Genomic DNA, 1126440 nt, shown 5'->3' with positions numbered 1-1126440 from the left:
TGTAACTCTTGGGTTATACATGTTATGTTCATGTATATAGTTAAATGACAATAAACTTGATTTGACTTGACTTGAAGAGGGCAGTATACACTTAATGAAAGGATTCTTAAGAGAACTGATGCACAGAGGATCCTGGAATGAAAGCCCACAGCTCCTTAAATGTGGAATGGGTAGTAAAGGTAGATACAGCTGTAGGGGTGCTGAGGATAAAAGTTGCAGCTGTACAAAATCTTGGTAAGGCTATAAGACCATAAGACCATGGCATAGGAGCAGAATTAGGCCATTCAGCCCATCGAGTCTGTTCCGCCATTCCATCATGGCTGATCCTGGATCCTACTCAAGCCCATACACCTGTCTTTTCGCCACATCCTTTGATACCCAACGATCAACTGCACAATGATCAACTTCCGTCTTAAATATACCCACAGGCTTGGCCTCCACCGCAGTCTGTGACAGAGCATTCCACAGATTTAGCACTCTTTGGCTAAAAAAATTCCTCCTTACTTCGTTCTAAAAGGACACCCCTCAATTTTGAGGCTGTGCCCTCTTTTTCAAGATACCCCCACCATAGGAAACATCTTCTCCACATCCTTTCAACATTCAGTAGGTTTCAGTGAGATCCCTATGTATTCTTCTGAATTCCGGTGAGTACAGGCCCAAAGCTGCCAAACACTCCTCATAGGTTAATTCCTTCATTACTGGAATTATCCTCGTGAAACTGCTCTGAACTCTCTCCAGTGACAACACATCCTTTCTGAGATGTGGGGCCCAAAATGTTGATAATACTCCAAGTGCTCCTGACTAGTGTCTTATAAAGGCTCGGCATTACCTCCTTGCTTTTATATTCTATTCCCCTTGAAATAAATACCAACATTGCATTTGCCCTCTTTACCAGACTCAACCTGTAAATTAACCTGCTGGGAGTCTTGCACGAGGACACCTAAATCCCTCTGCACCACTGATGTTTGAACCTTCAGGTAATATTTGCACTATTGTTTCTTTTACTAAAATGCATCATCATACATTTCCTGACACTATATTCCAGCTGCCACTCTTTTGCCTATTCTTCCAACTTGTCTAGGTCCTGCTGCAATCTCATTGCTTCCTCAGCACTAACTACCCCTCCACCTATTTTTGTATCATCCACAAATTTTGCTACAAAGCCATCAATTCCATTATCCAAATCATCGACAAACAATGTGAAAAGTAACGGTCCCAATACTAACCCCTGATGAACATTGTCAACCAGAAAAGGCCCCCTTCATTCCCACTTGCTGCCTCCAGCCTGTCAGCCATTCCTCTATCCATGCTAGTATCTTTCCTGTAACACAATAGGATTTTATCTTGTTTAGCAGCCTCATATGTGGCACCTTATCATATATCGTATGAAAATCCAGGTAAAGGATATCTACTGACTCTCCTTTGTCCACTCTGCTTGTTACTTCCTCGAAGAACTCTAACAGATTTGTCAGGCAAGATTTCCCTTTACAGAAACCATGCTGACTTTGACTTATTTTATCATTAGTCTCCAGGTATCTCGAAACCTTATCCTTAATAATAGAGTCCAACACTTTCCCAACCACTGAAGGTTAGGCTAACTGGCCTATAATTTCCTTTTTTTTTGTCTTTCTCACTTCTTAAAGAGTGAAGTGACATTTGCAATCTTCCAGTCCTCCAGGACTTCGCCAGAATCAAGTGAATCTTGAAAGATTATGACCAAGGCATCCATTATCTCTTCAGCAATGTCTCTCAGGAATCTGCGATGTTATCTATCTGGCTCAAATGATTTATCCACCTTAAGGATAGCAATGGCACTCTCTCTTGCTCCCTGACACTCACAGACCTCTGGCACATTGCTAGTGTCCTCCACAGTGAAAAATGATACCACGTACCCATTAAGTTCATCTGCCGCTCATTTATCCCCCATTATTACCTCACCCACATCATGTTCCAGTGGTCCAATATCAACTCACACTTCCCCTTTACTCTTTATATAACTGAAAAATCTTTTAGTATCTTGCTTTATATTATTGGACAGTTTGCCTGCATATTTCATCTTTTCCCTTCTTATAGCTTTTTTTGTTGCCTTTGTTGGATTTTAAAAGCTTCCCAATCATCCAACCTCCCACTCACTTTTGCTACCTGAAATACTCTTTCTTTGGCTTTTATGCAATCCTTAATTTCCCTTGTCTGCAACAGATATCTAGCCCTGCCATTTGAAAACTTCTTCTTCTGTGGTTCATGTCTAGCCTGTGCCTTGTGAACTATTCCCAGAAACTTCAACCATCTCCACTCTGCGAACATCCCCACCAATATCCTCCTCCAATCCACCTGGGCAAGCTCCTCTCTGTAATTCCCTTTATTCCGTTGCGATACTGATACATGTGAGTTATGTTTCTCCCTCTCAAATTTCAGTATGAATTCAATCATATTATAGAAACATAGAAACATAGAAAATAGGTGCAGGAGTAGGCCATTCGGCCCTTTGAGCCTGCACCGCCATTTATTATGATCATGGCTGATCATCCAACTCAGAACCCCGCCCCAGCCTTCCCTCCATACCCCCTGATCCCCGTAGCCACAAAGGCGATATCTAACTCCCTTATGATCACTGCTGGAGGTTTTCAAAGACTGACTTTCACAAGCCTATCTGCAAATGGAGGTTGAGGAGTCAAGCAGAAATTCCTCACTATCAACACTCACAAGGGACTGTTCCAGTTTCATCGTCTCGTCTTTGGCATCGCATCAGCCCCAGCAATTTGGCAAAGAGCAATGGAACAAGTGCTCCAAGTTATCCCAGGAACACAATGTTACCTTGAGGACATCATTGTGTCTGGCAAAAATGATGAAGAACACCTCCAGAACCTTGGTAAAGTGCTTACGAGGCTGAGTGAGTATGGTTTGCGCGCAAAGAGAGAGAAATGGGAGGTTTTCAAGAATGAAATCTCATATTGTGGACATGTCATTGACAAGCATGGTTTACACAAGTCACAGGAGAAGACTGAAGCAGTGTTACAGGCACCCAAGCTGGAAAATGTGTCACAACTCAGGTCATACTTGGGCCTTGTAAACTACTACCACTGGTTTCACCCAAACATTGCTACAGTGCTGCATCCATTGAACACACTGTTACAGACAGAAGCAAAGTGGTAATGGTCAGAAAGAGGTGAAAAGGCATTCAAGGAAACAAAGAGACTAATAATATCCAATGAACTGCTCACCCATTATGACCCATTGCTGCCCATCAGACTGGCATGCGATGTGTCCCCTAATGACATTGGAGCATTTTTGTCACACATTATGGAAGATGGATCTGAATGCCCAATTGCATTTGCTTCAAGATCACTGAACACAACTATACACAGATTGACCGAGAGGCCCTTGGCCTAGCATGGGGAATAAAGAACTTCCAAAAACTACCTCAATGTACAATCGTTTGGTCTAGTGACCGATCACCAGCCCCTTGTTTCCATTTTCAATCCCAGGAAGGAATTCCAGTGATGACTGCTACCCAGTTACAACGTTGGGTGCTGTTCCTAGGAGCCCACTTTGGTGGCATAGAGTTAAAGGGTACCAAACAACACAGCAATGCTGGTGGCTTGTCACATCCTCCACTGTTTGCAAATGGAGAAGGAAAGTCTTCATACTGTGACCCAGCAGAAGTGTTTCACACCACATCGGTGGACCAGTTACCGGTAACAAATTCCGAAATACAAAGGGAAACAAGGGATGACCCAACATTGTCGGAAGTCTGTGACATCACAATGCAAGCATGGCCAGCTCAAGGTAACCCTCTGTTTCCAGAGTTCTCAGCGAGGCAAGACCAACTGTCAATATGTCAAAGAACACTGATGTGTGGATCCCGTGTTGTGGTTGCCTCTAAGCTGTGCACCGGAGTGTTAGAAAATCTGCATGAAGGACACCTGGGTACAGTCAACATGAAGAGTCTTGCCTGGCGCTACGTGTGGTGGCCAGGAATAGATAAACAGATTGAAGACTTGGCCAAAAGCTGTTCAGGATCCCAAAAAGTTCAAATGCACCCCCACAGGCACCGTTACACCCGTGGGAGTGGCTGTCATCACCATGGCAAAGAGTATATATTGACTTTGCTGGGCCATTCATGGACTCCATATTCCTGATTGTTGTGGATGCTCATCTGAAGTGGCCGGAGGTTATACCAATGAGGTCAACCACCTCAGCAAAGACTGTCTCCACTCTGAGAACTACCTTCGCAAGGAATGCCTGACCAGAACAAATAGTGAGTGACAACGGACATGTCAGGAGAATTCCAACTGTTCATGAAGAAAAATGGACTCAGACTTTTCTAACAAGAGAAAATCTGAAGATGCTGGAAATCCACAGAAAATGCTGGAATGCAGGCCAGGCAGCTTCTATAGAAAAGAGTAAACAGTTGTTGTTTCAGGCCAAGACCCTTCATCAGGACTGGAGAAAGAAAGATGAAGAGTAGATTTAAAAGGTGGGGGAGGGGAGAGAGAAACACAAGGTGATAAGTGAAACCGGGAGGGGGAGGGGTGAAGCAAAAAGCTGGGAAGTTGATTGGTGAAAGAGACACCGGGCTGGAGAAGGGGGAATCTAATAGGAGAGGACAAAATGCCATGGAAGAAAGAAAAGGGGGAGGAGCACCAAAGGGAGGCGATGGGCAGGCAAGGAGATAAAGTGAGAGAGGTTCTTGGATGAGTGTACTTGACCCTTTCTCCTCGGACCAACGGTGGATGAGAGGTGACCTGACAGAGGTGTATAAGATGATGAGGGGCATTGTTCATGTGGATAGCCAGAGGCTTTTTCCCAGGGCTGAAAAGACTAACATGAGGGGGCATAGTTTTAAGGTGCTAGTTACCGAAAGGATGTCGGGTAAGTTTTTCACACAGAGAGTGGTGGTGGAAGCAGATACAATAGGGTCTTTTAAGAGCCTCTTAGATAGGTACATGGAGCTTAGAAAAATAGGTACATGCGCTAGGGAAATTCTAGGCAGTTTCCAGAGTAGGTTACATGGTCAGCACAATATTATGGGCCGAAGGGCCTGTAATGTGCTGTACATTTCTGTATTCGATGTTCTGTGTAAAAGGGGATGGGGAATGGTGAAGATGGAAGGGCCATTACTGGAAGTTTGAGAACTCAATGTTCATGCCATCAGGTTGAATGCTACCCAGATGGTTACCCAGGTGTTGTTCCTCCAACCTGAGTGTGGCCTCATCACAACAGTAGAAGAGCCATGGACTGACATGTAGGAATGGGAATGGGAAGTAGAATTAAAATAGGTGGCCACTGGGAGATTCCCCTCTTTCTGGTGGACACAGCATAGGTGCTCGGTGAAGCAACCTCCCAATCTATGTTGGGTCTCACCAAATACAGAAGACCACGCTGGGAGCACCAGACACAGTATGTGACTGTAACAGACTCACAGGTGAAGTGATGCCTCACCTTGAAAGACTGTTTGGTGCCCTGAATGGTGGTAAGGGAGGAGGTTAGGGGCAGGTGTAGCACTTGTTCTGCTTGCAAGGGTAAGTGCCAGGAGGGAGATCAGTTGAGAGGGATGTATGGACAAGGAAGTCACGTAGGGAGCAATCCCTGTGGACAGCAGAAAGTGAGGAAGTGAGGGGGGAAAGATGTGCTTGTGGTAGGATCCCATTGGAGATGGCGGAGGTTCCGGAGAATTACGTACTGGAGGCAGAGGCTGGTGGGGTGGTAGGTGAAGACAAGGTGAACCCAGTCCCTGGTAGCGTGACTGGTGAATGGAGATAGAGCAGAAATAGAAGAGATGGGGTTGAGGGCAGGGTTGATGGTGAAAGAAGGGAAGCCTCTTTCTTTGAAGAAGGAGGATATCTCCTTCGTTCTGGAATGAAAAACCTCATCCTGAGAGCAGATGTGGTAGAGATAGAGGAATTGAGAGAAGGGGATGGCGTTTTTACAAGTAACGGGATGGGAAGAGCTATGGTCCAGGTAGCTATGAGAGTCTGTAGGTTTATAATAGACATCAGTAGATAAGCTGTCTCCAAAGATAGAGACAGAGAGATTGAGAAAGGGGAGGGAGGCATTGGAAATGGACCAGGTAAATTTGAGGGCAGGATGGAAGTTGGAGGCAAAGTTGATGAAGTCAACGAGCTCTGCCTGGCTGCAGAAAGCAGCACCAATACAGTCGTCAGTGTAGTGTAGGAAAAGTGGGGAGTTACACCAGTGTAGGCTTGGAGCATAGACTGTTCCACATAGCCGACAAAAAGGCAGGCATAGTTAGGACTCATGCGAGGGCCCATGGCCACATCTTTTGTTTGAAGCAAGCTGGAGAGGCCAATGGAGAAATTATTAAGAGCGAGGACAAGTTCCACTAGACAGAGGAGAGTGGTGGTGAAGGGAAACCAGTTGGGTCAGGTGTCCTATAGAAACTGAGGGCTTTGAGGCCTTCCTGCTGGGGTTGTAGGTGTAAAAGGGACTGGACATCCACAGTAAAAATAAGATGACAAGGGCCAGGGAACCTGAGATCCTTGAAAAGATCCAGAGTATGTGTCTCCCACACCGTCACCGACCTTATTAACTCAAGAGATCTTCCACCCACTGCCACCGAGCTCAAAGTTCCCTCATCCCGCACCTCCCATTTCTACCTCCGACCAAAGATCCATAAGCCCACTTGACCAGGGAAACCCATTGTTTCAGATTGTTCCTGCCCCGCTGAACTCATTTCTGCAAATCTTGACTCTGTTTTGTCCCCCTAGTTCACTCCATTCCGACCTATATCCTTGACGCTTCCCACATTCTGGATCTTCACATGCGCAGAGAGAACATTATCATTGACAAGACACCTGCCAAACCTGATGCCACTCCACAGGTCCAGGGGTACCTTCCCTGAGAGAAACAGAGCACCACCCAAAAGACTGAATTGTTAGAAATGTGAAGTTAGCTATGGACTGTTATTGTGAAAGCATGTTTATTTGGAATATGGGTTTATGAAATGGGAGTTGAGTGTTTTGTACATATACGGTTTTATTTTGCATTAATCTAAAGAGGGAGGAAGTGTAGTGTATGGATCTATTTACTCTAGAGCAATGACCCCCCCCCCCCAGCAATACGTATTGTTCTGTTGTCTGCGTATGCGTGTTGTTTTCTCGCTCTCTCTTCCCCATCCCCCGTCTCTCTCTCTCATTCCAAGGTGAATACACCAGTTAAAGCCATCTCCTGTGTGTGTGCTTTTGTTTAATCGATATGTAGTTGTGTGCAGACATAACAATAAGTTTTTTTTTGCACACGGAGTGTTAGGTGCCTGGAACAGATCACCAGGGAAGATGGTGGAAGAAGGTATGACAGCACTGAACTGATTAAAGGACGTTTAGACAAAGAGACAGGGAATGGGGGTACATAAAACCATGTGCAGGCAGATAGGATTCGTTTAAATTGTCAGAATGATCAGCACAGATATGTTGGACCGAAGGCCCCATTTTTGTACTCTGTTTTTCTATAATTCAGGGATGACTGCCTTAGAAAGCTTGAGGCTGAGAATGCATTGTTCATTAGAAAAACTGGATAACCCAATGACCCTGGAGGCATCAGCCACTCATTAAGTACCTCAGTGACTAAATGCCAGAAAAGTATGCACTATTTGTGAGGAAAACAGCCTTTGCCTCACAACAGTCTGAATTTGCAAGGCGGTCTTTGTTTCTTTTCAGGACTCCTTAGTGATCATTTTCAGGGAGAAGGTGCTGGAGAAACTGAAGGTGGATAAATCCCCTGAACAAGTCGGACTACACCCCAGGGTCATCAAGGTTGTAGCTAAAGATATCCTAGAGGCATTAGCAGTGATCTTGCAAAAATCACTGGAGCCAAGGAGGGTCTCAGATGACAGGAAAATCACAAATATACTGTATCACCCCTGTTTAAAAAGGGAGAGAGGCAAAGTACTAGCCCTTATAGGCTCATTAGCATGACCTCAGTGTTTGATAAGATTTTGGAGTTCATTGTTATGCATGAAGTTTCCAAGTGCTTGGAAGAACCTGCAAAGCAGGGTGAAGTTGACAGTTTTGTTGAGGGCAGATCATGCCTGATAAATCTTTTAGAATTCTTTAATGGGGAGACAAGCCGGTTAGGCAAAGGAGATAATATGTATTAAGAACTTTGGAAAGCATTTGACAAGTTGCCAGCACAAGGCTGCTGAACAAGATAAGGTAGTAGAGTGGATTGAAGATTGACTGAGTAGCAGAAGTCAGGGAGCGGGGTTAGAGGGTCCATTTCATGACTCGTGCAGTTCCACAGGGGTCAGCGTTAGGACAGTAACTTCTCATTTTCTATATCAATGATTTGGATGAATGAACCAATAGCAATGTGGTAAGTTTTCAGGCAATGCCAAGATACATGGAAGGACAGGTAGAGTTGCAGAGACAGGGAGCATGCAGAAGGGCTTGGACAGGTTAAGAGAGTGGGCAAGCAAGTGGAAGGGGGAAACACAGCTTAGAGTGCTGTAGGGTTATGCTTTTGGTAGAAAGAATAAAGGTGTAGACTATTTTCTAAGTGGGGAGAGAATTCCGAATTCAAAGGTGTAAAGGGAGTCCTAGTTCAGGATTGCCTTAAGGTCAACAAGTAGGTTCATTTGGTATCTGGAAGCCAAATGCAATGTTACTATTCAATGTTAGAGGACTAGACCATAAAAGCAAGGGTGTCCTGCTGAGGCTAATTGGTTTCAAATGTTTCAAAGGTACATTTAATGTCAGAGAAATATATACGATATTCATCCTGAAATGCTTTTTCTTTGCAACCATCCACGAAAACAGAGGAGTGCTCGAAAGAATGAATGACAGTTAAATGTTAGAACCCCAAAGTACCCCCCCCAGCTCCCCTCCCTCCCGCGTGTAAGTGGCAACAAGCAACAATCCCTCCTCCCCCTGCCAGCAAAAAAAAGTATTGGTACCTGCCACCAAGCACTCAAGCGTGAGCAAGGCAACAGCAAAGACACAGACTTGCAGTACTCCAAAGACTACTCGTTCACCTGATATTCGACATGCCCTCTCTCACCCTAATAAGGGGGAAAGAGATGTCTCTGTTTCACAGCGAGAGGGAAGACATAACAAACAACTCGTTGGTTTACGATGTTAAAAGTCTGTTGCGTCGCTTTTTCCGAGCCCTGTGCCTAAAGATCTCAGGTCTCTGGGCACACAGCCTTAGATCGTCCATCTCACCCGACAAACCAATCTTCTGCTCGGACACCGACCTCCGATCCCCCCATCTCAAAAGCCACGAAAACTCAGTCCTCCAAAGGCAGGCAGAGTTCTTAGGCCGAGCCTTTGGCATGCCAAACAACAACTATTCATGAAATCCTGAGAGTGAATCCCATTCCCACAAAGAACCGTAGTCAGCATGTAACTCCAGTTCGCTGTCTTCAAAAGAGCCCTGAAAAGGAAAAATAAAGATATTAAAAATGGAAACAGAGCTGTTTCCAAAGATACAAGCAAAGGAGTCACCGTTAGGCACCATTAACCCTCCTAAGCTTCGCCTAAACGCATTTGGAATATTGTGAGCTATATTGGGCTAAGAAAAGATGTGCTGGCCATGGAGAGGGTCCAGAGGAGTTTCACATGGTCAAGGGGATGAAAGACTTAACATATGAGGAGCATTTGATTGCTCTCAGCCTGTACTCAATAGGTTCATAAGGATGGGGGGGGGGGGGAATGGGATCTCATTGAAACCTGTATTGAAATGCCTGTATAAAGTAGGTGTGACTAAAATGTTTCCAGTAGTGGGAGAGCCTAGGACCAGAGGGCACAGTCTCAGAATAGAGATTCTGTTCTTCAGAACAGAGATAAGGAGGGATTTCTTTAGACAGGGGGTGGTGAATCTGTGGAACTCAATGCCACACGGGATGGTGGAGACCAAGTCTGTGGATGTATTTAAGGCAGACCTTGATAGTTTCTTGATTGGTAACTGGCTAAAGGTTACAGGGAGAGATGTCTGTAGAATGCGGTTGAGAATAAAAATGGTGATGATTGAATGGTGGAGATGACCCGATGGGCCAAATAACTTAATTCTGCTCCCTATACCTTGTGATGTTATGATCTTAATTCCATGACTGTATGACAATAAAATTAAGGCAAATTTCCCAAATTGCTCAGGCACCCAGATACATGTTCATAACTGTTTTGCTTTAGCTCAAGGGAGTTTTCAACACCAAAGCATTTTTCTTGGAATCGTGTGAACAAATTCTCTCCAAACATTTCCCATTAAAAGCCAGACAAATTTATTGAATTTACAAGGAAATGAAGGAACAATGGTCTGTGCAGTGCTGGAAGGAAGTTATTTTAATGACAAATGAATTCTGACAATATCACTAGACACAAGCTTAATGCAACATATATGACATTCCTCTGACTGCTTATTTAACAAAAGCAGGAACCGCCTACTTGAAGTGGCTTACAGGCCCTCAACAGTGGTGACAGAGAAGTATCATGAAAGTGTCCTGTAAACAGCAAACTTCCAACATGTGGAGAGAATAAAATGGGATCAGTGGATATGAAATGGGTATCACGTCTGCTAGGCTATTGACCAATTCTCTCTCTCTCTCAAAGGAAAGCGGTGCTGCTGTACCAGCTTATTTAATATTGTATTTAATATTATTTAATATCATATACTGTATCAGTATATACTGTAGCTTATTTAATATTGGACATGTGCCCCTTAAAGAACTGCAGCATGTAAGTAAGAGATTTCTACATAAAAATTGTCAAAATGATTCAGAAAATTTGTCTCTGTGAAGGAAGTTGGCTGCCTGTCTATTAGTAGTGGAAGCACAGTGAAGTAATTTTCTGTAAACAGAAGTGATTCTGCAGATGCTGGAGTTCCAAAGCAACACACACAAAATGCTGGAGGAATTCAGCAGGGCAGGCACAATCTTTGGAGGAGAATTTAACAGTTGGCAGTTCGGCAGAGACCCTCCATTAGGACTGGAAAGGAGGGGGGAAGACTTGAACTTGAATCAACAAAGGATGCTTGACAATTGTAGCGGGGCTTGAATACTTCATCTCTTATAAGGTTCAATCCAGTGACATAGGTGACAACAGGGCTTTGCTTCCAGATGAGCTCAATGCCTTCTATGCTCGCATTGACCATCACAGTGGAGGAGCCTTCACAATTTCCCACATCCCCTGATGATCCTGTGATTTCAGTCTCTGAAGCCGACATGCGAGCAGCCTTCAGGAGAATGAACCCACGAAAAGCAATCACTCCAGATGGAGTTCCTGACCAGGCACAAACGTCCTGTGCTGATCAACTGGCTGGAGTGTTCACTGAGATCATTAGCCTCTCACTTCAGCAGTGAAAGATAACCACCTGCTTCCAGCAGGCTTCAATTATACCGGTGCCGAAGAAGAGCACGGTGACCTGTCCTCAGTGGCTATCGCCCATTTGCACTTCCATCCACAGTGATTAAGTGTTTTGAGAGGTCTGGTAATGAAAAATGATAACTCCTGCCTGAGAAGCGACTTAGATCTGATCCATTTTGCCTACCGGAGCAACAGGTCTACAGCAGATGCCATCTCATTGACTCTTCACTCAACCCTGGGACACCTGGACAGCATAAATGCGTACATCAGGATGCTCTTTATCGACTACAGCTCTGCATTCAGTATCTTCATTCCCTCAAAAGTAATCTATATGCTCCACGACCTTAGCCTCAACACCTCCTTGTGCAATTGCATCCTGGATTTCCTCACTTGCAGACCCCAGTCAGTTCAGATTGGCAACAACATCTCCTCCACGATTTCCATCAATACAGGTGCACTACAAGGCTGAGTGTTTGGTTCCCTGTTCTACTCGTTTTACAGTTATGACTGTATTGCTAAGCACAGCTCTAATTCCATATTCAAGTTTGCTGATGACATCACTATCGTAGGCTGAATCAAAGGTGGTGATGAATCAGCATATAGGAGGGAGATTGAAAATCTGGCTGAATGGTGTCATAACAATAACCTCTTACTTAATGTCAACAAGACCAACGAAATAATTATTGATTTCAGGAGAAGGAATCTACAGGACCATAAACATGAGTGAATCTGCAGATACTGGAAATCCAAAGCAACACACACAAAATGGAGGAACTCAGCAGGCCAGGCAGCATCTATGGAAAAGGGTAAACAGTCGACATTTCGTGCCGAGACCCTTCATCAGGATGAAGGGTCTGCTGAAGAGTCTCGGCCCAAAATGGTGACTGTTTACTCGTACCAATAGATGCTGCCTGGCCTGCTGAGTTCCTCCATTTTGTGTGTGTTGCTCAGAGGTCCATGAGCCAGTCCTCGAGGATCAGAGGTGGAGTGGGTAAGCAACTTTAAATCACAAGGTGTAATTATTTTGGAGGACCTGTCCTGGGCCTACCACAAAAGTGCAATTACAAAGAAAGCCCTACAGTGCCTCGACTTCCTTGGGAGTTTGCAAAGATCTGGCATGACATCTAAAACTTTGGCAAACTTCTATAGATGTGCAATGGAGAATATATTGACTGGCTGCATCACAGCCTGGTATGGAAACACCAGCACCCTTGAATGGAAAATCCTATAACAAGCGCTGGATACAGCCCAATCCATCACAGGCAAAGCCCTCCCAACCACTGAGCACATATACACGAAACACTACTGCAGGAAAGCAACATCCATCATAAAGGACCCCCACCACCCAGGTCATGCTCTCTTCTCGCTGCCACCATCAGGAAGAAGGTACAGGAGCCTCAGGACTCACACCACCAGGTTCAGCAACAGTTATTATCCCTGAATCATCAGGCCTTTGAACCGAAGGAGATAACTTTGCTCCACTTTACATACCCCAGCACTGAAATGTCCTGACAACCAATGGACCCACTTTCAAAGACTCTTCATCACACAGTCTTGTTATTTATTGCTTATTTATTTATCATGATTATTTCTAGTTTTTGTGTTTGCATAATTTGTTGTCTTCTGCACTCTGGCTGAATGCCCCAGTCTTTTGTTAATTCTGGTCTGGTTATTATTCTATAGATTTATTGAGTATGCCCACAAGAAACTGTAATCTTAGGGTTGTCTATAGTGACATATATGTACTTTGATTATAAGACTTACTTTGAACTTTGAAGAAACCAGAATGTTCTGTAACTTCTTTCAGTTAACACAGCATTTCGTTAATTTGAAGTAGGGTCATGCAACACAATCCACCTCCATCAAAACTCTAACCCTATTTTTGTAATTATTCTTCTCTCATTCCCAACGCTGAAGTGAGGCAGTCTTCACCTCTTACCGCAAGTCAATTTGACAACCTCATTAACATTGCGAAACTGATATGGAAGTACAATATTAAGCCATGCTTATGGTAGTGAGGCCTTCTACACATAAAAGCTTCTGATGCTCTTTTTCCAATCTCTGTTTCTCTTGATGCTGTCTGAGGTACTGAATGTTTTCAGAACTTCTGTTTATGTTTTCACTTTTCCAGCATCTGCATTTGTTTTTGATTTTTCAGGTGCTCTATTCATTTTGCAATGTGGATGTCTGAAATCCCCTATATGAAGTAGAAGACTTCCTGGCCCAGAGTGTGTTATGTTATCGACATTTTTATCAAGTGTGCACATCCCTTTTTCAAAGACCTTATAGGTGATATTATGCTTTTTCTGCACAACTCTGATGCCCACTCCCTTATTCAATCAACCATACTGTTACTTGTTTAGTAATTTATCAGAAGCTGGTGAATTAAAGTCAGATTACTACAGTATCCCTACAATTAAAGAATAGATATAGATATTCTACAGGAGGTCCATGAAACTATTCAAGGTAACATAAAATCTGTTAGAGGAACTCAGTGGGTTGAGCACCATCTGTAGTGGGGTGGAGGGGGGGAAGAATCTTCAATGTTTTAGATCAAAACCCTAGCTGAGAGAGTAGAAAGTGTGGAATTTCCACCAAAGGAAATTTTAAAGCATCCAGAAAAAAAAATGTAATAATGAATGGATTTCTCAAGGTAAAGGCTTGTTTGACCAACCATTACTTATGTCTCTGAAGAGCTAAAGAGAGGGTGGACAAGGGTGGGATGGTAGATGTAATACAACTGGCTTTTAAAAAAAATTGCACCACATGATAAAGTGAAGAATAAAGTCAGCTCATTCTGAGCCAGGGTCAATAATCTGAGTACATGTTAACAGATAATTTTAAAGAGTATCTGCCTGGACAGGGTTCCCAATGTTGTCCTGAGATCTTACCAAGGAAACCCCCTTTGGATAATGTTCAGCAGTGACTGATCATTCCAGGAGTGCCCAACAATGGATACTCCTTGGAATGTGATCTAATTTTCCACAGTGCCCAGAGAATGATGTCAAACAGGGTTTTGAGAAGGAAAAAGTTGGAGAGAATATGGAAGCCACTTCCTCAAGAAGTCACTGAATCATGTATAACTAACCCAAAACACAAGAGTGGTCAGCATCAAAATTCTCCGCAGAAATGGCCGCAGTTGTGAAACACTGAGATAGACAAAATTGAAAGTAAACATGCATAGTGTCCAGATTTCTAGCTCCAGTAGTTTTATTTAATCTTTCTATTGCTGAGGTCCTAACAGCTTGATCTAATGAGGGAGCATTGAATTGTGGCAGTCTGAACAAATCTGATTACCCGGTTGATTGGACTCACACATAAGCCTGGTTATTTCTACCTGAAGTAAAAGAAACATTAGGGATATCACATCCAGCACATTTTGAGTTGACATCGTGCATGTAGATAATGGTGTGAGTTTTCAACTCACACCAATTAAGCAACTTCCCATTTTAAACACATGCATTTTAAACAGTGGGGACTGCCTTCCTGGACAAACACTAATAAAATTTGCTGATTCTTAACAAAGACCTAAGTCATATATAACAGGTTTTCCAGTCAGCAGTGCAAACAAGATACCTTGAACTTGACTGAACTGCCAAGACACACATTGAATATGTAAATACAGATTTCTAACATGTTAAAGTTATGCTTACACAAGAACACAAAGCAAATATTTGAAAACAACAGATTGAACTTTCCAGAAGGATAAGATCCATTGATAAGAAACGTTATATTAGAAATTCAGAATATGAGAACACTCCGGGACATGTAAGCACTCTGATGTCTGACCAGTTTTGAAAGGCATACTTTTAGCCACAAGTACTTCCTAGCATACTTTTGAAGCATCCTATAACCTCTAGTTAGGGCCACTTTGTCACATCAAAACACAAGAGAATTGTAGAGGTATGGTTTCGCCAGACAGATCAGACAGGACTTCTCCAATCGTCATAATTAGTACAGCAGTTAGTGCAATCACCTTACAGCACAGTGATTACCGATCAGGCTTCGATTCTCGTCACTGTCTGTATGCTTGCATGTTCTCCCATGATCGTGTGGATTTCCTCTCACACTACAAAGATATATGGTTATGGTTATTAAGTGTGGGCATACTCTGTTAGAGCTGTATGTGTAGCAACACTTGCTGGCTGCCCCCAGCATAATCCTCACTGATTTGATCTGACGCAAACAACGCATTTCCCTGTATGATTTGATGTTTCAACGTACATGTGACAAATAAAGCTAATCTTCTCTGAACTGTTCTTGTCTCCTTAAATTTAAAGGGCTTGACTGTTAGCAATAAAAAATATAGGGTAAGTTGATAAGTAGATAAGGTAAATTGCGAGAGGTCAGAATGACCAAAAGGGTACAGACAGAATAAGTGAAAGGGCTAAATACTGCAAGATAAAGAATAATGAAGGGAAACCTACGAGAGGTGATTGATAAGTTTGTGGCCTAAGGTAGAAGGAGTCAATTTTAGAAAACCTAGCACATTTATTTTTCCTACATTTATACAAGGGAGTTAGTGGTGGACTTCGTGAAGGTAAAAACACCCTGCATTCCCATCTCCATCAAGGGAACGGATGCAGAAGTTGTCCAGAACTACAAATACCTGGGAACTCACCTGGACAATAAACTGGACTGGACTGAAAATACAATAAGAGACAGAGCCGACTGTACTTCCTGAGGAGACTCCGGTCATTCAACGTCTGCAGTGCTATGCTGCAGATGTTCTACGACTCAGTGGTGGCCAGCGTTCTAATCTGTGCTGTGCTCTGCTGGGGCAGCAGAGTGAGAGCAGCTGAAGCTAAGAAGATCAATAAGTTCATCAGGAAGGCTGGTTCTGTTCTGGGGCGGAACTGGATTCCCTGGTGATTGTGTCTGAGAGGAGGTCCCTGCAGAAGCTACAGAGCGTAAAGGACAATCACTCTCACCCCCTTGATGACATACCGGACAAACAGAGGAGCACCTTTAGTAACAGACTGATTCCTCCGAGGTGCACCACTGACCCCCACAGGAGATCCTTTCTCCCCGTGGCTATACGACTCTACAGCTCCTCCTCCTTAAGTATACAAGTATATGGCTTCATTGCACATTCTGTATTTTTTTTGTACTTCAATGCTTACATTTTGTATTTTAAAGCAATATTTCTCACTGAGGAACCTTGCAACAATAATTTCCTTTGGGAGAAATAAAGTTTTATCTTATCTCATTTTATCACTCAGTCAACATCCAGCTCTAGCCTGGACTTCGACTGCCTGCGCCTTTGGGCCAAGACTTTCCTCGCTGCCGTTGGGCTCCCAGACTCCCCCCACCACCATAACTCTCCAACCCTGGGTCTCTCAGGCTCCACCATCGCCTCTTTGGTACTTGGAGCCGCCATCTTCCTTCCACCCCCACCTTCCCTGATCACATCAACTCTTCCCTCTCCTCTGGTGCCACCAACTCTCTTCTTCCCTCTGATCCCAGCTTTAATCCTTGCCATGTCTTCACCATTCCCTCCGACCTTCCCCTCTCTGAGGTGGAACGGTCTGTCCTCAGCAAAGGGCCTTACCTTTGTCCCCCTCTGCCCGCACCACAGTGAGTTCTGCACCCGCCATGATGCCAAGCTCTTCTTCCATTACCTCTGTCTCCGAGTCCACTTCTTTTACAAGAACTCCACAGCCTGTACTGATGACCCCCTCTCTCATCTCCAACCCACCTCTTCTTCTCAGACACCCTGCTCTGGACCTTTTCAGCTCAAATTGCCAACGAGACATCAACCAGCTTGTCTTCAGCACTCGTCTTTTGTTGAACATTACACCTTCAGAACACACTGCCCTCCGTAATCCCAATCTTACCATTAAACCCACGGACAAAGAGGGTGCTTTTGTAGGGTAGCGGACTGAACTCTTCCTTGCTGAGGCCAGGTGGCAACTCTGAGATACCTCCTCACACCCACCCCTTGAAGAGAACCCCACTCCAGACCATCAGAAAACTGCCTTCAACACCATCACTGATCTCATCAGCTCTGAAGAACTCCCATCCACTGCCACCAAACTCATAGTTCTCTGACCCCACTCTGCTCACTTCTGTCTCCTAACCAAATTCCACAAACCTAACTGTCTGGGTAGGCCCATTGTCTCTGCCTCACCCGCATCTCCTCCATTTCCCAAACACTGCTCCTCACCCCATTGTCCCACCGCCTTTACAATGATGGATTTCCTCTTCTCTTCACCTACCACCACATGAGCCTTCGCATCCGGCACATCATTCCCAGCAACATCCACCACCTTCAAAGAGAACCTACCACCAAACTTATCTTTACCTCCCCCCCCACCTCGGTTTCCACAGGGATCTCTTCCGCTGCATTTCTGTTGTCCATTCGTCCTTCCCCACTAATCTCCTTCCCGGCACTTATCCCTGCAAGCTGCTCAAACACTACACCTGCCCATTGGGTTCCTTCCTCACCCCCATTCAGGGCCCCAAACAGTCCTTCCATGTGAGGCCACCCTTCACCCGTGAATCAACTGGGGTAATCTATGGTGATCAGTGCTCCAGATGTGGCCTCCTCTATGTTGGTGAGACCATCGTAAATTGGGAGACCACTTCGTCGAACACGTCCACTCACCTGCCAAAAGTGGAACTTCCCAGTTGCCAAACATTTTAATTCTGATTCCCATTCCCGTTCTGACATGTCAGTCCATGACTTCCTCTGGTGCCACAATGAGGCCACCCTCTGGGTGGAGGAGCAACACCTTATGTTCCATCTGGGTAGCCTCCTAACTGAAGGCATGAATATCAACTTCTCCTTTCGGTAAAAAAAAAATTCCCTCTCCCTTCCCTCTTCTTCAATTCCCCATTCTGGACTCTTACCCCTCCCAACCTGCTTATCTCCTCCCCCTGGGTCCTCTCCTCCTTCCCTTTCTTCTATGGCCCACTCTCCTCTCCTCTGATTCCTTCCTCTCCAGCCCTTTGCCTTCCTAGCCACCTGGCTTCACCTATCACCTTCAAGATATGCTCCTTCCCCTCTCCCCCTATTGATTCTGGCATCTTCCCCCTTTGCTTCCAGTCCTGATGAAAGGTCTTGGCCCGAAACGTCAGCTGTTTACTCTTTTCCATAGATGTCACCTGACCTGCTGAGTTCCTCCAGCATATTGCGTGTGTTGATCCGTAAAATATGTCTTGTCAGCTTCTCTTTCTTGTCTGTGGACACAGGTCTTGTCCACCTCCTATATTAGACTAGTGGTTATAATTCAGAAAATATTTGATTAGTTACTTGTGGACATCCTGAAGTCATCCTGAGGGTATGCTATGTTGGCACTGGAAGCACGGCACCACTTGTGGGATGACCCCATTTCACTATATGTTTCAATGCTTCCAGATATGACCAATAAAACTATATGTCAATAACACTGTATGTCCCCTAAAACCCTCACTAATTTTTATAAATGCACCGTAGAAAGCATTCTTTTATGGCGCATCACAACCTGGTATGGAAGTTGTCCTGTCCAAGAGCGGAAGAAGCTGCAGAAGATCGTGAACACAGCCCAGCACATCACACAAACCAATCTTCCGTCCTTGGACTCAATTTACACCGCACGCTGTCGGAGCAGTGCTGCCAGGATAATCAAGGACACGACCCACCCAGCCAACAGACTTTTCGTCCCTCTTCCCCCCGGGAGAAGGTTCAGGAGCTTGAAGACTCGTACGACCAGATTTGGGAACAGTTTCTTTCCAAGTGTGATAAGACTGCTGAATGGATCCTGACCCAGATCTGGGCCGTACCCTCCAAATATCCAAACCTGCCTCTCAGGTTTTTTGCACTACCTTACTTCCCATTTTTCTATTTTGTATTTATGATTTATAATTTAAATTTTTAATATTTACTAATTTTAACTTTTTAATATCTTTAATATTTAATATTTGTAATCCAGGGAGTGTGAAGCGCAGAATCAAATATCCCTGTGATGATTATACGTTCCAGTACCAATTGTTTGGCGACAATAAAGTATAAATTAAAGTAAGTAAAACTAACCTCTTTTAAAAAGCAGAACAAACAGGCAAGCTACATGTTTCACACCGCAGATAAACGAGGCAATATCCACTGAGCTTCATGTTTTGTATGGTCTTACCTATTACACAACAACTCAGCAATCACTGTACTCTGGCTCTATCTACCTGCACCATTTAGTCCCATCTTTAATTAGTCCCTGTCAAGTTTGCATTCTGAGCTATTCAAAGCCAAGTCAGCATATTCAACATCAGCAGAACCTTGACGGGACTGGAAGAATGGATATCTAACGAGGACAGGAATGGATTTTTCTCTATGTGAGAGACTCGTCTACCTCCATTGTCAAGGTTCAGCTGTCTTACACTCATCCTTGAGGTGCGGGCATCATTGGCAAGGCTGGTATTTAATGTCTATCCCTATCTGCCCTTGAACTGTGGGGCACACTGGTTGAATTGAAGGCTGAGAGGACTCAAACATTTCCCTGTCACTCTGAATGCTGCATAGGTTAGACAGGGTCATGATAGTGGTTCTTTCAAGGTCATATGTTGAGAATATCTTTTTACCACAAGTTCAGCAGTTTCAAGGTCACCTGTATGAATACTTAACTCCAGATTAATTCATTATCTGAGTTTAAATTTCCTAGCTCTTGAGGGGTGTTTTGAATAACTTGCTGAGGTACACAGGCAGGCTCCAGCTCTGGAGAGAATGTCTTCTAGCAGTGATTCATCACCTTTGACACAATAAAAAATGTTGGGAGAATAAATTCCTGTGTCTGGGATCATATTCCATCTGAAAAAGACCTAGGGGAGATGTGGGGAACACCCTTGCTGCACCACCTGCATGTAACAAGAATAAAGGCTTCAATTAAACCTCCTCTTAGTTTTTTTTTGCTTCTGTGACAAAAAAGACCGGCTCTTGACCTCGGGCAATTTAAGACATCATGGTGTATCACTCTTGCCTGCAGAAGGTAACTTTTACCAAGAAACCCAGAGGTATTCTGCTGGTGATTTTTTTTCTGGTTTTGATATTCTACTTGCTGTCTGGCTTCACTGGATTTCTTGCTCCTCGCTACGTCCCTGACTGCCTAAGATCGACCAATTAAAGAGAGCTTGCACCTGAGGGTGGTTGAGGAGGATGGATACAAGTGAGAGTGGAATGTGATTTCCCCTTATTCAATGTGCCAAAAGCCTTGAGGCTAAAAGTGCTCCAAATAGCAATATGATATTCTGATATTTCTCACAATGTAGAAGGCAATCTGTCCCATCGAGTTTATGCCAGATCTCCAGAGCAACACCGTCCACAGGCCGTAGGATCAAAAGACATAGGAGCAGAACTAAGCCATTAGGCTCCACCATTCCATCATTATCCCTCTCAATCCCATTCCCCTGCCTTCTCCTGATAACCTTTAATGTCCTTACTAACAAAGTGCCTATCAACCTCCACTTTATATGCACCCAATGACTTGGCCTCCACAGCCCTCTATAGCAATGAATTCCACGGATTCTCCACCCTCTGGCTAAAGAAATTCCTTCTCAACTCTGTTCTAAAGGGATATCCTTCTATTCTGAGGCTGTGTGCTCTGGAGATAGACGCCACCTCTATAGGAAACGTCCTCTCCATGCCCATTCTTTCATTTATTTCCCTGAAAACTGTTCTCTCCACATTCCTCACCAACCTCATCCTGATTTTCTCACCACTCACCTACATGGTAGATGTAATTTACAGTAATTAGCCTATCCATCCTTGAGATATATGAGAAAACCAGAGCATTTAGGAGGGAGGGGAAGAGGAAACCCAGCTAATTACAGGGCGAACTTGCAGACTCCACACAGACAGCACCCAAGGTCAGGTTGCCAGGGCTGTGAGGCCGGGACTCTACCTGCTCTACCACTGTGCCATCCTGAAGGGGAAATAGGGATGAAGCTGGGAAATTAAAAGATGACTAGTTTTGATTCAGTTTTTGCTTAAGTACAAGGGTTTGATTCCAATTTCAGTTGTGGAAATGTAGCAGTTCCATTCCAACCAGTTCATGCACAGCTAGTTCCCTGCTACTTGACACATTATATCTATAACCATTAGAGTGGCAACAGTGAAATCGAGGTGGGGCAGAACTTTATGCACACTGTCCATTTTGCATTCTTACTTCATTTGGCAAACAGGGTCTACTCATGTAAATTTTCTGCTGAATGTACTGATCGCTAAAACCAACGAACTTTATGATAAAATAAAACATTAAAGCAGAAAGTAAACTTATTATCAAAGTACATTTACTGTATGTCACCATATAATACCTTGAGATTCATTTTCTTGCAGGCATTCACAGCAAAACAAAGAAACACTCTAGTATCAATGAAAAGCTACACACAAAGGCTGACAAAGGCAGTTGCAAAAGAAAAACTATGCAAACACAAAAATAAACACATAAATACAGTAAGTAAATAAATAGATACTGTAGATAGATAGAGCTGAGAACATGACTTGTACAGTCCTTGAAAGTGAGTCCATAGGACATGAAATCAGTTTGGTGTTGAGGGAGGTGAAGCTATCCACACTGGATCAGGGACCAGACAGTTGTAGGGTGATAATTGTTTATGAACATGGTTGTGTGAGACCGAAGGTTCCTGTACCACTTTCCTGATGTCAGCAGTGAGAAGACAGCATGGCCTGAATTGTAGATGTCCTTGAAGATTGATGCCTTTTTCTTGTGGCGGTGAGCTTTGTAGATGTGCCCAATGGTGGGGAGCACTTTTCCTGTGATAGACTGGGCTGTATCCACTTATTATAGGCTTTCCTATTGCTGTGCATTGGTGTTTCCATACCAGGGCCCAATGCAATCAGTCAGGATGCTCTCCATTATACAAGGGGCTGTTATCAACAGCAGAGGGGAAGGGGAAAGTCACGACACCTAAACTGTATAGGGAAGCTCGGTCCCAGCTGCAAACAGTAGTGGGCTACCAGGTGGGAATCATCTCCCTTCTCACCAAACTGCTCCACTGAATTCTGGCCATAGTTACAAAAGGATGCAGCAAAGGCTGTGCCCTATTCAACTCAGTAAAATCAGAACCCAGCTGGACCATTCCAGAGAAATATGAAATCATTGAGAATCAATCTACCAATGACTAAATTTTATCAGTGGCTTATAGTAAAATGTGATATTCTCTAATAGTGAGCCTTTTCTGTAAGGATGGATGTGTTTACTATCATCAACTGATCTAGGTTAGGCAGTTCACGATGCAATTCTTACTTAAACCAAGCCTCCACCTTGTTGCCTCTGCAGAAATATCAACGTAACTATGTTGACCCCAGGCCAACAACTTTAAACCTAAATTCTACTGTTCCCTCTGTACCAATACTCACTCAGACCACATCTCCAATATATAACACTGAAATAGGGGATCTCCCATTGGCTGAATGATTGATCCTTCTTCTCCCATTCCCTGGCATGGAGGTCTTCCTTGTGATGGTTTGTCTCCAGAGTTTTCGCTGCTTTGCGTTCAAAGCCCCTCATTCTTCTACTCTACCCTTATCAGTTCAAACACTGTGTTTCCATCTTGTTGGCTCAGGCCCATTTGGCTAGCACGTATCAGCTTCCCATTGATTCTGGTCCAAGCCAACATCCTTTTAAAGCCCTTCTTGCAAGTAACAACTTGTAATTAATGATTCTTTGTTCTGAATCAGAGCAGACCAGTCAGTTACTAGCCTTGGGTTACTCAGGTCAGACACAGACTCCCTATTCATTAACCTGCCTGTTCCTATTTACCAAATAACACCTCACTAATAACTTCTTATTTGGAAAGGATATCTAGTTCAACAGATTATTAACAGCGATATTGTGTCTACTTTAAAACACTTTAATACAGCTATTCCTGAACAAAACCAGCTCATAAGACAGTTCACAAAATGGAGGCGTCAGAGCAGTTTCAGAAAATGGCAGCCTCCATTCCTTCAACCACATGACAAGAACAAAGGCATTTTGTTTGTCTACCTCCTCTGTCTTTGACTCATTTGAGTTCCATGTTTTCTTCCTTATTTTAATTCCTTCATGGTCAGCATCTCTCCTCTTTAGATCCACAGAACATTCTGGGGATCACACTACTGGTGAAATGTCTGAGTGAATATAGTACAAAAACAACACCAGCATTCATGACAATACTAAATAATACTGATAAAGAAAGAACAAAATAGCACCAACTGTAAAACATAGATATCAAAACAGCCGCATATTTAAAAATAATATCAGTACAAAGGCGTATGAAAGAAACATGATAAAATATACAGCAACACACACACACACACACACACACACACACACACAAACCTAAAGGAATTCATCAGGTCAGGCAGCATCTATGGAAATGAACAGTCAATATTTTGCGTCCTTCCTTCCTGGACTGGGAAGGAAGTGTGGGGGAGGATAGCAGAATAAAATGGTGGGGGGGAGATAACTAGAAAGTGATAGGTGGTGGTTGGGAAATATAAAGGGCTGGAGAGGAAGAATCTGATGGAAGAAAGGGAATGAAGAAGAGAGCTTGGGGAGGTGATAGGCAGGTGAGAAGAGGTAAGACGCCAGAGTGGGGAATAGAATAAGAGGGGAGGAGGTGGGGAAAACAATTTTACTGCAAAGAGAAATGAATGTACTTTCCGTCAGGTTATCCATTGAGTAATTCAATCATGGACTGATCCAATTCTTCCAGATATCCCCACTCCCCTGCCTTCTCCCCATACCCTTTGATGCCTTAGCTAATCAAGAACCTGTCTGTCTCTGCCTCAAGTGCACCCAATGACTTGGCCTCCACAGCCACTCATGGCAACAAATTCCACAGATTTACCACCCTCCGACTAAAGTAATTTCTCCGCATCTCTGTTCTAAATGGATGTTCTTCAATCCTGAAGTCGTGCCCTCTTGCTCTAGACTCCCCTTCCATTGGAAATAACTTTGCCATATCTAATCTGTTCAGGCCTTTTAACATTTGGAATGTTTCTATGAGATCCCCCCTCATTCTCCTGAACTCCAGGGAATACAGCCCAAGAGTTGCCAGACGTTCCTCATACGGTAACTCTTTCATTCCTGCAATCATATTCGTGAATCTTCTCTGAACCCTTTCCAATGTCAGTATATCTTTTCCAAAATAAGGGGCCCAAAACTGCACACAATATTCCAAGTGTGGTCTCATGAGTGTCTTATAGTGCCTCAACATCATATCCCTGCTCTTATATTCTATACCACTAGAAATGAATGCCAACATTGCATTTGCCTTCCTCACCACCGACTCAGACTGGAGGTTAACCTTTGGGATATCCTGCAGAAGGGCTCCCAAGTCCCTTTACATCTCTGCATTTTGAATTCTCTCCCAATCTAAATAATAGTCTGCCCATTTATTTCTTCCACCAAAGTGCATGACCATACACTTTCCAACATTGTATTTCATTTGCTATTTCTTTGCCCATTCCCCTAAACTATGTCAGTCTCTCGACAGGCTCTCTGATTCCTCAACACTACCCGCTCCTCCACAAATCTTTGTATCATTGGCAAAGTTAGCCACAAATCCATTAATCCCATCGTTCAAATCATTGACATACATCGTAAAAAGCAGTGGTCCCACCACCGACCCCTGTGGAACTCCACTGGTAACCGGCAGCTAGCCAGAATAGGATCCCTTTATTCCCACTCTCTGTTTTCTGCCGATCAGCCAATGATCCACCCATGCTAGTAACTTCCCCGTAATTCCATGGGCTCTTGTCTTGCTAAGCAGTCTCATGTGCGGCACCTTGTCAAAGGCCTTCTGAAAGTCCAAGTACACCACGTCTACTACATCTCCTTTGTCTACCCTGCTTGTAATTTCCTCAAAAAATTGCAGTAGGTTAGTCGGGCAGGATTTTCCTTTCAGGAAACCATGCTGGTGTTGGCCTATCTTACCATGCGCTTCCAGGTACTCCATAATCTCATCCCTAACAATCGATTCCGACAACATCCCAACCAATGATGTCAGGCTAACAGGTGTTGCTCCTCCACGCTGAGAGTGGCCTCATCGTGGCACACGAGGAAAGAGGATAAAATATACGTAATTTCATACTATATATAACAACAAATACAATTTAATGAGGAATAAACATAGTACTCAATCTAAGGTAACATTATAGATCTAATCACCAAAAAAAGACTGGGGATGTCATTTAGCATTCAAACACTTAGCTGTTTAAGTTGCCATGGAGAAACACTTGGGAAAATACATTGGATAATCATTGGAGCAAAGAGCGGAACAGGAATAACTGTGAATTAACATGAATCCAAGGATGCACGTTAACAATCAGTCTCCAATTCCAAACTTTAATTGTAAAGGGTGGATTCTGCAAAACATCATTAGCTGAATGCTAAGGATCTTTAATAGAGTTAGATGATTCATTATAGTTAATAACTATCCCATTGTGCAGTAAAATGAGGGATGGGAGGAAGAGCAATAGGTGCTTATCTAAGCAAATCCTCAGCAGTATCATTCTTAACGAAATTCTCTGAACAAACACAACATTCTCCTTTTTGATGATAGGAAGCCATATTTACTCCATCTGTAGATCTTTGCCATGTAGTAGCATAAGTAGGTGGATTAGTAAGTAAAATCCAAACTCCTTCTTGCTATTTCCCAAAATTATGAACCTTGTATAGCAAATATGTTCGGTTGTCACTATGGTAAGGATTATGAAGTATTGCTCCAACATAGTGCTCCAGGCCCATTCCTACAGTATCCAAGGAGATGATTTGGCAAGGTGAATTCCAGAATGTGACACCCTGGGTCGTAGTGTCAACCAATTCTTTCAACTGTTCTTCTGAAACTCTATTCAGGAACCCCCACTATTCAGGAATGCCACTGGAAACCCTGTCTCCCCTTCCCCCACCACCACTCTGCAATCCTGTGACTTTTATGTCCCTCCGCCAGCTCTTGGGTCCTCTCAGACTCCATTTTCCCCTCATCCCACCTTCCCTAAACACCCCAACCCTCCCCCACCTCAGACACTACCAATCCCTTTCTCCCTTCTGATCCCAGCTCTCAACCATGCTGGGTTTTCACCATCCCCTCTGACCTTCCCCTCTCTGAAGCAGAATGTCTGTCCTCAGTCAGGGTCTCACCTTTGGCCCCCTGCACCCACACCTCAGTGAGTTCACCACCGTGATGCTGGCTCTTCTGCTGCCTCTGTCTCCAGGCCTGCTTCTTCAGCAAGGACTCTCCACCCCGCACTAGTGACCTCTTCTCCAGACTTCAACCCTCCTCCTCTTCCTGGATACACCGCTCTGTTCTTCTGCCTGCTCTGGACCATTTCATTGCTAACTTCCAACAGGACATCGGCCATCTTAACTTCACCATTCCTCTCTCCAATTCCAACCTCGCTCTTTCTGAACACTCGGCTCTCCACTCTCTTCGCACTACTCCTAACCTCACCATCAAAACCGCAGATAGGGGGGGTACTGTAGTAGTCTGGCAGACTGACCTCTACCTTGCTGAGGTATCAGATACCTCCTCTTATTTACCCCTCAAAAAGGACCCCACTAAGTTCAAACTGCCCTCAAACTGCACCTCCCATTTCTACCTCCTAGCCAAGACCCACAAACCTGTCTGTCCAGGTAGGCTGATTGTTTCTGCTTGTTCCTGCCCCACTGAACGTATATCTGCATACCTCGACTCGTGACACTTCACACGCTTTTGATCTTTTCAATGATTTCAAGTTCCCTGGCCCGGATCATTTTATTTTCACTATGGATGTTCAGTCCCTATACACTTCATCCCCCACCATTTTTGATTCCTCCCTCGCCTTTCTCAACATCTCTGTCTCTACCCCTGGAGGCAGCTTATCTACTGATGCCTATAATAAACCATCTGATTCTCACAACTACCTGGACTATACCTCTTCCCACCCTATTACTTGTAAGAATGCCATCCCCTCCTCTCAATTCCTCCATCTCCACCACATCTGCTCTCAGGATGAGGTATTTCATTCAAGAACTAAGAAGATGTTCTCCTTCTTCAAAGAAAGGGGCTTCCCTTCCTCCACCATCAATGCTGCCCTCAACTGCACCTCTTTCATTTCGCACATGTCTGCTCTCACCCCATCCTCCCACCACCCCACCAGGGATAAGGTTCTTCTTGTCCTCACCTACCACCCCATCATACAATTCTCCGTAACTTCCTCTATCTCTAGCACAAAGCACATCTTACTGCACTTCCTGCTTTCCACAGGGATCACTCCCTGCGCAACTGCCTTATCTATTCATCCTTCCCCACTGATCTCACTCCTGGCACTTACCCTTGCAAGCAGAACAAATGCTACACCTGCGCCTACACCTCCTCCCTCACTACCATTCAGGGCCCCAAACAGTCCTTCCAGGTATGGTGACACTTCACCTGTGAGTCTGTTGGGGTCACCTACTGTATCCAGTGCTCCTGGTTTGGCTTCCTATATATCGGTGAGACCCAACACAGATTGAGAGACCACTTTGCCAAGTACCTACACTCCATCCAATGGAAAAAGTGAGATCGCCCAGTGGCCACCCATTTTATTTCCACTTTCCATTCCCATTCCGTCATCTCATTCCATGGCCACCTCTGCTGTCACAATGAGGCCACACTCAGGTTGAAGGAGCAACACCTTATATTCCGTCTGGGTAACCTTCAGCCTGATGGCATGAACATCAATTTCTCGAACTTCCGGTAATGCGCCCCATCTTCACCACTCCCCATTCCTATTTCCCTCTCTCACCTTATCACCTCCCTCTGGTGCTCCTCCACCTTTTCTTTCTTCCATGGCCTTCTGTCATCTCCTATCAGATTCTCTCTTCTCCAGCCCTGTATCTCTTTCACCAATTAACTTCCCAGCTCTTTACTTCACCCCCCGACCCCTCCTCCCAGTTTCACCTATCACCTTGTGTTTCTTCCTCCTCTCCCCCCCCCCACTTTCTTACTCTGACTTCATCTTTTGTTTCCAGTCCTGATGAAGGGTCTCAGTCTGAAATATTGACTGTTTACTCTTTTCCATAGATGCCGCCTGGTCTGTTGAGTTCCTCCAGTGTTTTGTGTGTGTTGCTTGGATTTCCAGCATCTTCCAGCAATTTTCTCTTGTTTCTATTCAGGAACCTCATGGTTCTGTAATTCTACCACGTCAACCCCAATCATGGAAAGAAACCAAGAGGTATGGGTTGTACAAACAGCATCCTTAGCATTTTCAGTAGTTTCATTATCATCGCTGTCAATTATTCAGTTTGTCATTTCTCCTAAGGGTTGTAAAAATTGTTATTTCTGAAACTACAACCGCTTGTTGCCTACCAAAAGAGCTAACTCCTCCCATATCCTCATAATCTTCATTTACAAGTTTACTTTTTACCTCAGAGGATTTTAACTGAGAGTTTACCTCTGAAATATCTAGTGTATTTTACCATGGAAGCTCCAGCAGCGTACCATAATCCCATAAATTCAACAAGACCTCTTATGCCTCTCTTGTGTTTTAAATTCAGAATGGGCAAACTGTTCAATCACTAAATGTTGGAAAAGCTCCTGGAGGCTTATCCCACACCAACTAGGCATTTGGTGTTATATCAAGCTGAACGTGTCTGTATCCCAGCACTAGAATAATCCATTCTTCTGTTCCTCTAAAACAAGTCCTACTCTCTTTGTATTTGTCTGAACCTCATTGCAAAATAAAGGAATACGAGTGGTTGGAACTACAGTGTTAGTGGTATCAGTTTCATCAACTCTACCATGGAGTAAGGCATATATGGAAGATCTCAGAGCACCAGAGCAACTGGGATTGAGTTGCCTGGGGCACGTGCTAACCAATGATCTTGTTTCTAATTTGTGTCCACATCAACAGCATCATTGTATTCACATTGAATATGTACTTGAAGTAGAACCCAAAAAAAAAGCTTCCCACACTTATCATAGTATCCCATCTTTTCCCCGTATCACCATGATCAACAGGCAGTGGTCTCATTTCTTTTACAAAATCTCAGTTAATCATAAATTTGCACTACTATTTCATCTTCCTCATCCACACAGTCTAATGTTACCATGTCCATCTGATGGAATCCAAATAGACTGCTCCATCCATCACCCACCTCTTCTTCATACCTTGCATCTGTCCAGGTGAATATATAATTGGCCAACAATACACATTACTGCAGAACATGTATCCTTCAACAAGGCCTTCAACCACTATGAGGCCACTCATTAGTAGTATTCCAACACCAATCATTTCCAAATCCCTAGAAAAAAGCATCAAGAGCAGTTTTTGCACCTATCAAATGATCTAATACTTCCTCTAAATTCAATTCTTCCATCCCCTGCTTTATTTCTAGAAGATCTGGTGATGAACATTATCTCTCATCTATTTCTTCTCTACCATTGCTCTGCCTTAGCTTGGGCGATTGTAATGATTGCCATGCCTTAACCTTCTCTTGAGAGTATGAAGTGAACTTTCCTTAACCTCCGAACGCAAACTAGAAGTGGTTGCCTATCTCACTGTTCCTTCGATTGCCTGAAAAATAAATTTCATCACCTTCCAGAGCATTCCATTGTCAATGTGACTTACGGACCTCAGTTACTAGAAAACATTGACTTTCTCCAAGGGGTTTAAGTTGGTTAATATGATACCAATCTAACTTATTAGGAGCAGTTTGGATTCAATAGACTAATGGACTAGCTCTGTCAACGACGTCATATGCCCTACAAATCGCGGGGATGTAAAATAACCTGGTTGATGTACTGAGATCATAATCTTCCATCCTATTTCCAACTTCATAGGCTTCATTCACATGTCAAAATACGCTTTACTCTGCTGTTTCATCTGTCCCATGTTATGGGCTGCGACATAATGGGCTTCCTTAATGGTGTCATTTCAGTACCCACTTGTCCTTTATGATGTTATCATACTCAGGCTGTGATAAATCTAGCCCAACCAGGAATTCTAATCCTCTCATTTCTCTCCCAGTCATCACTCACAAGGTGTAAATCCATTGGAAGACGCTTCAGCGGCAAGGAGTGTCATAAGGACTTCGGGTAAGACAGTGACCCATGGGGTCCTGTGCTATTAAGCCATTTTCGCTAATATTGTTTTTAAAGTCCTGTTCAACAATTCCATTCAATTGGAACCTTTGTTTTACCACAAACAGCACCAACAAATTTTGCATCACCTGTGCGGCAAAATGAGGATCTTGATCTGATACTAGACTCCTTGGCAATCCTCAGCAGGTAAAAACACTCTTGAACAAAATCCTGGCTATGATCTCAGCAGTGTTATGTCTAGTTAGAAAAACCTCTAACACTTCGGACAGTATTCACTATCACTAGGAGTTATTTTAGTCTTCCAGGGATTAGAGGTAAAGACCCCACAAAATGGATCTACAATGCTAACCCATCGTTCTTCTATGGGGCATGTGTGTCTAAACACTGCTTTTCTAGCCAATTTATCTGAGTTATACCGGGCACAAATCAAACAATTTTTACAATAACATTTTACAACTCTTTGCATCTTTGGCCACCAACACAGATTCTTCAACTGTCCCATAGTTCTATCTGCTCCTTGATGCCCAATACGTCATCTGGTTTCTTTCACCTTCTAGCACAACAAATTTACCATTACTATGAACAATCTCATTCCGTCCCTGTATTCAAAGGTTCAAATTGAATTGAATTCAGTTTATTACTTACATCCTTCATATACATGAGGAGTAAAAATATTTATGTTATGTCTCCATCTAAATGTGCAATGTGCCATTTATAATAATTCATAATTAGTAGTATGTACAACAGGATAGTCAGTATAGCATAGAAATACAGTTGAATGAATCAGCATGAATTAATCAGTCCTGGCTTTTATGCTGCAGTACCATTTCCCTGATGGCTGGGGTGACTCGGGTCCCCAATAATCCTTTGGGCCCTTTTTACACACCTGTGTTTGTAAATGTCCTGAATAGCGGGAAGTTCGCATCTGCAGATGTGCTGGGCTATCTGCACCACTCTCTACAGAGTCCTGTGATTGAGGGAAGTACAGTTCCCATACCAGTCAGGATGCTCTCAATTGTGCTCTTATAGAAAGTGCATAGGATTTGGGGTCCATAACAAACTTCTTTAACCATTTGAGGTGAAAGAGGCACTGTTTTGCCTTTCTCACCACATAGTCAGTCTATAGTCTAAGTCCATATCCAAAACGCAGAAAACCTGAGTAACATTCTCTGGGCATGATGACAGGCTCTCCCTTCTCCGGCGACAATATGATCCCCAGCGATCAAAAGGCAGACAGTCGGCACTCACCTTCCACATTCGCCTTGAAGTTTCAATCTCCCTCGTCACTTTAATTGGGTGAACAATGGAAGTTTTAATCAGTGAAATGGAGTCGCACCCCATCCTGCAGTCTTCTTGCCATGAGGTTCACACAAACTATCTCTGCCTCCTGGAATCCTCTTGGAGACTGCAGAATGCTGGAACACCCAAACAATCTCCAAACAGCAAATCACAGGCTCCAACAGTCCCAGGATCACATTCGATGAAAATAAACAAATGTAAAAGGCATAAAAGTAGTTAAATATATGGTTTCATGATCTATCCAGAAGATGTCGACCGAAGAAGCGTATTCCTGGATATTTCCCATACTTTTCAGAATTCTCTCCTCTCTGTACCTTTGCTAGTTCCTGATCCTGTTGCTGCATCTCGACTTAAGTCTACAGGTATACTCTTTGCTTGTTTCTGTTGATGGTTTCTGATTTAAGATGACACTACTGAAGATGTATGACAGCTTACTAGTAAATCATAAGGCAAGAAATTTGACTGAAAACATTAGTTACAACATCTTTTCTGAAACAACTTGTGGTGAACGATCACCACAGACAGTGAGGAGGCAGGCAGAGGTGAGGCTGGTTTGCCGGATGAGCTGAGCTGGGCATTGTGAGGAGCAATGTGTTCGAGCTGGGGTCCCAAACAGAGTTCGTATCGCTGTCGGAGATGGACTGAGTGATTTGGAGAGGAGTCAATATGGAAGAGATTCGATGCCCATCCACATAACCTGGGTGTGAGGTTAGGTTACCCTAAGCACCAAGCCAATTTAGTGAGATTGAGAACGGCTGGGAAGCACAGAGGCAAGGGTCGAACTAATTTTGTTCACTCTCCAGCGAATGTTTATACCTTTCTCCGTGGTGCCGAGGCTGCGAAAAGATCTGGCTGCTGTGTGTTTCTGCCCCGCTGGCGTGGTGAACTGGGGACTGAGGCTTGGGCCTACTCTGGCTGCTCCGGGATCAGTCTGGTTCGGGATGCTGTTGGCTTGCTTCCATTGTTTGCAGTTTTTTTTCTCCCTCCCTGTCTCTGTGCAGCAGTTTTTGATCTTTTTTAAATTGGCTTATTCGTGTTTCTTGCATTGTGGCTGCCTGTAAGGAGACAAATTTCAAGGGGAATAATTGATACATTCTTTGATAATAACTGTGCTTTGAATCTTTAAATCACCCTACATCTGGATCCCATTTCATCCCACACCTTGTTCCTACTTTGGCTAACTCATCCACATTCCTCTTCCCTTCTGGGGATGTTTTTAAATGAGCCTTCACCTTTTTAACTCCATACGTATTTCCTCTTGCCTTCTCAAATATATACTTCAACAAGGCTGCTGATGGTAAAGCCTTATCATCTGCTGAAACATAACTTTAAGTTTCCAATAAAGGTAAATATTCAGTCAAACTATTAGCAACATACATACTATCTGAGTGCATTACTGCACCTGAAGAATATTGGTCTGGATGGCTGACAACAAAAGCTACAGCAGCAAACTCTGCTGCTTGTGCAAGCATTGTTTTAGATAACTTGATTCCAACACTTTCAATCTCTATTACTTCCTCATCCTCTGCATATATGCCACATCCTGTAAGTCTCTCTCCATCTCGAACCTGATGATGATCTATCAACAATCATCCTCAAAGAGGAACTTTCCAGTCACATAACTTGATTTTCTGCTCCTGATTTTAAGATAGGAATAAATTATCCTTTCCATTTTTGTACTACAGCTACCTGATAGTCGTGAGGGTCACCCTGATAAGTTAAATTGCCAGTGAGCACTGTTGTGCAGCTAACATTTATAACCGTGACATTATGACCCTGTAATAGCAACATCCATCAGACTAGCTGAGTTTGACTGACTTGATATGGTCATCCAGCAAAAGCTGAATTAAAGTGTGCTCTATTAAAATAGCTAGTGGTTTAAAACCTACAATATAAGTGAAATGTTTAACTGTCCAAAACACTCTAATAAATGACGTTCACATGTTGTTTTTCCTTGTTCTACAAAAGTAAGCATTCCAATGTACAAGCGCCATTGGCTCCAGTCGGCTATGGAGTAACACAGCTGATATTTAGATTAGATTATGAAGATGCGTAGTCCTCTTTTATTGTCATTTAGTAATACATGCATTAAGAAATGATATATTATTTCCTCTGGTGTGATATCACAAAACACAGGACAGGCCAGGACTGAAAAAAATGACAAAACCACATAATTATAACATATAGTTACAAACAGTGCAACAATACCATAACTTGATGAAGAAGTCCATGAGCACAGTAAAGTTCAAAGTTTCTCAAATGTCCCACATCTCACGTAGATGAGAGAAGGAAGAAAAACTCTCCCTGCCATGCCGACCACAATCTGACTCTGAGTCATCCGAAAACTTTGAGATCTGATCAGCTGTCCGACACCGAGTACTGAGCACCATCTCTGTCCGAGCGATTCGACCTCCTTCTCAGTCGCCAAAAGCAGGCAAGGCCGGGGATTTTGAGGCCTACCCTCCAAAAGATTCCCGACCACACAGTAACAACACCAGCGAACGGGTGTTTCAGAAATTTCTCCAGATGTTCCTCTGTGCTTTCACATCCATTCTCCATCAAATCAGAATTGTCCACAGCCCCTATTTAACAGATACGACATCATTTTCACCGGAGGGCTGCGCACACGCAGGCGCTTCGCTATCTTCTCCTCCCACCTCTGTGTTACTGGTAGCAGCGACCTCAAAAAGAAAATGACTTGGAAGAGTTTGGGGTCTTAAGACCAGATGCTTCTGCAAAGCTGCTTTTCAGATCTGATACTGCCTTGGTGTGCTCTGGTTTCATTTCCCATGAAACATTTGTCTTCAAAAGTTCCATAAGTGGGTAAACTTTAGTGGCAAAGCCATCTATGAGGTCTCTACAATACCCCACCAAACCGAGAAGCACGCTCAATACCCTCACATCAGTGGGAAGAGGTAGTTTTGCCACAACATCTACATTTGTTTATCAATCTCTCATCTCCCAGGGTTATGACCACTCTCGAGTAACCAACTTGTTGCCTCATGATTTGAGCTTTTTTAGGGTTTGATCTTCAACCCCATCTTCTATAACAGTTGAAGTAGTTCTTTAAGTAACTCACAATGCGAACTCTTGGGCCTCTGTCTGTAAGAGTAGATCATTTACATAATGAATTAAACACTGGGGAGCTAAAAAGGCTTTCAGCCCATTTGCCAACCATTGATGGAAAATGGAGGGAGAATTATGAAACCCTTGCCACAAAACTTTCCATGTATACTGTCGTCCCTTCCAAGTGAAAGCAAATTTATATTGACACTCGCTTCAATGGAACAGACCAAATTCCATTACTTATATTCAGTACTGCGAACCAGTTTGCTGCAGTAATCTGCTTAGTCATAGTCTTGGAACTCATGGCTATAGCAGAGGTAGTTAAAAGGGTAACTTCATTCAGTTTCCTGTAACCTAGGGTGAGTTTCCAACTTCCACAGATTTTTGAACTGGCCATAAAGGTAAATTATTTGTAGACGCTAGTTCTCACAAAACTCCCTGTGTTTGACAACTCTGAACAATTTTCTCCATATCTGCCTCTACTTGTTTCAGAAATCCATATTGTTTCTGGGGTTTCGGACCAGGGCCTTGTATATACACCTCTCCTTACCTCCCACCATAGTTGTGTTTATGTTTAAGGAATAATGCCTGGAAATCTAAAATAATTTGTCTCACCCATGAGTCCTCTGTCATATCTTCTGCCTTCACCCATTTCTCTCCAACTGTAAATATCCTGTCCTCATATCTTCCTACTGGAATTTCTATTGGGACCTTCTCTCTATCAATATTTAACTGTCAAATCATACAACTAATTGGATTAAAACTCAAAACTGCTTTCCTAATAAAGTCACTTCCCAGAATATGTTCTTGAGCTGTCAGCAAAACTCCCAACTTTATGTTCAGTGGTGCAGTCAGCTAGCCTACTTGTGAATGGCCAGTAAATCCAGTTAAAATAATGATATCTTGTATTTCCCAACTTGGTGCATTGAATGTTGTTTTGTTTGGAGTGGTTCAAGAACCTCCTGTATCCCAACTGAAAATTTATGGGACAGCCTCCTACCATAGCTTCTACAAGGGGTCTACCGACAACTATCTACCTCCTGCCAGTCAGCCAATCTTCGACCCATGCTAGTATCTTTCCTGTAATACCATGGGCTTTTACCTTATTAAGCAGCCTCATGTGTGACACCTCATCAAAGACCTTCTGAGAATCCAGGTAAATAACATCCATTGATTCTCCTTTGTTGATCCTGCCTGTTATTTCCTCAAAGAATTCCAACAGATTTGTCAGGCAAGAATTGTCTTTAAGCAAAACATGCTGACTTTGGCTATTTTATCATGTGCCTCCAATTACCCCAAAACCTCCTCCTTAATAATTCAATCCAACACCTTCCCAAACACAGAAGTCAGACTAACTGGCCTATAATTTCCTTTTTATTTTGCCTTCCTCCCTTCTTAAAGAGAGGAGTGACAATTACCATTTTCCAGTCCTCTGGAATCATGCTAGGATCTAGTGATTCTTAAAAGATCATTACTAATGCCTCCACAATCTCTTCAGCTACTTCATTCAGAAGCCTGGAGTGTAGTCCATCTGGACCAGGTGACTTATCTACCAAAAGAACTTTCAGCTTCCCAAGCATCTTTTCCTTAATAATAAAACTTGTGTTTCCTCCTTAAACAAAGCACCCTTGAAGAGTTTGAGACACCTACCTCTTAGTTGGCCACTGACAGGAGCCCCTAGACTGTGATCCTTCCCTATATAGCCTTTGCAGTGGCTGTATGAGTTTCGGCATACATCCCACACCCTGGAACGCACAAGAGGCGGTATTCCCTTACCGATATCTCTTCTCACTGGAAGACCAACAAATTTTGGATTTGTTCATGACATTTCACTCCTCATAAGATATATCTTGTAGCTCCACTAGCTCTTACTGATTGGTGCTGTCATTAATTGAAAGGCTAATAATATTCTGATATCTGGTTCCCCTGATTATTCAGATTAAAACAGCGGCGATTTAAAAATCAGCATGAAAAATGATAAAGGAGCGATCAGCTAGACAGCTAAGAGAATCTTCAAGGGGAAAACACACTTGCATCTCCTCATACTGCATCTCTTCAGACATTAGATACTTTACATTCAAAGCAGGGGAAAGACATACCTTACATGCACCCTCACCTAGACTTGTTAGTGAGGTGAGCTTTGGCAACTCAAGGAGATTATCAATTTACAACTTACATTTAGAGACATTGCATGCCAAGAAAGGATTATTTTTAAATGTTCTGGCCTAGAAAATGAACTTCTATAAAGAAGCATGCATGTCATCATAGTTCCCCGCTGCTGATCGACTGTGAAATCATCACTGGTTAACCTAATCACAGCACCATTGCTATCTTGCTGTGGTGTCATAAAAATATAAGATATATTACCTGGGTGTGTTAATATTATACCATTCCACATGTTCCCCATGTTAGTGGTGAAAGTCACTCCGATCAGCTCCCTTCCCCCAGCTCAGACAGAGGTTCTCCAGCTGTTCAGTCTGGATCATGTCAGTGGGATCTTAATACCATTGGCACCTATCTGGCAACAGACTCATCAGCCATAAGGACGGGGTTTACTGTATACAGTGAAACTTCAATACTCCGCTCTTCAAAAGTCCCTGTGGTTTTGCATTAAACTCCTATGCTCCCAAACACTCACCAAGCCTGCATTCCCTCCCACTCACTGGACCCCAGACTCCCAAGCACTCACAGGACCCCACAGTCCCTCCCTTGGGCTCCACTGTTCCTGTGCTTCCTGCCAATTTACCAGGTATGCTGCAAAATTTATCACTTTGTGTAACATCATGAAAAAACTGGATTGAAAGAGAACTGAGGTAGCAACCTCTAATTATTCAGAATAACAACCAGTCCAGAGCATTAGGGTCCTGGACATGCCAGATTTTCGAAGTTTTACAGTATCTAGAAATTACAGAAAGAATACAAAAAAAGAGCATAAGGCCCCTTCTTGGGCATATATGCCAAGGAAAACAAACTTGTGTACATTCATTTTAGTTTGAGAGCTTATTTAAATTCCACAGCATGGGGCAGAGCAGACTTGATCTGCTAGTTATTCACACTCTCCTGTCACAGGCCATCAGCTGCTGATGCCCTGCTGTTCACTGGTTTGTCCTTAAGCAAGAGACAAGGGTATGACCTCTAACCTCTGAATACACTTCCTGCTCGCTGAAACTCATTTCACATTCAAACAGAAGCTCTTGGGAGGTGTGTAAGAAAGCATTTGAAGCAGGAAGAAAGCTTTTGTCTGGTGAACATGATCTGGCCACATTAGGTTCACTTTTCTGTGAGCATGTGGGCCTGTAATTTCTCTGAACGATACAATATCTGACCCTTGGCAGTTGCCATCTTGCATTAAATGCTGCTTATTTAAACTGGTTCCCATGTTAATGGTTTTGTTTACCTGATTTCTGGCTCAGGCCATAGGGCTGCACTAATCTGATAATCGGTATTGATCTAGTCCTAGGGTTATATAGCATGGAAACAGTCCCCTTAGCCCAAGTTGTCTTTGCTGGCCATGGAGTGTTTCCAAATTGTACCTGCCTCTACCACTTCTTCTGGCAGCTTGTTCTATGTACCTTTTGTGTGACAATCCTCTCCCTCAAGTCACCAGAGCCAAGGCTGGGACCTGAAAGTTTTTCTTTGGCTTTTGGAGACTCTAAGGTTTCCTCTGGTACTGCTTGCCCATTTCTGAAGTTTAACTTTCGGCAATCTCTTCTGCATCACAGGCTGTCAATGCCTGGCAACATCTGAAAATCTCATTGTAGAACAAATCTGAACCCTGGTTGTCTTGATCAAGTTAGAGTGGCTGGCAATCCAGATCCATTGCCAGAACTGATTCCTACCAAGCATACTGAACATGCTCCCCTCTTGCCCAAGAGTCTAATTAGATCCAATTATGAAAAATTATGAAAATCCATGCCAAATTCCATGGAAATCTGCAAATTTGCAAAACTTATTTCCACAACCTAATTCCTTAGAGGTGCTTTTATAGATTGCACTCTCACTCCTGTAACTTTATGGTTACCTTTTTGACCTCTCCGGTATATCCTACATGCAGCCCTGGCAAGTGTTGGTGGAGAAGTTCGTTAATGATGTTCTTGCTGCTGGCAATTTACTAGGAGTGCCCTTGGGATAAATGGAAGTCTTTTGCACCAGAATTCCTTCTCCTATAACTGAGCTCAGGAGGGGCAAGAACCAACACTAACTTTGATTAGGAAGAGGTACAGTCGACGTTTTGGGCCGGGACCCTTCATCAGGACTAACTGAACGAAGAAACCCTCTCTCAGTTAGTCCTGACGAAGGGTCTTGGCCCGAAACGTCGACTGTACCTCTTCGCATGGATGCCGCCTGGCCTGCTGCGTTCACCAGCATTTTTTGTGTGTGTTGCTTGAATTTCCAGCATCTGCAGATTTCCTCATGACTGACTTTGATTGTCCTGTTTCTCATGTGATCACTAACTGCTTGTTACAAGGCATAATTGGAAATGTGAGTATTATTTGATGGTTTAATTAGCACTGGATGTGAAATAAAGTGTAAGAAAATACAGAAGAGAAAGAGCACTTCCTCTCCCATTCTCCCACTAGGCCGCAGAGACACAGAAACTGCTGCCAATTGCACTGATCTTGCATAGCCATTGATCATTACATACCACGAGTTACAGACTTCCACCTAAATCCAGAAGAAACTGTTCAAAGTTGAGAGAGCAAACACACAATATGTTGTTAATTGCAGAAAGGAAGGAAAGAATGCTTCGTGGAATGGGAAAACTGCATCTCTCTCCACATAGTAATAAATGAGGGCATACCACAAACTCTTTGCTGTAGAGGTTGCTCATAGCCACCAAAATGAAAAGTGTATTACTTTCTTTCATACTTTCTTTTAGGATAGAAGGAGGACAGTCGACTCATTCGGTCAATGCTGGCTTTCCAAAGTAATTCCATTTCCCCCACTTGGAACATAGGACAATACAACACGTCCAGGCCCTTCAGCCCACAATGTTCTGCCAACCTTTTAACCTACCCTAAGATCAGTCCAGCTCTTCTCTGCTACATAGTCCTCCGTTTTTTACTTATCAGTGTCTCTTAAAGAGTCTCTTAAATGGCCCTAATGTGATAGCCTCTACTGCCACCTCTGGTGGTGCATTCCAGGTACCAAAGTTCAAGTTCAAAGTTCAGAGTAAATTTATTACCAAAGCACATACATGTCACCATATACAGCCCTGAGATTCATTTTTTGTGGGCATACTCAATAAATCCATAATAAAATAATTACCTTAGTAGAATAAACAAAAGGCTGCAACAACTTGGGTGTTCAACCAGTAAGCAAAAGACGACAAACTGTTCAAATACAAAAAGAAAGAAATAATGATAATAAGTAAATGTATCGAGAACATGAGATGAAGAGTCCTTAAAGGTGAGTCCATAGGTGTGGGACCATTTCAGTGATGGGGCAAGTGAAGTTGAGTGAAGTTCAAGATGCTGATGTTTGAAGGGTAATAACTGTTCCTGAACCTGGTGGTGTGAGCCCTGGGGCTCCTGTACCTTCTTCCTGATGGCGACAGTGAGAAGAGAGCATGTCCTGGGCGGTGAAGTTCAGTGATGATGGATGCTGCTTTCCTGCGACAACGTTTCATGTGTAGACGTGCTCAATGGTTGGGAGGGCTTTACTCTTGATGGACTGGGCCATATCCACGATATTTTGAAGGATCTTCCACTCAAGGGCATTGGTGTTTCCATACCAGACCGTGATGCAAACAGTCAATATTCTCTAGAGAAATTTGTCAAATTTCTATGCCAAATCTTCACAAGGCAGTAGAGGTTCTGCTGTGCTTTCTTCATAATTGCACTTACATGCTGGGCCCAGGACCGGTGCTTCAAAATAATAACACTGAGGAATTTAAAGTTGCTGACCATATCCACCTCTGATCCTTCAATGAGGACTGGCTCACAGACTTTGGTTTCCTCCTCCTGAAGTCAATAATCAGCTCCTTAGTCTTATATAACCATATAACTTGCTGACGTTGAGTAAGAGGTTGTTGTTATGGCACCCCTCAGCCAGATTTTCAATCTCCTCCCTAAATGCTGATTTATCACCACCTTTGGTTCGGCCTATGGCAGTGGTGTCATCAGCAAATAAATATGGTCATATACCTACTGCCTATGGTCCACCCACGGTCTATGTAGTAAACTTATCTCTGACATCTCCCCTCGCACCTTAAAAGGACATCCTCTCGTATTAGTCATTGCCACTGTAACAAAATGGTGCTGGCTGTCTACGCTATCATCTTATACACCTCTGTCAAGTCTTCTCACATCCTCCTCTCCACCAAAGAGAAATGTCCTAACTTTCATCTAAAAGCAAGTTTTCTAATCCAGGTGGCATCCTGGTAAATCTCCTCTGCACCCTTTCTAATGCTTCCACATCCTTCCTATAATGAAATGACCAGAAATGAACACAATACACCAAGTGTGGTCTAAACATAGTTTTATAGAGCTGCAACATTACCTCATAGCTCTTAGAGTCAATTCATTGACTAGTAAAAGCCAACACACCATATGACTTCTTAACCACTTTATCAACTTATGTGGTCACTTTGAGGGATCTAAGTGCTTGGACACCAAGATCCCTCTGTTCCTCCACATTGCTAAGAACTCTTCAATTAACTATGTATTCTGCCTTCATGTTAAGACTTCCAAAGTGCATCACTTCATACCATAGAACCATAGAACCACAGAAACTACAGCACAGAAACAGGCCTTTTGGCCGTTCTTGGCTGTGCCGAACCATTTTCTGCCTAGTCCCACTGACCTGCACACGGACCATATCCCTCCATACACCTCCCATCCATGTATCTGTCCAATTTATTCTTAAATGTTACAAAAGAACCCGCATTTACCACCTCGTCTGGCAGCTCATTCCATACTCCCACCACTCTCTGTGTGAAGAAGCCCCCCATAATGTTCCCTTTAAACTTTTCCCCACCTCACCCTTAACCCATGTCCTCTGGTTTTTTTCTCCCCTTGCCTCAGTGGGAAAAGCCTGCTTGCATTCACTCTATCTATACCCATCATAATTTTATATACCTCTATCAAATCTCCCCTCATTCTTCTACGCTCCAGGGAATAAAGTCCTAACCTATTCAACCTTTCTCTGTAACTGAGTTTCTCAAGTCCCGGCAACATCCTTGTAAACCTTCTCTTCACTCTTTCAACCTTATTTATATCCTTCCTGTAATTTGGTGACCAATACTGAACACAATACTCCAGATTCGGCCTCACCAATGCCTTATACAACCTCATCATAACATTCCAGCTCTTATACTCAATACTTCGATTAATAAAGGTCAATGTACCAAAAGCTGTCTTTACGACCCTATCTACCTGTGACGCTACTTTTAGGGAATTTTGTATCTGTATTCCCAGATCCCTCTGTTCCACTGCACTCCTCAGTGCCTTACCATTAATCCTGTATGTTCTACGTTGGTTTGTCCTTCCAACGTGCAATACCTCACACTTATCAGTATTAAACTCCATCTGCCATTTTTCAGTCCATTTTTCCAGCTGGTCCAAGTCCCTCTGCAGGCTCTGAAAACCTTCCTCACTGTCTATTACACCTCCAATCTTTGTATCATCAGCAAACTTGCTGATCCAATTTACCACATTATCATCCAGATCATTGATATAGATGACAAATAACAATGGACCCAGCATTGATCCCTGTGGCACACCACTAGTCACAGGCCTCCACTCAGAGAAGCAATTCTCTACCACCACTCTCTGACTTCTTCCATCGAGCCAATGTCTAATCCAATTTACCATCTCTCTATGTATACCTAGCGACTGAATTTTCCTAACTAACCTCCCATGCGGGACCTTGTCAAAGGCCTTACTGAAGTCCATGTAGACAATATCCACTGCATTCCCTTCATCCACTTTCCTGGTAACCTCCTCGAAAAACTCCAACAGATTGGTCAAACATGACCTACCACGCACAAAGCCATGTTGACTCTCCCTAATAAGCCCCTGTCTATCCAAATGCTTGTAGATTCTGTCTCTTAGTACTCCCTCCAATAACTTACCTACTACTGACATTAAACTCACCAGCCTATAATTTCCCAGATTACGTTTCGATCCTTTTTTAAACAACGGAACAACATGAGCCACTCTCCAATCCTCCAGCACTTCACCCGTAGACAGCGACATTTTAAATATTTCAGCCAGGGCCCCCGCAATTTCAACACTAGTCTCCTTCAAGGTCCGAGGGAACACTCTGTCAGGTCCCGGGGATTTATTCACTTTAATTTTCCTCAAGACAGCAAGCACCTCCTCCTTTTCAATCCGTACAGTTTCCATGGTCTCACTACTTGATTTCCTCAATTCCATAGATTTCATGCCAGCTTCCTTAGTAAATACAGATGCAAAAAACCTATTTAAGATCTCCCCCATTTCCTTTGGGTCCGCACAAAGCCGACCACTCTGATCTTCAAGAGGACCAATTTTATCCCTTACAATCCTTTTGCTCTTAATATACTTGTAAAAGCTCTATGGATTATCCTTCACTTTGACTGCCAAGGCAACCTCATGTCTTCTTTTAGCCCTCCTGATTTCTTTCTTAAGTATTTTCTTGCACTTCTTATACTCCTCAAGCACCTGATTTACCCCCTGTTTCCTATACATTTCATACAACTCCCTCTTCTTCTTTATCAGAGTTGCAATATCCCTTGAGAACCAAGGTTCCTTATTCCTATTCAACTTGCCTTTAATCCTGACAGGAACATACAAACTCTGCACTCTCAAAATTTCCCCTTTGAAGGCTTCCCACCTACCAATCACATCTTTGCCAGAGAACAACCTGTCCCAATCCACGCTTTTTAGATCCTTTCTCATTTCTTCAAATTTGGCCTCCTTCCAGTTCAGAACCTCAACCCTAGGACCAGATCTATCCTTGTCCATGATCAAATTGAAACTAATGGTGTTATGATCACCGGAACCAAAGTGCTCCCCTACACAGACTTCCGTCACTTGCCCTAATTCGTTACCTAACAGGAGATCCAGTATTGCATCCCCTCTAGTTGGTCCCTCTATATATACTTTTCTGGATTCAATCCATTTGCCACTTGTCAGTCCAGCTCTGCATCCTGTCTATATTCAATTGCAACCTATGAGAACCTTCTACACTATCCACAGCACCACTAGCCTTCATGTTATTTGCAAACTTTAGTTCAACTTCCTCATCCAAATCATTTATGGAAATCACAAAGAGCAGGTGTTCCTGAACAGATTCCTGCAGAGCACCTCTAGTCTCAGGCCTCCAGGCAGAATACACCTCATCTACTACCATCCTCTGCCTTCTGTTGCCAGGTTAATTCTGACTCCACACTGACATGTTTCCCTGGATCCCATGTGTCATGTCCTTCTGGATGAGCCTACCATGGGTTACTTTATCAAAAGCCTTACTGAAATCCATATACACCACATCCACTCTTCACCATACCATCCTTTCCCTGTTTCAAAGGGACAACCAGAGATTGCTACTCTGTGGCAATGCCGTTCAGAGATTATTACTTTGAGGTCCTGCTTTTCAGCTTCCGTATATTTGATCTTCAGGACCCAATCCCTTTTCCTAACTAGTGTATGTTGTTGGTACCAGTAAGTAACCATGACTTCTGGTTGCACATCCTCCCCCTTTAGGATGCTGCCTACCTGATCACAGACATCTCTGACCCTGGCACCTGGGAAGCAACATGCCATCCGGGAGTCTCTTTCACGTCCACAGAATCTCCTAACTATTGAATCCCCCATCACCACTCTACTGTCCTTTTCTCCCTGTTCCCTTCTGAACCACAGAGCCAGTCCCAGTGCCAGAGACCCGGCTGCTTCAGTTTTTGCTGATAGATTGTGGTACACCTACTTCTCTGTAAATGATTCTGAATCCACAGTGCCAAGTTTCCATGGATTCCATGCGTCATGACTTTCTGGACGAGCCTACCAAGGGGATCTTTATCGAAAGCCATATACACCTCATCCAGTCTTCACCATACCATCCTTTCCCTGTCTCAATGGGACAAACCTATCCCGAACCCCATTGCAAATGCACCATGAACATCCTCCTTTTTCTGCTGTGCATTTTCCAGAGAACATTTATTCCCAATTTATGCTCCCGAGTTCCTGCCTAATACTATTGTAAATTGCCCTGCCCCCCCCCCCAATTAAATACTTTCCCATTCTGTCTGCTCCTATCATTGTCCATGGCTTAAGATCAGGGACTTGAGGTCACTATCGCTGAAATACTCACCCACCATGTTTTCCCTTTATCCGTGGCCAGTCCTACCCTCACTCTAATCATCCTCCTGTTCTTTATGTATGTGTAAAACACCTTGGAGTGTTCCTTAATCCTACTCGCCAAGGCTTTCTCATGTCCCCTTCAAGTTAAGGTCCTTCCTGGCTACCTTATAACTCTCAAGAGCCTATTTAATTTTGGCTTCCTAAACCTTAAATATGTTTCCTTCTTCCTCTTGACTAAATGTTCCTTCTCTCTTATCACCATGATTCCTTCCCCAAACCATCCTTTTCCTACCTCAATGGGACAAACCCATCACCAAGAGTTCTGTCACCTGAGCAGGTTCATTGCCTAGTTCTGGAGCCAGTATGGGTCTCTCCTCTAGTTGACCTGCCCATGTACCATGTCAGGAATCCTTCCTGGACACATCCACCAAATTCAGCCCCTTCTAATCCTTTTTCACTAAGAAGGTGCCAATCAATATTAGGGAAGTTGAAGTAATCAACTATGTTATTTTTGCACCCTTCCAAAGTCTGCCGACTCATCTGCTCTTCAGTGTCCCTGTTGCTCTTTGGGGCCACCGATAGAACACTCCCTACCGAGTGATTTCTCCCTTCCTGTTTCTGACATCCACCTACACTGTTTCAGTATACAGTTCCTGCACAACATCCTCCCTTTCCGCATCTGTGATACTATCCCTGATTAACAAAGCCACTCACCTCCATCCCCCACCTTTACCTCTCTCCCTATACCTCCTCAAATGTATAAACCTAGGAACATCATACAGCTGCTCCTACCCTTGCAGCAGCTAAGCCTCCTTTACGGACACAACATCATAATTCCGTATACTAATCCATGGTCTAACTATTATCCTTGTGCTTAATACTTCTCACATTAAAGTAAACACATTCCAATCCATCTAACTGACTGTATTTATGCCCTGTCCACTGCCTATCCTTCCTCACCATCTCTCTCTACGTTACACCTTTACACCAACTGCACCATCATCTGATCTACTACCTTGGTTCCTATCCCCTTGCCAACCTAGCTTAAACCCTTGCCAAAAGCTCTATCAAACCTGCCTGCAAGGATATTGGTCCCTCTCGAGTTCAAGTGTAGTCTATCCCCTTTGTACAGTCACATCTTCCCCAGAAGAGATCCCAATGATCCACAAATCTGAAACCCTGCGGCTTCACCAGCTCCTCAGACACGTATTCGTCTCCCATGACACAGGCAGCCATTCAGAGATTACGACCCTTGAGGTCCTGTTTTTCAGCTTCCTTTCTAACTCACTATATTTGATCTTCTGGACCTAATTCCTTTTCCTAACTATGTTGTTGGCACCAGAAAGTAACCACAACTTCTGGCTGCTCACTTTATGATGCTGTTTACCCGAGAAGAGACATCTCTGATTCTGGCACCTGGGAAGCAAAATACCACTCAGGAGTCCCTTTCAAGTCCATGGAATCTCCTGTCTGTTTCCTTAACTAATGAATCCCCCATCACTATTCCTCTCTCCTCTTCTACCCCTTCCCTTCTGACCCCCAGAGCTAGTCTCAGTGCCTGAAACCCGACTGCTTCAGCTTTCCCTGATAGACTGTGGTACACCTAGTTCTCTGTAAATGATTCTCTCTTACGTCCACTCACCTCTGCACATTGGGGACAATTTACTGTGAACATCTACCCTATCGACCAGCATGCCTTTGGGATGTTGGAGGAAACCAGAACACCTGGAAGAAACCCAGAGGTCACAAGGAGAATGTGCAAACTCCACACAGACATTGCCCTAGATGAGGATCAAACTCAGGTCACTGTGGTTCTGAGACAGTGGCTCTCTCCGCCATGTTGCTGTTCCTTAACACATCAGGTGAACCGCTGGGTCAAGCAAACCAGGAGAAAAAGTTGAACAGGAACAAAGTTATGAGGTTCATCTGTTTGAAATAGGCGTGAATTGGCTATGGCAATATGTAACAGGACAATGTTCTAAATTTCATGAAAGCCTCTGAAAGGATGTCTGCACATCTCTGACTTAACACTAATTAAGTGGCCACTTAAATTAAAATGAATTATTTCAAAATTTTGCTTAAAACAGAGACATAATAGCTAGTTCACAGGAATCTGGAAGTTAAAGCGTGTTTAGCACATTGCAGGCAGTTACGGATGGACTTGCTGGAATTTGGAGCTAAGAAAACACTCTGGAGCAACTCAGTGGGTCGATCAGCATCTGTGGAGGAGACAGGAATTGTCGACGATTTAGGGAAATATTTTGCATCAGGAATTTTTTTGTGTTGATATAAACAGTGCTTCCAAAACAGATCAGTCTTCTCAAAACTGTTTGTGGCATCTTGTTATGTGGAACCTTCGAGTATTGTGACAGTAACCATAAATCTTAAGTACTCATTTTTCTGTGAATTGCTTTATGCACATCAAGGTTTTGGCTGTAAAGTACAAGGAGATAGTAAATATACTGAGGAGGCATTCTATAAAAATTCAGTGAATGTGTGATGATTTGACTGCCATTTTGAAGATACTAATGAATACTGAAAAGGTGGAGAGGAAAGAACTGTTATTATTGGTAAGGAAGTCAAGGAACTTGGGAGCATTATCTGTTAAATTAGAATTGAAGTTAGGAAAAATATGCACATGAGAGAGGGAGACAGGACTTCGGTAGTTTTCCACAAGTTGCAATTGGTGCCAGGTCAGTCATTCATTTTTAATCTGAGAGTGAAGTGCAATTGTTCGGAAAAGTAAGGGAAAGTTAGTTCTATGGAGCCAGGTCACAGATGAGCCATTGAATGATAACATGCTCTCAAGGGGCTAAATAGACGACTTGTGTTCCCATATTCTGTGTTATGAAATGGGACATATAAACGCAAGCTCTTTATTTGAAGATTTGAAGTCGCAGGTTCATATCGGCTGGCCTCCATGAAGTCACATCTCAGCCTTCTCTTTCCAACAGTGGAGACCAAGGCCAGAGTTGAGAGGCAGAGGCACTGACATCTTCTTCTGATATCTGCCAATCAATTGTCAATTTCAGATCATGGATGCCCTGCCAATCTTCACATGTTCCGGGTTTGCCATCGCACGCAGAGAAAGAAAGGACTGTTCCTCTATATATGCAGGGTCTTGATACGAATTGTCAACCATCTCTCTACCTCCCAGTATCTAACATGCTGAGAATCTCCGACAGTATTTGTTGTTCCAGATTACCATTTAAATCTTCTCCTGAAACAGAATCAGAATCAGTTTTACCATCACTGACATGCTGCTAAGTTTGTTGTTTTATGGCAGCAACACAGTGCAACAAATAGTGCAAAAAGAGAACAAAGGTAGTGAAATAGTGTTCATGAGTTCATTGTTCATAAGACAATAAGACATAGGAGCGTAATCAGGTGATGTAAGCCCATTGAGTCCGCTCCACCATTCCGTCAAGACCGATTTATTAGCCCTCTTGATCTCACTCTCCTGCCATCTCCCCGTAATCCTTGATGCCCTGATTAACCAAGAAGCTATCAACCTCTACTTTAAACATATTCAATGCTTGGTCTCCATAATCATCGTGGCAATAAATTCAACAGATTCACCATCCTCTGGGTAAAGAAATTCCTTCTCATCTCTGTTCTAATTGGATGTCCCTTAATTCTGAGGCTGTGTCTTCTGGGCCTAGACTCTCCCACTGCAGGAAACACCCTTTTCACATCCATTCTTTCTCGGCCTTTCAATAATTGATGAGTTTCAGTGAGATCCCCCCCCCCCCACCATTCCTCTAAACTCCAGCGAATACAGGCCCAGAGCTATTCAATGCTCCGTATACCTTAACCCTTTAATTGCAGGAATCATTCTTGTGAACCTCATCTGGACCCTCTCCAATGTCACCACATCTTTTCTTAGATAAGGGGCCTAAAATTGCTCACAATACTCCAAGTGCGGTCTGACCAATTCTTAATAAACTTACTAACCCACTCATCTACAATTCATCAATGCCATTTATGTAAATCACAAACAGCAGAGGCCCCAGTGCAGTTCGCAGCAGAGCACTGCTAATCACAGACCTCCAGTGAGAATAAGTTCCTTCGACCACTACCGTCTGCCTTTTATGCGCAAGCCAATTCTGAATCCAAATGGCTAATCCGCTATGGATCCCATGCATCTTAAACTTCTGGATGAGCCGTCCATGAGGGACCTTGTCAAATATCTTACTAAAATCCATGTATACAACATCCACAGCTCTGCCTTCGTCAATCACCCTTGTCATTTCGTGAAAAAACTCAGTCAGTTTAATAGGATACAACTTGCCCCACACAAAGCCATGCTGACTCTCCCAAATTAGACCATGGTTATCCAAATGCTCATAAATCTTGGAAAAGGAACAACAATAGCTACCCACTGGGACCTCGTCTGTGGCTAGAGAGGACACAAATATATTGGTTAAAGCCACATCAATCTCTTCTCTTGCCTCTCTCAATAACCTGAGATATATCCCCTCACGCCCTGGGGACTTACTCACCTTAATGCTCTTAAGAGACCCAAGACTATCTCTTCCTTTACCTCAATGCCCTAGCATATCAACACTGATCTCTTTATCCTCCACATCCTTCTCCTTGGTAAATACTGATGTAAATTTCTCATTAAGGACCTCATCCACATCCTCCACACCCAAGCAAATGATTCCCCCCCCCTTTATCCTTTAGTGGTTCTAACTGCTCCCAAGTTATCCTCTTGTTCTTGATGAATATATAGAAAACCTTGGGATTCTCTTTAATCCTACTTACCAATTCTTAATTCCATTCTTGAGTTCTTTTCTGGCTTATTTACAATCCTCAAGGGTAGTATGTGTTTAGAATCTGGAATGCGCTGTCTGCAGATGTGGTGGAAAGGATTCTGCTGTGGCCTTCAAGAGGAAGTTGAATGATAATTTTGCAAGGCTCTGTGGACTGGTGAGACGGTGGAACTTGTGACAGCCAGTGCGGACATGTTAGGACAAATGGCCTGTGCTGTAACCATTCCGTGATTATATAACCTGGATATTTCACAAAATGATGGCAGAAGGCTTTGGGCGATAATTTGTTGCTGGACAATACATCTTACTATTGATACTTCAGTGAATGCAGGAATAATATTATTAATAATTTATGTATTATCATTATGATTTTATGTCATGAAATTTCTAAAGGTTTTGCAGTTGTCAAACACTGCCTGTGCTTTGGTTTTCATATTTCAGCTTCATTGGTGCTGTGGATTTAGTGATTGATGCAATGTTACTGTTGGTCCTACAAGCTCAATAGTACAGTGGACTCAGAAGTGCAAGTGCAGTCAGTGTTGTGGATTAATTACAGTTGTGGGACTTGGCATTGAGCACTGCAAGCAGAACCAGTGCTGGACATTGAGCACACACCAGATTTGTATGGTTTGGTTTAAAAACATCGCCAGTCAGAGTTCTTGTCATATAGTGTCATAGAGAAGTAAAGCACAGAAACAAGCCCTTCGGCCCATCTAGTCCATGCCAAAGCCATTTAAGCTGCCTTCTCCCATCGACCTGCACTGAGACTATAGCCCTCCTTAACTCTACCATCCATGTACCTATCCAAACTTCCTCTTAAATATTGAAACCGAGCTTGCATGCACCACTTGTGTTGGCAGCTCGTTCCACATGCTCATGACCCTCTGAGTGAAGATGTTTGCCCTCATGTTCCCCTTAAAATTTTCACCTTTAACCCTTAACCCATGACCTCTGGTTGTAGTCCCACAAAACCTCAGTGGAAAAAGCCTGCTTGTATTTATCCTATCAACACCCCTCATAATTTTGTATACCTCTATCAAATCTCTTCTCAATCCCCTATGTTCTAAAGAATACAGTCCTAACCTATTCAATCTTTCCTTATAACTCAGGTCCTCAAGAGTTGGCAACATCCTTGTAAATTTTCTCTGCACTCTTTCAATCTTGTTTACATCTTTCTGTAAGGTAGGTGACCAAAAACTACACACAATACTCCGAATTAGGTCTCACCAATGTCTTATACAACTTCAACATAACATCCCTTCTCCTGTACTCAATGCATTGGTTTATGAAGACCAATGCACCAAAAGCTTTCTTTATGACCCTATCTACCTGTGATGCCACTTTCAACTGATTGTGCACCTGTATTCCCAGATCCTTTTGTTCTACCACACTCCTCAGTGTCCTACTATTTACTGTGTTGGTCCTACCGAAGTGCAAAAACTCGCACTTGTCTGTATTAAATTTCATCTGCCATTTTTCAGCCCATTTTTCCAGCTGATACAAAACCCTCTGCAAGCTAGGATTGCCTGTCCATTGCACCCCAATGTTGGTGTCATCCTTCTTTTAGGCATCTGTAGTCTCATGAGACCACGGATTTGCACCTTGGGCAAGGTTGTATGGAAGACCAGCAGTTGCCCATGCTGCAAGTCTCCCCTCTCCATGCCACTGATGTTGTCCAAGGGAAGGGCATTAAGACCCATACAGCTTGGCACTGGTGTTGTCACAGAGCAATATGTCGTTAAGTGCCTTGCTCAAGGACACACACGCTGCCTCAGCCAAGGCTCGAACTAGCGACCTTCAGATCACTAGACGAACGCCTTAACCACTTGGCCACGCGCCAGCACGGGTGGTGTCATCCACAAATCCAGTTAACCACATTATCACCCAGATCATTGAGATAGATGGCATACAACAATGGACCCAGCACCGATCCCTGCGGCACACCACTAGTCACAGGCCTCCAATCAGAGAGATAACCCTCTACTACCACTCTCTGGTCTCTGGCTTCTCCCTCAAAGCCAATGTCTAATCCAATTTACTACCTCATCAATACAGCACAGAAACAAGTCCTTCAACCATCTAGTCCATGCCGAACCATTTAAACTGCCTACTTCCATTGGCCTGCTTTCTCAGAGCCAGAGACCCAGATGGTGCGGCTTCCAAAGTACCCAAACCAGTGTACCTATTATTGAGGGGAATGGCCACAAGGCTATTCTGTGCTGACTGCCTAATTCACTTTCCCTCTCCTGACAGTCACACAAGTACCTGCATCCTGCAACGTAGGGGTGACTACCTCCCTGTAGCTCCTATCTAATATCTACCCATTCTCCCAAATGAGGCGACGAGAACTGGTGCGTGTTCCCTCAACTTCACCTTCCTGAAGTCCACACACAATTCCTTGGTGTAGCCTCGCCTGCACTCAGTGCAAGGTTGTTGTGATACCTCTCCATTAGCTGATCTATCGATTCCTATATCCCTCCTCGTCACCAGTTGTGACTCTGTCAACAGCTGTGGCCATGACTGAGACTTGGTTGAGTGAGGGAAAGACCCATATTTTGTAACTAAAACATTTGACATAGAAGGAAGGGAGAAGATACCAGAAGGGATGGCCTCCTTTAAAGTACGTGGTTTCCTTCCCTCCACTATTGATGCTGCACTCACCCGCAGCCTGTCCATTTCCTATACAACTGCACTCACCCCATCTTCTTGCCACCTTATTAGTGATAGTTCCTCCTTACCTACCACCCTATCATCCTCCGCATCCAGCACATTATCCTCCACAAATTCCGCCATCTCTGAAGGGATCCTACCACTAAACATATCTTTACCCCCCACCCCCTGCTTCCACAGGGATCAATCCCTCTATGTGGTTCCCTTGTCCACTTGTTCCTCCTCACCAATCTCCCTCCCAGCATTTATCCCTGCTAGCAGCGTAAATGCTACACCTGCCCATACGCCTCCTCCCTCATCTCCATTCAGGGCCCTAGGCAGTCCTGTCAGGTGAGGCCTCACTTCACCTGCAAATCTGCTGGCGTTGTCTATAGTGTCCGGTACTCCCAATGCAGCCTCCTTTACATTGGTGAGATCCTCCGCACTGTCCACCACAAGCGGGAATTCCCAGTGGCCAAATATGTTAATACTCTTTCCCATTCCCATTCCAGCATATCGGTCCAAGGCCTCCTCTGGTGCCACATGATGAGGCCACATTCAGCTTGGAGGAGCAACATCTCATATTCCAGCCTGATGGCATGAACATCGATTTCTCCTTCTGGTAAAGAATTGCATCCCCCTACCCTTCCTCTAGTCCCCACTCTGACCTTCTACCTCTTCTCACTTGCCTATCACTTCTCCCTGGGTTCCTTCCTCCTTCCCTTTCCCTATGGTCCACCCACCTCTCCTATCAGATTCCTTCTTCCCCAGTGCTTGACCTTTCCCACCCACCTGGCTTCACCTATCCCCTTCCAGCTAGCCTCCTTCCCCTTCCCCTACGATTTTATTCTGGTATCTTCCCCCTTCCTTCTCAGTCTTGAAGAAGGGGCTCAGCCCGAGATGTTGACTACCTATTCATTTCCATAGATGCTGCCTGATCCGCTGAATTCCTCAGGCATTTTGTGTGTGTTGCTTTGAATTTCTAGCATCTGCAGATTTTCGCATGTTACTGAAATTTCATTTCGATGTTAGCAAATATGGGACTTCAAAGTTTCAAACAGAGTTTGGAGACCCTTGTGGTGATTCAAGGGCCAGAGTAATCTGAAGTTTATTTGCACTTCTGTATTTATTACGCAAATCTGATGAGAGGATGGCGTGGCGTAGGTAGGAGATGCAGACTGAGGGACAGATTGCAATATTAATGGAGTAGCCGGGGAGTGCATCTCTTGCACAGAGATGGAGGCTATAACCAGAACGATGCCTAGCCAAATGCATATCGAGGCTGATCAACAATAAAAGGATTTCATGGCAGAGAATACAGTTGTGGGTCATTGAGTCCCTTGCCGGGCAAGGAAGGAGATATATCTCCATGCAAAGAAAGTCCTTACGTCTTTGTGAGATGCAGAGAAAGCGGCAACGTAAATTTAAATCTTGCTCTCTGGTTTTTCCCTTGACCATATATCACCTCTCAAAGGTTTGACACACATTTGGATGGGTCTAACGCAGCATTCAATCTGGACAGTCAGGATTTAATTCCGAATCAGCCGAGGTTCTGTTCGGTCTAGAATTCAGCCTAGGACAGGTTTGTCTGAGGATCCATTATTGGACAGGTTTGTCTGAGGATCCATTATTGGACAGGTTTGTCTGAGGATCCATTATTGGACAGGTTTGTCTGAGGGATCCATTATTGGACAGGTTTGTCTGAGGGATCCATTATTGGACAGGTTTGTCTGAGGATCCATTATTGGACAGGGTGTCTGAGGATCCACTATTGGACAGGTTTGTCTGAGGGATCCATTATTGGACAGGTTTGTCTGAGGATCCATTATTGGACAGGGTGTCTGAGGATCCACTATTGGACAGGTTCGTCTGAGGATCCACTATTGGACAGGTTTGTCTGAGGATCCATTATTGGACAGGTTTGTCTGAGGATCCATTATTGGACAGGTTTGTCTGAGGATCCATTATTGGACAGGTTTGTCTGAGGATCCATTATTGGACAGGTTTGTCTGAGGATCCATTATTGGACAGGTTTGTCTGAGGGATCCATTATTGGACAGGTTTGTCTGAGGATCCATTATTCGACAGGTTTGTCTGAGGATCCATTATTGGACAGGTTTGTCTGAGGATCCATTATTGGACAGGTTCGTCTGAGGGTCCATTATTGCACAGGTTTGTCTGAGGATCCATTATTGGACAGGTTTGTCTGAGGATCCATTATTGGACAGGTTTGTCTGAGGATCCATTATTGGACAGGTTTGTCTGAGGGATCCATTATTGGACAGGTTTGTCTGAGGATCCATTATTGGACAGGTTTGTCTGAGGATCCATTATTGGACAGGTTTGTCTGAGGGTCCATTATTGGACAAGTTTGTCTGAGGGTCCATTATTGGACAGGTTTGTCTGAGGGTCCATTATTGGACAGGTTTGTCTGAGGATCCATTATTGGACAGGTTTGTCTGAGGGTCCATTATTGGACAGGTTTGTCTGAGGATCCATTATTGGACAGGGTGTCTGAGGGTCCATTATTGGACAGGTTTGTCTGAGGGTCCATTATTGGACAGGTTTGTCTGAGGGTCCATTATTGGACAGGTTTGTCTGAGGGATCCATTATTGGACAGGTTTGTCTGAGGATCCATTATTGGACAGGTTTGTCTGAGGGTCCATTATTGGACAGGTTTGTCTGAGGGTCCATTATTGGACAGGGTGTCTGAGGGTCCATTATTGGACAGGTTTGTCTGAGGGTCCATTATTGGACAGGTTTGTCTGAGGATCGATTATTGGACAGGTTTGTCTGAGGATCCATTATTGGACAGGTTTGTCTGAGGGTCCATTATTGGACAGGTTTGTCTGAGGGTCCATTATTGGACAGGTTTGTCTGAGGGTCCATTATTGGACAGGGTGTTTGAGGGTCCATTATTGGACAGGTTTGTCTGAGGGTCCATTATTGGACAGGTTTGTCTGAGGCTCCATTATTGGACAGGTTTGTCTGAGGGATCCATTATTGTCTATGGATCCATTATTGGACAGGTTTGTCTGAGGATCCATTATTGTCTGTGGATCCATTATTGGACAGGTTTGTCTGAGGATCCATTATTGGACAGGTTTGTCTGAGGATCCATTATTGGACAGGTTTGTCTGAGGATCCATTATTGGACAGGTTTGTTTGAGGGTCCATTATTGGACAGGTTTGTCTGAGGGTCCATTATTGGACAGGTTTGTCTGAGGATCCATTATTGGACAGGTTTGTCTGAGGGTCCATTATTGGACAGGTTTGTCTGAGGGTCCATTATTGGACAGGTTTGTCTGAGGCTCCACTATTGGGCAGGTTTCTCTGTGGATCCATTACTGCACAGGTTCGTCTGAGGGTCCATTATTGGACAGGTTTGTCTGAGGGTCCATTATTGGACAGGTTTGTCTGAGGGATCCATTATTGGACAGGGTGTCTGAGGATCCATTATTGGACAGGTTTGTCTGAGGGATCCATTATTGGACAGGTTTGTCTGAGGGATCCATTATTGGACAGGGTGTCTGAGGGTCCATTATTGGACAGGTTTGTCTGAGGGTCCATTATTGGACAGGTTTGTCTGAGGGTCCATTATTGGACAGGTTTGTCTGAGGGTCCATTATTGGACAGGTTTGTCTGAGGATCCATTATTGGACAGGTTTGTCTGAGGGTCCATTATTGGACAGGTTTGTCTGAGGATCCATTATTGGACAGGTTTGTCTGAGGGTCCATTATTGGACAGATTTGTCTGTGGATCCATTATTGGACAGGGTGTCTGAGGATCCATTATTGGACAGGTTTGTCTGAGGGATCCATTATTGGACAGGTTTGTCTGAGGATCCATTATTGGACAGGTTTGTCTGAGGGTCCATTATTGGACAGGTTTGTCTGAGGGTCCATTATTGGACAGGTTTGTCTCAGGATCCATTATTGTCTGAGGATCCATTATTGGACAGGTTTGTCTGAGGATCCATTATTGGACAGGTTTGTCTGAGGGTCCATTATTGGACAGGTTTGTCTGAGGGTCGATTATTGGACAGGTTTGTCTGAGGATCCATTATTGGACAGGTTTGTCTGAGGATCCATTATTGGACAGGTTTGTCTGAGGATCCATTATTGGACAGGTTTGTCTGAGGGTCCATTATTGGACAGGTTTGTCTGAGGATCCATTATTGGACAGGTTTGTCTGAGGGTCCATTATTGGACAGGTTTGTCTGAGGGTCCATTATTGGACAGGTTTGTCTGAGGATCCATTATTGGACAGGTTTGTCTGAGGATCCATTATTGGACAGGTTTGTCTGAGGATCCATTATTGGACAGGTTTGTCTGAGGATCCATTATTGGACAGGTTTGTCTGAGGGTCCATTATTGGACAGGTTTGTCTGAGGGATCCATTATTGGACAGGTTTGTCTGAGGGTCCATTATTGGACAGGTTTGTCTGAGGATCCATTATTGGACAGGTTTGTCTGAGGGATCCATTATTGGACAGGTTTGTCTGAGGGTCCATTATTGGACAGGTTTGTCTGAGGGTCCATTATTGGACAGGTTTGTCTGAGGATCCATTATTGGACAGGTTTGTCTGAGGGATCCATTATTGGACAGGTTTGTCTGAGGGTCCATTATTGGACAGGTTTCTCTGAGGGTCCATTATTGGACAGGTTTGTCTGAGGGTCCATTATTGGACAGGTTTGTCTGAGGGTCCATTATTGGACAGGTTTGTCTGAGGGATCCATTACTGCACAGGTTTGTCTGAGGGTTCATTATTGGACAGGTTTGTCTGAGGATCCACTATTGGACAGGTTTGTCTGAGGGATCCATTACTGCACAGGTTTGTCTGAGGGTTCATTATTGGACAGGTTTGTCTGAGGATCCATTATTGGACAGGTTTGTCTGAGGGTCCATTATTGGACAGGTTTGTCTGAGGATCCATTATTGGACAGGTTTGTCTGAGGGTCCATTATTGGACAGGTTTGTCTGAGGGATCCATTATTGGACAGGTTTGTCTGAGGGTCCATTATTGGACAGGTTTGTCTGAGGGTCCATTATTGGACAGGTTTGTCTGAGAATCCATTATTAGACAGGGTGTCTGAGGATCCATTATTGGACAGGTTTGTCTGAGGATCCATTATTGGACAGGTTTGTCTGAGGGTCCATTATTGGACAGGTTTGTCTGAGGATCCATTATTGGACAGGTTTGTCTGAGGGTCCATTATTGGACAGGTTTGTCTGAGGGTCCATTACTGGACAGGTTTGTCTGAGGATCCATTATTGGACAGGTTTGTCTGAGGATCCATTATTGGACAGGTTTGTCTGAGGGTCCATTATTGGACAGGTTTGTCTGAGGGTCCATTATTGGACAGGTTTGTCTGAGGATCCATTATTGGACAGGTTTGTCTGAGGATCCATTATTGGACAGGTTTGTCTGAGGATCCATTATTGGACAGGTTTGTCTGAGGGTCCATTATTGGACAGGTTTGTCTGAGGGTCCATTATTGGACAGGTTTGTCTGAGGATCCATTATTGGACAGGGTGTCTGAGGGTCCATTATTGGACAGGTTTGTCTGAGGATCCATTATTGGACAGGTTTGTCTGAGGATCCATGATTGGACAGGTTTGTCTGAGGATCCATTATTGGACAGGTTTGTCTGAGGGATCCATTATTGGACAGGTTTGTCTGAGGATCCATTATTGGACAGGTTTGTCTGAGGGATCCATTATTGCACAGGTTTGTCTGAAGATCCATGATTGGACAGGTTTGTCTGAGGGTCCATTATTGGACAGGTTTGTCTGAGGGATCCATTATTGGACAGGTTTGTCTGAGGGTCCATTATTGGACAGGTTTGTCTGAGGATCCATTATTGGACAGGTTTGTCTGAGGATCCATTATTGGACAGGTTTGTCTGAGGATCCATTATTGGATAGGTTTGTCTGAGGGATCCATTATTGGACAGGTTTGTCTGAGGGATCCATTATTTGACAGGTTTGTCTGTGGGATCCATTATTGGACAGGTTTGTCTGAGGATCCATTATTGGACAGGTTTGTCTGAGGATCCATGATTGGACAGGTTTGTCTGAGGGTCCATTATTGGACAGGTTTGTCTGAGGGTCCATTATTGGACAGGTTTGTCTGAGGGATCCATTATTGGACAGGTTTGTCTGAGGGTCCATTATTGGACAGGTTTGTCTGAGGATCCATTATTAGACAGGGTGTCTGAGGATCCATTATTGGACAGGATTGTCTGAGGATCCATTATTGGACAGGTTTGTCTGAGGATCCATTATTGGACAGGTTTGTCTGAGGATCCATTATTGGACAGGGTGTCTGAGGGTCCATTATTGGACAGGTTTGTCTGTGGATCCATTATTGGACAGGTTTGTCTGAGGGTCCATTATTGGACAGGGTGTCTGAGGGTCAATTATTGGACAGGTTTGTCTGAGGATCCATTATTGGACAGGTTTGTCTGAGGGATCCATTATTGGACAGGTTTGTCTGAGGGATCCATTATTGGACAGGTTTGTCTGAGGGTCCATTATTGGACAGGTTTGTCTGAGGGTCCATTATTGGACAGGTTTGTCTGAGGGTCCATTATTGGACAGGTTTGTCTGAGGGATCCATTATTGGACAGGTTTGTCTGAGGATCCATTATTGGACAGGTTTGTCTGAGGGATCCATTATTGGACAGGTTTGTCTGAGGGATCCATTATTGGACAGGTTTGTCTGAGGATCCATTATTGGACAGGTTTGTCTGAGGGTCCATTATTGGACAGGTTTGTCTGAGGGTCGATTATTGGACAGGTTTGTCTGAGGATCCATTATTGGACAGGTTTGTCTGAGGGTCCATTATTGGACAGGTTTGTCTGAGGGTCCATTATTGGACAGGGTGTCTGAGGGTCCATTATTGGACAGGTTTGTCTGAGGATCCATTATTGGACAGGTTTGTCTGAGGATCCATTATTGGACAGGTTTGTCTGAGGGATCCATTATTGGACAGGTTTGTCTGAGGATCCATTATTGGACAGGTTTGTCTGAGGGTCCATTATTGGACAGGTTCGTCTGAGGATCCATTATTGGACAGGTTTGTCTGAGGCTCCACTATTGGACAGGTTTCTCTGAGGATCCATTATTGGACAGGTTTGTCTGAGGATCCACTATTGGGCAGGTTTCTCTGAGGATCCATTATTGGACAGGTTTGTCTCAGGATCCATTATTGTCTGTGGATCCATTATTGGACAGGTTTGTCTGAGGATCCATTATTGGACAGGTTTGTCTGAGGATCCATTATTGGACAGGTTTGTCTGAGGATCCATTATTGGACAGGTTTGTCTGAGGATCCATTATTGGACAGGTTTGTCTGAGGATCCATTATTGGACAGGGTTGTCTGAGGGTCCATTATTGGACAGGTTTGTCTGAGGGTCCATTATTGGACAGGTTTGTCTGAGGGATCCATTATTGGACAGGTTTGTCTGAGGATCCATTATTGGACAGGTTTGTCTGAGGATCCATTATTGGACAGGGTGTCTGAGGGTCCATTATTGGACAGGGTGTCTGAGGGTCCATTATTGGACAGGGTGTCTGAGAGTCCATTATTGGACAGGTTTGTCTGAGGGTCCATTATTGGACAGGTTTGTCTGAGGATCCATTATTGGACAGGGTGTCTGAGGGTCCATTATTGGACAGGTTTGTCTGAGGATCCATTATTGGACAGGTTTGTCTGAGGATCCATTATTGGACAGGTTTGTCTGAGGATCCATTATTGGACAGGGTTGTCTGAGGATCCATTATTGGACAGGTTTGTCTGAGGATCCATTATTGGACAGGTTTGTCTGAGGATCCATTATTGGACAGGTTTGTCTGAGGATCCATTATTGGACAGGTTTGTCTGAGGGATCCATTATTGGACAGGTTTGGCTGAGGGTCCATTATTGGACAGGTTTGTCTGAGGGTCCATTATTGGACAGGTTTGTCTGAGGGTCCATTATTGGACAGGTTTGTCTGAGGGTCCATTATTGGACAGGTTTGTCTGAGGGATCCATTATTGGACAAGGTGTCTGAGGATCCATTATTGGACAGGTTTGATTGAGGATCCATTATTGGACAGGTTTGACTGAGGATCCATTATTGGACAGGTTTGTCTCAGGATCCATTATTGTCTATGGATCCATTATTGGACAGGTTTGTCTGAGGATCCATTATTGGACAGGTTTGTCTGAGGATCCATTATTGGACAGGTTTTTCTGAGGATCCATTATTGGACAGGTTTGATTGAGGATCCATTATTGGACAGGTTTGTCTGTGGATCCATTATTCGACAGGTTTGTCTGAGGATCCATTATTGGACAGGTTTGTCTGTGGATCCATTACTGGACAGGTTTGTCTGAGGATCCATTATTGGACAGGTTTGTCTGAGGATCTATTATTGGACAGGTTTGTCTGAGGATCTATTATTGGACAGGTTTGTCTGAGGATCCATCATTGGACAGGTTTGTCTGAGGGTCCATCATTAGACAGGTTTGTCTGAGGGTCCATCATTGGACAGGTTTGTCTGAGGATCCATTATTGGACAGGTTTGTCTGAGGATCCATTATTGGACAGGTTTGTCTGAGGATCCATTATTGGACAGGTTTGTCTGAGGATCCATTATTGGACAGGTTTGTCTGAGGATCCATTATTGGACAGGTTTGTCTGAGGGATCCATTATTGGACAGGTTTGTCTGAGGCATCCATTATTGGACAGGTTTGTCTGAGGATCCATTATTGGACAGGTTTGTCTGAGGATCCATTATTGGACAGGTTTGTCTGAGGGTTCATTATTGGACAGGTTTGTCTGAGGATCCATTATTGGACAGGTTTGTCTGAGGATCCATTATTGGACAGGTTTGTCTGAGGATCTATTATTGGACAGGTTTGTCTGAGGATCCATTATTGGACAGGTTTGTCTGAGGGTCCATTATTGGACAGGTTTGTCTGAGGATCCATTATTGGACAGGTTTGTCTGAGGATCCATTATTGGACAGGTTTGTCTGAGGGTCCATTATTGGACAGGTTTGTCTGAGGATCCATTATTGGACAGGTTTGTCTGAGGATCTATTATTGGACAGGTTTGTCTGAGGATCCATTATTGGACAGGGTGTCTGAGGATCCATTATTAGACAGGTTTGTCTGAGGATCCATTATTGGACAGGTTTGTCTGAGGGTCCATTATTGGACAGGGTGTCTGAGGGTCCATTATTAGACAGGTTTGTCTGAGGATCCATTATTGGACAGGGTGTCTGAGGATCCATTATTGGACAGGGTGTCTGAGGGTCCATTATTGGACAGGTTTGTCTGAGGATCCATTATTGGACAGGGTGTCTGAGGGTCCATTATTGGACAGGTTTGTCTGAGGATCCATTATTGGACAGGTTTGTCTGAGGGTCCATTATTGGACAGGTTTGTCTGAGGTATCCATTATTGGACAGGGTGTCTGAGGGTCCATTATTAGACAGGTTTGTCTGAGGATCCATTATTGGACAGGTTTGTCTGAGGATATATTATTGGACAGGTTTGTCTGAGGATCCATTATTGGACAGGTTTGTCTGAGGATCCATTATTGGACAGGATTGTCTGAGGGATCCATTATTGGACAGGTTTGTCTGAGGGATCCATTATTGGACAGGGTGTCTGAGGGTCCATTATTAGACAGGTTTGTCTGAGGGTCCATTATTGGACAGGTTTGTCTGAGGATCCATTATTGGACAGGTTTGTCTGAGGGATCCATTATTGGACAGGTTTGTCTGAGGGATCCATTATTGGACAGGGTGTCTGAGGGTCCATTATTGGACAGGTTTGTCTGAGGATCCATTATTGGACAGGTTTGTCTGAGGGTCCATTATTGGACAGGTTTCTCTGAGGGTTCATTATTGGACAGGTTTGTCTGAGGATCCATTATTGGACAGGTTTGTCTGAGGATCCATTATTGGACAGGTTTGTCTGAGGATCCATTATTGGACAGGTTTGTCTGAGGGTCCATTATTGGACAGGTTTGTCTGAGGATCCATTATTGGACAGGGTGTCTGAGGATCCATTATTGGACAGGTTTGTCTGAGGGTCCATTATTGGACAGGTTTGTCTGAGGATCCATTATTGGACAGGTTTGTCTGAGGATCCATTATTGGACAGGTTTGTCTGAGGGTCCATTATTGGACAGGTTTGTCTGAGGATCCATTATTGGACAGGGTGTCTGAGGGTCCATTATTGGACAGGTTTGTCTGAGGATCCATTATTGGACAGGTTTGTCTGAGGATCCATTATTGGACAGGTTTGTCTGAGGGATCCATTATTGGACAGGTTTGTCTGAGGGTCCATTATTGGACAGGTTTGTCTGAGGTATCCATTATTGGACAGGTTTTTTCTGAGGATCCATTATTGGACAGGTTTGTCTGAGGGATCCATTATTGGACAGGTTTGTCTGAGGGATCCATTATTGGACAGGGTGTCTGAGGGTCCATTATTGGACAGGTTTGTCTGAGGATCCATTATTGGACAGGTTTGTCTGAGGATCCATTATTGGACAGGGTGTCTGAGGATCCATTATTGGACAGGTTTGTCTGAGGATCCATTATTGGACAGGTTTGTCTGAGGATCCATTATTGGACAGGGTGTCTGAGGATCCATTATTGGACAGGTTTGTCTGAGGATCCATTATTGGACAGGTTTGTCTGAGGATCCATTATTGGACAGGTTTGTCTGAGGATCCATTATTGGACAGGTTTGTCTGAGGGATCCATTATTGGACAGGTTTGGCTGAGGGTCCATTATTGGACAGGTTTGTCTGAGGGTCCATTATTGGACAGGTTTGTCTGAGGGTCCATTATTGGACAGGTTTGTCTGAGGGTCCATTATTGGACAGGTTTGTCTGAGGGATCCATTATTGGACAGGTGTCTGAGGATCCATTATTGGACAGGTTTGTTGAGGATCCATTATTGGACAGGTTTGCTGAGGATCCATTATTGGACAGGTTTGTCTCAGATCCATTATTGGGATCCATTATTGGACAGGTTTGTCTGAGGATCCATTATTGGACAGGTTTGTCTGAGGATCCATTATTGGACAGGTTTGTCTGAGGATCCATTATTGGACAGGTTTGTCTGAGGATCCATTATTGGACAGGTTTGTCTGAGGATCCATTATTGGACAGGTTTGTCTGAGGATCCATTATTGGACAGGTTTGTCTGACCATTATGGACAGGTTTGTCTGAGGATCCATTATTGGACAGGTCCATTATTGGACAGGTTTGTCTGAGGATCCATTATTGGACAGGTTGTCTGAGGATCCATGGACAGGTTTGTCTGAGGTCCATTATTGGACAGGTTTGTCTGAGGGTCCATTATTGGACAGGTTTGTCTGAGGATCCATTATTGGACAGGTTTGTCTGAGGATCCATTATTGGACAGGTTTGTCTGAGGATCCATTATTGGACAGGTTTGTCTGAGGGTCCATTATTGGACAGGTTTGTCTGAGGGTCCATTATTGGACAGGTTTGTCTGAGGTATCCATTATTGGACAGGTTTTTTCTGAGGATCCATTATTGGACAGGTTTGTCTGAGGGATCCATTATTGGACAGGTTTGTCTGAGGGATCCATTATTGGACAGGGTGTCTGAGGGTCCATTATTGGACAGGTTTGTCTGAGGATCCATTATTGGACAGGTTTGTCTGAGGGTCCATTATTGGACAGGTTTGTCTGAGGGTTCATTATTGGACAGGTTTGTCTGAGGATCCATTATTGGACAGGTTTGTCTGAGGATCCATTATTGGACAGGTTTGTCTGAGGATCCATTATTGGACAGGTTTGTCTGAGGGTCCATTATTGGACAGGTTTGTCTGAGGATCCATTATTGGACAGGGTGTCTGAGGATCCATTATTGGACAGGTTTGTCTGAGGTCATTATTAACCATTATGACAGGTGTCTGAGGCAGGTTTGTCTGAGGTTATTGGAGGGTGTCTGAGGATCCATTATTGGACAGGTTTGTCTGAGGATCCATTATTGGACAGGTTTGTCTGAGGGATCCATTATTGGACGTCCATTATTGGACAGGTTTGTCTGAGGATCCATTATTGGACAGGGTGTCTGAGGGTCCATTATTGGACAGGTTTGTCTGAGGATCCATTATTGGACAGGTTTGTCTGAGGATCCATTATTGGACAGGGTGTCTGAGGGTCCATTATTGGACAGGGTGTCTGAGGATCCATTATTGGACAGGTGTCTGAGGATCCATTATTGGACAGGTTTGTCTGAGGGATCCATTATTGGACAGGTTTGTCTGAGGATCCATTATTGGACAGGTTTGTCTGAGGGATCCATTATTGGACAGGGTGTCTGAGGGTCCATTATTGGACAGGTTTGTCTGAGGGTCCATTATTGGACAGGTTTGTCTGAGGTATCCATTATTGGACAGGTTTGTCTGAGGATCCATTATTGGACAGGTTTGTCTGAGGGATCCATTATTGGACAGGTTTGTCTGAGGGATCCATTATTGGACAGGTTTGTCTGAGGATCCATTATTGGACAGGTTTGTCTGAGGGTCCATTATTGGACAGGTTTGTCTGAGGGTCGATTATTGGACAGGTTTGTCTGAGGATCCATTATTGGACAGGGTCCATTATTGGACAGGTTTGTCTGAGGATCCATTATTGGACAGGTTTGTCTGAGGGTCCATTATTGGACAGGTTTGTCTGAGGGTTCATTATTGGACAGGTTTGTCTGAGGATCCATTATTGGACAGGTTTGTCTGAGGATCCATTATTGGACAGGTTTGTCTGAGGATCCATTATTGGACAGGGTGTCTGAGGGTCCATTATTGGACAGGGTTGTCTGAGGATCCATTATTGGACAGGTTTGTCTGAGGATCCATTATTGGACAGGTTTGTCTGAGGGTCCATTATTGGACAGGTTTGTCTGAGGATCCATTATTGGACAGGGTGTCTGAGGGTCCATTATTGGACAGGTTTGTCTGAGGATCCATTATTGGACAGGTTTGTCTGAGGATCCATTATTGGACAGGGTGTCTGAGGGTCCATTATTGGACAGGGTGTCTGAGGATCCATTATTGGACAGGTTTGTCTGAGGGATCCATTATTGGACAGGTTTGTCTGAGGGTCCATTATTGGACAGGTTTGTCTGAGGGTCCATTATTGGACAGGTTTGTCTGAGGATCCATTATTGGACAGGTTTGTCTGAGGGATCCATTATTGGACAGGTTTGTCTGAGGGATCCATTATTGGACAGGGTGTCTGAGGGTCCATTATTGGACAGGTTTGTCTGAGGATCCATTATTGGACAGGTTTGTCTGAGGGTCCATTATTGGACAGGTTTGTCTGAGGGTTCATTATTGGACAGGTTTGTCTGAGGATCCATTATTGGACAGGTTTGTCTGAGGATCCATTATTGGACAGGTTTGTCTCAGGATCCATTATTGTCTGTGGATCCATTATTGGACAGGTTTGTCTGAGGATCCATTATTGGACAGGTTTGTCTGAGGATCCATTATTGGACAGGTTTGTCTGAGGATCCATTATTGGACAGGTTTGTCTGAGGATCCATTATTGGACAGGTTTGTCTGAGGGTCCATTATTGGACAGGTTTGTCTGAGGATCCATTATTGGACAGGGTGTCTGAGGATCCATTATTGGACAGGTTTGTCTGAGGATCCATTATTGGACAGGTTTGTCTGAGGGATCCATTATTGGACAGGGTGTCTGAGGGTCCAATATTGGACAGGTTTGTCTGCGGGATCCATTATTGGACAGGGTGTCTGAGGATCCATTATTGGACAGGTTTGTCTGAGGATCCATTATTGGACAGGTTTGTCTGAGGGATCCATTATTGGACAGGTTTGTCTGAGGGTCCATTATTGGACAGGTTTGTCAGGTTTGTCTCAGGATCCATTATTGTCCATTATTGGACAGGTTTGTCTGAGGATCCATTATTGGACAGGTTTGTCTGAGGATCCATTATTGGACAGGTTTGTCTGAGGATCTGTGGATCCATTATTGGACAGGTTTGTCTGAGGATCCATTATTGGACAGGTTTGTCTGAGGGATCCATTATTGGACGGATGGCCATTATTGGACAGGTTTGTCTGAGGGATCCATTATTGGACAGGGTGTCTGAGGGTCCATTATTGGACAGGTTTGTCTGAGGGATCCATTATTGGACAGGGTGTCTGAGGATCCATTATTGGACAGGTTTGTCTGAGGATCCATTATTGGACAGGTTTGTCTGAGGGATCCATTATTGGACAGGTTTGTCTGAGGATCCATTATTGGACAGGTTTGTCTGAGGATCCATTATTGGACAGGTTTGTCTGAGGATCCATTATTGGACAGGTTTGTCTGAGGGTCCATTATTGGACAGGGTGTCTGAGGGTCCATTATTGGACAGGTTTGTCTGAGGATCCATTATTGGACAGGTTTGTCTGAGGGATCCATTATTGGACAGGTTTGTCTGAGGGATCCATTATTGGACAGGTTTGTCTGAGGGTCCATTATTGGACAGGTTTGTCTGAGGATCCATTATTGGACAGGTTTGTCTGAGGGATCCATTATTGGACAGGGTGTCTGAGGGTCCATTATTGGACAGGTTTGTCTGAGGGATCCATTATTGGACAGGGTGTCTGAGGATCCATTATTGGACAGGTTTGTCTGAGGATCCATTATTGGACAGGTTTGTCTGAGGATCCATTATTGGACAGGTTTGTCTTAGGATCCATTATTGGACAGGTTTGTCTGAGGGTCCATTATTGGACAGGGTGTCTGAGGGTCCATTATTGGACAGGGTGTCTGAGGATCCATTATTGGACAGGTTTGTCTGAGGGATCCATTATTGGACAGGTTTGTCTGAGGGTCCATTATTGGACAGGTTTGTCTGAGGGTCCATTATTGGACAGGTTTGTCTGAGGATCCATTATTGGACAGGTTTGTCTGAGGCTCCACTATTGGGCAGGTTTCTCTGTGGATCCATTATTGGACAGGGTGTCTGAGGGTCCATTATTGGACAGGTTTGTCTGAGGGTCCATGATTGGACAGGTTTGTCTGTGGATCCATTATTGGACAGGTTTGTCTGTGGATCCATTATTGGACAGGTTTGTCTCAGGATCCATTATTGTCTGTGGATCCATTATTGGACAGGTTTGTCTGAGGATCCATTATTGGACAGGTTTGTCTGAGGATCCATTATTGGACAGGTTTGTCTGAGGAACATTATTGGACAGGTTTGACTGAGGATCCATTATTGGACAGGTTTGTCTCAGGATCCATTATTGTCTGTGGATCCATTATTGGACAGGTTTGTCTGAGGATCCATTATTGGACAGGTTTGTCTGAGGGATCCATTATTGGACAGGGTGTCTGAGGGTCCAATATTGGACTGGTTTGTCTGAGGGATCCATTATTGGACAGGGTGTCTGAGGATCCATTATTGGACAGGTTTGTCTGAGGATCCATTATTGGACAGGTTTGTCTGAGGGATCCATTATTGGACAGGTTTGTCTGAGGGTCCATTATTGGACAGGTTTGTCTCAGGATCCATTATTGTCTGTGGATCCATTATTGGACAGGTTTGTCTGAGGATCCATTATTGGACAGGTTTGTCTGAGGGATCCATTATTGGACAGGGTGTCTGAGGGTCCATTGTTGGACAGGTTTGTCTGAGGGATCCATTATTGGACAGGGTGTCTGAGGATCCATTATTGGACAGGTTTGTCTGAGGATCCATTATTGGACAGGTTTGTCTGAGGGATCCATTATTGGACAGGTTTGTCTGAGGGTCCATTATTGGACAGGTTTGTCTCAGGATCCATTATTGGACAGGGTGTCTGAGGGTCCATTATTGGACAGGTTTGACTGAGGATCCATTATTGGACAGGTTTGTCTGAGGGATCCATTATTGGACAGGTTTGTCTGAGGGATCCATTATTGGACAGGTTTGTCTGTGGATCCATTATTGGACAGGTTTGTCTGAGGATCCATTATTGGACAGGTTTGTCTGAGGGATCCATTATTGGACAGGGTGTCTGAGGGTCCATTATTGGACAGGTTTGTCTGAGGGATCCATTATTGGACAGGGTGTCTGAGGATCCATTATTGGACAGGTTTGTCTGAGGATCCATTATTGGACAGGTTTGTCTGAGGATCCATTATTGGACAGGTTTGTCTTAGGTTCCATTATTGGACAGGTTTGTCTGAGGGATCCATTATTGGACAGGTTTGTCTGAGGATCCACTATTGGGCAGGGTGTCTGAGGATCCATTATTGGACAGGGTTGTCTGAGGATCCATTATTGGACAGGTTTGTCTGAGGATCCATTATTGGACAGGTTTGTCTGAGGATCCATTATTGGACAGGTTTGTCTGAGGATCCATTATTGGACAGGTTTGTCTGAGGATCCATTATTGGACAGGTTTGTCTGAGGATCTATTATTGGACAGGTTTGTCTGAGGGTCCATTATTGGACAGGTTTGTCTGAGGGTCCATTATTGGACAGGTTTGTCTGAGGATCCATTATTGGACAGGTTTGTCTGAGGATCCATTATTGGACAGGTTTGTCTGAGGATCCATTATTGGACAGGTTTGTCTGAGGATCCATTATTGGACAGGTTTGTCTGAGGATCCATTATTGGACAGGTTTGTCTGAGGATCCATTATTGGACAGGTTTGTCTGAGGATCCATTATTGGACAGGTTTGTCTGAGGGATCCATTATTGGACAGGTTTGTCTGAGGGTCCATTATTGGACAGGTTTGTCTGAGGGTCCATTATTGGACAGGGTGTCTGAGGATCCATTATTGGACAGGTTTTGTCTGAGGGTCCATTATTGGACAGGTTTGTCTGAGGATCCATTATTGGACAGGTTTGTCTGAGGATCCATTATTGGACAGGTTTGTCTGAGGGATCCATTATTGGACAGGGTGTCTGAGGATCCATTATTGGACAGGTTTGTCTGAGGATCCATTATTGGACAGGTTTGTCTGAGGATCCATTATTGGACAGGTTTGTCTGAGGATCCATTATTGGACAGGTTTGTCTGAGGGATCCATTATTGGACAGGGTGTCTGAGGATCCATTATTGGACAGGTTTGTCTGAGGATCCATTATTGGACAGGTTTGTCTGAGGGTCCATTATTGGACAGGGTGTCTGAGGGTCCATTATTGGACAGGTTTGTCTGAGGATCCATTATTGGACAGGTTTGTCTGAGGATCCATTATTGGACAGGTTTGTCTGAGGGTCCATTATTGGACAGGTTTGTCTGAGGGTCCATTATTGGACAGGTTTGTCTGAGGGATCCATTATTGGACAGGGTGTCTGAGGGTCCATTATTGGACAGGGTGTCTGAGGGTCCATTATTGGACAGGTTTGTCTGAGGGTCCATTATTGGACAGGTTTGTCTGAGGATCCATTATTGGACAGGTTTGTCTGAGGGTCCATTATTGGACAGGTTTGTCTGAGGATCCATTATTGGACAGGTTTGTCTGAGGGTCCATTATTGGACAGGTTTGTCTGAGGGTCCATTATTGGACAGGTTTGTCTGAGGATCCATTATTGGACAGGTTTGTCTGAGGATCCATTATTGGACAGGTTTGTCTGAGGGTCCATTATTGGACAGGTTTGTCTGAGGGTCCATTATTGGACAGGTTTGTCTGAGGGTCCATTATTGGACAGGGTGTCTGAGGATCCATTATTGGACAGGGTGTCTGAGGATCCATTATTGGACAGGTTTGTCTGAGGATCCATTATTGGACAGGTTTGTCTGAGGATCCATTATTGGACAGGTTTGTCTGAGGATCCATTATTGGACAGGTTTGTCTGAGGGATCCATTATTGGACAGGTTTGTCTGAGGATCCATTATTGGACAGGGTGTCTGAGGGTTCATTATTGGACAGGTTTGTCTGAGGGATCCATTATTGGACAGGGTGTCTGAGGGTCCACTATTGGACAGGTTTGACTGAGGATCCATTATTGGACAGGGTGTCTGAGGGTTCATTATTGGACAGGTTTGTCTGAGGGATCCATTATTGGACAGGGTGTCTGAGGGTCCATTATTGGACAGGTTTGTCTGAGGGATCCATTATTGGACAGGTTTGTCTGAGGGATCCATTATTGGACAGGTTTGTCTGAGGATCCATTATTGGACAGGTTTGTCTGAGGATCCATTATTGGACAGGTTTGTCTGAGGGATCCATTATTGGACAGGTTTGTCTGAGGATCCATTATTGGACAGGGTGTCTGAGGGTCCATTATTGGACAGGTTTGTCTGAGGATCCATTATTGGACAGGTTTGTCTGAGGGATCCATTATTAGACAGGTTTGTCTGAGGATCCATTATTAGACAGGTTTGGCCCAGGGTCTGGTTCTGTCCAGGTTTTGTCAGCTGGATAAAGCCTGCTTATACAACTCCAGTGCAAGTACAGAGGGTCCAGTATTGGCTGTCCCGTGGTACAGGGCTCCACACAGATTAAAGCTACCACAGCATCTATCAGCTCGCTGGTCCGAAGAGCGATTGTTTTGATGCCAGAGGATGTCAGAATAAGCTAAATTATGTCCTTAATTATTTCAATTAGCAGTAATGTTTTAATTATTTAAGTGTTTTAAATGCTTCAGGTGCTTTTTTTAATTTTAATTTTTGATATTTAAATTATTTGAATCAATTTTAATAATTTTCATGTTTCTTCATGTTAGAAAGGCATAGACAGGGCAGAGAGTATCTTTTCGTCAGGGTAGAAATTTCAAATATGAGAAGGCTTAACTTTTAAGGTGAGAGGGGAAAATTTAAAGGGGATTTTATAAGTCAAGGTTATTTTACAGAGACTAGCAGGTGTCTGGAACACACTGCCAGGGAGATGGTACGAGATCAACATTTAAGAGGGATTTAGACAGACTAGGAATAGAGGACTATAGACCTTGTGCAGGTAGATGAGATCAGTTTGTATTGACATTGAGGTTAGCAGAGACATGATGGGCAGAAGGGCCTATTTCTTTGCCATACTGCTCTACATTCTATGTGAGGACATTCAGAGAGATTACAAAAACCTGATAGCTTTGACGGATGATAAGTCTTTACGTGGAGTTCATAAGAACAGCAAATGCTACACAAGATGTAAGGTGGTACTGGAGGGAGGTGAGTCATTACAAGGTGCTCCATGAAGATCTGTTATAAATTAACAAATATAAAATAAAAATAGAAAGTGTCGGAAATACTCAGCAGGAAATGCTGCATTTGTGGGAAGAGAAGCAGTTAAGGATTCGGTCCAAAAGCCATTCATCAAACTTGACGTGTTAATTCTGGTTCTCCCTGCTTGACCTGTGGTGTGATTCCAACGATTTCTGTTTTTTTTTTGTTGCTGTGACAAAGCCGTCCGGAGGTGTTTCTTAGACAAGGTTTGCTCCTATCTGCTCTCATGACACAGCCATACCTCTTATTCAGTTCTGGATCAGTTTGGACTAACAAGATTCAAACTAGCAAAATGGGGTGGTGTGGTGGCATAGTGGCTAGCATAACGCTGTAACAGCACCAGCGACCTGCGTTCAGCTCCACCACTGTCTGTAAGGAGTTTGTACGTTCTCTCCGTGACCACTTGGGTTTCTTCCAGGTGCTCCAATTTCTTCCCACATTCCAAAGGCGCATGGGTTCGCAGGTTACTTGGTCACCTGGGTGTAATTGGGCGTGGGCTCGTTGGGCTAGATGGCAAACTACCCATGTTGTAAATCTAAATCTAAGATTGGTCATTAGTGTATGGTCTGGAAAATCTGAGTCTGACACATCCTGTCAGACCCTTGGCATTGTTGCAGAGTACTGCTCCAAAATAGTTAGACCTGACCACGTTAATTCCATTACTGTGGTCGTCAAGGTAACTGCAAAAGAATTGTCATTCCTCACGGAATGGGTTCCTGCCTCGCATTCTTCGCTCCTTTGAGTTCTCAGCTGGTGTGAAAACAAAGTAAACAGGAGCAAAAATTACTGGGAATTTCAGCATAGATGAACGGAAGAAGAGAGTCAGTATTTCAGGTCAGTCAGTGCGAATGAAAGGTCATTTGCCTGAAACAAAAACTCTATTCATCACTCTCCACAGATACTGTCCAACCTGCTGAATATTTCCATCATTTCACAACTTGGCTTCAGATTTAGGCATCTACTGTGTCTCAGTATTCTCTGGACTGGTTTAAAGGTTGTCTCATAGCAAGCAACATTTCAGATTGCAAATACGTTGTAATTAAGTCAGCTAGATGCAAATTTGCATTGAACAGAATATTTCTCTCACAGTGGCAGTGCATTTCAACCTTCTCACAACCTCTGGTATCTCCATGGTATTTCTTTACAGTTCTCAGCAAGGCAGATCTGACAGCACTGAACAAATATAACTGTAATTAAACATAAATGGAACATCCACTGCCTCCAGCTAGTAATTACATTCTGCTTCTTGATACCAGATTTCATGTTTTGGGAAGTAACTGGAGGGGTTTGTGAAACACTATCTTCAGATATAATACATTGTGTCCTCAAGCGATTCAGATTGTCAGCCTCGTCATGATCAGTCCGTTTAATGAGTATTCAGCTCAAAGATGATAAATTGCTTAATTCCCTGTCAGTGCTTTTGTTTTCCTTTTGCTTCAGGTTCACTGAAATCATTCCTTGAATAAGTCAGCACTGTACACTTTATTCACTGACAATGCCATTCTTCATTCTGTACTAACCTCAGGTGAGGTTAGGTGAAATAGGCAAGCTAGAGGTTTTCTCTTTGGAGCAAAGGACAAAAGGTGACTTGATAGAGGTGTACAAGGTGATAAGAAGCATAGATCAAATAGATAGCCAGAGACTTTTTCCCAGGGCAGGAATAGCTAATACAAGAGGGTATAATTTTAAAGGTGACTGCAGGAGGGATGTCAGGGGTGGTAGTAGAAGCAGATATATTAGAGACTTTTAAGAAATGCTTAGGTAGCCACATGAATGATAGAAGAATGGAAGGCTATGTGGGAGGAAATGGTTAGACTGATTAAAAGGTCAGCAGAACATTGTGGGCTGAAGGGCCCGTGCTGCACTGTATTGTTCTGTTCTCAACTGTTCTTTCTGATTGACTGCTCTGTGCAAGCATGAGCAATGAGCACAGGGGTAATTATTAAGATCAGGAAATTCTTGAGGCACAACTGTGGTCGCCAGTCCCCACTTACCTCCCTTCAAGCCTTCACATCCCACATTATCACTCTTCGTAATCTCAGCCTCCTCAGTGGGATCCAACCACAGGCATGCCTTCTCCTCCCCATCTGGTTTCCTTGTGGATCACTTCCTTTGTGACTTCATTCTCTGCTAGCCCTTTACCACCAATCCCCTTCCACGCACTTATTTCTGTGACCATGCTGTGTGTTACACCAGCCTTTACACCTCCACGCCAATCACCGTTGAGGACCCTAGACAGCCATTCCAAGTGAGGCAGCACTTCACACGTGAATCCATTGGCATTATTTGTTCTCAGTGTGGCCTCCTCTACGTTGGTAAAGGCCCAACACTGTCGCAAGGAGCGGGACGAACCCAAACACAGGACACTGGCATGGAGATAGGGTTAGGATGCAGACAAGGGCGTAAGCATAGCTGGCACCTGACATGGAGCGTTGCTGGAGCTGAACGGCAAACAGAAAGACAGGCGGCAGGCAACTCTTATCTTGACATGGAGCGTGAAAAGGCAAGCAGTAGACAATACTTTTCTTGACACGGAGAGACAGAGTTACACAGGTAATCCTCGGTACTGAAGTAAAACTTAGAATACACAATCCTAAGCAGCTGGGAACATTAATTACCACACTGGCCAAACAACAATCTGGCAACAAGTGGATGCAAAGCCGGGGTTTTTATGCTACAGGTCTTGATGAGAACCAGGTGTGCCGCCATCAAAGGGAATTAGGAGAAGATGGGGAATTAACGGTTGGGACCGTGACAAACACAGATTTGGAACCATTTCATCAAGCACCTTTGTTCTGTCTGCCATAACTGCCAGGATCTCCTGGTGGCCACTTTCCAATTCCACTTCCCATTCCCACACACTGACGTGTCTGCCCAAGGCCTCTTCTGTTGCCAAGCTGAAGTGAGGTGCTGATTAGACAAACAGCACTTCATATTCCATTTCGACCTGACAGCATGAAGATTGATCTCTCTAACTCCTGGTAACCACTCCTCTCTGTCCCTCGCCTTTGTTTTTCTTCATCTCACCAGCCCCATCACCCCTCCTCTTTCCCCTCTTCCTACTCTCTTGATCATGCACAAATTTCACCACCTCTGGTTCCCCTACTCACCTCCTTCCCTTTATCCCATGTTCCCCTGTCATCTTCTTTGGCCCTCTATCACTTCCACCTATCACCTCGCAGTGTGTTACATCATTCCCATTCTCCCCCTCTCCCACCCACCTACCTTTCCCCTCTCACCTGGACTCCCCCTATCCACCACTCTTTCTGGCTTCTCACCTCCTTCTTTCCAGTTCTGATGAATGTTCTCAACCTGAAGCATCAATTGTCCGTCCCCTCCATAGATGCCCACTGACCTAGTGAGTTCCTCCAATATTTTGTGCGGTGCTCCTGGTTTCCAGCATCTGCAGTCTCTTGTCTCCATACTCCCATGGTATCTTGGCTGGATTTCTGACTCTCTCACTAGAAGCAGGCAACAATGTCAGTCTATACAAATCGTGCAAAGGTTAAAGTGAAATGAAGGAAAGCTTCTGGAAGAATTCCCTAATATATGTTGTTGCACATGCTCATTATTTCCTTTGTCCTAAGTGTCCCTTCCTGCTACCTGGGACATTGCCAACTCCTTTGTGGAAGAGGAGGAGGTGATGGCCTGGCAGACTGCCTGAGAGATGCCCTCTGCCTTCCTGCATAATCTGATTCAACACACTGCAGCTTCAGATGCTCTCTCCCTTACTGTTGCCAGACAAGATTATTCTCACTTTCCCCTAGCGATCTGTCCACCTAATACTAAGTCAAGTATTGTCACTTCAACCCTGTTCCATTCCACTCCCCCTTTGCTCTCGAGTTGCCTCCCTTTTAAAACTAATCTTTTTCTCACATGGCTCTGCAATAAATCACAAAAAAAATTAGCAGGTGGTGAAGAGGTGAAATTAGAGTTTTGAAATGGAGAAGCTATGTTACACTTGTACTGGATGTGGATGAAGCCACATTTTGAGGACATGCACATCTTCGGTCCCTTTATCTCAGAAGGGGTGTGGTGGCTAATTCCTGGGATAAGAGGGTTGTCCTATCTAGAGAACTTAAATAGGTTGCGCTCATATTCTTTGGAGTTTAAAAGAAATTTAAACACCAAGGTTAGTCTAAAGTTTTTTTTATACAGAGAGTCATGGCTGCATGGAGTTGTGGATACCAGGGGTGGTGGTATTGACAGATACATTTGTGACATTTAAGAAAATTTTAGACAGGCACTTGGATGATAAAAAAATGGAGGGCTACGTTGGAGGGAAGAGGTAGATTGATCAGAGTAGGTTATAAGGTTGCCACAACGTCATGGGCCGAAAGCCTGTAGTTTGTTGTAGTGCTCTATTTTATTTCATTTCTATTTTTATTTAAAGATACAGCTCTGAACAGGCCCTTCCAACCCAAGAACAGCAGAGCCCTGCAACCCACCTATTTAACCTTAGCCTAATCACAGGATAATTTACAATGACCAGTTAATCTACTAACCGATGCGTCATGGGGATGTGGGAGGAAACAAGAGCACCCAGAGCAACTCACATGTTCACAGGGAATTGAACTCTGAACCCCGGGACCCCAAGCTGTAATAGAATCATGCTAACCACTATGCTACCATATAGTCTACGTTCTAATTGTGGGGTATGGGGTGGGGAGGATGGTGACCTCATTAAAACAGAGTAGATGGCAAGAAGATTTCCATAGTGTAAGTGTCTCAAATAAGGGGACATTTTGATGTGGGGCTGCTCTGAAACTCAAGTTACTTTTACTGAAGTTGTTCAGCACTGTTTAGGGACCTTCAGTGAGTCACACATGACACACATCTTCCCTCTCGACGGTGTTATTCAGAGCTCAATTTTGCCAGGCATACTTTACTGCTGTTATCTATATTGGAAATGTTCTCCACCAGATGCGAGCTGGTTATCCCCCGTGCATTAGTTCATGCAGTTACCCATCCTTTAATCCCCTTGAGTGGTCCCAGTGTAACTCTGTGCTGTGTCATTTAACAACCAGGCCATTGGTAAAGTAATGAAGTTCTAACATCAGTCAATGATTAGATAACTAGTATGCACACAACGCCACTCAAAAACACAAGAGATTCTGCAGATGCTGGAAATCCAAAGCAACACACACAAAATGCTAGGGGAACTTTGATTAAACAATCAAAGTTTCAGGCCGAGACTTTTCATCTGACCTGTTGAGTTACTCCATGAAGGGTCTCTGCCCAAAACGTCAGCTCCTTATTCTTTTCTATTGATGCTGCCTGACCTACTGAGTTACTCTAGCATTATGTGTGTGTTACACAGAGCCAATCCACTGCAGTCTGCAAATACTTGACATTCATCTTAGTCAAAACAAGTAGAAATGTCTTCATGCTTATCACGGTTAATTTTAATTGAATTGAACTTCAAGTACAAGGCCCAATATATCAGATCTAAAATGGTCACAACGTGTGTCCATGACTTTAGTGATAGGTTCAAAATATTAGATACATGTAAGAAATTGAAGCCGAAAAAATGGATCATTTTACATTTATTTCTCATGTGCCAATGGTACATTGAGATAATTTCATCAATTGGTGCTGGTGATCAATTCCAGGTGAAATCCCATTCATCAGGGAATTTCCACGGGCCCTTCTGTGCCCGATTGACCTCGCATTCTTCTGATGTCAGTGACACACCTGGTGACATCACAGGTCATGCACCACATGTGTCCTCCATTGCCAGCAGAATTTGGATCTTCGACCGTGGTCAATCTCTCACATAACTCCCAGGTCTGCTTTGCACAGGGATCAGAAGTGAAGGCCTGTGCAGCATCATCCCTGGGCCTCTGATTTCATCAGTCAGGGTAACTGTATCAGCCGTTCACCCTCCCTGTGAGCACTCTTCCCTTTCAGATCACCACTGACCCCCTGACCAGCTCGCACCTTGCAGGACTGCTCACAGCACAGAGCTCCATTAGCGTCGCGGTGTCACCTCGGGAGTTTCCTGAAGCACAGACAAACTCATGTAGCCCCCTCCCCTTCCCACATGACCGCCTTCCCCACAACTGTTGAGTGGCTGCCCTGAGGGAGAACCCTTTACCCTCCCTGCAATCAGCAAACAAATGCCATGGGAGACATGAATACTTTATGTAGTTCCCACCACCCTTCCTGCTTGAGACCATGAAACTGTGCACAAGTCAGCAACAGCATTGCTTGTAGCATATTTACACCGATTTGGAGGCTTCAGGGGGTGGGGGTGGGGGGAATTTGGGTGTTTGTGCCTTACCCAAAATATGTTCAGCACAACAACAGAGAACATAGAACAGCACAATATGAGAGCTTCAGCCCACAATGCTGTGCCAGCTTACTCTATGATCATTAATCTCTTCCCTCCTACACAGCCCATATACCCTCCATTTTTCCTACATCTGATCTAAAAGTCTCATAAAATGTTCCTATTGTGTCAGCTTCCACCACCGCCAGCAGAGGGTTTCAGGCACCCACCAGTCTGTGTGAATAAACAACCTCTGAGACTTCCCCCAAACTTTCCCCACTCACCAGAAAGTGGTGCTTTCTGGTATTGGCTATTGCCAGCCCGGGTAAAAAGGTGCTGTTTGTCCATTCTGCTTCTCCTTCTCATAATCTTCTACATCTCTACCAAGTCAACCCTCAACCTCTTTTGCAGCAAAGAGAAAAGCCCTAGCTCAATGTCTCTTCATAAAGCATATTCTCTAATCCAGGCAGCATCCCTTAAAGTTGGTGATGGTGTTGGAGACAATGGCCTGGTGCTCCTTAGTGGGGTCATGATCGAGGGGTAAATAGAGGAGGTATCCACGAGCTGTCACTGTGCCTCGGCAAGGTAGCAGTCAGTACACCAGACTACAACAGCAGATATGTCTGTCCACGGCCTCTTCTACTGTCAAGATGAAGCCACACTCAGGTTGGAGGAACAACACCTTATATTCCGTCTGGGTAGCCTCCAACCTGAAGGCATGAACATTGACTTCTCAAACTTCCGCTAATGCCCCACCTCCCCTTCATACCCCATCCCTTATTTATTTATTTATTTATCTATCTATCTATCTAGTTCCCTCTCTTTTTTCTCCCTCTGTCCCTCTCACTATAACTCCTTGCCCATCCTCTGGGCTCCCCTCCCCCTTTCTTTCTCCCTAGGCCTCCCGTCCCATGATCCTCTCCCTTCTCCAGCCTCATATTCCTTTCGCCAATCAACTTTCCCTCTCTTAGCTCTATCTCTCCCCCTCCTGTCTTCTATCATTTTGGATCTCCCCCTCCCACTTTCAAATCTCTTACTATCTCTTCTTTCAGTTAGTTCTGACGAAGGGTCTCGGCCCAAAACTTCGACTGCACCTCTTCCTGTAGATGCTGCCTGGCCTGCTGCGTTCACCAGCATGTTTTGTGTGTGTTGCTTGAGCATCCCTTAAATCCCCTTTGCACCCCCCCTGAAGTTTCCAAATCCTTCCTATCATGAGGCAACCAAAAACTGAACACCATTCTCTAAGTGTGATCTAAGGAGAGTTTTATACAGCTGCAACATAACCTCATATAATCCCCCAAAAGGAGGGTGAAATCCAATTTTGAGGCAGGAAGACTTTTTACTTGGGAGTGGATAGATTCTATCGGTCCTTAAGTCTAGTATTTGGACCTCATGAAATAATCTTTTACTGGCTAGATTTAGGAGAATGAAGAAATCTTAAATCCTCAATCTGTTTTGGCCAACATGAAATAACTTTGAACAAAGAAGTGGCAGCAGCTCACCGTATTACAGCACGTGACAGTCTGTAGCAACACTTTCTAATGGATGGAAACATCTGACCACTGACTGATCTCCTGCAACCTGAGGTCTGGGGTGGGGCTGGGACTGTCTTGAGCTGTCATCGGGAGAGACTGAATAGCTCGGGACTGTATTCCTTGAAGTTTAGAAGAAATGAGAGGTGACTTCATAAAATATATAAAATCCTAAGCAGAGTTGACCAGGTAGATTTTGTGATATGTACACAGGTAAGAGAAACACAATCAAGGTGACATGGTTACAATGAAAGATTTGGGCATTTAAAATCAGCGTGGAAGGAAATTTCTTCTCTTGCAAGGTAGTGAATCTCTGGAATATTCTGCTGTAAGGGTGGTGGAGGCCAGATCATTAGATATTTTTTAAGGTGGAGATAGCTAAGTATTTGAAAGTTCAAGGAGTTTGGGGCAAAGGGAACTGGCGTAGCCTGGATCTGCCATGATCATATTGAATGTCAAGACAGGCCTGAGGGGGTGGGTGGCCTACTCCTGCTCCTATTGTCTTGTGTTCTTGTCAGCTGGCGCACAGGACAGCAGGTTTTCAGAGCATGCTGGTTCCAAGCAAGTTGCCTGACAAGAGTCCTGCTCTTTAAAGGTAGGAAGGACTACAGAGGCTCAGGATAGTCATAGTGGCAATAAAGCTCTATTACTAGTATTATCCATTTTGTATAGGTAATTGAACATTTAAAGAGGCATTATTGTCCTTGTCAAGTATTTCTAAATCAATCTGGTTCATTAGTTTCAATAGTCAAAGAGCACAATCCTCAAGTTTTGGCGAAAACTAATCCTTCAATGGACAACTAAAACAGTTCTTCACTTATCTATTTGCAGTTTCTTGCTGTGTCACACTTTTCATGCATCTTTTTCTTCTTTAGAACTATGTCTACAGGACTCCTTGACTGGATGTAAAACACCTTGGAACCTCCCCAGATTGTGAAGAAAGTAAGATTCGTTGACATGATGTTGTTGCATCATTATTGCCGTTTCTCCATTGTGTTGAATGCCACCAGGTATCATTGCTATCAAACTGAGAAATTATATTGGGAATCACATGAACTAATCCCCATTGTGGAGCAGCAGCAGCACAGAAGTTGGCCATTCAGCCCACTATTGATAGTAACCTCATTGACCAGCACCTGGCCATTCAAGATACATAATACATAATGAGAGTCTCTGCAAACTCTCATTGCCAACTTAAATTTATGGTTTCTGGTCTTTATTGCTTTACCCACATCGTGGGGCAAAGTGCCAGAGTACTTATCTATGTCTCTCATAATATTGTGCCCTCTATCAGATCTCCCTAAAGCATGGGCAAGTATAATTCGATCTCAGAGATTTACCTCAGAGGTAATCAGAAGATGGACTCCCGATCTCACACTGATAGATTGCCTTGCACTGCACTTTCTCTCCAACTATTCTGCATTTGATTATGGTTTTTCCTTTCTACTCCCTCATTGCACTGACATGATGAAGTGATCTGAATGGATGGCGTGCAAAACCAGGTTTTCCATAAAGGAGATGTCCTCTGTTGTTCCGGGTCGACCATGGATGCTGGGTCCCAGCTGTCTACGTGATATGCAAGCCAGGGAAGTATGATATCGAGAGCAAGCTGTTGCCCTAGTGGCAGGCTCCCCTTCTCCACTCTGCTGATGAATCCAAAGGAACGGTAGAGACCAATATACTTTGACACTAGCGATGTCGCAGGAGTTGCAAGTCAGTGTTGAACTCAACATAGGACTGCCTTAAGGACCCCAGCCCCAGATTTTTTCTCAGGGTTTACTCCCGAAGCCCTCTCCATGAGTGGGTATAGTCGCAAGCAGGGTTGAGGTCTGATTTTTCCTTCTCCTAGATGAGCTGCCAACCACAGCTGACAAGCCTTATCTGCCCTAAGCAATTGATTTTAAAGTGCCAGTATCCTGCCTTTTCCTCTTCTCCTGTCAGAAGAAATGGTTCTGTCAGGCTTAGTAGCTAAGCCACACATGAAGGCCAGGAGCTGGACTTGGTTGACAGAGGCTATTTGAAACACGCCATTGGGAGCATTTAATAGGTAGTGGGAGCTTACACCAATTACCACTCCCGGCTACAACAACCTTAACGAACCATTGTATCTTAGTACGTATAACACTAATAAACCAATTTACCTGTTTATCAATTTAACCCTATCAGTGAACCACTCACCTCTCTGTGTTGGATCTTTATTCAGGGGATCTGTGTTTCACAGGCTGAGCCACCATTTAGTTGCCCGTTGCTAGTTGACAAGAAGATGGTGGCGAACTGCTTTCTCGATGCCCACAATGCCGTTTGGCAGGAAATTCCAGGATTTTTACCCAGTGACGGTGAAGGAACAGAAATGAACTTCCAAGTTAGAAAGGTGAATGGCCTGAAGGGCAACTTCATTGAGGGTGCTGTTCCCAAGGTTTTGCTGCTCCAGAGGTTATAGGTTAGGAAGCCTAGGAAATGAACCGGGTCAGGTCACAGATCTCTCAGTGGATGAGCATCTGGGGGACAGTGACCACCGCCCCCTAGCCTTTAGCATTATCATGGAAAAGGATAGAATCAGAGAGGACAGAAAAATTTTTAATTGGGGAAGGGCAAATTATGAGGCTATAAGGCTAGAACTTGCGGGTGTGAATTGGGATGATGTTTTTGCAGGGAAATGTACTGAGGACATGTGGTCAATGTTTAGGGATTTCTTGCTGGATGTTAGGGATAAATTTGTCCTGGTGAGGAAGATAAAGAATGATAGGGTGAAGAAACTATGGGTAACAAGTGAGGTGGAGAATCTAGTCAGGTGGAAGAAGGCAGCATACATGAGGTTTAGGAAGCAAGGATCAGATGGGTCTATAGAGGAATATAAGGTAGCAAGAAAGAAGCTTAAGAAGGGGTTGAGGAGAGTAAGAAGGGGGCATGAGAAGGCCTTGGGGAGTAGGGTAAAGGAAAATCCTTCAATTATGTGAAGAACAAAAGGATGACAGGAGTGCAGATAGGACTGATTACAGATAAAGACGGGAAGATGTGCCTGGAGGCTGTGGAAGTGAGCAAGGTCCTCAATAAATACTTCTCATCGGTATTCACCAATGAGAGGGAACTTGATGATGGTGAGGACAATATGAGTGAGGTTGATGTTCTGGTGCATGTTGATATTAAGGGAGAGGAGGTGTTGGAGTTGTTAAAATACATGAGGATGGATAAGTCCCTGGGGCCTGATGGAATATTCCCCAGGCTGCTCCATGAGGCAAGGGAAGAAATTGCTGAGCCTCTGGCTAGGATCTTTATGTCCTCGTTGTCCACCGGAATGGTACTGGAGGATTGGAGGGAGGCTTTGTTCAAGAAAGGTAGTAGGGATAGTCCGGGTAATTATAGACCAGTGAGCCTTACATCTATGTTGGGAAAGCTGTTGGAAAAGATTCTTAGAGATAGGATCTATAGGCATTTAGAGAATCATGGTCTGATCAGGGATAGTCAGCATGGCTTTGTGAAGGGCAGATTGTGTCTAACAAGCCTGATAGAGTTCTTTGAGGAGGTGACCAGGCATATAGATGAAGGTAGTGCAGTGGATGTGATCTATATGGATTTTAGTAAGGCACTTGACAAGGTTCCACACGGTAGGCTTATTCAGAAAGTTAGAAGGCATGGGATCCAGGGAAGTTTGGCCAGGTGGATTCAGAATTGGCTCGCCTGCAGAAGGCAGAGGGTCGTGGTGGAGGGAGTACATTCAGATTGGAGTATTGTGACTAGTGGTGTCCCACAAGGATCTGTTCTGAGACCTCTACTTTTCGTGATTTTTATTAACGACTAGTTAATGTGGGGGTAGAAGGGTGGGTTGGCAAGTTTACAGATGACACAAAGGTTGGTGGTGTTGTAGATAGTGTAGAGGATTGTCAAAGGTTGCAGAGAGACATTGATAGGATGCAGAAGTGGGCTGAGAAATGGCAGATGGAGTTCAACCCAGAGAAGTGTGAGGTGGTACACTTTGGAAGGACAAACTCCAAAGCAGAGTACAAAGTAAATGGCAGGATGCTTGGTAGTGTGGAGGAGCAGAGGGATCTGGAGGTACATGTCCACAGATCCCTCAAAGTTGCCTCACAGGTAGATAGGGTAGTTAAGAAAGCTTATGGGGTGTTAGCTTTCATAAGTCGAGGGATAGAGTTTAAGAGTCACGATGTAATGATGCAGCTCTATAAAACTCTGGTTAGGCCACACTTGGAGTACTGTGTCCAGTTCTGGTCACCTCACTATAGGAAGGATGTGGAAGCATTGGAAAGGGTACAGAGGAGATTTACCAGGATGTTGCCTGGTTTAGAGAGTATGCATTATGATCAGAGATTAAGGGAGCTAGGGCTTTACTCTTTGGAGAGAAGGAAGATGAGAGGAGACATGTTAGAGGTGTACAAGATAATAAGAGGAATAGATAGAGTGGATAGCCAGCGCCTCTTCCCCAGGGCACCACTGCTCAATACAAGAGGACATAGCTTTAAGGTAAGGGGTGGGAAGTTCAAGGGGGATATTAAAGGAAGGTTTTTCACTCAGAGAGTGGTTGGTGCATGGAACGCACTGCCTGAGTCAGTGGTGGAGGCAGATACACTCATGAAGTTTAAGAGACTACTAGACAGGTATATGGAGGAATTTAAGGTGGGGGGTTATATGGGAGTTAGGGGTTGAGGGTCGGCACAACATTGTGGGCCGAAGGGCCTGTAATGTACTGTACTATTCTATGTTCTGTGTTCTATGTCCAAATCTTATCAGTAAACTCCTGGACCTCAATACCCCCTTGTGCAATTGGATCCAGGATTTCCACTGTCATACTCCAGTCAGTTCACAACTCCTCCACAATTTCCATCAGCACAGGTGCACCACAGGGATGTGTGCTGAGCCCCCTGCCCTACTGGCTTTACACCTATGACTGTGTGGCTTAGTACAGCTCCAACATCATATACAAGTTTGCTGATGACACCACTGTTGTGGCCTGTATCAAAGGTGGTGATGAATCAGCAAACAGGAGGGAGATGGAAAATTTGGCCGAGTGGTGTAATAACACCCTCTCATTCAATGTCAGCAAGACCAAGAAACTGATTATAGGCTTTAGGAAAGATAAAGCAAAGGTCCATGAGCCAGAAGTCATCGGAGGATCAGAGGTAGAGAGGGTCAGTAACTTCAAATTCCTAGGAGTCACTATCTCAGAAGACCTGTCCTGGACCCAGTCTATAAATGTAATTGTAAAGGAAGCACGACAGTTGCCTCTGCTTCCTTAGGACCCTGTGGCGATTTGGAATGTCATCAAAATCCTTCAGAAACTTCTATAGATGTGTGGTGAAAGTGTATGAACAGGCTGCATTGTGGCCTGGTATGGGAACGCCAATGCCTTTGAGCGGAAAATCCAACAGAAGGTAGTGGATTCAGCCCAGAACATCACAAGTAAAGCCCTCACAACCATTGAGCACATCTACATGAAATACTGTTGTAGAAAAGCAACATCCATCATCAAGGATCCCCACCACCCAGGCCATGCTCTTTTCTCACTGCTGCCATCAGGTAGAAGGTACGGGAGCCTCAGGACTCGCACCAGCAGGTTCAAGAGCAGTTACTACCCTGCAACCATCATCATCTTGAACAAAAGAGGATAACAACACGCATTCAATATCTGCTGTTCCACAATCAGTGATCTCACTTTAAGTTCTATTTATCTTGATATTTAATGCCCTCGATATTTATTGCTAATTATTTATATTTGCATTTGCACAGTTTGCTGTTCATTGATCCTGTTTACAGTTACTGTTCTGTGGATTTGCTAACAATGCCTGCAGGAAAAAGAATCTCAGGGTTGTATGTGGAGACATGTATGCACTCTGACAATAAATTTTACTTTGAACTTCGAACTGTGCTGTCTACAGAGATCTGGTGAGATGCTGCAGTGCATGCGATAGATGGTACAATCCTGTGCCACCGTGCCCCTGTGCCACCGTGGTGGAGTGAGGGAATGGCTGTGGAAGGGGTGCCAGTCGAGCAGATTGCCATGTACTGTAGGTGATGTGCTCTTTGAGAGTAGTTGAGGCTGCACTCATCTAGCCAGCTGTGAGGGTGCTTCATCACACTCCCGACTCGAGCCTTGTAGATGATGGAGAGACTTGGGGAGTTAAGAGGTGAGTTACTCGCTGCGGGATTCCGAGCCTCACAGCCACATTATGTATTTGCTACTCCAGTTCAGATCTGATAGAGAGGGATTCAGTGATGGGAACGCCATTAAATGTCAGAAGGTGCTGAGGCAGGTGACAAAGCCCTGAAGCAAAATCTAACTCCAGATCTCCTACACTGCAGCCCTATAAAACACAGTTTAAAAGGCACCAGGGGTGACAACTTGTCTCTAATTCATTGACACATCCTGCATTCTTTACAAATGCTGGCTGCTGAAAAAAATAATGAGATATTTTCTGCCTCATATTCATTCACACGGCATGGGTTTTAGCTCAGATCACACAGTGCTGTGTGCATCTGTTAACTTCACAAGGAAGCTTGAGGGTTCTAAACTGAAAATTCTCCCTCAAAAAACACCCAAACAACTGCAGATGCTGTGACCCTGAAAATAAAATAGAAAATGCCAGGGACACTCAGCGGGTCAGGTGACATCTGTGTTGAGTGATCCCACAACTTTTCGTTTCTAATCCTAAGAAAATCAGTGCATTTGGTTAGGCTGGGCGGGTAAAAAATGTGTGAAATCTTTTTACCTCGCACATTCAACTGGTTGAGGGGAGCAATCACAAACAAAAGAAAATCTGCAGATGCTGGAAATCCAAGCAACACACACAAAATGCTGGAGGAACTCAGGAGGCCAGGCAGCATCTATGGAAAAGAGTACAGTCGACGTTTCAGGCTGAGACCCTTCTTCAGGACTGGGAAAAAAGAGATGAGAAGTCAGAGTAAGAAGGTGGGAGGAGGGGAGGAAGAAACACAAGGAGCTAGGTGATAGGGAGGGGTGAAGTAAAGAGCTGGGAAGTCAATTGGTGAAAGAGATAAAGGGCTGGAGAAGGGCGGATCTGAAAGAAGGCCATGGAAGAAAGGGAAGGGGGAGGAGCACCAGAGGGAGGTGATAGGCAGGTAAGGAGATAAGGTGAGAGAGGGAAATGTATGGAAATGGTGAAGGAGAGAGCTGACGGGCCATTACCAGAAGTTAGAGAAATCGATGTTCATGCCATCAGGTTGGATGCTACCCAGGCGGAATATAAGGTGTTGCCCCTCCAGCCTGAGCGTGGCCTCAACACAGCAGTAGAGGCCTATCTAATCAACAGCCTGTCCGCCTCAAACTCTCGGCTGCATCTTGGCAATGAGAATCTGCTCCAGAGGTACATTTGACAGAATTGGCAGGAAGCTCTTCCTTCTTTCCAAGTCGACAGGACTAACAGAATAACAGTTTGGCATGGACTAGATGGGCTGAAAGGCCTGTTTGTATATTGCAGTTCTCTCTGACTCTATAACTCCATATCAGCTGGATAATGGATTTACTGAGACACAGATAACAGCTCAAATTAATCAGTCCAAGGAAAAGCAAAACCCTTGACTGTTTCAGTGGCTTCACTCGGTGTAGAGTGAAAGAAGATAACCTGAATTCAGCAGTCTCTGCTCCTTCACGCACAGTCCGTACTCCATTACAGTCTTTCTCTGCTCCTTCACGCACAGTGCGTACTCCACTACAGTCTGTCTCTGCTCCTTCACGCACAGTCCGTACTCCATTACAGTCTGTCTCTGCTCCTTCACGCACAGTCCGTACTCCACTACAGTCTGTCTCTGCTCCTTCACGCACAGTGCGTACTCCACTACAGTCTGTCTCTGCTCCTTCACGCACAGTGCGTACTCCACTACAGTCTGTCCCTGCTCCTTCACGCACAGTCCGTACTCCACTACAGTCTGTCCCTGCTCCTTCACGCACAGTCCGTACTCCACTACAGTCTGTCTCTGCTCCTTCACGCACAGTCCGTACTCCACTACAGTCTGTCCCTGCTCCTTCACGCACAGTCCGTACTCCACTACAGTCTGTCATTGCTCCTTCACGCACAGTCCGTACTCCACTACAGTCTGTCTCTGCTCCTTCACGCACAGTCCGTACTCCACTACAGTCTGTCTCTGCTCCTTCACGCACAGTCCGTACTCCATTACAGTCTGTCTCTGCTCCTTCACGCACAGTCCGTACTCCACTACAGTCTGTCTCTGCTCCTTCACGCACAGTGCGTACTCCACTACAGTCTGTCTCTGCTCCTTCACGCACAGTGCGTACTCCACTACAGTCTGTCCCTGCTCCTTCACGCACAGTCTGTACTCCACTACAGTCTGTCCCTGCTCCTTCACGCACAGTGCGTACTCCACTACAGTCTGTCTCTGCTCCTTCATGCACAGTCCGTACTCCACTACAGTCTGTCCCTGCTCCTTCACGCACAGTGCGTACTCCACTACAGTCTTTCCCTGCTCCTTCACGCACAGTGCGTACTCCACTACAGTCTGTCCCTGCTCCTTCACGCACAGTGCGTACTCCACTACAGTCTGTCCCTGCTCCTTCACGCACAGTCCGTACTCCACTACAGTCTGTCCCTGCTCCTTCACGCACAGTGCGTACTCCACTACAGTCTGTCCCTGCTCCTTCACGCACAGTCCGTACTCCATTACAGTCTGTCTCTGCTCCTTCACGCACAGTCCGTACTCCACTACAGTCTGTCTCTGCTCCTTCATGCACAGTCCGTACTCCACTACAGTCTCTCCCTGCTCCTTCACGCACAGTCCGTACTCCATTACAGTCTGTCCCTGCTCCTTCACGCACAGTCGTACTCCACTACAGTCTGTCCCTGCTCCTTCACGCACAGTCCATACTCCATTACAGTTTGTTGTTTCATTACACTGAAAAACAAGTACTGGTCTTGGTAGCAACATGGTATACACAGTGTCAGATCGAAAATAAATTAAAGACCTTAATTCATCATGTTCCCTCATGCTTTGTAATGTTTTTACAGGAAGAGAGCAAAAGAAAGAGAGAGTGTGTGTGTGTGTGTGTGTGTTAGTGTCTGTGTCTGTGTCTATGTATATATGTGTATGTATGTCTGTGTATGTGTGTGTGTCTGTCTGTGTATATATCTGTAAGTGTGTGTGTGCATGCGCATATGTCTGTGTATATGTGTACATGTGTATGTATGTGCGTGTGTGTGTGTGTATGAATGTCAGAGGGAGAGAGGGAGGGGACAGAGGGAGGCAAAGAAATGAGATAGAGGGGCATGCAGAAAAAAATACGTGTGTTTGTGTACATGTGTGTGAGAGACAGAGAGAAAAGGAAAAACAAAAAGGGGAAGACAAAGAGAAAGAAAGGGGAGGAAGAGAGAACAAGAAGTCAAGAGACAACAAATGGGCCAACTCAGAAGAAAGCTTCTAAAAATTCTCCCCATCTGGCCATCATTTCCACAGAGCTGCCTGAATTCACAGATCCCTGGGTTAGGAGGATTTTCCAAAGTCTTCACTGCTTCAGTAGGTTGCTGAGTGAGCAACTGTGGAACCACTTTTCTTATTGGCGCTGTACCACCAGTGAAAATCACAGGACTGGGACTGGACTCGTAGCCGAAAATCACAGGACTGGGACTGGATTTGTAGCTGAAAATTACCAGGACTGGGACTGGACTCGTAGCAGGTCGGAGGCTGCTCTGCGAGTCTCTTACCAGCTGAAGGTGGTACCAAGGTGTGGCTGTCAGAAATTGGAATGTACTCTGCTTCCCAATGCCTGCACCTTATGAAAACATTTGCAAACATTATGCAAAAAAAAGGAAAACAGCAAAGCAATTTCTATTGATAGCCAACTGATGGTTTGACATAAATCACATCAGAATCCATGATAGCATTAGGTTCAGGTGCTATCACCATGGCAACAATAATGCACCGTACTTTCTTCTTACAGCTCTCGTCTAAAAATAAAATGCCAAGTGGTTTATTATAAAGATTTTGCTTTCCTTTAAGAACTGTTCATAATCTGCAACTAATTTATTCCGATACTCTACTCATCATTCATTCTTGCTCCATCTGAGCTGATCTGTAACTCAGTTCTTAAGAAACCATGTCAGTCTTGAAATTATTTATTGAGTCCCAGCCTCATAGAATGTTATATACAGAACTGGTTTAAACAGAGTTATTATGGCTTTAGAGATAAATTATATTAGACACACTTATTCAGCTGGTGTGAGGATGAAATTAGCAGGGTGGGTATAATGTCTATCATTTTTCCAAGAGACAATCTTTTATACAAAAGGTTGTTCAATAAGATTAGTGCCCTGGAGATCAAAGGAAATACATTCATAACAGAGAGTAGGAATAAACATCCTCTTTATAGATGGTAGATTATAACTCTGATCAGTATTTACTGTAGGTTATGGTTATTTGTAATCTACTTCAATGAATTAATCTGAAGCAACTGAGTGTTTTACACACAAAACGCTGGAGGAACTCAGCAGGCCAGACAGCATCTATGGCAAAGAGCAAACAGTCAATGTTTCGGGCCAAAACCTTTCATCAAGCCTGCTGAGTTCCTCCAGAATTTTATGCGTGTTGCTTTGGATTTCCAGCATCTGCAGATTTTCTCTTAACTGTGAGGGTTTTACACCCAGTTTTACCAACAATGAAAAGCTGAGTCAGAAGGTAAGCACGGAAAAGAAAAGAGAAAGACAATAGGAAACATCAGAGTGATAAAGCAGGTAAACTGCTGCTAGAATGTGACAGATTAAGAAAAGATCAGATAATGTCATTCAGGCCTCGCTCCCTTGGCAAACGTGTGGCAAGATGAGGGGGCAGGGAGAGGAAAAGGCAGAAGGAAGGACCAGAGGAAACAGCCAAGACAGTCTCTTTCCAAAGTTCAAAGTTCAAGGTGAATATATTATCAAAGTAAGTATGTTCTTGATTTGTAAGGACATCAAAGAATACGGATAGAAGGCAGGAGAATGGGTTTGAAAGGGATAATAAATCAGCATGATGAAATAGCAGAGCAGACTCACTAGGCCGAATGGCCTAATTCTGCTCCTATATCTTATACTACCTTGAAGTTCATTTTCTTGCAGGAATTTACTGGGAGTAAAAAAATCCAATATAATTTTATGAAAACCTATGCATAAACAGTCCAAGTTTGACAAACACCAATGCACAAACGAAGACAAACTCTGCAATTAAAAATAATACTAAGGGCATGAACAAGAGGAACTCTGCAGATGCTGGAAATGCGAGCAACACACACAAAATGCTGGAGGAACTCAGCAGGCCAGGCAGCATCTAGGAAAAGAGTGAACAGTCGATGTTTTGGGCCGAAACCCTTTGGCAGGACTGGAGAAAAAAAGCTGAGGCGTAGCTAAGAGCATGAGTTGTAAAGTGTCCTTGAAAGTGAAATTGTAGGCCATAGGATCGGTTCAGATTAGTGGTGGATGAGGTTATCCATGCTCGCTCAGGAGCTGAGTTTGAAGGGTATGATACCTTACAACCTCCAGCTGAATTAGTTGTGACCCGCTCACTTGAGTGCATTGCCTATAAACAGAAGCCCCTCCCGTTATTCAGCGATAATGCCACACCCCTAAGTATTGAGCACCAGAATCCGAATCAGGTTTAATATCACTGGCATAGGTCATGATATTTGTTGTTTTGAGGCAGCAGGATATTGCAATACAGAATTTTAAATATATATTTTAGCTGGTTGGCCCACACTGCTAAAATATAACATTGGCACACTGGCACAGATGATTAAATGGCAGCCTCAGAGAAAGGGATTGGTTCAATCCTGACCTTGGATGCTGTCTGTGTGGAGTTTGCAAGTTCTCCCTGTGACTGCATTGGCTTCCCTGAGAGCTCCGGTTTCATTCCCTTCATCCTGAAGACAGTTTGGTAGGTTAATTGGCTGCTGTAAACTTTTCCTGGTGTGTGGTCAGTGGTAGACTCTGAGGGAAGTTGATAGGCTTGAGGGGAGAGTGAATAAATAGGATTAATGCAGGATCAGTGTAATGGTCGGCTTGTCCTCAGTGGGCCAAAAGGGCCTGTTTTCATGTTGTGTCCCTCTCACTTCATGTCTCTTCTTGACCCTAAAACCAAAATAAACATTTCCAATCAAATTTATAATTCCCAGCATGCCAAGTTACATCAAATGAATCCCGTGCTGCCTGCTTTTGTGTTGTTTTACCAACAGCACTGTGGCAGGTCTGTCCTGGGGGAAGAGCGCAGACTTTCTCTGGAGATGGAGCTGGAATGGCTGCTGCTGGACTGCAGCTCCTCCATGTGGGGCAGTTGATCAGTCTGACAGCCAGTAGTAAGGACCATCTGGAAACCTGGACCACAGATGGAGATCAGAACCACAGTGTGAAGATCAGGACAATGGTGTAGAGATCGGGGACACAGTGTGAAAATCAGGACCATGATGTAGAGATCAGTGCCACAAATGAAGATCAGAACCACAGTGTGAAGATCAGGACAATGGTGTAGAGATCGGGGACACAGTGAGAAGATCAGGATCATGGTGCAGAGATCGGGGCCACAGTGTGAAGATTAGGACCAGGATGTAGAGATCAGGGCCACAGTGTGAAGATCAGGACCACGATGTAGAGATCAGGGCCACAAATGGAGATCAGGGCCACAGTGTGAATATCAGGACCATAGTGCAGAGATCAGGACCACAGTGTGAAGATCAGGACCACGATGTAGAGATCAGGGCCACAGTGTGAAGATCAGGACCACGATGTAGAGATCAGGGCCACAGTGTGAAGATCAGGACTATGATTTAGAGATCAGGGCCACAGTGTGAAGATCAGGACCATGATGTAGAGATCAGGGCCACAGTGTGAAGATCAGGACCATGATGTAGAGATCAGGGCCACAAATGGAGATCAGGGCCACAGTGTGAAGATCAGGACCACAGATGGAGATCAGGACCATGGTGCAGAGATCAGGTCCTTAAGCACTGCCATCCCAACAAAGCCAAGTAGACTTGCCATACACAGAGCCACCACTATTCCCTAGGGTAGCACTTCAGTAAATCCAGTGGGGGACAATTCCTGACACCTTGTGTCTCATATTTGTAAACCATAGTAAGCTACACGTGAGTGAAGTGTAACAGGGTTTGCTGTACCCCCGTGACCTGCAGCTTGTTCTCTCCCTGTGGTTCCTGTGTACTTATGTTGCTACATTCTTCTTTGAAAGTTATCTGGGCCAAGATATCCTGCTCAATATTGCTGAGAGTTTTATTGGAACATTATGAATTACACTCACAATTAAAGCTAAGATTGTGAAACTGTTTACACTAGTTATATTGACATGATTCTCTGTGGTTTATCCCAGTGATGCTGACAATGAAAGTCCCAGTAAAAAAAGAATGAAAAATTCGTGGATTACATGGAACATGGTCGTGTTTAGGGATTTTAATTTTTTCTTCATTTATACCATATTGCACTTTGTAAATACAATCTCTTAACTGTGATGGAATCAACTCTCGTGCTTTACTTGTTGGGCATAATTGTTACCAGGGAGATGAAACTACCTGATTGTACATCTGCTCATAAATCTATTAGTTACACCTCCGTGTCCCAGTTCCGAACCCTGAAACACAGGGCTGGAATGGAGATAAATATCATTGTAAAGTTTTATAGATTAAACACAATGTCCCTGGCTCAGAGGAAGGCTATTTTTCTTATAAATAGTTGTCAGTTGGCTGGGTCCGTAGGTGAATTGATATGGTCTGTTTCCACCAGGGAAATGGGGAAGTTAGAGATTCCAGCTGGGAACAGTCAAGGGGAAGGAAGAACTCATTTGCCTGAGTATATCAGAGGCAGTAATCTCAACAGCTGAAAGATGGAATATTAAAATGATGCACACCTCTCCAAATTTCAGCCCTGACAAACTCAAATAGCAGAACGTCATTTTCCTTTTCCAGTATTTCTTTGTTCCTAAGAAACCTCTTCAGACACTAATTTCTCCATTCTCTTTTTAAAGAAAAAGATTCTTTCAGTGATTGGCATGCTAATCTCTATGTTTTACCCTGATGATGTCGAGACTATTTCCAATCTTTTACTCACAACAAATTTGCTGTGTTTCACGGCACTAATGTTAAGCATAATCTCTATGTTTTATCTAATTTATGGTGAGATATGTCTCTCTGTTTACCCTAGTTACATTAACATGATTCTCTGTGCTATACCCCGCTGATGCTGACAATGAAGTAACTTTGAAGAATGGTCACTGTTGTAATGAAGGATATGCAGCAGAAATATCCACCGTGCAAACTCCCACAAGGGCAATATGATCTTGAATGGATCAAGTTATTGTATTGACCATGCCAGGTCATGCATTCCCGATAGCAGCTGATGGGAATGTGGAGAGAATTAAGTAGTTTAAATATATTATGGCTCAAACACAGAGGCAGATTCAACATCACCAGGGTAAAACTCAAGAGAATCATGTCAATATAATTAGGGTAAAGCAGAGAGGCTTGTCTCAACATAAACGGGGTAAGACATGGTGAATAGGTTTGGCATCAATGTGTAAATAACCACAGAGAATTGTGTCAATATAATGGGGCTAAAACAGCGTGAATAGTCTCATCATCATTGGGAAAAATGGAGAGATTAGTCTCAACAATAAATGGTTAAAAAATGCCATTATCACCTGGGTAAGATAAACAGGATAGTCTAAAAATCAGTGGGGTAAAATGGAGAGATTAGTCTCGACGTAAATGGTTAAAACATGTCATTATCACCTGAGTAAGATAAACAGGATAGTCTAAACATCAGTGGGGTAAAACACAGAGAAGAGATTCAACTTTGCTGGGTTGAAGTATGAAGAGTAGTGGAAAGAGAACTGATGCAAAACATGAGTAGTAGTCTCAGAGTCACCGGGGTAAAACACAGAGAATAGTCTTGACCTCAACTGGGAAAACAAAAGTGAACAAACTTCAACAGCACTGGGGTGAAATACAGAGAACAGATTCAACATCACAGAAAGTTTTAATCTTGGCAGTCAGTCGTATCCAACAATTTTTAAAGTGGAAAATTGGGGCAGTTCCACTCTCTCGACTTCGGACATCCGAGTTCAGTGGTTCAAGTAGTCGTCCCTACTGGGGTATTCCTTGGTTGCAGTGGATGACCATGATGTCCTCTGTGCCTTGTCATGCACTCCGCTCTCCATGAGGCGTTGCAGAATCACCTTCCTGCCCATTGGTTCTCTCTGTTGATCTCATCCACCCAGTCCGCTGATTTCACAAGCTTGGGCAGGTATGTTCCTATCTCACCAGGTATAAGGCCTACTGGCTACCCTCACCTGCTTTAGCCCACCTGTTGAAGCAGTATACCGGGGTGTGATCACTGTCGTGTAAAAGCAGCTACTTGGAGCCGCAGGTGAGGTCTGAATGTCCAGTGGGGACCAAAGGAGAATGGGCCACCCCAGAATGGACATGACAAGTCCCTCCCTGGACACCCATACACACCACAGTCTCAATATCACTGGGGTAAAACACAAAGAACATATTCAACATAAATGGAGTAAAACACAGGGATCAGACTGAATAAGAATGGATTAAGCCCAAGAACACACTCAAAACATAAGTGGGGTAAAACATGCAAAGAACAGACAAAACTGGTTTTAAACATGGACCAATTCTGAACTGATGTGGTTAAGGGTTCTGAAAATCAAGCTCTGTATTAGAGGAAATAATATTTGCCAATTTTAGTTAATAACAGCCACTGCAGTTATTTGAGAGACATTTTAAAAAACAGGTGTCTATTCAAACTCAATCTTCCCAGCATCATATTTTATGAATAATTCAGTCATAATTTGGGGGCAAATTTATATCTCCAGTATCAATGTAAAAGGAAGTTATTTATGGGAGATGACTGTGATTATTGGAGTTCATGGTGTGTGGAGAATTGAAGGTTATCCTTCAGTAGTGTTTTGGATCGTGTGTGCAAAGAATAACAATGTGCTGGTTACTGCAATTGGAAAAGAATGTTATTATCCATTCTCATAAAATCTGGGAGTTTATTTTTGGTTACAGGCTGTTCCAGTTAATTACAGCTCTGAGCACTGCCGGTTCAGGTGACCAATTTAAAGCAGAATGTTAAGTTTATTAGCAAGTGTTGATGGAATTCTTAAACCTAAAGCTGATGCATTGAAAAGACAGTTTGGTGAGTGTTCGAAGTGTGTTAGGGCCTCATGTCTGGCTTCTCCTAGATATGTTTGTATTTTGCATTGTATGCTGTTGTTCATCACATCTCTATTCACTGTGCTGCACACCTCCTGTCCTGACCTTTATTGTTTCCTAATAGCCCATGCCTCAGACTCATCCTTGGCTTTGAGTCATTCCATCAGCACACTTCTGCATTTCTGTAACCTTTCCCAGCTCTGTGCAATCCTGGCTTCCCGTACATCATTCAGATCTCCCTGGCAACCTACTGCCCTAAGATCTTCAGTCATTTACGTACAACCATGGATTCCTTTCCCCTAAATCCTCCCATATCCTTCTCTCACCAACATTCCACATATTTGGCAAGATTTCAGTCACTTCTCCTCCCATCCCTGAGCTCAAGGTGAACATTTTGATAAAGGTACCTTGTACCCTTTGTGACTTATTCAAATGCAAGATGATATTATCATTCTCTAAGCATTCTGGCCCCGTGGATTTTTCATTGAGCTGGAGCTGTTTAGACAAAATGGAATGAATTTTTGGATCACTTCACTTCCAGACATTTCCACTTGTTGTATTGCTTCGTATGTGCCTTGGTTCTAGGATGCCGGTCCATATTCAAATGGAACACCTTCAGGATCGATTATATGTTGCACAGTTCCTTTCAGCACAGTAGGCTGCACTGGGTGATGGTGTCAGAGGCAAGAGAAATTATAAACTAGAAACTAAGACTGAAGAAGTAGTCTCAAAGCAGAATAGTGGTGAAATGCTCAAAGTTCGACTCTAATTCTAGGTGCCTTACTTCTTAATTTATCAGACCTGCAGGCTTCCAGTGGAATTTTATTTATTGACTACTTATTTATTGAGTTCACATTTCTTAATTACTTTCTGTGCTGTAAGCTGTGCAATAGTTGGCATTGATATTAGTATTGGTTTATTATTGCCGTAAGTACTGCGATGTACCGGGCAAGCTTTTGTGTGCTTTCCATTCCAGATCTTGTCATTGTTAAGTACTGTACATTCAAAAGAAAACCAGAAGGCAGAATATGGTGTTGCAGCTACAGAGAAAGTGCGAGAGCCACAACAAAGTAGATCGAGAAAGACAAAAAAAATCATGTTCCGTGCATGTGAAGTCCAATGAAGAGTCTGATAAAAGAAATAGGATAGAAGCTGTCCTTGAGTGTGGTGGTACGTATTTTCAAGTTTTCCTATCTTGAGAATGGAGAACAGACAGAGAGACCAGGGTGGGGGGTGAGGGGGAATACTGGATGATGCTAAACGTTGACTCAAGGCAGAAGAAGCTGTGTTAATGTAGGGCAGGCTGGTTTCCATGATAGACTGGGCTCCCTGCAATTTCTTGTGGCCTTGAAAGGGCAGTTGTCATAGGATGCTTTCTAAGGTGCATCTGTAAAATGTGAGAAGAATTGTTAAAGAAATGCCAGATTTCCTTAATCTTCTAAAGAACCAGATGTGCAAGTGTGCTTTATTGGCCAGATGTGCAAGTGTGCTTTATTGGCCATAGCTTCAAAGTGCCTGCATGAAGACAAATTGTTGGCAATGTTTATACCAAACAGCTTAAACTCCCAACCATCTCCACCTCAGTGCCATTGATACAGAGAGGGGCTGGACTCTCCTCCAGTCCTGAAAGCAATGACTAGCTCCTTTGTTTTCCTGACATCAAGAGTCAAGATTCAAGTACACTTATTATCAAAGAATGTATAAATTATACAACCTTGACCTTTGCTTGCTCACAGGTAGCCACAAAGCAAGAAACCCGAAAGAATCCAGTCAAAGAAAGAAAAAGGATGAAAGAAAAGATAAAAGTCCTACACTTAATGTGCAAGGGAAAGAAATAAAATAAAAATCATGCCAACAATTGAAGCGAATAGCAGCATTCTGAACCAAGATTGGGTCTGAAACCTGGAGCAGCCTGGAGTAGGCACAAAGCCTCGCTAAACCGTTCATCGTATTAGCGGGAACGGAACACAGCAGCCAGGGTAGTCTTACAGTCTCAGTGTCATGGAGATGATCATCGTGGAGAACAAGTGAAATCAGCTCCTGTCCTGACTGACACCCTATCTTCCAGTCTATCTGGGCCAGTGTGTAGATTGACCCAACAATGGAAGAGCAAAAGGCTATCACCCTGGAGAGAGGAGTGAACATCATTGAGAGCAAGTGAAATCAGCTCTGGACTAATGTTTAAATTGTCTAAACAGTGTATTGTACCTCACACTAGGCCCCAGCTGCAGCAAAAGGCTCCAGGCCTGGAGCAGGCCTTCCAGCGACTCGCTCCGGGCCCAGATTCTGACGCCCAGCCCAAAGCTGCTCTCAAGCTCTTCAGATCAGCTCAGTGCCCAGTATGATACAACCTCGCCCCAGGCCAGTTGGAAGAGCATCGGAACTTCTCTGCCCGAGCCCCGACTTCTTTCGGCCCTCAGCATTGTCCAACCTTGCACCCAGGCCAGCTATATAGGCATTGGAGAGGGAGAGGTTGTAGCCACTGGGCTCTCCGTGTTCTCCCTGTACTCCTCATTGTTTGAGGTTCAGCTCATTTTGCCGGTATCATCAGCAAACATGTGGGTGCAGTGAGCACAGAATTTGGTATAAGGAGTAACCCAGCAGGCTGCGAAAACAGTTTTACACCTGAACCTCCAGGCTGTTATTTTACTGCCTCAATAGCCAATAGTCTTTACCTTCTTCTGCAGGTGGAATGTGTTGTCATCAGGGCCATTCTGATTGGATGAGATGATCAAGTTAGGGAGCGAAATATCAGCCAGGTCTCCCATTCCTAACCACTGTACAGACAGCAACTTGAAGTGCATGTTTATCTGGACATTGGGTAGAACAAAATCAGGTGTGATCCTCAGATCTCCCCAGGCTTCTCACCTCAGCCCACTGCCTATAACACAGAACAAGAGCAAGCCAATGTTGCTGTCAAGCAACAGCTGAGCGAAATCATGCCTGTGGAAAGGGACATCGTTATGGGGGGAATTAGAGAAAGAGAAAGAGAGAGAGAGGGAGTTGTGGGGAGAGACTGAGATTGTATGAGAAAGAGAGAGAGAGAGATGAAAAACAGAGTGAGAGAAAGAGAGTGAGAGAGAGAAAAGTCTCTTTGGGACCTTCATTTGCTGTCATACCTACAGGAGTGGAATTAGGGAACCATTGCAGTTTAGATCTTGGGATGTGATTCATCACTGTTTTTTCAAACATCTTCTTGTTATTTGCCTCACTCCAGTTATCCAATTGGAACCAGACACCTTCCCTTTACAGGCATGACTATTTTCTCCATTGTGCTGAAAGCTCTCTGCTCAGCAAATCCTCCTGCCAACAATAGGGATTTTATTTGATTCACTTCTCAACTACCACTTTTTATAGCATCTTAGACCTCATAAACATCTGGTCACGCATTTTGTTCTGCAGCTGTTGCTTCAATGAGACTACCTTCATTACTCTAAATACAACGAAAGCCTAGAAAGAGTGGACATGCATAGGATGGTTCCAGTAGGGGGAGAGTCTAGGACCATGGGTCACAGCCTCAGAATAGAAGGACAAGAGATTAGGAGGTATTTCTTTAGCCAGAGAGTGGTGAATCTGTGGAACTGGAGACATGTTTGGAGGCTAAGCCATTGGTTGGAGTATTGTGTGCAGTTCCAGTCACCACACTATAATGAAAATGATGTGGTTGCAGTGGAGATGGTGCAGAGAAGACACGGCAGGCTATTGCTTGAGGTGGAATACTTCAGCAATGAGGAGACACTGAATGGGTCGGATTTGTTTTCCTTGGAGGAGAAGAGGCTGACGGGGGAACCTGATAGAGGTGCTAACACTTTTAAGCAGTATTGATAATATAGGATTATAACAATATAGGATTAGGATCGAGGTAAGCAGTTTACAAAGAATCTGAAAGAGAACATTTTTCACTCAGAAGGATGTAAACACGAGGAATTCTGCCGATGCTGTAAATTCAAGCAACACACATCAAAGTTGCTGGTGAACGCAGCAGGCCAGGCAACATCTCTAGGAAGAGGTACAGTCGACATTTCAGACCGAGACCCTTCGTCAGGACTAACTGCTCTTCCTCCAGTTAGTCCTGACGAAGGCTCTCGGCCTGAAACATCGACTGTACCTCTTCCTAGAGATGTTGCCTGACCTGCTGCGTTCACCAGCAGCTTTGATGTGTGTCACTCAGAAGGAGATTGGACTCTGGAATGCACTGCCCCTGGGCAGGGGAAGGGGGACTTCTGCAGCGTTTAGAAATGATAAGATGAGCACTTTAATCACCAAGGCAAAGAAGACTATGAACCAAGTGCTGACAAATGTGATTGGTCTAGGTAGACACGGTGGGCCTTTTTCTGAGCTACCTGACTCAGTAACTCGTAACCGAACTGATAAATCTAAATTAACGGCATGATAGAAGAAGCAATTATATATTGTATCTGGTGCATTGTTAGATGCAACACTGCAGTCCTTGCTTTGATTGCCTCTCTCTTCTCTTCTTTGATTGCTGCTACTTTTACACCGTCGTGTATCTGACTCCAAATGTCCATCTGTGAACATGACCTTTAATACTGATTTCTGAAGCCACTAAGTCAGCAGCTCTGACTTACCCTTCCTGGATTTTCTCCCAGACTTTGCTCTCTGTCATGGGTGCTTTAAGTCTCACTTGCCACATGGCTGCACTGTATTGGACTGACGTACCCACTATGAACACCACCCCCCCCACTCCCACCTCCTGTCTCTGAGATACCTCCAAATTAACATGCAGTTTATTTTAAGGCATCCATCCAGCTATGAACATCAAATTATCTAACCTCCAGTAATTTCTCCCCTCCCACTTCTCTCTTCTTCCATTCCCCATTCTGGCTCCCCTCTTATCTCTTCTCCTCACCTACCCATCATCTCCCTCTAGCTCCCCTCCTCCTTTCCCTTCTTCCATGGTCCGGTCTCCTTTATTATCACATTCTTTCTTCTTCAGCCCTTCACCTTTTCCACCTATCACCTCACAGCTTTTCACTTCATCTACCTTCCCCCTTATCTGGTTTTACCTATCACCTTCTGACTTGTACTCCTTTCCCTCTCCCTCCTTCTTATTCTGTCTTCTTCTCCCTTCCTTTCCAGTCCTCATCAAGGATCTCAGTCTGAAATGTCAACTCTTTATTCCTTTCCACAAATCATGCCTGACCTGCCAAGTTCCTCTAGCGTTTTATGTGTGTTGCTCTGGATTTCCAACATCTGCAGCATCTCATGTGTTTATAAATCAGCCTCAGCTTGATTCAAGCCACTCAGAAGCTCTACAACCAGCAGGTGTCTGTGAACACAGAGCTCATCTCCAGAACGAGCGCAGCCTCATCTTCTGCAACAGAATTGTCAGAGCCAGACTCATCGACACCACCTCACTGCAGCAGCTCATGCTGAGCCTTCCGCCTTTCAACTTGCCACACACTCCGGTAAAGCTGCTGCCTTAAAACTTTGTTGTTTTCTCACTGTTTCTTTGATTCTTTGTTGATATTTTCCAAATTCCTTGTAAACCGACTCTGGAGATACTGCATTCACATTAAAAGCTATGGTTCCTGAACACAACCCCTGTCTGGTTTTCCAGAGAGTCTTCACCCAGCCAGATTTCTGCATCTCTGTGTTAAAATTTGCCTCCAGCATTTTCACTATGTTCTTCTAAAAATTTTTCTGTTCCTCGACTTAAAGTCTTATATTTCTCCAGTTTCTCCCTTTCTCCAACGTCTCTCTACCTTCCTATTCCTATACCTGCATCTTTCCCCCAGGTCCTTTTTCTTCAAGAGTGCTTCCAGTCTTACAGTGTGTGGGGAAAGTGGGGGAGTTTGTCTGGACGCTCAGCCTCACCAGTGCATCCATCTGCAATTGCCCCTCTATCATTCAGTTTTCACCCAGGGAACGGTGGGGGATTGGAATGCCCTGTCTGAGGTGGTGGTAGAGGCAGATACATTAGGGGCATTTAAGAAACTCTTAGATAGGCACATGGATGATAGAAAGATGGAGGGTAATATAGGGAGGAAGGTTAGATTGATCTTAGAGTGGGTTAAAAGGTTGGCACAACATTGTAGGTCACAGGCCTGTACTGTGCTGCATTGTTCTATATTCTATGGTCTTTCATTTAAAGGTAAATGATTACATTGCATCATTTTGGGCGAGAAAAGAAGAATGATCCCTGTTGTCCTGCCTAATAATTATGCTCCAATCAACATTACCGCAACAGATGACCTCTGTGCTGTTTGTGGGATCTTCCTGCATGCAGATTTTGGCTGCGGTGCTTTTAGCTGTGACCACCTGAACTAGTCATAAAGAACTTTGGAATGTCTTGAGAGGTGCTATATCAATGCATCATCCTTTCTAATATTGCAAGGGACTGTTTCTCAGTTTTGATGAACGTAACTGCCATTTAGTGATCTTCTTCATCTTTATCTGAAGGCAAGTATCCTTACAGTCAAAAGTCAGGAAGAAGGGATTCTGCCCGCTTGCCTGCTTGTCCCAGGCGGTACAGGAACAACTATCCAGGACAAATGAAGTTTTATCTCCCAAGCAGGGTTGTCTTGCTCCAATTTTAATGAATATTACATACTGTACAAATCTCGCTCCCATTTTCCTGTGGTTTTGTTTCTGCTGATTCGGCTTAGGCTAAATGAAGGGTTAGAAGGGTAAGTAAACAGGGTCATTTTCAGATATGAAGAGCTACAGTGAGCAAGAGTGGGAACTGAGTGTCGATTCCTGAAAAGCAGAAGATGTGAGTTACTGCAGTTCTGCAATTAGACTCCTTGGTGCTGTGGCTGTTAAACATCCCAAGTGCAGGCATCATATTATTTTTCTCAGCTTGGACCACTGACAATATCTAAGGGGCACCTTTGCAATCTGAGACACAATGAGCCATCTCATCTGCTCTCAGCTCTATCTCTTCCCTAGGGCTTACTCTCATGCACTTTGCTTTAACTTGTGAACCGCATTAACCCTGACCCAGTTCTTACATCTGTAAACAGGCCATATACAACGTCCAGAAGTGGCTTGGAGCTGCCACAAACACTTTGTATTGATTAAATCACAATTCACCCAGGCTCTACTCTATTGGATATACACACTCTGATATTCAGGCCTAATGCAAACAGAAGCAAACACTTAACAGGTCTGTATGATGACTCTACAACTCATGATTTCAGTATTATGTATGTATGTCTGTACTTATTTATTCTGACGTTTGTCTTCTTTTGTACATTGGTTGCTGGTCAGACTTTGTGTGTAGTTTTTCATTGATTCTATTGCATTTCACTGTTCTACAATGAATGCCTGCAAGAAAATGAATCTTAGGGTAGTATATGGTTACATATACAGACTTTAATAATAAATTTACTTTGGACTTTGAACTCTAAATGGTGATTATAGAGGGATCTCTCTAAAATAAATGATGCACCAAATATTAGGGTGAGATTCGTTGCTGTCTTCCCACAGCACAGTGGGCAAAGGCTGCCTGCTCTTCTGACACAAGTTAAACTGTTAAAAGGTGCCAATTATTTCCTGGGCTGTGATAAAGGCACCAATGTCTTGGACTAGGGAAAGGGTGAAGTACCATTCGTCAGGTTTCCTGCTGGTATTTCTTATCCATTATAGGCTGCTGGGTAAACGCAGATGTACAATGCCCTCTCAGAGTGCTTGGACAGGGGTCACATGCTCTCCTGGGGCTATACTTTTATGCCTTTACTCAAGGGAGAGAAAAGATGTTTAATCTACCTGTCTTTGGCACTGATATGGGAATCCACTGAGTATGCTTTAGCATTGCGAGGAAGGAGAGCTTATCGGAGAAATTCATCTCAAAGCAAGCAGATGGGAATAAGGTGCAAGGAAATAACACATTGGAGGGGTTTCTAAAGCTATCATTAATCAAAAGAGTGACACCAAGCACTTAAAGTGCTGCTCAGCATCTACAGATCGTGTTACAGCTTGGAACCCACTCCAACCCATCTGTTCTTTCCATGAGATTTTCAACATATGGGGCTTCTTTCTTCCTGTATGCCTGGTTCCTCACAAGAAGCAGAGTCTCAGTCACGTTCCCAGCCTGAAGCCACCAACAATGACACCCTCTCGTACACTCTGCCAGTTTTGACTTTAAACATGCACTGGAAGGATGGTGTGCCACTGATCACTGGGCTGTCGAGACATTGGCAAAAATTTTCATTTCTCTGTTTATTTGTATACTCTCTTTCAATGGAGCTCGAGCAAATTTACATATGCTTCTTGCTAGATGCAGTTACGGGGAGAATACTTGATCTATCTCACAACAGAGAGAGGCAGTGTCTATTTTAATAATTTGATTTATCCTACATTACAACTGTGACTGCACATATAAAAAGTACTTTGTTGGCTATAAACAACCTTAGGATGTCTAGCGATTATGAAAGACATGAAGTAATTGCAAGTTCAAACATACTCCGAGATCATTTTATAAAGGCATTGTCATTGCCCAATGAGGTATGTTACAAAGTTTTCCTCGAAATATCTATTCTGCTTGGAACTGCCATGCGTGATGTCTGAGTCACAGGAATGATTAGAGCATATGTAACGCTGCTGTGAAGCTGAGTGGTAAAGAGGATACCGTTCGATTATCAAGTTATTCTTGCATGAAGCTTTCTGTCATTCTTTTTCTTTGTGTGTGTGTGCTTCTCTGTGAACACCCTCAGACTCTCATAAGCTTAATGCATCACATTTGTGTCACAGGTCAGATTTCACAACTGTGGAAGAGTAGACAAGCTCGAACACATCTGAACGTTTGAAGGCTATGATTTGTGGCTTCCTTTTAGCAGCTAGATCTTTCATCCCAGTGATCCAAGGAACATGCAATCAGTAAACAGTGCATGACTCGTCCCTCAGCCCACCTATGCCCTGGAATAAACATGCTGAACTTGTAGCATAGAAAACAAAAGACCATCGGCCCACTTGTCCAAAATAGAAATTAGACTGTGCTTAAGCCTCCCTCTGGTTCCGCTGTCAGTGAAATCTATTTGTGATGTGGCCCTGTTTATTGCACAGGTTGTAACTTTCACCAGGATCAGAATATCTATTCCATTTCCTCAACTTAGCCTCACATTGGCTATAGTGCAAGTTCCATACAACTGTCATGAATGCAGGACCAGTTGAGAGTGGGTGGGGAGAGAGGCTGATGTTAAACTGTATGATGGGGGGCTAGTAGAACTGCTATCCCACATCTGCATTTAATCCTAACTCTGTTACTGTCTGTATAGACTTAGCGTGTTCTGCTTTTCCCCCACAGCAGGGAGGAGAAGATGGCGGTGCGACACAGCTCGCAGCTGCCACTTCGGTGGTGATGTCTGTTATTGGTCAAGTAGGGTGCCGTGCACAATCCTGATTTGATGGAGACGGACGTGAGAGCACGGGGGAACATCTGGTGAAACTTCTGAAATGCCTGCTTCGCTGCTGCTGCTACTGTGTGATCTGAAATCTCCGGAGGGGAAGGCCCCGAGTCCTCAGCTTTGCTTGTTGCTCGGTGGCCGGGGCAGGGTCGAAGCGCTCGGCAGTGGATGGTGCTCGGAGAGGCTGTGTCGGAGGGGCTGGTCAGAGGCTCGAAGTTTTCGGACGGACTCAGAGTCCGCTGTGGTCGGGTGCTTCCAATGGTGCTGCATCGGCAAGTTGGCGACGCTTGGAGGTTCATGGCAGGGAGAGTTTCTCCCTTCTGCCGCCTGCGTGAGATGATGAATCTATCAGGACTTTGAGACTTTTTTCTACCATGCCCATGGTCTGCTCTTTATCAAATTACGGTATTGCTTTGCACTGTTGTAACTATATGTTATAATTATGTGGTTTTATAAGTTTTAGTCTTGGTTTGTCCTGTGTTTTTTCTGTGATATCATTCTGGAGGAACGTTGTATCATTTTTTAATGCATGCATTTCTAAATGACAAAAAATGAGGACTGAGTGGCCTCATAATCTAAATAATCTAAATATCCCAAAGAGTTGCAGATTGGCTAGTTAATTGGCCGTAGTGAATTGTCCCTTTTGTGTAGGTGAGTGGTTGAATCTTGAGGTTGATGGTAATGTAGGGAGAATACAATGAGACACAGGTGATTCTACAGGTACCAGCAATCTTGAGCAACACACTTAAAGTGCTGGAGGAACCCAGCAAGTCAGGCGGCATCTATGGAGCAAAATGAACAGCTGACGTCTCAAGCTGAGACCCCTCAACAGGTCTGGAAAAGAAGAGGTCAGAAGCCAGAGTAAAAAGTTGGGGGAGGGGGAGGAGAGCAGGTGATAGGTGAGTCAAGGTGAAAGGAAGGTAGGATGGTGAAAGGGAATGAGATGAGAAGCAAGGAGGCAATAAGTGGAAGGGGCAAAGGGCTGAAGAAGGAATCTGATTGGAGAGGACAGTAGACAATGGAATAAAGGGGAACTGGAAATGGGTAATGGGCAGGTCATGAAGGTGATGGAGGAGAAAAGAAGGGATGAGACCCCCTTCTTCCCCCCCCCAAATTTTATCCCCATCCCTTTTGTTTTCCCTCATTCTGGTCCCCTACTCCACCCCTTCTCCTCCCCTCCCTTGTCCTTATGACCTTCTCATCACTGGCCTCTGACACCCTATCTCCTTCCCTTTATTCCATGGAATATTATGGATTAAGGGCCTGTTTCTGAGTTGTATTTCACTCTGACTCCATAGGCATTCAATGTGGAGTAAGCTTTAAGCAGTCTGATCCAAAACTGAACAGAGGGAGGATTTTCAGTGACAGGCATGCAGTTCAAACTAATTGTGAATGATTCTAATTCCTTCATCACAGCTGACTGAAATGTAAACGTTTCATTTATGAACAAATGTTAATAATGGAGGCAAATGTATACATCTGCAGTGTGTGTATCATGGGTGCACAGTATGACTAAGAACGTTACTCTTACAAAGAATACCAGCAGCTCTTTTCTATGCTTGAAACATAAAACTTTACTGAACAGAGGGGGAAAATAACTGCGTGTCTTGCGCTGGGAGAGCGAAAGGGTTGAGGCAATCCCCAAAGTTTCCCCTGTGAAGTCGCAGAGAGTGGAACGCTACACTTGGCCATTACTAGTTCAGTAACTTACCGCCTGGACTTCAATAGCTGAACACCAGGTGTTGCCTGCCCACTCCACGTTCAATGCTGTTAAGTGCAGAGGCTCCCTGCCATGGATCTGACACTGGTCCAACTGGACTTTGACTGATGGGAATCACTTCACATGGCATGAAACGAGGAAGGATTGCCGCACGTGCTTCAAAGGAACAAGTTCACTGCAACAGCCTCCCTCCTTTGACCAGTATTTTGCAGTGTTCCTGCATGCAGACAAGATCCGCTGGTTACCCCCTGTTAAATCAGGAGTCACAAGATTAGGTTTCCTGCTGTTAACAATGCAGGTTCACAGGGATCACCAGCCATTGGAGGGGCTCCAGGGGCACTGTTTTGTTCTGTGGGTGAGATGGCTCTGGGATTACCTCACCTGCACCAGGTGCACTGAGCAGCAGCTCCTCAGGGAACGTGTTAAGGAACTGGAGGCAGGTAAATGGAGCCTGTCAGGAGAAGGAGGAGAACTGGGTAGTCAGTGCTAAGTATCCCTGTGGCCATACCCCATAAGTATGCCACTTTGGATACTGCTGAGGGGGACTACCGGGGAGGAACCACGGTGATCGGGTATCTGCTGCTGTGGCTCCGAAGAGAAAAGAGGTGAAGAGGACTGCAGTGATGATAGGAGGCCCCATAGTCAGAGGAATACAGACGACATTCTGTGGGCACCATAGAGACACCCAGATAGTATGAAGCCTCCCTGGTGCCAGGGTCAGGAATGTCTCTGAAAGGGTCCACTGAAGTACAAAGGGGGACGGACGGTGAGCAGCCAGAGTCGTGGTACATATCGGTACCAATGGCATAGGTAGGAAATCTGAGGAGGTCCTGAAGAGTGATTTAAGGGAGCTAGGTAGAAAGCAGAAAACCAGAACCTCCAGCATAGTAATCTCCGGATTGCTGCTTGTGCCACGTGCCAGTGATAGGATGAATTGGCAGATGAATGCATGGCTGAGGAACTGGTTCAAGGGCGAGGGTTCAGATTTATGGATCATTGGGATCTCTTCTTGAGAACATACAACCTGTACAAAAGGGACCGGTTACACCTGAATCTGAAGGGGACCAATATCCTCACGGGCAGGTTTGCTAGAGCTGTTCGGGAGGGTTTCAGCTAATTTGGCAGTGGGGTGCAAACCTGAGTGATAGTGCTGAGGGTGAGGTAGTTGGTTTACAAACAGAGGCAATGAGTAGTGAGACCCCTAGCAAGGAGAGACTGATGACAGGGCAAAATTGCAGTCAACAGGATGAGTTGCAATGTGAAAGTGGACAAAACCGAAAATGGTGAATACAGGACTGAAGGTGTTATATTTGAATGCGCGCAGTATATGGAATGAGGTGAATGAACATATGGCACAGTTACAGATTGGCATGTATGATGTTGTGGGCATCATGGCTGAAAGAAGGTTATAGCAGGGAGCTTAATGTTCAAGGATACCCATTGTATCAAAAGGACAGGCAGGTAGGCAGAGGGGATGGGGTGGCGCTGTTAGTAAGAAATAAAATCAAATCATTAGAAAGTGGTGACTTAGGATCAGAAGCTATCGAATCCTTGTGGGTAGAGCTAAGCAACTGTAAAGATAAAAAGACCCTGATGGGAATTATAAAAAGACCCCCAAACAGTAGTAAAGATGTGGTCTACAAATTACAACTGGAGATAGAAAATGCATGACAAAAGGGCAATGTTACGGCAGTCATGAGGGATTTTAATATGCAGGTAATTGAGAAAATCAGGTTGGTGCTGGATCCCAAGACGGGGATTTTTTAGAATGCATATAAGATGGTTTTTTAAAACAGCTCACGGTTGAGCCTACTAGAGGATCAGGTATCCTGGATTGCGTGTTGTGCCATGAACTAGAATTGATTAGAGAGCTTAAGGTAAAGGAACTCTTGGGGGACAGTGGTCATAAGATGATAGATTACATCCCAAAGAGGAAGAAGTGTTCTAAAGGCAGGATGACACAATCATGGCTGACAAGATAAATCAAAGCCAACATAAAAACCAAAGAGACGACATATAACAGAGCAAAAATTAGTGAAAAGTTACAGGATTGGGAAGCTTTTGAAAACCATTGCATGGAAGGCAACTAAAAAAGTCATAAAAAAGGAAAAGATGAAATACAAATGTAAACTAGCCAGTAATCTTAAAGAAGATGCCAAGAGTTTCTTCAGATATATAAAGTGTAAAAGAGAGGTGAGAGTAGATATCAGATTACTGGAAAATGATGCTGGAGAGGTAGAAGTGGGCAATATGAAAATGGCAGACAAACTGACTAAGTATTTTGCATCAGTTTTCACTGTGAAAGACACTAGCAGGATGCTGAAGTCTGAGAGTGTCAGGGGGTAGAAGCGTGTGAAGTTGTCATTACTAAGGAGAAGGTTCTTGGGAAACTGAAAAGTCTGAAGGTAGATAAGTCACATGGACCAGATAGTGTACAACCCAGGGTTCTGAATGAGGTGGTTGAAGAGATTGTGGAGGCACTGGTAATGATCTTTCAAGAATCAATTGATTCTGGCATGTTTCCAGAGGACTGGAAAATTGTTCAGGAAGGGAGAGAGGAAGAAGATAAGAAATTATAGGCCAGTTAGTTTGACCTCAGTGGTTGGGAAGATGTTGGAGTCAATCGTTAAGGATGTGGTTTTGTGGTACTTTGAGGCACATGATAAAGTAGACCATAGTCAGAATGATTTCCTCAAGGGTAAATCTTTCCTGACAAATCTGTTGGAATTCCTTGAAGAAATAACAAGCAGGATTGACAAAGGGGAATCAGTGAATGTTGTGTACTTGTTTCTCAGAAGGCCTTTGACAAGGTGTCACACATGAGGCTGCTTAACAAGTTAATGGCCCTTGGTATTACAGGAAATATACTAGCATGGATAGAGCATTGGCTGATTGGCAAGAAGCGAAGAGTGAGAATAAAGGGAGGCTTTTTTTGGTTGTCTGCCTATGACTAGTGATGTTCCAAAGGCGTTTGTGTCGGAACCGATTCTTTTTTTACATTGTATGTCAATGATTTGGATGATGGAATTCATGGCTTTGCGGCCAAGTTAGCGGACGCAAAGATAGATGGAGGGGCAGGTAGTTTTGAGGAAGCAGAGAGGGTACAGATGGACTTAGATAGATTAGGAGAATGGGTAAAAGAATGGCAGATGGAATACAGTGTCGGGAAGTGTATGGTCATGCACTTTGGTAGAAGAAATAAAAGAGTAAACTATTTGCTAAATTGAGGGAAAATTAAAAATCTGAGGTGAAAAGGGACTTGAGAGTCCTCATGAATGATTCCCTAAAGGTAATTTGCAGGTTGAGTCAGTGGTGAGGAAAGCAAATGCAACATTAGCATTCATTTCAAGAGGACTAGAATATAAAAGCAAGGATGTAATACTGATGCTTTATAAAACATTGGTGAGGCCTCACTTGGAGAATTGTGAGCAGTTTTGGGCCCATTATCTAAGAAAGGATGTGCTGATATTGGAGAGTTCAAACGAGGTTCACAAAAATGATTCTGGGACCGGAAGGCTTGTCATATGAGGATCATTCGATGGCTCCAGGCCTGTACTCACAAGAATTCAGAAGAATGAGAGGCGACCTCACTGAAAACTATCAGATGTTAAAAGGCTTTGACAGTGTAGATGTGATGAGGATTTTTCCTATGTGGGAAAATGGGAATCTGTGCAATTTGCTGCTGCAGACCAAGATATTGGGTACAGTTAAGGCAGAGGTTGACAGATTCTTGATTAATCATGGCATGAAGGAATATGGGGAGAAGGCAGGAGGGTGGGGCTGAGAGGGAAAATGATCAGCCAAGATGAAATAGCAGAGCAGAATCAATGGCCAAATGGCCTAATTCTGCCCCTATACCTTATAGTCTTATGGTCATTCAAGACAGGCTTTATAGAGTCATGGAATCATACAGTACAGAAGTAGGCCCTTTGGCCCAACTAGTCCAATGCTAACCACAGCACCTCCCTGCTAGCTCCAGCTGCCTGCATTCATCCAATAACCCTCCAATCCTTACTTCAGTCAGAGGGTGGTAAGTCTGTGGAATTTTTTGCCACAAGTGGCTGTGGAGGCCAAGTCATTGGTAGTATTTAAGGCAGAGATAGATAGGTTCTTGATTAGCCAGGGCACCAAAAGGTATGTGGAGAAGGCAGGGGAGTGGGGATGACTGGAAGAATTGCATTAACCCATGATTGAATGGCAGAGCAGATGGGCCGAATGGCCTACTTCTGCTCCTATATCTTATGTTCTTATGGTCTTAAGCCCTTCTCCTGCATGTACCTATCCAACTACCTCCTAAAAGTTGCAATTGTACCCACCTCGATTACTTCCTCCAGCAGTTCATTCCAGGCACTAATTGCCCTCTGTGTAAAGGAAAACCTCAAGGCAAGAAAATCAAAGCTAACAAGAACAATCACGGAGCATGGTTGTTGGTGCATTATTGCCAGCACATCAGGATGACCACTGCTGCCCTCCAGGAAGTATCGTCTACTGTCACAAGTACTACCTTGAGATTCATTTTCTTGCAGGCTCTTAAAGAGAAAAGTGAAAGACAATGCAGTTTATAACCGTACAACAAGACTGACAAACAATCAACGTGCAAAAGAAGATAAATTGTACAAATATAAATAAACAAACAAACAAATAGATAAATAAATGTTAGATAGATAGATAAATATCAGGATATTTAAATTCAAGGTGCTAAAGGATCAACTTTATTTGCCATATACATTTCTAGAAGTTAGGAATTTACTGTGCTGTGTTGGTCAGAGCGCAACATGCAACCAAAAACATACAGCAATTACGAAGAATAAAGAATTATAGAAAAATAAACTATTATATAGATATACGAGGGGTGATTGATAAGCTCGTAGCCTAAGATATGCAGAAAGTTTGAAGTTAATAACTCATCTCCTTCTACCTTGGGCCACAAACTTATCAATCACCCCTGATGAGTTATTAACTTCAAGCTTTCTGCATAATGACTCAAAGAGTTGAACTGCATGTGCATGTAACGAGAGCTGTATAACTCATCTCCTTCTACCTTAGGTCACAAACTTATCAATCACCTCTGCTGTGGACACTTTCTGGAGGTCCAAGATCCATATGCTCCATGACTGCTGGACTAAGTGTGTAAATGTAGGAGGGGACTATGTTGAAAAATAAATGTGCTAGGTTTTCTAAAATTGACTCCTTCTACCTTAGGCCACAAACTTATCAATCACCCCTTGTGTAAAGCTAATGAGGTTAGAGGTTAAAGGACATATATGGAATAAAATGTGTGTAAATAAATAAATATCAGCATGCATTTTCAATGTAGACAGAATTTTATAAAGTGGTTTAAAGTGTCTGCAGAGCTGTGCAGTGACCGGGGTAGATAGAGTGTGGTGGGTTAATCAGATTAAACAGATCTGTAACAAAAAGCCAGAGCTGCTAATGTGACAGTGAAGTTGTTGGATTGTTGTAAAAATCCATCAGCAACTAAACAAATCTGCCATTGTTACCTGCTCTGTCCCGGCAGCTCCGAGATCTGGGACGATCAGTTAGGCCAATAAGTAATGAGCTCGGCAGCCACCCCAGTGAATAACTAAATAAAGGCAATCTCAGAATGGGAGTGGAGAATTCAGAAAAGTGGTATTGAGTGATCTGGAGAGAAAGGAAGTTCTTGAAATGGATGCCAATATTAACCGATGTCTCTTGTCCTGCATCTGACACAATCATTTCTAATTGCAGAAACTTTTTTTGAAACATCTTAAGCACATTTAACCAAGGTCATTACAGGTGGATTTTTTTCCAATATGGAAAGATTATAGCCTACTGAAAACCTAATATTAACTTTCCAAATTACCCTTAGCTTTGGAAGTTATTCCTTGGATTAGAAAATTGTAGATATCACTCAGCAGTTTAAGAAAGATAAGAAGTGGAATCCAGACAATTATTGACCAGTTTGTGTAGCATCTTCAGTTAGGGAATTACTAGAGTCTATAATTAAAGATCACATGACAGAATATTTTGAACATTATCAGCTGATCTCATATTAACGTGTAAAGGTTAGCCTAATACCTGAGAAAGCCAACCAAATTCTTGGTAGAAGTGACTCCATATTAGAACTCCAGGAAGTGCTTGATAAATCCTGCATTAAATGACAGTGAAGCTCGTGGAACTGATGGTGTAGGGTAATGTAATTGGTGGAATTCACAGAATTCACAGCCACCAACATTGAGTTGAAGTTCAATTTAAGAGGCTGGCCTGACGTGATTACATAATTATGTAAAGTACTTTTACTGTGCTTTGTGTTCAGTTATTTGGAGTGCAATAAATGAGGTATTTTGGCTTTTTCTTAAATATAGAATACCTCACGTTGTTTTATTTATGAAAACCCACATTGGTGACCCCGATGCTCGAGGACAATTCCAGAGTAATTGAGCACGTCAGCCAACACTGTTGCTTTGAAACTGCTCGAGTTTTGGGAGAAAAATGCCATTGATTGATTTGGACAAGCCAAGGCCCAATTCGCGTTGTGATAAAGCACCCCAGACCACACGAATTCTACTGTGTGGTAGCTTCTCTCGGAAACCCCATGGCTGCGAGAGTGGTGAGTCTACTAGAACAGTGGTCTCCAACCACCAGGCCACAGAGCATGTGCTACCAGGCCGCAAGGAAACGATATGAGTCAGCTGCACCTTTCCTCATTCACTGTCACACACTGTTGAACTTGAACATAGGGTTGCCAATTGTCCCGTGTTTGCCAGGACATCCCGTATATTGGGCTAAATTGGTTTGTCCCATATGGGACCACTCTTGTCCCATATTTCCTCCGCTAAGGTAGAGCGTTCCTATGAAACCTTTCGTGCCGAAATGGCGTAAAGCAAAGAAGCAATCACCATTAATTTATATGGGAAAACTTTTTGAGCGTTCCCAGACCCAAAAAATAACCTACCAAATCATACCAAATAACACATAAAACCTAAAATAACACCAACATATAGTAAAAACAGGAATGATATGATAAATACACAGCCTATATAAAGTAGAAGTAATGTATGTACAGTGTAGTCGGGAAGATTAAGCCGAAACCAATTTGTGAGGAAAAAAATTGGCACGTACGTGCATGCGCACATCACATATGCATACGTCACTCATGCATGCGCACACAGGTGCCCGCACAAGGCTTCATGGTCATGGTAGTCTTTCCTGGGGTAAATACAAGTGTCCCGGGATTTGACTGCTACTTTTGTCCCTTATTTGGGAGTGAGAAAGCCGGCAACCCTAACTGTAAAAGTCAAGTTGAGGTGAAATTAACCCTACTTTAACACCACCCCGCCCCCCCCACTCGTCGGCCGGTCCGCAAGAATATTGGCAATATTAAACCGGTCCACGGTGCAAAAAAGGCTGGGGACCTCTGAACTAGAACACCCGTCTGAACATGATAAAACTGATCATTGAAAACTCACCTTTTACAGAGGTTTGGTCTAGCAGATTCCGAGTGTGTCAAACAGTTCCTCTCCTTGCCTGGCCTTGGCAATGCTAGGCCCTTGGAACCAGTGGACCATATGCTGTCTCTCCTGGGAAGCCACCACCCTTGTTTTATTTTTAAAGAACACTACATGCAGCAAATGCCTGATCACATTCACATAGCCCTCGCTAATGCACCCGTGAAGGACAATAGGGAGCTTGCTAAAATGGCCGATAGTCTGCATTCAGCCAGGCAACAGTGCGTAATTCCTCCTCTCTTCCTCGTCTCAATAAGCCTGGTCAGCGAAGCTTCCAATATAAAGCGTATGAAACAGACTACTAACTAATGCTGTGAAACATTAAAGTTTCCGGTCAAGATGGCACGTTCCTGTATACAACGCTCCTTCGATCGACATCTTCTGGATAGATCATGAAACCATACATCTCATTTCTTTTATGTTGTTTACATTTGTTTTCTGTCTGGAATGTGAATCTGGAACTGCTGGAGCCTGTGATTTGCCGTTTGGAAATCATTTGGGCGGTTCAGTGCTCTGCAGCCTCTGAGAGGTTTCCGGGAGGCAGGGGCAGCGTGCAGGAACTTCGTGACAAGAAGGCTGCGATCTGATGTTCAACTCCATTTTGCCGTGTAAAGCTTCCATTGTTTGTCGATTAAAGCAACAAGGGAGACTGAAACTTTGAGGTGAATGCAGAGAATGCCTGCCTTTTTATCACTGGGGGATTGCTCTGCTATGGAGAGGGGAGACTCTCTAATTACCCCCCTGCTATGGAGCGGGGAGACTCTCTAATTACCCCCCTGCTACGGAGTGGGGAAGGCCAGCTGCTGCACCCAGAGAATGTTACCCAGGTTTTCTGCCTTTTGGGTATGGACCTGGACTATAGACTTCTTTCAGTCTTATAGTTTCATTATATTCTGTGTTTTTCACCCAATCTTTCTCATTTTTTTGTGTGTGGGGAGAGAGATTTGGGGACCGATGTGCCTGTTCCGTTTCTGTTTGTTTTTTTTGTGCCAGGTGGAGAGATTTTAGGGTTGATGATTGTACTGCTGTTCTTTTCTTTCTTGGTTTCATGGCTACCTGGAGAAGAAGAATTTTAGAGTTGTATACTTTGATAATCAATGAACCTTTGCACCTTTGAACCATTGAAACAGCTGACGCCGGGCCTGTGTTTTTAACACGCTCGCTTTGGTACGAACAGTAGGACCGCCTTGAGCTTCGACAGTGCCAGCGCATCAGAACATCAGAGGTCTGTGAACCGCCATGGGTTCCAGCTGCCAGGGACATCTACCGTTCACTACAGACACCTTTCCTGCGTGACACAGGTGCTCAAGTGAATATGCTGCCAGCATCACTGGTTGATTACAAGGCAAAGAATGATGAAACCTCACTGGAGGCCGCCAACAGCAGCAAGATCCAAACTTACAGGACATGACGGGTGATGCTCTGCTTCAGTAGGCGACTTCACACATGGGGCTTCGGCCTGGCTAAAGTGGCTAGACCTCTGCTCGGTGCAGATTTCCTGTGTGCCCAAGGACTATTAGTTGATATTAAAAACTGTTGGTTTGGGGATCTCAAGGCCTTTGGGCTGTTACCCTGCTCCCTCCAGTAAGTACCCCATAATGACCCTGTCAAGCCCATGCACCGCTGCATGTGAGTTCACTCGACTGCTGTGTCAGTTTCCAAACCCCATCAAGCCTACATTCTCCACTACAGTCACAAAACATGGTCGAGCACCACAATTCCACAACTGGCCCGCCAGTCCATGCCTGTGCATGTAGACTGGATCCAGAAAAACTGGCAACCGCGAGGGCTGAGTTTGCCAACATGGAAAGACTTGGAAATGTACACCATTGAATAGCCCCTGGGCTTTGCCCCTCCATATTGTGCCTAAGTCCTGATGGCTGCCACCCATATGGCGATTACTGACACCACAGCGAGGTCACCACCCCCAGTTGTTACCCAGTTCCACACGTTTAGCCACAAAGTTAATTTTTTCCAAAGTTGATGGAGTTAGGGGCTCGGAGGACATTCCCCAGACAGCTGTGATAACCACATTAGGCCTCTTTGAGTTTCTGTGGATGCAGCTTGGGCTGAAAAATGCAGCACAAACTTTCCAATGGCTGTTGGACCCTGTATTAAAAGACTTAGATTTTCTTTTTGTCTACCTGGATGACATACTTGTCATCAGTGCATCCAAATCTGAACCCGTATCTCATCTCTGCACACTTTTCGAGCACTTCAGCCAACACAAGTTGATTACTAACCCTGGTAAATGCCAGTTTGGGTCGTCAAGCATTAACTTCCTCAGCCACGAATCTCCGCAGAAGATGCAAAACCCCTCCCATCAAAAGTAGCCACTGTTATGGATTTCCCACCGCCCACACTACTAAAAACTAGGAGTTTTTAGGTATGATGATTTTCTATCAGCACTTCATTCCACAAGCTGCTGAAGTTATACTTCCTCTGTATAGTGCGCTTAAAGGCAATACCCCTAATCAAGTGTTTGACTGGTCAGCGGACACGATCGGGGTATTTGATGGTACCAGAGGAGCTCTTTCCAACGTGATCCTACCGGCACACCTGCACCCCAACACACCCATCGCCATTACTGCTGATGCTTCAGGCTATGCTGCGGGAGGCGTGTGGCAGCCACTTGCCTTCTTCAGCCGGCAGTTCTGTCCCCCCGAAGGGAAGTACAGCACATTTGACTGTGAGCTTCTCTGTCTCTACATGGCTGTCCACCATTTTCACTTTCTTCTAGAGGGTCGCCATTTCACAGCAGTCGTTGACCACAAAACCCTCATTCACATGATGGCCAAAATATCAGACCCTTGGTCTGCACAGCGGCAATGCCACCTGGCCTACATATCAGAGTTCACAACTGATATATATCATATCAAGGGGAAAAATAATGCCTTGGCTGATTGTCTCTCAGGGTCAGCCATTGTGGCCATACGCATAGGGGTTGACTATGCCGGCATGGCAGCTGACCGAGCTACCTACCCAGAGAACAGGCTTACCGAACAGCAGTCATGTCCTGCCGTTGGCTGACACTATCTTTGGGGAAGTTGGAGTTTCTCTCCTGTGCGATGTCTCAACCAGTCGCCCTCACCCCAAACAGGAGACGGACTGTCTTTAGCTCCATTCATGGCCTCTTGCATCCAGGCCAGAAGGCCTCACAGAAAATGGTTGCACTAAAGTTTGTGTGGTACGGTCTTAGAAAGGATGTGCAGCCAGTGGGCAAAAATGAACCTTCATACCCAAGCGCCATTGGCACCTTCTGAGGTCCCTGTGCGATGGTTTGATCATGTCAATGTGGACCTTGATGGTCCTCTTGCCCCCTCTTGCGATTTCATGCACCTCCTTAACATGGTGACCGCACCACCAGGTGGCCAGATGTCGTCCCTGTAGCATCAATGACGGCTGTAGTAGTGGCTCAGATGTTCATCAGCACCTGCGTTGCTCAGTCTGGCACCCCATCTGATGTTTCCTCTGACCTACATTCTGCCTCGTTCGTTCCTGTCTGCCATGATGCACACCAACATCCCCTTAGGTCCCCTAATCATTTCAGAACGGAGAGCAAAGACTTTTATCATAGGTAGGAGGGGTAAACCTGAGTGTGTTTCGGTAGATCGCCTTAAACCGGCCCACCAAGTTTTGGAAGGATTCCGCTACCATGCCCCTGCCATCACGACATGACCATGGACCTGTCAACACACCTCTGGACAAGCCAGAGGCACCTGTTGTTCCTCCAGCCATGGAATACAGGATCTGAGCTGGGTGGCTCGTGAAGTACTTTTACCGTGCTTTGTGTTCAATACTTTTTGGCAATTCAGTAAATGAGTTGTTATGGTTTTTTCTTAAACATAAAATGCCTCACGTTGTTTTATTTGCAAAAAGTTGCAATGGCAAGTTGTTGACCTAGTTAGAAAACGGGATTAGTGTCAGGAACCAGCGAGGAGTGATAATGGCAGGTGCTCAGCTTGGCGGGATGTGAACAATAGTGTCCCATGAGGACTAGTGAGGTGTCTCCGGATCTATTAACTACTCATCAGATGGAATGCAGACCTACAGATCCAAGCAAAGAGAAGCTGCAATGTAAGGAGGAGAACTTACAAATAAATGATAGAAATATTAATGGATTGGCTGGGATCTACAGATAATGGCAGATGAAGCAAATGGATATGTAGGGAAAAGTGACTTTGGATTTAAAAGGGATGGAGCAGAGTTTGTTACAAATGTTGGAAAAACTGAGGATTCAGAGACTCAGTGGTACTCTTACTTAGATCAATAAAATCCTATGAACACAGACGGAAGATAATCAAAAAGCTTTTGGCTTCAATGTCTTCTTCAAATTCGCTGATGACGCTGTTGTTGTTGTTGTTGGACAAATCATAGGTGGCGATGCAGGTTACCAGAGTGAGAGAGGTCAATGGTGCCACAACACAACCTCAGCAAAATTAAAGAGCTGATTTTTTGTTGGGTTTGTGGAACAATCTATGTTCCGTGCCTATTCTGGTATCTGTCCCCCACTTTTCCTTCGCTACATCGACGACTGCATTGGCGCTGCTTCCTGCACGCATGCAGAACTCGTTGACTTTATTAACTTTGCCTCCAACTTTCACCCTGCCCTCAAGTTTACATGGTCCATTTCCGACACCTCCCTCCCCTTTCTAGATCTTTCTGTCTCTGTCTCTGGAGACAGCTTATCCACTGATGTCTACTATAAGCCTACTGACTCTCACAGCTATCTGGACTATTCCTCTTCTCACCCTGTCTCTTGCAAAAACGCCATCCCCTTCTCGCAATTCCTCCGTCTCCGCCGCATCTGCTCTCAGGATGAGGCTTTTCATTCTAGGACGAGGGAGATGTCTTCCTTTTTTAAAGAAAGGGGCTTCCCTTCCTCCACTATCAACTCTGCTCTTAAACGCATCTCCCCCATTTCATGTACATCTGCTCTCACTCCATCCTCCCACCACCCCACTAGGAATAGGGTTCCCCTGGTCCTCACCTATCACCCCACCAGCCTCCGGGTCCAACATATTATTCTCCGTAACTTCCGCCACCTCCAACGGGATCCCACCACTAAGCACATCTTTCCCTCCCCCCCCTCTGCATTCCGCAGGGATCGCTCCCTACACAACTCCCTTGTCCATTCGTTCCCCCCATCCCTCCCCACTGATCTCCCTCCTGGCACTTATCCGTGTAAGCGGAACAAGTGCTACACATGCCCTTACACTTCCTCCCTCACCACCATTCAGGGCCCCAAACAGTCCTTCCAGGTGAGGCATCACTTCACCTGTGAGTCGACTGGGGTGATATACTGCGTCCGGTGCTCCCGATGTGGCCTTTTATATATTGGTGAGACCCGACACAGACTGGGAGACCGCTTTGCTGAACATCTACGCTCTGTCCGCCAGAGAAAGCAGGATCTCCCAGTGGCCACACATTTTAATTCCACATCCCATTCCCATTCTGACATGTCTATCCACGGCCTCCTCTACTGTAAAGATGAAGCCACACTCAGGTTGGAGGAACAACACCTTATATTCCGTCTGGGTAGCCTCCAACCTGATGGCATGAACATTGACTTCTCTAACTTCCGCTAGGCCCCACCTCCCCCTCGTACCCCATCTGTTACTCATTTTTATGCACACATTCTTTCTCTCACTCTCCTTTTTCTCCCTCTGTCCCTCTGAATATACCTCTTGCCCATCTTCTGGGTCACCCCCCCCTCCCTGTCTTTCTTCCCGGACCTCCTGTCCCATGATCCTCTCGTATCCCCTTTTGCCTATCACCTGTCCAGCTCTCGGCTCTATCCCTCCCCCTCCTGTCTTCTCCTATCATTTTGGATCTCCCCCTCCCCCTCCAGCTTTCAAATCTCTTACTCACTCTTCCTTCAGTTAGTCCTGACGAAGGGTCTCGGCCTGAAACGTCGACTGTACCTCTTCCTAGAGATGCTGCTTGGCCTGCTGCGTTCACCAGCAACTTTGATGTATGTTGCTTAAAGAGCTGATTGTTGACTTCAGGAAAGGGAAGGAGGATGAACATTGGGAGAGAGTCAGCAGCTTTAAATTCCTAGTGTTAACATATTGGATGACCTGCCTGGCCCCACAACATAGACACAATCACAAGGAAAATGTGCCAGTGTCTTCACTTTCTTTGGAGATTAAGGAGGTTTAGCCTGTCCTTGACCACTAAAGAACTACTACAGATGACCTGTTTAAACTACCCTGAATGTTTAAGCTATCTATTTAAACTATCCTAAACTAACAGATTGCCCACAAAAATAAACAACATGAACATCAGACCCCAAATCCCGAAACCCAGCCTCTCACAAAATCTAACATATTACTCACCTGGAACCAACTTGTGAATCAGCAACAAGAAAGAAAACAGAGAAAACTGAAGGCGAACAATATAAACTACATTCCAGTAAACACATAAGTCTTAGAATTTTGAAAACATCCTCCCAAAAACATCATCACTATAGTTTATCAACACTATGACTTTGAGCTTTGACCAGTAGCCAATCTGGACATTGGAAGTTTTGCGGTGGGGGTGGTGGAATTCAAACAAGTCCACTGCCCGAGGATAAGAGGCAGAAGCAGTTCACGGCAGCGTAATAGAGCTGTGACCAGTGGCCAATCTGGACATCAGAAGCTCGGGGACTTCAAACAGGTCCACTGCCCGATGATAAAAAGCAGGAACAGTTTGCAGCAGTGTGACAAAAATTCAACCAGCGGCCAATCGGTGTTGGGTTTCATTACTAACAGCAAATTAAAGGAACGCAGGGGCAAGAGCAGCGGCCATCGTCTGAGTAGACATAGTCAGAGTGGTGATCTTAAGGCTTTAGTTCTTCGAGGCTTCACAGAGAATGCAAAGGAAAGAAAAGCTCAAGTTTTTTCCTTCACTTCTTTTTACCAGTTCAGCTAGGACAGTAGAGATATCAGACAGGACAGTGCAATGCTTCTCTTGCGGGATGTGGGAAGGCACGGAGACCTCCAGTCTCTCTGACAACTTTAAGTTGATATAGGAGGGAGGGCATAAGATTTTTGGATCTTTGAGCTCTCTTCCAAGGAAGGTGGGACATACAGAAGGGGTAGAAACGTAGAAACAGAGAAAACCTACAGCACAATACAGGCCATTTGGCCCACAAAGCTGTGCCGAACATGCTCTTACCTGAGAAATTACCTCGGGTCACCCATAGCCCTCTATTTTTCTGAGCTCTATGTACCCTGAAATGGAGGGGGATGAATATCCTGGCAGGAAGATTTGTTAATGCTGCATGGTGGAGTTTAAACCAGGATTGCAAGGGGATGGGAACCAGAGTAGCAGAACAGTTAGTGGAGAGGTTGAGGAGGCAGGTGTTGGCAAGAGCTCAGACAACGTTAGGAATCAAAAGGTTGAGCAAGGTGCAGCAAAATCAAAAATGGTGAATACAGGACGGAAGGTGCTGTATCGGAATGCGCACAGTATACAGAATAAGGTGATGAACTTGCAGCACAGTTGCAGATTGGCAGGTATGATGTTGTAAGCAACACTGAATAATGGCTGAAAGATTATAGCTTGTATCAGAAGGATAGGCAGGAATACAGAGCGAGTATTGTTGCACTGTTGGTAAAAAATGAAATCAAATTATTAGAAAGAGGTAACATAGGGTCGGATGCTGTTGAAACACCCTGAATAGAGCTAAGGACCTGCAAGGATAAAAAGACCCTGATGGGAGTTGTATACAGACCCCAAGTAGTAGTAAGGATGTGGCCTACAAATTACAACGGGGGATAGTAAATGAATGCCAAAAGGGCAATGCTACAATAGTCATGGGAGATTTCAATATGCAGGTAGATTGGAAAGATAAGGTTGGTGCTGGATTTCAGGACGGGGAATTTCTGGAGTGCATACGGGATGGATTTTTACAGCAGCTCATGGCTGAGCCCACTACAGGATCAGCTATTCTGGATTGGGTGTCACACAATGAACTAGAATTGATTAGAGAGTTCAAGAGAAAAGAACCCTTAGGGGCCAGAGATCATAGAATGATCGAATTCACCCTGAAATTTGAGAAGGAGAAGTTAAAGTCAGATGTATCAGTATTACGCAAACACGAGAAAATCTGCAGATGCTGGAATTTCAAGCAACACACATAAAAATTGCTGGGGAACGCAGCAGGCCAAGCAGCATCTATAGGAAGAGGTACAGTCAATGTTTCGGGCCAAAACCCTTTCTGGGCCGGAAACGTCAACTGTACCTCTGTACGTCGATGCTGCCTGGCCTGCTGCGTTCACCAGCAATTTTTATGTGTGTTGCTTGTATCAGTATTACAGTGGAGTAAAGTGAATTACAGAGACTTGAGAGAGGAGCTGACCAGAATTGATTGGAAAAGATAGCAGAGCAGCAATAGCTGGAATTTCTGGAAACAATACGGAAGGCACAGGGTATATACATCCCAAAGAGGGAGAAGTACTCTAAAGGGAAGATGACACAACTGTGGTTAACAAGAGAAATCAAAGCCAAAGAGAGGGCATATAATAGAGCAAAAATTAGTTGGAAGTTAGAGGATTGGGAAGCTTTTAAAAACCTACAGAAGACAACCAAAATGTCATTAAGAAAGTAGAGATGGAATACAAAAGTAAGCTAGAAAATAATAATAATAAAGACAATACCAAAAGTTTCTTCAGACACATGAAGAGTAAAAGAAAGACGAGAGGGGATATCAGACTGCTGGAAAACGATGCTGATGAGGTAGTAATGGGGGACAAGGAAATGGCGGACAAACTGAATATGTATTTTGCATCAGTAGAAGACACTAGCAGTATGGTGGAAGTTCCAGGTGTCGGGGGCATGAAGTGTGTCAAATTACCATAATTAGACAGAAGGTTCTTGGGAAATTGAAAAGTCTGAAGGTAAATAAATCATCTGGACCAGATGGTGCATAGCCCAGAGTTCTAAAAGAGGTGGCTGAAGAGATTGTGGAGTCACTGGTAATGATCTTTCAAGAATCACTAGGTTCTGGAATGGTTCCAGCAGCTGGGAAAATTCCAAATGTCACTCCACTCTTCAAGATGGGGGAGGGGCAGAAGAAAGGAAACAATAGGCCAGATAATCTGACCTCAGTAGCTGGGATGATGTTGGAGTTGATTATTAAGGATGAGGTCACAGGGTACATAGAGGCACATGATAAAATAGGCTCTAGTCAGCATGGTTTCCTCAAGAGAAAATCTTGCCTGACAGATCTGTTGGAATTCTTTGAGGAAATAACAAGCAGGATAGACGGAGGAGAATCACTTGATGTTGTGTACTTGGATTTTCAGGACGCCTTTGACAAGGTGCCACACATGAGGCTGCTTAACAAGCTCATGATATTATAGGAAAGATTCCAGCATGGATAAAGCTATGACTGATTGACAGCAGGCACAGAGTGGGAATGAAGGGAGTCTTTTCTGGCTGGCTAATAGTGCCTAGTAGTGTTCCACAGAGGTCTGTGTTGGGTCCAATTCTTTTTCTGTTATATGTCAATGATTCTGATGATGGAGCTGATGGCTTTGTTGCTAAGTTTGTAGATGATATGGAAATAGGTTTAGGGGCAGGTAGTTTTGAGGAAGTAGAGAGGATACAGAAGGATAGACAGATTTGGAGAATTTGCAAAGAAATGACAGATGGAATACAATGTTCAGATGTGTATGGTCATGCACTTTAGTAGAAGAAATAAAAGAGTAGACTATTTTCCAATTGGAGAGAAAATACAAAAAAATTGATGTGCAAAGGAGCTTGGGAGTCCTTATGCAGGATTCCCTAAAGGTTAATTTGCAGGTTGAGTCTGTGGTGAGGAAGGCAAATGCAATGTTAGCATTTATTTCAAGAGGGCTAGAATATAGAAGCAAGGGTGTAATATTGAGACATTATAAAGCACTGGTGAGGCCCCACTTGGAGTATTGCGAGCAGATTTGGCCCCTTATCATAGAAGCATAGAAAACCTACAGCACAATGCAGGCCCTTCGACCCACAAAGTTGTGCCAAACATGTCCCTACCTTAGAAGTTGCTTGGGTTACCCATAGCCTTCTATTTTTCTAAGCTCCATGTACCTATCCAAAAGTCTCTTAAAAGTCCCTATCAGTCCACCACCATCGCTGGCAGCCCATTCCATGCACTCACCACTTTCTGTGTAAAAAACTTACCCCTTATTTCTCCTCTGTGCTTACTCGCAAGCACCTTAAACCTGTGCCCTCTTGTGGCAGCCACTTCAGCCCTGGGAAAAAGCCTCTGACTATCCACACGATTAATGCCTCTCATCATCTTATACACCTCTATCAGGTCACCTCTCATCCTTCGTCGCTCCAAGGAGAAAAGGCCAAGTTCACTCAACTTGTTTTCATAAGGCATGCTCCCCAATCCAGGCAACATCCTTGTAAATCTCCTCTGCACCCTTTCTATGGTTTCCACATCCTTTCTGTAGTGAGGTGACCAGAACTGAGCATAGTACTCCAAGTGGGGTCTGACCAGGGTCCTACATAGCTGCAACATTATCCCTCGGCTCTGAAATTCAATTCCATGATTGATGAAGGCCAATGCATCGTATGCTTTCTTAACCACAGAGTTAACTTGCACAGCAGCTTTGAGCGTCCTATGGACTCGGACCCCAAGATCCCTCTGATCCTCCACCCTGCCAAGAGTCTTACCATTAATATTATATTCTGCCATCATATTTGACCTACCAAAATGAAACACCTCACACTTATCTGCGTTGAACTCCATCTGCCACTTCTTAGTGCAGTTTTGCATCCTATCGATGTCCCGCTGTAACCTTTGACAGCACCTCCACACTATCCACAACACCCCCAACCTTCGTGTCATCAGCAAACTTACTAACCCATTCCTCCATTTCCTCATCCAGGTCATTTATAAAAATCACGAAGAGTAAGGGTCCCAGAACTGATCCCTAAGGCACACCACTGGTCACCGACCTCCACGCAGAATATGACCTGTCTACAACCACTCTTTGCCTTCTGTGGGAGAGCCAGTTCTGGATCCACAAAGCAATGTCCCCTTGGATCCCATGCCTCCTTCCTTTCTCAATAAGCCTTGCATGGGGTACCTTATCAAATGCCTTACTGAAATCCATTACCTTTGAAAGGATGTGCTGAAACTGGAGAGGGTTCAAAGGAGGATCATGAAAATGATTCCAAGATTGAATGAACACACATCAAAGTTGCTGGTGAACACAGCAGGCCAGGCAGCATCTCTAGGAAGAGGAAGAGATGCTGCCTGGCCTGCTGCGTTCACCAGCAACTTTGATGTGTGTTGCTTGAATTTCCAGCATCTGCAGAATTCCTCGTGTGTCCAAGATTGAATGGCTTGTCATATGAAGAATGTTTGATGGCTCTGGGTCTCTATTCACTAGAATTCAGAAGAATGAAGGGTGACCTCATTGAAACCTATCAAATGGTGAAAGGCCATGATAGAATGGATGTGGAGAGAATGTTTCCTGCAGTGGGAGGGTGTAAAACCAGAGGACACAGTCACAGAATAGAGGGTCATTCTTTTAGAATGGGGATAAGAAAGAATTTCTTCGGCCAGAGAGTAATAAATCTGTGGAATTTGTTACCACAGACAGCTGTGGAGGCCAAGTCTTTATGTATATTTAAAGCAAAGGTTGATGAATTCTTGATTGGTTAGGGCATGAAAGGATACACAAAAAAGGCAGGAGATTGGCTTGGAGAGGAAAATTGGATCAGCCCCAATGAAATGGTGGAGTAGACACGATGGGCTGAATGGCCTAATTCTGCTCCTATATCTTATGGACTTATAGTCTATGACTACTTTGATTATTTTGCATAACATTGACTTTTTTCGCTCTAATTGTGTTATTTATGTAAACTTGTATATAATCTATATTTATGTTTTTTCATGAATGCTCCTTATATGATGGCATATGCTGTGAAGCTGGTGCAGGTACATTTTACATCGTACCTGTACATATGTGTACTTGTGTGTATGATAGTAAATTCAACTTGGACTTTATCTAGAGGAACATCAGGTACACTATGACCTTAAAGATTTCTGGCTTAATCATGTCTGGGCTATGGTGAACAGTTCCAGTTAAGACTCCCTGTTTCTTGTTGTAAGGATTGCACAATACAGTTACCAAAATGGTGTCAGAGGCTTGAATTGTGAGAGGTTTATGCACAAAAGGAGAGCATTCCCAAGAATGCAGGAAGCTAAACTGTGATCTGATGAAAGTTTTCAAGACATTAAAGAGAGCTGACGGAGCAGAAAGAGAGGAACTATCTGCTGATGAGCTGGAACACAGCGTAACTGTTGGATCTGACCTTCAGGGGAGACCAACAGATTTCTGTATTAAGGGATCGTGAGGACAGATGAACTGACGGACTTACATCAATTACAATTCATTCAATGGTGGAACAGCCTCCAGGAAATGAATAACCTTCTTTTAATATTCCTGTGCTGCAGAGAGATCAGGGCTGTCATTATGTTCCAGAGGGATTAATTCACGGCATCAGGTACCCCACTCCCGGTATACAACATATACAACTCAACAATAGAAAAACTGATAAGTGGTTTGCAATAAACTCCTTTATACTTTTCATATTTCATTTTAAACTTTTTTCTTTCTTCTCCTTCTCACTTTTTCTTACGTAATTCATACTTTGCTTTTTCCATTCTTTCTCCTTACTTCATATTTCTCTGGATATTAGAGGTCTTTTAGCCCTTCAAATGTCTGTGACCCTCAGGCCAATCTCATGAATCCCATTCCCCCAATTATATCTCAGTAACAAACCCATTCTCTCACATACCCACACCTTCCATCCTCTCACCCCCACTCTGATTCTCCTGCCATCCACCCACCCTAGGATCAGTTTACAGTGGCCATGAAAAGTTTCAGATGTGAGAAGTAACCAGAGGGTCCAGAGGAAATACACATGGTCACAAGGAGAACACACAGACAACACCCAAAGTCAGGACAGAACCTGGGTCTCTGAAGATATGGGGCAGCAGCACTAGTCAGGACACCATTACGTCATTCATGAAGATACCTTCCCTTCCTTCCTCTTTGAAATTAGTGTATTGTAATACCCAACTCATTCAATCAAAATAAATAAGTACTGATAAACCTTATTGCTTCCTCACCCTGTTCCCACCCTGAAATTCCTGTAGTTCTTAAGCATGTAACTACTGGCTGCGCCTAATTACATTAAAAGCATTTGAAAGAAAAAGTTATAAAATCATCACATCCATTGCTAATTTAACTAAATGGGAAATTAACACTTCTTGTCAAGAATAGAATTCCCACCAAAATACCAAAGCATTGTCTGATATGGTGATGCATTACACCTTTAGTTTTAATGTTTACTTTCTTTTAACTAAATTAAACGATTGTTTAATAGTATGAAAGTTGCACTGTTTTATTTTATCTGTACTGCATGTTTTGCAATAATTTCAAAAGTAGATGACAAGTTCTTGTGTCCTGTGCTAACATGAAAAGAACAGGCAGTAGATGCATGACACCCAGCTCTATACTGGTGAAGCTTTTTGTTTCTAGTTTGCTTTTCCAACTTGCCCAAACATCTATAGTAAATAGCTTAATATCTGTGTTCACACATAATAGAGACAAGTAAATCAAATATCTTTCCTGTGTAAATCATCTCGGTTAAGGTAAATACCCTTAGCCTTACGTGCCAAATCGGCCGTTAGATGAGATCCTGGACTCGACCAAGTTGTGGTACGCCAGCCTGTGCTTAGTGTCAAATCTGATTTCAGAGGCAAACAAACACATCTGTTGTATGGCAGTGAAGCAAGCAGGTTTACAGTATGTTTACATTCAGCCACTTCTGTCTATTTATCTGGTTGATAAAGAAGGTATTGGCCACAGATGATTGTGTACAAACCTGTACCATTTCATACCTAGCACTGATTTGAGAACATTCTGCCCTGGCTTATATCACTTACTTCTGCAGAGTCTAGATAAAAGATTCAAGATTGTTTATTGTCATTATTCAGTCCACAAGTGTAAATGAGAATGAACTTATTGTTACTCCAGATCTGATGCAGCCTGAAAAACACAGTAAGTATCAATGGAGAAGCAATGTTTGAATGTGGCCTCCAATTGTCCCCATTTGCTCTTGGGCCACTCCATTCACGTTGAGTCTGACTTCTAGTGGGGTGGAGCTGAAAGCAGAATGCAGATGAAGGGAGCAACTCTGGGTTCCTATTTAAGCAGCGGTCGTAAACTGTAGGAAATCAATAAAAGAGATGTCAGGAAAGGATATAAGGAAGTCCTCGGTTTTAATGTCAAGCAATGTCAATCATGAAGGACCCCCATTCTTCTCCCTTCTCACTGCTGCCATCGGGAAGGAGGTACAGGAGCATTAGGTCCCACACCACCAGGCTCAGGAACAGACTCCTGAGCTAGTGTGGATAACTTCCCTCACCTCAACTCCGAACTGACTCCGCAACCCACTTTCAAGGACTTGACTATTCATGCACTCAGTACTATTTATTTATGTTTTTATTTGCCGTGTTTGGCTTCATTTGCACATTGGTTGTCAGTGTTTCCTTGTGTGTAGTTTTTAATTCTATTGCATTTCTTTGTTTCAGTCTGAACATCTACAAGGAAAAGAATCTCAGGGTAGTATATGGTGACACATCAGTACTTTGATAATAAATTTATTTTGAACTTTGAGGTCATTGACTCACATAACAGTCTCACTGATAGTGTGTTCTGTGCTCAGATAAGTGCTTTGCCCCTCCTGAAGCCACAGATCTTAGATATCGCAAGCCTTCAGTGGAACTGAATGTACATCTATACATGGTAATAGTCTTACCGTAATTGAAGATTTCTCCAAGAGACAGCAGACTTTCTTTGATAGAAAATGAAAATCAAAAGTGCAGATGCTGGAAATCTGAAATAAAAACAGAAAATGCTGGAAACACTGAGCAGCTAAGGCATCTGCAGGAATAGAAACAGAGTGTTAATGTTTCGGGTTGGAAATCCATCGTGAGATCCAAGGAGGGTTGAATAACGTGAAGGGAATATCTCCGGGAAATGAACCAAAGCATGTGCCCCGATAGCTAAACTACAACTGGTGTAGCTTCTGTGAGAAATAGAGCTTGCTTCTCAATATTATGCACATATCTGAGTCAGTGACAACTGAAAGGGAGGACTGTGACATGTAACAGCCAGGGTCAGCTCCTTATGTGCAGGATACACATTCCAGTGGTATAAGAACAGGAAACATGTGAGATCCTCCTCAGTTATGGATGAGCAAGAGATTTAGTGGCACCTTCAGCTAGCTATTACATTGGCACAATGCCACATCCTATTGTGCCTAAATAGATTCTTAGTCTGCCTTGAGCTTTTAAATTTGTAATGTCGAACCAGATTGTGACGAGTTAATTTCTAAGGTCACATGGAGAGTTCCTTGTAGCAATTATTACTCTTCAACTACCTGGCTCCTGAATCAACGTGGATAACTTCACTCACCTCCACACTGAGATTCCACAACCTATGGGCTCACTTTCTTGGACTCTGCAGTTCATGTTGTCAGTATTATTTATACACTTTTTGGTTTTTATTTGCAGTTGCACAGCTTTCCTACTTTTGCATATTGATTGTCGGTCTTTGTTTGTGTGCGGATTTTCATTGATTCCATTGTATTTCTTTGCCCGCAAGAAAATGAATGTCAGAGCAGTATATAGTGGCATATACATATCAACAGGAACATTCTCAAAGGCTAGGTTTATTTCAGGTGTGAAGCAATAATTAATTAATCAGTCCCAGTGGACAATTATTTACAATCCTGAAGATCTCAGGGTGCTACTAACGATGGGTGCATTGTCCCAAATGATATTTAATAGCTTCAAATAGCAGTTCAGTTTTCATCATGAGAAAGGAGCAGCCCATTTGACAGTCACCTCGCACAAAATGATCAATCCTCAATTCAGCTGTAGTGGCTTTAATTGACAGCTTTTTTTTTTCTGAGACTTCTCATTGGCTGCAGCTCCCTGTGATTGACAGGACTAAGTGATAATTCTTGGGCAGAATACTTTACACATAACAGCATGTTTGCACTCAAAGCTATTAAACAAAGTGGTTTAATGTTCTGTCTCAACCTGTCAAATTAAAAAGCCTGCCTCATCTGAAAGTATGGTAAATAAACATTGGTTAGAGAGTAGGCTTCAGAAATTGAGTCAAATTGGTTGTTAATATTAGACTAAAAATGCTATCTAAACATTAAGCTGGCTTGTTTATTGAAATTTTGTAAAATAAACATTTATTAGTTCACACTGGGTGATGGTTAGTTTGTAGAAAGGCTCTGCAGCTAAAATCACAATGAAATATTCAGCAAAATACTTGCTGCATACACCAGTGAGTACTTGGAGACTAAACCGGCTAGAACTCCAATAACGACAAGGTAATTAATGACTGTATGGACCTGTTTAGTAGTCATGAAGCCTTTGTTTCAAGTCTACACAATTTAAGCCTGCTGACTTGTAAGAGAAGGCGGAATGTTGTAGTTGGGCTGCCATTTGAGAGCATGCTAACATGCTGCATCACTGGGGGGTGAGGAAGCTGCACTGCGCCAGATAGGAGGATTCTACAGTGGGGAGTGAAAACTGCCTAACGCATCTCCAGCACCAGCCGACCCATCATCAAGGATGCATACACTCAATGGCCACTTTATTAGGTACCTCTTGTACCTAATAAAGTGGCCACTGAGTACATATTCATGGCCTTCTACTACCGTAGCCCATCCACATCAAGGTTTTGTGCGTTAAGAGATGCTCTTTTGCACAGCACTGTTGTAACATGTGGTTACTGCTGCCTTCCTGTCAGCTTAAACCAGTTTGGCCATTCTCCTCTGACCTTTCTCATTAACAAGGCACCTTTCACCCACAGAATCAAAAAGCTGTTGTTCAAACCATTCTCTGTAAACTCTGGAGAATAGTGTGCATGAAAATCCCAGGAGGTCAGCAGTTCCTAAGATAATCAAACCACCCTGTCTGGCACCGACAATCAAGTCACTTGGGTTACATTTCATCCCCATTCTGGTGTTTGGTCTGAACAACAACTGAACCTCCTGACCATGTCTGCATGCTTTTATGCATTGAGCTGCTGCCACGTGATTGGCTGATTAGATATTTGCATCTACAAGCAGGCATACCTAATAAGGTGGCCACTGAGTGTATATTGAAAGGTGGAGATAAAAGGCCATCAATATCCTGAAGGATTCCACCCACCCCGCTGATGGACTTTTTGTCCCACTCCCATCGGGGAAGAGGCTACGCAGCATCTATGCCAAGACCACCAGACTCAAGAACAGCTACTTCCCCCAAGCCTTCAGCTAATCAACACTTCCACCTAGTAACTTGCCCCACCACCACTACCTTATCATTTCCTGTCAGAATCACATGATGTACAGATATTCCTGTACCTAGCATTAACTTTATGTACATACAATCTGTCGATGGATATAAGCAAATCTTATGTATTTATATTGATAGCGCTTTTTAAACTATGATCTTTATGCGTGTTGTGTTTTTTATGCTGCTTTGGATCCAGAATAACAATCATTTCATTCTCCATTACATTCGTGTACTGAAAGAATGTCAGTAAACAATCTTAAATCTTGAATCTCTCCCTCTGGTGCATGACTGAGGGCATGAGTATCCCAAACCCAACATTGTATCAATAAACTTTTTTTCTGAAATGAAGGACTCAAGTTCTAAAATTGACAGCGAGATTCCTCCTTCAGTGAAGTTATTCCCAAAAAGGAGAAATGTTACATGGGATACCGCAGTGGCTTAAGGTCCATATCATCACCAGGCACTGCACCACATGCCTTTCTTAGCATCGAAACACCCTGTGCTTACTTAATAAGCTAAATCTGTATTCACTTATTCAGTCATTTCTGGGACACTGTGGCATTAACCTACTCTAAATGACTGAAAAGAGTGTTTGGGAAAGTCCCCAAAGCAGCTGTGGGTAATTTCCAGCAAGTTTATGGCTGTGTTTTTATAAACAGTTATACACCAGTTTCAGCTTAACATTTTTGTTGAATTCCTATTCACTATCAATTGCAATTTCAGTAATACATCCCAGAAGATTTTTATTTACCTAATGTTCATATTGATCATGGAAACTCTGAGCTCATTCTTTATTGTAAAAAGGTTACTTTGGAATATTCAGGAATGATGCTGTCACTGAAGAACCAGTGTTAGATTCTTGTTCTGGATTTTAAACCCCTCCACCATCTCACTTCTCCCTCCATCTCTGTGGCTCTCATTGATATCTGTGCTGTTCAAGTGAGGCTTGCCTGAGCATCTAATCTCTCAACTACTGAAGACAACATCTTCAGCTTCCTAAGCCTTATCTAGAAGACCGTCCCAAAATCACTCTGCCTCTCAGTCTCCCTTAAGACGTTCTTTAAAGCCCCCTCTTTGATCGAGCTTTTACCCATCAACAGCAAATCCTTCTTGCCATCAAGATTTGCTTGGAAGTCCTCCTTGGGTCTTTTCTATGTTAAATGCACTATGATGTTGCTTTTGCAACAGGGTAACTGCAGCCCAGTATAAAACAAGCAATTGGATGCTCATCAAACAAACCTTCATGCAGAAAGATTAAAAAGGCCCAAGGGTGTGGAACTGTAAGTACAATAAAGTTCTCACTCTTCCCAACAGTGAGTTCAGTGGATCTGTATCAAGTTTGGAAGTTCAGAATGAAGCGTCTCATTGCTGTGGGCTGTGGCATTTATTCACAATTGGACCCTATCAAACACAGAGCAAATTTTTTTCAGTGTAACTGTAAAAATAATCTTTTCCTGGTTGGTTTGCATTTTTGTTTTGGAATTGTCTGATCTTTAGGGGAAACAATTGTGTATTGCGGGGATTTTCAGATGAAATGGAAACAGATGTGAGGTTGAAGTGTTTCATAGAAGTGATGAAAATGGTTCTGGAAACTTACTCATGGTGGGAAGGCTCCAACAGGAAAGCAAATTTCATGAAAGCCATAGAAAAACTGCTCAATGTCTCACGAGATGCACCCGATTACTAGAGGTCAACATTCTGAAGGTTGTCAGTTCACATCTGACTCCAGAGATGGAAATCAAATCTGTAGCTACTGAAGATCTGACATAATGTGACATACGTTCATGTCAGGTGGCATCTGTGGAGAAAGAAGCAGAATTAAAAAGGAATCCTTCTCTCATTGTTTTGGCAGAAGTCTTTCAACCTGAAACACTGCCTCTGATGTCACCTGACACGAGTGTTTCCAACATTCTCTCTAGACAGCTGATCACAAGATTCAGAGAGAGATCTGCCATGGCCTGTTGAGGGAGTGCTGCTGTCAGGGCTGGGAAAGGCACACAAGACGTGCTGCCTAAGGATGAGGCATTAAAAAGGATTTCACAACCCTCTGTGCCAAAGATCACCAACTTCGGATGAAAGCAGTAGTGGTCTTACAGTTGTTTTTGCCGTTACTTACCCCAACCGAATTTGGTCAGGTGGATTATCTTTTGAAGTATGTGGGAGCTCGCTGTGCACAAACTAACGGCCATTTTCCCCTCATTGCCACAGTGATCATACCTCATGTGCATTGTCTGTATAAGGTGTGGCTAGAGTCTGGGGGATGTTGTGCAGTCTGGTCTACTGGGGCATGGGTAGCAGGGAACAATATAGCAATGAAAGAAAAGGTACAAAGGGTTGCCAAGTGGAATTAGAAATAAAGATTAGTTTTATTTGCCACATGTACATAGAAGCAATGGGGCATAACAAAGAAATGCACCGTTTACATCAATGACCAATGCAATCCGAGGATGTGCTGGGAGCAGCCTGTGATGCTACCATGCTTCCACCGCTAACAGACCATATCCACAACTTACATGCATTTGTTTGAAACATAGGAGGAAACCAGAGCACCTGAAGATGGTCATGAGAAGAACTCCTTACGGACAGAGGTGGGAGTTGAACTCCCATCTTACAGCTGGTGCTGTAAAACACTACGCCAACCACCACACTACCATGCCACCCTGCTGGAGGAACTCAGACGACTGAGCAGCACCTGTAAAGGCAAAGAGAAGTAAATGAAGGCCATGGCTCGCAACTCAATGTAAGATTCAAATCTCGTCTTGACCCTAAATCATGACTTTTGCTGAATGTTGACAATTTAGATGCAGCTCAGAAAGGTGCTATTACATTGATACAATTATACTATAGGCCCCACAATAACCACTGACAGCCAACTGAACCTCAGGTCAGTGGTAGGGAAGCTATTGGAAAGGATATTTCAGGGCTAGTATTCATGCACATTTATAGCTGCTATGGACAGTCAGCATGGTTTTGTGAGTGTGAGTTTTTGAGGAGGTGACCAAGGTGCTTGATGATAGGAAGGCAGTGGAGGTTATCTACATGAATTTCAGTCAAGCATTTTATCAAGCCCCTCTTGTTGATTCAGTAGATAAAAGTGCATGGGACCCAGTGGGAATTGCAAGTTTGGATTTGGAGCTAGCTTGCCAAGAGAAAACAGAGAGTAGGGTTGGCAGATTATTATTTTAGCTGGATGTCCTTGACCAAAGGTATTCTACAAGGATTGGTGCTGGGACCTCTGTTGTTTATGATGTATTATTAAATATTTAGATGGAAATATAATGGTGGATTAGCAAGTTTATAGATCTCAGCAACATCGGTGGAGCTGTGCATAGTATAATGGGTTATACAGCAGGATATATAGTTAAAGATATGGACAGAAAAGTGGCAGATTGTCAGTACCTCCAACTGAACTGTCTTTTTGTGTGTTTCCCCCTAGCCGTCAGTCTGTGGTTTTGCATTGCCATTTGCTCTTGCTTGTTTTCATGCCCCATGTGCCCCTGTCCCCGCCCCTGCTCTACTCCGGCCCCTGTATTACTGAGTACTCCGTCTCTTGCCTGTTTCTCATTATTACCTGTTTTGCTGCCACTTCTGTCTCATTGTGCTCCAGCTATCATCTGCCTCTCTGTTTGTTGCTCAGTGTATTTTAGCCCTGTGTTTCACCTGTTAATGTTGCCAGATTGTGCCAGTGAATTTTCCTGACCCTTTCCAGCATTCTTACCTGTACTCTGTCCTGATTCTAGTTTTTGGATTTCTCTGGAAGTTTTGATCTCAGCCTGAACTTTGCCATTGACTTTGTTTGCACCTCGGGATTTGTTACTCAATTAATATCACTGTGTTCACAGTACTGGGTCTGCGATTGAATCCCTGCTCTACGTGCAGTATCCTGGTAAATCTATATAGCTTTTCTAAAGCTTTTAGATACATTCTATAATGAGCTGACCAGGACTGAACACAATACTCAGTGAGCTAACCAGAGTTTTATTGTGTTGCAACATTACCTTGCGGCTTTTGAACGTAATCCCCCAACTAATGAAGGGCAGCACACATTCCACCTTCCTAACCACTCTCTCAACTTGCATGAAAGCTTTGAGGGACCTATGGCTTTGGACCACGAGATCCTTCTGTTCCCCCACATTAGTAACAAGGAGCAGAAAGGAACAACAACAATGAAAAATGACACACAAGAAAAGGCTGACAAGAAACCAAAAAGCAAACAAACACACAATACTGAGTTGTTGAGTCCCTAGGCTGTGTTCAGTGATCAGTTCAGTGTTGAGGAGAGAACAGTTATCCATGCTAGTTGACGGGTAATAACTGTTTCTGAACTTGCTGGTGTGGGACTTAAGGCTCCTGTATTCTCCATCCTGATGGTAGAGCATGGCCAGCGACACTCCTTGTAGATGTGCTCAATGGCTTCTCCTGTGAGGGACTGGGCTGTATTCACCATTTTATTAATTGAATTTTTCATTCTTGGGCATTGGTGTTTCCATACCAAGCTGTGAAGCAACCTGTCCGGATACTCTCAACTGTGCATTGTCTCTCCACTCTGAGCCTGAACATGTTGTGTTCTTGCACAGTTTATAATATTGGATGAATCAGGGTTTCATTAAGCCATTACCACCTCCCTGTGTGTATCCCGTTGACACAGAGGCCATTATCCAGTTTATTAGCTCTTACCCCCTGTTGCGTATGCCTCTGTCGGTTTATCTCTAAAAATCTTTATTGCAAAAGCAAGATGTTCTTTATCTGCACTAGCAATTGAAATTCTTCTAAGACAGTCTCCCCCATCCCCTGCTGTGATAAAAGCCTGCCTTTATTCATAATGCAAGCATCTTTCTCTCAAGCATATCTTTAACCAGCTTTCACTTCTATAAGATGTGATAAAATGCCAATTAACGTATTCTATCTAATTATCTGGACATGCCTCCCTTTGCAAGTTGGTACTGAGGAAGGCACTACCCAGGCCATTGTGCAGCACCAGCAGAGAAGGTCGGGGTGACACAGCGACTAACATCTGCCGCAACCTGGGTTCAGTCATGACTGTCCGGGTGGAGCTGACGCCACCTCCCCACGACTATACAATGACATCTTCTGACTACCCAGCTTCCTTCCCCCACACACAGGTCTTTTGGTTAATTGCCCACTGTATGTTGGCCCTGATATGTAGGTGTGTGGTAGAAACTGGGGGTGGCTGCTGGGAGTATGAGGAGAATAAAGTGGGTTAGGGTGACATTCGTGTAAAATCTGGGGCTTGAATGTTGGTGTACAGAGGATAATAGCGTCTGCTTCTATGCTGCTCCATGGTTCTGGAACAGAAGCAACTCTTCTGCAGCTTAGTAGTTACAGCTTCTTCCTTTTTCTTTACCAATCAATTTTTCTCAGATTCACACCGGATGACATCAGTTGATAATGCCATACATAAAGCCACATCACTAGGATGGTCACACGAGGAATTCGGCAGATGCTGGAAATTCAAGCAGCACACATCAAAGTTGCTGGTGAACACAGCAGGCCAGTCAGATGGTCAGCAATGGCCTTGGCAAACAAGATCAAGCAAGGGCATTCTTCTCTCTCCAGTTGAGTCAGAATCACAGTCATTGGTTTATCACATATACAGTGAAATGCACTGTTTGCATTAACAACCAACCCAACCCAAGGATGTGCTGTGGGGTGGGGGGGCAGGTGGACCAGCCAGGAAGTCACCACACATTCCAGTGTATGCAAGCCCCTTTCCTCACTCCCACACACCCACCCACACACATACACACCCGCACCCACCCACTAACACACATACACCAACCCACACATATACACACCCACACACAGACACACACACTAACACACACACATACACTCACACACCCACCCACTCACAACACCCACCCACTAACACACACACACACCCACCCACACACACCCACCCACCCACTCACACACACCCACCCACTAACACACACACACACATCCACCCACTCACACACCCACTCACACACACACCCACTCACACACACACACTCACACTCACACACACACCCCCACCCACACACACACACACCCACTCACACACACACACACACACACACACCTACCCACACACACACTCACACACCCACCCACACACACCCACCCACTCACACCCACACACTCACACACTAACCCACCCACACACACACACACACACACACACTCACCCACACACACACACTCACCCACTCTCTCTCTCACACACACACACACACCCCCACTCACCCACTTGCACACACACTCACACTCACACACACACCCCCACCCACACACACACGCACACACACGCACACCTACCCACACACCCACTCACACACCCACTCACACACCCACCCACACACACACCCACCCACTCACACATCCACACACACACACACTCACTCACACACACACTCACACACTCACACACACACACACTCACCCACTCACACACACACACTCACCCACCCGCTCTCACCACACACACACACACACACACACACAAACACACACACACATACATACACCCCCACCCACCCACCTACTCACCCACTTGCACACACACACACACCCACTCTCTCACACACACACACACACTCACACTCGTACACACCCCCACCCACACACACACCCACCCACTCACACACACACACCCACTCACACACACACGCACACACACACACACACACACACCTACCCACACACACACTCACACACCCACTCACACACCCACCCACTCACACACACACTCACACACTTACACACACACACACCCACTGACCCACTCACACACACACACACACACCCACTCACCCACTCACACACACACTCAGACACACACACTCACCCACCCACACACACACACGCGCACACACATACATACATCCCCACCCACCCACTCACCCACTCGCACACACACACTCACACACACACACACCCACTCTCACACACACACACCCACTCACCCACACACACTCACACGCACACACACACAGGCAGTCCTCCAGCCCCAGGACAGGCTGCTTCTGGGCCTCCGGCCGTCAGTAGACTTGCAGACTCAGAGCGTCAGCAGCTCGACAAGCTGCTTGGAGATCCAAGAAACCTACTCCATCTGGAGGAGTACCTCGATTGTATAAATGGTATCTTGTTTCATCAAGGGGTTTCCAGGTCAGCTGCAGTCCAGTCACCGAGAAAGCACCATGAATTTCTTCTTTGTTCAATAACCTGTGTTAATGCCAGTCTTGGAGAACTCCCTGCACCACCAAAGCAAATTTTCTACTGTAGCAGAGGATACCTCATTACAAATTTTATTTGTGCTACGTGTAATGCTGTGGCACATAAACACAAGAGATTCTGCAGATGCTGGAAATCCAGAGCAACACACGCAAAACTCAGCAGGTCAGGCAGTATCTTCCAAGAGGTCTGATGAAGGGGCTTGGCTTGAAATGTCACTGGTTTATGCCTCTCCATTGATGCCGCCTGACCTGCTGAGTCCCTCCTGCATTTTGAGTGTGTTGATGCTGTGGCATTCCGGTCAATTGAGCATGAATTCAAAGTATCAGCTTGTCATTGGAGCTGACATATCACCCTAAAGCGGGGGTCCCCAACACTTCTTATGCCATGGACCAATACCGTTAGGCAAGGGATCCACGGACCGCAGATTGGTAACCCCTGACCTAAAGAATGAACCTTCCAATCTGTGTGATTCAAACTCAAAAGGTGAGCAATCATCAATTCAGCAAACAATCCTAACAAGATACTCCTTATACACAACAGACACAAGACGCACACTCAAATGTGCAAGTGACACGCACCAGGCACACGCATCACACACATACCACACAGACTCCCCACACACACACATGTACCTGTAGCAAAGCACTGTGTACTGTGCACAATATTAGACACACGCACTGGAGCACAAGTGTGCATGCACAAACATATGCACACATGCACGCATCTTAATTCTAGAGACGTTGCTTCAGTTCGTTAGCGATGTAAAGGAGCGCAGGTGAGAAGGAGCCAGTGTTGCACTGCACAGGAGATCAGAGCTACTCTGCTATGTTTCTAAGCACCTCCTGTGCCAGCACTGAGTCTGAATTAGGTCAGGTTCTGGTGCAGATGGAGCTGCAGATTTCAGGCAGCATATGACGATTCTATACACCTCAGCAGGAGTCAAAGCCCAGAATATCCTCCCACACAGTCTAATGGTTGCTTCAAGCATGAGAGGATGAGTTATATAACACTTCTTTCAGCATTATATGTGGTTAAGAAAATCAATGGGAAATGTGAAGCGTGCAGCAAATGAGTATTCTGAATTCCAAATGCCCTGAAGGGTGAACTGGGTTGCGTAAAATGAGCTCCCTGTCTCTGCATTGTATGATATCGTGGACACGTCCACAGTCGTTGAGGTGGCAACGCATGTCAGCTGCAGGCAATACTGGTTCAAACTAGCCCGAGTGGATGGGCAGTCACTCCACCGGCAACGGCTGTCCCGTGAGTGAGTGCAGAGTCTGTCCGCAGGCCCTGTGCTGGCAAAGTGATACCACCGCGTTCTTCCCCCTTGCCCCTTTCCTTTCTCAGTGGCAGGGAGAGGCCACTGGGTGTCTAAATATATCTCAGATAGAAGCAAGTCGAGTGTGATGTTCTGCTAAGGACTTGTCAATTGGTGAGCCCTCAGGTGGCTGTAGAGGCTGATCGGGGATCCACATATTCTGGTACGGTGTGGGCAAACAAATGGTGGCTGTGGTTAGTGGTTGGGTCTTTTGGTTGTTCAATCTCTCCTTTCACAGCTGCCGCTTGTTCTCAGTGGCACAGCAGAGGTCATTCTCACATAGCGCAACTCCTTCCTGAACAGACTTCCTCCAGGTGTATTTAATGAGTTTAACGTCTTCCCAGTTTTTACATGTGATGTTGAATTTCTTCAGGATAGTCCCGCTCCCCGGGTTTGCTCTATTAAATGCAGGAAATGGAGGGTGGGGGTTGGAATCAGCCAATCTCAGCTCTATGGAAAATGATTCAGTAGAGCTCCCATCACTGATTGTAACTTCTGTGATCAGACCACTATGCACCCCTGCGTAGCCCAGACATCGCTGTCTATTGGGCAAGTACCACATGACTGGTGCCAACAGGTAGGATTCATGAACCCACATCACTTTATTTTCTCTCACCAGCACGGCCACCTTTTCCGTTCGTGCACTATAGCTGCCGTGGGAAGAGCCCACGGAAAGCACTAACTTGCTTCCTACTGACAGCGCGGAGAAAACCCTGTAAACAGGAGCTCAGCATTTCTACCTCGCTTTCAACAAATTGCACAGGGCACAATTTCACAGGATACCTGGAAGCATGGTGCACTGTGAGACTTCACAGGGACAAAAGAAGACCAGGCAAATGGACGGATGGTGACAGATGAAATAAAGAAAAATGAAAAATGGTGATGTTACACTTTGGAAGGACAAATGAAAAGAGACCTAAAGTAAGTCTTATGTGCATAGTTTGTTGAAACTGGCAGGGCAGAGAGACAGAAACAATGAAGACATAAACAAATGGGATACAGGACTTCAGAAGTAATAAATGGAGGGATGGAACAAAAGAGCACATGGATGATAGAAAATGGTGCGTTATGATGGAAGAAAGGGTTAGATTGAACTTCAAGTGCTTTAAAAAGTTGGCATAACATCTTGGGCTGAATAGTCTGGACTGTGCTGTAATGTTCTATGTTCTAGGTTTTAAGTCATTGGGAACCTTCAGAAGATACCATTGCAGCCACAGTTGGAGTGTTGCATCCAGCTCTGGCCAACGCATCTTCCAGGAACTTGTGAAGGCATTGAGGAAGTGATCTACCAAAATGATTCCAGAAATGAGGAACTTTGGCTGCACAGATGGACAAGAAGAGCTGGGGTTGCACTCCTTGGAATGAGATTGCAAGGAGATCAGATGAAAAAGTCCAAAGTTCAAAGTAAATTTATTATCAAAGTATATACAGTACATGTCACCATACACAACTCTGAGATTTATTTTCTTGTGGGCATACTCAGTAAATTGAAGAAACATAATTGGATCAATGGAAGACTGAAAGACGACATTCAACAAAGCGATCAAACAGCCAAGGTGCAAAAGACAACAAACTGTGCGAATACAAGAGAAAAAATAAATAAAAAGGAAATAGTGATAGTAAATAAATAAGCAATAAATATCAAGAACACGAGATGAAGAGTTGTTGAAAGTAAGTCCCATATATTGTGGGAACAGTCCGTGATGGGGCAAGTGAAGTTATCCCACTGGTACAAGAGCCTGATGGCTGAGGGGTAATAACTGCTTCTGAACTTGGTGGTCAGTCTTGAGGCTCCTGTACCTGCTGGCAGCAGAGGGAAGGAGGCATGACCTGGATGGAGGGGATCCTTGATGATGGATGCTGCCTTCTTGCGACAGCACTCCACGTAGATCTGCTCAATGACAGATGAAGGATATCATTATTCAAGAATAATGAAAGAAGCTAGTGATGGAAGATCCAATTGTAGTGTTCAAAAAGGAGCTGAGTGAACTTGTGAAAGGAAATAGGGAGAGATAAGATGAGATAGGACAGTTAGAAGAGTGGGTTGAAAGATGGCAGATGGAGTTTAATGCTGATAAATGTGAGGTGCTACATTTTGATAGGACTAATCAAAATAGGACATACATGGTAAATGGTGGGGCATTGAAGAATGTAGTAGAACAGAGGGATCTAGGAATAATGGCGCATAGTTCCCTGAAGGTGGAATCTCATGTGGATAGGGTGGTGAAGAAAGCTTTTGGTATGCTGGCCTTTATTAATCAGAGTATTGCATATAGGAGTTGGGATGTAATGTTGAAATTGTACAAGGAATTGGTGAGGCCAAATTTGGAGTATTGTGTACGGTTTTGGTCACCGAATTATAGGAAAGATGTCAACAAAATAGAGAGAGTACAGAGAAGATTTACTAGAATGTTACCTGGCTTTCATCACCTAAGTTACAGAGAAAGGTTGAACAAGTTGGGTCTTTATTCTTTGGAACGAAGAAGGTTGGGGGGGACTTGATAGAGGTATTTAAAATTATGAGGGGGATAGATAGAGTTGAATTGGATAGGCTTTTTCCATTGAGAGTGGGGGAGAATCAAACAAGAGGGCATGAGTTGAGGTTAAAGGGCAAAAGTTTAGGGGTAACATGAGGGGGAACTTCTTTACTCAGAGAGTGGTAGCTGTGTGGAACGAGCTTCCAGCAGAAGTGGTTGAGGCAGGTTCGATGTTGTCGTTTAAAGTTAAATTGGATAGCTATATGGACAGGAAAGGAATGGAGGGTTATGGGCTGAGTGCAGGTCCGTGGGACAAGGTGAGAGTAAGAGTTTGGCATGGACTAGAAGGGCCAAGATGGCCTATTTCCGTGCTGTAATTGTTATATGGTTATATGGAGATAGTTTGTTCTTGTGTAGAACTGGTACAGGCTGAATGGCTTCCCACCATGTTATAACTGTTCTGTATTCCACAAAATGATTTAGCCATCAATATTTACTTCTCCTGTTGCCTTCAGGGATCAGAGGACTTACTCTCCAAAGGTCCCTGTTTTCCCCAGCACTCTACTGTGCCTTACAGTTTATTGTGGATTGCCTTCTCTTTCAAGTGCTTACTCTTCCCTGGACTGAATTTCATTTTCTGCTTTCCTGATCATCTAAGTCCATTGGTATCTTCCTCACTATCAACCATCATCTATTCGGAGGAATGAACAGTCGATGTTTCGAGGCATGACCCTTCATCATCTCAGCCCGAAACATCAACTCTTTATTCCTCTGCTTGGATGCTACCTGAGCTACTGGGTTCCTCCAGTAGTTTAGGTGCGTTGCTCTGGATTTCCAGCATCTGCAGAATCTCAGTATCAACTATTCTGCCTTTTTAACTGCTTGAAACTGTGAGAAACAAACCACCTTTCTCTCCATCTAGGGTAAAGTTAAAGGCAGAAGTCCCACTGTGCAAAAATTAGTGAAGAAATGGTTAATGTGTCTGTTGAGAATCTATTTCCCTGCTCCTGTAATGGAAGCATTAACATTTAAAATAATCAGGCCAGGAGAAGATAAAGGAATTGTTCACAGGCACGTTAAGCATTTATGCACTAATTGTCACAGAACGTACTTCCAAGGCTACAAAATATTTGTTCCTTAGACTAGTAAATTAAGCATTTTTTTCCTGTAAAACAATAGCTGATTGAGTTTGGCCTGACGACATTGCACTGGCCAAAAGCCACATCTTTAAGGCTTGTAACACAGTTGGATAGGCAGTTACATGGCCTGAAGAGTGTCATGCTTAATGTTAGACTAGGGCACGATAATTATTTCTATTTTTTTTTCTTAATTGCCTACACCTGGAGTCTATGAATGTGTGAAAGCTCAAGTGTTAAGCCTGGATATTAATCGTGCATGAGAACGTAAAGGCACCTTTCCTCAGTTTGAGCAGTTAAACAGTTAGCACCGGGGCCTGCAGGGGAGGAGGGAATTTTCAGGTAGGTTCCCTGCATCATGTGTATAGAACTGAGAGCTTAAGTAAATCAACAAGGTGCTGCATTTAGGGTGGACTGGGCAATTTCACACAACCAGTAGCTGAAAGATTACCTGGAAATATGATCTCTAGACAGGTTCTACCCATCATTATCAATCAGTTATGCTCAACGCTGTATGTCTATGTGACAGTCTTTAAATAGGTTCCTCAGCAAGTATCTTTATTGAGTTTCTAACAAAATCCAGCTCTCAATCCTCTGTTTCATGTCATCTTTAGGGAACGAACCACAGAGTGCAGCTAAGTTATAGCCTCCAGAGGATGAATGGCCTACCTCTCTTTATTTTCTTTACCCTTAAATCGAGGCTGCCTAAGGAAGTGCAGCACTAACCACGGTTCCACCTACTCTCTCAGAAGGACGTAGAAACAACACATATCCCGTAATTAAAAAAAGAAACATTACATAAATGCAAATATTTCCCTTTTTTCAGTGTAGTTTGACTTCATCAGGGAACAATCAGGCGATTATATCCATTGACAATAATGTTATTTTTGAAATCATATTTATCTCCAGGGATTGGTCTCAAGGACCACTTTGAAGCAAATGAAGAACATGTGGAAAATGAATTCTTATTTAACACTTGAGAAGCTAAATAGCCTGGATTATTGAGGGAAATGGTGGCACTTACACACTCGACCACAGGCACTTCCCACAAGAGTGCCAGCAGGTTCAGGATTCCTGCATGCACGTGTGTGTACATCGGAGCCCCAAATGTCCTGCTAGCTATTTCTCTGGGAGTAACTACTGTGCTCTGGGGGCAGTGTATGCAGTTGCAACAATTTCCCAGCTCCTGTGTTTGGGACTCTACCTGAAAGATATGCAAATGGATAGACCATGGCAAAAACATCTCTGTTGAACCTTGAGGGAAGCATTGGCTATAGCAGCTATGTGGGACGCTTGTCAGCATTTTACATTTATATCATTGTCTTAATTCATTTGAATGCTTTGAAGAGTTTTAAATATTTTCACATGTGTTTGAATTTTGTTTTTTAACTTTTAAAAATGTTTAGTTTATTTTCAATCTCTTGGATAATCAGAGCATTTTAATAGCATTGGAATGCATTCGAAGATTCCCAATGGCAGAAGAATTCTAGGTTGTTTTGACAGCTGGTTGAGCAGGAACATGCTTTGTTGTATTTTTTGTTGCAGCATTTTTGGAGGCAAGGCCTAATTTACATCCCCTCCTTGCCACCACTCATGAGTCTAATATACAAGGCTATCCTGAAGAACGACAATACGCAGTTAGGAGTTGGTCAGTAATTGGACCTAATATCATAACTGGGCAGAGGAGAGATGAAGGAAGAGGATAGAGGAAGTCCCATAGATACATTGGTGAATTGGTTTATTATTGTCACATATACCGCGGTACAGAGAAATGCTTTGTTTTGCATGCTATCCATTAGGACCATTTCATTACATCAGTGCGCTGAGGTAATACAAAGGAAAAACAATAACCGAGTGCAGAACAAAGTGTTAACCATACAGTGAAAATGCAGTATTAGGTAGGACGATATAGTGCAAGGTCATAACGAGGTAGATTGTGAGGTCAAGAGTCCATCTTTTCATACCAAAGACCATTCAATAGCTTTATAACAGTAAGAAAGAAGTTGCCTTTGTGTATACTTGTATTGCTTATCTTAATTTCAGAAAAAATTCTGTGGCAAATAAAACTTTGGTTTATAAAGAAGTACAGGAATAGTGGCAGTTTCTAAATAAATGAAATGACACTTGAGGAACCCCAGTGATAAGGACTGGCACTGATGTCATCCCTGTTGCCTATCCACAGATTTGGAAGCCGGGAAAGTAATATCACTGTTAAGGTTTTATCACCTCGGTAAGCAATTAGCAACACAGACCTAGAAAAACAGAGAAGTGAGACAGAGAAGTAGGAAATGAAATTCTTTATTCATATGTGGGACACGGGGGAGAAAGAGTGGCAGCAGCCTGACAATGTGGAATTTTTTCCTGTTCGCAAAAAGTAAGATAAATTCAATCCAGCTACTCTAAATCATGATAGGTCTCATTAATTACTATCTACTTAGGATTCAATATCCTTCAGGACTGAGGATGATTTGCTCCCACTATAGTTTTGTGAGTTCAGAGTGTCTCACGTGGGACATCAGGCTCTTTCTTCCGTTCATGGAATGGGTTGCTTACGAGGCAGTACGCACCAGCCATCCCTTAAGCAGAGCTCCTCTGTGCTCCTGATGCATGGACTTGAGGTTCCCAGTATTACTCTTAATGCCTCTTCTCAACTTTGAGTGGTCATGGGCCAAAGGTTCGCAGGAGTTACTGGGAATGGTGCACTCTTTCAAGGAAAGCTTGAGCACATCCTTGAATCTTTTACTCTGACCACTTGGTAATATTCTCCTGCGACGGAGCTCAGTCTGGGTGCCTGTTTCAGGAGACTGGTGCTGGCTGGGTATGACAACAATATGCCCAATGCCAGACTCCTGAAACAAAGTTCAAAGCAAACTTAAAATAAATTTATTATCAAATTACACATTTGTCAACATATACTACTCTGAGATTCATTTTCTTGCAGTATAACGGAGAAATACAATAGAATCAGTTGAAAAACGACACACAAAGGCCTACAAACAACCAATGTGCAAAAGTTGGCAAATGTGCAAATGAAAAAAATAAATAAACAGGTATCTAAATAAATAGATTAATAGATAGGTAGATAGATACTTGCTAGTATGAACAGGAGGTGCTGCCTGGAGAAGGCAACATCCATCAACAGATAACCTCACCATCCGGGCCATGCCATTTTCTCACAGCTACCATCTGGCAGGAGGTGCAGAAACCTGAAGTCCCAAACCACCATGTTCATAAATACCACCTTCCTCCATTTGTTTCTTGAACAAAGCCCTAATCATTTTAGAAACATTATGATCATTTTAATCATTTTGCACCACAATGGACTGTTTTGTCTTCTTTCTTGTAAAAATGGTGTATAATTTATGTTTTTCTTGTTTTATATTAATGCCATGTGCCTGTGATACTGCTGGTGTGTTTTTCATTTCACCCACATATGCGTGCAGTTGTGTATATGACAATAAACTGACATTAACTTTGAAGTCTATTATTCAGGTACAGAGAGTAATTAGATGGAAAGAATGACAGAGCTACTCAGCATGAAACTAGGTCCTTTAGCCCAACTTTTTGTAACGACTAAGTTGCCATACTGACATAGTCCCTTTTGCCTGCATGTGAACCATTTCCCTCTAAAACTTTCCCAACCTGTCCACATTCTCTTTAAATGCAGTAGCTGCTTCTACCACTTCCTCTGGCAGTTGCAAGTTTTCACTACCCTGTGTGTGGGAAAAAAATTGTTTCTCAGGTCCTTTTTAAAAGTTGGACTGCGCCCAATCAGTGAATGGGATTCATTTGAAAGAGTGAATAAAAATAAGGCGGGGCAAGTGGAGTGGCCATTGCGTGAGTGGGACACTGACGGAGTAGCTTTGGCTCATTAGGCTTGGGTGAGGTAAGCATCCGGTAAGTTTCTTCTTCATCTTCTTTATTCTTCATTCTTCATCGGTTAGGGCAGAGTTAGTGCAGTGAGAATGGCTCCAGGAGCAGTGTATTTTTCTGTGTGTGAGATACAGGAATTCTGGGAGACCTCCAGCCTCCCGGATAACCACATCTGTACCAGGTGCACCGAGCTGCAGCTCCTCAGAGAACATGTTAAGGAACTGGAGCTGCAACTCAATGGCCTTCAGTTCATGCAGGAGACTGAGGAAGTGATAGCTAGGAGCTGCAGGGACGTAGTCAACACTAGGCTGCAGGAGGCAGGTATCTGGGTGACAGTCAGGTGAAGGAAGGGAAATGGGCCGTTCCCCTCAATAATAAGTACACTGTTTTGGATACCGTTGAGGGAGACAACCTACCAAGGGGAAGCTGCAGTGACCAGGTCTCTGGTGCTGTGGCTGGAAGAAAAGAGGTGAAGAGGACTGCAGTAGTGACAGGAGATTGCATAGTTAGGGGAATAGAGACGAGATTCTGTGGACGTGATAGAGACACCTAGGTGGTATGCTGCCTCCTAGGCGCCAGGGTCAGGCATGTCTCAGATTGGGTCCACAGCATTTTACAGGGGGAGGGAGCAGCCAGAAATCTTGGTACATATTGGCAGAAGTGGCATAAGTAGGAAAGGTGAGGAGGTTTTAGGGAGAGATTTTAGGGAGCTAGGTAGAAAGCTGGACCGGGGTAGTAAGCTCTGGATTTCTGCCTGTGCCATGCACCAGAGAATGATCAGGCAGATGAACGTGTGGCCGAGGTACAGGCGCAGGGGGCAGTGCTTCAAATTCCTGGATCATTGGGATCTCTTCTGGAGAAGGTATGACAAAAGAGATGGGTTACACCTGAAACCAGAGGACCAGTAGAGGCACTATGTAGTAAGATTGCTAACAAGGACAAGCAGATGACAGGGCGACATTGCAGTCAATGGGATGAGTTGCAGTGTAAAATAGAGACAAAATCGATAAGGGTGATGAATACAGGACTGAAGGACCATTATATCTGAATGCACACAGTATACAGCAATAAGATAAATTTGTAGCACAGTTACAGATTGGCTTGTATGATGTTTTGGGCATCACTGAATCTAGCTGAAAGAAGATATTGCTGCCAACTTAACATCCAAGGATACACATTGTCTCGGAAGGACAGGCAGGAAGTCAGAGGGGGCAGAGTGGCTCTGTTGATAAAAATGAAATCAGACCATTGGAAAGGAGGTGCAGAATCATTGTGGGTAGAGCTAAGAAACTACAAGGGTAAAAAGACCTTGAGTTACAGTATATATAGACCTCTGAAGATTAGCAAAGGTGTTCTCTACAAATTACAATGGGAGATAGAAATTGAATGTCAAAAGGGCAATATTACAATAATCAGGAGATTTCAATAGACAAGTAGATTGGGAAAATCAGGTTGGTGCTGAACCCCAAAAGGGGGATTCTGTAGGATGCCTACAAGATGGCTTTTTAAGGCAGCTCGTGGTTGAGCCCACTAGGGGATCAGCTATTCTGGGTTGGATGTTGCACAATGAACCAGAATTGATTAAAGAGCTTAGGATAAAGGAACACATTGGGGCCAGTGATCATAAAATGATAGAATTCACCCTGCAATTTGAGAAGGAGAAGCTAAAGTCAGATATATCAGGATTATAGTGGAGTAAAGGGTATTACAGAGTCTCCGTGGATTGTCACCTTGTCGTGGTGGAGAAGCGTGTGTGGTCCTGTGATCCCGAGAGCAATGCCGCCTGGAGCTATGCTCCCAGTAGGGTCACTCATGGCGGTAAGGTCGAGGGTGAGGTCCCTGACAAAGAACAATCCAACCAAGACCTCAACGGTGGAACAGGCGGATGAAGTTACTTCGAACTCAACGGCTGTGAAGGCGAATGAAGGCTGCAACGAATCCATCAGCTCCAATCGTCGTGGTTTCCATGCCATTGGAATCAGTTGGTTGATTTGTGAAGTATCATGTGCTTCTTGCAGTGCAACATCAAGTACACATTAAACAAATACACGCACAGGCGTCTTCACTCTGTGGGCCACTTCTTCAGAGTAAAAAACATCATCATTGACCTCAAGGGATAGCCACGACGACAACAGAGTCATGAAAGAGAAGCTGGCCCCAAAATTGATTAGAAGAGAACACTAGCAGGGATGATAACAGAGCAGCAATGGCTGGAGTTTCTTGGAACAATGTGGAAGGTACAGGCTAGATATATCTCAAACAAGAAGTATTCAAAAGACAGGATGATGGAACAGTGGCTGACAAGAGGAGTCAAAGCCAACATAATTGCCAAAGAGAGGGTGTATAATACAGCAAATATTAGTGGGAAGTTAGAGGATTGGGAAGCTTTTAAAAACCAACAGAAAACAACTAAAAAAGTCATAAAGAAGAAAACAATGGAATACAAAGGTAAATTAGTCAATAATATTAAAGTGGATACCAAAAGTTTCTTCAGATATATAAAATGTAAAAGAAGTGAGAGTAGATATCAGGCCATTGGAAAATAATGCTGGAGAGGTAGTAATGGGGACAATGAATTGTCAGATGAACTGAATAAGTATTTTGTATCAGTCTTCATGGTGGAGGACATCAGCAGATCGAGAGTGTCAGGGAGCGGAAGTGAATGAAGTTACCATTACTAGGGAGAAGGTCCTTGGGAAACTGAAAGGTCTGAAGGTAGGTAAGTCACCTGGACCAGATGGTCTATACCCTAGGGTTCTGAATGAGGTAGCGAATGAGATTGTGGAGGCATTAGGAATGATCTTTCAAGAATCAACTGATTCTGCCATGATTCCAGGGGACAGGAAAATTGCAAATGTTACTCCACTTTTCAAGAAGGGAGAAAGGCAGAAGAAATGAAATTATAGGCCAGTTAGTCTGACTTCAGTGGTTGGAAAGATGTTGGAGTCATTTGTTAAGGATGTGGTTTTAGGATACTTGGAGTCACATGATAAAATCAGTCTAAGTCAGCATGGTTTCTTTAAGGGAAAATCTTGCTTGACAAATTTGTTAAAATTCTTTGAAGAAATAACAGGCATGTAGACAAAGTAGAAATGGTGGATGTTGTGTACTTGGATTTTCTTTGGCATTTGACAAGGTGCAACACATGAAGCTGCTTAACAAGGTAAGAGCTCCTGGTATTACAGGAGAGACACTAGCATAGAGAGACCATTGGCTGATGGGCAGGAGGCAAAGAGTAAGAATAAAGGGATCCAGTTGGCTGCCGGTGACTAGTAATGTTCCACAGGGGTCTGTGTTGAGACCGCTTCTTTTTATATTATATGTCAATGATTTGGATGATGGACTTGATGGCTTTGTGGACAAGTTCGCAGATGATACGAAATAGGTGGAGGGCAGCTAGTTTTGAGGAACCTGGGAAGTTAAGTTAGACAACCTCTCCTCCTCCACTCTCACCCTGAACACCAGTGTGCCTCAAGGCTGTGTACTGAGCCCTCTTCTGTACTCCCTTTTCACCTATGACTGCGTTCCTGTACATGGTTCTAACACCATAATCAAGTTCGCAGACGACACCACGGTGGTTGGCCTGATCAGAGGGGATGACGAGACAGCCTACAGGGACAAGGTCCAGCACCTGGCCATGTGGTGTGCCAACAACCTGGCCCTTAACACCCAGAAGACCAAGGAGATCATTGTGGACTTCAGGCATGCTAGGAGCCACACTCACGTCCCCATCTACATCAATGGAGCTGTAGTGGAGCGTGTATCAATCTTCAGATTCCTTGGTGTCCACATTTCCAAGGATCTCACCTGGTCCCTGAACTCCTCCATCCTGATCAAAAATGTGCAACAGCCTCTGTCCCAGGATACTGATGGACTTTTACCGCAGTACCATTGAGAGCATACTCACCAACTGCATCTCAATGTGGTATAGCAATTGTCCCATTTCGGACCACAAAGCACTCCAGCATGTGGTGAAAACTGCCCAGCGAATTATCAGCACCCAGCTGCCCACCATTGACAACATCTACCATAAACGCTGCCTGGGCAGGGTGAAAAGCATTATCAGAGATGCATCTCACCCTAACCATGGACTTTTTACTCTCCTCCCATCCGGTAGGTGCTACAGGAGCCTCCGCTCCCACACCAGCAGGAACAGGAAGAGCTTCTTCCCTGAGGCTGTGACCCTGCTGAACCTCACATCACAGCGCTAAGCAGTATTGCACCCATATTGTACTTTTATATTTGTGTGCTGTAGCACTTACTTTTCATTCACAGTTAGTTTGTAAATAACACTATTCTTTGCATTTCTGGTCAGATGCTAACTGCATTTCATTGACTTTGTATCTGTACTTGGCACAATGACAATAAAGTTGAATCTAATCTTTATTTTGTGATGAATCTATGGAATTTGTTGCCACGGGCGGCAGTGGAGGCCAAGTCATTGGGTGTATTTAAGGCAGAGATTGATAGGTATCTGAGTAGCCAGGGCATCAAAGGTTATGGTGAGAAGACGGGGGAGTGGGACTAAATGGGAGAATGGATCAGCTCATGATAAAATGGCGGAGCAGACTCGATGGGCCGAATGGCCGACTTCTGCTCCTTTGTCTTATGGTCTTATGGTCTAATCTAATCTAAAGAAAGACTTAGACAACTTAGGAAAATGGGCAGAAAAGTGGCAGATGGAGTACAGTGTTGAGAAATAAAAACATAGACTATTTCCTAAATGGAGAGAAAATTCAAAAATCTGAGGTGCAAAGAGTCTTGGAAGTCCTCTTGCAGGATTCCCTAAAGGTTAATTTACAGGTTGAATCAGTGGTGAGGATGGCAAATGCAATGTTAGCATTCATTTCAAGCGTATTAGAATATAAAAGCAAGGATGTATTCTTGAGGCTTTATAAGGCACTGGTGAGGCCTCACTGGGAGTATTGTGAGCAGTTTTGGGCTCCTTATCGAAGAAAGGATGTGCTGACATGGAGAGGGTTCAAAGGAGGTTCAGGAAAATGATTCTGGGATTCAAGGGCTTATCATACGAGGAGCATTTGATGGCTCTGGGCCTGTACTCGCTGGAATTGAGCAGAATGGGAGGGGGGAATCTCACTGAAACCAATTGTATATTGAAAGGCCTCAATAGCGTGGATGTGGAGAAGACATTTCCAGTGGCGGGGCAGTAAGACCAGAGGACACAGCCTCAGAATAAAGGACCATCCATTGAGAATGGACATGAAGAGGAATTTCTTTAGCCAGAGAGTAGTGAACCTGTGGAAATCATTGCCACAGGCAGCTGTGGAGGCCAAGTCATAGGCATATTTAAGGCGCAGGATGATAGATTCTTGATTAGTCAGGGTATGAAGGGACAGGGAGAAGACAGGCAATTGGGGCTGAGAGGGAAATGAATCAGCCATGTTGAAATGGTGCAGCTGGCTTGATGGGCCAAATGGCCTAATTCTGCTCCTATCTTTATGGTTTTATGGTCTAAATCATTCCCCTCTCGCTTTAAAACTTTGCTCTCTAGTTTTGGACTCCCCTACCCTGTTGAAAAAACATTGGCTTTTCACCTTATCCACGTCCCTCATGATTTTATAAGCCTCTGTAAGTTTTTCCCTCAGCCTCCTACATTCCAAGGAAAAAATGCCACTGTCTATCCAGCTTCTCCTTTTTACCCAAACCCTCCAGTCCTGGTGACATACCGGTAAACCTCATTTGCACCCCTCTAGTTTAATGATCCCAAGGAAAGTTAGCAGAACATCACAGTTTATTGAGAGAGGAATTGAATGCAACAGTATGGAGATTATGCAAGTTTATATGGTGTCGCTGAAACCCATCTGGAGGACTTAGAATAGCATTGGTCTCCTTATTTAAGGATCTTAGTGTGTTGGAGGCAGTTCAGAGACGGTTTACTTGGCTGAGAGCTGGAACAGGAATGCTGCCTTATCAGAAAAGAACATGGAGTACGGAACACTACAGGCCCTTCGGCACATGATGTTGTGCCAACCTTTTCACCTACTTTAAGAACAATGTAACCCTTCCTTCCCACATTGCCGGCTACTTCTCACCCATCTGTCTGTCTAAGAGTCTCTTAAATGTCCCTAATGTAACTGCCTCTACCATCAGCCTTGGCAGGGCCTTCCACCACACTGTGTATAAAAAAATACCTCTGACACCCTTCCTCCCTACTTTTCTCCAATCACCTGAAAATATACCCCCTTGTAATAGCCATTTCAGGCCTAGAAAATAAAATCTCTGGCTGTCCACTCAATCTATGCCTCTTATCATCTCGTACACTTTGATCGGGTCACCTCTCATCCTCTTTTGCTCCAAAGAAAACAGCCCCAGTTCTCCCAACTTACCCTCGCTGGACATGCTCTCTATTCTTGGAAGCATCCTGGTAACCCTCCAAAGGCTGGAGTGTCTGGGCTTGTTTCCAGCTTGGACGAGTGAGGGGGACATTACTGAAACCTAAAGGATCCTCAGAAGTTTTGATAGCTTGGATGTAGAGAAGATACTATCTATTGTGAAAGAATCAAGAATTAAGATGGAGGTGATTATTTTTCTACTTGACGGAAGTGAGTCTCTCTCAAAGGGCAAAGGAAGCAAAGTTTGTGAACAATGTTAAGGCAGAGGTAAATTGAGTCGTAGAATCATAGAACACTACAGAAACAGACCTTTGGCCCATCCAATCCATGCTGAACTGCTGTTCTGCCTAATCCCATGGACTTGCACCTGGACAGTAGCCCTTCATATCTTTCCTATCCATGTACTTATCCAACTTCCTCAAATCAAACCTGCATCCACCACTTTCAGTGGCAGCTCGTTACCCTTCACACCATCTTCTGAGTGAAGAGGCTCCCTCTCAGATTAATTTTTGATGCATATATAGAGAGTGAAAGGTTATCGGAGGTGGTGGGAACAAGGAGGTGTGGATGCAATGAGATCAGCAACTAACACTAAATGATGGCACAGGCTCGAGGGGCCAAATGGCCACCACCTGCTCCCAGTTTGTAGGTAGATATGCTCAATGAATGTCTTCCAAAGGAAAAGGGAGGGGAGCAAAGGCTAGAAATGGTGCACTGAATGGAAGGGTTAACTTAGTACAGGCAAGAATATTGGATGCAGTGAGGAGAAAAATAGAAACTGCTTGAACTGAGAATGGCAGGCGGTGACTAGTGGGGTACCGCAAGGCTCAGTGCTGGGACCCCAATTGTTTACAATATATATTAATGACTTGGATGAGGGAATTAAATGCAGCATCTCCAAGTTTGCGGATGACACGAAGCTGGGTGGCAGTGTTAGCAGTGAGGAGGATGCTAAGAGGATGCAGGGTGACTTGGATAGGTTGGGTGAGTGGGCAAACTCATGGCAGATGCAATTTAATGTGGATAAATGTGAAGTTATCCACTTTGGTGGCAAAAGTAGGAAAACAGATTATTATCTGAATGGTGGCCGATTAGGAAAAGGGGAGGTGCAACGAGACCTGGGTGTCATTATACACCAGTCATTGAAAGTGGGCATGCAGGTACAGCAGGCGGTGAAAAAGGCGAATGGTATGCTGGCATTTATAGCGAGAGGATTCGAGTACAGGAGCAGGGAGGTACTACTGCAGCTGTACAAGGCCTTGGTGAGACCACACCTGGAGTATTGTGTGCAGTTTTGGTCCCCTAATCTGAGGAAAGACATCTTTGCCATAGAGGGAGTACAAAGAAGGTTCACCAGATTGATTCCTGGGATGGCAGGACTTTCATATGAAGAAAGACTGGATGAACTGGGCTTGTACTCGTTGGAATTTAGAAGATTGAGGGGGGATCTGATTGTGACGTATAAGATCCTAAAGGGATTGGACAGGCTAGATGCAGGAAGATTGTTCCCAATGTTGGGGAAGTCCAGAACGAGGGGTCACAGTTTGAGGATAGAGGGGAAGCCTTTTAGGACCGAGATTAGGAAAAACTTCTTCACACAGAGAGTGGTGAATCTGTGGAATTCTCTGCCACAGCAAACTGTTGAGGCCAGTTCATTGGCTATGTTTAAGAGGGAGTTAGATATGGCCCTTGTGGCTACAGGGGTCAGTGGGTATGGAGGGAAGGCTGGGGCGGGGTTCTGAGTTGGATGATCAGCCATGGTCATAATAAATGGCGGTGCAGGCTCGAAGGGCCGAATGGCCTACTCCTGCACCTATTTTCTATGTTTCTATGTTTCTATAAGGAATATTGTCACTTTGGAGGGGAGACAAACAATTGAATAAGTAGGGCTGTCCAGCTAAATGATCCTCAACTCAACACCCCCTCTCGCCAAGGTGAAGAGACCATGGATGAAACCAGCAGCTGAGCAGCCGTTTGCAACTTTATCGACAAAGTACCGTATGTCCAAGTGCTGATGCCTTAGAGATCCACTGTCTAACATGCTACAGTGTATTTTTTTCCCTCACTCAGAAGCCAGATCTGAAGAACTGGGTACTGTCACAACATTAGCACTGAGATACGAAGCACTTGTGATTATTCTGCTTGCTGCCCACACCTATTGTACCTGGAGATTCGGACTTCTCGTCATGCCTCTTTCACTCATCTCTGCCTCCCCCATCCCACCCAGCTTACATCTTCTGCTTTCATTGCTTCTAACAGCCAATTACTTCTCAGTGCGCAGTTATCATGTCTGTCAAGTTGCAATTAAACTTCAGAACCAGAGTTTGTAAAGAGGGAGCTGACAAATACAAGTAAGAGCACACAAAACCAATCTTACTTGCTTCTATTTTGTCCAAGAGCCTGGCAGCCGCATACAATGAATGACTTGTTTCTGTTCACTCCCACTCAGTGTAAATGTGGCCTTCATGCGCATTAAATGGGCAACATCTGATGAACCAATATCTCTACAAGAACCATTTCCTTTTAATTTAATTTTCTGCAATTCAGTTCAGCTGTCAGGCTCAAGTCAATTATTTTCATGGCTCTGTTGTGCGGCTGGAACTTCACTCCATTTTAATTAAACCTGCAAGATTTGACAAGCCTGTTGATACCAGAGGCAAAACTATTTATTTCAGTTCCAGTCAGGGCAATCAATATAATCAGGAAAAAAAAAGTTGCCAAGAGTAGGAGGAGTCTGAAAAATATCAGGTATTTTCTGAACCTCCTGACCCAGTGAACTTCTGGAATAAGTGAATCATATGAGGAAAAGGGGGAGGGTGATGTGGGGGGAGGGACTATGAGCTGTACAGGGAAGAAATTTGGGAGAGTAGCTGGTAGGAGTTAATAACGTGGGAAAATCATCAAATGATAATTGGGTGTTGAGGAAAAGTGTAGATCAGCTATTACAGGAGTAGAGTTAAGGAGGTTCCAAACTCAGTGAATGAAATATCATGAGCTTGATCTGAAACTTCAGGTAAGCCCCATTAATGACAGAGAGCTGTGGTGGGAAACCGGTTTGAATAAATCCAACACTGCATTACGCATGCAAAAATTAAACTATTGAAAGAATTCAGCAGGTCAAGCACATCTCTGAAGGCAAAGGAATGGTCGATGTTTTGGGGTCAACACCCTGCACCATGAATTGGGGAGGAAGAGGATAGATGGGCAGTATATAGAATTGCAGGTGAGGTCTGGGACAGGTGTAGGTGGGTGATGGGTGGAAGCAGATGGGGGGGGGTGATGAGTGAATAGAAACAGGTAGGGAGGGAAAGGGCATGATGGAAAAGGTGAGCAACTGGGAAAAAATGGGTGTTTTGAAAACGGGGAAAAGCCCAGAGGGAATAATAAACACATGAGATTCTGCAGATGTTGGAAATCCAGAGCAACGCACACAAAATATTGGGGGATCTCAAACAGGTGGGTGAGTGAGGGAGGGGGATGAATGGAGAAGTTGGGAGCTGATAGATGGAAAAGATAAAGAGTTGAAGGAGAAGGAGGCATATAATGAGAAGCTTCTGTCTGCAGACAGATCACTTCACACATAAATGGACTGAGGTAGGAAAAAGGAAATAAAATCAGAATACAATGTTATAGTTATAGAGAAGTACAGTGCAGGTACACAAATTAAGTGCAAGGACATCAACAAGATAGATTAGAAGCTCAAGAGTTCATCTTTCAGTTTATTGAAGACCTGTTCAAAAGTCTGAATATGGCAAGATGGAAGCTGTCCATGGGTCTAGTGTTACATGTCCTAAGGCTTTTGTATCTTCTGCCCAGCAGGAGAGGGAAGATGAGAAAATGAGCAGGGTGCAATAGGCCCTTGAATATGATGGCTGCTTTCCCCAGACAGCAGGAAATGTAGATGGAATCAGCAGAGTTTGTGCAAAGGACTGTTCACAACTCTCTGTAATTTCTTGTGTTCTTGGGCACGGCAGTTGTTATATCAAGCTGTGATGCATCTTGATAGGATACTTTCTTTGGTGCATCTGTAGAACTCGGTGAGAGTCATCAGGGACATGCCAAATCTGCTTAGTCTTCTCAGGAAGTAAAAGAGTTGGTGTGCTTTCTTGGCCATACTGTCCATGTGGTTTGAGCAGGGCAGATTGCTGGTGATACTTACCCTGTACATCTATGAGCTTGTACATAGCTCTCAACCATCTCCAGCTCAGCAACACTGACACAGGCAAGAACGTACACTTCCACTCTTCCTCCTGAAGTAACTGACCAGCTCCTTTGTTTTGCTGGCATCGAGGGAAAGGATTATCCTGCCACCATTTAGCTGGGCTCCCAGTCTCCTTCCTGTACTCTGTCCTGGCATTGCTTGAGATCCGGCCCACCAAGATGGTGTCATCTGCGGATCGGCAGACTGAGCTGGTGCAGAGGTTCACCACACAGGCATGAGTGCATAGGAAATAGAGTAAGAGTCTGAGGACACAGCTTTGTGGGGCAACAGCACTGAGGATAGTCACAGAGGAGCTGTTGTTTCTTATCCTTACGAAATGTGGTGTGTTGACCAGGAGGTCAAGGATCTGCTGAGACCCTCGGTCTAGAAGTTGGTGACTGTTTTGCATGCTTCCATTCAGCCCACAGGGGTGATCAAGCTGCCTGTCCCACACCTATACGATCTCTCTTTTGCCTCTTAAACTGTTCCAACAGAGTCCAAAGCCAGCTCAAGGCGAAGAAAATCTTCTTCCATCTGGTCACACTGTAGCCTGCAGGAATAAACACAAAATTCAACAATTTCATAAAATCACTCACTCAAGTCTGGGTTTCTCATGTTTCCAGCAGTTTCCTTCCTTCTGTTCCCGTGTGTTCATTGCAGATTGCTTTCATCACCTCTCCTATACGCGCTTTCACTGCTCCCTTACAGTCAGGTGCTGTGAACAGACTGATGTGCAAGGAGGCAATTTGCAATGCCGCAGACAGCAGAAGGCATGAGTGCCAAACCCGAAAGTTAGGGATACCCATTGCTGTGAGCTGGAAGAATACAGATACCGAGGATGGTTGTGGACCCAGATAAGATTACAGAGGCAGCAAAAGTAAACCCAGAGAAGGACTAAAACCAAGACTGAGAATTGCAACACGGCCCAGGAGATAGGCAGTTTCCTTGAATCCACTGACGGTTTTAGTCTGTCTGCTTTCTGTGGTAAAAGGTACCTGGCAATTCAGATAAGTAACGTTCTGTTAAGAGCCTCTATTTTGCTGCCAAACAACAATACTTTGAACAATTAGTGGCCTGTATTAGACATACACATCTCTAAAAGGCTACAAAATATCAGTGTCAGCAATGGCCATTATAGTCCATGAGCTTACTAGGCAAACCCCATGACAGAAAAAAATGTCTACACATTGATAACTAATATATCCTTCCTCCCAGGTGTCCAAATATCCCAAGGATGATGTATGGCTCTCCTTAAGACTTGCAGTCTTAAGTCACATCAGCAATACTCCAGAATGTCAATTATCCCTGACTCAGTGCTGAATGCCATGATTCAATTATGAATGAGATGAGAGACTGAGTCTCATGACCTGTCCTGCATTGCGTCATCATCTAGCTGGCTTTAAAATCCATTGTATTTATGAGAAAAAAATGTTAGGAACAGACATGATTTCAGATCTAAATTGAAGAGGGAAGATTTGTTGCTGGGCAATATAAAATCATACACCCGGTTATCAGGAATTTTTTCAATGCAAACTGATTACCTGAGCATTACAGTTATATAGGGTTTTATTCTTTATACCTCTTAGAGATAATCTTTCCTTCAACACACCCCAAGAGGTCTTCTTAACCATTACATTGATTTTTTGAAAGCCTTAATAGAATATAAAACTTTAAGATAGCTTTAATAAAATAAGGTCGTTGAGCATGACAGATTAGTAATAGAACTCTATTAATTAATCAGCAAGTATGTGCATTTATATAATACGTGAAGCAATAAAAACCGTTGCAACATTATTCACAGTGAATTCGGGATAATTAATTTTTATTCAAACGATAGCAAGGCCAGAATTTCATTGCCAATAAATGGAGTAACTTGCTGAGGTGTTTCAAAGGACAGGTGAGAGTCAGCCACATTACTTTGGGTCTGCAGGCATAAGTGGACAGACTGAATAAATACTGCGGATTTCCAATCCTGAACCACATTACCAAAGCAGATGGATTTTTGCACCAATCCAGTCAGTTCATGGTCACCATTTTTAATTCCAGCTTTTTCAAATTACTGGAATTTGAAGTCATTGCTGCTTTGTGAATCTGATCTCATGTCTCCAAATCTGTAATACAGGCGCCAGTATTTTGAACAGAGTGCTACAGTGGAAAGAAGACAGCAGTGGAGCCACTGGAGTCCTGATGAGTGAAGGTACTCCTACCATGAGTAGCAGTTTTCATGTGACTGAGTTGTTTTGCTCAATGAGGTGGCTACATATCAACCTCGCTGCTGTGGGTATGGGTGACGCACAAGGCAGACTTTCTTCTCCAAAGGAGATTAGTGCAGTGACACAAGAAAATCTGCAGATGCTGGAAATCCAAAGCAACACACACAAAATGCTGGAGGAACTCAGCAGGCCAGGCAGCATCTATGATAAGGAGTAAACAGTTGACGTTTCAGGTCGAGAGAAGACTCCTTCCTTTCCAGTTGTGAAGAAGGGTCTCAGCCTGAATCTTCAACTGTTTACTCTTTTCCATAGATGCTGCTTTACCTGCTGAGTTCCTCTAGCATTTAGTTAGTGCACTGAGTATGCTTCTATGATTATACATAGTCATCATTACTTCAACTAGATTTTCACTTGAGGTTTTATATAAATTAATTCAATTTAAAGCCTACTGTAGCTGTGGTGGGATTTGGATTTATGTATGTGAATCATTAATCGAGGCCATAGGGTTACTACCTGAAAGAAGGGATGGATCATCATAAACTAGCTCTTGGAAAATACCCACCTAAACATCATGTGGCTATAAATACACATGATGTTAGGCTACTATAAAATGAGCGTAGGAAATAAGCAGCTAGATTCAAATCATTTAATTGAATAGCTTCTGGTTATACATTCAATTCTACAGTGACACCTGTAAAGTACGTGGCCTGTCTATGTTGCAGGCTGTTGCTGTTCTCAGTTTCTATAGTGAAACAGATTTGAAGGCACCAGGCCTTGTGGAGAGTGCCTAAACCAATGAAATGCGTAACGCACGTAAAACACTGGAGGAATTCAGGCATCTATGGAAACTAATAAACAGTTGATGTTTCGGGCCGAGGCCCTTCATCAGGACAGGAAAGGAAGGAAGAAGATGCCCGAATAAGAAGGTAGGGGAGGGGGAGGGGGAGGAGCACAAGCTACATGATAATAGATGAAATCAGGTGGGTGGGGGAGGAAGTAGAAATAAGAAGCTGGGAGGTGAAATGTGGAAAAGGCAAAGGGCCAGAGAAGAAGGATTCTGATAGGAGAAGAGAGTAGATCATGGGAGAAAGGGAAGGAGGAGGGGTACCAGGAGGAGGTGATAGGCAGGTGAGGAGAAAAGGTAAGAGGCCAGAGTGGGGAAATGAAGAAGAGGGAAGGGTGACGGAAAGCAATTACACGAAGTTGAAGAAATCGACGTTCATGCCATCAGGTTGGAAGCTACCTGGATGGAATGTGAGATGTTACTCCTCCAACCTGAGAGTGGCCTCATTATTACATGGACCGACATTTCAGAACAGGATTGGGGAATGTTTTGGATTTCCAGCATGTGCAGGACTTCTTGTGTTAATGAAATGAGCGTCCAATTTGGCCATTCTCAGTGGAAAAAGAGCAGCTGAGAACGGTCTGAGCATGAGGATTCCCTCTGACTGGAACATGGACGACCCACCACACAACCCACCACTTTAGTGTCCTGAAGATTGGTACAATTTTTGGTTCACATTAAGCAGTTGAACAAAAGCCATTATGCTAAATGCATCAATTTGCTCTTAAAACTGAAAAGAATGAAACAACCAGTATAGTCTGGGATCAGTCAAGTCTTCAATGGTCACAGCACATTCAGTTCTTTGAAAAACAGGCAATCATTTAAAATAGGATTAGGTTGTAAGTTTGAAAAAAAAATGTAAGTTTATGCATCATTATATTTCGAGTGAAGCAACGGTCTTGTCTGCTTGAAATGAATACATTATGGTGTGAGCCAGTGTTTTATTTTATGGTCTGATCCTTTCCAGCTTTGCCTTTGCCTGGACGTGGGATGTTACACTATCCTTTGAAAGCCGAACTTGATGACGAGTGGATAGGCCATTACTTGTTAGAGTGTCTATGGACCCAATCGCACCCAGCTGAGTTAAGAACATTAGGCTTGATGTAACAAGAGGATCACATTATGCCCTCTCCTATATCTAATTTATGGATAATTGACATTGCCAACAACTGTCCTCAGGTCATTTAATGGCCAGAGGGAGAATAGAATTTCCAGGAAGATGAAGCCCCACAACCTTTGCACACTGGGAGCAATCAGGCAAAGTCCTACACACATCAATCTGACATTACAATCTACATTGTACAATGATAATTACAACTATTCAACACACAATATTCTTGTGGTCTCAGCAGCAGATGGCTCAGTATTCCTTAGAGTATTTGATTATCTGAGTTTCTACTTACCTTTATTTCCATTTCTACTATCATTACTAGAGATTTATAGAGCTCTATTTCTTAAAGCACAGAAGTGTGTTCCAAGACAACAACATTTGGCATTACATGACTTGCTGAATTTCTGTAATTTCATAATTAATGCTCAGATTAAATAAAGAGGTATAAACCAGAACATTGTTACAGAACAAGTCTCACACCCCCTCTCTCTGAGAAGCAGTCAATTTTCAATAGGTTTCAATGGTTTCAATAGGTGCATTTAATGTTAGAGAAATGTATACAATATACATCCTGAAATTCTTTTTCTTTGCAGACATCTACAAAACCAGAGGAGTGCCCCAAAGAATGAATGACAGTTAAAACGTTGGAATCCAAAGTCCACCCCAATTCCCCCTGCCACACACAAGCCGCAGCAAGGTGATGACCCCACTAGCAAAAAAAGCATCAGCACTCTCTACCAAGCACTCAAGTGTACAGCAAAGCATTATTAAAGGCACAGACTTGCAGTACTCAAAAACCACACACTCACCTGATAATTTGACATACTACAGGCACTCTCTCTCCCTAATAAGGGAAAAAGAGGTGTCCCCGTTTCACAGTGAGAGGGGAGACATAACAAACAACGCACTGATTTACGATGTTAAAAGCCCGTTGCGTCGCTTTTTACAAGCTCTGCACCCGGAGAGTTGACACCAAACAAGCGCAGCTGTCTGGGCACGCAACCCCCAGCAGCTAACTCGCTGCTCCCGACGTTCCGTGTTCTCCTGCAGTGCTTCAGTCAGGGGCACCGGCCTAGAATCAGCACGTCCCCAGAGCCGCAAAATCCCAGAACCCCGAAGGCGCGCTCATCTTCCAGGCCGCATCCTTGGGATAGCAAAAAGCGGACGGTCGTGAGGCGCTGAGAGCGGGTCCCATTCCTGCAAAGAACCGAAGTCGGAATGTAACTCCAGGTCAGGATCTTCGAAAGAACCCCCCACACCTTGAAAAGGAAAAAGTTATCAAAGACAGATATAAAGCTGTTTCTGAAGACACAAGCAAAGGAGTCGCCATATTGAGCCATCTTAACTCCGCCCCCACCTCTCACTGTCTACCCTTACACCACAGTGTGGGCAAGAGGAATGAGAATATCTCAAGAGGATAATACCATAGTTCTAATGCTTTCATAGATTCATGGCGCACTCCAGCACAGAAACAGGCCTTTCAGCCCATTTAGTCCATGTCAAACTCTTAGTCTGCCTGGTCCCATTGACCTGCACCTGGACAGTAGCCCTCCATATCCTCCCATCCACGTACTGTACCTATCCCAATTATGAAATCGAATCCCCATCTACCACTTCTGAAGTAGCGCAGATAGACAGATTTAAAGTCATTTTGGGTTCTTAGATGGCTAGACTCTGACCAGGGCTTGATTTGTCTGCTGCTGTTCAGGGCCCACAATGTGCCTTTCACAGAGTGTGCACACTACAAATGGAATACACAAAATGACGGCTACTATATCTCAGTCATCATCAGATGCTAGAGTCTATAAGCTGGTGCCAGAATGAGCCTGCCCCCAGGCACAGCCAATGGTCAAGAGTGTCATGCCACAAAAAGGGAGTAATAGATCTCATGCCCAGGGCGCTGGTTCAGATCTTCCCTACGGGACAGGATGTGGAACGAGGCCCTCTACGTCACCTCATCATGATCTTGCACTTTACTGGTATCGGCTTATTGTTGTCACTTGTACCAAGACACAATGGAAAACTTGTCTTCCATATTGTTTATACGGATCAAATCATTACAGCTGGATTGAGCTAGAATAAGGTAAAACAATAACAATGCAGAAAAAGTGTAAAAGCTACAGAGAAAGTGCAGTGCAGGTAAACGATAAAGTGTAAGATCACAACAAGGTAAATTCCATCTTATTGTACAAGAGGTCTGTTCAAGAATCTATTAACAGTGGGATAGATGCTGTCCTTCAGCCTGGTGGTATGTTGCTTTATTGTTTACCTTTCTCTGTAGCTTTTACAATTTATTCTGCATGTTATTAGCTTACCTTCTTCTCCCTCAATTTACTGCGTAATGAATTGATCTGTGTGAATTGTATGCAAGACAAGTATTTTACTGTATTTCGGCACATGTGACCGAACACAGTGAAATACACCAATACCAATACCTATCAGCCTGTCAAAGTTACCTACCAGAGGCCTGAAATAAGGGCCAACATACTTATGCAAAGAACATATTTGAGAGAAGTTGCTAATGGCTCAACTTCAAATGTGTTTGTGATGAGAAAGGTGAGCAATCCATAATTACGTTTCCATAAGTGAGGTGAGCCAGCTTCTGAACCATAGGTGTATCCAAACTGCAGTTAAGTAGGGCTCAGTATTTAGGCCCACCAGTGAGATAAACAGTACCTATGAGTGATATATTTCCAATTTCAGAGGGTTTATGTGTGGAATTCCTGTGTACATCCTGTGTAACTTTTCTCCTCCCAGCATAAAAACTTCTTTATTCATTTTTTATTTGCACACAAAATTCAGATCTGCGGCCCAGTAGCCTAGGAAACCAAGGACCAAAGGCCTCTCCAAAGATTAAGGACTGCATTCTTCAATGGTAAATTCTCTGTGTACAGTGAAATTGAGAACCCCAAGCTTAAAAAGCCCATTCGGTCAAAATAAAAATAGCTTGATCTTGCTGTGGAATTGCCTGCCACAGAGTAACAGTTTTAACTGGTGGGGCTGCTTTAGTTCTGAAATGGTGGCCAGACAACAGGAACTTATCCCAGAGACAAGGGGACATCTCATTAGAAATGCCCATTGAGAGTAAAGAATAGAACTTATCTGACAACTACACAATTTTGGACCTTTTGAGAGAAATCAGGCCACCACTTCTGCTCAGGTGCTTTAGCTTACACATATACAACCCTTCACCCTCACCACCACTGCAGCTGAGGCTCCTACCAACCACAAGCTACATTATGTTTACAGGTTTTGCCATCACAGCACTGAGTTCAGATTTCAAACCTTTGATAGAAAGGTATCATACCCAGAAGTTTCCATAGCAAACCTGCCATATACACAGACGAAGGAGTGATGGGAAACTCCCCCCAGAACTACAACATTGAAGGGAGTTTCCCACCGCTCTGTTTTCAGGTAAAGTTTGGCTATGTAAGACCATGGCGATATTTTGCAATGTGAGCGAATTTGAACACACTTCCATTTTAACTCCACGTGATAACATTAGCAACTCATCACTCAGACAAAGGACCCAAAATGTCCTTTAATAGCTACATTACTTCATTAGGGTGATAGCTAGAGATACGTCTCCACCAAAGGAGGTGTAAAGTGCGCCTTCCCTCCGCTAGCCTGCAGGTCACCCTTGGGAAAGCTATAGCACCTGCTTAGCCCCCTGATCAGGGTTACATGAAACCATGGGAGCAGGTGGTGGATGGTCGTATGAGCAGCTGATGCATATCACAAATTCTTGTGATGCAACCACTGACGCCAGACAGACAATCCCTGAAGAGAATTGATGATGATTGTCATCACCAGTCTTGTAAAGACACTGTCTAGAAGAAGGCAATGGCAAACATTTCTGTAGAAAAATTTGCCAAGAACAATCATGGTCAAAGACCATGGTTGCCCACATCATATGGCACAGCACATAATGAAGATGATGATGATGATGACTGCATCCCAGACGTTCCATTTGTTCCACTCATCACCCTATCCCCATCTCCTCTGCCACATTGACAGGCTTCCTTTTCTCTTTCTTAGGTCTAATGAAAGGTCCTTGACATGAAACATGATCAATTTCTCCTTCCACAGATGTCTAAGCTGCTGAAATTTTTTTTAGCATTTTCTGTTTTTTTTAGTTTTAGGCTCCCGTGGTTTTTGGCTTGGAAGACTGAAATGAATCCAGTTTAAATGGATCAGAAATGGTTTGAATTTATGCCAATGACAGCATTTCTGGAGATATGTTCATTAAATTAAGGAAAAGAGGAGCCACAAAAAGAGTCTTAAATCTACCTCCTACCATTCAAATCATGAAATGTTCCGCAGCTGAATAGATTTATTTAAAGTTTGCAAGTGTGTAGGTCAGTCAACCTTTAAGCAGGTTTAGTAATGATGGCATGAAGAAGAAACTGTTTTAATTTGATATATTGTATTCCAAGTTACCTTAAGGCCACCATTGGCAATAATAATACATTTATGGTTTCATTATCACTCACACAGTTATACTGAAAGCTTTCCCTCATTACTGTGATTGCAACTGCTGTGATTGTAACATTTGTACAAAACCTGTCCACAGAGACTCATTTATTTATGATTTCTTTTAATCTAAAATGGACAGAAGCTGATACTATGTGGCCTGGTAATAATGTTCATTATTTTCTAGGATAATTTTATCCCCAGTAAAAGCACTGTGACCTCAAGAGTCACTCAATGCATCTTCCAAGCTGTTCTTTTCTTTTAAAAAATGGTCTGTGAAGTTACATAAAAATCCAATCCTAGTAGCAAAGGACTCAAGATATGAAAGAAATCCCAGTTAGTGGACTGGAAAACTAAATACTTACTTAACTTTATCAACACAAGCAGGATGTCACTGTGCCTACGGTGCCCATTTATTGTCTTGCTGCTGGGACAGCTTACAGATGTCTGGAAAGCAGAAGGTCGCAGTGAAAAGGTAGATAAGTCATTAGATAATTGGATTATTGCCACATGTACCAAAATAAGGTGAAAAACTTTGTTGCACGCCATACAGACAGCTCAATCCATGCATAAGTACATCGAGATTATACAAAAGGAAAAAAAACAACAGAATGTAGAATATAATGCAAAGAAAATGCAGTGCAGATCATCAAATTAGGTGCAAGGGCGATAAAACTGGGGAATTTGATTGACGATACAAACAAAGGCAATGAGTACAGGCTGCTGATAGGGCAAAATTGCAGTCAACAGGATGAGCTGAAATGTAAAATGAGGACAAAATCGGAAAGGGTGAATACAGGACTGAATGCGTGCAGTATACAGGATAAGGTAGATGAGCTTGTAGCACAGGTGCAGATTAGCAGGTATAATGTTGCTGGCATTACTAAATAATGGCTGAAAGAAGATTACAGCTGGGAGCTTAATGTCCAAGGATACACATTGTATTGAAAGGACAGGCAGTAAGGCAGAAAGGTGGCGTTGCTCAGCTGGTAAAAAGGTGAAATCAAATCATGAGAAAGATGTAGTATAGAGTTGTGGATAGAGCCAAGACTACAAGGGTAAAAAGACCCTGATGGGAGCTGTACACAGACCCACAAACAGTAGTATAGATGTGGTCTAAAAATTATAACGGGAGATATAAAATGCATGCCAAAAGAGCAATGTTACAATGGTCATGAGGGATTTCAATATGCAGCGACTATAGATTGGGAAAATCAGGTTGGTGCTAGATTTCAGGAGGGGGAATTTCTAGAGTGCCGACAAGATGGCTTTTCAGAACAGCTTGTGGGTGAACCCACTAGGGGATCAGTTATTCTGGATTGGGTGTTGTGCAATGAACCAGAATTGATTAGAGAGCTTAAGTTAAAGGAACCCTTAGGGGCCACTGATCATAATATGATTGAATTCACCCTGAAATTTTTTTAGATTATGAGGACACTCAGTCCTCATTTATTGTCATTTAGAAATGCATGCATGCATTAAGAAATGATACAATGTTCCTCCGGAGTGATATCACAAAAAAAACAGGACAAACCAAAGACTAATACTGACAAGACCACATAATTATAACATATAGTTACAGCAGTGCAAAACAATACCATAATTTGATAAAGAACAGACCATGAGCACGGTAAAAAGAGTCTCAAACTTCCAATCGACTCCTGATAGTCCCGATAGCAGGCGGCAGAAGGGAGAAACTCTCCCTGCCATAAACCTCCAGGCACCGACAACTGTCGATGCATTGGAAGCACCCGACCACAGTCGACTCTGAGTCCATCCGTCTGAAAACTTCAAGCCTCCGACCAGCCCTTCGACACCAAGCACCGAGCACCATCTCTGCCGAGCGCTTCGACTCTGTCCCAGCTGCCAAGCAACAAGCAAAGCCAAGGATTCGGGGCCTTCCCCTCCGGAGATTCAGGATCACACAGTAGCAGCGACAGCGAAGAAGGCATTTCAGTAGTTTCTCCAGATATTTCTCTGTTCTCTCACATCTGTATCCATCAAATCAGGATTGTGCACGGCACCCTACTTGACAGATTACAGATATCATTCACCAGAGTGGCCACGCAAGCTGTGTCGTGCCGCCATCTTCTCCTCCTCCTTGAGAAGGAGAAGTTAAAGTCAGATGTATCAGTGTAACCCTCAGGCTTGCCGAGCTCGTGTTCATCTAGGGGAAAACAGCCTTTGGCTCCGCCAGACTGGGAAATAACATTTGTGTAGATGCTGTGTAATGTACTGCCCAGTTACAAACCCACAATGCAAAATATCAGACAGTACACCATATGCAATTAAATGATTGAACTTTATGAATCTTAATCTGAATATAGGGTTAGTAATGAAAATTAAAAAAGGACTCAATTCAAGGAAAAGTCAAAAGTGTACATTGGAGCTCACTCAGTCGTCATCCACCATTGTCTCCTCCGAGCGTCGTTGACCTTCGGACCCTTAGATCCCAGCTCATTCCGTCCGGTGGTCGACCAGCTCTCTCCACACGCATCTTCCCTCTTCATCTCTCCTCGACAAAAGACCGCGAAAAACCTCCTTCCAGATTCACAAAACAGAGCAACAATCTCTGATTAGCTAACATGGATAACCACAGTCCTGTTACCTCCAGCCATAACCCAAACATTGCTGCTACAGAGAAACTATTACCTCAGCAGTGAACATTACAGAGATGCCATTACATTAGCAGTGAATCCTTACAGCGCATTACATCAGTATTACAGTGGAGTAAAGGGAACTACAGAGGCATGAGAGAGGAGTTGGCCAGAATTGATTGGAAAAGAACACTTGCAGGGATGATGGCAGAGCAGCAATAGCTGGAATTTCTGGAAGCAATTCAGAATGCATAGAATATATACATCCCAAAGAGGAAGAAGTATTCTAAAGGAAAGATGACACAACCGTGGCTAACGTGAGAAGTCAAAGCCAACATAAAAGCCAAAGAGAGGGCATATAATAGAGCAAAAATTAATGGGAAGTTAGAGTTTTGAAAAGCTTTTAAAAACATACAGAAGACAACTAAAAAGTCATTAGGAAAATAAAGGTGGGGGCTGGCTGGTAGCACGATGACATCAGCGCCGGACCCGGGAGCAGAGGTTCCCGGGTTTGAAACTAGTCGGGTCCGCTCCCAGATAAGCTTTCCATCTGTGCCAGGTTGAGTGTCGAGGTCGCAACTCGACCTGATAAAATAAAGGGAAAATACTGCGAAAATGTCGGTGTGAGGAGTGGCGCACCACACAGTCTCTCTCTCTCGCTCCGCACCTTGTAAAAGCCATGAAAAAGGCATCATCACGGATGCACGCACGGACATGCAGATGCACACGCACAGGCGCACACGCATGCACATGCAGATACACGCATGGACACACGCACAGGCGCGCACACATGCACATGCAGACACACGCATGGACACACGCACAGGCGCACACGCACGCACATGCAGACACACGCACAGGCGCGCACGCATGGACACACGCACAGGCGCACACGCACGCACATGCAGACACACGCATGGACACACGCACAGGCGCGCACGCATGCACATGCAGACACACGCATGGACGCATGCACAGGCGCGCACGCATGCACATGCAGACACACGCTTGGACACACACACAGGCGCGCACGTACGCACATGCAGACACACGCGTGGACACACGCACAGGCGCGCACGCACGCACATGCAGACACACGCTTGGACACACACAGGCACGCACGTACGCACATGCAGACACACGCGTGGACACACGCACAGGCGCGCACGCACGCACATGCAGACACACGCATGGACACACGCACAGGCGCGCACGCACGCACATGCAGACACACGCATGGACACACGCACAGGCGCGCACGCACGCACATGCAGACACACGCATGGACACACGCACGGAGGCACACACCAAAGAAAGAAAGTAAAGATGGAATATGAAAGTAAGCTAGACAAAAATATTAATGAGAGTACCAAAAGTTTCTTCAGGTACATAAAGGGTATAAGAGTGGCCGGAGAGGATATCAGACTATTGGAAAACAATGCTGGAGAAGTAGTAACGGGTAACAAGGAAATGGCAGATGAAATGGTATTTTGCATCAGCCTTCACTGTGGGAGACACTAGCACTATGCTGGAAGTTCCAGGTGTCGGGGGGCAGAAATATGTGAAGTTGCCATTACTTGGGAGAAGGTTCTTGGGAAACTGAAAGGTCTGAATGTAGATAAGTCACCTGGACCAGATGGTCTACACCCCAGGGTTCTGAACGAGGTAGCTGAAGAGATTATGCAGGCATTAGTAATGATATTTCAAGAATTACGAAGTTCTGGAATGGTTCCAGAAGACTGGAAAATTGCAAATGTCACTGTACTCTTCAAGAAGGGAGAGTGGCAGCAGAAAGGAAACAATAGGCCAGATGATCTGACCTCAGTGGCTGGAGAGATGTTGGAGTTGATTATTAAGGATGAGGTCTCAGGGTACATAGAGGCACATGATAAAATAGTCCATAGTCAGCATGGTTTCCTCAAGGGAAAATCTTGCCTCACAAATTTGTTGGAATTCTTTGAAGAAATAACAGGCATGATAGACAAAGGAGAATTAGCTGATGTTGTATATTTGGATTTTCAGAAGGCCTTTGACATGGTACCACACATGAGGCTGCTTAATAAGCTATGAGCCCATGATATTATAGGAAAGATTCTAGCATGGATAAAGCTATGGCTGATTGGCAGGAGGCACAGAGTGGGAATAAAGGGAGCCTTTTCTGGTTGGCTGCTGGTGATTAGTGGTGTCCCACTGAGGTCTGTGTTGGGACCGATTCTTTTTACGTTATATGTCCATGATTTGGATGATGGAATTGTTGGCTTTGTTGCAAAGTTTGCAGATGATATGAAGATAGGAGGAGGGGCAGATAGTTTTGAGGAAGTAGAGAGGGTACAGAAGGCCTGAGATGGATTAGGAAAATGGGCAAAGAAGTAGCAGATGGAATGCAGTGTTGGGTAGAGTATATTCGTGCACTTTGGAAGTAGAAATGAAAGGGTTGACTATTTTCTAAATGAAGAGAAATACAAAAAAGGCTGAGGCTCGAAGGGTTTGGGAGTCATTGTGCAGCATTCCCTAAGGGTTAATTTGCAGGTTGAGTCTGTGGTGAGGAAGGCAAATGCAATGTTAGCATTCATTTCTAGAGGATTAGGATATAAAAGCAAGGATGTAATGTTGAGCCTTTAAAAAGCGCTAATGACACCTCACAGAGTATTGTGAACACTTTTGGGACTCTTACCTTAGAAAGGATGTGCTCAAACTGGAGAGGGTTCATTGGAGGTTCACAAAAATGATTCCTGGATAGAATGGCTTGTCATATGAAGAGCGTTTGATGGCTCTGGGCCTGTATTCACTAGAAGTAGGAAGAAAGAGGGGTGACCTTTTTGAAAGCTATCAAATGGTGAAAAGCCTTGATAGAGTAGATGTAGAGTGGATGTTTTCTATGGTGAGAGAGTTTAAGACCAGGGAACACAGCCTCAGAATAGAGGGGTGTCCTTTTTAGAATGGAGATGAGGAGGAATTTCTTTAGCCAGGGAGTAATGAATCTGTGGAATTCTTTGCCAGAGACAGCTGTGGAGACCAAATCTTTATGTATATTTAAGGCAGAAGTTGTTAGATTCTTGATTGGTCAGGGGATGAAGGGATACGGGGGGGGGGGGGGAAGGCAGGAGATTGGGACTGAGAGGAAAATTGGATCAGACAAATGGTCTAATTCTGCTCCTATATTTTATGCTCTTATGTTCTTGGTGGATTAGGTTTCAATGCAGAATTTCCTCTCAAATTAGTAAACTACTATATAGAATCTTTGACGCAAACAACAGGAATTCTGCAGATGCTGGAAATTCAAGCAACATACATCAAAGTTGCTGGTGAACGCAGCAGGCCAGGCAGCATCTATAGGAAGAAGCGCAGTCGACGTTTCAGGCCGAGACCCGAGACCCTTCGTCAGGACTAACTGAAGGAAGAATCTCTTCCTTCAGTTAGTCCTGACGAAGGGTCTCGGCCTGAAACGTCGACTGCGCTTCTTCCTATAGATGCTGCCTGGCCTGCTGCGTTCACCAGCAACTTTGATGTATGTTGTTGGTATATAGAATCTTTGGATAGATTGCAATGGAGTTTGATGGATTCTTGTTCCCTTTTACCTTGCTTTTAGCATTCTGATATGACGGTGTCTGAAAAGCCACTTCTCCTTTCCTTTGTTTTCCAGAAACATCATGGTACATCGAAGCCAGTGCATTAGAGGACTGTATGCCTGCCTGAACCCAGCTCTTCCAAATTGGAAGCATTCTCATGTCATGTTCCTTCATGTTAAGACAGGAAATTACTTGCTCTATTGTGTTTAGAACTGTCACTGGAGAGCAGCACTTTGTGCACGGTGGCTTTGAAGAAGCAAGTCTCACCCACTGGCTGTTGATAAGTCACTGTCATCTCTAATCTCAGGGTGACGTGCAAACATGGCCTTGCATTTCCACCAATAATCTTTGTCTCAAGACGGGAAGAATTGAATGTTATTCAAAATAACAGCATCCTTAACCTTGATGAAGATAATATTTTCCCCTTGCTCCATCATCACATGAAATGAAACACTGTTTCATTGCATTTAGAAGATTTTTTTCCAATGGAAAGATTATTGCTGTTCTCTCTGTGTCGAGAATTTCCAAATTCCTGCTAAACAGTAATAGTTTTGAGCTACCTATTCACAATTCACTAGGAACCAGATTATTATTGTTCCAACTGATTCCACGTTTTCCAGCAAACCTTCAGCAGAGTCCTGAATGGTTTCAAATCCTGGTTTCAGGGACCAGATCCCCTATCCAATTCATTATTAAATCTGGACTCTGTCCACTGGAATTATTATTATTAACAGGTTCCCTTTCACTTTCATACACAGCATTTTCTATTTCTAATGCAGTTGGACTTGAAGTGGAAAATTATCTGGCTTAGATGGGATGCATTGGGGTTGCTGAGTGGACTCAGGAAGGAAGCTCTGGCTGTAATCTTCTACGGATTCAAGAGTGGTGCTTGAAGACTCAGGCACTGCAAATGTTGCACTCTTGATCAAGAAAAGGGCATTGGGGTATATCTGGTGCTTACGGACCAGTCAGTCAGTTTAATCTCATGGTGGGAAACAATGCAAAAACAACAATTGGTGGAGAATTAGGGGTCACTTCACACAGTTGTTGACTGATGAGGAAAACCAGCATGGAAATTCCAAAAGCAAATTATGCCTGGCTAACTTTGTAGAGTTTTTTGATGAGGCAGCAAAGAGAGTCAATAAGAAAACAGGATTGATATAATACAGATGGACTTCTAAATATGTTTGAAAATGTGTTATTCAATAGATTAGTCACTAGGACCGAAGGCCATGGAATAATAGGGACTTGAGCACTGTGGATAGAAAAATTGGCTAAGTTTCAAGAGTAGCAACAAAAGTTTGTCTCTTGAATTAGAGTGAAGCACATAGTGGAATTCCCCTGGAATTTCAATCTATTTGAAACTTGGTATGCAGATCAAAACAATGCAAAGTACACAAAACTTGGAGACTGACTGAACTTCAAGGAGAAAGTGAGAGAGACAGGCAGGTGGGTGTCTGAAAGTTAGTGCTGAGAAAGGTGAAATGTTAGGGTTAGTGGAGGCAGATTAGAGTCATAGAGCAATAGTGTCATACAAAACAGAAACAGGCCCTTTGGCCTACCATATCCATGCTGACCTCTGTGCTTATCTAAACAAGCCTGACCTACCTACATTCAGCTGCACATTCAAAAGCAAGCAGTATAAGCATTTAAGAGGAAAGAAAATTGCACAGCCAAAGAATGGGGGAGGGGTGGTAGTGAGACTGACTCGATTGTTCTTGCTTCTTTCGGTGCTGTTATGTGACTATGCCTCTTTATTTGTTATTTACTCCATTATATTTCATTAACACTATTTTACAATCCAATTTGCAGTTAATTGATGACAGGAGTATGATATTCAGCCCTTCGGGCCTGCTCTGTCTTCAGATCATAGTCAATCATATACCTCAACTTCACGTTCCCAAAGTTACTCCATTTCCTTAGTGTCTAGAATTCTATCATGCCAACCTTAACTCTGCGCAATGATGATTTTTTTTACTTTGGTAGAGAATTCCAAAGATTCATAATTCTCCATCCATGTCCATTCTCTCTAGGCCTTTCAATATTCCATAACTTTCAATGAGATCCCCCCTCATTCTTCTAAACTCGAGTGAGTACAGGCCCAGAAACTCTCCTCCTACATTACCATTTCATTCCCAGGATCAATCTCTTGAACCTCCTCTGGTCTCTCTCCAGTGCCAATACACCTTTTCTTAGATAAGGGATCCAAAACCTAGATACCTTCTTCGTCTAAGGTCTAAGATAAAGTATAAAGTATAAAACTGCTCACAATACTACAAGTGCAGTCTGACCAATGCCTTAAAAAATCTCTGTATCACATCCTTGCTTTTATATTCTAGTCCTCATGAAATGAATGCTAACATTGCATTTGCCTTCCCTGCCACCAACTCAGCCTGCAAGTTATCTTTTAGGGAATCCTGCACAAGGACTACCAAGTCTCTTTGCACCACTGATTTCTGAATTTGCTCCCTGTTTAGAAAATAGTCTACGTCTATATTCTTGCTACCAAAGTGCCTGACCACACACTGCCCTACACTATATTCCATCTGTCACTTCTTTGTCCATTCTCCTAATCTGTCCAAGTCCTTCTGCAGACACCCTGCTTCCTCAACATCACCTACCGTTCCACCTGTCTTCATATCATCTGCAAACTTGGCCACCAAGCCATCAATCCATCATTCAAATCATTGACATATACCATAAAAGCAGCAGATCCAACACAGATACTTGAGGAACACTGACAGGCAATCTGAAAAGGTCCCCTTTATTCCCATGCTTTGCCTCCTGCCAGTCAGCTGATCATCTCACAAAAGGCTCAAGGAACTCAGCAGGCCAGGCAACATCTACGGGAAAAAGTACAGTCGACATTCAGGCTGAAACCCTTTAGCAGGACCCTGGGCCCAAAACGTTGACTGTACTTTTTTCCATAGATACTGCTTGGCCTGCTGAGTTCCTCCAGCATTTTATGTGTGTTGCTCGGATTTCCAGCTTCTGCTGTTTTTCTCTTGTTTGTCTGCCAATCATCAATCCATGCTAGTGTCTTTCCAGCAATACCATTGGCTCTTATCTTGCTTAGTAGCCTCATGTGTAGAATCTTGTCAAAGTCTTTCTGAAAATCCAAGTAAACAATATCTACTGACTCTCCTTTATCTATCCCGTATGTTAATTTCTCAAAGAATTCTAGAAGATTTGCTGGGCAAGGTTTCCTCTTAAGGAAACCATGCTGACTTTAGCCTTTTTTAATATGTGCCTCCAAGTATCCCAATATCATATCCTTAATAATGACCTCCACCATCTTCCCAACCACTGAAATCAGGCTAACTAGCTAATAAGTTTCTGTTTTTTGTCTCCCACCCTTCTTAAAGAGTGAAGTAACACTTACAATTTTCCAGTCGCCTGGAACCATTCCAGAATCTAGGGATTCTTGAAAGATCATTACTAATACCTTGACAATCTCTTCAGCCACCTCTTTCAGAACCCTGGGTATAGTCCTTCCGATTCAAGTGATTTATCTACCTTCAGACCTTTCAGCTTCCCAAGTACCTTATTCTTAGAAATAGCAACCACACACCTGACATTCTTGAATTTTGGGCATACTTCTGGTGTCTTCCACAGTAAAGACTGATGCGAAATACTTACTGAGTTCGTCCCCCAGCATTATTTTCCAGTGGTCCAATATCTACTCTCGCCTTTCTTTTACTCTTTACATATCTGAAAAACTTTTGGTATCCTCTTTCATATTTCATCTTTTCTCTCCTTGTTGCTTTTGCAGTTGCCTTCCATTGGCTTTTAAAAACTTCCTAATCTTCTTGATTTTGACATATTTGTGCCTTCCTTTAGAATACTTCCTTTTCTTTGGGATGTATCTATCCTTCCACCTTCTGAATTGCTCCCAGAATCTCCAGCCATTGCTGCCCTGCCGTTATCCCTGCTGGTGTCCCCTTTATTTTTCAGAGGGTAGATTAAAGTGGCTTGATGCCTTACAGATTGAAAATCACACAGATTTTTGTATTGTTAACTGACTGTTTATTTACTGACTGTAAAAGCTTTTATAGATATGTAAAAAGGAAAAGACTGGTAAAGACAAATGTAGGTCCCCTACAGACAGAAACAGGTGAATTGATTATGGGGAGCAAGGACATGGCAGACCAATTGAATAATTACTTTGGTTCTGTCTTCACTAAGGAGGACATAAATAATCTTCCAGAAATAGTAGGGGACAGAGGGTCCAGTGAGATGGAGGAACTGAGCAAAATACATGTTAGTAGGGAAGTGGTGTTAGGTAAATTGAAGGGATTAAAGGCAGATAAATCCCCAGGGCCAGATGGTCTGCATCCCAGAGTGCTTAAGGAAGTAGCCCAAGAAATAGTGGATGCATTAGTGATAATTTTTCAAAACTCGTTAGATTCTGGACTAGTTCCTGAGGATTGGAGGGTGGTTAATGTAACCCCACTTTTTAAAAAAGGAGGGAGAGAGAAACCGGGGAATTATAGACCAGTTAGCCTAATGTCGGTGGTGGGGAAACTGCTGGAGTCAGTTATCAAAGATGTGATAACAGCACATTTGGAAAGCGGTGAAGTCATCGGACAAAGTCAGCATGGATTTGTGAAAGGAAAATCATGTCTGACGAATCTCATAGAATTTTTTGAGGATGTAACGAGTAGAGTGGATAGAGGAGAATCAGTGGATCTGGTATATTTGGATTTTCAAAAGGCTTTTGACAAGGTCCCACACAGGAGATTAGTGTGCAAACTTAAAGCACACGGTATTGGGGGTAAGGTATTGATGTGGATAGAGAATTGGTTAGCAGACAGGAAGCAAAGAGTGGGAATAAACGGGACCTTTTCAGAATGGCAGGCAGTGACTAGTGGGGTACCGCAAGGCTCAGTGCTGGGACCCCAGTTGTTTACAATATATATTAATGACTTGGATGAGGGAATTAAATGCAGCATCTCCAAGTTTGCGGATGATACGAAGCTGGGCGGCAGTGTTAGCTGTGAGGAGGATGCTAAGAGGATGCAGGGTGACTTGGATAGGTTGGGTGAGTGGGCAAATTCATGGCAGATGCAATTTAATGTGGATAAATGTGAAGTTATCCACTTTGGTGGCAAAAATAGGAAAACAGATTATTATCTGAATGGTGGCCGATTAGGAAAAGGGGAGGTGCAACGAGACCTGGGTGTCATTATACACCAGTCATTGAAAGTGGGCATGCAGGTACAGCAGGCGGTGAAAAAGGTGAATGGTATGCTGGCATTTATAGCGAGAGGATTCGAGTACAGGAGCAGGGAGGTACTACTGCAGTTGTACAAGGCCTTAGTGAGACCACACCTGGAGTATTGTGTGCAGTTTTGGTCCCCTAATCTGAGGAAAGACATCCTTGCCTTAGAGGGAGTACAGAGAAGGTTCACCAGATTGATTCCTGGGATGGCAGGACTTTCATATGAAGAAAGACTGGATGAACTAGGCTTGTACTCGTTGGAATTTAGAAGATTGAGGGGGGATCTGATTGAAACGTATAAAATCCAAAAGGGATTGGACAGGCTAGATGCAGGAAGATTGTTCCCGATGTTGGGGAAGTCCAGAACGAAGGGTCACGGTTTGAGGATAAAGGCAAAGCCTTTTAGGACTGAGATTAGGAAAAACTTCTTCACACAGAGAGTGGTGAATCTGTGGAATTCTCTGCCACAGGAAACAGTTGAGGCCAGTTCATTGGCTATATTTAAGAGGGAGTTAGATATGGCCCTTGTGGCTATGGGGATCAGGGGGTATGGAGGGAAGGCTGGTGCAGGGTTCTGAGTTGGATGATCAGCCATGATCATAATAAATGGTGGTGCAGGCTCGAAGGGCCGAATGGCCTACTCCTGCACCTATTTTCTATGTTTTCTATGTTAACATAAAACCTTAGACGAAGAAGATATCTAGAAAGGAAATTATACTGGGAAAGTGGAGGTAACATTACAAATAATAACTTTAGTACTTGCTTATACCGTATGTATCCTGAATAACATGCAACATTATTAAAATAATCTCTGACAGCACATTTTGTACTGCTGAACTTTTAATCACACATCTTACAGATAGTTAAGCTCTATGAAATCACTGAGTTGCATATTGTACAAGGAGAACTGTATCTGTATCTAATTGAAACTTTAAGGTTTATTGCTGTAAGTCAATCATTTAAATTCAGTCAATTAATAAGGAGAACTCCCCTTGGCCAGGTACAATAACATTGTCATAATAAGATGGGAATTGCAATACAATGAACCTGTGTTGATGCAGGCAGCTGTTGTTTCTGTTCTGTTTAATTTTAACTTACATCACAGTGCCGATAGATTCTATCTCCCATTTTCAGAATTAACGTTCCATGTATAGAAGCCAATGCTGTCAATATCGAGCAGATCTGAGGCAAGTGATGTTCAGATGAGCTAAACCAAGATTCCAGCTTCAGACATCTCTTACTCTGCTGTCAAAGTTTTCTGCAAAAACTGCTCCAAAAACATTAAAGAACGAAGTCTGAAAGATGTGCAAACAACTTATGAAACATAACAATTGGGGGGATGCAATGAGCTAACATAAACAGTGTCCTGCCTCCTTCTCCACTCCTCAAACCCTGCCAATGGCACTTGCCATGTCAGGGCCAGCTACGATTTTTGAAGGGACCTTGACGATATCCAGGCAGCAGAAACAAAGTGGAAATAAATACCTCATTTATTATTCAGAAATGTGCTAATTTTGTTAAGCTTGAGTCACATTTAAACTGGCGACATTGAGCCAGGACACCAGCTGCTTCAAAATCAGAATCAAGCTTATTACCAGGAGATTGGGGTTGAGAGGCATAATGAATCAGCCGTGATGGAATGGTGGAGAAGATTCAATGGGCCAGATGGCCTAGTTCTGCTCCTATGTCTTATGGTCTTCTTATTACTGATATATGTCATGAAATTTGTTGTTTTGTGGCAGCAGGACAGTGAAATCTATAAAAAAAAACACACAATAAATAAATAAATAAATAAATATTGCCAAAAGAGAGAAAATTATTGAGGTAGTGGGTCAAGAAAGGGAAAGGTATTTCCCTTTCCTGAGCCACAACCAAGCTGGAACAGTCCCCACAAATCAAAACCGGCCAACTCATGGCTTTGCTTGCTCCATCCATATGCAGCCTGGTTTGTCCCGATACGCATGTGATTCCTGTGCTGTGTGTCTGCATGGTGCTATGATTCAGACACTTCCAAACAGAAGTTTAGTCTGAGGTGACACTGCAACCTTAAACTGAGGTCATATGTTAAATTCTCAAGCAAACGTAAAAGATCCCAGGGCACTATTCTGAAGATAACTGGAAGGATTATCTGGCCTGTATTTGCCTCAACTACCATTACTAAAATGGAACATTATTAACGCAGTTATGTAGAGAGCTGGCTGTCTGTGAATTGGCTCCTCATTTGTAACAGTAACTGAACTTCAAAAGTGCTTTGGACTCAGTAGGGATCTGAAAGATGCAAGTCTTTCCTTATGAAAAAATAGAAAACAGTAGAATGATGCTCCCGTGGAAGGATAGAACAGACAAGGGAGAGCCACTTTCGATAATGAACTATACGCTCAGTGGCTACTCTATGACATACCTCCTGTGCCTAACAAAATGGCCACTGAGTGTATGGTCGTAGTCCTCTGCTTCTGTTGGCTCATTGTGTTGTGCATTCAGAGATGCTCTTCTGCACACCACTGTTGTAATGTACGGGTGTTTGAATTACTGTTGCCTTCCTGTCAGCTTGAACCAGTCTGACTTCTCTCATTAACAAGGTATTTTCACCCACACAACTGCCATTCACTGGATTTTTTTTGTTTCTCACATCACTCTCTGTAAACTCCAGAGACTGTTGTGCATGAAAATCCCAGGAGATCAGTAGTTTCTGAGATACTCAAACCACTCCATCTGACTTCAACAATCATTCCACAGTCAAAGCCACTTCAATCACATTTCTACCTCACTATGATGTTTGGTCTGAACAACAACTGAACCTTTTGACCACGTTTGCATCCTTCTATGCTTTGAGCTGCTGCCATGTGACTGGATGATTAGATATTTCCATTAACAAGCAGGTGTACAGGTGGCTACTGAGTGTTTATACCAAGCAAGCATTTACACCTAGAGACCTGTGTCCAAGCTCTTCTCAGCATGGGCTTTAATACCCCCTTCTAGTGTGCATTCGATATAAGAGCTCTCTATACTCCCCACCGGCACCTTACACATTGTTTAACAAAGCTCAAGACAAATTTCAAGAACAATAATTGTTCTTTCACATGGACTCTCTCCAGCTCTTTGCTTTGTAAGTTAACTTCAACACTTAAATCCATTTATTTCATTACTCACATATTTTTCACCTGTTTTTTTTTAAATTGGGGCATAGAGAGCTAGTTGTTCCACCCACCTGCACTCATTTGGTCCAGGTACCACAGAGGGTAGGATTGGAGATCAAGATGGTTTGCCTCACATTCAAGTCAACTGATAAGCACCTCCCTGGTGGCAGAGCAGATGCCCCTCTCTTAAACGTCAATAAGAGGCTTTAAAAAAAAAGGCAAGCTAACAGTGGAGCATTGGCTTCTATGAAAGCTATAGGCACTTTAGGGTTTTCAAATGCTAAAACCATGTAAATAATATTTACAAATTTCAAACTTCAAAAGAAAGTCATTAAATTCTCTAGAAGAAGTTAAAATGATAAGAAATTATTTACAAGATTGAGTAGCAGAAAAACAATGTGCATGAAATTACTCTTTGCTTCATAACTTGCAAGCTGAATTTTCAAAATCTAAAAGCCGAAAGTCTGAAGTAAAAACCATAAAATGCTGAGAACTCATAGCAGGTCAGCCAGCATCTGTGAGAAGAGAAGCAGTCAACCTTTCGGGTTGAAGAGGCTTTATCAAAAGTTCCTAATCTGAAACTCTTTTTGCCTGCCATGACCTTAAGCCACCATCTTGGTAAAGGAATTGAAACCAGGGATTTAAACAAACAGCTTAGAGATGGTTAAACTGCCAATTGCTGTTTTAAGCACTTCAATTTCATCTCATGGAGTTCACCATGAGAAGGATGCAGTGTGGTTGTAGGTGTCCTGTCTGAATAGCCCTGGGTGTGGATCTTGGATGGAAGGATGAAGCAAGACTAATGGCTACCCTGGCTTCACGAGAGCAGTCCAGGAGTCAGGGGAAGGTGGATTTGAATTCCTACACCCACACTGACTCTTGTGTTTGCAGGGTATACGCCCTGCTCTGCATCATCTTCACTAGTGACATTCCCAGCACATTTGAAGGTAGTTCTGGTCCTGTGTGATATAGAATGCCAGGCAAGAACTTCCACAATATCTGTGCAAGGAGGTCACGCATGAAAATTTCTGGCAATCAGTGCTACATCTGCAAGCATCTGTTTATATCTCCAGGCGAATTCAAATCATGGTAATCAGCTCACAGAAAAGAAATTGGCTTGGAAATTGGAGCATGCAGCTCTGCTTCATTTGGGGATACGGGTGCTGATTTAATCAGAATTTTGATTGTGAAATGCAATGGCAAAGCTGTAGCCTGTTTTGTGCATGCTGGGAGTTTGTGGAGTCGGCAGTTGTCGATGGCAATTCCTGTACAAAGCTGATTGCGCTTAATCAATTGAGATAGGATGCATCCATGTGGCTAATGTACCGTGTGAGGGATCGCAGAACAAAGTGGAAGTTTTCTACTCAGTGAGCCAGGAATCCAACTCCCGGTACTGTACAGGAATCCATGTCAGGGTACAGTTTAGGAAGAGGCCCTTCAGCCTACAATGTTTGTGCTGAACACAATGCCAAATTCAATCTCTCCCTCTGGCATGTGATCTCTATCCCTCCATATTCACATGTCTTAAAACACTATCATATCTGCTTTTACCACTACCCTGGCAGCCCACTCCAGGCACCTACCTCTTCCTGTGTAAAAAAAAACTTGTCCTGCACATCATCTTTCAATTTTCCTTCCTCACCTTAAATGTATGCCCTTTGGACTTCAACTTCTCTACATGGATTTACCTTATCTATGCCTCTCAAAGTTTTATAAACTTCGATCAGGTCTTCCCTCAGCCATCACCACGCCAGAAAAACGAAACCCAAGTTTGTCAACCTCTAAATGTAAAAGTAGTTCATACTCTCTAAACCAGGCAACATCTTGGAAGGCATTTTGCATATCCTTTCCAAAGCTTGCATATCCTTCATGTAATGGGGAGACCTGAATGGCACAAAATACTCCATGACTTCCTTACTCTTATACTTAGTGCCCCGTCCAATGAAGGCAAGTGTGCCAAGTGCCTTCTTTACCACTTTATCTACCTGCATAACCATTATCAGGGAGCTATAGACTTGTATATAGCCTATAGCTATATATAGATTCAAGATCCCTCTGTACAGCAATCCCTTTGAGGGTCCTGACATTAACTGTACACTTTTTCTATATGTTTGACCTCCCAAAGCGCAACACCTCACACTTGCCTGGATTAAACTGCATCTGCCATTTCTCCTCCCAGCTCTGTATATTTTGCTGTACCTTTGACAAACCTTTTTCACAATCCTCAACTCCCCCATCCTTGTGTCTTCAGCAAACCTACAAACCCACCCAGCTGCATAGTCAGTCAGAGCACAAGCAGAACATTGGTTGGATGTGAAGAGATAGCCTCAGCAGAACAGGACATATCTTGAGTATGCCTGACAGGATTGATACAGAAAGGCCATTTCAGGCCATTTCCCCGGGTAGTGTCAGGTGGGGGAGGGGGATCAGACATGTTAGCTGGAGATGAGGAGGAATCTCTTCTCTTGGATGGTTGGGAACCTTTGGAAAGCTCCAACATTTGGAAAAGTGTTGGTAGTGGGTTATTGGGGCCATGGTGTTCTCAGCACTGAAACAGACACATATTTTTGAACTAAAGGAGATCCTAAGGTAACTGGGCTGGGAAAGAGAGTTGATAAAAGTTCATGATTCTGGCACCTGCAGTCTCTTGTGAGAAAATAATGGCAGAACAGGTGTGAAGGGCTGAAAGGCACTCAGCTGGTCCAACGTCTTCATTTTTTATTAGTGGTTTCTAATAGCAACTGGAGCACTCATTCAGAAGGTGCAAGCTTTGTCATAGGTAGCATCAGTTAGTTTTGTCTGGTATCAGGCATGCCTGCAATTTGCCAGGGCATAAACACTAATGCAAATAGCTGCATAAGAGGTGCTGAATGGATGTGACAGTTGTGAAGCAGGAGCACGAATTTCGTGTGTTCCCTGCACCTGGTACACCTGCCACAGATAAATCGTCCATTGCAGCTCCAGTACATAATCTAGCATCAAGTGCGTCTTCAAAAGACAATGCCTTAAAAAGGTGGCATCCATCACTAAGGAGCCCCATCACCCAGGACATGCTCTCTTCTCGTTACTAGCATCACAGAGGAGGTACAGGAGCCTGAAGGCACACACTCAATGTTTTGAGGAACAGCTTCTTCCCCTCTGCAATCGGATTTCTGAACGGACAATGAACCAACCGATGAAAACTAGCTCACTATTTTTGCTCTCTCTCTCTCTCGTTTTTTGATTTGTAATTTACAGTATTTTTATGTATTGCACTGTGCTGCTGCCACAAGATGACAAATCTCAAGCCACACAGTATGTCATTGATAATAAACCTCATTCTCATTCTGACCTCCACCTCACTTCCTCAAGATGGTGTTGACCCCAGCAAACAGTCCACTTCTCAGCAAGCGTCCACTAATTTGACCAGCATGAGAAGCCAAAGTGGCAAAATATCAACTGGTTTCAAATGCTTATCTGCTACAGTCTGATGCTCTTGGTAGTCAGAGCTGGAGGAGTGTAGAGCAGAGGGAAATGAGGAAAGAAAGGAAAAATTACTGTAGAATTTTAGACTTATCTAATTATCTGCCCAATAAATGCATTTAAATATGGCATATTTAAATGCATGAAATTCACTTTAATGTTATACCATCTAAAAGGTATACCTTCTGTGGTCGGAGCAATGATGGCACTTGCCAGCCACTTCTTTGAGCTCATTTGTGGAAATAGCTTAATTTCTACGTCTAACGTCTCTTATTTTCCTTTTCAAGGTGGATGGGGTTCTGTCAAAGATCCTGACCTCAAGCTGCACTCAAACTTTGGTTCTTTACAATGTTGGTTCCCACCCTTGGGGCTAACCAACCGGCTGTTTTTCGGCATCCCAAGAACGCTGTCTAAAAGAGGAGCACAGCTTCGGGGTTCTAAGTCTCTGTACGTCTGGGGACAAGTTGATTCGATGTGGGTTCTGCCGACTGAAGCATCACAGGAGAAAATGGTATATCGGTTAAAGTGGGTCATCTACCGGGCTCTGTACTCGGATTACGCTCTCGTTTTCTCTTGTTGGTAGGGGAGAACTAGTTGCCGATTTTCGAGTCAGAGAACTCAGGAAAAAGGCGACACAGCAGACTTTATCATGGCAAATCAGCAAGTTGTTTTGTTATGTCTTCCCTCTCGCTGGGTGATGCCTTTCTGCCCCTTTGTTAGGGAGAGGAAGAGCCTGTGGTACGTCGAAATGTCAGGGTGAATGATTAGTTTTTGTTGTACAGCAGATCACGATCACGGAGGCTTTGCTATTGCTTGCTTCGTGGGTGGAAGGTGCTGATGCTTTTTGGTGAAGTATGGTGGAGGAGGGTCGGGTAGATGCCTTGCTGCTGTTTGTGCATGGAGGGGAGTAGGGATGACTTTGGGGTTCGACCATACAGTGGCACGCAAATGTTTAGGCACCCCAGTCAAAATTTGTTCATTGCGGCCAAAAAGTTCTATTTTAACTTCATCAGTCCACAGGACTTGTTTCCAAAATGCATCAGGCTTGTTTAGATGTTCCTTTGAACCTTTTGAATAGAACCTTTTGGCCGCAATGAGCAAAGGTATGTTTGGAGAAAAAAGGGTGCAGAATTTCATGAAAAGAACCCCTCTCCAACTGTTAAATACAGGGGTGGATCGATCATGCTTTGGGCTTGTGTTGCAGCCAGTAGCAGGGGGAACATTTACTGGTAGAGGGAAGAATGAATTCAATTAAATACCAGCAAATTCTGGAAGCAAACATCACACCGTCTGTAAAAAAGCCGAAGATGAAAAGAGGATGGCTTCTACAACAGGATAAGGAACTGTCACTCATTCTTTGAGGCATTCTTCTACTTTTGTGGACGTCTGCAAAGAACAAGAATTTCAGGTTGTATATTGCATACTTCTCTGGTATTAAATAGAACTATTGAACTATTAAACTATTAAAAGTCTTCCTGCAGGAAGTCAAGTAAATGCTTCAAAAAGCAAGATCCAGAGCTGTATACTTGGGCAAATGAGTCAGTTTTGGATCAGTTTAATGGCTTTTTGATCACAAAATAATGGTGTTGACCTTGGTCTGTGTTTGACGGGCTGAGGCATAGCCTAAGTTTGGATAAAAACTTACTTTTGGTTTCCACAGATAACAGGTGGAAACTGTTTGTGTTGACATTTAGGTAAAGAATTATTAGCTGGATAAATGATTGTGGCACAAAAAATGCACACAGACTTTGAACAATATAAGGGGTCCTATTTGTCAATTTTCAGGACAGGAATCGGAATTTTGCAAGAACTAACTGTACTTAATAATGCTGGTTCAGGCTCAATTCAAGGAACATACAGCTATCGGCAGAAATTTATCTTGTTATTGCACAGTATCAGTACTTTCAGTTTGCACTGATTGTTTATTTTTATTTCATGAGTGGCACTGAATGATTCTTCTTTCCAGTTTCCTCTTCCTCCACCCACCTCCTCTTCAACCCACTGATGTCACCTCTATCGCTATAGGATATAAACATGTGCCTCCAGCTCCTGGTACCTTTGCCAACAAACCAAACCTGATAATAGGACAAAGTGATCCAATCTCAGCCCACTTTTTTACTTTTAATATTTTTCAGTTCAATGTTAATCTAATTCATTCTTACGAATGATTTGGCTTCAATGGTAATGCAACCCAAATGTTTAAAACGTTTTGACTGAGAAGTTGCACCTCCCCCTCTTTCTGATTTCAGTATTAAATTTAACTGCATATCCATGTGCTGTCAGTTCACCAGCAAGGAGAAACAACCTCTCATTATTCTTTTCAATGCTTTTACTAGATTTTCTTTAACCTCCTCTGCTTTCAAAAACATAATGGCTGTTTCCTTCATCACAAACCGCAAACTTTCATTGCAGTAAAAATAATTTTTTTGCCTCTAATGTGGCCACAATATTCTATCCGCAATACAGCTTGCAAACCTGTGCCCACTGCTACAATGTAGAATCCCAACTCATATTTTCTGCCCTACCTTAAAAGGCAAGCACACTCTGTGTCTTTTTCATGACTCCATCTACCTGTGTTGCCATTTGCAGGGAACTATGGACATACTCCAAGGTCTCTGATCATCACCATTTCTTTGGGCCTATATATATATTTATTTATATCCTACTGTTATTTTACTTCCCAAACTGCATCATATCTTATTTGTTGAGATTAAATTCCATCTGCCAATGCTCTGACCATCTCTTTATCCAATAAACATCTTGCTGCAGAATTAGACAGTCTTCTTAGCTAACCATAGCAACACCAGCTTTCGTGTTACCCACAAACTTATTGACCACACCTCCTACAATCACATCCAAGTGGTTGATATTTTTCATAAACAACAACATTCCCGGTACTGATCCCTGCAGTACATTGGTCACAGACTTCCAATTAAAACCATTCCTCTAATGGAAGGCCTCAAGTCCTTGGCCTTGGCAGTCAGAGCTAAGGCACTTGCCAATATTCAAATTAATAAATGCTTAAGCTAATAAAAATAAAACACCCTCACGTACTGTATTTTCATAAAAATGAAACATTTGAAAACACTTGAAAACTCTTTAAAATAATTAAATAAAGGAAAGGTGTCAATGAAGATTTAAATTACCATTCTCCCTCAAAGCCTTTCTTCCCCATTAAGTGAACATGGTTGCTGGGCAGGTCTAAGCCAGTACAGGTTCAGTATGGATTGCAGCTGGGGATCACCAACAACCAGTGCAGTGCCCCAGAATCTCAACTGACTTCACACATCTGGAGGCAGCATAAAAATGGGTGTTGTGAATAAATGGATTACACTTGACATTAAAATCAAATACAAAAAGTCTTTCACTAACATGATCAATAGATAATACCACGAGGTTTTTTCGACAGACTGCATCTTTTACAATATTGTATTGAGAGCACTCCCTTCACCAGCAAATCAAATCGTGTGCTCAGTTTCAGTTATTTCCTGCTAGAAAATGGGCTTACAACGCCCCGTGGAATGTTGCTGACCCAGATGCCTGGCACATTTTACCTTTGTCTTTTCTGTACACTTTCCTTCGAAGCAGTGCCAGCTGTGGCTCAGAGGGTAACAGCCTCAGCTCTAAGGTGAAAAATTGTGAAGTTTAAATCTCACTTCAGGGTTCACAGACATCCCCTTCTAAAGGAGTGCAGGATGAATAGAAGAGCCATCTTTCAGATAAGACTCTGAGCTGAGGCCGTACCCACTCATTCAGGTGGCTATGAATGACCCTTTGGACCATCTTTAAGGCAGAGCAAGGGAGTGACTCTTGGTGGGTCCAAACTTTGCCCTGCGGTCACCATTGATAAAATTCATGTTTGTGCAGTATCACACTCCCACTTGTGGAACCTTGCTGTGCACAAAGCTGCTGTGTTTCCAACATTAAGATAGAGACCAAAATCATGAAATACATTGCATTCTCTCTACTGTGGGTAGAAAAAAACCCTGCTTGAAATATAGCAAGTGCAACTGATGGTGGTTGCTCTTAAGCACAATTAACATAATTTGATATTTACTGTTCAGTAACAGCCTTGCAATGGCAACAATGGGATTAACAGACTGCTGCATAATTGAACTCTATATTAAAATGGTTCTCCTTGTGATCTGTTCATGTAAACAGACATCAAATCATTTCAGGTAAAGCAAAATATAATTAACACATAGATTTCATTGGTTAAGGAGTATTCTCTTTGGGAAATTCAATTAGTTCAAAGATAGCTATTAATCTTTTCCCCAGCTGCATGTACAAACAGAGCATTTAGGAAACCCTGCTCAGTGAAGGATGCTATATAAAGTCTTTCCTTTTGAAAAACTTCAAGGTTAAGAACTGAGAATTGGGTATTAAAGCTGAGGCAGGTCTGCCAGGAAGGCATTGACATCTGGACTGTCACCAGAAACTGCCTGAATAACCCTGTCAATATCACTATTGATATTCAGTTCAAGGCTCCAGAATTTTCAAAGATGTTCCTTTCATTTCAGCTGCATACAAATCAGCTTGCTCTGGTTTCAGACTATCTGATCATTGCTACTTCTGACAAGAGAGGCCTGAGCTTTCTCAACATTGGCCCATTTGTTTTGATTATAGTGGGCTACTGCCTTCTTATTTTTATGCTCTTTTTCCTGCCAAGATCTTTGACAACGGGACCTACCTTGCATTAAAAATAAGAGTCTATAACTTAATGCACGTGGTTAAAATGCTGCCCTAAAGTTGGATCCAAAATTGGCTCAGTAGTAGGAAAGAAAGGGTAATGCTGTTGGTTCATTTTACATCTGGGTGGTTGTCTGTCATGAGGAACCATAGGGATAACTGGCAGGTCCCTTGCTTCTCGTGATGCACCTCAATAATTTAGGGTTGACTACCGAAACCCTGATTAAGAAGCTTCCAGAGCATACAAAATTAGAAAGAAACATATGGATTGCGTAGTAGTGAGGAGGTTGGATTACAGGAAAAAAATGACACTAAAAGCTTAAACTGACACAGAAAGAGGCTGTTCAGTCCATTGAATCTATGCTGACCCCAGTCAATTCCATGTGGTCCTGCCATGTATTCTTCCGAACACAGGCCCATTGATTATTTTTTGGCATTAACTGACACTAAGGGGTGATTTACTTTAATCAATTAAACTGCCAACATGTCTTTGGGATGTGAGAGGTGGGGGGGAGGGGAAGAAACCTGAGCACCTGAAGAAAACCCAGGTGGTCATTGAGAGAAAATGCAAACTCGTCACAGACAGCACTCAAGGTCAAGAACAAACTCGATGTCACTAGAGCCGAGGGGTAACTCCACTAACTGCCATGCCATTGTGCAGACTTCCTAACAAGTGTGAGTCAAAACAGGCAGGCAAGATAAGAAAATACATGTAAGTGATAGGAAAGTGTCTAACGTCAAGGACAAGAGGCTCCTTGGAGTGCATTTACACAGAACCATGGAGATAGTAGGACTGGAAAGTTGCTGTGAAATACGACAAGAAGGATTGTCAATTTGGACTATATCAGGAAGGAGGTTTTCATTAAATTATATAACATTGGCAGTTATGTGCAGCCAGAGCATGGTGAACATTTCTGCTCATTACAGTACAGGAAGGATGTGATAACACTAGACAGCATACAGATGTTTGAGGATGTTGCCAGAGCTGGAAACTTGTAAATGAGAGAAAACATTGGCTATGAGGAATAGAGGATAGATGAGGATTTTAACAATGCCCATATCCTGAATTAATATTCCACTGAAGGGTCAAAGCTTGGACAATACTTGCCTGATCAAACTATTAATTCCACATGGAAACAAATGTAAAATTACATTTCATGAATCTTAGGTCCAGGCATGAACTCAACACACCCCTATACCAATAAAGGCACTTGATAAATGGACATTTTCATTGTTGAAGCAGTTGAAGCCCGTCAGCTGAAGGGTCTCAGGGCCAGCTAAATAACAAAGAGACAAAACAAGCCTCTGGGCCAAATTAAAGGTTGAAACTATTCCTGCCATGACCAACCTGGTCTCACCTATCAGCATGTACTACTCCCCCTCACCCCAACTTCTTATTCTGACTTCTGCCTCCTTCCTTTCCGATCCTGATGAAGGGCCTTAGCCCGAAACATCAACTGTTTATTCCTGTCCATGAATGCTGTCTGAGCTGCTGAGTTCCTCCAGCATTTTGTATGCGCTACTCCTGCCAAATGTGCAGGACCTGAACTTCAATATTTTTTCTCAGAGTATTTAACTGAATTCTTGCCACACCGTGTCAATATGGCACTGGACAAATTTCTCAAAGGAAATGTACAGTTCTTTCCTCCCACCACATTGAGAGATAATTAAGCTGCTTTGTTTCCAGATGAAATGGTAAACTCATATGTTCAGAATGATAGGGCCACTGAGCACCTTTGTAATGTCAAAGGGTCACCAAAGCTCTCTATATGTTTACACATTCCAGGTACATTTACTCATTACATGTACAGTACAGTGAAATGCATCATTTGCGTTAGCAACCTAAGGATGTGCTGGGAGCAAACCACAAGTGTCGTCATACATCCCAGCATCAATATAGCATGCCTACAATGTTCAGCACAACAACACAAAACACAAACAACAAAAGCACAATAATGGCAAAACACAGAACCTTACCTCCCTCCCAACCACACACACACACACACACACAGAGACAAGTCCTCTAACCACAGGACAGGCCATCTCTGGGCCTCTAGCCTCCAATGGACTTGGATTCACAGACAATGGACCTTTGACTTCCCCAGCGGATTCGCAGGGGTTTGCACACTCAGCTGTTTATTATGCACAGATAATGGTGAAATATCGCACGTACTGCCTCAGGATCGGGTGGTAGTGGGGGCAGGTAAGTCTGCTCCTCCTCACTGATTTTTAATGCTGCTCCCGAGAATGGGAAGACCTCCATCTTTACTTTCGAATTGGCTGTGTTGGGGATGTGTGCCTGACAGCACCTCTTTCCTTTTCGAGTAGGTACTTTTCATCCGATTTCAGAAATGATTTCAGTGTGAACTGAGCTGAAGTGCCGAGGTTTAAAGTTCCCTCACATGTTGCACACTCTCGCGCTGCTGCTCATTATGTTGAACTTAATCAGGCAGGGCACCGATCCTCACACAGCTTTCTCAGCCTTGTCTGAATGCAGCTTTACAACACATGTTACTGAGAACAGATTCTGTCTCGTTTTTGAAGAGGGTGTCCTTTCTTGGGGTTAGGGGACTGCGTATGGGTGTGGGTGAGAGGGACGAATAGGGTTTGTTTTGCTGCTTGTTGTTTTATGTGTTGTTCTGAGCATTGTGGACATGCTATGTGGCCACTGGAATGTGTGACGACACTTGTGGGCTACCCACAGCACACTCTTGGGTGTGTTGGTTGTTAACTGCAAATGGCACTGTATGTTTCGTTGTACATGTGACAAATAAACTTGAATCTTGAATCTTATACTGAGCTGGAGCTAAGCTTTCTATCCAACACGAGGAATTCTGCAGATGCTGGAAATTTAAGCAATACACATCAAAGTTGCTGGTGAACGCAGCAGACCAGGCAGCATCTCTAGAAAGAGGTACCGTCGATGTTTTGGGCCGAGACCCTTCGTCAGTCCTGATGAAGGATCTCGGCCCAAAAAGTCAACTGTACCTCTTCCTAGAGATCTTTGCTATCTAAGCCTGCTTCATTGTGAGTGTCTCATAGTATTTGTGGGCTTCAGTGGTTCTAGTTGTACCCTATCTCTCTCCCTCTTCTTTCTCTCCCCCTTCCCTTCTCAAGCTCAACAGCTGCGTCCCCGTAAATCTAGTGACAGGAGCTGGGCTCTCATGGTGCTGTGCTGATGCAGAGAGTGGTTCTTCACAAATGGTGGCTCTGCTGACTATTGTAGGGCTCTTCTAAAGCAGATTAGGCAGCAGGACCACGTCCTGTCAATCATATTTTATGTGGTAGCAAGGCTCGTGTTGTGTCATGCTGCCTAGTACATTGGTTCTGCCTTGGACCCATGAACTGTCTGCAGTTGGCCTCTATCCAGCAGACGCCATCTTTTGTATTGCCAGTGTGAACCAAGTTCAGATGGAAAACCCGGATCACACTGGCAAAGTGAAGGAATCCCGACTGTCGGCATCCACCTTCACTATTGCTCACAGGCCAGCTAAACAATGGGGATGAACGTGCTGTCAGTTGCGGTACATCTAAGAGTTCATATTTGATGTCATCGTCTGAGAGCCTGTAACTCTTACAAAGGTTCAAGCTTTCTTATTTGCCGCTCTGTCAAAGGAGAATGGAGTGCATTCATGTCCCATTTGAAAAGAGGCTGTCAGTCACTCATGCAATGACGGAGAGAGTGGAGGGTGTGTGGAACATACTGCCAGGGGTGCTGGTAGAAGCAGATGCATTAGGGACATTTAAGAAACTCTTAGATAGAAAAACAAGGGCTATGCAGAGGGGAAGGGTGAAGTTAAAAGGTTGGCACAACATTGAAGGCCAAAAGGCCTGTACTGTGCTGTTATGTGCTATATTCTCAGGCACCTTGTTGCAAGCAGCTGGTTAAAAAGCATTCAACTGTTAACCTGGCAGCAGTAGGATTATCTCTTTAATTATTTTTCATGGGGTGTGGGATGGCCATTTCACTGCTGAGATTAGGTGGTTAGTTATACGATGGGAAGATAGTGTTCTTGTTTAATGGATGGATGTGAAGGTGGCATGATTGTCTCAGTAATGGATATTGATTGATGCCAACAGTTTGCTTTCTCCTTGCTAGGCAATGCCCCAACACGTGCTGACTCCCTCAGTAATATGACTAGACATGTACCAAAAATGTATACATGAGGATCAGGTATCATCTTAGCTTAAATTCAGCACCTATATCATGCATATGTCACATTTGCACCGGCCTGGATAACTTCACTCACTTCAACACTGAATTAATTTTTCAACCTATGAACTCACTTTCAAGGACTCTACAACTCATGTACTCAATATCATTTATTATTCTTGTTATTATTATTTGTTTTTTGTATGCACAGTTTGCGTTCTTTTGCACGGTGGTTGTTTGTCAGTCTCTGTGCATAGTTTTCCATTGATTCTATTGTACACAGGAACATAGAAACATAGAAAACCTACAGCACAATACAGGCCCTTCGGCCTACAAAGCTGTGCTGAACATGTCCTTACCTTAGAACTACCTAGGTTTACCCATAGCCCTCTATTTTTCTAAGCTCCATGTATCCATCCAGGAGTCTCTTGAAAGACCCTATCGTTTCCGCCTAAACCACTGCTGCCGCCGGCCCATTCCACGCACTCACCACTCTCTGCATAAAAAACTTACCCCTGACATCTCCTCTGTACCTTCTTCCAAGCACCTTAAAACTATGCACTCTCGTGTTAGCCATTTCAGCCCTGTGAAAAAGCCTCTGACTATCCATACGATCAATGCCTCTCATTATCTTGTACACCTCTATCAAGTTACCTCTCATCCTCCTTTGCTCCAAGGAGAAAAGGCTGAGTTCGCTCAACCTATTCTCATAAGGCATGCTCCCCAATCCAGGCAACATCCTTGTAAATCTCCTCTGCACCCTTTCTATAATTTCCACATCCTTCCTGTAGTGAAGCGACCAGAATTGAGCACAGTACTCCAAGTGGGGTCTGACCAGGGCCCTATATAGCTGTAACATTACCTCTCGGCTCTTAAACTCAATCCCACGATTGATGAAGGCCAATGCACCGTATGCCTTCTTAACCACAGAGTCAACCTGTGTAGCAGCTTTGAGTGTCCTATGGACTTGGACCCCAAGATCCCTCTGATCCTCCACCCTGCCAAGAGTCTTGCCATTATTGCTATATTCTGCCATCATATTTGACTTACCAAAATGAACCACTCCACATTTATCTGGGTTGAACTCCATCTGCCACTTCTCAGCCCAGTTTTGCATCCTATCAATGTCCTGCTGTAACCTCTGATAGCCCTCCACACTATCCACAACACCCCCAACTTTTGCGTCATCAGCAAATTTACTAACCCATCCGTCTACTTCCTCATCCAGATCATTTATAAAAATCACAAGAGTAGGGGTCCCAGAACAGATCCCTAAGGCAAAACCACTGGTCACTGGGCTCCATGCAGAATATGACCCGTCTACAACCACTCTTTGCCTTCTGTGGGAAAGCCAGTTCTGGATCCACAAAGCAATGTCCCCTTGGATCCCATGCCTCCTTTCTTTCTCAATAAGCCTTGCATGGGGTACCTTATCAAATACATAAACACTAAAATCCATAAACACTACATCTACAGCTCTACCTTCATCAATGTGTCACATATTCATTATAGCTACTGGGAATGTCTGCAAAAAATGGATTTCAGGGTAGTATATAGTTACATGTACAGTACTGTGCAAAAGTCTTAAGTACATATATATAGCTAGGGTGCCTAATACTTTTGCACAGTACTGTAGTAATTTTATGTATTGCACTCTACTACTGCTGCAGAAAAAACAAATCTCATGACATATGTGAGTGATGATAAATCTGATTCTGATACGGATCTCTATTGTGGACTGTGAGTTAGAAGGGGGCAGGGAGAGGGGAATCATGGTTGGGTAAAGGGGAAGGGAGAAGGAAGGGAGAAGGGAGGGAGCAGGAAGCACCGGGGGGAGATTCTATAATGATCAATAATCCAAATATTTGGAACCAAATGACCTTGCCTGGCGATTCAGGGTTGGGTATGTTGCATCTGTGCCACCCTCCGCCCCTGGCACTCCTTCTGTTCCACCTGTCCCACACCCCTCCCACAGCACTCTACCCTTGCCATTCCCAACATCCTTTGCTCTCGCCAGATTTACAAACTTGTTCTCTGCTCCACATTGACAAATACAGTACAGTGCAAAAGTCTTAGCTATACATGTGTGGGTGTGTGTGTGTGTGTGTGTATCTAAGCTTTTTACACAGTACTGTACAGTAATGTACTTTGATAGTAAATTTACTTAGAACTTTGAACTCCAAACATTTTGCAAGCTGATTTTTAAAATTAATTTTGTGTTTTGAGTTATTTAAGGCTTTAGAGACACTAAACCATCAGCAAGCCAAGATTCATGATCCCGTGTGTATTCTAATAACCTAGCTCTATTCTATCCTTTCTTTTGATTTGAATGTGGGGAACACTAATGGTAATGTTTATTTTACAATAGTAGTCTTCTTCTGAGGAGCCTCGGGCCCTTCCACCGCACAGCTTGATCCAAGTAGCAATCCAGAAGTTATAGGAAAAACAGTTGCTTAGTAAGGTGTTTCATTTTCAAGTACATATCTTATTAGGAGTTCTTGGCAATGGTGTGACAGCATGCCATGTGGGATAATAATTCCTTTTACCATAACTACTTAATAATCACTCTTTATTTTCATATTACAAGCTCCTGAAAGGTAATGAATGGCTGTCAATGAAACACATAGCTGATGAGAAGAGCTGTCAAAGCAGCTGATAATGAGGGCTAGCTAATGTAGAAGCAATTCCACTTAGAACCTGACTAACCAAACCAACAAAATGTTCCAACCAAAAGCAATACTACTCGAGCCTAGCATTTCAAGAACCCAAAACTGTTCATGAAAATTTATGCAGAGTATGTGTTTCAAGCACTTTTTACCAATCTTCTAGGTGTGAATTATTTCATTACTGAGTCATTTGAAATGACTAAATTATATAATAATCACAATGTTGTAACAAACACTTAATTTTGTGTTTCCTGTGCATAATGAAAGTGTGAATTGTGTCGAATTTCCTTTTTTTCCAAATGTGTTTTATTTCCTTTGAAGTATGTTCCCACATCATCAGGGTCTCATCAGAGCACTCTGCAAGGGCAATGCAAAGCCTGAAGCCATATTATTTGTCTTTCAATTCTGGCTCTCAATCCATGGGAACTGTGGCTTCATGCATTCCTGATACCGCTATCTACTCTTCTCCCTCGGTACACACGTCATCCAGTCCCACAAAATTTCTGATGACTTCAGTCCATATTTTTGGAACATATTCATTGGACCACGTGATATTGATTCAAGAAGGTCATACGGGCCTGTGACACACAATGAGTGGTCCTATGCTTGTCTTTAGCTGGTCTAATTCCAAAGGTGTTACCTTGATGGTCCAGAGAGTCCTAGGCTCCAGCAGAAACCTGAGCTGTTGCAGTGTTTCAAACAGTGCACCGCAAAAAACTCAGCCTCCACTAACCACATCACCATTGAAAATTTTGAGAGGAGGTAAAGCGTCACCCTCAGGATTGCTGGCTGTGTAAACCATGAGGAATCAATGCTCTTAAAGGTCTTTTAAAGATTAAGTTAATAATGTAAACATTTTTAACATTCATTATTAAACAAAAACTTTACTCCAAACCTAAATAGTTGAATAAACAAACAAGGAACTTACAGCTGTTCGTGTGGAGTTCGCATGCTCTCCCTGTGACTGCACGGGTTTCCTCTGGGGGTCCAAGTTCTGGCCACATCCTAAAGAGGTGGGTTATTGAGCATGTAAATTGGAAGTGGTGTGTCGACGAGTGGCAGTATCTAGAGAGAGCAGAAGAGAACAAGAGGAGAATAAAAAATGGTGTTAATAGTTGGTTAATGGTCAGTGCAGACAGTGGGCTGAAGGGCTTGTTTCAGTATTGTATCTGCCTACAGCTCCTTGCTTACCATCCACAGCCCTACATAGAGATGAAATTAATGGAACTCCATTTGGATTCCAATGACTGAGCCAGAGAGGTTCAACAAACTATTTATGATCAGAGTGTTATCCAAAGTGAGGGGAATATTTCTTCCGATACATTGACGTGCAATGCTTCTACCAATGGAAACAAATCCTGTGTGTTGTGTATTTAATATTTCAATAGAAGTTGAGTCATCTTGTATATATACTGTTAGATCAAATGTTCTTTTTTATTTAAAGAATTAATTACAGGTTACATGTAAAGATATATTAATTGCCTAACATCATCACGTTACCACATGATACGCGCACACCTTGCTTAAGGTAAAGATGAAGTTACACCCACACTGCAAACCCTGTGTCTTCTTTTGAATTAGTTTAATGTTTTGAGGTTACAAAACAAAACATTGGCGACAAGGAATTTTATAATGAACCCGAGACAGCTACCGACATGTTAAACACAGCGAGACATTTGAAATAAAATAAAACGCAGCAGGAGCATCGGTGAGCAAAAAAGGCACCTGAGCACGAGAGAGATGGTTGAGTTTAACATAGAAGCAGCCAATACATGTTCTTTGGAAGATCGAGTTTTTTTTTAAGTCAGTAAATGGAAGAGTTCAGGGTTCATAAACTGTGAGTACCGGGTGATACCAATCATTTTTAAAAAGTCAGAAACAGCTGGATACATTGGAAAGATTGACGTCAAAGATTGACAAGTTTGATTACACAGTGGGTAATTGACTCATGTATACTGAGCTATTGGAACAGTATTTTGAAGCAAATGAAATAGCCAGTGAGAAGTAAGTGCATTTTTTATGAGAACATTAGGTTTAAAGTCATACAGCTTGCTTCAAAGTTTGACTGCCCCAACCAAGCCATCAGAAATAAGCTTTGCTACAATTGTAAGAGTGATGCAGGAACACAGAACCAAAGCCATATTTGATGCAGAACACTTTAGGTTTCATAAGTGGAATCAAAAGGAAAGGGAGTCCATTTCAGCGTATGTGTCTGATTTGAAGAGATTATCTATGCATTGTCAGTTTGGTAATGGACTTAATGATACACTAAGAGATTGTTTAGTTTGTGGAATCCTAAAAAAATAAGCATCCAAAAACGGCTCCTAACTGAACCACAGCTTACATTGAAATGAGCAGTTGAAATCGCTGTTTCAATGGAAACCGCAGACAAAGATGCAATTGAGTTCCAGTCGGGAATAAAAATCAGCGTGAACAAAATTACATCATCTAAGCAGAATCCCACCTGGCTGAAAGAATTGTGTTACCATTGTGGCAGGGGCTCACATACACCAAACAACCACAAATTTAAAGGTGAAACTTGCAACAAACTAAGACACGTACAAATAGCTTGTCGGGAAGACAAGTAAATGGGCTCCACGGAGAAGAGAAAATGCTAAAAACTCAGGTTGCAGTTTGAAAAAGAGCACTAATCTGAATGCTGTTGATGAAAAATCTGATAATGATGAAAGTGACACAGAACTGAATAGCCTTGAGATTTACAGTGTGAAAGTTAACAATAGACAAACAATATGGCTTACACCAGAAGTGAACGGCAAATTAATTAAGGTGGAATTAGACACTGGTTCAGCTGTTTCAGTCATTCCACAAAATGAGTTTGAATGGCATTTCAAAGATATGAAAATGAAGCCTGCAGATAATCCAACTAAGAACTTTTACTGGAGAAAAGTTAATTCCTGTGAAAAGGACATTCATGACAGTGAAACACAACAACCAACAAGCCACATTGGGCTTGTATATGGTAAAAACGGAAGGACTAGCATTGTGGAGGCATGATTGGCTGAGACAACTACCACTGGATTGGAGATCCATCGACCATTTGCATGCTACATCCCCTGCAATGAAACCAATTGAAGGCGAATTAAGAAAGATACTTGGATGATGCCACAACTGTACCTCTGGTTGGAAAGTAGATGAGACCATGGAATGCTCTGAGCATTCTGTATGCTCAGAGGAAGCATCAAAGTGATGAAAGCACTGGTCCAACAACAACAGGTTTTGTAGGCAATATGAATGAGAAAGCTTTTGATATGTTAATCAGGCAGTTACTTGCAAAATGTGGCTATGTTTTAAGCTTCAGGAAAGTTGCAAACATTCAGCTTTTGTGAGTATAAGGAATCAGAATCTACTCCACATGCAATAAGGTTATTACATGAACTTCAGGTGAGAGACAAAAAACTGCTTGTTAAAGTAAATGCAAAGACAAAAGCCCAGCTAGAGGAGTGGAAGGCCAAAAAGAAAGGAGTCAATGGAAATACGAAAACAGAGGATTTGTCAGATGATGTTGTAGGTGAGGAAACCAAGAGAAGAGATCAGATCAGATCATAAAGGGAGCAATGAAAGGATTAATAAGAGAACACTCCAGTGAAATGAATGGACCCTCCCAAGATCAAGATGTACAAGTGAGAAGAAAAAAAAGGGAAAAGATGGAAAGAAAAAAACATGAACAAGAAAGAGAATAGTGTGTAGGAAAGAAGGAACATGAGAATGGAAAACAAAGGGATTGAAGTAGATCCAGAGAGAGAAAAGAAGAAAGGGTCCAGAGCCTTCAGACCCACTTCCTGCAGTCTCAGAGTCAACTCCTACAACCACCATGGAGGAGGCCCCAGAACCTGAGATTGTTTTCACAGCCACATCTCACCTGCCAAGCAGAGTGACCTCCCTTGTCAGGAAAGACATTATTGTCAGGAAAAAGTAAGAAAGCCTCAATAGTGATTAAATCTTTAAGCCTGGCAGGGACAACTTAAAATTTACTATGCTGGGGATGTCAGTATTTAGTAGTTGTGTTTTAATATAGTGTTTATATTTGAGATGTATTCTATATAGAGTTGAGGTTTTTAGCTAAACAGGGAGGAGTGTTGTGCATTTAACATTTCAATAATATTTGAGTAATCTTGTATATACTGTATATATTGTCTGATTAAGCATTCATGTTCATTTAAATAATTAACTATTGGTTATATGTAAAAGTACATTAATTGCCTGCATCACCATACTAGCAAGTGATAAGTGTGTGCTTAACTTAAAGATAATGTTACACCCATATGTTAACCCTGTCTTCCTTTGTATTAGTTTAATGTTTTAAAGTTGCAAAACATAATGCTGTATCAATAGTTTTGATCCATTAGTATAAATAACTGAAACTGTTAAACTGCATCTTAATATGAAAAGAGAGGAAGGTAAGTTTGGGGAGGAAATTCCAGAGTTTACCACTTTGGTTGCTGTGACAAAATTGCAAAAGGTGAAGCCACTGGTGAGGCAATTACCACTGAAGATGCATAAAAACACTGAAGTTGGAGGTACCATGGGGCGCCACAGTAGCACTGTGGTTAGCGCAATGCTGTTACAACTCGGCACGTTGGGGATCAGAGTTCAATCCCGGCATCCCCTGTAAGAGTTTGTACATCCTCCAAGTGGAATGCTCTGGTCTTCTCCGGGTGCTCTGGTTTCCTTCCACAGTCCAAAAACGTACCGGTTAGTCGAATGCTCCATTTGTGAGATGTGGGATTTCAGGACACCTAACGGTTTCCCCGGTGACTACATCTGCAGGAAATGAATCCAGATTGAGCTCCTGACTGACAAGGTCAAGGAACTAGAGCTGGAACTGTTTCTAAGGATTTGATTCCATTTTTTACCAACAAAGCCACGCCACCTCTTTTGTCTGCCTGCCTGTTCTTTTGATACAATGTGTATCCTTGAATGTTAAGCTCCCAACTATGATATTCTTTCAGCCACAACTCTGCCCACAAAATCATCCTTGTCAATCTCTAACTGTGTTACAAGATCATCTACATTATTCCAAGTATCGCGTGCATTCAAATATAACACCTTTGGTCCTGTATTCATCACCTTTTCAATTTTGTCTCCCTGTAGCACTGCAACTCATTCCACTGACTGCAATTTTGCCCTGTTATTTGCCTGTCCATCCTGACAGTCTCACTAGACCCTGCCTGTGCTTGTAGACCAACTGCCCCATCCTTAGCCCTATCACTCAGTTTCCCAACCCCCTGACGAATTAGTTTAGATCCTCTCCAACAATTCCAGCAAAACTGCCCGCAAAGGTATTGGTCCCCCTCTGGTTCAGGTGTAACCTACCCCTTTTTGCAGAAGTCATACCTTCGCCAGAGAGCTTCAATGATCCATAACTCTGAAGCCCTGCTCCCTGCACCAATTCCTCAGCCATGCATTCATCTGCCAAATCATCCTATTCTTACCCTCACTGTCATGTGGGACAAGCAACAATCCGGAGATTACTACCCTGGGGTTCCTGCTTTTCAGCTTTCTACCTAGCTCCCTAAATTCTCTCTTCAGGACCTCCTTCCTTTTCCTACCTATGCCATTGGTGACAATATGTAACAAGACTTCTGGCTGCCCAACCACCCCCATAGACTGTTGCGGATCTGATCTGAGAGATAACTCACCTGGCACTTGGGAAGCAACATACCATCTGGGTGTCTCTATCACATTTGTGTCTACTCCTCTAACTATGGAATCCTCTATCGCTACTGCAGTCCCCTATCCCCTTTCCTTCCGAGACACGGCGGCAGAGAACCAATTGCTGTGGCTGTCCCTGGTAGTGCCCCCCAACAGTACGCAAAGTGGTATACTTATTATTGAGGAGAATGGCCACGGGGGTACTCTGCACTAACTGCCCCTTTTCTTTCCTTCTCCTGACACTCATCTAGGTGTCTGCCTCCTTCACCCTAGGGGTGACCACCTCCCTGTACCTCCTAGGTTTTCCACATGAGCTGCAGCTCCAGTTCCTTGACATGTTCTCTGAGGAGCTGCAGCTCGGTGCACCTGGTGTAGATGTGGTTATCCAGGAGGCTGGAGGTCTCCCAGAATTCCCACATCTCACATAAAGATCAAGTTGAGAGGTGACAACACAGGCGTGGATGAAGGTTAACTAGCACATAAAATGAGGAGGTGAAAAATTCATGACGTCATGGAATTAAAGTATTTCATCTATTTTCTTCTTCCAAGACATTGCACAGAAAGACAGCAAAAATATCTAAATGGTGATGGTTCAGCTTTTTATTAGGTTCTATTCATTGTACAAATCTTTGTTGTTCTTCTTACTCGTCCTCATCATCATTATGAGCCATGTCAGATGATGTAGGCGATCATGGTGTTTGACCATGATTGTTTGGCAATTTTTTCTACACAAGTGGTTTGCCATTGCCTTCTTCTGGGCAGTGTCTTTACAAGACAGGAGATCCCAGCCATTATCAATACTCTTCAGAGATTGTCTACCTGGCGTCAGTGGTCATGTAAACAGGACATGTGATATGCACCAGCTGCTCATGTCCACCACCTTTTCCCATGGCTTCATGTGACCCAGTCTGTGGGAGGAGGCTAAGCAGGTCTACACCTTGCCCAAGGGCGACCTGCAAGCTAACGGAGGGAAGGAGCGCCTTACTCCTCCTTTGGTACATAGAACACAGAAAAGTTCAGCACAGTACAGGCCCTTCGGCCCACATTGTTGTGCCGACCCTCAAACCCTGCCTCCCATATAAGTCCCCACCTTAAATTCCTGCATATACCTGTCTAGTAGTCTCTTAAACTTCACTAGTGTATCTGCCTCCACCACTGACTCAGGCAGTGCATTCCACGCACCAACAACTCTCTGAGTAAAAAACCTTCCTCTAATATCCCCCTTGAACTTCCCACCCCTTACCTTAAAGCCATGTCCTCTTGTATTGAGCAGTGGTGCCCTGGGGAAGAGGCACTGGCTATCCACTCTATCTATTCCTCTTATTATCTTGTACACCTCTATCATGTCTCCTCTCATCCTCCTTCTCTCCAAAGAGTAAAGCCCTAGCTCCCTTAATCTCTGATATCTCCATATCTCCACCCCACCACCCTCCTTATTACCTTTTCCAATTCATGAATATTTTTTGGAAGAGATCTGACCATTTTTCAGATGTCTTCAAGGTTTATTCCAGTATTTGAAAAGTTTCTTTGCTTAATCGCTATCGATCGCAGTTCATTCATTTGTCCATAATCAATAATCACTTTCATGTTCTTTCCCTTTGACGTTGAATATTCCTTCATGTATAATCTCATGCCTTTCTATTTTAACTAATCCCGGAATTTAATCTGCCCGTGAGTTCTGAGTCTGAGGGGGACAATACCTATTAACCACTGCTCAATATAAACCAAACTAATTCATACACTGCAATAGGCACCTTTAGCCTGCTTGTTATTTTCTGATAGTCTACAAAATAGGATGGAGTGAATTTGATTATAGCTGTATATTCAGTAGTAATCCATGAAACATCTGTTTTCCTTTAACCATCTATTAATGAGTATATATCCTTTTTTATCAGACTGTCTATGTAATTTGATTTTCCCTCTGGTTCGCAGAAAATAATTTTTCATGTAGACGAGGACCCCACTGGTTCCTGAGCCCTCTTGGTGATTCAGATAGTCATTAGGAAGTGTCTCATTTCTAGATTATTTTCCCCCTTCCACAAAGGAAGGTGCACAGCTCTTTTTGACCTTTTCCCTCTGATGGTCAACCAAGATTGAGAACTGGGCCTTTGGGGAAATCACAAATATGAATCCATGTCCAAATAATCCCTCATGCAAAGCATCACTTCAGGCTTGAGAATGAGCTCTCCTGTAGAGTTCAAGGGAATAGCTGCTACCTTTGAAAAGCTAAGCTGGCTTGATTTCTTTGTGTCAAGCCTTAACTGCCCTTTTTAAAATTCTTTCATTTCCCTTCTTCTCCATTCATCAATTAACCCGCCTGTTTCAAAATGTACAAAATGTCTGATCCTTCCCTGTTTAATCATAAAAATCTTTACCGAGCCCATTAGAAAACTTGCAAAACACAGAATAACCCGAGTAATGCTAAGTGTATTGTGCTTTTAAAATCCACCTGAAATATCCATCAACAATGGAATTTCTATTGTTGTTTCATACAGAACACTAAGAAGATCGATAAACTCATGGTAAAATCATATCTATGTTTCATTCATCCAGTTAGAGCTCACTTACTTTCATTACTATATATGCAAGCAGCACATTTATCTCTTATTCCTTTTGAATTGAAACAGATTCTAGCTGAGAGTGGTTTTGCTGCTGCCTTTTACTGAGATTCTGATAGCATGAGACACCTTGCTATATTTGAATGAGTCTGCATTTGTTGATAATATCACACTACTGATGGCATGCTCACTTTATTGTGATCCAAGGAAAAATGTTCAGAATCACAAAGTTCTGGCAGATACTGAATGGAGTTTCAACCATAGAGATTTGGCTGTCGCTAGAATGCTATGAAGATGGTACAAAAATGTGTGGTTATCGAGTCATAGAGCACCACAGCATAGAAACTGGTCCTTCCACCCGTCCAGTCTATGCTGAACTATTATTGTGTCCAGTTCCATTAACCTGCACCTGGACTGTAGCTCTCCAAGCCCCTCCTATCTAGGTACTTATCCAAGTTTCACTTAAATTTGAAATCAACCCCGCATCAGCATTTATGATGGCAGCTCGCTCCACAATCTCACCATCCTCTGAGCGAAAAGCTTCCCCCTTAAATATTTCATCTTACACCTTTAATCTATGACTGGTTATGTTATAATTTCACCCAACTTTGTTGGGAAAACACTGCAAGCATTTACTCTATCTATACTCCCCTCATTCTCCTATGCTCCAAGGAGTAAGGTCTTAACCTATTCAATCTTTCCCTGTTACTCAGATCTTCAAGTCCCAACAACATCCTTGAAAATTTTCTCTGTAAAATGTACAAATTAGATCAGAAAATGGAGTCTGACTGTATTATTTCAGTCAGTATTGACAACATGTGATATTTAGTTATTCATACTGGTAATCAATTAATATCACGACCTATTCTTCTCATAGATCTAATTGGATCAGAATTGGTGACTTATGACGAAACTGGCTCACCACATACTTCAGTAGCAATGGCTCACACACTTGAACTGTATCTTTCTTTGGTTAGAGCTCGTTCTATCCTTCTTAGCATCAGTCTTGTCCAAACTGGAAGCACTAGATTTGCCTTGATTGGAGAATTTGCATTTGGGCATCTTGGGATCTCAGCAGTAGAAGTGACGTTGGAAAAGTACACCAGTTAAAGCAAGTTGCTGTAGAGTTTAGTTTTTTTTTTGTTTCTGGATGATTTTCACTTATAGAAATTCCTTTGTCATTCCTACTGTCAGTGCTAAGTGGCTGGTGTGTTGCATCTTGTATTTGACCTTTCTTCCAAAGGAAGGCAGCTCTAGAATGAAAAATACATGCCTTGGTCAGCCAATCCCTGATCTCCTCACTCCACTCAAAGACCACTTATTATTCAGACAGCCACTAAGGAGAAGTGGTAGCAATTTTACTATAAGTCAGCTGGAGGTTCTTCCCTCCCATCTGAGAGGAGAGAAGTGAGAGAAATATTGATTTCTCTAACTTCTGGTAATTTCTCCCTCCTCCCCTTTCTCTATTTTTCCATTCCAATCCTGGATCCCCTTTTACCCCTTCTGTTCTCCTCAGCTGTCCATCATTTCCCTTTGGTGTCCCTCCTCTTTCCCTTTTTCCCACGGTCCACTGTCATCTCCTGATACATTCCCTCTTCTTCAGCCCTTGAGTTCTTCCAACTATCACCTCCCAGCTTTTTACCTCATTCCCGTCACCCACCCACCTACTTTCCCCTTCAGCTGGTCTCATATATCATCTACCAGCTTATACTCCTTCCTCTCCACCCACCTTCTTAATCTAGTTTATCAAAAATACAGGATTAATAGTGCCAGAGAAAGTAGGGAAATACAGAGGATTATGCCTGATCGCCCCACATTCTTGCTCCTTCTGTACCCATCTGGAGAATATGACTTGAGGCTGCCAAGAGCAAAGTTATTCTGATTCTGGAAATTTGAAGAAAAAGCACAAAATCCTGGAATCACTTAGCATTGTCAGTAAGCATGCAGAGAGAAAAACAGATTTAATAGTTTAGGGTCATGATCTTACATCAAAACTGGAAAACATTAGAAGTAAAATGAGGCTTAAGTTGCAGAGAAAGGAGGTGGTGAGGTAACAAGAATAAAAGGGAAGGTATGTGACAGGGTGGTGAGCTGAAATGACACAAGTGATGGTGGTGTCTGCCGAGAAGTAGCAAAAGAACTTGAGAAAGCATGGATTTTGGGCCAAATACAGAACAGACTGAGATAACATGAGAAGGGCAGCAGTTCCAGCTAAAAAATATATATATTTTGCACAGACTGAGACTCTTTCCTTTCCCCTTTGTTAGCTTGCATGCTGTTACCAGTATGACAAAGATTAAATTGTATCCATATTATTTGCCAAAATGGCCATCTGCCCAGTCTGTTCTAATAAAATCCAGCCCTGCAAGGAAACCACATCACACACATATATCTGCAGGATTAAAAGATCAATTTACTCTTTGTATTGCGGCTTCCTCCTCATTATTAAAAACGTATGGTGTAGTTATTGCTATTATGAAGACTGTTAAGTACAGAATAACGAGTGAAGGATTTAACTAAACTTTACGATCTAGTCCTAATGAGGGTGGCCTTGTTGGTTATATTACTCTTTATAAGCAACCTAAAGGCACTTGGAGATGACGAACTCAAGCAATGGAAAACAGCTTGACATAGAACTGGGTGTGGCATAAAACTTAACCCTGATTCAATGTGAACTTATTTTATGCCATTGGTGTTAGTCAATTCAACTAGGATTCAGTGGTCTAAATAATTAAATAAAACTCTCAAGTATTTAGCAAAACAGGAAGTCAAACTTGCTTAAAATGCTGGCCCTAAGATTGTATTTTGTTGCTAATCAGGTAGGAATGCCATAAATAGAACTCATAGCTGGTTTCCTAGCCTCTATTCTCACATTCCCTGGTGGTGTGACAAAGGGTCTGACCAAAATACACACTCAGTGGCCACCTTATTGGGTATACCTGTACACCTGATCACTCATGCAAATATCTAAGCAGCCAATTATGTGGCAGCAACTCAATGCAGAAAAGCATACAGGCGTGGTCAAGAGGTTCAGTTGTTGTTCAGACCAAACATTAGAATGGGTATAATCTAAGGGACTTTGATTGTGGAATGACTACTGGTGCCAGATGGGGTGGTTTGAGTATCTCAGAAACTGCTGATCCCCAGAGGTTCTCACACACAGCAGTCTCTACAGTTTTCAGAGAATGGCGTGAAAATCAAAAAACATCTCATGAGTAGCAGTCCTGTCGTTGAAAATTCTTCGTTACTGACAGAGGTAAGAGGAGATTGGCTGGACTGGTTTAAGCTGGCAGGAAGGAGACAGTAATTCAAATAACCATGTGCTACAACAGTGGTGTGCAGAAGAGCATCTCTGAAACTTGAAGGGCATGGGCTACAGATGCAAAAGATCACACTGGGTTCCACTCCTGCACTTAAAAAAGAGACCACTGAGTGTATGTCCCAAATTGGCAAAACTGTCTGAATGTTAGATATTTTTATTGAAACTAAATTCCTAAAATTTTACTATTTTTGTGCTATAAGTTTGTGGAGCTGTAGAAACAAAATCAGTTTTGGAAGAGCAGCAGACATTTCTGTAGGGGTTGGCCAGGATCCACTGACAGCTGTGTGGTTCAGTAAGACAGCAGATGTTTGTATCTGCTAGCATGGTATCTAGCACGGAGAGCTTCACCCCTTCCACCAAGAGAGGACAGCCTGAGTGTCATAAATATGTGCCTTGGTCACCCAATTCATGATCTCCTCATTCCACTCAAAGGCCACCTATTACTCAAAACATGTCAATGCCACCAAACAGGAAATGGTAGCAATTTTAGTATAAAACAGATTCCTCCCTCCCATCTAATAGGAGAGGGCAGTGGACTGCCTGTTGATTTATTTAACATCTGATAATTCCCCCCTCCCTTTTGTTTTCCATTGTCCCTTCTGGCTTGCCGATTATCCCTTCTCTTCACCTTATCTGCCCATCATCTCCCCCTCTTCCTTCCTTTCTCCAATGATCCACTCTCTTCTTTTACCAGGTTCTTTCTTCTTCAGCTCTTTACCTCTTCTACCTGTCACCTCCCAGCATTTCACTTCATTCACCCTTCCCAACCCAGTCACCATCCCCCTCACTTGGTTTCACCTAACACGTGCCAGCTTGAATTACTTCCCTGATCCTACCTTCTTATTCTGGCCTCTTCCTCCTTCCTTTCCAGTCCTGATAAAGGGTTGGGACCGGAAACATCAACTGTTTATTCCTCTCCATAGACGCTCTCTGACCTGCTGAGCTCCTCCGGAGCTGGCTATTCATTTTTTTAAATTTTTCAGTTTCTGTTTCATTTTCGCTTGTTCCTTTGCCATTCCTAGTGTTAAGTGATAGGTAGCTGGTGTGTTGCATCTTGGACACATTCCACCTTTCTTATGCACATCTGCCCCTTTTCCAAAACTTTCAATATCCTCATCTGGATTCTTCTCATATTCTCAGATTATTCTCCAGATTCTTTAAGAAAACAAGCATATAATGTCTATTGACGAGGGAAAAATATTATTTCTCTTTGCTTTATATTAAGTTTTGTTACAACATTTCCAATGTCACATTCTGAGGTCATTCTAACTGATCTACAGTATTACACTGGTAAATCTGAGCACTGGCATTTTGCGTTCGCTGCCTGTGACTTTATGATGTCCGTCTTAATTCACGGTTGCATAGTGGTTTGCACAATCACTTGGTGTCGCGGCAGCAACCCTGCACTTAACATCAGTACGTCGAAAGAGCTGGTTGTGGACTTCAGGAAGGGTAAGACGAGGGAAAACACACCAATCCTTGGGGAGCATTCTGACAGGCTCTATCACTGTCTGCAGAAGGGGGGGGGGGTGTGGGTTGCTACAGCACAGGACCGAAAGGAGCTACAGAAAGTTGTAAAATTAGTCAGCTCCATCCTGGGTACTAGCCTCCATAGTATACAAGACATCCTCGAGGAGCGGTGTCTCAGAAAGGCAGCGTTCATTATTAGGGACCCCCATCACCCAGGACATGCCCTCTTCTCATTGTTACCATCAGGAAAGAGATACAGAAGCCTCAAGGGATACATTCAGTGATTCAGGAGCAGCGTCTTCCCCTCTGTCATCCGATTTCTAAATGGACATTAAACCCATGAACACCAGCTCACTTTTTTTTAACGTTATCTCTGTTTTGCACTATTTTTAATTTGACTATTTAATATGCATATATACACTTACTGTAACTGATTTATTTATTTATTTTTCTTCCTGTATTATCATGTATCGCATTGAACTGCTGTTGCAAAGTTAAATTTAATGACATATGCTGGTGATAATAAACCTGAGTCTGATTCTGAATCACTTTACATTGCCAGTGATCACTGATTAGCGTTCGATTCCCACCACTATCTGTAAGGAGTTTGTAAGTTCTCCCCGTGTTCAGAAGCTGAAGATCTCGGGGCTCTAGAGACGGGCGGATCGAGGGTCGGTATCACAGCAGGAGACTCGTGTGTCATCGGGGAGGCTGGAAAATCTTTTGCTGTGGGCCTGAAGACCCGAGATCTTTGCGATCTTCGGACACAGAGCTCGATAAAAGTGACGAAACAGACTTTTAACATTGTAAACCAGCAGATTGTTGTTACGTCTCCCGCTCGCTGTGAAAATGGGGGACACCTCCCTCTTCCTTGCCAGGGAGAGAGAGAACTTGTGGTTTGTCGAATATCGGATAAAATGCGGAGCCTTTGGGCTAACTTTGGTCTGTGTCTTTGCTACTGCTTAGCACACGCTTGAGCTCGGTGATGATACCAATGTGCTTATTTTTGCTGGTTGGAGGGGATCTTTGCTTGCTGTCATTTATGTGCGGGGGGGAAATGGGGGGACTTTGGGGTTCTCACGTTCAACTGTCATTCATTCTTTGGGGCACTTCTCTGATTTTGTGGATGTTTGTGAAGAAAAAGCATTTCAGGATGTACATTGTATACATTTCTCTGACATTAAATTCCCCCTTTGAACCTTTGACTACATGAGGTTCCTCTGAGTGCTCTGATTTCCTCCTACATTCCAAAGATGGACAGTAAGGGTTAGTGAGTTGTGGGCATGCCATGTTGGCACTGGAAGCACGGTGACTCTTGTGGTCTGTCCAGTACAATCTTTGCTGAATTGTTTGACACTAACGATACAGTTCACTATATGCTTCAATGGACATGTGACAAATAAAGCTAATCTTTATCTTTAAGTTTATTTTCTTTTCTAATCTCAGCTCCATTTTTTAAAAAAATTATACCCTTAAAGATATTTTACTATTTTGCTCCTTGAGAACTTAATTTCATTGCTTTTTTTCAATTTCCCAGGTTTTTTTCGTCCATTTTTTAAATCTCTTAAACTGCTCCTGTCATACTCTCTCCTGATGTGCATTTCGTGGACAGTCCAAATCTCTCACTGAGCAACTCAATACCCAAGGTTAGAGCCTGCCTGCCTATGCCAGGTCTGAGCGCCTGAGCTCCCTCCAGGAAGCCCCCCTCCTCACTCCTTCCACCTAACTGATGAAGACATGCACCATGGAGTCCCTTCCAGTTGTAAATCCCCATGAAATGCTTTCTAAAAACAGTTAAGCCAGGCCCAAGGCTAAACTAGTTGAAAAGTTTGTTAATATTTCAAACAATCACAACCACTCAAAAACATTCAAAATCTAACAAAAGTAAAATATTCCATATTTAAAATGTAAAAAAACTGTTCAACTAATTATAATACAACTTAACTTTCACTTAATTCTGGTTATTTCCCCCAGAGTGATTCTCCATTTAAAAAAAAATGTTTTTGCTTTTTTCGCACGAAGTGCGGCGTGGCACAGAAACGCTGGACGGATGTCCCAGCACCGGTGCTGGCATGTGGCAGAAGTTCAGATTCCGCGACAGACACCAACGTCAGAACACAAGCTGGAATTCCCTGGGTGTCAGCTGAGTTGATTTTCAAGACCTCAGTATTTCTGAAAAATAAATATTAGCAGTGCTTAAAGTTCCATGTGGAATTGCTGGTGTTTTTGCAGAGGCTATACGCTGACACCTCAATTTTTCTTTCACGTTCTTATTCATCCATGAGATTTATGCTTCATTGGTGTAGACAATGTTCTTTTTTTCTTCAGAATCAGAATCAGAAACAGGATTATTATCACTAACAAATGTGAATTTTATTGTTTCACGGCAGTACAATGCAATACATAAAATATACTGTACAATAAGTTACAATCAGAAACATACAGTATAAGAAAGAGTACGTAAGTAGTGCATTAACAGAGCAAAATACTGAGGTAGTGTTCATGGGCTCATGGATCATTCAGAAACCTGACAGCAGAGAGGAAAAAGCTGTTCCTCAAACACTGAGTGTGTCTTCAAGCTCCTGTATCTCCTCCCTGATGGCAGCAATGAGGAGAGGTCACATCCAGGGCAGAGGGGATCTTTAACGATGCGTGCCGCCTTTTTGTGATAATCACCTTTTGAACATTTCCTCAATATTGGAGAGGCTAGTGACCATGATGTAGCTGGTTGAGTTTACAACCCTCGGCAGCTTTTCCCAATCCTGTGCATTGGCACTTCCACACCAAACGTCAACGCAACCAGTGAGAATATCAGAATATTCTCGATGGTACTTCTGTAGAAATTTGCTTGAGTCTCTGGTGACATACCAAATCTCCTCAAACTTCTCATGAAATATAGCCGCTGGAATGCCTCCTTTGTAATTACATCAATATGTTGCACCCAGGATTGATCTTGGTAGGAATGGTTTTTTTCAAACTGTATCGAATGCTGTAAATGTTTCTCGTTTCTGTTCCATGCTATTCTTTTTCAGTACTGTCATTCACCTTACTTATTCAAATTCAACACCACAAACCCAGATCTTCGTCTCTGTATTACCATAGCCTTCATCTTACTTATATCCTTCTGAGTTACTTTCTTAAAGCTTATTGGTCCAGTTTTAAGGTTTTTGGACAAGATATACAGAGAGGATTTGAGGAAGCGTTTTCCCATGCAGTCAATGGTAATGATCTGGAGATGATCAATGATCCTCAAAGGAAATTGGACAGATCTTTGAGGGACATTAACTTGCAGGGTTATGGAGTAATGGCAGGGCAATGGAGCTCTCTGGAGCTCTCTACAGGAAGCTGGCATGGACTCAGCGATCTGATATAACCTTTCTGTTGCTGCAGTGATCCTCGAACACAGATGCATACAGAGACCCCAGCATGGGCTCTGCCATGAGTCCTTGCTTGACCTCCTCTCTTGTGTAGACAAGGGAGTTTCATGAGAGGCATTCCAAACTCGCTCCATCCAACAGTATGGAGGTAACATCCGATCATTGGGAAAATCATGTCCAGAGACTTAGCTGAAACTTCTATACTCTTAAATCTTTAGTATTCTATCTTTTACCTACCTTCCTAAGTTGACTGCATACTTCTTCCTATATCAGCCTTCCATTGTAGATAGCACCTATTGGTGCAATTAATCCTTTACTTTTATATTTTATTTCATTTGTTTCTGTCACTGTTGCATCACATTTGGTTGCTGGACCATTATGTTCATTCTTTTTGCATATAAACAGACCAATGAGGAGATGTAAAAAGACGTGGGAAAGATGAGTTCTTTCCAGGTGTACAGGCTCTGGCATTGGGACAGCAGGTTCAACCTAAACCGGTGTGCTAGTGTAAAGGCTAAGTAAGGAAATGACAATGGTTTAAAACTTGAGTAACACACACAAAGTGCTGGAGAAACTCAGTAGGTGAGGCAGCATTTATGGAGAGGAATAAACAGTCAATGTTTCGCGCTGGGACCCTTCATCAGGTTAAAATTCGTAAGATAATAGAAAGGATCTACATGAATGAGCCTAAATGTGGATAAAATAGATAAGATCCTAGAACAAAACTATGAACGGGATTAAATGGTCAGAAAAGTAAAATAGTCATGGAAAAATGACTAATAATAAAATGAAAAGACAAGCCATTAAAATTAGAGAAACGGTCGATACAATGATGAAAATAGCATTCATTAGAAAACAAGATTCTGGGGCTATAATAGATTCTGAGGAAACAGTTGTTATCAGGATTACTGAGACAGAACTACAGAAAACACAAGATTGAGATCTTTCAGGATACAGTATGTCTATTTATAAAAGAATGAAAAGGAAGAGGGAAGTGGTGCGAAGTGGAAGGTTGTGGTGTCACTGATAGGGTGACATTTTCAAATGTTCATCCCCAGTTGTCCTTGAGCTGATTGGGGCAAGCCTTCTTATTGAGCTGCTGCCATTCTGTGATTTAAGGATTCGCACGATGCTTTTGAGTGAGGATCTCCAGGGTTTTCAACCAGCAGTAATAAAATGAAGCCAGTTTGGTAACTTGGAATGGAACTTGAAGGCTTAGTGATCCCAAACTCTTGTATGCGTTGAAGTAACAAGTGATGCACATGCAGAGTATGTTTCTAATTGCACAAATCACAGAGCACTAGACACATGTCCTTTTGCAGCATAGCTCTCTGATCTCAGAAGAGCTTCTGGCACTAAAGCTGCTGACATCTAAATTACGTCTGGTCCAAGCAACAGAGAAACAAAGTGAAATTATTTATTACAATCACACGAGCAAGTCTGAGAACAGAACATTCTACACGGATTTACTTAACTTTGCAATATACTGTATCAGTAAGAAACTATTAGCAATCCTTAACATTCTCTTATGGGGAAATTTCACAATATACTTTATACTAACTGTGCCAGTTCAGCCCACTGTATCTGAATTGAATTGACTTTATCTCTTACATCCTTCACATATATGAAGAGTAAAAATCTTTACGTTACGTCTCCATCTAAATGTGCAATGTGCAATTTATAGTAATTTGTAATAAATAGTATGCATAGCAGGACAGTCAATAAAGCACAGAAATGCAATTGTATCAGTGTGAATTAATCAGTCTGATGGCCTGGTGGAAGAAGCTGTCCCAGAGCCTGTTGGTCCTGACTTTTATGCTGCAGTACCATTTCTCGGATGGTAGCAGCTGGAACAGTTTGTGGTTGGGGTGACTCAGGTCTCCAATGATCCTTCAGGCCCTTTTTACACACCTGCCTTTGTAAATGTCCTGAATAGTGGGAAGTTCACATCTACAGATGCGCTGGGCTGTCCGCACCACCCTCTGCAAAGTCCTGCGATTAAGGAAAGTACAGTTCCCATACCAGGCAGTGATGCAGCCAGTCATTTGTGCCCTTGTAGAAAGTCAATAGGATTTGGGGACTCGTGCCAAACTTCTTCAACCATCTGAGGTGAAAGAGGTGCTGTTGTGCTTTTTTCACCACATAGCCGGTATGTACAGACCACGTGAGATCCTCGGTGATGTTTATGCCGAGGAACTTAAGGCTGTTCACCCTCTCAACCCCAGATCTATTGATGTCAATAGGGGTTAGCCCATCTCCATTCCTCCTGTAGCCCACAATCAGATCCTCTTTTTGCGATATTGAGCACCTGTGCGTAGGTAAGTACTTAAGTCTGCTCAGTCCAGTATCTACATATCTACTTGGTACTTTTTGAATTCTCTTTTCAAGTACATGTGTACTTTCTCCTTAAAAGCTGCATTTGTGGATTTTGGTTCCAAGATCTTATTGCCTGTCTGCGAAAAGAATATACTCCTCGACCTTCACTCAGAAGCTTAAGATTTGCTCACGATGAAAACCCTCCACACTTTTTTGATCCACCAGTCAAATCTGTTGCAAACATAGCTCTCAGGATAAATTGGTTAATTGGAAGATTTTTTAAAAAGTAACTACGGGTTTCATGAATCTACTTATCATGCTGCAATGCACTATACTGGTGTCTTAGTTTCTGTTTTGGGGTTCATCAGTGATCTGGTTTCCAAAGCTCTATCACTTTGAAAACTTGGGTTGCTTTACCACCAATTAAAGACTACTGCTTCAGGTGTCTGTAGCCATAAGTATTAATACTTGTATTAAATAAAGGATATTGACTTGATGCTTTGATTCATTACATGTTCTTTGAGGTGACTAATGTCAGTAATAGAAGCAACACACACAAAATGCTGGAAGAACTCAGCAGGTCATGCAAAGTTCATGGTACAGAACAAGCAGTCGATTTTTCGGGCCAAAACTCTTCTTCAGGACTGAAAGGGAAGGGAGAAGATGCCAGAATAAAAAGGTGGGGAGAGGGGATGGAGGGTAGCTAGAAGGTGGTAGGTAAAGCCAGGTGAGTAGGAAAGGCAGAGGGCTGGAGAGGAGAGAATCTGATTGGAGAGGAGAGTGGACTACAAGAGAAAGGGAAGCAGGAGGGAACCTAGCAGGAGGTAATAGGTAGGTGAGATGAACGGGTGAAAGGTCAGATTGGGAAATAGGAGGGGAGAGGGGGGAGGGAAAAAATTTTCAGTAATAGGAGTTGAAATGCTTTCCCTGTTTTAGCCACTTATGCCAGTGATTTCCTTTCGAATCACCTGTTGTTTACACCCAGTTCCATGATTTCTACTGAATCAGGAATCCTGTATAAAAATGCCGTACTGCTGTATTATAGCTCAGGCATTCCGTAGTTACAAATGAATTACTTAAGATCCATAGTGAATCAGACTCTCTCTGTGGGTGGAGATCGTACAATTTCAAAGGACCACATCCTACTGCACATAAAGCTGATATTGTCCATTTCTGACATGAGTCAATCTATGGCCTTTGTTGATAACTCGCAGAGGATAATTTTGTATGTGAACTGTTATGATCTGAGTATAAAGCAAACATAAACACATTTCATTTACAACGTCATCTGAAAACAAGTGGTCAACACCTTCATTCCATAACCCACTTGGGGCTAGAAGGTACAAGGTTAACCTTCTGGTTTTACCTTCAGATTTTTCCATCACAAGCATCATATGTCTGTGAGGTAGATTGGATGGCCCTTTTAGAGGGACTCTTGTTAGAATAGTGAGTTTGAGTCTTTTTTTTTTCAGGATTTGTCCCTTACCCAATATATCTAATTTACGTTGGTACCTCTTTCCATCCTCACAACTCACATTCCCCACTTTGGATGCGTGGACTTCCTCAAGGTACTCTGGTCTCTTTGCACAAAGGAACACATCAGAGAAGACATCCAATATTTGGGTCAAAGAACTTAATAAGAACATAGAAGGAGTTAAGTCAGGTACAGATGTAAAGTTCTGAAAGGAAATCCCAGAGCTTAGGATCTTGAGAGCTAAAAGTAGAAGCTATGATGCTCTGGGCAAAAGGTGGCAATAAGCAATATTAGGGCAGGGATTAGATTAATTTGTTTTGGATGTATCCTGTGTAAATTACTACTGTGTATTAGTTTCATAAGATTACTTATGAGAGCAATAACCACTCGTCAGACCAACTTTATCATCAGTGGACAGTAACTGACTGCTCAATATTTGACGCAGTGCACCAGCTTTTTAGTTTTACTCAGAAGGGGGTTTCAGTTGTGTGATTGCAGCATATGGTAAAAAGCCCCACTTACATACTCAAGAGATGTGGACTGAATTCACACTGCTAACAAACTAACAAAGAGAAGTCTGTATCTCCTTGAAAAGGGAATATATGAGAAATCTTTCACTTTTGACTAAAGTGAATAGCTAACAATAATCATGGTACCATAAAAAAACATCATAAGTTATAAATAACGGTCAAAAAATCAAATGGGGGAAAGGTTTCAAAGCAATCAAGTTTCAGTAAATATAGAATTTCCAGAGTTTATACCTGAGGTCTGCTTTTGATAAAAGAATCGAATGCTTTTACGATAATTAATTGTCATAAGTTATTGCTTCTGTTCACCCAAAGACTCAAAATAATCCATACGATGTGCAGAAAAGTTATATTTTATTGGGAACATAGGATGCTGCTCGACTTGCTGAGTTCTTCCAGCAAATTGTTTGTTGCTTGGGGAAGACATCAGTAAACAACACTAAATTGAGGAGGGACACTCAAAAATAAGAGGAATGTAATTAAATTACTCAACATAAATTAACAAGTAATTAGAAAGTAAATCTCAACAGTTTGGTAAGAGAAAAATCATAAGTATTAGACATGTTTAATCTAAATATATTACAAGGCAAAAGGATCTGGGATTGCACATGCACAAATCACTAAAGGCAACATTACAAGTTAAAAAGGCCATAAACTGTACATTCAAAGGCCATTTTGTTAGGTACCGGAGAAGAACCCAGAGTGCTTTTCTGCTGCAATAGACTATGCACTTTGAGGTTCGATGTGTTGAGCATTTAGAAATGCTCTTCTGCACACCACTGCTGTAATTATTTCAGAAACTGTCGCCTTCCTGTTGGCTTGAACCAGTGTGGCTATTCTCCTCTGAGCTGTCTCATTAACAAAGCACTTTCATCCACAGAACTGACACTCACTGGATGTTTATTCTTTGTCTTTTTCACACCATTTTCTGTTAATTCTAGAGACTGTTGTGTGTGAAAATCCCAGGAGATCAGCAGTTTCTGAGATACTCAAACCACCCATCTGGTACCAACAATCATTCCACAGTCAAAGTCACATAGATCACATTTCTTCCCTAATCTGATGTTTGGTCTGAACAACAACTGAACCTCTTGACCATGACTGCGTGCTTTTATGCATTGAGTTGCTTTTACATGTTTGGCTGATTTGGGCACCTCATAATCAAGCGCAGCAGCTCTCCTGTTCAGCAACTGGAAAAGACAGAAGTGTCTCTCACATTCAACGGTATTCTAATGAAATACTTAGGAAGTTTTGAAGGCCATCCCACTCCGCAGATGTGTAAACATATGGAACACCTAACAAATCAGTTAAAATCTATCTCAGAAACAAGTTAGCAGCCTAAAACAAATAACAGTTCAAACTCCCACTGGATCAGAATCAAAAGCAGAATCAGGTTTAATATCACTGACATATGCCATGGGCCAGTATCGTCATGAAGGACCCCACCCACCCTGCTCATGGACTGTTTGTTCCGCTCCTATCAGGAAGGAGGTTACGTAGCATCCATGCCAGGACCACCAGGCTCAAAAACAGTTACTTTCACCAAAGAGTAAGGCTGACCAACATCTCCATTCCACTAACCTACCCATCCACACCCCCATTCACCATTACTTTAGCATTTCCTGTCAGCCACTTTATGCATAGACACTCCTGTGCCTACCATCACTTTATGGGCATGCAATCAATCTATGTTTATAAGCTATCTAGTTTATATTTATTGTGTTTTTAATACTGTGTTCTCTATCTGATTGTGTTGCTTTTTTGATGTATCAGTTCAGATCTGGAGTAACAATTATTCTGTTCTTCTTTACACCTAAGTACTGGAAATAACATTCCAGTACTTAATCTTGAAATCTTGAAATTTGTTGTTTTGTGGCAGCATTTCAATGCAATACATAAAATATACTATAAATTACAAAAGGAATATATACATGTAAGTATTCTTTAAAAATAAATTCTACTACTGTAGTGTAAAAAGAGAGCAAAAATAGTAAAGTAGTGTTCATGGGTTCATTGTCCGTTCAGAAATCTGATGGTGGAAGGGAAGAAGCTGTTCCTAAAACATTTGAGTGTGCGTCTTTAGGCTCTTGTACCTCCTCCCTGATGGTAGCACTGAAAACAGAGCATGTCCTGGGTGATGGGGTCTTTAATAGCGGATGCCATGTATTTGAGGCCCCACCTTTTGAAAACGTCCTCAATGATGGGGAGGCTTGTCCCCAAGGAGCTGGCTGAGCGTGCAACCCTCTGCACCTTTTCCCGATCCCGTACATCAGCCCACCATACCAGATGGGGATGCAACCAGTCCATTTAACATTTCAATATAGTCTATTGTTTCTTTGTTTGCCTTGTAGTATTATTCTACACTCTGTCACCAATTTTCCTCTTAGCCACCTGTTTAAAAGTGGTTCATCTATCACACTTTCCATTTCCACTGTCATATTAACAGATTAACAGTCACAGATCTTTCAAATTCTTTCATTTCAGATTTTGCACACCTGCAAATTTGTTTTGGCAAAAGATCATGATGATATTATTTAACTATCAGTATGCATGATAATAGCCAGCAAACGTAGGAGAAAAGGTTTCCAGTATGAACTGGCCTACGAATAGAGGAACATATTGAATCGAACAGAAAGGTAAATTACATGACACCATGTCCCAAAATAGCATATACGGTATACAAAACCTTGCACAGTCTCTGAATATTCAACACACTTTACAGCCAACTGAATACTTTTGAAATGTTGTCACGATTGTAAAGTAGGTAACGCAGCAGCCACTTTGCAACTTCCCACAAGTGAAAACTTGATTATGAATATATAACCTCAATTTATCGGCTGAGAGGTAAATTTAGCTTGGATACTGGAACTAACCTTGCTGCTCTTTCTCAAAATTGTGCTGTGGGATCTTCTTATGCCCAATTGGCTCTAAAGCCTCATGAAAAGGAAGGCAGTTCTGACAGTGCAGTACTGTCTTAGCACTGAGCTGGAGTGACAACTTAGATTTTAGGTGCTTGAGATTTTGAAATAGTACTTGAACTCCACACCCTCTGACTCAGAGGCTAGAGTCGAGTCATTGAGCTAGTGCTGATCCAGTGATGTACAACACCTCATTCATAAAGGGTTGAATCAAAATGTAATGACTCCAGAATAGACACGTTTAAAGAGATATGATGTAAATATGATTATGTAAGGTAATGATTCTGTCTCCAAAATTAACACAGTCTTCACTAAATAATTTCACTCATAATGGCCCTGAGCATTTGTACTATGGGCTAAAGGTCAACAAAATGTGCCAAGTGAGAGGGCTGTATGTTAACTGCCTGACAGCTCATACTCAGAACTGCACCAAGACCAGAAATCTGGTGAAAACCTCAGGTCAAATGATCAGAAACACAAGAGATTGTTCAGGTACTGAAAATCCAGAGCACAGGCACAAAATGCTGGAGGAACTCAACAGGTCATGCAGGACTATGGAGAGAAATAAACAGTCGTTGTTTCAGGCTGTTTCCTCAAGGGTCTCAGCCTGAAGCAATGACGTTTTATCCTTCTCCTTTTTATTCCAAGCCTGACTTGCTCAGTTCCTCCAGCATTTTGAGTGTGTTGGTCAATTGATCAGAATGTGCAGGAGTTTTATGAAAATGAAATAATAGGGTTCTGATGGGGAAGACCAACAGGCAGCACCTCTCCCATTCACATATATGAGGAGAGATCCTTCAACAGGCAGTACTATGCACTTAATGTCAACTTAATTAGTGTGACAATTTAGACAAGCTGGTAATTTAGGAACTTTCTAAGGTCCTTTGGATGTAATGAAAAGGAAGACGTCAGCATAAAAATGAAGGGGAGAAAAGTAGCTTTTTTGCACATAACTCAGGGTTGTACTAGCTGTACTCACGGAGCCTATAACTCCAAATCTTCATCACTAGTACAATTTTTACGGCCTGATGTAGTATATTTTACAAATATTCTGAACTTCCGATCAAGGTGACGCCAAGCTGCGGTCTCCATCAAAGTCACATCTCAGACTTGAACAGTTGTTTTCGGCTTGTATGGATGGTTTGGGGGACAGAGAGGAGAGTTATGGGTCAGGTAAGGGTTTAGGGACAGGGATGTGGTGGTGTTAGACCAGCAAGGTGGATACGTGACAAAGGATATCCATGGATGGATGTTGGGCTGATAGACCAGCAGAGGTGAGCGCTGGTACCCCCCCACCAGTGAGTCAGTGAGTCAATGGAAAGTTTTGAGATTTGGAGTTCCGCGTGGGCAGGACGCAAGAGGGCCAATGTGATGCACTATCAATCACTCCAAAAGACTGGAAGTAGAGTAAATACTGAAAGGCTTTTATTAGCAGTAAAATGTGACCTCGACCATGCTGAGTATCTGCCCTGGACTGAGAGGAGGAGCAGTGGCACAATCGCCTTTATTCAGGGCTCTGTGGGAGGAGCCACAGGAGCCACTGCTCTGTGGGAGCAGTCAGCAGAGGGGTGTGTCCAGACATGTAACCCAGTTACAACACACGGTTTACCACACAATGACTCCTAGATACTTAGTTCAGCGAGACCAGAATCAAAGCATACAGCCTGAAACTTCATGAACCAAAAAACAGGGTGTGAACTCTAATACTTTGTCAATAATATGAAATGGTGTGGCCTGGTGCTGACAGTAGTTAACTTCCTGAATAGATGTCCTGGAACCTGGACTTGCAATCCAAAGACTCAAGTTCAGGCTGCCTTTGCAGTAACTGTGGAATTTAATGTTCAACTAACAACTTGGAACAACTAGTGATAGTAATGATGACAGTCAAATATCTGCATTGCCCTAAAAACCCAGTTCTCTATTCTCCTTCAGGAAAAGCCCTAATGTTGTGGTGACTCTGAAATGGCGGAGCAGATAGTGCCCTTGCTGTTGCAGAGAAACCAGCTGATCAGCACCTTCTCAAGGGTAATTAGAGATGGGTAATGAGTGCTAGCCTTGTAGTGAGACCAATTATTGAAAAAGAATAAATAAAATATAATTAAGTCTGTTATGACAAGTCTAACTTGCTAGCTGATTTTCCCCAATCCAATCCTAGATATACAGTGAGTAATTAGTTATGTCATGATATTAAATGCAGAATCCACCATGGCCTCAGTTATGCTGAATCTCTTTTGATTTATAAGTGGTGAGCAAGGAGCAGAAGAATTAATACATATCGTTACCGGAATGGTTATACCTAGTAGACAAGGCGAAGTAAGTAAGATAACTTCCCAACTAAAATTGGAGAGCGGAGAGAGAGTTTCAGTGCAGATACATGAGAGGAAAGAGAGAATAATTCCCATATTACGAATATTCAAAAAGGTAGTGCTTATATTGTGGAAAGATACAAAGGAACATAATAATCACAGAGCACACATAAAGCCCTTTGACCTAACTGGCCATTGCTGACCAAGTGTAGGGGAACACTTTGCATAAAGTGATCATAATGCCATTAGTTTCAAGATATTTATGGAGAAGGATAGGTCTGGTTTTTGGGTTGACATTCTTAATTGAAGAAAGGCCAATTTTGGTGGTATCAAAAAGGATCTGGCAAGTGTGGATTGGCACAAGTTGCTTTCTGGCAAAGGTGTGCTTGGTAAGTGGGAGAACTTTGTAAGTGAAATGAAGAGTTTGTTCCTTTCAGAATAAAAGGCAAGGATAGCAGGTTTAGAGAACCTTGGTTTTCAAGAGCTATTGAGGCCCCAGATAAGTAAACAAGGGAGATGCATAGCATGTATAGACAGGGAGGAGCAAATAAGGTACTTGAGGAGTATAAGAATGCAAGACAACACTTAAGAAGGAAATCAGGAAGGCTAAAAGAAGGTATGAGGTTGCTCCAGCAGACAGGGTGATGGAGAATCCCAAGGGCTTCTATAGAAATATTAGCAAAAGGATAGCAAGGGTCAAAGTTGGTCCTCTGCAAGATCAGAGTGCTGATCTATGCATGGAGCTGAAAGATGTCAGGTTTTGAATGAATTTACTGCGTCTGTATTTACTCAGGAGATGGATAGCAGTGAGACAAAGCAGCAGAAAGATTACTGAGGGGGAGCTGTCTGCTGTCTTGAGGCAAGTTAGGATGGATAAATTCCCAGGGCTTGACAGGGTGTTCCCTCAGACCCTGTAGAAGGCTAGTGCAGAAATTGTAATGGCTCTAGCAGAGATATTTAAAATATCCTTAGCCACAGATGAGGTGCTGGAGGATAGGAGGACAGCTAATGTTGTTAAAGCATTTATGAAAGTCTCTAAGAATAAGCCAGGAACAAGACAGGAAATTATAGACTAGTGAGCCTGACATCAATAGTGGGTAAGTTATGGGAAACTATTCTAAAGGGCCAGATATATAAGTATTTGGATTAACAGTGACTGATTAGGGATCGATAACATGGCTTTGTATGTGGTAGGACATGTTTAACCACTTAGAGATCCCTGAGGAAATTACCAGGAAAGTTAATGAAGGCAAGGCGGAGGATGTTAGCTACATGGACTTTAGCAAGGCTTTTGACAAGATCCTGCATGGGAGTTTGGTCAAGAAGGTTGGCGTTCAAGATGAGGTAGTAAATTGGATTAGACATTAGCTTCTCGGGAGAAGCCAGGCGAGTGGCCGCAGATGGTTGACTCTCTGACTGGAGGCCTGTGGTTAGCGGTGTGCTGCAGCAGTTGGTGCTGGGTCCATTGTTAGTCATCATTTATATCAAAGATCTGGATGATAATGTGGTGAACTGGATATGCAAATTTGTGGATGACACCAAGACTGGGGTGTAGTGGATAGTGGAGAAGACTATCAAAGCTTGCAGCAGGATCTGGATCAACTGGGAAAATGGACTGAAAAGTGGCAGATGGAGTTTAATGCAGACGAGTGTGAGGCATTGCGCTTTGGGAGGACAAACCAGGGTAGGCCTTTCATGATGAGTGATAGATCAGAGAGATCTAGGAATACAGATCCAGACATCCTTGAAAGTGGTGTTATAGGCAGATAGGATCATAAACAAAGCTTTTGGTACACTGGCTTTCATAAATCAATGCTTTGAGTACAGGAGTTGGGATATTATGCTGAAGTTGTATAATACACTGGTGAGCCTTAATTTTGAGTATTGTATGCATTCTTGGTCACCTAGCTATGGGAATGATATCAATAAGATTGAAAGCATGCATAGAAAGTTTAGAAGGATTTTACCAGAACTTAAGGACCTGAGTTATAGTGGAAGGTTGACTAAATTAGGACTTTAATCCCTACAGCATAGGAGAATGAGGAGAGGTTCGATAGAAGTATGCAAAATTTTATAGATAGGGTAAATGTAAACAGACTTATTCCACTAAGGTTGGGTGAGACTAGAACTAGAAGTCATGGGTTAAGGGTGAAAGGTGAAATATTTAAGCGGAACATAAAAGGGAACTTCTTCAATCAGAGAGTGATGAGAGTGTGGGAAGAGCTGCCAGAGGAAGTAGAGGATGCGGGTTCCATTTGAATACTTAAGAGAAATTTCAATAGGTACATGGATGGGAGGACTATGGTCTGGGAAACTTGTCAATGGGACTAGGCAGATTAATAAACTAGATGGGCCAAAAGGCCTATTTCTGTACTGTAATGTTCTATGACTCTGTGACTGTCCAATTTGCTAGCATTTGGCCTATCACCCTCTAAACCTTTCCGATCCATGTATCTGTCCAACTGCCTTGTAGAAGTTGTTTTGGTACATCCTTCAACCACTTTCTCAGGCAGTTGACTCCATATACACATCATAACCTGCTTTAAAAAGTTGCCCCTCAAATTCCTCTTATGTCTTTCCCCACTGACCTTAAACCTATGCTCTTTAGTTCAAGATTCACCAACTCTGGGAAAAGGACTGAGTAATTTCACTCTATTTATGTCCCTTACGATCTTCTATAAGATCACTTCTCAGTCTCTTACGCCAAGGAGTAAACCTTTAGCCTGTCCAACCTCTCCTTAAAACTCCATCCCTCAAGTCCTGGCAGCATCTTTGTAAATCTTCTCTGCATTTTTTCCAGTTTAGTAACATCTTTCCTATAGTAGGGTGACTAAACATGAACACAGTACTCCAAGTATGGCCTCATCAGCATCCTGTACAACTATACTTCCAAACCTCTATACTAAATAGCCTGACCTATAAAGGCCAGAATGCTGAAAATCTTCATTACCATCCAGCCAACCTGTAACTCCATGGTGAAATATACACTCCCAGGTCCCACTGTTCTAAAAAAACTCCCCAGGGCTCTGCCATTCACAGTGTAAGCCCTCCCTAGATTTGGCTTTCCAAAATGCATCTTTCTGTACATATCCAAATTAAACTCTATTTGCTATTCCTCGGTCCACTTACTCAGCTGATCAAGATCTCCCAATAATTTGATCACCTTCTTCGTTTTCTATACACCATCTATTTTAGTGTTATCTGCAAACTTACTGTCCGCGCCCTGTATATTCTTAACTGAATCATTGATATAGATGTTAAACAACAATGGGTCCAGCACTGATCCCTGATGCACACCACTAGATATGGGCCTCCAGTCAAGGAAACAACTTTCCATCATCACCCTCTGCTTTCTACAACCGAGGCACTTACCAAAAACTCTTCCTAGATTCAGTGTGATCCAAACTTCCGGAGCAGCTCATCTTGTGGAACCTTATCAAAGGTCTTACTGAAATCCATATAAACCATATCTACCTCCCTGCTCTCATCAGCTTTGTTGGTCACCTCAATAAAGATCTCTATCAAGCTCATAAGGCATGATTTCCCATACACAAATTCGTGCTGACTACCTCTAATCAAACTCTGTCTTTCCAGACATACATGTATCTTATCCCTTGGAACCCTCTCCAGTAACTTACTCACCATTATTGTTAGATTTATTGGTCTATTGTTCCCAGGTTTTACTTTGATGCCCTTCTTAAATAAATGCACAGTATTCGTTACCATTCAGGCTACCAACACATGATGCAAATATCTCAGCCAGGGCTCCCGCAGTTTTTTCAAGCCTCCCATAGTATTCTTGTTATCTACTTGGCCAGATTTGTCTACCTTCATATCTTTTAAGAGATCCAGCATCTCCTTACTGTAATGAAGACTATCCCCAAGATTTCCCCATTTACTTTTTCTGGATCCAAACTCTTCGTCTTTCTCCACAGAAGAAATATTAATTGAGAACTTTATCTATCTCCTGCAGCACGAACAAATATGCCTTCTATGGTCTTGAGGAGCCCTCCTCGCTCTTTGGTTACTCCTTTCCTCTGAATATACTTATAACATCTCACAACTAGTCTAGTTTCATATCAAAGATGCTGCTAATTGGGACTTTTATCGAGATTTCTTGACTGCCATCATTCTTTAATTATGCCACCAGCAAATGAAGGGTTAACAGATTTGAATGCAAGCCCTTAAAATGGGATTAAACTTTGGAAAAGGTTTCACTGAAATAAATTAAAGCAGTATAAATATTTGATTACACATAATGTAATCAAATATTTGGAGTTTCCGTCTATGGTTTAAGGCAAGCTTTCTGCTCATTTAATCAATAACTGATTTCAGATTTCATTATACTTAATTAATTTAAAGATGAACTATCAATTGGATGTTGCATATTCTTTCCTGACTGGGTTTATATATATTGAGCAATGAGTTCTTCTGTATCACTGAGGATTTTTTAAAAGATTTATTACAGTACATGACTAGACTCAGCAAATGATTTAGAACGTTCACTTACAATCAATTAATACCTGAGATGTGATTGACTACATTATATAGTCCTCCATTTCATCGCATACAATGCCAAAAGATATGCATTTGTTGGATTTGTCAATGCAGTATAATAATTAATATCTTTTCAATATATTCTTTCGGGCATGAGTACAGCAGTAATCCAGTTTCATGTATCACATTCAGAGCTCATGATGTGGCATCTACAGTGGAGCAAATGAACACTGAGTAACCGCTTTGCAGAACAACTCTGTTCCATCTGCAAAGGCTTCCAGTCTGCTGTTACTTTCATTCTGACCAACTTATCTTTCCACAGACACAGCTGAACCTTCTCAGTTTAGATATGTATTTTTCCCCTTTTCGGTACTTAACTGACCATGTCCTTGACTTTGACCTATCCCATATCACAGACATTCCTGCTGTTCTCTCCATGTCCCCCTTCCTCCTCTGGAACTTAAAACACATTTGCTTTCTCATTTTTCCAACTCTGATGAAGAGTCATTGACCTAAAATATTGACTCCTTTTCCCTGGATGCTGCTTGAACTTCCAGTATTTTGATTTTGTTTCTGATTTCTAGCATCTACAGGTTTATGTTCCAAGTAACAAACAGGACTTAATATCGCAGGTTCTGCATTACTCCGAATTATTTATTTTCTTTTCAGGGTTGCTGGGTCCTATTGGGATCTTTCATCAACAGCAGCCCCCCAAGACTGCGATTCTGCACAATACATTTTGCTGTTTTTGGAGCTCGCCCATTGGTCGTGTTTCAACATGTTCAGGTTCGGCCTGAAGTCAGGCGCCTTCAGGGCCTGCACGGCCGTGTGGACACAGATTCTCATCGGAGTCACGAAATGAAGCGTAGGGGGAGCTGGAACATTGAAGACCACGAGGTTGGCTCTACACTCGATAATTGATTTGTCAATTCTCGAGTCAGAGAAGTTGAAATTAAAATATAACGCTTCAGACTGACTGTAACATCGAAATAGCAACCGTTGTCTTCCCTGTCGCTGTAGAAGGAGCTATATGTGTCTCTCCCTTGTCAGTGAGGGAGAGAGAGTATGTGGGATGTTGAAATATTGGAGGGAACAGTTTTTGATGGAATGTAGACCATGGTCTCTCTTTGGGGGATTTACCTTTGCTTGCATGGTGGGTGGTGGGGGGATGATGCTTTATGCTAGAATAAGTGGGGCAGGGGTTGATTCTACTTGCTGCTGCTTGAGCGTGGGAAGGGGCAGGGGTCTTTGGCGCGTCCTTATGTATTTTTCTGTCATTCATTCTTTGGGGGATTTTCTTCTGTTTCGAGCATGTCTGCAGAGAGTAAGAATTTTGGGTTGTATATTGTACACCTTCTCTGATATTAAATGGAACTATAGAACTAATAAGCTCTGGATGAGCTATTCTGAGCTAGAATTCAAGTTTCAATGATCAACATTATCATTTTAATGAAGGAAAGTTATTGGCTTAGAAATCTTCAAGCATGTAAAAATTTGCTCCTTGGAAAATGGCTTTTACTGTAATCTGATAGCATCCCCTGTCTAATATGTATCAATTATAAGACCATAAGACATAGGAGCAGAATTAGACCATTTGGCCCATTGAGTTTACTCCACCATTCAATCATGCCTGATCCTTTTTTACCCTCCTCAGCCCCACTCCTCAGCCATCTCCCTGTAACCAAACAAGAATCTGTCAACCTCTGCCTTAAATCCACCCAACGACCTCTCCTCCACAACTGTCCGTTTTCTCGACACTATCTGCCCCTCCGCCAATCTTCTTAGCATCTGCAAACTTGGCAACAAAGTCATCTATTCTATCATCTAAATCATTGATATACAGCAACAAAAGAAGCAGTCCCAACACCGACCCCTGCGGAAACCACTAGCCACTGGCAGCCAACCAGAAAAGGATCCTTTTATTCCCACTCACTGACTCCTATCAATCAGCCGATGCTCTAACCACACCAGTAACTTTCCTGTAATACCATGGGCTCTTAACTTGGTAAGCAGCCTCACGTGTGGCACCTTGTCAAAGGCCTTCTGAAAGTCCAAATATACAACATCCACTACATGCCCTTTATCTATCCTTCTCATAATCTCCTCAAAGAATTCCAACAAGTTCATCAGGTAAGATTTTTCCTCAAGGAAACCATGCTGACTTTGTACTATCTTGTCCTGTGTCACCAAATACTCCAGAACCTCATTCTTAACAATTGACTCCAACATCTTCCCAACCACTGAGGTCAGGCTAACTGGTCTATAATTTCCTTTCTGCTTCCTTCCTCCTTTCTTAAAGAGTGGAGTGACATTTGCAATTTTCCAGTCCTCTGGCACTATGCCATAGTCAAATGATTTTTTCGAAAGATTCATTACTAATGCCTCCACAATCTCCACCTGTACGTCTTTCAGAACCCTAGGGTGCAGTTCACCTGGTCCGGGTGACTTATGTACTTTAAGGTCTTGCAGCTTTGTGAGCACCTTCTCTCTTGTAATAGTAACTGCATCCACTTCTCTTACCTCACAACCTTCCACACCTGGCACACTGCTAGTGTCTTCCACAGTGAAGGCTGATGCAAAATATTCACCTAGTTCATCTTCCATCTCCTTGTCTCCCATTATTATTTCTCTGGTCTCATTTTCTAGCGGCCCTATATCCACTCTCATCTCTCTTTTAATTTTTACATACCTGAAAAAGCTTTTACTATCCACTTTGATATTGTTTGCTAGCTTGATTTCATAGTTCATCTTTTCCCTCCTAATGATTCTTTTAGTTGTTCTCTGTAAGGTTTTAAAAGCTTCCCAATCCTCTGTCTTCCCACTAATTTTTATTTTGTTGCATGCCCTCTCTTTTGCTTTTACTTTAGCTTTGAGTTTCACAGCATCATACCTGGCAATCTGTAAAAGTGCAATAAGATCATCCACCTTATTTTTTATACTCCGTGCATTGAGAAATAACATTTTGAGTACTGTATTTGTGACCCTTTTTGCTCTTGCATCACTAATGCACTGATACTCACCTTGTTGGATGCAATTATGTTCTATCATCTGCCTGCCCTTCATGACAGTCTAACTACATGCTATCTAGGCTTTTTTACCATCCATCCTATCCTGAGTCCCTTCACTCCAGTTCCCACCCCCCACCCCCGCCAAATTAGTTTAAACCCTCCCCAACAGCTCTAACAAACCCACGAGAATATTGGTCCCCTTCGAGCAGGTGCAACTTGTCACTTTTGAACAGTTCATACCTAAAAGAGATCCCAGTGATCCAAGAACCTGAAGCCCTGCCCCCTCTACCAGCTTCGCAGCTGTGTATTAATCTGCCAAATCATCCTGTTTCTACCCTCACTGGTGCGTGGTACAGGCAGCAATCCAAGAATCGCTAAATTATGTCAGCATCTACAGTGTTTCAATGTTTCCTTTACGATACAGGGGTCAGTTCCAAATTGAATGCTGCACTAAATCGCTAACATTTCACCTTCCACCATTTCAAAATGAAAAGAACATGGAAAACAGCGCAATCCAAGGTAGGAGCAGATGAAACCCATACAGCTCCTCTAGTTTGCTCTGACATTCAATATATGTAACCTCAGCTCCACTTCTCTTCCCATATCCCCTCATTTGTTAAGGAATCAGAACTTGACTATCTTCAACAATAGCCCTCTGGAGTTGAGAAGCTATTAATTTGATAACATTCCTCATCATTGTCTTAATTCCACCCCCCCCACACAATCCCCACATCTAATTCTATGCTTTCAAACAGCAAAAGAGGGGCTCCCAGTGACGCTGGGAATCTCCTGGCCTGGGTTTTAGATTAGATTAGATTATGAGGACACGCAGTCCTCTTTTATTGTCATTTAGTAATACAAGCATTAAGAAATGATACAATGTGTTCCTCCAGAATGATATCACAGAAACACAAGTCAAACCAAGACTAAAGAAAAACTGACAAAAACCACATAATTATAACATATAATTACAACAGTGCAAAACAATACCGTAATTTGATAGAAGAACAGACCATGGGCACAGTAAAAAAAATCTCAAAGTTTCTCTAAAGTCCCGTCATCTCACGCAGATGGTAGAAGGAAGAAAAACTCTCTTCCTGCCACGAGCTTCCAGCGCCGCAAACTTGCCGATGCAGCACCCTGGAAGCACCCGACCACAGTCCGACTCTGAGTCCGTCCGAAAACTTCGAGCCTCTGACCAGCCCTCCGACACCGAGCACCAAGCACCATCTCTGCCGAGTGCTTCGACCCCGCCCCGGCAACAGGCAATAGGCAAAGACGAGGATTTGGGGCCTTCCCCTCCGGAGATCCTCGATCGCACCGTAGCAGTGGCAGCAAAGCGGGCATTTCAGAAGTTTCACCAGATGTTCCTCCATGCTTCTCACGTCTGTCTCCATCAAATCAGGATTGTGCACGGCATCCTTCTTCACAAATACGATATCATTCCGAGCGGCCGCGCGCACTGCGTCGCGCCACCATCTTCTCCTCCCTCCTCCATGATTTCCAGTATTAATGAGAGCACTATTTCCATCACTCCATGAAACTGTCAGCAACTTTGAGGTTTTCATGCACGTGAAACTTAATGCGAACATCCCAAGTCACTGACCAGAAGGGTCAACAACCCTCTTCAGGCATTGTTATTTCCATGACAGCCAAGGAAAATAACTTGATTTCAGGTGTTGGTGGATTTCTTCTTAGACAATCCCCTGGACTGAGCATGAGTTACTTCCATTCTGGTTTTGTTGGTTCTGAAGCGTTCTAATGTGGGATTTGCCATCTCTTCCATGGGTGGTGGGAGGTAGTGACCTTTGGGGTGGTGAGGTGGGTAGTTTAAGAGGTGGTTAGACAGGGTTTCTTTGTGGTCCTAATATGATACCATCCCAAATGACCTTCCCCAGTTTGACTGGTCATGGGCCAAAGATATCCCAGGGAGATAGGGATGGTGAATCTTTTCCTTTACCCACATGGTAATCTCCTTCCATGATAGAGCTCAGAAAGGTGTGTCTTGTTTTGAGATTCTGGTGTCAGGCTTTGAATAATGTGGACTGTCCAGTGTAGCTGACTGAGCATAAATAGAACCTCAATAGCAGTGATGTGGCCAGGAAGAAGGCAATTTCCTGCAGGCAGTGTGTGAGGTGTCCCTCTCTTTCGATGAATGTTGGTGATATCGTAGGATGGTTTCGTGGTTCTGCGTTTATGGACTGTGGACATTTTCAGACTTACAGTTTCTATATTCTGTGTTTTTATCACCCATTCCTTTTCTGTTTTGTTGTCCAAGGCGAGGGGGTTTGGGGTCTGGTGTTCTGTTAGATTATTTTGTGTGGGGGAGGGGTTGTTTTTAGGGGATCATTTTTATTGGTCTGCTTTGTGCAAAGGGAGGGGTGGGGTTGGGATATGATGGTCATGTTACCATTCTTTCTTTTGTGGGGGGGGGTGGTGTTGATGTTTCTCTCTGAACAACTTTCATGTTCTTTGTTTCATGACTATCTGGAGAAGACCAGTTTCAGAGTTGTATATGGATACATGCTTTGATAGTAAATGAACCTTTATATTGTTCCAGTGCCTTGAGATATCACCTGTATAAAGTCCAGGTTTCAGAAGCAAATGAGGCAGCAGGGGTTAATGTTGCCAAGTACAGTATCTGAGGTTTTGCTCAACAAATGCTCATTTCTTCAATTAACTAAAGGCTGCATGGAAAGTGGTGGTGAATTTTATCATCAATATCTATCTTTAGTGAGAGGTGGCTCCAGAGAGGTGGGAAATGGTTCACATTTTCCAGTCTCTAGCCTAGAATTTTAATGTCAAGAGGACAGTGTGAACACGGATGTGTTTGGTAGAGAATCTTTGTCTTAGAAATTTTGAGTGTCAGGTCCAGCCTCCGTGAAAACATTGACAAAGGCTTAGAACTTGGAGCTTGGCCTCTGAGCATACACAAAAGCAAGTGTTATGTACATAATACAGCTTCATGACTTATAGATTTGGGTACGTTAACCTCAATATAAAATCTACTGAATATCCATATTGCAAGCTAGATCTATAAATTTATGCATGCACATTGTAATTCTCTCACATGAATATTTTAAAATGGAATGGATTTTTACATTTTTAAAAAATATTAATTAATGATAATTTATGCCCTATTTTCATCACACTGCTGACCTATATTGAGCATGCTGCAGTATGTTCATGACATTAATTAGAAATTGTGCTTTTTGTTACTGGATGGCACATACACGAGAACTCTTTCATGTTATTCGTGCTGTGTGTGAACATCACAATTGTCAGATATTGGGGGCCAAACTATGGAAGTGGTGTGAGATAACACTGTAGCCTAACCAACCAGAAACACGATGGGAAAATAGATCTAAAGCTAATACAGACGTGGATGAGGATCATATCTGCAGATGAGCTGAAGCAGGAACAGAAACAGATGTTACTGAGATGGGAGAGACAGTACTGGTAACACAGATAATAAGTTTGAAAGTTCAGTTCAATATCATAAAGGATACCAGCTTTGCAAGTAATCAGGTTTGGCAAGGAAAGGACACAAGATGGAAGCCAGGGACAGAGTTTGTGATAGGATTAAGATGAAGCCACTCAGTCATCCAGGCCATGCTCTCTTCTCACTGCTGTCATCAGGAAGAAGGTTATAGGAGCCATATGCACCCCACCACCAGATTCCAGAACAGTTATTACCCTTCAACCATCAGGCTCCGGAACCAGCATGGTCACTTCATTCACTTTAACACTGAACTATTCCACAAGCCTTGCAGTTCCTTTCAAGGATTCAACTCATGCTCTCATTATGTATTTGTTTGTTGTTGTTGTTATTATTATTATTATTGTTTGCTCTTTGTAATTGCATAGTTTGTCTTCTGATGCACATTGGTTGATTGTCCACTTCTGATTAATTATGCTTCCTCATTGATTCTATAGTGTCTCTTTGTATCTACTGTGAAAATTAAATCTCAAGGTAGTATATGGTGACATATACATAGTTTGATAATAAATTCACTTTGAACTTTGAGCCACATGCTGGAGATTATAATATCACAATGGAATTGCCATTCTCCAAATGTTATTTTGTTATAAATCTGATTATAATAACTCCATCCACAGACAGGGCTTTTTAAGGAGTAGGTGAAGTTGGTAGATAATAATTTCTTTCAGTCCAGCTTATGCAGTAAGAATAGAAGTGCAAACATTTGAGCTAACTTCCAATTATGCTCATAGAGTCAGAGTTGTAGAACACCACAGCTCAGAAACAGCTCTTTGGCCCATCTAGTCCATGCTGAACTATTAATCTGCCTAATCCCATTGGCCTGCACCCAGCCCATAGCCCTCCAATCCCCTCCCGTCCATGTGTCTATCCAAATTTTTCTTAAATGTTGAAATGAAACCCACGTCCACCACTTCCAGTGAAAACACATTTCACACTCCCATCACCCTCTGAGTGAATGTTCCACTTCACATACCCCTTAAACATTTCACCTTTCACCCTTCACTATGACTTCTAGTTCTTGTCTCATCCAACCTCAGTGAAAAAGGCCTTCTTGCATTTACCCTATCTATACCCTTCATAATTTTGTATACCTCTATCAAAATCTCCCCTCAGTCTTCTATGTTCTAGGGAATAAAGTCCTAATCTGTTCAATCTTTCCCTATAACTCAGGTCCTCAAGACCTGGCAACATCCTGGTAAATTTTCTCTGCACTCTTTCAATCTTATTGACATCTTTCCTGTAGGTAGGAGACCAAAACTGCATACAATACTCCAAATTAGGCCCCAATGTCTTATAAAACTTCAACATAACATCCCAACTTCTGTAAGCAATACTTTGATTTATGAAGGTCATTCTGCCAAAATTTTTCTTCACACCTCTGTCTACCTGTGATGCCACTTTCAAGGAATGATGGATTTGTATTCCTAGATACCCCTGATCTACAGCACTCCTCAGTGCCTTACCACTCACTGTGTAATTCCTACCCTGGTCTCTCCACTTCAAACTTGTCTGCATTAAATTTCATCTGCCAATTTTCTGCCCATTTTTCTAGCTGGACCAAGTCCCACTACAAGCTTTGGTAGTCTTCACTATCCACTACTTCCCCAGTCTTGGTGTTATCAAACCCAACACCAGTCCCCTCAGCACATCTCCAAACAGAGAAGCAGCCATCTTCTTCCCTCCATCTAAGTAGTTTACCTCTGCTATACCACCACACCATCTAACCACCCACCATCTCTCTCCATGTCCATCCTCTCCCCTTTGCAGCCATTTCCTAGGGACTCTCTCCTCTGCAACCCCCCTTTGCAGTCTCTCCCCGCAATCTCATTCTGCTGCACATTCTCTTCCCAGATTATCTCCCTTCACTGTTACCTCTGCCTCCAATCTCTGAACCCTACAGTCTTAGCTCCACAAAATCTTCCAGGAAACTGAGTGCTCATACTTCTTTGATCTGCCCCCCTTAAACTGCCCCCATACTCATGTTTTCCTGACACACTATCCCTCAAACCACTTTCCCAATAATGTTTGCAACCTTTCCCCGGAATTACGTCAAATAGGGGCCATGGACAATCCTGATTTGATGGAGACAGACATGAAAGCACAGAGGAACATCTGCAGAAATTTCTGAAACGCCGGTTTGCTGCCGCTGTTACTGGGTGATCGAGAATCTTCTGGAGGGAAGGCCCCAAAATCCCCAGCTTTACCTCCTGCTGGCAACCGAAGCTGAGGTCAAATCGTTCGGACAGAGATGGTGCTCAGTACTCGGTGCTGGGGGGCTGATCGGAAGCTTGAAGATTTTGGACGACTCAGAGTCGGACTGTGGTCAGGCATGGCAGGGGGAGTTTTCTTCCTTCTCCCGTCTGCGTGAGATGTGGGACATTCAAGAGACTTTGAACTTTTTTACTGTGCCATGGCCTGTTCTTCATCAAGTTATGGTATTGTTGCACTGCTGTAACTATACGTTATAATTATATGGTTTTTGTTAGTTTTTCAGTCTTGGTCTGTCCTGTGTTTTTGTGATATCACACCGGAGGAATATTGTATCATTTCTTAATGCATGCATTACTAAATGACAATAAAAGAGGACTGCGTGTCCTCATAATCTAATGTAATCTGGTAGCCACTTTTCCATGATTATTCACTCCTCTAAGCGTCTTTCTCAAAAACCCTTACAGTTCCTATCTGCCTCTTGCTAGCCCTGGTATTCTCAGTTGCTAGAAAGTATTGGCACCTGCTCTTTTGAACCACAGCTTTTCCCTCTAGCCGGCTCCTGCACAGCAAGTGGACTTAAAGCAAATCTAATGTCATTAATTTGGTATAATAACCAAGGTATGTTGTTCAAAATTTCAGATTTCACAGAAGTTGTTGAACAAAATGAAAACAGAGAATGCTAGGAATCCTCAGCAAGCCAGGAAGCATGTGTGGAGAGAGAAAAAGAGCTGACATTTAAGGTCAATAACCTTCAATCATAATCTATGTATTAGATTTATATTCATAGATTCTGAGCAAAGATCTTTGACCTGAAATACCAATGCTGTATCTCTTCCCACACTGCTGCACACTTCCAGCGTTTTCTGTTTTTACTTCAAATTTCTACCATCTGATGTCCCTTGCTCTGAATCCATTTAATACTGCCTTATTTTCTCAGCCTTCTTACCAGAAATATTGTAACTGGTGTAACTGCCTTTCTTCCACCTCCTCGTTTAACCTATCACTGAATTCATACAACCTCAGATTAACAAGATGGGTTCTTTTGGAGCATTGTCAATGTTTTGTAAAAGAGTTTTGGGTCTTTAACAGTTTAAACTATCAACAAGTCCATGAATCAGAAGTCACAAAGAAATCAGTTTGCTTTCCAACTTCCTGTGGAAAAAAATATCAATGTCCTGTCTAAAACACATTACATTTACCATTTATCTAAGAACAGGGATCTTCAAGTGGTTGACAGCAAGAACTAGGGAAATAACATGTGAAAATAAATGAATTATAACATCCTGGAATTAAAAGTAAAACTATCAGCTAAATACATTTTTTTGTTATTTAGTACAAACTTACCAAATGATAAATACCAGGAAAAGCCACACAACATGCTTTGAATAAATGCCTTAATTCAAAGCTGCATTGGTTCAAGATTTTAATCACAAGTTCTCACTTAAAACCACAAGGCTAGTAAAAAACCATGAATCCAGAGGTCAGATTCCAAGATGAAATTTTACTGGCAAATCACATTGACTATAGGAATTGATGCAAAAATAATGTCATCATTTATACTTTAACTTTACTGAGAAGCAGAAATGGATGCATCAAGAGAGAGCAAAGAGCCTTCTCGTAGCACTTGAACTTTTAAGTCCCTGCTGAATCTCCAATTATTTTGATACCACCAGGGTGTATTATTCTGCAGCTGTGTTGGATTACAGTCAAAATCTAAAAACTTTTTTTGTCCTAGATACTTCAGGAATGTGATCTAGTCTTGTGGTATTTATATGAGTTTTTTCATGTTCCCCCATTTTTAGCAATACTAGCTTTAAAATGTATTTTAAATTAATATCCCTCAATCTAAAATCAATTCCAGCTCACAATTATGTAGCACAATGGTCCAGAAATAACCTGGAGGAAAGTAATTAAAGTTCTTGTTAAAGAAATAATGTCTTTGAGGGTTTGCTACAAGATTTTATTTCAGTGAATTATTTAACAGACAGGCTCTTACTAAGTTCACAATGAGGTTCAGAGCAGAAAACAGCTGTAATTCTCTTGTGAGGCTACAAGCAACTGGTAATGTCCTTTCACCTCCTCAGGTGTCACTACAGGCAAATGCTTCCCAAACTGATTGATTCAACTTTGTTTAGGCACTTGGAAGCAGGAAATGGAACCAATCTGCATCCTGTCATTGGAATCTGTCTAATAACATTGCTGTTCAATTAAATTAGGTAACTTCATCCAGAATCTTTTGTTGGCAAGGATCAGTTTCATTCATCCTTTCAGTCTCTTGTGTTTGGGTATATCTGTTTACCCTGTGCACTGACCATGACCTGGCCACTAATCTGATTCTCTGTGTTCTCACTATTCATGCACGCAAGAGATCCTGCCTAGAGATAATGCTGCATTTGTTAATGAAATTATTTTTTCTACATACTTTGTTTTTAGCCTACATTGTATATTCTTCTCCAAAGTTTCTTGCACTTTTGTCTGTCATCTCTTAGAAATTATTAAACTGGGGGCACTTCCCTAGTGAAGATGGATAGGTTTCATGAAAAAGATGATAGATTCCTTGCATTCCAATACGTTTCTAACATTCTCAGAAGGGACTACATTGCTTTCTTACTTACAAAGAGAAACAGTCTTGCACTGACATCAACTCTGTAAAAATACTGAAATTCGACTACATGTTTTGTGAGTTGATATATTCTGCTATGTACCTTGCTGAGGCAAGAACAGAAGAATTGTAAATACCCCCCTGTCCTTAAATTCACTTGGTCCATTTCTGACAGCCCCCTCCCCTTTCTCGATTTCTCTGTATCCATTGCTGGAGAGAGAGCTGTCTTTCGACATTTTTTATAAACCTACTGATTTCCACGCCTATTTTGTCTATATCTCTTCCCACCACATCACCTATAAAGGTACTGTTCACTTTTCTCAGTTCCTTTGTCTCCACTGTATCTGCTCCCAGGATAAAGCTTTCCTTTCCAGGACATCAGAGATGTCCTCTTTCTTCAAAGAACAGAGTTTCCATTCCTCCACCACTGCTGATGCCCTCAACTGCATCTCCTCCATTTCCCGAACATCCTTGCTCACCCCATCTTCCTACTGCCTTAACAGGGATAGAGTTCCTCTTGTCCTTACCTACCAACATGATGAGCCTTCATATGCAACACATCATTCTCCACAATCTCTGCCATCTTCAGTGGGATCCTACCACCAACCACACCTTTACCTTCCTCCACTCCAACTCTCTGCTTTCTGCAGGGATCATTCTCTCCATAGTCCTTTCATCCCTCCCGACTAATCTCCCTCCTGTGCAAGTGACCGAATGCGACTCCTGCCCATTTACCTTCTCCTTTACATCCAGGGCCCAAACAGTCCTTCCAGGTGAGGCAACACTTCACCTACAAATCTCCTGGGGTCGTCTACTGTATCTGGTACTCCTCATGTGTCCTCCTCTTCATTGGTGAAACCCAACGTAAACTGGGGGACTGTTTTAGTGAACACATCCACTTCATACGCCAAAAGCAAAATTTCCCAGTGGCCAACCATTTTAACTCCTATCCCCATTCCCATTCCATCATGTCTGTCCATCGCATCCTTTTTTGCCACAATTGTAGTTTGTCTCCATAGGTTCCCAGAACAGGAGAGGAGAAGATGGCGGCGCGACGCAGCACGCACGGCCGCTCCGAAATGATATCGGTATTTATTAAGTAGGTACTGTGCACAATCCTGATTTGATGGAGACAGACGTGAGAAGCACAGAGGAACATCTGGAGAAACTTCTGAAATGCCCGCTTCGCTGCCGCTGCTACTGTGTGATCGAGAATCTCCGGAGGGGAAGGCCCCGAATCCTCGGCTTTGCATATTGCCTATTGCCGGGGCCGGAGTTGAAGCGCTCAGCGAAGATGGTGCTCGGTGCTCGGTGTCGGAGGGATGGTCGGAGGCTCGAAGTTTTCGGACAGACTCAAGAGTCGGCTGTGGTCGGGTGATTCCAGGATGCTGCACCAGCAAGTTTGCAGCGCTGGAGGTTCATGGCAGGGAGAGTTTTTCTTCCTTCTACCGTCTGCATGAGATGATGGGATTTTCGAGAGACTTTGAGACTTTTTTTTTTACCATGCCCATGGTCTGTTCTTTATCAGATTACGGTATTGCTTTGCACTGTTGTAACTATATGTTATAATTATGTGGTTTTGTCAGTTTTTCAGTCTTGGTTTGTCTTGTGTTTCTGTGATATCATACTGGAGAAACATTGTATCATTTCTTAATGCATGCATTACTAAATGACAATAAAAGAGGACTGCGTGTCCTAATAATCTAATCTAATCTAACAGGTCTTCTTGTGTCCAGTTGACTCGGCACTGATTGCTACCAGATCTGGGTGGTAGTCCAATCTTGCAAATATACACAAGAGCATACAGCTTTTGGAATCAGCACACAAGTTTATTCCTCACCTTCATAACTCTCATTGAACATGTGCCCACCTCATTCCAAGTCAAAACAAAGGGCACATTATGCACAAGTTCCTCCAAACAGAGTGAGACAGGCTTAATGTATGAGATATTATTTCACTCAGTTCCATGTATGTCTATCATCTTTTAAGCAACACTAATAAATAAAGTTAACAAATCATTTTTTATTGCTGAGATAGACATTACATAAGCTGGAATTTTTCTGTTTCTATTTCTGTGCCTGCACTGAGGTGCATTCTTTGAAGTGCATTGAAAGCCAGGTAGGCATAATCTAAATGTAAATTCTTTTTGAATTTATCAATCTCAATGAGTATACGAGCAAAGAGGTCCTTCTGCAGTTGTACAGGGCCCTGGTGAGACCATACCTGGAGTACTGTGTGCAGTTTTGGTCTCCAAATTTGAGGAAGGACATTCTTGCTATTGAGGGAGTGCAGCGTAGGTTCACAAGGTTAATTCCCGGGATGGCAGGACTGTCATATGTCGAAAGATTGGAGCGACTGGGCTTGTATACTCTGGAATTTAGAAGGCTGAGAGGGGATCTTATTGAAACATATAAGATTATTAAGGGATTGGTCACACTGGAGGCAGGAAGCATGTTACCGCTGATGGGTGAGTCCAGAACCAGAGGCCACAGTTTAAGAATAAGGGGTAGGCCATTTAGAACGGAGTTGAGGAAACCTTTTTCACCCAGAGAGTGGTGGATATATGGAATGCTCTGCCCCAGAAGGCTGTGGAGGCCTAATCTCTGGATGCGTTCAAGAAAGAGATGGATAGAGCTCTTAAAGATAGTGGAATCAAAGGTTATGGGGATAAAGCAGGAACTGGATACTGATTGTGGATGATCAGCCATGTTCACAGTGAATGGCGGTGCTGGCTTGAAGGGCCGAATGACCTACTCCTGCACCTATTGTCTATTGTCTATAGCCAAAAAAAGCCAAGGGGAAAATAAACAATTGAAAGCTGGCCTTATAAGCTTTGATTTAGATGGCACTCTGAGAATGGCTTGAGAGTTGAATGCTACCCAACTAGCCTCTCACTTGGGTAATAGAAGTCACTTGTGTGATATACAAAAGGCAAAATCAACAGAAGAAAGAGAATGAAAAAGCAAAAGAAAACATTTTAGACGATGGGTTTTGTTCCAAATATAATGGACAACATACAGGATTATGTATTAAGATGTCTTCTAGCACATGTTGTTAAATTGTGCTTGAGGTCAGCACACTCTGTTTCTAATCAGGAGAAGTTAACAGAAGATGATCTGAATTATTTCCCAGATAATGGGCTGCAATTCAAATCACACTGCACTGATTTCCACCTCTTGAGAACTTCACACTTGGACTCAAATCAGCGTTGGAATATTGCACTTTAACTCTCTGCATCCACCTCCATAATTTTCAAAATTTACTATATAATAGAATGTTTGAATAATCCATGCAAAATTTTACAATCTAATCCTAAGAAATACTCAGCAGCATTATCCAACAAGATATTCTGAACATACAGATGTGTTCATCACAGCCTTGCATAAATTTGGAACAAATGGACTCAAGTGGGTTTGGGTTTGGGTACTTGATCTTCCACAACATTCCGCGTGGGAATTTAAACGGGAGGTGGCAGTGTTTTTTTTTAACGAGGTTGAGTTGCGAGCTCGACAGCAACCCGAAACGGATGGAGAGCACGCTCGGGAGCAGTCTGTCACTGGATCGAACTCAGGACCCCTGTTCTCCAGCCCGGCACTGATCTCACTGCGCCACCAGTGAAAGCAAGAGGGATGAAAAGGTAAAAATTTGGAATAAAAGTGGTGAATAAAAACGGTAAATTAATGTGGATAAGTCACAAGGGCCTGATGGAAAATACCCCAGGTTATTGAGAGAGGCAAGTGAAGAGATTGCTGGGCCTTGGCCAATATCTTTGTGTTCTCTCTAGCTACAGGTGAGGTCACAGAGGATGGGCAAGCAGCTAATGCTCCATTGCTTAAGAAAGTAACCAGGGATAACCCTGAAAACTATAAACTGGTGAGTCTCACGTCAACGGTAGGGAAGTCACTGGAGAGAATTCTTAGGAATAGGATTTATGAGCATTTAGAAAACCATGACCTAATTAGGGAGAGGCAATATGTGGGGCAAGTCATGTCTTACTAACTTGATGGAGTTTATTGACAAGGTGACGAGGGTGATTGATGAAAGTAGAGCTGTGGACGTTATCTGCATAGATTTTAGTAAGGTGTTTGACTAGGTCCCATATGGGAGGTTCATCTGGAAGAATAAGCTGCAATAGTGATTTGGCGGTTTGGATTTAGAATTGGCTTGCTCATAAAGGCAGAGGGTGATGGTGGAAGGGCCTTATTCTAGCTGGAGGAGGTTTGTGATTAGTGATGTTCCATAGGGATCTGTATTGGGACCTCTGCTGTTTATAAATAACCTGGATGAAAATGTAGATGGGTGGGTTAGTGAGTTTGCAGACGATACGAAAATTGGTGGTGTGGCAGAAAGCTTGGTTAACTGGAAAAGAATGCAACAGGATTTAGATGAGTTGCAGATATGGGCAAAGAAATGGCAGATAGAGTTTAACCTGGCCAAATGTGAAGTGTTGCACCTTAGTAGGTCAAATGTAAAGAGACAGCACACCGTTAAGGGCAAGACACTTAACGGCGTTGCTGAGCAGAGGGATCTTGGGGTCCAAGTTTATAGCTCCTTGAAAGTGGCTACATAGGTGGATAGGGTGGTTAAGAAGGTATGTAACATGCTTGGCTTTATTCATTGAGGCAGTGAGTTTAAGAGTTAGGAAGCTATATTACAGCTTTATAAAACTCTAGTTAGGCCACATCTAGAGTATTGCATACAGTCTGGTAACCCTATCATAGGAAGTACGTCGAGGCTTTGCAGAGGATGCAGAGGGGGTTTACTAGGATGCTGCCTGGATTAGAGGGCATGTGCCGAGAGGTTGGACAAACTTAAGTTGTTTTCTCTGGAGCGGTAGAGGCTGAGGGGAGACCTGATAGAGATTTATAAGATTATGAGAGACATAGATATAGTAGACAGACAGAAATATCTAAAACCAGAAGGTTGCATTTAGACCATAAGACCATAAGACAAAGGAGCAGAAGTCGGCCATTCGGTCCATTGTGTCTGCTCCGCCATTTTATCATGAGCTGATCCATTCTCCCATTTAGTTCCACTCCCCTGCCTTCTCACCATTACCTTTGATGCCCTGGCTACTCAGATACCTATCAATCTCTGCCTTAAATACACCCACTGACTTGGCCTCCACTGCTGCCCGTAGCAACAAATTCCATAGATTCACCGCCCTCTGACTAAAAAAATTTCTTTGCATTTCTGTTCTGAATAGGTGCCCTTCAATCCTTAAGTCATGCCCTCTCGTACTAGACTCCCCCATCATGGAAAACAACCTTGCCACATCCACTCTGTCCATGCATTTCAACATTCGAAATGTTTCTATGAGGTCACCCCTCATTCTTCTAAACTCCAAGGAATACAGTCCAAGAGCGGACAAACGTTCCTCATATGTTAACCCTCTCATTCCCAGAATCATTCTAGTGAATCTTCTCTGTACCCTCTCCAACGTCAGCACATCCTTTCTTAAATAAGGAGACCAAAACTGCCCACAGTACTCCAAGTGAGGTCTCACCAGTGCCTTATAGAGCCTCAACATCACATCCCTGCTCCTATACTTTATTCTTCCAGAAATGAATGCCAACATTGCATTCGCCTTCTTCACTACTGACTCAACCTGGAGGTTAACCTTAAGGGTATCCTGTATGAGGACTCCCAAGTCCCGTTGCATCTCAGAATTTTGAATTCTTTCCCCACTTAAATAGTAGTCTGCCTGTTTATTTCTTCTGCCAAAGTGCATAACCATACACTTTCCAACACTATTTCATTTGCCACTTCTTTGCCCATTCTTCCAATCTATCCAAGTCTCTCTGCAGACTCTCCGTTTCCTCAGCACTACTGGACCCTCTACCTATCTTCGTATCGTCAGCAAACTTAGCCACAAAGCCATCCATTCCATAATCCAAATCCTTGATGTACAATGTAAAAAGAAGTGGTCCCAACACTGATCCCTGCGGAACACCACTGGTAACCGGCAGCCAACCAGAATAGGATCCCTTTATTCCCACTCTCTGTTTCCTGCCAATCAGCCAACGCTCTATCCACGTATGTAACTTTCCTGTAATTCCATGGGCTCTTATCTTGTTAAGTAGCCTCATGTGTGGCACATTGTCAAAGGCCTTCTGAAAATCCAAATATACAACATCCACTGCATCTCCCTTGTCCAGCCTATTGTAATTTCCTCATAAAATGGTAATAGGTTTGTCAGGCAGGATTTTCGTTTAAGGAATCCATGCTGAGTTCTGCCTATCTTGTCATATGCCTCCAGGTACTCTGTAACCTTATCCTTGACAATCAACTCCAACAACTTCCCAACCACCGACGTCAAGCTAACAGGTCTATAATTTCTTTTTTGCTTCCTTGCCCCCTTCTTAAATAGTGGAGTGACATTTGCAATCTTCCAGTCCTCCGGAACCATGCCAGAATCAATTGACTTTTGGAAGATCATTGCTAATGCCTCCGCAATCTGCACAGCTACTTCCTTCAGAACACGAGGGTGCATTCCATCTGGTCCGGGAGATTTATCTACCTTCAGATTATTCAGCTTCCTGAGTACTTTCTCTGTTGTAATTGTGACTGCGCACACTTCTCTTCCCTGCCACCCTTGAGTGTCCGGTATACTGCTAATGTCTTCCTCAGTGAAGACTGATGCAAAATACTCGTTCAGTTCCTCCACCATCTCCTTATCTCCCATTACAATTTCTCCAGCATCGTTTTCTATCGGTCCTATGTCTACTCTCACCTGTCTTTTACTCTTTATATACTTGGAAAAACTTTTAGTATCCTCTTTGTATTATTTGCTAGCTTCCTTTCATAGTTAATCTTTTCCCTCTTAATGACCTTCTTAGTTTCCTTTTGTAAGCTTTTAAAAACTTCCCAATCCTCTGTCTTCCCAGTAATGTTTGCTTCCTTGTATGCCCTCTCCTTTGCTTTAACTTTGGCTTTGACTTCTCTTGTCAACCACGGTTGCATCCTTTTTCCATTTGAAAATTTCTTCTTTTTTGGAATATACCTGTCTTGCACCTTCCTCACTTCTCGCATAAACTCCAGCCACTGCTGCTCTGCTGTCTTTCCCGCCAGTGTCCCTTTCCAGTCAACTTTGGCCAGTTCCTCTCTCATGCCACTGTAATTTTCTTTACTCCACTGAAATACCGACACATCAGATTTCGGCTTCTCTTTTTCAAATTTCACAGTGAACTCAATCATGTTATGATCACTGCCTCCTAAGGGTTCCTTCACCTCAATCTCTCTAATCACCTCCGGTTCATTACACAATACCCAATCCAGTACAGCCTATCCCCTAGTGAGATCAACTACAAGCTGTTCTAAAAAGCCATCTCGCAGACATTCTACAAATTTTCTCTCTTGAGATCCAGTGCCAACCTGATTTTCCCAATCCACTCGCATGTTAAAATCCTCCACAATTATCATAACACTGCCCTTCTGACAAGCCTTTTCTATTTCCTGTTGTAATTTGTAGTCCTCATCACTGCAGCTGTTTGGAGGCCTATAAACAACTGCCATCAGGGTCCTTTTACCCCTGCGATTTCTTAGCTCAACCCATAAAGATTCTGCATCTTCCGATCCTACATCACCTCTTTCTAATGATTTAATATCATTTCTTACCAATAAAGCCACTCCTCCCCCTCTGTCTACCTTCCTATCCTTCTGATACACCGTGTATCCTTGGACGTTCAGCTCCCAGAGACATGCATCCTTTAGCCAGGTCTCAGTGATGGCCACAATATCATACCTGCCAATCTGTAGCTGTACGACAAGATCATCCACCTTATTCCTTATGCTGCGTGCATTTAAGTATAACACCTTAAGACCAGCATTTGGTACTTTTTGCTTTGATTTCACTGCAACTTTATTGCACTACAACTCATTCCAATGGCTACAAATTTGCCCCATCACCTGCCTGTCTTTCCTGACATCTTTACTGCTCACTATCTTAGATTTATTCTTGTTTTCCCCTTCCTCCACTCTATCATTCCGGTTCCCATCCCCCTGCCAAATTAGTTTAAACCCTCCTTAACAGCTCTATTAAACTTTCCCACCAGGATATTGGTCCCCTTCGGGTTCAGGTGTAACCTGTCCATTTTGAACTGGTCATACTTCCCCCAGAAGAGATCCCAATTATCCAAGAACCTGAAGCCCTGCCCCCTGCACCAGTCTCTCAGCCACGCATTCATCTGCCTGATCCTACTATTCTTGCCCTCGCCAGCACGTGGCACAGGTAGCAATCCCGAGATTACTACCCTGGAGGTCCTGCTTCTCAGCTTCCTTCCTAACTCCCAGAAATCTCTCTTCAGGACCTCCTCCTTTGTCCTATCTATGTCATTGGTACCAACATGTACCAAGACAACTGGCTACTCACCCTCCCCCTTCAGAATATTCTGGACCCGATCCGAGACATCCTCTACCCTGGTACCTGGGAGGCAACACGCCATGCGGGTATCTCTATCAGGCTCACAGAATCTCCTATCTGTTCCCCTGACTATGGAATCCCCTATGACTACCGCATTCCTCTTCTCCCTCCTTCCCTCCTGCACAACAGCGCCAGGCTCAGTGCCAGAGACCCGGTCACCGTGGGCGTCCCCTGTCAGGTCATCCCCCTCAGCAGCATCCAGAACAAGATATTTATTGCTGAGGGGGACAGCCACAGGTGTGCTCTCTACTATCCGGGCATTTCCCTTCCCTCTCTGGACAGTGACCCAGTTTTCTGACCCCTGTAGCCTAGGGATGACTACCTCCCTGTAGCTCCTGTCTATCACCTCTTCACTTTCCCTGATAAGCAGTAGGTCATCAAGCTGCAGCTCCAGATCCCTAACACGGTCTCTGAGGAGCTGCATCTCGGTGCACCTGGCGCAGACGTGGCCATCAGGGAGGCTGGAGGTTTCCCAGGATTCCCACATCTGACACCCTGAACAAAGCACTAACCCTGCAGGCATACTATCTAATTCTACAGGAATGAAACAGGAAAAATAAGTCTACTCACCCACTTACCTCGCCAAACAGATGAACTTTTTAAACAGTTAGCTCGTACCGTTAGCTATGAGAGCCCTGCTGTTCCTGTCTGTCCGGGCTGATTTGCGAAAGGGGGGGGGAGAAAAAAAAGCAAAGAAAAGAAAAAAGGGGGGGAGAATTTAAGGTGAGAGGGGATAATTTTAAAGGAAATGTGAGGGATAAGTTTTGTACATAGAGAATGGTGGGTGACTGGAATGTGCTGCCTGGGGTGGTGATAGAGGCAGATACATAAGGGACTTCTAAGAGAGTTTTAGATAGGCACATGAATGTGAGGAAAATGGAAGGATGTGTACCTTGTATAGACATAGGGATTAGTTTAGTTGGCTATTTGGTTACTAATTTATTTGATTCAGCACTACATTGTGGGACAAAGGGTCTGCCTGTGCTCTACTGTTCTATGTTCTAATGGATGAAGCAAGGAAGAGTTGTAAAGGACAAACGAGAGTTAGTGTGCAAAAAAAGCACAGGTCATAGAATCATAGAATTAAGGAAAATTTGCAACAAAGAAAAAGGCTACTTGATCCAACATGTCTGCATGAGTTAAGAAATGAGGATTACAACCCAAACCAGTCTTCAAGCATTTGGGCCACAGCTGTTTGAGTATGCATCCAAGAACTTTTTATATGAGTGCTTCTCCTTCTGCCACCTTTTGATACAATGAGTTCCAGGCCGTCATCAGGCCTCTGGGTATAAAAGAAATCTCTGCTTTAATCCTTCCCATAATCAATGGGAAATAAGTCCTTTCTACTTCCAGAATCCTGTCACGGTCCTGATCGTTTATTCCCTAGTTTCCTCTAATTTCCTTTGATTGTGCCACGGTTCCGACCGTTAATTTCCCAATTGCTTCTAATTTTCTTTGCTGATGGCACACCTGGTTTCCATCAGGATCTGCAGTATAAGAACCCCAGCGTTAGAAACCCTAGTTGCCAGATCATTGGTCCTTTTCCTGTGTGATGACTAATATTTCCCGACCACTTAGAACCATTTGTTCTAAGTTTAACTCCAGTTTCAAGGTTTATCTATAAGACTCCATCTCTCCGTGTCAAGGCTCTGTGTCAAGGCCCTGCGTCAAGGCTCCATATCAGGGCTCCGTGTCAAGATCCCTCCTGTTTGCTGTTTGGCGTTTACACCCGTGTAAGCATCCTAACTCAATCTCCGTGCCTGTGTCCTGCACTTGGGTTCGCCTCATTCACCGCGTTCCATTGCAACAAATCCAGGTCCTTCACAATTTTACATACCATAATTCAGTCTCTCTTCATTGTTCCTTTGTTAACTTCTCAAAAAATTGAACTGTTGGTCCTCCAGCACCTTCTTTCTTCAGAAGAAAGAACTCAGGGCATTTTTATTTTCCTATTATTTGTCTGAATGTTATGCCATTTAGGCGCATTTATCATACAACTGAATTGAACCTATATAATTGGGTCACCTATTGAACTTATCACATTCCATAAAACATATCTGGAAACTTTCATCCAATGTTCAAGACTTTTCTCAACCTGGCTTGAGAGGACTGATTCATTACAAAGACCATTAAGTGGAAAAACAACAGTTTAAGCTAAATACTTTCACTTCACATGTTCCCCATATTGCTTAGAGACACTGATTGACAGGGGATCCAGATGTATGTATGTGCCAGTGGGTAATAGACTCAGCCAGTTCCATCAAAGGCACAACCCTCCCCACCATCAAGGACACCTTCAAGGGGCAGTTTTACAAGAAGACAGCGTCCATCAGTAAGGACTCTCACCATCTGAGTCTCATCTTCTTCTTAGTACTACCATCAGGAAGAAGACCCATATGCCTGGCATCAAATTTCAGAATGGTCCATGACCCCATGAACACTAGCCTATTATTCCTTTCTGTTTACACTTTATTTCTTTTTGTAAGTTTTAGTTTCATGCCTGCACTATATTGCTACTGCAAAACAACACCTTTCTCATCAGATGTCATTGATAATACACCGGATTTTGATTCTGAGTAAATGAACGAGTACCTGGTCCTATTACCAAAACTGCCCACAGACCCAGATACTGTCGGGGGCGATGACCCATCAGGGCACAGCAGCAGCGGCCAGGCTAATGTCACTGTAGCCGACTCTGAGTCTCGGCGGGGAAGGGTACAGCCAGACAGTACGGTAGTGATAGGGGACTCAATATTTAAGTGGATGGCAGGAGGTTCCGTGGCCACAAAAGAGACACTAGGATGGGTGTTGCCTCCCGGGTGCAATGGTCCAGGATGTATCAAAGTGGCTGAAGAATATTGTCAGGGAGGGGGTGAAAAGCCAGGGGTCATGATGCATATTTGCACCAATGACATAGCTAAAAAAAAGGGGAAGAGGTCATATGCAGTGAGCATATCATTAGGAAAGAGGCCGAAGAGAAGGCTCTCCATAGTAGTAATCTCCTGATTAGTCCCTGTGCCATGAGCTAGTGCAGGTAGGAATGGGATGATTGCACGACTGAGGGGACAGTGCAGGAGGCAGGGTTTCAATTCTTGGGTCATTAGAACCTTTTCTGGGAAAGAAGTGACCTGTACAAAAGGGACAGGTTGCACCTGAACTGGAGGGGAACCAATATCCTGTCCGAAAGGTTTGCTAGTACTACTCAGGAGGGTTTAAACTAGTTTTGCAGAGGGCTGGGAACTGGAGCACAACGTCAGTTAGTGAAAGATTGTACAGGAAGGTAAAGTATTGAAAGGCAAAATCAAAATAACAGATATGATGGGTTGAAGAGTGTATACTTGTGTATATTTTAATGCTAGGAGCATTCTGGGTAAAGGCAATGAACTTAGAGTATGGATCATACATGATGCTGTGGCCATTACAGAAACTTAGGTGAGAGAGGGGCAGGAATAGGGGATTAATGTACCAGGTTTTTGAAGTTTTAGACAAGATAGAGAGGGAGGTAAAAGAGGTGGAGGAGTTGCACTACTAATCAGGGACAATATTGCAGCTGCACTCAGGGGAGACATAATGGAGGGTTCAGACACTGAGTCCTTTAGGGTAGAACTCAAGATTAGGAAGGGTGCAAACACACTGATGGGATTGTAATTCAGACACCCCAGTAGCCATCGGGACATTGAGGTGCAGATATGTAAACAGATTAAAGAAATATGTGAAAATAATAGGGTTGTTGTCCTGGGGGATTTCAACTTCCCTAATATAAATTGGAACATTATCAGTGCAAGTGGTTTAGATGGGGCGGAATTTATTAAGTGTATGCAGGAGTGTTTCCTAAATCAATACGTAGCCAGTCCAATGAGAGGAGAAGCTGTACTGGAGGCCTGGTATTGAGCCTGGTCAGCTGACTGACTTTTCAGTGGGTGAGGAGTTAGGAAACAGTGACCACAACTTTCAGGACAGCAATAGATAAGGATAGGTATGGTCCTTGGGGAAGAGTCTTAGATCAGAGTTGGGCAAATCACAAGGGCATTACACAAGGAACTAAGAATCGTTAATTGGGACCATTATTTTTCTGCCAGTCCACATCAGATGTGGAGATTGTTTAAAGATCAATTGCACAGAGTACAGGAAATGTATGATCCGGTTAGAAGGAAGGACAAGGATGGAAAGATAAGAAAACCTTGGACGTTCAAAGAGGTGATGAATTTAGTCAAGAAGAAAAAGGAAAAGTATGTAGAGCTTCGGAAGGTAGGATCAAACAGATCCAATGAGGGCTATAAAGAAGCTAGAAAAGAACTAAAGAAGAGAATTAGGAAAGTCAGGAGGGGCTATGAAAGTCCTTGGCAAATAGGATTTGGTTGAATCCCAAGACATTCTATACATACATCAAGAGCAAGAGGATAGCTAGGGAGAGGGTAAGACCACTTAAGGAAAAAGAGGGGACCACTTGCTTGGATGCAGAGAATGTGAGCGAGGAACTTAATGAGTACTTTGTGTCAGTATTTTCCAAGGAAAAGGACGTGGACCAGGGGATCAATGTTGAGCGGATAAATATGTTAGGGCACTTAGAGGTCAATGAGAAGGAATTGTTGGGTCTCCTAATGAGTATTAAGATGGAAGAATCCCCATGGCCTGATACAATTTACCTTAGGTTATCGAGGGAGGCAAGAGATGACATTGCTGGGGCCTTGACCAGAATTTTCATGTCCTCTCTAGGCACAGGCAAGGTCCCAGAGGACTGGCAAGTGACTAATGTTGTACCTCTATTGAAGAAGGGAACAATGGAAACTATAGACCGGTGAGTCTCACGTCAGTTGTAGGGAAATATCTGGAGAACATTCTTAGGGATAGGATACATAAACATTTGGAAACCCATTAGGGACAGCCAGCATGGCTTTGTGCAGGACAGGTCAAGTCTTATCAACTTGATTAGTTTTTTGACAAGGTGATGAGAGAGATTAATGAAGGTAGAGTGGCGGATTTGTCTACATGAATTTTAGTAAGGTGTTTGACAAAGTCCCTCATGGGAAGCTAATCCAGAAGATTAGGATGCATGCCATCCACTGTGAATTGGATTCTGGATTTAGAACTGGCTTGCACATGAAGTCAGAGGGTAGCAGTTGATGGGACTTACTTAAGCTGATCTGTTTTTAGTGGTGTTCTGCAGGGATTTGTGCTGAGATCTCTTGTTTGTGATGTATATAAATGACCTGGATGAAAATGTAGATGGGTGAGTTATTAACTTTGCAGATGACATCAAGAATGGTGGAGTTGTGGATAGTGTAGAAGACCGACAAAGAAAAAATGCAATATAGGTTAGTTGCAGATATGGGCAGAGAAATGGCAGATGATAGATAGATACTTTATTGATCCCAAAGGAAATTACCATGTCACAATAGGATTACAAGTGCAGAGATATACAACTATTAGAAGAGAAGTAAGAAAGAACAAAAATAACTTACCTTAAAAATAAGATGTACAAGATTTATAAGATCACTTCCCCGGCTATAGGTTGACTTTTTATAGAGTCTGATGGCCAAGGATAAGAATAAACCCATATCATGCTCTTTGGAGCAGTGCAGTTGTTTTAGTCTATTACTGAAAGTGCAGCACTGTTCAGCCAAGGTGACTTACACGGGGTGAGAAACATTGTCTAGAATTTCCAGGATTTTCCAGAGGGACCTTTGTTTTACCACAGCCTCCAGTGTATCCAGTTTGCCTCTTATAACATAACTAGCCTTTCTAGTCAGTTTATTGAGTCGGTTGGCATCTCTCGTGTTGATGGCATTACCCCAGCACACCACCGCGTAGAAGATTGTACTGGCAAAAACAGACTGGTAGAACATGTGAAAGAGAGGCCTGCATACCCCAAAGTACCTCAGTCTCCTCAGGAAGAAAAGGTGACTCCGGCCCTTCTTGTACACAGCCACTGTCTTTGTGCTCCACTCAAATCTGTCGTCCAGGTGTACCCCCAGGTACTTGTATGCCCTCACCACATCCATGTCCTCACCATCAATAGTAACAGGGAGCAGTGCAGGCTTAGTCTCCCTAAAGTCCATCATCATCTCCTTTGTCATACTGATGTTGAACTAAAAATGATTCAGCTTGCACCATTCGACAAAGTGCTCCACCAGGGCTCTGTATTCACGTCCTCCCCTTATACACCCAACTATTGCTGAGTCATCAGAGAATTTTGCAGATGACATGGCTCAGTGTTGTATCTAAAGACCGAGGTATACAGGCTAAACAGGAAGGGAGCCAATACAGTCCCGTGTGGGACCCCAGTGTTGCTTATAGCCATGTCTGACACACAGCTCTGAAGCTACACAAACTGTGGTCCTAACCCAGATGGTTTAACCCAGATAAATGTGAGCTGTTGCACCTTGGTAGGGCAAATGCAAGGAGACAGTACACTGTTAAAGGCAAGACCCTTAACAATGTTGCTGAGCAGAGGGATCTTGGGGTCTAAGTTCATAGCTCATGAAAATGGCTACACAGGTGGATAGGGTGGTTATAAAGTCTTATGGAATGCTTGTTTTTATTAGTCGAGGCTGTTATGCTTTGTAACTTCAAAACATTAAAGTAACTTAAATAAAGATGGGAGTCCCAAAATACAAGTGTAACTTCATCTTTACTTTAAGTGAGGTGCGCGTGTATCACATGGTATGGGTAACATATGCAATTTATGTATTTATGCATGTAACTTGTAATGAATTATTTAAATGAACAAGAACACTTAATCAATAAATATATATATAAGATTACTCAAATATAATTGAAATATTAAATACACAACACTCCTTCCCGTTTAGCTATTAACTCCAACTCAACACAGAATGCATTTCAACTATATACACAGTATATTATATAATACAAATACTGTATACAGACATCCACAGCATAGTAAATTAAAATTTTTTCCCTTCAGGCCTAAAGATTTAACCGCTGTGGAATAATGTCTTTCCTGACAAGGAGAATCCCTCTGCTTGGCCGGTGAGACTGTTGCTGTGAAACAGTCTCAGGTTCTGGAGCCTCCCCCTTGGTGGTAGTAGGAATTGACTCTGAAACTGCAGGAAGTGATTCTGACAGCAGTAGCCATCTTTCTTCTTCTAGTTTGTGCATTTAGTTGACTGGATTATTCTCATATTAATCATTCTCTTGCTCCCTTTTCAATCCAATCTCTCCTCTTGGTTTCATTATCCACAACATTATCCAATGTATCCTCTGTTTTTATACCTCCACTGATTTCTTTCTTTTTGACCTTCCATTCATTTGGCTGGGCTTTGGTCTTTGCATCTACTTTTACTTCTACAAGCAGCTTTATTGTCTCCCACTTGAAGTTCATACTATGACCTTAATGCATGCAGAGTAAATTCTGGTTCATAGTATTCACAAAACCGAATGCTTGCAACTTTTCTGAAGCTCCTTGAACTCTCTTCCAGCTTAACGTCAAGCCACATTTCATAAGTAACTGCCTGATTAACCTACCAGAAGCTTTTTGTTGCTGACAAAACTATTGTAGTCCGACCACAGCTTCCATCTTTTTTACTATTCCTCTAAGCAGCATGATTCTTCCTTGGTCCAATATGCTTTACAACCAGATGCCCAGAGGTTGGCACCAACATCTGTTTGTCCTCTTTTGGGCAAAAGTTCAAGGTGTTTGGTATGGAGACAATTGTGGCATCATCGAGTTAATCCTTCTCTAATTCACTTTTAGTTGACTTTATTGTCAGGGATATGGCATGGAAATTGTAGATGGATCTCAAACCAAGTTGCAGTTGTCTCAGTCAATCACACCCAACAATGCTGATCCTTCTGTTTTTACCACATACAAGCTCAATGTGGCTTGTTGGTTGTCTTATCTCACTGTTACAGATGTCATTCCAACAGGAATTATCTTTTCTCCAGTATAAGTTTTTAGTTGGATATCTGCAGGTTTCATTTTAGTATCTTTGAAATGCCATTCAAACTCATTTTGTGGAATAACTGAAACAGCTAAACCAATGTCCAATTCCATTTTGATTAATTTGCCGTTCACTTCTGGTGTAAGCCATATTGCTTATCTGTTATTAGTTTTCACTGTAATTCCTAGTGCTACACAATCTGATGTTGCTCTCATCATTATCAGATTTTTCATCAATAGCATGTAAATTAGTGCTCTCTTTGAAACTACAACTTGACTTTTTATCTTTTTTCTTCTCTGTCCAGACCACTTATTTTTGTCTGCCCAAAATACTTGGTTGCATTTTCTGCAATTTTCACTTTTAAATCTGCATTAATTTGGTGCATATGCATCCCTGCCACAACGGTAACAAAAATTCTTTGGCAAGGCTGGTTTCTGTTTAGATGCTGCAATTTTGTTCATGCTCACTTTCATTCCCGACTGCAACTCTGTCTGCTGTTTCCATTGAGATGGTGGTTTCCACTGCTCTTTTGAATGCAAGTTGTGCTTCAGTTCAGAGTCATTTTTGAATGCTTTCTTTTAAGATTTCACAAACTAAACAATCACTTAGTGTATCATTAAGACCATTACCAAACTGACAACTTATAGGCAATCTCATCAATTCAGCCAAATACACTGAAGTGGACTCCCTTTCTTTTTGATTCTGCTTATGATACCTAAAGCATTCTGCAATCAATAATAGCAACACACATCAAAGTTGCTGGTGAATGCAGCAGGCCAGGCAGCATCTCTAGGAAGAGGTACAGTCGACGTTTCAGGCCGAGACCCGCTGACGAAGGGTCTCGGCCTGAAACATCGACTGTAGCTCTTCCTAGAGATGCTGCCTGGCCTGCTGCATTCACCAGCAACTTTGATGTGTGTTGCTTGAATTTCCAGCATCTGCAGAATTCCTGTTGTTTGCAATCAATAATAGTTTGGTTCTAAATGTTCCTGCATTACCTTGACAATATCACCAATGTCCATTTCTGCTGGCTTGGTTGGAGCAGTCAAACTTCAAAGCAAACTGTATGCCTTTAAACCTAAATTGGTAGCAAAATTGGCGTTCGCTTCTCATTGGCTATTATATATTTGCTTCAAAATACTGTTCAATAGGTCAGAATACATGAGCCAATTACCTGTTGTGGAATCAAACTCATCAATCTTTCCAAAGTAGCCAGCCACTTCTGATTTTTTTAATGATTATTATCACCTGGTATTCACTGTTTATAAACCAGTGAATTCATCCATTTTAAAAATTTTTTACACTCATCAGTTTTTTTCCCTTCTGAAGAATATATGCTGCTTTGAACTCAGTCGTCTTACTGCATGTGCTGGGCTGCATCTTTTACTTGACAGTCCTTGGCATTTTTTTAGTTTGAACGTCTCACTACGTTTATCAGGTTGGTCGCTGTCTTTGGTTTGTTTTAAAAATACCTTGTTGCCAATATTATGCTTTGTAACTTCAAAACATTAAACTAATTCAACTGAAGACAGGAGCCCAAAAATATTGGAGTAACTTATCTTTACCTTAAGTGAGGCATGCACGTATTATGTGGTAGCGTGATGATGTATACAATTTACATATTTATGTATATAACCTGCAATGAATTATTTAAACAAACAGGAAAGCTTAATCAACAAATACATGTACAGATTACTCAAATATTACTGAAATATTAAATACACAACATAGGCATTGAGTTCAAAAGTCAAGAAGTTATGTTGCAACCTTACAGAACTCTGGTTAGGCCACATCTGGAGTTTTGCACACAGTTCTGGTCACCCCACTGTAGGGAGGATGTTGAGGCATTGAAGAGGGTGCAGAAGAAGTTTACCAGGAGGCTGCCTGGTTTAGAGGGCAGGTGTTAGCATGAAAGGCTGGACAAATTTGAGTTGTTTTCTTTGGAGCGCCAGAGGCTGAGAGGAGATTTGATAGAAGTTTATAAGATAATGAGAGACATAGAAGGAGCAGACAGATAGAATCTATTTCCCTGGATAGAAATGGCTAATACCAGAGCGTATGCTTTGATGGAGAGATGGGTTAGGTTCAAAGGGGACATGGGGGTAAGATTTTACTCAGAGGTGGATGCCTGGAATGGTGATTGAGGCAAATGCATAACAGGCGTTTAAGAGACGTTTAGACAGGCACGTGAATATGAGGAAGATGGAAAGATATCGAGACTGTGCAGGTAGGAAGGATTAGTTTTAGTTTTTATTTAATTTACTTTTTAGGTGTTTCAACACACTGTGGGCTGAAGGGTCTGTACCTGTTTTACGTATATTCTCTGAAATGACAAGCACAGTGAGTTTCCACAATTATGACTATTTGTGGCTCTTTATGGAGAGTCTGTCAATTAAGTTCTTTTTCTTTGGCACACAGACACTCGTAAGCAAATTTTACAAGTTTTACACGTTAAAATATTAAATTTAATTGGAAATTGAAGTCATGTATTGGGTCAGTATGATTCCTTCATTTGTTTTCAATGAAAAAAAGCCACAAGTTAATCACAGGTGGAGGATTAACCTTTGATGATAACCATACTTAGAGCTGTATTAATAAAATGCATAGGTTATCACTCTAAAATGCACTAATAAATAAGGACAATAATAAATTTAGCTGGCCTTTGAAAAATATGTTTTTAATTCTGCAGATGTATTTTAGTGGGATCTTGAACTATAATTGTACTAAAAACAGTTTTCAAGCACAATTTTCTTTCAATGTTCTGGCTGCACTCAAAGCTGAAATTCTATTCCATGGTATTCTGATCAAAAACCTTTGAAAATAAAAAAAAAGGGAAGGATTTCTGAAGAGTTCTGAAATGTTGCACATTAATAGTGAGGAAAAAGAGAATCCATCCAATTTTTCACATGGGAGAACCACATTTCCTATGAAGGGTTATAGGTCATTGCTAATTTAAACAGACTAACAATAGAAGATTTTGGTTGCTGTTTCTCTTTTTATGCATAGTAACCATTTGTTTTGATTAGATTCATTTAAAGAGAATTTCCACCTTGATTTCTCAGGTTATTCTCTTTCGTCAGGCCCATGCTGAGTTTAACTGTCTTCCTGGCATTTATAACACTAGTAATGTCTCATGCTGAATTGGCTATTAAAGCAGTATATATTAGCTAAGAAGTTGAATGTTAAATCACGGTGGTGAAAAGAGGATGGGAAATGCCACTCGGCCTCTCACTCCTGCTCGACATCTTTTATCTCATTGCTTCATGCCTGCATTGACCCCAAATCTCCTGCTTCTCACTCACTCACTCTTCCTTGAATTAAGTCAGGTACTGAGCCGCAACACATCAAGATTTCCCATAATTCACTGCCATCTGTGTGAAGAAATTTCTTCTCATCTCTAGTCTGAATGGTTGATCTCTTATTTTGATACTGTGATCGTTGGTTCAAGATATTCCAGCCAGAAGAAACATCAATCCTTCAGCTACTGTGTCAGGTCCCTTAAGAATTTGGTCTTATTCAATAATGTCACCTCTTGTTCATGTAGAGAGTATAAGCCTAATAAGATGGAGGCATTTTTTTAAAATGTGATTTAAGAATCAGGTAAATGATCATAGATTTTCTGTTTTGATGCCATTCTAAAATAGGTCAAAATCTGAAACAAAACCTCAGAAAAGTAGAATCATAGAGTCACACAGCACAGAAACAGGCCCTTCAGCCCATCTAGTCTATACCAACCAGTTTTTATTTTTGCATTATCAGAGATACAGCAAGAGGCTTTTACAGTCAGAGAAGTACAGCACAGAAACAGGCCCATTGGCTCATCTAGTTCATGCCAAAACCATTTAAACTGCCTCCACCCATCGACCTGCACGAGGACCATAACCCTCCATACTTGTACCATCCATGTCCATAGCCAAACTTCTCTTAAACGTTGACATCAAACTCACATACACCATTTGTGCTGGCAGCTCATTCCACACTCTCACAACCCTGAGTGAAGAAATTTCTCATGTTCCCCTTAATTGTTATAGTTCCACCCAACCTCAGTGGAAAAGCGTGCTTGCATTTACCCTATCCATATCCCTCACAATTTTGTATACCTCCATCAAATCTCCTCTCAGTCTTCAATGTTCTAAGGAATACAGTCCTAACCTATTCAATCTTTCCTTATATTCAGGTCCTCCAGACCCAGCAACATTCTTGTAAATTTTTTTCTGTACTCTTACAACCTTGCTTAGATCCTTCCTGTTAGTAGGTGACCAAAACTGCACACGATACTCCAAATTAAGCCTCACCAACATCTTATAGAACTTCAATACAACATTCCATCTCCTGTACTCCTGATTTATAAAGGCTAATGTGTCAAAAGCTTTCTTTACGACCCTATCTACATGTGACAATACTTTCAATGAGTTATGGACCTGTATTCCCAGATCCCTTTGTTCTACCACACTCCTCAGTGCCCTACCGTTCACTGTGCAAGACCTACCCTGAGTGGTCCCACCGAAATGCAAAACCTCACACTTACCAGATACACCTTTGCCAGAAAAACAGCCAGATTATTTCTGACAACATCAACGTTTCTCCAGTTTAGAATCTCAACCCATGGACCAGACCTATCTTTTTGCATATTTACTTACAAACTAATGGCATTGTGGTCACTAGATGCAAAGGGTTCCCCTATGCAAACTTCTGTCACCTGTCATGTCTTATTCCCTAATAGCAGATCCAGTATTGCATGCTCTCTCATTGGGACTTCTACATACTGATGAAGCAATCTTTCCTGAACACATTTGACAAACTCTATCCCATCTTGTCCTTTAACAGTATGGGACTCCCAGTCAATATGTGGAAAGTTAAAAATCACCTACTATAACATCCTTATGTTTCTTGCAACAATCTGAGATCACTTTACAAATGTGCTCCTCTAAATCTCTAGGACTGCCGGGTGGTCTATAATATAGCCCCAGTACTGTGGCCATACTTTTTTTATTTCTCAGTTCCATTATAGCACCTCACTAGATGAGTTCTCCAGTCTGTCCTGATAGGGAACTGCTGTAACATTTTCCCTGACTAGTAACACCACCCTTTCTCCTTTAATTCCTCGACTTTATCACATCTAAAACAACAGAACCCCGGAATACTGAGCAGCCAGTCCTGCTCCTCCAAGTCTCACTAAAGGCTACAACATCATAATTCCAGATGTTGATCCATGTCCTGAGTTCATCTGCCTTTCCCACGATACTTCTTGCATTGAAATATACACAGCTCAGGACATTAGTCGCACCATGCTTTAAACCCCACCATTCAGCATTAGCTTCCCTCGAGGATATTGATACCCCTCCAGTTCAGGTGAAACAGCCCTTTCTGTATAGATCCCACCCCTCCCTGGAAGAGAACATATTGATTCAAAAACCTAAGCCCGCCTGTCAGGACACTGGAGCAGGGATCCAATCGCAGACCCAGCACTGAGCACACAGTGATATTAATTGAGTAACAAACCCCAAGGTGCAAACAAAGTCGATGTCAAAGTTCAGGCAGAGATCAAAACATTCAGAGAAATCCAAAAACCAGAATCGGGAAACAGGCAGAGTCAATATTCAGACGGACAGAGTTCAGATGGAGAGGCTCAGGAAAACTCATTGGCACAATCTGGTGAAAACGCAGGACTAAAATACACTGAGCAACAAACAGAGAGGCAGATGATAGGTGGAGCACAGTGAGACAGAAGTGGCAGCAAAACAGGTAATAATGAGAAACAGGTGAGAGACAGAGTACTCAGTAATACAGGGGCTGGAGTAGAGCAGGACTGGGGACAGGAGCACATGGGGTATGAAAACAAACAAGAGCACAGGGCAATACAAAACCACGGACTGACAGCTAGGGGGAAAACACACAAAAAGACAAAGTTCAACTGGAGGCACTGACACCTTCCTCTTACACCAACTCCTTAGCCATGTATTAAACTGTATAATCTTCCCAGTTCTGGCCTAACTAGCACGTGGCATGTGTAGCAGTCCTGAGGTCACAATCCTGGAAGCCTTGCCCTTTAACTTAGTACCTGCCTCCCTGAACTCCCTATGCAAAATCTCGTCACTCGTCCTGCTCACATCATTAGTACCTACATGGACCACGATCTCTGGCTGTTCCCCCTCCCACTTGAGAATTATGAGGACTCGATCCAAAATATCCCTGATCCTGGTGTCCAGGAGACAACGTACCATCTGGGAATCTTGTTCTCACCCACAGAACCTCCTTTCTGTTCCCCTACCTAAGGAATCCCCTTTCACCACGGCACGCCTCTTCTTTTCCCTTCTCTTCTGAGTCACAGAGCCCGACTCAGTGCTAGAGACCTGACCACTGTTGGGCCACCCCCACCCCCACCCCCACCCCCACCCCCACCCCCAAAACAGCATCCAAAGTGACATACCTGTTGCTGAGCGGGGTGGCCATAGGGGTACTCTGCACTGGCTCCTTAACCCCTTTCCCCTTCCTGACTGTCACCCAGTTTCCTGTGTCCTGCACCTTGGGTGTAACTCTCTCTCTATATGTCCTGTATATCACCCCTTCAGAAATATCTGGAGTTCATCCAGTTCCAGCTCCAAGCCCTTAATGCAGATCGTTAGAAGTTGCAGCTGGATGCACTTCTCACACTCCTGGTCATCAGGGACACTGGGGGTCTCCCTGCCTTCCCACATCCTGCAAGAGAAACATTCAACTATCCTGCCTGGCATTTCTACTGTCTTAAACTGAGCACATGTAAAGAAGGGAAGGAAAAGCTTTTCTATTTTGCTTTCTCTGACTCTGACTGAAGCCTTGAAGAGCTAAATCCTTGAAATCACCACTCTTAACTCTGTCCACATCTACTATGGCCACTACGCTTGCCCCTGGCTTCCTTTAATTTGTTCTTGCTAATCATTTCCCAATGCCAATTGGTCACTGGTTAGAGCTCTAAATGAACTGCCACGACTTCGTGCTCTTTTGTACTCAGTCAGCTGACCTGAGTGAAGTTCCCTCCCCTCAAGCCTCTTTTTTTTGCGGTTTATTACAACTAACTGTAAAGGTGAAGGTCTTGCAAATTCAGTTGGTCTGCAATGAATCCCACAGCCTGATATATATACAAAAGCACAAAAGCTTTAGCAGACTCTGGAAATCCAGAGTAGTAACACACATATAATGCTGGGGGAACTCAGCAGTTTAGGCAGCATCTATGGAAAGGAATAAACAGTCAACATTTTGGGCTGAAACCCTTCATCAGGACTGGCAAGGAAGGAGGAAGAAACCAGATTAAGAATGTGAGGAAGAGGAAGGAGTACAAGCTCTCAAGTGATAGGTGAGACCAGGTGAGGGTAAGGATGGGTGGGTGTGAAAGGGAGAATGAAGTGAGAAGCTGGGTTGCAGTAGGCTGAAAATGGAAAGGTCTGAAGTAAAATGAATCAGATAGGAGAGGAGAGTGGACTTGGTAGAAAGGGAAGGAAGAAGGGCAACAGAGAGAGGTGATAAGCAGGTGAGAAGAGATATGGTGAGAGGGGACTGAAAAAGAAGAGAAGGGGGAGAGGTGAGAAATTACTGGCAGATAGAGAAATCAATTTTCATACCATCAGTTTGGAGACTACCCAGACAGAAAAGAAGGTGTTGCTACCCCAACCGGAGAGTGGCCTCATTATGGCAGTAGAAGTGGCCATGGACTGACATGTTGGAATGGGTGGTCAATAGAAAATCCCACCTGTTGTGACAAATGGAGTGGAAGTGCTTGATAATCTACGTCGGATCTCTTCAATGTATAGAAGGCCACACCAGGAAAACTGGATATAGTCGATGACTCCAATAGACTTGCAGGTGAAGTGTTGGCTCATCTGGAAGGATTGTTGGAGCCCTGGATGATGGTGAAGGAGGAGGTGAAGGAGCAGATGCATACTTGTCCCACTTGCAGAAAGGACATCAATGGGAAATCAGCTTTTCAAAGCAACCTGTACATATGGTCAAGCAACTGTCATCTTTAAAGGATTATGGAGCATTCAACTTTAATTTGTTCCAGCACTATCCTGATGTTGAAAATATTAATAAACACATCACTGGATATTTGCAAAAGAAAAAGAAAATGCTGTTCAGGGAGTATCTGTATAAAGATACTCTTTTTTGTGAACTAGGAAAGAGACTAAAATAAGCTAGTCATAAATTGCATCGAAGGCAAGGGTGGATAGGACAAAGGGAATATATCTGATAGGATGTGGCCAGATTATGGGTTAATGGGGTAGTCTGGTGGTGATTGTTTCTTTGTCTATGTAATACATTTGCTAGAAGCAGTACTGTGTGACTTCCAAGCAGATCTGATTTTCAACGGGGAGAGAAAAATAAAGGCAATATGTCACAGATAGATGACTTTGTTCTGATACAGTTAGAAAAAGCAATAGACATAGTTGGAGAATTAATCTTGAATTTGGAAGGCGGCAACATACCTAGATGAGAGTTTGTGTTGAGCCTTGCTGTATGTAAAATTGCTATGAACTGTGGAGAGGTTGGAGTGAACAGAAGAGCAGACCACAGTGTTGTAAAAGTAATGAAGGTAGTCCTCTAGGGAGAGATTTTGCATTTAGAAGAGGTGACAGGGAAGATTTTGTTGTTAGTATTCTCTATATCTAAGTTGGGCTGCTAGAATAAAAGTTGACTGCATTTATGCCCCTGCTATATACTATAGATGAGGTCTGGCTCAAATAATCCAGTACTTCCAGCCCAGTCATGATGCTGGCAGCACAAACACCGTTCTCCAACATTACGAACTCTGGAGTAGATCACTCACAGCGAGTTTATTGATCTTTGTGGATTTAAAAGAACTGAGTCCAAGAAGGGAAGTAGAGTCAGTCTGGAATCCTCCAAATTAGTTTCAATATTCCAGAAGCAGGTAAGTAAGAGTACCGCAGAGTTCTCGACAATGCCAAAAATGCCATCCCTAACCCTAACCTCTTGTGAAGGATCAATCAATTGATTTTTTTTTCCTTTTAATTTCATGCTTGTAAGTGATCATTTCAGGTTAGTCTGAGATTCTAAATTCTTCCATTCTCCTATAGCTGAAAATTCCTTTAAGTGTTTGGCGTTCTTATCACACTCTACTGAAATGAATTCTATTCTGTTTTATTCATTTCCAACTATAATATCATAAATTTACTTTCAATTTGAGATTGGTTTCTTACAGATTCCTCAAGTATACATGGAGAACAAATTACACATAACATAACAGGTACAGCATTTAATCAACACATGGTGACTTACACAGTTGTTTGTTCTTCTAGCTTTGCTGAGGAGGGACTGAGATGCACTGATTGAAATGCAGATATCTATTTAGGATTAACTACATAAATTGAAAGAAAAATAAGGAGTGGCAACAATGAAAATGATTGCATGTATTTGATCTTCCAGAGATGGACATCTCAGTTTGAACAGCAGGTGAAGAGCCATGATTAATTGCCTTTTATGCCTGGGTATTGAAATTTATATGGGTAAAAAACATTTAGAATAATTATGAGGAGTGTACACCATGCTCATACTGCATTCTATCATATTCCTTTTCTCAGTAAATAGAAAGATTAGGTAGCTTGTATCAGAAGTAAGCTCCTGGCACTTATCCATCCCTATAACTAGTATTGCAGTTACAGTTCAATCCTGAAATCTATTTACTGTCGTGGTAAAGTTGCCCAAGATACTTAATAGCTTAAGTGGTGCCATTGTGGATTTCCAACCATGAACTTTTCAGGAATAAATCATAAACTTGGCTAAAACTCAAACACACCAGCACTTGAGTGCCCATTAGACAACTGATCATTGTTTCAGTTTTCCTACTCTTGCCAGCTCTGTATGCCTCCTGGCCACAACTGATAGCCCAATTTTCTACATGCTGTTGACTGACCTATGATGCAGTGTTGTTCTCTATTCCTTTGCCTGTTCTCCTGCAAAGGTAAGAAAGGGAAAATATGTTGGAGCACCATTTCAGTAAGACAAGCAAAAGAGTTCCACTATGGATAAAACTTTAGAACTGCAAGTTAAGTCCATTCATTTCTTTTCTCCTGGCTATTCCATGGAAAACTCCTTACTTGTCATCAGCAAAAATGAAATCATGGAATTGTATCAGTGGGTATTTCTTTGCCCAGAAGCAGTCCTAAGGGGCACTTCCAATCAGGAAATCAATTGGAATTCCTGAATGAGTCCATTTCAAAAAGTTAAGTGGTATCAATGATAAACTGAACCAAACTTATTTTCTAACCGCTGGTTAGAACCCTGCTTGACAATAATATGGGTGAAAATCATGTTTTCCTATCATAAAGTAGAAATATAATGTGTTGTATTGAGTGGTGGAGCTCATTGCAGATGTATGAAAGATGAAACTGTAGCAAGGTTTTTACTCAACGGAAAGTGGATGAGAAGACTATTTGCTTAATGCCCATTATGCCTTTGGGGTTTAGAGCAGCAGTGAAGGTCCTCCATTTCTGGTGATGTTTAGGGCTTCCTTCAACATACTGTATCAGTAGTTCCCTCTCGGTTTTCACTACTGTTAGCCATGCAAGTCCTGGGTGGAGACTCAGGAATACTATTGCACTCAGATGTAGAAGGATTCTTCATTGCTGTTTCTGTAACAGTTTTGATTTACCGGTCAAGGTTGAGCTGAACCCCCAAACCTGAAGGACCAGTGGACCACTTTTAGTCTGGTCACTACCCTTTGACTTGTTTGGCATGGGTGACCCTACCAAAAGCCAAAGCATGAAGCCCTGACTCTAGCCAACATAGCTCTCTGGGTCACTGAGGCATGCAAGCCCTCAAACCATGACAGGGCTGTGGTCCTCTTGGAGGAAGACTAGTTTGAAAATTGTAAAATTTCAAAGAATTAGATTGTTATGAAATAAATGCAAAAGACAAAATTAACATGAAATTAAACAAAATGTTTGTCAATTGTCGTGGCCAATTTGGGAAATGAAACATGGTTGGATTATAAAGGCAGTGGGTAAGATACAACTGTACTAATTGTGGACAAATTATTATCACTGGGTGAAAAAGGCCTTGAAGGTAACATCTACTTCTTTTGCTAGCACAAATATAATTCTAAAAGCAGGCGCACCAAAAAAATAATTAATCTGTTGGAGGTGTTGAAGAGCAATTGTTGTTTGAATTTGGTGGGATGGACCCAACCTTGTAAAACAAACATAAGTAAGTCAACACAATATTGTCAGGTCTTCCAGCAGGCTTATATTCATAATCAATCATGTTAAAGTTGCACACAAAGTCAAGATTTAATACAATGAAAGTGGCATCAAGGGCTTTGTGAACCTAGCCAGTCAATCAACCAGAGGGTGCAGCCTCAGAACACAAGGACGTCACTTTAGAATAGAGGAGTAATTTCTTTAGCCAGAGAGTATTGAATCTACAGAATTCACTGTCAGAGTGGCTGTGGAGGCCAAGTCAATGAAAATGTTTAAAGATGAGGTTGTTAGGTTCTTGATTAGTAAGGGCATCAAAGGTTATGGGGGGAAGGCAGGACAATAGGGTTAAGAGAGATAATAAATCAGTCATGATATAATGACAGAACAGACTCAATGGGCCAAATGGCCTTTTCTGCTCCTATGTCTTATAGTCTTATGATTTCTGCTGATCTTATACTGCATGACTTTCCAGTCAGTACTGAGTTGTACCAGACTATTCAATAAGATTTGGAAATGTCATGGTAAATTCCATGACAAACAGACAAAAACTGCAAATTTTACGAAGTGGAATTGTAAATAAGCAGATTTGCATGTACAGATACCTTGTAAATCATATCCAATAGTTCAGCTGATTATTCCATTTCTGTTTTAATCACTTCTGTGGAAGACTGAACTTTATCAATCATTCATATTTTCCTTGTGGATATATTGGTGAGTTGGTTTTAAAAATCATACGGTTCTTGCAGTGCAAGTGCTTTCAAATTCCTGTTGGGTAGGGACTTCCAGGCTTAAGACCAGTGATTATAAGCAACTAGACATATATTTTCAACTGAGGATAATGTGGTTATGAACAGAGACATTGACATTCCATGTATCCACAGCCCACAGTTCCACAGTTTAAGTGGTAGAGGCTACAAATCTGTGCCATGTCATTAAAAAATCCTTGTAGCACCTATCTAGATGATACATGCAATAATCACTGTGTGCCCATTATGCAGGGAATGTATGTTCAAGGTATTGGATTATTGAGCAATACAAATCATGAACTCTCAGGAGACATAAGAGATTGTAGATGCTGGAAAAACTCAGCAAGTCAAGCAGCATCTGTGTGGAAAGGAATGTTTGTCACCAATGAACTTAGAGGTTTGTTCTCCATTCTGTGCTGGCTTGCTAATTTTGATGACTACAGCCAAGCAACTGAAAGTAGTGTGAGTATAATATGAAGCAGCAAATTGATTGGGATTGAATTTAGCCTGCCAATAGGAATAAGTATGATGGTTGACCAATGGATAATATTCCAAAAAGAAACAAATCCACCAAAGAGTGGGAATGAAAAGAATTAAAGTGATGAAAAATAAGGAAAAACATAATCATTTCCAAAATGCACTATAAATTTTTCATTCTCTTGTGACTGATTTACTGTAATGATTACTTGGATACAAAAATTACTCCACATAAAACAGAAAGACCTTAATCACATCAGAGTGCAGCAATACCAGTAGTTTATTGTCAGGCAGCACTACGAAATTTATATTCTGTACATTTCAAATCCTAGAGGTTGCAAAGTAAAATGAGTGGGTGGGACACACAACACATCTAATGTCATTAAATATTAAGGTATAAATTTCTCCAAACATTTGCAATTTAGATTTAGTCCTGAATGATATTGCTGTCATGAAAAATTGATAATGTTTTATGAATGCAGTGTTTAAAAATATAGGGATGGGGAATACTTACTGGCTCAATAATGCCTGAAGAAGGGTGGTGAGACAAAATTTGAGCTCCCCATTCTTGTGGCCACTGATCAAGATTATGTTGTTCTGTGGAAATAGCGATTGGAGGCCAAGTGCTTTTCCACAAGAAATATGGGATAGGTTTGGGGATTGTTCCCTGCTGCCCTGCCTTCTTCCCTGCACAGGCTGAGCTTCACATCTTGATGCCAAATGGTGTGTGATAATTGGAACACACAGGAGTTTTCTAAGAAGAATAATTTCCCCTACAAAATAACATTTAATTACTAGAATTCAATAGAGTTGTTTGATATATGGATGTGTGGCCAGCGTGTGAGTAGATTAAAACTCCCAAAGGTGGGTAGGTCTATGAGGAAGGAATGTTAAAATGTTATAAATATAAATCTTGCCTGTTAACATCCTCTTTCTAAAGAGTCAGAAAATACAGGAAGATAACTGGCAACTCGAACCTGATCTCTCTTTCACACTTCAAATAACCCTCCTTCCCATTGATTCTTCCTGTCTCCCTCCCCAGCTCCTACAACCTTCTGCTGAAAGGTCCAATCATTCTCATCTCTCCATTCCCTGGCCTGAAACCAGTCTAGCAGCTAACTCATAGCTTGGAAATAGAGTCAAAAGATGTTAATCAGGTCCAACCACTGAATTTAGTAGGATCTGAGAAAAACTGGTTTTTCTTTGTTTTCACTATCAAAGCTATCTCACTAATTCCACTGACAGGATTCCAACTCCACCACCCCACCCCATTTCTGCGACTCCCTTACATCACCAAATTAATTTCCAGTCCACAATATTATAGCAATGAGACGATTCCTTTTAAGGTACTCATCAAAGTTCTTTTCACAGTCAAATCCTATTCTCACTTCACTTTCCTTTATTACCGGGTGAAAGATTTGTTTTGAATTAATTAATGCAATCACAGTCAAATAATAACAAAGTGCTGAGTAGGTGACACACTGTCAGAGGTAGGAGATGTCAAACCAAAGCCCTCTCCGCCCTCCAAGTGAGGTAGAAAGGATTCCAAACCATTACACTTGTCCCAATAGTAATCCCTCAATCAATATCATAAAGATTAGTTATATGCTTATTATCACACCGCTGACTGCAACATTTGCTGTGAACAAACTGGCTACAATTTTTCCTACAGTATATTACAGCAATGACTCATTTTCAAAGGCTCTCCATTGGCTGACAAGCATTTTGATATGCTCTAAAAGAAATATGTGAAGAGAGATGTATCTGTTGGTATGCAGTCTCTTTGGTGCCCTACCATCAGGCAGGAAGTATCATAGCATTTGGACAAGACTGTTAGGATATGAAACAGCTTCTTCCCCCAGACTGCGAAACTACTGAACTCCCTGCCACCACCGAAGTCCCATCACATATGAAGCACTGGTAGTGTTATATTGTTTACATTTTAACTAGTGTTGTGGAGGCACATTATTTGTTAATTTATTTGCAGTAATGTTACTTCATGTGTTGTGTCCGAGTTATATGTGCTGTGTGGTGCACCTTGGTCTGGAGGAACATTTCGTTTGGTGATATATATGTGTATGGTGAATGACAATAAACTTGAACTTGAGCTTGAAAATCAACCTTGTTTTGTTCTCTCTAAGTGCTCTACATTACTTGGTTGAGTTATTTCTTGAGGCACCCGCAACCACTAAATCTACAGGAGGCTAACTATATGAAAATAAATGATTTGTTGCAGTCAAAGCAGAAGTTACCAAACTAATAATGCAGAATCTCCTCCTGTCTTTGTTACTTCATCATTAGTGAGTAGCTTCAATAACCTACATCAACAGATCACCTTTCTGCAGCTCCAAGATCAATTATTTCCATAACAGTAATTGGCACTCGAAGGATATTGTCTTTTATAAATTATCAACCTGAAATGTTGATTCTGTTTTTTAAAAATTTATTTATTCTCCATGATTGGGTGTCACCATGAGCTATTCTTTATTGCCTTTGAGAAGATGGTGGTTAGCATCGGACCGGAAGTCCCTACAAAGGAATGTGAGAAAGGCTGAGAAGATTGTAGGGGTCTCCCCACCATCCATTGGGAATATTTATCAGGAGTGCTGTGTACATAGGGCCCTTAGCATTTTAAAGGATTCCACCCATCCATCCAGCATCCTCTTTGACTTTCTACCATCAGACAGGAGAGTTTGATGCAAAAGAAAAAACGACAATGGTCAGGATTGGAAACAGTTTCTTCTCTCAGGCTGGTAGGGTTCTGAACTCCCTGCTGCATTGCTTTTCAAGTGTCATTGGTTAACTTGTTCCATACCTTACAATATTTAATTTATACGCTTTAGTTTGTTATTTATTGGTGATTCATCTGTAGACATTGGATGCACAGCAACTCTGGCAGAGTTTGCAAGACATTACTTCCTACAAAACAAAACCCAATAGCATGAATGGCAGCGATGCTTCAGTACCAGATGAACTCAACACCTTCAATGCCCACTTTGAAAGGGAGAATACAACTACGGCTGTGAAGATTCCTGCTGCACCTGATGACCCTGTGATCTCTGTCTCAGAGGCCAGTGTTAAGCTGTCTTTAAAGAGAGTGAACCCTCACAAGGCGGAAGGTCCAGATGGGGTATCTCGTAAGGCTCTGTAAACCTGTGCCGACCAACTAGCAGAAGTACTCAAGGACATTTTCAACCTCTCACTGCCAAGGGAGATAGTTCCCATGTGCTTCAAAAAGGCAACAATTATACCAATGCCTAGAAGAGTAATGCGAGCTGCCTTAATGATTATTGCCCGGTAGCACTCACATCAACAGTGATGAAATGCTTTGAGAGTTGGTCATGGCTGGACTGAACTCCTGCCTCATTAAGGACCTGGACCCATTGCAATTTGCCTATCGCCACAATAAGTCAACAGCAGACGCAATCACAATGGTTCTCCACATGGCTCCACCTGAACAACACAAACACCTATGTCAGGATGCTGTTCATCGACTATAGCTCAGCATTTAATACCATCATTCCCACAATCAATATTGAGAAGTTGCAGAACCTGGGCCTCTGTACCCCCCTCTGCAATTGGATCCTTGACTTCCTAAATGGAAGACCATAATCTGTGTGGATTGGTGATAACATATCCTCCTCGCTGACGATCAACACTGCTGCACCTCAGGGGTGTGTGCTTAGCCCACTGCTCTACGCTCTATATACACATGACAATGTGGTTATGCATAGCCCAAATACCATCGATAAATTTGCTGACGATACAGCCATTGTTGGTAGAATCTCAGGTGGTGATGAGAGGGCATACAGGAGATATGCCAACTAGTGGAGTGGTGCCACAGCAATAACCTGGCAATCAACGTCAGTAAGATCAAAGAGCTGATTGTGGACTTCAGGAAGGATAAGATGAAGGAACACATATCAATCCTCATAGAAGGATCAGAAGTGGAGAGAGTGACCAGTTTCAAGTTCCTGGGTGTCAAGACCTCTAAGGATCTATCCTGGTCCCAACATATCGATGTAGTTATCAAGAAGGCAAGACAGCAGTTCTACTTCATTAGGAGTTTGAAGCAATTTGGCAACAAATACAGTCAAAAACTTCTATAGTTGTACCATGGAGAGCATTCTGACAGGTTGCATCACTGTCTGGTATGGAGCGGCTACTGCACAGGACCGAAAGAAGCTGCAGAAGGTTGTAAATCTATTCAGCTCCATCTTGGGTACTAGCCTACAAAGTACCCAGGACATCTTCAGGGAGTGGTGTCTCAGAAAGGCAGCATCCATTATTAAAGGCCTCCAGCACCCAGGACATGCCCTTTTCTCACTGTTACCATCAGGTAGGAGGTACAGAAGCCTGAAGCCACACACTCAGTGATTCAGGAACAGCTTCTTCCCCTCTGCCATCTGATTCCTAAATGGACATTGAACCCTTGGACACTACCTCACTTTTTTTTAATATACAGTATTTCTGTTTTTTGCATTTTTTAAAATCTATTCAATATACGTATACTGTAATCGATTTATTTATTTATTTATTATTACTTTTAGATTAATTTTTTTCTCTTCTATATTATGTATTGCATTGTACTGCTACTGCTAAGTTAACAAATTTGATGTCACATGCCAGTGATAATAAACCTGATTCTGATTCTAATTCTGATTTTACTTCATAAGTTACTGTGTGCTATGTGTGTTATGTGTACTACTGTGCTTTACGAGAAACTTTGTCTTGTTTCTATATACATTATATGGTTATAAACGTTATATCCATGTATATAGGTAAATGACAATAAACTTGACTTGACACTGACATAGCTGCATTCTTGAACTGCTGCCCAGTTTTCTGGTGAAGATATTCCCTCAGTGCTGCAGGGTGGGAGCTCCAAGATTTAGATGTAGAGATGATGAAGTATCAGCAATATATTTTTAGATCAGTTTGTTTGTGACTAAGAAGGCCTGCAGCTGATGGTATTCCAAAATGCCTGTTGATTTATCTTTCTATGTGATGCAGGCTGCAAACATGGGAGGCTTTGGAGTTGCCTGGGAAAGTAATAGAGTGCACTTTATAAATGGACAACAGTGAAAATATTGCAAACCAAGCAAGTTACTTTGTTTTAGATGGTGCAGAGCTTATTTAGAGTTTCTGGAGCTGCACACATCAGCCGAGCACAGAACATCCCATTGCACTCCTGACTTTTGCCTTTCAGGTGGAGTATCGGGGGTGGTACCTCCCCCTGCCTCTCATCTGTTCTTACGACAATAGCATTCAGAGGAGTATCTGGTCAATGAGAATCCCATGATGTTGACATTGGGAGACTTTGCAATGGTAAAGCATTGAATGCCAAAGGTAAATAGCTAGATCCTTCTTATGGAAATGTTCATTGAAAAACACATTCATTACATCAACGTTATCTGCCACTTCGCAGTCTATAATGTGGTCTAGGTCTTGCCTCATACCTCACAGATTGCTCGATTGATTGACCTCCAACAACAACAAACATCCTTCTCTGTGCAATGTATAACTTCAACCACTGGGCTGTTTTGCTTTTGATACCCATTGACATCAGTGATACTAGGGCGCGTTGATGCCCATTCACAAAGGGCCATCACTCTCATCTTGCCTCTGGAATTCAGTTCCTTGATCCATGTTTAGACGAAGACTGGAAGGGAATCTGGAGCAGAGTAATAAGAATCTTAGTGAAACAGAAACTGATGAGGAAGTGGCACTTGATAGTTTAGTTGATAGCTTCCATCACTTTGTTGATGATTAAGAAAATACTGACTGAGCAGCAATTAGCCAAATTGGATTTGAGCTGCTTTTTGTGAACAGGGCACACTTGGCTAATTTTCCACATTGTCAGGTGTGTTGAAAAGACAAGATGTTCCCAATAACTGTGATGAAAAAAATCTGGCACATTGTTTGTGAGGTATGATTTTGCGAGTATGAGTAGGTCACACTCTTTCTTGATTTGTCTGTGGGACTGCTCTCCTAATTTACATTATAATTGCCAAATAAGGTGGAAGTGTGTGATGATTTATCCCCTTTTCTGCTCTGCCTCCATGTTTCAATGGTTCCATGGTGGCTGTTGGAGCATGGATGTTACCATAGTTCTGCGATTTATGGATTGGGCTGAACTCTTTTTGGTTTTATGTCTATTATATTCTGTGTTTTCACCAGTTCTTTCTGAGTGAATTAATTTGGCATGATCTGCAAGTTTTTTTTGTCGGGGGTGGGGTGGTTGATATCTTAGCTAGGGGTTCGAAAGACATGAATATGTTGGATACCCACCCAGAAACATTCGGAGTATTCATGATTACAAAAACTATCAGATAAAAACCCGCCTAGTTAACTGATGACCTTCAGATGAGCAAACCTTACCTCACCTTCTTACCTCATCTTACCTCAGCTAGCCTATTTTAACTCCAGATACGTCCATGTGGTTGATTCTTAAATGCTCTCTGAAATGGCTGAACAAGTCACTTAGCTGAATTTTTGTAACCTGGTGGAGAGAGGGATCTACACTAATTGAAGCAATCCATGAACCTATTCCAATCCACTTCTCCTGGCCTAACACTTCTTGTAGATTGAGAAAGATATAATGTTTGCTCGGCTTATCCCAGTTGTACTCCAAAGTGTTCAGCTCTCATCAGTGGTGCACAGTTTCTGCTTGCTGCAACACTGTTTCAGATCCAAAATACTTCCTAGTTAACGCTGTTTTGTGGACCCAGTTGCACTGCAAGGGATATGAACAAGAATGTACACATGCATGCCACTGTAAATGTGCAGATAGGCAGATCATTTGTTACTCTGTGTGCAATATTGATTTGATGCCGGCTTGGCCACTTTCAGACAATGTTTAAGCCTATTGGAGGGAGGAGAAGATGGCGGCGCAACGCAGCACGCGCGGCCGTTTCGAATGACTATCGTATGTGTTAACTAAGTGTCATGGTCCAGATCAGGGTCCCTTTAAATTTAGCTTGTTCATGTTACGATCCGGACCGCTGATTCCCTGTTTTCCCGTGTCCCTCAACTTTGGTGATTAGAGGCAATTAACACTTGGCTGAACTGGTAGTTTATAGTCTCCAGCTTTCAGCCATTCGGTGCGGGAGTGTCTGCAAAGTCACGGCATGCTACTGTCATCTGGCCGGAGCAAGCCTAGTCTCTGCCGAAGCGAGTGCCGGTAATTCGCCCTTCCTCACCGGAGCAACCTTGTCAAGTTACCTTGCCAAAGCGAGCCTGCAAAGTTTCCCTAACAAGGTGGGTCCATCATTTAACTCGCCAGAGGGAATCAAGAACCACTGTCTACTGTTCCCGGGCCGAGTCAAGAGCTCGCCACTACCCAGAGGCTCCAAGTCAAGTCCTGGCTCCAGGCGGCATTCAAGTACCATGTCAAGTCCTTTCCCCGGCGGCGTTCAAGTACCATGTCAAATCCTGGCCCTGGTGGCGTTCAAGTACCATGTCAAGTCCTTGCCCTGGCGGTGTTCAAGTACCACGTCAAGTCCTGTCCCTGGCGGCATTCAAGTACCATGTCAAGTCCTGGTCCTGGTGGCTTCCCAGTTCTGAGTCAAGTCCTGGCCCTGGTGGTCTGTGATTCCTGTCGTACACCCTTGTCTGAATCCCTTCTCTGCCCCTCTCGTCTGCAACCCAGCCTGCACTTCGGTCTAGTTCCATCACCGGAGCTAGATAGGTACTGTCTGGTGTTCATTCATGTTGGTCTTGTCTTGTCCTGTCCTCGTCTCTGTGGAATAAGTCAGGCCATCTTGCCATTGCCCCGTGGGGGGATCATGTCTTGTCTTGTCTGGTCCTCGCCTCTGTGGGGGTAAGTCTGGCCATCTTGCCGTTGCCCCACGGGGAGTCATGTCTTGTCTTGTCTTGTCCTCGCCTCAGTGGGGTAAGTCAGGCCATCTTGCCATTGCCCCGCGGGGGGTCATGTCTTGTTGTGTCTTTTCCTCGCCTCTGTGGGGTAGGTCAGGCCGTCTTGCCATTGCCCCACGGGGGGTCATGTTCTGTCTTGTCTTGTCCTCGCCTCCGTGGGGTAAGTCAGGCCGTCTTGCTGTTGCCCCGCGGAGGGTCATGAGTCCCGGCCCTATGTCCTGTTCCCAAGGAGGGGTCCCAGCTCTCTGTTCTGTGTGTGAGTCACAGCCCTATGTCCTGTACCCAAGGAGGGGTCCCGACTCTGTGTTCTGTGTATGTGTCCATGGTTCCATGTACCTGCTCTCCCGAGACCAAGGCTCAGTGTTCCAATGTTCCTCCTCTCCCTAGACCATGTCATGTCCATGCCTGGTTCTGGGGTCCGAGCCCGAGGCAAGACCTAGGTACTGGGTCCTTGCCCATTCTCGGACTCGGAGTCCATACCCTAGCCTCTTCATGTCTCCTCTAGTTCTGGGATCTGATTCCGAGTCCGAGCCCAGACCCCTGGTCCCAGCCTAGTCGTAGTCCTGAGTCCTTGTGCAGTTTGCTACTCCTGCTCCTGCCTTGCTCTCCTGGTAGCAAACAATAAACTAAATCTAAGTAACCTCACAAGATGTGTCTTGCATTTGGGTCCACCCTTGCTCCCTATGCCCCCATCATTGTGACACCAGGGGGCCGTGCACAATCCGGATTTGATGGAGACAGCCATGAGAAGCACGGAGGAGCACCTGGAGTAACTTCTGAAATGCCTGTTTCGCTGCCGCTGCTACTGTGCAATCGAGAATCTCCGGAGGGGAAGGCCCCAAATCCTTGGCTTTACCTATTGCCTGTTGCCGGGGCCGGGGTCGAAGCGCTCGGCAGAGATGACACTCGGTGCTCGGTGTTGGAGAGCTGGTCAAAGGCTTGGAGTTTTCAGACGGACTTGGAGTCGGACTGTGGTGGGATGCTTCCAGTATGCTGCATCGGCAAGTTGGCGGCGCTGGAGGTTTACCGTCTGCGTGAAATGATGGGACTTTCGAGAGACTTTGAGACTTTTACCGTGCCATGGTCTATTCTTACCAAATTACGGTATTGCTTTGCACTGTTGTAACTATATGTTATAATTATGTGGTTTTTATTAGTTTTTAAGTCGGTTTGTCATGTGTTTCTGTGATATCATTCTGGAAAAACATTGTATCATTTCTTAATGCATGCATTACTAAATGACAATAAAAGAGGACTACGTGTCCTCATAATCTAATCTAATCTAATCTAATCTATATCCTAAATTAATCTTAACTGAATATATGATCCTTTCACTCCACCCCAACCCCCATGACCTCAGCTCTGGCAATTGCTCAGCTGTACTACTTAAGAGCTTTGTTAAAGGTTAAGTTTACAATGATCAAGTTTTCCATGTTGTTGCTACAATTCTACAATGTTTGATGTTTTTTTAAAAGATTTAGAGTTACCAAAGTCTATAGCAAGAGCTATGAAGGACTGAAAGGTTCTCTCCTACTCCAAACCTTCTCCACAATAAAAAAAACTCAAGAGATTCTGCAGATGTTAGAAATCCAGAGTAATGCACAAAATGCTGCAGGAACTCAGCAAATCAGGCTGACTTCTGATGAAGGGTCTTGACTCGAAATGTTGGCTGTTTATTCCTCTCTAGTATTATGTATGTGTTACTCAACAATACAATTTTCCCAAGATATGGAAAGCAGTGTAGCTGGGAGAACGCACAGACGCACACAGAGAATGATCAGCTTTCAGAAAAGGAGTCTGACTTGACTGTCCTGGATACTGAGGAGGTAGTTCTCCATTCTAATCCCCAGCAAAAAAAAAGTTAGCAAGATGCCAGCGTACAGTGAAGGCATCCATATTGAAATCTTTCCTTGAAGACCTTTCCTTAAAGAAAGAAAGCACTTTCCTTAAATAGTGTTAGGCAGTTAGCCCCTCATAAATTTGGGCCTCTTTGCTGAGGTATATAGACATTCAATAACACAGCTCATGCTAGTTATATGCGGCAATCCTGTTCAAGGGAAATTTGGCAGGAGAAATTGGTGCAGAATAATCCCATATAATGACCTTTGTGCCTGTTCATGGGTTCTATCAAATTTAGACCCAGCCCAATCCCCGCAGTATCTACAGGTAACTGGTGCTGTCATTATAATTGTTCAGTGCAGCATCAGTGACAGACCATCAGTTCAGACCTCATATAGACAGTCTCATCACTCATCACATCCGAGGCAATGAGGTGTTGTTATAAACTACAGTGAGCTAATATTGTGGGAATTCCAATATCCAGGGAGAATTCTCACTGAACTGTGCATGGGGACCTTTGGCCTTTGTGCGTGATCGTGTTGGAACTCATTTCCTTTATTTTGCTGTTTATAATTAAGAGAAAGACTACATGCAGCTTCAAATTATCGTGAGAAGATTTCAGTTTAATAAAATACAGCATGTGGCTTTGTAGAAGACAAAACTACCCTTTGTTGACAAAATAGTTTAATTCTCAGAAGGCACATATGTGAATATGCTTCCAACAAAAAAAAATAGCCTTTAAAGCTTATATAAAGCAGTAAGTCTTTGCAAGCGCTCTTTTTCATATCTAGGCCATCAACTGAAACAGGGGGTGTCTAACGTTTATTAAATTATACAACTTTTTAATATTCATTTAATTGCTTTGCTTAATCTGTCTTCTTGCAAGCACCATTGTTCAATGCAACTAAGAATATCTGTGTGATGCACTGCAGATTATGTTTCAAAACTGGGGCAAAATGTTACCTAAACTTGATGCAGTAGCTGAGGCAGTTCAGATGTTTGCTTCTATTTTTATATTGGCATCAAATGTCATGGGAGACCCAGCAATGGTATCCCAGCTGTATCACTTTAGCCCATTTTACTAAGAACCAACAAAGCACTGATTACCAGGCATTTAATTTTTTTCATACACTAGGAGCTGGATGTTCAGTACTTAATAATCCCTGTCTACTGTTACTTTCTTGGATGACTGAGGCACCCCAATGATTCAGATGCTATAAATAAAATCAAAATAGGGTCCTCAATGCTTTCTAACTGATAGTAGTATCTACCACTGAAACTCCAATTATTAAACCTGGTAAATAATCCCTACAACCCAAACTGGGTGTAGACTTTTAGAAGTTATGTTATCGGATGTCATTTACCAAAAGTTCCCACTGTTGCTATTGCTCTCCCATAGGACACAGCACAGAAATGGGCTCTTTGGCCCATCTAGTCATGCTGGACCATCAACCTAGTCCAACCTAGTCTAATCTGCCTAGTCCCATCAACCTGCACCCAGACCACAGCCCTCCGTACCCCACCCATCCACGTACCTATCCAGATTTCTCTTCAATTTTCAAACCGAACCCACATCCACCACTTCCTCTGGCACTCATTCCACACTTTCATTACCCTCTGATTAAAGAAGATCCCCCTCATGATCTGCTTAAACATTTCACCTTTCATCCTTAACCCAAGACTTCTAGCTCTAGCCTCACCCAACCTCAGTGGAAAAAAGCCTGCTTACATTTATGCTATCCATACAATTTTGTATACCTCTATCAAATCTCTCCTCATTCTCCTATGCTCTAGGGAATAAAGTACTAATCTATTCAACCTTTTGCTGTAACCCACATCCTCAAGTCTTGGCAACATCCTTGTAAAGTTTCTCTTAAAAGTTGAGGTTGAACCCACAACCACCTCTTTCACAGGCAGCACATTCCACACTCTCACCACTCTAAGTGAAGAAGTACCCTTCTAAACAGTTCACCTTTCACAATTAAACTATGACCTCTGGTTCTAGTCTCACCCAACCGCAATCGAAAAAGCCTACTTGCATTTACCCTATCTAGGAGCTAGGGCTTTACTCTTTGGAGAGAAGGAAGATGAGAGGAGACATGATAGAGGTGTACAAGATAATAAGAGGAATAGATAGAGTGGATAGCCAGCGCCTCTTCCCCAGGGCACCACTGCTCAATACAAGAGGACATGGCTTTAAGGTAAGGGGTGGGAAGTTCAAGGGGGATATTAGAGGAAGGTTTTTTACTCAGAGAGTGGTTGGTGTGTGGAATGCACTGTCTGAGTCAGTAGTGGAGGCAGATACACTAGTGAAGTTTAAGAGACGACTAGACAGGTATATGGAGGAATTTAAGGTGGGGGCTTATATGGGAGGCAGGGTTTGAGGGTCGGCACACAACATTGTGGGCCGAAGGGCCTGTACTGTGCTGTACTATTCTATGTTCTATACCCCTCATAATTTTATGTACCTCTATCAAATCACCTCACTCAAGGAAATAAAGTACTAAATTATTCAATCTTTCCACATAACTCAGGTCCTCAAGTCCTGGCAACACGCCTGTATATTTTCCTGCACTCTTTTAATCTTATTGACATCTTTCCTATATGTAGGTCATGGGTCCCCAACCTTTTTTGCACCGTGGACCAGTTTAATATTGACAAAATTCTTGCGGACCGGCCAACCGGTGGGGTGGGGGGGGGGTGCAGGTGTTCAAGTAGGGTTAAACTCACCTCAACATGTCTTTTACAATTAGGGTTCCCAACTTCCTCACTCCCAAATAAGGGACTAAAGTAGCAGTCAAATCCCGGGACATTTTACCCCAGGAAAGACCACCATGACCATGAAGCCTTGCGCGGGCACCCGTGTGCGCATGCGTGACATGCACATAAGATGTGCACATGTGCGTACGTGCTGATTTTTTCCCCACAAATCGGTTTTGCCTTCATCTTCCCGACTATACTGTATGTACATTATTTCTACTTTATATAGGCTGTGTATTTATCATATCATTCCTGCTTTTACTCTATGTTAGTGTTATTTATTTTCGCTTTTATGTGTTATTTGTTATGATTTGTTAGGTTTTTTTTGGGTCTGGGAACGCTCAAAAATTTTTCCCATATAAATTAATGGTAATTGCTTCTTCGCTTTACGCCATTTTGGCACGAAAGGTTTCATAGGAAAGCTCTACCTTAGCGGGGTAAATACAGGACAAACCAATTTAGCCCAATATACGGGATGTCCCGGCAAATACGGGACAGTTGGCAACCCGATGTTCAAGTTCAACAGAGCGTGACAGGGAAAGAGGAAAGGTGTAGCTGACTCATATCGTTTCCTCATGGCCCGGTAGCACATGCTTTGCAGCCTGGTACCAGTCCGCGGCCCGGTGGTTGGGGACCGCTGATATAGGTGACTAGAACTAAACTGAATACCCCCACTTAAGTATCCCAATGTCTTATACATCTTCAATATAACATCCTAACTCTTGTATTCAATACCTTGATTTATGAGAGCCAATATTCCGAAAGCTCTCTTTACAACCATATCTACCTGTGAAGCTACTTTCAAGGAATTCCTAGATCCCTCTGTTCTACCACACTCCTCAGTGACGTACTGCTCAACGTGTCCTACCGTGGTTTGTCCTCCCAAAGTGCAAGACCTCACACTTGTCTGCATTAAATTCCATCTGCCCTTTTTCAGCCCATTTTTTCAGCTGGTCCAGATCCCTCTACAAGCTTTGATTGCCTTCCTCGCTGTCCACTATGCCTCCAAACTTGGTGTCATCTGCAAATTTGCTGATCCAGTTTTAAATATTCTCATTCAGATTATTAGTATAGATGACAAAACAACAATGGACCCAGCTCACATCCTTGAGGCACACCACTAATCACAGAGAAACAATAATCTAATACCACTCTTTGGCTTCTCCTGCAAAGCCAATGCTTAATCCAATTTACTACCTCATCCTGAATGTCAAGTAACTGAATGTTCTTGATTAGCCTCCTATACAAGACCTTGTCAAAGACCTTGCTAGAGTCCATGTAGACAACATCCACTGCCTTGTCTTCATCAACTTTCCTGGTAACCTCCCTGAAAAACAATGTAAGGTTGGTTAGACCCAATTTATCACGCACAGAGCCATGTTGACTGTCCCTAATCAGTTCCTGTCTATCCAAATACTTAGATATTTTGTCCTTTAGAATACCTTCCAATAACTTACCGACTAACTTTTGAATTTGAAAGGTTTTTTAATGCTGCTTCCATCATTAAGGACCCCCATCACCCAGGACATGCCCTCTTCTCATTTCTACCATCGAGGAAGAGGTACAGGAGCCTTAAAACATACATTCAACATTTCAGGAACAGCTTCTTCCCCTCTGCCATCAGATTTCTGAATGAACAATGAACCCATGAACACTATCCCACTATACTTTTTTCTATCATTTTGGTTCCTTTTTGCACTACTTAATTTAATTTATAGATATATATATATATATTTCTTATTGTAATTTATAGTTTTTATTATTAAGTATTGCAATGTACAGCTGCTACAAAGCAACATATGCCAGTGATATTAAAACTGAGTCAACGCCCTCTAATATCAAAAACCCCTCCATGCTTACCTGCATCTCCATCACATCTGTAGCATCTGTATCATGGAATATTCAGTTGCCAGGTCTGTACTTCTCTCAACCATATTTCGGTCATGGGTATAACATTCCAGTCTTCAGAATCAATCCACACTCAGTGTTTGTCCATCTGACCTGTTAAACATTATGCATTTAAGGTAGTGCATTTTAACAGAATATTTCTCTTCCTGCCTTTACTGTGTCCCTGGCTATCCTGATTACTAAACTTGCTCTGACTTGCCACTGCTTTATACCATGATTTGCTCCTGCTCAGAGTCCTATCACCCTGCCAATCTAATTTAAACCTTCCCATGTGGCATCAGCAAATTTCTCAGCAAAGATCTTGGTCCCTTTCTCATTCAAGTGCAACTCATCACTCATGCACGGGTTGCCTCTATCCCAGAAGAGATCCCAATGATACAAGAACCTGAATCCCCGGCTCCTGAACCAGCACTTTATCCTCATATTCACCTGACTTACCTTTCCGTTTCTGAACTCACTATCGTGTGGTGCTGGGAGTATTCAGATCACTGCCCTCGAGGTCCTGCTTTTTAATTTCTTACCTAACACCCTACACTCATTCTGCAGCATCTTTTCCTTGTCCTACATATGTCATTCGTACTAACGTGTACATTACTGACGATCTCACCTGCTCCTTCAACACCACCTCTTTAGCCAAGAGAACACTGCAGAACCTCCACCTCCTGAGGAGACTGAGCCTAGCAAAGCTCCACACCCCCAACTGATTCTCACCACATTCCACCAGAACACCATTGAGAGTGTTCTGACCAGCTGTGTCACCGTCTGGGATGGGAATTGCAATGCATCAGGTTGCAAGACCCTGCAACGGATAGCGAGGACTGCTCAAGTTCAAAGTTCAAAGTAAATTTAATAGCAATGTAAATATATGTCACTACGTACAATCCTGAGGTTCGTTTTCTTGAGGATATAGTCAATAAATTCAGTAAATATTATAGAATCATTGAAAGACTGTACCAACTGGGCGGACAACCAGTGTACAAAAGACAACGAACTGTGCAAATACAAAAAGAAACTGAAAAAAATCATAATAATAATAATAGTAATAAATAAACAAACAATAAATATCGAGATCATGAGATGAAGAGCCCTTAAAAGTGAGTCCATAGGTTGTGGGAACATTTCAGTGTTGGGGCAAGCAAAGTTGAGTGAAGTTATCCCCACTGATGGTTGAAGGGTAATTACTGATCCTGAACCTGGTGGTGTGAGACCTGAGGCTCCTGTACCTTCTTCCTGAAGGAAGCAATGAGAAGAGAGCATGACCTGGGTGGTGGGGATCTCTGATGATGGATGCTGCTTTTCTGTGTCAATACTCCATGTGGATGTGCTCAGTGGTGGGAAGGGCTTTACCTGTGATGAACTCAGCCAGATCCACTACTTTTTGTCGGATTTCTGTTCAAGGGCATTAGTGTTTCCATACCAGCCTGTGATGCAGCCAGTCAACACACTTTCCACCAAACATCTATAGACATTTGTCAAAGCTTTAGATGTCATGCCATCGTATCTTCGCAAATTTCTAAGGAAGCAGAGGCACTGCTGTGCTTTCTTTGGAATTGCACTTATGTTGTTGGGCCCAGGATATGTCCTCTGAAATAACAACACGTCAGGCATTTAAGGTGCTGACCCTCTCCACCGCCGATCCCCTGTGAGGACTGGCTCATGGACCCCTGGAGCCAATAATCAGCTCCTTGGTCTTGCTGACAATGAGTGCAAGGTTGAGGTTGTTGTTTTTCAATCTCCCTTCTATATGCTGATTCGCCACCACCTTTAATTTGGCCACTGAGAGTGGTATTGTCAGCAAATGGCATTGGAGTTGTGCTTAGCCACAAGTGTAAAGCCAGTAGAGCAGGAGGTTAAGCACACACCCTTGATGATGGAGTTTGTGGAGATGCTATCGCCAATCCAAACTGACTGGAGTCTACAAGTGAGGAAATCGAAAATCCAATTGCATAAGGAGCTATTGAGGCCAAAGTCTTGAAGTTTATTTATTAGTTCTGAGGGAGTGGTAGTAGTCAATAAGGAGCATCCTGATAAATGCATCTTTGCTGTCCAAATGTTCCAGGGTTGAGTGAAGAGCTAATTAAGAGTCAATGGTACCTACTGTGGACCTGGTGGTTCAGTAGGCAAACTGGAGCAGATCCAAGTCATTTCTCAGGCAGGAGTTGATATTTTATCACCAACCTCTCAAAGCATCACTGTGGATGTAAGTGCTCACTGGCAATAGTTATTGAGGCAGTTTACCATGTTCTTCTTCGGCACCAATATAATTGAAGCCTGCTTGAAGCAGGTGGGTAACTCTGACTGGCAAAGTGACAGGTTAAAGATCTCAATGAACACTCCAGCCATCTAATCAGCATAGTCCTTAGTACTCGGACAGGTAACCCATCTGGGCTGAATGCTTTCCATGGGTTCACCCCAGATGTTTTTATTCGGGGTCAGGGAGAGAAACCCCAGATGGAAACATCACGGGGTCTCTCTCCCCTTGCCCCCACTCAGGATACATATCAAAAGTCTGCATATGCAGCACCTCCAGCATTGTCAAAAAAGCTCCCATCCTTCCCACAACTATCTGACCTCCTGCCCGATGGCAGGAGATACTATAGCATTAGAACCAGAACTGTCAGGCTGTGTAAAAGCTTCTTCCCCCAGCCTGTTAAGAGTTCTTAACACCCAGCACACATGTACATTCTGACCTGGCCATTAATCAACAGGTCACTGTTTCATCTTTTATTGCTGCTGCTTCACATATTTATACAAACTTTTGCTTGTTTTATTATATTATTATAATAGTGCCAGTAATGTTATACTGTCTTACATAAACAGGCACATTGCACTTTATGTCACCCTGTCAGACTTCAGGCCATGTCATGCAGGGACTTGTGCCAGTATTATTAAGTGGCTATATGTGCTATGTTATAACTCTACATGCTGTGTGTGACTATATGTAATGTGTTTCCCACCTTGACCCCAGAGGAATAATGTTTCATTAAGTTGTATACATGTGTATGGTTGAATAATAATAAATTTGAACTTGAATGACCTCTGGCTGTTTGTTTGTTCATTTATTTATTTTTATTTTTTGCATCCAAGTGAGTAAAAAACTTTATGTTGCTTCTCCGTCACAATGTACAAGCAATAAAGAGGGGAAATGTAGGAGGAAATTGCCCAAACACTGAAATTGTATACATAATTGTTTTGTATGCATATATTTACAGTCAGATACACAATCAGATCAATGTACAATCCAATATGCAATCAGATGAATATGTATTGATAAATCTGGTGGCCTGGTGAAAGAAGCTGTCCTGGAGCCTGATGGTCCTGGCCTTAATGCTGGGGTACCATTTGCCATACGGTAGCAGCTGAAACAGTTTGTGGTTGGGGTGGCTGGAGTCCCTGATGCTCCTTCAGGCCCTTTTTATGCTCTTGCTGCTGTAAATGTCCTGAACAGTGGGAAGTTCACATCTACAGATGTGTTGAGCTGTCTGCACCACTCTCTGCAATGCCCTGCGATTGAGGGAGGTACAGTTCCCGTACCAGCAATGACACAGCCAGTCAGGATGCTCTTGATGGTTCCTCTGTAGAAAGTCCTGAGCATTTGGGGACTCACGCCAAACCTCTTCAGCCACCTGAGATGAAAGAGGCACTGCTGTTTTTTTTCACCACACAGCCAGTATGTACAGTCCAGGTGGGATCCTCAGTGATGTGTATACCGAGGAACTTGAAACTACTCACCCTCTCAACTACAGTCCCACTGATATCAATAGGGGCTAGCCTGTCTCCATTCTTTCTGTAATTCATGATCAACTCCTTCGTTTTTTGACATTGAGGGAAGGGTTGTTTTCTTGGCACCACTGTGTCAGGGTGTTGACTTCTCTTCTGTAAGGTGTCTCATCATTGTTGGAAATAAGGCCTATCAACGTCGCGTCATCTGTAAATTTGATCAGCAGATTGGATGGCAAGACAGTTGTGGGTGTATAGGGAGTACAGGAGGGGCTCGGGACACAACACTGGGGAGCTATTGTGTTGAGGATCAGAGAGGCAGAGGTGAGGGAGCCCACCCTTACCACCAGCTGGCAATCCGACAGGAAGTCCAAGATCTAGCTGCACAAGATGGGGTGCAGGCCGAGGTCTCTGAGCTTCTTGTCAAGCCTGAGGGCAATATGGTGTTCAATGCTGAACTGTAGTCAAAGAAAAGTGTTCTCACATAAGCATCCCTCTTCTACAGGTGAGTGAGGATGGTATGTTGCGCTGTGTAGTTTTTCCTCTCCGAAAGAATTTTTCTTGACTCTGGTACACTGGAGGCAACACACCATTCTGGCATCTCTTCTGTGGCCCCAGAATCTACCATCTATCTTCCTCACTAACAAGTCTCCCGCCACAATCACCCTGGCTGAGGCAATCCCTATGTGCCTCAGAGCTGGTCCCAGTGCCAGAGACCTGACTATCTGGTGTAAGAACATTCCCCTCTGTCATGATCCAGTCCGTGAAGTCCGCATTCCAGTTCATGGTCCGGTCCATTGTACCTTATTCCAGGTTTTCCGGTTTTCTCTTGTTCTGTTGGGTGCTCTAATTGAGGCATCTGATTCACATTTTGGGCTGGCTACATAAATAGTTCCTTGGTTCAGCTTCACTTGCTGGACTGTTCCCTTCCCTTCACCTTCCTCCTGAAGCCTTGCCTGTATTGCTGTCAGGCTCTACTGCTGGAGCAAGACTGGAGCCTTGCTGTCTCTAGATAAGGAACTGTCTTTTGTTGTTTGGAACTGTCTCTGTGTCCATGCCTTTGTTAGGTAGGTCTGGCCGTTTGCTGCTACCTAGTGTTGGGAAATGTCTCTCTGTGTGCTGTGTATGAGTCCTGGCCCTATGTCCTACTCCCTAGGAGGGGTCCTAACTCTGTGTAGAGCCCCGGCTCCAAGTCCTGTTCCCAAGGAGGGGTCCTGGCTCTGAGTTCCAATATCCTGTTCTCCTTCGACCTAGGCTCTGCGTTCCTGTCCCTCCCTCGACCTAGACTCGGCTTTGTCCTGTCCAAGTCAAGGCTTTGTGTTCTCATCCAGTCCATGTGCCTCGTCCTGTGCAGGAGTTCCATGTCTTGTTCTATAGCCACATCCTGTCCTTGCCAAGATCCTAGTCCTGAGTCCTAGCCTAGACCCAGGTTCCGGTTCTGAGTCCCAACCAAGACCCAGGTTCTGGGTCCTTGTCCAGGCTCTAGTTCCAGAGTTTAGTGTCACTAGTCCAGGCTCTCTGTTCCTAGTTCCTTGTCTGGGTTCTGTGTTTCTTGTCCATGTCCTAGCCAGGCCCTGCATCCTAGTCTTGTCCAGGGCCTGTGTCAATGTCCAGTGTCCTTTCTTCCTCACTTCCCTTGCTTGCTTAACACTCCAAGTCCTGTTCCTAGTACTTCAGTGTCTGCGTCTTGCATTTGGGTCTGCTCTCAATGCCCACCTTATGACACCCTCAGCAGTATTAGTGATGGGAATAGGCACAGAATAGGAATGGACCCTGGATGAATGTCCACTCCCCTCACTTTTCCTGGTGAGGCTTGTTGATAAGATATTTGGAACTCTATTACTAATTTCATTACTTCTGAATGCGGACAGCAATCCACCTTAATGGAGAAACTTCTCTATCTGTTTTGGATTACCCCATTCAGAAATTTCTCTACCAGTTCTGAAAGGATTCCATAGGATCCCTGATCAAAACAATCAATTTTGCTTGCCTCCCCACAGTTGCTGCCAGGCCTACGGAATGCTTGCATCACTTCTGAAGGGGGAAAACACCCCTCTCCCCTTTCTCCTACTGTCTACTGATATCTATTATAATCCTACTGACTCTCACAGATATCTTGACTGTACCTCTTCCCATCCTGGCACTTCTAAAAATGGCATTCTCTTTTCTCACTTCCTCGATCTTTGCCACATCCGTCCCCAGGATGAGGTTTTCCATTCCAGAACATCTGAGATTCCTCCTTCGAAGAACAGGGTTTCCCTTACTCTACCACTGCTGTTGCCCTTACCCGCATCTCCTCTATTTCCCAGACATCTCCCCTACTGGATCTTCCCACTGCCATACCTAGGATAGAATTCCTCTTGCTCTTACCTATTACTCCATGAGCTTCCATAACCAGCACATCATTCTCGGCAACTACTGCCATCTTCAATGAGGCAACTATCACTGAGCACATCTTTACCTCCCCCCACTCTCTACTGTCCACATGAATTACTCTTTCCGTGACTGACTTGTTTGTTTGACCCTCCCCACTAACCTCCCTCCTGCCACTTATCCTTGCAAGTGGCATAACTGCTACATCACCACATTCACCTCCTGCCTCACCACCATTCAGGACTCCAAAAAGTCCGTCCAGGTGAGGCACCACTTCACCTGAGAGTCTTTTGGGGTCAGCTACTGTGTCCGGTGCTCCTGGTGTGGCCACCTCTGCACTGGTGAGACCCAGCGTAGATTGGGGGAATTGCTTTGTCGAGCACCTTTGCTCTATCCGCAACTGACAGAATTTCTCAGTGTTCACTCATTTTAATTACACTTCCCATTTCCATTCCAACATGTCAGTCTGTGGCCTCTTCTACTGCCATGATGAGGCCACTCTCAGGTTGGAGGAGCAACACCTAATATTCTGCCTAAGTAGCCTCCAATCTAATGGCAAGAACATCAATTTTTCTAACTACCACTAATTTCTTCCCACCTCCTAATACTCCCTTTTTCCATTCTCCATTCTGGCTCCCCCTAACCCTTTCTCTTCTCCTCTCCTACCTATCACCTCCCTCTGGTGTCCCTCTTCCTTCCCTTTCTCCCATGGTTCACTCTTCTCTCCTAACAGATTCTTCCTTTTTTAGTCCTTTACCTTTCCCACCTATCACCCCCCCAGCTTCTCACACTCCCCCTCCCCCACTCACCTACATTCCCCTCATTTGCTTTCACCAACACCTTTCAGTTTCTACTCCTTCCTCTTATTGTCTTCCTTTCCACATCTGATGAACGGTTTTGGTCAGAAACGTCAATTGTTAATTCCTCTTCTGAGATGCTACCTGGCCTGCTGAATTCCTCCATTATTTTGTGTGTTACTTTTGATTTTGCTTTGGATTTCCAGCAATTATTTTTTTTTTCCTTCTTCTGTTCCTTAGTGGAAGCAAGATTCACAAAATTACTGAATAGGAGAAATTCAGAAGCGATATGGAAAAATTTCTCCAATAAGGAGAAATAACCATATAACATATAACAATTACAGCACAGAAACAGGCCACCTTGGCCCTTCTAGTCCGTGCCGAACTCTTACTCTCACCTAGTCCCACTGACCTGCACTCAGCGCATAACCCTCCATTCCTTTCCTGTCCATATATCTATCCAATTTAACTTTAAATGACAACATCGAACCTGCCTCAACCACTTCTGCTGGAAGCTCATTCCACACAGCTACCACTCACTGAGTAAAGAAGTCCCCCTCATGTTACCCCTAAACGTTTGCGCTTTAACTCTCAACTCATGTCCTCTTGTTTGAATCTCCCCCACTCTCAATGGAAAAAGCCTATCCATGTCAGTTCTGTCTATCCCCCTCATAATTTTAAATACCTCTATTAAGTGTCCCCCCCCCCAACCTTCTACGCTCCAAGGAATAAAGACCCAACTTGTTCAACCTTTCTCTGTAACTTAGGTGATTAAACCCAGGTAACATTCTAGTAAATCTTCCCTGTACTCCCTCTATTTTGTTGACACCTTTCCTATAATTTGACCAGAACTGTACACAATACTCCAAATTTGACCTTACCAATGCCTTGTAAAATTTCAACATTACATCCCAACTCCTATACTCAATGCTCTGATTTATAAAGGCCAGCATACCAAAGGCTTTCTTCACCACCCTATCCACATGAGATTCCACCTTCAGGGAACTATGTGCCATTATTCCTAGATCCCCCTGTTCTACTGCATTCTTCAATGCCCCACCATTTACCATGTATGTCCTATTTTGATTAGTCCTACCAAAATGTAGCACCTCACATCTATCAGCATTAAACTCCACCTGCCATCTTTCAGCCCACTCTTCTAACTGGCCGAAATCTCTCTGCAAGCTTTGAAAACCTATTTCATTATCCACAACTCCACCTATCTTGGAATCATCTGCATACTTACTAATCCAATTTACCACCCCATCATCCAAATCATTAATGTATATGACAAGCATTGGACCCAGCAGAGATTCCTGAGGCACACCACTAGTCACCGGCCTCCAATCTGACAGTTATCCACCACTACTTTCTGGCATCTCCCATCCAGCCACTGCTGAATCCATTTTACTACTTCAATATTACTACCTAACAGCAGAACCTTCCTAACTAACCTTCCGTATGAAACCTTGTCAAAGGCCTTACTGAAGTCCATATAGACAGCATCCACCACTTTAGCCTCGTCAACTTTCCTAGTAACCTCTTCAAAAAATTCAATAAGATTTGTCAAACATGACTTTCCATGCATAAATCCATGTTGACTGTTCCTAATCAGACCCTGTCTATCCAGATAATTATATATACCATCTCTAAGAATACTTTCCATCAATTTACCCACCACTGACGTCAAACTCACAGGCCGATAATTGCTAGGTTTACTCTTAGAACCCTTTTTAAACAATGGAACAACATGAGCAATATGCTAATCCTCCAGCACCATCCCTGTTTCTAATGACATTTGAAATATTTCTGTCACAGCCCCTGCTATTTCCACACTAACTTCCCTCAAGGTCCTAGGGAATATCCTGTCAGGACCTGGAGATTTATCCACTTTTGTATTCCTTAAAAGTGCCAGTACTTCCCCTTTAATCATCATAGTTTCCATAACTTCCCTACCTGTTTCCCTTATCTTACACAATTCAATATCCTTCTCCTTAAGTGAATATTGAAGAAAATAAATTGTTCAGAATTTCTCGCATCTCTTTTGGCTCCATATATAGCTGTCCACTCTGATTCTCTAAGGGACCAATTTTATCCCTCACTATCCTTTTGCTATTAATATAACTGTAGAAACCCTTTGGATTTATTTTCACCTTACTTGCCAAAGCAACCTCATATCTTCTTTTAGCTTTTCTAATTTCTTTCTTAAGATTCTTTTTACATTCTTTATATTCCTCGAGCACCTCATTTACTCCATGCTGCCTATATGTATTGTAGATATCTCTCTTTTTCTGAACGAAGTTTCCAATATCCCTTGAAAACCATGGCTCTCTCAAACTTTTAACCTTTCCTTTTAACCTAACAGGAACATAAAGATTCTGTACCCTCAAAATTTCACCTTTAAATGACCTCCATTTCCCTATTACATCCTTCCCATAAAACAAATTGTCCCAATCCACTCCTTCTAAATCCTTCTGCATCTCCTCAAAGTTAGCCTTTCTCCAATCAAAAATCTCAACCCTGGGTCCAGTCCTATCCTTCTCCATAATTATATTGAAACTAATGGTATTGTGATCACTGGACCCAAAGTGCTCCCCAACACATACTTCTGTCACCTGACCGCTCTCATTCCCTAATAGGAGATCCAATACTGCCCCTTCTCTAGTTGGTACCTCAATGTATTGCTGCAAAAAAAACTATCCTGCACACATTTTACAAACTCCAAACCATCCAGCCCTTTTACAGTATGGGCTTCCCAGTCTATATGTGGAAAATTAACATCTCCCACAATCACAACGTTGTGCTTACTACAAGTATCTGCTATCTCTTTACAAATGCCAATGCAAATACTCTAAACAGACTTGCAGTCTATCTTCAAAAGAAAATTTAAGAAATTGAGGGAGCCAGCCCTAGTATCTTGATCAATTTTATTCCTTTGTGGTGGCTCGCCCACGCGGCAAGCGGACTGGTTCCAGCAGTCCTGGGCGAGTCCACAGCCAGCGGCAACCAAGAGGGCTCTGAGTGTGGGGCAGACCTCGGCCTGGAAGCCGACGTCATTTCCACCCCACAAAGAGCGGGGGATGCTGGGAGCGGGCACTTAAGTGCGCACGAATTGAAACAGTAAACAGTTCAACCAGACCCTGCTCGACTCAGTGTGTTGCTTTCACTCATTGCGTATCAGCGCGACCACATTGGTGACCCCGACGGTCCAACGGCATTTGGACCCAGCATGAACGACTCGGCTCTGCAGAATGCAGTTTCCCTTAAACTGCCAACCTTCTGGACTACCCAACCCCTGGTCTGGTTTGAGCAAGCAGAGGCTCAGTTCCAGGTCAGGCAAATTGTCTCAGACGCCACCAGGTATTACTACGTGGTGGGCACCCTCAACCAGGAGACAGCGGGCTGCGTTATTTACTTTCTGTATCAGCCCCCGGCAACAGACAGGTACGAGGCACTCAAGGCCCTGTTAATCCGCACATTTGGCCTCTCCCGTCGTGAACGGGCTGGGTGGTTACTACATATGGACGGTCTGGGCGACCGCGCACCATCAGCCCTGATGAGCGACATGCTAGCACTGGCAGACGGCCATAAGCCTTGCCTGCTTTTTGAACAGAATTTTGAGGCCAGGTTACCGGCCCTGCACCTGGACTCAGTCACTTATTCCAACAACGAGTTTGCCAGAGTGTTATCGGAGTTCCCATCTATCATCACGCTGCAGTTTTCCTCAACAGATCCCGAGCACGGCATGATGCACCACATCCCCACACAGGGACCTCCCGTTCATGTCCCGGCCCGCAGGCTACCGCCCGACAAGCTCCACCTCGCGAAGGAGGAATTCAAGAAGATGGAGGAGATGGAGATTGTGCGGCATTCTGACAGCCCGTGGGCCTCCCCACTCCATATGGTGCCCAAGTCCGCGGGAGGGTGGAGACCGTGCGGCGACTATTGGAGGCTGAATGACGCCACCATGTCCAATCGCTATCCGGTACCACACGTCCAGGACTTTATGGCCAACCTGCACTGGGCGCGCATCTTTTCAAAGATTGACCTGGTCCGAGGGTATCATCAGATCCCAGTCCACCCGGACGATGTACCCAAGACGGCCCTCATTACTGCCTTTGGCCTGTTCAAGTTCCTCAGGATGCCATTTGGGTTCAAAAACGTGGCACAGACGTTCCAGCGCCTGATGGAGCAGTAGGGCGAGATCTGGACTTTCTGTTCATCTATCTGGATGACATACTTATCGCCAGCCGCTCCCGCCAGGAACATCTAGCACATTTATGCCTGCTCTACTGCCACCTAAGCGACTACGGCCTGGCTATCAACCCCACCAAGTGCCAGTTCGGCCTACCTGCCATCAACTTCTTGGGACACCGGATTGACCGCCATGGAGCTGTGCCCCTGCCAGCAAAAGTTGAAGCCATCCGCCAATTCGCCAGACCCAGCACTGTTAAAGGCCTACAGGATTTTGTTGGGATGGTTAACTTTTATCACCATTTCCTGCCCTCAGCGGCCCAGCTTATGCGGCCCGTTTTCGGCTTGATGTCCAGCTAAGGTCAAAGAGGTCACCTGGACAGAGGAGCCGACAGTGGCTTTTGAACAAGCCAAAAACATGCTAACAAACATGCTCCTGGTCCACCGCCAGGTCGACGTCCCCACTGCCCTCACTGTGGATGCCTCCGACATGGCAGTTGGCGGCGTGCTCAAGCAGTTTATCGAAGGCCAGTGGAAGCCGCTCACTTTTTTCAGCCGGCACCCACGAGCCCGGGAACTTAAGTACAGTGCTTTCAACAGGGAGCTGCTGGCCCTGTACCTTGCCATCCGGCACTTCAGGTGTTTCCTGGAAGGGAGGGAGGTCACGGTCTTCACAGACCACAAGCACCACACTTTCGCGTTTGCCAAAGTGTTGGACCCATGGTTAGGCCGCCAGTAACGCCACCCGTCATACATCTTGGAGTTTACCACCACGATCAAGCACATCTCCAGGAAGAACAACGTGGTAGCTGACGCGCTGTCACACACCTCCATCCAATCAGTGCACTCTCTGTCTCCGGGGGCAGATTATGCAGCGGTAGCTAAGGCGCAACGACTGGACAGTGAGATGCCGGCGTACCGAACTGCAGTCTCAGGACTCCGCCTCGAAGACATATCCATTGGGTCCAAAGGTAATGAACTCCTTTGCGATGAGTCCACCAGGCAACCTTGGCCCATTGTCCCGACCGCTTGGAGGCGCCGTGTTTTCGACGCCTTGCACGGTTTAGCCCACCCTTCCATCCGGGCGACCATCCGGCTGATCGCAGACAGGTTTGTGTGGCATGGCCTATGCAAGCAGGTCGGGCACTGGGCCAGGACATGCACGCACCGTCAAACCTCCAAGATCCAGAGGCACGTGAGGGCCCCACTGCAACCCTTCCAGCCGACACATAGGAGGTTTGAACATGTCCACGTGGACATCGTCGGCCCACTGCCAGTTTTGAGAGGAGCGAGACACCTGTTTACCATGGTGGACAGGTTCACAAGGTGGCCGGAAGCTATCCCACTCGCTGACACAGCCACGGAGACATGCGCCATAGCCCTGATTACCACCTGGGTGGCACGGTTCCGACTCCCAGCCCACGTCACTTCAGACAGGGTTGTGCAGTTCACATCGGCTTCATGGTCTGCGCTGGCACAACACCTCAGAACCCAGCTCCACCGAGCGACTGCTTCCCACCCGCAGTCCAACGGCCTGGTGGAACGTTTCCACAGGCACTGGAAGTCAGCCCTGATGGCACGCCTCCGAGGGCCAGACTGGGTTGACAAACTCCCCTGGGTGCTGCTTGGCATCTGCACGGCACCCAAAGAGGACCTGGCCGCATCATCGGCCGAACTTGTTTACGGTGCTCTGCTCACAGTTCCTGGTGAGTTTGTGCCAGCACCCCGTGGCCAGGAGGACACACCTACGGCGGTCCTAACTAAATTCCGGGAGCAGCTTGGAACACTTGCCCCAGTCCCGACGTCCCATCACGGAACAACACCCTCTTTTGTACCCAAGGACCTACAACAGAGCAAGTATGTTTTCATTCGCCGAGGTGCGCACAGACCACCCCTGCAGCGACCATACGAAGGACACTACAAGGTGGTGTGCCATAACGGGACAACCTGCGTTCTCGACATCGGTGGATGTGAAGAGACTTACCATAGACAGTCTCAAACCGGCGCATCTAGACCTTGAACGCCCGGTAGCGGTGCCACCCCCACGACAACGAGGCCGGCCACCTAAAAGAACTGACAATGTGCAGGCTGTGGACTCTGCACCTTGTAGCGCCAGTTCTGGGTGGGGGTGGGGGTCATGTGGCGGCTTGCCCACACGGCAAGCGAACCGGCTCCAGCAGTCGTGGGCGAGTCCGCAGCCAGTGGCAACCGAGAGGGCTCTGAGTGTGGGGCAGACCTTGGCCCGGAAGCCGCCGTCACTTCCACCCCGCAAAGAGCAGGGGATGCTGGGAGCGGGCACTTAAGTGCGCGTGGATTGAAACAGTAAACAGTTCAACCAGACCCTGCTCGACTCAGTGTGTTGTTTTCACTCGTTGCGTATCAGCGTGACCACACCTCATTCAATCTTACTAAATATCAGACTAAACATTGAGCATAGGAGAGTACAGCCCAAGAGCAGGCCTTTCAGCCCACATGTTGTGCCCAAATAATTCAGTTAATGATGCCTAATTTATCTAATTCCTTCTGCCTGCACATGGTCCGTATCCCACCACGTATTTGTGTCTGTCTAAGAACCTCTTAAATGCCTTATCATATCTGCAACCACCACCACTCCTGGCTGTGCATTAATGGCATCCACTGTGATCTGTATAAAAACAAACTTACCCCACGTACCTCTTTCAAAATTTCTATTTCTCACCTTAAATCCATGTCCTCTACTATTAGACGGTTCAACAGCAGGAAAAAGATAGTGACTGTACAGTCTACTCTTAACAATTTCTCTCATAAGTTTATAAACTTTAATCTTCCATCTTGTCTCCCTTCAGTCTCTGTCTTTCCAGAGAAAATAACCTGAGTTTGTCTAACCCCTCTTTATAGCATGTCATTGGATCCAGGCAATGTCGTGATGAACAACTTCTGCACCCTCTTCAAAGCCTCCTCATCCTTCCTTTAATAGGGTGATCAGAACTAAATGCAATAACTCAGATACAGCCTAACCAGAGTGCTATAAAGATGCAATATAACTTCTTGATTCTTGAATACAATGCCTTGGCCAATAAAGGTAAGCATGCCCTTGCCTTTATTACCACTTATGAACTTGTGCAGCCACTTTCAGGGAGTTATGGCCTTGGATCTCAAGATTCTGCTGTATACTGATGCCGTTGAACGGTACTGCTATTAACTTCATACTTTAGGTTTAATCTTCCAAAATGCAACACCTCACACTTGACTGGTTTAAACTCATTTGCCATTTTTCCAACCACATCTGCAACTGATCAATATCCTGCAGCATCCTTTGCAATCTTCTATACTATCTACAAACTGATCATTTTTTTTCCTTTGCTTTATTTTGTGGGAGCTTGCAGTTCTGATATTAACTGCCTTGTTTCCTAGTAATTGGCTGCAATGTGCTTCTAGATGGATGTTGATAATTAAATAAATTCATAAGTTTTAGATATCAAAGTTATAAAGAAAGTTCCCACACGTGTAGGTCTCAGATCATTCAGTGACATTAAGTGGAGTACCTGCACCTTCAATCAATGTTTCAAATTTCAGGTGATGTAGATACAAAATCATTATATTTTTCTGCATAGATTTTTTTCTTTGTTTCAACTGTGGCACAACATTGACTTGCTTTATATGGCCCCACATAGTACAAGAGTGGGAATTTAAATCCCACATGGATATGGGTTAGATTTGAAACAATGTTGTACTGCTGTGTCATTCAACCTGCCAGCATAATTACTAGAATGTCAATGGTGACTTTGCTAATTGGTCATTGTAATTTTTTGAGGAATGGAAACTTCATTTGCATGCTTAGCCAGGATTTCCATTGGTTACAATGGCTGCTCTGAGGGATGTCTGAATACAAGGGTTTATAAAGTCATCTGATGTCTTTGTAACCATTCTACTTTTCTTGTCAAAAAGTACTATTTTGACTCTTAACACAGTTTATGATTAGTGACTTTTAGTAAATGCGAACCATATAATCCAGCAATTTCCGTTGTGATTATCTGTTTCCCTATAATGAAAACACAGATGGTAGTCCTCATTGTCTTGTGTAAATGATGCATAATTGGTAGTCTGTCATGAGGTTTATTTCTAGAGACAGGAGACACTGGGACAATTAATACAATGTTGACTATAAATTGTATTACAATGAAGCAACCATATTTCTTTACCAATTTACACACTTAATAGGTCATCTTGATTTGACTGGGATGTACATTTTCAGAGTCATTATTAATCCATTATACATTATGTAGTGCTTTATTTTATCAGTTTATTCAGAGAAAAGTTGTTGCTGATGCTCCCACTCACTTTGTTTCCTTTTTTCTCCTTCTGTACCACTTATGCAATATCTGTGGTCTAATATTTCGCAACTTCCTGCTCTCTTACATCATGTACAAGTCACTCTCCCTTCAAGCACAGATGAATCCAGTATTTCAACAACAGCAGGACAGTTTTCCTACAGATCCTGGCTAAAGTTAATCCCTCAACTAATTTCACAGATAATTATCTGGTTATCACATTGCTATTTGTGGAAGCTTGATGTCTGGAAACCAGCTGCCATGTTTACTACTTTCCAATAGAGAATGCATTCATTGCTGTGAAATGTGGGACATCCAAAGATTACTATATAAATGCATGTCCTACTTTCTTAATCCTTTTCCCTTCTTCTGTTGTCCCTTTTTCATTTTTCCATTTCTAATTAGTGTGCTTTTAAATTCTAAGCCCAAGTCTGAGCAATGACACCTTGCAAGATGAGAGAATGAGGAAATTAAGGTGAATCTCACAGGGGCCATTTGACCAACAAGGATAGCTGGATTGCTACCAAAATAAGTCCTTTGAAATTTCTGACCTGTTCTCAACCTGTCTTCAGTGAAACAAGTTCTAATTTTAACAGAGGCAGGTCAGAACAGGGGTGGGACAGTGAAATAAAAAGCTCCAGCATGGGTAAAATGTCCACATTAACTGAATTTTTATTTATACCCCCACGAGATGAAAGGGAGGAGGAGAGTTAGATCTGTAAGGTAAGTGCGTTTTCAGCACTGCAGCAGAGCAGTCCCTGATTTTTGACTCCTTCATCCCGGCCTATTTCTGATCCCTCCTTCCACCTCCTGTTTGAATCCTCCCTCCCCTGCCAGTAGCTGGCTTCCCCCTGCTGACAGAAAACCCCATGCCTGCAGCCTTCGCGCTCCTCATGATTTCTGGCTCTCCCCTGTGACTTTCCTCTCCTTCCTTCCGAGATCTATGCTTGTCTAGCATCTGCTCCCTGGCTTCTTTCCTGCTACAACTGACAGGCAGCCAGTCTATAAACCATTCTGGCTGTCGGGTAGGAAACCTGCTGAGAAAATATTAAATATGCCCTGCAGTTAATGTCTGCAGAATGACAATGAAATTGTACTTCTGGATTTCCCATCCGGAAATCCTTCATTCCACAACCACCCCCACCCTCACTCTCCACACCCCTGAGTAAATACTTGCAATTTAAAATGTAAAGTGTCAAATTGTAAATGTCAATTAAGATTCACTTATTTAGGATTTTGGTGATTTGTAATTGCAACTTTTATCATTATTGAATGAACCACTTCCTTCAAATTACAGCTGTTGAAGGCTAATTGATTTAATTGTTACCAACTGCTAGATGCAACTGTAATTGAACACCTGCTTGAGAGTCAGACATTTGAAACTATGCTCAATGATCACATGTATTTAATGTTATTGTACCACATTGTTGTATCTTAACACTATACAATGCAAAACATTTTTAAATGAAGGTAGACTGCTGGAAATAATTGTCATAATTACCATCACTGTACAAACTGACTCTACTAAACGAGCATTCTGCTGCAGAAATATAGAGCACGTTACAGCGCAGTACAGGCCTTTTGGCCCTGATGTTGTGCCAATCTTTTAACCTACTCCAACCTTTCCCTCCTACACTACATAACCTTCCATTTTTCTATCATTCGTGTGTCTGTCTAACAGTTTCTTAAATGCCCCAAATGTATCTTCTTCAAGTATGTACCATGCACCCATCACTCTATATATAAAAAAAAACAACTCTGACATCTGCTCTGTACTTTCTTCCTATCACCTTAAATTGATACCCCTTTATATTTGTTATTTTCATCTTGGAAAAAGTCTCTGGCTATCCCTTCTATCTATGCCTCTTATCACCTTGTACACCTCTACCTCACTTCCTCCTTCACTCCAAAGAGAAAGGTCCTAGCTTGACATTTGACACATGAAGTTGCACAGAACTATCATAGGCATGAGATGGTGTCTGGTTACTCTGCCCTGCTTCTGAGACTCAGGCAGTAACAGAAATATTGGCACTGGACACCACCTCGCAATGCAAATAATGACATGACGCAGTTTTACCATGGCAGCTTTAAATGCAACAGCAGGACAAACACCATCTGTGTTCTTTATGCCACATATTACTTTATACCATAACACCCTACATAATTTTTGCTTTCCAGCATCTTATAAATATTATTAGTTTTAACCCTCCCAATGAAGCATCGTTTAATTTTTCTGCAGTCATAGAAAACTACAGGATAGAAACAGGCCCTTTGGCCCATATGGATTAAATGAACAACTCAGACTGCCTAGCCCCATTAACCTGCTCCCAGACCATCGCCCTCCAGACCCCTCCCATCCATGTACCTGTCCAAACCGCTGATGTTCAACTTGCACTGGCAACTCATCCACATTCTCACCACCCTGTTAGTGAAGAGGTTGTATCATTTGCATCATGTTCCCCTTAAACATTGCACCTTCCACCCTTAACCCATGACCTCTAGCTGCAGTCTTACCCAACCTCAGTGGAAAAAGCCTGCTTGCAATTACCACACCTATACTCATAATTTTGTATATCAAATCTCCCCTCAGTCTTCTACATTCCAAGGAATAAAGTCCTAACCTATTCAATCTTTCCTTGTAACTCAGGTCCTTCAGTCCTGGCAACATCCTTGTAAATTTTCTCTGTACTCTTTCAATCTTGTTTACATCTTTCCTATAGGTAAGTGACCAAAACTGCACGCAATTCTCCAATTGAGATCTCACCAACATCTTCTACAATTTCAACGTTAAACCAACTCCTGTATCCTGTATACGACCCTATCTACCTGTGACACCACTTTCAATGAATTATGGACCTGTGTCCAGGTTCTGCATGCCTTCCACAATGTTATTCCACTCTACAAGAAGGCAGAGAGGCAGAAGAAAGGAAATTATAGGCTAATTAGTCTGAACTCAGTGGTTGGGACGATGTTGGAATCGACTGTTAAGGATGTCATTTTGGGTACTTGGAGACACATGATAAAGTAGGCTGAAATCAGCATGGTTCGCTCAAGAGAAAATCTTGTCTGACAAATCTGTTGGAATGTTTTGAAGAAACAACAAGCAGGATAGACAAAGGTGCAGCTGTTGTGCTCTTGGATTTTCAGAAGGCCTTTGACAAGGTGCTACATGTGAGGATGCTTAATAAGGTACGAGTCCAAGGTATTACAGGAAAGATACTAGCATGGATAAAGCAGTGGCTGATTTGCAGGAGGCAAAGAGTGAGAATAAAGGGAGTTTTTCTGATTGACTGTTGGTGACTAGTGGTGTTCTACAGGGGTCTGTGCCAGTACCACTTTTTTGTTGTATGACAATGATTTGGATGATGGAATTGATGGCTTTGTTGCAAAATTTGCAGACAATCAAAGATAGATGGAGGGGCAGGTAGTTTTTGAGGAAGTAGAGAGGCTACAAAAGGACTTAGACAGATTAAGAGAATGGGCAAAGAAGTGGCAGATGGAATAGTGTCAGAAGTGTATGGTCATGCAACTTGGTAGAAGAAATAAAAGGGTACACTATTTTAAATGGAGAGAAAACTCAAAACTCCGAGGTACAAGGGGACTTGGAAATCCTCATGCAGGATTCATTGAAGGTTAATTTGCAGGTTGAGTCTTAGGTGAGGAAGGCAAATGTGATGTTAGTATTCATTTCAAGAGGACTAGAATATAAAAACAAGGATGTAATGTTCAGGCTTTATAAAGCACAGGTGATGCTTCACTTGGAGTATGTGAGCAGTTTTGAGCCCCTTATCTAAGAAAAAATGTGCTGACACTGGAGAAGGTTCATGAAGATGATTCCAGGATTGAAAGGCTTGTCATATGAAGAGCATTTGATGGCTCTGGGCCTGTACTCACTGGAATTCACAAGAATGGGTGGTGACCTGATTGAAACTTATCGAATGTTGAATGGCCTCGATAGAGTGGAGGTGGAGAGGATGTTTCTTGTGGTGGAAGAGTCTAAGGCCAGCGGACAGCCTCAGAATAGAGGGGTATCCTGTTAGAACAGAGATGAGGAGGAATTTCTTTTGCCAGAGAGTGATGAATCTGTAGAATGTGTTATCAACAGTGGTTGTGGAGGCAAGTAACTGGGTATATTCAAGGCAGAGTTTAATAGATTCTTGATTGATCAGGGCATGAAGGGATATGGGGAGAAGGCACGAGACTGGGATTGAGAGTAAAATGGATCAGCCATGATGAAGTGGCAGAGCAGACTTGATGGGCCAAATGCCCTAATTCTGTTCCTATATCTTTGGATGTTATGGCCCACAGGGTCTGAGGGAACACCTTATCAGTGCCTGGGAATTTGGCCACCCTGATTCGCCTAAAGACAGCAAACACTTCCTCCTCTGTAATCTGTACGGGGCCCATGACTTTGCTGCTGCTTTGCCTCACTTCTATAGACTCTGTGTAGTTTGCCGAGTAAATACAAATGCAAAAGATCCCCCATCTCATTGGCTCCATGCATAGATTATCATTCTAGTTTTCTGGAGGAACAATTTTGACCCTTGCAATCCTTTTGCTCTTAAAATATCTTCTTTACCTTGTCTGCTAGCCCTCCTAATTCCTTGTGTTCTCTTGCATTTTTTATCCTCAAGTACATCATTTGTTCCTACCGGTCTATACCTGCTATGCACCTCCGTTTTTTTCCTTAACCAAGGTTTCAATATCTCTTGAAAACCAAGGTTCCCTAAATCTGTTACTTATTGTTTTTATTCCTTGCCATTTATTCTGACAGGTACATACAAGCTTTGTACTCTCAAAATTTGACTTTTGAATGCCTCCCACTTACCAAATACACCTTTGCCAGAAAACAGTCTGTCCCAATCCACACTTGCCAGATCCTTTCTGATACCATCAAAATTGGCTTTTCTCCTATTTAGTATCTCAACCCACGGACCAGACCTATTCTTTTCCATAATTACCTTGAAATTAATGCCATATGATCACTAAATACAAGTGGTCCCTACACAACTTCTGTCACCTGACCAGTCTCATTCACTTTTTTTAATGTTTGGCTATTACTCTTTTTTCCCCAATTTTTAAGCCCCAATTATTAAGGAATAACAATATAACATTATGATAAATTTAATTTTTTAATGAAATTTAAATAAAGATGATGTTCTGGATATTAAAGATGCACACAGCATCCTTTGCCCCCAGTACTTGAGGAAGGCTTCATGTAAAGATGAGGTAGGCAGCTAGACTGAACAATTCCCTTACGTTTGTCATGGACTTGCTGATGGTTACCGTGGCCAGGCTAAAGAGTAGTCCAAACCAGAGGGCTCTGATCTTACTGCTGCCCTCTTGCAAATATTTTTACATAAAGATTACATTACAGTTTTAGAGATAAAAGAATGTACAGATTAGAGATAAAAATATTTTTCTGTCTGTCTTGATTGCCAGTGGCATCTTTCCACAGTATAATGGATTTCAGGTTTTGTAAAAGATTATAATAATGTTATAAATTGAGCCCAAAAGTGTACCATCCCATAGATACTGGAAAAGGAAGAAATTTGTACTATAGCTTGATCTGACTATATGCAACTAAAGGTAATGAACTTGCCTCTAAAATGATTGATTGCATGAAATTTGATCCATTTAGAATGGTTTTGATGGATTCTCAATGAAAAATATCAAGTTCGAAAAGATATTCTGGAAGTATTCTCTGTTCTGCAACTAAATGCTGAGTGGTACTCTTTTAAAATTGTGGTTCATTCACTTTTTGCAGCTAGGTGTGGCCAAATATTTCTTAGGATGAATGAAACACTTCAAACTCGGCAATAACTTTGCTACTTTAAATGATAATTTTACAGGCATAAGCAGTCCTACAATATCCCCCGCAATACATGTAATCCTCACTCTCAACTGTGCTCTGCTTATGCTTTTTTTAAATCATTGTTTAATGAAAGAGAGAGATTAAACCTCACAAAGAAAAGTAAACAATGCAGTTTTAAGAGTAACATGTTAAAAATCCTCATAACTGCTCTCATTAACTGAAGCAACTTAATGGTGAATAAAATGCTTCCTCTATTTTCTTCTCTGGTAACAATAAGCCAGTCATTTTTTTCCCCTACCAAAACAGCAGGAATAATATTCACCAGGGCTTTGAACAGCTCCTACATGTTGAAACATAGGTGAGGACAGGATCTGAAGCAGCTGTCATATTCTTCTAACATTCAACCCGCAACCCCCCACCAATCAATTGAGAACATGGAAGTAATTATGGGATCATGGTACATTATAGCACATTGGCCCACTGTGTCTGCAACAAGTCTTTTGAACAGTGATCCAGTTTAATCCCCCACTCCAGCTCCTTCCTTATATCTCCGCTGCCCTTTTCTCCTTCAAAGATTTGCGTAGTAGCTTTTGAGTGGTATGATTAAATTGCCTCCTGCCACCATGCAGGCAATGTACTTTAACTCTAACCACAGGATGGCTGTTAGGGTAGTGAAATGCTCCTCTTGCAAGATGTGGGCAGTTAGGGAAACTCAGGGTTTCCCTGATGACTACATCCGTGGGAAGTGCACTGAGCAGCAGCTCCTGACAGATTAGGTCAAGGAACTGGAGCTGGATCTGGACCATCGAGGAAGTTGAGGACTTCAAAGACGAGACTTTTACCCAGGGCATAGGCTTCAGATCGATGGGTGACCACCAGGACATTGTGTATAGTCAGTAAGGGTTCCTCTGTGGCCATTCTCCTCACTAGCAGGCATGCCTGATTGGCAGCTACTGAGGGGGATGTTCTTTCAGAGCCTAGTAAGGTCTCACTGTGACCAGCTCTGTTTGGAAGGGAAGGGTGCAGTCAGACAGGGCAACAGAGATGGTATGCTTGATAGTGATGGGAATAGATGGGAGATGACTGCAGGGGAGAAGCCAGGATGGTATGTTCCCTCCCAGGTGCCAGAGTTAAGGATGTCTCTGAGAAGCCAAAGAGAATGCTCAGGAATGGGACAAACATCCATAGGCGTTTGTATAGATTGGCACATATCACAAAGGTAGGACAAGGTATGAGGTCCTGTAGAATGACTATAGGGAGTTAAGTAAGAAGTTTAAATGTAGATCTCCTGGTTACTCCTGGTGACACATGATAGTGAGTCCAGGAACAGAAAAATAGGCTAAATGAATGTGTGGCTAAAGAGCTGGTGCAGGGTGCAGGGATTCTGGTTCTGTTCAAAAGGGATGGGTAGCTCTTGAACTGAAAGGGGATAATAAACAGATTTTCTTTTGCCTCTGAGGGGGGCTTAAACTAGAAAGGTAGTAGGGTGGGATTCAAAGAAGTGCAGTCAGTGAGAAGACATGGGTATGTGAAACAACCAAAGAGTATAAGGCTAGCAATCACAATATCTATGTATACATTAAATTAGTAGATCAGACCATTGCTTTAAATTGCATTTATTTCAATGCACATAGCTTAAAGATAAAACCGACAAACTGAGGGTATAGATTGCATCTAAATTCTGAAATATTGTGCCACAAGAGAAATGTGGCTGAGAAAAGGGCAGGACCATCAGCTCAATGTTTCAGTGGATAACAATGCTTTAGGATAGAGGAACAGGAAAGAGTGGAAGAGGTGTTGCTTTTTGATATGGGAGAACATAACAGCAGTGCTTAGAGAAGATATTTGTGGGGGACCTAGCCATTTGGATAGAACTTAGAAATAAAAAAGGCAATAGTCACCTTGGTAAGGCCATATTATATATAGTCAGCAGGAACTCGAGGAGCAGATGAGTCAAGAGATAGAATGGAATTTTGAGAATAGGGTAATGGTAGTAGGAGATTTCCATTTTCCTGGTATTGGTTGGGCCACCCAGAGTGCAAGGGGCCTGGATGGAGAGGAATTTTGTGGTGTGTCCAAGACAGTTTCCTCACACTACATAGAGGAAATTACTTGAGAAGGAGCAATATTAGACCTCCTCTTAGGGAATGGGGTGGGACAAGTAAATGAAGTGGCAGTCGGGGAGTACCTTGAGTCCAATGACCATAATTCTATTAATTTTAAACATGTTATAGAAAAGATAGAACAGGCCCAGAGGTAAAATTCCTGAACTGAAGCAGGGCCAAATTTGAGGGCATCAGGCAGTATCCAGTTGGAATTGACTGGGTGACTCTCTTTAAAGGCAAAGCAACAGTTGGCAAGTGGAAGGCTTTTAAAGGGTCATAACAATAGTGCAGGATTAGCACTGTTAGAGTGAAGGGTAGATGTATAAAGTTCAGTGAATCCTGGCTGATGCGAGAAGCTCTGATGAGGATAAAAAGAGGAAGCAGACATCATGTTTTGGCAACTGGGTACAAATAATATATTTACGAATAAAAGAAGTTTGAGACCAGGCTTAATAGGAAAATGAGAAAGGAAAAGAAGAGGGTGTGAGATGGATTTGACAAGCAGGGTTAAAAATAATCCCAAGAGGTTCTTCATTTAACAGTAAAAGGCTGAATAGTGACCGATTAGATTTTCTGGAAAATGATCAGGGCCATCTATGTTGGGAGCTGCTGGAGAGGGCTGAGATTTTTAATGTCTATTTCTCCTCAGTGTTTACTAGGGAGATGCAAAAGAAATGAGGGTAATACAGTGCACTGTAAAAATATTCAGCCCCAACCCTTTGTTTGCATAAATGAGTATTACAACCAAGGATTTTCATCAATTTAAATGAGAATTTTTTATTTGTGAATCACATGCTTATTAAAGCACGAGAAACTAAAAATTCAAAAACTGAAATGTTAGCAGTTCAAAAGTGTTCATCGCTCTTTGCTCGGTAATTAGTTGAAGGATGCCTTACAGCTATTACAGCCAGTAGTCCTTTTGGATAGGTCTCTGTTAGCTTTGCACAATGTGATGGAGCAACATTCACCCATTTCTCCTTGCAAGCTGTGCTAGCTTAGTTGGGGAGTGGTAGTGGACAGCAATCTTGAGGTCTTGCTAGAGATGTTCAATTGGATTAAGGTCAGGACCCTGAATGAGCCACTCAAGGACATCAATTTTCTTCATTTGAAGCCACTCCATAGTTGCTCTGGCAGTGTGCTTTGGGTCATTGTCCTGCTGAAAGACCAACTTCCTCTCCAGTTTAAGCTTTCTGGCAGACGGCAGCAGGTTTTTATCTGGGATCTTTCTGTATCTAGCATTATTCATCTTCCCTTCAATCCTCACTAGATTTCAAGTCCCTGCTGCTGAAAAACACCCCCATAACATGATAGTACCTCCACCATATTTTACAGTAGGGATAGCGTTACCTGGCTGATGCGCAATATTAGATTTACACCACACATACCTTACAGAGACGGGATGTATTTATTCAGGTGGTCTTCCAATTTTCTACATCAACAACTTGGGTGAGTTGGTAAGGTAATATACAGTATTGCACCTGAGGAACGGTAATGTAGTAATTACAAAGGGGATGAATACTTTTCCAGCCTTACAACTTTGTTTTTACAATTATTAGTAAACTGTTGACAGGTTTTGGAATTTTTCTTTTGATTTGACATGATGCACAATGTTCTGTAAATTAACTCAAAAGAATCCAACTTCAATGTATTTTAAATTTAGAAAATAAGACAATGTGAAAATAGTTGTGGGGCTGAATATTTTTTCAAGGCACAGTAAGCAGTGAGGTCTTGGAACATAGTAGGAAGGAGAAGGGGTTTTCAGCCTAAAATCACATTAAGATAGGCAAATCCCCATGCCCCAACCAAGTGGAAGGTAATATTCCTGGGTACAGAGTACTTGGATAATATTGGAAGACAAATAAGGGAGGATGGGGATGGTAATATCGGTTGAAGAAACAATTACTTGTTTGGGAAGGGATGATATGTTAGAAAGATCATCAAATGAAGATGCATGAATCGAATGAAAGAATAACAAAAAGACAATCATAATCTTGAGAATGCACTGTAGATCTCCACAATCTGAGAGAGTTAAAAGAGCAAATTTGATCAGTGCGAAAACACTACGGCAGTAATAGCTGAGGTGTCAAATACCCTAATAGTGGTTTAAATGCAATCAGTTTAAAAGATACAGCGGTCACAGGACTAATATGTAGCAAGCCCAACAAGATATACTATGGGTGGCGGGCCAAGAGGGAGGGGGTTATGGTTTGCATTTCTGGAATTCTGGATCTAGATTTGGGGAATGAAGCTGGCAAGTGAAAGGAGTATCAGTGGGAGAGCACTGTTGTGATGGTTAGCATAATTTAGTTAGATTAAGCAATGTCATGAAAAAGAACAACAATAAAATAGGAGTACAGATTCTAAATTTGGGTAAGGATAATTTTTCTAGACTGAAAAGTGATACAGCAAATGTGGACTGGAAATCAGTACAAAAATAAATTAGTATCAAATTAAATAAGAGGCGCTTAAGAAGCAGATTCAATGTTCAGGGTGAATGTTCCAAATCTAGAGTTCCCTGGATGACAAGTGCATAGAGGGAAGGATCAGGCAAGAAAGGGGAGCTAGGGTCAGACCCTAAGAACTTAACACAGCAGGAAGACTGGAAATGTGTGCCATATTTAGGAGAGGAAATTGAAAGGGAAAGTTATAAAACACAGAAAAAATATTGCAAAGAAAAGTCAAAGAAAATCCAAAGATGTTTCATAAAAAATTAAAAAAACAAAAGGATAACTGGGTGGGGGGGGGGGGAGCAGAAGGCTTCTCAAAGACTGAAAGGTAACCTATGTTGAGAGTGTGCTGAGAGACCTGTACTTGCCGAGGCAATGAAATGGGAAAAAAGATCACGTTCTAATTTTATAAGTAGGAGCATTATATTGGATTTCCCTGCTCCTTCCCAGCCAACCATACTTGTCTGAGGATTCATCAGGGGGTAGTAGAAAATTTAGTGCACAAGGGACATCATTCAGCTCACTGTCTTTTCTAGTCCAAAAAAAAAAGTACCAAGTTAAATGTTATCTTCCTACACTGGATGATTTATCCATTTTCTGAGGCGCTATACCTCTTCATACATTCTGTCAGTATATTTAACCATCCAGTATTTTCCATTTGTCTGTTCTAATTACCTTATTGGCATCATCTCTTATTCATTTGGAACTCTCCAAATAGGTTACCTTTTTGGTCCTTGAGAGGTCCTTGGTTGTTATTCCTGGTTAGCATTTTGCTTTTTATGTCTTTCTGAAACATCTTTACATTTTCTTTGACTTAGCATTGAAAAAACATCCTGAAGCTTCAAAGACTTCTCATAATTTAGTTTCTGTCACTTCCCTGGGATATTGTTAGCTTCTTGTTATTTTAGAAGGGCAATGGAACATGCACACTAAATTTATAGATCACCTATTTAAAACTTTAAAGGCCTTCCAACGCTCATGGAATTATTTCAACTTATTACAGTTTGGAGAAGTTTGTGGCAGTAATCTAATTCAGCTATCCATATCAAGATCTGGCACTGGCATTTTAAATATTTTTCAACAAGTAAAAGTCTGACAGAGATGGGTGTCCTGCAGCGAGGGTCTTGCCTCCTAACTTTCTATCAGAGGTGTCAGAAGCATAATAAGAGTACTTCCCAGCTTTATGAATGAGTAGAACTTCAATAGTTAAGCAGTTCAGAACTGTCCAGAGTAAAACAGATGACATCTTTCTGGCATCTTTTTTCTGCAGATAGTACACATGGTAGCAAGCAGCCTAGGTTTCATTGATAGCACCTTCCAAACTATCATCTTTCAACATCTGGAAATACCATCAGCTATGAGATTTCTTCCGTTATCCTCCTGACTCAGACATATATTTCTTATTTTTGCTGAGACTAAGTGCCAGAATTTCCTGTCAAACAGCACTGTCAGACAACTTGGCCAGAAGTAGGAAGATCACTGTAATATTCTTGACTATGGATGGACAGGAAGTGTTGGAATCGCCACATGACCACATGTCACAATCAATTAATAATGTGCCCACAAACACGAGAAAATCTGCAGATACTGGAAATCCGAAGTAACACACACAAAATGCTGGAGGAAAAGAGTAAACCATCGATGCTTCAGCCGAGAACCTTATCCAGGTCTCGCCGAAAGGTCGACTATACTCTTTTCCATAGATGCTGCCTGGTCTGCTGAGTTCCTCCAGCAGTTTGTTTGTAGTGCTTGGATTTTCAGCATCTGCAGATTTTCTCTTGTTTGCCTTCTTCCACCTTCTGCTCCCTCCCTTAGCTGAAATCCACCACTTATTCCTTTTCACTCTTTCTAACAACGCCTCGTCACTCAGTTATCCTGCCAGTAAATAGATTTGACAGCATCATGTCTCAATCTGCTCGGATAAAATCCTTTTGCTTTCAAAAATCGCCATTATCACTTCCTCCTCAAGCTATCTGTGTATTCGGCTACCAGAATACATCTTCTTACTTCCTGTCCCATTTCAGTTTAAACCATCCTGTTCACACCACAGCCTCAGATAAAGTTATAACTGGCATCTGTAGTGACTGCAACCACAGTAAATCTCACGTTCCACTTGATCACGTTGAGATATTTAATATGGTGATCATGCAGTCTTTTCCTTGCAACTTCAGTCTCCCATTCTCTAGCACCACCCTTGTTAGGTACTAGTCCTATCTGACCAAATACAGTCAGCATCTGCAACCTGCAGGTTAGTCTATGGCCATCACCTTTTCAAAAATGTGACCTGTAACCTGTATCACTTTCTTTCACAGCCATTACTATCCACTGAGATGAACAAACAACCTTGCAAGAAATTTAACACCCAGATTTTTCTATGTAACTGCTGGATTTTGACACTCTTGTCACTGCTTGATGAATTCTACAAGACTAATTCTGCTCCTATATCTTATGGTCTTATAGCATAACTACAACAATAGAGAGGACCATTCAGGAAGTTTGAGACTTTCCTGTTCAGGTGAGTGGCCCTTAAAAATAGTTTGGATTGTTATTTTCACCCTCCTCACAAAAAATGGTTCTGCACCACAGATTCTGACTGGATTGCAATGAAGGGTGGTGAGTACTTTGGAGAGAAACTCATGAGTGCTGGCATTCCCATTCACCAACTCTTCTTGTACATCTCACTGTGGCAGAATTAGGTAACCTAGAATGGGTGGCCCAATATATGTCACTGACAAAATGCAGTGCAGTTACTTGTGCTCTACTGTCACTGTCCATTTTGTAAATGATGCATACAGAAGTAAAGGCTTGAGGTGGTGGAGTAAATGGTTGATGCATGAGGCTGCAATGCCAGTTACGCACCTTGGATGCTATCAATCTTATTATGTGTTATATCACAGAACAGTACAGCACAGAAACAGGCCCTTTGGCCCACTATCTGTACTGATCATAATATCAAATTAAACTAATCCCTTTTGCCTGCATATCATCCATATTCTTCCATTACCTACAAAATATGTGGTTATCTACAAGCCTCTTGAATGCTGCTATTGTATCGATTTCCAACCGTCAGTGCATCCCAGGCACCTGCCACTCTCTGTCTAAAAACATGCCCCATATATTCCCTTCAAATTTTTCTCCTCTCACCTTAAAACTATGCCCTCCAGTATTATACATTTCTGGCCTAGGATAAAAAGATCCTAACTGTCTATCTTACTTATGCCTCTCATAATTTTATAAAATTCTATCATGTCTCCCCTCATCCTCTGAAAGTCAACAGTAAACAACCCAAGTTTGGACAACCTCCCCTTATAGGTAAAACCCTTGAAACCAAACAGCATCTTGATAAACCTCTCCAGTTCCTCCACATCCTGTTATGGGGCAAACAGAACTGCACACCAAACTCCAAGTGCAGCCAGCTAACCAAAGCTATACACCTGCAACATGACTTCCTGACTCTTATACTCTATGCCTTCAGTGCTGTCTTCTTTACCACTCTTTCTACTTGTGTTGCCTCTTTCAGGGAGCTATGAACTTGGACCCAAGATACCTCTACACATGAATACTGTTACGGAATCTTACGTTAACTGTACATCCCCTTATAGTTGAGCTCCCATAGTGCAATAACTCACACTTGCCTGGATTAAGCTCCATCTGCCATTAACTACAGTACAGTTGATCAAGTCAAGTCACTTTTTATTGTCATTTTGACCATTAACTGTTGGTACAGTACACAGTAAAAACAAGACAACGTTTTTCAGGACCATGGTGCTACATGAAACAATACAAAAACTACACTGAACTATGTGAAACAACACAAAAACCACACTAGACTACAGACCTACCCAGGACTGCATATTAAGTGCACAAAACAGTGCAGGTATTACAATAAATAATACAAAAGACAATAGGCACAGTAGAGGGCAGTAGGTTGGTGTCAGTCCAGGCTCTGGGTATTAAGGAGTCTTCTCCGTGGATTGTCACCTTGTCGTGATGGAGACACTTGTGTGGTCCCGTGATCCCGAGAGCAATGCTGTCTGGTAGGGTCACCCATGCTCCTGGTAGGGTCACCCATGGTGGTAAGGTTGAGGGTGAGGTCCCTGACAAAGAACAATCCAACCAAGACGCTTGGGGGAAGAAACTGTTACATAGTCTGGTCGTGAGAGCCTGAATACTTCAGTGCCTCTTGCCAGATGGCAGGAGGGAGAAGAGTTTGTATGAGGGTGCTTGGGGTCCTTCATAATGCTGGTTGCTTTGCGGATGCAGCACGTGGTGTAAATGTCTGTAATGGTGGGAAGAGAGACCCCAATGATCGTCTCAGCTGACCTCACTATCCACTGCAGGGTCTTGTGATCTGAGATGGTGCAATTTCCGAACCAGGCAGTGATGCAGCTGCTCAGGATCCTCTCAATACAACCTCTGTAGAATGTAGATCTATTTCCTGCTGGAGGAACTCAGCAAGTTAGGCAGCATCTAGGGAAGGGAATAAACAGTCAATATTTTGGGCCATAATCCTCCTCCTTCAGCCCTTTACATCTTTCACCTAGCAGCTTCATCACCCTTCCCCACCCACCCAACCTACCCCTCACCTGGTCTTATCTATCACCTGCCAGCTTGTATACCTTCCCTTCTCCCCACCTTCTTATTATGGCTTCTGCCCCTTTCCTTTCCAGTCAATGCATTTTAATCAACCCACCATGAGACCTTGCCAAATGCTTTAATAAACTCCATGCTAACATCATCTACTATCCTCCCCTCATCAATCAACTTGATGCTATTGGAGCTGCACTAATCCCGGCAGGTGGATAGATATTAACTATTATTCCCTCCATATTGTCAAAATGTCTGACTGACATTTTTGTAAATGAGTTAAATATTTCTCTAAGTGAGCATCTTGAGAATTAAAACTAGTATTTTTGGCCTTGCTTTGAATTCCAATCCATCGATACTGATTGCAAATTTCACCATGGCCACTCTCTCAGATTCAATATGTTAATGGAAAACTTTGATACCCTATTTGATCTACATCAGAAATAAATTTCTATTTTCTATACATTGCTTGGGTATTTAAGCTCCACATTATCACTCACTATATATGCCCCTTACCACCTCTTCCACTATTGCTAAAATCTTAGGTACCAATTTCCCCAAGTCCTCTTTTTAACTTAATTCCAAATATTAGGGATTTGCATATGAACATTCTGAGCTAAACTGAGCAATTGAGTTTTGCATAGCATATCATTATTTCTTCTTCTTCTTCTTCTCTCTCTCTCTCTCCCTCCCTCCCTCTCGTATATTAGTTGTTTGCCAAATCTATAAAATCCTCACTCTTCTGCTTGGATCTTTTTGCAGTGTCACCCTGCACTAGCATTTGCAACTTTATTTCACTTTATGTCCCCTACAACACCCAACACTCCAATCACAACTGGCCCTTCACCTGGACTTTTCCATACTTATTCCCTTAGGCTTACTTTAGTAGTGTAGCATTTGACCACCTCAGCTCTGTCTCCAGAATTCTCATTTTAAAACTCTTCAACATTCTCTGCCTTTAAAGGTCCTCTCAGAACCCACCCCAAAGCCCATCTATATTACATCTTTGTCTGTTTTACTAACGTTTCTTTCTGAAAGCCTTTTGGTTGTTGAATGAAGTAAAAGGTGAAAATAGTGTTGCTTACACACTCAATGGCCATTTTATTAGGCAGACCTTTACGCCTGCTCATTAATACAAGTATCTATTCAGCCAACTATGTGGCAGCAACTCAATGCACAAAAGCAAGCAGACATGGTTAAGACACTCAGTTCTCATTCAGATCAAACATGAATGGGAAAGAAATGTGATCTAAGTGACTTTGACTGTGAAACGATTGTTGGTGGCAGCTTGGGTGGTTTGAGTATCTCAGAATCTGCTGATCTCCTGGGATTTTCACATACAAGTCTCTAGCGTTTTCAGAGAATGGTGCGAGAAAACAAATACACATCCTGTGAGCAGCAGTTCTGTGGGTGAAAATGCCTTCTTAATAAGAGGGGTCAGAGGAGAATGGCCAGACTGGTTCAAGCTGACAGAAAAGCCACAGTAACTCAAATAATTATGTGTTATAACAATAGTGTGCAGAAGAACATCTTTGAATGTGCAACATGTAGAACCTTCAAGTGAATGGGCTTCACCAGCAGAAGATCACAAACATACACTCAGTGGCCACTTCATTGGATATCTAATAAAGTGGTCACTGAGTGTATGTATGATGTGTTGATATAGAAATTCAGAACAGAAAGTGTCTTCTATACGCGAGAATGAAATAGAATATTATTTCTTTGCTGTGCACCATTATGCTTTTGTTGTAATGTTTAGTCAGGTTCTTATCTTGTGGCCACTAGCTTTGGCTGGTTTCACTTATTGCTGCTTGTAAACTGCCTGTTGGTTGCAGTAACAGCTGCTCTCCTTTAATGTGGGAAGTAATGATCCCAAAGCAGTTTTTTTTACACTGAGATACAAACTTGCAGGTGAGTCAAGAAGTACGCATTTTGCAGGAAGCTGTAAGGCAGCAGCTATTGTGAAGTGGTGCACATAGCCCACAGCACAGGCAGCTGTATCTTCAAGTAGTTTTATTCTCTGAAATCTTCTTCTGGTAAACAGAATTTAGAGAAGGTATGTCAATGTAGTGTTTGTCTAACATCAAATCGGTGATAAAGCATATTTTTCCACAGATCGGTATTGATAATACCATCAAAATTCTCTTTAGCTGCTGCCAGAAATTCAGTTGTTCAGCCTTCGATTTCTTCCTGTTGAGATCCTCCAGAGATTCAGAGATTTTTGTGTTCCTCTAGATTTGAGCATCTACAACCTCTCGTGTCTTCAGTTTCATATGTTTATTATCAGTCAGCCAGCCTAATCTAACCAACAAAAATATAAGACCATAAGAAATAGGAACAAAGTTATGCCATTGGGCCCATTGAGTTGGCTCTGTTATTTGATTATGACTGATTTATTTTCCCTCTCAACCCCATTTTCCTGTCTTCTCCCTATAACCTTTGATGCCCCTGCTAATCAAGAACCTTTAAGTATACCCTGGAGTGACATTTGCAAATTTCCAGTCTCCTGAAAACATTCCAGAATCTAGTGATTCTTAAAAGATCACTATTACTGCCTTTACAATCTATTCAGCTACATCTTTCAGAACTCTTAGGTGTGATACATCTGGTCCAGAAGACTTGTCTACCTTCAGATCTTTTAGCTTCCCAAGCACCTTCTCCTTAGTAATAGCGACTACACTCACTTCTGCCACCTGACTCCCGAATTTCTGGTGAGTTGCTGGTAGCTTTCACAGTAAAGACTGAAGTAAAATAGTTATTTAGTTCATTCACCTCTTCTTTGTTTCCTATTACCACCTCTCCAGTATCTTTTACCATTCTTGCTTCTCTTTTATTCTTTATCTACCTGAAAAAAACTTCTGGTATTCTGAATCAGAATCGGAATAAGAATCATATTTAATATCACTGTCATATCAAGTAATTTGCTGTTTTGTGGCAGGAACATATAAAAATATGATAGATTACAATAAGAAATATATATTTAAAAATTAAATTAAATAGCACAAAAAGAGAGCAAAAATAGTGAGGTAGTATTCATGGGTTGATCATTATCAATTCAGATATCTAATGGCAGAGAGGGAGAAGCTGTTCCTAAAATGTTGAGTGTGTGTTTTCAGGCTTCTGTACCTCCTCTTTGATGATAGGAATAAAAACACAGCTTGTCTTAGGTGATGGGGGTCCTTAATGATGAATGCTGCCTTTTGAAGATACTGGAGCAGCTAGTGCCCAATAATAAAGTCAGCTGAATTTGCAACCCTCCGCAGCTTTTTCTGATCCTGTGTAGTGGCTTCCATACCAGACAGTGAAGCAACCAGTTAGAATGCTCTCTAAGGTACATCTGTAGAAATGTGCGAGTCTTCAGTGATATACTGTACCTCTTTTTTTTATTATTAGCTAGCTTACCTAAATATTTCATGTTTTCTCTCCTTTCTTTTGTTGCCTTCTGTTGGTTTTTAAAAAGCTTCCTAATCCTCTAGCTTCCTACCTTTTTTTCTATATTGTATGCCTTTATTTTGCTCTTATGTTTTCTTTGACTTACCTTTTCATCCATGATTATCTCATCCTCCCTTAAAAATTCTGCTTCTTCTTTGGGACAAGCTGACCCTACAGCTTCAAATCTACTCCCAAAAACTCTAGCCATTACTTCCCTACCATCACCCTTGCTAGTGCCCCCTTCCAATCAACATTTGGTATAGAAATAAAATGTCATACAAATGGAGAAAAGGAAAGCTATATTTTCTCCAGACAGATTGTCTCAGTCCCACCAGTAGATCTACTCACTTAATCAAAACAAAAATCTATAGTATTTTCTTTAAGTAAAGAGTGCATCTTATCTTTGCGTCACAAAAGTCGTTCACTATACAAATTCTGCATTCCATAGACAAATCACTCCATGGGCACTACACACTGTCCTTTAGCAGAACCCACATTTCAGTATTTTCATGTTTTGCAGAAACTTCTGTTAAACAGTTTCAATTTCTTACAGAAAATTACAAAAAGGTCCCCACAGAGAAAAAGAGGAGAGTTGATCAGCCAAAAGTGTTGGTATTGACAAACAGTCCAGTCTGTGCGCAAGAAGTAAATTATCACTAATCTATGTATGGTCTGGATTGCAAAACCACTGGACTGAGAAAGTGCTAAAAGCGGAGAAACCAGTTGTTTGAAAAGAAGTGCCAGAAGGATAGAAATAATTTGGTCTGCATGAATACCAGGAGCATTGCCATTATTGATCTGAGTAAGTGTCAGAAACCTGGACTCAGGATAGGGAGATGGCTGTGAAGGACAAATACACTGATTGGCCTGACTGAATACCAGGTGCTTGGACACTGTTTGGTTTGAGCGAGTACTGGAGATCAGAGACATGGACACCAACTGGTATGTGTTTTATCAGAATTCAGGACTATTCAGAAACAAACTTCTTGCATTCAATATGCTGTGAGATGCAGAACGTTACAAGCATTTCTAAATTCTTATCAATGTTTTACAGGCTACATTCTGCCACTTTATCTATTTTCCAATGATCCAAAAGTCAAGAGGATAATGACAATCCTATCCCACTTAACTTACACCGCCTTCAACCTCTGTTATCTATGGCCTCTGAGGCATTCCTATGCATGGCAGTCTAGATGGGCACAGCCGTCTGCTTATGAATAAACACATTGCTTTCAGTAATAATATTCCCTAATTATATACGAGTATTGCAATGTCAGAATATAAATAAATCCACTATAAATCCAGTATAAGCGGAGAGTGCTGCATGTATCTGATGTACAATCAATAGTGAATAAATCTTTCAGTCAAGGCTTTGTTTTTAAAAGAAAACCTCTGAAGTATGTGTCCCTATGATGTTTTCAATATCTGAGAGTAAACTGTTGGGCAATAACATGTTGAAGATATATGACTCTTGCATATTCCCCAAATGTTCTCTTGACTGAGGTTAGACTGAGAATCAAACCAGTAACTTGAACCTAATAATTTAACAGCATTTCACCCACTTTATAGATATAAAGCAGATGCCTACTGATCTAATACTGTGCAGAGACATACGGTACAGTATATGTCATTATCTACAAGAAGTGTAATGCCCATGATAATGGGAAGGCAATATTGCTGCAACCCACACCTGAAACATTCACACAATCCAATAACAGCTACAACATCAGTTTACAATCAAATCAAGGTACACAACTACTCTGAGTCTCAGCTACCCACACAGTAAAATCAATGGAGCAGGAGAAGTATCTTTGTCAAAATACAACTTGTTCACAGTCAAGTTCATGAACTAAATTGACACACGTCATACAGTCTCCCAAAGGGGTTTTACCAAGACTTACCAAATATTGATATAAGGGTATTGATAATAGTAACTTGTCAAGAAGATGCACAAATGCATCTGAAAAAGTTCAACAAATGATGCAAGTTAAACATTTCCAGTCGAAGTCCAAGCATTGAGGAGAGGTCGAGGCTTTGAGCTTAAATAAACTTATTACTTTGAATAAAAGAAGTTTACAAATATGAAAAAAAATTTTTTTATCTCAAGATAGTTTTTTATTTAAAATCTTACTTGGGAGAGCTAGTTACTTAGGGAGTGAGGTTAATCAGAAAACTCAACTTGACTCAGAACAAAAGCTGTCTGGATGGCGTTTGTTTCTGAATAGTCCTGAATTCTGATAAAATTCATACCAGTTGGTGCCCATGTCTCTGATCTCCGATACTCGCTCAAACCAAAGAGTGTCCAAGCACCTGGTATTCACTCAGAATGCTTTGTCATTCTACCGGTCCATTAAGATGGTGATTTTTTTTCTGTAAAAATGTTCCTTGGATTTATCAATAAACAGGCAGTGACACTAGAAACTCCTCCTTTTAAAAAGCAGTTTACATTGGAAGAGTTCCAGTTAAAATATTTATGTAGATACCATCTATGATAAATATTGATATAATAGTATGACCAAAAGTCAAAACCAATGAAGCAAGAGTTGTAGATAAGGTGATACTTCAGAAGAAACTGGTCGATCTTCCACTGTATTCCAAATGAAGAGTTAAGCTTTTAGTTTTGAGGTCAAATAGGGCTGCACAACAAGGATATTTGAAACAACGTGTGCAGACTCACTTCAATTACCATTTTATAATCAACCATTTTGCCATTATTATTGTACTGACTTTCAAAATTCCAATGCACAAATTTATAACAACTCTCTATATAATCACGGTCAGTGGCATGCTAAAGTGATTGAACCAAATGTGGGGACAGTGTTGTGTTCGAATCCTTGCAAAATAACATTGGCAGTCTTAATTGTATACAATGCTGTGTAAAAGTATTCAGCTCCTAACCCATTGTTTACATAAATGAACATTAAAACCAGGGATTTTGATCAATTTAACTGAGGATATTTATTTGTGGATCACATGCTAATTTTTTTCCCCACAATAGAGCCCCCAAAAAACAGGGGAAAGGCATGATAAGCTAAAAATAAAAAATCTGAAATGTTAGCATTTCAAAAGTATTCATTCCACTTTGCTCAGTACTTAGTTGAACCACCTCTCGGAGCTATTTGCAGCCAGTAGTCTTTTTGGATAAATCTCTATTAGCTTTGCATAAGGTGATGGAGCAAAATTTGCTCATTCCTCCTTGCAAAAATGCTCAAGCTGTGCCACGTCAGTTGGGGAACAGCAAAGGCCAACAATCTTGAGGTCTTGCCAGAGATGTTTGATAGGGTTAAGGTCAAGACTCTGACTGAGTCACTCAAGGACATAAACTTACTGCATCTGAAGCAATAGTGATCATAATTCTATCTCCTATACAATAGCTTTGGAGAGAGATAGGAACAGACAAGTTAGAAAAGCGTTTAATTGGAATAAGGGGAATTATGAGGCTATCAGGCAGGAAATTGGAAGCTTAAATTGGAAACAGATGTTCTCAGGGAAAAGTATGGAAAAAAAGTAGCAAATGTTCAGGGGATATTTGTGTGGAGTTCTCCATAGGTACGTTCCAATGAGACAGGGAAATTATGGTATGGTACAGGAACCGTGGTGTACAAAAGCTGTAATAAATCTAGTCAAGAAGAAAAGCTTACAAAAGGTTCCGAGAGCTAGGTAATGTTAGAGATCTAGAAGATTATAAGGTTAACAGGAAGGAGCTTAAGAAGGAAATTAGGAGAGCTAGAAGGGGCCACAAGAAGGCTTTGGTGGGCAGGATTAAGGAAAACCCCAAGGCATCCTACAAGTATGTGAAGAGCAAGAGGATGAGATGTGAAATAATAGGATCTATCAAGTGTGACAGTGGGAAAGTATGTATGGAACCGGAGGAAATAGCAGAGGTACTTAATGAATACTTTACTTCAGTATTCACTATGGAAAAGGATCTTGGTGATTGTAGTGATGACTTGCAACAGACTGAAAAGCTTGAGCATGTAGATATTAAGAAAGAGGATGTGCTGGAGCTTTTGGAAAGCATCAAGTTGGATAAGTCGCTGGGACCAGATGAGATGTACCCCAGGCTACTGTGGGAGGCGAGAGAGGAGAGTGCTGAGCTTCTGTGATGAACTTTGCATCATCAATGGGGACGGGAGAGGTTCTGGAGGATTGGAGGGTTGTGGATGTTGTTCCTTTATTCAAGTAAGGGAGTAGAGATAGCCCAGGAAATTATAGACCAGTAAGTCTTACCTCAGTAGGTCTACCTCAGTAGTTGGTAAGTTGATGGAGAAGATCCTGAGAGGCTGGGTTTATGAACATTTGGAGAGGTATACTATAATTAGGAATAGTCACCATGGCTTTGTCAAGGGCAGGTCAGGCCTTACGAGCCTGATTGAATTTTCTGAGAATGTGACTAAACACATTGATGAAGGAAGAGCAGTAGATGTAGTGTATATGGATTTCAGCAAGGCATTTGATAAGGTACCCCATGCAAGGCTTATTGATAAAGTAAGGAGGCATGGGATCCAAGGGGACATTGCTTTGTGGATCCAGAACTGGCTTTCCCACAGAAAGAAAAGAGTGGTTGTAGACGGGTCATATTCCGCATGGAGGTAGGTCACCAGTGGAGTGCCTCAGGGATCTGTTCTGGGACCCTTACTTTTCGTGATTTTTATAAATGACCTGGATGAGGAAGTGGAGGGATGGGTTAGTAAGTTTCCTGATGACACAAAGGTTGGAGGTGTTGTGGATAGTGTGGAAGGCTGTCAGAAGTTAAAACGGGACATTGATAGGATGCAAAACTGGGCTGAGAAGTGGCAGATGGAGTTCAACCCAGGTAAGTGTGGGGTGGTTCATTTTGGTAGGTCAAATATGATGTCAGAATACAGTATTAATGGTAAGACTCTCGGCAGTGTGGAGGATCAGAGGGATCTTGGGATCCAAGTCCATAGGATGCTCAAAGCAGCTGCGCAGGTTGACTCTATGGTTAAGAAGGCGTACGGTGTATTGGCCTTCATCAATCGAGGAACTGAATTTAGGAGCCAAGAGGTAATGTTGCAGCTATATAGGACCCTGGTTAGACCCCACTTGGAGTACTGTGCTCAGTTCTGGCCGCCTCACTACAGGAAAGATGTGGAAGCCATAGAAAGAGTGCAAAGGAGATTTACAAGGATGTTGCCTGGATTGGGGAGCATGCCTTATGAGAATAGGTTGAATGAACTTGGTCTTTTCTCCTTGGATCAATGGAGGATGAGAGGTGACGTGATAGAGGTGTACAAGATGATGAGAGGCATTCATCATGTGGATAGTCAGAGGCTTCTTCCCAGGGCTGAAATGGTTGCTACAAGAAGACACTGGTTTAAGGTGCTGGGGAGTAGGTACAGAGGAAATGTCAGGGGTAAGTTTTTTGTGCAGAGAGTGGTGAGTGCGTGGAATGGGCTGCCAGCAACGTTGGTGGAAGTGGATACGATAGGGTCTTTTAAGAGACTTTTGGATAGGTACATGGAGCTTAAAAAAATTAGAGGCTATAGGTAAGCCTAGTAATTTCTAAAGTAGGGACATGTTCGGCACAACTTTGTGGGCCGAAGGGCCTGTATTGTGCTGTAGGTTTTCTGTGATTCTATGAAGCAACTCCAAGGTTAATCTGGCTGTGTGCTTTGGGTCGCTGTCTTGCTGAAAGATGAACTTCCTCCCGAATTTAAGCTTTCTGGCAGAGGGTAGCAGGTTTTTATCCAGAGTCTCTCTGTATTTAACAGCATTCACTTTCCCACCAACCTTGACCAAATTTCCACTGCTTGCTGCTCAAAACCATCCTATAACATGATGCTTCCTGCATCATTCTTTACAGTAGGGATGGTGTTACCTGGCTGATGCGCAGTATTAGATTTATACCACATGTACTGCTTAGTGTTGAGGCCAAAAAGTTCCACTTTATTGTCATCTGACCATAAGGCCTTCTTCCACATCTTTACAGTATCTTCTAAGTGAAGCTTTGCAAAGTCTTTATGAGGAAGGATAATTTTGTTGACTTCTCTTGAATGCTCTTTTGTCTTCATTTTGGTTTGGTCTGTTGAAAATTAACCATACTATTGAACCTTACAGATGGGGGTATTTATTCTTATGATTTTGTTGAAAATAATTAATCATCCAATTTTCTACATCAACAAATTGGGTGAGTTGATAAGGTAATAAATTGTACTCCAGGAAAGTTAGCATAGTAATTACAAAGGGATGAATTTTTCAGCCTCACAATTTTGATTTTTAATTCTTAATATATTATTGACAGGTTTTGGAATTTCTCTTTTTATTTGTCATGATGCACAATGTTTTGTAGATTACCTCAAAATCCTACTTCAGTATATTGTAAATATAGAAAATGAGACAGCAAAATGTGAAAATAGCTGTGGGGGCTGAAGACTTTTTCAAGGCACTGTACGTAGCAATATGAAATGGCAATAAAATGGCTGGCGGGAACTGGATGCACACATACATTTATATATACAGTATATGTAAATAAAGAGTTATGCAACAGAATTATATGTCACAATCTCATCAGGAATTATGTGTAATTCTTGTGAATTTTACTTTGAATAATTTAAAGAAGGTTGCATTGGAATTTATATTCCTCAAAAGGATTTTTCAGAATGATTATAGTAGCATACAGAAAATAATGTAGTACATTTTGACAGCTTTTTTCCATGTTTATTTTGCTCAGGTATGTTGCAAAACTATTCTATTGAAATGCCTTGATTTATTTTGGAAAATATCTTAATAGATCTGGTACTTTTATATAACCACTGAAACAGAAATGTCCTGCGAAACCATTAAAACAAGAACAATATGAAGAAAAATTTTGGAAGTAAGTTTTTAAAGTTCAAAGTGAATTTATTGTCAAAGTAGATATATGTCACCATATACATACAAACCTGAGATTCATTTTCTTGTGGGCATTCACAGTAAACACAAAGTAACACAATAGAATCAATGAAAAACCACACACAAGGTGGAGAAATAACCAATGTTCAAAAGACAACAACCTGCACAAATACAAAAAAACCCCCGAAATAATAATAAATAAATAAGCAATAAATATCAAAAACATGCAATGAGGAGTCCTTGGAAAGTGAGTCCATAGGTTGTGGAAGTAGTTCAGTTTTGGGTTGAGTGAAGTTATCCTCTCTTGTTCAAGAGCCAGATGGTTGAGGGGTAATAGCTGTTCTTGAACCTGGTGTTATGAGTCCTTAGGCTCCTGTATCTCCTTCCTGATGGCAACAGTGAGAAGAGAGCATGCCCTGGACGGTGAGCATCCTGATGATGGAAACTGCTTTCCAGTGATACCACTCCTTGAAGATGTGCTCAATGGTGGGGAGGGCTTTACCTGTGATGGGCTGGCTGTATCCGTTACCTTTTGTAAGCTTTTCTGTTCAAGGACTTTGTTGATGCTATATCGGGCTGTGATGTGATATATGAATACATATCAATACTGAACTGGCTTCCTAAAATTATTAAATCTGGTGTAAATTTCAAATAGTTTAATCGATTTGAGAACATCACTAGAATAGAAAAAGGAAATGCAACTAAAGTTCACAATCAGATTGCCTTACAATGAAGAAGGAATGGGTAGGCAAAATCTTCACTTGTTTGGCTGGTGTTCAAACAAACTACAGCGTGTATTAACTGTTGATAGTGACATCACTCACTGATTAATACTCACTTAACTGCATTAACAAAGAGCATTAATTGTAAAAGGCAATAGTGCTTCAATCAATCTCTTCTTACAATCTACTCTATTAAAGAATATAATGTTTCCTTTACTAAAGGAATTATTAATATTAGAGGCAGTGAAATCATTTACATCCATTCAGTCCTTCAACACATGTACAATGTACCCATATGACATGAAGAACATAATCTTGGGTGAATGGTCACACAAATATTGTTACACCATTGATGTTTGTGGTTAATTTGATGACTTGTGTTTTAAGCCATTGTTGAGAAAAGACTGAAAACACATCTGCTTGTTATTGATTATAACTGCGAAAGATGACATTTTTTGCAATGTTTGTCCTGCTCCTTCTCCCACGCTTCTAGCCTGTAATATCTTTGTAGTTTTAATTATTCCTGTGGATCACTGGCTTTGTGCCTGTCTTCGCTATTGAATGCTGAATTGCTGGCAGTTGCATAGTGCCTACTCTTTACTTTATCTTGACAGAAGCATGTGCCTACATTTACACAGACGTACATTTACAGGAGAAAGGAAATGACATAGCAGGGGAGCAATGGGCCGGGGTCCAAGAACAGGAATGGGGATTGCACCCGTTCATTGAGTGTTACATATAGAATTTGCAAAGCATGCTGTTCATCAGCAGGATTGGCAGTATTACAAATGTTGCTAAACGTTGCATTTGTTAATGGCAGTCGGCACCTCTTAAAGAGGTGGTGCCCTATGTGTTCACAATGCAATGGGAGTCATTTAATAAAATCAATCTCTATTCTTATGTTTTAGGCAAAGCCTCAAGATATAACAGAGTGATTGCTGAAACTTTCAGGTACTACATTAGAGACCTAGGTGGAAGAAGAGGAAAAGAAGAGAGATGTGCTATATCCAGAGCTTGCAGAAAATCCTTCAGGATCAGGAAGTAGAGAAAAACTAAAATCATCTATGCCAAGAGTGTTGGTCCAAGAATTTGGATGCAGTGCAGGAAGAATCTTAACAATCCCATATCAGTGGTCAAAGCCAACAAGGATAGATTAACAAAGCAGATAATAAAAGGGATTTTGGGCATTACACTTAGAACCATGGGATGCAAAATCCAGGAAATGAAGTTAAACATATAAAACTATTTATGGTCTGCCTCAGCGAGAACACTGTGTTCAGAAAGATTCGCTATGATGGTTCTGGTTCATGGGTTATTACTACATGAATAAATTGGAAAAATTGGGGTTGTCCTCATAGAAGAGAAAATTTGATAAAGATCACTAAAACTGTTCCCAGTGGCTGAAGGGTGAATAATCAGAAAATACAATTTTAATATGAATAGAAAAAGAACTAGAGGTGACATGAGAAAAAATATTCTCTGTAACAAATGGTTAGGATTTGGGAATCATATCCAGTTAACTTGATAGGTAAAGAATCAATGATTCATTTATTTGGAAGAAGATAGGAAAATACTTGAATGAAAACATGCAACATACATCAAAGTTGCTGGTGAACGCAGCAGGCCAAGCAGCATCTATAGGAAGAGGCGCAGTCGACGTTTCAGGCCGAGACCCTTCGTCAGGACTAACTGAAGGAAGAGTGAGTAAGGGATTTGAAAGCTGGAGGGGGAGGGGGAGATGCAAAATGATAGGAGAAGACAGGAGGGGGAGGGATAGAGCCGAGAGCTGGACAGGTGATAGGCAAAAGGGGATACGAGAGGATCATGGGACAGGAGGGGGGGGGGTGACCCAGAGGATGGGCAAGAGGTATATTCAGAGGGACAGAGGGAGAAAAAGGAGAGTGAGAGAAAGAATGTGTGCATAAAAATGAGTAACAGCTGGGGTATGAGGGGGAGGTGGGGCCTAGCGGAAGTTAGAGAAGTCAATGTTCATGCCATCAGGTTGGAGGCTACCCAGACGGAATATAAGGTGTTGTTCCTCCAACCTGAGTGTGGCTTCATCTTTACAGTAGAGGAGGCCGTGGATAGACATGTCAGAATGGGAATGGGATGTGGAATTAAAATGTGTGGCCACTGGGAGATCCTGCTTTCTCTGGCGGACAGAGCGTAGATGTTCAGCAAAGCGGTCTCCCAGTCTGCGTCGGGTCTCACCAATATATAAAAGGCCACATCGGGAGCACCGGACGCAGTATATCACCCCAGTCGACTCACAGGTGAAGTGATGCCTCACCTGGAAGGACTGTTTGGGGCCCTGAATGGTGGTAAGGGAGGAAGTGTAAGGGCATGTGTAGCACTTGTTCCGCTTACACGGATAAGTGCCAGGAGGGAGATCAGTGGGGAGGGATGGGGGGGACGAATGGACAAGGGAGTTGTGTAGGGAGCGATCCCTGCGGAATGCAGAGAGAGGGGGGGAGGGAAAGATGTGCTTAGTGGTGGGATCCCGTTGGAGGTGGCGGAAGTTACGGAGAATAATATGTTGGACCCGGAGGCTGGTGGGGTGGTAGGTGAGGACCAGGGGAACCCTATTCCTAGTGGGGTGGTGGGAGGATGGAGTGAGAGCAGATTGAAAACATAATTACTTCAAAAAAAAAACTTGCAGAGCAAATGGAATTAGCTGGGCAGTAAAGCAATTAGATTATCTTTTAGAAAGTGTCATTAGACAAAGTACCTTCTGTGCTGTATTCATCCATGATTCTGTATCATTTTTGACCAACTACATCATTACTTGAGTCCTAGCATTAATTCACTACACCTCCAACACCCATCTACTTCAAAATCAATCAGCCTCTGAATTCATATGCTTTACATCAGCCTCCATTTTTGATACTGTTCTAAGCCTTGTATTTACAGTGCACACAGTCTAGCAGCTTTTTGGTAATAGTGTCACAATACGTAATTATAATCAAACTCCATGCCCTTATTTTATGCCTTTATTATGAATTCTAAAGTGGAAATTAATAAAGGTGAGTGCTCTCATTATGATTGTCCCCTTTTACAAGTGGTGGCCTGTGGGGATTGAACTGGAAAATGGGACAAAGTTGTAATTACACCTGTATGCCTGCATTGGCAACCCTAAAGCTCATCCTTTCTCACTTGCTGAGGAAAGTGATGTATAAAAGAGCCCTGCAAGAAAGAATGGGCAAGTGCTTGAGCACCTTTGCTTATTGTAGAAAACAATGCTGGTCATCAAGCCTTTGTAAGGCCATGGTCACTGAAAGAGTTAAAGTAAATGATGATGAGGGTATCAGCATACCAAGTTCTTCTCCTCTCATTCCTTTTTCACATCTGTCAGTCAATTCAGAATTAGAACCGGAGGAAGGCATAACCATATACTTCTTACTTTCTTCCCTCCCTTACCACATGACAATCCTTGTCCAGTTACATTTCAGATATCCAAGAACTAGAACCTTTCTGATCAGTGGAGGGGAAGAAAGAGAGGGCAAAGGAACATTATCTCATGGCCTTAAAACTACAGCTGCCACCTCAACTCCTGATATTGAATATATTTTAGAATGAAGAGAGTTTTTACAAATGAATTGACATTTGGCCGGGCACTGGGCGAAAATGTATTGGAGCCAAGTGGCAGGAAAGGATAGTGAAGGCACTGGAGACATTGGATACTAGTTTTCCTCAAAACACACACAAACAGCATACACAATACACACAAACTACACATAAAACACACACACACACACACACACTTTCCTGGAAAATGCTGTGTATTTTCCATAAAATAACTTCATTCTATGTATTCTATGATCCTGATGACGGAAGATTTCAATGGGCCAGACAAGCAAAGAAGACTCATAAACATACTGAAGTGGCTGGTGCACTGGAGATCTACCAAAAAGCTTAAGTCAAAGCCAAGAGCTGTGAAGTAGTCGAGTATCAGGATTGCAAAGGAGGATGAGCAGACCTCAGAGATCACCCTTTCCATCAGCATAACTGTGGAACACCAGCAAGGATGCAGCTTCTAGGGACAAAAGCAATATCTTCCATGACTGGATAGATACTTTCACCGCAATCTGAACGCTACAGGGAAGCCTCAGGTAGCTACTGCCATAGCTTTGACACAGATTGCTGCCATTACTATTCAAAGGAACTTCAACAAAGTACATTAACCTGAACACCAGCAGAATACTGGGATTGCTGAAGTGCCCCCTGCAGACTTGCTCCAGGAAATACAAAATGGCTCCTTATCCTCAGGATGATAGTGTTCCTGTTCTCATCTTGTCATTCTGACAGGGCCATTGCCATTGCCTTACCTGCCAGCTAACATGGACAGCTACAGTCCAGCCTAAAATGCTGAGGTCTGATGCAAGATCTTCTAAATGCAGTAGTGCTCAAGGCTGCCTTCCAAGATCATACACATCCTTCTCAAATGGACGTTTTCCACCACTTCTGCTACACCCACTGGGAATGCAGATACAGGATAAATTGCACAGTAAGAGCACAAAAGGAATAGACAATTTGTTTCTGTTTTTCCACTGAATTTATACATTTAGATTGGCATGTGCATTTTCTGTTGGTTTTATTTCTGTGTTGCTAAAACAATGATGGTATGATGGTTAGTGAAAAGGAAAAGAAATGCTTGAGACAGGTATCAATGAATGAGTTTACAATTAATGAAAGACTTCACCACAGAGCACTTGGAATTTGCTTCTTCGTATTCTTCTCCTTTATAACTTTCGTTGTTATAACTTGCTGTCATTGTGGTTGTGTGTACGTTCTAGACTGTTTTCATAACCCGTGGATAAGCCTTATCACCCAGTGGCCACCCTATCATTAGGCACAGTGGATCAAAATTGCCTGGCCTAACTGACTTCTGCAGACTGAAGGAAGTGTAACCACTGCAAGGTTAATTATACTTACATGTATGATATACTACCTATAGTTCCATATCAACTGCAGTGTGGAAGAGAAATCCCTAAAAACTGAGGTGAGTGCAATCAATGGCATCCTGCACCATGGAAAAGCCTGTAACCCATACAACCACTTAGACTAGCCCATGAGCTTGTTTCAGGCAAGAAAGAATGCAATTACTTATAAGCATATTACAGATATAAAAACAATAAAGTTATAACAGTGATGGATTTTAACCTTCACAGTATTGGTTGGAATTACTTTAATGCAAGGGACTTAAGATAGGGTGGGATTTGTTAAGTGCATCCAAGATAATTTTTTGAGATGTTATGAAGATAGTTGTCCTAATGAAGGGGCTGTACTTGACCTGACCTTAGGAAATGAAATGAAGCAAGTGGCGGCAATGTTGGTTGGGGAATATTTTGGAAATAGTTCTATAATTCGTAAGCTTCAAGGTAGTTATGGAAAGGGATAAGGCTGGTGGTCAAGGTAAAGACCGAAATTGGGGCAAGACTGATTTCAACAGAGCAACAGAGGAGCTGGTGAAATTAGACTGAAAGCACCTGTGGGTAAAACATCTTCTGACAAATGAGTATCTTTTAAGAGAGGTAGAAATAATTCAGGGCCAGAATATCCATTAAAAGTAGAAAAAAAATCTATAAGCTTAAGGTACCTTGGTTGACAAAGGTTATTGAAGGTTTGATCTCATGCTATCCATTCAAAGTAGGCTGCTGTGGGTTTATTGCATTCACTCTCCAGAAGTGGCTGCGTGACCTTGGCTTCACTAGAAGGGAGATCGAGTCAACCAGCAGGGCTGTAGCTGAGGCAGCAGAGAAAGGATCAGCATGGGTGTGGACCAAGTATGTCCAGAGGGGCAGATAGTCAGACAGTGTATACATATCTTGCAAACCCTTCAGTAGTTGCATAGACACCTGAAGAGCAGACTATCTGTTGGGTGGAAGTGACTGATAGAGGCAAATGCCAAGTTTTTAAGCTCACCAGTGGGAGGTGGTGCTTCAGCACTGCTGGCCCACCACCTCGAGGGAGTCTTGATCATAAGCGGGCCGAAACTCCTGAAGATCAACTGGTGATAGCACAGGACAGCTAACATCTTAGTCCAAGTGTATTTTTAACTCAGAAAGTCATGGAAGCATATATCAGGTATAGGCAACTACAATGAAAAGAGTGCTGTGAGCTATAGAGGGTGTAGGGATGTACAAGAAATTTGGAGGGCAAAAAGAGGTAATGAAATATCCTTGGCAGGTAAGATTATTTATTTTTATTTTATTTAGCAATACAGTGTGCAGTAGGCCCTTCTGTCGCTTCAAGCCACACTGTCCCAGCAACTCCACAACCCTGATTAACCTTAACCTTAATCATGGGATAATTTACAATGACCAATTAACATCTTTGGACTGTGGGAGGAAATTGGAGCATCTGGGTCAAACCCATGCATTCCACGGGGAGGACATACAGAGACTCCCTACAGAATGGCACTGAAATTGAACTCTGAAACACCGTGAGCTGTTGTAGCGCCATGCTAACTGCTATATTACCGTGTGCCCAAATTAAAAGATTAACAAGAGTCCTAACTCATTCTATATTACAACCAAGGAACAGCTAGGAATAGAGTGGACCATGTAAAGAATCAAAATATATGGAGCCAAGTGGTGTGGATGAGGTCATGAATATATTCTTTATACCTCTCATCTGTATTTACTGGAGAGAAGGATATGGAAGACAATGAGTAAAGGGAGAGATATGTTAATAATCCAGAGAATTTCAGTATTGAGAAGGTGTAACTATTAGATGCCTTGGAATGCAGAAGAGTGGATAACTTCCCAAGTCCAGGTGGTAATAAAGGATATTAATGAAGACAGGATAGTAGAGTTTGTCAATATAGACCTGAGTAAGTCAGTTGACGAGGTCCTTTATGATTGATTAGTTCAGATGGTTAAGACACAGGGAATCCAAAGCAAGCAGGCTAATTAGATCCAACATTAGTTTGGTGAAGGGAAAGTGGAGGAATGATCCTTTACCAGTTGGAGGGCTATGACTCATGGTGTACCTCAGTGTTCAAAGCTGGGAACCTTGTTGTTTGTGATAAATAATCAATGTGAATGTCGGAGGTATGATAAATAAATTTGCAGCTGATACAAAGATGGAAAGAGAATGAATATGCTGGGCTTGTTTTCCCTGATGCAAAGGAGGCTGAGAAGTAACCAAATATATCATATAGCAAGGAATTTCCAATCCTCTTCAAAAAAGGCCAATTTACTGATTCCCATGGCTATCTTGACTATACTTCTTCCCACCCTGTCTCCTGTAAAAAACCTATTCCCTTTACTCCTTTCCTTTGTCTTTGCCATATCTGTTTCCAGGATGAGGCTTTCCTGTCCAAGATATCAGAGATGGCCTCCTTCTTCAAAGAACATGGTTCCCCTTCTTCCACTATTGATGTTGTCCTCACCCACATCTCCTCCATTTCCTGGACATCTGCACTCACTGCACACATCATTCTCCGCAACTTCTGCCATCTTCAAAGCGATCCTATCACCAAATACATCTTTACCTCCACAACGCCCGCCCCCCACAACTCTCCACTTTCCGCCAGGATCACTCCCTCTGTGATTCTCTTGTTCTTTCGTCCCTCCCCAATAATCGCCCTCCTGGCATGTATCCCTACAAGCAACAGAAATGCTATACCTACCCATTCACCTCTATTCAGAGCCCCAAACAGTCTTTCTCGGTGAGGCAATACTTCACCTCCGAATCTGTTGGGATCATCTATTGTATCTGGTTCTTCTGATGCAGTCTCCTCTACACTAGTGAGAACCGATGTAAATTAGGGGAGCACTTGTTGAACACCTCTGCTCCATCTGCCAAAAGCAGAACTTCCCAGTGGTCAACCAATTTAATTCCTATCCCCATTTCCATTCTGACATGCGGGACCATGGCCTCTGCTTCTGTCATGATGAGGACACTCTCAGGGTGGAGGAGCAACACCTCAAGTTCCATCTACCTGATGGCAGGAACAGTGATTTCTTCTGGTAATTGTTTTTTCTTTCTGTCTTTCCTTTTCTCTCCCCCCTTCCTTCTTCTTCTATTCCTTACTCTGGCCTCTTACTAATTATTTCCATCTGCCTATCACCTCACCCCACCCCCACCCCTCCTTCTTCCCTTTCTCCCATGGTCCACTTCCCTCTCCTAACAGATTCCTTCTCTTCCAGCCCTTTACCTTTCTCTCCCACCTGGTTTCACCTGTCACATTCTAGTTTGTTCTCTGTCCCCTCCACCACCTCTTTATTCTGGCATCTTTCCCCCTCCTTTGTAATCCAGATGAAGGGTCTTGGGCCAAAACATTGACTGTTCATTGATTTCCATAGATGCTGTCTGACCTGCTGAGTTCCTCCAGCATTTGTGTGTGTTTCTCTGAATTTCCAGCATCTGCAGAATCTCTTATGTTTACAGCTTACCAAATCTTGATTGCTGTGCCTACTCTATTTAATGATTCATACACAAGGATACACAGATCCCTCTCAATAGCTTCTTCCCTACTGCAATCAGGTTCTTGAAATGACCTGAAAGACCTTAATTCTACCTTGGACTATATTTCACTGAACTTGTACTAATTCCTTTACCTTTGCTTATTATGTTGAAAAAGTCATTATAATTTATGTTCATTTAAGTTTATGGAATTTATGCTTGTCTTGTAATGTACTGTGCTGCTGCTGCAAAAAGCTAATTTTTATGGCACTTATACACGGGGTATAAGTGCCATGGAAATATATTGCCCATGACAATAAACTTGAACTTAAACAGCAAAACCTTTCAAACTCTCAAGATTTAAAAAGTACTCCACTTTTCTATTTTTTTCTGTCAAAGTGGGTGACATTGATTTGCCTTTTACATCAGTTTAATGCATGACTACATTTTTTTCTCACGCTGCCATGGCAGTCAATTTTCAAGAACAGAGCTTAAATGCATATCGACAATGCCCAATTTTATCACTATTTTTTAAGTGTCCTGTGACCACTTCTTGAATAATTTATTCATACACTTTCCTAACTAATCTATGATTTCATAGTTTTTTGTCTCTCTTCTTTCTTAAATACTGGAATTACATTTCAACCTTCTAAGCTGTGGGAACATTCCTAGAATCTATGAATCCTTGCCCGATGACAACTATTATCCCCAGCGCCACTGCTTTCAAAACCTTGCGATATAAGCCAACAGCTTTCAGGGATTTATTGGCTTTCTATCCAATTAATTTCTTCAATATTTTCTTTTATTGTTAATTTCTTTCAGCTATTTCTCTTGGAACCAGTTGTTCTTCCCTATCTGTAAAACTTTTTTTTGTCTTCTTCCATGAAGGCAGACACAAGTTTTGCTATATTTCTCTGGCACTTCTGTATTCCTGTTTATAATTTCAGCTACCCTAATCTGCAGAGCAAGAACCCACATTAGATTTTGTTAATCTGTTTCATACTTCTACAGAGGTTTTTTTTATCATACTACAAAGTTTCTTGCTAACTGCTCTCAAACTCTCCTTCCCTTAGTCCTTTGTTGCTAGATTCTGAAATGTTCTCAGTCCTCAGGTTTGTTGCTCTTTTGGCAACATTATAAGTCTTTCCTTTTAATCTACTACTACCTTTAACTTCTCTTCTTATGAATAGGTTTAAAATATGTATACTCTTGTTGGGAACTTGGAATTGTATACATGTAGTTACTTCTTACATGACAGCTGAAAAGTCTCACACCTGAAAACATTAACTGTTTCTCTTTCTACAGATGCTGCCTGACCTTCTAATCTTTTTTCCCTGACACTTTCTGTCTTTATTGTGGATTTTGAGTACCAGCAGGTTTTTTTTGATTCTCAGCCGCACTGCTATTTCAAGGAGATCCTATAGCAGCTCTTCCTACCAGTAGCCAAGAGAAGAGCTGCTATAGGATCTCCTTGACAACCTTCTCTGCCACTCCTAGGGTTAGCTGTACACAACAACCCCAAATCTCACTCACCCTTTTCTGAAGAACATATTGAGAATCAAACTTGTCACTTCCCCAAAGTGGAACAAAGAACTCCAGTGCAATAAGAAATGTGTTTTGAAAAAGAATAAAGTTAATAAAACAAAATCCAGAAAAATATTTTATTAGCAGAACTTAAATGTTTTAATAAGTATGAAAAGTGTCTGTGGATGTTAAATTGTTCTTCTCCAGAATGAAATACTGATTGAGTCTTGAAAATTACACATAAATAAGGAAGGAAAGTATTTATATTTGAAATTTTGTCCATCTTGTCCATAACTTGTGTACTATATTTCAAAGTTCATCTTTCAATGTAGATAAACTTAACTAATTATGATTTAACTATAACTAGAAATAATAATTGAATGAAGAGTAATTTCATAAATAAGGCCAATTGAAGATGTGGCAGGTCTGACTAACATGTAACAGAAGTATGTAGGAGTTTGAAGATGAATACATATGTCCTAAGTACGATTTTGTTTAGAATCATTGAGATGGAATGTGACTTAAAGTTACTCTAACATATAAGGAAATGTAGAAGTTTATGGACAATTTTATCTGAAACACAGTTATATCCAGAACAAAGCATATGTTTAGGACAAGGATAAAATAATTATTTGGAAGATGGGTAGAGGGAACAACAAGAGGCTGAGAAGGAGGTCCACAGGAAATTATCCCCTCCAACACATAATATGTACTTAGTCTATGAAGTCAAGGAGAAAAACAGCAGTTGGACAACCACAACCCAGACCAAGGTATTGTGGGTCAGATGGCCATCCAAGAGGAGAAAAGTGGAACAGAAATGTAGTAGTGAAAGGGGACTCCAAAATTAGTGCAACAGGTAGTGTCCTTTCCAGCCCGCAATATGTCCAAAGGATGTGTTGTTTACCCTCTGCCAAGTTAAGAGATATCACATGATGGAAAGAGAGAAACTTGGAATGAGGGAATAGATTCAGTTATCATGATCCATAGTGAAACAAATAAGGGACAATGACAAGATAGTCTTACTGAATGTATTGAGAGTCTAAAGTATAAAACAGGATCTAAATGGCAATAATTTGTGGATTATGGCCAATACACATGTACATTAGCATAAATGCAGACAATTAACACATAGCTTAAGGATCAGTGTGAGAAAGAGGGACTATTTTCTATGAGATGCTGGCATCAATGCTGGGACAGGAAGGAGCTGTATTAGTACAACACATTTTACATTAATATGTCATAGCAAAAAGTGTAAATAGGGAAGAGGCAAAGGTTTACACTAGAGAGAAGGTGAGAGGGATCAGCAAGAAATGTAAGCAGTTTAAATATGTAAAAAAGAGTGAAAATAGCAAAGAATAAAGTTAAGGACAACATTGATAGCAAGTAAATTAATTAGTTATAGAACAGAAACTTAAAAAAGATGGTTACCATAAAGTGAGAGGAAATCCAATTAAAACTGAGTTAATCTGTTTGTACGGCAGTGTGCACAGTGTCCGTAATAAAACAGAAGAGCTATAGGCAATAATATGTTGGCAAGAGCTCGGCTTAATAGGGATTACTGAGTATTAACTACAGAAATATCAATAGTTAGAATTAAACAATGCAGTAAATGATATGCTTAGAAAGAAACATAACTGTATATGTTAAAATAAATGCAATAAAAAATGGAAGCAACTACAAAGCAAACAAATGTAGAATTCATATTAATAAAAACAAAAGATAACAAAGGATCAATCATGCTAATAAGCATAGTCTACCTACTATCCTAAATTTGAAAGAAGGTGCAGGGAGAAATATACAGTCAAATTAGGGAAGTGATTTAAAAAAAAAGAATACTTCGGTGGATATCTACTATCCGATATTAATTGGACAAAGAATAAGGCAAAGGAGAAATAGGAATGGAATTCGAACAATAGACAACCCACTATGTAAAGAGCTCACTAAGGCCCAGTTGGCAGTTTGATCTGGTAATGGAGAAAGAACCAAGCAGATAAGTCAAAATAGGGAAATGCTTAGTCAATATTGACCAAAACAAAATACATTTTATATTATGCAGGGAAGGTCATAATTATCATGAAAATAAGATAAATAGATTGGAGAAATGCTGATTCAGAGGGACCTAAAGTTGAACCTGGGAAGATAAAGATGGCATAGTATTTCCAGGTAGCAATGTAACAATGGGAAACATTTAAAATATTGTGCAGAAAGCAGGAAAAACCAACTATACATTCACATTACATGGTACTTAAAGACAGAAGGGTAAATTAATCATTAGGGATAAAACTATAACTATAACTATAAAACAGAAGAATGCATGATAACTAAAAAAAACAAGGAATAAGGAGAAAAGTAAAATTCATTCAGGAATACAAAGGCCACCTTTTAAATTATCAGGGAACACAAACCAAATTAATGAAATATTTATGGATTCAAGCATGGAAACATAGAAAACCTACAGCATAATACTGCCCTTCCACCCACAATGCTGTGCCGAACACATACTTACGTTAGAAATTACCTCGAGTTACCCAAAGCCTCTATTTTTCTAAGCTCCGTGTACCTATCCAGGAGTTTCTTAAAAGACCCTATTATATCTGCCTCCACTACCGGCACTGGCAGCCCATTCCACGCACTCACCACCCTCTGCGTAAAAAACTTACCCCGACATCTCTTCTGTACCTACTTCAAGTACTTAAAACTGTACCCTCTCATGTTAGCCATTTCAGCCCTGGGAAAAAGCCTCTGACTATCCACGCAATCAATGCCTCTCATCATCTTATACACCTCTATCAGGTCACCTCTCATCTTCCATCGCAGGCCAAGGTCACTTAATCTATTATCACAAGGCATGCACCCCAATCCAGGCAACATCCTTTTAAATCTCCTCTGCATCCTTTCTATAGTTTCCACATCCTTCCTGCAGTGAGGTGACCAGAACTGAGCAGAGTACTCCAAGTGGAGTTTGACCAGGGTCCTATATAGCTGCAACATTACCTCTCGGCTCTTGAACTCAGTCCCACGGTTGATGAAGGCCAATACACCGTATGCCTTCTTAACCACACAGTCAACCTATGCAGCAGTTTTGAGTGTCCTATGGACTCGGACCCAAAGATCCCTCTGATCCTCCACACTGCCAAGAATCTAACCATTAATACTACATTCTGTCATCATATTTGACCTACCAAAATGAACCACCCCACACTTATCTGGGTTGAACTCCACCTGCCAATTCTCAGCCCAGTTTTGCATCCTATCGATCTCCCGCTGTAACCTCTGACAGTCCTCCACATTATCCACAACACTCCCAACCTTTGTGTCAACAGCAAATTTACTAACTCATTCCTCCACTTCCTCATCCAGGTCATTTATGAAAATCACGAAGAGGAGGAGTCCCTGAACAGATCCCTAAGGCACACCACTGGTCACCAATTTCCATGCAGAATATGACCTGTCTACAACCACTCTTTGCCTTCTGTGTGCAAACCAGTTCTGGATCCACAAAGCAAAGTCCCCTTGGATCCAATGCCTCCTTACTTTCTCAATGAGCCTGGCACAGGGTACCTTATCAAATGCCTTGCTGAAATCCATATACACTACATCCACTTCTCTACCTTCATCAATGTGCTTAGTCACATCCTCAAAAGATTCAATCAGGGTCATAAGGCACTTCCCTTTGATAAAGCCATGCTGATTATTGCTAATCATATTATGCCTAAGTGTTCATAAATCCTGCCTCTCAGGATCTTCTTCATCAACTTACCAACCACTGAAGTAAGACTCAATGGTCTATAATTTCCTGGGCTATCTCTACTCCTTTTCTTGAAGAATCGAACAACATCTGCAACCTTCCAATCCTCCGGAACCTCTCACATCCCCATTGATGATGCAAAGATCATTTCTAGAGGCTCAGTAATCTCCTCCCTCACTTCCCACAGTAGCCTGGAGTACATCTCGTCTGGTCCCGGTGACTTATCCAACTTGATGCTTTCCAAAAGCTCCAGCACATCTTCTTTCTTAATATCTACATACTCAAGCTTTTCATTCTGCTGTAAGTCATCCCTACAATCGCTAAGATGTTTTTCCTTAGTGAATACTGAAGCAAAGTATTCATTAAGTACCTCTGTTACCTCCTCTGGTTCCATACACACTTTTCCACTGTCACACTTGATTGGTCCTATTCTCTCACATCTTATTCTCTTGCTCTTCACATACTTGTAGAATGCCTTGGGGTTTTCCTTAATCCTGCTCTCCAAGGTCTTCTCATGGCTCCTTCTGGCTCTCCTAATTTCATTGTTAAGCTCCTTCCTGCTTGCCTTATAATCTTCTAGATCTCTATCATTACCTAGTTTTTTGAAACTTTCATAAGCTTTTTTTTCTTCTTGACTAGATTTTCAACAGCCTTTATACACCATGGTTCTTGTACCCTACCATCCTTTCCGTCTCATTGGAAAGTACCTATGCAGAATGTCACGCAAATAACCCCTGAAAATTTGCCACATTTCTGCCATACATTTCCCTGAGAACATCTGTTCCCAATTTATGTTCCCAAGTTCCTGCCTGTTAGCTTCATATTTCCCCTTACTCCAACTAAAACTTTCCTAACTTGTCTGTTCCTCTCCCTCTTCAATGCTATGGTAAAGGAGAAAGAATTGTGATCACTATCTCCAAAATGCTCTCCCACTGACAGACCTGACACCTAACCAGGTGCATTTCCCAATACCAGATCAAGTGCAGGCTCGCCTCTTGTAGGCTTACCTACGTATTGTGTCAGGAAACCTTCCTGAACACACCTAACAAACTCCACCCCATCTAAACCCCTTGCTCTAGGGCGATGCCAATCAATATTGGGGAAATTAAAATCTCCCATCACAACAACCCTATTATTACTGCACTGTTCCAGAACCTGTCTCCCTATCAGTTCCTCGATGTCCCTGTTACTTATTGGGTGGTCTATAAAAAAACACCCCACAGAGTTACTGACCCCTTTCTGTTTCTAACTTTCAGCCACAGTGACTCAGTAGACAATCCCTCCATGACTTTCTCCTTTTCTGCAGCCGTGACACTATCTTTGATCAACCTGCCATGTCCCCACCTCTTTTGCCCCCCTCCCTGTCCTTTCTGAAACATCTAAAGCCTGGCACTATAAGTCGCCATTCCTGCCCTGAGCCATCCAAGTCTCTGTAATGGCTACAACATCATAACTTCAAGTACGGATCCATGCCCTAAGCTCATCTGCTTTGTTCCCGATACTCCTTGCATTAAAATAGGCACATCTTAAACCACCATGATCTATCACCTGCCTATCCTCCCTCTTGCACTGCCTACAAGCTTTCTCTATTTGTGAGCCAACCACTTCTTCCTCCGTCCCTTTAGTTCGGTTCCCAACACCCCCCAGCAATTTTACTTTAAACTCTCCCCAATAGCCTTAGCAAACCTCCCTGCCAGGATATTGGTCCCTCTCATATTCAAGTACAACCTGTCCTTTTTGTACAGGTCACACCTGCCCCAAGAGAGGTCCCAATGATCCAGAAATCTGAATCTCTACCCCCTGCTCCAATCCCTCAGCCATGCATTTATCCTCCACCTCACTCTTCCTATACCCACCCTCGTGTGGCACAGGCAGTAATCCCAAGATTACTACCTTTGAGGTCCTGCTTCTGAGCTTCTTTCCTAACTCCCTGTAGTCTGTTTTCAGGACCTCCTCCCTTTTCCTACCTATATCGTTGGTACCAATATGTACCACGACCTCTGGCTGTTCACCTTCCCACTTCAGGATATCATGGACGCGATCAGAAACATCTCAGACCCTGGCACCTGGGAGACAAACTACCATCTGTGTTTCTTTCCTGCCTCCACAGAATCGCCTGTCTGCCCCCTTAACTATAGAGTCCCCTATCACTGCTGCCATCCTCTTCCTTTCCCTTCCCTTCTGAGCCACAGGGCCAGACTCTGTGCAAAAGGCACAGCCACTGTTGCTTCCCCCAGGTAGGTTGTCCCCCCTCACCAACTGTACTCAATCAGGAGTACTTATTGTTAAGGGGGAGAGCCACTGGGGTACTCTGTAGTAGCTGATTCTTGCCCTTCCCTCTCCTGACTGTTACCCACATCTGTCTCCCGAGGCTCCGGTGTGACTGCTTGCCTATAGCTCCTGTTTATCACCTCCTCACTTTCCCTGACCAAACGAAGGTCATCGAGCTGCATCTCCAGTTCCCTAACCCAGTCCCTAAGGAGCTGCAGCTCAACGCAGCTGGCGCAGATGTGACCGTCTGGGAGGCTGGGAGGCCCAGACATCGCACAACTGACACCAAGTTTAGAACATCAGCCTCAGAGACATATTTCCTATTCCTATTCTTCACAAGTAACTTACCTTGCCTCAACCTGTTATCGCCGAAGCCCCGATGAGCCAAAGCCCTCCTACTCTGACATCCGCTCTATAAAGCTGTCTTTTTTAAAAATTCTTCCCACCGGTCTAACTCAGGGATGTCCACGCGCCTGTGCAATTGTACCTCAATCAAACCGCTGAAGAGAAAACGCTATCCTTTTAAATTCTTCCCGCCGGCCTAACTCGCTGACGTCCACGCGAGGTAAAAAGGGAAAGTTAAGACTGGAATGGAGCCTATACAGCATAGATAGGAAAACACCAGTAGAAATATGCAGAAGTGGTAGAAATTTTATATCATTATTTTGCTTCAGTATTTACCAAGGAAAGAAACATGACATTAGAAGACAGGATGCGACTCTAAAATATAAAAGGAGATTATATTAACTGAACAAATCAAACTCTAAGTTGATAAAACAATATGTCCTGATGGATTCCTTTCATGTATTTTAAAAGAATCTGGGGAAGAGACAGATGTGTTAAAGTACTAAAAATGTAGTGTCAAAGGATTGCCAGACAACTAATATAATATCTATAGTTGAGAAGGGGGATTGAACATAGCCAGGGTATAACAGACTATAAGCTAGCATCAGTGGTAAGAAAGAGATGTTCCATGAAGATTACTGGTGGGTCCGCTGTGGTTTACAATTTTTATTAATAATGTCTTCAGTATCAAAGAGACATCTTCTAAATTTGTGCATGACTCCAAACTGGGGAAAGCAACTAAATGGAAAATGAAATTCAAAACAGATAAAATGAGGAGTACAGTTTGTTAGGAAGAAGAAGGTGGCCCCTTTTTCTTTAGAAAATAGTCGTCTGGGGGATGGAAAGAGGTACAAAGGGAATTCAGAGCACATATACACCAATCACAAGCGATGTGCCATAAGTTAGCAAAACTGCAAAAGAAGGAAAACAAAGCGTTAGGGTTTACTTCTAATTGCAAAATAGGGAAGATATGCTAAATCCATTTACCTTTACATGATACAGAATTCAGCATACTGCTTTGGTCACCATGTTATAAACAGGATATAGGGAAATGGAGGGGCGACAAAGAAGATTTACAGGGATAGTACAAGACATGTGAATACATACATAGCAGGAAAGGACGGGCAGGTAAAACTCTTTATTTCAAGTAAAGCTGAAGAAAGATCTAACACAGGTTTTTAAACTGATGATATTGGTAGAATGAATACAGCAAAGCATTTTCCATATAGGGAAGATCTTAACCACAGGCTGGCAATACAAGATGGTCACCAAGAAATTCAATAGATAAATTAGAAAAGCATTTGCTTACCTGAAGAATGGTGAGGATATGGAACTTGCTACCACAGGTAATGATTGAAGCAAAGATTAAGCAAAATCAAGAAAGGTAATGAGGGAGAAGGGATTCAAGGGTCATGCTGGATGATTTAAACAAGGAAAGATGGTAGATGGTTGGAGCACAGCATTAACAATGGATAGAATATTGTGCTGAATTGTCTATTTTTGTGCAATATATCCAGGCAAAAAGGAACTAGTCTAAGAAGAGAAATAATTATGGAAAAATGTGAGAATTACTTGCACAAAGTACAATGTATTTCATTGGTTGTGAGATTCACTGATAATTCTTACATTTGTTACCTATTAACTCTCCCTATTCACTCCTAAATGTAGTTCTTGAATCTCAAATCTGGATAAATAGACCATCAGCAAAACACAGTCTTATCCTCTCTTAACATATTTCAATAACGTAAACTTCCAGAGTCTTGAATTTAAGACCATAAGACATACCAATAGAATTAAGCCATTCCACTGATTGAGTCTACATCATCATTCGAACATCACTGATTATCCATCTTAATCCCATTCTCCTGCTTTCTCCCCATAACCTTTGATGCATTTACTAATCAAGAAACTATCATCCTCAGCTTTAAATATACCCATTGACTTGGCTTCTACAGATGTCCATGGCAATGAATTCATCAGAATCACCACCATTTAGCTAAAGAAATTTCTTCTCATGTATGATATTGTTCAATGAAACTTGAGGCTGGAGATGTTTGCCAGGGATAAGGCATTGGTTTGCTAATCATACTTGCAGATGTATTTTGCAGAGGCAGTACTGGTGATAGCTCTCCAGTGCTTCAAACCAACCTACTTTAGATTCATAGCACAGAAAGAAGCCCTTCACCCTCCATGTTCATGCTACCCTTGCCTAGCTACACTAGTCCCATTAGCCAGCATTATGTTCATATCTTTCTATGGCTTGCCTATGTAAATGCCTGCCTAACTGGCTCTTAAACATAGTGACTGGATCTAATTCCATCCCCTGCTCAGGCATTATGTTCTGGATATCAATCATGTTGTGCAAAAAACAAATGTACCCCCCACAGGTCCCCTTTAAGCTCCTCCCTCTCACCTTAAAACTTTGCCCTTTTGTTTTAGGTACCCATATCAGGGGAAAAAAAGATTCGGACTATCTACCTTATTTTTGCCTTTTATAATTTCAAATATCTCAATGCAGGAAGTCTGTAATGCAGGCAATGTGTATGATCGCTAATGTCAAAGAATCTGCCTTTGATATTACTTCACCCCAAGGAAAATAAACCCAACCTAACCAATTTCTTCCCAGAACTAAACTCCTCCAATCCAAACAAAATTCTGGTGAATCTCCTCTGCACTTTCTCCAGCACAACACACCTTTCCTATAGTATGATGACCAAAACTACATACAATAGTTCAAGAGCAGCCTAAACATTTTTAGTAAAGTTGTACCATTAGATCTCAACCCTTATATTCCTTGTCCCATCAATGAAGGGAAGTATGTCATATGCCTTCTGCACCTCCCTATCTAATTCTAATGGCAATTTGAGGGAACTATGATCTTGAATATTAAGGTCCCTCATGTTCATCAGCATTCTGTAGTGCACTACTATTTTACTGTATATGTACTACCCCTATTTGACCTCCCAAAATGCATCACTTGTCACTTGTCAAGATTATATTCCCTCTGCGAGCTTCTTATCTGACTTACTGTTTATCTGCTGTGGATTTAGGCAGCCTTCCTCCTACCCACACCACCAGTAACTTCCCTGTCATCTGCAAACATATTGTTCAAACCTCCTACATTTGTATCCAAGTTGTAGACGTACATAACATACATAAAGAGTCCCAGCATCTATTTCTGGAATCACAAACTTCCAAACAGAAAAGCATCCTTTCACCACTACCCACTGCCTCCTTTATCATTCCCCATAGAACAATCCACATCACAAGAATTGATACTGTGAATCTAATAATGTTACAATCGTGTCTGACCAATTTTCTGAATTTTTAAGCTAAATATTTCCCATAAACTGTGGTATGTTTACAACAACAAAATGCTTTTGACAATTTGCTATTAGAATGCAATATGGTACAAGATTTTAAAAACCTGGATATGGATAAAGAAAATGATTTGCATAGTTATTTATTTTTTGGGATAGGGTGGGTAGAGGGCTGAATGATACATTCCATATTTTTCTATTCATTTTTAAATGCATTCATGATTTAGGTTCAAAAACACATCATAACCTGAAGGAAGATGAAGGAAACACAACAGGAATTCTGAATAGTTATTTTAAATCTATAAGGTATTACATGTTGGGAGATAAGCAAGGCAAATGTTATGAGTATGATGCAGAATTAGCTTAAGGTGAAGTGGAATAGGATTTGGGAAAGACAGCCAATTGCTAATTTTGTAAAATATTGAGTAACACAGGCACCAGAAAGCTTAATTATATCGCTCTTTTAATTGAGTTAATTGGGTAGATATTACTCTAAAACTGCTTCACAAACTGTATAGGGCTCATTGCAACACAAGGGAGCTGGTTGTGGACGACAGGAGGAATGAAGACAGGCTAACCCCGATTGACATCAATAGATCTGGGGTTGAGAGCGTGAACAGCTTTATGTTCCTTGGCATACACATCACCAAGGATCTCACGTAGTCTGTACATACTGGCTGTGTGGCAAAAAAGGCACAACAGCGCCTCTTTCACCTCAGACAGTTGAAGCAGTTTGGTATAGGCCCCCAAAGCCTAAGAACTTTGTACAGGGGCACAATTGAGAGCATCCTGACTTGCTGCATCACTGCTTGGTATAGGAACTGTACCTCCCTTAATCGCAGGGTTCTGCAGAGAGTGGTGCGGACAGCCCAGCGCATCTGTAGATGTGAACTTAGAACCATAGAAACTACAGCACAGAAACAGGCCTTTTGGCCCTTCTTGGCTGTGCCGAACCATTTTCTGCCTAGTCCCACCGACCTGCACACGGACCATATCCCTCCATACACCTTCCATCCATGTATCTGTCCAATTTATTCTTAAATGTTAAAAAAGAACCCGCATTTACCACCTCGTCTGGCAGCTCATTCCATACTCCCACCACTCTCTGTGTGAAGAAGCCCCCCCTAATGTTCCCTTTAAACTTTTCCCCCCTCACCCTTAACCCATGTCCTCTGGTTTTTTTCTCCCCTTGCCTCAGTGGGAAAAGCCTGCTTGCATTCACTCTATCTATACCCATCATAATTTTATATACCTCTATCAAATCTCCCCTCATTCTTCTACGCTCCAGGGAATAAAGTCCTAAGCTATTCAACCTTTCTCTGTAACTGAGTTTCTCAAGTTCCGGTAACATCCTTGTAAACCTTCTCTGCACTCTTTCAACCTTATTTATACCCTTCCTGTAATTTGGTGACCAAAACTGAACACAATTCTCCAGATTTGGCCTCACCAATGCCTTATACAACCTCATCATAACATTCCAGTTCTTATACTCAATACTTTGATTAATAAAGGCCAATGTACCAAAAGCTCTCTTTACCACCCTATCTACCTGTGACGCTACTTTTAGGGAATTCTGTATCTGTATTCCCAGATCCCTCTGTTCCACTGCATTCCTCAGTGCCTTACCATTAACCCTGTATGTTCTACCTTGGTTTGTTCTTCCAACATGCAATACCTCACACTTGTCTGTATTAAACTCCATCTGCCATTTTTCAGCCCATTTTTCCAGCTGGTCCAAGTCCCTCTGCAGGCTCTGAAAACCTTCCTCACTGTCTACTACACCTCCAATCTTTGTATCATCAGCAAATTTGCTGATCCAATTTACCACATTATCATCCAGATCATTGATATAGATGACAAATAACAATGGACCCAGCACTGATCCCTGTGGCACACCACTAGTCACAGGCCTCCACTCGGAGAAGCAATTCTCTACTACCACTCTTTGGCTTCTTCCATTGAGCCAATGTCTAATCCAATTTACCACCTCTCCATGTATACCTAGCAACTGAATTTTCCTAACTAACCTCCCATGCGGGACCTTGTCAAAGGCCTTACTGAAGTCCATGCAGACAATATCCACTGCCTTCCCTTCATCCACTTTTCTGGTAACCTCGTCGAAAAACTCCAATAGATTGGTCAAACATGACCTACCACGCACAAAGCCATGTTAACTCTCCCTAATAAGTCCCTGTCTATCCAAATGCTTGTAGATTCTGTCTCTTAGTACTCCCTCCAATAAATTACCTACTACCGACGTTAAACTTACTGGTCTATAATTTCCCGGATTACTTCTCGATCCTTTTTTAAACAACGGAACAACATGAGCCACTCTCCAATCCTCCGGCACCTCACCTGTAGACAGCGACATTTTAAATATTTCAGCCAGGGCCCCTGCAATTTCAACACTAGTCTCCTTCAAGGTCCGAGGGAACACTCTGTCAGGTCCCGGGGATTTATCCACTTTAATTTTCCTCAAGACAGCAAGGACCTCCTCCTTTTCGATCTGTATAGTTTCCATGATCTCACTACTTGTTTCCCTTAATTCCATAGACTTCATACCAGTTTCCTTAGTAAATACAGATGCAAAAAATCTATTTAAGATTTCCCCCATTTCGTTTGGTTCCGCACATAGCCGACCACTCTGATCTTCAAGAGGACCAATTTTATCCCTTACAATCCTTTTGCTCTTAATATACCTGTAAAAACTCTTTGGATTATCCTTCACTTTGACTGCCAAGGCAACCTCATGTCTTCTTTTAGCCCTCCTGATTTCTTTCTTAAGTATTTTCTTGCACTTCTTATACTCCTCAAGCACCTTATTTACTCCCTGCTTCCTATACATGTTATACAACTCCCTCTTCTTCTTTATCAGAGTTGCAATATCCCTTGAGAACCAAAGTTCCTTATTCCTATTCACTTTGCCTTTAATCCTGACAGGAACATACAAATTCTGCACTCTCAAAATTTCTCCTTTGAAGGCTTCCCACCTACTGATCACATCCTTGCTGGAGAACAACCTGTCCCAATCCACGCTTTTTAGATCCTTTCTCATTTCTTCAAATTTGGCCTTCTTCCAGTTCAGAACCTCAACCCTAGGACCAGATCTATCCTTGTCCATGATCAAGTTGAAACTAATGGTGTTATGATCACTGGAACCAAAGTGCTCCCCTACACAGACTTCTGTCACTTGTCCTAACTCGTTTCCTAACAGGAGATCCAGTATTGCATCCCCTCTAGTTGGTCCCTCTATATATTGATTTAGAAAACTTTCCTGAACACATTTTACAAACTCTAAACCATCTAGACCCCCAACAGTATGGGAGTCCCAATCAATATATGGAAAATTAAAATCCCCTACCACCACAACTTTATGTTTCCTGCAGTTGCCTGCTATCTCTCTGCAGATTTGCTCTTCCAATTCTCATTGACTATTGGGTGGTCTGTAATACAATCCCACTAATGTGGCCATACCTTTCCTGTTTCTCAGCTCCACCCATAAGGACTCAGTAGACAAGCCCTCTAATCTGTCCTGCCTGTGCACTGCTGTAATATTTTCCCTAACAAGCAACGCTACTCCCCCATCTTTCATTCCTCTGCCTCGATCACATCTGAAACATCGGAACCCTGGAATATTAAGCTGCCAGTCCTGCCCCTGCTGTAGCCAAGTTTCACTAATTGCTATAACGTCATAATTCCACAAGTCAATCCACGCCCTCAACTCATCCGCCTTCCCCGCAATACTCCTAGCATTGAAATATATACACCTCAGAAGATTTTTACCACCACTCACAACCTTTCTATTAGCGGATTTGCTTGAACTTTTAACATCATTAATTTTCACCACTTCCCACTATTCTGGATGTTTACAAAGACAGATGTGTAAAAAGGATCATTGCTAATAGTAAGAGTGTTTGAATTTCCTTCGGGATTATTGGGGACCCGAGTCTCTCCAACCACAAACTGTTTTAGCTACTACCATCTGGGAAACAGTACCTCAGCATTACAGCCAGGAACAACAGGCTCCGGGACAGCTTCTTCCACCAGGCTATCAGACTGATTAATTCATGCTGATACAATTGTACTTCTATGTTATATTGACTGTCCTGTTGTGCATACTATTTATTATAAATTACTATAAATTGCATATTGCACATTTAGACAGAGAAACTAACATAAAGATTTTTACTCCTCATGTATATGAAAGATGTAAGAAATAAAGTCAATTCAATTCAAAGCAATGCAGGAAGGATTGGCCTCCAAGAGATAGCTTGACAAATTTAGGATCTTGAAATGATGTTGCTGATTAGGACACATACAAAGTCTTGATCTCTGCAGACAAATAGAATCTAGAATACAAGCCAATGTGACTTAAAGAAATGGCTTACAACAAACTAGTGAATGAATAATTTGGTACTGATACTGGACCACTTTTCATATCACAGGAGTCACCTCTCAAGAAAGGCAGATATTGATAATGAAATTCACCACTGCATTCAAAGGTGAAGGTTTCAATCTTAGTAAAGAGCACATGGTTTACTGGGCAGCCATGGTTCCTTTCCCCTGTACATACAGAGAAGCAGACTATCTATTACAGGCAATTCAAAGCACTGAAGACATACTACCAATGTACTCTCAGCGATATTTTTCAAACCCACTGAAAGGATAAGCAAACAAAACATTGGTGGCCTATCCAAGGTTAATATGCCTCCTAATGAGGCTATAATTACACTAAACCACTCTCTAAACTCAGGACAGAGGAAAGCACTTCAAGTATATTTATAAGGCTCCATTAGAAAATGTAATATTTTCATTGACTTACAGGAGCTCCCATTCTGTAACTGACTAAACTGGGGAAACAAAATCCAGAATGGCACGAAGAACATCAAATCCCTTCATTAGATGCATTTGAAAATGAGTGCACATTTCCCTTGCTACCTTCCCTCTTGATTGGTGAAGCACCTTCAGCTCCACAAATGCTTCACCAATCAAGAGGGAAGGTAGTAAGGGAAATGTCAGTAGATCCCACATTGGCCTCATCTGCAACTTGGCAACTCAGAAAACTGGATTAGAACCAAGTCATCCTCGTGTCCAAGAGAATGTCCAAGAACAAGAACTGCTATTGAACCTACTTATCTCAAAACAGCCAACAGTTGGAAAAATCTTTTGAGTAGGAATTGAAAGAAAATGGAGATGGGGAAGGCCATAAGATGAATGCCTAGAAATTCAAACAGTTACTGTTAGCAAATATTTGTTTTGCTCCATTATACAAATTCAATCACATTGACATCATTCAAAATGATTAGACTGGCGTTTTATTTATAAGGACGAGTCAAGGACTTTTGGTTGAAGTTGGACAAACTTTTGAAGTTTCCAGAGAAATCAACAAGACAGTATTATTTTCATTCCCACAGCAGGGATGTTATTATCACTGTTGGTTATCTTATAATGCAGCAGAGACATGAGAAAAAGGAAACAGAAGCACAAAAAAGCTGCACTATTCAAAAGAAATTACACCAGGTGGCAAAGCTGCCATAACAGATGGAGTATCTTAAACTGGGGATGAGTGTGCATAGCACCGACTGTGGTAAAGCAAGAATCAGTAGTGTAACAGTTTATGGCTGAATTGTGATTTGAAAACATACTTCACCAAGTAACGATCTACATAAACTTTAAGAACACCAACAATGGCAAAGGAAGATGATACAGGAAATAGGGTCACAAGAAGGCTATACAGACCTTTGAATCTGATCTGCGCTTTTACCACAATGTTAACTTTCCCAGATGCATTAAGTTATGTAAGTAGTATTTGTATTGGTCTGAAACAATGAGATATAGTTATTCACCAACATACAAACTAAATGTTATCTTTGACAAAATAAATTGATAATCAAATAATCCTATAAATTGGTTTGAGTGGTACTACGTTTTTTGTGCATAATTTAATTCAATTTCATTGAAAGATCATTTATAAATACTTACAATAAATTCCACAAGGTCTGTAATTTTATGTTTGGGTCCTCTGTGTGTTATCTACTAATCCACTAAGAAGGCTGGATGTGCATAGTAGCGTCTAATGACATACCATTTTCAAGATCTTCTATAATCCATAACTGCCAATGGGGTACTGCTTGCAAGACCTGTTGTAGCATTAGTTAAGCAGGATAATATACCAAAATTCTCTGGACTCTGGGCAGGCCCCGGTGGATTAGAAGACAATGAATGTCATGCCATGATCTTAAAAAGGATGTAGGCAAAAGACAGGAAAATATAGATCAGTTAACAATATCTGTAGATGGGAAAATACTTGAAGCTTCATTAAGCAGGAAATAATGAAACATCTGGATAGAAGTGTTTCCATCAGATAGGCATAGCATGGATTCATGAATGGTAGATCCTGCTTGGTAACCTTACTGGACTTCTTTGAGGATGTAACATTGGATGGAAGGATAGAAGGAAGCAGGTGGATGTTCATAGTCGGATGTCCAGAAGGCCTTCAATAAGGTGCACAATAAAGACTTATCCATAATGTAAGGATGCATGGAGTTGGGGATAATGTATTAAAATGGATATTGGTTAACCAACATAAGTCCAAGAGTTGGGACAAATGGGTATTTCTCTCATTGGTAATCAGTGGAGCGGAGTGCCACTGGGGTTGGTGCTGGTCCTACAACTGTTCATGATATACAGTACATTAATGATTTTGATGAGAGGACCAAGTGTAGCTTATCTAATTTTGCTGAAAATACTAAATTGTGCAGTAGATGGGGAGAGTATACAGAGAGATATAGATAAGTTTAGTGAGATGCCAGAGTCTGGCACATGGAATATAATGTTGGTAAATGTGAGGTTATCCACATTGGAAAGCAAAACAGAAGATCAAATCATTAGTTAAATGGTGAAAAATGGTAATGTACTGTTGTACAAAGGGTTTTGGGGGTACTTCTATATGAATCACAGGAGTCTGGTTTGCAGGTGCAACAAATTATCAAGAAGGCAAATGAAATACCTTCCCATTCTGATATGTCTATCCACGGCCTCCTCTACTGTAAAGATGAAACCACTCCCAGGTTGGAGGAACAATATCTTATATTCCGTCTGGGTAGCTTCCAACCTGATGGCATGAACATTGACTTTTCAAACTTCCGCTAATGCCCCACCTCCCCCTCATACCCCAACCGTTATTTATTTATATACACACACTCTTTTTCTCCCTCTGTCCCTCTCACTATACTCCTTGCCCATCCTCTGGGCTTCACCCCCCCTCCCTTTTCTCTCTCCCTCGGCCTCCTGTCCCATGATCCTCTCATATCCCTTTTGCCAATCAACTGTCCAGCTCTTGGCTCCATCCCTCCCCCTCCTGTCTTCTCCTATTATTTTGGATCTCCCCCTCCCCCTCCCACCTTCAAATCTCTTACTAGCTCTTATTTCAGTTAGTCCTGATGAAGGTTCTCGGCCCAAAATGTCGACTGTACCTCTTCCTAGAGATGCTGCCTGGCCTGCTGCGTTCACCAGCAACTTTTATGTGTGTTGCTTGAAATTCCAGCATCTGCAGATTTCCTTGTGTTTGTGTTTTTAAATGAAATGCTGGCCTTCACTGCTAAAAAGATTGAATTTAAGAGTTGTGTGGTTATCCTGCAACTGTACAAAGTATAGATGAGGATGCACCTGGAGTACTGTGTACTGTTCCTGAGAAAAGATATATCGGCTTTGGGGGCAGTGCAAGTTGATTTAAGAGATGATAGAGTTAGCCTATGAGGAAAGATTGATACATCTGGGACTATACTCACTGGAATTCAGAATGAGAGGTGATCTTATATAAGAATATAAAGTTGTGAAGTGAGTAGATAAGATAAAGGCAGGAAAGATGTTTTCAGAGGTAGTTGAGACTAGAACTAGGAGTCATAGCCTCAAGTCTGAGGAGAGTAGATTTAGAACAAAGATGAGGAAGAACTACTTTTCCCATAGTGAATCTGTGAAATTCTCTTCCCATGGAATCAGTAGAGGCTACCCCATTAAACATATTTAAGACACATTTAAATAGGCTTTTGCACAGTAGGGGAATTAATGGTTATGTGGAAAAAGCAATTCAGTGGAACTGAGTCTAAGGCCAGATCAACCATGATCTTACTGAATAGCAGAGCAGGCTTTACAGGCTAGATGGCCTACAGCTGTTTCTGCTTCTTATGTGAGGTGTGCTTGTATGTCCAAGCCCATGAGGTTTAGTGCTTAGAACTTGTCTGTTATGTTGTTTTTAAGCAGCCCTCTGCCCCAACTGCCAGGTCAGGGCCCCCACCATTCTATGACCCTTGTCTGAGCATAAATTTGCCATCTAACCCCATACCTTGCTCTCCCATAACCTACTCATTGGATCACTGCATCAATCCTTTAATAATCATCATTACATATCACCTATTTACTTCCAGATCCAAATTGCCCACCCAGACCTGACACTTGACCTTCAACCTGATGTCCCTATATATCTCCAATTGATTATTCCTTCTGGCCTCTTTGTCCAACCCTGTCACCTATCCCTGGCAAACTATTATTGTCCCTGCCAACCTCTCAACTTAATGCTGCACCAGCAATGTCCTTTAGATAATTATAGTCTTACCCCACCCTCTTAGACCTGATGCTACCCAACCTTCACCTTCTAACTTGACCTCAATCTCACCTCTCTTCTCTCCGACCTTCTCTCTGTCCTTGACTGGACTTGAAGTTTATTGCTTCATTCCATAGTGTACAAAGGAAACACTTCTCAAAAAATCCAATTTACCACATCTGCTGGTTCTCTCTTTTCTATTCTACTGGTCACAGCCTCAAAGGACTCCAGCAGATTAATTAAAAAGGCACATGTTTATTTGTTCATAAATCTATGCTTACTCTGCATAATGCCATTATTCTTTTCAAGGCGTCTATTATTGCATGCTACTTTATAGATTCCAGCATTTGTCCTCCTAACAGCGGTAGGTTAACAGGTCGTAGTTTTCCCTTTTCTTTTTTTCTCTTTTCTTAAATAGAATGAGAGGCAGGTCACATGCACTATACTTCAATCCACAGGAAAAATTCCAAAATCTATGGAATTTTGCAAGAAGAGTATCCATTATATCCATAGTCATTTCTTCCAAAATTCTGGGCTCCAGCTCTTCTGGTTTCCAGCATTTAGTTCACTGACTATTCCAGTACTGTTAACTAGTTAATACATATTTCTTTTATTTCTTCATTCTGCTTTTCTGTGAATACAGACACAAAGTAGATGTTTAATTCCTTGGCCATTTTCTTATTTCCTGTTATAAATTCTCCCATCTCTATCCATAAGGAATTTGCATTTACCTGTGTTAGTCTTTTCCTTTTCATGTGCCCATAGAAGCTTTTAAAGTTGTGTTTACGTTTTTCACCAGTCTACTCTCATACTCAAATTTTCTTTATTTTAAATCAATATCAAAGTCCTCCTTTGCTAAGTTCTAAAATTCTCCCAATACTCTGGCCTACTGCTATTCCTGGCAATAGCAATAGTTTCTTCATTTGATTTAAATGCTATTTTTAGGTTCCTTTGTAGTCACAAAAGAGTTGCTTCTCCTTTTAGTACCTTAAAAGATTTTTTTGTCTATTGCAATTAAGGCATTATTTTTTTAAATGCTACACCTGCCTGTCAACTGTCAAACTTTTCTCTGCATTTCCCCAATAAAACAGCCAATACAGAGTTACCTTCAGTTTATCTGTTTAGAATTAGATTTAGGATTGAACTGCATCACTTTCAAACTTAATGCAAGTTATTTCATATTATGGTCACCCTTCCAAAAATGATCTATTTTTTGCAATTAACCTACCTTATGGAAAGAAAAAGATATAAAAATAGCCTTCTCTTAAGTTGGTTCCTCAACATACTGGCCTTAAAATAACCATGTATAAATTCCATGAATTCCTACTTCATCTTTTATTGTTAATTAGACTTGTATAGACTACAAGTCTATAAGTTCCCTATTATTACTGTACTCTGTTAATCATACACACACACACACACACACACACACACACACACACACACACACACACACAGACAGAAAAAAATGTCTAACTTCATGATTTATGCCATGCCCAATATTCCAATGACTTTATCTTTATTTTTTATTTACTCCATGGTAGAACAATAATAATATTCATGTGGGTGGGGGGGGGGGTGCAAAGACTTTCCATAAGACCACTGAAGCAGAATTAGGACATTTGGCCCATCAAGTCTGCTCCACCATTCCATCATAGCTGATATATTTTCCCTCTCAACCCCATTCTCCTGCCTTCTCCCTGTAGCCTTTAACACCCTGTTTAATCAAGAACCTATCAACTACTGCCTTAAAAATACCCAATGACTTGGTCTGCACAGCCGTCCACAATGAATTCCCCAGATTCACCATCATCTGGCAAAAGAAATTTTTCCTCATCACTGTTGCAAATAGATGTCCCTCAGTTCTGAGGCGGTACCCTTTGGTCTTAAGACTCCTTCACTATAGGAAACATCCTCTCCACATCCACTCTATCTAAGCCTTTGAATATTTGATGTTTCAATGAGATCCCCCTCATTCTTCTAAACTCCAGCAAGTACAGGCCCAGAGTTGTCAAATGTTCCTAATATGCTAACCCTTTCATTCCCAGAATCATTCTCGTGAACCTCCTCTTGATGTTCTTCAATGCCAGCATTTTTTTCTTAGATAAGGGACCCAGAACTGCTCACAATATTCCAAATACAGTGACCAATGACTTATAAAGCCCCAGTAGTACAGCCTTGCTTTTGTATTCTAGTTATCTCAAAATGAATGCTAACATTGCATTTTTCTTCCTTACCACTGACTTAACCTGCAAATTAACCTTTAGGGAATCCTGGATGAGGACTCCCAAGACCCTTTGCACCTTTGATTTTTGAATTTTATCCCCATTTAGAAAATAGCCCACACCTTTATTCCTGCTGGCAAAGCGCATGAATATGCATTTCCCTATATTCAATTTGCCACTTCTTTGCCCATTCCCCCAATCTGACACCTTCTGCAAACACCTTGCTTGTTCAACACTACCTGCCCCTCCACCTATTGTTGTATCATCTGCAAACTAGACCACAAAGCCATCAATTGCTTCATCCAAATCATTGACACTAACCACTGTGGCACACCACTAGTCACTGGCAGCCAACCAGAATAAGCTCCCTTTATTCCCACTCTTTGCCTCCTGCTAGTCAGCCATTCTTCTATCCATGCTGGCACATTTTTTATAATACCATGGGCTCTTATCTTGCTAAGCACCCTCATGTCAAAGGCCTATTGAAAATCGAAGTACACAACATTCACCAATTCTCCTTTGTCTATCCCGTTTGTTATTTCCTCAAAGAATTCCAACAGATTTGTCAGGAAAGATTCCCACTTTAGAAAACCATGCTGACGTAGGCCAATTTTGTCATGTACCCATGTATCCCGAATCATCATTATTAACAGTAGACTCCAACATCTTTCCAACCACTGAGGTCAAGCTAACTGGCCCATAATTTTCTTTCTTCTGCCTCTCTCCCTTCTTGATGTAACATTTGCGATTTTCCAGTCATTGCTAATATCTCCGCAATCTCTTCAGCTACCACTTTCAGAACCCTGGGGTGCAGTCCATCTAATCCAGGTGATTTATCTTCCTCATACTTTTCATCTTCCCATGCACCTTCTCCTTAATAATAGCAATGACACTTATATCTGTCCCCTGACACACTCGCATTTCTGGTATTTTGTTAAGTGTCTTCTACAGTGAAGACTGATGCAAAATACTTACTAGGTTACTACCTTTCCAGTGTCCTTTCCCAGTGGTCCAATATCCACACTTGTCTGTCTTTTACTCTCTATATAGCTGAAAAAAAACTTTTTGTTATCTTCTTATATATTATTGACTAGCTTACCTTTATATTTCATCTTTTCTCTCTTTATGGTTTTAAAAGCTTCCCAATCCTCCAACTTTACACTAATTTTTGCTATATTCCATATCCTCTTTTGTTTTTATACTCTCTTTGACTACTCGTCAATCAGTTACCTCATCCTCTCTTCAGAATACTCCTTCATGTTGAGATGTACCTTTTCTGCCCCTTCTGAATTTCGCCCAGAAACACCCGCCATTGCTGTTCTTCTGTCAGCCCTGCTGATGTTCCCTTCCAATCAACTTTGACCAGCTCCTCTCTCATGCCACTGTAATTCCCTTGACTCCACTGTAGTACCGTTACATCTGAATTTAGCTTCTCCTTCTCAAATTACAGGGCGGATTCTATCATATTATAATCACTGCCTCCTAGTGGGTCCTTTACCTTAAACTCACTAATCAAATTTGGGTTATTACATAACACCCAATCAAGAGTTGCCTAGTGGGCTTAATCACAAGCGGCTCAAAAAAGCCATCTCATTGGCATTCTACAAATTCCCTCTCTTAGGATCCAGCACCAACCTGATTTTCACTATTTACCTGCATATAGAAATTCCTCAAGATTATTGCAACATTCCCCTTTTTACATGCCTTTTCTATCACCCCATTGTAATTTGTAGCCCACATCTTGGCTATTGTTGAAAGGCCTCTATATAAACCCACCAGGGTCTTGTTACCATTGCATTTTCTTAGTTTCCCAGAGGGATTCTACATCTTCTAATCCTATGTTACCTCTTTTTGAGGATTTGACTTCATTTTTTTTATCAACACAGCCACCCTACCCTCTCTGCTTACCTGCCTGTCCTTTTGATACAATGTGCTTCCTTGGATGTTAAGCTCCCAACTATGATCTTCGTTCAACCATGACCCAGAGATGCCCACATCATAATACCTTCCAATCTCTAGGTGCACTACTAGATCACCTACCTTATCCATACAGTGCATGCATTCAAATATAACACTTCAATCCTGTATTCATCACCCTTTTTGATTTTGGCCCCATTACACTTCAACTCATCCCACTGACGGCAATTCTGTCCAATCATCTCCCTGTCCTTCCTCACAGTATCACTACACACTGCATCTACTTGTATACCAACTGCCCATCCTCAGCCTTATCACTGGTTCCCAGACCCTGCCAAATTAGTTTAAACCCTCTCCAGCAGCTCTAGTCAACCAACCTGCAAAGATGTTGGTCCCTGTCGGAATCAGGTGTAACTTGTCTCTTTTGTATAGGCCATACCTTCTCCAGAAGAGATCCAAATGATCTAGAAATCTGAAACTCTGCCCCTCACACCAATTATTCAGCCAAATCATCCTATTCTTACCGTAAGGCATGTGGCACAGGCAGCAATCCAGAGATTACTACTGCGGAGGTCCTGTTTTTCAACTTTCTGCCTAACTCCCTATATTCTCTCCTCCATTTTCCTGCCTATGTTGTTGGTACTAATATGTACCGTGACTTCCAGATATTCACCCTCCCCCTTTAGAATGCCGTGGACCCAATCCAAGACATCCCTGACCTGACACCTGGGAGGCAACATACCATCTGAGTGTCTCTTTCATATCCACAGAATCTGCTTTCTGCTCCCTGAAAAGAGCCAAAAGCACCCAAGCTCTTTTTTAAAAATTGCACTGCATCACCAATGAACCAACTCTTGCACTGATTGCAGCCCGATGAAAACTATTGTTGCACTAAAGTATAGACACTCAGTGGGCCCCCTAATTAGGTACCCCCTTTACCTCATAAAGTGACTACTCAGTGTATGTTCGTCGTCTTCTACTGCTGTAGTTCAACCACTTCAAGGTTTGATGTTTTGTGCATTCAGAGAAGCTCTTCTGCACATCACTGTTTTTACACATGGTCAGCTGATTACTGTAGCCTTCCTGTCATCTTAAACTAGTCTGGCCATTCTCCTCTGATCTCTCACATTACAAGGTATTTTTGCCCACAGACTGCCACTCACCGGATGTTTTTCTTGTTTTATGCACCAGTCTCTGTAAACTCTAGAGACTGTTGTATGTGAAAATCCCAGATCAGCAGCTTATGAAATTCTCAAGCCATCCTGAATGGCACCAACAGTCATTCCATGGTCAAAGTCGCTTAGATCACATATCTTCCCCATTCTGATTATTGGTCTGAACGACAACTGAACCTCTTGATCATGTCTGCATGCTTTTAGGCATTGAGTTGCTGTTGCATGATTGGCTGATTAGATATTTAAATTAAAATCAGATGCACAGGTGCACCTAATAAATTGGCTACTGAGTAATATGATATAAACTAGGTAGCAATACAGATATTAAAATAAGCCTGAATATACCTAGATTAAGGTAGTTATAAAGTAATTAATGGGTATGTATGGCCAATGCTAGTGAGTGTGTACATTTGGATGTTGAGTGAGGATAGGGTAAGATAATCTCTCACATGCTAATTTCATGGCTGCACATTTAAACATAATAGTGGAGGAATCTGATCTGTTCTGTCTGTCATCAACTCAAAAGACAGATAAAGAAAACCAACTAAAGGGAGAAATATTAATTTATAGAAAGTTATTGTGGTTTTACTGAAGTCAAATGCCTTACAGTGCGGCTCTGAGGCAGAAGCCAATGCGCATTGCTACAGAACAGTAGGTAGAGCTTAAATTTGCAACTGTGTTTGAGGTGGGTATATTTGATATGAATGTTTGACATTTAGTAGTGATCATCTGGACCATATGCGGAATGAATTGAGCAAAGATATTGTTAGACAGTCAGGTTACCACACTTAGCTTACTAAGTACAGCATCTCCCCACATGTTGCTATGTCACCATCACAGTCAAGACTTCTGTTGTTTACATATTAATCTGCTGAGCACCACAATTCACTCAAATTCTCTAAATGTTAATATACTTCGATATGCACAAGGAATGCAATTGCATTTAATCAGCCAAGTATTTCTACTGAGTTAAATCAAATGATGGTATTAACCAAATGTAATATTTCCTAACTGAGATACTTCTGTTTGACTATTTTTATTAGATTAGATTTTAAAATAATTCATAATAACTAAACCAAATTTAAAAATACCTAATTTTCACTTCAAGACCAAAATACTGTGTAGGTGTTCTTAGAAATGTTTTTGAGTGAACATCAGTGATTATTTGGGTTACCAATCTGAAGAGATGTCTTTATATATGTAATAAAAACAGAAAATACTGGACACACTAGCAACTCAAGCAGCATATGTGGAAAGAGAAAAGGAGTTATTGGTTTATGACGAAGATCTTTCATTAGATGAGGGATCTTCTGGCAAATGGTTTTTAACCTGAAATGCTAACTATTTCCATGGAAGCTGTGTGAGCTTTTCAACGCTTCTTGCATTTTCCACATTTATTTTAGACTTTCAGCATCTGTAGTGCTAAAATATTTTTATAGGCATTAGAATTATTTTGTAGATATTAAAATTGTCTTGAATGTTTCCGGAATAAGGTGGTTAAAGAACTATTAATGGGCCCCTGAGGTTACCGCAAGTGAATATGTAATATGTAAATGTTGTTAATCATTTACCTGTATTTAGTCTCCTCAATGAAAAAGGTTGTTTAATTGAGTCTTTAATTCAGTCCAGTGTGACACCTGTGTATTTTGTTCTCCTTTTATGTTAGTCTCCCAGACGCATTTTCCATTCATGTATTTAGCTATCATGAAGGACTGGGAGACAGATGAGGTGTCATTTGTCATCACAAAGGAACACAGCCAATAAATTCAAGATCTAAATATTTTAATTCAGGAATCTAGAGCTCAACAAGAAATTAGCTTTGGCTCTGAGGTAACGCACTTAGCATGAGCCAGAAAATCTACCAGGCGTTAAGCATGCACAAAGAACCCAACACTTAACAGAAGGAAGAACCATTAACCCTCACCTGCCACTATGTTCAATATTTAGAGGCATCATTACATATTTGAGGCTTGTTGGTGATTAAAGTGAAATAAATAGCTGTGTACTAAACATATTTTAGACACAGTAATATATAGCTTGTTACTTGGGCAGAGTTGGGCTTGAAAGAGTACTGTGCGCAGAGTAACACAGAAGTTTTAGCTTAAACCTGTTATATACAGCTGGACATAGTGGCTTAAGCAAGCATTCTTTGGAAAAGCAGCAGTATTCACAGAACAGGGACAACCGTCAGAAGGAGTAGAAGAACTATGAGTAGGAGACTATTTAGCACTATTCCGACTTGAGTGCAAGATGTAAAGAAGCAAATGGTCACTAAGATCTGCTGGTATCAGTCACAGCCAGAGCTATACTGGCAGTAACAGTGGCTTAATGATGGAGATGAGATGTGATGGAGACGAGAGGGTGTACAAGATTGATACATATCAGTTGGTTGAGTGGTGTCGCAGCAACACCCTGCACTCAACATCAATAAGACCAAAGAGCAGATTGTGGACTTCAGAAAGAGCAAGACAAAGGAACAATTCCCAAAAAGGGATCAGAACTGGAGTGAATGAGCAATTTCAGGTTCCTGGGTGTCAATATCTGTGAGGATCGAACCTGGTCCCAACATATCGATGCAGCTAGAAAGAAGGCAAGACAGTGGCTATATTTCATTAGGAGTTTGAGGAGATTCGGTTTGTCACGGAAGACACTTGAAAACTTCTACCGATGTACCATGGAGAGCATTCTGACAGGTTGCATCACTGTCTGGTATGGGGGGCAGAGGGCTACTGCACTCAGGATTGAAATAAGCTGTAAGAAAGTTGTAAAATTAGTCATCTCCATCTCTGTAGTATTCAAGACTTCCTCAAAGAACAGTGCCTCAGAAGGCGACATTCGTTATTGAGGACCCCATCATCCACAACATGCCCTCTTCTCATTGTTATTGTCAGGAAAGAGGTACTCAAGGCACACACTCAGCAAATCAGGCACAGTTTCTTCTCTGCCATATGATTTCTAAATGGACATTGAATGCATGAACACTATTTCACTTTTTTATTATTTCTGTTATTGCACTATTTTTAAAGTTAACTATTTAATATATATTTACTATAATTGATTGATTTTTTTCTATATTTATTATGTATTGCATTCTACTGCTAAGTTAACAAACTTCATGACATATGCAGGTGGTATTAAACCTGATTCTGATTAATATTTCTTTGGTTCCAATTTTTATTTTCCAGCTGATGTTGTGAACATCAGCAATCTATCACAAAAAGCATTACACCACTATACTTGATAGGTAATGGAAGCTCAATGATCAAAGAGAGTCAAAGCACTTTAAACTGTTGGGGCAGAGAGTAACAAGCATCAAAAGCCAATGGAATCTTAAGGCTTATGTATTCCTATTATGTAGAGGGCTCTTGACATTGCCTTGGGGTACTACATAAATAATTGGGGATGGAAAGGAATTTAAGGAATTTCACTCTACAAACTTTCAGCTGAAGAGTATGGTGGTTATGACTAAGATCTGGGAAACAGCCACAAATCATTTATTCTGTAACTAAGTTCTGCATCCTCTGTTTCTGAGCCATTGCACTGAATAAAAGGATATCTCGCTTAGGTCAAGAACTACCCTTCAAACACCTGGCACTTGATAGCAGCCACAGGGTCATTATACAAACCATCAAAACAAGGCTTCCAATGCCTGGAACATTTTGAAGATGTGTCTCAGTATAATAACAGAACTAATTTATTGTTGCCTGCTGTGTCTTTCACAACCTGGCAATAAAGCAGACTCAGTCCTTGCCAGCAGCTGGGAAGCAGAAACGATGAGGAGGAGGCAATGTTGGTAACACCTTTCTTGCCAAATTATTAGGGAATGACTAATAACATTACAATTTCAGTAAACACAATCCCAATTCCCCATTCCAATAGCTTCAGTTTTAGATTCCATCTGTCATTTAGTTTCCTTGACTATAATTATTAAATTCATAATCATACCCGATCAATACTCTAAATCGGATTCATGCATCCAATCATGACAAAATAAAACTAATTATAATTGTATCTCCCCTTTGTTGCCTCCTTTCTGCATGCATTACATTCTTTCCTATTGTTCTTACTCTGTGCTCCTCCAGAGGTTGCAGTTGGTGATAGATTATTGAATACAGTGCCTTGCAAAAGTATTCAGCACCTCCCCAACCCTTTGTTCGCATAAATGAGTATTACAACCAGGGATTTTAATCAATTTAAATGAGAATTTTTATTTGTGAATCACATGCTTCTTTTCACAGTAGAGTAAAAAAATTCTCAGTTTAGTCTCATCCAACCACAAGACCTTCTTCCATATCTTTACAATATCTTCTAAGTGACGCTTTGCAAAGTCTTTACGGGGAAGGATCTGGATGATGGAACTGTTGGCTATCTTTGTGAAGAGTGGTACCCAGATAGGATTGTGATGAGTGAGTTGTGTGGGTGCAGGTAGAAGGGGAGTGCTCACATTTTCTGTAGATTATGAATCAGAAGAATGTGGAATGAGGGAAATGTGATACGAGAAGATTAGATACAAGTAAACCACCATCTTCCATTGTCTCTACTCTGCCATTGGTTACAGATTTTGTGATGGCTGCTCTAATAGTGGCCAGAACTTAGTCCTCTATGGGAGGTGCTAGAGCTGACTTGGTCTCTCAATTTGCTGCTGCTGACATCAATTATGCAATATCATCTTATGCAAAAGAGACATTAAGCCTTGTGAGTGTATGATGTCTACAACAGTTAAAAAGCTGTTACTGAGTGCAGTGGGGTATTTGAATGCCAAGGCCTCATCCTGATTGCTGAAGATAGCTGGTAGGCATGTGATGGAGGAGTATGGAGTATGAGTGAGCCTGGAGGTATACTGATATAAAAATAAGTATAAAAGATATTAATGAAGATCTTGACCTCTCTTGAACAACCACTAAGTTTGAAGCATTTTATTCATTTTTGTGGGACTTCTCCTATTAACTACATATTGCTTTCATAGTACCACTTCTCCAGTGTGATTCAATTCTGCTTCATAATTTTTTATGGGGCATATGGACTAGATGCCAGATATTTTGGATGCCTAGGAAAGTGAGAGGAAATGTAAATGTAAATGGACCTCAACTAAATATCTTTTGGAAGCTCTCTAAATACATGGTTGTTCACAAACTCTTGAGGACAGCAAATATTTGAATGAGACATGACTCAGGTATTCCAACATCGGTAGTGGACCAAGTATTCAAGCATTTTATAGAATAAAAGCAATTTTAATCAAGGAGATAGGACTCCGTTACACTGTGAACTAAATTGCTTGGTGAAAATAATCAAAGGACATGACATGAGAGTTTTAGAAACCACTTAATATTATATATAGATGACTTATAAATAAATTTGCTCTTATGAAAAGAGAAGCATTGCTTGATGCAACAGTGAAGTCTGGAATACTGTTGGTTATTTATAGATTCATAGCTTATATGGAGCACAGAGTTTCTTAATCAAAAAGGGGAAAGACTAATGAACTCATTTTAATTCAGCTATCTATTGCACCACCCAGATATTTCTTAAATATTTCCAAGGTTTTTCCTCTCCACTACCCAATAAGGAAGTTTTTTTCCAAATATTTGTCCATGTGAAGAATTTCCTGACAGGAAATCCAAAATTACCTTTAACTAGTATAAAACCTTTGCATGTCTGACCATACCCTTTTCGTACTTCCACAATTTTGAGTAGTATTTTGAATATCTTTCAAATTCCCTTAAATATTTTATATAATCTTCAAGAGCATTTCTCAAAACATTTCTTTCTGGGTATCAAAAGTCCAAGGGAGTGAATTTGAAGGGTAAGGCAGTAAAATCCCCCCAAAATGGGCTACCATGTTCTAACAACACATCAAAGTTGCTGGTGAACGCAGCAGGCCAGGCAGCATCTCTAGGAAGAGGTACAGTCGACTTTTCGGGCCGAGACCCTTCGTCAGGACTAACTGAAAGAAGAGCTCGTAAGAGATTTGAAAGTGGGAGGGGGAGGGGGAGATCCAAAATGATAGGAGAAGACAGGAGGGGGAGGGATGGAGCCAAGAGCTGGACAGGTGATTGGCACAAGGGATATGAGAGGATCATGGGACAGGAGGCCCAGGGAGAAAGAAAAGGGAAAGGGGGGGGAAACCCAGAGGATGGGCAAGGGGTATAGTGTGAAAAAGGAGAGAGAGAGAGAAAGAATGTGTTTATAAATAAATAACGGATGGGGTACGAGGGGGAGGTGGGACATTAGCGGAAGTTTGAGAAGTCAATGTTCATGCCATCAGGTTGGAGGCTACCCAGATGGAATACAAGGTGTTGTTCCTCCAACCTGAGTGTGGGTTCATCTTCACAGTAGAGGAGGCCGTGGATAGACATATCAGAATGGGAATGGGACGTGGAATTAAAATATGAGGCCGCTGGGAGATCCTGCTTTCTCTGGCAGACAGAGCGTAGGTGTTCAGCAAAATGATCTCCCAGTCTGTGTCGGGTCTCGCCAATATACAGAAAGCCACATCCGGAGCACCGGACACAGTATATCACCCCAGCCGACTAACAGGTGAAGTGTCGCCTCCCCTGGAAGGACTGTCTGGGGCCCTGAATGGTGGTAAGGGAGGAAGTGTAAGGGCATGTGTAGCACTTGTTCTGCTTACAAGGATAAGTGCCAGGAGGGAGATCAGTGGGGAGGGATGGAGGGGACAAATGGACAAGGGAGTCGCATAGGGAGCGATCCCTGTGGAAAGCAATGGGGGGGAGGGAAAGATGTGCTTAGTGGTGGGATCCCGCTGGAGGTGGCGAAGTTACGGAAAATAATATGTTGGACCCGGAGGCTGTTGGGGTGGTAGGTGAGGACAAGGGGAACCCTATTCCTAGTGGGGTGGCGGGAGGATGGAGTGAGAGCAGATGTGCGTGAAATGGGGGAGATGCGTTTGACAGCAGAGTTGATGGTGGAGGAAGGGAAGCCCCTTTCTTTAAAAAAGGACATCTCCCTCGTCCTGGAATGAAAAGCCTCATCCTGAGAGCAGATGCGGCGGAGATGGAGGAATTGTGAGAAGTGGATGGCATTTTTGCAAGAGACAGGGTGAGAAGAGGAATAGTCCAGATAGCTGTGAGAGTCAGTAGGCTTAAAGTAGATATTTTCACACAGAGGGTTGTGGTTCTGTGGAATGCTCTGCCTCAAAAGGCAGTGGAGGCCAATTCTCTGGATTCTTTCGAGAAAGAGTTAGACAGAGCTCTTAAAGATAGCGGAGTGAAGGGATATGGGGAGAAGGCAGGAAAAGGGTACTGATTGTGGATGATGAGTCATGATCACAGTGAATGGTGAAGGGCTGAATGGCCTACTCCTGAACCTATTGTCTATTGTCTAATATACATCATTTATCCCCTGCAAAATTAACCCCTCAGAGTATGTGACCATGTAATAACTATCTGTATATAAAAAAATTCTATTCAAATGCTATTTGCCCTGGAAGCATAGCGGCAGTTGCAGGCTGCCCTCATTAATTCCTTGGACTCTTAGCCGTCGACACAAACGGTGTATTTCAGTGTATGTTTTGGTATTTTAATGTACATGTGGCAAATAAGTTTAATCTTTTTACATCTTATAAATGAATCAGGATTAAGTAACTGTTACTGATAATAAATGGTGTCAAGTGTACTATTATGGAGATTGAAATAGAAAACATAATATTGATACAATGCCTATAACCAAAGGCAGAAAATTAATCGCATTCCTTCAAATATGCAGTGATTAATGATAAAAGGAAATATATACTGATACACTCCAAGGATATCTGACTTTAAATGTTCTTCTAAATGCGTTCAATTCATTGATGAAATCTTATATGGCATATTGTACGCATGTTAATGTTTGCACATTCAAAATGTTGTAAAAAATACAAAGATGATCATGCTTGTTTTTAATCCGCTATGAGTTTAACAGTAAATGGTCCATATATTTAATTCCAGCTTTTTTTTTAAAACCAACAAAAGCTTCCTCCTAAATGTCTAACACTAACAAAATGACCAGCAATTCCTTCCTGTTTAAATTAATCTATTCTACCTATTCCTTGTGGCAGTGCAGTTTTCCAGGTAAACAAGTTTCCCCTATATTTCCTTAAATGACAACTTTCACAGATCTACTGTCAACATTTTTGTTCTCTTTCACAAGTGGAAACCCTTTTGAAATCTTTAAGAGCTTTAAGAAAGGCAGCACAGTTGCACAACTCTTAGCACTGTTGCCTGATTGTTTCAACGACAGGTTTAGTCCTGATCTCCAATGCAGTCTGTTCTCCCGGTGATCCTCGATGTGCTGATGTGCTAGTTTCCTGCCATATTCCAAAGATATGCTAGTTGTTGGACTAATTACCAACTAAAAATTACCCCTAGTTTGTAGCTAAGTGGCAGAGTCAGTGGGGAATTGGAGAATGAGTGCAGAATAGTGTGAGATCAGTGTAAATGGGGTAGCTGTTTCTGTGCCATACAATTCTGTCACTCTACAACTTGGAGCAATCTTTGTCCTTATTGTCAATTTGCCCACTATCAGTCTTCCTTTTCAGAATCAGAATCAGGTTTATTAGCACTGAGTTATATGATGTGAAATTTGTTGTTTTACACAAGCATAAAATTACTATTAATTACAAAATAAATAAATAGTGCAAAAGTAAAGAATAATGAGATAATGTTCATGAGTCCATGGACTGCTCAGAATACTGATGACAGAAAGGAAGAGCTATTCCCGAGTCACTGTTCCTGGCTCTTCAAGCTCCTGTACCTTGAAATAAGAAGAGGGCTCTTTCCACTTGTTCACTTTGCTAGCTGGGTATAAGACACTGATTCTGTATCATCTAACAAATTATATTTTGCATATCACTTTCAGAACTATGCACAAACTTTGGTTTACTAAGGTCTGTGCAGATTAGCACAGCTTCTCTGCTTTTCTGTTTTATATATAAATAAATGAAGCAGGTTGCTTTATTTTTCTTATGGCTGTTTACTTTGCATGAGAACCTTATGTGATTTGTGTATCTGTCCTCTAGATTTCCAACTCCCTCTACCCTATTAAACTTTTATTTTTCTAGTAAAACACGGCTTCTTTATGTTTCTCACCAAAATGTTCCAGCTTATATTTACCTACAATGAATGCTTAACAACAGATCCATTTGTTATTTCAGACTGAAAATTTCCAATTTTTATCATCCAAATATTTTGAAACAGCACCTCTGAATCCCTAGACTAAATAATTTCATGAGAGTATCACTTAACCCAGTCTTTGTCACTGATTAATTTTTAAATTCTCCTCTTGACCCAAGTAACTACTTTGCTATGTACCCTGCCACTTGTCCTCAATTCCACATGCTCTAACTTTGACCATATCTCTACATTATCAAAGGCCTTCTGAAAATTCAGATAAGTTACATCTATGCTGTGCTGTGCTGTATGATGTGGCTGATCATGGCTTTTCCATGACCATGATTGTTTGCCATTGCCTTCTTCTGGGCACTGCCTTTACAAGACTGGTGACCCCAGCCATTATCAATACTCTTCAGAGATTGTCTGCCTGACATCAGTGGTCGCATAGCCAGGACTTGTGATACTCACCAGCTGCTCATACGACCATCCACCATCTGCTCCCCTGGCTTCACACGACGCTGATCAGGGGGGCTAAGCGGGTGCTATACCTTGCCCAAGGGTAACCTACAGGATAGTGCAAGGAGGGAATGCCTTACGCTTCCTTTGGTTGAGACACATCTCCACCCCGCCACCCAAATCTATATTATTTGTGCTTAATTTTTCTTGTTATATTTTCAAAGAAATTAGTCAGGTTAGTCGTCATGACCTTTTCACTTAAAATTTGTACAGAGTTTTCAGAGAATTGAATACAATGGTGAGTACAGATTGCAACATTTTTCCTGTACTTGAAATTGAAATACTTCATCTCTGTATTTTATCCTTTCCTAACAGCTGGTATGAATGTCTCTGCTAATTCTTCCCTGATGTCCTTAAGAAGTCTGAATGCAATCCGTCTAAACCAAAATGTTTTATCTGCTAAATTTTAAAAAATCTGATATCATTCCCACCATATTTACCTCCCTACTAAATACTGATATAATCTTTCAACATTTCTGTCATTTCCTGCTGTTACCAGTAACTGTATCTTGTGCTTCTTCAATAACTCCATCTTAATCCTGTTTTATTCGCCTTATTTATGTGCTTGAAAAACATTTGTTTACCTTCTTTGCTGCTCTTTGCAGTCTGAACTGTTTTCATCATTTTCCCTAACTTTCATATTCATTTTATCACCTCTTTTACTATTTATGAAATTGGTACCTACATTGTCTTTCATTTTAATTTACTCATACATTTCACTGTTTACTTAGACTTGGTATTTATTGGTTTCCTTGTTTTTTTTTCCAGCAGGATGCTTCTCCTAGATGAGAATGTAGGTAGCATTATTCGTAAGTTTGCAGATGACATTAAGATGGGCGGTATAGTAGACAATGACGAAGGTTACCTAAGATTACAAGATCTTGATTAATTGGGCCAAAGACCAAGAAATGGCATATGGAATTTAATAAGATGGAGATAAACGCAAAGTGTTGCATTTTGGTAAGACAAAATAGAGCAGAATTTACATGGCGAATGGTAGGGCCCTGGGACTATTTGGAACAGAAATACCGAAGGATGCCGGTACATTGCACCTTAAAAGTGGCAACACTGGTAAAAGAAGGAGTCATGATTCCTTTCACTGGTCAGAATATCAAGTATTAGATTTAGGATGCCAAGTTATAGCTGTACAGGTACATGATGTTGGTAAGGCCACAGCTGGAGGTCTGGTCATCTTATTGTAGGACGAATATCATTAAACCAGAGAGGGTGTATAAAAGATTTATGAAGATGTTATCAGAAAGTTATCTGGGTTATAAGAAGAGACTGGATAAGCTAGGATTGACCAAGAGACGGAGGGGCATAGATAAGCAAAAGTTTTTTTTCCACGGGGTAAAGCAGTCCAAATCTGAGGGCATAGGTTTACAGTGAGAGGGGTTAAGATTTAAAAAGGACCTGAAGGACATCATTTTCACATTGAGGGTGGTGAGTATATGGAATGAACTTCCAGAGGAAGTGAAAGAGGCAGTCACAATTATTACCCTTAAAAGGCATTTTGACTGTTATATGGATAAGAAAGGTTTAGAGGTACAGGCCGAACACTGGCAAATGGGACTAGCCTAGTTAGGCATGAATGAATTGGGTCTAAGGGCTTAGCTGTATAGCTTTATGAGTGTAGTTTAACTTTGCCCCACTTCTTTCTATTTCTAGTTTGCCTTCTCCACATTTATTCTCATTTGTTCACATAATTTTCTTCTTCAATTTATTACATTGGACTTCACCCAAGTAATGTTTACAAATTCCTCCGTGCTTAATTCTTCATATCTCCTCTGGATCATTCCACCATACTAGTTATGTGGTCATTAGTGATTCCGTTGGGAAAGGACGAATTCCTGAATACAGTAATATTGTCATTTTATTTGACTCTTTCTCTACCGTTTGCCAGTGTAATTGCAACTGGATGAAAAGTTTCTTGATTAGGATTCTAGGTCTTTTAACTATTTCATATATTGACTTCCAAATTTATTCCTGCACTTCTCCTTCTGTGTGGTCATAACTTATCTTTATTATGATTAATCCTTTTATGCTTTATTTCTATCTTAATATTTACTTTGTTACCCCTACCCCAACAACTATTGTGTCTTTTTTCTAATTGCTTTAAAACCCACATTGCCTCTATTCCTATTGTTTCAAAATACAGTATATCATATTGTTTTCTCAAACCTCAGACTTTATTTCAAGGAATTTCAAAGATGTAATGTATCTGAAGAATCTGACTTGGCTGTAGCTGACAACTAGTAGATTGTATAGTCCGTCCATTTCTAGCTGAGAGAATGTCCAAAAAACCTGCAAACAAACTTAAATTATGGGTTTGCCTGTTAAATTGTATCCACTTCCTGCTAACTTTTCAATTATTCACTACCATTTATGAGTAGATGGGCCAGAGCTAAACAGCTTTCTTCAAATCTGTTGACAGTGTGATTATACAACTTTTTTTCTAGCATATGTGTTATACATCCATTGCTTCAATTTTGCCAGAACAGGGCCTCATTTTGGGCAATGGTTGGTATAATCATCTTGAAAGTGCTGTATAAATGTAAGTTGTTGTAGCTGTCATAAGACCATATGACATAGAAGAATTAGGCTATTCGACCCATAGAGTCTGTTCTGCCAATCCATCATGGTTGATTTATTATCTCTTCAACCCCATTCTACTACCATCTCCCTGCAATCTTTGATACTCTGGCTCATCAAGAATCTTTCCCTGCTTTAAATATACTCATTGACTTGGCCTCCGCAGATATAGATAGCAATAAATTCCAGATTTATCACCTTCTGGCTAAAGAAATTCCCCCTCATCTCTGTTCTAAATCAGCGTCCCTCTATTCTGAGGTTGTGCTCTGTAAGCCTAGACTCACCCATTATAGAAAACACTCTGTCCACATCCACTCTATTTAGGCCTCTCAATGTTCAATGGGTTTCAATGTGATCCCCCTAATTCTTCTAAACTCCAGCAAATACAGACCCAGAGCCAGCAAATACTTCTCATGCATTAACCCTTTCATTCCCAGAATCATTCCTCCTTCCTCAATGGTAGCACATTTTATTTTGATAAGGGATCCAACATTTTTCACAATACTCCAATTGCAGGTCTGACCAATACCTTATAAAGCCTCAGCATCCTTGCTCTTGATATTCTAGTCCTCTCAATATGAATGCTAGCATTGCATTTGCCTTCCTTACCACCGACTCAACCTGTAAGTTAACCTTTAGGGAGCCTTGCACAAAGGATACCCAAGTCACTTTGCACCTCTGATTTTTGAATTTCCTCCCCATTTAGAAAATAGTCCTTTATTCCTTCTACTAAAGTGCTTGACCATGCACTTCCCTACACTTTATTCCATCTACCACTTTGCTCATTCTCTTAATCTAAGTCCTTCTGCAGACTCCCTGCTTCCTCAACACTACCTGCTCCTCCATCTATCTTCATATCATCCACAAATTTGGCTACAAGGCCATCAATTCCATCATCCAAATCATTGACAAATAATGTGAAAAGAAGTGATCCCAATAACAACCCCTGCAGAACACCATTAGCTTCTGGCAGCCCACCAGAAAAAAGCACCCTTTATTCCAACTCTTTGCCTCCTGCCAATCAGCCAATGCTCTGCTGGTATTTTTCCTGCAATACATGGGTTCTTATCTTATTAAGAAGTCTCATGTGCAGCACCTTGTTAAAGACCTTCTGAAAATCCAAGTAAACAACATCCAGTGACTCTCCTTTGTCGATCTTACCTGTTATTTCCTCAAAGACTTCCATCAGAGCTGTCAAGCAAGATTTCTCCTACTTTATCAATTGGCTCCAAGTACCCCAAAATGTCATCATTAATAATGGACTCCAACATCTTGCCAACCACTGAAATCAGGCTAACTGGCCTATAATTTCCTTTCACAAACAAGAGAAAATCTGCAAATGCTGGAAATCCAAGCAACGCACACAAAATGCTGGAGGAACTGAGCAATCCAGGCAGCATCTATGAAAGAATAGTTAACATTTTGGGACGAGACCCTTCGGCAGGACTGGAAGTAAAAAAAAGGAGTAGATTTAGTAGGTAGGGAATGGGAGACACACACACAAGGTGATAGGGGAAACTGGGAAGGGGAGGGATGAAATAAAGGGCTGGGAAGAGATACAGGGCTGGAGAAGGGGGAGTCTGATAGGAGAGGGCAGAGGCCATTGAAAAAAGAAAAGGGGGGGGAAGGAGCACCAGAGGGAGGCGATGGGCAGGCAAGAAGATAAAGTGAGAGAGGGAAAAGGGGATGGGAAATGGTGAAACATAGAAACATAGAAACATAGAAAATAGGTGCAGGAGTAGGCCATTCGGCCCTTCGAGCCTGCACCGCCATTTATTATGATCATGGCTGATCATCCAACTCAGAACCCAGCCTTCCCTCCATACCCCCTGACCCCTGTAGCCACAAGGGCCATATCTAACTTCCTTTTAAACATAGCTAATGAACTGGCCTCAACAGTTTGCTGTGGCAGAGAATTCCACAGATTCACCACTCTCTGTGTGAAGAAGTTTTTCCTAACCTCGGTCCTAAAAGGCTTCCCCTCTATCCTCAAACTGTGACCCCTCGTTCTAGACCTCCCCAACATCGGGAACAATCTTCCAGCATCTAGCCTGTCCAATCCCTTTAGGATCTTATACGTTTCAATCAGATCCCCCCTCAATCTTCTAAATTCCAACGAGTACAAGCCCAGTTCATCCAGTCTTTCTTCATATGAAAGACCTGCCATCCCAGGAATCAATCTGGTGAACCTTCTTTGTACTCCCTCTATGGCAAAGATGTCTTTCCTCAGATTAGGGGACCAAAACTGCACACAATACTCCAGGTGTGGTCTCACCAAGGCCTTGTACAACTGCAGTAGTACCTCCCTGCTCCTGTACTCGAATCCTCTCGCTATAAATGCCAGCATACCGTTCGCCTTTTTCACCGCCTGCTGTACCTGCATGCCCACTTTCAATGACTGGTGTATAATGACACCCAGGTCAGGTTGCACCTCCCCTTTTCCTAATCGGCCACCATTCAGATAATAATCTGTTTTCCTATTTTTGCCACCAAAGTGGATAACTTCACATTTATCCACATTAAATTGCATCTGCCATGAGTTTGCCCACTCACCCAACCTATCCAAGTCACCCTGCATCCTCTTAGCATCCTCCTCACTGCTAACACTGCCACCCAGCTTCGTGTCATCCGCAAACTTGGAGATGCTGCATTTAATTCCCTCATCCAAGTCATTAATATATATTGTAAACAACTGGGGTCCCAGCACTGAGCCTTGCGGTACCCCACTAGTCACCGCCTGCCATTCTGAAAAGGTCCCGTTTATTCCCACTCTTTGCTTCCTGTCTGCTAACCAATTCTCCACCCACACCAATACCTTACCCCCAATACCGTGTGCTTTAAGTTTGCACACTAATCTCCTATGTGGGACCTTGTCAAAAGCCTTTTGAAAATCCAAATATACCACATCCACTGGTTCTCCCCTATCCACTCTACTAGTTACATCCTCAAAAAATTCTATGAGATTCGTCAGACATGATTTTCCTTTCACAAATCCATGCTGACTTTGTCCGATCATTTCACCGCTTTCCAAATGTGCTGTTATCACATCCTTGATAACTGACTCCAGCAGTTTCCCCACCACCGACGTTAGGCTAACCGGCCTATAATTCCCCGGTTTCTCTCTCCCTCCTTTTTTAAAAAGTGGGGTTACATTAGGGGCATTACTGGAAGCTTAAGAAACTGATGTTCATGCCATCAGGTTGGAGGCTACCCAGACGGAATATAAGGTGTTGTTCCTCCAACCTGAGTGTGGCCTCATCGCAACAGCAGAGGAGGCCATGGATTAACTTAGCAGAATGGGAATGGGAAGTGGAATTAAAATATGTGGCCCCTGGGAGATCCCGCTTCTTCTGGCAGAAGTAGGTGCTCAGCGAAGCGGTCTCCCAATCTACGTCGGCTCTCATCAATAAATAGGAGGCCACACTGGGAGTACTAGACATAGTGTATGACGCGAACAGACTCACAGGTGAAGTGTTCCCTCGTCTGGAATACTGTTTGATCCCTGAGTGGTAGTGAGGGAGGAGGTGTAGGGGCAGGTGTAGCGCTTGTTCTGCTTGCAAGGATAAGTGCCAGGATGGAGATCAGTGGCGAGGGACGAATGGACAAGGGAGTCACGTCGGGAGTGATCCCTGTAGAAAGCAGAAAGTGGGGGTAAAGGAAAGATGTGTTTGGTGGTAGGATCCCATTGGAAGATGGTGAAAGTTCCAGAGAATTATGTACTGGATGCGGAGGCTGCTGGGGTGGTAGGTGAGGACAAGAGGAACCCTATCCTTGGTAGGGTGGCCGGAGGATGGGGTAAGTGCAGATGTGCGTGAAATGGAAGAGATGCATTTGAGGGCAGTGTTGATGGTGGAGAAAGAGAAGCCCCTTTCTTTGAAAAAGGAGGACATCTCCTTCATTCTGGAATGTAAAGCTTCATCCTGAGAGCAGATGCGGTGGAGACAGAGGAATTGAGAGAAGGGGATGGTGATTTTACAAGTAACAGGATGGGAAGAGGTATAGTCCAAGTAGTTGAGACAGCCCGTGGGTTTATAATAGACATCAGTAGATAAGCAGTCTACAGAGATAGAGACAGTGAGATCAAGAAAGAGGAGGGAGGTGTTGAAAATGAACCACGTAAATTTGAGTGCAGGGTGAAAATTGGAGGCAAAGTTGATGAGCTTCCCATGGGCGCAGGAAGCATCTCCTTATCTGCTTGCCTGCCCATCGTCTCAGTCTGGTGCTCCTCACCCCTTTTCTTTCTTCCATGGCCTTCTGTCCTCTCCTATCAACTTCCCCTTCTCCAGCCCTGTATCCCTCTCACCAATCAACTTCCTAGCTCTTTACTTCATCCCTCCCCCTCCTGGTTTCACCTATCACCTTGTGTTTCTCTGTCTCCTCCCCCACCTTTTAAATCTACTCATATTTTTTTCTCCAGTCCTGCTGAATGGTCTGAAACATCGACCGTACTTTTTTCCATGGGTGCCGCCTGGCCGGCTCAGTTCCTCCAGCATTTTGTGTGTGTTGCTATAATTTCCTTTCTTCTGTCTCTCTCCTTTCTTAAAGAATGCAGTGACCTTTGCAATTTTCCCATCCTCTGGAACCATTCCAGAACTAATGATTCTTGAAAGATCATTACTAACGCTTCTCCAATCTCTTCAGCTACCTCTTTCAGGACCCTGGGGTATGGCCTTTGTGACTTGTGGTTTGTTAGAGCAATCCTTTACAGCTTCAGGTAGTTTCACATTCAAGACCATAATGAACATCCTTTTAGATTTGAGATGAGGAACAATTTATTTTGCCAGTGTAGTGAATCTGTGAAAAACAACTGTGGAAAATGCAGGAGAATGGTATTGAGAGGGACAATAAATCAACCATGATGGAATGGTGGAGTAAACTTGATGGCTGAATGGTGTTATAATGGAGAGGGTCGATGACGAAGATGCAGCTGATGTGGACTGGATAGAGAAACAAAGTTTGAGAAGGTACCACATAACAACGCTGTTGTCAAGACTGAGGCCATGGAATGAAAGGGACTGGGATGCAGTAGCAAAGACAAAAGGGGCCGAATAACAGGAAGCAAAGTAGTAATGAAAGATTTATTATCAGACTAGAGGAACTCAAACACTAGTTTTCTTAATATATATTAGTGAAATGGATGCGGGTGTATAATTTCCAAATCTGCAAATGGTACAGAACCTGATGAACTGTGTGGAGGATAGAAATCCACTTCAAGGATAAATAGTGTGCATGAGATAGAAAACTTGAAGGTACAATCGATGCACATGTAACTACCTTGTTCGAAGTGGCAGAGCAGACTCAGGAAGTGGTTGAGAAGCAAAAGGGCCCCTGACCTTATAAACAGAAATACAGAATACAAGAGCAAGAAGGTTAAGATGAAGTTTTATGAAGTACTGGTTTGGCTGGAACTGCAGCATTGGCGAATATTCTGGCTACTTTAGGAAAGATAAGAAATTGCAAGCAAATGGATCAAAAGAGATTACCAAAATGACCGCAGGGAGACTGGGGAATTTGGGGACATTGTTCTTCAATAGTGGATGTTGTGACAGGATTTGATAGATACGGTACATATAAAATCGCATAAACAAGAGTAGAAAGAGTGAACTGTTGCTATTGGCAAAAGTCTCAGGAATCAGAAGGACTGAAATGGAAAAAAACACAAACAAAAGGTATAGATGCTGGAACTCTGCAATAGACACGAAGTATGGTAGAAATACTGAACAGGTCAGTGAGCACCAGCAGATAGAGAAACACAGACCATAGAACAATACAGGACTTTTGGCTCAAAATGTTGTGCTGACCTTTTATTCTACTCCAAGATCAGTCTCTCATGCATAACCTTCCATTTCTTTCATCAATGTGCCTATCTAAACATCTCTTAAATGTCCAAAATGTATTTGCCTCTATTACTACCCCTGCCAGCTTATTTCATGCATCCAATACTCTCTGTGTAAAAAAACCTACCTCTGATATTTCCTCTATACTTTCCTCCAATCACCTTAAAATTATGCCCTCTTGTATTGCCATTTCTGTCCTGGGAAAAAGGCATTAGCTGTCCACTTTACTATATCTCTTATTACACCTTTATCAAGTCACCTCTTATACTCCGTTGCCCTATCGAGAAAAAACAGAGCTTGGTCAACTGTTGCTCATAAATATGTTCTCTAATACAAGCAGCATCCTGGTAAATCTCTAAAGCTTCCACATCCTTCCTCTTGTTAGGGACCAGAAATGAAACACAATACTCCAAGTGTGGTCTAACAGGAGTTTTATAGATCTGTAACATTACCTCGCTGCTCTTGAACTCAATTCCTCTACTAATTCTTAGCAGTGTTCCTCAACACTGCTAAGAATCCAGACATTAAGCTTGTACTCTGCCTTCAAGTTCAACCTTTCAAAGTGTCTCACTGCACACTTTTCCAGACTGAACTCCATCTGCCATTTTTTTCAGCCCAGCTCTGCATTCTATCAATGTTCCACAACAACCTTCTTACACTATCCACAACACCAACCTTCCCGACATCTGCAAACTTACTAACCCACCCTCCTACTTCCTCAGCTCAGCCATTTATAAAAAGCACAAAGAGTAGGTATCCCAGATCAGATCCCTACGAAACACCACTGATCACAGACCTCCAGGCAGAATACCTACCTGCCATCTACTACCACCCTCTGCTTTCTGTGGGCAAGCCAATTCTGAATCTTTCAGGTTATTAAGCTTATCACAACCAGAAAAATTAGAAGTCAAACATATTTTATGGTGCAGAGGAAGAGGCCCAGTAGGGAAAACAAAGTGAAGTCTACCATAGAGTGAAGACCAAGAAATGACACATGCTTATTCGCTATGGCTGATTTGTCTGAAGGAGATGAATGATTAGAAGAGCAAGAAAAAATGCTGGAACTGTGATACAAAACACTGCAGTTACTGGAAATCTGAAATAAAAGAGGATTTCAGAAATCACTAGCAGGTCAAAGTTGGATATAGGATTGTTCTACGCACTGTCTGGTTGGGATTTGAAATACATTACAATGTTTACTAGTAGAGGGCACAATCAAATGGAGCATTCAGATTTTATCTGGATAGTGTCTGATAGTTAAGTATTTGATGATGATGATTATGAAGACATGCTGTCCTCTTTTACTGTTATTTAGTAATGCATGTGTTAAGAAATGATACATTATTTCCTCCGGTGTGATATCACAAAACACAGGACAAACCAAGGCTGTAGAGACAATACAGAGAAATAGTCTCCCTCCATGCTGTAATGATTCTGTGATTCTATGATTAGTCAACAGTAAGTGGAACAATGTATTTCCGTAGGCTTTTTATTCATCCAGTGCTGGTAATTAGTGCCTATACATCCTTATTCCTGAACAGAGAAGACTGTCAGGAATTAAACACATGCACATATCTGGACTGATATGCTCTCTCTTTTCCTCATTTCTGATGAAGGACCTTCAATATAAAAAGTCAACAGCATCTCTTTGCACAGATGCTTTCAGACCTGCTGAGTTTTTCCAGCAATTTCCGTTTTTATTTCAGATTCCCAGCGTCTGTATTTGATTTGATTTTCATTCACATATATTCTAGACCGGTTAAGCACAATATATATCTATCCCGAAGTACATTTGGACACCAGATGAATTTTACAATCTGGTACTTCGTGGTTATTGTTACAAATGTAATTACTTATATTTAAATTCCCTAGTTGCCTTGGCGAGAGTCCAACACCATTTTCCGAAACCATGGTGCAGAATCAGGACTGCCAGCCCAGCAACTACGTTCCCGTCCCTCGTCTCATAAACCAATGTATTCAGATATTCGACAAAATAGCTTGACACGTTTCATGTACTATTCTGATAAGTCTTAAGTTCTTAAATCGATGGTCGGATATGTACTACTTTCCCACAAGTTATTATGAATCGCAAAGCAACGACTTCCGCAGCCACATGAGGCAGTCGCCGAATAATCATAGGATGGGAGTGATGTATTAACTACACGTAAACATAATTTATTTCATTATAGTTTAGTTAAGGGAATGCAAACGGAATTGGTAAAGGCCGAAAATTGTACAACACATACTTCGCAACTTCCCTGTAGCCCGTTTTATATAATAGGCCAACCAAAATCAACTCTGCATTATTTTAGTAATAATAGATACTGTCCAGCAAGCCCCGATCTTACAGTATTGCTTTGATTGTACAGTAACTATATGAAAAATAAATTTTAAAATGCAAAAGGCCTTATTTAAGGCAAAGTAAGCTGCAGATAAAAGTCCGCGAGTGCGGGGGCAAACTGCAGGCGGAAAGTGAGTTAATAAATTGTATGCGAATTTAATACTGGATTAACCCAGTTCTCCAGGGATAGTTTGCAACACCTCGTGATGAATGCACTTTTTCTAGTATTTTCACATTGTTTTTCATAATTAAAAATACCAAATGATTACGATTTTTTCTTCTCGTGGGAGCGTGCAAGCCTTTATAAAGTAGCTTCGAGGTTACAGAAACGTAACAATCATTCGAGGTTGAAGAAGCGTAATATTAAAACTGAATGTACGGCTTGGTGGCAAAATAACAGAAAGTCACAAACTGCAAAGCAAGTGGTACGGTAAACATCAGAAAAGATGACTGGATTTGATGCAACGTATGTGGATATCGGTACGATCTCTTGCCCCCGCCCTCCCTGCAACCAGGGCGTCGCGCGCCCCGGGTGTGAGTCCGAGCACGCGCGACACCAGCAGTGATCGAGCTCGCGCTCCTTTCAAATCGATTCCATCCCCAGAGAGAGGAAAAAAAAGCCAGGAGCTAAAAATAGACAAGCCGTTTTGCCGACTAGCACCCGGATTGGCGGGCGGCGGTCACGTGCCCAACGGCCACCTCTCCCTCCCTCGGCTCCGTCTGTTTTAGCTTGTTTGTTCAGCGAGTGTCAGTGAAGCGAGCAAACATGGCGGAATCCCTCGGCAACCGACACTGATCGCCTCCGTGTTGCTGCGTGGCCAGACGCCTGCCGAGACCCGTGCCGATTTCAAGCCCGTTCTCTCACCTTCGCCGCCAACTGCAGTTTTTGGTAAGGCGCGCTTGTAATCTTTACCATTTAATGCTATTTCCCTGTACAATTGTCTCATTTCCTTCCCACCCTTCCTCCAAATGTACAGTGGCTGACTTCCATATGGCATTACAAGTTTAGCTTTTCAAAGCTTTCCCTCATCGGTGGTTGGGTTTAAGTAGTTTTTCCTTTAACACCCCACCCTATCTCACTTACCGATTGAGGCATTTAGTGTTGACGCCAACTAAACTTTATAAACGGACATCCCCTGACGTCGGGAATTGATTGACGGCCTGCTGTCCAATTAGTGTTTCTGTCAACCGTTTGTTAGTATATTGTTAATGGAAGTTACCCAATTGGCGCATGGCGGGGGCGGGACTTCCTGTATATTAAGTTAGGTTGAGGCGGAGCAGCTAGGCGAGCCCCTGGATCTTGTGTATACACATATTTTTTCCCTCTCTGTTCTGTCATGTATGTGATTAAACTCTGTTGATAAATGCAATATGAATCAGCCCCTGAATCGTATTAAATAACACTTGGATCGCTATATGCATCCGAAAAAATTCTGTAATGAACCCGTCTCCCTGAGTCTTGGATGAAATTGACACGGGTTATGTTTATCCGTTGAGGAACAGCTTGCTCGAAGTGGTGAATCGGCTTTTTCAATTTGAAGTGGAACCAATAGACACAAGTAAACAGTGGGAAGGAATTCCGTGTGTGAATGTTTCTGATTCCTTCGGATTTTTTCCCCTCAGAAATTAAACGTGTTTTGGGGGATGGCAGGTCGATTGCAACCTTTTGTGAGTATGGAATGTAGTTAAAGGGCTTCCGAGGTGTATTGAAGTAAAGGGAATGATGTGGGGTGGGATGAACTAGGGTAAAAGAAACACGTAAACATCGCTCAACAGAATACGGAATCATAATTCAAATTTTGAAATGTAAATTGTTCAATTAAATGAATTTAGTTTATCACTTGCTCGTTGATCTGAAATTACCACAATTGACGTTGGTTGCCCTGTGGTGCCTTGTTCACTTGCACGTAAATGAACCTGGTTACCAAGTATGTTTTGATTTCTGAGCTGATCCTCTCTTCATTTGTATACATTCTCAAGTACATCTCTAACAGGATTAGCTGCAAGTTTTCTTTGGGTAAACTGGCAATGGTAACACAAGATTTAGTGGTTTACTTACCAGTTCTCTGATACTTGTCTGGCTGGAGGAGATCAAATTCCCATTTGGTGCTGCACTTTGTTGTGTCGAGGTATCTCTTGGTTTGCTGAAGCAAATAAAAATGAAATGGAAAATTAAAAAAAAGGAAATGAGGAATATGAAGAGTGTCAATTTAAGATAATTGAACCTTTAGTATAAAGATGATGGGACAGATTTGTTATTTATATAGTATCTATCCTAACAGGCCTTGTAACAAACCCCAGCAAATTACTCTTTTGTATGTAATCGGTAGAACATCACAAAAACGGATCAGTAGAGCAGTTCTTATTCCTTTTGTTACTTATAGAATCTTTAAATTGAGGGAAGGTTGAAATTATTAATGTAGATCAGTGGCTTGGTGGAGATTTTATTTTTAAACCTTGTGAAATGCAACTACTAGTGAGTTTTAATTGCTTCTGGCACTGTTGTTCATCTTAAGTGGAGTCTTGCAATCTGTCTCGCAATCTTGAGTGGGAGAGAGACAAGAAAAGAACTCTACCATTTTGCATTAATATTTTTTTAAAGAAGTTTTGTATGAAGCTGAATGATAGTTCAAAATCATTAAGATGTAAACTTTGCTGTTAAAATTCCTTCTTCTTGGTATTAAATGCATTGCTATCGACCTGCTTTGAGAGCTGACGTAAACTCGATGTAGCTGCTAACCATTCTTAGCACCTTAGCATATAATTTTAATCATGGTATATGGAGAGTGAGTTTATATTTGGATTATTTTAATGAGTTTTTGCTGCAGCAATACATATTCAAGAATAAAACAGAATAAGAGTTAATTCACTTTATTGTAATGCTTTCAATCTCAATTGAAACAAATGTTGGTATGAAATGTATGCAAAACTCAATAAAACCATAAGTGCACATTTGGGTGGGGTTTGTTTGAAAGCGTGAAAGGGCATTTTTCAGAAAAAGCCACTGCTGTTGGGCTGCAATATCTTTAGATTTCATGTTCTTCATGTTCCAACTCTTCATCCTTACCTTCTCCTCTTGTGCAAGGCTGAATTTAAAAAGGTTTATTGCTGTTGCAGTTTATAGGTATCAGAGGTATTATCCATCTTTGCATTTGCTCCTTCATTTAATGAGCATTGCTAATCTTTTACCTATACTAACGTATTTATTGATGTCCTTGATATCTAATCATCTATTGATCTGTCTTGAATCTACTTAGCAACTGAACTTCCATAAACCACTTGGATAGAGAAGTGCAAAGGTTCATAGTCTTATGGTAGAAGAACGTCTTTACATCTCAGTGCTGATTGGCCAGCCCCTTATTTTGAAAATATGACCCATGAATCTAGACACCTCACCTAGGGGAAACATCATCCCCACATCAGTCCTGATAAGCTCCATGAGAATCATCCCTCATTCTTGATAGGTTTAGCCCCCATCTCCATAACCTTTACTCCATACCAGGAATTTAGTTAGTGAACTTTGTTGCACTTACTCTACTGTATTTGTAAGAGATGGACATCACAATTTTACTCCATATTCCAAGTGTAATGTCACAGTGGCTCAGATAATTTCAGTAAGATGTCTTTACTCTTACTCAAATTCTCTTGCAATAATGTCCAAAGCATCACTTGCTTAATTGCTTGCTGTTAGGCAATGTTAACTTCAAGTGATTCAATTACAGAAATATTTCTCAACGTCTCACTCTCTAGGTGTAAAATAAAGTTGCTTTATGTTTTTCGAACAAAGTTGATGACTTCACACTTTTTCACAATATTATGTTTGTCACATTATCAGTCATTCTCTTAGTCTATTTCCCTTTGAATGCTGTCTACATCCATGTAATCCTCTCTGCCTTGCGGGTTTGTACTTTTGGTAGACCTGGATCCAGATCATCTAAAAGTTATCCAGTTATGTTCTTTGTTTTCTTCTTCCTGTTAACCATACAAGCCAAACTATTGAAGTGCATCCCACAGCCCCTCATTTTGTTTAATCATTTCTTGTAAGGCATTTCTTGTAAATCTGACGGTTCTGTCCAAGCCTATTATTATTTTCAAAGGATCATGTTTCCATTTTCTTAATAACATATTCAAGATTTTCCTTACAGTCGGCCAACTTGTTTCTTAAACTGTGCTATCATTTTTGCCATCTTGCGTTCTGTAAAAAGTACTCACTGTACCCAAAGCCATCTATTCAAAACATTGCTGCGCAGCACATCAGTTCAGGCGATTTCTTGGCTTTTAGTCCATTTGAGTTCCTCATATTTAAAAAGAAATGCTAATTTCTTTTAGAAGCTCATTTACTGGACTTTTCCTCTTCATTGCTTTTTGGATGGTTTATTGTATCATCTTCCATGATGGCCTCTAAATACCTGTTTAATATATTTTCTATTTCTCTAATATAATTTCAATTGCCTGAGTCTGTAAAGCACTTCATTAATATTTGCCAACCTTTTAGCATATCTGTAAAAGTTCTTTCAGTTTGCTTTCCTGTTTCTTGTAGATGGTTCATCAGTTTTGAGATGTTAGCTTTGTTTTAATCTCCACAGATGCTACCTGATTTTTCACTTGTTGCATTCTCTATTTCAGATTATGTTGATCTACAATTTCAAAACAGGAAAGCTTTACATATTAGATTTAAAGAAATGTGAGCAGTTGTTGATGTTATATTACACTGCTTGGTCTCATGCACAAGGGTATATTTACTTCTAAAGGAGAAAGGAAAATATAACAAATCACACAGGAACTTCACCAATTTTGCGTTCATCTTTGCACACATACATAAAGAAAGACAGTTTGTCCCCACCTACCTGAACAGTAAATGGTTCTTGTTCTTTATCTAGTATAATCTGGAAATGTGAGCATTGTCTTTGGCCAGCAGAGCCTAAAAGAAAAATGCACCAATCCAAGCTGGATCTGAAAGAGGCATTACAGGCCAGTTTGAAAATGGGTCAGTTAGTATGATTAACATACCTAATAGTTTTTGTTATGCATGATTTGTTAGTTGTGGTGTTGTTTCAAATTGTAAATTAAAGCTGCTCTGTGCTTGGGGTAAACTGAACTGTTGAGTTTTTTAAAGTGAGAGGATAAGTTAAGGGATCTAGTATCTTGAAGAATGGACAAGTCACCAAGTCCAGGCTTTTAAAAGACACAAGGGAGGAAATAACACAGGCTCCAAATATAGATTTTCATTGCTGTGTTTGATAATTGGTGTAGTGGGGCTCTGGAATATTAATAATATTGTACCGTTGTTTTAAAAAGAAGATGGGTATAGACAGAGTAACCAGAGAGACTGGTCAGTTTGATATTGATAATGAGGGCAAATTTATCGAAAGAACTAAGAGATGATGTGCGATATTTTGGTGAAGTGTTGGTTAATCAAGAATGATCAGTATGGACTTGCTTAGAGAAAGCTTTGAGGGTGGTATATTTGATGTAAGATGCAGGAGAGCCCTTGAGATTCAAGGGAAAGTGGTGCTTTTTAAAGCCCTGATGCAGGGCCTCAATGTGAGACTTTTACCTCCACAGAAGCTGCCTGGCTTGCTGATTTTTTCCCCAGCAGTTTTTTTACTTGAAAAAATTTAGTGGCAAAGAGTAACAGATAACGGTCAACAGAAAGTTTTACTGCATTGGGAGTTGGGCCCCTTCCTTTTCATATTGTATGTATAAAGGATTTAAATTTGAATGTAGAGACCACAATTAAGATGTGTGGTCAGTTGGAAGATAGAAAGATATAATTGGAGGAGTGAGGTGGACACACAATTGGTATACAGATATTAATCAGGAAATATGAGAAAATGTTTTTAGGAAATGAAACAAAAGCAACTTGTGATAAATGGTAAGGTGCCATGAAGTATTAAGGATCTGAAGGATCTTGGAGTACGTTTTCATAAATTGCCAAAACTAAAGGATAGGTAGATAGAGTAGTTAAGAAGATGTAGGAACAATGCAAATGTTAGTTAAGTCCCAGCTAGAGTACTATTTAGTTCTGGTCACCTCATTACAGAAAAGATGCGTTAGCATTAGAACGTATGTATATATGTACACTATATATGATCAACACACATCAAAGTTGCTGGTGAACGCAGCAGGCCAGGCAGCATCTCTAGGAAGAGGTACAGTCGACTTTTCGGGCCGAGACCCTTCGTCAGGACTAACTAGAGCTAGTAAGAGATTTGAAAGTGGGAGGGGAAGGGGCAGATCCAAAATGATAGGAGAAGACAGGAGGGGGAGGGATGGAGCCAAGAGCTGGACAGGTGATTGGCAAAAGGGATATGAGAGGATCATGGGACAGAAGGCCCAGGGAGAAGGAAAGGGCGGGGGGGAACCCAGAGGATAGGCAAGGGGTATAGTCAGAGGGACAGAGGGAGAAAAAGGAGAGAGAAAGAGAGAAAGAATGTGTGTATATAGATAAATAACGGATGGGGTACGAGGGGGAGGTGGGGCATTAGTGGAAGTTAGAGAAGTCAATGTTCATGCCATCAGGTTGGAGGGTACCCAGACGGAATATAAGGTGTTGTTCCTCCAACCTGAGTGTGGCTTCATCTTTACAGTAGAGGAGGCCGTGGATAGACATGTCAGAATGGGAATGGGATGTGGAATTAAAATGTGTGGCCACTGGGAGATCCTGCTTTCTCTGGCGGACAGAGCGTAGGTGTTCAGCAAAACGATCTCCCAGTCTGCGTCGGGTCTCGCCAATATATAGAAGGCCACATCAGGAGCACCGGACGCAGTATATCACCCCATTCGACTCACAGGTGAAGTGTCGCCTCACCTGGAAGGACTCTCTGGGGCCCTGAATGGTGATAAGGGAGGAAGTGTAAGGGCATGTGTAGCACTTGTTCCGCTTGAACATTGACTTCTCTAACTTCCACTAATGCCCTACCTCCCCCTCGTACCCCATTCGTTATTTATTTATATACACACATTCTTTCTCTCTCTCTCTCTCTCCTTTTTCTCCCTCTGTCCCTCTGACTATATTCCTTGCCCATCCTCTGGGTTCCCCCCCTCCCCCTTTTCCTTCTCCCTGGGCCTCCTGTCCCATGATCCTCTCATATCCCTTTTGCCAATCACCAGTCCAGCTCTTGGCTCCATCCCTCCCCCTCCTGTCTTCTCCTATCATTTTGGATCTCCCCCTACCCCTCTCAAATCTCTTACTAGCTGTTTCTTCAGTTAGTCCTGACGAAGGGTCTCGGCCCAAAACGTCGACTGTACCTCTTCCTAGAGATGCTGCCTGGTCCTGCTGCGTTCACCAGCAACTTTGATGTGTGTTGTTTGAATTTTCAGCATCTGCAGAATTCCTGGTGTTTGTACTATATATGATGATGTAATACTGTAGTAAAATGAGAGAATAGATAGGGTAAAGTATAAGCATCTACATGCAAGAGGCCACTTTGTTAGGTACACCTGCTTGTTAATGCAAAAATCTAATCAGCCAATCATGTGGCAGCAATGCAATGCATAAAAGCATGCAGACATGGTTAAGAGATTCAGTTGTTGTTCAGACCAGACATCAGAATGGGAAAGAAATGCAATTTAAGTGACTTTGACCGCAGAGTGATTGTCGATGCGAGTTGGGGTGGTTTGAATATCTCAGAAACTGCTGGTGTCCAGGGATTTTCATGCACAACAGTCCCTAGAGTTTGCAGAGAATAGTGTGAAAAAAAAATCATATGGGGAGCAGCAGATCTGTGGGTTCATGAGGGAACTCAGAGGAGAATGGCCAGACTGGTTCAAGGTAGCAGGAAGGCAACAATAACTTGCATAGCTATGCGTTAAAGCAGTAGTGTGCAGATGAGGATCTCTGAATGCATAACATGTTGACCCTTGATGTTAATGGACTACAGCAGCAGAAGACTGTAATCATACACTCAGTGGCCACTGAGTGTATTTAATCTATTTGATTGAGCAGCTATGTATTTATTAAGGTTAGGAGGGAGTTGAGAAAAATCATTCAATGACTGGTGAGTGTCTAGAACTGATTTCTGGAAAGGCTGGTTGAGGCAAATACTGCTTGACAACTAAAAACAATTTGTGATGAGTTTTGGAAGAGCCATAATCTGCCATGACCAAGAGCTGGGAAGTGGGATTCACCTAAAATTCATTTTTTTTTTAGCATGATGCGAAGGCCTGAATGGTTTTTTTTTTGGTAAATTTCTCCAAGTCTGTGATTGTTTTTTTTACGAAAGAGCAAAACCTATTTCTTTGTGCATGATTAATACATTTGAAAGAGATATTGCTTGATTTCTGATATTAAGGAATCAGATGCTAGAAGGATAGAATGGGGAAAATGATAGAGGTAGGAGTTGAGGTGTTGTCTTTATAGATCTGCCTAGAAGTCTGCTAAGGCAACCTTTTTAGTGAGATACACCATTAAAGTTTGTTAGACAAACAATTTAAAATTCAGGGCTTTGTGTTTATATAGTATTTAGTACTTTATTCTTTTTTTTGCATCTTCCCATGCCATGTGACATATCTGGGTTGTATGACCTTTGTATTGTTCCCCCTCGTGCACTGCCCTCAACTTCTGCCAACTTTCCCTTTAATTTCTTTAGGCTTGGAGATTGTGTAATGTTTCTCCAGTAATGTGGCTGATCAGAATCTAAACACTGAATGCACTAAATTGTATAATTCATAATTCATTATGCATTGGAATATAACCCATTTGCTTCCCTTGTAGACTATTTAGTTAGAATAATTTTCCTTTTGGAATGAGTGGGTTACATGGGATTGTTGTGAGTGTCGCGAACATTAATAATAACAAGTAGTAATTAGATGTGAATAAATGACTGCTGCAATCAGGTTAACTGGTTCAGGTGACAGAATTAAAGCTTTCCTGTAATCTTGCAGCATTGCCATATATTTCCTAAACTAAGTAACTGCCTATTTATTCATAGTAATGGTAAAATGTTTTGAATTGTTGCTCAATTATATGATAGTATAGAGCTTTTCAAGTGGAAAAAGATCTGTTTGTTAGTTTTATCGACTACACAAGAGCATTTGATAAAGTGAAGCACAATAAGTTATTTGAAATATTACAGAAAACTCTAGATCTAGATTTGAAAGACCTCTGCCTAATCAGAAAACTGTACTGGGAACAAACTGCCGCTGTAAGAATAGATGGAGAAGTGAGGCAATTTACGAAAATCAAGAGAGGCGTTTGACAAGGATGTGTTTTCTCCCCTGATTTATTTAATGTGTACAGTGAAACAATATTACAAAAAATAAGAGACATCTTGGGAATCAAAGTTGGCGGTGAAAACATCAATAATTTCAGATATGCAGATGACACTGTGTTAATTGCAAGTACGGAGGAAGAACTACAAAACTTAATTGATATAATTGTTGAAGAAAGTGCAAAAATGGGTCTATTTATCAATTGCAAAAAGACAATGTATGGTCATATCCAAAAAGAAGGAGAATCCTATCTGCAGGCTGGGAATAAATGGGGAAGACATAAAACAAGTACAGAACTTTTGCTACTTAGGAAGCTGGGTGACATCAGATGGCAGGTGCGACTTGGACATCAAAAGAAGAATAGGGATGGCAAAAGACACCTTTACAAGAATGAAGAGTATACTGACCAATACTAAACTAGGCATGACAACCTGCCTACTGAAATGTTATGTTTATCCAGTTATGTTATATGGCTCAGAATGTTGGACAATATCTAGTAACATGAGGAAACGAATTGTAGCAGCAGAGATGTGATTTTCGAGGAGGATGCAAAGAATATCATGGACGAAACGAATACCTAATGAGGATGTCATGAACAGAGCAAACACAGAAAGAGAAATAATGTATGAGATCATGAAAAGGCAACGTAACTTCATTGGATATGTGATTAAGAAAGAGGAGTTAGAATGCACGGTAATTATGCGAAAGATTGAAGGGAAGAAAGCAAGAGGAAGACAAAGACAAATGATGATGGAGACAGCAGCCAGAGAACTGGAAATGAATACCAATGAATTGATCCACTTGACCCGAAACAGGAGTGTTTGGGCCATGGCAGTCAAAGCTCAAACTGGGCATGGCACCTGATGATGACGAGAGCAGTGGTTCCCAACCTTTTTTATGCTATGGACTCCTACCATTAAACGAGAGGTCTGGACCCCAGGTTGAGAACCCCTGGTATGGAGTAAGTTGAAAGGGAAAACTAATACAGTGTGGGGTTGGATTAATTTTGAGTGGTATAAAGTTGCTTATTCTGTTTTGTAGGATGTCCAGATGACCTTGTTTGCATTTGAGCATTTGTGTGTGTGTTATTTTGCTTTGCACTGTAATTTCATCCCATGGTACAATTGTGACCATCACAGATCTTGACCTGGATTTGTTAGGAAAGATTATGAGTGACTGAATTGATTTTTGTTTTGCAAAAATAACATGGATGGTATTTGATGTAATCTGCAAGGATCTTGACAAGGTCTTACCTGTCAGGCTGGTCTAATAGGAAATAGCTGATGGGATCAAAAGGTAAATAGTAATTTTTCATTTTTAATTTACTTAGTAGCAGGCAGCAAGGAAAAATAGTTGAATAGTGTTTTTTTTGTGTGTCACTGCAAGGCTGTTACCAAAGGGACTCCAGAGAGGTTTGATATTGTAGTGACATTTAAAGATTTTTGCAGATAATACAAGCATTGGCCAAAATGTTAATGGTGAGGAGAATAGCATTAGATAGCAAGAAGATGTAGATGCAATTGGGAAGAAAAACAGCAAATAGAATTTAATTCAGTAAAGTGTGCGTTGTGAGGTGCAGTGATGTAAATCAAAACGATAAATTGAGAATACTGAGTGCCTTGGAGGGAGAAGGGATCTTGTAATGAATATAATGGAATCTTTAGTTGCCAAGAGAGGTTAAGGCAGTTCTTAAACAAAAAAGCTGAGTTTTGGAATGGAGGAGCAGTGGGGTTATATATAAATTTGATGTAAGACTATTTAGGTGACAGTTTGAGCCCCAGCACCATATTACAAGAAAGAGCTGATTTCACTAGATGTAAAGGAGATTTATAAAGATTTTGCCAAGACTGGAAAATTGTAACTATGAACAAAGATCCGTTCAGATAGAATTGTTTCCTTTAGATCAAAGGCGACAGGGAAGACTAGATCAAGATTTATAAAATTATGAGAGGCTGGGATAGATCCTTCCTGATTATTTTCTTTTGTTGGCAGGGTCAAATATTGTGGGGGAACTCAATTTAAAGCAATTAAGGATTAGATGGGACATGAGATATGTGGTGGTAGTTACCTGGAACTTAATGATGAAAATATGATTGAGGCAGAAATTATCATCACACTAAAAAAAGGGGCTCAAGTAATTGTGCTCACAGGACCACGGGTACTTTTGGTGGATTACTATGGTTCCTGTGTTACAATTTTTTGTATGACCTATGCAGAGCTGTAATTCATTGTAATGCCAATTGGTGCAATGACAGAATGCGAATGCCACATTTTTGATGCACCTTATCTAAGAAATTGGTCTTGTTTTGTTACCTACTTTCCTTTACAAAACATTCCTACCTAGCTTTTGACCAACTAGCTGGTCACTTTTGATGTCTTGCCTAGGTGCCCATTTTTGTCTAAGCTTCAAAAATAGATGTTGGTTATCCATTTTATATCTGATGAGGGAAGAGGATAAGGAAAAGTGATCACAATGTTAAATTCTCAGTATCAGTACATGGATTCTTCAGTAAAAAGTGCCCAAAAATGAGGGTTTTCCATTAGGCTTTCACTCTCCCTGCTTGAGGTAGTAAAACCAATGACAGTACTTCTTTCTATGCCATATCTGAGGCTTGTTAAATAAACATTGATTCTGGATTTTCTTGGGTAATTCATTTTCTCCAAAACCAGAAGAGTATTTATAATATTAAAATCCTAAACTTGTCAAGTCTGGTCCCAAGCAGAGTTTGGATAAGTTAACTTTTTGTGTCACAAAGGAAGGTATAGAAATGAAACTTTGGTTAGTTTGGCTAAATGAGAGCTGTAGTATTGACTGCATTGTATTCTGTTCCATTGATGAACAAAAGATGAATACCCTGGAGATTGTGAAATTAAGCAGTGAATGTATATTATGCATGAGAAGAGATTTGGGTCACGTTCCCTTTCTATTTTTGCCATCTTCCCCAAAGGGAAGTGCTGGTTTCTGATGACCATTTCTTTCCTTGCAACATGAGTAGGTCACAAGGTTTGGCTGAAAAAGCATCACGCTTTGAGACAGTTTCACCCTTAATGATGAGGTGGGAAGTAAATTGTTCAAAACCAAAGTATTTTTAATGTATGTTTTTGATACTTATCTTCTACTTTTTAAGCACTTTTTACTTTTAGATTTCATGCTACTATTCTTTTGTATCATTACCATATTTTTATCTTAATAAGTTCATCACCTGTAAAAAATTTCATAATTGCTACTCTGTTACAACAGTACTTTGATTTATTGTATAGGTTTTGCATGTTGATTGACATTAAATAAACATTATCTCCAATCTTACAGACTCATTGTTTAACAATAAGGTGAAGTAATATGTAGCTTCTCTTAATCGTACAATTGCACATCACTATCTTCAATGAGAAAAGCACTGTTGCAAGCTACTTCCAAGACAATTTGTAAAGCAAATATGGAGAAATTAACCAAGTACTTATTTGTACAGTACATTGGATGTGCTTTAAAATGTACTTTCATATATTTGGGTCTCTAGGAAACATGCTGTCTTCTTGTCCTCTCATAACTTGGGGTGAGAAAGCAATGTAAAATCACCATAAACTGGGAAATAGCAGAATCAATACCGGAGCCATTCTGGAAGGATCCTATGAAGTCATGACGGTGTGCTTGAGACTGCAGTCCTCTTCTATCTTACAGAGAAAGTTGATTTTAAAGGAGACTAATAATGTATAATTTTTTCACATGTTCTTGCATCATTTATTTCCTTGATCAGATGCACTGGTGGGAAGCCAGCGGTGAGGTCTCATTGACGTTCATAAAGTGTGTTTCAGGAAAATCATTGGTGTTAACATTTCATTTAATTTGTATGTTCTTGTGACTTACTGAATGGCCTTTAATAATGTTAGTTCTCGGAGTGATCCCATATTTCTCTGCAGCTTATTTTCTCGCACATGACCATCAATAACGCCCACCCTCCTCCCGCCACCCACAGAAGCAGTTATTTAAGGTAGCTGATTAACCTAACAGACCAGCATATCGTCGGGATGTAGAGTAAACTGGAGTAACTGGAGGAAACCTGCACAGTCCCAGAAAAATGTGCAAACTCCACACAGAAGGCACCCCAGAGTAGGACTGAATTGGTTGCTGGAACTGTGAGGCAGCTGTATTACCTGAACTACCACTGTTTTTTGGAATAGCTGAAAATGTTCCATGCAGGGCTAAGGTTTGTGTGTGACAGTGCAGTGGGGGAATTATTAAATACCCTCCCATATTGTTTGTGTCAGTGAAGTAGAGTTGAAATTGCCTGTTGAATACTTTCAATTACTCTTTTAAAACTGCAAACATTTAGTGGCTTAGTTCAGGTATATAAAAAAACTTGTTTATTATCAGTTATTTGGGGTTAACATTTTGCCCGTAGTAAATTGCTAGTATTGTTTGTTTAATTGTATAGTCATTATTAATAATAGCTACTAAAAGCATTGTTCAATATTTATTGCTAGGTTACCATTAAAGATGGTAGTATCTGACATGAAGTTTTTTTTCAAATAAAATCTGGATATAATTCTAAAGAATTATACAGTAGTCTGCTTAGCATTTTAAACAAGATCAGTTTGGGTATAACCTTTTTCAGATTTAATTTTCAGCTTACTGACTTGACTGAATTATGTTTTGGCAACAGCGATCTAGATGAAGTATGTACATGTTAATATGTAGATATACCCATAATTTAAAATTTATTGTCCAAGTAATTAAAGCATTTACAAAATTGAAGCATTGATGGCAAAATATGTTGTGAAAAGTATTGTGGGTCTGAGCTTAAGGTCTGCTTTTTTAAATACTGTAGATGAAAACATCTGGCAAATGGATTTGCATCAAAGCAATATGACTTTTTTCCTTTTGAAAAAGATTCCTTTGAAGAGAAACTCTGAAGCTGTGTTCGCCAAAGAAAGCAGGATCTCCCAGTGGCCACCCATTTTAATTCCACGTTCCATTCCCATTCTGATATGTCTATCCACGGCCTCCTCTACTGTCAAGATGAAGCCACACTCAGGTTGGAGGAACAACACTTTATACTCCATCTGGGTAGCCTCCAACCTGATAGCATGAACATTGACTTCTCTAACTTCCGTTAATGCCCCACCTCCCCTTCGTACCCCATCCGTTATTTATTTACTGTTATTATATATATATATATTTTTTTCTCTCTCTCTTTTTCTCCCTCTGTCCCTCTCACTATACTCCTTACCCATCTACTGGGATTCCTCCCTCCCCCTTTCTTTCTCCCTAGGCCTCCCGTCCCATGATCCTCTCATATCCCTTTTGCCAATCAACCTTCCAGCTCTGCTGGGATTCATCCCTCCCCCTCCTGTCTTCTCCTATCATTTTGGATTCCCCCCCCCCCACTTTCAAATCTCTTACTATCTCTTCTTTCGGTTAGTCCTGATGAAGGGTCTTGGCCCGATACGTCGACTCTTCCTATAGATGCTGCCTGGCCTGCTGCGTTCACCAGCAATTTTTATGTGTTGCTTGAAATTCCAGCATCTGCAGACTTCCTCGTGTTTGCGTCCTCTGAAGAAGTCTTTTTTTAAAAAAATGCTTCCTGATATATTGGCAACATGGCATCGTACCTTAACAAGGTATCTGCTGTTCACCTTCATGTCATTTAAATGTAGGTTTGTCTACTGTACTGGAACTAACATGGTTAGAGGATCCATGCTATGTGGGAAATATTAGTGATTTAATATCAAATGTAACTCAATAGAACACTTGTCAGAGTTAACTTGTTTTAAATTTTACTGCAGAGATTTGAGCTCAGAATTTTAGATGAATTTTTTTTGATGCTGAAGATGTTCTACTTGGAGGTGCCATTTTCTATGAGCTGTTAAGTTAAGTTTACAGGTGTTTCTTCTATCCTTCACATACTTTGAACTCAGGATGATCCCTGAGTTATAGAGAATTTCCAGTTTTTTTTTCCATGTTTCTGGTATTCACTGTACATGTACACCTGTTGAAAGGACAATGAATTTTTGAGAGATTGTCTGCAGCATATTAGGCAAATAGAAATTCTCCAAGCTTTTTCAATAATTTGTTTGGAAGCTCAAGCTAATATTGTGATTCCTTTGTGGTCAGACTTTCAACTGGTCAATAAGAAAATAATATAAATTAATGAGATGGTTCGGGGCGGAAGGGGTTGGTAGTGTGGGTGGCAAAGCATCCTCTTTTAGAACCTTAATGCAAATTCATTTTCTGTGATATTTTCACTAATTTGAAATGTAAATTGGTATTGATTACAATCCTTGTATTGCTGTGTAAGTTAAACATTTGTGTTAGTAAGCATTTTTTATTGATCTTAAAAATACTGTATGTTCTAATAATAAGCAATAAAAGTGATAAGTTTGTTTTTGCAAAAAAACTTCGGAAGTTTTATAGTTCCACCAGAACTTGGGATTGTCAGAATTATTTCTGCCAATTTATTATTGCAAATGTGTGGAACAGATTTCCTTGAAAGGAAGGTAATCCAATCTTGGATGTTAAACTGAATGATTATTTAATAAAAAATAAACAAGGTAGTGGCTAAATGCACTGTAGAAAGAAAGTGAAGAGAAAAATAAACGGAATGTTTTTATAAATGAAACATGCCAGCTTAATAGATGTACTTCAGAAGGAAGTGTTGAATTAATAAAACTAAATGTTTAAAAATCCAAGGTAAGAAATTACCTGGGTTATAGGAAAAGGTAGAATTGGTTAGGACTTTGTTCCCTGTAGTGTAAGTGAATGAAGGGAGATTTGATAAGAGGAATACAAAATTATGAAGGTTATAGATTGGGTAAATGTGAGTAGGCTTTTTCTGCTAAGGTTGGATGAGACTAGAATAATAGATGGTAGGTGAGGGGTGCAATACTTGAACTGAACATGAATTTCTTCACTCATAGGGTGGTGCGTGCATGGAGTGAGCTGCTAGCAGAAGTGGTGGATTTGGGTTTGATAGCAACATTTAAGTGAAGCTTGGATAAATACCGGTGTCCCCCGCTTTTTGAACGCTCGCTTTACGAAACCTCACTGTTACGAAAAACCTACATTACTACCCTGTTTTCGCTTTCAGAAGGTGTTTTCACTGTTACGAAGAAAGGCAGCGCGCGATAAAAAAATCAGCGCGCGATAAAAGGCAGTGCGCGCCCCGAGCAGCTGCTCTCCCCCGGATTCAGAACGGTTTTGCTTTAACACGTGCTTGTGAGTAGCCATTTACAAGATGAGTTCTAAGGTGTCGGAAAAGCCTGAAAGAGCTCGTAAGGGTGTTACACTTAGCGTAAAATTAGACATAATTAAGCGTTTCCATCGTAGTGAACGAAGCAAGGACAAAGTCAGTTTGGCTTGTGGAAGTTGACGAAGATGATGTTGAAGAGGTTTTGGTATCCCATGACCAAGAACTGATAGATGAAGAGCTGATGCAATTGGAAGAGGAAAGGATAACAATCGAAACCGAATGCAGTAGCGAAAGTGAAACAACTGCATGAGATTTTCGCTGCAATGATAAAGTACCACTTTAATTTTGAAAGGGTACGTAGGTTTAGGGGATATTTGCAGGATGGTTTGAGTGCTTACAAACAACTGTATGATAGAAAAATGCGCGAGGCTCAGCAGTCAAGCAAGTCTTCCGCATCAGCCACAGCAGACGACGAACCTCGACCTTCGACATCGAGGCAGGCCGTCATAGGAGAAGATGAGCTGCCTGCCCTGATTGACGATGAGATGACACCCCTGTGTCCCACCACCCCAACCCCCGGGCCCCGGACAGATACTGTACCGATTCGCAGAGAATGCAGTGGTAGCCGGGAGGCACACAGCACATCTTTAAGAAAAAAGCTGAAATAAACAAGCTAATTAATTAGGTGCTGCCCGACACGTAATTGTCGGCCCAGATCAGTGCCGATTTCCGATTGTGTCGTCTCTGATCTGGGCCGACAATTACGTGCTAGGCGGCACCTAATTAATTAGCATGTTTATTTTGGCTTTTTTCTTAAAGATGTGCTGTGTGCCTCCCGGCTACCGTTGTATTCTCTGCGAATCGGTATCTGTCTGTGGCCTGGGGATTGGGGTGGTGGGACACTGGGGTGTCATCTCGTCGTCTGTTTCCACTAGAGCAGGCAGCTCATCTTCTTCTATCTCTGCCTGCCTCGATGTCGAAGGTCGAGGTTCGTCGTCTGCTGTGGCTGATGTGGAAGACTTGCTTGACTGCTGAGCCTCGTGCATTTTTCTATCACACAGTTCTTTAATAAGGACTCAAACCATCCTGCAAATATCTCCTAAACTGATGTACCCTTTCAAAATTAAAGTCGTACTTTATCATTACTCATTCGGTTTCGATAGTTATCCTTTTTTCTTCCAATTGCATCAGCTCTTCATCTGTCAGTTCTTGGTGATGGGATGCCAAAACCTCTTCAACATCATGTTCGTCAGCTTCCGCAAGCCAAACTCACGTTGTCCTTACTTCGTTCACCACGATCAAAACGCTTAATTATGTCTAGTTTTTCTCTTTCAGGCTTTTCAATTACCTTAGAACTCATCTTGCAAACGGCTGCTCACAGGCATGTGTTAAAGCAAAGCAGTTCTGAATCTGGGGGAGAGCAGCTGCTTGGGGCGTGCGCTGATTTTTTATCGTGCGCTGCCTTTCTTCGTAACAGTGAAAACACCTTCTGAAAGCGAAAACAGGGTACTAATGTAGGTCTCTCGTAACAGTGAGGTTTCGTAAAGCAAACGTTCGAAAAGCGGGGGACACCTGTACTTAAGATTTATTCAAAAGCTGTGAAGTGCTTTGTAATAGCATAGATCTGTCAAAGTTGCAAAATAAAGATTAATTTTAAAAAAGTTACAATTCTGACCAAGTATTCATTTTGTAATTGTTTGATTTCCTCTTTTGTCATTATATATATTTTAAAAAAATTTGGTGTTTTTTTTTGGGTCCAGCAGAGAACTTAATATACTGAACTTGTCGGATATCAGTAAGGAAAATTGATATATGCTGGAAAAATTTACAGGCACCAGATCTGAATAAAAATGAAAATTTTAGATCTCACCCTTGATAGGAAATATTAAATTGTGCCACAAACTAGTCTTTGCAACTTTTTAAGTGCTCTACCACCCAAAGTCAAATAATATCAATACTCAAAATGCCTAAAATTGCAGAATTTTTACTTGTCTGTTTTCTCTTAATTCTGATGGTAGACCTGAGTGTTTCTAGTAATTGGCTTTCATCAGTGTCATGGTGATATGTACAAACAGGACTGGGAAATTCTGGACCTCAGACATATTCCACCATGATTTAACGCAGCTTAACTTTGAAATTTTCTCCCTAAGTTGAATTTGGAACTAATAGCCTTGCCTCAACTCTTATTAGTGGTATGAGTTGGGAATAGAATTCCATTTTTCCTAATAATTTTCACTTGAAGTGTATCATAATTTTGCCTTTTATTTCTTGGCTTCCTGGTCTTATCAACTGATGTACTTGCCTCCAATGCTCCACAATCTATCAATCTTGCTGCTCTGTGTGTTTTCTCTTTTAATCTGTCAACCAAATAGCTTTTCCAACAGCTTATCAATAGAACATTCCTGAATACACACTAATACACACTGATTTCCCCCTGGAAGGGGGGAGAAGATGGCGCGACGGCTGCGCGCGTGGCCACTTCGGTGATGATATCTGTTATCTGTCAAGTAGGGTACTGTGCACAATTCTGATTTGATGGAGATAGACGTGAGAGCACGGAGGAACATCTGGAAAATTTCTGAAATGCCCGCTTCTCTGCTGCTGCTACTGTGTGGTAACCGGAATCTCCGGAGCTGAAGGCCTCAAAATCCTCGGCTTTGCGTGTTTCAGTGGCCAGGGAGAGGTGGAAGGCGCTCGGCGGAGGATGGCGCTCGGAAGGCTATATCGGAGAAGCTGGTCGGAAGCTTGGAGTTTTTCGGACAGATGGACTCAGTGTTGGCTGTGGTCGGCTGCTTCCATGGTATTGGCAAGTTGACGGTGCCTGGAGGTTTATGGCAGGGAGTTTCTCCCTTTTGCCGCCTACTATCGGGGACTCAGGAGTCGATTGACTCGGGACTTTGAGACTTTTTTTTACTGTGCCCATGGTCTGCTCTTCATTAAATTATGGTATTGTTTTGCACTGCTGTAACTATGTGTTATAATTATGTGGTTCTGTCAGTGTTAGTCTTTGGTTTGTCCTGTTTTCTGTGATATCACTCCGGAGAAACATTGTATCATTTCTTAATGCATGTATGCATTTCTAAATTACAATAAAGGAGGACCGAGTGTTCTCATAATCTAAAAAAAATCTAATGAAAATATAACATTATTTTATCCTTCCATCCTGATCTGTCTCTACCACTTGTTTTTCTTATTTCCCAGTTCTTATGAAGGAGCACTGATAGGAAACATTAATTCTTCCCTTAAATGCTGTATAATCTGACGAATGTTTCCAGCATTTTCTCCTTTTTGTTTTTGGATTTTATAATAGAACATAGAATAGTACAACACAGTACAGGCCCTCCGGCCCACAATGTTGTGCCGACCCTTAAACCCTACCTCCCATATAACCCCGCACCTTAAATTCCTCCATATACCTATCTAGCAGTCTCTTAAATTTCACTAGTGTATCTGCCTCCCCCACTGACTCAGGCAGTGCATTCCACACACCAACCACTCTCTGAGTAAAAAACTTTCCTCTAATATCCCCCTTGAACTTCCCACCCCTTACCTTAAAGCCGTGTCCTCTTGTACTGAGCGGTGGTGCCGTGGGGAAGAGGTGCTGGCTATCCACTCTATCTATTCCTCTTAATATCTTGTATACCTCTATCATGTCTCCTCTCATCCTCCTCCTCTCCAGAGAGTAAAGCCCTAGCTCCCTTAATCTCTGATCATAATGCATACACTTTAAACCAGGCAGCATCCTGATAAATCTGCTCTGTACCCTTTCCAGTGCTTCCACATCCTTCATACAGTGAGGCAACCAGAAATGGACACAGTACTCAAAGTCTGGCCTACCAGAGTTTTATAGAGCTGCATCATTACCCCGCGACTCTTAAACTCTATCCCTCGACTTATGAAAGCTAATACCCCATGAGCTTTCTTAACTACCCTGTCTACCTGTGAGGCAACTTTCAGGGATCTATGGACATGTACCCCCAGATCCCTCTGCTCCTCCACACTACCAAGTATCCTGCCATTTACTTTGTACTCTGCCTTGGAGTTTGTCCTTCCAAAGTGTATCACCTCACACTTCTCTGGGTTGAACTCCATCTGCCACTTCTCAGCCCACTTCTGTATCCTATCAATGTCTCTCTGCAATCTTCGACAATCCTCTACACTATCCACAACACCACCAACCTTTGTGTCGTCTGCAAACTTGCCAACCCACCCTTCTAACCCCATATCCAGGTCGTTAATAAAAATCAGGAAAAACAGAGGTCCCAGAACTGATCTTTGTGGGACACCACTAGTCACATCCTTCCAATCCGACTGTACTCCCTCCACCACGACCCTCTGCTTTCTGCAGACGAGTCAATTCTGAATCCACCTGGCCAATCGTCCCTGGATCCCATGCCTTCTGACTTTCTGAATAAGCCGACCGTGTGGAATCTCGTCAAATGCCTTACTAAAATCCATGTGGATCACATCCACTGCACTACCCTCATCTATATGCTTGGTCACCTCCTCAAAGAACTCTATCAGGCTTGTTAGACACGATCTACCCTTCACAAAGCCATACTGACTGTCCCTGATTGGACCATGATTCTCTAAATGCCCATAGATCGTATCTCTGAGAACCTTTTCCAACAGCTTTCCCACCACAAACGTAATGCTTCAACACCTCCTCTCCCTTAATATCAACATGCTCCAGAACATCAACCTCACTCATATTGTCCTCACCTTCATCAAGTTCCCTCTCATTGGTGAATACTGAAAAGAAGTATTCATTGAGGACCTCACTTACTTCCACAGCCTCCAGGCACGTCTTCCCACCTTTATTTCTAATAGGTCCTACCTTCACTTCTGTCATCATTTTGTCCTTCACATAATTGAAGAATGCCTTGGGGTTTTCCTTTACCCTACTCGCCAGGGCCTTCTCATGCCCCCTTCTTGCTCTTCTCAGCCCCTTCTTAAGCTTCTTTCTTGCTACCCTATATTCCTTAATAGACCCATCTGATCCTTGCTTCCTAAACCTCATGTATGCTGCCTTCTTCCACCTGACTAGATTTTCCACCTGACTAGTCACCCATGGTTCCTTCAGCCTACCATTCTTTATCTTCCTCACCAGGACAAATTTATTCCTAACATCCAGCAAGAGCTCCCTGAACATCGACCACATGTCCATAATACTTTCCCTGCAAAAACATCATCCCAATTCACACCCGCAAGTTCTAGCCTTATAGCCTCATAATTTGCCCTTCCCCAATTAAAAATTTTCCTGTCTTCTCTGATCCTATCCTTTTCCATGATAATGTTAAAGGCCAGGGAACAGTGGTCACTGTCCCCCAGATGCTCACCCACTGAGAGATCTGTGACCTGACCCGGTTTGTTACCTAATACTAGATCTAATATGGCATTCCCCCAGGCGGCCTGTCAGCATTTTGTGACAGGAATCCATCCTGGACACACTTAACAAACGCTGCCCTGTCTAAACCATTGGAACTAATCAGGTGCCAATCAGTATTAGGGAAGTTAAAGTCACCCATGATAACAACCCTGTTATTTTTGCACCTTTCCAAAAACTGCCTCCCAATCTGCTCCTTGGTATCTCTGCTACTACCAGGGGGCCTATAGAATACTCCCAATAGTGTAACTGCTCCCTTCCTGTTCCTGAGTTCTACCCATACTGACTCAAAAGAGGATTCTGCTACATTACCCACCCTTTCTGTAGCTGTGATAGTATTCCTGACCAGTAATGCCACCCCTCCCCCCCTTCCTATCCCTTTTAAAGCACTGAAATCCAGGAATATTGAGAATCCATTCCTGCCCTGGTGCCAGCCAAGTCTCTGTAATGGCCACTACATCATAATTCCATGTATGTATGTATCTCAGTTCATCGCCTTTGTTCCTGATGCTTCTTGCTTTGAAGTACAAGCACCTTAGCCCTTTTACCTTACTACCTTTACACCCATTATTCTGCTTCTCTTTCCTCAAAGCCTCTTTATATGTTAGATCTGGCTTTACTCCATGCACTATACTTGCAGTTCTCGCATGACCTTTATCCTCTTCCACCTTACTATCTGCTCTAACACACTGGTTCCCCTCCCCCTACAAATCTAGTTTAAACCCCCCTGGAGCAGCACTAGTAAACCTACCCGCAAGGATGTTAGTCCCCCTCCAGTTCAGGTGCAACCTGTCCCGTCGGAAGAGGTCCCTCCTTCCCTGGAACAAGGCCTAATTGTCCAGAAACATGTAGCCCTCCCTCCTGCACCAACTCCTTAGCCATGTATTTAGCTGCATTATCTTCCTATTTCTAGCTTCACTAGCACATGACAAGGGGTAGCAATCCTGAGATTGCAACCCTGGAGGTCATGTCCTTCAACTTTGCACCTAACTCCCTAAACTCTCTTTGTAGGACCTCCTCCTTCCTGTACACGTCATTGGTCCCTACATGGACCACGACATCTGGCTGCTCACCCTCCTTTCTGAGAATACTGAGAGCTCGATCCGAGATATCGCGAACCCTGGCACCAGAGAGGCAACAGACCGTCCGGGATTCTCGATCTCTCCCACATAACCTCCTATCTGTCCCCCTAACTATTAAATCCCCTATCACTACTGCTGTCCTCTTTTCCCTTCTTCCCTTCTGAGTTGAGGGTCCAGTCTCGGTGCCAGAGACGCAACCACTGCAACTTGTCCCTGGTAGGTCGTCCCCACCAACAGTATCCAAAATGGTATACTTATTGTTGATGGGAACGGCCACAGGAGTGCTCTGCTCTTTCTGTCTATTCTCCTTCCCTCTCCAGACAGTCACCCAGCTGCCAGTCTTCTGACTTTTAAGAGTGGCTATCTCCCTATAACTCCTCTTTATTATTGCCTCTGCCTCATGAATGAACCGAAGTTCATCCAGCTCCAGTTCCAGTTCCCTAACTGGGATTGTCAGGAGCTGCAGTTGGATGCACCTTTTACAGGTTTAGTCATCAGGGACAATTGTGCTTGCCCTGACTTCCCACATACTGCAAACGGAGCACTCGACTGCCCTAACTGCTGCCTCCATTACCTACTCCTAAGTTCATTAGAGTTATTAAAGGAACTTACCCGGCCTTACCTCACTGGGAGTGAAGCTCGTCCTCAGCCTCTGCTCGCCGAAGCCTCTCGAGCCCAAGCCTTCCTACTCTGTCTCCCACTACTGCGTTGTCTGCTCCGTTAATCTGCTCGCTTTTTAAACTCCCCCGCTGTCTCACGGGCCGACTTCAGCGCGCTTGCGCAGTTGTGCCCCGTTCAAACTGCCGAAGAAATCACCCAATTTTCATTTTGTTTTATTTTTCCCTACTCTCTCAGGTCCTGGTATAGATGTATTTAAGCAGAGATTAAACAAGTGTGTAAGGATAAATTGGATGAAGAATATACCTGATAGATGTGGATTTATATTACACTTTTCACTATCTGTGGACATTTGAAAGTCTTTAATAGCTAATTGAATGCTGTCAGGGTTGAAATGTAGACAACACACATTTCAATGCACATGCTGTTAGATTCAAGTTGTAGTTTCAATAGAAGTGCTAGCAGTTTTGATGGGAGCCATTTATAATATCAGTCAGCAAACCTCTCTAGTAACACACAAAATACTAGGGGAACTCAGCAGGTCAGGCAGCATCTATGGGAAGGAATATACAGCCATTGTTTTGGGTTGACACCTTCATTAGGACCAAAAGTGAAGAGGGATGACACCACAATTAGAAGTTGAGGGGAAGAGAAGAAGTACACTTGTAGGAATAACTGCTAGGTGTGAGATTAGTAGGGAGGGGCGAATGGACAAGGGAATCACGGAGAGAGCAATTCCTGTGGAAAATGGTGAGTGGGGCAGGGAATAAAGATGTATACAGTGGTAAGATGGTGAAAATTTGGGAGAATGTGCTGGATGTGCAGGCTCATGGGGTGGTAGGTAAGGATAAGAGGTACTCTATCCCTTCTAAGGCAATGGGAAAATGAAGTGAGGGTGGTTAACCAGGAAATGGATGAGACATGAGTGAGGGTAGCATCAAATGTGGACAAAAGAAAACCAAGTTCTCTGAAGGAGGAGGACTGCACTCAGCTGGGCTACATACAAAAGTTCCATCTATTTGCCTTTTGTATTCGAATGTATTGTGAGAGCATGGTGTGATGAGGAGGCCAGTCTTCTGGCTTGCCATTATAGCCTTTCATCAGTCGTCAGAGAAAGGGCCTAAGGTTTTGAAAGCTATAATGCATTTTGAGGACATTTAAAATTTATTGTAATTTGGAATACAAGTAACTTTTTAAAAGAAAATTAATTAAAAGCAAACATAAATAATTTAAAGCAAAACAGTTTCAAAAAATATATAATTACCCTTGTTACCTAAACTGAAGCTGCATAATCCTTTTCCTCAGCAGTATCTTGGAGAACCCCAACAAATTTGGATTCCATCACTTAGAATCTAAGGGCAAAGTGAACTGACTAATTTGAAGCTTTGTGTTTAATAATGCCTGCAGAGAAATCTATGATGTGCTTCCATTCCAGCGGTAGCCGACTACAGTTGTCAGCAGAATTTGGCCCAGTATGAATAAACTCTTTTCCGGCTTCTAGCCGAGTAAAAGTATTGAATCTTAACTGACAGACACTGCCATCTTCATCAGGGATGATGCCTGGGCATGCCTAGTTCAGTGGTATTTATACCCCCCATTGTCTGTCTGTCTGTCCTGGTTGGGTAGTCCTAATCCAATCAGGTTTCCGCTGTCCCACCTTGTTTGCAGTCGAATTCCAGTTCTTACTTAAAGCTTTCGTCTTTGTTAAAATTCTTTTCCTCTAGTTTTATTTCAATGGCTTCCTTCACCAGGTGGATCCGGAACCCATTGGCGCGGTTTACTAGTTTTATGCCTTCGAAGTCAATCCTACAGTCGTTGAAAATGTAGTGTTCTGCTACCTCCGATTACTCTGCGTAACCCAAACAGATACATCTCCTGTGCTCCTTAATGCGGGCTTTTACTGTGAGTACTATCCGGCTGATATATGCTGCTCCTGTAAACATCGGCTGTCCTGAGACACAGGTCATCTCTGAAAAGGCTGATGGAAAATCCAGGAAACCTAACAATGAGGAGGAACCCGTTACTGCTGCCTGTCTTCCCTATAGTTCCACGATTTCTGGAAGGATCACCATGAATCTAAATAAGCTAAGAGCCCATGGTATTACAGGAAAGACAGTAGAATGGATAGAAGATTGGCTGATGGGCAGGAGGCAAAGAGTTGGAGTAAAGGTTACTTTTCTGGTTGGCTGTTGGTGACTAGTGGTGTTTCAACAGGGGTTGGTGTTCGGACCGCTTCTTTTCACATTATTTGGATGACGAAATTAATGGCTTTATGGTCAACGATGATACAAAGATAGATGGAGGGGAAGATATTATTGAGGAAGCAGGGAGCCTGCAGAAGGATTTGGATAGATCAGCAGAATGGGCAAAGAAGTAGCAGATGGAATATAGTGTAGGGAGATGCATGGTCATGCATTTTGGTAGAAGGAATAAAGGCATAGACTATTTTCTAAGCGGGAGAAAATTCAGAAATCTGAGGTACAAGGGCAATTGGGAGTCATGCAGGACTCCCTAAGGTTAACTTGAAAGTTGAGTCGGTGGTAAGAAAGGCAAGTGCAACGTCAGTATTCATTTCGAGAGGACTAGAATATAAGACCCATGATGTGATACTGAGGCTTTATAAGGCATTAATCACACCACAGTTTTGGGCCCCTTAACTAAGAAAGGATGTGCTGGGATTGGAGAGGGTCCAGAAGAGGTTCACAAGATGATCCTAGGAATGAAAGAGTTAGAATATGAGGAGTGTTTGGCTGTGGACTTGTACTTGCTGGAGTTTAGAAGAATGGCCGGGGGGGGGGAGTTCACATTGAAATCTATTGAACTTTGAAAGCCCTGGATTGAGTGGGCGAGGAGACAATGTTTCCTATCGTGGGGAAGTCTTGGCTTGGAGGTCATAATCTTAGGACAGAAGAATATCCCTGTAGAATAGAGATGAGAAGGAATTTCTTTAGTCAAAAGATGGTGACTCCGTGGAATATATTGCCACAGACAGCTGTGGAGGCCAAGTCATTGGCTATATTTAAAACCAAGCTTGATAGGTTTTGATTACTAAGGGTGTCAAAGGTTATGGAGAGAAGATGGAAGAGTAGAGTTGAGAGAGATAATAAATCAGTTACGATGGAACAGTGGAGCAGACTCAATGGATGGAATGGCCTGATTCTGTTCCTTTGTCTTATGGTTTTTGCTCCTCATGATTTATAAACTGTTGTAAGGTCACCTATGCTGCTCGTGATTTATAACCACTATAAATCACCGCTCAGTTTTGTATACTCCAGGGAAAAATGTCCTAGTCTACCCAGACTCTCCCTACGTCTCAAACCTTCTAGTCCAGTAACATCCTTTTTTTTGCAGACACTCCAGCTTAATGATCATCTTCCTCTAGCAGTGTATAGCTGCAATCTGATGTCCCAGCTCCTGATCTCAATGCTGAACACAGCCTTCACTACCTCTAAAACGTGCTGTCACTTTCAAGGAACTATGTACCTGTACCATTAGGTATCTCTGTTCTACAATACTCCCCAAAGCCGTCTATTTATTGTGTAAGCCCTGCTGTAGTTTGGCTTGCCAAAATATAACTCTTTGCATTTATCTGAATTAAACTGTCATTCCTTAGCCAATTCGTTTAGCTGATGAAGATCCTTTTATAATCTTAGATAATACCTTCACTGTCCACTATACCATCAATTTTAGTGTCTGCAAACTTACGAAGTTCTCATCCATATCATCGCTATTAATTTCCCTGAGATCACTGGTATTGAATGTCTTTATACATAGTAAATACAGGCATGACTTACTTGTTCAGGATCTTATCCATCTTTTGTGGTTCTACACATAACTGATCTGAAATAGCCCTTTAGTCCATGGTATATGCCAAACTCAATGCCAAATTAAACTCTCTTCTGCCTGCACATGATCTCTATCCCACCATTCCCTGTGCATATTCTCGTGTCTATCTGAAAGCTTGTTAAAAATGCCATTATATATCTACTTTCACCATTTCCCTGGCATTCAGTGCCAGCCATCTACCACTTGCTGTGTTTAAAAATAATACTTGTCCCATATATTTTCTTCAAACTCTCTCTTCTCACGTTAAACACATCTTCTATCGAATTTGATATTTTTACCCTGTGATAAAGATTCTGTCTGTCCCACCTATCCATACCTCTCATAATTAAAGAAAAAAATTCTATTCAAATCAAATCAAAAAACTCTATTGTCATTCTAGCTGTACATCAGCTCTGCAGGGCAGAATGAGACAGCGTTTCTCCGGAGCAGTGCAATCATAACATAACAAATGCAACACTAAATAATAAACGTAACAATAAATAGTAAAACACAACAGCCACATGTCAGTTAAAATCAAGTTGTAAGTGTCCAGTGCAAGTTAAAAGTGTCCAAAGCAGAGTCGGATAGAGCAGCTATTTAGCAGTCTGACTGCCTGTGGGAAAAAGCTGTTTAGTAGCCTTATGGTTTTAGTTTTGATGCTCCTATAACGTTTGCCTGATGGCAGAAGAACAAACAGTTCATGGAGAGGGTGTGAGGGGTCTTTAATGATGTACCTTGTCTTCTGGATGCATCGATTTTGAAAGAGGTCTTGGACAGAAGGTAGGGAGACCCCAATAACCTTCTCTGCTCCCCTAACCACCCTCTGCAAGGCTTTTTTGTCGACAGCACTGCAGCTGGAGTACCAGGTTGTGATGCAAAAGGTCAGCACACTCTCAACCACGCCTCTGTAGAATGTAGTTAAGATGTTAGTGGGGAATGATGCTTGTTTAAGCTTCCTCAGATAGTGCAATCTCTGCTGGGCCCATCTCACAATCCCAGTGGTGTTCCTGGACCAGGTGAGATTGTCCGAGATCTGCACCCCAAGGATCTTGATGTTTTCCACTCTCTCCGCTGTGGAGCCGCTGATGCTGAGGGGTGTGTGCTCAGGCTGAGACCATCTGAAATTGACGATCACCTCCTTGGTTTTGGTGACATTAAGCATCAAGTTGTTATCCCTGCACCAGCTCTCTAGGTGTTTGACCTCCTCCCTGTACATTGTTTCATCATTTTTGCTGATGAGCCCCACCACTGTGGTATCATCTGCAAATTCAATGATCAGGTTCTCCTTGAATCTGGCTGCACAGTCATGTGTTAGCAATGTAAACAGCAGTGGGCTAAGCACACAGCCTTGTGGGGATCCAGTGCTCAGTGTGATGGAGTCAAAGATGTTCCTGCCAACACGGACTGACTGTGGTCTCTCTGTCAGGAAATCCAGAATCCAGCGCAACATGGCAGTGCTAAGGCCAAGCAGCGACAGTTTCTCCACTAGTCTCTGCGGGATGATGGTATTGAACGCTGAACTAAAATCAATGTGCAGGATTCTGGCATAAGTGTCTTTGTTGTCCAAGTGAGAGAGTACTGTGTGCAGTGTGGTGGATATTGCGTCCTCCGTAGGGCGATTTGGACGATAAGCAAACTGCAAACTGTAGAGGATCCAGTGATGAGGGGAGGCTGGCTGTGATATGAGGCTTGACAAGCCGTTCAAAACGTTTCATCACTATGGGGGTCAGGGCAATGGGACGGTAATCATTCCAACAGGCTACAACTGATTTCTTTGCTACAGGGATGATTGTGGAGATTTTAAAGCATCTGGGGACAATAGCTTGACTAAAGGAGATGTTGAAAGTGTCTGTCAGGACATCTGCTAATACATCAGCACATTCCTTGAGCACACGTCCAGGGATGTTGTCGGGACCTCCCGCTTTTCGTGGGTTGACCCTGGCAAGGGTCCTCCGTGTTTGCTCTGGATCAATGATTGGAGCCGGCTGGTCAGATGGTAAAAAGGGACTGGCTCTCCCCTTTGCTGTAGTGTTTGATGCTTCAAAGCGGGCAAAGAAGTGGGCACTTTTGGCCTTTGACGCAATGGAGAAAATAATTCAGGTTTGTTAAACCTCAGCTTGTACTTCTTTCAAGAAAAAGTGGCAAAACATCATCCATTTTCTCCCAACTGAAAGTACCCTGCCTTTCATGTTTTGTAGCTTTTCCAGGTCAGGGTGCTGTACTTTATTTCTAAGCTCTATTATGGGAAGAGTTTTCTAGGAGCTCAGAAGAAGAGAATATACAACATCAATAACCTCAACAATAGAACAGAAACAGGCCCTTCGGCCCATGATGTGCTGGGGCTAATGATTCTTAATTAATCCACTCTGCCTCCATGTGGTCCATAACCCTCTATTCTCTTCATATTCATATGCCTATCCATGATCTATTGTGTCTACTTACACCACTACCCTGAAAGCATATTCTAGGCACCCAGCACTCTCGATGTGAACTGTAAGGAGCCCTATTCTCTCCCTGGTTAGTCTTTTTTTTTAACCCTTAATATATTTTTACAATCTCTGGATTCTCCTTTACTTTATCTACTGAAACTGTTTGTTGTTCCCCTTTTGCCCTGCACTTTTGTTCTTGACTGCTATCCGACATCCTCTAAACTCCTCAAGGGATTCATTTGATCCGAGCTACCGATACCTGACACATGGCTCTTTTCTCCAGACCACAGCATCAATATCTCTTCTCATCCAGGATTCCCTACTTCTACAAGTCTTGTTCTTTGCTCTACCAGGAACTCTTGTTGTTTCACTTTTAAAAGCCACTCATCAGATGTCTCTTTACTACAAATAGCCTCCTCCAATCAACCTTTAAAAGCTTTTGAACAATACCATTAAAATTGGCCTTGCCAAAATTTGGGATTTTAACTACTGGGCCAGTTGGATCCTTTTCTATAACTACTTTAAAACTGAGAATTATCATCAATGCTCCCAAAATGTTTCTCCATTAACAGTACCTTATTTCCCGAGAGACATCAGAGAGATTTCCTCCTCCTGTAGTGGAGCTGTCTGTGATTTTCCCTCGGACCCTGTGGGAGGCTAGTACAGAAATTGTGGGGGCCCTAGCAGTGATATTTAGTCTTGAGTGAGGTGCTGGAGGATTGGAGGACAGCTAATGTTCAGGGGATATTTACGTGGAGTTCTGCATAGTTCTCCAATGAGAAGGGGAAAGGATGGGAAGGTACAGGAATGGGAGGGTAAAGGCTGTTGTAAATCTAGTCAAGAAGGAAAAAGCTTATGAAAGGTTCAAAAAACTAGATAATGATAGAGATCTAGAAGGTTATAAGGCTAGCAGGAAGAAGCTTTAGAATGAAATTAGGAGAGCCAGAAGGGGCCATGAGACAGCCTTGGCGGACAGGATTAAGGAAAACCCCAAGGCATTCTACACGTACGTGAAGAGCAAGAGGACAAGATGTGAGAGAATAGGACCATTCAGTTGTGACAGTGGAAAAGTGTGTATGGAACTGGAGGAGATAGCAGAGGTACTTAATGAGTACTTTGTTTCAGTATTCACTACAGAAAAAGATCTTGGCGATTGTAGGGATGACTTACAGTGGACTGAAAAGCTTGAGCATATAAATATTAAGAAAGAGGATCTGCTGCAGCTTTTGGAAAGCATCAAGTTGGATAAGTCACTGGGACCGGACGAGCTGTACCCCAGGCTACTGTGGAAGGCGAGGGAGGAAATTGCTGAGCCTCTGGTGATGGTCTTTGCATCATCAATGGGGGCAGGAGAGGTTCCAGAGGAATAGAGGGTTGCGGATGTTGTTCCCTTATTCAAGAAAGGGAGTAGAGATAGCCCAGGAAATTATAGACTAATGAGTCTTACTTCAGTGGTTGGTAAGTTAATGGAGGAGATCCTGAGAGGCAGGATTTATGAACATTTGGAGAGGCATAATATGATTAGCAATAGTTAGCATGGATTTGTCAAGGCAGGTTGTGCCTTACGATCCTGATTGAATTTTTTGAGGATGTGATTAAACGCATTGATGGAGGTAGAGCAGTAGATGTAGCGTATATGGATTTCAGCAAGGCATTTGATAAGATACCCCATGCAAGGCTTATTGAGAAAGTAAGGAGGCATGGGATCCAAGGGGACATTGCTTTATCCACAGAATTGACTTGCCCACAGAAGGCAAAGAGTGGTTGTAGACGGGTCGTATTCTGCATGGAGGTTGGTGACCAGTGGTGTGCCTCAGGGATCAGTTTTGGGACCCTTACTCTTCGTGATTTTTATAAATGACCTGGATGAGGAAGTGGAGGGATGGGTTAGTAAATTTGCTGATGACACAAAGGTTGGGGGTGTTGTGGATAGTGTGGAGGGCTGTCAGGTGTTATAGCAGGACATTGATAGCAGGCAAAACTGAGCTGAGAAGTGGCAGATAGAGTTCAACCCAGATAAGTTTGAGGTGGTTCATTTTGGTAGGTCAAGTATGATGGTAGAATATAGTATTAATATTGAGACTCTTGGCAATGTGGAGGATCAGAGGGATCTTGGGGTCTGAGCCCATCGGACACCCAAAGCTGCTACGCAGGTTGACTCTGGTTAAGAAGGCATAGGGTGCATTGGCCTTCATCAATCGTGGAATTGAGTTTAGGAGCCGAGAGGTAATGTTGCAGCCTGGTCAGACCCCACTTGGAGGACTGTGTTCAGTTCTGATCTCCTCTCTACAGGAAGGATGTGGAAACCACAGAAAGGGTGTGGTGGAGATTTACAAGGATGTTACCTGGATTGGGGGGCATGCTTTATGAGAATAGGTTGAGTGAACTCGGCCTTTTCTCCTTGGATCGATGGAGGATGAGAGGTGACCTGATAGAGATGCATAAGATGATGAGAGGCATTGATTGTGTGGATAGTCAGAGGCTTTTTCCCAGGGCTGAAATGGCTAGCACGGGAGGGCACAGTTTTAAGGTGCTTGGAAGTAGGTACAGAAGAGATGTTAGGGGTAAGTTTTTTTTACTCAGAGAGTGGTGAGTACATGGAATGGGCTGCTGGCGACAGTGGAGGATGTGGATATGATAGGGTCTTTTAAGAAACTTCTGGATAGGTACGTGGAGCTTAGAAAAATAGAGGGCTATGGTAACCCTAGGTAATTTCTAAGGTAAGGGCATGTTCAGCACAGCTTTGTAGGCCGACGGGCCTGTATTGCTCTGTAGGTTTTCTATGTTTCTAATGTTGTTCTGCTGTTTAGGAAGGGCTCTAAGAATAAGCCAGGAAATTATTGCCCGATAAGCCTGATATCAGTAGAGGGTAAATTATTGGAAGGTACTCTAAGGGACCAGATATATAAGTATTTGGATAGACAGGGACAGATTTGGAATAATTATAGAGTTTTTCAGGGATGTGAAGGGAAGGCATTTGACAGGATCTTCCAAAGGAGGTTGATCAAGAAGGTTCAGTCGCTTGACATTCAAAATGGGGTAGTAAATTGGGTTAGGCATTGGCTTCACAGTAGAAGCCAGAGAATTATAAATAAATGCTCCTCTGACAATTTAATGCTGACAAGTGTGAAGTTTTGCACTTTGGTGGGACAAACCAGAGTAGGACTTGCACAGTGAGTGGTAGGGCACTGAAGAGTGCAGAAGAAAGGGATCTGGGGATTCGTAATTCCTTGAAAGTGGCATCACTGCTGCATATAGTCGTAAAGAAAGCTTTTGGAAGATTGGAGTTTGGAGATTATGTTGAAGTTGTACAAGACATTGGTGAGGCCTAATTTGGAGTATTGTCTGCAGCTTTGGTCACCTACATACTGGAAAGGTATCAATAGGACTAAACGAGTGCGTAGAAAATTTTCAAGTATGTTGCCAGCACTTGAGAACTTCAGTTATAGGGAAAGGTTGAATAGGTTAGGACTTTATTCACTGGAGTGTAGGAGAATGAGGGGAGATGTGATAGAAATGTACAAAATTATGAGGGGTACATATAAAGTAAATGGGAGCAGGGTTTTTCCATTGAGTTTAAGTGAGATTAGAACTAGAGTTCATGGGTTAAGGGTGAAAGGTGAATTGTTGAAGGGGAAAATGCGGGGGGTATTTCCTTACTCAAAGGGTGATGAGAGTATGGAATGAGCTGCTATCGGGAGTGGTGGATGTAGTTTTGATTTCATCATATGAGAGTAAATACATGGATAAGAGGGGTATTGATCTCTATGGTCTGGGCGCAGATCAGTGGGACTGGGCAGATTAATAGCTTGGCATGACTAGATGGGCCAAAGGAACTGTTTCTGTGCTCTAGGGTTTTATGATTCTATGACTCTTTTAGTTCTGGGAGCACTGATTTTCTTAATGTCAGTATCTGAGACACACTTCCAAATCTTCACATTTTAAATCATAGCAAACAATTAGGAGGGTAATGATACCGGTGCAGGTAACTGGTTAATTTTAGTATAGAATTGTGTGAATTGTTGTCTTTCCTCATAATTTTGATCAAATAAAGTGCAATATAAGGAATACAATTCTATAGGAGATGCAGGAAGAGAGAGACATGATGTGCATGGAGATATATGCGGACAGATTAAGAATATACTTTTAATAAGGGGAAAATATTTGGCTTCCTTGGCTTGGAAGTACTGGGTATAAAAGAAGGAGGTTCTGTTAAAACTATCTGAAATGCAACTTCAACTCTTACCTGTGTATTGAGTCTAGGTTTGCTCTCTACATTGTGGGAATGATGTGAAAGCAGCAGAAAGAGTGAAGAAAATATTCAGTAGAATTGTGCTAGGAGAGAGAGGATTCAATTTTCTGGATATATTGAATAAATTGGGATTATTTCCCTTTGAATATTGATTTTGTTAAAAACCTGGAAACTGTAAATAAAGAGGAACTGCTTCCTTTGGTGGAAAGATTGCAATCCAGGGGATACTGTTTAAAGGTGTGTAAAAAAAGAGTGACATGAGGAAAGAAAGCCTTAATGCAGTGAGTAATCATGACCTGCAATAAAGGGTTGATTGACATTCTGTCTTAGATTTCAAAAATATCAGACACTTAATGGGTTAGGGATTCCCAACCTGTGGTCCATAGACCCTTTAATTGATGGCATTGGTCCATGGCATAAAAAAGGTTGGGAGCTGCCAGATTGAAGGAGATGTTTCAAAATTACAGGCATTTTTATTATTTGAATTACTTTTGTTAAAGCTGATCATTTTGTCTATTCTCTGAAGTGTAGCTAGTCTCTGATCTAACAGGACAATCACTGTTAATTCAAATACATTTAAGGCATTAGAAATCGTGTTTATATTCAGGATATCTCCCTGCTTCTGTTCCCTTAAAATGAAAAGTAGGATTTGAGGCCATTTTGAGAAACATTCATGAAGAAACTCCTTTGTTTCTGATTATATTGAATGCACATTTGAGTTTGAGTATACCAGCCTTGAGCTTTAACATAGTAGGTATTGATTTGAATACAGTGAATCACACAGCCAACAGACATGAATAATGTATCTCTCTCTCTCTCTCTTTCTCTCTCTCTCTTTCTCTCTCTCTTTCTCTCTCTCTTTCTCTCTCTTTCTCTCTCTTTCTCTCTCTCTTTCTCTCTCTCTCTTTCTCTCTCTCTTTCTCTCTCTCTTTCTCTCTCTCTCTCTCTTTCTCTCTCTCTCTCTCTCTCTCTGAACAGCCTGAAAATCCAAATACTATTTCGGCTTTCCATAGGAGCTGATGACAGTTGGCTACAATTGTCTTGTTATCTTTAGAAATAATTTTTACTAAATCGTAAATACGCTAACAGTTTGCTTTGCATGATTTGCTGGCGGAGAACAATATGAAGTTCTTTTGTCATTGCAATTTGTGTCCTTCCCTTTTGTTTAAAGATGGGATGGAATTGTATCATAATTACTTGTTAGTGTGCTTTGTATATGACAGGATTATTCCTTGTTTCATTTTAGATATCTCTTAAACTGCAATGTGCGCATTTGTTCAGTGACTTGTGGTTTTCTTGAGTTAATTTACCCAAGAACAGCAGTGAGACCTGGTGTACATGAGAATAAATCTCTGAATATGGCAGTATGGATTAAGAAAGTTCTCTGGCAGCGTATTGTCAATGAGAGGGAAGGTGAAATGCAGTTAGTTGCAAGTTTCTGAGGAAAATACAAGCTTCTGCAGAGAATTGTATAAATCTGTGTTGTTACAACCTCAGTATATCATGCAGCTCTTAACCAGTGTTGTTTCGAAAAGCAATCGCAGTTTTATATAGAAAATGCAGTAGTTAATTTACACAGAGCAAGATCCTCTGTTCTTTGAAGTAACAGAAATTCCTCAATTTACAAAAGTTATGTTGCTGCGAAATTCTTAAATCAAAAAAAGGTTCTACTGTCAGTTCAAATGTAAGAAAGCAGGTTGTGTTCTATAGTTCAAATTTTGGCCAAAATGACCAAAACACCAAAAAATCTCTTAAATAATAATTTCTTAGTAAAATATTTATATAAATGCAAGAACCATCAATGTCCGGTGGTGTAGTGGCATCATGTGGACTTCGAGGTAAGTGGCTGCAGGTTCAAATCTGGCTGGTTCCTTGCGCGCTTTCTATCTGTGTTGGGTTGAGCGTCAAGTTAGTACTTGGCCTTGTGAAAAAAAAGACAAGTTCTAAAGAAATGGCAGGGTTGCTGCCAGATGCGCCACAATGTGTGGAAAGGAACAACAACAAAAGCATAAGTAATGAAGCCTCTTCAAATGAAACAGAAGGTCCTGAAGACTTCTTGACAAGGTAGATGTGTAGAGGATGTTTGTCCCCCGTGAGACAATCTAAAATTGGGAATCATGGTTTGAAACTAAACGGTTTCCCCATTTAAAACAGATAAGCATTTTCTTTTCTCCTGAGGGTTGTGTCTGGAACTCTGGTTCCAGTGTGTTTTGACAGAGCCCTTAAATATTTTTTACTGTGCATTAGATACATTCTTGAAATGCAAGGGGTGAAAAGTTGGCCTAAGTAGATGGGAATGCAGAAGTAAGATTGCAGTTAAATCAGCCATGATATTATGAAAGGCAGAGCAGGCAGGCCTACTCCTGACCGTGTAATATTTGTATATGAGTGATAGTTGTGGCTTTGTATGTTAAGTTGATGCTAAGGAAAGTGAAAGATGAGTTGTTACTGACATTCAGTGGATGGTAATGGTGAAACTGAGCTTGATGATGTGATGAAGGGCATATTTAATGCTATGGCCCATATTGAAATTGTTGGCTTTGAAGGTGACTATTGTTTTTGTTTTGGCATAAGGGAATGCTTCATGTTCTTTCTATGTGAACTGTTTTGTGCAATGGTGGTATTATATTGGTGGCTTTCTGCTCCTATGTACTCAGTCTCCAACATTTATTTGTAGGCTCTTCAGCATGAGTTTTTTCCACATCATCCTAATTTTCTTCAACATTAGCTTAATTCACTATCTTGAGGACAGTGCACACGAACACCGAAACCTCATCCCAACTGTGAAGCATGGTGGAAGGAGCATCAGGGTTTGGGGCTCCTTTGCTGCCTCAGGGCCTGGACAGCTTGCAGTTATAGAGGGAATAATGTCATTTAAAATATATCAAGACATTTTACAGGAGAATGTAAGGGTAGCAGTCTGTCACCTGAAGCTTAATAGAACCTGGATGATGCAACAAGGCAATGATCTGAAACACAAGAGTAAATCAACAATAGAATGGTTTAAGAAAAGAAGGAAATTTATATTTTGGAATGGCCAAGTCAGAGTCCAGACCTTAACCCAATTGAGATGTTGTGGCATGACCTGAAGATGGCTGTTGAAACAGTTTTGTATGGAGGAATGGTCTAAAATTCCTCCTTGCTGTTGTGCAAGTCTGATAAGCTACAGGAAATGTTTGGTGGAAGTTATTTCTGCTAAAGCAGATTCTACCAGTTACTAAATACAAGGGTTCACATACTTTTTCCAGCCTGGACTGTGAATTGTTGAACAACATGTTTCTGCAATTGTACAATTGTTTGTGCGTTATTAGTTTAGGCAGATTGTGTTTGTTTATTATTGTGACAGATGAAGATCAGACAGTATTTTACGAGTAATTAATGCAGAAAACCAGGTAATTCCAAAGGGTTCACAAACTTTTTATTGCAACTGTATGTGTGGGGACTTCAAGATTCAGGGGAGTAGATTTAGGACGGAGATGAGGAGGAACTGCTTTTCCCAGAGAGTGGTGAAACTGTGAAATTCTCTGTCCAATGAAGCAGTAAATATATTTAAGACAATGTTTGTATAGTAGGAGAATTGAGGGTTATGGGGAAAAGGCAGGTAGGTGGAAATGAGTCCATAGCCAGATCAGCCATGATCTTATTGAATGGCGGAGCAGGCTCGACAGGCCAGATGGTTTACTCCTGCTCCTATTTTTTATGTTTTTATGACTTTTTCAAATGAAGCTTCACCTCATCAATATTAAACCGTTGTTCAGCAAAATAATTGCCACCTCTTTTGGTGATTTGTTTAAGCTTGAGAATTCTTTTTACATATCCACACGGCACTTAAAGCTCAAACTGGTTAGAACTAGATTCATTATCCTCTTGACATTCTTTCAACTCTTGCTATAACAATCTTGCTTGCTTCTACTTCAAATCTTTTAACTAAATGCTCACCTTTTTTTACATACTTTCCTTTTATAACCACCTGCCACAGAGTGCACTTACAAGGGTAGCACTTCGGACACAAAGTTTTATTTTGTCCATGATGTTCAAGGTTGTTTGAACATTGACACTTCCAAGATTTAATGAACAACTATTGTTTGCCAAGCATAGATTTTTAAAAACTTCTATTATTCAACTTAGTTTAAATGCCGTAGTTTCTTAGATAATGTGCAATCTTCAGAGTTGCCAGGAATATTTTGAAGAATGTGCAAAACAGTTGGGGATAAACCATAATGACAAGTAGAGCATTCTGATTTTCACAAAGTCAAAATGGTGTCGGAGGAAGTGCGAAATGTACATGGTGTCATTTCCGTCACAACAAAATATAGCCTCACAGACTGAAAATACATGCTCCAAAGAGACCGGGATTTTTAATATAAATCCATAAATCTCTGAACTAGTACATGTTTTATGTTCATCTTTTTCAGCAAATGGACATTGATTTAATATCTTATCTGAGAGGAAGCAGCATTCCAAAAGTGATGTAGCAAAAATTCTGCCAAGGCATTTGCACTTAAAAATCTAATCAGGACTAGGCAATTGAGCCTGTGGTTGGAAAACAAATTGGAATGCATTGGTGACAAGTGGCCAGGGATAGTGGGGAACTTAAGAGGTTTACACTAGATTATTGTTCTTTGCAGTACTTGTGGGACAGTGGTGTTTACCATCGACTCAAAATGCTCCTTTGATGGTGGCCAGTGTCTGAATGGAGACTGGCCCAGAAGCAGTGGTGGGGATGTTGAAGAAAGTGACCATTTCTCTTATAGAGCGCTGCTAGGGGGCAGCGGGGGGGTGGGGGGTGGGGGAACATAGCACCCCCGTATGTAGTATGTTCATTTTAATTGGGAGTGCGGCTGCCACGTTGACAGTTTGTTTACCAAGATGGACAAAATTTAAAAAATAGTTACGATACGTGCCCAGAAAACTATGGAACACATTGCAATAATCATATGAGGTAAATGTGGATGTGAGACTGCTATTGGAAGGATGGAGAGATTTGTAAAGTAGATATGAAAAGAGTGAGATTAGCTACTGATTTTGATAAAATGAGTTATTCAACCTGTACTTTTGAAGTTGTTTATTTTGTTATGTTTATTTTCCAAAGGGAATATTTTCACTTCTTACCATGAAACTTTGGAAATCTGGAGTATGTCCATAAGTCTGTGACATATAAGAGCAGAATTAGGCTGTTCTGCCCATTGAGCCTACTCCGCTATTTGATTGTGGTTGGTTTATTTTCTGTCTCCACCCCATTTTCCTGCTTTCTGTCCATAACCTTTGATGCCTTTACTAATCAGGAACCTATCAACCTCTGTTTTAAATATACCTAATGACTTGACCTCCACAGTGTTGAATAAAGGTTATTTGCTTTTGGGACTTGGAAGTTTTTGCTGTTCATAGTAATTGGTCTAAAATAGCCAAAATGTTTTGAACTTTCTTTTGTGGTAAGAATGCCTTGTCAAATTTAAATTAACCAAATATCTTTCTCAGCAGGTTCACAGTTGGAAGTGGAGTGAAGAAGATACCTAGTTTGGAAAGTAGTTCTTTGGCTGAAGAACAGGATGCATTACTGATCAAGAATTTAGTAATTTACCAAATTTGTATGTATTCCTGGAGCCCTTGGGGGCTGTCATTTTATTTGCTCGGAAAATTTGATCCATTGTTATTTGCTGCATCTGTGGACTGTCTAAATGATGACCTCTCAAAGCCATTCAGGTAGGCCATGTTCAGTACTTTTTGTGTTGTATGCGTTGACAATATTGATGTTTTTTTTCCAAATCATGTTGTTTGCTATAGTGATGAGGTGCTGCCAGAAAGTCCCAAGTTCATTTGAACCTTAAGCCATCTGAGCTTGTACAGAATTATTATCAATCACCACCTACTTGCTGTAGGATAACTTTATTGCTGTACTTAATGCTTACTGATAGTTGATGGATGGATGTGTAATGGAAAAAAATTGGGCTTGATACTTTCCACAGGTTCATAACCTGTTTATTAGCATTAATGTAAAGAATTGCCAATTGGGTAAGTTTTTGCATCCCTAACCACCTATGGTGCCACAACTCAGCACAAATATGTTTCTATAGAGGAGAGTGGTGGTAGAATTTGCCAAATTAAATTCTGCATGATACAATGCCTTTTCTAAATAAAACCTTTGTCTGTGGCAGAATGCAATCTCAGACAGTTTCAGTAACATTTTTTTTGGTTAAAATAGATAGATATACTTTATTAATCCCGAGGGAAATTTGGTTTCGTTAATAAAGTATATCTATCTGTCTATCTATTTTAACCAAAAAAAAATGTTACTGAAACTGTCTGAAATTGCATTTTGCCACAGACATTCTTTGCCAAAGAATTGCCAGTTGGGTAAGTTTTTGCATCTCTAACCACCTATGGTGCCACAACTCAGCACAAATATGTTTCTATAGAGGAGAGTGGTGGTAGAAGTTGCCAAATTAAATTCTGCATGGTACAATGCCTTTTCTAAATAAAGCCTTTGTCTGTGGCAGAATGCAATCTCAGACAGTTTCAGTAACATTTTTTTTGGTTAAAATAGCTTTCTTCTTTTCCTAGCATGTTAGTATTCTACTTCCTAACTCTGAAACGAACACCTGGAATCCCACATGTATATTTGTTGTGGTTTATTGGATTATACCCTGCATAGAAATCTATACAAGAAATTTTACTGTGGTTGTGGCAGTGTTTTTTTTTCTGTATTGCCCGATGTTGAGGTTACCTACCTCTTAGATAACTATTTATATTTCATGTTCTGAAAATACTCTTACACTAAGGACAACACTATAAACTGAAAAATGAAAGAATTTGAGCTACTTTTGAAGGGGAAAAAAGAACTTGCATTTTTGACAATATGGCTATCTATGTTTCCTTTGTCTAGCTTTATTTTAAATATATGCCTATAATTTGATGAGTTTTAATTTCTACCATTTTCTGTTAACAAGAAAACTGTGTTAAATAAATAGCATGAAGCCAAAATATTGTTTGGGGGAAAGCAGAAAAGCAAGTTTGTTACGTTTCCACACTTTGGAAGGAAAGTTTGTATTAAATATGAACCTTATTATTTGCAATGACATTTTATTTATGCCACGATTGTTCACAGGAAGCCTGGAATACTTGCATTTTGTAAATCTATACAATAAATTTTACTGTGATTCTGCCTTTTCTTTAATTTTGCCTTTTGTTATTCCTACAACACCTCACTTTAGATTATTTATTTTTCCCCTCTGATGACAGTGGTCATAATAATTAAACTGGAACTTGCTGTCAGAATAACTGTATTAATACCGTATAATGTTATTAAAGAACAAATTATTCAACAAGTACGGGGGATCAAGATATGCTCAAACTGCAAATCTCCAGGACTTGAGTTACATTGCTTTGACACTTGTTTAATACAAGTGATATCTTGTTTTTATCCTTCCTGCTATTTTTGAAATATTGCTAAATTTGCACAATTGGCTTGTAAACAGATTCTTAAGTGGGGAAAATACTGTACCTTTGAACAGAGTACATATTAATCTAATGCTAATTATCCTCTGTTTATAAAGGAATCATTTTAAGTTGTTCAGTTTCATTCTTGCATGCAGACAAGTGTTGCTAGATATTTTGTGAAAAGGATGTAGACTTAAATTTTTTTGCTTTTGCTTTTAATGCAGTGTTCTCTTTTTTTCACTATGGTGTCATATTTGACTCTAAATTAGTGCTGACAGCTCAGAGTTGGAAGCATTCCAGAAAATATCATTGCATGACATGTTATGTCTGATGTAATATGTCATATGATGAGATCATATTAATAACTGCAATCAATTCTGTAACGGAGCAGCCTGGACCAGGTGGTAAAGGCTCTCAATGTGGCCTTCAGATTAAATTAGGCATTGACTTCAAGTCATGATTTGGGAGTTCACTGGCAATAATGTGTAGTTCTTGTCCCCCATACCCATGATGATCATCCTGGCCTAAATTGCTATTACAGTAGCTGCTATACTTCAACCTCAGGCCCAGTGCAGGGATAAGTTGCAGCTGCATTTCATTGGCATACTCATTGAATAATAATGTGTGCCCCTCAAGTTTGTCAAGCAAATTTTTTCAGTTTTTGCGTATGAATACTGCAGGCTGCAATCTGAATATGCAGGTTCTCCTGCACAGTTACAGGTTTCTCTCCTGTGTTGCCTGGGTTGCCCTCAGTTGTTTCAAGGAAATTTCTAGACATTTTAGCATGGTTGTAACCCTTCATTAAATAAGAATATTCCCTTCTCTGTCCTTTGTTCCATTCTCATTTCTGAAATAGTATTTAATAAAGATTAAAAATCTTGTCTGACAATTCATAATTGTAATCCATTTATCAGTTAAAGCTTCCAGAAAGATTGGCTGCAAAACTATTTGAGATTAAGGATGCAGAAACAGTTCTAAATGATAGCATGCGCTGTGAGTTGTACTGCTTCAGGAAGTCTTGGTTGTTTGATATGACTGGGGAGCCATGGAAACTTAGTTAAGGAGAAGATAATAGATATGCAGATAACAAGAATGAAATTGAACCTGGATTTCTGGTCTGAAGACAGCCAACAAGTCTGAGCATTATATTTTGAATGAGTTGAACTAAATCTATAAACTGGTGAGCCTTAATTTTTTAAAAAAATGAGCTGTTTCAAAAAACTTATAGAACAATATTGATTATAGTTTAAAATTCTTGAGCTTGTGCTCATATCCTGATTTTCTTTCTGTTTGGCATAATTATAAGTAATTATGGGCAAACACAATGGCTTCTTGTGGCTCTGTTATGTGTTCATGCATTCAGGTGGAGATGGAATAAATAGGTGGCTGAATGGCATGTATTCACCTTCAGACAGCAGTAAGGCTATTAATAATGATGGGAGGTTACATTATTGGTGGGCATTTGTAACTAGAGTTTGTTTGTATTGTCAGTGGTTTTAATTTGTAATCCAGGAGAGAAGATGACTTGATTGCCTATTGGTTTTTGTTGATCGAAAGGGTTGGACATACATTTGATTACTAGATTTTGTGGTGTATTTGTATGAAGGAATTGTTTATTATATCCCGATTACCTTGTACCATGTGCAAATACTCACCTTGGAAACAAAATTATTTTTTTCAGTTCATTCGGTGGTAAGGCTAGCATCTATTGCCCATATTGAATTGCTTGCTGAGCCTTCTATTAAGGAGACATCTATTCCATATAAGGAGTTTCCATATACCCAGACCTAATGGGAATGCAGATTTCCTTTCAGTTTGGGAAATTTGTGATGGTGACATGACTACAGCTATTCTTATTTTCCCAGATGTATTTGTGGAATCCAAAGTCTTGTATCTAGCTTTAAAATGTATCTCTGGATTAATAGTCATAAACATTTTGCTAGCATATCTACATGATTTGATTGCACTAGCTATTTCAATAGAGAAATGTGTATCATGAGATCACATAATCAGCCCACAAATGCAGTTAAGGTATATTACTTTAACATAAGTTCAAACTGCGGAACAAAAGAAATTCGTGGTCCTCTCTTGTGAGCCAAGAGGGTCTGAGTTTGAATTCCATTTCCAGCATGACACATCTCCTTCCCTTTTCAGCACATTTCTTGAAGTGGTATTGGTGGCATTTGTGGTTCTGTCCCAGATTTCCTGTTGGTTTCAATGTTTGACTGAAGGGGGCTAATAGTGCCATCTATAACATAAGGAGACAATGAAAGACAGAAATTCAAAAAAATGAACGTTGAAAATGGAATGTTCTTGTGATGGCAACTTAAATTTTTTACAAACATTACCGTATCAATATGAAACTCATTTATAGCTCAAGATGAATTAATAAGTCTCAGTGAGTGGAAAACAGAATGAATGACGCGATAACATGAGGAATTCTGCAGATGCTGGAAATTCAAGCAACACACATCAAAGTTGCTGGTGAATGCAGCATCTCTAGGAAGAGGTACAGTTGACGTTTCGGGCCGAGACCCTTCGTCAGGACACATCAACTGTATCTCTTCCTAGAGATGCTGCCTGGCCTGCTGCGTTCACCAGCAACTTTGATGTGTGTTGCTTGAATGAGGCGATGATTACTTGGTACTCAGCCTCTGAATTTGCTTAAACATGAATATCATTGTGTACTGAAACTCAACCACTGAAGCAGGGCGATCCTGGTTACAAAGTGGCATCAGAAGTTTGAACATATTGCTGTACGTCCTGTGAATTACTTCCATACACGTGGGGAGGTATCTTGGAGGTGAGGTGTAACATAGCTGCCGATAGGATTGACAAGAATGTTCAAAGTAAATTTCATTGTCAATGTACCATATACAACCCTGAAATTTCTTTTCCTGTGGGCATTCTCAGCAAATCTATAGAATAGTAACTATAACCAGATCAATGAAAGATCAATCAGAAGACAACAAACTACGCAAATGGAAATATAAATAAATAGCAATAAGTAATGAGGTAACAATCTCAATGTTATCTTGATCTCCAATGAGATGACATGAAATAACAAGATAAAGAGTCCTTAAAGTGAGATCATTGGTTGTGAGAACATCTCAATGGATGGGAAATTGAGTGTATTTATCCCCTTTGTTCAAGAGCCTGATGGTTGTGGGATAGTAACTGTTTTTGAACCTGGTGTGCAAGTCCTGAGGTTCTTGTACCTTCTACTCAATGGCAGCTGCAAGAAAATAGCATGGCCTAGGTGGGAGTATCTCTGATGATGGATGCTGCTTTCCTACGACAGTGTTTCATGTAGATATGCTGAGTGGTTGGGATGGCTTTACCTGTGATGTACTGGGCTGAATCCACCACCTTTTGTAGGATTTTCCATTCAAAGGCTTTGGTATTTGCATACCAGGCCACGATGTAGCCAGTTGATATACACTCCGGCATACGTCTATAGAAGTTTGTCAAAGCTTTAGATGTCATGCTGAATCTTTGTAGATTCCTAAGGAAGTAGAGGCGCTACCATGCTTTCTTTGCAATTGCACTTGTGTGCTGGGTCCAGGACAGGGCCTCTGAAATACAGGTATCTCCCACTTTACGAAAGTTCGCTTTACACCACTTCGCTTTTACGAAAGACCTACATCAGTACCTGTTTTCGCTAATCGAAAGAAATCCAAAGAGGATTTTCACTTTTACGAAAAAAGGCGCCCACTTTAAACTTGTATTTACCCCGAGAAAGACTACCATGACAGTGAAGCCTTGCGCGGGCAGGTATGTGCGCATGCGTGTACGTGCTGATTGTTTTTCTCTACAAATCGGTCTTTGGCTAAATCTTCCTGATTCTGGTAAGTGAAACTACACTGTACATACATTATTTCTACTTTATATAGAAAAAAGATGTCCGCCTTAAACTTGTGCTTACCCCGAGAAAGACTGCCATGATCATGAAGCCTTGCGTGGGCAGGTGTGTGCGCATGCGTGTACATGCTGATTTTTTTTTAAGGTTTTATGTGCTATTTGGTATGATTTGGTAGGTTATTTTTTGGGTCTGGGAACGCTCAAAAATTTTTCCCATATAAGTTAATGGTAATTTCTTCCTCGCTTTACGCCATTTTGGCTTGCGAAAGGTTTCATAGGAACGCTGTACTTTCAGATAGAGGGGGAAATCTGTAGTAACACCCAGGAATTTAAAGTTGCTAATCCTCTCCACCTCAAATCTTCTGATGAGGACTTGCTCTGGTTTCCCTCGCACGAAGTCTATAATTAGTTCCTTGGTCTTGCTGACATTGAGTGAATATTGTTATGACACTGTTCAGTCAAATTTTCAATCTCCCTCCTGTATACTGATTCATCACCACTTTTGATTCGGCCCACAATAATGGTGTCATTAGTGCACTTGAATGCTGGGGGAAGAAGCACTCTTACTTGATACTGCTATGTATGATAAGGATCATGGTGTTCATGAAGTGAATAACATGGAGGTAATCTTTTGCAGGCAGCTGAGTTTGTGGACGATGCTCCGAAGTCTCTCCCAGTTTGTAAATTAATGGTTCGGTGGGTTTTTTTTTAAAGCCATGAATGGTTATTGTTGTTCACTTCATTTTCTTTGACACAGTTGCATGGTGAAGATCATGTCCACTATGATTTTCTCAGTGGATGGAATCATACTGTAGCATTTGTGGAGCAGATACTCAGTCAGGGGAAGATGTACTTGAGGAGAACTCTTGTAATAACTTCCCTGTGGTAGATAGCAGGAAGACTCTTGTATGATTGTTACAGAGGAATTTGATTTCCTGCTTGAAGATGGTCATGGTAACAGATTTTCTGAAGTCTCCTGGCATATCCTTCGCTTCCCAGATGTGGACAATGAAGTTGTGGGAAATCTTGGGGTCAAACAGGTAGCTCCTGAAGAGAGAAACATTTAAAATTTCTGGTGGATAATCTTCAATAAGAACACCATTTCAGGATTTGAGTGATAGAATTAAGTATGACTAGGGTTTTTTAAAATGAAAAGATGTTAAAGGATAAATAACAATGAGTAAGAGATAAGGCAGTGAGATAAAGCCACCATTTGCCACTATTTACAGACAACTCATTCATAGTATCTATCCATTACAGCTCTGAATTAGTGTGCCCAATCTTTTGGGTTCAAGTACTCATTCTCAGATTGGCATAGAAGACTGTGAGCCAAATTGTTGCTGATGTTTCTGTGTGCATGAAGTGCTAATTCACATAAAAAAAACGCTGAACTGGTGGAGTAATGCCAAACAGTGTATAATTGTTGAAGTAAAAAAAAACTCAATGTTGGAAATCTAAAACAAAAGTAAAAATGCTGGTAGATAGCAATTATTTTAAGAGAAACCATCATGTTCCAGGTAAGCAATCCTTCTTTGGAAGTGGATGAGTGAGAAAGGAAACCTTATTTTTCTAGTTGCAGGAAGGAGGGTAAAGAGAACAGACGGTATGTCCATGATGGGGCAGAGACCTGAATTGTCAAGGTATCCATTTCGTAATACTCCTGTAGTTAGAGACAGAAAAGAAACAAGAATATTTTCAAACTGAAATGCTCACCAGTATCTCTGAATATGTCTTGGAAGGGTGGGGTTTACTTTTAACTGATTTTTAAAATTCAGTATTGAGTCATGGATCTGCAGCATGCGTAGATGAAAGATGAGATGCTGATTCATGAATTTATGTTATTATTAGAACTATATAGAAGATCAAAGGCAGGGGTTGGTATGAGAATAGAATAGACAATTAAAGTGATGTGCAAATAAAAGCTCAGGGTTGTCCTTGGAGGCAGAATGGATGTGTTCAGCCAAATGATCAACTGATCTGCTTTGGGTTTCTTTAATTTAGAGGGGACCACACGAGTACCAAATACAGTACACTGTTTTGCAGTTGTGCAATGGAACAGCTGCTTGCTAATTGCTTTTTTTATTGCCACATGTACTGGGGTACAGTGAAAAAGTTTTGCATGCCATCCATACAGATGTAGTGGAGAAGAGAATGTCCGGAGTGGGAGGGGTATTTGATTATGTGGACTGTTTGTCTGAGGCAATGAAAATGTAGACATTCTGTGGAAAGGACGATGGTTTTCATGATGTGCTGAGCTGCGTCTATAACTATTTTCATTTTCTTGTGGTCTAGAGCAGTGCAGTTGCCATAAAAAGCCATGATACATCTGGATTGGATGCTTTCTAAGGTGCATGGATGAAAATTCGTGAGGGTCAATGAGCTCTTGCTAAGTTTTCTTAGACTACTTAAGAGGTAGAGGTACTGGTGTGCTTTCTTTGCCATGGCATCTATGTGGTTGGACTAGGACAAGTGAATAAATGGTGGTATTTGCATTGAACAACTTGAAACTCTCAGCTATCTCCACCTCAGTACTGTTGACGTAAACAGAAGCATATGCGTTGCCATTTTCCTGAAGTTTATGACTAGCTATTTTGTTTTGCTGACATAGAGGGAAAGGTTGTCGTCTTGACACCATGAAATTAGGTTCTCTGTTTTCTTCCTGTACTCTGATTTGTCCTTACTTGAGATTTGGTTCACTGTAGGGGTGTCATCTGCAACTTTGTTATTGGAGTTGGGGCAGGATCTAGCCACAGGTTTGTGAGTGTATTACAAGTAAAGAGGGGGACTGAGGGCACAGCTTTTTGGGGAACTAGTATTGAAATTAATTGTCAGAGTTATTGCTATTTATCCATACTGATAGCGATCTGTTTGTCAGGGAGTCATGTTCCCATTGCAAAGGGAAATGTTGAGTCTTGGGTCTAGGAGCTTGGAAATGAGTTTGTTTCACTTGAAAAGACTGAGTCCCAAGAGAGGAAGGGATAAAAGTGCCAGTGTTGCATCTGTCAGTTACATTTGATAATGTGTGAATGGGAGTGGTTGGCATAGATGAAAGAGTGAAACAGAAAGTCAGGGGAAGTATCAGTCCTTTGGAAATGTTAAAAAAGGAAGGGAAGATGTCTGGTGGTGGCATCCCATTGAAGATGATAGAAATAATGGCAGATAATTGGTTGAATGGGGGGTTCGTAGGTTGAAGGATGGATTTATACGAGACCTTATCCTTGTTCTTGTTACACCACTCCATGGTACTATTCCAACAATGCATATTGTATGTTGAGAACAGTATTTCATCTTCCATCTGTAGCACTTTGGAGTAGATATTGAATTCAATAATTTCAGATAATTTGTAGTTTTCTTCCCTTCCTTGGACGTGACTGCATACCTTCACTATAAATCCATTCTTTTTTTTATTGACTCTTCTGTTTGTAATTGTAGGAATTTAAAGTAATAGTTGCCTTGACAACTTTGCTGTGCAGTCTGTCACAGACTTATTCTCTATTGTCTTCATTCCGCCCATTCTCTGCAACCTAAAAATAGCTTTCCTTGCTTTACCTGTTCTGAAGAAGAGCCATTAACCTGACACATTGGCTTTTGTTTTCTTTCTTAGATGATGCCTGATCTGCCAATTTCTTAACAGTTTTTACAGTGTACAGTGCTTGTTTTCTCATGTATAAAATTCTACTGCATGGGAGCTGAAGTATTTAACCAGAACTTCGACATAAGTTTAAAAATTATAGTATCCCATCCCAGGACAATGCGCCTCTCCTAAATGTGTTTACATTACTCCATGTTTAGCCTAGCTATGGTGTAGTATTCCTTGCATTCTTGTCCTATAAATTTCAAAGTCAGCATACTGTTGCATTATTGATTTTCTTTGTCTAGGATTTTCAAATGTGCAATGATACCATGAACCATATTGTACATCTAAACAAACAAACAAATAAATGAATAAATAAATATAAAACTAGCCATGCAACTGTGGCAATGTGGTTGCCTGAACTTCTCTTTTAATCACGCAAAATACTGGGTGAAAATTTGATAGCTTCCTTTTAACAAAGAAATTTAGTTATAGGCAAATGATCTTGGTCATGGGCATACATGATTTCTTCATGTTACTAGATATGTAATTCAGTGTGGCTAGATCCAGAATTGTTCTCTTTATTGTGGGTGTGGGGAAGGGAAATGATCACTCTTGCTGGCAGGATGTATTGGTGAGTGCGCATTGTTGTTATTTCATTCTTTTTGTGTCTTCAACCCTAGCAAGTAGAATGGGGAAGACTGCATGGAATCTGCAGCTCTCCAGTGTGAATTATATAAACAAAAACAGATGTCCTCTCCACCATTCAACAACATCGTCTACCTCAACTCCATTTTCTTGCTCCATCCCTATATCCTTTGATTCCTCTAACATCTGTAAAATTTTATTTGTTTTGAATGCATTCAAAGACCAGATCTCCCCAGCCTCTGGGGTAAGGAATTCTGATTCTTTGCCCCTACATGAAGGAAGTTCTCATTTCAGTCCTGAAAGGCTATCCCTTATTTTGACACTGATCATTAGTTATACTCTTGATAATCAGTTAAAACAGCCTCCTCAGTTTTACCTCGAGTCCTCTACAAATTTTGTGTATTTCAATGAGGTCTTTCTTAATTCTTCTAAACTCCAGTGAATAAAGTCACTACCTATTTATTTTCTCTTTGTATGGCTGACTTGTCATTTCAAGAACCATACTATTAAATTTGCTGCACTCCTACATCTTCTTTGAGCTAAAGGAACCACAACTGTACATAGTACTACAGATGTGGTACAGATGTTGTAGGCAATCTTGTACTCAAATAGAGTCATAGAGCAGGACAGTACAGATACATGCCCTTTGGCCCAATCTGTCCATGCCGTCCTCAGTGCTCACCCAAATAATCCCACTTTTTGTATTTTTACCACATACACTTACCTGCTTATCCAAGTGCTTCTAAGATGGTACTATCGTATCTACCTTAATCATTTCCTCTGGCAGCTCATTTCAATGCATTTACCACCCCATCCGAAAAGTTGCTGCTCAGATCTCTTAAACTTTTCCCCTCTCACCCTACACCTACAACTTGTTTACACTACCCTATCCTGGGAAACATTGTTACTGTGCTCTTTATTTATACAGTAAAAAGAACTGTATGCATCAACTTAGATCATTTCATTACAATAGTACGTCAAAGTAATACAAGGGAAAACACCAGAATAAAATCTTGCAGTTACAGAGAGGGTGCAGTGCAAGCATACAATAAAATGCAACTCTTTTTATTTTCACTTTTTTTTTGTAGCTGAAGTATTTTGATCATACCCCAGTTACTAAATTGTACTCACTTATGACCTTCTGCATTGCTCTGAACATGTGCTGTAGATTGGCCCAGAGGTCAAGCAAGTGATTAGGTCTTTGCATATTCATTAGTGCTACCATAGCCAGCTGGTGGAAGGTAGCAAGAACATTATAGTATAACTGGCAGTGAATGATGTGCAGCTTAGTCATCAGTGAATCATCGCTTCTTGCTACTGACATACTGAGGCTTCGTCCACACAATGCCGGATAATTTTGAAAACGTTGGTTTTGATTAAAAACGACAGGCATCCACACTAGATGTTTTTCAAAATATCTCTGTCCGCACTAAAACGGATATTTGGGCGAATCTCCTCCTACTGGCCAAGCGCAGCACACATCTACAGAAAACAACTGAAGAGGAGGCGATATTCTATTTCCGTTTCCGCTGCGGCGTTGTGCTTTTTCCGTTGGTTAAAAACTGGAGTATCTACAACAACACCAAAAGAAAGTTTTCAATAATGTCTGCAAGGGATACAAAGAAAACCTCCGCTGGAAAAAGCAGGCCAAACTTCTTCGTTTGGATAGACGATGAAGTTGAGCTACTTCTCCGAGTTACAAACGACTACAAAGTCAGCAAAGCAGTGGAAAACGTGGACTGGGAGTTGTGCCAAACCAAATACAACAATATCCTCAACTGCTATAAAGAACATTACCTCGCGGCAGAGCAGTCGGAATCTCTGGGTAAGGACTACCCGCACAAATTGGACGATATAAACAAGACAATTATTGTAACCAAACTTAAGGCGATTCGCCACAAATACCGGCAGGCAGTGGACGCAGGATGAGAAAGTGGACACAGTAGAGTAGTTCTACTGTACTCTGAGTTACGTGAGCAGATCTGGGGGGGGCTCACCAGCCACAATGGCAATTCAAAGCGGCATTGAAACCTGCGATTTGGAGGATAGGGTCGATGCACATCACAGCGACCGATGTACAGCCTCTTCACCCACTTTGAGTACGCCCGACTCCAACAGTTTGAACCAAGCAACAGGTGATGGCTGTGACATGTTTGGTGTCGAATCTCGCTGTGAAAGACTTGCTGTGCGCTTGTCTGGTTACAGATTGGAAAAAACTTAAAAAGAAATTGCCAAAAGACAGACAGCTGTTGGCTCTCGCGCAGGAGGACTTAAAACTAAAGAAGCAAATACTGGAGCAACCGACAGGGAGTTCACCGAATGACGAGGAACATTGAAAAACTGACTAACTGTGTTGTAGAGGCATTTGCAACGACGAGGAATATGATGGTTCCCCCCCCCCCCAGTACTTTTCACCACCACAATACCAGCCTCACAGCCACTACAATAGCTACACATGCGGGCACACAGACCCCCGGGTAGCCCCATCAACATCTTCCCCACTCCCGCAGAGGGGTCACCCTGGAAACAGTTCCTACAGCCACAGTCTCTTCATGGATGAAAGGGACGAAAGCTACAATGAAATGCAGTAAGGCTTGTTATTGTTCAAAAGTGTAATTTGCTGTTACCTCATTTGTTTGCCTTTACTTTTGTCATGTCTTTCTGTATTATTTTGCTCTACTTAACATGTGAAATGAAACTAGTTACTGGGCAAAAGTAATTTTATTTTTACCTGAGTAAAAGTGAAACTTACCATTTTCCTTTTGTGCCCTTAACATTTTCACGCCTATGCCAAACATAAGCTACTACTTAAATTGACATTTTGGAAGTAGCGACAATTGCAACTACTGAATGTTTGCACAAGCAACACAATAATAAAGCACCTTGTTAAATGTATAAAACATACCTGCATCAGTGTTATCTTGTATTTCCATACTATGTTACATAAGGCTGTTACACAACTATTGTCAGAGAACTACTTGCATAAATAGGTAAACCACCTTAATATAAGCAAGGACAGAAGAAGAAGTGAGTATACTTATTTATTCAGTAAGTTATGGGTCAAAGTATTTGGTGAGTACATTTCTAACTCTTCTGGCTTCAGTCTCGTTGCCATCTGTTCTGAAATTGTTAGGTTGTGTGGGGGGCGGGTTTTGAAATTCTCTGTCATCCTGCAAAGCTGCAGTAACATTCTGCTCAGGAACAGTCTCTTTGTTTGTCTCACAGAAATTGTGCAGTACAAAGCATGCATAAATAACAAAGGGAAGGTCCTCCATATTTATGTCCATTGCTCTGCGCAGAGCACCAAATCTTGCCTTCAAACATCCAAAAGAGCATTCAATTACCATTCTTGACTTGCACAAGGACATGCCAAAGTACTGTTCCTGTGGGGTCACACCACCGTTAGTGTACTCATGCATAATATAAGGCATCAGGTGGTATGCAGGGTCTCCCAGCAAAAAAACAGGAAGGCATCCTCACCCTCCACCACAACTCGTTTGTAAGAGTCCTCTCGTTTTTCAAGTAGTCATTAATTTTTGAATTTGCAGATATACGAGCATCATGGACACTGCCTGGCCATTTCACAACAACATCCATAAAGCAGAATTTGTAATCACATGTAGTCTGTACGTTCAAAGAAAATCTGCCCTTTCTGTTCAGGTAATCTGTGGAGTTTGTTGTAGGCTGTTTAACTTCGATCTGTGTGCAATCAACTGCCCCCAAACACCGTAGCATGCCGTGAGCATGGTGGAAGTTGGTTACAAGGTGCTTCACTTCAGACTCTGTGTGTGGGATCTTGATATATGCAGGGTCCAGATGTGCAGTTATAGCCTTGCATACTTCTCTAATTATCTTGGACACCACCTGCCTTGATAATCCAAACGCGTTAGCCGTCTTCCTGAGCCTTCCTTCATCGCTTAGGTAGTACAAAGTGCAAGCGACCTTTTAAACCACATCCACCGGTGATCTCATTCATGTTGTCTAGGGTTCGATGTGATGGCGTAATAGTTCGCTTAGATGAAGCACAAAGCTCCTGGACATTCTAAAGTTATCACACCATTCTTCAGGAACCACTACTTCATTTGCAAAATTGTCCCACCACACACTAGTTCGGCCGGGTCGTCTCCAAAACCGCCGGTCTTTGTACGGTTGATTACGGTGTTGACGTTGTGTAGATCCATTGCACAGTAACTGTGAGCACAAACGACGCCCTATTGTACATAGATATGCTGTCTGTGCGTGGTAAATAGGTATGTTTAACTCCAAACAAGCTATTAACGTAGACAATAAAGTAAACAACATACGCATGAAGCCGTCCGCCATTGTTGTTGTGGTGTTGGAAGTTGCGTTCAAGAAAACAATGAAATGCGGCGCTGCTGTCACCATTTGTTCCGGCACGTCATGACAGCGGTTTTAAAAATAGCTGACTACCCTGTACACACTACAATAGATATTAGGTGTTTTCACATTTATTCACTCTGGAGAGCGTTTCTGAAAATCTCTGTTTTTGGGGGAGGAAAACGCTATTTTAGTGTGGACGGAGGGTCAAAATGAAGCGAGAAAGCTTGGTTTTCAAAATGATCCGGCGTAATGTGGATGTAGCCTGACTTGACATTTATTGCTCTGATTTTGTAAGCATGTTTGCAGAAGCTATCCATCACTCAGTAGTGAGCCCCTGTCCAATGACAAGGCCTTGCACAGGGCGCCATGGTAGCGTAGCGGTTAGTACGACACTATTACAGCTAGGGCAGCGGTCCCCAACTTCCGGGCCGCGGACCGATACTGGGCTGCGAAGCATGCAGGGGTGCAGTGGTAGCCGGAGTGCACCCAGCACATCTTTAAGAAAAAAGCCGAAATAAACAAGCTAATTAATTTGGTGCCGCCCAGAAGCCGGTCTTCATTAGAGGAACTGAGGTGGAGAGGGTCAATAACTTTAAATTCTTCAGCATTAAGGATCGACGTTTCTCTCTCTGAAAAGCGCCAGAGGATCTGTCCTGGGACCAGTACGTAACTGTCATTACAAAGAAAGCACGGCAGAGCCTATACTTTATTAGAAGTTTGTGTAGATTCAACATGTCACTTCGATCCTGACAGCCATGTCTTTTCAGCCTGTCTGGGCTGGCGTTTAAATTGACCAAATAATGGAACAGCTAAAGGCTCCAGCGCCCTGGAAAGAGGAGTGAACATCACGTAGAGCAAGTGAAATCGGCAATCGCCCCTGATCTGGGCGGACATTTATGTGCCGGGCAGCACCTAATTAATTAACTTGTTTATTTCGGCTTTTTTCTTAAAGATGTGCTGGGTGCATTCCGGCTACCGCTGCACCCCTGCATGCTTTGCGGCCCGGTATTGGTCTGTGGCCCGGAGGTTGGGGATCACTGAGCTAGGGGATTCAGAGTTTGGAGTTCAATTCCGGTGTGTTCTGTAAGCAAGTTTGTATGTTTCTTCCCATGTGTACATGGGTTTCCTCTGGGAACTCCGGTCTACAGTCCAAAGACCTCCAATTGGTAGTTGTAAATTGTCTTGAGATTCTTGGGATTAAACTATGGTTAAATCAGTGGGAGAAAAAATCCTGTTGAAATGCTAAAAGTAGCTGGTTGAGGCACACTCCTAGCTTAGTTAACCATCAAAAATATTAAGGATACTTGACTGCTTTTGAAGAATCCTAATATCAATAAAATGAAACAATTAAATCTTGTTTTTCTCTTATTCCTTGGCTTCCCACCATGTTTTAGGATGCTTTTTATCAGGCCCAAGGGATTTATCACCTTTGTGTGCTTCAGGACTGCCAGCCTTCCTGCTTTTTGCAATATGGACATGTTTTAAGGCATCGCCATTTTATTTCTTGAATTTCTTAGCTTAAATGACATTCTCAAATGATAAATACAAACAAGAAATATTTAATAAATATTCTTCTACATCTTCCTGGTCTGCTCTTCAGATCCATCTCATTGACTTATTCAACAATGACTTCTCCCAGATCTTTTAGCAAAATCCTTCACACCCTTTGCTATGATTTCTTCCAGCTTTCAAAGTGTATCCTAAGAGGCACTGAAGTAGTAATCTGATTCTATCTTGATATTGTACTTACTTCAAATTTCCTGAATGTTGAGCTTGTTCATTGCCACTTGATTCTTAAAGAATACTTTCATTCCATGTTGGAGGAACAATAACATTCTGGCGCATGGTTGCAACAATGAAGTGCTGGTGGCTTGTGGGGGTGGGGTAATTGTCTTCTGCCAATTATATCATCTTTAGAGTTTTGTTTTTAGAATTTACTTTTTTTTACCAAATACAGGCATCTGCAGTAAAGGTTGAAACTTTTTAGTCTGTCAACTGTGGAACCTGACTACTGCCAAATCATAGAAATTGCCTCCAGTTGTCTTCTGAACAGGATAAATGTTCTTTTTAAAGCACAGGATACTCCCTGGTTCACGTGAAGAATTCTGTTCTTGAGAACCCAAGGCTTCTGAATTGAATTTAATTGACTCTATTTCTTATATCCTTCACATACATGAGTAAAAATCTTTACGTTACATTTCTGTCTTAATGTACAATGTGCAATCTTAGTAATTTATAATAATTTATAATAAATAGAACAGTCAATGTAACATAGAAATGCACTCAAATCAGCATAAGTAGTCTGATGGCCTGGTGGAAGAAGCTGTCCTGGAGCCTGTTGGTTCTGGCTTTTATGCTGCTGTACCGTTTCCCAGGTGGTAGCAGCTGGAATAGTTTGTGGTTGGGATGACTCGGGGTCCCCAATGATCCTTCGGGCCCTTTTTACACACCTGTCTTTGTAAATATCCTGAATCATGGGAAGCTCACAACTACAGATGCGCTGGGCTGTCCGCTCTCTGCAGAGTCCTGTGATTAAGGGAGGTACAGTTCCCATACCAGGCAGTGATGCAGCCAGTCAGGATGCTCTCAATTGTGCCCCTGTAGAAAGTTCTTAGGATCTGGGGGCCCATACCAAACTTCTTCAATCGTCTAAGGTGAAAGAGGTGCTGTTGTGCCTTTTTCACCACATAGCTGGTGTGTACAGACCACGTGAGGCCCTCGGTGATGTCGATGCTGAGGAACTTGAAGCTGTTTATGCTCTCAACCCCAGATCCATTGATGTTAATAGGGGTTAGCCCGTCTCCATTCCTCCTGTAATCCACAACTAGCTCCTTTGGTTTTGCAACATTGAGGGAGAGGTTGTTTTCTTGAACTACTGTGTCAGAGAGATGACTTCACCCTGTAGGCCACCTTGTTATTGTTTGAGATTAGGCCAGTCAATGTAGTGGCAAATTTAATTAGCAGATTAGAACTGTGGGTGGCGACACAGTCATGGGTATACAGGGAGAAAAGGAGGGGACTTAGTACACAGCCCTGAGGGGCTCCTGTGTTGAGAGTGAGAGGGGTGGAGATGAGGGAGCCCACTCTTAACTGCTTGCTGGCAATCTGCCAGGAAGTCCAGGATCTAGCTGCACAAGGCAGGGTCAAGACTGAAGTCTTTGAGCTTCCTGTCAAGCCTGGAGGAAATTATGGTGTTGAATGCTGAACTGTAGTTCAAGAACAGCATTCTCACATAAGCATCCTTCTTCTCCAGATGTGTAAGGATGGTATGTAGAGCAGTGGCTATTGCATCGTCTGTCAATCGGTTGTGTCGGTAGGTGAATTGTAGGGGGTCCAGTAGGTGGTAGCATGCTGCAGATGTAGCCCTTGATTGGCCTCTCAAAGCATTTGCTTATTATTGAGGTGAGTAAGACAGGACACCAGTTGTTCAGACATGTTACTTTGGTCTTTTTTGGTACAGGGACAATGGTGGATGATTTGAAGCAGGAGGGAACTCTACACTGGGAGAGGGAGTGATTAAAAATGTCTGTAATCATACCTGCATTTTGTGCTGCGCACATCCGGAGTACTCGCCTTTAGTTTAGTTTAGTCATACTTTATTGATCCTGGGGGGAAATTGGTTTTCGTTACAGTTGCACCATAAATAATTAAATAGTAATAAAACCATCAATTGTTAAATAGTAATACGTAAATTATGCCAGGAAGTAAGTCCAGGACCAGCCTATTAGCTCAGGGTGCCTGACCCTCCAAGTGAGGAGTTGTAAGGTTTGATGGCCACAGGCAGGAATGACTTCCTGTGACGCTCTGTGTTGCATCTCGGTGGAATGAGTCTCTGGCTGAATGTACTCCTGTGCCCAACCAGTACATTATGTAGTGGATGGGAGACATTGTTCAAGATGGCATGCAACTTAGACAGCATCCTCTTTTCAGACACCACCGTGAGAGAGTCCAGTTCCATCCTCATAACATCACTGGCCTTACGAATGAGTTTGTTGATTCTGTTGGTGTCTGCTACCCTCAGCCTGCTGCCCCAGCACACAACAGCAAACATGATTGCACTGGCCACCACATCCCACCTTGGGATGCCGTCTGGTCCTGCAGCCTTGTGACTGTCCACGCATTGGAAACATCTGTGTACCTCAGCCTCAGAGATGACCAGGTTGCAGCTTGTAGTGGTGGCTTTCCTCAGAGGCTCAGAGTTAGCGACGTCAAACCAAGTCGTAAAAGCGATGGAGCTTATCTGGGAGGGAGGCCCCGATGCTGGCACCACTGTGTTTGGCTTTGAAGTCTGCGATGGTATGCAACCCTTGCCACAAGTCATATGTGCTATTCATAGTGAATCTTGACTCGATCTTGTACTTGTATTGTTCTTTTGCAGCCTTGATAGCTTTGCACAGATCGTAGCTGCATTTCTTGAGCTGATTGCCAGCAACGCAGTAAGTGCTGTTCACACGGAACTATTGATCCAGGGTTTCTGGTTCGGGAAGGCCCTGACCAACTTCTGGTGGTCATCATTGTCGATGCACTTCTGGATGAAGCACATGACTCCATCCGTGAACTCGGAAACATCCTCATCATGGAAGACGTTCCAGTCGATGTCATCAAAGCAGCCCTGCAACATGGAGACCATTGGTCAGACCAGTAGTGGACGGTTTTAACTATGGCCGCCTCTTGTTTCAGCTTCTGTCTCTACGTCGGCAAAAGCAGGATCGAAGAGTGATCTGATTTTCCAAAAGCTGGGCGAAGGAGTGCTTTGTAAGCGTTGCAGAAGGGAGTGTAGCAGTGGTTAAGTGTGCTGTCTCCACAAGTGCACGCCTGGATGTGCTGACAAAACTTCGGAGAGACTTTCATCAGCAACGCTCAATTAAAGTCATTGGCGATGATGAAGGCAGCCTCTGGGTGTGCAGTCTCCAGCATGTTGATGATCTTGTACAGCTCCTTGAGAACCAGGTCAGTATTAGCCTGTGGTGGAATGTACACCGCTGTGATGATAACAGCTGTGAACTGCCTAGGCAGCCAGTAGGGTCTGCACAGCAGCACCGGGTATTCCCAGTCTGGGGAACCAAAGGATTTGAGGGCATGCACATTCCAGGGGTCGCACCAAGCGTTGTTGACTATGAAGCATGCCCCTCCTCCTTTACTCTTCCCAGAGATGTTTTTTGACCTGTCCACCTGGAACCGGAGGGTTCGATAGCGTGGTCTGGTGTCTCCTCCGCCAGCCAGGTCTTCACGAAGCACAAAATGTTACATTCCTTTCTTTCCTGCTGGTAGGAGATTCTGGCTGTAAGTTCGCTTAGCTTGTTGTCTGAGGACTGAATGTTAGCCAGAAGTGTGATGGGGAGTGGCGGCTGATTAGCACTAAATAGTAACTAGAAAACTTTGTTGAGATTGCTGTCAGCGTGTTGTAGAAGTTGCACTGGTACTTTAGCTACAGATCTTAAATAATTAAGATAGCAGTCAGATCTTACTTGATTAATAGAGATCTGTACTACAGATCAAAAACATACCTGATTCTAGGTGTTCCTGGACTATGAAATGCTAGATCAAAGAATTCCAATCTATACCATCTTTTCATGATCCTCAGAACTATAAGGCTGCTTTTTATTAAAGCTGTATGACTGTGCTGCTTTTGCACCTCGTTTGGTCATATTCTCCCAGCAGGAATTTGTTTTACTTTCCATTCTTTGCTCCTCACTTTGTTGAAGATGGCAGGCTGATATATTTTCTAGTATCTCATATACTGTCCAGTAAGCACCTTATCTGAAAGTTCCTTGGGTATTAATTGTGAGAATATGCACAGCTAAATATACCATGGACGAAGAGGTGCTCTGATTACCACCAGATTGTTATGATCAGCAAGGAATTATAATAAAAACAGTTCTGAATATGTCCAGAAGGAAAGAACTACTTGCATGCCACTGGAAAAAACAAAATATTATTTTGAAACTGCATATTTTTGTGAAGCTGTTTGGCTTTATAGATTTGGAAATTCATCCTGTAAATTCTTTGAAGATATTAATACACAAAAGTGTAACATTCCTTCTTCTGACTATCACCACTGCCATTAATCTGGGGAAGTATCTCTAGTGCAACTTTAATTTTTAAAATGTTTCCTTTAATACATTTCCTTGTCTTTTGTAAGAATTTCAAATCTGAATTGCATTCACTTGCGTTACCCGAGCAAATCCATTCTGTAATTAAACTGTTTATGTAATTTGAACCATGTGTAAGGTGTGCAAAAATGCTTCATTCATTCCTGTTTTGTTTGCAGGCCTTGGCTATTTTGAAGCAAATATACTTTTCCAGAATCAGAATCAGATTTAATATGACCCACATAGCAAGTGAAATTTGTTAACTTAATGGGAGCAGGACGATGAAATACATGATAGAGAAATATAGAGATAAAAAAGAGTTACATTAAGTATATATATGTCTATTAAATAGTTAAATTCATAAATAGTGCGAAATGACAGATATTAAAAAAAGTAGTGAGGCAGGGTTCAGGGGTTCAATGTCCATTTCGAAATCAGATGGCAGAGCAGAAAGCTGTTCCTGAATTCCTGAGTGTGTGCGTTCAGGTTTTTGTACCACCCTCCCAATGGTAATTGTGAAGAGGGCATGTCCTAGGTGGTGAGGATCCATAATGATGGACGCCATCATCCTAAGGCACCACTCCTTGAAGATGTCTTGGATACTACGGAGGCTAGTACCCATGATGGAGATGACTAATTTTACAAGTTTCTGCAACTTATTTTGTTCTTGTGCAGTAGTCCCCCTCCCCCCATACCAGATGGTGATGCAGCCAGTCAGAATGCTGTCCATGGCAAATTTGTAAAGTTTTCGAGTGTTTCAGTTGACAAACCAAATCTACTCAAACTTTTAATGGAATATAGCTGCTGTCTTGCCTTCTTTATAACTGCATCAATATGTTGCATCCAGGTTAGCTCCTCAGTGATATTGACACCCAGGAACTTGAAATTGCTTATTCTCTCCACTCCTAGTTCCTCAATGAGGATTGGTTTGTGTTCCCTCGTCTTGCCCTTCCTGAAGTATGTTGAAGTATGTACCCTTCCATATTCAGTATATTTATTGACTTTGCTAATGTGATCTTTCCTGCATTCTCATATTTGAAACAAAGGTGCAAGTATCCTATGAAATTTTGTTGACTATCATTGGAGAAACAATTAAAAAAAAGAACACTTTTTAGGCCATTCTCATATTTTTTTAGCTGGAAATCTTTTGGTGAGGGACGGTACAGGTGGAGGCATGATCAGGTCCTGAAGACCATCGCTGAAGCTGTCAGCGCAGGAGTTGAGTGGGCGAAGCGGTCCCAACCCTCCAAGCAGACCATTGCCTTTGTCAGAGCTGGGGAGCAGCCAATACCTGCCAAAAGGACATCTGCAGGCATTCCGACCTCTGCAAGGGACTGGCAGCTGTTGGTGGACCTCGAAGGGTAGCTGAAGTTTCCCAACCATATCGCAGCCACCACCCTGTGACCAGACATTGTCCTAGTGTCTGAGTCTACTAAGCAAGTGGTGCTGCTGGAGCTGACAGTCCCATGGGAAGATAGCTTGGAGGAGGCCTTTGAAAGGAAGCTCTCCAAGTACGCAGTACTGGTCAGCAACTGTCAGCAGGCTGGCTGGAGAACAAAGTGTCTCCCAGTGGAGGTTGCTTGTAGGGGATTCATAGCCCATTCTTTAGTTAGAGCCTTCAGCATTTTGGGCATCGAGGGAGAGAGGAAGAGGAGAGCCATCCGCAGTACCACTGATGCGGCAGAGAGGGCCTCAAGATGGCTGTGGCTCAAAAGAGGGGAGCCATGGAGTCATAAGTAGCTAGCCATCTGGACACAAGCTGGGGTCTGATCAGCCCCGGCTGGGTCACCTGGAGGAGGTTGTATGATGTTGAAAGACCTGAAACACCCGATGATTCCAGGAACATCACTGAAGATGTGTCCAGAAGCCTCAATAGATGTATGTACACAGACATTGTTGAAAGTGATTTGTGCAAGCAGTCTATTGAGAAGTTGCTCTGTTAGAGTAATTAGGGACTTTTTTTGTATCTGATTTTAAGTCTGGTTTGGTCATGGTTTGAAACCGTGTGGTCAGTTTTTAAAGAACTCTAAAGGAAACCTTGCAAGTTGATCTTTACTTTGTGGTTCTTGACAAACCTGGCAGTATCATAAAATGCTGGAAATGCTCAACAGTTCAGCTAGAATCAGTGGAGCGAGTAACAGAATTGACACTTTAGGCCAATGAACTTTCATCAGAACATCAGTTTTTTTTAATACAGTATACATGTAAAACTGGAAGATGAGCCTGTGACTTTCATCTTTAATGTTTTATTGAAGTATATTGTCCTTCAGTATAAGTTCAAAACTGTACATTGTACACCAGATATAGTCAGAATTTCCCTCAGTAATTGTAAATAATTTTCCTAGCATTTAATGATAGCATTCTGCTTTCCTAATCATTTGAGTAGTTGCTCCCTAGCTCTTTGTGAATCATGCCTTTGGTGTTTCAGAACTCTGCAGCCCTTCACCATGTAGAACATGTTTTTTAATTCTTACAACTAAAATGGATAATTCCATATTTCCCACGTTGTTTCATGTGCCAAAACTTTGCTTAGTCCTCTTGTAGAATCCTTATGCCCCTTTCATTTCTTACTCTGCTACCTAATTTGTATCATCAGGTTTTGCATCTATCCTATTTGGTGCCTTCATCAATCATTGTATAAATTGTAGAGTTAAGGCTGATCCCTTTGCATACCACTTGTGTCATGCCACTGGCCTGTTTATTACCTGTTCTAAAAGGTAGCCACAGCATTTTCATTCATGACTTCCCAACCCAAAAAATAATCCTTATTCTCTCTTAAAGGTTCAAAGGTCCAACTTAATGTCAGAGAAATGTATACAATGTACATCCTGAAATGCTTTTTCTTCACAACCACCCACGAAAGCAGAGGAGTGCCCCAAAGAATGAACGACAGTTAAATGTTAGAACCCCAAAGTCCCCTAGCCCCCCCCCCTCAGGTGCTTAAGCGGCAGCGAGCAACAATGCCCTCTTCCCCCACCGGCAAAAAAAAGCATCGGCATTGCCACAAGCACTTAAGCGTGAACAAAGCAATAGCAAAGACACAGACTTACAGTTACCCCAAAAACTTCGCATTTCACCCAGTATTCGACATACCACAGGTTCTCTCTCTCCCTAATAAGGGAGAAAGAGGTGTCTCCATTTCCCAGCGAGTGGGGAGACATAACAAGCAACTCGCTGGTTTACAATGTTAAAAGTCCGCCACATCACTTTTTTCGAGCTCTGTACCCAAAAAAACTGGGCACGCAACTGCAGATATTCTGACTCCCCCAATGACACCGGGTCTTCTGTAGTGACACCGACCCTCGATCTGCCCGTCTCCAGAGCCCCGAGATCCTAGGCTTCCGAATACAAGCCGGACTCTTAAGTCGAGCCTTTGGCATGCCGAACAACAGCAGTTGGTTGTGAAACCCTGAGAGTGGGTCCCATTCCCGCAAAGAACCGTAGTCAACATGTAACTCCAGGTCAGGGTCTTCAAAAGAACCCTGTAAGGGAAAAATAAAGATATTAAAGATGGAAATAGAGCTGTTTCTGAAGATACAAGCAAAAGAGTCGCCGTTAGGTGCCATTAACCCTCCTAAGCTCCGCTTTTCTTCTGCATTTGCAGTTTTCTCTGTGATATCAAAGGGTGTAGGGTCACAGCTTTTCTGTGTACCATTGATTATAATACTGCTGTATCTCTCCACAATTATTCAACAGAGCAACTGCATGTACACTGATAGACTGCTTGAGGGTCATCCATTTTGCACAATAATCCATTAATTTAAAGAAAAAGCCTCACCTTTGACCTAGTATAAAATTTCACTCCCTCTTCGCCATTTTTGAAAAAAAACTTCAAAAGCTTTCTATTGATGGAAACATGTTGTCTTCTGGCACCTTGTTTATCTTACGTGCATATTCAGATTCATTTATTTATCATGCATTCATTGAAACTTGTGATGAAATGTGTTGTTTATGTAGACCAACACAGTCCAAGGATATGCTGAGGGCACAAGTGTTGACAAACATTCTGGCAGCAACATAGTATGTACATAGTGTTCAGCAAAACAACTCAATCAGCAGCAGCAACAGCAACAACACCACCAGCAAGACAAGTCCGCTTTCCCATCCTCACACTCACTCTGCCTCTCTCTCTACTCCTCCCTCTCACTCCTTCCCCTCTCTCTCCTCCCCCTCCCACACCCCTCCTTCCTCCCACACCCCTCCTTCCTCCCACGCCCCCCTTCTTCCTCTCACACCCCCACCCCACCTCCCTCCTCTCTCCAACGCCTGGATGGACCACCTCCAGGCCAATCCCAGTCCTTGGCCCTGGACTCTCAGACTCATCAGGCCTCTAACCTCCAGTCCCTAGCCCAGATTTGTATTCATCAGGCCTATGGCATCTGGACACGTTAACCCATGGGCTTCAATTTCTGGGCTTAAACCTCCGTACTTGCTGACTTTGGTCTTCACCCATTGGGATCCACCTCAAGACTCACCAATTATGGTATTTTGAACTCCAGGCCTCCACCTCCAGACTCACCTGGATCTCTGACCTTGTGTGTGTGGAGGAGGGTGGTGGTCACTATCCCTCATTTTCAGGGCCCATTGACCATAGGAATTGCTGGCCTTCAAACTCATAGCTCTCTAACTTGGACCTTGATGTCTAGCTCCTGTCCCTGACTCTTCATTCATTATCGCTGACCTTTAACTCATCTGTCTCCCTAAACTCGAACCTGATCCCCTAACTCCCTGCGCTGTCCCCAAGAGTCCTATAAAACTGAAAACAACTAGGTCTGAGCCACAATCTGGAGGACATCTCAGCTACGTGCCATCTTGACTGGAAGCTACTTTTGGTCCCATTTTGTATAGAAAATATTATTTAAAAGGAATTGTTACTATGAGATTTGAACAAGTACTTTGCCCTGATGAAACATCAATTTTAAAACTTGCTATGACTTTAGCAATAAATTGCAGATCTATTTGCAATACATGCAGCCCAATTCATGAGTTTGAAAAAAAAGGTAGTTCTATATATCCATCACATAACATGCAATGAAATATAAGATAATGAACCAAAGTTGGAGGAGACATGTCAACCAATTTCTCACTTATCTTCCAAAGTTTTTAAAATCAGCAATGGAAACCCTTTAATATCAGAAAATAAGAATGGAAGTTACAATGAAACAATTACAGTGGAATGAATTTCATAGGAAGTATATCTAATCCAAAGCAGATAGGCATAAAATTATTTTCTAAAATAGTTTATTCTCATACATTTCACCTCTTTGTTACTCTTCAGTTTTTGTCTGTGATCTCATTGGGTTTTATTTGCATAGAATAGATAGTGTTCAAATTTGTGTTTAAAATATTATGGGGAATAAGAGTATAATGTATGCCAATAATACTCAGCTGTTGCAGGATTTTACAGAGACACAGAGTTTCTGTAGATGCTGTAAGTCTTGAGCAACGCACAATGCATTTTGTGTGTACTGCAAGTTTTTGCTGTATTATTAAGTTATGAGTGTTTAATAAATCTTAGTTAAATGCAATCTGAGATTATTTCAGCATATCGCTAAATATTGTTGTCTGGTTTTCGTCCTGGTAATAAATCAAGGATAATCAGACCAAAGAGCTGTGAAAAAAATTGAAATTTTAAAAATTATATTTCTGTAGTTCTCTGCTGTTAACAGATTTTGAGGTGGTGAACATCATAGAAGGAACCAAGAGAAGTCAAAAGACTACAGGTCCTATCTAGGTTATGAATGTCTGCCCTATTACTGTACAACCTGTACATATGAGCACATGATTGGTGGGATAGATTTGCTGCTTGCTGAGGGGATTCACTGCTATTTGGGAATTTGGTTTGCAGCAATATCTGAATGGCTGAGTTCACCAGCAAATGTGATGTGTGTTGGCTGAGTTGTTGCTTTGTTTTAACTACACATTGCCCTTGGTTGTTCAGTGATTTTATTGAAATATATTACTAGGCAGCCACATTTCTGACTTGTGAACTGTTTGGGTTATGAATGGTTGTCAGTAATTGAGGAGGAATTGTGCATTGGTGCACTTCTCATCTGTTTTATTTTAGTCTTCATGCCTGCAGTAATGCTGTTTCTGACTACTATAAAGACAGTTAAAAATATTTTAGGTTTTCATGAAGAACGTGCAGTGAATTCCAGTTAATTGGGACTCATTGGGACCAGTACATTTTGACCAATTAAGCTGCCCCAATTTGCTGAAGTTTCATGTAAATAGTTAAAAAGGTATAAAAAAAAAGACAAATTACTGTTTAACTGAGTAACAAATTATGTATTTAAATTAAATGCTGAACAAATTAGAACACTGCTAATACTGCTATAGTACTATAAAATGTGGTGCCTACATTTCTGTTGAGACAACCAACCATCTGTTGTTTTAAAATTTTTGTGAACCAGCTTCTTAGCTTGTTCCTCTGACTTGTTTTTTAACATTGGTCCACTGACTTGCATACCTCATCTATTTACAATGGAAAACTATTGATTGAGGGCCTCTTCAACATCTGGATCCTTACCTTCATGTTTCATTTTTGGGATGTTCCCTGTTAACCCTTGCATAATGTCCATCTCGCAGTTTATTTTGCTGATGTATCAAGCGTGCACTTGATTTCAGTACTCCATTTACCTCTGCCAGCTGATATGATGAGTGTTGTTAGCTTTTTATTTGGTCCAGTAGGATAATTTTTTCAGCTAGTGTCAAATCCACTGATGCTATTTAAAGTGTTCATTCTAAGCATGGTATAGTGTCTTAAGGACACACAAGTGTGTGCAACTGATGCTAGTTAGAAACTGTTTGGCAACAGTCTCCTGTTCTAATTAAGCAGCATAGTGTTCTAAATAAAGAGAGAGAATCCCAGCTATTTTCTTGATTAGTTTTTGTTCTCTAAGAGTTGTCCCAAGTAAGTGGCTACCTCAATTAACCGATTGCCCAATGAATTGGAATCCACTTCATAGAAAACCTCTGTAGAAATAGTGGAGAACTAAAGGTTCAGCTCAAATTAGCATTAGTATAAATGAAATATTGGAGCAACTATTCAGGTCGGAAAGGCAGTAAATCTCCAGGACCTGATGAGCTGCATCATGTGGGTTGAAAGAGATGGTTGGGATTGCCATGTCCCAAAGTCCATGGATTCTGAAACTGTTCCAGTTCAACATTCAGCCAACATGAAGCTAGCAAATAATATCGAAGAGGATACTAAAAGCTTTTTCAAGTATATAAAGAGTAAAAGACAGGTGAGGGTAGATATAGGACCGATAGAAAATGATGCTGGAGAAATTGTAATGGGAGATAAGGAGATGGCAGAGGAACTGAACGAGTATTTTGCATCAGTCTTCACTGAGGAAGACATCAGCAGTATACCGGACACTCAAGGGTGGCAGGGAAGAGAAGTGTGCGCAGTCACAATTACGACTGAGAAAGTACTCTGGAAGCTAAGTAGTCTAAAGGTAGACAAATCTCCCGGACCAGATGGAATGCACCCGCGTGTTCTGAAGGAAGTAGCTATGGAGATTGCGGAGGCATTAGCGATGATCTTTCAAAAGTCGATAGATTCTGGCATGGTTCCGGAGGACTGGAAGATTGCAAATGTCACTCCGCTATTTAAGAAGGGGGCAAGGAAGCACAAAGGAAATTATAGACCTGTTAGCTTGACATCGGTGGTTGGGAAGTTGTTGGAGTCGATTGTCAAGGATAAGGTTACAGAGTACCTGGAGGCATATGACAAGATAGGCAGAACTCAACATGGATTCCTTAAAGGAAAATCCTGCCTGACAAACCTATTACAATTTTTTGAGGAAATTACCAGTAGGCTAGACAAGGGAGATGCAGTGGATGTTGTATATTTGGATTTTCAGAAGGCCTTTGACAAGGTGCCACACATGAGGCTACTTAACAAGATAAGAGCCCATGGAATTATGGGAAAGTTACATATGTGGATAGAGCATTGGCTGATTGGCAGGAAACAGAGAGCGGGAATAAAGGGATCCTATTCTGGTTGGCTGCCGGTGACCAGTGGTGTTCCGCAGGGATCAGTGTTGGGGCCGCTTCTTTTTACATTGTGCATCAAGGATTTGGATTATGGAATGGATGGCTTTGTGGCTAAGTTTGCTGATGATACGAAGATAGGTGGAGGGGCCGGTAGTGCTGAGGAAACGGAGAGTCTGCAGAGAGACTTGTATAGATTGGAAGAATGGGCAGAGAAGTGGCAAATGAAGTACAATGTTGGCAAGTGTGTGGTTATGCACTTTGGCAGAAATAATAAACGGGCAGACTATTATTTAAATGGGGAAAGAATTCAAAGTTCGGAGATGCAACGGGACTTGGGAGTCCTTGTACAGGATACCCTTAAGGTTAACGTCCAGGTTGAGTCAGTAGTGAAGAAGGCGAATGCAATGTTGGCATTCATTTCTAGAGGAATAGAGTATAGGAGCAGGGATGTGATGTTGAGGCTCTATAAGGCACTGGTGAGACCTCACTTGGAGTACTGTGGGCAGTTTTGGTCTCTTTATTTAAGAAAGGATGTGCTGACGTTGGAGAGGGTACAGAGAAGATTCACTAGAATGATTCTGGGAATGAGAGGGTTAACATATGAGGAACGTTTGTCCGCTCTTGGACTGTATTCCTTGGAGTTTAGAAGAATGAGGGGAGACCTCATAGAAACATTTCGAATGTTAAAAGGCATGGACAAAGTGGATGTGGCCAAGTTGTTTCCCATGATGGGGGAGTCTAGTACGAGAGGGCATGACTTAAGGATTGAAGAGCGCTCATTCAGAACAGAAATGCAAAGAAATTTTTTTAGTCAGAGGGTGGTGAATCTATGGAATTTGTTGCCACGGGCAGCAGTGGAGGCCAAGTCATTGGGTGTATTTAAGGCAGAGATTGATAGGTATCTGAGTAGCCAGGGCATCAAAGGTTATGGTGAGAAGGCGGGGGAGTGGGATTAAATGGGAGAATGGATCAGCTCATGATGGAATGGCGGAGCAGACTCGATGGGCCGAATGGCCGACTTCTGCTCCTTTGTCTTATGGTCTTATGGTCTAACATCGTGGATGATCTACCCTGGACCCAGCACATCGATGCTATTACTAAGAAGGCACACCAGTGACTCTACTTCATTAGGAGTTCTTGGAGGTTCAGTAAGTCACTGGAAACTCTTTACAAATGACGATGTAAATGACATCTACACTCGGAAAAAGTCTACAGTGGATGCAATCCCACTGGCTCAGAACTTTGCTTTGAAGCACCTAGACAACCACAGGACATCACAGTTTGTCAAGCAACACACATAAAAGTTGCTGGTGAACACAGCAAGCCAGGCAGCATCTCTAGGAAGAGGTGCAGTCGACATTTCAGGCCGAGACCCTTCGTCAGGACTAACTGAAGGAAGAGTGATTTCTAATCCCTTACTCACTCTTCCTTCAGTTAGTCCTGACGAAGGGTCTCGGCCTGAAACGTCGACTGCACCTCTTCCTAGAGATGCTGCCTGGCCTGCTGCGTTCACCAGCAACTTTTATGTGTGTTGCTTGAATTTCCAGCATCTGCAGAATTCCTGTTGTTTACAGTTTGTCAAGCTACTGTTTAGCATTTACAGCTCAGTGTTCAACACCATGAAAGGGCTTGGATCCTGGCAAACGGCATAACCAGGGATATGGATAGGGCTTTAAACTAAATAGCAGGCGGGTGGGTTCAACGGATTGGAGAAGTATGGATAAAGTAAAAGAGAAAAGTATGGATAAAGATAAAGGCAAAAGTTAAAAAAGAGAAATATAAGGGTGGAATGCAGAAAAGTCAAGTGCCTAAGAGGTAAAGCCTACTAGATTTTAAAGGCACAATGAGTGTAAGGGCAGTTTATCTGAAGGCTCGTAGTATTCGTAACAAGGTCAGCGAACTTGTGGCACAAATCGCTATAAAAGGAATGATTTAGTGACCATTACAGAAACATGGTTGCAGGGGGGAGAAGACTGGGAATTAAATATCCAAGGATATCGGGTAACACGGAAGGATAGGCAGGAAGGTAAAGGTGGTTGGATAGTGCTCTTAATTAAGGATGAGATCAGGGTGATAGTGAGAGACGATATAAGATCTAAGGAGCAAAATGTTGAATCCACAGATTAGGAATAGTAAAGGGGGAAAAAAATCACTCGAGGGTATTGTCTATAGACCACCGAATAATAACATTACAATTAGCTTGTTCCTGGAGGCATTCTTGAGGAGGACTTAAGAGAATACATGTGTGATAGCTTTCTTGAACAGCATGTTACTGAATCTATAAGGGAACATGCTATGTTGGATCTGGTCCTGTGCAATGAGATAGGAAAAATAGCAATCTTGTAGTTAGGGATCCTCTTGGTAAGAGTGATCACAGTATGATTGAGTTTCTCATGCAAATGGAGAATGCAATAGTTCGATCTAAAACCAGTGTATTATGCCCATACAAGGGAGACTACGACGGGATGAGCGAGGAGTTGAATAAGGTATACTGGGAACACAGGCTATGGTGGGATGGTTGAAGAACAGTGGAAGACGTGCAAGGAGATTTTTTATGGTGTCAACAAAAGTATATTCCAGTTAAAAGCAAGTACAGCAAGGGTACGGAGAGCTGGCCATGGATAACTAAGGAAATAAAGGAAGGCATCAAACTGAAAGCTTGTGCGTACAAAGTCGCCAAGAGTAGTGGGAAACTGGAAGATTGGGAAAACTTTAAAAAGCACCAAAGAACCACTAAATGAACAATAAAGAAAGGGAAGATAAATTATGAAAATAAATAGCACAAAATATAAAAACAGATGGTGAAAGTTTTTATAAAGTGGAAAAAGGTGGCCAAAGTGAACTTGGGTCCCTTGGAGGACGAGAAGGGAGAATTGATATTGGGTAATGAGGAAATGGCCGAGGCTTTGAATTACTATTTATTGTCAGTTTTAACATTGGAGGACACTTCTAACATGCCGAAGAGAGATGATATGGATGCGATGGGAGGTGAGGACCTCAATATACTAGCTATCACTAAAGAGGCAGTGCTGAGCAAACCTGTGGGCCTAAAGAATGCATCCCAGGGTACTGAAAGAAATGGCAGAGGTTATAGTTAAGGTTGGTGATAATATACCAAAATTCTCTGGACTCTCGGCAGGTCCTGGCAGATTTGAAGAGGGTGGATGTCACGCCACTGTTTAAAAAAGGATGTAAACAAAAGGCAGGTATCTATAGGCCAGTTAGTTTAACATCTGTAGTTAGGAAAATGTTTGAAGCTATTATTAAAGGAGAAATAGCAAGGCATCTGGAAAGAAATGGATCCATCAGGCAGACGCAGCATGGGTTCAGCAAAGGCAGGTCCTGTTTGACAAACTTACTGGAGTTCTTTGAGGATATAACAAGCGCAGGGGATAGAGAGAAATATATGGACGTTGTTTACGTGGACTTCCAGAAGGTGTTTAATAAAGTGCCACATAAAAGACTTAATCATAAGATAAGGATGCATGGAGGTGGGGGTGAGATGTTTTCATGGATAGGGAATTGGTTAACCAAATAGAAAGCAGAGAGTTGGGATTCGTGGGTGTTTCTCTGGTGGGCTATCAGTGATGAGCAGTGTGCCGCAGGGGTTGGTGCTGGGCCTGCAACTGTTCACAATATACATTAGTGATCTGGAAGAGGGGGTTGAGTGTAGTGTATCTAAGTTAGCTGATGACGCTAAATTGAGTGGAAAAATTGTGTAGAGGACACGGAGAATCTGCAGAAAGATATAGATAGGTTAAGTGAGTGGGCAAGGGTCTGCCATATGGAGTACAATGTTGGTAGATGCAAGGTCCTCCACTTTGGAAGGGAAAATGGAAGATCAGATTATTATTTAAATGGTAAAAGATAGCAGCATGTTGCTGTGCAGAAGGACTTGGGAGTGCTTGTGCATGAATAGCAAACGGTTGGTTTGCAGGTACAGCAGGCTGTCAAGAAAGCAAATGGAATGTTGGCCTTCATTGTTAGAGGGATTGAATTTAAGAGCAGGGTGTTTATGTTGCAGCTGTATAGGGTACTGGTGAAGCTGCATCTGGAGTACTACGTGCAGTTCTGGTCTCCTTACTTGAGGAAGGATATACTGGCTTGGAAGTGGCGCAGAGGAGGTTCACCAGGTTGATTCCAGAGGTGAGGGGGTTAGACTATGAGGAGAGATTGAGTCGCCTGAGACTGTACTCGATGGAATTTAGAAGGATGACAGGAGATCTTGTAAAAACATATAAGATTACGAAAGGGATAGATAGCTTAGAGGCAGGCAAGTTGTTTCCACTGGTTGGTGAGACTAAAACTAGGGGACATAGTCTCAAGATTCGGGGAGTAAATTTAGGACTGAGATGAGGAGGAACTGCTTTTCCCGAAGAGTGATGAATCTGTGGAATTCTCTGTCCAATGAAACAGTGGAGGCTACATCAGTAAATATATTTAAGACAATGTTGGATAGATTTTTGTATAGTAAGGGAATTAAGGGTTATGGGGAAAAGGCAGGTAGGTGGAAATGAGTTCTTGGTTAGATCAGCCATGATCTTATTGACTGATGGAGCAGGCTCGGCAGGCCAGATGGCCTACTCCTGCTGTTATTTCGTATATTCTTTATCTTCTTATAATTCCCTCAGTACTAATAATCAAGCTTCAAAATGTTGGTCTCTGTATTTCGCTCTGCTCCTCGATTTCCTTATTGGGAGATTCCAATGAGTGTGGATTGGTAATATCTCCTCATTGGCTATTAACATAGGCACACCTCACGTTCTACTCTCTCTACACTTATGACTGTGTGGTTAAGTACAACTCAGAATTCACCTATAAGTTCAATGCTGTTGTTTGCAGAATAAAAAAAAGTCAGCTTTATTTGTCATATATACATCGAAACACAATGAAATATGCATTTTGCATCATTCAACAGCAGAGTCTGAGGGCTATGTTGGGGCAGCCCACAAGTCTTGCCTCATTTCAGGCACCAACATGGCATGCCCACAACTCACTAAACTTAACTGTAGGTCTTTGGAATATGGAAGGAATCTGGAATACCTGGATGAAACCCACATGGTCGTGGGGAGAGTGTATACACTCTTTACAGACAGTGGTAGGAATTGAACCTTAGTGATCGTTGGCGCTGTAAAGTGATCATGCTAACCGCTATGCTACTGTGTCATACGTATCCTATCATATGGCAAAGAGGAGGCATACAGGAGTGAGATCAGTTGGTTGATTGGTGTCTTTAACAGCTTGCACTCAATGTCAGCCAGACCAAGGAACTGAATGTGGACTTCTGGAAGGGAAAGTTGGGAGAACTCACACTAGTTCACATTCATGAGAGGCCAGCAGTGGAAAGGTGAGTATGTCTGCCTATCAGAGGATCTATCTTGGGCTTACATTGATGTAGTCATGAATAAGGCATACCAGTTGTTTTACTTCATTAGGAGTTTGAGAAGATATGGTATGTCACCAAAGACTCTTGCAAATTTCTATAGATGTATGATGGAGATGATTCTGACTGGTTGCATCATATCCTGCTATGGAGCTTCCAATGCACAGGATTGCAAGAGACTGCAAAGGGTTATCGACGCAGCTAGCTCCATGGGCACTAACCTCATCACCATCAAGGACATGGTCAGCAGAAGCTGTATGAAGAAGGTGGCATCCGTTATTAAGGACCCTCACCATTTAGGTCATGCCCTCTTCTTGTTATTACCATGAGGGAGGAGGTACAGGAGTCTGAAGGCCCACACTTACTGATTTAGAAACAGCTTCTTCCCCTCTGCCATCAGATTTCTGAACTGGTCATGTCTTTCTTTTTCTGGTGCTATTTATTTGTTTTACAAGTTAGAGGTATGCATTTGCACTATACTGTGGCGAAACAACAACTTTCATGTCATATATCAGTGATAATAAATGTGATTTTTTTCGTCTTATATTGTGATTGGTCCAAACCCTCAAAGTTGCTGTGAATAGGAATTTGATGTTCATGGAAATGTAGGCATAATTTGTATTATGTTACTTGCTGAATTTTGTACAATGCTATAACCACGTCTTTGAAGTTCTATTTGAACTACTTTGGATTCTTTTTGTTTCAGAAAATGATATAAAATGTTGCAGAAACTTGTCAGAATTTTGTTAATGAGGTGCAAAACTCTTTATTACCCCTTTAGTATGAATTAGACAGTATGTGCATCAAATACTATTTCAGGTTTAAACTCTGCAGTGTTGCCTTGCTTTTGTTTAAATTCTTGGCAGCTTCTGTGTCCTTTCTTTAAACATTTCCATTACAGTATAAGCCTTTTCTTCTGTTACGTTGGCTCTTTTCGGGTTTACATAACCTTTCCTAACATATTATTGGTAGTTTTGTGGTTTGCAAGCTGAAATTCTCAGTCATGGATTAGCTCCTAGACAAGTTTCAAAAAAAAACTTCTGTGATTGATTGTTGGCATGCCACGTGCAGTAGTGCTTGCGTCAATAAATCGTCATTTACAGTCAGCAATGCGTGTTTCAAGCTTAGTTGTCTGGTTTAAGTGTAAACAGTAGATTGAAGCTCATATTGAACCTGTGATAGATTTGTCCAGACATACTTTTAATTCTGCTTTCATCTCCATTTTCATTGATAGTTGGGCATTCTGCTACCAGCTTCCTATTTGTTTTGCTGCACTCTAACAGAAGTATTGTCTTTGTGGAACATGGAATACACAATATATGCCTTTATCAAGTTTCATAATAAAAAGCATAACTTGCTTAGCTGTTAATGTCTTGCTACTTTTAGATGCTTTCAAAAATGATTCTAAGAAACACTATCTTGCAGGGATCTTTGCATTAAGTGAGGGTTTAGTATGTATTTTCCATGTTTCTCTTTTGGATTTATTTCATGCCAAAGTCTTTTGGTACCACTTACATTTGCTCTTAAAGGTTCTGAGGTTGCTGGTGCTGGTAATTGCCTTAATGGCTAGTTTATTTCTGTCACATGTACTGCAATACAGTGAAAAGCTTGTTCATACAGATCAGATCAATCCACATTGCATTGAGGCAGAACAAGGTAAAACAAAACAATGGAGAATAAAGCATAGCAGCTACAAAAAAAGTGAAGTGCTGGTAAACATTAAGGTACAAGATCATAATGAGATAGATAGTGAGGTCAAGAGTTCAAGGTATTGTGTTAGAATACTATTTGATAGTCTTATGACAGTGGGGTAGAATCTATCCTTGAGCCTGGTGGTACATGCTTTCATGCTTTTGTAGCTCCACTTGGTGGAAGAGAAGAGAAGAGGGTGGTTGAATCTTTGTCAGTGCTTCTTACTGCATTAGTAAAGTAGCCAGCTTGATCAGGGTCCACAAAGGGGGTGGCTGGTTTCTGTGATGTGCTGAGCTATGTCTACAACTCTCTGCAGTTTCTTGTGATCATGTGCAGAGCGTATGCAATTATTAAATCTTGGAAATTCGGTTTATTGGAAGTCTTTTAAAGCATATTAAATACATTTGAAACTACATTTCTCCAAAGATCAAAAACTTCCTTGAATTGAAAGGAAACTATAGTGTTTTCTAAGTAGGATGCTGTAATAAAAAAAATCTGAGCTGGATTTGTTTGTGGCACATATGGAATGTTGTTTCTGAGAAGAGAGCTGAGAGAAAAATCTTGCAGGTGAATGGCATGGTACCATGCTTTGAATCAAGAATTACAAAATTTGTTTCAGCTATATATTTTACCCACACAAGTAGGGCAACTAATTTAGATTAACCTAGAAAGTCAGGATAAAAATTTCCAAAACAAATGATGCACACCAAGACCTGAATGTGAAACAAAGGTGTGAAGACAATAAGGGTAATACTTTTTACTGGTGTGTAAATTATAATTGGCATTGACTGTACATATATTAATTGATGGAAATCGCTACCATAAATAGCATAAAACATTCCACACTTCTGAATTAGCAGCACCTACTGCAATATCTGCTCTTTATAAGCTGGATCTTGTAGAGATTGCAGTGGCTAGGCATAATATAAGTACTTGAGACAATGATTCTCCATAAATCTTGCCAGGCCCTCATGGTAGGCTGGACTGGAAGGTTAGGGAAAACTAGCTAACTGGATTCATAATTAGATAAATGGTAAGAATCAGAGGGTGTTGGTGGAACATTAATTCTTGTACTGGAAGCTCAAGACTAATGGTGTGCTACAGGGATTAGCACCTGGACATGTTGTTCGTTATTTGGATGAGAATGTTCCAGGCATCATTACTTAGTTTGAAGATGATACTAAAGTCGGTGGCATTATAGACAGTGAAGAAGTAATCAAAAATTACAAGGGTCCTTGTTCAGTGAGATAATTGGATTGAGGATTAGTAAATTGCTTTCAATTCAGGCAAGTACAAGGTGTTGTTGCATTATTGGAAGAAAAAGTAAGAAAGGACATAGTAAAAATGTTAGGGCTTTGAGGAGTGTTGTGGAATGGAGGCACAAGTAATAGTTTTCTGAAAGTGGTTTGGCAAGCAGACAGAATGGTGAAGAAAGCATTTGGAATTTTTCTCTTCATCAGTCAGGATATATAGTGGGAGTTGGGACAAATGTTGCTGTTGTAAAAGAATCAGGCCACACATGCTGTTTGGTCACCCTGTTACAGGAAGAATGTCATTAGCTGGAAAATTGATTTACGAAAATGTTGCCAGAATTCGAGGGCTTGAGTTGTATTGGGCAAGATATTCCTTTGAGTTGAAAAGATTGAGGGGTAATCTTATAGTGGTGTATAAAATCATGAGGTGCATAGACTGGATGAATATACAGTCCTTTTCCTGAGAAAAGGGAGCCAAAAACTATTGGGTATTGGTTTAATAGGAGAAGGGAAAGATTTAATAGGGATTTCAGGGACAACATCTCACAGAGGGATGCCTATATGGAATAAGGCGCCCAAGAAAGTAGTTGAGGGAAGTTCAATACCAACATTTAAATAAGTACATAATTAGGAAAGGTTTAGAGGGATATGGGCCAAATGCAGCAAATTAAGTTTTAGGTGGCACCTTGGTTTGCCTGGACAAATTGGGCTGAAGGGTCTGTCTTGTCTTGCTGTCTATGAATTATATTCCCTCATAAATCCAGTTCACGCTCTGTGTGGGGAAATAAACTACTGTCGAGATTTTTGGCATAGATTTAAAAAAATTTTTTATGGTATTAAACCAATGTGAGGTGTCACCCTATTTTGTAGAGAACCAAATAAAGATTCAGATTTTCATTCGAGAGTTTCACTAAACAGCATTGCCAAGTTTTCTTATGTAATACAGGTGGCCCTCGTTTTCCGAACGTTCGCTTTATGAAACCTCGCTGTTACGAAAAACCTACATTAGTTACCTGTTTTCGATAACAGAAGGTGTTTTCACTGTTATGAAAAAAGACAGCGTGCACCCGAACAGCCAAGCTCCTCCCCCGGAACTGCATTCTAGCTGGCATTGCTTAAACACGTGCTTTATCTCGATTTATTTTGTGCATCTGTTAGCAAGATGAGTTCTAAGGTATTTGAAAAGCCTAAAAGAGCTCGTAAGGGTGTTACACTTAGCATAAAACCAGACATAATTAAGCGTTTCCATCGTGGTGAATGAAGTAAGGACATTGTCCGCGCATTGAACTTGCCTGCGTCCACCATTCACACTATTTATACACAGAGAGAAAGAATTTTGAAAACTGCCGATGTTACTGTTGGTTCTGCTCGTAGCAAAGTGGTTTCTCTTAGTCGGCATCCAATAATGGATAAAATGCAAAATCTGTTGCTTGAGTGGATTGATGGGTATACAGAGCGCGGTGTTCCGTTAAGTTTTCTTATACTTAAGGAGAAATCAGTCAGTCTTTTTAATAAGCTGAAACAGAGAGCACTGATGTTGATGAAAGTGGAATTTAAAGGTAGTCATGGGTGGTTTGATTAGTTTCTGAGGCGAGGGCAGCTTCATAGTTTAAACAGTTGTCCCCAACCTCCGGACCGCCGACCGATACATTACCGCAATGAATGCAGTGGTGCAGTGATAGTCGGCACGCACCCAGCACATCTTTAAGAAAAAAGCCGAAATAAACAAAGCTAATTAATTAGGTGCCGCCCAGCACGTAAATGTCGGCCCAAATCAGAGGCGATTGCCGATTGCGTCAGGTGGTTATTCGTATAAGCAAGTGTTTAACTGTGACGAAACTGCAATTTATTGGAGCCTTCCTGATTCCGGTAAGTGAAATGACACTGTACATACATTATTTCTACTTTATATAGGCTGTGTATTTTTATATATTATTTGGTATAATTTGGCAGCTTCATAGCTTAAAGTTTACTGGAGAGAGTGTTTCTGCTGAGAGCATTTCCGCGAGATTTTCGCTGCACTAGATAGTGCTGCAGAAAAGTATTTCTACTTTATATAGGCTGTGTGTTTATCATATCATTCCTGCTTTTACTATATGTTACTGTAATTTTAGGTTTTATGTGTTATTTGGCATGATTTTGTAGGTTATTTTTTGGGTCTGGGAACGCTCAAATTTTTTTCCCATATTAATAAATGGTAATTGGTTAATTCACTTTACGACATTCTGGCTTACGAACCGTTTCATAGGAATGCTCTACCTTCAGATGGCGGGGGAAACCTGTACTACCATTTATTGAGGACATGGTAGTGAATTTACTTAATCTATTTGAAGTGCTAAAATAGGCAGTGCTATTTTAGCATCAGAGGTTGATAATGGATGGAGGCTGCAATGAAGGTGGAAGAGTATTTTCAGAAAGGTGTCCTTTAGTGTAAGAAAGTCATGGAAGCCCTCAGGTGATGCAGGCAGGAGTTTGCCAAGGAAGTCCTTTATAAGCAGTAGTTCTACATTAATATGTCTTACTGCCTTTTCTTTAGGAAAGTTTGCAGTGTAGTCAAGTTCCAATTCCTGCTTGCTTCCTTTTGGGCTCAAGAAAAAAGTTGATGAGGTTTTAGGCTTTTGTGTGACTTCTTTAATGCATTAGTGAGCAGCAAACTAGACATGGCAGCAGTGAGTCACTGCCTGTAATGATCATGAGGAGGGAAAAAGATTGAGAATGATCATGATATTGTTACAGACAAGGTATGACGCCTCAACTTTTTCTGGCACTTCATGCAAGAGGTCACGTATTAGGAAGGACGGAGGACACAGTTTGAATTTCAGCTCTTTTAAATTTCAGGCCATGTATTTATTTTGAACTTCTTCGCCCACTGTCCCATGTAAACCCAGATGAACTTCAGTGGTTGTCTAAGCTTTTTTCCAGCCTTGGGCACAGTTAAAGCACAGATGTTTTGCCTAACAGCATAACTTGAAGCAGCAAGCAGGAGATGGCCTTCTGTATTTGCTAGCTGATATTTCACCTCCTCACTGGAAGTGAGTTAAGATGAGGAACAGTATTTTCTGAACAAAAGAAGAATCAGGCAGGTAGAAAGACAACAAATTCTTCAGTGCAGGGAAACAATATTGCACACTGAAAGAAGAAGAAAAAATTAAGACATTTTTAAGATTTGCATTTAAGCACTGTAAGTCCAAAACATATGTATGGAAATTTTGTATGTGACATTTTGTTGAACTGCATTCAGATATGTTTTATTACTAATGTAAAAAACCAGTTCAGACATTCATAAATTTCATGGATGAGGTATATTGATGTAAGATAGAGGTTGTATGAAAGATTGTGGTGCAGCTGGCCTTGCTTGCTATGCTTCATTCCATCCCTTCTGATCTCCACTCTCCAATTCCAATTCACCAGCTTTAATAATAAAGATGAGAACAAGAGGGATTCATGTTTTCAGGCCTCTGGAAATAATTTAGCAATATTGGCTGTGCAAGCTCAACCCTGATGTGATATCTGCTTTTCTGTCTAAGTTTAACCCAGTACCCAAGTAATTTTCATCAATATACAAATATCAGGGTCAAACTGAGGGTTCCCAGAAGTGGTTGGAAGAGGACATTGCAGTTGTTATGTGGTGAACTAAACAAAGCAATGCAAAATTTTGATTCTTGCGTTTCACACTGGAGTTCTCCAAATTTTTGAAACACATGTTTGAAATTGGACTTGGCATATGTTGTCACACGTACAGAGATTTAGTTAAAAAAGCTACTTTTGCAAGCCGTCCATACAAATCATTTCAAAACATAAGTTCATCAAGGTAATTCAAGGGAAAAGCAATTGCAGAGTGCAGAATATAGTGCTACGGTTACAAAGAAACTGCAAGGCAGATAGACAGTAAGTCACGATGAGTTAGATTGTGAGATGAAGAGTTCATCTTTAACATACAAAAGGTCTGTTCAAGAGGCTTATTGTGATGGGATGAAAGTTGCCCTTAAACCTGATGGTGCTTGCTTTCAAGCTTTTATATCCTCTGTCTGATGGAAGTGGAGAGAAAAGAAAACGTCCAGAATGAAGAGACCTTTGATTTTGTTATCTGTTTTTTGACATAGGAAGGTGAAGGCAGAGTCCATGGAGAGGAGGCTAGTTTTTGTGATGGACTGAGCTGTGTCCACAACTGTCTTCAATTTCTTGCATTCTTGGGCAAAGCAGTTGCCATACTAAGCTGCGATGCATCCAGGAAAGATACTTTCAAAGGTGCATCTGTAAAAATTAGATGAGAGTTGATAGGGACATGCCGAATGCCCTTGGCTTTCTGATGAATAGCACTACTGAGTTTTTTTGGCTATACTGTCTACATGGTTAAACCAGGAAAACGTGATGTTTTCACCTAGGTGTTGTAGCATGGATGAAATCACCAGAGAGACTGAGTCACTGGTAGGCACAAAGCAGCTTCTTTATTCGACACAACAAGGTACAGCAGGCATCATACGGATGGAGATGCTTTCGGTAGAAAGGTCTGCTAGCCCAATGTGGGCTCGATATTTACATGCTAAACACAAAGGGCAATCGCTGTTTAAAAAGTTATAGACAATGCTTCCTTTTGAAGCTACATACAAAACATCACACCTTCTGACTTCATCCTTTCCTTCCGATGCCAAAATGTCTGGGTTGGTATCCACAGCCTTTAGGAATGCAAGTTAAATCCACAATACATTTATTTGGCATTTTACCTGCTAACATAGAAGACAATTAATATTTATAAAGTATAGATAATAAAGTCTTCAAAACTACAGCATCTGGTCAAACTACGGCGTCAGCAGCGTCTGGTATTCACAGCTTTTAGGAAAGCATTGTTGTGAACTCAAGCCACAGTACTTTGTCAGATAGAAGACTGGTGGCCAGAGTCATTTACGTGTAAGTGAATCATCTACCCAAAAACTCACTCTAACATCGGAATGTAGAGTTCTCAAACATCTCCACTTTAGCTTCCCTGATAAATACAGAGGCATATGCACTGCCCTGAAACCAATCATCAGCTCGTTTATTTTGCTGATATTAGGGGAAATAGTGTTGTCCTGATATCATGACACTAGGCGCTTTATCACCTTCCTAGAAATATGCATCTCGTCTTGATTAAGATCTAGTCCATTATGGTGGTGCCATCTGTGAACTTGTAGATGGAGCTATAGAACGTTCAAGGACTCTTCATCTCATGTTCTTGATATTCACTCCCTATTTATTTATTTATTGATTGATTTATTATTACCTTTTTTCCTCTTTTGTATTTGTGCAGTTTGTTGTCTTTTGCAAATTGATCATTTGTCTATTTTATTGAGAGCAATCTTTCATTGATTCTATTGTGTTTCTTGTATTTACATTGAATGCCCACAAGAAAATGAATCTCAAGGTTATATATAATGCCACATATGTATTTTGATAATACATTTACTGTGAACTTTTGAATCTGACCACACAGTTGTGAGTATATTGGAGGTCTGAGGATAAGCTTTGACACAACTGTCCTTAATGTTGCTGCCTTGCGGATATATCCTTACAGATTGCATTCTGTTATTTAGGAAATCTAGGATCCAGTTGCAAATGGAGCTGCTGAGTCCCTGGTCTAGGAGTTTGGAGATAGGTCAGACGATTCAATGGAAGATTGTGTTTTGCAATTGAAACAAAAATAGATGCGACTTTGAGTAGTTCATTCCATGAAACCTTAAGATATAGGAGCAGAATTAGGCCATTTGCACCATTGAGTGTGCTCCGCCATTTCGTCATAGCTGATCCATTTTTTCTCTTGGCCTCAGTCTCCTGCCTTCATGCCCTGACCAATGAAGAATATCAACCTCCTCATGAAATATACATAAACACTTGGCCTTACAGCTGACTGTGGCAACAGATTCCTCAGATTCACGACTCTGTCTAAAGGAATTCCTCCTAGTCTCAGTTCTATAAGGATGCCTCTCTATTCTGAGGCTGTGTCTTCTGGTAGGAAACAAATCCACTTTGTCAAGGCCTTTCACCATTTGATAGGTTTCACTGAGATCACACCTCATTCTTCTGAATTCTAGTGAATACAGGCCCAGAACCATCAAACGCTTTCATATGACAAGCCGTTCAATCCTGGATCATTTTCAATGACCTCCTTTGAACCCTCTCCAGTTTCAGCGCATGCTTTCTAAGATAAAGGGCTCAAAACTGCTCACAGTACACCAAGTGAGGCTTCACCAGTGCTTGATAAGGTCTCAACATTACATCCTCACTTTTATGTTTTAGTCCTCTTGAAATGAATGCTAACTTTGCATTTGCCTTCCACACCACAGACAACCTACAAATTAACCTTTAGGGAATCCTGCACAAGGACTCTCAAGTCCCTTTGTGGCTCAGATTTTTGTATTTTCTCTCCATTTAGAAAATAGTCAACCCTCTCATTTCTTCTACCAAAGTCCATGGCCGTAAACTTCCCAACACTGCATTCTATCTGTCATTTCTTTGTCCATTCTCCTAATCTGTCCAAGCCCTTCTATAGCTTCTCTGCTTCCTCAAAACTACGTGGCCCTCCATTTATCTTTGTATCGTTTGCAGACTTTGCAGCAAAGCCATCAATTCCATCATCCAAATAATTGACAAATAACGTAAGCATCATTGGTTCCAACACACAGCCCGGTGGAACATCACTAGTTGGCAGTCAACCAGAAGAGTCTCCCCTTATTCCCACTCTTTGCCTCGTATCAATCAGCTACTGCTTTATCCATGCTGGATTCTTTCCTGTAATACCATAATTAAGCAGTCTCATGTGTGGCACCTTGTCAAAAGCCTTCTGAAAATCCAAGTACAGATCATCAATTGATTTTCCTTTCTCGATCCTGCTTGTTATTTCTTAAAAAAAAATTCCAGTAGATTAGTCAGGCAATTCCCTTGAGGAAACCCTGTGACTACGGCCTATTTTATCATATGTCTCCAAGTCCCCTGAAACCACTTCCTTAAGAATTGAATCCAACACCTTCCTAACCACTGAGGTCAGACTAATTGGCCTATAATTTCCTTTCTTCTGATTTTCTCCCTTCTTGAAAGATCATTACTAATGCCTCCAGAATCTCTTCAGCCGCCTGTTTCAGAATCCTTGAGTGTACACCATCTGGTCCAGGTGACTTATCTACCTTCAGACCTCTCAGTTTCCCAAGAACCTCCTCCTTAGTAATGGTAACTTCACATGCTTCATGACCCTCGAAACCTGGAACTTCCACCGTACTGCTTGTGTCTTCCACAGTGAAGACTGATGCAAAATACTTATTCAGTTCATCTGTCATTTCCTTGTCCCCTGTTACTACCTCTCCAGCATAATGTTCCAGTGGTCTGATAGCCACCCTTGTCTCTCTTTTACACTTTATGTACCTGAAGAAACTTTTGGTATCCTCCTTAATATTATTGGCTAACTTACTTTTGTATTCCATGTTTACCTTTTAATGACTTTCTTAGTTGCCTTCTGTTGGTTTTTAAAAGCTTCCCAATCCTCTAACTTCCCACTAATTTTTGCTCTATTATAAGCCCTCTCATTGGCTTTGACTTGTCAGCCATGGTTGTGTCATCTTGTCTTTAGAGTACTTCCTCCTTTTTGGGATGTATATATCCTGTGCCTTCCGAATTCCTTCCAAAAATTCCAGCCATTGCTGCTCTGCTAGTGTTCTTTTCCAATCAATTCTAGCCAACTCCTCTCTCATACCTCTGTAATTTCCTTTGCTCCACTGTAGTTCTGATACATCTGACTTTAGGTTCTCTTTCTCAAATTTCAGGGTGAATTAGGATGTGGAAACTATAGAAAGGGTGCAGGATGTGGAAACTATAGAAAGGGTGCAGGATGTGGAAACTATAGAAAGGGTGCACGAGAGGGCACAGTTTTAAGATGCTTGGAAGAAGGTACAGAGGAGATGTCAGGGAGTGACATTTTATGCAGAGAGTGGTGAGTGCCTGGAATGGGCTGCCTGCAACGGTGGTGGAGGCGGATACGATTGGGTCTTTTAAGCGACTCCAGGATAGGTACATGGAGCTTAGAAAAAGAGAGGGCTATGGGTAACTTTAGGTAATTTCTAAAGTAAGTACATGTTCGGCACAGCATTGTGGGCCGAAGGACCTGTATGGTGCTGTAGATTTTCTTTGTTTCTAATTTGATCATATTATGATCACTGGCCCTTAAGGATTCTTTTATCTTAAGCTTCTGGTTCATTGCACAACACCACCTTCAGAATAGCTGATTCCCTAGTGGGCTCAACCATGGAGCTGCTCTAAAAAGCCATCTCATAGGTCTTCTAGAAACTACCCCTCTTGGAATCCAGCACCAACCTGATTTTCCCAATCTACCTTCATATTGAAATCCCCGATGACCATTGTAACATTGTTCTTTTGGCATTCATTTTCTATCTCCTTTTAACTACTATTCAACTACTGTTTAGTATTTCATTCAGCTCCTTCAGTGTGAACTAATTTTGAGTATTTCCAGTTCCTTTATAAAATGCCATTACAGTGCATGTTACTATGTTCACAGTTTAAAGGGGTAAGAATTGAGTTGATCTAATTATCGGCTGATGTTTCAATGCACCCTATATCAAGCTTTCAAAATTGTTTCTTATACAGTACAGTACTTTAATAATGAAACTAAAGATCAAGTCAATTATTTAGCATGCATGAAGGCTTAAGGGACATTACAACACAATGGTTAAGAGCGTTGCAGAAATATGGTGGCAATTAAGTTAGCTTGGTAAGCTAGATGACACATTAGGGTTTCCACAGTATTTCTTTTCAAAACTATAATGCATGCCCCTTTGGTCCTTTGGTGGGAGAGAGAATTCACCTTTTTGTATTTTAAATACCCTGTAAAGGTAATGTTGACATAATGATTGTAATACATCATGAGTATTTTCTCAGGTCTAGAAACATTGAAATGGAACAATTTTTTCGACTGTTACAAACGGGGAAAAAAGGCGCAGTGGAAGACTAATTGCAATTATGTTTTTCTCATATATTGTTATTCCAAGGGAAGCAGATATCCTTTGTATATTTTAAGTTGTATGACCTTGTGTGTTCTGAAGACCATGCCAGTTAATATTTTGGCAGTTACAATATGTTATTTTCTCCAGTAATTGGTTGAACCTAGCACAGTTGTACAGGAATATACAGACTAGAGGGATCTCTGAGAAGAGTTCTCCTGTACAAATTTAGTTTGTGCTTCCCACTAATTTGCCATAGACTTGTTTTCCAGTTGGTTAACAGAAAGAGTTAATTAAGAATGTTGGGGAAAAATGTATACTATTGTCAGTTTTTAATGTGTTTTCACTAGAACAAGGAATTTTTTGAATATCTGCAAAAAATGTGAAGTGTGTGAGAAATTACTTTTACATACAGCATTGATAGAAACTGAAAATTGGCTTTAGAGCATAATTAAGAGAAGTAATTTGCAATTAAATTAATTTGTTTATAAGATTGCTATCTATGTAAACTCTTGATTCTTTTGATTTTGTCAGATATATTACAAATCTGAGAGTTTCTTGTCTATTGAAGTAAATAATAAGCTGTTTTTATTGCAGAAATGCTTCTATTAATAGTGGCTTAGTAATATTTGGTTCCCTTTTATGTCAAATCAAGCTCTTTAAAGTGCAGGGGAACCAGCAACAGTGCAGCAAAACTAGCATGTGTAATTGTTCTGGAGTCCCAAATATATCTACAAAACAACAGAGTATTTATGATATCTGAGACCACTGTGTTAACCCATTGACTCAAACTTGAGGCTTTGTCAGACTACCAATGCTGTTTCTGTTTTTTTGTTTGGAGTGTCATTTACTTTTTATCTGTTTACCGCATATCAACTTTCCCTTTATTGCACATTTATTGGAAAGAATGAAAAAAGTTACAATTTGATTATTTTTCTTTATTTGATGTGCCCAGTGGCATTTTGAAACCTTGTCTATTATTGTGATGCACATGACAATTTCTGAGCTTGGTATTACTGGATGAATCATAAATGAGAATTTGGACTGAAATGGCAGTTGCTTTAAAGATGAATAATTATAGTATCTAACAACTTTATCAACTTTTTATCATTTTGATTTTCAAGTTTCCCATAGTTTTCAGACTTGAGTAAAATGCTTAATTAAGTATTTTTTTGGGTGAGGTTCAGGACTGAACCAACCATAGAATATGGAGGTCATAGTTTTGTGAATTTACTAAGGAATTCATTGTGCAAGTTGCTAGTGTATTGAACTCTGTGTCAGATGGCAAATTCCTGGAAAAGAACATACTGTCATTCTCTCAACTCTGACAATTGTCCAGGCAACAATGAGCAATGCAGGCCAAGCTTGTTTATGGTGCCAGGATCTTTTCCCCGCCAAAGAGATTTCTGTACTTTTGTGGAGTGTGATAGCTATCCATATATAGAAATGAGAACATGCAACCAAATACATTGTTTAGGATACTGGATCTGTTTATCTTTTAAACTTGGTCAATAGATTGTCTCATCCCATTTATGCTCTTCAGTTTGTGGGGAATATATTTTTCTGTTAATGGATTTAGGGAGAGAGGAAAAAGTTCACTTAAGCATGTTGAAATCAAGGCAAAATATCATAATATTTGTAGAAACTTATTCCTTGGCAGGTTAAATCCAGAGCTTGAATTAAATATAATGCAATTGATGCATTCATTCAGCATTTTGTGAATGTTGTATAAATTGGGCAGTTTTTTAAAATCTTTACAAGATTTTTTTTGAGAACATCCTGTTGAGGATTTTCCTGACCACTCAAAGATATTCCTGGTAGATTTGTGCATTTATTTTGATGGTAGTTTAATATCTTAATGAAATCTGTTACATAACTGTAAAACAATAAAAATGAAAACTTGTATTTATATTTCTTTCTGTGTAGCAAAGCTAGCAAGGGCAATTTGTTGTGTACTTAATATATCAGTAATATTTGTGTAATATTGTAAATTTATTGTTTAATTAAGCATTCTTGTTTAAATAATCCATTATGGTTATATGTACAAAATATGTGAATGGCATATGTCATCATGCGACCGCATCATATGTGCTCGTCTCACCAAAGTAAAAATGAAGTACACACAGCTATCTCCTGGCTCCTTGTTTTGCTTTTAATTAGTTTTAATGTTTTGAAGTTATAAAACATAATTGTGTTGCCAAGGAAGTTTTAAATGAACTTGAGACAGCTACATACCTGCTGAAGTGCAGCGAGGTGTTCAAGTTTTTAAAAAAAACAGCATAACACTTAAGGAACAGACAGAGACTGGCAAGTTTTTTTTAAAAAAGGTAGTAAACAGAAGAATTCACAGGTTCATAAATAGTGAGTACTGGGTGTTAATAATCATTAAAAAAAGAACAGAAATATCTGACTACAGCAGTAGAATTGACACTTGACTACACAAAAGATAACTGGCTGCCATATATGGAACAAATTGAGCAGTATCTTAAAGCAAATGAAATAGCCATTGAAAAACGAGTGCCAGTTTTGCTGCGTGCATTGGGTTTAAAGGCATACGGTTTGCTTAGAAGTTTAACTGCTATAACCAAACTACCTAAAATGATGTTTGCTGATATCCTGAAAGTAATGTAGAAACAATTGGAACAAAAAACATTGTTGATTTCAGAAGTGGAATTAAAAGGAAGGGAAGTCCATTTCAGTGTATGTGGTTGAATTAAAGAGATTGTCTCAGCATTTTCAATTCAGTGATGGGCTTAATGATGCACTGAGAGACTTAAGTTTGCAGAATCTTTTAAGAAAGCATTCAGAAACTGCTTCTAACTGAAACACAACTTACAATTTAAAGAGCAGTTGAAATAGCTGTATCAATGGAAACAGCAGACAGAGATGCAATTGAGTTGCAGTCAGGAATGAAAGTGAGTGTGAACAAAATTGCAACATCTGGCCAAATCAGCTGGCCACACAAATTGTGTTACTGTTGTGCCAGGGATTCACATACCAGTGTAGATTTAAAGGTAAATCTTGAAGAAAATGCCTCAAAATAGGACAACTGGAGCATGTTGGACAGACAAAAATAAATGGCCTACACAAGGAAGAGAAAAAAATAAAAAGTCAAGTTGCAGTTTCAAAAAAAGCACTAATCTGCATGAAAAATCTGATAATGAAGAGAGCGATGCAGGACTGAGTAGCCCTGAAATTTATTATGTGAAAACTAATATGAGACAAGCAACACGGCTTACATCAGAAGTCAATGGCAAATGAATTTAAATGGAATTGGATACTGGCGTGGCAGTTTCATTGATTCCACAAATTGAATTGGAATGCCATTTCACCTGAAGCCTGCAGATATCCAACTAAGAATTTGTATTGAAGAAAAGATAACTCCTGAGGGAATGACATTTTTAGTGGTGAAATACAACAATCAACAAGCCACATTGGGCTTGTATGTGGTAAAAATAGGAGGACCAGCATTGTGGGGGCATGATTGGCTGAGATATCTACAATTGATTGGCGATCCATCCACATCCCTTTTAATAGGGTCAACTGAAAGCCAATTTAGAAAGGTACTGGATAATACCATAACTGTCTCCATGCTGTACGCCATGAACCATTGCCCAACAAAGGGCAAACAACTGTTGGTATCATCTTCTGTGCCTTTGGTTGGAAAGCATATTAGACTAAAGATGGACCATGCTGTTCAGAGGAATCGTGAAAGTGATGAAAGTAGTAGTCTGACTACAACAATTTTCGTAGGCAACGTTTCAGAATCAAATTTAATATCACTAGGATATGTCATGAAATGTCCTGAGTGATGGGTATCCTTATTGATGGATACCACCTTTCTGAGGCATTGCTCCTTGAAGATTTCCTTGATGGTGTGGAGGCTAGTGCCCAAGATGGAACTGACTGTGTTTGCAACTTTCTGCAGCTTATTCTGATCATGTGCAGTGGCCCTCACCATACCTGACGGTGATGCAGCCAGTGAGAATGCTGTCCATGGTACATTTGTAGAAATGGAGCAAATGATCGTGTCTTTGGTGACATACTGAATCTCCTCAAACTCCTAATGAAATATAGCCACTGTTGTGCCTTCTTTGTAACTACATTGATATGTTGGGTCCAGAATAGATCTTCAGAGATAATGACACCCAGGAACTTGAAATTACTCATTCTTTCCACTTCTGATCCCTCTATGAGGACTGGTGTATGTTCCCTCACCTTATTCTTTCGGAATTCTACAATCAATTATTTGGTATTATTGACATTGAGTGCAAGGTTGTTGCTATAGCACCACTCAACTTACTGATCTATTCACTTACGTACACCTTCTGGTCAACATTTGAAGTTCTGGTAACAATATTTGTGATGTCAGCAAATTTATAGATGGCATCTGATCTGTGCCTAGCCACGCAGTCATGGGTGTAGAGAGAGTAGAGCAATAGCTAAGCACTCATTCTTGAGATGTTTCAGTGTTGATTATCAGCGAGGTGGAGATGTTATTTCCAATCTGCACAGACTATGGTCTTCTGATGAGGAAGTCAAGGATCTAGTTGCAGAGGGAGGTACAGAGGCCCAGGTTTTGGAGCTTTTTGATCATATCTGTAGGAATATTGTATCATCTGGGAATGCATAACGTATGCATACATATCTCAGAAAGTTTCTGATATGTTAATCAGGCAGATACTTGCAAAATGCAGCTTGGGCTTAAGCTAGAAAGCAATTGAAGGAGCTTCAGGGAAGTTCCAAGCATCCAACTTTTGTGAATATGAAGAACCAGTATCTACTCTGTGTGCATTAAGGTTATTGTATGAACTTCAAAGGGGGGATTAAAAGCTGCTTCTAAAAGTAGATGCAAAGACCAAAGCCCAGCTGGATGAATGGAAGGCCAAATAGAAAGGTGTCAGTGGAGATAGGAAAACAGAGGATTCATCAGATAATGTTGTGGATGAGGAAGCCAAGAGGAGAGATCAGACTGTAAAGGGAGCAATAGAAGGATTAGTAAGAGAATACTCCAGTGAGCAAAATGCACCTTCCCAAGATTAAGTTGCACGTCCTAGAAAGAAGGAAAAGGAAGGTGAGACGACGAGGAAGAATGTGAGAAAAAAGATCAGGACTGGGAGCATGACTGCAAAAGGAATGGAGATCAGGATAAAGAGAGAAAGAAGCAGGGACTGGAAGAGAAGCAAGAATCAAAGTAGATCCAGAAAGAAAAAGAGAAGAAGGTCCAGAGCTTTCAGGACCACTTCCTGCAGTCTCAGAGTCAACTGCTACATCCATCACAGAGGAGTCCCCAGAACCTGATATTGTTTTCAGAGCCACAAGTCTAAACTGCCAAGCAGAGTGACTTCTGTTGTCAGGAAAGATGTTACCTATAAGAGTAAGAAATCTTTAGGCCTGAGTGGGACAATTTAAAATTTACTATGCTGTGGATGTCTATATCAGCGGTCCCCAACTACCGGGCCGCAAAGCATGCACTACCAGGCCACGAGGAAGTGATATGATTTGGCGATATGAGTCAGCTGCACCTTTCCTCATTCCCTGTCACGGCCACTGTTGAGCCATTACGCATGCGAGGTCATTACCCGCGCGTCATCCATGTCAGCGCGGGAAGGAGATCAACTCCTCGAGCTTGCAGATGACGGCGGGCTGGAAAGTATGTTTGACATAATATCTCTGCCGGCATTCTGGATCAAAGTCAAGGCTAAAAATCCTGAGATAGCCACGAAAGCACTGAAAACGTTGCTTCCGTTTCCAATATATCTCTGCAATGAATGCAATGAAAACTAAATTGCGGAATAGACTAGACATAAGGAACCCCATTCGACTATCGCTGTCTCCCACCACCCTTCGATAGGACCGTGTTGTTGCAGGAAAGCAAGCCCAGGGCTCCCACTGATTCAGCGATATTGGTGCATTGCAATGATTTTATATGTTAATACAGGGAAAATATGTGTTGCGTGTTTAATATCCAAACGTTACTTAAAATGTTATGTTATTGAATTATAAGTGACTTATATAACCATGTAACAATTACAGCATGGAATAAGGCGATCTGCGCCCTTCTAGTCCGTGCCGAACGCTACTCTCACCTAGTCCCACCAACCTGCACTCAGCCCAGAGCCCTACATTCCTTTCCTGTCCATATACCTATCCAATTTTTCTTTAAATGATAATATCGAACCTGCCTCTACCACTTGTACTGGAAGTTCATTCAACACTTATTTCAAGCTCCCCTGTCCTCCCCGATAATTGACATCACTATATTCATGCGATGAAAATATGCGCTGTATGTTTAATATTAAATTCGTTAGATAAACCCTTTTAGAAAGGAAATTGAGTGTATTAGCCACTTAACACCGATATTCCGGTCGTGATTAACACCCCCTCCACCCCCCCAAATAGAATCGCCAAAAACGATTTGTAGAAAAAAATCATACACGCATGCGCACTGGTGCCCGCACAAGGCTTCATGGTCATTGTAGTCTTTCTCGGGGTAAATTCAGCGTATTTGACTGCTACTCTTGTCAGTTGGCAACCCCCCTCCCCCCCCCCCCCCCCCGCCGGTCGGCCGGTCTGCAAGAATATTGTCAATATGAAACCGGTCCGCAGTGTGAAAAAGGTTGGGGACCCCTGGTCTATATAGTAGCTGTAGTATATGGTATACTGTATATATAGTGTATGTATGTAAGTTGAGATGCATTCTATATTGAAGTTTATAGCTAAGCAGGAAGGAGTGTTGTGTACCTAATGATTCTGTAATATTTGAGTAGTATTGTAAATACAGGTGTCTCCCGCTTTTCGAACGTTCGCTTTACGAAACCTCACTGTTACGAAAGACCTACATTAATACCCTGTTTTCGCTTTCAGAAGGTGTTTTAACTGTTACGAAGAAAGGCAGCGCGCGATAAAAAATCAGCGCGTGAAAGAGGCAGCGCGCACCCCAAGCAGCCGCACTCCCCTGGATTCGGAACGGCATTGCTTAAACACGTGCCTGTGAGCAGCTGTTAGCAAGATGAGTTCTGAGGTATTGGAAAAGCCTAAAAGAGCTCGTAAGGGTGTTACACTTAGTGTAAAACTAGACATAATTAAGCGTTTCGATCATGGTGAACGAAACAAGGACAAAGTGAGGTTGGCTTGTAGAAGCTGACGAAGATGATGTTGAAGAGGTTTTGGCATCCCATGTCCAAGAACTGATAGATGAAGAGCTGATGCAATTGGAAGAGGAAAGGATAACAATCAAAACCGAATGCAGCAGCGAACGGACTGAAAGTGACTGCGTGAGATTTTCACTGCAATGATAAAGTACGACTTTAATTTTGAAAGGGTACGTAGGTTTAGGAGATATTTGCGGGATGGTTTGAGTCTTTACAAACAACTGTATGATAGGAAAATGCACGAGGCTCAGCAGTCAAGCAAGCCTTCCACATCAGCCACAGCAGAGGACGAACCTCAATCTTCGACATCGAGGCGGGCAGTCATAGGAGAAGATGAGCTGCTTGCCCTGATTGATGATGAGATGACACCCCTGTGTCCCACCACCCCAACACCCGGGCCCTGGACAGATACTGTACCGATTCGCGGAGAATGCAGCAGTAGCCGGGAGGCACACAGCACATCTTTAAGAGAAAAGCCGAAATAAACAAGCTAATTAATTAGGTGCCACCGACACGTAATTGTCGGCCCAGATCAGTACCGATTTCCAATTGCATCGCCTCTGATCTGGGCCGACAATTACGTGTCGGTGGCACCTAATTAATTAGCATGTTTATTTCGGCTTTTTTCTTAAAGATGTGCTATGTGCCTCCCAGCTACTGCTGCGTTCTTCGCGGCAATGTATCAGGTCGGCGGCCCGGAGGGTGGGGGCCACTGCACCACTCAGCCTGCGACGACTCAGTCTAACACACCATCATCAGTTTGCTCGACAAGCTGTCTTCCTGATTCCCGTAAGTAATACTACACTGTACATACATTATTTCTACTTTATATAGGCTGTGTATTTTTACGTGTTATTTGGTAGATTTGGCAGCCTCATAGCTTAAGGGTTACTGGAGAGCGCGTTTATGCCAACAGCGCTTGCGTGAGATTTTCGCTACGGAGATCTGTGCGGGCAATCATTGTAGAGAAGTATTTCTACTTTATATAGGCTGTGTATTTATCATATCATTCCTGCTTTTACTATATGTTACTGTTATTTTAGGTTTTATGTGTTATTTGGCATGATTTGGTAGGTTATTTTTGGGTCTGCGAATGCTTACAAAGTTTTCCCATATAAGTAAATGGTAATTGCTTCTTCGCTTTACGACATTTCGGCTTACGAACCGTTTCATAGGAACGCTGTACCTTCGGATGGCGGGGGAAACCTGTATATTGCTTGATTAAACATTCTTTGTTGTTTAAATAATTCATTATGATGAGATGTATTAAGTATGTAAATAGCATACATCGTACATATAAATCTTGCTAAAGTAAAAATGAAGTATTCACATTTATCTCCCAGCTCCTTGTTTTGCTTTCAATTAGCTTTAATGTTTTGAAGTTACAAAATGTAATTGGCATGAATGTTAGCAAATAGACTTAGGATCATTGTTCGAGAAAATAATCAAATTCTTTGACAGAGATTGGTCTTAAGGACTTCACTAAATTAGAAAGAGCGATGGCCTGAAAGATGTAGAAAGAAAGTTATAGAGCTTTAGTCACCAACCACCGCCTTACCCCACCAACAATCAATACATCGAGGAAAGGGGTAAAACCTTGGAGGGAAATTAAAACAAGATAAGGATTCAAGGTATTAACTGGATGCTAAGGTAGGTCAAGATGTAGTATGAACAGAACTTGGAGTTCTGGTACTGACTGTTTATGATGATCCATAAACTATTTTCAACTATAGCCAATTTTGCATTAATATTTGTTCTTCTAAACTCAAATGGTAGCGGTTTTCCTTTCCAAAAAATGAGGGCTCATCCATGAAAAGACATCTTAAAACTCTGAAATGTAACAAATAATTTACAAGGCCACAAATGCAGTAAAGATTGCTGCCTGACAGCATTTTTGTGATTTCCAGCATGTGGAGTTTTCATTTCATTTTTAAAGAATATTTCACCCTATTAGATTCCTAATGGAATATTCATCATGCCCTTTGGCTCTGGGAACCTCAGTTTGGAAGCCTACCAGATTGCAATTCAGTTGAGAATTCCAGTCCCAAATTAAACTGAAGATAAACTAGTTTTATTTTCCAAAGATGTCAGCTGTTTTGTTTAAGTTGCTCAGTATTTAATTTTGGAACAGTTTACACATGAACATTGTTTGCTCAAGGAATTCCCCAGCTTAACTTTTAAGGAAACTCCGGAGGTTTAATATATATGTTTGGCTCTGGATGGATAGCTAGCTACAAGCTACTCTTTGCAAGATTTTTTTCCCCTCTTGGATGCCACTTCTTTTCCCAGGCTACTGACTGTTTGCTAGGGTGTGGTTCTATGAGAGCTGGCTTTTCTCTCTGGTCTTGCATCCATATCAGAGGTTTCCAAACTTAGCTGCCTTCCACACCCTTTCTCCATACTAATTAGAAACCTAGAAGAGCACCTGCTTGATTGTATGATAGTTTTAAAGGGGAAAGGGACAGGTTGTCACAGAGGAATGCATTCTGATTTAACTGCTGTCATAGTTTGAAAATCCATGTGAACGTTACTCACTGGTGATCCCTTGATATGAATAATCTTATAACATTCATCATTTGTCTTAATGGGTTACGTTAGAAAGCTATTCTTTAAAGAATATTTACTGCTAAACCCAATCTTGTGCTCATACAGAGATTGTGACTAAGAATGGGAATCCTGGCTGACACATCCATTCTTAATTTAGAAATGCTGTTGTCATTTTTATCGTGGAGATCAAACGGCCTAGAGTGGCTATCTCAGCAGTTGACTGGATCCCAGGGAAGCTAAAAGCGAAATGTATAAACAATTTCTCTTAACTTAAAAGAAGTCAGGATTGATGTGTATTGCTGGGAGCATATGCTGGTGGGTGAGAGATTTGAGTTGCTGAGTTTTTGTAATTGCTGTGAATAATTTTGAAACTTGGCTGAGTGTGTTGAGAATAGAAGGCAAAATGGATTAAGGTAAGAAAAAAACTTTCTTGGTTAATGGGAGGGTATATTCTGAGTGTTAGAACCTTTTAATGAGACATTTTCTCCCAACATTCTCAATTTAGTTACTTTTACTACATTGCACTGTTCACTGTTGGAAGATACGTGAAGACAAGTTCTGAATACTTTTTGAGATTCAGCAACCATAAATTTACTAGTGAACTACTTTGGCATTTATTCCATTCATCATCTCTGAACAAACCAAATTTTCAAAAGATTCTGGACTCTCTTGAGACCAATTATCAGTGCAATGTACCATTTACAGTCATTGTCATATCACATGGAAACAAATGCATCAACATTAAATACTGCCAATAAACAAGCACCCATTTGCTCAAATCCCATATTATTCTCCCTTGAATCCATTCAACTCTTCTCAGTTATGAACTCACCCACACCAAGAGCAATTTACTGTGCCTAATAACCTAGCAAGCTGCATGTTTTTGGAAAGAAACCGAACATCCAGAGGAAACCCGTATAGTCACTAAACGAAAGTGCAAACCCCACTTAGGCAACCCGAGGTCAGGATTGAACCTGATTCTCTGGAGCTGAGACCACAGGCTCTGCCAGCTGTACCATTCATTAAGATTTTCAGCATTTAAAAGGCCAGTTTACTCCCCATTTAGGTATTCATGTTATTTGAAAAGTTGCTGTCTTTTGTAGTAGATTGTTTTTGTCTTGGATGGTTTTTAAAGTAGGTATTCATAATGACCTGATTATTCATCTTGCACCATTCTATCCATTTCTCACCTCCTTCATTTCTTTCCCCTAGTCCAAATTTTCCAACGAAAAACTTTCAAATTTTGGCTCAGAATGTTGGTCAATATCTAGTAACATGAGGAAATGAATTGAAGCAGCAGAGATGTGTTTTTTGAGGAGGATGCAAAGAATATCATGGACGAAAAGAATATCTAACGAGGATGTCATGAGCAGAGCAAACACAAAAAGAGAAATAATGTATGAGATCATGAAAAGGCAACGTAACTTCATTGGGCATGATTAGGAAAGAGGAGTTAGAATGCATGGTAATTATGGGAAAGATTGAAGAGAAGAAAGCAAGAAGAAGACAAAGTCAAATGATGATGGAGACAGCAGCCAGAGAACTGGAAATGAATACCAATGAATTGATCCACTTGACCCGAAACAGGAGTGTGTGGGCCATGGCAGTCAAAGCTCAAACTGGGCACGGCACCTGATGATGATGATGATGATGTTTTTGTCTCAGGTTTTTGAATCGACAAAGCAAACCTTCACAGAAGTTCATTAGGAAAATGAATTTTCATTTAAAACTGGTGGATGGTCTTGTTCATAAAGATAAATGCCTATAGCCCATTAACTATAACTTTTTAGCATAAACTCTCCTTACTTTTGATTTCAATGCTGATTTTTTTTTGTGTGTGTCTAAATTTACCACTGAAGAGAAAAGGATTTTATATCCGCAATAAGAGTGAGTCAGAAAAGCTACCAATTAAATATTAAGTTATCAGGCATGTACTGGTTGAAATTAGCAAAGTTTATGGAGTGCAGAAAGAGGCAGGTGAATTTTTTTTATGTTGAGTGCTATCATGACAGCATTTCCTTTTGGCTCTTAAGTCACAAGTTGCATATTTGACCCCAGAAACTTGAGTGTAAAAATTGGACCACTATATAAACAAAGTTCTGAGGAAATGTTATACTGTGGGATACATTCCTTTTTGTGTGCTCTTATATGGATGTTGAAGATTCTTTGGCAATATTTGGAAAAAATAACAGATGAATTCATAACTGATATCTTTAATACTTTGCTAAGAATACCCTAAATTAAATGATCTGGTCACGGATGAGCTTGGAAGTAACAAGTAGGGTGCCATTAGTGGATGGAATAAAATGTGGAATACTGAGAGAGTATCGATTTTGGTACAAAAAAACAATGTAGATATCTTTTCAGTAGAGTGAGATTAAAATGCATTGCTGTTCCTAGGAAACAGGATGTCCCTTTGAACATGTTACTGAAAGTTAACATGAAAGTACAGTAAATGCTAGGAAGACAATGAACACTTTCCTCATTATTCCTCTTTGCACTATTTATTTAGCTTTGTACTTTATATTAATTCTATATCTTTACACTGTATTGCTGCCACAAATTTCACAATGCATGTCAGTGATAATAAATCCAATTTTGATATAAATCTTCATAAAAAGTACAAAAGACGTCTTGCCTCAGTTATAGAGAGTTTCTGTGAGAGCACATGTGGAATATTGTGTAGAATGCTCACACCCTCCCTGAGAAAAGCATTTATTGCAACTTGAGTGCAGAAAGGTTCACCAGATTGATTTCTAGGATCGCAAACACGAGGAAATCTGCAGGTGCCGGAATTTCAAGCAACACACATAAAAGTTGCTGGTGAATGCAGCAGGCCAGGCAGCATCTATTGGAAGAGGTACAGTCGACATTTCGGGCCGAGACCCTTCGTCAGGACTAACTGAAAGAAGAGCTAGTAAGAGATTTGAAAGTGGGAGGGGGAGGGGGAGATCCGAAATGATAGGAGAAGACAGGAGGGGGAGGATGGTGCCAATCAACTGTCCAGCTCTTGGCTCCATTCCTCCCCCTCCTGTCTTCTCCAATCATTTCAGATCTCCCCCTCCTCCTCCCACTTTAAAATCTCTTACTAGCTCTTCTTTCAGTTAGTCTTGACGAAGGGTCTGGGCCCAAAACATCGACTGTACCTCTTCTAATAGATGCTGCCTGACCTGCTGCATTCACCAGCAACTTTTATGTGTGTTGCTTGATTTCTAGGATGGCAGGTTTGTTGTCTGAAGAGAGATGAAGAAGATTGGGCCTAATCACTGTGGCGTAGAAGAAAGATAGGTGATCTCATTAAGATGTTTTACATTTTTTCAGGGCTTGACAAGGTCCATGCAGAGTTGATGATTCCCTTGACTGGGGTGTCCAGAACCTTGGAATCTTAAAACATGGTGAGAAGCCTATCGGGACAGTTGAGAAGTTTCTTTACCCACATGATAATGAATTTTTGGAATTCTCTATCCAAGAAGGCTGTGGAGGATCAGTTGCTGAACCTATCAAGGACAAATATTGTTTTTTTTATATATTAATGGAACTGAGGGATGTGGAATTAGTGCAAGAAAATGGCACTAAGATGAAAGATCAGCTGTAATGTTATCGCATGGTGGAGCGGACCTGAAGGGCTGTATGCCTAATTTTGCTTGAATTTTTTAGGCTCCTAAAATTAAATGGCAATGAAGATGATCAACTATTTTGTGTAATTTTAATGGTTATATGGCAGTATCCCATGCAATATTGGGGAACGTCAGGCAGATATTTAAACCCGAGGAAGTGTACGACTACTAACAAACTATAATTAGATGCATTAGATGCATTCTCCTAAAATAAGGAAATGAGATGTTATATGATGTTATGAACAATTATGTATGCTTCACTATCTTGGAGCCTTTTTGCATGCAAAAATGAAAAATTAGAATTTTTTTCTCCCCATTTGTACCTTGAGGTACTGCAAATTTTGATATTTTGTAACTTACTTGAAAATAAATTAAGACACAAACAATGGATATAATTTTGGTGAGAATGCGTAGTTGGTTTGGGTAGTTGAAGATTTGTTTTGGGGGAGGAGTAGTTTCTGACCAAGTGGAATCTGCTGAACAGTGCAGCAATTCTGTCTCCTTTTATCAGCACTGCATGTCAGACAGCTGCTGCCCATTAGCTGAGATATTTAAATATCTCTGCTTCTAAAAATTGTTTCTGTCTCCATCCCAAGAGTTTATTTTTAATGAACTTTTTGTAGTTGAAACCTTTTTGCCTGTGGAAGCATCTCATGCATAGGAAAAGTGCTGTGAACGATGGATATTTGAAATAAAATGAGGAAAGTTTAGAAGTCCCTTGTCAATCAAACAAATTGTAGGAATTAATGTCTAAAGTTCATGACCATCAGAATTCATAACCCTATGAAAGGCAATTGACTTCAAATGTTAACTTAATCTCCACGGGTGTTTCTGATTTATTTCCAGAATTCCAGTTTTTATTAATTTTTGGGGGGAAAAATTAACTAAGATCTCTCTCCTATTTCAGAGAATAAGTTAGCCACCAGCATTCACTATGGATCCATAGACTCCCACAGCTATCTTGATCACGCTTCCTCCCATCTGGCCTCCAGTGAAGACTCAATTCCATTCTCATAGTCCTTCCAACTCTGTTATATTGACTTCAATGATGAGACATTCTGTACGGGTGCCTCTGAAATGTCTTCTTTCTTGAATGATTGCTTCTACTATATGATATTGGACAGAGCCCTTGACCATGTGTCATCTGTGTCCCGCATCTTTGTTTTCACGCCTTCTTCTGGACAGAGCTAGAACAGAGATCCACTAGTCATAAACTCTTCCACCAGTCTGCGCCCCAAAGCCAGATTTTGCATTCAACAAATCACCCATCAAAATTTCTATCAGCCCCAACAAGGTTCCACACCAAACTTACTCCCCTCCTCTCATCGGTGTTTTGAAGGCATCGCTACCTTTCTGACTCCCGCTCTGCTCTTCTGTTCCCACCTGCCACTCCGTGTCTTACAATTTCCCATGCAACCACAGGAGGTATATTATCAGTCCTTCTGCCAGTGTTCATAATGTTGCCTCCTGTAGTGGAGAAATCAAATACATGTTGGTGATAGTTATTCAGAGTACTTACAATTCAGTCTGCAGGACTGACTCTGAGTTGACGATTTTCCACCACTTTTATTTGCATCTCTCCCATTCCGATATCTGTCTGGGCGCATTGCAACTTGCAAGAGTCATTATGGAATTCTTTAGCTTTATGTAACCTACTGTTTCTGTTTGTATTAGACTGTCTGATCTGCCTGTCGTCAACATTTTGACTCTTTTCCATTTTTAAAATTTTCAGAGAAGCTTAATTTGACCTTTACACACTAACTTGCACATTAGGCTAACTATGTCAGATTCCCCTTCCCTCATCATCACCAAAACCCAAAATTAACTTTTTTGCTTTCCCAAATCTAAGGGAGGATCAGGGGGTTGAAACATTAATTGTTCCTCTTTCTACTGCTTGAGTTGCTGAGTATTTCCTGCATGTTCTTTTTGCTATTATATAAATGAGGTTAATGAGTCACTTCGATGCATTTTAGTCTGATTCCATAGGGTGTAAATGCTTGTTGGTTGCTGAATATTCTTTAAGTTCCTCTGTCTTGATTACTATACTATTAAAGTTAAAATCACAGACTTGTAGTTGATCGCTTCCTTATCTATCTACCTTTTTAAAGTACGGGAATAATGCTTGCAAATCATCTGGTACCACCTCAAATGGATTTTTGCATACAGCAAATAGGAATTAGGGACAAGATTCTTTATTTTAAAATAGTTGATTCCCCATTGGCTGTATCTCCAATAGCATTCTTCCTGCCCTCTTATGATTTTGAAATCACATCATGTGGACCAATTTGTTATTCTGTAGAGCATAGAACATGGGTTGCTTCATTGATATAAGAAATAACGTTCCTATGTTGTTGGCTAGAAACCCTTGGTGTAGTATAGTTCATAGCTAAATTTCACAAGATTAACCTCCTGTGGACTTTTTGTCTAGAGTCCTTTTGCTTGAGCGCAATGATAGAAATTCATTAGTACCTGATATTCTAATTGGAAGTATTTCTGAATGTGATATTCTGTCAGTGTCACTTTGACAGAGTCCCTTCCTGACTTCTAGTAAGCTAGGACCAGGTCTTACTCTCCCTCCCCGCCCCCAACCGATTAATTAATTAATTAACTCCCTCCTTTTATTCTAAATGTTGTTCCTTTTTAATTTCTTCTTATTAGGTCCATTATTTTCCTAGTTCCCTAGTTTTGCTGTCTTGCTGTCATTATCTGCGAACTACCTTGTGCATCCTAAAATAGCCTTACCTTTTACTTCTTTATTATTAATCTCCATCGTATACATTATACTTGAAAAATTAAATTTCTTTAATTTTGTGCTTGCTTTCTTGTTTATTTGCTTCTTTTTCACTTCCCAGTTACCAATCTGTTTTGTATAAGCTTGCTGAAAGAGATCTCGCCAGACTGGCGAATTTGTGGATGAGTGGACAAGGGAGTCATGTAGAGAGTGAATCCTATGGAGAGGGGAGGGAAAGATGTGGTTCGTGGTAAGATCATGTTGTATGAAAGTCACAGTAGTGTAGTGGTTAGCGCGATGTCTTTGCAGCTTGGAGCTGCAAAATTTGGATTTCGATTCTGACGTCATCTGTAAGATGTCTATATGTCCTTCCTGTGGAATGTGTGGGTTTTCTCCGTGTCCTTTAGTTTCCTCCCATTCCTCCCACAGCCCAAAGAAGTATGGTTGTATATTGTTCTGTGATTAGGCTAGAGTTATTGGGTAAATCTTGAATCTAATTCATTATAAGGGTTTTCCTTGGGTTCGGTTTTAGGAACTTCACTTCCTTTTACTTCTTTTAAGTTAAATAAACAAATGAATAACCCAATAGTTAAGCATACTTTACGTATATGGTTTCAATTCTGAAGATTTTTTGGGTTTAATCAATTTATTCTAGCGAGTCCCATTATATCAAATTTTCTTTTTCAACCTTCCACGATGGATCAAGCTTACTTTGATTGGAAAACCAAAGGTATAATATCTTTTCGCAATTTATTTTTGGATAATTGTTTTATGTCTTTTGATCAACTCTCTAATAAATATAATTTACCCAGATCTCACTTTTTTAGATATTAACAGATTAGAAACTTTTTAATTACTGTTTCCCCTAATTTTCCACACCCATATCCAATGGACATTTTGGAAAAAATCTTAGATTTAAATCTCTCTCAGAAAAGTGTAGTAGCAATTATATATAATATAATTATGAATTTATGTCCTGATGCTTCTAATAAAATTAAAGCTGACTGGGAAAGAGAACTTGAGATTAATATACTGACTGAAAAATGGGAAAAAATTCTTCAGTTGGTGAATTCATCCTCTGTATGTGCTAAGCATAGATTGATACAGTTTAAAGTAGTGCACAGGGCTCGTATGTCCAAAGATAAACTATCTCATTATTACTCTTATATTAATCCAATATGTAACAGATGTCATTCCGAGATAGTTTCTTTAACCCACATGTTTTGGTCATGTCCCTTCTTGGAGAAATATTGGAAAGATATTTTTGATATTATTTCAACGGTCCTAAACATAGACTTACAACCTCATCCAATTACTGCTATCTTTGGACTACCAATGATAGACTTAAATAATTTAACCTCTTCATCACGAAGGATGATTGCATTTCTTACTTTAATGGCTAGAAGGTCCATTTTGTTGAATTGGAAAGAGATTAACCCTCCTAAGGTATTTCAATGGTTTTCACAAACTATGTTGTGTTTGAATTTGGAGAAAATTAGAAGTGCAGTTTATGACCCTTCCATTAAGTTTGAAAAAACTTGGAGGCCATTCATTCAGCATTTTCACTTGATGTAATTTGATCGTTTCCAAACTTGTTTTATCTCTCTGTACTGTTGTTGGAGGGGAATGGAGTCGTCGACACTGAGGTTTTCTTCTTTTCCATTTTTAAGTTGTTAGTTTTGCCCAAGTCTTTTAGTTTAGTTGATTAATTCTGTTTTTCTTGGGGGATGGGGTTTTTTTTTGGTTTTGTTTTTTTTCTTTTTCATGATTTTTTTTCAGTTTTTTTTTGATTTGTATTATCCGTTGTCAGTTCTACATGATTGGGAGCTTTGTTAACTTACACTATTTGATTTTACAATTACTTTTCCTAAGTGTAACAATATTTCTCCTACTATTTGTATTATTGCTATGTTTTGTTTCTATACTTCGAAATTAATAAAAAGATTGAAAAAGAAAGAAAGATTAGGCTAGAGTTAAATCCGGGGTCCGGTTTGCTGGTCAGTGTGGCTTGAAGGGCTTAATCCATGCTATATATTTAAATAAATTAATAAGAGACAAGTATATGGTGGAGGTTACAGAGAATGAAGTGCTGGATACAGGGGCTGGTGAGATGGTAGGTAATAGGTAAGGACCAGGGGAACTCTAAACCTGTAATGGCAGCAGGAGGATGGTGTGATGGATAGATGTATGGGAAACAGAGCAGATAAGAATGAGGGCAGCATTGATGGAATTGGAAGGGAAACCTTGTTCTTTGAAGAAGAACATCTTAGATTTTCTAGAAGGGAAAGTTTCTTTTCTGAGAACAGATGTGGCAAAGACAGAGGATTTGAGCAAAGTGAATAGCATTTTTTCAAGTGACGGTGAGGAGAGATATAGTCAAGATAGCTATGAGTCAATATGTTTATAAAAAATATCAATAGAAAGACTATCTCCAAATATGGAGACAGAGATTGAGAAAGGGGAGAGATGTGTCAGAGATGGACCAAGTAAATTTGAGGGCAGGTGGAAGTTGGAGACAAAGTTGATGAAATTGATGAGCTCAGCATAAGTGCAGGAAGTAGCACCAATGTGGTTACTAATGTAGCAGAGAAAGAGTTGGGGAGTTTTATCGGTGTAGCCTTGGAACATGTACTGTTCCATGTAGCCAACAAAAAGGCAGGCATTGCTGGGACCCATGTGGGTGCCCATGACTACACCTTGGGTTTGGAGAAAGTGGGGGGAGCAAATGAGAAATTGCTGAGAGTGAGAACCAGTTCTGCCAAGGGAGGGAGAGTGGATGATGAGAGAAAGGAGAGAAGAGGAACAGGGGGAGATGCTAGGCCATTGAGGAGGAGAGAAGAAGTAAGAGTGGAACCAGATTGGGGAAAGGAAGAAGAGGGAAAGGGGAAAATTAGAGGAATCAATGTCCATCCCATCAGGTTGGAGGCTACTCAGACATAATATGAAATGTTGCTCCTCAAACCTGAGAATGACCCCATCATGACAGTTGAGGAGACCATGGCCAGACATGTGGAATGGGAATGGGGATTAGAATTAAAATGGTCGACCCCTTCTATCTCCCACTCCGGCTTCCCTTTACCTCTTCGTTTCTTCTCACCTTCCTATCACCTCCCTCTGATGTGCCCCGCCTCCTTCTCTATTTCCCATGGTCCACTCTCCTTTATCGGATTCCTCTACCTTCAGCCCTTTACCTTTTCCACTATCATCTCCCAGGTTCTCACTTCACCTCCGCCCACCCCTCCCTCACCCACCTGGCTTCACCTATCACCATAGTATTAAGGTTAGTTCAAGCAATTAAAAATTGATACATCATCCTCAAGTCTAAAGAACTGCCTTAAATGAAGATTGTGGGTGAGCTGATGGGTTTAGAGAGGAAAAGGACCATGAGTAGAAGGAAGTTTGATTTGAGAAAATCTACTTTATTAGTTAACACTGGACAACAAATTTTTTCAAAAGTGTTGCTTCCTCAGAATTTTTTTGTTTATCATAGACTGCTTGAAGATGAGCACAAATATAATTTCAGACTACTTGCATCACGTAGGAATTTGGAGAAACAACAAATTAACTTTTATTGAATATAATGTGTTTAATTGCATAATGGTGCTGATGCTTTGCAATAGTTCAACTAAGTTAAAAATATTTTGTGAATGATTTTCATTTGTACTCAGTGTCTGAGGCTTCTCGCTTAAGTGTCCAACAATAACTCGCCAGCATTGATGGATTCCAGTTGCCCTGGTATCTTTTCTCCATGACCGCAATGTCCTGGTGAAACCTTTCACCATGCTCGTCACTAACAGCACCAAGATTTGCAGAGAGGAAGTCTAAATGAGAATGCAGAAAATGAATCTTTAGTGACATGTTGCATTTCATGGTTTTATATGCTTGAAGCATGCTTTCAACGAGCTGCATGTAGTTTGGTACTCTGTAGATGTTGAGAAAAATTTCAACAACTTCCTTGAATGCCTTCCATGTGATTTTCTCCGGTCCCACTAGAAATTCTTCAAATTGCCTGTCATTGATGACCTGTTTGATTTGTGGACCAACAAAAATGCTTTCCTTAATCTTGGCATCAGTTATTTTGGGAAGCATCTGTATCAAATATCAAAATGCTTCATAGCAATTTTTGTGCCTGGTGATAGCAAATTCCATCCTTACAGTCCTGAACCCAATAATTATTACTAAAACCTGTCCTGCCATGCAGCAGCCACGCCGCCTAAGCATGCCTGGACAAGATAGGAAACTTGCCAGCTTACATTGTAGGCAACATTTTAATTGACTTAAATTATGAATTGAAATAATAAACTTAAGTTTATTTAAAAAATGGCGTGTGATAGGGAAATTTCATGGTGATTTTCATGATCAGTAGCCCAAAATTTATAAGATACACCTAAAGATATTCAGGAAGCTAAATCTTTGTTGTCCAGTGTAATTGGTACACAGTTTTCTTCAAGAATAACTCTGGGCTTTTCTCACTGATACTGAGCAACATACATTTTAAAAACCTCCTTTTGTAACTTAAAGATAGGTTTGAAGTTGTCTATTCACTGAGTCTCTGAATGAATGCAAATGTATTCCAACATGTATTCATGCTGGAATCTGCCATCAGCTGATGCTGCTTTAAAAAAATTTGCTGTAGCAACTCTTGATAAAATGAAAGAGAGATGTTGAAATGACTGACATTTTTCATTTTCCCTTCTGCTAATAAACTAGAAAGGTGATCTGAAAATATTATTGCAAAAGGAAACCTTGTGTCATGTAAACATTAAACACTCATTAATAGGCAGTAATAGAACTTGGGGCAGGATTAAGTCCATTATGTAGTTTTGGCATTTTCAAAACATTTATTGATAATTGGCTTGGAAAATTATTATTGTAAGGAATATTGCAAGTGTTGAAATTAATTTGAAGTTTCACTTTTATTCGATTTGTTGGACATTTCTATAGTCTTTTAATATAGTTTCCAGGTTTCTGGGTCAGTTCTGATTTCCATAGTTGTTGCAACATTTCTGCCTGAGAAAGAATGCAAGGCAGGAATTATGCACGATGCGCTTGATTTTATTATAAAATGCCCATTATAGTTGAATGATCCAATGTGTGTCAACAAGGCCTACACTGAAGCAAAAGATGTTGAGGGCCTTTTTACTTATGACTCCTCTTTGGTAAAGTTGAAGTCTGAAAAGTGCTAAAAGCCCTCCCATCTAAGGAATTTTACTCATTACTGAAGGAAGAGTGCACAGTAATTTTCTGTGAAACCTTATTTTGAATTCATATCTGGTCCTAAATGTATAAATCTACATCTGGGCGATAATGTGGTAGACTGGATCAGCAAATTTGTGGATGTCACCAAGATTGGTGTTGTAGTTGACAGCAAGGAAGACTACCAAAGATTGCAGCAGCATCTGGGTCAGCTGGGAAAATGGGCTGAAAAATGGCAGGTGAAATTTAATGCAAATAAAGGTGAGGCTTTGGGAGGACAAACTAGGTTAGGACTTGCAGGGCACTGAGGAGTGTGGTAGAACCGAACAATCTGGGAATATAGATACATAATTCCTTGGAACTGGCATAACAGATAGATAGGGTTGTAAGGAGTGCTTTTGTCACATTGCCTTTCATAAATCAAAGTTTTGAGTACTGAAGTTGGGATGCTGAAGATGTTGATGAGGCCTAATTTGGAGTATTGTGTGCCGTTTTGGTCACCTACTTACAGGAAAGATGTCAATAGACAATAGACAATAGAAAATAGGTGCAGAAGTAGACCATTCGGCCCTTCGAGTCTGCACCGCAATTCTGAGATCATGGCTGATCATCTACTATCAATACCCAGTTCCTGCCTTGTCCCCATAACCCTTGATTCCCCTATCCATAAGATACCTATCTAGCTCCTTCTTGAAAGCATCCAGAGAATTGGCCTCCACTGCCTTCTGAGGCAGCGTGTTCCACACCTCCACAACTCTCTGGGAGAAGAAGTTCCTCCTCAACTCTGTCCTAAATGACCTACCCCTTTAAACCATGCCCTCTGGTACTGGACTCTCCCAGCATCTGGAACATATTTCCTGCTTCTATCTTGTCCAATCCCTTAATAATCTTATATGTCTCAATCAGATCCCCCCTGAATCTCCCTAATTCCAGCGTGTACAAGCCCAGTCTCTCTAACCTCTCTGCGTAAGACAGTCCGGACATCCCAGGAATTACCCTAGTGAACCTACGCTGCGCCTCCTCCACAGCCAGGATGTCCTCCCTTAACCCTGGAGACCAAAACTGCACACAATACTCCAGGTGTGGTCTCACCAGGGTCCTGTACAAATGCAAAAGGATTTCCTTGCTCTTGTACTCAATTCCCTTTATAATAAAGGTCAACATTCCATTAGCCTTCTTCACTGCCTGCTGCACTTGCTCATTCACCTTCAGAGACTGATGAACACGTACTCCTAGATCTCTTTGTATTTCACCCTTACCTAACTCCACACCGTTCAGATAATAATCTGCCTTCCTGTTCTCGCTCCCAAAGTGAATAACCTCACACTTATTCACATTAAACACCATCTGCCAAGTTTCTGCCCACTCACCCAGCCTATCCAAGTCACCTTGAATTCTCCTAACATCCTCATCACATGTCACACTGCCACCCAGCTTAGTATCATCAGCAAACTTGCTGATGTTATTCACAATGCCTTCCTCTAAATCATTGACGTAACTCGTAAACAGCTGTGGTCCCAATACCGAGCCCTGTGGCACCCCACTAGTCACCACCTGCCATTCCGAGAAACACCCATTCACTGCTACCCTTTGCTTTCTATCTGCCAACCAGTTTTCTATCCATGTCAATATCCTCCCCCCAATGCCATGAGCTGTGATTTTACCCACCAATCTCCTATGTGGTACCTTATCAAATGCCTTCTGAAAGTCAAGGTATACCACATCCACTGGATCTCCCACGTCTATCTTCCTGGTTACATCCTCGAAAAACTCCAATAGATTAGTCAAGCATCATTTGCCCTTGGTAAATCCATGCTGGCTCGGCCCAATCCTATCACTGCTATCAAGATATACCGCTATTTCATCTTTAATAATGGACTCCAGCATCTTCCCTACTACTGATGTTAGGCTAACAGGGCGATAGTTCTCTGTTTTCTCCCTCCCTCCTTTCTTAAAATGTCAATAAGATTGAAACAGTGCAAAGAACATTTACAAGGATATTGCAGGTACTTGAGTACCTGAGTTATTGGGAAAAGTTGAATAGGGTAGGACTTTATTCCCTGGAGCATAGAAAAATGAGGAGAGATTTAACAGAGGTATACAAAATTATGAGGGGTATAGATAAGGTAAATGTAAGCAGGCTTTTTCTACTGGGGTTGGGTGGGACTAGAACTAGAGGTCATGGATTACATGTGAAAGGTGAAATGTTTAAGGGGAACATGGGGGGAACCTATTCACTCACAGGGTGGTGAGAGTGTGGAACAAACTGCCAGATGGTGGTGGATGCGGGTTTGAATTCAACACTTAAGAGAAATTTTGATAGGGATATGGAGGTCTTTGGTTTGGGTGCAGTTCAATGGGAGCAGGCAGATTAATTCAGCAAGGACTAGATGGGTCGAAGGGATTGTTGCTGTGCTGTGGTGTTCTATGACCCTAGGTGTTAGCTTTTCAGGGTTTTTTTGTTTCATCTTGAAATATAATTGAAGAATACTGAAATATTTATGAATAATAACATTTTTGTAACATTATTTGGCAAAATAGAATTTGTATGTTATCCCTCGTTTGGTTCCATGTCATTTTCAACTTATACCTTGGAAATGGAAGACAAGAGTGCTCAATAGCTGCCTGTGAATTCAAAGATAACTTTGCTGAGTGTGATGAGTCCTGGAACTGGTTGTTGAAACACTTGATGTTAGAACCATACAATGTAACTGACACATGGGCAAACCTGAACACATTATAGAAGTGAAAATTCTCTGGCAAAACTGTGTCTAGCTTTGCCTGCTTTCACAATTCTCAAGTTTTTTTTTCATTCTGCTGAATATTGTGGATATTCGTAAACATTTAAAATTAAATCAACAAAAATATTTTATAATTATATAAAATTTACATTAAACACTTTAATTCCTTAAAAATACTTTATAGAAATATTAACTGCAAACATAAATTAAAAAGTAACACATTCTTCCTTTGCAATCAATGAATAGAATATGAGAATGAATTTGGCTGTCAAGTTTGAACTGCTGGCAAAACCCAGCGGAATCTGGGCCATTGTGTACATTCCAGATGGCAGGTACTGATTTTCAGCAAGTAGATTGCAGCTGAGGAAGTAAGTTACATGGTTGTCCTTCTCCATCGTCATGCTCTATTTTAATTCCTGAAATTTTTAATTGAAATATTCAGTAATTGCAACAGCAAAACTGGATGTTTTAGGTTGGTGATCTTTCATCAGAATTCAGTTGCTCTTGAGTTATTTGCACATTGGGCCTACCCTTCAACAAAGGATACAAGCTATTACTTTCTGAGAGGAAAAAAGTACAAAAATACTTTGTACTGTTGTGGATACAGTCGGACGTCCGTATCCGCGAGTTCCGCATGCGCGAATTCAACCAACCACGAATTGAGAAAACCCGGAAGTGCTGTTTCAGCACTTGTTGCTCGAGCATGTACCGACTTTTTTTACTTGTCATTATTCCCTAAACAATGCAGTATAATAACTATTTTACTTAGCATTTACATTGTATTAGGTATTATAAGTAATCTAGAGAGGACTTAAAGTATATGGGAGGATGTGCGCAGGTTATCGTGGATCGGGATCGAAAAAAACCCGAAGTTCTCTTACTAAGTAAGTTGGAACAGGTACATCCGGTATTATTTAGCATCAGTTAGTCAAACGTTTGTCTTAGTATATAGTATATATTTTACCTTTATATGCATATAAAACACTTAAGAAACATTTGTTTCAGCACTGGGCTCGGGAACGGATGTTCCCAAGTTCGATCCGTGACAGACGCTCCCGAGTGCGCTCTCCATCCGTGCCAGGTTGATGTGAGGATCAAAAACTCAAAACCCCAAAACCCAATAATTAAACCCACTGCGTTGCTTAGTAATAATTGTAGCTTTCATCGGGGCAAGGCCCTTTTCACTTTATTCTTTAAAATTGTTCCGATCATTGACCGACTGTAGCCTAACACTTTTCCGATGACCCATGGCGTTTCACCCCTTTCTGATCGCTTTATTATTTCCATTTTATTTTCAATCGTGACCGTGATTATTTTCGTGAACAGAAACACTGTGGATTCAGAGCTCCGCCACTGGGTCCTAATGTCCACTGCACTGAGACAAGTTAAATAAGGTCCGGGGTTCCGCTGGGTCTTAAGGTCCACTGCATAGGACAGGTTGAATAAGGGACTTCAGCATCTGCAAGGAGTCCTGGAACCAATCCCTCACGGATAAGGAGGGCCGACTATATTTTCCAAGGAACCAAATGATAATTCCTTATCACATACTGATGTCAGAAACAATTCTGTGAACGTCAAACAAAACTTAACAAAATAAAACTTTTGCTATCAATGATCATTATGAACCACCAAAAAAGTCTGAATTTTCCTCTTTTCATCTTTACTTGTAGATCCTGGTGGCTGCAGGAGCAGGCATCTTTTGAAACTTGGATAAATGTCTACTCATATTTTTTGGACCCAGGCTATTCATAAGAACGCCCATTCCTGTTGTTAGCTGGTATTTCTGTCTGCACTCCTAACAGAGATCACCCAACTGCACCTGACCATTTAGAGGTTTAAAATACTGCTTTTTCTGAGATGAAGTATTTCAGAAAATTAATAACTGGGTATGGGGCCTCTGATTTCTGAGTGTTGAGATTATATTGAAGGGCCTTTTTCCATGTATACTAAAGTACTGATTTTTTTTGATACTCCTATTTTACTTGTGAGTGTAATTTGGAGGGTGCATTTTAAAGGTAAATTTTCTCTTGTTAGAATAAAAGGCAAAGCTAACGGGTTTAAGGAATTTTGGTTTTTAGGGGATATTGAGGCCCTGGTTAAGAAAAAAGGAGGTGCACAACAGGTATAGGCAGCAAGGAACAAATGAGCTCCTTTAGAACCATAAGAAATGTAAGAGAATGCTTAAGAGAGAAATCAGGAGGGCTAAAAGAAGGGATGAGGTTGCTCTAGCAGACAAGGTGAAGGAGTATCTCAAGGGTTTTCAGAGATATATTAAGACCAAAAAGATAGCAAACAACAAAATCGGTCCTTTTGAAGATCAGCATGGTTATATATGCATGCAGCCAGAAGAGATAGGAGAGATCTTAAATAGATTTTTTGAATCTGTTATTACTCGGGACCTGGACACAGAGTTTATAAAACAGAGGCAAAACAACAGTGAGGCCATGGACTGTATAAGGAACACAGAGGAGGAGTTGCTTGCTGTCTTGAGACAAATTAAAGTGGAAAAATCCACAGGGCGTGACAAAGTGTCCCTTCGGACCTTGTGGGAGACTACTGCAGAAATTGCAGGATCCCTAGAAGAAGTATGTAAAGTGTCCTTAGCCACTGGTGAGGTGTCAGAGGATTGGAGGGTACCTAATGTTGTTCCATTGTTTAAGAAAGGCTTGAAGATTTAAGGCGGGAAATTATAGTCTACTGAGCTTGATGCCTGTATGGAGGCTGGTGACCAGTGGTGTGCCTCAGGGATGTGTTCTGAGACTCCTTCTCTTTGTGACTTTTATAAATGACTTGAATGAGGAAGTGGAGGGATGGGTTAGTAAATTTGCTGATGACACAAAGGTTGGGGGTGTTGTGGATAGTGTGGAGAGCTGTCAGAGGTTACAGCAGGACATCGATAGGATGTAAAGCTGGTCTGAGAAGAGGCAGATGGAGTTTAACCAAGATAAGTGTGAGGTGGTTCATTTTGGTAGGTCAAATATGATGGCAGAATATAGTATTAAAATCAAGACTCTTGGCAGTGTGGAGAATCAGAGGGATCTTGGGGTCCAAGTCCATAGGACACTCAAAGCTGCAATGCAGGTTGACTCTGTGGTTAAGAAGGCATACGGTGCATTGGCCTTCACCAACCGTGGGATTGAGTTCAAGAGCCGAGAGGTAATGTTGCAGGTATATAGGACTCTGGTCAGGCCCCAGTTGGAGTACTGTGCTCAGTTCTGGTCACCCCACTGCAGGAAGGATGTGGAAACTGTAGAGAGGGTGCAGAGGAGATTTACAAGGATGTTGCCAAGATTGCGGAGGATGCCTTATGAGAATAGGTTGAGTGAACTCGGCCTTTTCTCCTTGGAGCGGTGGAGGATGAGAGGTGACCTGATAGAGGTGTATAAGATGATGAGAGGCATTGATCATGTGGATAGTCAGAGGCTTCTTCCCAGAGCTGAAATCCCTAACACGAGAGGGCACAGTTTTAAGGTGCCTGGAAGTAGGTACAGAGGAGATGTTAGGGGTAAGTTTTTTACGCAGAGAGTGGTGAGTGTGTGGAATGGGCTGCTGGCAACAGTAGTGGAGGCGGACACAATAGGCTCTTTTAAGAGACTCCTGGATAGGTACATGGAGCTTAGAAAAATAGAGGGCTATGGGTGACCCTAGGTAATTTCTAAAGTAAATTCATGTTCGGCACAGCATTGTGGGCTGAAGGCCCTGTATTGTGCTGTAGGGTTTCTGTGTTTCTAATATTGGGTAAGTTATTGGAAGGCATCCAGAGGGACTGGATATATACGTATTTGGCTAGACGGACAGATTAGGGATTGTCAACGCGGCTTTGTGTGTGGTAGGTCATGTCAAACCAATCTTAAACACTTTTTCGAGGAGCTTACCGAGGAAGTTAATGAAAGAAAGACTGGATGTTATCTACATAGACTTTAGCGAAATCTTTGGCAAAGTCCTGTGAGGTTGGTCAAGAAAGTTCAGTTGCTTGGCGTTCAGGATGATGTAGTAAATTGGATTAGATATTGGCTTCGCAGGAGAAGCCACGGTGATGGTAGATTGTTGCTTTTCTGACCGGAGGCCTGTGACTATTGATGTGTCACAGGGATCAATCAATACTGGGTCCTTTGTTGTTTGTCATCTATTGTAACAATCTGGGTGATAATGTGGTAAGCTGGATCAGGAAATTTGCAAATAACACCAAGTCTGGGGGTGTAGTGGACAGCAAGGAAGGCTTTCAAAGCTTGCAGCAGGATCTGGACCAGCTGGAAAAAATGGCAGATAGAATTTTATGCAGATGTGTGAGGTGTTGCACTTTGGGAGAACAAACTTGTATATTGAATTGTAGGGTAATGAGGAGTAGAACAGAGGGGTTTGGGAATATAGATCGACAGTTCTTTGAAAGTGGCATCACAAGTGGCCTTCATAAATCAAAGTATTGAGTACCGGAATTCAGAAGTTATGTTGAAATTGCATAAGATGTTGGTAAGACCTAATTTAGAGTATGAGTAGCATTTTGGTCACCTACCAACTGGAAACATGGCAGCAAGATTGGAATGATACAGAGAATATTTAAAAGGATTTTATTGGTACTTCAGGACCTGAGTTATAGGGAAAGGTTGAATAGTTTAGGACTTTATTTCCTGGAGTGTGGAGAATGCGGAGAGATTTGATTGAAGTATACAAAATTAAGAGGGGTATAGATAGGCTAAATGCAAGCAGTTTTTCCAGTGAGGTTGGGTGAGACTAGAATTAGAGGTATAGTGTGAAAGGTGAAATGTTTAAAGGGGAATATGAGGGGGCCTTCTTTATTCAGAGGTGGTGAGAGTGTGGAATGAGATGCCAGTGAAAGTGGTGAATGTTTGATTTCAACATTTAAGATAAATTTGGATGTACATGAATGAGCGGGGGTATGGAGGGGTATGGTCCAGGTGCAGGTTGATGGAACTAGGCAGAATAATGATTTGGCACAGATTGGAATGGGCTGAAAAACCTGTTTTTATGCTGTAGTTCTCTTTAACTTATTTTTTCTGTATTTCCGTTATCAAAAACTTAATATCAGTGAGCTAATTTCTTTGAACTTCTGAGTTTTTCCAGACTTTTAATTCCATGTAGAGTGCTAAATCTACAGTTCTAATGTTTTAAAATAATTCTGAGTATATATATAACTGATTTAATAAAGATTTAGTGGCCAGGAGAAACCCAACTAATTGCTTGCTTTGTCAAAAGTTGCTGCTTACATCCGTTACTAAACTCTGAGGTGATGATGTAAATTGTGATTAGGTTGTCTGATTAATGTGGCTTTCCTTTCACATTTTTGAGTATGTAGACCAGTATAAACTTGAATAAAATGGGGTTGGTTATCAGTTGGCTGGTTTAACAACTTGTTGATGTAATTGTGGGTTGGAGGTATGAATTTAGTGTTGTTCACAATGAACTACTATGCAGAAATATAAACCACAACGATTTATCAATTCCATTGTGATGTAAGTGCCCTCAATAACAAGTCTGTCAACTTCATATCTTTCCAAACTTCCATATTTAAAAAAAATGTACCTTTAACTCTTTTCAAAATAAATACACAATCTACATGAAAATAAAACGTTAATTTCATAAAATGTGATGCTTTGCTACAATTACCTCTTCATAAGATTGACAATACTGTTTATGAGGTTTATTTTGGCAAAGGATGAACTTGAACATATTGACATTTAGAATATTTCATGGAAAAGCTGAACTTCTCATTCTGCAAATATAAAAAAAACTGAAAAACCTATTTCCAGAGGTGAGGTGAGAATGATCACTGTTATCAACTAGGCAGCATTTGACTCTCCGTGACTTCAAGGAACTCTTGTAAAACTGACGTCAATGAACAGAAGTAGAAAACAATCTTTTTTTTAGTGATTATTGTTGATGCTACTCAGCGTCATAGGCAGTCACTTGAGGTCAAAGATGACTTGCTACCACTCCATTTCTAAGTATTGAAAGATGCCTGTGTATCTTCTTTTTCAGTGTGGGATGGCTATCGCATTCCAGCCAGCACACAGATTTGATGGGCCATGAATTGATTCAAAGATGAGGGCTAAGGAGAGTGGGGTGTCCATGTGTTTGATAATAGCATGGGAGACTAGGCCGATTGACTTTTGGTGAAGGAATGAGAGATATGAAGTGATTGAACCTTATTATCATCAACAGAATTTTATTGTCAAATCCCCCAGAAATGAGAGTCTATTCCGCATGTAGTGAGACTAAGGCAACTCTTGGGCATGGGTTGACACCTGTCAAACAAGAATAATGGCACTCATGTCATTTAATGACCATCTCCAACAGGAGAGAATCTTCTCAACTACACTTGATACTCAGTGGCAGAAGTCCATTGTTGTTAACAATCTGAGGGTCCATCAGCCAAAAACTCAACTGGAACATAATTATGCTGGCTGAACAAAGCTTTTCAAAAGCTGGATATAGTGTAGGGAGTAAATCACTCTCCTGCTATCTCACCATCTGAAAGGCAAAAGTCAGGAAATGTGATAGAATAATGTCCAGTTGTCTTGATGAATGCAACACCAAAAGCACTTCCTGGGCAAAGGAGTTTACCAGATAGGTGATTGCCATTCCATTGTAAATGAAGTGAACACAATACTTTTCATTGACCCTGCGCCGCAGTCACTCTTCTTGACAGCAACTCGAAATCCGAAATATCCACTGCATGAGAACACCATCACCTGCAGTATTTCCTTCAAATGACAAACTGTCCTTACTTAGAAATCAGTGGCTAGCCTTTCATTATTACGTGTCTGAGTCCTAGAACACCCTACCTAACAGCACTCTGGGAGTCTCATCAACAGTAGAACTGCAAACAGTTCAAGAGGGTAACTCTTCAATACTTTTTCATGGACATTTAGCGAAGGGGAATATAACAGTATGCTTTTCCATAAAATGTCAGCTTTGCTATTTCATCTTTGCCAACCACTCCCTTTCTTACTGCACTTTACTATGCAATTGCAAGAGTTGCAACACTTAACACAATTCAAGCAAAGTAGCAATTTAGTTGTATTTCTTCTAATTTAGTGTATGCAATCATTATTCATGATGTATTGGCTTTTATGTTGGAAATGGTATCCAGACTATCTTTGTTCAGTGTGCAAGAATGACCGAAGCTCACAGTTGGCTGAGACTTTAATTCCCTACCATTCTGACCTCTGCATTTTTGGACTAACATTAATTAAAGAAGGAAATGATTTAAGAACAGAAACAAATGTTGGTCAGCAATTTAGAGCTATATTTACATTTGTCTTGTACATAATTTTTAAAAATAGGAAAGCACCATAAAGTAATTTAAACTCAAAACGGTACCTTGTGTTTCGTCTGCCGCTTTGCAGTCCACAGGACTGAACACCTGAAACTAACAATTTCAGATAACCAGACATTTCTGTTTGTGTAGACTTAGTCAGTTCTGATGTAATGTCAGCCACTGAAAACATTAATTAACTGTTCCTCTTTCTAAGCCAATTTATGGGATACTCTTTTATTATAGATTCCTAGCAATTGCCGTGTTCTTCATCTCAGCTCCAGCGTTTTTCGTTGTCCTACCACTCTCATTTGTTTCCCTCTATTTACACAAATAAACAAGCAATCAATACCACTTCCAAGTCAACACTAGTTATACTGTGTAAGTTTGGGTAAGTTTGTTCTTAAACTCTGAGAAACCTTATTTCAGTAGTACAGAAAGGTGTTTAAGCTTTGATCGTATGTTTCTTGACATGCAATTTAATTATTTAATATATTTCTTCTGTGAATACACCCAAAGTGAGGTGCAAGGAGTTCTTCTGACATCAGATTACAGAAACAGTGCAATGCTTTGTTTGGTTTAATTATAGGGTGATTGTTTTTTAACACCATTATAATTGAAGTTTTGTAGACTAAGTTGTTATTGATTGCCATCCGGGGGATGATGACAATTATTTTTATGTACATAGCTTACACCTTCTCATGACTAAATATTTCTCTACGAATTTTCAACTCTTTTGAATGAATAAAGAGCATTGGCTCCCAGCTGCTCTGGCACTTGGGCATCTGTCCCCAAGTACTAGTTTGAATCCTTTTTCCCTTTTATAGGGCTGCCAACAAGTAAGAAATGCACTGTTGTTCCAAGAGCACAACTGATGGCATATATAGCTGAAGAAAAGCTTCACTTCACATTCACAAATATCACAGTGCTGACTAGTCACTTCTACCTCCTAAGTGGTAGAAGAACAAGTATGTTGGGTGAGAACTACACTTTAAGTGCTAGAGTGAGCTGTGTTAATTGTTTTTGCACTAAAACCTTTTATTCTCTCCCCTGCCCAACCTCCTCTCACCCCTCCAAATAAAGAATTACTTCAACTCCAATTCCAGCATTTGGCTGAGGCTTAATCCCATTAGTTAAAGAAGAAAATACTTTAAGAACAGAAACAAATGTTGGTCAGCATTTTAGGGCTCTACAGTGCTATGTAAAAGTATTCAGCCCCGACCTTTTGTACATATAAGTGAGTATTACAATCAGGAATTTTGATCAATTTAACTAAGATTTGTTAATCATATGCTCCTTCTTTCACAAAAGAAGATTTGCCTATTCCTTCTTGCAAAATTGCTCAAGCTGTGCCAGGTTAGTTGGGGAGCAGTAGCGGACAACAATCTATAGGGCTTGCTAGAATGTTCGATTCAGCTAAGGTCAGGGCTCTGACTGGACTACTCAAGGACATCAGTTTTCTTCATTTGAAGCCAGTTCATGGTTGTTTTAATAGTGTGCTTTGGATCACTGTCCTGCTGGAAGATGAACTTCCTCCCCAGTTGAAGCTTTCTGGCAGAGGGTAGCAGGTTTTTATCCAGGATCTCTCTGTATTTAGCAACATTCATCTTCCCATCAGTCTTGACCAGATTTGTGGTCCTTGCTGCTCAAAAACATCCCCATAGCAAGATGCTACCTCCACCATGCTTTATAGTAAGGATAGTGTTATCTGGCTGATGCGCAGTATTAAATTTATGCCACATGTGCTACTTAGTGTAGAGGTCAGAGAGTTCCACTTTAGTCTCATCCAGATGTTCTTCCACATCTTTAGAGTATCTTCTAAGTGAAGCTTTGCAAAGTCTTGACAGGCAAGCATAAAAGCTATTTTTTAAGCCAGGGCTTCTTCCTTGCCACTCTTCCATAAATGGCCTTCTTGTGCAAGGCCTTAGAGATTGTGGAGCCATGAACTTTATCTCCCTTTGCAGCCACTGACTTCTTTATTATCATTTCCCTGACTTGTCTTGAATGTCTTGTCTTCATTTTGGTTTGCCCTGTTGAAAATCTGCTTTTCTGTTGGACCATACGGAGAGAGTGGGTATTTATTGTTATGAATTCATCGAAAAATAGTGATCCTCTAATTTTCTACATCAACAAATTGGGTGAGTTGGTAAGGTAATACCTTTATATTGCACCTGAGGAAAATTAGGATAGTAAATATAAAGGAGCTGACTACCTTTTCAGCCTCACAATTTTGGTTTATAATTTTTAGTAAGTTATTGACAGGTTTTGGAATATCTGCTTTGCTTTATTTTGTAGATAAGCTCAAAAAATCCTACTTCAGTATATTTTAAATTTAGAAAATGAGGCAGTAAAATATGAACTAGTTGTGGGGGTGATTACTTTTACAAACCACTGTATGTTTGTTGCATACATTATTTTTTAAAAAGAAAAGCAGAATAAAGAACTACTTTAGTGCCGCTGTGTTCAGATACTTTGCTGCACCAAATTGACTTTGATTTGTTTCCAGTAAATTGTCATCATGATCATTACGTATGTTTGCATAATTTTCAATGGTCTACCTGTCAGTTTTGTCACACTGAATGTAAATTGTGTTCTGGTATAGCATTTACCGTAATTTTTTCAAATTTATTTTGGGGCATACTTGGAATACATTTTAATCTGTTTTTGTTATGTTTGCTAACTGTTCTAATTTTATATGCTTTTCCACATAAATAATTTTATGTAGTCCTATTTCATTTACCATAATAACATTATACATTATTAAACCACCAATAGCACAAATGGAAACCTATTCTCCAATTACAGTATGGACATAAAGCATCAACTGTGAATGATTGCCTGTTTCCAGGCATCTGTATAAAACAACAATTGTTTTGTTGAATTGAATTGACTCTGTTACTTACTCCTCATGTATATGAAGAATGTAAAAATCTTTATGTTATGTCTCCATCTAAATGTGCAATATGCAATTCATAGTAATTTATAATAAATCGTACGTACAATGGGATAGTTAATATAATTTAGAAATACAGTTGTGTCAGCATGAGTTAAGCAGTCTGATGGCCTGGTGGAAGCTGATGTCCTGGAGCCCATTGGTCCTGGCTTTTATGCTGCGGTACCGTTTCCTGGATGGTAGCAGCTGGAACAGTTTGTGGTTGGAGTGACTTGAGCCCTTTTTTCACACCTCTCTTTGTAAATGTCCTGAATTATGAGAAGTTCACAACTACGGATGTGCTGGGCAGTCTGCGCCACTCTTTGCAGAATCCTGCGATTAAGAGAGGTACAGTTCCTATACCAGGCAGTGATGCAGCCAGTCAGGTGCATCTCAATTGTGCCCTGATAGAAAATTCTTAGGAAAGAGGCGCTGTGTATACATAGTCGGTATGTACAGACCACATGAGATCCTCGGTGATGTTTATGCTGAGGAACTTGAAGCTGTTCACCCTCTCAACCCCAGATCCATTGATCTCAATAGGGGCTAGCCTATTTTCATTCCTCCTGTAGTCCGGAACCAGCTCCTTTGCTTTTACGACGTTGAGGGAGAGGTTGTTTTCTTGACACCACTACATCAGAGTGATGACTTCTTCTCTGTAGGCTGCCTTGTTATGATTTGAGATAAGGCCAATCAATGTAGTATTGTTAGCAAATTTAATTAGCAGATTGGAGCTCTGGGTGGCGATGCAGTCATGGGTATACAGAGAATAAATAAAGGAGGGGCCTTAGTACACAGACCTGTGGGTCACCTGTGTTGAGGGGCAGAGGGGCAGAGGTGAGGGAGCCCACTCTTACCACCTGCCGGTGACCTGACAGGCGGTCTAGATTCTAGCTACATAAGGCAGGGTGAAGGCTGAGGTCTCCAAGCTTCTTGTCGACCCTGGAGGGATTTATGATGTTGAATGCTGAACTGTAGTCCAAGAACGACATTCTCACATAAGCATCCTTCTTCTTCAGATGTGTAAGGACGGTGTGTAGAGCTGTGGCTATTGCATCATCTGTCAATCGGTTGTGTTTTGGTAGGTGAATTGTAGGGGGTCCAGCGTGGGTGGTGGCATGCTGCAGATGTAGTCCTTGACTGGCCTCTCAAAGCATTTGGTTATTATTGAGGTGAGTGCAACAGGATGCCAGTCGCTCAGACATGTTACCTTGATCTTTTTAGATTCCAGAACAATGCTGGATGTTTTGAAGCAGGAGGGCACTCGACAGTGGGAGAGGGAGAGATTGCAAATGTCTGCAAACACACCTGCCAGTTATGCTGCGCACATCCTGATTATCTGCCCTGGGATGCTGTCTGGTCCTGCAGCCTTACAACTGTTCACTCATAGGAAACGCCTGCATACTTCGGCCTCAGAGATGACCAAGCTGCCGGTCACGTCATCTGCAGGTGTCCTCAGGGGCTTAGTATTGGCAACAACGAATTGAGCGTAAAAAAAAAAGTTAACTCGTCTGGGAGAGAGGCAGTGAAGTTGGAAACTCCACTGCATTTAGCTTTGAAGTCTGCGATGGTTTGCAGACCTTGCCATAAGCTGCCTGTGTTGTTGGTGGAAAGTTGTGTCTGAATCTTGCCTCTGTATTGTCGTTTCGCTGCCTTGATGACTTTGTGCAGATCATAGCTGCATTTCTTGAGCTCCTGCTGATTACCGGCAACGTGCTGCTCACACAGAATTGTTGATCCAGGGTTTCTGGTTTGGGTAGACCCTGACCAATGTCTGGGGGACAACATCCTTGATGCACTTCCGGATGAAGTTTGTGACCCCATTTGTGAACTCGGAGACATCTTCACCATGGAAGATATTCCAGTTGACATCATCAAAGCAGTTCTGTAGCATGGAGGCCAATTAGTCGGACCAACAGTGGACAGTTTTAACAATGGCAGCCTCTTGTTTCAGCTTCTGCCTGTTCTTTGGCAGCAACAAGTCGGAGGAGTGATCTGATTTTCCAAATGGGGGGGCTGAAGGAACGATTTGTAAGCATTGAGGAAGGGCAAGTAGCAATACCAAAAATACTATTAGCTTGTATTCTGTTAAGTTGAAAATAAAAACATGCTGTGAATACAGTCCTTTCCAGTTCCATTAGTATATTTGCTTTTGTATTGTATTGCAGTGAGATTTACAAGAATGTATTTATTGCATTTCTAATCCTGGATTTGGTAAAGATAAATTGGAATTGAGCAACCTCATTTGAGTTTCTTGATGAGGTAGCAAAGGGTGATGAATGTAATGCTGTTGATGTATGTGTGGATTTTCAAAAATTTTTTAACATAAGCATGTAAGAACTAAATTAAACTACTTGGTTGCTTTTGTCTACTGTTCCATGTAGTAAGATCTGAGCCAATTTATTTTACTTGCTCCATATCCCTTGATTCCCAATATCAAAATCCCAACAATCTGTGTCTTGCATACATGCAGTTATTGAGCCTCCACAGCTTCCTTAGGTAACAAAATGATTCACTACCTTCTATGTTAAGATGTATTTTCTCATCTGAGTCCTGAATTGCAGATCTCTTTTGTTTTGAGGAAGTTCCCATTCAAGGGAAACACTAACCCTGCTTCTATCCTTATAAATATTGTCATAATTGTTTGTTTCAATGAAAACACCTTTCAAATTCAAGTATAGGTTCTATCTGCTTAATCACCTTATCACCTTTCCTTTTCTGACAATTACTCCTCCTTCTCCCAAATCACAGAAATCAATTCAATGACCCTGAAATATGTTCCCTCTATGTGTACACTGAGTTCTAGTGCTCTGCTGAATTGCTATCCATGGATCTGGGTGTTTACAGGGTAGACTGTGTATTACTGGGAGTGTTGGTAAACATCATTCATTCCTCCTGCTTGCCATCATTTGGATTGTATTTGGTGTGTTGAGTTCACGAGTAGTGAAACTTCAGTAGGTACTGTGTATCTGGAGCTGGGATAAGTACTGATTTTCTTTCGGTCATTAGCATGTTATTTTATATACACTCAGTGGCCACTTTATTAGGTACACCTGCTCGTTAATGCAAATATCTAATCAGCCAGTTATTTTGTACAAACTCATGCATAAAAGCATGCAGGCATGGTCAAGAGGTTCAGTTGTTCTTCAGACTTAATATCAGAATGGGGAGCAGGTATGATCCAAGTGACTTTGACTATAGAATGATCGTTGGTTCCAGGCGGGGCGGTTTGAGTATCACAGAAACTGCTGATCTCCTGAGATTTTCATGCACAACAGTCTAGATTTTACAGAGAATGGTGCAAAAGGTAAAAAAAATCTAGTGAGTGGCAGTTCTGTGAGCAAAAACAACTTGTTAATGAGAGATCAGAGGAAAATGGCCAGACTGGTTCAAGCTGCCAGGAAGGCAACACAAACTCAAATAACAAACAGCATCCCTGAACTCAGAACACATTGAACCTTGAAGTGGATGGGCTACAAGTGCAGACCACGAACATACACTCAGTCACCACTTTATTAGATACAGGATGTACATAATGAAGTGACCACTGAGTGTTTTTGTTAATGAACATTTACATTGCTTGTTACTTCGATGCATGTGATTCTCTAGACCTGTAAGTTAAGCTGACAGTTATATTGATACATGACTAGTATGAACAAGGTATGCAGCTTGAGCAAGCCTTCGACTCATGAATACCAAAGTCAGGGATATGGGTGAGTAGATGTCTAGAATCAGAGTCAGGATCATGGGTAGTAGTGCTGATAGCTCTGCTGCTTCAGTGGTAGTCATAAGCTGCTAGCTACTGTGAATGGTAAACATTTGAAGTTTTCAGTCTTCTGTAAAACTGCAGTAAATTGAAATCAAATTGCACTTGCTTTCTCAAGCTAGAACTTGCAAACTGAAACTTGCCAAGAAATTTTGTATCAGTGAAGGGGTTGGCTACCATAAGCAATTGCAGTTTTAGTGCCAGTGCCGCAGGCCTTGGGAGACATCCATGATTTTTTGTTATTCTCTGGAAGTCTGTTCTTTTCCCTAATGGATAAAGAAGACTTAATGTTTATCCAACATGGGTTACAAATATAAAACTTGTATACTATTCCAGGTGCATTTTCACTAGGGTTTTGTAAAATTGCATCAAATGCATTTACTGCTGTATTCAAATCCTCTTGGAAGTAAATGTTCTTAATTGATCGCCACAGTTCTTGCTTTCAGTTTCCTTCAAGCATTCATGTACAAGGACGTGCTCAGGTCTTCTGAACACCAAGTCTTCTTACTCTTTCTCCATTTATAAAATACTCCATATTTCTGCGTTTTCTACCAAATGGTATTCTTAAGTAAGCCATTTTACAGCATCTCATATAAAAGGCGAGTTATGACAATTAATGCTAATAGAATAAAAGAATCTGGAAGATAAAGTGACTTGGAGACAAAGCATGGATTGTTGTAAATGGTGCTAGAGGAAGACAGATAGTGATGTGTCCCAAGGGTTGGGGTCAAATTCATGGCTATTTTTGATATATTATTCATTTGGACAATAGAATGCAGAAGAAAATTTGCAGTTGTCACAGAGCTTGGAATTGTGTAAGTACTGAGGAGGATAGTACTAGATTTCAGGAGCATTAGAGATATACTTGACAGACAAGAAATTTGGAGTTTTTATGGAGAAAGAACTGCTAAGTAGTGCACTTTTGTCTGGAAGAATCCGAGGCAATGGTATTGATCAGTTCATATTTAGAAAAGGGTTGCAAGAATGACATTTTATGGAATATTGAGAATATATTAATAGATGGGTTCATAAGAAGCTCCAAAAAGTATAAAGTGAGTTTTCTTTTGAATCTTTTAATGTACATTGTTAGGTCACAGCACGATTCTTGTGTCCAAATCAAAAGGGCCCTAAAAGGATGCAGTAAAGAATTACTAGAAATTTGCTGGGATTGGAAAAGCTTATTAGATTATCGCAAGTGTGAGGCATTTCACCTATGCAATTAGACTGGAGAATTTGGCTTATTCTTGGAACAGTTTAGAGGAATTTTGCTAGAGGAATAGACAATCATGAGAGGTTTAGCTGTGATAAATACATAGAGAACAGTACTAGATGCTTCAAGGATAAGGATAATTTTGGAGTGATGATGCTTCAAGGATATGGATGGTTTTGGAGTGATTGGCAAAACATTTGAGGACAAGCAAGAAAACACTTTTCCACAGTGAGTAATTATGATAATGAATGCACTGTCTGAAAATGTGGCAGCTACAAAATCAGTTATGGCTCTCAAAAGGGAATTGCATAAATAGTTGAAGATGGGGAAAATCATCAGTTTAATAATAATCAAGTTTATTATCGCTGACATATGTCATGAAATTTGTTGTTTTACGCTGCAGTACAGTGCAAACAAAAACAACAATGCTAAATATTAAAAAATAATAAGTGAGCAAGGGTTCATGGTCCGTTCAGAAATCTGATGGCGGAGGAGAAGAAGCTGTTTTTAAAATGTTGAGTATGCGTCTGCAGGCTCCTGATAGTAGTAATGAGAAGAGGGCATGTCCTGGATGGTTAGGTTCCTTAATGATGGATGCTGCTTTCTTGAGGTGTTGCGTATTGAAGATGTCCTCAATGGTAGAGAAGGTAGTGCCCATAATGCAGCTGGCAAAGTTTGCAACCCTGTGCGACCTCTTATAATCCTGTACATTGGAGGCTTTGTATCAGGCTGTGATGCAAGCCGTCAGAATCCTGTTCACCGCACATTTATAGAAATTTGCAAGAGTCTTTAGTGTCATATCAAATCTCTTCAAACCCTTAATGAAATATAGCTGCTGGCGTGTCTTCTTCATAGTTAATCAATGCATTGGGCCCAGGATGGATCTTCACAAAGGGTGCTGACACAAAGAAATTTGAAGCTGCACACCTATTCTACTGTTGAGTTTGAGATCACCAATCTTAGACGTTACAGCTCTCGCCCTCAGCAGGCTGTGAATCCTCGGGTTCATCCACGGCTTCTGGTTTAGACTCATCCACGCAGGTCTTGATGAAATTCGTGGCAACTGTGTTCTTGATGGATCCCTAAAGATGGTGCAGTACACTGATTCAAAGCACTCCAGTAAGTGCTCTTCTGGTCTTCAGTCTCTGCCTGTATGCTGGAAGTATGAGTACAGCCAGGTGATCAGATTTGCTAAAATGCAGGCTTATGATGGACTGAATTGCTGTACAAAATGCAGAAGTAATTTCAAGAGCTGAATAGCAGCTTCCAATTCAGAAGTAAAAGGAATTCCCATTACTTTTAATATATATGTACAATTCCACAGTCTTTCTTTTATTTTGTCTTATTATTTTGGCAGCGTCTTCTGCTAAAGAAACAACTGATGCAACTTGACCTTTAAAGCTCAGGCATTCCTACACTTTCCAAAATCATTCAGCAATTTTAAATTCCTCTGTGTTATTTCAGAGGACCCAGTACATAAGAGCAGTTACGATAAAAGCACAGCAGTGCCTCTACTTTCTTAAGAGTTTGTGAAGATTCAGCACAGCATCTAAAACTTTGACAAACTTCTATGGGTATGTGCTGGAGAATATGTTGACTGGCTGCATCAGAAGCCTGGTATGGAACGCCAATGTCCTTGAACGGAAAATCCAACAGAAAGTAGTTGCTACGGCCCAGTCCATCACGGGTAAAGCCCTCTACCCCATTGAGTTTATCAATACAGAGTGTGTTGCAGGAAAGCAGCATCCATCATCAGGGACCCTCACCATTTATGTCATGCTTTCTTCTCACTGCTGCCATCACGAAGAAGGTACAGGAGCTTCAGGACTCATACCACCAGGTTTAGGTACAATTATTACCCCTCAACCATCCGGCTCTTGAACCAGAGGGGATAACTTCACTTATCTTTACTTGCCCTATCAGTGAACTGTTCCCACAACCTATGGACTCACTTTCAAGGACTCTTCATCTCATGTTCTCAACATTTATTTGCCATTATCATTTTTATTTAATTTTTCTCAGCTCAAGTTGGTAAAACCTGAGGTATGGGCATAGCGAAGCACACTCATTTGTCAATTGCTAGGAACTTTTGTACTATTGTATTGGTGTTTAATATTGTGGCTTACTGAAGATTTATATAGTTATTACTGTGTAGCCCTAATTGTTTAATGCTATTATGCAGTGTCTTTAGGATGATACCAGTTATAGGTATTACTATCAGGACAATGTATACTGATCATAATGCCTGGCCTGCTGAGTTCCTCCAGCATTTTGTGTGTGTTTCAATGTATACCATGTTGATGTTCCAAACTCTTTTAATTTCCTCTTTCAATTCACCATATTTCTGGTGTTTTTCACTTAGCGATTTCTGTAAGTTGTGTGTGTTTGGAATGGTTATATCTATTCTTGCTTGCTTATCCTGTATTATTATATTCAGATCGTTATTATGGATTGTCCTATCTGTAATAACAGATCAGTCATAATATAATCTGTGGTATTCTGACTCTAAAACTGAATTAGGCTTATAAAGTGTGATTTCATTTATGAATTTCTATTTTAAGTGTGACTTTTGATGAATGATGTTTGCCACTTGATTGTGCCTGTGCAAGTAATCAGATTGTGTTAACTTATTATTATTATTTGTTCTTTGCTTTCGTATTTGCACAATTTGTAGTTGTCTGCCCCATAGGTGCAGTCTTTCATTGATTCTATGATGATTATTAGATTTATTGAGTATGCCTACAAAAAATTGAATCTCAGGGTTGTATATGGTGACGTGTATGTGCTTTGATAATAAATTAACTTTGAACTTTGTAAATATGCTCCTCAGGTCTTTAGCTTCAATAACTTAATGGAAACAGCTGCTGATTCCATTAAGTACATCAGCGACTTGCGGGAAAAGTTTATAAGTAAACCTCAGTAACTTCAATGAGTTTTCGAAATATATTGGCCAGCATTCTTCCCACAATTAGTACCAGTAAAAGAAAATAGTTTTATTCTTTGTTGTTTATGGACACTTGCATCAAGCTGCTACCACATTAATGAGCAGAAGTGATTGCAGTAAAATGTAAGCCCTAATAAACGCACAATGATTTTAGAATATAGATTTGAACATTTTAAAATTGCTGTTCTTAAAGTATTTTCACCAGTGGAAGTAGGGTTATATCTAATTAGTAAATAAATGTAACCTCTAGCCTTCTCTGTAATATTAAATTCAAGTCATCCCCGAATTAGGTTTAGAGATTGCCATCTCCTGTGATCCTCATTGATAAGATTCTTACACCTGTGCCAATGAAAGGCTCATTTTGTCATCCTTTGAACGTGACAGAATTTATACTCCAGCGGCTTTTAACATTTGCAACATAGCTGTACTTTTGAATGAGTAACAGCAATGCCAACTTTTTCTATGTGGCCTGAATAAAATTATAGTTCCAATGTACTTCCATTGTTTTTAACTTGTCAATGGAAAAAGTAGTTTTTGCATGACCACTGTTGCAATGTGAATTAGTAGATTAGATTATTCAATGTGGATTAGGAGTAGTTAGATCAGATTGTTTGACTTCATTGTAGATTTTTAGCAATTGCAGACTTGAGCTGACTGGAAGTAATATCTTTAGGAAGTACGTTACGCTGCGAATTGCTAGCCACACAGTAGATGAAAGACTGCTGTGTACATACATCTATTGATGCTTCTGGACACATCTTCAGTGATGTTCCTGGAATCATCGGGTGTTTCGGGTCTTTCAACATCATACAACCTCCTTCAGGTGACCCAGCCGGGGCTGATCAGACCCCAGCTTGTGTCCAGATGGCTAGCTACTTATGACTCCATGGCTCCCCTCTTTTGAGCCACAGCCATCTTGAGGCCCTCTCTGCCGCATCGGTGGTACTGCGGATGGCTCTCCTCTGCCTCTCTCCCTCGATGCCCAAAATGCTGAAGGCTCTAAGGAACGGGCTACGAATCCCCTACAACCAACCTCCACTGGGAGACACCTTGCTCTCCATCCAGCCTGCTGACAGTTGCTGACCAGTCCCGTACTTGGAGAGCTTCCTTTCAAAGGCCTCTTCCAAGCTATCTTCCCATGGGACTGTCAGCTCCAGCAGCACCACTTGCTTAGTAGACTCAGACTCTAGGACAAGTCTGGTCGCAGGGTGGTGGCTGCGATATGGTTGGGGAACTTCAGCTGCCCTTCGAGGTCCACCAACAGCTGCCAGTCCCTTGCAGAAGTCAGAATGCCTGCAGATGTCCTTTTGGCAGGTATTGGCTGCTCCCCAGCTCTGACAAAGGCAATGGTCTGCTTGGAGGGTCGGGACCGCTTCGCCCACTCAACTCCTGCGCTGACGGCTTCAGTGATGGTCTTCAGGACCTGATCATGCCTCCACCTGTACCGTCCCTCACCAAGTGCCCTTGTGCAGCCGCTGAGGATGTGCTCCAGGATTCCTCACTTGGAGCACAGTGGGCAGGCAGATGACTCTGCCTTGCCCCATGTGTGCAGGTTTGATGGGCTTGGAAGCACATCGTACACTGCCTGGATGAGAAATTGGATGCGGTGTGGTTCGGCTTTCCAAAGATCAGCCCAGGTCACTTTCCTCTCAACCGCATTCTCCCATCTTGTCCAAGCTCCCTGTTGCAAAAAGAAAGTAATGTTGACCATTTAGTGCTCTGGACTTTGAGGTCACTGTAAAGATCGATTGATGCCTTGTTTACTTTTATTGAACCAATAAGTTCCAGAACAATTAGCTGTGTTTTGACAGCATACTCCAAATGGAGAGAATACTTAATATACAGATTAATCAGAAAATGGCTTTGATTAAGTAGTTCTAAGGATTTGTCCCATACAAATTCAGTGATTCATTGATTCATCATATTTTTGGGTTGTATTTATTTGTAACCTTGGATTTAAAAATGAGGTAGGTTGATGTATTCTAATCATCACTCTTTGTCCTAGGCTTAATTCTATGACACACACATTTTGAGTCAAAGTAGGTTTTACTCTTCCTTCTGCGCTTCTTTCCTGTTTGGTCGGCTGCCACATAATTGGCCTTTTTCACTGTCTCTACCAATTGTTGTACCCACTTTTCTGACACAATCCCATTGATATTGGGTTCTGACAAATCTAATCCTAACAACTCCTCGAATCCTCTCATGTCTCTTCTGGTCATGAGTTTATGAGCGGTGTAACCTGTAGAAGATGCCACTGTATTCCGTCAAGGCGTAAAGCAAAACTACCTGCAATGTTGTTCCATGTTGCTGCACCATATTTGCAGTTATTTTTTAGTATTCGATTTATCCTTTCTACAATTCCACTAGACTATAGGGTAAATGAAATCTCTGCTTAATCCCTAAAAGTGCCATGACATCTTGCATTATCTGAGCCATGGAATGTGTGCCTTGATCTGATTCGATACTCCAGGGTAGACCCCAGCAAGTGAATATCCTTTACAATAAAATTTTTGCAGTGGCCTTTACTGTATTTGTCTTAGCCAGGAAAGCTTCCACCCACTTCGTAATGGTATCTATTACTACAAGAATATATTTGTACTCTCCTGGGGTGGGGAAACAAAGACAACTAGTTTGTCTGCTTCCCCTGTCCTTGATTCGTCAGATCCACTAATTGCATACTGTAGTTTCTTCTGGCCAACACATGTTTAGCTCACTGTTTACTCCTACACAACAGCTCAAGCATCATCTATAAATTTGCCAATGACAGGTTGCTGGTAGGAATTTCAATGGTGATGAAGCATTCAGGAGTGAAATAGGTTGGCTGGGTCAAGTGATGTTGCAGCAACAACCTTGAGCTCAATGTCAGCAAAAAAAAGGAAATTGGGACGTCGGGAGAACACACTTGACTCCTCATTGAGGGGTCAGCAATGGAAAGGGTGCTCAGCTTCAAGTTTCTAAACATCTCAGAGAATATAATTTACAAAGAAAGCATGCCACTGGCCTTATGCAATCTCAATTCCATAGATACATAGCCTTGTAATATCACCAGCCTCAAGAACATTTTGTAGCCTTAAAAAAGATTAGTCATTATTACCTGTTCATACTTCTTCCACTAATAATTTAGTGATGAGTCACCATAACTTTTCCCTAGATGTTATGATTTTTGATATAAATACTTAAATCATAAAAGTATATTAGATCCCAGAGAACTTGACATTTAGGCTTTAAGTATGAATGAATGAGTTTATTTATCCTGTTTTAGAAAAAATGTTTTGTCTGTCATCATGTGCATCACTCTCTATGTTAGTCCATGTTTATGTTTTCATTTGTTTTCCCTCCAAGTACAGTGGATTCTGGTTAATTGGGACACATCGAGACCAGTACATTTTGGCCGATTTAGCCGAAGTTTCTTGAAACTGGTTAAAAAGATACAAAAAAGACAAACTGCTGCTTAACTGAATAACAAATTATGTATGTAAATGAAATACAGTTTGTAATAGTTATCAATGGAGGAATCCGTCCAATTTGATTGACTGCAAATGAACAAAATCAGTGCAGACGCCTAGTGCAAGAAATACATTCTTACAATGCTTTTGATTAGTGGTCGCCAACCTTTTTAAGCCCAAAATCCCCTACCTCAGCCTTGGTGAAAGGCAAGACCGGCCTACTAAATCATTTAGACACACGCATGCGCACCGGGCAGAAGGGATGGGAAGTGGAGCCCCGCAGTCCCGGAAGCAGTCTCTCTTTGCAGGCAGCTTTCTGTAGTGGGAGGGTTGCTATGTTACCATTATCTTAATTGGTATTACTTATTTTTATAATGCTCACATTATAACACCTTTAATTCTATGTTTCATTATTTAATTTTATTTCAACATGAAAAATAAGTGAATAAAAATTGACTGTTGCACTCAGTGTGATGACTGGGGCTGAATACTTTCTGCTAGTTCCCTGAAATTTGGCTCATAACTACAGAGAGCCAGTGAGGTGTCTGTCAGTAAGACAGCTCCTGTGCTTAGATTTAATCATTTTCATCTGTTGCAACACAGCGCCCTCGCAAACCCCCTGATAGACTGAATATTTGAATGGCCAGTTTCCTTTGTTAGGCTGAATGTTGAATGTGCCACGTTTTTCAGTGTTTTGTGTTGGTAAACTGTTACTGAGACACTAGTATAAGTTTCAGAGGTACGCAAGCTAATGATGACACTGTTTTTTGTTTCCCAGTTCTTTTACATTTGGGGAATGTTGAAATTTAAAAGGGGAGAAGTTGTAATATGAGCATTATAAAGATAGGTTGATGCCGATTAGGATAATGGTGATGTACCGGTGCTCCCGCTGCAGAGGGCTGTTTGTTGGGAGAGGTTGTTTCTGGGGTTGCGGGGTTTTGCTTCCGGTCTTTTCTGCCTGGTGCGCATTTTTCATTTTTTTTTGGGATCTACTGGGAAAGTTTCAAAGATTGACCGGTTGGCGACTACTACTTTTGATGATTGCATCCTCTAAATCTTCATTTTCATTGTAATATTCAAGATGATTGCCAATACCTTCAAATTCCTTGTAGTTCCTAACTTGTTGAATTGGTGAAATAATTTCATTTTCACTCCTAGCTGTTTTAGGCATCTCCAAGCCTGAATGCTTGAAACCACAGTAAGCAAATCAGTTCTGAATTGACTTTCAGCTTATTTCTCAGTGACGCGTCACTGCTATTTGAACATAAGCACATGCAGTGACGTTATTTAAAAACTGTTTGCTCTAAACACGGTGTAGTGTGTAATAGCCACACACAAGTGCACACAACAGACACTACTTAGAAAATGTTTGGCAACAGTTTCCTGTCCCAATGAAGTGCCATTGTGCCTCAAATAAGCTGTCCCAATTAACCAGAATCAACCTTTCCTAGAATCTACAATGGTATGTATGAGCCACCAGTGCATAAATTTTTTTTCATGTTTTGCAGTATTTGCAGAAAACATGAATAATAAGATTCTATTACTTTTAGGCATTATGTTTTTTTAAGTTTATTTTTAGTATATGGGCATCATTGGCAAACTAGTATTTATTTGCCATTCTTTTGTACCCTTGAGTAGTTAGTAAATGATTAGCCATTTGCTTCCACTATAGCAGTCTTTCTGATAAGCATGTTCCTACAATGCTGTTGGGTCAGAGATTAAATGAAGTAACAATGAAGGAATGTCAATATATTTTAAAATTAGGATGTTGTACAAATTGGAAGGGGACATTTTCAGTTAGTTACATTTCTATGCATTTACCATCATTGTCCTTGATAGTGGTGACAGGTATTGGAAATATTGTCAGAACATCTTTGACAGGTAATTGCAATATATTTTGTAAATGATATGCATCGGCAGCCAAGTTGTTCTAATAGCGAAGGAAATGAATGTTAACATAGTTCGGGGAGTAGGCTACTTTCTTCTGAATGATATCATGCATCTTAAATGTTGTAGACTGTATAGTATTACAATCTTGATTTTTCCCTTGTAGATGGTGGAAAGACCTTGGAGTGTCAGAAGGTGAATCATTTGCTGCAGTCTGTGATATCTTTGTTTAGTTTCATAGTTTTATGTCCCTGATCAAGTTGAATTGCTAGACAGTGATATCCCCTAAAGGTTATCAATGTCAAAGATAGGTGGTTGCACTCTCTTATTTCAACAGGTGCTAGATACTTACATGGCACATCTGTTACCTGCTACTTCTCAGCCTAGGTGTTGTTTAAATCATCTTGTGTGAAGGTACAGACTGTGATTTTTATTTTTGGCAATCAGGATCAGCATTGAATGTCATTTTCTGACCTTGTGATAGAAGGAAGATCATGGACAAGTCTTCTGAAGATGGTTGCTGAGGATCTCTGGAAATGATATTCTGGGGCTGGAGTAATTGATTTCCAGTGAATACAACCATCTTCTTTTGTCTGGAATACAATTTTGAATCTGTGACGTGCTTTCCTTTCTTTATTCAATAGGCTTCAGTTTTACTTTGGCTATATGAAGCTCCTTCTGATGAATGCTGCCTTGATTTCTGCATCATCTTTGAATTTCAGCTCTTGGATCCCTGTGATATGGACCTGAGTAGTCCAGAAAGAATGCATTGATGAACAGGTGGTGCTGGAATCCAGTAGAGGTTATTTCTAGAATGCCAATGGGATGCCCTTTTAAAACAGCTCGTGGTTGAGCCCTCTATGGGATTGGCTATTCTGTATCAGGAGCTGTGCAATGAACTAGAATTGATTAGGGGAAGGTGATCATAACATGATTGAATTCACTCTGAAATTTGATGAGAAATTAAAGTCAATGTTTCAGTATTTCAGTGGAGTAAAGGGAATTACAGAGGTATGAGAGAGGAGTTGGCCAGAATGGATTGGAAAAGAACACTGGCAAGGATAGCAGCAATGATTGGAATTCCTGGAAGAAGTTCAGAAGGTACAGAATATATGCATCCCAAAGCGGAGGAAGTATTCTGAAGGCAAAGTGACACAACCGTGGCTAGCAAGAAAAATCAAAGCCAAGATAAAAGCGAAAGAGGGATATAATAGAGCAAAAATTAGTGGAAAGATAGAGAATTGAGAAGCTTTTAAAAACCAACGGAAGGCAACTAAAAAGCTATTAAGAAGGTAAAGATGGAATACAAAAGTAAGCTAGCCAATAATATTGAAGAGGATACCAACATTTTTTTCAGATAAATAAAGTGTAAAAGAGAGGCAAGAGTGGATATTGGTCCCTTGGAAAATGATGCTGGAGAGTTAGTAATGGGGAACAAGGAAATGGTGGAAGAACTGATTATGTATTTAGCATCAGTTTTCACTGTGGGAGACACTAGCAGTATGGTAGAAGTTTCAGGTGTTACCATAACTAGAGGGGAAACCTTAGGAAAGAGGAACCTTAGGAAACTGAAAGGTCTGAAGGTAGATAAGTCACCTGGACTAGACGGTGTTTACCCCAAGGTTCTGAAAGAGGTGCTAAAGGGATTGTGGAGGCATTAGTAATGATCTTTCATCAGGAATCACTAGATTCTGGAATGGTTCTGGGACACTGGAAAATTGCAAATCTTCAAGAAAGGAGAAAGGCAGAAGAAAGGAAATTATAGGCCAGTTAGTCTGATCTCAGTGGTTGGAAAGATGTTGCAGTTGATTTTTAAGGACCTGTTTTGGGGGTACTTAGAGGCACATGATAAAATAGTCCATAGTCAGCATGGTTTCCTCAAGAGAAAATCTTGCCCAACAAATCTGTTGGAATTCTTTGGAGAAATAACAAACAGGGTAGACAAAATAAAATTGGTTGATGTGGTGTAATTGGATTTTCAGAAGGCCTTTGACAAGGTGCTGCAAATGAATTTGCTTAACAAGCTATGCGCACAAGGTATTACAGGAAAGATTCGAGCATGGATAAAGCAGTGGCTGATTGGCAGGAGGCAAAGAGTGTGAATAAAGGGAGCCTTTTCTGGCTGGCTGCCGGTGACTAGTGATGTTCTACAAGGGTCTATGCGGGACCGATTCTTTTTATGCTATATGGCAATAATTTGGATGATGGAATTGATGGCTTTATTGCAAAGTTTGCAGACGATACGAAGATTGGTGGAGGGGCAGGTAGTTTTGAAGAAGTAGAGAGGCTACAGAAGGCCTTAGATAGATTAGGAAAGTGGGCAAAGAAGTGGCCGATGGAATATGGGCAAAAGAAAATCTACAGATGCTGGAAAGCCAAGCAACACAAGAAGGAATACAGTGCTGGGGAGTGTATGGTCATGCACTTTGGTAGAAGAAATGAAAGGGTTGGCTATTTTCTAAATGGAGCGAAAATACAAAAATCTGAGCCGCAAAGGGACTGGGAGTCCTTTTTGTGGATTCCCTGAAGGTTAATTTGCAGGTTGAACCTGTGATGCGGAAGGTAAATGTGAAGTTAGCATTCATCTCAAGATTACTAGAATATAAAAGCAAGAATGTAATGTTGAGACTTTATAAAGCACTGGTGAGGGTTCACTTGGAGTATTTTGAGCAGTTTTGAGCCCGTTATCTTAGAAAAAATGTGATGAAACTGGAAGGGGTTCAAATGAGGTAATTGAAAATGATTCCAGGATTGAATAGCTTGTTATATGAAGAGCGTTTGATGGCTGTGGGCCTGTATTCACTAGAATTCAGAAGAATGTGGGGTGACCTTATTGAAACCTATTGAATGCTGAAAGTCCTTGATAGAGTGGATGTGGAGAGGATGTTTCCTATGGTGTGAGAGTCTAAGTCTAGAGAACACAGCCTCAGAATAGAGGATAGTCCTTTTAGAATGGTGAGGAATTTCTATAGACAGAAAGTAGTGAATTTGTAGAATTTGTTGCCATAGGCAGCTATGGAGGCCAGGTCTTTATGTATATTTAAGGCAGATGTTGATAGATTCTTGAAGGGGGGAATGCAGGAAATTGGGCTAAGAGAGAAAATGGACAGCCATGATGAAATGGCAGAGCAGACTCAATGGGCCACATGGCCTTATTCTGCTCCTATATCTTATGGTTTTATAGTTATTTGTAAAAAAAAAGCCACGTTATAGCATTGTTGATAACAATTTACAGATGATTGCAAAAGTTTGATTATGTTGTAATTAGTTGGACTTGATTGATCCTTTCAGTCAACTGGGCATATCACAGTGATCCTCCATGTTTATTTGGTATTTCTAGTGTTATAACTGCGCTAGAACAACGTGGTTAGAAATATCCTGATGAAGGGTCTTGGCCCATGTGTTTACTGTTTATTCCCCTTCATAGAGTCTGCCTGACCTGCTTAGTTTCTCTGGCATTTTATGTGTGTTGGTTAGAAGTGTGGCCATTCTATAGCACATATCTTCAGTATTATAGTTGGGAAGTTGTTTGTTCCACAGCATTTACAGTATCCAATGATCTCAGTCTATTCTTATCATGAGGATGCAAATATTTCAGTTCTGTTGAACCCATCAAAAATGGGGAAAGCAATGTTCTTAGAGCCTCCTTTTTCAGTGTTTATCTGTCTGCCACTCACAGCTCGAAGTACATAGAACATAGAACACAGAAATTTACAGCACATTACAGGCCCTTCGGCTCACAATATTGTGCCAACCGTGTAACTTACTCAAAGTAGTCAAATTGTGTGGAGCTTTGTTTTCATTTAATTATTGTAGGATTGTTTGGTCCTGTCATTTGGCATGTAGTAGAAGAATAAATGCCTGGAAATGCAACTGCTCAGTGGGTCAGCAGCCTTTATTGTGTACTGTCCTGGCACATGGAAGTTCACTTGTTACCATTTGATGGTTATAGGGCATTGCAGGTGTCTGAAAATATTCTGCCTGGTATTCTTCCCTTAAGGCTGGCGTGGGAGGTTGGCCTTGGACCTGATTAGGCTTGGTAGGGTGTGGAGGTAGTGACATTGATGGGCAGGCTTAGGATAAAGCACATTAGTAGGTTGGGATTTTGAGGGAGATACACTGACCAAGCAGCTTTGAAGGAAGTGGGATTGTCAAAATTGTCATCACAATGGTAGGCAGTGGCATTGTGGTTGGAACTGGGGAGTGGTGAGGAGAGAATGTGGTAAACATTGGCTTAGTGTGCCATTTAGATCTAGGAGAGACAACCAGTGATTTAAGAGTGCTTCTCATCTACTCTGGGGCTCAGTCTCACAGGGTTAACATAATGTCCAAGTGGAAGGCACCCAGGCGACATGGTTCAGGTTCCCTACAACACCCCAAAAGCAGCTTTGCATGAGAAATGATGTCATTGTGTATGTTATAGATTCTAACAAATCAGTAAGTGCCTGTTTGAATTCCATGATTGCCTTAATTTAAACCTGAAATGGCCACAAATATAATTTATTGTGAAGCAAATTAATTTTAATTGCAGATTACTGTAAAATTCAGTACTGATGACATTCCTTGGAAATATTTTTTGAGTTCACTGATTAGATTTTGAGTAAGACTTCTCTAAATCACCACTGCGTGCTCAAACCCAAACCACTTTATTTCAGCTGCTCAGGTTCAGTCATGCAATTGGGCAGTTTCATTATCCATGTAATGAGATGCTAATGACTTGCCCAAGACAGAAAAGTGTACCATTCTTAAGTAGGGATCTATCTTGTCCTGAACACAAAATCAATTCTTGTTTTCTTTTTAAACACAGTATTCTAAACCTGCTGTGAGTCAAGATCCAGTCCAGACTGGTGAGATGAAAACCTCGGGTGAATTGTTTACTTCAGCCTTAACTAATTTTAGATGGAGCGGTGCATAGCTTGCTTGAATTAGTATTCCACTGGCATTTCTATTTTTGAGTTGTTGAGCTGCAAGAATAAAAAATTGAAAGGCCAGAAATAGCAGAGAAATTTGTGCAATGTGACTTTGGGTGCTTGAAGTGAGAAAGTAGAATTTTTTTTAGTGCTACCATCCAGATGTAATTAAGTAGAGAAGTATTGCATGCTGTTCTACCTTATTTAATACAGAGACTGTCAAACCTTGTATGCTGATATGAGGATTTTGGTTCTTGGGACAAATTGCATCAATATTTATCTTTAACTTAGTTTTGGATCCTAGTAATGCATGTGTTCATCTTTTGATTATTTGCTGTCAAACTTGGGAAAACTCAACATGGGCGGAAGACTGATTCCCAACTGATCAATCTAGACTTACCTACACTTCCCATTGCCTTGTAGTCAGAGATGATAAAGTCAACATCTTCTGTTCCCTTGATTTAGAAATAATTTCTCAGTTTTTTTTATTCAGCACACTTGAATCTCAGGGTTGTATATGGTGACCTATAGGAACTTTGATAATAAGTTTACTTTGGACTTTGAGTGCTTAAGAGCAAAAAAGCATTTCTCTGGACAGACGAAAGAAAATCTTTTACTGACTCCCATATAATTGACTAGAAAATGAATTCTTGGCATCTGCAGAAGTGAAGGTCAAAAGTTTAAATGTTGCTTGTCAGTTAGCAACAAAGACTTTTGATTTTATGCACCCAAATATAACATTTTATTTGTCAGGAACTTTGAATACTAATTTGGGGGAAAAATTCAGCCATTGGAGTTTTTGCGGCCAATTTAAACTTCTCCCTGCTTCAGTCTGAGGTTCCCACCTGATAAATAACTATCATCATGACTTGATGACTACTGCTTAGTAGCTGTAATATCCACCATGATGAAGTGCTTCAAGAGGTTGGCTATGGCACACATTAACTCTAGCCTCCCAGATAACCTCAACCCATTGCTCTTCTCACTACCTCAATAAAGCAACTAGCATGTTCAAAGACTCCAACCATCCTGGACATTCTCTCATCTTCCCCCACCCCTTCCTCCAATTGGCAGAAGATACAAAGCCTGAAAGCACATACCACCAGGCTCAAGGACAGCCTCTATCTTACTGTTATAGGACTATTCTGTAATATAATAAGATGAGCTCTTGACATCACAGTCTACTTTGCACCTTTTTTATCCACCTGCATTGCACATTCTCTGTAACTGTTCACACTTTATACTGCAGTCTGTTTACACTAAGTGCATTGTTGTAATAAATTGATTAATATGAACAGCATGCGAAACCAGTTTTTCAATACATGTGACAATAGTAAGCCAATTTAATTTTAACAAGATTTTCTTGGCATAATGATGCGATAAATAATATGGGAATAGAAAAATTATAACACGAGGAAATCTGCAGTTACTGGAATTTCAAGCAACACACATAAAAATTGCTGGTAAATGCTCTTACTGTCTCTTTTTTCTGTTAGTCCTAATGAAGGGTCTCGGCCTGAAACGTCGACTATACCTCTTCCTGTAGATACTGTCTGGCCTGCTGCATTCACCAGCAATAGAAAAATGATGTCATTTTTAGATCACTGTCCCAAATCATGTGGCTGATTAACTAATTACTTTCCTTATTAAATGAACAAATTCAGTTAATTTTAGCACATTGTGTTACCTGACTTGAAATTGCAGTTCTGTTCTATGATATCACAAATGACCAATGTTAAGGTCATTATCCTATTCTGGTTGGCTGCCGGTTACCAGTGGTGTTCCACAGGGGTCCGTGTTGGGGCCGCTTCTTTTTACATTGTACATCAACAATTTGGATTATGGAATAGATGGCTTTGTGGCTAAGTTTGCTGACGATACGAAGATAGGTGGAGGGGCCGGTAGTGCTGAGGAAACGGAGAGTCTGCAGAGAGACTTGTATAGATTGGAAGAATGGGCAGAGAAGTGGCAAATGAAGTACAATGTTGGAAAGTGTGTGGTTATGCACTTTGGCAGAAATAATAAACGGGCAGACTATTATTTAAGTGGGGAAAGAATTCAAAGATGCAACGGGACTTGGGAGTCCTTGTACAGGATACCCTTAAGGTTAACGTCCAGGTTGAGTCAGTAGTGAAGAAGGCGAATGCAATGTTGGCATTCATTTCTAGCGGAATAGAGTATAGGAGCAGGGATGTGATGTTGAGGCTCTATAAGGCGCTGGTGAGACCTCACTTGGAGTACTGTGGGCAGTTTTGGTCTCCTTATTTAAGAAAGGATGTGCTGACATTGGAGAGAGTTCAGAGAAGATTCACTAGAATGATTCTGGGAATGAGAGGGTTAACATAGAGGAACGTTTGTCCGCTCTTGGACTGTATTCCTTGGAGTCTAGAAGAATGAGGGACGACCTCATAGAAACATTTCGAATGTTGAAAGGCATGGACAGAGTGGATGTGGCAAAGTTGTTTCCCATGATGGGGGAGTCTAGTACGAGAGGGCATGACTTAAGGATTGAAGGGCGCCCATTCAGAACAGAAATGCAAAGAAATTTTTTTAGTCAGAGGGTGGTGAATCTATGGAATTTGTTGCCATGGGCAGCAGTGGAGGCCAAGTCATTGGGTGTATTTAAGGCAGAGATTGATAGGTATCTGAGTAGCCAGGGCATAAAAGATTATGGTGAGAAGGTGGAGGAGTGGGACTAAATGGGAGAATGGATCAGCTCATGATAAAATGGCGGAGCAGACTCGATGGACCGAATGGCCGACTTCTGCTCCTTTGGTATTTGTAGATTATACTGATCATATAGCGATGTACCACAGGTTTGTCTGTAAAATAGCAATTCACAATGTAAATTTCTAAAATTCATTAAATATTATTATGGCTTTTTTGGAAGAACTTAAAACACATTTTCTTTAGTCAGCATTCTTTGATGGCAGAACAGTTGAAATATCAGCCATATAAACTGAAAAGTGAAATATGTGTTCATTACACGTACACATTCCTATCCATCTGTATTCGCTTGCTTTTCACAAGCAGCTTAGTAACAATAACACATTCAACAACTTGCCTTTCCTACAGTTAATCAGATGAAGAGCTAGAAGAGATAAAGATAGTTTGAGGAGGGATATCTTCTGAACAAAAAATCATGACTGTTGGGATGGGAGCAAAATGTGTTTAAAGCAATGAAAGCTTTGTGAGTACAACAAGGGTTCCCAAAGTAATAGAGAGAATGGAAGCACAAACAAGAGAAAATCTGCAGATGCTAGAAATCCGAGCTACACACACAAAGTGCTGGAAGGACTCAGCAGGCCAGGCAGCATCTATGGAAAAAAAAGTACAGTCGATGTTCAGTCCTGCTGAAGGGTTTTGGCCTGAAATGTCGACTGTACTTTTTTCCCATAGATGCTGTCTGGCCTGCTGAGTTCCTCTAGCATTTTGTGTTTTGAGAGAATGGAAGACCCTTATCAAATTTGTTTAGTTTATCTTTATTCAAACCCCTTCTTTTTTTGTTTTATTGTTCACCACCGTTCCGGAGTTACTGAATGTTTAATAAAGCAACAACTCTCAAATCCCCTCTTCACACCAAGTCACTGGGAGTACTCATGTTTCTTAAATCAAAAGATTGACTTCAAGTTGCAGTTGTGTGAGTTCCTCTAGCATTTAGTGTGCGTTGCTCAAGATTTCCAGCATCTGCAGAATCCCTTGTGTCTCCATTAACTCTTAGTGTTTGTGAATCATTTTGCTGCTCCACTGTTCCTGGAGCTTGATGCTTTAAACAAGAGGGCAGATCTCACTTTCCAGAGTAAATTACATCACACTTTGATCCTCCATCTCTCACTGTTTTCCAAGCTTGCTTACTTACTATAAGCGAGATGGAGAATTTCCTGATTATACTGTATTAGAACAACTTGCTGTGTCTGTTCATTCGAAGTATCCTCTGTAGGTGTGGATATACCATGATATTACTAAGTTTATGAACATTTGGAGAAAATCTGTGGCCTTAGTACAGATTTGTGGAGGTCTTCTCCTATTCCGGCATTCGCAATATTAATTTCATTTCAAATCGGGATGTAAAAGCTAATAGTTTACAAATTCTTAAAAACTTGTGCTACAAGTAGCAAACTGATCAACCCAATAACCTAACAGAAGTGCAAGAAAAATTTGAGTGAGCAAGTTGGTCACCCATCTGCACTATAGTATATGTTCAAGAGGTATAGGAAGTTAGTAAAATAGGGCAGGTGACAGAAGCGTATGTAAGGGAATACTTTGTGATCATAGTTCCATTAGTTTCAAGGTAATTATGAAGAAGGATTGCATTGGCCTTTGGGTGAGATTCTAAATTGGAGAAAGATAAATTTTGATGACATCGGAAGGAATCCGCCAGGTGTTGATTGGTATATGTTTTTCAGCAAGGGGATGCTTGGTAAGTGAGGGGCTTTCAAAGGTGAAGTATTGAGAGTAAAGAATGTGTATGTTCCTGTTATAATAAAAGGCATGGTGAGCAGGTTTAAGGAATCTTGGTTTTTGAGGGATATTTAGGCCCTGGTTAATAAGGAGGAGGTGCATATCGGGTATGTATAAGCATTTAGGATTAAATGAGGCACTTGATTATAAGTAATGCAAGAGAACACGTAAGAGAGAAATCAAGGGGGCTAAAAGAGGACAGGAGATTATTCTGACAGACTAGGTGAAAGAGAATCCCAAGGGCTTCTATATAAAGCGCAAAATGATAGCAAGAGACAAAATTGATCCTCTGTATATCAAAAAGAGATGGCAGAGATCTTCAATTAATTTTTTTGTATTTGCCTGAAAGACGGTCACAGAATCTATTGATTTGAAGCAAAAAAGTAGTGAAGTTATTGTATCCAGTTTACAGAAGAGGAGATATTTCTTATCTTGGGGAAAATCAGAGTGGATAAATCCCCTGGGACTGACAAGGTGTAACCCTCAGACTGTGTGGAAGGCTACTATTGCATGGGATCCTGGCAGGGATATTTTAGAAGTCCTTAGCCATGAGTGAGGTGCTGGAGGACTGGAAGACAGCAAACATTATTCTGTTGTGACCAGATGAGAGAGAAATTTGGGTAGGTACGTAGATGCGAAGATATATGGAGGGCTTTTGTGTGGGTAGGTGGGATTAGGCAGGAAAGCAGGTCGGCATGGATTAGATTGAGCTGAAGGTCCTTATGCTGGGCTGTATGTAGTACTCTGATGCCCGCACCACACAACAAATCTCATCGAGATAGTTAAGTGTAGCAAACTTGACTAAAAGTTATTCTGTGTGTATTTTACTTGCCGCTACTAACTCCCAATAACTTTAATAATTCAACTGCTGTCTTCCACCAGATGAATTTAATTGCAGCCTTCCTTGTACGCCATAGCCTGAAGATTCTGTGACATCTCACATTGCATTTCTTACTGAATCACTAGGAAAAGCTGAGGATAATGTGAAGTACTTTTTTATATTTCATCAGGATTTTGAGGAGATTTGGTTTGTCACCTAAAACATTCAAACTTCTACAGATGTACTATGGAGAGCATTCTGACTGGCTGCATCACCATCTGGTATGGGCGGGCGGGGGGGGCAGTGGTTACTGTACAGGATCGAAGTAAGCTGCAGAGATTTTTAAAATTACTCAGCTCCATCATGGGTAGCAGCCAAGACATTTTCCAGGAGTGGTGCTTCAGAAAAGTGGCTTCCATCATCAAGGACCCTCACCACCCAGGACATGTCTTCTTGTTGTTATCATCAGGAAGGAGGTACAGAACTTTGAAGACACACACAGTGATTCAGGAACAGCTTCTCCCCTTTGCCATCCAATTTCTGAATGGTGATGGTGGTGGAGGTGGATACGATAGGGTTTTTTAAAGAGACTCCTGGACAGGTACATGGAGCTCAGACAATTAGAGGGCTATGGATAACCCTAGGTAATTTCTAAGGTAAGGACATGTTTGGCACAGCTTTGTGGGCTGAAGGGCCTGTATTGTGCTGTAGGTTTTCTATGTTTCTATACGTATGTATTTACTGTAATTCAGGTGTTTTTCTATATTTATCATATATCGCATTGTACTGCTTCCACAAAGTCAACAAGTTTCGTGACATATGCCAGTGATACTAAACCTGATTCTGATTCTGATATGAGCGCTCTTTCACACTTGTCATTCAAATCTTCTCACTTGACTAGTTCTGGAGATATTTTTGTGTTTGCTTATGGTAAATAGTGGAAGTGATCTGTAAATGGTAAATTACCTGGAGCATAATATACTTGCCATGGTTCTCACAAATAACTGATATGTTAGTTCAAAAATAAAACTGATATGAATGCAGTGTTTCAAGGAGCAATGGCGTATTTGTTATCAAATTTATTTGTGATATTTGTATAACAGAGAATAAAGTAGTGTTTTCCAAAATGTGGTAAATAGTAATAATATAAATCTGGATGCTCAGACATTCAATTATTCAATGTGTGTGGTTTTGGAAAGAGTATGGTAATCACTTCTGAGTCGATAGGTACTACCAAAGTATTGTACTTTTAGATTAGAACTGCAGTATTGTGGAGGTCTCAAGATTTAATGTAGACAGACAAACGGTAGACACCTGTAGACAAACTAATTATTTTATTTAATTGTAATTAATGTTTTAATTGAATAAAGATCAGATTGTACAGAGTTCAGATTGTGAAATATTCAATATATAGTTAAATATAAAATCAATGATGTTGCTAATTTCAGGAATGTCTTGATGTTAGGAAGGTAATGGAATATTAAATATGACATCATTGCTTCCAGTTGGTTGATTTTAATAAGCATGATGCATAGTATATCAATGATTGATATTTTGGACCAGTGGAATTGTTGATTTTGATTGGTGTTTTTAATTTGACTAGCTGTGTTGAGATTAATGAACTAAAGGATAAGAAACATAAACAAAATGCTAAAGGACCTCAGCAAGTCGAATAGCATTTATCGAGAGGAATAAACAGTCGACGTTTCGGGCTGAGACCCTTCATCAGTCCTAATCAAGAATCTTATCCTGAAACATTGACTATTCCCCTCCGTGGATGCTGCCTAACTTGCTGAGTTCCTCCAACATTTTGTCTGTGTTCTTCAAGATATCTACCATTTGCAGAATCTTTTGTATTAATGGATAACCTTGTTTTGGAGGGAAAATATAAAAAGATAGCACCAATAGTCAGTGGCCAGGTTTATCTTGCCCTAAAAACTTCAGAGTGTCTTATTTATTTGGCAGTAATAATTAATCAGCTTGTACTGACAGGGTATTGGGCAATTTAAAAAGCAATAAACCTCTTGTCTTGGAGTCAATGGTGCCTTTTTTTAAGCTCCCTTAACTAAACTGAATATTTTTTCCTCACAATGTGGCTGCATCTGTTCTTTGGTTCATTCTTTGTCCTAGAGAAATATTACTTGCTCTGGCAATTTTACTCATACTTATTGGGGGCTTTGATCATTCTACTGGTGTTACCTTTGGAAAGCTTGTTTCATCTCAGCACCTTGATTCTCTTTGCTCTACTCCAGTAGATATAGTCACCATCAGCTACCCGTTTACACTAAGCTTATGGTATCTTTTTGTATTTTCCTCCACGTTATCTCAACTCTTTCCCCTCCCCCCTCCACCCTACCCCCTGTGAGATTCTGCTGCTCACTTACGCACTAATGCTCATTTAGTTCACCAACCTGGATCTGCTTAAATGTTTATATACACCAGAGGAAACTCACATGGTCATAGAAATACTGATTGAACCACGCAAGTGGCAAGCGAGGTTAGGGTTGAACCTGGGTCTCTGGTGTGAGGAAGTCCCATCATAAAAACAGGGTCCCCATCAACTTCCCTCTTTAGGCTCCTCATTCTGAGCACCTTCTTTGCAGTACTAGTTCAAATCGTGTTGTTATGTGAATGGGCCACATTATTCTGGAGCAGTCCTGCCAGCTGGAATCAGCAAAGGAAGTTCAGGCATACCAGCACAAAACTGGGTGGATACAGAGGACTTATCTTTCTGGCCCCCAGCACACTCAAATGGTGATGAGATCCTAATGGGTGACCCTAAGATTGTGTAGTGCAGTAATCCCCTCACCTCTAAAGCACTTTGACCAAAGGTGAAGCTAGTCAGCTGTGAAAGTTGCTATTGGAAGTTTGTAAATGTCTGACTTTTGGTGACAAAAATACTTATCATTTTCTTTAAAATCTTAGGAAGCAAGTTTTTAAAATTCAGTATTAAGGGGCCCTATATTACTTGAAAATAATTATAAAACATTTAAAGAAAAGTAATTAATGTATGTATTTGACCCATTGATCCTTGGTCTTCAAACCTGAAATCCCTGTTGAAACCTAGGGATTTAAATTCTGTGCCGGGTCGTACCTCGTGACAGATCAAATATCAGTAGTGATGAAACCCTGAAATCCTGGATCCTAATATTGGATTCTTTATGAAGCCTGATGATGGAAAGTAGTGACAGGTACAGTCTTTGAATCTCATTGTGTGTATGTGTATGTGTATGTCCATAGTAAGAGCCAGCAGTTCCAAACAATTTGTAGGTACAAAAATAAAAGGCTGTTTTATTATATTTTGCTTTAGATAATCACCTGAGGGGAAAATATGAATTCAATATTTATAGTTGTTATGACTTGGATATGAAGTTAATAGATTCCTTAATTCATAAGCAGATTTTTACATGATTATTGTCACTGTATAAGCCAGCTTTTAGAAAAAAAATCATTCCAACGTGACAGCAGTGTAAACTCCATCATATGTAATATCTGGTGCACATTATTGTTTTCCACATGAAGTAGATTATAGCTGCATCGTTAAGTCATCTCAAGTTTGCATTTGGTAGTGGATTGTTAAGATGTAACCTAAGAAGTTTATTTTTATATTGGAATTCAATCAATATAGCTGGACTTAAATTAATATACATTGACATAATGTATCATTGCGTATAAGTATTGTACAAACACATTCTTTAATCTGGAAACAAAAGCTCTTGGTTGTATAAATACAATTTTGATTGTGCTTAGCAAATAATATAAATAAATCGATAGACACCAATGATATTCCCATTTTGTTTGCAAACTGCTTAAGTTGTCATCGTAAAATCATTGGAACTCAATTAATATACCAGGAATATTTGGGACAGTTACATAATTTAATGTGTCAGTAAGAAGTTGCAGTAATAATTTGTAATTTTTTCCAGCCTTGGTGCTTAAACATAAGAGGAACTCTGTTCCAGCTAAAAGGTCATCAACATGAAACCTTGGTTCCAAGTATTTCAAACATTTTCTATTGCTATCTCCAATATGTGGCATATAGTTTTTGGCTTTTGTGATAGGAAAAGTCTGCATTAATTTGTAGAATTTCTCCACGTAGTCATTGATTATTATTCAGATACTTTGCATTGATGCCTGATGGCATGAAGTGCTATTGGTAATTGCAACATTGCACCAATATTCTGCCTTGGCAACTATATTTACTGTTAACAGTGTTTGTTCCATACTCGGTAGATATTCCTGAATTAATTAAACTGCATTTAATTCATTTGCAGTTGGTATTGAAATCCCATTTCTTCATTATGAACTGGAGCACTACCAGACTGTAAAGGTTGAACTACTTTCATTCTCATGATTTCATTCTGGACCTAATTTTGAATGACTATATATAAGTTGCAAAGAAGTTTGTTACGTTATGCATTTATGTATATAGAATAAATGTATGTACTATTTTGTATGTCAGCTGCATAATTTGGAGAACACATCAAATTTGCTGGTGAACGCAGCAGGCCAGGCAGCATCTCTAGGAAGAGGTACAGTCGACGTTTCAGGCCGAAACCCTTCGTCAGGACTAACGGAAGGAAGAGATAGTAAGAGATTTGAAAGTGGGGGGGAGGGGGGAGATCCGAAATAATAGGAGAAGACAGGAGGGGGAGGGATGGAGCCAAGAGCTGGACAGGTGATTGGCAAAAGGGATATGAGAGGATCATGGGACAGGGGGCCCGGGGAGAAGGAAAAGGGGAGGGGGGAACCCAGAGGATGGGCAAGGGGTATAGTCAGAGGGACAGAGGGAGAAAAAGGAGAGAGAAGGAGAGAAAGAATCCACTTTCAAATCTCTTACTATCTCTTCCTTCCGTTAGTCCTGACGAAGGGTCTCGGCCCGAAACGTCGACTGTACTTCTTCCTAGAGATGCTGCCTGGCCTGCTGTGTTCACCAGCAAATTTGATGTGTGTTGCTTGAATTTCCAGCATCTGCAGAATTCCCCGCATAATTTGGAGAGTTAGTTTTGGGGTTTCGTAGATTTGCCATATCTAAAGGCATTCTGTAGGAAAAATGTGGATATAATATTCAAATTTCATGCCATCCCATGTTGTGTCTGTGGATTCTCATGTCAATTTCAAGACAAGTCCTTCCCAGACACAAAGTTCTCTGAGGAAAATTCTCATTTCAGTACTTTTAGACAAAGCATTTCATGTTGAGTGAATGCTACAAGTGGAGTTGTCAACTCTTGGAACAAATGTAAAATTGAATTTAAATTATTCTAACAAATTTTAAAACTGAGTTATTTCAACTTAAAAAAAATAAATTGAAAGCAAAAACACATCAAAGCACTATTGTTTTACATTATTATGTTGTATCCATATAAACTACTTAAATCAAGTTTTGTACCTTTAATGACTCACTTTCTTGGTTTCGATCAGAACCAGCCACTTCTATTGGATGTCATCCATCTGGGATATTGGCTCACTTTCTCCTGACCTACATTTTTTTTAAGTTCCTTAATTTGTGTTCTTTTAACTGGCCTCATTTCATAGCCTTTGCTCAGTTTGTCGCTCTTATACCTGCATCAACCTGACAAGCAGGTGTACAACTGCCTATAGCAGCCTCATCCCTGCCCCATCAAACACATGGAACTGTCCTATCCATCTTTCCCCCATACATTTCACAAATTAAGCTAACTTTTCTCTATTTCTCATGACTAAATAGACATGTAAGGATTATTAATGAGTGATGTGGAAATATGCTTCTGGGGACTTAAGATTGCAATATTGAAGCAGTGTGTCAGAATCATGGTGAAATTTAGGGGAAAATGCTGGACTGAGGAGTGGGGTGTTATGCTATGTTACATATCACAATGTATTACAAGGAGGGGAAGATCATGCAATTGTAAGTAAATGTTTGGAAAATAGTTGTGGGCTGGATGGTAAAGACAACAAAATGAAGTTATGAAATATTACCTAAAGGAAACAGTCACTTCAGTTAGTCTTTTTGATTCAAGTTAGATCTTGGAATGTTAATTGGAGAATAAATTTCATACATGGGTCCTTCACTGTTGTCATGAGCAATGCTGCAACAACAAGATAGGCTATTAACAGGATCATAGTAACTTGTACTTAGACCATTCTACCGTAAGATAAGATAGGCTATTAACAAGCTATTAACAAGATGGACATAAACAACATTGTAACTGAAAATCCAAAAAACAAGGATGAGATTTTTAAATTTGGTCATGAAAGGTGTTAGAGGAGGAATCCCTCATCACATTTCATCTGTGCTTTGGATGTAAAGTTGATCTGATGGCTATAGGCTAGTGAGGGAAGATAGGATTAAGTTGGGTAGATAGTTTTCAAGCACTAGAGGCTAAACCTGTCCTCTGTGTTGTAAATTTTTTGTGGTTAACTGAATTGACTCTTACTCAGGCAGCATAAGAGTTATAAACAGGAGATTCAGCAGGTGCTGGAAATCCACACACAAAATGCTGGAGGAACTCAGTAGGTCAGACAATAACTGTGGATATAGGAATAACAGTCAATGTTTTGGGCTGAGACCTTTCATCAGGACTCATGAAGAATCCCTGATGAAGGGTTTCTGCCCGAAATGCCAATTGTTTATTCTTCTTCATAGATACTGCCTTACCTGCTGAGTTCCTCCTTCCTAGTGAATAAGCTGCACATTGTCCAAGTTAATTCCATTTCCAGGATTAGTCGTAGTCTTGATTTTGATCTTGTCCTCCAAGAAATTGAGCCCATCTCTGCATTTGTGCTGCTGCTGTTAGTGGAACACTCTTCTAGTGGATTGAAAATGGGCACAGGTGGTGGATGATCACCTGTAAGCTCTCTCCCATGCAAGTACTGGTTGAAACGTTTTACACCCCAAACTAGACTCAAGGCCTCTCTGTCAATCTGTGTATATTTTTTTTCTGCAGCAGTAAAGGAACATGATGCAAAGGCTATGGAGTGTTCACTTCCTTCACTCATAGCATGTGACAATACTGTATCTATACTATAACACGAGGTGTCACAGGCAAGCATCACTGCATGATCTAGGTCATAATGTGTGAGTAAAGTGTCTTGCACCACTATTTCCTTTACCTTTTGGAAAGTTACCCCACACTGCTTTGTCCATTACCATTTCTTCCCAATCTGTAGTAATGAGTTCAAGGGTTGGAGTACAGTAGCCAAGTTTGGCAGGACTGCAACTGTGACACGTCCTTTGGTCTTGGGGCATTCGCCACTACTTGAATTTTCTCAGTACACTTGTGCAGGTCTTGTGCATCAATGGTGTGACTGCAGTAAGTGATACTTGGTTTAAAGAATTCACACATGTGTCATCCTCTGAGCCCATAATCTTTTAATAGTTTTAATATTGTCTTGAGTTTTTGGAGGTGATCCTTGTCATCCTTACCAATAATACTGTGTGCCTGGACAGTCTTGCAGCACTTCATCTGTGGCTTTCTCCCAGAATGCAGGTTCAGATTCTACTCTAAAAAATAAGCTTATTATAGCGATAAAGCCTTTTGTGAGCGTTTATGTTGAGAAACACTTTGTATTCTTCTTCCATCTCCATCTGTAGGTAGGCCTCAGCTAAGTCCACTTTGCTGAGGTGTTTTCATCCAGAAAGGTCTGCAAAGATATCCTTTATCTTGGGAAAATTTTGAGCATTAACTTACTTTCAGTAGTGGGATGATGGTGACTGTAAAATCACTACAAATCCTGATAAAGCCATTCTTTTTGATAACTGGGACAGTTGATGTTGCCCATGGGTTCCAATCAATCTTGGAAAGAATTCCTTCAGCCTCCATGCGATCCAACTTTCTGGTTATTTATCACGAATGGTGCAAGGAACTGGATGGGCTTTGTATAGCTTGGGTGTGGCATTTTCATTTAACACTATTTTACCCTTGATATGTGTGAGTTTTCCGATGCAACCCTTAAGCACTAGTACCTCATCTATTACCTTTCTTAATTTGCTTTCAGTTGACTATTGCAAGAGATGTGGCATGCAAATGGTGGATAAATCTCCAATCAAGTTGTAGTTGTCTCAGCCACTCACAGCGTCACATTGCTGGCCTTCCTGTTTTTATCTTGTTGGTTGTTGGATATCACTGTTCTGAATGTCATTCCCGCAAGAGTTTTTTTTTCTCCAGTATGTTTTTGGTTGGCGCTACAGGCTTTATTTCAGAATCTTTGAACTGCCGTTCAAACTCATTTTGTGGATTGACTGAAACAGCTGAGCCCATGCCAATTCCATTTAAATTAATTTGCCATTCACTTCTAATGTAAGCCATATTGCTTGTCTCATTAGTTTTCATATTGTAAATCTTAAGGCTACCCAATCCTATGTCACACTCATTATTAGAATTTTCATCAACAGCATGCAGATTTTTTAAAACTGAAGCTTGACTTCTTATCCTTTTCCTTGTGTAGTCCATTTATTTTTGTCTGCCCGGCATGCTCTTTGTATGTGTCTTACTTTGTGACATTTTCTGCAAATTTCGCCTTTAAATCTGTATTGGTGTTGTAAATGTGACCCCCTGCCACAACGGTCAGGCCAGTTTCTGTTCAGATGTTGTAATTTTGTAAGGCTCACTTTCATTCCTGACTTCAACTCAATTGTGTCTCTGTCTGCTGTTTCTATTGATACAGCTATTTCAACTGCTCTTTTATTTGTAAGTTGTATTTCAGTTACAAGCTGTTTCTGAATGCTTTCTTAAAAGATTCCACAAGTTAAATGATCTCTCAGAGCATCATTAAACCCATTACTGAACTGACAATGCTAAGACAATGTCTTCAATTTAGCCACATACTCTAAAATGGACTTCCCTTCCTTTTGATTCCACTTATGAAAACCAAAGTTTTCTGCAATCAACAAAGTTTGTGGTTCTAAATGTTCCTGCGTTACTTTCAAGACATCATTTGGTTGTAGCAGTTAAACATCTGAGCAAACTGTATGCCTTTAAACCCAATGCACTCAGCAAAACTGGCACTCGTTTTTCATTGCTACTTCATTGCTTCAAAATACTACTTAATATGCTCATTTTATGATATCCAGTTATCTCTTGTGTAATCAAACATATTTGTCTTTCTGACACCAGCAATTTCTGTTATGTTTTTTGTTTATGATTATTATCACCCCACTCTAACTGTTTTATGAACCAAAGAGTTTGTCCATTTGTCTGCCTTTTTTTTAAACTTATCTGTCTCTGTCCCTTCCTGAAGAAGCAGATGCTGTGCTGTTTTTTTTTAACTCATCCATTTCTTGCTGTTTTTTTTAAAAAACTCAAACGACTTGCTGCACTTCAAGTAATTAGTTGTCTTGGGTTTGTTTGAAATTTCCGTTGCCACTGTTACACTTTATTAATCCAAAACATAAAACAAATTGAAAGAATAACATTGAGACATTCTCGTGGATGTCCTTGGTTTTGTTTTTACTTTCAGCGAAATGCACACTTATAACATAGTGACGTGATAACATATACCATTCTCGTACTTTTATGTATAACACAATGAATGATGTAAACAACAAAGAATGCTTAATCAAACAACGTATTTACAATATTACTCAGAATCAGAATCAGGTTTATTATCACTGGCATGTGCCATGAAATTTGTCAACTTAGCAGCAGCAGTTCAATGCAATACATAATACAGAAGAAAAAAATATATAATAATAAAGTAAGATCAATTACAGTATACATATATTGAATAGATTAAAAATTGTGCAAAAACAGAAATTAATTATATACATATTAAAAAATGGGTTAGTGTCCAAGGGTTCAATGTCCATTTAGGAATCAGATGGCAGAGGGGAAGAAGCAGTTCCTGAATCGCTGAATGTGTGCCTTCAGGCTTCTGTACCTCCTACTTGATGGTAACACTGAGAAAAGGGCATGCCTCGGGTGCTAGAGGTCCTTAATAATGGACACTGCCCTTCTGAGACACTGCTCCTTGAAGATGTCCTGGATACTTTGCAGGCTAGTACCCAAGATGGAGCCAACTAAATTTACAACCCTCTGCAACTTCTTTCAGTCCAATGCAGTAGCCTCCCCCCCCCCACCCCATACCAGACAGTGATGTTGTCTGTCAGAATGCTCTCCACAGTACATCTGTAGAAGTTTTTGAGTGTATTTGTTGACACACCAAATCTCTTCAGATTCCTAAAGAAGTATAACTGCTGTCTTGCCTTCTTTTATTACTGCATCGATATGTTGGGACCAGGTTAGATCTTGACACCCAGGAACTTGAAACTGATCACTCCACTTCTGATCGCTCTATGAGGATTGGTATGTGTTCCTTCATCTTACCCTTTCTGAAGTCCGCAATCAGCTCTTTTGTCTTCCTGACATTGAGTGCAAGGTTGTTGCTGCGACGCCACTCCACTAATTGGCATATCTTGCTCCTGTACGCCCTCTTGTCACTATCTGAGATTCTACTAACAGTGGTTGTATCATCAGCAAATTTATAGATAGTATTTGAGCTATGCCTAGCCATACAGTCATGCGTATAGAGAGAGTAGATCAGTGGGCTAAGCACACACCCCTGAGGTGCACCAGTGTTGATTGTCAGCGAGGAGGAGATGATATCACTAATTCGCACAAATTATGATCTTCCGGTTAGGAAGTCGAGGATCCAATTGCAGAGGGAGGTACAGAGGCCCAGGTTCTGCAACTTCTCAATCAGGATTGTGGGAATGATGGTATTGAACGCTGAGCTGTAGTCGATGAACTGCAACCTGACATAGGTGTTTGTGTTGTCCAGGTGGTCTAAAGCCATGTGAAGAGCCACTGAAATTTTATCTGCCGTTGATATATTGTGACGATAGGCAAACTGCAATCGGCCCAGGTCCTTGCTGAGGCAGGGGTTCAATCTAGTCATGACCAACCTCTCAAAGCATTTTATCACTGTAGATGTGAGTGCTACCAGGCGATGGTCATTAAGGCAGCTCACATTATTGTTCTTAGGTACTGGTGTAATTGTTACCTTTTTGAAGCAAATGGGAACTTCCGCTTGTAGCAGTGAGAGGTTGAAAATGTCCTTGAATACTCCCGCCGGTTGGTTGGCACTGGTTTCCATCGGGACTTTCTGCCTTGCGAGGGTTCACTCTCTTTAAAGACAGTCTATCATCGGCTTCTGAGTCAGAGATCACAGAGTCATCAGGTGCAGCAAAGATCTTCACACCTGTAATTATATTCTGGCTTTCAAAGTGGACATAGAAGGCGTTGAGTTCACCTGGTGGTGAAGCATCGCTGTCATTCATGCTATTGGGTTTCACTTTGTAGGCAGTAATGTCTTGCAAACCCTGCCAGAGTTGTTGTACATCCGATGTCACCTCCAACCTCGTTCGAAATTGTCTCTTTGCCATTGAAATAGCCCTCCGCAAATCATACCTGGTTTTCTGGCACAGGCCTGGGTCGCCAACCTTGAATACCACAGGTCTAGCCTTCAGCCGACAACGTATGTCCTGGTATATCCACAGCTTTTGGTTTGGGAATGTACAGTAAGTCTTTGTAGGCACACACTCATCCATGCAGGTTTTAATGAAGTCGGTCACAACTGCTGCATACTCATCCAGGTTCAAAGATGAATCTCTGAATACAGTCCAGTTCATCAATTCAAAGCAGTCCTGTAGGCGCTGCTGTGCTTCCCTTGTCCATACCTTCTTGGTCCTCACTACTAGTGCTGCAGACTTCAGTCTGTGCCTATACTCATGGAGTACAGTAGAAGTACAGCCAGGTAATCAGACTTCTCAAAGTGAGGGCGTGGAATAGCACGCTAGGCATTCTTAATGACGGTGTAACAAAGGTCCAGTGTGTTTTTTCCTCTGTTATTGCAAGTGATCTGTTGATAGTAATTGTTTAGTGATTTTTTTTAGACTGGCCTGGTTAAAATCTTCCAAAACGATGGTGAAGGCATTAGGGTGCACTGTTTCGTGCATGTTGATCCCATTACTCAGATCACCTAAATCCTGAATGACATGTCAAGCAAGCCTTCCACATCGGCCACAGCAGACGACGAACCTTGACCTTCGACATCGAGGCGGGTAGTCATAGGAGAAGATGAGCTGCCTGCCCTAATGAAAACAGACGATGATGAGATGACACCCCATTGTCCCACCACCCCAACCCCCAGGCCGTGGACAGATACCGATTCGCGGAGAATGCAGCGGTAGCCGGGAGGCACACAACACATCTTTAAGAAAAAAGGCGAAATAGACATGCTAATTAATTAGGTGCTGCCTGGCACGTAAAAGTGCGGCCCAGATCAGAGGCGATTGCCGATTGCGTTGCCTTTGATCTGGGCCGACATTTACGTGCCAGGCGGCACCTAATTAATTAGCATGTTTAATTTGGCTTTTTTCTTAAAGATGTGCTGTGTGCCTCCCGGCTACCGCTGTACCCCTGCATGCTTCGCGGATCGGTATCAGTTTGCTGCCCGGAGGGTGGGGGCCGCTGCACCAACCAAACTCCGACGACTCAACCTAACACACCATCATCAGTGTGCTCGGCAAGCTGTCTTCCCGATTCCCGTAAGTGATACTACACTGTACATACATTATTTCTACTTTATATAGGCTGTATATTTTTGTGTTATTTGGTATGATTTGGCAGTTTCATAGCTTAAAGGTTACTGGAGAGAGTGTTTTTGCCAAGAACGCTTGTGTGAGATTTTCGCTATGGAGAACAGTGCCGGCAATGATTATGGAAAAGTATTTCTACTTTATATAGGCTGTGTATTTATCATATCATTCCTGCTTTTACTATATGTTACTGTTATTTTAGGTTTTATGTGTTATTTGGCATGATTTGGTAGGTTATTTTTGGGTCTGCGAACTCTCACAAATTTTTCCCATATAAGTAAATGGTAATTGCTTCTTTGCTTTACGACATTCCGGCTTACGAATGGTTTCATAGGAACGCTCTACCTCCGGATGGCGGGGGAAACCTGTATTATTGAAATATTAAATACACAACACCTTTCAGATCCTTGATGAGGACTGGCGTGTGTTCCCTTGACTTGCCCTTCCTGAAGTCCACCGTCAATTTCTTGGTCTTACTGAAATTGAGTGCAAGGTTGTTGGTGTGACACCACTCAACCCACTGATTTATTTCACTCCAGTATGTCTCCTCGTCACCATCTGAAATTCTGCCAACAATAGTTGTGTCGTCGGCAAAATTATAGATGGTGTTTGAGCTGTGCCTAGCCACGTGGTCATGGGTGTAGCAAGAGTAAAGTATTTAGCTAAGCACGCATCCTTGTGATGAGCCAGTGTTAATTGTCAGTGAGGAGGAGATGTTACTTCCGATCCACCAAGACTGTGATGTCTCGGTGAGAAAGTCAAGGATTCAGTTGCAGAGAGACCCAAAATTTGGAGCTTTTTTAATTAGAACTGAAGGTATGTTGTGTTGAACACTGAGCTGTAGTCAATATGCAGCCTGACATTAGTATCACTATTGTCCAGGCCTGCCTTTATATCTAGTCAATTCAAGTTCATGTTCATTTGTTGTCATTCAAACATTTACAACCTTCCATTTTTTTCTGGATTTTTAAAATCAGTAGTTTAACATGTGTGAAATTATTACACCCCTCTGCACTGTTTGTGCACCAACACAAACCTTTTCAGTTTGATAAATTACCATTACCTTTTGTTTTTTTTGTGCACAAAAGTCAGTTGATGTTGTGAAATTCCTTATAAACATCAGCTATAATGAGCTTTCATCAAGACAAGGATTCAAGGCTTTAAAAAGGCAAGATGTTTGTCTTGCTGTCTGTCCAGGCCTGAATTAATTTAAGAAACAATTCACCGGAAGTAATTTTAAATCATTACATTTGTTCTCGTTAACTGCACGGTTATTCTGCATATGCCCTTGTACTTTAATGGTTAAAACTGCTACATTTTCAGATTATGATTTAAAAGGATTTTTTAAACTACAGTTAAATTATTGTTAATCTATTTCTATAAAATTGTAAATCATGCTTACTGAAGGCAGTAATATTTTAGCATATCGTTCATTTAGGAGAAACATTTGGCATGCTAGATCATGTTTTAAAAGCAGTGGACAAGTTTACTGTACAAAATCTAGGTTTAAAAGGAAATGTGCACACTTTGCTGATATTAGCCATTTCCTTCTCATGTTTTCTAACTTCAAAGTATACATGCAAAGCATTCTAAAACACAGAACGGAACTGGTTTGCTTATCTCTTATTTTGTTATATCTGAGCTGCTTAGGGGCAAAAACAAACTTGTCATTCTCTAATTTAATAAAATTGAATTAAATTGGCATTGAAAATACTTACGTTGCATGATCATGTTGTATAGCTGTTGATCAAGTTGTTTGTAAATTGGTCTTTTAGTGTCACATGTACTGAGGTACAGTGAAAAACATCTTGCATATCATACATACAGATCAATTTGTTACAGGAATGTACTGAGGCAGTGCAAGGTAAAGCAATAAGAGGGCAGAATAAATTGTTTCAGTTACAAAGCAAGCGCAGTCCAAGTAGCTAATCAACTGCAATGCTAGTAGAAGGTAGATTGTGAGGTTAAGAGTCCATTTTACTGTCTGAGGGGATTGTTCAGTAGTCATAAATCAGCTGGATAGAAGCTGTCCTTGAGGCTGGTAGTATGTGCTTTCAGGCTTTTGTATCTTCTGCCTGATGGGAGGGAAAGAAGTGAGAATGTCTGGGGTGGGTGGGGGCTTTGATAGTGCTGGCTGAATTACCAAGGCAGCAAGAAGTGTAGAGAGAATGGATGGAGGAGAGTCTGGTTTTTGTGATGTGCGGAGCTTGTCCACAACTCTTATGCAGTTTTTTGCCATCACGCACAGAACAGTTGCTATACCTGACCACGATGACTCCGGATAGGATGGTTTCTAAAGTGCATTGATAAAAACTGATGAGGGTCAAAATGGACATGCCATACTTCTTTAGTCTCCTGAGAAAGTAGAGGTAATGGTGAGCTTCCTTAGCCATGATGTCTTTGTGGTTGGACCGAGACAGGATATTCACTGCTAGGAACGTGAAGTTCTCAACCCTCTCAATCTTAACACCCCGTTGAAGTAAACAGGAGAGTGTACACTGCCCCCCTTCCTGAAGTAAATTAACAGCTCTTTTGCTGACATTGAGGGAAAGGTTGTTGTCATGGGGTTCTCAATCTCCTTCCGCTAGCTACTCTGACTTATTGTTATTTGAGAATGCAGCCTACTACAGTGGTTTCATCTGAAAACTGTGGATGGAATTACAGCAGAATGTGGCCACAAAGTTGAGTGTATAGGGTGTAAAGTAGGGGACTGGGGATTCAACCTTGCCAAGCACCAGTGTTGAGAATAATCATGGCAAAGGTGTTGCTGGTTTTTCTTTTATTTTTGGTTGTAGCCTGTTCATCAGAAAGTCAAGGATTCCTTTGCAAAGGGAGGTGTTGCGTGCCTGGTCTTGGTGTTTAGAGATGAATTTGCTTGGAATTATAGTATTGCAGGCAGAGCTGTAGTCAATAAATAATAGTCTAACATTGGAGTCTGTACAGTCTATCTGCTCCAGAGGTGACATCCTCTGTGGATCTGTTTCACAGTCAACATTCTCTGGAAGGCTAGAGTCTCTTAAAACACTTGATGGTGGATGTCAGAGTCTCAGGCTACATCCACACTACGAAGGATAATTTTGAAAACGGCGGTTCGAGTAAAAACGATAGGTATCCACATTAAGCGTTTTTCGAAATATCTCTGTCCACATTAGACGGATGTTTAGGTGAATCTCCTCCTACTGGGCACATGCAGGACACACAGAAAACAAGCGAAGAGGAAACGATATACTTGGTGCACGTTTGTCCAGTTACAGAGTAGAAAAACTTAAAAGGAATTGCTCTTAGCTCTTGCGCAGGAGGACTTAAAACTAAAGAAAAACAAATACTGGAGCGTATGGAGGCAACTGACAGGGAGTTCGCGGACAGTATGACCCGGCTGACGACGAACATTGAAAAACTGACTAACTCTGTTGCATTAATAAAGCACCTTGTTAAATGTATAAAGCATGTCTGCATCAGTGTTGTCTTGTATTTCCATACAATGTTACATTAGGCTGTTACACATCTATTGTCAGAGAAGTACTTGCATAAATAATGTAAACCACCTTCATACAAGCATGGACAGAAAACAGGGCAAAGTGAGTATACTTATTTATTCAGTAAGCTATGGGTCAAAGTATTTGGTGAGTACATTTCTAACTCTTCTGGCTTCAGTCTCGTTGCCGTCTGTTCTGAAATTGTTAGGTTCTGCGAAGCGCAGAATCAAATATCGCTGTGGTGATTGTACGCTCTAGTATCAATTCTTTGGCGACAATAAAGTAGTAGTAATAATAATAATAGGAAGAATAAGAATAATAAAAAGAAAACAATGAAATGCCACGCTGTCGCCATCTGTTCCAGCACATCATGACAGCGGTTTTAAAAAGCTTCGGTTACCCCGTACACACTGCAACAGATATTAGGCGTTTTCAGATTTATTCACTCTGGAGACCATTTCTGAAAATCTCTGTTTTCGGGGGCTGAAAACACCGTTTCAGTGTGGACAGAAGGTCAAAACGAAGAGAAAAAGCTTCGTTTTTAAAATTATCCGACGTAGTGTAGACGTAGCCTCAGGCTATAGTCATTAAGGCATATTACCTTGCTTTTGTTGGGTACCGGTACCAGAACCCATGATAATCGTTATCTTGAACCTCCACTTCAAGCAGGGAGAAATTAAACATATCTGTCCAGAATCCAAGGACACAGTCAGGGACTCAATTTTGACTGGCATTGTCTCTTGGCATTCCTGACAGCTCTACAAGGGTCTTATTTGATATATTTCCTTTAATGTTCTGATGTGATGGTTGTAGTAATGGGACAAGTTGCTTAACTAGTTAATTCTTCTAACATCGTCAATGCCTTTTCTAAAGAGTACTTGTAAACTGCACGTACAAAGTTTTATTTTGATTTGTACTTTGGCTGGGTCTCTGTTCTCGAGGATAACATTCTCCATGTAAAATAATCTTGTAGTTAGTGAAGTTATCTGATGATTATCATTGAACTTTTTACTAAACAAAAACTTCCAATAGACAACTCTTCAGTCAGCAGTAATCATCCATTGCCAAGTTGTTTTTAACTTTGTTTTGGCACATGCACTTTCCTGGGCAGCAAAAATAGAATGAAGTTGCACTGTACAGGGGTCACATCATCCATCAAGAGATTTTCCTAAGAAATAAGGTCATACAAACACATGATTCAAGGTGCAGCATTTAATTGCAATATCCATTTGCATTCTGTGTTCCTTACTCTTCCACTGGGATGAATTCTTCGTGGAATTACCAGAGACAATAACCACTTAAGACTCATACTATTGATCTGATTTCCTTGTATGCCTATCCTGCAGTAATAAATTTCAATTTAAAGCTGGATTAGAGTTGTGAGGGAAAGGTTCTATTCAGAATCAGACCTCAGAAGGAGAAGAAACTATACATAGAAATATGTTGAATAATACGAGAGATGTTAATGCATTTATAAATTTCAGAGGGGCTTTTAGAACATTAGTATGTCTAGCTAGATATACCATTTCTGCTGTTCTTAGCCATTATGTTTATAAGAGATCCACAAAATTCGGGAGACTACAGTAATAAATCTAACTAATCACAACTCTCCAAATTAAGTAGTTCATTGTCTCCCATCCACAAGAAGTTTCCAAATTATTCTTGAGGTTCTGTAGTCAGTAAGTGCAGAACTTCCTGGCAACGCATTCCAGAGGTGGTTGATTCAGCTTGGTAGAGATGAAGTAGGGGTAAACACAGTTTGGCATCTAACATGATGTTCTTAAAGAAAGTTTGTCATTGAAAGATTTTCCCAGAGCAGATTAATTCCCTTCATTGTATCAAAGACTGTAGTGTGTACTTTATGGGAGTCGTTATTCCTCCATTGATAGTTATATTTAGAGTTATAGAAAAGTACAGCACAAAAACAGGCCCTTGGGCCCATCTAGTCCATCCAAACCATTCAAACTGCCTACTCCCAACAACCTGCACCAGGACCATAGCCCTCCATACCCCTACCATTTATGTACCTAACCAAACTTCTCTTAAACATTGAAATCAAGCTTGCATACACCATTTGCGTTAGCAACTCGTTCCACAGTGTAACAACCCTCTGAGTGAAGACGTTTCCCCTCGTTACCCTTAAACTTTTCACCTATCATCCTTAACCCATGGTTGATGAGCTCACTTTGTTGCTTTTTTTGTTTATATGGGTCCAATCCTCTGAAGAGAGGGCTGGGCTTTTGACTCCATTCTTTCTGATGTTTATATCTTCTGCCCGATAGTATAGGGGAGAAAAGAGGGTCTTTGATTATGCTGGGTGCTTCACCAATGTAGTGAGAAGTGTGCACTAAGTCCCTTAAGGGGAGTTTGGTTTCTGTGATGTGCTGAGAAACTTCTCAATATAAATCCAGGTGGCAACATAAGTGAATGAATCTCATATGTTATTTGGGAGTTGCAACAGGATTGATTTAAGTTATGGCAACGGATGAAGCAAACGTATCTGTATTGTATGCATTTAATTAAAACCGGTCATGATTTGATGATGAACTCCATCAATTCAGGAATAGATTTCAGTTCTAAAAGATCAGAGACAGTTTAGGGTCACTGCTTTTGCTGTGGAGCAATTGCAAATATTGAAAAGATTCTTGAACATGATTTCCTGTTCTTACATTAGTCCTTTGTCTAACCACTGTAGCTTGCCTATTCAAGTTAAAGTTTTAACAACAATTCTGATCAACCAGTCTTGGAGAAATTTGCATAAAGGTAATTTATAAGTGTTTTCTAAATTGGATGCAAATTACCTAGTTAAAAGTTAACCTGCTTTTGCTCATGCCAATTCAATGATTTATCTCTGCAGCTTTTTAACCACATTTACAACTCTTTATAGTTGGCAACCTCTCCTGTGAAAGTATTGATGAATTTATATATTGTGAGTGCATACTTTTTTTTACCTCCATGGATGGCATAAAATCAGTGTATTTGGGTGAATATAAAAAGGAAAGCTCTGTCGTATCTGGACTTACTCTGGTTAGCGGATGGTTTCCCTCCGCGCCTCTGATGTAGTGGAGAATCGCGTACGAGGCAAGTTACAGCAGTGGTTTGCCATTGCCTTCTGCCGGGTGAGTTTCCAAAGAGATCACCAGCTCGTAACCCAGCACGGATGGAAAGCGTGCCAGGGGAGCCGGCTGGATTTGAAATTGGGTCCTTTCATCCCAAAGTGCGGCACTGATGCCACTACACCACCAGCCGGGTCTAAATCCACAAAATAAAAAGTCTTGGAAATACTCAGCTGGACGGTGTGCTAGAAATACTGAAAGTGTCAGGAAATGTTCTGTGCAAAAGCCTTTGTCACAATTGGACACAATTATGTTTTAAGTTACAAGCCAAAATATACACTAGAAAATTGAACCAGGAGTAGGCTGCCTGGCCCCTCAACCCATCCTTCTAGATGTTCATGGCCAATCTGCCCCAGTCCTCATCTTCTCTTCAGTGCCAGTTCCACAAAACTCTCAAATCTTTTTCAAAAGTTTACTTAGCTGGTCTTTAAATACCTCCAATGTTCCAGCCTCCACAACTCAATGGGATAAAGAATTTCAGAGATTCACCATCCTCTGAGAAGAAATTGCTATGCAGCTTAGTTTTAAATGATTGCCCCCTTGAACTTGTCCCCTTATTCAAGACTCTTCCAACTGGAAACATGTCAACATCTGTCTTGTCATGCCCCTTAGAATCTTAAATGTTCCATCAAGATCACCCACATTTCAGATTCTATAAAATACCGGAATAATTTCATTAGGGTTTCCTGAGAGGACAACCTTGTCATCCCTAGAAATGGCTGAGTAAATCTCCACTGGACTACCTTCAATGCTAGCAAATCTTTTCTTAAATAAAGTAGCCAGAACTACATACATCACTGCTTTGTACATCCTGTGCAAAGCTAATACTCCTCTGTTTTTAAACTTTATCCCCATGTAATAACAGCAAATATATTATTCTGCCATCTTAATTACTTATTGCATCTACACTCAGTGGCCATTTTATTAAGTACCTCCTGTGCCTAATAAAATGACCACTGAGTTATGATTGTTGTCTCTCCTATCCACTTCAAGGTTCGATGTTTTGTAACATGTGGTTATTTGAGTTACAATTGCCTTCCTGTCAGTTTGAACCAGCTTGTCTATTCTCCTCTGACCACTCTCATTAACAATACGTTTTCACCCAAAGGTCTGCTGCTCACTGGGTTTTTTTTTGTTTTTCACACCATGCTCTGAAAACCCTAGAGACTGGTTATCTGTAAAAATCCTAGAGAACAGTTTCTGAGATACTCAGACCACCCCATCTGGTACCAACAATTATTCCACAGTCAGAGTCACTTAGATCACAATTCTTCCCCTTTCTGATATTTGATCTGAATAATAACTGAACTTCTTGACCATGTCTGCATGCTTTTATGCATTGAGTTGCTGGCATATGATTGGCTGATTAGATATTTACATTAAAAGCAAGTGTACCTATTAAAGTGGCTACTGAATGTATTTGGTAATAACTCTTAATATGTCATGTGCAACAACACCTGTATCTCTCAATTCTCTACTTACTTGGGCTCTCTACTGATATTGTCTGCTTTTTGATCTCTTCTACTGAAGTGCATGACCTCACACTTTCCTTCATTAAACTGTATTTGCCAAGTATTTTGCTAGCTCCCTTAATATATCTATAATCCTATTCCAAAGCCCAAATAATCTACTGTCATATCATCTATGGTCTCATTGAATAGTGGCTTGGGTCCAGGAGGTTGAATGATATGCACCCGCTCTAATGTTTCCCTGTCCTTGTTTTATGTGTCACTGGTAAATCGATTAGAGTTTGCCAATCATTAATCAACTTTAACAGTTCTCAGAGTAATAAGCAGTGCCCATTTTGACTAACTGATTAACGATGTATTACAAAGGAAAATGGAAGGAGGCAGAACCTAAACAGTTCATTGTAAAACTGTCATTTTAAGCCTTATTTTGTGCATAACAACATAAATAAATGGGAAATGGTCATTTATAAAATACTTGCATTATCTAAACCTATGACTACGTGCTTAGTAGGAGTAACCAAAGTCACTGCTGGAATCTGTTGCAACTGAAATAAGCTGAATGTGTGTGATACATTTAATTTCTTTTGCTGTACTTGTCCATGTGCTTGAAGCAAGTAGTTTCTGTAGTTAAAATTTTTGGGGTTGTTGGCAGTGGAGAAATAGATTTGTTATTAGGTTGGGGATCTGCAAAAGCGTATAAAAGTTCATTTTGAGGAGGTCAGTTGCCATATAATGTAGCCCATAAGACATTGGTGCAGAGTTGGACAATTTAGCAAAACAATTTTAGTTTTGTAATATGAGGCTGTTCAGTCAGTTCAATCATGTTGGTTAATCTAACTTTCTTTACTGTATCAGGCCCCAACCATAGACTGAAACACATTTGATTAATTTAAGTTCATAAATATGAACTTATCTTTGATTCTCAGCATTGAACCTCATTTTTAGTAATCTCTCCTGCTAGAAAACAAAAGCTCTGTCAAAATCCTTCCTGACCTCTAATGTGCCAACATTTACCAATGGCAGCAAGACCTTCAGTGATGTGGCCAATTAACTTGCTGATTCCACTGTGACACTGATCTCCATGAGTGCTCAGTGCCATGTGATGGGATCATTTGGGCAAACATTCAGGGAAGCCAGAAGGCAGGTAGTTAGCATTCAGCATACGTCTCCACTGAGATGCCAACTTCCCAATATGAAACACAGTGGTAACTGCCAGTTAAAGGAGGAATGGATATTTTAGCTAAGCTTGAGTGTGGAGCAAGATGACAATGTGTGCAGGAAATGTGTCCAGCTGCAGCTTCTGGCAGACCACATTGTGCGGCTGGAGCTGCGATTGGATTCATACTGGAGCATCCGCGATGCTGAGAAAGTCGTGAGTAGCACGTTCAGTGAGTTGGCCACACCGCAGGTAAAGGCTACACAGACAGGAAGGGAACAGGTGGCCACTGAACAGTGTAGTAGTAGGCAGGTAGTGCAGGAGTCCCCTGAGGTCACCTCCCTCCTAAACAGGTATACTGTTTTGGATACTGTTGGGGGAGATGTCTCATCAGGGGGAGGCAGCAGCAGCCGAGTTCATGGCACCATGGGTGGCTCTGTGGCACAGGAGGGAAGGAAAAGGAGTGGGAGAGCTATAGTGATAAGGGGATTCGATTGTAAGGGGAATAGATAGGCATTTCTGCGGCCGCAAACGAGACTCCAGGAGGGAATGTTGCCTCCCTGGTGCAAGGGTCAAGGATGTCTCTGAGCGGCTGCAGGACATTCTGGAGTGGGAGGATGAACAACCAGTGGTTGTGGTGCACATAGGTACCAACGATATAGGTAAAAAATGGGATGAGATCCTACAAGGTGAATTTAGGGAGTTAGGAGATAAATTAAAAAGCAGGACCACAAAGGTAATAATCTCTGGATTACTATCAGTGCCACGTGCTAGTCAGTGTAGAAATAGGAGGATATTTCAGATGAATACGTGGCTTGAAAAATGGTGCAAGTGGGAGGGATTCAAATTTCTGGGGCATTGAAACCAGTTCTGGAGGAGGTGGGACCAGTACAAACAGGACGGTCTTTACCTGAGCTGGACTGGAACCAATGTCCTAAGGGGAGCGTTTGCTACTGTTGTTCAGGAGGATTTAAACTAATGTGGCAGGGGGATGGGAACAAGTGCAGAGAGACAGAGGGGTGTAAAATGAGGGTAGAAGCAAAAAGTAGTCAGGTGAAAAGTAGAAGTGGCAGGCTGGCAAATCCAGGGCAAAAATCGAAAAGGGCCACTTTTCAACATAATTGTATAAGGGCTAAGAGTGTTGTAAAAGCAAGCCTGAAGGCTTTGTGTTTCAATGCAAGGAGCATTCGTAACAAGGTGGATGAATTGAATGTGCAGATAGTTATTAATGAATATGATATAGTTGGGATCACAGAGACATGGCTCCAGGGTGACCAAGGATGGGAGCTCAACGTTCAGGGATATTCAATATTCAGGAGGGATAGACATGAAAGAAAAGGAGGTGGGGTGGCATTGCTGGTTAGAGGGGAGATTAACGCAATAGAAAGGAAGGACATTAGCCAGGAGGATGTGGAATCGATATGGGTAGAGCTGCATAACACTAAGGGGCAGAAAACGCTGGTGGGAGTTATGTACAGGCCACCTAACAATAGTAGTGAGGTTGGGGATGGCATTAAACAGGAAATTAGAAATGTGTGCAATAAAGGAACAGCAGTTATACATATAGATTGGGTGAACCAAATTGGTAAGGGTGCTGAGGAAGAGGATTTCTTGGAATGTATGCGGGATAGTTTTCTGAACCAACATGTTGAGAAACCAATTAGAGAGCAGGCCATTCTGGACTGGGTATTGAGCAATGAGGAAGGGTCAGTTAGCAATCTTGTTGTGCGAGGCCTCTTGGGCAAGAGTGACCATAATACAGTGGAATTCTTCATTAAGATGGAGAGTGATATAGTTAATTCAGAAACAAAGGTTCTGAACTTAAAGAGGGGTAACCTTGAAGGTATGAGACGTGAATTAGCTAAGATAGACTGGCAAATGATACTTAAAGGGTTGACGGTGGATATGCAATGGCAAGCATTTAAAGATCGCATGGATGAACTGCAACAATTGTTCATCCCAGTTTGGCAAAGGAATAAACCAGGGAAGGTAGTGCACCCGTGGCTGACAAGGGAAATTAGGGATAGTATCAATTCCAAAGAAGAAACATACAAATTAGCCAGAAGAAGCGGTATACCTGAGGACTGGGAGAAATTCAGAGTCCAGCAGAGGAGGACAAAGGGCTTAATTAGGAAAGGGAAAAAAGATTATGAGAGAAAGCTGGCAGGGAACATAAAAACTGACTGTAAAAGCTTTTATAGATATGTGAAAAGAAAAAGATTGGTTAAGACAAATGTAGGTCCCTTACAGTCAGAAACAGGTGAATTGATCATGGGGAACAAGGACATGGCAGACCAATTGAATAACTACTTTGGTTCTGTTTTCACTAAGGAGGACATAAATAATCTTCCGGAAATAGTAGGGGACCGAGGGTCTAGTGAGATGGAGGAACTGAGGGAAAGACATGTTAGTAGGGAAGTGGTGTTAGGTAAATTGAAGTGATTGAAGGCAGATAAATCCCCAGGGCCAGATGGTCTGCATCCCAGAGTGCTTAAGGAAGTAGCCCAAGTAATAGTGGACGCATTAGTGATAATTTTTCAAAACTCTTTAGATTCTGGATTAGTTCTTGAGGATTGGAGGGTTGCTAATGTAACGCCGCTTTTTGAAAAAGGAGGGAGAGAGAAACCAGGAAATTATAGACCGGTAAGCCTGACATCGGTGGTGGGGAAAATGCTAGAGTCATTTATCAAAGATGTGATAACAGCACATTTGGAAAGCAGTGAAATCATTGGACAAAGTCAGCATGGCTTTGTGAAAGGAAAATCATGTCTGAAGAATCTCATAGAATTTTTTGAGGATGTAACTAGTAGAGTGTATAGGGGAGAACCAGTGGACGTGATATATTTGGATTTTCAAAAGGCTTTTGACAAGGTCCCACACAGGAGATTAGTACGCAAACTTAAAGCACACGGTATTGGGGGTAAGGTATTGATGTGGATAGAGAATTGGTTAGCAGACAGGAAGCAAAGAGTGGGAATAAACGGGACCTTTTCAGAATGGCAGGCAGTGACTAGTGGGGTACAGCAAGGCTCAGTGCTGGGACCCCAGTTGTATACAATATATATTAATGACTTAGACGGGGGAATTAAATGCAGCATCTCCAAGTTTGTGGATGACACGAAGCTAGGTGGCCGTGTTAGCTGTGAGGAGGATGCTAAGAGGATGTAGGGTGACTTGGATAGGTTAGGTGAGTGGGCAAATTTATGGCAGATGCAATTTAATGTGGATAAATGTGAGGTTATCCTCTTTCGTGGCAAGAACAGGAAAACAGATTATTATCTGAATGGTGGCCGATTAGGAAAAGGGGAGATGCAACGAGACCTGGGTGTCATTGTACACCAGTCATTGAAAGTGGGCATGCAGGTACAGCAGGCGGTGAAAAAGGCGAATGGTATGCTGGCATTTATAGCAAGAGGATTCGAGTGCAGGAGCAGGGAGGTACTACTGCAGTTGTACAAGGCCTTGGTGAGACCAGACCTGGAGTATTGTGTGCAGTTTTGGTCCCCTAATCTGAGGAAAGACATTCTTGCCATAGAGGGAGTACAAAGAAGGTTCACCAGATTGATTCCTGGGATGGCAGGACATTCATATGATGAAAGACTGGATCGACTAGGCTTATACTCTCTGGAATTTAGAAGATTGAGGGGGGATCTTATTGAAACGTATAAAATTCTAAAGGGATTGGACAGGCTAGATGCAGGAAGATTGTTCCCGATGTTGGGGAAGGCCAGAACGAGGGGTCACAGTTTGAGGATAAAGGGGAGGCCTTTTAGGACCGAGATGAGGAAAAACTACTTCACACAGAGAGTGGTGAATCTGTGGAATTCTTTGCCACAGGAAACAATTGAGGCCAGTTCATTGGCTATATTTAAGAGGGAGTTAGATAAGACCCTTGTGGCTAAAGGGATAAGGGGGTATGGAGAGAAGGCAGGTATAGGGTTCTGAGTTGGATGATCAGCCATGATCATACTGAATGGCGGTGCAGGCTTGAAGGGCCGAATGGTCTACTCCTGCACCTATTTTCTATGTTTCTAAGATGTTGCTTTCTCAACTGAGACCAGCTCTGTATTTTGCAGGAATATAGTTTTGAGGAAAGCATTCAATATTGTAATGCTATGTTTCAGTGTGCTTAATAACAAGGGTTTTGTCTCGGCCTGAAACGTCGACTGCGCCTCTTCCTATAGATGCTGCCTGGCCTGCTGCGTTCACCAGCAACTTTGATGTATGTTGCTTGAATTTCCAGCATCTGCAGAATTCCTGTTGTTTAGGGTTTTGTTTCTTTCTTTTTTACTTGACAATGCTTGTTACTTACAGACCTATTGTTATATAGGCACACAAAGGACAATGGTTATTCTCAGTGTTGGAGATTAGACATTTCAGTTCCAGAATACGTCGCAATAATTCATTTGGGTAGTGTCCTAGGTGCTTCATCAATAACCTTTCTATCCTAGGGTCAGAGGTGCTGATGTTTGCTGACAGTTATTCTGTTGACAGCTCCTCAGGAATGAAGCGGTTGGTGACAGCAAACAACAATTTGTGTGCAATTTTACTGAAAAGTAACATTTACGAGTTCTAGGCAATGATACATCTCCCAACAAGAAAGTCCAACTTGATGAAGGATTTTGATTTTGATTTTAATTCTGTTTGTACAGATGCTACCTGAGTTACTGAGTGTTTCCAGTATTTTCAAATTTTAAAAAAATTTCCAGTATCTGCATTTTTCTTTTGCATTTTCAAAAGAGTTATTCACTTATACTAGCCATTGTCTGGCATTGCCGGAAACTGCCATCACCATCCTAGATGAGGAGGTACCATTGTTGATTAATAGAAGCCACATTAATCTTATGGCTGCATTAGGGTGTGTATATCAACAATGAGGGATTTGCCTTCTAATTGCCCTTCTTTCCCCCATTAAGTCCTGATGAAGAGCCTAGGCCCAAGACGTAGGCTCTTTATTCCTCTCCATATATGCTGCCTGATGTGCTGATTTCTCCAGCATTTTGTGTGTGCTGTTTCTTTTCCACTTCTGTATTGTCTGTATATGTTGTTGTTGAGTGCCATCGAGTTATCGTCAACTCGTGCCATGGCATCCCTACAGATAGTGTGGTCCATTTGTGGCAAGATGCGGAAGATTCTTCCACACAGATTCTGCTGTTGTCCAAGTTGGACCCAGCCTGATTCAAGCTCAGGACCATCCACCTCGAAGTCTGGTACTGATGCCACCACACCACTGGCCAGTGTTTACCATACTAAAAATGCATGAAAAGCCAAGGGAACATTCACAGCCATGCGGAACTGTTGAGTTTGTGGATTGGCTGAGATTATATCATATTATAAAAACAATGCTGAAAATGCTCAGCGCCTCAGATAGCATCTGTGGATGGAGAAATAGAATTACTACTTCATATTGCCTCCAGAACTGAGAAACCAACAGAGCAGATGTTCTTTAAGTTATAGTGAGTGGGAGGAGAGAACAAATGAAAAACAGTAGAACCTACAGATGCTGGAAATCTGAAACACAAATGGAAATGCTGGAAACGCTCAGCAGGAGTGACAGCAGCTGTGGAACACAGGTATTCTCATGATGCTGTTAGAAAGTGGATTTCAGTATTTCCGCCCACTGATAATGATTTTATAGTTCCATGGTGGGATACCTGTATGGGAACCATGCATCTGCTGGCTTTGTTAGTAGAAGACTGTAATTTGGGAGGTGCTGCTGAATAGTCCTGGTGAGTAACTGCAGTGCATTTTGTTGCATATTGCACCAGTGACGGAGAAAATTGTACTGTCAAAGTTAATTTTTAAATTTAAAGCAAATGGTAAGACAATCAAAACATTTAACTCAATTAATTCAATAGGGAAAAAATAACTAAACATGCCCAGAAATAATTTCTCTGCACTGATAGAAATGGAGTCGTGGAACCTGCCACAGGCGTAACCTAGGGCAATATTTTTGTGTTGATTTTCATCATCCATCTGGAGAAGCTCCATGAGTACTCAGTCAGTCAGGATAATAGAAGCAAGGTCAGGTAGGGAAGTTTGTGACTTGTGCATTTGTGTCAGTTCTGCAGTCTGCGTAAAGTCTACTTTTGTCTACATTCTGTGCTGTACTGGTGTACCAAGCAAATGAGGGTCTGAAGCAGTGAAAGTATAGAGGTATTCTGGATAATTTTTGAGAGGTGTGGGTATGATACAGAAGCCTACACAGGAAAGTGATGAGTTTACCAACTTTGAGATTAAACCTCAGAACAGCCACCTGACTGAGTTACCTCATTTATTTTTTAAATTGGAACCTACTTGGCTTCAGTTTGTTTTATTTTACAACATTAAGCATGACTGTGTATACTTTAGTATGGCTTTTAGGATTTTGAAAGAAATATTAGGGTTGGAAAGTTTTGGAGGGAGGGTGTGCAGTGTGTTGCATGAGATTGGAAAGTAATGATCAGTAATTGTTCTTTACTGTCTCAGTAACAGACTTGGTTACTATTTTTCCAATGGTGGTAGCAAATAGTTTGTACCATTTCCTAACATAGGCAGCTGTTTGGTATTTGTGAGGGGTGATGTCAAAAATGGAGACGTGGCTATGCCACACAGCAGAAAAATGTATGCTCAACCTATTATGAGCAGCACTAACAATGGGCGAGGGTAAATAGCAGATGGAGAGTTGGGGTAAGTTTGTCATTTTAAATCATCAGCAGTAATTGCAGCTGAACACTAGCTGTTTTTATTTATTTACTCTGTTATATTTAGAAATACAGTGTGGAACAGGCCCTTCCAGCCCAATAAACAACCCATCTATTTAACCCTAGCCTAATCACAGGGCAATTTACAATGACCAATTAACCAATACATACCTCTTTGGACTGTGGGAGGAAGCCCACATGGTGGCCATGCCAGAGTATCTTCAGGAAGCTCATGTGTTCACGGGGAGAACGTACAAACTCCTTACAGATGGCACCAGAATCGAACTCTGAACTCCAACACCTTGATCTGTAATAGTGTCATGCTCACTACTATGCTTGCCAAGAGTGGAGCAGCTGTCCCACTGTCAAATCCAACATTAGTGAAATAAACTAATTTTTGACTGAATAGTAGCAGTTATACAATGAACAAATATACATATATTGCTCTTCTTGTATTGCATTCAGGGCATTTTCAAGTAAAATTTGTCATTGTATTCATGCCTACGTTGTCTGCAATTTTTGACGGAGAACACGGCATAAGGTGTTGTACAACAAAAGAATTCATAGTTTGCACAGTGTGGTTGAGCAGGTGTACATTTGGCTCCTACAAACAAGGACGCAAATGATCAGTTAATCAGAGTTGCCTGGAAAAAACCATTGCTACCTCTTTTGCTAGTATGAAAGATTTTTAAATAAATCTTCTGTTTAATAACTAGTGCTGTAATGAGACACAGTTTCAAGACTGTGCTTTAATTCTAGATTAGTATTTGACAAATAGAGTTTCCTAACTTGTTTTTAGATCTGATCTAACCCAACGCAAAATATTTTTTTAAAAGTCTAAAGCATAGCATTTCTGTGAATGTAACCCCATAATCAATGGTATGCAGTCATTTATATTGTCTTAATTATGGTTCATCTAAATCTACCATTGTTCCTTAGTGTTTACTTAGTGACTATTGCCTTAAACAAGAATGAGGTCACTCCCTATAATATTCCCAAGGTTATTGGATCTAAAAAATTATTCCATTGCTGTTTCTGATCATGCGCTATTAAAATTATCTATGAAGTCAGGGGATACATCTTCTAGTTCTAGACAATGGTGATTTAATACCACTTTGCTTCAAGATTCGGATTTTGTTAAGTTTATTGAGGAACAGATTAATTTTTTCTTCACAACGAATTCTACAGAGAGTATTTCCAGTGGGACACTATGGGATACTTTTAAAGCATACATTCGTGGACAAATTATTTCATATACTGCTGGATTAAAAAAGCGAACTAATAATGAAATACTTAAACTGATTGACAAGATCAAAGAAATTGACAAGAAATATTGTATAGCCCCTAATCAGGAGCTTTACTAAGAGAGAGTTGAACTTCAGATGGAACATAATCTATTGCTATCATCTTCGATTGAAAGTCAATTAACCAAAACTAAGAGTCAATTGTATATACATGGTGATAAAACTAGAAAACTATTGGCTAATCAATTGAAATCGGCTTCGGTTAAGTGACAGATTGTTAAGATTCGTAAACATGATGGTACTTTGACAGTTGACCATGATGAGATAAATAAATCTTTTCAAGAATTTTATACCTCCCTATATCAATCAGAATCTCCTGATGACTCCACTATAATGCATGAATTCTTAAAGAAAGTGAATATTCCAAAATTATCATTGAATGAATGTTTAAAACTGGATGTACCGATTACGGTAGAAGAAATAAAAAATGCTATTCTTTCGATGAACTCAGGTAAAGCACCTGGCCCAGACGGATATACAGTAGAATTTTAAAAAATTTTTCTCTACTGCACTGACTCCTTGGCTATGTAGAATTTTTAGGGATGCAGTATCTATAGGTAAATTACCACAATCTTTTTATCGAGCTTCTATTTCCCTAATCCTTAAAAAAGATGAGGATCCTACTGAATGTGCATCTTATAGGCCTATATCTTTGTTGAATGTGGATTCTAAGATTTTTTTCTAAAATATTGGCAATGAGATTAGAGAATGTATTGCCTCAACTTATTTCTGCTGATCAGACTGGATATATTAAAAATCGTTACTCCTTTTTTAATATTAGGAGATTAATGAATATTGTTTATACTCCTTCACCCAGAACTCCAGAATGTGTCGTTTCATTGGATGCTGAGAAAGCCTTTGACAGAGTCGAATGGACATATTTGTTTAATACTCTTGAGAAATTTAATTTTAGTCCGATATTTATATCTTGGATTAAATTGATATATCTTACTCCTTTGGCTTCGGTATTTACTAATAATCAAAGATCTCCCCTCTTTCATTTATTCCGTGGTATTAGGCAGGGTTGCCCTCTTGGTGGTGGTGGCATCTGTTAGTCTCGCGAGACCATGGATCTGCGCCTGGAAATTCTTGCTTCAGTCTGCGTTAGTGCAGCATCTGTTGAGTCCCACATGGGAGTGGCAGTCTCGTCTGCAGCGACTGCACTTGAAGGCACTGTCCTCCAGTGTTGTCTTGGTGCTGTTTTTCCAATAAGCGCGCTTTTCTTCAGCAGTAAGCCTCAGCTTCTCTTCTCTTTTTAGACCTCTGTGTAGTTCCAGCCTCCACTGAGAGCGATCGCTTGTGATGTCCTGCCACCTCTCGACGTTCATTTTCAGTGACTTCATGTCTGTCTTGCAAACGTCTTTGAAACGAAGATGGGGCGCCCTTGTGCTCTCTTGCCGGAGGCCAGTTCCCCATACAGCAGGTCTTTCGGGCTCCTCCCGGCTGACATGCGGTGTACATGGCCCAGCCAGCAGAGATGGCATTGTTGGAGCAGGGTGAAGAGGCTGGGTATCTGGGCATGGGCCAGAACCTCATTGTTGGTGACTCGGTCAGTCCATGTGATGTCCAGGATGCGTCTCAGGCTGCGAAGGTGGAAGGCGTTGAGACGCCACTCTTGTCTGTAGTAGAGGCTCCAGGTCTCACTGCCATAAAGCAGTGTGCTGAGGATGCAGGCCCTGTAGACTGCAACTTTGGTGTGCGTCGTCAGCTTTCTGTTCTCCCAGACTCTCTTTGTCAGCCTGGCGAATGTTGAGGCTGCTCGTCCGATCTGTCTATTGATCTCGGGGTCTAGGGAGAGGCTGTCCGTGATGGTGGAGCCAAGGTGTGTAAACTCGTGAACTACCTCCAGCTCGTAGTTGTTGATGGTAATGGCAGGGGGGTGCTCAGCGCCTTGGCCCAACACGTTAGTTTTCTTCAGTCTGATGGTCAAGCTGAAGTCCCGGCAGGCTGTTGAGAAGCTGTCCATGAGGCGTTGCAGTTGCTCTTCAGAGTGTGTTGCCAGTGCTGTATCGTCTGCAAACAACATGTCCCTTGGTTGCCCTCTTAGTCCACTACTATTTGACATTGCCTTGGAACCGCTAACTATTGCTATTCGTGACTCCCCTAATATATACCCGTGGAAATCAGACACATAAATTATCACTATATGCAGATGATTTACTATTATATATTTCTGACCCGGGGAAATCCATCCGGCAGTATTAACTCTGCTTGCTCAGTTTAGTAGTTTTTCTGGTTATAAATTGAATCTAGGTAAGAGTGAAATTTTTCCATTAAATATGTATAGATGTTCTCCATTCAGAGTGATTACTGACTATTTTACCTACTTGGGAGTTAAAATTACTAAGAGACATAAGGATTTATTCAAGTTCAACCTTTTACCGTTAATTAGTCAGGTTGAACAACTGATTACTAAGTGGTCTCCACTGTCTCTATCACTGATAGATAGCTAGATAGATAGATAGATAGACATACTTTATTGATCTCGAGGGAAATTGAGTTTCATTACAGTTGCACCAACCAAGAATAGAGTATAAATATAGCAATATAAAACCATAAATAATTAAATAATACTATGTAAATTATGTCAGATGGAAATAAGTCCAGGACTGGCCTATTGGCTCAGGGTGTCTGACCCTCCAAGGGAGGAGTTGTAAAGTTTGATAGCCACAGGCAGGAATGACTTCCTGTGACACTCAGTGTTGCATCTCGGTGGAATGAGTCTCTGGCTGAATGTACTCCTGTGCTCAACCGGTACATTATGTAGTGGATGGGAGACATTGACCAAGATGGCATGCAACTTGGACAGCATCCTCTTTTCAGACACCACCGTGAGTGAGTCCAGTTCCATCCCCACAACATCACTGGCCTTACGAATGAGTTTGTTGATTCTGTTGGTGTCTGCTACCTTCAGCCTGCTGCCCCAGCACACAGCAGCAAACATGATAGCACTGACCACCACAGACTCGTAGAGCATCCTCAGCATCGTCCGGCAGATGTTAAAGGACCTCAGTCTCCTCAGGAAATAGAGACGGCTCTGACCTTTCTTGTAGACAGCCTCAGTGTTCTTTGACCAGTCCAATTTATTGTCAATTCGTATCCCTAGGTATTTGTAATCCTCCACCATGTCCACACTGACCCCCTGGATGGAAACATTGGCAGAATTACTGCTATTAAGATGATTATTTTACCTAAATTTTTATATCTATTTCAAGCGATACCAATTTTTATTCCTAAATCCTTTCTCGATACTGTCAATTCTAAAATTTCCTCTTGTATATGGCAGAACAAAAATCCCAGGTTAAGTAAAAAATATTTACAGAAGTCCAAGAAAGATGGTGGTCTAGCACTGCCTAATCTAAGGTTTTATTATTGGGCAATTAATATTCGATATTTAATATTTTGGGCACAAGATTGTAATATAATTCCGAATCCACATTGGGTAAACCTTGAAGGCTACTCTGTACAAGGGTTCTCTTTGGCTTCCATTTTACGAACTTCACTTCCTTTTGTATTATCTAAATTGAAAAAACAAATGGTTAATCCAATAATTAAACATACATTACGAATATGGTTTTAATTTCGTAAATTTTTTGGTTTGAACAAATTTATATTATCAAGCCCTATTATATCTAATTTCTTTTTCAACCCTCGGTTATGGACCAAGCCTTTTTGATATGGAAAATGAAAGGTATAACATGTTTTCCTGACTTATTTCTGGACAACTGTTTCATGTTTTTTGAACAGTTATCTAATAATGTATTTGATTTGCCCAGATCCCATTTTTTATAGATATTTACAAATAAGAAACTTTTTAAATACCATGCTGCCTACCTTCCCGACTTCATACCCTACTGACATTATCGATAAAATTTTAGGTCTAAATCCCTTTCAGAAGGGATTAATAGCATCTATATATGATATAATTATGAAATTACAGCCAGGTATATCCAATAAAATCAAAAATGAATGGGAAAGGGAACTTCAACTTTGCCTACCTATAGAGAAATAGGATAACATTTTTCAATTAGTACTCCCTCTATATGTGCTAAACATGCATTAATATAATTTAAAGTAGTGTATGGGGCTCATATGTCTAAAGATAAATTAGCCCATTTTTATTCCCATATAAACCCTATTTGTGACAGATGTCACTCTGAGGTGGCTTCTTTAGCTCGTATGTTTTGGTCCTGTCCTCTTTTGGAAAAATTTTGGAAAGATATTTTTGATATTATCTCAACAGTTTTGCATCTTGATTTACAATCCCATCCTATTACGGCAATTTTTGGTTTGCCAATGGTAGAACATAGATTTTTATCCTCTTCAGCCTGTCGAATGATTGTATTTGTTACTTTAATGGCCAGAAGATCCATTTTATTGAACTGGAAGGAGACCAATCCTCCTACTACATTTCAGTGGCTTTTCCAAACTATATTATGTTTAAATTTAGAAAAAATCAGAAGTGATATTTTTGATCCTTTGGTTAAATTTGAAGAGACTTGGAAACCATTTATTCAACATTTTCATATGATGTAATTTGACCTTTCTGAATCCTTCTTATTAACTTAAAATATATGAATAGGGGAGCAGAGTTGACGACATTATTGAACGTGTTCGATTTAAGATAATAGTCTAGCCTTGTTTTATTTCGTTTGCTTTTTTGGGTTTAGTATTTAGTTGTTTTTTGTTTCTTTTTGGGGGTTTTCTTTGTATTTTTTTCTTTTTATTTTTTCTCTATGATTAATTATATTCAGAGTTTGGAAGTCTATTATACTTGTATTATTTGAAATTTTGTTGTCATAGTCATACTTTATTGATCGCGGGGAAATTAGTTTTCATTACAGTTGCACCATAAATAATAAATAGTAATAGAACCATAAATAGTTAAATAGTAATATGTAAATTATGCCAGTAAATTACCAGGACCAGCCTATTGGCTCAGGGTGTCTGACCCTCCAAGGGAGGAGTTGTAAAGTTTGATGGCTACAGGCAGGAATGACTTCCAATGACGCTCCATGCTGCATCTCGGTGGAATGAGTCTCTGGCTGAATGTACTCCTGTGCCCACCCAGTACATTATGTAGTGGATGAGAGACATTGACCAAGATGGCATGCCATTGAGATAGCATCTGCTGTCCTGCTGTACACCTTTTGCTTTGGTAGGCAAATTGGAGCCAATCCACGTTGCCACTCTGACAGGAACTGATGTGCTTCAACACCAGCCTCTCAAAGCAGTTCATCACTGTGGATGTATAGCCACTGGCTGGTATATTTGTATCCAATGAAATTATCTAAAGCAATGGGACCTTTGCAGTGTGTTTTGTGTGACCTTGCAGCAGATGTAACATCTTTAATTTGCCTGAATAGCAATGTGCACTCAATTATTGAAGAAAGCATCAGAATGACAGTGATAACTTGTACTATGCACCCAGTAGTAATATTAACCACAAAATATACGCTGTGAAGGAGGGAACACAGAAGATGGTTTGTGAAATGAAACTGACACACCACTTAAGTGGAAATAAAGCATTTTCACGGAGTTATTTTGATGAAACTTGGGGATGGTAGGAGAAAGTGCGAGAGATGATGCACTACAAGGAGATGAAAAATTTGGTGAAAAATGAAAGGTGTAAGAATGTGGCCACTGAAGCTGAAGCAATTACATCTTATAAAGGCAGACTTCTTTCCAAAATCACAAATTGGTAAAAATGCAGAAGGCCATTTGGCCCATGGACCTCTAGTCACCTCTGCATAAAATGAATCCATTTCCTATTGCTTTCTCTCCATGGTCTTGCAAATATACTTCATTCGGATATTAAGCTGGTTCCCTTTTTGCCATATTTGAATCTGCTTCCATTACTTACCCAGTAATACATTCCAGATTACAACCACTTTGTGTCTCTTTTGATTCTTTGCAGTGTCCTTTATTCTACATCATCTGGTTCTGATCCATTTGCCAATGAAATCTGTTTTATTTCATCAAATCTGTCTAGATCTTCCATTGCTTCAAATAAAAAAATAAAATAAAACAACTGCAGGCAGAAAGCTAAAACAAAAAATGCTGAAAATACTCGCAACACACATCAAAGTTGCTGGTGAACGCAGCAGGCCAGGCAGCATCTCTAGGAAGAGGTACAGTCAACGTTTCAGGCCGAGACCCTTCGAAGGGTCAGTCCTGACGAAGGGTCTCGGCCTGAAACGTCGACTGTACCTCTTCCTAGAGATGCTGCCTGGCCTGCTGCGTTCACCAGCAACTTTGATGTGTGTTGCTTGAATTTCCAGCATCTGCAGAATTCCTGTTGTTTGCGTGAAAATACTCAGCAGGTCAGGCTGCATCTGCTGGAAGAGAAACAGTTAAAGATTTATGGTGAAAAGACTTTGTCTGAACTGGCAAGGATACAAAAGCCCATTAAGCTGCAGGGAGGGTGGGGGATTTGTCCCTTATAGGGTGAAACTGGGGTGACCAGGGGGATAAGCTAGTCAAAGACTTAATGAGAACAGTTAGAGAGTGTGATCTTTGACAAAGAATGCAGGGATCTTAGATTTTAGCAATAAAGGGATTAAGAGAGCAGGAATAAATTTGTAGGGTATGTAAAAGCAGACCGTAAATGCTGCTATACATGTGTAAAGAAAACAGAATTGTGAAGCCGCACACATTCAGAAATGTAGACTTCATAATGGGAAGTAGGGAAATGGCAGAGAAACTACGTTTGTAAAGTACTTTGGTTCTGTCTGCATAGAAGAGCATACAAGTAATTCTGCAGATAACTTGAACCAAGAGTCTTGTAAAGGCAATGATTATGGAAATTAATATTTGATACAAAATATTACTAGGGAAACTATTAGACTGAAAACTGATGACTAGCATCCCTGAGCACTAAAGGAGGTTGAAACAATGAACACATTAGTTATTACTTTGCAGAATTTGGCAGATTAAGGAATAATTCTCTCAGTTTGAAAATGAGAGGGTTACTTTATCTGGAGGGGCTATACAGTTTGGGCCTATATTCCTTTGAAGTTTAGAAGAAATGAGGGGTGACCTTGTTCAAATATATGAAATCCTAAGGAGACTTGCCAGGGTAGATGCTGATATATTCCATTTGTGGGAGAGTCATGGACAAGGGGATGATCATTTAAAACTGAGATGCAAATGGTGACTCTCAAGCATTCTCTGCCCCTGAGAGTGGTGGAGCCAGAGCACTAGTTATATTCAAGATATATATTTGAAACATTGAAGAATTGAAGGGTATGGGGCTCATGCACAGCCGAGTTAAAGAAAGCATAGACCTGTAATGATCATATTGAATGATGCGTCAGTCTCGAGGGGCCAAATGGTCTATTGCTCCTGCTTCCTTGTATTCTTGAGAGACGTTCTCAACCTAACTTTTGTATGTTTTGCTTAAACAATCTGATTTTTTTTCTGTGGTTAAACATCTTTTTATGATCTGAGTTCGAGTTCTACGGCTAGATGAACACCACCTATCATGACGATTATGGTATAAAAGTGGCAAAATGATTGATTTGAGCATTAAGAAATGTTTTAAACATTTTCAGAGTTTCACTTCAGGATATATTACAAACCCCATTTCCAGAAAAGTTGGGATATTTTCCAAAATGCGGTAAAAAAAATCTGTGATATGTTAATTCACATGAACCTTTATTTAACTGACAAAAGTACAAAGAAAAGATTTTCAATAGTTTTACTGACCAACTTAATTGTATTTTGTAAATATACAGAAATTTAGAATTTGATGGCTGCAACACACTCAACAAAAGTTGGGACAGAGTCATTGTGTTACATCACCTTTCCTTTTAATAACACTTTTTAATCATTTTGGAACTGAGGATACTAATTGTAGTAGATTTGCAATTGGAAATTTTGTCCATTCTTGCTTGATATAAGACTTCAGCTGCTCAACAGTCCGTGGTGTCCGTTGTCTGATTCTCCTCTTCATGACGGAGTTTCACATTTTCAATAGCAGATAGATCTGGACTGGCAGCAGACCAGTCAAGCACACGCGCTCTGTGTCTACAAAGCCACGCTGTTGTAGCCTGTGCAGAATGTGATCTGGCATTGTCCTGCTGAAATAAGCATGGACGTCCCGGGAAGAGACGTCGCCTTGATGGCAACCTGTGTCTCTCTACAATCCTAATATACGCCTCAGAGTCAATGGTACCTTCACATACATGCAACTCACCCATGCCGTGGGCACTGATGCACCCCCATACCATCACAGATGCTGGCTTTTGCACCTTTCGCTGATAACAATCTGGATGGTCGTTTTCATCTTTGGCACAGAGAACTCATCGCCCGTTTTTTCCGAAAACTAGCTGAAATGTAGACTCATCTGACCACAGCACATGGTTCCACAGTCTTTCGGTCCATCTGAGATGAGTTTGGGCCCAGAGAACTCGCCAGCGTTTCTGCATAGAGTTGATGTATGGCTTCCTCCTTGCGTAATACAGTCTCAAGTTGCTTTTCTGGATGCAGCGACAGACTGTGTTGAATGACAATGGTTTTCTGAAGTACTCCCGAGCCCAGGTGGCTATAATTGTCATGGTGGCATGACGGTTTCTTAGGCAGTGCCGCCTGAGGGCTCGAAGATCATGCGCATTCAACAGTGGTTTCTGACCTTGCCCTTTACGCACTGAGATGTCTCTGAATTCTCTGAATCTTTTCACAATATTATGTACTGTAGATGTTGAAAGACCTAAATTCTCTGCAATCTTGCATTGAGAAATGTTCCTTTTGAACTGACTAACAATTCTCTCAGGAATTTTGGCACAAAGGGGTGAGCCACAACCCATCTTCGTTTGCAAAGACTGAGCCTTTGATGGATGCTACTTTTGTACCCAGTCATGATACCTCACCTGAGACCAACTAGCCTGCATAATGTGGAGTCTTCCAAACCGGTGTTACTTTAATATTCTGTGCACTTTTCAATCTTATTTTAACTCTGTCCCTACTTTTGTTGAGTGTGTTGCAGCCATCACATTCTAAATTTGTGTATATTTACAAAATACAATTAAGTTGGTCAGTATAACTATTGAAAATCTTTACTTTGTACTGTTGTCAGTTAAATAAAGGTTCACGTGAATTAACATACCACAGATTTTTGTTTCATTGCATTTTGGAAAATATCCCAACTTTTCTGGAAATGGGGTTTGTATTTTAAAAATGAGGTATTAAATTTTCCATCAAGACTTGTGAATATTATATAATTCATTAATAAATGTAATGTAGATTCTAATCAGCTTAATTCTGTTACAAATTTTTGGTCAGTTTGTTTAAAAATCCTGTAGAAATAACAATTAATTGATTTATGGCAATAAGACTTGTATTAATTATAGATTATTGCATTATATTAGCTGGTCTGAATGTTCTTAGTGATGCAAACATTTTAAAATTTGTATTTTCAATTGTTAAATGAACCACAGGGGGACCAATATCCCTTCAGGGAGGTTTGTTAGTGCTATTGGGGAGGCTTTAAACTAGATTTGCAGGGGGATGGGAACCAGAGTGCCAGAGCTGACAGTGTGGCTGGGGTGAAAATAAATGATGTTGAAGGTTTAAGTAAATTCGCTGACAGAAAGGTTTGTGAGTGGTGGTAAAAATCTTCTGAGGTGTATATATTTCAATGCTAGGAGTATTGCGGGGAAGGCGGATGAGTTGAGGGCGTGGATTGACACGTGGAATTATGATGTTGTAGCAATTAGTGAAACTTGGCTACAGGAGGGGCAGGACTGGCAGCTTAATATTCCAGGGTTCCGATGTTTCAGATGTGATCGAGGCAGAGGAATGAAAGGTGGGGGAGTAGCATTGCTTGTTAGGGAAAATATTACAGCAGTGCTCAGGCAGGACAGATTAGAGGGCTTGTCTACTGAGTCCTTGTGGGTGGAGCTGAGAAACAGGAAAGGTATGGCCACATTAGTGAGATTGTATTACAGACCACCCAATAGTCAACGAGACTTGGAAGAGCAAATCTGCAGAGAGATAGCAGGCAACTGCAGGAAACATAAAGTTGTGGTGGTAGGGGATTTTAATTTTCCATACATTGATTGGGACTCCCATACTGTTGGGGGTCTAGATGGTTTAGAGTTTGTAAAATGTGTTCAGGAAAGTTTTCTAAATCAATATGTAGAGGGACCAACTAGAGGGGATGCAATATTGGATCTCCTGTTAGGTAACGAATTAGGGCAAGTGACGGAAGTCTGTGTAGGGGAGCACTTTGGTTCCAGTGATCATAACACCATTAGTTTCAATTTGATCATGGACAAGGATAGATCTGGTCCTAGGGTTGAGGTTCTGAACTGGAAGAAGGCCAAATTTGAAGAAATGAGAAAGGATCTAAAAAGCGTGGATTGGGACAGGTTGTTCTCTGGCAAAGATGTGATTGGTAGGTGGGAAGCCTTCAAAGGGGAAATTTTGAGAGTGCAGAGTTTGTATGTTCCTGTCAGGATTAAAGGCAAATTGAATAGGAATAAGGAACCTTAGTTCTCAAGGGATATTGCAACTCTGATAAAGAAGAAGAGGGAGTTGTATGAAATGTATAGGAAACAGGGGGTAAATCAGGTGCTTGAGGAGTATAAGAAGTGCAAGAAAATACTTAAGAAAGAAATCCGGAGGGCTAAAAGAAGACATGAGGTTGCCTTGGCAGTCAAAGTGAAGGATAATCCAAAGAGCTTTTACAAGTATATTAAGAGCAAAAGGATTGTAAGGGATAAAATTGGTCCTCTTGAAGATCAGAGTGGTCGGCTTTGTGTGGAACCAAAGGAAATGGGGGAGATCTTAAATAGGTTTTTTGCGTCTGTATTTACTAAGGAAGCTGGCATGAAATCTATGGAATTGAGGGAATCAAGTAGTGAGACCATGGAAACTGTACAGATTAAAAAGGAGGAGGTGCTTGCTGTCTTGAGGAAAATTAAAGTGGATAAATTCCCGGGACCTGACAGAGTGTTCCCTCGGACCTTGAAGGAGACTAGTGTTGAAATTGCGGGGGCCCTGGCAGAAATATTTAAAATGTCGCTGTCTACGGGTGAAGTGCCGGTGGATTGGAGAGTGGCTCATGTTGTTCCGTTGTTTAAAAAAGGATCGAAAAGTAATCCGGGAAATTATAGGCCGGTGAGTTTAACGGCAGTAGTAGCTAAGTTATTGGAGGGAGTACTAAGAGACAGAATCTACAAGCATTTGGATAGACAGGGGCTTATTAGGGAGAGTCAACATGGCTTTGTGCGTGGTAGGTCATGTTTGACCAATCTGTTGGAGTTTTTCGAGGAGGTTACCAGGAAAGTGGATGAAGGGAAGGCAGTGGATATTGTCTACTTGGACTTCAGTAAGGCCTTTGACAAGGTCCCGCATGGGAGGTTAGTTAGGAAAATTCAGTTGCTATGTTTACATGGAGAGGTGGTAAATTGGATTAGACATTGGCTCGATGGAAGAAGCCAGAGAGTGGTGGTAGAGAATTGCTTCTCTGAGTGGAGGCCTGTGACTAGTGGTGTGCCACAGGGATCAGTGCTGGGTCCATTGTTATTTGTCATCTATATCAATGATCTGGATGATAATGTGGTAAATTGGATCAGCAAGTTTGCTGATGATACAAAGATTGGAGGTGTAGTAGACAGTGAGGAAGGTTTTCAGAGCCTGCAGAGGGACTTGGACCAGCTGGAAAAATGGGCTAAAAAATGGCAGATGGAGTTTAATACTGACAAGTGTGAGGTATTGCACGTTGGAAGGACAAACCAACGTAGAACATACAGGGTTAATGGTAAGGCACTGAGGAGTGCAGTGGAACAGAGGGATCTGGGAATACAGATACAAAATTCCCTAAAAGTGTCGTCACAGGTAGATAGGGTCGTAAAGAGAGCTTTTGGTACATTGGCCTTTATTAATCGAAGTATTGAGTATAAGAGCTGGAATGTTATAATGAGGTTGTATAAGGCATTGGTGAGGCCAAATCCGGAGTATTGTGTTCAGTTTTGGTCACCAAGTTACAGGAAGGATATAAATAAGGTTGAAAGAGTGAAGAGAAGGTTTACAAGGATGTTGCCGGGACTTGAGAAACTCAGTTACAGAGAAAGGTTGAATAGGTTAGGACTTTATTCCCTGGAGCGTAGAAGAATGAGGGGAGATTTGATAGAGGTATATAAAATTATGATGGGTATAGATAGAGTGAATGCAAGCAGGCTTTTTCCACTGAGGCAAGGGGAGAAAAAAACCAGAGGACATGGGTTAAGGGTGAGGGGGGAAAAGTTTAAAGGGAACATTAGCGGGGGCTTCTTCGCACAGAGAGTGGTGGGAGTATGGAATGAGCTGCCAGACGAGGTGGTAAATGCGGGTTCTTTTGTAATATTTAAGAATAAATTGGACAGATACATGGATGGGAGGTGTATGGAGGGATATGGTCCGTGTGCAGGTCAGTGGGACTAGGCAGAAAATGGTTCGGCACAGCCAAGAAGGGCCAAAAAGCCTGTTTCTGTGCTGTAGTTTCTATGGTTTCTATGGTGAAACATTTAATGTTAACTATCAGATACAGAGCAATATGTTAGAAATTAAACAATGCAGAATTTGTTGAAACGGTTTCATTCAGTATGGTTCTTTATACTTCCAGCACTCTTGATCTATTGCATAATGTATTGTATCTTTTCTATTTTCTTTAATGGAGATTAATAACTAGAACATTGCAGTGGCATAAGTGTAAAAGCCATTTAACTTTCAATTAGTATTAAGATTTATTTGGAAAATTAATTGTACTTGTTATTTTTATAAACATGCCTTCCTGTGTCATTCTGTATCGTCCCGGTGGAAAAAACAGGCTTTAATGGATAACATCAGCAGAGCGTATATTTAAACTATTAAATTCTTTCTCTGTAGTGCCAGCTAGATTCAATGGCAGTATATGCAAATTGTTGCATTAATGTGGAAGTTTGATTATATTTGTGAACCGTCTATGACGAAACAAAACTTGGATTTGTTGAACTTAACAGAGCTTTAGTTGGCAAAATTTAGGAAAGCAATTAATTTTATAATAGTGCTCTTCTGTGAAAGTTTTTAAGGCACCGTTGAACAATAAATGTCTTAAGGTAATCGAATTTCTAGATAAATTTATGTATAAATTAACATCCTTGCTTACATTTAGCTCTTAAGTTTATATAGAAACATAGAAACATAGAAAATAGGTGCAGGAGTAGGCCATTCGGTCCTTCGAGCCTGCACCGCCATTTATTATGATCATGGCTGATCATCCAACTCAGAACCCAGCCTTCCCTCCATACCCCCTGACCCCTGTAGCCACAAGGGCCATATCTAACTTCCTTTTAAACATAGCTAATGAACTGGCCTCAACAGTTTGCTGTGGCAGAGAATTCCACAGATTCACCACTCTCTGTGTGAAGAAGTTTTTCCTAACCTCGGTCCTAAAAGGCTTCCCCTCTATCCTCAAACTGTGACCCCTCGTTCTAGACCTCCCCAACATCGGGAACAATCTTCCTGCATCTAGCCTGTCCAATCCCTTTAGGATCTTATACGTTTCAATCAGATCCCCCCTCAATCTTCTAAATTCCAACGAGTACAAGCCCAGTTCATCCAGTCTTTCTTCATATGAAAGACCTGCCATCCCAGGAATCAATCTGGTGAACCTTCTTTGTACTCCCTCTATGGCAAAGATGTCTTTCCTCAGATTAGGGGACCAAAACTGCACACAATACTCCAGGTGTGGTCTCACCAAGGCCTTGTACAACTGCAGTAGTACCTCCCTGCTCCTGTACTCGAATCCTCTCGCTATAAATGCCAGCATACCGTTCGCCTTTTTCACCGCCTGCTGTACCTGCATGCCCACTTTCAATGACTGGTGTATAATGACACCCAGGTCAGGTTGCACCTCCCCTTTTCCTAATCGGCCACCATTCAGATAATAATCTGTTTTCCTATTTTTGCCACCAAAGTGGATAACTTCACATTTATCCACATTAAATTGCATCCGCCATGAGTTTGCCCACTCACCCAACCTATCCAAGTCACCCTGCATCCTCTTAGCATCCTCCTCACTGCTAACACTGCCACCCAGCTTCGTGTCATCCGCAAACTTGGAGATGCTGCATTTAATTCCCTCATCCAAGTCATTAATATATATTGTAAACAACTGGGGTCCCAGCACTGAGCCTTGCGGTACCCCACTAGTCACCGCCTGCCATTCTGAAAAGGTCCCGTTTATTCCCACTCTTTGCTTCCTGTCTGCTAACCAATTCTCCACCCACACCAATACCTTACCCCCAATACCGTGTGCTTTAAGTTTGCACACTAATCTCCTATGTGGGACCTTGTCAAAAGCCTTTTGAAAATCCAAATATACCACATCCACTGGTTCTCCCCTATCCACTCTACTAGTTACATCCTCAAAAAATTCTATGAGATTCGTCAGACATGATTTTCCTTTCACAAATCCATGCTGACTTTGTCCGATCATTTCACCGCTTTCCAAATGTGCTGTTATCACATCCTTGATAACTGACTCCAGCAGTTTCCCCACCACCGACGTTAGGCTAACCGGCCTATAATTCCCGGTTTCTCTCTCCCTCCTTTTTTAAAAAGTGGGGTTACATTAGCCACCCTCCAATCCTCAGGAACTAGTCCAGAATCTAACGAGTTTTGAAAAATTATCACTAATGCATCCACTATTTCTTGGGCCACTTCCTTAAGCACTCTGGGATGCAGACCATCTGGCCCTGGGGATTTATCTGCCTTCAATCCCTTCAATTTACCTAACACCACTTCCCTACTAACATGTATTTCGCTCAGTTCCTCCATCTCACTGGACCCTCTGTCCCTTACTATTTCTGGAAGATTATTTATGTCCTCCTTAGTGAAGACAGAACCAAAGTAATTATTCAATTGGTCTGCCATGTCCTTGCTCCCCATAATCAATTCACCTGTTTCTGTTTGCAGGGGACCTACATTTGTCTTTATCAGTCTTTTCCTTTATATCAAGTAAATATTTCAATCCAAAGTATTACTTGAATTACATTTCACTTCCAAGTTTTTTGTTGGATTTTAATATAATGAGTTTTACTCAGCTTCATCCAGACAATCTTCAAAACATTTTCTTTCATCAACATAATTCTGTTTATTCAGAGAGGGCTACTAAATTTCATAGAACTAACCGTCCTGACAAAGGGTCTCGGCCCGAAACGTCAACTGTACCTCTTCCTATAGATGCTGCCTGGTCTGCTGTGCTCACCAGCAATTTTTATGTGTGTTACCTTTTATAAACTCATGCAGGCCATTCTGAATTAAAACGAATCTTTCCGAATCATATTAAGTTTGTCTCTCTTAAATTGGGTAAAATTGAAACATTTTGCATTCAAGTCACTGGCTACTTTGAAATAGGATATTAGATAAAAACATACTTGGCATAAACTTTCAATCATCCTTGGATACAGAAATTAGACTGCAAAAATGCAAGCACAGTACCTCAGTAGGGAAACCCCAGTAGCTGAATTCCAATATTCTTGGATGGTGGGTAAATTTAAGAGAGACAAACTTAATATGATTCCGAAAGATTTTAATTCAGAATGGCCTGCTGCATGAGTTTATAAAAGGTAACACACATAAAAATTTTCAAGATATCTGGATGAAGCTGAGTAAAACTCATTATATTAATAGAGTGTGAACATTAGCAAAAAAATTGGTTAAAAGCATAGAAATAGTGTTTGTTCATGTTTTGGAATAGATTTGTTAACGGCGTTGTTATGAGGAATATTGTTGTTGTTCCTTTTCATGCTTTGTGGCACATCAGGCGGCAATAGCACTTTTGTTGTTTTACGAGGCTGAGTTGTTAACTCAGTGCTCAACCCAGCATGGATGGTAAGCATGCAAGGGGTCGGCTGGATTAGAACCAGGGACCACTCGCCTTGAAGTCCAGTGTGGATGCCACTGCACCGCCGGCCGACATTAAAATTTATCAAAATGATCAAAATACATCTAAAATAACTGTAAAAAATCTCCAAATAAAGTATAAATAACTGAGGACCACTCAGTGAAAATGAGCTGATAAAGTAAGCAGGAAAATGTTGGCTGAAATTGAATGTACAGAAGTATAAGATGATATGCTTTGAGGGGAGGAATTGGACTTGAAGAATTCAGCTTAATCTTTTAAGACTTGGGATGAGTTATTCATTCTTTGTTCACCTATCATTAAATTGAATCAGAATCAGGTTTATTGCCACGGAGATATGTTGTGAAACTTGTTGTTTTGCCTCAGCAGTACAAAACAATACATTTAAAAAACTATATATTACTATAAAATTATATAAAACATAAATAAATAGGGCAAAATGAGAGTAATATAGTGAGGTAGTGTCCACGGATTCAAGCACCATTCAGAAATATGGCGGAGTGGAAGAAGCTGTTCCTAAAATGATGAATGTCTGTCTTTAGACTTTTGTACTTCCGGATGATAGTGATGAGAGCAGGGCATGTCCTGGAAGGCAGGGGTCCTTAATGATGGATGCGGCCTTTTTAAGGCATCACCTTTTTTTAAAATTTCAAATATTTTAATTTTTTTAAATAAAGAGAACATAGTATAAGAGAAGTTTGTGCAGTTCATAACAAATGTATCAAATGTGCAATTCACATCTATGAAAGAGATGCACCCATAGTACAGTCATGCTTTGGTTGCCTCCCTGCCCTGACCCACCCCTCCCAATCCCCATCACCAAGCCATTATTGGATTAGCAAAAAGGGTTAAACAGAACCTTTGTCCCCACAGAGCTGCATTTGTATAGAGAAGGTGTATTTTCCTAATACATAGGCTGTTGTATGTTTACAAGTCTGGATCTGTAGAATTTTACTGGGAAATGCTGGAAGTCAGGGATTTATGTGCAGAGGAAAGGAAGAAAGGATGGACTTTTAATTTGGCTGGGAATTCTGAAAATATTCAAGAAAGGGTCCCCACACCTTTTGGAACTTTATGTCCAAGTTGAGGATTGAATAATGGATCTTCTCAAGGTTTAGACTGGACATGATGTCCCTGAGCCACTGAGCGTGGGTGGACGGGGCAGCATCCCTCCACCTGAGCAAGATTGCGTGCCTGGCCAAAAGAGAGGCAATAGACAGTGTGCGACATTTGGTCGGACTTAGGTCCGTGTCCCCTCTCTGAAGGTACTGAAAAGAGCAATCAAAGGGTTAGGTTCCAAATTATAATTAAGTATTTGGGATAGGGTTTGAACAACACCTGTCCAGTATTTTTCCAAGCTAGTGCATGTCCAGTAGATGTGAATAAGGGAAGCTTCGCCCCTTTTGCATTTGTCGCAGCAGGGATTAACATCTGGGTAAATGCGAAATAACTTAGTTTTAGACCTATGGGCCCTGTGTATGACCTTGATCTGTAACAAACAGTGGCGGGCACATAAAGAGGTTGAGTTAACTAACTTAAGAACTGAATCCCACATATCGTCTGACAGTGAGAAATTTAAATCTTGCTCCCAGGCAGTTTTAATTTTGTCAAGGGGGTTTCACCTCAGGACAGCTAACTTGTCGTAAATAGTAGATATTTAGACCTTTGTGCAATGGATTCATGCAGAGAGACAAATTAATGATGTTTGTGTCAGGTGCCTTAGGGAAGTTTGATATCAAAGCGCTGATAAAATGTATAATTTCAAAATATCTGAAGAAATTAGTGTTGGGTAGGTTAAACTTTGCCGACAGTTGTTCAAATGATGCAAAGCAGTTGTGTATAAAAAGATCTTTAAAGCCCCTGATGCTCTTTCTGTACCAGTCTTGAAATGTTGGATCATGTATATAGAAATCTGGAAGAGATGATTATATAGAATAGGACTTGAAAGAGAGAAGCCATGGAGACCACTCTGCTTTCTGAACTGAGCCCATATTCTCAGGGTGTGCCTGATAACAGGATTAACAATTGGTTTAGGAGTAAGAAAAGGGAGTGCGGATCCAAGAAGTGCGGAGATGGAGAAATTCTTAATAGAGTTCGGCTCCATTGCCACCCATATTGGGCAGTCAGATTGGTTGTAAAAATGAGACCAGAAGATGAGTCAGCATATGTTAGCTGCCCATTAATATAAGTGAAAATTGGGCAAAGCCATGCCCCCAACACCTTTAGATTTTTGAAGATGGAATTTATTCAGTCGGGGACGCTTGCCCTTCCATAAGTAGGACGATGTGACTGAGTCTAGTGAGTCAAAGAAGGCTTTAGGAGTGAAAGTTGGTATGGATTGAAAAAGGTATAAGAATTTAGGAAGGATGTTCATTTTGACAACATTAATACGGCCCATCAGGGACATGGACAGTCATGACCACTGTGCTAGGCTCTGTTTTGTATGATTTAACAAATTAATGAAATCTTCTCCAAAAAGACACTTATGTTTCCTTGTTACTGTGACTCCAAGGTAAGTAAATTGATTATTCATTACCTGAAGAGGGAGGTTATAGAATTCTGACACTTGTGCTTCTCCATTTATTGGAAAAAGTTCGCTCTTGCGTAAATTAAGTTTGTATATATCCTGAAAACTGGCTAAACTTGTGGGGGGTAAGGAGGTGATCGGGTTTGATATAAAAAGTAAAAGATCGTCAGCATAAAGGGAAACTTTGTGCTCAACTCCCTCCCTCCAAATCCCCGTCAGATCCGCACAACTGTGGAACGCAATCGCCAGTGGCTCTATGGCCAGATCGAAAAGTAAGGGGCTTAAAGGGCACCCTTAACGGGTTCCACGTTTGAGATTGAAAGGTTGGGATTGCTGAGAGTTGGTGAAAACAGAGGCGGTGGGACGCGAATATAACAGTTTAATCCACGTGATAAAACTTGGTCCAAAATTAAATTTTTCTAAAACAACAAAGAGGTAATTCCATTCTACACGGTCGAACGCTTTCTCTGCATCTAAGGAGATGACGCATTCAGGGATCCCAGCTGAAGGTGAATATAAAATATTTAATAGACAGCGTATGTTAAAAAAAGGGGAGGTGGTTTTTGACAAAACTGGTTTGGTCTTCAGAAATAATCGAGGGTAGGATGTTCTCCAGTCTGTGGGCTAAAACTTTAGCTAAGATTTTGACATCGACATTTAACAGAGAGATTGGCCTGTATGAGGAGCACTGTGTTGGATCTTTGCCTCTCTTCGCTAGAAGAATGATGCGTGCCTCATTAAATGATGCTGGCAGTTTACCTTGTTTAAATGAATCAGATAGAACCAAGGTTAGTTGAGGTAAGAGCAGTGATGAAAATGATTTAAAGAATTCTACAGGGAACCCATCAGGTCCTGGAGATTTACCAGTCTGCTGTATCGAGATGGCTGAGGATAGTTCCTCTAATGATATTGGTTCATTCAGTCTCATTTTGAGATCAGAAGAAAGTGTGGGGATATTTAAGCTGTTTAAAAAATTCTCGACTGAAAAATTATCATTTGGGGATTCAGAAGTGTAAAGTCAGGGGTAAAAATTCCTGAATGTGTCGTTGATTTCAGAATGATTCGAGGTGATGCTTCCATCTTCCATTCGAATTTTTGTGATGTGTTGTTTGGCTAAAAATTTACCAGATTTGTCACCATGGGTATAGAACCGGCTCTTGCTCTTCAAAAATAGGCGTTCAATTGGGTGAGTGGAAATAAGATCAAATTTAGTTCCACTAAATTCCACTCGTTTTTTGTACAGCTCTGGATCGAGCATATTCAGCATTTAGAGCGGGAGGAGCAAGAGCAGCGCACTGCGTGTGCGTAGCCCTCCGGTGAAAAATGATATCATATCCGTTAAATAAGGGCCGTGGACAATTCTGATTTGATGGAGATAGACGTGAAAGCACAGAGAAACATCTGGAGAAATTTCTGATGTTGTTACTGCGTGGTCAGGTATCTTCCGGAGGGAAGGCCTCAAAATCCCCATCTTTGCCTGTTGTTGGCGACCAAGATTGAGGTCGAATCGCTTGGACAGAAATGGCGCTCAGTACTCGGTGTCGGAGAGCTGATCAGAGGCTCGAAGTTTTCGGATGACTCAGATTAGAACTGTGGTCGGGCATGGCAGAGAGAGTTTTTCTTCCTTCTCCCGTCTGCGTGAGATGTGGGACATTTGAGAGACTTTGAACTTTTTACTGTGCTCATGGATTTCTTCATCAAGTTATGGTATTGTTGCACTGTTGTAACTATATGTTATAATTATGTGGTTTTGTTAGTTTTTTCAGTCTTGGTCTGTCCTGTGTTTTGTGATATCACACTGGAGGAAATATTGTATCATTTCTTAATTCATGCATTACTAAATGACAATAAAAGAGGACTGCGTGTCTTCATAATCTAATCTAATCTAATCTAATCTATTTCTTTAATTTGATTGGCCAGATCTAGTCGTTCTTTATGGGTTTTTCTTTTCTTGTTTGCAGTGTAGGAAATTATTTGACCCCTGAGGTATGCTTTCAAAGCGTCCCAAACAACCAGGCTTGAGATTTCAGGTGACGTATTGGTATTAAGGAAAAAGATTATCTGGTCCTCCATAAATTTTACAAAATCATTATCTGACAGTAAGGTCGAATTAAAACACCAATGCTTATTTATTTGAGGAAGGCCAGGAAGAATTATAGACAAGACAACTGGAGCGTGGTCTGATATCACTATGCTCTGATAAACACAGAAACGGACCGATGGAATCAGCTGGTTATCAATTAGAAAGTAGTCAATTTTAGAAAAGGTGTGATGGATGTATGAGAAGAAAGAATATTCTCTCTTATTTAAGTGGAGAAAGCACCATACATCAGAGATGCCATAGTTGGAGAGGAAGGACTGAATTAATGAGGCAGATTTGCTTAGTACTCTGGGAATTGGAGATGATCGACCAATACTGGAACTAACCAACAGTTGAAGTCTCCACCTAGTATGACAGAGTATGAACTCAGACCAGGCAGCACAGGAAAAAATCATTCAAAGAAGTCCACATCTTCCGAGTTAGGAGCATATATGTTAGTCAACACTACCAATGTATTATATAATTTCCCCGAGACAGTAACAAAATGGCCGTTTGTATCTGATATTGTATTGTGGAGCTCAAAGGGAATGTTTTGATTTATGAGAATTGAGACCCCCCCTGGCTTTAGCCTGAAAAGTGGAGTGAAAGTGCTGCTCCGCCCATCGTGACATAAGACAGGAATTGTCAGAACTGCAAATGTGTGTTTCTTATAGAAATGCAATTGCGGTATTAAACTGTTTTGAGATGTGAGAACAGCTTCCTTCGTTTAACAGGGTGATTCAGCCCCTTGACATTCCAGTTTACAAAATTTAACGGACTAACCATTCTTTTTTAAAAGAGATACAGGTTGGTAGGCATAAGCGATGTCAAGATTTCGGGTATCAGCTCTGAGGCAAAAATGTAAAACAAAAAGAAACAGGGCAGAAATAAATCCTGTATAACAAGGATTTCTAAGGGTTCTTAAAACAGTACCAGCATTGGAGTACCCTCCCCCCATCCCCCCCAACCCACAACAAGACAGCTGCCAGAGAGCATAGCGGCAAGCTCTTAAGAACCATAATCATCCAACAGTACAACTTCCTGTCACTTGCAGCGTCATCTTCAACTCCATTATTGATATTTAAAGGAAACAGTAAGCATTGTGCTTAGTGAGAGACAAAACAATTCCCCCATAGTTTATTAAACATGGCTCTGAAAAATGAACCATAAAAAAGAAATATAAACTGATATTTGAAGAAAATATGATTTTCTTGGTGGTGGCTGATGGAGTAACAGCAATCTGCCATTGCTCCAACTCTAATTATTTTACTATTTCTAACCTGTCTTGAAACTTCTTTATTAAGTGTGATATTCTTTCAATATGACTGGAAGGAGTGCTAGAGGTACTAAAAAGGATGAGCTCCCTGCTTTTTCGGATTCTATTATGTATTTGCTGCAAAGTCATACACGAGAAACCTCTGAGAAGCTTCAACAATTCAGCTCTGAATTTAAACAAATGGATGGTAAATTGGATTCTATTCAATAAATTCTTAATGAACACGATAAATGTATAAAAAATAATGAAGCAATTTTGTCGTCTCTGGAAACAGAAGTAGATGAATTGCAAAAGCTTTGTGAAAAGCAATCGAAGTCTAAGGAAAAGTTAAGACAGAAGATGATCAACCTAGAAAATAGAAGCAGAAAAAACAACCTACGGGTTCTGGGTCTCGAAGAATTAATGGAAGGTAATCATCCTATGGAATTTTTTGCAAACTTTTTGCAAGAATTATTTCTGGAAATTTTGACGTCTTTGCCTGTGATTGATCGAGTTCACAGATCTCCTGTGTTTAGACCTCTTAAGGGAGGTAGACCAAGATCAATAATAATCTGTTTTCATGAATTTAAAACAAAGGAACTGTTAATTCGTGAATCTCATCGAAGGTGCTTGATTGACTATAATGATCGTCAGATTAGAATTGTCGAAGATTACTCGCCTGAGGTCATGCAGGAACATGCTAAGTTCAAAAAATTATGTCCGTGTTTTTTTAACAAGGGTTTCAAGCCTTCCCTTTGCTACGCAGCTCGACTCAGAATCACACTTAAAGATGGATCTTTCAAATGGCTTCGTTCGACTGTTGAAGCACAAAGGTTTTTAAAATCCGAAGGCCAGCTGTTTAATTTGTCTTTACATGAAGAAACAAGATTAAATGAGAAACTTTTAATTCGCGGATCCTGTCGAAGGGGCATGATTATTTATAAGTTGGAATATTAAGATTCTCGAAGGTTATTTGTTAGAAGTTATGCAGGAACGTGCTAAGTTTAAACAAGCTTTGTTGGATTTTTTTTTAACAAGGGTTTCAAGCCATCCCCTGTCTACCCAGTTTGACTGAGAATCTCATTAAGATGGATCCTTCGAATGGTTTCATTTGAATGCTGAAGCACAAAGATTTTTTAAATTTGAAGGCTAACTGCTTAGTCTGCTTTTTCATGACGATACAAGATTAATGTTTAATGTCTTCCTGTATGAATAATTGCATCCTTTACTTTTGGTAAACCTTTGTAACTAATTTCCTTTTGTATTTTTTAATACTGTATTTTTGATAAACGAGAATTGAATTTCTTGTTTGGGTATTGTTTTGTCTAGGTTGGAATATAAATAACCTTGAAACTAATTGGAGCAATCACCAGGTTTTTTGGGGGGGTTGTCCGTAGTTGTAGATGCTGGCTTTCAATTGGTTGGCTTTCTTTCTTTGGGAGGTGGGCGGGGGTCTGGTTTTTTTCCTCAGAAGCTGTTTCCAAATTTTTAGCCAACTTGTTGCTTGGTTACCATTACTCAAGGTTTATGGGTTGGTTTTAACTTACATTTTAACCCTTCCTTTAAATAATATTAAAAATGGACCAAACTATTAATTTACTCAGTTTTAATGTGAAAGGGTTAAATCACCCTGTTAAACGTAATAAGATTTTTGCTTATATTAGGAAATTTAAGGTCCCTATTATTTTCTTACAAGAAACTCACATACGCAAATGTGATAATTTACTTTTTTTTAGCCATTGGAATGGACTTTGTCACCAAATCTAGAGGAGTTTCGATTCTTATAGATTCTTTCCTTTGTCCAATGTAAAGTAGTGTCTGATACCAATGGATGTTTTGTTATAGTCTCAGGAAAACTAGATAATAAATTAATAGTATTTGCCAATGTGTATGCCCCAAATGTAGATTATTCAGGATTCTTTGAGCATTTTTTTTCATTCTTACCAGAATTTATTTAACAGTCTTTATTCTGTGGTGATGGGAGGAGATTTTAACTGTTGGCTAGACCCAATTTTAGACCGATCATCTTCTAACCAGCGTCTCTTAATAAATCAGCTTTGTTTATTCAATCTTTTTTTATTGAAGTGTGGTATTGTTGATGTTTGGCACTTTTTATATCCTTTAGATAGGGAGTACTCATTTTTTTTCCATGTCCATCATACATATTCCAGGATTGATTTTTTTTATCGATAGTCAAATGATTTCATCAGTTCGTTCCTGTGAATATAAAGAGATTGGTGTCTCGGATCATGCTTCTGTATTTCTATCTTTAAAATCTCCCTGGTCTTCCTCAAACAAACAGATTTTGGCATTTTAATACAACTTTGTTATCTGATAAGGAGTTTTTAAAATTTCTAGAGAGGCATATTATTTTCTTTTTTGAAGAGAATAAAAAGGAAGAGGCTTCCAATCTTATTGTATGGGATACTTTCAAGGCCTATATTAGAGGACAAATTTTTTCTTATACTGCGAGTGTTAAGAATAAAGCTAATAAAGAAAGAACTGAATTAGCCAATCAATTGAAACTATTAGATCAAAAATATGCTATAGCTCCAGATCCTGTTTTATATAAAAGACATGTTGAAGTTAAAACTAAATATGATCTTCTGTTAACATATCCAATTGAAACTCAACTTCTTAAAGATAAAACTGAATTTTACATTCATGGAGATATAGCAGGCAAAGTATTGGCCAACCAATTAAAAACTTCTATAGTTAAACAACAAATTAAAGAAATTTGTAAAACCTATGGTGATAGGACAAATGATCACTCTGAAATATATGATAAACTTTATAGTTCTGATTCCCCTAAAAATAGTACTGTAATGAATAATTTTCTAGATCAATTAAATATCCCTGCACTTTCTGCAGATAATTGCAAACAGATGGATCAACCCATTTCTTATGAGGAAATTGCCAAGGTTATACGTTCATTACACTCGGGGAAGGCTCCGGGTCTAGATGGATTTTCTGGAGAATTTTATAAGACTTTTTCCTCATTAATTATACCGCAGTTACACTTAGTGTTTTTGGATTCTTTCAAATTGGGTAGCTTGCCTCAATCTTTCAATAAAGCTTCTATTTCGCTTATCCTAAAAAAGAACAAGAACCCAACTGAAAGCTCTTCGTATAGACCAATTTCATTACTCAATGTTGATACTAAAATCCTTTCTAAAGTTCTGGCTCATAGGATTGAAAATATTTTACCTTCTATTATTTCTGATGATCAGACTGGATTTATTAAAAACCGACATTCCTATTTTAATATACGCTGTGTATTAAGTGTTATTTACTCTCCTTCTCAGGAAATATCGGAAGGTGTGATATCCTCAGATGCTCAGAAGGCCTTCGATCGGGTTGAATGGAATTATTTATTTAAAACCTTACAAAAATTTAATTTTGGACCAGATTTTATTCAATGGATTAAATTACTTTATCTATCTCTTTCTGCTCAGGTTCTTACTAATTTTCAAAATTCCAAACCATTTAAACTTCACCGCAGAACTAGACAAGGTTGTCCGTTGAGTCCTTTGCTCTTTGATTTAGCTTTAGAACCCCTAGCTATTGCTTTTTGTGAATCTAATGATATCTGTGGTATTTTAAGGATAGGTATTACTCACAAAATCTGGCTTTACGCTGATCATATATTGCTTTTTATCTCTAATGTTGAGATCTTGTTACCTTGCGTACTTTCTTTACTCTCCCGTTTTAGCCAGTTTTCAGGATATAAATTGAACCTACATAAGAGTGCGTTATTTTCTTTAAATAATTTGGTATCAATTAATACTAATCTCCCTTTTAAAATCGTAAGGAATCAATTTACTTATTTGGGTGTAAAAGTCACTAAGAATTATACTTCATACTTTATTGTCGCCAAACAATTGGTACTAGAACGTACAATCATCACAGTGATATTTGATTCTGCACTTCACACTCCCTGGATTACAAATATTAAATATTAAAGATATTAAAAATAGTTAAAATTAGTAAATATTAAAAATTTAAATTATAAATCATAAATAGAAAATAGAAAAATGGGATGTAAAGTAGTGCAAAAAAACTGAGAGACAAGTCCGGATATTTGGAGGGTACGGCCCAGATCTGGGTCAGGATCTGTTCAGCAGTCTTATCACAGTTGGAAAGAAACTGTTCCCAAATCAGGCCGTACGAGTCTTCAAGCTCCTGAACCTACTCTCGGAGGGAAGAGGGACGAAAAGTGTGTTAGCTGGGTGGGTCGTGTCCTTGATTATCCTGGCAGCACTGCTCCGACAGCGTGCGCTGTAAAGTGAGTCCACGGACGGAAGATTGGTTTGTGTGATGTGCTGCACCGTGTTCACGATTTTCTGCAGCTTCTTTCGGTCTTGGACAGGACAACTTCCATACCAGGTTGTGATGCACCCTCAAAGAATGCTTTCTACGGTGCATCTGTAAAAATCAGTGAGGGTTTTAGGGGATAGGCCAAATTTCTGTAGTTTTCTCAGGAAATAAAGGTGCTGGTGGGTCTTCTTGGTAGTGAACTCCAGTTGGTTGGACCAAATCAGGTCATTTGTGATATTGACCCTGAGGAACTTAAAGCTTTTGACCTGTTCCACTTGCGCACCCCCGATGTAAATTGGGTTGTGCGGTACACTACTCCTTCTGAAGTCAACAACCAATTCCTTTGTCTTGCTGACGTTGAGGGATAGGTCATTGTCTTCGCACCATGCCACTAGGTTCTTAATTTCCTCTCTGTACTCAAACTCATCATTACATGTGATACGGCCTACAATTGTTGTGTCATCAGCAAACTTGTATATTGAGTTCGATGGAAACTTGGTTACACAATCATGGGTGTACAGTGAGTACAGCAGGGGGCTGAGTACACAGCCTTGTGGGGCACCAGTGCTCAGAGTGATTGTAGAGGAGAGCTTGTCCCCTATTTTTACAGCCTGGGTCCTGCCTGTGAGGAAGGTGAAGATCCAGCTGCAGATCTGAGTGCTAAGGCCCAGGTTCTGGAGCTTAGGAATCAGTTTATTTGGAACGATGGTATTAAAGGCAGAGCTGTAGTCAATGAAAAGGAGCCTTGCGTACACGTCTTTATTCTCCAGGTTTTCTAAGGAGGAATGTAGGGCCAGAGAGATGGCATCTGTCATTGACCTGTTGCTCTGGTAGGCGAATTGCAAAGCGTCGAGGTTGACCGGTAGGCTGTGGTTGATGTGTGCCAAAACCAATCACTCGAAGCACTTCATAGCAATTGATGTCAGAGCCACAGGTCGATAGTCATTCAGGCATGCCACCCTGCTCTTCTTCGGCACTGGGATTATCGTTACCTTCTTAAAACATGAGGGGATCTTAGACTGAAGCAAGGAGCAGTTGAAGATGTCAGCAAACACTCCAGCTAGCTCGCTTGCACAGGCCCAGAGAACCCATCCTGGGATGCTATCTGGGCCCGTCACCTTCCTTGGATTTATCTTCAGGAAGGCCTTTCTAACGTCCTCCTCGGTGACAATGAATCTCGATGCCACCAGATCCGGTTCATCTGGAGGGAGTGGGATGCTCCTCTTCTGTTCGAATCTTGCGTAGAATACGTTAAGTTTGTCAGGAAGAGAAGCGCCACAGTTATTGATATTCCCAGCCTTTTCTTTGCGCCCAGTGATCTCATTTAGACCCTGCCATAGTCTATTGGCATCCCTTTGGTTAGCCTGGGCTTCCAACTTGGCTCGATATTGCCTCTTGGCGCCCTTAATGGTTTTCCGGAGTTCACGCCTGGATTCCGTGTAGCGACTGGTATCCCCGGACCTAAAAGCTGCAGCTCTAGCCTTTAAAAGGGACTTGACCTCATAATTCATCCAAGGTTTCCGGTTAGGGAAGACCCGGATCGTCTTGCAAGACACACAGTCCTCCGTGCATTTCCAAATAAAGTCTGTGATAGCTGAGGCATACTCATCAAGGTTAGCTGCTGAGTCCTTGAATACTAACCAGTCCACCGATTCAAAGCAGTCATGGAAGACCTCATCCGTTTCCTCCGTCCAACGCGACACTACTTTTGACACCGTGACCTCCCGCTTCAGTTTCTGTTTGTAAGCCGGGAGGAGGAGTATGGCCTGATGGTCCGATTTTCCGAAGTGAGGTCGTGGGACAGAACGGTAGGCATCCTTGACAAGTATATTCGGGCCTCTAGTGGGGCAGCAGACATGTTGGTATAACTTTGGCAGCACCTTTCTGAGGTTGGCCTGGTTAAAGTCCCTGGCTGTAATGAGCAAAGCCTCCGGATACCTGGTCTCAAGTTCACTGATGTTGGCATACAGTATGTTCAGAGCACACTCCACGTCTGCCTAGTGGGGAATGTAGACTGCTGTCAGTATGACCGAGGTGAATTCCTGTGGCAGATAGTAGAGACGACACTTCACCGACTGGTGTTCCAGGTCCGGGCTGCAGGAGCTTGTCAGAGCAACTGTGTCTGAGCACCATCCAGTGTTGATCAGTAGGCAGACACCACCTCCCCTCGTCTTGCCCGAAGAACAAACAGGTGTTTAAAGAAAACTTTCTTACTTTATTGAACCATGTAAAAAGGATTACATTAAATTGGTCATCTCTTTCAATATTGTTGATTGGATGAATTAATTCTATTAAAATGAACATTCTACCTAAATATGCATATCTTTTTCAGGCTTTACCCGTTTTTATTCCTAAATCCTTTTTTGACTCTCTTGATTCTATTTTGTCCTCTTATTAATGGAAAAATAAACGTCCTCGATTAAATAAAGTTCATCTTCAAATATTTAAAAATTCCGGAGGTTTAGCCTTACCTAATTTTAGGTTTTATTACTGAGCAGTTAATATATGATATCTTACGTTTTGGCTATGTTAGATTAATCATGTAGACTGTCTGGTATGGGTTTCTTTAGAAGCTAACTCTGTTAATAAATCTTCTATTATTTCTCTTCTTGGGTCCTCACTTCCTTTATTTGTAAGTAAACTAACTAATAATTTAAAAGTTAAACATACTCTGAGGATCTGGATACAATTTAGAAAACACTTTGGTTTATTGAGATTTTCCCTTTCAAGTCCCACTTATTCTAACTTTTTTTTAAACCCTCCATGACTGATTTAGATTTTAAAGAATGGGACAGGTTGGGTATTAAATGTTTTTGGGATCTGTTTGTTGGGGGAAATCTTTTTTCATCTGAGCAATTGTCAGCTAAATATAGCTTACCCAAAACTCACTTTTGTAGATATTTATAAATCAGAGACTTTCTAAGATCTCAATTATGCACATTTCCTATAAGCTCAGATAAGAACTTACTAGATGTAATTTTCAATTTGACACCTTTTCATAATGTTCAATATCTAATATTTATGGCATGTTACTGGAGATGAGGAATGTTCGTTTGGACAAAATTAAGAATCTCTGGGAACAAGATTTACAGACATCAATATCTAAGGAAACTGGGAATAAAATTTTTAAACTGGTTAATACTTCATTGTTTTGTGCTTGCCATTCCCTCATACAACTTAAAGTGGTACATAGAGCTCATATGACCTAATGATAAGCTATCTCGTTTTTATTTGGATATAACGCCCTACTGTGACAGATGTAATAATGGAGATGCTTCATCAATTCATATGTTTTGGACTTGTCCGAGTCTTGAAAAATATTGGAAGGACATTTTTCAAACTTTTTCTTTACTTTTTAAAGTCAATTTTAAGCCTAATCCTCTGACGGCCCTAATTGGTATCGTTGCAGGACAAGATATGAAGCTGAAGACATCTGATTTACATATTTTGGCCTTTAGCTCTCTTATAGCTAGGAGGGCACTTTTGTTTAAATGGAAGGATGTTTTTCCTCCTACCATCCTACCATTGGTTATGCGATGTTATGCTTAGATTTAGAAAAGATTCGTTGTTCAATTTCTGAATTTTGTCAAGACTTTCAAACATTGTGGGGACCTTTTCTGAATTATTTTCAAAACCTTTAATTTGTTGTTTAAATTCAGATGTTGGCTTTTATTATTTTTTATTATATGAGAAGATACTTACCTTTTTCTCCTTAATAAACAGCTTCGGTCTTGGTAGAGGTTAGATTCTTTTTTTTGTAATAAATTAGTGTATTTCAATATAACTATTGATTAACTTACATGAATACGGGGTAATGAGATTGTTGTTATGAATAGATGTAATGTAATTGGTAGTTTTAAAATCTTTTTTCACCTTTTATATATACTTTCTTGTACTCTGTATTCTTCTAAGTAGAAACTAATAAAAATATTGGAAAGAAGAAAATAAAAATAAACAGATTTTACCCAGTGCTCTTCCCATGAAAGGTTGTAGAGTTCACTGAATTGAAGGTAAAAGGAAATGCTCTCTCAAAAGAGCAGTCAGAGTGAATATTGTTCCACCTATCATGGTCGTCAGTACCTAACCCGGACAAGTCAGACCAGACCTCACTATCCAAGCACTGCTAGCGTTACCTGGCAGAGGGTGTGGGAGAAATGTATTTTTTTGAAGAATTCGATGTAGTGGGAAGGCTGTCGATGCATTTCCGTGTTTCGTCTTCCGAGCGTAGCCACTTCTTGTCACCGCTGGGAAGTGTGATATGGAGCCGTGCAGGCGAAAAATGACCGGGCACGGTCTCTGTCCTGGGGCTGGTTTAGCTGCTAGTGAACGGTGGGCTCTATCAATCTCCGGCGGGGATGGGAGCGTCTCCTTCCCGAAGATCTCACAAAGCAGACTAGCAAAAAATTCAGTAGAATGCCCGCCTTCAATAGATTCCGGCAGGCCCAGGATGCGTAGGTTCTGCCATCTGCTCTGGCCCTCTAGGACAGTAACTTTAGCCATTAGCTTGATATTGTTTCCACGTAAAAGGAGCAGATGTTTTCCAGCTCACTGACGTGCTGGCTCAGGTCATCCGTAGCAAGCTTGAGAGAGGATTGGTGTTGGCTGTGGTCCTCCACTTTGCATTGGATTTGGTTGAGTTTCATTTCCAGCAGGCTGAAAGAAGATTTAAATTCGGCCACTAACGTCTCATGGTGTTGGTTTAGTAGCGTGGAGTTAGCTCTACTATCAAGCCAGCCGCTGAATCGCCTTTTTCCCCGAATTTAGTACTCTTTGAGGTTACTGTGAAGTCCACATAGACATAGGCAGGGTGAAGAGCAAAATGTCCAACAGTTTGGTATGAGAAAAGGGGAAAGAAGGAGTGTGGAGATAAAAAGTAGGACGGAGCACCCGCTGTCTGCGACTACTCCATGTGGCTGCCAACCAGAAGTCTGGCATCACCTTTTAAAGATTTCCTCAATGGTGGGGAAGCTACTGGCTATAAAGGCTCTGGAAAGTGGCAACTCTTTGCATGTAGCTGTGAAGGAAATCATCAAATATTACTGCTTAGGACTACTAAACGGATGAAAAGAATATGTTGCAGTCAGCCATGGTGTGACGGATAACTCACATTTGAACTTAAGTCTATAATTTTTGAGCTGTGAGCACTTCTGAAAATCATTTGACTAAGCTTTCAGTCATCCATCCTAACATCTATCCTCTTGCCTTTGTCTATTTGTGACCTTATATGGAAAAGAACTGTCATTTGTTAATGTACCTTTATAGTTCTGGCTGCTGATTCATGAATGGCAATATTAATCACTTCTCAGTTTTACTAATGTAATAGTATAATTAAAATACAGATGGTATGTTTTAAATGTTAATTTCTGTGTCATTTGAGCCATGGTCCCATTTTTGGAAAAAATTGGATTTTAAACAGGGCAAAATACAAAACCATTTGCCACCAAGTTGCATTTACACTCATCTCTTTGTACTTTATCCATCATATATGTACTTTATTACTATCTTTGGCATGCAAATTAAAACTCTATGTATGAGGAGTAAGTTAGTTTGTGAAATATTTCTTTAAACTTCAATTGTAAGGATGTCATAATGGCAATTTGGCAATGGAATTTTTGCCACCACTCCAAAATTGATTTTAGTTAATTTCAACAAGCCAAGTATATTAAACGCCTCCATATATAGGATCAGTCCTATTTTAATACTTTACCATAAAGGTGGTAATGACTGCTGACAATTTGGGTGTGATGTGAAAGTGTAAATTATTATCTGTTTGTTAATGGCACTATGGATGGCCATGCACAGCTATTTTTTGACACGAGGGAATTTATCTTAAACAGGGAGTTTGTAAGCCATTCTTTTCAGACCCTGTCAGTTCAAGCATATAAGTAGCATAACATTAATTTACTAAATGGTACATGCACACGTAAAAGGCTCTGGGAGAAACTGTGCTTCTCCTTGAACAAGGGAATTTCTGTGCCTATATGAAAAGTTGTTTATCATTTTTATTCCAAAAGTACACAAAATATGGGAGTGGGTTTTCTCTTGTTTATGAAAAGTTAATTCTCCAGAGCACTTTTGGACTGGAAAAAGTTATTCAACCTAGGCATTTTTTTTAAAGAATACATACACATTAATGCAGATTGCATAAAGTTTTATGTAAAAAATGTTGAGTGCTCTTCAAAAATTCAACATCACTGCTAAACTGAATGAGTATTCAATTGTTTTCCTTCTCCGGCAGTATTTGAATGTAAATGATATGGCATCGGAGCTTGACTTTGCCAGAGCCAAACTGAGCATTGCTTCTTTGACTGTAGAATGTACAATGACTTTATTCAAAAGAATTGAATAAAATTGGGTCATTTCCTCACAGACTGCGTCATTAATGCATGAGAATTGAGGAGCTTTCTGAGGGGAGCAAAACACTGAATTAAGTACTGGAGTTGGATTTTTCTACCATGATCCCTAGAAAAGAGTTGTCAGAACAAGTGAGGCGAGCATGTGAAAGGAAATTTCAGTCAGCTGAAAGATTCTGCAACTTTAAAGAAAATGTATTGCATCATTTACAGTTATTGAAGCCAAATTGCTGTAGATGTTGAGAATTTGGTGCAGTTGCAATGTGTGGATACATTTGGATACATTCTCCTAGCTGTCTGCTGAGTGTTTGCAGTGGACTGGAGTTACTGTAAGCAACTCCGTATGGAGATAGCAGTTGTGCAGCACTTCTCTATTCAGACCCTTTTTTAAATTTCAATTCCATTTCTACAACCCTATTGGGTGTTTAGTGGACACTGATTTCTGTGTCAGCTTAAGTGATACCAAAAAGCTCCAATTACTGTGGATCTCAGCCACATATCAACAGCTAGAAGCTTTTGTTGTTTGTCAAGATAACTAAAGCCTTCCTCCCTCTCACCCAAACCCTCCCCCCTTTAATTCTCCATAGATTAAGTCTAACCGGACATCAGTAATTAGCCGCACAATTGTTTATGACTTTTCTATACTTCCTTTCAAAAAACGGCAAATCAAAAGAAGCACCGTTCCCCTTAAAAGAATGCAAAAGAGAATGTGAAACTGATCTTTCTGATCGATGGGAGGTAACTCTCAAAACAAGTGGGTGACAGTTTTGCCATTGGTCAATGTAACCAGTGTAGAGTCAGAAAAGTTTATATGAACAGATTTTTTAATTTGTAAATTTGAAACTTTGAATTCTCCCCAATAAGTAGGGAATGCAAAATGGAATATTATGCGGGTAGACATGGGAATTGTAGTGCACAACTCGTACATTAATAAAGTAACTTTCAAAACAAGATTTATTTTGGTGTATTTTGTTAGCAGACTGCTTTATTGAATGACATGGCCAGAACAGCAATGGAGCTGATTTGTACTGGTCTCAAGTCCTTGCATACCGGTGTACCTCTTGAGTTTCTGCATTTTAATCTCCTTCAGTGCTCCATTTATTTTTAGCTGCCACCTCCCAGACTATGTTTCTCTCAACAGCGGGTTCCATTGTCGATGTATCATCTGAAAATTAATTTTGTGTAGCCCTTTTGTGTCCAGTAAAAGATTGACAAAGAATTTTCAGAGTTTGTCAAATAAAGTTGTTCATTGGGCATAGTTTTCAAACAAAATGTAATACTGTAAACACACTGAAATGAATACTGTATATTAACCGAAATATGCATGTAAACTTCACTGCACCCTTGCTGGAAAAGGCCATCCTGGAACTGAGTTTATTTTTCAGCTACGGCAGATGCAGCAGACTATTTACGAGACTGAATTATTTTCACTTACAGATGGACTTTCCGGTCGAGACCAGTCAGTTGAGTTGTTGACTCCCTCAAGAGTGAATCACATGCCCAGCACTGGTAAGAGGCGATCAGATCTTTCAGAATAAGATAAAAATTTCAAATAAAATTAAATCATGAGCTGCCTTTTATGTGTTGCTAACAAAAAAAAATAAAGTAGTGCCATTTCTATTACCTAAAATTTAAAAATTCTTAAATATTACTAATGTCGTTCTTTAAATGGGCGATGCCTCTGTTTGCTGTCCTTTTAATGCAGTAATTCACAGATAATTGGTAATTTCTAGCAAATTACTAATGTTATCATACACAGCAACAAAGGCAGCAACAAGTTTGGTGGATCTGCTCAGTTAGGAAGTTATCTTGTAACGTAAGTTATTTTATGTACAATTGAACTGATGGACTATCCTCAGACTAGCAAAAAGGCTTGAGTCATTTTTTAAAGCTTTGTTTCTCTTTATGCTGCATCTAGGATGTAGAGCTGCAGTTTTAAAAATAACTTTTTGGAGAGATTTTCATTGAAGTATCTCATAATTGCAACATGTTTTATGTTTCATATTGTATGACAAAAGAATGTTGCAATTTACAAAAACAATTTAATTGTGAAAACACAGAAAACTTAACAATTGTGTCAAAGCAGAAATGTTTCTACAGTGCTGATGAAGTTTTGTGATTCTTGGAGCTTGAGGCTGAGTCAAGGCTGTGCAAAAGTTTATTTCACTATTCTCCCTCTTCCCCACCACTCCCCTCAATGTAAATCGTACATAAAATCATACTTTCAAAGTAATTTTAAATAAGTCAACTTTTTATAAAGTTTTTTTGTGTGAATGAGGCATTCAAATTTTAGTAGTCTTGGAGGATGTAACCAGTGATACAGTTAAATGGGAAATTAATAGCAGTAGAATATATAGTATATTTAAAATGTATGTCAATGACTAGGAAAGGATAGCTTCTGTCTGTACGTAACTATCTGAAGAAACTTGTGAGGAAGTCAGTAAAGATGTATGGACATGTAGAATGGGAAGCAGGGATTGGATTTTCCACAGTCTCTTTCAGAGTTGTGTAGTTCTCTGTATTGTAATTATGGCTCCATTGATAACATTCTTGGCTCCAAGTCAGGAGTTATGGATTGAAATCTCGCTGTAAGGCCATGTACACAAAAATTTAGGCCAACACTTCAGGCTTGGGCTGAAGAATGACTATACCGCCTAAGGGTGTGTTTCTAGAAAGAGATGTTAAACTTCTCAGGTTAACATAAAATATGCCATGGTACTATTCTGCAGGCCTTTTATTACTGGAATCTTGGCCAGTGCTTATCCCTCAACTAATATGTCAAGAAGGTGGCAGTGGAGTATTGTGTGGGAAAATATGAGACTATTTCATTTAATATGAAGAGATGAAAAAATTGTTTTTTTTAGAAAAGAAGCTATCGGGTTCCCTTGCACCCCATCAGCTCTTAACCCTTCCTTTCCACACTTTCTCCCTGCCTTTCCTATTTCTCTTTGCTGCTGATGATTAAATAAAAGTATCTTGATTTTTTTTTTTCAGAAGTTTCTAGAAAAAGTTAATTTCCAGGTGTATAATTAAGTAATTATTTTACTGAAAATTTACTGGCGCATAAGCATTAAATCTTAAAATTTGGCATGAAAAAGTTAATTTATTTGTTTGGCTTTAGAATTTGCTCTTCCTAATGTTTCTTTCATTGACCATCAGTTCACTTTTCTAACTGGTATCTTCATCTGCCACTAAAACAGGCCCCGCAATTTAAATCTAAAACATGCAAATATTGTGTCAGTGAACTGGAGCAATCAAAGCATGGAACATGAATAGTCTACTACTGTTTTATACTCAAATCATTTTTGTAAATTAAATAGTTTTATTCCAATATTCTAAGCTCTTTCTTGCATATGTTTGACTCTGCTGTGACTTGTTCTCCATAACATGCCTTTAAGTATTATTCTTGACAGTTAGTTGCCATAATGAGCTCTGCTGTAGAAATTATTTTCCATTTTATCAAACATTGGTCTAGCGTGTTTGGGCACTCCACAGCTTAACCAGCATCTAGTTGAACGTGTTCTTTTTATCCTCAAGCTTTTGAATTCAACTTATGGTGCTGTGAAGCTTCATTTAAAAGCTCTGTTTGGAGAGGGGTTACATTCTTCCAGATCATGAAATATTTCAGTGTTAATATAATTCAATAAGCAAGTGATTAAATTATATTTAAAACTGTATCTTAAATATTTAAAAATTTCTTTTAATTTAATGCTGTCAAATTCATAAATGGCTTTGTACCTTCTATTTACTGAACTGACCCAATAGAATTGAGTTTGAATTTCATAATTTTCTTAAGAATGCTGACTTTTTACTATGGCAATATTCTGTTTCATTAGTTACAGATCCTTTACAATCCAGTGACACACACAGTTACTGTCATGAAGGCAAATATGGTGGCCAATCTAGATAACAGTTAAATCCCATGAAAAGTACATGATTGGTTCTGTGGATAAATTGTTTTCCATACTGTTAAAGGGAGGAGACAAAACTTTTTCTTTCACAAATTGTTTTGAGGTAAACTTTGGACCACCTATGCAACTCATCAGTATGAATGTTCTCTTAACATTGCATGACCCAACAGTGCCGCAGTTCATTTGCTGACGCAACCATCTACTACTGGCCAAGTAAATGCACCAAGTTCTGTTTTCCCAGCATTCTTGTACTTCCCGATCTTGGTTAACAAGTGTCTGGCTTTTAAATTTATTAATCCTTTGTAACCCTTTATATTTTGTCATCTCCAGTTCAATCACCCTCAAATATAATGATTGCATTATTGGTAATTATTTATTGCTGCTGAGGCTCTAGCTCTAAACTTCATTTTTTCCTCCATTTAGGATGCTCTTTAAATTTCCTATGCTTCAGTTTTGTGTTATAATACTCATATACAGCACCTTTTGTTGTTTTAAGGTTGCTTTAACAAATGCAAGTTGTTCTTGAATAAAGCACGGGAACTTTTGCATTAGCCTGAAGCAGAACATAGCAGCTTTAACATACCAGCACTCCTAGCTCAACCTGTGGTTGAAGAATGGTGGGATTAAAGTTTCTGATTTACGTGTACAGATACTGCCAATTAAACAAAGGTAATGCTCAGTATATTTGGTTTTATTCTATCTTTAGTTGGAAAGTAGTATCCTTTACTTCTAATTCTAGTATAATTTACGTAGGTCATGACAATGCTGCAGAGAGTGGACAGGCGATTGCTGGGAGCTGCTGGCGGCTGAACTGGGCAGGTTGTGGGCTCTGGTGGCTGAACTATTGAGCTTGGCTGGAGTGGCTGATTTTGGAGTGGGCGCATGCGTGAATGTGGTTTGGAACTTGTTGAGGGAAAGAGAGTGGGGAAGGAGCGGAAATTGCTGGGAGGAGGTCGTGTGGGTCCGGTAATGGTGGACAAAGTTGGGGGGGGGTGGTGAGGGAAAGAGTGGAGAAGGAGCGGGATAGGGATTTCGGATCAGAGGTAGGTAGCTGGGGAGAGATGGATTATTGTGAAGGGAGAAATAAAGGGAATGAGGAGATAGTGAGGGGATGGATGAATGAAAACCGAGACAAAGAGAATAAAAGAATAAGAAATGACAGTGGAGAGAGCTCTGAAAGTAAGGAAGATCAACAAGTTCAGAGAGAAGGTGTTGTCATAATTAGGTTTAATGAGAAGGCTCAGGGACACATGAAGGAAATTAACCCATTTGTGCTAACAACAACTGTGGCAAATAAGATAAGGGAAATAGTATTTGCAAAAGACCTTAATGATGGCAACCTGTTGGTAAGATGTGCGAATGACGAACAACTTGAGAAAGTACTCATGCTAAAAGAGATAGAAAAATGCAAGGTGGAATACACAGAGAGGGTGGGAGCACGAAATGGTTGTAAAGGAGTGATCACAGGAGTACCAATGAGTATAAATTAGATTAGATTATGAGGACATGCAGTCCTTGTTTATTGTCATTTAGTAATGCATGCATTAAGAAATGATGCAATGTTCCTCCAGTGTGATATCACAGAAATACAAGACAGACCAAGACTAGAAAACTGACAAAAAACACATAATTATAACATATAGTTACAACAGTGCAAAGCAATACCATAATTTGATAAAAAAGAGACCATGGGCACAGTAAAAAAAAAAGTCTCGAAGTCTCGAAAGTCCCATCATCTCATGCAGACGATAGAAGGAAGAAAACTCTCCCTGCCATGAACCTCCAGCGCTGCAAACTTGCCAATGCAGCACCCTGGAAGCACCCGACCACAGCTGACTCTTGAGTCTGTCCGAAAACTTCGAGCCTCCGACACCGAGCACTTTGACCCTGGCCCTGGCCGCCAAGCAACAGGCAAAGCCAAGGATTCAGGGCCTTCCCCTCCGGAGATTCTCAATCGCACATTAGCAGCGGCCGCGAAGCGGGCATTTCAGAAGTTTCTCCAGATGTTCCTCTGTGCTTCTCACGTCTGTCTCCATCAAATCAGAATTGTGCACGGCATCCTATTTGACAAATACAGATATCATTCACTGGAGAGGCTGCGCACGCTGCGTTGTGTCGCATCTCCATCTTTTCATCCCCCTCTATGGAGGAGTTAAAGAGGAATATCAAAGGAGGAAAAATAATGAATGTTCAGAAAACAATAAAGGAGGGAGTGAAAAAGGAAAGTGAAATAGTATTGATTGAATTTGAAGAATAAAGAGTGCCAAGGAAGGTGTTCCTTGGTTTCATGAGTTACCCAGTAAGGGTGTATCTGCCAAAGCCATTGAGGTGCTATAATTGTCAAAGGTTTGGACACATAGCTAAAAACTGTAAAAGGCAGAGGAGATGTGCTGGATGTGGGGGTGATCGTGAATATGGAAAGTGCGGAACAGGAGTGCAGCCAAAATGCTGCAATTGTGGAGGAGGAGCTCATAACGCGGCATATAGTGGGTGTGAGGTTATTAGACGGGAGAATAAAATTCAAGAAATGAGAGTGAAAAGAAAGATCACTTATGCAGAAGCTGTGAGAATGTCAAGAGAACAGAATAATGCTTCTAATGAACAGTGAGCAATAGAGATGCGATAGATGCAACAAAGAACAAATGACAGGATTTATGTAGACAAAAAGGCTCTAGTAACATTCATTGCAGGAGTGATTATTAGTACGGCTGAGGGTAAAGTCAAAAAGTGACAAAATTCAGCTGGTGGTCAAAGCAGTAGTGAACCATTTAGGGTTAGTAGGACTGACATGGGAAGAAGTGAGGAAGAACCTCACTAATCAGTCAAGCCAGGAAGTGTCGTGCGTTGGTTAATACTAATTATGGTGATTCTTTTACAATGGAATGCAAGGAGCTTACTGGCCAATAGCCAGGAATTCAAGCACTTTATAAAATAAATGGTTGTAAAACCGGATGTAGTGTTTATTCAGGAAACTTGGCTGAAACCAACTTTAGACTTTGTGGTACATGGGTATACAATGATAAGGAAAGATAGAAATCTAGGGGGAGGAGGGGGTTGTGATATGTTAATCAAGCAAGGTATACCATATAGGGTACTGGAAAAAGGAGATGATCAGGAATACATAGTGGTGGAAGTGTGGGAGAGAGTGGTTATAATTAACTACTACAACCCATGTAAAATGTTGGATTTGGACAGCCTATTAACGATACAAGGACAAAACAAACATAAAGTAGTGTGGTGTGCAGATTTCAATGCTCACAGCACAATATGGGGAGATCCAATTACAGATTCAAATGGAAAGGTAATTGAAGATTTGATAGAAGAAAGTGGTTTGGTGTGTATGAATGATGGTAGAGGAACAAGGATACACATAACAACAGGAACTGAGTCAGTGTTAGATATTACGTTAGTGTCTAATACCTTGGCTGACGTCAGTAACTGGGGAGTTTGGACTGCTTCAACAGTAGGCAGTGATCACTACCCAGTTTTGTGTTCAGTGGGTGAAAGAGTTGAAGTAAGATCAGGTGGTGGAATCCCAAAGTGGAAGTTTGGAAAAGCAGATTGGGGTAAGTTCCAGAAGTTGAGTGAAGAGGCATTAACAAAGATTGATATTTCTGGAAATGTAGATGAATTAAACAGTCAGGTGACTTCAGCAATTATCATGGCAGCAGAAGGATCTATACCCAGGAGTAAAAATAGGATGAATAGAAAACTGGTACCATGGTGGACTGAGGAATGTTGTCAGGCTGTAAAAAACAGAAATAGAACATTCAGTCTAGTTAAAAGAACCCATAATATGCAGCATTTGATTCAATATAAGAAGGCACAGGCAGTGGTGAGAAGAACTATACGTCAAGCTAAAAGGGCAAGTTGGAGGAGTTTTTGCAACAAAATAGGAAGATCAACACCTGTGGGAGAGGTATGGGGAATGATTAAGAGGATGGGGAGAGATAGAAGGGAATGGGAATATCCAGTAATGATAGCTGAGGAGGAAACAGCAGTCTCCAGTAGGAATAAGGCTGAGATCATGGCCTGCGCAGCCCTCCGGTGAAAAATGATATCGTATCCGTTAAATAGGGGCCGTGGACAATTCTGATTTGATGGAGAGGGACGTGAAAGAACAGAGGAACATCTGGAGAAATTTCTGAAACGCTCGTTTGCTGCTGTCGTTACTGTGCAGATCGGGAATCTTCCGGAGGGTAGGCCTCAAAATCCCCGGCTTTGCCTTTTGTTGGCGACCGAGATTGAGGTCGAATCATTCGGACAGAGATGGTGCTCAGTACTCGGTGTCGGAGAGCTGATTCGGAGGCTCAAAGTTTTCAGATGACTCAGAAACAGATTGTGGTCGGGTATGGCAGGGAGAGTTTTTCTTCCTTCTCCCGTCTGAGTGAGATGTGGGACATTTGAGAGTCTTTGAACATTTTACTGTGCTCATGGACTTCTTCATCAAGTTATGGTATTGTTGCATTGTTGTAACTATATGTTATAATTATGTAGCTTTGTCAGTTTTTTCAGTCTTGGTCTGTCCTGTGTTTTGTGATATCACACCGGAGGAAATATTGTATCATTTCTTAATGCATGCATTACTAAATGACAATAAAAGAGGACTGCGTGTCTTCATAATCTAATCTAAGTCATTTGTACAGATACACGTTCAGAAAATTTGTCTGAAGAAGGGAGAAGGAGAAGGGAAAAAACAATGAGTCAACACCCAGGTGTGTTAAACAGGAGGGAAGAAACGGATGATATAATTGATGATCCGTTTACGCTGGGCAGAAATGGTGAGAGTAATAAAGAGATCGAGACCAACCTCCCCAGGGAAAGATCTGATATTTTTATATAATGCTAAAAAATCTAGGAGAAGGAGCGCTCTTGAAGTTGCTGCATTTTTATAACAGAGTGTGGGAGGAGGGAAGATTACCAAATGCATGGAAAGAAGCAGTAGTAATTCCAATAAGGAAACCTGGCAAGGATCCGTCAAAACCCACTAGCTACAGACCAATAGCGTTAACATCAAATATATGTAAGATAATGGAAAGGATGATAACAGAAAGGTTATCGTATGAGCTTGAGAAGAGGGGAATGCTGATCAGAGTGGTTTTAGAAAGGGAAGGAATTCCATGGACTCAGTGATAAGGTTAGAGACTGAAATAAGAAAGGCCCAGGCAAATAAAGAATCAGTAGTTGCATTGTTTTTTGACATTGAAAAGCCTATAATATGATGTGGAAGGAAGGATTATTAATTAAACTGCACAAGAGGGGGGTTGGTGGGAGAGTTTTTAATTGGATTAAAGATTTTTTGTTTGGTAGAAAAATTTAAGTTCGGATTGGATCAGAATTATCAAAACAGTACATAGTGGCAAATGGCACATCTCAAGGTAGTGTGATTAGCCCGTTACTTTTCATCATTATGATTAATGATGTTTTCACAAAGGTACCAGTGGATATAGGTAGGTCACTGTTTGTGGATGATGGGCCCTTGTGGAAAAGAGGCAGGAACATGGAGCATATAATCAGGAAACTACAAGGAGCAATTGATGAAGTGGTGGAGTGGGGTTATGGTTGGGGATGTAGATTTTCAGTGGAGAAAACTCAAACTGTATTTTTCACCAGGAAAAGAATTGAGGTAAGGAAGAAGTTAAGGATGTATGGGATTGAATTAGAAAGGGTTGGATCATTTAAATTTCTGGGAGTTATATTTGATTGACGATTAACATGGGCAGACCATATCAGGAAAGTTGAGGAGAAATGTAAAAAAGTAATAAATGTGATGAGATTTTTGACTGGTAGGGAATGGGGAGCAAGTTGTTCAGTGTTGAAGAGAACGTATGTGGCTTTAGTGAGATCTGTGTTGCACTATGGAAATATAGCATATGGATCAGCAGCTAGGTCTCTTATAAGGAAACTGGATGTGATTCAGGCTCAGGCTTTGAGAGTGTGCAGTGGGGCTTTTAAAACATCACCAGTTTCAGCCCTACGGGTAGAAATGGGAGTAATGCTTTTGGAACTAAGAAGGATGCAATTGATGGCAAACTATGGGCTAATTTGCAGGGGCACAATGATTCTCACCCTGCTAAAGGAGTGTTGCAGGATTCCTGGGAAAATGAGAGTTTTCAGAGGGATAACTTTAGTCGGGTAGGGAATGATATTGCTAAAGAATGTGGAGTGTTTGATCTAAGGATAAGTCCTTCAGTAGTTTATCCGGTTCTAGCTCCATGGAAGCTTGTATGGCCTGACATAGACTGGCATTTGTGAGAGGTAACAGGAAAGAAAAATATAAAACTGGTTTGGTAAGTGCATTTAACTGTCATGTGATGGAAAAGTATAGTGATTATACTCATATTTATACGGATGGTGCTAAGGAACCTGAAACAAGAGTGACAGGGTTTGGGGTGGCTATACCAGCAAAAGAAATTGGAATCAGCAGAAGAACATCTAATAAGTTAGGGGTGTATACAGTGGAGATGCTGGCAGTGTTGGTTGCGTTGCAATGGGTGGAGAAAGCTAGACAAGTCAAAGCATTGATATGCTCAGATTCATCCTCAGTTCTAGCATATTTAAGGTCTTTTCACTCAAATAGTCAGCAAGATGTAATTTATGAAGTCCTTGAGTTAGTCCCAAGAATTGCAAATCAGGGAGGTCAGGTAAAATTTCTGTGGGTTCCATCACATGTAGGGGTGAAGGGGAATGAGAGGGTGGATGAGTTGGCAAAGAGGGCGTTAAAGAAAGAAAATCTAGAAATGCACATTAGTATCAGAAAAGCAGAGGTTAAGTGCGTAATCTGGGAAAAAATCAACCAAATGTGGCAAGAAAGATGGGACAGGGAGGGGAAAGGGAGGCATTTATATCAAATACAAAAAGGTGTTGCAGGTACTAGGGTAGGTAGTGGATACAGAAGAGGAAACTGTGTGGACTAGGTTAAGGCTGGGGCACTGTGCATTAAACAAAACATTGAAAATGATAACAGAATTGTGTGAGGAATGTCAGCAAGAGGAGTCAGTAGAACATGTAGTTCTGAGTTGCAGGAAATATGGGATACAGAGAGAGGTGATGAGAATTAAACTAAGGGAAATGGGAGTGCAGGAATTCACATTAAAAGGGTTGCTGGGCATGGGTGAGAGAGCACAGGTTAGGTATTTTTAACTTTCTTAAGGGATAGGGTTTTTTATAGGATATGACGGATAAACAGGAATAGGGTACTAGGATGGCCAAAGGTGGGAGGATAAAGTGTAGGTTAGGGTATGTGTGGCTGTGTGATTGGGTGAAGGGATTTAGAATGTAAGTCTATTGCACACTTCGGAGCAGGAGGTGGCGGTAATGCACCATTAAGCTGGGTGCCAACCGCTGTAAAACAAGACCGAGAGAGAGAGAGAGAGAGAGAGACAATGCTTCAGTTGACCAATGAATATTCACTGCAGAAATAAGCTATTGTGAAACCACTATTTCTATTATTTGTGCTCTTACTGATGCACACAAATGCTCAAGGAGTAGTAGAAAACTTCAAGCCAAGCTCTCCAAAGAGCACCATGCATACCTGCATAGTTTCTGAAAGAGAAACTGGAAATGTTTCCAGGAGATTCAGGTGAAGACAATGGCTAACTGAACAAAAATGGGAGGGTATCTGAAATTCTCTTACTATGTAAGACACAAATTAAATTAATCTGTTACCATTTGCCAATCCCCAAACTTTATTTCCTGTTAGTCTTCTCTAGTTCTCAGACATTTTACCAGGTATTGATAGTTAAAGTGAGATTTTATCACTGTTATTACCCATGTTCTTTTCTAATTAAATTGTGGATTAATCTATTTTACTAATCTTCAAGCTACTAAATGGTATGGTTATTTAACTCCTAAATAGTATAGTTATTTATGTGTGTTGCTAGTTATTTAATCCACAGGTTTTTAAAGTTGCTTTTGTATTTTGGATCTCATTGTCAGGAGAGATTTATTGTTTATTTCAACATACCAAGCTATAACATGGCTTTGATTTATGTTCATTTGCTGCATAAAGATTTGCACTAGCAGCTCCACCAGAGACTTTTATAATATGTAAGTCAGCGGTCCCCAACCACCGGGCCGCAAAGCATTCGCTACCGGGCCGCGAGGAAACTATATGTTTTGGCGATAGGAGGCAGCTGCACCTTTTCTCATTCCCTGTCACCTCCACTGTTGAGCTTGAACGCATGTGCGGTCATTACGCACACGTCATCCATGTCAGCGCGGGAAGGAGATCAACTCCTCGAGCTTGCAGATGACGACAGGCAGAAAAGTATGTTTGACATAACATCTCTGTCGGCATTCTGGATCAAAGTCAAGGCTGAATATCCTGAGATAGCCACGGAAATACTGAAAACATTGCTATCTCTGCAATGAATGGAACGAAAACTAAATTGCGGAATAGACTGGGCATAAGGAACCCCATTCGAGTATCGCTGTCTCCCGTCACCCCTCGATGGCACAGTCTTGTTGCAGGAAAACAAGCCCAGGGCTCCCACTGATTCAGCGATATTGGTGTGTTGCAATGATTTTATATGTTCATACGGGGAAAATATATGCTGTGTGTTTAATATACAAATGTTACTTAAAATATTATGCTATTGACTTATATAACCATATAATAATTACAGCACGGAAATAGGCGATCTTGGCCCTTCTAGTTCGTGCCGAATGCTACTATCACCTAGTCCCACCGACCTGTACTCAGCCCATAACCCTCCATTCCTTTCCTGTCCATATACCTATCCATTTTTTCTTTAAATGATAATATCGAACCTGCCTCTAACACTTCTATTGCAAGTTCGTGCCACACTTATTTCAAGCTCCCCTGATAATTGACTTATCTCTGTATTCAAGCGAGGAAAATATGTGCTGTGTTTAATATTAAATTTGTTAGATAAACCCTTTTAGAAACAAAATTGAGTACATTAGCCACTTAACAGCTGTATTCCGGTCGTGATTAACATCCCCCCCCCCCGAACAGAATCGCTAAAATCAATTTGTAAGGGGGGGAGGGGAATCGGCACGTACATGCATGCGCACACAGGTGTCCGCGCAAGGCTTCATGGTCATTGCAGTCTTACTCTGGGTAAACAACGTGTTTGACTGCTGCTCTCGTCCGTTGGCAACCCTACCCCCCACCCCACCCCGCCCGGTTGGCCGGTCCACAAGAATATTGTCAATATTAAACCGGTCTGCAATGCAAAAAAGGTTGGGGACCCCTGATGTAAGTTACCACTGTTTAAATCTGGTTAATGACTTGTACTTGAACAGAAAAACTTAACTTTCACTTCAGTCACCTGCTTGAACTTTTAAGTCTTCAATAAACTACTTAGTTAGCCTTTTGCTATGTCAATATTAGACTAATCAGTGAACTTAAAAATATTTTATTAGCAATTAAAATAATACTAAAATATTTTTAAATTAGAATGGTGAACAAAAACTTACAAACAATGAAGTAAATCAAAAATCAGTGATTAATTCTTATAAAACTGATACAGGTGTCCAAGGTTGCCATTTAAGTGGAGCAGAGGACCGGAGCAGAAAGCTACACCTTCAATTTGTGTTCCAGGTGGCCTTAGCAGCTTTGAAGTTGAAAATCTAAATGGACTACTGAACTCTATTTACAGTTTCTGTATTGTTTTGTATACTTGTATATGAGAGCAATGATGTAAAAATTATGGATAGTAGATACTATTAATTGGTGAGTAAATTCCTGATAAACGTCTTCACTATTCTTACATTTGGAATTTAGTATCAGCTGAATTATTTATCACAGGATCTTAGTTTCTGGTTTTGTATTGACTATAGTACCATCAGCCCAACCCCCCCCTCCCAATTTTAGTTTTAATCCATGCATTGCAAATTAGTCCATTATTCTTTTTTGGATGTGTTAGGATATCTTTCAATCTTGTGGTTAGTTATGTTGCTAGACAGTTTTTCATTGGTGAATGCTGTTTTACTTTGCTTCAAGCAATTCTAAAAATAATTGAGCTGAACAAGGAATGGAAACAGTTTTGAATAATGTCCTAAGCAGAGACTCCCCTGCTTGTAGAGAAAGGAGTTGCTGGAACATTTTTTTCAATCTGTTGTGTCTAGTCATCAGTTCTATTTTCATAAATTCTTAGAACAACTCAGTTATTGTAAACTGAAGTATTCCTCTGGGAACAAAAGCTTATTTTTCCAGGTCAGAATTGATCTGTGTGCTTAAATGCAATAAGGTATTTGAGGCTCTTAAATTCTGTCAAAAATTGTGTTCTGTCTAGACGAATTTAATGTTTTGGAGTGTACACTGTAAGCGTACCTCACCAATATTAGCTATGTTTAGACATATATATTTAATAAAGGTGTGAGATGAAGTGTTCCATCTTTCTGAGGCAACTCATATTAACCCCTCCCATTAATCCAGTTGGGATCCATGTTGACAGTAGATCCCCTGAAGATCAAAAAAATGACGGTTCAAAGCAACTGAAATTAAAACATTTCGCAATGATAATATAATCTGTTCACTGTTGTTACCTGTAATACATTTTAGCCCATCCTCTGTCTGCGTAGACAGACTGGTGAGAAATTGCTGATTTGTAGTGGATGAGCAGCAGATATCAATGAAACTAGACGTATGTTGCATCAGAGCAAGATAACCTAAAATTGCTGTCTTTGCAGCAGTCTGGGATAACTAGGCATGGGGCATGTGAGGCAACTGCTAAAGTATCATTGGTAAGAGGACAATAGATTCCTTTATTTTTATCTCCTAGGTTGCTCATCCAGTGGATTTATTCTAATAATTTCTGGTAAAATGGCAGTGCATTCAATCATAGCGGCTTTTATGGTGTCAACCAAGGTGTTATTGTCCTTTTTAAATGTATTCTTTACAATTGAAAGATCCTGCTAGCCATTAAGGACTTAAAGTACTGTAGGTCTACCCATTCAGCAAGTTGCTTATTGGCAGAAAAGTTGAAGGAGCTGGACTTGGTGCAGATTGTGCTGCTGCCTGCGTCAGGGAGGTGTCAAAGGAGTCGGTACGCAAAGCTGGTGTGCAGTCTAACAATGAGCGATCATCCTAGTTGCTTTTCTTGTGATTGCATCCTGTTGGACATTATTAATGTAGAAATGCAGTAAGTCCGTTTCACTGATTTATTGGCAGATAGCAAGGGAGCTGCATGGCCTCGGTTGTAGCGAGGACTAGGCCTCAAGCTGCAGTGTTGTCTGTTTACAGCCACCCAGGAGAGAGGTGTTAGAGTCTGTTCTCTCCACCGAGGTGTTGTGGGCAGTGTCCAAGCCGGAACAGTGCTGTCCCCCTATTTGTTTGCTTGGCAGAAGACAAGCTGTATTGTGTTTGACTTCAGATTTCTGCAACATTCATGGACTCAGTGTCTTGGACCATTTTTTTTTGTGTGACCGTATTTTACTGATATCTTCTATGTGCCTTGTGCTGTGTTTGGTACTGTTCGTACTGTGCTTTGCACCTTGGCCCCAGAGTAACGCTGTTTCGTTTGGCTGTATTCATGGGTATTCATGCATGGTTAAATGACGATTGAATTTGTAAAGTGGCAAAAGTGAGATGATGCTGAGAAGAGCATACTGTTAAGGTATGCACTCAGCAGACATGTACATGGACAGAAGAGAACATAATGAGCGGAGGAAACATTTGAAAGGAAAATTTGTTAAATGTGTACCTTCACCCATTATAATCTTGAACGTTAGGCAGATTATGAGCTCAGTGGCATCAAGTCAATAACCTTGAGTACAAGGCCCTACAGTATTAGTGGATGAGACTGAATGGATTCTACTCCACTAAAGTGAGCGACATTCTTGCCACTCTTACCCTGCAAGCCATTGGAAAAAGTGACTCTGCATTGGGCTGGTAACAGCACGGTAAAATAGGTATGTTGTGCATTTGTTTGAAAAAAATTGAGGTTCCTAGCAGTAATTTTGACAAAAATGCCATGCATTTTTTTTCCCTGTACTGCTCCCAAGTCCTTGAAAGTTTGTTCCTAGTGCTGATCTCTCCAGCTCTTAATCCACTTGTGTATACATGGCTTCCATCTTTCTACTTATTATCAAACAAGTTGAGGTCAAACTGTGCATCCCAGAACCTGCTTCCTGCCTAGCGACGGATCCATTCTTGTCAGCTCAATGTAGTGTCAAAAATATCGTTAGTCATTTCTTTTAAAGATCAATTGTGCTTTGGGAGCTGGAACCTAAATTTCATATATGCCAGGTTAGTTGCATAATCACATGGTACTGTATTGTTATTTTTAAACAAGTGCTTAATGTAGATGAATGAAGAAAATAATGTGTTGCATGCTTAAAATGTATGCATGCTGTTGAGTTTGCAGCACAGTAGAAAACTGGGTGTTAATGACATTGGGTGACATAGTGGATTAACTGCTAGTTTCTTTTACTTGAAGCATGGTCATAAGGGTGGTGTTGAGACTGTTTGCCATAATAACTACAGTTACTGTCTCTCCATAAAGTTGCTGTAAATAGTTAATACATTTGGCATTTCTTGTCTGCACTAAACAGTAAGTTAGCTAAGGAAAAAAATAATCTGTGCTGCTTCTGCTTTTTTGCTCTTTGTTCTAAAAATACAGAGGGAAATGGATCATGAAAAGGCCCAGCAAATCATATCTTTTCTCAAATCTTTTTTGAGGGGATCTGAAGGTTTTCACAGTTCATGCACTAAAAAGAGAAAAAGTACTGAAATTGTTTACTATCAGTAACTTTGTGATGGCAATTTCTGTACCGACCCAAGAGACTAGAAAAAATGTGAAACAAGATAGCCGCTGTCTGCTTGCTTAAGGTCAGTTTGTCAAATTCTTTCATTTGACTTCAATGCTGACTTCTTCCCAAACCGCTGAGTTTTGACCAATGCTGATAACATCTCTAACTGCAACCTGTGTCCTAGTGTTTCACCAGAGGAAATCAAGGCAACTTCTGGTTAGTATTGTTCTAGAATCATAGGAAATATGTTCCATGGTAGGAACTTCAACTTGAATGAATTTGGTTCATCACCATTTGTTTTCTTATGGTTGGATGCTTTCTGGAAATGGCATGTCAACATGAATGAAGCTGATTTTACATGCTAAAACAGATATAGTATCACTTGTCTAGCAGCTTTTATTGTAAATCACATGTCCAAAATTTTGGAACATCTTCAACTTAAACAAGGCAATGAAATTTTAATGGTGCAGTGCTACGAAATTTAACCGCTGAATGCAGTCCAGTGTTGAACAATGTAGCCTAGTTTCTGCTTGACTGTGCTTCTGGTATTTAGTTCCATTTTCTTGTGCCTTTCTCCTATTGACTTTGAAGTTGCTACTTTAAATGCCAAATTTCATTGGTAGTACAGGTTGAGTACACCTTATCTGAAATGTTTCAGATTTCAGATTTTTTTGGATTTTGGAATATATAATGAGATAGCTTGAAATCACCATCATTTTCAACTCTGAATTTTTGTGCTACCAGTAAGCAATCTTTATCGAAAATTTCTTCATTACAGTAAAAGTTATTACATACCATTAATAAAATGAAAATATAATGTGTGCAGGGTAACAAAAGCAGCACAACAGCATCAGAATACCTGAATCAAATTTTAGACAAAAAGCACTGGCAGATTTTCAGTCTCCACCTACGATACTGTATTATAATTAAAAGATTTGTATTTTACTTCTTTTTAGGCTTTATGTAAGGTATAAAAACAATCAGCATTGTAGACTTGTTCTGGTGTTAGATTTTCATAAGTGATGATCTTAGCAAACTCATCAATGAATTTCTTTGCTGCTTCGTGATCAGCAGACACTTTAAAATATAATAATAAAATATGAGAAAGTCTGCAGGTGCTCAAAATCCAAAGCAACACACAGAAAATCCTGGAGAAACTGGGCAGGTCAGACAATATCTGTGGAAATGAATAAACAGTCAATGTTTTGGACTGAGAAAGGACTGAAAAGGAAGGAGGAAGATGCCAGAATAAAAAGGTGTGGGTGGAGGAAAAAGGCTAGCTAGAAGGTGACAGGTGAAGACGAATGGGAGGGAGTGGTAAAGGGCTGGAGAATAAGGAATCTAAAAGAGGGAGGAGGGGACCCAGGGGGAAGTGATAGGTGGGTGAGAAGAGGTAAGAGACCAGATTGGGGAATAGAAGAAAAGATAAGGGGGAGAGAATTTTTTTTATATAGTGGAAGAAGAAATTGATATTCATGCCATCAGGTTGGAAGCTATGCAGACAGAATATGAAGTGTTACTCCTCCACCCTGAGGGTGTCCTCATCATGGCATAAGAGACCATGGACCAACATGTCAGAATGAGAATAATGGGAAACAGAATTAAAATATTTGGCCACTAGGAAGTTCTACTTTAGACAGATGGAATGGAGGTGATCAACAAAGCAGTCCCCCAATTTACAACAGGTCTCACATGTAGAGGAGGCTGCATTGGGAGCACATGACATAATAGACAACCTCAGCAGATTCGCAGGTGAATTGTTGCCTCACCTGTTTGGGGCCCTGAATGGAGTTGCAGGAGGTGAATAGGTTGATGTAGCACTTAGCCCGCTTGCAGGGTTAAGTGGCAGAAGGGAGAATAGTGGGGAAGGATGAATGGATAAGGGAATCGTAGAGTGAGTGATCCCTGCGGAAAGTAGGGAGTGGGGGTGGGGGTAAAGGTAAGATACCTTTAGTGATGGGATTTCTTTAGAGATGGTAGAAGTTGCAGAGGATGATGTATTGGATGTGAAGGCTCATGGGTTGATAGGTAAGGACAAGAGGAACTCTATCACTGTTAAGGTGGCGGGAAGATGGGATGAGTGTGGATGTTTGGGAAATGGAATGTATTGTTTGCCTTTTCTTAAATTTCTGCAACCTGCCTGCTGAATATTCACAATTACCTTTAATTTTCAGTCATTGTGAGAGATCTTTGCTTGTTTCATGATCAGCATACCATTAAGCAGTATATGTTCAATCTGATGCTAATAAATCCACGCTTTCAATACGTGATGGAGATCTTTTTTTGCTTTATGCCATGTTTTTATTTTTTTCATTAACTTCTGTTCACTATATATGTGAGGCCACTTGTCAAAACTATGTAAACAACAGGAATTCTGCAGATGCTGGAAATTCAAGCAACACACATCAAAGTTGCTGGTGAACGCAGCAGGCCAGGCAGCATCTATAGGAAGAGGCGCAGTCGACGTTTCAGGCCGAGACCCTTGAAGGGTCTCGGCCTGAAACGTCGACTGCGCCTCTTCCTATAGATGCTGCCTGGCCTGCTGCGTTCACCAGCAACTTTGATGTGTGTTGTTGTCAAAACTATGTGGTGTGCAGAAATCTGTGCATCGCCTGGGAAACATGCAGTATCTTCTGGAATTTTCCATTTGTGACATCATGTCAGCACTCAAAAAAGTTTTGGATTTTGGAGCTTTTCGGATTTTGGATTTTCGTATGTGGTACTCAATTTGTAGCCATTAAGTTGCTCTAAGGTTCTGCATTCTCAGAAGAACTAGCCTTCTTTTGCTCCCTTCTTAAAATCAACTTTCTCTTTCTAACTTTCATATGTAGCCTGTTGGGACACTGCAGAGCTATAAAATGAATTGCAACCGCTTCCACCCCTTCTTAAGCAAGTTGTATGCTGATTGTTGACTGTTAGGATTGGAATGCCCCATTCATCAAATTGTTCTCCAGGAACATATGAGATACCTTATTGAAATAAGTATATACTGTATGCAGCACATTTTAAAATCATTTCATTCATTGTTTCATGGGATAGTGTTATCAAGGAGGTAATGCCATTTATCAGCTCTAACTTGGATGTTGTCCAGGTCTTGCTGCTATGGCAAGCTCCTGCTTTCCTATCAGAGGATGTACAAATGGAACTGCATTATCAACAAACAGCTCCAGTTCCAATATTGTTTGAGGTTATGCCAATAATTAGTCATGATTTTGTCAAGGGGGTGAATGCTCTCCTTTTGTTCCTGTATTACTACATTTACAAGAAGGCAGACCACAGCTGGTCTGGGACATTGCCCTGAAGAGCTGTTTCTCTGATAATCTAGTGTTTTGTATTTGATCTCCAATAGTCACTGTCATCTTTGTGCTAGGTATAACTAGCTGGAGATCACCTGTAAAGGCATGTTATTACTGTTATAAAATTGTCTCTGAAGTTTCATATAAGTACTTAGTGCAAGAGAGTTAAATGGGATAGAATTTGAAAGTTCCAAGAGAGTTAATGAAAACAGTAAGGATAGTCTTAACTAGAGGAGGGGCCATATTGAACGTATTGGGAAATGAGTCTAGCCAGGTAACTAAAATTTTAGTGGGGTAATTTTTAGGAAAAAATTATCACCTCTGCTTAAATTTTAAGATAGCTATGAATAAGTTGTTTAAACCTTGCTGAAAAGTATTAAATTGGGGTAGTGATTAGGCAGACACTAGGGAGAGCTAATTAGGAACATGATACTGCTTGGATTAGAAGGCATGCGCTATAAAGTGAGATTGGACAAATGATTTGTTTTCTCTAGAGTGGTAAAGATTGAGGGAAGACCTGATGGAACAATTAATTCATCACTGAAACTTAACCCTTTTGACCATTTCTAGACCAAAGGTGGAAGTCAAGCTGAGCATTAGTGATGACCAGGTTATTATGGTGAATGATATTGTTACCTGCGACTTTCATTGCTTTGCTGATGATTGAAATCAGACTGAGCGAATAAGCCTAGTGGTTGAATTGGACTTCGGGGCTTTTCGTGGAGAGGTAAAAGCTGAGAATTTTCCCACCTTATTCTAAAACCCAGGCCTTCAGGACTATAGCTAGACTCTTTCTGCGGGGCTTTTGACTCTGTAGAGAAATCCTAAGTGGATCATTCAATCCTGGCTGGAGATGGTTGCAAAAGCTTTAGCTTTATCTTTGCACATACTTCAGTTTAGTATCATTGAAAATGGGGCATTTCAGAAAGCAATCTTCTCTCTTTTTCCTGTATACTTCCATCAGAATTTTCACCTGCATGTGGCTGGACAATGGACCTTTGTTGTGCATTATTAGTTGAGGAATTGCTTGGTTCTTAACATATCGGTTCTATAGCTTAATGTGTATAGTCCATATGTTATAGCTTCAGCAAATTAATAGATAATTTTCAGGTGCAACCTTGAGTGCTGCAGTTTGCACTAACATGCTCATGAATATCATGGACGTTATTCTCAAGGAGAGGAAAGTGGTGCCTATAAAACCAAATAGTTTTCATTGATGTCTCTCAACAATAAATTGTAAATGATAGACCAGTAAGGACAAGATCACGTAACATATTCCCCCATGCTGGTTCCCTCATAACAAGCCCAGGTTGCTGTGTCATTCAGAACATGTAAATAACGCAAGATTCCATCATAAAAGACATGGTAGAATTCTTGTAAAACCCCAAATAGTTTAATTAATCCAGGGTGTTTTTTTACAGAAAGTTACCAATGAATCCAACTGCACGAACTGTATTTACTATGATTTGAATTAATGTTCCTTAGTTTATTATTGGAACCTCTGGATCACTGTTCTAGTAACCAGTGGTGATAGATATCTAGAGTTCTTGTTGGCAAAATGTACAGTGTATTTTGCAGTCTGATTTAGATAACTTGGCTCTGAAATGGCTCACTTCTATAAATTCTGTGCCTTTATTATGTCCTTCAAAATACTGTTCGCATTTGTCCCCTAATCCACTTCTAAAATATCTGAAAATATTAATTTGTCTTTATTTTTGAATTTGAATGGGTTATGTTACCTCTGTAGTTCAGTCTGCTTCCTGGTACGAGAAATTATATTATTGAAAATCTTTTTAAAAAAAAAAATCATGTGTTTTATTTTCACAGGTAAGTAATCTTGTAAATTGCTTGGTTCATTTTTCTTTTAAATCTTTATTAACATTAGTGCACAAGTTGAAGTAGTGAGTCAACTTGATCATTTAAAGGAAATCAAATTTAGACTATTACGATGTTCTACATTATTTTTTCAATGAGCCCTGGATTAAAGTACACTTCTGGGAATAGTGTCTATTATTTTGATACAGAAGGTTTACTATTAATTTATTTTGTTCCAAATATGCAAAGCACTTTGCTGTAGCTTGATTCAGTTTATTATCTTTAAATGATCTGTTTTTACTTTGCTACATTTAGAAGGAAAATGGAATTCTTGATCACATAATATTTGGTCATAATGTTTACATTTGTAATGCTTCTGTTGCTAAAAGAAAATATTGGGATCTATTGCATGCAATCATAATTACATTGTGATGCACACATCAGGATGCCCTTTATCAATTACAGCTCAGCATTTAGTACCTTCATCCCCTCAGAACTAATCAGTAAACTCCAAGACCTGGGCCTCAATACCCCCTTATGCAATTAGATTCTGGATTTCCTCACCTGTGGACCCCAGTCAATTCGGATTTGCAAAAACATCTCCTCCACAATGTCCTCCAGCGCAAGTGTACGATGGGGCTATATGCTTAGCCCCCTGTTCTACACACTTTACGCGTATGGTTGTGTGGCTAAATTGCCATATTCAGGTTCGCTGATGACACCACTATTGTGGGCTGTATCAAAGCTGGTGATGAATCAGCATACAGAAGGGAGATTGAAAACTTGGCTAGATGATGTGATGACAACAAACTTCCACTCAATGTCAGCAAGACCAAGAAGCTGATTGTAGGAGAGGGAAGCCAGAGGTCAATGAGTCAGACCTCATCGGAGGATCAGAGGTAGGGAGGGTCAGTAACTTTAAATTCCTGTGTGGCACTATCTCAGAGGACCTGCTCTGGACCCATCAAATAAATGTAATTGCAAAGAAAGCATAACAGCACCTCTACTTCCTTAGGAGTTTACGGAGATTAAGCGTGACATCAAAAACCTTGACAAACTTCTGAAGATGTATAGTGGAAAGTGTTGAGTGACTGCATTACAGCTGGGTATGAGAACACCAGTGCCTTTGAAAAAGGTACATAAGAACATAAGAAATAGGAGCAGGAGTCGACCATCTGGCCTGTCGAACCTGTTCTGCCATTCAATAAGATCATGGCTGATTTGGCCATGGACTCATCTCCACCTACCTGCCTTTTCCCCATAACCTTTAATTACCCTACTATGCAAAAATCTATCCAACCTTGTCTTAAATATATTTATTGAGGTAGACTCCACTGCTTCATTGGGCAGAGAATTCCACAGATTCACCACTCTCTGAGAAAAACAGTTCCTCTTCACCTCCATCCTAAATCTACTCTCCAGAATCTTGAGGCTATGTCCCCTAGCTCTAGTCACACCTACCAGTGGAAACAACTTCCCTGCCTCTATCTTATTGATCCCTTTCATAATTTTATGTTTCTATAAGATCTCCTTTTTTTTCTGATTCATGCACAATTACTCCCAAGCCCTCTACACAGCAGCATGCTGCAATTTTTTACCATTTAAATAATAATCTGCTCTTTCATTTTTCCTTCTAAAGTGGATGACCTCGGATTTACCAACATTGTACTCCATCTGCCAGACCCTTGCCCACTCACCTATCTATATCTCTCTGCATACTCTCCGTATCTTCTGCCCAATTTGCTTTTCCACTCAACTTAATATCATCAGCAAACTTCGATACACTATACTCGGTCCCCTTTTCCAGATCTTTAATGTATACCATGAACAGTTGTAGGCCCAACGCTGACCCCTGTAGCACACCACGGATTGCCAACCAGAGTAACACCCATCTATCCCAACTCTCTGCTTTCTATTTGTTAACCAATCCTCTGTCTATGCTAATACATTATCCTCAACTCTATGCATCCTTATCTAATGGGTAAGTCTTTTATGCGGCACCTTATTGAAAGCCTTCTGGAAATCCAAGTAAGTAACGTCCATCTGTTCCCCTCTATCCACTGCTCGATAGATCCTCAGGTAGTGGATTTGGCCCAGTACATTATGGATAAAGCCCTCCTAACCATTGAGTACATCTACATGAAGCACTGTCATAGGAAAGCAGTATCTATCATCAAAGATCTTACCACCATGCTCTTTTCTCGTACCTTCTTCCTGATGGCAGCAACAAGTCACTCAAGACTTACACCACCAGGTTCAAGAACAGTTAATATTTTAGTTATTCACAGTATTTATGGTCCAAACATTTTTTGAAACCACTTTTGTAATATGCTTACCCTCCATTAATAAAATGTTATGCTTTGAAATTGCTCTCCAATTGTTTTCTATCAGCAATAAGAATGTACATTTCTTTTAAATTAAGTTCACCTCGGTTCAGAATAATACATTTAAAATTCATGAACCTGTGGCCCATCAAGGACTAAGGAAGAGGATATCTGATTAGTCTTGAATGCACAAAAGCCATATTTTTCCCAGCTGACATTCCTGGATTTTCAATTGAAAAGTTTGGGAGATGGCTGGCATTTTATTACAGCCAAAAAACTGACATCTTCTGGAACTTTAATAGCTAGACTGACATTTGAAATAAAAAAAACACTACTTAACATTCTTTATTAACTAAAATTTTCAGGGAAATGTTACTGCTCACTGGCATGGTCAGAATTATTTTTCTGGCTAGAAAGCTTAGTGAATAATTTCAGCATCAGCCAGATATCCAGGATTTGCCAAAAATTGTAAAGTTGGGTTAGGTTTGGACATTCAGAGCAGATAGGTTTTCACACATTAACTTTAACTTTTATCATGTTTCACTGCAGTGCTAAGCTTGGAGTGTAAAAAACAACTAAGTAATTGGAAATAATTGAAATAGTTGGTTTATTATTATCATATGTAACTAGATACAGCAAAAGGCTTTTACCTGTATACCATCTGGATAGATCATTCCGTACATAAGTACATTGAGGTAGTACAAAAAAGTAAAAAATAACAGTGCATGCAAACCATTTTCTGAAAGCAGAAGTGAATTTGGCTTTGGAATGTCACTATACATCAGATCTCCAAATGCAAAGCCAATTTGCCATGTTTTCTGTGTACATATGGTGATGCATCTGAGAGAATCTGCTGAAAATATGTTTGACTTTTAAAGTATGAATACTTTTCCAAGGCATCTTACTGTTATGCAAAGTTCATATTTGCAAGCACCTCAAAGACAATTGTCCAATATTTGAGTGATGTTTTCTCTTCACGAGCAGCTGGGTGATGCTCATCCCCTATTTCTTGATTAGTTTTACCTCCAACTGTGTTGCTTTTAGAGGTAGGTAAACTATGCCAAAATTTTCCCTGATTTTCTTTTCAGTAATAATCACTTTTTGAAAAGCCTTGAAGCAACAAATAAGTAGACTCTAGTTAATTAGGTCATCGGTTAATCAGGGCATCTGCCTGTCTGGTCTTAAGGAACAAAAAATAATTGAGAAAGTTGCGCAGATTCCCTTCGTTTATTTGGAACACCATGCCACTTAAACAGGGCAGGAAACTATTGCAGAACACATTCTAGCTAGTGTCAGTTGCGCTCACTTGTCTGGCTGTTAGACACCACGCCGTGCTCGGAGTGAACAGTTTTTAAATAAGGTCAGTTGCGTGTGCTTGTGTTCAAAAAGCAGTGATTTTTGATAGTTTATCACTGATAGTTGGTGATAAATAAACAGCAAGACAAATCAGAACTGTTTTGATCACTGCGTTTTAAAGCATTGAGGCAGAAACAGCCGGGAATGAAAATGAAACTATTTCACTACGTCAACTAGTTGAGTACTATTTAAGAATTTGAACATATCGACAATCATCTTGAAGGTCACAATGAAAATGAAGATGTGAAGGATGCAATCATCAAAAGCATTGTATAAAGGCAGTCCATTATCTGCACCAGGTGGCTGCGCTGATTTTGTTCATTTACAATCAATCGAAAGAACATGGTGGCATACACTGGATTAATTCCTCTGATAACTATTAGGAGTTAATACACAGTTGTATAGTACTGTAGTAATTTTGGTGGTTCCAATTTGTTCTAGATTTCATTTAAATACGTAGTTTCCTTCTCATTTTGTCTTTTTATACCTTTTTAACTATTTCCATGAAACTTCGGTTAATTGGTGCAGATGCTTAATTGGGCCAAAATGTACTGATCTTGATGTGTTCCAATGAACCGGAATACACTGCACTAATAAACTTTGTGACTTGTGGACTATGAATGGTCAGATTGTCCTATCTTAATTAAACAAAATGTTTGGATCTCCCATCCTAACACTCTCGGTAGGCATGAAAAAAATAACTCTGGCTACATATTAATTACTTTGAATCAGTGCTTTGTTTATGTTTGAAATCAATCTATTTTCTACGATTTTGTTGTTAGTGCAGTAGTGTACAATATTATTCACTAGAAGAGAGGAGAAGGTTGAGAGAAGTCACCTTGAAGTGTTTTTTTGTGTAGTTTAATGTAACCTGTGATTAATGCATAAATCAGATGGCAGATTCTTTTGCATTGTCTCCAGTATATGTAATTTCCAAAAATAATTGGGTAGTGTATATTCCTTCTAGTTATTCATTCCAGGGATTTGAAAAGATTGTTTTCATCAAACAAGTATGTTAAACTGTTCTTGCAACCCTGAGCAAATTTGGGTCACAGTGATCTTCTAGTTATGTATGGGTACTCAACATTCTTTGTAAAGTGTGTCACCAGTTGATAAACCACTTATTGTCAGGCTTTCATAATTTCATAAAGTTCCAATATTTTTATTCTTTCAGAACCCAAGTAAGCTTTGATAAAATTGTTCTATTTGTATAATAGTTACTTTTTGAATTCCTCAGTAATTTTGTTTGTTTTAAAGAAAATGAAGTTCTAAAACAACTGATTAATCCAGATTGTTATCAACATATGTTACAGTTAATTGCAAGGAACTTTACAAGACAGAATAACTCTGTTAATGTTAAGTATCCTAACCTGGAAAATAAAGACACATATGTAAGGCTCCTTTTCATTGACTACAGCTCTGCCTTTAATACCATCATTCCAAATATACTGATTCCTAAGCTCCAGAACCTGGGCCTTAACACTCAGATCTGCAGCTGGATCTTCAACTTCCTCACAGACAGGACCCAGGCTGTAAAAATAGGGGACAAGCTCTCCTCTACAATCACTCTGAGCACCGATGCCCCACAAGGCTGTGTACTCAGCCCCCTGCTATACTCACTGTACACACATGATTGTGTAGCCAGGTTTCCATCGAACTCAATATATAAGTTTGCTGATGACACCACAATTGTAGGTTCGTATCTCGAGTAATGATGAGTTTGAGTACAGAGAGGAAATTAAGAACCTGGTGGCATGGTGCAAGATAATAACCTATCCCTCAATGTCAGCAAGATGAAGGAATTGGTTGTTGACTTCAGAAGGAGTAGCGGACTTCCATTTAGCGGACACCCATTTACATCGGTGGTGCACAAGTGGAACAAGTCAAAAGCATTAAGTTCCTCGGGGTCAATATCACAAATGACCTGACTTGGTCCAACCAAGCAGGGTCCAACCAAGCAGAGTCCACTGCCAAGAAGGCCCACCAGCGCCTTTACTTCCTGAGGAAGCTAAGGAAATTTGGCCTGACCCCGAAAACCCTCACTAATCAAGACTGGAAGAAGCTGCAGAAGATCGTGAACACAGCCCAGCACATCACACAAACCAATCTTCCATCCTTGGACTCATTTTACACCGCACACTGTCGGAGCAGTGCTGCCAGGATAATCAAGGACACGACCCACCCAGCCAACACACTTTTCGTCCCTCTTCCCTCCGGGAGAAGGCTCAGGAGCTTGAAGACTCGTTCGGCCAGATTTGGGAACAGCTTCTTTCCAACTGTGATAAGACTGCTGAATGGATCCTGACCTGGATCTGGGCCGTACCCTCCAAATATCTGGACCTGCTTCTTGGTTTTTTTGCACTACCTTACTTTTCCTTTTCTATTTTCTATTTATGATTTATAATTTAAATTTTTAATATTTACTATCAATTTGTACTCCAGGGAGCACGGAGAGCAGGATCAAATATCGCTGTGATGATTGTACACTCTAGTATCAATTGTTTGGCGACTATAAAGTATGCCTCAAGTTCCCCTTTTCAATATAGGTTTCTGTTGTTTTTCATTGTTTTTCCTGTGTGAATGTTTCATGTGGGAGAATGAGGTTGATATATGTTGGCTGACTGCAGTCTATTAGTTTTGTCTTGATAGAAGAATGAGTGACATTAGGAAAATATGTGAAAGCTGATGAGCCTTTAATCAAATGATCAGGTAGTTGTTCAATATTCATGTTCTGCAGCAGTGCAAATGTACTGTGTACTCTGAGGCTAGGGTCACTGTAGGTATTTACAGTACCATTCCTAATCTGAATTTATCTTCCAGTTTTAAATCCAAGTCTTACAGCTGAATGAAAGAATCTAGGATTTGTTCTTTTGAGAGCTGTCTCACTATTTTTAAAAGTATTTGGCAACAATTATTGGATATACGTTTGTAGTTTAAGTTTGGATTGTAGATTAGAATGAGGAAGAGAAGCAGAAGAGTAAAGAGTTTTCATATGTAATAAAGCTTCACTTGTTTGAAGAACTTTGGCTTTATTGAATTGGATATGGATTTGAAATCATTTTCTGCTGTAGAGTGCCCTCTAATGGTGTTGCTTCAAAAGGCTTATTCAAATTATAACTTATATAATATATATAGTGTGCATTTTGTTTTGCTGTGCCCCACTGAGGATCCTAATTTACTGGTACACCACAGATTCAATTCCAAGTTATTGCAACAACCCTTTTCAGTTTTCCTTGCAGCCTTGCAACCTTGCAACCTTTTCTCCAAAAACTCCTGACTGAACTGCAGATCATCTCTTCAACAAAGAGGAAACTGCAACTTCCATCATCTCCAGACCAGAACAAGATTAGTTCACCCTCATTCATCACTTTACAGAAGTATGTAACACTTGCAAATCTGAAGCTAAACTCCAGATAACCATTGATTCCTTCACTGAAGTGTATAAGAGGAATGATTGAACAAACTGAGGACAAAGGTCCTCAACCAGACTCCCTCTGGACGCAATATTGGCTCTGTATTAGTGCATCTCCAATACAGACTTCAACTGAGAGAAGATTTTCAAGATAAATATCAGTACCTTGGATTTGCATCAGGATCAGTCTACTAAGCAGTGATAATCTCTCTGCTCATGTGTGGTTTAGAGATATGACAACACAATGCAAGTATCTCAAAACACCGAGAAGTACCACTGGTGCTATCTTTGCAAAATACCTCTAACTCATTAATAGGATAGCTCCCTCCCTCAGATCAGCATCACCAGCATTGAGTCTCTAGTTACAATCAACCAACTCTATTGAGTCATTTTGTCCCAATGCCTGATACTGGATTACTGAAGTAAATGCCATAAGCTGCATGACAACAACAGACGGCCAGAGCAGAAAAGAGTAAATCAAGAGAGTGCTTAAAGTTTCCCTGGGAAAAAGAAAGCAAGTAATGGTATTTGGGGAAGGATTATCTGTGAATGTATCTTGAATATCTACAAGGTGGTATATCAAAATACCCACCTGCCCCATCTGTAGCAGAGGTTGCACAACTTGCAAAAAGCCCTCTCTCAAGCATCCAGAATCCACAGAACAAGAGTGGAAGCAAGCCATTCCTAAACAAAGGGACTGCAGAAGACAAAGGCAATGCATAGTAGAGACACAAGAAACTGCAGATGTTGGTATCTGGACCAACACAGAAGTTGCTGGAAGAACTCAGTAGGTCAGGAAGCATCTATGCAGAGGCATGGATAGTTGATGTTTTGGGTCAAAACCATCATCTGGGCTATTCAAGTGCTTAAAACAGTTTGTTTGGATTTATATTAAATACATATTGTAAGCTATAGTGCAAATGTACTGTGTTCAAATAATTTTTTGCTGTAAGAGTGCCCTCTAATGGAGTGGCTTCAAAAGGCTTATTCAGTTTTTTGTGTGCTCCCACCTAAGAACAGTTATTCCTCACTTACTGTTTAAGAAAGTTGCATTACTTGTTTATACCCAATGATCTTTACAATGTATATAGGTCCTTTCATAGTTTGAAGTTATGGTTCCTTACAAATGAAAACTCAAAGGTGGTAACATATATAGTAATTACATTATTGTTCCTTTAGGCTAGTTCTTTTGGAAGTATTTTAGTGTTGGATTTAGTTTTGGTTTATTCCACATCTGTTCTGTTTGTATACATGTTTATATGTGTAGTTACAGTATTTAATGAACATGCTGTAGCAATTGTTTGGGGTCTGTTTTTTGTTTTATAAGCAAAACAGTGTGCATTCATGATTGTACTTAATTATACAATATCATACAGTGCAGCTGCAACTAAAATGAAGTATATTGGTACTTTTTAAGAATTAGTGCAGATACTGATTTTATTATTTATATTGGTTAACTTTATATAATTTGGAGTCATTCAACATAAAACAGACCCTTTGGCCTGTAGAATTGAAGCTGACTACCAGCGCTGGACAATTCATGACTTTCTATAGATGAGATGTAGAGAGCATCCTAACATGCATGCATACGGAAATTGCACTTTAGTTGACAGAAAGGCTCAACAATGGGTAATTAAACTCCCAACTCATCAAGGCAGAAGCATATACAGAAAGGTGCCAGAAAAAGGCCAGTAATGTCTTGAAGGAGCCCACCCACTCTGCTCATGGACTGTTGATTGCACACCATCTGGGAGGAGCTACGTAGCATCTATGCCAGGACCACCAGGCTCAAAACAGTTACTTCCCCAAACAGTAAAATTAACCTCCACCCAGCCCCCCCCCACCCACCACAAGTACATTTTATTTCCTGCCAGAGTCACCTTATATACAGTCACTCCGTGCCTAGCCTGAAATTCTGAACATAGAAACAGTGTATGTATATAACCTATCTTATGTATTTCTGTTTATTATGTTTTTTATTGCGTGTTCTTTATCTTGCTGTGTTTTTTTTTGTGCTGCATCAAATCTGAAGCAACAATTAGTTCATTCTCCTTTCCACTTTGTAACTCTAAAACGTAAAATTAATTAAAAGAAAAACACAGAGCCGGGGAATAACTTCTGTACACTTCATTTTTACTTTAGTGAGGTGTGCACATATGACGTGTTGGTGTAATGACATATGCCATTCACATACTTTTGCATATAATCCATAGTGAATTATGTAAATAGCAAAGAATGCTTAATCAAACAATATATTTATAATATTACTCAAATATTACTGATATATATGATACTCCTTACTGCTTAGCTATAAACTCCAACTCAATATAGAATGCAACTTAACTATAGTAAATTTTAAATTGTCCCATTCAGGCCTAAGATTTAATCACTGTGGAGGATTTCTTACTCTTGTGGGATATCATCTTTCCTGACCAGGGAGGTTACTCTCCCTGCCAGGTGACACTTGTGGCTGTGAAACAATCTCAGGTTCTGGGGCCTCCTCTGTGATGCTTGTAGGAGTTGACCCTGGGACTGCAGGAAGTTGGGTTCTGACAACTCTGGATACCTTTTTTCTGGACGGTGTTTTGCAAGCTGCTCGATCTGCTGATATATCGCAGGCTACCAAACAAAGCTTCAAGCCATTATTTTCATCTTGACCAAGCCTAGATGACTGGCATGTAGCTCATCCAACACTTTAGCTCTCAGTTTGGATGGTACACAACTCTCAGTCCCCATCAACGGAATGTTCATCCCAGTAAAAATGGGAGAACTGGAATGTCTGCTGCATGTTCCAGCCACTTTGGGTTGGCACGTAGACCCGAGATAGTGTAGTTTTTTTTTTCTTGTTTCCCTTTGGATCATCTCTGCCCTGATAGGGAGACTTTCGATTTGCATTATGGAGAATATGTCAAGAGGAGTGTCCTCTTTTGTAAATTTTTCAAGTACTTCCTTTTTCAAGGGTAAACAGGACAATCCATCAGTATTTCCATGATTAGTTCTCTTCTTGAATTTGATCTTCTAATTGTGTCTTCCAAGAAACAGAGCCCATCTTTGCATTTTTGCATTTGTGGTGCTGCTGTTAGTGGAAGACCTTTCTGTGGATTGAAAATGGACACTAGTGGTTGATAAGCAGTAACGAGGGTAAACTCTTTCCTGCACAAGTATTGGTTGAAATGTTTTGCACCCCACATGAGACTCAAGGCCTCTATGTCAATCTGTGTGTAATATTTCTCTGCAGCTGTAAGGGAATGTGATGCAAAGTTTGTGGGGTGTTCACTTCCATCATTCATAGCATATAATATGACTATACCATAAGGTGAAGCATCACAATCAAGCTTCAGTGGATGTAGATGATAGTGTGTGAGTACAGTGTCTGATGTCACCATTTCCTTTACTTTTTTGAAAGCCACCTCACACTGTGTTGTTCAGCACTATTTCTTCCCTATCTATAGTAATGAGTTCAAGGGGTGGAGCACGGTAGCCAGGTTTGCAAAGAACCTGTTACATTAATTGACAGATCCTAAAAAGGATTGCAAGTGTGACACATTCTTTAGCCCTGGGATATCCATCACTGATTGGTTTAAAGAATTCACACTGGTTGTGTCATGTTCTGAATTTATAATCTTCTAATTTTTTTAAAATTGTCTTGAGCTTTTGGAAATGTTCCTTGTTATCTGCATCGGTAACAATTATACCATCCAGGTAACATCAAGTGCCTGGGCAGCCTTGCAGCACCTGGTCCATAACTTTCAGCCATAGTGCAGATGCAGATGCTACTTCAAAAATAAGCTTAGTATAGTGATAAAGCCCTTTGAGTGTTTAAAGTGAGAAACTCTTCTTCCATTTCCATCTCCATCTGTAGGTATGCCTCAGCTAATTTCACTTTGCTGAAATGTTTTCCTCCAGAAACATTTGCAAAAATGTCCTCTATCCTGGGTAGACGGTATTGGTCTTTTTTCAGTTCTGGGTTGACGTGACCTTAAAATCACCACAGATCCTGACAGAGACCCATCCCTTTTGGCTACTGGGACCGCTGGTGTTGCCCATAGACTCCACTCAACCTTGGAAAGAATTCCTTCAGCCTCCATGCCATCTAGCTCACTGGCTACTTTATCACAGGTAATATAAGGAACTAGATGGCCTTTGTAAAACTTGGGTGTGGCTTTTTCATTTAACTGTATTTTTCCCTTGATATGTTTTCCAATGCCATTCTTGACCACTACTGTAGCATCATCCAGTACTTTTCTTAATTTGCTTTCAGTTGACTCTATTGCAGGAGATGTGGCCTGCAAATGGTGGATGGATCTCTAGTCAAGTTGTGATTGTCTTAGTCAGTCACAACTACACAATGCTGGCCCTTCTGTTTCTACCAGATACAAACCCAATGTGGTTTGTTGGTTGTTGTATTTCACTGTTATGAATGTCATTCCCACAGGAGTTATCTTTTCTGCAGAATAAGTTATTTGTTAGACATTTGCAAGCTGTAGTTCATTATCTTTGAAATGTCATCCAAACTGATTTCATGGAATGACTGAAACAACCAAGTCAGTGTGTCCAATTCCATTTTAATTAGTTTGCTCTTCACTTTTGGTGTCAGCCATTTTGCTTGCCAATTGGTAGTTTTCACATGTAAATCACCTCAGTCCTGTGTCACTCTCATCATTAGATGACTGGCATGTTTCCATTGATACTGAGATTTAAGCTGCCCTTTTAAATGTGAGTTGTGCTTCAGTTAGGAGCTATTTTTGAGTATTTTCTTGTAAGATCCACAAAGTAAACTGTCTGTCAGTGCATCATTAAGCACATCAATGAACTGACAACGTTGAGACAATTCAGCTACATATGCTGAATTCCTTTAAATTCTGCTTAAGAAAACTAAAGCATTCTGCAATCAGCAATGTTTTTGGTTTTAAATGCTCCTCCGTTACTTCTACAATATCAGCAAAGCTCATTTCAGCTTGTTTGGTCGGAGAAGTCAAACTTCTAAGCAAACTCTATGCCTTTCCACCTGTTGAACTCAGCAAAATTAGCACTCGCTTTGCTTTCACGAACAAGAGAAAATCTGCAGATGCTGGAAATCTAAGCAATAAACACAAAATGCTGGAGGAACTCAGTGGGCCAGGCAGCATCTATGGAAAGGAGTACAGTTGATGTTTCGGGCCAAGAACCTTCCTCCAGAATGGAGGAAAAAAAGATGAGGAATCAGAGTTAGAAAGTGGGGGAGGGGGGTAAGAAACACAAGGTGATAAGTGAAATGGAGTGAGAGAGGTGAAGTAAAGAGCTGGGAAATTGATTAGTGAAAGAGATGCAGAGCTGGATAAGGGGGAATCTAATAGGAGAGGGCAGAAGGCCATGGAGGTAAGAAAAGGGGGAGGAGCACCACAGAGAGTGGGCAAATAGATAAGGTGAGAGAGGGAAAAGGAGATTGAGAATGGTAAAGGGCAGGGTGTCCATTACCAGAAATTCGAGAAGTCAGTGTGCATGCCATCAGGTTGGAGGCTACCCAAACAGAATATAAAGTATTGATCCTGCAACCTGACAGCAGAATGGGAAGTGGAATTAAAATGAGTGGCCACTGGGAGATCCTACTTTTTCTGGCAGACCAAGTGCAGGTGCTTGGCAAAATGGTCTCCCAATCTACACCAGGTCTCATCGATATACAGGAAGCCACACCAGGAACACCGGACACAGTATATGACCCCAACAGGCTCATAGGTGAAGTGTCACCTCACCTGGAAGGACTGTTTGGGGCCTTGAACGGTAGTGAGAGAGGAAGTGGAGGAGCAGATATAGCATTTGCTCTACTTGCCAGGAGGCATATCAGTGGGGAGGTACAAATGGACAAGGGAGTTGTATAGGGAGCAATTCCTGCGGAAAACAGAAATTCAGGAGGGAGGGGAAGCTGTGCTTGGTGGTGAGATCCCATTGGAGATAGCAGAATATAGTGGAAGTTACAGAGAATTATGTGCTGGACACGGAGGCTGGTGGGATGGTAGGTAATGACAAGAGCAGCCCAATCCCTGGTGGGGTGGCAGGAGGATGCAGTGAGGGAAGATGTGTGTGAAATGGAATAGCTTTTGTTATTTCATTTGCTTCAAAATGCTGCTCAATTTGCTGAGTATACAATATCCAGTTATGTCTTGTGCAATCGAACATGTCTATCTTTTGATGTAGCCAGCTATTTCTGTTTTTTTTCAAGTTTATGATTATTATCACCCAATACTCACTGTTTATGAACCTGTGAATTTCGTCCGTTTTCTGCCTTTTTTTTAGCTCGAACCTCTCGCTATGCTTCCAAAGAAAAAAGTCGTGCTGCACATCAACAGGTAGGTGGTCATCTTAGGTTCATTATAAATCCTGCTCCTCACCTCTATTATGTTTAGTCAGTCCAAAGCTTAAAACTACTTGAAAGAAAAACACTGAGCCGGAAGATATGTCGTGTATGCTTCGTTTTTACTGTAGTGAGGCACGCACATATGCCGTGGTAGCATAATGACGTATGCCATTTATGTACTTTTGTATATAACCTAAAATGAATTATGTAAACAACTAAGAATGCTTAATCAAAGAATGTATTTACCGTATGACTCAAATATTAAATACACAACAGTCATAAACTCGTCCTCCTCCCAGATTCTAACTCACATATATGCAAGTACAATTTGCAGTGGCCAAATAAGCTACCAACCAATATATCTTTGTAATGTTGGAGTAAGCTGAAGCATCCAGAGAAAACCCATGAGATCTCCGGAAAAGTAATAAAGTCCATGCAGCTCACTGTTCCTTCTAAGCTGCGTGGGTGTGTGGCCGCGCAGTAGCTGAAATGCTGCTGTGTACATAGCCTTTGTTGCCGCGCAGCTGGAATTTTCTTTTCTATAATGTTAATATAATTTTGATATTGTGTTAATATAATTTTGAAATTATGCTCATACTGTAAAATTTCAAAATCTTAATATAATTGTAAAATACCCTGTAATTAATTGCGTTAATGAATATAAGCTATTATTTTCTAAATAATAAATGTACCACAGCCTTTACTTTGAAACGTTTTAGAGTTTCAATGTATTCTGAATACCAAATAATGTTTCAATTCAGTTGAAGCACTGCAGTATTCAAAAGCAAAAATCAACAAGTTACAGTCACAGTATCTTGCCAATACTATTTTATTGGATTGAGAAAGTGAAAGATCTGCTTGCATCCATAAGATTTGATGTCAATACCATGCCTATTATTCAATCCATTTAACGTGTGTAATCACTTGCATGATAGATTTCCTGATAATGAGTTAAGAGAATGGCAAACTTTTGACCCCTTGCTATTGCAAATGCAACCAATTTTGACTTTGAAGAAGAGGATATTGTACAACTGACAAAAGATGCTCATTTACCATTACAAACTATGATGAAAGCATTGCGTAAAGAATATTGCAGCAATAACGTGATTTCGAATTTGCCTCTGAGAAAATTAAGACTGGTTATATTAAGATGTTCACAGATATGTTGAACTACTTTCTTAGAAATGAAGAATTTGGAGAACAATCAATTCTTGTTAACATTATTGAAACATTTCAAGTTTCTAGTGCTGACTGCGAATGTGGATTCAACCTTATGAATTCAATCAAATGTAAATCTAGAAATGGACTAGAAGTGGAACATTTTGATGGTCTACTGAGGATTAAGATGTATCTTTCATCTGGATACAAAATTATTCTGGACAGTGTTATAGATAATGGATTTGTAATAAAGACGGACAAGAAAAAATTTACAAAGTGTGAAAGATTGTCTTGTACTGTATTTCTTTATAACCTTGGCTTGCAGGTACAGCAGGTTATTAAGAAGTCAAATGGAATGTTGGCCTTCATTGCTAGAGGGATTGAATTCAAGAGCGGGGGGGGAGCGGTCATGCTGCAACTATACAGGGTACTGGTGAGGCCACACCTGGAGTACTGTGTGCAGTTCTGGTCTCCATACTTGAGGAAGGATATACTGGCTTTGGAGGCAGTGCAGAGGAGGTTCACCAGGTTGATTCCAGGGATGAAGGGGTTAACCTATAAGGAGAGATTGAGTCGCCTGGGACTGTACTCTCTGGCAGTCAGAAGAATGAGAGGGGATCTTATGGAAACATACAAAATTTTGGAAGGGATAGATAAGATAGAAGTAGGAAAGTTGTTTCCATTGGTAGGTGAGACAAGAACTAGGAGACATTGCTTCAAGATTCAGGGGAGAAGATTTAGGATGGAGATGAGGAGAAACTGTTTTTCCCAGAGAGTGGTGAATCTGTGGTATTCTCCGCCCAGGGAAGCAGTTGAGGCTTCTTCACTAAATATATTTAAGAAACAGTTAGATAGGTCTTTACATAGTAAGGAAATTAAGGGTTATGGGGAAAAGCCAGGTAGATGGAGCTGAGTTTACAGACAGATCAGCCATGATCTTATTGAATGGCCGGATGGCCTACTCCTGCTCCTGTTTCTTATGTTCTTCAGAGAGCCATAACGAAGTACAGAAAGGAAACAGGCCCTTTGGCCCATCCAGTCCATGTCAAAGCCATTTAAACTACGTACTCCTTTCAGTTAATAAATAAAATCAAAAGTATTTGATTTTTCAATTTTCATTCTAAATATTCACAGCATAGATATTCCAAAAAAGATTTGAAGTGCCACACAGCTGTTTTAAAAATAATTAGGGGTAACATTGATACAGACAGCACTGGAGGTTAGGAATAATCCAGAGTCGCTGGAGCTGTGAGGCAGCAGTTCAACCAGCTGCACCACTGTGCCGCAAGTATGTTTCTACCACCTGTTTAAAATATCTATATCTCCTCTATTGTTTTCCTTCATGCAATCTTCAGAATCTCTTGTGTTTAGCCATTTTTATTTGGTGGCTTTGAGTTAGTTTGGCTATCAATTACTTCACAAATTTAATGCACTTGTCACACAGCTTTAAAAGTAATGTAATTCTATCAAATGAACCAGTCAAGATACTGTACATTCTAAAATTCAGCCTCCTTCATCCCAAATACATTTGATATCCATGTGTTATAATAAAGGTAGCTAATTGAAAGAGAGTAGAGTCTTATTGTCATCATGTTTCAACTCCAGAGTGGCAGAGTCCAGTTCAGTCTTCGGATAAAAAATGGTAGCGAGAGTTTAATTTTAACGTGGTTGCAAATGTTTGTTGATGTGCTCATACAGAACACACACGTAGTGTTCAGGCCCATTCAGTGTAGCTATCATTTAGTGAAATGCTAAGATCTACTTCCATTAATGGGTAGTGCTAGCTTCAAGAATATAAAAGCTTAGAGCTCCTCAACATTGCATTTCTTCTCTTTTGAGCTTGGTATATTTAGTTAATTTTGTTCATTTTACTGAACTTGAGTTGAATGGCCTTTCTTTCTGCTAACTTTAGCTTAAGTGGCTTCGGAAGTCAGGAAGACGCATTTGGATTTTGTTCCATTCTTAGGTCCCAGAGAAGTAGGTTAAGGTATATGCAAATAAATATTTTCATAAAAGCAGTCTTAATATCCATGGAACTGTATTTCTTGGCACAGCATAAAACAATCTTTTGGTTAGTAAGATCACTTCAGTATTGCAGTAGGTGATATAGACAATTACTTAGGAAGTCTTATTTAATTTTCCTAATACTGTGTCCCAAATTCTTTCTGGCACTTATTTGCTGACTGAGATTAAGCAGACCATTATAATTGGATGTATGCAGGAATGAAACTAGTGACAAGGTAATACTTCAAATGAATGGTCAGAAACTATACCAAGTAATGTGGAAGTGGGGAAAAATCTACTTGTGTTGCTAACAGTATTTCAAGGAATCTTTATGTTTTATGCAGGCATATAATCAAATTTGAAAGGTGCTATTCTGCCTCATAAATCCCTTATAATGGAGATGATAATTTTTATAAATATTATGTAAGCAATTGATGCAAAATACTTTTTGAATACTACGAGGGTACTCAGTTGCAGTCCCAGTCTCTTCATGTAATGCATGTTTCCCTTTCAGATGAATGGTTCTTTACAGCATGAAGGTTTAACCTATTGTTAGTTTGCAGATAATAGTAAATCTGATTGAAGCTTTATTTGCCAGTTGTATGGCTTATTCAGCATTTTAAGAAGATTATGGTAGCTGGTACAATATATTTGTTTAGTTGTACAATTCTTTCAAAATCAGTCTTAATTGATAAAGGGTCCCTGCTTGTAACTTTGTGCAATTTGTTTCTCTGTAGTTGCAGCTTTTATTGGTGTATAAATTTTCCACCATGGTTTTCAGTTACTATTTCTGAGCATTTTCTACTCCCCTGTAATGGTGTGATTTTTGAAAGCAGTAAATAATGCAACTTACTTTGTCTTTAATTGAAAGTTCAAGTCCTGTTTTTATCTTAATCAAGTCAGGGAAAGCCCTGGCTTTCAGCTAGAGTGGAAATAGAGACAACACAGTTGTTGCAGTGCCCTGAAACCACACATTTCCCCACACTGGAAATGTTGTCACGGGCCGATGAAACTGAGAAAGAATGAAACTCAATTGCCTTAACCTTTTATTGTTAAGCAGCAACTGCTCACCCTGAAAATACAAATAGGCACAGATTTTTGAGCAATAATTATGGTGAAATGACTGACTATGACAATTTAATGGTTTTCATGCTATGATGGCATAATTCCACAATGGCTGTGGTGATTCATTTTGACCTAATACTGTGCTGTTTTGAACTAACTGCATCATCGTCAAACTAAGGTCACTTGAACTCTTGCATGGGTAGGCCATTTAGGAAAGAGGCAGTCCAAAATTTTCCATTTGTTCTGTTCAAATGAATTGTTTGCTTGTGTTCTCAGTGGTAATTACTGCTTAACAAGCTTTATGACATTAATTTTAAATATCTTTATCATTTCAAAGTGAGAATAATACAAAATATTAGTGTTTTGTGCTTTTAAATGTCAGCTCTACTTTAACCAATCTTTATTTAGCAATCTATTTTTTAAAGTTGGATTTTAAAAAAGGAATATTTCCCAATTGTAAGAAGTCTTCAATGTGTTACGTACCCCGTAACTGGGTTGCCAAACCAGCAGAAATGGATCACTCAGTTGGAGTCTGGATTACTAGAACTAAGAAAGTTTTATTAAAGAAACAAGCAACACAGTAATCGAAAGGATAATAAATGCAACAGTTCAGCAGTGATAAACACACATGTGCACAGAATTAAGATAACAACATCAATCAAGCTCTATTGTTGTCTAGGGGTAAATGACCAATTTCAAAGTGACACAAAGTTCAGTCCAATTTAGTTCAGTTCGCAGTAATCATTGCCATGGCGATGGACAACGTCGGGGGAGGGAGAGAGAGAACGAGAACGACTGATCATTCAGAACGGCTTCCACTCACAAACCGGCGATCTTGCTCACAAGCAGCTTTCGGGCGGGTCCTTTGTGATGTCACCTGAGGTCACCGACTGTGACCCCTCCTCCAGATGTGGTCGATCCTGTGCAGTGAACCCGGCACCCAAGCGAGGGTGGACACACACCGGGTTTCCGCTGATCGTACCTTTCCACCCTGTGCGTTTATGGCACCGCTTCCAGGGTCTCGTTACCTCGGGTATCGTGTGTGTCCTGCCTTAGCGAACCTGTCCCTTTTTATCCCCCTGCTGGGGTATCGTCTGTCCATCACTTCAGACAGTTCAGGGTTCAAAGGGGGAGCCGCTCTAGACAGCTCGCTCTCCCGTCCCTTCATTACACATCTCCAGATCGCCTGTCCATCACTTCAAACAGTTCAGGGTTCAAAGGGGGAGCCGCTCTTGACAATACCCAGACGGATGGCTCCTTCATTAACACCTCCAAATGCTGCTTCATTGTGTGCCTTATCTCTCCCTCCCCTGAGGACAGGTGGCAGACCACTGCTGATGCCACTGGTGCAAGCCCAGGCCAGCAAACATCTTAATTTATGTGTATTCTCGTCACAAATGTTAGCCAACTCAATGGCACATCAGAATTACTTGGCACAAGAGCATAAAAAATAGGAGTAAAAGGACAATTTATCAGGGCTTATTTACCCAGGCCACAATATCTCTTCTGTCCACATAGCCCTCAATCCCCTGACTTGCAACAGATTTTTTTATTGAGGTAGTTTCTACATTTCTCTGGGGTAGAAAATTCTGGGAAAAATATCTATGCATCTCAGTTTCAAATGACTGGCTAGTTTTTGGGTAGCTGGATCACCTTGTTCATGACTCAGCCATTACTGAAAAATCTCAAAATCCCCCCGTCATGCATGCCCTGTTAATATCTTGAATGTTTGAATAAGATTGCCCCCATTCTTCTAAACTGTGAAGAATGCAGATACGATCTGTTTGGCTGCCATTAATAGGTCAATCCTCTCATCCGGAAATAAACGTGGTGAATCTGTTTTGGATTGCCTCCTATGCTACTGTATCCTTTAAGTAAGGGAGCCAAACTCTGTGCAATACTTCAACTGTGATCTCACAAACACCCAGTACAATAATAGTAACAAAATTTTCCTAATCCTCGATTCCAATCCTTTTGCAATAAAGACCAGTATACCATTTGCCTTCTTAAGTTCCTACTGCACCTGCCTGCTATGTTTTTTGTGATTGTGATTCGTGCGCGTTCCTATTCACTCTTGATCAACAGCAGATGATTGTTGATTTGTCCTTGGCCAGAAAGTCAGGACCAATAATTATAATCATTTGGTAGGGTAATTTTAACTTGGGAGTGTTATTATTTCAGAAGGAAGGATGTGTATCTCGTATGCAAAATAGCAGTTTTAGATTACTAATTATCATAAAACACAAGGGAATGTACAGTTCTTCAAATAAATGTTACTTTAAGAAATGTGAGAAAAAGAATTAATTTCCTCTTTCATTACTGTTCAGTAGATGTTTGACTCCACATACCATTTGAAGTTTATTGAGTGTCTTGACAAATTTGATTGCATTTATTTGGAGAGTGGCGGACATGATTTCTAAGGGTAGAGCAGTGAATCTTTGCATAGGCTTTAGTAAAGCACTTGACAAGGTACCTCATGGTAGGCAGGTGCAGAAGGTGAAATCCACATAGAATCTGTGGTAAAATAGATTTAAAATTGCCTTGTTCATACACTCAGTGGCCACTTTAACGGGTACCCTGTACCTAATAAAATGGCTAATCAGTATATGCTCATGCTCTTCTGTTCCTATACCCCATCAGCTTCAAGGTTCAACATGTGCATTCAGACCATTTTTGCACGCCATTTTTGTAGCACATGGTTATTTGAGTTATTGTTACCTTCCTATCAGCTTGACCTAGATTGGCCATTTTCCTCTGACCTCTCTCATTAACAAGGTATTTTCATCCCAGAAATGCCACTTACTGATGTTCTTTGTTTTTCATACCATTCTCTGTAAACTCAAGAGACTGTTGTGCATGAAAATCTCAGGTGATCAATAGTTTCTGAGATCACCCCATCTAGACCGAATAATTATTCCACAGTTAAATTCACTTAGATCACATTTCTTCCCCATTCTGATGTTTGGTCTGAACAACAACTGAACCTCTTGACCACATCTGCAGGCTTGTATGCATTGAGTTGCTGCCACAAGATTGTCTGATTAGATATTTGCATTTACAAGAAGGTGTACCAAATAAAGTGGCCTCTGTGTGTAGAACACAGGATAGTAGTGGAGTGGTGATTTTCTGATTGGAGGTCTATGACTACTGGTGTTCTGCAAGAATCAGAGAGGGGTCTGGTTAATTGAACACATTGGGACCAGTGCATTTTGGCTCAATTAAAGTGCTGCCCCAATTAGCTGTGCATTGTATTAGCTATGCATAAATTCTCCATTAGTTCCTAATAGTTATTGACAGAGGAACTAATCCACTGTACGTTGTCATGTTCTTTTGATTGCCTATAAATGAACAAAATCAGCATAGTCACCTAATGCAGATAATGGATTGTCTCCAGGCAATATTTTCAACGATTGCATCCTCCAAATTTTCACGTTCGTTGTAACATTCAAGACAATTGTTGATACCTTCAAATCCTTCGTAGCTGAAGTTGTGAAATGGTTTCATTTCCACTTCTGGCTGTTTCTGGCATCTCCAAGTCTGAATGCTTTAAAACACTGTGAGCAAAACAGACGAAGGGTCTCGGCCCGAAACGTCGACTGTACCTCTTCCTAGAGATGCTGCCTGGCCTGCTGCGTTCACCAGCAACTTTGATGTGTGTTGCTTGAATTTCCAGCATCTGCAGAATTCCTCGTGTTTGCGTGAGCAAAACAGTACTGAATTGTCTTTCTGTTTATTTTTCACCAACTATCACTGATTCTTGAACACAAACACACACAACTGATGCCGTTTAAAAACTGTTCAATCTAAGCACAGTGTAATATCGAACAGCCATACGATGTGCGCATGACCGACACTAGTTAGAAGCTGTTCAGCAACAGTCTCCTGTCCCATTTAAGTAGTATACTATCCCAAATAAGTAGCTGCCTCAGTAACATTCTTCTGTCCCAGTTAAGTGGCATAGTTTCCTAAATAAACAATGGAAATCCCAGTTGTTTTCTCAGTTTGTTTTTGTCCTTTTAAGAGTTGTCCCAAATATATGTGTGACCCCCCCCCCCCGCCCCCGGGTTCGGTAGCCCGCATAAATCTAGGCGAAGATCGTCACCGCCTCCTGCAAAATGATGAAATCTCGTTTGAGTGGATGCTGAGTGATGTGTTCCCCTGTTACAACTCAGTACCTCGAAAGAACAGACGGTATACCATATACAATTAAACATTTGAGCTTTATAATTCTTAAGTTGACTACAGGCTTAGTACAAAAAACAGAAAGAGAAAAGGCCCATTTTAATGAAACAGTCTATTGTGCACGTTGGAGCTCACGGTTTCCCATCCTTGAATTCCTCATTGATTTCCTCTGAGCGTCGTTGACTCCCAGACCCTCACTGCAAGTCCACTCCACCCTGCGGTCTACCAGCTCACTTCTCTCACGTCTTCTCTCTTCATCTATCGCTGACAAAAGACTGTGAATACCTTCTCTCAGACACACAAGAAAGAAACAACACGCCTCTCATTGGATGGCACACATTCCAAAGCCCCTGTTATCTCTAATCATAACCCAAACACTTTGCTACAGAGAAACTATTACATTAGCAGTGAAAAATTACAGGGCGTTACATACAGCTGCCCCGATTAAACGATGGACCAATTAACAATAATCATCTGTATATATTAATGATTTGGGTGAAAGTGTATGTGTCTGATTCCCAAGCAGGTCCAGGTCAGAGGTCCCCACAGATGGGAATCATAAGGGCCAGTGACCCTGTCAGTCACCTGAGTTGGAGGTTCATACGAGACTGGAAATTGAGGCCTGAAAGTCAAATCCATGGTTGATACCCAGCGGTTGGCAAGTTCCGAAGGCCAAAGTCGAAGGTTGAAGTCCAAGGGTCGTCGAGTCCAGAGGTGGAGTCCTCGGAGTTGGATGGTCCGGTTGTCTGAAGCCCATTGTTTGCGAATCTGGGCCAAGGACTGCAGATTGTAGGCCCGATGTCTGAGTGTCCAGAGTCAAGAACTTGAGGCCTAGAGGTTTATTTATTTAGAAATCAATGTTTTGCACCCTTTTGGATTCAGATTTATTTATCACAGGTTCTGTTGAACATTGTGGGCATGCTGTGTTGGCCCTAGAATGTCTGGTGACACTTGCACTCGGCCCCCAGCACATCCTTAGTTTTGTATTGGTTGTTAACACAAATGATACATTTCACTGTATGCTTCGATATATATGTGATAAATAAATCTGAATCTGAAAGGGTGAAGAAGAGGTTCACTAGAATATTGCTGGGATTGGAGAATATTAGCTATAAGGAAATGTTTCCTCTTGAGTGTCAGAGGCTGAGGCAACCTGATAGAAGTATACAAAATTATGAGAAGCACAACTGGAGTAGACAGTAAGTCTTTTCCCAAATACTAGAGGCTATAGGTTTAAAGTGAAAGGCTCTAGGTTTAAAGTTAAGGAGATTAGGAAGGCAAGAATTTTTTTTAATGGTGGTAGATGCCTCAAGCATGCTGCCGGGGAAGGTGGTGGAAGAAGAGACGACCACAACACTTACGGGCATTAAGCACGTACGTAAACAGGGAATGGAGGGCTATAGACCATGAATGTGCAGATATGATTAGTTTGTTGGTACAGATATTGATGGCTTGAGGGGCCGGGGTCTGTTCCTGTTCTGCAAAGTTCTGGTTATTGATTCATTACAGTGTACTTTTTAAGGATTGGGGGTCATCTGGTGTTAAATTGTTGAAAATACCTACTGTAAAAAAGGGTTTGGCCACAACAACAGGATATCTCCAATAAAGTAGATGAAATTGATCACTTGTTTTAGTCTGGTGGTGCTAAGGGATGATATGGGAAAGTACAACTTCATTGCATTAAGTCTTAATAAAGCAATATTATGTACTTTTGACAGTCTAGCACATCAACAACTTTAGTTACAATTTTTATCATCCCTCTTGTAATACCTGCATGACATTTAAGTTTAGATACCTAGGAGAAACCTTCATGACTCATATTGCAGGTAACAGTAGAGCCATTTAATACCAATTCAAAGAAATCAAACTTGACCCATACTGTCTTGACAATTTTGGATAATTGAAGGCTTCTGTTGAAATGTCTAGGTGGACCATTAAGTCTGGATACTCTTCTCACCTAGTTTGACACCACATAAAGTTTATTTACTTTGCAGTATCTGATAAATTTTTTTGCCACTTCGCTGTGTTATCCAGTTATCCAACAATCTGAAAGTGTTTTACAGTTTTGGTGGCATTGTGAAACAAAACTGGTTTCAATTAATTTAAAATGTCAGCCAGAATAATTTCATGGTTTCAAAAAAAGCGCAAGTAATAAAAATCAGATGACTTGTTGATGTTGGCCATGGTATACATGCAAATTATGTTCTCTAGATCAAATGTCAGCAATGAAAGAAACACCAACAGTTTTTTTTATTGTGATTAACTTATTCTTATGTGTACTTCCCTATAAACCAACCTTAATGTAATTTATGTGGGACTTGAAATTGGACTGAAATGTGAAAAGCATTTAAGTTAAAAAGTATTGACGTTGGAAATCTGCTGACTGTTTACTTTTATACCCTCAAGATAAATTACTTGACTATTTGTTAGTCAGGGTTTTTAAATCCAATTAGTGTAGAGATTGCAGTCAGCAGCTGCTCTCTGTGTTATTTAATAGAAGAGCATCGAAAGTATTAACTAGTGCAGTTTTGAATTTTTGCTGAAACTGGGTCATCTAGGTGTTTGAGACGTGGTCAGTATCAATCTGCCTTAAGACTGAACTGAGCCATTGAAATAAGATCTGTGGCTGTGATATTTATAGAAGCTCTGCCATTTGCATTTCCTGTTATATGTTACAATTTGCTTTGGCATGAAGTATCTATTTTCACCCACAGCTTCTCAAGCTGTGGGTGGCAATAGCTATTTGTGAAAAAATTATGCAGTAGTTTTTTTTTGACTGATTTCATTCATTGAACCAAAGTGTGTACAATACTGTTCCAAAACAGAATTAAGAAAAAAAAATCCTTGTGTTCAATGGTTGGTCCAACCAGGTACTTCTCCCAGTTAAGCCTGGTTCTTGGCCCCAGTCTGCCAGAAGACGAAGAGTTTACTGATAGTTTTCCAACTGCTGTACCAAATACAAATGAAAGGGGTGTGGGGACGGGGGGAAACTGGGAAGGAGGGAAGGAGAGAGGGAGACAGAAGAGAGTTGTAGAGCTGTGGAGCTAATGTTGATCTAATCTAATGTTAATCTAATGTTATTTCTAATTGTATAATTCCCAGATGTCCAACATTTCAAGCACTCAGTGTTAGTCAATAGATGATTGCTCAAATGTCATTAAATTTGTTTCAGTACTTAACACCTCAATCAAAGAGTGTTTGACTCTGGGGCTTTTACCTTTAAAAGGACTGGAAAGATATGGTGATCCGTTCCAGTCCTTGTAATGGTGCACCATGAATCACCAGATTTATGCAATTATTTATAGAAAGAGTAGCTGTTCTAATGAAGGTTCCTGGACCTGAAATATTATCTGTTTTGCCTTCCACAGATGCTTTCTGACCTACTGGGTGTTTCCAGCATTTTCTGATTTTACTCCAGATTTCCAGCATCTTTGGTGCTTTTATTTTTATTCATGTAATTATGTCTTGTTTAATGGCACTAAATAAAATACCCAAGTAACCATTAATGACAGAATAGTTATTTTAATTATTTTATTAAAACATAAGTATTCTAATTAAATTAAATTAATGTAATTAATTCAAAACTCCATGAAGCTTTTCAATTTCCAGTGCTAATTATAATAGCTAAAATTTTGGCTGCATAGAAAAATGTTTTTTGTACATGAATTTTTCCAATAATTCGATGAATTAAGAAGGTTTGTGTATATACATCTGATATTACCTAGTTCTCCCTTAAACTATGTGTTAGTTACTCTCCAAATATAAATTGTATTTTACTCTGCACTCAGTAGCCACTTTATTAGGTACTTCCTGTGCCTAATAAAGTGGCCAATAAGTGTATGGTCATGTTCTTCTGTTGCTGTATCCTATCCACTTGATGTGTTGTGCATTCAGAGATGTTAATCTGCACACCACTGTTGTTACACATGGTTATTTGAGTTACTGTCACCTTCCTGTCAGCTTGAACCAGTCTGGTGATTCTCCTCTGACTTCTCTCATTAACAAGGAGCTTTCATCCATAAAACTGCCACTCACTGGGTGTTTCTTTTTGTTTTTTTTGCACCATTTTCTGTAAGCTCTAGAAACATTTGTGAATGAAAGCCCTAATAGATCAACAGTTTAGGAGATATTCAAACCACCTCCCCTGGCACCAGCAATCATTCCATGTTCAAAGTCCCGTAGGTCACATTTCTTCCTCATTCTTTGTTTGGTCTGAACAACAACTGAACCTCTTTAACATATCTGCATGTTTTTATGCATTGAGTATACACATAATTGGTTGATTAGACATTTGCATTTATGAACGGGTGTACCTAATAAAGTGGCACAGAGTATACATTTTAAAATGAATTTTGTGGAGACGTTTAGGGAGTATTTTGGCACCAAGGAAAGGAAGATGAAAACACTAGATGCACAGGCAGTTTAGCATCTGTGGAATTGCAGCTTTAACTTTAATTCTGTGGAATTTAACAAAATAGGCCCTTTTATTGTCAGAGGTGATGTTGTGCACTGGTGGCAGGTTGGTAGAGGACAGTTGACGAGTGTAAAGACCTTCATTTGTTTCAGTGATTGAACTGGCATAAACTCTGAACTTGGCCTCCAAATGTGCACAAGCATGTGTTATTACTGTGCTGCTGAAGTTGTTAATTTTGTAGTGGAGGTGAGATTGGTTGAACCATTTTTGTGTTCCTGAGAGGTTGTTTGAAGGTAAGGAAGCAATAATGCATTGAGAAAGGTTGGAGAAACTGAGGCATTGAAGCCATTTTGCTCGGCACCCATCCGATCTGAGATTAGGATCAAGTAATAGAATCAGAATCAGGTTTAATGTCATTGGCATATGTCATAAAGTTAGTTGTTTTATGGCAACAGTGCAGTGCAATACACACGAAAAGCTATGAATTACAGTAAGAAATTTATATATATAATTTTTAATGAAGTAAGCAAATCAAAAAGAGAGCAAAAAAAAGTGAGGTAATGTTTATGGTAGGTTCATTGTCCATTCAGAAATCTGATTGCGAAGGGGAAGAAGCTGTTCCTAAAATGTTGAGAGGGTGTCTTCAGGTTCCTGGACCTCCTCCCTCATGGTAGCAATGAGAGGAGGGCATAATTTGGGTGATGGATGTCCTTCACAATGGATGCTACGTTTTTGAGGCATTGCCTTTTGAAAATGTACTCAATGCTGAGGAGGCTAGTTCCCATGATCGAACTGGCTGAGTTTGCAAGCTTCTGCAGTTTTTTCTGATCCTATTCAGTGGCCCCTCCATATTAGATGGTGATGCAGGAAAATGCAAGAAGAGGACAAATATTTGCAGTCAGCCAAATTTGAAGAGGGTTTTCTATAGTCCTTCCTGATTATAACTGTCCCTTCTTCATTGAGGTTGAGAAGGTCCATGTTTAGTGTTGTTTTACCCACTTGCATTCTTGGAGTTATCATTGGTCCCACTGTGACTCTAACTGCACAGAATCCATGCTACCATTTAAAGTACAACTCTGAAGGCACTTAAAAATTGTTGAGGAGAAGCCTGTTGATAACTCTTCCTTTATCAAACAGCAAGGAAACCGTTCTTTAGTTACCGAGGTATGATTAGTCACCCTTCTTGAAGATGGGTACCATTATCACTAATCTAAACTTTGTCCATATCTGAGCAGCAGAGGGAATTGCAGCAATGAGGTAGTGGTCTAAGGACCAGTGTGCTACGGGTAGTTGATGAACTTGCTCAGTGTTTTCCAATAGCTGCAGCAGGGGTGACAACATCTCTCTTGCACAAAATAGTTCTTTGCCCTCAAAGCTTATAACAAACACATTTCTCACGCTGAATCAGGTCTTAACTGGAGTTTGTGATCATAAGACAAAGGAGCAGAATTAAGCCAGTTAACCCATCAAGTCTGCTCCGCTATTCGATCATAGCTGATGTATTTTCCCTCTAAACCCTGTTCTCCTGCCTTCTTCCTGTAACCTTTGACTGGTCATCTGTTGTGAGTCCAAATGTACTCAACTCCTTGAAAGTGGGTTCTCCTTTCAAGTGCTTTACTTGCCACTCTTTCCCAGTTTGCTCCCGACTTTCTCTCTTCCCTCTCCATCTTCCTTTGTTCCACAGATTGATAATCCCAAGCTCTCAGACAACCATCTCATATATTTCCTCTTCAAATCCTTTATCTCTTCCTTATTGTACCCTTCTGTTTTCTGCAGCCAACTGATTTCCTCAACATAGCCCCATAGTGGCAAGAAAATACAGTCAGTCAGACCATGGGCAGGCAAGGAAAATCTTGCTCCATCACCCAGAACCCAGGGACTTGACTAACAGCAGTGGCTGCACTTTACCGTTAAGTTTAGGATATACATTTCTTCTCAAAATTAAAAGTATTGTATTCCTCCTTTAGCTTTGTTAACTTTGTATATCAAAGATAAGTGAAGCTTTTCATAAATTCATTATCTTGCATCTATTCACAAAAACCTGTCGGAGGTTTAATGAGCATATAGTAAATGTCAGATAGTTCTGGTGTTCATAGTATTATTTGTTCTTCACTAAAAGGTTAATAGAAATCTCTTCCATACACATATTCAGACATGTGTAAAGAAAAAGTGCGTAACTAGGTACAGGTAACTATTATCATGCATGGAAGCAAAGCACTACTAAAAGATGTATCCTCAATGAAATTAAATTTGCATTCCTCTAGCAAAGACATGCACTAGGTTTAAATGCTACACTCCACTGTTGTAAAATTTTTCCTCATCGGTTGCAAATGGAATTTGGTTTCATTAAATGCCACTATACTCCTGTCATGCAGATTTAATCAGTGTTTCAAAATAATTATCAGTTCCAGGAAATTATCATATTTTCAACAAATATAAGCTGTTTTTTTTCTAATGAAACATATTAATGTAAAAACTTGCTATCAAATGTTTGTTCTCATTAATTCAACTAAATGAATTTAAATTTGTGACAGAATGGTAAATGGCTTCAGCAACTGGAAATACATTCTGCTATCTCTGGATAATTTTTTTTAATCTCTGCCATGTGTAATAACACAAAAAACTTAAGAATCTGCACTCTTAGTCGTGTGGTATGTCATATTGTGCACCCAGTAACGTTACATGTGGTCAATCTAGTTTTGTAAGAAAATCATGTGCTGACCTAGCAAGAGACACTTTGAAGAGACTTTGTACTTTGCTACAGTTCAGGGGACTCCTGTTTTAAGATCTTGTTAATAATAATGGAACATCTTGATGTATTTATTTGGAAATTAAAAGTTATATGTATTTCCAATGTTTAAGAAATAAGGGAAGCATGAGCTGTCCAGAGCAACTCTGTCAAAAAAGAAACTGGGTGGTTTAGCACTTCTCTCTTGTACTGTCCAAGTAATATTTTACAAATTATTGCTAGAATTTTATTACTTCACCCTAAAATGCAGGGTGATGCTTTTGTTTCTTGAGTATGTTGCGGACTAGTTGTATGCATGTTGTAAGATCATTTACTAGCTAGTGGGATTTGATTGGGTGTATTGTGGAAATATTAACTCGTGTGTGACTTCATTTAATGAGACTGGTTTAGCTGTACTGGGGGTACTGCTGGTCTGGGGCTAAATACATTCATTGAGTTTCCAGGAAATGGGTGACTGTGCAGTAAGTGCTCAGTATGCTTGACAGAGAGTTCTGATGTCATCATCACTAAATAAGCAAATAGCTTAGGCAAACCTGCCTTGTTCTGACGGAAACTTAATTTCTTTCTCATCAACAATTGCTTCAAGTTTGCAACTGCAGTAAATGGGGAAGGTAACCATGGGTACTGTCTGCTTCATAATGTTGAATGAGTGATTTGTCTTGGCTTTCATCAGCTGGGAGAGGATTTTTAACAATTGTATCAAAGGAACACTGAGGAAAGCGTTTGCAGCTAATAGCCATTGGATGTTAGTAGAGAATGTCCTGGATTACTAGCTTGTTTTCTGTTCTGTGCTGCAGTGGAATGTCGCTAAATGTGGCTTCCTGATATTAACCTCTTATGGCATGAAGTTGTGGCCATTGATATTAATGGTAAGAAAGAGCTATTCTATTAATTTTCAGTAGTAACATATTTCCCAATCCCCTGGACCTTTTAAGGCAGCAGGAGAAAAATAGAAAAATCTACAGATGATTCTTTTTAACTTAGAATCTGCAATCTGCTTGGCAATAGGATTTGGAGTTTTTAAAAAATCAGCTTTTTAGAAAAATCTGCTTTTTTGACATTTATATTTGAGAATAAGCACACTGTATATTTTGTACTTTATACCTTTTGTTTCGAAAAGAAACAATTGTGCAATAAAAAATTCTCCCTGCTGTGAATGTTTTTTTTGTAGATATTTGCTGTGGTGTTTTTTCCCTCAGTTTTACCTCTGATTATTGTCTCTGTTTTGTGTGGGTGTCGCAATCAGGTGCTGCAGAAGCTGTAAGAAGAACCTGTAGCTAAAAATAACCCTGATCTCATTCTGAAGCAGTGTTGACATTTGTTGCAAGGTAGACTATTTTAATACACACTTGCTGTTTAATTATATTTTCTGTTTGCCTTTGCATTGGCAGACAAGGCAGTAAAATTGCACAAAAATGTAAATGCACCGTGGTGAGTGAGGTAGAAATGATCTTTCTTTGAATAGATTCGATGGTGAAGGAATGTTCATATTGGAAGTCAACAAACAAAATACTGTGAGTAAAGCTGTTAGTTACTCTCCTTCCTCTGATCCAGGGGTTATGGGTTCAAGTTTCACTCCAGTGATCTGTCCTCAGGCATCTGAATTGATACTATGATCCAGTATGTCTGTAAGGCATTAAACTATATTCAGACTCCATCTGCTCTCTTGGGTGTGCATAAAGGATACCATAGCAGCTTGGCTAATACTTACACCATAAACCCAAAGCTTAGAAAATAGGGTCATTGTCAAAGGGCTCTTGAGACATGACTGCTGCATTTCAAGTTTCAATCCTTCGAGAACTTCATTGGGTATAAAATGCATCATGTTGTCTTGAACATGAATGTTTCAGAGCCATATTTTATTTGTAATTTATTTCACATGAGAAATCTCTGGATGTTCCTTGTTGCTTGTCGATTAGTTCATAAAATAGTTATAACTGTCATAACACAGTTAATGGTTGAGTTGGAAACCACTGCTTAATATATTAATATACACCTTTTTACAGAGTAATATGAAATTTGAATTGTGACTTTATACTGAAAATAATATGCTAATAAATCAATATATTCAAGTGGTTTAATGATTGCATTTGTTAAACAATATGTATTTCCTAGGTTTTGCTTTATGAATTCTTTGAAGCAAATTAACTGTTTGCAAAATGTGGATTCTTTTCTTTTTGACTTTGTTTTTGAATGGGCTTTAGCCATTATAATAAAATGACAAAGCATTATATTGGTAATACAAGTTGACCTTCACTAATCCGGCACCATTGGGACCTGAGGAGTGCCGGATTAGTGAAAATGCCGAATTACAGAAGGATCACATTTAGTGTTATCAGTGCCAGATTATTGAAGGAACTGGATTACAGGTAGTCAGATTAGTGAAGGTTGACTGTACCTTTTATGGTTTTCTGATAAGGCAGCAATGGAAGGTTACTTGGTGCTAGTGGATTTTCTTTTGCTAGTACTGTATTAGGGTTGTTAAATTTTTCATATATTTTCATAATGCCTTTGTGATTGTAGGATATTTACAGGGAGTGGCAGAACTTCATCCATTCTTTCTTGGTGTGTTTGAAGGAGAAGTTACTGAATATTTATTCCAGAAGCATAAAACCTAGCCATTTTTGGTTCAACCACTGTGGCAGATTCATGTGAGGTTAGTTAACTGAGAAAGGGTGAGGGGTGATGTGTCTGTCTGACACATCATTGATAGCTAAAGGTTTAAAGGCAACATTTTTTATGATAACCCTATCTACTACTGTAGGTTTAATTGGTCTATTTTTCATAGCATTTAATGTTGTTATTTTTCCTAGGTACTTTTTGTCTAAAGATTTATCCTTTTTCTCTATGACAGAAAACTACAGCTGACAATAAACAATCTGCTGGAGGAAATATGTGGGCCAAGTAACACCTGTTCAGGCAAAGGAAAGGTCAACATTTCAGGTCATGATCTTACATTGGGATCCTGATTCGGAATCTCAATCTGAAACATCAACTATCCCTTTGCCTCCACAAGCTTGGCCTGCACAGTCCCTCCAGCAGTTTGTTTTCTTTACTCCAGATTGTTGAATCTACAATATCGTGTCTCTATTTTACTATATAAAATTAAAAGCACTGAACTAGCTTTGCTCTGCTTCTTATTTCAGTTTAAGAAATTAGTGTGAGTTATTTATGGAACTGTCTGCATGTAATTGTCTATTTAATTGCTCTACATAGGATGCATCTTGTGCACCTCCGGCTATACAGTATTTGTTGCTATTGAGTGAAAGTGATCAAATGACAGTACGGGGAAAGTGAGTGAGCTTCAGTTATGTTGGCTAATAATTTTTTAGCATGTATTTTATTTTTGGAGTGGCCCAGGGAACAGTTACTTTTATGCAGTCTGGAAAATAACCAGAATGCAAATTTATAAGATCAGCGATCAAGCAGAATTTTCAAATATGTTAATTGGAATTACAGTGCCTTCAAAAAGTATTCAGTCCCACAACTATCTTCATATTATACTGTCTATTGAAGTAGGAATTTTTGAGCTAATGTACAAAACATTGTGCATCATGTCAAATCAAAAGAAAAATTCCAAAACCTGTCATCAATTCACTAAAAATTAAAAACCAACACTGTGAGGCTGAAAAAGTATTCATTGCCTTTGTAATTACTATGCTAACTTTCCTCAGGTCCAATATGCTGTTTTACCTTACCGACTCACCCAATTTGTTGATGTAGAAAACTGGAGGATCACCTGTTTTCAATGAATTCATAAGAATGTTGTAAATACCCCACTCTCTGTGAGGTCCAACAGTATGATCGATGTTCAACAGACCAAATGAAAATGAAGACATAAGCGCATTTAAGGCAAGACAGGAAAATGATAATAGTGAAGCATAAATCTTGGGAAGGGTATAAGACTTTCTCAAAGGCACTGAACATACCTTGGAGCTCAGCTCAGTTCATTGTGAAAAAGTATGAAACCGCAGCCACATTGCCTAGGTCAAGAAGAATGACACTTGTAAGCAAGGCCTCAGTGATGGCAACAGTCACTCTGAGTTGCTGAAGTCAGTGGCTGCAACTGGAGATGAAGTTCAGGGCTCCACAATCTCTAAGGCCTTTCATGAAAAGGGTATTTATGGAAGAGTGGAAAGGAAAAGGCCTTGCCCAACAAAAAAAGCATATCCTTGTCTGTAAAGTCTTTGCAAAATGTCACAGAAGATTCCGTAAAGATATGGAAGAAGGTCTTGTGGAGTGGATGTTTTGGCCTCAACTCTAAGTGTGTGTGTGTGTGTGTGTGTGTGTGTGTGGCATAAATCTAATACTGCACTTCAGCCAGATAACACCATCCCTCCTGCAAAGTATGGTAGAGACAGGATTATGCTATGGGGATGCTTTTCAGCAGCAGAGACTGGAAATCTGGTCAGGGTTGATGGGAGGATGAATCCTGCTAAATACTGAGAGATCCTAGATAAAAACCTGCTGGCCTCTGCCAGAAAGCTTAAACTGGCAAGGAAGTTCATCTTTCAGCAGGACAATGACCCAAAGCACACTGCCAGAGAAACCATGGAGTAGCTTCAAATTAAGAAAACTGATGTTCCAGTCAGAGTCCTGACTTTAACCCGATCGAGGTTCTCTGGCAAGACCTCCAGATTGTTGTCCAACTAACCTGACATAGCTTAAGCAATTTTGCAAGAAAGAATAGGGCTCCATTACATTGTGTAAAGCAGATAGAGACTTGTCCAAAAAGACTACTGGTTGTAATAGCTATGAGAAATAGTTCAACTAAGTACCAAGCAAAGGGGGATGAATATTTTTGAATGGCTGTCATTTCAGTTTTTGAATTTTTAGTTTATCATGCTTTACATTTTTCCCTGCTTTGGGGGCTCGAATGTGAAAAAAAGGAGTATGTGATTCACAAATAAAAATTCTCAGTTAAATTGAGCAAAATTCCTGTTTCTAATATTCATGTATGTGAGCAAAGGGTTGAGGGCTGAATACTTTTAACAAGGTATTGTAATTATAAACTGAGATTAGCCCTCATTTACCTGAATGAACGAATTTTATTTAGTTGAAAGGAATGTCAGGAAATTTGCATTGACATTGGCATGTACATCAGGTATATATCTCCCATATAGAATTTGATGAGAATAAGGTGCTACTCCTGAAGAAAGAACATGTATTATTTTTGCAAGCGGTTAGAAATGATCCTGGTGTGGATTCATATATCTTGAGCACTGTGTAATACATTTTCAGACTGTTTTCCATTTGGAAAAGTATTTATCCAAAACAGTTAAATAGAGATTTGAATTAGATGGTTTAATTATCTAGTCAGTGCTTTGTAATGACTATTGTTGAGTGCTTAGTGCTGCTGCACAGTATGGGAGGAGCATCTAAGCACAAGGTAAAGCAAAATACAAAAGCAATGCTTAATTTTAGACAACAGCTCTGACTCCAGGACACTGAGCTTGATTATGCTGAACTTATGGCCTTATCATCTGCTGTGTTAGATCCTGCAGTGTTACCAATCTTCAGCAGTTTGAAGTTCATTGCTTATTCTGTCAGTAGCAGCAAGTTATTGAAAACACTACCATCTTATCAGTGGCAGAGAGAGACAACTATGCATGTGATAACGTATATCTTATTATTAGCTGAAATGCTGTTGAAAGTATTATATACAGTGGTCTGTTTTAATCAGGTATGTCAGACTATTAAAAACAGAAATTGCTGGAAAAACTCAGCAGATGCAACAGCATCTGTAGAAAGAAAAATGAAATCAATGCTTCAAGTTGAAGACCACCTTGTCAGAAGCAAATAAAAATATAGATGTTGCTAATTCTGGAAAGTGGCTGATCCCAAAGTCAGTTTTATCCTCTGTTGTCAGTTATTCCTTGATATCTAAATGTATTTAATTGTCAACCATTAGCAAGCAAGCTCTTGAGTTCTATACTTAAACATCTGCGCGTCCTTTCAAGCTGTCCCTTAAACCTACAAGCAAATAAATTGGAGAGGAATATGAAACCTGACACTGAGCCTAAACCACAAACAATAAGAGCCTTGCTAATATGTGTGCAATCTCAATTCTACCTTCTTGTCTTCCCTTTGTAACCTTTCACCTCCTTTATAAGAATATATCTGGATAGAATTTTTCTTGTCCTCACCTACCACCCCACTAGCCTCCGTATCCAGCATATAATTCTCCGTGACTTCTGCTATCTCCAACAGGATCCCACCATCATGTGCATCTTGCCCTTATCCCCCCCCCCACCCCCCTACTTTCTGCTTTCTGCAGGAATTGTTCCCTACGCGACTCCTTTGTCCATTCGTCCCACCCCACTAATTTCCCTCCTGGCAAGCGGAACAAGTGCTACACCTGTCCCTTCACCTCCTCCCTCACTACCAATCAGGGCCCCAAACAGTCCCTCCACGTGAGGCAACACTTCACCTGTGAGCCTGTTGGGATCATATACTGTGTCCGATGTTCCTGGTGTGACCTGCTGTATCTGAGTGAGACCAGGAGACTGCTTCACTGAGCACCTACGCTTTGTCTGCCAGAAGAAGCGGGATTTCCCAGTGGCCACCCATTTTAATTCCACTTCCCATTCCCACTCTGATATGGTAATCCATGGCCTCCTGTACTGTTGTGATGAGGCCACACTCAGGTTGGAGGAACAACACTTTGTATTCTGTCTCGGGAGCCTCCAACCTGATGACATAAACACCAATTTCTTGAACTTCTGGTAATGCCCACTCTTCACCCCTCCCCCCAATTCCCCATCACCTATCTCACCTTATCTCCTTGCCTGCCGATCTCCTCTCTCTGGTGTTCCTCCCCCTTTTCTTTCTTCCATGGCATTTTGTCCTCTCCTATTAGATTCCCCCTTCTCCAGCCCGGTGTCTCTTTCACCAATCAACTTCTCAGGTCTTTACTTCACCTCTCCCACTTACGGTTTCATCTATCATCTTGTGTTTGTCTCCTCCCCCCCCCCTTTTAAATCTACTACTCATCTTTTTTTCTCCAGTCCTTCTGAAGGATCGCGGCCCAAAACGTCGACTGTACACTCTTCCATAGGTGTTGCCTGGCCTGCTGAGTTCCTGTGTTGCTTGGATTTCCAGCATCTGCAGATTCTCTGTTGCTTATCCATTGTATTGTATTTATTTTATTTCTTGCATCCAAGAGAGCAAAAATCTTTATGTTGCAACTCTGTCACAATGTACACTCAATAAAGAGGTTAAATGTGGGAGGATATTGTCCAAGCACTAAGATCACCAATACTTTCACTGCCCTTTAAGGGAGTTCAAAGAATTATGACTGCAAAGGAGTAAAGTGCTCTTCATTTCCGTCTTAAGTGGACAAACCCGTATATCTACATAAGTGATGTCTAGTTGTAGAGTCCCCTATGAGTGGAAACATTCTTTCTACATTTCCAGGGTTGGCTATATTTAAGACCTATTTCACACTCTTGTACAACAGTATCGAAGTCTAATCCCCTCCAACCTTGGATGAGAGTAATCTGTCCATTTCAGGTGATAGTATAGTAAGCCTTCACTGAACTGTCTCCAGCACATTTTGTATATCCTTTGGCCAAGCTTCTGTCATTTGTTTTAGCATGCTCTTGTGAAGTACAGTGGACCATGCTGCTATTTTGAAGCCAATCTAAAAGCAAGTCATTGTCAAGATCTGCAGGTCAATCAGAAAATGTTTAACGAAGGAATGTGAAAAGATAGAATATGTGAATCTTGAAGAAATAATAAAATCAAATTGAAAAAACAGTGAGGGGAATTATTTAAAATTTTCAGAAACCAGATTGAATTCTAGCTATGGAATCATGATCAAGCTACGTTCTTAATAAACTGACATTTCACATTAAGGATTAAAATTAAAATATGTATAGAAATGGTCAAAGAATGATGTTAACACTGTATAATTACTAATGTATGATTTCAGTGTATACAATCCTTTTGAAGATGTTGCTTTCGCAGCAGCGGAGCCTGGGTCCCAGTATGAGGTACAATGTGCTGTTTAGACAATTTAAATGCTGGCCCAGATCAGAGATGAGGGCCAATTTTGCTCGCTCTCCATGATCTTCACTCCTCTCTCCAAGGCGTGGACTTTTTCGCTGTTCCATTGTTGGGCCAATTTAAACAGTAGCCCAGACAGACTGAAAAGACAGGGTGTCAGTCAGAATGAGAGCCAATTTCACTTGTTCTCCACGATGGTCATCTCCATGGCATTGAGGCTATGAAGACTGCCGCAGCTGCTGTGCTTCGTGCCCACGAATATGATGAACTGATAAATGAGGCTTTGGGCCTACTCAGGCTGCTCCAGGGTTCAGATCTGAGGACTCATTTTTGGTTTGGAATGCTGTTGTTTGCTTCAGTTGTTTGCATGATTCGTATATATGTTCTTCTCTTGTGCATCAAGTGTTGGTCTTTTATTTTTATTTTTGTTCTTTTTTTCTTTAAATTGGGTTGTTTCAGGTTTCTTGCTTTGTGGCTACCTGTGAATAAGCAAATCTCAAGGTTGTGTAATTTATGCATTCTTTGATAATAAATGTACTTGAATCTTGAATCTTTATCCCTTTCTGCTTAAAAGTTGAGGGAACCTGATGAAAGTTATTAATTTTTTTTGAGACATAAATGGAATAGGCAGGCAGGAAATGCTAAATACAAGAGAATTTAGATTCTAAGATGAGAGAGGAAAAGTATAAAGATGTGTAAGACAAGTTTGGTAGGTGCCTGGAATGCTGTGTTGGGGGAGGGGGAGTTAGGCTGGTTGGTGCAGCTTGGTATTGTTCAACAGCAGATAATTGTTGATTTGTCCTTGGCCAGATATTTGGGGCCAATAATTGTAATCATTTGGTGAGGGCAGTTTGAACTTGTGGGAATATTATTATTTCAGAAAGAAGACTATGTATCTCAGATGCAAAATGGCAGTTTTAAATTATTAGTTATAAAACACGAGTGGTTATTAATGATCATAAACACACTGAATGTTACTTTAATAAGTGTGAGGTGAAAAGAAAGTAATTTTCCCCTTTCATCACTGATCATCAGATCTTTGACTCTATGTACCATTTGAAGTTTATTATAAAGTGTCTTGACAAATTTAATTTGAGTTTTTTCAAGAAGTGACAGATGATTGAGGTTAGAGCAGTGAATGTTAATGCAAACAATGCATTTAGATCATAATGCCATAAGACACAGGAGCAGAATTAGGCCATTTGGCCCATCAAGTCTGCTCTGCCTTTCAATCATGGCTGATCCTTGATTCCCCTCCTCAGCCCCACTCCCTAGCCTTCTCCCCATAACCATTGATGCTGTGTCCAATCAAGAACCGATCAAGCTCTACCTTAAATGCACCCAACGATCTGTCCTCTACAGCTGCCTGTGGTAATAAATTACACAAATTTACCACCCTCTGGCTAAAGAAATTTCTTCACATCTCTGTTTTCAATGGACACCCCTCTATCCTAGGCTGTACCCTCTTGTCCTAGGCTCCCCCACCATGGGAAACATCCTTTCCACGTCTACTCTGTCTAGGCCTTTCAACATTTGAAAGGTTTCAATGAGATCCCCTCCCCCCCATCCTTCTAAATTCCAGCGAGTACAGATCCAGAGCCATCAAATGTTCCTTGTATGATAACCCTTTCATTCCCGGAGTCATCCTTGTGAACTTCCTCTGAACTCTCTCCAATGCCAGTACATCTTTTTTTGGATACGGAGTACAAAAGCCTGAAGGCACACACTCAGCAATTCAGGAACAGCTTCTTCCCCTCTGCTATCCGATTCCTAAATGGACATTGAACCCTTGGACACTATCTCACTTTTTTTTTAATATGCAGAATTTGTTTTTTTGCATGTTTTTTAATCTATTCAATATACGTATACTGTAATTTATTTATTTATTTGTTATTTTATTATTTTTATTTCTCTCTTCTGTTATGTATTGCATTGAACTGTTGCTGCTAAATTAACAAATTTCACACCCCATGCCAGTGTTAATGAACCTGATTCTGATTCTGATTCTGATTCTGAAACTGTTCACAATACTCAAGGTGAGGCCTCACCAGTGCCTTATAAAACCTCAACATCACATCCCTGCTCTTGTGTTCTAGACTTCTTGAAATGAATGCTAACATTGCATTTGCCTTCCTCACCACTGACTCTACCTGCAAGTTAACTTTTTAGGGTGTTGTGCACAAGGACTCCCAAGTCTCTTTGCATCTCAGATTTTTGGATTTTCTCCCCGTTTAGAAAATAGTCTGCACATTTATTTCTACTACCAAAGTGCATGACCATGCATTTTCCAGCATTATATTTCATTTGCCACTCGCTGGCCCATTCTCTGAAACTGTCCTTAGCTGCAGCTTACTTTTTCCCTTAACACCACCTGCCCCTACAGCAATCTTTGTATCATCTGCAAACTTGGCAACAAAACCATCTATTCCGTCATCATTGATATACAACATTAAAAGAAGCAGTTCCGACACTGACCCCTGCGGAACACCACTAGTCACTGGCAGCCAATCAGAAAAGCATCCTTTTATTCTCACTCGCTGCCTCCTACCAATTAGCCGATGCTTTAACCATGCCTGTAACTTTCCTGTAATACCATGGACTCTTAACTTGGTAAGCAGCCTCATGTGTGGTACCTTGTCAAAGGCCTTCTGAAAGTCCAAATGTACAACATCCTCTGCATCCCCTCTACTTATCCTACTTGTAATCTCCTCAAAGAATTCCAGCAACTTCGTCAGGCAAGGTTTTCCCTGAAGGAAACCATGTTGACTTTGTCCTATCTTGTCTTGTGTCACCAAGTTCTCCATAACCTCATCCCTAACAATTGACTCCAACATCTTCCCAACCACTGAGGGCAGGCTAACGGGTCTGTAATTTCCTTTCTGCTGTCTTCCTCCTTTCTTAAAGAGTGGAGTGACATTTGCAATTTTCCAGTGCTCTGGCACCATGCCAGAGTTCAATTTAACTGTACATTTCGATGTACCTGTAATAAGTAAACCTAAATCTGATGGAAGCCAGTACAATAGTGACATTCAAGTGACATTGAGCAGGCACGTGATTGTGCAGGAAATGGAGTGATATGGATCAGGTGCAGGTACATGGAATTAATTTAGTTTGGCATCATTTTCAGCACAGTCATCATGGGCTGAAGAGCCTGTTCCTGTGCTGTTCAGTTCTACGTAATGTGAATTGTTTAAAAGAAAATTGAGCAGCCGCTGGCTATTACTGCTGAAATTTAACAGCATGATGCTGTTTCCAAACTTGAATTTGAGCAGTACTTGCAATGGCTGGTCCATGTTGAGATCAGTTTGTTTGTTTGTTTATTTGTTTATTTATTTGTTAGAGTTGTGGTGCGGAACAGGCCTGGCGGCCAACGAACAGCTCCACCCAGCAACCCACTTATTTAAACCTAACAGGACACTTTTAGATTGACCAATTAACCTACTAACTGGTACATCTTTGGACTGTAGGAGGAAACCGAAGCACCCGGAGGAAACCCATGTGCTCACAGTGAGAATGTTCAGGCAACACTAGAATTGAACTTCAGATTCAGATGCTTCAAGATGTCTTAGTGTCATGCTAACCGTGGCACTTCCATGGCATGGAGTAAAGGGTCTTGGATGCAGTTATTCATACTGGTGGTGCCTTCTACTTCAATCTCTTCTGGAGTTTTAGTTCCTGTTGCATTAGTGAGCTTTTAGAAACGGTACCAGTATAGTTCGGTGTCAAAACATGCCATAGCTAACAGATAGTATTTTAATATATGTTTAATTGTTGTTGGACATGTTGTATTTCATAGAGATTATGCAAATACTGTGTTAAACACATATAATTATGTACTGAAGTGTACATTTGTATCTGTTCCTAGATTGCAGTTTTGTTTTAGTTGTTCAGTTGCTCTTTTTTCATATAGCAGTTGTCTGGAAGTCAGAATCTGAATATTCCCTTTGTGCTTTCATTAACATCTTGAATACTGGCAGTTTTCATAATTTCTTTAGACAAATTGAATGAAAGCAATTCTATTTTTCTGTAAAATATTCATGAATTGCAAGCCTTTTCTGTTATCGTGGGTTACATTAAGTAGAAAACTTTTTCCCTAGTTTCATGAGGGCAGAAGGAGGTCAATTATAATCAATGTTCTGTCAGGAACTTATGGCATTTGACTTGTTTCTGCACCATAGAAATGTGCAAGTCATGGCTGATATAGAGCATGACATTCAAATTAAAAGAAACATCTGAATTTTAAAGCCTGGAAGTTCATAATAAGCTAGCAGTTTTTATTTTCTAGAGAGTCATAAAAAAATCTATAGCCAAAAATTAGATATGCCTTATTCATTGAGTGGGTTATGTATAATTTATAATTCTTTACACAGTATTCTGTTAATAAAATTTATAAATATAAACATTGATGTATTTTAAAAGTTTACACAAATGATCAATGAAAAATTAACAATCCACCTTACAGTTGACAATATATGGTAGCTTGGGGAGTATGGACCGCAGAGAAGGGGAAGCATGAATGTAGGTAGGCTCGGTATTTATGCACATATAATTGGGCATGAACTTACTCTAAGTAACATAGATATTGACTATGCTATCACCTGCAGAAAACAATAGCAATAATAAAGATTTAACTCTGATAGATACTGGCAACACATGCAAAGAAGTATTCTACAAGCTCTTTGTCTGGCATTTGCAGTGACAGAAGGGGACCTTGCTTCTGAACAAAACCCCATGTATTGTATTACAGTTAAGCCAAAACTGATGGAACATTCTAGATGGGTGCAGATCCAGTAACTCACAAGAAATTTGACATCAGTATCATCTAGGATATTGTAACCCACTTAATTGGCAAACTTGTCTCCATCCTTCACTGGCACAGTAGATTGCCAATACTCATGTTGCCTACTTCAGCAACACTCCCAAGTCTGCTACCTCTATAAAGGCAGCAGGAACATAGGAATGCCACTTGCAGGTTCCCCTCCAAGCTGTTGTACCATCCTGATCTGGAAGTATGTTGCCAGTTTTCCTTTGGTTCAAGTCCTGGAACACACTGTTGGGAGTCCCTTCACCAGGTAAATGGCAGTAGCTCAAGAAGGTGGCACAGTGTTGTCATCTTGAGAGAGAAGTAGCGAAGGGCAATAAATGCTAGCCTTGGCAGCAGCATCTAGATTCCAAAAAGTGAATGAAGAAAAAATTGATTGCCAGTAAAGGAATTCTCCATCTCTCAAATTTACTACTCTCAAAGTTTACCACCATTAATATATTATGTGAATTGCAGGAGGAAGCAGCTGAAAGCAATGTTGACTTTTGTATATAACCAAGAGGGAGTGAAGACTGACCCAAGGTGGTGAATGGCTAGGTGAAACTCACGGTGTAGAACATTAAAAAAAGAAGCAAAACAGTTCTTTCTTCCCTTGAGCTTGCTCTGCCATTCAATATGATTGTGGTTGATCATTCGCATTCAGTCCCTTGTTCCAGGATTTCTCCTCATATCCAACTCCTTTCATGATTTGGTTTCAGCTGCTTTCTGAAGAACCAAACCCTACAGACTCACCATTTCATCTCAGTCTAAATAGGCTTGTGTATTTATCCTTAGACTATAACTTGTTGAGAGCTCCTTGTCATCAGAATATCCTTTCTGCATCTAATTTGTCCAGTTCTGTTAGAAATGTGTACAAGATGCCCCCACCTCTTTTTTTCTAAACTCTAGTGAATTTTAGCCCAGTATCCCAGGGTATATTTTAAATGCATATAATTTTCACTGAATTTTGGAAACGCAATGTTATTTGTGCTTTTGGGTATCTGTTATTATGCCTATAAAGGCATCAAAAGCCTCCTCTGCTGGAGGTTTTTTTAATTCTGAATTAAAGAGCTGACATTCAAACCTGCTGGTCTTCAGTCCTTCACAATTGATTTCAGAGTCAAATGTAATATCACTGACATGTGTCGTGAAATTTGTTGTTTTGTGGCAGCAGTGTAGCACAAGATATAAAAATTAATGTAAGTAAATAGTGCTAAAGAGGAACAGTGAGGTGGTATTTATGTGCTCAGGGACCGTTCATGGTGCAGGAGCAGAAGCTGTTCCTAAAACATTGAAAGTGGGTTTTCAGGCTCTTGTATCTCCGCTCTGTCAGTAGTAATAAGAAGAGGGCATGTCCCAGATGGTGAGGATTCATAATGATGGATGCCATCTTCTTGAGACACTGCATCTTGAAGATGTCTTTGATGGCAGTGAGGGTTGTGCCTGTGATGGAGCTGATTGAGTCTACATCCTTTTACAGACTCTTTCGATCTTACACATTGGAGCCATTGTACCAGGCAGTCATGCTACCAGACAGAATGCTGTCCCATACAGCTGTATAAATTTGCAGAAGTTTTGGTGACATAACAAATTTCCTCAAACTGGCAATGAGGTACAGCTGCTAGCATGCCCTTTTCACGTCTTTATGTGTTTAGCGTAGAGTAGATCCTCTGAGATGTTGACACCCAGGAATTTGAAACTGTTCACCCTATCCAGCAGTGACTTCTCAATGCTGGCTTGCGTCTCTTCTCCTGACTTCTGCCTCCTGAAGTCCACAATCAATTCCTTGGTCTTGCTGACTGTGAGTAAAAGGTTGTTGTTGCACCACCACTCAACCAGCCAAAATACCCTCAACCCCTCCCCCCTCCACCCCAATTTCCATTATTCCCTTGTCCATTTACCTCTTCCCACCAATCTCCCTCCTGGCAATTATCCCTGCAAGCAGCCTAAGTGCTACACCTGCCTATTCAGCTCCTTCCTCACCTCCATTCAGGGCCCCAAGCAGGCCTTCCAGGTGAGGCAGTACTTTACCCATGAATCACCTGGGGTCATCTTTTGTATACAGTCCTCGGGATGCAGCCTCTATGTTGGTGAGACCCGTTTTAAATCGGGAGACCACTTCATTGAGCACCTCTGCTCCATCCACTAAAAACAGAACTTTATGGTGGCCAAATATTTCAATTCTAGTTACCATTCCTGCTCTGACATGTCGATCCATGGCCTCCTCTTGTGCCACAATCAGGCCACTCTCAAGACGGAGGAGCAACACCTTATTCCATCTGGGCAGCCTCCAACCTGGTGTTACGAGTATCATTTTCTCCTTGTAAAAAGAAATTTCCCTCCCCCTCTCCTCTTCTATTCCTTACTCTGGCTTCTTTCCTTTTCTCATCTGCCTATCACCTCCCCCTGGGTGTCCTCCTCTTTCCCCTTTTTCCTGAAGTCTACTCTGCTCTCCTGTCAAATTCTTTCCTCTCTAGAGCCCTTCACCTTTCCTACCAACCTGGCTTATCCTATGACCTTCTAGCTATCCTCCCTCCCCTCCCCCACCTTTTTAAAATTATGCCATCTTTCCCCTTCCTTTCTAGTCCTAATGAAGGGCCTCGGCCTGAAACATCAACTGTTTGTTCATTTCCATCGATGCTGCCTCGCCTGCTGAATTCCTCCAACATTTTGTGTGTGAAATTATGTCACTCCTCTACACCTCGTTATTGCCTTCGGAGATTCTGCCGACAACAGTGGTGTCATTGCTGAATTTATAGGTGGTGTTTAAGCTGTGCCTTGCCGCACAGTCACGAGTGCAGAGACAGTAGAGCAGTGGGCTAAATGCATGTCCTTGAGATGTGTGTCTGTGTGTGTTTGTGTGTTTATTGTCAGCAAAGTGATGCTATTACCAATTCAGTCTTACTATGGTCCTCCAGTAAGGAAATTGAAAGTCTAGTTGCAGAGGGTGTTACAGAGGGCCAGGGTTTTGAAGCTTGTTGATTAGTAGTGAAGGGATGATGGTGTTGAATGCCAGGCTGAAACCAATAAACAGCAGCTTAATGTATGTATTGCTGTTGTCAGGTGCTTGAAAACTATGTGGAGAGCCAAAGAGATGGCCATTTATGCTGTTACCGTTTCACCTTACAGGAGGTAATGGCATACAAGCTCTGCCATGGCTGTCGTGCATCCAGTTGTGTCTCTAACTTCTTATGTAATTGTCTCTTACTCTCACAATGGCCTTCTGTAGATTGCACCTGGACTGCTTCTAGTGTTCTGAATCACTGGTCTTGAACACCACTAATCTAGCCCTCAGCTTGCTGTGAATCTCCTGGTTCATCCAGGGCTTCTGGTTTGGGTATGTTCTTTAAGGTGCACACTCATCCACAAAGGTCTCGATGAAGTCAATTATTTATTTATTCAATCAATCAATAAATAAATAGTTATTTGTTTATTCAGGTACCATTAATATTTGTGCATTATTTATATGGAATTTTAAAAAATTTAACTCCAGTGATTTTTGAGAAACAAATATATAAGCAGTTGCAGTTCTAAAGTTAGTGTGTGGAGAAGTTTGATTGGATTTATAAATTGTAACTTGGACTTGTTAGATTCTCTGTGCCTTTCACATTGTTGATAGTGTAGAAGAGACCAGTTTCTGAAATATTTGAGGTGCACTTTATTAGGTGGACTAAGGAGATTTTACAAAGTCGTTCAAGGAAAATTTGTTAGTGTGAGTTGTGCTTTCCAATATGGTAAACGCCAAAGCTCAGGAAAGAAATGTAATGAAGATAATTAAAATATAACAGCTTGTTCTTGTGACGTGAAATATTTTCATACCTCTGAGATTGCATCATATCATAAGGTTGTAAAATAATTGCCCTTTGATTCTGACCCTGGGCACGATACCTCTGAAGTTTGTACATTCAGTGACCACATGGTTTTCTCCTGTGCTCAGGTTTTGTTCCATATCCCAAAGATTAATTGGCTACTCTAATTTCCCTCTAATTTGGGTTAGGAGGCAGAAGAGGAGATGGAGAGAGTTGATACACATGTGAGAGTGAATAGGTTATGGAAGAATAAATAAGGGTGAGAGCGGGAATGCTCTGCGTGCTAGCATAGATTTGCAATGAAAGTTTGACATAGTATTCAGACAGTATAATTGAATACAGGATGAAATTTTGCAGATTTTTTATTTCATGTTTATATTTTCTAATGTCATTGAAGGAGGGGTGGTCACTCAATCGAGTGTATGCTAGCTCCCATCTCAAACTTAGTTGCCGTAACTTATTTTCTTTCACATCTGCATAAACGTTCCTGATTCTGCTGCCATCCTCTGCACTAGGACAATTTCCAGAGCGAGTTAATTTACCAGCATATGGGAAGAAATGGGAGAACCTTGGTGAAACCCATGAGGTCACAGGCAGCATGTGTAAGCTGACAGCGACCAAGTTGCTGGAGCTGTGTGGTGGTTGTGGAACTGCTATGCCACTGTGCTGCTCCAATAAGGTGGCAAAGAATGGATACAATCACACAACGAATGATTAGCCTTGTCTTATTTGTGGTAAAAGTATTATCATTTAGACTGTGTTTGCCACTGTAATATTTGAGTTCTGGGAAGTAAATTTTATGTTGAATTCTATGGATACTTAATGGTGTACACCTGCAGCCAAATAATAACTGCATATTGTTCTTTATTTGCATTTTCTTCTTTCTCACATCCTGTTGTATAGCTGCCTTAAACAATGTATTAATAGCCTCTACAATATCAGAATTGAATTACTAATAGATACGAGAATAAAAATTCTGGTGCAGAATAAAATGTTACGGTTACAGAGTAAGTGTAGTGCAGGTAAGTGTAAAGTGCAAGGTCACAACGAGGTAGATCATGAGATCAAGTCCATCTCTAGTCGTCTAGCAGTGTATAGAAACTGCCCTTGAGCCTGGTGGTATGTGTTTTCAGGCTTTCATATCTTCTGTCTGATGGTAAGGTGGTGGAGAGAAGAGAAGAGAAAGTGTCTGGTGTGGGTGTGATCTTTGATTATGCTGACTGCTTTACTGAGGCAGAGAGAAGTGTAGTCTAAGTCCATGTAGGGAATGTGCTGAGCTGTGCCCATAACTCTCAGCAGTTTCTTATGGTCATGGGCAGAGCAATTGTACCAAGCCTTGATGTATCCAAATAGGATGCCTTCTATCATTTACTGATTAAAAATTAGTGAGGGTCAAAGGGGGCATGCCAAACTCTTTTTAAGCCTCCTGAAGAAGTAGAAACACTGGTGAGCTTTCTTGGCTATGGTGTCAATGTGTTTAGATGTTCGCTCTTAGGAACTTGACACTCTCAACCCGCTTGACCTCAACACCATTGATGTAAACAGAGGTATGTTCACTGCTTCTCTTGAAATGAATGATCACCTCTCTTACTGACATTGGAGGAAAGGTTGTTTCATGACACCATGTCGCAAGACACTCTTTTACCTTCCTGTGCTCCAACTCAACATTATTTGAAATAAAGCTCAGTGCAGTGATGGAGTTCAAGCAGAATCTGGCTGTTAGGAAGTATTCTGAAGTTACGTTAATGTAGTGGATATCAATTCAAGCAAGAACTAGTCTTCAGTTTTTATGGGAAGTTGCAAGCAGTAAATTGAAGTTAAATGCACATCAGATGGTGACCATGAACATTTGCATAAGCATCAGCCAAAAGTTAAGACAATGGGGTTGTGCTAATTGGCCTACATCAATTCAAGGTTTGAAAAATGAGTTGAAGTAATTTGCAGCATTGTGACTTGAGTTAAAGGAAGCTTGTAGACCAGACTGATATTATCATGTCAATTTAGTTTGCCCCATCTGAGGCATTTGAACATTCAGAGGTGTCTCCCACTGTAGATATGTAATACAAAGGAAACATTGTCAACCCAAGGTACTGAAGTAAATGGTATCATTGTAACTATTGAATGAATTGAATCTATTGATCTTAAGGGTATAAAAATGTGATGTACTTTTGAGTTTGTGAGATTCTACCACAAGTGTCTCCACAAGTATGCCTGTTTGTTGTGATGAATAAAGACTTCTATATCACCAGTTTCAATGTTTCTCCAGTGACTTCGATCACAGTCACAGCACTGGCCAGACAGTGATGAGTGTATGGGGGAGTGGAGTAGGCAGCTGAGGATGCAACCTTCTGGGGCAGCAGTGTTAAGAATTGTGGCGAAGATATTGCTGCCTCTGTTTACTGAATACAGACTGTTGGTCAAAAAGTAAGCTAAGAGTAAACCAAAGGCAGATATTTTCAGAACCTCTAAAAACGTAAGTGAGAGCAACATCACTGATTCTAAATTTTCCTCCCAGCATCAATTGTCAATGTAAATGAAGAGAAACAAGTGCTGGTAACAATTTAACAAGCACTATCCACAATTGGATAAGGATTGATCGCAGATCAGCCTAATGAAATGCTGGAACAGACTTGATGTGCCAAATGGCCTAATTCTGCTCCTCTATCTTATATGTGGTATATCATAATGCAGGGAATCAAGATATATCTGGAGATAAAAGTTTCAATCCCACCACAGCAACTTCCACAACTGGGTGTCCTATGTCAATTCAGCAAAACAAAACCATGGATCAACTCAACTAAACAATAAACAAGAATCTATATTGAGGAGTCTATCATCCTTCAACAGTGGATATATCAGCAGCCCTAGTTAAAATCAAACTTTAGAGACGCAAGACTGTGCAGATGCTGGAATCTGGAGCAACAGACTAGATGCTGGAAGAACTCAGCTGGTTGGGCAACGTGGCAACGTCAATGGAGGGAATGGATGGTCAAAATTCGGAGTGAAGATCCTTCATCTAGACTTTGTCTTTCAAGGAGTGAGCAATTAATCAATTCTCTGACCACTGTTTTCCAATCGTCTTTGGTTATATGTATGGTATGGTGCTGGAAGAGTTGTAATATGCTAAATTTGTTTAAAAAGGGGAAAAAACAAAGATTGAACAGAACTCCATAATTTTATTAAAAAATTCTAAGGGGTGATGTAAATCAATATTGAGAAAGCACAAGTCAATAAGGGGTAATCAGCTAGCAATAGTTATGGAAAAGTCGAGTTAGATTGACACATTCTTTGAAAGTAAGTAGTAAGTGTTGAGGAGGTTAGAACATTGTTATAGCCTACATGGGTTCTTGCAAGACGTTAACAAAACCCCTTATTGCAGACAGATAGGAAAATAAATCCTAAGGTATCTATGGGAAAGTGGCAAGATCTATTAAAGATTGCCTCAGTTGGAGAAAGCAAAGGGTAATCATCTGTAGAAGTTTACTTTCTATGTGCAGAGAAGTTGTATGGTGTTCTTTAATTGTTTCTTTGTTTTGTGATACAGGTCAATGACTAAAATGTAAAAGTTATGAATAAGATGTTTACAGATTATTAAAGATTTAAAATTGTTAGTTTGTTTGAATGTCAGGAAGAAATATGAAGGTTTTAAGATGGCACCAATGGACTGGACACATGTGTACAGAAATGATATTTGAGAGACAGTCCAGGAAAGTGTGAGAAAGAACATGCAGAAAAGGCAGAAGGGGCAAGAGAATCTTCAATAACTTTTAAGATACAATAAAGGAGCAAGAATTTTGATGGATGTGGTGATGGACTTTAAAGATACCAGGACATGAGGAGGTTTCATAACCATATAGAAAATTTGCCCTTGTCAGCCAATACATAAAATATAAATACAGTGAAATTATATTACAACTGTATAGATCAGCTAGGTAGTTAGTGCTAGCTTCCTGTGGAGCAAAATCCAGCAGATGCTGGAAATCTGTAATAAAGACAGAAAATGTTGGAAGTATATGGCAGATCAAGCAGCAATCTGACAAAAAGTTTTTGATTGAAACATTGTCTTGGTTTCCTTCTCTCTATGCTGAATGTTCCCAGCATTTTCTGCTTTTGCCAGGGTACTGTGTCTGATTCTGGTCATCACACTTACAGAAGGGATTGATAGCACTAGATTTAGGGTGTTGCCTGGACAAGAGATTTGTACTTATGAGGAGAACATTACTAAGTTGTTGCTCTCTTAGAAATATAAAATGTGTAAGCAACTTGGAGTGGTTGAACAGGATTCGCTGGTAGGAGAAACAGCAATGACACGAGGGATGGGAGGTGGGTGCTCACAGATTTAAGGTATTTGGTGGAGGATGTAGTAGGGATATAGGATCTCCCCACCTCACCATCCCGCGAGGAAAAAAATATGTTGGGGTTTGAAAAGTCTATTAACTCCCAAACATTTTGTGCCTTAATTCACAGGATAATAGGTCAGGGTTGAGAAGTAGACCTAACTAAATAAATTGTTTAGTTTTTTGACGAGATCATAGTGGATCATGGCTGCCTACCTTTACTATAAATTCAGCAATTCTATTATTTCTTCATTTATATATCCTAGAAATTTTGCTAGTCTCACAGATACAAAGGTGGAAGACTAAAGCCTATATTGATATTTATGTTGGCCAGCCTTGAGATCCTGTCAGTTCATGGGTTATGGCTGTGCAATACTAACGTGGACACTGATAAACTGATAGTAAAGTAGACGTGATACTGCACTTGGAAGTAGTGGTTATACTTTCATTTGGTCAATGCCACATTCATGGGAATATGCATCAATGATTTGTGCATGGACTCTGAGCAGGTCATTAATTCATTGCCACAAGTCAAGAGAGCAGTTGCTTAAGCTTCTGGGGCATCTGTCACTGCATTGATGAATCTTAGTATTCATCTCAGGTTCAGTTATAATTGTGTAGGGTGTGCATAAAACTTTGGAATCATGTGGAGCTCCTTCAACTCAGAGCATATGCATGCTTGCAGACAGACCAGCAGCGCTAGTGGTCATCAGCACAACAGTTTTATATGGCAGGCTGCAATAAACAGCTTAGTGCTGGATAAACTCGGCAAGCTGAGAGCAACATCTGTGGAGGGGAGGGGGAGGAATTGTCGATATTTGAGGTGAAAAGCCTGCATCAGGATTGAGTGCAGAGGGATAAAAAATAGAGTGAGCATTGTGAGATGGGGCTACTAGGTGATGAGTATAGTAGGCTTGACTCTTAAAGTTGGTATATGTGTCTTCAGCAACAGTTTGATTGTGATTTATCCTAACTCTTGGACAAACACCAGGTAATTTATCACATGTAACTATTCTTTAACCTAGCCTTTCAACTAAATGAGTTGTTTTTCTAAATTAATTTGATGAAGTTAGAATTTGCCCCTCTCAACTACCCCTATAAATAGTTAAATGTGGACCATTCAAGTGCAAGTGGATTTTAAAACACTTGACGAAATGACATCCCGAATATTCATGTCCACCAGTAAAAGCACCACAGCTGCCTGCTCTGCAGCAACTTCTCATGACATTTTATTTTATAGCTCTTTCCAAAGTTGTGATGACTTACTACCTAGAACAAGAGCAGCTTGTGCTACCAACTCCAATTTCTTCTTCCTGCTGTTTTTGTAATTTCATTTTTCATTATGCGGTTGATGAATAACGTGTAGAAGTACTTCCAACAGGTGGCCTACACCTTCTCAGAGGTGGTCATTAAATTGAGGTCTAGGCAACTAGACCCTTATACCATAAGAAAATAAAAAATATTTGCCTTACCCACATTCTGAGGACAAATAAAGAAACTGCATTTGATGGTTGAAGATAGACGTATTGACTGCTATCCCTGATCAATTAAAACTTTAACAGTGGATTAAATGGTTCCTCTTGCTTGTGTAATCAGGATTTCTCAGTTACCCATCATGACATACAAACAGGGACAAAAGCACTAATTTTGGTGATACTAAAATTTAAATAAATTGCAATATACTAAGATTAGATGTTAATTAATAACCCCATCTTGAGCAAATGCAGCTGATTTGTGGTGTACATTCCACAGTCCCATTAGTTCTAATGCCTGACTGTGCACATTAAAGCTTGCATGAGTCTGTCCTCAAATTAATCCAGTATTCCAGTACTGTTGGGATATATGATTTTCCATTCCAGAGCAGGATTACCTTAATATATCTATTACCCTAAATTAGTTCAAAGGAAAGAAAATCTATATTGGTTTATTATTGTTAAATGTACCAAGATACAGTGAAAAGCTTTACTTTGTGTGCTGTGCAGACAGTTCATCGCATACATCAATATATCAAAGTAGTACAAAGAAAAACAATACAGAATGTAGTCTTACAGAGAAAGTGTAGCGTAGAGAGATGTACAGGTATATCGTTAAAAGCTATATATATTAGCATATTTAGTTAACCACTAAGTATATTTCAGGATATTACAGCATATAAAACTTGCTGTAGAGATAATAATTTTTCTTCACACCTCTCCCACCTATACTTGGGCATGCTTCAATTTTTACTTGATCTTCTTTGAGTTATATTCAGATCTTAAGAAGTCACTATTTTTTTCTGAAATTGGTAACTACACCAAATGAACTTAGAGATTTATCTTGACTTGGTGAAAATGCACAAACCATGGTGTCGTGTTTAACAACTTGAAATTGTTTGCTATCTTAATGAGCTAAGATCTTCCTCCTTGCATTCTCTTTCCATTAAATGACACACATTTCCCTTGTTTCTTCTTCTGCCCCATGAAGAATTTAATTGACTTTATATATGTTCCAATGCCTTTTGTTTTAAATAATCAATTATATGAAAACTATGATTCTGGACATTACGGATTATATTCTTGCCCAAGTGAGTGTATCTAATTCCAGTTTTTGATTATGTGATATTAATTTCAGGTTTTGTCAGCATATCAAGCTGTATTTTCTTCTGTTTTAAACTGTTCTTATAATTTTGGTAATTGGTAATTTTGCATTACCAAATACAGTGGATTTCGGTTAATTGGGCCATTGGTTAAAGTGGGACATCTGCTTATTTGGCCCAATTCCTAAGAAACACAAACTAATTGAGAAAATTCCCTTCGTTTATTTGGGACACCATGCTACTTAATTGGGACAGGAGACTTGCTGAACAGTTTCTGACTAGTGGCATTCATGTGCATTTGTGTGGCTCTTAAACACTACACCATGCTTAGAGCCCACAGTTTTAAAATAACATCAATTGCGTGTGTTTGTGCTCAAAAAGCAGTGATTTTTGTCACTGATAGTTGGTAAGAAACAAAAAGTGAGACAATTCAGAACTGTTTTGCTCACTGCCATTTCAAGCACTGAGGCTTGGAGATGCCAGAAAAGGCTGGGAGTGAAAATGAAATGATTTCACTACTTTTACAAACTAAGAACTACAAAGAATTTGAAGGTATCAACAATCAACTTGAATGTTGCAACAAGAATGAAGATTTGGAGGATGCAATTGTCAAAAGGATTGAATGAAGTCAGCCCTGTATCTACAGTAGGTGTCTGCATTGATGTTGTTCACTTAATAGGCAATCAGAAGGATAGAGTAGGGCACACTGGATTAATTCCTCTGTAGATATGTAGATAACTATTTGGAACTAAAACACTGTAGTTGTATTGATAGTGTTCTCATTCGTTACTCAGTTAAATGGTAGTTAGTTTGTTTCATACCTTTTTAACCATTTCCACGAAACTTCGGCAAAAATAAGGCAGCTGCTTAATTGGGCCAAAATGCTCATGTCCCAATGTGTCCCAATTAACTGGAATGTACTTTGTATATGATTTGATCTTTCCACAATAAACTAGAATGTTTCTTTAAATTCTGGTACAGTAATATGTTTTTTTTCACTATTCTCAATAATAATATATTCTTTGTTGTTGTTGGTGTTAATTTGTACATGGTGTGGCTGTGAGATTTTGATAAAGATTGCAATGAAAAATTTGGCCTGAGAAAATAGTTTCAGTGATGATACACCTTTAGTAAAGTGATTTGGAAAACTGAAGAAAATCTACACATTTGTTAGCAACATGGGCAAACAATCCAGTGAGGTGGACTAACACAGCATTTGTCTGAACTGAGTGTATTGCGAGATTACCTTTAATCATGCTGTTCTAATTCAGCCTTTTTGTCTGTGGTTTACCCCATTTTACTGCTCCTACATCCCAACACTCATCCACCTGCATTCAAATATTAATTCATTGACACTTAGTAAGAATCAAGGAAGTCAATTACATTTGGGTAGTTACATCAGAGTTTATGTGAATTAGATAAAACAGGAGCACGCTGATAAATCTGGTGTAAAAAGACTACACTCCCTTTTAGATCTTTGCAGACATTTAATTTGAAGCAGTACCTTCATTTATATTATTGAGGGTTTTGAATCAGTTGCCTCGAGCATTTCATTATAACTTTAGACATCTTGGAGGTTCTGCATCAAAGGACTGATTTTAACTACATTTTGTGTTGCACTTTTATTTCTAGTTGATATAAGCACAGCACTGCCTCAAGTCCAGACCAGTACACCAATGGATCTTCGGCTTGATCATCAGTTTTCAGTGCCAGCAGCCGATCCCAGTGTGCGAGAGCAGCAGCTACAACAGGAACTGATTGCTCTGAAACAAAAACAACAGATCCAGCGGCAACTTCTTATCGCAGAATTTCAAAGGCAGCATGAGCAACTCTCACGACAACATGAAGCCCAACTACAAGAGCACATAAAGGTAGCTCAAGATGTTTAAAGTGATTGCCAATTCAAGCTAAATATTTCCTCCTTTTTATAATTCTAGCATATCCGTTATGTAAGGAATTGTAAAAATATATTTAGTTTGATACTGTCATTTTGGATACATTAGCTTCATTTATATACATTCTTGCATATCCTTTGGTAAATTTATACTTTGCTGCATTAATGTAGAAAAACTGTATAGATATGCAATATTTATTTGTGTTAACTTCACCAATATCTGTTTCCTGTTCAATTAGCTAATATAATTAATTAGGGAGGCAGTTATAACAGCACAGGAGTTCAATTTAATGTATTGCTACTGCAGTGTACATACAAGCCCTCAAATGTCACAGGGGGGTTCAATTCCTCTGAACTGTTCACAACCTAAACAATTTGCAAGTTGGAAATGTGGTTGCGAATAATGTTTCCACAGGGCAGAACATTTGTTTTTTATGTAAAGGCTACATATAAGGTAGGTGTTCTTAAACTAGGGAGACATGCAAAATAAAACTCCAGACTTGTGCTTTTTTCCCCCTTGGCACAGAGCGTGCATAAACTTCACTAATATTAACTTGTATTGTTATTTCTTCACATTTTAATAATCACATTCCGTTTATCAATCTGTTCAAGGAATCTACTGAGCAGTTATAAAAAGTAAAACCAGGAAAGCAATTATTTAGGCATTTTTCTATCCATGAGATTATCTGCAAAGATTATAAAATACTGAAGACAAATCACAGTAAGCTGGAAAAAAATTCATTGAGGGATAATAGGCCGTGAGCTTATAAGGGAAGATTAGAACAGTAGTTAAGTACTAAAAAAAATTGTTTTTAGATGCAGATTGTTGAAAAAGGCGAATGAATGCAGAATTTGAAATTTTGAAATAAAAACAGAATTATGGAGGCACTCAACAGATCAATCAACAGCAGTGGAGAGAGGAATAGAATTAACTTTTTGAGTCAATGACCTTTCATCAGAACATTCTGATAAGCATATTAGAATTTATGCGTTGAATATTCCCTTGTTTATGCAATAAAAAATGAATTGATGGAGAATTACCTTTCTTTGGAATTCTGTTGTGTCATCTTCTCTTTGATGAACTCACCATTTAAGTGTCTTCTTTTATTTAACTCTGCAATCTTTTTCCAATTCCTGAATTTCACCTCACATTGCTGTCAGAAATACTTAAATTCCCCACTTCTGCTTCAAAGACCTTCTCTAAACCCCTTCTTCAATGAAGTGTTTAGTCACCTTGTCTGACTTTCCTGTGTGCTCTTTTGCAGTAATGTATAAAAGTTGAAGGTATAGTGTAATATCCATTTACTTCAGAATTCACTTGGAAAAATCTTTAAAACAATTTGTGTTTTTGTTTTCTTTTATATTTGAAAGTACTGTTGAAGAATTTGGATTTGGAGGAAATTAACAAAAACAATGCCTTTAGAAAGTATTTTCTCCCTGCACAAATTTGATTGCAGTCCTCCAGAGCTATTGCTAATTGAAAGTTCTAATTTTTCTGAATAATCCTTTTCTATATTGAAATACATCAACAAATGAAAGTCCTGTTTACTTTGTTAAAATTCCATGTTTTCTTTATAAACGGACTTTTCACTGATAAGTCATTTACTAAGACATGGATAATTCCCTACAACCTATATAGCTCATTTCTGAGCCATCAAAGTCTTCAAGTCAAACTGTGGTGCTATATTCACCACTTTGCTTGGTACAAGAATACTTGAGGAAAATGCGTCCATAATACAGCATTTGCCACTGAACTTTAAATTCAGCTTCCAAAACACAAGCTAACTTTAGCTACATTGTGTACAATCTGTGAAGTATAAGGCCACATTAGTAAGCCCCATAGTTCTAGAGCTGTACCATTTGAGGAGAATTGGAGCAACTAAATAATGGGCACAATCTTAATGCACATTTCTGTCCAAGCTGTGCATTGTCCAAACTTAAACATAACATTATTTCCTTCATTATCAGTGCATTTCATTCTTAGAAGTTTACACCATTTGGAAGCATACTCAATTTTCATTGGGAAGACATATCTCCACTTATTCAGAACTACTCCTATTTGTATGAATATCATCTTTCTGGAATTGCTTACATCCTGAGAAGGTAAACAAATTTACTTAAAATTATGTGGGTCATTAGACTGATCCCAGACCAATTGTGCCTGTTCGTACAGGTGTACATTCCTTTATCCAAAATTCTTAAATCCAAAAAACTCCAAAAACTGAAGTTTTTTTCGCCAACAACTGACGTCACTCAGGTGTGACGTGGCAGCACTAGCAGAGGCCACCAGACGTCAGTTGTGGCTCAGCGCTCATACTGGTTACACGTGCATTTGCTGTTCGTTGATATTTTGTGTTCATTATTGATTTTGTGTTTAATTTCACTGTGAAAATGTCAAAAAGAGCTGCAGATACCCCTATGGGTAACAATGAGAAAAAGAGAAGGAAGCATCTATCATTATCAATAACGCAGAAAGTGGAGTTATTGCAGAAGCTTGATCGTGGTGTGTCTGTGCAGCGTCTTACTGAAGAAAATAGTGTCGGAACTACCACTGTATATGATTTAAATAAACAGAAAGACAAGTTACTGAAGTTTTATAGTGACAGTGACAGTGATGTTCTACAAACCCCATTTCCAGAAAAGTTGGGATATTTTCCAAAATGCAATAAAAACAAAAATCTGTGATATGTTAATTCATGTGAACCTTTATTTAACTGACAAAAGTACAAAGAAAAGATTTTCAATAGTTTTACTGACTGACTTAATTGTATTTTCTAAGTATACACAAATTTAGAATTTGATGGCTGCAACACACTCAACAAAAGTTGGAACAGAGTTAAAATAAGATTGAAAAGTGCACAGAGTATTCAAGTAACACCGGTTTGGAAGACTCCACATTACGCTGGCTAATTGGTAGCAGGTGAAGTATCATGACTGGGTATAAAAGTAGCGACCATCAAAGGCTCAGTCTTTGCAAGCAAGGATGGGTCGTGGCTCACCCCTTTGTGCCAAAATTCGTGAGAGAACTGTTAGTCAGTTCAAAAGGAACATTTCTCAACGCAAGATTGCAGAGAATTTAGGTCTTTCAACATCTACAGTACAGTTGTGAAAAGATTCAGAGAATTCAGAGACATCTCAGTGCGTAAAGGGCAAGGTCGGAAACCACAGTTAAATGCGCGTGATCTTCGAGCCCTCAGGCGGCACTGCCTAAGAAATCGTCATGCTACTGTGACAATTATAGCCACCTGGGCTCAAGAGTACTTCGGAAAACCATTGTCACTCAACACAGTCCGTCACTGCATCCAGAAATGCAACTTGAAACTGTATTACGCAAGGAGGAAGCCATACATCAACTCTATACAGAAACGCCGGCGAGCTCTCTGGGCCCGAGCTCATCTCAGATGGACCGAAAGACTGTGGAACCATGTGCTGTGGTCAGGTGAGTCCACGTTTCAGCTAGTTTTTGGAAAAAATGGGCGTCGAGTTCTGTGTGCCAAAGATGAAAACGACCATTCAGATTGTTATCAGCGAAAGGTACAAAAGCTAGCATCTGTGGTGGTATGGGGGTGCACCAGTGCCCACAGCATGGGTGAGTTGCATGTATGTGAAGGTACCATTGACTCTGAGGCGTATATTAGGACTTTAGAGAGACATATGTTGCCATCAAGGCGACGTCTCTTCCCGGGACGTCCATGCTTATTTCAGCAGGACAATGCCAGACCACATTCTGCACGGGCTACAACAGCGTGGCTTTGTAGACACAGAGTATGTGTGCTTGACTGGCCTGCTGCCAGTCCAGATCTATCTCCTATTGAAAATGTATGGCACATCATGAAGAGGAGAATCAGACAACGGACACCACGGACCGTTGAGCAGCTAAAGTCTTATATCAAGCAGTAATGGACAAAATTTCCAATTGCAAATCTACTACAATTAGTATCCTCAGTTCCAAAACAATTAAAAAGTGTTATTAAAAGGAAAGGTGATGTAACACAATGGTAAACATGCCTCTGTCCCAACTTTTGTTGAGTGTGTTGCAGCCATCAAATTCTAAATTTGTGTATGTTTACAAAATACAATTAAGTTGGTCAGTAAAACTATTGAAAAACTTTTCTTTGTACTTCTGTCAGTTAAATAAAGGTTCACGTGAATTAACATATCACAGATTTTTGTTTTTATTGCATTTTGGAAAGTGTCCCAACTTTTCTGGAAATGGGGTTTGTACATTTATTCCAATAAGTCATTTACCATGTGTTTCATTTGGTTCGTTTGAAGTTGTATATTTTTATGTTTTATTGAATGTTTTTGTTGGAAAAAAAATTTCTTCTTGTCATTATTCCCTAAACAATACAGTATAACAATTATTTACATAACATTTACATTGTATTAGGTATTATAAGTAATCTAGAGATGATTTAAAGTATATGGGAGGATGTGCGTAGACTTGGTGCGCCGCCAGGTACTAAAGTCCACCGCACTGAGAAATAAGGGACTTGAGCCTATGTGCTTTTTGGTATTGGGGGGTGGGGGTGCGGGGTGTCTGAAATCCGAAAAATTCTGAATTCCAAAATGCAACTGGCCCCTAGGATTTCGGATAAGGGATTGTGGACCTGTATTAGGCTTGAATCACATGGACCAGCCTGATGCCACAACCCCATAATATGGCAGAATGACTGCATGTCAGAAGTGGGGGGGAGGATTATAACAGATGGATCTTATCTCCTATTTTTCATTATCAATAGTGAAAGTGCTCCAGCTTCACTATGAGGAAAGTAAGGAGGCACTTATTGAGAAAGTAAGGAGGCATGGGACCCAAGGGGACATTGCTTTGTGGATCCAGAACCGGCTTGCCCACAGAAGGCAAAGAGTGGTTGTAGACGGGTCATATTCTTTATGGGGGTTGGTCACCTTTGGTGTGCCTCAGGGATCTGTTCTGGGACCCCTACTCTTCGTGATTGTTATAAATGAACTGGGTGAAGAAGCGGAGGGATGGGTTAGTAAATTTGCTGATGACACAAAGGTTGGAGGTGTTCTAGATAGTGTGGAGGGCTGTCAGAGGTTATAGTGGGACATTGATAGGATGCAAAACTAGTCTGAGAAGAGGCAGATGGAGTTCAACCCAGATAAGTGTGAGGTGGTTCATTTTGGTAGGTCAAATATGATGACAGACTATAGTATTAATGGTAAGACTCTTGGCAGAGTGGGGGATCAGAGGGATCTTCGGGTCAGAGTCCACAGGACACTCAAAGCTTCTGCGCAGGTTGACTCTGTGGTTAAGAAAGCATATGGTGCATTGGCCTTCATCAATCGTGGAATTGAGTTTAGGAGCCGAGAGGTAATGTTGCAGCTACATAGGACCCTGGACAGACCCCACTTGGAGTACTGTGCTCAGTTCTGGTCGCCTCACTATAGGAAGGATGTGGAAACCATAGAAAGGGTGCAGAGGAGATTTACAAGCATGTTACCTGGATTTGGGAGCATGCCTTAAGACATTAGATTGAGTGCCTTTTTTCCTTGGAGCAACGGAGGATGAGAGGTGACCTGATAGGTGTGTATAAGATGATGAGAGGCATTGATCATGTGGATAGTCAGAGGCTTTTTTCCAGGGCTGAAATGGCTAGCATGAGAGGGCACAGTTTTAAGGTGCTTGGAAGTAGGTACTGAAGAGATTTCAGGGGTAAGTTTTTTTACACAGAGAGTGGTGAGTGCGTGGTCTTTTAAGAGACTCCTGGATAGGTACATGGAGCTCAGAAAAATAAGAGGGCTACAGGTAACCCTAGATGATTTCTAAGGTAAGGGCATGTTCGGTACAGTTTTGTGGGTTGAAGGGCCTGTATTGTGCTGTAGGTCTTCTACGTTTCTGTGTTTCCAGTTATATTTTTTTACAATTTCAATTAAGTGTATAATTGAGAAAATAATTGGCAAACACTTTAACCCAGGAGTCCCCAACCTGGGGTCCATGGACCCCTTGGTTAATGGTAGGGGTCCAAAGCATAAAGGTTGGGAACCTCTGCTTTCACCTATTGTTGCCTTCTGATGGTTATTTTTACTCTCAAGATTAGCAAATGAAACAGCTAAACAGTGCTAGTGAAAATGTGAAAGGTTTTCGTAGTGCATCAAAAGATTTTGATTTGTATATTGTATGGAAAAATTCTTGCCTAAAACACAAAAGACCATCCATCTCAGTGTCCTATGGAAATATAAACTGTGATTTTTAAAAATTACAATGTACTTGGTGCAATAGTTTACATCGGAATGCAGTGAAGAATTTATTTACTACATTAGTAATATTTAGGCATCAGCTGCTGATCCCCTTTTCTCTTTATTTTAAGCATCAGCAGGATTTGCTTGCATTGAAACACCAACAGGAAATTTTGGAACAACAGCGTAAACTGGAGCAACATCGCCAGGAACAAGAGATCGAAAAACAACACAGAGAACAGAAACTACTTCTGTTGAAGAATAAGGAAAAAGGAAAAGAAAGTAAGAAATGCTAGTGTCTTTATTGATCACTCTAGTAGTGATAACCTGGAGGATTAATATTAGGCCATAGCTATGCATTTATTGTACTATGTATAGAATTATATGATAAATATAGTTTGATTAGTTAGAATGGCATGATTTTTAAAAAAGCTACTTATTCAGCATTTATGCATACAGTACAGATTTTCTGCTGCGTTCATTTCAGTAGTTCAGTGTTTAGCTTGCTAATTATCCGAACATATTGAGAAAGAACTTGTTTTTTTATGATTCCTGGTACCAATGGAGCACATCACAAATCCACAACTGTCATGGCGTACACCCACAAACTTGGCTCAATACGCTGATGCTAATAACATTGATAGAATAGTAAGTTCATTGTTTTATTGGGGAACTTTTTATGAAATATGATATTATTTTGGAAAACAAAGTAGTAAAAATATAATATTTCTTGCATTTCTTAAATGAATATTTATTAATAAGAATGTTTTCCAGAGGGATAGACACTTGACCAAATCCTGTGAGTTTTCAGTCTTCTTTCCAAATGTGTCAGGGTATGCAGATTTAATTTTTTTTTTGGATGAATGATTTATGCTGTAAGCCAGAAATAAGACAGTTTATTTTGGGTTTAATCAAATATTACCATTATTGAAGACTTGATCTGCAGTTTGCATTCCACTTTTAAAAGGGACGTTCCACCAGAATAGACACTTTATAATACATTGAAGTTAGGAGTATAAAGTGGCAGTAGAGAATAGATTGACTCCTGTGCTTGTAATTATAGCTTCCAGGAAGGAAATTTCAATTTAGTGACATGGGTAAAATAAATAAGAATACAGGCTGTCCCTGGGTAACTCATTCTTGCAAAAGTCCTTAAATCAATTTTATCCATTATTAGAAAGAACCCTACCTCCACAGTACTGTAATGGCTAGCATCAAAAACACGTAAGACTGGTAAGAAAGTTTAGTTACAAAATGATGGGAGAGATGAAACTGGTTCTGCAGTTATGAATGTATGCCAGATATTTGAATTTAATAATATGGAAGCTTATTTGTATCTATAGCTACCCATGAGTTGGGCATTTGTAATAGAGGGACTGCCTGTAACTAAAAATTTAATTATGATATTGCTGTACCTTTTTGTTAGATTCATTAATATCAGAACACACTGGGGACTCTTCTACATAGTCTGACTTGTTCATGTTCACTTTCACCAAGCCAGCTATTTGCTTTCTTTCCATTTCTACTTTTTTCTATGGCTTAGTAATAGGTTGAGTGGTCCTAATAGGATGAAGAGGAGACTCGTTGTCATGTTTAGCATTAGCTTCTGTTCTTACCTGAACCATTGGTGATGTTTCACTATTGCCAACAATAGCAACAAATGTAAAGAGCAGATAGAAATTAAGGACTTGCAGAACAGTTAGCCGAATGTGAAAACAGCAGAAAATGCTGGAAATAATCAGCAGGTCAGGGAGCATCTGTGGAAAAAGCGAATATAAAGGGTTGATATAAATGTCAGCAAGTGATGTTGTAATCCATTATCTGGGGTTTAGTAACACCATAATCAGCATCATAATATACTTGGGCCAAGGTGATAGGGTTTTTAGTAAAGGAAAATTAAGTTTGATAAATGTAGTGAGTTTTTCTTCTGATTGCATAATTAAAAGGCGAATCAGTACTGTGTAGTATATCTTCAGCACTGGGTTCAGAGGATAGTTATAAAATAATGTCTTGTATGGTTGTGAGAAATACAGTAACATGAATGCATGATATTGTTGCAGAATAGAACCAGAGAATAGGAATTAACATGTCATTTAAGATTGGCATCTTGGTGATGGTGCAACTCTACAACAAAAGCTCCTTGTTCTACAACTAGTTAAAATCTATTTTAATAAATTAGATTAAAGGACATAGGATATGTACAAGTTTGCTGGTGTTACATTGTTAGGTTGGAAATTGAGCTGTGTGACATCTTGAGTTAATAATTAAAGTCATATTGAAAATCATGAATTGAATAACCCCAAATGATTTTGTTGACCTTGAATTGAAGAACATCAGATCATGTGACTAAACAGCATTGAATAATACAGGGTTATATTCCGTGCATTTTTCCTCTTGATTGGGTCTTAGAGCTGATTGCTGTAACTGCAGAATCCAGAACTGGGGTTGATAGCCTCTGAATAAGAGGTCAGCTTGGATTATTCAGTGTGATTTTGTTTTTCATACAATGAGTATTTCATGTAAATCACACTTTCAGTCTTTCATTTCTAGCCCTTCAATAATGTAAGCATCTGAGCTTGCAACTGTGCTAGGAGACAAAATTGCTGAGAAAGCCAGAATAGAAACTCTCTCAGTATGGGATATTTCCCTTTTCACAAAACCATTTGAACAAAATGGTTCCCTAGATTTAAATATAGCAAATGACCATTGCCACTTGTGTAATGTAGTCACGGGGTCATTTTCAGTATAGCCTAAATTTAGAATAGACATTGTGAATCGGAAGTGGTTGAAATGCTTGAAACTAGCTTATTACATCACTAGCATCAAAAGGCAGCCTGGTCATTTCTACAGAAGAGATATTCTAAATAGCTCAACCCCTTCACAATTTGTTTTTATTTGTGTTATGCTAAAGTTTGGAGAGGTCTAATTTATTGTGTAGAATGAATGGAGTCCATGCCAAAATGTACTGAATGCACATCAAGAAACTTGCTTTAGTTATCAAAACTGCTGCCAAAAGTTAGAATCTATATGTTCACATTTAATTGTCATTCAACCATACATGAATACCCATAAATACATCTAAATGAAACAGTGTTACTCCGGTGCCAAGGTGCAGAATATGGTGCCACAGTCTCACACAGCACATATCAGTAAAAATGCAGTCACACACAAAATAATATAGTTCAAGACCCTGAGTCCATGAATATTGCAGCAGTCTGCAGTCGAAACCAGTACAGCTTGTCTTCTGAGCAAACACTGGGAGGCAGCACTGACTCCAGCTTGGATGCCACGCCACGCTGTCTCTGGCGGAGCGCACCGACTCCAACGTCTGTAAACAGTTGACTAGGACTTGAGGCCGAGTCCTCACTACAAACGAGTCCACACACCTCCCTGGCCATCTGTCAATAAATCAATGAATCAGAATTGCAGCATTCTACATTTACAATGTCTAACAGGAAAAGTGACTAAGACAATCACTGACTGTTAGACTACACACTGCCTTCACGCATCAATTCCTCTGATGTAGGCAGCAGCACAATCAGCAACAAGTCCAGCTTCTTCAGGTTCTCTACAAATGAGCAACTCATCGATGGGTTAAACCTGCAGTACTTACTGTCCAGCAGGGTCTTGCGATTGTAAAAGTACATTTATAAAAAACATAATGTTATGCAGAATTGGTTTCTTTTTTGCAATAATTGAAGAAATATTTCACATTGTTAAGATTTTTGCTGTTTTTAGACTGCATCAATTGCTCCTATTTTAACACTGCTAAGACAGAAAACAAGGTTGCATGTCACTGAAGCTGTAAGAAAGCTTGTGGTTATTAGCAGCAGGATACTTCGACAGCCTGTTTGCAGTTGTAAGTCTGAAGCTCTTTGTTGAAAGGGACAGTAAGGCAAGGCCACCAAGGGTGTCTAAGGCACAGACCAATACACCTTCAGAACTGTTTTGTGTCCAATGTTCGAACCTTTGTGAGGACAGTTATATGAGGACGCACCCTTTAAGCAAAAATGCAGTCTTTGAGCTTCTTATTAATTTACAAAATAACTGTGATACAAAGTATAATTCCTAGGTAAGAGCTTAAAATTAATGGAAGCCTTTTCAGAAATCTAAATTACAATCTGATATAAGGCATCTATTTTGTATATTTGTTTAGAATGAGTAATAAGATTTTTCACAATTGTGATTGCACCCTGCACATGACAAAATCCCCACTCACCCTTTGTGCACCATTTGCTGCCTTTCTCACCCTGTCAACCTAAAGAAAACAATCTTGGCTTCTCCAGTATCTCTATAGAGCTAAAACCTTGCCTCCTGAAAGTTATTCAAATACCTCTCCTTGCACCCATCCTATGTGCAGCAAAGGTCACATCTTATAAACTTGTTTGATATTTTTGAGGAGATAATAAATCTGACTGGCTGGCTGGTGGCATAGCGGCATCAGCGCTGGACTTCGGAGCGAAGGCTCCTGAGTTCGAATCTAGCCGGCTCCCTTGCATGCTTTCCATCCGTGCTGGGATGAGCGTCGAGCTAGCAACTCGGCCTCGTAAAAATCAGAAAGCCTGCTAAAAAAAAACCCGTCATGATGGCGTCCCGATGACTCCACTCGGAGTTAAGGGCTTTCTTCTTTCTTCTTCATAAATATGACTGATAAGGGTACACTTTTTTATATATACAAAATGTATACGATATCAAGCAAAATGTAGGTAAGCTTAATTAATATGATTGCAGATGAATCAAAAATTGAGGAAACACACACAAAATGCTGGAGGAACTCAGCAGGCCAGGCTGCATCTATGGAAAAAAGTACAGTTGACGTTTCAGGTCAAAAGCCTTCGGCAGGACTGGAGGAAAAAAAAACTGAGTAGATTTGAAAGGTGGAGGAGGGAGAGAGAAATGCCAGGCAATAGGTGAAACTTGGAGGGGGAGGGATGAAATGAACAGCTGGGAGGTTGATTGGTGAAAGAGACAGAAGCCCATGGAAGAAAAAAGAAAGGGGGTGGGTGGGGTGGAGCACCAGAGGGAGGCGATGGGTGGGCAAGGAGATAACATGAGAGAGGGACAAAGGGATGGAAAATGGTGAGGGGGTGTGGGGTGGAGGCATTACTGGAAGTTTGAGAAATCGATGTTCATGCCATCAGGTTGGAGGCTACCGAAAATGGAATATAAGGTGTTTTTCCTCCAACCCAAGTGTGGCCTTATCCCGACAGTGGAGGAGGCCATGGATGGACGTATCGGAATGAGAATGAAAAGTGGAATTAAAATGGGTGGCCACTGGGAGATCCCACTTTTAGGTGCTCAGTGAAGCGGTCTCCCAATCTACATCGGATCTCACTGATAACTAATATACAAGACGCCACACCGGGAGACACTGAACGCAGTGTATGGCCTCAACAGGCTCACAAGTGAAATGTCCTGAATGGTAGTGAGGGAGGAGGTGTAGGGATAGGTGAAGCACTTGCTCCGCTTGCAAGGATAAGTGCTAGGAGGCAGATCAGTGGAGAGGGACAAATGGACAAGGGAGTTGTGTAAGTAGCGATCCCTGTGGAAAGCAGAAAGTGTGGGGGAGGGAAAGATGTGTTTGGTGGTGGGATCCAGTTGGAGGTAGCTGAGGTTTCAGAGAATTATGTGCTGGACGCAGAGGCTGGTGGGGTAGTAAGTGAGGTCAAGAGGAACCCTATCCCCTGGTAGTGTGGCAGGAGGATATGCAGGAAATGGAAGAGATGTGGTTAATGGCAACACTGATGGTGGAGGAAGGGAAATCCCTTTCTTTGAAAAAGGAGGACATCTCCTTCATTCTAGAATGAAAAGCCTCATCCTGAGAGCAGATGCAGCGGAGATGGAAGAGTTGAGAGACAAGGATGGCATTTTTACAAGTAGCAGGGTGGGACGAGGTATAGTCCAGGTAACTGTGAGAGTCCGTCAGTTTATGATAGGCATTGGTGGATAAGCTGTCTCCGGAGATAGGGAAGGTAATTTCCGCCACCTCCAACTGGATCCCACCACCAAACACATCTTTCCCTCGCCCCCCCACCCCCACATTCTGCTTTCCGCAGGGATCACTCCCTACATGTCTCCCTTGTCCATTTGTCCCTTTCCACTGATCTCCCTCCTGGCACTTACCCTTGCAAGCAGAACAAGTGCTTCACCTGCCGCTACAACTCCAACCTCACTACCATTCAGGGCCCCAAATAGTCCTTCCTGTGAGTCTGTAGGGGTCGTATACTACGTTTGTACATTCGGTGTGGCTTCTTGTATATCGGTGAGACCCGAGGTAGATTGGGAGACTGATTCGCAGAGTATCTGTACTCCAACTGCTAGAACAAGTGGGATCTCCCAGTGGCCACCTATTTTAACTCCACTTCCCATTCCCATTCTGATATGTCTATCCATGGTCTCTTCCACTGTTGGGATAAGGCCACGCTTAGGTTGGAGGAAAACACCTTGTATTCCATTTGGGTAGCCTCCAACCTGATGGCATAAATATTGATTTCTCAAACTTCCAATAAGGCCTCCACCCCCTGGCCCCCTTCACCATTTCCCATCCCCCTTTCCCTCTCTCATATTATCTCCTTGCCCACCCATCGCCTCCCTCTGGTTCTGCTCCCCACCCTCCCCTTTCTTTCTTCCATGGCCTTCTATCTTTCACTAATCAACTTCAACTTCCAGCTCTTTGCTTCATCCCTCTCCCTCCAAGTTTCACCTATTGCCTCACGTCTCTCTCCCCTCCCCCTACCTTTCAAATCTACTCAGCTTTTTTTCTCCCTCCATTCCTGCTGAAGGATTTCGGCCCAAAACGTTGACTGTACTTTTTTCGATAGATGCTGCCTAGCCTGCTGAGTTCCTCCAGCATTTTGTGTGTGATGCTTGGATTTTCAGCATCTGCAGATTTTCTTTTGTTTGTGATTCAAAAATAGGGGAGGTTGTGGATAATGAGGAAAGTTGTCCAAGCATACAGCAGTATAGATCAGTTGGAAATAGTGCATTTTGAAATGTCAAATATAAGAGGAAATTATAAATAAAAGTAAGGATCTTTAGAAACACTGATGTACATAGGGACCTTGGAGTGCAAGTTCATAGCTCGCTGAAATTAGCAAACAAGATATGATGATAAAGAAGACAGTAGGTGTGCTTGCCTTCATTGGTTGCACCACGGAGCATAAACATTGGAAAGTCATGTTGCAGTTTGGGTTAGGCCATTGTTGGAGTATTGTGTGCAGTTCTGGTCACTGAATCACAAAAAGGACATGGAGATTCTGCGGATGGTGCAAAGGAAGTTCAAAGTTTAAAGTAAATTTATAATCCAAGTCTGAGGATTTTTTTTTGCAGGAATTTACAGTAGAACAGAGAAATACACTAGAATCAGTGATAAACTACACACAAAGACTGTCAAGCAACTAATAAGCAAAAGAAGATAAATCGTGTAAATAATAAATAACACTGAGAACATGATTGGTCAAGTCCTTGAAAGTGAATCCATAGATTGTGAAATCAGTTCAGACTTTTTATTTAGAATTACAGTGCAGAATAGACCCCTCCGGCCTTTGGAGCTGTGCCACCAGCATTCTACCCTTTTAACCCTAGACCAATCAGCAGGACAATTTACAATGACCAATTAATCTATTAACTGGAACATCTTAGGACTGTGGGAAGAAACCAGAGCGCCTGGAGGAAACCCACACATTCCATGGGGAGGACAGATAAATTTCTTACAGAGGATGCCAGATTGATCTCTGCACTCCAATGCTCCGAGCGGTTAAAACATGGCTCTAACTGCAGCACTACTATGGTGCTGGTAGAGGAAGTTTTCCTTGCTGCTTCAGGTGGCTGACAGGTAATAAATGTTCCTGAACCTGGTGGTGTGGGAACTAAGGCTCTTGTACCTCCCTCCCGATGGCAGCAGCAAGAAGAGAGCATGGCCTTGGATGGTAGGGGTCCTTGATGATGAATGTTGCTTTCTTGTGGCAGTGCTCCTTGTGCTGAAATGTGGGGAGGGCTTTGCTTGTGTTGAGCTGGTTTGTGTCCACCATTTTTTGTAGGCTTTTGACTGGGATATTGCATGGAATCGCTATAATGTGATGTTAGACAAACTTGGATTATTTTCTCTGGAGCATTGCACCCTAAGGGATGACCTGATAGTATGTAAAATTATTAGAAGTGTTGATAGCACAAAATACTAGAGGATTTCCAAACATCTGCAGAACCATCAACCATCAAGCTCTTGAACCAGAGGGGATAACTTTATTCGACTTCACTCACTCCACCACTGAACCAAAGGTAACCCATGGACACACATCTCATGTTCTCAATGTTTATAGCTTCCTTATTTATTACTAATTTATTTTTTCTTTTTATATTTACACAATTCGTTGTCTGTTGCACACTGGTAGTTTCTCCATCTTGATGTGTGCAGTCTGTCATTCTATTGTGTTCTTTGTATTTACTGGAATGCCTGCAAGAAAATTATCTCAGGGTTGTATATGGTGATATATATGTACTTTGATAATAAATTTACTTTGAACTTTGAATCTCTTGTATTCAATAGTCTTTTTCCTAGGGTGAAAATATAGACATAGATTTAAGGTGAGTGATGGAAAATTTAAAGGTGATTTGCAAGGAAAGTTTTATTTTTTCAGAGGATTCTTTGTGCCCGGAATGCTCTGCCAGGGGAGGTGATGGAGATAGATGCAGCAAAATTGGATTGTTTAATTGGAGTTCTATTCAACACAGACTTTGTGGGCCAAATGTTCAGTTCTTGTGCTGTACTGTTCTTCTTTCTGATGCCCATAAATACATCTGAGCTATAATCAGTGTTTATAAATATTATAACATTCTTACTTTGTACATTATGGTCTATAAACTCTAAAGTTGTCCTCTCTGCTTTAGCAATGCAACAGACTGTAATGTGGATTCTGATTAATTGGGCCATTGGTTAATTGAGGCAGCTGCTTATTTGAACAACTCTTAAAGAACAAAAACAAATTGAGAAAATAGCCAGGATTCCCCTCATTTATTTGGGACACAATACTGCTTAATTGGTGCAAGAGACTTGCCGAATGTTTTCTAACTAGCTTCAGTTGCATGCACATTCTGTATTCATTAAACACTACACCATGCTTAGAGCAAACAGTTTTTAAATACCATCAATTGCATTTTGTGTTCAAAAAGCAGTGGGTTTTTTTTGTTATTGTTAGTTGTGGGAAATAAGCAGTAGGACAATTCAGAACTGTTTTGCTCACTGCATTTCCAAGCACTCAGGCTTGGAGATGTCAGAAACAGCCGAGATTGAAAGTGCAATCATTTCACTACTTCAACAAGTTAGGCACTATGGAGGATTTGAAGGGATCAACACTCATCTTGAATGTTACAAAGAAAATGAAGACAAATGCGATCATCAAAAGCATTGCCTGAAGAAAGTGAATTATCTACACTAGATGTCTATGCTGGTTTTCTTCATTTACAGGCAATCAAATCAACCCAGCAGCATACACTGGATTAATTCCTCTATCGAATACCATTAGGAACTAATACATAGTCTTATAGTACTGTACTAGTATTTGTAGTGTTCTAATTTGTTCTGTATTTCATTGAAATACAAGATCTGTTACTCAGTTTGTCTTTTTTTATATACCTGTTTAACTATTTCCATGAAACTTTGGCTAATTGAGGCAGTGGCTTAATTGGGCCAAAACATACTGGTCCTGGTGTGTCCAATTAACCAGAATGCAGTGTATTTGACATCACTAAGCGGCTTTGTTTCTTCACTTGCTGTAATATATTATCACATAGTAGTATATCATTATCTCTCATTTTTTCCCTCTAAAATGCACCACATTTATCTGCATTAAACTATATCATGAATTTCAGCACTGTGACCTCTATGAGAAAGATAATGGAATTGTTGCACCTCTAATCAAAAATCTCCATTCTGAAGCGTTACTTGGTTCCTCTACAGATACTGCCTAACATTCCAAGTACTTTTTGTATTTTCTGTTATATGTTTTAGAATTTCAATAACTGCAGTAATTTTCTTTTCTGTCCTTCTAAAGTCTAATACCTAAAATCTGGTATAAATTACTGTATGTCACTCTACCCAGTTCATATTCACTGCTGTACACTCAGTACCCATTTTATTAGGCACTTCCTATATCTGATAAAATGGCCACTAAGTATATATTCATGGTCTTCTGCTGCTGTAGCCCATCCACTTCAAAATTCAAAATGTGTGTTCAGAGATGCTCTTCTATTTTAACATGTGGGTATTTGAGTTACTTCCCCGTTCCTGTCAGCTTGAACCAGCCTGGTCATTCTCCTCTGATTTTTCTCATTAACAAGGCATTTTTGCCCACAGAACTGTCGCTCACTGGATGCTTTTGTTTTTCGCACCATTTTCTGTAAACGCTAAAGATGGTTATGCATGGTCAGGGTTCCTAAGATACTCAAAACACCCTTCCTGGCACCAGCAATGATTCCATATTCAAAATTACTTAGTCATATTTGTTCGGCATTTTGATGTTTGGTCTGAACAGCAACTGAACCTCTTGACCATGTCTGTGTGATTTCATGCATGGTTTTGTGCCACATGTGGCCATAAAGTCTAATCATGACTTAATATACATGCTTTAGGAACACCCACTGCCTTGACTTTCTGATTTGCAAGCATTTTAGCATTGATGGTTACACTACCCCTTTTCTCTTGTGTTCAATTTTGCTATAATGTACACACAAAATACTCTGCAGATGCTGGGGTCAAAGCAACACTCACAACACACTAGAGGAGCTCAGCAGGTCAGGCAGCATCCATGAAAATGATAAGTCGATGTTTTGGGCCAGAACCTTTCGTCAGGACTGTAGAGGGAAGGGGCAGAGGCCCTATAAAGAAGGTGGGGGAAGGGGAAGGCTGGTAGGTTCCAGGTGAAAAACCAGTGAGGGGGAAGATAAAGGGGTGGGGGAGGGGGCAGAGTGAAATAGGAATAGAGGAAGGGAGGCGGAGGGAATTACCAGAAGTTGGAGAATTCTACATTCATACCAAGGGGCTGGAGACTACCAGACGGTATATGAGGTGTTGCTCCTCCAACCTGAGTTTAGCCTCATCATGGCAGTAGAGGAGGCCATGTATGGACATTTCTGAATGGGAGTGGGAAGCAGAGTTGAAGTGGGTGGCTACTGGGAGATCCTGTCTGTTGTGGCAGACGGAGCAGAGGTGCTCGACGAAGTGGCCCCCCAATCTGCGTCGGGTTTCACCGATGTAGAGGAGGCTGCACCGGATGCAATAGATGACCCCAACAGACTCACAAGTGAAGTGTTGCCTCACCTGCAAGGACTGTTTGGGGCCCTGAATGGTGGCAAGAGAGGAGGTGTAGGGACAGGTGTAGCACTTACACTTACAGGGATAAGTGCCGGGTGGGAGATCTATGGGGAGGGACGTGTGGATCAGGGAGTCGTGGAGGGACCAATCCCTGCAGAAAGAGGAGAGGGGTGGAGAGGGAAAGAGAAAGGGAAAATCCTCACCGACCACCCCACCATCCTCCAGATCCAGCACATTATCCTCCACAACTTCCGCCACTTTCAACAGGACCCCACCACTAAGCACATCTTTCCCTCTCCCCCAACCCTTTATCTTTCCCCTTACTGGTTTTTCACCTGGAACCTACCAGCCTTCCCCGTCCCACCCTCCCCCAACCTTCTTTATAGGGCTTCTGCCTCTTCCCTCTACAGTCCTGACGAAGGGTTCCGGCCCGAAACGTATACTCATCGTTTCCACGGATGCTGCCCGATCTGCTGAGTTCCTCCAGCATGTTGTGAGTGTTGCTATAACGTACACTTCATTGACAGACACATAAATTCTTCATATATTCATGTGTTTTTATTATTTTTGTATGTAAATGCTGTTATATATAGGTTCTGAATGTCATTGAACTAATGCCCAGTGTAACTAAGTCATTATGTTTTGTTTCCTCTTCTCTGCTGCAATTGAACTTCATACACATTGGAAGGAGTATGATGTTAATCACTAAAGTTACCTAAAGATCTATTTGTGGTTTCACATGCCGCACAGCTCTTGGATGAGATGGATTTAATGCTTCAGTATGTGATCCAGAAAAAAAAGCCAGTCCCATTTTTGATTTTTGAAGGTTTCTTGTTCAAGTTTATTCAGTTATTTGCGAAAGATATTAGTTTTATTTTATGAAACTTAAGCCACCATTATGTATTCCCTTGTTTCCATAACATTGCTTGTTTATGATTATTGGTTAATAGTTGTTGCATAATGGAGAGATAGCTGATTGATAAAATTACTTTGAAATGCTTTAGGTGTTTTTCCACATGAGGTGATATTTATTTGTGTTGCTGTTTCAGGGATGGTTAGTTAAGAAATACAATGTGCTTGTATTCTTAGATTTTAGATGACCTTGTTTTTGTGTATGTTTCCTAGGTGCAGTAGCAAGCACAGAAGTGAAATTAAGACTTCAAGAGTTTGTCCTAAATAAAAAGAAAGCTGCGGCACATAGGGCAATAAACCATTCCATTCCAAATGACCCAAGATATTGGTACGGGTAAGTATGACTCCTGAGCTGCATTGTTGTAATAAAATTAACACTGACTTTTCTCAACAAACTTCTGAAAATCGTACACTTCCTGCTTTTCTTCCAGTGATGGCAGATATTTTTCTATAGTGATGTGTGCTACATACCAAACTTAGAGTGCATGAAGTTTCACTGAAATACTATACTTAGTGCTTCTTTAGCTGACTGTATCTGCTTGCACGATGTTTCTTTGTGGGGTTTTCTGGCCAGCCTTTCTGGCTCAACAGTCAACAAACAACATTATTTTTCTTGATTGATGAACCAGAAATGCAGGCCTGCAATTATCATCTATGAGCAGAAATACTGCAGAACAACTTCAGAGTAGAAAATTTATATTAATCAAAGGTTGCTTTTCTAGTGCCTGCCTTGCTTCCCTCCATCCATCCACACTACCAGAAAGAATGATAACGTATGCAGTACAGTGACTTTTGTTAGATAGCAAGAAATGTTCAGAACAGAAGTGATATGGAAAATGGCAGGAGTTCCTAAATATGTGAATCTGTAAATATGTCTCATCTTACTGACTATCAAAATAAGTAACCTGCTCCACATCTATGGGATGCTATCAGTTTGAGATATGAGACTTCAGCAGCATTTGCTTGCCCCCTAGTGAACAGCAAAAACAACTTGCATTAATGTAATGATTTAAATGTGGAGGTGTGTCCGAAGATTCAGTAGTATGATCAAACAAAACAGAGGGTGCTTTTCTACCCAACTCTGGCTAAAAGCCTCTAGAGCTTTTGTTCTAAAATCCAATCTTTCTCAAAATGAATACCTTGTCAACATCCTAAAATGTCCCTTTCAACTTGGTATTCTGCACAGCAAACCCAATGCCATATATCATATTAAGTCACTGCTAGTACATTATAGAAGTGCAAGTGACAGATTTTTGAAAATCCAAAACTCAGCAGAAGGTAGCCTCTCCCCAGAGTGCATTAAATGTGATTCAGAAATTGCATCACTACTTATTCTTGAATTAGTTTATGATGTGTTTAAGTACTCTCACAAATCTTCTAGTAGCTGCTTAATTGCCCCAAAAACCCACTCTTTTATGTTTTATTGCTTCACTTCATGTATAAACTGGTTGATAATGTTGCATCTCGTTTGAAACACTCCAAATGTCAGTGAGTAAGGATTTACAGTAACATAAATGAAGCTGCTGTGTCTTACAGATTGTCTGCAAATTTATATTGGTATTTAGCTATAATAAGTTATCAGAGGTGTGACTGTCAATAATTGTGCCTCTTATGGACTTTTTTCCCACTCAGATTGCTATATTTTTTTGTCGGTAGTGTAGTTCACAGCCATTAACAGCTCTCCAGTTGTAGACTAAGCATTTAGTCACAAAACTATTGGGTGTAGACTATAATGTAAGCTTAATTTTCTGATAATTATTTTTATGAAGATTAGCATGTAATTAGCATTTTCTTCAGCTTGATAAATATTTTATATCCATAAATAGATATTTATGGACATAGTAAATTTATATCCATAAAGGATTCATCTTTCCATGAAAGATAGAGGTGATTGAGAAAGGATGCAAATCCAGTTTGCAGTCTTGATCCCTCGTAGCCTTTCATGATCAGAATTCTGGAGCAATATTATAATTTTAAAAGACAAGAACTTTAATCTGAAGTAATTTTTAACCCTTCCACTATCTCAGTCTTCTGAAAACTGTCAGTGAGGAAGCTTTTTCCCATGAAGGAGAAAATCATGCTGGTTGGAATCAGTTCCAATCAAAATTGCTAGCTTTCAGCCACTGTACGTTCAGTAAATCATAATTTTTTTCACACACTGAAGGCAACAGTTTGAGAACTTACTGTGTTGATTTCTATTGTCACTTCCCTCAGCTGAAGAATTTTATTTTGTGTGGTATCAGGGAACCCAGGAACCTATTAAAATCAGTGGGAATTCCAGGCTTGTGAATTAAGAGGCAAAGGAATTTTGTGTTATGATTTTATGTTGATTTTACTCTGCTATTTGCAATTATTCTAGGGAGGGGTAGGTAGGTAATGGAATCTTTCCAATTGACTTAGTTTTTATTTATCTTAATCATGCACTTGATAGAGCATAGCACAGAACAGTCCCTTCAGCCCACAGTGTTGTGCTAACTTTTTAACTTACTCCTTGATCAGTCTAACCCTTCACTCCTACACAGCCCATAACCCTCCAAATTTCTTTAATCTATTTGCCTATCTCAAGAGTCTCTTAAGTGTCCATAAAGTATCAGCTTCTATTGCCCCACTCGGCAATGTGTTCCATGCACTTACCATTCTCTGTGTAAAAGAAAACCAACCTCTGACGCTCCCCTTAACTTCTCTCCACTCATCTTAAAAGAACGTCCTCTGGTATTGATTGTTGCCACCCTAGGAGAATAAGGCCTCTCCACCCTATCTGCGTTTCTTATCATCTTATATTTGCCTATCAATCAGCCTCTCATCCTCCATGCCAAAGAGAAAAGCCCAAGACCAATCAAGCTTGCCTCAAAAAGCCATTCCTCAAAAGATATGTTTTCTAATCCAGGCAATGTCCTGGTCAATCTCCCCTGAATCCTTTCTAATGCTTCCATATTTTTCCTGTAACGAGGCAACCAGAAAAGAACACAGTACTCCAAATGTGGTCTCAGCAGAGTTTTATAGAGCTGCAACATTGCCACATGGCTGTTGAATTCAATCACCTGACTCAATGAAGGCCATACACCTTCTTAACCACACTATCAAACTGCACTGCAACTTTGAGGGATCTATGGAGTTGCATCCCAAGATCCCTCTATTCCTCCACACTACCATGAATTCTGCCTTTTAACCATATATTCTGCCTTCAAATGTATCCTTCCAAAGTGTATCACTTCACGCTTTTCCAGATTGAACTCTGCAATTTCTCAGCGTAGCTCTGTATCCTGTCTATGTCCTGTTGTAGCCTATGACATTCTACACTATCAAGCTTCATATCATCTGTAAACTTACTAACCCACCCTTCCTCTTCCTTATCTAAATCATTTATGAAAATCACAAAGAGCTGGGGTCCCAGAACAGATCCCTGTGGAACACCACTAGTCACCAACCTCCATACAGATGATGAGTGAGGGCCTCCAATGGTCAGATTTGTCCATGGATATTGCGTCCTAGCTGTCTAGATATGCAAGCCTGGGCAGTACAATATGCAGAGCAAACTGTTGCCCATATGTCTGATGAACCCAAAGGAACGGCAGACACCTATACAGTTAGATACTAGCAGCGTTGCAGGAGTTGCCAGTCAACATTGAACTCAATGTAGGACTGCCTTAGGGACTGCAGCTCCAGACTTTTCCTTTGGTGTTTACTCCCGAAGCCTTCCCCATGAGTGTGTATAGCCACAAGGCAACTGAGGTTTGAGATCAGAGTTTTCGTTCTCCTAGCTGAGCTGCCAGCCATGGCTTATGAGCCCCATCTGCCGGAAGCAACTGGTTTTAAGGCGCCAGTAACCCGCCTTTGCCCCTTCTCCTATCAGTAGAAATAGTTCCGCCGGGCTTAGTAGCTAAGCCACATGTGAAGGCCAGGAGCTGGACTTGGTTGCCAGGGGCTATTTGAGGCGCACACCATTGAGGGCATTTAATAGGTATTGGGAGCTTGTTCCAATTACTACCCTTGGCTATAATAACCTTAAGGTATCTACATAACCTCCATGCAGATATGCTCCATCTGTACCACCCTCTGCCTTGTCTAGATTAGCCAATTCCAAATCCACATTACCAAGTTTCCACGGTCCCATGCCTTATGACTTTCTGCATGCGACTTCCATGGGAGAACCTGTCAAATTCTTTACTAAAATCTATGTACACCACATCCACGACTCTGCCTTCATCAATTTGTTCTGGTCACTTCCTCATAAAGGGTAATCAATCTCATGAGGCATGACCTGCCCTCACAAAACCATGTTGACCATCCCTAATAAAACTATGCCACACCAAATGCTCATACATCCCGTACTTGCCCACCTCCCTCCATTTGTTTCCTGCCACTTAGCCAGTTTCTTATCCAGGCAGATTAATTGGGTTTTGGTCCATTAATATTCAATTTTCACAACACTTCCTTATCAGATGCTTTGGTAAGTCCATATAAATGACATAAAAGGCTGTTGGTGTACTGCCTTAAAAAGTCTAGTTTGTCAGACATGATAGATCTTGCTGATCAACTGAAAATTGTCATGATTTTTAGCCATGCCATCTTAATCACGGACATAAGAAATCTAGGTCCAACAGATGTGAAACCAACTGTTTGTAGTTTACTGCCTTCCATCTCACCTTTCTTACGTACGTAACAAGGTAATACAAGCAATTATCCATTACAAAGGAATGTTTCATAAATTGAGAGGGTTTTGAAAGACGGCGTAGGCAGTGCTCGTCCCCATTTCCTTTAAAACTGATGGAAACTATTATTAGTAAAAAAATATGTATTCCCTTAATAATATATTAGTTATTCTGCCTATTGTTGAGTTTCTGTACCTTAATCATTACAGGTTTCTCCCGTTATCCAAAGGTAGAGCGTTCTGATGAAACGGTTCGTAAGCCAGAATATCATAAAGTGAATAAGCAATTACCATTTATTAATATGGGAAAAATTTTTGAGCGTTCCCAGACCCAAAAAATAACCTACAAAATCATGTCAAATAACACATAAAACCTAAAATAATAGTAACATATAGTAAAAGCAGTAATGATATGATAAATACGCAGCCTATATAAAGTAGAAATACTTTTCTGCAGCACTGTCTAGCGCAGCGAAAATCTCGCGGAAGCACTCTCGGCAGAAACACTCTCTTCGGTAACCTTTAAGCTATGAAGCTGCCAAATCATACCAAATAACACAAAAATACGCAGCCTATATAAAGTAGAAATAATGTATGTACAGTGTAGTTTCACTTACCGGAATCGGGAAGACTCCAATAAATTGCAGTTTCGTCACAGTTAAACACTTGCTTATACGAATAAGCACCTGACGCAATTGGCAATCGCCTCTGATCTGGGCCGACATTTACGTGCCGGGTGGCACCTAATTAATTAGCTTGTTTATTTCTGCTCGGTATCAGTCCGCGGCCCAGAGGTTAGGGACCACTGCTTAAACTATGAAGCTGCCCTGGCCTCAGAAACCGATTAAACCACCCATGACTACCTTTAAATTCCACTTTCACAACACTTTCATCACCATCATCCAGTGCTTTCTGTTTCAGCTTATTAAAAAGACTGACTAATTTCTCCTTAAGTATAGAAAACTTAACGGAACACCACGCTTTGTACACCCATCAATTCACTCAAGCAATAAACTTTCCATTTTATCCATTATTGGATGCCGACTAAGAGAAACCACTTTGCTACGAGCAGAACCAACAGTAACATCGGCAGCTTTCAAAATTCTTTCTCTCTGCATATAAATAGTGTGAATGGTGGACGCAGGCAGGTTCAATGCGCGGACAGTGTCCTTACTTTGTTCACCACGATTGAAATGCTTAATTGTGTCTAGTTTTATGCTAAGTGTAACACCCTTACGAGCTCTTTTGGGCTTTTCCGATACTCATCTTGCTAACGGATGCACAAAATAAATCGAGATAAAACACATGTTTAAGCAGTGCTGGCTAGAATGTAGTTCCGGGGGAGGAGCTTGGCTGCTTGGGCGCGCGCTGCCTTTTTTCGTAACATGAAAACACTTTCTGTTAGCGAAAACAGGTAACTAATGTAGGTCTTTTGTAACAGCAAGGTGTCGTAAAGTGAACGTTTGGAAAATGGGGGCCACCTGTATTAGTTTCCTCATAATAACTGAATGCTATAAATCTCTTGTCTGCAAAATTCTACTATATGTTGCCTGTGGAAATTGAAGGTACCTGGTAAGGAACAAATGTTTGGATAAGTAGACTAATAGATTATTAGCAATGGTAAAATTCTGACAATATATGACTAACTTTGCTACTTTTCCTTAAAAAGATCCATAGTTCAAAGTTGTGTTTCATAAATTTTTTTTAATCTATTAAATGATTTTTTTTCAGCTCAAACATAGATATGCTACCATGTATATCTTTACCTGAAATGTATTGACCACTGGTGAATAAATTAATTAAAATAGACATTACCGAATACCTGAGTCAAACATGAACGGCTTTTTTATTTGGTGTGTAAGGACCTCTAAAATTGTTTAGTTTTTGAAAATGACTTCATTGCTGAATTACACCAAGTCATTATTTTTTTCAGTGTGTAATGTTTATTTGCTCTTTAAAAATGAATTTTATTATTTTCTTTTCCTGAAAAATTCTTTATAAAATAAGAAGGGCAAGCTGCTTCTTGAAAGAAGTGATTCACTCATGTTTTTGACTAAAAGCAAAAATGTACAATCTTGGAAGCTATAGTATTCAGTACAATTGTGTAAATTGGGATGTTATATTGAAGTTGTTAAAGAGGTTCATGAGGTGTAATTTGAAGGATTGTGTGCTGTTCTGGTCACCTAGCCACAGGAAAAGTATCAATAAGATTGAAAGAGTGCAGAAAAAATTTAGGAAGATGTTGCCAGAACTTGAGGACATGAGTTATAGGGAAAGGTAGAAAGATTTGGACTTTATTCCCTGGAACATAGAAGAATGAGGAGAGATTTCATAGAGGTATACAAAATTTTGAGGAATATAGATAGGGTAAATTCAAGCAGGCTTCTTCCACTAAAGTTGGATGAGACAAGAACAAGAGGTCATAGGTTAAGCGGGAAGCTGAGGGGGATCTTCACCCTGAGGGTGGTGAGAGGTTGGAATGAGCTGCCAACGGAAGTGGTAGATGCAGGTGGATATCAACATTTAAGAGATATTTAGATGGGTACATAGGTGGGAGGGGTGTGGAGGTCTACGTTCCAGGTGCAGGTCAATGGGACTAGATAGACTGAAGGGCCTGTTTCTGTGCTGTAGTACTCTATGACTCTAAAACTATATTAAAGGTTGCACACTGGCACAGAAGTTGGTGCTGCTGCTTCATCATTCTGGTGACCTGTCTTTGTTCCTGATCTCTAGGCGGTCTATATGAAGTTTGCATGTTCTCTCTATGACTGGGGATGGCTTTTCCCCAGGCGTTCCAATTTCCTCCCACTGCTGGCTACATTAATTACATCTGGTGTAGATGGTTGGTGGGAGAATTAGAGTCAGCCTTGTTGTGATTGGAAAAAAGACAATATAATGACGTCATTGTTCTGAAACATTAACTAACCCCAAAAGCAGCTTGAATGTAACTTCTTTAGCACAGCAAGATCTTTCACAGGTACCTTATTGAGCAAATACGATTCCAACCCACAATGTTTGTTCAAAATGCTCCATTCTAGAGTGTTTTAAAGGAGGAATGAGTTTTTGGGATAGAATTTCTGAAGCTGGGGTCTTGGCATCTGAAAAAACAGCTACCACAGATGGAATGATAAAATTTGTGATGAATTCAGAATTGGAGGAGCTCTTGTATTCCAGGGGTAAAACAGAAAATGCTGGAATCTTTCACCAGGTCAGGGAACATCTGTGGGAAGAGGAACTTTTTCACATTTTGGGTGTGGGACCCTTTATCAGCACTGAGAAAGAGAGAAATTAGTTAATTATACCCAATCTTCCCAACAAAGGGAATATCTCTAAGAGAATGAGACCAAACAAGTTAATATAATTGCAAACACGAGGAAATCTGCAGATGCTGGAAATTCACGCAACACACACAAAAAATGCTGGTGAACGCAGCAGGCCAGGCAGGATCACAGGATCAGGAAGAGGCATAGTGGACGTTTCGGGCCGAGACCCTTCGTCAGGACTAACTGAAAGAAGAGATAACAAGAGATTTGAAAGTGGGAGGGGGAGATCCGAAATGATAGGAGAAGACAGGAGGGGGAGGGATGGAGTTAAGAGCTGGAAAGTTGACTGGCAAAAGGGATACAAGGCTGAAGAAGGGAGAGGATCATGGGACGGGAAGCCTAGGGAGAAAGAAAGGGGGAGAGCCTAGAGGATGGAGAGCAGGCAAGAAGTTATAGTGAGGCTTCCTGTAGATGCTGCCTGGCCTGCTCCGTTCACCAGCATTTTTTATGTGTGTTGCATAAGTTAATATAATACTTAAAAGCAGACTTATTTTTCTTTATGTGTACAATATGTTAACCGCAAGGCCATGGAACATACTACCGGGGACTCGATACTAGTAGGAAAAGGAAAAAAATGAGACAAAATGACAGGCAGAAATGGCCAGTTCAAATGCTAACAATGAAAAAGGCTGAGTTACCAAGACGGAGAATTCAGTATAGAGTCCAGAAAGCCCCTAAGTGCCCTGATAGAAGATGAAGTGTTGTTCCTCAAGCTTGCAATAAGCTTCAGTGCAACAGTGCAGGAAGCCACAAATAGGTCGGAGTGGGAGAATTGGGAAAGAGAAAATAGAATATGATTGTCTCACCAGGACATCTTAAGTGATATTTGAAATATTCAAAATTTCAATGGACTGAGTAAGTATTGTAGTTTTAATGTGAATAAGGAATGAAATTACTTATCCAGAATAATTTCAGTTTCCTCTTGAAGTTTAAGTGTCAGTAAAACTCAAATGACAATGTTGACCTTAACTGTACAATGAGTATATGGCTACATATATATTTTGCAGTCCTTTGAATGATTGCAGTGCTGGTTCCATGCAGTCTGTGTCAGTGAAACCTCTTAAAAGGAATAAGCTATAAAAAGGAATAGCTTTCCTGGTCCTTGTACAATAAAGTCCATTGTTAGATGCAAAGCAATTTGTGATGTCCTGTGACTTTTGAAGGAAGTGCAATAATTTTAAATGATAAAGTTTTAATAAAGTGGGCATTTATGGTTAAGCTAGTATTTATTAGCCAATACTAATTAGTTCTTCAAGTAATTGCTTTGCTGGGTCATTTCAAAAGACAGCCAAGCACTTGCTCAAATTCCCTGCAGTGATAACACAACCACTGATGCATCTGCTTTTCATATAGCAAGTTTTGAGTAATGACTTGGGACATTTAAGGTGCTTCTTTTAAATTTAGTTATCCATCTCTGAAGAATTTATTTGTATTTGTTATCACTACTTTAATCTGAGTACAGAGCACAATTCTGAATTGTTGTTATACTAGATATTTTATCACAGACATCCCACCCTGCAAAAGCTCATTTCAAGGGGGTAGCTCCATCAATTTACGGGAGACTCCCGGAAGTTCCGGGAGAGGTGGGATGTCTGCAATAGAGTAGCTCGTTAGCAGCTAGCCAGCTAGTTTAAATAACGTTAGCTATACTAATGAACGAATGACACCTGTTAAACTCACCTCAACATGTCTTTTACAGCCTTAACCCACCATGGGCAATAGAAAAGTCACTGTTGCCAACAGCGCAGCGAGCAACACTGTCATTATTTTTGACCCCTATTAGGCAGGGGTACACTTTAGGGTAGTCTGGGGTGACATACTTTTTATATTTTCTTTTTTTGGAACACTCTGCCATGGCGCGCGCGCGCGTTCTCTCTCTCTCTCTCTCTCTCTCTTTCGCTCGCTCGTGGTCGCGCTCACGCTCTCTCTTGCCTTCTCTCTCTTGCTCTCAAAAAATTGATTTCCGTGATACTGTTTATAATTTGCGGGCATCAGGGAGCCACTATTAATATGTGGGAGACTCCCGGAACTTCTGGGAGAGGTGAGATGTCTGTTACCAAGTAACGATAGTCCAACTTGAGCTACTATGGCAAGTAGGTCCAAAGCTAGAATAAAATGATGTTGTCTCATTTTCTTTTGCCTGACTGAGGTATAATTACACACCAAGCCACCTCATTGAAAAAAGCCATAACTCATGTAAACCTCCAGAATGCAAATATCTGCAAGCATTTCAGTGGAGCATAATTGCTGAGTCTGTTCCCAGATGACATTATAGATATGTGCTTCTAACAACACTTTCTGGAAAGAACTTTGGAGCAGAAACTACATGAGCTCTTGATTATTAGATTCATAACTATTAAGAGATTAGTGTAGGAAGGTGTTTTTGAAATAACTGATCAGCCTTGATTTTATTGAATGGCAGAAGGAAGCACACGGGGCCAAAAGGCCTTTACCTTGTCTTTTTCCTATGTTATGTGTTTATTCCTACTTTTTTGTGGACTGGTTAGCAATCAGAGGATCACAATTAACCTGGGCTTCACTATCTAAAATAAATTCTACTGTAATTTTCATTTTCATTTTTAAAATCTTTTTATTGAAATATAATCTTTTAACAGCTATAAAATACAGAAGTTCAACTAATTAGTATACATATAATAACTAAAGCTGAAGAAAAAAAACATATATGCTAATGAAAAAAAAATTTATATAAGAAAAAGAAGGAAAAAGAGAACCCCAACTAACTGAAAAAACCCCCACTAACTACAAAACAAAAAAAAGGGGAAAAAGAAACACCATTAGGAACCAACTCCCAGAGCAATATGTCTTACTGTCATTTATATATATATAAAAGAAGAAAAAGAAAACAACAACCGCCAAATCACATTTATATAACATAAAATTGGAAGGAAACCATATAAATTAATTCAAATTAAATGATAATATTTGGCAAAAGTGTCCCACCTTCTCTCAAAATCGAATCGGGGATCATAAGTTCTACTTCTAATTTTTTCCAAACTAAGACATAACATTACTTGGGAAAACTATTGAATTAGTGTAGGAGCAGAGGTATCTTTCCACTTCAGTAAAATAGCCCTTCTTGCTAACAATGTAACAAATGCAATTACATATTGGTTTGAAAATGAAATACCCTGAATATGATGCAGAACTATTCCAAATAGTACAGTCAATGTATTAGGTTGAAAATTAATTTTCAAAGCTTTAGATATTGTGGAATAAAGATTTCAATGAGGGACATGACCAGAACATATGTGACAAAGTAGCTACTTCATTTTTGCACCTATCACAATAATTATCTACAAACGTTTGTATATTAGGAAATATTTTGGATAAATAATGGTGAATAATTTTAAATTGAATTAAACAATGATTAGCACATATCAAAGAAGAATTAACCATTTTCAGAACTCGCAACCGATCTTCTTTAACAAAAGTCATATTAAGTTCTCTCTCCCAATCTTGTTTAATCTTTAGTGAGAGGTTATCTTTTTGTAGTAAAAATAAATTATAAATTCTACCAAAAGAACCTCTCACTAAAGGATTCATATTCAAAATAGTATCCAACAAATCAGATTCTTGCATATATGGAAATGTAGAAACATATTTCTACTGTAATTTTCAAAAGGAAGTGGATAACTTAAAAGGAAACACTTGGCTATGATAAAAGAACAGGGTGATGGGAGGTGAGATAGGTTTGATAGGCTGAGTGACCTGAATTAGGCTGCTCAGCTCTTTAATATTAATATTGGCTTTAGTATTTTGTTAAAATTATCTTTTAAAGTTAATTAAAATAGCAATGTTTGGAAATTAAATGGCAAACCATCTGCTCTGGTGCTCTGGAAGAAGCTGCAATACATCTGGAAGAGTTGTTAGGAACTATGAATTTTCTGATATTTGTCATGTTTGTCAAAAAATTGCAATTTTTGTGCATTTTCAAATTAAAATTATATCTGCTGTGGCACATTTGTTAGTTTTAATAACTTTCTAAGTGACATGTTAAATCCAAGAAAGGTAATAAGGGTAACCCTGGGAATTATAGCCAGTGAGTCTTACATCAGCAGTGGGCAAACTGTTGGAGAGGATTCTTAGAGACAGAATTTGCAAGCATTTGGAGAAGCATAGTCTGATTAGTGATAGTCAGTATGGCTTTGTGAGGGGCAGGTTGCGCAGATGTCTGATTGACCTTTTCAAGGAGCTGACAAAACAAGTTGATGAAGGTAGAGTGATGCATGTGGTGTATACGGAGTTTTAATAAGGCATTCAACAAGGTATCCATGGAGACTCATTCATTTTGTCAGGAGACGTGGGATTCGTGAATACTTGGCTGCATGGATTCAGAATTGGCTTATCTACTGAGGGTAGAGGTGGTAGTAGATAGAGCTTATTCTGCCTAGAAGTCAGTGACTAGTGGTTTTCCATGAGGATTTGTTCTGGGACCCCTGCTGTTTGCAACTCTATAAAGCTCTGTTGGATCATACTTGGAGTATTGTGTTTAGTTCTGGTCACCTCATTATAGGAAGGATGTGAACCTCAGAGAGGGTGCAGAGGAGATTTGCCAGGATGCTCCCTGGGTTAGAGATCATGTTTTATGAGAATAGGTTGAACAAGCTAGGGCTTTTCACTTTGGAGTGAAGGAGGATGAGAGGTGACTTAATAGCTGTGTAAGATGATAAGAGGCATAGATAGAGTGGACAGCCGGAGCTTTTTTCCCAGGGTGCCATTGGCTAATATAGGAGGGCAAAATTTTGGAGTGATTGGAGGAAAGTATGGGGGGGAAAGTCAGGTAGGGTTTTTTTAAACACAAGAGAGTGCTAATTGCATGGAACACATTGATGTGAGTAGTGATAATAGCAGATGCATTAGGGACATTTGACAGTCTTAGATAGGCACATGGATCGAAGAGAAATGGAGGGCTATTTGGGAGGGAAAGGTTAGATTGATCTTGGAGTAGGTTAAAAGATTGACATGGCAATGTTGTCCAAGGGACCTTTACTGCACTATAGAGTTCTGTTCTAAGCCAGTTAGTATTTTCCTATTAGTATAATTCATATGTAATTCAACCAGCGGTTCCAACTTATTTTACATGAATTTTAATCTGATTCTTTCCCATGGTTTCTTTTCATTGCAGAAAAACCCAGCATGGTTCATTAGACCAGAGTTCTCCACCTCAAAGCAGCATGTCTGCCTCATACAATCAAACAGTCCTAGGGATGTATGATCCCAAAGATGACTTCCCACTCAGAAAAACAGGTAATGTTGCATTGAAGTACAAAGTTTTCTATAACAAGTCAAATTTACTCATGTTATCATGTTTTATTTTTTGGAAACAGTTTTCTTCCCGCAGCAGGGATATTTTTGTATTTTGCTTTCGTTGAAATGCTTTAGTTTAGCTAGAGACCCTATTAGGGAAGTGCTTTCAAGTGCTTCATTGCTTCTGTGATTGACCTATACAGGTCTTACTTTAAAAAAAGACAATTTTTGGTTGCACTTGCATATACTATTTAATTACTAACCTTGATTTACAGGAATAATAATTCTTAGCAATAGCAAATAGTCTTCATAAAAATGGCCACCTTGTTAACTGTTTACTTCAGATGATCTTGACTCTTTGGTTTAGTTTTTAAATGTTTAATCTGAGGTATATGCCTTTGCTCCTCCTGTTTATAATGTGTAAAAGTGCTTTCCTGTAGCATATGGATTCTAAGATTGGACTAGTAAACTGAAAGCTTGGATTAATCATACAGAAAATGGGAATTAAAGTCCAATAAGAATTTTCAAGATTTTGAATCATACTTAAAGTCAAGAGAAAAGATGGCACCTTGAGCTATTTTTATGATTTTTTTCCCTAAGTCATAAAAACACAACTTCACTGGTTTACTTATAAGTTTTAGATCCTACTACTCTTATTCTACAGCAGCCAACAAGCCACCTTGTTATTTTATCAACTTTTCAGAGCAACTGGGCAATAATGCAATACATAAATTTAACAAATCTTTCTAAGATTCAAGATTGTTTAATGTCATTTCCTGAACACAAGTGTAAAGGAAACAAAGAAACACAGAAATCTACGGCACATTACAGGCTCTTCAGCCCACAATGTTGTGCCAACCATGTAACCTACTCTAGAAACTGCCTAGAGTTTCCTTACCTCATAGCCCTTTAATTTTCTAAGCTCCATGTACTTATCCAGGAGTCTCTTAAAAGACCCTATCGTATCTGCCTCTGCCACCCCATTCCACGCACTCATCACCCCCTGCATAAAAAAAACTTACCCCTGACCTCTGTACTTACCTCTGTACCTACTTCCAAGCACCTTAAAACTGTGCCCTCTCATGTTAGCCATTTCAGCCCTGGGAAAAAGACTCTGGCTATCCACACAATCAATGCCTCCCATCATCTTATACATTTCTGTCAGGTCACCTCTCATCCTCCATCATTCCAAGGAGAGAAGGCCAGGATCACTCAATCTATTCTCATAAAGCATACTCTCCAATCCAGGTAACATCCTTGTAATCTCCTCTGCACCCTCTCTTATAGTATCCACATCCTTCCTGTAATGAGGTGACCAGAACTGAGCACTGTACTCCAAGTGGGGTCTAACTAAGGCCTTATATAGCTGTAACATTTCCTCACGGCTCTTGAACTCAATCTCACAGTTGATGAAGGCCAACACACCATATGCCTTTTTAACAACACTGTCAACCTGTTGTTCAACCTGAAGAAAGTATTGCTAAGGACACAATAAAAGTTTAAAAACACAATAAGTATCAATACGTAAGATAGTTTATATACATAGATTGTATGTCCATAAAGTGATGCTAGGTGGTACATAATAAATCAGTGATAGTTAGGGGGCATGGGAGGTTGGGTTAGTGGGTGGAGGCGTTGATCAGCCTTACTGCTTGGGGAAAGTAACTGATTTTGAGTCTGGTGGTCCTGGCATGGATGCTATGTAGCCTCCTCCCTGATAGGAGTGGGACAAACAGTACATGAGCAGGGTGGGCAAGATCCTTAATGATGTTACTAGCCCTTTTCCAACATCTTTCTTGATGTTATCTTCCTTGATAACAGGTAGACTGGTGCCAGTGTAGCGCTGGACAGTTTTGACTACCTTTTGCAGAGCCTTCCTGTCTGCCACAGTTTCCATACCAAGAAGCAGTGCAGCTTTGTTAGAGTGTTAGGCTTGTTACTACATATGTGTGGAATGATATTGCTCGGTTTCCACTGCTGTGCCGCCAATGTAAAAGGGGGTGTGAGTTCTTTTGAAGCCGATAATCATCTCCTTTGTTTTGCTGACATTAAGGAAGAGGTGATTTGCCTGACCCCAGGCCTCAAGTTCTTTCTCTCGGTGGACCGTCTCATCATTGTTGGTGATGAGCTCCTCCACTATTGTGCCATTGGTGAACTTGACGATGTGATTGCTTGGGTCTCTGACCTTGCAGTCATGTGTGAACAGAGTGCATTACATCATTTCCCATCATAATTTGTGTATAGTTACCAGTTAAAGTGGGTCATTCTTCTGACAACCTCTGCAATATGCACCACAAGATCTTAAACATATTATTGATTTTGTCCTATTTCAGCATTTGACCTTTTGATGACCATAATTAAATGCCAGAATAGCATGGGTCCTTGATCTTTTGGTGAAAAAATTTGAAAAATGAATGATTTCAATAGCTTAATAGCTCCATTTAATATCAGAGAAAGGTATACAATATACATCCTGAAGTTCTTTTTCTTTGCAGACATCCATGAAAACAAAAGAGTGCCCCAAAAAATGAATGGCATTTAAAATGTTAGAACCCCAAAGACCCCCCCACTCCCATGCAAAAGCAGCAGCAAAGCAATGACCCTCCCCCACCCCCACCCCCACCCACTTCCGTAAAAAAGCATCAGCACCCTCCACCCACCAAGCATACAATAGCAAGGTTCCCAATAAATACCATGATCTGCAGTACAACATAAACTAATCGTTACCCGACAATTTGACATGCCACAGGCTCTCTCTCTCTCTCTCTCGCTTCCTAATAAAGCAAAAAAGGATGTCCTTTTTACAGCGAGAGGGGAGACATAACAAAACAACTCGCTGATTTATGGTGTTAAAAGTCTGTCATGTCGCTTTTTTCTCTGAGTTCTGTGACTTGAGAATTGGGAACAATCTGTCACTCACCAACGAGAGAGAGCGTGACTCGCTGAGTACAGAGCCTCCTACAGCTGATCCACTGTCCCTGATCTTTTGTTCTTTCTGGCAACACCTCAGTTGGCCGCATTGGCTTAGAATCAGCCCGCCCCCAGTGCCGCAAAACTTCTGAACACCAAAGGTGTACTCGTCTTCTAGGCTGCATCCTAGGGATATCGAAAAGCAGCCGATCATGAGCCCCTGAGAGCGGATCCCACCACCACAAAGAACCAAAGTCTGAATGTAACTCCAGGTCAGGGTGTTCAGTAGAACCACATGCACCCTGAAAGGGAACAGGAGAGACATCAAAGGTAGAAATTAAGCTGTTTTCATAGATGAACATGAAGGAGTTACAATTTAGTGCCATTATGACTCTGCCTCTGCCTATGTCACTTGAATAATATTAATGTTTATTCATGTTATTGTGACTTGAAGCATGGACAGATTATCCTTGCTCTGAATTGTAATGTAAATCATCTAGACTGCAACAGGACAGCTCCACAGTCTTGTTTATTCCTACCTTATTAGCCTGCACTCAATTATTAGCAAAGTGATGTCAATGTTCTCAGCAATCAGCGATTAATCATCTCCTTATCAGCGCTCAATTTAGCTTCCACCTGGACCCTTTACCTCCAGTCCTCAGTTTAGTCTCAGTATAAATACGGGAGGAAGAGCTAAATTCCAGGTGTGAGATGATTCTAACTATGCTTGAAATCACTGAGGTATTTGACAGTGTTACACCAGAAAATCTGTTAAATCTGAACTCAGGGAAATTGAGGAGAAAATTCTCCACTTTCTAAGGATCTAGCAGGATCCTTAGCTAGCACAAAGCAAAATGATACAAAAACAGAATGCATCTTTCCATTCCAGGACATCGGAGGTGCCCTCCTTTAAAGAATGGGGTTTCCCTCCTAATACTGATGCTGCCTTCATCCACATCTCCATTTCCCTTACATCTGTGCTCACCCCATCATCCCGCCATTGAAATAGTGATAGAGTTCCTCTTGTCCTTACCTCCCACCCCATCAGCCTCCTCATCCAACACATTATCCTCCACAATCTCCTACCACTTAACATGTCTTTACCTCCTTCCCCCTCCCCTCCCCCTCGCTTTCCATAGGAATCGCTCCCTCTGTGATTCCCTTGTCCATTCATTCCTCCTCACTAATCTCCCTCCTTTCACTTATCCCTGCAACCAGCCAAAGTGCTACATCTGGCTGTACACCTACTCCCTCATCTCCATTCAAAGCTCCAAACAGTCCTTGCAGGTGAGACAACACTCCACCTGCAAATCTGCTGGGATCGTCTGTTGTGTCCAGTGGTCCCAATGCAGCCTCCTCTACATACTTCATTAATATTCTTGATTGCCACTGTGTTGAAATTCAAGTGTCCTAATTGGGCTAATACTATACTGTGGATTTTTCACTTAAGCCAATCAAAAGGAAGCCACTTGTTCCAAAGGTCAGAATTTGGTTGCCCGAACTCAGATTAACAGAATCGTTGTGCTCAATCACTGCGCAATCTGGACTACCTTAATGGACTTGAAAACAATTTGCATTTGTAGTGTACTAGACAACGGGGTGACCTGTTGGGGCACCATTTGAGAGAAGGGTAGTGCAGTCTGATGTGGCCAGAATGAACATTAAATTTTCCTGAATGCTATTGGTAGCGCTTTGCTTTGTAAACTGAAGTAGAAAACCTCAGTTTATTAAAGAAGAACGACGCATAGCAAAGCAAATAAAGCTCCTCCTCGTTTAACAAAGGACACTTTTGATGGCATCATTTCTAGTGTAGCTGCCACCTTTGTTCCGGTTGTCATTCTGGAGACATGCAGTCCTTTCATCCCCCGTCTCTTCATCTCTTCTGCTGTTTGTTCTTTGTCTCTGATCCTGGAGACGTACATTTCTCAGCCACTTTGTCTCTTCCTCTCTCCTCCTTCTGTGCCTGTTTTTGTCATTCTGGAGATGTGCAGCCCTTTCATCCCCCGTCTCTTCATCTCTTCTGCTGTTTGTTGTTTCTCTCTGATCCTGGAGACGTGCATGCCTCTCCTCATCTTGTCTCTTCTTCTTTCATCTTTTTTGTCCTGACTCTTTGATCCTGGAGTCATGCGGCCCTGGCCTCATCCGATTCTTGTTCTCTCCCTCTCCTTGCCACTTCCCGACGACATTTGGCGTCATCTCTTGACCATAATGTCCCCCATCACTTTCCACGCGGCATAATTAGGCTGACCATTTTTTTACCCTAATGCTGGATAGAAGATATGAAGCAGTAACACCAAAGGATGCTGATTATTCTTGATGATGTAGTTGGCGCTCTCCTAAATGGACGTGATATAGTCACCGCTGTCCTTTGACTGCAGCAAAGGGTTTTATGGGTGTCTAGAAGTAGGTCATTACAATAAGATTTAATTATCTCTTATTGATGGGTGGCAATTAGATCTGTCCCAATCCTGCACATGCTGATGGTGATTTGCAGAATGGGACCCCTCGAAATAGAGCTGCCCTGCTGTTTTGCTCCCATAGGTGTCGCTGCTGAGGCTGATTGCGTCCTGATTTCCGTGATGGCGGATTGGCTCTCAGGTTAAAAGGGAGCCTGTAGATTTTGGCGAATGAGCAATTTTATACAAATATATAACCCTGAACTTTGCCTGCATTCTGTAAGTTAGCGCATTTTAATTCGATTCAGCCACAGAAAGTGCCGCTGTAATGCACCGTTTGCGCTAATTGGAGGTCACAAACAGACAGACAGAGCATGAGAGTTTTAGTAGTATATAGATTGAAAGCATCATTGGATTGCAAACATTGGAAATTATACAGTATATTGTGGGCAGATGTGTTTTAATTATATCTCATCGTTCCCTCTAACATATTTGACTGTTAAATTGGTAACAGAGATTACATACACAGAAACTGGACATGTTCATCTGAATTGTGTCTATTTCTGTTCAAGGCTATACCAGAGATTCCTGCTTCGAAATATCTTCTAACATAACTGTGCATTAAACAGGAGGTGCTGCATGGTTGACAACGCACTTTTTGGACTGAGGCACTAAACCACGTGCTCTTTCGTTACATCAGTTGGACATAAAGATGCCATGGCAATATTTTGAAATTATCCCTCATTAATGCTTGTAGCTTAATCAACATCAGTGAAACACATTGACATGTCATTACATTGCAGTTTAGGAGATAATCCTGTGTGCAAATAGGATGCCTACTTTCCTGCATTGGAATAATCACTGCTTCAAAAAGTGTTTCATTGTTTGTAAAATGGTATGGGACTTCCTGAAGTACTACATGCATGCTCGGGTCGGGTCACTCGTCTGAGTGCTACAGGTACTACGTAACCCAGTACTACCTGTCGCATGGTGGGGTGGTCGGCGACTAAACCAGCTTCCTCACCAGGCTTGCCTGGTGAGGAAGGTGGCTAGACACCCTGCAGGACAAAAAACAAAAAACAAGACCTGTCAAAGGGCGGATGAACCCGCTCATAGGGTCAACGGCCATTTAGCAAACAAGTGCCATGAAGCATGGAAAGGGCATCCCTTGCATCGAAGCTTGGTCTAGCCATTCATTGCAACAGAACTTACCCCAGCTGTCTTGGACCCCACCATGACGCTGGATCCGGGAGGGGATGTCGAGAGGGTGGGTCTGGACCTATGGAACCCACTACTCACCTAAAATCCATTCATGCACACACTGTTCCTTTCTGCACTGAAAGGAACCATCATCATCCTGTGGGATGGATAGCCAAAGAGAGACATGCGTGGTACATATATGTTGCTCTGCCTTTTGATTATATCACTTATTGTTTAATTACTTTTCACATTTGGCTTATATTTCACAATATCATTAGTGAAGAGCAAAGGATAATTATAAAAATCAAAATATCTGCAGACACCCAAATAAAATCAGAATTGACAGGAAATATTCAGCGGGTCAAACAGGATTTGTAAAACAAGTAACAAAGTTAACATTTAATGTCAAAGGCCCTTTGTCAGAACTGGGAAAGAGAAATAAACAATTTAACTTTAAGTTGCAGTAAAGGTGGGAGAGAGCTAGACAAAGCAAAGGGAATATGTCAGGACGAAACTGAGGAGAAACTGCTTTTTCCAGAGAGTAGTGGAATTCTCTGCTCAGGGAAGCAATAGAGCCTACCTCATTAAACACATTCAAGACACATACATTTTGCATGCAGAGGAAATAAGGCAGTTAGATGGAACTGAGTTCACAGCCAAATCAGCCATGATCTTGTTGAATGGTATTGCAGGCTTGACAGGCCAAATAGCCACTCCTGCTCCTATTTTTGTTTTTAATGTAATATCTCTAATAGAGCAAGGTTAGGATTTCCAGTAGTATATTGTTGATGTATTCTGGTTGAAAAATTAATGAGGGCAGTTAGAGCAAAGTAACATAAATAAAGGCATTTTAAAACTGAAATAAGAAAATACGGAAGATGAGAAATGCAAATAATGAATTTCAAGTCAATGTAACTGAGGAGAGGAAAGATGAACTAATGTCACAGATGGGTGATCTACACCAGAGCTTGTTAGTTCTGATACAGATTGAAAAAGTGAGTTACGTAAAACTGTTCAATTCAATATAGAATCTGGAGAGCTGCAGTGTGGCCAGACAGAAGATGAGTGCTTATGCTAGGGCTGGAGGCAATTAGCAGGCAGGTCAAAATAGTTCAGCAAATTAAAATGACAGGCAAGAAGGAAACAGGGTCAGTCCCGCCAGTGGAATTAGTGTTTTTCCATTCCCCATTCTAGTTCTTTTCTTCCCCCTTCTCCTCACCTGCCTTTCACCTCCCTCTCATGCCCCTTCTCCTTCCTTTTCTCACATGGTTCACTCTTCTCATCTATCAGATTCCTCCTTCAACATTTTACCTTTTCCTCCCCATCACCTCCCAACTTCTAACTTCATTCCACCCACTTACCTTCCCCCTCAACTGGCTTCACCTGTCAGCTTCTGGCTTGTACTCCTTCCTCTCCCCCCACCTTCTTATTCTGGCTTCTTACCCCTTCCTTTCCATAGATGTTAACTGCCTGCTGAATTCCAGCATTAGGAAAAATTCACTTCATTACATAAAAGTACTTTTAAAAATAGTATTTTCCCCTTTGTATGCTTGGCTGTTATGATTAGATGGTAACATAATCTCACTTGTAAAACTTCTATTTTAATGCAGACCTTAATCTGAAAGTGACATTCATTGGTGAAAAGAACCCTTATCCTGACATGGATCAGTCTGGTCTTTATTTTTTAAAGGGGTTGGCATGCCAGGATTAATGCTTCTCATTAGCTAATCAGTTTTGAAGTTGGAATTAGAAGACTAAATGAGTTTTCTGTTAGTGTTCTTTATTCAGATAATAGCTGGCAGTAGTGTGTGTGTGTGTGTGTGTGTGTGTGTGTGTGTATATAAACTGAGTGCATCAAAGCAAAAGATTGTTAAGTGGAAAAGTAATATCTATATTATTTCAATAGCCTGCTTAAGTTAATGTTACTACAATGAAATAGGCATGATAAAAATAAACTCATAACAGCATGAATGATAAAATACTGCAGATTCCGGTTATTTTTATTCCTTCGAGTTGAAATTGCATAACGGAAAACCAGAATAGATGCCAAAAAAAGTTGTTCGACTATGACTGTAATCTGGTGGAAGAGTCAACACAAAGTCTTATTGTATAAATAATAAATATTGTTGGAAATCTACTAGTTAAAATCATAGAGTAATAGAATAATACAGACAGACATAGGCCTTTCAGCCTGCTGGCAGGTGCATGCCAACTACAGTACCCTCCCTGCTAATCCCAGTTGCCCACATGTGGCCTAAAACCTTCTAAGCATGTCCTGTCCATATACCACATATACCTACTCAAGTGTGTTTTATATGTTGCAATTGTACCTACCTTCACCACTTCCTCTGGCAGCTGATTCCAGGTACTCACTACTCACTGGGTTTTTAAAAAAAGTTACCCTTCAAGTCTCTTTTAAATTTCTCGCCTCTTAGCTTGTATCTGTGCCCTCCAGCTTTGGATTCCCGAACCCTGGGAGTAAAACTATGAGCATAAACCTTAACCATACCCCTCATTATTTTATAAACTTCTATGAGGTCACCTCTCATTCTCCTATGTTTAAAGGAATAAAGATATAGTGAAGCCAATCTCTTTCTATAACACAGGCCTTCTAGCACAGGCAACATCCTTGTAAATCTCTTCTGCATCCTCTCCAGCTTGACAGTGTCTTTTCTATAACAGGGTGGCCAAAACTGCACACAATACTCTCAAGTGCAGTCTCACCAACAACTTAACAGAAACGTAATGTCTCTGCTCCTAAACTCAGTGTCTTGACTGATGAAAGCCAGCATGCTTGATGCCTTTTTCACCACCCTGTCTATTTGTGCTGCAGCTTTCAGTGAACTGTGAACCTGTACTCCCAGATCCCTTTGTTCCACCACACTTGTCAGTACCCTCTTATTCACAGTATAGATCCTTTCCTGGTTTGAATGACTCAAATATGTCACCCTTTCACTGTTAAGATAACTGCAGAATCTCTTAGATTATCTTTAACCCTGTATGTCAAACCATCTCATGCTCCCTTTTTTGCTCTCCTGATTTTCCTCTTAAACCTGCCCTTAAACATTTTTATTCATTGAGGAATTAATTTGTACTCAGCTTGTCCCCATGATGTGGCTAACATCTACAATGCTCTGCACCCTCTTTTGACCCTGAGCATTGGAGCCTTCATACTAAATGGTGATGCAACCGGTGCAAATGCTCTCCACTGCATAACTGTATAAATTTGCTAGATTCATTGGTGGTAGACCAAATCTCTTCAAGCTCCTAATGATGTACAGCCATTGGCATGCCTTCAACAACAATATAAATATGACAAAATACATTTATTTATTGTAGAAGACTTTGTGTGTCTCTCCTGTCAAGCAACTTAATTGGCACCAATTCTGCTTTTGCTATATGCAATTTCAACTCAAAGGAGTTAAAATAAATGGAATCTGCAGCATTTCACATTGATGCTGTTATAAGACCATAAGAAATAGGAGCAGAATTAGGCCATTCAACCAATGTCTCTGCTCCACCATTCATCATGGCTCTTTTATCATCCCTCTCAAACCTGTTAACCCAATGACTTGGCTTTCATAGCCATCTTTGGCAATGGATTCCACAGATTCACCACCCTCTCTCTATCTAAAGAAATTCCTCCTTACCTCTGTTCTAGGGGGATTTTTTTGTATTCTGAGGCTGTCTCTTCTGGCCCTAGATTCCCCCATAATAGGAAACATCCACTCCATCTAGGCCTTTCAATATTCGATAAGTTTCAGTGAGGTCCCTCCTTATTCTTCTGAACTCCAGCAAGTACAGGCATAGTGCCCCTCCATCTATCTTTGTATCATCTGTAAATCAGTTTATTGTTCTACATGAACCTTCTTTCTACTTTTTGGAACTGAAATCCAGCAATGTTATGCTCCTTTTTGTCAGGCCTGAAATATTTTTAAAGCATGATATGTTCTTGTCTCTTTCCATAATTGCCCTGTTCAGTAAAATATGCAACTCCATTCTGATTTTATCAGAGCTCTTCACCAGTGCATGGAACATGTGCTTGCACCTCTTAAAAATAAAGTATTTTAATCACATTATGAAGAGAGGCACATTTGAGGAGGAGTGAGAGATCTCATCCTAGACAATACAGACACTGATTTTTCATCCACCATATCCTTTCCTATTTGTGTCCTCTAAAGTGCCTTTCTATCCTGCTATCAACTCACAATGGCATGCAGTTTAGCAAAATCAACAGACATTGATCCCCTCATCTAATTCTTTGTCGTAGTTTGTGCAGGTGCAGCACCAACACCAATCCATCTGGCACCTTCCTACTCGCAGCCTCCCAAATAAAAAATGACATTATCTTTCTAGCAAGTTTTCTTTCGGTCTAGGCTTCATACTGAGTTGCTAGAATTCCCACTTAAGTGCCAGAAAGTTGTAAGTTCAAGTCCCACTCCTGGAACTGAAACAAAGTTTTGTCCAAAAAAAATCAGGGCAGAATTGAAGAATGCTTTACTGTTGAAGGTTGTGTCTTTCAGGTAAGATGCCAAATTAGGGCTTTGTTTCTCCTACAGATGGATATGAATGTTCCCTACATTGAAACAGTGGTGATGTTTCAAAGATAATTCATTGTCAGCAAAGCCATTTTGTTTTTCTATGTCATGTTTTCTTAACTTGAATTCTATTTGAGTTTAAGTTATGGAGTATGTGGGTGCCTATTTTTGCTCTTGACATTTCAAAAGGTAAAGAATATGTTTGCCCCAGTTCTCAACAGCATCCTCAGTTTATTTGCAAATAGAAATAATTGGGAGAACCAAAACCTGTGAAACATGGTATTTGTTTAAGACAACATAAACTGCTTAAAACTGATAATTTAGCTTCTTTGCAATTTATTTGTTCAGATCATTAGCAACATTCTTATTCTATAGTGAGTAGCGTACATGTGCTTTCGACTCATGAAATACATTTACAATACAACTTAAAGCCTACCCAGCCCTGGAACATGCATTTCTTTGTTAGGATTTTCATTGAGCAAAAAGCTGTTAGTGGTTAGCATTTTTTTTTATTAAGTGCAATCGTGAACAATAGCCAGATCAGAAATGCTGATCAAGTCAACTAGTTCCCAGAGAGAACTCTGATAGGCCAATCAGATGGTTCACTGCTGCTCAGGGATAGAACACAAAAAATCATATGCCAAGTACATAGAGCAGGCACAAGGGTTGCTAGCCCCTGTACCCCAGAAAAACACCTGAGCAGTGCGGTGGAGGTATGTGCTATGCATGACCCGATCCGAAAGCATCATGTTGACTTATAACAGATTGTGTTCACGGTGGAATAGCTTAGTCAAGGATGGGGTGATCAGCACAGATGGACAAATTATACCCCCACTATCCTGCATCTTGTGGTAAAAATGGAACAGTAGCTGTATCACTTTGCATTTCAAGGGACTTTTAATATTTCTACTACACTAAGATAATATTTAGAAATATGAAATAACAAAAGTGCATTATTTTAATAAGTTTATATCTGTCAGCAGTTTCTACTGATTTCATAGAAAATAACATAGCCTACTTCTCTGGTTCAGTCTTCAAAGAAGCAACTTCAAAATTAAGTCCTGTTGAAACTATTTTTAAGTGTTCTAGTTTACCAAGAATTCTATTGTAGACAAAGTTCTATAATTCCACCCCCACCCCAATCCATTTACCTATTTACTTGCAATTTTGAATCTGCTGGCAGCTGTACCATTGCTTTGAAGTAAACCAACTGATCATAATTTTTTGGTGGTGCATTGTTCCACCAGAAGAGTTAAAATAGCCATATTTAGCTAAGGTTTGAGCACTTGTATTTACTGTATGTTGGCTGATGAAGCGGTCAGCATGAAAAGGCCCTCTTTTCCCCTTCCACTTTCATTTCCCACCCATATGAAACCCCAGTATGTTAGTTTACTAAATTATATGGTAGCAATGTAAATAGAGAAGTAGTTTTTGTAGCAATCAGCTGGAATTGCATGTCAGTTTCCTCTAGTTATTCTGCATTGAGAATTTACTGAGTTTTCTAACCCATCACTCATCACTTTCATGTGTTGGATCCAGCCCAAAGAAAGGAAATTATGTTGACCCAGTGACAGTGGAGATTTTGGTTTGGCTAATGTTACTAGTGAGTTAAAAGGATAATACTGTTTCTGATTTCATGTTGCATTTTGAGTGATTAGCAGTAATATGATGGCATAGTCTACGCTACATATTAAGTGAATCTGGAAATGGAAATAGTCTGGAATAGTGAAATTTTGTGATAACAAAATAATTCAGTGTTAATGTTGCCACACCTACTGATCTTGTATTGTCAGCTTTAGAGTTCCCAATCTGGGATCCACAGACCCCTTGCTTAATAGTATTGGTTCATGGCATAAAAAAGGTTGAGAACCCCTGCTGTAGTCCAGACCTTTCATCATCCTTTCATTGCTACTTTGGGAAGCATGAAAGAATAGACAGTTTAGGTCTGGCATTGCTATGTATGAAACCTGAATAGTATTTTGTCTTAATGTGGCATTTTTCTTAGTATGTAGACAGTAGATTTTAAATTATATGATAGCTGTTCAAATTGTGTTTAGTGCATAGTGTTTAGTAGGTAATACCAATTAGATAGATCAACAAAAATGAATGAAAGTATCCCAGTTGTAAGTCGACAAATTAGAAGTTTTTTGTATAGGTCACTACTGTTTAAGAACAACAGAGCTTCTACCATTGAAAGTAACTGAAATTCAAAGGAAGCTGAAACTGTTTGAGTGGGCTGGCACTAAGAAGCCCGTAATTTGTGTGGATGCTTTGTTGAGCTTACCATTAAATGTTCTGATTCTCAAGATGAAGAGGTGATCTTTGTCATCTGCCCACACACACTTCCTGTTGAACAGCAGACCAATCACTCCAGCTCTGACTGCGCATTCATAGTCTAGCACCCACGCACAATCAGATGGAATATTCTTACAACTTGCCATTAAAACCTGAATTCATAGTGAATCAAAGGATCATGTAACTGATTAGTAATTCACTATGGGAAATGAGTGGTTTCCCAAGCAAGCACTTGAGAGAAAAATATACACAATATCTTAAGAGTTTTATTGTGGTATTCAGATAATGATGTAAAGGGGTAATAATCGTACAAAATACATTTTAATCATGCTTGCTTTTACAGAAATGATTGGTCAGAACTAGAGTTATTGTTTGTTTCAGTTTTTTTCTAACAACAGGTCTTGTATAGAATTTAAACATCCATAAATTTAATTAGTTATGCCCAAACTGTAGTTTTCCATTCCTTTCCAGTATATTGGTGTTTAAAGTCAAAATAGTACTGTTTAATTAGAAGTATAAGCTTTTGACTTGTTTGAAATGTGATGAAGTCACAGGATTCTTACCAAAGTTGCAAAATTTGATTTCATTTTGAATTTGTAGTTTGGTAATGAATTTGTTGGTATTACCATGTGAACTTAAATTGGTATTCTGTTATCAGAAGAATGCCATTTAAATGGAACAAATCATTGATACCCTGCTTATTTTTCCAAGGCTGTTTCCTGTATGAATTAATTTCATTCCATCCTCTACTTAACGAAGAATATCATGGGTACATGAAAGTAATACTTATGAGGGTATTGGATATAAACAAATAAGGTTAGAGCATTAAAATGGAACACAGTAAAGTAGATATTTGTTTTGAAAGTTACATTTGATGTCAGCATTTCTGCAAAAATGAAACTTACTTCCTTTTCTGAAGAGGGTACTAATACTCTTGGTGACCCAGCAGGTAGTGGCTTACAATGCAGTCATCACACCTAACACACCTCCATGTTTCTTTAATCATTTCTGTCAGATAGTGCAGAAGAAAAGTATAATTTTAAGTAAAGCATTTCTGTGATTTGCTTTTGTAGTAATTAATGAACCATGATGAGAACACAACTGGATTTAGACTTTTAATTTAGAAAGAGAATAGACATTTTCAATTTTCTTACTGAGCAATTTTTTTTTCGAAGAAGCTAAAAGCTTCTTAAAAGTGCTTCATTTAAAGTTGTTCATTTTGGGGTTTCAGCGATAGATTAATACATTTGAAACATTGTTCCAGATTATGGAAATTAGCTGAGTTGTGTCAAACTAATTTAAGATTTTGGGACATGTATTGCAATTACTGACTATCTTGACTGTAAATTAAATTTATTTACCTTACTAGGAAGTGTGACGACTTTTTGATTTTAGAGTGAGCTGTCTACAATTGCAGATGGATTAACTTATCTTTTCTGAACTAATATATGGCCAAAAAAATGTCTATTTATTCATTTACTTTATCTACCCAGATTACATACACAGATCCGTAGTGGACATGACTGGAAAATTTAATTTGAAACACTTCGCACTGTTGGTGTTGGAAAGCTGATTTAACCAAGTCTCAGAGTAATTTGTATGACTCAAGTAATTATTGCATCTTCCACAGTATTCTTAGTAAGATCTTTCAAAATATAACAGTGGGACATCATTCTAATCCACTTCCGCACCAAACTGCCTCTAATTCTGCTAAATTCTAGGGAGTTTAGACTTAGTCTACCTGCTCTTTCCTCATAAGGAACCTTCTTCCCAAGAATCAATCTAAGTGTCCTTCCCTATGCTGATGCCAATACGCAGACCAAAATGGCATGTGCACATGTTGTGGTCTCACCAATATCCTGGCCATTCCTGGTTTACCTACCCATTTTTGTAGTCCAACCCATATCACCTTTTAATTACCATCTGCACATGCAATTTAACTTGGTGTATCCTGTGTGTAACCTTGTGTTCCTTCATACTCTACCTATATTAGTTTGTTCACTCTTTCAAACTGTTTACAAAAACTCCGATAATCCAGCAGGTTGACAGATTTTCCTAAGTATTGACTGTTATTCCTACTAATGCCCCAACACACTTTTAGTTCACTTTCTTTAAACATTACACAGTAATATTATAAATTTTCCAGTGAACCTAGAAAGTATAAAGGCAATGCTGGAAACTGGGTGCCTATGAGTTTAATGAAGCATTGCAAGTTTTATCTCGTTCACCAGATGTTGAACTGTAAGAATTTCAGAATGATCAGGTGGTGGATTATCAAGCTTTTACTGTGTACTCTTTATACAATCTCTTTGTATCTTTCTCCTACATCCCACATTCTCTTTTTTATATCATTTCAAATCTTGCTATTATGGGCCAGGCCCTTCATTTAATTCATTAATATAGATTGTAAACAGCGGAAGCTATCAACACCTGGCATCCCACTAGATTCAGTTTGCCAACCTGAAAATGATAAATTTATTACCCTATGAATCCTAACCTTATGAAGATACCTTCTATGAGGCACCCTTTTCCAGTAACTTTTAGAAATACAATTCATTGATTTGCCATTGTTTATCTTTTTAATTGTATCCTCAATAAAACTGAAATTTCTAAATGTCATATTACCTTTTTCTTAATTATGGTCTGGCTTTTAGTTCCCTGGGTTTTTGCCTCTCTCCTGCCCTGAATAGTAGTGGTTTTCTTATCTGCATGGAGCTTTTCAGAATTTAGGGAACTGTGAAGATCATTACTAATACATGCACTATATCTAACCTACTTTAAAACCCTAAAAGCCAAGCATTAGGTCCAGTGAACTATTCAATTTCAGCCCCATTATTATGCTTAATTTTTTTTAGTGATCATTCTTCCATTTTGTCCTCTAGTGTTCTGTAACATTACAGAATATTTTTGCATTTGTGGTGGGAAAGGAGACCACATTTTTTTCTACTCAGTCCTCTCTTTTAACATAGAAAATCTACAGCACAATACAGGCCCTTCATCCCACAAAGCTGTGCTGAACATGTCCTTACCTGAGAAATTACCTAGGGTTACCCATTGCCCTCTGTTTTTCTGGCATTATCATTTTGTACATAAAGTTCTGAGGACTCCAGGTGTCTCCCCTGCGCCCCAGTGCCTTACTGAAGTAGCAGTAATTAATTCAGCATCTTGACCTGTTCTATAAATTCAGAACTACGAAGGAATAGTTTACTTTTGTTAAACAAGTACTGTATATTGTGAAAATAATACCTGGACCTGTGATTATAAACTCAGAAGCAGCAGACTGCAGAAAGTTTGCTTTTTTTTTTACATGATTAATCAATATTAACTAAATAATTGATACTGATGCACTAAAATTATGCACAGAAAAAGTCACAAAATCTATTTCAAAGCCAAGGACAACAAAATAAGTTGAAATTGGGACTTCTTTGGTGAATTAACAATAGCAATTACTAGTTAACAATAGATGATGAACAACTAAACTTAATTTTTCAGAAAGAATATAATTTAATATTTCATTTCTAACTTTGCTTATAGTCTCTGCAAAATATGTATGACATTGGATACTATTCCAAATATTACATGTAATTATTAATATTCACTAGAAAGGAAAAGTACCATGAGGAATTTGAAAAATGCCCTGATGAAGTTGTAAGGATGCAGCAAGGAATTGTGATCAATAGACTGGTTGCCTTTCCTTTCTTTGTTTTTTGCTAAGGCAATGCATTTTATATAGCTGATTATTTATACCATTAAATTCCCAAGGCTCATCTGACAGAAATGACATTAACATAGTAGTTGGAACTTACGTAATTGTTTTTAAATATTCATGTAGTACTGAGTTATACAGGCCAGGAGAGTACTAAGAAATGCTGAATTAAATGCTACATTAGGTCTTAAATGCCTTAGTTCATGCTTCCCATTCCTGATTGCTCTCCAATGGCAGGAAGTGAGCATTGGGTGAGAAGGAATCGGGTCTACAGATGTCTTGCCCCAATAAGAATTAGCCAATATTTCCACTCATTATTGGTTTGTTTGAGTAAGACGAGGCAGTAGATTAGTAAAAGCAGAACCCAGCAAAAAGGAAAATTGAGACCCTTTCAAATATGATATTTCCTGATTTAAAAATTGAAAAGGTCCTTAAGAAATGTACTTTGCCCTGGCTCCACAGTGAATTATACTTTTTAAAAAAGGCTCAGGATTATATTCATAAAATGTAATTTTTGCTGTTTCATTTAACAGCATCTGAGCCAAACTTAAAGGTACGGTCCAGACTAAAACAGAAAGTGGCAGAGAGAAGAAGTAGTCCTTTACTACGGAGAAAAGATGGCAGCGCCATAACCACTCTTAAAAAAAGACCCATGGATGTTCCAGGTATGTTAACAATAAGTAAAAAGTGCTGTCAGTGAAGGGCATTCTTTAGTGCTTTTTTTGTGGACATATCAATGCCAGTTCCTGGTTTTTTTTCTCCCTGTTGAATTAAAATAATAAGCCTTTGATTCTGTTTCAGAAAGCTTTAAATAATTCATGTAAAATGAATATTGTGGTTATCAGAATAAAATGCTTATAAGTGTCTGGCCGTAGTTAGCCTCCATTGTTTGGGTAATAGTAATCAGAATATTTTAGTAAATCATAATTTTAATGTTGAGATTTAATCCTAACCCATTGCACTGAATGCTTAAGATTTTAAGGCCTCTTAAAGCAATTTCAACTCAACTGAATATATCCTTCTAACCCCATGATCCACAGCTTGAGGGTCAGTTGTTTTAGAAGTCAGAAAGCTTTAGCTTAGTATAAAGTTCATTCTTCCTCTGTGCTGCTTCTTGACCAGAAGTTACCAAACAGATTAAAGCTGCAGACCACAAACTGAAATTATTGTCAGTACTTCTCTGCATGTGACTTGCCAGCACATGGACACGCATGATGATATCAAATGATATGAAATACTTGCAGGTCTTCACTTGTGCAAAATAATAACCACATACCATGCCCACAAGAATTCAGGTCTTAGCTGGAGGCCTGCTTCACAGTTGGTTAGAGGGCTTTATTTTACCTGAGGCACTAGCAGACGCCAAGAGATACTCATCTTTCAGTTGGTAGGCACCTTTGTTAAAATAAATTGTGATTGATTGCCTATTAACTAGGCACCCTCTCCCAATTCCATCCCAAAAATCTGACAGGTTTTCTAAATATGTTTTTCCCTGATCACCTGTTGCATCTTTCCCTGACCAACCTTTCACCAGCTCCCCCAATCCTCTCTCTAACAGCATGCACCTCTGATATTCTACCCAGTTCTCCTCTTTCAAGATTGCCACTGTGTGCAATGACAGGCCTGTTCTGCCATGTAGGAACCATATGTGCAGTGGAGTTTTCCATGAAATCCATGAATGTCACTTGCCTTACCTTGCACATCTTGAGTTCGAAAGCCCTAAGGGGTTTCTTGTGTCAAAGTGACTTGAAGAGTATATTGTATTCTTTATTAGTCTGATCAGACACTGAATCTGATCACTGTGAATTTTGGTTATGAGAAAGAAGGCTTTGAATGTTTGATTTATTTGTTTACACTTCTTGTTCAGAGGCTGTAATGCCTATTACCAAAAGTTAAGTTGCTTACAACCAAGATCTGGTATCAAAATACAACATGTTCATAATCCATATGCTAAGTTATGGAGTGGAAACAAATTTTGCAATTTACCTTTACTCTTACTAAATACATACATAATTAAATTACCTGTCTATTGGTGGAACACAGTACTTTAGTCATTGTCCTGTTCAAAGTGAGATTTGTCACATTATGAAGGAATAGCAGGGGACTGCTTTGAGATGAATAGTTCCTTTTATTTTTGTCCTCCTGTACTCTTGAAATCAGTGAGAGAAAGGACTTGCATTTATTTCACCATTCTCGACCTTGGGATCAACCAAAGTATTTTAAAACAGTGGAAGTACTTTTGAACCTGGTCAGTCTTGCTGTGGAGGAAGTATAAAGGTCTCACAAAGAGTAATTTGATAATGGTAGGAGAAGTTTTGGGTTTAAGGTAGTATTGGTTGGGAAATTGGCAGGGCAATGGAGAAATTCCTGCAATGCAGTGCTGTGGGATATTTTACGTACAACCAAGAGGGTGATTAATGCCCTATCCAAAAAGTAGCTCTTTTAACTGTGCAGCATTCCCTTATTCGTGTACTAAATTGTCAGGGCAGCCTCTTTCTTTAAGCCTTTGAAATGAACATAGAACCTTCTGACTGAAAGGCAAGAGTACTGCCATTGAGCCACAGTTCACATTGTCATTATAAGGGGTATGTCCGATTTTCACGTTTTCAGATGGAAATTTATATGTTTGATTGTACAATAACTGACAAAGCAAAGCCCAGATTCAAAATATGTTACGAAAAGTTTCTTTAAACATAAAGTACTACATAAATGCAAGTCCCTACCCCCCGCCCCAGTTACAAATTGAATGGTGTTCATTGTGCTGTGCACCAACTTTAATCCAAATTCTGTGTTGGTAATGTAAGTACACTTCTTTTAATCCAAGACATAGTGTATTTTTTAATCATAGAAAGAAAGCTGTTATATTGCAAAAATGGTTGTTGGCATAAAACCAAAAATTTCACCATTAGTTTTTGCAGTGTTTAGCACTGAGAAAAAATAGAGCAAGCCTAAAAAAACAGAACCAACTTCTGGAAATAGTTGAAGAAAGTCTTATTGTATTCAAATAGAGTTGCCTTCCTGCATAGTTCCCTTCGCTTTTTAACTGAAGATACTCTTTTTGGTGTAATCTTTAAAACATTCGGAACAACTGGAAAGTAACCTTACTCTCCATTTTGATGTGGGGGGGCGGTTACATTTCATCTATTTGAATGCATTTGCAGTTAAAATGTTTAACACCTTTTTCCACTTAATATTCAATCTTCAAACAAGAATATCTTGTTATTAAATCTTACTGTAAGCGTTTAGTTTACTTTCTGTTTTGTCAGTATTACCTTTTGTCAATCATTTATTTTCTCTAGAGATTCAACGTTCAAAGTAAATTTTATTATCAAAGTACATATATGTCACCCATACAACTCTAAGATTCATTATCTTGTGGGCATACTCAGTAAATCTATAAAATAATAACCATAACAGAATCAATGAAAGACCCATCTAGGGTGTTCACCCAGAGTGCAGAAGACAACAAACTGCAAATACAAAAAGAAGAAATAATATTATTAATAATAAATAAATAGCAAATATTGAGAATATGAGATGAAGAGTCCTTGAAAGTGAGTCCATTGGTTGTGGGAACATTTCAATGATGGGACAAGAGAAGATACCTCCTTTCGTTTAAGAGCCTGATGGTTGAGGGGTAATAACTGTTCCTGTAACTGGTGTGAGTCCTGCTCTTGATGCGGCAGTGAGAAGGAAGCATGTCCTGGATGGTGGGGGTCCCTGATGCTGGATGCTACTTTCCTGCCACAACACTTCATGTAGATGTGCTCAATGGTTGGGAGGGTTTTACTTGTGATGGACTGGGCTGTATCCACTACTTTTGGTAAGATTTTTTGTTCAAGGGCATTGGTGTTTCCAGATCAGGCTATGATGCAGCTAGTCAATATATGCTCTATATACACATCTATAAAAATGTATCAAAGTTTGAGATGTCATGCCGAATCACTGCAAACTCCTAAGGAAGTAGAGGTGCTGCCGTGCTTTCTTCGTAATTACTTGCATGCTGAGCCCAGGACAGGTCCTCCAAAATAATAACACCTAGAAACCTAAAGTGACTAACCTTCTCCACCTCTGATCCTTCAATGAAGACTGTTAAGTGTTGGCTAAGAGCCCTAGTGAAAATTCCCAAGTATCTCCAAGTACCATTACAACAAAATGTTTCTGCCGCAACTTGCAAATATGACTATTTGATGGTGCTCTATCCATGTAGCTCTCTGTGTTAACAATAGCATTTGGTTGTATTGAGCTTTAGTGGTTAATGTTATCTATACAGAAATGTGCACTAGCATCCAAACATTAAATATGTTATTATTTTAATATGTACAATAAATTATTTAATCATTTTGTTGTAATTGTAAAGGAACATGAAATTGAAATGAAGCTGAAATGTCTCGGTGTTCTTTGTATTTGAATTTATTGACTCAACCATATTATACTGTGACTTAAACTATGATTAATTTCAAATGCAAATAAGCTCCCTAAGAAAAAATAGTGAATTTTGCTAGTGCAGTCATGATAGCTGAGATCAAGTTACTAAAAGTGAGATTACTTTCATATCAAAAATAACTAATGAAAAGTATAAAGCAAGGAAATTGAAAACTACTGCCAAAGTACATTTCATTAAACATTGTCTTAATATTTGCAATCTTTAAAAAAGAATATAAATGAAATCTGGAAATTAAGCTCTAATAATTGGCATTGATACGGTAACAAAAGGGCCTGTTTCTGTACTGTGTGGCTCTATAATTACATTATTAAGCTGTCTTTTTGTATGTTTGTAAAAACTCATGCATAAAATTTTATCTGTCATCAGTAAGTATAATATAGATTTTTTTTTAATATCTCACTAGTGTTTTTTTACACTCTGCAAGTTATCTTGTAATTTTAGTTACCTACGGAGAGAGAAGATGAGGGAAAATGGGAAGGGGAGCTTGTGGAAATGTGATGGCCATCTACACATCAAGAAATGAGTGTGTTCAGTTCAGAAAGTATAATGATATGGATGATAGAAGTTACAGGAAGGAAAAAGTGTTACACAGCTAGGGAAGCTACAAATACACTGATAAGGAGATAAATCTACTTTGTTTTTTTGAATTTTTTAATGAAGTGTTGTACATTGAAGTGATGATGGATTGTGTACTATTGTTCGATTTAACTCATGTGAGCAGGTTAGCAAGGGTCTAAAGAAAGTAAACCAAATACACTAGGCTTTGAAATTGAAAGGTAGAAGAAATGTGCCACCATGCACAACGTGGAAGAGTATACATATCAGAAAAATTAACATAGTAAGTTTCTCTTAGGAATAAAATCAGACAGTGACTAAATGGGATCTTTAAAATCATAGCTTGTGATAGAGCAGATGCAGACTGAATGAAAAATAGACATCAATGTAAGATGGTTACCAAGTACTCCTGTAGAGTATTCAGAAGAGACTTCTCTGTGAAAGAGTGGTGAGAATGTGGAAATCACAAGAAATGATTGAAAAAAATAACAAAGAAGCGGTTAATAGAAGGCCAGACAAACATATCGGGTTTAATGATATAGAACAGATTACCTGGATGGATTTTGATGAGGGAAAATGGAAGAGGCTAAAGTGAAGCAAAAATGTTGGAATGGACTGGTTAAGCTGAGTGATTTCATTCTATGCCACAAATCCTGTCCTTTATTAATATGGTTTGTATTGATTAGTGAATGCTGAGTTTTCCCTAGTGAAATGTTGAGACCTTGATCTGTTTTCATGTTGATTTGCACAGAAGGCAAAGGGGGTTACTGTTTAATGTTCTGTTTCTGGCAACAGTACATTTTATCATGGAGCCATAGAATTGTATGACATAGGAGATAATAAATGAGCCCATTGGATTTATGCCAGATCCTGGTGAACTACAGCCTGCAAACAAATTCCCTCTTGAAGAATTTGATTGACTCTTCAGAAAAAATCCTACAAAGATAGTGGATGTTGCAGGAAAGGAGTAATCATCATCTAGGACCCCCACCACTCAGGCCATGCTCTCTTCTTGCTGCTACCATCAGGAAGAAGGTACATGAGTCTCAAGGCCCACACCAGCAGTTTCAGGAATAGTTATTACCCATCAACCATCAGGGTCTTTAACCAGAGTGGTTAACTTCACTCACCCTATCATAGAACTGTTCCCGCAACTTCCGCACTCACTTTCAAGGCCTCTTCATTTCATGTTCTCCATATTTATTGCTTATTTATTTATTATTATTTTCATTTGTATTTGCACATTTTGTTGCCTTTTGCATAGTGGTCTGTTTTGTTGGGTGTAGTCTTTCATTGATTCCATTGTGTTTCGTGGAGTTACTGTGCATTTCCGCAAGAAAGCAAATCACAGGGTTGTACATGGTGACATATATGTACTTTGATAAAAAATTTACTTTGACTGTTGTCACAGCAGCAAAAGTGGCTGTGTTTTGAAAAGTGGCTAAAATTTATGACTACTCTCTAGTAGAAAAGTAGATCTAGCTGTAAGGTCTGTGATGATACGTAATTTTTAAAGGTGCACATTCTTTAGGCTTCTACATTATGCTTTTAGTTTCACATTTCTTGAACAATATTGACTCTCAGAGTGAGAAGTTTCTCCTGGGGGGCAATGGTATTTGTAACTTCAAAGAAAAGCATTTGCTTCATAGAACAATATGTGCGAAATGTATAGCAGTCAAGCAGGAAAGAATTAGGTTTCAGTAAATAGAAATAATTGAAGTTCAGACATAATCAGATTGAATTTACTCTTGATTTGGAACTGTAGTTCACTTTAATCTCAAACTATGCAGATTTTACTCCTGTGCTGTACACATGCCACAGTTCAGACTGATTTAGCAAAATGTCTAATGTTACTTAGGAAATTCAACAGTTGCAGGCTTTTTTTAAAAATGTCTCCTACTTGGTTGTTTACTGATCCAAGATGTATAGTACTGTGCAAAAGTCATAGACACATGTATATAGCTAGGATGCACAGCACTGTAGTAATTTTATGTATTGCACTTGTACTGAAAACAAGAACAATTCATGGCATAATTGAGTGATGATGGACCTGATTCTAATATAGGTCTCTTGTGTACTGAGAGTAGGAAGAGGGCAGGGTGAGGGGAATCATGGTTGGGGAAAGGGGAAGGGAGGGGGGAGTTAGCAGGAAACACCAGTGAGATATAAAGTAATGATCAATAAACCAATTTATTTTGAATGAAATGACCTTGCCTGGTGTCTCAGCGCTGGGTGTTTCTGCAACCATGCCCCCTCCCTTGGTAGTCCTCTGCCACCTGTCTCACACCCCTCCCGTGATGCTCCAACCTCACCATCCCCAACATCCTTTGCTCCTGCTAGATTTACAAATTTGCTATCTGCTCCACGTTGACAAATTCAGCACTGTGGAAAGGTTTTAGGCACCCTAGCTATATATATGTGCCTAAGACTTTTGCACAGTGCTGTGCCTTGTCTAGAATACCAGCTTTCTTACAAACCTCCAATAAAGGGTAATCTATATCTCTGTGAAAACTGAATGAAGCTCAAACTTTCCATTGACTATTTTCAGAAAGATTAAGCAGATTGTGAGCGCCAATGTTACATGCATCATGAGACCATTTTGGGTGAAATGACACCTTCATGCATAGCACAATGTTATCTTCCCTTGATTACATGAGTGTACTGTATTGCACCTAATTCTTGAGCACTTCACAAGAGGAGCTAGTGTCAATTTTGACCTAAGTAAGCTTTTGCCCAAGGGTTTTGTAAGAATAGAGGTGATCCACCTGGGAACACTAATTCCAATAGAGAGAAGACTGATGTTAGTAGTACTCTGATACAGTTGGGAAACATTGTTTATTCCTTTTAATACTGAATGATATGCAATTCCACAGTAAGGGAGTATTATAGGTTTCAGTAGAAACAAATATATGAATACAGTCAGCAGCTAATACTCTTGAATACTAGCAACCAAAGGTAAATTACTCCCCTATATTTTTCCTAACAAATAACATAACTGCCATTTTAGAAATTCACATGTAAGTCATGTTAACTTTGATTATGTATGCTTTCTTGCTATTTATAGGCTGTTCAGTAATCACTAAAGTAGACAAATTTGTATACCTTATAATTGTAAAGCACTGCATGCCCATTATTGTGAAATTTACGTAGGAGCATGAGAAAGTCTGCAGATGCTAGAAATCCGAAGCTACTGACACAAAATGCAGGAGGAACTCAGCAGATCAGGCAGCATCTATTGACGTTTCAGGCCAAGACCCTTCTTCAATATATATTGATTAATATACCTGTTTTATGCCTGACCCAATATAATTTTCCACTGGCTTTAAGGTAGATAAAATACAGTCTTTTTAAAATCACGGCATCCAATTCCATTGAACTGAGCAGATCAATAAAGTTAAAATCCCTCCTAGTATCTTACAGTTGTGAGTTTTTTTTTCTGATTAAAGCTGGTTTTGCAAAATATCTTCTTTGACTACTTCTGTACTTCTCATTGATCTAAATTTTTTTTCAGTTATTAACCACAGAATAATTGATTGCATAATTACTCACCCCCTTCAAGCCAGTATTTAGTAGATGCACCTTTGGCAGCAATTATAGCCTTGAATCTGTGTGGATAGGTCACTATCAGCTTTGCACATCTGCACACTGCAAATTTCCCCAATTCTGCTTTACAAAACTTCTCAAGCTCTTTCAGGTTGCATGGGGATCATGAGGGAACAGCCCTTTTAAGTCCAGCCACAAATTCAGAGTTGGATTGAGGTCTGGACTCTGATTTGGCCACTCCAGGACATTAACTTTATTGTTTTTAAGCCATTCCTGTATAGTTTTGGCTTTATGCTTGGGGTCATTGTCTTGCTGGAAAACAGATCTTCTCTCAAGTCGGAGTTCTCTTGCAGACTGCATCAGGTTTTTCTCCAGGATTTCCCTGTATTTTGCTGCATTCATTTTACCCTGTACCTTCACAAACCTTCTAGTACCACTGCAGTGAAGCATCCCCACAGCACGATGCAGCCACCACCATGCTTCAAGGTAGGGATTAGGTGTTTTTGATGACGCTTACACCAAACAGCATTTAGTCTGATGGCCAGAAAGTTCAATTTTGGTTTCATAAGAGCATAGAAAACTTCATTCAGCTGACATCAGAGTCTCCCACATGCCTCTGGCAAACTCTAGCCGAGATTTCATGTGTTTCTTTCAAAAGTGGTTTTCTCTTTGCCACTCACATAAAACTGCAACTGGTGAAGCACCCGAGGAAAGTTATTATATGCGCAGTCTCTCCCATTTCAGCCACTGAAGCTGCTAGCTCCTCTAGAGTTGTCATAGGTCTCTTGGTGGCCTTCCTCACGAGTCCCCTTCTTGCACGGTCACTCAGTTTTTGAGGACGACCTGCATTGCTAAGCAGATATATATCTGTGCCATATTCTTTCCATTCCTTGATCATTGACTTAACTGTCCTCCAAAGGATATTCAGTGACTTGGAAACTTTCTTGTATCCATCTCCCGACTTATGCTTTTCAATAACCTTTTTGCAGAGTTGATTGGAGTGTTCTTTTGTCTTCCTGTGTAGCTTTTAGCCAGGATACTGACTCATCTGCAGTTGGACCTTCCAGATACAATCAATTGAAATACCTTGACTGCATACAGTGATCTCTATTTAACTAATTATGTGACTTCTAAAATCAGTTGGCTTCACAAATGATTAAAGGAGATGACTACTTATGCAATCGACTGTTTTGTGTTTTATATTTGTAATTAATTTAGATCAGCGGTCCCCAACCACCGGGCTGCAAAGCACGTGTTACCAGGCCGTGAGGAAACAACATGAGTCTGCTGCACCTTCCCTCATTCCCTGTCACGCACTGTTGAACTTGAACATAGGGTTGCCAACTGTCCCATATTAGCCAGGACATCCCGTATATTGGGCTAAATTGGTTTGTCCCATATGGAACCGCCCTTGTCCCGTATTTCCCCCGCTAAGGTAGGGCGTTCCTATGAAACCTTTTGTGCCAAAATGGCGTAAAGCAAAGAAGCAATTACCATTAATTTATATGGGAAAACATTTTGAGCGTTCCCAGACCCAAAAAATAACCTACCAAATCATTCCAAATAACATAAAAAACCTAAAATAACACTAACATATAGTAAAAGCAGGAATGATATGATAAATACACAGCCTATATAAAGCAGAAATAACGTATGTACAGTGTAGTCGGGAATATCAAGTCAAAAACGATTTGTGGAAAAAATGGGCACGTACGCGCATGCGCATGTCACGCATGAGCACACAGGTGCCTGCGCAAGGCTTCATGGTCATGGTAGTCTTTCTCGGGGTAAACACTGTCCCGTATTTGACTGCTACTTTTGTCCCTTATTTGGGAGTGAGAAAGTTGGCAACCCTAACTGTAAAAGACATGCTGAGGTGAGTTTAACCCTACTTGAACACCTCCCCACCCCCCCCCGGGTCGGCTGGTCTGCAAGAATATTGTCAATATTAAACCAGTCCGCGGTGCAAAAAAGGTTGTGGACACCTGATTTAGATCACCTTGTAGAGATCTGTTTTCAATTTGACACAAAAGCCTTTTTCTGTTGATCAGTGTCAAAAAAGCCAAATTAAATCTACTTTGATTCAGTGTTGTAATACAAAAAGCATGAAAACAAGAGGGGGCATTGAATACTTTTTAAAGGCACTGTAATTCATGTTTGATTATATTTATGTACAAACGTGTGATAACTCAATGACTTGTATTGTTCAGTTTGCTACTACCAAATCCATTATGCAGGAGAGATGAGAATATCCATTGTAGATTGAAAGGTGCTACATAGATATGATAGCATTAGGTCATAGGATTTCTTATCAAAAGGCATTAGTTTTGATTTCACAATTCCAACTGGAAAATTAAAATCGAGTATTTAAATCTGAAAGTTGAAGAAGTTCCCATTAGCAGTGGTGAATGTATAACTGCCTGACTTCTACAAATTCCAATCTAGTTTGCCAGTCTCTTCAGGAAAGGCAAGATGTCATTCCCACCTGGTTCATCCATAAATTACTCCATAGTTGACTCATAACCACCCTGTTGAGTTGCTCTACCACTTAAGGAAAACAGTAAGTTACTGCTGGCCTGGCCAGTTACATCCTTATCCTGAGAATGTTTAAGTTCCTGGTTATATTATCATAAAACAAAGAACTGAACTGCTTGGGTAAAGCTGAAATTTTATTTTGCAGAATAGAGTAAATAATATGCATGGAAAGAAATATAGCAACTGCAGTTCTCAAAGTGTTGTATTGTTAAAGGTTGATAAGTGTGGCATTGTCATGATTGGGACTTATACTAACTAAAATTATTTATTGAAGCTTATGACGCATAGCAAGAAGTCATCATTGTCATAATGACAATATTACCAGAGCAAAATTATAGTTTTATTCTGTTGTGCTTTCCAGGTGGTGGTATTCCAGAAGTGTTATTTTTCGAGACAGCAACTCCTATGTTTTAGACAGAGTTCATGCAAAGAAATGAGAAGCATAATGTCTGTAGATACCCAAATTTCATGATGCATTTCTCAGTGGAAAGTATATCATTTGGTGATGAGGAATGAGCAACAAAACAAAGTTTGGAGTGCTTTGGTTTGGAACCTTTGTTTGTGGAGAAACATGTATTGAGATGTGTTAGGTGTTCACTGCATTGCAGTGATTCACAGAAGAGATTTACCAACATCTGAAGTGCATTTAGTGATGGGCGTTAATTACAGATGATCCCCACATCTCACAAAAGCATGCTTTAAAAATACCACACACTCAATAATTGCTCCAATGTTTTATGAACAAACAGAAGAGATTTTCATGTAGTATGCAAAGCCAGAGTTGTCTCAGTTTAATTGATTTTCTGTTTTCAGATTCGGCTTGTAACAGCGCTCCTGGATCTGGCCCAAGCTCGCCCAACAACAGTTCCAACAACATCACTACAGAAAATGGGATAGCTGGGCCAGCCACCAGCATCCCATCTGAGGTAACTTCAACACAGCTACTTTAGTGATAATCTTGCTAATCCTATCATTTTAGGTGTAGCACATTCTTCTATTTAAAAATGGTAAGAGATATGACTTTACAGTTTCTCTTACTGAATAAGTTCTACAGCATTAATTGCCTATTGTACTCCCTCAGGAAATTGGTATAAGTGACCAAGGTTAAGCTGGAAAGAAAGTATGACAATTGACAAGAGGATCAGGTATTACAGGAAATAGAGTTTGAAGGTGATTGTCAGAAGATGCAAATGGTCAGAATGAGCAGTGGAGGTAGATCAGTTGTAGTTTTCACTAGGGAGCTGAATAGCAATCTAAAAGAAAATAATTTCCAGGAATATTGTTAGAGGGCAGGGGAATGGGGCGAACTAGATTGCACATAAAGAACTGGTGCAGACTTGGTGGAGTTAGTGACCTCTATCTATCCTGTAAGAGTTTTTTTAGTTCTTCATGGTCCAGCAGCAGAATGCTAATTTGGAGAATCAGCCTGGTAAAAACTTGCTCAACAGTGACTCCAAGGGACATTTTATATCTTTAATTCATTGAGTCTGCTTAAATATTTTAATTTTTTTAGTGATTTAAATGTTTATCTAATTTTTTTTTACAATAGCCTCAGGCAAGGGTGTTAGGTTATTTTAGCCATCTGTCAGCTATGTTTGGGTGTTTTGGCACTGGGCCTTTTTCTACTCCTCCCAAAACCTGATAGCATTTATGCTTGCGAGGCTCTGGCGCTCTACAAAGCTCACTGTTGGGAATTGGGTGCACTTGGGAACACCCTGATGAAAGGGAATCCACTAAAGCCAAGTCCAGACTTAGTGAGCCACTTATGATGTAGGAAAACCAAGCTATTGTAAACTTTCTGACTTCTGCAAGATTATTTGGCTTCTGACCATGTTTTTTTCTATCGGCTTTGCTCAATGCTGTTGATAAGCTATAACAGAGTAAACAGATAAACATTAAGTGATGTGAAGTTGGTATTTAGCCAAAAGTTACAATTTTTTATTTCTGAATTTTTTATATCTATTGGAAACGTACGATTTCCGAGATATAAGCTTTCCATCTTCAAAACATTCTCTGCATTCTGTTTATTCTGTATTCTGTTACTGTTTTATGATTTACGTAACATTTAGAACAACAGTAATTCATGCTTCACAAATTCCCCTGTTTTTTAGGCTCTATTGTGGGAAAAAAAGGAGTATATGATTCACAAATAAAAATTCTCAGTTAAATTAATCAAAATTCCTCTTTGTAATACTCGTTGATGTGTACAAAGGGTTGGGGGCTGAGTACATTTTCAAGGCACTGTAAGTTGTAACTGAGAAGTACAGTAGGGAACAGGTAGGGAATTAGACCAGCAGGACCAGATAAAGCAACACACATCAAAGTTGCTGGCGAATGCAGCAGGCCAGACAGCATCTCTAGGAAGAGGTACAGTCGACATTTCAGGCCGAGACCCTTCGTCAGGAAATATTGAGGCCCTGGTTAAGAAAAGAAAGGGAGTAGCATTACAGGTACAGGCAGGTAGGAACAAATGGGGTGCTTATGGAGTATAAGAAATGCAAGAAAGAAAGAAATTGGGAGAGCTAAAAGAAAGCATGATATTGCCTTAACAGGCAAGCTGAATGAGAATTCTAAGGGACTCTTCAGATATATTAAGAGCAAAAGGATTGCAAGGGACAAAATTGGTCCTCTGGAAGATCAGAATGGTAATCCGTGCGTGGAGGCAAAAGAGATGAGGGAAATCTTAAGTGCATTTTTTTTGTAGCTGTATTTTCTCAGGAGACGGACACAGAGTCTATAGAAGTAAGGCAAAACGGCATCAACTTCATGGACTCTATACAGATTACAGAGGAGGAGGTATTTGCTATCTTGAGGCACAATAGGGTGGATAAATCCCCGGGGCCTGACAAGGTGTTCCCTTAGACCCTTCAGGAGGCAAGGATAGAAATTGCCAAGACCCTAACAGAGATATTTAAATCATCCTCAGTGGCAGGTGAGGTGCAGGAGGATTGGAGGATAGCTAATGTTATTCTGCTGATTAAGAAAGTACCTAAAAATAGATCAGGAAATATAGGCTGGTGAGCTGGACATGAGTCGTAGGAAAGTTATTGGAAGGTATTCTAAGGGACTGGATATGTAATTATATGGATAGACACGGACTGATTAAGGATGGTCAGCATGGCTTCATGCATGGTAAGTCGTGTCTAACCAATCTTATGTTGCTTTTCGAGGAAGTTACCAGGAAAGTGATGAAAGCAAGGCGTGGATGTTGTCTACATGGGCTTTTGACAAGGTCCTACATGGGAGGTTGGTCATGAAGGTTCATTCGTTCAGCATTCAAGATGAGGTAGTAAATTGGATTAGCCGTTACCTTTGTAGGGGAAGCCAGAGAGTGGTAGTAAATGATTGCCTCTCTGAATGGAGGCCTGTGACTAGTAGAATGTTGCAGGGATTGGTGCTTGGGTCCGTTATTGTTTGTCATACTTATCAATGATCTGGATGATAATATGGTTGACTGGATCAGCAAATTTGCTGCTGACACCAAGATTGGGTCTGAAAAATGGCAGCTGGAATTTAATACAGACAAGTGCAAGGTGTTACACTTCAGTAGGACCAACCAGGGTAGTAAATGGTAGGGAACTGGAGAGTGTGGTAGAACAAAAGGATCTGGGAATACAGGTACATAATACATTGAAAGTGGCATCACAGATTTATAAGGTCATAAAGAAAGCTTTTTGGCACATTGGCCTTCATAAATCGAAGTATTAAGTACAGGAGATGGGATGTTATATTGAAGTTGTGTCAGACATTAGCATGACCTAAGTTGGAACTTGGCACAAACAAGAGGAGATCTGTAGCTGCTGGAAAATAAGGAACACATTGTGTGCAATTTTGGTTACCCACCTACAGGAAAGAAAGAAATAAGGTTGAAAGAGTACAGAGGAGATTTACAAGGATGTTGCCAGGTCTGGAGGACCTGAGTTATATGGAAGATTGAACAGGTTAGAATTTTATTCCTTGAAAAGTATAAGATTAGGATATTTGACAAAATTATAAAGGATATAGGTAGGGTAAATGCAAGCAGGCTTTTTCCACTGAGGTTAGATAGGACTGCAACTAGATGTCATGTGTTAAGGGTGGAACGTGAAAAGTTTAAAGGGAACATGAGGGAAAACTTCATCACTCAGAGGGTTGTGACAATGTGGAGCAAGCTGCCAGCATAAGTGCTTCATGCAAGCTCAATTTCAATGTTTAAGAGAAGTTTGGATAGATACATGGATGGTAGGGGAATGGCAGGCTATGGACCTGGTGCAGGTCGATGGGAGTAGGTAGTTTAAATGGCTTCACATGGACTAGATGGGCCTAAGGGCCTGTTTCTGTGCTGTACTTTCCTGTGACTCTTTTTAGTGACTGAGAGGCTGAGTGGAATAACTTGCTGGAATTGCTCTTGTAGCTAATAGGTGAGATGCTTTCAGATTATAGAATTTACACTACACACACAGGCAATTCAGTTCACACTGCATGTAAGTGTTCACATTTTGATTACAGCCATTTCCACTTCATTCTAATATTGTGCTCTTTTTAAATAATGTTTAGTTTCAATTTAAAAGCTGTTTTATCGTCTGCCTCAATATTCATTTGTGCTAATGCATTCCATACTATTACTGTATAACCATTTCTAGGGATCAACATTGCTTTATTCATGCATAATTGTTTGTTCATGATAGAGAGACATCATTAGCTAGGCTAGTATTTGCTACCTATCCCTATTTGGGCAATATCCGGGCATTCTAGGGCCAACCAGATTGTATTTGGTCTGGAATCATGTACAAGTCAAACCAAGAGAGGACAGCACATTTTTTCCCCTGAAATTCACCACTGAACCAGATTGGATTTTACAGCAATCTAGTCATTTCACACTATTTAGCTTCTTAGGCCGGATACGTTCAATTGCTGTCAAGGAGAAATTTGAAAACATGCTTCTAAGTCATTTGTAAAGGTACCTAGATAGAGAAGCAATAACTTAACAGTGATGCTATCATACCCTATGATGTTCATGATCTTGCATTATGCTTCCTATTTGTTTTTTGTAATACTTACCTTCACACTGCAAGGAAATAGGTATTCTGAACTTAAGTGTACAGTAGAAGGTAAAATTCTTAATGGAGGAGTGAAAATTTAAAAGTACAGACATATAACTAAACATAATAATGTGAAAATCTGGGATAATTAAAATATAAAAGGATGTTGGCTCCATATGGAACATTGAAAATAAACACAAAGATTTGTTGGACATTTTTAGACATTCTTACTGCACGGTTTAGTCATTTTTACTGCAAAGTTGGGGTATTGTATATTGTGCACTAAACTGAAGATTCATTACAAGCATACAGGAAAAGGTTTAAATTGAAAGTGTTGAAGTCACTGGAACAGAAATTTTCTTTCTTTCTTTCTTTTTAAATCTTTTTATTGAATAAGTATACAAAAAGGTAAGCCATATAAGCACTAATACACTGTTAGAATATAATAAAATTACAGGAGATATTAATACAAAAAAATGATACAAACAATGTAATTTAAACATAACCTACTAAGGTAACATAATAGTATACTAATTTTTATATATATATATATCAATAGAGAAAAAGAAAAAAAAAAACCAAATAAAACCCACCGTGCAATTAACTAAAAGCAAAGCAAAGCAATGGGCTAACTTGGAACCAAGCAGAGTTAAAAAAAACTTAAAATCACGTCCTCAATCCCGACCTCCATTAAAAACTAAAAAAAAAAGAAGGGTATATAAATATGGAGCAAAAAAAAAGAGGAGAAAAAAAATTACATTAAATGAAAATATTGAATAAAAGATCTCCAGGTCTGTTCAAATTTAAGTGAGGAATCATAAAGATTGCTTCTAATTTTCTCCAAATTCAAGCATAATATCGTCTGAGAAAACCAAAAAAAGGTAGTTGGAGCATTAAGCTCTTTCCAATGTTGTAAGATACATCTTTTCACCATTAAAGTGAGAAATGCAATCATTCTACGGGCTGAAGGAGAAAGATTACTGGAAATTTTAGGTAGTCCAAAGATAGCAGTAATAGGATGAAGAGAGATATCTATATTCAATACCTTGGAAATAGTATTAAAAATGTCTCTCCAAAAAGTTTCCAGAGTAGGACAAGACCAAAACATATGAGTTAAAGAGGCTATCTGCCCCGGACATCTATCACAAAAAGGATTAATATGAGAATAAAAGCGAGCTAATTTATCTTTGGACATATGTGCTCTATGAACAACTTTAAATTGAATTAGGGAATGTTTAGCACAGATAGAGGAAGTATTGACTAATTGTAAAATCTGCCCCCAGTCATCCACGGAAATGATAGACCCCAATTCCTGTTCCCAATCTACCCTAATCTTATCAAATGGAGCTCTCCTAAGTTTCATAATAATATTATAAATCATAGCCGATGCACCTTTCTGACATGGATTAAGGTTAATTATAGTATCTAAAATATATGTAGGAGGAAGCATTGGAAAAGAAGAAAGTATAGTACTTAGGAAATTTCTAACTTGTAGATATCTAAAAAAATGTATTCTTGATAAATTATATTTATTAGATAATTATTCAAAAGACATAAGGCATTAGTCTTCCAAATTTGAAAAGCACGATCCGTAAAAGAGGGAGGAAAAAAATATATTACCTAAAATAGGAATCGCTAGCCCAAATTGGTTAAGATCAAAAAATTTTCTGAATTGAAACCAAATACATAAGGTATATTTAACTATCGGGTTTGATACCTGTTTGAGGCGTTTCAAATCAAAAGGAAGAGAGGAACCTAAAACAGAGCCAAGTGTATAACCCTGAACAGATTGTAATTCCAATGCTACCCATTTAGGAATAGATAGTATATCCTGGTCAAGTAACCAAAATTTCATATGTCGAATATTAATTGCCCAATAATAGAATCGAAAGTTAGGTAATGCTAAACCTCCATCTCTCTTAGCTTTCTGTAAATGTATTTTACCCAGCCTCGGGTTTTTATTTTGCCAAATAAATGAAGAAATTTTTGAGTCAACTTTATCAAAAAAAGATTTTGAGACAAAGATTGGTAATACCTGAAATATATATAGAAATTTTGGCAAAAAAAACATCTTAACTGCATTAATACGACCAATCAAAGTTAAATATAAAGGAAACCATTTAGATGAAAGTTGAATAATATGGTCAATTAAGGGTAAAAAGTTAATCTTAAATAAATCTTTGTATTTACAAGTAATTTTAATCCCAAGATATGAAAAATAATCATTAATCAATTTAAATGGAAAGTTATGATATAAGGGAAGTTGTTTATTAATCGGGAAAAGTTCACTCTTACTAAGATTTAATTTATAACCTGAAAAGAGACTAAATTGTGCTAATAACTCTAAAACAGCAGGGATGGATTTTTGAGGATTAGAAATATATAAAATTAAGTCATCAGCATAGAGTGATATTTTATGGGACTTTAAGCCCCGGAACAGAAATTATAAGTGGATTGAATTCGTGTTTGTGAAAAGATTTTGGGAGGATACACATCACCACACATATTCCACAAATCTAGAAGATACTTGTTTTCCCTGCAATTTGCTTGCATATGTACAAACGTATTAAGGGCAAGGGAAGACCAGTCATCCCCTTGAGACGACTGGCCATTCATAAGATCATGAAAAATATTCAAATTTTTAGCTTCCACTGCTCTTGGAGGAAGAGTATCACTGCCACGTATCACTTAGCTGGCTCTAGTTGTGCCTGGTTATATACCCAGCATGCTATATCCCATATTTTTTAAATAATGTAATGTAATATTAATTCAAGGCTTCTTAGCAAACCATGTAATAATTCTCAAAACTTTCAATTAATTTTCTGCGATATGTTTATAAATCCATTCTGCTCCAATATAAACTTACCAAGTATTAATTTTCAATGTTTACAGACAGCTACCACACAAGGCACTAGAAAATAATATCATCAGTGTTTCCTTACGTACTCTTTCTTTTCCCTGAGATGGACTGTGGTATTTGCCACATTATGTTCACAGGGTGTTGGAGTTTGACACCATACATAAGGAGTCTTTTATACGTCTTCCCCACCGTGGATTTTCTGTGGATCCTCTAGTTTCCTCCCACAGTCCAAAGGCATACCGGGTAGGTTAATTGGTCATTGTAAATTGTCCAGAGATTAAGTTAGCGTAATTCAGGGCCTACTCCATGCTGTAACACAAATAAATAAAGTAATACTGAGTGTGTATTAATTATGATAGTGAGGGTAAGAATAGGATGATTTGGTAGAAGAACGCGTGGCTGAAGAATTGGTGCAGGCGGTAGAGTTTCAAATTTATGAATCATTGAGATCTCTTCTGGGGAAGGTATGACCTGTACAAAAGGGACAGGTTACACCTGAACCCGAGGGGAACCCATAGCCTTACAGGCAGGTTTACTAGAACTGCTGGGAAGCGTTTAAACTAGTTTGGCAGGGGGAATGTGAACAAAGGTGATAGATCGAGGATGGGGCAGTTGCTGTAAAGATAGATGCAGCCTGATAGATAGAACAGCTTCTTCCCATCTGCCATCCGATTCCAAAATGGACGTTGAACCCTTGGACACTACCTTACTTTTTTAGTATATAACATTTCTGTTTTTTGCACAATTAAATATTTGTATACTTTAGTTGATTTAGTTATTATTATTATTGTGTTTTTTTTCTATATTATGTATTACATTGTACTGCTGCTGCTACGTTAACAAATTTCACATCACTAGCCAGTGATAATAAGCCTGATTCTGATTCTGAAGAGAGACTGTGAGGAAGAATAGGCAGTGGAAAGGCATAATTACAGTTAGCTGGATGGGTTGAAATGTGCTTATTTTAATGTGGTTACAATCGCAGGTTACAATGGAATATTGAAAGGATATGGAGCTGGGCTGAAATCTAGCAGATGGAGTTCAGTCTGGAAGAGTGTGAAGTGATTCACTGTGGAAGGTCGATTTGAAGGCAGAATATGGGGTTAATAGCACAGTTCTTAATAGTGTGGAGGAACAGATGACAATAAACTTGAACTTGGCTGCTTTAGAGAGGGTGAAGAGAAGATTTACTAGGATGATGCCTTGGATTGAGGATAGGGTGAGTGAGCCAGACATTTCTCTTTGGTGATGAGTATAATGAGAGGTGACTTGATAGGGCTGTACCAGATGATAGCAATCATAGATCAAACAGAAGGAGAAATGGCTCCTACAAGAGTGCATAACTTTAAAGTGATGGAGGGGAGAGGTGTCTGAGGCAAGTATTTTTACACAGGAAATGATAGGTGCATGAAACGTGCTGCAGAGCTGGTGGTAGAGGCAGATAGATTAGGAACATTTAAGAGAATCTTAGATAGGCACATTGACGAAAGAAAAATAGAGAGCTATGTGGGAGGGAAGGGTTAGATTGATCGTGGAGTGTTGGTACAGCATCATGGACTGAAGGGTATGTACTGTGTTACATTGTCCTATGTTCTAAATACATCAGCTGATTGTTCCTCCACATTTTCACTAGTCTGGGCTGCATGCCACTTACAACTTGGGTCCTTTTTACTATTATATGTTACATTTGTTTTTATCAAAATTGATTATTTTTGAAAATTTATCTTTTGTAGCATCTTTTTAACATTGCCCTCTAGTTGCTTATCCAGTTCCACTTTCACATTGCTTCATCAAAACTCTGTCCGCCAGAGAAAGCAGGATCTCCCAGTGGCCACACATTTTAATTCCACATCCCATTCCCATTCTGACATGTCTATCCACGGCCTCCTCTACTGTAAAGATGAAGCCACACTCAGATTGGAGGAACAACACCTTATATTCCGTCTGGGTAGCCTCCAACCTGATGGTATGAACATCGACTTCTCTAACTTCCGCTAAGGCCCCACCTCCCCCTCGTACCCCATCTGTTACTATTTTTATGCACACATTCTTTCTCTCACTCTCCTTTTTCTCCCTCTGTCCCTCTGAATATACCTCTTGCCCATCCTCTGGATCCCCCCCCTTTTCTTTCTTCCCAGACCTCCTGTCCCATGATCCTCTCGTATCCCCTTTTGCCTATCACCTGTCCAGCTCTTGGCTCTATCCCTCCCCCTCCTGTCTTCTCCTATCATTTTGGATCTCCCCCTCCCCCTTCAACTTTCAAATCCCTTACTCACTCTTCCTTCAGTTAGTCCTGACGAAGGGTCTCGACCTGAAACGTCGACTGCACCTCTTCCTACAGATGCTGCCTGGCCTGCTGCGTTCACCAGCAACTTTGATGTGTGTTGCTTGAATTTCCAGCATCTGCAGTATTCCTGTTGTTTATTATTTAAATACATTCAGAGAGGCCCTAGTGCCCTAGAAATTCCTTTATACAGCTCCAGCAGAAATAGTCATGTGCAGTTGAAAATTAGTTTGGCCAGAGTAGTCACTATTACACACATGTTCGGGATCTCTTAGCACCCAGCAGAAAATTCAATCCTGAACTTTTCAATCAAACATTCATTTGTGTTGAGAACATAATGCAAACATGACTTTCTATGCCATATTTTTTGGCATAGAAAACCACTAAACAAAGTCCATAATGGGGCAACACCCAAAATTCATTGCCAGCTGTGATTTTCAACTTCACTGATCTGTCGAATGGCAGTTCTTGTTTACTTGTAATACAGCCAGCTTCTACTAAATCTGTTTTGCCTGAAGCCATGGGACAAACATTCACTTTTTTAGTTCTTACTGAGATCTATGACCTCGTGTGTATGCTTCACTTGTTGAACAGTTACTACCCTACAACCATCAGCATGGATAACTTCAATCACCACTACTCTAAACTGATTCTACAACCTACAAGCTCACTTTCTAGGACTGACTACAATTCTTCTCAGTTTTTTTTTTATTTGCAGTTTGTCTTTTGCATATTGGTTATCAGTCTTTGCTTACGTTTAGTTTTACATGAAATTTGATTGTTTCTCTTATTTCCTGTAAATGCCTACAAGAAAATAAATGATACTTTGAACTTTGATATGAAAACTGTGGAGCAGCTCATATCTTCTACTTTTCAGCTGGTCATTATTGCTGCAGTAAGAGAAGTCTCCCAAACTTCATGCTCAAAGAGAAAAGACTACGTTTACTCCAGCCCACTAGAGTATTCACAGGGAATTTCCTGGTCAAATGCAATTTTAGGCCAATGATCCTAATGGCTTTCAATAATTCCACAATATTATAATCATATTTTTTCATATTTACCATTTTCTTATACTTTATTAGAATTCTTTGAGAGGCTATTGTTGGCGGAGAAGACCCATCATTTTTCACTTTCTAGCTATTGGATTCTAGTTGTGCAAGCCATGTGACTAATGGTGCCTCATTGTTTAGGATGGAGAAATTATCAACATTATTATAGAAGAAGACAACTTCATAAATAGGGTAATGATAATATAAATCTCTGGTTAACTTTTTGGACGCCCAATTCTCAAATTTTATGGAAGAGCTGTAGAAATAAAGTCGCTTTTTCTACATAGCAGCTTGTTTGAAATATTTCTATTATTGAAACTTGTTTGCTGTTTTATAATTCTAGCCTGCTTTAGCTCACAAAATTGTTGCTCGAGATGGCTCTGTGACGCAATTGCCGCTGTATACGTCACCATCCTTGCCCAACATAACTCTAGGTCTTCCAGCCACAGGTCCTGCCAGTGTAAGTACTGGACCCTCTGATTATACATTTGTACACTTACTGTGATATGTGTGATGAAGCTTTGGAGAAGTACTTATGGAGGGTCTGGGTGAAATATCACTTCACTTGCATTTTGCATTAATTACCTCATCAATTTTTTGCTGGAAAGTTCATTTTTAAGGAAGAGTAAACAGATTGTAACAATTATGTAAGACAGTTTTCCAGGTGTGGTTCTGTAAATGGGATAATAAGGGAAGGAGATGTTATCATTGCTTTTTTTTCACTAACTCACGTCCTAAGCTTGCATAGAAATGGTGAAATGACTGACAGCGTAGAGGTTAGGTTGGTGTTCTGGAAGTTTGATACAGGGTTTTGTGCTCCCTATCACTGAATGGTCCTGATCTTAGTTAAACAGTTAGATGCATCAAATTAATATCCTGCTTGAGTAGTTTATAACAAAATGTTATCAACATTGTTTTCTAATTCAGATCAACCTCCTCTTGTTTGTGTTTCCTCTTCCTCCTTCGCCCTGCAACCCACCCATTCAGATCCTCCTCCGATGCCTCCACTTCAGCCCCTCATCACCCATCTTCATCTCCTTCCCCCTTCTAGTTTTATCCACCCACCACATACACAGTTCACCACAAGCTTCCTTCCCACCCTCAGCCCACAATCTGGTTCTGGTTCCATCTTCCTTTCACCTCTCCTCCATTTATTCCCATTATCACCTCTCTTATTCATCAGATCCCAGCTATATCCCAACTTCACCCCTCACCAATCAAGCTTGGTCTGCCCATCAGCTTTCAGCCCTTTCCAGTCCACCAATCAATCACCTCAGGCGCCTGTCTCATCTCACCTCTCCACTCTTAGTTCTGATGTAGGGTTTCAGCATGAAACATTGAGTTGCTTCCACCTCTCCCCACCCTCCAGATGTCGCACAACCCACTGTGTTCCTCTAGCAGGTTGTTTGTTGCTCCAGATTCCAGCATCTACAGTTTTTAATTAAACTAATTCTTCCTGGTGTTGAAACCAAGTCTTTCAGGCACAGTCTCACAGCTCTGCAAAATAGTAACAAATGTCAGAAGAGGAAGGCATACATGCAGTGCAGGAAATTAGGAGAATATAAATACAAAACATATGATGCTCCTCCCCCCCCCGCACTTCTCCTGCTTCCCCCCACTTCTCCCACTCTGCTGGTTTAGAACAACCAGTTGAAAGCAGAAGCAATTCTAGGTCCTTATCATCTTTTGTCATGAGAGAGATATGCCATGGTTTAAGATGAAGTACATCAATAGCTGATTATACTGAATGGAACCAAAAAGACACTTGAAACCTAGTTTCAAGTTTCTTTCTAATGAATTCTTTGTATTTCATTTTATAAACATTTAATAAGATTTGTTAAAACTGTTACTCTAAATCTTAATATATGAAATATATAGAAACAGCAAAATTACTTGTAAAGCTCAGTGCACAAAAATACACGTGTAATTTGTATGGTTTTAGTTATCCATCTGTGAGCTTTGACAATATGTTCGCTGTGAGACGGTTGAGTACTAACCTCCCTAATCTTTTGAGATTCCTCTGAATTTCTATTCTAGTTTTGTTAATTTGTCACAGAATATCTGGTTGGAAGTTTTTGTAAGTGCATCGATTCATTGTAGTAGAAATTATAATTGAGATAATTTTTGCTGAAGAAAAATATAGTGCAATTGTTCACGTGAAGTATAAATTGCTGTTTTATTCTGCTTTTGCATTCAGGGAGCCTCTGGACAGCCAGAGGGTGATAGAGTGAGCATGCAAGGACTCCCATTGAACACTCCATTTATTGCTGGTGCTCATTTGCCGCACTACATTGCAACGGCATTGGATAAAGATGGCTCTGGTGGACATCAGCCTCTTTTGCAGCATATGGTCTTGTTAGACCAGTCTACACCACAGAGTCCCTTAGTAACTGGTAAGTAACTATATATTATTATTAGGTTTGTGCAAGGAATGTTTGTCTTTCATGATGCGCCAATGGAATGTCATTGTTTTCTTACATTATGAAGAGAGTGTAACAAACAAAATGGTGAAGGAGCTCAGAACGTCAGGCAGCACCTGGGAGGGAAATGTTTCAGGTCAAGACCCTACATCTGTTCTGAAATAGCAAGTATGAAAAGATGAAGAAGGGGTGATGCAAGAGCTAGCAAGTAATAGGAAGATCCAGATTAGGAAGGATGATAGGCAGATGGAAAAGGGTAGAGTGGAAATAGCGATAGATGCAGGGAGGTGATAGGTTCAGGTGGCGAAGGAGTGCAGATGATGAAATCTCTCAGGAGAGGAAATTGGAGCATGAAATCAAATGACGGAGATGGAGAACAGCAGAAGGGAACAGTGGGGGAAGGGAGCCACTATGTGGGTGCTAGGCAGATGGTGTGGGTGGTGTAGGAGAAAGACGTGTTGAAGGGAGATGCAGTGAGTATAGGAAGAACGGAATAGATCAGGAGAGAGAAGGTGACCAAGGGAGAATAGTTTATGTGAAACAGGAGAATTCATTGTTCAGGCCAATGGGTTGTAGAATACCCTGGCAGAATATGAGGTATCATTCCTCTAGTTTGCATTTACCTTTTCTCTGACAATGCAGGAGGCTGACAACAAACATGTTAGTGTGGGAATGGAGAAGGAAATTAAAATGGCTAGCATCCAGGAGCTTCACATAGCCAATGTAAATGCAGCTCAGATACTCAGCAAGCTTTGCTTTTTATGTGCATGGTCTCAGCAATGTAGAGCCCTTCCTGGTGAGGCTGATATTCATATGCATCTTCTCTAGCTTAGCTTATTGTGTCCAGTGCTCCCAGTGTGGTCTCCTCTATATGGGTGAGACCAGGCACAGCAGAGGTGACCACTTTGCCAAGCACTGGTATTCTTGTCTGCCAAGGCTATCAGGTAAACTACTCCCTTCAGTCATTTTCTCTTTCCTCCTGATCTACCCAATTCCTCCTACAATCACCACAGTCCCCATCACTCTGTTACATACCCCTCCTCTACCCATTCCATCTTAGGCAACAAGATGTTGCCTAAGATCATTAAAAATACCTAAAAAGTAGAGAAGAGCCAAAGTTGTTGCTCTCCTAAAACCCAATAAAGACCCCAACATTCCTAAAAATTACAGACCGATTTCCTTGCTCTGCACCCTCTGTAAACTCTATGAGACTCATACTGAAAAGAATATACCCCTTAGTCGAAGATCTTCTAACACCAGACCAAGCCGGGTTCAGGCCAGGCCGCTCTTGCTGCGGTCAAGTCCTGAACTTAACCCAGTATATTGAGGATGGCTTTGAAATACGATAAATTACAGGGGCAGTATTCGTTGACTTAAAACAGCAGCATACGACACTGTGAATCACAGAGGCCTTTTACTGAAATTATCTAAAATGTTAAAGAACGAACCCACAGTCAAAGTAATAAGAAGCTTCCTAGAAAATCACAGACTTTATGTAGAAATAAGTGGAATTAAGAGTAGGTGGCGTCCACAAAAGAACAGAGTACCACAGGGATCAGTCCTGGCACCTCTACTATTTAATGTTTACACAAACGACCAACCAACCTTTCCTAACACACGCAGGTTTATCTATGCAGACAACCTATGCATAGCAACACAAGCTAACTCCTTCCAAGAAGTTGAAGTACGACTTACAGCAGTTCTTGAAGCAATGGAGCAGTATTATGAAAAATGGTCTCTGAACCCAAATCCATCAAAAACTCAAGTGTGTGCATTCCAGCTGAGGAATCGAGAAGTAGCTCAGAAACTCAAGATCTTCTGGTGTGGAAAGGAGGTTGAACACCATCCGACTCCCATTTACCTGGGCGTGACACTGAATAGGACGCTCTCATTTGCCACCCACATCCAAAAACTCCAAAAGAAAGTTGGCTCTCGCAATTCTCTCTTGAAAAAATTAGCAGGCACAAATTGGGGAGCTAATGCTCACACACTTAGATCAACTGCCCTAGCACACTGCCTTGTACCTGCAGAATACTGTGCACCTGTGTGGGGCAGATCAGCCCATGCAAAGAAAATAGACCTGTTGCTTAACGAAGCCTGCCGAATAATCACAGGCACACTGTGCCCCACACCCACTAACATCATTTATAGACTTGCAGGCATTGCTCCCCCAGAGATCCAAAGACGCACTACAACAAAAATTGAAAAAAGTAAACAGAACTCGGATCCACGGCACCCACTACATCATCATGTGCCAGTTTCCAACCGCCTAAAATCGAGGAAAAGCTTTGCTACAGTGGAGGAACTACCACATGGAACATCCCCCCAAACGTACAGGATTGACCTCTGGCAACAAACAGAAGCCAGAACCCCACCAAACAATACAGTGCAAGACCCCACAGAAATGTTGCCAGACAGGGCACTGCTTGACAGGCAGAAGTGGTGCACTCTCAACAGAGCGAGAGCGGGAGTTTGTTGGACGGGAGACAATATGGTGAAGTGGAGTTTAAAGACTAGCGAATCCTGTGAGTGTGGCGAAAGGGTGTAGAACATTGAACACGTTCTGTGCAACTGCCCACTCTCACCTGATTTAGCTGACACTGACCTGCTCAACATCAACCAAACAATACTAGAGTGGCTGGCTGTCTGGAGTGACAAGCTATGATGATGACCCACTCCATCACCCATCACCCATCACCCACACACCTCTTCCACTGGTTCACCTCCCCCACTGTTCCCATCTGGCCACCCCACCTCCCTCACCTGCTTGTATGTTCTTTTTCCTCTCCAGTCAGATTCCACCCTTTGCAGCACTTTGTCCCCTTCACCTATTACCTCCCAGCTTCCATTCATATTTCTACACCCCCTCCTCCATCTACTATCGCCCCTCCTCACCTGGATTCACCTATCACTTGCACGATCTTGCTCACCCCTTCACTTGAACTTTTTATACTGCCTTTCTTCCCTCTGTTTTTCAGTGCAGATGAAAGATCTCAACCCAAAATGTTTGCTGTCTATTTTCCTCCACAGATGTTGCCTGACCTGCTGAGTTCTTCCAAGCATCTTGTTTGTTGCTCCAGATTCTAGGATCTGGATCTTTTGTGTTCTGCACTCACACAGCCCCCATCACCTGCTTCTTACCCCTCTTCCACCCACTCCATCTGTCCATCATCCCCACACCCTTTCCACTGGTTCCCCTCATCTACTCTTCTCGTGAAGAGTGTTGCTTATATTTTAAAATACATAAGCTATTTGGATTTTTTTAGTTTTTAAATTGAATGCCACACAAATTGGGCTGAAAATGAGCAACCTATAGAAAATTTGTTCGACCTTGTTACAAAGTGAAATCAAGCGACATAGGTGACAACAGGACTTCGTTTCCAGTTTGCTCAATGGCTTCTATGCTCGCCTTGATTGTGATTTTAGTCTCCAAAGCTGAAGTGAGAGCATCCTTCAGAAAGGTGAGCCCAAGATAGAATCCAGCCCAGATGGGGTAGATGGCCAAGTACTGATCAACTGGCTAGAGTGTTAACTAACATCTTGAACCTCTCGTTTCGGCAGTTGGACGTATCCACCTGCTTTAAGCAGGCTTCAATTATCGGTGCTTAAGAAGAATGTCCAACCTGCCTCAATTACTATCATTCAGAAGCACTTACGTCCACAATAATGAAGTTTTTTGAAAGGTTGGTGATGAAATGCAACTCCTGCCTGAGAAGCAGTTTACCTACTGGCACAAGAAGTCCATAGCAGATGCCATTTCATTGACACTCAATCCTGGAACATCTAAACAGCAAAGATACATACAGCAAGATGTTCTGTATTGACTACAGCTCAGCATTCAATACTATCATCCCCTCAAAACTAATCAATAAGCTTCAAGACCTTGTGCAATTCAATCCTTGATTTCCTCACTTACAGACCCCAGTTAGTTTGGATTGGCAATAACATCTCCTCCACAATCTCCATCAGTACAAGTGCACCATAAGGCTATGTGCTTAGCTCCAATGCCATATTTAAGTTTACTGATGACACCACTGTCATATGCCAAATCAAAGGTGGTGACGATTGAAAATCTGCTTGAGTCCTGCCACAGCATCACCTCCAACTCAGTGTCAGCAAGGCCAAGGACCTGATTATTGACTTCAGGAGGAGGGAACCGGAGGGTCCATGGGCCACTCTTCATCAGGGGTTCAAAGGTAGACAGGGTCAGCAACTTTAAATTCCTTAATGTTATCATTTCACCTGTCCCGGGCCCAGCAAGTAAGTGCAATTATGAAGAAAGCATGACAGCTTCTCTACTTCCTTAGAAGGTTGCGAAGATTCAACATGACATCTAAAACTTGACAAACTATTATAGATAAGTGGTGGAGAGTCTATTGACTGGCTGCATCACAGCTTGGTATGGAAACACCAATGCCCTTAAATGGAAAGTCTGGCAAAAAGTAGTAGATATGGCTCAGTCCATCATGGATAAAGCCTTCCCCACCATTGAGCACAACTACACACAGAATATTGTCACAGGAAAGCAGCATCCATTGTCAGGGACCCCCACCACCCAGACATGCTCTCTGCTTATTGCTGCAATCAGGAAGAAGTTACAGGAGCCTCAGGATTCACACCACCAAGTTCAAAAACTGTTATTACCCCTTAACCATCAGGCTCTTGAACCACAAGGGATAACTTCACTCAACTTCACTTACGCCATCACTGAACTGTTCCCACTATCAAGGACTCTTTGTCTCATGTTCTTGATATTTATTGCTTTTTATATTTGTACAGTTTGTTGTCTTTTGCACACTGGTTATCTGCCCTGTTGGTGCAGTCTTTCATTGATTCTGTTATGGTTATTGGGTTTATTGAGCATGCCCACAAAAAATGAATATCAGGGTTGTCTGTATACGGCAATATGGTTGTATATCTACTTAAATAATAAATATACTTTGAACTTTGAAAATTTATTAATATAAATGAATTAATATATTAATGCACCCAAAAAGTAACAAATCAGAGATTTCTTTGCCTAATAATCACTTGTGTGCTATTAATCACTATTTTACCTTGGATGCTAGTTTACCCAATTAAAATCTGAGGGTGAGCTAATCCTCCTCTGATGGCCTCCAGTTCCCAAAGAGCTGCAAACTGTTGTTGGCTAATTGTTCAAACAACATAGGGGACAAAAAGAAAGTTTAAAACAAAACCTTAAACATTTCATTAGTGGTAAAATTTATTTCAATGTACTATTCCTTTTTACTTGGTCTTACTATGCTATTTAACAAAATAAACAAATTTGAGCAACAGGGTAAACAATCAATGAAAGAACCAACCCTTCTCATTCAAGATCTGATTTTAGATGAGTTGATTATGATGAACCTCCTTTGGCAGTTTTCAGTATTCCACTGGTGGGCTTCACAGCACAATGTTTTCACTGAAAATTCATAATTAATGTTATTAAGTTTCAAAAAGCTGGAGTATTAGCATGATGTATATGAATTTACTCCCAGAGGTTAATAGTCATTGGGAGTACAGATGATATAACAATAAGTCTGACAGAACTACTGGTTTTATTAGATCATATGCAATCCAACCTGTTATCGAGATTCATTACACCAAACCCCAGCACAGCAAACATGTTTCACTATTTTTAAATGTCTCCAATATACAGACTTCTAATTTGAAATTGATTTAAATATTTAAAAGAACTAAACTTGTTAATGATAATATATATAAACTCTGATCTGTTAATTAAAAGCATAAATATGCAAGATAATTAATGTTGATGATTCCAAACTAATTAGGGGTCTGCAGTAGATACATTTGCTTTGGTTGACATAAAGCTGCAAGCCATAGGTGAAGTTCTTTTGGCTTAGGAAGTTATGAAACACCCTGGTCTCAGCAATAGTTCCAAGAACAGAGTATCTGACCTTTAGTGTGTTCGCAATTCCAAACTGAGATATGCAATTGTGGGAGTCTGCAGTACGTGCATTAGAGCCAGCTGGCCATTCTCAGTGGAACTGCTTGCTGGCAGTTAACATGATCCCTTTTTTAAAGAATAAGTTATTTTCTTTGTAGCTGATGAGTGGTCTTGGGCAACATTGCCTCCATCAACAACACAAACGTTGTTTATCTTGCAACAATTCAAAGGATTTTGAAGTTCTTGAAATGGTTTTCAGGGGTGCAGGCTGGACATGCAAAATTCCCTTATTTGTCTTTTTTGTGTGTGTGTATTGAGGTAAAAACACTATTGTCCCAAATTAATAAATACTACATTTTACAGCCTCCAGTATTAGTCATTCACCTAATAAACGTCAAATTTGAAAGAAAATCTTTTTCTCATATTTATTTCTACCGATTTGGAAAACTTCCTCTTTCTGAAACTACTTTGTAGGTTACTGTAACAAATTGAACTTATTTTTCTTTATTGATCAGAACAAATGTGTGCTGAGAGTTCCCATTAATTCCCATTGTACTTATTGATCAGAGGCATTTGTTGCATCTTTGGTTTATTTTTGTAAATGTCCAGAAATTAAAGTATTAAGGGCGTCTTAATGAACAATGAAGTATTTAGTATTTCAAATAAGGTCTACAGACAGTAAATGTAATGATGTACTGTTTTAAAACTATAGCACTTTTGTTAAATGTATCTGACGATTGGTCCTTTTAACAATAATGTAATCCTTTTCCTCACATTCTATGAAGAGGAAGTTCACAGTGTAAAAGTTAATCATGATTTGTGAGATTTCATGTACTGTAATTGAAGGATAGTTCAGTGCAAATCTTTGTTGAAGGAATACGCAATGCCAAAAGTGTGCTTTTGTTTTTTTGCTGTTCGTTTTTCACTTTTCTAATCAGTGTATTTTGCTGAGTGACTGTTCCATTCATACCAAGAATTGTAATTATATTTCAGAAACTAACTAATTGTTCATCTTTTCCAGAAAAAAATTTCAGTCCCCTGCATTTTCAAAAAACTGGCTTGGAAGTATTATTAAGATTGTTGGAGCCTCTGGGTGTGATAGCTAATTTTTCATTGAAAGTATTGCACACCAAATTAATAGTTTTGCTGGTTATGCAAAATTTGGTTTCCATTTTACAATTACGTTCAAACTCCTCCAAAGTATTACCATCATTTATATTAGCAGCATCCATAACATTTTTGCTGCAAGCACAAATGAATGAAAGATTTAAAGTACTCCACTTGATCTTGATTTCAATGAATAACACAATATAGTTTGCTTCAAGAAGAAACTGATCTCTTGCTCACTGAAGTGCAGAAGAAGAACATACTTTGGGTTTGTCATATATAAGGTGCCTTAAAGCAAACTAAAAGCTCCTTGCATCCAGATAGAGCAGTGATCAAGCTTCAACTAAAATAAATCCAACTTGTACTGATTAAGTGAAATTTAGATTTCAGAACGTAACAACAGGAATTCTGCAGATGCTGGAAATTCAAGCAACACACATCAAAGTTGCTGGTAAATGCAGCAGGCCAGGCAGCATCAGTTGGAAGAGTTTCAGTCGACGTTTCAGGCCGAGACCCTTCGTCAAGACTAACTGAAGGAAGAGTTAGTAAGAGATTTGAAAGTGAGAGGGGGAGGGGGAGATCCAAAATGATAGAAGAAGACAGGAGGGGGAGGGATGGAGCCAAGAGTTGGACAGGTGGACAGGTGATTGGCAAATGGGATATGAGAGGATGATGGGACAGGAGATCCGGGAAGAAAGACGGGGGCGGGGAACAGAGGATGGGCAAAGGCAAGGGCTTCTCTAACTTTCGCTAGTGCCCCACCTCCCCTAGTACCTCATCTGTTATTTATTTTTATACATACATTCTTTCTCTCACTCTCCTTTTTCTCCCTCTGTCCCTCTGACTATACCCCTTGCCCATCCTCTGTTCCCTCCCCCTCCTGTCTTCTCCTATCATTTTGGATCTCCCCCTCCCCCTCTCACTTTCAAATCTCTTACTAACTCTTCCTTCAGTTAGTCCTGACGAAGGGTCTCGGCCTGAAACGTTGACTGAAACTCTTCCAATAGATGCTGCCTGGCCTGCTGCGTTTACCAGCAACTTTGATGTGTGTTGTTTAGATTTCAGAATCGTCTTTATGAATTTCCCATAACAAAAAATATCTTATACTTTTAAAATCAAGCCAGTTTTAAAATTAAAATCAATTAACTTCATTATACATTTACATGGATAGCGAAGGAAGCACTGAAGTTTTATGAAACCTCACTGAGTTAGGGATAGCAGGGTCAATTGGCTTTCCTGATCTTATCTCATGATGTCAGCTTAACATTAAGAAGAAAAACTTCCTCTCTAAATCTAAAAGCTTATCAAAATTTATTGATCATTCTCATAGTGAGTGGAAGAAAAAGTAGTAAAGCAGAATTGGTGGGGAAATGAAAGGACTTTACTGTAGGTTTTCTCTGACATCTGCAAGTCAAATTCAAGTTATGAGGAACTGAATGTATTATAGATTTTTACGTCGCATGCTAGCATTTCAGTGATGAACTGTCTTGTTTCATTTCATGAACAGCTATTAAAAATAATGCAAAAGTGGTTTCATTCTCTGCTGTATAATTTAGTTCTAGTATTAGCTTTAAAATAGTGCACAGCTATGTCCAAACCTTGTCAGGAGCCATGACTGAGAATCATATTTTCATTAAATTTTATATAACCAGTCACAATTTTAGTTGTGTTTAAACACACAAATGGGATTATTCTCACTGTTACTTCACTACTTCATCTGTGCCCCACCACTCTGTTCGCTGCCAACTTGCCAGTGTCTCACCAGACCCCCTTCCCCCTCTATTCTCTGCCCCTCTCCATACTGCTAACAGCATCAGAAGAGCAGAGCAATCTGGAAAGGATCTCTAAGTGTCTGGTTCCAGATCCATTTAGGGACTGACACAAGATACCAGGATTGTCACAGAATTAGTTATGCTAAAGATAATTTATCAGTTTGAATGCTCTTTTGGGGACCAATTTATCATTGAAAAATTTTATCATATTACTTTTGTTCTTTGTGGTGGTCTTCCCCTGAAATGAAAAAAAAAACTCATTCAAAATGTGTGAATTAGAAAATGGCTGGCTATAATAGCCCCCTGTTGCCACAATTAATCAAAAGCCATTTTTCTTCTTTCCTTTTTCCTTCTGTTGTTTCTGCATTATATCTTAGACTGGTATCTTTCAGGATTAGGAGCGTTGCCTATTCATCCACAGTCGCTTGTTGGCCCAGACAGAGTTTCACCTTCTATACACAAGCTTAGACAGCACCGTCCTTTAGGGAGAACACAGTCTGCACCCCTGCCACAGAATGCTCAAGCCCTGCAACAGTTGGTCATACAGCAGCAACATCAACAATTCCTGGAGAAACATAAGCAGCAGTTCCAGCAGCAACAGATTCATATTAACAAGGTCAGTACTGAGGCAGCAGCAACTATATAAAGTAAACATGGAGCTCTGCAATTGTTGACTCACATCCATTTTTAAGGTATGGAAATGCATTTCTCCTCATTGCAGCAGGTAAAATACAAGTTGTGAATTACAATGGTTCCAACCTGGAGCACGAAACCCTCAGCATCAATGATTATAGGGAGTTGATGAGGCTTTAATAATATTTGCGTAATTTAGTTAGAAAGTTCACCAGTGAAATATAGATAAATAAAAGTATGTTTGTCATTGCTAGTTATCCAATCCATTTAAATCCTAAACTTCCTGGTGTTATCAGGCACCTTTGAGGAGAGGGTTGTAGGGTATAATTTACCATCTGGCCATTCAAGTATACTTTCCAGAAAGGTTGGGAACCTCTGAGTGAAAACTGACTTCTTTAATGTTAGTGTAACTTTTCTCGGAGTCTTTAGCTCGAACTGTGTTTTTTGTATGATTGTGAAATTATGAATTGATACAATTCAGCATATACCCATGCTTTCCGTAGGTTGCAGTTGAAATCAGTAGAACTGGAGACAGAATCTTAGTCATTACCTCAGCAAAACTACTTCTTGTATAAGAAAATTAGTTGCAGTTATATTTCTTGGCATTATACTGTATTTCCCATATAGTAAAAAGGAACCGATGTAGATGAAATTGCAAAACTAATTGAATACTAAAGTAAGACCTGATCATATTAGTATGCATGATCAGGAATTAATGTGTTTCTTTTTCTGGTATTGGGTTAATTGGAAAACATCCTTGAGCATCAAGTGATTTAAAGACAAACATTTGACCATGTTCCAGGAGAATTACAGTGATATTCAGCAGTTGTCCATGAGTTTTCTATTTCAGATTCTTGGGGGCGTGAGAGACTTAAGATAAATTAGGTTATTTTGTTTTAAGAAAAACATTATTTTAGTTGAGCAGTTAAAGCTCAAAGAAAGTGAGTAAGAGTCTAGAGCCAAAGGTGAGAACTTAAAATGTTTTGGATGTATCATATCATCTGCCATTTGTTTGTTTCCTGTGACATTAACCCTGATCTGCATTCTGAATTGACTTCTGAAAATGTGATTGCAAGCAGTAGGGTTCATAATGTGGCTGACCAATACTGACAATGTTGTCAAAATTTTCCCTCTTTCTAATTGCAGCTTCTTTCATGGTTTATCTGTGAAGGAAGGAAGAATGTAAAGTGACATTAAAAATATTCAAGTGGAGTGTATTCAGTAAATATCTGTTGTGGCCAAATGTCTTGTAGAGCCATTCTTTTAGATCATTGTAGTCATATCAGGAAGACACACACTACCATAGGGTATGAAAATCTTGAATTTTGGCCCTGTGTTCATGAAGAAATGATCCTATTGTTTTGAATCAAAGTAGTGTGTGAACTGTAAACAGTAAGTATTATGCTTTTTGTACACTGTATTATAGTGCCCTGGTAATAGAGTGGGCAGATGGTTAAGCTGGTGTATAGGTTATCATCAAATGATCTGCTCTGTCCTGGATTTTGTCGAGGTTTAAGAGCTGAGTTCTTGAAAGTATAAGCAAGTGGAAAATTATTTCTCACACTCGTCAAGAGCTGTAGAAATGAGAGAAAGGCTTTAGAAAGTTAAGAGCAAATCATATCACAAAATTCTATTTTTGATCACCTCTTGCAACTGAGATACTTATGTGGCTGACCTATATTATGTTTCTGGTCAGTGGAGATTTGATGGTATGCTGGGTTTGCTTTTGAATGCCAATCGGTGTTCATCAAATTTATTTTGGTGGACATGTCTTAGGCATTTGAGTGATGCAACTATTACTGGTTACTCATTAACCCGAGCTGGATATTGTCCAAATCCTTCTGCATGTGGAGAAGAATTATCTCATTATCCAAGCAAATTGTGAACAGTCTTTTCTTGCCCGGCAATGAAAGCTTGAAGTAGTCAATCACAGACTTGAATTCGACAACTATTTAAGAATTTGCATCAATGGAAATGAAGTCAGAATTCATGCTACTGCTTTTAATTGAAGTCTTCCACATTGTGGTACAGAGATGGCTACTTCTAATTGCTTAAAGCTCCAAGTGGTTTGACGATTCCTTTTTTATTTTAAATTTTTTTGCCAGATCTACTTTAAGAATATTTTGACTATAAATGTAACATGCCAGTGCATTCCCCCTTTTGCAAACAATTTTGTACCACTTTACATGACTGATTCTGCCTCGTGCACTTGTCCTGTCCAGAAATATTGAATTGTTTACAGTGAATTCCGATTCATTAGAACACATTAGAACCACTACATTTTGGCCCAATTAAGAGGCTTCCCCAATTAGCCGAAATTAAAAAGGTATGAAAAAAGCAAACTACCCTTTAACTGAGTAACAAATTATATATTTAAATGAAATACAAAACAAATTAGGACACTACCAATGCTTCTACAATACTATCAATTCTGTATTAATTGCTAATAGTTTTCGACGGTGTAATTCATCCAATGTACGCTGTCATGTATGGGATGTCCATCGAGGGATAGCACCTCCAGTGAAGGGGCTTGTTGTGTCCATTCTGTGGCACAGACAACCAACACTCTGCCATGTTCTTTTGATTGACTGTAAATGAATGAAAACAATAGCGCATACACTTGGTACAGATGATGGAGTGCCTTCATACAATGCTTTCAATGATTGCATCCTCCTAATCTTTATTTTTATTGTAACATTCAAGATGAGTGTTGATACCTTCAAATTCTTCATAGTCTTAACTTGTTGAAGTAGTAAAATTGGTTCATTGTCATTCTTGACTGATTCTGGCATCTCCAAGTCCGGATGCTTCAAATCGCAGTGAGCAAAGTAGTTCTAAATTGTCTTACTGCTCATTTCTTACCAATTATCAGTGACAAAAATCACTGCTTTTTGAACATGAACACACGCAATTGACGCTAGAGTTGTCCCAAATAAGTGGCTGCACTGATTAACCAGAATCCACTCTATACGGTGCCTATAAAAAATATTCATCCCCCTTGTAAGTTTTCATGTTTTATTGTTTTACAACATTGAATCACAGTGGATTTAATTTGACTTTTTTGACATTGATCAACAGGAAAATACTCTTTTGCGACAAGCTGATCTAAATTAATTACAAATATAAAACACAATATAATTGATTGCATAAATAGTCACCCCCTTCAAGTCAGTATTTAGTAGATGCACCTTTGGCAGCAATTATAGCCTTAAGTCCGTTTGGATAGGTCTCTATCAGCTTTGCACTTCTGGATACTGCATTTTTTCCCCATTCATCTTTACAAAACTGCTCAAGCTCTGTCAGATTGCATGGGGATCATGAGTAAACAGCCCTTTTCAAGTCCAGCCACAAATTCTCAATTGGATTGAGGTCTGGACTCTGACTTGGCCACTCTAGGACACTAACTTTGTTGTTTTTAAGCCATGCCTGTCTAGCTTTGGCTTTATGCTTGGGGTCATTGTCTTGCTGGAAAACAAATCTTCTCTCAAGTCACAGATCACTTGCGCACTGCTCAAGTTTTCCTCCAGGAATTCCCTGTATTTTGCTGCATTCATTTTACCCTCTACCTTCACAAGCCTTCCATGGCCTGCTGCAGTGAAGCATCTCCACAGCATGATGCAGCCACCACCATGCTTCACGGTAGGTATGGTGTGTTTTTGATGATGTGCCGTGTTATGTACCCCTAGGGTTCATATTTCCTGTGGACTGTCATCTTAAAACGTTGGGAGAATGAAACTGACTTTTGGACACTGTTTGAGCTGAGAGAGAGAGAGAGGTGGAGTTATTTGATGGACAATCGGTGTTATGGTTTCTCTGCAGCTTGTTTACTTTTTACAAGGACATTTACAGACACAGAGAAACACATGCTCAGAGTCAAGATGGATTCAATCAATGAAAGACACCAGTGAGTGAGGTCCTGGTTTAAACTTTCGGTAGCCCAAAAAGGGTGAGTTGAGATTGATCCTGAGTATTGATAAATGACTGTCACAAGTTTTCTGCAAATTTGAAACGGAAGAAACCTAGTGACAAAGAGGTCACTGTTTGGACTCTGTCCTAAATAGCCCTTAAGGGTGAGTTTGAGTTCCATTCGACTACGAAAGTATGATTGTCACTTAGTTAATGCACAGGAGTGGGTTCTCTGGTGAGGGGAGTACCTTTGTGAATACGACTTGTGTGTTTACCCTTGTTTGGGTGTGGTAGTTCACTGAAGAAAGGCACCCCTGTGGCAAATCACTATTGGAGTTTTTTCTTATGTCGTGGAACTGGATAAGTGGCTATCCCATTGTGTGTTTGGGGTAACCTTGTGGAATCTACCAGTGTGTCGACCCTTGCCTGGGTGGTGGTTCCATTGAAGAAGGTCCTCTTTGTGTTAAGCTACTGTTGGTGATAATCCATACGTGGATTCTGTTGGAGTATCCTGTGACCACCACTTTGAGATGTCCCGTAGCTGAATTCGAGTGTGGTACCACTTGTGTTGAAAAGTTATTCGTTAAAGATCACTGTGGGTGATATTTTGTGTGTGGAGTGGAACAACTTTGGAGATAAAACCTGCTACTATTGTTATCCTGTACTGCTGTCATGGAATCCATGGAATATTGACGTAATTGCCTTCTCACAACATTCCCCTTTTAGATTACAAATATCTCTCATTAATTATCCTGAGCATTGAACTGAACTATCTTATATTCCATCGTAAGGCTGTATCCCTTACCACCTAAGTTTGGGTTTTATATTTACACACCCGTATATACATAAGTTCTGCTAACCTGTTTGATTTATCTGGTTATATATTACTGTTTTGCGTAGTTACTAATAAAATAAAATGAGTTAACAGCAAAACTAGACTCCAGGGTGTTCCATTTCTGCTGGTTCTTTAAACCCATTACGGGGTACATAACAGCCGTGTTTGGCTTATGCCAAACATAGCGTTTAGTCTCATGGTCTCAAAGCTCAATTTAGAACCTTCTTCCAGCTGACTTCAGTCCCCCACATACCCTCTGGCAAACTCTAGCTGAGATTTCATGAGAGTCTTTTTTACCAAGAGATGCTTTCGCTTTGCCATTCTCCCATAAAGTTGCAACTAGTGAAGCACCCAGGCAAACTTATTGTATGCGCAGTCTCTCCCATCTCAGCCACTGAAGCTGGTAACTCCTCCAGAGTAGTCGTAGGTCTTATAGTGGCCTCCCTCAGTAGCTCCCTTCTTGTGCGGTCACCCAGGTTTTGAGGATGACCTGCTCTAGGCAGATTTACAGCTGTGCCATATTCTTTCCATTTCTTGATGATTGACTTAACTGTAAATCCAAGGGATAGTCAGTGACTTGGAAATTTTCTTGATACTAGAAACTTCGTGAACTCTGTAGAATTTTCTCTATTTCTGCGTAAGTATGACCCAAAATGTGATCAGATCTTTATGTAAATTCTAAAACTAGATAACGAGAACCAAATTAAATAAATATCACTAAAAACGTTATACTTGTTCATTTATTTATTGAGAAAAATTATCCAATATTACATATATTTGTTGGGAAAAGTATATGAACCTGTAGGGATAATGTCTTCTACAAAAGCTATTTAGAGTCAGGTGTTCTAATCAATGAGATGGGATTGGAGGTGTGGGTTGTAGTGGTGTCCTGCCCTATAAAAAGGGCACACAAAGTCAGGTTGCTGACAGAGCCTGCTCTTCTCCAGAAAGATCTGTTTATGTGCACCATGCCTTGATCAAAACAATCTTCAGAGGACCTGAGAAGAAGAATTGTAGAGATGCATGGAGCTGGAAAAGGCTACAAAAGTACTTCTAGATCTGAGTCTTCATCAGTGTGTAGTAAGAGAAATTGTCTACAAACGGAGGAAACTCAGTACTGTTGCTACTCTTCCTAAAAGAGGGCATCCTACAAAGATCACAAGAAGACCACAACATGCAGTGGTGAAGGAGGTGAAAAAGAATCCAAGGATTGCAGCAAAAGACCTGCAGAGATCTCTAGAACTTGCTAAAATCTCTGTTCATGTGTCCACTGTAGGAAAAACACTAAACAAGAATGGTGTTCATAGAAAGACACCATAGAGGAAATGACTGTTCTCCAAAAAATAACATTGCTGCATGTCTCAAGTTTGCAAAAGACCACCTGGATGTTCTACAATGCTTCTGGGACAATTACTGAATTGACTGTATTGACTTTTATTTCTTACATCTTTCACATACATAAGGAGTAAAAATCTTTATGTTATGTCTCCATCTAAATGTGCAATGTACAATTATAGTAATTTATAATAACTCATAATAGATAGAACAGTCAATGTAACATAGAAATACACTCAAATCAGCCTGAGTTAATCAGTCTGATGGCCTGGTGGAAGAAGCTGTCCCAGAGCCTGTTGGTCCTGGCTTTTATGCTGCGGTACCATTTTCCGGATGGTAGCAACTGGAAGAGATTGTGGTTAGGGTGACTCGGGTCCCCGATGATCCTTTAGGCCCTTTTTCACACCTTTCTTTGTAAATGTCCTGAATCATGGGAAGTTCACAACTATAGATGCGCTGGGCTGTCCACACCACTCTGCAGAATCCTGCAATTAAGGGAGGAACAGTTTCTATACCAGGCAGTGATGCAGCCAGTCAGGATGCTCTCAATTGTGCTCCTGTAGAAAGTTCTTAGGATTTGGGGGCCCATACCAAATTTCCTTAACCGTCTAAGGTAAAAGAGGTGCTGTTGTGCCTTTTGCACCACACAGCTGGTGTGTACAGACCACGTGAGGTCCTTTGTGATGTGGATGCCAAGGAACTTAAAGTTGTTTACCCTCTCAATCCCAGATCCATTGATGTCAATAGGGGTTAGCCCGTCTCCATTCCTCCTGTAATGCACAACCAGCTCCTTTGTTTTAGCGACATTGAGGGAGAGCTTGTTATCTTGATACCACTCTGTCAGAGAGATGACTTCTTCCCTGTAGTAAGGCTAATACTTATTGCCCATCCTTAACTGCATTTGAGAAATAATAAACAGCTGTAATCTTTCTGGTGAAGGTACTCACAGTGCTGTTGGGTAGAAATTTCAGGATTTAGACCGAGCAACAGTAAGTTCTCAAGTCTGGATTGCATTTGAACTGGAAGGGAAGCTCCAGGCAGTGCCATTCCACTATGCAGTGTGACAGCGAAGTTTTGTAGCTACACACAAAATTGCATATTTTGGAATGTAGTGAAAGAGGACGAAATTCCCACAGCGTTTTGGATTGTTTCTGTAGGTAATCTGTTGGGAAATGTAATACAATTGAAAGTAGAGAAATTAAAAGTTAAACTATTGACCCTGTTTTTTTTAAGATTAATACAGGTCCATTCATATTCTTCATCATTTCTTATATATAATTTATCCACTTAAGTTCCTAATGCTTCAAATATCTTCCTTTATCACCCGTGGCTGAGCTTTCCAAGGTACTTCAATTTTCTGTGTGAAAGTATTTTCTTCTGCCATTTCCCCTAGATTCATTGACCCACATTTTATTGTTTTGCTGACAGCTGTATGTGTGTGTGTGTATATATATATATATACGTATGCGCCCTTCACTCCTGGTGGAGTCGTCGGGGCACCGTCATGACAAGCTTTTTGGTATGCTCATCGTTCAGCGTGTCTTGGGCATCTGAAACCTGGCGGAGCCCATCCCTCTCCAGGTATCTGTATACAAGTCCAAATCATCAAAACATCTTCCTGCACCAAGAATGAAGTTGAATGCAATGCATAATTAAAGTACATCAGTTCCGAGTTGAACAACTCTAATTAATCTATCATTTTTGTTTCCTGTGGAGTAACAATCAACTATTCCTGTTGCATCTGCTAATCCTATACCCCTGACATTTCACAACAAGCCTTCGCTTATCTTGCGTCTTGTGAAAATTGAGAATTGTTTCTAAATTCATTAAATGCCTTCTACACTAAACCATTCTCCTATCCAGTCTGTAAGCTGCAAATCAAAGCTGCAATGCAATTTCCAGAGGTAAAGTAATTGAAAAGTGTTTTAGTTGACTTTGGAATGTATTACTGTTTGGTTTGAGATGGCTTTTTGATATTGCTCTTTAGGGGGCAGTAGCATTTCAGGGCAGGACAAGACAGTAAAGATCAAATGAACAAAATGAGAAGAAATTTGAAGTACCATTTAAAGTGTCTCCATTAAATTTTCTGTGTTCATTTTAATAATTTAATCCAATTTATTCAGTTTGTCTATGAAGGTAACTGTGATTTTCTCTGTCTCACCCATTGCTCAGATTCCTAATCAAGCTAATCTTACTGCTCAATTCAGAATATCTGATAGGGGATTAGTGGCAAAGTTTGTGAGTTCTGGAATTCTTTGTGCTTCAAGCAGCTCAAATTTAATTGGGGGGCTTGATGCTTCATCTTAGTTGATGATGTGGGAGTCGGGGTAGAATTGTGGAATTAATTTGAGGGAAAGAGAGTTAAACATAATTGCATTGAAGGTCATGATTGAGGGGGCCAAAGATCCAGTTTCTAAGCTGTAGTGCTCTGTGACTCGACAAAACTGAGCATTTTTCAGTTTCATGTTCACTAACAATTAGAAGGTTCATCCCAAAGAAGAAACATTCTTAATGGAGGATGAGGCAACCATGGCTGACAGGGGAAGCCAAAGAGAGCATAAAAGCAAATCGGACAGAATGAAGTATAGCAAAATTTAGTGAGAAGCTAGAGGATTGGGAAGCTTTTCAAAACCAAAAGAGAGCAACTAAAAAGGCACTAAGGAGAGAAAAGATGAAATATGAAGGTAAGCTACTTTTCTGGATGACATAATTGATGTCTTTTTGCCAAGTTTGCAGATGATACAAAGATAGGTGGAGGGGCAGGTTGTGTTGAAGAAGCAGGGAGTGGACAGAAGGACTTGGACAGATTAAGAGAATCGACAGAGAAGTGGCAGATGAAATACAGTGTAGGGACTTGTATGGTCATACACTTTGGGAGAAGGAATACAGATTTCTCTAGATAAGTTCTTTATGAGTAAGGGCATAAATGGTTGCAGTGAGAAAGGAGTAGAATGGGATTGAGAAGGAAAATAAATCAGCTGTGAACAAATAGTGGAGCAGACTCGGGCTAAACAGCCTAATTCTGCTCCTAAGTCTTATGTTCTTTTGGTTACTTCATTTAATGCTGACCTTTAGTGAAATAAATTTCAATTATGTTTTCACGTAAACATTATTGCATTAAAATAAGTAATTTTTGACTGCTATTTAGAAAATGTAGTTAATACCTTTTGAATTTTCTGTCATTTCTGTGGAAGCTTAATTTTTCCAATACAAAAATGTGATACAGGAAGAGTGGAAAAACAACTGTCAGGTGATACATATTGAGTGGACTTGCTGCCTGTGCTCAATCTCAAACTGTTATAAATTTGTGTTAGTGTGAAACAAGGTGAATGCTTTAAAGTCTGCCTGAGAAAACAGATAGTTACATTCAGTATGTTCACTGTTTCTAATTTATTTTCAAATTAATGGTACCTTTCTTTTTTTAAATGTTGCTCAGTTTGCATCTGAAATTATACTGCTTGGAAGTTTCTAAAAGTAATTTCTATGACTGAAGATGAAATATGTCACTAAATATTACTTTTGATATTTTAATACCTTGAATTTTAATTTATCACTTTACTGAAATGATCCTTTGTCAGTCTGATTGGTCAAGTGTGCATACTTGTATGTGTGCTTTTTACCCCCAATTATTTGGTTTTGGAAATATGTTTTATTAACCTGTCTGGCTTAGTTGGAATATTATCAGTTTTTGGGATCAAATGCTTTTGAATGAAGTTTAATACAAAAAAAATCTTCCTTTACTTTTTCATGCTTGATTAAGCATTTAGAGCAGGGGTTCCCAACCTGAGGTCCAACAACCCCTTGGTTAATGGTAGGTTGTCCATGTCATAAAAAGGTTGGTAACCCGCGATCTAGAGAAATCTTATACTAATGGTGTGAACCAAGTGTAATACCAAGCACCTGTTTGCCATACCAGTAATAAAATACTGTCCAATTGTTCTTTAACTCTCCCAGTTCACTGGAAATAAGACCATAAGATACAGGAGCAGAATTAGGCTATTCAGCTGATTGACCGTGGCTGATTTATTATCCTCCTTAGTCCCATTCTTTTGCCTTCTCCCTATAACCTTTGACACCTTTACTCATCAAGAACCTATCAACTTTCACTTTACATATACCCAATAGGAAAGTTCTACCTGTGACATCTTGGCTCTGTGTATTTAAGTATGGGATTTGGTTTTTTTTGCATAGTATATTAAAATACTTATTAAAACTTGTTAATATTTTTTTCAGATCATAATTGAATGCCTTGAGTATATGTGATCTTTACAGTAACTATAGGAAGGCAGGAAAGCAGCTAAATAGAAAAGAAACAGTTGTTTTGAATTTTGTCATTTCATTCAGGCTTCATAATCAGAATCAGATTTAATATCACCTGCAAATATCGTGAAATTTGTTAATTTAGCAGCAGTAGTACAATGCAATAGTGATAATATATATATAGAAGTTAAGTAAATCTATTACAATAAGTATATGTATGTATATTAAAGAGTTAAATTAAAAATAGTGCAAAAACAGAAATAATAGATTAAAAAAATGAGGTAGTGTTCATCGGTTCAATGTCCATTTAGGAATCGGATGGCAGAGAGGAAGAAGCTGTTCCTGAATAGTTGAGTTGGGTGTCTTCAGGCTCCTGTACGTCTTTCCTGATGGTAACAATGAGTAGATGGCATGTCCTAGGTGATGGGGGTCCTTAATAATGGACGCTGCCTTTCTGAGGTACCACTCCTTAAAGATGTCTTCATAACGCTATTAATCTCAGATATAAGTGTCTGTGCAAAGAGAAACAGTATTCAGTTTGAAGGGTCTTGGCCCGAAATGTCAGCTGTTCATGACTCTCCATAGGTGATGCTTGACTTGTTTAGTTCCTCCAGCATTTTGTGTATGTTGCATTCATTTTGAAACATTTCCCTCTACATTGATACCCGTCTGATGTCCTAAGTATTTCAGTGTTAAATGTTTATAGTTTTAGATTTTTGACCCATATTTTACAAACATTAGGCTAGCTTCATTGCATGACTATCCAGTGCCTGCTCATTGTTTGTAGATTAAAGCCAAGATTGCATAACTTTCTGACGTCAATGCTGTTCTTCTGGAAATCGGCCACAATGTTCTGCGTATGCCTGCTTTGACCACATCAGATGCGAGTATTCATGTGGTCTATTAGCATGGTTGCTAAGGCAACCCTTAGTCCTTACGTGCATTTACTGTCACACAGCAAATTTGCTATTTATTGCTGTGGCTAAAAAAAACAGTCGTTTTTAACCAGTATGAAGGTACAGCAATTGGATTCAAATATCACAAGTACTTTGAAGTTTGAAATTTAAAATACACATATGGCATGGCAATTACTGTTCTTTAAACATAATCAGATATGCTGGTGAATAAGGTGAAATCTTGCTGCATGAATCTCAGTATGTGCTTTTCTCATGATACTTTGTTTTCCTGGAGATTTAAGAAAAAAATTCACTTGCCTCAGATAAGGATCAGAATAAGATTTACTATCACTAACCTGTAATATGTGAAATTAGTGCTGGGACCTCTTGTTTGTGATCTATATAAATGATTTGGATGAAAATGTAGATAGCTTGATTAGGAAGTTTGCAGAAAAGATAAAAATTGGCAGAATTGTAGATAAGTGGGAAAGGTTATCAAAGGGTCAGTCAGTCAGTGGGTGCTGTCCTGAATCCGGGGTTGGCGGCTATGCACCTCCATCTTCTTCGATCTTGCGCTCTTTTTCTGGCCTCAGCATAACTCAACCTAGTCCATTGCTTCACATTATCGTACCAAGTGCCTTCCTCTTTCCCTCTTTCCTTCTATCATCCCTTCCAGTAACAATTTCTGCAGTCCACCACCTCTTAACAAGTGCCCAGCATATTCCAGCTTCCTTTTCTGCACACTCTTCAGCAACTCCTTTTCTCTCCTCGCTCTCTTCAACACTTCCATATTACTGACCTTCATCACCCATCTAATTTTCTGCATTCTCCTTAAACACCACATTTCAAATGCCTCCAGTCGTCGTAGCGCTTTCTTGCATAAGGTCCACGATTCAACTCCATACAACGGACTGCTCCAGACGTAGCATTTCCAAATTCTACAACACAACCCAAAGTCCAACCTCTATATCAAAGGGTACAGCAGGATTTAAATTTGTTGGAGATATGGGCAGAGAAATGGCTGGAGTTTAAATATACATAAGTGTAAGGTATGTTAGTTTGAAGGGTCAAATGTAATTGGAAAGCATACAGTACATGGCTGATCCTTAGGAGCATGGATGTGCAAGGGCTGTGGGATACAGGACCATAGTGTCTTGGAAGTGAAAACGCAGTAGATAGGATATTAAAGAAGGCGCACAGCATGATTGCCTCCACAAGTTGGGGCATTAAATATAAAAGGTGTAATGTCACACTGCAGTTCTAAAAAACTTTGATTAGACTAATTTTTGAATATGTGTGCATTCCTGGTCACTGCTTTGCAAGAAAGGTTTGGGGGATTTGAAGATGATGCAGAAAAGGTTTACCTGAATGTTACTTGGAATGGAGAATATTAGCTGTGAGGAGAGGTTAGACTAATTTGGATTTTTTTTTGTTGAAGGCTGAGTGATAAATGTCAAATACTGGAGAACATTGATTTAGAGTGAGAGGGGGAAAGTTTAAAGGAGAAATGTGAAGTGAGTTTTACACAGAGAGTGGTGTATGAGCCTGGAATGCACTGCTGGTGAAGGTAATGAAAGTAGGTGGTCTTGTCCATAGGACAGATTTGTAATTGGAAGCTCGTCTATGTCAAATAGGAAGCCAGGACCTAAAACGTTTCGTTTAGCCAACATGGGGGAACAGTGATGACCAGGGAGCAGTATTTTATGGAAGAGGCTTGAAAATTACAGCTTTAGTCTTCATTTCCATTCCTTAATTGGAGGCATTTTAGCTCATCCAATGATGTCGGTTGGTCAGGAACTTTGACAATACGTAGGGATTGGTTAGTCTGAGCAAAGGGATGAGGTGGAACTGTGTGTTATCAACATATGGAGTACTATCTATAATAGCCAGCTTAAGTTTCACTTAATAAACAAGTTGGGATACTCAGAACATATCTCTGTTGAAAATGCAATTTATGTTTGTTAAGATATTGATGCAAAGGAAATTTGTCGGAAATGGAAAGTTGAACTTTCTTGTGGAGCTGTGCCTTGTGGTTGAATATTAACAACAGATTGTGGGGGTGTAAGGGGATGCATTATGTCTGTGTGACTTATGTATTATCTCTTTTCTCATAAATAATTGTTTAATTTCCTGAATCTGAGTCTTCTCAGATACGGTCAGCCCATCAGAAAAGACCAGATTTAAATATTCATATGTCTTTATTCAAAATAATAAGACTGGACAATACACGATGTATCATTAGAGGAAATGGAGTTGTCCTGAGTGCTCAGATAAGATACAGATCTAGGTCGGCGCGAAAGATCATAAAAGGAAAATGTATTTCATTTGGGCAGTGTGAATCACTGGCTAGGAACTTGAATTTCCTTCTGTTAAATGGTTGTTAGGATAACAGAGAACAGGTAGCATCCTGTCATTTATTTTATTTGTTTGAGTCAGTCAAAATTAAAATGCCTTTTGGTAATTAATGTCCTTACAAAATGTTATTAATGTGGCTTCTAAAGCTACTGCCTTCTTTAATTATTGGTTTGGTTTTCTATGATGCATAGATAATCATTCAGAAAGCTTCCTCTTAAGCAGTGAAAGTTATTCTGTCTGGTGTTACTCATTGTGACGATGTTTAAAGTGTGTATGTGTTTTGGGACTATGCATGCATGCAGTACCTAACGGAGTCATCCTCACTAGACACCTGTAAAGCACATCTTGAGCCTAAGGGGAAAGATTAGAGGTCACTTAAGTGATTCCCAAAGCTTTTTGTTTTTAATCCTTACTGTGTTTCATGGTTAGTTGCATGAATGCTGTCAGTCATAAACACATACCTCCTCATGGAAATAATGTGCATTTTGCACTTTGTTGTGTCACTGCCATAAGCATTTTTTGTTGGTTCATTTTTACACAGATATAAGAAACATGATGTATTTGTTTCTTAAAATTAATAATTACTACCAGGATGCCAAAGAAGCAGGTTTCAAAATTATTAAAGGCAAAAAGAAATGAGGAGAGAGAGTAGGAGGATTAAAGCACATAGGAGTTGCAGAATTTAATTATTTTACCACATATTTAGGTTTACCTGTTACCTGTAGTTAAGATTGTACAAATAAAAATGCTACTGACATTTTAGCAGCTTTTTACGGTAATACTAATATCCTTTATCTCAGTGGTGCAAAACCATGCCAGTTATCCTTCAAGACTGTTCTGCTATCAAATATCACAGAAGTCTTCTATCTCAGATTTAAAATTTAACAGTTAGCTCTTGGCAAATATTATTTTCAAGTGGGTTGAAGTTGTCAGCCATCTTTTGCGTGCCAATCCTATTTAGCTTAAGTTTAATTTTTAAACCAAACCTCCTCAGCGAAGGAAATAGTTTTTCTCTTCCCTTTGGTTAATTTAATATCTTGAAAGCTCAAATTAAAATCCCCTTAATTTTCTAAAATGATTACAGCTGTAATGTGTGTATTCCCTTTCTCATACTCTTCTTTGCAACTCAGATATCATTCAGTGTCTCCATTACCTCCCTGAGTATGGTGGCCACAACTGTTATAGTGTTCATTAAATTGCATTCTATGTAAGGATGTGTATGACTTTCATAAAATATTTAGCCTCTGGTTTTTCAGTTATTTAGGTATAAAATCCAGCATTTCATTAAACCTGTTAACTCATTGTATCTGACTATAAAGATAAGGAAGTGTCATGGTAGCATAGCGCTTAGCATGACACCATTACAACTTGGGGTGTTGGAGTTTAATTCCAGTGTTCTCTGTAAAAAGTTGGTGCATCCTTCCGGTGAGAATGTTGGTTTCCTCCAGCTGCTCCAGTTTTTCCCACATTCCAAAGATGTGCCAGTTAGTAGGTTAATTGGTCATTGTAAATTGTCCTGTGATTAGCCTAGGGTTAAATTGGTGGATTGATGGATGGTACAGTTTGTTGGGGCAGAAATTGCCTGTTCCACACTATATTTCTTATTAAAATAAATATATTTAAATTTTGAAAAACTCAGCTATTTACTATTTAAATAGCATCGTTCTGTCCTTTTTGCATTCAAAGTAGGTGATAATATTTGTCATAATCCATTTATTCTACTAACATATTTTGTTCACCTATATACACTGCTTATAATGCTGCATGTCTTTTTGTTACTGGAAATATTGGATATATTAATTAATTCATAGCTTGTATAACTTTTTTCTAAGGAAAGTGAATAGTTACAGCCCCAACACCCATCCTTGTGAAATAAAATGTAAGCACAAAGTAGTGGTGGAAGTATTTGCCTGTTATCTTTACTCTGTCTTTGACCAGTTCAGTAGTTTTTCAATCAATTCATGGGATGGTGCATCACTGGAAGAACCAACAGTTAACAAGTATACTTAATTGTTCTTGGAAAACAAGTTTTTTTTCCACACAACACAAACTTGAACCGTTCTAGACTATGTGGTAGGTTGGGGATTTACAGCATTTTGATCCAGTTGCTATGAAAGAATGGCAGATATTTACAGGATATGTGACTTCATTGGGACATTCTTTGGTGGGAAGCTTTCTATCCTCATTCTTGTCTACAGGTGTCACTCCAAGTACCTATAAGTATATAAATTTAGGGCTGGTACATGTTGTGTTTACAGTGGAGGAAATGAAAGTTTAAAATGATGCAAAATAAAGTCAAATGTGCTACATAATCCTAGATGAAGACAAAAAGGTAAATTACTTGTGTTGTTAGATTTGCAGTCAGTGCAGTTGGAGAGTATTCCATCACACTCAAGGCACATGTCTCATAGGTGCCAAAAAGGGCTGGGTAGCTAGAAGACAAGTCACCCACTGCAGGACGGCATTTTGACCATTATGGTGGACACTGTTTATTTAACTGGTCCAGTTATGTTTGGAGTCAGTGCTGAACCACAAAATAGTGTAGAAGTTAGCATACCTCTGTTACAGCACTAGCGACCTGGTTTCCATTCTGTTTCTGTCTTTAAGGAGTCTGTATGTTCTCCCCATGACTGCATGTGTTTTCTGCGAGTGCTCTGGTTTCCTCTCACATTCCAAAGATGCTCAAGTTAGTAGGTTAATTGGTCACATATTTGCAATTAAGCAGCATGGACTTGTTGGGATGGAAAGGCCTGTTACTGTTGAACTTTCTTGTGGAGCTGTGCCTTGTGGTTGAATATTAACAACAGATTGTGGGGGTGTAAGGGGATGCATTATGTCTGTGTGACTTATGTATTATCTCTTTTCTCATAAATAATTGTTTAATTTCCTGAATCTGAGTCTTCTCAGATACGGTCAGCCCATCAGAAAAGACCAGATTTAAATATTCATATGTCTTTATTCAAAATAATAAGACTGGACAATACACGATGTATCATTAGAGGAAATGGAGTTGTCCTGAGTGCTCAGATAAGATACAGATCTAGGTCGGCGCGAAAGATCATAAAAGGAAAATGTATTTCATTTGGGCAGTGTGAATCACTGGCTAGGAACTTGAATTTCCTTCTGTTAAATGGTTGTTAGGATAACAGAGAACAGGTAGCATCCTGTCATTTATTTTATTTGTTTGAGTCAGTCAAAATTAAAATGCCTTTTGGTAATTAATGTCCTTACAAAATGTTATTAATGTGGCTTCTAAAGCTACTGCCTTCTTTAATTATTGGTTTGGTTTTCTATGATGCATAGATAATCATTCAGAAAGCTTCCTCTTAAGCAGTGAAAGTTATTCTGTCTGGTGTTACTCATTGTGACGATGTTTAAAGTGTGTATGTGTTTTGGGACTATGCATGCATGCAGTACCTAACGGAGTCATCCTCACTAGACACCTGTAAAGCACATCTTGAGCCTAAGGGGAAAGATTAGAGGTCACTTAAGTGATTCCCAAAGCTTTTTGTTTTTAATCCTTACTGTGTTTCATGGTTAGTTGCATGAATGCTGTCAGTCATAAACACATACCTCCTCATGGAAATAATGTGCATTTTGCACTTTGTTGTGTCACTGCCATAAGCATTTTTTGTTGGTTCATTTTTACACAGATATAAGAAACATGATGTATTTGTTTCTTAAAATTAATAATTACTACCAGGATGCCAAAGAAGCAGGTTTCAAAATTATTAAAGGCAAAAAGAAATGAGGAGAGAGAGTAGGAGGATTAAAGCACATAGGAGTTGCAGAATTTAATTATTTTACCACATATTTAGGTTTACCTGTTACCTGTAGTTAAGATTGTACAAATAAAAATGCTACTGACATTTTAGCAGCTTTTTACGGTAATACTAATATCCTTTATCTCAGTGGTGCAAAACCATGCCAGTTATCCTTCAAGACTGTTCTGCTATCAAATATCACAGAAGTCTTCTATCTCAGATTTAAAATTTAACAGTTAGCTCTTGGCAAATATTATTTTCAAGTGGGTTGAAGTTGTCAGCCATCTTTTGCGTGCCAATCCTATTTAGCTTAAGTTTAATTTTTAAACCAAACCTCCTCAGCGAAGGAAATAGTTTTTCTCTTCCCTTTGGTTAATTTAATATCTTGAAAGCTCAAATTAAAATCCCCTTAATTTTCTAAAATGATTACAGCTGTAATGTGTGTATTCCCTTTCTCATACTCTTCTTTGCAACTCAGATATCATTCAGTGTCTCCATTACCTCCCTGAGTATGGTGGCCACAACTGTTATAGTGTTCATTAAATTGCATTCTATGTAAGGATGTGTATGACTTTCATAAAATATTTAGCCTCTGGTTTTTCAGTTATTTAGGTATAAAATCCAGCATTTCATTAAACCTGTTAACTCATTGTATCTGACTATAAAGATAAGGAAGTGTCATGGTAGCATAGCGCTTAGCATGACACCATTACAACTTGGGGTGTTGGAGTTTAATTCCAGTGTTCTCTGTAAAAAGTTGGTGCATCCTTCCGGTGAGAATGTTGGTTTCCTCCAGCTGCTCCAGTTTTTCCCACATTCCAAAGATGTGCCAGTTAGTAGGTTAATTGGTCATTGTAAATTGTCCTGTGATTAGCCTAGGGTTAAATTGGTGGATTGATGGATGGTACAGTTTGTTGGGGCAGAAATTGCCTGTTCCACACTATATTTCTTATTAAAATAAATATATTTAAATTTTGAAAAACTCAGCTATTTACTATTTAAATAGCATCGTTCTGTCCTTTTTGCATTCAAAGTAGGTGATAATATTTGTCATAATCCATTTATTCTACTAACATATTTTGTTCACCTATATACACTGCTTATAATGCTGCATGTCTTTTTGTTACTGGAAATATTGGATATATTAATTAATTCATAGCTTGTATAACTTTTTTCTAAGGAAAGTGAATAGTTACAGCCCCAACACCCATCCTTGTGAAATAAAATGTAAGCACAAAGTAGTGGTGGAAGTATTTGCCTGTTATCTTTACTCTGTCTTTGACCAGTTCAGTAGTTTTTCAATCAATTCATGGGATGGTGCATCACTGGAAGAACCAACAGTTAACAAGTATACTTAATTGTTCTTGGAAAACAAGTTTTTTTTCCACACAACACAAACTTGAACCGTTCTAGACTATGTGGTAGGTTGGGGATTTACAGCATTTTGATCCAGTTGCTATGAAAGAATGGCAGATATTTACAGGATATGTGACTTCATTGGGACATTCTTTGGTGGGAAGCTTTCTATCCTCATTCTTGTCTACAGGTGTCACTCCAAGTACCTATAAGTATATAAATTTAGGGCTGGTACATGTTGTGTTTACAGTGGAGGAAATGAAAGTTTAAAATGATGCAAAATAAAGTCAAATGTGCTACATAATCCTAGATGAAGACAAAAAGGTAAATTACTTGTGTTGTTAGATTTGCAGTCAGTGCAGTTGGAGAGTATTCCATCACACTCAAGGCACATGTCTCATAGGTGCCAAAAAGGGCTGGGTAGCTAGAAGACAAGTCACCCACTGCAGGACGGCATTTTGACCATTATGGTGGACACTGTTTATTTAACTGGTCCAGTTATGTTTGGAGTCAGTGCTGAACCACAAAATAGTGTAGAAGTTAGCATACCTCTGTTACAGCACTAGCGACCTGGTTTCCATTCTGTTTCTGTCTTTAAGGAGTCTGTATGTTCTCCCCATGACTGCATGTGTTTTCTGCGAGTGCTCTGGTTTCCTCTCACATTCCAAAGATGCTCAAGTTAGTAGGTTAATTGGTCACATATTTGCAATTAAGCAGCATGGACTTGTTGGGATGGAAAGGCCTGTTACTGTGCATCTCTAAATAAAATTTTAGTGGAGGATTTGACAATGGTATAGCCATTGAATGGCAAGAATATATCATTAGATGTTGTTGGATTTGGTCAATACCTAGAACTTCTTTGGAAATGTTATTTACTAATTATAAGCCATGCCTAAAAATTATCAGATCCTATTGCATGACAATTAGCCATAGCAGGTCAGTTCATCCCAATAGTTTTTTGGCAGTTATCATAAGTACATACAAATATTATATATTTTATTTGTTACGCTAAGTTGAATGTTATACAAATTTTAAAGTAATTCAGTTATTACTGATCCTTCCAATTAACAAGGTTGTTTGGAATAGAAACCAACAATAAAATGTTGGTGTATGTGGTTGCAACTCAAACAACACAGTGAACGGTAATTAATTTCTGTACTTTTAAATTAAATCTCTCAAGACTTGTCTTTGAAGATTGTTTTAAGTGGAATACTAATTTCAGACTACAGCATTAGAATTCCCTTATTAAGCTATCGTAATGTTTATTGTAAGTAGATAAGATTTATTAGTGTGCAGTGAGATAAAATATCGTCTTAATCCTCAACTGGAGCATTGAGTTTATGATATACATTTGCATGTTTTATGTTCACATTGAGCTTGCATTGACTTGACAATATGCTCAGTTGATGGGTAATTTATAAAATTAAAGGATATATGATTATCAAAACATTATTCAGGTTTACACCAAAATAATTTTAAGAGGCTCATATGGGAAGGAATTTCTCAATCCTGGAAAATGCATTTTTGTTCAAATTGGAGATTTAATACTTAGAGACAGGTGGTTTCTGTTATTAAAAAAATTGACTATGACGCTTAAAGAATTTAACATTTCCACTGTATGTGTTTGACAGCTGATTCCAAAACCTAGCGAGCAGCCCAGACAGCATGAAAGTCACCCTGAAGAAACAGAAGAGGAGCTCCGAGAGCACCAGGCCATGCCAGAAGAACAGTATTCCGAAAGAGGGATCGACCAGAGTGAGTCAGCTACTATGAGCAAAGTGGTGCAGGTCAAACAAGAACCAATAGAAAGTGATGATGATGATGACCAACGAGAGGAACTGGAGCTGGAGCAAAGAAAGAGACAGGCAGAACAACAACAGGAGCTACTTTTCAGACAGGTAGTTATATGTTTTAGCAAACATGAAGTTTATCGTGTAATTGTCAACTTTTTGTACAAGTTCAGCTACGTTATGTGGAAATGAAAGATAAGGGAAATTCAGATTTTTTTTCAGGTTAATATTTTATTGCTCAGTCGTGTGTGAATGATCTTTACTAAAGATTGTCTTTAGGCTTTTTGTACTGCACTTTGCAGTAATTGGGTCAAAAAAGTGCAGGGAATCAGGTACTTCTGTCATCTGGGAACCAGTTAACTAGCTTAGCTTCCTGACCCAATCACGTAGTAGAATCCATTTTCTGAGGTGCAGAATTTTAAGAAAACAGGAAATGACCTTTGAAATATTTAATCGATGCAATATGCCTAGAGTGAAATAGAAATGGATTATGCAAGGGAACAGGAGAAGGAAAAAAAAGGAAGAAACACTTTTTTTATATCCTTAAGGTAACTCTGGGAATGAGTGGGGTCTTTATATACAAAGATAATTTACAATATTAGAGAAGTTTGCAGTAATATCTACACTCCAGAATTGCTGACTCCAGCTCTGGCCTTGGTCTTACAGTGGGAGCCCAGCTCCCAGTGCATCAGCATGGCAGATTAGAGCTGAGGGATTGTCTTTGTTCAAGGAGTGAGCTGCACGCAAATGATCTGAGGATGCATGCAGCCTTGTGTTCCTTCAAAATACAGAGATGTTATTAAAGTTTTTCTGAACTTTTATTTTAAAATAAATCATGCATAACTCTTATTATTTTTTTCTCACCTCTTATGGGTGGTGTGTATGTGTATTTTTCCCTCAATCTCAGGTCCCCTATCAGAGGCCTGGGAGTTTAAGGTTTTGGTGCAGTATCCTTGTTGTTCCTAGTAGTGCACTCTTCTGGACCGAGGTCTCAGATGTCGTTCCTGGGATTTGTTGGAGCCACTCTCCAGTCCAGGTGTCACAGCTGCAAATGCTCCTATCACCACTGGGATTACTCTGGCTTTAACTGTCCACATCCATTCTATCTGCTCTTTAAACCCCTGGTATTTCTCCAGTTTCTCAAATTCTTTTTTCCTGATGTTACTGTCATTTGAGACTGCCACATCTATTACTATTGCTTTCTTCTAGTCCTTGTCCAGTATTACTATGTCTGGTTGGTTGGCCAGTACCTGCATATCAGTCTGTATTTGGAAGTCCCATCGGATCCTAGCTCTGTCATTCTCCACTACCTTCTCGGTGTTTCTCATTTGGATTTAGGAGTGCCCAATCCATACTCAGTGCAGATGTTCCCGTACACAATTCCTGCAGCTTCGTTGTGGTGTTCATTGTATGCTGTCCCTGTCTGCATCTTGGACCCTGCTACAATGTGCTAGATGGTTTCAGTGGATTCCTTGCACAGTCTATTTCTTGGGTCTCTTCTGGTGTGATAGACCCCTGTTTCTGTTGCTCTTGTGCTCAGTGCCTGTTCTTCTGCACCTTTGTGCTGTCCCTCAGCCCTGCCATTTCTAGTTATTGGTAGGATTTTCTTGTATTAGCAACCTCTGATACCTGGTAATCGTACATTTCATGCATTGCTTTGTCCTGCCATGGCCTCTGGTCCTCTGGCTCTGCTTCACCCACTTCCATTTCCATATCCCCTACCTGCTGTCTGAGGTATTCTCCCAGCAGGTCGTCCTTGGGGTCATCTTCCTAACACACTCATGAATGTTTTACATTTCTTCCAGGACTGGGGCCTTGACACTTCCAAGTCCCCTTCCTCCTTTATTCCAGTGGGTGTATAGTCGCTGAACTTTGGGCTTTGGATGCAATCGTCCATGTATCGTTAGTAGTTTCTGGGTCTTGATGTCACCGGCTTCCAGTTCATTCCATGACCAGCACACTATTGCGACTGGGTTTCTGATGACCGGTAGGGTGAATGTATTAATGGCTCTGATCTTGTTCTTCCCATTCAGCTGATTTTTTAGGACCTGTCTCACTCTTTGGAGGTACTTGAATGTTGCAGCCTTCCTTGTGTCCTCATCATGGCTTCCATGCGCTTGCAGGATCCCCAAATATTTGTAGCTGTCCTGTACCTCTGATATATGGCCTTCAGGTAACTCGAATCCATCAATCTTGATGAGTTTGCCTCTTTTCACTACCATCCAGCTGCGCTTTTCCAGTCCAAGTGACATCCAGATGTCTCTGCTGAACACCCTTGTCAGGTGGATCAGTAAGTCAATGTCTTTCATTTCTGCATACAGCTTGCTGTCATCCATGTGCAGGAGGTGGCTGATGGTCACTTCACTCTTGAACCTGTCCCATATCCACTCTTTGAAATAGTCTGGCTAAGGGGATTCACTGCAGATCAGCAGTGGGGATAGTGCATCACCCTCGTATCTTCCACATCCAATGGTCACTTGCGCTGTTGGGTTTGAGTTAACTTCTAGCATTGTCCTCCAATGGCCCATTGTTCTTGATGCAGGTCCTTAGTGTCTTGTTGACCTGGTGCAAAGACAGGCACTCCAGGATCCATGTGTGGGGCATTGAGTCGTATGCTTTCTGGCAGTCAATCCAGACTATGCTTAGGTTGGCTTGCCTGGTCTTGTAGTCTCACCTGATGCTTTGTTTACCAGTGATTGCTGCTTGGAGCCTCTGATTCCATTAACAATTCCCCTCTGAGCATGGCTCAGGATTTTACACATGTTTTCTTTCAGTCTGGTGGCTATGATTACTGATAGGAACTTCCATGTGTTGACAGGCAGGTTATAGGCCGATAGTTTGATGGTGTTACTCCTTTGTGAGGATGCTTCATCATGAGTACTGTCCTTTCTTGAGTTAGCCAGTCAGGGTGGGAGCCTGCTTCAAGCAACTGGTTCATTTGAGCTGCCAGCTGTATATGTAATGCTGTTAGTTTCTTCAGCCAATAGGCATGGATCATACCAGGCCCTGGTGATGTACAGTTCTTCATACCTGTTATCCGTTGCTGGACAACTACTACTGTGATGGTGACTGGTTCTTCCTCTAGGAGATTGCAGAAGCTTGCTTGTAGGTCTTTAAGCCATTGGGCACTGGTGTTTGTGATGCTTCTTTCTCCCATATACTCTTCCAGTACTCCTCACTTGATGTTTGGGTTGGTTCAGGTACTGTCATGATGTTGCTCTGGAACTGTGCAAATACTTTTCCTGGTTATTTGGAAAAGAGTGCATTTTATTCGCTTGGCCTCTGCGTTATTGCGTTATTAGTGGATCTCTTTAGTCTGGTAGCCAGAGTTGTTAACCCTTGCTTGACAGTATCCAGGGCTTCAGCTATGGACATAAGTCTTTACTTCCTTAGTAGCCGAGGTGAGTCTTTGGTCTTCCCACCTTTCTGCAGCTCAGTTAGTCTACTGACCTCCAGCCTTGTGGTTTTCATCTGAGCTTCGAATCGTTGTCTCCATGAGAGGTTATAACAGTACTCTCCACTGTATTTCATTTGGTGGCCCAGAACCTCCAGGACTGCTGCTGCAGATGGAGATATCGGGTAATTAGTGTCAGTTATGTTGGAGGTTGCATTTGTGAGTAGTGCTTCATCGGCTGTTTCTAGCATGCTGCCTGATGAAATTTTATCACTAAGTCTGGGGAGCCTAGTTTGTTGATCGACAGTTGCCAGTTTAGCTATGACCTCTTTGATTGCAGCAGCCAGCATTGATATGCCCTGTGGTGAGGTTCAAACTTGCATTTCTTGTGTACAAGGTGATGCAATTAATTCTCACCAGTTTTGATACCTTTGGTCTTTTTTTATTTTTGTCCTTTTATATAATTATGCTAAATCTAACTGAATTATGATCACTATAACAAAAATCCTTCCTCCTTGTACCCAGTTTTATTGAATAAAATTAAGTGCAGGGAAGTGAATGCACTTTGCGAGGTTGAACTTGAAGGTAGTGTACAGAGTTAATGGCAGGATTATTAGTGTGGAAGAACAAAGGGATCTGGAGGTCCAGGTCTTTAGATCCATCAAAGTTGCCACAGAAGTTGATAGGGTGGTTGAGAAGGGATATGGTATGTTGGCCTTCATCTGTTGGGAGACTGAGTTCAAGACCCACAAAGTAATGTTTCAGCTCTTTAAAACTCTAGTTGGAGCACACTTGGAGTATCGTGTTCAGTTCTGGTCCCCTCATTTTAGGAAAGGTGTGGAAGCTTTAGAGAGGGTGCAGAGGATATTTACCCAGATTAGAGAGCATGTCACATGGGATAGGTGGACTGAGCTGGGCCTTTTCTCTTTGGAGTGAAGGAGAATGAGAGGTGACTTGATAAAGATGTATAAGATGATAAAAGGCATAGATAGCGGACAGCCAGAGACTTTTTCCCATGGTGGAAATAACTAATACAAGGGGGCATGATTTTATGGTCATGGGAAGAAAGTATAGGGGCTGTGCTTTTTGTACAGTGAACGATTCATGTAACGTGCTGCCAGAGGTCAAGGCGCATTCATGAGGAAAATTTAAGAGACTCTTAGATAGGTTATGGATGAAAGAAAAATGGAGGGTCCAATGGGAAGGAAGGTTAGATTGATCTCAGAGTAGGTTAAAAGTTTGGATTAACATCCTGGGCCAAAGTGTCTGTACTGTGCTATAATGTTCTATGCTCTAGAACAGCACCCCCTCTTGTTGAGTTTAGTATATATGACTAAAAAAAAGAATTGAATGTAAATCAGAAATGTTGCATGTGCCCTGTGCACCCTTAGGACTGATTGTGCACTAATTAATATGAAGAAAATTTAAATACATCACTTTTTATCGTCCTAGCGCTTTTACTTCCTCCAGAAGTGTTTCTATAAACTTGCTTGGATCTCCCTCAAACTGTTGTCTGTTGCACACTCCTAACCATATAATTTCATCCTATTTTGTTTCACAATTTATTTAACCGAACTTGCCTCCAACCTGCCCTATTTTATCCTCTGCTCCACATCATTTGAAAACCCTGTAACCAGGAATGTTGAACTGCCAGTCTTGCCCTCATTAAATCATTTTTCAATAAAAGATAATTATACTTCCATCTGGCTGTTCGTACCTTCAGCTTTTTTGCCCTGTTCATCCAAATTTCTTGGAGATTTCTATGTGTATCATTTGCCATAGCATGACTCCTTTTTGGTCTATTTTTCAATATTGCTATATTCTGCATTCTGTATCTAATTTTGTTTTACTTTGTTCTGAGTCTTTTCTCAGCTTTCCATTCCGCTGATAAAGCATCAGCAAATCCATTCTGTAAAACTATTGACAGAACCACCTATCTAATCTGGATGTCTCACAGTACCCAGAACTGGACCTGGTGCCCCAGGATTCTAAACTCCTCCCATCTGTGCCACCTCTGCACTTGCACATACGCCTGCATGGCATACCACTATTTCTGCGCTTATTGGCACATGGCACTAGGAGCAATCCAGACATTACAGTGCAGCCTCAATATAATGCACTTGATTATATTACTATTTTGTTCATTCTGCAGCTATTATCATGTCTCCCAAGAAGAAAATAGGGTGAATGTTAATTTTACTTAAAACATGGGGTGCATGTGACCTATATTATTTTGAAGTCTTTGAGGTACCATTTTTTAACCACTTTCTTAGTACCTTAAAATCATCCTGTAAACCTTTTCCTCCATGAGGCACTGTATCTAATATGGAGTCTGTCTGTAGTTTTTCACCTTCCTGCGACAGACTGTTCTGCAGCTGTTCAGTGATAGCTTTTTGGCACTGTCACCAAAGAGAATGCAATATTGGAATCATTACTCCTCTGCCATAACTATCAAAGTTCTTATAATTGTTGTTCTTGTAACTTTTCTCCTCCTACGTATATAATTGAGCCACTTATGTTATTATGGTCTTGGCTCTGACTATATTCCCTCAAGGAAAATCATAATAACAAAAGTTCTCCTCCATTAGTATTTGAAATTGAATACCTGCAAAAGATGATAATATATCAGTGATCTCCAGAATACCTGAATGGTCTTCTTTAAGGAGTCTCTCAGTCCCTTCAGTCAGTGCTTCCTTGAACTGTGGACTAATCATGTCATGGGATCTGCTAACTGAAACACTCAATCTCATGAATAGACTTCAATGCCATCAGTAATTATTCAGTTTTAAAGCATAGAGTTTAAACACCTCCACCTAATGAAATTCCCTGTACTTGAGTTTCCCAAAGGATGCAAGTGTTTTGTGCAAGATGTACCTTCTGTGAGTATGAGGTGTTCTGCTGGATAGTTGTATTTAATGGGACATATGCAGATACACAAAGTTACTGTTATTTGTTCAGCATGCTATTCATTGTTGAGGAATAAATGATGATGGTGAGTACACTGATCCTTGTCATCTCTTCACAGAACAGTCATTGCTTTTCATCCAAGCAGGTAGTTTCACACTATTCATTCTGCCAAGCCCATGACTCTTTCAGTTAAGGATGATGTATTTTCTCCTTTAGTGGCTCTGAGTAAAAGTTCACCCTTTAATTTTAGAGATTCATACTTTTAGCACAATTACATAAATGCAAAAGACAGATCCCATTTTATCAGCTGACTTGGTGGATTTCTGTTGCTGCTACCTGCTGCTTTTTTCTAATTGTAAATCTTGGAAATATGAGACTCCCCTGAGTGCAATCAGCAGTGAAAGATGTTTTGCACTTGCGCACTCTGAACTATGAATGATGTGTGGTCTGTGACAAAGATAAACACTTCTTGGCTTCATGTGTTTATTCAGTTCAGCTGTTTTTTTTGGGCTGGCTTTGATTCACATAAGGAAACTCATGGCGATGGAAGTTTTGGGCCCAGGTTCCTGAACGTGTAACTGCGGTCTTTGACCAAAGATGTGTCCTCAAGTATCTGTGACAGACTGGTATCTAGTAATCTGGATCGCTAGAGAGCATGTTAGATTGTTGAGGTTATGAAGAAAATATGTGAGAAGATATGTACTCAGTCTAAATGGTGATTGTCTGTTCCTGTCATTTCTTGGACTATTCTCGCAATACGTAAAGTGTGAATGCAATTATTTGTTGTAAATAGCTTTATATAACAAATCTTACCATTTATATAGGTTTTCTATGTAAATAGATGCACGTTTTCTTGAGACTTTCCATATGAAATGATTTCTGTTTGTTTACTTGCAGCTCCTAACTCTGGAGCTACCACTGGAGTGGCACAGCAAGTAGTTCTGCTGCCTCTCAAATGCTGCAACCACAGTTTGATACTGACTTCTGGTAATGTTGTCATAGAATTTATATGCTTTTCCTATGGCCATGTGAGTTTATTTTGTGAGATCCGGTTTCCTCCTATGTTACAGGTGGTAGGTTAATTTGGTTCTGTGTACTTCCCCTTATTTAGGTAGGTGTCAGGAGATGGATATGTGAAGAGATTGTGTTGTAATGAGATTTCCCCAAGAGCTGGCATAGACAACGGACCAAATGGTTTCTTAAGCATTGAAGATATGAGATCTTCTGATATAATTTATCTCATGATCTGCATGCAGTAATAATTCTGACTGCAATACTTTGATATTTTAAAATAACGACATCTGCAAAGTTATGTATCAAAGAGGAAAGCTTCTAGCCCAACTGCATAACCCTTCCTGAATAACCTACAAGCCCATTGTATAATGTCCATTGAATAAATAAGCAAAATATTGTCTTCAATCCAACCAATATCAGTTTTTGCAAAATTCAGGATTAGGATGTTAATATAGTGTCTAACATACATCACCTGAAATTGTTCATCAAATGAACTGCATGGAGTTTTCTTCATTGTGATTTCTTGATCTTAGCTCTGTGTTGCTGTATCCCTTGGACCAATCCATAGCCTGTTCTGGATTCATAAATCCTTTTGTTAAGGTAATGTCTGATCTAATTTGGTGTAATTTTCCAGTTTTTTTTTATTTTATAGGCATCTGTTAGTCTCATGAGACCATGGATTTGTGCCTTGGAACGTTTCCAAGGCACAGGCCTGGGCAAGGTTGTGTGGAAGACCAGCAGTTGCTCATGCTGCAAGTCTCCCCTCTCCACGCCACCAATGTTGTACAAGGGAAGGACATTAGGACCCATACAGCTTGGCAGCGGTGTCGCCGCAGAGCAATGTGTGGTTAAGTGCCTTGCTCAAGGACACACATGCTGCCTCAGCCAAGGCTCAAACTAGCAACCTTCAAAATACTAGATGAACGCCTTAACCACTTGGCCACGTGCCAACACAATTTTCCAGTATTGTCCCTACAACCCTCATTTCCCTCAAGGCCCTGAAATCTCTCAGTCTCTGTTCTGAGTAAACACAAAACTGAGCTTCCAGAGCCTTCTGGGTACAGCATAAGACATAGAAGCAGAACTGGGCCATTGGCCAACCTATCAACCTCCACCTTAAATGTACCCAATGACTTGGCCTGCATAGCCACCTGTGGAATGAATAACATTGATTCACCTTCCTCTGGCCGAAGACATTTTTCCTTATCTCTGTTCTAAATGGATGTCCCTGTAATCTGAGGCTGTGCTCTCTGGTCCTGCTATAGGAAAGATCCTCTTGCACTCATTCTATTTAGGGCTTTCAAGCATTACATCCTTGCTTTTGTATTCTAGTCCTCTCAAAATGAATGCTAGCATTACATTTGCCATCCTTACCGCCAACTCAGCTTGTAAGTTGACCTTTAGGGAATCCTTTGGGAAGACTCCCAAGTCCCTTTGTACCTCTGATTTTTGATTTTTCTCCCCATTTAGAAAATAGTCTATGCCTTTATCTCTTGTACCAAAGTGTATGACCATGTACTTCCCTACACTATATTCCATCTGCCACTTCTTTGTCCTTTCTCCTAATCTATCTAAGTCCTTCAGCAGACGCCCTGCTTCCTCAACACTACCTGCCCCCCCCCACCACTTATCTTCGTATCGCCTGCAAACTTGGCCACAAAGCTGTCAATTCCTTCATCCAAATCATTGACATATAATGTGAAAAGAAGCAGTCCCCATATCGACCCCTGCAGCACACCATTAGTCACCAGCAGCCAACCAAAGAAGACCCCCTTTATTCTGACTCTTTGCCTCTTACCAGTCAACTAATCTTCTATACAGGCCAGTATCTTTCCTGTAATTCCATGGGCTCTTATCTTTTAAGCAGCCTCATGTGTGGCACTTTGTCAAAGGCCTTCCAAAAATCTAAGTAAACAACATTCACTGTCTCCTTTGTTTATCCTGCCTGTTATTTCCAACAGATTTGTCAGGCAAAGTTTGTCCTTAAGGAAACCATGCTGACCTTGGTCTATTTTGTCAGGTACCTTCAAGCACCCTGAAACCTCATCCTTAACAATAGACTTTGATGTATTTCCAACTACTAAAGACAGTCTAATTGGCCTACAAATTCCTTTCTTCTGCCTCCCTCCCTTCTTTAAGATTGGAGTGACATTTGCGAATTTCCAGAATTTGGTGATTCTTGAAAGATCGCTTACTGATGCCTCCACAATCTCTTCAGCTACCTTTTTAGAACCTGTTGTGTAATCCTGTCTATTGAGGATACTTATCTACCATCAGACTTTTCAGTTTCTAAAGCATCATCTCCTTAGTAATTGCAACGACACTCACTTCTGCCCCGGACGCTCTCATATTTCTGGCATTCTGCCTGGTGCCTTCCACACAAAGTACTTAATAAGTTTGTCTTCCATTTCTTTGTGCCCCGTTACCACATCTCCAGTGCCACTTTCTAGTGGTCCAATATCCACTCTCATCTCTGTTTTACTCTTTATATTTGAAAAAAATCTTTTTGAATCCACTTATATATTATTGGGTAGCTTACTTCATATTTCATCTTTTCTCTTTTTATAGCTCTTTTAGTTGCCTTCCTTTGATTTTTAAAAGCGTCCGAATCCCCTACCTTCCCACTAATTTTTGCTACATTACAAGCCCTCTCTTTTGCTTTTATGCTGTCTTTGACTTACGTTGTCAGTCACTGTTGCCTTGCCCTCCCTTTAGAATATTTCATCTTTGAGATGCATCTTGCCCTGTGCCTTCCAAATTGCTTCGAGAAATTCCAGCCATTGTTGTTCTGTCATCGTCCTTGCTAGTGTCCCCTTCCAATCAACTTCGGCCAGCTTCTCTCATGCCTCTGTAATTCCCTTTGCTCTATTCTAATACTAATACATCTGACTTTATCTTCTCCCTCTTAAACTGCAGGATGAGTTTTAAAAAACTTTCTTTTTGAAAGCAAAAATGTTGCCTCACTTCTATTTCAAATTGATGATATCTTTCCAGGTTGTTTTCTGTAGTTTTTTTTGTAATGATGAATGCAGAAACATTGTCAAATTTCTCGGCCATTTCTCCAATCTTGTTCTGTAAAGGATAACCATCAACTTTCAGCAATCTTTTCTTTTTCACCTATCTATAGTGACTTCTATGTTTTTTTGTTTCCTGCTAGATTTATTTTTATACATTCTGCTTTCTCTTTCCTAATCGATCTCTGCATTCTGCGCTGAATTCTGAAAATTTCCCATTCCTAATGGTAGGGGATGCTGTGGATAGTGTGGAAGGCTGTCAGAGGTTACAGCGGGACATCGATAGGATGTAAAACTGGGCTAAGAAGCGGCAGATGGAGTTCCACCTAGATAAGTGAGGTGGTTCATTTTGGTAGGTCAAATATAATGGCAGAATATAGTAAGACTCTTGGCAGTGAGGAGGATCAGCAGGATCTTGGGGTCTGAGTCCATTAGACACTCAAAGCTGCTGCGCAAGTTGGCTGTGTGGTTAAGAAGGCATATGGTGCATTGGCATTCATCAACCGTGGGATTGAGTGTAAGAGCTGAGGGATAATGTTACAGCTTTATAGGACCCTGGTCAGACCCCACTTGGAGTACATTGCTCCGTTCTGGTCTCCTCACTACAGGAACGATGTGGAATCTATAGAAAAGGTACAAGGGAAATTTACAAGGATGTTGCCTGGATTAAGGAGCATGCCCTATGAGATTAGGTTGAGTGAACTTGGCCTTTTCTCCTTGGAGCGACAGAGGATGAGAGGTGACCTGATAGAGGTGTATAAGATGATGAGAGGCATTGATCGTGTGGTTAGTCAGAGGCTTTTTCCCAGGGCTGAAATGGCTATCATGAGAGGGCACGGTTTTAAGGTGCTTGAAAGTAGGTACAGAGGAAACGTCAGGGGTAAGTTTTTTACGCAGAATGGGCTGCCGATGACGGTGGTGGAGTCAGATACAATAAGGTCTTTTAAGAGACTCCTGGATAGGTTCATGGAGCTTAGTAAAATAGAGGGCTATGGGTAACCCTAGGTAATTTCTAAAGTAATTACAGGTTCGGCGCAGTATTGTAGGCCGAAGGACCTGTATTGTGCTGCAGGTTTTCTATGTTTTTAAGGCTCAGATTTTTTACAGTTATCATCGGATCTTTCTTTTGATCTAACACTATCTTTAACTTCTGTTGATAGCTTTGGTTAGGCAGTTTATGAGTCCAAAGGCATATCAAGTACTTAAACTACATTTTAATTTGCAATAGCTTTTTTTTTCCTGTAGTTCCTTAATCCACCACATCCACCTCAAGCCTCGTGTGTTTCTGACTTGCCTTACTCAGATTTGGGATCTTATTCCCACACATTATTTTCATGGTTGGTTGTATAACTTTAGTCCAACTAGCATTTGATCAATTATGCCAGGTTATGTATTTTATGATTTTTTTTATTGCTTGGGCTATGAGTCTTCCACATAAACTTTACATGATACATTGAGGCTGTTGTGCATTTCTGTTTACAGTAGATACTCTTAAGTGTTTGCAAACTATTCTAGGAAAATATTTTGCAGTTGGTTTCTGTGAGGATTTCCAATTGGGTTTATAATGTATTTATGTATTTCTTTTAATATTAGGTCCCTTGTGACATTTAACTTCTTTATATTCCACCCCTCCGCAAGATAGCTCAATGGTGACCCCTATCTGTAAGAATATTCTATTCCTGATGTTATATTGGCATTTAAAGTTGGTGTACTTCACTGGTTACACACACGGTATTGTCTTTAAAACCCTCTGAGAGGTAAATGTACTTAAAGTATGCAGGTTCCTGGAAGATCAACCGAATAAAAGCATTTAGGACATAATAGAGGTTGAGTACCCCTTAGCTAAAATTCCAAACTCCAAAAACCTCCAAAATGCAGAATTTTTTGAGCACTGATATGGCATCATAAATGGAAATTCCACAAGGAGCTAGGAATGTCCTAGGTGATGCGCAAGTCTCTTTACACCACAGACATTCTAAGAAGTAACCTCATATATGTAATGAACAGAAGTTAATGAAAAATAGAAAAACACTGCATAAAGTGGATAATGAAGATCTCACACATGTATTGAAAGAATGGATTCATAAATGTCGGAGTGATCATATGCTGATCATGAAAGAAGCAAAGATTTATCACAGACTAAAACTTGAAGGTTATTGAATACTCAGTAGGCTGGTTGCAAAATTTTAAGAAAAGGCACTGCATTACATTTTTAAAGATGTAAAAAATTTTAAAGATGAAGTGTCTACTGATCACAAAACAGTAGAGAACAATCATTGATAAGCTTGCAAAGATGATCACTGGTGAAAATCTAACACCAGAAAAGTCTACAATGCTGATTGGTTTTATACCTTACATAAAGCCTAAAAAAAGTAAAATACATATACATTATACTGTAATCTTTTAATCAATACACGACATCGTTGGTGAAGCTGAAAGCCTACTGTTGTTTGTTGTTGTTCAACAGCTGATTCAGGTATTCTCCCGATGTTGCTGTGCTGCTTTTATAAGCTGCGCACATTAATTTTTCATTATATTAATGGTATGTAATAATTTTACTGTTACATATGTGTAGTGAACAAGACTGCTTACTGATAGCACAGAGACTCAGAGTCAGAAATGATGGCAATCTCAAGCTATCTTATTACATATTCCAAAACCCAAAAAAAAATCCTAACTCTGAAACACTTCTGGCCCTAAGCATTTCAGATAAGGGGTACTCAACCTGTAACTATATACACAATTGAGCTTCATACTTTGCTGGAAGGACTTCAGATAACTGCATTGATACCTGTGTGGTCGCGTACACCGATGAGTAGATTTGGTGTCTTCAAAACGTTTCTAGACAAATGTCTGTTTGACAATTGAAACATTTTAAATAGAGTCAAAGTAACTGTTTTATTAAAATTAGGCAGTGTTTATAGCCATTTGGAACTTCTCATTTAAACAGTATTGAGATGCGAATAACTCACAGCTGTTCTGAAGATGATGTCAGTGCCTTGCATAGAAACCAAACTATTTCTGGATAGAAATTTGTTTGGTCTGCCTAATCCTGATGTATGGAGCTAATTCTTCCTGGCCATGGCAAGCAAAATCATTGACCATGTTTAGCTATTCGGATGGAACTAAGTCCTGAACTTGCGTAAAGGCTCCAATCTGAGACCTGTTGAGTGTAAGAAACCTCTGTATCTGTCATTATGACAGAATTTGATTCCGCTGGAATTACCCAAAATTACATAGAAAATTACCTCTCCAATTCTGGTTGGAATTGGAAACCCTATCTGAGAATAGTAGAGATTTTTTGTCTAGCTTGATGTTTATAATTCTAATTATTTTAACGCTAGAAATGAAAACTAGTCATTTCTAAATACTTGAAACAATATCTTTTGACATTTAAAAACTTAAAAAGTTTGCCCCGAGCTGTCCTTTCTGTCAAACCTTGTTAAAGTTTTTCAAGGGGTGGAGCCTCAGCTATTTGCCACCTGGAACCTACTAATTGACTGGACTTTGCCTTTTAACACAAGGGTGCCAGCAAGATCATCTGTTCATAGCAGGGCTTTGTGAATATAGGCAGGTAGGAATCATGGAACCAGGAAGATCCGGGCCAATATGGATTTTTTTTCAAACAAGCTTTCACCAAGAGGGAAAAGAACTTAAGAGGGCCAAAGATAGGAATACTTGTCTGAAATATAAAGGAGTTTGGTGTTTGAGGTCAAGGTTGTATTTAACACAAAGCAAAATATTTTGATTTTTCATTTTGAGTTATTTCATTTATCAGTATTGTAAACTGTACATTTACATACCTAACATAATGAAACAAACATTTGAAACATTTTAAGCTGCGTCTTCTGATGTTTGGTAACATTATTTAATGCTTGCAATCAACTATGACTCCAATTATCCAAATTTTTTGAAGTCTGTAACTGCATGTTTTCAGACAATATCCGGACTCTATGTCCTGTCTAACAGTAATGAGCAAATTGATGCCTTGCTTTTTTACCTGTCTTCTGACACATCTTGCCACTCTAATCCACAGAGTGGGAGTTACTCTAGATATCACAGTGTGGTTCAGAGGGCTGAGTAAACAAGAAGTTATTAATGACAAAATAACTGTAGGGAATGAATATGCATGTTTTCCTTAAAAGTTTGAATTTTGATGTCCAGTACCATAGCCAATGTCCTTCACAGCAACTCCTGGTATTTCGGACTTCAAATGTAAAGAAATAGGACAAATTCACTACTGTAATTCTGTAGTCCTCTTTCTCCCAATTTTGTTTTTCTCTTTTAATAAACGGTCATGCTGTTTATTTTAAATCATATTTAAATCTAGTAAAGTATATATTCTAATTTTGGAAAGTAAGGATCTGTTTTATCTCTGATGAGCAGCACTGTTTAGCTTGATTACAAATTACTCTGTGTACAGTTCAAAGCATGCAGGAGTCAGCCATTAATCTACTTACTTCAAAGCCTCAGCAGGTGTTCTTGGTAGTTGCTCAGCTTGGATCAAGAGTGTAACCAGAGGCAATGTTCTAAATGTTTAGAGCAAAAACAAAATTTTAAATAAAGTACATTTACATTGTAGAGTGGGAAGAAGAAGCAAATTTGCACACAATCTATTTAACAGAATTGCAAAGAATGAATTGATCTTTTGTTTTAAAAAAGTTCAAAGTAAATTTATTATAAAAGTACATTTTTGTCACCATATAAAACCCTGAGATTCATTTTCTTGCAGACAATCACAGTAACTACAAGAAACACAATAGAATCAATGAAAGACCAAACCTAACAGGGTGGACAGCAAAAACAAACCTAACAAACTGTGCAAATACAAAAAGGAGAAAGAAAAGGAAATAAATAAATAGGTAGATTGATAAATAAGCAAACAAGCAATAAATAATGAGAACATGAGATGAAGAGTCCTTGAAAGTGAATCCAATCCAGTGAGTGAAGTTATCCCCTATTGTTCAAGAGCCTGATGGTTGGGTAATAATTTTTCCTGAACCTGGTGGTGTAAGTCCTGAGGTTTCTTTATTTTCTTCGTGATGGCAGCAGTGAGAGAGAGCATGGCCTAGGTGGTGGGGGTCTTTGATGATAGATGCTGTTTTCCTGCAACAACACTTCCTGTAGGTAGTGATGAGGCCTTTAGCCGTGATGGTCTGGGCTGTATGCATTACTTTTATAGGCTTTTCTATACAAGGACATTGGTGTTTCTGTACCAGGCCTTGATGAAACCAGTCAGTATACTCTCCACCATACATCAATAGAAGTTTGTCAGAGTTTTAGATGACATGCCAAATCTTCACAAACTTCTAGGAAAGTGGAGGCTCTGCCATACCTTTGTGAAATAGCACTTACGTGCTGGACCCAGGACAGCTCCCCTGAAATGATAACACTGAGGAACTTAAAGTTCCTGGCCCACTTCACTTCTGAATCCCCAACGAGGACTGGCTCTGATAAGATGGCAACGCGTTCTAATGCAGCAGCCTCTACAAGGCCAACCAAAGGTGTTACTGTCTTTTTTAAACTTTTTTTTTGCTATGGCAAGACCACAATGGACATTACAACTTAAAGTACTGCAAGTCTACCCTATCAGTGAGTTGTTCATCAGCGGAGAAACTGAAGGGACTAGACTTGGTGCAGACCATGTTGTTGGAGGGATGTCAGAGCAGGTGTGCAAAGGTGCTGTGCAGTATAACAGCGAATGATCATCTTAGTTGCTTTTCTTGTGATCATAGGACCCAGTTGGACATTGCTAATATGGAATGCTCTCAGTCTGATTCACTGCTTTATTGGTAGATGGTGTGGAAGCTGCACGGCTTCAGTCGTAACAAGATCTAGGCCTCAAGCCGCGGTCTCGCATGTTTGCAGCCGCCCAAAAGGAGGCGCCAGAATTGTCACTCCACCAGAGTGCTGGAGGTGGTGTGGTGCAGTGTCCGTGCTGGAATTGGTGATGTGTTTTGCACCTTGGCCCTGGAATAAAGCTGTTTTGTTTAGCTGTATTCATGGGTGTTCATGTATGGTTGAATGATAATTAAACTTGAGGTTGATCACAAGGACCTCCAGTTTCCTCCTTGTGATGTCAATAATTGTCACCTTGGTCCTGCTAACATTGAGTGAGAGGTTGTGATACAGCTCAGCCAGATTTTCAGTCTCCTTGCTATGTACTGATTCATCACCTATGTACTTGATTCGGCCAATGATAGTGGTGCCGTCGACAAACTGGCATATGGCATTGGAGCTGTGTTTAGCCTCACAGTCATAAGTATGAAGTAAGTAAAGCAGGGGACTAAATACATAGCCTTTTGATGCACCTGTGCTGATGGAGTTTGTGGAAGAGATGTTGCCAATCCGAATTGACTGGGGTCTGCAAATGAGGAGATCCAGGATCCAATTGCACAAGGAGTTATTGAGGCGTAGGACTTGGAGGTTACTGATTAGTTTTGAGGAGATGGTAGTATTGAATGCTGAGCTATTATCAATAAAAAGCATCCTGTTGTGTGCACCTTCATTGTCCCGATGTTCCAGGGTTGAGTGAACAGCCAATGAAATGGCATCTGCTGTTGACCTTTTGCAATAATAGGCAAATTGGAGTGCATCCAAGTTGCTTCTGAGGCAGGAATTGCTATGTTTCATCACCAACCTCTCAAAGCACTTCATCACAGTAGATGTAAGTGCGACTGGATGATAGTCATTGAGTCAGGTAACCATATTCTTTTTAGGCACCGGTATAATTGAAATCTGCTTGAAGCAGATGGGTACCTCAGACTGCCAAAGCAAGAGGTTCAAGATATCAGTGAACGCTGCAGCCGATTGATCAGCGCAGGTCTATAGTACTCAGCCAGGTACCCCGTCGGGGCCAGATGCTTTTCACAGGTTCACCCTCCTGAAAGATGTTGCACTTCAGCCTCAGAGTCTGAAATCACAGTCATATTGAGGAATCATAGTTTTAAGTCATAATTATAAGTTTTTGCCTGTATTGCTAGTCAAATTTATTGTCATTTAACTATATACATGTATATAATGTATATAACTGTATAATGTATATAAAAACGAAACAAAAGTTTCTCCAAACCAGGATGTAAAGCACAGTAGTACACATAACACACAATAACTTATGAAGGTAAGGATAAAATCTACAGATGAATCACACATAAATAACAAACTAAAGTGTGTTAATATTAAATATTGTAAGGTCACAGCTGACTCTTTGAATACAATGCAGCAGGGAGTTCAGAAACCTAATGGCCTGGAGGAAGGAACAGTTTTTCTTCCTGACTGTTCTTGTTTTTATGCATTGTAGTCTGCTGCCTGATGGTAGAAAGTCAAAGAGTATACAGAATGTTTAATAATACTAAGGGCTCTGTGTATGCAGCGCTCCTGATAAATGTCGGTGGTGGATGGCTGGGAGACTCCTATGATCCTCTCAGCTGCTCTCACAGACCCTTGTAGGGACTTCTACTCCAATGCTTGCCTGCCCCCATACCAGATGGAGTTGCAACTTGACAGGACACTCTCAATGGTGCTCCTGTAAAACGCAGTTAATATGAGGGGTGGGAGCCTTGCTAGCCTCAATCTTCTTAGGAAGTGGAGGCGTTGGTGTGCCGCCTAGTTCAGGGAGGTAATATTAAGGGTCATCTGTGGTGTGAACTCCCAGGAGCTTGGTGCACTTAACTCTCTGCAGAGGAGCCATGTATTCACAGAGGGGGATGGTTCGTGTGCTCCTTCCTGAACTCCACAATGATTTCCCTTGTCTTCTCCACGTTCAGGCTTAGGTTGTTGTTCTTGCACCAATCCACTAGCCCCTTCATTTCCTCCCTATACTCCATCTCATCATTTTTCTTGATAAGTCCAACCACCTTATCAGTTGTGTGATCCAGAAACTTGACACGATTTAAGCTGGATTCTGCAACACAGTCATGTGTCAGCAGTGTGCTCAGCATACAGCCTTGGAAAGTGCCTGTGTTCAGTGTAATGGTAGGTCACTGGAAGAAATATATTCAAAATGAAAATGCATTCTTTTTTAAAAATTTCCATAAGTATCAGTTTTTAAAGTACTCCAAAAATGGGCCCTGTCTGTTTCAAAGTTTCATTTAATTAATTAAATTAATATGAAGCAAACACGCAGCAGTTACTGAATAATCTATTTCTGTTCCTGTAACATACACCTTCAGATATAAATTTATTTGAATCTTTTGTCTTGCCTACTCTTTACTGTTAAACCTGTTCCCATAGATATGAGCAACATACATCAAAGTTGCTGGTGAACGCAGCAGGCCAGGCAGCATCTATAGGAAGAGGCGCAGTCGACGTTTCAGGCCGAGACCAGGGTCTCGGCCTGAAACGTCGACTGCGCCTCTTCCTATAGATGCTGCCTGGCCTGCTGCGTTCACCAGCAACTTTGATGTATGTTGCTTGAATTTCCAGCATCTGCAGAATTCCTGTTGTTTGCCCATAGATATGAGTTGCTTTGACTTTCCTGCAGATATAACTATATATGTTAGAAAATAAAATTATTAACATTACATTGTCTCAATGGTGCCCCCTACAGGAGAACTGAATTACAATGCTAGGGTATTTTCATCTTTACCTACAAATGTATTAGCAGCTAAAACAATTTGACGCAACATAGACAAAAATTGTAATTCCATAATAAGGGTTAATTTGGCAAATTATTGAAGTAATTCTGCATTTGGAAATCAAGTAGTACCGTGGTTTAGATCTAGCAAAATAAATGCCAAAGGTACACTTGTCAGTTTCTTGCAGGACACCACTGAAAGCAGATGCTTGATACATGGGCCTTGTATTTATATTTTATTGCTATTTCCCAAGTGAGCATTGAATAACAGTTCCAATTTTATCCTCAGTTTTTTCTGTCACAAAGACATAACAACTCAACATGTGTTGTATCTTACAGGGAGAAGTGAGACAAACTCAAGTGTATTACTTGTGCAGTGTAATATTGCATTGTTGAGGGTGGGGTAGGGTGGCAAGGAAATGAGAAAGGGGTGGGACTAATAGAATTTCTTTCCTGGGAGTTAGAATGTACTAGCTAGGCTGAATGGTTTCTTTTTGTGAGCTTATATTGGTAAGTACACATTTGGCACAGCATTATAGGCCGAAGGGCCTGTATTATGCTGTAGGATTTCTATATTTCTATTTTTCTTATAGAATAGGATAAGATGAGCCTTTTCCACAAAATATCATGAAAAACCTTGTACAGCTCCCACCCTGCTAAGCCAGCTGATAGACATTAAAGTAAAACACTGGTAATTTTGAATATCTTAAAGAATATCTTCAAAAATAAAGACAAGTTGAAAAGATACATATATAATTTTAAATCACCCAGCTACACCTAGCCTTTAAATCCCATCCCTCCACTGAAACAAATGGAGAAGCTCTTCCTATAACAAGTTGTTTCTGATATACGTTATTTTTGAGGATTAAATAAAGGAATTTTTTTGCAATGTTATCTCTTGAGAGAAGTACATTTACCAAAACAACTAATTGCAACTTTTTGTGGAACTCCATGGCTGGTAACTGCAGGAAAACATTATAAGTTGCCTGAGCTACTGAGCTAATGGCATGTGGGCCATTATTCCAGACATCCCACCTATCCCAGAAGTTCCGGGAGTCTCCCGCATATCGATAGTGGCTCCCTGACGCCCGGAAATTATATACAATATCCCGGAAATCGATTTTTTTGAGAAAGAGAGGGAGAGCAAGCATCCTGATTGGTCTCTCTTCGTGCTAAGAGCGATCCCCAACCACCAAGCTGCGAGGAAACAATATGATTTGGCGATATGAAACAGTATGAGTCAGCTGCACCTTTCCTCATTCCCTGTCACGCACACGAGGGCATGATGCACGCGTCATCCATGTCAGCGCAGGAAGATCAACTCCTCAAGCTTGTAAATGACAACGGACTGAAAAGTATGTTTGACATAACATCTTTGCCAGCATTCTGGATCAAAGTCAAGGCTGAATATCCTGAGATAGCCACGGAAGCACTGAAAATGTTGCTTCCATTTCCAACATATCTCTGCAAAGAGGGGTTTTCTGCAATGAATGCAACGAAAACAAAATTGCGGAATAGACTGGACATAAGGAACCCCTTTCGAGTATCGCTGTCTCCCATCACCCCTCGATGACACCATCTTGTTGCAGGAAAACAAGCCCAGAGCCCTCACTGATTCAGCGGTATTGGTGTGTTCCAATGATTTTATATGCTCATACAAGGAAAATAGCGCTGTGTGTTTAATATCCAAACGTTACTTAAAATGTTATGATGCTATTGACTTATAATTGACTTATCACTATATTCATGTGAGGAAAATATGCACTGTGTGTTTAATATTAAATTCGCTAGATAAACCCTTTTAGAAACAAAATTGAGTGTATTAGCCACTTATAAGTGACTTATAGTTGACTTATCACCTATATTCCGGTCGTGATTAACACTACACCACACCCCCCGCCCCGGTTGGCCGGTTCACAAGAATATTGTCAATATTAAACCGGTCCGCGGTGCTAAAAAGGTTGGGGACCCCTGCTAAGTAGACCTATCAGTTTTCTCTGTGGGTGGGCTTTACAGTCGACCTCAAAAATAATGACAGTGTTGCTCACTGCACTGTTTGCAACAATGAATTTTCTATTGCCTATGGTGGGTTAAAATATAAAAGACACGTTGAGGTGAGTTTAACAGGTGTCATTCGTTCATTAGCATAGCTAACATTATTTAAACTAGTTGGCTGGCTGCTAAGGAGCTATGCTATTGATGTCCTACGTGATGAGGCCAAACTCCCTGTGGACTTGCTTAAAATTATTATAGAATAAACATGATAATACATAATATAAGTACGTATTTTAATGTCACATTTTCTGCATATACCCATCTTGGTTTACAGATTAGACAAAATCACTGAACAAAGTATTACATACACCCCTGGAGGTCGACGGGGGAGGGGCGGGGGGGGGGTCGGGGGTGCTACCTCCCTGAAATGAGTTTTTGCAGGGTGGGATGTCTGTTATTTCATCAATACTAGCAATTTTTCTGGATCTTGTCTGAATGGATTTATGGACTTCCATTCTAGCAAACTATTCAATGTGTTTAGCAGCAGGAAAGTTCAAAAGAAAAAAAGTAAAATGAATCTGAATATTAGCCTGTCCTCATCCAGTTTGCAAACACACATCTTTTTTAACTGAATTTATTGGAGAACGATCAGGAGTGGATATCTTGGCATTTGTTTCCCAGCCATTTGACACTGGGACCAAATGCTATCCCAGCTAAACCATTAGCCATAGGAGCAGAATTATGCCATTTGTCCAGTTGATTCTGTTCTGCCATTCAATATTGACTGATTTATTTTCTCCCTCAACCCCATTCTGCTGGCTTCTCCCTATAACTTTTGATGCTCTTATTAATTAAGAACCTCTCAACCTCTAACCAATGATTTGGCAACCACAGCTATCTGAGGCCATGAATTCCACACGTTTCATCACATTCAGGCTAAAGAAATTCCTCTGCATCTCTATTCTAAAGGGATATCCTTATATTCTGAGGCTGTGCCCTCTGTTCAAGACTCTCCCACATCTTGACATCTACTCTAACTAGGCATTTCAAAGAAATCTCCCCTACCCCATCCTTCTAAACTCCATTGAGTACAGGCCCAGAGCTTCAAATGCTCATCATGCATTAACCCTTTCATTCTCTTGATAGTTCTCCTAACCCCCCTCTCCAATACCAGCCATCCTTTCTTTGAAATGGGGCTAAATGTGGTGTGACCAATGCCTTATAAAGTCTCAGCATTTTTTTTTAATAAGTACTAGCATTGCGTTTGATTCCCTTACTATCAAATCAACCTGCACATTAACCTTTATGGAATCCTGCACTAGGACTCCCAAGTCCCTTTGTACCTCTGACTTCTGGATTTGTTTCCTGTTAATAGACTGCATCTTTATTCCTACTGCATAAGTGCATGTCGGTATACTTCCCTACACTATATTCCATCTGCCACTTTGCCCATTCTCCTCAACTGCCCAAGTCCTTCTGCGGACTCCCTGCTTCCTCAACACTACCTGCCCACCCACCTACCTTTGTATTATCCACAAACTTGGTTAATATCAGTAAATTCAGAACAACCATTAGTTTGAATAAAATGTTCATTTCCTGTGCTTCAGTGCCATATAAGCCAAACCTTGTTAAAAATCATTGTAGTTTCACTTCTATTTTCAAATATTTCAAAAAATCTGAAATTGAATGTTCTTTAAAATACCATATTCCACTTACAATCTACATTTGTATCTCAAAAATGTGTATAATTCAAATAAATTATAAGGTGGAGGAAGACCTGCCAGCTCAAAGTACTTTGAGCAGCAAGTGATAATAAACTGAAATGGTCAAGCACCTTTACGCCAGTACTGTTTATGTTGAATATCCCACTATGTGCATATGGGCACTAAACATAAATGTATTTTTTATCTATCTGCTTTAGAATATTACAACACAATTTTATTTGTACTATTTAAATAATATACCTTCTGATGAGATTTGAGGATATTATCTGTATTTATGAAATGTTTCCTTGATTGCCACATTCTTGGTGTCAGTTTCAAAACTATTTTCATCAATGGTCCAGCGCTTACTTTTTAATAATCATTTGTAGTATATGTTCCCACAAGGATTGGGTTTATAAAACTGTTTATAATACTGTCTATATTTTGTGTATTAAAAATTACCTCCAAAGGAGTAGAATTTGTTAGGAAATTTAAAAATTAATTACTTTGCTGTGTTAATAAAAGATGATGTTACAACACAACAATTTTAAAAGCGCAGATGTGAAAATCTCTGGGTATTCAGACTTTTTTTCTTGTGTATCAGTCTTAGCAGCTATCTCCACCATAGAACTGCTTGTCAATCAGATACCTACAAATTATATTTTCAAACATTAAATACAGTCAAATTTCATTCTCAGTAGCAATTAGGTACCTGTAACAAAAGTCAATTAATTTTATTTACATTCTGATATGGGTCACTAGTCTCTCCACATTTAAGTTCAACAGATGGAACACTAACTGGCAAACAGAAATGCAGAAAGATTTTCTGAGTAGAACAGAAGTTATCACAGTCAAATTCCAAGTCCCCATTCCAACAGAATAGTGCACAGATCAGTGGGTGTCTATCTCCAAAGTTACAGCTTTGATTGAGGAAGCAACCCAAATAAATCAAACATGCTTACCTGTCTGTGACATTATGTGCATCGTTCATTGTGAGTGAAGTTCCTGTATTCCTAAGTGCCATGACTGCTGTTCCCAGAAGTTTTAAATTAATCAAAAGCTTTGAAATAGATACATGATTTTAAATGAAAGTGTTAGAACTGACCTTTAACCCCTGCTGCAATGGAAAGTTTTAAAATTTCACTATTTGTAAAAAAGATTAATTCACATGAATAATTTGGTTTAGGAATTGCGTGCATTGATTTCTTGGAGTGACAGGGTAGTTTATGTTGTGCCCTAAATGTGTCTGGGTGAATATATCCAGCTACTCATTTAAATGAGAGATTAATCAAAATATAAAACAAGGTCTGATGTAAGCTTCTTTCCCTTTCTCAAAGATATATCATCCTAATTTTACTTATCATTTTAAGCTTACCAGGACTGTTGAAAATACTGCTGTAGTCAGAAGGAGATGTGACTCATGTAAGGGAGTAATCAGAAATAAAACTGCATCTAAAGTAGTAATGGTTGAATAGACATTCTGCTTAATTTGAGCTTTTCACTGTAACTTAATTATTTCTCTCAATGCAACAGCAAGCCTTGCTTCTGGAGCAGCAACGTATTCATCAGCTTCGCAATTACCAAGCATCTATGGAGGCAGCAGGGATCCCTGTGTCCTACAGCGGACATCGTCCCCTATCCCGGGCGCAATCATCGCCTGCTTCCGCCACTTTTCCTATCTCTGTTCAAGAACCACCCAGTAAACCTCAATTCACTACAGGTAAAGGGTTATTAAATCGATTGCTGGTGATACCTGCAAGCTCTGTTTTTTTCTGGTCATTTTATTGCATGCTTTGTATTACAAAGTGCTAAATTTCATCTGAGAATTTATTATACAAAATATGTTTGATATATTTTTGTGAATGTAAAATATTTTACAATTTATTTCCACATCTTGGGTTCATAAATTATGATTCCAAGCATGACATCAGCTGACTAAACCTACTCTTTCCATGTTGTCAGATTGCTTATTATGCATAAATTCTGGAATTTCTTTTCCAGTTTCTCCAGTAAAACTAGGAGAGCTAAAGACTCTCTTTTCATCTCCTGGCAGAAACTTTATATCCCTCTTACAAAAATAGAAAATGCTGGAATCATCCAGAGAGTCAGGAAGTATTAGAGCAAAGAAGAAACCGAATCTGAAATGTTAACTGTTTCTGCTTCCATAGATATGGCCTAATCTGATAAGTATTTGCAGCATGTCTGCTCTTCTTTCAGATTTTCTATATTTGCAGTATTTTGCTTTTGAGACTTTTTGTAATAATCCAGTATAATGGCTATTAGAATAGTGCCATATGTATAGCAATGTGCACAAACGCTGGAGGAAAATCAGCAAGTCAGGCAGCATCTATGGAAAAGAAAAAACTGTCAATGTTTCAGGCCAGGACCCTTAATGAGGCCAGCTGTTTATTCATTTCCATAGATGCTGCCTGAACTGCTGAGTTCCTCCAGCTTTTTTTGTGTATTGCTCTGGATCTCCAGCATCTGCAGAATCTTTTGAGTTTAGAACCATATGTATTTTGGCTTTTGTTGTTGGATCTTTAATCTGATTGATTAAATCACAACATCTATAGAAGGTATAGGCAGGTAGGAACAAATGAGGTACTTATGGAGTTTAAGAAATGCAAGAGAACACTCAAGAAATCAGAAGGCTAAAAGAAGGCATGAGGTTGCCAAGCAGACAAGGTGGAGGAGAATCCTAAATGATTCTACAGATAGGTTAAGAGCAAAAGGATTACAAAGAACCAAATTTGTCCCCTGGAAGATCAGAATGGTAATCTGTGTGTGGATGGGGATATCTTAAATTGACTTTTTGCATCTGTATTTGCTCAGGAGATGGACACAAGAATCTATAGAAGTGAGGCAAAGCAGCAGCGAAGTATTGGACCCTATAATCATTACAGAGAAGGAGGTATTTGCTGTCTTAAGGCAAATTAGGGTGGATAAATCCCCAGGGCTTGACAAGCTGTTTCCTCAGACTTTGTGGAAGGCAAGTACAGGAAGGCGAATTGCGGGGGAGAGGTAACAGAAGGGTTAGAGGATAGCTAAAGTTCTACTGTTTAATAAAGGCTCCAATAATAAACCAGGAAATTAGACTAGTGAGCCTGACATCAGTAGTGGGAAAGTTAGTAATAGGTATTCTAATGGCCCTAGATATATGAGTATTTGGACAGATAGAGACTAATTAGGGATAATAAGCATGGCTCTGTGCATGGTAGGTTGAGGAAGTTGGCAGGAAAGTTGATAAAGGCAAGGCAGCAGATGTTGTCCACATGGACATTAACAAGGCAGTTGACAAGGTCCCACGTGGGCAGTTGGTCAAGAAGGTTCAATTGCTTGGCATTCAAGTTGAGGTAGTAAATTGGATTAGACATTGGCTTTTCAGAGAAACCAATGAGTGGTAGTAAATGGTTGCTTCTCTGACTGAAGTCCTGTGACAAGTGGAGTGCCTGCAACGATCGGCGCTGGGTTCGTCTTTGTTTGTCATCTATATCAATGATCTGAATAATAATCTGGTAAAATGGCTTAGCAAATTTGTGGATAACACCAAGATTGGGTGTGTAGCGGACAGTGAGGAAGACTATCAAAGCTTGCGCCGAGATCTGGAACAGCTAGAAAAATAAGCTGGAAAATAGCAGATGGAATTTAATGCAATCAAATGTGAGATATTGTACTTAAGTAGGACCTGCCAGGGTAGGTCTTACACAGTGAACGGGAGGGGTGCAGTGAACTGAGGAGTGCAGTAGAACAAAGGGATCTGGGAATACAGGTCCGTAATTCACTGAAAGTGGCAGCACAGATAGGTAGGGTAATAAAAAGAGCTTCTGGCACATTGGCCTTCATAAATCAAAGTACTAAGTACAAAAGATGGAATGTTATGTTGTAGTTGTATAAGATGTTGGTCAGGCCTAATTTGGAGTATTGTGTGCAGTTTTGGTCACCCTACCTACAGGAAAGATGTCAATAAGGTTGAAAAAATACAGAGAAAATCTACAAGGACGTTTGCAAGACTGAAGGACTTAAGTATAAGGAAAGATTGAATAGGTTAGGACTTTATTCCTTGGAATGCAGAAGATTAAAGGGGAGATTTGATTTCAGTATACAACATTAAGAGGAGTATAGATAGTGTAATGCCAGCCGACTTTTCCCACTGAGATAGGGTGAAACAACAGCTAGAGGTCATAGGTTAAGGGTGAAAGATGAAATGGTTAAGGGATGTATGAGGGAAAACTTCTTCACTGCAAGGATAATGAGAATGTGGATGAGCTGCCAGTGCAAGTGGTAGATGCAATTGAATTTCAACTTCAAAGAAGTTTGGATAGGTACATGCAAACACGAGGAAATCTGCAGATGCTGGAAATTCAGGCAACACACTCAAAATGCTGGTGGAACGCAGCAGGCCAGACAGCATCCATAGGAAGAAGCACAGTTGATGTTTCGGGTCGAGACCCTTCGTCCTGATGAAGTGTGTTGCTTGGATAGGTACATGGATGGGAAGGGGACAGAGGGCTATGGTTAGGGTGCAGGTTGATGGGATGAGGCAGTTTAAGTGGTTTGGCATAGACTAGATGGGCTGAAGGGCTTGTTTCTGTTCTGTACTTCTCTATGGTTCTATGACTATTTATCTTGAACTCTACACCTTTTTAGAAAGTGTTAGAATTGCTCTTGAAATTTTGGGCGATTTTTGCAGGTATATTTGCTTTTTCATTTTAGGAGATTCTCTACTATCCACATCACGTACTGCTATGTACTCCCAATCTTTTCTGTTTCCTCTGAATCCTGTTGCAGGATCTTAACCCCAAATGTCAACTTACATCTTTTACCTTCAGAGATGCAGCTTGACCCTCTAAGTTCTTCGAATGTTCTGTTTTTGTTTGAGATTCCAGTACCTACAGTCTCTTGTTGTATAAGTTGCTTTTTTCGAAATCTTATTTGTAATACAATAGAGAATATAATGTCATGTGCCAAACAAATTTCGGAACCAATAACCTAACTGGAAGGTTGTCAGTTTGACCAGCTGTGAGAATTTGATGAATAAAGGAAATAAAATTAGGTATAATTACTAATTAAAAATGGAAGTCTGTATTTTGAATCACTAACCTGAGGTCCTTATTTGTGGCCAAATAAATCCAGTGGACTTGATTGATGGCATGATCTTCAGGATCATGCCTTGAATGTGCAGCTTTTTAAGTACCATTATCCAGTCATTTGAATTTTCAAGAACTTTGATACCAAACAGTTAATTGCCACTTAAAAATAAATCTAAAGTTGGTCTTATGCCTGAGCTCAGAATATTACAGATTTTGCATCAGATTGGGTGATGGAGGTATTTTTAATTATTAAGAGTCCACTGATTCCAGTATCAATTAAATAAATTGTCATACATTAATCAATGTCATGTTTATAAGAAGCTGCTCCAAATTACAAGAATATGCGTTGAACAGTAATTAGATTCTTTACATGCACCAAAAATTGTTGGTAATTACAAACCCAACTGAAGTTGATAACTATCTGACATATATTACATTTGCCCAGATGGGGATGGAGAGAAATTATTACAGAGATCTTATTTAAAGGCAGAGCAGCTTAAGTAGCCTATTCCCATTGCTAATTTCTATTTTGCTAAGTTTACTCATATAAAAAGAAGTCACAAGATTCTGATTACTGTATTAAATGCTCTTCCATTTCCATTAGATCAAGGAGCAGACTTAAGCCATTGGCCCATTGAGTCTGCTCCACCATTCCATCATGGCTGATATATTATACCACTCAACCCTTTTCTCCTGCCTTCTCCCTGTTACCTTTGATATCCTTACTAATCAAGAACCTATCCACCTCCACTTTAAATATATCTAATAACTTGGCTTCCACAGCCATCTGTGGCAATGAATTCCACAGCTTCAGTATTCTCCTGTGGTACATCAGTAAACTTGGCCTCTTTTTAATTGACTCATTCCTAACAGCCAGTTTTGTAAGGGAAATTTTTTCTTAATAATTATGTTTTGTTAAAATTTTTGTGCAGAAGACAATAAATCAGATTCTTTAGTAACCATATGTTCATTTCTTATAGTAATTCTCAACTCTACAGAAGTATTCTTTACATTTTCATCGTTTATTTGCTCTTCCTTTAATGTATGGTGAATTGTTTTTTGGCTACTTTTATTCCTCTGACAGGTCTGGTGTATGATACCTTGATGCTGAAGCATCATTGCACATGTGGGAATACAAATATCCATCCTGAGCATGCCGGAAGAATTCAGAGTATCTGGTCTCGACTCCAAGAGACAGGCCTACGCAGCAAATGTGAGGTAATTTCCAAATGCTGACAAGAACCTCTTGATATAAGTCAAAATGGAAACAAACTGTTGCCACCAAGATTCGATGGTACAGAATGGTCTTTAGAAAAATTGAATATAGAAGTGAAGATAGTTTTAAAAGCAGAATTTAGATCTTCCTTTATTCAGTTACCATGATCAAGATGCCTGTGAACTGTGTTGAAGCCATTTGAAACCTGCATAGACAAGGCTTGTGTTAATTTATTAGCATTATAAATAATGGTCATTAAATTTGATGTTAGAATTTCATTCAATTAATTTGAACATAGTCCTGAATTCTTGGTTTTAATATACATGCTTAGCTTAAGCATGCAGTCTGCAGCAATGCTTTTATAATTCATCTTGCAAAAAACATCCAAGGAGCTAGCTACTACCGGCCCATGGGCCACATCCGAAAGGGTCCAATCCGGCCTGCGGGATGATTTGGGGAAAAAAATATATATTCACGACCATTTATTAAGTATCTGTATGGCAGCCGCTCTCTCTCCCACCGCTGTCTGTGTCGCATGCTGCGTCGGCAGCTTGTTGTGTGTACTTAGAAAACAATGAGCGGCAGTTAACCACCCGTTGTGCATAAGCACCTACCACCATGCACTGAAGACCACTAGGGCCCCACTTACATCGTCAGACACAGTATAAACACACAGTGTACTCAGGTAACTAACACCTGTAGCAAGGCTGAGGCTGTTTGCTGCTGTGGTTCAAAATGCTTTCCAAGAAAAGAAAAGTTGATATCGAAGGTTGGATATTCAACGATAATTGGAAAGATCGTTGTTTTTTCTTCTCTGAGGTCAATGGCAAACCTGTGTATCTGATATGCTCACAACGTGTGGCTGTGGCAAAAGAGTACAGTATCAAACAACACTTTGAGATGTCACACGGAGAAAAATATGACAAGTATGCTGGACAACTCAGAACGCAAAAGGTAAACGAGGGTTGAAGCAGCTCTGAAGAAACAGCAATCAGTGTTCACCAAAAGTGAGAGACTCATAATGGAGCTGTCAAGGCCAGCTATATTATTGGCAACAAAATAGCTGCTGCGTCGAAGCCATACTCAGAGGGGGAATTCATCAAAGCATGCGTGCTGACGGTGGCTGAGCTAGTGTGCCCTGAGAAGAGACAGGCTTTTGGTAATATCAACTTGTCAAGAAATACTGTGGCAGAGAGAATCGGGGACCCTGCAGAAGATTTGAACAGTCAACTAAAAGACAAAGTGAAGTTATTTATTGCCTTCTCTATTGCAACTGTGAGAGCACCGACGTGACTAATGTAGCTCAATTGGGAATATTTATTCGTAGTGTTGATGCATCTTTGACCATCACCGAGGAGTTTGTGGAGATGGTGCCCATGACAAACACCACAATGGCAAACGATGTTTTCTCCAGCCTCGTCGAGGCCTTGGACAGACTGGGGGTTGACTGGAGTCACGCTGTCAGCATGGCAACAGATGGCGCACTGTCCGTGGTCAGGGAAAAAGGCAGGTGTTGTTGCGAAACTTAGAGAGAAAGTTCAGACAGAGAATCCACAGCAGGAATTCTGGAATTTTCATTGTATTATACACCAAGAGGCGTGATGTAGCAGGAGCCTGAAAATGGACAATGTTATGGATGCAGTAATCAAAATGGTTAATTTTATTAGAGCCAAGGGACTCAACCTTTGGGAATTTGACACTGTTTTGTTCCAAAGTAATATTGGACATGGCCTACCCTACCACACTGAAGTCCGCTGGTTGAGCAGAGGGGTTGTGCTCAAATGTTTTTTTTTAATTTCGTGCGGAAATTGGACTATTCATGAACAAGAAAGGGAAGCCAGTGGCAGAGTTGGATGACCCAGTCTGGCTTCATGATCTTGCATTTTTGGTGGATATAACAGAGCACTTAAATGTGCTTAATGTTAACATGCAAGGCCACAACAAACTTGTTATGAAATACCACGACAGCATTCGTGCCTTTCAAATTATATTAGGCCTGAGGGAGATGCAACAATCCCGGAGCAACCCAGCTCATTTCCCCTCTTTGCAGTCTGTGCGTGTCGCTCATGGGAATAATGACAACATGGACAGGTACAAGGACAAAATATCACAGCCAAAAAGTGAGTTTCAGAATCGTTTCCAAGCCTTCACTCAGCTTGAGAAGGAATTCTCACTATTTTGTTTGCCATTTACCATCAACGCAGCATCAGATGTGCCGGAGGAGCTGCAAATGGAACTAATTGAAATTCAGTGTAACTCGGCTTTGAAATATAAATTTGAGACTGTGAGTCTGGATTCATTCTATCAGTACCTGGGACCGATGTACCCCAAAATGACAGACCTTGCCTCAAAGATCCTTTGCATGTTCGGGACAACATATCTCTGTGAGCAGGCGTTCTCCATAATGAACATTAACAAATCCAAACTGCGCTCGTAGCTGACACACAGACATCTAAATGACATTATGAAAATCACAACTGCCCAGAAACTGGTCCCTGATGTTGACAGGCTAGTTAAAGCCAAGAGATGTCAGGTGTCTGGAAGCAGCAAGTGAAAAATGAGTGACACTGTTCAATGCACTGCGACATGTAAGCAAAATGAATTATGAAATATTGAGTGTCATAATATTGTGATTCATTCATTTTCTGACCATTCTATTATTGTAAATGTGATCACTTCAATAAAAATTAGAGGCTAACTGTGTTCATTGTCTGAGTTTGATTGCTAGAAGCAGGCTAATAAAAATTAGGTGCAGTTGTGTAGCCTACATTTACAATTTGTTTCGTCTACATTTGTTAGGTCTACATTTGTGTCTGCTAATGTTCGATTTCAAATGCTTTATTAATGGAAAGAGTGTGGCTCCCAAAACAATCTTAGCCAAAATAGCATCACTTTTTTTCTCGCTCTCATCACAACCTTCTTGTAGCCTACGACTGTTAAGTTGATACCAATCATAAAAATAATGCTTGCTAGGCAATCTTCTTCATAAGAAACGAAATTCATAAAGTGAAACACTTTGTAGTTTTAGCAGAGACTGAGACACATGAGAGCAAGTTGAAAAAAACGAAGGCAACAAAAGCTGTGGGAGCACGCGCACATGCACAACTGATCCAGCCTGCATGAAGTCACATTTTGCCCAATCCGCCCGTGACCTAAAATGAGTTTGACACCCCTCTACTAAAGGAACAATAGTCTCACAACCACTGCCATCAAGTCTCTACCATAAAATGGCAGAAAAAATATAAACTAGAGTGGTGACAATCACAACAACTTCAAACATCTATCAATCTTAGATTGAAAAACCTATAGACTCTAATTGTAATGATCCTTTTTGGCATTGCACTTTGTTGTAAAACCTCGTGTTGATATAATTTGTTGGTTGATTGTACATGTTTTCATATGTATGACTTCACAAAACTTTGTGTGAGGCAAAAATAATTATTAATCTCATTAAATGTGTACTGCTTAAATGCACAATATTTAATTCAGAGGGAGGGTTCAATTGCTCTTCCTTTCATTTTCATTTTTAAAATCTTTTTTATTAATTATTACTGAAGAGCAACAAAAAATATAAAGGTAATCAAGTCAACATGTCAATATGTGCAATGAAGAATTAAATTACCAAATAACTGACTAACAAAGCTAAACAATATATCAATAATAATAAGTAAAAATAAAGTGTTAAGAATATTTTTAAGGGAAAAAAGAACCCCTACTAACTAAAACAAAAAAAACCCTGCTAACAAAAAAAACTGAAAAAAAAACATTGGGAGCATAACCCCAGAGCTATATGCCGTACAAGCTTCCATAAAAGAAAAACATCAATCCGCCAACTCAAATCCATTTAAACAAGAATCAGAAGGAAACTATCTTAATTAACTCAAATCAGATGATAGTAGCAGGCAAATGAATCCCACCTTTTCTCAAAGTCAGATCGAGGATCAAAAGTTCGACTTCTGATTTTCTCCAAACTAAGACATAGCATCACCTGAGAGAACCATTGTATCAAAGTGGGAGCAGAGGCATATTGAGGGATTATACCAAATAAAACTGTCAATTTATTAGGTTGCAAATTAATTTTCAAAGCTTTAGAAATTGTAGAGCAGATAGATTTCCAAAAGTGTTTCAATACAGAACACGACCAAAACATATGTGTCAATGTAGCTGTCTCGGTTTTACATCTATCACACTGACTATCAACGTTAGGAAACATTTTAGACAGTCTCTCCTTTGTCAAATAGTAACAATGTACAATTCTAAATTGAATTAAAGAGTGGCTGGCACAGATCAAAGAAGAGTTAACCAACTTCAAAATTCGCAACCAATCCTCTGTTATCAAAGTCATGTTAAGCTCTCTTTCCCAATCTTGCTTAATCTTAGCAAGATTAATCTTAGTTATACTGTTGTAACAGTAAATTATAAATTTTCCCAGTGAAACCTTTCACTAAAGGGTTCATTTTTAAAATAATATCTAACAGGCCAGAATTTAACAAGTACCTAACAGGTCAGTATATATGGAAAATTATTTAAATCTTCTTGTAAGAAATGTCTGACCTGAAGATATTGCAAGAAATGTGAGTATGAGAGAGAATATTTAGTTACTAATTTCTCAAAAGACATCAATCGACCTTTTTGGAACAGATCCATGAAGGAATAGACTCCTTTCTTCCTCCAAAGAAGAAAGGTAGGATCACTTAATGAAGGTTTAAATAAATAATTTTGATAAATTAAACTAAGGTTAAATTTTTGAGATTAAAAAAATCACAAAACTGGTACCAAATTCGTAATGACTGCTTAATCATAGGATATAAATTTAGATTAGAAATTTTGGCCAGTTGTACAAGTAAAGAAGTTCCTAATAACGAGGTTAAGTAAAGCTGTTTCACAGCTTTCAATTCCAAATTAGCCCAAGGTGGTCATTCATTTTTATCAGCATATATCCAAGAACACATATAACGTATATTAACAGCCCAATAGTACATTCTCAAATTAGGCAGGGCAAGACCTCCACCCTTCTTTAATTTTTGTAATGATATTTTCCAATTCTTGGTCTTTTATTATTCCAAACAAAAGACGAAATAATAGAATCAACCTGATCCTTCTAAAGCTGATCCTTCTAAAATGAATGCCCTTTTACAAAAGATTGATTTTCCTAGAATTTCTGTTGAAGATCAACAAACTCTTGATACTCCTATTATTGAAAACGAAATTCAGGAAGCTATTCTTTCAATGCAATCTGGTAAAGCTCCTTGATTGGATGGTTATTCTGAAGGATTTCATAAAAAAATTGAAAAATTGCTTTCTCCATATATGTTGGAAACGCTTAAAGATTCTTTTTTGATGGGAGAGTTACCTCCCACATTTTATGAAGCTTCTATTTCTTTAATTCTTAAGAAAGATAAAGACTCATCTGACTGTGCTTCATATAGACCTATTTCATTATTAAATGTGGATGCTAAAATTCTTTCAAAAATAATGGCTAATCGACTGGAGAATATTCTAGCTAAAATTATCTCTCAGGGCCAAACAGGTTTTGTAAAGGGCCGTTATTCCTTCTCTAATACTTGGAGACTGTTAAATGTTCACAGAAGACGAAAAAACTGGTACAAAATTAATTTGCAGAAATAGAGAAAATGCAGGCAATATTCTGGGAGATTTTATGTTTCATTTAATTCAGTTTTTTTAAATCCTGCACCTAGAGTCAGTTTCTGATTTGACACCTTCCTCTATGCTGCAATACAAATGTTGAATTCTGAACACCGCAGTTTGCAAATGTTCAGTATCAGAGAGCAAATTTAAAACAAACATTTGTCTGAAATAGGTAAATGTTTCCCGGTAAACAATTGCTAATATCAGGGGCTGTTTAAATCTTTACAATCCCTTTACAGTAGGGAAAATTAACAATGGTGTCACAGCATTTATCACCAGGAATAATTGACCTGTATGGAGGGCATACTTACAGTCACCAATTTACACAGAGTGAGTGAGCTCTTCGACATGTCTGCAATGAATGTAATATTTCCCATATTTATTAAAACCAGTGAAGAAGGGGAAGTTCTTTAGTTACACCTTACAGTGCACATTCTACTTATTAATGTCTTTGGAAGAAGTAAAAGTATTTAAATTTTCTACTTACAAAGTAAGTATTTCTCAAGCTACTCATTTAAAAGACAGCATTTTAGTCATCTACACAAGCAAGAAATAAAACAAGATGTAGATAATTCAGGACCCTTGAAAGGCAGTGGTAAAAGTTTATTAATTTTTTAAAATCTTGCAAAAAATCACTGGTGGACTGAAATTACCTTTACATTTTTAAATAAAATTGAATTTAATTTTATCTAGATTTTACGAAGAATGTGTTCTCTTTGATCTCTTATATTGTTATTATATAACCATACATCAGGGCTTTACCCAAAGCATCAACTTTTTTTTTTCCTTCTCCATGTGATATCTAACCTGCTCAGTATTTCCAGATTCTTATATTTTATTTCAGATTTCTAGTATATGCAGTTTTTCACCTTTCCCATCATTCTCACCACCAGTTTCACCAGTCGTCAGTCATGCCTGAGAGTGAGCTTGAGTATTTAAATTTAATTTCTGTCTCTGTCTCTGGAGACAGCTTATCCACTGATGTCTACTATAAACCTACTGACTCTCACAGCTATCTGTACTATTCCCCTTCTCACCCTGTCTCTTGCAAAAACGCCATCCCCTTCTCGCAATTCCTCCGTCTCCGCCACATCTGCTCTCAGGATGAGGCTTTTCATTCTAGGACGAGGGAAATGTCTTCCTTTTTTAAAGAAAGGGGCTTCCCTTCCTCCACTATCAACTCTGCTCTTAAACGCATCTCCCCCATTTCACGTACATCTGCTCTCACTCCATCCTCCAGCCACCCCACTAGCAATAGGGTTCCCCTGGTCCTCACCTACCACCCCACCAGCCTCCGGGTCCAACATATTATTCTCCGTAACTTCCGCCACCTCCAATGGGATCCCACCACTAAGCACATCTTTCCCTCCCCGCCTCTCTCTGCATTCCGCAGGGATTGCTCCCTACACAATTCCCTTGTCCATTCGTCCCCCCCATCCCTCCCCACTGATCTCCCTCCTGGCACTTATCCGTGTAAGCAGAACAAGTGCTACACATGCCCTTACACTTCCTCCCTTACCACCATTCAGGGCCCCAAACAGTCCTTCCAGGTGAGGCAACACTTCACCTGTGAGTCGACTGGGGTGATATTCTGCGTCCGGTGCTCCCGATGTGGCCTTTTATATATTGGCGAGACCCGACGCAGACTGGGAGACCGCTCTGCTGAACATCTATGCTCTGTCCGCCAGAGAAAGCAGGATCTCCCAGTGGCCACACATTTTAATTCCACATCCCATTCCCATTCTGACATGTCTATCCACGGCCTCCTCTACTGTAAAGATGAAGCCACACTCAGGTTGGAGGAACAACACCTTATATTCCGTCTGGGTAGCCTCCAACCTGATGGCATGAACATCGACTTCTCTAACTTCCGCTAAGGCCCCACCTCTCCCTCGTACCCCATCTGTTACTCATTTTTATGCACACATTCTTTCTCTCACTTTCCTTTTTCTTCCTCTGTCCCTCTGAATATACCTCTTGCCCATCCTCTGGGTCCCCCCCCCCACCCATGTCTTTCTTCCCGGACCTCCTGTCCCATGATCCTCTCGTATCCCCTTTTGCCTATCACCTGTCCAGCTCTTGGCTCTATCCCTCCCCCTCCTGTCTTCTCCTATCATTTTGGATCTCCCCCTCCCCCTCCGACTTTCAAATCCCTTACTCACTCTTCCTTCAGTTAGTCCTGACGAAGGGTCTCGGCCTGAAACGTCGACTGCACCTCTTCCTATAGATGCTGCTTGGCCTGCTGCGTTCACCAGCAACTTTGATGTGTGTTGCTTGAGTATTTAATTCTCAGCCATTTCCAAGATGCTATAATATAACTTTGTTCGATGATGATACATTAGCTAAATCACTTGTTTGGAAGAAGTAGCTTTTAGTAAAGTTAGAAATTATTTTTTCTTCAATTAGTGTTTTTCTGACAATTCAGAATTTATTTCCAAATCAAGTCCTTTCCACTTTTTCTATATCGTAAATCTATGCAAATTGAACTGCTGTGCATTTCATTAACACTTTTATAATATAAACTGTATTTTCCCTCTTTTTAACTAGCAAATTCAAATTTATCTTTGTCTGTAGGAGGTGTAGTGTATCATCCTATTGCTATATTGTTGTGGCATGAGTTTATTAATTTATATCAATGGTTCCAAACATTTTTGGGTTACGGCACCCTTGGCTCCCAGACCACATCCCGAACGCTCCCCTCTCCCTTTCCAGCCATTACTTAAAAACTATGAAGAATTTTGATTTAAGATGCACGGTGAAAGAAAATAGGAACTGCAAATTCAAAGTAGTGACAAATAATTGCTAAAAAAATTCACATTTATTCAAAGGTACAAATAAAAATACCTTTTTATTCAATTACAGTAGAAATAATTTTAATCAACAATCTTAGAGTGTAAATTAGTAATCTAACTATTCACTGCATTGGTTGAGCCAACCAATCCCCCTCCCACCACCACCTTCCTCCATCTGGCTGAACTAGTCCTCACCCTTAACAAATTTTCCTTTGATCCCTCCCAGTTTCTATAAACCCAAGGGGTAGCAATGGGCATTCGCATGGGCCTAAGCTATGTCTGCCTCTCTGTTGACTATGTAGAACAGTCTGTGTTTGAAACCTTCCCCAGTCACAATCTCCAACTCCTCTTCTGCTACATTGATGACTGCTTTGGTGCTGCTTCATTCCCCTTTCTTGATCTCTCTGGAGACAAACTGTTGACTGACATCTTTTATAAACCTACTAATTCCCATAGTTATCTCAACTATATGTCTCCCACCCTATCTCCTGTAAAAATGTTATTCCCTTCTCTCAGTTTCTTTGCCTCCGCTGCACCTGGTAACAGGATGTGGCTTTCCATTCCAGGATATCTGAGATGCCCTCCTTTTTTAAAGAACAGGGTTTCCCTCCATCCATTATTGGTGCTGTCTTCACTTGCATCTGCATTTCCCATACATATGCGTTCACTCCATCTTCCCACCGCTGTAATAGTGATAGAGTACCTCTTGGCCTTACATACCACCCCATCAGCCTCCACATTCCAATACATTGGGAGAGTCTAAGACCAGAGGACACAGCCTCAAAATAAGGGGCATCCTTTTAGAACTAAGATGAAGAAAAATGTCTTTAGCCAGAGAGTGGTGAATCCATAGAATTCTTTGCCACTGGTAGCTGTGGAGGCCAAGTCTTTATGTATATTTAGGGCAGAGGTTGGTAAATTGTTGATTGGTCAGGGCATGTAGGGATACAGGGAGAAGGCAGGAGATTGGGACTGAGAGGAAAATTGGATCAGCCATGATGAAATGACGGAGCAAACTTAATGGACCAAAATGCCTAATTCTACTCCTGTGTCATATGGTCTTATGGTCTTATTATTTTCTGCAGCTTCTGCCATCTCCAAAGGAACCCTACCACTGAACATATCTTTAACTCCTCCTCCTCCACTTACCGCAGGGATCACTCCCTCCACAATTTTCTTGTCCATTCATCCGTCCACACTAATCTCCCTCCTGGCACTTATCCATGCAAGCAGCCTAAGTGCTACTCCTGCCCATATACCTCCCCCCTCACCTTCATTCAGGGCCTCAAACAGTCCTTCAGGTGAGGCAACACTTAATCTGAGAAACTACTGGAGTCATCTATCGTGTCCAGTGCTCCCAATACGGCCTCCTCTGCATTGATGAGATCAGTCATTAATTAGGTGACCACTTCTTTGAGCACCTCTGTTCCATTCGTTACAAGCAGGACTTCCCGATGGCCAAACATTTTAATTTCCATTCCCATTTCCATTCCAGCATGTTAATATATGGCCTCCTCTTTTACCAAGATGAGTGCACTCACAGAGTAGAGGAGCAACACCTTATGGGTATCCTCCAATCTGATGGCATGAATATCGATTTCTCCTGGTGAACAAATATTCCTCCACCCTCCTCTATTCTCCACTGATCTTTTACCTTTTCTTACCTGCCCATTACTTCCCCCTTGTTCCCCTCCCCCTTCCCTTTCTCCTATTGTCCACGTCCTCTTCTATCAGATTCTTTCCTCTCCAGCCCTTCACCTTTACCACCCACCTGGCTTCACCTATCACTTTCCAGCTAGCCTCTTTCCCTTCACCCCACCTTTTAATTCAAGCATCTTGCCCGTTCCCACTTAGTTCTAAAGAGGGATCTCAGCTAGAAATGTCGACTTTTCCATAGATACTGCCTGACCTGCTGAGTTCCTCCAGCATTTGCTGTGTGTTACTATTGACTACCGGTGTCCCCCACTTTTCGAACGTTTGCTTTACGAAACCTCACTGTTACAAAAGACCTATATTAGTTCCCTGTTTTCACTAATGTAAGGTGCTTTCACTGTTACGAAAAAGGCAGTGTGCGAAAAAAGCAGCGCGAGATAAAAATCAGTGCGCACCCCGAGCAGCCGCTCTCCCCCAGATTCGGAACTGCATTCTCGCTGGCATTGCTTAAACACGTGCCTATGAGCAGCCGTTTGCAAGATGAGTTCTAAGGTATCGGAAAAGCCTAAAAGATCTCGTAAGGGTGTTACACGTAGCGTAAAACTAGACGTAATTAAGCGTTTCAATCGTGGTAAATGAAGTAAGGACAAAGTGAGTTTGGCTTGTGGAGGTTGATGAAGATGATGTTGAAGAGGTTTTGGCATCCCATGACCAAGAACTGATAGATGAAGAGCTGATGCAATTGCAAAAGGAAAGGATAATAATCGCAACCGAATACAGTAGCAAACGGACCGAAGGTGAAGTCGTCCAGGAACTGAACGTGAAGTAACTGTGTGAGATTTTCGCTGCAATGATAAACGTACGACTTTAATTTTGAAAGGGTACGTTGGTTTAGGGCATATTTGCAGGATGGTTTGAGTGCTTACAATGAACTGTATGATAGAAAATGCGTGAGGCTAAGCAGTCAAGCAAGCCTTCCACATCAGCCACAGCAGACGATGAACCTCAACTTTCGACATCGAGGTGGGCAGTCATAGGAGAAGATGAGCTGCCTACACTCATGGAAACAGATGACGAGATGACACCCCAGTGTCTCACCACCCCAAACCCCGGGCCCCGGACAGACCGATTCGCGGAGAATGCTGCGGTAGCTGGGACGCACCCAATACAGGTGGCATCTAATTAATTAGCATGTTTATTTCGGCTTTTTTCTTAAAGATGTGTTGGATGCGTCCCGGCTACTGCTGTACCCCTGCATGCTTCGCGAATCGGTATCGGTTCGCTGCCCGGAGGGTGGGGGCCACTGCACCACCCCAGCCTGCGACAACTCAGTCTAACACGCCATCATCAGTGTGCTTGGCACTGTCCCAATTCCGGTATGCTTCCGGTAGCTTCATAGCCTAAAGTTTACTGGAGAGAGTGTTTTGCCAACAGCGCTTGTGTGAGATTTTCTGCCAAGAGTGCTTGTGCTGTGTTTCTGCCGATGGCGCTTGCATGAGATTTTTGCTACAGAGAACAGTGCAGGCAATCGTTGTAGAGAAGTATTTCTACTTTATACAAGCTATGTATTTATCATATCATTCCTACTTTTACTATATGTTACTGTTATTTTAGGTTTTATGTGTTGTTTGGCATGATTTGGTAGGTTATTTTTGGGTCTGCGAACGCTCACAAAATTTTCCCATATAAATAAATGGTAATTGCTTCTTCGCTTTACAACATTCCGGCTTACGAACCGTTTTATAGGAATGCTCTACCTTCGGATGGCGTGGGAAATTTGTACTTCATTGCTTTTTCATCATTCAGTGAGATGGATGGGCTTGGTGCAGTAATATCAGCTTCTCAACATCAGGCAGAATATCACTCAGAAGGAGTCTCAGATCCCCACATTCAGTAATTTGTAGTCTGTTTAATTACTTTGAAAGAAGTTGGATAACTGCACTGAAACCGCATTCCATTAAGTATAATTGTGAAATTGCAAGAAAGAACATCTTGACTTTTTTCCACACTCCAGGATAGTGTTCAGAGATTTCCTTCTGCAACCAAAGATATGATGTTTTTCATCCTCAGCTTCAGTTCAAAGTCATTTTGTAGCAAGATTAATTTTCCTCCATCCTTCCTGTTAATTTCTCATTACAAGTGCTCGGGAATGGATTTATTACCCAATCTGGAATTTGGATTGAGAGAAGATACTGAAATTTATCTGACATGCCTTTATGCCACTCACCCAGGTGGGCACAGTATCTTCATCTGGTATTCTTTCTTTCTCTTCCAACTCAAAGAGGCTCAGAAATAGGAAAAGATCACAGTGGCCAAAGTTGCAATGGGGTTAACTTGGACAGAGAGGTGGGAATGACTAACTTGACTTTGATAAGATTCACATAATTTCCTTGCAATTGAAGATTCGTTTTATTTTATTGTGCAAATACTATAATTCTGATAGATGAGCAATGTCATGCCGAATATGCTTGAGTTGATAACTGCACGAAGCATTCAAGTCTTCAAAGAATTTTATTAGTCTCAAAAAGCACATAAAAGTATCTCAGGTAGTTTCCTTTCGACAGCCACCTGACTTCTGTGTGTACAGCAACCATTCAAACTGTTCATTATCAAAACAAAGCTCCCAAAATAGTCAAGAATTGAGAACGTAGGACTTGCTTTTCTTTGCTCCAGTGATAACAGTATTTAATGATTTGTGCAGCCAAACACTAATTTTTTGAGACAATATGTTGTTGTCAGTTTGTAGAGTGAATGGCAAATATGTTAGGTGCAGATTTTTTCAAAAAAAGTAATAATCCCACAGTGATGTCCAGTTTTTAATGCTGTCCCATCTATTGCACAAGGAAGGATGTTGGTAAATGCAATGTTCTTCTCTTTGAAAAATTGTTCAGCAACCTGAAATCTAGTCCCCTTGCAGATAACAACTCTTAAACCATGTTTTCATCTTTTATGAAGCAATCACAACCAAGAAGCAAAATTCATTGCCTAGTAAAGTTGACTCATTCAACTATAGAGCCAATTCTATTGTCCTAAGTATGTTGCGCAGTGTTGTTGCTGAGTGGCATCTTTTAAATTATTTGGTCTTTTGACTTGTGCAAAATCATATTCAGAACCTCCCTTACTGGCAGAATCAGTTCTTCTCCAATTGTATGGGGCTTTCCAGATTTAGCAATAAGCAATGAAATGCTGTACAAAGCACACAAACCATCACTGTTTTGTTCTGAAATGCTGGCAAACGTGTTTTGAAGTGTTTTCCATTTCTGTTTTCACAAAGTGACTGAAAATAAGTTAAGTTCTAATTTGTTTTATCGGATTATGTTCTTAGCTGTGCCGTAGGCTAGAGAAATGCGTTCAAGACCATTCAAATGGACAGATTCTGAATTTTACCCCTTTGAACACCATACCCTAATTCACAGGAATTTGTATCACTGCTTGTTTAGAGTATAGGAATTGTACTAGCTAACCCTGTACTGCAATAGTGAATGGCAATAATGTGTGGGCCAGGCCTGGAATAACATGATTTCTTCAGTCCAGATTTATCATGACATACCAAATACAGAAGTGTCATATTGCTTTTCAACATCTATAACGCGCTTTGAGCAAAATCTAAGAGAACAGTGAGTTAGTAAGAGATGTGGTAATTATGTGATCAGTGTAATCAATTATGAGGCACTGAGGATCAGATGCTTATAGGTAACTTTATAATAAGAATTAATTTCTTAAATTAAGCCTGTAATCCCTCAGCTGCCCACCTTGCTACCTAGCGGACCCCACCTACCCCATTATCTTTATCATCCCTTTAGAAACTCCCACCACCTCCAGGAGGGTGATACTGCCCACTTTGGGAACCAGTTTTAAATTATAATTCAAAAGATATACAGCTCATCATATAAACTTTATATGATGACTTGTATATCTTTTTAAATATAACTTTATGTTGGTAATACAGTTCATACATTCCAAACAAAATAAAACCTATTAAAGTATTTCAGTTGATTATGTTTATAAAACAATAGTTTCCCAAACAGGGCTAAATTTATTACAACAGACGGTATTCATCAGTGAGACCATTCTTGGTTGGTTTAAAACTAAACCTCATATCACTAAGTGCAAACATATTTATGTTGGAATTTCAAAGACCTGCAGCTCGGCACGATAATGGCACCACTCCATCTGAACTTTTACCTACAAGAGAAGTATACTATATGATCTAGATAGTATGACATTAGGCAGAAGTAGAAATAGAAACAATGTTTGGTGAATTTGGAATATATTATTTGAATATACTACTGAATTTAAAAAAAAAATAGCTGTATGGTTAATTTCAAAGTTCAAAGTAAATTTATTATTAAAGTATATATACAGTATGTCGCCATATACAACCCTGAGATTCATTTTATTGCAGGCACTCACAGTAATTGCAAGCAATATAATAGAATCAGTAAAAGACCTCACCCACCACGATGGACAAACAGCCAATGTGCAAATACAAAAAGAAAGAAAAAGAAAAGAAATAAATAATAAAGAAAGAAAGAAAAAAAGAATGAAATATAGTAAATATTGAGGACATGAGATGAAGAGTCCTTGAAAGTGAGTCTATAGGCTGTGGAAACAGTTCAGTGATGAGGCAGGTAAAGTTTAAGAAAAAGGATCTAGTGCTTTCCTGACATATATGATGAATAAACTCTTCTTGGGGTTCTAGCCGGGTACAAGTATCAATGGTTAACCCTCATTCAATCAGGTTTTTGCTCTCTCACCTTGTTTACAATCAAATTCTATTTCTTACTCAGAGCAAGACCTCTGACTTGGTTAAAATTCTTTTCCTCTAGTTGTATTTCAGTGGCTTCCTTTACAAAAGCTATTGGCGCGGCACAGTAGTTTCAGGATTCCCTGTGAATGCGGAGCAGTGTATATTGACCAAAAGGGACACATGCATCCGGAAGGTGTATCCATTTGGGTTACCCGGAGAAATTGCGGTAACAGAACACTGCATTCACAATGGCTATAGGATTGACTTCAACAGCACAAAACCAATCGTGGGGACAGACTACAGAGGTATAAATACCACCAGACTAGACATGCCCAGGCATCATCGCTGAAGAAGAAGGCAGAGTTTGTCAGTTATAATTGATACCTGTACCCAGCCGGAAGCCTGAGAAGAGATTATCTCCTCTGGTTCAAGAGCCTGGTGGTTGAGGTGTAATAACTGTCCCTGGATTTGGTGGTATCAGTCCTGAGGCTCCTGTGCTACCTTCCTGATGGCAGCAGCAGGAAAACATCGCCTGGATGGTGGTGGTGCTTGATGTTTGATGTTGCTTTTCTGCAACACAGGGTGGGCTTTTCCCATAATAGGCTGCTCCATATCCACTGTTTTTTGTAGGCCTTTTGATTCAAGGACACTGGTGTTTCCAGACCAAGTTGTAATGCAACCAGTGAAAATACTCTTCACTACACATCTATAGTAGTTTATCAAAGTTTTAGATGAATCTTTGCAAATATTTAAGAAAGTAGAAGCACTGCTGTGCTTTCTTTGTAATGTGACTTAGGTGCTGAACTCACGACAGACTCTCCCAAATCGTAACACCAAGGAATTTAAAGTTGCTGACCTTCTCCACCTCTGATCCCCTGATGAGTACTAACTCATGCCCCCCCCCCACCACCCCGGTTTCCTACTCTTGAAGCCAATAATTAACTCCTTGGCCTTGCTGATATGGAGTGAGAGGTTGTTGTGGCACCACTCAGCCAGATTTTCATTCTCCCTCTATATGCCGATTTATCACCACCCTTGATTTGGTCAACAACATGGTGTCATCACAAACTTAAATATGGCCTTAGCATCATAGTTGTTAAGTATGAACTAAATAGAGCAGGAGTCTAAGCACAGCTCTGTGGTGCATCTGTGCTGATGGAGATTATGCAGGAGATGTTGTTGCCAATATGAACTTGCTGGGGTCTGCAAGTGTGGAGATCAAAGATCCAGTTGGACAAGGAGATATTGAGGCCAAGGCTTTTAACGCTTATTGAGTGCTGAACTGTAGTCAATGCAGAGCATCCAGATGTATGCATCTTCGCTGTTCACGTCTTCCAGGGCATCTTCTGTTAACCTGTTGTGACTAGGCAAATTGGAGCAGGTCCAATTCACTTCTCAGGCACAAGTTAATATGTTTCACCACCATCCTCTTAAGAACTTCTTCACAGTGGATGTAAGTGCTACTGGATGATATTCGTTGAGGCAGGTTACCACATTCTTCTTAGACACTGGTATAATTGAAGTCTGCTTGAAGCAGGTGAGTATCTTAGACTGCCGAAGCGAGAGGTTAAAGGTATTGGTGAACACACCAGCTGGTTGATCAGTACAGTTCTTTAGTACTTGGCCAGGTACCCTGTCTGGCCTGGATGCTTTCTGTGGGCTCACTCTCTAGAAGGATGCTCTCAGGTTGGCCTGAGAGAATGAGATCACAGGGTCATCAGGAGCTGTGGGAGTTTGTGATGGTTCCTCCATTTTTGTCTGTCAAAGCAAGCATAAAAGGCATTGAGTTCATCTGGCAGCAAAGCTTTGTTGTCACCTGTACTCAAACACGAGGAAATCTGCAGATGCTGGAAATTCAAGCAACACACACAAAATGCTGGTGAAACACAGCAGGCCAGACAGCATCCATGGGAAGAAACACAGGCGAAGTTTTGGGCTGAGACCCTTGTCAGGACTAACTGAAAGAAGAGATAGTAAGAGATTTGAAAGTGGGAGGAGAAGGAGGAAATTCGAAATGATAGGAGAAGACAAGAGGGGGAGGGATAGAGCTAAGAGCTGGAAAGTTGATTGGCAAAAGGGATACAAGGCTGGAGAAGGGAGAGGATCATGGGATGGGAGGCCTAGGGAGAAAGAAAGGCGGAGAGATGTGCCAGAGGAAGATGGAGAGCAGGCAAGGAGTTATTGTGAGGGGGACAGAGAGAGAAAAAAAAAGAATAAATAAATATGGGATGGGGTAAGAACGGGAGGAGGGGCATTAACGGAAGTTAGAGAAGTCTATGTTCATGCCATCAGGCTGGAGGCTACCCAGACGGAATATAAGGTGTTGTTCCTCCAACCTGAGTGTGGCTTCATCTTGACAGTAGAGGAGGCCATGGATAGATATATCAGAATGGGAATGGGACGTGGAATTAGAATGTGTGGCCACTGGGAGATCCTGATTTTCTGGCGGACGGAGTGTAGGTGTTCCTCATATTCCATCTCGGCAGCCTCCAACCTGATGGCATGAACATTGACTTCTCTAACTTCCGTTGTTGCCCCTCCTCCCGTTCTTACCCCATCCCATATTTATTTATTTATTCTTTTTTCTCTCTCTTTTTTTCTTTCTCCGTCCCTCTCACAATAACTCCTTGCCTGCTCTACATCTTCCTCTGGTGCTCCCCTCCCCCTTTCTTTCTGCTTAGGCCTCCCATCCCATGATCCTCTCCAGCCTTGTATCCCCTTTGCCAATCAACTTTCCAGCACTTAGCTCTATCCCTCCCCCTCCTGTCTCCTTCTATCATTTTGGATCTCCCCTCCCACTTCCAAATCTCTTACTATCTCTTCTTTCAGTTAGTCCTGACGAAGGGTCTCGGCCCGAAAAGTTGACTGTTCTTCTTCCTATGGATGCTGTCTGGCCTGCTGTGTTCCACCAGCATCTTGTGTGTGTTGCTTGTCACTTCTACTGTTTGGTTTCACTTTGTAGGAGGTGATAGCATTCAAGCCCTGCCACAGCTGTTGAGCATCCTTCAGTAATTCAACTTTGGTTCGGAATTGCCATTTCACACATGAGCATTCTGACTGGCTGCATCACTGCCTGGTATGGGAACTTTGCTTCCCTCAGTTGCAGGACTCTGCAGAGAGTGGTGCGGACAGCGCAGCACAAGTGTAAACGTGAACTTCCCACTATTCAGGACGTTTACAAAAACAATTGTGTAAAAAGAGCCTGAAGGATCATTGGGGACCTGAGTCACCCCAAGCACAAACTGTTCCAGCTGCTACCATCCGGGAAACGGTACGACAGCATAAAAGCCCGGACCAACAGGCTCTGGGACAGCTTCTTCCACTAGGCCATCAGACTGATTAATTCATGCTGACACAATTGTATTTGTATGTTATACTGACTGTCCTGTTGTACATAACTGTTTATTATAAATTACTATAAATTGCACATTGCATATTTACATGGAAACATAATGTAAAGATTTTTACTCCTCATGTATATGAAAGATGTAAGTAATAAAGTCAATTCAATTCAACGACTAGCCAGAGATTGTACTTGGATCTTTTTTACTTGGTCACCAGACTTGAGTGTTGCGGATCTCATGTTCATCTTGGCCTTCTGATTAGGGAAGACTCTGAATGATATTTTGGGGATACACTCATCTGCAATGATTTTATAAAGTCTGTGACAACCATGGTGTATTCATTCATATCTTCTGATGAGTTCTGTCCACAGACTTGAAGCAATCCTGTAGCCATTCTTCCACCTGCCATGACCACCTCTTTATTGTCCTTATCTCTGGAGCCTTGCTGTTTAGCCTCTGCCTGTAATCAAGTAGGAAGTTGATAGCCGAGTAATCAGTTTTCCCAAAGTGCAGTCAAGACATGGAATGGTAGGCGTTCCTAATCGTAGTATATAGGGATGTTAGAGTGTGTTGTGGCCCCTGGTGCTGCAAGCGATATGTTTGATGATAATTGGGTGGAGATTTCTTCAAAAACCCTAATTGAGGTCGCCAACAATGATTTGAAAGGCATTGGAGTAGGCATTTCCTTGTTTGTGGATGGCAGCACTCAGCACCTTGAATGCCTGGTTAACATTGGCCTTTGGCGGTATGTAAACTCTGGTCCAGATCACAGAGGAAAACTCTCTTGGTAAGTAGAATGGTCAGCACTTAATCTTCAGATGTTCCAAGTTGGGGGAACAAGAGTGTGACAAGACTGATGCATCCAAGCACCACTAAGAGTTTATCATAAAACAAAGACACCCAATTTTTGCCTTCTCTGAATCAGCAGTCTGGTCTGTTCAGTATATCAGGAAGCCTTGGGTTCTTATCAACATATCCAGCATGTCCGGAGTGAGCCATGTCTCCACGAAACATAGAATGCAGCAATTCCTCATTTCCCTCCAGTACAGCAATCTTGCCTTTAGGTCCTCAGTCTTGTTCTCTGGGTCACAATAGACAAGCACAATCTACTCGAAGATAACACAAAAACAAAGGTACTTCTTCTCATCAATACTGAATACCCCATTTAAACAATCACAATCTAGGTTCAAAAAGGTATGTGAACCTCTGAGGTAATGCCTTCTACAAAAGCTATTTGGAGACAGGTATTCCAATCAATGAAATGAGATTGGAGGTGTGGGTTGTAGAGGTGCCCCCGCCCTATGAAAAACACACACAAAGTCGGGTTACTGACAGAGCCTGTTTTTTTTCAAGGAAGATTTGTTTATGTGCACCATGCCTTGATCAACACAACTTTAAGAGGATCTCAGAAAAACTGTAGTGATGCATGAAGCTAGAAAAAGCTACAAAAGCATTTCTAAAGATCTGAGTGTTCAACAGTCTACAGTAAGAGAAATTGTCTACAAATCGAGGAAATTCAGTACTGTTGCTACTCTCCCTAGGAGAAGGCATCCTGTTAAGATCACACCAAGAGCACAATGTGCAATGCTGAAAGAGGTGAAAAAGAACTCAAGGGTAACAGCAAAAAACCTGCAGAAATCTCTAGAACTTGCTAAAGTCTCTGATTATGGGTCCACAATCAGAAAAACACTGAACAAGAATGGTGTTCCTGGAAGGACACCACGGAGGAAACCACTGCTCGCCAAAAAAAAAAGATTGCTGCACATCTCAAGTTTGCAAAAGACCACCTGGATGATCCACAGGATTTTTGGGACAATGTCCTATGGACAGATAAGTCAAAAGTTGAACTGTTTGGCAGAAGTGCACACTACTGTGTTTGGAGAAAAAAGAGCACTGTATATCAACACCAAAACCTCATCCCAACTGTGAAGCATGATTGAAGAAGCATCATGGTTTGGGGCTGCTTTGCTGCCTCAGGGCCTGGACAGGTTGCAATCGTTGTGGGAACAATGATTTCAAAATTGTATCAAGACACTTTACAGGAGAATATCAGGTAGTGGTCGGTCACCTGAAGCTTAATAGAAGTTGAATGATGCAACTATGATCCAAAACACAGGAGTAAATCAACCACAGAATGGTTTAAAAAGAAAATTTCTTGATTTGGAATGGACAAGTTAACCCAATTGAGATGCTGTGGCCTGACTTGAAGAGGGTTGTTCATGCAAGCTGTCCCAGAAATATTGATGAATTGGAACAGTTTTGTATAGAGGAACAGTCCCTGATCAGCAGCTACAGGAAACGTTTAGGGGAGGTTACTGCTGCTATTGGACGTTCTACCAGTTATTAAATATAGGGGTTCGCATACTTTTTCCAGCCTGGACTGTGATTGATTAAACAATGTGATCAATAAAGACATAAAAGTTACAATTGTTTGTGTGTTATTAGTTTAGGCAGATTGTGTTAGTCTATTATTGTGACTTGGATGAAGATCAAACCACATTTTATGAGTAATTAATGCAGAAAACCAGGTAATTGCAAAGGGTTCACATACTTTTTCTTGCAGCTGTTCCTTCCTATGCTTTAAGGTGCCTTACCTGCATGCTTGAGAGTTAAGTCCATTGAGTCCTTCGGAAGATTGTGAAATTGCTAGTTTATTAAGAATGGTTCAAAAGTTTGATACTTAAAGGGAAATTACAGGGTGCAGATTGTGAAGCATGTTTGAAGGAGCATGTTCAGAGAGTAGTTCAGAATAAGTCTACTTAGAAGTTTTGTAAGTTGCCTACAACACGTTGCCATGTTTCACCAGCGCCATTTTGATTCTACCTGTTTCACGATGTGCTTTTATAGTCATACCCACTGCTACACATATCTTTTTATCTGTCAATTGTCAGTATTCGAATTTAAAGTGCCTCTTTTTGGAGTTCTGAACTTATGTAGGGATTTATTTATTTTTAGGTGTCTTTGCTTTTTGAACAGGTATTTCCTGACATGGGTAAAAAAAAACTTACCAATATTTGAATATTCCTTTTAATATTTTGTCATCTCGTGTCATCAGTGACCTATCAAATCCATTATCAAGATTGACATCCACATGTTCGGCACAGCATTGTGGGCCAAAGGGCCTGTATTGTGCTGTAGGTTTTCTATGTTTCTATTTATTAGCTTTCCTGTAAACAGTTTGAAAAAATGCAATCTAAACAAAAAATATCTTGTATGGATGTTTTCTTTGTATAAGCTTCCAAATATGATGAGAAAAAAGATGCTAAAAAGCTAAAAGTTCAAACAGATTAACCATTAATATAGCCAGCCTGATATGATGAGCCATGCCATGTGCTCATCATATCAGGAAAATAAGCATAGAGGTTGGATCACATATTACCCATCTGTTAGATACCAACCTCGGAAATTTTGATTTTTACCCAAGCACAACATTCTTAGTGATTGTATCAAGGGGAAATTGAACCTGTTCACAAAATTGAACTGGACACTTGCTATTCATTAGGCCTGACATCAATTGTTGCGCCTTTCTGCCTTTACCAGTGTAAATTGAAGCTCAAATCTTCATACACTGATTCATTAAATAGCCTGTTTTGAGTTAAGACCAGATTGTACTCCCTTGTTGTTTTTCCTGCTACTTAAGACTCTGCTGATATTTAGAGCTTGGACTGAACAGCAGAATTGATTTCACACTGCTCAGACAACTTCAACTAATGGGAAGTGTTTCCACTTGAACTGGAATGTCATTGCAGCAGTCATGGAAACACTTCCTATCAGTGATAGAGAATAGGTTACAGGGAAAACAAGTGGGAAAATGGAACTGATATGATTGCTTTGAGAGTTGGTGTAGAATCAGTAGGCCAAATTGCTGCCATCCGTGCCAACCTGCGCATTCTGCTTTGCAGGTCCAGCCACGTTGATTATAACACACAAATAAATGAATCCTGATCCAGTGACTGAAATGACTTCCTATGACATCTGTTTCATGATGACTGGTACTTTACGTAAAGATTTCAGATCTCAGCCTAAAGTGCACTTACTTGTGAGAAACAACACACTGCTACAATAAACCATGCTCGCTCATCATATAAACCATCAGACTAAGGAAATGAAATTTCTTTCCACATTGTGTAAGGCTTTTTCGAAAAGACTACTGGAGCCACTTCCTGCCAGACTGTTCTTATAGTGTTCCTTGTGGGTGTCTTCATCTCCTAGCACACATAACCCTGGCTCCCACGTTTTCTCTTTAGATTAATTTCTAGAGTTACAAAACATAACAGTGACAATGAGGAAGTTTTAAAAAAAACCCAAGATGACTACCTACCTGTTGATCTGCAACCTGTTTTTTTCTTCGCAAGAGGAAAAGAGAGACAGAGGAAAGGAGAGAGGGAGAGACATTCAAGTTTTAAAAAAAGGACAGTACATTTTTTTCTTCACCGGGGAGGAAGACAATTGTGTTTTTTTAAAAAAGGCAGAAAACGGACAAAATTCACATTCATAAACAGTGAGTAGCGAGTGATAATCATAAAACTAAAAGCAGAAATGGCTGGCTACATCAGAAAGATAAACACATTCAATTGCACAACATAACTGGCTGATATATACTGAAAGAACTGAGCAGCATTTTGAAGTAAATTAAATAGCCATTGAGTGAATAGGTGGAAAGGCATTCAGTTTGCTTAGACGTTTAACTGTTCTAACCAAACCAGCGGAAATGAGGTTTGCTGGTTACATGGACAGAATGCAGGAACATTTAGTACCAAAACTATGGTTGATTGCAGAACACTTTAGGTTGATAAGCAAAATCAAAAGGAAGGGGAGTCCATTTCAGCATACGTGGCTGAATTGAAGAAATTGTCAGAACAGAGGGCACAGTTTTAAGGTACTTTGAAGTAGGTACAGGGGAGATGTTGGGTATTTTTTTTATGCAGAGAGTGGTGAGTGCGTGGAATGGGCTGCCGGCGATGGTGGTGGAGGCGGATACAATAGGATCTTTTGAGAGACTCCTGGATAGGTACATGGAGCTTTGGAAAATAGAGGGGTCTGGCTAACCCTAGATAATTTCTGAAGTAAGGACATGCATGGCACAGCTTTGTGGGCCGAAGGGCTTATATTGTGCCGTAAGCTTTCTGTGTTCTATTGTCAGTTCAGTAATGGGCTTAATGATGCACTGAGAAATGGTTTAGTTTGTGGAACCTTATGAGAAAACATTCAAGAACAGCTCCTAACTTAAGCACAATTCACATTTTAAAGAGCAGTTGAAATCACTGTATCACTGGAAACTGCAGCCGGAGATGCAACTGAGTTACAGTCAGGACTGAAAGTGAGCATTTCAGAGATACTGAACTGAAGCCTGCAGATATCCAACTAAGAACATACTAGAGACAAGGTAACTCCTGTGGGAATGACATTTATAACAGTGAAATACAACAACCAACAAACCACATTAGGCTGATATGTGATAAAAACTGGAGGGCCAGCATTGTGGGGCCTTGACTGGCTGAGAAATCTGCAACTTGATTGGAGATCCAGCCACCATTTGCGTGTCACATCCCCTGCAATAGTGTCGACTGAAAGTGAATTAAGAATGGTACTGAATGATGCCACAGCAGCGTACGAAGATGGTATTGGAAACCACAAATGCGTCAAGGGGAAAATAGTGCTAAATGAAAATGCCACACCCAAGTTTTAGAAAGTCCATCCAGTTCCTTACACGATCCGTGATAAAGTAGCCAGTGAGCTTGGTCATATAGAGGCTGAGGGAATTCTTTCCAAGGTTGAGTGGAGCGCATGGGCAATGCCAGTGGTCCCAGTATACAGGAAGAATAGGTCTGTCAGGGTTGTAGTGATTTTAAGGTTACCATCAACCCAGTACTGAAAGTCGATCAATCCCTCTGCCCAGGGTAGAGGACATCTTTGCAAACTTTTCTAGAAAGAAACACTTCAGCAAAGTGGGCTTAGCTGAGGCTACAACGGAAGAAGAGGCCAAAGTATTTCTCACCATAAGCACTCACAAACGATTTTATCAATCACAAATAGACTTATTTTTGGAGTAGCATCTGCACATCACTCTGGCAGAAAGTGATGGACCAGGTGCTGCAAGGCTGCCCAGGCACTCGGTGTTACCCAGATGACATCATTTTTACCAGTAAGGATGACAAGGACTATCTCTACAATCTCAAGAGGGTATTAAAAAGATTTAAAGAGTATTTGCTCAGAGCATGGTGCAACAAGTGGGATTTTTTTAAACCAAGCATCATTTACTGTGGTCACATCATTGATACACAAGGATTACACAAGTGTGCCGAGAAAATTCAAGCAGTGGTGAATGCTCCAAGGCCAGAGGACATGTCACAGTTGTCATCCTTTTTAAGATTTGTCTGTTACCATAAAAGGTTCCTGCCAATCCATGTTACTGTACTGTACCCCTTGAACTGATTGCTACAGATCGGGAAGAAATGGCAATGGACAAAATAGGGTGAGGTGGCTTTCCAAAAGACAAAGAGAATGATGACGTCAGGCATTGTACTCACACATTTTTAATCCTCATCGTCCAGAGAAGCTGCCCTGTGACACCTCATCTTATGGCATAGGTGCAGTCATGTCACATGTTATGAGTAACTTAAGTGAACACCCCATAGCCTCTGCATCATGTTCCCTTACCGCTGCAGAGAAAATTACACACAGATTGACAGAGAGGCCTTCAGTCTGGCTCAGGGTGTAAAACATTTCAATCCATACTTGTATGGAAAAGAGTTTACCCTCATTATTGATCACCGACCACTAGTGTCCATTTTCGGTCCCAGAAGAGTGTTCCATTCACAGCGGCAGCACCAATGTGGAAATGTGCTCTCTTTCTAGGAGGACACCATTACAGGTTTGCATTCAATAGGATGACTAATCATGGGAATGCTGATGGATTGCCCTGTTTACCCTTGGAAAAAGAAATGCCTGAAAAATTTACAAAAGGGGCATTCTTTTTGATGAACTCTCCCTAATGCAAATCAGAAATCTTCCTATTACAGCAGAGATGAGCCAAAGGGAAACTAGAAAATACCCCACTCTCTCTCAGGTCTACATCCAACCCCAAAAAGGCTGGACGTTCAACAGAAATTCCAGTTCCTCTGTTTTTACCAGTGTTGAGGTAAACTTGCCCTTGACGGGGGTTGCCTTATGTGGGGATTGAGAGCTGTTGTACCATCCAAGCTGAGAGCTAAAGTGTTGAAGTAGCTACATGCCAGTCATCTAGGTGTGGTCAAACTGAAAGCGTTGACTTGAAGCTTTCTCTGGTGGCCTGGGATAGATCAGCAGATCCAGCAGCTTGCCATTCACTTTTCAGGGTGCCAATGCATTCAGAATATGCCAAGAGCAGTGCCGGGCCACTCATGGGCATAAATTTCTTGGTAATAGTGGATGCAGATACAAAGTGGCCAGAAGTGCTCCCAATAGTCTCCACTGTAGTCTTGCACACTGTTGATGTGTTGAGAAGCCTCTTTTCAAGGACTGGTGTTCCAGAACACTTAATTAGTGACAATGGACCACAGGTTATTGCATAACAGTTTCAGTCATTCCTGAAAATGAATGAAATAAGACATGCTACGTGCTACATCTAAAGGACACACTGTGAGCAATGTCAGCAGAACACACTGTATTGGCACTGTATCAGAAGCTTGCCAGTTTCCTCCTTGCAAATTGTAATGTAGCACTCTCCACAGCCAACAACTCACTAGCGTGCCATTCCTAAGTTGTTCCTGGTGCTCACACTTGGATCTCCTCAAATCCACTCTCAGAAGGACTATGTAAGACCAACAGCTGAGACAATTTTTAGGCTTTTCAAACAAAGAAAGTTCAGTGTTTCACTACTGAACAAGCAGTCTGGTAAGGGATTACAGAGATGATCAAAAACTTAGAAAGAATAAGGACAGAACTGGCCCACTCTCCTACACAGTGGAGGTTGGGTCTGGTGTCATCTGGAGATGACACATTGATCAGTTGAGAAGAGTAGAATCAATTGTTAAAGAATAAAGGTGCCTAGAGCTCACAGAAACATTTCCTAGAGTCCCAGGTTCAACTCCTACAGCCACCACAGAGGAGGCCCCAGAACCAGAGACTTTTTCACAGCCACAATTCTCATTTCCCAAGTAGGGTGAGTCCCCTTGTCAGGAAAGATGTTATTTCACAAGAGTAAGAAATATTCACAGTGATTAGATTTTTAGGCCTGAATGAGATATGTTACATATTTGAGTTGAAAAGCATTCTATATTGTCGGATTTATAGCTAAGCAGGGAGAAGTGTTGTACATTTAATATTTCAGTAATATTTGAATAATATTGTAAATATATTGCTTGATTAAGCATTCTTTGTTTACTTAATTCATTATAGGTTACATGGCGTATGTTATTTCGCCACCACGTCGTATGTGCACGCCTCACTAAAGTAATACAAAGTAAACTCATACCCCGGCTTCCATGTCTTCTCTTTCAATTAGTTTCTGGAGTTATAAAACATAATAGTGGGGAGTTCTACAAAAGCATGGAAGAGAATTGTGGTGATCGTGTATGAAATCTCTCAAGAGACAGCAGTCCAAACTAAAGAATTAGTGGTTTGAGCCTGAACTGGAGGAAAAATAAAAATATCACAGGTTAAGGAAAATATTTGTATATTTTTCAAAAAATGATTACTGGCGTGGCAAATGAAACCAACTAACTGTAGATGGACAAGAGGCAGAGCTTGAAAGACTTTGAAAATTGCCTAAGTGGGAACCAAGGGCCAATCTGGTAACTAAATGAGAAAGAATTAGAGTAAAATTAAATTTTTAAATGGAACGATACACAAAAAAGTTTGCATTTACTTTACACCTTTCACATTCTTTCAGGATTTCCCTAAACAGTTTATTGCCAGTGGAGTACTTCTGTTACAAGTACAGTAACATATTTTGCAGAAGATTTAATTTAGAGGTTTCAGTGATTTTTTTTAAATGAACTCCAAAAGAAAAATTGAAGACTTTTATCATGGACTTTTACCCTGGAAGAGACTTTGCAGTGTAGTAATCTAATCACAAGCACAAGAAAATCTGCAGATGCTGGAAATCCACAGACAAGAGAAGTTGTCTTTGGTTCCAGTTGTGGTCTCATGAAGATTTTCAAAGTTAATGGTTGTACTAAAAATGATTGTGCAATCAACTGCCATGTAAACCATGGAATCTCCTCTTTAGGGGAAAACCTATCTCCCTTTGCCCTTCTCTCTCCTCTTTAGATTCTTCTTAGAATATCTGTTTTTTGGTTACCTGGTGTAATGTCATCTTGAAATGCCTTGGGACTTTTTTTTTGCTATCTTAAATGTGCTGTGGAAATCGTCGTTGTGAGATTGTAGTTTGAAATGAATCATGAAACAGGAAATGTGGAATGTACAACTTCATTGCAATAATTTTGGTGTGTTGACCAGGTTGACCTCTGTAAATTAAATGGATTCCATTCCATCAAGTTTAATTTATGATGGAATTTAACAGAATTGTAACAAAATTAGCTTTGGTTGGCTCTCTGTTTTTATTTGGGATAATATTTATTTTCAATTCTGGAACCTGAGAAATATCTTACAATGTACTAGACATTGCTATGATAGAATATATCAAGGCTTAACTGTACTTAAATAAAGCACACAGTGAATCCAGCATTTTCAAGCCAATCCAATTAAAGAACCCTCTCAGATACAAGTGTTCTTTCTTGTATCACTACATAAATTCAATCACAATATTTTAGTACTTTAATCTAAAATTTAATGACTGATACAGCTTGTTTCTATTTTCATTTTATAAGACCATCGGAATAAGAGTAAGCCACTTTGTTCCTCAAACCTGCACCACAATTTAACAGAATAGTGGCTGATCAGAGTTTCATCAAGTCCCCTTAACTCTCAACTTACTTATTGATTGAAAACCTATCTAGCTGACTTTGAATATACTCAAAATTCAACCCCTATATATTTTTAGAGCAAAGAATTCCAAATCTGTCAACCATATGAGAGAAGAAATTCTTCCCCAGTCTTAAATGGGTACCCAATATCCTAAGGCTATGTCCTCAGGCCCTAAAGGAGAACATCCTCCCAGCATTTAATTTGTCGCGTCCCCAAATCTTCTCAAGTACAATGAGTATAGAGCCAACCTTTTCAACCTTTCTTCATAAGAAAATCACTTGTATTTCAAATCATTCTGGTGATTCTTCTGAATTACTTCCAATGATAATACATATACTATTTTAAATACTTGGTTTAAACCTGTACACATTATTCCAGATGAGGTGTTGCTGTCAGCTCGTATAGTTGTACTAAGACTTCCTTCCACTTACAGTACTGTGCAAAATCTTAGGCACATATATATAGCAAGGGTGCCTAATATTGTAGTAATTTTATGTATTGCACTGCCAAATGAAAACAAATTTCATGACATATGTGAGTGATGATAAACCTGATTCTGATATGGGTCTCTATTGTGGATTAAGAGTGGAGAGGGGAGGAAGCAGGAAGTACGCAGAAACATTTTGTAATGATCAATAAACCAAATGTTAGGAATCAAATGACCTTGCCTGGTGTCTCAGTGCTGCGTGTGTCTACACTCGTGCCACCCTGTACCCCTGCCACTCCTTCTCTGCCACCTGTTCCACACCCCTCCCATGGCGATCCACCCTCGCCATTCCCAACATCTTTTGCTCCCACCAGATTTACGAACTCACTGTCCACTCCACATTGCCAAAGACAGTACAGTGCAAAAGTCTTAGGCACTCTATTTATATACACATGCCTAAGTTATATATATTTTGCACAGTACTGTATACTCCAAGCTCTTGAAACAAAAGCCAGCATTTCATTAGCCATCCTAACTACTTTCTGTACAAATCCCTTTGAGCAGTTTCTTACTGGCATTTTTTCCATTTAACTAAGTCTGTTTTATTATTCTTCCTACCATAGTGAACAACTTCACATTTTCCATATCATATTCTCTTTGCCAACTCCTTTCCACTCATTTAACTTATCAATATCTCTGTAAAGTCATTATAACTTCCCTTCCTTCCTCCCTCTTTACTACTACTACATCAACTCAGGCCTAGGGGGCCTCTTTGATTTTTGTATAACCCACAAATTCACAACATATTGTCAACCTGAAAAAGACTCCCATTTCCTTTCTTGCTGCCTCCTGCTTATTTCTTCGCAGAGTAAAACCATGAACGTTTTTTATTATTCCATGTCCTTCCTGATGATGGAGTTTCCAGCTTTGATCTCATTGTAACTATGTCTCTGTAATGACAATGAGATCATTTAATTTGTTTTAAGAATGAATGTATTGGCTATGGGATGAAAAGCTATCCACTTAAAGGTTCGACGTGTTGTGCATTCAGAGATGCTCCCCTGCACACCACAGTTGTAACACGTGGTTATTTGAGTTACAGACACCTTCCTCTCAGCTTCAACCAATCTGGCCATTCTCTTCTGACCTCTCTCATTAACAAGGCATTTTCGCCCACAGAATAGCCACTCACTGGATGTTTTTTTGTTTTTCACATCATTCTCTGTAAACACTAGAAACTGTGTGAAAATGCCAGAAAATCAGCAGTTTCTGAGATACTCAAATCACCCCACCTGGCATCAACATCATTCCACAGTCACTGTCACTGTCACTTAGATCACAGTTCTTCTCCATTCTGATGTTTGGTCTGAACAACAATTGAATCTCATGACCATGCTTTTATGCAAAGAGTTGCTGCCACATGATTGGCTGATTATATATTTGCACTGAGTGTACATAGATCAACAGAGTTGTAGAATTCATTGTCCAAGCATAATACTTTTTGGGTAATTAGATTTGATTAATTAGAATTAGACTGCTGCAGTAAAATTTGTGTCCTCTATAAACAGAAATGTCAACATGATGCTTATTTAAAGCCAATATATTAAAATTACTGGAAAGCTTACATATAAATTTTGGCAATTGAGTATTAAAGTAGAATCCCAACTAAACAGATTCACTAAAAAGCCAATGTACAATATGCTTATGGAAAAATAACTGTTGCAGATTGTGGATTAATTATTCAATGTAACTTTAAACACTTTTAACCAAGTATAAAGTCGCCAGAACTAAAAGTTGCTAGGCCAATCAGCACCACCACCCACTAACCCACCCCTCCACAACCCCAACCACTACTACATTTCATTTTCTGTCAGTGTCATCTTCTGTGCCTAACACCACTTTATGCACATACAATCAATCTATGTAGCTATGTTATGTATTTAAATTTATTATTTTTATTATTGTGTTTTTTAAAATCTTCTTGTGTTTCTTTTTGTGCTGCATCAGATTCAGAGTAGCAATTATTTCAGTCTCCTTTACACTTGTGTACTGGAAATGATATTAGACAATCTGAAAACTTCAATATTGAATCTTTATTGGGCATGCATTAATGTGGTATTTAAAGAAGCATGTAGTAAATTTATAGGGGTATTAGTACAACTTATTTGTGCATTTTTAAGCAATTAAGATGAAAGCTCCATTTAAAGAGTTTTATGTTTGGGACATTTGGTATTTAAAGATAAATATTTATCACTTATTTAACCATTATGTACTAAATGGGTTCCCTTCTGTATTTTAAGCAGAATCACATAAGCAAGCCCCCTGCTGTTTGTACCTCAGGTAACAATGACATTTGTTTCACAACCAGCAGGGAATAATTGAAACAGCAGGGGGCAGCAGGATTATGAATGGCAAAATGGAGTTTCCACCAAAATTGGTTTGTTTCTTTTGTCCTTGTGCCTGTTATTTCTGCTGCTGAATTTCTATAGCGAGTCTGTATTTAAAAGGATGGAAGTTCTTTACACTTGTGATTTTCATTTCTTTGGAAATCAGAAGTCTGGCATTTAAAAGTAAACATAGTTTATTAATGCCAAATGTATTTTTCTGAAGTAGTCCATTTATTTTGTCCTTGTGCTGAACTGCTTCTGTTTTATCTTTTATAGTTGCTCCTGATTGGCCTGTTGCATATTTCTTAACTTGGAGCAGTATCTGGCACTTCAGTGAATATTGTTTGTAGAGTGGTATTCCATATATTTCAATCAGTCAAATATCCATTGCATCAGTACCTGAATTTTACCTTAATACTATTCAGCAATAATAACCAAGATGTAATCTGTTACCCGATAATGTGTTGCTGATTTTAAAGTTGATTAGATACATTTTAATACTTTGCTTCAGCTCCTAAAGTATTGTTGTTTAAAACTTGAACTTATGAAAGTCGATGCAAAAAAATGTTTTTTCTTCTACAATCACTAAATATTTAATATACTTTCTAGTACTTTATTGTTTAATACAAAATCATAACAGTACAGTAACAGACCCTTCAGCCTAATGTGTTCATGCTAACCGTTTAAGGAAATTCTGCTTTGCAAGTGTTAGTTTGTTAACTAGTTAGCATTTCCGAGAAAGCGAACAAAAATTGTATGTATATTTCATTGTGTTGATAATGCAGCATTATTTACAATGGTTTACGAGCACTTTAATACTCCCGATGACATTCTTGGTTATGCACTTTTTATTGGAAACAATCATGACATGGTTCAGCTAATCAAATTAATGCTTTATATTAAGACAATTCTCAAACCAGTTGATCAAACTATAACCTTTGCTACTCACTACTGTTGAGTATTCCTTTGATTCATATTCATATTCATCTTTGATATCATCAATGTATCTCTTATCTCTTCCACTCCAAAGTTAATATTGACTTGTACATTGTTTATAGGAAGAAAAATTACATTGTTGGAAGTATCAATGAAAATGTTCGTTTATAAGGAAAACCTATACTTAACGTGTCTCTTTATTTTGCAGTGTATCAGAGGAAGAAAGGCTTCATTGGAAGAACTACAAACTGTTCATTCAGAGCAGCATGCATTACTGTATGGCACAAATCCATTGAACAGACAGAAGCTGGACAGTAAAAAACTGCTAGGTAGAGCATAATTCATTCATTCTTTACACTTTGATGCCACATCCCAGAAATAACTGTTGTTTCTAGTCTTTGATTAGGTAATGATGTAACATCAGTGTGCACTGAAATAAGTGATGAAGAATAACTGCACAATGATTTCACAGATTACAGATAATACTACTTGGTTTAAAAATAAACTTTGTATTCAAACTGTTTTGTTTTAAAGTAGGAGCTACATGCATGCAATGGTGTTCAGTTGATGCATGTGAAAAACATTTAGATTTTTAAACTCAAAATATAATTTTCCCATTTTTTGTACTTTTCATTATAATTTTCTAAGTGGGTCCTGTTTTCACCGTTTCAACTTGATTCTACTTTATTCTCGCTTTAAAATAAGCTCTTGCTTCATTTTACTGATAGATCAATTGAAAAATCCCTAAGAGATCAATCTCTCAGCTCATCTGAAAGCCATTGAGATATAAAGCGTGATCTGGTGGTGGGTTTGTCAGCAAATGAGTACAGTTATCTGTGATTCCTTGAATCTGGAATAACCCAAGCAAATAAATAGACTGATGATATAAGATCCTAACCAGCAATCATTTTCATAAATTCCACATTCTAAATTTATTAGCTTTGTCAACATTCGATTACTTTTGACCCGTATATGAGCTGTTTCTATAAATGAAAACTTTTTTACAGACCAGTATCAGTTCATTTTAGCAAACACTCTAAGGAGGATCAAAGGTTGGATATGTGTTAACACGTCTGCATGTTACCCGCATTCTTCAACTTTGCATTTATTCTTAAATGCGAGCAATGTACAGTTATGAAGATTCATACTGGTTGAGTTCGTGTCTGTGTCTCTGGCAGCACCTTTGAAATTGTTATTTAATCTAGACACAATTGCTAAAATTCTAACCTTTTAAACAGTTTTTAACCATAAAAAATATTTTAATTTTCCTTGCTTCTAACATTTACTTTACTTTTAAAATTAAATGTTCTCCCAAAAAAACAAGAAGCACTAAGTTGGGCAAAATATTTTAAAAGAAAATATTTAGGGTAAAAAACATCAAATTTAAGTTTTTTTTGACATTTAATGAGAGTAGAAAGAAAGGAATGATGGGAATAAAGATTGGTGTTTTAGAGCAACACGCACACAATGCTGGAAGAACTCAGCAGGTCAGACAGCATCCGTGGAAATGAATAGGCAGTTGAGGTTTTGGTCAGGGATCCTTCTTCAGGACTAAGAGGAAGGGGGAAGATTCCAGAATAAGAAGGTGGGGGGGAAGGGAAGAAAGCTAGCTAGAAGGTGATAGGTGAAGCCAGGTGGGTAGAAAAGGTCAAGGGCTGGAGAAGAGGAAACCTGATAGGAAAGGAGTGGACCATAGCAGATGGAGAAAGAGGAAGATACCTAGGAGGAAGTAATAGGCAGGTGAGAAGAGATAAAAGGTCAGAATAGGGAACAGAAGAAGACAGAGATGGAATTTGTTTACTGTATTGTTTGTTAAATATTTAATTTCTGTTCTGTTTAACTATTCTTAATTAAGTGCCTGTAAATAGTGTATCTGTTTCACATCAGGTAGCTGAATTTTCATTTTACCTCACAAATTTTAGCTCTCATGTTTTTGTTCTATTTTATTTGAAAAACAGCACTTTAAATGTGAAAAGATTTTGATGGCATGAAGAGAGTTACATTTTGTTTTCATTTATCATATTAAGCAGAATTTAGGCTTCATTATTAAAATTTACTTTAGCGAAATATAACGTAGGAATATGTGAGCATTTTCAGCATTTGCTACAAAAAAAGATTTTGTGCTTTTATTCTTGGCCAGATCCATTATCTAATTGTTTTTTGGAGTACCCTTGATCAAATTCTTCTTGTTCCTTATTGCATTTTTTCTTCTGTCTCAGTATTTTCATACTGTGAAAATTTGTGAAAATATTTTGTTCATACAGGTTTTTTTTTGTTTGAAATCTGTTCTAAAACAGCTGCTCCTCACCTTCATTTCCTATATCTGGTTCCATCTATCTTCTGATCTCCATTTCCTCTGATTGTATCCCCTAACATTTGCTTCCAATAAGATACTATTTTTAGTGGGGAGAAATCACAAACATTTGCCTGACCTTAAAAAAACAATGTCTGCCAGTTTAAAAGAAAAGCTGCCTGCATTCACGTGAAGTTTTGTGGTGCCATCAGAAATTTGCATCAGGATATGTTTCTAAGCAAATAAATGGAATGGAAACCAAAAGATTGCTGCGTTCTCTGTTTCACGGAGACATGGTTCACTCCAGGCATACTGGATAGATCGGTAAGACCCGAGGGGTTCTCGGTACACAGGATGGACTGGACGTAGAAGGCAAAATGTGGAGGTCTGTGTTTTATGGTAAACTCTTGTTGGTGTTCGGATACAGTGGTCTTGCTGTACTTCTGTTCTCCTGACCTGGAACATCTAACGATTAAGTGCCAGCTGTTCTACTTACTAAGAGAGTTTCCCTGTATGATCCTGGCCGCAGTTTACGTATCGCTAAAGGCCAACATTAAGCAAATACTCAAGCTACTGAGTTCCTCCATTAGTAAACAAGAAATCTCTGCCAAATTATCATCAACAAATCCCAATACACTCAACAACTATTACTACTGTAATTAGGAATGCCTACCATTCCATGCCTAGACTACTTGTTTGTCCACCTCTACCTGCATACAGGCAGAGATTAAGGAGAAAGGCTTTAGAGATAAGGACAACAAAGAGGTGGTCGTGGGATGCAGAGGAGCAACTATGTGATTGTTTCATGCTGGTGGACTGGGCCGTGTTCAAGGACTCATCAGAGGATCTGAACCAAATGCACCGCGGTTGTCACAGACTTTATAAAAATTGTCGTAGCCGAGTTTGTCCACACAATATCATTCAGTCTTCCCTAACCAGAAGCCGATCCACAATCTGCCAAGGACCAGATCAGCGACATTCAGGTCTGGTGACCAAGTAAAATACAAGAGGTCCAGCTACAATCTCTAGAAAGCCATCTCATGTTTGAAGTGGCAATTCCAGACCAAACTTGAATCACTGAAGAATGCTCAAAAGCTGTGGCAGGGCTTGAATACTATCACCTCCTACAAAGTGAAACTAAGCAATATCTGGCAAGTATGGATTGGGGCGGGCTGTTTTCTGGCAAAGGTGTACTTGGTGAGTGGAAAACCTCCAAAAGTGAAATTTTGATAGTACAAAGCTTGTTTGTGCCTGTCAGAATAACAGGCAAAGATAACAGGTTTAGGGAACCTTGATTTTGAAGAGGCCCTGGTTAAGAAAAAAAATAAGGTGCATAGCAGGCATAGGCAGTTAGGATCAAATGAGGTACCTATGAAGTATAAGAAATGCAAGAGAACACTTAAGAAAGAAATCAAGAGGGCTAAAAGAAGGCATGAGGTTGCTCTAGCAAACAGGGTGAAGGAGAATCCTAAGGGATTCTACAAATATGTTAAGAGCAAAACGATTTCAAAGGAAAATCTTCCTTTGGGTCCATCTTTGCTTGTCATCTATATTAATGGTTTGGATGGTAATGTGGTTAACTGACCCAACAAATTTGCGGATGACACCAAGATTGGGGGTGTAGCGGGACAGCGAGGAAGTTAATCAAAACTTGCAACAGGATCTAGGACAGCTAGAAAAATAGACTGAAAAATGACTAGAACTTAATGCAGACAAATGCAAGGTATTGCATTACAGTAGGACCAGCCAGTGTAGGTCCTACACAGTGAAAGGTAGGGCACTGAGAAGAGTGGTAGTAGTAGGCAGCCATTGATCCCAGGGGATCATGGGTTTGCACCTCTGGCGGACTGTGTCCTCTCCAGGGCGCAAGCCCAGGCGGGAAAGTTTGAAGAACCTGTTGTTGCCCATGCAGCGGATTCCTCCTCTCCATGTCACTGATGTAGTCCAAGGGAAGGGCAAGCACTGATATAGCTAGGCACCAGTGTCACCACAGAGGTTGCCAGAGTAAAGTTGTAAACAACATCAAGCTGCCTTAGGGACCCCGGCTCCGGAATTCTTCTTCGGGGTTTACTCCCGAAGCCTTTTCCATGGATGGGTATGGCCGCCAGACAGAAGAGGTTTAAAATCAGAGTATTCCTTCTCCTAGACGGGCTACTGTCCAAGGCTGACGAGCCCCACCTGCCCGAAGCAACTGGTTTTGAGGTGCCAGCGGTCCACCTTTGCCCCTTCTCTTGTCAGTAGGAACAGTTCCGCTGGGCCTAGTAGCTAAGCCACACGTGAAGGCCAAGAGTTGGACTTGGTTGTCAGAGGCTGTTAGAGTTGCACGCCATTTGGAACACTTTATAGGTAGTGGGAGCTTAGCCCCCACTACCTCCCCCAGCTATGATAGCCTTAAGAACCAGGGAAGAGTGGTAGACAAAGCATTCTGGGAATACAGGTCTATAATTCATTAAAAGTGGTGGCACTGGTAGTTAGAGTCATAAAGAAAGCTTTTGGCACATTGGCCTTCATAAATCAAAGTATTGAGTACAGGAGATGGGATGTTAAAATTGTTTCAGATGTTGGTGATGCTTAACTTAGAACATCGTGTGCAGTTTTGGCCATCTATGTACAGGAACGATGTAAATAAGGTTGAAAGAATACAGAGGAAATTTACCAAGATTTTGCTGGGACTGGAGGACCTGAGTTATAAGAAATGGTTGAATAGGTTAGGACTTTATTCCTTGGAACATAGAATATTGAAGGGAGAATAGATAGAGGTATATAAAATTATGACGTGTATAGATAGGATAAATGCAACCAGGCTTTTTCCACTGAGGTTGGGTGGGACTACAGCTAGAAGTCATGGGTTAAGGGTGAAAGGCGAAAAGTTTAGGGGAGCATAAGGGGAACTTCTTCACTCAGAGGGTCGTGAGAGCGTGGAATGAGCTGCCAGTGCAAGTGGTGCATAGGAGCTCGATTTCAACATTTAAGAAGTGTTTGGATAGGTACGCGGATGGCAGGGGTATGGAGAACTTTGGTCTGGGTGCAGGTTGATGGGACTAGGCAGTTTAAGTGATTTGGCATGGACTAGATTGGCCAATGGGCTGTTTCTGTGCTGTATTTTTTATGACTCTGACAAGGAAACAACAAGGCTTTGCTCCCAGATAAGCTCAATGCCTTTTATGCTCACTTTGACCATCAAAACATGGAGATACCTTCACAAACTCCCACAGACCCATGTAACACTGTGATTTCACTCTCTGAGGCCAACATGAGAGCATCTTTCTGGAGGGTGAACCCACAGAAAGAATCCAGCCCAGATTGGGTATTTGGCAGAGTACTAAAGACCTGTGCTGAGCAACTGGCTGAAGTGTTCACTGATATCTTTAGCCTCTCATTTTGGCAGTCTAAGGTACCCACCTGCTTCAAGCAGGCTTCAGTTATACCGCTGCATAAGAAGAATATGGTAACCTGCTTCAATTACTATCATCCAGTAGCACTTACATCCATTGTGATGAAAGGTTGGAGATGCAACATCAGCTCCTGTCTGAGTTGCAGCTTGTGTTTGCTTCAGTTTCCTTACTGTCACAACAGGTCAACAGCAGATGCCATTTTATTGCCTTTTCACTCAACCCTCGTACACCTGGACAGCGAAGTTGCACACAGCAGGATGTTCTTCATTGACTACAGCTCAGCAGTCAAAACTATCATCTGCTCAAACCTCAAACAATCGAAAATCTGCAGATACTGTAATTTAAAATTGTCACTTAAAGTAAAATTGGATAGCTATGTGGACAGGAAAGGAATGGAGGGTTATGGGCTAAGTGCAGGTCGGTGGGACAAGGTGAGAGTAAGCGTTCGGCATGGACTAGAAGGGCCAAGATGGCCTGTTTCCATGCTGTAATTGTTATATGGTTATATTGGAAATGCGAGTAGAAAAAAGAAAAAGGGGGGAGGAGCACCAGAGGGAGGTGATGGGCAGGCAAGAAGGTAAGGTGAGAGAGGGAAAAGGGCATGGGAAATGGTGGGGGTGGGTCATTCCATCCCCCAGAGCAGGCAGGATCTTCCAGTGGCCACCCATTTTAATTCCACTTTCCATCCCAATTCCTATATGTCCATCCATGGCCTCCTCCACTGTCGTGATGAGGCCACGCTTAGGATGGAGGAACAACACCTTATATTCCATTTGTGTAGTCTCCAACCTGATGGCATGAATATTGATTTCTCAAACTTCCCCATCCGTCTTTCCCTCTCTCACCTTATCTCCTTGCCTGCCCATCGCCTCCCTCTGATACTCCTCCCCCCTTTTTCTTTCTTTCATGGGCTTCTGTCTCTTTCACCAATCAATTTCCCAGCTTTTTACTTCATCTCTCCCCCTCCAGGTGTCACCTATCACCTGGTGTTTCTCTCCCCTCTCCCCCCCCACCTTCTAAATCTACTCCTCAGCTTTTTTTTCACCAGTCCTGCTGAAGGGTTTCTGCCTGAAACGTCGATTGTACTTTTTTCCCATCGATGCTGCCTGGCCTGCTGAGTTCCTCCAGCATTTTCTGTGTTATCTCCTCAAAACTAATAAATAACCTTCAAAACATTGGCCTCAATACCTCCTTGTGCAACTGGATCCTCGATTTCCTCACTTGTAGACCCCAGTCAGTTCAGATTGGCACAGCATTTCCCCCACAATCCCCATCAGTACAGGTGTATGACGAGGATGTGTGCTTAGCCTTGTGCACTACTCGCTTTATACTTATGACTGTGTGATAAAGCACAGCTCCAATGTTTGCTGGTGTCACCACTGCCATTGGCCGAATCAAAGCTGTGTGAAAAATCAGCATATAGGAGGGAGATTGAAAATCTGGTTGACTGGTGCCATAACAACCTCTCACTTAATGTTAGCAAGACAAAAAAATTGACTATTGGCTTAAGAAGGAGAAAACCAGAGGAGCATGAGCCAGTCCTCATCAGGGGATCAGAGTTGGAGAAGGTCAGTAATTTGAAATTCCTTGGTGTCATCATCTGACAGGATCTGTCCTGGGTCCAGCAGATAAGTGCCATTATGAACAAAGCACAGCAGCACCTCTACTTTTTTAGAAGTTTGTAAAGATTCAACATGTCATCTAAAACTTTGACAAACTTCTATAAATGTGTGGTGGAGTGTATATTGACTGAGTTGCTTTACAGCCTAGAATGGAAACATAGAAACACCATTGGTCATAAACGGAAAAGCCAACAAAAAGTAATAGATACGACATAATCCATGGCAAGTAAAGCCCTTCGGACCTTGAGCACATCAAGATAGATACTGTTACAGGAAAGCTATCAGGGAGCCCCACCATCCAGGCCATGCTCTCTTCTCACTGCTGCCATCAAGAAGAAGGCATTGAAGCCTCAGGACCCACACCATGAGGTTCAGGAACAGTTATTACTCTTCAACTATCATGTTCTTGAACCAAAGGAGATAATTTTGCTTAACTTCACTCACCCTATCACTGAACTGTTCCCACAAATTAGGGAATCATGTTCAAGGAGTCTTCGTTTCATGTTCTCAATATTTATTGCTTATTATTATTATTATTATTTTTGTATTTGTACAATTTGTCTTTCTGTACAACCGTTGTTTGTCCTGTTGGGTGTGGCCTTTTATTAATTGTTTTTTGTATTTACTGTGAATGCCCACAAGAAAATGCAAATCCGGATTGTATATGGTGATATATATGTACGTTGATAGTAAATTTACTTTGAACTTTGAAGTGATTCCTGTTTTCATGAATTTGCCTATATTTCCCAGGGGTTAGATGAAGAAGGAGGTTAACCAAGTAGAGGCTTTAATATATTAAAATAGAAGCAGGCTTGGGATTGTGAGGTTGTGGTGCACTTTCCAAATTCAGAAGTTTGTTTTACTTTTGTGGTTTTTGATCTCATCAGCTACCCAAAGTGTTTTCCTTAAACGTATAGCAATATTATTTTGTTCAGTCATTCCCACCCACCAAGGACTGAAATGGGTCAAAGCCAAGTTTCCTTCTGTTTGGATGTTTCTGTAGTTAGAGGAGTTCAATTCAGTCACAAAGGTAGAAACCCAGTGTGATGCTCATTCTATTCTGTAGACTAAGCAAATTTTATACTTTTTTTTGCTAACAATTGTATATTAGTGCATCATCCTTTGTTAATAGGGATGAGTTCTTATAAAGATAATTCATAGATATTTTAAACATTAAGTTGCTCACATCTCTCAAGCCATTTAAAGGGATGAAAGTTTCGAAGTGATAACAGAGTCATATTCACAGAGTAATCATTGGTTAGCACATATAGTGGGAATACCATTGACTTCTGATTATTCTATATAGAAGACCAGAATGCTGAGATGATTTATTGGTAAATGTTCAACTATGTTATGGTCTCACACAATAGACTATAAGTTCCTACAAGGCAGCTCACTGCCTGCACTCTTCAGTTAACACACTATAGTGTGTCCCCAGGTGCAAACTTCTGCAATGGAAAAGGATCTAGTGTTTTCCCAGTGTATATAACAAATAAATTCTTTTCAGGCTTCTAACCGGGTGCAGGTATCGATTTTAACCAATGTTTAGATGACGAACTATGCCATCTTCATACCCCCATTGTCCATCCCTCCTGATTGGCTAGTCATCATCCAAGCTGGTTTCCGCTGTCTCACCTTGTTTACAGTCAAATTCCAGTTCTTACTTTGAGTGACACCTTTCTCTTTGTTAAAATTCTTTTCCTCTAGCTTTATTTCAATGGCTTCCTTCACCAGGCAGTCCCAAAAGTCATTGGCATGGCACATTGTTTTTGTACCATCAAATTCAATCCTATGGCCATTGCAAATGCAATGTTCTGTGACAGCCAGTTTCTCCGGATAACCCAAATGGATACACCTCCCGTGCTCCTTGATGTGGGTTTCTACTTTGCATCCTGTCTGGCCGATATACATTGCTCTGCATTCACAGGGAATCCTGTTGAAGTTTCCTGTTTTTTTCCATTGGCCCTTTTAAGGGTGCAATAGATTTACTTCACCTTGTAACCATTCTGTAGGAACGTCATACGTAATCATGTTATTTCCTCAGAGACTAACAACGAGAGGAACCCATCTGCTACCGCCTGTCTTCCCTATATTTCCACAGCAGTTTCTGGAAGATCGCCAGCTTGTGCAGGTCAGAGATGACCTGGGACTCAGGACAGCTGGCATTTACAGGATTCCCTGTGAATGCGGAGCAGCATATATCAGCCAGATGGGTGCTCGGTGGAAATCCACATCAAGAAGCACAGGAGGTGTATCCACTTGGGTTACCTGGAGAAATCAACAGTAACAGAACATTGCATTTGCAATGGCCATAGGATTGAATTTGATAGCACAAATTCAGTGCAGTTAAAAATACAGTTAAATTGATATATTTTAAAAGGCTTAAAAAGAAATGCATTTCTGCAGTTCTGTACATAGTTATTCTGACCATTGTAGTCAACAAGTGAAATGGGAGCACTAACAGCAAATTATTGCATCACATTTGAAGGCTTGTTCATTCTCATTTTTGTAAAAAAGCTATGCAGGCAATGCTTGTAGCTTGTAACAGTTGAAAAATGTACAATCTAAATTTTGCAAGTTGGATGTTTCTGTGGCATTTAGAACATAGTACTTTTTTATTAAATTCATTATATTTTTCTTGTTTCTTCCCTACTTCCATTGGAAAGCCTGCATCCTGAAATAAGACAATATAAATAATGTTTTATGATGATTGAATTAATTTCGAAGAGAAGTAGTTTGTTGTTTTCATTTTGGTTAAATTATATCTTTATGATCATTCTTCTGATGGTTTGTTGCACAGACAGAGCTTTTAAACATGCATATGGTCAAAACCATGGTTTTGCCATAATTGGAGTTTACAAGAGAGGCAGGGGGCCTTGAAGACCATACAGCTGCTGGCATAGCATTCCTATTTGCTTTCATTATGGGTGTAGATTATAGAAACATGCACTGTAGTTTTTCAATAAAGTAGTTTGTCTCTGTTGTGGTGCATAGTCAAGAAAAAATACTTTGTTCCTTGTTCTTAAAGCCAGAATCTCCTGCAGTACATGAACATCTGTTAATTTGCACAGTTACTTCATTTTTTTCACATTACTTAAGTTTCTACCTTTGCACTTGGTGTGCTAACAATGAATAATTGGTTTCCAGTCATTAAAATCAAAACATTTTTGAACGAACAAAAATAGCTCAAAACATTTGAGTCCAGCTAATCAACTCTGAGGAACTGTTACTGCAATAAAAGCTTTCGCATGGGCCCTAGAGGCCAGTAAGGGGGTTAACACAGCATTAACAGGAAATACACCTTGCAGATGCTCATTTGTATTTGTAATACTTGCTGTCAAATTGTGATTACAACATTGCTGCAAACATTATGATTTATCTTGATACTGCTAACCAAGTGCTGTTTTTAAATATTATTCCACAGGTTCCATCACCCCAATGTTTGTTATGCTTCCTTGTGGCGGACTTGGAGTAAGTCGTTTTTCCCCTTTTATAATGTGTAAATAATGTCTTGTTTGTTCTTTCCATCTCAGCAGCAACATAAATTGTTGCTTTGACTTCTACTCAGCAGATAATTGAGAACAGATGTCCCCATAAAGAGGAATTCAAGGTTTGCTGAACTAGGCATGTTGGCTAAACCACAATTGCAATATGTGCAATATTATTCAGGGAAATTGAATGATGTCCTAAAAAAAAAGTTCTATGATCTTACCTTCAAACAGGTAGTTGTAAGGCAATAGAGCAGGTGAACATGGATTTACTCTGTAAAAGTCCTGACTTTATCATAATTCCCTCTTTTGGCTTCCCTATGTAATAAAAAATGTCCAGTGAAATCTGTGTACCTTTCCAAGGGTATAGAGTGGGGGCGGGGAGGACTTTGCCCTTTTGAAACAGATCTTCACATGTTTTCTCTAGTCTGTGATGTTTAGCCATGGGAGAAAGTAATTTCATTACTTTCCTGCTAATTTCCTCACACTCATAAATTTCTAAAATATTGATCAAAATAAGGTACAGTTCACTACCATTCTTGATACTTACGGTCCTTCACACGATTGGTAATTTTAAGTGTCATTTTGACTGTTGTGGGAAACTTGTTTAACCCAATCCTGAGATAACCAGCATCCATATAAATTGTTGATTTACGATTGGGAGTAGGAACACTGATTTCCTCTTTCAACCAGATCTGCAGAAGACAATTGTATATCATTGCCTCCGTGAGAAAGGCTAGCACAGATTTGGAAATCATATAATGAACCTTATGATGATACAGTTCAACTGCCTGAAGGATAAACATACTGAGACAATATGGAGTGCAATATAGTGTCTTAACATAAATAAGTCCTTCACCTTTTTATAAAATCTTTGTAGTAAACTAGCCATTTCTTTGCAAGTTGTTCTGCTTAGTAAAAATAAACTGTAGTTTCTATTGCCCTGGGAGATTTCACAAACCCTGGTTTGCTTTAATGTTCTGATTGTAAATGAAATGATGTTATTTTAAGCTAAATGTTTTAAAACTAAACTCTTAACAGGTTTTTGTACTCCCTGCTTTAATTCTATTTGTTGGATTTTTTAAACTGTAGCTTTGACTAAATCATACATATAAGTCTTGCACGTATCTCCCAGCAGCAGTCTGGAGTCTCATTGAATATGTTAAGAAAGCTGCCAACTTGCAATAAAATTATTACTTTTTAAATACTTCTTATAAACCTTTTTGATTCCTGCCATTAATAAAAGTGAACAGCGTTGAGGATCAGCCATGATCCTATTAAATGGTGAAGTACGCTCAAGGGACTGATGGCATCCCTGCTCCGATTTCTTATGCAATCTTCATAAAAGCAGTGTTTATTTGACACATCTGGCAGCTTTGTAAGAGGAGCAACTTGGAAGTAAGGAAGGCAGTTCTTTCTTTCTGAATTGTGAGTTGTTTGCAAAAGGGCAGAGTATATGGTGGCGGTAGAATGTCAACATGTCACCACATTGTGAGCATTCCAGAGCCAGTGTTCATTATTTTGTCAGTCTGTTCAATAAACAAGAGAAATAAGGGAGTCAAAAAGACAGCCTGAACAACACGCATCTTCATATGTGCACGAATGGAAAGAGTCCAACATGTCATTTCATGTTGATTAGTTTACTCACATGCAGAGATATATTGTGGTTTCACTTAATCGTTAGTATCTACATAAAAAAAACTGATTTTCTTTTATATTGCAAACCATTGTTTTCATTATTTTTATTTTACAGCCAGGCAAAGGTAATTCAATTTACTACAGTACAGCTATACTATGGATGAATATTTGATGGGCATACAGTAAGCAAATAGGACTTTATTCCCTGAAGCCTTGAAGAATGAGGGGAGATTTGATAGTGGTGTATAAAATTATGAGCAGTATTAATGGGTGCATGCAAGCAGGCTTTTTTCGCTGAGGTTTGGTGATCATAAGCTTAAAGGTGCAATGTTTTAGGGGAATATGAGGAGGAGCTTCTTCACTCAGAGGGTGGTGAGAGTGCGAAATGAGCTACCAGTGGAAGCGGTGGATATAGGTTCTATTTCAACATATAAAAGAAGTTTGGATAAGTATATGGATGGGAGGGGTATGGAGGGCAGATGCAGAATAATAGTTTGGCGTGGACTAGATGAACCAATGCACACACAAAATGCTGGAGGAATCCAGCAGGCCAGGCAGTTCTAGGAAAAGAGTACAGTCAATGTTTCAGGCTACCTTTTCCTAGATGCTGCCTGGACTGCTGAGTTCCTCCAGCATTTTGTGTGTGTTGCTCAGATTTTCTCTTGTTTTAGATGGGCCAAAATGTCTATTTCTGTGCTACAGTGCTTTATAACTCTTAAATACAAGAAATCAGGAGCAGAAGTAAGTCACTTTTCCCCTCAAGCCTGTCCCATCATTCAATATCATCATTATAAAAACAGAGGAGTGGAGGTTCTACAGGGTCAAGAAGAAAGAGTGGGAATATTGAAACGTAGCAAACTACATTTATGTGTAGACTTAGTTGGTTTATTTGATGGTATAACTGACTTCCTAGAAAAAAATCGGTTAACTGTGGACCCCAGGTAAAATTTGAAATGGGTTAATTATATTTTCAGCTGCACAGCCAATGGTATTCTAGTTTCTCTGCTTGTTATAGAACTTCTCTCTCTCCCCCCCACCTCTGTCTGTCCCCACTTCCTTTGTTGTTCTGTTATCATTTTCTGATTTTCTGTTTCCTTTAACTCGCAATGATTCCTTGCTTTGATTTTTTTCCTCTAATTTTGTATTTTCTGCATGCCTGTGTTTGTGTTAGTCTTGAAGCTACTGGAAGAAAGTAACCAGGGAGTTTAATGAAGTGACGAACCACCATTTATTCTATTGCCTTCCCTCACCCACCTAGGGAAGTTCCAAGTGCTATCCTTTATGTAATCTATTTAAATCACTGAATTTGGAAAAAGAAATAATGAAGCAAGATTCCACATTCAAACACAAATTGATCAGATGAAACAGGTTCCATGTGTATTGACCACATCTTTGGACTTAACTGCTTTTGAATCAGTTACCCAAACAGTGTCCATCTGCAGACACTGCTGCCAATTCCACAATGTTGCTGCCAACCCAAAACACTTCTTATCCTAGCTTACACCATGTCTTCCCATCATTCTTATGACTCCTAGTCTGACATCACCTCATCATTAAGTGTTCATGCTTCACTTTAAATCATTCCCCCATTGTTTCATTCCTTCATATTTCAAACTTCCAGAATCTCTTCTCTAGTTGTGGACTTTTGCACATTCCATCTTTTGCAGAAACAATATTGATGACTCAGCTTCAGCTCCTCACCCCTGAAGTCTTAGAATTCCTTCCCTAAATCTTTTTGGCTCTATTACCCTCCTTCCTCCTCTTTGACACTCTTTAAAAAGTAATTAACCTTTTGTTGGCTCTCTTCCTTTAACAGCTTAGTGTCAAATCTGTTTAATAACTTGCCTGTGAAGCACCTTGTGATGTTTTGCAACATTAAAAACATTCCATCTGCAAAAAGCAGAATTTACTGTGACCAACCATTTTCATTCCTATCCTCATTCCTGTTCCCACATATCGGTCCATGGTCTTCTCTTCTGCCACGACGAGTTCACTCTCAGGTTGGAGGACCATCACCTCATATTCCATCTAGGTAGCTTCCACCCTGATGGCATGAATATCAATTTCTCCAACTTCCAGTATTTTTATCTGCTCCCCTTCCCTCTTTGTCAATTCCCTACTCTGGCCTTTTACCTTTTCTCCTCACCTGCCTTATCACTTCCCCTGGTGCCCTTCCACCTTCCCTTTCTCCCTCGGTCCATTCTCCTCTCCTATCAGATTCCTTCTTCTCCAGCTCTTTGCCTTTTCCACCTACCACCTCACAGCTTCTTCCTTTATCCACTCTTCCCCCATCTGTCTGGTTTCACCTATTACCTTCTAGCTTGTCCTCCTTCCCCTCCTCCCACCACCTTATTCTGGTATCTACCCCCTTCCTTTCCAGTCCTGATGAAGAGTCTTGGCCAGAAATGTCAAGTGTTTATTTATTTCCATAGATGCTGCCTGACCTGCTGAGTTCTTACAACAATTTGTGTGTGTTGCCCTTGATTTCCAGCATCTACAGAATGGTGTGTTTTTAAGTGCCTTGTTTTGATACTATAGAATTAACCTCCCTTAGATTAATTCATCCAAATTAAATTTTGCTTGCTGTTGTAACTTGGTAATCTTCTCAGATTGTGGGTTTATTAAATTTAAACTAGAACAAAATTGATTTGACATTGGAAATAAACCATATTACATCTGTTAGTTTGTTCCATAAAAGGCAGAACACAGAATGCATCATACATAAAGCACACACAAAGTGAGCCTTGTGTATAAATTATACCAAACAGTTGCCGATGAAAGATTTTACTTTACTTGGGCTTGAACCAGGACGTGAATCAGGCAGTTTTAAAGAAACGGTACAAGTCGAAGCCTAGGTTGAAGAACAATGAGGTATTTTGGAAAATCGGGAGTTTTCAATAACAGTCCAGTGTTGTATTTCATTGAAATAATCTATACTATTGAAAATTGTACATGTTAGTTTAAATCAACAATCAACCCATTTTTGTGTAAGTATGTACTTCACAGGTGCCAAGTAGATTTGAACAAGTGCATGAGGAGCCATGGTCATTTAACCACCAGCTCCCTGCGGAATGAATGCTGTATTTGATTTGTGTGTGTGCTAAAGCAATTCCATATCCACAACTCTCAATTCTGTTTCAATATTGATTAAAGTTATATTTAGTTTCTAGCTTAAGACTTACTACTTTAGAATTATTGAATGGCTTTACCAACATTAGTAGTTATTGTAAGGGGAGGTGAAACAAAATCAGGTGGTAAGCTAATCAAAGCTGTCTTAATTATGTTCTGCATTAATAAAAACAATCATGCTTTGGTGTTTCAAGCAAATGGCTACACTTTAAAATTAAATGCCATATTTATCCTGCTAAATTTACTATTCCATTAATTTCATCTTGCATAGGTCCACTCAAGAAAGTTGTTATTACAGTACCACTTGATTAAGTCTCGCAAAATTCCTTAAACAATATTTTATGCTATAGTGGTGCCTTGACATTTTAACTACAATAATCCATTGGTTTTATTGCCTGTATATAAAAGGCAGCATTGTACAAATACGTTCTTAAGGAAAATAACCAGTACTTTATGTATGCCTCTTTGTCATATAGTTACTGGAGGAGTATTTATTCTTATTTTTGATACTTAGGTGGACAGTGACACAATTTGGAATGAAATCCATTCATCCAGTGCTGCACGTTTAGCGGTGGGTTCTGTGATTGAGCTCGTTTTCAAAGTTGCAACTAAGGAATTAAAGGTGAGGTTTGCTAAAAATTCATTTTGTCATTACAAATGGGAAGTTGAACATAAAGAATTTACAAATTCTTTTTGTGGTCAAACATTTGGTTTCAGTTACTTTGTTTTGCAGTATGTTAGGAAGTTTACACCAGCTTGAATTGAGAGAGAGTACCATTCTCCTTCTATATCCACAAGGTACAATTTCAAACCTCAGCACCATAGAACTGTTCATGTAATCCAGGCTGACACTCCAGTACATTTAAGAATGCATGTAATTCACCATGAAGTACTTTAGGACATCCTCTGGTTGTAAAAGATGCAGTACTCTATATATTCAGTCTGGAATTGTCACAATTCTGTTTCCATCTTGGCTCACAGAAATGCATGTATTAGCTTGCACTTACATGACACTTTCTTGTCTGTAGGACCTTCTAAATAAGTTACAGTCTATTATATATCTTTGAAAGTGTCATTTCAGATGGAACATTTGAGAAACATACAGCAAATGAAGAGATTGTTAAGCCTTTGCTAACCCTTTGAATAGGCAAATGAATTGCAGCTTCCATCATTTTATTGTCCTATAAATTGGGGAAGTCCAGAACGAGGGGTCACAGTTTGAGGATAAAGGGGAGGCCTTTTAGGACTGAGATTAGGAAAAACTTCTTCACACAGAGAGTGGTGAATCTGTGGAATTCTCTGCCACAGGAAACAGTTGAGGCCAGTTCATTGGCTATATTTAAGAGGGAGTTAGATATGGCCCTTGTGGCTACAGGGATCAGGGGGTATGTAGGGAAGGCCGGTGCAGGGTTCTGAGTTGGATGATCAGCCATGATCATAATAAATGGTGGTGCAGGCTCGAAGGGCTGAATGGCCTACTCCTGCACCTATTTTCTATGTTTCTATGTTTCTAAATGAAAGATGACTTTTCTCATCTCGCTAGTTCTTTACTCACTAAAGACTTTAAATTTACAATATATGTTGTCTCATTTGCCAGAGAGAAAGTTGTCCAAGCTCTTTTCCAACCAGGAGGACTACCTAAGCATTGCAGGAAAAAAAACAATGTGCTCCCAAGAAATATTTATATTCACTTTCATTTAGACTAATTTTTAATTACATTCACATTTTCAAATGGCTAAGATTTGGATTTGCACTCCAAGTACTGCAGATCTTTAGATTCGTACTCCAGATGGTAAACTACTGCAGAACTGCATCTGAGTGATTTTGAAATACCTTGCCTAGATTTTATACTGTAATATTTGTACAAATGGTTTTTCTGTCAACTTTTACCTCTAAATATAATCTCACAAACAAATTAATAAATTAAGTTCTCCTTTGAGACACAATGGTAGTTCAGACTTTCCTTTACATAAACTCATTGGTACTTCTTAGATATGTGGACAGCAAAGTAAGTTATTTGAGAGTGTTTGATAAATAAGTTTTACTTTTTATCTTTTTCTATTATTTCTTGAATATTTTGACATTTTCAGGTAACTTGAATGTCAGGGACTCTCCATACGTTGCCCAAAAGTCTTATTTCTGTGTTGGCTGGCTGTTTGTACAGCATAAGGCATGCTAGCATGGACAGCCCAATCCAATGTTATCCATGCCTAATGTAAGCACTTGTCTGCTTTCAGCAGAAGTTACTGGATAACAGTTGGAAAAGGATATCTGACTGTTTCTATTCTTTAAGCTGTAAGTGCCAAGTCAAATTTACGGCTAAACTGTCCATTGCCTTAATTTCAGCATCTGTTCTCAAATAAATTAATTGATAAGCTGTGAAATTGTAATGGCAATTTGAGTGAAGTTATTGAAACTGTGCATCAATGTGAATTGCACCATATATGAAGTTATACAAATCATGGTGTTTTGCAGAATGGATTTGCGATTGTGAGGCCTCCTGGTCACCATGCCGAGGAGAGTACACCAATGTAAGTAATTATTTCCCTCTTCAAGTAAAACACAACTCTTAGTATTTATAAAACAGTCACCTGCCTTCCTAGAGGAGTTAGTGTGTAATTGGCAACATATGAGGTTCAGAACAAAAAACAGTGAAAATTTGTCCTTACTGTGCTTTTTCCTCTGATGATAAATTAGTGTAGGAATGCAGATGATCAGAATTAGGAACAGCACTATTAACTATTTCCCTCTTTTTTATCTCCTCTTCCCCAATTCTTGTACCTCTAGGGGATTCTGCTACTTCAATTCCGTGGCCATTGCTACTAAACTCCTACAACAGAGGTTGAACATCAGTAAGATTCTTATAGTGGACTGGGTGAGTGAAATACACCAAAATGAGGCTTGAATTAAGGGGCATATTTTTAATATTCAGCTTCCCAGCCCTACTGTTGGACCATACACTTGTTTTTAGGATCTCACACGTGCAGTCTTGTTCAACTTTTCATCTCAGTGATGAACTACCTTTAGGATATTGATTTTAATATATAAATCACTATTCATTGTATAGCATATTTTTGTTTGAGTTAGAATATGTTGTAGTTGATAATCTAATTAAGTGTGGGAAAATTCAAGCATAAATTGTAACCCGTGTCTGTGTCATTCAGTGTAACACTTCAGGGAAGCAAAACACTAAAGAAGGAAATAACAGAGAAGAATGAAAGTGTTTGAATGTTAGGGCCTAAATTCTTCTCTGTGCTTTGGTAGCCAATCAAATTATGGTGGTACTTGCCGCCTGGTTACAGAAGTTAGAGCAGTCATAGATAAGAGCAAGAGAGTGGAAAGATGCACAACTATCAAATGATATTTCTGTAAAAATGTATATTGATTTATTTGATCTTACTGTTTAAAGGAAATGGGTTAATTATTGTGAGAAATAAAATTTGAATTTGATTAATTATACTTACAGTTGCAAACCGATGCTGTTTTAATTTGTCCACTTGTAGAATCTGCTCATTTTTACCCAGGCTGCCAGTGAATGAACTTAAGACAGAGGGAAGAATGATTTGTTTAGAAAGTCATATTACACACATGGGGGAAAAAATCATCAGCACAAAACTACCAACAGTGTAAACAATTAGTGAAAATAAGAAATGTGGACTGTCTTTTAAAGTATCTTTTTATTTGTACTCCTTTTAAAATAATCAAAAACAAATGAAGTTGAAACAGCATAAAACCATTCATAAGCTAAAATCTGATCTTGTGTTAAAGACCAGTCTAAACTTCTACTTCACCTTCTTAACCATTCAATCTGCTATGTGATATTTGGCAATAGGATGTACATCATGGTAATGGCACCCAGCAGGCTTTCTACAACGATCCCAATGTGTTGTACATTTCACTGCATCGCTATGATGATGGCAACTTCTTCCCAGGCAGTGGGGCCCCAGATGAGGCAAGTAAATTAGATAACAGTTTATGGTCAAAGAATGTCTCGTCTTGTATGTTAAAGAGTGGACAGACAATATAATCTAGAAGTTACTTTCAAATCTCTTACTATCTCTTCTTTCAGTTAGTCCTGTCGAAGGGTCTCAGCCCGAAATGTCGACTGTACCTCTTCCTGTAGATGCTGCCTGGCCTGCTGCGTTCACCAGCATTTTTTGTGTGTTGCTAGAAGTTACTCATGTTGGCTTATAGTTATCAGGAAATTAAAATGCTTCATAACGAAATAACAGCAAAAATACATCATGTTACGATGTATTTTTAAATTATTCAAATTTATTTCCCCAAATACAGAACCAGTTTTATAAAAAGGCGATGTTTATTAAAGCAAAATATGTGTATTTGAGTCTTTTATTGTATTATTATTATTATTATTATTATTATTTTAAAATCAAGTATATATGCTTTTTAGTGAACGAATTATTGCATCGGATTATGTAAACAAAAATATTAGTTATGAACTACATAGCATAAGAAAGTTTAATAATGTAATTTAAAATCAAGATTTTGTGTTTCAGATTAAGATGCTACTTGTCTTTTTCATTTTGCCCTTCAGATTGGAACTGGCGCAGGTGTGGGATTTAATCTTAATATGGCTTGGACTGGTGGTTTGGATCCACCAATGGGTGATGCTGAATATTTGGCTGCATTTAGGTAAGACCTAAAAATATTAACGTTAAACATTGTCAGTGTATTCTATTTAAAGGGTCACCTTTAGTTGATTCTGTTCCTTTTATTTCTTATACTCAAATAAAAAGGGTTAAGAACTCTATAGTTCACCACTTTAAGTGTGGATTTATAAAAGTTTCTTTTGGTTACAACAATACTAAAGTGATATAGACTTACTTAAATTTCCATCTCCAATTTTCGCATTCATGGTTCCTTTAGGGTTTAATCTTTGCTTTCCCGGATCAAAAGCAGATATACCTTTACAGAGGATTCAGAGATGTCTACCAGTTTTATCTTTGCACTTTGTTGGTTGAAGAAAGTTGTATTCGAATTCTGAATTATTCACAGCAGTTGAATACCAGAAGCCAAGTTGGGCTGGATAAGCACCTGCAAAGACACTGGTTCCCTAGAGCCTCCTCATGATCAGCAAGGTCCTGTGAAACATAGGGCTTTCCCTCAGCAACTGGTAAACCCAGTCTCAAAACTGCTCGGACAGCGAGCTAAGTCATTCCCCCAGGCTTACAGAGAAATACAATTTAAAAAGACTGGTTCTGAAAGTCTCTTGTGCTCACAAACATTGAAAAGTATGCAAAAACTATTTAAAGTTAATTTTATTATTTTATAAAAAATGTAATTGTTTTAAAACAATAAAAATTACTTTTATAAAATTATGAACCAATTATAAGCATTAGGGACTAAAATAATTTAAAACATATTCATTGACTCAGTTAGTACAAAAATGAAAAGTGTTTGAAACCAAACTATCATACTTGGACTGTTCCTGTCCATCAAGTAAATGATGCTGCTGAGTTATACAGGTTCAGTGGGTATATTTCTAAGAGCAACTGCTGAGAAACTGCAGTGAAGCTGGGATTTCACTGACTACAAAGCACAATCAGAATGTCAGTGGATTGAACCTCTTAGGACTTCAATCTTTAGAGTGACCATTCTAAGTGAACCAGAGTGTCAATTAACCTGTATTGTTGATATACCACTTTAACTCTGACCATAATGCTAAAGGTACCTCAGATAGCTTCAGTAAAATAATAATGGATATAACAACACAGAAATTTTATTGAGTTGCAAAGTACTCTCGCTCTTTCAAAGGAATACCCAAGGAATAGCTGTACATTTCTATTTGCCACTGCTGGATTTAAAAGAGAATGATTAATAAAATAAATTAGATTTGTATTGTGGATCTAATGCTAGGTATAAACACATACAAGTGTGAACTAAAAATACATCTATGTCATATGGTAATTGAAATGTTATAATTCAGTCAATTTGCAGGTCTTGAAATGTAATATTTAACTGTACTACTAAAGTGGGTATTGAGATACAGAAACCTTGTGGCAAGTAAAAAAGGTATTACTGGTTTGGGGTACAGTTTGTTTAAAGGAGCATTTGTATGTTTCTTAACATGCAAATGCAAATGTGTGGATGAATGTTCCAAGCTGAAAGTGAGGAGCTGCAGTCTTGAGCATTGGGATCATCCTCTACTAGTGTTTTGAGAAACAACATTTAATATGCACTTGAGTTTATTGGGAGTGTTTTGATATTTTAATTATCTTGCAATGAAAATTACAATGTGTTAAAGTTTGTAGATTTTTAAGAAGATAAAAGTTTGAACGTTCTTGAAGACGGTGCTTTTCCTGTTCAGTCTTCTCTTGTGTTTAAAAATATTTATCTTTTCTCATTGTTTTCTTTAAAGTGTTAGATATAGTTCCATAGACAACTTCCAATAACTAGCCCAAAAAGCCATTAATTATGTGAAAGAACCTTTCGCAATGAATGTTACGGCCTTTTCAAGTTGCAGGAAAAAAACCTCCAAGCCAAGCCCTCTCCTCATCAATATTCAGATATACACCTAACAATGAGAAGTGTCAGCTCCCACTGACCTTCACACATTTACCTGAAGTGCTGATGCCTTTTATGATGCCTTTTGTATCAGTCTTGTCAGTAGGTTTCAGGTTACTTTCCCTGCAATAAAACTGCATGTTCATTTTAATATAAGTGGGTTAATGAGAACACAGATCACCTAGGTAAGTGTAACTGGAGATTGTTTACCTTACGTAGTGCACAATTTTAATTTTGTCTGATTAACTGAATTTTTGAGAAAATTCTCTTTTCTTCAGTCTATAAATTTTATTTGCAAACATCTGCTTTGAAATCCTATAGATAAGTTTGCAGAATGTGCAGATGTAAGAATAGAAAACTTTTCTAGCCTTTTACAACTCTATAGACTAAAAGGCATTCTGATAGGGTACTTAATCTGTTGCCAAGTTTCTAGGGTGACGCCATGTATTTTGAAGATTGGAAGTTAACATATTTTAGCTATTTTTTTTCTCCTAGTTGTTTCGGCGATTCTAGTGAAATAAAGCTTTGAAGTGTAGAATTTATAGCATGCATGAGCTTAGGAAGAAATTGCAGCAGGTCATATATTCAGCATTATGCAGGTCCCCTGAGACAATAGATGCCTTCAAGGCAGCACCTTGTTATTTGGACCCATAGAATGCCACGTTGCATTTGCTGGGGATCAAGCCTAAGATGAAAAAAGATAAGATAATTGGACATAATGAAATCCAGAAGGCACTCTGTTTCACCATGAACTTGGAAGTAGAGTGTAGAATTGAACTTAATTCAAACCAGCTCTTGGAAATGCCAAATGCAAGGACTTTGAAGTTTGAGGAATCAGAAGTACTTTACGCTCGATGGTGGTTATAACATGGTTTAACCCTTGAATGGTACTGAGAGAAAGCATTTAGGTTATGAACAAATGAGTCAGGAAAAAAGAAAAATATAATCTGATATACACCAACAAATATATTTTTATTCAGTTTATACTCCTGAACCAAAACCTTGTAGAAGAAAAGCAAAAACTGATGAAATCCTAATTTATTAGTAAACAGCAATTAAAACAGAATATTTGTGGATAAATGTTGGAATTATATTAGCAATTAATAAAATGCTAAAAAAATAAATGACATCAAGCCATTAAGTCTTCAGATTTTTCCATTTTTACTGTTGTGGCTATGCTGTCATAAATAAAGAAGTAAGATGCATTCAGTTTAGAGGTATTAGAAAATAATTACCTTTTAATTTAGATGTCTAAATATTTTTATTTGTAAGTGTGTAGTGCACCACCATGTAAGGACAAAATTTAAGAGAAATTGAAAGAAATGTTGTTATGGTTTGATGTTAAATGTTAGCTGTTTGATCATTACGAAAAGAAAAAGTTGGGAGGTGATTGCAATACAACTTCTGTAAGGAGATCAATTGGAAATCTTAAATTGATTTGAAGAAAAATTTAATTAACCAAAAGGCAAGGCTAGGTGAAATTCAAAATGGAAAAACAGTGTTTAATAAATGCTTGTGAAAGCTGGACTTGGCAACATAACAAAGTTTCCTTCATGTCTTTCATCTTTTTATATCTACCAAAGCAATTTTTTTACTTGTTTGGTACTGGAGTTAGCATTTGATTCAACCAGTATCATACTTGCCATTTTATTTTATATAACCCAGCCAAATGCTTGTCCATCTTACTTAAGTCAGTGGCTTTGCTAATGTTAAAATACCCATTTCACTGTATCAAAAAGTAGTTTTCAATGCAATGATGTCTGGTGTATCATGTGGTAGGCGTTGTAAACTCAGTTTTCAAGTTGATGTGCACTTAACTAGTGCAGTGGGAAAACCTTATACAAAAGTCCCATAATTTCTTTCATAGAAAAAGTACAAGAGATAAAATATCAAGGGGTTGAAAATTCTGAATGATGTCATAATTTCTGCTTGATGGGCAGCATTGTTAAAAATACTTTAATGCAATCAACAGATGGACCAATACATAATCGACTGCAACAATGACGACCTAACCAAATATTCTAAAGCAGTTCGTGGCAAAAGGACGTATAAAGGGAGAATTTTTTAAAATTAACTTATGTACTGAACCTAAACTTATAAATAGTTAATCCATAATGTTTATTTGCCTCTTCTACAGACACATGCTTGTTAATTATTTTGATTATAGAAGATGTTACATTATTCAAGTGTATACATTGATTCCTTGTGTACTTTGGAGCAGAGTGTAAAATAGTAAAGTTATATATATTTTCACTTACGATGTGGGTGTTGCTGTCTTCCTAATTGTTCGAGAGAGTAGTGATGTACTGCCACCCTGAACCACTGCACTTCATCTGTTAAGGGTTCTTCCACTAGAGTTCTACGATTTAGATCCAGCAAAGATGAGAGAACAAGTCAAGCTGCTGTGTGACTTGGAAAGAGGGTTGAGGTTATTCTCATGTTCCTGCCATCTTTGACTACCCTAGTGGTAAGGTTGGCAAATTATACTCATTGTAGTTGTGGTAAGCCCCAGGATCTGGATGGTGATCTATTGACATTGGTAATTAGACTTCCTGTATTGGAGATTCTAATTGCCTGTCACATGTGGGTGAATGTTACTAACCTCATATTTGCAGTGCCTGGATGCTGTCTGTTTATTAATGTATACTGACTTCAACTGCTTCATTGTTTGAGAATTTAATGAGTAGATTTTCTTAATACTATTATGCCACATTCAAGTACCACTTTTTGATGTCAGCCACTTTCACCTCACTCCTGCAATTCTGCTCCATGGTCCACATTTGTATAGACTCAGAGCCATGTGGTGCAGGCAAAGCCCAAACTGAGCATTGATGAGCAGATCATTGGTAAGTGCTTCTTGGTTATACAGACAACAACAGCTCCCAGCACCTTGAGAGGAGAATGGGCGATCACTTTTCCACATTGTGGTATAGGTGGAAGTGTCATAACTCTACTGAAACAGAAATGTTAATGTTCAACTACGTTGCTGCCTAGTTCCACAACTTCAGCAATATCCAACACTCTCAACAATTTCGTAATTCACGGAAATAATCAAATTGGATGAAGCTAGCTGTTATTATGCTGCAAAACCCAGGTGCAAGCCCAGATAGTTGCAAAGGCTTCATCTTCATTGCTGTATGCTGCATATGCGTGATTATTAAATAATATGTGGTTCAAAATCAGACAACACTGGCTAGAAAATCTAACTCTTCCTGCTGTATGCTGCCCATGTGTGATTATTAAATAATATGTGGTTCAAAATCAGACAACACTGGCTAAAAAATCTAACTGTTCCTTTTATACCAGATTTTTTGATGCAGAGAACCATTTTTTTCCAGGTTTCACACTGGAATACACTTGTGGAAAGTGCAAGATGTTGATATTGAATGCCTTAGGCTAATGAATAACACTTACCAATTTTCACCAATACAATCATCTAGATATTTGTGCTGGTTTATCATCAATCTCCACCCTATCCCAGTACATGTTTGTTCTCAAGAAGTAATGATGAGACCTGCTACATATCTCTCCTTGTGCTGTGTCTAACTTGCTACTGGAAATGTAATGTCTCACTTTATGTTGTAACTATTTTCTCTTTTCACCAACACAATTTTATATAGTTAAATATCCATATGCCACCTAACCCCAGTAGATAATATATTTATGACCAGAATTACTATCACAGAGTTGTATGTGACTCAGATAATGCCAACAAAATGCTAGAGGAACTCAGCAGGTCAAGCAGCATCAATGGATGGAAATGAAGAGTCAACATTTCGGGCTGGGGCCCTTCATCAAGACCCTTCATATAACGTAGATCCCTTTTCTGAACAAACTTGATTCTAAACTTCACCTTATCTGTGACAGCTGAAGTTACTGGTGTTGGAGGACTGAACAAGCAATAATTACATTTAGTGATAAATTCAGTGTTAAATTGGAGGAGACTTTTTTCTCCACTATCTTTTTTTAAATTGATCATCATTATGGACTGCAACATTGAGATGATTTAATTAAGCCACAATGATACTGGCCTATTCAAATGTATCTTTCATCGGTGAGAATTGCTGATTTTACCACTGGAACTTCTCATACCTTCAGTTTTGTTCTGAAACCCCAACCCAGCAGGAATAGAATTTGCAGCATGTGCTAGATTTACTTGACTGTTTTAAGGTAAGATTAATTGTACGTGTAAGTTTGTGAATCTCCTAAAATATTTTATTTATTTTTTATATTTTTAACATAAAGAATCAAACCAGTTACCAATGTCATTCTAATACCCTTTAATTGCAAACCATGGGCACCACAGTAGCATAGCAATTAGCATGATGCTCTTACAGCTTGTGGAGTTCTGGTGTTCAGAGTTCAATCCCTGTTACCTTCTGTAAGGAGTCGATGTATGTTCTCCCTGTGGAATACATGGCTTTGCTCCAGTTTCTTCCCACAGTCAAAGATATACTGGGTAGGTTAATTAGTCATTGCAAGTTAGTCCGGTGATTAGGTTGTGGTTAATCAGGTTTGTCGGGGTTTGCTGGAGCTCGAAAGGCCAGAAGGGCCTACTCTGTGCGGTAAGGGTAAATAGATTATTAAATGAATTCCATTTGATCTTTGCTCACCTCAAATTGCCTGGCCTAAATTGGCTTAATCATTTTGTGTGGCTGCTTTATTATTCTTCTGGGTCATTTGAGGTAAATTTTTATCATCCTTGAATTCTCCCTTTGCCTATTGAACTACCTATATCCCTTTAATTTCTTCACGACAGATTTTTCCCAGTATCTACCTAAAGTTTCATCAAGAAGTGAATTTAACCAAGTAGCTTCCGACAAGCTGATGTGCTAAGAGTCATCTACTTAATGTGTTCACTGTTGTCTTCTCCCTATCTTCTGTTTATTCCTGTGTTTCAAAAGAACATAAGCAACCTTTCTCCTCTGTAAATTCACAGCAGAATTGTCCATGTCATTCAAATAAAACAACCACCTTCCATAAATGAAGCTTAGTATTTGCTATTACTTTCTTACAACAATACAAGCACAATGAGGACAGTATCTCTTCCAAAAAATCTTGTATTTAGTGAAAATATATTTGATAAGTATGGTTGCAAGAAAAAGTTTATGAATCTTTTGTAATTAGCTGGTTTTCTGCGTTAATTACTCATAAAATGTGGTTAGATCATCATCTAAGTCACAATAAGAGACTAACACAATCTGCCTAATCAAATAATACACAAAACAATTGTACTTTTCATGTCTTTATTGAATGCAATGTTTAATCATTCAGTCTAAACTGGAAAAAAGTATGCGAACCCTTGTATTTAATAACTGGTAGAACCTCCTATAGCACCAATAACCTCCACCAAATATTTCCTGTAGTTGCTGATCAGACTTGCACAACGGTGAGTAGGAGTTTTAAACCATTCCTCCATATAAAACTGTTCCAGTTCATCAATATTCCTGGGATACTGTGCTTGAACAGCCCACTTCAGGTTATGCCACAGTATCTCAATTGGGTTAAGATCTGGACTCTGACTTGGCCATTCCAAAACACAAATTTTCTTCTATTTTAAACCATTCTGTTGTTGATTTACTTCTGTGTTTCAGATCATTGTCTTGTTGCATTATCCAGCTTATATTAAGCCTCAGGTGACGGACCGCTACCCTGACGTTCTCCTGCAAAATGCCTTGATACAATTCTGAATGCATTGTTCCCTCAACAATTGCAAGCTCTCCAGACCCTGAGGCAGCAAAGCAGCCCAAACCATGATGCTCCTTCTACCATGCTTCACAGTTGGAATGAGGTTCTGGTGTTGGTGTGCAGTGCCCTTTTTCCTCCAAACAAGCAGTGTGTATTTCTGCCATAAAGTTCAACTTTTGTCTCATTTGTCCACAGAACATTTTTCCCAGTAAGCGTTGTAGAACATCCAGGTGGTCTTTTGCAAATTTGAGACGTGCAGCAATGTTTTATTTTGGAGAGCAGTGGTTTTCTTTGTGGTGTCCTTCCACGAACACCATTCTTGTTCAGTATTTTTCTGATAGTGGACTCATAAACAGAGACTTTATCAAGTTCTAGCGATTTCTACAGATCTTTTGATGTTGCCCTTGGGTTCTTTTTCACCTCTTTCATCATTACATGTTGTGCTCTTGGTGTGATCTTTTACAGGATGCCCTTTCCTGGGAAGAATAGCAACATTTCTGAATTTCCTCCATTTGTAGACAATTTCTCTTACTGTGAACTGATGAACATTCAGTAGAAATGCGAGGTTCACATACTTTTTAGAACCTGGACTGTGATAAGTTAAATGGTGTATTCAATATTGACAAGAGGTACAATTGTTTATTAGTTCGGGCAGTTCGTGTAGGTCAATTATTGTTTATTAGTTCGGGCAGATCGTGTAGGTCAATTATTGTGACTTAGATGAAGATCAGACCACATTTTATGAGTAATTAATGCAGAGAACTATGTAATTGCAAATGGTTCACAAATGTTTTCTTCCAACTGTATATTAAGAAGTACAAATGGAAGTTGCAGCAAAAATTTAAATTCTGTTCAAAAGTCGGATTAAATTGGCTTTGTGGTTGGAGCAGAAATGGCCAACTGAAGAGCTTTTCCTGTACTGTACCGTACTAATGGTATCACATGTAACATCATAAAAATAATGTAAGTGCATAATTTCTATTATATTATTACAAAATGTTGTTATGTTGCTGGATAAAATAAAATATCAGTATACTTCAGCAAAAACTTGCACACCTGTTCATGCACTAGGTGTTTAATTATTCAGGATTTTGTTTTAGCAATGCCCTGTTTTAATCTTGTTAAACAACCTTCAGGGAAATATACATCCTAGCCTATCCATGCTCTCCTTATAACTCAAGCCCTCCAATCCTAGTAACATCCATGTAAATCTTTGCTGCATTCTTTTTAGATAAATAACTTACTATGAATAGCTGGGCACTAGGACTGCACTCAGTGCTCCTGGTACAATCTTACTAATGTCTTAGTTCATTATAGACATTTTTTCCATTGTCCTCCCAATAGAAGACAACCTATTGAAAAAATGTTTTTAATATATACAGTAGAAATCTGGTATTTCAGTATTTAAAAGATAGAATCAGTTTGTGTTCAGTTCTGTTGCATTCTTCAGTGAAGACTCATCCAGGTACCTCAGCAGTCCCCAAAAGTTTTTTTTAGTGTGGCACCCAATCTTTTTGCAGGAGTAAGCTCCTAACACTTGTACTCTATACTTTTGAAGATGGAAAATCTCTTCTCACTTATGTCCAGTTGCACCATTATGTTATCTGCTATGTATTTTAGGAAGAGATATACTTAGTCACGTACCATTTATATGGTGAGAAGATCAATCTCGTGCTTGTGAACTTATTGAAGGAACAATTATATACTATTAACTAGATGCCCATTTGTTACATGCAAAACATGCTTTTACTAAAGCAAAATGTCATTTTGTTACAGTAGAATTATTTAGGTTTGTTTTATACCACTGGAAAATAAATCTGATGGAAGTCATAATTTGTTTGGAATCGTGTGTTTTGTGTTCCAGCAACCTTTCTTGACTAATGAAAAGTACATTGTTGCATAAGATTCATTTCCATGTGTTTTAAGTGGCTTCATTTGAAATGAAAGTAGTTGTCATGCATGAAACTGTATAGATTTTCTTGCCCTAATTTAAAATGTCAATCTTTCAACATCATGGAAAATAGTCTCAATTATTTCCATTGTCCTTCAACATAACTGTTTTCCAATCATGTTATTATGTTTTGGGATGATGTCAAGATTTAATTTCTAGTTTTTAGTTTGCTTGCATTTAATTCAAAATACTGACGAATTGGAGAAGGAACATCAACTGATTAAACCTTTCAGTTCTGGTTATAGTATTGTATGTAGCTTATGTAACTTTGGCTTCATATTGTAGACAAATGTTAACTGAATGTACTGAAAACAGAAGAGTTGGATTGAATTAGGTGTCATGTGGATTAATATAAAGTTGGTGTACTGAAAAGTCCAATTTGGCATACCAATGCAGCATAATAATTACCAATGTGTGGCCTTCTGAAGATATTTACCTCTTATTTCTATGATATTTAATCTAGGATTCAAGTTTCATAATCAATAGAGAATGCAAGGAGGTATTTCAGCCCACTAAGTCACTCCTGTTTTATTCTTTCCAACTCCCACAAAATCCTAATGCTTATTCACCTGCCACTAGGGACAATTTACAATAGCAATATTACCTATCAGTGCACATCTTTGAGATTTCAAAAGAAACCGTACCACCAGAGGCAGCTCGTGTTCACAGGGAGAGCATGCAAACTCCACACACACAGAGCAGTGGAATCTAGATTCACCCCCTGTTGCTGAAGCTGCATCAGTTGCACAACTATGATGGGTTTTCAGATTAAGGTGTTGTTTCTCATATCCCAGACAGTAAAGGTAATAAAACATATTTGTGCCATTTGCTACATCCCCTGCTTGGTCTTGTGCTGTAGATTCATCAGCTAACACACATTAAACCATTTTGCTTTGGTCCACAAACCTCTATCACAGCCAATCTTGATCCATTTTAGCTTGGGATCCTAGTAGAGTTAACTATTGAAGTATGTTCTCACATTCAAATCACAGAATTATTCCACATTTTCAGTTTAATGGGGAAGGGTAAAAGTTTACCTGTTCCATCTACATGGCATCTAAAAACATAAGTCTTATTTTCTAGAGGCCTATGAACAAAAATAAACCATTACCTATTACCTTCAGTACTGATCCAGTGTAACTTGAGGCAGCATTTCAAAAGCTTGAGTGTGTCATGAAAGTACTTTTTTAATGAGAGTCTAAACCAGGATTCTGTTTGCCTTTCGTTACAGGACAGTGGTGATGCCCGTTGCTAATGAGTTCGCTCCTGACATGGTGCTTGTATCCTCTGGATTTGATGCAGTGGAGGGACATCCAGCCCCTCTTGGAGGCTACAAAGTCTCTGCTAAATGTAAGTTTGCTTGTTGATGAATGAAATTATCATTTTATTTAAAGTAGGTGGTTTAATTAGAGTAAAAAAACTTAAACGTTTGACAGCCAAATTAGTGAGAGTAAATGACCCACATTTTCCAGCTCTGAGGGGGAGGGAAGAAACATGAACACTAATCTTCAAAAGGGTCTTTAAATCCTTCAGAAAAGCCAGGGGCTTTACTGGTTGAGCTGTTAAATGTCTTTGTTCAAAAAAATCGCAATCAATGGTACATTTTAGCATATGAGAGTTGAAATAGTAAGAACATGTTTTCTTCCTGAGTAAAAATCTTATGCATTTCTAAAATACTTATTTGTATTTTCCATTTGCCTGCAAGAAAATAAAAGTGGGCATTTTTTGGAGGCCCTTAGGAAGTCAATGGCGTGCCACTTTAGGAAATTTAAAACATTTATCACAAAATTGCATATATTAAACAGAAGATCAAAAAGAGCTGAACTGAAATAGTAAGTTGTATTTATTGAAATTAAACCTGGCTTATATTATACATTTAGTCCCAGTAATCCCTAGTGGCCATTTCAAATATGATGTAATACTTGGAAACTTTGATCGTTCGCCAAGAGTCAAAGTAGGCTTCTGACCTTTGACTTCTCTTGCATTTCCTTTTTCCTGACACAGGTTTTGGCTACCTTACCAAACAGCTGATGGGTCTGGCTGGAGGCCGTGTCGTGCTAGCCCTGGAAGGGGGCCACGATCTCACTGCCATTTGCGATGCCTCAGAAGCATGTGTTTCTGCTTTACTTGGAAATGAGGTAAAACATCAATGCACATTATAAGCTGACAAGTTCAAGAACTCACAGGTGCGCCTTTAGCTGCAGATTATGAATGAGATGAGGGCAGACTTCCAAAAGAAATATAATTCCGCAAGACCTGTTCATCAGTAACGCAGATTAAATAATTGCATGACCGATTGCAACAATGAACTAGGGAAAGACCTAAAGCAGTTGTGTGAATGTATCCTGTTTGAAGTGTTGCATTTGCTTAAGATAAACTGTTTTATTGCTCAAATGTTTTCCTTTTATCTTTGAAAGGCTGGGGCTCCCTTATGTAAAATGAATTTTTCCCCTATTTCTGGATATTTGGATGCAATTTAACTTCTAGAAATGCAAACCTGAAATTATGTACTTAGTGATTTGTTATTTTGGGGATTGCCTGTCCTCTACGCATTCTGCAGTATTCTAACTACAAATAAGTACATCACATATGGGCTCACACTTGTCAGTGATTACTCTGCAATACATCGTGTACAGGTATCAAACAAAATAAATATTTACCCACTTAAGATGTAAAGGTTTTATTCTTAAATTTTCTTTCTTCTAAAGTCAGTGTCATCACACAGTAGAGGTTAGTCATGATAGTTTTCGTTTAAGGCAATCTTATCTTATTCCCATGTTCTAATCTTTTTTTTGTTTCTGTTTCACTTATTCTAGCTAATTCTCTATTTTTTGAGTTTTGCTGAACTCATGGTCAGCATCTGGCACTTAGTATTATAACTTCAGAGATACTAACATTAAAGTTTATTCATGTGTCATTAAAGTCACTGCTGAGCACTTGGTTAGTTGAGTTAACCGAATGGGAACTTCATCAAGGTCGATGTAGAAGAATTCTGCAGCACTATCATTTCAGTAACATAATCCTAGAAATCTTTAAATAGTGTTTCTCATCTTCCTGCCGATTTTCCTTCTTTATCTCTTAACCCACCTTTGCTTTTCATTTGTAGAGAATATATCACATTTGTTCTAGCCTTGCTATTGCACAGCATTCAACAGCAAGTTTACACAGATGTACAACCAGATGTTCAACTACTTCTATGCCAGCTTTGAGAAAGATTGTATACAAACACTTCTGCTAAGCATTGATTATCATTTGGAGTTCATGTTTAATTTGAGTGTGTTCATTTTAAGTTGCATTTAATATTATGGAAGAAATGTCTTTTCTCTTTAAACATTTCTTTGATTTTATTATTAATCGCTGGACTTCCAGCCATCCAAAAGCTGTTCAGTTTATGCATAGTTATGCTTGTGGATTGGTGTATACTCTAGTAGGGCAAATGAACAAATGGATGTTCACTGATGCACTTGGATGTAAAAATTAGTGAGTGCTGTCCCAACTGTTTAAATTCTGTAAAATATATTTCTAAATAAAATACACTTGACTGCAGTCGTATGAGAAAATTACAAGTGATGATGTATCTTTCAATGTATGGAATATTCTGATCACCCATGATGCCCGCATAGCACATCTTTCTCAGATTTCATTTTCCATACCCAGGAGTCTAGCAGGAAGACAAACAGGCATCACTGATTGAGTGGGATCTCTGGCAGCACAATGGACCCTCACAGCATTTAATGGAATGCAAAGCTGGGTAAAAAATTAACTCCTGTCACAGTTTTAAATGCATGTCAAAAGACAGGGAAATAAGTTGCTAATAATGACCAAAAAATAAAGTTAACAGCATTAAAGATTTACAAATTAATAGAAATATTAAGTTTAAATAATAAAACAAAACGACTTCGTCATTTTTCAGAAATGAAATCCTTGTTCCTTCCCCACATCTCAAGCAGATTCTCAGTCTAAGTTTATGGAATTCAAACAACACCATGTAAAGTTTAACAACAAAATGGACCTGTCCAAGTCTGGGACTTGCAGAAGCGGTGATGAATGCTAGCGGTATCTTTAGAATAAGATTAACTAGCCACAGCTAGCAGGATTCACTCATTACATTGCTAAAAGTCTCTTATCTTTCATCTTGAATGATAGATACATTCATTTTGTAACAACAAATGCAAATACAAACAAAGTGGTTTTCGAAATACTTATTTTAAACAATTCCTTCCAGTCAGTTGAAATTGTTTGCAAAAAATAATTTTGCAAGGTAATAATTTACCTTTCACCTATTTTCACATGTAAGCACACTTGAACGTGACCATAGAAGGTTACAGATCCTATGGAAATGAGTACAGGTACCTCATTTTGGTAGCAGAATGACTCCAGTTTGATAGTTTGGATAACTCTATGAAGCAAGACCAGTGAGCTAGAAAACTGCACACTAACTGCATACAAAGCTTCAGAAAGTTTTCCAATTAGAGTTCATCTTTGACAGCATCTGAGTGAGAGGTATGCAATAAATGTACAAATGTTGGCCTTGGCTTTCCCCACCTTCCAGTGAGTCAGTCTTTCTACTCCAGTTGGTAGCTGGGATTCCGGCCTTCAGCCTTCACCTTCAGAAGAAGGTCAAAAAATTCTGTAACAAAAATGTTAGAAATGTAATGAAATTTGTCTGATAAATCAGAATTATGAAGAGAGACAAATGAGAGGAAGCCTGTGAGGTTACACAGATGGCTAAAGCAACACACACAAAATGCAGGAGGATCTCAACAGCCCAGGCAGCATCCAAGGGTAAACAATCAGCTTTTAGGACTGTTTACTCTTTTCCATATATGCTGCCTGGCCTGCTGAGTTCCTGCAGCATTTTGAGTGTGTTGCTTTGTATTTCCAGTACCTGCAGATTTTCTCTTGTTTGTGATACCACAGTTGGCGGAATATGTGTCCCACGTTTCTTCCAAATTCCATGAAATGTGTGATTTCCTTTTGCATTGATGGGGCCGTTCCGTGTCACAGTTTGGCCTGTGTAACAATCTGCTGAACTGGAATATAAAATATATAGGAAGTTTACCAAATACAAATGCAAGTTCAAAAGAAAAGAGTGGAGAACTGCAGCTCCTGTTTTTTAAAAAAGATACTAAACTATTCTTGTGTGTTAGCTGGAGAATTCCAACTTGCAGAGGCCTGTATCACAAGTTGCTCCATTTGTGATCTGTACACTTAGTTGATATTCATTGCCAATTCCTAGAAACATTAACACTGCTTTGGCATTTTGTAAATTGTTGAAAGGACTTCACTGACTACTAAATACCCAGACTAAAGGAGAGGAGAGGGTGGAAGAAGGAAATCGGCCATTTGGCTTTGTCAGGCTGCCACAATTCAGTGGTGAAAGCAATGGAATTTCAAACATTAGTCCTGGTTCCTGCGTGTAAAATGGAAGAATGTTAGTGGAAGTCGGTACACGTATATAGATATGTACTACAGCTGGGACCATAGAAACTTGATGAAATTGGCATGTGGGAAAAGTGTGGAATATTAACTGGAGATTCTTGACCCCAGTAGAAGCCAGGCCCTTCTGGAACTAAAATGCTCGGAAGACATTACTATTCTTATTATGACCCTGTGAATACTACTTGCTATTCCTGGCAGTGGCATGAAGAGTTTCAACAAGATGTTTATAGGCTACACCATACCTTTTGAACAAGGCAATGTTTGTATGCTTTTCAGTATTTGTTCATCCTTTTCAAACTCTCTCACCAAATAAACAACAGTGGAGAGGGTACTTATGGTTCAGTTTAACTCTTCAGTTTTATTTTTTGCAACCAAAAGGAAGATGATACAACTTTTAGCTTCTCAATCCTCTGCTAATAATTCTTCATAGTTAAAAGGAAACAAATTGTTTTTTGATGGATTATATTCAGTATTTCAAGAGGGATTACATCAAAACAACCAACGGGCAACTATTTGATCATGCCACTGTTAAATTACAAAGTATTTTGCTACAGATTGTAAAGTATACTGTATCTTTTTCATAGTTATTAATGCACATTATTTCCTCCTGGCACAGGAAGGCATATGCAGAACATTCTGGAACCAACAGCTTCTTGTTTAAATTTTGAATTCTTTTACAATGAAATTTTGGCTTTGCAGGGACTTTCATGTGGGGAAAAAATGTAACCTGAAACGGAATGAAAATTAATCATAAAGGATTGTGTTTAACTCTTTTGATGTTCATTTTTCAGACACTTGAATTTCTTAATATTCCACCAGATTGGTTGCTGAACTGGGTTAATCTTGATTTTAATTTTGATTTTTTTTTCTCTAGTTTTCTTTTTAAATGAAGGGGGAAGAAAGGAAAAAGTACCCATTTCTATTTCCTTTGGATTAGTTCCAGAACCATTTTTGAGGTTGATTATGACATATAATTTAGTGGTTCAAATATCCATTAGAATTTAATGGCAGCATAATTTCAGCTAGAACTCAGCTCAGAACAGGAGCGCATTGCACAAACATATACACACATACCTACACACACTCATAGTTAAATTACCAGATGGCGTGTTTATTGTAGCCAGGAAAATGAATATATTTTATTGTAAATTTCATGACCCTCTCAGACAGTGCGCTGTCAGTGCACGAACAGTTTGAGAGAGCTAATGCCTTTGCCTGAAATTACTCAATAATTAAAAAAGAAATATGAGAATGTTTTATAGATTTCTTTGAGATTTTAGAGATAATTTTGTATTTCAAATGAAACAGTTGTCTTATTTGATTAACTCTTTTCCTTCCCTGCTTGTGAGATGAAACTAAGATGGAAAACTATCCTGAGATGAAACGCATTTTATGACAAAATACAAATAATCTCAGTGGGATAGTGATGTTCTTTGATATTTTTAAGTTTTGCAAAATCAGTACATTCTCTTCCAAAAGATGTGGTTACATGCATGAGGTTAGCAGTTGTTTCCTATCAAATTATTAGGAGTAAAATTTCTACTTCCAAGTGTATTGTACACAAGAGCTTAATATGTAAGTTAGCAAGGGAGATTTAAATTTGCTTTATATACCTCAAATCTCATTTTTTTCTGAAAATTGTACATGGAAGAACCTTGTCAACTAAGTGAAAACATAATCCTCCAATATTCAGATAAAAACTTGCCTTTGGTTCAGGTTAGTTTACTTGACAAAAAGGAAGAAAAATCTGACCTGATCCCAGAACGAAAAGTTTTTTTCCATGCTTTGCCTTCCCTAGGATTTTACAACTTCTCTAGTGTGATAATTTCATGCCTTTTTTAAAGCTCAAAGTAGTTGATAGAAAGCTGAATCAGCTTCACCTGAATTGTATTCATCCAAGCTGCCCATTACTGTCTGAAATACTTTCTTAAGTTCAATGAGTGGTCAATTGTCCCAGAGCAAATCGAAATTTTAATATTTACATCAATGCTTTTGGAGGAACCCAAATAATTAACACAGATTGAATTACATCAGTGCATCCTGCAGCTTAAATTTTGTGTAGGTTATTGATTATTCACTCAGTATGTGCCCCTGGTTTTCTTCAGTTTATGATGGATTAATGGGAAGTCATATCTTCCAGTCTTTATTGCGTTACAATGAAAAGACTGCAACTTTGAAAGTACTAATGGTCTTTCAACATGGATAATTAACTTATTTCATTGGATAATAATGGCAGGCTAAGATTTATAAGTGTATGAATATTTTTCTATTTGCTGATATGGCTTCAGCACATTTTATAAAAGCAAAATGGTTTTGAAGTGGAGACACAAAATTTAAAATACTGAAATCTGGAGCAACAAACAGTCCGCTGGAGAAATAAGTGTTTAGCATACTTTTGAAATTGCAATTTACTTTCCTAAAAGCATATGTAGAAGAAAAGAATACTATAAAGTGATATGCAGGGCAGTGTTGCCTGTTCCAAGATTGGTAATATCTAATAATCTGTTGCCTCATGTTATACATCCTTCCTTTGTCTCTTAAAGCCAGGTTTGTCACATTCTTTACAATACACAAATGTTATCATATACATAGAGTACTGTAAAAAGACCCCCTTTATTATCCCAACATAAAACTTGACACATTGTCACTAATTTGTAATAGATGCCCCATATGCAGTATAGCTTTATTGAATTAACTTTGTTCTATATTCCAAAGTGGATCTCATTTAATTCTTTAAAAGGTGATTGGGATGGAGCCTTGACCATCTCACCCCTGAACTTTTTAATAGGTTAAACTTGAAGCAGACAATTTTCAAAGTTATATTGTCTTGACCCTGGAAATATTTGTTATTTGCCCTGTTTTTGTCTCATAAACAAACATTTTGGATCCAGACACTATGGAATTTCTTGGGTGAATTTCATGCCTATCATTTATCTCTTAATTTTTTGCAACAGATTACCTAACATATTTGATAGCTTTATTAATGGAAAAGAACATTTTTCTTTCACTTTCCATTAAAGTTAATTGTTTGTTTTGACTTTTTTTCAGCTTGAACCATTTTCACAAGACATATTACAGCAAAGACCAAATCCCAATGCTGTTCAATCCATTGAGAATGTAATCGAAATACAGAGTGAGTCTATAAAGTTGCAAAATTACAATTTTCTAACGTTGTATCCATTGGTGTGATTGACTGTACTGAATTAACTAACTTTTATGATATTTGATTTAGTGGCTTAAATGTCCTACTGTCAAGCTTCAAAGTTTTCCTTTTATTCAGAAGGAAATAAAATCAGATTAAATATAATAATGTCATGCACTGTCACTAAATATTGATGTGCAGAAAGCATCTGGCAGCAGACTTTCTCTGCAAAGACAGGAAAGCTCAGTCTTTTAATGGCAAAGGAGATGGAGTCTGCTTTATGATTAACTCATCGTGGTGCACAAACGTGGTGGTTCTGTCTCAATCCTGCTCATCTGACCCAGAACATATAGCAGTCAAATATGGTCCACTTTTTTCTGCCGAGAGAACTTTCCACCATCGTTCTGGTGTACATTGTATCTCAGGCCAACGTCAGGCAGGCACTGGAGGAGCTGAGCAACATAATCAGCAGGCATGGAACTGCACACCCTGATGCCTTCCTTATCATTGCAGGAGATTTCAACCAGGCCAGCTTAAAGAAGTCTGTGAACCAGAGGAGCCGACACACTTGGCTACTGCTGTACCACCATCAAGAGCGCTTATTGTGCCATCCCACACCAACACTTTGGAAAGTCTGATCATCCAACTGCACTTTACTTCCAGCACATAAGTAGATGAGCGCTTACAGGACTGATTTCAGTGAGTGGACTGAGCAATAGTTCAGGATTCATCTTTGAGTTTGAATAAATATGTCACAGTTGTCATCGACTTCATCAAGACCTGTGTGGATGCATGTGCCTTTGAGAACATATCGGATATATCCACACCAAAAGCTGTGGATGAACCAGAAGATTCGTAGTCTTTTGAGGGCTGGATCTGTAACATTCAATACTGGTGATCTAGAACTATACAAGAAGTCCAGGTACAACCTACAGAAGTCTATTTTAAGGGCGATAAAATAATTCTGATTCAGATTAGAGACAGAATCGGAAGCACATCAGCTCTGGCAGGGTTTGCAGGCCATTACTTCTATAAAGGAAAGCCTAACATCATTGAATGGCTGTGATGCTTCACTTGCAAATGAGCTCAATGTTGTTTATTCACACTTTGAAAGGGAGAGTAAAACTACACCTGTGCGAATCCTTGCAGCATCATGCGACCATGTGATCTCTATCTCGGAGGCCGATGTCATAACATCTTTCAAAAGGGTGAATCCTCACAAGGCATCAGGCCTAGATGGTGTACTTGGTAGTGCCAGCCAACTGGCAAGGGTGTTCAAGGATATCTTCATTCTCTCACCACTGTGCTCGGAGGTTCCCACCTGCTTCAAAAGGGCATCAATCATACTATTGCCCAAGAAGAGGAGGGTGAGCTTTTTCAACGACTATCTTCCAGAGGGACTCACATCTACTGTGATGAAGTGCTTTGAGAGGTTGGTCATGGCTAGAATCAACTCCTGCTTGAGCAAGGACCTGCAATTTGCCTATCACCACAATAAGTTTACAGCAGGTGCAATCATACTGGCTCTCCACTCGGCCTTGAATCATGTGGACAATAATAATACGTACATCAGGCTACTGTTTATTGATTACAGTTCAGTTTTCAACACAATCATACCCTCAGTTCTAATCAATAAGCTTTAAAACCTAGGCCTCTGTACCTCCCTTGACTCCCTCACTGGGAGATCACAGTCTCTGCAGATTGGAAATAACATCTCCTCCTCACTGATAATCAACACTGGTGCACCTCAAGGATGCGTACTTAGCCCACTGCTCAACTCTCTCTACACCCACAATTGTATGGCTAGGCCCAGCTCAAATGCCATCTATAGATTGGCCAACAGCAGAACTATTGTTGGCAGAATTTCAGATGGTGACAAGGAGGCGTACATGAGCAAGATAAATCAGCTGGTTAAGTGGTGTTGCGGCAATAACCTTGCACTCAACGTCAGTAGCACCAAGAATTGATTATGGACTTAAGGAAGGGGAAATTGAGGGAACACACGCCCATCCTCATTGAGGGATCAGCAGTGGAAAGGGTGAACAGTTTCAAGTTCCTGAGTATCAGTATCTCTGAGGATCTATCCTGAGCCCAACATAACGATGCAATTACAAAGAAGGCATGACAATCTCTATATTTCATTAGGAGTTTGTGGAGAATTGGTATGCCATCAAAGACACCTGCAAATTTCTACAAACATACCATGGTTGCATCACTAACTGGTATGGAGGGGCCACTGTACAGGATCTGAAAAAGCTGCAGAAAGTTGTAAACTCAGCCAACTCCATCATGGGCACTAGCCTCTCAAATTTCGAGTATATCTTCAAAAGGTGATGCCTCAAAAAGGTGACATTAAGGTCCCTCATCACCCAAGACATGCAATCTTCTTATTGCTACCGTTAAGAAGGGGGTACAAGAGTCTGAAGACACACACTCAATATTTCAGGAATAGCTATTTTCCCTCTGCCATCAGATTTCTGAATAGACAATAAACCCATGAACAACACTACCTCAGTATATTTTACTCTCTTTTTGCACTAGTTATTTATTTGTTTTCTATGTACTTTATATTGTGGTTTATAGTTATTATTATGTATTGCAATGTACTGTTGCTGAAAAAACTTAAATTTCATGACATATGTATGCCAGTGATACTCAACCTGTTTCTGATTCTGATTCTCAGTTAAACGGGAAGAATGAGCCCCAGCCTTTCCCTCTTTACCTTCGGTGTCCTGTTGAGAGTGTTCTCAACCCTTTGAGCCAAAATAGGATTTTTTTGAGGAATTTCTTTATACAAGCATCCAAGAATGTCTTTGCTTATTGTCTGAGAATCTGAAGTTTGACAAACTCAATCTTTTATAAGAAGTGCATAAATGTCCCTGGACAATTGCATTTTTGTATCATGTTTATAAAGTAAAATATAAATAAGTGTACTGCCCATTCTCAAGTGCAGTCAATGTGACTATATATGAGTGATTTACTGCCATGAGCTTGCTGCAGATTCTGTGAACTTGGCTGCTAGCAGTTTAGTTAAACCTCTTGGCAAGACTCCTTTAGAGGAGATGAGGAAGAAAACTGATCAATTCATACTAATCTCGTCTTGTCTTATCATTTCTTAATATCTATATAGTGTGACATTAAGAGTGTGTTGTCCAATGTTGTAAGATACATCTTTTCGCCATTAAAGTAAGAAATGCAATCATTCTTACGGGCTGAAGGAGAAAGATTACTGGAAATTTTAGGTAGTCCAAAGATAGCAGTAATAGGGTGAGGAGAGATATCTATATTCAATACCTTGGAGATAATATCAAAAATGTCTCTCCAAAAAGTTTCCAGAGTAGGACAAGACCAAAACATATGAGTTAAAGAGGCTATCTGCCCCAGACATCTATCACAAAAAGGATTAATATGAGAATAAAAGCGAGCTAATTTATCTTTGGACATATGTGCTCTATGAACAACTTTAAATTGAATTAGGGAATGTTTAGCACAGATAGAGGAAGTATTGACTAATTGTAAAATCTGCCCCCAGTCATCCACGGAAATGATAGACCCCAATTCCTGTTCCCAATCTACCCTAATCTTATCAAATGGAGCTTTCCTAAGTTTCATAATAATATTATAAATCATAGCCGATGCACCTTTCTGACATGGATTAAGGTTAATTATAGTATCTAAAATGTATGTAGGAGGAAGCATTGGAAAAGAAGAAAGTATAGTACTTAGGAAATTTCTAACTTGTAGATATCTAAAAAAATGTATTCTTGATAAATTATATTTATTAGATAATTGTTCAAAAGACATAAGGGAACCATCTAAAAATAAATCCAAAAACCGTGAAATACCCTTAGTCTTCCAAATTTGAAAAGCACGATCCGTAAAAGAGGGAGGAAAAAATATGTTACCTAAGATGGGAATCGCTAGCCCAAATTGGTTAAGATCAAAAAATTTTCTGAATTGAAACCAAATACCTAAGGTATATTTAACTATCGGGTTAGATACCTGTTTGAGGCGTTTCAAATCAAAAGGAAGAGAAGAACCTAAAATAGAGCCAAGTGTATAGCCCTGAACAGATTGTAATTCCAATGCTACCCATTTAGGAATGGATAGTATATCCTGGTCAAGTAACCAAAATTTCATATGTCGAATATTAATTGCTCAATAATAGAATCTAAAGTTAGGTAATGCTAAACCTCCATCTCTCTTAGCTTTCTGTAAATGTATTTTACCCAGTCTGGGGTTTTTATTCTGCCAAATAAATGAAGAAATTTTTGAGTCAACTTTATCAAAAAAAGAAAACTGATCAATTCATACTAATCTCGTCTTGTCTTATCATTTCTTAATATCTATATAGTGTGACGTTAAGAGTGTGTTGTCAAATAAGAACAAAAGAAATAGGAGCAGGGGTAGGCCATCTGGCCCGTCAAGCCTGCTCTGCCATTTAATAAGATCATGGTGTTCTGATCAACTCCACCTACTTGCTTTTTCCACCAATCCTTAATTCCCCTATTATGTAGAAATCTAATACATTTCTTGTATTATAGACATCTATCTAGAATACAAGAAATTTTAAGAAGTCATTTATTCTGCCATTTTAGCTCTAGAAGGTATGACTGCCCTCTAGAGCTAAAATGGCAGAATAATTACTTTTTTAATAATTTCTTGTATTCTTTAAGTGTATTAATTAGTAAAGGTTTTAAAGAAAGAAATGATAAATGCCTTAAATTTGTGATACAAAAAAGATGGTTGGAAAGCTTAGTTTATTAACAAATCTCTATTTCTTTAAATAGTCATAGGTCTTGCTTTAGAAACAATCACAGGTTGCTGATACACAATTTAAGTATTTGAATGAAATACTCAACTATGTGTGTTAATGGTTAAATTTCTCTCATGAATATTCAGCTTTGACTTGTTTGATGCCACTATAACCTAGCAATCAAAATTAAAGCAAGTATTGGTGATTAAATTTGTACAGCAACCACAGTAACTTATTTCAGGGTAATCAATGAATGAAGTTTCAGCATCTTTAATTTAAGTAGACGGTAGTGAAATTTAATGAATTGTTCAAATACCTGCAGGCAGGACATCTAAGGTTGTTTTTCTTTTGTATGGGAAAATCTACTGTGGAGAAAGTAAATATTATATTCATGAAATGAAACCAAGCAAGTATTCACAAATGGTCGCAGAAGGACTTTAAATTTAGTCTGTTTTAATAAAATATTTACAAGGTAAATTTTCATCATTTCCACTAGAGGGTACTTTTTATGATCCTGGTCAAATGCAGTTTTAGGATTAAAGAGCCTACTCAAATATTTCTATAAAAATTTCTTTCCAGTTAAAACTCACATTTACTAAAATGCATTTCTATGATTATAATTTATGGAATGAGCATTGTGTGTTTAAGTAATACTTTTATGTGCAACTTAAATAGTATTAGCATGTTTAAAGTAACAACACTTTCTTTATCCCTATGTCTTTGTTGGCAGCTTCTCTCTACTGATAGACAATTATTTATCCTTAGGTAAATACTGGAAGTCACTCCAGCGATTATCCTCCACAGTTGGCTACTCACTGATAGAAGCCCAGAAGTGCGACAAGGAAGAAGCTGACACAGTGACAGCTATGGCTTCATTGTCAATGGGAGTTAAACAAGGGCCTGATGCTGAGAAAAGGTGAGACAGGGAGGAATATCTGTCTTTTGACACTGTAAACAAAATGTTTCTGTGTTGCTAGCTGGGAGATGGGGTTAGCCTCCCTGAAAAATAGTACTTCTGACAAACATGTGAGTGTGTATGGGCCTGTTCAGAACCATGACTAAGAAGCCTTTGTCCTTTCTGTTTAAGTTATTTGTGTATTTTCTTTTCCTGCAGGCCAGATGATGAGCCCATGGAGGAAGAGCCACCAATGTAGTTGCCAGCTGGAGTTCTCTCTTTTGCACACAATATCTTTATTTCTCTAACTCTGCCAGACTTCATTCTATATCTCCTGTGTCCTGCTGTGGTGTTCTTCCAGAATACAAGGACAACTGGGCAAAATGCTGGCAATAAACAAAAAGTAAAAGATTTTTTTTACCTCTGTCCATCCTGAAATAGGTTTGTGGGACAGCCAGCATTTACTTTGGCAGAGTCACGAAGGAGGTGTAATCTCAAAAGCTCTGCTCTGAGTTTACCTACTCAAAAGTTCTCCTGTCTCAGGCAGTCAACCACTGTTTCTATTGTTCTTGTCCTTTAACGAAGAAGTTCATGCCATCTATGAGTCCAGATGCATTGATTGTAATCTCAACAAAACCAAGTGGCATATAGTAATAATTCGAAGAACATTACAATGTGGTGAGAAAGACTATATTGGAATGGAAGAGACGCATGGGGTATTTTCTGAGAAGCCCTTTGAAGACATGAGTGTATGTGCCTTTTTAACAACAGATGGTTGCTGACTTTTGAATTGGGGAGCAATGCCTTAAAAGTGTGGAAATAATTCCTCCACTGTTGTGATGTGGAAAAGATGGTGGTGAAGCCTCTTTCCTGGCATGCGTGCAAAAAAGGTCCAGTCATTAGCTGGATTTTCATACCTAGTTGGAGTACCATTTTTGCTGTTTTTTCCAAACAAAACCTAGCCTATTTTAAGGTAGTTGCCAGTCCAGAGTGGCAGATTATACTGTTGAATATTGTCAGGTTATCATCAAAGCCTGCTTGACTTATTATGCTGGGTTTATATAACACTGAGTAGTATAGGGAATCAACCAATAACAAAGCATGTGTTAGGTTGACTTGCAAACATGTTTAAAGATTGGAATGTTAATCAAAAGCATGACACAGGACTTGTTTCCAACTTCCACTTCTGAGGTCCTCATTTCTAATAGAAGCTGAAAACATAAACCAATAATAATCTGTTATCCATTAGACAATAAGAGGGGTTTTTTTGTGAAAAAAGACCAGGTAATTTGTTAATAGTACAGGAGATAATCATGTACAAATGTTTCCTTAACAGACCAAGTTTGATTTTATTATGTGGGCACTTATAAAGGAAATGATGGCTTTTACTGAAGATGAGAGAAGATGGATTGTGGACACTTAGAAGAGCACCTCACTATGAATGTTTGTGGTCAGACTTGGCAACTACCTTAACCATTGCATTTTTTATTTGTGTTTATTTTTACTCCTGGTAAACCATTTAACAAAATATTATCTACTTTTTATATAAAGAGATCCTTATGTTTTTAAATCATGTTTCATAAGACCTAATAACTTGCATTTTTTAATTACTTTTTGGAGAGAATTCCAGTTACTTTACCCACTGATATTTCGATGAATTTTTTTTAACCTTTCTTTTGTGATTACTCCTTGGTTCCAGTCTAATTTTAATCTTCTGTATTCTCCCCCACCCCCTACATGGAACATAGCTTTTTGATGGCTTAAAGAAGTGTACTGGACATTTTCAGGAGGGTGTACTTTGAGTGAGGGATCTTGTTCAAACTTTGTGTAACAATTCCAGTTGGTGTATATTACTATATGTTCTGTTATAAGTAGATTTATAAATGAAGTCTTGTAAGAATAGTATTGCAAGGTGATATCATACCCATTTAAATATGAGTAATACTACAGTGATACTATATTTGATATTTGTAACTGGTTGCACTGCAGAAGGCTGCCATTTGCTAAGGGGGAATTAGCATTAAGGTTTTCAGTTGTTCCACTCTGAAAACAAGAAGGAAGAGTGATCTTTATTTTGTTGGACTGGTTGTTTTTACATTGTGGTCCAGGAGCTGTGCTTACCAGCTATTGACAGGGGTGGAAAGAGCTTGGCCCTGAGCCCTTGGTTGATTCCATTCTGCAGGTGCTTGGGTTGGCCCCAGAATGTGACTAATGCTGGCTGAGGATTGGGCTGTAAAACAGCATTACCACTGGAGTGTGGGAGAAGGCACACTGTCCTGCCATCTGTTAATGTACACAAGCACGCTCACTCCAGAATTTATGGGACAACTGACATGGGGGTCATTAACTAGTAACTTTTTTCTCTGAGTAAATGGTTTTCATTCCTCCTTTTTGTAATGGTTGCTTGAAGCTTAATGAATTTAGCTCTGTGAGGAGTATGTGGAGCATGTGTGCGTGTGGGAGACGTTTGGCAACACTGAATAAGGGCACTACTGTATTTTTGTTTTAAAACAGATTTACACAACATAAAATATAACCAGCTGTAATCTTTAAGATGGTGTTCCACACTTTCTATAGGATTATGTATGTTTGATTGCAAAGCAATTAACACATCAATTCTGTGACTTTTAAGAAACTGTTTGCATCTACTCTTGATGTTAAACATTCCTTTAAATAAGTGGAGTTAAGTATTCATTCCTTCTTTTGATAAGATGAATTTAAACATTGTTTTTAATGGGCCCATTGTTTGTTTTATTTCAAGGGGCATTGATCTTTATTTTCATTTAGGGGAGTCAGTGAGCTTGCATGTGCCACAAACAGAAGATACCATTTGTTCTGTACAGGTATGCACGCAATTTGCATCAAGTTATTTCTGGGGCAGTTTACCAAGTTTTGCTTTTTTTTCCTTGGCATCTGCAGACGAGGATTGACAATTTTTTTTCTGATGAACATACCAGATAACCTCAGAAGGAGATGCATCTTTTATTAAAATATCTTCAAATATCACTCTTTAATACTGTTATTAATTGATACTTAAATTTGACAAAAAAATATCTAGCACTTGTGTCATACAAATAGACTATTGCATAATCTGCATATAAAATTTTAAGAACACAGTAAAGAATACTTGTAAAACTGTTAACTGCCTGTGTTGTCTTGGGGCCAACCCTTTTGAGACAAGCAATTTTTTTCTGGACTAAGTATTTAAGATCATAAACAATTAACCTTTCAGCGCAGCTGTTCTTTATCTCTGCCACCATAAATTGTGTAGCGGTAATCCACTTAGCAGTTGTGTATTGTGATCGATGTGGATGAATATTTACAAAGAAAGGTTTTTTTGGGAGTGATATTGTTGTTACGATGCAGGAGTGATGGCTACCTGACAGCCTCACTTTCCTTTGTTTTGATATTGACTGCAAAGTATCACGTTACAGTGTATTACATTTTGTGCTCCATAGTGGAGGCGCCTTTTGTTTTCTTTTCCAATTTGAGGGGAGGAAAGAGTGACAGAAGAGTTTTAAAGTTAGTTCACCCAAAATCTTTTATTTCAGGTATGTAGTAATGAAAATTGTAACTATATTTTATCCTTCTTTGTACCTATCCACACACGAAATGATGCCACCTTTGTTATCAGTACCAGTAAACTGATTTTCTGTATTTTAGCCACAATCAATTATTGTATGAACCTACTTTATTGGTGATAGCCTTATTGTGGTAGCTTTTGATGGTCTTCATTTGCCTGTTGAAATGGGTCAGCCTTTCAGACTGACTAATGGTGTATCTCCTTGACAGTACAGACTTCATTTTTGACTTTATTAGGAGTCCAGTATTTTGTACCACATTATGACAACTTGCTATTGTGGTGTAAATAAAACTAATTACAACATCACATTTAAAGCTGTGCTTTCCTTATTTTAGAGTTCTGTCTTATTTAATTAAAACTTGGAAGATGTTGATCAAACTAGGTTAATCCGGAAGAAAATCATCTGTTTCCAATTATCGTTGATTATATTGTTTCTGTTTGACAGATTGTCATCGGAATTATATTCAAAGGATCCAAAAGTTTGAAATATAAATAGTGAAACATTATTATTGCAAGCTCTTGTCTTGAAGTGTGATCTCTTATCCTGACTCCAATTTCATTACATTAGCAACTAAAGATTATAGCAACATCTTTATTCAGTGATGTGACTAGTTCATTTGTGTATAAATAACCACCCCATCCAATTATCTATTTCATTTCTCTCTTTTTCATCATTTACGTGTTGTCTGTCATGAAATCAGGCAGACTCTTATCTATTGGTTCTGTTGTCTAGAGAGCAGATCTCAATGACCTAAACTTCAACTATTAAAAATTGTCACTTTCAAAGCCACTTTTGTTTTCAGCTACATCTTAGAAACAAGAGCAAGTTATTTTCAATATCTTTCCATCTCTTCCCTGAAAATTTGGATTCTATTTTGCATTCACCACTGGGCTAAATTTCTTGTTCACTGCAATCAGTCCCCCTGAAGCATTCTACAGAGCAGGTGTTAGAGGGGATTGATATGCAAGTGGAGGATGCTTGTGACAGATATAGACATTCTGTAAAATGGATGAAGGCAAATGAGATTCTTACTGACTTCAGGAGAATTTGCACCACTCGCACCCTTCTTTACATCAGTGGCACAGCATGGAAACTGAGCAGTTTCAAACTCCTGGGAGTACACATCTTGCACAATCTCTCATGGTCCCAGAACACATCCTACATAATCAGGGAAGCTCACCAACATCTCTACTTTCTGAGAAGCCTGAATTGAGTATGACTATGCACATCTACAGTATACGTACATCCTTCCACAGATGCACTATTGAGCATCCTAATATGCTGCATCACTGCATGATATGGAACCTGCACTGTGGCAGACAGGAAAGCTCTACAAACGGTAGTCAAAACTGCCCAAGGCATCACCGGCATCAAAGACATATATACAGAAAGGTGCCAGTAAAAGCCCAGTGACATCATACTCATTGACTGTTTGTCCCACTATTATCAGGAAAAAAGGCTATGTAGCATCCATGCCCTACTTAAAAACAATTACTTTCCCCAAGCAGCAAGTCTGATCAACACTTTCACCACTCCACACCTTGGGTAAAAGATTCTGATTACCTACCCTATCTATGCCTCTCACCATTTTATAAACTTCTGAACGATCTCCCCTCAGCCTCCAATGATCCAGAAAAAAGCCCAAGTTTGTCCAACCTCTCCATATAACTCTCACCTTTTCCAAAGTCTTCATATCCTTCCTGTAATGGGATCATCAGAATTGCACACTGTTTCAGATGCAACCTAATCAGTTTTATATAGCTGCAACATGATTCCCTTACCCTTGCACTCAATACACTGACCAATAAAGAAAAGTATGTCATATGCCTTCTTTACCATCCTATCTGCTTGTATGGTCTCCTTCGGTGAGCTTTGGGCTTGGACTCAAGAGCCCTCTGTACATTAATGCTGTTCAGTGTCCTGCTATTAACTGTATACTTTCCATTTACTTTTGATCTCCCAAGGTGCAACACCTCACATTTGCCTGGATTAAACTCCCATCTGCCATTATTTCTGCTCTTATCTGTAACTAATCTATGTCCTGCTGTATCACTTAATACTCTTCTACACTGTTCGCAACTCCACCAATGTTTGGGTTGTCTACAATGTTCTAGTCAACCATCTACATTTTCATCCAGGTCATTTTTATAAATCACAAACAATAGAGGCCCCAGTACCAATCCCTGCAAAACACCACTGGTTACAGGACTCCAAACAGAATAACACCCTTCCACCACTGTCTTGTCTTATATAGGTGTCAATTCTGAATCCAATGCAATAACACTGATAAGTGACATTAAAGTGGTGGGCCAAAAGGCCCTAATGAAATATCCCTCTGCGGTGTGGTGACTAGAAATGCATACAACGTTATGTATAGCTCCAACATGACATCCCAATATTATACTCACTGCCTCAACATACGAAGGCAAACATGCTAAGTGCTTTCTTCACTTTCACAAGTCATTGGATATATTTAAATTCAAACATTGATAGATTCTTGATTATAAAGGATGTCAAAGGTTATGGGGAAAAGGGGGTTGAGTGGAAAATAAATCAGCCATGATTAAATGGTGGAGCAGGCAGGCTTGATAGGCAAATGGCTTAATTCTGCTCCTATGTCTTACAATATTATCCTTTTCACTTGTAAGCTATGGACTTCTTCTGCATTATCTGTATGCCCTGGAGAATTTGACTTACTGAAATGCATCACCTCATTTGTCTGGATTACATTTCTTTTACCACCACTCTACCCAACTTTCCAGCTGGACTGTCTACTTCAAGTACTCTGCAAAATGCTCACCCCTATATGTAAACACGAGGAAATCTGCAGATGCTGGAATTCCAAGCAACACACATAAAAGTTGCTGGTGAACGCAGCAGGCCAGGCAGCATCTATAGGAAGAGGTACAGTCGACGTTTCAGGCTGAGACCCTTCTTCAGGACTAACTGAAAGAAGAGCTAGTAAGAGATTCTCTTACTTTCAGTTAGTCCTGACGAAGGGTCTCGGTCGGAAACGTCGACTGTACCTTTTCCTATAGATGCTGCCTGGCCTGCTGCGTTCACCTGCTGCATTTTATGTGTGTTGCACCCCTATATGTGTTTGTTTTCTTTGATGCTGAGGAAACTATATTATGAGCACCAATTGCAGAACACTCGGCTGGAAAAAATACCAGTGAATCACTGGGTTCTTGGATTGTGTGATGGGAAGAGATTAAAAGGTAGTGCATTTCCTTTCATCGTATTGGAAAGTGCTGACTGGCTGGTGAGATGAACAGCAGACCTGGAATTCCCCTCAAAATGTTGAAAGATGGTGGTAGAATCCCACTGGAGGTGACTGAAGTTACAGAGAACAATCTTTGAATGTGGAGTCTAGTGGGTAGGAGGACCGGGGAATGGATTCCTCATAGTAAATAATGTGGGAAGGGTAGTAAAATACCTGTTGGAGTCAGTGGGCTTACATGGCTATATATGCTTGATAGCCCATGCATTAAGATACAAATGGAAGTCAAGAAAGGGGAAGGAAGAGACAGGCAGACTCTGAAAGCGAGACAGCAGCATAGAAAATAGCAGCAAAAGTTGTAGAGTTTGAGTTGTGACCAAGTGCAGGAAGTGGCACTAACTTATTCATCAATGTAACAGAGAAATGGTCGTAGGGAAGAGCCTGAGAAAAGAACATCAGAGCTTTGGATCAACGAGTGCTTCCATAGGTAGCCATCTGACATGGAGACTGTGTGGATTAAAGGAAAAGTTGTTGAATGGAAATACAAGTTTGTATAGGAAACTATATTGTGAGTACACTTCAACAGTGGCTTTCTCTTTGCCACTCTCCCATAAAGCTGTGACTGGTGAAGCACCGGATAATGGTTGTTGTATGTGCAGTCTCTTCCATCTCAGCCACTAAAGCTTGTAATTCCTCCAGAGTTCTCATAGGTATCTTGCTGGCCTCCCTCACTAATCCTCTTCTTGCATGGACGCTCAGTTTTTGACGACGGCCTGCTCTAGGCAGACTTACAGCTGTGCCATATTCTTTCCATTTGTTGATTGACTTAACTGTACTCCAAGGGATATTCAGTGACTTGGCAATGTTCTCGTATCCATCTCCTGACTTGTGCTTTTCAATAACCTTGTGCAGAGTTGCTTGAGTGTTCTTTCCTCTTTGTGATGTAGTTTCTGCCAGGATACTGATTCACCAGCAGTTGGACCTTCCAGATACAGGTGTATTTTTACTACAATCAATTGAAGCACCTTGACTGCACACGGTGATCTCCATTTAACTAATTACCTGACTTCTAAAACCATTTGGCTGTACCAGTGATAATCTGATGTGTCATTTTAAAGGGGGTGAATACTAATGCAATCAATTATGTTGTGTTTTATATTTGTAATTAATTTAGATCACTTTGTAGAGATCTTTTTTCACTTTGGCACAAGAGCCTTTTTCTGTTGGTCAATGTCAAAAAGAGTCAAATTAAATCCACTGTGATTCAATGTTGTAAAACAATAAAACTTGAATTCTTCCAGTTGGGGGGGGGAGAGGTAAATACTTTTTGTAGCCACTGTAAATTAATCATTTATTCACAAACAGTAAAAATTCTACCAAATATTCATGTTCCCCAAGTTACTGAAACTACAATGCTGAATATTCAACTAACATACCTAGCTAAAAGCATGCGCAGAGCATAACTTCGCAATGGCTATATGCACCGCCTACCTTAAACAAAGGAAGAGAGAGAAAGCCCCTTCCACATGTTATTTCATACCTGGGACATTTGAAACTGGACACCAGGCTGGCTAACCAATGGGAAAAGCAGCTGCAGTTTCTAAACTAACCAATCACGACAAAGCAACTTTCGACAGGCTGAATAAGCCATGTCCCCCACAGTACAATCACCCCTCGAAAGTTTGTGAATGTGATGATCCAACCGTCAGACTAGTTTGACTCTCGCAACCCCCCCCCCCCAAGTTACATATAAAACACAAGTGGAATACCCAATACTGTATACCCAACTGTCACCCCCCCCCCCCAGTATACAACAGTAGTCCAACTAGCCTCCCTGTGCCCCAGAAGGCCACCTGCCCAACTTGGAGTGTAATAGCTAATGAGCTGGTCCCCTATTTAATCTTATATACTGACTCACAGATGTGATCAACAGCAGGTGAGCAATGTTACCCATCCCATTAGGAATGTAAGTGCAGCGTCGTCTCTGATCTGGCCCGACATTTACGTGCCGGGCAGCACCTAATCAACTAGCTTGTTTATTTCGGCTTTTTTCGGCTGGGTTCGTTCTGGCCACCGCTGTACCCCTGCATTCTTCGCGGCTCGGAGGTTTGGGACCACTGTTATAATTGACTTATCACTAAATTCATGCGAGGAGAATATGCGCTGTGTGTTTAATATTAAATTCGTTAGATAAACCCCTTTAGAAACGAAATCGAGTGTATTAGCCACTTACAAGTGACTTATAGTTGACTTATCACCTATATTCCAGTCGCGTTTAACAACCCCACCCCCGGAAGAATATTGTCAATATTAAATTGGTTCGCGGTGCAAAACAGGTTGGGGACCCCTGATTTAAACTATCTGGCTAGCTGCCAAGGGGCTACGCTATTGATGTCCTATGTGATGAGGCCAAACTCCCCGTAGACTTGCTTAAAGTTATAATAGAATAAACATGATAATATATGTACATATTTTAACGTCACATTTGCCGTATATACCCAACGGTTTACAGATTAGACAAAATCACTAGAAGTATTACATACACCCTTGGAGGTCGACGGGGGGGGGGTGAATATGGGGTTGCATGGGGCGGTGGTGCTACCTCCCTGAAATGAGTTTTTGCAGGGTGGGATGTCTGTTGATGTCTGTTAATGTCCCGTCAGGAGTTGGCAATGAAAAGGTCCAGAGCAGGCAAAAGCCCAGGGCGGGGGTGTCCAGGAAGAGGAGGAGGGTTGAAGATGGGAGAACGGGTCATCGGTGTGGGGTGGAGAGTCCTTACCAAAGAAGTAGACTCGGAGACAGAGGGGGCGGAAGAAAAGCTCGGCGCCGTGGCGGGCGCGGAACTCACAATCAACACATCACAGATTAAGAAAACAAGAAACAAAGTAACAGGTTAAACCAAAACCAGAACAAAGTAACAGATTAGAACACAACGCAAAGTGACAGATTAGATATCCATTAGACACCCAAACTGTACTCCACTTCTTTAAAGCATCGTATGGAACTGCAAAATCTTAAAACAGACAGTTCTCACAGAAAAAATAGCACGCTTATCAGAGAACAACTGAGAAGGGGCAAGAAACTGGACGGGGTCCAACAGATTCACAGAGTCTCTTAAAGGCAATGACCACACGCATGCACTCGTTTTACAGGGAAGAGCAAAGCAGGTCAAATGACCTCACCTTGTATGAGGATGAGGCGCAAAATCACTAATCTGACTAACCTACACGCGGTCTGTAACCCTGCATTAGGTTCTCGAGGCTACCAAATCCTGCACTATTATCTGTCCACTAAGAGACTCGACTTCTCTCGTGTGGAGGATGTTCCCTTTTACTCGTCGATCTAAAAATACTCATCTTCCGTCCCAAACATTGGATCCTGCTAACTGCACCAAATTAAATTTGGGAGAGCAGGTTCGAGGATCCAACGAGCAAAACAGGACAGACAGATTTAAAAGTGAGTATGTGAGATATTTATTTAAGAAATGAACAGTGAAACATTAAATCGAGCATCTAGCTAAACAAGTATTTGTCGAAGCTACCCTAAACCACTCCATGGTACATTCAGAGTTACCCTTTAAATGAATGCTAAACCTCCCTAATTTATAAAACCCAAGTAGTAAGCATGCTACGAATGGATACTTAACTGAACAAATTGCAGGGGGCAGGGAGGGGAGCATCTGTGTCTGCAATGGTCCTTCACGACTAATTGCAAATTCATCCTGAAGTCAGGCCCTGTGGGTGGCAATAAAGGAGAGCGAACCCTCTGCATATGCTTTCTTTTATACTCCCAGGGTACCTGGAACCAGAGACAGGATCCATTGTGCCCATAAGCCAGCCAATGAGAAAAGAGTATCGCAAACTTTAAACGAACCTATCGGCATGATGGAACTGGCTTTCAAACATGATAAACCACGCCCTCAAGTTCTGCAAGTTTTCCAAAGCTTCCACATCTTTCCTGTAATTCGTGACTAGAACTGTACACAGTTCTCCAAGTGTGGCCCAACCAAAAAGTTCTATATATCTGCAACATGACTTCCTAACTCCTTTATTCAATGGCCTGACCAACGAAGGGAAGCATTCCATATGCTGCCTTTACCACCCTATCTAATGTGGTGTCATTGAATAGAATCAGTTATGAGAGAGTTTGCACTGGACTACTACTGACCTACTTTAAATGCTTCCATCCAAACTTGGAAAGATATGAGACCCTAGTGTACCAAACCACCTTGAACACCTTGATGACGGTCTTGATTTACCCCAAGATCCCTCTGTTCATCAATGCTATTAAGGGTCCTGCCATTAACAATATATTTCCCTTTTACAATACACATTCACTTGCTCAAATTGAACTATCTGCCATTTCTCCCTCCCCCCATTTCTGTAACCCATACATACTTTGATGTTTCCCCTGACAGCCCTCAATGCTGTCCACATCTCCATCAATCCATCTGTCATCTACAAACTTACTAATCCATCCAAATGTCACAAGGGGGCATTGGGAGAGGAACCAAATGCAAGACACAGATACTGAAGTACTAGGAACAGGACTAGGTTTATCGAGATGAGTTAGAAAGAAACAATGCTGGACAGGGACACGGGCCCTGGACGAGACTAGGATTCAGGCTTTGGGCAAGGACTTGGACTAGAAACACAGGACCCGGACGTGGAACTAGGACCGAGGAGCCTGGACCAGGAACACAGAACTCCGGAACCAGAGCCTGGACAAGGACCCAGAACCTGGGTTTTGGTTGGGACTCGGAACCTGGGTCTTGACTTGCAACCAGAACCCGGGTTTAGGCTGGGACTCGGGACTAGGATCTTGGCAAGGACAGGACGTGGCTACAGGAATCTCCAGCACCGGGCTGGGCAAGGAACCAGAACTAGATGAGGTCACGAAGCTCAGATTTGGACAGGGCTGGAACACAGCACCTGAATTTGGTCTTGTATCACCAGAACACAGAGCCTTGGACATGGACTGGACACTCAGAGCCTTGGACGAGGTACTACAGGGCAGGACATGGTTCTTGAACCAGATTTGGCTCAGCTCTTGGACTCAGCTTGGTTAAGCTCTTGAGTATGGAGCGAGGACTCCTCCTAAGACGCAAGGCCGGGACACTTTCTTGGGAACAGGATGTAGGGCCAGGACTCATCTTAGAGACGGACACTAAACACAGGGTTACAAAGCGACAGTCCCAAACTCAACAATAGACAGTTCCTTATTTTGGCATGGCAAGGCTCCAGTCTCACTCTGGCAGTTGAACTTGACAGGGATACTGCCAAGGTTTCAGGCAGAAGGGAAAGGGAAGGGAACAGTCCAGCAGGGAATCCTTGGTTTGAGAGGTATTTATGTGCCAGCTCAAAACGAGAATCAGGTGCCTCAATTAAGGCACCACATGGAACAAGGGAAAACAGGAAAACCCGGAATAAGGAATCGACGGACCGGACTGTGAACCGGAATGCAGACTTCATGGACCAGACCATGACAGTAAGTCCATACAATATACAAACAGAATTAGGCCACTCGACCCATCGAGTCTTCTCCGCCATCCCAAGATGGCTGATTTATTATCCCCCTCAACCCCATTTTCCTGCCTTCTTCCCGTAACCTTTGACTCCCAGACTAACCAAGAACCTATCAACCTCCACTTTAAATATACTCAATGACTTGGCTTCCACAGCCATCTGTGGCAATGAATTCCACAGATTCATCACCCTCTGGCTGAAGAATTCCCTTCTTTAGCCAGAAGGTGATGCATCAAAGTGCAAGACCAATGCCTTCTCAATGGACATCCCTCTATTCTGAGGCTGTGCCAACTGGTCCTAGACTCACCCACTAAAGGAAACTTCCTTGAAGCATCCTCTCCACATCCACTGTATTTTGGCCATTCAATATTTGATAGGTTTCAGTGAGATTCCCCCTCATTCTTCTAAAATCCACTGAGTACAGGCCCAGTGCCATCAATGATTCCTCATGTGTTAACCCTTTCATTCCCAGGATCATTCTCATAAACCTGCTCTGGACTCTCTCCAATGCCAGCACATCCTTTCTCAGATAAGACACCCAAAACTGCTCACAGTATTCTAAGTGTGATTTGACCAATGTCTTATAAAGCCTCAGCATGATATCCATGCTCTTATATTCTAGCCCTCTCAAACTGAATGCTAGCATTGTGTTTGACTTTCTTCCCACTGACTCAACCTGCAATTTAACCTTTACCGAATCCTGCACATGGACTCCCAAGTCCCTTTGCACCTCTGATTTTTGAACTTTCCCCCATTTAGAACGTAGTCCTCTTCTTTATTCCTTTTATGAAAATGCATGACTGCAAAGCGTGCACTTTTTGGAAAGCATCAAGTTGAATAAGTCTCTGGGACCAGACGAGATGTACCCTTGGTTACTGTGGGAGGTGAGGGAGGAGACTGCTGAGCCTCTGGCGATGATCTTTGCATCATCAATGGGGACAGGAGAAGTTCCAGAGGATTGGACGACTGTAGATGTTGTTCCCTTATTCAAGAAGGGAGTAGAAATAACCCAGGAAATTATAGACCAGTGAGTCTTACTTCAGTGGTTGGTAAATTGATGGAAAAGATCCTGAAAGGCAGGATATATGAACATTTGGAAAGGAATAATATGATTAGGAATAGTCAGCATGGCTTTGTCAAAGGCAGGTCATGCCTTACAAGCCTGATTGAATTTTTTGAGGATGTGACTAAACACATTGATGAAGGTAGACCAGTAGATGTAGTGTATATGGATTTCAGCAAGGCATTTGATAAGGTACCCCATGCAAGGCTTATTGAGAAAGTAAGGAGGCATGTGATCCAAGGGGACCTTGCTTTGTGGATCTAGGATTGGCTTGCTCACAGAAGGCAAAGAGTGGCTGTAGATGGGTCATATTTTGCATGGAGGTTGGTGACCAGTGGTGTGCCTCAGGGATCAGTTCTGGGACCCTTCTCTTAATGATTTTTATAAATAACCTGGATGAGGAAGTGGAGGGATGGGTTAGTAAGTTTGCTGATAACACAAATGTTGGGGATGTTGTGGATAGTCTGGAGGGCTGTCAGAGATTACAGCGGGACATCAATAGGATGCAGAACTGGGCTGAGAAGTGGCAGATGGAGTTCAACCCAGATAAGTGTGAGGTGGCTCATTTTGATAGGTCAAATATGATAGCAGAATATAGTATTAATGGTAAGACTCTTGGCAGTGTGGAGGATCAGACGGATCTTGGGGTCCGAATTCATAGGACACTCAAAGCTGCTGTGCAGCTTGACTGTGTAAAAGCATACGGTGCATTGGCCTTCATAGAAACATAGAAAACCTATAGCACAATACAGGCCCTTCGGCCCACAAAGTTGTGCCAAACATGTCCCTACCTTAGAAATTTCTAGACTTACCCATAGCCTTCTATTTTTCTAAGCTCCATGTACCTATCCAAAAGTCTCTTAAAAGACCCTATCGTATCTGCTTCCACCACCATTGCTGGCAGCCCATTCCACACGCTCACCATTCTCTGAATAAAAAACTTTCCCCTGACATCTCCTCTGTACCTACTCCCCAGCACCTTAAACCTGTGTCCTCTTGGGGCAACCATTTCAGCCCTGGGAAAAGGCCTCTGACTATCCACACGATCAATGCCTCTCATCATCTTATACACCTCAATCACGTCACCTCTCATCCTCCATTGCTCCAAGGAGAGAAGGCCGAGTTCACTCAACCTGTTTTCATAAGGCATGCTCCCCAATCCAGGCAACATCCTTGTAAATCTCCTCTGCACCCTTTCTATGGCTTCCACATCCTTCCTGTAGTGAGGCGACCAGAACTGAGCAAGTACTCCAAGTGAGGTCTGACCAGGGCCCTATATAGCTGCAACATTACCATGGCATTGAGTTTAAGAGCCGAGAGGTAATGTTGCAGCTATATAGGACCCTGGTCAGACTCCACTTGGAGTCCTGTACTCAGTTCTGGTCACCTCACTACGGGAAGGTTGTGAAAACTATAGAAAGGGTGCAGAGGAGATTTACAAGGATATTGCCTGGACTGGGGAGCATGCCTTATGAGAATAGGTTGAATGAACTCAGCCTTTTCTCCTTGAAGCGGCGGAGGATGAGAGATGACCTGATGGAGGTGTATAAGATGATGAGAGGCGTTGATCATGTGGATAATCAGAGGCTTTTTCCCAGGGCTGAAATGGCTAACACGAGAGTACACAGTTTTAAGGTGCTTGGAAATAGGTACAGAGGAGATATCAGCAGTGGGTTTTTTTATGCAGAGATGGCTGAGCGTGTGGAATGGGCTGCCGGTGACGATGGCGGAGGCGGATATGATAGGGTCTTTTAAGAGGCTCTTGAATAGCTACATGGAGCTCAAAAATAGAGGGCTATGGGTAAGACTAAGTAATTTCTAAAGTAAGTACATGATCAGCACAGCATTATGGACCGAAGGGCCTGTATTGTGCTGTAGGATTCTATGTAAAGCTCCCTATGTTATATTCCATCTGCCACTTCTTTGTCCATTCTCCCAGTCTGTCCAAGTCCTTCTGCAGACTCCCTATTTCCACAATACTACTTACTCCTCCAGCTGTCTTTGTATCAGCCACAAAACCATCAAATCCATCATCCAAATCATTGTCATGTAACGTGAGAAGAAGTGGTTTCAATACCAACCCCTGTGGAACACCACTAGTCACCGGCAGCCAACCAGAATAGGCGACCTTTATTCCAACTCTTTGCCTCCTGCCAATCACCCAATGCATGCTCGCATCTTTCCTGTTATACCATGGCCTCTTCCTTTGTTGATCAGCCACGTTTGTGGAACCTTGTCCAAGGCCTTCTGAAAATCTTAGTAAACAATATAAACTGATGCTCTTTTGTCTGTCCTGCCTGTTATTTCCTCAAAAAATTCCAACAATTTGTTTTAATATACATCACAAACAAAAGATACACCAGCACATGGTGTTCCTTTGAAACACCACTGGTCGTGGATCTCCACCCTTCCACCACTATCCTCTGTCTTCTATAGTCTAGCCAATTCCAAATCCAGACTAACAAATCACCATAGATCCTATTAATCTTAATCTTTTGGTGCACCCTACCACAAGGAGCCTTGTCAAATGCCCTACTGAAATCCATACAGGCAATATCCACTGCCCCACCCCAATCAATTACAATTGTTTACAAAAACCTCAATCCAGTTTGTAAAAGAAATGATCTAGCCCGCACAAAGCCATGTTGACTGTCCCTAATCAGACCACGTTTTTCCAAATGCATATATATCCTATCTTTAAGAATCCTCTCCAATACCTTCCTTGATACTAATTTGAATCTTGTCAGCCTATAATTTCCTGGATTGTTCCTATTTCCCTCCTTGAAAAGTAGAATATCACTGGCTACTTTCCAGTCCTCCAGGACTTGTTGCTAGCGAGGATACGAAATTCTCTTCTTGTCTCTTTCAATAATCTGGGACATATCCCAAAAGCCTTGGGGATTTATCTGCCTTGATGCTTTTCAAGACACTCAGCACCACCTCCTTCCTGACCTCAAGTGCCTTTGTGTTCAAGGAATATTAACATTCACCCTAGGAATGTTAACATTCCCCACACCGTTCTCCCTATCTTTCATCCACTTCTCCTTGGTGAATACTGATGCAAAGAAGCCCACACCCTATGATTCCATGCATAAATTCCCTCTTTTATTTTAGAATGGTTTTACCTTCTCCCTAAAATGCCTGAGAATTCTCTTTAATCTGAGGTGTCAAGGATTTTTCATGATGCCTTTAGGTTTTCCTAATCTCCTGCTTGAGCATTTCTCTTGCAGTATCTTTATATTCCTCACAGGAATACTGTCTGATTTTCTGCTTCCTAAAACTTACATATGCTTCCAATTTTTCTTTCTAGATCGAGAGATCACTTTCCTGAGCACCTATGCTTCGTCCACCAGAGAAAGCGAGATCTCCCAGTGGCCACCCATTTTAGTTCCACTTCCTATTCCCATTCTGGTATGTCAGTCCATGGCTTTCTCTACTGCTGCGATGAGGCCACACTCAGGTTGGAGGAGCAACACCTTATATTCCGTCTGGGGAGCCTCCAACGTGATGGCATGAACATTGATTTCTTGAACTTCCAGTAATGCCCCCTCCCCCTCTCCTTCTCCATTCCCCATCCCCATTTGTCCTGTGCGGGTGTGCGTTATTCTGATCATCGAAAGCTGCTTCTGTTGTTATTGGTTAATTTAGAAGGTGCAGCTGCATTTCCCATTGGATAGATGTCTGGTGTCCAGTTTCAAATATCCTGAGTACATAAGATAGCATATGGAAGGGTATTGCTCTCTTCTTCCTTTGTTTAAGGCAAGACCATTGTGAAGGTATGCTCTGTGCGCCCTTTTAACTAAGTATGTTTGTTGAATATTCGGATTTGTAGTGTCTGTAACTTGGGGAACATGGATGCTTGGTCAAATTTTTACTGTTTGTAAATAATATACCTATTTGCAGGGAATGCTTTCTGTATCACTAGCCAGTCCCACAAACCTGACTGAACATTACAGCTTTTCCCTCTCTCGCCATATCTCCTTACCTGCCCATCACCTCCCTCTCGTTCTCCTCCCCCTTTTCTTCCTTCCATGGCCTTCTGTCTTCTCCTATCAGATTCCCCCTTCTCCAGCCCTGTATCTCTTCCACCGCATCAACTTCCCAGCTCATTACCTCACCACTCCCCGCCTTCCCAGTTTCACATCACCTTGTGTTTCTTCCTCCCCTCCCCCACCTTCTTACTCTGACTCCTCATCTTTTTCTCCAGTCCTGATGAAGGGTGTCGGCCAAAATGTTGACTGTTTACTCTTTTCCATAGATGCTGCCTGGCCTGCTGAGTTCCTCCAGCATTTTGTGATCCTCCCTCATCCTTCTAAATTCCAGCAAGTACAGGCCTAGAGCCATCAGAGTTCCTCATATGATAACTCTTTCGTTCCCAGAATCATCCTTGTGAACCTCTTCTGAACCCTCTCCAATGCCAGCTTATTTTTTCTCAGATTTTCATAGATGAGGAGCTCAAAACTATTTACAATACTCAAGGTGAGGCCTCACCAGTGCCTGATAAAACCTCAGCATCACATCCTTGCTCTTATATTTTAGACCTCTTGGAATGAATGCTAACATCATATTTTCCTTCCTCACCACCGACTCAACTTGCAAGATAACCATTAGGGTATTCAATGACTCCCAAGTCCCTTTACATCTTAGATTTTTGGATCTTCTCCCCAATTAGAAAATAGTCTGCACATTTATTTCTACTACCAAAGTGCATGACCATGAATTTTCTAACATTGTATTTCATTTGCTCATTTTGCTAATCTGTCTAAGTTTTTCTGCAGCCTTCCTGTTTCCTCAACACTAACTGCCCCTCCACAAATCTTCGTATCATCTGGAAACTTGGCAACAAAGCCGACCCTTGTGGAATACCACAAGTTGCTGGCAGCCAACCAGAAAAGGATCCTTTTATTCCCACTCGCTGCCTCCTACCAATTAGCAGTGCTCTAACCATGCCAGTAACCTTACTGAATTTCCTGTAATACCATGGGCTCTTAACTTGGTAAGTAGCTCCATGTGTGGCACCTTGTCAAAGGCCTTCTGAAAATCCAAATATACATCAGCCACTGCATCTCCTTTAACTTGTAATCTTCTCAAAGAATTCCAATAGGTTTGCCAGGCAGGATCTTCCCTTAAGGAAACTACGCTGGCTTGGTCCTATCTTGTCCTGTGTCACCAAGTACTCCAGAGCTTCATACTTAAAAATTGACTCCAACATCTTCCCAGCCAATGAGGTCAGGCTAACTGGTCTATCATTTCCTTTCTGCTGCCTCCCTACATTCTTAAAGAAGGGAGCGATATTTGCAATTTTCTGATTTTCCGGAACCATGCCAGAGCCCAATGATTTTTGAAAGATCATTTCTAATGCCACCACAATCTCTAATGCTGCCTCTTTCAGAACCCTGGGGTGCAGTTCATCTGGTCTGGGTGACTTATGTACCCTTAGGTCTTTCAGCTTTTTGAGCACCTTCTCCCTTGTAATAGTAATGGCACTCACTTCTCTTCCCTCACACCCTTCAACATCGAGCACACTGCTCGTGTCTTCCACAGTGAAGACTGATGCAAAATACTCATTTAGTCCATCTGTCCTCTCCTTGTCCCCTATTATTATTTCTTCAGCCTCATTTTCTAGCGGTCCTATATCCACTCTCATCTCTCTTATTTTTATATACTTGGAAAAGCTTTTTCTATCCACCTTGATATTGTTTGCTAGCTTGCTTTCATATTTCATCTTTTCCCTCCTAATGAATTTTTAGTTGCTTTCTGTATGTTTTTAAAAGCTTCCCAACTCTCTATCTTCCCACTAATTTTTGCTTTGTTCTCTTAAGCTCCCTAATTGCCTCCGGTTCATTAAATAACACCCAATCCAGTATAGCTGATCCCCTAGTAGGCTCAACGACAAACTGATCTAGAAAGCCATCTCATCCCCCCCTCTTTCTGGCTATCCATCCCATAGGATGATGATGGCTCCTTTCAGTCAGTTAGTTGGGTGATACCCCACTCCTCAGCAAGGAACAGCGTGTGCGTGAGTGGATTTTAGGTGAGTAGGGGGTTTGCACAGGTCCAGACCCATCCTCTTGACATCCCCTCCCGGATCCAGCATCATGGTGGGGTCCAAGACAGCTGGGGGAAGTTCTGTTGCAGTGAATGGCTAGACCAAGCTTCGATGCAAGGGATGCCCTTCCCGCGCTTCACGGCACGTGTTTGCAAGATGGCCGTTGACCCTACGAGAGGGTTCATCCGCCCTTTGACGGGTCTTGTTTATCATCCTGCAGGGTGTCTAGTCACCCTCCTCACCAGGCTTGCCTGGTGGGGGAGCCGGTTTAGTCACCGACCGCCCGACCATGCGACAGGTACTACTGGGTTACATGGTACCAGTAGCACTCAGACCAGTGACCTGACATGAAGCCATCTCATAGGCATTCAACAAATTCACTATTGAGGTTCATTACCAACCAGATTTTCCCAATCTACCTGCATGTTAAAATCTCTCATGACTATCATAACATTGACCTTTTGACATGCCTTTTCTGTTTCCCATTGCAATCTGTGGTCGACATCCAGCTACCATTTGGAGACCTGTGTATACTGTAACTGCCATCAATGTCCTCTTACCTTCACAGTTTTGTAGCTCAACCCACAAGGATTCAACGTCTTCCAGTCCTATGTCAGGTCTTTCTAACGATTTCATGCTATTCTTTACCAGTGAGGTAAGGCACCCCTTCAGCCTACCTTCCTATCCCTCCAATGCAATGTGCAACCTTGGACATTCAGCTCCCAACTACAACCATCCTTCAGCCATGATTCAGTGATGGCCACAACATCATACCTGACAATCAGTAAAAGTGTAACAAGGTCATGCACCTTATTTCTTATACTGCGTGCATTGAGATATAACACTTTGAGTATTGTACTTGCTTCCCTTTCTGATGTTGCATCCCTAATGCACTGAAACTCACCCTGCTAGCTGTAGTTTTCCCTATCATCTGCCTGCCCTTCCTGATTAGATTAGATTAGATTATGAGGGCACACGGTCCTCTTTTATTGTCATTTAGTAATGCATGCATTAAGAAATGATACAATGCTCCACCAGTATGATATCACAGAAACACAAGACAAACCAAGACTAAAAAAACCTGGCAAAAACCACATAATTATAACATATAGTTACAACAGTGCAAAGCAATACTGTAATTTGATAAAGAACAGACCATGGGCACGGTAAAAAAAAGTCTCAAAGTCTCTCGAAAGTCCCATCATCTCACGCAGATGGTAGAAGGAAGAAAAACTCTCCCGGTGCAACCTCCAGTGCTGCAAACTTGCCGATGCAGCATCCTGGAAGCACCCGACCACAGCCGACTCTTGAGTCCGTCCGAAAACTTCGAGCCTCTGACCAGCCCTCCGACACCAAGCACCATCTCTGCCGAGTGCTTCAACCCCGGCCCCGGCAATAGGCAAAGCCGAGGATTTGGGATCTTCCCCTCCGGAGATTCTCAATCGCACAGCAGCAGCAGCAGCGAAGCAGGCATTTCAGAAGTTTCTCCAGATGTTCCTCCGTGCTTCTCACATCTGTCTCCATCAAATCAGGATAGTGGACAGAACCTACTTAACAAATACCGATATCATTTCGGAGCAGCCGCGCGCGCTGTGTCGCGCCGCCATCTTCTCCTCCCCTCCTGATAGTCTAACTGCATGATATCTTTGCTTTTTTACCATTTGTCCTATCCTGAATCCCTTCACTCCAGTTCTCATTCCCCTGCCAAATTAGTTTAAACCCTCCCAACAGCTCTAGCAAACTTGCTCATGAGAATATTGGTCCCCTTCAGGTTCAGGTGCAACCCATCCATTTTGTACAGGTCTTACCTCCCCCAGAAGTGATCCCAATGATCCAAGAACCTGAAGCTCTGCCCCCACACCAGCTTCTCAGCCACACATTTATCTGCTAAGTCTCCCTGTTTCTACCCTCACTGATGTGTGGCACAGGTAGCAATCCAGAATATTACTACACTAGGGGTCCTGCTTCTCAGCTTTCGACCTGGCTCTCCAAATTCTCTCCTCAGGACCTCTTTGCTTTTCCTTCCTATGTCACTGGTACCAATATGTACCGAGACATCTGACTGCTCTCCCTCCCTCTCCAAAATGTTCTGGACGCAATCCGAGACGTCCCTGACTCTGGCACCTGGGAGGCAACATACCATCCGGGTGTCCCGTTCACGTCCACAGAATCTCCTGTCTGTTCCTCTGACAGTTGAGTCCCCTATCACCACCACTTCCCTCTTCTCAGTGTTTTCCTTCTGCACCACGGACCTATGCTCGGTGCCTGTAACCCAGTCTCCGTGGCAGTCCCCTGGGAGGTCATCCCCCACAACAGTATCCAACCAGTATACTTATTATTGAGGGGAATGGCCACAGGGGTGCTCTGCGCTAACTGCCTATTCACCTTCCCATTCCTCCTCCTGGCAGTCACCCAGCTACCCGCCTCCTGCAACTTTAGGGTGACTACTTCCCTGTAACATCGACCAATGGTCTCCTCACTCTCCCGGACAAGCCGAAGGCCATTCAGCTGCCTCTCCAGATCCCTAACACGGTCTTCAAGGAGCTGCAGCCGGATGCACTTCACGCAGATGTAGTTCCCTGGGAGACTCTGGGTCACCCAAGACACCAACATCCAGCATGAAGAACACTCAACGATCATTTAAACTTAAATAAGTACCCTGACACTGTAAGAAAAGAAAGGAAAACTTAACAGAAACTTACTCAGACAACTTTCCCAGAGCCAACGCCTTTGTAACAGTAACAATACAGTACAACGATATTGTAATTATAATTTGTAACAGTACATTACAACAACCAAGAAACCACATTGGTCTTATATGTATTAAGCAGTATTAAGTAGCCGTGATTGGCTGAGACAACCCCAACTTGAGTAGAGATCCATCCAGCATTTGTATGCTACATTCCCTGCAACAGAGTCGACTTGAAGCAAATTTTTAAAAGTACTGGATGATACCACAGCTCTACTTAAGGATGGCATTTGAAAACTCAAACGTATCAAGAGTAAAATAGTGTTAAATGAAAATGCCACACTCAAGTTTTAAAAAGCCTGTCCAGTTCCTCCTACCATCTGTGACAAAGTATTGAGTGAGCTACACTGAATGGAGACTGAAGGAATTCCTTCCGAGGTGAAGTGGTGCACGTGGAAATGAAAGAAAGTGAGCAAAGTGTTTCTCACCATAAACATTCACAAAGGGCTTTATCACTATAATAGGCTTATTTTTGAAGCGACATGTGAACGTGCACTCTGGCAGAAAGCTGAAGACTGGATGCTGCAGGTCTCCCCAGGCACTCAGTGATACCAGAATGACATAACTGTTACTGGTGAGAGTGATCCTGAAAATCTGCAAAATCTCAAGACAGTGTTAAAAAAGATTAGAAAATTATAGCCTCAGGGCGCGACATAACTCACATGAATTCTTAAAACCAAGCATCACTTACTGTGGTTACACCATTGACGCACAAGCATTGCACACGTGTGCTGAGAAAATTGAAGCAGTGGTGGATGCCCCAAGGCCAAAGCGTGTGTCCCAGTTGTCATCCTTTTTAAGATTTGTCGATGACTATAACAGGTTCCTGTCAAACCTGGCTACTGTGCTTCACACCCTGAACTCATTACTACAGGTTGGGAAGACATGGCATAGACAAAACAGTGTGAGGTGACTTTCATGAGAGGTAAGGGAAATGGTGATGTCAGACACTGTACTCACACATCATGATCCATTCATCCAGTGAAGCTTGCCTGAGATACCTCGCCTTATGGTATAGGTGCAGTCATACCCCATGCTGTGAGTGCTGGAAATGAACCTTGGCCTTTGATCATGTTTCCTTACTACTACAGAGAAAAAAATGCAGACAGGTTGACAGAGAGGCTTGAGGTGTAAAACATTTCAACCATGACTTGTATGGGAGGGAGTTTGCCCTCATTATGAAGGGTCTCAGCCCGAAATATTGACTGTTTATTCTTTGCCATAGACGCTGCCAGCATTTCGTGTGTGTCTGTAAAACGTTTCAGCCTGTACATGTATGGGAGAGAGTTGACCCTCATTACTGATCATCAACCATTTGTGTCTATTCTCCACCCACAGAAAGGTGATCCACTAACAGCAAATGCAGAGGTGGGCCCTGTTTCTTGGAGGACTCAATGACAGGACTGAGTTCAAGAGAGCAACTAATCACGGAAATGTGGATGGATTGTCATATTTACCCTCTTGGCGTATTCTCCCTAATGAAAACCGTATATCTCCCTATCATGGCAGAGATGATCCAAAGGGAAGCCAGAAAAGGTGCCTCAGGTCTACGTGGCCACCCAAAATGGGTGGAATGTGCAGCAGAAATCGCAGTTCCCCTGTTTTACCAGTGCCGCAATGAGCTTGCCCTTGACGGGGGCTGCCTTATGGTGGATTGAGAGTTGTGTACCATCTGAGCTGAGAGCTAAAGTGTTGGAGGAGCTACATGCTGATCGTCTAGCCATGGTCAAAATGAAAGCGTTGGCTCAAAGCTTTGCCTGATGGCCCGGGAGAGATCAGCAGATCGAGCAGCTTGCCTTTCGCTGTTCAGGATGCCAATACGTTCAGAAGAAAGGTGTCCATCGCTGTCAGAACCACTTCCTGCAGTGCCAGAGTCAACTCCTACAACCACCATGAAAGAGGCCCAGGAACCTGAGATTGTTTCACAGCCACAAGTGTCACCTGCCAAGCAGAGTAATATTGGAGTAATATTGTAAATCTGTTGTTTGGTTAAGCATTCTTGCTTGTTTACATATTTCATTACGGATTATCTACAAGAAGTACGTGAATGGCAGACTTCATTACGCCGTCACATTATATGCACACACCTTACTGAACTGTAGCAAGGTGTACATGCATGTCCCAACTCCCAGGTTTTTGCTTTGATTAGTTTCTGGAGTTACAAAAGATAACACTCGATGCAATGAAAACGGAAGTGTTTATTATGAGTGTTTAAAGGTAAAGGAGAGGGTAAATTACATGGGACAACAAAGGTTTTGCTTCCTGAATACCTTTGGGTGTATCTTAAAGATTCTAGGCTGCTGATCATGAAATTCACCATGAATTTTCACTACCACACACCATTTTTTTAAAACAGCCTATATTTGTTATTTCAATTCATAATTCATCTCAGAATAACCGATGCCAAGTTTAAGGAAGGCATTTTTTGTTGGTCCACAAATCAAACAGGTCATCAATGACAGGCAATTTGTAGAACTTCTAGTGGGACTGGAGAAATTTGCAAGGATGTTGTTGAAAAGTTTCTTGGCAACTACAGAGCACCAAAGTACGTGCAGCTGGATCAGCTGATCAGCCATGATCACAGTGAATGGTGGTCCTGGTTCGAAGGGCTGAATGGCCTACTCCTGCACCTATTGGCTATTGTCTGTTGGATGACAACATGCTTCAAGTATACAAGACCATGAAGTGCAACAGGTCACTAAAGATTCATTTTCTGCATTCGCATTTTCACTTCTTCCCAGTAAAATCTTGGCGCTGTCAGTGACGAGCATGGTGAAAGGTTGCATTGTGGTCATGGAGAAATGATAATCCATTAATACTGGCTGATTGCTGTTGGACACTTAAGGGAGAAGCCTCAGACACTGAATACAAATGAAAGTCATCAACAAAATATTTTTAGCTTTGTTGAACTATTGCAAAGTGTCAGCACTGTATTGCAATTAAACACATTATATTCAATAAAAGTTAATTTCTTGTTTCACCAAATCCTTACATGATACAAGAAGTCTGAAATGATATTTGTGTTCAGCTTCAAGCGGTCTATCATAAACAAAAAAAAAATTCTGAGGAAGCAATATTCTGGAAAAACTTGGTTGATACCGACCAGATAAATGGAAGATGTTTAGCAAATGTATCAGGGTGAGATACATGAGCAAACACAAGATGAGAATTGAGAATGCACCCTATGAAATCCCAGTCCACACTAACTGGAGTCTGCAAGTGAGGAAATTGAAGATCCAGTTTCACAGGGAGCTACCAAGGCCCAGGTATTGGAGCTTAGTGATGAGTTTTGAGGGAATAATAGAGTTGAATGCTGAGCTGTAGCCAATGAAGAGTACCCAGACATATGCATCTTCATTATCCAGGTGTTCCAGAGCTGAGTGAAAGGCCAATGAAATGGCATCTGCTGCTGATCTGTTGTGGCAGTGAGCAAATTGGGGTGGATCCAGATCACTCCTCAGGCAGGAGTTGATATGCTTCATGACCAGCCTCTCGAAGCACTTCATCAGGGTGCTACTGGATGATAGTCATTAAGAGAGATTACCACGTTCTTCTTGGGCTCCAATATATTGAACGCCTGTTTGAAGCAGGTGGGTACCACAGACTGCTGAAGCAGGATGACTGTAAACAGCCTCGTTCTTTGCCTCTCTGATTCTACACAGCTCCATGTACATAGACAAACATCTTCAGGCACTTAACAGATGCACAGTCAGTTGTGGAATGAAATTCAGTGGTGGTGGTGGAGGGAGAGAGGTGCCCAGAAGAGGGGGATTTTAACTTGGGCCATAGGGGCAGAGACTATAGATGTTTTTGACTGGATTTCGAACAGATCCAGAAACAGTCAATACATATTGGACATTTGCTATGTACCTGAATTCTATTTGTGTTTCTCCATCTATAACCCAATGAAGCCACACATTCATACAGCACAGGAACAGCCCTTTGTCCCAATCCAACCAATAGCATTTCTTTAAGCCTATCTAAATGTCTTTGCAATGCTTTTATTACATCTGCTTCTACCACCTCCTCGAGCAGTTCACTCCAACGTACTCATTACCCTCTGCGTGGGCAAGCTTGCCTCTCAGATCCACTTTAAATCTTTCTCCTTTCACCTTTACCCAATGTACTCTAGACTTAGTCTCCGTACCCTGGGAAGAAGACTACCTGCCCTGTCCATGCAGCCCCTGCCCCACCATAACTTCAGATACAACTTGGAGTCCTGCCACCTGCAGAAGTTTCCGGACGATTCGGCAGTTACGAGCTGCATCAACCGGGGTCAGGAGACTAAGTGCGGAAGAGTGGTGTACAACTTTGTTGAGTGATGTGGGCTGAATCACCTGCAGCTCAACATCACTATGACGAAGGAGTTGGTGGTGGGCTTCAGGAAGGTAAGACCACCCTGCACTGCCATCTCCATCAAGGAAACAGATGCGGAAGTCATCTGGGACTACAAATACCTGGGAACTCACCTGGACAATAAACTGGACTGGACTGAAAACACAATAAGAGACAGAGCCGACTGTACTTCCTGAGGAAACTCCGGTCATTCAACGTCTGCAGTGCTATGCTGCAGATGTTCTACGACTCAGTGGTGGCCAGCATTCTAATCTGTGCTGTGCTCTGCTGGGGCAGCAGAGTGAGAGCAGCTGACGCCAAGAAGTTCATCAGGAAGGCTGGTTCTGTTCTGGGGTGGAACTGGATTCCCTGGTGGTTGCATCTGAGAGGAGGTCCCTGCAGAAGCTACAGAGCATCATGGTCAGTCCCTCTCACCCCCTTGATGACATACCAGACAAACAGAGGAGCACCTTTGGTAACAGACTGATCCCTTCGAGGTGCACCACTGACCCCCACAGGAGATCCTTTCTCCCCGTGGCTATACGACTCTACAGCTCCTCCTCCTTTGGTATACAAGTATATGGCTTCATTGCTCATCTGTATTTTGCACTGTTACTTTTTAATGCACATTTTGATTTCTTTTTCAAATTGCAATGCTTACATTTTGTACTTTAAAGTATATATTTCTGACTGAGCAACTTTGCAACAATAATTTCCTTTGGGATAAATAAAGTTCTATCTTATCTTATTTAATAAACCTTGGCCTCCTTCTCTCCAAGAGAAACAGTCCCAGCCTATGCAATCTCCCCTGTCCAGGCAATATTCCTGTGAATCTTCTCTGCACCCTCTCTAGCTTAATCACATCTTTCTTGCAGCCTGTAACATTGTAACATGATGTCTCAACTCCTATATTCAATGTCACTAATGGCATCCATCTTCTTCACCATCCTGTCTCCCTGCGTCACCTCTTTCAGGGAACTACGTACTTGCCCACCAGGAACACTGCCCGGGGCCCTGCCAATCACTGTATGCATCTTTCCACACTTAGAGTTAAATCCCATTAATCATTCCTCACCGACTTTTGCAGTTTATCCAAGTCACGTAGTAACCTTCAAACAACCCTGTTCACTGCCCACTGTACCTTGTTGGGAATGGTAAGGTCTTTGCGCAGAGTGATCATTTGGACTAAACTTCCAGAAGTGAAAGCACAAACCTACAAATCACATCGACGGTTCCAGTGTTGAGTGTTTGGGCTTTGGAGCCAGGTCTTCCTTGTCGGCATCTGTTAGCAGGCCCAAGTATTTGTGGATGCGTGTTTTACTCCCAAAATGTATGTGAGTAGAATATTCCCTGGATCGCGTATTAGAAACCTACTAGACAGTAGTGTCTGCTTCATGTAGTATGTTAACACTGAATGTTGGAGCCTTTTGGAGTGGCAGGGTCTGAGGAATAAATACCGAGGCTTTGGTTTGCGAAGCTTTGCCGAGAGGAGATTGAGCAAAGGAGGGAAATGGGTGAGGTCTGGTAAGTAATTTTTAACTTCACTACTTGGAATGCGTGACTTGGATGTTACTTGAGGCCGGGGCATGCTGCTGCTGGAGAAGGTCAGAGGGCGGGGAGACTTCTATTCTCGCTGAGAACTACACCTGTGAGAAGCTACGGCCAGGTGCACGTCAGGGGACCAGAGCCGGACTTGGTCTTAGGATTATCCAGGATGCTGAGAGCATCAGAGATAAAAGCTGCACACCCACACACAAAATGCTGCAGGAACTCAGCACGTCAGGTAGTATCATGGGAGAGGAATAAACAGTCAAGCCAAGACTCATCTTCAGGACTGGAAAAAAAGGGGAAGAAGCTAAAATAAAAAGGTGGGGTGGGGTGGGAAGGGAAGGGGTACAAGTTGGCATGCAATGGGTGAGGGAAAAGGTGGGTTCGGGGGCAAGAAATGAAGTGAAAAGCTGGGAGGTGATAGATGGAAGAAATGAAAGGCAGAAGAAAAATGAATCTGCCTGGAAAGCGGACCATGGAAAAAGAGAGGGAGAAATGACACCGGAGGGAGGTGATGGGCAGGTGAGGAGAAGAGAAATATAAAGAGAGTATAAATTACAAACAATAAATGTGCTGGGACCTTTGCTGGTTGTAATTTATACAAAAGATTTGAATGTGAATGTACACAGCGTGGTTAGTAAGCTTACTGATGATACTAAAATAAGTGCTGTAGATCATGTAGAAAGTTATGAAAATTTGCAGAGGGATCAGAGGTACGTGGGCTAAGGACTGGCAAACGGCCTTCAATCCAGATAGAAGTGTGGAATTGCATTTTTGAGAGATTATACCAGGTGGGACGTACATTGGATGAGAGAGTCCAAGGTGTTTCATAGAAGTGGAATTGAAAAGTTTGCTGAAAGTGGCGTCACATGTAGATAAGGTGGTGAAGTTGGACAATGGTCTTCATTAGCCAGGGAAATTAGTATATGAGTTGAGAATGTATGTTGCTGTTGGGTGAACCCACAATTGAAGTATTAGACCACATGACATAGGAGCAGAAATGGGCTACTTGGCCAATCAAATTTGCTCACCTTTCAATCATGGTGATTTATTTTCCCTCGCAACCCCATTCTCCTGCCTTCTCCCCATAAGCTTTGACTCCCCAACGAATCAATAATCTATCACAACATACATCAAAGTTGCTGGTGAACGCAGCAGGCCAAGCAGCATCTATAGGAAGAGGCGCAGTCGACGTTTCAGGCCGAGACCCTTCATCAGGACTAACTGAAGGAAGAGTGAGTAAGGGATTTGAAAGCTGGAGGGGGAGGGGGAGATGCAAAATGATAGGAGAAGACAGGAGGGGGAGGGATAGAGCCGAGAGCTGGACAGGTGATAGGCAAAAGGGGATACGAGAGGATCATGGGACAGGAGGTCCGGGAAGAAAGACAAGGGGGGGGGTGACCCAGAGGATGGGCAAGAGGTATATTCAGAGGGACAGAGGGAGAAAAAGGAGAGTGAGAGAAAGAATGTGTGCATAAAAATGAGTAACAGATGGGGTACGAGGGGGAGGTGGGGCATTAGCAGAAGTTAGAGAAGTCGATGTTCATGCCATCAGGTTGGAGGGTACCCAGACGGAATATAGGGTGTTGTTCCTCCAACCTGAGTGTGGCTTCATCTTTACAGTAGAGGAGGCCATGGATAGACGTGTCAGAATGGGAATGGGATGTGGAATTAAAATGTGGGGCCACTGGGAGATCCTGCTTTCTCTGGCGGACAGAGCGTAGATGTTCAGCAAAGCGGTCTCCCCGTCTGCGTCGGGTCTCACCAATATATAAAAGGCCACATCGGGAGCACCGGACGCAGTATATCACCCCATTCGACTCACAGGTGAAGTGATGCCTCACCTGGAAGGACTGTTTGGGGCCCTGAATGGTGGTAAGGGAGGAAGTGTAAGGGCATGTGTAGCACTTGTTCCGCTTACACGGATAAGTGCCAGGAGGGAGATCAGTGGGGAGGGATGGGGGGGACGAATGGACAAGGGAGTTGTATAGGGAGCGATCCCTGCGGAATGCAGAGAGGGGGGGGAGGGAAAGATGTGCTTAGTGGTGGGATCCCGTTGGAGGTGGCGGAAGTTACGGAGAATAATATGTTGGACCCGGAGGCTGGTGGGGTGGTAGGTGAGGACCAGGGGAACCCTATTCCTAGTGGGGTGGTGGGAGGATGGAGTGAGAGCAGATGTACCTGAAATGGGGGAGATGCGTTTAAGAGCAGAGTTGATAGTGGAGGAAGGGAAGCCCCTTTCTTTAAAAAATGAAGACATCTCCCTCGTCCTAGAATGAAAAGCCTCATCCTGAGAGCAGATGCGGCGGAGACGGAGGAATTGCGAGAAGGGGATGGCGTTTTTGCAAGAGACAGGGTGAGAAGAGGAATAGTCCAGATAGCTGTGAGAGTCAGTAGGCTTATAGTAGACATCAGTGGATAAGCTGTCTCCAGAGACAGAGACAGAAAGATCTAGAAAGGGGAGGGAGGTGTCGGAAATGGACCAGGTAAACTTGAGGGCAGGGTGAAAGTTGGAGGCAAAGTTAATAACGTCAACGAGTTCTGCATGCGTGCAGGAAGCAGCGCCAATGCAGTCGTCGATGTAGCGAAGGAAAAGTGGGGGACAGATACCAGAATAGGCACGGAACATAGATTGTTCCACAAAGCCAACAAAAAGGCAGGCATAGCTAGGACCCATACGGGTGCCCATAGCTACACCTTTAGTTTGGAGGAAATGGGAGGAGCAAAAGGAGAAATTATTAAGAGTAAGGACTAATTCCGCTAGACGGAGCAGAGTGGTGGTAGAGGGGAACTGATTAGGTCTGGAATCCAAAAAGAAGCGTAGAGCTTTGAGACCTTCCTGATGGGGGATGGAAGTATATAAGGACTGGACATCCATGGTGAAAATAGAGCGGTGGGGGCCAGGGAACTTAAAATCATTGAAAAGTTTAAGAGCGTGAGAAGTGTCACGAACATAGGTCGGAAGGGATTGAACAAGGGGTGATAAAACAGTGTCGAGGTATGCAGAAACGAGTTCGGTGGGGCAGGAGCAAGCTGAGACAATAGGTCGGCCAGGACAGGCAGGTTTGTAGATCTTGGGTAGGAGGTAGAAACGGGAAGTGCGGGGTGTGGGAACTATAAGTTGGTAGCAGTGGATGGGAGATCCCCTGAGCGGATAAAGTCGGTGATGGCGTGAAAGACAATGGCCTGGTGCTCCTTATTGGGGTCACGATCGAGGGGTAAATAAGAGGAGGTATCCGCGAGTTGTCGCTGTGCCTCGGCAAGGTAGAGGTCAGTACGCCAGACTACAACAGCACCCCCCTTATCAGCAGGTTTAATAATAAGGTTAGGATTAGTGCGGAGGGAGTGGAGAGCAGAGCGTTCCGAAGGAGTGAGGTTGGAATGGGGACAAGGTGCAGTGAAGTCGAGACGGTTGATGTCCCGTCGGCAGTTGGCAATAAAGAGATCCAGAGCAGGCAGAAGACCAGAGCGGGGTGTCCATGAAGAAGAGGAGGGTTGAAGACGGGAGAAGGGGTCATCGGTGGGGGTGGAAGAGTCCTTGCCGAAGAAGTAGGCTCGGAGACGGAGACGGCGGAAGAAAAGTTCCGCATCGTGGCGAACACGGAACTCGCTGAGGTGTGGGCGAAGGGGGACAAACGTGAGGCCCTTACTGAGGACAGAGCGTTCTGCCTCCGACAGTTGAAGGTCGGAGGGGATGGTAAAGACCCGGCACGGATGAGAGCTGGGATCAGAGGGGGGAGGGGGGAGGCTGGGTGTGTCAATGGAGAGGGGAGGGTTTCTGCATACCTCGACACTGTTTTATCACCCCTTGTTCAATCCCTTCCGACCTATGTTCGTGACACTTCTCACGCTCTTAAACTTTTCGATGATTTTAAGTTCCCTGGCCCCCACCGCTTTATTTTCACCATGGATGTCCCAGTCCTTATATACTTCCACCCCCATCAGGAAGGTCTCAAAGCTCTACGCTTCTTTTTGGATTCCAGACCTAATCAGTTCCCCTCTACCACCACTCTGCTCCGTCTAGCAGAATTAGTCCTTACTCTTAATAATTTCTCCTTTTGCTCCTCCCATTTCCTCCAAACTAAAGGTGTTGCCATGGGCACCCGTATGGGTCCTAGCTATGCCTGCCTTTTTGTTGGCTTTGTGGAACAATCTATGTTCCGTGCCTATTCTGGTATCTGTCCCCCACTTTTCCTTCGCTACATCGACGACTGCATTGGTGCTGCTTCCTGCACGCATGCAGAACTTGTTGACTTTATTAACTTTGCCTCCAACTTTCACCCTGCCCTCAAGGTTACCTGGTCCATTTCCGACACCTCCCTCCCCTTTCTAGATCTTTCTGTCTCTGTCTCTGGAGACAGCTTATCCACTGATGTCTACTATAAGCCTACTGACTCTCACAGCTATCTGGACTATTCCTCTTCTCACCCTGTCTCTTGCAAAAACGCCATCCCCTTCTCGCAATTCCTCCGTCTCCGCCGCATCTGCTCTCAGGATGAGGCTTTTCATTCTAGGACGAGGGAGATGTCTTCATTTTTTAAAGAAAGGGGCTTCCCTTCCTCCACTATCAACTCTGCTCTTAAACGCATCTCCCCCATTTCAGGTACATCTGCTCTCACTCCATCCTCCCACCACCCCACTAGGAATAGGGTTCCCCTGGTCCTCACCTACCACTCCACCAGCCTCCGGGTCCAACATATTATTCTCCGTAACTTCCGCCACCTCCAACGGGATCCCACCACTAAGCACATCTTTCCCTCCCCCCCTCTCTCTGCATTCCGCAGGGATCGCTCCCTACACAACTCCCTTGTCCATTCGTCCCCCCCATCCCTCCCCACTGATCTCCCTCCTGGCACTTATCCGTGTAAGCGGAACAGGTGCTACACATGCCCTTACACTTCCTCCCTTACCACCATGCAGGGCCCCAAACAGTCCTTCCAGGTGAGGCATCACTTCACCTGTGAGTCGACTGGGGTGATATACTGCGTCCGGTGCTCCCGATGTGGCCTTTTATATATTGGTGAGACCCGACGCAGACTGGGAGACCGCTTTGCTGAACATCTACACTCTGTCCGCCAGAGAAAGCAGGATCTCCCAGTGCCCACACATTTTAATTCCACATCCCATTCCCATTCTGACATGTCTATCCACGGCCTCCTCTACTGTAAAGATGAAGCCACACTCAGGTTGGAGGAACAACACCTTATATTCCGTCTGGGTAGCCTCCAACCTGATGGCATGAACATCGACTTCTCTAACTTCCGCTAAGGCCCCACCTCCCCCTCGTACCCCATCTGTTACTCATTTTTATGCACACATTCTTTCTCTCACTCTCCTTTTTCTCCCTCTGTCCCTCTGAATATACCTCTTGCCCATCCTCTGGGTCACCTCCCCCCTTGTCTTTCTTCCCGGACCTCCTGTCCCATGATCCTCTCGTATCCCCTTTTGCCTATCACCTGTCCAGCTCTCGGCTCTATCCCTCCCCCTCCTGTCTTCTCTTATCATTTTGCATCTCCCCCTCCCCCTCCAGCTTTCAAATCCCTTACTCACTCTTCCTTCAGTTAGTCCTGACGAAGGGTCTCGGCCTGAAACGTCGACTGCGCCTCTTCCTATAGATGCTGCTTGGCCTGCTGCGTTCACCAGCAACTTTGATGTATGTTGCTTGAATTTCCAGCATCTGCAGAATTCCTGTTGTTTGCGTTTAAATAATCTATCACACTCTGCTTTAAATATACCAAATGACCTGGCCTCCACAGCCATCTGTGGCAATAAATTCCACAGACTCACCACCCTCTGTCCAAAGTAGTTCCACCTCATCTCTACTCCAAGGGGCATACTTCTATTCTGAGGCTGTGCCCTCTGGTCCTAGATTCCCTCACTATTGGAAACATCTGAACCACATCCGCTCTGTTGAAGCCTCCAATATGCAATGGTTCTCAATGAAATCCCACCTCATTCTTCTAAACTACAGCAATTACAGGACCAGAGCCATCAAACGCTCATTATATGTTAACCCCTTCATTCCCGAGATAATTCTTATATGGTGCTGTGTATAGTTTTAGTTACGCTGTTATAGGAAAGATATTATTAAACAAGAAAGAGTGCAGAATAGATTAACCAGGAAGTTTCCTTGTCATGAGCCCCTAACTTACAAGGAGAAATTGTGTAGATAAGGACTTCAGTCCCTGGAATATTGAAGATTGAAGGCTGACTTGATAGAGATATACTAAATGATGAGGAGCATAGTCAAGGTAAAAGCACATATTCTTTTTCCCAGGAGGAGGTGCTAAAAACAAGAGGGCATAGGTTTAAGATTAGAGGTGAGAGATTTAAAAGGGACATCAGGTGCAGCTTTTGCATGCAAAGGGTGGAGCCTATTTAGAATGAGCTGCCAGAAATAGTGGTGACGTTTTCTGTAAGTTATCTGGATAAGTATGTGATAGCAAGGGTTTAAAGGGCCGTGGGCAAATGGCACCAGCTTGCTGGGCAACACAAATGGCATGGATGAGTTGGGCCCAATAATCTGCCTTTGTGCTGTCTGACTGTATAACCAAACGTTAAATAAGGGGACCCTGCTCTGGGCCTTCGGACCATGCTGACCTGTAAGATGTTACTTCATTCCTAGCTCCGTAGTAAAGATTTTGGCAATTGACCCAAAATCTCTTTGATTTTGTGTCTAATGTCGGCTTTTCTTGTTTCTTTTATCCTGCAAAGCACCCAAGACTGTTTTATTATGTTAAAAAAAACCAAATACAATATAAATTCCAATGAAGGGTCCTCGTCTGAAATGTTCACTGATTCTCTTTCCACAGATGCTACCTGACCTGCAGTGCAGTTCCCGCATTTTCTGGTTTTATTATAGATGCAGACTGTTGTGAAAAAAGGATCTGGTGCTTTCCCAGCATCTGTGACGAATAAACCCTGCTTGGGCTTCCAGCGAGGTGCAGCTATTGATACGTACACCCAGCTGGAAGCCTGGCAAGAGTTTATTCAACACATTACTGTCTTTACGTCAAAGCCATGGAAATGCAACAGAATATACCAAGTTCTTCCAGATTATTTGCAATGTGAATACTGAGCTAGCCCAGGTTCCCAGCATAACCCTCTTTACACAAAATACAGAAAAATAAATATACAGGCACCAAAAATTTGCGACTTCATTCCTTGTAACGGTTTAGTTTTAAAGTGACGGCGAGGCTGCCCCTACTAAAGGAGGCTCATAGTGATACATTCCCCTTTAAAGCCTTCTTTGAAAAACTCATGCAGTAAAATTTCTGAGCACATGGGCTGAAAGCTACATTGACTTAACGCAAAATGAAGCCTTCAAATAAAAAAGGAAATGCAGCCACACAATTATGGTCAGCAGTTCAGTTTTACTAGTCTATGCTTCAGATAATTTGCTGTTTTGATTATTTGGTTATTTTCCACTCTGTTTAAAATATTATCCACACTTTGAACCAAGAGGACCAGCTGGAACTGGTTATTTAATCACCTGCTGTTGGAGGTTCCCCATGAAGAGCGTGGGTTTCTATACACATTCACTTCTTGTCCACAAGTGTTGAAAAAGACATGAGGGATCAGCCTGTGATTTGACAAAGATCTGTGCTGTGCTGCTCCACCACAAGCCACATGTGTATCTGCCCAAATACACAGAGGGTAGAGGGCACTGAATGTGACTACTGCCAAAAAGACTTGGAATTCTTTATAATACTGGCAAAGTTCTGATCTGCACTTAATAGAATTATAGCTGTCACTTGTGGGCTTCTGTAAACACTCTCCTGGGTCTCTCTGCACAGAGTTTCTAATCCACTACCCTTCCTGCACTATGTAACCAGCTGTTTTGTGGGCTGTGAGTTTGCACAACTTTGGCTTGCCCATTACCTGTATTTTAGACCATAGATTTTAGGCATAGGAGCAGAATTAGGCCATTTGTTCCATCGAGTCTGTTCCACCATTTTGTCATGGCTGATTCAATTCTTTCTCAACACCATTCTCCAGCCTTCTCCCCATAAGGTTTGGCACCCTTACTAATCAAGAACCTATGAACCCCTACCTTTTCACTCCTTTCCTCCAGCATGGAGACAGGTCAGAGTCATAAAGCATGGAAACATCTCGGGGTCTGGGATGGGGGAAGGGGTGACGTTGGGAAGAGGGACACAGTCAGGGAAAGGAGCTCAGTAATATGTCAATGGGTAGACACCATAGGCTGGCTGCTCCTTCCTTACCCTTGGGATCCACACTGGGATACGGAGGGAGCACCCAGCATAGACCATCTGTCCCAATGATACATTAACTCACAAAACTAAGAAAATGAATTGAGATGAGGGATGCCACTGTTTTCCAGAAGAGAACACATGCATAATAAAATGCTAATCTCCTTTCTAACCTGTCCATATATTACATGAAATTTAACTAAGAATTGACCAATAGGAGGTTCTCAGATTTTGCCCCAGTCGGAGGTTATCAGATTTATGATAACTCTGAGAGTTGCCATATTCAGAGCTGAACTACATTTTGGCCAGGATTGTATTGGAATCCGTAACCTATCAAGGGAAGAATAAAACAGGGAGCCACAGTAATGTAGAGGTTAGCACAGTGGTATTACAGCTCAGGGTGTCGGAGTTCAGAATGCAATTCCTGCTCCGTCTGTAAGGAGTTTGTACGTTCTCCCTGTGACCAGCTGTGTTTCCTCTGGACATTCTGGTTTCCTCCCACAGTCCAAAGACATACCGATTAGTTGGTTAATTGGTCTTTGTAAGTTAGGCTAGGGCTAAGTAGATGGGTTGCTGGCAGTGTAGCTTATTGGGCCTGTTCCAAACTCTGACTCTAAATAACTAAAGATCCACAGCAGCTACCCTTAGTTTTGGTTTGGCCCAAATTTGAGCTTCGGCCTTGCAAGTGAACAAGGAGTTGGGAATTTCTGGGAATGGGCCTTAGTCCACTCTTGTATCATCAGCTGATGTATAATATATCGGGCCCCATGGTAGCATGGTGGTTAGTGCAACGTTACTACAGCTTGGGGCTTCGGAGTTCAGAGTTCAATTCCAGCATCCTCTGTAAGGAGTCTCTGTACGTCCTCCTCCTGGAAGGTGAGGGCTTTTTCCACGTCCTCAGGCTTCCTCCCACTGTTCAAAGACTTTACGGATAAATCAGGGTTGTCGGGGATTTGCTAGGCAGTGTGACTCAAAGGGCCAGAATTGTCTATTTCACGCTGTATCTCTAAACAAATAAATAGACGTGGGTCCCCGCTCCCAATAAAAATTCAGACAGTACAAAGCAGCAACCTCTTTCACCATTTTCAATCTCTTAATTAAAAAGAAAAAAATCTGAGGTTTAAAATAAAACTTCAATGACCTTGTATCACAACTGATGATCAACCTTAAACAGGTTCTCTCCCTTCACACATGCTGCCTGACTTGCTGAATTTTCCCAGCATTTTCTGTGTTTATGGCCTATCTGTTCACCAGCTTCGGGTGAGGCTGTGTGAATAGGGCCAGTGCCCTGCTGTAGGAGGACAGGAGCTGGGTATGTGGCTGATGTCACCAAAGGTTTCTCACATTTCACCTGAGGAGCAGGTAGCCATCAGTCTGCCTTCAAGAGGAAGAGAGTTATCTCCAAGTCAAAGTCAAAGTAAATCTGGCTCTCTCTTTGGAAAGTTTAAAGCCTAATTTCGTCACCTGGGCTAAAGTTATAGAGTGTGTTCTAGTAGAGATTTCCGATGGACGCAAGGAGAGTTTGGAAAGGTCCTTTCTCTTTGTTGGCTTGAGGAAGCTCTCCTTGCATATGTTTAAATGTTCAGTATGGGTTTGTGCAGGCAACCACAAACTCCAGAGAGATGACTCTCCTGGCTTTTCCCAAAGTGGATCTCCGACACCTTAGGCCCCCAGGGTGATCACCCTCCATCACTGGGTGGACCAGGACTACTGAAGCAGGGCCAGTGTTGCCTAGCTTCACTGAGAGCTGTGCTCTGTCCTTGTCTTTCCCCCCGCTGCTTGTGGGTGCTGCTAGTTGGTCAGAATGTGGCTAAGAAGAGGGAGGATGTATTTTGGTGTTGGGTAGTGGGTGCCTGGATGTGAGATTGCCCAGCTTTAGAGTCACAAGAGTGGGAGGTGGAAACAAGAAAGCAGGTAGTGTTTGGCCCAATCCTCCACTTATTGAAGCAGGTTTCCAGATAACCTCACACTCCTAAGAATGCTCCTCAATGTCCTCAAGTCCTTTAGATTTAGATTAGATTTATTTATCACATGTACATCGAAACACACAGTGAACAGCAGCATCTGCATTAATGACCATTACAACCTAAGGATGTGCTTGGGCAGCCATGACTGTCGCCACATATTCCGGCGCCAACAATGTTCCAGCACGCCCACAAAGTTACGCTAAACAACCCAGAACACAACAAAATAGAACGTACTAAACAACAAAGCAAGAACTGTGAAACGAGCCCTGTTCTTCCCTCCCTATGCACATACACGGTGCTCTAACCTCACGGTTGGTCACCATGGACACCAGTGTCCAGCGTCCAGTGGATTCACAGACACTGGGCCTCGACTTCCTCAGTAGACTCACAAATCACAACCAAGTAATCAACACAGCAAAGAACTATATACACAAGATGCTGGAGAAGCTCAACAGGTCAGGGAGTAACCATGGAGAGGAATAAGCCGTTGGTGTTTCGGGCCGAGACCCTTCACCAGGAGTCACATTCCAGCACCATGCCTTGGTGGAAAGAAAGTCACAGGCCGAGAACCAGGAGCAGGGCTCATCGCTATGGAAGCCTATTACTAATCACCCCGTAAGACATTGGAGCAGAATTTTTCTATTCGGCCTAGTGAGTCTGCTCCACCATTCCACCATGTCTGATTTATCACCTTACTTAACCCCACTCTCCTGCCTTCTCCACGTAACCTTAATAATCAACCCGACTGAGTGCCTGATGTCTACAGAAATCGTGGTATCTGATCTATAGTGAAATGGCGTGACCAGAGTTAGAATTGTTCTAGGAATGTTCGTAATCTTTGTGTAACACAGACCTCTTCACAGGACCTTCATAGATTAATGAATCATGGTTGTCTTATCCTGCTGACCATTATGTGTTGTGACCAAACAGTGTGTTGTGTATTTAATATTTCAGAAATATTTGAGAAATATTGTAAAAATAATATTTGAGTAAACATTATTTGTTCATTTAAATAATTCATTATGTATTATTTGTAAAAGTACATGAATGACACATGTCACCACTCCACCATATCATATTCCCATGTCTCGCTAAGGTAAAAGTGAAATGAAGATATGCATTCCCGGTTCTGCTTTTCCCTTCAACTCATTTTATGTTTTGGAGTTACAAAACATAACAGTGGCGATGAGGAAGTTTGAAACAAACCCGAAATGACATCCTGCCTGTGGAAGTGCAGTGAGGCGTACAAGTTTTTTAAAAGTGCAGCATGTGTTCCTTCAGGAAGGGACAGAGTCGGTCAAGTTAAAAAGGCAAAAAATGGACAAATTCACGGGTTCATAACCTGTGATAATGATCAAAAGTTTAAAAAAGCAGAAAGGCCGGCTATATCAGAAAGATAGATGCATTAGATTGCACAAGAGATGACTGGATGTTGTATACTGAGCAATAGTTTGAAACAAGTAGCCGTAGAAAACCGAGTGCCATTTTGCTGAGTGCATCGGATTTAAAGGCAGATTGTTCGATAAGAAGTTTAACAGTTCCAAGCAAACCAGCCAAAATGAACTTTGCTGACATCTTGAAAGTAACGCAGGAATACTAGGACCAAAGCCATTGTTGACAGCAGAACACTTTAGGTTTCACGAGCAGAATCAAAAGGAAGGGGAGTCTGTTTCAGCATTCATGGCTGAACCGAAAAGATTGTCTGCGCATTGTCAGTTCAGTGATCGGCTTAATGATGCACTGACAGATTATTTAGTTTGTGAAATCTTACAAGGAAGCATTCAAAAATGCACGCAACTGAAGCACTACTCACATTTAAAACAGCAGCTGAAATCACTGTATCAATGGAAACAGCAGCCAGAGACACAATAGAGATGCAGTCAGGAAAGAAGTTAATGTGAACAAAATTGCAACATCTAAACAGAGACCAGCCTAGCTGAACAAATTGTGTTATCATTGTGGCAGGGGTTTACATAACGGTGGAGCAGGTTTAAAGGTGAAACTTTCTGGAAATTCCACAAAGTAAGTCACGTACAAAGAGCATGAGAGGTAAACAAAAATAAATGGACTGCACAGGGAAGAGAAAAAGATAAAAGCTCAAGTTGCAGTTTCAAAATGAGCACTAAACTGCTTGGTGTTGCTGAAAAATCTGATAATGATGAGAGTGACACAGGAATGGGTAGTCTTGAGATTTACAATGCGCAAACTAACAACAGACAAGAACAATGGCTTACACCAGTGGTCCCCAACCTCCGGGCCGCAGACCAATACTGGGCCGCGAAGCACGCAGGGGTGCAGCGGTAGCCGGGACACACTCAGCACATCTTTAAGAAAAAAGCCAAAATAAACAAGCCAATTAATTAGGTGCCGCCTGGCACGTAAATGTCGGCCCAGATCAAAGGCGATTGCCGATTTCACTTGCTCTATGCAATCGGCAATCGCCTCTGATCTGGGCAGACAGTTACGTGCTGGGCAGCATCTAATTAATTAGCTTGTTTATTTCGGCTTTTTTCTTAAATATGTGCTGGGTGCGTCCCAGCTACTGCTCCACCCCTGCATGCTTCGCGGCCTGGTATCGGTCCGCGGCTCGGAGATTGGGGACCACTGGCTTACACTATAAGTGAGTGGCAAATAAATTAAAATTGAATTGGATACTGCATTGGTTGTTTCAGTCATTCCACAAAATGAGTTTGAATGGCACTTCAAAGATACTAAACTGAAGCCTGCAGATATCACAACTAAGAACTTATACCGAATAAAATTTAACTCCTGTGAGAATGGCATTTGTAACAATGAAATACAACAACTAACAAATCACATTGAACTTGTTTGTGGCAAAAACAGGAGGGCCAGCGTTGTGGGCAAGTGAGTGGCTGAGACAACTACAACTTAGTTGGAGATCCATTCACAATTTGCATGCCATGTCCTCTGTAATGAAATCAAATGAAACCGAATTAAGAAAGGTACTGGATGATGCCACAGCAGTGTTCAAGGATGGCATTGGAAAACTCAAACATATCAAGGGTAAAATAGTATTAAGTGAAAGTGCCACACTCAAGTTTTGCTAAGTCCATCCAGTTCTTTATACTATCCATGATAAAGTAGCCAGTAAGATAGATCACATGGGGCTGAAGGAATACTTTCCAAGGTTGAGTGGAGCCCGTGGAAAATGCTAGTGGTCCCAGAGCTGAGAACAACGGTGCTATCAGGATCTGTGGTGATTTTAATGTTACCATTAACCCATTACTGAAAGTAGACCAATACCCTTTGTCCAGGTTAGCAGATATCTTTGCAAGCCTTTCTGGGAGGAAACGATTCAGCAAAGTGGACTTAGCTGAAGTCTACCTGCAGATGGAGTTTGAAGAAGATTCCAAAGTGTTTCTCACCATCAACATTCGCAAAGGGCTTTATCGCTGTAATAGGCTTGTTTTCGGATTAGCATCTGTGCCTGCACTCTGCCAGAAAGCCATGGACCAGATATTGCAAGGCTGTCCAAGCACACAGTGTTACCTGGATGACATCATTGTTGCTGGTAAGAGTGACAAGGAATGTCTCCAAAATCTCAAGATGATATTAAAAAGATTAAAAGATCATGGGCTCAGAGTATGATGCAACAAATGTGAATTCTTTACACTTACTGCGGTCACACCATTGATGCACAAGGATTACACAAGTGTGATGACCCAAGGCCAAGGACGGGTCACAGTTGCAGTCCTTTTTAAGTTTTGTCAATCACTACAACAGGTTCATGTCAAATTTGGCTACTGTGCTCCACCCCTTGAACTCATTACTACAAATCAGGATGAAATGGCAATGGACAAAGGACTGTGAGGTGGCTTTCAACAAGGTAAAGGAAATGTTGACGTCAAACACTGTACTCACTCATTATGATCCACATTGTCCAGTGAAGTTTGCCTGTGATGCCTCGTCTTATGGTATAGATGCAGTCATGTCACATTATGAGTGACGGAAGTGAATGCCATTTGCATCATGCCCCCTTACTGCTGCAGAGAAAAATTACGCACACATTGACAGAGAGGCCTTGTGTTTGGTTTGGAATGTATAACATTTCAACCCATACTTGTATGGGTGAGTATTTACCCTCATTACTGATCATCAACCACTTGTGTCCATTTTCAATCCACAGAAGGGTGTTCCACTAACAGTAGCAGGTGAAATGCAAAGATGGGCTCTGTTTCTTGGAGAACATAATTACAAGATCAAATTCAAGAGGAGAACTAATCATGGAAATGCTGATGGATTGTCCTGTTTATCTTTGGAAAAGGAAATACCTTAAAATTTTACAAAAGGGGATGCTCCTCTTGAAGTATTCTCCCTAACGCAAATCAAAAGTCCCCCTATCACAGCAGAAATGATCAAAAGGGAAAACGCAATAGACCCCACACTGCCTCAGGTCTACGTGTCCACCCAAAATGGCTGAAATGTACAGCAGAAGTTCTAGTTCCCCCATTTTTATCAGCACCGTGATGAACTTGTCCTTTACAGGGGTTGCCTTATGGTGAGATTGAGAGTTGTTGTACCATCCAAGCTGAGAGCTAACGTTGTGGAGGAGCTACATGCCCATCATCTAGCCATGGTCAAAATGAAACCGTTGGCCTGAATCTTTGTCTGGTGGCTTGTTGTAAATTAGCGGATCGAGCACTTTGCCATTCACTGTTCGAGATGCCAACATGTCCAGAAGAGAAGTATTCAGACCTGTCAGAACCACTTCCTGCAGGCCCAGAGTCAACTCCTACAACCACCAAGGAAGAGGCCCCAGAACCTGAGATCATTTCACAGCCTCAAATTTCACCTGACAAGCAGAGTGGCCCCCACCCCCCCAACCCACTCCCATGATAAAAGATGCTATCCCACAAGAGTAGGAAATTCACCAAAGCAATTAAATCTTTAAACCTGAATAGGACAATTTAGAATTTACAATATTGTGGATGTCTATATAGTATGTGCACATATATGTGTGTATGTGTGTATGTATAAACGTGTGTGTGTGTGTATAGACACACACATACATACATACATACATACATACAATGAGACTGACTTTTGGACACTGTTGGATTTCTACTGACTACAAAATTGCTTGGTTACTGTGGTGAAAGAGGTGGAGTTATTTGATGGACAATCGATTGTTTATACAAGTTCACGGCTTGTTTTGAATAAGCAAGGTCAGATGATTCTCTCACAGACACAGAGCCACACACAGTCAGAGTCGAGATGGGTTCGATCATGGAAAGACACCAATGGGTGGGGTCGCTGGTTTAAACTTTCAGTAGCCCAAAGGGGTGAGTTGAGATTGATCCAGAGTATTGATAAATGACTCTCACAAGTACTGCAACTAGAAGAAGTTTGCAGAGAGGAGGGGAGAGGAAGGTTTGAAACAGAAGAAACCTAGTGACAAAGAGACCACTGTTTGGACTCTCTCCAAGTAGCTTGTAAGGGTGAGTTTGATTCCACTCAAGTACGAAAGTGTGATTGTCACATAGTTAATCCACAAGAGTGGGTTCTCTGGTGAGGGGGAAACCTTTGTGAATACCACGTGTGTGTTTACCTTTGTCTGGGTGTGGTGGTTCACTGAAGAAGGCACCCCTGTGGCAAATCACTGTTGGGGTTATTTTGCGTGTCGTGGAACTGGATCGGTGGCTATCACAGTGTGTGTAAGGATGACCCTGTGAGAACTACTGGTGTGTCTAACCCTCGCCTGGGCTGGTAGCTTTATCACTTGAAGGCGGTACCCTTAGTGTAGTCATATATGGCTAACTTAAAGGATTCGGAGGACAAAGGGAAGATTGACAACACCTGTTTATTTGGATTGCAAATACCTCTCTCTCACCTCAATTCTGTGGAGTGAACTGAACTTTCTTACATACCATTGTAAGACTGAGCTCTTGCCACCTGAGCTTGAATGAGTTTGGGAGCTTTTTTTTACACCTATATATGCCTAACACTGCTAACTCTTGGTTTACCTGGTTTAAGTTACTACATTTCGTAGTTACTAATAAAATAGTGATTGTTAACAGCAAAACCAGACTCCAGGTGTGTTCTATTGCTGCTGATACTTTTACAGGGTTGCACGTATGTAACATAATTGGGGGCTCATCTGGGATATGAGCATATTGTTTGGAGCCGTTTTAAAATTGCCTGGAGGCTTAATTGATTGATTAATGTTGGATCTTATTAGGGAAATCCCTTTTGATTTGTTTGAGTAGAAAATCAGCAGCAATGGAGGTTGAAAGATTTCTGGCAGAACCAACCCCTGAAGCATTGGATGACGCTAAGAGGGGTGTGCTGGTGGGAATTGCTCAAAAGTTAAGACTTAAGGTGAACACTAAAATGAGGAAGGCTGAGATACAGACGTTAGTAGCGGAGTATAATATATCCAAGGGAAAGCTTGAGAGAGATGTGTTGGAAATGTTTGCTGAAAGTAAACCTACTAAGGCTGAGGTTCAGCTTCAGTTAGAAAAAATTAAAGAGGGAGGATGAGAAAGAGTGAAGACAACATGAGTTGCACCTAAAGCAACTTGAGGCTGAAGAGGCAGAAAAACAAAGAGAAGAAGCAGAAAAACAGAGGGACAAGGCAGAAAGACAGAGAGAGTTTGAGCGGGAGAGATGGCAGCAAAGAGGTCAAATGCCAGACCTTGGTGATAGGTTTAGTGTCAGTCGAGAAATTAAGTTGGTACCTCCATTTGATGAAGCAGAAGTTGATAAGTACTTCCTGCATTTTGAAAAAGTGGCCCAGAATCAGCAGTGGCTGAGGGACCAGTGGGCTATTTTGTTACAAAGTGTAATTAAAAAGAAAGCCCAGCAAGCGTATTCTGCCCTGACACTTGCAGAGGCAGCTGATTATAACACAGTGAAAGATGCTGTGCTTAAGGTTTATGAGTTGCTTCTGGAGGTGTACAGACAAAAGTTTAGAGATTTGAGGAAGTCTGGGAACCAAATGTATGCGGAATTTTGCCTATGAGAAACCTGTGTACTTCAATTGTTGCTGTACCTCAAAAGGGGTGAATGAGGATATTAACAATTTGAGAGAGTTGATTTTGATTGAAGAATTTAAAAGTTGTGCCTCTGATGAAATAAAGATGTACCTAGACGAAAAGGATGCTGTCACTTTGCAGGAGTCTGCTAGACTAGCAGATGAGTATGTGTTAACCCATAAGGTTAAGTTTATCCTGAATGAGAGCTTCCAAGAGAGTAGCTGGGATGATCAGGGTGAATTAGAATTTGAAACTGGGACTAGTGATGAAAGCGAGGAAGTGGAAACAGTCCCAATTGCCTGTGTTCAAGTTGTCGGAGCATCTGTAAATCTGCAGGATGCTGAACATGGTGTGGAAACTCAGTTAAAGCCTGAGATGTCGGATTTGGTTGGAAAGGAATTCAGTCATTCTGTGAAGTCTGGATTGGTTTCAAGACCTTTGACCTTGTTGGAGGGACAGTGGTCAGGTGAGAAAGTGCCTGTTAGTCTGTTAAATTTTGTTTTGAAATTTAGAAATAAACAGCTTGGTGATATTTTTCAAGATTGTGATTTGGAGACACAGGATTCAGAGACTTCTCAAAACAAAGGGAAGTCTCTCCTCTCGAAAATTTCAGGAATCACTTGGACTTATTACATTACCACCTTAGGACTGGGCTTAAGTAAGATCTGTTAAGAACTGTCTTTATAGATGCATAACGCTGTTAACTTCTGTTTAAGTTAGTCGTTCATTTACTGTTCTATGTTTTTGAGTAGAAGTTAATAAATATCGTTGTTTATTTTATAAAAACTCAACTCAAATTCATGTCTATTGCTGCTGGTTCATTACAAATTGATGCAATTATCTATAAATAATATATAATTACATATAAATAAATAATTGATGCGGTTTTAAAGGTAAAGAGTAATCACATGAAATACTGATTTGATTTAGTTTTTTACTGTTTTCTGCTCTTATATAATATGGCTATAGATACATTCTATATTGAGTTGTAGTCTATACCAAGCAGCGAGGAGTGTTGTGTATTTAATATTTCAGTAATATTGTAAATATATTGCTTGATTAAGCATTCTTTGTTTGTTAAAATAATTAATTACGGGCTATATGTAAAAGTACATGAATGGCATATGTTATCACACCAGTATGCCATATGTATGCATCTTGACAAAGTAAAAATGAAATTAAGACATGCATTCCTGGCTCTATGTTTCCTTTCAATTAGTTTTATGTTTTAGAGTTACAAAACATAACACAGTGGCTCTTGGCAGTCCGATGTCGATGAGCCACTTACAGCGTACTTAAAAACAGAGTCAGTAGGTTAACACAACTGGCCTATATCAGTCAGCTCTGCCTCAGACATAGGGCAGCACTTGCCGGCAGTGACACAATGCACATTCCTCATGATTGAATTTAATAAAAACTATTAGTGATATCATTTCCCCAAGCCACACACAAGGGTATAATCCATTGATCCCCATATTGAGATGGAACATGCCTCATCCCTATCCCACCCCACCCCCCAAAAAAAAACACTCTGATCCTCTCATTACAGTAAAACAATCTGAAAGAAAAATGTTCAGGCTGCAATCCCTTCTTGCAATTTAGACAATGGTTTTAAACTATACAAGATTTAATTTGGATGTGACCCATAGACTTTAAGTCGGATTAGCTCATTGTAATCACTCTCTGACATTTAATGTTCCCCAGCTATAGTGTAAAAGTTATTTTCCAATACATCAAACAGAACTTTTTATTGGTATAGTGGTGGCCACTAAACGGCACATGCCTTCATTGGTACAGGCATTTCTACATCAATATGACATTGCATTTATCATATGGCATTTAAGGGAAGAGAATGAAAAATATTTGTCAGGGATGAGCAATATAAAGGAAGTCAAAAATTCCTGTCACTGAGGTGTGGATATTATTGTCTAATTCAGCTGCGCTGGTCATAGGTTAAGGGTGAAAGGTGAAATATTTAAGGGGAACTTGTTCACTCAGAGGCTGATGTGATAGTAGAACGTGTTGCCAGTAGAAGTGCTGGAATGGGGTTCAATTTCAACATTTAAGAGAAATTTGGAAATGTCCATAGATGAGCGGAGTGTGGAGGGCTATGTTTCAGATGCAGGTTGATAGAATAATAGTTCAGGTGGACTATACAGGGCAATGGGCCTGTTTCAGTACAACAGTGTTCTATGATTATGACTCAAGGCATGACTGCAAACCTAGAAATATGAAAGCTGTCCCAATGCTTCCTCATTCCCCATCTCCTATTAAACAGAAGGAAGGTTCCGCAGACACATGTGGTCAGGTCCAAATTTGCCTGTATCCAGTGTCATCACCAAATGGCCAGAGTTGAGAGAAGAGTCATGAAGACTTGGACATTGTCATCATATAACAGGGAAACTGGCTCTTTGGGCTACTAAGTCCATGCCACCATCAAGCGCTCATCTACACAAGTCCTATTTCTTCCCCCTCACATCTCATCCCCATCAACCAGCCCATCTCCCATTTCTCCTACCATCCACCTGCATGAGAAGAATTTACAGCAGCCAATTAATCTATCCACCATGTGCATTTTGAGGTGACCAAAGCAGTGGAGGACTAGATGAAGTAGCCATTGGTAGGAATGTTGTCCAAAAACTCCTCTTCACACATAGGGGACCACTACGAGAAACCACTGAGGTTTCAGATTATTTGAATTTTCATAACAGGGTCAGATGTGTATCAGACCCATGTTTAAGGCATGTTCAACAAAAGACTGTAGATGGATTTAAACCAAGATCTAATTCATTGATCCATTCACAGCAGCTTGAACAGCTGAGTGATTCCCCCTATCCCTCCTTCCAACGTTGGCCTTGTCTCTAATCCCACATCTCTTCTAGCCTTTCCCAGGAGGATCAAGCAATATTCACTGAATACTATCATTTATTAAGTATTAATCATGAGCAAACAAATTTTTAAGTGGAACTGCAGTAAAAAGTGTTGAAGTGCATCTTGTTTTTAAATGATTTGAATTGCTTTTCTTTGTTCTCTGTAGCTTGTTTGAGATATTGAAGTTGTCAGGCACTTTCAGACGTGTGATTAGACGACAGAAAGGAACTCCTTTTCCTCTGCTTGCTTTCCACCTTCCCTTTCCTCTGTGCCTCCTTCTGCTTTGTAGTGCTGGCAACATCTGTAACTTACTATGCAGAAGAGGAGCAAAGGTCGAAGTTTTGGGTCATGTTACCAATTTGCACAGCTGGATCTAACTGTGCAATACTGCAGCATATTACTTCACCAGTAAATTATACTGCTCAGGCTCTTTTATCTGGGGTTATGTTTACTCACCTACTCTCCAATACACATATACACACAGCCAGACCCTTTCAACGACTCTCATTCACTCATGTTCTCCGTCTCATTCTCTCTCTCTGTCTCCCTCGCTCTCATCTTCTCTCACTTTCTCTCATTTTACCCCTCACTCTCATTTACTCTCTTCTTCTTATTCCCTCTCATTCTCCCTCATACTTTAATACTTCCTTTCTCATGCTCTCTCTCATTCCCTCACTCTCTCATTCTTTCTAGTTCTCTCTCATACTTTCTCGCTCATTCTCTCTTGTACTCCTTTCTCACTCTCTCATACTCTTGCTCATTCTCTCTTTCATTCTCACTCATTTTCTCTCATACTCTACTCACATTCTCTCATACATTCTCTCTCCCTCTATCTTTCATACTCTCTCTCTCATTCCCTCTTACACTCTCATGCTCCATTTCATTTTCTTCTCAGCCCCACCACTCCTCTCATTGTTCTCCCCTTCTCTCAATGTCCATCTTGATATTGCTCATACACCCTTTCAGTTTGCCTTATTTTACACTCTATCTCTTAGGCAATTCGGAGAACTTCAGCTTTAATTGTGGTTGTTTTCTTGCTCACAGTGATGTCTCCACACTGCACCTGAACTATCTCTTCTGTTCCAAAAGCTTACACTACCAGACAAAGTCCAGTTGCCCTCAGGCCAGACTTTTCTCATCGGAGTGAGATTGGCCCTCCTCCAATTGGTTGCTTTCACCTTTTATCCCAGCTATTCTCAGTTGGGTACCGTAATTGCTTCCAACTAATTCTTCCTTTAATTGACCTGCTTCATTCTTCAACAAGATAAAAGAGAAAGGAGGAAAATGAAGGCTAACGTGAGACACCAGGGTAGGACAGGAGCCAAAGGAGATTGTATTAGATGCCCCTGGGAAAAAGAGTGAGAGTATGAACAAATAAGAAATACTATAAAGGACCGAGGAATGTAAAATCCCACATAACAGGTAAAGAAAGGTTTCAGGAGGTTATGAAAGAAGATTGTACCTTGAAGAAGACCCATTATTGGTGAAAATAATGTGTGTGCTAACACATTTTTATGGCGTCTTTAATGCATCAAAATATTTCATTGGAGCATTATCAATTCAAAATCGAAGTAATTTATTCTCAACGTAGACTATAGACTAGTTGAGATTCCGTTTTCTTGCAGGTATTTACAGGAAAATGAAGAACTACAATAAAATATATGATAACTATACATCAATAAAGACAAACGAACAATAAGTAAAGGTAGACCAACTGTGCAAATAATAATAAAAAGTAAATAAGTAATACTGAGAACATGAGTTGTAGAATCCTTGAAAGTGAGTCGATAGGTTATGGAATCAGTTCAGCGTTGAGGCAAGTGAAGCTACTGATGCTGGTTCAGAAGCCTGATGGTTGTAGGGTAATACCTGGTGTTGTGAGAGTAAGGCTTCTGTACTTCCAGTCCGATGTGAGAAGTGAGCATAGCGTAGAAAATGGCCAAAAAAAAAAATAGAACACCAGAGACCATAAGACCATAAGATATTGAAGCAAAATTAGGTTATTTGGCACATCGAGTCTGCTCCGCCATTTCATCGTGTCTGATCCAATTTTCTTCTCAGCCCCACTCTCCTGCCTTCTCCCGGTATCCCTTCATGCCTTGACCAGTCAAGAATCTATTAACCTGTGTCTTAAATATACATAAAGAATTGACCTTCACAGTTGCCTCTTGCAAAGAATTTCACAGATTCACCACTCTCTGGCTAAAGAAATTCCTCCTCATCACCATTCTTAAAGGACACCGCTCTGTGTCCTCTGGTCTTAGACTCTCCCACCATAGGAAACAACCTTTCCACATCCACTCTATCAAGGCCTTTCACCATTTGACAGGTTTCAATAAGGTCTCTCCTCATTCTTCTGAAATCTACTGAATACAGGCCCTGAGCTAACAGATGCTCTTCATATGACATGCCCTGAATCATTTTCATGAATCTCCTTTGAACCCTCTCCAGTTTCAACACATCATTTCTAAGATAAGAGGCTAAAACCTGCTCACAATAGTCCAAGTGAGGTTTCATCAGTGCTTTATTAAGTTTCAACCTTACATCCTTGCTTTTATATTCTAGTCCTCTTGAAAGGAATGCTAACATTGCATTGGCCTTCCTCACCACAGACTCAACCTGCAAATTAACCTTTAGAGAATCCTGCACAAGGACTCCCAAGTCCCTTTGCATCTTAGTTCTTGTATTTTCTCTCCATTTAGAAAATAGTCAACTTTTCATTTCTTCTTCCAAAGTGCATGACCTTACACTTACCGACACTCTATTCCATCTGCCATTTCTTTGCCAATTCTCTTAATCTGTCTAAGTCCTTCTGCAGCCATTCTACTTCCTCAAAACTATGTCCCACCACTTATCTTCACGTCCTCTGAAAACTTTGCAACAAAGCCATCAATTCTATCATCCAAATCATTGACATATAACGTACAAAGAATCAGTCCCAACACAGTGATGGAGCACCACTAGTGACAAGCAGACAGTCAGAAAGGTTCCTTTTATTCTCACTCTTTGCCTCCTGCCAATCAGCCACTGTTTTGCTCGTGCTGGAATCTTACCTGTAATATCATGGGCTCATAGCTTGTTAAGCAGCCTCATGTGTGGCACCTTTTCAAAAGCCTTCTGAAAATCCAAGTACACAACTTCAACTGATTCTTCTTTGTCTATCCTGCTTGTTATTTCTTCAAAAAATTCCAACAGCTTTGTCAGGCAAGATTTTCCCTTGAGGAAACCATGCTGACTAGGGCCTATTTTATCATATGCCTCCAAGTACCCTGAGACCTCATTCGTAATAATCGACTCCAACATTTTCCCAACCACAGAGGTCAGACTATCTGGCTGATAGTTTCCTTTCTTCTGCTTCTCTCCCTTCTTGAAGAGTGAAGTTAAAGCAAGGGAAAGAGGTAAAGAGAAAATGAGATTTTGTGAGGGAATTCTCAAGATTAGGTTATTGGCAATTGAAGACAGAGCATTTACTGATGAGATAAATAATCAAGAATGAGCATTAAGTGAAGCAAGTGGTGCTGATGCAACACAGCTCCAGCAGCACTGACCCCAAATGCTGTGGAGTCTCAAACAGGGAGTAAAGTAGGTACCTTCCAGCTTAAGATGCCAATGAAGGGCTTTGGAGAAAAGAGAGGTAGGGAGTGAAGTAGTTGCCATGGTCTTCTGTTGTATGTGCATGAAAGCAAGTACCTCCAAGGGTAAGAAGATCAAAACTGCACATCTCAAAAATTTCAGACGTATTTCCCTACTCCACCTTGCTTTTAATAAAGGCCAACGTATCATTTCTCTTCTAGATGCCTGTGATTTTGTTTATGCAAATCCTCCATTTTAATGTTTACGTCCCCCACCTGTGCAGAAAATATCCTGCATTACTTTTTGTTCTATCAAAGAGGGCAATTTCACATTTTCCTACATTATATGTGATCCAACCTTCTTTCCCAAACATTTTCTCAAAAATTAACATGTTAACAATATGCATACATGCATAAATTATGTGGGTGTTAAAACAGAGAGTGAGAGAAGATCGAATTCTTCCTTGTTCATTTATCCTTCTACACTTTGTGCTGACCCCTTGGCGACAGCCTCTCCATAAGTTTTATCCTTCACTAAGCCACAACACCAAGGCAGAATTTATTTATTCCTTAGACTGATGTCTGTTCTCTGTTGTTCAGTAACTGAGTCCTTCCTACTGCTGCCTTCCTTGAAAACTTTTCATCTTTAACAATTATGTTCCAACTTTGAAGCTGCTGCCAAGATTCCATTCAGGGAAAATAATACCTCCTGATGGAGTTGCCTTTGTCGTTTCTTCACATGAACGGTGAGCTCAACTCTTTTATTGACAGATGAGGGATTTTCTGAGGATTGCAGGTGGGTTCCTCACTTTAAATTCATAAGCATCTGATTGTCGCTTACTTACCCTTAGGGGAGACTAAACATCATTTTAATTTATTACCCTTAAAAAAAATCATGTCTAAAGGTCTGTAATTCTTAAAATAAAAATAGATGTAGTGATGATAACAATGTAACTTTTACCAGCTTGTAGTGAAAAAATCAGGTCAGTCTCAGTAACACAAGAAAGTATGTTGATGCTGGATATCTTGAATAATACATTCAAAATGCTGGAGGAACTTAACAGGTCAGACAGGATCCATGGAGAGGAATAAACAGTTAACTTCCTGAGAATCTTCATCAGGACTGGCACAGAAGGGGTTAAGGAATCAGATTAAGGTGATGAGGGGAAGGGACTTTGAGAGAAGAAACCAGGTGAGGGGGAAGGTGGGTGAGGGGGGGAGGTGGTGAAGTGAGAAGCTATGAGGTAATAGGTTTAAGAGGTAAAGGGCTAATGAAGGGATCTGACGGGATAGTGGACCATGGAAGAAAAGGAAGAAGGAAGTGCTCCAGATGGGAAATAATGGGAAGGTGAGCAGGAGAGAAGGGATGAGGGGGTAACCAGAATGGATCTGATTCAGTGATGCCCTTCAGAGACAGAAATGCACCATCCTTACGTAGCCACGACAACATGTCCAACCCCACAGTAGTACTGATGCCATTAGCATGCCCTCTGAAATGGCTTAGCAAGACACAACTAAGATGGACAATAAATGTCGACTTTGCTAGCAATGCCTACAGCTCAGAAACAATCTTGGCTAGTTGGTATTATACTGAAATACTGCATTGAGACATCCACTTGTGAAAGGGAGCAAGTTGTAATGGCTGGAATTTCCATTTCAGGATGACCCAATTGCTTCTCAGCTTGTTTTATGACAGAAGAGTTATAGTTCTTTCAAAGTGTATGTTCTGTTATGATGGAGGCTTATTTGCAGTCATGTTCCAACAGACAGTTTTTAATTACCAATTATCTTCTATAAACACTAATATTAAGGGAATGATGTGGACCCAGACATATTTCCCCTGCTCTTAAACACAACACCCTGGAATGTGAGATGGCAGACAGAGCCTTGGATTTTTATCAAAATTGGTACAGGGTTAATAAGATCAGAGAGCCAAATGTGTGGTTCAAAGATTGGGGTGGGAGAAGTGAGTTTAATTTCATAGGATATGGGCCTCATTACTGGTAAAGGACGGGAGCTGTCCTGATGGGTTGTCTCCACTTGAAACATGCTGGTCATTGGAGAATCACATAACTACGGCTGCAGATAGGGTTTAAACTTATGTGCAATGGGGGGGTGGCTTCAACAGTTCAAAAAGTATGGTTAAAGTAAAAGGAAAGGAGAATGCAGGAGCGGTTAATGAAGTTGCCAGAATAAAGAATAAAGCAATAAGTTTAGAAAGGGTTAAGAATTTAACTTCAGGCAACATGGAGACAAAATAGAAAAGGTGGCAGTGAAAACAGGACAGAAGTTGTTATATTTGAATGTATGCGGTTTACAAAAAGTAGATGATACTGTAGCCCAGTTAGAAATTGGGAGGAATGACATGAGCATCACAAAGTCATAGTTGAAAGAAGATCACAACTGGGAGCTTAACATCCAAGGATACATGTTGTATCAAAGGAATAGGCAGGTGGACAGACAGAATGAGGTGGCTTTGTTGGTTAAAAAAAATTAAATCAAATCCTTAGAAAGAAGTGACATGGGATCAGAAGATGCGGAATCCTGTGAGTAGTGTTGGGAAACTCCAATGGTAAAAAGACCCCGATGGGATGGATATATATATAGGCACTGGATCCCAAGAGAAGGAATTTGTAGAATGCCTACAAGATGGTTTTTTTAGAGCAGCTTGTGGTCAGGCCCACTAGGGAATAAGCAATTCTGGATAGGGTGTTATGTAATGAACTAGATTTGATTAGAGAGCTTAATGAAATGGACCTTTAGGAGGTGGTGACCATTATATAATAGAATTCACCCTGCAGCTTGAGAGGGAGGGCTAAAGTCAGATGCATTGGCATTACAGAGGAGCAAAGGTAACTATAGAGGCATGAGAGAGGAGCTAGTCGAAGTTGATTGAAAAGGTGCAGTGTCAGGGATAACAGCAGAGCAGCAATGACCGTGGCTTCATGAAGTAAATCAGAAGATACAGGAAAAATACATCCAATGAAAAAGTATTCTAAAGGGAAGATGAGGCAACAATGGCTGACAAAGGAAATCAAAGACAACATAAAAGCAAAAGGGTGTACAATATAGAAAAAAATTAGTGGAGGCTAGAGAATAGGGAATCTTTTAAAAACCAACGGAAGGCAAATAAAAAACCATAATGAGAGAAAATAAGAAATATGAAGGTCAGCTAGCCAATAATATAAAAGAGGACACTAGACGTTTTCTCAGGTATATAAAGAGTAAAAGAGTGAACATCGGACTATTGGACAATGATGCTGGAGAGGTAGTAATATTGAAAAAACAGACCAACTGAGTATTTTGCATCATTCTTCGTTATGGAAGACACCAGCATAATGCCAGAAATTCGAGGGTGTCACAGGGTCAGAAGTAAGTATAGTCACTATTACTAAGGAGCAGGTGCTTGGGAAGCTGAGAGGTCTGAAGGTAGATAAAACACCTGGACCAGATGGACTCCACCCCAGGGTTCTAAAAGAGACAGTTCAAGAGATTGTGGAGGAATTAGTAGTGATCTTTCAAGAATCCACGAAAATCTCAAATGTCACTCCATTCTTTAAGAAGAAAGCAAGGTAGAAGACTGGAAATTATCGACCAGTTAGTCTAACTTCAGTGTCGACAAAATGTTAGAGTCTATTATTGAGAGCGAGGTTTCAGGCTACTTGGACGCACATGATAAATGAGGCCAAAGTCAGCGGGTTTCCTGAAGGGGAAATCTTACCTAACAAATCTGTTGGAATTCTTTGAAGAAATAACAGGAAGGATAGTCAAAGGAGAGTCAGTGGATGTTGTTTACTTGGAATTTCGGAAGGCCTTTGACGAGGTGCTGCACATGAGGCTGCTGAACTAGGTAATGTCCCAGGGAGTTACAGGAAAGGTGTGAGCATGGCTGGAAGATTGGCTGACTGGCAGATGGCAAAGTGTGAGAATGTAAGGGGACCTTTTCTGATTGGTTGCTGCTGACTAGTGGAGTCCCACGGGGTCAGTGTTGGGTCTGCTACTTTGCACGTTGCAGTATATGTTAATGATCTGGATGATGGAATTGATGGCTTTGTGGCCAAGTTTGGGGATGATACAAAGATAGGTGTTGGGGCAGGTAGTGTTGAGGAAGAAGGAAGTCTGTAGAAAGACTTGGACAGATTGAGAGAATGGGTAAAGAAGTGGCAGATGGAATCTAATGTTGGGAAGTATATAGTCAAGCACTTTGGTAAAAGGAATAAAGACATAGAATATTTTCTAAGTGGGGAGTGAATTCAGAAATCAAAAGTGCAAAGGGATGTGAGTGCCCATGCAAGATTCCCTAAGGGTTAATTTGCAGGTTGAGTCAATACGAAGGAAGGCAAAGGCAATGTTAGCATTCATTTCGAGGGAACTGGAATATGAAAGCAAGGCTGTAATGCTGAAGTTTTATATGGCATTGACCAGACCACATTTTGAGTATTGTGAGCAGTTTTGCGTCCCTTATAGAAGAAAAGCTCTGTTGGCATTAGACAGAGACCAGAGGAGGTTTTATCCCCCCTTGTTCAATCCCTTCCTACCTATGTTCGTGACACTTCTCAGGCTCTTAAACTTTTCGATGATTTTAAGTTCCCTGGCCCCCACCGCTTTATTTTCACCATGGATGTCCAGTCCCTATATACTTCCATCCCCCATCAGGAAGGTCTCAAAGCTCTCCGCTTCTTTTTGGATTCCAGACCTAATCAGTTCCCCTCTACCACCACTCTGCTCCGTCTAGTGGAATTAGTCCTTACTCTTAATAATTTCTCCTTTGGCTCCTCCCACTTCTTCCAAACTAAAGGTGTAGCCATGGGCACCCGTATGGGTCCTAGTTATGCCTGCCTTTTTGTTGGCTTTGTGGAACAATCTATGTTCCAAACCTATTTTGGTATCTGTCCCCCACTTTTCCTTCGCTACATTGACGACTGCATTAGCGCTGCTTCCTGCACACATGCTGAGCTCGTTGACTTTATTAACTTTGCCTCCAACTTTCACCATGCCCTCAAGTTTACCTGGTCCATTTCCGACACCTCCCTCCCCTTCTAGATCTTTCTGTCTCTGTCTCTGGAGACAGCTTATCCACTGATGTCTACTATAAGCCTACTGACTCTCACAGCTATCTGGACTATTCCTCTTCTCACCCTGTCTCTTGCAAAAACGCCATCCCCTTCTCGCAATTCCTCCGTCTCCGCCGCATCTGCTCTCAAGATGAGGCTTTTCATTCTAGGACGAGGGAGATGTCCTCCTTTTTTAAAGAAAGGGGCTTCCCTTCCTCCACTATCAACTCTGCTCTCAAACGCATCTCCCCCATTTCACGTATATTTGCTCTCACTCCATCCTCCCGCCACCCCACTAGGAATAGGGTTCCTCTGGTCCTCACCTACCACCCCACCAGCCTCTGGATCCAACATATTATTTTCCGTAACTTCCGCCACCTCCAACGGGATCCCACCACTAAGCACATCTTTCCCTCCCCCCCCCCCGGCTTTCCGCAGGGATCGCTCCCTACGCGACTCCCTTGTCCATTTGTCCCCCCATCCCTCCCCACTGATCTACCTCCTGGCACTTATCCGTGTAAGCGGAACAAGTGCTACACATGCCCTTACACTTCCTCCCTTACAACCATTCAGGGCCCCAAACAGTCCTTCCAGGTGAGGCATCACTTCACCTGTGAGTCGACTGGGGTGATATACTGCATCCGGTGCTCCCGATGTGGCCTTCTCTATATTGGCGAGACCCGATGCAGACTGGGAGACCGCTTTGCTGGACACCTACGCTCTGTCCGCAAGGGAAAGCAGGATCTCCCAGTGGCCACACATTTTAATTCCATATCCCATTCCCATTCTGACATGTCTATCCACGGCCTCCTCTACTGTAAAGATGAAGCCACACTCAGGTTGGAGGAACAACACCTTATATTCCGTCTGGGTACCCTCCAACCTGATGGCATGAACATCGACTTCTCTAACTTCCGCTAATGCCCCACCTCCCCCTCGTACCCCATCTGTTATTTATTTTTATACACACATTCTTTCTCTCACTCTCCTTTGTCTCCCTCTGTCCCTCTGAATATACCCCTTGCCCATCCTCTGGGTCCCCCCCCCTTGTCTTTCTTCCCGGACCTCCTGTCCCATGATCCTCTCATATCCCTTTTGCCTATCACCTGTCCAGCTCTTGGCTCCATCCCTCCCCCTCCTGTCTTCTCCTATCATTTTGGATCTCCCCCTCCCCCTCCCACTTTCAAATCTCTTACTGACTCTTCCTTCAGTTAGTCCTGACGAAGGGTCTCGGCCTGAAACGTCGACTGTACCTCTTCCTAGAGATGCTGCCTGGCCTGCTGCGTTCACCAGCAACTTTGATGTGTGTTGCTTGAATTTCCAGCATCTGCAGAATTCCTGTTGTTTGAGGTTCATGAAATGGTTAATGTATGAGGAGTGTTTGATGTCTCTGTACCTGTACTCACTGGTGTTCTGAAAAATAAGGGAGGGTTACATTGAAGCATGCTGAATATTTAGATACCTAGACTGCGTGGACATGGAGAGGATGTTTCCTATCGTGGGAGATTCTAGGACAGGGAGCACAGACTCAGAACAGGAGGACATCCCTTTAGAATCAAGATGAGGAAGAACTTCTTAGCCAAAGGGTATGAATCTGTGGAATTCATTGCCACAGATACCTGTGGAGGCTAATTCATTGGGTATATTTAAAGCGATGAGTAAGGGTATCGAAGGGTATGGGGATAAGGTAAGAGAATGGCAATGAGTGGGAAAATAAATCAGCCATGATCAAATGATAGATCAGACCCAATGGGCCGAATGGCATAATACCACTGCCATGTCTTTTGATCCTATGTTTTGTATCCAATTCAAAAGGCCTTTGCCTGTGCTGTGTTCCCCCGGTACTGCACAGAGTGTGAGTGTCAGCCTAGATCTCTGTGTTTAAGTCTCTGAGATGCAACGCCTGACTCATTCAGGAGGCCCAGCAAATGAGACACGGGCAATATCTAAAGTAAAAGCTATAGCAAGCCAATTGCAATTTTGGAAGAAAGAATAAAGCTCAGTCCACCATCCATATTCATTCTGACAGTCATTATATCAACAGAAAGCTTATTCTCTTGTGTACAGAAAGCTTTAGTTATATCTTTTATGACACAGAAGATTAAGGTGCACCCTAATGTGGCTGGAAGTGCTGCTGCCTCACAGCACCAAACATCTGGTCAGGAGAGGCAGAGTAGCACATACAGGGCTGCTTTGAATCAGTGGATTGGACCACATTCAGGCATTCGGCTTTGGATCTGAATGAGCACACAGCAGTTGTCACTGACTTCATCAAGACACGTGCGAACGAGTGCATGCCTTCAGGAACATACACAAACCAGGAGTTGTGGATGAGCCAGGAAATACACAGTTTGCTGAGGACTAGATCTGTAATGTTCAAGACCGGTGATCCAGACTATACAAAAAGTTCTGGTACAACTTATGGAAGGCTAATTTAAGAGTGTAAGAGAATTGAATTGAATTGACTTTATTTCTTACATCCTTCGCATAAATGAGGAGTAAAAATCTTTATGCTACATCTCCAGCTAAATGTGCAGTCATAGTAATTTATAATAAACAGAAAAGTCAATGTAATATAGAACACACTCAAATCAGTGTGAGTTAATCAGTCTGATGGCCTGGTGGAAGCAGCTGTCCTGGAGCCTGTTGCTCCTGGCTTTAATGCTGTGGTACTGTTTCCTGGATGGTAGCAGTTGGAGTAGATTGCAGTTGGGGTGACTCGGGTCCCCAATGATCCTATGGGCCCTTTTTGCACACCTTTCTTTGTAAACGTCCTGAACCATGGGAAGTTCACAACTACAGATGTGCTGGGCTGTCCGCACCACTCTCTGCAGAGTCCTGTGATTGAGGGAGGTACAGTTCCCATACCAGGCAGTGATGCAGCCAGTCAGGATGCTCTCAATTGTGCCCCTGTAGAAAGTTCTTAGAATTTGGGGGCCTGTACCAAACTTCCTCAACCGTCTAAGGTGAAAGAGGCGCTGTTGTGCCTTTTTCACCACATAGCTGGTGTGTACGGACCACGTGAGGTCCTCGGTGATGTGGATTCCAAGGAACTTAAAGTTGTTTACCCTCTCAATCCCAGATCCACTGATGTCAATAAGGGTTAGCCCATCTCCATTCCAGCTCCTTTGTTTTTGCAACATTGAGGGAGAGGTTATTTTCTTGACACCACTGTGTCAGAGAGGTGATTTCTTCCCTGTAGGCTACCTTGTTATTGTTTGAGATAAGGCCAGTCAATTTAGTGTCGTCGGCAAATTTAATTAGCAGATTAGAGCTATAGGTGGCGACACAGTCATGGGTATACAGGGAGTAAAGGAGGGGGCTTAGTACGCAGCCCTGAGGGGCTCCTGTGTTAGAGTCAGAGGGGTGGAGGTGAGGGACCCCATTCTTACCGGCTGCTGGCGATCTGCCAGGAAGTCCAGGATCCAGCTGCACAAGCAGGGTGAAGGCCGTTGTCTCTCAGCTTCTTGTCGAGCCTGGATGGAACTATGGTGTTGAATGCTGAACTGTGGTCCAAGAACAGCATTCTCACATAAGCATCCTTCTTCTCCAGATGTGTAAGGATGGTGTGTAGACCGGCGGCTACTGCGTCATCTGTCGATCGGTTGTGTCAGTAGGTGAATTGTAGGGGATCCAGTGTGGGTGGTAGCACGCTGCAGATGTAATCCTTGACCAGCCTCTCAAAGCATCTGCTTATTATTGAGGTGAGTGTGACAGGAACACCAGTCGCTCAGACATGTTAACTTGGTCTTTTTTGGTACAGGGACAATGGTGGATAATTTGAAGCAGGAGGATTCCACAACGCTTGGCTTTGAAGTCTGCGATGGTATGCAGCCCTCGCCACAAGTCACATGTGCTATTCGTTGTGAATCTTGACTCAATCTTGTCCCTGTGTTGTTGTTTCGCAGCCCTGCTAGCTTTGCGCAGATCGTAGCAATGTAAGCTTTTCCGATTAGAGTTAGGGACCGTGTCTCCAGCTTGAAGTTCTTGGACATGAACATCGCAGGGGAGCTTCCTTGGACTGCCAACACCTCCTTAATAGTTGGGAAGGCTCAACAGTGCCTATACAATCTTAGGAGTTTAAAGAGAGCAAATCTGCCCCAAAAGCTGCTGGTAAGCGTTTATCGATGTGTAATTGAGAGAAGACTGACCTACTCCATGACTTTATGATACACATAGCTGCAAGAAGGTCGACTAAAAAGCACTTCAATGAGTGATCAGGACTACACAGAACATCACTGGGACAAAACTACGAGATATGGAAACCATCTACAGCTCACAATGTCTGCAGCAGGCTCGCAAAATTGTGATGGACTCATCCCACCCCAGTAATTACCTGCTCAATCTCCTTACCATCTGGCAGGAGATACAAAACATCTCTGCACGGACATCATCTTCCCCAGGGCTGTTGTGCAACTGAACAACGCCCCATTTTAGAGTTGTTTGTTTTTAATTCAGTTGTAACTTACTGTAAATGTCTGTCAAAATAGCTCAGACGTAATTTTAAATTTAGCCATTGAGTTTTCATGCTGCTTTGGGTGGAATGGAGCAGCACTGCAATTTTATTGTCTTCAGCAATGACGATAAAGCTCTAACTAACTAAGTAACTCTGGCAGGATTAGCAGACCAGTACTTCCTACAAAGCAAAACCTAACATCGTGAATGGCTGTGATGTTTCACCGCCAGATGAGCTCAACGCCTTTTAGGCAAGCCTTGAAAGGGAGAATAGAACTACACCTGTGTGCATCTCTGCAGCATTTGATGACCCTGTGATCTCAGAGGTTGACATCAAAATATCTTTCAAGAGGGTGAACCCCTGCAAGGCATCGGGCCTTGATGGTGTACCTGGTAGGACACTGAAAGCCAGCAGCAACAAACTGGCCCCAGTGTTCAAGGACATCTTCAATCTTGCACTGCTGCTCCTGGAGGTCCCTACCCACTACAAAAGGATGACAATCATACCAGTGCCCAAGAAGAGCAGGGTGGGCTGGCTCAACGGCTATTGCTCACTTGCACTCACATCTACTGTGATGAAATGCTTTCACAGACAGAGTCAACTCCTGCCTAAGCAAGGACCTGAACCCACTGCAATTTGCCTATCGCCACAATAGGCCTAGAGCAGATTTAATCTCACTGGCTCTCCGCTCGGCTTTGGACAATCTGGACAACAGCAATACCTCATCAGGGGAGGGGAGGGAACATCGACTCAGACCATGAGAGGCCTGTGTCAGGCATTTTCATGTCTTACAATGCGCAGACTGGAAGTTTGTGTGGGGCGCTACCCCTCACACAGACTAGAGCAATGTGTGATTAAGTGCCTTGCTCAAGGGCACAAACACACTGCCACAGCTGAGGCTCGAACTAGCGACCTTGAGGTAACTAGATGAACGCCTTAACCACTTGGCTACGTGCCCAACATGAATAGGTGCCCAATACCTCATCAGGCTGCTGTTTATTGATTACAGCTCAGCGTTCAACACTATCATACCCTCAATACTAATCAACAATCTTCAAAACGTGGGCCTCTGTACCTTCTTCTGAAGCTAGATCTTTGACTTCCTCATCAGAAGCCCACAGTCAGTGCAGATCAGAAATGACATGTCCTCCTCACTGACAATCAGCACTGGTGCAACTTCAATGATGTATTCTTTGCTTACTGCTCTGCCTCTCTCTACACCCATGTGTGCTAGGCACAGTTCAAACACCATCTCTAAATTTACCGACAGAACTTAGACCTTAGACAGAGCAGCTCAAGAACAGTGCCCTCGGTCCACAATGGTGTGACGATCCAATTAATTTAGTAATCAAATGGGCAACCTCACTAATCCTTTCTGCCTACACTATGTCCATATACTTCCATTTTCCTCACACTCATCAGCCTATCTAAATGTCTCTTAAAAGTCCCACAATCTTGATTGAGAAGTTGCAGAAGCTGGGCCTCTGTACTTCCTTCCGCAATTGGATCCTCAGCTTCCTAACCGGAAGACCACAGTCTGTGTGGACTGTGGATAACGTATCCTCCTCGCTGACGATCAACACTGGCACACCTTAGGGGTGTGTGATTAGCCCACTGCTCTACTCTCTGTATACACATGACTGTGTCTCTAGGCATGGCTCAAACACCATCTATAAATTTGCTGACAATACAGCCATCGTTGGTAGGATCTCAGGTGGTGACGAGAGGGCGTGCAGGAGTGAAATATGCCAACTGGTGGAATAGTGCCGTAGCAACAACCTGGCACTCAACGTCAGTAAGGTGAAAGAGCTGATTGTGGACTTCAGGAAGGGTAAGATGAAGGAACACATACCAATCCTCATAGAGGGACCAGAAGTGGAGAGATGAGCAGCTTCAAGCTCCTGGGTGTCAAGATCTCTGAGGATCTAACCTGGTCCAAACATATCGATGTAGTTATAAAGAAAGCAAGACAGCAGCTATACTTTATTAGGAGCTTGAAGAGATTTGGAAAGTCAACAAATACACTTAAAAACTTTTATAGTTGTACCATGGAGAGCATTCTGACAGGCTGCATCACTGTCTGGTATGGCGGGGCTACTGCACAGGACCGAAAGAAGCTGCAGAAGGTTGTAGATCTAGTCAGCTCCATCTTGGGCACTAGCCTACAAAGTACCCAGGACATCTTTAGGGAGCGGTGTCTCAGAAAGGCAGTGTCCATTATTAAGGACCTCCAGCACCCAGGGCATGCCCTTTTCTCACTGTTACCATCAGGTAGGAGATACAGAAGCCTGAAAGCACACACCCAGCGATTCAGAAACAGCTTCTTCACCTCTGCCATCTGATTCCTAAATGGACATTGAAGCTTTGGACTCTACCTCACTTTTTAAAAAAATATACAGTGTTTCTGTTTTTTGCGTGCTTTTTAATCTATTCAATATATGTTTACTGTAATTGATCAAATACGTCATCAAGAACCAACTAAGATGGAGCAGTCATGTTGTTCGGATGAAAGAAGAACGTCTGCAGAAACAAATCTTCTACTCCCAGCTTAAAGAAGGCAAACATAAAAGAGTCGGACAACAGAAGAGATTCAAAGACGTCTTAAAAGCCAACATGAAGAAATGTAACGTCGACGTCAACAATTGGGAAACCAATGCCAAGGACAGAAAACTCTGGCAAGCCATCATCTGAGAAGGAACAGCAACTTTCGAAGCCAACAGATGTGCAGAATTAGAAGAAAAGAGAAGAAAATAGAAAGAGAGGCAGCAACAACCAAAGCCCGACCTGCCATCTGGAACTACCTGTCCTGAATGCAGAAGATATATATATATATTAATTAATTAATTCATTCATTCATTCATTTTGGGTTTTTTTCTCTTCTAGATTATGTATTGCATTGAACTGCTGCTGCTAAGTTAACAAATTCCGCGTTACATGCCGGTGATAATAAACTTGATTCTGATTCTAATATATTTGTCTATTTCACCACCGCAGGCAGCGCATTCTAGGCACCCACCACTCTCTATGTATAAAACTTGCTCCTCACGTCTCCTTTGAAACGATCCCTTCTCACCATAAATGCATTCCCTCTGGTATTAGACATTTCAACCCTGTCTGTCCACTCTATCTACACCCCAATCTTATAAACCTCTATTAGATCTCTCTTCAGTGTCTTCTGCTCCAGAGAAAGCTACCCAAGTTTGTCCCAGCTCTCGTTATAGATCATGACCTATAATCCAGGCAGCATTCTCGTAAACATCTTCTGCACCCTCTCCAAAGCCTCGATGTCCTTCCTATAATGGGACAACCAGAACTGCATGCAGTACTGCAGATGCAACCCAGAGTTTGATAGAGTTGTAACATAATTTCCTCACTTTTGAACTCAGTGCCTCGACGAATAAAGGCAAGCATGCCATCTGCCTTCTTAACCACCCTACCAACCAGCGCAGCTACTCATAGGGAGTTATGAACTTGAAGCCCAAGGTCCCTCTGCTCATCAACACTGTTAAGGGTCTTGCCCCTCACAGTGTGCTGTCTCTTTGCATTTGACCCACCAACGTGCAACACCTCACATTTCTTTGCCCATATCTGCAACTGATCTATATCCTACTGTATTCTTTGCCAGTCTTCTACATTATCCACAACACCACCAATCTTCGTATCATCTGCAAACTTACTAACCCAGCCATCTACACTTTCATCCAGGTCATTCATATACATTACAAACAGCAGAGGTCTCTGGACAGATCGCTGCAGAGCACCACTAACCACAGAACTCCAACTAGAACAAGTCTCCCTTTGACCACTACCCTCTGTCTTCTATGGGCAAGCCAGTCCTGAATCCAAACAGCCAATTCACCATGGATCCTATGCATCTTAATCCTCTGTCTGAGCCTCCCACGAGGGACCTTGTCAAACACCTTATTAAACTCCATGTAAGCAACATCCACAGCTCTATCTTCTTCAATCACTTTCGTCACCTCATCAAAAAACTCAATCAAACCTTTAAGATGCGACCTGCTCACACAAAACCATGTTGAGTCTTCCTAGTTAGCCCACAATTCTCCAAATGCTCATAACTCCAACCCTTAAGAATTCTTTCCAGTAATTGACGAGAGACTCAATGGTCTTTAGTTTCCAGGAATATCTCTGATTCCCTTCTTGAATAATGGAACAACATTAGCTACTCGACAGTCCTCCAGGATCTCACCTGTGGCCAGAGAGGCCCCAGCAATCTCTTCTCTTGCCTCTCTCAATAACCTGGGGTATATCTCATCAGGTGCTGGGGACTTATCCACCTTAATTCTCTTTAAGAGACCCAACACAATCTCCACTTTTACTTCAAAATTCCCCAGCATATTAATATCCTCAGCACTGATCTCCCTATCCTCTGTGTTCTTCCCTTTGGTAAATGCTGATGTAAAGTGCTCAGTAAGAACTTCGCCCACATCCTCCACGTGAAGTCCCCTTTATGCTTGCGTGTTTCTACCCTCTCCCTAGTTATCCTCTTGCTCTTGATGAATGTATAGAATGCCTTAGGTTCTCTTTCATCCCACTTGCCAAGGGCTTTTCATGGCTCCTCCTGGCCTTCCTAATTCCCTTCTTGAGTTCTTTTCTACCTTCTTTATTAACCTCAAGGGCTCTTTTAGATTCTAATTTCCTAAGCTTTATGCACTTTCTTCTTGACTAGATTCATCACCACTCTCAACATCCAAAATTCTCTTACCTTGCTATTCTTGTCGTGGAACCTACCTGTCCCATACTCTGAACAATTTGTCTTTAAAAACCCTCCACCTGCCAGGTGTGGGCTAAGCCAAAAACTTAGCGCTCCCTAATCCCTGCCTAATGCTCTTGTAATTCCACCCCCCCCCCAGTTTAATACTCTCCCACAAGTCCTATCCTTATCTATAGCTATCATAAGGAATTACGGTCACTGTTCCGAAACTGTTCGCTCACTGAAAGTTTAGTCACCTGGCCAGGCTCAGTATCTAACACCAGGTCCAGAAAAGAACCTCCTCTTATTGGATCATCTACAAGAAACCCTCCTGGATGCACCTAACAAATTCTGCGTCATCTAAATCTCTTGCACTAAAGTCCCAATTTATATTAAGGAAGTTAAAGTGCCCCATAACAACAATCCTATTGTTTTTACACTTTTCTTAATCTGCCTGCATATATGTTCCTTAATGTCCTGGTGGCTACTGGGGGGTCTGTAGTACAATCCCGTCAGGGTGACTGCACCTTTCCTATTTTTGAGTTCTACCCATATAGACTCAGTGGATGAGCCTTCCATTATGTCCCCTCTGAGTGCAGGTGCAATATTGTATCTGAATAGCAGTGCAATGCACAACCCTTCTTTTACTTCCTTCTCTTTCTTCAGTAAAACATTGAAAACCTGGGACAGTGGGCCATCACGGAGCGTGGTGTCAAAATAGAACCATAGGCCACAGCCTCAGGATAGGGGATGTCCATTTAGAACGGAGATCAGTAGGAAATTCTTTAGCCAGAGGGTAGTGAATCTGTGGCATTCATTGCCATGGATGGCTTTAAAAGTCGTCATTGAGTATATTTAAAGCAGATGTTGATAGGTTCTGATTAGTCAGAGTGTCAAAGGTTATGGGGAGAAGGCAGGAGAATGGGTTTGAGAGGGATAATAGATCAGCTATGATAGAACGGCAGAGCAGAATCAATGGGCTGAATGGCCTAATTCTGCTCCTATGTCTTATTGTCTTATGGACTTATTAAGCACCCTTAAGATCATAAGAAATAGAATTAGGCCATTTGTCTCATTGAGTCTTCTCTCCCATTTCATCATGCTGATCCAATTTTCCTTTTAGCCCCAATCTCATGCTTTCTCCCCATATCCCTTCGTGTCCTGACCAGTCAAGAATCAATCAACCCCTGCCTTAAATATACATAAAGATTTGGCTTCTACAGTTGCCTCTGGCAAAGAATTCCACAGATTCACCATCCTCTGGCAAAAGAAATTCTTCCTCTTCTCAGTTCTAAAAGGAAGCCCTTCTATTCTGAGGCTGTGTCCTGCACAAGGACTCCCAACTCCCTTTGCACCTCAGTTGTTTGTAGTCAAATAGTCAACCCTTTCATTTCTTCTACTAACGTGCATGCCCACATACAAACGTACTTCCCAGTTGTATTCTGTATTCCATCTGCTGTTTCTTTACCCATTCTCCTAATCTGTGTAAATCCTTCTGTAGCCTCTCTATTTCCTCAAAACTACCCAACTCTCCACCTATCTTCATATCATCTGCAAACTTTACAACAAAGCCATCAATTCCATCATTCAAATCATTGACATACTGTATGCAAGGGGTGATTGATAAGTTCATGGCCTAAGGTAGAAGGAGTCAATTTTAGAAAACCTTGCACATTTATTTTTCAACATAGTCCCCTCCTACATTTACACATTTAATCCAGCAGTCGTGGAGCATATGGATCTTGGACCTCCAGAAAGTGTCCACAGCAGGGGTGATTGATATGTTCATGGCCTAAGGTAGAAGGAGATGAGTTATACAGCTCTTGTTACATGCACATGCAGTTCAACTCTTTGAGTGATTATGCAAATAGTTTGAAGTTAATAACTCATCAGGGTGATTGATAAGTTCGTGGCCTAAGGTAGAAGGAGATAAGTTGTTAACTTATCAATCATCCCTACTGTGGAGACTTTCTGGGGGTCCAAGATCTGCATGCTCCATGACCGCTGGACTAAGTGTGTAAATGTAGGAGGGGACTATGTGGAAAAATAAATGTGCTTGGTTTTCTAAAATTGACTCTTTCTACCTTAGGCCATGAACTTATCAATCACCCCTCATAACATAACAGGGAGTGGTCCCAACAAAGACCACGTGGACCACCACTAGTCACCGACAGCCAACCTGAAAAAGCTCCCTTCATTCCCACTCTTTGCCTCCTGCCAATCAGCCACTGCTTTATCCATGGTAGAATCTTTCCTATAATATCATGGGCTCATAGCTTGTTAAGCAGCCTCATGTCTAACAACCTGACTCAACCAAGTCTCTGTAATAGTCACAGCTGTTGTTGGCAGAATCACAGATGGTGACGAGGAGGCATACAGGAACCAGTGAGATCAGTTAGATGTGGAACCAGAACCGGACACAATATTCCAAATGTCAGTCCAGAACCGAACACAAGGTTCTAAACGACGGACCAGAACTGAACACAATGTTCCAAATGTCGGTCCAGAACCGGACACAATATTCCAAATGTCAGTCCAGAACTGGATGCAATATTCCAAATGTCAGTCCAGAACTGGATGCAATATTCCAAATGTCAGTCCAGAACCAGACACAATATTCCAAATGTCAGTCCAGAACTGAACACAATATTCCAAATTTCAGTCCAGAACTGAACACAATATTTCAAATGATGGACCAGAACTGAACACAATATTCCAAATGTGGAACCAAACTGAACACAACATTCCAAATGATGGACCAGAACTGGACACAATATTCCAAGTGTCAGTCCAGAATTGAACACAATATTCCAAATGTGGAACCAGAACTGAACACAATATTCCAAATGATGGACCAGAACTGAACACAATATTCCAAATGTCAGTCCAGAATTGAACACAATGTTCCAAATGTGGAACCAAACTGAATGCAATATTCCAAATGTGGAACCAAAACTGAACACAATATTCCAAATGTGGAACCAAACCTGAACACAATATTCCAAATGTCAGTCCAGAATTGAACACAATATTCCAAATGTCGAACCAAACTGAACACAATATTCCAAATGTGGAACCAGAAATGAACACAATATTCCAAATGACGGGCCAGAACTGAAAACAATATTCCAAATGTGGAACCAAAATGAACACAATATTCCAAATGATGGACCAGAACTGAACACAATATTCCAAATGACAGACAAGAACTGAACACAATATTTCAAATGTGGAACCAAACTGAACACAATATTCCAAATGATGGAGCAGAACTGAACACAATATTCCAAATGTCGGTCCAGAACTGAACACAATATTCCACATTTGGAACCAAACATTTCCTAATAGACCTGATAAGAACATATTAGATGAAATTCTTAATATGAAACCATTCTATAATGGTTCAATATCCAATATTTATGATATGTTGTTGGGAATGAGAAATGATTCTTTAGACAAGATTATAAATCTTTGGGAACAAGACTTACAGACTTCAATTTCTGAAGAAACTTGGAATGAGATTTTAAAATTGGTTAATACTTCATCACTATGTACTCGTCATTCCCTCCTACAATTTAAAGTGGTTCATAGGGCTTATATGACCAAGGATAAATTATCTTGTTTTTATAGAGATCAATCTCCCTACTCTGATAGGTGTAACAATGGAGAAGCTTCACTTATTCATATATTTTGGACTTGCCCAAGTCTTGGAAAATATTGGAAGGAAATATTTCAAACTTTTTCTGTACTCCTTAAAGTAAATTTTAAGCCTAATCCTTTGTCTGCCCTACACAATATTCCAAATGATGGAAGCAAAGATATCATCTTGAAGACATCTGATCTGAAAATTCTGGCTTTTATCTCTCTTATGGTTAGAAGAGCACTTTTGTTTAAATGGAAAGATGTTGTTCCGCCCAATCATGCTCAGTGGTTACGGGATGTTATGGCATGCCTGAATTTAGAAAAGATTCGTTGTTCAATTTCTGAATCTAACCAAGATTTTCAAAATTTGTGGGAGTTGTTTTTAAATTATTTTCGTAATCTTTGATTTCCTGCTAAAGTACAGAAGGTGGTTAATAGCATATTTCATTATCTGATAAGTTTCTTTTTTCTTTTTTTCCCAAACAGCTGCAGCTTTGGTAGTGGGTGTAGATCATTTTTTCCTTAATAAAATAGTTTATATTCTAATATACGAACTAATCTAATCCATATGAATATAGAGTAAGGAGTTTGTTAATGTGATTCAATATACTGTATCTGGTATTATTATATTTTGTTTTTTGTTTTATAATATGTATTCTCTTGAACTCTGCATTTTTCTGTATATAGAAATCAAATCAATAAAAATATTGAAAAGAAAATGTGGAACCAAACTGAACACAATATTCCAAATGACGGACCAGAACTGAACACAATATTCCAAATGTCAGTCCAGAACTGGACACAATATTCCAAATGACGGACCAGAACTGAACAATATTCCAAATGTGGAACCAGAACTGAACGCAATATTCTAAATGACGGACCAGACTGAACACAATATTCCAAATGTGGAACCAGAACTGAACACAATATTCCAAACGACGGACCAGAACTGAACACAATATTCCAAATGACGGACCAGAACTGAACACAATATTCCAAATGTGGAACCAGAACTGAACACAATATTCCAAATGACGGACCAGAAATGAACACAATATTCCAAGTGTGGAACCAGAACTGAACACAATATTCCAAATGACGGACCAGAACTGAACAAAATATTCCAAACGTGGAACCAGAACTGAACACAATATTCCAAATGTGAGCACCATATCCCTGCATGATTCTTAGGTTTCATAAGCTATTTTGGGAGAATCTCAGAATTGATGCCATTCCCAAACCCTTGGTCGCTATTAAGTATTCCCCTTACAGAAGTTTTATTCACCAGCTGCTGATAAAATGGTCCCAACTACTTTCCCTTTGCACTCAGATGTTTTGACTTGTCTTCGCATTCAAATCTACAATTCTCATTCAACTCTATTGTTTTTCAATCAAACTGGTTATTTCTTCCCTTTTTTCTGTTTGAATGTATTTTTTAAAACCTTTAACTTTTGGCGTGGCAAGGATAACTTGTAGGAATTTATTGTTTCTTAAAGTCACTGCATGTCATTTCAAGGTCCCAAAAATGCACAAAAAATTAGTTTCCCATTTTGGTGAACGGCCCATTACACAGTGTTATTAAACTGTGCAAATATATTCACAGAGACCCAAAAGGGCCTTCCCAAACACTGTGGGTTTTCATGGTTTCCAAGTTTCCATGATTACATGGTGATTTATTGGAATCATAAATCATTAGTGATTAATCATAGTTCTCCGAAACCCCCGGCAGCAGGTGTGTGGAATTATTTTCTTTAACTCCAGTTCCTGCATATTTCTAAAATATTTAAAAGTGGGCTAATGTTGTTCTTAAAATGTATAAACTTGCTCTGAAGGCAGCTGCACAACTTGAGAGGGCAGTGGCCAGAGCCCATCTAGCTAACTGCACTTTCTGCTCATAGTACAGCTGAGTAAAAGATATTGGTCTACAGCAGTGGTTCCCAGACAATTTTGGGTTACTTCCTCCTTGGCTCCAAGACCATATACCCAGCACCAGCTCCCTTCCATTTCTGGCCATTACATAAACACTATGAGGAATTTTGATTTACGATGCACTGTGAAAGAAAATTCAAAGCAGTGACAAATAATTGTAAACATTATTGAAATCTATTTAAAGCTACAGATTATCTTACTTCTGTAAACCACTTACATCAACAATTTTAGAGCATACGTTAGTAGTCCAACTTTTCACTACTTCATTGCTTTTTCACCTTTCAGTGAGCTAGATGGGCTTGGTACAGTGATATCAGCTTCTCAACATCAGGCTGAATGTCACTCAGAAGGAGCCTCAGATCCCCACGTTCAGTAATTTGCAGTCTGTTTCATTGCTTTGAAAGATGTTAGGGACTGCATTGAAACCATGCTCCACTAAACGTGATGTTGGAAAGGCAGTAAAGAATATCTTGACCTTTTTCCACAGTGCAGGATAGAGTTCAGAGACTTCTTTCTGCAGCCATATGTCTTGATATGATTTTTTAAACCTTAGCTTCAGCTTAAAGTCATTTTGTAACGAGATTGGTTCTTCCTGCATCCTTCCTGTTAATTCCTCATTACAAGTGTTCAGGAATGGATTTATTACCCAGTCTGGAATTTGGATCAAAAGATCCAAATGATTGAGATCATCAAATGGTACTCTTTCTTTCTCTTCCAACTTAGAGAGGCTCAGAAATTGGAAAATGTCATGATGGCCAGTGATGACTTAAATAGAGTTAACTTGGAAAGAAATGTAGGGATGACAGATTTGACTTTGACAAGATTCACATCATTTCCTTGCAATTGAAGATTGATTTCATTAAAATTTTGCAAATAATTCTTGAATTGATTACTGAATGAAGCATTCAAATCTTTAAAGAATTTTATCACAACTTCAACATTTCTCAGGCAATTTCCTTTTGAGAGCCTTTGGCTTTTGTGTGCAACAGCAGTGTTCAAACTGTTCATCATTCTCAATACGACGATCTTGGAATAGTCGAGAACTGAGAACATTGGACCAGATTTTACTTACCACTGTGATAACACTATTTAATCATTTGTGCAGGCAATCACTTGGGTTTTTTTTTGCGATAAGATGGTATCTGTGAATTATACAATAAATGGTAAATATGTTAGGCTCAGCTTTTTTCAAGAAAGTAGTAACCCCAAAGTGGTATCCTGTTTTTGATGGTGCCCCATCTGTTGCACAAGCAAGAATGTTGGTGAGTAGAACGTCTTTCATTTTGAAAAAAATTGCTCAACATACCAAAATATTAACTACCCCTTTCTTTTCTGTTTCTAGTCTCCTTACAAATACTGTAACAACTCTTGAATTATGTTTTCATCTTTTATGAAGCAAGCATAGCCAAGCAGCCAAAGTTGACTCATCCAACTACAGAGCAAATTCTGTTGCCCAAACTGTGTTGAACAACGTGTCTTCCACATTCTCAGACATTGACGCAGAGAGTGACGTAGTTAATTCAGAAACAAAGGTTCTGAACTTAAAGAGGGGTAACTTTGAAGGTATGAGACATGAATTAGCTAAGATAGACTGGCAAATGACACTTCAAGGATTGACGGTGGATATGCAATGGCAGGCATTTAAAGGTTGCATGGATGAACTACAACAATTGTTCATCCCAGTTTGGCAAAAGAATAAATCAAGGAAGGTAGTGCACCCGTGGCTGACAAGAGAAATTAGGGATAGCATCAATTCCAAAGAAGTAGCATACAAATTAGCCAGAGAAAGTGGCTCACCTGAGGACTGGGAGAAATTCAGAGTTCAGCAGAGGAGGACAAAGGGCTTAATTAGGAAGGGGAAAAAAGATTATGAGAGAAAACTGGCAGAGAACATAAAAACGGACTGTAAAAGCTTTTATAGATATGTAAAAAGGAAAAGACTGATAAAGACAAATGTAGGTCCCCTGCAAACAGAAACAGGTGAATTGATTATGGGGAGCAAGGACATGGCAGACCAATTGAATAATTACTTTGGTTCTGTCTTCACTAAGGAGGACATAAATAATCTTCCAGAAATAGTAAGGGACAGAGGGTCCAGTGAGATGGAGGAACTGAGCGAAATACATGTTAGTAGGGAAGTGGTGTTAGGTAAATTGAAGGGATTGAAGGCAGATAAATCCCCAGGGCCAGATGGTCTGCATCCCAGAGTGCTTAAGGAAGTGGCCCAAGAAATAGTGGATGCATTAGTGATAATTTTTCAAAACTCGTTAGATTCTGGACTAGTTCCTGAGGATTGGAGGGTGGCTAATGTAACCCCACTTTTTAAAAAAGGAGGGAGAGAGAAACCGGGGAATTATAGGCCGGTTAGCCTAACGTCGGTGGTGGGGAAACTGCTGGAGTCAGTTATCAAGGATGTGATAACAGCACATTTGGAAAGCGGTGAAATGATCGGACAAAGTCAGCATGGATTTGTGAAAGGAAAATCATGTCTGACGAATCTCATAGAATTTTTTGAGGATGTAACTAGTAGAGTGGATAGGGGAGAACCAGTGGATGTGGTATATTTGGATTTTCAAAAGGCTTTTGACAAGGTCCCACATAGGAGATTAGTGTGCAAACTTAAAGCACACGGTATTGGGGGTAAGGTATTGGTGTGGGTGGAGAATTGGTTAGCAGACAGGAAGCAAAGAGTGGGAATAAACGGGACCTTTTCAGAATGGCAGGCGGTGACTAGTGGGGTACCGCAAGGCTCAGTGCTGGGACCCCAGTTGTTTACAATATATATTAATGACTTGGATGAGGGAATTAAATGCAGCATCTCCAAGTTTGCGGATGACACGAAGCTGGGTAGCAGTGTTAGCAGTGAGGAGGATGCTAAGAGGATGCAGGGTGACTTGGATAGGTTGGGTGAGTGGGCAAACTCATGGCAGATGCAATTTAATGTGGATAAATGTGAAGTTATCCACTTTGGTGGCAAAAATAGGAAAACAGATTATTATCTGAATGGTGGCCGATTAGGAAAAGGGGAGGTGCAACGAGACCTGGGTGTCATTATACACCAGTCATTGAAAGTGGGCATGCAGGTACAGCAGGCGGTGAAAAAGGCGAACGGTATGCTGGCATTTATAGCGAGAGGATTCGAGTACAGGAGCAGGGAGGTACTACTGCAGTTGTACAAGGCCTTGGTGAGACCACACCTGGAGTATTGTGTGCAGTTTTGGTCCCCTAATCTGAGGAAAGACATCTTTGCCATAGAGGGAGTACAAAGAAGGTTCACCAGATTGATTCCTGGGATGGCAGGTCTTTCATATGAAGAAAGACTGGATGAACTGGGCTTGTACTCGTTGGAATTTAGAAGATTGAGGGGGGATCTGATTGAAACGTATAAGATCCTAAAGGGATTGGACAGGCTAGATGCAGGAAGATTGTTCCCGATGTTGGGGAGGTCTAGAACGAGGGGTCACAGTTTGAGGATAGAGGGGAAGCCTTTTAGGACCGAGGTTAGGAAAAACTTCTTCACACAGAGAGTGGTGAATCTGTGGAATTCTCTGCCACAGCAAACTGTTGAGGCCAGTTCATTAGCTATGTTTAAAAGGAAGTTAGATATGGCCCTTGTGGCTACAGGGGTCAGGGGGTATGGAGGGAAGGCTGGGTTCTGAGTTGGATGATCAGCCATGATCATAATAAATGGCGGTGCAGGCTCGAAGGGCCGAATGGCCTACTCCTGCACCTATTTTCTATGTATGTTTCTATGTATGTTTCTATTTCATCTATTCATCTTTGAACAGAGCTGCCACTGAATGGAATTATTTAAACACTGGGTCTGGTGACATATGCAAATCCGTACTCAGAATCTCTCTTACTGCTGACAGAATCAGTTCTTGGCTGATTGTATTGTGCTTTCCAGATTCAGCAGTGAACAATGAAATATGATATGAAGCGCACACACCATCACTGTTTTGTTGTGAATTGCTGGCAAACATGTTTTGAAGAGTTTTCCGTTTCTGAAAGTTTTCACAAAATAACTGAATATAAGACAAGTTCTTGGACGCTTTATCAGAATGTATTCTCTTCAAATGTTCAAGGAGCTTGGATGGTTTTGTTGCCTCATTTGAAACAAACCATTTTCACACAGCAGACACATTGGCTACTGTTGGTTACTTGGTGCTGGTATAAATCCATATTTCAGATACTCCACACTATACTGTCTACTCTTCTTTTTCATTTGGTCTGCTTCTGCCATTTTGTTAAGGATTAATGACCACAGTCAATCACCTATTGTTTAAGTCCAACCTGCAAGCACTGTGATCAATAAAGAGAAAAGTTATAATGTCATCAAAACTGAGGCAAAATCGGATTCTCTGCCTGAAGATACATAAAATGGGGCAGTGATATCTCGATTGGGCTGTGACCTGGAAAAATGTGGTCAAGACCATTTGAAAGGGCAGATTCTGAACTCTATCCCAATGAAGGCCATACCCTAATTCACAGGATCTGTATCACTGTGTGATTAGAGTATGGGAATCGTACTAGCTAACACTGTAATATGGTAGTGAATTGCAATAATGTGGGGGCCAGGCTCAGAAATAGTAAAATTTTTCCAGTCCGGATTTCTCATGATATGCCAAATACTGAAGTGTCATATTACTTTTCAATAACTATAATGCACTTTGAGCAAAGTCTAAGAGAACGGTGGGTTAGCAAGAGATGAGGTGATTGCATGGTCATTGTAATCAATTATCAATTACCGAAGATCAAAATGCTTATATTAAGTAATTCATTTCATAAATTAAACCTGTAATCCCTCAGCTGCTCTCCCCTTGCTACAGAGCACGCTCACCCACCACCCCTTTATCATCATTGTCCCCTTAGAAACTCCCATCACCACTTCGGGAACAAGGAGAATAGCACTGAGAAACTCCTGGAGCTATGAGAACTGAGGAGATGAACTGATTATTTTGTTTTAATGTGAAATCAATATGAGGCCAATAGACTAACTCATAACAACAATCTCCATTTGTCATGTGCTTTTAAAATAGCAAAATATCCCAAATATTTTCCAGGAAATTATTAAAAGAAGCATTATATTAAGCCTGACATTAGAGCAGATGACCATGAGCTTGGTTGGAGCATAAAATATAGAACTTTACAACATAGTGCAGGCCCACGATGTTGTGCCAACCTTTTAACCAATGCGAAGATTAATCTAACCCTTCCCCCCCTCTATTTTTATATCAACCATGTGCCTATCTAAGAGTTTCTTAAATGTCCCTCATGTATTTACCTCCACTACCACCCTGCAGGATTCCCTAAAGGTTAATTTGCAGGTTGAGTCAGTGGTGAGGAAGGCAAATGTGATGTGAGCGTTCATTTCAAGAGGACTAAAATATAAAAGCAAGGATGTAATGCTGAGACTTTATAAAGCACTGGAGGCCTCACTTGGAGTATTTGAGCAGTTTTGGGCTCCTTATCTTAGAAAGGATGTGCTGAAAGTGAAGAGAGTTCAAAGGAGGTTCACAAAAATAATTCTAGGATTAAATGACTTGTCATATGAAAACTATTTGATGGCTCTGGGCCTGTATTCACTGGAATTTAGAAGAATGAGGGTGGCCTCATTGTAATGTGTCAAATGGTGAAAGGCCTTGATGGATTGGATGTGGAGAGGATATTTCCTATGATGGGGGTATCTAAGACCAGAGGACGCAGTCTCAGAATAGAAGGAGATGAGGAGGAATTTCTTTAGCCAGGGAGTAATGAATCTGCGGAATTCTTTGCCACAGGCAGTTGTGGAAGCATAGGCTTTCTGTATATTTAAGACAAAGGTTGATAGATTCTTGATTGATCAGGGCATGAAGGTATATGAGAGGAGGCAGAGAAGAAAAATGGATTGCCCATGATGAAATGGAGCAGCTGAAGAGATAGGCCAAAGGGCCTAACTCTGCTCCTATATCATATGGTCTTATGGTCACCCCTAGCAGGATGTTCCATGCACCCATCACTATAGGGGTAGGTTTTAAAGAGTGTCTCAAAAGAGAAAAGATTTGTGGGGAGGTGACAGAATTGTGTCTTTGATGGAGCCAGAGTCATGGCTGCCAGTGATGGAGCAGTAGAAGCCTCAGAACATGAGACACAGTTGAGCTGTGGAAGCAGCCGAGACAGAAGTGATAGAACTCTGTCATCTGGGAAGGAAATATTTGAGAAGAGATTTTATAGAGTCATACAAAATGCCACGGGTAAAGCAAAAGGTTAACCTGGAAGAATAAATTAAAATACAAGAATAGGATTAAACTGGGCAAGGGTAATTTAAGGATTCGTTTCAAAATTAATAATGTGGATTCAATTTTCAGACGAAGTAGTGAAGGCAATAACTCAAGGATAATTTCAGAGGTTTGTCTTGTTACCAAACGTTCCAACAAACTTCTAGAGATGTACTGTTGAAGGTAACCTGACTACTTGTATCACGGTCTGGTACAGCAGTTCCAACGTGTAAGGATGTAGGAAGCTGCAGAGGGTAGTGGATTCATGAGCACACCTGCCCCACCATCAGTAATATCTACAAGAGGCTCAACACTACCTCAACAAGGCAGCATACACCATCAAAGATCCCCACCATCCAGCTCATGCCATACTCTCACAGCTAATATTCGTCTGTGATGCTGCTCCAATTAAGTTTTTCATTTCACCTCTGCATACTGTACTCAGACATATGACAATAAACTCGACTTTGACTTTGAGAAGTTCAGTTTGTCTGGCTGATAAATTTGGCGGGGCTAAAGGTCTTCTGCAGCTGGACTGAAGTTGTGGAGAAGCAGAGATTAGGGAGGGGATTTAAACTTCATATTTCAAATCCACACTGAGAACCTAGGTCAGAGACTGAGGAACGGAAGAGGTGTGACACAGGAAATAGTGAAGTACATTTGTGTAAAACCCCTCACTGCCTTGAGATATCTCAAAGTGCCCTATAATTAATGCGTTCCTGTCTGTTTGAATATGGCATTTTGTTTTATTTGCAAAGCTACAAAAGAACACATGAAAATTCCATCAGTTTTATGCTCTGCACGACAGAATTTTATCAAAAACTTAAATGCTGAATGCCATTGGTTACCTTGAGTGTGCGTCACTGCGAACACATTGTGACATCAAATAGCACAAAACAATGGATTGAGGTCACTTGTGCATATTTCCACAATGAAAGCAGTGCAGGTCTTAAACATGGTTTTAACTGGGAAAATGGCTGTCCTCAACTGGACTAATACCTGGAATTCTGAACGTTCCATCTTTCTCACAGAAAAACAATATAAGTTGTGACAGTAAGGGTCTGGATGGGGAGTGGAACTCACACCATCCCATTTCAGGCCATGTACCCTACTTCCTCTCACTGGTTCCCCTCAGTAAATGTTTTCCCATTTCTCCCTGCATTCCTCTCCCTGTCCAGTCTCTGGTCAAAACCAATATCCGCTCTCTATCACTTCTAATGCAAGCTCCACTCCCTGCAACAGCATTAAGAGAAAACCATTGTGCAAACTTTACTCTGTCGTGCATGAACCTTAGAGCCTCCTGTACTAGGGAGACGAACAAGAGATCTTGCATGGATTTTAATATGGCTTTTAGAATTACTTTCCTTGCACATCTTGGACTGTCCGTGGTGACAGTGGCGAACATCAGATCGGCCTTCCCGAGCGTGGACCTAAGGAAAGCGATTACTCCTGATGCAGTTCCCAGCTGTGACCTCAGACCCTGCATGGAATAGTTGGCTGAGTTGTTCGATGACATCTTTAACATCTCCCTACTCCAACCTGAAATTCCCGTGTACTTTAAAAAGAATGCTATTAACCTGGCGCTATGGAAAAATAAAGCAGCATGCCTTAATGACTACAACCCAGTGGCTCTGACATTCGCCATCATGAAGTGCTTTGAGAGGCAGGTCATGGCACGCATTGGCTCCAGTCTCCCAGATAATCTCGGACCCGCTGCAGTTCACCTACTGATAATAATGATCTACAGCAGATACCATCTCCCCGGTCTTACACTTATCTCTGGAGCATCTGGACATTAAAGGCACCTACATCTGACTTCTATTTATTGACTACAGACTTGACTTCAATACAATAATTCCAGACAAACTCATCACCAATTTCCCTGACCTGGAACTCAACACCTTCCTCTGCAAAAACATCTTTGACTTCCTGACCAACAGAGCTCAATGACTGGGGTGAAGGGTCCTGTCACGTGAGCTGCAATGCGAGGAAATGAGGGTGAAAGGCAGGGTCTGGAGTTCAGAGGTAGCCAAGCATTGGGATGCAGGTGAGCGATTATACCTGTCCTCTTCTGCTCAAGTTATTGAACCACTTTCAGTGTTGAATCCACAACCATGACTCCATTGTCCTTTGTTGACCCTACGGGCAGCCCCCTGCTGCGTCTCCTCAGTTTCACTGGAAGTGGGACACAGCTCCTCCCAGGTTCTTGCATTCACCAGCATCACACACAAGAGGGAAGTCACTAAGGCAAGGCGCAGCCTCTGAAATGGGCTGTATTCGGCCAGTTCCTTTGTGAGCTCCCAAACCCATCAAATGTCAGGTCTGGGATGTTCATTTAAATAATGGAGCTCATCACGTCTGCTCGGCCTAACTGGTTGGGAATTGTTTCCATCAGCTGCTCACAGATGTCTTGAACTTGGAGTAGTGCAGCTGATGAACAGGCCCTTCTGTACACAATATCCATGCTGAAGACAGAGTCAAGTTCAACTGACTCTCTTCTGTCTGCACGCGATCATGGATAGGCTACAAATGTTGGTGACGCTACTGACGCCAACATCCTTAATACTGAATGAAGAAAATTGCCAGAAATTTATGGTTTGCAAGATGTGTGTTAAAAAGTCCCTAATGGTTTTTCCATATGCTTGCCAGGACCTTGCTCTTCCCTCCGCAAATACAATGGGGAACACTAGCTCAGTTAAATCATAAAACTCACTCTGTAATCGAAAAGCCAGATCACAGACCCCTGACTCAGAAGTGGCGGGAATGGAGAGTAAAGTGGTGCAACGTTTAGAGATGGCACAGCATCACGTTGAAAAACCAAAATGGTGGGCAAGAGAACTAGACAAGAGGTGGAACTGAAACTTGTCACGTTCCCTCTTCTGCTACTGAAAATTCACTCAATATTTTCAAAATAAACACCTCAATTTCTTTATGGAATAAAATGCTAAATAGTATAATTTGTATCTCTAACTTGTCCACTTTGGGCTCTTTTTCAGACAGAATCAATGCGACAATCTCTTTGAGAGAGAGCCTACTGGAAAGGCAGCCTTGAGTTAATTGGGTCTTGGACTTTCATTATCAATGATACACAAGTAGGTCTGAAATGGGATCAACAGCAGTTTCCCATCAACAGCACAACTAATCCTTGAGCTGTACTCTACCTCCTGGCTCTTAGATCCACTGAACCTCTGTCACTTCAACAGCTTCGAGGAATTTATTCAAAGAAAAGGTTTCTATTCCAAAATCTGATAGGAAAACCCACCAGTGTCAAATTAACAAAACAATATCAAGGACACATTAATCAGTCAAACAAAATACATTAATTTGTTGCTGCAAAGCCCCTTTACCTTAAAATATCAGGTTTCTTTGGTGGGCCAGGGTAAAAAATGATGAAAGCAGTGTGGGAATCCCAACTCCTTATTGTTCCCTCCAGTCTGAAACAGGCTAATAGGGTTTTGTCAGCTCTGGGACACATTCAACATCACATAATTGGCCTTAAATGGACTTACCTTTCACCAGTCCTTCCTCGGGCTGCTCTTCACCAGATTTCCAACATTGTCCCATGGCCTGAAGCCTGTGTCTAGTGATTCCTCCACTCTGGGGACGGCCCACATTCAAGAGCCAAGTGACCATTGCCGCTGGTGTCTCTTCCCCTCTCCGGACAGCATGTAACCATGGGCCGAGCGGTCAGCTACACCCCCAATTGTTGAGTACAGCTGTAGGCCTTCACTAAAAAAGTAAATGGTTTATTTCTTTAATTCACATTAATGTTTTACAATAATTTGTTCCACAACACATGTTTTAGAAAATCCCTCAATGCTTTATTTTTATGAATTGCTTTTGTTATTAATTACGTCTATTTGAACTGACTTTGATTGACTTTGTTCTTTTAATGGACGAGGGCTGCTGGAAGTCTTCAGGCCTGGGGAGCCAGGGTCCTAAGCTGCAGGGCATTAACGCATACTTGGGGAAGATCATGATGCAACTCAGCATGTTGCTGTTATTCATATTTTATTCTTTCAAAGGATGTGGGTGTCCCTGGCTAGACCAGAATTTACAATCTGGGGTAGGTGAGAGTCAGCCATATTTGCTATGAATGTGATGTTTCTCAGAGGAGAACAGGGTGCCTTCGCTGAAGGCCACTGGATTTTATGGAAAGGCTGCTTCTGGTCAACATTACCAATAGTAAATTTATCATTTAACTGATTTCAAATTTCCCTTTATTGTGGCGTGATTTGAAGGTGTCTTCAGATTAATACTCAGTCTTCTGGATATTAGGCTAGTAAATTAAACATTTTTATATCATACCCAGCCAGAGTTCGTAGACCACCCATCACCTGTTCAGTCTGAGCTAACCACACTTGTATAAACATTAGCAAAGCATGGTACCATGTATGACATTAATAGGTCATCACTTTGGGCACTTCCTGTCCAAAGAACTTTATTTCCAGCCTTTCCCACTCCAAATTCCTATATCCACATTTAGAATGGGAACTGCCTGTGTAAACTCATCCACAAGTTACGTTATCTTATGTCTAAAACTACACACAACTACCAATATAGAGAAACTTTGTTCATGCAATAAAAATACAATATTTGAATCCATCTTACATGTTTAATGTTCCCAGAGAACATGTCGAGAGAGGCAGTGCCTTATGTCAGTGCAAGGTTTGAAGGATGCTATATGTTGTGTTAAGTGGTACAATTGTTTCAGCTGTTGGCCTGCAGGTGGGGGCAATATTCAATCACCACATGTAAAGAAAAGCAGGAGAAAAGTTATTTCACAATAAAAGACAAACAGCAACACGCACAAAATACTGGAGGAACTCAGCAGGTCAAGCAGTATCCGTGGAAATGAATAAACAATCAACGTTCCGAGCCGAGACCCTTCTTCAGGACAGGAAAGGAAGGAGGAAGATGACAAAATGAAAAGGTGGGGCAAAGGGAAGGTGGATAGCTAGAAGATGATAGGGGAAGCCAGGTAGGTAGGAAAGGTAAAGATGATCTTATTGAATGGCAGAGCAGGCTTGACAGGCCAGATGGCCTACTCCTCCTCTTATCTATATGTCTTATGTTCTTATGTAAAGGGCTGGAGTGAAAGGAATATGTGAGGAGAGGAGAATAGACCATAGGAGAACGGGAAGGAGGAGGAGGAGGAGGGGAAGAAGGGGGGAGTGGGAGAAATTTTTTTATAGGAAGGAGAAATCGATATTCATGCTATCAGATTGGAAGCTACCCAGATGGAATATAAGGTGTTGCTCCTCCACCCTGAATGTGGCTTCATGGTGGCACAAGGAGGCCATGGACCGACATGTCAGAACGGGAATGAGAATGGGAATTAAAATGTTTGGCAACTGGGAAGTTCTGCTTTTGGTGGATAAAGCAGAGGTGCTTGATGAAGCGGTCCCCCAATTTACGATGGGTCTTACCAATGTAGAGACAGTTGCAACAGGAGTACCAACCACAATGGATGACCCCAACAGATTGGTCTCGTTGGATGTATTGATATTCCTCATGCTGACCCCCTCCATAATCCATTGTCAGAACAATGACAGTGCTAACCTTGACTTCAGCAAGCTATCTATGATTTTTAGTAGCACCAACACGAGGACATTTGTAGATGCTGGAAATCCAAGCAACACACACAAAATGCTGGAGGAACTCAGCAGGCAAGGCAACATCTGTGGAAAGGAGTGAACAGTCAACGTTTCGGGCCAAGACCCTTCAGCAGAACTTTTAGTCCCTTTTATTTGCTCTTTCTAAAATTAGCCTGACTTCTCATCCAGAGCAGTTGTTTCTTAAAAGTAGTAGATTTTAAAAGAATCCTGTGAGCCCCAATTTGTGCAATAAAGTGAGAAGGGAGAAGAGAAAGTGAGGTGACTGATGGGAACTCAGTGATGGAGGGGTAAGTGGTACAGGCAGAGATAATTGCACTCATTTTTTTTTCCTGAGTACCCATTGCTTAATTTCGAAAGAAGACTGAATGGTATTGAAATCAAAGAATAGCGATAAATGAATAGATTGTCCTTTTTAATGGGTGCTAATGCTCTTCAGCTGCCCTCTGCATTTTCTCAACACATGGTTCCATTTTATAACAATTGAAAGCTTGTTCATAAAGATAAATGTAAATGTATCATTGCACAAATGTTCAGTGGGTAAAAATAACAAAAGGACAGTAATAGCAGCACATGTTGGGGAATTAATTATTAAACTACAAACCTAGATGACATGTACTTTTGACAGATTCATTCATTATCTTAATAGAGACACATGTACCAAGAAAAATAGTGATACAAGAAACAGACACAGTCATACCTAAGGAAACTGTTGAAATGACACACACAGACAGTGCTACCATGTAAAGAGGAAAGGCATTTAAGACCTTTTTTGAAGTAATGAAGCTATTTTGCTACTAAATTTGCTTTTGAGCTGCAAGAAAATATTTTCAGCATCGCTATGCAAAATAACAATAGATTATGTTGGTAGTAATATAATTTCTCTTGCAATGCTAAATTTGATGTCAGTCCTAATAAATTGTGCTGTGACAATTCAGTTAACGGCACATATTAATTACATACGGGAAAACCCGATGCTCAGTTTCAGGAAGAGCCTGTTTCTCCACCACGTGTCTTATTGCAGCATCAGATTCTGGTTTGTTATCAGAGTCTTATATGATGTGATGTTTGTTCTGTGGCAGCAAAAGGTGAAAAGACATTAATTTATAAAATTTCTCTAATTTAATATCATATAATATACACTATATAATTTGTTATTATATGTTATATGTCATAATAATATTGTATATTATTATATACAGTATAAATTATATACAGTGGATTCCGGTTAATTGGGCCATCGGTTAATTGAGACAGTTCCTTATTTGGGAACGCAAACCACAGGAATTCTGCAGATGCTGGAAATTCAAGCAACACACCGAAGGGTCTCGGCCTGAAACGTCGACTGCACCTCTTCCTAGAGATGCTGCCTGGCCTGCTGCGTTCACCAGCAACTTTGATGTGTGTTCCTTATTTGGGACAACGCTTAAAGAACAAAAACTAATCGAGAAAACAGTTGGTATTCTCTTCATTTATTTGAGACACTACACTTCTTAATTGAGACAGGAGACTGTTGCCAAACAGTTTTTAACTAGCGTCAGTCAAGTGAGCTTGTGTGGCCATTAAACACGACACCACTACATCTGTGTCTGTTAGCTTAGAGCGAGCAGCTTCTGAATAGCATCAGTTGTGTGTGTTTGTGTTCAAAGAGCAGTGATTTTTCTCAAAGATAGTTGGTGCAAAGTAAGCAGCGAGACAATTTTGAATTGTTTTCAAGCACTCTGGATGGGAAATGCCAGAAATGGCCGGGAGTGAAAATGAAACGATTCACTGCTTCAACAAGTCAGGAACTACAAAGAATTTGAAGGCATCGATAATCGTCTTAAGTGTTACAATGCAAATGAAGATTTGGAGGATATAATTGTATGAAGTCAGTCGGTTATCTGTAATAGGTGTCTGCACTGATTTTGTTAATTTACAGTCAATCAAAAGAAAACGGCAATTTGTTGGTTACCAATTATATCTGACAATGACAGTGAAACCTGTGTAGGAGAGTTTTTAAAGAGGAAAATCCATTGCACTGGACAGTTCCACTTCCTCGACCTCGGAAGCCCTGGTCCAGTGGTACGAGCAGATATCACAAACTGGTTGCAGTGGATAACATTGACTTCTTCTGTGCCTTAACATGGCCTTCACTCTGCATGAGATGTTGCAGAACCACCTTCTTGTCATTAGAACTCACAGTTGATCTCATCCGCCCACTCCGCTGGATGTCAGGACAGGCATGTCCTTATTTCACCGGGGCGTGAAGCCCCCCTGTTGAAGCGGTGGCCGGCGGTGTGGCTGCTGTTGCATACAAATAACTACTTGGAGCCACAGGTGAGAGCTGAGAATCCAGCAGGGACCAAAGGTGAATGAGCTGCCCCAGAATGGACACAATAAGCCCCTTCACCAGAGGTGCTACCCCTCCCTGGACATCCCATACACACCGGTGTACAATGCATGAATTACTCTGTCGATGACTATTAGGAATTCACAGTTTTATAGTACTATAGTAGCATTGGTAGTGTTCTAATTTGTTCAGTATTTCATTTAAATATATAATCTGATACTCAGTTAAACGATGGTTTGTCTTTTTTTATTGTCTTTTAATATTTGCATGAGGAGAAGAGAAGCAGCACGCCGCACGTGCCCAGCCCTCTGATGAAAAATGACATCGTATCTGTTAAATAGGGGCCGTGGACAATTCTGATTTGATGAAGATGGACGTGAAAACACAAAGGAACATCTAGAAAAATTTCTGAAACGCTCGTTCGCTGCTGTCGTTACTGCACGGTTGGGAATCTTTCGGAGGGTAGGCCTCAAAACCCCGGCTTTGCCTGCTGTTGGCGACCGAGAAGGAAGTCGAATCATTCAGATAGTGATGGCGCTCAGTACTCAGTGTCGGAGAGCTGATCAGAGCTCGAAGTTTTCAGATGGCTCAGAGTCGGATTGTGGTCGGGTATGGCAGGGAGAGTTTTTCTTCCTTCCCTCCGTCTGCGTGAAATGTGGCACATTTAAGAGACTTTGAACTTTACTGTGCTCATGGACTTCTTCATCAAGTTATGGTATTGTTGCACTGTTGTAACTATATGTTATAGTTACATGATTTTGCCAGTTTTTTCAGTCTTGGTCTGTCCTGTGTTTTGTGATATCACACCGGAGGAAATATTGTATCATTTCTTAATTCATGTATTACTAAATGACAATAAAAGAGGACTACGTGTTTTCATAATCTAATCTAAACTTCAGCTAATTGGGACAGCTGCCTAACTGGGCCAATGTGTGTGTACATGCGGAGAGGGAGAAGCTGTTCCTTGATTGTTGAGTTTTGGTGTTCAGGCTCCTGTGCTTCCTCCCTGGAGATGCAAATGTGAAGATGGCATTTTCTAGATGGAGAGGATCCTTCATTGACTGCTATATTTGATGACAGTTAAAGTAAAGGTTGGTCGGTTTGGGGGAACACAGAGTGTCTGGGAACCCTGCATGCTCCTTGCTCCATTCAAGCAGGGCTGCAGGTGTGTCTGTGATGTCTCACGACTCACAGCACCAGAGCAATGCAAGGAGCTTCAAATCTTTTCTGCTCAGAGGCAGTGGAATTTGTCTCCGTCCCCTTCTGTAGAGAACTTCAGAACTGTGGCTACAGGGTTTCACTGATAAGGTCACTTTCCTAATAGTGTCAAGGGTGATTTCATGGTGCTCGCATGCTATTAAGGTTTCTCCTAATAACCAAGATTTTCACGGGAACAACATTACAATGTTCAGATTGTAATGTGACCATAAAAAATAATTCCAGTCCACACCAAATGCCTGGAGATCTCGAACAACCTGTTTAAAGTACAGCACACACAGCAGGAACACAGCAGGCCAGACAGCATCCATAGGGAGAAGCACAGTCAACGTTTCGGGCCGAGACCCTTCATCAGGATTAACTGAAAGAAGAGATAGTAAGAGATTTGAAAGTGGGAGGGGGAGGGGGAGATCCAAAATGATAGGAGAAGACAGGAGGGGGAGGGGTGGAGCTAAGAGCTGGAAAGTTGATTGGCAAAGGGGATACAAGGCTGGAGAAAGGAGAGGATCATGGGATGGGAGGCCCAGGGAGAAAGAAAGGGGGAGGGGAGTGCCAGAGGAAGATGGACAGCAGGCAAGGAGTTATTGTGAGAGGGACAGGGAGAGAAAAAAAAAGAGAGAAAAACAAAGAAAAAATAATAAATAAATAACGGAAGGGGTACGAGGGGGAGGTGGGGCATTAACGGAAGTTAGAGAAGTCGATGTTCATGCCATCAGGTTGGAGGCTACCCAGACGGAATATAAGGTGTTGTTCCTCCAACCTGAGTGTGGCTTCATCTTGACAGTAGAGGAGGTCATGGATAGACATATCAGAATGGGAATGGGACGTGGAATTAAAATGTTTGGCCACTGGGAGATCCTGCTTTCTCTGGCGGACAGAGCATAGGTATTCAGTGAAATGGTCTCCTAGTCTGTGTTGGGTTTCGCCAATATATAGAAGGTCGCACCAGGAGCACCGGACGCAGTATATCACCCCAGCTGACTCACAGGTGAAGTGTGGCCTCACCTGAAAGGACTGTCTGGGGCCCTGAACGGTGATGAGGGAGGAAGTGTAAGGGCATGTGTAGCACAGCCATTCTCATCAGATTCTCAGTGTGATACCAGCGCCGAAGATGACTGATAACAAGGAAGTGTTCTTCCTTACGTAGCAGGATTCTGACACAACTCAGAGAACTAACAATGCAGAGAGTGTTTAAAATGAGGAGCAAAAACTTCGAAATCAGCAAAGAAATCCTAAATGGGACAAGATACCCATCAAAGCTATAATGAAGGTACAAGAGACTGCGGATACTGGAACCTACTAGAGGAACTCAAGGGTCGAGCAGCATCTGTGGGGGGTGGGGAGGGGGTTTAGGAAACATCAATGATTTGAGTCGAAGCCCACCATCAGGATTGTGATCAGAAATATCAACCAGTCTTTCCCCTTCCCCCAACTCCCACAGATGCTACTCGTGAGTTCCTCCAGCAGATTATTTATTACTTCAGAAATACAATGAAGATCACTTTCAGAAAGAGCAAAGGTGTAAAATGCTCCGGCAACATGATTCAATTGGTTTGATCTTCAAGTGAGCAGCATCAATTACACCCGGGGAATGAAGCAACCCAAGCAATGAGAGGCACGCTCAACATTCACAGTTGTACCAATAACTACAATATTCACAGCAGCCTAGTGTCATACAATAACTACTTTCAACAGCCTGTGGCTCCAACTGCTGCCTCCACCACCTGCAGAACATTGCCCAGCTGGCAGTGCAGAACCAAGTTCTGGGGCACGCCACAGCCCCTCTGCACAATAGTATTTAGAGTCCTTGTGGCAGTCCACATGGATTACTGTGCCAATGTGTCGCTAATGGCAGGGCAGTGGACGACATACAGCTGGATAAGCTGTGTAACAGGAGACAGGAAAACTAGACTAATATCACAGAAGGTAGACTGCAGTTGCAAAGTCCAGTTCTGATATGGACAGAGAAAGCAATCCACCTAAAGTTGGAGAATTCAAACTGGAATCCAGAATGGTGCAATGTGCCCAGGTGGAAGATGAGATGATGTTCCTCAATCTTTCGAATTCCTGATTATTGAGTCTTGTTGTAACAGCACAGGAGATCACAGACAGAAATGTCAGAGTGTGAATACGATTCAACACATTGATTTAATTACAAAGAAGGCACACCAGTGCCTCTACTTCATTAGGAATTTGAGGAGAATTTTTTTATATCAAAAGAGACTTCAACAAATTGCTCCAGATGTATGGCGGAGGACATTCTAACCAGCTGCCTCGCCGTCTGGTATGGAGCCTCCAATGCACAGGAGTGGAAGAGGCTGTAGAGAGTTAGAGACTCAATCAATTCAATCACGGGCACAACTCTCCCGCCATCAAGAACATCTTCAAAACGATGTGCCTCAAGAAGGTAGCATCCATCGTTAAGGACCCTCACCATCCAGGACGTGCCCTCGTCTCATTACCACCATCCAGGACGTGCCCTCGTCTCATTACCACCATCCAGGACGTGCCCTCGTCTCATTACTACCATCCAGGACGTGCCCTCATCTCATTACCACCACCCAGGACGTGCCCTCATCTCATTACCACCATCCAGGACGTGCCCTCATCTCATTACCACCACCCAGGACGTGCCCTCATCTCATTACCACCATCCAGGACATGCCCTCATCTCATTACTACCATCAGAGAGGAGTTACAGGAACTTGACGGAACACACTCAACATTTTAGGAACAGCCTCTTACCTTCCACTGTCAGACTTCTTAACAGTCCATGAGTTCATGAGCACTACCTCATTTTTCTTCTTTAGTGCTTAAAAAAATTCAGTAACCTACAGCAATTTTTATGTCTTGCCAGAAACCAACAAATTTCACGACATATGTCAGATAATAACCCTGATTCTGATTCTGATTCTAAGGATGTAGAATTAAACGGGCATTGATCTATCAGTCAGCCATCCACCCGTGAGATTGATTTGTTTTTCTCTTTCTGCTGAGCAAGCTCACAGCCCTGCTATTTGCAACGCATGACACTCAGGGCTATATAACTACTCTTCTTAACCCCGCTGGGCTCAAAATACCACAGACATAATTCTTGTTCTATCCATCCCTCCTGACAACTACATTTAAGAAGTATCTCTTTTCCAGTTCTGATTGAGGGCTTCCCTGTTAACCCTGTTTCTCTTTCCATACTTGCTGCGCTCCTGAATGTTTCCATAATTTTCTGTCAGGTCAGGTCAGGTTATTGAACCTGCATAGAATCAATAGCCACAGTGATCCACTCCTGATGTCAGGTTCCTCATCCTCTCCATCTGTGCTGCCAAGAGCTCTGCAGTGTTCGAATATTGAAGTGTCCATTTCCATGATCGGTCATGATTCCAGCAGTCTCCCCAAACCTTCAAAATGACCCGTAGGTGCATCTGAAGGCTACAACCATATAACCATATAACAATTACAGTACGGAAACAGGCCATCTCCGCCCTTCTAGTCCATGCCGAAGTATATAGCCATAAGCAGCTCTCTTTGAATAGGGCTGACATTGTCCTGGTCACCTCCAGCTCACTTACACTCGTCCCGTCACACATGGGTTGAAACCACATAGATGTGCTTAAAGACAATTAACAGCATGATTTGTGCAGACTGGCCACAGTGAAAATGAACTGGGAGGAACACGACAATTATGTAGGTTCTATACCATATCAAACGGGCAGGGTCTTTTTCTTGCATTGCGATCCCAGGAGGTATTTTCTTGTGTTCTCGCATTATTCTCCACACTGTCAAAAATTCATGTGCAGGGTTCGACAGACAAAGATACAGTCCATGAAACAAGCACTAATACACATTTGGAAGGACGTCCAAGATTATACGAAGTGCATCTTTTTATTTAGGGCACCTTTGTTAATTGTGGTCATGCATTAAGTTATTTTACATTTTTGAAAGATTATTATTTCATTACTTTTTGAAATACTTCTATTCTTTCTCCTGTTTTGTCTCCTTTCCAAAGGTCAGAAAGGACATTACCCAGACAACTTCCTGATTTATTTACCTGCGGCGACATTTTTTTGTGCATGGAGTGTGAATACACATTGACTGGTTATTTAGGGAATCTTGATGCCAGCTGAATAGCTATTCAAAAAAAAGGGAACTTGAGGAAAAGCAAAATGTTGATGATACATTGTGGTTCAGTGTCGGTCACATAATCAGCATTCAGAAATTTATTTACAGTGTGCTAAGCTGTGTATTGGCGGTGAGTTTATGTTGCAGTTAATGCCTGCAAGATGCTAGTTAACCTCTCAAGGCAGTGCTGAACTGTGGATCTGGAACATGGGGGTCATTGGCCTGGCCTTTGCCACTAAGGCCATAGATATAAATCTCTTATACACAGTTGTAATTGCTTGTAGGTTTCAGGAGGCTGGTTAGTCATCGGCTACAACCACAGCACATAGGCTTAAGATGAGGAGTATGAAATATATAGGGAATATAGGAAGTTTTTCTTTCACTTGAGGTTGTTTGGAGTTTGGAGCCGACTGCCTATGCAGAGATTCTCAAAACATTTAAGATGAGTACTTAAATCAGCAAGGCATGGAGGGCTATGCACCAAGTGTGTGTAAATGGGATTAGAATCAATTGGTACGTAATGGTTGACTTGGAAGCTGTGAACTGAAAGGCTGCTTTCTGTACTGTGTGACTCTGTGAACTGGCTTTTCTTCTGTAACTAACTACGCCAAATGTGTACATTCGATGTAGATGTTCATTACTTACATGAAGCACTGTCTCGAGAAAGAAGCAGCATTGATCATCAGGGACCACCCCCCCCCCCACCCCTGCACTCCACTCACCCCCCATCCAGGCCCCTTCTTCTCGCTGCTGCCATCAGGAAGGATGTACTGTAGTCGTAGGTCCAACACCACCAGGTTCAGGAACAGCCATTACCCTTCAACCGTCAGGTTTCTGAACCTCACTCACCTCAACTCTGAACCGGTTCCACAATCTATGGACTCACTTTCAAGGACTTTCTCATTATTTATTAATTTAATTTATTTGCTTGCTTGTCTGTTTATTTTGTTTACTTGTTTTTTTGTTGTATTTGCACAGTTCACCTTTTTTTGGATACTGTCAGTTTTTGAGTGTTATTTTTCATTGATTGTATTGTATTTCTTTGTTCGACTGTGAACGTCTGCAGAAAATGAATCTCAGCATAGTACATGGTTACATGTACATGCAGTACGTTGATAATACATTTACTTAGTATGTACTTTGATGCTCATTAGATTGGCACAATGTAAGGAGAATTATTAGGAATCCCTGCAATGTTATTTCTTTCCCCATGTTGATGCGATGGGGTGAGTTGTCAAAGCAGGACATTACATGGATGTCCATCTACCAACAGCAACATTAACTCAGATATCGTCATGCCCCTATCCCTCCCAATTGCAATCTAAGTGTAGTGCCCGGTTAAGATTTCTATTGCTATGCTGGGAGGTATTTTTATTTTAGCTGTTTTCTGCAAAAGCAATGTGTCCTGCTAGCAAGAGCTTTTTGGCTAAAGATAACGAGTCAAGTTGTCCAACTTAGGAATGTTATGTCGGCCAGTCAAGACTGTCTTGGTATGTGTAGTAACTTTCTGCCCAGTGGGATGCGATGGAAGATTCGAGAGAGCTGGGCTGGTTCAGATTTCTGAAGGACAGTCGGCTGGTTTGGGGTTCTTTTGGCGGAAGGTCGGAGAGAAGAACACCAGGGAAGATGCCTGGAGGATCCCATCTGCGGGGGAGACCAGATTGCAAGGAGTGCTTTGCGAGATGAAGGATTCCAAGAAAGAAAACTCTACCTGTGGATGGTGATAGGAATTCAGCACCATGAGTAAAGCGATACACCCAGCTACTACAAAAACGAGCTCCAATGCTTATGTGCACACTTAGACTGGTTTAATTGCAATGGGCCCTTTTACCTTTCTTTTATGTTCCTGTTAACTGTTTGATAAAGTTGAAAAGTTGGTAAATATGATTTCTTTATTATTTTATGCTAGTGTATGATCTGTTATTTTTCTTGCAAATGATAACTTTTATTGGGGCAGTACAGTATTTACACAGCATTCCCTACATTCAATGCTCTTCCCCAGAACATCCCAACTTCCCGTTTGGTTGAACCCAAGTCATACTGACCCTAGCCATATATTGCTTCTGAAGGTGGCTTTCTCACCAGTGAGTCGCATGGCTGATAGCAGAGTTAGTTAAAGAGTCAAGTATGTATACAAGTCTGGTGAGACAGTTGCAGAAGATAGTCATAGTCATACTTTATTGATCCTGGGGGAAAATGGTTTTCGTTACAGTTGCACCATAAATAATTAAATAGTAATAAAACCATAAATAGTTAAATAGTAATATGTAAATTATGCCAGGAAATAAGTCCAGGACCAGCCTATTGGCTCAGGGAGTCTGACCCTCCAAGGGAGGAGTTGTAAAGTTTGATGGCCACAGGCAGGAATGACTTCCTATGACGCTCTGTGTTGCATCTCGGAGGAATGAGTCTCTGGCTGAATGTACTCCTGTGCCCACCTAGTACATTAGGTATTGGATGGGAGACATTGTCCAAGATGGCATGCAACTTGGACAGCATCCTCTTTTCAGACACCACCGTCAGAGAGTCCAGTTCCATCCCCACAACATCACTGGCCTTACGAAAGATCAAGAACTATCTACTGTAACAAAAGAGAAGCAGCTTGTATAAGGTCCATCAGAGGATCAAACTCTAAGCTTGTGACCCATCTCAATCTTGGGAGCCTAAAGGAGATGTGAGTCTATCAGCAGCAGTTTCCTGCCACAAGGAGAGATACAGACAAGGTAGTTATGTTTATTGCAAGATTCACATACACAGCATCCTGGTTGATAGGTGTTTGGCACGTAGGCAATTTCCTGTAGGATATATTCGAAGAAGAGTATGACTAAGGTGGCAAGTAATTAGGACAGGTGTAAAATCCTAGCCATTTACTGCTGGCACAGGGAAGTGGTAAAAGAATGGAAATGTTATGGTTTCCTGCAGTTTTTGGAAGAAGACAGCCTCAATAAGAGTTCAGAAAACTGAGCGAAAGGAGAAGTAGTTGTTCTGTCAATAAGAGGAGAGATCTGCATTCTGGTGAGAGATGATCTTCATTCAGACTATCAAAATGCAAAATCAATTTGTGTAGAAATGAATGTCAAGGCACATGGGAGTAACAAGCAAGAGGAGTCCATAGGCACTTAAACAATAACTTAATTGAAAAGCGGGAGATAAATCAGAAAATAATGGAGCTTAAGAAACGTACTTCTCTAACCATGAGACAAACATCAATCTTTATAGAGAATAGACACATCAAACTGGCCAAGGTGGTCTTGAAGACAAACTCATAGAATGCATTTGGAATTTTAAAACACAAACAACAGGAATTCTGCAGATGACTTCCACCACCTCCAACGGGCTCCATAACTTCTGCCACCTCCAACTGGATCCCACCACTAGGCACATCTTTCCCTCCCCCCCTCTCTCTGCTTTCCGCAGGGATCGCTCCCTACACAACTCCCTTGTCCATTCGTCCCCCCCATCCCTCCCCACTGATCTCCCTCCTGGCACTTAACCTTGTAAGCAGAACAAGTGCTACACATGCCCTTACATTTCCTCCCTTACAACCATTCAGGGCCCCAGACAGTCCTTCCAGGTGAGGCGACACTTCACCTGTGAGTCGGCTGGGGTGATATACTGCGTCCGGTGCTCCCGATGTGGCCTTCTATATATTGGCGAGACCCGACGCAGACTGGGAGACCACTTTGCTGAACACCTACACTCTGTCCACCAGAGAGAGCAGGATCTCCCAGTGGCCACACATTTTAATTCCACATCCCATTCCCATTCTGATATGTCTATCCACGGCCTCCTCTACTATCAAGATGAAGCCACACTCAGGTTAGAGGAACAACACCTTATACTCTGTCTGGGTAGCCTCCAACCTGATGGCATGAACATTGACTTCTCTAACTTCCGCTAATGCCCCACCTCCCCCTCGTATCCCATCCATTATTTACTTTTATACACACATTCTTTCTCTCACTCTCCTTTTTCTCCCTCTGTCCCTCTGACTATACCCCTTGCCCATCCTCTGTGTTCCCCTCCCACATCTTGTCTTTCTCCCCGGACCTCCTGTCCCATGATCCTCTCATATCCCCTTTGCCAATCACCTGTCCAGCTCTTGGCTCCATCCCTCCCCCTCCTGTCTTCTCCTATCATTTTGGATCTCCCCCTCCCCTCCCACTTTCGAATCTCTTACTAGCTCTTCTTTCTGACGAAGGGTCTCGGCCTGAAACGTCGACTGTACCTCTTCCTAGAGATGCTGCCTGGCCTGCTGCGTTCACCAGCAACTTTGATGTGTGTTGAATGCATTTGGAGCAGCTTTTTAGATGACAAGTTGCAGAGATGAACAGAGAGCAGTCTTTTAAAATCTGGTCACATGTAAGGAAAAGGAATTAGTTAATGACCTCATAGTAAATGGACCTTTCTGGAAGAGGAGTCATTATTTCAAATTCAGTTTGAGAGTGAAAATTCCAGGTTTCAAACTGGTATCTCTTAATATGAAATAAAGACGTAGAAAAGAATGAAAGTGGAGCTGGCTAATGTGGATTTAGAAGATAAATTTTAAAATGAAACTGTTGGTGAGCATTAGTAGCATTTAAAGAGGTATTTTAAAGTTCCGAATATGAATATATTCCATTCAGAAATAAAGTATTTTACCAGAAAGATCCATGGATAACTTAGGAAATTGCAAACACGAGAAATTCTGCAGATGCTGGAAATCCAAAGCAATACACACAAAATGCTGGAGGAACTCAGCAGGCCAGGAAGCATCGATGGAAATGAATAAACAGTTGACATTTCAGGCCACGATCCTTCTTCAGGACTGGAAGGGAAGGAGGAAGATAACAGAATAAAATGATGGGGCAGGGGAAGGAGGATGGTTAAAAGGTGGTAGATGAAGCCAGGTGGGTAGGAAAGGTAAAGGACTGGAGTCGATTGTCAAGGATGAGATTACAGAGTACCTGGAGGCATATGACAAGATAGGCAGAACTCAGCATGGATTCCTTAAAGGAAAATCCTGTCTGACAAACCTATTACAATTTTTTGAGGAAATTACAAGTAGGCTAGACAGGGGAGATGCAGTGGATGTTGTATATTTGGATTTTCAGAAGGCCTTTGACAAGGTGCCACAGATGAGGCTACTTAACAAGATAAGAGCCCATGGAATTACGGGAAAGTTACATACATGGATAGAGCATTGGCTGATTGGCAGGAAACAGAGAGTGGGAATAAAGGGATCCTATTCTGGTTGGCTGCCGGTTACCAGTGATGTTCCACAGGGGTCCGTGTTGGGACCGCTTCTTTTTACATTGTACATCAACGATTTGGATTATGGAATAGATGGCTTAGTGGCTAAGTTTGTTGACAATACGAAGATAGGTGGAGGGGCCGGTAGTGCTGAGGAAACGGAGAGTCTGCAGAGAGACTTGGATAGATTGGAAGAATGGGCAGAGAAGTGGCAAATGAAGTATAATGTTGGAAAGTGTGTGGTTATGCACTTTGGCAGAAAAAATAAACGGGCAGACTATTATTTAAATGGGGAAAGAATTCAAAGTTCTGAGATGCAACGGGACTTGGGAGTCCTCGTACAGGATACCCTTAAAGTTAACCTCCAGGTTGAGTCAGTAGTGAAGAAGGCGAATGCAATGTTGGCATTCATTTCTAGAGGAATAGAGTATAGGAGCAGGGATGTGATGTTGAGGCTCTATAAGGCACTGGTAAGACCTCACTTGGAGTACTGTGGGCAGTTTTGGTCTCCTTATTTAAGAAAGGATGTACTGACGTTGGAGAGGGTACAGAGAAGATTCACTGGAATGATTCCGGGAATGAGAGGGTTAACATATGAGGAACGTTTGTCCGCTCTTGGACTGTATTCCTTGGAGTTTAGAAGAATGAGGGGGGACCTCATAGAAACATTTCGAATGTTGAAAGACATGGACAGAATGGATGTGGCAAAGTTGTTTCCCATGATGGGAGAGTCTAGTACGAGAGGGCATGACCTAAGGATTGAAGGGCGCCCATTCAGAACAGAAATGAGAAGAAATTTTTTAGTCAGAGGGTGGTGAATCTATGGAATTTGTTGCCACGGGCAGCAGTGGAGGCCAAGTCATTGGGTGTATTTAAGGCAGAGATTGATAGGTATCTGAGTAGCCAGGGCATCAAAGGTTATGGTGAGAAGGCGGGGGAGTGGGACTAAATGGGAGAATGGATCAGCTCATGATAAAATGGCGGAGCAGACTCGATGGGCCGAATGGCCGACTTCTGCTCCTTTGTCTTATGGTCTTATGGTCTTATGGACTGGAGAGGGAGGAATCTGTTAGGAGAGAAGAGTGTGCCATCTGAGAAAGAGAAGGAGGAGGAGACGCAGTGGTAAGTGGCAGGCAGGTGAGAAAGGTAAGAGGCCAGAATGGGGAATAGAAGAAGAGGGGAAGGAAAGGGAAACATTTTCTTTACTGTAAGGAGAAATTGATATTCATGCCATCAGGTTGGAGGCTGCTGAATGGAATATAAGGCATTGTTTCTCCATCCTGAGGGTGACCTCATCTTGGCACAAGAGGAGGCCACAGACTGACATGAGAATGAGAATCAGAATTAAAATATTTGTCCACTGAGAAGTTCTGCTTTTGTCGATGGAGCAGAGGTGCTCAATGAAGCGATCCCCAATTTATGACAGCTCTCTCCATTCTAGAGGAGGCTGCGTCAGGAGCACCGGATGCAATAGACCACCCCAGTAATTCATAGGTGAATTGTTGCCTCACCTTCAAGGACTGGTTAGGCCCTGAATTGGAAGTTTCAGAGAACAATGTGCTAGATGTGGTAGGTAAGGACAGGAGGAACTCTGTCACTGTTACGGTGGAGGGAAGATAGGGTGAACTTGTACGTTCAGGAAATGAAGGAGATTAAAGATAGTATCAGATTAATGCTATCTACTAAAGATAGTAAATGGTAGTAATGGGATAGAACTTTAGGAAAAAGCCAGAAATCAGGAAAGAATAGTTAAAGTGAAGAGATGTAAAATAATTACGAAAGTAAACTAACAAGAAATATAAAAGCAGGCAATTAGAGATTCTGTTAGTTTGTAAAGAAGACAGAAGCTCAAGAGAACCCTTAGAAAATTAGCTTGAGCAATTAATGATGGGAAATAAGGCAACGGCAGAGACTTTGAACAAATATTTTTAATCTGTCTTCATAATGGAAGACACTAATGTGTCAAAGAAACATGGAACAAAAAGGAGAAACATGGAAGAAACATGGAAGTCCTTTGGACCCGATGGCTTAAAGAAGTAGCTACACAGATGGTGAAGTATTGGTCGGGATCTCCCAAAATTCCTTAGCTTTTACTATGGTCCCTCCATATTGGAATACCATAAATGGACAACGCCCTTTGAGAAGAAGGTGAAAGGAAACATCTATAAGCCAGTTAGCCTCCTATATACAATTGGGGAAATGTCAGAAGTCCAATATGCAGGAGGACATTTAGAAGTAACAATACAGATAATCAGTTAGCATTGTTTTATGAAAGATAAACAGTATTTGACATATTTATTAGAAGTCTCTGAATAGATAGCTAGCTTGCGTGGATAAAGTGGAGCCAATAGATGCAGTGTATTTGTTTTTTCAGAGGTAATTGAAAATCTGCTACTTAAAAGTTGAATGCAAAAGATCAGAACTCATGGCCCTGGGAATAATATATTATCATGGTTAGAGGATTGATTAACAGAGTCAGGATAAACCGGTCATTTTCACGCTGACTAGCTGAACATGTGGGGTGCCAAAGAGATTGTAAATTAATCATTTGAGTAACAAGGTTAAGTATATTACATACAATATTACTAAAGATATCAAGATAGCAGGAACTGCACCATCAATTTGCCCGACACGTCACTCAGGGACTTGGGCTATGTACAGTATATATATTTTTGTGTAACTCTATGTTTGCTTGCTATCTTGAACGTGTACTGTGCACGTCTTGTACCTTCTTCCCGGAGAAACACTTTTGTTTGGCTGGTTGAATAATAATTAAAATTGAGTTTGAACTTGAACTTTGGTGGAACTGACAAACTGAATAGTGCTCCTAAGACATAGGAGCAGAATTAGGCTATTTGGTCTATTGAATCTGCTCTGGCATTCCATCATGGCTGATTTATTATCCCTCTCAATCCTATTCTCCTGCCTTCTCCCCATAACCGTTTACACCCTTACTAATCAAGAACCTAACCACCTAATAACCTTTAAATATACCCAAACAACAGGAATTCTGCAGATGCTGGAAATTCAAGCAACACACATCAAAGTTGCTGGTGAACGCAGCAGGCCAGGCAGCATCTGTAGGAAGAGGTGTAGTCGACGTTTCCGGCCGAGACCCTTCGTCAGGACTACCCAATGACTTGACTTCTATAGCTGTCTTGGCAATAAATTCCACAGATTCACTACTCTTTCACTAAATAAATTCCTTCTTATCTGTGTTCTAAAGGGTTGCCCTTGTATTCGGAGGCTATGTTCTCTGCTCCAAGGCTCCCTCACCAGAGGAAACATCCTCTCTCTGTGCAATATATCTAGGCCTTTCAAAATCTAATAGGTGTTGATAAGGTACATGCTCATCCTTTTAAACTCCAATGACTACAAGCCCAAAGCCATCAAACGCTCCTCATGCATTAACCCTTCCTTTCCCAGGATCATTCTCGTGACCCTCCAAAGGCAGCAGATCCTTTCTTAGAAAAGGGGCCCAAAACTGCTCACAATACTCCATGTGATCTGACTAATACTTTATAAAGACTCCATAATGCTACATTGCAGAAGGAAACCTGGAGATCCTAATAAATGAAATGCAGAAAGTTAGTGTCCTAGTACAGCAAATGATTAGAAGTTTGGACATGAGACAAGATCCAGAATACAATAAACACTTTTGACCTCTGAATTTAAGTAGGGATATATTTGCCCTGTAGACAGTTCAGGTTTTAAACCTAATTGAAAGAATGAAATGGTTCTCTTCTGAAGAGAGTTTGAGAAGCTTATTGATTAATATTTAGAATAGGGATGACCATATTAAAATATGAAATATTTGGGGGGGCGGTCATAAATACTATAACTGCAGAAGAGATCAACCAGTTAAAGTGAAAATGTAGAGGAATTTCTTCTCTCACAAAGTCATGAATCTTTGGGATACTCAACCCCAACAGGCTCTGGAGACTGAATAGATTTTTGGACCCTAAGGTTGTCAAGGGGTTTAAGGCTACAACCTGAAAAATGGAATCAAGTCCAAGAATAGCCATGATGTTTATTGAATGTAGAAGAAGCCCGTGGAGCTATTCCTGCACCCATTTCTTGTGTCCTTAGCTACTTGTGTTCTGAAAGCTCCTGCTTTACTCGGAGATACTGGAACATACCCTCTAGTTAACTCCCGGATATTACGGAGCATAGAGTGTGAATCAAGCCATTTTTCCCTCGAATCATTCATTCGAATAAGGTCTGTTCATAGTTGTTTATTCTTATCACTGATTCCAGTGCTCTAGGGAGTGTTATTCTATATTTCTTGACTTGCCCAGGTCTTGGAAACATTGCTTCAGAAGGCTTATGGCATATTCATTAAAGCCTGGAACTTCAATCAACTGTACGTGGTCAGCGGTTGGCTTAAAGAGAGGTGATCACTTGGCATTAAACATCTGGAAATAATGCCAACACATTGAATAGTGTGAAACAAACTCCAATGAGCTGCTAAGGAGCTCTGACCTCTGGTCTCATGTACAGATGGATATATGGAAGTAAATAAAAGGATCTTGCAGTTTGTGCAGGAGAAGATAGGAACAGTAGTGGACAAATTGTTTCCTCGCTGTTCCATCACTCAAATTTTAAAAAAACGTGGTTTTGCATAGTGCTTTATAATTTAATCAGTGTCAATTTAACCTATTACATGTTTTCTAAGTGTAGCTAGTGTTCTTGGGGCAGCCAACTTGCAAGCAACAATATGACAATGAGTAGATAACTTATTTTTAATGTTAACTGTGAAATAATTAATGGCTGCAACAGCAGGAATAATCCCCCTGCTCTTTCTTACAATAATACTGTGAGGTCTAATGAAGAGGCTGTCATCTCACACAGCAGCTAGCTACCCAGACTGCATAGCACACCATTAATAACTCACCGGTGTCAGCCCAGAATTCTCCGCTGGAGATTGATGATAGCTGATCTGCACCTTAACTTCATTTATTGAGCTTAGCTCCATGTACATATTAATCAAAGTCATATTTGTCTTCATGCTCTTTTATGCTTCATTTACCTACCTTGACATCCTACCCCCTTGAAACTCTTACCTAATTAAAACTCTGTGGAGATTTGTCTCGAAAACTTCGGTTCACCCAGCATCCACAGTCTTTTGGGGGAAGGCTGTTCCAGATTCCATGACTCACTGAAGGAGTAAAACACTGAGTCACAGTGCTGGCTCAGTAGATGACATATCTTACTCACTTTTATTATGATCTAGAGAATCCATTTCTCATGATCTGTTTTTACTACCGGTGTGTGCACTTCAGTAAGCTGCCAAATGTACTCAGCTTAGCTGAACTGCTTCCAGAATAAATATTTCTGGTAAATGTAAGCATATACTCAGTGTTGAAATCTCATCACAGTGTCTCGTGCAGTCTGTTGCATGATGTGACATCCCACATGCCAATCATATGCCAATACAAACATCTACAAAACAGGACATTCCTGAGGTCTTAATACATTTCCAGATGGGCAAAAAATTAAATGAAAAGCATCCCACGTGGAACTGATGTCCCTTTTAAGGAGTTATCAATGGACAGTAAAATTCAGAAAAATTGGAAATTTCAGGCACTCTATTTTTCAAACCTCAATACAGTTTCATCCAGTTCCAGAAATCCCTGATGAAGAGTCTCAGCCCGAGAAGTCAGTGTTGCTTTCTCTCCATAGATGCTGCCTGACCTGCTGAGTTCCTCCTGCATTTGTGTGTTTTGCTCAGAATTTCCAACATCTGCAGAATCTCTTGTGTTTATAAGAAGGTTCCCATTTGTTATCCTCCCCTTGAATTCAAGTACATCTGAAACAGCTGTTTACACCTGAGCTATTTATGTGAAGAGATGTGATGCAAATAAATTGATACTTGGTGAACTGTAACTTCTTAGCAAACCAGACATTTTGTGTTTGAGGCATTGAGGTGGGATGGATAGGTCCTTACCACTTTTGGCTGCCCAGCCCTGGCAGTAGGAAATAACTTGTTAAGTTGGTTTTTTATTATTATTATTGTCACAGGTACAATGAAGATCTTGTTTTGTACGTTGCCCATACACATCAATTCATTATAGCAGAGACCTGAGGGAGTGCAGGGTAAAACAATATGAGTGCAGGATAAAGTGTTACAGTACAGAGAAGACAGACAGTAAGGTGCAAAATCATAATGAGATAGATTGTGAAGGCACCATTGTTGAGAATAATCGTGGCAGTGGTATTACAGCCCACACTAAATGATTGTAGTGGGGTGGTCAGGAAGTCAGGTCCCAGGGCTAGAAGTTTGGAGATGAACTTGCTTGGAATTATAATATTGAAGATGGAGCTGTAACCAATAAATAATAGTGTGATGTAGGTGTCTTTACCAACAGATGCTCCAGAGATGGGCGTAAGGTCAGGGAGATGGCATCTGCCATAGACCCGTTTTTGTGGTAGGTGCATTGTACTTGGTCAAGGTTTTCTGGGAGGCTGAAGTTAATCTACACCATAACCAGCCCCTCGAAGCACTTCGTAATGGTGGACGTCAGAGCCACTGAGCGAATGTCATCGAGGCACCCATATGGCGTTACACATTAGTCACTGCTTTACAAAAAGACAACATAGCCAAAGGGCAATCCACAGAGGTTCTAATATCACACATGAGCTTCCATCTTGCCAGTTACTCCATGCATTTACTTAATACTAGCATCAAAGACAAATTTTTACCCCACTAGGTTGTTAGAGTTAGTACAAAGTTCTGAATTCAAATGTTTTGCAAGACCAGACATCCAACTTGAGACTGGCTTTAATGAAGTTGTACACATGCAATGTGTAGGTAAAGTAATATGTAATGTAAAAGTATATCATACATTATTATCAGGATATTGCAAGGTCCTATTCTACTAGCTGTCCCATTTGACACTTAGTTCCATTAGACCCCTGTTCTCTGATGTTACCCTGCCTGAGTCAATCACATTAAAAAAAAGCATCGTCATCCAATAATTGCACAACTCACTGTATCACAGATTTTCTCAAGGACCCCTTTATCTGAAACTTGAAGTTTAAGGTGGTAAATTGTAGCTTTAAAGTCTGTAACGGACCTACAGAGTCATGGATAGACACTAATATTGCGTGAGAACAGCTAGGAAAATTAAACCTAGTGTCATACATTCTTTTGTTTGATGTCTGGAACTGCAGATTAATGCTGCACCTCAGTCCTTCCCTTAACCAATATCCCATCCATGCTCCTCGATTGCACTTATTGCTGTGGAAGGAATCTTCAATTTAACATCAAATCAGCGAGCTAAAAGCAGTTCAGTAAGGCAAGGGTTAATTAACTTGAAATGAAAGAAGCCATAACTTAATCACTCTTAAAAATTTAGGGCTGAAGTAACGTTTATATTGTTCGACAGTGGAATATTCTGGAATCCGAGCAGGGCTGATCCACAGGTTAGCAATCCAGTCAAATTATTCTGAAATGGCTATGTTGATAGCTTCAGTTTGCTGCATTCTGCAGAGCCTTTCATCAGCTTAATGAACATATGTCCCATGACACTCAGTCCCTTGCCTAAAGTTGCAGAATATAAATGGTTTGCTCTACTTCTGGGAAATGCAGGCAACGTCTGGGCCTGTACTCACTGGAAGTTAGAAAAATGAAGGAGGATCTCATTGAAAGCTAGCAAATATTGAAAGGCCGAGATAGAGTGGACATGGAGAGGATGTTTCCAATAGTGAGAGAATCTGGGATAAGAGAGCACGGTCTCAGAACACAAGGATATCCCTTTTAGAACAGAGATGAGGAGGAATTTCTTTACCCAGGGGGTGGTGAATCTGTGAAATTCATTGCTACAAATGCCTGTGGAGATCAAGTACTTGGGTATATTTAAAGCAGAGGTTGACAGATTCTTCACTAGTAAGGGCATCAAAGGATATGGGGAGAAGGTAGGAAAATGGGGTTGAGAAGCAAGATAAATCAGCTATGATCAAATGGCAGAGCAGACTCAATGGGTTGAATGATCTAGTTTGCTCTTATGTCTTATGGTCTTTGTTTAAAGTCTAGCTGAGAGGATTCAAATCCCTTAGTTTTAACTGCAGGTGATGTAAATGCCAAGGTACTCTTCAAGCGTCAGTGGTGCCCTTAACATCAGCTAAACAAAATCAGGGTTGTTTGGTGAGTATGCCTGGGCAACAATAATTGTAAACTCTCAGCATCTCAACTTATTTCAAGATTTTGAAGCATAAAAGTTCAAAGTAAATTTATTATCACAGTACATATATGTCACCATGTACAACCCTGAGATTCATTTTCATACAGGCAAACTCAATAAATCTATAATAAAATAATAACCAGAATAGAATCAATGACAGACTATTTGTCTTTTGTTCAATCAGTGTTCAAAAGACAACAAACCGTGCAAATACAAAAATAAATAAATAAATAATAAGCAAGAAATATTGAGAACATAAGATGAAGAGCCCTTGAAAGTGAGACCATAGGTTGTGGGACAATGATGGGACAAATGAAGTAGATTGAAGTTTCCCCCTTTGGTTCAAGAGCCTGATGGTTGACGGTTCATAACTGTTCCTGAACCTGGTGGTGTGAATCCTGAAGCTCCTGAAGCTCCTGTACCTTCTCCCTGAAAGCAGTGAGATGCCCTGGGTGATGGGGGTCTCTGTTTATGGATGCTGCTTTCCTGTGATAACATTTCTTGTAGATGTGCTTAATCCATGGGAGGGTTTTACCCGTGATGAACTGGGCTGTATCACTACATTCTGTAGGATTTTCCATTAAAGGCTATTGGTGTTTCCATACCAAGCTGAGAAACAACCAGTCAATATAATCTCCGCTACATATCTATAGAAGTTTTAAATGTCATGCCAAAGTTTTGCAAACTCCTAAGGAAGCAGAGGTGTTGACGTGCTTTTGTCGTTATTGCAGTTATGTGCTGGGCCCAGGACAAGTCCCCTGAAGTAATAACATTGAGCAATATAAAGTTGCTGACACTTTTCACCTTTGATCCCCCCCCCCCAAGAACTGATTCTTGGACCACTGGTTTCCTTTAATAATCAATAATCAATAATCAGCTCCTTGGTGTTGCTGACATTGAGTAAGAGGTTGTTGTTGTGGCACCATGCAGACATATTTTCAATCTCCCTCCTATATGCTGATTCGTCACCACCTTGGATTCAGCCTACGGCAGAGGTGTCATCAGCAAACCTGAATGTGGCATTGAAACTGCGCGTAGCCTCTCAGTCATAGGGCAAATCAAGCAGAGCAGGGGGCTAAGCACACAGCCTTGTGGTGCACCAGTGCTGATGGAGATTGTGGAGGAGATGACATTGCCCATCTGAACTGACTAGGATCTGCAAATGAGGAAATCGAGGATCCAAGTGCACAAGGAGGTATTGGGGCCAAAGTCTAGAATTCCTAGAGGAACTCAGCAGATCTGATGCAGGATCCTGGACTTAATCAATGGCTCTTCCATTCTACCCACCCACGCCCCCTTTACCTCTGCAGCTGCTGCTTGGTCTGGTGAGTTCCTCCGGCAGCTTGAATCTTGCTCCAGATCCCAGTATCTGCAAACTTCACTGTTTCTGTTTCAAGATTCAAATGGATAAACTATGCCCACTGTTTTATCCATTTAGGGGATGAGAGAACATCACCACCAGCATTTATTGTTCAAAGACAAAGTCAAAGTAAGTACATTACCAAAGTGCATACACAGTATGTCATCATATATTACCCTGATATTCATTGTCTTGCAGGCATTCACAGTAAAAACAAAGAAATGCAATAGAATTTATGAAAATCTGTAGATAAAGAAAGACTGACAAACAACCAACGTGCAAGCAAAGACAAATTGTGCAAACAAAATAAAAATAAAACTGAGAACATGAATTGTAGAGTCCTATCCTTGAAAGAGAGCCTATAGGTTGTGGACTCAGGTTGGAGTTGAGGGGAGTGAAGGTATCCACACTAGTTCAGGAGCCTGATGGTTGAAGGTCAATAACTGTTTCTGAACTTGGTGGCTACTTCCCTCATTTCCCTTCAGAAGGGTTCTTAAACCCCAGGAACCATTCAGTCCTCCAGGTGAAAGTTCTCCGTCGGGGGGCAGTGGGGCAAGGCAGTTACAAGATTCAAACTCACTAGCAATATATTCTCAAACTTGGAGTTGGTGATATTCCTCTGCCTTTGCTGCTCTTGACCTTCCTGCTGAAGGTGCTGGGTTTGACAGGTGATACCAGAGTAGCCTGACCAAATGTGCATTTTGTAGATGATACACACTCCAGTTATAATTCACCAGTGATGGGAAGAATGGATGTTCTTACTGTACGGAGTGTCAGTCAAGCAGGATTAATTTGTACTAAATGGTATCAAGCTTAGTCAGAGAGGTATACAGTGCAAAGACAGACACTTTGGCTTAGCAAGTCCCTGCTAACCATTGACCATACATTGCTCCCATCTTTTATTTTCTGCATATTTCATTTTCTCCACCCAGATTCTGCCACTGATGTACACACAAGCTACAGTGACCAATTAACCGAGCGGCCTTCACGTCTGTAGACTATGGGGGCTAGATGTAGCACCTGGGAGAAACCAACATGGTCACAGGGAGAAAGTGCAAACTCCACACTGAGGTCAGGATTGAATCCAGGTCTCTGGCACTGTGAGAGAGCACTGCCACTGAAGTTGCTCCAGCTTCCTGACCGTTTCTGGCAAACAGTACGTATTCTTTAAAGTTACTGCCTTCTGCTTTACAGATGTTGGAAAGGCTTGAGGAGACATCAGGTGATTTAAATGCTGTAGGATAGGCAGCCTTGGACCTCTCTGTCATGTTTTCTCTTTGTGCTGTAGTTGTACATTGGGATTCCCTTGGCACCCTCCCCCCCCCCCCTTATCCATTCACCAGATGAAACAGAAATGTACTGAAAAAAATGGATGGACCATGAGGAAGATTGTACAACACATTATTCTATGCTTTCCTGCAAACTCAGCACTGGGGCTCAAAGGTTGTTTAAAATTCAGCAGTGCCAAAAACAGTTAATTTGAAGTGTTTTTAATTTGCAGCATGCTACTGTTAGGGATAACTTGCCACAGTGTAAATGCCATGTGACCCTTTTACATTAGTGTCTGATCCTAATCCATTCCTGGTGTGAGCTCTGTTGGAGAAATCTTTATATTGTTGTGCTGGTATTTGTGTAATCTTCCTTCCTTGTGTTTAGTGCTTGCTGTGAAGCTCTTTTCGGGTTACAAACTAAATAACAATTTGTCAGCCCTAGCTTCCATCACTTTGTTGATGGCTAATGCAGACAGGTAGAATGGTAATTTCCCAAACTAAATGTATCCTTTTTATAGCCATGATACACCTGTGTTTGGATTGATGCCTGCACTGGTTTTCTAGTAGCCTGTTAATTGCTGTTGGAGCCCATAATATCTGTCATCTTCAGACTATTCAGTTGGTTCCCGATACCACACTGGCAGAAGACTGGCTTCTCTACTGGTGGGAATTTCTGGAGGGCAAGGCAGATCATCTACTTGACATTTCTCAGAATGAAAGTAACTGCAAATACTGCATCCATTATTTTTACCCTCTACTAACACTGGGTATGGAAACATTGAGTGAGAGCCCTCCTCATGTATTATGTTTAATTGCCCATGACCATTCACTCGTGGCTGGAGAGCAAATCCATTGTTGGTAGAATTGCTGAGATCTGCCTTTGCTGTTGCTTCCATTCTTCAGCACACGTGTAGTCCTGTGTTGTAGCTTCACTGGAGCAGTAACCTACTTCTGAGACATGCCTCGTCCTGTTACTGGCATCTTCCAACACTCCTCACTGACCCGGGATTGTCCGCTTGGTTTGATAGTAATGATAGAATGAAGGACACGCCAGGCCGTAAACTTACTGACTTGTCTGTGCTGCTACTAATGTCCCAGAGAGCCTTGTGCATGCCCAGTCTTCAGCTGCTAGATGTGTTGGGAGCCCATCACATTCAAATTAATAACAGTACACAAAACTTGATAGAATCCTTGACGTTAAGGTGGTACACTTCCACAAAAAAGTGTCCAATTATCATTCTTCCTTGTCAGGGAGAGGTGCACTGTTGACTAGTGTACTGTATAGTCAGAAGCATGCCATTCAGTGCCAAGCATTCATTGTTATACTAATCCTGCCCTAACCTTCATTGTTCTTAACCCCTACTCACCAAACCCTACCACTTATCTACACAACTTACTGCGGCCAGTTAACCAGCCAGACCAGATCATATTTGGGATGTGGAAGGAAACTTGGTGGAATTCCTGGTGGTAATCAGTGGGGGTTTTGCTAGCTAAGGAATGTTGAAAACTCCAATTGCCACATTCTTCCGGCTGCATTCCCTCTAGGACAGGGGTTCCCAGCCTTTTTAATGCCATGGACTAATACCAAAATGTATAATCCTACAAAAAGTAGTGGATATGGCCCAGTCCATCACGATTAAAGCCCTCCCCACCATTGACACGCCTGTATTGTTGCAAGAAAGCAGCATCCATCATCAGGGACCCCCACCACCCAGGCCATATTCTCTTCACACTGCTGCCATCAGGAAGATGGTACAGGACCCTCAGGACCCACACTACCAGGTTCAGGAGCAGTTATCACCCCTCAGCCATCAGGCTCATGAACCAAAGGGGATAACTTCACTAAACTTCACTCACCCCATCACTGAACTGTTCCCACAACCTATGGACTCACTTTCAAGGACTCTTCATCTCATGTTCTCAAAATTTATTATTTATTTATTTATTATTATTACCATTTCTTTATTTTTGTATTTGCAGTTTGTTGTCTTTTGCATACTGGTTAAAAGCCCTGTCGATGCAGGACTTATTTTGGATATATTGAGTACGCCTGAAAGAAAATGAATCTCAGGGTATGGTGACATATATGTACTTTGATAATAAATTTACTTTGAACATTGAATTTCCTCGAAAAACTCTCTAAGATTGGTTAGCATGACCTACCATGCCTAAAGCCATGTAGATTATTCCTAACTAGTCCCTGACTATCCAAATACTTGTATATCCAGTCTCTTGGAATACCTTCCAATAACTTTCCCATTGCTGATGTCAAGCTCACCGGCCTACATTTTCCTGGCTTATTCTTAGAGCTTTTCTTAAATAATGGAGCAACATTAGCTGTCCTCCAATAATGTGCATAAGGATGTTTTACATATCTCTGCTAGAGCCCCTTCAGTTCCTGCACTAGCATCGCACAGGGTCTGAGAGGGCACCTTGTCAGGCCCTGAGGATTTAACAAACCTAATTTGCTTCGAGACAGCAAACACCTCCACTTCAGTAATTGGTATAGGGTCCATGACCTCGCTACTGCCTTGCCTCACTTCTACAGACTCCGTGTCTGTCTCCTAAGTACTTACAGATTCAAAAATTCCATTTATGATCTCCTCCATCTCTTCCAGCTCCACACATACGTTACCACCCTGATCTTCCAGAGGACCCATTTTGTCTCTTGCTATCATTTTCTTCTCAGCATATCTGTAGAAACCCTTAGGATTCCACTTCACCTTCCTTCTTTGGCAAAGAAAAATCTGAGACGAGAAAATATTCAGTGTTTCACTGTCGACATTTGAGACCTGATGAAGGGTCTCAGCCCAAAACACGACCCAGAATATGGAGATCTATTCCTCACCATATTTCTGCCAGACCTGCTGAGTTCCTCCAGCATTTTATGCGTGTTACAATGGGCACTATAGCTTTCATCTTTTGGTCACTGGGACCAATTAACCACAGAGACAACAGCCAAAGTACATGCCTTATGTGCTACAGTGTGTAAAGGGATGTTGTGTGTCATCCAATCTGAAGCCAATGCTGTCATTTTTATTAACCAGAGTAATCTTTATTCTTAATAAAAATATACCTACAATGCCTTTTCATTCTTACCTTCACAGACAATGCATTATGTAGTGTTCGATTTCATTTCTTAAAACCAATAGCACTGTTGCCACACATGTGGCCCCCTGGGGTGGTACACCACTGTAATAATTCAGGGGCTTCCTCACCCACCCTGGCCCCTTTTCGTCCAGTATTGGATTGCAGAGACCCTGTCACTGGCGTGAGCAGAGCACTGTGAGGAGGTTTCTCGCAGGTCGGCAATGCTTCTTTAAAAAGAGAACTTTGCGGCCGTTTGGCCACTGCAGAGGCCCTATCAGCAGTGGGAGCAGAACACTACAAGCTAAATAAAAGTATAGGAGGGACAAGCGAAGTGGCCATTGTCGGGAGTAGTGAGAGTAGAAGTGCCAGGCTTTGGCTCAAAGGAGGCTTCAGCTCGGAGGAGGCGTTGGCTCTGGGTAGGCTTCTGTTAAGGTTTTCTTTTAGTTTTTCTCTTACTCTACTTGGTATAGTACATGGCGGTTGTGTGCTCTTCATGCCAGATATGGGAGTCCTGGGAGACCCAGAGTCTCCCGGGGAACTACATCTGTGTGAAGTGCATCAGCTGCAGCTCCTTAAAGACCATGTTAGGGATCTGGAGCAGCAGATGGATGACCTTTGGCTTGTACGGCAGAGTGAGGAGATAATTGATCAAAGTTACGGGGAATTAGTCATCTTGAAGTTGTAGGAGGCGAGTAGCTGGGTGACTGCCAGGAGGAATGGAAATGTGAATAGGCAGTTAGCGCAGAGCACCACTGTGGCCATTCCCCTCAAAAACAAGTATACCACTTTGGATACTTTTGTGGGGGATGACCTCCCAGGAACGCCACGGTAACCGGGTTACAGGCACTGAGCATGGGTCTGTGGTGCAGGAGGGAAAGAGAGAGGAGGAGGGAGTGGTAGTGATAGGAGACTCAATAGAACCCTCTCCAATGTCAGTACATCCTTTCTAAAATAAGGAGCCCAACACTGCACACGATACTCCAAGTGTGGTCTCATGAGTGCCTTATAGAGCCTCAACATCACATCCCTGCTCTTATATTCTACACCACTAGAAATGAATGCCAACATTGCATTCGCCTTCTTCACAACCAACTCAGACTGGAGGTTAACTCCCAAGGACTCCTAAGTCCCTTTGCATCTCTGCATTTTGAATTCTCCCTCGACCTAAATAATAGTCTGCCCATTTAATTCTTCCACCAAAGTGCATGACCATACATTTCCTAACATTGTATTTCATTTGCCCCTTCTTTGCCCATTCCCCTAAACTATGTCAGTCTCTCTGCAGGCTCTCTGTTTCCCCAACACTACCCGCTCCTCCACCTATCTTTGTATCATTGGCAAATTAAGCCACAAATCCTTTAATCCCATAGTCCAAATCATTGACATACATCGTAAAAACCAATGGTCACAACATCGACCCCTGTGGAACTCCACTGGTAACCAGCAACCAGCCAGAACAGGATCCCTTTAGTCCCACTCTCTGTTTTCTGCCAATCAGCCAATGCTTCACCCATGCTAGTAACTCCCCTATAATTCCATGGGTTCTTATCTTGCTAAGCAGTTTATGTGCAGCACCTTGTCAAACACCTTCTGAAAGTCCAAGTACACCACATCTACTGAATCTCCTTTGCCTACCCTGCTTGTAATTTCCTCAAAAAATTGCAGTTGGTTAGTCAGGCAGGATTTTCCTTTCAGGAAACCATGCTGGCTTTGGCCTATCTTGTCATGTGCCACCGTAATCTCATCCCTAACAATCGATTCCAACGACTTCCCAACCACTGATGTCAGGCTAACAGGTCTATCGTTTCCTTTTTGTTGCCTCCCACCCTTCTTAAATAACAGAGTAACATTTGCAATTTTCCAGTCATCCGGTACAATGCCAGAATGTATTGATTCTTGAAAAATCATTGTTAGTGCCTCTGCAGTCTCTCTAGCTACTTCCTTCAGAACCCGAGGGGGTGCATTCCATCAGACCCAGGAGATGTATCCACCCTCAGATCATTAAGCTTCCTGAGCACTTCCTTAGTCATAATTTTCACTGTACATACTTCAGTTCCTTGACACTCTTGAATGTCTGGTATACTAAAGATGTCTTCCACTGTGAAGACTGATGCAAAATACGCATTCAGTTCCTCTGCCATCTCTGCATCTCTCATTACAGTATCTCCAGCATCATTTTCTGTTGGTCCTATATCTACCCTTGACTCTCTTTTACCCTTCATATACTTAAAAAAGCTTTTAGTGTCTTCTTTGATATTAGTCACCAGCTTCATTTCATAATTCAAAGGTTCAAAGGTTCATTTAATGTCAGAGAAATGTATACAATATACACCCTGAAATGCTTTTTCTTCGCAACTATCTACGAAAACAGAGGAGTGCCCCAAAGAATGAACGACAGTTAAGTGTTAGAACCCCAAAGTCCCCTCCCCAGCTCCCCTCCTTCCCGCATGTAAGTGGCAGCGAACAACAATCCTCCTCCCCTCTCCGGCAAAAATAAAGCGCACCCACTACCAGCACTCAAGCGTGAGCAAAGCAATAGCAAAGACACAGACTTGCAGTTACCCCAAAGGCTACATTGCTCACCTGATAATTCGACATGCTGAAGGCTCTCTCTCTCTCCTAATAAGGGAGAAAGAGGTAACTCCATTCCATTTTCCAGCAAGTGGGGAGACATAACAAACAACTAGCTGGTTACGATGTTAAAAGTCCGTTATGTCGATTTTTTTGAGTTCTGTGCCTGGAGATCGCAAGATCCCTGGTCCTCAGGCACACAGTAGATGTTCCAATTCCCCCAACGACACATGGATCTCCTGTGGCGACACCAATCTTTGATTCGCCCGTCTCCGGTTACTGGAGATCCCAGGCTTCTGATTCCGTGCCGAAATCTTAGGCCGAGACTTTGGCATGCTGAATAGCAGCCGATTGTGGAACCCCGAGAGCGGGTCCCATTCCCACAAAGAACCATAGTCACTGTGTAACTCCAGGTCAGGGTCTTCAAAAGAACCCTGAAAGGGTAAAATAGAGGTATTAAAGATTGAAATAAGACTGTTTTTGAAGAAGCAAGCAAAGTAGTCGCCATTGGGCACCATAACTACTTAGCTCCACCTCCTTTAATTCATCTTTTCCTTCCTAATGACCTTCTTAGTTTCCTTCTGTAAGTTTTTAAAAACTTCCCAATCCTCTATCTTCCCATTTGCTTTGGCTTCCTTGTATGCCCTCTCTTTTGCTTTTACTTTGGCTCTGACTTCACTTGTCAGCCACGGTAGTGTCCTGTTTCCATGAGAAAATTTCGTCCTATTTGGAATATATCTGTCCAGCCATCGCTGCTCTGCTGTCCTTCCTGCTAGTGTCCCTTCCCAGTCAACCTTAGCCAGTTCTCTTCTCATGCCATTGTAATTTCCTTTATTTCACTGAAATACTGATACATTGGAATTTAATTTCTCCTTCTCAAATTTCAAAGTGAACTCGATCATATTGTGATCACTGTTCGCTAAAGGTTCCTTAACCTTAAGCTCTCTTATCACCTCCGGACCATTGCAGAACACCCAATCCAGCACAGCCGATCCCCTAGTGGGCTCAACATCAAGCTGTTCTAAAAAGCCATCCTTTAGACATTCTACAACTTCACTCTGTTGAGGTCCAGTGCTGGCCTGGTTTTCCCAATCCACTTTCATGTTAAAATCTCCAAAGATTATCATGACATTGCCCTGCTGACATGCCTTTTCTACCTCCTACTGTAATGTGTAATCCACATCCCAACTGCTGTTTGGAGGCCTGTAAACAGCTGCTATTAGGGTCCTTTTACCCTTGCTATTTCTTAACTCAACCCATAGAGACTCTACACCTTCCGATCCTATGTCATCCCTTTCAAATGATTTAATATTATTTCTTATACACAGGGCCACACCACCCCCTCTGCCTACTAACCTATCTTTCTGATCCGCCATATATCCTTGGATGTACAGCTCCCAATGGCAGCTATCCTTTAGCCAAGTTTCAGAGATGGCCACAACGTCATACTTGCCAATCTGTAGCTGAATTTCAAGATCGTCCATTTTATTTCTTATGCTGCATGCATTCAAATTTAACACTTTCAGTCCAGTATTTATTGTTTTCTGTTTTAATTGTACCATTCCTCTGTTGCCCTGTAACTCATCCCACTGGCTGTGAATATGCCTCATCTCCTGCCTGTCCTTTCTATCATCTCTGTTGCATGCTATCTCTGACTTATTTCTGTTTTCCCCTTCCTCAGCTTATCACTCTGGTTCCCAACCCCCTGCCAAATTAGTTTAAACCCTCCCTAACAGCTCTATTAAACTACCTGCTAGGATATTGGACCCCTTTGGGTTCAGGTGTAACCTGTCCTTTTTGTACAGTCCGTACCTCCCCCAGAAGATGCCCCAGTGATCCGGGAACCCGACGCCCTGTTCCCTACACCAGTCTCCCAGCCATGCATTAATATGCCTGATCATGCTATTCTTACATTTGTTAGCACGTGGCACAGGCAGCAATCCTGAGATTACTACTCTGGAGGTCCTGCTTTTCAGCTTCCTTCCCAACTCCCTGAATTCTGTCTTCAGGACCTCCTCCCTTTTTCTGCCTGTGTCATTGGTACCAACGTGTACCAAGACTTCTGGCTGTTCACCCTCTCCCTTCAGAATACTCTGCACCCAATCCGAGACATCCTGTACCCTGGCATAGGGAGAAAGTAAAGTCTGGTGTAGCAGTATTTCAGTGGAGTAAGGGAAATTACAGTGGTATGAGGGAGGAGTTGGCCAAAGTAAATTGGAAGGAGCTACTGGCAGGGATGTCAACAGAGCAGCAATGGCGTGAGTTTCAGGGAAAAATGAGGAAGGTACAGGACATGTGTATTCCATAAATGAAGAAATACTCAAATGGCAAAATACTACAACCGTGGCTGACAAGAGAAGTCAAAGCTAATGTTAAAACAAAAGACAGAGCATACAACAAAGCAAAAACTAGTGGGAAGACAGAGGATTGGGAAGTTTTAAAAAATCTACAGAGAGCAACTAAAAGAATCATTAGAACAGAAAAGATAAAATATGAAAGCAAGCTAGCAAATAATATCAAAGTGGATAGTAAAAGCTTTTTCCAAGAATGGAAAAAACAAGAGATGAGAGTGGATATAGGACCGTTAGAAAATGAGGCAGGAGGAATAATAACGAGGGACAAGGAGATGGCAGATGAACTAAATGAGTATTTTGCATCAGTCTTCGCTGTGGAAGACACTAGCAGTGTACCAGATGTTGTAGTGTGTGAAGGAAGAGAAGTGGGTGCAGTTACTATTACAAGGGAGAAGGTGCTCAAAGAGCTGCAAGGCCTAAAAGTACATAAGTCACCCGGACCAGATGAACTGCCACCCTAGGGTTCTGAAAGAGGTAGTGTTAGAGATTGTGGCGGCATTAGAAATGATCTTTCAAAAATCATTGGACTCTGGCATAGTGCCAGAGGACTGGAAAATTGCAAATGTCACTTGACTCTTTGAGAAAAGAGGAAGGAAGCAGAAAGGAAATTATAGACCAGTTAGTCTGACCTCAGTGGTTGGGAAGATGTTAGAGTCAATTGTTAAGGATGAAGTGATGGAGTACTTGCTGCCACAGGACAAGTTCGGACAAAATCAGCATAGTTTCCTTCAGGGAAAATCCTGCCTGATGAACCTGTTGGAATTCTTTGAGGAGATTGCAAGTAGGATAGATAAAGGGGATGCAGTGGATGTTGTATATTTGGACTTTCAGAAGGCCTTTGACAAGCTGCCCATGGTATTACAGGAAAGTTACTAACATGGTTAGAACATTGGCTGATTGGAAGAAGGAAGCGAGTGGGAATAAAAAGATCCTTGTCTGGTTGGCTGCCGGTGACTGCTAGTGTTCTGCAGGGGTCAGTGTTGGGACCTCTTCTTTTTATGCTATATATAAATTATTTAGATGATGGAATAGACGGCTTTGTTGCTATGTTTGCAGATGATTCGAAGATTGGTGGATGGGCAGGTAGTTTTGAGGAAACAGGTAGGATACAGAAGGACTTAGACAGATTAGGAGAATGAAAGTGGCAAATGAAATATAATGTTGGAAAATGCATGGTCATGCACTTTGGTAGCAGAAATAAATGTGAGGACTATTTTCTAAACTGGGAGAAAATCCAAAACTCTGAGATGCAAAGGGACTTGGGAGTCCTTGTGCAGAACACCCTAAAAGGTAACTTGCAGGTTGATTTGAGTCGGTGGTGAGGAAGGCAAATGCAATGTGTGCATTTATTTCAAGATGTTTAGAATACAAAAGCAGGAATGTGATGCTGAGGCTTTCTAAGGCACTGGTGAGAACTCACCTTGAGTATTGTGAACAGTTTTGGGCCCCTCATCTTAGAAAAGATGTGCTGGCATTGGAGAGGGTTCAGAGGAGGTTCACAAGGATAATTCCAGCTATGAAAGGGTTATCATACGAGGAACGTTTGATAGCTCTGGGTCTGTACTTGCTAGAATTTAGAAGGATGAGAGTGGATCTCATTGAAATCTTTCAAATGTTGAAAGGTCTAGACAGAGTAGATGTGGAAAGCATGTTTCCCATGGTGGGAGAGTCTAGGACAAGAGGGCACAGCTTCAGAATAGAGGGGCATCCATTCAAAACAGAGATGCGGAGAAATTTCTCTAGCCAGAGGGTGGTGAATTTGTTGAATTTGTTGCCACGTGCAGCTGTGGAGGCCAGGTCATTGGGTGTATTTAAGGCAGAGACTGATAGCTTTTGATTTGACATGGCATCAAAGGTTACAGGGAGAAGGTCAGGAAATGGGGTTGAGGAGGAGAAAAAAAAAGATCAGCCATGATTGAATGGCGGAGCAGACTCGATGAGCCAAGTGGCCTAATTCTGCTCCTATGTCTTATGGTCTTATTATGGTCTTATAGATGAACTCCACCCCCAGTGACCCCTTGTGGTGGCTGCACCAAGTGTCCTTCAGCACGTGCTGTACTTCCGCAGCCTGGAATGGGCCAATCAGCAGCATTCCATGTGCTGGCAGACCAACAAGTTTCAGGAAAACCAGTGGGCGACCATTTCTCTGTGGGTCCTTGGGAAACAACCCCGTAGAACTAACCAAAGGCCCCCCTAGTCTTCAGCAGTTGCCAGTGACATGAGAAAAACCTATCAATGATCACTAAGGAGATCATGAGCAGCTCATTTCTTGTGTATTTGAAGCATTATACCACCTTCATTAAATTGACAGTGATCTAGCAGAAGCCCTTTGGCTGGTGGTGAGATATCTTCCTGATGACTTTAAAAGTTATGCAAAGCCAACTACTTGGAGCTGAGCATGAGCAAGAGATTCAGCGGAGATCACATACCACATACAAAGTTGCAGGAAAGGGAACAGCATTTATTTATGAGTACCTTCTAGATCCTCCAAGAAGACCACAAACTTGTTGTTGGGTTTGGAGGCTTGTGTGCCTCAATGACCTGGAGAAGTATGTCGGCTGGAGTCAAGGGTTTGTGCTTTGGCTCTTGGATGGGTTATCTATGCCAAACAGATCAAAGGGTAGAAGCTAGACTAAGAGTGGTCCATTGGCCCTCCCAGCTTAAGGCTAACATCCCTGAATGGTAAAACAAAACTGTTATGGAAGCAACAATGAGGGACATATCTGAGGGTGACAATATTCCCAAGTTTCCACCTAGAACTTGCACGACTGACAGTCATGAAAACTGAGCTACTGACATGGTGAAAGCAGTCCTGAATACCTCCAGGGGTGGAGGACCTTCATTGTTGTATGAAACACCAGCAGTGTAACAGGCAATGGGTAGGTAGGCACCTTTTAGATGGGCTGAATGGTAGATAAATCCCCAAAGCCCGATGAGATGTATCCCAGGCTGTGCAGGAGGTAAGGCAGAGGTTGCTAAGGGCTCCAGTAGAAACTTTCAAATCTTTATTAGCCACAGAAGTGCCAGGTGACTGGAGGGAGAGAAAAGATTGCGCCTTTATTTAAGAAGAGCAGCAGGAACAAGCTAGCTAATTAACCTCACATCAAGCAGCAACAGAGAGATTATTGGAAAGACTCCAGAGGATGGGATTAATTTGCACTTGTAGGGGCAGGCATTGCTCAGAGACAGGAAGCATACTTTAAGAGGAGATTCTCTCTGATTATGTTTTTCGATGAAGGTAGTGCAAATGATATACTTTAGCTAGACTTCTGGACCTACCTAAAACCTTCTACAAGGAGCCACATGGGAGACTGGTGCAAAAGATAAGGGTCCATGGCCTCCAGGTTAATTTGGAAAATTGGACCAGAAATTGGCTGCAGGAGAGAGACAATGATGGTGCAAGGTTTGTCTTCCACTTAAAAGTTTGTGACCAGTGTTTTAATACTTCATCAAAATAAATACAGTGGATTCTTACATTAACTGGGCAGAGTGCAAGTGCACTCAAAATCAAAAACTGATAAGATTAAATCTTTAATTCATTAATTTGCAGATTTACCAAAGGTTGTTTTGTATGTAAGATTAGATGACACCCTTCTGAATATTTTATCCTGCTCATTTAATCCTTAAACTGTTGAGTGAGGGTTATTAAATTTCTCAGTGTTGTTTCCTTATATCCATCTTTGCCGTACATGTTTCAATAATTCATGACTTTTATGTCATAAAATTTATACTTTACCACAAATACTTTATCTCCTAAATTGAGATGGGAAAAGAGATTAATGAAGTAAGTCACTTCCAGTCAGATAACCAGGAGCTTGTTTACAATAGAATTACATATCCCAGTGTTTCCTCGGGGAAAGAATAGTTTAAACAGTTGAGAGATTCATTTTCCAAATGACAGAATTTATTATGGTCTGGAAATGATATTACTGCAACCCCATTAAAGATAGTACCAGTATTCATGCATTCATTGTCAATGTCCATATTCCTGTAATCATGTCACATTTTGTTACCGTAAGCATCACAATATCAATCCTTCCTGGATATGAATGCCTAACTATGGACATTCGATACATACAATCGTGATGGGATGGATTTGCCAGGTGGGGGGAGGGCATTTCCATTCCCTCATTCCCCCCTCTCCCTCGAGCCACAATGATAGGGGGCTGGGTTGCGCTGAGCGGAACTGGGAGCACTGAGTGGACTTGCCTGCTCAGTGAGTCAGTGTGGCCAGTTAGCAGCCAGGCTTCCCACGCCCGCTCATTCTCTCATCACAGCTCTGACCCTCTACAACACACTGTTGTCCGTCTCTAACTTACAAACAGACTGTGGTGTCTCGGGAATAGGGCCTTGCTGTTACCTGGAGACTGCCTGTGCACTCTACTGCTACCCACACATAATTATTGTAATGCTCATCATTTATTGTTCAAAGCTATAATTCTTGTAAATATTAATGTTTTAATATATCAGTATTCTAAATAAATGAACTTATTTTAAAAATCTGAAAAAGTCCAGATTAAGTGATGCCTGTGTATGTTCTATATCTAAAGTGCAGACTGCGGGATTCTGTGCAGTCCAAGCCTAAGACTGTTCTGAATGAAAACACCCTCAGGAGAGGTCTCTGCCTTGGTTTTGTCCAAGAGCACTTATGTTCTTCAAATGAAGATGGCGCCAGTGAACAATGCTGCCAAAGGCGACATCTTCAAAATGGTTCACAAAGCAATTCTTTTCACTTCTTTTCACTTCGTACATGGTTAGAGCCTGATATCTATTTCCTGGCGGTGTGATTTCAGGCCGATTGGGCGATCTGGCACCCTGCTGTCCCCGAGAGTGTCCCATGAGGCTGCAACCAAACTGCGAGGCGCAGAGGCCAGGCGGCCAGGAGTTGGTGCGCGAGCCCGCCATCGACTCCATCCCTCGCCAATCTCGCCGATGAAAGTGCCGAGGAAGATAGAAATCATCAAGGTGAGTGGAGTAGGTGAGCAAGTCTACCAGCCTCTTGGTCACTGCTGCCAGAGAGGGTGTTGACGTGTAGTGGTCTCTCACTCTCTCTCACCGCTCTCAAGGGAAGTTTCTTGTGTTCGGGTGATCCCTCCCATCCTCGACACTGTGGGTGGACGGTGCCAATGCAAGGTTTAATCGACACAGATTTTAGATTTGGACTCTAATTTAGGTTAACGATGTGTTCTCGTTTCTAGTTCCAGCTCTGGTTGCTCTTTTTTGTTACTACTTTTTGATAAATATTGAATAAGGGTGGTCTGAGGATAATGAGCAATGATCTGAACTGTACTGAACTATGTCCTTACCTAACATCCATGAGCCTCTGCATCCAACACATCATTCTCCACAATGTCCGCCATCTCCAAAGAGATCCTACCAAACATCTTTACGTTCCCCCCCCCCACTCTGGACTTTCCACGGGGAACATTCCCTGCGTGATTCTCTTGCCCATTCGTACTTCCCCACTAATCTCCCTCCCAGCACCTATCTCTGCAAGTGGCCTAAGTGCTCCACCTGCCCATTCATTTCACCTGCAAATCTGCTGGGATCATCCATTGTATCTGGAGCTCCCAATGAGACCTCCTCTACATAGATGAACATAAGAACATAAGAAATAGGAGCAGGAGTCGGCCATCTGGCCCATCGAGCCTGCTCCGCCAATCAATAAGATCATTGCTGATCTGGCCATAGACTCAACTCCGCCTACCTGCCCTTTCCCCATAACTCTTAATCCCCCTGCTATGTGAAAATCTATCCAATCTTGTCTTAAATATATTTACTGAGGTAGCCTCCACTGCTTCAGAGAATTCCAGATTCACCACTCTCTGGGAAAAGCAGTTCTTCCTCATCTCTGTCCTAAATCTACTCCCCTGAATCTTGAGGCTATGTCCCCTAGTTCTAGACTCACCTATCAGTGGAAACAACTATCCTGCCTCTACCTTACCTACCCCTTTCATAATTTTATCTGCTTCTATAAGACCTCTACGAGACCTATCATAAATTGGGGAACTGCTTTCTTGAGCATCTCTGCTCCATCCACCCAAGGCAGAACTTCCCAGTGGCTAAACGTTTTAATTCTGATTCTCATTCTAACATATGGTCTTGTGCCATGATGAAGCCACCCTCACAGTGGAGGAGAAACACCTTGTATTCAGTCTGGGTAGTCTCCAACCTAATGGCATGAATATCGATTTCTCATTCTGGTCAAAGAAATTCCCTTCCCCTCCCCTCTTCCATTCCCCGCTCTGGCCTCTTACTTCATCTCACCTGCCTATCACTTCCCCCAGTTCCCCTCCTCCTTCCCTTTCTCCTATGCTCAGCTCTCCTCTCCTATCAGATTCCTTCCTCTCCAGTCCTTTACCTTTCCTACCACTTCGCTTCACTTATCCCCTTCTAGCTATCCTCCTTCTCCCTCTACCCACCTTTTTATTCTGGCATCTTCCCCTTCCTCTCTAGTCCTGAAGAAGGGTCTCAGCCTGAAACATCGACTGTTTATTCAGCTCCATGGAGGCTGCCTGACCTGCTGAGTTCATCCAGCACTTTGTGTGTGTGTTGTTTCTTTTCATTTTTTTCTTCCCAATTCACGTATATTCTGTTTTCTCTCTCATTTTTATCTTAAGTTGTCCTTTGCCAGAGTCTGAAATTCTCCCAAGCCTCAGGCTTTCTATTGTTTGCAATTTTATAAGCCTTTTCTTTCAGTCTATTACCATCTTTAATTATCCACAGATGGATCAGTGTTCTCACAATCTTTACTTCTCCATAGAACGCGTATTTGTTGGGAATTATGAAGTATCTCTTCGAAGGTCAACTGCTGCACATCTGCTGGCACACTTTTTAAACCAAGTTTCCAACCTATTGTAGTCAACACATCCATCATCCAATGTTCGTTCCTTCATCTAAATCTAAGACTAATTTCTGCCTTTCTTTTCTCTGAAGTCAGACATGAATTTACAAATTTTATCTTTTTTTACGAGAATTCTTTAACACTGAGACAGATTAATTTTGTTTCATTGCACATCACTGCATAGCTCACTGTCCAAGTTGGGAGCACAACATGTTGTTCTAGGAAGCTCTCAAGAGTATTTCTGACTGCCTTTGCCAGCTTGCTTTGACAAATCTATGAATTGTCTCTTATGCATAATATTTTCTAAATTGCCATTAATTCTCATTTGATAGTCTTTCCAACAATATGTCTAGACCTTTAGAATACTCCCACCAGTGTATCCTGTTCTTTGCTATTCTTATCCCTACACAGACTGATTCTAATTTGTGATCCGATTCAAGATCCCTTTTCACGACCATTCCAATGCCATCCTTTATTATCAGTGTGATGAGCCACCTTGATTTTCCATTGTTTTCAAAATGCCTTAGCCAAGAATATTTTGTTCCATATCTTCCAACAGGTCCCTGTAGTGACTATTAGATTCAACCCATATGTCTAAGTTTTGTCATCACCTTCTTACCAATGCTCCTTGCATTCTGATAAAATTAGCAGGCTCTGTAACTGATTATGGATTAGCTGAACATCAGAAAGATCAGAGATCTCCGGGGGATATTTCGCTCATGATGGTATCTTCTGAATAAGTGACCAAAATGCTGTTGGGATAAAGTTGTCTATGTTTGATTTTAAGTTTTTCTTTCCAAAACAAATTTGATGAATATTTCATAAGGGATTTAGCTCAGGCTTGAAGCCAATAGCTTGAAAGTGGAATGATAGCAGGAGACAGATGGTAGTGGAAGGGCCAGGTACCTGCTTGGCTAAGATAAAATGAGTGGAGTCCAGATGGAGATCAATGGTGGGGCCACAAATATTCACCACTGCACAGCTCATAGGATTGAAGGACATGTATCCAAGTTTGCTGATGTCACAACAATAGATGGCCTTGCAAGAAGGAAGAACTAAGTTACTAAGAAATATTAATATAAAGAGATGGCCGATTGGACTTTAGCGTGAGCCTGCATAGTTGCCTACTTTGAGCCCATATTCCACATCCCATGAGTTAGGTCATGAAGATTCCCAAACCCTTCCTCAGACATTATTGTTCTTCAGCTCTATACAGCTCCCCCTAACCTCACAGCCTCCAGATCCCTCCTCACCAACATACCCCTCCTTACAGCTTCTTTACTCCTTATCACAGAACTTTCCTACAACCTTCAGCACCTCCTCAGTTCTTTGGACCATCTTCACGGCCTATAGGCACTTTCCTATAACTCACAAGCCTTTTCACAACCATTGACCTCACAGTCTTTTATATTATCCCTGAGCCTAGCTCCCTTAAGCCCCTGCTTTCCCCTGTCATTCATTGAATATCTTTACCGTGCAAATCCAAAGATCTTTGAAGGTGGCAGTGCAGGTAGACAATATGGATAAGGTGGAAAATGAGCAACTGGTCTTGATTAGTTACGTATTGTCTAAATACATGAGTAGGAAGATTATGCTTGGACTTACTTTATAGAGCATTAGTCAAACCTCAGCTAGAGTATTACATGCAGTTTTGGTCAAGATCCCACTGAAAAAAATATGATAGTGCTGGAGAGGATGCAGAGGAGACTCACAAGGAGGTTGCTGGGATGAGTGTTTCAGTCATGGAGAAAGGCTGAAGAGGCTTACGTGTAGCATTCACTGCCACTTCTCTTTCAGGAATGCCTAAACTGAGGAAGTTCTACTCTGATTTCTGATGGCATTTCAATCTCTCTCTCTCCATGATGCATCTTTCCCTCCCTATCTTTTTTAAGTGGTGATTGAAACCCACTTCCATAGTTCCACCTCTTTCTTTAACACATGTCTGTATCTCCAACTCATCGCACAAGTATTCCAACTGAAATTCCATCCTTCACAATTCAGATGCCCCTAGGATGACAGGTGTGTCACACTTATCCAACATCTCTTGAGGCACCGTTCTCCTCATGTTCTCAGGTTCACAATCAGTGCTGTGCCTCACCATCTGCTTGGTCTTGACCTCTCCTTGTGAAACCACCAACTTGATCTACCTCAAAGCTCACATGGTCCACAGTTCCACTTCATCCTTCACCATAGCTGGTACTGCAAGAGACAATTTTTCTCCTTCCTTTCAGACACCAAAGATCATAAACTCCAATAGCTCTTGCATTCCAATAACCCTCCAAATCCTTCTCCCCCTTAACCTTTCTCAGATCACATCTCTCTTAACAGTGCCATCTCCTGCCATTTCACTAACTCTTGTGATGTTTTGCTCTTTGATTCTGAGTGATCAATCCTCACCAAAGGTATCAGTTTCCTCCTCCTGTTTCAATGAATTCCAGGCTGACATGATATCGAACTCTTCTTCTGCTACCTTAAGCTTTGTGCCCACTTGTTTGCCGAGAGCCCTTGCAATTACCTTCAGTACTCCTGATTCACTTGGACACCTCTGTATGGCCAGTTATGCTGTCCAAGTCTTGCTAACTGCTGATTACTTTGACTCTTGTACTCCCATCTTGTGCTGGATCCTACCCCATTCTGACCACACCAAGAGCCATCCCTGATATTAGCATCAAACTCACTGATACATGTGGTGCCTTTGGGGTCTGGGAACTGACCTCTATCTCACAGAGACTAGACTTCAGCTCTCAGGTGCCTCCTCAGATCTCCCTTTGGATTGTGACCCCACCTTCAAACAGCAGGCCATGGCCACCCGGATAGTCATGGACTTCATTTCCTCAGGGGATCTTCGTTGCACACATCTCCCTGCCCTACCACCCACCCTCACATTTTCTGTCTCCTTCCCAAAATCCACAAACCAAAAGCAGGTCTGCTCTGGCAGACTTACTGTTTCAGACTATTCCTGCCCCACCAAACTCATTTCTAAATTCTCTGTCTCAATCTAAATCCAAACATTTTGTCTTTGGCTTCCAATGCTCTTCTAATGAAACTCAATTTGGGTTTGATGAACAGCAGATCCATTTCCAGACCAATGTTATGGTGAACCAGACAAAAAGTAAATGAAAAACCACCAAAAAACTAATCACTCCTACCTACACAATGTTCATATTCCTCCATCTTCCTCAAATTCTTATGCCTATTTAAACATCTCTTAAAAGCCTCTAATGTATTTGACCCACCATAGCAGACAGGGCATTCCAGGCATCCAGCATTCCGAGTAAAAATCTTACCCCTCACATCGCCCTTGAACCTACCCCCTTTCACCTTCAATGCATGCTCTCTGGTATTAGACATCACTACCCTGGGAAAAATATACTCCCTGTTTACTGTCTATGCCTCTCATAATCTTATAAATCCCTATCAGATCTCCCCTCAGTCTCCACTGCTCCAAAGAAGGCAACACAAGTTTGTCCAGCCTCTCATGATAACACATGCCCACTAAATCAGGCAGCATCCTGGTAAACCTCTTCTGCACCCTCTCCAAAGCCTCAACGTCCTTCCTATAGTGGGGCAACCAGAACTGTAAGCTATACTCCAGATGTGGCCTAACCAGATTTTTTTAAGTTGAACCATGACCTCTTGACTTTTGAACTCAATGCCATGACTAATAAAAGAAAGCATTCCGTAAGCCTCCTTAGCCACCCTATCAACCTGTGTAGCCACTTTCATGGAGCTATGAACTTGGACCCCAAAACCTCTCTGCTCAGCAACACTGTTAAGGGTCTAGTGTTGCTGTCTCCTTGCGCTGTGTTGTGAATGTACACAACTACATATTGATTAAATAAAAGCCATATTGATACATATTGATTAAATGAAAGGGGGGTGAGGGAGAGGGAGAAGGAGAGAGAACAATGCGCATACGCAGACAACAGATCAATACATAGAGCTAAGGAGGGTGAGGGTCATTGTTCTAAAAGAAATAGATCCATACATTACACTTCCTCCCCCTTTAAATTAATGCACCATAAAATGGTATATGTGCAAAATATTCAATTTCCCTTTCATAAACCCATATTCCATGTTGCTGTCAGTAACATCACTGAGAGGTAAGTCTGGTGACTGTACTGTGTCCATCTTGTTGGATGTAGTTGACTCAGTTGTGTTCTCCAGTTGAGCATCCTGTATCTGGTCCACATGACATCTCCATGTCTGATCTCCAACATTCATTGTGTACATTAGTGTCCAGTTCTTGTAGCTATCCTGTCAGGTATCCACTTGTCTTCTTGGCAATCATGCGCTAGAACCTCAGGCTGCTGTTCATGAACAGCTTTGCAGGTGTTTGATTTGTCATCGCAAGAACAAAGTTCTGATACACAAAAAGTAAATTGCCCACTTTGTGTTGTAGAAAAATGTCCTCCTTGTTCATCACTTTAATGGACTTCTTGAAGGTTTGGATAAACCTTTTAGCTAACCCATTAATTGCTGGGTGGTGAGGAGCTGACTTGAAATGTCTGATGTCATATTTCTTCAGGAACAGTCAGAATTCTGCTGATGTATATTGTGGTTTGTTGTCACTCATAATTTGTTCTGGTAAGCGTTTCTGATGAAGATTGTCCTCAGAGTGGAGACAGTCTTTGCTGAGGTGGTTGACTTCATTGGTATAACCTCCAGCCACTTTGAGTGAGCATCTACACGATCAGGAACATGGAGTCAATGAATGGTCCAGCAAAGTCAATATGTACTCTTTGCCATGGGGACAACAGCCACTCCCATGGATGTAACAGTGCATTTTGAACTCTTTGGCTGTTGGAACAGCTTTTGGCCGAGTTTTCAATTTGTTTATCGATTCCTGGCCACCACATGTAGCTCCAGGTGAGACTCTTCATCTTGCCTGTATCCAAATGTCCTTCATGCAGATTTTCTAACACTCTGGTGTGTAATTTGGAGAGAACCACAACACGAGATCCACACATCAGCATTCTTTGACTTACCAACAGTTGGTCTCATCTCACTGAGAATTTTTTTCTTCTTCAGTTGCCAATAGGGGAGGATGTGATGAGCCATCAGCGTTGCTGTGTTGTTTGGTGCTCTTGAACTGTATGTCATGAGAGTGGGCTCCTAGGAACAGCACCCAACGTAGCAGTCATCACTGGAATTCCCTTCCTCAGATTGAAAATGGACACAAGGGCCTGGTGATCTGTCACTACTGTAAACTTTTGTCCGTAGAGGTAGTGGTGGAACTTATTTATTTCCCATACTAGACCAAGGGCCTCTCAGTCGATCAGTGTGTAGTTGCATTCCGTGATCGTCAGCGATCTTGAAGCAAACGCAATCAGGTATCCAGATTCATCTTTCATACTGTGTGACAAATGGGCTCCAGTGCCATAAAGGGATACATCACACGCCAGCCTGAGAGGCATAATGGACGAGCAGTTCATCTGATGTTATTGGTCTCTTTGTTTCCTTGAATGCTTTTTCACCTCTTTCTGAACGTTCCCACTTTGCTTCTGTCTGTAACAGTGTGTTCAATGGATGCAGCACTGTAGCAATGTTTGGGTGAAACCAGTGGTAGTAGTTTACAAGGCCCAAGTATGACCTGAGTTGTGACACATTTTCCAGCTTGGGTGCCTGTAACACTGCTTCAGTCTTCTCCTGTGACTTGTGTAAACCATGCTTGTCAATGACATGTCCACAATATGAGATTTCATTCTTGAAAACCTCCCATTTCTCTCTCTTTGCATGCGGACCATACCTACCCAGCCTGGTAAGCACTTTACCAAGGTGCCGGCGGGGTTCTTCATCATTCTTGCCAGTCGTGATGATGTGATCAAGGTAACATTGAGCTTTTGGGATATCTTAGAGCACTTGGTGCATTGCTCTTTGCCAAATTGCTGGAGCTGATGCAACGCCAAAGACAAGATGATAGTACTGGAAGAGTCCCTTCTGAGTGTTAATTGTGAGAAGCTTCCTGCTTGACTCCTCAATCTCCATTTGCAGATAGGCTTGTGACAACCTCTTCCCATCTGCCAAAGAAGCAAAAACGTCTTCTATTCATGGCAGGGGAGACTGCACAGTATGCAGCACCGGGTTGATGCTCACCTTGCAATCCCCACATATGTGAATGGCTCTGGCCTTCCCTTTCTTGATCACCAGGACAATGGGTGTGGCCCAATCGTTCCACTCAACCTTGGAGAGAATTCCAGACATTTCCAAGCTCTGAAGTTCAGCATCCATTTTAGGACATAGGCACTGGACATGCTTTATGGAATCTTGGTGTTGCTGTTTCATCCAGTTCAATTCTGGCCTTCATGCCTTTGAGTTTACCAATGCCCTCCTCAAACACCTTCTCATTAGCATTAAGCAGCAGTGACAGCCTCTGGTTAGTGCCACTATCTGGGCTGCTGTTGCCTGCTGATGTCACACAGAGCTTTGACTGAGTGCCAGTCTAGTTGGATTTTTCTCAACCATTCATGTCCGAAAAGTGCAGGTGTTACCAGGTTCGGATATGGCCCAAGTACAGAGTGAGAGACACTGAAGCAGGTCAGTAGTTCACAGACTTTAATATGAACAGTGTTGAAGGGAAAATAAACAATAAGTGCTATCAAGCAAATGCTATGAGGCTATCAGGCAAGAACTTGGAAGCTTAAATTGGGAACGGATGTTCTTCGGGAAATGTATGGAAGAATTGTGGCAAACGTTCAGGGGATATTTGTGTGGAATTCTGCATAGGTACATTCCAATGAGACAGGGAAAGGATGGTAGGGTACAGGAACCGTGATGTACAAAGGCTGCTGTAAATCCAGTCAAGAAGCAAAGAGTTTACGAAAGGTTCAAAAAACTAGGTAATGATAAAGATCTAAAAGATTATAAGGCTAGCAGTAAGGAGCTTAAGAAAGAAATTAGGAAAGCCAGAAGGGGCCATGAGAAGGCCTTGGCGGACAGGATTAAGGAAAACCACAAGGCATTCTACATAAAGAGCAAGAGGATAGGACGTGAGGGAATAGGACCAATCAAGTGTGACGGTGGAAAAGTGTGTATGGAACCAGAGGAGATAGCAGAGGTACTTAATGAGTACTTTGCTTCAGTATTCACTATGGAAAAGGTTCTAGGCATGACAGCTCACCTTTGTCAGACTCTGTGTTGCCTGATTCACATTTGGAAACTTCATGCATTTGGTTAGTTTTGTGTGTGAAACTCTTCACTCAGCAACACACACACAAAATGCTGGAGGATCTCAGCAGGGCAGGTTGCATCTAGGAAAAGAGTACAGCTGACATTTTGGGCCGAAACCCTTCAGCGGGACTGGAGAAAAAAAGCTGAGGAGTGGATTTAAAAGGTGGAGGGAAACAGAAGGTGATAGGTGAAACCAGAAGGGGGAGGGGATGAAGTAAAGAGCTGGGAAGTAAACTGGTAAAAGAGACAGAAGGCCATGGAAGAAAGAAGAGGGTGGAGGAGCACCAGAGGTGATGGGCAGGCAAGGAGATAAGATGAGAGATGGAAAAGGGGATGGGAAATGGTGAAGGAGCGGGGGGTGTGGGAGGCATTAACTAGAAGTTTGAGGAATCGATGATCAGGTTGGATGCTACCCAAACAGAATATAAGGTGTTTTTCCTCCAAACTAAGTGTGGCCTCATCATGACAGTGGAGGAGGCTATGGATAGACATATCGGAATTGGAATGGGAAGTGGAATTAAAATGAGTGGCCACAGGGAGATCCCACTTTTTCAGGCAGATGGAGTGCAGGCACTCAGCAAAGCTGTCTCCCAGTCTATGTCAGGTCTCACTGATACACAGGAGGCCACAATGGGAGCACTGAACACAGTAGGTGACCCCAATGGACTCACAGGTAAAGTGTCACCTCACCTGGAAGGACTGTTTGGGACCCTGAATGATAGTGAGGGAGGAGGTGTAGGGGCAGGTGTAGCACTTGCTCTGCTTGCAAGGATAAGTGCCAGGAGTGAGATCAGTGGGGAGGGATGAATGGACAAAGGAGTCATGTAGGGAGCGATCCCTATGGAAAGCAGGAAGTGGGAGGGAGGGAAAGATGTTCTTGGTGGTGGGATCATGTTGGAGATGGCGGAAGTTTCAGAGAATTATGTGCTGGACGCGGAGGCTGGTGGGGTGATTAGTGAGGAAAAGAGGCAACCTATCCCTGGTAAGGTGGTGGAAGGAAGGGGTAGGAGCAGATGTGTGTGAAATGGAAGAGATGTGCTTGAGGGCAGCGTTTATAGTGGGGAAAGGGAAGACCCTTTCTTTGAAAAAAGAGGTAATCTCCTTCGTTCGAGAATTAAAAGCCTCAGCCTGAGAGCAGATGTGGCAGAAACGGGGGAATTGAGAGAAGGGAATGGTGGTTTTTCAAGTAGCATGGTGGGACGAGGTATAGTCCAGGTAGCTGTGAGAGTCCGGGGGTTTATAATAGACATCAGTGGATAAGCTGTCTTTGGAGATGGAGACAGTGAGATCGGGAAAGGGGAGAGAAGTGTCGGAAATGGACCAGGTAAATTTGAGGGTAGGGTGGAAGTTGGAGGCAAAGTGGATGAAGTTGATGAGTTCAGCAGGAAGCAGCATCAATGCAGTCGTCAATGTAGCGTAGTGAAAGTGCAGGACGGTCACCAGGGTAGGCTTGGAGCATAGACTGTTCCACTTAGCTGACAAACAGGCAGGCATTGCTGGAACCCATGTGAGTGCCCACGGCTATACCTTTTGTTTGAAGGAAGTGGGCAGAGCCAAAGGAGAAATTATTTGGAGCGAGGACAAGTTCTGTGAAGCAGAGGAGCATGGCGGTGGAGGTAAACGGTTAGGTCTGGTATCCAGAAAAAAATGGAGAGCTTTGAGACCTTCCTGGTGGGGGATGGAGGTGTACAGGGACTGGACATCTATAGTTAACATAAGATGGGGGCCAGGGAACCTGAAATCCATAGGGACTAGACATCCATATTGAAAATAAGATGGGGGCCAGGGAACTTGAAATCATTGAAAAGATCCAGAGCATGTGTACAAAGTGGAGGCAAGGTATGCAGATACGAGTTCAGTGGGGCAGGAACAATGGGTCTACCTGAACAAGCAGGCTTCTGGATCTTGGGTAGGGGGAAGAAATGGAAGATGTGGGGAGCAAGTTGGTGGCGGTGGATAGGAGATCCCCAGAGTCAATAAGGTTGGTGATGATGTAGAAGACAATGGCCTGGAGGTTCTTAGTGGAGTCCTGTTCGAGAGAAAAGTAAGAGGAGGTGTCTGACAGCTGGCATTGGGCTTCAGCAAGGTGTGGTCAGTATGCCAGACTACTACAGCACCTCCCTTATCTACAGGTTTGATGGTGAGGTTAGGATTGTGAGGAGGGAGTGGAGAGCTGAGTGTTCTTGACGAATGAGGTTAGAATAGGAGAGACGAGCGTTGAAGTCTAGACAGTTGATATCCCATCAGCATTTGGCAATGAAGAGGTCCAGAGCAGGCAAAAGCCCAGTGCAGGGTGTCCAAGAAGAGAAGGAGGGTTGAAGACGGGAGAAGGGGTCATCGGTGAGGAGTGGAGAGTCCTTGCCAAAGAAATAGACTTTGAGATGGAGACAGAGGCAGTGGAAGAAACGCTCAGCATCATGGCAGGTGCAGAACTCACTGAGGTGTGGGTGCAGGGGGACAAAGATGAGGCCCTTACTGAGGACAGAACATTCTGTCTCAGGGAGGGGAATGTTAGCGGGGATGGTGAACTCAGTGTGGTTTTTCACTTTGCTTGAGCATTTTGTCTGACTTGTACATTCTCTCTATGTGACCTTGTCTGTGACACTTTCTGCAGACTTTTTCTTTGAACCAGCAGTTATTTGCATCATGGGAGGATTTGCCACATCAATAACATTTTTGGTTTTTTGCACCATTCAGGAACATTTTGTGCATTTCTCATCCAAACCTCCTTTTCTGTAGTTCTGCTGCATCCTTTGCTGCAGTCTCTAACGATATTGCAATGGTCTATGCCCGTTCTAAGGTTAGGTCTCTTTCTGCCAGTAGCCTCATTTGAGTCCCTTGACTATGCATGCCGCATACAAGCCTGTCCCTTAATGCATCAGAAAGTCCAATTCTAAAATCACATTACTGGGAAATTTGCACAATTCTGCAATGTATTCAGAAATACTTTTATCTTTTGACTGGTTCCTTTTGTAAAATCTAAGTCACTCAGCTGTTGCCAGCAGTTTAGGGCTCCAGTGATTTTGTATAATTGTAACAATTTCATGAAACATCTTGCTTTCTGGCTTTGCAAGGGATACTAAGTTCTGTAAGAGACTGTACATTTTTTGGGCCCAGTAAGCTAAGAAGCACGTTGTTCACATTACAGTACAGTTCCACTCTCTCAATATACAACTCCCAGCCTTCATTAGCGCTATCAAATTCATCAACTTTCCTGACTAAAGCCATCACCATGTCATTTTCACTTTAAATTCTGCGTGTCTTCCACTGTTACTCGCATGTTCCTTAGTGAGCGTTTGTGATAGCCTTAGTCATAGTCATAGTCATAGTCATAGTCATATTTTATTGATCCCGGGGGAAATTGGTTTTCGTTACAGTTGCACCATAAATAATTAAATAGTGATAAAATCATGCTGTTTAACTTTCACTGTTTCGTCCCATAACTGTCAGTGCAGATTGTGATATCTTCTGATCTTCAGGTCCATACTCGTCACCAATTTGTTGTGTCCGTGCATGACTACATATCAATTAAATAAAAGCATACACGTTGGAGATGGCTTTAACTGGTGTATTCAGATTGCAGCGAGAGAGAGAGAGAGAGAGAGAGAGAGTGAGAGAGAGAACAATGTGCATACGTAGGCAACAGTGCACGCACAGACAACAGATCAATGCATAGTGCTAAGGGGGCAGCGGTCATTCCTCTAAAAGAAATACTGTAGATTCACACATTGCACACTTGCCCTACCAAGGTGCAACACCTCACACTTATCTGTCGTTTCTCTGCCCATACCTGCAACTGATCTATATCGTGCTGTATTCTTTGCCAGTCTTCTACACTATTCGCGACTCCACCACTCTTGGTATCATCTGGAAAGTTACCAGCTCACCCATCTACATTTTCATCCAGGTCATTTAGGTACATCACAAACAGCAGAGGTCCCAGCACAGAACCCTGTAGAACACCACTAGTTACAGACCTCCAGCTCGACTAAGTCCCTTCAACCACTACCCTCTGTCTTCTATGCGCATATCAGTTCTGAACCCAAACAGCCAATTCATCATCAACCCCGTGCAACTTAATCTTCTGGATTAGCCTCCAATTAGGGACTTTGTCAAATGCCTTACTAAAATCCACGTGGACAGCATCTACTGCCCTAACTTCAAACTCTCTCTTCACCATGCCAAAAAACTAATTCAAGTTGGTGAGACGTGATCTGCCCCGCACAAAGCCATGCTGGATCTCCCTAATTAGGCTATGGGTTTCCAAATATTCATATATCCTATGCTTAAGAACTTGTTTCAGCAATTTCCCTACAACTAACATGAGACCTACTGGTCTATAGTTCTCAGGACTTTACCTTGTCCCTCTCTTAAGAAGAGATACAACATTAACCACTTGGCATTCCTCCAGGACCTCACCTGTGCCTAGAGAAGACAGGAAGTTACTGGTCAAGGCCCCAGCAATCTCATCTCTTGCCTCCTTTAATAACCTAAGGTAAATACCATCAAGCCCTCTGGACTTAACCACCTTAATACTCATCAGGAGGCCCAACACTTCCTCCTCCTTGACCGCTAAATGTTCTATCGTATTTATACACACAGCACTGATCTCCTGGTCCTCCATGTCCTTTTCCTTCGTACCTCCCTCACACTGTCCGCATCCAAGCAAATTGTTCCCTCCTTTTCCTTGAGTGTTTCTACCCTTCCCTAGTTACCCTCTTGCTCTTGATGTATTTTTAGAATGCCTTGGTATTCACCTTAATCCCACTTGCCAAGGACTTTACATGGCCCCTCTTGGCTTTCTGAATTCCTTTCTTTTGTTCTTTCCTGGCTTTTTAATAATCCTCATGTGCTCCATTTGATCTCAATTTGCGAAGCTTTGCATACTTTTCCTCTTTCTTCTTAACTATATTCATAACCCCTTTGGACATCCAAGGTTCACTTGTCTTTCCATCTTTGGCCTTTGTTCTAGAAGGAAGATACCTTCCCTGTACTCTGTGCAATAGATCTTTAAACACCCTCCACATGTCTGATGTGGACTTGCCAGAAAAAAAGGTGTTCCCAATTAACTCTTCTTAGTTCCTGCCTAATGCCCTCATAACTTGCCCCACTCCAATTTAAAACTGTCCCAAAATGTCCATACCTATCCTTATCTATAGGTATCCTGGAAAAGTGAAGGAGTCACTTTAACTGCTCACCCACTGAAAAGTCGATCTCCTAGCCTAGCTCATTCCCCAGTACTAGGTCCAGTACAGCCACTCCTCTTGTTGGATCGTGTCAATATTGATGTAATAAATTCTCCTGGATACACTTAATGAATTCTGCCTCATCTAAACTCTTTGCACCAAGGAGGTCCCAGTTTATATTTGGCTCGATGAAGCAGTCCCCCAATCTACATCAGGTCAGATTCTCAGCATCTGGGAGAATCTCTTGTGTTACTAACTTGTTCCTCTTTCTCCACAATTCTGCCTGATCTGCTAAACTTTGACATTTTCTGGTTCTATTGATGCTCCCTGTTTACCTTGTATATTATTTTGCTGCTCCTTTGAATGACTGCATACCTAGAAAGAAAGTCTTTCAAGAATTTAGAAGCTTACTCTAGGATGGAGAATAGGAGTGACTCTAAAAAGACCACTTTGAAGTTCGGGGATATAAAATTCAGACACTACACCTGGAGCATAGGTGGGGTAGCAAGGGCTTGGATTTTAATGGCAATACAACTTGATTCTATGGACATTTTCTGCAAAAAAAAACTTGTAAATAAAACTTCGCTATTGGAAATAATGACAACAGAAAACAAGGTTCTTCAGACAAATATAAGCAGAAAATGCTGGAAATGCTCCCTGGATCTGCCATAGTCAGTTGGTGCCGGAAGCATGGCAGGACTTGTCACCAGCCCAGTCCTCATGCTGAGTTGGTCTCTGATGCAAATTGACGCATTTCACTGTATGTTTCGATGTACGTGCGACAAATAAAGTTCAATCTTTATCTTTCAGCAGCTGTTGAGAGAACAAAGTTAACACTTTGCTACTGATGAAAGGCTTCATTGGTGTGAAATGTTAGCTGTTTTTCACAGGCCTTCCCAATATAATTCACAATGTTAGTTGCATGTTTGCACCATTCTCTAATTTTATTTCAGATTGTCAGCTTCATGCTTTTTCCTTCCCTGCAGAGAAAGTGCATAAAAATATTCTACAAAGCTGCATTATCATCGATATTACATTATAGTTTATTCAAGTGTGTTGAGATTTCAGCTTGGGTTAATCAAGAGTATGCGCTGAGGTCAGGAGACACTGCAAAAAGCCAAATGACAACTGACTTACGTCAGTCTGTGGAATGGATCCACGTATTGAAGCTGACAAAACACAGTTCATGCTCAACTACCATTCTCAGTCAAGCTCAAGAAGCAGGAAGGAACTCTGATTTAAATTTGGATTAGACATTGCATTGATGGTCATGCAGGCAAGGACATCAAAGAAACCTAATATCTCAGGGCTCAGAAGAAATTCTTAAATAAACATTATCTATGCAACGGATACTTTTCTGTTAACCTAATACTGACAGTTGTCTGGTTTTAAAATGGAAAGCTTATATTTTTGAATGTGAAAATTTCTTATTTTAAACATAGAAACAAGAAGAAAGGTTGAAATTTCCAGAAAATGTTACCAAAAGAAATATTCAAAATAGGCTAGTCACATGGGCAGAGAACCGTAATAAAAAGAACACCCAGCGCTAATGTACTTTTTTCTTGGCACACAACTCTGAAGTGAAATCCTGTAGATTAACTCTTTCAAGTAGTGAATGAGGATCTTGGACATTTATTGACCACCTAAAAAAAATCTTCAGAGCCTTAATAAATTCTCCTTGAAGTCACAGGCAGGATAAAGTTGAGACAGGAGGGAACAAGATAGAGAATTGTTGCTCCTGCCTATTCTCTTGTAACCCTAAGAAAATTAAAGTCCTATTCTGTTTGAATCCAAACTTGACAATGAATCCAAACTTATCTCAACTTTGGTTTCACTTAATTCTCCCGCCAACCTCCTGATATTTGCATTATGTTGTACCTGGCAAGAAAAAATAGGTATCAATGACAAATCAAGTCTGTAGAGAGCAGCAGGGGAAGGAAAAGTAAAGACATAAAACAAATGCATTTTGTGTCATTTTGCATTTGTAATGATTTACAGGTACTCTTTATAAAGATGTATTTCAGCAGCACTAAAGAGAATACACAATTCAACCCTCAAAGCACTGTCATGCCCAGTCCATCTTTTGCCCTTTGTCCAGAAATAGGTTCAGAAACACTTCTTGGTGAGAGTTCCCCATCCAGTTGGAACATTTTTTGGGGATGGGATCCTGGACTTGGAATTGCACACACTAATGTCTCAGGCACATGACGGTAAGATTTCCTGTGTAATGTTAATGGTTTCAAATATTTTGCCAGACATGGAGGCGGCTGACTGGAACTACACTGCTGACTGTGCATTATGCAGTAGCATTAAAGTCAGTCATGTACCAACAGCGGCTGCTTTCCAGGGCGTAAGTACAGGCTATTTCATAATGACTCTAATATTGGCAATTGAAATAATAATGTGATCATTAAGTATCAGTGATGAGTGCAGCTTAATTTCAGACTCCAGATTCAGACGATGAAGACATTCTCCACTCCTCAACACACCCCACAACATCCACATCAGTCACTTCACTCCACTGCCCCTCAGCAAACTGTATCCCCCCCCATGCACTGCGACTTTACACACCATACTTCATACCTACACCGACACCGTGCTTCTTAAAGCATCACTTTATGTGTATACTGTCTATCTACATACGCTCATCTCATGTGTATACAGCCACACTCAGTTACTGTCCATTGTGTTTTATAGGATTGCTTTTATATTTAGTCTCAGTGGCCACTTTATTAGGTACCCCTGCTCAGTAATATAAATACCTAATCAGCCAATCATGTGGCAGCAATTCAGTGCATAAAACCATGCAGTCCTGGTCAAGAGGTTCAGTTGCTATTCAGGCCAAACATCAGAATGGAGAAGAAATGTGATCTAAGTGACCTTCACTGTAGAATGATTGTTGACGTCAGACGGGGTGGTTTGAGTATCTCAGAAACTGCTGGTCTCCTGGAATTTTCTAGTTTACAGAGAGTGACACAAAAAACAAAAGCATCCAGTGGTTGGCAGTTGGGTGGGTGAAAATGTCTTGAGATCAGAGGAGAATGGCTGGACTGGTTCAAGCTGGCAGGAAGGCGACAGTAACTCAAATAACCATGCTTTACAACAGAGGTGTGCAGAAGAGCATCTCTGAATGCACAATGTATCAAATGTTCAACTGAAAGGGCTACAGCAGCAGAAGATCACAAATGTACACTCAGTGGCCACATTATTAGGTACAGGAGGTATCTAATTCAGTGACCACTTTGTGTTTATTGTGTGTGCTTTTGTTACGCTGCGTTGGAGTAACAATCATTTTGTTCTCCACTGCACAAGTCTGCAGAATAATGACAATAAACAATCTTGAATCTGTTGTGTTAAACTTTATCTAAAGTCAGGCTGTTTTGAAACCATTTTGCTGCAGGAGATCCTTAATCTTCAGCTTTCATGCATTTGGAAATCAGTTTTCATTTTTGGAGCCACAGATTATATAGCCACCCAAAAACCAGCCCACTTCCACCAGAAACTGTAGCCTAATAAACCTTAATCAAATACTCAGTAACAAATCTCTTGTTGTATGGCTTCCAACAAGTCAGACGTTTTGTAAGAATAGCGGTTTTATGCCATTTCAAATTGGCAGGGAAACTAAACTGTCAGCACTGGATCAAGGCACACATTCCTATCAATCCCCACCTAAACTGGTAATCATATCCTATTTTTATAATAAGACCCTAATATCCACGTTAATAAAAAGGGGCCCATTGCCTGAACAAAGCAGACAGACAGAGGACACATGATCGTGAGCTTTTTTTCCAAAATGAGCTGGCCACATGACTGTTGCCAGGAAGGTCACTGACTCCATTCTAAAGCATATCCAGCCAGGTAATGCTAGATGAAAGGGGTGAGAAACGACAGCACTGAACCTATCCCACCAGCCACCTTCTCAGACACTCCCGCAATACCATTTGGTGGTCCAATTTACCCCATACCACTTCTCTGGTCACTGGTCAGTCCCTAGGTCTACGATCCTCCTTGGATATCAATCTGATTGAAGTTTAAAGTGCAAAATCACAAGCTGGGTCCAAAAATACGCACATGGAGTGAGCCGGGAAACAAAATGAGAGAAGTGTCATGTTAGTCTGTTTGTTGGTGTACACATTCCTTTAGAACTAGCGGACTTCCTCAGTTCAAGCAAATGGCCTATGTCTGGTCCTGTCTCTTATGGTCTTAAAGCAGATGTTTTGTGGACTAGATTACAATAACAGAGCAAATTAGATCAGATTAGTTATCAGCACTTGTCAGGGCCAGGGTTTTGTCCTCATTCTTGCACAATGGATGATATCTTGTAACATATAGCAGTACTTGAGCCAGACGTGTTGCCATGAAGTCATGCTCTGATGAAGCAGGGTGCTGGTAATGACAAGACTATGTTCCAACCATTGCATCATGAGAAGAACCCCATTGCAGTTGGTTTTCCTTGCCAATCATGCCTTGAGAGAGGATTGTATTCTTTTCCATCCTGGCACAGAATATACCCAGCTGGATCATTGTCTCCCTCTGGCACGTAGTCCAAGAACTTTTTGAGGTCAGATAGAAGGTCTCCTTTGTCTGCTGTGAAGCTTTCAGGGATGGGGTGTATGCACTGGTGATAATGGCTTGCTAGTTCTGTGTTAAAGTGAACAAAGGAGGTTATAAAGCACGGGGGCTCCCACTGAAGTTCTAAAGCTCAGCAGTGCAAAGCTTCAGTCACAAATCTGCAATGTCACCATCAACAACTGTAAAAGAGGATGATAAGAAGGGACCTCAGAGATGCCATAATCATGACTGTCCACTCGACAGGAGACAAGTCAGACTATGGTATTTACAGAGTCATCTCCTTGCCATCCGCCACAGGGAAAGTCATTACCTTGGCACTCAAGCTGCCTCCTCAGTGTCTGTAGAGCTGCTCCCTGAACCTCGGTGTAGATCCTAAGACAGAAATTCCCAAAATCTCTGACTGGACAATCAGAGGGAGGGTGGGCATGGTCTTTATTATGGGGTAACACCAAGAGAACTGTGCAGTCCTTGTGTTCATGGCCTTTTCTAACTGCGCTGATACTTTTGCCTCTATTTAATGAAGAGGAAGTAGAACAGTCTCTTCAGCTTCAGTGGCCCACAAACATTTGGCTCCATTTCATATCTGCTTCATGATAGCATGGAAACGATGATCCTGACCCCTGGGTCTACAACAGAGCCAAACTCAGACACGGATGTATCATTTCCCTGACTTTCTCCCCCACCCCACCCCAGGCCTTATGCTCTACAATATTAAACCTTACCTCCAAGCGTCATTCTGAACAAGTAGAAATCACTTTCGTTGCTCCACAGCCGAGGTCACTTGAACCTCAAAGTGGAGGAGGAGTATTCAGGGAGGTCTTGCCAAACACAAAATGACGCACAAAACTGCTGAAGGAACTCAGCAAGTCAGGCAGCATCTATGGAAGGGAACAAATAGTCGACGTTTCGGGCCGAGGCCCTTCTGCAGGATTGGTAAGGAAGGGAATAGAAGCCTGAATAATAAGGTGGGGCGGGGGGAAGGAGTACAAGTGGAAGGCAATATGTGAAACCAGGTAAGTGGGAAGGTAGGTCAGTGAGGGAGGGGGAATAGTTTTGAGAAATTTGAGTCCATCCATAACTACAGAAGATGGCTATCCTGTATGCACTAGCAGTCTCACTGTTATTCTAATACAAATTTTGAGCCATTATGATGTTGGTTAAACTGAATGGATTGATGACTCTTGTTATTGCTTGTTCTTAATGGACATTTACTCACAGAAGCAACAAAAAAAACCTCGTAAAAGGACTCAAATGTTGGGTGTTTCATTTGGAAAGAGCGAATAGTTCAAAGTTCAAAGTAATTTTATTATCAACGTACATATGTCACCGTACACTACCCTGAGGTTCATTTTCCTGCAGGCATTCACAGTAGAACAAAGAAATACAACAGAGTCAGTGAAAAACTACACACAAAGCCTGACAAGCAACCAATGTGCAAAGGAGGACAATTGTGCAAACATACAAAGAACAACCAATAAATAAATAAATAAATAAAGCTGACAGCTTGAGTTGCAGAGTCCTTAAAAGTGAGCCTGTAGGTTGTGGAGTCAAATCGGGGTTGAGGTGAGTGAAGTTATCCACACTAGTTCAGGAGGCTGATGTTCCTAAACCTAATGGTGTGGGACCCTAGACTCCTGTACCTCCTTCCTGATGGTAGCAGTGAGAAGAGTGCATGGCTTGGATACAGAATAGTCAGCAAACTAACCACTGTAAATCAATTTATTCCATGACTCCATCTTCTTCCTCTCTCAAAGTGTTTGGGAAGAAGCAAAAACATGTTAAATTATCACAATACTTGGTGCTCACAGTCATCTACATTTCAATGTCAAAGTATGTGAATAACAAAATGAAAAGTTCATCACTTTGCATATTTCCAAATCCATGTTCTCTCCCAAGTGTCGTGAAAAGTGACTAATAAAAGTTTAACTTTTGGAAACTTCAAGTGTTGAAATAGGTATTTTGTAATGACGTAATAATATGCAAAATTGATGCATTACTGGAAATGATTTCTTTTAGTATGGTCAGTGACCATTCAGTGGCATTTATTTAAATAAAACAGGAATAAGAATTGTGGCAAATGAATTTTTTGTTAAAATATCGTAGTGTCTTCATGGAGCAGTATGGTTGCTATGGAAGTGGCTTTTAAAAATGTTTTTTTTTAAACCTTTTAGCAATTCTAAAGGCCATGAATTTGACAGGCAGTGACTATGTAGGCATGTAGCTGGCAAAGAGATAAAGCAGATGTGACAAATGGTGACAAACTGTTTATCAGCCTGGAAGGAAATACTCACTGGAGTTTCCTGGGGGTCGATATTAGAACCACAGGTCAACTTGTATTGATCAATGACTCGGGCATTTGGTGTATTTGGCATAATCTCAAATTCGACAGATCCTGAGACTTGTGGGTCCACAGTGGTGGACAGAACCTGATTGTTGAAGCGAATGTATATACGGTACACTATACCAAGTTTTATGCTTAAAAAAAGCATAAAGTGGCATATTTTGGAAGGAAAATGAGAAGAAATATCCATTAAATGATACAATTTTTAAAAATGGTGTGGGAACTGAGAGATTGAATAGTTAATAAAGTCAGTTAATAAAGTTGATAATAAAAGCTCATTTTTATAAACAGAGAAAAAAGTACAAAAGCAGTGAACTTAATTTCTGAAGCTTTAGAGAAAGTCTCAGTCTTGAATATCGTACGGAATTCTGAACACCATATTTTAGACAGGAAAAGCTCTGGCTGGGTACAGAAGAGCAGAGGAGCTTATGTTTGAAGAGTAGAAGAGGCAAGATTTCCTTTCTCAGAATCAATAGGGTTAAGGGGCGATTTATTCAAGAGGATGTGAGTGGCTTTGATAATGGAGAAGCCAAGTTATCTGGAATTTGGTGTCTGGAAACATTGTGAAGTAAATTAAAGTAATTTTCAGAATGGAATAGGACAAATACTTGGAATGAAACAAAAACCTTACAAGGCTAAATAAAGAAAACAGAGGACTAAGCCCACTTGGATGGTAGAATCAGACCCAGAGTCCATGCAACAATCAGATCCCTATCTATAATATTTTGTTCTCTCCATATTATCATCAATCTGCCAGATTTCACCACTCACCTACACATTAAGTGCATGAGAGAAAACAGGAGAACATAGGGGAGATCACATTGCCATAGAAAGAATGTACAAGCTGCACACAGATAGTATCCAGACACAGGACTGAGGCTAGGTCTCAGCAGCAACGCTGTCTTTACTGTCATCCTCCTTAAAAAAATACATTATCCAAGTTCTCCTGTGAACATTCCATAGTAGGCTGTTCTAAGGTTAGGCCACATGGGATGCAGGGTAAGCTAAGAAATTGGATACAAAATTGCTTGACAGTAGGACTCAGAGGGTGATAGTGGTGAGATGTTTTTTTCTAAGTGAGGCCTGTGGGCTGCGGTATGCCACTGGGATCCATGCAGGGTCTCCTGGTGTCTGCCATTTAGGTTAATGATTTGGATAAGACTAAGTTTGCAGGTGACATCCAAATTAATGGCTAAGTGGACAGAGAACATTGTCTAAGGTTACAACTGGATCTAGAACAACTGAGAAAACGAGCAAAGGAATAGCAGATTGCACTTAACTTGGTCACATCTGAAGTGAGGCACTGTAGGAACTGAAATCAGGGCAGGGCATGCACAATGAATGACAGGGCCCTGGGGGAGTGTGGTAGAACAGAGATAAACAGTGATAAAAGTGCATAGCTCCTGAAAACTAGTGACACAGGTAGACAAAGTGGTGAAGAAAGCATTATGACATGCTTGCATACATTGGCTGGGGCAGTTGAGTGCAAGAGTTGTGAAGACGTGTTACAATTGTATAGAACAGTGCTGAGACTGCACCTGGAATACTGTGTGCAGCTCTGGTCACCATGCTAGAGGAAAGATGTGATTAGGCTACAAAGATTCACGAGGATACCGCCTGGACCAGGGGACTTCAGCTATAAGGAGAAATTGGATAGGTTTGGAGTGAAGGAGGCTGAGGAGTCACTGTGTAGAGCAGCAGTTCCCAACCTGGGGTCCATAGACTCCTTGGTTAACAGTTGGGGTCCATGGCTTACAAGAGGTTGGGAAGCTCTGGTGTAGAGATTTATAAGATCAAAAGGGACATAAGTGGGGTAGATAGCCACAGTCTGTCTCCCGTAAGACATAGGAGCAGAACTGGACCATTCAGCCCATCGAGTCTCCTATGCCATTCCATCATGTCTGAGTTATTATCCCTCTCAGCCCAATTCTTCTGCCTTCTCCCTGTAACCTTTGACACCCTGACTAATTGAGAACCTATCCATCTCTGCTTTAAATATACTCAATGACTTGGTCTCTATAGCCATCTATGGCAATGAATTCCACAGATTCACTATCCTCTGGCCAAAGAAATTCCTCCACATCTGTTCTAAATAGACATCCCTCTATTCTGAAATTGTAAGCTATGATTCTAGACCCTATGAATACAAGAAACATTCTCCTCACATCAACTCTGTCTAGGCTTTTCAATATTCAAGAAGTTTCAATGAGATCCTTATCTCATTCTTCTAAATTCCAGTAAGTACAGGCCCAGGGTCATCAAATGCTCCTCATATGTTCTCCCTTTCATTCCCAGAATTATTCTTGTGGACTTTCCCCAATGCTAGCACATCATTTCTTAGATAAAGGGCCCAAAACTGCTGACAATATTCCAAGTGCAGTCTGAATAATGCCTTATAAAACCTCAGCATTAGTCCTTGCTCTTATATTCTAGTCCTCCCAAAATGAATGCTAATATTGTATTAACCTTCCTAAAAAATGAATGCTAATACTATATTTTCAGAGACAACAGAATTGATGCTTCAAGTAAACAACTTTTCATAAGAGCTTGGAAATGCTATAGCCTGATAAGATTTAAGATGCAGTGAAAGGGGAAGAGTTATAGTTATACAGCATGGAAAGTGACCCTTTGATTCAACTTGTTCATATCTACCTGAACTGGTCCCATTTGCCTGCATTTTTCCACAACCCTTTAAACTAGAATGGTTGGGGGGTGGGAATCAAATTAAAGAGGCTAGGCGTGAGGAGGTTAGTTCACAACAGAGGGATGGGAACCAGTGCAGTGAGACAGAGGGGTGTAAAGTGAGCATAGAAGCAAAAAGTACAAAGGAGAAAAGTAAAAGTGGCAGGCCGACAAATCCAGGGCAAGCATTAAAAAGGGCCACTTTTCAACATAATTGTATAAGGGCTAAGAGAGTTGTAAAAGAGCGCCTGAAGGCTTTATGTGTCAATGCAAGGAGCATTCGTAATAAGGTGGATGAATTGAAAGTGCAGATTGTTATTAATGATTATGATATAGTTGGGATCACAGAGACATGGCTCCAGGGTGACCAGGGATGGGAGCTCAACGTTCAGGGATATTCAATATTCAGGAGGGATAGACATGAAGGAAGGGGAGGTGGGGTGGCGTTGCTGGTTAAAGAAGAGATTAACGCAATAGAAAGGAAGGACATAAGCCGGGAAGATGTGGAATCGATATGGGTAGAGCTGCGTAACACTAAGGGGCAGAAGACGCTGGTGGGAGTTGTGTACAGGCCACCTAACAGTAGTAGTGAGGTCGGAGATGGTATTAAACAGGAAATTAGAAATGTGTGCAATAAAGGAACAGCAGTTATAATGGGTGGCTTCAATCTACATGTAGATTGGGTGAACCAAATTGGTAAAGGTGCTGAGGAAGAGGATTTCTTGGAATGTATGCGGGATGGTTTTTTGAACCAACATGTCGAGGAACCAACTAGAGAGCAGGCTATTCTGGACTGGGTTTTGAGCAATGAGGAAGGGTTAATTAGCGATCTTGTCGTGAGAGGCCCCTTGGGTAAGAGTGACCATAATATGGTGGAATTCTTCATTAAGATGGAGAGTGACATAGTTAATTCAGAAACAAAGGTTCTGAACTTAAAGAGGGGTAACTTTGAAGGTATGAGATGTGAATTAGCTAAGATAGACTGGCAAATGACACTTAAAGGATTGACGGTGGATATGCAATGGCAAGCATTTAAAGGTTGCATGGATGAACTACAACAATTGTTCATCCCAGTTTGGCAAAAAATAAATCAAGGAAGGTAGTGCACCCGTGGCTGACAAGAGAAATTAGGGATAGTATCAATTCCAAAGAAGAAGTATCAATTACAAATTAGCCAGAGAAAGTGGCTCACCTGAGGACTGGGAGAAATTCAGAGTCTAGCAGAGGAGGACAAAGGGCTTAATTAGGAAGGGGAAAAAAGATTATGAGAGAAAACTGGCAGGGAACATAAAAACGGACTGTAAAAGCTTTTATAGATATGTAAAAAGGAAAAGACTGGTAAAGACAAATGTAGGTCCCCTGCAGACAGAAACAGGTGAATTGATTATGGGGAGCAAGGACATGGCAGACCAATTGAATAATTACTTTGGTTCTGTCTTCACTAAGGAGGACATAAATTATCTTCCAGAAATAGTAGGGGACAGAGGGTCCAGTGAGATGGAGGAACTGAGCGAAATACATGTTAGTAGGGAAGTGGTGTTAGGTAAATTGAAGGGATTGAAGGCAGATAAATCCCCAGGGCCAGATGGTCTGCATCCTGGAGTGCTTAAGGAAGTAGCCCAAGAAATAGTGGATGCATTAGTGATAATTTTTCAAATCTCGTTAGATTCTGGACTAGTTCCTGAGGATTGGAGGGTGGCTAATGTAACTCCACTTTTTAAAAAAGGAGGGAGAGAGAAGCCGGGGAATTATAGACCGGTTAGCCTAACGTCGGTGGTGGGGAAACTGCTGGAGTCAGTTATCAAGGATGTGATAACAGCACATTTGGAAAGCGGTGAAATGATCGGACAAAGTCAGCATGGATTTGTGAAAGGAAAATCATGTCTGACGAATCTCATAGAATTTTTTGAGGATGTTACTAGTAGAGTGGATAGGGGAAAACCAGTGGATGTGGTATATTTGGATTTTCAAAAGGCTTTTGACAAGGTCCCACACAGGAGATTAGTGTGCAAACTTAAAGCACACGGTATTGGGGGTAAGGTATTGGTGTGGGTGGAGAATTGGTTAGCAGACAGGAAGCAAAGAGTGGGAATAAACGGGACCTTTTCAGAATGGCAGGCGGTGACTAGTGGGGTACCGCAAGGCTCAGTGCTGGGACCCCAGTTGTTTACAATATATATTAATGACTTGGATGAGGGAATTAAATGCAGCATCTCCAAGTTTGCGGATGACACGAAGCCGGGTGGCAGTGTTAGCAGTGAGGAGGATGCTAAGAGGATGCAGGGTGACTTGGATAGGTTGGGTGAGTGGGCAAATTCATGGCAGATGCAATTTAATGTGGATAAATGTGAAGTTATCCACTTTGGTGGCAAAAATAGGAAAACAGATTATTATCTGAATGGTGGCCGATTAGGAAAAGGGGAGGTGCAACGAGACCTGGGTGTCGTTATACACCAGTCATTGAAAGTGGGCATGCAGGTACAGCAGGCGGTGAAAAAAGCGAATGGTATGCTGGCATTTATAGCGAGAGGATTCGAGTACAGAAGCAGGGAGGTACTACTGCAGTTGTACAAGGCCTTGGTGAGACCAGACCTGGAGTATTGTGTGCAGTTTTGGTCCCCTAATCTGAGGAAAGACATCCTTGCCATAGAGGGAGTACAAAGAAGGTTCACCAGATTGATTCCTGGGATGGCACGACTTTCATATGAAGAAAGACTGGATGAACTGGGCTTGTACTCGTTGGAATTTAGAAGATTGAGGGGGGATCTGATTGAAACGTATAAGATCCTAAAGGGATTGGACAGGCTAGATGCAGGAAGATTGTTCCCGATGTTGGGGAAGTCCAGAACGAGGGGCCACAGTTTGAGGATAGAGGGGAAGCCTTTTAGGACCGAGATTAGGAAAAACTTCTTCACACAGAGAGTGGTGAATCTGTGGAATTCTCTGTCACAGGAAACAGTTGAGGCCAGTTCATTGGCTATGTTTAAGAGGGAGTTAGATATGGCCCTTGTGGCTACGGGGGTCAGGGGGTATGGAGGGAAGGCTGGGGCGGGGTTCTGAGTTGGAGGATCAGCCATGATCATAATAAATGGCGGTGCAGGCTCGAAGGGCCGAATGGCCTACTCCTGCACCTATTTTCTATGTTTCTATGTTTCTAAACCTTTCTTATCATGATCCTGATTTTAAAACATTGTAATTGTACCTTCCTCCACCACTTCATCTGGAAGCTCATTTCATATACCCACCACCTGTGTGGTGAAACCAAGAGCTGATTATCAAGTACAGGAAGAATGGGAGGTCTAAGAGCCAGCCCCTATTAGGGGATCAGAGGTGGAGCGGGTCAGTAACTTCAAATTCTTTTGCAATATCATATCGAAGGATCTGTCCTCAGACTAGCACGTAAGTGCCATCACAAAGACGGCACGCAGCAGCTCGACCTCCTTAGATGTTCGCATGGATCCAACATGTCACCAAACACTTTGACAAACTTCTATAGATGCATAGTGAAAAGTATCCTAACTTTTTGCATCATGGCGTGGTATGGAAACACTAATGTCCGGAAATGCAAAAGTCTACAGAAAGTGTTGGATACAGCCCAATCCATCACAGGAAAAACCTGCCCCACCACTGAGCACACTTACATGGAACGCTGTTACAAGAAAGCAGCATCCATCATCAAGACCCCCACCATCCAGGCCATGCTCTCTTCTCACTATCTCCATCAGTCAGGAAGTACAGGAGCCTTAGGTCCTATATCACCAGGTTCAGGTACACAGTTAATACCCAACAACCATGAAGGCTCCTCAGCCAGTGTCGATAACTTCACTCACCACAACTCTGAGCTGATTCAACACCTACAGTTCCACTTTTAAGGACTCTACAACTCCTGCTCTCAGTATTATTTCCGTTTTTATTCACACAGTATGACTTCTTTTGCACATTGGTTGTTTGTCAGTCTTTCTTTGTGTAGTTTTTCATGAATTCTATTGTATTTCTTTATTTCCCTGTAAGTGTCTGCAAGAAAATTAATCTCAATGTAATATAATTTAATAATCATTTTAACTTGACTTTGAATGGAAAAATTTGACCTTTGGATTTTCTTTAAATCTTTCCCATCTCACTTTAAACCTATGCTTCTAATTTTACAGTTGCCTCTTGCAGAGCACAGCAGCAGCAGCCAGGCTAGTGGAACAGTGGCCGGCTCCGAGACTCAGCAGGGAAGGGTAAAGTCAGGTAGAGCGCAAGTGATGAGAGACTCGATAGTGGGGCATGGACAGGAGATTCTGTGGCTGCAAAAGTGACGTCAGGGTGGTGTGTTGCCTCCCAGGTGCTAGTGTCAAAGATGTCTCAGAGTGGCTGTAGAATATTTGCAAGAGGGAGGGTGAGCAGCCAGAGGTTGTGGTGAACATTGGCACCAATAATGTAGGCAGAAAGGCGGTGGAGTGCAGTACATATAGGGAGATAGGGAAGATGCAGGAAAGCAGGATCTCCAAGGTGGTTATCTCTGGATTACTCCCAGTGCCACGTGCTAGTCAGGTCTGGAATAGGAAGATACTATAGATGAGTGAACCATTGAAGATCTGATGCAGGGGGCAGGGTTTTAGATTTCTGGATTATTGGAATATCTTCTGGAAGGAGGAAAGATGTAGAATCCTTGTGAGAAGAGTTAAGAAACTGCAAGGATAGAAATACCCTGAATGGAGTTATGTACAGGCTCTGAACAGTAACCTGGGATGTGGGATATAAATTACAATGAGAGATAGAAAAGGCTTGTAAAAAGGGCAATATTACAATAGTCATGGGACATTTCAATATGTAAGTAGATTGGGAAAATCAGGTTGGTGCTGGATCCCAGAAAGGGAATTTGTAGAAAGCCTACGAGATGTCTTTTTAAAGCAGCTTGTGGTTGAGCCTACTTGGGAAATTGCAATTCTGGATTGGGTGTTGTGTAATGAACCAGGTTTGATTTGGGAGCTTAAAGCAAAGGAACCCTTAAGAAGCAGTGATCATAATATGATAAAATTCATGCAGCAATTTGAGAGGCAGAAGTTAAACTCAGATGTTTAGATGTTCAGTGGAGTAAAGGGAATTAAAGATGCATGAGTGAGAATCTGGCCAAAGTTGATTGGAAGGGGACACTCGCAGGGATGATGGTGGAACAGCAATGGCTGGAATTTCTGGAGCAACTTCGAAGGCACAGGATAGATACATCCCAAAGGAGAAGCAGCATTATAAAGGGAAGATGAGGCAACTGTGCCTGACAAGGGAAGTCAAAAGTCAGCATAAAAGCATTGTGGAGGCATTGGTAATGATCTTTCAAGAATCATTGATGTCATAAGTGGGCATTGGTGGCGGACCCAAATGCAAGACACAGACACTGAAGTACTAGGAACAGGACAGGACTAGAGACTAGAGTTAGGGACGTGACTGGATGCAGACTAGGAGCTGGGACAAGAACACAGACTTGGGCTAGGACATTGGCTAGGCAAGCAGGACCAGGACTCGGAACTGGGAACCAGGAGCCTGGGCTTGGACTTCGAGTCAGAGACTGGTAAATGACCCAGAACCTGGGACTTGACTTGGGCTTGAACCCCGCTACTAGGCGAGGACATGACATGGCTACAGGACTGGACGTGGCTTGGGTTCCCCGAGGCAATGACACAATGAGGCTTGGGTTCCCCGAGGCGACGACACGACGAGGCTTGGGTTCCCCGAGGCGACGACACGACGAGGCTTGGGTTCCCCGAGGCGACAACAGGACGAGGCTTGGGTTCGGATTCCAAGCCAGAGACTGGATAAGGACCCAGAACCTGGGTCTTGATTTGGGCTCAGACTCCAGAACTAGGCAAAGACATGTTGTGGTCTTGGAAGACAGGACTAGGTGAGACTACAGGACAGAACGAGAGATTGCTGGGCAAGACGAGGGAACTCCAGTACAGGGTGAAGGAACTCCGGCACAGGATGACGCACATGGACAGGACAAGAACACAAAGCCTTGATTTGGTGGAGGGAGACATGAATGCAGAGCCTTGGTCGAGGGAGAGACAGGAACATGGAACACAGAGCCAGGATTCCTCCTTGGAAACAGAACGTAGGGCCGGGACTCATACACAGAGAGACGGATCGCCACTCAAGGTATCGGCAAATGGCCTGACATACCCAATGGAGGCAAGGGCACAAAGAGATGGTTCTCAACACAAGGTAGCAGCAAACAGCTAGACCTACCTAGCAAAGATGTGGACACAGACAGTTCAAAACAATGATAGACACTTCCTTATCTTGCTCCGGCAGTTGAACTTGACAGCAGTGCAGGTGAGGGTTACAGGTCAGGCAAGGCGAGGTGAGGCTCCAGACATTGGTTGCAGGGCAAGCCTTCAGGAGGAAGGGGCAGAGAAGGGATTCAGACAGGGGGTTTGGACAAGAACAATTCAGCAACTGAAGCTGAGCCAAGGAGTGTCATAGTGGGGGCCTTGATGGCGGGGCTGGAGCGGACCCAAATGCAAGACACAGACACTGAAGTACTGTTTGTACTAGGAACTGGACTAGGACTAGAGTAAAGCAAGAGAAGTGGGGAAGAAAGGATGCTGGGCATGACACAGGCCCTGGATGAGACAAGGATACAGGGTCTGTGCTAGGACTTGACTAGGATAGTGGAACCAGGACACGGAACTTGGAACAAGGAGCCTGGGCTTGGACTCCAAGCCAGAGACTGGACAAGAACCCGAAACCTGGGTCTTGACTCGGGCTTAGACCCCAGATCTAGGCGAAGACATGACGAGGCTTGGGTTCTTCAAGACTAGGGTACTTCAAGGCTTGGGTATGGACTCCGAGCCAGAGTCTGGGCAAGGACCCAGAACCTGGGACTAGACTCGGGCTCAGACTCCAGAACTAGGCGACGACAAGACATAGCTACAAGACGAGGAGAGGCAACAGGACTGGATGTGAAACTCCTGGACAGGACGAAGGAACCCCAGCACAGGATGAGGGAACCCCAGCATCATGCCGGGCAAGGTACTCCTGGGCTGGGTGTGTCTCGACAAGATGAGAACACAAAGCCATGGCTTGGACAGGACAAGGTTCTTAGATCGTGGCTAGGACTGGACGAGACCCCGAAGCGTTGACTTGGTCGAGGGAAAGACAGGAGCGCAAAGCCTTGGTCAAGGGAGAGACAGGAATGCAGAGCCTTGGTCGAGGGAGAGACAGAAACATGGAACACAGAGCCAGGACCCCTCCTTGGGTACAGGACGTAGAGCTGGGACTCATTGCACAGAATGCAGAATACGATGAGACAGATCCCAACACAAGGGAGTGACAGACAGCCAGACCTACCTAGTGAAGGTGTGGACACAGATGGTTCCCAACACCAAGTAGCAGCAAACGGCGGACCTACCTATCAAAGGCATGGATACAGACGGTTCCCAACACTAGGTAGTGGCAAATGGCTGGACCTACCTAGTGAAGGCGTGGACACAGAGACAGTTCAAAACAACAATAGACAGTTCCTTATCTTGCTCCAGCGATTGAACTTGACAGTGGTGCAGGTGAGGGTTACAGGTGAAGCAAGGCTTCAGATGAGGCTAGGCGAGGCAAGGCTTCAGACAAGGCTAGGCCAGGTGAGGCAAGGCTTCAGACGAGTCTAGGTGAGACGAGGCAAGACTTCAGACGAGGCTAGGCGAGGCAAGGCAAGGCTTCAGACGAGGCGAGGCAAGGCAAGGCTTCAGACGAGGCTGGGCGAGGCTAGGCGAGGTGAGGCAAGGCTTCAGATGAGGCCAGGCGAGGCAACAGAAGGCAGGGGGAAGGGAAGGGATTCAGACAGGGGATATGGGCAGGAATGATCCAGCAGCCAGAGACTGAATCCTGAAGCTATTTATGAAGCCAGCCCAAACGAGTATCAGCTGCCTCAACAGGGACTGGGGAAAACCAGAAAACCTGGCATAAGGAACACGGACCGGACCATAAACCGGAATGTGGATTTCATGGACTGCGCCATAACAAGGAGCTATATATGTAGCCAGCCCAAAATGTGAATTATCTACCTCAATTAGAGCACCCAACAGAAAAAAGGGAAAACCAGAAAACCTGGAATAAGAAATGATGGACCAGACCGTGAACCGGAATTCGGACTTCACGGACCGGACCATGACAATTGACGCCTGAAAACTGTACAACATTTTATAATAACATTATACAAAGGAAAATTCCAGGTGCAGGGCAATGAATGCTATGCGCATGGGAGCATTTCAGTTATTGCGCAGCCACAATTCAGAGGGAACAGTACTTCCTGACCAACAGATTGTAATCAGAAAGGATAGGCAGCAACACCTTTGCCACGATTATATTCAACCATGGTGCCCACTCAGCCCCCTACTCTACCCCCTATACATTCAAAACTACATGAGCAGACTCTGCTCCAATTCCCTCTACAAGCTCACAGATGATACCACTGCAGTGGACCTTATCTCCAATAACGGTAAGGCAGAGTATACTACAGTGATAGAAATCCTAGTGACATGGTTTCATGGCTTTCTGAGAGGCGGGACTGCGCAGGCGTGTGACGTCGGGCAGTGCAGCGCGGCAGATTTAAAAGGAACAAAGCCTCATAGAGCGGGCAGCGTAGTTTGCGGGCGGCAGAGTGAGCCGGGAGCAGAGTGAAGACTTAAGGGCTTTGGCTCACCGGGCTTTAGGCGGAAGCGGGCGAGGCGAGGAAGGTTTGACATTAATTTTCTGTTGCTATTTGAGGAGAGGGGCATTATGACTGTGAGGGCAGTTTGCTGTTCTTGGTGTCGGATGTGGGAGGCCCTGGAGTCTCCAAGCCTCCCGGACGTCTACATCTGCGCCAAGTGCATCGAGATGCAGCTCCTAAGGGACCGCGTTACGGAACTGGAGCTGCAGCTCGATGACCTTCGTCTGGTCAGGGAGAGCGAGGAGGTGATAGAGAGGAGTGGAAGGCAGGTGGTCACGCCGGGGCCACGGGAGGCAGACAAGTTGGTCACGGTTAGGAGGGGGAAGGGGAAAAGGCAGGTGATGGGGAGTACCCCGGTGGCTGTGCCCCTTAACAACAGGTACTCCTGTTTGAGTACTGTTGGGGGGGACAGCTTACCCAGGGGAAGCGACAGTGGCCGTGCCTCCGGCACAGAGTCTGGCCCTGTAGCTCAGAAGGGTAGGGCAAGGAAGAGGAGGGCAGTTGTGATAGGGGACTCGATAGTAAGGGGGTCAGATAGGCGATTCTGTGGATGCAGTCCAGAGACCCGGATGGTAGTTTGCCTCCCTGGTGCCAGGGTCCGGGATATTTCTGATCGTGTCCAAGATATCCTGAAGTGGGAGGGTGAGGAGCCAGAGGTCGTGGTACATATAGGTACCAATGACATAGGTAGGAAAAGGGATGAGGTCCTGAAAGGAGAATATAGGGAGCTAGGAAGGGAGTTGAAAAAAGGACTGCAAAGGTAGTAATCTCGGGATTACTGCCTGTGCCACGCGACAGTGAGAGTAGGAATGCGATGAGGTGGAGGATAAATGCGTGGCTGAGGGATTGGAGCGGGGGGCAGGGATTCAAGTTTTTGGATCATTGGGACCTCTTTTGGTGCAGGCGTGACCTGTACAAAAAGGACGGGTTACACTTGAATCCTAGGGGGACCAATATCCTGGCGGGGAGATTAGCGGGGTCTACTGAGGTGACTTTAAACTAGAATGGTTGGGGGGTGGGAATCAAATTAAAGAGGCTAGGCGTGAGGAGGTTAGTTCACAACAGAGGGATGGGAACCAGTGCAGAGAGACAGAGGGGTGTAAAGTGAGCATAGAAGCAAAAAGTACAAAGGAGAAAAGTAAAAGTGGCAGGCCGACAAATCCAGGGCAAGAATTATAAAGGGCCACTTTTCAACATAGTTGTACAAGGGCTAAGAGAGTTGTAAAAGAGCGCCTGAAGGCTTTGTGTGTCAATGCAAGGAGCATTCGTAATAAGGTGGATGAATTGAAAGTGCAGATTGTTATTAATGATTATGATATAGTTGGGATCACAGAGACATGGCTCCAGGGTGACCAGGGATGGGAGCTCAACGTTCAGGGATATTCAATATTCAGGAGGGATAGACATGAAGGAAGGGGAGGTGGGGTGGCGTTGCTGGTTAAAGAAGAGATTAACGCAATAGAAAGGAAGGACATAAGCCGGGAAGATGTGGAATCGATATGGGTAGAGCTGCGTAACACTAAGGGGCAGAAGACGCTGGTGGGAGTTGTGTACAGGCCACCTAACAGTAGTAGTGAGGTCGGAGATGGTATTAAACAGGAAATTAGAAATGTGTGCAATAAAGGAACAGCAGTTATAATGGGTGACTTCAATCTACATGTAGACTGGGTGAACCAAATTGGTAAAGGTGCTGAGGAAGAGGATTTCTTGGAATGTATGCGGGATGGTTTTTTGAACCAACATGTCGAGGAACCAACTAGAGAGCAGGCTATTCTGGACTGGGTTTTGAGCAATGAGGAAGGGTTAATTAGCGATCTTGTCGTGAGAGGCCCCTTGGGTAAGAGTGACCATAATATGGTGGAATTCTTCATTAAGATGGAGAGTGACATAGTTAATTCAGAAACAAAGGTTCTGAACTTAAAGAGGGGTAACTTTGAAGGTATGAGATGTGAATTAGCTAAGATAGACTGGCAAATGACACTTAAAGGATTGACGGTGGATATGCAATGGCAAGCATTTAAAGGTTGCATGGATGAACTACAACAATTGTTCATCCCAGTTTGGCAAAAAATAAATCAAGGAAGGTAGTGCACCCGTGGCTGACAAGAGAAATTAGGGATAGTATCAATTCCAAAGAAGAAGTATCAATTACAAATTAGCCAGAGAAAGTGGCTCACCTGAGGACTGGGAGAAATTCAGAGTCTAGCAGAGGAGGACAAAGGGCTTAATTAGGAAGGGGAAAAAAGATTATGAGAGAAAACTGGCAGAGAACATAAAAACGGACTGTAAAAGCTTTTATAGATATGTAAAAAGGAAAAGACTGGCAAAGACAAATGTAGGTCCCCTGCAGACAGAAACAGGTGAATTGATTATGGGGAGCAAGGACATGGCAGACCAATTGAATAATTACTTTGGTTCTGTCTTCACTAAGGAGGACATAAATAATCTTCCAGAAATAGTAAGGGACAGAGGGTCCAGTGAGATGGAGGAACTGAGTGAAATACATGTTAGTAGGGAAGTGGTGTTAGGTAAATTGAAGGGATTGAAGGCAGCTAAATCCCCAGGGCCAGATGGTCTGCATCCTAGAGTGCTTAAGGAAGTAGCCCAAGAAATAGTGGATGCATTAGTGATAATTTTTCAAAACTCGTTAGATTCTGGACTAGTTCCTGAGGATTGGAGGGTGGCTAATGTAACCCCAATTTTTAAAAAAGGAGGGAGAGAGAAACCGGGGAATTATAGACCGGTTAGTCTAACGTTGGTGGTGGGGAAACTGCTGGAGTCAGTTATCAAGGATGTGATAACAGCACATTTGGAAAGTGGAGAAATGATCGGACAAAGTCAGCATGGATTTGTGAAAGGAAAATCATGTCTGACGAATCTCATAGAATTTTTTGAGGATGTAACTAGTAGAGTGGATAGGGGAGAACCAGTGGATGTGGTATATTTGGATTTTCAAAAGGCTTTTGACAAGGTCCCACACAGGAGATTAGTGTGCAAACTTAAAGCACACGGTATTGGGGGTAAGGTATTGGTGTGGGTGGAGAATTGGTTAGCAGACAGGAAGCAAAGAGTGGGAATAAACGGGACCTTTTCAGAATGGCAGGCGATGACTAGTGGGGTACCGCAAGGCTCAGTGCTGGGACCCCAGTTGTTTACAATATATATTAATGACTTGGATGAGGGAATTAAATGCAGCATCTCCAAGTTTGCGGATGACACGAAGCTGGGCGGCAGTGTTAGCAGTGAGGAGGATGCTAAGAGGATGCAGGGTGACTTGGATAGGTTGGGTGAGTGGGCAAACTCATGGCAGATGCAATTTAATGTGGATAAATGTGAAGTTATCCACTTTGGTGGCAAAAATAGGAAAACAGATTATTATCTGAATGGTGGCCGATTAGGAAAAGGGGAGGTGCAACGAGACCTGGGTGTCATTATACACCAGTCATTGAAAGTGGGCATGCAGGTACAGCAGGCGGTGAAAAAGGCGAATGGTATGCTGGCATTTATAGCGAGAGGATTCGAGTACAGGAGCAGGGAGGTACTATTGCAGTTGTACAAGGCCTTGGTGAGACCACACCTGGAGTATTGTGTGCAGTTTTGGTCCCCTAACCTGAGGAAAGACATCTTTGCCATAGAGGGAGTACAAAGGAGGTTCACCAGATTGATTCCTGGGATGGCACGACTTTCATATGAAGAAAGACTGGATGAACTGGGCTTGTACTCGTTGGAATTTAGAAGATTGAGGGGGGATCTGACTGAAACATACAAGATCCTAAAGGGATTGGACAGGCTAGATGCAGGAAGATTGTTCCCGATGTTGGGGAAGTCCAGAACGAGGGGTCACAGTTTGAGGATAGAGGGGAAGCCTTTTAGGACCGAGATTAGGAAAAACTTCTTCACACAGAGAGTGGTGAATCTGTGGAATTCTCTGTCACAGGAAACTGTTGAGGCCAGTTCATTGGCTATGTTTAAGAGGGAGTTAGATATGGCCCTTGTGGCTACAGGGGTCAGGGGGTATGGAGGGAAGGCTGGGGCGGGGTTCTGAGTTGGATGATCAGCCATGATCATAATAAATGGCGGTGCAGGCTCGAAGGGCCGAATGGCCTACTCCTGCACCTATTTTCTATGTTTCTATGTTTCTATGGCGACGACCTTTCCCCGACTGTCAGCAAAATTAGAGAACCAGTCAGGAAGTTGGGTGGTTCACAGACTGTTGTTTACTGAGGTCGAAGGATTTGGGAACTTCCTAGAAGTGATTTTCAATAACCTGCCCTGATCCAATCACGTTGACGGTACTAAAGCTTCGGGAGACTGACATGTCCCCTTTGACTCTCATCGGTTTTTATCAGTGCACCATAGAACACATTCTATCCGGATGCATCACGCTTGGCATGGTAAGTGCTCCACCCTTGACCACAAGAAAATGCAGAGCTGTGGAAACAGCTCAGCACATCAGGGAAACCAGCTTCCCATCCATTGACTCAATGCACACTTAATGCTGTCTCCATAAAGTAGCCGGCATAATCAATAACATCACCCAACCTGGACACTCCCTCTTCTGCCCCGTCCCATCAGGCAGAAAGTAAAAAAGCCTGAAAGTACTTACCACAAGGCTCAAGAATAGCTTCTACTCTGCTGCGATGAGTTTTGAGCAGTTCCCCAGTACCATAAGATACACGTTTGACCTTTCAATCTCCCTCAGTATGACCTTGTGTCTTCTGTCTACACGCACTGCAATTTCTCTGTAACTGTAACACTTTATTCTGCCCTCTGTTTTCGTTCTCCCTTGTACTACTGCAATGAATTGATCTGTATGAACGGTATGCAAGGTACATGCGACAACAATAATAAACTAAACTAATCATTATCAGGGATGCTTACTTCCAGCATCTGCAGAATCTCTAGTGTTTACTATCAGACCCAGTGGGGTTGACAAGCAGAATTTATAGTATATAATAGCAGTATGTTCTATATAGGATTGTATTAAACCTCCACTTAAACACACACACAAAATGTTGGAGGAACTCAACAGGCCAGGCATCATCTATGGGAAAAAAGTACAGTCGACGTTTCCACTTACGACGTTTCCGGGGATACGGGAAGTGCTGTTATTCGTCCGAAGTGCTTCAGTTCACTGACTTCTGAAGATAACACTATCAAAACATCAAATTAGCTCACCTGGAGGGGGAGAAGCGAATCGCCGGCAGCAAATCCAACAGGTGAGTGTTGAACAACACCAGATGCTGGAGTTGGTTTCACGGTCGTAATTGCTGTCAATGCTGACTACTCCGGTCGGTCACCCGAAGAGGTTCTCAGCATTTTCTAAATGTTAAGCACTGTAGGGGATGCTGTTAATTCCCAATGTCTGGCAGTAATCTGATGGGCAGATGCGTTCAGTTGAAATCACTGTAATAAAAATCACAAGTGTGTTACGTGCAGAAAGGTGATTGCACCTCACAAAATCACTGTGAGGCACTCCTGAAAGTCCTAGTGCAACGGTGTAAATCCTGTAATGGGCGTATATACTTTATTGGGCACAGGAGGTAAATAATAAAGCGGCCACTGGGTGTATTTCGTTATGCCCGTGGTCTTCAGCTGCTGTAGACAACGCACTTCAAGGTTCGGTGCGTTGTGAGCCCGGAGATGCTCTTCTGCACACCACTGGTGTAACACATGGTGATAGCCTTCCCGTCATCTCGGGCCAGTCTAGCCATTCTCCTCTGACCTCTCGTCCACAGAAATGCCGCTCAGTTATTTTTTTTTTGCTTTTCGCGCCATTCTATCTAAACTCCAGAGACTGCTCTTGGTGAAAATCCCAGGTGACCAGCGGTTTCTGCGATCATCACACCGCCCCGTCTGGTCACTAACAATCATTCCATGGTCTATTCTTCCCCTTTCTAAACAAAGCTGAACCTCTTGACCATGTCTGCGTGTTTTATGAGTTGCTGCCACATGACTGGCTGGGTTTAGATATTTGCATTAAGCAGCAGGTGTACGGTGTACCTAATAAAGTGGCCACATTCTTAAAGGGGACACAAGATCGGGAAGAGGGGCCGGTATCATATCAGCCACACAATATACCGATCTTGGCTCCACAACTAGCAAAGATAAATTTACGTCTGATTTAAACTTTCAATTAACATAAGATCCTGTTTTTCGCGTCTTAAAGAGTTGTTTTCCCGACATTTGTCGAGTGTCTCCTGATCGATTTAGACTCCTTTTCTAGCAAAAGAAAGCCTCCGGTTTACTGAACCATCTATTGAACTATCTAAACTAAAAGAAAACCAATCAAATATATCATCCCAGGAAATAAGTCTGCTTAATGTAATCCTTGGAGTTTTGCTGACATGTAAAAGAATCTGCACAGCGCACCTCCCAATGCCAATATATTACATGTCCTGTCAACGATTCCCACTACAGTATTGTATAGCTGTGATTAAATTCCCCATCCTTGAATGTTTTCTTTAACATTTGCTTTATTTTACAGTATTAAAATAAGTGGTGCCAGGAATGTTATAAGGAAAGGTATGAGTTAATTAACTTTGCAATTGCGGCGCATTGTACATATATATTTGAATATGCAGTATTTGTTGATTTTAAACTAGTCACCATTAGTGCTGCCAACGAAACACTCCACAGTGAAACGGTTAACCGTTTTGTTGGGCGTGTGTGCCCCGAAATCAAATTAATGCAAAGAAGAGAAATCTATTTCTTACCAACACGAATGGATTTGATCAATGGAAGTCATGGATGATCCCCGTTGCTTAACGCCAACAACCGCGAGATCAGTTCAGCCTACGACCCTTCAGCGGCGCGGGGGCGCATTTATGAGTCAGTCTCATTAACCGGGAAATTTTCCTTTTACACATATTGTAGACAGGTGCAACGGACTCGACTCGTAAAGCGAGCAAAACTCATTAGTGTTCCGTCTCACAGACGTTTAACCTCCCGAGGGGTCTTTCAAAACCTGCCGGCAGCGCTACCCGATTAAAAAGACAGTCTGTTGCATCGATCCTTTTTTCAAAAATTGCGCCGTTCGGTTTGCAAGGAAAACCAATGCTAATGAAATCCGTTTGACTTGCAAAACTGTACTTGGTCGAAATGCAATTCAACATTAAAATATGAAGTAGAAACCCCAATTCACCACCCTTACCATTGTACATAGAAGCCCAGATTTTCAATTACTGGTTCACACTTTTCTTGAGGTTGAAATGTCTTTTATTGAGTCTAATGAAAACTGCTGCTGATAAACTCTGCGGATTCGCATAGAATAGGGAAAATGCGACGCGGGAAGGTAGGGCACAGTCTTACTTCCTTCGTACGGACAACCCGTATTGCAGTCGCGATTAAATTATACAATTTGCTTTCATATGGTTTGATCCTTCATTCTGCCGATGTCGGGAAAACATGTACATCTGTATTCGTAACTCTAGTAATGTTTAATAAGTTTTCAATCAGTACATTTAATGTCAGAGAAACTTATACAATATACATCCTCAAATTCTTTTTCTGAAAATATTGCAGGACATGAGGGATGTGATGTGAAGCAAGAACAGGAATGTAAATTCTCCCTCTTTAGATGCTGCCTGTCCTCCTGGATCAACACGTTGACGTCGTGTGGTGCTTCGAGGACACATCAGGTGATGCCGACTCAGGGCCACCCGTGTTGGAGCGGCTGTGGACGAGAAGCCATTCGAAGATTGAGCCAACCCCGGTTCCCGAACGGACAGACTCGTGTCTGCCCCTCCCGGGCCTGTCATTTGAAACAACAGATGCTGCCTAACTTGCTAGGTATTTCAGCATTTTCTTTCTCGTCAGATTTGCACTTCTATGGCATGTTTAAAACTATTTTTTCTCTCTACGTGTGAAAATACTCGTGTATGGAGCTTTTGTGGGGATGAAGGTAACGTCTCTCTTCAACAACTATAATATGAACTACTGATTGGTTAAAGATTTTCATCGTCATAGCGTCGTGCCCGTCGTTTACAGACCTTCTGATGAGGTACTATTAAAATACTGTAATTGTTGGGTTGTTGGGTTACAGGATTTGCCGTCACCAATTGGCGCACAGCAAGATCCCATGAACAGTAATGCGATAGTAACTAGATTATCTGTTTCGATTATTTTGATTAGGAGACGAACATTGATCAGATGACCGGGGAGACGTGGTTTCTTTGTAATAGTACTAAGGGTTACTTCATAAGTGCCGATAAACTAGACGACGGATCTCCGGCAGGGCAACATCCCCTCAGAACTTCTCTGAACTATCGGCTAGATGTTTGAATAAAGGTCTGTGAAGAGAGAAATAAGAGAGCTACCGAACCGCAGGTTACACTAACACATTATCTATTTTAGATTAGTCGTAGCAGGCGCTAGCGCTGATGCGGTTCCCTTCTAATGAATGGCTCCGGCAGAACGCGCCCCTCTCTTGTGTATCCACCGTGCATTAGGGTGATCATGCTGTGATTGTGGTCAAAAATAGAACTTAACCCTAAACAGACAATGGAGTATTAACTTTGGAACTAGTTTTTTTTTGGAACTGAGTGCGGGGGAGTGGGGAACAATGCAATGTAATAAATCTGGCAATGATTTGGCTCACATGGGAACGCAGCTGGACGTGCCGCAGAGAAGTGCGTGTTAAGAGCAAAATGCCGGCGCGTCGCGGAGACTCGCTCTCTGCAGCTGTGCGGGTGGATTTGGAATCAAACTCCCTCTTGCAGTGACGCTCGGCTCTGTAGTATCAGCTCGGCAGGAATACATCTGGCGCCGCTTCAACTACCTGCCACTATGTAGCTCATTTACACGCACCGGCACAGGGTAAAAGTTGCGGCTCGGTTTAGTTCTAAATGTAAGGGAGTCGGCAAGGATAGATTACAAAAAATAATCTTTAAACCGACAGTCAAAACGCCCACAGATAGCTGCAGAGAGGAACTATAGAACTGTAAAATCATCTCAGTACCTGAAATATTTGTAATCGTAATATGTATCCTTTGTTTACAATGGTACCTTGTAGCAATTATTTTATGGTCCATCATATTAAAGATGAACGTATGCGTTTAAGATTCTTAATTTCTCGGATTTGCTTGACCATACGAACAGACATAAACAATTACAAAACAACCAGATGTGCGCTACATCGGCCGCGCCTGTACGTTTAGGTCTTGGATGCGGTAAATTGCCCTGAGGAATGAGCACTCTCGTCTCACTTTATGTAAAGAATAGGTATTCACCAGTTCAGTGTAAATCAAGCACTGCAGAAGTGGTGATTGGATTCCCGGATCGACAGTTCAACCTAGCAGCCAGTTTAATTGGAACGTTATTGTTGCACGTAAGTTGGGTTTGAGTTGGATAACCACAGTTGTTTAAAGCCATCAGCATAATGAAAACAGAATCGCTAACTAGTTGAAATGCGGAAATCGGAGTGCATAATTCATAATTGGTCTTAAAATAATTGCAACTAATTTGCCTCTGTCATTACATTTTCTCCTAAAGAAGGTTATTTGATATTAATGATACTTCTTTAGAATAGAATATACGATAAATGTCGGTGGATGCCAACATACTGAAATCTCAGAACTGTAGAATATGTTTTCAAAGCGCACACACATCAACCTGCATAATGATCCGTATTGCATATTACACATTATACATTTATTTTAACGATGAGATGGCTATTGGCTATTAGATTGTCAAGCTTTAGAAAATATCAATAAATGTGAATTCAAATGATAACAAGGTGTTGAAACTCTTATTTGGCAGAGCTGCCTAATCAAAGACCCACTGATCAGAAAACTGCCGTAATTTTTTAATCCCCTTTGTGTCAGGTCATCTGGGGGTTCGCGGGTTAAAAGTACATAATGTAGCGCTAAAGGAAAGCTCGGAAAGTCCTGGCCCATGAAGGACTGATAATAGCTCGAAGTTAAACACGCTCTTCATTTTACATATAACTAATTAGGGTTTGCCAACACGCCGCTATACCTGGAATGGTCCCCCCCCCCCTCTCTCTCTACCTCTGTCTGTCTGTCTGCCTGTCTGTCTGTCTCTCTCTCTCTCTGTCTCTCTCTCTGTCCGTCTCTGTCTGTCTGTCTCTCTCTTTCTCTTCTCTCTCTCTCTCTCTCTTCCCCCACCGTCCCCATCCCGCCCTTCCGTCCCCGTCCCTCTCTATTTCTTCCAAATTCCCACTTTCCATTCTTGTACTGATTTTTTTTTATCCCTGCAGAAAATCTTAGCATGGTCTGAAATAGTTGTCCAAAGATATAGAGATATAAAAGACAGAATGTAGGAAAAAGAGAAACCTGCAGGAACACTCTCGCAAAAATACCATCGAAAATAGTGTTTCCTCATTCCCACAATATACTACGACCCTGTCTTAGTTTGCCCTGTCTTTTTGGGAAAAGTGCAAATGAAACTGTTCGTGTAACAGACTAACTAGTCAGCAACAGAGTTATTGGAAATTAGACATTCTGATCATGCACAGAAATGTATCAGTTGATTGTAGACGCGAAACTGTGTTGAGATGTTTAGGGAAGAAGGTTTGGAAAAGCTTTAGTATAGCAGCACTTCGGGTCCATTCCGTCGCTTAAAGTTTCCTCTTTCGATGTTATGGACAACATCCAGAAAAGATCAGCGAATCAATTAGAAAGGACTCACGTTTTTCTATTTTTCCTCAATTAATCTGCAACAAGTGAATGGATGTTTCTTCCGTCTCTGAGCCGAATGGAGAAGATGCATGCACCTCTTAAATGCGAAGATCATAACGAGTTAAATATCCCTCGATCAGAAATGTGCTTATATTTGTTTGGCAGCTGCCGTATGTTTCTATTCGACGAAATGTTTTTACAAGAATATGTGATGAAGCCTTCAAGTTGAGAATTTAAAGCACCCTGCTTCCCTTTTATACCTGCGTAATGACGAACGGAGTTCGGCGATTATATCCACAGTTTGCACTCTGGCTCACTCACAGTGGCAAAAGTAGGCATAAAACGGGAATTGAAGTGGACTACAGACATGAAGTGACTCACATCAGAAAACTCAAGAGACATGTTTGGTAGTGGGGCCATTTTATGACGATACAGAAAAGGGGAAGTAGAAATTTTATGGGATTTTTTTGGATACTTGATGTGACCCGTGAGTAAAGAGTTGATAGTCAATTGATGCCAAATCTTCATTCCAGAATCTTAAGTTATTGAGAAGTGCCTGGTCGTATTCATGAAATGTTGAGACTCTTTCCGCGACAAGTCTCCTCACGAATACTGTTTCTGAGGCTAGGTACTTGGTATGAAATTAACAGAGGCTCCAAATCCTACCAGAGAAACATACAGTATTCCGTTTGCACAGAATGAAGTGGGTGAGGGCGGGGGAGTGGAACCTTCTTTCAAATCGAACGATAGTGTATTGAATTTAGCTATCACTGTGGTGACCCACCAACTCTAAACCCAAACTAATCCCAAGGTATTTGCTGAAGAGACTGGAGACTGGAGAGGTAGAGCTGGAGATGAACGGATGGGGCCTCTTCAGGTGGTACAAGCTCAGAGTAGGGACCCTGTGGGTCTGGACACATTTGAGGAGAAGCAGGTATGTTCGTCCAGTAGTGTCCAGCCTAGGTCCAAAGCAACGAGGCAGATACGGGCCCTGGGCTGGGGATGTTTTGGTCATCAGTCAACATAAAGAGCGTGTTATATACTAGGCAAAACCTTGCAATGTTTGAAGACTGATAAATATATCTCCCCTCTAAAACTGAAAATAGATACTCAATCAAATCTCTCTGTACTACTCTCACAGATTAAACTATACACAATTAGATGTAGATTAGATCCCCTAAGGGTTTAACCTTGTCAAATAATTTGGTTTTGTAATTCTTTTCTAACAGATTACTTGGCAGTCGGAGCACACAGGTGCTGTAGGCTTATCACTATCCACCCAAGTAAAAAAAACGAATTTAAATTTCATTTCACACGATGGAAACTCATGTTTTTCACTGGTGACTTTACGGATCTATGCCTCGAGTAGCCTCCCCTCCTTCGCACTATCGGGCAGAGGGAACCGGGGATTACAGGTTCACTTAGGGCTCCTTTTCGCATTTCCGGCCGTCATTCCTAATGCCCTTCTTTGACCTTCTTCCCCACCCCCTTCCAACGCAGCTTAGCTTTTTCTGCAAATACATTTCCCCTATCCTCCCACCCCGTGCGCGCGCGTGCACAGACACGCACGCGCGCGCACACACACACACACACACACACACACTCATTCTAAGACCAGCTCACTGTCACCGATACGTGTTGCACACTTTATTTTCCAAATCAAAACGTGTTCTTGGGTAGGAAATGCGAGCACTTGCGGGTGAAATTGGAGTGAGGATTGCTATCGGCTGGAATCTTCAAATCTATCTGTTCTCTCTCTATCAACTTCCCATATTACCACATAGTTTATTTATTTTGCCATCTCTTCCACAATGGTAAGAAGTAGGCCATTTCCACCAGCGTTTCATGGGAAGAATGGTCACTGGATGCTGAGGAGGAGGAGGTGAAAAAGGTATAAGGAGAGCATTGGGAATGCCGGCCAGAAACGCGAAAAGAGGGCAGAAGTGACTTCGTGATCCACAGTGCGAAGCAAGGGAGGCTAATCGTGGCGTAGATCTTTAAAGTCACCTCTTTAGATGTTATGAACAACATCCGAAAAAGATTACTCCAAGCTTCAATTGGTATTCAGGGGGAATAACGGTGAAGGGGCTGGTGTATGGGGAGAAGAAGTTGCCGGAATCACCGCTGTGTCCCCGCCGGGCATCACGTTCAGCAGACAGCAGCTGGGTATTAACATTCCAGAAATAAGGGTTGTGTTTTGTTAGGAGAGGTCATGGTGAAGAAAAATGGACGGGATGCAATATTACGACTCTGGGAGTTTCAAGGGTCCAAGCCTGGCCATTGTGTGTGAAAGAGTAAATGGGGCAGATGATGGGCAGTACATGGGCATGTTCATGGGAAGGACTTCTGACAAGAAAACTCAACAGGCATCAAAGATCACGTATGTATTTTCAATAAGCTCATCCCTGGGCCCCTAGATTTTAACTACTCACTCGTCTGTCATGAAATAGTTAACTCGGGCAATGGTTCCTGACAGCCCCAGCAAACTAATTGGCGACTTTTGTGTTGTCAACGGCCAACACTCATAGGATCCGTCCTCCCGTCTTTATCGACTGAGCCTGCGGCTTGTAGGATCCGAAATGACAACCTGTTCACTCCCCCACCCCCCACTCTCTCTCTCTCTCTCTTTCTAAATCTTTCTCTCTCTGTCTCCCGCTTGCTACAGTGTCAGGGGTGTTCTGAAAGTCCATTTTCACAGCCGTCCCGTCTCCCGACGCTAACTTGTTTTCATAATATTTCATTGAACTTTTACTTTATATATAAATAAGCTCCCAGAGTTTGTTTCGTCCTATGTATTTCCCAAAACCTGGCGCAGAGATATCTACTAAAACTGCCTTCTTCAAAAAAAAATCCAGGCTTTTATAAAGAATTAGCGACTTCTGGACTATGTGAAACTGACAGATCCTCAAACTTTGAAACCCGTTTTCCTTTATCTTTAGGTACTTTCAGTTCACATTCATGACATCGGCAAACACATATCGTTTTTTTTTAAAGCAGCAGGCCTCCAAAGCTTGAATAGTCTGGGCTTCCTTTCCATACTGACTTGGTCCACCTATGCCCCAGATACAAGCGAGTGATTGGGCTAACTTCGATCTGGAGCTTGGTGCTAAGGTTCTATTTGGTGAGCTAGCTGCCTTACTTTCTGCTTTAGTCGTTAGTTAGGACTGAATTCCCGCAGGCTCGGGTTGTTTGCTGATTATCATTACTGCAGATGTGCTCAGCACCCTCACATATACTATACACACACAGGTGACATATTAGGGATATCTGCTCTTTCTTGACGAGTATAATATCCAAACACAACATCTGAAATTTTCAAGAAAACAGTAAGGATAGTAAACGAGAACAATTTTTTTTATCGTTTCTAAAGTTTTGTCTAATTCTACCTTTCTGTTGTTTGTCACAATAGAATTTTTAAAAATCCGGAAATGAGAGTGTTTACAATTGACTGTATTGCTAAATTACTTTTAATATTCCAAGAGAAGATTGTTTTTAAACTTTTGCTTAAAACATGCAACCCCTTCCCACAGAAATGATTAATTCTGAATCTCCAGAACATTTTTTTACCATACAACTGCCTCGTACACTCAATAGGTGGTAAAACTTTAATAAATAAACTAGCAAGATTTACACGCGATAGAAAAACGGTAATAATGTGAAGCATGGCTAATTCCTGGTTTACTCAGGGCGAACATGCAGTACCACAGCTGCTGATATGTTACTTTTGCTTTTCTTGATCTGCTTTGGTCCCGTTGTATGCGCTTCTCTCTCTAAATTATCTCCATGATAAACCTCAGCGACCGACTATGTTTATTCTAAAGCGTAAAATGTACAGAAGGATCCCAGCGTGTCTAGTGTGAACGATGTCCGTCCTGAATTCGTTTGCCAGCACACCCTTCCCGTACTAAACGGCGACATTTTCACGTCTTTAAATATCACGGCTTGTTGGTATCACTTAGTTGGAGACTTTAGTTCATTGCTCATTCTGGAAGGACGCTTCTGAGAGTTCAAAGCGAGTATCTGTCGAGTCGTGGCCGATATTTCAGCTTGGCCATCAGTGGGAAGTGAAATCCCACTCAACACCAGCTCCCTCCGTCGATTCCAACGACTTTTAGCAGCCTGTCAAACAGGAACCAGAAAGATGACTTTAATCCCATGCACTAAACGGGCAAACCACAGAGAGAAAATACATAACACAAAGCAAAACTTGTCACGGCGATCTGATGCGAAGGAGCGAGCGGTGGCCCGGGAAGGCGGCTGGGAGAAATGAATAATAAGATCGGATAGCCATTGTTTACTTCATTACTCATTTAAATCTAAATTCACTGGTGTGTATGTACCGTGTATCCGGGCCTGCGGCTGCTTTGAAACAAAATGCACGTCCTGGCGTGCTGGCAAGTTTTATTTCCAAGTAATATTATATAATTATCTCATGTCTGCACTGTTCATATTCTTTATATTTGACGCTAGTAGCATTATGAGCATTAAGTTGATTAAATATGCGAACACATTTCTAAACAGTCACTAATCGGCTTCATGTAGTTTGCTATCGGAAGCACGGTACAAAAGTGGAGTGGTCCCAGTGTTGAACCGTTGTTATTATCCTGTTCTCAATCCTGATGGAGATTATTATCATCCTGGGATTCACGTCCATCTCTGGCACGCCGGTCTTCCCAAACCCAATATTTATTTAAAACAAACCCCTAAAGGATTGCGGTTCGTGGTAGTCTTTCACGATCAGCTAAAATAATATTAAACTCCAATTTATTAATTAGCATATAAATATTCTAAAATAAGATTTCGACCGCTCTAACTTTCAGTCAATCTCATCATTTTAACTGTTTTTTTTTGTATGAATGACGTTTGTAAACATAAACCCCGATCAGTCAGCGCGGCATTTTTTAGCGTTTGAATTATTCCCTTCGGGAAAATATATTTTCTTAGCAATAGACAGTCCAGACTAAAATTTGTAAAGTGCAAGGACGCTGTAATGAGAAAATGACGGGGGTCTGGTTAGTGTTATTGCCTTCTAAAGGAATGAGTTAGCTATCCAAATCGAAAGATCTGGGAACTGAGTTTACTCCCTGAGACAGAGTGTATGTTTCCATAAGTGTTTCATAAACAGCACGGGTGTGCTCTAGTCTGCCAGCCCCACTGCCGCCTTCCCCTTTTATACAGATTTTCAGAGTCCAGATTGCAAGAGTAACATTTTTTAAAAAGGGTTCACATACCGGTTCGGGCGCTAGTGGGTGGCCGACATTGACCAGGCTCCTTCCATCCTCCACACCGAGAACGCGTAACTCAGTCTCTCGTGGGCCACATAGCTGCAGCTGGACATTTTTTGGTCCATTTCGTCGCTCTGCAAGACCTGGTAGAGGAAGTCGATGTACCTGGCGGCCAGTTTGAGGGTCTGGATTTTGCTGAGTTTGTCGGACGGCAGGGTGGGGATGATTTTTCTGAGCGACGAGAACGCCTCGTTGAGAGACTGGGTCCTCTGACGCTCCCTCACGTTGGCCAGGATCCGCTGATTCTGCAGCTCCTCGTAAGACTGCGAGCTGGGGCTGGACTTTTTGTTTCTTTTACCAGGGTTCGGGCTCCCGTCTTCGCTGGATTTTTTGCTGTACCTCCTCTTGATGTCGTACCTCTTCTGCTGTCTGTCCGCCTCCTCCTCGCTGCTCGCTAGACTGTCCGCCGGAGAAACGGGGGCACTGCTCGGACTTTCTTGCATGATGTCTGACGGCATGCCACACCGCCCTGGGAGAGGGAGTTGCGGGGAGAAAAGTAGAAGCTGAATCAAATGAGCAAAAGAGACTAACCCCCCCGTGCAGAATTCAACCCTGGAAAGAATCGCCTAAAAATGGAGACCGAGTTTAGTAGAGTCAGAAACTTCACCAAGTATTTCCCAACTTTTTTGGCTGATTATTGGGAATAAGAGTGGCTGGAAAGTTGTTACGAGTGCGGAGGTGGCAGGGGTTTCTGATTGGCTGCGACAGGAGTGTGGGCGGGACCAACTCTTTCAGGAGGCAGACGGTTACAGATAATAAGTTAGCCGGAGAAAAAGCCAGCCACGAAGAACGTCACTATACTGTATTACACTACTGCAACTTAAAGAGAGACAGTCACCATGTTCCCAAGTTTACTCTCCTTCCCCTTCGGTGCCAAAGGCACCAGAATATTTATAGGTCAACTTCACCAAGTTGGGGAACAGCGTGTATGCCCAGGGAATTAGTTATCAGGAGGCGAAAAAAGCAAATTCCATTAAAGATAGCAATTAAGTTTACAATAGGGATGGATGTTAAATCTGAAAGCACCTCTGAACCCCCTCTCTCAGCCCAGCGCCGCTGCAGTCACACCACGTAGACTGTAATATTATTGGTAAACTTATACCCGAGGGCATAATATTCGAACGTGCTTGAGATATTCTCAGAACCGTTCAAGGGTGGAATTTACTTCCCTTAGGAATACACAACTCTTCCTCTCACTGTATTGCTCTTTCGCTCCCTATACACCAACACCACCCCCCCAGCCCCAGCTCCCAACATTTTCGCACAAAGCCAGCCCTCTCTGTCGGTTCATTTTCAGCAACATTTATGAGATAAGACATACCCTCCAGCCTGCCCCCCAGTTGTTGGCTGTGTACAGTCGAGTGCACAGGGAAAGCGTGCCATGTTCGAATAAAGAAGTGTAGTTAAGGTTGAGCTAGGATGAAACGCTCCTTCACGGGCAGACAGGTAAAGCGGACAGTTTGATGCTAAATTTTACCACCTCATTGACGGCATTAACCACTTTGATTGCAGAGAATGAAATACAAGTAGGAAAATGTACAAGTGGCGTGTCTGTCGTGACTGGGGGGCACATAATACTTGTAAGCAATGCCTGCAAAGCCATCCACCAAGAATTTCCATGGGATGGAGTTGTCCTTGGAGCCACGACCCAATTCATAAACGCCAAACAACTTCAAGGACATTTGTGGCAAAGTAATATCTGTAGCCACAGTCATTAAATAATTGACCAATTCCATAGCAGGTTAGATGCTCGTGACCCGCCCTGAAGTTACCGACTCGGCTCACGAGCATGGAGCGGACACAGAACCTGAGTAGTGATCAGCTGGCAGTACCATGAACAAACGAGAGCACTTGCCTGTCTTGTGAAAGCAACCAGTCCTCACTAATTCCCTCGAATGCCTCACGGAAGTTAATTATATTTGGGGAATGATTAGATATTATTCCCGCGACCCACAGTTACCTGATGTTAAAACTCAGGACACTGCTGCCGAGTTATGCAAGTTGTTTAGACTGTTCAGAAGTGCAGGGTACCGTTTTGTCTCCCCTTCCTATTCAAACTTGTGATATTCTGTATCGAAAGACAAACCTGCTCTAACAAAAATAAAACCTGGAAATATCTGCAACTACTTGAATTCTATCACACAAATCCTTTGATATTAAGAAGCAGTAAGTTTAGGCTGTCAAACCGTCATCTAGTTACAGCGCCTGTCATTAAAGGATGAAACAATTTGTTACTTAATCGCTCTCCTCGTAGATGTTAGGTGGCCGTTGCAAACAATAAAATGTAAATTAAAAGTAGTAATCAACGCTCATAGCCAGTTTAATCTGTACAATTTTACTAGGGAATTAGGCTGTTTGAAAAAAAAAGTTATTATTTTTATCTTGCTAACGATTGCTATTCGTCTATTTGATTCTCATGGTCCTGCGAGGAGAGCGGTTGGATTAGATTGTGAAGCCTCAGATTTTACGGTAAACTGTAAAAATGCCGAACGCGTGTGAAATCTTGTCAGCGCTGATCCATTTTCAATGGCAAGTGAATGTGTGTGTATTTGTGTTTGGACAATCGTCCCTTGAGTCCTCACGAAGCGACTCATTCACTTTTTGTCTCTCTCTTTCCCCGTTTTTCCCAAGTATTTCTGTCTGAGATTCCGATTCCCAATGGAACTGAAGGTTACTTCAGTTATGCGTGCCGTTCCCACAGTAACCCACAATTTCACCTCTTAAAATCGTTACGTTTTATTAATAGCAACTGGCACAATAATATCTGCTATATTTGTTGCGGCTTAGTGAATTTAACGATAAACATTTAACTTTACCCTAAGTTAACAAGTAAACAGTCAATTTATTCACAACGGTGACAACTGAAGAATTCCTTTGTCGGCGTATAGTCTTCAAACAAGTAAAATGTATTCTTGTGCTACCGGAGTCACGGCCACGGTAGGAATGAAAGTCATCATTTGACACTAAGAGAAGATTTGTCTTATCTCACTTTCATAAAAAGGCTCCACATTCTGTCGTTAGGAGTTTCAGTGGGCACATAAAGACCCGCAGCTCCTAGCTCCTTCCTTTAACTTAAATTTTACAGCCCCCTCCTCTCATCCTCCGTTCCAAGCCTTCGGGCTGATTTAAGAAGTAAACCCCGTAACTCCCTAGCTCGCGTCAAAGACTTAGAGTTATATAATGCAATGGGTAGAAATTATTGTTTTGCAACAATGATCAGTCTGTGTGTGTGTTTGTGTGTACGTGTACGTGAAGAGAATTAGATGAAAAGGTACTTCAGCAGATATTCCACCCCACCCAATATACTGTTAGTATATAGCTATGCAACACGAAGGGAATCAATATAGAGCGAAATGAGTCGTGTTTAAATAGCACGTGATGCTCTCAGGTTTACGGTTTCTCTGTATTTCCGTGGCGCCTCGATTCTGCGGGCGTTTTCATATCACGCAATCATTGAACGGCTTACTTGTTCTTCAGTGTGTTACTCACTCCCAACCTCAACCGAGCGATCACCAGCACCTTTCGCCCCCTTCCCTGGGGAGGGGGTGAGCGAGATGCGAAACATCTCTCTCTCTCTCCCTCTCTAAAATTTAAACGAATAGGGAAAGGTATCACCCTGTTAACATATAAAACGACTTTTGTTGAAAATTCGTGTGGGATGTTTTGAATCTGGGCATTTCCAAAAGGGAAATGTAACCGAATGTATTAAGGGAATCGAGATTTTGGGGGATATATTATTTTTAAACGTAATCCGGTAGTAATTGCACTCCAAGAAAAAAATAGGATAGACAGTTCGATTCAAAACTGAATGCAAAGAATGAGCCCTCAAAATCTTCAAATGACAACAGTCACACTTCATGGTAGCACCGCCCAACTTTTCCAGGAAGACCTTTGGCAAAGTAAATCTCGGGGTTTGCACACACTGGTACACTTTCACCCTACGAAATGGTCCCGAGCATCGAAAGACGGCGCGACGGCGTAAAATGCAATCAGCATAATCAATGCTTTTGGTAAACGCATTTAAGCAAAATGAAGAGATGGACCACATATTAATTCCGAAATTAGTTAAAACAAAAATAATTTGCATTTAAATCGGATTGATCGTTGTCCTAGCTTTAATTCCTAACAGATTGGGATCCGTTCCTGATGGTCAAGGCGATAGAATGAGCAGAAAATAGTTGTCTTTCCCCAAAGAAGATTTTTTTTCGGGGGGAGAGGGGGTGGTTAGATACGAGGGGAGGCAGCATAGGTTGTAAACAGTGGCCACTAAGAAATTCTAACGATAACCTTCGTTAATAAGACTGTCTGTTTTCATGGAGATCTGATTTCTTTTATTCCCGGTTTAGACACGGCTCCAACTCCCCGTTTTCTGTTTCAAACAAACTTTCATTTAAAACATTCAATGTTTGCCACATCTATTAACTTATTGTGCCTTTAACTATTTATCGTAAATTTCTAGGAAATTGTTGTTCTGTGGACTGACAGTTATGCAGCGCTGTTATCTGTAAAAAAAACGGTTGTCAGATATTTTTGTAAATCTTTGTTGAACTATTAGAATTCTTTATAATTAATTTGCGCTAAATGTGCAAAGTAACGACATTAGCTTGGACAATCCTACAATATCGTCCTCTGTAATCGTCTTGACAACGCTGCAATTTTCAAAGCAATCGGGAGGATTTTAAAGATACCATATGTAAAAGCCTGCATTTTAATACCATTTTTATTGATTTTGGGGCGTTATATAAACACAATTTGTCTAATATTCGTTTGACTGGGGCACTTGCTCTGCTTTATTTTACAAATAAAACTCTAATGATTTGTGGGTAGACCACTTCGAAAGATTTTTCTGATTTCGCTTGTCCCCAGTGGCGTGAGACGAAGTCACTTTACAAAAGTGGGTCGGGTCCGGAGCATCTGATTTGTTTCATTCCGTAACTCTGACACTAGAGGGCGCTAATTTTACGTTTGGACCCTTCCTCAAACTTTAATGTGTAAAGGTAATAATGCACACAATGTGTATTATTCCACGTATTCATTTCGCATCTTTATGTTGAAAATTGCCAGATGGCAAAGGCAAGACAACAGTTTGTTTCTGAATGATCCTAAAAATAATCAGTGGCAGTAACAAATGTAAAGAGGAACCGATAATTAATCACTTTCCATTATTGTTATCATATAATTTCGACGAGTCCGAGATGATGTATTGATAAAGGCTCGAAAACTGGGTAACGTGTGGAAACCACCATGATCCAATAATATGTTCTCAGTGAGGTTCTTAGTCTGAAATCTGTCAGACAACTAAAACTAGTAATTTTATTTTATATTACGCTTGGATAGCTCCTCCGTAGCTGATCAGATTTTCTCATTAGGAAACTTTGATCATGCATTTTCATTATCCAGAACACAACGGTACTTGATATAATACTGATCCGACGGTTGTATTTATTGCGAAACAGGAAGAAGTATCCTTAAACTGTTGCAATATGAAAAGGAAGACTAGTTATTATATAAAATGAGGAAGACTTAATCTACTGCATGCCGTATTAATGTTCTTGACTTTTTAAGATATATTTTAAATGACGAAATATATTGAAGTCCCACTTTGTTTCTGAAGTTTTCATTTAAGAAATACGAGGAGTTGGGTCGGATTATACATTCGCTGCCCGATGTCCCGGTAGGACAGACAGGTTAGAACCCTTGATCATCCTCTTCATTGAAATATCGATATTCCAAGTATAGGGCTTACCTGTGTTGAGATTTGACATCATCCTGATCTTGGAAAACTTTAAAAGATGCTTAAAACCGCTGTAAACAGGTTATGTGAATTAATATTGCAAGCTAAGCTAGCGACATTGATTTTGAGGTGTGAAAGACAAAATAACTAGAATATACACTGTTACTCCTTTAATGGCGGGAATGGCATCGCTGTTAATCAATTAATTGCTCATTATCCGAAACTTCTTCCCAAAATTACAACGTCATAAATATTACGGGTAGGACATAATGTAATGCAGAGGGTGCTTAGAGAAAGGTAATAAGATTGCAGCGTTGACATAATTTCTTTTGTCACTTTTATTGATGCAGGGTCACGACCTGTAGTGTCGACTATCTCCTTGTGTCAACAGTTACTGTTCGACCCGCTAAGTTTCTCCAGCAGTTTGCTTTTCCTCCAGATTTCAGCATCTCGTGTCGTCAATTTCTTTATCCTGATTAAATTCTTAACAAATGCACATTAATAAACAAACATTCGTAGCATTGGTCAGATCCATAGTTCAGCAACGACACTAAATTAGTAATTCATTAAGCCGTTATGAACATAAATACTGTCAGCAGGTGTTCGTCCGACGGGAGAGGAACCCATGCCTAGCCATTTTCAAACACAGAATTGTTTCGATATCAGGCGTCAGGATTCAGGAAGATTGTAATGCGGAATTTTATCTGATCTCTGCAATCTCAAAGTAGAGCCTCCGTTCAGGAATACTGAGTACACTGGTTTGACAGAAAGAGATTTGTTTAATGTCACATAATAGAAACAAGTCCTGCAGTGGAGAACTAGTCAGTAACGCATGCGCTCTTAGTTTGTCTCAAGCGCATTTTTTAAATCATGTTACCTTTTTTACGTGTGATCTTGAGTTTACAGGCATTCGCGAGGCAAACCTATAGGGGTAACCATTTACCTCTTTCCGACTAAGCTGTTTCCTCCTTCACTTCTAAGAACACTGAATGAATGCCAGTTGATATGAGGATTGAGGATTCCGAGTTCGATTTATTCTCCGACTTTTTCGTTTAAATTTTAGTCTGTAAAAGATCTGAAGAAAATTTGTTACACGGGATTTGGGGATTTGTGAATTAAAAAAACTATTTTAAATGTATCGAGACATTAAAAGAGGATAATTTGAACGCCTCTCAAGCGGAACAAACTTTAGAACAAAGGATGAGACGGCGGAGCAGACTCGATGGGCTGAATGGCCTAATTCTGCTCCTATGTCTTATGGGTTTATGGTCTAAATTGGACAAATCAAAACAGAAAATGCTGAGAATAGTCAGAAGGCCGAGCAGCATCCGTAGAGAGAGAAACAGAATTAACATTAGAGATTGGTGACGATTCATCAGAATGGTTTCCAGGGTCAGCACTATTTTTCTTTTGAATTACAAACTGTTATTTGTTCCGGAAACCACTGTCAACCAATAGAAATTTTCATTGATTCAATATTAGCTATATAAAACACATTGGAGTCAACATCACCAGCAGAAGATTAGGCATCTAAGGACACCCACAGGGCACATGCAGCTCCCCCAGCATTTTGGGTGTGTTTCGTACGGTAGATACAGCTCCAGCTTTAGGCTGAAGTCAGCACCGCTGCACCCGATCGCGACTGCCTTCGCTGCTGGGCGAGTGGTTTATTGAGCTGCGAAAATCGCCGCAGACACCGCAAAGTTCTGTATTATGAGGATCTGGTGGATTAATCGAGGAAGCACTGAAATTTTTCAACAATCGGAGGTTAACTGGTGGCAACAGCGCGACACACCGGGGCAAAGCCTCGCGGTCTCACACTTCATATACCGCTGGCGAAGGACGAGTAACCGCCTGCCTCCTCGCAGCAAGTCGTTCAGTGCTAGCAGCCTACTAGGAAAGGCCGTGCATGGCACTGCCTTCGACACTGCCCCTTTAACTCGATTAGGTTGACTAGCCAATGCCGAAGCATGACCCCAATACGTGGAGATAAACACCGTTGCTGCTCGCCGTCAAATGTTTGCCACGTTCAGCTGGGAGCGGGTGGACAACGAGAAACTCATTGTGAACACAGAAAATTCCGCAGAAACTGGAAACTGGAGGAATTCATCTCTGGAGAGGAATAAAGAGTCGACGTTTCCGGCCAAGACACTTCATTAGGACTATAATGGAAGGGGGAGGTGGCCAAATTCGAAAGTGGGGAAGGGGAGGGAGTGTGATAGGTGAAGCCAGATGAGGGAGAAGTTGTGTGGGCGGGGGAGGGATGAAGTGAGAAGCTGGGAGGTGATGATCGGTGGAAACGGTAAAGGGCGGGAGGAGCCTGAGAGGAGAGGAGAATGGAGAATGGGAGAGAGGGACGGAGGAGGGGTGACAGGCAGGTGAGAAGAAGATAAGGAGTAAGAAGGGTGCCAGAATGGGGAAATGGAAAAGGAGAGAAGGGGAGCGGGAGAAATTACCGGAAGTAATCGATGTCCATGCCGTCAGGTTGGAGGCTAACCAGACGGAATACCAAGGGTTGCGCCTCCAGCCTAAGATTAGCCTCCTTTTGGCAGCAGAAGGGGCCCTGGGCCGACACGTAGGATTTGGAACGGGAAGCAGAATTAAAATGATTGGCCACCGGGAGACCTTATCTGTCGTGGAAGGAGCGAATTCCGTAATTCATTATCAACTATCCCAGATGTCCCTGAAAAGGTGATGGCAAATCTCCTTCCCCAACTACTATAAACGGGGAGATACCTCGCCCCTCTCCCACGTTGCTGTTAGGAAATCGGATTAAGATCGTGCAATACCAGTACAGGGTTGAAGCCCCCCCCCCCCCCACTCCCATTGCAGGATGCCCTTTCGGAGGTGTGGTCTTTCCGATCAAACGGGAAACCTGGGACCCCGCCAGCCCTCTCTCTCTCCAGGAGCTATCTTAAGGCAGCGCAGCGCCTGGATCCTTGTGTCTGGGCCAATGGAGGACTTGTCTCACTTCACGAGCTCTCCTTATCGCCCTGGGCCTCGCGAATGCTGATGGAGGTGGTGAAAGGTCAGGTAGTTTCGGAGAGCTTCTGCCCGCCAACATGCCACCGAAAACCCACACTGGGATGGAGAGTTTAAGGGCGGGCCGACTCCGTCAATTGTGGTCGTGTCCAAAGGTGTTTAATATACAGAGACCGTTAAAGAGCTTAAACTGTTGTTTTTAAAATCAATTTTTAATAAATGAAATTCATTCAGCACCAATGTGTTAATAAACACGACGAAGCGCATTTAGTTGAACTAGAAACTAACTGAAATTCCAGTTCAATGTCAGATATGGCGGGGCTGGTTCCTCTAATAAGGCATATTCCTCGGACTATTGCTAGACAATCCCAGTCGCAGGATCTGGCCCATGAGGTGCCAATTTACTCAGGATACGACAGCAACGCTTTCGAGGCGCTTTGCAAGGAATAGAGGGAGGTGGATCATGTGCAGGTAGGTAGGATTAGTGTAGTTTGCCATCATGGCCGGCGCACACAGGTTAGCTCGTGGGGTCTGTCTCTCAGCTCTATTCAAGACCTTAATTACCGAAAAGGACAAAACGGGACCAGCGACTGAGAACACCCCCGAGGTCCCCTACGGATCCTCACGCAGCTTGTGCCTGACCTGCGGGATATTCTAACTTAGTACGGTTGAAAACCAGCGCTACCCCTGAGAACCGTCGGCGTGCTCCGTTTGCGCGTTCTTCACACCGCGCTCAGTTAAGAGACTGTGTGATCATTGATTGCACTTCCTGGGAGTTTGCAGTGTGGAACTGGCCGCCCATTGATTATATCACGATGGCGCTTGCAAACTAACATTGCCCATGATGGGGCATCCAGGAGAGGATCCTTTTGTTGAAGCCATTGATGGTGCTAAATTTGCGGAGGACCTTGGGGGTGTTGTCAGTAGCTGATCCCGTTGTCGTTTTAGTTAATGGAAGTGTTGGGTGGTGCTGAGGAACAGACCCTAGTACGGCCCATTCTGTCAGCGGCCAGCATGGTGCCGAACTAACCTAAATCCATCTACAAGCACGTGATCCGCACCGCTATATTCCTTGCACGTTTAACCGCCTCTTAAGCATTGCTGTCGTATTCTGAGTAAATTATCATAGCAAGGACACGATCGCGCTGGTATGTGCCGTGTAATCTGCCTCTGTGGTATAAGGGAGATGTGCGAGTAGTTACATCATACAAATAGTCTCTACTGCGATGTGTGTCAATGGCGGGAGGCACTAACACCGAAGGGCTCTTCGTCGTCCTTTATTCCAATCTTCACGAGCATTGGGGCTTTCAGACCAATATTCCACCGTACCTCACCGGGGATTTGCAAGCAGCACAGGGCGGGGTAAGTGAGACAATCACCGCAGTCCCTGCAGCATCTACCGCCACAGCTTTTATGTGTCTGGGCCCATTTTGGTATATTGAAACCAGTTAACTTTTACTGGTGAGAGTTGCTGTTCAAGGTGGTTCAATTTCCCACTGTTTGGGCTATTTCTGTTTCCCCAGTTGCATTTTGTTTCGGTGACGTGATGCGCCAACGAAGAAACGAGCTGTCCATCAAATAGCAAAAGTGGCGGAATGGGGATGGAAATGCTGGAACCTACGAGGTAAGATGATGTCTCCCTGGTCGAGGCGTAGTGCTGATCCGTGTGGTGTCGACACAAATTGGAGCTCTCCTTTAATTTGTGCATTAGCCATGAAAGTTAGCATTAGAGTTCAGATGCAATGGCCATCCGGATGGTCTGAAACATTCATTACACTACAGGGACATCAGACCCCGGAAGTAGTGGTGTCGCCGTTTGCAGTGGAATCATCCGCTAAACCGGAACCTGAGCACTTCTCACCATTGGCACACTAAGCGCGGGGAAACGCGAGTCAGGGGAGACACAAGAGTCAGTAGACGCTGGAATCTTGAGCAACAAATAAACTTCCGAAGAAACTCGGCGAGCCGAGCTATACTTGTGCGGGGGAAAACCAAATAAAAGCCACGAACGAAATGTTGACTAACCGCATGCCTCCACACATGCCGCCCGAATCGCCCCGTTCCTCTAGCAGCCCGTTATTTTCTAAGCAAGTCAATGCCCCAAGTTCCCTCCTGATGTTGGCTGGAAGTGGAGGCGAAGAGAACGTAGGAAGTAGGAACTGACAGACAATTCTCACCACTCCCCATTCTCCAACCTCAACCATCTCCCCCCCCCCGCCCCCCAACACACAACGAACCGGCCCGGTTTCCTCCCGGCCCTAAGCCATTGCAAGATGCGGGATGATCAGGAGATGAGTGGTCACCACCGATAGCTCATAGAAATGCCGTATCTGAAGCTCTAGTAGCCTCTCTCCGACCGGCATCCACCTGTCTCAGTTCTTTTCAGTTCCCCTCAATTCTGATGAAGGGTCCAACACCCAATTCCTCTCTGCATAGATGCTGCCTGGCCCGTTGAGTACTTCCGATATTTTTTGTTTTTATTTCGCCATTCAATATATATTTTTAAGAAAAGTTGCGGTCAGCTCTAGGAGGACGCTGATTAGTCCTCCGCAGTCTTGTCCTTAGGACTTTGAAGCTCGTTCTTTGTGGGTTAAGAAGCCCTTGAGTTCATTGACCTCCCCGACCATGCCTTGTGGCAAGGCAGGGGTCAATTTCCCGATAGAAGAAAACAAGCTAGAAATGATGGCTAGCGCCGTCTAACGTTGCGCATTCAAACGAAGATGATTCTCGCACGGACTCCTGAATAGACGTCCAATTTCTGAGTAATGTTATTCAACCCCACCCTTGTCCAAAGAACCAAGATCAACAAATAACTCACCGGCGATAGTTACCGCCCTTTCCTTTCCACCTAATTACACACTAGAGACCAACAATAAACAATCCTCTACTTCAAGTTCAAGAACGGTCCTGTAAAATCTACGTACGCTGATTTGTATGCGCTGTGGAAAGGAAAATATACACACGACTCTGAAGTGCGAAAGCATGTATATTTTGAAAATTAGTTAAAATATTTCAAAAGCAAATGTGGTAAATTAAACGCCGATTATATGTATATACACAGAGGGACGTTCGAACTAGAGAGGGGGTTCCCAACCCGGCGTCCATAGATCCTTGCTTACTGGTATCGGTCCATCACATGAAATAGGTTGGGAACCCCCGAACTAAAGGGCCTTTTGCTACTCGGTAGTTTATTTCTCTTTCTAGGTGATTACCAAAGTACCAGAAGGTATCATATTTAAATCACAACTCGGGTGATTGAACACCTGTTTAACTCTTCCGCTGAAATCTTTCCTGTCAGTTTCAGGAAACGCATTCATCTGTTATAGACTAGCGTGCATTACACTTTTCGGAGAGTACAAATAAATCCAATTTCAGTAACTTTTTTTTCTGTTAGCAAAATTGAAACGTTAGCTAATTTATTGCGTAAACTTTCTTTTCCATCTGCTCTGTATTAAAGCGTTTGCTACTCAAATTCCTGTGAATATAAAAAGGTCATATGGGACACGCGTGCCCAACAATCCCGGCAGTGTTAACCGCAGACATTCATAGCCGCCTATATCGACAGACACGCACAGATGCACGGACATCTTCTGCCTAAAACATATACATATTTAGAGGCAAGTACACTGATGCGCACAAACAACCAATGTCTTTTGCAGACTGGTAATTTGTCAGTCTTTGTGCGCAATTTTTCATTATATTGTATCTCTTTGTTCCACTGTCAATGCCGGCAAGAATATGAATCTCAATGTAGTATACGGTGATATATACGAATTTTGATAATAAATTTACTGTGAACTGTGAGCTTCATTGCCAGTGACGGCGTTAGAGGCCAAGTCATTAGCTATATTGAAAGCGGAGGTTGATAGGTTCTTGATTAATAAAGCCGTCAAAGGTTACAGGAGACTGATCCTAAATCGGCCATGATGAAATGACAGAGTAGATACGGTGGGCCGAATGGCATTATTCTGTTCTTATGGTTTATGGCCTCACGAACGCTCGGCCATACGTACGCACGAGATGCTTATGCATACCCACAAAAGCATTCAAGTGCAGCAGTCTTTTTGGGCACAGACGCAAAGATGCAGCCAGATACAAATACGTTTCACCAGCTGACATGTCCAGGGCAAATTTACAGTCACAAGTGTTCAGACTTTGATACATAGATATGCTCACTTCCAAAGATAAACAAAATGTACTCCAGCGCACACCTAGATGTTTGAGGTATATCAGACTAAACCTACGCTCACATGCGTAGGCATCTACTTAGCATCGTTTTAAAGCAAAAGCAAAAGTAAACTGGTATCCTCAAACTTTCAGACTCACACATGCGCACATGTGCATCTGCGACAAGAAAGCGTACGAATGCAAAATCAAATATCAAAACAGAACATTGCTCGAGAAATTAATTTGTAGATTTAATTTATTTGTGCCAGGCGTTTGGTCATTTGCGTTATCTGCTCGATGATCTGACTGCAGCGTCCATGTCCTGCAGATGGCGATTAAAGGAGTGATTTTATTCTCTTTTTAATGTGTATTTAATTTAATTCTACAGCTAAATGTTCTTAACTTTGCAGTTTTAAATCGCAGTGACGTAAAGTGGTAACCAGGTACCAACCAAAGTCAGGTGACTGGAAAAGAATGTTAACTGGAAAAGAAATCTGTGATCCAGCTACGAGCAAAGCATATGTATATATATGGGATTTTGGTGAGATCAACCCGATGGCGAATGAATAATTAAATTAAATAGATTCCAAGGTGAGCATATCAGCCGTGTCTGTGTGCAGCTCGGGTGAACTTTGGCTCAGAGCTGATGAGCTGGAGTCCGAGATTCAGACACCGAGATGCATCAGCCTGCTGCTGGACAACCTATTCTAAGAGACAGTTTTATCCCTTAGTTTAAGAATAATTGAACCGGCCAGACAAGAGGGACTGGCAAGCCTGACTCCAATTTAGGCAAATCTAAGGACCCAGGGGGTGATACATCAGAATGCTTAGTCTGTCAAGTGATTTAAAATTTTTACAGCCTGAGTGAGTGGGAGGAGAGACTGAACCGCGGTGAGAAAACTGATCACCGCGTGTGTCATGCAAGTTGCGGAAGAGAAAAGGAATGTACTGCCGACACTGTCATCGCCATCATCATTATGTGCTGTGTCGTATGATGTGGGCGATCATAGTCTATTGGCTATGATTGTTCGCGGAAAATTTTTCTACAGAAGTGGTTTGCCATTGCCTTCTTTTGGGCAGTATGTTGACAAGGCGGGTAACCCCAGCCATTATCAATACTCTTCAGAGATAGTCTGCCTGGAGTCAGTGGTTCTATAACCAGGAATTGTGATATGCACCAGCTGCTCCTACCACCATCCACTACCTGCTCCCATGGCTCCACGGGACCCTGATCGGTGGGCTAAGCAGGTGCTACACCTTCCCCAAGGGCGACCTAGAGACTAGCAGAGGAATGAGCGCCTTACACCTTCTTTGGTATGTCCACTCCGCCAATTGAGATGTACAGTAATTGGTGGAATAGCTGGAGTTACCGGCAGTCATGAATGTGAGTGACTTGCCTGCCTGGTGCCGAGGTTCACAGTATTTCCATCGGGCTGGAGAGGAACGGGAGGGGGAAGATCTAGTTGTCATGGTTCAACTGGGTACAAATACTGCAGATGGGATAGAGATTAGGGTTCTGCTGAAGGAGTGTGACGATCTATGCTGCAAGTTAAAAAGCGGAGCCTCATGGGCTTGCTCCTTGAGCCATGTGCAGATTACCATCTCATCGAATTTAAGTTTGGCTCAGAAGGTGGTATGGGAGAAATAAGTTTCCATTCATCGGGCAGGTAGAAGAGAAGAATTCTGCTGGGGCCAGAGGCGCGGTGAATGGAATAATTAGGATGGCAGATGAGACTTGAAACTAAATGGTGGGAGGGGAAAGGCGTGTTCTAGTCAGCGGAAATCTGTGAAGTTAGAGAAAGGAAGAAACTATGATAGGTTATCAATGCGGGTAAAGGACTAGAAAGGAACTGTAAGAGTGTGCCCGCGGTTAGAATAAGAACAGCAGAAAGCAGTGAAGAGATAGGCTCTCTATCTGAAATGTGTGCAGCATTCATAACAAGATAGAGGACTTAATGCCACAAATAAAAGCAAACGTGTACAATCTAACAGCCCATTACCAGGACACGTTAACAAAGTGAGCACACTAATGAATACTGAACTTTCAGAAGGGAAAACCAAACGAAAGGAGACAGGGAGCCCTGACATTAAGAGTAGGATAACGCCAGTGGGAAGGTAAGATCTTTCTCAGCGAGTCAAGTCGAATCAGTTTAGATGAAGCTACGAAGTTTCAAGGGGCAGAAAACTATGGTATGTGTGCCGGCTCCAGGCAGTAGCGGCAAGGTAGGTTGAATTAGGGAATTAGCAGTGCGTGAGATTTTCTGGATCACTAGGTTAAGGAACCAGTGAAGGGAAGCACACTATAAAAATAAAGATTTTTATAGTCTGTTTCCACATAAAAAATTCCATATAAAAGTTTCCATATAAAAATTTCCATAAAAATAAACGCCACAGATTCCGGAAATCTAAAGCAACAAAAAATGCTGCAAGAATTCAACAAGGCAGTCCGCAATTGTGTGAAGAGAAACAGGGTCGGAGACCCAGGAACTGAAATGTTAGTTGATTGATATCATGTTTATCTCTGAGCCAGAAGGAGGCATTGCCCTATTGTGATTCTCTTGAAACTTTTATTGCAATTTATCCCGAGGATAAATAAAATACCAGCCATAGAATGTCATGGAAAATGACAAAATATGGAATAGGATTTCTATTGAACCGCTGGGCACAGGGCGCTCGTTCAACAAATCTTCTCCACTGCCTTTCAGTTAGTTTTCACTGCTGTCTCGGGATTTTGCCGTTATGTGTCTTTGAAACGAAAGTCTCTGAAAGTGCGTGTTTTTTTCCTTCGCCGATTTAGAGACAGCATCGGTCCTTAAGTCGCAACTAATTTGACTGGAGCGGGCAAGCCTGCACTGGACGCTGGTTCACGTACGACTGACTAATCGCTTCTGATCATAGAGGGAGCATTCTTAAAAATATATCATTAATTTACCAAATGCTCTTCAGTAAATCTTGACCACAGCAATTCGCAAGTTTCAATTATTTGTTTTGATTTAAATACTCCGTTCATTTTAACCATTTCGGAGGCAAACAATATTTCCTTCCATCCCATACCCATTGATTTGTTTTGTGCTTTATCATAGATTTTTGTTTTAATTTGAACAAATATTTATCATTAGATTTAACATCGTCGACAGGTGGCAAAATACAATCTACACTTATTGGAGCAAAACAACAACAACAAAAGCCAAATTGCTGTTAGAGCATCTGCGGACGCAGAGGAATCGTTGACGTTTCGGCTTGAGACTGTGCACCAAGACCTTTGCTTCCATAGTCGCGGCTTGACCCGCGGAGTTCATCCAGCTGACTGTTTTCTTTTCGTCCAATTTCCAGCATCTGTAATCTCTTGTGTCCACAAATACTGAAGCCAAACCTAACCATAGCTACTGTAGCTGCAGCGTTGCATGTAGTAAAAACAAAAGATCGGTCACGGGTTTTACACGATCATTCGGAGCAAGGCAGAATAAAGGACGAATTAAGTGCGAACGCCGATTAAATGAAAAGTCAGTTTTGATTCTACGAATCTTGATTTTATTTTAGATATTTTGCAAAAATATATTCACAAAGTAACTAAGAACAGAATTAAAACAACAGGAATTCTGCAGATGCTGGAAATTCAAGCAACACAAATCAAAGTTGCTGGTGAACGCAGCAGGCCAGGCAGCATCTCTAGGAAGAGGTGCAGTCGACGTTTCAGGCCGAGACCCTTCGTCAGGACTAACTGAAGGAAGAGTGAGTAAGGGATTTGAAAGTTGGAGGGGGAGGGGGAGATCCAAAATGATAGGAGAAGACAGGAGGGGGAGGGATAGAGCCAAGAGCTGGACAGGTGATAGGCAAAAGGGGATACGAGAGGATCATGCGACAGAAGCTCCCCCTCCCCCTCCAACTTTCAAATCCCTTACTCACTCTTCATCTAAGAACAGAATTAGTTAGGTTTTTATTCAAACACGAGAGAATGGGCCAGTATGCTTTCTTGATTACGCTTTGGGTGTTACAATATGAAAGGACGTGGTGCCGCAGTTTGGTAAAGAGTCATTCTCATTGCTGAACATTTGTGGCTACATGAAGGCCAGAACAATAAGGATGGCAAATTTCCTCCCCTAAGGAATATTTTGTGATCGAGACTAGCCGTTTAACTCCAAGTTTCATTTCTTGAACTCATACATCTGGACCGGAGCTCTGATGCATAAACATAACCTCCGTGCTATCATGACCCAAATAAATTAATGGGAGAATAATAGGAAAGATATCATCGGCATAAACATCCCTCACCAAAAGCGTGAAGCAGATAAAATACAGCGAGTCCATAGGGAAAGTAACCCCGAGAGTTTCGAAAAGTATATTTATTTAGCTTAGCATAAAATCAGTTCTTAGATGTAAGATGTAAAAGTGGTCGCTCGGGGCGCGACCTTTCCCCCTCAGTATCAGTTTCAGTGATTTGCAAGTGTTAAGGTCTTAAAGCGCAGGGAGCCCTTGGGAAGGAGACAGCTGGAACTCAGTTTAACTGTTATTTGCCCATTTACAACCTTCGACAAAATATTAATTAAATATTAATGCTGCAAACGAAAGATAACCCTTAAAGAAGTGGTGGTTACTTCTAGCGTCTACGGGGACAGAGATAGTTAAGGCAGACGCGGATACCGGCAAATTGCACGACCTCGAATCGGGCCAGACCGCGCAGACGCAGTGACAACACAAATAAAAAAGGCGCTGAGAAGCGACAGCTGGTCCCCGGGCGTGACGTCACAGCAGGCGCTGGCGCAGAACCAAATGACAAACAAGCACTAATCCCACTTTATCCAAGAAAGACGGGCTGTCAGATCTGGAAAGGAACAAAAACACGAAAGATAGATAGATGGCTTTAATTACATTTCAATTAGTATTTATTTTACAGGCCAAGTAATTAATCCCTCATTTGAAAAGAGCAACTTAATTCATTATATTTATCCAAAGTAACAATCAAATTGGTTAACTAAAGCTCAACGTATCATTGTTGTCAGTGAAACCTTTTAATGGACTTCAGCGCTTCAGGAGTAAGGACTCGGGCAGCTGGGAAATAAAACAGAACGGGAACACAGTAACCCGCACTGAGTTGTCTGACATCCTACATATTGACATCAAGTTTATATTGACCTGTTAACATGTATGCATCAAGTAAAATAAATCCTATTTTGTTAGGAAGGCAGCCTGTTTCTCCAGGAGTCAAGTTATCCTGGATGGGGCCAGTTATTCGCTTCACTTTCCCTTATAGAACTGTCAAACTGTAAAGCTTCAATTAACGAGAAGAGCGTTTTAATTTACTTTTAACTATCAGCCCAGCACATAATTTGGATATGAAGCAATCGGGCTGAGTTGTGTCAAAAGGGCGGAAGGAGTTTCACATTATTTGGGCTGCTGTGTGAAGTTTTTATCTATTATTTTAAAACAGCGTAACCTAGGCAACCTCTTGGACTTAGAATGGCTAATAATTCCGACGACGAGTCAATTGTGAAATTAGAGTCCGTAACTCTGGTTTCATACGGAGTGCCTGGCCGAAGAGCCACGTGGCCCGGGGATAATAGGATTTAATTTAACGATGCTTAGCTTTTCTGCAGGAGTATATACTGAAACCGCAGTCACTGTTTTCCATAGCATTAATTTCAAAGGCTAAAATATTGAAGGCAGCGTGCCTGTAATTTCCCGCTGTAAGTGTTCCCTTGCGGATGGACGCTCACACCAGAGTTCCACAAGAGGAAACCTGCAAGAGTCTTTGGTTTGTGTGACCCGACTCACAAGTTGCAGGGAGAACGCCGGAGTGGACTTTACTCAAATTGGAGAGTTTCTCAGAAGAGTATACGATATCAAACTCACGACAATACCTTGGCTCCAGAATGAATAGGTGTCCTCAAACAGACTGCGCACCAGGTTTCTTTCCGTAAACTTGGCGAAGAATCACTACAGTCCTAGACTCAACAATTAACTTATCATGTAAAAATACATCATTATAGCACCATTCTCGGAGTTGTGGGAGACAGCAAGATCGGACTTATTCTTCTCTTTGGAGGAGAGATGGAAGGGCGGAGGTAGATGGGGTGAAATTCTCTCCAGCAAGGGAGATATATCGAGATTATTTTTGACATTTAAAGTCATTATCGAAAATACTGCCTAACATGATGATAAGAAATGATTGCAATTGTTATTTTCAAAAGGAGATTGGATTCTTGCTCAAAGTAAAACCATCCAGGACCGCGTGGAAAGAGCAAGGAATTGCGACTGGCTGTGTTTTTGTTTCTGAAAGAGATTACACACACATGAAAGGGCAAACCTATTTTATGACGTGCACCCTGATGTACGGTACTCCTATGAAACGGATGCAGGTAAAAGTAGAATGCATTATATTGGCTGCAAAACAGAGTTCTGCCATGTCCACCTCAGATTTAAATTTGACTTTTAATCATTCTTTTCCGGTTAAATTTCTTTGATTTCAGTTCATGGTAAGTAGAGAAAACTATGCTTACCCATCTCCATGCCCGCCAGAGCCCATCTGGCAATCTCCCCATGCACGCTTTTGTTATATCCTTAACAACTGCAGTGCGCTTGGGCACCCAATTCCCCTCACACTTTTCTTCAAATGTATGCAAACCAACACGGGATTGTCCCAAAAACATGTCCTGCTGACAGATGTCTCCCACGAAAGGAAATCCGTGATCTATACTTGTTTCGACTAAACGTGACTTCGCAGCCACCGATGTCGTCGATTTTAAACCCATTCTCGGTCTAGGAGTGATTGAGGATGAACGCTAAATGGCGACATTGTCAGTTGTGCACTCCCTTTGAACTCAATGAGTAAACAGATCCCCCTTAAACCGTTCGGTTAGTGCGGCAGTGGATGCGAAATGGAAGGGGCCGGAGATGGGATTGGGCACACGGGACATGTTTCGTCCATTTTTACAAAAGAAAAAAAGTGTATAGAAATACAAAAATTTCCCTCCAGAACTATGGTCGACTTTAAGAACTATGTACTGTACATAAATGGCTACATTTTGTACTCTGGTAAACCCAGTACATTCGAACCCTGTTAGTATTTTAAGTGATAATGTAAAAATTATAGCCACATACTTCCCTTTGTTTAAATCCTTCCGTCACTTGGCTCTGTCTTCGTCTCTAGTTTCCATTAAAAGCTTTTGGGCTCAAACCCTACTCAGGTAATGAAGAGACAGAAAACTCTGGCTAACACTTCAGGGCAACTTTAGCAAATTGATATATTGAACTAAACATTGTCTTTCAGGCCGGACATTAATTGCAGGATACTTTTTCAATCAGTACAAAGGCATTATCCAGAGCATCCTGGCAAATATTTATCTCTAAATCACAATCACTTGAATAACCCAATTCTTACTGCTGTTCAGAGGATGTATTGTTGCGTGTTTGCTTGCTGCGCCGGTGTCACTAATGTTATAGTAATGACTCCTCAACTCTATCTACTGTGAAGTGCTGGGACAGCCGCTCGTAAGTCAGACAGGTCCGGCCGATAACGAGAGCGTTGTGCCTATGGCTATGGCTGCCGTGCCATCTGCGCGGAGTTCGCACGTTTCTCCCCGTGATCGCGGCGATTCTTCCTCGGCTGTTCCAGATCCACCCCCCCCCACCCCGCCACCCCCGACATCCCAAAGGTATGAAGATTAGTAAACAGCCATTAGTGTGCAGGAGAGTGGTAGAATCCAAGGTAATGGACGGGAATGTGAGGAACATTAAAATGGGAGTAGTAAAGGGTTAATAAACAGTAAATAGCTGGTGGATGGTCGGCAGGGACTCGGTGGGCCGAAGAGCCCATTTCTATCCTGTAAATCTCCTATTGCCTCAAAAAGACAAGCGGCACAGGACTGCTACGTCTGGATGCCGCATGTTAATTGGGGACAGGGCTGCGAGGCTTATTAAATTTCGAATAACACCGAAGAAAGCCTGGCTGCCCCCGGTGAGCTGAATAGTCTGTGGAAACACCTTGCTTACCAACAACTCTCTCTGCTGCAGTGTGGCACCTTTGAAAAGCTGAAGGGCAAAATAAAGTTTTGTGACCAATGCCCCGGGATTGTCTTATTAATTGAAAAGATGCGTTCTTATTTTTGGCCATTGATCATTTATTATGCAATCCTGTGCAAACAGGTCACGGAGGGCTTTTTTTGCGTCAACCGAGATTTAAATCTAGACCGGGCAGACTGTTTCTTTCCATTTCAAACATTTGTAGTTCCAATTGCAAAATCTAATAATTGATTTATTAAAAGATTGGTCTCACCGCTGGTGTTCCACATTGCGTCGGTTTTGTTCTGGTAGCCGCTCTTCATACACTGCTCCACGTAAGCCTTGGGGTCGCAGCCAGAGAGCAGGATTTCTCGAAGAAGGGCTATGTAGGCGATGGCGAGCCGCAGGGTGTCGATTTTGGACAGGCGTTTCTCGTACGGGAAGGTGGGGACGTGACAGCGGAGTTCGTCGAAGGCGGAGTTGATGCTGAGCATTCTCTTCCGTTCCCTGATGTTGGCCGCGTATCTCTGCACCCTGTACGGCTGCGAGGCGACCAGCCGGCGTTGCCTTCGCCGGGATTCCGAGGGCTCTTCCAGGCCGGAGCTGTCCCCTCCAGCACTAGCCTCAATTTGCAAGGCCTGAAGATCCAGATCGGACAGGGCAAACTGCGCATCGGGGAATGCGGTCTGGCAAATGTACGATGACCAAGGAGAGAGCTGCGGGCTGGCGGGAAGGCAGTCGAAACTCAGACCATCCAACTGGTTCAGGTTCTGATAACTTGAGTCAACCTGACCCCAAAAAGACAGATCTCCAGCATGGTCCTGATCAAAATCAAAAAAGCACTCGTCCATTTCCAGCTAGCCTTGCCAGCTTCGACGTCTGGCACAATGATGGAGCTCTGGGTTAAATAGTTGGCAGTTGCATCGCGGGTACCTATTCTGTTCACCGTAATAAAGAGGCACGTGGGTGCTCTTTCACTGCCCGCCTGTGGCTTTGTGCAAGTTTGACATTCTGACAATACATTCACTGATTCCAGTTAATAAGGTACAGTACAACTAACTCATTTGTCACCGTCCCGACGCCCCGCCCTTCAGCAACCTCCTATGCAGGTCTAGCTGTTTACAAATGACATAAACCCTTCTAATCTCTTTGGCCTGATTGTGTAATAATTGAAGATTTCAGTGTTTGGGCTTGTTGAAAAGTTTTGAGCTTTAATTAGACTGCAAGGACAAGCTGTCAAAAGCACATGGTTTCGGAACCGGCAGAATAACGAGGTAGTTGAGTTCGCTGATACCCATCTTCTCCTACGTTGGGCTTATATATAGTTAACAATGAAACAGGGAAAACGCAGCCCTGACATCGCGAGAAAATAAATCATATGTCCCGATTAATCGGTTTATTAATTCGCCGCGCGTACGCATAAGAACGTAAATTTCAGACGCTCTGAACAACTCTGTGAAAGAACAGTGGAAGCAAAAGCGACGAAGTCTATATCAGTGGCGTGCTTAGGAGACTCATCGTTATTATTCTGCGAAGTTTCAGAATCCGATATAAGTCCTTTAAAGCAGTTTACTAGAAAAGGGAACTGATTCCAGTGAAATGCTCCGCAATCTATTTGCCCCGTGCTCAGGCAGTTGATTTACAGAGGCGACTTGTAGTGAGCTGCTAGCAAAGAGAGGCCGATGAAAGGACAAAATCGCAGTCAATAAGATGAGTTGCAATGTAAAAGGCGGTCAAAATCGGAAAGGGTGAATACAGGTCGGAAGATGTTAGATTTCAATGCACGCAGAATACTGAATAAGGTAGTGAATTTAGCAGTTACAGATTGGCATGTATGGCGTTGTGGACACCACTGAATCGTGGCTGAAAGAAGATTATAACTGGAAACTTAACGTCGAAGGATACACATTGAATCGAAAGGACGGGCAGGTAGACAGAAGAGGCGTGGCTCTACTGATAAAAAAATGAAATCAAATCATTTTTACTAAGAGGGGATATAGAGTCGGAAGGTACTGTATCGTTGTGGGTAGAACTAAGGAACTACAAGGGTAAAAAGACCCTGATAGGAGTTATATACAGACCCCCAAACAGTAGTAAAGATGTGGTTTACGAATTACAACGGGAGATAGAAAATGCATGCCAATAAAGCAATGTTACAATAGTCATATGGGAATTCAATATGGAGGTAGAATGGGAAAATCAGGCTGGATCTCAAGTAGGGGAATTACTAGACTGCCTACAACATGACCTTTTGGAGCAACTCGTGTTTGAGCCCACTAAGGATTTCACCATTTCTCGATTAGGTATTGTGCAATGAATCTGAATCGTTTAGAGTTTAAGGTAAAGGAACCCTTGGGGAGGTGATTGTAGTATAACGGAATTCACTCTGAACTTTGAGAAGGAGAAGCTAAAGTCAGATGTATCGGTATTACGATAGAATAAAGGCAATTACAGAGGCATGCGAGAAGAGCTGGCCAAAACTGATTGGAAAAGAACACTGACGGGGATGACGGCAGAACGGCAATATTTGCAATTTCTGAAACAATTCGGAAAGAGGAAAAAGTTGTCTAGAGGCGACATAACACAACTGTAGCTAACAAGAGAAGTCAAAGCCAACATAAAAGCCAAGGAGAAGCCAAATAGAGCAAATATTTGTGGGAAGTTAGAGGATTGGAAAGTTTTTAAAAACCAACAGAAGACAACTGAAATGGCATTAAGAAGGAAAAGATGGAATACGAAGGTATGCTAGCCGGCAATATTAAAGTGGATACCAAACTTTTTCAGATACATAAAATGTAAAAGAGAGGTGAGAGTAGATAATGGACCGCAAGAAAATGATGCTGGGGAGGTGGAGACAAGGACATGGCAGACGAATTGACTAAGTATTTTGCATCAGGATTCGCCGTGGAAGACACTGGCAGTATGCTGAAAGTTCGAGAGTGTCAAGGGCAGAAGTGTCTGAAGTTGCTGTCACTAAGGAGAAGGTTCTTAGAAAACGGAAAGATCCGAAGGTAGATAAATCACCTGGACCAGATGGTAAGCACCCCAGGTTCTGAAAGAGGTGGCTGGAAAGATCGTTGAGGCATTAGTAATGATCTTTCTGGAATCAATAGATTCTAACATGGTTCCAGAGGAATGACATATTGGAAATGCCACTCTACTCTTCATGAAGGGAGAGATGCAGAAGAAAGCAAATTATTGGCCAGTTAGTCAGTGGTTGGGAAGATGTTGGAACCGAACACTAAGGATATAGTTTCTGGGTACTTGGAGGCACGTGATAAAATGGGCTGTAGTCAGCTTGGTTTCGTCAAGAGAAAATTTTGCCTGACAGATCTTTCGGAATTCTTTGAAGAAATAACAAGCCGGATAGACAAAGTAGAATCGGTTGATGTATACTTGGATTTTCATAAGGCCTTTGACAAGGTTGCTTGAGGCTGCTTACCAAGCTCATGGTATTACAGGAAAGATTCTAGTATGGTTAAAGCAGTGGCTGATTGGCAGGAGACAAACCGTGGGAATAAAGGGAACCTTTTCTGGGTGGCTGCCAGTGACTAGTGATGTTCCACAGAGGTCTGTGTTAGGACCGATTCTTTTTACATTATATATCAATGATTTAAATGATTGAATTGATGGCCTTGTTGTGAAGTTTGCAGACAATAAGAAGTTAGATGGAGGGCCAGGTAGTTTTGAGGAAGTAGAGAGGCTATAGAAGGACTTAAGCACATTAGGAGAATGGGCAGATGGAGTACACTGCCTGGAAGTGTACGATCATGCACTTTGGTAGAAGAAATGAAAGGATAGACTACTTTCTAAATGTAGAGAAAATTCAAAAATCTCAGGTGCAAAGAGTCCTTGTGCAGGCTTCTCTAAAGGTTAGTTCGCACGTCGAGTCGGAGGTGAGGAAGGTAAATGCGGTGTTAGCATTCAATTCAAAAGGACTAGAATATAAAAGCAAAGATGCAATGTTAAGACTTAATAAAGCACCGATGAGCCCTCATTTGGAGTACCGTGAGCAGTTTGGGCCCCTTATCTAAGAAACCATGTGCTGACATTGGAGAGGGTTCAAAGGAGGTTCACGAAAATGATTCTGGGATTGAAAGGCCTGTCATATGAAGAGCGTTTTATGGCTCTGGGCCAGTACTCACTAAAATTCGGAGGAATGAGAGGCGACCTCATGGAAACCTATGGAATGTTGAAAAGCCTCGACAGAGTCGATGTGAAGAGGATGTTTTCTATGGGGAGGAGGATTTTGAGATCAGAGGACACTGCCTTAAAATAGAGAGGTGTCCTTTTGGAACAGATAAGACGAGGAATTTCTTTAGTCAGAGAGTGGTGAATAGTTGCCGGAGGCCGCCGTGGAGGCCAAGTCGTTAGGTTTATTAAAGACAGAGGTTAATAGGTTCTTGATTGGTCAGGACATGAAGGGGTACGGGGAGAAGGCAGGAGATTGGGCCACAGAGGAAAAATAGATCAGCGATGACGAAATGGCGGAGCAGACTCGATGGGCCAAACGGCCTCATTCTTCTCCTACATCTTATGATATCTGCCCTTTTACCTTGAGAGGTGGTGACTAAGAACTTAACTACAGACCAGGGAAGTATTGTGAATTTTAAAGATGCATCTTTGAAATAAATTTCCTTAGTTCCGACCTGGCAGAAGTAAAATTAATTTATAAATTTCTTCCGCAATTTGTACGACTTAAGAACAGGGAGACCCAGCAACAATTTCGATAGCCAATTTGTTTAGCTTCGATAAAGCTGTGTAATATAATGTCCAGATATTGACAACTTGGAAGTGATGATGAACTGTCCACTCAGTCTTTTTTAGGGATTTAGGAGATTCGCTGCACAGTTGGTCACCAGGCAACAAGTGCGTGGCAAATATTTAAACGATGTGGTCTCCGTTGGCCGGGGTGAGCCATGAATGTTGCGCGCTGTCTGCTTTCCATTCGCATGCTAGTACGTTAGCTAGGGCAGAACGACACGGAGAACAAAGAAGCCGTTGCTCATGCCAAGACCCCTGTTCTCCACTCAGTTGATAAATCCGAAGGAAAGGCAGAGACCGGTACAGTTTGGCACCCGTGGCGTCGCAGGAGTTGACAGTCAGTGTTAAACTCAAAGTAGGGGATTCCAGCTCCGGATATTTCCATGGGGTTTACTTCCGAAGCATCCCAGTGAGTGGGTATAGCCGTAAGGCAGCGTTCTCTCAGATGAGCTGCCAGCCCCGGCTGACGATACCCATCTGCCCGAAGTGACTCGCTTTAAGGCGCCAGTAGCCCGTCTTTGCCTCTTTTCCTGTCAGTAAAAACAGTTCTCTTGGGCTTAGTAGCTAAACCACACGTGAAGGCAACGTGAACATTTAAGAACGTTCATTCCACATCAACATTACGGAAACAAAACCAGAAACAAAGTTGGCAGAAGTGCACTAAAGAGAATTGGATTGAAAGAGAGAAACAAAGACAGCAAATGAATAGACCGAAACGGCGTCAAGTTTCTTGTGTTTCCTGGCGTGTTTCGCACCTCTGCACTTTCAGTTGGCCCAATCTGTTGATACTGTCCGCCGTTCATTGCAAGCACGGCTTACATAGAAACATAGAAAACAGGTGCAGGAGTAGGCCATTCGGCCCTTCGAGCCTGCACCGCCATTTATTATGATCATGGCTGATCATCCAACTCAGAACCCCGCCCCAGCCTTCCCTCCATACCCCCTGACCCCTGTAGCCACAAGGGCCATATCTAACTCCCTCTTAAACATAGCCAATGAACTGGCCTCAACAGTTTCCTGTGGCAGAGAATTCCACAGATTCACCAGTCTCTGTGTGAAGAAGTTTTTCCTAATCTCGGTCCTAAAAGGCTTCCCCTCTATCCTCAAACTGTGACCCCTCGTTCTGGACTTCCCCAACATCGGGAACAATCTTCCTGCATCTAGCCTGTCCAATCCCTTTAGGATCTTATATGTTTCAATCAGATCCCCCCTCAATCTTCTAAATTCCAACGAGTACAAGCCCAGTTCATCCAGTCTTTCTTCATATGAAAGCCCTGCCATCCCAGGAATCAATCTGGTGAACAACAGGAATTCTGCGGATGCTGGAAATTCAAGCAACACACATCAAAGTTGCTGCTGAATGCAGCAGGCCAAGCAGCATCTCCCTCTATGGCAAAGATGTCTTTCCTCAGGTTAGGGGACCAAAGCTGCACACAATACTCCAGGTGTGGTCTCACCAAGGCCTTGTACAACTGCAGTAGTACCTCCCTGCTCCTGTACTCGAATCCTCTCGCTATAAATGCCAGCATACCATTCGCCTTTTTCACCGCCTGCTGTACCTGCATGCCCACTTTCAATGACTGGTGTATAATGACACCCAGGTCTCGTTGCACCTCCCCTTTTCCTAATCGGCCACCATTCAGATAATAATCTGTTTTCCTATTTTTGCCACCAAAGTGGATAACTTCACATTTATCCACATTAAATTGCATCTGCCATGAGTTTGCCCACTCACCCAACCTATCCAAGTCACCCTGCATCCTCTTAGCATCCTCCTCACTGCTAACACTGCCACCCAGCTTCGTGTCATCCGCAAACTTGGAGATGCTGCATTTAATTCCCTCATCCAAGTCATTAATATATATTGTAAACAACTGGGGTCCCAGCACTGAGCCTTGCGGTACCCCACTAGTCACTGCCTGCCATTCTGAAAAGGTCCCGTTTATTCCCACTCTTTGCTTCCTGTCTGCTAACTAATTCTCCACCCAAACCAATACCTTACCCCCAATACCGTGTGCTTTAAGTTTGCACACTAATCTCCTGTGTGGGACCTTGTCAAAAGCCTTTTGAAAATCCAAATATACCACATCCACTGGTTCTCCCCTATCCACTCTACTAGTTACATCCTCAAAAAATTCTATGAGATTCGTCAGACATGATTTTCCTTTCACAAATCCATGCTGACTTTGTCCGATCATTTCACCGCTTTCCAAATGTGCTGTTATCACATCCTTGATAACTGACTCCAGCAGTTTTACGTTTTATAAACTTCAAACGTGCCCCCCCAAAAGATATTCTTTCACAATGTTGATGTATCCAATGGTAACAACGGCCAATAAACCAAAGATTACAGTTCCAATTTTCATTGACTTTGAATATGCACAATATTCACGAATGCAATGACTGCTTATCCATCGAATAAACTGACTGGAAACCATTGAGGTTTCATCTCGAGCTCGAAATGCACGAGAATAGTCCGAGGAAAGAGCAAAAGAAAGTGCGGGGATGTCCGAGGGATCGGATGGGAGCCGCGCGGAACAACCAGCATTAAGCGTTCAGGTCGCTGAGTTTGCATCGGAATTCGGTCATGCACAGGAAGTAAATCACAATTATAAATATTTCGAAATTACTTATCCTCCCTTCGCTGGACAAGATAATTGAAATCCCACGGGTAATTATTTCTGTTATGTGTTATATACTTGACAAGTTTATTCCTTAGTTTGCCTTTATAGTCAATGCTCTACCCATAATCCATTTACAATCGATTACTCCATTTTGTTTTCAGGTAAAGCTAAAAACCCACAGTAGTATAACAATATTCTCTCTCCTTAATGTAACAACAATGCCCTCATACTGTAATCTATTAACCTATAATATAACTAACCTCTCATGCAATTGAACAGCTATAACTAACTTTCCTCTAGCATAACTATTCCACAACACAAAAAAAAACAGTTATAACCCCGTTTTTCGGCTCTACGTACCTTGAAGGTCCGGCACATTGATTCCAGAGATGGAGAATTCGTCCTTTGAGGGCGGATTAAGGCGGCTGTTCTCTCTAGACTTTAGGAGAATGTGAGATGATCTCATTGAAAAAAGTGGCATTCTTAAGAGCCATAAAACCTAAGACCGTAAGTCAGAGGAGCAGAATTAGGCCGTTCGGCCCGTTGAGTCTGCTCCGGCCATTTCACCATGGCTGATCTATTCCCTCGCAACCTCATTCTCCTACCCTCTGCTCGTAAACTTTTACAGTCTGACTAATCAAGAACTTATCAACTTCCGCCTTAAATACACCCAATGATCTGGCATCCACAGCCACCTGTGGCAACGAATTCTACCGATTCATCACCCTCTAGCTAAAGAAATTCCTCCTAATCTCCCTTCTTAATGGACAACCCTCTATTCTGAGGCTGTGCCCTCTGGTCCTTGACTTCCCCACCATTGGTAACATCCTCTCCACCTTCACTTGATCTAGGCATTTGGATAGGTTTCGATGAGATCCCACCTCAGTATTCTAAATTCCAGCGAGTAAAAGCCCAGAGTCATTAATCACTCCACACACGATAAGCCTTTCATTCTCGGAGTCATTCTCGTCAACATCCTCTGAAAGATCTCAGATGTCAGCACATCCTTTCTTAAATAATGGTATCAAAACCCCTTACAATGCTTACAATTTAAGGTGGGGGTTATATGGAAGGCAGGGTTTGAGGGTCGGCACAACATTGTGGGCCGAAGGGCTGTACTATTCTATGTATATCTATGTAATACTCCAAGTGAGGCCTCACCAGTGCCCTATAAAGCCTCAGCATTACATCTTTGCCTTTATATTCTTGTCCCCTCGAAATGAATGCTAATATTGCATTTCCCTTCCTCACCACCGACTCAATCTGCAAATTAACCTTTAGGGAATCCTGTACGAGGACACCCCCCACCCTCCCATCCCCATCCCCGCGTCCCATTGCGCCTCGGATTTTTGATTTTTCTTCTTGCTTAGAAAATAGTCCATGTTTCTAGTCATTCGAATAAAGTGATTCTGTACTTCCCGACACCGCATTCCATATGCCGCTTCCTTGCCCATTCTCCACGGACCCCTTGCTTTGTAGATATTGGTCCGTGGCACAAAAAGAGTTGAATTGAATTGACTTTATTTCTTACATCCTTCACATACAAGAGGAGTAAAAATCTTTATGTTATGTCGCCATCTAAATGTGCAATGTGCAATCATAGTAATTTATAATAAATAGAACAGTCAATGTAATGTAGAGTACACTCAAGTCAGCGTGAGTTCATCAGTAAAAGTTTGGGAACCCTGGCCTAAGTCGTTCTGCAGCTTCCCTGTTTCCTGAACACGACCTGCACCCCTCCCCCATCTACCTTTGTACCTTCCGAAAACCTGGCCAGAAGTCCATCAATTCGGTCATCCAAATCATTGACATGCAACGAGAAAAGAAGCGGTCTCAACCCCTACTCCTGCGGAACATCACTTGTCACTGGGCAGCCAATCAGAAACGACTCCCTTTATTTCCATTCATTGCCTCCTGCCAATCAGCCAATACTCTATCCGTGCCAGTATCTTTCCAAAATACTACGGCCTCTTATCTTGTTAAGCAGCCTCATTTGCGGAACCTTGTCAAAGGCCTTCTGAAAATCCACCGATTCTTTTTTTTGTCTATTCTGCTTGTTATTTCCTCAAAGAATTCCAATAGATTTGTCAGGCAAGATTTGCCCTTAAGGAAACCGTGTTTGCCTGTTATATTGGCCTATGATTTCAGTTCTTCTGCCTCCCTTCCTTCGTGAACAATGGAGCGACATTTGCAATTTTCCAGTCCTCCAGAACCATGCCAGAATCTATTCATTCTTGAAAGATGTATCCGTAGTCTCTTCAGCCACCTCTTTCAGAACCATGGGTTGTAAGTCCATCTGAAATCATCTATCTTCAGACATTTCAGATTCCCAAGCACCTTCTCCTTGCCAATAATAACTGCGCTCATTTCTGCGCTCACCGCTGCCCGACGCTCTCGAAATTCCGGCATACTGCTAGTGCCTTCCACGTTGATGCAATATACTAATTCAGTTCGTCTGCCATTTCCTTGTCCCCCATTACTACTTCTCCAGCGTCAATTTCCAGCGGTCCAATATATACTTACTCCTTTACTCTTCGTACATCTGTAAAAACCTTTGCCATCCTATTTGACATTATTGGCTAGCTTGCCTTCATATTTCATCTCCCCCCCCCCATAGCTTTTTTAGTTGCCAATTTAAATGTTCCCCAATCCTCTAACTTCCCACGAATTGTTGCTCTATTGTATGTCTTCTCTTGCTTTCATGTTAGCTTTGACTGTCCTTGTCAGCCGCGGTTACACGCTCCTACGTTTAGAATACTTCTCCTTCTTTTGGACGTATCTATCCTGCGCTTCCCAAATGTTCCTCGAAACTCCAGGGTGAGCTTTATTCCATCTGAACATTTCGTTTACGAAATGTCTTCAGCCACAGAGTGACGAATTTTCGAAATCCTTAGCCGATGTGGATCACGGAGAATGAATCGCAGTGTAATCTCAAAAGAGATTGATCGCTTTATTGTATACATTCATGGAAATAAGGGTAATCGGGTAGCACCGAACAGTTCGACCATGGCCTTTCCGAGTATCGGAGCAACTGCAGGCGGTCAAATTGCTTACTCCTGCTTCTGATTCCGATGTTTTTATAATGATAGTTTCCTTCCCCAGAATTATTCACTCTCTTCTCAATAACATAGCTATCACTCTCTTTCTGTGCGGTACCATTAAATCTGCCCCTCTGAGGATATTGTGAATTAGTTGTGACGAAGTGATCTGACTCTAGGGTAGGATAACCTTCGACCCTGTCGTTACGCCAGCAGGAGGAAGTCACGGTCGTAACCCTATACTGTTACTACCCGGCGTTTCACTGGGTTTCCCATTCTAAACATCGGTTAAAGATGAAAAGTTTAAGGGGAACATGAGGGGAAACTTCTTCATGCGGAGGGTCGTGAGAGTGTGGAACGAGCTGCCAATGCAAGTGGTGCATGCGATTTCGATTTCAATGTTTAAAACAAGTTTGGATGAATGCAAGGATGGGAGGGATATGGAGGGCTATGGTCCGGGTGCAGGTCAATGGGAATAGGATGTTTAAATGGTTCGGCACGGACTAGATGGGCCGAAGGGTCTGTTTCTGTGTCGTGGTTTTCTATGACCTTATGCCTGTATTCTTTGTAAGGTTTCAACCTGCGGTTCCTCTCCGCCTGACCAGTGCAGATCTAACAATAGAATTTGATAAACAACCTTTCATATAAATCAAGCAACACACATGAAAATTGCTGGTGGAACTCAGCAGGCCAGGTAGCATCAATAGGAAGAGGTACAGTCGACGTTTCCGGCCGAGATAGTAAGAGATGTGAAAGTGGGATGGGGAGGGGGAGATCCGAAATTATCCCCCCTTGTTCAATCCCCATTTCAGATCTCCCCTCCCCCTCCCACTTTCAAATCTCTTACTAGCTCTTCTTGCAGTTGGTCCTGACGAAGGGTCTCGGCCTGAAACGTCGGCTGTACCTCTTCCTAGAGATGCTGCCTGGCCTGCTGCGTTCACCAGCAACTTTTATGTGCGTTGCTTGAAATTCCAGCATTGCAAATTTCCTCGTGTTTGCGTTTCATAGAAATCACACGATTAATTCTCGGATCAGCCATTAAATATCTAAATCAAACCTGTATCATGCAATTACTATGTGTTTTAATGTTATTTTTGCCGTTATCCCATTAAAATCTCAGAACTCTATCGCGGAACTTCAACGCTGGACTTGACTTTATATATTTTCATTTATAATTGAGATCACGGAGTTTGCATTGACATTTTAGTTAATATACACCACACAGGACCGCCGTTTCATGCTCCGATATGAATCAAATATTATTATTTAAGGATATTATTTGCAACAATTGATGAAACATGGGATTTAATGGTAAAAAGTAAGAGATACACTTGGCAAAAATTTAACACATAACAAGAACCAAACTACAATATCAAACAACTGCACAAGCTCAAGGACTTCTATAGACTAAGAAATTAATTACTAAGCACAAAGCTGTAAAACATTCTCTCTTCCCCCTTCCACCTCATATGTGTAAGAACTTTGAAATACATATCTGCATCGATGAACACTGGACTATTCATACACGAGGCCTAGTCAATTCAAGGTAAAGTATAATCAAAAGCAACTTAGTTACCAGCGGTGACATTTTGGATTACCAAGCACTTCGGCGGGCCACTCACGCGAGTCGCTTTATTTTCGTTGTAATCGGGTGTTATAAAATATTTATAATTACGTGTATTTTGAAGGCATGATACCCGAATTTATTAGCAGCTTTGCTTTGCTCAGACTGCTGAAAAATAACAATAATCAAATAACATTTTCTTCTTTAAATTGTATGGAATTATGTCCTGTGGTTTTGGTTTTCTGGAAAACAATTTAGTCGTTAACAGTACCAAAGAATTTAATAGCCATATGGGTTGATAGCAGCAAAACATCCCTCATGGATTTTAAAATATTCACTGATCTTGAAATTAAATTAAACCTTAAGCATTGAAATAATATGGATTTTCACTCTCCCCGCTCTCCTCACATCAAACATGACTGATTTTCTCTTGTTGGCAACAACTCTCCTGTCACAACCATTTTACCACAGAACAAGTTTCCAAAATCGCCCTAATTTCTGCTTCTGATGTCTATATCTCTCCTTGACACAACGCTGTTAGTACTTATTTACAGATTATGTATTAACTCGAATTCAAATGTGCTGAGAAAATAGTCACACATTGCGCTGCTACTGCCGTTTGACAAATTCGAAGTCAGAAATCTGTACCTCCAAATGACACGTTAAGGCATTTGCAGGGCATTAAGGGGATAGGAAATTCACAAAGCAACTCCTGAATACCCACGGCATGCGTAAACTGGGGTACTCTTATAACATATTTGGCAAATAGAAATTCTCAAAATTCATTCATTTCAGCAGTCTATTTTCAACCTCGTAACGATGACAATAACTTTGTGTCGGGGTGGCCAATAAAAAAACCAAAGTGTCAATAGTATAGAATGGAATTTCCCGACAAGCAGGATGTTCCGGACAGCATACATAATTTGACTTTCTCAAAATCTTCTGAGACCCCTATAATTTTCAAAGAATGGGATTATGGAAATGTGGGACTGCCGGACAGTCTTCTGTCTTCATTTTGCAATCTGTAGTTCTCATATTTGCAGTCTTTCACTCATTCTGTCTGTGAAACTCCACTAGTGGTGCAGATCCACAGCGTAACTTTTCTGTCTTGGGAAGTGGGCCGCAATTAAACCGAACCCTTACAAGGTGAATATCTTCAAAAGTCACTCTGCGAAGAGACGAGAAAACCCACACGTAAAATAAATCAAAACGTGTTTCCAGCGTCATTTCTGAACTATACTGCAATAAATTTAAATCCCTGGTGTTTGATCACACTGAAGAACGGGTATAGGAGAGACCCTACAATTAGTTTTAGTTTCCTGGAGAGAAAAAGATGCAGACTAATTCTGCGCTGCGGAGAGAGCAGATGATCTGTATTCGTTGAGATCTCTCAGTGAGGACGATATGAAGGGGTAGTGAAAATTGAATGGCAAAGTTATCAATCAGATGATATGCTCTAATTAATTTTTGAACAAATCAGCGGGAAGGCAATACTGAGGAGAGAAAGGCAGTTTGTGTTAAACTTTGTTCTAATAAATATGTTCCAGTGAGTCTAAAGAGTACGTTTGTGTGAGAGGGTGGGAGTGAGTAGGCTTATCACTGAGGACGTGTATGTGTGAATGTGTGTGTCTGAGTGTTGTTGTGCACCTTTTTTCTGAATGTGGCAGAGAAAGTATGTGTAGATTTGTGTGCCTGAACATATATGAGTGAATATGGTTGGTGTGTCCTTGAGAGTGTGTGGAAGTGTTTGTATATCAGCGTAAAAGTAATGCTCGACGTGACTCCCTTGTCAACGTCCCTCTCCACTGATTTCCCTCTTGCTACTTATCACGTGAAACAGTACAGTGCTACACCCTTCACCTCCCCCCCCCCCATCACCATTCAAGGCCCCTTACAGGTGAGACAACACTTCGCAAACAAGTCTGTTGGGGTTATCTGCTGTATCCGGTGCGGCCTGCTTCGTTAAGCGTCTTCACTACGTCCACTACAAAGGCAGGATTTTCCTGTGGCTACCCATTTTAATTCTATGTCCCATTCACTCTGCTTCTCGTAAAGTGACAATTTCAGTGGCAGATGTAAAGCATTGATCAATCTCCAATGCTTAATCTTTCGTGTTTAAATAGACAGAAAACGCCCTAATGAGCAGCCCGGCTGCGCGTGTTTCCGGATTCAGCACCGAGCGCTGTTCTCTCCCGTGACTCAAGAGCAGCAACTCCTTGGCTGTATGTCCGTCGGCTCGCTTGTAATATTGATGTATCCAATGGTGACATTAGCCAATAAACCAATGACTGCAGTTCCAATTTTAATTGACTTTGAATAGGTGCAATTTCTACGAATACGGCAACGTATTATATTGACTGCTTATTCAACAAGTAAACTAACAAGAAACCATTGAGGTTTCATCCCAAGCTGCAAGCGCACGAGGATACTCCCAAAAAATAGCAGAAAAAATGCTGGAATGTCCGACGGGTCGGATGGGACCTGCGGAGAACGAACAGCATTAAGCATTCAGGTCGCCGACTTTGCATCGGAATTTTGTCTAAACACTATGCACAGGAACCAACTCACGATTATAAGTATTTCTTAGTTAATCATACTCTCGTCGCTGGACAAAGTAGTTGAAATCCTACGGGTAATTATTTTTGTTATGTGTTATACATTTATCCCTTAGTTTGTCTTTATAGTCTATGCTCTACCCATAATCCATTTATAATCATTTACTCCGTTTTGTTTCTCGGTGTAGTTACAACCCTGCCCACAGTAATATAACAATACTGTATTCCCTTTTATCAGTGTAACAGCAGTCACCCCTCTTCATCACTGTAATCCATTCACTTTAGTATAATAACCGCTCATGTAATTATATTACTATAACTACATTTCCTCTGGTATGACCATTGCACCACACCAATAAACAATTATAATCCATTATACAGTATAACTATACGTCAGCATGCTGGCCCATCTCTTCGTGTAGAAGGTTCAGGGCATTGATTTCTGAGAAGATCACTTTGTCCTGTGAGGCGGTTGTTGTCTCTAGAGATTAGAGGAATGTGAGATGATCTAATTGGGAAAAAAAAACAACATTCGTAAGGGCCCTTACAGGGTGACGTTTACTCCAGCTGAACCATGGGTCTGTCATGGTCCAGTCTATGAAGTCCGTATTCCGGTTCACAGTCAGGTCCATCAACCCTTGCTCCAGGTTTTCCTGCCTACCCTGTTTCTGTTCTTGTTGAGCTCGAATTGAGGCAGCTGATGCTCGTTGGGGCTGGCTGCATAAATACCTTCAGAGACCAGGGTGTGGGTGATGGATTGTTCTTGTCCTTACTCCTTGTATCCCTTCCTCTGCCTTCTGTTTCCTCGCCTGAAGCCCTGCCTTGTCTTGCCTTGCCGGTAACTCTCGCTTCATCTGAAGTTCTCGTCTTGCCTTGCATTGCCTGAAGCCTTGTCTTGTCTTGCTGTTAACTCTCGCCTCGTCTCGCCTGCAGTCTTGTCCTGGAGCCACCCTATACCTAGCTCCCTTCCTGTCCTTGCCTCCACCCAGGTAAGCCAGGCCGTCTTGCCATTACCTGCGGTTGGTTCTGTCCCTTCCTGTCCCTTGCCTCCGTCGGGTAAGCAAGGCCATCTTGCCGTCACCTGTGGTTGGTTCTGTTCCTTCCTGTCCCTTGCCACCGTCGGGTAAGCAAGGCCATCTTGCCGTTACCTGCGGTTGGTTCTGTCCCTCCCTGTTCCTTGCCTCTGTCGGGTGGTGATCCACGCCCTGTCCAGGAGTACCGCGCCCTGCCCAGGAGGAGCCTGCCTAGCCTCAGGCCTGAAGACCCCAGCCTCCTGCCTAGCCTCAGGCCTGAAGACCCCAGCCTCCTGCCTAGCCTCAGGCCTGAAGACCCTAGCCTCCTGCCTCCTGCCAAGCCTCGCCTCTAGCCTCAAGCCTGAAGACTCCAGCCTCGTCCTTGCCTAGTTCTGGGGTCCGAGCCAGAGGCAAGACCCAGGTACTGGGTCCTTGTCCAGTCTCTGGCTCGGAGTCCAAGCCCGGGCAGCTAGCTCTCTTGTCCAGTCCTGCTCCGGGTTCCCCGTTTTTGTGTCCATGTCCTTGCCCTCAGCCTGCATCCTAGTCCTGTCCCTAGTACTTCAGTGTCTGTGTCTTGCACTTGGGTCCGTTCCTAGCCACCTCCTTATGACAGGGTCTGGTTGAAGAAATGTCTTCATTCACAGAGTGATGAACCTTCGAAATTCTCTGCTCTGGTGGGTCACGGAAAGTGAGTCGTAGAGTAATCTCAAAAGAGGTTAATTGCTTTATTTTATATATTTAGGGGAACAAGAGAAATCGGATAGTGCCGAATAGTTCGACCACGGCCTTTACCGAATAGAGGAGCAGCTGCAAGCGGTCAGGTTGCTTCCTCCTGCTCCTAATCCTTATGCTCTTATAACGATAGTTTTCTTCCCCAGAATTATTCGTAACATAGCAATAATTTCCTTTTCTGTGCAGTACCAACAAATTCCCCCCTCTGAAGAACATCACGATTTATTCGTGACGATGCGAACTGAATCCGGAGTAGGACGTCTTCCAATCCTGTCGTCACGTCGACAAGAATAATTCAGGTTTGTAAACGCATACGGTTACCACTTGCCTTTTCTCAAAATACTCTGAGACCGCTTGTAGTTTGTGGTTATCGAAAGGCGGGACTGAAGGGGAGTCATCCGTCTTCATTTTTCAATCTGTAGTTCGCCTCATATTTACAGTTCCCCACTCATTCCATCCGTAAAACTCCACCAGTGGTGCAGATCCACAACATAACCTTCCTGTCTTGGGAAGTGGGCCACGATAGGTATTAATATTGAAGTAGTAAAATGGATTCAGCAGTGGCAAATGGGAGACACCAGAGAGTAGTGGTGGATAACTGTTTGTCAGATTGGAGGCCGGTGACTAGTGGTGTGCCTCAGGGATCTGTACTGGGTCCAATGTTGTTTGTCATATATATTAATGATCTGGATGATGGGGTGGTAAATTGGATTAGTAAGTATGCAGACGATACTAAGATAGGTGGTGTTGTGGATGATGAGGTAGGTTTTCAAAACTTGCAGAGAGATTTAGGACGTTATAAGAGTGGGCTGAAAGAAGGCAGATGGAGTTTAATGCAGAAAAATACATTTTGGTAGAACTAATCAAAATAACATATACATGGTAAATGGTAGGGCATTAAAGAATGCTGTAGAACAGAGGGATCTAGGAATAATGGTGCATAGTTCTCTGAAGATGGCATCTCATGTGGATAGGGTGGTGAAGAAAGCTTTTGGTTTGCTGGCCTTTATTAATCAGAGTATTGAGGATAGGAGTTGGGATGTAATGTTGAATTTGTATAAGGCATTGGTAAGGCCAAATTTGGAGTATTGTGTACAGTTCTGGTCACCGAATTATAGGAAAGATGTCAATAAAATTGAGAGAGTACAGAGGAGGTTTACTAAAATGTTGCCAGGGTTTCATCTCCTAAGTTACAGAGAAAGGTTGAACAAATTAGGTCTTTATTCTTTGGAGCATAGAAGGTCGAGGGGAGACTTGACAGAGGTGTTTAAAATTATGAGGGGGATTGATAGAGTTGACGTGGTTAGACTTTTTCCATTGAGAGTGGGGAAGATTCAAACAAGACGACATGAGTTGCGAGTTAGAGGACAAAAGTTTAGGGGTAACATGAGGGGAACTTCTTTACTCAGAGAGTGGTAGCTGTGTGGAACGAGCTTCCAGCGGAAGTGGTTGAGTCTGGTTCGAAGTTGTCATTTAAAGTTAAATTGGATAGATATATGGACAGGAAAGGAATGGAAGGTTATGGGCTGAGGGCAGGTCGGTGGGACTAGGATAGGGTAAGAGTTCGGCACGGACTAGAAGGGCCGAGATGGCCTGTTTCCGTGCTGTAATTGTTATATGGTTATATGATTAAATCGGGCCCTGATACACCGAACATCTTCAAAACTAACATCGTCAAGAGACGAACAAACTCACATTTGAAAATCAAGACGTGTTTCTATTCTCACTTTCACTTTGATTCGCGTGAAGTACCTTCTTAAATGGCAAACGTACTGTATTATTCTGCCTCCAGTGTTTAACCTTTCGCGTTTAAGTAGACAGGAAAAGCTCTAACGTGCAGGTGGGCTGCGCGACGCGTCGTAATTCAGCACCGAACGCTGTTCTCTGCCAGGACGCAAGAAAAGCAACTGTCTGCGTGTACGGCCAGCGGCTCGCTTATAATATTGATGTATCCCGTGGTGACAACAGCCAATAAACCAATGATTACAGTTCCAATTTTAATTGACTTTGAATAGGTACAATTTCTGTTTTACCCCAAATCATTTCCAAAACTTCCACAAGTTCTGCTCATCTGATATATTGTATACGTCATCTACTCTTTCCTTTTCACAATGCTGTTAGTTTTCACTTACAGGTTATGTACTAACCTAAATGCAAATATGCTGAGGAAATACGCACACATGGGTCTGCTACTATCATCTGACAAATTCAAAGTCTCCTCACAGTGAACCTGTACCTCCAAAGGACAGGTTAGGGCATTTGCTATTCGTTAAGGTGCTGGGAGATTCCTAGGACCCCTTCTGAGATGCCCAAGGCATTTATAAACTGGAGTATTTTTACGACATATATGGGTAAATAGAAAATTCTCAAATTTCAATCACTTCAGTAGTATGTTTACAACTTTTTAACGATGATAATTTGAGTTGGGTGATCAACAAAAAAATACACAGCGCCAACAGTACAGAAGGCATTTTCGAACAAGCGAAGTATTCCGAACATCATAGCAAATTAGACCTCCTCAAAACGCTCTGAGACCCCATGTAGCTTTCAAAGATTGAGATTATAGAAAGACAAGGCTGAAGGATAGTCTTCTTCCTTAAGCTTTCTACCTGTAGTTCTCTCAACTTTACAGTTTTCCAGTCATTCGATTTGGAAGCTCAACCAGTTGTGCAGATCCACAACATAACTTTCCTGTCTTGGGAAGTGGGGCACGATTATATGGCCCCTAATAAACTGAATATCTTCAAAACTAACTTCGTCAAGAGACGAGCAAATTCACATTTGAAAATCAAACTGTTTACAACATTACTTTTACTTTGATTCGCGTAAAGTGACTTTTCAATGGTAGATGTAAGGAATGTATCCGCCTCCAGTGCTTAATCTTTCGCATTTAAATGGACATAAACGCCCTAACAAGCAGTCCAGCTGCGCGGGATTTCCGAGGCGGGCGCTCACAACGCAGCGCCAAGCGCCATTCCCTCCCCGGACACTAGAACAGCGACGGCCTGGCTGTCCCGCCAGCGGCCCGCTTAAAATGTTCATTAGCCAATAAACCAGAGATTATAGTTCAAATTTTAATTGACGTTGAATCGGCGCGATTCCCAAGAACACGGTGAGTGTTTATCCAACAAATAAACCTTGGAAATCGTTGAGGATTCATCCCAAACTGCACGGGCACAAGGATAGTCCGAGAAACGAGCAAAAGGAAGTGCAGGGGGTGTCCGACGGATCAGATGGGATCTGCAGAGAACCATACTTAACAAGAGCGTTCAGCATTCCTGTCGCTGACTTCGCGTCGGAATTTTGTCTCAACACTAGGCGCAGGAAGCAACTCACAATTATAATTGCTTCTGAATTATTCATTCTCTTGTCGCTGGGCAACATAGATGAACTCCTATGGGTAATTTTTTTCCCGTTATGTGTTATACATTTGACAAGTTTATTCCTTAATTTGTTTTTATAGTCTGTGCTCTAAAGTTTATGCATTTTGTTTTCAGATATAGCTACAAACCAACCCACAGCACTATAACGAGATCCACTGTCCTTAATGTAACAACAATCCCCTCTCTTCACAGCTGTAATGCATTCACCTGTAACAAAACCAACCTCTTATGAAATTGTATAGCTTCAACTAAATCTCCTCTGGTATAACGATTGTATCACATCAATAAACAATTATAACCTCGTTATACGGTATATCTATCGCTCAATACACTAACTCCATCTCCTGATATAGAAGGTCCAGCGAATTGATTCCTGGGATGAGGAATTTGTATTGTGAGGGTGGATTAAGGCGGCTGTTCTCTCTAGAGTTTAGAAATATGTGAGATGACATTATTTTAAAAACCTGTATTGTTCAGAGAGACGTTTACTCCCTTAACAATAGTTAAGCTGGACCACGGTATCATTGAACTAACGTCTTCATCCACGGAGTGATGAATTTTCGAAATATTTTGCCGAGGTTGGCCACGGATAACGAGCCGCAGTGTAATCTCAAAGGAAAGATTGATCGCTTTATTTTATTTATTCATGGAAACGAGGGAAATCGGGTAGCACCGAACAGTTCGACCATGGCCTTTTCCGAATATCGGAGCAACTGCAAGCGGTCAAATTGGTTACTCCTGCTTCTGATTTCTATGTTCTTACAATGATAGTTTCCTTCCCCAGAATTATTCACCTTCTTCTCAATAACATAGCTATCACCCCCTTTCAGTACGGTACCATTAAACCTCCTCTTCTGGAGGACATTGCGAATTATTGGTGACAACGGCAACCTAGTCCAGGGTAGGATGCCCTGCAGGAGTAATTCACAGTTCTACCCGTATACGGTTACCGCTTGTCATTTCACTGTGCTTCGCGACTCTAAATGCCGGTTAATCTTTGTAAGGTTCCACCCGAATCGTGCAGTTCTAGGAATAAAATGTAGTAAACAATATCTCAAACAATATCAGAGGAGTAATCCACAGATCGATGCATTTCCAAGATAGATCTAAACCAAATTTGCATCATGCAGTTACTATGTACTTAATGTTATTTTTTTACCATTATACCATTAAAATCCATGAATTCATGCTGCCTACTGCGGAACTTGAACTCTGGGCAGGACTTTATAACTGCGATCGCGGAGCTTGCACTGACATTTTCGCCAATATACAGCTACACGTTCACGCTCGGTTATGAATCAGACATCATTATTTAAGATTATTATTTGTAACAATCGGCGGAACATAGAATTTAAAGACCAAGGGATAAACCCGTCACAACAGGGACAAAACTGCAATGTTAAGCAATTGTATCAACTCAGGGACTTCTATTGGCTAAGACTTTATTACTAAGCACACACAGAAAAACAAATCACCACCAATTCCGCCCTTCCGCCTTATCTGTATGAGAACGCATACAGCCTTGAATTATATATCTGCATCGTTGAAAGCTGATCTATTCACAGACAAGGACAAAGCAATTCAACGTTTATTTAATAGCAATTTGGCACCAGTCGTAACATTTTTGGATTCCCCAAATTAAGTTTCCAAAACCTCAACAATTTCTGCTCTTCTGATGTATTGTATACATTATCTATAACTCTCCCTGAAACAATGCTGTTAGTATTTGCTTACATATTGTACATTATCCTGAATGCCAATATGTCGAGGAAATAGTCACGCAGAGTGCTGGTCGTACCGTTTGAGAAATTCAAAATCATAAATCTGAGTCCAGAGAACCTGTACCTCCAAAGGATTGATTAGGGCATTTGTTTTTCAGTAAGGCGCTAGAAGAATCCTAGGATTCCTCATGAGATACCCAAAACATTCGTAAACTGGAGTAGTTTATGACATACCGGGCAAAAAGAAATTCTTAGAGATCAATCATTTCATAAAAAAAGTGCCAACTATATAGAATGGAATTTCCCAACATGTTCGGTACAGCATAACAAATTGGATCTTCACAAAATACTCTGTGACCCCGTGTAGTTTTCAAAGATTAGGATTATCGAAAGGCGGGGCTGAAGGAGAGTCTTTCTGTAGTTCTCCTCATGTTTGAAGTTTTCCAGTCATTCGATCTGTGAAATTCCAACCAATGGTGCAGATCCACGACATAACTTTCTTGTCTTGGGAAGTGGGCCAGATTTAACCAAACGCTGACAAATTGAACATCTTCAAAACTAACTCCAAGAAGAGACTAGCAAAGCCACACGTGGAAAAAAAGCAAAACGTGTTCCCATCCTCATTTTCACTTTACCTCGCGTGAAGTGACTTTTTCAACGCAGGATATAACGGCCTGACCAGCCTCCAGTGCTTACTTAATCTTTCGCATTTAAGCAGATTGATAGAGCCCTAACATTCGGACGGGCACCCCGTATTTCAGCACTAGGCGTGTCCTCTGCCGTGACTAAAGAACCGCGACTGCCTGGGGGTACGGCCGGTGGTCCGCTTGTAATGAAGGAGATTCTCTAAAATAATTTTAAAATAACTGGAAGTTAAACATAAAGAACTGGAATTATTATGCATACTAGGCAGCATCGTCTCAGTATTTCTAGCATTGTCTCCATGTTTTTTTTTGTTTTTCGCTTTCTATTGAAATATTCGACCGGTTTACTCAGAATTATTGCCTGGGGGTTTGGGGAGGTCCCCTAATTAACCGATTCAACCTACTCCACTGTTTTTGATTAAACAGAGAGACGCAGCAGCTGAGCTTTATGTTTTCGTACAAGATATTTATTACAAGGTGGCTACGGGCTTTTAAAGTATACAGTTTGATCGTAAGAAAAAAACATTGCCGGATAGCTTCCTTGGGGCAGTCTGAACGGTTGCGGGGTCGTGCAGCGGAGAATATTTCCACACCATTTTACCGGGAACCTTACCTTCCGTTTATTCAGTGTCTCTCCGTTCCCAGCACCTGCGAATGGCCTAATTATGCTCCTATGTCTCGTGTTATTGTGGTCTTATACCGTCTTTCTCCGTCCCTCGGCGTTGACGCAACAAGATTATGCTTGCTGTCTTCAGTGCACAGGAATTATTTTAGAACTAAACCAGCGCATTCGCTCTGTGTTGGTAGCTATATAAAAACAAGCAGCTGAGTTGAAGACAGAAAGTGTTTTTCTCACCTGAATCCAGCCGACCGATGTCACTCAGACTGCGTAGTAGTAATCTGTCCAGTTTTGCTTCTGATTACAGTTCCATTATTTTGCACGGAATGGAAGCAGAATTAATAGGCCCTTATCTTACAGTGTTTAATGGGTCACCCTATTTGAACGTAACCAGTTTATTAGATAGATAAACAGACAGATAGATAGACAGATAGATAGATAATATTGAAAATACGATTTGTAAAGTCCACGAAAGTGAATCCATAGGTTGTAGAATCAGTTCAGAGTTGGGGCTATTCATGCCATTTCAGGAGCCTGACGATTGAAGGGTCATAACTACTCCTGAGGCTCCTGCACCTCGTTCCCAGTGACAGCAGCACGAAGAGAGCATAGTGTGGGTAGTGGGAGTCCTTACTGAGCGATACTACTTTAAGAAAACATTGACACGTGTATCTGTCCTAACTCAGACTTATCACAGCTTATTTTAAGCCAGCAACAGCGGTAATGGTACACGGAGCTTAGAAAAATAGAGGGCGATGAGCTAGGGAAATTCTAGGCAGTTTCTAGAGTAGGTTACATGGTCAGCACAGCATTGTGGGCCGAAGGGCCTGTAATCTGCTGTAGATTTCTATGTTCTATGTTCTAGTGACCGGTGCTCATTGTCCACAACAGCAACCCAATTGACCTTCGTATTAATATTCTCAACTCTGTTTCCGAATCTACTCACAACCTGCTCCTTTTCATTTCAAACACTTCGACTCTCTGTGCTACTCTTAATTATGGCCTATTACTATCATTGTCTTTGATTACTCCATGATTTGCAACCATGCATCAAGGCACTCTCCTAGATCTCCCTCCCCAACCCTTTCTGACTTCGTATTTCATTTTCCTCCACTAAGATCATCCTGAAAATTTGTATCATTGATCATGTGTTGGTAATTTGTCTTAAAATCTCGATATTTGACTTAGTATTATAACTCAGTTTATACTTTTCGTGGAAGTACTATAGGACATTTTACAAAGGATATAAAGTAAAGTGGTCTTGTTTGGGAAGGCATAGATAAGGCCAGAGAAAATTGTGACAACAAATATCACCAGGCAAGAATGGAGGAATGCCCAAAGAATTCAGGATGCTATGGCTGTATTAAGATAACTGATCTTGATTAATGGCCATTAGTAACACATTGACTCTAGGCAACCACCAAAGTTAAAAGCACATCCTAATTGCTAATTGTTTATTCATTCTTGTTTCAAAAAAAAGTTCCCTTTTGTGATTTTTCTTTGGCCCAGTTTTTATGTCTTTATTTAAAGTTCAAAGTAAATTTATTATTAAAGTACTTATATGTTACCATATACAACCTTGAGTCTCATTTTCTTGTCAGCACACTCAATGAATCCATAATAGAATAATAACCATAATAAAACCAATGAAAGACCATGCCAACTTGGGTGTTCAAACCAGTGTGCACAAGACAGCAAACTGTGCAAATACAAAAAGAAACAATAACAATAAATTAATAAGCAATAAATATCAAGAACCTAACATGAAGAGACCTTGAAAGTGAGTTCATAGATTGTGGGAATGTTTCAATGATGGGGCAAGTGAAGTTGAGTGAAATTATCCCTTCTGATTCAAGTGCCTGATGCTTGAGGGGCAATAACTGTTCCTAGACATGGTGGTGTGAGTCCTGAGGCTCTTGTACCACCTTCCTGATAGCAGTAGTGAGAAGAGAGCATGACCTGTGTCCTGGGGGCCCCTGAGGATGGATACTACTTTCCTGTGACAAGGCTCCATGTGCTCAGTGTCGTGGAGGGAGTTACCTGTGATGGACTGGGCCATATCCACTACTTCTTGCAGTATTTTCCATTTAACGGTGTTGGTATTTCCATACCAGATCACAATGCTACCAGTCAATATACTCTCCACCATACATCTATAGAAGCTTGTCAAAGTTTTAGATGACCTGCTGAGTCTTAAAAATATTCTAAGTAGAGGCACTGCTGTGCTTTCTTCATAATTATATTTATGTGCTGAGTCCAGGACACGTCCTCTGAAATGGTAACTCCAAGGAATTTAAAGTTGCTGACCCTCTCCTACTCTGGTCCCCCAATAAGGACTGGCTTATGGACTTCTGGTTTCCTCTTCCTCAAGTCGATCATCAGCTCTTGGTCTTGCTGACATTGAGTGAGAGGTTGTTCTTCTGGCACCACTCAGCCAGATTTTCAATCTCCCTCCTGTATGCTCATTTGGCCTACATCGGTGGTGTCGTCAGCGAACTTAAATATGGCATTTGAGCTTTGCTTAGCCACACAGTCCTAAGTATAATGCAAGCAGAGCAGGGAGCTAAGCACACAGCCTTATGGTGCACCTGTGCTGATGGAGATTGTGGAGGAGATGATTTTGCCAATCCAAACTGACTGAGGTCTGCAATCCAACTGCACAAGGAGGTATTGAGGACAAAGTCTTGAAGCTTATTGATTAGTTTTGAAGTGATGATGGTATTGAATGCTGAGCTGTCGTTGACAAAGAGCATCCTGATGTATGCATCTTTGCTGTCCAGATGTTACAGGAATGGGTGAAGAGCCAATGAGATGACGTCTGCTGTGATGTTGTTGCTTGGCAAATTGGAGTGGATCCAAGTTGCTTCTCAGGCAAGAGCTGATATGTTTCATTGCCAACCTCTCAAAACACTTCATCACAGTGGATGTAAGTGTGACTGGATGATAGTCCCTGAGGCAGGTTACCACCTTCTTCTTAGGCACCAGCATAAGTGATGCCTGCTTGAAGCAGGGGGTACCTCAGACTGCCGAAGTGAGAGGTTAAAGATCTCAGTGAACACTCCAGCCAGTTGATCAGCACAGGACTTTAGTGCTTGGCCAGGTACCCCCCCACCCCGCATCTGGTCAGCTGCATTTTGTGGGTTCACCCTCCTAAACACAGTTCGCATGTCGGCCTCAGAGACAGAAATCACGGGATCACTGGGGCCTGTGGGAGTTTGTGACAGTTCTTCTATGTTTTGATGGTCAAAATGAGCATAGAAGGCACTGAGCATTGGAAGCAAAGCCCTTTTGTTTCTGATGTTGTTTGATTTTACTTTATAAGAGGTGATAGCATTGAAGCCCTGCCACAACTGTCGAGTATCTTTCATTGATTCAAGTTTAGCCCAGAATCACCACTTCGACCGTGAGATGGTTTTCCAGAGACTGTACCTGAACCTCTTGTAACTTCCTTGGTTACCAGACTTGAAGGCCTCTTGTCTGGTCCTCAGCAGACTGTGAATCTCATAGTTCATCCAGGGCTTTTGGTTGGGGAAGACTCTGACTGCTTTTGTGAGGACACGCTCTTGTACAGCTGTTTTTATAAAGTTTGTGACAACCATGGTATATTGATTCAGATCCACAGATGAGAGCTTGAGCACGGCCCAGTCCACCAACTCGGAACAACCCTGTAGCCGCTCTTCTGCCTCCTGCGATCACCTCTTCATTGTCCTCATCTCTGGAGCCTTGCTCTTTACCCTCTGCCTGTGTGCAAGTAGGAGAGGGACAGCTACGTGCAGATTTTGTGAAATCCATTCAAGCATGGAATGGTCATCATTCCTTATCTCAGTGTAACAGTGGTCTAATGTGTTGGGACCTCTGGTGTTTCAGGTTATATGCTGATGGTAGTTGAGCTGGGTTTTCTTCAAGCAAGCCTGGATGAAGTCCTGGACTATGATTTGAAATATGTCAGGATGGATTGCTTCTTGTTTGGAGACAGCATCATGCAGGGTCTGAAGCACTTGATTATAGTTGACCACTGGTGGTATGTAAACTCCAGTGAGGATCAAGGATGTGAACTCCCTAGGTAAATAGAACGGACGGCTTTAAATATTTCAGAGGAACCACTTGGTTTGTCAATATACTTCCGGTTTTGCTCATTCCCATTGTCACCCACTCAGAATTGGATTCCTTGCCCCCAATCTACCTCCTCAATCTTTATCATATTTATGCTTTTTCATTTCATTCACCCCATCAGTTAAATAAAACCAAAAGCAGACCAATCTATCATGTTTTATTGAGGACAAAATTATTATATTTCTACAAAAATTTTACTTGACCAAACATATTTCAGCAGTCATTCTTGAAAGTAATGTAAGAGGGCTATTACTGATTTTTGCAAGATTAAAGCTTATATTGGTAATAGATTTTTCAGGCCTTTACCTCTTCCATCTATCACCTCCCAGGTTCTCACTTCATTCCCCCTTCCCTACACCCCTCCACCTTCCCCCTCACCTGATCACGCCTATCACTAGCCAGCTTGTGTTCCTTTCCAGTCCTGATGAAGGGTCTCAGCCTAATATATCAACTGTTTATTCCTCTTCATTGATGCAGCATGATTTACTGAGTTCCTCCAGTATTTTGTGAATGTCTCTCTTGGTATGGGCTGTTTTGTTTTACATTACAGTTATGATACATGGAGATAATGGCTCAAAAGTTCAAATATGCCAAAAAATGTAAGTTGAAATCGCAATGGAGAAAGAGACAACATTAGGATGGCCCACTGGAGGCCATGCCTGAAATCTGTGACTGTGCCTTTCACTTCATTCCACCAAGTAGACAGAAATGACCATGCTCTACAGTATATCATAATAACACATTTTCACTGTGTTGTCAGCAAACAGCTAACCTTAACTGACTCCAGTTATGCCATGAGTACATCTCTTACAGAAGGAGACTTTTGGGCAAATATTCTTTGGGCAAAGTCAGCCTTGCTTGATAGCTTGGATGAGATGTCAAGGAAAATGCTGGTACAAAGCTTGGATCCCACCTTTCCCAGCTCAGAAGGATTGGTTGTTCCACTTCATTATTTGCAAACCCATGAACAAGTGATGTCTGTGCTCTCAATATCCATGTGTCACCAAGTAACCCAGTGTATTAGGGCAACTCTAAAATATCAAACCACTCTCAGACGCTTCCATCATGGCTAGGGTTTGAAGGAGATTTGAAGACACATACTGTAGATAAGGCAGCATTTGAACCCCGTATCTAAGGAAGGATGTGCTGACATTGAAAAAGGTTCAAAGGATGTTCATGAATTTGATTGCAGGAATGAAAAGTTTATCATATGAGGAGAGTTTGATGTCTCTGGGTCCGTACTCACTGGAATTTAGAAGAATGAGGGGGATCTCATTGAAACCCTATTGAATGTTGAAAGGCCAAGATAGAGTGGATGGGGAGAGGATGTTTCCTATAGTGGGGAAATTAGGACCAGAGAGTACAACCTCACTATAGAGCGGTGTCCATTTAGAACAGAGATGAAAAAAAATTCTTTAGCCAGAGGGTGGTGAATCTGAAGAATTAATTGCTACAGACAGCTATGGAGGCCAGATCAACTGGTGTATTTAAGGCGGAGGTTTAAGTCAGGATATGAAAGGTTACATGGAGAAGGCAGAAGAATGGGGCTGAGAGGGAAATAGATCAACCATGATCAAATGGCGGAGCAGATTTGATGGGCCAAATGGCTTAATGCTGCCCTATGTCTTATGGTCAACCTGCCCACTGGCAGAAACTGGGGAGTAACTAGATGCTGGCTTGTGGGAGTGACAGCAACTCTCAAGAGCATTCATCAATCATGCTCTCTCAGGTTCATCTCATTCGTGATCCATTGACTGCCAGTTCAGCAGTGATCTTGTGTTACCTGGCAACCAAATAGCCCAGACTGCAGTAGCTCATGGTGAAATAGGATACAGTAGTCTGTAGCCTGATACTTGAGGTCCAGAAATTAAAAAAAACAAAAAATACTGGAATATTAACAAGTGTTTGACCCAAAACATTAACTCTCTTTTTCCACGGATGCTGCATGCCTTTCCACTACTTTCTGTTTTGATTTGAGATTTCCAGCATTTGCAAATCTTTCTTTTCATTTTCACTCCAAGTCTTCAGCTTACAGAGCATAATCATCTGAATCTACCATGGCAGTGACAAAGCAGCCTTGGCTGGGCTCTCTATCCTCCATGAAAGCAGGAAGGGTGCTGAAAGGGAGCTTTTGACTGCACTGTATTTTTACTATTATGTGTGTGTCACAGGCTGCTCACAGGAATGCTTACAGGGCTTATGACAATTGAGTAATGGTGGCATCTGAGTGAATTGCTTCATATGTCCTTGACATGTTGTAGAAGGTTCACAATGCAACTGCAGTGCATCAAATGTAAACGAATGTAGATACAGGGTGATTGATGGAAATGCCAGTTGGATGGATCGCTTTGTCTTCGGTTGTTTGTTGTGATTGGAAAGGCTGCAGTTCTTTCATTCAACTGGATAATGTACCTTTGAACATGTGGTGGTGGTGGCATTGGTTAGTCTCGCGAGACCATGGATCTGCGAGAGGTCTTGCTTCAGTCTGTGTTAGAGCAGTATCTGTTGTGGCTGTAGAGGCCCACACGGGAGTGACAGTCTCGGCTGCAGCGACTGCACTTGAAGGCACTGTCTTCCAGTGTTATCTTGGTGCTGTTTTTCCAACGAGTGTCCTTTTCTTCAGCAGCAAGCCTCAGCTTCTCCTCTCCTCTTTTTAGACCTCTGCGTAGTTCCAGCCTCCAGTAAGAGCGATCGTTTGCGATGTCCTGCCACCTCTTGACGTTCATTTTCAGTGACTTCATGTCTCTCTTGCAGACATCTTTGAAATGAAGATAGGGCCGTCCTTGTGCTCTCTTGCTGGAGGCCAGTTCCCCGTACAGCAGGTCTTTCGGGATCCTTCCGTCTGACATGCGGTGTACGTGGCCCAGCTAGGGGAGATGGCGTTGTTGGAGCAGGGTAAAGAGGCTGGGTATCTGGGCGCGGGCCAGGACCTCATTGCTGGTGACTCGGTCAGTCCATGTGATGTCCAGGATGCTTCTCAGGCTGCGAAGGTGGAAGGCAATGAAACACCGCTCTTGTCTGTCGTAGAGGCTCCAGGTCTCGCTGCCGTAAAGCAGTGTGCTGAGGACGCAGGCCCTGTAGACTGCAACTTTGGTGTGCGTCGTCAGCTTTCTGTTCTCCCAGACTCTCTTTGTCAGCCTGGCGAATGTTGAGGCTGCTTGTCCGATCTGTCTGTTGATCTCGGGGTCTAGGGAGAGGCTGTCCATGATGGTGGAGCAAAGGTATGTAAACTCGTGAACTTCCTCCAGCTTGTAGTTGTTGATGGTAATGGCTTAACGCGTTGGCCCAACATGTTGGTCTTCTTCAGGCTGATGGTCAAGCTGAAGTCCTGGCAAGCTCTTGAGAAGCTGTCCATGAGGCGTTGCAGTTGCTCTTCAGAGTGTGTTGCCAGTGCCGCGTCATCTGCAAACAACATGTCCCTGATGAGTACTTCATGAACCTTGGTTTTCGCCCTCAGCCGGGACAGACTGAACAGCCTCCCATCCGATCTGGTTTGGAGGTAGACACCATCAGTTGATGTTCCAAAGGCGTGCTTCAGCATGACTGCGAAGAAGATGCCAAACAGGGTGCCTAACATAGAACACAAAATATTACCACACAGCACAGGCCCTTCAGCCCACTATGTTGTGCTGACCTTTCAATCTACTCTAAGATGAATTTCACCCTTTCCTCTATTCTTCTGGTATCCATGTGCCTGTCTAAGTTTCTTAAATATCCATAACATATTTGCCTCTATATCCACTTCTGGCAGTGTTGTTCCATGTGCCCCCACTCTCTGTGTAAAAAAATGTAAGTCTGACATCATCCCCCCCGCCATTCCTTCCTCCAATCACCTTAAAATTATACCACGTTAGATTAGTCTTGAGTCAATGGTCATCCACTGAATGTTGAAAGTGGCAGATATGATAATGATAATATCATTGCAATTTAAAGTAAAAATGGTTAAGAATCGTCTTGTTGGTGATAATGGTTGTTTGATCCATGACATGTTTGAATATAGCATGCTGTTTATCAGCTTATGCTGAAGTATTGCTGAGGGACTGCTGAATCTGGGCAGAAATGACTTCTTCATCTGATCCACATCTGAAATCAGGAGTTGGTTTCTCTTCATCATCTCCTGCCCTAGGCTTTGTCCTGTTATTTTTCATTTCCTCTTCATCCTTTGGCTCCTCCTTCTCTTCTCTCATCCTCTATCTCCTTCAGTGGAGCCATGAGGGCACCATGCCCTGTAACTGTCTTTTGAACCTTGACTAACACTGCTACATAATAGCTAGGCGAGGCAGGGTACAGGAGGAAGTGACACGGCATGGTCCCCTCGCTCTCAAACATACTGCTTTGGGCTTTCAGACCAGGCCAGTCATGTGAACCTTTGCCTCAGGACCTTCATGTTTGTCTTCAAAAGGTTCCACGTTGCGTGACTGTCCCAGTTCCATGTGCACAGGACGGGTTGTGAGGATGCAGTGAGTTGCCCATGTCTCCCAAGCCAACAGTCAGACCTGCGTCGTGGCTGACGTATACTTCAGAATGAGTGGGCCTTGCAGAGCAAAATGTCTTCAAGGTGAGAGCAGTTTGGAGCCCATAACACCATATACTTTCATCTGTTATTTCCTGATCTACCAGCTTCCACCTGCTGTTCACCCCAGATATTATATGTATGGTTAATGCAGTGCGTTAGACGCATAAACTCTGTTAATATGGCTGAATAAGGATCAGAGTTACAACAAGATTGACATCAGTATCTGGCTCTTCTCTTTGAGGATGTATAAGACGTGTGTAACTGTGCAATGTAGTTGAACCGACGGTGTAAGGTAGTGCAGTATGCTGTGAGGTACTTTGACCAGACCAGCATGTGTCACATGGGGAGAAACATCACCATGTGCCCGTTTTTCTGGGTCAATTTAGTTTGGGATAGTTTATCAAATTAAACAGATGTAAAATTAATCTCAATCACACTTCAATTATTAACAGATCAAATCCTCTTCTGGAGTGAAGCAGAGTGAAAACATTTCAGCACCTTCACACTCACAGGTCCATGAGTGCTAAACTACTGTATCACTTGTGTTTGCCATGAAAAGGTGTATTTCCTGCAAAATTCACCTGCATCAGGGTCACTTGATGCTGTTGGAGAAGTGAGTCAAATTACATTGTTTCCGTTGGAAAGGATGAAGGCACATTTCCAAAGGATAAACAGAGGTTAGATTATGGTAGGTTTAATAGTCAAACGGGAAGAAAGTGGACCAGTCATTGTGTAGGGCTCTATCATTGAAATAGGAGCTACCCCAAAGAGTTACAGAGGTTTTATTTCACTTTTAACTCTGCAGCTAATAAACTGAAAGTTGTCCCTTTGGAATCTAGTCATTGCAGGGCTCTTTCACGTGCAGTAAGTGAACCATTTATGTTTGCTACAGTTAATGTTTGATCTGACCAAACCTCTGATCAAATCTTAATCTGCTTTCTGCTTTATCAAATGCAGATGTGCATTTAATTATTACAAGTGAGAAATTAAAGAAGATTTACCAGATAAGTTGCAGGGTATTAAGAGTTTAAATTATGGTGGCATGGATTTCAATGTTGGACCTCAGATGATTCCACATTTCAAAATACCAAGTTCCTTCAGTTGCCTCTCGAATCCTCTTCCACCCCTAGTTGAAGGCGAGCTTCCTGTAAATGTACTGCCTCACCTTGTGTCCTTGGCGAATTTTTTACTGGTGTACCGTGGAGAGCTTTCTAATTGGTTTACATCGACGTCTGGTGTGGAGGGGCCACTGCACAAGATCGGAAGAATGCTGCAGAGGGTTACAAGTTCAGCTGAATCATGGGCACTAGCATCCCAAACGTCGAAGACATCTTCAAAAGGAGGTGCCTCAAAAAAGACAGCGTCCATCATTTAAGGACTGCAATCACTCAGGATGTGCTCTCTTCATATAACTACCATCAGAGAGGAGGTACAGGAGCCTGAAGAAGCAAACTCAATGTTTTAGGAACAACTTCATCCCCTCTGCTGTCATATTTCTGAGCGGACAATAAACCGACCCATGGGCGCCATGGTCGTGTAGCGGTTAGCGTGGCCCTGTTACAGTGCAGGGCGCGTCGGTGTTCGGAGTTCAATTCTGACATCATCTGCAAGAAGTCTGTACATCCTCCCCAGGAATGCGTGGAATTCCTGCAGGTGCACCAGTTCCCTCCCACAGTCCAAAGACATTCCAGTTGGTATCAGAATCCGGTTTATTATCACCGGCATGTGACGTGATATTTGTTAACTTAGCAGCAGCAGTTCAATGCAATCCATAATCTGGCAGAGAGAGAGAGAAAAAATAAAATAAAACATAATAATAAATAAACAAGTAAATCAATTACGTATATTGAACAGATTTTAAAAAATGCAAAAACAGAAATACTGTATACATAAAAAAAAGTGAGGTAGTGTCCAAAGCTTACAACTTTCTGCAGTTTCTTTTGGTCCTGTGCTGTAGCCCCCCCATACCAGACAGTGATGTAGCCTGTCAGAATGCTCTCCACGGTGCAACTATAGAAGTTTTTGAGTGTATTTGTTGACATGCCAAATCTCTTCAAACTCGTAATAAAGTATAGCTGCTGTCTTGCCTTCTTTATAACTACATCGATATGTTTGGACCTGGTTGGGTCCTCAGAGATCTTGCCTTCTAGGAACTTGAAGCTGCTCACTGTCTCCACTTCTGATCCCTCTATGAGGATTGGTATGTGTTCCTTCGTCTTACCCTTCCTGAAATCCATAATCAGCTCTTATGTCTTACTGACGAGAGTGCCAGATTATTGCTGCGGCATCATTCCGCTAGTTGGCATATTTCACTCCTGTACGCCCTCTAACCACCACCTGAGATTCTACCAACAATGGTTGTATCGTCAGCAAATTTATAGATGGTATTTGAGTTATGTCTAGCCTCACAGTCATGTGTATATAGAGAATAGAGCAGTGGGCTAAGCAGATTGAAATTTACAAATTGGGCATTTGTAAATTGTCCTATGATTAGGCTAGGGTTAAATTGGTGAGATGCTGGCAGCAGAAGGGCCTATATATACATATATTTAATATCATTGACATATGTCATGAAATTTGTTGTTTTGCAGTTATAAATTACATGAGAAATACGCTGTCAATACACTCAAAATAACAAACATCAAGACATAAGTCAATTATTTTAAACCCGATTCTGATCCTTGGTAGTTCCTATTCAAGAATTCCACTACCTAATTCTTTCTTCTGCTTCTTCAAGGCAACCATAGATCAAATCCTCTATCTGCATTGTGCCTTTAGTTCACTGCGGTACAGTCAGGAGGACATTGAGTTCAAATCGCATTCCAAAGTGTGAAGGAAGTTTCTGGACGGACATACCAGCACTGTACTGGGAGTGCTGCACATTTGGAGGTGCTGTCTGTCAAATGCACATCAAACCAAAGACTTGCCAGGCTTCCTGTGTTGATGCAGAAGATCCCATGGCATCATTCAAAGAGCAGCCAGTGTGCGGTCTTGCAACCATCCACAGAGTAATGTTAACAAAAGACAGGTTATGTGACGAAAATGGGTCTTGGCCTGAAACACTGACTGTTTTTTCCTCTACATAGATGCTGCCTGACCTGCTGAGTTCCTCCATAAGAGCTTTTCAGTCTGCACTGAGGTGATAAATGCGAATCTGTGAATGCTCCATTTTTAATTCATTAGTTTTTCCGATTTTTATTTTGCTCTTTTCATCCTGAGGTTCTACCATTCACTCTTCCATTTCCATTTCCAATCTTCATTTGGTCTTTATTCATTAGGTAGCTAAGCTATGTTTTTGTACAACAAGGGACACTTTGGGTTATTATAACCTTTGTTTCCTGCTACTCAACATCCATTTAGAACTTTATGTGCAGTGTTTGATGTGTTGGAATTTCTTTATCAAAACAAGCCATATTTAACACACTGTGTGCATTATTAATGTGCATTGAGCACATTTGGCTGAAATCTGCACCAACAGTGTTGAGGGAATAGTTTCTTTGGAGGTGAGAGCATGTGGTATTTTGGAACCTTACTGTTATCACTGATACAAAAATGTAGACGTCTGTTGGAAGTCCCATTAGCAAATTCATTTTATTGATTATTTATAGATTCAAAAGGAAACTCATTTTCTTCATCTGCTTAAACACAGAAACCAAATGATAATTCTGTCAGGAGTTCCAGACTAACTACCACAACATGATAACTTGCAATGTCCCAAGTTATAGTCTTGGATATGCCAGTAATAAATTAGCCTTTTAATTTTAAAAAAGTGAATAAAAATAATTCAGCACACAGCACAAGGGTGACATATTAGACTTTGACCCATGCATTGCCATGTTGAAAATATAGTTTGTGTTAAGTGTGCACGTAGCTCTTCTCTACAGGATTTCAGGCTAAAGACCAGATACTATAGAACATGTTGATCAATTTGAATGCCTATATTGACCTATTGAAACAATTCCATCTCTGCAAATAACTTCTTTATTAATGTCAAATGTTTCAACTTCCAATGCCAAGAGCAGAATGCTCACATTACCCCACCTTACAAACGAAAGTTTATAATGGCATGAGCTGAAAACTACAACGGACGGATTTCAAAACACAAATCTATTCCATAAGGATTTTACGGGAAGAGGCCAAAAATCTAGTCTGGTATGGGTTTTTTTTTGCCTTTGCACATAAGCCTGACTTCTGAACTTGATGCCTTGTTAAATTCCCACACCTAGTTTTTTTTTCCATACAGCCTGCTGTTTGAAGTACAAGAAATTTGCATTTTCTCTTGAAGAGAATGGCATGCTGATTTATTTACGTTCAGTTACCAAATCATGAGGATGTTTTTGCTCACTGGTTTTATGACAGTTCCTATAACTGATGAACTGCCATCTGTTAATCTCATTCTCCACTTTCCAGAAATAACATTGACATGGTTTGATTGAAATTTATTAGTTATTGGGATTTATATTCATAGTAATCTTAAAAAAGCAAAGGATAATCATAAGGCATATCAACTTTCTACAGGAAGAAACATCTCTTTAAATGTATTTAAAATCAAATCATTACCTACCAAAGATATTTTTGATAAATACCAAACAGACTGTGATGTGTAATTTATAAATCCAGAGCTGGCAAGAAGGGAATAAAATCCCAGAGACAGTTAGTAAGAAGGAAGAATGCCAGGGGAGGAAGTGTCACTCTTCGTGAATGTGAAGCTTGTACTCTATTGACATATCATAGTTTGAAAAGGTTATTGGTTCAAATGCCAAATCAGGGAATAAAACGTAATCTATAGTGACCTTTTTTTTTAACAGAAATGAAGGAATTCCGTATTTTAGAAAGCGGGATTATCTGAAAGCAATGTTAAGATATGAGGAGCAACACACACAAAATGCTGGTGGAACGCAGCAGGCCAGGCAGCATCTATAGGACGAAGGGTCTCATCGACTGTACCTTTTCCAATAGATGCTGCCTGGCCTGCTGCATTCCACCAGCATTTTGTGTGTGTTGCTTGAACTTCCAGCATCTGCAGATTTCCTCGTGATTGCGGTAAAATATGAGGCTCTGTGTCATAATTCAATGGCCAAATTATAGATTTTCCAAAAAAAAACAGCAGGTCTCACTGGTAACTTTCCATGTTAACTAATACTATTGGTACAGATTAATCACCTACTCATCCTATTGCCTCATTTCTGGAGTATCTTCATACGAAGAAATCAGCTGCTGTGCCACAAAATAACTTTAATCATGATGAATTGTGGAGTCACAAAGACATGAACAGCATTAAATATATACAAGATATTTTTTTCAGCAGGGAAGGAATTGCAATGATTTTTATGATTTATATACAAAATGGTAATATATAAACTGTCTGAGCGTAACTAATATATTCACTGAAAAGGTCAATCGTCGTTCCACCTTTCCATGTTCCAGTTTCTTCAATTATACAAACCTAAGTATGACGAGTGCTTATTAAGTTTTGGCAGTTGTATGATCGCTTGCTAGCCCAAGCAGAACTGCCAAACATATACTTTATACCATCAGACTTCAGAATTAAGCTGCACAATATTCACATATGGATACCGAATGCAAACTATGAAATATGTACTTGTTAATTTATAACATACGCAAGGTCTCCAGTAGCATTCTTAACATAAAGGCAATTAAAATGATTTTAAGCACTGTGTAAATTATTTTTAAAATACCACTAAATGATTGAAGAGATTTTATGTCAACGATTTAAAAGTTTGTTCCTTTATATAACAAAATTTTGGAGAAGATCCTGTTTGCTCACTGTTCTTTCCTTTAAGGGTCACCTACAGTTTTACCTGGGGCGGGTGTTAAAGACCCTCCTTTCTCTAGAGTCTAGCAGCAAGATCTGCATGGGCAGGTAGAACTTCGTGGGTGCTGCAATGTGTCTTTACCCTGAAATGCCCCTAATTACCTGTGAGAGCAGGAAAGGCTGAGGCTAGAGTTTTGCCATCTGTAAAACATAATATTGCATCACACATACAAAACACTGGAGTAATTCAGCAGATCAGGCAGCATCTATGGAAGGGAATAAACAGTGGACATTTCGTGCTGACACCCTTCATCAACACTCGGGACTCCAGGACTTCATCAGGGTCTCAGCCCAAATCACTGACTATTCATTCTTCTCCATAGATGCTGCCTGACCTGCTGAGTTCCTCCAGCTATTTGCGTGTGTGTGTTGCTCCGTGTTTTCTGCATCTGCAGAATCTCCTCTGTTTAAAATGTTTTATTGATTTTAAAAGTCAGTAAGTGCTTTAACTTTGGAATTGGAATAATTAACAAAAAAAGATTAATATGTTTAAAAGCCAAAGAAATAAAGTTAATTAAAATATATAAAACTTTTATGAGTATGTAAAAAATCAATCTAAATAATTTAAACAGAATATTTCCCTTCATACTTCCATCTAGTCCTCTGTCCTACAATCCCCAGTGAGAGATCCTGTGGCAGGTCTAACTGAGTGCAGCATCTGAGTGGCTGTTCTCCACAGTAATGAACAAGAGGGACTCCCAGCAAGATCTTGGTCAGCTGCCAGCTCCACGTTTCACCATGCAGACATAAATAGCTGTGTCAACTTGTGATCATTGGCGATTTTGATTAAAACCCCTACTTAAAAAGGTCACACAATATTTATGAAAATCTCTTTGAAGGCAGGAACAGCCAGTTAACCAAACACTATCAATGGTTAAAAGATTGCAGATGCTGGAAATCTGAAATAAAAGGAGAAGCACTGGGAACACTATCAAGGGACGAATTCAGTCAAGCACCTTAGTCAACATGGAGGAGTTAGTCCCTATGGCATGTTCTCCAAAGATCAGCCACATCTATGGAGAGAGAGCCAGAATCAGCATTAAACAATAAACAAAAGTAAAATTTAAAAGATTGTTAATTCTTTTTTCCACAGATGTGCCTGATGTGTGGAGTGTTTGCAGGATTCTCTGTTCTATTTCAATTATACAGATTCTTGTAATTTTTTTCTCTAAGATTAGTCCAAGAGTATCATGAACAGGACCTGTGGAATACCAATAAGAATGCAAACATATATTATCTAGAATCCCAGATATATTAAGGCTAAGATGTCTTAGTAACATGATACCTAGTCTTGTGAAGTTCTGCTCTTATTATGGAGCTTTGGTAAACACACAACACATGTAGCACATATGGGACCTTGCCCACTACTCACTGAATTATTTACAGGAATCAGGCTTGACAACCTAGTCTTTTGAAATACGGAAGAAAGAATGTCAAGGTTTTGCTCTTTGTTAGGAATTCAGCTGGTACTTGCACATATGTTATATATTACGCAGCATGAATTTTGTGATTCACCGCATGTCATTGGATATGAGAGAGTGGTGGGATCTAGGACGGAATTGATGAAAATGCAAGGGGAATTTTTTTTAAAAAACAGGATTAATGTAAGATTCGTGTAAAATTGATTTGTTGATATTCAGAGAGACGCAAGACATAAGATGCTGGAATTTGAAACAGCATACAATCTGCTGGTGGAACACAGTGGGTCAACCTGAAACATCAGCAATTCCTTTCCCCATTCAGATGCTGCTTGACCTGCTGTGTTTCTCCAGCAGATTGCCTGCTGCTATTAGTTGGCATTCAGTATGATCTCAATGGTTCAAAGTGCCTGTTTCTATGCTGTATCTCTGAATGACTCTGAGACACTATATTTAACTTCGATAATACTGGTGCCTCAGTCAACATGGTGGTTTCTCAGTGCGGAGGCATTGGAGACTGAACCCTCCCTATACTGATTAAAGTCAAAATGTCAGGTATGGAAAATATTTCTTCTTTTTTTGGATAAAATGTCCTGGATCCTTCACCATGAGGTGGCAGTATTCATAGTTCTAATTCTTGGTCAAAGTTACAAATCTTTAGTTTATTCCTTGATCTAGGCTAGTGAGAAGATTAACAAAAAAAGATGCTGAATGAAGCTGTATGAAATACGAAAATGGATTCTGCATTCCAAACCTGTACCTTAATATCAGGAAAAAGTTAGAGTTCAAAGGAAGTTGTGTGCTGTGTTGATCTCAGGTTTGATGGAGCATAGGGCCTCAACCAGTAGCCAACGCATATTGGAATACAAATTGAACTGTCTACCTCCCCTGAAGGCCTTGCATCAGCCTGCAACTTATTGAGCACATCATGAAATTCAATCGCATTATTTATTTCACATCGTTTCCTCCTCAAATCTTACTTGCCAAAGGAATAATGGGACATTGACAGGATGCACAGTTGGGGCTGAGAAGTGGGAGATGGAGTTCAACCTGGAAAAATGTAAAGTGAATCAATTTGGAAGGTAGAATTTGAAGGAAGAATACAGAATTAATGGCAGGATTCTTAGCAGTGTGGAGGAACAGAGGGATCTTGGGGCCCACATCCATCGATTCCTCAAAGATGCCACACCTGTTGATAGGTTTATTAAGAAGACACACCGTATGTGGCCTCACTATAGGAAGGATGTGGAAGCTTCAGAAAGGAGATTTATCAGGATGCTGCTTGGGCAAGAGGGCATGCCTTGTCAGCATAGGTTGAGCAAACTAGAGCTTTTCTCTTTGGAGCGAAGGAGGATGAATGCGACTGGGTAGAGGTGTTCAAGATGAGAAGAGGCATAGATATAATGGATAACCAGAGACTTTTTTGCAAGCTGCAAATGGCTAATTTATAAAGTGGGGGGGGGTGTCATAGATAAGTTTTTTACACAGAGAGTGCTAACAGAGAGTTCCTAAGTGTGTGAAACGCACTGCCAAGGGTGGTGGTAGAGGCAGATACATTGGGGAACTTAAAAAAGCACATGGATGATAGAGAAATGGAGGGCTATGTAGGAGGAAACGGTTAGACTGATCTAAGAGTAGGTTAAAAGATCAGCACAACATCGTGGGCTGTAGCCCCTGTACTATTGCTGTAATGTTCTATGTTCTATGAAAGCAACTTTGAGAGATTTGCAAGATTTGTCAGTGCCCTATACTGAGTACATGTTAGCAAGTCTGGAAACAGGAAGTGACATTATTTCATTCACTGGGAGGATAAAAAAAAAGCTGAAGCCAAAAAGAGAGAAAAGGTTAAGTCATGAAATGCCAAACAAAAAGTCACTCTGCGAATCCAACATTAGAAATGCATTTGTTGTATTTTTAAATGTTGATGATAAACAATAAATTTCCACCGAGAGCCAAAACTTGGAAGTCTGTAAAGGTAAGTGTCAGAATTCATCCTGACCTGGTATTTATTTATTTAGAGCAGAAATATATTTTTAAAATTTAGTTAGAGATATTGTCCATATATTATTTCATTAAGCATTCTTTATTTGTTTGCATAATTCATTCCAGGTTATATGTAAGAAGTACGTGATGGCATATGTCATCACAACACGTCATATGTGTGCGCGCCTCGCTAAAGAAAAACCAAGTACACAAACATCTCCGGAATCCGTGTTTTTCTTTCGATTAGTTTCTGGAGTTACGAGATGTAACAGTGGTGAGCAAGAAGTTTAAAAATAAACCCGAAAGATAAACCTGTTGAAACGCAGCACATTATTTTTTTTGCAAGTGGAGAGACGGTTTTCTTAAAAGGCAGAAAACAGATGAAATTCAAGGGGTTCATTAACAGTAAGTAATGGGCAATAATAATGATAAATACAAAAAAGTAGGCTATATCAAAAAGATACATGCATTTGATTGCAGAACAGATAACTGCCTAATGACTGAGTTAATTAAGCAATATTTTGCAGCAAATAGAATAGGTGATAAGAAATGAGCACCAGTGTTGCTGAGTGTAACTGATGGAAAAGCATACAGTTTGCTCCGAACAAACCAGCCAAAATGTGCTTTATTGATATTGTGAAAGTGATGCATGAACATTTAGAATGGAAACCACTGTTGATTGCAGAATGCTTTAGGTTTCAGAAGAGGAATCAATAGGAAGGGGAGTCCATTTCAGCTTATGTGGCTGAATTGAAGAAATTGTCTGAGCATTGTCAGTTCAGTAATGGGCTTAATGATGAAATGAGAGATCGTAGTTGCTGGTGAACGCAGCAGGCCAGGCAGCATCTCTAGGAAGACATACAGTCGACGTTTTGGGCTGAGACCCTTCGTCAGGACTAACTGAAGGAAGAGCTAGTAAGAGATTCGAAAGTGGGAGGGGGAGGGGGAGATCCAAAATGATAGGAGAAGACAGGAGGGAGAGAGATGGAGCCAAGAGCTGGAAAGGTGATTGGCAAAAGGGATATGAGAGGATCATGGGACAGGAGGCCCAGGGAGAAGGAAAAGGGGGAGGGGGGAAAACCCAGAGGATGGGCAAGGGGTATAGTCAGAGGGACAGAGGGAGAAAAAGGAGAGAGAGAGAGAGAGAGAAAGAATGTGTGTATATAAATAAATAACAGATGGGGTACGACGGGGAGGTGGAGCATTAGCGGAAGTTAGAGAAGTCAATGTTCATGCTATCAGGTTGGAGGCTACCCAGATGGAATATAAGGTGTTGTTCCTCCAACCTGAGTGTGGCTTCATCTTTACAATAGAGGAGGCCGTGGATAGACATATCAGAACGGGAATGGGATGTGGAATTAAAATGTGTGGCCACTGGGAGATCCTGCTTTCTCTGGCGGATGGAGCGTAGGTGTTCAGCAAAACCATCTCCCAGTGTGCGTCGGGTCTCTCCAATATATAGAAGGCCACATAAGGAGCCCAGTCTGCGTCGGGTCTCGCCAATATATAGAAGGCCACATTGGGAGGCCAATATATAGAAGGCCACATCGCTCTGTCTGCCAGAGAAAGCAGGATCTCCCAGTGGCCACACGTTTTAAGTCCACATCCCATTCCCATTCTGATATGTCTACTCACTGCCTCCTCTACTGTAAAGATGAAGCCACACTCAGGTTGGAGGAACAACACCTTATATTCCGTCTGGGTAGCCTCCAACCTGATGGCATGAACATTGACTTCTCTGACTTCTGCTAATGCCCCACCTCCCCCTTGTACCCCATCTGTTATTTATTTATATACACACATTCTTTTCCTCTCTCTCCTTTTTCTCCCTCTGTCCCTCTGACTATACCCCTTGCCCATCCTCTGGGTTTTCTCCCCTCCCCCTTTTCCTTCTCCCTGGGCCTCCTGTCCCATGATCCTCTCATATCCCTTTTGCCAATCACCTGTCCAGCTCTTGGCTCCATCCCACTCCCTCCTGTCTTCTCCTATCAGTTTGGATCTCCTCCCTCCAACTTTCAAATCCCTTACTAACCCTTCCTTCAGTTAGTCCTGACGAAGGGTCTCGGCCTGAAACGTCGACTGTACCTCTTCCTAGAGATGCTGCCTGGCCTGCTGCGTTCACCAGCAACCTTGATGTGTGTTGCTTGAATTTCCAGCATCTGCAGAATTCCTCGTGTTTACGTTTTTAAATGAGAGATCGGTTAGTTTGAGGAATCTTACAGAAAAGCATTCAAAACAAGGCTCCTGGCTGAAGATTTAAAAGAGTCAGATTTAAAAGAGCACTTGAAATTGCTGTATCAAGGAAACATCAGCTAGAAATGCAATTGAGTTGCAGTCATGAATGAAAGTGAGCGTGGACAAAATTGCAACATTTAAACAGAAGCCAGCCTGTCCAAACAAGTGTGTTATCATTCCGGCAGGGGTTCATATTCACCAGACCACTGTAGGTTTAAAGGTGAAACTTGCAAAAAATGCAACAAAGTAGGACACATAAAAACAGCATATTAGGCAGACAAAAATAAGTAGACTACAGAAGGAAGAGAAAAAGATAAAAAGCCATGTTGCACTTTACAAAAGAGCACTAATCTACATGCTGTCGATGGAAATCCGACAATGATAAGACTGGCATAGGATTGTGCAACTTTAAGATTTACAATATGAAAACTAACAGGACACAAGTAATATGGCTTATACCAGAAGTCTACGGCAATTTAATTAAAATGGATTTGGACACTGGCTCGGCTGTTTCAGCCATTCCACTAAATGAGTTTAAACAGCATTTCAAAGATATCGAACTGAAGCCGGCAGATATCCAACTAAGAACTTATACTGGAGAAAAGATAACTTTTACTTTCTTTGAAGTAAATTGTGATAAACTATCATTGCAAGCAATGAAGAGGAGAGCAAAAGCAAAGCAAGTTCAAGAGATGTGTCCTGCCGGTGCGCTGCTAAATCAACGCACTTGGAGTTGGAGCAGTACTGTCTGGAGTGAATGATTCAGAGAGGAGAAAGCGAGGCAGAGGAGTTCCGATACCTGTCCAACTAACCTGAGTGTGACGGTGGATGGCTCTAAGCCCTGAGCCGATTAGGAGAGGTCCAGCCCGGCTTCTTCCGCAGCAAAATCTAGGCCCCTAGCGAATCGCTGGTGGCGTGTTCTAGGCCCAGAACAATTCACCATGGCAGGGCCCAGGTTCTAATGCGAGGTACTATCCACTGTTTGGACAATTTAAATACCAACCCTGATAGACTAGAAGGGCAGGCTGTCGAAAGTCCAGCGAGTCTGGACTGCTCTGGGCACCGAGCTGATTTGAAGAGGTCAAGAACGGCTTCTTCCGCAGCAAAATCTAGACCCCAAGTGAATCGCTGGCTGGCATGTTCTAGGCCTGGATCTTTTCGCCACAGCGGAGACCAGATCCTAATGCAAGGAATAATCCGCTGTTAGGGCAATTTAAACGCCGGCCCAGACAGTCTGGGGGCTCCTCTCTCTACAATGCTAAGGCTGTGAGACTGCCCCCCAGCTGCTGTGCTTTGTGTTTGCGAACTTTGCAGTGATTTGCTCTGGTAATATGATGAACTGAATATTGAGGCTTTGGGCCTACTCTGGGCTACTCCAGGGATTTGGATCGAAGGACTCCATTTGGTTCAGAATGCTGCTGTTGTTGCTCACTCTATTGCCTGCATCTCCGTGGATTGTCACCTTGTCGTGGTGGAGAGGCGTGTGTGGTCCTGTGATCCCGAAAGCAGTGCTGTCTGGAGCTATACCCATGGCGGTAAGGTCGAGGGTGAGGTTCCTGACAAAGAACAATCCAACCAAGACCTCAACGGTGAAACAGGCGGACAAAGTTACTTCGAACTCAATGGCTGTGAAGGCGGATGAAGGCTGCAACGAATCCATCAGCTCCAATCGTCATGGTTTCCATGCCATTGGAATCAGTTGGTTGATTTGTGAAGTATCATGTGCTTCTTGGAGTGCAACATCAAGTACACATTAAACAAATACACGCACAGGCGTCTTCACTCTGTGGGCCACTTGATCAACAGAACGAAGACCATCATCCTCGACCTCGAGGGATAGCCACAATGACGACAATTGCTTGCATGATTTGTGTCTTTTTTCTCTTTCAAAGGTTCAAAGATTCAATTTAAAGGCAGAGAAACGTATACAATATACACCCTGAAATGCTTTATCTTCACAAAACAGACACAAAAACAGAAAAGTGCCCCAGAGAATGAACGACAGTTACATGTGAGAACCCAAAGTCTCCCCCAGCTTCCCCCACCCCCGCACATAAGCGGCAGTGAGGCAACAATAAGCCCCTCCCCCTGGCAAAAAAGCGCATCTGGTACCGAGCTAGGCAATAGCAAAGACACAGACCTTGCATTTACATCTTGGGGTAAGTTTTTTACACAGAGAATGGTGAGTGCGTGGAATGGGCTGCCGGTGACAGCGGTGGAGGTGGATACAATAGGGTCTTTTAAGAGACTCCTGGACAGGTACATGGAGCTCAGAAAAATAGAGGGCTAGTAACCCTAGGTAATTTCTAAGGTAAGGACATGTTCAACACAGCTCTGTGGGCCGAAGGGCCTGTATTGTGCTGTAGGTTTTCTATGTTTCTATGTTTACCCCAAAGACTATTGCATTTCATCCGGCATTCGACAAACCATAGGTTCTCTCTCTCCCTAATAGGGGAGAGGGAGGTGTCCCCATTTTCAGAGTGAGCGGGAGATATAGCAACCACCCGCTGGTTTACGATGTTAAAAAGTTGTTTTGTTGTTTTTTACGAGCTCTATGCCCGAAGATCGCAAAGATCTCAGGTCTTTGGGCCCACAGCGGAAGGTTTTCTGGCCTCCCCAACAACACACGAGTCTCACTGACCCTTGATCCGCCCGTCTCCAGAGCTCAGAGATCTTAGGCTTCCAAACGCTAGGCCGACTCTTAGGCCAAACCCTTGGTGTGCCAAACCACAACGGCCAGTCCTGATACTGCGTGAACGGGTCCCATTCCCGCAAAGAACTGAAGTCTGCGTGTAACTTCAGGTCAGGGTGTTCAAAAGAACCCTGAAAGGGAAAAATAAAGATTTTAAAGATGGAAATAGAGCTGTTTCCGAAGATACAAGCAAAGGAGTCGCCGTTCAGCGCCATCTTAACTCCGCCTCCAGCGTCACCAACTTCAACTTTCTCTGTGCATTGGGGGTGGGCTTTTTTTTAAAAATTGGGTTCTTTTGGGTTTCTTGCTTTGCCACTGCCTATAAGCAGGCAAATCTCAAGGTTGTATAATTTGTACATTCTTTGATAATAACTGTACATTGAATCTTTGAACCTTTGCACTCCTTTGGGAATTACATTTGTGGCAGTGAAATTCAACAACCAACAAGCCACATTGGGCTTGTATGCGGTAAAAACAGGAGGGCCAGCATTGTGGGGCTATGATTAGCCAAGACAACGACAAGTTGGTTGGAGATCCAACCATCATCTGCATGCCACATCCCCAGCGATAGAGTCAACTGAAAGCCCATGCAGTTCCTTACATTATCCATGATAAAGTTGCCAGTGAACTAGATTGCATGGCGGCTGAAGGAATTCTTTTGGAGACTGAGTGGAGCTCATGGGCAACACCAGTCATCCCAGTAGCCAAGAAGAATGGGTCTGTCAGGAACTGTGATGATGTCAACCCAGAACTGAAAGTAGATCAATACCCTCTGCCCAGGATAGAGGTTACCCTTGCAACCCTTTCTTGAGAGAAATGCTTAGGAAAATGGACTTAGCTGAGGCATACTTACAGTTGGAGATGGAAAAAAAGAGTCCAAAATGTTTCTCACCATAATCACTCATAAAGAGCTTTATCACACTAATTAGCTTATATTTGGAATAGTACCTGTACCTGCACTCTGGCAGAAAGCTATGGACCAGGTGCTTAAGGTTGTCCAGGCACTCAGTGTTATCTAGATGACATCATTTTTATTGATGAGGATGTCAAGGGACATCTCCAAAATCTCAAGACAGTGTTAAAAGGTTAAGGAAATTATGGGCTCAGACCATGATGCAACAAGTGTGAATTCTTTAAACCAAGCATCACTTAATGTGGTCACACCATTGACGCACAAGCATTACACAAGTGTGCTGAGAAAATTCAAGCAGTGGTGGATGTGCCAAGGCCAAAGGATATGCCACAGTTGGGGTCCTTTTTAGGATTTGTCAATTACTATAACAGGTTCTGCCAAACCAGGCTACTGTGCTCCACCCTTGAATTCATTACTACAGATTGGGAAGAAGTAGCAATAGACAAAGCAGTGTGAGGTGGCTTTCCAAAAGACAAAGGAAATGGTGATGTCAGACACCGTGTTCACATATGATGCACATCATCCAGTGAAGCTTCCTGTGATGACTCACTTTATGGTATAAGTGTAGTTATATTATATGTTACAGGTGTTGGAAGTGAACACCCCAGAGCCTTTGCATCACATTCCCTTACCGCTGCTGAGAAAAACCATGCACAGATTGACAGAGAGGCTTTGAGTCTGGTTTGGGATGTAAAACATTTCATCCAGTACCTGTATGAGAGAGAGCTTACCCTCATTACTGGTCATCAACCACTAGGGTCCATTTTCACCCACAGAGGGTGTTCCATTAAGAGCAACCGCGTGAATACCAAAATGTCTTCCTGTTGCTGCTTTTCCTCTGTTTCTTGGAGAACACTCCTCTTGACGTATCTCCCTATTGCAAATTGAAAGTCTCCCTATTAAAGCAGAGATGATCCAAAGGGAAAACAGACCCCACACTGTCTCAGGTCTACATGGCCACCCAAAAATGTCTGGAATGGGAAATTTCAGTTCCCCATTTTTACTAGCGGCAGAATGAGCTTCCCCTTGATAGGGTTTGCATTACGTGGGGATTGAGAGTTGTTGTACCATCCAAGCTGAGAGCTAAAGTGTTGGAGGAAGTACGTGCTGGTCACCTAGACATCATCCAAATGAAAGGGTTGGCTCAAAGCTTTGTCTGGTGGCCTGGGAGAGAGCAGATTGAGCAGCTTCCCATGCACTGTTCAGGATGCCAACAAGTCCAGAAGAAAGGTGTCCAGAGCTTTCTGCAGACCCAGAATCAACTCTACAAGCTTCACAGAGGAGGCCCTGGAACCTGAGTTTGTTTCACAGCCACAAGTCTCACTTGCCAGGAAAGACGTTACCCCAGAATAGTTGACTGTCTTGCAAAGCACATGAAATACACTTCCAAATTTCTGCCTAATAACATCATGACTGGCTCTCCCCCAATTAAATACAGTAGGTTCTGGTTAATTGGTCCATTTGTTAGTTGGGACAGCCATTTGTTTAGGATGACTCTTAAAGAACAAAAGCTAAATTGAAAAAAATAGCTGGAATTCCTTTTGTTTACTTGGGACACTTATGTTGCTTAATTGGGGCAGGAAACCGTTGCTGAACAGTTTCTAACTCATGCCAGTTGTGTGCACTTGTGTGGCAGTGAGACACTACACGGTGCTTAGAGTGATTCGTTTTTAAATAGCATCAGCTGCATGTGCTTGTGTTTAAAAAGTAGTGAATTTTATCACCGATAGTTGGTGAGGAATAAGCATGAAGACAATTCAGTACTGTTTTCCTCACAGCGGGTTCCAGTGTTCAGGCTTGGAGATGCCAAAAATGGCCGGGAGTGAAAATGAAATGATTTCACTACTTCAACAAGTGAGGAACTACGAAGGTATGAACAATCATCTTGAATGTTGCAATGAAAATGAAGATTTGGAGGATGCAATCATCAAAAGCATTCTATGAAGGTAGTCCACTATCAGCGCTAGTTATCTGTGCTGATTTTGCTCATTTAGAGTACAGCACAGCAAAACGCCATTGAAAATGTGCTGAACCAGCTAAAAAGCACATCAAAAAACACTCAAACACTAATCCCTCCTACCTACACTATGTCCATATCTCTCCATGTTCCTTACATCTATGTGCCTATCCAAACGTGTCTTAAAAGCCTCTAATGTATTTTCCTCTACCACCATACCAGGCAGAGCATTCCAGGCATCCACAACTCTCTGAGTAAAAAACTTACCCCTCAAATCCCCCTTGAACCTGCCCACTTTCAGCTTCAATGCATGTCCTGTGGTACTAGACATTTCCAACCTGGGAAAAAGATACTCTCTGTCCATTCTGTCTATGCCTCTCATAATCTTGTAACCCTCTATCAGACCTTCCTTCAGTCTCTGGTGCTCCAGAGAAAAAAAACCCAAGTTTATCCAGCCTCTTGTGATAGCATACACCCTTTAAACCATGCAGCACCCTTGTAAACCTCTTCCGCACCCTCTCTAAAGCCTCAACATCCTTCCTACAGTGGGGCAACCAGAACTGTTTGTAATTCTCCAGATGTGGCCTAACCAGAGTTTTATTAAGTTGCAACATAATCACTTGACTTTTAAGCTTAATGTCTCGACTAATAAAAATAAGCATTCCATAAGCCTTCTTAATCACTTTCAAGGAGCTACAAACTTGGATCTCTAGATCTCTCTGTTCAACTACACTGTTAAGGATCTTGCCCTTAACAGTGTACTGTCTCCTTGCATTAGCCCTACCAAGATGCCACACCTCATATTTATCTGGGTTAAACCCCATCTACCATTTCTCAGCCCATATCTGCATCTGATCTATATTGTGCTGTATTCTTTGCCAGTCTTCTGCACTATCCATAATTCCACTAATCTTGGTATTATCCTTGGTGTAATCTTGGTATAATAGAACATAGAATAGTACAGCACAGTACAGGCCCTTCAGCCCACAATGTTGTGCCGACCCTCAAACCCTGCCTCCCATATAAGCCCCCACCTTAGATTCCTCCATATACCTGTCCAGTAGTCTTTTAAACTTCACTAGTGTATCTGCCTCCACCACAGACTCAGGCAGTGCATTCCATGCACCAACCACTCTCTGAGTAAAAAACCTTCCTCTAATATCCCCCTTGAACTTCCCACCCCTTACCTTAAAGCCATGTCCTCTTGTATTGAGCAGTGGTGCCCTGGGGAAGAGGCGCTGGCTATCCACTCTATCTATTGCTCTTATTATCTTGTACACCTCTATCATGTCTCCTCTCATCCTCCTTCTCTCCAAAGAGTAAAGCCCTAGCTCCCTTAATCTCTGATCATAATGCATACTTTCTAAACCAGGCAGCATCCTGGTAAATCTCCTCTGTACCCTTTCCAATGCTTCCACATCCTTCCTATAGTGAGGTGACCAGAACTGGACACAGTACTCCAAGTGTGGCCTAACCAGAGTTTTATAGAGCTGCATCATTACATCGCGACTCTTAAACTCTATCCCTCGACTTATGAAAGCTAACACCCCATAAGCTTTCTTAACTACCCTATCCACCTGTGAGGCAACTTGCAGGGATCTGTGGACATGTACCCCGAGATCCCTCTGCTCCTTCACACTACCAAGTATCCTACCATTTACTTTGTACTCTGCCTTGGAGTTTGTCCTTCCAAAGTGTACCACCTCACACTTCTCCGGGTTGAACTCCATCTGCCACTTCTCAGCCCACTTCTGCATTCTATCAATATCTCTCTGCAATCTTTGACAATCCTCTACACTATCTACAACACCACCAACCTTTGTGTCATCTGCAAACTTGCCAACCCACCCTTCTACCCCCACATCCAGGTTGTTAATAAAAATCACGAAAAGTAGAGGTCCCAGAACAGATCCTTGTGGGACACCACTAGTCACAATCCTCCAATCTGAATGTACACCCTCCACCACCACCCTCTGCCTTCTGCAGGCAAGCCAATTCTGAATCCACCTGGCCAAACTTCCCTGGATCCCATGCCTTCTAACTTTCTGAATAAGCCTACCGTGTGGAACCTTGTCAAATGCCTTACTAAAATCCATATAGATCACATCCACTGCACTACCCTCATCTATATGCCTGGTCACCTCCTCAAAGAACTCTATCAGGCTTGTCAGACACGATCTGCCCTTCACAAAGCCATGCTGACTCTCCCTGATCAGACCATGATTCTCTAAATGCCTATAGATCCTATCTCTAAGAATCTTTTCCAACAGTTTTCCCACCACAGACGTAAGGCTCACTGGTCTATAATTACCCGGACTATCCCTACTACCTTTTTTGAACAAGGGAACAACATTCGCCTCCCTCCAATCCTCTGGTACCATTCCCGTGGACAACGAGGACATAAAGATCCTAGCCAGAGGCTCAGCAATCTCTTCTCTCGCCTCGTGGAGCAGCCTGGGGAATATTCCGTCAGGCCCCGGCGACTTATCTGTCCTAATATATTTTAATAACTCCAACACCTCCTCTCCCTTAATATCAGCATGCTCCAGAACATCATCTGTCCTAATATATTTTAATAACTCCAACACCTCCTCTCCCTTAATATCAGCATGCTCCAGAACATCAACCTCACTCATATTGTCCTCACCATCATCAAGTTCCCTCTCATTGGTGAATCTCGAAGAGAAGTATTCATTGAGGACCTCGCTCACTTCCACAGCCTCCAGGCACATCTTCCCACCTTTATCTCTAATCGGTCCTACCTTCACTCCCGTCATCCTTTTTTTCTTCACATAATTGAAGAATGCCTTGGGGTTTTCCTTTACCCTACTCGCCAAGGCCTTCTCATGCCCCCTTCTTGCTCTTCTCAGCCCCTTCTTAAGCTCCTTTCTTGCTTCCCTATATTCCTCAATAAACCCATCTGATCCTTGCTTCCTAAACCTCATGTATGCTGCCTTCTTCCTCCTGACTAGATTTTCCACCTCACTTGTCACCCATGGTTCCTTCACCCTACCATTCTTTATCTTCCTCACCGGGACAAATTTATCCCTTACATCCTGCAAGGGATCTCTAAACATCGACCACATGTCCATAGTACATTTCCCTGCAAAAACATCATCCCAATTCACACCCGCAAGTTCTAGCCTTATAGCCTCATAATTTGCCTTTCCCCAATTAAAAAATTTCCTGTCCTCTTTGATTCTGTCCTTTTCCATGATAATTATAAAGGCCAGGGAGCGGTGGTCACTGTCCCCCAGATGCTCACCCACTGAGGGATCTGTGACCTGACCTGGTTCATTACCTAGTACTACATCTAGTATGGCATTCCCCCTGGTCGGCCTGTCCACATACTGTGACAGGAATCCATCCAGGACACACTTAACAAATTCTGCCCCATCTAAACCTTGAATAATCTTGAAGAAAGCTTTTGGTATGCTGGCCTTTATAAATCAGAGTACTGAGTATAGGAGTTGGGGTATAATGTTGAAATTGTACAAGACATTGGTGAGGCCAAATTTGGAGTATTGTGTACAGTTTTGGTCACCGAATTATAGGAAAGATGTCAACAAAATAGAGAGAGTACAAAGAAGGTTTACTAGAATGTTACCTGGGTTTCATCACCTAAGTTACAGAGAAAGGTTGAACAAGTTGGGTCTTTATTTTTTGGAACGTAGAACGTTGAGGGGGTAACTTGATAGAGGTATTTAAAATTATGAGGGGGATAGATAGAGTTGACGTGGATAGGCTTTTTCCATTGAGAGTGGGGGAGATTCAAACAAGAGGACATGAGTTGAGAGTTAAAGGGCAAAAGTTTAGGGGTAACATGAGGGGGAACTTCTTTACTCAGAGAGTGGTAGCTGTGTGGAACGAGCTACCAGCAGAAGTGGTTGAGGCAGGTTCGATGTTGTCGTTTAAAGTTAAATTGGACAGCTATATGGACAGGAAAGGAATGGAGGTTTATGGGCTGAGTGCAGGTTGGTGGGACTAGGTGAGAGTAAGAGTTCGGCACGGACTAGAGAGGCTGAGATGGCCTGTTTTCGTGCTGGAATTGTTATGTGGTTATATGGTTATATCCTCAAATATACTAACCCTCCCATCTACATTTTCACAAAGAAGAGAAAATCTGCAGATGCTGGAAATTTAAGCAAGACAATAAAATGCTGGAGGAACTCAGCAGGCCAGGCAGCATCTATGGAAAAGAGTTAACAGTCGACGATTCAGGCCGAGGCTCTTCATCAGAACTGGAAAAAACGATGAAAGGTCAGAGGAAGTCATCAGGCTGGAGGCTCCACAGATGGAAGATAAGGTGTTTCTCCTCCAGCCTGAGTGTGGTAACAGTTTGGGAGACTGCTTCACTGAGCACCTACAGCCAGAAAAAGTGGGATCTCCCAGAGGCCACCTATTTTAATTTTACCTCCCATTCCAATTCTGGCATGTCAGTCCATGTTGCGATGAAGCCACACTCAGGCTGGAGGAGCAACACCTTACATTCTGTCTGGGTGGCCTCCAACCTGCTGCATGAACACTGATTTCTCGAATTTCTGGTAATGGTTTCCCCCTCCCCTTCACCATTCCCCATTCCCATTTCCCTCTCTCACCTTACGGTACACCTTACCTGCCCATCATCTCCTCTGGTGTTCCTCCCGCTTCCCTTCCTTCCACGGCCTTCTGTTCTCTCCTATCAGAGTCCCCCTTTCTCCAACCTTTTATCTCTTTCACCAATCAGCTTCCCAGCTCTTTACTTCACCCCCTCTATCATCTATCCCCCACCTTCTTACTCTGACTTCGCGTCTTTTTTCTCCAGTACTGATGAAGAGTCTCAGCCCAAAGCATTGACTGTTAACTCTTTTCCATAGATGCTACCTGGCCTGCTGAGTTCCTCCAGCATGTTGTGTGTGTTGCATCTACATTTTCATCCTGGTCATTTATATACACCACAAACAGGAGAGGTTGCATGCAGATCCCTGCAGAACTCCACTAATGCCAGACCTCCAGCTCAAATAAGTTCCTTCACTCACTACCCGCTGTCTTCTATATGCAAGCCAGTTCTGAATCCAAACAGCCAATTCACCGCAGAACCCGTCTGTCACAACCACAGATTCGGCAGTGCAGTAGATACGGCAATTGCGCTTGTGAATTTGCAGGTGTCAGGTAATTATTATTTAATCGTGATAGTATTTAACTCCATTCTTGTTGTCGTAGTGCTTGTCGAGACTTGGACAGAGCATAGCAACACTTCGCTGCTGTTTTGCATTCGGCCTTCCCCGAGCCATTGGACTTACTAGTGGTATTTGTTTAATGTTTGGCTGTTCTTTTCATTTCCCTCTTGAGAGTTTTCATTAACGGCCCTGTTTGGCCTAACATTTATTGTTTTATTTTCCCTCCTTTGAATTAAAGCCTGTGGACTATCGACCTGCTTCAGTTTCTCTCACTCTGTACTTGGGCCATATCCGAACCGTGGTGACACCATGCATCTTAAACTTCTGAATTAGCCTCCCAAACTCCTTACTAAAATCCATGTACACAACATCCACTGCCCTACCCTCATGAATCTCTCCCGTCTCCTCGTCAAAAAACTCATTCAAGTAGGTAAGGCACAATCTGCCACACACAAACCATGTTGACTCTCCCTTATTAGGCAATGCATATCCAAATGCACATATATTCTATCCCTTAGAATTTTTCTCCAGCAATTTCCCTACAATTGACGTGAGAATCAACAGTCTATAGCTCCTAGGATTTTCCCTTGTTCCCTTCTTAAATAAAGGTACAACATTAGCCACTCACCAGTCCTTTGGGACCTCACCTGTGGCTAGTGAGGACACAAGGATATTGGTTAAGGACCCAGCAATCTCGCCTCTTGCCTCCTTAAATAACCTGGGGTAAATCCCATCAGATCCTGGGGATTTAACCACCTTAATACCCATCAGGAGGCTCAACACTCCCTTCTTGATCTCCAAATGCCTTAATGTATTTATACACTCAACACTGATCTCCCGGTCCTCCATATATTTTACTGAAGCAAAGTACTCACCAAGTATCTCACTCACATCTCTGCATCCAAGCAAAAGCTCTCCCCTTTATCCTTGAGTGGTCCCACCCTCTCCCTAGTGATCCTCTTGCTCATGTTGTATATATAGAATGCCTTGGGATTCACCTTGTTCCTATTTGCCAAGGACTTTTCATGGGCCCTTCTGACTTCCCTAATTCCCTTCTTTAGTTCTTTTCTAGCTTCTTTATAACCCTCATTGGATCTGTTTGATCCTACCTTCTGCAGCTTTACATACTCCCCTTTTTCCTTCTTGACTAAATTCATCACCTCTTTGAACATCCAAGGTTCTTTTATCTTTCCATCCTTGTCCTTCCTTCTAACAGGAACATCTCTTTACTGAACTCTATGCAATTGACCTTTAAAGACTCTCCACACGTCTGATGTGGACTTGCCAGAAAAGAGGTGTTCCCAATTAACACTTCTTAGTTCCTGCCTAAAGTCCTCGTACTTTGCCCCAATCTAACTAAAATCTCTCCCACCAGGACCATACCTATCCTTATCTATAAGGAGTTGTGGTCACTGTTCCCAAACTGTTCACTCACTGGAAGGTCAGTCACATGGCCAGACTCATTACCCAACCCCAGTTTCTGTACTGCCGCTCCTCTCATTGGACCGTCCACATATTAATTTTAGAAACCTTCCTGGATACACTTAACAGGTTCTGCTGCATCTAGATCCTTTACAATAAGACGGTCCCAGTTTATATTAGAGAAGTTGAAATTCCCCTTGACAGAATCCCTATTTTTTTTTTTTTTTACACATTTCCTTCATCTGATTACATATCTGTTCCTCCATGTCCCAGTGGCTATTTGGAGGTCTGTAGTACAATCCCATTAGTGTGATTGCACTCTTCCTATTCCTGAGTTCCACCCAAGTGGACTCAGTGTCTGACCCCTCCATATCTCTCCTGGGTGCAGCTGTGATATTTTCCCTGAATAGTAGTGCAACTCTTCCACTCCCCCCCCCCTTTTACCTCCTCCTCTATCTTTTCTAAAATTTTGAAAACCTTATACATTAATCACCCATTCCTGACCCCCTCTGAACCAAGTTTCAATAATGGCCACAACATCATAATTTCATGTACTGATCCGTGCTCTGAGTTAATCACCCTTACCCATAATACTCCTAGCATTAAAATATAAACACTTCAAACTATCTGACCCATCTTACCTGTTATTCTGATTTTGCCTTTCAATATTTTCTCTGACATCTACCTTTTGGTCCAATCCTTCCCTTACTGACCTGGGGCTCCAGTTCTGCAAAACTAGTTTAAACTCTCTGGTGTAGCATCAGCAACCCTCCCAGCTAGGATACTGGTTCCCCTCAAGTCCAGGTGCAACCCACTCCTCTTGTGCAGGTCACTCCTTCCCCAGAAAAGGTTCCAATGATCCAAGAAGTTGTAACCCTGTCTCCTGCACCATCTCGTCAGCCACTCATTCATCTTCTATACTATTGCCCTATTCCTACCTGCACTAACCCATGGCACGGGGAGATTACAACCTTGGAGGACCTTCTCTTCAGCCTCTTTCCTAACTCTATATACTCACCGCGTACAGTCAACGAAAAGAACACAGCTGTGAATCCTGGATGATTTCTTCCATCAATAACTATTAGGAACTATTACATAATTTGATAGTACTGTAGTAATATTGATGGTATTCTAATTTGTTCTGTATTTTATCTAATACATAAATTGTTACTCAGTTAAATGGCACTTCTTTTTTTATCCCTTTTAACTATTTCCATGAAACCGGTTAATTGAGACAGCTGCTTAATTGGGCCAAAACGTGCTGGTCCTGATGTGTCCCAATTAATTGGAATCCACTGTACTTCCAAATGCAGTTTACTTCCACCACTGGATCTCTTGTATGAAAAATATCAAAGATTCATGAAGTTCCACAGCTCCCTCCCCACTTGGAAGATCAGATCACAACCTGGTTCACCTCATGCCCTTGTATAAGTCCAAAGTACAGCAACAGCTAGTTTCCACCAAGATAGTAAAGAAATGGTCTCCAGAGGCCATTGAGGCCTTGAAGGGCTGCTGTAAGGTTACTGACTTTGCGACCCATGTGAGGAGGACATTAATGGACTTACTGATTGCATCACTGGCTACATCAACTTCTATGTGGACACTGCACTGCCATCTAGGACTGTTTGTTGCTTCCCGAACAACAAACCATGGGTCATCAGTGATCTAAAGGCTTTTCTCAACCACAAAAAAAGAGCCTTTTGGTCTGGAGACCAGGAGGAATTGAAACATGCGCAGAGGGACGTAAAGGAGAAGATCGAGGTGGAAAGAGCTGGAACACAAGCTTGGGCAGAGTAGCACATGGGAGGTGTGGAGAGGCATGAGAAGCATCAGTGGCTTCAATCAGCCTAGCTGTAGAGCCTCAGATTGCAACTGTGAATGGGCTAATGAGTTAAACCAATTCTTCTATAGGTTTGACAATTACCCTCCTGTTCACAACCCCCTCAGCACACCAGCCCAAGTGCCGAGGTGCCTAATGCTCCCTCAACACCAACGCCTCCCCTCCTCCCTCCTCCCCCTCCAGTTCAACACGTGGATGAACAACACAGGCTACCACTGTCTACATCCCCTCCTTGCCCTGCACCTACCATCCACACCTACACAAGCCAACTGCTATTGTCCTGATCTTCACCTCCCCCAGCCCCACCTTCCACCCGTTCCCCAGTCATCGTGGACTCACCTTCACTACAAGCAGGTGAGAAGGGCTCTGGGCAAACTCAGACACGGCAAAGCATTGGAACCGGATGGTGTGACCCCCAAAGTGCTGAAGGAGTGTGCTGAGCAGCTGTGTGGAGTTCTCCGGCGCATTTTCCATCTGAGTCTCACCTGGAGGAGGGCCCTCCTTGCCAGCACATCATTCCGTGCATCAAACTGCGCGTTTGAGAAACAGAATGGTTGGCAAGCTAGTCACTGGTTGGCAACTGGGCACTTTGGCTGAAGCTGGGAGATATTTTTGGACTCCAGAAAAAAATTTTGGGAATAGTCTGAGCAGATTTTGGCAGCTTGAGCCTAAAGTTGTATGAAATTACGAGAAGCCAAGAGAGATATGAGCAGCACTGTCATATTTCTCCTAACAGGGAGAACAAGATAAGGAGCGAAGATTGGTAGAAGGAACAAGAAAGTGGTGTTTGGAAACTACTGTCTGCAAGTGAGATGGAAGCAGATACCTTCACCACATTTAGTACCTGGATAATTATGGATGGTCATACTCACATGGCTATGGACAAAGAATTGGAATGAGGGATTAGTTTGTACAATTTTTTGGCCAGCTTAGACAAATTATGTCCTTCCACATCAGCTCTGACTGTGAAGGGCTAAACCTAGTTTTCTGGCAAATCCTATCAATCTCTGTAACTTTTGGATCCAAGGATGTGAGGGTGCCAGTGTGTGAGAGAGTGATGGTTTTGATGGGGACAGAAATATTCCTATTATTTGTATTTTATTCAAAGAAACTGAGTTCACTGAAGGCGATTGCTGGAAATAGTGTTTGCTGTCGCCAGTAAATCATCTTCTTTGCCATTTCCTTGGGACTGGGGATGACTTGTTGTCACTCTATTCCCATGAAGCCAATGTGGGAACTGCACAGCCTCCCACCGATGGTGGCTGATGGAGTGATAGGTGGCTATTCAGTCAATGACACATTGCTTCAGCCTCTTACACAGGTGTCTCTGTGAGTTCCTGATGCACGGACTCACGATTCTTCCATGTTCCTTCTCCACACTGAGTGGTCATGGGCCTGGGTTTCTGGGAGTCAGTGGGGTGGGAATGTTGCAATTCTTCAGGAAGCTTTGAGCATGCCTTTAAATCTTTTCCTGGTAATCCCTTCTTGTGATCTATTCAGGAGATTCAGATTACAGATTCAAATTCAGATTTATTTATCACATGTACAGTGAAATGTGTCAGTTGTGTTAACAACCAACACACCCAGGGATGTGCTGGGGGCAGCTCACATGTGTCGTCATACAATCCGGAGCCAACGTAGCACCCCCACAATGCTTGGCAGAACAACACAGAGCACAACAAGGCAGAATATAAGAAGCAACAAAACAACAATAGCAAAACAAGCCCTTTTCCTACACGCATGGAGTGTCCTCCAATCTCCATTCTCCAGGCTTTGGCCATCGGACTTGGACTTCCAGACTCCAATTGACCTTCAGGCTTCAGTCTGCAATACTGATCCCCAAACTAGTCGATGACGGGACCCAAATATATTGTACATGTGAGCAACAACTGAAATTGGAACAGATGAAACATTTATAAGACGTTTTTTGGACTTCTATATGGACAGCAAAGGGTTAGTGGGAATATGTGCTAAACACAGGTGACTGAGACTAGGTCAGGAGGCAAACTTGTTGGATTGGACGAATTGTGCTGAAGACTGTTTCCATGCTGTATAACTCTATCACCTACTCAATGGAAGAAACTGACTCTAACTAGGCCCTAGATGCTGGGGATATAAGCATGGCAGAGGATACTACTTCCAGTAAATTTGGAGGATCTTACTACTACTACATTGACTCATGCCTAGGGGGCCAGCGTCGGGCACGATGACGGACTCTCCACTTCTCCCTCTCCCTCATCAGTGTGTTCAGTTCATCTACATTATCCGCACTGCTGTCTTCTAGGAGTGTGTTGACCATAGTCTTGGGAGAGCGCCCAGGGTTCATCCTCCCGTGCATGGGCTCCCATATGATGACTAGGCTGGCAGGTAGCTCGGGGTGGCGTAGACAGTGCCCCGCTAGTTGCAGTCTTCTTGCCTCGATTTTGGTGGTGAGCATCGGTAGGTCGTTACAGAGCTCGACATTCGACATGTGCTGTTGCCAACTCACGTCAAGAGCATTCGAGTATAGCAACCATCTAGAGACTTTCGCATAGTCTTGGTGAGTGTCCACGTCTCACATCCGTACGTGAGAATGGATTCTATTACTGCTATGAAAATCCTCTTTTTAAGCCCTCTGGTCAGGTTCGACTTCCAGATTTCCTTCGTCTTAAGGATCTTAAGGAGACAGTGTTAGGAGTGATTTCCAGTGCCTTGAGGTGTCAGGTCAGAAACGTAAAAGGCAAGGATCAGTTCTACCCACTCTAAATATTACCTATTCCATAGCTGGAGAAAGATTTAGTTAATTTTTACCTAATGCTGTAGCATTACCTGTGGGAACAATTCATAATGGAGATAACAATGTTTCCAAAAAAACTATCAAATATCACTTTCAAAACTTATGAAACAAAACTCCTATTGCCCAACTTGGTTCTAGGCGTTTGCTGGGATTACTGTACATCTCTGAGCAACAAAGTCACCTCTGTCTTCAGGGTCTTTTGGCCAGAAAGAAAGAAAATCAGGCCAAATTCTCAACTCCAGTTGCTATCAAACAATCCTGATTAGGTATTAGTATGAGTGATATTAAAGACAGCCAGAGCTGAACTCCAAAATTCTGAATTGGAGTTATTAGTAAATATCTTAGTGTATCTGGTTTTTATTTAAGGTCTTGTTCAGAAATATAAACATCTCTATGAATATTAAGTTCAAGTAATCCTAGAAGCTTTTATCAGGTTGTGTTTGATCTTCGAACTACCAGTGCAAAAATGCTCTACCTATCTTATCTTTCATAATAGACATAATTTCTTATTTCTTTCACCATTCTAGAAAATCTTTTGTTCTGTTCTAGAGTCTCAATGTCCTTATTATACCATGGAGGACAGAACTGAGCACAGTACTCCAGCTGAATGTTTAATAGCTGTCATTTGTAAAACTGAGAATTCCAGAATCTAGCCGTGTGCTGATTTACTTAATGGAATCACCAACAAAATTTGAAATAGTAATTCGATTCAGAAAGATACAGGACAACCACTGGCCATTCAGCGCACTAATCCTACATTAATCCTACTTATTAAATATAATTTATTTTCTTAAAAATGAATAATTATTTTAACTAATTGGCAACAACATTAGTGTTACGATGTGAGGATCGGTAACCAATTCTAAAAGTATTTTTCTGAGCCATCAATATGAGCTAAAAGTTCCAGTAACATACATCAAAGTTGCTGGTGAACGCAGCAGGCCAAGCAGCATCTATAGGAAGAGGCGCAGTCGACGTTTCAGGCCGAGACCCTTCGTCAGGACTAACTGAAGGAAGAGTGAGTAAGGGATTTGAAAGCTGGAGGGGGAGGGGGAGATCCAAAATGATAGGAGAAGACAGGAGGGGGAGGGATGGAGCCAAGAGCTGGACAGGTGATAGGCGAAAGGGGATACGAGAGGATCATGGGACAGGAAGTCCGGGAAGAAAGACAAGGGGGGGGTGACCCAGAGGATGGGCAAGAGGTATACTCAGAGGGACAGAGGGAGAAAAAGGAGAGTGAGAGAAAGAATGTGTGCATAAAAATGAGTAACAGTGGGGTACGAGGGGGAGGTGGGGCCTTAGCGGAAGTTAGAGAAGTCGATGTTCATGCCATCAGGTTGGAGGCTACCCAGACGGAATATAAGGTGTTGTTCTTCCAACCTGAGTGTGGCTTCATCTTTACAGTACAGGAGGCCGTGGATAGACATGTCAGAATGGGAATGGGATGTGGAATTAAAATGTGTGGCCACTGGGAGATCCTGCTTTCTTTGGCGGACAGAGCGTAGATGTTCAGCAAAGCGGTCTCCCAGTCTGCGTCGGGTCTCACCAATATATAAAAGGCCACATCAGGAGCACCGGACGCAGTATATCACCCCAGTCGACTCACAGGTGAAGTGATGCCTCACCTGGAAGGACTGTTTGGGGCCCTGAATGGTGGTAAGGGAGGAAGTGTAAGGGCATGTGTAGCACTTGTTCCGCTTACACGGATAAGTGCCAGGAGGGAGATCAGTGGGGAGGGATGGGGGGGACGAATGGACAAGGGAGTTGTGTAGGGAGCGATCCCTGCGGAATGCAGAGAGGGGGGGGAGGGAAAGATGTGCTTAGTGGTGGGATCCCGTTGGAGGTGGCGGAAGTTACGGAGAATAATATGTTGGACCCGGAGGCTGGTGGGGTGGTAGGTGAGGACCAGGGGAACCCTATTCCTAGTGGGGTGGTGGGAGGATGGAGTGAGAGCAGATGTACGTGAAATGGGGGAGATGCGTTTAAGAGCAGAAAAGTTCCAGTGTTCTTTTTTTTAAAGTGCACGTATACAGTTCAGCCATCATGCGAATGGAAGGCAGTAAACAGATTCAGTCTCCTGTGCCTTACTGCCGTTGAGAGGAGGTACAGAAGCCTGAAGATAGACACACCACATTTTAGGAACAGCTTCTTCCCATCCAGTGTCAGATTTCTGAATGGACAATGAATCCATTGGATGTCACCTTGCTGTTGTTGCTCTCCTTTTGGACTACATTTTAAATGTTTATATACATTTCTTATTGAAATGTGTGTTTATATACATTTCTTATTCAAGCGTATGTTATACTTTATGTATTGCACTGTACTGCTGCCACAAAACTACACATTTCACAACATAAGTGAGTGATAATGAACCTGATTCTGATTCTAATAGTGCAACATTATATTAAGGCCCCATTCTTGACTGGACAACATACATTCTGGTGTCCCAAGTATTTTATTCACTAAAGCATCTTGGTAGAGTACCAAGGACTATGATGAAATCGTTATTAATTAGCAAAAGAACCTTTTTTTTTATTCATTCAGAGGAGGTGGGAGTTACCGGCAAAGCCAGCAGTTAATGGACATCTTTAACTGATCTTCAGTTAAGCCGCCTTCTCGACCACGGCAGTCTTTATGCTGAAAACACTTGCAGAGTGCAACTAGATGGAGAGCTCTAGCCCTCTGAACCAGATGTCATGAAGGAGGTGCAATATTTCCAATCGAGATGTTAAAATAACTTGTTAGAAAGCTAGCAGCTAATGATGTTCCAATGCACTTTCTGCCCTGGTTCTTCTCGGTAGTAGAGTTTGCAGAATTACAAAAGTGTTCAGGTGTTGTATATATAGAAGGAATGGTTGATGGGCTACAAGCTTTCACCAATATTTCAGGTTATTTCATTATTTATCAAATGGAATGTTGAAAAATTATGGACAGTGCAGGATCTTCAGCCCACGATGTAATGTCAACCCTTTAACCTACCCTATGATCAATCTGAACCTTCCCTCCCACATAGTCTTCTATCTCTGTATCATCTATGTGCCTACCTAAGAGCCTCTTAAATACCCCTAATGACTCTTCCTCGACCACCACCCCGGCAGCAAGTTCCATGCACTCACCACCCTCTGTGTAAAAAAACTTACCTCTGGCATCCCCTTTTACTTCTTATACTTTCATCCAGTCACAATTTTGACTCCTCGTATTATCCCCATCTGCCCTGGGAAAAAGTCTCCACCTGTTCATTCGATCTACAATATATCTCTCATCATCTTGTACACCTCCATGAAGTCACCTCTTATCCTTCTTCACTGAGAGAGAAAAGTTCCAATTCATTCTATCTATCTTCATAAGATATATTCTCCAGTTCAGGCAACGTCCTGGTAGATCTCCTCTGTATTTACCTTTCAGGTATCCATATTACTGAAGAGCTCTTCTGAATATAGATAAAATAAAGGAATCTGAGACCAAGCAATCCAAGGACTCATCTCACTTATATATGGAATAATTAATTGGTCAGAGCAGCTCAGTGGCTGGAGGCTGTTCAATAGGTTTAGATATGTCAGACAGAAATAAATGCAACAGTGGCTGGAAACACTCAGCAGGTCAGGGGAAATCAATGGAAAGAGAAAGTGAGTTACCAATGTGACATGAACTGTCGTCTCTGCTTCTCTCTGCATAGATGCTGCCTGACCCACGGAGTATTTCCATCTGCCTCTGCTTTTATTTCAGATTTCCAGCATCTGCTACTTTTTATTACTTACAATACTGAGGAAAAGTCTTGGGCAATCTAGATTTTTATGTGGTTCCAATGGTATGGACTCCACAGAACCCTGATCTCAACATCAGCGAGGCTGACTGGGATTACCTGGAGAGACGGAAGCAAGCGAGACAGTCAAAGTCTGCAGGACTGTGGCAAGTGCTCCAAACTGCTTGGAACATCATACCAGCCTATTTTCTTAGACAACTGCATGGCAGTGTACCCAAGAGAATTGATGTACTTTTAAAGGCAAGGGGTAGTCACACCAAATATTGATTTGATTTAGTTTTTTACTATTTACTGCTCTTCAGAGTATTTTTTTTTTTGGTATTTAGAAACTTGTCATTATTCTTCTCTTACAGAATTTTTCTTTACATATGCCTAAGACTTTAGCACAGTATTGTATAGTTGGTACTGGGAAACAGGTGAGAATCTAACAGTTGACTTCAGATATATTAAAAAACATAAAATGTTGGAAATACTCAGTGTTAGTCAGTATCTGTGGAGAGAAAAACAGAGTTAATATGACCCTCAACACAATTCTAGTGGAGACCATACAGATACACAATAATATGGACAACTTAGAAAAATTTTCAGGAAGTTGCCAAAGCATGATTCAAATAGTCATTGTATCAGAGAGGGACACATTACAGAAACAAGCTGTTTGACTCATTGAGTCCATTCCAACCATTTACACTAATCTTGATAATTTCATGTTTTATTTTCCCCACACACTTAACAACTCCATCCAGTTTCTATCACTCATCTACCCACCACGGGCAATCTACAGTAGCCAATTAACCAATCATCCTGCAAGTCTGGGCTGTGGAGAATCCAAGTGAAACCTATGCTTTCACAGGGAGAAATATTCAAGCTCCAGACAGTCAGCACGAGGTCAGAACTGAAGCTGGGTCACTTGTTCTAATGAGGCTTAAGGTTTTGTTTTACATCTGATTGAAATGGAGTCTGTATTCTCCATGAGTTCAAATGTTTTGCTGGCCTCCCTAAAACCTGGCAAAGGCTTGTTCATATAGTCTGATTGGTTTAGAAAAGTCATGGGTTGAAGTGCTTCCTACTTACTGTTTTGTTGTGAAAAGTTGAATCTTGATTCAGATTTGATGGCTCTGGGCCTGTACTCGCCAGAGTTTAGAAGAATGAGGAGGGATGTCATTGAAACCTACTGAATATTGAAAGGCCTAGATAGAGCGGATACGGAGAGGATGCTTCCTTCAGTGAGATCTAGGACCGGGGGCACAGCCTCAGAATAGAAGGATATCCCTTTAGAAAAGAGCTGAGAAAAAATTTCTTCAGCCAAAGCGTGGTGAATCTGTGGAATTTATTGCCACAGATGGCCATGGAGGCCAAGTCACTAGGTTTATTTAAGACGGGAGGAGAAGATGGTGGCGCGACACAGCTCGCAGCGGCCACTCCGGTGGTGATGTCTGTTATTTGTCAAGTAGGGTGCCGTGCACAATCCTGATTTGATGGAGATGGACATGAGAGCACGGAGGAACATCTGGTGAAACTTCTGAAATGTCTGCTTCGCTGCTGCTGCTACTGTGTGGTCCAGAATCTCCGGAGGAGAAGGCCCCAAGTCCTCGGCTTTGCTTGTTGCTTGGCGGCCGGGGCAGGGTTAAAGTGCTCGGCAGAGGATGGTGCTCGGAGAGGCTGTGTCAGAGGGGCTGGTCGGAGGCTCGAAGTTTTCGGACGGACTCAGAGTCCGCTGCGGTCGGGTGCTTCCAGTGGTGCTGCATCAGCAAGTTGGTGGCGCTTGGAGGTTCATGGCAGGGAGAGTTTCTCCCTTCTGCCATCTGCGTGAGATGATGAATCTATCAGGACTTTGAGACCTTTTTCTACCATGCCCATGGTCTGCTCTTTATCGAATTATGGTATTGCTTTGCACTGTTGTAACTATATGTTATAATTATGTGGTTTTGTCAGTTTTAGTCTTGGTTTGTCCTGTGCTTTCTTGTGATATCATTCTGGAGGAACATTGTATCATTTTTAATGCATGCGTTTCTAAATGACAATAAACGAGGACTGAGTGTCCTCATAATCTAATCTAATTATTGGGTTTATTTAAAGCAGAAGTTGATATGTTCTTGATTAGTGAGGGCATCTAGGTTACGGGAAGAAGGCAGGAGAATAGGGATGAGGGGGTAATAAATCAGCAATAATAGAATCGCAGAGCAGATTTGATGGGCCAAGTGGCCTAATTCTGTTCCTATGTTATATGATCTTATGGTTATTGCCTGAGGCATCATGGTGTTGGAGCAGTACCATAGTTACCTTACATCTCCAGGGATGCAGGTTCAATCCTGACCTTCTGTGGAGTCTCCATGTTTTCCGTGTGCCTACATTTGTTTCCCTGGAAGTTCTGGATATCTTTTACATCCCAAAAAAAGTGCTGGTAGGTGAACTGATTGCTGTAATCTCGTGTAGGTAGATACAGCAAAGACTCAAAGTGGAATTAATGGGCATGTGAGAAAGATAAGCTGAAGAAGTATTGGGAGATAATGAGAGGCCGGAATAGACTGATGAGTTTGCTGGGGCTTGCATGGACCTGATGGGCTGAATTTCCTTTTCTGGTACTGTATAGTAATCAAGATGGGTCAGTAAGTCAATGCATTGAGAGGGCAGGGGTTACGGTAGGAGGCACCAAACTGCCACTGTGCCCCAAAGATAGGGGAGGAAAATTTGGCAATTGTTGGGAGTATATAGACATGGATTTCTCAAGTAATTGCATTGCATTTGCTTGCAAGGTCATTGGCTTAGAGGTTGGTGGAAACTCTCAGCTCAGGCACATGAGGATTGGGGATTCTGGCACTAGGTTGCTTCCTACCCCTTTATTGTTGGATACAAGCTATATAATAAATATTGGGTCTGGAGAAATCTGAAACAGTAACTGTTACTTCTCATTCCAGGTTCCCCAACAAACACACACACACATGTTGCTCCCATGGCTGATGAATTTGTTGATGTGACCAACACTCCCATTTATATTGCTTGTTAGGAAATATTATGCAATTTGTGTTCTTGTTTTTAAGAGAGTGGTCTATCTTAAAGTCCAAGATTCTTTCCGGGTTCAACCGTTTTCATCCAATTGATTATTCAGCATGGTGAAAAGGATCAGTGGATCTTCAGAATGACATCAGGAATAAATATTCAATATAAATACAGACATAAATTAAAGGTCAAAAAAGGTCATTGAAGTGAATAGCATGAATGGATATAAGAACTATTATCTGTTTGTTTCTCAGAAGGGATGTGCCTGATGATTTGCAAAGTTCAGAATGGATTAACCCAAAAAACACAAACTTGCTCAACCTGCAACCTGACCCTGATGTGAAAACATAACAATGAGAGCTGTATCACCCATATGTGGAAACTCTTTCACATACACTCAGAGGCCACTTCATCAGGTACAGGAGTAGAAGCCGGTAAGGTCTTATGCTACTCAGCCATATCAAGGTTAGACATGTTCTGCATTCAGAGTTGCTCTTCTGCACACCACTGTCATAATGCATGGTTATCTAAGTTACTGTCACCTTCCTGTCAGCTTGAACCAGTCTGGCCATTTGCCTCTGACCTCTCTTATTAATAAGGTGGTTTCACCCACAGAACCACCACTCAGTTGATGTTTCTTTGTTTTTCTCATCATTCTCTCTAAACTCTGGAGGCTGTTGTGTGTGAAAATACTAGGAGATCAGCAGTTTCTGAAATACTCAAACCACCCTGTCTCGCACAAACAATCATTCTATGGTCAAAGTCACTCAAAGCACATTTCTTCCCCATTCTGATATTTGGTCTGAACAACAACTGAACCTTTTGACCATGTCTGCATGCTTTTATGCTTTGAGTTGCTGCCACATGATTAGCTGATTAGATATTTGCAGTAATGAGCAGGTGTACCTAATGAGTTGGCCACTGAGTGTATCTGCACATGTAACAGGTAAAGAAAGTACATTGGCATTTATTTTGGGGAAAAAAACTGAAGGGAGGGAAATATTCACTAGATTGTGGGTACAAACTTGAAAGAGGCCCATGTTTAAAGCAAGCAAACAGATCATGGTGTACTGGTGATCTAATCAGTTATGCAATACTCTGTCCAGCTCCATGATTAGGTAAAAGTCTGACCATGAAGGCTATCTCTAAAATAATTCTGTTTTTTTAAATTTTAATTTTAATTTGTTAATATAATTGGCAATAGATCTAAGGATTCAGCTATATATTGTTCTGATTCCAAACAAAGCTTACATTGGAATGTTTAGTGATCAGATATTTTGTTCATCCATCAGAAATTCCTCTCAAAGCCCAGGATTTTGAGAGAAGAAATGAATTCTGCCTCTCGAAGAGGAAAGAGTCCCAAGTGAGGAAAGAAATAGCTGTCGCTCACAGTCAGCACATCCAATACCTGTCTCCAAGTGGGCTGTTGTTAACGGAATGCTCTCAGCAAAACCCGACCACAGGCTGCCAGAGGAAGTGGTTGAGGCAAGTATAATAGCACCATTAAATAAGCACTTGGATTGGTACAGGGAGGGATAGGGCTTAGAGAGATCTGGGCTGAACTGAGGAAATTGGGACTAGCTGGGTCGGCACCATAATCGGCATGGACTTGTTGAACTGAAGGGCATATGTGCTTGTTGTGTTGCTCAATGACTCTAACTGAGTGAACAATCCAGAGTTATTTTGGCTGTCTAGGTTATGGCTGGGCTTCAGGTGGGTATTAAGCAACTATAATTTCTATAATCACCATGGGAATGGCCAAGGCAAAGTTACGGGCTTCATGGTAAAAAGGTGGCATTAGACTGAGGGGCAGACAAGCTTATTAATGGATCACAGATTAAACAACTGAGTGCCAGTTGTTTTTATTATCAGTACTGTTACTCACTGGCTCTAAGGTTCACTAAACAAGTTCCTGGGATGGCAAGTTTGCAATGTGAGCTGAGATTGAGTTGACTGGAACTAGGTTTAGCAGAATGACAGAAGATCTCATTAAAGTTTACAGAATTCATAAAGAGCTTGGTGGGCTAAATGAAGGGAAGATGTTTCCCCTGACTGAGAAGTCTAGCAGCAGGGGGCAAAATTCAAGAAGAAAGGGTTTGCTCTTTAGGACTGAGATGAGGTGAACTTTCTTGTGGCGAACCTTCAGAACTCTGTACCCCAAATGTCTGCGGGCAGTCAGTCATTGTGGTCACGAAAGCAGAGATGGAAGCAACATACATCAAAGTTGCTGGTGAACGCAGCAGGCCAAGCAGCATCTGCAGGAAGAGGTGCAGTCGACGTTTCAGGCCGAGACCCTTCGTCAGGACTAACTGAAGGAAGAGTGAGTAAGGGATTTGAAAGATGGAGGGGGAGGGGGAGATCCAAAATGATAGGAGAAGACAGGAGGGGGAGGGATAGAGCCGAGAGCTGGACAGGTAATAGGCAAAAGGGGATACAAGAGGATCATGGGACAGGAGGTCCGGGAAGAAAGACAAGGGGGGGGGTGACCCAGAGGATGGGCAAGAGGTGTATTCAGAGGGACAGAGGGAGAAAAAGGAGAGTGAGAGAAAGAATGTGTGCATAAAAATGAGTAACAGATGGGGTACGAGGGGGAGGTGGGGCCTTAGCGGAAGTTAGAGAAGTCGATGTTCATGCCATCAGGTTGGAGGCTACCCAGACGGAATATAAGGTGTTGTTCCTCCAACCTGAGTGTGGCTTCATCTTTACAGTAGAGGAGGCCGTGGATAGACATGTCAGAATGAGAATGGGATGTGGAATTAAAATGTGTGGCCACTGGGAGATCCTGCTTTCTCTGGTGGACAGAGCGTAGATGTTCAGCAAAGCGGTCTCCCAGTCTGCGTCGGGTCTCACCAATATATAAAAGGCCACATCGGGAGCACCGGATGCAGTATATCACCCCAGTCGACTCACAGGTGAAGTGATGCCTCACCTGGAAGGACTGTTTGGGGCCCTGAATGGTGGTAAGGGAGGCAGTGTAAGGGCATGTGTAGCACTTGTTCCGCTTACATGGATAAGTGCCAGGAGGGAGATCAGTGGGGAGGGATGGGGGGGACGAATGGACAAGGGAGTTGTGTAGGGAGCGATCCCTGCGGAATACAGAGGGGGGGGAGGGAAAGATGTGCTTAGTGGTGGGATCCCGTTGGAGGTGGCGGAAGTTACGGAGAATAATATGTTGGACCCGGAGGCTAGTGGGGTGGTAGGTGAGGACCAGGGGAACCCTATTCCTAGTGGGGTGGTGGGAGGATGGAGTGAGAGCAGATGTACATGAAATGAGGGAGATGCGTTTAAGAGCAGAGTCGATAGTGGAGGAAGGGAAGCCCCTTTCTTTAAAAAAGGAAGACATCTCCCTCGTCCTAGAATGAAAAGCCTCATCCTGAGAGCAGATGCGGCGGAGATGGAGGAATTGCGAGAAGGGGATGGCGTTTTGGCAAGAGACAGGGCGAGAAGAGGAATAGTCCAGATAGCTGTGAGAATCAGTAGGCTTATAGTAGACATCAGTGGATAAGCTGTCTCCAGAGACAGAGACAGAAAGATCTAGAAAGGGGAGGGAGGTGTCGGAAATGGACCAGGTAAACTTGAGGGCAGGGTGAAAGTTGGAGGCAAAGTTAATAAAGTCAACGAGTTCTGCATGCGTGCAGGAAGCAGCACCAATGCAGTCATCGATGTAGCGAAGGAAAAGTGGGGGACAGATACCAGAATAGGCACGGAACATAGATTGTTCCACAAACCCAACAAAAAGGCGGGCATAGCTAGGACCCATACGGGTGTCCATAGCTACACCTTTAGTTTGGAGGAAGTGGGAGGAGCCAAAGGAGAAATTATTAAGAGTAAGGACTAATTCCGGTAGACGGAGCAGAGTGGTGGTAGAGGGGAACTGATTAGGTCTGGAATCCAAAAAGAAGCGTAGAGCTTTGAGACCTTCCTGATGGGGGATGGAAGTATATAAGGACTGGACATCCATGGTGAAAATAAAGCGGTGGGGGCCAGGGAACTTAAAATCATCGAAAAGTTTAAGAGCGTGAGAAGTGCCACGAACATAGGTCGGAAGGGATTGAACAAGGGGTGATAAAACAGTGTCGAGGTATGCAGAAATGAGTTCGGTGGGGCAGGAGCAAGCTGAGACAATAGGTCGGCCAGGACAGGCAGGTTTGTGGATCTTGGGTAGGAGGTAGAAACGGGAAGTGCGGGGTGTGGGAACTATAAGGTTGGTAGCAGTGGATGGGAGATCCCCTGAGCGGATAAAGTCGGTGATGGTGTGGGAGAGAATGGCCTGGTGCTCCTTAGTGGGGTCACGATCGAGGGGTAAATAAGAGGAGGTATCCGTGAGTTGTTGCTGTGCCTCGGCAAGGTAGAGGTCAGTACGCCAGACAACAGCACCCCCCTTATCGGCGGGTTTAATAATAAGGTTAGGATTAGTGCGGGGGGAGTACTGAAAGAGTGAGGTTGGAATGGGGACAAGGTGCGGTGAAGTCGAGACAGTTGATGTCCTGTCGGCAGTTAGCAATAAAGAGATCCAGAGCAGGCAGAAGACCAGAGCGGGGTGTCCATGAAGAAGAGGAGGGTTGAAGACGGGAGAAGGGGTCATCTGTGGGGGTGGAAGAGTCCTTGCCGAAGAAGTAGGCTCGGAGACGGAGACGGCGGAAGAAAAGTTCCGCATCATGGCAAACACGGAACTCACTGAGGTGTGGGCGAAGGGGGACAAGGGTGAGGCCCTTACTGAGAACAGAGCGTTCTGCCTCCGACAGTTGAAGGTCGGAGGGGATGGTAAAGACCCAGCACGGATGAGAGCTGGAATCAGAGGGGGGAGGGAGGAGGGTTGGGGTGAGAGGAAGATGGAGCCTCTGAGGGCCCAGGAGTTGACGGTGGGATCTGAGGAAGACGGGGCTGTGGAGTGGTGGTGGGGGAAGGGGAGACGGGAGTCACAACAGCAGCACATAAAGACCCGGCCTGGAGTTCAAGGCTGGAGTCGCAGTTGGTGGTTGCGCAATCGCTGTGAAGGTGTCCA

The 1126440-nt window shown here is 41.3% G+C and overlaps 2 protein-coding genes and 2 long non-coding RNA genes across 15 annotated transcripts; 1 reads left to right on the top strand and 3 right to left on the bottom strand.

Annotated features, from left to right (window-relative positions):
• Positions 1-179671: 179671 nt before the first annotated feature.
• On the bottom strand, positions 179672-208804 carry LOC134348427 (uncharacterized). The gene is made up of 4 exons (XR_010018421.1): positions 208687-208804; positions 205451-205781; positions 197226-197362; positions 179672-179946 (listed from the first exon to the last, which is right to left on the bottom strand). It is a non-coding gene; the product is annotated as an uncharacterized LOC134348427 (long non-coding RNA).
• Positions 208805-375227: 166423 nt separating this feature from the next.
• On the top strand, positions 375228-869695 carry hdac4 (histone deacetylase 4). Of its 12 annotated transcripts, none has more exons than XM_063051782.1 (27): positions 375231-377359; positions 415938-416162; positions 616670-616722; positions 657464-657702; positions 664058-664208; positions 676360-676480; positions 689267-689388; positions 706967-707098; positions 718327-718439; positions 729071-729187; positions 730925-731120; positions 740315-740553; positions 760909-761175; positions 785203-785389; positions 789844-789977; positions 822031-822151; positions 832557-832603; positions 837902-838009; positions 839863-839918; positions 840175-840262; positions 841220-841339; positions 841943-842040; positions 852783-852901; positions 853556-853689; positions 860042-860126; positions 865657-865807; positions 866006-869695. In XM_063051782.1, exons 2-27 carry the CDS (start codon positions 416050-416052, stop codon positions 866043-866045), a joined length of 3351 nt encoding a protein of 1116 aa, XP_062907852.1. In that variant the 5' UTR covers positions 375231-377359; positions 415938-416049; the 3' UTR covers positions 866046-869695. The 12 variants fall into 12 exon arrangements, with proteins under 12 accessions (XP_062907858.1, XP_062907852.1, XP_062907850.1 ...); XM_063051780.1 differs by having other exon boundaries at positions 375232-377359; positions 415941-416162; XM_063051784.1 differs by having other exon boundaries at positions 375239-377359; positions 415941-416162; positions 740330-740553.
• Positions 869696-948138: 78443 nt separating this feature from the next.
• On the bottom strand, positions 948139-1029117 carry LOC134347643 (uncharacterized). Its single transcript, XR_010018216.1, has 3 exons — positions 1029003-1029117; positions 1023531-1023758; positions 948139-948254 (listed from the first exon to the last, which is right to left on the bottom strand). It is a non-coding gene; the product is annotated as an uncharacterized LOC134347643 (long non-coding RNA).
• Positions 1029118-1032442: 3325 nt separating this feature from the next.
• On the bottom strand, positions 1032443-1034921 carry twist2. Its single transcript, XM_063050018.1, has 2 exons — positions 1034224-1034921; positions 1032443-1033111 (listed from the first exon to the last, which is right to left on the bottom strand). The coding sequence occupies exon 1, from the start codon at positions 1034733-1034735 to the stop codon at positions 1034235-1034237; it is 501 nt and encodes a 166-aa protein (XP_062906088.1). The 5' UTR covers positions 1034736-1034921; the 3' UTR covers positions 1032443-1033111; positions 1034224-1034234.
• Between the last annotated feature and the right edge of the window lie 91519 nt (positions 1034922-1126440).

The sequence above is a fragment of the Mobula hypostoma genome, chromosome 6, assembly GCF_963921235.1.
Source record: "Mobula hypostoma chromosome 6, sMobHyp1.1, whole genome shotgun sequence".
Classification (NCBI taxonomy): domain Eukaryota; kingdom Metazoa; phylum Chordata; class Chondrichthyes; order Myliobatiformes; family Myliobatidae; genus Mobula; species Mobula hypostoma.
Note: the sequence above shows the minus strand (reverse complement) of the source record. Positions and strands in the feature narration are given on the sequence as shown.

Bases quoted from the DNA above. Each gene is read 5' to 3' on its own strand.
- hdac4 (XM_063051782.1), top strand. From the start codon at position 416,050: ATGTATTCCTGGAGCCCTTGGGGGCTGTCATTTTATTTGCTCGGAAAA. The intron at 731,121-740,314 runs GTAAGTAACTAT...ATTATATCTTAG, and splicing joins ACAGAGTCCCTTAGTAACTG to ACTGGTATCTTTCAGGATTA. The intron at 832,604-837,901 runs GTAAGTCGTTTT...TTTGATACTTAG, and splicing joins TTCCTTGTGGCGGACTTGGA to GTGGACAGTGACACAATTTG.
- twist2 (XM_063050018.1), bottom strand. From the start codon at position 1,034,735: ATGCCGTCAGACATCATGCAAGAAAGTCCGAGCAGTGCCCCCGTTTCT.